The sequence below is a fragment of the Musca autumnalis genome, unplaced genomic scaffold (assembly GCF_047663935.1).
Source record: "Musca autumnalis isolate F117 unplaced genomic scaffold, ASM4766393v1 scaffold_1, whole genome shotgun sequence".
In the NCBI taxonomy this organism is placed as follows: domain Eukaryota; kingdom Metazoa; phylum Arthropoda; class Insecta; order Diptera; family Muscidae; genus Musca; species Musca autumnalis.
Window position 1 is genome coordinate 265887480 of NW_027411644.1, and position 1153433 is coordinate 267040912.

Below are 1153433 nucleotides of genomic sequence, written 5' to 3' on the forward strand. Positions count from 1 at the left end.
TACACCTTATCAGCGTGTCGCCTCCGGTTTTGAACAGCTCGGCTGGTAAGCCATCGGCCCCTGCTGCCTTATTATTCTTCAGCCGATTTATTGCTGTCTTTACCTCATCTTGGCTGGGCGGTATACATTCAATACCATCTTCTGGGATTGGGACTGTGGTATCTTCATCGTCTTCGCTGCTATTGGATACCAACAGATTTGAAAAATGTTCTTTCCATATCCTGAGTACACTATCTGTATCAGTTACCAAATTACCTTGCTGGTCTCTACAGGAGGATGTGCCTGTACCAAAGCCATCAGTTTGATGCTTGACTCTTTGGTAGAATTTTCGGACTTCATTCTGGCTCCTGTACATCTCGACTTTTTCACACTCCCGCTTTTCCATCTCTCTCTTTTTTCCTGCGGAAAAGACGTTTCTCCTCTCTCCTTTTCTCCCTGTATCTCTCTCGTGCGCTACGCGTTGCTACGGATTGTAAAGTCACAACCTTTAGAATTACGAAAATCGAGAGGAGAGAGACCGTTCTATGGAGACTATATAAAGGCAAGAACCAATACCGAAAAATTTCATATGGAAAGTTTTATACCTCAAATGAAGACTAAACACCAAATTTCAGGCAATTCGGTGGAATATTGAGGCAACAACCTTCAAAATTCCGAAATTCGGGAAGTACCGTTCTATGGGGGCTATATAAAGGCGTGGACCTATACCCACAAAATTCATGTGGTAAGTTTTATACCCCAAATAATGACTAAACACAAAATTTCTGCCAATTCTGAGGAATATTGAGGCCACAACCTTCAAAATACCGAAAATCGGGAGATACAGTTCAATGGGGGCTATATGAAGGCGTGGACCTATAACAACAAAATTAGAGGGGAAAGTTGAATACCCCCAACGAAAACCAAATACCAAATTATAGTCATTTCGAAGGAATATTCAGGTCACAACCATCAAAATACCGAAAATCGGGCGGTATCGTTCTATGGGGGCTGAATGAAGGCGTGTACCTATACCAACAAAATTCTGGGCTAAAGTTTTATACTCCAAATGAAGACTAAATACCAAATTTCAGCCATTTCGGTGGAATATTGAGGCCTCAACCTTCAAAATACAGAAAATCGGGAGGTACCGTTCTATGGGGGCTATGTGAAGGCGAGAACCTATACCAACAAAATTCTGGGGAAAAATTGTATACCCCCAACGAAGACTAAGTAACAAATTTCAGTCATTTCGGTGTGATAATGAAGCTAAAACCTTAAAAATACTGAAAATAGGGTGGTACCGTTATAGCCCATTTGCAATACCAAACATCCTAGGAGTAATAGAAACTTCTATACCAAATTACAAATCTCTATCTTAAAAATTGCGAGCTGTATCTTGATTTCAACAGACGGACGGACGGACAGACGGACATGGTTCTATTGACTTAGAATTTTACCCTGATCAAGAATATACATATGTATATACTTTATAGGGTCTCCGATGAATATTTCGATGTGTTACAAACGGAATGACAAATTTAATTATACCCTCCATATTATGGTGGAGGGCATAAAACCGAAGATACATCTCTGCATTTCTCTGTAAGTTAGCGATATTTCGTCTACACATTTGTAGTCCGTCCTTTCAACACTGGGATCATTCGAATTTTGCGAAAACACATATTTTATTCGTTGACAATTAAAAACACTTATTTAGAAATTGTCATCATATAAGTTTGTTTACATACACAATACACATATGTACGTACAAGGTGTGTCATCAGACCATTTTAATAAATGTGTCGATAGGGATAACCCCTTAATAGGGATAACCCCCATAGTACAACAATATAAGTTAAGAGCAATACCCAGCTGACTGAACTGGGCTGTAATGTTATTGTCAAATTCCATACGACATTTTATATTTTTATTTCTATTTTCGATGCATAATAGGGATAAACAGTTGCATTACATTTTTATAAAAACTTTTTATAAAAACTTTTTATTACATTTTTATAAAAACTTTTTATCTTCTAAAATTGTGAAAATATTTTTGTAACAAATCGCACGATTTTTTCAAAAATATTTTCGCCTGCGGCGCTTTTCGTTTTTCGGAAAGTATTTAAATATTTTTACAATAACTTTTTATTTTCTTAAATTGTGAAAATATTTTTAATTTTTTTCAATAATATTTTCGCCTGCGGCGTTTTTCTTTTTTCAGAAAGTATTTCAATATTTTTGGAAAAACTTTTTATCTTCTTAAATTGTGAAAATATTTTTATAACAAATAGCACGATTTTTTTCAGAAAGTATTTGCGAATTTTAACAACAACTTTTTATTTTCCTGTAGGCAGCATTTTTCGTTTAAAATAGGTTTGAAGGCAAATTTTAAATATAGTTCGATTTGAGATGGCTACTACTTATTTTGTACTTAATTTTCTTAAAAATTTTAAATCAATTATAAATTTTTTTGTGAAATGAAAAATGCATATGAACTTAAAGTTAATTTTTAATTTTTTTCTTATACATTTGAAATATAAATTGTATTTAAATAAAAATCACTTAAATTTTAAAAACTTACATAACTCCCATTTGGACTTATGTCCGCTAAGGGGGGTCGGACATACCTCCCAAAAAATTTGGGAGTTATGTCCGTTGGGAGTTATGTCACGGCACCATTTGTTTGCCCATTTTTTGGAGTTTTTGTTAAATTTGATTTATTTTTTTAAAAAGTGTCGAAAATAATTGCCATTGTTGTTACTTTTATATTCCTTAGAGTCGTTTTGTTCTAAACTGGCATGAAACAGTCAGCAAAATTTGCACATGAAAATAAAAATGCCTTGGAGGTGGTGCTATTATTTTTTCGCAGCTGTATATTTTTTGAGGAAAAAATATATGTATCATTCAGAAAAAAAATATTTCCGTAAAGACTTCTTCATATCAATGATATGTAGCGTCTTCCAAGTCCGAACAACGTGCCGCACACTATAACACCTCTTATAGAAGCGGTACAATATTTTTTAATATGTGTGATATTTTGTTAAATTTGTAAAAAAAATTAAAGCCCTAATAAACATGTGCTTCTTTGATTTCAAAAACAAAAGTTTGAAACAGCTTCTCCTTTTTCAATGAATTTTTATTTTTGCAAGAATTCTACTTTATGCGTGAAATTATCCATTTAGTAGAATGACGCTACAAACAAAAACAAATTCCTTTGTGGTTGTTGTTGAGTTGTATTTGTTGTAGTATTTACTTTACCTTCTTTGTTCTACCATGACATTAATTGTATGCGTATAAGTAATATGTTACGTACACGTACATACATACATTCTATAGTGGATAATATCATGTTTATTAGAGTTGGGTAATCTAGTTCCGAGTCCCTTGTACTAGTTCCAAAACGTATGAGTAACATCATGAAATGTAACGTGCGATATTAAGTATACGCAGTTTGTTCAAAGAAAAAATGTGGGCCATTGGAACTGCCAAGTGAACGAGATAGTTCCATATATTTCCTTTGGCACAACTCTACTGTTTATATTAATACTCTTTGACGGGTTAACTTTCTTTATGAGGATTTGTTCTATTTGGACCAATACAAAAGAAGGCATGAGTATTTCTTTGCACATCGTTTCTTCAGAATTCGACTTTTTCAAGGCGCGATATCTCTGAATCCGCTAGTCACAAAAAATAAAGGAAATCAAAAACCACTTTAAGAAAAAGTGTCTGATTTCACACAGAAATATCCATATATTCTTGATCAGGGTAAAATGATAATCACTCTAGCGCCTTCAATATGTGAACATTTGTGATCCGAATGTAATTTATCATACAACTTCTACATCAAAAATTGTCAAATTAATTCCATTTTTTGCTATTTTGATCCTGAAACGGAAAAAAAACGACAAAAAATATTTGACTTTGGCGATTGTGGTTCTGTATGAAAAGCTTCAACGGATTGCAAGGTATATTCCGCACAAAATGATTCCTTTGGATATCCGTATAGAAACAATTTGTTTTAAACATCAGTTACCTACCCTACACCACTGAAAATATGTAAAATATATATGGGAACTATATCTAAATCTGAACCGATTTCGATATAATATGACACCCTTATTTCTAGACAAAATCCGTCACACAATTCAAGTTTCATTAAAATTGGACAGATATAGGATGCTTTGTGCATCAAATACCTCAAATCGGCTAAAAATATATATGGGGGCTATATCCAAATCTGTATAGGAATTCTGTAACTTTTATCGATTAAAAAGTTGTTAAAATTTCTTTTGTTTTTGTAACAACTACAAAACAAACAAATGAAATTGTTGTAAAATAAACAATGAGTGAAGTTGTTAAAAAGTTACAGAATAGGCCTACTGTATAGGAATTCTGTAACTTTTATCGATTAAAAAGTTGTTAAAATTTCTTTTGTTTTTGTAACAACTACAAAACAAACAAATGAAATTGTTGTAAAATAAACAATGAGTGAAGTTGTTAAAAAGTTACAGAATAGGCCTACTGAACTGATTTCGATATAATTTGACACATTTATTTCTAGACTCAAATTGGCCAAGGCACATTTATATAAGGTAGAAGTGTCAATCAGCTGTATTTTTTTATTTTTTTGTTTTGTAAATTTGGTTTTCAAAATGTAAATAAGGTCTACTCATGAAACATGGTAGAATAAGAAAAGGTAGCAGCAATACCCAGCTGACTGAACTGGGTTGTAGTGTTAGTGTCAAATTCCATTCGACATTTTATGTAGTTATTTCTATGTTCGATGTATATTAGGGATATATATTTTTGAAGAACAAATTTATTCATCAGAAAAAAAAACTATTTCCCATAAAGACGGCTTCATATCATTGACATGTAACCTCCTCCAGGTCCGAACGACATGCCGCACACTAAAACATCGCTTATAGAGGCGGTACAATATTTGTTAATATGTGTGGTATTTTGTTAAACTTGAAAAGAATAAAGCCCTAATAAACATGTGCTTTTTTGTTTTCAAAAGCAAATGATTGAAACATCTTCTCTTTTTTCAATGAATTACCAGCGACCCGAAACATTTTTGCAAGTATTCTACTTTCTGCGAGAAATTATGCATTTAGTGGAATGATATGGAAACATTCAAATTGAAAATCTAACGAGTTTTCATTCATGTTTTCCAAAATATTCAATCAAATGTGAAAAAATATTAGTTTTTTAAATTCCAATAATTTATAGACATTTCCTTGTTTTGTTTACATTTACGTTGACACTAAGGTTTACAAACAAAAACAAATTCCTTTGTGGTTGTTGTTCGAGTTGTATTTGTTGTAGTATTAACTTTACCTTGTATTTGTTCTACCATGCTCATGAAATTTGAAACTTCGAAATTTGCTACCATAAAATACTTTTTTTCATCGTAAATGTGTAATAACAAATTTGTTCTATTTTAGATGATTTTAAAAATGTATTTATGTTTTTCCTGAGAAAATTTGTAGAACGACCCCACCCAGCAAAAATTCGGATCCAGTAGTCATTACGTAACCCATTACAAAGTAATGTAAACAAGCTTCTTTTCCCATTACAAGTAATCTGAAAAGTAATGGGATACTTCTTAAAAAAACTACAAGGCAAACCTACTTACTTTGCTCCTCACTAAGTAATGAGGACGGTGGCATAGTGAGTGTGTGTCCGACTATAAATCCCAGGGTTGTGTGTTCAACGCTCACTGTCGGCACGCGAGTTTTTTTAATTAAAAAATAACAGTTCGTGGTGCACATGTGCACTGCACATTTAAGTTCTTAAGCAACCCTTAATGTTCGTGTGTGTGGCATAGTATGTAGTGTCTTTGGCTAGAAATCAGAGGGTTCGCGTGTTCAACTCGCACGGAGACCGAAACAAAATAAAGTAAAATAAAAGTAAGAAGTGTAATGAAATTAAAAAAAAATCTTTACATCGACTGTTCTAAAAATAGAATTTTTTCAACTTACTTTTCAACTTCTAGTGGCCACAGAATAACTAGTTATTCTAGTGGTCATAAAATAACTACAAACTGAGTGCGACATGCCCTTGTAAAAATAATGGGGAAGAAAGGGGGTTTGCGAGTAGTTACGGCTGCCAAAAATCCCTTACAAAACCCATGATTTTGGGAGGACTTTTTTTGCTGGGCATTGTTCAATATTTTCTTTGACATTAAATTTTCTATAACAACAATGTTGTTTTTGTATATTTGTTAGTTGTTGTAATTCATGCATTTACCTTATATAAATTTGCCTTGGCCGAAAATATACATATGGGAAATGTTGCCAACTTTTTCATATTCCATTTCCAAAAAAAATTTAAATTTTTCTTTTCGCGCTATATGTACGATTTTTTAAACATAGGTAAAGAAAAAATTCCCCAGTACAAATCCGCTCGCTAGCAAATTTTTGGTTGTTGCGGACAAAAGTTATTGCGGTTTTACTTCTAATTTAAAAAAAAAAAAAAAACAAATAAAAAGTCGTTAAGTTCGGCCGGGCCGAACTTTTTATACCCTCCACCATTAAATAGTCTTAATTAAAATGGAATAATTAGGGCCCTTTCACAATTTTAGGTGTAACAACTTTTCGACAATGGATAGACTCCTACTGCTTCCCACTATTGCTTAAATTACACTGTGAACACAAATGTTGGGGCAGTGATAATTATTTTTGGAGATGAAAGCCCTTGGTGTGTGTATATTAAAAACCCCGAAGGATAGATGCGCCGTGAGGCGAACTTCCGCGTTATGGCGTGATGAAGTTTTTGCAAGAGACCCTGTAAGCCATCATGAATTAGCACTATATCTTTGTTTGTTGTTTTTGTAGAGCACTTAAGCAACGGTGAACAAAGATATAACGCTAATTCCTGATGGCCCACAGGGTCTCTAACAAAAATTTCAACACGCCATAACGCGGAAGTTCAACTCACGGCGGATCTGTCCTTCGGGGTTCATAATATACTCACCAAGGCCTTTCTTCCCCAAGAGGAATTTTCCGTGCCCCAGACTTTCACCTCCATTTTGTTGCACAGTGTTATCTAATCCAATCTAAAAAAATGTGTTCAGCTAGGTGAAAGGTACCACCTACGGGGCTATATCAAAGAGTCAACCTCTCTTTAAATTTTTTGGCGGAAAAGTTTTATAGCTGCAGGGAACTTCAAGAGTCAAATTGAGGGTAGTTTCATCAAAGCATACATTGCTCCTCAAAAATGGACCCATGATGACGAATTTTAGTGAAGAAATTTCGTGACCACTGAAAATTCCCGAAAATCGGGAGGTACCAAAACATGGCCATATATTGACGATTATTTTTGAATAGACAAAATTGTAGCTAAAATTCTCAAAATACCGATCATTACAGCTAGTTCGGTTAAAAATTGCAGCTAAAATTCTCAAAATACCGAAAATCGGGAGATAGCGTTATATGGGGGCTATACCAAAACATGGACCTATGTTGACGATGTTTCGTTGGAGATGTGGAGATGGAGATGTTTTATAACCACTCAGAACTTCAAATGTCAAATTACAGCTATTTCGGTTAACAACTGTAGCTAAAATTCTCAAAATACCGAAAATCGGGAGGTACCGTTATATGGGGGCTATACCAAAACATGGCCCTATGTTGACGATGTTTGGTGGAGATGTTTCATGACCACTGAGAACCTCAGATGTCAAATTACAGTTCGGTTAAAAATTGTAACTAAAATGCTCAAAATACCGAAAATCGGGAGGTACGGTTATAAGGGGGCCATACCAAAACATGAACCTATGTTCACGATGCTTGGTCGGATTGTTTCATGACCACTGAGAACCTCAAATGTCAAAATGCAGATAGTTCTGTTACAAATTGTGGCTAAAATTCTCAGAATACCGAAAATCGGGAGGTACGGTTATAAGGGGGCCATACCAAAACATGAACCTATGTTGACGATGCTTGGTCGAGATGTTTTATGACCACTGAGAACCTCAAATGTCAAATTACAGATTGTTCGGTTAAAAATTGTGGCTAAAATTCTCAAAATACCGAAAATCGGGAGGTACCGTTATATGGGGACTATACCAAAACATGGACCTATGCCCATATCCTTTGGGATATAAGTTTGTTGATCACTAGGAACCCTAAGTGCCAAATTATAGCTAATTCGGTCTGTAAATGTGGCGAAGAACGTCAAAACACCTCAAATCCGGAGGTACCGTTATATGGGGGCTATACCAAAGAGTGGACCGATATAGCCCATCTTCGAACTTGACCTGCCTATGGAAAAAAGACCCTCGGGTGCAAAATTTCAGCACTCTATCTCAATTATTTCGGACGCTAGAGTGATTACAACAGACGGACAGACGGACATGGCTAGATCGTCTTAGATTTTTATCCTGATCAAGAATATATATACTTTATAGGGTCGCAAATGATTAGTTCGATGTGTTACAAACGGAATGACAAACTTAACATACCCTCCATACTATGGTGGAGGCACAATTATCACTAAAAAGTTTTCAGTGAGTAGATTGCATAATATTTGTAAAATGTAACTCAGTATTCGCGGAATTTACAAAAAAATAATTACAAAATTTTAAATGTAATCCGACTTTTTTCAAAACATAGGTCCATTTACCCGTCAAAAATTACAAAAACCATAGTTATAAATCTTAATTTTACAGGGAGTCAAATGACCCCAAAACTATACGGATCGGGATAATAGTTTGAATGTTATAGCCGAAATAAGCTCATATTTGAATTCTAGAGTTGAAAGTGTTGGAAAAAATTCTAGAAATTCCCAAGAAATTGGACGGATTTTGCTTTATCTACATTTGCATAGAAGGTTTCCCGTTGAGGAAAATTATCGGGTTGTTAAGATAAATCATTAGGCTTCTTAAACGAAAATAGAGTTCAAATAAACCGTTTTTATTTATATGCCGTACCGGGCCCGTTTATGCAGGTTCCTTAAAATGGAAAAAGTAAAAAAATGTTAGTTTGGGGTAGGAATTAACCTTAGAAAAATATTACGATTATACATGGTAGAATAAGAAAAGGTAGCAGCAATACACAGCTGACTGAACTGGGTTGTAACGCTAGTGTCAAATTTCATATGACATTTTATATATTTATTTCTATTTCGATGTACATTAGGTACATATATTTTTTGAGAAAAAAATATCATTCCGAAAAAACCATTTCCCACAAAGACTTCTTCATATCAATGATATGTAACCTCCTCCAAGTTCGAACGACAAGCTGCGCAGTAAATCCCCGCTTGTAGAGGCGATACAACGTTTGTTAATATGTGAGGTATTTTGTTAAAATTTAAAAAAATAAAGCCCTAATAAACATGTGCTTCTTTGATTTCTAAAACAAAACATTGAAACAGATTCTCCATTTTCTATGAATTTCCAGCGACCCCAAACTTTTCTGCAAGAATTCTACTTTCTGCGAGAATTTATGCATTTAGTGGAATGATGTGGAAACATAAAAATTGAAAATGTAACGAATTTTCATTCATGTTTTCCAAAATATTCAACCAAATGTGAAAAATTATTAGTTTTTTAAATTCCAATAATTTATAGACATTTCCTTGTTTTGTTTACAAATACAACTGGCAGTAACGTTACAAACAAAAACAAATTCCTTTGTGGTTGTTGTTCGAGTTGTATTTGTTGTAGTATTAACTTTACCTTATATTTGTTCTACCATGACGATTATATAAAAACACTTGGACTATATAGAGACGCTCCTCTTGTCACATTCTCAAACTTATTGGCGACTAAGGCCCTACGAAGCATAATGTAACAAATTAGGAAGTTGGTAATGCTGAGACGGGGTCTGTATTAGAGTTGAGCAATCTAGTTCCTAGTTCAAAAGGTATAAGTAATGTCAAAATAACGTGCGAAGTTACGTATACGCAGTTTTTTTCATACAAGAAAACATTTGAATGCTGAAAAACTTAACAAAAAGTAGCGCTAGAACTTAATTTTATGTGTCAGTTGCAAATGTTTTGTCCGATACTGTATATCTGAAAATCTTAGCCAAAGTTCCAAAGTTAGCTAAATATGTTACTTATCTGTCCACTCCTTCCGGTACCTTCCCCACTAAGTTCAAAAATAAACAGAAAAATATTTCAAGAATTTTTACATATTTTAGTTCGTGATGTAGTTTTTTATACCCTAAACCACACTGTGGTAAGGGGTATTATGTCTTTGTGCATTTGTATGTAACATACAAAAGGAAACGAAATAGACCCATATTTCCTTTTGGGGAAACACATATTATCACTTTCTGAGTCGATTTAAGCATGTCCGTCCGTTTGTCCATGTATTTTTGTTCGCAACGTACAGGTCGCATTTTTTGTCCGATTAAGCTGAAAATTCGGGAATATAATTTTTTTAGCCATAGGAAGAACGCTATTGCTTTTGGTGAAAATCGGTTCAGATTTGGATATAGCTCTCATATATATATTCGGCCGATTTGACGTATTTGCTGCACCAAACACGCTATATACGACCGAATTTGATGAAATTTGGAATATGTGTCTGAATTCGGTCTAAAAATAAATGTGCCAAATAACATCGAAATCGGTTCAGATTTGGATATAGCTCCCATATATAGTTTCGCCCGATTTTACGTATTTCCTGCACCAAACACCCTATATCTGTCCAAGTTTGATGAACTTTGGAATGTGTGACTGAACTCGATCTAGAAATAAGTATGCCAAATTATATAGAAATCGGTTCAGATTTGGATATAGCTCCCATATATATATATATATATATATATATATATATATATATATATATATATATATATTCACCCAAATACGTGAATTTGGTGCACCAAACACCCTATATCTGTCCAATTTTGATGAACTTTGGAATGTGTGTATAAGTGCGCCAAATTATATAGAAATCGGTTCAGATTTGGATATACATAGCTCCCACATACATTTTTGCCCGATTTCACGTATTTGGTGCACCAAACACCCTATATCTGTCCAATTTTGATGAACTTGGGAATGTGTGTTTTTCCGTTTGTAAAGCATTGAAATAATAACACTGTGCATCACGAAAATTATTAACCATATTCTGACACCCCAGTGTGATAGAACACCAAAAATGTGAAGACACGTATCTCGCCGTTTTTATACCCTCAGCCATTAGGCTAGAAAGGGTATATACACTTTCATACGGGCAAAATGTGCCTCATCGAAATAATGGTTTTAGACCCCAAGTATGTTTGGACGAAATGTGTTTCAGACAATTTGGAGTTGATTTAGCAATGTCCGTCCGTCTGTCTGGCTGGCTGGCTGGTGCGCACGATAACTCTCGAACGGATGAACCGATTCGGTTCAAATTTTGGCTTTCTTAATATTTTGTCCAAGCTTAGTTTAAGTTCGAAGATGCGCTATATCGGTCCACTCCTTCCGCTACCTCCCCCACAAAATTTCAAAAATGTTCGGAAAAATTTTGCCCACGATAACTCTTGAAGGGAGTGACCGATGTAATCTATACTTTGCACTTCCTAATATATCTACCAGATCAGGTTCGAATATGGACTATATTTGTCTACTCCTTCTGGTACCTCTCACACAAAATTTCGGATAAGTTCACTTTAAGACCTACTCTCGAATCACTTTGATTTTTGTTGAAGCGATTTGCATTCGCTACCTCCATTACGACGGTAAAAGTTTTTCAGTCCATATTTCTTGAGAAAACAGCCCGAAAGGTGTAAAAAGCCCCTATGTCATCATATGTGGCGGTCGGAGTGCACGATAACTCCTGGATCTCCTAATATTTTATCAAATTTTAGTTTAACTTCTAAAATGGCCCATATCGGTCCTCCCTAAGGGTACCTGCCCTACAAAAGTTCAACATTTGTGTCTTACTGCAGTTAATTCCTAATCCACATTTTTGTCGGCAAGTTCAAATGTCCAAAAAGGGCCACAAAATTCTAAAGATACCTTGAACACATTCGATCTGTCCGGAGGTGAAAGTTTCGCTTCACATTGGCTGAGGGTATATATCTGTCGGCAAAGCCGACTGACACTTTTTTACTTGTTCCCTATCTCATCAACTTTCGCGGTTATAGGCCTCCAAAGGTTTGTGGCATTGACGTAGAAAGGGTCATTTAGTCAGGACTATATCTTCTAAACCGTTAGGAAATTTGAGTTTTTCTCGGAGGCAAAGTTGTAGCTCTAGTTTTAAAGAACAAAAAATCCATCGAGCTTTATCTGCAAGCTCAAAATCGCCATGGTTAAATTTCTTTTAAAATTTTTTTACAAGTTCTGTTATACAGCTTTCAAACCGATCAAATTTGAAGCAAGCAACCAACTAGAAAAATGTACCTTAGATCTTAGGAAACAACTTTCTAGAACATACGAAAACTGTAGAAACGGATCTTAATGGTCAAAATAGCAAAACAATTGCGATTTTATCCTCTTTTCTAGGATTCTGCTCCATAGATATTAAACCGTTAAAAATTCAAGAAAACAATCAACCACAATAGCTTAGCAAAGGTATCAATAAACAACTTTCTGGAACATGCTTAATGTCTATGAAGGGTTCTTAATGGTAAAAAAAGCAAAAAACTTTTGAAAATATTCAATTTTTGTACTTTATTCTCTGTCTCTGGTCCAAAGATTAAGAATACCGTCAACCACAAAAATGTACCTAAGATTTCAATAAACAACTTTTTAGAACATATGAAAATTCTAGGAATGATTCTTAGGGCTGAAATTCACGAACAATTAAAATTTTTTAACATTCCCCCTGCTCAGGTTTGGAAATAACAACCTGTTAAAAACTCAAGGAAATTTGAAAGGTTTGTTATTTACGGACCTGAACAGGAAAGAATGATCTAAAATAATCGAATTTTGAGCTTGAAGAATCGTTCCTAGAGTCTTCTTTTGTTCTAGAAACTTGTTTGTTGAAATCTAAGGTACATTTTTGTAGTTGACTGTATCCTTAATTTTTGGGCGGTGGCGTATCTTTGGACCAGAGTCGGAGAAAAAAGTACAAAAATTGGATATTTTCAAAAGATTTTTGCTATTTTTACCATTAAGGACCGTTCATAGACATTTCGCATATTCCAGAAAGTTGTTTATTGAAGCCTTCGCTGTTTTCTTGAATTTTGAATGGTTTAATATCTATAGAGCAGAAGCCGAGAAAAGAGGATAAAAATCGCAATCGTTTTGCTATTTTGACCATTAAGACTTGTTCCTTCAGGGTTCGTGTATTCTAGAAAGATGTTTATTGAGATCTGAGGTACATTTTTGCAGTTGGTTGTTTGCTTCAAATTTGATCGGTTTGATAGCTGTATAACAAACTTTGAGAAAAATTTTAAAAGAAATTTTACCATGGCGATTTTGACCTTGCAGATGAAGTTTGATGGGTTATATGTGTTCACAATTTTCGTTCTTTAAGGCAAGGGCTACAACTTTGCCTCTGAGATAAATTCAAATTTCCTAACGGTTTAAAAAATATAGACCTGCCTAAATGACCCTTTTTTACATCAAAGCATCAAACCTTTGGGGGCCTATAACCTCGAAAGTTGATGAGATAGGGAAAAACGGCGAGACACGTGTCTTCTCATTTTTGGTGTTCTATCACACTGTGAAGTCAGAATATGGCTAATAAAACATGACTCAAAAAATTACACACAGTGTAATTTGCGATCCTAAAAAATATATATATCATTGATCATTATTAAAACGAATTTAATCGAGCTTGAGATCAATATTTGTGCTTCTATTTATTTCATATTTATTCCAATATTTCGAAATTCATTGAATTTCATCTTCAGGGAGATCTACAAAGTAAAATAAAAATATAACTTATTGACTATATCACAGCAGTGTTTTCAATTACTAATAGCATGGTATAAGTAAAGAGGTAGATTTAAATGGAAAAAATCTATAGAAACCTTGTTTTTCCTGAATTCCTAACTGCTAAACCTAAATAACGACGGGACGTACACAACTATTTCACCTTTCTACCACAACAACGCTCTCTGAGCGTCCGTATTACCCAAATACCTTGAGTGCAAAATCACATTTAAAACACCAAATCCGCGACCAAAACTTATTTAAATGTTTTTATTCGTAAAATAAATAATTTTCCTTTGCAATTAATTGGATTTCAGGTTTTGTTGGGCTTTTGTTTTTAAAATACAAAACACACACATACATGCATACAAAACGTTCTGTCATAGTTGAATTTGTTCAACTAAGTCCCAATTTACATTAGGCGAGTTTACTTGCGGCAATTGTCAGTTTTTGGGTGAGAGAGGGTGTTGAGAGGCAAAGGGTTACCATATACCTCACCTCTCACTCCATCAAACTGACAATTGCCGCAAGTAAACTCGCCTAATGTAAATTGGGGCTTACAGCTATACCTAATTTAAGGCGTGACGTATAAAAAATATTCACCTACCTACCACAACAACGCTCTCTGAGCGTCCGTATTACCCAAATACGTAGAATAGGAAATCGCATTTAAAACACAAAAACCGCGACTGAAACTTTATTAAATGTTTTCATTCGTAAAACAAAAATGTTTCCTTTGCAATAAATTGTATTTCATGTTTTGTTGGGCTTTTGTTTTCAAAATACAAAACACACACATACATACATACAATAACATATCGTACGTTCTGTCAAAGTTGAAAATGTTCAACTTACAAAAAGTATACGCTCGACGTATTTCGGTAGTTCTCATAAGAATACATGTCATGGTACAATAATACAGGTAGCATTATCATGCCAGCTGATGGTAACATAATGTGTCAATTGCATTGAATTGATGTCAAATTTTGACATCTTATGTTGCCAACTATTGCCGATGCGGCTACCTGTGTATTTGTACCATGATACATGTGTTCTACTTTTTTCACCACACACGCCTTACAAAAAGTATACGCTCATAATGTCATGTTCACACGAGCGTTTCAATTACGATGTTCGCCTGTCGAACGACGTACACGAATTAACCCGTTTCCACGCCACCATTCGTAATTAGCAGAAACATAAACAAAATTTCCTTCATTTTTGTTCCCTTGTTTTCACGAAAATTTGAACCGAAAACATATAAAATATACATTAAATGAATAGGAAAAGCAATAGGCATTCCTTCAAATGTATATCCTATATTTCTCCATAAATTCTGAATAATTTTGTATTTTCAAAATATTTTTATATGTTTCTATTTTCAAAATTATAGAAAGAGAGACATGTCAGAACAATGTTTGTGTATACAAACTTTCAGTTATTTGTTTCCGTTTTGTTTCTGATTTTTACGCGATTTTGAACTAATGGACAAGAAATGTGTGTGGAATTAAGAAAGAAACACAACCATCTTCCTTCTGCATGTATATAAAATGTTTTGTTCATTAATTTTCATTCATCTTTTTCCTTTTTTCTAAAAATTTTTGTGTTTTCAACAAATTTTTCAATTTTGAATCATTCGAATTACAAATGGAATAATTCGAATTACAAATGGAATAATTCGAATTTCAAATGGAATAATTCGAATTACAAATGAAATCATTCGAAGTACAAATGGAATAATTCGAATTACAAATGGAATAATTCGAATTTCAAATGGAATAATTCGAATTACAAATGGAATCATTTGAATTACAAATGGAATAATTCGAATTACAAATGGAATTTTTGAATTACAAATGAAATGTTACAAATTACAAATAGAATTCTCGAATTACAATTAAAATAACTCCAATTACATCTGAAAAAGGTGTAATCATTTCATTATACCCTACACCACACTGTGGTAAGGGGTATTATGTGTTAGTGCTTTTGTATGTAACACGCACAAGGAAAAGAGATAGACCCAGCAAAATAAATTGGAAGTAGTCCAATGTAGACTACTTCTTTCACGGCATGTTTTTATGCAGTTCAAACGGAGTCGTGAAAAAGGCACTCCATTCCTCACATTTTAACCGCATTTGGATGCAATCCAAAGAATCACATATATTTGTCACATTTTAACAACATCCGGAGGCAGTTCAACGGAGTCGTGAAAAAGGCACTCCAATTCCTCACAATTTAACAGCATCCGGATGCAGTGCAAACGGAGTCGTGAAAAAGGCACTCCATTCACTACATTTTATTAGCAGTTGTTAGAGATCCCTACATGTACATAAATCAGTTTGTACATCTCTATAGGCTGCGGAATACATTTCCAAAAAGAGATAATCGTGTTAACATTTCCAAACATTTGTTAATACAAACTAAATAATATTTAATTTGTGAACATTTTTCCGGTAACTCACGAGAAGAAAATTTCCCAATGGAGTGCTGTTGGAGTACATGTCGAAATCTTAACTAGTGATGGGAAGACAATATCAAAAGCAAAAGCACTTAAGCAAAAGCACTTAAGCTTGGATTAAATGAAGAGCGGAGGAAACACACATGTTTGCGATTGAAGTCAATAGAGAATTTTCATCATTTGTGTTAATTTACGTAATAAAGTTATTAATATGTTTGTTTTACACAAATAATAAATGCATTTGATTTTGTTATTCAAAACACGTGCTCTGGACTGCCTCCTATTCTACCCCAAAGGGTCAGTTAAAATGCAGTGCCAAAGGTTCAGTTAAAATGCAATGCCAAAGGGTCAGTTAAAATGCGGTGCAATGGAGTGCCTCTTTCCGGGGTCACTCCCTTGTAAAAATCATGAGTGAAAATGCATAATTTGATGCACTTCCAAATCACTTGTACATATCATTTAACTGCCTCTTTGGAGGCAAACTTTTCGCTGGGGACCCATAGTTCCTTCTAGGGAAATGCATATAATCACTTTCTGAGTCGATTTATGCATGTCCGTCCGTCCGTCCGTTCGCAACGTACAGGTCACATTTGTTGTCCGATTTGGCTGATAATTGGGCAAGATCATTTATTTAGCCGTCGGAAGAACGCTATTGCTTTTGGTCAAAATCGGTTCAGATTTGGATATAGCTCCCATATATATGTTCGTCCGATTTGAGGTATTTGATGCACCAAACACGCTATATCTGTTCAATTTTGATAAAATTTGGAATTTATGACGGAATTAGGTCTCTAAATAAATGTACCAAATTATATCGAAATCGGTTCAGATTTGGATATAGCTCCCATATATATTTTCGGCCGATTTGACGTATTTGCTGCACCAAACACGCTATATACGTCCGATTTTGATGAAATTTGGCATGTGTGACTGAATTCGGTCTAAAAATAAATGTGCCAAACTACATCGAAATCGGTTCAGATTTGGATATAGCTCTCATATATATTTTCGGCCGATTTGGCGTATTTGCTGCACCAAACACGTCCGATTTTTATGAAATTTTGAATTTGTAACTTAATTCGGTCTTAAAATAAATGTGCCAAACTACATTGAAATCGATTCAGATTTGGATATAGCTCCCATATATATTTTCGGCCGATTTGGCGTATTTGCTGCACCAAACACGTCCGATTTTGATGAAATTTTGCATGTGTGACTGAATTCGGTCTAAAAATAAATGTGCCAAACTACATCGAAATCGGTTCAGATTTGGATATAGCTCCCATATATATGTTCACCCGATTTGAGGTATTTGATGCACCAAACACGCTATATCTGTTCAATATTGATAAAATTTGGAAATTATGACGGAATTAGGTCTCTAAATAAATGTACCAAATTATATCGAAATCGGTTCAGATTTGGATATAGCTCTCATATATATTTTCGGCCGATTTGACGTATTTGCTGCACCAAACACGCTATTTACGTCCAATTTTGATGAAATTTGGACTGTGTGACTGAATTTGGTCTAGAAATAAGTGTACCAACTTATATCGAAATCGGTTCAGATTTGAATATAGATTTGAATATGCTCATATTTTCGCCCGATCTGTCCAATTTTGATAATATTTGGAATGTGTGACGGAATTTTCTCTAGTAATAAGTGTACCATATTATATAGAAATCAGTTCAAATTGATATATATATCATATATTTTACATATTCACAGTGGTGTAGGGTATCATATAGTCGGCCCCGCCCGACTATGATCCTTTCCTTACCGGTTTTATTGTAAATAAGTCCATATTTACATTAGGCAATTTTCCTTGCGGCAATTGTCAGGTTGTTGGTGAGAGAGGGTGTTGGGAGGTAAAGAGTTACCATATGCCTCACCTCTCTCTCCATCAAACTGACTATTGCCGCAAGAAAAATTGCCTAATATAAATATGGACTAAGACTATTTTATGGTGGAGGGTATAAAATGTTCGGCCCGGCCGAACTTAACAACTTTTTACTTGTTTTCATATTATTATGATGATTTGAAACTAATAGTGTACTTTCGTCAACTTTTTCTGAGAAAATATTTTATTATCCTATAAATCAAATACAACTTTCACTGAACCATATGAAAGTATGGAACATTGCAGGATAGAATAAAAACTATTAGTCGCCAAGACAACACAGATGGCTGATTGCATGTTGCCAGGACAAAGACTATTCACATGGCTTCTATTATAGAAGGACACGTTGACAGGATAAAGTCATAAATAAAATCACCAAAAAATAAAATGAACGGTGTTTTCCATTTGGCCAGTAATCAAATGAAATCAACGAAGCGACAAACGTATAGAAGGAAGACAACATCGGCAGGAACAATAACTACAAAGGAAATAGAATTCTCGAAAGTAGGAAATATCAAAGTTATTAAATTATCGGCAACATATGTCCTTTGTGCTGTTGCCATGGTAATCAATAAATTAGCCAGTGATTTTTCTATGTGAAGAATTGGAAGAAAATAAATATTTTTATTTTTTTATTGTGAAGTGAAGTTGTGAAAAACTTGTCACATTTTTTTCCGGCAGTTATTTGTTGCGAGAACTTTTAATAAATCAGCTTAAATAAGCGTTTTGAGGATTATTTCTGTGAATAAATACTGACGATTAAACAAAAGTTTTAAGGATTTATTTGTTTTCAACTGCGAGGGCACAATGAGCGCCGATTCATATATTTCCGATGAGGAACGTTATGCCGATGATACCTTCGAACAAGAATCTGATAAAGAAGTACCAGAGGCAACTGAAATTGAAAGTGAAATATCAGAAGTTAGCGATGCGGAAGATAATGAGAGGAGTATTGTAGCTAGTCGTACATCTCCCATTACCACAAATCAGGTAACTTGAAGTGAGAGTTTGTTTCAAGTTTTATTAAACATATTTTGCTTTTCCCTAAGGCCCCTTCCAGACGTAATTCCAACTATACCAAAATCAGCAGTGCTCCCATACAAACAGATGCTGTGCCATTCGATACTTCATCTGATGAGGAGGATGATGTAATTGTGGGACAAACTTTGGTGGAAATTAATACGCCATCCATGAATTTTCAAGAGGAGGAAAGTATGTCTCTGACAATTCGCCAACCACTGAAATACCAAGAAACTCAACCTATAACAAGTAATGATGAACTGAGTGACAGCTCTGTGAGTGAGGAGGAATCATTTGAAGACAGTGAAGAGGAAAAAGAGTTTCAAAAAATACGCGAAATGGAAAAACGTTATTTATTACAAAACTCTGCCAAGACGCCGAAAAATATCAGCAGCGGCAGTAGCAACCAATTGCAAAGTTCAGAGAAATCTAAATCGGAATCTTCAGATACAGAAAGTTCCCACGATGAAGAAAATGAAATAAATTCTAATGACGAAGAATCTCCCCTCCAAACTACATCCCAAAATACCCATGAATCCAATGTGGATCCCATACCGGAATTAATTGATAAAATTATGGAACAATTTACACCCAAACCTCAAGTACCAGAACAGATTCAAACAGATTTCGTAGAAATTGTAAACAATTCTTTGGTCAGTTTGCAAACTCAAAATCAGGAAACGGAACAAATTGATACCATTGACACAGATCAAATGCCACAAGCATATTCTCCTCAAGATTCCATTCGAATGACATTTAGTTTTGAACCCAATCACATTTTAAGCCCTGAGAATATAGCTAAGGCATTTTTTGATGCCATGAGTTCAACAAATATAACCTATGCTGCACAACAACAAAATTTTCAGCCGAAGCAAGATGTCACAGAGGAAGAAGAGAAGAACCTTCCTGAGTCAACTGAAGAAGTAAATGATACCCACGATTCCAATAACCAGAATGATATGTCACAAGAACAAAGTCCCGAACATCACGAAACGAATATGGAGCATGGTGACAAGGAAATAGAATTGGAATATGGAGAAAAGAACGAAACTACTACTCCATTACCCGAAGATGGTGCTAATAACGAAGAAGATGACTATGAAGATGAGAGTTACTATGATACACAATTCGAATATGAAATAACCAGCAAAACTCCCAGCTGTTTTAATTCTGAGGACTATGTTTTCCATGCCAATTTTATACGACCCACCCCCACAACGGATAGATTCAGGTAATATTTGTTTTTAAAGTCTTGGTTTGTAATTTTAGGTTGACTTTACTCTTTTATTTTGCTCATCCTGAACAACTGTTGGACAAGGCATAGAGAGGGGAAAGAAGGTTGTGTTTCCGAGTAGGATGAATATAGTTTTTTTTTTAAATCCTCAGTCTTTAGACTAAAGAGAATATATACACGTTCATACAACCAAAAGGTGTTTCATCGAAATAATGGTTTTAGGCCCCAAGTATTTTTGGACGAAATCCGTTTCAGACAATTTCGAGTCGATTTAGCGCTGCCCGTCCGTCTGTCTGGCTGAAGCGCACGATAACTCTCGAACGGATCAATTGATTCGGTCCAAAATTTCCCCATCGTAATATTTTGTTCCAACTTAGTTTAAGTTCGAAGATAGGTCATATCGGCCCATTCCTTCGGTTGCCTCCACCACAAAAGTTCAAAACTTTCGCACGATAATTCTCGAAGTCAGTAACTGATTTCGCACATACTTTCCACATCGTAAAATTTATACGATTCATTTCGGAAAAGTGCAGTTAAAGGCCTGCTCTCGAATCGCTTTGATTTTTGTGCAAAAACTTGTATTCGCTGCCACTACATTACGACGGTGCAAGTTTTTTTCACGGCCAAGTCCACACTTCCTGAGATAATGTACCAAAAACTGTATAAATCTCTGTCAGCACCAATTCAAATGACTGATTTTTATACCCTCATCCTTTAAGCTTACTAGGTATATACACTTTGATACGACCCTGTCCGTCTGGCTGGCGGCTACGCACGATAACTCTCGAACGGATCAACCGATTGGAACCAAATTTCGTACGTCGTAATATTTTGCCCAAACTTATTTTAAGTTCGAAGATGGGCCATATCGGTATCGGGTACTTATCCCACAGAAGTTCAAAATATTTCTGTGTGAACGATTACTCTCGAAGACAGTAACCGATTTGGGGTCCATACTTCGCACATAGTAATATTTCTACCAGACATAGATCAGTAGTGGGATTTTCTAACGCATTTTTGGTTATCGACAAAACCCCTTAAAATTAAAATGCCTATAATTTCGGTAATTAACGATATTATTCGGTAAGTTAGCGACCAATAAAAAGTGCTCGCAAAGTTCTACCGATAGCAACAGTGATGTCAACTTTTATTAGAACTTTTTATTCATAATTTTCCGTTTTAATTTAACCGATTTTTGTCGGTAACCAAAAATCCCACTACAGTTTCGAATATGGACTATATCGCTCCACTCCTTTGGTACCCAAAGGTACCAAAATTTCGGAAAAGTGCAGTTTTAAGACCTTATTTTTTGTTTGCAGCAACTTGTATTCGCTGCCACTATTAGGTAGGATGGAACAAGTTCTTTCAGGGGCAAGTCCATACTTCCTCAGAAAATGACCAGAAAGCTCTAAAAACTCCTACGCAAATGTGTTTCAGACAATTTGGAGTCGATTGAGCAATGTCCGTCCGTCTGTCTGGCTGGCTGAAGCGCACGGTAACTTTCGAACGGATCACCCGATTCGGTCCAAAGTTTAGCCTTCGTAATATTTTGTCCAAACTTAGTTTAGGCCATGTTTATATTATAGCCTTTTGCAGGGTTAACCTTCTTTATGTTGATTTGTTTGACGTTTATGTAATGGAATTTGCATTTAAAACCCAGTGGGTTTGTTAAATCCGGTTATATATAAACGTAAACGGTCAACTAACAAAAGTTCCAAACTTTGCGCTAAAATGGTATGCACGATAACTTTCGAAGGCAGTAAACGAGTTTGTACATACTGTGCAAATCGTAATATTGGAATATATATGTCAACTCCTTCGGGTACCTCCCACACAAAATTTTCGAAAAGTGCAGTTTAAGAGCTGCTCTCGAATCTCTTTAAGTTTTGTTGTAGCAGTTTGTATTCGCTTCCCCATTACGACGGTACAAGTTTTTTTTCGGGGGCAAGTCCATAGTTCCTGAGAAAATGACCAGAGAACTGTAAAAACCCCTGGTTTTTTTGTTGCCACTTGTGTTTGCTATCCCCATTACGACAGTAAGTCGATACTTCCTAAGAAAATATCCCGAAAGTTGTAAACAAACCCTATGGTACCATGTGTAGTGGCTGGAATGCACAATAACTCTCGGATCATCCGATTCGGTCCAAAAATTGCATTTCGTAATATTTTGACCAAACTTAATATAAGGTAAAAGATGAGCCATATCAGTCCATTCATCCCAACAAAAGTTCCAAACTTTTCGCTAAAATGGTACGCGTTATATCTGTTGAACAGAGCACCAATTTCGTTCAAACTCTGGATCTCCTAATATTTTGTCCAAATGTAGTTTACCTTCGAAAATGGTCCATATCGGTGTTCTCCTTAGGGTACCTCCCCCATTAAAGTTCATGTGTGTTTAAGTGCAATTTATTCCGATCCTACTCCTTGTGGTCCTGTTTACAGCGATGTAATATTTTTCATGGGCGAGCACATGCTTCTGACTAAGTTGTCAAAAACCTCTAAATTATACGGTGACCAGCTGAAATAACTAGAGGGCGCGCTATTTATCGAAAAGAAATGACTCCCAAATAAGATCCTCATTCGCAACATTTTTGAGCTTTAATCCAAATATATACTTTTGTCGGAAAGTTCGTATAGGCACATATACATAATCCATAATTATTGGGGAAAATGATTTTGATTGTGTAAGCGGTAGTTGATCTGATTGTTACCTACATTTTTACATAGTTTTATTTTATGTTATTTTATATTATTATATGAACAATATTGGAAAATAGTGCAAAAATACTACCTCTTTATTTACCTCTTACTACCTTTTTATTGTATACGTGTGTGATTGAATACACCTTTTTTAGATGTAATTCGAAACATTTTAGTTGTAATTCGTAACATTTTATTTGTAATTCGAGAATTATATTTGTAATTCGTAACATTTTATTTGTAATTCGAATTATTCCATTTGTAATTCGAATTATTCCATTTGAAATTCAAATTATCCCATTTGTAATTCGAATTATTTTATTTGAAATTGCACATGAAATCATTCGAATTACAAATGGAATAATTCGAATTACAAATGGAATAATTCGAATTTCAAATGGTATAATTCGGATTACAAATGGAATAATTCGAATTACAACTGGAATAATTCGAATTACAAATGGAATAATTCAAATTTCAAATGGAATAATTCGAATTACAAATGGAATATTTCGAATTACAAATGGAATTCTCGAATTACAAATGAAATGTTACGAATTACAAATAGAATTCTCGAATTACAATAAAAGTAATCCGAATTACATCTGAAAAAGGTGTAGTGTGTGGCAACATTTCAATCCATATTCCAAAAATGATAAATTTTCCTCCAAAACACGATTCAAATTGGCAGTTTTAAGTGTTGTTTAGGTTTTCACGGTTTTGCTTGGAAACCGGACTTAAGAAGATGTTGTAGCCAAGAAAATTCTCTACAAGATTGACCTTTTTAGTGTTTTCGTAGGTTTTACCGTTATTGAGTTTTATAAGTTCAAATTGGGTCAATACATTGACTCTATTGCTTCCTTATAAAACAATGTTATACATGGTGCGCCTTAACTAACTTTGAGTGAATTTATAGGTTTTCGCGATTTTGCTTGGAAACAGCAAGTCCTATCGAAATGAGGCTAAAGAAAATGTTGTAACAGTGAAAATTTCCTACAAGATTGGCTGATTTATATTTTCCTATGTTTTACTACACTGTGCAACACTGGAAATGCAAACAACTTCTAATGGGAATTTTCTGAAAGTACATATTGAGACTACAAAAACCTTAATTGAGTTTTGTGTTCTTAGATCGGGTTTAGATTTTATGGCCTCATCTAAACCGACCTAAAATGAGCCTTTTTTCCAGTGATCGGACCTTTATCTCCGAAACTAATAAGAATTTTGCTTTGTAGTATTCAGCAATATTGTAGCCCTAAAGTAGTAGAACTTATGTGTGAAACAGATGAACTAGGAAAAACTGCATCTAGAGCATCAAACTCGTTAAAATATAGAAAAGTTTACATAATTTCTGAAATTCTGGTCAGTAACAACTGAACGGTTGGAAGTTGAGACAAGTGACCATTCTAAAGATTTTCCAAATAATGTGACCATCAATTCTTCAGAACATTCTGAAACTCTAAAATTGTTATTTCACGTTGTTTAAGGGGTATTTCATAACATACCTTTTACAAAACTTATTTCAAGCAATGTTCACACAGACTGTTTATTCTCATGTTGGGGATTTCAATGAATTATTGAAATATTTAACAAATTGTTGTTGAAAAATTTGCTATAAACAAGGCGATAGAGGCATTTTACAACAATATAATATTCTGAAGAGTTGTGTATTACATTCCAGAGAATATTTTCCCAAAAGGTAACATTAAGAAGAATTTAACATATTGGGAGATACGCTGCGAAATATACACAAATTATAGAATTTTTACATATATTATAAAATTTGAGGCAATAAATGCAGTTTTTCGAGTTCACTATTCCTCCAAATATTTTCTTCTTGCTCATTTCTACAAGTTTGCTGCAGATGTCAAAACAAGATTCGTATTGGTTTCAGAGATACAGCCCCGATTTATTTTAAAAATTCGATTTTTAACCATGTTTAGATGAGGCCATAAAAACAGAACCCGATCTAAGAAAACAAAACCCAAATATGGTTTTTGCCTATTGGTCCTCTACTTTCATAAAATTCTGGACAGAAGTTGTTTGCACGCGATTGGCTCAAAAATGTTGCACAGTGCTATTTTTGAGATATAGAGGTTCAGATCATACTTTCCAAATTTTTTCTGAAGTCTTCAGGATTTAGCTGGAAAACTGCAAATCCTATCAAAATGGGAATAAAGAAAATATTGTAGCAGAGAAAATTCTCTACAAAATTGGCTTTTGTAATTTTTTCCTATGCTGTACCATTTTTGACATACATATATAAATTTAATATGAGAATTTGCCGTCATTACATTGTTTTATAAGGAGGCGATACAGTCAATACATTGTCCCAATTTGAACTTATATATCTCAATAACAGTAAAACCTAAGAAAATGCCATAAAGGTCAATCTTGTAAAGAATTTGCATAGCTACAACATCTGTCTTAGTCCGATTTATATAGGATTTGCGGTTTTCAAGCAAAATCGTTAAAACCTAAACAACCCTTAAAAATTCCATCTTGAATCGCGATTTATTTAAAAAGCGCTCCGGCGACTTTTTTCGTTTTTTGATTTTTCCCATCTATGAACATTGTAGTTTCAGAATCCGCAAAAACTTCCGAGGTGTAAGCACCTTCCATTTAAATTTGATTCAAGAACACCGTGATATTTGTTATTTTCAAAAATTGTTTGTTGATTACTTTGAAAATAAACAAAATTCATTGGATTGAAAGGGTTTCATTTCCAAAATCAAAATCGTTTTGATAAATATTCACACATACATTGACATTAAGTTCTTTTTTATTTTTGTTTGCTCCATGCTAAGCTCCATGTTTCCAATAATCCAATAGCCCTACATCCTAAGGTGACCAACTAAATTTGCGGTGGGATAAGAAGGGAATGATTCCCGAAACAAGATCCTCTTGCAAAGTGGTCAATATTGGTCCATTATTTAAGGTACTCCGCAAAAGTTCAACACTTTTTCGTTTTAATCCAAATCAAATTTATTGTCCGGGAGGTCCACATTCGTTAAGATAAATACCTAGAAATCTCGACATTTTGTCAACAATTTCATACGTCCAAACAGACCAAAACATTTGGGGAAAATGATATCAATTGTATAACCAGTGTTCGATCCGCCCATACCTGTCTCAATTCAATGCTGTTGTGCACTCAAGGATGGCCTCAGATTCGATGCTAAAGGATATGAATGCTTCAAGAGCCGCTTCTCACTGGTTCAAAGATCTCAGCGTACACACTATTTATATCCTCCGACATAATATGGAGCATATAATTATGCTTGTTTGTAACAATCGAAGACCCTACAAAGTATACGGGGATTTCTGAGTGAAATCGGACTCTTTTGCAAAAAGTGGTTTTTGATTCCCGTTCTTTTGCTGTGCTGATGCTGCTCAACAGATAAACATTTCAGTATATTTTCAGTTTTTTTTTTTTTTTTGCTAACGGTTCCAGATATTTCGCGCCTTGAGAAAGAGGAATTCTGTAAAAAAAAAACTTTAGGCAACGAAATGCTCACAACTTCTTAAACATTGGTCCAAATAGAAAAAATCTTCTTTTGTATTTTTTTTTTGTTTTTTTTTTATCAGCTATCTTATGCCTTGTTCAGACTGACGGTAATTCGCTCTCTATTCGTTGTTCGACCCCAAATTACGATATAATTACTTCATTTCCCATACAAAACTTTGAGAACGAACAACGATTTTTGTACATTGTTCAATTTAAATTACTCTCAGAACGACGATAAAATATGTCCCATCTCTAACAAATGACAGAATTTATCGAAAAAAATTAATTATGACAGAAAACAATATAAAATTTAAAAATGTATTAAAAACCCAAATATTTTTAGAAAAACTGCAAAACGTGAATGAAAAGTAGACGGTTTAACGACTAGTATAAATTCAAATCATAGCAAATTTTCTCTTCTCTTTTACTACAGCTGATTTTCTTGTCCATCGTCTTAAATTCGCGTACAAATTTAGAAACAAAAAAAATGCCTGCCAGAAAGTCTGAATACCAAAAGTTATTTTGGCAGGTCTCTCTCTCGATAATTTTGAAAATAGAAAAATTAAAAAATATGCTTAAAACAACCAAATTGTGAGAAAAATTAGAAAAGATGAATGAAAATAATATTATTAAATAATATTATTAAATAGATATCTAAAGGAAGGTCAACTATTTTTTCAGTTTATATCAATTTATTTTACTCGTCTTTTGGCTGAAACTTTTATTAAATTCAACAAATAAAAAGTATGAAAATATGAATCATGTTGCTATGAATTGTATACCATGTCGTATGAACGGGTTAATTCGTGTACATAATTTTGAGAGCGAACCACGTGATTCAAAAGCTGGTATGAACATGGCATTATAAAAAATTGAAGAAAAAATTGCGAAGTGGGCTTAAGTGCAATTTTCGCGATTTAATATTTAAAATCATGTTTTTAATTGTCAACAAAATATTTCCTTTTTATCAGTGTGAAACATTTTTTATTTTACAAAAAAATAAAAAATGAATTTTTTAACATTTGTTTTATTATTTTATTTAGGTATTTATCTTAAATATCTTTAAAACTTCATTTTTTAATTAATTTAATTAATCGAGCTATATGGTCTAAAGAGAATTACATTGAAAAATTGATATCTAGCGATGTCCTACACATCAACCCCTATGCGACGATCGTTTCGTTAACTGTTAGGTTAACATCCTCAGGCATATTAGATGTTGTTGTTGCTAGACAATTTGGAGCTCCTATTTTACATCCCATATTGCAAATTATCATTTGTGAATTTCAAATAGAAGCTTTCTTCATTTTTAGATTTTGAAAATGGTTTACCAATTGTTGTTGCAGTCGGACAATAAACTAACTAAATTGATAATCATCAATCCGAATAATCTGATAATCAGCAACCTGACTCTTTTCTACATTTGCTATAACCATCCGCAAATTTGTAAGATTAACCAATCCAATGCAGCAGTCGATTGAACTCAGCCATACTGAAAACAAAAAGTACATGTTCGAATACAAAGAAATTAGGTGAACATTAAAGGGATATTATTTTCGCGAAAACGTATCTTTTTCAAAATTGATTGTTTTGTACAGTCTCCAAAAAAGGTAGACTTTTAAAGTTTTCAGATTGTTTTTTATCTCTATTTTTTAATAATGTTTATACATATCCTCTTTCATGCATATTTTTTATGATATTTTTTAAGATAACTAAAATTTCAATATTGAAAAAGCCTATTTCCCCGTCGTTTCCCGACCATAAAAAAAAGAAAAAATCTATTTTTCTCAACTAAGCTTCAAAATATGAAAATTTGGTTTCAGCGTTCACCAGGACTTCTTATTTTATTTGTTCTCTGACATATTTACCATAAAAAAACTTGGTTGCTTAGTGTGATAACTTATAATGATAGGAAATTGAGAGTAATATTCCACTTGCAATAATTCAAAAAATATGAAAATTAAAAAGCATTTTATTCGCAAAACAGTTAAAAGCAGTCGATGCGCATCCACTTTTGGATACAGCGAATCAATCTCTTTCAATATTTATGCATTTTTTGATGTTTCACTCAGCGGTCAAGGTGTGCCGTCAGCTCCATTACACATTGCAAAAAAATAAAAGTGGGTATCCTATTTTTGGTAAATGACCCATATTATTCTCGTATCTCGGTAATTTATGACATGCACAAGGGATTCCATATACTTAAACATTTTCAAGGAAAATCGCGGTTTAGTTCGAGGAATTGACAAAATATATTTTTTTTTGCACATTTTCATACTTTCACTAAAGTAACTAAATTCGCAGGGCTTCAAAGGAAATTGAATGAGACTTATAAATTTTACACGCAATAAAAGGTTTTCTTTAAGAAAATTCACGAATCAAATTTTGGCCTCTACTCCAATTGCTAGGATGCTGTACCATGTTGCCCTTGGAGTACTCTCTGAGTCTTTCTTTGGACATAGGTCTATAAAATGTACGGTTAAGCCAGAAATCGGAAGGGAACAAACAAACTTGTTGGTTTTAACCCATTCTTCTATTTCGATGTCAACACAGCTTCAACGTATATGGTCGTCATTATGGGATTCCTCCTAAAACACTTCATTTTAAAAAATTTTAGTCATACTATATAGAATATGTTAACAGTTCGCGAATTATTAAAGGGTGAACCATGGATTCAAAATTTACATTTTATACATTTTATCAAATACTAGCTGACCCGGTTCCACGTTGCTGGCCCGTCGTTTTGGATTTCCGTGTAAGCCTTTGTAATCTATTTACAATTTATCAGTTAAATATTGATCCCTCTAGATTTTCGAACCGCATTGTTGGCGGATCAATGTGGGATTGATCGCGCTTTCCCACCTATTGGAGCCCGGGTTAAAAGCGTTTTTGTAGTCACGCTTACTAAAATTAAGGATATTATCTATAACACTGCTCAACAAAATTGAAAAAGTTGAATGTTTCAGACGAAGTTGCAGTTGTTTCAAGATGAAATCGCCGAGTTATTTTCAAATCCGGTGCCGGTTTTTCTCCATCAGCTCTTGTTTTTGAGATATAGCTCAAAATCGGTTTTTACGAGTTTAACCCAGACTTTCGTTATTTTCGGATACAAACAAATATTTTTTGTGGGTTTTTCGACATTAATATATTAAGGAGATGTTGTACGCTCGATACAAATCGTTTTTGATATAGTTATGGTGAGTATATATCAAAAAATATAGAAAATATACGACGGACCTTGTAAAAATTGCATATTTTGAGTACTTTAAGCTGTAATTGCGTCATCGGGGGAAGTCATAGGATCTTCATATGGCAATGCGGATATGCTTAGGGTGTTTACTATATAGTCCAGTATTCAAATATATAATATAAAGTTCATACCGCCCATGATTCGGCCATAACCTAAAAATCATCATGAAGACTGCCATTGAAAAGTAAATGGCTTATGTGGTAATGCTATCACTGGTAAATGATTTCCCTTTAGCAGTCTTCATGGCGATTTTTAGGTTATGGCCGAATCATGGAGGCTATGAACTTTATATTATACATTTGAATACTGGATTATATAGTAGACACCTTAAGCATATCCGGAGTACCATATGAAGATCCTATGACTTCTCCCGATGACGTAATTACAGCTTAAAGTACTCAAAATATGCAATTTTTACAAGGTCCGTCGTATATTTTCTATATTTTTTTGATATATATTCACCAGAACTATTTCAAAAACGATTTGTATCGAGCGTACAACATCTCCTTAATATATTAATGCCGAAAACCCCACAAAAAATATTTGTTTGTATCCGAAAATAACGAAAGTCTGGGTTAAACTCGTAAAAACCGATTTTGAGCTATATCTCAAAAACAAGAGCTGATGGAGAAAAACCGGGACCGGATTTGAAAATAACTCGCCGATTTCATCTAGAAACAACTGCAATTTGGTTGAAACAAAAGTCCTGTTGACCAGTGTAATTATATATTTTTGAAAAATTGGGTTGACCGCGATATTCCATTTCCGAGATGACCATTCAAGATCAAGACAGTAAAAATCATATTATTGCAAACGTTTTTAAAACAAAACGTTCGAAAATAACTTTCATTTCACGATTTCTTAAAAAATTTTGTGGGGGAGGTACCCTGGTCACTCCACTGACCACTATAAAAAGTAGTTAAAAACCTATTCTCAGACCTACAAACTCCACATACAAAATTTCATCAAATTCGGTCCAGCCGTTTCGGAGGAGTTCAAAGCCGAACACCGTGACAGGAGAATTTTATATATATATAGATATATAGATAATCGTGATCTAAGGTATTTTGTTATTTTTTGTGCTGCTTGAACAAAATTTGAAATAAAAAATATATGTTGGGACCACAAATAAATCTGAACCGATTTGGACCAAATTAGGAATACATTGAAATCGGCTAAGTTTGGATGCATTCCGCTTCTATTAAATGTATATAGCGCTTTTTGTGTATGATTTTTCTAAACTCTGATGCCAACATATATGGAAGCTGCGTCTAAATCTCGACCAATTCTCATTATTTTCTGTAGTGTTACTCTTTATGCCGTAAACATGATGTGTGCCAAATTTTACGTCAATCGGACAACAAATGAGCTTCCAGGCAAAAATATTCATTGCACATTGGCCTACTTCCCATTATTTTAACCCGGGCATGTCATAGGGAGTAAGTACTTATTTTTTGGCCACTAAAAAGTAGATATATAAGTAGTTACTCTCTGGTTACTTCAAGTCGTAACTACTTATTTATTTACTTTTAAGTGCCAAAAAAATAAGTACTTACTCCCTATGACATGCCCGTGTTAAAATAATGAGAAAGTAGGCCAATTTGTAATGAGTGTTTTTGCTGGGTTGTTAGGAGTTTCAATCAATTTTTAACATACATTTCCCCTCTGTGCGCGTGTCCAAAAAAACTTAATTCGTTCAGTAATACCCACTAATGCTGGTACAATAATTGCTAAACCATTTTCAAAATGGAAAAATGAAGAAGTTTTTAAGATGTTTAAGATAAATTTATAAACAAATCTCTATAAAAGAAATTTATTATTATTATTATTTTTTTTTTTTTTGGTAAATTAACAAAAAAAAATTTTAAAAGTTTACAAAAAATAGCATTTATTCGAATCCCACTACGAAATATGATTTAAAATGTTTGTAATTAATCGTTGTTTAATACAAAAAAAAATCAAGAAGATCGAAGAGTACAATCGTTGATTAATTTTTTTTAAATATTAAATCGCGAAAATTGCATCCAAGCCCACTGTTCAATTTTTGTCTGTTTTTAATTAAATAGCTAATAAAAAAAAATACAAAAAAAGATTTCGATTTGGACCAATATTAAAGAAGTTATGAATATTTCTTTGCATATTGTTTTTACAGAATTCAACTTTCTCAAGGCGTCAAAAAATCTAAAAATATATTGAAATATTTTGCTAATAAGCAGCATCAGCATAGCAAAAATAACAGAAATCAAAAACCACTTTTTTCAAAAATGTATGATTTTACATATATATTCTTAACATTCTAAAGGGGAGTACACACTAACAGTCAAAACTGACAGTCAACGTACTTTAAGGACAATTTTCCGGCAAATAACAACTTTTATTTCGCTAAAAACGTTTGAAATACAATATTTACGGTATTATTTAGAGAATATAAAAGAAATTTTTCAATTAGGCTTTGATATTCACGAAATAGACCTCGATGACTGTCAGTTTTGCTTGTCAATGTGTACTATACTTAAGTCGAAATAACATTGTCTTTCCGTCCGTCTGCCTGTTGAAATCAAGATATTAAAGACAGAGCTTTATTATTTGGTACATATGTATGTATATATTACTCCTAGAATGTTTGGTATTAAAAATAGACACGTTTTGATATAGCTTCCAAAGAACAGTACCACCCCATTTTCGGTCATCTCTAGGTTTTATCCGAATTAGCTTAAATTTCGAACTTAGTCTTCGTTGGAAACGTTCAACTTTTCCCAAGAAATTCCCAACGTTTTGATATAGCTCCCATATCACACTGAAATGGCTGACATTTCGTATTTAGTCTTGTTGGGAGCATTAAACTTGTTGCTGCAGATCCTCGTTTTGATATAGGCCCCATAGATCTTCGATATTGTTAAGGTTTTAGTCACATTTTCATTGGGAATACAAAACTTTCCCCTAGAAATTTTAAACTGTAGACCCATGTTGTTGTTGTTGTAGCAGCATATAATGCTGGGTTGGCAGCCGCTGGCCGAAACACTTTTGGTTTCGGGTCAATCCGGTACGTAAGAACCCGCTGCCGTGGGATTGCAACTGTAGACCCATGTTTTGATATAGCACCATAGAAAGGTACCTCCCAATTTTCGATATTTTTATATAACCCCATGCAACGGTATCGCCCGAAATGTGGATACAAAAAAGTTATTCGCAAAATGTTTAATACAGGGTAATGTTTTGGTAGGGCACAGTGGCGAAGGAACTTAGTACTTCCATAAACTAAAGGAAACTAATTATTTATTTCATAAAAAGTTCGGCCCGGTTGAACTTAACACCGTATTATCTTCTTATAAATTCTGCTGCCCTAATGATCGCAGACGACCTCAGCTTGGAAGCTTTATAAGTTCTCCAGCAGCGTTACCTTTAATCTTGGAGGCGTCTGTATTGAAGATGAGAGGAGCGTTACTTCGTTTCCAATCATCTCTACTTGGGATAGCGACCCAGATTAATGTTTGCTCCTGATCCCCATAGTATGCATAAAATATATTCAGCCTGTGTGAATTGAAACCAGATGAAATACCGGCTACACAACAAAAATTCTTTTTTCCAAAAATTCAGGACAATCATGAATACTTCTTTTGGAATTTTCCGTACGGAAAATAATTTTAAAAAGTAAAATTCTTTTAAAATCAGTATTTTAAAATCTTGAAAAATACTGGAATCACGAATCGTCGAAAATATTCCTTATTTCGGACATAAAAATGGAAATTGAGGAAAGGGAACAAATTCCGCACGGAATTTTTAGGGGTCGATTATGGATAGAAACTCAACTCGACTCCTAATTGTCCAAAACGGATTTATTCCAAATACACTTGGGGTCAAAAAACATTATTTCGATGTGGTACATATCGGATGCATCAACGTGTATATATATACCATAGCTAAGGGAATACAAATAGTACATTTATTTCCCTTATTAATGTATCCACATAAACTATGTGAAGAAATCTCAACTTCTTCAAATTAGCTTTGCAGATTACCAACGTAAATTGAAGAATACAGGAAATCGAAATTTCGGTTCTTTAGAGAATATTTATTTTATTCACTATAAAATTTGTTGCCATAGCTGACATCCCTATCGTCAGTTGCTTTGTGTCGTTTAAACTGCGTCAATATATTACAGTTGCACACTCATGCATTGTTCCTCGAAAATGCAGCTAAATGCATCAGAAATAAAAATGATACATGGTTTCTTTTTAACTGCGTTGACGTTTTGAAACACGTAGCTTCGCAGTTGTTTAGTACAACGGCGTTAAGAAACATAATACTTCATGCATTTGCAGCCATTTGCCAAGCAACTGACGATACGGAAGTCAGGCACATAGTTTTTAAATGAATTTAATGTCCAAAATTCTCTGATTTATATTTTCGAATGTCGCCTAATATAATAATTTATTAGTCCAGAGGTTGGGAATTATTTTCTAGTATTCATTATAACGGCTGTGTTTGTCATCCCATTAAAAATTGTATAACCTTTTCCAGAGTCAAACCACATCCTCGAAAAAGCATGAGTTTCTCAAATGAACGTATGCGAGAAATCGAACGACACAATCAAATTTTATTGCGGAAAATTCTCACACAAAAACCCACATATGTTGCAAAAAGTGCACAGCACAACAAGGGGCAAACATCTAAGGTAAATTAAAAATATGTGAAATGTTTTTAAAAATATTAAAAAATTTCTATATATATTTTTTCAGACAAATTCACAGACAAATATACGTCTTACAACATCGGCTGTCAATCGTAAAAAACAACAGAGGCAAATAGATTTGGATAATCAGGTATTAAAACGAAAACTTGAAGCAATTGCTCTTAGGCGAAGACCTTTGATAACATAAAATTTTCCTTGTTTTCACAAATTGTGGTATAAAAATTCCTATAAAACATATATATTTGATAACTTGGTATATGTACATATGTACTTACTTAATTATAATAAATATTTTATTTTTTGTCCAAACTTTATGATATTAGGATACATATTTAGATTTATCTTAAATATAAACATACAAATATTAAATATAATCATAATAAAACGCTGTGGAATACAATAATATAGACCGGAATATTTGTGCTTATTACTAGAAACCTGTTAACATTATGTAAATAGATTTATTTATTGAATTAGATTGCAGCTTCTTCAGCCTTTTCGTTGAGGAAATTTTCCCCTAATGCTTTGACAGCTTTAAAGGCTGCCTCACCATTTTTCTCAATGAATTTTGCTTCGTTCTCTTCTTTAAGTTTGGCTCGCCTCTCCAGTTCACGATAAATTAGTTGACCAATCTGAAATATAGTATTAATAAATAATTTCTAAAAGAAATAATTTATATTCTATAAACTTACATAGACATCTATGGCAGCATACATCAATTGATCCTCATCCAAGGGAATAACATGCCATTTGCTCATACGAACTTTTTTGTTTTTATCAATGGCTTTTTGAACCTGTAATTTGAGAGGTGGAACATTTTTAATTTGTTTTAATGAAATTAATAATGATATACATCTCAAATCTATCCGCGACTTCACTTTAACCTATGGCCAGCTTAAGGTCAAGGTCAACAATTTTGAACGTTTGTGCGTGAGTTATCAGAGGAATAATAAAAACTGGAAATGTATGGCGTTCCCCAATAAAAAGAACTATAGCGTGTTAATCATGATTCGAGAAGTGGTCTTAAACTACAGTTATGCAAAAATGTTTGAACTTTTGTTAGGAAGAAGGGTTGGACTGATATAAATCAGAAATCTTACGATGTGTAAAATTTGAACCAGATAAATAATTCAGAAACATGAAGTTCAAACCGCGTAGATTGAAGCAGGGATTTGATCAATTTCTGATATTAAAACATTCCCGATGATTTAATTTCATGAGGAGGCACGGAAGAGCTTGTATAGTTGCCAAGAACGATTTAAGGGGTCGATTATGGATAGCAACCCAACTCCAGTTGCGTGGCCCATAGCAAATTTAGTAATAGAATTTTTTATTTTCGCATTAACATTTATACTTTTTTGGAAAAAAATTAATAGCTGAAGGTTTAAAACACATATTGATTGAATTTGACAAAAATCGCATGATTTTCTATTCTGGCAACGCAACTAATGTTGAGTTGCTATCCATAATCGACCCCTTAATTTTACTTTCCCCGGCATTTTAGAAATTTTGAATTAATAACAGTAAGGATGAAATACAACTAAAAGAGATACAAAATAATTTTGGGTGTAACGTTCGACAGCATATTAAAGTCTTTTCCGCAAGTCACAGCTATTTGCGACAAGATCTGAAGTAGGATCAAGGTTCTCATGCCGCTGTCCGGCAGGGTTTGGGGTGCTCACAAATAAACCTTGTTGACCTCTTATCAAGAAATATGGCGGTCTTTGGTTATGTATGCAAATGTTAGCGCGACGCAGTGGAAGAATATTCAAACCTGCCAGATTGCTGGCCCTGAAGACTGCAGCAGTGTGCCTTCTGATGACACCAGTGGACCATCTGCATGGCGAAACGAAGATTTTGCCGGTACATCAACACAACAGGCTTCCCTCCCCCAGCCAAGTGCGTCGGGAGAGATCTTCACTATCTGGAGATCAATCCCACGGCAGCGGATAACTTTGTACTGGATTGACCCGAAACCATAGTGTTTCGGCCAGCGGCTATGAAACCAGCATCTAGCCTATGCTTCAAAGTAGGTTTCTATGCTGCTACAACAACATGATCTGGATAGTGAGGTAAATACAGATCTCAAAGTCCATCCACAACCCATTGCTTCAGAAGATAGTCGCCAGCAGGCTGTGCAAAAGCGAGTCTAACGGACAAGGATTGACACAGTTAACAGTTCTGTCTCGTTATTCAATATTTAGACACACGTAATTTTAACAAGGAATTTTGTTTTATCTGAGACGTTAAAGCTATCTCAACCCTAGGCAACAAAAACAGCTATTTCATCTACAAAATATGCTTTCTTACCACGTAATTCGCCAAACGATCCAAACTCCAGCGTCCACCAGTTTCACACACTACATTGCACCATACACCCAAATCCAAGCCGTTTACGATTAAATCGTCTGCTTTAATTTCAGGAAAATCTCTACCCAATTTTCGGAAATCACTAAATAATACAAAGATGTCATTTAGAAAATCCTGCCATTTACAAAAATTAAACTTACTTCTTAATATTAACACCATGCAATCGTACTCGCTTGTGTTTTAGTAGAGCAACAAGAGCAGCCGGCAATTTCTTGAGATTCGTTAATTGAAATATATAACAACACTTTTCATCGGCACAAATTTGTATCACCGCCGATTTGCCTGGACCAGTTTTAAATGAAAATGGCCATTCCATATCGAAGGCAATGGGCACCAAATCATCACCAGGTTGTTTTTCCACAAATTGTCTAAAATTTGAAAACATATTTCAGCTCGTGGATATTAAAACCAAGTTTTCTCACAAGAAACTGTACTTACATCAAGCCATCTGAAGCTTCAGCAATTTCATTTCCATCTGTTAAATATTTTATCGCCCCGCGATATTTAATAAATGACAATGGCTTTTTTTCCTCTTTTTCGGGTGATGCCGTTGCTCCCTCCTCAGCCATGGATCGGGTATTTCGTGTAGTTCTAGTGCTGCGTCTCTTTGGTGGATTTTCTTCTTCATTCTCCTTATCTTGTGTGGTCTAAGAAAACAAACAAATGATATCTATTGTTTGGTTCCTGTTAATGATTTCTTACCTTTGTGTCTTCATCTTTCGATTTTATTGCAGTTTGTAAATTACGTTTACGTGGCGGCATTTTTGCGTAAATTTAAATTATTATACAAATTAACTTTAACAAATAATAAGCTATAACCTTTAATGTTCAACAACAACGAAGGAATGAGTTAAAAGTGTGTTTTGTTTACAAGTCGTAGGCCTGTGTTTTTATTTTAAGCGCGCCAAAATATTTTGTGGCAACGCGTTACCAACTATCTTTTTTGCTACTCGGTCGTGTTTACATTACATCCAATAAATGAAAATAGTTGAGTCGCTCATCTACACTGAAAGTATGTGCAGTTTGTCAAGTAATTGTTTTCACACATGGATTTATTAATGAAAAATATCGGGTTCTTTGCACAATCAGTTGGTCGACATATATAAGACCAGATTGAATGTATAAATAAAAAATTAACCCACGTAGTTAAACAATAACAATAAAGCTAATAATTAACATGAAATACAAGGTGTCAAACAAATGTTTTCAAAAGGGAATGAAGGTAAATACTTAAAAATCATGACATTTTATGAATTTTATTTTTAATAACAACTCATGGTCCATTTACAGGTCCCCTAGCAAAATCAGAAGATTTCGATTTGAGCTGTCAAAATTCATATTTGTCATTTAAATTCGCTGTGAGGTATAGAAATGTCAAACCGTACAGAAACAGGTAGATGTATTTGGAAAAAAATAAATAAACTTAATGTTGTACCCGTAAAATGTCAACATTTGTTGTGTTTTGAATGAGAATTTAATTTACAATAGCTTATTTTAGCAGTTCAAGTTCGATCAGCTGGTATTTTCTGTTTCGCCAAACAAAAATAAATTGTTTTCAACTTTTTCTCGGAATATGTTTTGTATGTATCTACCTGAATTGACAAAAAAGAAATTCGCCTCAAAAAATTCTGTTTATGAATTTTGACATTTAAAATCTTTGTTTTTCTTTGAGTAACAAATACAAGTATCAGCAAAATTAGGTATAGAATATCGCTACTAAGTCGGTTAAATTATGGACCAAGGGGGTATCAGTTCATATTACATGTAAACAGTGTCCTATATGTCTCAAACCGAAATGTCGTAGTTAGCATTTTGGAAAATTGCCGAAACCTGCACCCTACACATTCATATGGAACATTAATCTCCAAATGTAATATTTTTTGTAATATAGGGTATTTTGGAACCTCTATTACATTTTGAAAACATTTGTTTGACTCCTTGCATTACATGTTAATTGTTTGTTTTGGTTATTATTGTTGAAATTAGTGTGTTATGCCTTGTTCAGACTGACGGTAATTCGCTCTCTATTCGTTGTTCGACCCCAAATTACGATATAATCATGGTTTACTTATACCATGGATATAATTATTTAATTTCCCATACAAAATTTTGAGAACGAAGAACGATTTTTGTACATTGTTCAATTTAAATTACTCTCAGAACGACGATAAAATATGTCCCATCTCTAACAAATGAAAGAATTTATGGAAATAAATTATTATGTATTACTAAAGGCCTGCGTACATAAGCTGCCTCGCCTGCTTACCTTGCTTGCTTCTGATAAAAGAATAAAAAAGAAAAGGGCAACCCAGCCCGAAATTTGCTCGGCCTTCTTTATTCTTTTATTTTTATTATGTCAGAAATGAAGTAGGAAAGCAAGGCAACCAGGCGAGGCAGCTTATGTACGCAGGCCTTAATAAATGAATAAATTGGTCTGTTCCAGTACTGCAAAAATCTACTAATTTTTACTATTTTTTCCGATAACATAAAGGAAAAAATGTTATCGTAGTAAAAAGTAGTAGCTTCTTGCAGGTTCTGGAACAGAGCAAATGAAATGAATAAATGAAATGAAAAAAATATAAAATTTATCAAAACCCCAAACATTTTTAGAAAAACTACAAAATATGAATGAAAAGTAAACGGTTTAACGACCAGTATACATTCAAGTCATAGAAAATGTTGTATTCTCTTTCATTGCACTTTCATTTCTTGTCCATCGTTTCAAATTCGCGTACAAATATAGAAACAAAAATCAAATGCCTGCCGGAAAGACAAGACAAGATGTAATAACGGGCCTATGAATTTTATTTTTAATAACAACTACAAGTATCAGCAATATTAGGTAGGGTAAGTGCACCAGTAGTCGGCACTTTAAGGATTCTCGTATCTTCAGCCGTATGTCATTCCGAGCCTAAATATCCAATCAAATTAAATTTAAGTTGTTATGATTCGTTATTTTGTGTAGTTTTAGATTATACTAGCAAATGCCCGCTACTTCGTATGCGGAAAGGAAAAAATATATATAAACAATATTTAATACGGGAATGGTGAATACTGGAGATTCTGTTGTACTAAGACCTGTTTTATTACCAATATTTTTTCGATTGTAGTCAGAATCTACAAAAAAAAAAAAAAAAAAAAAAATTGCCGTGTCGCATCCCTACACAACTACCATATTTTTTATATCGAATTTCCAAAACTACGTATCATATTGCAAATTTTAGATTTGACTCCTGGTTTTAACCCTTCACTAACACAGCATTCCCTCCCAGTACGAATTTACAAACACTAAACTTTATTTCACCCCTTCACAACAACAATCCCGCACATTTGCAATGCAAGGTTCTAGCTTTAGCGGTTTCGCCCAGAACCCGAATAGGTCCGTTAAACTTTCGGCATTCAAAATGGTCATGAATATCCACGTTTTCGTATATCCCCATATAACGGTACCTCTCGACTTAGTGTATTTTAAAAGAAGAACAAATCTATATTGTCCAATTATCTTTAAATTTGGACCTTGAATACTCAGAGGATATAGAAGTTTAATTTAAAAAATCTCCAATTCAATCCACGTTTATTAGAAGAGATATTTTGAAGATTTTGAGTATTTTTAAGATCTTCGGCACATTTTCCAACTGAAATTCGGAATTTGTGGCATGAAAGGTTAGAAAAACTTTTTTACAAAAAATTTTACTTAATGTGCACGGGTATGTCCACCGTATATAACGGAAAAATTTTTGGAGGTATTTCAATTTAGGTTTTTTATTATCAGGGGGTAAATAACTTCTAGTTAACAAAATTGTCGCATTGGATCACGTTTTGAAGTTAACATACCAAAGCGGTCAGAACAAAAACATTTTTGAAAAGATACTTCACGTTTGACTACTTAATTTCAGTACATTATTTAGTAACGCCTTGGCGTTAACATCAAATCAATGGAACAATATTCAGTACAATTTTTCAAACTCAGAACTTTGTCTCTAATTTTAGAGTGATCTTCATAACAAATATTTTTCCATTTCGTATTTTTGTACAAATAGCATATTTCCAAATTATATAATCCCAGCTTTGTTCCTACACCCAACACCAAATTTATTACTTTAACTGTTTACACAACGCCAAAATGGTTTTGGTACCAACATGTTACCCAACTTTTCGTACACATAGGTAAACGTTTCAAAAATTACTTCCTTATATTCAACTTATATCCTAACCCCAATTCACTTTTCCAGCTTTATCCGTTCCTCTGAAACCCATTATAGTACTATTTAGTACTTTTTGTATAAATAAGTACGAATTTTCAAAACCTCCTCCCTACCTCCACTCTAAACACCAATTGCTAATCTAATACCGAATTTCAAAATTCCAGTTCTACCCTTTACAAAATCACAAATTGTGCAAAATTCTATACCATATAGCAAATACCAAAAGGTACCAAATTTTGTAACAAATAGCACTTTTCGTACACGAATTTCCAAAATTTACTTTCATATCTCAGCTCTATCCGTTCACCTAAACCCAATTTATAGCCAATGTAGTTCCATTTAGCACTTTTCTATAAGTACGAATTTCCAAAACTACCTCAATCCTGCACTCCAACAGTAATCTGTTTACGCAAATACAAATTGTGCTTCGTGCACATTAGTACGATTTTCTAAAGCTACCTCCATATCTCAATTCTATATTCCAACAACAATCTTAATTCCAAATTTCAGGATTCCAGCTCTTCAAATCCAAATCCAACTCATACTAAACTCACTACCATTTAGGACTTTTCGACCTTTGGTACTTCTTTCTTACTCTTCATCAGTGACCCCCATTCCAAATTTCAGGATTCCGGCCCTATTCGTTAACCCATTACCAAATTGTACTATATTTAGTACTTTTCGTATACTTTTAATTCGAATTTCCAAAAACCTTTCTTTTTACTCTCCATCAGTGACCTTAATTCCAAATTTCAGGATTCCAGCTCTATTCGTTCACCCAAACCCAAATTGTACTAAATTTAGTACCATTTATTACTTTTCGTACACTTATAGTTCGAATTCCAAAAACTTTCATTTTTACTCTTCATCAGTGATCCTCATTCCAAATTTCAGGATTCCAGCTCTATCCGTTCACCCTATCCAAATTGTACTAAATTTAGTACCATTTAGTACTTTTCGTGCATTTATGGTTCGAATTTCTAAAAACCTTTCTTTGTTACTCTTCATCAGTGATCCTCATTCCAAATTTCAGGATTCCAGCTCTATCCGTTCACCCAAATCCAAATTGTACTAAATTTAGTACCATTTAGTACTTTTCGTGCATTTATGGTTCGAATTTCCAAAAACCTTTCTTTGTTAGTCTCCATCAGTGACCCTAATTTCAAATTTCAGGATTCCAACTCTATCCGTTCACCCAAATCCAAATTGTACTAAATTTAGTACCATTTAGTTCTTTTCGTACCCTTATAAAACCTTTACAAAAACCTTACATTGTTACTCTTCATCAGTGACCCTCATTCCAAATGTCTGTATTCCAGCTCAATCCGTTCACCCAAATCAAAATTGTACAAAATTTTGTACCATTTAGTACTTTTGGTACCCTTATAGTTCGAATTTCCAAAAACCTTTCATTGTTACTCTTCATCAGTGACCCTCATTCCAAATGTTTGTATTCCAGTTCTATCCGTTCACCCAAATCCAAATTGTACTAAATTTTGTACCATTTAGTACTATTCGTGCACTTATAGTTCGAATTTCCAAAAACCTTTCCTTAATTCCAAATTTCAGGATTCCAGCTCTATTCGTTTACCCAAACCCAAACTGTACTAAATTTAGTACCATTTATTACTTTTCGTACACTTATAGTTCCAATACCAAAAACTTTCATTTTTACTCTTCATTAGTGATCCTCATTCCAAATTTCTGGATTCCATCACTATCCGTTCACCCACATCCAAATTGTACTAAATTAAGTACCATTTAGTACTTTTCGTGCACTTTTAGTTCGAATTTCTAAAAACCTTTCTTTGTTACTCTATATCAGTGACCCTCATTACAAATTTCAGGATTCCAGCTAAATCCGTTCACCCAAATTTAAATTGTACTAAATTTAGTACCATTTAGAACTTTTCGTGCACTTATAGTTCGAATTTCCAAAAAACCTTTCATTGTTACTCTTCATCAGTGACCCTCATTCCAAATGTCTGTATTCCAGCTCAATCCGTTCACCCAAATCAAAATTGTACTAAATTTAGTACCATTTAGTACTTTTCGTACCCTTATAGTTCGAATTTCCAAAAACCTTTCACTGTTACTCTTCATCAGTGACCCTCATCCCAAATGTTTGTATTCCAGCTCTATCCGTTCACCCAAATCCAAATTGTACTAAATTTTGTACCATTTAGTACAATTCGTGTACTTATAGTTCGAATTTCCAAAAACCTTTCTTTGGTACTCTCCACAATTGACCCTAATTTCAAATTTCAGGATTCCAGCTCTATCCGTTCACACAAATCCAATTTGTACTAAATTTAGTACTTTTCGTACACATAAGTACGAATTTCCAAAATCACCCTCATGTCTCAATCCTACACTTCAACAGTAATCTTAATTCCAAATTTCAGGATTCCAGCTCTATCCGTTCACCCAAAATTCAAATTGTACTAAATTTAGTACCATTTAGTAATTGTCGTACACAAAAGTACGATTTTCCAAAACCACCCTCATTTCTCAATCCTACACTTTAAAAGTAATCTTAATTCCAAATTTCAGGATTCCAGCTCTATCCGTTCACCCAAATCCAAATTGTACTAAATTTAGTACCATTTAGAAATTTTCGTACACATAAGTACGAATTTCCAAAATCACCCTCATGTCTAACTCCTACACTTCAACAGTAATCTTAATTCCAAATTTCAGAATTCCAGCTCTATCCGTTCACCCAAATATAATTTGTACTAAATTTAGTATCATTTAGTACTTTTCGTACACATTAGTACGATTTTCCAAAACCATTTAATTACATCAACTCCACTTCCCAACCTTGATTTCCATACCAAATTCCATGATTCTAGCTATATCCGTTCAAAATATACAATTGGTACTAAATTTTGTAAGTTTTAGTACTTTTCGTACACTTAGAGGTCGAATTTCCAAAAACCCTTTGGTACATCTTTCTAGATCTCCATCAGTTACACTCGTTCCAAATTTCAGAATTCTAGCTCTTACCGTTTGCCTAATACAAAGGGTACCATATTTAGTACCTTTTAGTACTTTTCGTACACTTCTGGGTCGAATTTCCAAAAACCCAGCCTTATCTCACCCCTACACACCAACAGCAACCTACACCCAAAATTTCAACTTTCTAGCTTCAGCGGTTTCGTCTGGGCGGTGATGAATCAGTCAGTCAGTCAGTCAGTCAGTGAATACCTCACCTCACTGCTCTTTTATATATATAGACTAGCAAATGCCCGCTACTTCGTATGCGGAAAGGAAAAAATATATATAAACAATATTTAATACGGGAATGGTGAATACTGGAGATTCTGTTGTACTAAGACCTGTTTTATTACCAATATTTTTTCGATTGTAGTCAGAATCTACAAAAAAAAAAAAAAAAAAAAAAAAAATGCCGTGTCGCATCCCTACACAACTACCATATTTTTTATATCGAATTTCCAAAACTACGTATCATATTGCAAATTTTAGATTTGACTCCTGGTTTTAACCCTTCACTAACACAGCATTCCCTCCCAGTACGAATTTACAAACACTAAACTTTATTTCACCCCTTCACAACAACAATCCCGCACATTTGCAATGCAAGGTTCTAGCTTTAGCGGTTTCGCCCAGAACCCGAATAGGTCCGTTAAACTTTCGGCATTCAAAATGGTCATGAATATCCACGTTTTCGTATATCCCCATATAACGGTACCTCTCGACTTAGTGTATTTTAAAAGAAGAACAAATCTATATTGTCCAATTATCTTTAAATTTGGACCTTGAATACTCAGAGGATATAGAAGTTTAATTTAAAAAATCTCCAATTCAATCCACGTTTATTAGAAGAGATATTTTGAAGATTTTGAGTATTTTTAAGATCTTCGGCACATTTTCCAACTGAAATTCGGAATTTGTGGCATGAAAGGTTAGAAAAACTTTTTTACAAAAAATTTTACTTAATGTGCACGGGTATGTCCACCGTATATAACGGAAAAATTTTTGGAGGTATTTCAATTTAGGTTTTTTATTATCAGGGGGTAAATAACTTCTAGTTAACAAAATTGTCGCATTGGATCACGTTTTGAAGTTAACATACCAAAGCGGTCAGAACAAAAACATTTTTGAAAAGATACTTCACGTTTGACTACTTAATTTCAGTACATTATTTAGTAACGCCTTGGCGTTAACATCAAATCAATGGAACAATATTCAGTACAATTTTTCAAACTCAGAACTTTGTCTCTAATTTTAGAGTGATCTTCATAACAAATATTTTTCCATTTCGTATTTTTGTACAAATAGCATATTTCCAAATTATATAATCCCAGCTTTGTTCCTACACCCAACACCAAATTTATTACTTTAACTGTTTACACAACGCCAAAATGGTTTTGGTACCAACATGTTACCCAACTTTTCGTACACATAGGTAAACGTTTCAAAAATTACTTCCTTATATTCAACTTATATCCTAACCCCAATTCACTTTTCCAGCTTTATCCGTTCCTCTGAAACCCATTATAGTACTATTTAGTACTTTTTGTATAAATAAGTACGAATTTTCAAAACCTCCTCCCTACCTCCACTCTAAACACCAATTGCTAATCTAATACCGAATTTCAAAATTCCAGTTCTACCCTTTACAAAATCACAAATTGTGCAAAATTCTATACCATATAGCAAATACCAAAAGGTACCAAATTTTGTAACAAATAGCACTTTTCGTACACGAATTTCCAAAATTTACTTTCATATCTCAGCTCTATCCGTTCACCTAAACCCAATTTATAGCCAATGTAGTTCCATTTAGCACTTTTCTATAAGTACGAATTTCCAAAACTACCTCAATCCTGCACTCCAACAGTAATCTGTTTACGCAAATACAAATTGTGCTTCGTGCACATTAGTACGATTTTCTAAAGCTACCTCCATATCTCAATTCTATATTCCAACAACAATCTTAATTCCAAATTTCAGGATTCCAGCTCTTCAAATCCAAATCCAACTCATACTAAACTCACTACCATTTAGGACTTTTCGACCTTTGGTACTTCTTTCTTACTCTTCATCAGTGACCCCCATTCCAAATTTCAGGATTCCGGCCCTATTCGTTAACCCATTACCAAATTGTACTATATTTAGTACTTTTCGTATACTTTTAATTCGAATTTCCAAAAACCTTTCTTTTTACTCTCCATCAGTGACCTTAATTCCAAATTTCAGGATTCCAGCTCTATTCGTTCACCCAAACCCAAATTGTACTAAATTTAGTACCATTTATTACTTTTCGTACACTTATAGTTCGAATTCCAAAAACTTTCATTTTTACTCTTCATCAGTGATCCTCATTCCAAATTTCAGGATTCCAGCTCTATCCGTTCACCCTATCCAAATTGTACTAAATTTAGTACCATTTAGTACTTTTCGTGCATTTATGGTTCGAATTTCTAAAAACCTTTCTTTGTTACTCTTCATCAGTGATCCTCATTCCAAATTTCAGGATTCCAGCTCTATCCGTTCACCCAAATCCAAATTGTACTAAATTTAGTACCATTTAGTACTTTTCGTGCATTTATGGTTCGAATTTCCAAAAACCTTTCTTTGTTAGTCTCCATCAGTGACCCTAATTTCAAATTTCAGGATTCCAACTCTATCCGTTCACCCAAATCCAAATTGTACTAAATTTAGTACCATTTAGTTCTTTTCGTACCCTTATAAAACCTTTACAAAAACCTTACATTGTTACTCTTCATCAGTGACCCTCATTCCAAATGTCTGTATTCCAGCTCAATCCGTTCACCCAAATCAAAATTGTACAAAATTTTGTACCATTTAGTACTTTTGGTACCCTTATAGTTCGAATTTCCAAAAACCTTTCATTGTTACTCTTCATCAGTGACCCTCATTCCAAATGTTTGTATTCCAGTTCTATCCGTTCACCCAAATCCAAATTGTACTAAATTTTGTACCATTTAGTACTATTCGTGCACTTATAGTTCGAATTTCCAAAAACCTTTCCTTAATTCCAAATTTCAGGATTCCAGCTCTATTCGTTTACCCAAACCCAAACTGTACTAAATTTAGTACCATTTATTACTTTTCGTACACTTATAGTTCCAATACCAAAAACTTTCATTTTTACTCTTCATTAGTGATCCTCATTCCAAATTTCTGGATTCCATCACTATCCGTTCACCCACATCCAAATTGTACTAAATTAAGTACCATTTAGTACTTTTCGTGCACTTTTAGTTCGAATTTCTAAAAACCTTTCTTTGTTACTCTATATCAGTGACCCTCATTACAAATTTCAGGATTCCAGCTAAATCCGTTCACCCAAATTTAAATTGTACTAAATTTAGTACCATTTAGAACTTTTCGTGCACTTATAGTTCGAATTTCCAAAAAACCTTTCATTGTTACTCTTCATCAGTGACCCTCATTCCAAATGTCTGTATTCCAGCTCAATCCGTTCACCCAAATCAAAATTGTACTAAATTTAGTACCATTTAGTACTTTTCGTACCCTTATAGTTCGAATTTCCAAAAACCTTTCACTGTTACTCTTCATCAGTGACCCTCATCCCAAATGTTTGTATTCCAGCTCTATCCGTTCACCCAAATCCAAATTGTACTAAATTTTGTACCATTTAGTACAATTCGTGTACTTATAGTTCGAATTTCCAAAAACCTTTCTTTGGTACTCTCCACAATTGACCCTAATTTCAAATTTCAGGATTCCAGCTCTATCCGTTCACACAAATCCAATTTGTACTAAATTTAGTACTTTTCGTACACATAAGTACGAATTTCCAAAATCACCCTCATGTCTCAATCCTACACTTCAACAGTAATCTTAATTCCAAATTTCAGGATTCCAGCTCTATCCGTTCACCCAAAATTCAAATTGTACTAAATTTAGTACCATTTAGTAATTGTCGTACACAAAAGTACGATTTTCCAAAACCACCCTCATTTCTCAATCCTACACTTTAAAAGTAATCTTAATTCCAAATTTCAGGATTCCAGCTCTATCCGTTCACCCAAATCCAAATTGTACTAAATTTAGTACCATTTAGAAATTTTCGTACACATAAGTACGAATTTCCAAAATCACCCTCATGTCTAACTCCTACACTTCAACAGTAATCTTAATTCCAAATTTCAGAATTCCAGCTCTATCCGTTCACCCAAATATAATTTGTACTAAATTTAGTATCATTTAGTACTTTTCGTACACATTAGTACGATTTTCCAAAACCATTTAATTACATCAACTCCACTTCCCAACCTTGATTTCCATACCAAATTCCATGATTCTAGCTATATCCGTTCAAAATATACAATTGGTACTAAATTTTGTAAGTTTTAGTACTTTTCGTACACTTAGAGGTCGAATTTCCAAAAACCCTTTGGTACATCTTTCTAGATCTCCATCAGTTACACTCGTTCCAAATTTCAGAATTCTAGCTCTTACCGTTTGCCTAATACAAAGGGTACCATATTTAGTACCTTTTAGTACTTTTCGTACACTTCTGGGTCGAATTTCCAAAAACCCAGCCTTATCTCACCCCTACACACCAACAGCAACCTACACCCAAAATTTCAACTTTCTAGCTTCAGCGGTTTCGTCTGGGCGGTGATGAATCAGTCAGTCAGTCAGTGAATACCTTACCTCACTGCTCTTTTTTATATATATAGATAAACAATTTTTTTGATTATTTCTGTTCAGCATGCAAAAAATGCAATTTTAGTGAAATACTGCTTTTTCACCAGTAGTCGGCACCATTCCCCAATAGTCGGCATGATATGATCCAGTAGTCGGCATGTTATATTTAAATAAAGAAAAAATGCATACTTTACATTTTTTCTTAAATATTTGAAAGAACTATAGCTTAAGCATTAGTTATTTATACATTTCTTGTTTATTCCAAACGTGTCTATTGATTTTACTTCAAAAAATAAGGAAATTTAAACATATTGTTTAAATAAATTAGTTCGTACCAGTAGACGGCATCTATTACCCAGTTGTCGGCACCCCACAACGTACGTACTTCAAATCATGGCTAATATTGCTTAAAATCGCTAAAGTTCCTTTCAAATTGAAACTATTTTTCTATTAATTAGCCTTTAAAGTATTTCTTTAGTATTTTTTTATAATTTTTAGCTAAAAGTAATTGATAAAAATCAATGTTTATAACCCCATGTCGACTTCAGGCAAATTTTATATTTTTTTGTCCCTAAAGTCGGCATCAGCAAAAATTGCACAATTATAAATATTTTTTAAAAATTTCTTTTTCTGAAGTGTTCTTTTAACTGTTCTCTACCTATATAACAAAAATGTTGCGGAAATTTTCTTCATTTTAAAATAATTACAGAGCTTATAAGGTTAACATCTCCACAATTTTTTTCTTAAGAAACATGCATTTTCGGTTGTGGTGAAAAACCCTCACTGACAAAAACTTAAATTTCGATATAGTAATTGGTCCTAGCTCAATGAAATTTTATATAAAGTTAGCTGACAATATTGTTGAAGAATTTTAAGGATTATTTTCCTATTTTGTTTTCTTAATTTTTAGTTATTTGCATGGTATAAGTAAAGAGGTAGATTTAAATGAAAAAAATCTATAGAACCCTTGTTTTTCTTGAATTCCTAAAACTTCAAAATAAAAGCAACAAGTGGGTTTGTTTACATTGAATTTTTTGAGCATTTTATAAAAAACACGAAAAATGAATGAAGGGTTAAGTTTTCTCCATATAATCGAGTTGTGAATATGATAAATTGATTGTTTCAATGCAAATCTCACCAATTGCTTCCATACAAATGGTCTAAAAACAATTTTAAAAATCATTGAATTCGATTGTTTTTAAAATTGTTTGGCATATTATTCAAACACCACACACACATACACAGTTTGTTTATATTGTTTTGAAGTTTTAGGCATACTCGAATGAAAAAATTTAAATTGACATAAAGCTTTGGCTAACCTTTCTTATTAAACCATGGTTATTTGAGTTCAAATTCAAAAGGTGCCGACTACTGGTACATGCCGACATTAGGTGCACTTACCCTATAGAATATACCTACTAAGTGGGTTAAATTATGGATCAAGGGGGTATCAGTTCATATTGGCTTCGTTCCACAACTAAAAAGTTTTTACACATTTAACACATTTTGAACATCTTTCCCGGAATGCGTTCCCGTACACCCATGGTTTTATTAAACCAAAAAGGTTAGCTAAAGCTTCCTGTCAATTTATTTTTTTTTTTCTTTCGACTGTTCCTAAAACGTCAAAACAATATACACAATCTTTGTATGTGTGTGTGATGTTTGCCAACAATTTTAAAAACAATCGAATTCAATGATTTTCAAAATTGTTTTCAGAACATTTGTATAGAAGAAATCCTTCAGCTTATTATTGAAACAAACATTTTGTCATATCCACAACTCGATTATGTGGAGAAACCTTGGCCCTTCATTCATTTTTCGCGTTTTTTATAAAATGCTCAAAATTGGTATTTTGTAAACAAACCCACTTGTTGCCTTTTTGTTTACTGATTTTGAAGTTTTATGAATTCAGGAAAAAAAGGGTTCTATAGATTTTTTCATTTAAATCTACCTTTTTACTTAAGGCCTGCGTACATAAGCTGCTCTGCCTGATTGCCTTGCTTTCCTGCTTCATTTTTGACATAATAAAAATAAAAGAATAAAGAAGGCCGAGGAAATTTCGAACTGGGTTGCCCTTTTCTTTTTTATTCTTTTATCAGAAGTAAGCAAGGTAAGCAGGCAAGGCAGCTTATGTACGCAGACCTTTATACCATGCGTACACCAAAAAAGTTGAAAAATGTTCACTTCTCTTTGAACAAAAATGGCGCTGAATGGCTTTCTCTTTAGAAACTTTTTACACGACAAATTTGAGCGAGCAAAAAGTAAGTAAGTAATGCTTAGTTTACATTTACGAAATCCACTCGATTTCAACTGTCAAATCCATAGGTTAAACGTCAAATGAAATCCAGATGAGATTTCATTTGACGTTTGAGCTATGGAATTGACAGTTGAAATCGAGTGGATTTCGTAAATGTAAACGTAGCATAAGTAAGCAAAAATGTGCAACATGTTTGCCGCCTTCCGATTGGCTGACACGCCGACTTTGACATTTGTTCCAGATTTTTTTACGTTTTTGCCATTTTCCCGTTCCTGTGTATTTTGGAAAAATGTATATGTGGAACTCATTTTCGACAGTTTGCCTTTTTGACACTTTTATCATTAAAAAAGTACTGGAAAGCTATTATATGTAAACAGTGATCTATAAGTCTCAAATGAAAACTTTTAAATACTTTACATCCAGTCTGGACACTTCTCTAAGTTTTGTTGGATTCCATGGTATTCCATGCTGTAGCATTGTTTCCCCTTCACAAAAATATGCCACAGTATTACATCAGAGTACACGAAAAGTCTTCAATATGTCGTAGTTAGCATTTTTGAAAATTGTCGAAACCTGTACCCTACGCATTCCTATGGAATATTAATCTCCAAATGTAATATTTTCTACTGTTTCATGAAATATTCTAATCTTTTATTTAATTTTGAGTTAAAAAATCACTTTTAGGTCTTGGACCTAGGTTGTCTCGTTTACTGTTAATAGCTGTGTTCCAGAACTAAAAAGTTTTTACAATTTTTACGACTTTTACACATTTTACTCGAAAAAGCGTTCCCGTATACAAAAAAAGTTGTAAAATGTTTACTTTTCTTTAAACAAAAATGGCGCTGAATAACGCTCTCTTTAAAAACTTTTTACACGACAAATTTGGGCGAGTAAAAAAATAGTAACATGGTTGCCGGCGTCTGATTGGCTGATACGCAGACTTTGACATTTGTTCCAGTTTTTTTTGACGTATTTTCAATTTTTCCGTTCCCTACTATTTCAAAAAACTTGTGTGTGAGAACAAATTTTTTGCATTTCTCTCTTTTACGAATTTTACAATTAAAAAGTACGGGAACGAAGCTAATATGGCCTGGTACATTCTAGTCGAACGGGAAAATGGAATAAAAACGTAAAAAACTAGAACATATGTTAAAGTCTGCCTAACAACCAATCAGAAGGCAGCGAAACTGTATTATTTTTTACACGCTCAAATTTGTCATGTAAAATGTTTTCAAAGAGAGGGTCATTCGTTTTGAAGACAAACTGTCTGGTGTAAACGCCTAGTAAGAACGCATAATTTCATGCAATTTCTTTCAACGGCAGGGGGCTTTGGGACATTGTTTACATGTAATATGATCTGGTACCCCCTTTGTACATACATATGTATGTTAACCCTCTTAGTAGGGGCATTCTTTGCCTAATAGCCCGTTTCCACGGTACGTCGTTCGTTCTCTATTCGTTGTTCCACCCATAACTACGAATAAATTACTTATTTCCCCACACAAAATTCTATGAACGAACGACGATTTTTCTACGTTGTTCGATTAGAAATACTCTCCGAACGACGAATAAGTATGTCCCATCCCTAACATATGAGAGAATTTATCGAAAAAATTAATTATGACATGTCTAAATTCAAAATTGAAAAATTTGTTGAAAATACAAAATTTTTTAGAAAAAAGGAAAAAGATGAATGAAAATTAATGTACTAAACTTTTTATATATATGCAGAAGGAAGATGGTTTTGTTTCCTTCTTAATTCCACACACATTTCTTGTCCATTAGTTCAAAATCGCGTAAAAAATCAGAAACAAAAAGGAAACAAATAACTGAAAGTCTGTATACAAAAAAATTGTTTTGACATGTCTCTCTCTCTTTAATTTTGAAAATAGAAACATATAAAAATATATTGAAAATATATATAATATATAATATAATGAATGAAATGTGTGTAGTTAAATATAGAAGATACATTTGAAGGAAAGTCTATTGCTTTTCCTATTCATTTAATGTATATTTTATGCGTTTTCGGTTCAAATTTTCGTGAAAACAAGGAAACAAAAATGAAAAAAAATTTGTTCATGTTTCTGTTAATTACGAATGGTGTCGTGGAAACGGGTTAATTCGTGTACGTCGTTCGACAGGCGAACAACTTAATTGAAACGCTCGTGTGAACATGACATAATATTGTGTTCATTTTTGTTTACAAATCTTAAAATTTTTAGCATGTCTTACCACATTTAACCTGGAAAGCGTTCCTTAAAAGTGCTAAAACTGGAAGTAAATTTTAAGAGAGAACAAAAATGACGTTCTCTTCTACCACAGGCTACTACACAAATTTCTTGTGGCGATTATTTGGCAATGAAGAAAAAATAAACAAAAGTGAAAGTGAAAAAGCGAGCACTGACAAAACAAAATTAAAAACAGTGAAATAAAAAGCTCTGTTCCTTTACGTGCAAGAATCTTCAAGTTTTACCACTTTTTACTCGAAAAGCGTTCCTTTACTTCATAGACCATACAATTCATATGGGAGCAGTTTACAACTTTTGCTACTTTTGCCGGTTTTACCACTTTCAAAAGTAAAGGAACAGACCAAAAGAAGAAAATTGATAGTTAATAATAATAATAAATAGTTAATCCTTATTATGAATAAAATTACTAAAATTTCATACCGAAAACATGGGGTATTTTGGAACCTCTGTTACATTTTGCAAACATTTGTTTGACACCTTGCATTACGTGTTAATTGCTAGTTTTGTTTAATTTTGTTGAAATAAATGGTTTAACTAATTAACCTATAATTCATTCTGGTCCATGGCCCAATTACAGTTCCCCTGGCAAATCAGATGATATCGATTTGAGCTGTCAAATTCATATTTGTCATTTGAATTCGCTGAGAGGTATAGAAATGCCAAACTGTACAGAAACAGGTAGAGGTATCCCGAAAAAAGAACACAAATAAACTTAATGTTGTACACGTAGAATGTCGACATTTGTTGTGTCTTGTATGAGAATCCCAGCAAAAATTTTTGGAAGTTGTGCAATTGGAGTTATGATTTCACAACATCTTTCGATGTAGTCCAACAGAGTTATGAAAAATGCACTCCGTAACATACATTTTACAATCAGTTGCTGTAGAGATCCCTACAGAAAAAATCCAGTTGGCTGATCCCTACACATTTCTTCAAAAGACAATCAAGAGTGTATACATTTCGGAGAGTTTGTTATAACATAAAGAAATAAAAACTGAAGCTGCGAACATTTTTGCTGTAATTCACGAGACGGAAATTGTTAATGGAGTGAAGTGCAGTTGGAGTCCATGTCGAAAGCTGAACTAGTGATGGGAAGTCAACATAAGAAACCTTTAGTATGATGAAGCAAAATCAGATGCGCTTGGATTAATTGGAGAACGGAGAAAGTAAACTCAAATGTGATTGAATTCAATGGAAACTTTTTTAATTTGTGTTTAATAAAGTTCTATGTATTCTTGTTTTACGCAAATAATAAATGCATTTTATTTATTCTGGGATATTTCGCAATAGCTTGCATTTTTACTGCATCTTTGGATTGATTAAAAACACAATCCGAAGAGTTCCTTTAAATTCAATCCAAAATACTACATAAAAAGTTGCGATTTGGATCGAAAACGGAGTGCATCCTAGCTGTGTGCTGTGGAAGCAAAATGGAGTGCATCCTAGTTGCGCGCTCTCTTGTAAAATTCATAAGTGAATTCATAGGAAAAGATGTACTCCAATATTACACATATTAGCGAATATAAAGCGATGGAAAATTTCATGTCATATGACATTTACATATAGTGTAAACTACCCCTAAGCCGTTTCTACAGTCTGCTTTTTACATATGGTCTGTTCCTTTACTTTTAAAAATGGTAAAACCGGCGAAAGTAGTGAAAGTTGTAATCTGCTCTCATATGAATTGTATGGTGTCTGAAGTAAAGGAACGCTTTTCGAGTAAAAAGTGGTAAATCTTGAAGATTCTTGCACGTAAAGGAACAGAGCTATATTATGCATCTTTTCACACATATGTAATTCGTTCTGCACGGCACAATTTTATTTTTATTCGTTTTCTATTGTTTTCGTTATTTATATTGCGTAAAAACAAAACAGCTGCTTTCCTTTGGTCTGTTCCTTTACTTCTGAAAATGGTAAAACCAGCAAAAGTAGCAAAACTTGTAAACTGCTCCCATATGAATTGTATGGTGGTTGAAGTAAAGGAACGCTTTTCGAGTAAAAAGTGGTAAAACTTGAAGATTCTTGAACGTAAAGGAACAGAGCTCTTTTGTTGTACAGATGAGAATATTCATAAAATGCACATATCACTTGGATGCATCGAAATTTCTCTATTTTTTCACCATGTGTACAAAATTATGATCAGTAAAAAGTGACAGTTGCAATAGCTCTGTTCCAGAACTAAAAAGTTTTTACAATTTTTACTACTTTTACACATTTTGCGTTCCCGAACACAAAATTTATATGAAAATCGTTTACGACTTTTACAACTTTTACGATTTTTACCACTTTATAAAGTACGGGAACAGGCCATATGTATCTCTTGTGCCAGACACTGAAAATAACACATGCAAATTTTTTAGCTTTTAGGAGAGAGCGGAGATGAAGGAGCTCTCTTTCCCCCTTCTTACCCATAAGCTCAAAACATTTTCATGAAAATTTTTATAGTCTGGCACAAGACTAAAATGCAGTCCGTGTAGAAGCAGCCTTAAATGTAAAATGCGTTCTAGTGGGGACTTTTCGGAGGGCGCGACTAATGCTTGGTTTACATTTACGAAATCCACTCGATTTCAACTGTCAATTATTTTGCGTATACGTCAAATGAAAACTCATCCGAAATACAGTGGATTTCATTTGACGTTTAAGCAATGTAATTGACAGTTGAATAAGAGTGGATTTCGTAAAAGTAAACCAATACTATGTTTACATTTACGAAATCCACTCGATTTCATCTGTCAATTCCTTTGTGTATACGTCAAATGAAAACTCATCTGAAATCGATTGGATTTCATTTGACGTTTGAGCAGTGGAATTGACAGTTGAAATCGAGTGGATTTCGTAAATGTAAACATACCCAGCAAAAAATTTTGGAAGTTGTGCAATTGGAGTTATGATTTCACATCATCTTTCGATGTAGTCCAACAGAGATATGAAAAATGCACTCCGTTCGATACATTTTATAAGCAGTTGCTGTAGAGATCCCTACAGAAAAAAAAACGGTTGATCCCTACACATTTCTTCAAAAGATAAACAATAGTAGCTCTGTTCCTTTACGTGCAAGAATCTTCAAGTTTTACAACTTTTTACTCGAAAAGCGTTCCTTTACTTCAGACACCATACAATTCATATGGAACCACATTACAACTTTTGCTACTTTTGCCAGTTTTACCACTTTCAAAAGTAAAGGAACAGACCAAGTGTATACATTTGGAAGAATTTGTTATAAAATAAAGAAATAACAACTTAAGTTGCGAACATTTTTGCGGTAACTCACGAGACGGAAATTTTTAATGGAGTGGAGTTGGAGTCCTTGTCGAAAGCTGAACCAGTGATGGGAGGCAACATAAAAAACCTTTAGGATGATGAAAGAAAATCAGATGCACTTGGATTAAATCGAGAACGGAGGAAGTAAGCTCAAAAGTGATTGAATTTAATGGAAACTTTTTTATTTTGTGTTTATACCTATAATAAAGTTCTTTGTGTTCTTGTTTTACACAAATAATAAATGCATTTTATTTATTTTGGGATATTTCGCAATGGCTTGCATTTTAATTGCATCTTTAGACTGATTAAAAATGCAATCCGAAGAATGCATATAAATTCAATCCAAAGCACTGCATCTTAAGTTGTGATTTGGATCGAAAATGGAGTGCATCCTAGCTGTATGCTGTGGAAGCGAAATGGAGTGCATCCTAGCTGCGCGCTCTCTTGTAAAATTCATAAGTGAATTCATAGGAAAAGATGTACTCCAAAGGCAAATGTACCCAGCAAAAAAATTTGGAAGTTATGATTTCACAACATCTTTCGATGTAGTCCAAACGAGTTATGAAAAATGCACTCCGTTCGATACATTTTATAAGCAATTGCTGTAGAGATCCCTACAAAAAAAACCAGATGGTTGATCCCCACACATTTCTTCAAAAGACAAATAAGAGCGTATACATTTCGGAGAATTTGTTGTAAAATAAATTGATGGAGCGGAGTTGGAGTCCATGTCAAAAGCTGAATTAGTGATGGGAAGGCAGCATAAAAAACCTTTTGGATGATGAAGCAAAATCAGATGCGCTTGGATTAAATTGAGAACGGAGGAAGTAAGCGCAAATGTTATTAAATTTAATGGAAACTTTTTTTTTAAATTTGTGTTTATATAATAAATTTGTGTTTATATAATAAATTTGTGTTTATATAATAAATATGTATAATAAAGTTCTTTGAGTTCTTGTTTTACACAAATAATAAATGTCTTTTATTTATTTTGGGATATTTCGCAATGGCTTGCGTTTTTATTGCATCTTTAGACTGATTAAAAATGCAATCCGAAGAATGAATATAAATTCAATCCAAAGCACTGCATCTTAAGCCGTGATTTGGATCGAAAATTGACTGCATCCTAGCTGCGCGCTCTCTTGTAAAATTCATAAGTGAATTCATAGGAAAATATGTACTCCAGCGGCAAATGTACCGTACACTTGTAGTGATTCAACTGCATCCGCGGATGCAAACTTTTTGCTGGGTACCGTACACTTGTACGTGTTTTTAATTTTACTTACCATAAATGCTAAAAGTCGTAACATACAAAATAATTTTACAGGAGAAGCAAAAAACATTATAAAATGAAGGCGAGTATATCATTAAAAAACTTCCACCCTGTGAGGCACTCGGTGCATTCTGGTATATCAGGATCATGTTCGGGCTCGGTCCCGGAACCTTCTATTGGTTGGAGGTTAGGGTTGTTGGCGGCGGACCCTTGTATTGCTGTGGCGTTATTTGCTGTGCGTCTACCGCCTGTGCCTCCAAATGCACCCCTGCCTCTGCCTCTAGTAATTGGGCGTTGTAAATGGAATTCGCCAGTGATGGTGTTGTATGTGGCGAAAATTCTGGCGTCCAACGCCGCTGCACGGCGGGCTCGCCGTGCCCGCAACCGGCGGTTTTTCCTTCGCGGATAGTTTCTTCCTTGGAGGGTTCCTTTGGTTTCTGGGGTTCCTGTAAGAAGAGAAAATTATTAAAAAACATACTGGGTACCGTACACTTGTACGTGTTTTTAATTTTACTTACCATAAATGCTAAAAGTCGTAACATACAAAATAATTTTACAGGAGAAGCAAAAAACATTATAAAATGAAGGCGAGTATATCATTAAAAAACTTCCACCCTGTGAGGCACTCGGTGCATTCTGGTATATCAGGATCATGTTCAGAGCCCCAATTATGCCCAAACTCATGGGCCGGTACTAAGTCAGAACCCGAATTTAAGTAGAGTGTATAGCCATTTTTGAAATACTCTAAGAAATATAATGAGAATATTGTTAAAAAGCGGAAGTAAAAAAGATCAATCATTTTTAAGAAAAATTAAAATAATTTTAAAAGCAAGCTATTACAAACAAAAACCTTAACAAAAGAGTTATTTTTCTTTAATAAATTTCTACTTAAAAATTATATTTTAACAAGTAAGAAAAGCGTTAAGTTCGGCCGGGGCGAACTTTTTATACCCTCCACCACAAATTTCAGCCATTTCGGTGGATTAATGTGACCACAACCTTCAAAAACCCGAAATCCGGAAGGTACCGTTCTATGGGGGCTATATGATGGCGTGGACCTATACCTAAAAATTTTTGGGGGAAAGTTTTATAAGCCTAAAGAAGACTAAATACCAAATTTCAGCCATCTCGGTGTGATAATGAGGCTAAAACCTTTAAAATATCGAAAATCGGGAGATATCGTATTATGGGGGTTATATCAACACGTGGACCTATATAAAAATTTTATGGTAGAAATGTTTCTTAGGCTCTGGAAACACAAATACAAAGTTACAAGCGATTCTTTGGTCAAATGGGTCGGATACATTCAAAATATATTAAAATGACGCGTACTTTATAAGGGGCCTTATGTGGGGGCTATACCAAAACGTGAACCTATATAACCCAACTTTGGTAGGAATGTTTTTTGGCCTCTGGAGACACAAAGTACCAAATTACAAACAATTCGGTGGTCAAATGGGTCAAATACATTCAAAATATACTAAAATGACGCGTACTTTATATGGGGCCTTATATGGGGGCTATACCAAAACGTGGACCTATATAACCCAACTTTGGTAGGAATGTTTTTTGGCTTCTGGAGACACAAAGTACCAAATTACAACCAATTCGGTGGTAAAATGGGACAAATATCTTAAAAATTCCTTAAAACGACGACGCGTCACGCGTCATTTTGTATGGGGGCTATACGAAAGCGTGGACCTACATAGCCCGCTTTCAATACCAAAAGTCCTACGTACATATAATATATTTTCCCAAAGTTTCATCAACCTACGTCAATCCGTTCGGACGCTAGAGTGATTTCCACAGACGGACAGACGGACAGACGGACGGACATGGCTATATCGATGTAGAATTGCACGCTGATCAAGAATATATATACTTTGTGGGGTCTACAATGATTATTTCGAGTAGTTACAAACGTAGTGACAAACTTAATATACCCCCATCCTATGGTGGAGGGTATAAAAACAAAAGTGTAAATAACTTTTCAAATCCATATTGGGTTTATTGTAATTGTTGGTAACCTGGTGCACAAATGCCTCCTACAGAATTACGCCTAGGTGAACCCACATAAGCCAAGCCTAAAATTCCACCTTCGAATTTCAAATCCGTAAATAGATGAGCTAAACAAAAATCTTTATGACTGTATTCACGTGAAAAGACCTGTCATTTTTATGATACAGACATTTTAAAACAGATATTTTATTTTAATTCGTTAGGTTAATCATTTAAAAAAAAATATCCAATAACATGCACTGAAATCTCCAAACTTACCTCCAATAGATTTCGAACATCCCATTTTTCTCGTATCATATTATAATGGGCTTCACCACCACGTAAACGTGTCGGTTCTGAATGTACAACAATTTTCTTTATGACAAATCCCATGCCCTTGAAACCTTCCTGATCAGAACGATCTTGCCACACAGTGTCATTGTAGATTTTATGGACACGGTCAATGAGGCTTATCTATAGATATAATAAATTAAAATAAATTTATATTATTTCTACATCAGAGAAACCTACCAAATAATTTATGGTAGTTTTTGTGTTGCCACCACCCATTTCTTGGAAAAATCTGTAGTCCGCCACCAACAACAGTGGACATCTGGTCTTTGTCGGAGTATATTCATATTGATCTGCCTGGCGCTTCGATCTTTTATGGGGTTCATTGTGTACGGAAGATAAGAGCTGGGATTGAGGTTGATGGTCATGATGGTGATTGCCAGCTTCATTTTCAGAATCTTCATCATCATCAGCTTCTAGTTCTATATTAAAAAATAAACCATAATTTCCTCCTTGTCTTTTCGTTCTCTAAATTACTTACCTAAACCTTCCTTAACATAGCCACAAGTAAGCGGAGCTCCTCCCATATCTCCTTTTTGTGGATGCTGCCAGTTAATTTTTATGTCCGATGTACGATAGGCAACCATGGTATTGAGTGACGCCAAGAAGGCTAAAATCACAACAAATTAAAACCCACTACAAAAACACCACTAAAACCGCTTACCTCAACATGATATGCTTCATCTGGTAAATTAGTGGACTTTGTCATTAGGCCATCTTCAATGTGAGCTCTAACCGAAGAATCTACTTCACCAAAAACTCTTCCAGCATAAAAATTATTATGGTCCAAATGAACCACAGTTTCGTTGCCATTTAATCCAATCGATATTTCTGCCGGATACTGTTTTACTTGTTTAAATTGTTTGCCTCTAAAGGAAATTTAAGCCCATCATGTCCCGGATTCAAATTGGCTGATCCGTTCGAGATTTATCGAACGGATCAGCCCCTTTCCCCTTTTAAAAAAGTTAAAATAAATAAAAAACTAATTTTATATGCCGATTTTTATTAAATATTAAATCAAAGTAATCTTCGTTTAAAAACAAAAAAAAATTAATTCATTTAAATTCCTTATTATTGAGAAAAGAGTAAAATCATTTCATTGCTTTATCCTCCTCTTCAGGTTTTCTTATTTCGGGCCCTTCTGGTGGGAGGTTCGTGTTGTTGGTTGCGGGCTCGGGCTCGGTCCCGGACCCTTCTATTGGTTGGAGGTTAGGGTTGTTGGCGGCGGACCCTTGTATTGCTGTGACGTTATTTGCTGTGCGTCTATCGCCTGTGCCTCCAAATGCACCCCTGCCTCTGCCTCTAGTAATTGGGCGTTGTAAATGGAATTCGCCAGTGATGGTGTTGTATGTGGCGAAAATTCTGGCGTCCAACGCCGCTGCACGGCGGGCTCGCCGTGCCCGCAACCGGCGGTTTTTTCCTTCGCGGATAGTTTCTTCCTTGGAGGGTTCCTTTAGTTTCTGGGGTTCCTGTAAGAAGAGAAAATTATTAAAAAACATATTTTTTCCGGCGGCTTAAACTTAACATAAAAATGTGAGTGACATAAAATGTGCTTAAGCGAAATTTTTCTCACATGTTTATATTAAGTTTATGCCCTAAATTTATACCCTTAAAATAAATTGTTTTCCAGTAAGTATATGGAAAACAATTTATTTTAAGGCATTATAAAAAAAGTAATACTTACCACTTTTTAATTTCAAAACGTGCAGGAATGCGGAAAGTACAAAAGGAAGTGAAGAAGTGAATAAATAAACTAAAATGGACGCGTCGATAAAAATGATCATTGATGAATCGGTGATATCGGGAAGTACAGGTATTGAGAAACACAATGAAAATTTCCTGCTCAAGAAAGTTTGCAGGGAAAGGATCAAAGTCGAGTGGGGCCGACTATATAATATCCTACAGCGCTGTGAATTATCGGAGCTAAATCCAAATTAGAACAGATTTCGATAGTCACATTGTCCAAATTTCATCCAAATATGAGCTGGGAGCTACATTCAAATCTGAACCGATTTCGGACATATAAAGCGCTCTCGTGCACCATATGGCTTACATCGGGCGAAAATATAAAATCTGAACCGATTTCTATATAATTTGGCACACTTAATTTTAGCCAAATCCCGTAAACGTTCCAAATTTGAGAGTAATACTAATGCTTGGTTTACATTTACGAAATCCACTCGATTTCAATTGTCAATTCCATAGCTCAAACGTCAAATGAAATCTCATCTGGATTTCATTTGACGTTTAACCTATGGATTTGACAGTTGAAAACGAGTGGATTTCGTAAATGTAAACTTAGCATTAATGACGAAAATATGTAGGGATCTACAACCCGGCTTGCTTTAGGGATCTCCAAGAACAAAATGTAACGAACGTGGAGGAGAGACTTCTTATGGAAAATACCATTTATGCTTAATTAATTTATTTTTAATTGTTTCTTTCCAAAAGTCGTTTCTTCTTTATTTTCAGACTCTTGTTCCTTTTCGTTTCGGACTTTTTTTTTTCAAATTCCAAGAAGCGGGATTTGATTGATTTCATTCTATGTCAGATTTAGAACAGACATGTGCTTGGTTTACATTTACGAAATCCACTCGTTTTCAACTGTCAAATCCATAGGTTAAACGTCAAATGAAATCCAGATGAGATTTCATTCGACGTTTGAGCTATGGAATTGACAATTGAAATCGAGTGGATTTCGTAAATGTAAACTTAGCAATGGGAACTTTTAAAATAGCAATGTGTGCAGTCCGATTCTATTTTTAGCTCGATGGTTGGGACTTCATTTTTATTGCAGACATTTCCAGCTTCATATAATACCAATTGCTTAGAAGTTTTAGTTGTTTGATATGCAGGAAATGTAAGACAACATCACGACGACAGTTCTAAGAACTTTGGTTGTTGTTGTAGCAGCATGAACACCTACGTAGAAGCATAGGTTTGATGCCGGGTTGGTAGCCGCTGGACGGAACACTATGGTTTCGGGTCAATCCGGTACGAAAGAACCCGCTGCCGTGGGATTGTCAACAACTTTGGTCTGTTCCGGAAACTGCAAGAATCTACTTATTTTTACTACGATAACAATTTTTCCTTTATGTTATCGAAAAAAATAGTAAAAATTAGTAGATTTTTGCAGGAACATACCAAAATGAAAATAAACAGATGTTTAAATAAAAACACAAACATCATCTCTATTGGATCGATGGAATGGGTACAAATGCTTATGAAAAGATCGGATCTTTCACGACTTCCTTTGCATTGGTTCAAATCCTAATGAAAAGATCGGATCTTTCACGACTTTCTTTGAACCAATGGAAAAGATGACATGAAATCACGTCATCGCAAAGAACCCCTTCCGTCAAATTTTGCTGGGTTGGAGCTATATCAGAATCCGATGCGATTTTAACATTTTTTGTATAATTCGTTTTTGAGCCACAGATCCAAACAAAAAAAATATATAGTTTTTTTTGCCACTCTAATATACACCCATCATCTTAACAATTATTTAATTTAGTCCATATTAAATACATATAGACTGTTTCTCTTATCCCGGTCCAACACAGGAGTGAGCTGGTCAAAAGTTGAATAAAAGATATTGCAGTGTTCTGATACAAAAATTCTATTGTGTTGCGGTTCTTAGAAATCGGTTTTTTGTTTTATAACGGTTTTTGCTTCAACTTCAAACGGGCATAAGTTCTTTTTTTTACAACGGACTTCTATTCATAGTTTTTTTTTTTTTCTTTTAAAGGGGCGAATATAGAAGTTATGCAATTGTTCGTGATTTTGCTTTTTTGTTCTTCCGTCACTCCGTTCGTCTGTGGTAATATCAGCATCCACAAAAATTGAGATAGGTCGCTGATATTTTGGAATGATGGGGTTTACGTTTAAAGTTGAAAATATCAAAAACTCCAAAGGTATTTTCGTTATTATTTTTCGTGTAGTACAGAGTAATTTTATGCACAACTGCGGGATTCGATTCAAAAACTGCTAGTTTATGCATTAAATTGTTCCACAAAGATTCAACGGCGTCTTCATCCTTTATCCATTAACATGTAGCAGATGTACCATGATATGGCTTCTTCGAAGTTTATAGTTTGTACGCAGTGCAATATCTTGCTTTAGTGGGTGCCAATAAGATTTGTAAGACTGGAATGGCATCACCTAACATTTGTAAAAAAACGTGCGAAGTAAGCAAATTCCTCCTAGAATGGGTCCATGTTGTTTCTTGTTGTATCTGCTGGTCGTTGAATGCAGTAGTCGTTGTTGATAGAGAGCCATTTCGACATCTTTTGTTGTTTTTAGGCCAACGATTCAGTTTTCCTTTTTTATTCAAGAAAATATTTACTTACCTCTATGCGAATTCTCCTTAATTTTATACTTTTATACAGTATTCCTAAATTTTCTTTTTGTTTGACAAACAAAATGTAAACAAATTATTTATGAAAACACTTGCAACTTTTCGTACTTTGGCAAATGAGTTGCATTTTTTTGTACAAAAACAGTGCTGCATGACATCAGTATCAAGATTTCATGCAGGATCCCAAATAAATCCGGCCATGAAAAGATTTAATTTTGTATGGTAAATCTTGTCGAATTTGATCGGATTAAGCACATAAACCCTGATAATGAAGGTTAACCCCCAAAAAAGTTCTAATATAAACAGCATATTAAGTGATGTCTTCGTAATGTGATAGATTTGTGAAGATTTCTTCAAAAACACAAGAAATTCCCATATTGAATGTGCCTTGTTCTGGATAGAAAAAAATAAACACACACGCACAAAGCTTTTTCGCGTTAACACTTTCTACACACACACAACATGCGATTTTTGCTATTGTTTAAACAATTTAAACAAACACTAGTGTACAAAAACAGATGTTTGCAATGTGAACAAGGAAATGTGAAAGTCGGCGTGGATTTTGTTGATGATTTCGTCGAAAATTGCGTAGTTGAGAAATTGCCATTACGCGATAAACTTAAAAAATGGTGCATGGAAACTTCTCCTACAAAAAAAAAATGTTTGGAAAAACTGTTATTAATATTAAATGAAGAAGGTCTTGATGTTCCGTTCTCTAGAGAATCTTTGTTGGGCAGACCAATAAATATTTTAATTAGAAATGTCTCACCTGGCATTTATACTCACATTGGAATAGAAACGCAACTAAGAAAAGTTGGCCAGGTTTAGGTTATTAGTAAAATCATGCATTCCTATAAAAATTGAAAATATAAAAAAAGAGGGCGATATTTATATTGAAGGACGTAGATTGATGGCTTTAGAAAGCTTTTACCAAGAACCAATAAATTCTTGCGAGCTTGGCATTTTAAAAACAAATCTGGGCTTGGGCGAAAAAGAGACAATTTCCATCAGAGATATTCAGTTCAAATATATGTGCTTGCAATTATTTCCGATTTTTTAATTATCCCAATTTTACACACCTGCTTTCCAGAAAAAATTCAAGTACAGACTACAAACTAGTTATTCAAATCTCTACACAACTTATACCCAACAAAATGTCGAGCGAACAAGAACAAGCCAACCCTTCCAAAGGAAAAATGAAATATTTTTCTCCCCAAGGTAATGACCAATATTAAGCGTTATACATATTTCTTATTAATATATAATAATTGCCTTCATATTTTTGTTAGCTAATCCAAACTGTTCTAACTGCCAAGAAGTCTCAAGAAAATTGGACACGGTCCTTGAGATTTTGGCAGAACACAAAGTTTTATTGGATCAAGTTGTCTCTCAAAACGCATTTGTAAATAACATCATGCCAATTTTTACAATAAAATCTGAAGAAAAAACTAAGGGAACTAGATAATCTGCTTGCGACACAAGCAGATCCATATGTAAGTATGTTCGTTTAAAAAAAACAGAATTCATAATTAAATAATTATTATTTCTCTAGATTCGACAAATGAAAAATCTACTTGAAGGTAATGCTGAAGCAACCTTCACAAAATATTTGACCAAAATATTATAATGAATTTCAATGTGGACGCAATTTTGGCAAGAAAGGTCTACGACACTATGGCAACGTGCTTTCAGCAATTATAGGTAAAACGTTTTTATATATTTTTTTGGAATAATAAATTTTTTTTTAACTACAGAATTAATATCGGCATATAATGAATCCCCAGATAAAACTCTTAGATCAGCTTTCCAACGCCAAAAGAAAAAATATTTCAAGCAAAACGGCCGAAGCCAGCCTAAAATAAAACAAAAAGACGAAAATAATGAACAACTATAGATTTTAAGACTTTTAAAATAACGTACGGTTTAGCCAGCCTTGAAGAAAGTGAGCTTTATAATTCCTTTTTATTTTAAAATAATGTGCAAAGACTGCTTTAATGAATGTATACGTTAAAATAACGTAAGGTTTAGCCAGCCTTGTAGAAAGTTAGCTTTATAATTCATTTTTATTTTAAAATAATATGCAAAGACTGTTTTAATGAAAGTATACTTTAAAATAACGTAAGGTTTAGCCAGCCTTGAAAAGATCGAGCTTTTTAAATCCTTTTAAGTTTATAAAATGAAATACGAAGACTGTTGAAAACAGTAGATACAGTTTAATCCAAAATGTAATAGTAACTGTAATAAAAACCAAATCTTAAATTTAGAATTTTAAACTAACAGTAATAATATTCATATACATAACCGCATTTAAAAAGATTATATTTTGTAAATGAATAATGTCTTTCAGAAACTGACCTTTGAACTGTGATTTATTTTGTTTTGTTAATAAATAAATTGAAAAAAATCAAGGCTTTTTACTCTAAAGTGCCTCTAAAAACACATCAGGAACAATCTTTGGCAAAATTGTAGTGACTAACTAGTGCCATTGTCACCAGTACTACTGACAAAGTGTACCCCAACCAATATAAATGCCTATTGACATGTAACATAGGCTTGTCATTGAAAAACTACCACTAGACCAAAACTATATAGACTATGTAGTTCTTTTGTCACTATATGGAGATATTTGTACCAAATAGTCTTGTAGAGATTTTTTGGTACAAATGTCTCCACATAGTCTCATGTGGACATTGGTACCAAAAAGTCTTGTGTTGACTATTTGGTACAAATGTCTCTATATAGAGACAAAAGAACTAAATAGTCTATATAGTTTGGAAGCTTTTACTAGTGACATTGTCACCAGTACTACTGATAAAGTGTACCCCAACCAATGTAAATGCCTATTGACATTTAACATAGGCTCGTCATTGAAAAACTACCACTAGACCAAAACTATATAGACTATGTAGTTCTTTTGTCACTATATGGAGACATTTGTACCAAATAGTCTTGTAGAGATTTTTTGGTACAAATGTCTCCACATAGTCTCATGTGGACATTGGTACCAAAAAGTCTTGTGTTGACTATTTGGTACAAATGTCTCTATATAGAGACAAAAGAACTAAATAGTCTATATAGTTTTGGTCTAGTGGTAGTTTTTCAATGACGAGCCTATGTTAAATTTCAATAGGCATTTACATTGGTTGGGGTACCCTTTATCAGTAGTACTGGTGACAATGTCACTAGTAAAACACCACAATTTCACTAAAGATGGTCGCTGCAGGGTTGTTTCTATCAGGTGTATGTATGCTTTTGATTGAACGATTATGATCCGAATGATTGAACTGGATAGTGAACTATGAACTAGATTACTAAACTAGTTCAGTTAAAAGAGCTGAACTATTGAACTAGATCTTTCAAATGAAATAGATTGTACCACTCTACTTTGAGTTACTGTACTACATATTTTAAATTTAGTAGTTGGCAACACTTCTGTGGTATGAACAGATGTTGTGTGTGTCGCGGCTTTTTGCACAACATAACCACAAATAAACAAAATCAGTAGTCGTGTAAACAAACGTTATAGAAAATAAAAAAAAATAGTTCAATAAAAAGAAACATTTGTAAAAAAAAACTAACCATGACAGATGCGAAAGTGAATACCTTCTTTATTTCGGAAAAGATTTCCAAAGTTCGTTGGGTACCAGAACAATTGCGTGAAAGTGAACGATTTCTTACCGGATCATGGGATATGCCCAAGAATTTTGTACGTATCTGGCGTTTGCATCGAAACCATTATGATGGCTCCGAATACAATGATTTCGTTCCCAGATGCAGTGATAAATTGGCTATGAATGGCGATGTTACGGGTATAGAATTTGTTACAGACGACACTGCCGTAGTGAGCTGTAGTGATGGTAAGACAAAAGAATACACGATACTGTTCTCTATTATTGATTCATTTCAATTTGTTTCTCTACAGGTCGCATTAGCTTATTTAGAATTAAGAGGGCTGTAGAAGAAGATCTGCTACAAAAGGAAGCCCACAGTGAGACTTTGCATAGTTTCAAAGCTAGTGGAAAGAGTGCAAGTTGTACATCTGTTTCTGTGTATGGCAAAGATGTGGCCACAGTTGGAGAAGATGGTCGTTTAAATATTGTCGATACTCAGGCACATTTAGCAGTGAGACGTTCCATTGAAGCTGACAGTTGCTCACTATTATCTGTTCTTTATGTTAATCCACAAGAGGTGCTGACTGCCAATCGTATGGGTATCATACGCATGTTTGATATAAGAACATCCTCTGATGGTACGGCTACCTCAGCCTTTATGACGTCTTGTGAAGATGACAAACGTTGTAATTATGTTTCATGTCTAACATCTCATCCCACACAACCACATATTGTATTGGCCGGTTCTGAGGAAGGTTCGATTACAGTTTGGGATTTAAGGAATCCTGGATATCCAGCCTCATATTTATCAGCTCATACCAGTCCCATAACTGATATTGGTTTTCATCGTTCAGATCCTTCTAAACTTTTTACCACTGCCGAATCGGGTGAATTATGGCTGTGGGCACAACATCCCACAATGAGTGGCGGTGTACACAGAGCCATGGAACCATCAACTACTACAACAGAAAATACCAATCCTTGGTTAAATGGAGAACGTGCTAAAAATCGCATAAGTGTTACGGCATTAATGACAGATCTACGTAAAGCGATTAACTCGTTTGATACACACAATTCTAAAATTATATGCGGCAGTGATAGTGAAGCAATATATTTTGTAGACAATATAATTTAAGGCAGTAACAATTTTGGCCCCGGTGGTTAAGATTGAAGCAAACAAATGAAAGTGAAATTGTAAGATTTTCTACGTTTTTTATTATAGTTTTAACTTTATACATATAAATTTCGTTTTTTCTAGAATAGCACAAAGTTGGTATAATAAAACTGAATTAAACAAATTTAAAATTAAGAAATCATTGAGCTAATATGAATCGGGGTGCACTCATTGATATGAGAGAAGTCTCCCTGGTCTCTTATGGGACGTTTGTGAAACAATTACAATTATAAAATTAAGAAATTACATGATTTCTGAAATCAAATCAAATAAGCAAGAATGAAGTCATAAAGCAATTCTCAAGACAATAAGCAAGACCTATATATTTACAATTCAAGCTTTATATCTTGGTAAGTAATTTATTAAAAAAATTTTCGATTTCCTGTGTAGGTTGGTATATAATATTTAACGAAAGGGTTATTCAATGCACCTTGGTTTAATGGACATATTGCACCTGTTCAACAAAAGGGTAGTAACTCAAAATTTTGAAATTTTCACTTTTCATCAAAAAACGATACATAATAATCAACTCCACCTACTGTAAAAAACTCCCATTGTTTTGTCTACTCTTTCATCAAAAATACCGATAAGTCAATTGTCATCTCTTCAGAATTACTACTCTGTATCGACAAAAGAGACTTATTTCAAGTTGCGCCCACATGTTTCAGGCATTTACATCGCGATTTTTTCAGCAAAAAAGTAGTATTTCGAATTGTTCCCTCTTTTTGTTATCAATCCGCCCCCTTTTTTCAGTTAAAGGGGCACAAGTCGAAATAATTTCTTTACTAAAACAAACATTTGTTTCAACAAAATGGTAGTAACTCGAAAAATGCTTAGAAATGTGACCAAATACTTAATGAAATAAAAAGAAATCCAGTGCTGTAGTGTAGTAAAAAATATATCTTTACGATGGCATAGTTTTTTTGTGTATTGTACCTTTAAAATAAACATAAATCGTTTTTTGTCTATACTGAAAAGTAGAAAATTTTGAGTTACTACCCTTTTGTTGAACAGGTGCGATATGTACATGTATGCATGTTGAAATTTAATATTAAGTCAAAACAGAATTATAAAGCTACTAAAGTTTAAGATTTTTTTTTTTGTTTCCCAAGAAAGGTTGTTTCCTATGATGTTCCAATATAGTTTCAATTATTTCAAATTCACATCTTTGTGCTTATTTCAGATTCCGTCTTACTTGTGCAGAGTACAGTGTAAAACAATAGAGACCGTTCAACACGACTTTTCTTTCATTCGAATTCTTCACTGTTTCTCTAACGCTTTTGGCGAGATATTTTCAAATTCGGAAATAGTTTTTCCCCATCAGCTCTTCTTTTTAGGATATAGCTCAGAGCGATTAAAATTTTTATATAGATTTTCGTTATCTTTAGTCACCAAAAATATAATTGTGGGTGTTTTTATTTTAAATACGTTTGTTAAGAAAATGTCGTTGATACATTTATTTGTAGGCCAATTTTCGTCACACATTCCAACTTTCATTAAAATCGTGTTTCGTGCATTAAATACATGAAATCGGACGAAAATATATAGGGGATCTATTATCAAGACAATAAGCAAGACCTATATATTAAAAATTCAAGCTTTATATCTTGGTAAGTAATTTATTAAATAATTTTTCGATTTCCTGTGTAGGTTGGTTGGTACCTTGGTTAAGTGGACATTTGTACATGTATGTATGTTGAAATTTAATATTAAGTCAAGACAGAATTATAAAGCTACTAAAGCTTAAGATTTTTTTGTTTCCCAAGAAAGGTTTTTTCCTATGATGTTCTAATAGTTTCAATTATTTCAAATTCCGTCTTATTCGTGCAGAGTACAGTGTAAAACAATAGAGACCGTTAAACACGACTTTTCTTTCATTCTATTTCTTCACTGTTTCTCTAACGCTATTGGCGAGATATTTTCAAATCCGGAAATAGTTTTTCCCCATCAGCTCTTCGTTTTAAGATATAGCTCAGAGCGATTATATTTTTTATACAGATTTTCGTTGTCTTTAGTCACCAAAAATATAATTTTGGGTGGTTTTTAAATACCTTTGTTAAGAAAATGTCGTTGATACATTTATTTCATTAAAATCGTGTTTCGTGCATTAAATACATGAAATCGAACGAAAATATATATAGGAAGCTATATCCAAATTTGAATATAATTTGGCAAAGTTATTTCTAGACCAAATTCCTTCACACATCCAAAATTTGGTGACATTTTCTGTTACCATTCTGAAGATATTTGCATAAAGAATCTAAATTTTTTGGAGGTACCTCGGGTTCTGATGCTATATCTCCGGATCAACTCGGAATTTCAGAAATTTTTACAGTCTATGTTACTTTCAGGCCTCGTAGTGATTTTATTTCAAAATTTCAGGAAGATCGGTCCAGCGGTTTTTGAGTCCATAAACTTCAAACAAACAAACGTACAAACATTTTTCTACTTTATATGTATAGATTGTGTGGGAAGTTTATAGCTATCTTCCATTTTGGAGGGGGTCTTAAAAATTTCATGATAAATTCTATTTCCTCGTTGAAAATTTGACATAATTTACCCTAGAAAAATAAGTTACGGTTTATTTCGTAAATGATCACCACAGAAATGGATAGGTTTTGGCCATATACTTAGATTTCTAGCACAATTGGAATCGATTCAGACAATTTGGAGACTATTAACCCATATCCGCCCGCCAGTCTGGCTGGCTGAAAAGCACGACAACTCCCGGAGGGATCAACCGATTTAATCCAACATTTGGTTCTCGTAATATTTTGTCCAAACTTAGGGGTCGATGATGCGTCATATCGGTCCACTCCTCTGGGTACATTCCCCACCAAAGTTCAAAATTGTTTACTAAAATAGTGCGCATGATAACTTTCGAGGAAGAACCAGATTTGGTCAATACTTCACACATTGGTAGATCCCACACAAAAATTCAACATTTTTGGCACATATGCAGTTTAGGAACACTTCTCGGATTGTCAACAAATTTTTTGCATCAGGTTGTTTGAGTTTTTTCGGGAACAAATCCATACCTCCTGAGATAATGACCCAAAAGTTCTAATAACCCTGCCTGGATTGAGTATCCGATTTGGTCGAAACTTTACATATTGTAAAATATCTTGCAAAGGTACTTCATGTTCCATGAAGACTTACATTGGAAAATATCTACGGGTAAATTTCTCACAAAATTCACCATTTTTTGCAAATCGTTTGCAAATTTTTACCGAAAGTACTTTTTTGTCCTGTTAACAGCAATATAATACTTAGCTGGCTTTTTACAGAACATTTGTTCCATAAGCCGAACTAAGAAAAGATCACCAATCCTCTCTGTTTGCTGCCGTATTTTCCCAATCTGGGATATCTAGCTTTCTGATGTCTCGTTTCACTTGTTCGCTCAAACGAATCTTTGGCCTTCCAGATCAGCGTGAACCTGCATGCTGCCCGTATTTATACGCCTTTTTAGCGGGTTCATCATTACTCATTTTTATGACATGGCCTAGTTATCGCAGTCATTGTTTCTCGATTCGTTCAACCATATTGATGCCGTTGTATAGTTGATACAGTTCGTTGTTCATACGACGTCGATATTCGCCTTCAACGCAGATTGGTCCGTAGATCTTTCGAAGAATTTTTCTCTCGAATACACCAAACACTGCCTTATCTGTTTGCGTATGTGTTTTGTAAAGTGTTACTTTTGTTTCTTGAGATGAGGCTTTATTCTTAAACTACTTACTGAGCCCAAAGTAGCATCTGTTGGCCAACACTATTCTTCTTCGTATTTTACAATTGATGTTGTTTGTTGTTTATAGCGGTGCCAAAGTTTTGATCTTATAGTATATGAAATATCATTGTCCCCGTTATGCGTTTTGTATTTTATCTGATGACATAATCATTTGTCATCTTCGTAAAGCTGTCACAGGTCCATTATACGCCGATATTCACACTATCTAAGACTTTTTCTTTTTCTGTTGCAACAGGTTGAATTTAAATTAAAAAAGTTGTGAAATTGAAGCAAAAGGGGTCTGATATTTAGGGCCACAATGCACAAATCTCTGGTCCTAATGATTATTGTTTTGTAAACAGAGGTGGGCCGGGCAATTATCCCTTTTTTGTTTTGTGCATGCCATGTCATTTCTATTTTCGGCCTAGTATGCTATTTCACTCAATTTCAAAATATTTAAAAATTCTCAATGTAGATAGTCACTTTCGCTGAAACTCCGCAGAGTATATCAGACTCATGCCATCATATGGTGCTACCTTATCTTATCGATTAAGGGCCCAAATGTATAAACTTTTACTACTCTCTCCCCGAATTGCATCAATTTGGACTTTGGGGATCCTGTTGGAAAGCGCATCACCATACAAAAACATTAAATTAAGGGTCACATTTCATAATAGCCCCATATAGATACGGTCACAGAATTAGTCAGCTAAGAGCTTTTTAGGGCAAATTGAAATATTTTTGTAAACAAAATCCTTTTCTATAATGTACTTAACAGATTTAATGATATAGGTGAATATTCACTATATAGTATTATCAGCAGTTTTTTTGAAAATAAAAGTTTTGTGAAGACACACAAACTGTCAAGGGGACATATAATTAGCACACCCTAAGATTTTTTAATTTAATTCAATTAATATACAATTAATTTATATTCCCAGCAAAAAAAGTCATTACTAAGTAAAATTTGGCATTAGTAACTACTTACAAATACACCGTAAAAGTCATTATTTTTACATGGGGATGTCATATTAAGGAAGTACAGTCGGACCTCGATTATCCGAGATGGTCGGGACCGGAGGCATTACGGATAATCGATTTTCCCGGATAATGGAAGCAATGCTTTTATGCAGTTTTTGAATATATTTTTAAGTAAAAATGATATAATATTGTACAATAATATGAAAATCTGCAATTTTATTATATTTGTTAAGGTAATCCACAAAATTTTGAAGCATACATAATGTCATCATCATAAGATTCATCTGAATTGACTTTGTCCCATGGTTTTTGTGATACCATAAATTCACAAATTGTTTAATACGGGGGAATTTCCAGTTTTCGTTTGTTTACCTTTTGTTTGCTTAATCAGATTAATTGAAAATGTGTTTTTACTCCCGGACAATGAAGTTTATAATGAAAAATAGAAGAAATAGAAAAAAGTCCAACATTTCTTTTCTATCACGGATAATGGAGGTTCCCGGATAATCGATTCACGGATAATCGAGGTTCAACTGTACTTCCTTAAATATGCTTTTTATGTACATACTTAACCACATACCGGCAGTCGAAAAGAAGCTAAAAAGCATAGTTCTATTTTTAGAAAAAATTGAGGTGAAATTATATTCAAATTCAACACTACACATTTTTTGTTTTTTTTTCTTTTTCATTCGATACCTACTAGTTTTGAACACGCGAACTTCTGATTTGTACACACTACACGCTAGGCCACAATATGCCAATAGTGGACAATATTTCGTAATGAACACTTAAGCTTCAGAAAGTCGCCAAAACTTTAAAACAAATGTACAATTGGATCTGAACTTGGGTATGCTTAATGTTATAACTTCTTTCTGGCCATAAATGACTTTGAGGTTTGCTGAAATTGGTTAAAATTCCTGAAAGTAGACATATACTATTCAACATAAATGTTTTCTGGATTATTGATTTTGAATTTAATCGTTTTGAGCTCCGGGTAAATTATTATATTGCTGTCGCTCTAAACTATCTTCTATTCGCCTTATGTTTTGAAAGTTATTGAAATTAGCATAGGTCCCGTAAAGATGAACACAGATTTGTCCTAATATACAGCATGACGTATCATTAACATTAAGTCAAGACGGATCAGAATTTACAAAATCAATAGTTTAAAACATCCTATTACAGTTTTTCTAATGACAAATTATGTGTTAAACGGACTTTACTGATCCATACTGCTGGTGGGTACACCCCACTATTCGTAGAACTACTAAGTTGAAGAAGATTATGATGTTTTAAATAGATCACTATGAACTCTATATCTCAATAGATTTAATTTAAAAACAATAAAAATGTTAAATTTTTATCAGTCCTTGGGATCCGTCCTTGTTCCCCATATAATTCTCTTCTGTAACTGGTGAAGAACAAAACCATCAGTTTGGAATTTATTCCCAAACAAAGGAGATTTAAAACTAAGAATGGATACAAATATTGAAAATTATCGCAAAATTAGTGATTTCTTTGATGGTATGCTAATTATGAGTCCAGTAAATCTAGGGCATTGTTTACATTTTTTGAGGTTATTCAAATTGAGAGTTATGTTTCAGTTTATATACTGCGTTGGGTTTTTGGGTATACTACTGGGAATATATTAATATAAATTCAATTCAATTCAATTTATTTTCATAAATGGGAACCTAGCCCATAGGGCCAAGAGCGTTATTAAATACAACAAATTTTAAAGTTCTTGTTAGGCAAAATGAATTATGGTAGTAGGGTGTGCTAATTTTATGACCGATACTGTATGTAATTCTATTTGCCATTTTGCAGAAACAGTGTATTTTTAAGTACATAGTTCCAATCTCATATAGATTAGTTTTTGCATAGTTCAATATTCTTTACACAAAGTTTATATAAATTATTTAATAGTCTTTTTTTCACATTTAATCAGTTATACTTATGCACTGTTTCACTAAGACGATTCGAATACAAATTCGTTCTATTTACTACCACACTTCTGGTTTTTGGAAAATATTTGATTTATTTTTTTTTTCAATCGATCAATAATATTCTACAACAATAGTTTGGTCGTAATTCGAACGTATACATTAATCTTGGACATCATAACATCATAAAACTGAATAAATAATAAGAAATTGGCCCGCAACACATTGTTTGTACTTGTTTATTCTAAAAGCGGTACATTTAAGTTTATCGCAGAGCAATAGTAATGAGTTTCTTATTAGTCACTATACTTTTTGGCAATTGTTCTATTTTATATTTCATATTTTTAAAAATAAAAAAAAATATCGGGCTCAACCGGGATTTGAACCCGGGACCTCTCGCACCCAAAGCGAGAATCATACCCCTAGACCATTGAGCCTCACACTATTTTGATTTTCAAAATTTCATGAATTTTTATTACACGAACATCTATTTATAGAAAAAAGAGTTGAAAAAGTTTTTCGATATCAATTTGTATTCACAGCTTGTTTTGTTTTAAACTGAACTTGTTTTAATAAAGATAACAACAAATGGCATTATGCTTTGTTGTTTCTCTGCTGAGTGATAATGTGATATTGTTACGTGTACAACCAGCCATGTGCCCACACCACATCATGGTAGCTAGTGCCAATGCATACACAACAAGATGAAATGTGTGCTTGTTTATAACGGCATCGATTGTTAAGTAAATTTTTTAGTTCAAACATACACATTTCTTGAAAACTTTATCATTTTTTAACTTCATTATTATTCGTTGTAAAAACTCCTTCATCTGAGTAATAATTCCCACTTTGGGAGCCCTGCAAAAACTCATCGGGCTCAACCGGGATTTGAACCCGGGACCTCTCGCACCCAAAGCGAGAATCATACCCCTAGACCATTGAGCCTCACGTGGGATTGGAGGAATTTTTTGAAATAGTTTCATCTATACTTATGCATACAAACAAAAAAATGTTTTAGAAATTCGTTTCACGTCTGCTGTTATTAAATGTGGCCTACATTTTGATGTAGCCCTCTAAGAGTACAGTCCAAATAATGACTGAAGTTCAGTTTTTCAACGCTTGGGTGTCATCCGTTAATGAACAAAATACCATCTAAATGTACGTACTTGGTATAGGTACATATTTAAATTGGAAAGTAAGTTTAGTTATATTAAAGAATTAACTTTTTCGGGGGTATTTAAGTAAAATGAATGGGCTCAACCGGGATTTGAACCCGGGACCTCTCGCACCCAAAGCGAGAATCATACCCCTAGACCATTGAGCCTCATGCCGTTCTGTGGCAAGCTTGTTTCGTAGTAATACCGCACCTATTTAGTTAGGTTAGGTGTAAGGATGCGCAGTAGGCCGGGTCGATTTGAATGCAAGGAAAAAACTTTTACGGGCGCGTCGCATTTCTGATTCCTGGGATTGTACTGAGCAAATAGTCACTAGAGGATATGTTTACGGTGAAAATCGAGTCTCCAAATTTTGACTTGAAGTTTTTTATCCACGTTTTTGGATATTCTGGCATATAACATCCAAGCCATTGAGATTTTTCGATCCAATACTAAGACAAAAATTGTAGCCAAGACAATAATTAAGAACTTTTTAGTACATCGCAAAAACATTCGAACGGTCGTCCTTCAGGTAGTTTTGGCCTTGATACAGTGCAAAATTTTCTGTAAATGTCGATAAATAACACAGTGCTACAAAAGTTGACCAGAAAAATGTTTAAGCATTCTGATGCAAAAATTCTATTGTTTTTCGTTGTCCATAAAACCTCAAGGACGACGAAAATACCGTTGGTTCCTTTGGGCCATTTTGTTTTTTTGTTGTTTTATAACGGTAAATGTAGTGAAAAAGGTGGTTTCCAAAATTTTCAAGTTTAAACGGGCATAACTTCTTTTTCAGAACGGGTTCACAACGCACAAACAAAACTTTAACTAAATTAAGTATTTTGCCTCTATAGAAAATTGAAAAAATTTGAATAAATTCCTTTAAAACCATCAAATTAGAGGTCAAAAATTTGAATACTTGCATGTAGTATGTTTGCGGATAGTTTAAGGTCCTATATCTGCAAGAACCGCTGCGCTATAACAACACAAACTATTTTACCTCAAAAAAGTATTTTGCAACTTGAGAAAATGACATTTTTGTTAAACGTTAAAGATTTTTATAGTAACCGTTGGTGGTTATCACATTCTACAACCGTTTCGGCACCAGTTCTACCATCTTTCGACATGTTTTCGTGGCTATTTTTTCCAATTTTCCTACATTAGTTTCTTCGACAATATGTTACATTAATTTTGGTCATTACCGAAATTAATCTCTTAAAAAACAGTGTAAAATGAGTAATCATTTTACACTGAATTTTGTTCAAATCGTAACAAATGCGTAAAAAAATAAATAAAAAGCTAAGATGCACATCGCAAATAGCAAAAGAATTTACAGTTCGGAACTATGAAATTCGAGAACAGAGGCAAATAGTTATTTAAAGAAATCGCGAACATCTTTCCTGGTTGCTTCCAAAATTTAATGGAGTCTTTAATATTGATCTCGGAACCAATGGCTTGGATGAAGTGTCCACAAAGTGGCCAAATCCAATTGATAATTCCCTTCGCCGGGATGAAATCATGATATTGGTAGCGATCAGTAAATTTTGCAGGCTGTCAGTGCGTTTTTTTCACACTTTTTCAAGAATTTTTCCGTTTTTTTCACACTTCAACCACTATATCTTAGCCATTTGTTGGCCGATCAAAAAATAATAGCTTGATCACCCCTTTAAATAGAAAAAGGATCAATATAAATCCGTTGCGAAAATACATAAGTTATGTCCGTTTAAACTTGAAAATCTTAGAAACCCCGTTTTCTCTACATTTACTATAATAAAAAACGAAGTGAGCCAAAGGAACTAACGGTATTTTCGTTGTCAATGCATCACAACGCTTGAATATTTTTTCTGGTCAACTTTTGCGGCACAGTGTCATTTATCGACATTTTCTTTTTTCAAGTCATATATTTGAATAAAGTAGTAACGGGATTAGATTCTTGACACTTTGGACCACTTAATAAGAAAAACATTTCAACCCGACAATGCATCATGATCACATACCGGGCTGTCAAAGATATTTCATATAAAATTGTAAAATTTTATAATATTCAATCAAATGCAGAACAAAATTGTTTCGATCGACAATTAAACACCGTTAACATAATTAACGCTTTTTTTTAATGGAAAATATGTGGAAAGATATAATGTGCGTGAAGATAAAATCGATTTTAACTAGCGGAGACATAAACCATAAATACCACCACATTTAGCCAAGACACATTCTCTCACGTATAACAGATTTAGAACAGTTTTACAACAGTTCTAAAAACGATTTTGACAAAATCGTTTTTTAAGAATATGTGTTTTCGACTTTATTCAGGATCTAAAAAGAAATGAGCACACGGAAAATTGACAAAATTGATAAAAAAAAAAAACGGAAAGTTAAAAAAAAGATTCTGTAGGACTTTTTATTGAAAACCTTCATACATGTGGGTGGACCTATTGAGGGCCCCCTAGGCGAAATTTATGCCGCGTACCTACAGATTGCGAGTACAGCTAATTAGGCCATTGGGTCCACTATAAGAAAATAATAATTTGATTACAGGTTGATTGTATAAATTTTTAAATATCGACATGTGATTAAGAATTAAAAAAGTTAGATGTGATGAAGAAATGTTGGCGTAGACATGTGATGAGTTTTTTTGTGTAGTTTATATGTTTTTGGAGTAGAACTCTCGGTATCGCGACGTATCCGCGAAACGATATACATACATATATACATATGTGGTAGAAGGTAATAGTGAGTACTACATGTGTAGAAAAATTTATCCGTGTATGACCGCGAAAACTTAAAGAAATATATTAATAGATAGTGTGACACATAAAAATTTGGATATCTTTAAGTATTGGGCTGGGCTAGGAGTGGGACTTGTCAATATGACACACGTCGCCAAATTTGATAATTACCTTAATCGAGTTATACCAAGCATTGAAATCTTTTATGTTCAAGATCTGTAAATTTAGTAACTGAGACTACAAACAATAAATTTGAAAACCCTTACCAGTAATTATAAATTATTCAAAAAATGCGACGCGATCGCGGTATTCTACTTCCAACTCATCAATTAATAAAGGAGGTCACAATTACTATTGTAATCTCTGAGATTTCAGGTGACATGGAGCGTTCGGCGGTGGATTTTTTTTATTTTTTGGACCTATAGATGTCCACAACCAACGAAACTGGGTGGAACCCTGTAGTCTAGAAAATTTTGAATATAATTCATTATAAAATGTTGACTTTATAAATTGTTTCTACCGATTTCTTCATAAGAATATTTTTTGGAGCTCTAAGCATCGATTTTCATCAAATTGCAAGACCCTAATAGAATATTTGTTGGGAATCAACTCTGACAGCCTTTATTTATAATTATAAATAGTTTTTTGTTCAAGTTTAAAAGTACCGTTATAACTGCGGTGACCAATTCATTTGGATGGAAATAGAGTACATATGAGAACTTATCGCTCATTTACTCAAAGAGTGACACATCTCAAAAATCAACTTTCGAGAAAAATGGGATTTAAGTTGCCGATTGCAATTTGACTTCCCAACTTAAAATGATTACTACACAAAAAATAAAACAACTACTTGGTCCATCTTTTGTAAAGAGCTAGCCCGATATCAGCGCTAAATTTCTGTGCAAGATTAGTCATGATTTAAAGAGTTTTAATGCTCAATAAACTCAAAAAATTATTTAGTTGATTTATGCCAAACACCTAGAAAATAAGCTGTAAATCGTTGAGTTTTAGAGATATCAACATGAAAATTTGACACAAGATAAAGTAGAAGTCGCAGAAAAAATAGAAATTACTAACTCAAAAACCCCATTTTTTTGAGTTATGCCACTCTTTGAGTAAATGAGCGTTATGATTTGCTTTATTTATTGCTGTGTTGATGCTGCTCCTCAGCAAAACATTTCGTGGGTTATATAATAAAAACTCCCCATGAATTTTGCCTCTCTGCCTTTTCAACCTAAAGGAGAAAGTGAGAAAACTCACGGGGAGTTTTAATTGAGAATAACGCTCCTCAGCATATTTTCAGATTTTTATCAGCAACGGTTCCAGGCATATCGCGCTTTGTTATGCAAAGAAATACTCATAACTTCTTTAATATTGGTCCAAATAGAACAAATCGTTTTTTGTATTTTTTAACGTTCGGCCCCACGCCTCTCACTCCCGCCCCAGCCGACCGAGGGGACCACCACCCATTCGTAGGGAGCATAGACCGGACCATGGCGGGTTAGTAGTGGTTTTAAAGAGCACAATTATTGATAAAAATTTATTTTAAATATTAAAGCGCGAAAATTACGCCCAAACTCACTGTACTCACTGTACACTGTACTGCACTTGACTTCTTTAAGCTGCGATATCTCTGGAACCATTGGTAAAAAAATCTGAAAACAGACTGAAATGTTTTGCTGAGGAACAGCATCAAATAAAGGAAATCAAAAACCATTTTTGAAAAAATTTCCGATTTCACTCAGAATTCTCAATATATACACATTGATGAAAAGTTACAGGCCGAAAAGAGGACGGGGATTTTGTAATACTTTAACAAAAACTTCAGCTATTTTAATTATTATAAATACACAAATCTTGTCCTTTCTAATTTTTCCGCTAAAATCGGAATTTTGACTTTGAAAATTCACAATTTTTTAATGGATATTTTTAATTCCGTTTCGCTTGATGACTAGATTATTAGGTTCTAAATGATCCCAAAAAAATATATGTTGATAGGTTTATTCGTTTTTGAGCTACAGTGGGCACCGCAATCTGCTTCAGTAAAAACTGTGTTACGTTGGCCGGCATTTGTCAGAAAATAATGCAATGTTTTTCAACAAAAAATCTGAAATTATCTCAAACTTTGACCTTTCAGATGAAAAAAAAATATAAAATGTTTGGCAGAATTCTTGTAATTCGTGAAAATTTGTTTGTTCTTAAAGTTTTAAAATCAACAGAAAAAGTGATTTCATTTAAGCGAAGACGATATTTTGTTTAATTTCTGCCAGATTTCATTGGATTACTTCTGTATGTATTCACATATATTCGTAAAACAATTCAGTAATAGAGGACATAGAGTACGTCCACTGAAAATAGAGGACAAATAGAGTACGTTAAAAAAATAGAGTACGGATGCCTAAAATAGAGTACTGTACTCTATAATAGAGTACGGTTGGTCACCGTAGTTATAACGCATATGTGAAACATGTTAGGTATTGAAAATATCGACTACTATATACTCTACCTGTTCAAAAAAATATAATTTACAATTCCTCTCCTATCGTCAGATATTACGGTATTTGTTACGGTATGTATACCTTAACCGATCAGAACCAAATTTCCGGACGTGATTCTATTTTAAAGCGATCGGTTGCAAATTATGACCTTTGTCTATAGTGGCACAGATAAGTTACGTACACCTTACAAAAATGAAGTTTAGGCTAAATCGTTGGATTTTTTATAGCAACAAATGCACTGTGTGGTTCCTTGGGGACAAAATAACCATAATTACACAAATCTATTTTAATATAATACGTATATATATATTTTACAATTAAAAACAAGTGAGCAAAGGCTCACATAAGCTTTTCACTGGTAAACATTTCTTTTAGGGAATATAATCCGATTACCATCAAACATAATATGCCTCTTTCTCTCGGGACCCCCATAAGCAACCAAAATTTCGTGACCATCCGATCAAAATCCAATAGCGTGCTTGCAAAATATGGAAGAATTGCATGCATTGTGGTATCTCCCTTGTTTGGCCACCTTCGCCAACCTTATTTACACCAATTTAAAGGTAATATTGTCTTCTTCTATTGACAGGTTTTGCCGTTGGAAACCCCTACTAGAAGCCGATATATTCACAAAGAATAAAACTTTGAATTTGTCTCCACATGAGTTTTTCCCCATTCCGACTCCTAAATATTATCCGACTATTACTACAATCATTTGGCTTCTTCCTCTGTGGGGCCCGCATCTAGCCCCAAAATCTAGTGACTATCCGATCAAAATTCCAACCGGTATCGCGATTACAAAAAATGAAAAAAAAAATGGATATATTACTCGTTTGAAAGCGATTTTCTATGTTTCACGTCTACTAACTATAGATCTTCATGGAATGTTCCCATTTAGGGGTAGTTTACACTATATGTAAATGTCATATGACATGAAATTTTCCATCATTATATAGTCGCTAATATATGCAATATTGGGAATTTTCCTTACGCCATTTACTTTGTGCGTCCACACCAGCAAAAATGTAATAAAATTACGTCTCCACATTGCCTGCGTGGGTAGATATGGAATGTTTTTATTTCGTGTCATATGACATTTACATATAGTGTAAACTACCCCTTAAATTAATCATATCGTTTCCTTTCGACATATACTTGTCGGCTGAGGTCATAAATCGTATTAGTTTATAGTTTGTAGAAAAGGTTTTCTTCAAACAAAGATCGAGGTATACTAAAGGACACCACCTTACTACTAAGTCCATTCATTTCCGATGCTCCGACAAACAATAAATACATTAGGAATGTCGTAATGACAACCCCGGACCATTCTACTCTTGAAACAGAACAAATATCCCACACTATATTACCTCCACAACGACTGGTATAAAGTCAATCTTTGTAATACGTAAAAACGTAATAGTTAGTACGTATTATAAAGTGACTTGTTGCCTCAAAAACCTGTCATTGGGCCCATAGTGGAGCGTTACAATGCTTTTGCGATGTACAAGAGACTTGTTAATTATAGTCTTGGTTACTATTTTCGTCTCGTTTTGATGTTGGGTCGAAAATCTCAATTGTTTAGCTGTTATATGCCAAGATATCCAAAAAACGTGGATAAAAAACTTCAAGTCAAAATCGGGTGGCTCGATTTTCACCGTACACATGCTCAGTACAATCCCAGGAATCAGAAATGAGGCGCGCCCATTAAGGCTTTGAAATCGCCCCGACCTAATGCGCAGCCATCTAATGGTGTAGTGATAAACGAACTGGTGCTCGTCCAGAAGTACATTCATGTGTGTTGAGGCCAAAGCCGTCCGGACGGATGGCTCAAAATAAACAGAATCCAAAAGCAGCAAAAAGTGGTAACCCAGAAGCCCAATGTGTGGTTCAGCCCACAGTCCACATTAGCAGAAGTGTTAATTCAAAGGGCCAATGTGTGGTTCAGCCCACAGTCCCCAGGGGTAACCCAATTCGTACGAAGTGTCCCTCCCCTGAGTATATCCAGATGATTTTTCCCCATAAGGTATTTTTAATTATTAGCATCAATGGAGACAGATATACAGGGGAATCTGCCACAAAAATATGAATGAACAATAATATGAATGAAAGTTACGGGATTAACTCAGCTAGATATGATAATCAGCCTTATCAATGTACGTGGGACGAGAGGTTTCTTGCAAATATGTCAATGTCCGGGTTTTTTGATGCTATTAAAAGATGTCAGCCCGCTATTTAGGGTTAAACTGGACCTCTTTAAAGAGAAAGCTACAACATCATCTTCAACAACTATAAAGTAGCAGAGGCAGCATCCGCATATCGTCGATTACAAGAACAATTGCCTGAAAATCAAACGATTTTCTTCTCTCTTCATTGCAAGTGAATGAACGTCGTCTAACTTACAAAGTGTTTTGGATTTCAATTAAATCAGCCGGAAAGTAGTCAAACGAAAATACTGCTTCACTCGGAGACCGTTGGTCCATTGTGTTCATTGTAGTGTACGTTTATCACAACTGTCTAAATTATTTAAGTTCATCCATTTTCATATCAAAATATTAACAGCATATAATACTTTAATATCAGGAGTCACCAACTTCGCTCTACATCATACCCGACATCTTGAAGAAGATGATGATAAAGTAAAGATGATTATAGGATATTAAGAAGTTATATATTGATGAATTGAAGTTGAAGGAGATGAGATAGCGATGATGAAAGTTTTGTGGACATTCGTTATTGGGTAATAGGTGAAGAAGAGGATGTTCCAATAGTATTGCCGTATTGTTGATCGATGTAGTATCTATCTCATATCTACCTAGTATTCGGTGTCTTCTTATTTGCAACAATTCGCACATTCGTGAATAACAATAATTCCAACTGGCATGGCTTCATGAATGATATTGACAGAAATGGTGAGAATATACAGAGGAATACTATCAGGTATCAGGGTAATAGACTTAGATAATGCCCAAATATCCGATGCCAAAAAATGCGCAAATAAGTTCTTCCAGCAGAACATCGCTCATTCCATCCAGCCATCTTTTCCAAGGCGAAAAGCTCCAAAGCTCATGGTCGTGATGGCATCTACATGATCATGCATCTTGGAACAAAAGACCTAGGATACCTCACTCAACAACTCACTAGAAGCACCTAATCGTTATTCTCGAGGTCTGGAAAGTTGCACGTGTCATCCCGCTTTCGAAATCAGAAAGGCAACTAATACAGAAGGATCACCCCATCTCCTTATTGTCAAACATAGCTAAGAAAGCGCTATTGCTGCCCAACCTCGCTAAAAACATAGATTTTGCGAATCATCAACGACGAGGGCTTAAAATGACATCGCCAGACATATTGCGAACACATCTGCCAAAATCTTTAGACACTGTTGACCACTGGCTTCTATGTTACAATTCGACTCAACATTGCCCAATATTACCAAGCGCTGGCTTGGTAATTATCTCAAGGGAAGACAGGCGTATGTTGAATTAAGAGGACGCACATCTAATTTTCGGAAATTTTAAATGGGCGTACCGCAAGAAATAGTTTTGTCTCAGCTTCTTTTCAATGTGTACATTTCAAAGCTTCATGCGCCACCAGAAGGCGTTAGCATGGTTTACTATGCCGATGACTGCACCATCATGGTATCCGACGTCAATATTGAGGAAATAAGAGCAAGCATGAATGAATTCCTGGCCACCATATCAGCCTTAATGCAGGAAAGAAAGCTGACTATATCGCCGACGAAGTCTACACTTACCCTGTTTACATCCTGGACCCGTGAATTAAGAATGGAACTGGATATTACAGTCGAAGGTAGAACCATCCCAACCGCTTACCTTAAAGGAAATGTCTAGTCTAGAAATAAGGTTCGCAAAGCCCTTACCGAGACTGGATAATGAAACCAGGATAATGAAACTCTAATATTCACGTATAAAGCCATTATTCGCTCCGTGTTTAGCTATGCGGCCCAGTCTGGACATCCTTCTTGAGTAACACCCAATGGCGTAACCTACAAGTGACTCAAAACAGTGCCCTTCGGATTGCTACCGGATATCTAGATGTCAAGTGTGGATCATTTACATGAGGAGACGAGGGTACTTTCAGTACGGTACCACATTGTTAGTTAGGATCCACCCACGGCACTTCCGACCGGATATCAAAGACGTATTATTAACTGACGTCAACAGATTGTCAAGAGCTGCAGGTCTGAACTGCCTAAATAGAGTCGTTACATCCTCCAGCAATTTCCGACAGCGAGAGGCAATTTCTCAGGTCCACCCGAACACGCTTGAGTGAACTTCGATCTGAATGGATCGACTAAGAATAATTCCAGGCACTCAAGACCAATGACCTAACTGTCAACAATCTCCGCACAATACAGATCGCTTATTCCCTTGAGATGTGTGGAATAGGCCCGTTTTCTACAGTTTTTCTTCCGGAGAAAGTGTCAAACAACTCAGTGATGGGGGAAAACATGTCTTCTTATTTTTTATCTTCTACCACGTTGTGGTGTCATAATAGGGTTAATTTTTATCGTTCGTACAGTTTCAGGCGGTTGAAACACACAAGAATTTCATTTTTCGCCAGAAAGCAGAGCAGATGTAAAGGAACCTCCCCCTACGCTGTGCCTTTGTTAACAGTTCACTTTACGGAAGTCTATCCTATGCACGAGTGGATGATTCTACTTTTCAGCATCTGATCAATCCATTCCACTAAGATAGAGGAAATTCCTGCATTGCTAAGAGCAATATTGATAAATTCAAGCTTCGCATTATTGAAAGCCCCCTCTATATTTACCTTTCAAGCAGTTGAAACTGCCACAGTCCCATCAATGCCCCGCCTGCTCGCGTTTGCACCTGAGTCAGATAGTTTCTATTTGCTTTCACTTTATCGCCATTTTGCAAGGATTTGGAGTTGATCCATATGGGAAGTCAATTGAATCCTTACCAGAGTATTTGGACACTTTTTTGATGGCAGCGACTTAGCCGCTTTGGTCGAAGACTCCTTCATTTTTCGAAAAAGAGGTTTTCTTCGTCTGTTAGTTCTTGTATTAAGATAAAAGCTTACATTTAATCGGATTAATGAAGTGCATATGTGTGTTATATATCGACGCCTCCAAACAATAGTATGCTAAGTCGACTTAGCATGTTTTCAAGTTCTTTACATTTTTATATTTAACGTCCTTTACCTTAAATTCTGTCAAATTTTGGTAATGATCGGACAATCCGAACAGAAGTTATAAACAAATATTTACTTAGCATAGTACTGAAGGTCAAAGAAATTTCCAAACTTTTAGAGCTTGTCCTGCAAAACTCGCTTTTCAGAATTAGCAAACTATTATTTGGAGGTGTCGAACGCCCTTTAACTTAAATTCTGCCTAATTTTGGTAATGATCGGTCAATCCGAACAGAAGTTAAAAAGAAATATTGACTTAGCATAGTACTGAGGTTCAAAAAAATTTCCAAACTTTGAGAGCTTCTCCTGCAAAACCCACTTTTTAGACTTAGCATACTATTATTTGGAGGTGTCGATATTAACTTACTGTCCGTCACAAACACACACTTCCTTCTGTGTGTTGAGAATTGAAATCCCACTTACGTTTTTGACGAAACAAAATTGATCCTTCATAACGTCTGTTTATATAAAAAAAATTGCGGGCTCAACCGGGATTTGAACCCGGGACCTCTCGCACCCAAAGCGAGAATCATACCCCTAGACCATTGAGCCTTATGAGAGTTTTTAAAAACAGTTTTTACTCCAAATTCAATTATATTTGTTTTAGATATAAATTTTTACAGCATCCAGACAGGACTCAAAAATTTATATATTCCGCCACAAATGCGATGTTCTTGTTAACAAATTGGTTATAGAATTGGCATATGTATGTACAGTTAGTCAACTAAATTAGTGAAAAACTAAAATTATTACAAAATTTTGAATAAAACAACGTTTTGTTGGTACAAATAAATAACAATAGATTTGATATTTTTACTAAATGTTTCTGAAACACGTTTTTAGCAACTTTTCCATTATACAACTGTCAATATTCGAAACATTTTGACAGTTGTATATTGGAAAAAATGTTAAAAACAACAAACCCCAAATTTCTTGAGCTGTTGATTAAATCATTTTTCAAAACATCCAAATAAAACTCCTTTGTCATTGTTTCATACAAAATCCGGATATTCCAACGCCTCCGCTTGACGTGCATACACTAACTGTCAGTTTTTCGAACTTTTGATTTTTTTTGTTTTTCAGGGCTATGAGAGGTTTTCGCCATACTTTTTTGGGTCCTACGTAATAGTATAACATAATTTTCGTCTCATCAGAAAATATAACGTCATCCCAGAACTCCATTGGGCGTGTAATGTTCCCAGTAGCATAGTTGAATCGCTTATCTATATTTTGCTTTTACTCGTTATGAATACTTGTAGTTATGTAGGATGCGCTTTTCTGACTTTTTCAATTAAAAGAGCCATTTTTCAGAGGCTGGTACACATCTCAACAAAACTGCCGACGTGAATAGAAAATAAATACTTATGTTTCAACGATAGACCCCATGATTTTCGATTCACGTCGGCAGTTTTGTTGAGATGTGTATCACTTATTAAATTTATTAATTTTTTTTTAATTAAAAAAAAAAACAATTTATATGCTTTGTTTCAATACAACTAAGAGAACTGATGAGGTCAAGTGGTATTGACTTTATTTATTTTCTTCTAATTCTATTTATTTTTTACAGACATTGCCCGAGAACGGATATTCAAGAGATATTAACCATTACATTTCGACATTATCAGACAGACCTTCGCTAGAAATTGTCATTTTCATGTATAGGCTAATCGAATATTTGTTATAGAAATTAATTTTGCCCACAAATTATTTATTTAAGAATTTTGGGTCCATTCCCTTTCTGGGCATTCGGAATAAACTAGAGTTGGGCAATCTCGTTCAATTGAACGATCCTGATCTCTGTCCTCGTTCAAAGACGAATGAGTAACATCATAAAAACCAACGTCTGAAATTAAGTATAGGCAGTTTTGTCAAAAAAATTACCGGTGTCCATTGAGAGATAGTGATCCGGATCGTTCAATTGAACGAGATTGCCAACTCTAGAATAAACGAAATTACAGGTAATTCGGTTGAAAAATGTACTCGTACCTAAAATCTTTCAAACCTGTATAAGAATTCAGTAACTTTTATGGATTGAAAAGTTGTAAACGTTTCGTATGCTTTTTAACAACTACAAAACAAACAAATGAAATTATTGTATAATAAACATGAGTATTGTTGTTAAAAAGTTACTGAATTCCTATACTGTACTCAAATCAAAATGTACAGGAAGAAGGGGACCGAATTTGATTTAAATTTATTTGATTTATTTATAGTGGCATAAGTCTGCTCCCCATTGTATAAGATAGTGTCCGAAATATTTTGTAAACGACTAAAGCCTATGGTCAATGAAATATTTGGGTCATATTAATGCATCTTTAGACCTCGCAAATTCACCATTGACTATATATTTACCTTGCGGTAAATTCTGGAAAAGACTCAAGAGATGAGATGATGCCGATTGACACCTACCACTTTTTTTATCGACGACATCTTACTCTGACCAGGACGCATTGAATCGAGTTTATTAGATAAAATTCTTATTTAAAAACAATGGGCTCAACCGGGATTTGAACCCGGGACCTCTCGCACCCAAAGCGAGAATCATACCCCTAGACCATTGAGCCTCATGAAGTTTCCTTGTTTAAAGGATATATACAAATTTTTGCAGCATCCACATAAAATTCAAAATTATAATATATACCTATTAGCACTGTTTCATTAAATATATAATGACCAAGACATAAAATCACTTTTTGGACCTTGTATACTGCATATGCATGAGTAGATTTAATGTTGAGTTCGGTTTTCTTTCAACAATTATTATGTTAAAAAGTGCAAATCTATGACTTAAAGAAGTTAAAATAATTTCACATGAGGCTCAATGGTCTAGGGGTATGATTCTCGCTTTGGGTGCGAGAGGTCCCGGGTTCAAATCCCGGTTGAGCCCATTATTTTTACATACGGATTATAATAAACGCATTTTGCATAATTCACGAAACTCAGGAGTTGTATAAATATTGCATAACTTTGAAAGCACACTCAAAGCAGCATTTGGTTCGTCATTCAGAGCACCGACCTCGAGGCCCCACTTACAAAAGTTCAAATTTTATCCGTTGGCCCCTCACCCGAAATGGTGTCAAGATGCATTTCTGGCTACGTCCCTGGTTCAGATCTACAAATACACCCAGACCTTGCGTCGTTTTCGAAGCTGCACTGTTTCCCAATTAGTAGCAATATTCGTTCAATTTTTGGTGATGCATTGTTTTAGGTTCTAAACTTAGATCTGAGCTTTATATATAAGCTTCATCAGTTGTAGAAACAGTTGTTTTTTTTCGATTCTTAGAAGGAGTTTTAAGTATCTAGCATGAATGGTGGTTGACCTTCAATAAAAATCTCTAATGAAGAAAATTTAACCCCAATCATGTTTCCGAAACGATTCGTTATATTGGCGAAGCTCGCAGATTGTTTTAACAAAGATCCTAATTAGCTACAACCAATATAAAATTCTACAAGGTAATTAATCTACATGAGGCCAATATGCTGTGAAAGAGCGACTTATTAGAAGAGCGACTATAAACTCATTGCGTGGCAGTGATTAATTTTATTTCTCATAAATGAATTGAATATATTATTTTAGTTTAAATAAAAAGTTATTTTTACTTTTTGTATGGGTATAGAACAATTTTATATTGTTATTTCTGATGTTTTAAAGTTATAATTGTTAATTTTCTTTTTTTAAAATAGTATAACTTTCTTAACGCTGTTGGAACTTAGCGGGGTTTTCCATAGAAAATGTTAATTCACTATTAGTCGCGATTTTGTAGAACACATTGTTGACGCGAAGCGATGTCCGTACTGAACCAATGATCAACCCATGAGTAAGAAATAAATGAACAGTCAGACAAGCAAGGATGCTTGGAATCCGTTTAAAGGTTAGAGTTCTGATTAAACCTCGTAAAGGAGATCCCACTCATCTCAGAAAGAATAAAGAAACTTCATGTGTGCAACCGCCTGTTTCTTTGTATAACAGTCTCATATAATCCTAGTAGGAACGTTAAAAAGTTGAGAAGAGCTATCGATGTGATCTTCTGCTTCTCTTTTGTACTTACGAAGGACGGAATGTCACAACTCATGATGTGCATAGCAACCCCTATCATCAGTAGTGCGATTCTGTAACTAGTTAACGAAAGAATGTTTGCATGATGTTTGCCACAATATTTTGTCGTCTCCGATTGTCAATTTCCACATAGGATTCGATAGTAAACATATTGAAACTAAGGGGTCGATCATCGATAACAATTATCGTTGAGTGGCATTGCCAGTTGTCAAAATTGATCCACGTATGGCAACTCTCAACTGAAGTTGCGAATCTCAGTTGACGAATCGGCTGTTTTTCAGCAACCACCAATTTTCAGTTGCAGTGAACATTTTCGAAGAAACAAGAAGTAAAATAGAAGGAAAAATAAACACTTTGTTAACAATTATTGATTCTTATCATCATTAATTAATTTTGTGTATCAATATGGTAAAAATAACGACAAAGCAGCAGTTCGAAATATTAATTGATAAACTGAGTGAAAATCCAAACTTAGCCCGAGGAGTTCGGGAGTTTTGGTGAAACCAAAGCCACAGCGGATGAAGCGTGGAGGTCCATTTCGGACAGTTTAAACAGCCATGAACCTCCAACACGAACACCTGAGGAGTGGCAGAGTCTGGATTCACTTTAAAGCAAAGTTGAAAAAGAAAATGCCTCAAAATAAAATAAACTTCAACGACACTGGTGGTGGTCCATCACAATAAGTGAATTTATCGCCTTTGGAGCGGACAGCAGCAAATCTTTTGCAAATGAATTTGGTGACAAATACAGTAGGTTCAGTTTAAGTACAAATGACGAACATCCTCCATCTATATAGCCAACTACACCAGGGAATTTCGTTTTTGAATAAAAATGGTTTTTATTTTGCCTTTTTTCCTCCTCTGTCAACCTCGAAACGATCCAATTTTGGCACAATTTGTCCTCTATCAAGTGGACAACTTCCTTCAATAATCTCGACAATGTAGATTGAGCCATGCAGTTGTTGAAATCATTGTCATGGGACTTTTGGAAACTTCCGTCCTCCAAGAATCGCAACGCTGCGCACACTTTTAAAAGTGGGGGTATTGCTGTTGATCTGTAACTTACTTTGAAGTCATCCTTTAACGTTTCCACAACGTAAACTACGGCATCCTTTGGCAATCGAAAATACGCCTTAAACCTGAAATAATTTACTGATTATACAGATCTTTCCACATGATCATCAGCTTACAGTGCAGATGGCAATTCCAATGGATTCGACTTGTCCCTCAAATTTCTTCTAATAGATGCAATGTCCTGTACATTTTCTTCATCATCAAAAAATAATTCCACCGAACTTATCATTTTTTGGGACAGCAAATAAAACTTGAAGATCCGAAGATTCAATGGGCGGGCAGGTTATATTCCAATCTAGGGTTGTTTTCCAAATTTGCTCGAAAACTTAGCCAAAATATTAAAATATTGTCCAGAATACACAAAAGAGTTATCCAAAGCGCAATTATTTTTAAAATGTTTTTTTTTTTTTTTTTTTTTTGGCGAATAGAGGTCACAAGTTTGAAAAAACACTGATCGATAACATGTTTATCGACCACCCAGTTGAGTTGACATTAATGGTACAACATTTCGTCTCAGTCGCGCAGACAACTGACAACGCAACTCAAGTTTAGTGGCAATACAAGATAGACCCATAAGAAAACCAAAAAATTAGTTCATAATATTGAAAGTTGCGAGCGTGGTGTGCTCCCCAATTTGTTTCGTCACCGATTGTCAATTTCCATATAGCATTCGATAGTAAACATGTTGAAACTAGGGAAACCAAAAATTTAGTTCAAAATATTGAAAGGTGTAGGCTTGGTGTGCCCCTAAAGACTACAGCCTTTTTTTCGCAATTATGGAAAATACTTAATTTTTGCAAATTTCTAATGAAAGAAATAGCTATTTCTCGAAAACCATAACAATTATTGAGTTCATTGTTTTTTGCTAGATAGGTAGGATTGTTGTCCCTTTCAATAAATTAGCTATCGTTTATACGAAATGAGATATTTTATTTTTCATCAGGTACTAAATTTTAGTGCAATTCCAAATTTAGTGGACTAGAACTTTTAGGGAACAGCATGGAACAAAGTTCCGTTTTCACAGAATAATATCTGAGAGTGTCCTCTTTCAGCCCATATATACTTTTGTCCCTAGCAGGTTCCGTACGTTTAACATTTTGTTAAATTTATTAAAATATATTTTTTCCATACCGTTTCGCACATAAATTATACATTTTTTTACACAAATGAACATTTTTTAAATATATGCGTTATATGAGTTTTATGAAAACCCAAGAAGTATTTCTTTAATTTTGGAACAAATTTTAAATTTCTTGAAAATTTGTTTGTGTTTTTATGGTTTGTTTATTGGTGTTTGGCCATTTTTCATAGTTGGAACATATGGAAAAACGACAAAAAAATTCAACATTTCAACTTTGACCTTGAATTCCTCTGCAACCACTAGACCGAATTTGACAGCTTTTGATGTATCGAAAAAAAAAAAAAATATGGAAATATCTCTATCTGTCCGGGATATAGGACTACTCTGCAATGGTGGTGCACGAAAAAGGGAGAAAGGGAGGAACAAGGAAATTGAAAACGCGGGAGTGTGAAAAAATCGAGTTGTACAGGAGCCAGGTTATCTTTTCTGGATGTACAGGAAGATGAGCCTACCTACATATGTCAAAGCCATAATTTTGTTGTTTCATCACTCTTTACTAGAGTTTTCGGGCTTCATTCTTTTTGTCACACAATTAATATAAGTTTTACATTTAATATTAACTGTACAATCATTTTGTTTTCATTTAACTCTATATATATATGGGCAAAATTATTGAAAATTTAACATCGTTGAAGCCAAGGTTTACCCCTTTATAACTCGCGAATAGTGGTTGTATATTGTACAATTTAAATGCTTTTGGATAAAATGAAATGTTTTTAGACTTGGCAAAAAATATTGGCCTTCAAAGTTGATTTGCGCGGAAGCTGTGGCTATATTTATGTTAAAAAATGGGTAAAAATGGGTTGAAGCCAACGTGACTTTTTTTGTTTTCTCTCGATTTGTGATTAAACCACATTTTCCCCGATTTTCCTGTCAAAGTGAAAGTAGAAGCCAACTAAATAAGGATCATCCCACCAATGTATAACTTTTCAAAATTTGATCTGCGTCTACCATTAAATGATGCTGACATTTTGAAGCCAGATTTTAAGTGTTTTTTGAAATTTTCTTATAATTTCGTTCCGCAAACAGGTTTTGCAAAAAATCATATATAGGAATGAAGAACTCACGATTCTGATTTATTTGATATATGTGTCGTGAATGTAGCCTACACAGCTTCAGGGAAATCTGTATCCAAATACGAAAATTTTGTGCGAACAAATTTCTAAAAATCAAATATTTCGGGTCTAATTTGTACAATTGGCATTCGATTTACTTGTGCATGATTGCAAATTTTGGATTTTTACGTTGCGGATCTAATAAATCAATACTCGTTAAAATCCATCTACTAAAACGCGAGATAGGAGAAATTCCAAGGTAGGAAAATGACCTAAAATTGTTTTCGAAAATATCGCGCATTTTATCGCGTATTCTGTCGGCCGTTTCCACTACTATGAAAAAACTAGTGCAGCATCTAACTTTTTGCGGAAACAGAGATTTAAAAACTTCACTGATAAGGGAACTGCATTCATTTTATCCCAAAAATAGTGTGTGATGCTACATCCACGGTTCTTGACTGATTGCCTTGAAATAGGTATACATCGATGCAGATTTTCATGGTGACACTAAAACCGGATGCGGAACGAAATTGTATGAACTTTGCGCAAATTAGCGATGTTTTATAGGTTTTTTAATGCTAAGATGCAGCCGATGCTACATCTTAGCGTCCAAATTATATTTCGAAAAATATATACAAATTAAAAGATATGGTCTTGCTGTACATGAAAATCACATGCGGACAAAACGATTTTGATAATTACGCGATTTACACATATTTTAATAATGCATATATGTAAAAGCGGTTTATTTGAACTCTATTTCCGTTTAAAATGACTAATGATTTATTTCATGAACCCGATAACTTTTCTCAATGGGAAACCTTCTATGTGAATGTAGATAAAGCAAAATCCGCCCATTTTCTTTGGGAGTTTGAAGAAAAATAAAAGAAGTACTCCTATAGAATTTTTCCAATATTTTCAACTCTAGAATGCATGTGAAAACTATTAATCCAAACCAAAATTGGTTTTTGTAACACAAATATGTGCTTATTTTGGCTATAATATCCTAACTACTATCCCGATGATTATAAGTTTGGTCTCATTTGATTCTCCGTGATGTCTTTATTTAAAACTGTTACTTTTTTGTAATTTTTGACGGGTAAATGGACCTATATTTTCAAAAAATTCGGATTACATTTAAAATTTTGTCAATTTTTTGTAAATTCCGCGAATGCTGAGTAACATTTTACAAATATTATGCAATCTACGTAATGACGTCACTTCGTGATAACTTTTTAGTAACAATTGTGCTCAATAAAATAATTAGCGTTTTTATAATAATTGTTTCTTAAAAGCAGAAGTAAAACCGCGATAACATTTGTCCGCAACAACCAAAAATTTGCTCGCGAGCGGATTTGTAAAGGGGAATTTTTTCTTAGCCTGTGTACCAAAAATCGTTGATGTAGCGCGAAAAGAAAAAATTCAATTTTTTGGAAATGGAATATGAAATAATTGGCAGTTTTGCCCATATATATTAACTCCGTATTAAATCCACACCATCGTACGAATGGTTTTCATTTTGTTTTCAATCAACATTGTATCTGCTAATCATATTATTTTCGCGATCAAAAATACTTGTTAACACCATTGCAATTTACTTTTTGTTATTTTTATTGTTAAAAATATAGTTGATTATGAATTTTAACTGAACTAATTCGCCTTTTCCGCACGAAAGATGAAAGGGAATTCATAAGGAAATTTCTATAACTGGGTCTAAAGAGTTATGAACTTCTTTAGAATGGTTGGGTGGGCGGTGGAACCGCTAGTGGCTGTCTGATACCTTAGGCCACGTCTTTTCTTACGTCACTTCTCTTACTCCTTTTCTTACTCTTCCCCAACTTCATTTATTTCTGGGGATATACTCCCCTAATAAGAGCTACCTTATTTAAATTTTACTTTATGTAAGCGGACCCGAATGCTATTATCCGAGGAAAACAACCTCCCCATGACTGAGCACGGCTGGGGCGAGAAGGTAGCCACTTCCTCCGGAAATAGAACCAGGTAGGGTGGGTCGTTACACCACGAATGATGTCAATCTGAGCACATGATGATGAGCAATTTTTAATAGTTCGACACAATCATGCTCACTTTGAACACGGTACGTTGTCAATTATCGAAGCCGTTGACACCATTTCGTTGTCAAATTGACAACTGCGTGCGTATGGTGTCATTTTTTCTCTGGGTGTATACGATACTAGCGAATATCACGGAGATACCATAGATCTAATCCCAGAATAGGATAATGTAAAGGTACCAATAAGTCGGCTGAAGAATAATATGCGTGAACAATTAAATCATATAGTCATTGAAGTAATTGGGACATATTAGATTTAGACCTGGAACATCGATGACCAGATATCTGGAAGAGGCTTAAGAGATGCAGATTGGCACTTACCATAATTTTGTCGATTACAAAGCGGTTCAAACGGTTTTCAGTTCGAATCGTCTTACTGAAACAGGCCATTAAAGTAATTAAAACCATCTCACATGAGGCTCAATGGTCTAGGGGTATGATTCTCGCTTTGGGTGCGAGAGGTCCCGGGTTCAAATCCCGGTTGAGCCCATTGTTTTTTTACTTATGGCTTCTTATAAAAGCATTTAGTTTAACCCTTGTTTGTTGATATAAGATAAAACTGATAGATAATATAATAAAACCCGAAATGTATAGATCTTTGGAAGACGTTGATTGATAGGCTAACTTCCGTATCGTCATTTGCTTTGTGTTGTTTAAACTTCGTCAAAATATTTCAATTGCACACTCATACATTGTTCCTCGAAAATGAAACTAGAAGTATTAGAAATAAAAGCCATACCTGCGTTAAAAATTCGTATTTTTTATGTTTTGAAACACGTTGTTTCGCAGTTGTTACGTACTATGGCGTTAAGAAACGTAATACTTCACACATTTGCAGTAATTTGTCACGCAACTGACGATGCGGAAGTCAGCCAAAGCTATTTTTAAAAATTTTTTGATAAAAAAAATTCTACAGCATCCAGATAAGATTATTCTAACTCACAGATAGTTATGAAATAACTTTTTGGAAATTACACATTTCGTGCGAAAATTGTTATTCTTTGACAAGAAAAACAGTTATATTACTAGGCAGTACAAATTCTAAACGAATATATAATTTATTTTTCTGTTATGTTAGAGAACTAATATATGTGTATTTTTGAAACAAAATAATATAATATAAGCAGTTATAAGAACCCCTCCAACGAGATTTCAGACAAAGTGACAGTCTATCGTGTTACCTATTACTGGCCAGTATGTCATATCCAACAATAGTTGTTGTCATATCCAACAATAGTTGTTGTCATATCCAACAATAGTTGTTGTCATATCCAACAATAGTTTTTGTCTGCTGGACAATATTATTCTCTTCGACAATTTTATTCTCTTTTCGCGGTTTCGATGCCGTGGTGAATTGTGTTTGTATGAGTTTCCCCTTATCTTTGTTTTTATTTTATCTTTGTTCTCTTTTTGTCTATGTACACCATGAGATTCTTGTTTTTATTTGTTTCTTCTTTCTCATTCTTCTTTGTGTTTTGATAGTTGAGTTACACCACAATCTGAGAAGTGTTTTTGGTCGTAAATTGTGTTTTCTTTTCATATTTGTTGTGGTTTTATGGTATTCCTTATGTTGGGGTAGGTGATGGAGGATAAGCGCAATGGAGTAGTTATGTTTTTTCATTCAATTTGTTGTATTTTTAGTTAGACCTGGCAAAACCTGGCCATGTGTAGGGTTTGCCAATGCTCATAATATGTGGAAAGTGTATACGAGAATATTCGATAAAATCAAAAATTTCAGTAACAGGTTTTCTGGGCTGGCAATAGTTTTTGTAAAAATTCTAGATCATGATAGTTCCTACCATACGTATTGTCAATGATTTTTACAATATTGAGGAATTTCGCAAGTGGTTTTTGTTTTGTATGTTTGTAGCAAACGATGGATTTTTTGGATTTGCAATTGCAATGATTGAACAAATGAATTGTTGTAACTAAAATAGATATTGTTGTTCCAACAAAAGCGAAAAATATTTTTTCTCTGCGTGTAAATATCAAAATCATTTTGTCCGCATGTGATTTTTATGTACAACAAGACCATATCTTTTAAGTTGTATCTATTTTTCGAAATTTAATTTGGAGGCTAAGATGTAGCACCGGCTGCATCTTAGCTAATTTGCGCAAAGCGCATACAATTTAGTCCGCATCAGATTTCAGTGTCCACCTTGAAAATCTACATCGATATTGTATATCTATTTCAAGGCGATCCATCAAGAACCGTGGAAGTAGCATCACACGCTATTTTTTTTTTTTGGATAAAATGAATGTAGCTCCCTTAGCAGGGCAGTTCTCCAATCTCTGTTTCCGCTAAATCGAAGATGCTGCGCTAGTTTTTTCATTGCAGTGGTAACGACGCGCAGAAAACGCGATAAAATACGCGATATTTTTATACCCTCCACCATAGGATGGGGGTATATTAAGTTTGTCACTACGTTTGTAACTACTCGAAATAATCATTGTAGACCCCACAAACTATATATATTCTTGATCAGCGTTCAATTCTACATCGATATAGCGTCCGAACGGATTGACGTAGGTGGATGAAATTTTGGGAAAATCTATTATATGTACGTAGGACTTTTGGTATTGAAAGCGGGCTATGTAGGTCCACGCTTTCGTATAGCCCCCATACAAAATGACGCGTCGTCGTTTTAAGGAATTTTTAAGATATTTGTCCCATTTTACCACCGGATTGGTTGTAATTAGGTATTTTGTGTCTCCAGAGGCCAAAAAACATTCCTACCAAAGTTGGTTTATATAGGTCCACGTTTTGGTATTACCCCCCCATATAAAGTACGCGTCATTTTAATATATTTTGAATGTATTAGTCCCATTTGACACCAGAATCGGTTGTAACTTTGTATTTTGCATTTCCAGAGGCTAAAATGTTTATATAGGTCCACGTTTTGATGTAGCCCCCATAGGACGATATCTGCCGATTATCGGTATATTGAAGGTTTTGGCCTCATTATCACACCAAGATGGCTGAAATTTGGTATTTAGTCTTCGTTTGGGGTATAAAACTTTCCCCCAGAAATTCGTATGTATAGGTCCACGCAATCATATAGCCCCCATAGAACAGTACCTTCTGATTTTCGGTATTTTGAAGGTTGTGGCCACATTAATCCACCGAAATGACTGAAATTTGTGGTGGAGGGTATAAAAAGTTCGGCCCGACCGAACTTAACGCTTTTCCTACTTGTTAAAAACAATTTTACGTAATTTTTCTACTTTGAAATTTGTCGTAAGTCGCGTTTTAGTAGTTGGATTTTCGCGAGGAATGATTTATTGGATCCGGAACGTAAAAAAAAACTAAAATGTGCAATGCTGTACGCGGTATTCTAATGGCAATTGCAAATATTAGACCCAAAAATATGATTTTTAGGAAAATGTTCGCACAATATTTCCGCATTTGGATGCAGATTTCTACACGCAGAGAAAAAATATTTTTCGGTTTTGTTGGAACAAAAATATCTATTTTGGTTCCAAGAATGTGTTTGTTTTGTACAAACATTGTAATCCAAATCCAAAAATACCATCTTTTGTTCCGAACATAGAAAACAAAAACAACTTTCGAATTTCCGCAATATTGTAAAAATCGTTAACAATACCGATTGTAGGAACAATCATAATCTAAATTTTTTACAAAACATATTGCCAGCCCTGAAAACCAGATACTAAATTTTTTGATTTGAGTGTATATACTTCTCATATACACTTTCCACACAACTTTGATATAAATATCGCGTATAATATTACGAGCATTGATGAACGCAATACATGGTTTGCTACTTCAGCTGACAACAAAGACAAACAAAAAGCAACAAGCAGCCACCACAACATAAGGAATAATTAAACACCATAACAAACATGAAAAGGAAAGAAGAATGAAATAAAGAAGAAGAATGAAACAAAATAGAAACAAATAAAAACAAGAGTTGGTATAATACATACACACAAAAACAAAGATAAAGGCAGCATGTCATACAAAAACACCCACAACTCACCAATTTTTGGATTTAACAAAAACGATTGTTGGATTCACAATACTACATAAGGAATCCAACAATATGTTAACAATACATATTTTGCTCTTGGAATATTGTTGGATCAAACATATTTTTTTCTCTGCGTGTATGAAGCTGTACCGACAACATTCAGAAATATACATATCAAATAACTCAGAATCGCAAGTACTACAATCCTATATCTGATTTTTTGAAAAACCTTTTTGAGGGATGAAATTAGAAGAAAGTTTCAAAAAACACTGTAAATCTGGCTTCAAAATGTCAGCATCATTTAATTGTAGAAGCAGATCAAAATTTGAGAAGTAATACATTAATGAGATTATTCTTATTTAGATTGCTTCAACTTTTACTTGGACAGGAAAGTAGTGAGAAGTGTGATTTACTCACAAATAGAGAGAAAACAAAAAAAAGATAAGTTGGCTTCAACCCATTTTTACCCATTTTTTAACATAAATATAGCCACAGCCTTCACGCAAATTATATTTTAAGACCAAAATTTTTTGATACGTTCGTTTTATACAAAAATATGCAATTTGTATAATATACAACCACAATCGCGTGTTCTAAAAGCGTAAAACTTGTCTTCAGCTATGTTAATTTTTCAAAAATATTGGTGATATACACTTTCATAAGGGCAAAATATGCCGTTTCACACAATTTGGAGTCGATTTAGCAATGTCCGTCCGTCTGTCTCCCGGTCTTGCTGGCTGGTGCACACTATAACTCTCGACCGGATGAACCGATTTGGTCCAAAAATTTGCCTTCGTATTATTTTCACCAAACATAGTTTATGTTCGAAGATGGGCCATATCAGTCTACTCCTTAAGGTACTTCCCCCACAAACGTTCGAAAATGTTCGGAAAAATTGTGCGAACGATAACTCTTAAAGGTAGTAACTGATTTGGTCCAAACTTTTAACATCCTGAAATTTCTACCAGACATATATGAGATTCCAATATGGACTCTATCGGTTCACTCCTTTGGGTACCTCCCACACAAAATTTTGGAAAAGTTCAGTTTAGGACCTGCCCTCAAATCGCTTTGATTTTTGTTGTAACAACTTGTATTTGCTATCCCCATTACGGCAGTACAAGTTTTATCAGGGGCAAGTCCATACTTGCCCGAAGTTGTAAAAAATCCTTATGGCACCAAGTGTAGTGATTGGAGCGCACGATAACTCTCGAACGGATCTGCAGATTGAGTCCAAAATTTGGCAATCTTCATATATTATACGAACTTAGTTTAAGTTCGAAGATGAGCCTTTCGGCCCACTGCTTTAACTAAAATGGTGCACTCTAGGTTGGTTTTAAAAAATCGACGTTGAATTTTTTTGCGTCACCCCTCTAAAGGGTTTCTTTTTGTTAGATTTTAAGATTGCCAAAGTTTGAGCACTAGGCTAGGATTTTAATCAAAGCTATATATATGGCCCATGGAAACTTGGAGTCCCCCGTGGCACGTGTTAACATATTCCGATTGTGCTCAAACATTGGCAATCTTAAAATCTAACAAAACTAAACACTTTAGGTGGGTGCAGCATTAAAAAAATCTGACATCGATTTTTTCCCTTTGAGTTAAAACCAGTCTAGTGCACAAGGTAGTAACAGATTTGGTCCATACGTTTATGGCTATATATTTCAACGACACATAGATCAGGTTCGAAAATCCGCTATACGAGGCAGTTCGAAAACTTCTTAGCCTAGCACAAAAAGCGCGGTATAAACAGAAAAAAGTTAAGTGTTTTAGAAACTTCCATCTCTGTTATGAACACATGTTAAATTTTCCTTCATATAGAAACAGGTGTTCAAAAAAGACGCATCCGCAATTTTTTTACAATGGAAAAATTAGAAATGCGTTTTGTCATTAAATGTTTACATAAAAAAGGTTTATCGGGACAAGAAATTCATAATGATATGGTGAATGTGTTAGGTGAAAGTGCTCCTTCATATGCAACAGTAAAAAAATGGGTTGCTGAATTTAAACGTGGTCGTACAAGCATTGAAGATGAACCACGTAGTGGACGTCCAAAAACAGCAACAACAACAGAAATTGTAGCCAAAGTGCTAGATATGGTATTAAATGATCGACGAATAAAAGTGCGTGAAATTGCTAATGTCATGGGCATCTCAAATGATCGAGTCCATCTCAAATGATCGAGCTTTCTGCAAGATGGGTGCCGCATTTGTTAACAGTCGATCAAAAACGCATAAGAATGAACATTTCTCAAGCTTGTTTGGATCGTTTTAAGCGAAATAAAATGGATTTTAAGCGTCGTTTCATAACTGTTGATGAGACATGGATCCACCACTATACTCTAGAGACAAAAGAACAATCCAAACAATGGACTGAAGCTGGAGAGTGCCCCAAAGAAGACAAAAACAATTCAATCGGCTGGTAAGGTTATGGCAACGGTTTTTTGGGACTTCAAAGGTATTTTATTGATTGACTATCTGCAAAAGGGTAAAACTATAAATTCAGAGTACTATTGCAACCTTTTGGATCAATTAAATGTACAAATTCGAGAAAAACGTCCTGGCTTACAACACAAAAAAAAATAATTTTTCATCAAGACAACGCACCAGCGCACAAGAGTGTTTTAACAATGGCTAAAATCAACGAATTAAAGTACGAGTTGCTTGACCACCCACCTTATTCTCCTGATTTAGATCCCAGTGACTTTTACTTGTTCCCAAATCTAAAAAAATTCCTTGCTGGGTAGCGTTTTACCTCAAATGAAGATGCAATTACAGTTGTAAACCACTATTTTGAAGACCTTGAGGTAAACTAGTTTAATCAAGGGATAGAATTGCTAGAAAAGCGTTGGACTAAGTGTATTGAAGTTTCAGGAGATTATATTGAAAAATAAAAATATTTTTGAAAAACTAACTATTCTCTTTCATTGATAGGCTAAGAAGTTTCCGAACCGCTCTTGTATATGTCAACTTCTTCGGGTACCTTACACACAACATTTGGGAAAAATGCAGTTTAAGGTGTGCAATCAAATCGCTTTGATCTTTGTTGTAACAACTTCTACTCGCTTCCATCAGGACGGTACAAGTTTTTTTCAGGGGCAAGTCCATACGTCCTGAGCAAATAGCGCAAAAGCTGTTTTTCGTGGGCAAGTCCATGCTTTCAGACCAACTGAAATGACTGGTGGGCAGAATTTCTATCGAAAGGAATGACTGCCAAAATAAGATCGACTTCCAATGGACTATGTCCATTGTCCATTCCCTTAAGAACACCTTCCGCAACATTTTCGAGCTTCAAACCAAATATATTTTTATACCCTCAGCATTTATGCTAACGAGGGTATAGGTATACACTTTCATACGGGAAAAATGCCTCATCAAAATGCCTCATAAAATAATGGTTTTAGACCCCAAGAATGTTTGGACGAAATCCGTTTCAGAAAATTTGGAGTTGATTTAGCCATGTCCATCTGTCTGCCTGGCTGGAGCGCAAGATAACTCTCGAACGGATCAACTGATTCGGTCAAAAATTTGGCTTTCACAATATTTTGTCCAAACTTAGTTTAACTTCGAAGATAAGCCATATCGGTCCACTCCTTCAGGTAACTCCCCCACAAAAGTTCAAAATTTTTCTGAAAAATTGTGCGTACGATAACTCTTGAAGGGAGTGACCGATTTGGTTTATACTTTATACATCCTAATATATTTACCAAATATAGATCTGGCTTGATTATGGACTATATTTGTCCACTCCTTCGGGTACCTGTCAGTTATGACGGTAAACGTTTTTTCAGAGACAAATCCATACTTCTTTAGAAAACAGCTCCAAAGGCGTTAAAAACCCCTATGGCATCATATGTAGTGGCTGGAATCTCCTAATATTTTGTCCAAATTTAGTTTAACTTCTAAAATGGTCCATATAGGTCCTCTTCTTAGGTTACCTCTCCCATAAAAGTTCAACGTTTGTGCCTAAGTGCAGTTAAGGCTCTGTTGGAAAATCGTTTGTAAATGAATACCGATGGTGTTCGTTGTGGTCATGTCTAGAACGATATTATGTTATCCGTGGACAAGTCAATGCTCCACTGAAATGACTAGTGGGCGCGACTTCCATAATGGACTATGTCGGACCTTCAAGTACCTCTTCCGCAACACTTTTTAACTTTAACGCTAACCATAATTTTTGTCGGCAAGTTTAAATGTCCAGAAATTGCCAAAAAATTCTGAAATGACCCCAGACATTGTCTGAGGGTATATCTCTGTCGGCAAAGCCGACTGATACTTTTTTACTTGTTGAAAACAAATTGTATATCCCTATAATTCGACATGTCCTTTCTCCAAATCAAATTATAAAACTCTCGTTATTAAAAGTGCAAAAATCTAATTCTTTGTCTAAAAACCTGTCCAAGTTACCTATCGTGTATCGGCCCATTCGTTTTAGAGATATCGTTGACACCGCAAAACGCTTTTACAAAAAAAACTATGCAATATTTATCAACAACAAAAATTCCAAAAGTACCATAAGATGTTACTTAAAAATATTGGTGATTTCTTTGAAAAAAATTTATGAAAAATATTTTTTTTGGTCTGTTAATAGTTTTTTTTCTTGATGGAGAACAATAGGTGAGACCCAAAATTCTCAATGTCAACTTACCTCTGAGTTATATACCTACCTACCAAATTAAAAAGCATTACAATTCCAGCTTTCTTCAAATTTGTGTTTTTATTTTTGAATTTCTCTCGTTTTCTTATCAATTAACATGAATTAATTGTTCAATAAATTTCCAAAGATCTGATGATGTACCAAAAAACAGATATTTCGATTCAATTCAGATATTTTTGAGAAAAAAATATAGTTTTTTATTTATTACAATTTGTGGTTTGTTTCTATATATTTTAGTTGTCGGATGTTGAGGTTAATGTTGAAATGAGAATTATTTGATTTGCCAGTACACTTTTGTAGATGTTGCTGTTGTTGTTATTATTGGTGTTAACAAAAAAACATTAACTTATTCACTAACATTTAAGTCTTTCTATTTTCTATATAAAACTCTTTGTTCATGTTGCTGTTGTTGTCGTTTTATTGAATCATTCATATAATTCTTGTTTTTGTATTTTAAATAATTTAAATATTTCCATATTTACATTAGACAATTTTCCTTGCGGCAATTGTCAGTTTGTAGGTGAGAGAGGGTGTTAAGAGGCAAAGGGTTACCATATGCTTCACCTCTCTCTCCATCAAACTGATAATTGCCGCAAGGAAAATTACCTAATATAAGTATGGACTATGTTAATTGTTTTTGTTTAAATATTTGAATATATGTTTGGTATATATTTGAGGGTTTCGTTCTGTTTTTCTGTTTATAATGGATCTGTGTATATGGGTTTTGCTATTGATGTTTCTTTATATAGATTTCATATTTTCAAAGAATATAAATTATTATTTTATTTTAAAGTTTTATTGTGTCTCTGTATTGTTTTATAGTTCTTATTTTATTACATAAATATTTGTTATATGGGATATAGTTTTATTTTTATTAGTTTTGCTTACAGAAAATATATACATTTATATGTTATATCTCTTAAATTGTTGGTTTTGAAAGTATGTATTATTGTTTTGGACCATTTATAAGTTTTGGGTACATTTTTCTCTTTCTTTTTTGTTTTTGTTTTCTTCGTGTATATATATTGTTTATGTTTAGCAGTTAATAAATGTTTACATACATTTTATGTATTACCTCCTATATCTATTTTTTTGTTGTTGTTTAATCTTCTGAGAATATCCAGGCTATTCTAGGAATCGATTTTTTGTTGTTGTTGTAATATCATTTAAATAAAGTCAGTGCGTTTTGTCAGTGTTACATTCTACACTCAATTATTTTGTTTGTCTAGATCGATTCAGGTTTTTTTTTTGTTTTCTTTGGGAGGGAAGTAAATTTCATTTAAGTTGTGAAATTATATTTCATTTCAATTTTTTCAATTTAGCTTTCTAGTTGGTATAGTCCTGGATTTAAAGAAAATGTATGGGACAATGTAAGGTTTTCAAAAAATATGCCAATTTTTTTATTTGCACAAAATAAAACTGTACAAAAAATATTTTTTTTTTTAGTTTAGAGTTGTGTTTCCTGTTTTAATGTATTTTGTTTTTTATGTTTTCTTCTTCTCTTCTTCTTCATTTTATTTGTTTGTACGATATGTTTTTCTAATAGTTAAAAAAGTTCCTTTACATGAGTGATATATACGTTCTTTTGTTTAATATATAAATATAGTCTTTGGCTAAAGTATGCGTAAATATATTAATTAATAAACATAATATGTTTAATTTTACATATTATTTGTGGACAATGGATCATTGCAGTACATATTTCTAAAATATAGACAGTGCTACGCGTTCCTCAGATCCATGAAATTTATTTCAAGGATATTAATGGCTCATTAGCTTTCATGATGTAAAGCGCGGGTTTGCTGATAGATTTCGAAGCGGCAAAAACATGGTAGTTTGCGGTACCACATTTAATCATGTCGACATTTATAAAGGCAACTGGCTGTCTCCAGACCAAAAAAAAAAGAAAAACAGTAGAAAAAGTATATGTCGGCTCGGCCGATAGAGATATACCCCCAGCTTCGGACATAAAGAAAAAAAGTATCACACAATACTTCTGACGTCTATATAATATGATGTACAACGTTTGGACCAAATTGGTTTTTCCCTTCGAGTATTATCTTACGTACTACCCACTTTAGATGGGGCCGGCAGGCTTTTTTTGAGCTTTTGGGCCATTATCTCAAGAAGTAAGGATTTGCCCCTGAAAAACATGTACCGTGTTAATGGGGGAAAAAATACAAGTTGTTACAACAAAAACAAAGAAATCCGAAGTCCAAATTTTGATCCGATTAGCCCGATCCTTTCGAGAGTTATCGTGCGCCCCACCTACTACACATGGTGCCATAAGTGTATTTTAAAGCATTCGTACTATTTTCTCAGGAAGTATGGACTTTAACCTAAAAAAACGTGAACTGTCGTAATGGAGGCAGCGAATTTGAGAGCAGGCCTTAAACTGCACTATTCACAAATTTAATGTGGGAAGCTCTTGAAGGAGTCCATGCTCGAACCTGATCTATGTCCCGTGGAGATATTACGATAAGAAAAGTATGGACTAATTCGGTTACTCCCTTCAAGAATTGTCGTGCACACAATTTTTCCAAACACTTTCAAACTTTTGTGGGGGAGGTACCTGATGCAGTGGACCGATATGGCTCATCTTTGAACATAAACTAAGTTTGGATAAAATATTACTAACGCCAAATTTTGGACCAAATCAGTTCATCCGTTCGAGAGTTATTGTGCGCCCCAGCCAGACAGACAGACGGTCGGACATGGCAAAATCGACTCTAAACTGTCTGAAACACATTGCGTCCAAACATACTTGGGGTCTTAAACCATTGTTTTGATGAGGCACATTTTGCGTAAATGCTGAGGGTATAAAAACAAGAAATCAAATGGATCACATTGTGATATATGGAAGACATTCATCGTGCATATTGGATGTACGATCGTTGCGAGGAGCAAACATAGACTCGGACCATTACCTTGTTACATCAAAGGTACGTACCCGATTAAACTGTAATCATTATTCCAAATTTTAGATTTCCGGCTCTACCGTTCACCCAAAAACCAAATTTTACTAAATTTAGTACCATTAAGTACTTTTCGTACACATAAGTACGAATTTCCACATACCTTTATATCTCAATCCTACACTCCAACAGTAATCTTAAATTCAAATTTCAGGTTTGTAACTCTATCCGTCCACCCAAATCAAAATTGTACCAAATTTAGTACTTTGCGTACACATAAGTACGAATTTTAAAGACTACCTCAATACTACACTCCAACAGTAATCTTAAATCCAAATTTCAGGATTCCAGCTCTATCCGTTCACCCAAATCAAAACTGTACCAAACTTAGTACCATTTGGTAGTTTTCTTACATATAAGTACGAATTTCCAAAACCATTTCCTTATGTGTTCCCAACCTTTATTCTCATACCAAATTTCAAGATTCTAGCTATATCCTTTCAAAATATACATATGGTACTAAATTAAGTATCTTTTAGTACTTTTCCAAAAACCCTTTGGTACACCTTTCTAACTCTCCATCAGTGACCCTCGTTCCAAATTTCAGAATTCTAGCTCTTCCTGTTTGCCTAATACAATAAGTACCATATTTAGTACCTTTTAGTACTTTTCGTTGGACATCGGTAAGCTGCAATCACAACAGATAGCCACAGCATATTCCACTCAACTAGCCCAATTGCTTAATCAGAGCTCTCCTCATCCCGATAACATATCAGCGCAATGGCAAATCATTGCCCACTCCATGCAAACAGCCGCAAAATCCATACTTGGATACCAGAGACCTCCACCAAGGAATCCATGGTATGGCCAGGAGTGTCGTGCTGCTACCGAAGAGAAAAATTCGGCATATAGAGCTACTTTACAATCAGTAGCAACGCGTAGCGCACTAGAGAGGCATCGGGAGAAAAGGAGAGAGGAGAAACGTCTTTTCCGCAGGAAAAAGAGAGAGATGGAAAAGCGGGAGTGGAGGAGACTGAATGAAGTGCGAAAATTCTACCAAAGAGTGAAACATCAAACTAATGGCTTTGGAACTGGCACATCCTCCTGTAGAGATCAGCAAGGTAATCTGGTAACTGATACAGATAGTGTGCTAAGGATATGGAAAGATCATTTTTCCAAACTGTTGGTATCCAATAGTAGCGAAGTCGACGAAGATACCACAGATCCAATCCCACCCGGCCAACACGCAGAAAAAAAATATTTTTCGGTTTTGTTGGAACAAAAATATCTATTTTGGTTCCAAAAATGTGTTTGTTTTGTATAAACATTGTAATCCAAATCCAAAAATACCATCTTTTGTTCCGAACATAGAAAACAAAAACAACTTTCGAATTTCCGCAATATTGTAAAAATCGTTAACAATACCGATTGTAGGAACAATCATAATCTAAATTTTTTACAAAACATATTGTCAGCCCTGAAAACCAGATTCTAATTTTTTTGATTTGAGTGTATATACTTCTCATATACACTTTCCACACAACTTTGATATAAATATCGCGTATAATATTACGAGCATTGATGAACGCAATATATGGTTTGCTACTTTAGCTGACAACAAAGACAAACAAAAAGCCACAAGCAGCCACCACAACATAAGGAATAATTAAACACCATAACAAACATGAAAAGGAAAGAAGATTGAAATAAAGAAGAAGAATGAAACAAATAAAAACAAGAGTCTCATTGTTGGTATACATACACACAGAGAAAAAAATATGATTGATCCAACAATATTCGAAGAGCAAAATATGTATTGTAAAGATATTGTTAAATTCCAAATGTAGTATTGTGATTCCAACAATTGGGGTTTGTTAAATCCAAAGATAGTTTTTGTCAACTGGACAAGAGTTCTCTCTTTTCTTGGACAATTTTTGCTCTTCTCTCGCTATTCGATGCCGTGTTGAAAAAACAATTATGGTGAGTTTTGTTTGTATGACATGATGCCTTTATCTTTGTTTTTGTGTGTATGTATACCAACAATGAGACTCTTGTTTTTATTTGTTTCTGTTTTGTTTCATTCTTCTATCTTCTATCTTTGAGGTTTGGTGTTATACCGGAGTTTGTCATGGTGTTTAATTATTCCTTATGTTGTGGTGGGTGCTTGTGGCTTTTTGTTTGTCTTTGTTGTCAGCCAATGCAGCAAACATGGTTTGCTGTGTTCATCAATGATTGCAGTATTATACGCGACATTTATATCCAAGTTATGTGAAAAGTGTATATGAGAAGTATATACACTCAAATCAAAAATTTCTGGGCTAGTTTTCTGGGTTGACAATACTTTTTGTAAACAAAATTAGATTACGATAGTTCCTACAATCGTTATTGTTAACGATTTTTACAATATTGCGGAAATTCGAAAGTTCTTTTTGTTTTCTATGTTTGGAACAAAAGATGGTATTTTTGGATTTGGATTACAATGTTTGAACAAAACAAATACATTTTTGGAACCAAAACAGATATTTTTGTTCCAACAAAAGCGAAAAATATTTTTTTCTGCGTGTAGTTAGCTCCATCTGGGAGGAAGAACGTGTACCTGACGATTGGAACTTGAGCATCCTGTGTCCTGCCCATAAGAAAGGAGATAAGACTTTATGCTCCAACTATAGGGGCATAAGTCTTCTCCCTATCGCCTACAAGATAGTGTCAGGGATATTGTGCGAACGACTAAAGCCCATGGTCAACGAAATAATTGGGCCATACCAATGTGGCTTTAGACCTGGCAAGTCCACCATTGACCAGATATTTACCATGCAGCAAATCCTGGAGAAGACCCAAGAGATGCAGATTGACACCTACCACCTTTTTGTCGATTATAAAGCAGCCTTCGACAGCCCGCTGCGTTCAAAGGTATTCAAAGCCATGTCTGAATTTGGTATCCCCACAAAGCTCATCCGGCTTTGCAAAATGACTTTAGCTGACACGAGTCCAAAAGAGGTTTCAGACAAGGAGGCAGCCTTTCGTGTGATCTTTTCAACATTCTGCTGGAAAAGGTTATACGAGAGGCAAACGTCAAAAAAAGTGGCACAATCTACACCAATAGCCACATGTTACTTGCTTATGCTGATCATATAGACATTATGAGACGATCAGTAAAAGAAGTAACCAATACCTTTATGAAGGTCGAAGGAGAATCTGCTAAAGTGGGTCTGGCGATAAACGGAGAGAAGACCAAGTTGATGGTGTCGACGCGCAATGCGTCCATTGAGCTCGGACCGACTATGGAAGTTGGTTCCTATAATATTGAGGTAGTAAAAGACTTCGTCTACCTCGGCACCGCCGCACAGTGGTTCAGAATCGTTTTTTCCTGGTCAAAATTCTGTAACTTTTGAACGGATAGAGATATATTAATAATTCTTTTTTTCTTAGACAGATAACACAATCAGCTTTCAGACGAATTATAAGCGGTCAAGTTCGGTCTGGTAGGTTCAGAGAAATTCAAGGTCAAAGTTAAACTTTTGAGTTTTTTAACTATTTTGCATCAAAATATGAGTGTTTTTGTGGTTTTTATATCGTCCTATGTAGTAAAGATGGTCAAACACCAACAAATAACAAAACAATTACCAAAAAAAAAAAAAAACTAAAAAATAATCGAAAAAATGTCGAAAAATGTTTTTTTAAAAATTAAAAAAAAAAAATTTTACAAAAAAATTTTTATTTTTTTAAAAATTAAAAAAATTCTCCTTGGGTTTTAATGAAACTTATATAACACGTATAAAACTCATATACTCAAAAAAGTTGTAATTTGTGTCAAAAAACTGTAATTCATATGGAAACAGTATAGAAAAACACACATTTTTACCCATGTATTTTCAATAAATTGAAAAAAGTGTTAAACGGACGGTACGGGTGGGTACAAAAGTATATATGGGCTGGAAGAGGAGACTTTCGGGCATCTTTCTGTGACAGAACTTTGTTCCATGTTGTTCCACAAAAGTTCTAGTCCACTAAATTTGGAATTTCATAAAATTTAGTACCCGAGGAAAAATAAAATAGATCATGTTGTGTAAACGCTACGGTAATTTACTAAAACGATTTTTAAACAATGAACACAATAACTGTTAAGTTTCAGAGAAATAGCTTCGTCTTTCTCCAGAAATTTGCAAAAATTACGCATTTCCCAAAAATGGGGAAAATGCTCGTCTGTAGGGGCACGCCACGCCCACACCTTCCAATATTTGGGCCTAAGTTTTTGGTTTCCTTAGTTTCAATATGTTTACTATCGAATCCCATATAGAAATTAAATATCTTTGATAAAACAAAATTTTGATTTTTGGCCAGGAAAATCGATTCCTGAACCATTGTGCGCCGTAAACACAACAAACGACATCAGTTGTGAAATAAAAAGAAGAATTGTATTGGCCAACAGATGCTACTTTGGCTTAAGTAAGCACTTTAAAAACAAAGCCACAACTCGTCAAACAAAAATGACGCTTTATAAAACACAGATACTACCCGTGCTAATGTATGGTTCCGAAGCCTGGGTACTTGCGCCAGCAGATAAGGCAGTGCTTGGCGTGTTTGAGAGAAAAATTCTTCGAAATCGACGTCGTATGAACCACGAGCTGTATCTGCTATACAACGACATCAATATAGTTGAACGTATCGAGATGCTTCGATTGCGTCGGCTAGGCCATATAATAAGAATGAGCGACGATGAACCCGCTAATGAGGCGTATAAATTCGAGCGACATGGCGGTGCACGCTGAATTGGCAGGCCAAAGAGTAGATGGCGTAAACAAGAGATGACAAGGCGCGGTATTCCAAAAAGTGAAGCATGAAACAGAGAGAATTGGAGATCTTTTCTTAGTTCGGTCTATGGAACAAATGTTCTGTAATGGACCAGCTAAGTAAGTAAGTACTTTTCGTACCCTTCTAGGACGAATTTCCGAAAACCCAGCCTTATCTCACCCCTACACGCCAACAGTAACCCACAGTCAAAATGTCAACTTTCTAGCTTCAACAGGTTCGTCTGGGCGATGATATGCCAGCCAGTAACTCACTCACTCACTTTACCATGCGTCCATAGAACTTGGACAAACTGTGGAAGTTGGTTTCTATAATTTTGGGGTAGTTAAAGACTTCGTCTACCTCGGCACCTCCATAAAGGCAACAAACAACATCAGTTGTGAAATATAAAGAAGAATTGTATTTGCCAACAGATGCTATTTTGGCTTAAGTAAGCAGTTTAAAAAAAGCCTCGTCTAGTCAAACGAAAACAACGGCTAACTTCATAAATGCAATTTTTACATATGGCAACACTGACATTGTCAAAAAGAGACATGCCATTTTACCGCAGTTGCCCCCCTGTCATACGGCGAAATAAATTTCATGAAATTATGCGCTCTTAGGTCGAGTTCTACTCAACAGTAGTAGGTAACTCGATTTCGAAAAACAGTCATTTATTCAACATCTTTTACGGGTTTGTATAAAGTTCTACTTCCAAACCTTCTGTTGATCCATTGCCATTGACTGATTATAACTAAAAGAAGTTTGTAGTATAAATATGCAATATAATAAACCTAATATCTAAAAATATACTCTTACTGCAACTATATGTTTATCGGCTTTCATATATAAAGGCCGGTGTATAAGCTCTAAATAATAATGCTGATAATAATAAAACTGGTCAACATGTTAGTCCTAAACTGGAATATCGTTTTCGTATCGCATCAGAATACATTTTTTAAATACAATTTCCAAAAATATTACATTTAATTATCAATCTTGAAGAAGTACATGTTAACAATTCTAAGGACACATAAACTAAATACTAAGTATTTGAAATATTATGTAAATATGTATGTATATATTGTGTTGACCACCAGTATATTGGATAGTAGTTAGACTATAATTAAGTATACACGAGTTATATAATAAGTTATAAATATGATAAAATATTTCGAAAAAAAAATAAGCAGACAAAAGTTAAGTAAGTTTATTATAATAAAGTTTATATATCAGTATATATGTTTGTATATAAGTAGATTATTATCAATACACATATACGTACATTTATAATATTTGTATCAATGTGTATGTGTGCAAAAGTTTAATTTAAAGAAAACACTAAAAATGTCTTTTAGCTTTAAGACTGGTTAATATTTTCTTTAAATTACATTCAAATATTGGAAGAAAGAAAAATATAATTAAATTATTACAAGAAAAAGTTGGCCAAGTTGGTATTGGAATTTGTTTGTGTATCTGTGTAAATGTAAAGTTACAAGTTTTCGATTATAGACATTTGTGTATATATAATATATATTTGTATTACATTTAATATAATATTAATATATATAATTTTAGATCGACTATCATTTGTATATCTATTTCATTGGGGGTAACTGTTGTTTAATTTCATTTAACCATTGGTATTTGAAACACCACACTTTGAGCGCAAAATGGCTGCTAATCTTTGTGTCAGCGGTTCCGTTGGTGATTCCGAATCACTGCAGGATGTTGAGGGAATTTTATTACCTGTAATAAAATTAGACATTAAATAAATTATATGACAATACATTACATCAAAGAATTATGGAATTAAATAATTTTACTAGTTTTCACAAGCAATTTAAACATTCCCAGCAAAAGAACAAGTATATGATGACTTCATTCATTAAATGTTGGCAGTAGTAAGTACATACTTAAAAATGCCCCTTGATGAAAGGAAGTAGTTACTTAAAGATGTTTTTAAACCTTCAGTCTTTGGAATAACGAGGTTATATACACTTTTATGAGGCCAAAATGCCTCATCAAAATAAAGGTTTTAGACCCCAAGTATGTTTGGACGAAATCCCTTTCAGACAATTTGGAGTCCATCTGTCTAGTTGGCTGGAGCGCAGGATAACTCTCGAACGGATCAACCGGCTGTGGGTTCAAAATTTTTTCTTCGTAATATTTTGTCCAAACTCAGTTTAATTTCGAAAATGGGTCATATCGGTCCTCTCATTTGAGGTACACACAAAATTTGGGAAAAGTGCAGTTTAAGGTATGTGTGTGAAGATACATTGGATTTCAAATTGGAAAATTTAAATTTAGAAAATATGCGAACCATCAAGAGAGTACTGTTAAGGAATTAACAGATTTGTGTTAAGGACTCAACAGAGCAGTGCTGAGGCTAAATCGTAATTATTTTTAGTTGCACATGTAATAATCCCTTTAGATAGGGGATGTACTCCGATGACTGCATTCACGAAATAATTGCTTATGGTCTTACCAACTGTGTCCGTGTGTATGCTGTTCAAACCTGCCTGATATGCTGTTGTTCTAGAGGTTCTCTCTTATATTGTTGTTCTATATTTTATAGATTTTGATGCCCTAGATGGAGTTTTTCTTATATGTTTTTTTTTTCAAAAGATAAGTTCTACTAGTTTAGGGCAACAATTGCTAAAGACAGCAAAGCCAAATTCCATACTAGAAGTTGTTTGCATTTTCAGTTTGCATATCAGACTTGGCCGGAGGTAAATTTACATTTTCCAATTTGTAATCCAATTTATCTTCATACACATGTTTAAGGTCTGCTCTTGAATCGTGAGGGACTACGACAGGGACTATGTTGCTGCGTGAACACATTCCCCAGTGAGTCGTCATCAGATTACCAAAACCCCTCGTCTTCAGATTACGAAACTCCCCCGCAGTCCCCTCGACAGCAACCGCACACGCAGCATTTAACAACAGCCGCTGTTGTCCCTGTCCCAAAAATACGTCCTTTTTGCAATTTAATTGTAATGGACTCCGAGGTAAGATTGAAAAAACAGTGTATTTCATGAGTCGGAAGAATACCAAGGCTGCGGCGGTGCAAGAAACCAAGCTCAACAACTGTTGCAGCTTACATCATTGTGATGTTTATAACGTGCTAAGGAAGGATCGTCACAATATTACTCCACCAAAACTGTCAACATAGGTCCATATAACGGTACCCCTTATAACGGTACCTCCCGATTTCGGTATTTTTAGAGCTTTAGCTACGATTTTTAACCGAATTAGCTGTAATTTGACATTTAAGATTCTAAAGGGTCACAACACCTCTTTACCAAAAATTGTCATCATGCTTAGGTGTACCCCCATATAATGGTACCTTTTGATTTTCTGTATTTTGAGGGTTTTGTCTACAGTGTTTGACTGAACTATCCGTAATTTAATATATGATGTTCCCTGCAGTTACAAAACTTCTCCACAGAAAATTGTGCACATAGGTCTATTTATTGGTATACATTCCGCCGAGAAATAGCTGTATCTCAGATTAAGTCGAGCCAACCCCAAATCGTTAGGCCCTGATGAAATCTCCATGGTAATGCTGAAGCAGCTGGATGAGCCGTGAGTAGAGTATCTCACTAAAATTCTCAACTTGTCGCTAGCCACCCTTATTGTTCCCGAAGTCTGGCAAGCCAGGAAAGGCCGCCAGCAAAATTGAATCGTACTGCCCGATTTCGCTCTTGTCGCCAGTAGCAAAGACCTAAGTCCTCCCCAGCGTCAGCACAGCACGCCATCTCCACATATATTTGTCAAGGACATTGAACAGACAACCCTCCGGCCAGTTATACGTGGAATTCAGGAACAAGAAGAGTGAAACGGGGAGTTCCCAAGGTGGGGTGATATCTCCGGAACTGTTTAATCTCTACCTCTCCTGTATTCCGCCTCCTCCAGACGGCATCTAGATCGTAACTTATGAGAATCATTGCATGATCCTAGCGTCAGGTACCTCTGTGAGAGACTGAACTCATATTTAACCGATCTTACTACGTTTTTCCACGCATATTTCCGCCACAAAATCTACAGACACTCTGTTCACCAAAATTCTAGGGGACACATTTGACACTACGTTCAAGCAGTGCGCGCACGCGACATTTATCTGCGACAAACTGAAAAGTACGAAAACAAGGTCCTCACGTTCCTAGCCGGCAGCACTTGGGTGCAGATAAAGATACCTTGTTGACCACATATAACGCGATAGGTCAGTTTGTGGTAAGCTATGCGGCTCTAGTTTGGCCTCCGGGATTATGTGGTACGAATTGAAAAAAAGTTTAACATGTCAGAATGCCGACCTGAAAACAGCAACAGGGTGCCTCCTCAAGTCTTCAGTGGACCATAAACATGAGGAGGCAAAGATTCTTCCAGTACAGAAACACAATGAAATGCTTTCGTTGCAGTACTTGTTCGCGTGTTACCGTGAGAGCCATCGCAATCAACATCTAGTGGGTAGGCCGACACATTCAGACACATCAGGAAGTGGGAGAGATCCAACGATACAGGAAAGAATCCCTAGATCAAGCAGATTTAAATAGCATTCACACGGACGCAGTTGCTAATGCCATATGCAAATGTAGTGTGAATAAAGTCCTCGGAGTACATCCCCCATATATTGCAGCTGAGGAGCGTCAGCTGCCACGACAAACCAGACTAGTTTTGTCTCAACTACTATCGGGATATTGCAGTCGCCTAAATACTTACTGGGCGGATATCGATCCCACTGTGCAAGACATCTGCCCAGTATGTGGTATGGGGCCGCACGGCACACTGCATCCTTTCAACTGCCCCGCCAAAACCTACTCATCTAACTTCAGTGAATCTGTGGTTACATTCCATCGAAGCAGCCACTTTCTGGAACTGGAGATAAACCCAGACCCAACAACAACATTATGACGGTACAAGTTTTTTTAGGGGCAAGTCCATATATCCTAAGAAAATGGCCCGAAATCTGTGAAAGCCCCTATGACACCATGTGTAGTTTCTTCGGTTTCAGTCCAAAATTTGGCTTTCGTAATATTTTGTTCAAACTTGGTTTAAGTTCGAAGATGAGACATATCGGTCCACTCCTTCGGGTACCTCCCTCACAAAAGTTCAAAACTTTTTCAAATTGTTATATCTCTACAAGACATAGATCAGGTTCGAATATGGTCTATATAGGTCCACTCCTTCAGGTACCTCCCACACAAAATTTGTGAAAAGTGCAGTTTAAGGTCTGCTCTCGAATCGCTTCGATTTTTTTGCAAACATTTGTATTCGCAGCTTCCATTATGATGTTACAATTTTTTTTCAGGGCAAATCCATACATCCTGAGAAAATGACCTTGAGTCTGTAGAAACACCTATAACACCATGTGCAGTGGCTGAAGAGGACGATAACTTTCGAACGGATCAGCCCAAATCTCTGAAAATTTATACCGAAGCTCTGATTGTTGTGGTCTTGTTTGCAGCGATATTATGTTTTTCGTGCGCAAGTCCATGCATTCTGACGTGGTGGTCCAAAAGCTCTAAATTATATGGTGATCAACTGAAATCACTTTAAGGCGCCCTGTCTTTCGAAAAGAAATGACTCCCAAAAATAAGATCCACTTTCAAAATGGTACCTCCTCCGCAACACTTTTGAATTTTAATTCAAATTCATATATTTGTCGGCAAGTTCATACGTCCAAAAAAAGGCCATATATTTTAGAAACCCCTCTAAATACATCATTTTTAGGGAAAAGGACCTTGGTTGTGTGGCCCCTTTTGGATCTATCCGTAGATGTAAGTTTTAACTCACACAGACTGAGAGCATATCTCTGTCGGAAAGCCGAACGATACTTTGTGACTTGTTTAATACTAAATGCTTATAAAAGATATAAAAAAATGCTTTGAATTGCTTGTAAAAAATGGAATAACAACAACCACAATCACTTACCATTGCTCACATCCAAATCCGGCGAATTAAAATCCTTGGGAAAGTGTAGATTTGCAGGCACTATATCATCTTCTTCCTCTAGCAATAGACTCGAATACGAGTGTGTCGTATTATCACTGCGGCTACTAATTTTACCACCACTTGAAGAATTTCGTGATGAATTCGAACCATTTAAAGCTACACCATCAACACCTTCGCCGCCACATGCATTACCTGAGTTATCTATGTCTAGGACATCACCTACAATGACCTGATGTTCATCAACGGGTAAATCATCACCACTACTGCTCATAATATCATCATCATCAATATCGTCGTCATCATCCCGGTCATCGTCATCATCATCGTCGTCGTCGGCATCTTCACAATCACCATCGTCATCATCATCACCATCTACGGAATCACTAAGACTAACACCCACTGATGCACTGCTTAGCACCCCACCGGCACCATCTTCCTCTTCTTCATCCTCATCGTCGACATCTTCAATGCTATTGCTGTTGCTGCTCACATTTGAATTGGCATCTAAAATGCCCTCAGCAATAGCCAAGTCGGGTAAATGCGGTCGCCGTACATGCTGACGATGTAGCTTTTCTTCACCGGCTAATGCTTCCTGCTCATCACTTTCTCCCGCCGATGGATCTGATGAGGGGGCTTCCAGTATTAATTCCGGTGAGGATGATGATTTATTATAGTTTTCGTCACTGTCACTGGAGGTGGCACCTTTATGTTGTTGTTTTGTCATTAAACGGAAAAAGAGAAAGAAAAACAAAATCAAAACAAATTCAAGGCGTTCTATTCATTAGGGTATCCTTTTTCGAATGTTTTAAATAATGGGGTTATTGAATAAGATTGCAAACAGTTCATCCATAAGATGGAATGATGGATCATTTCAGTTTCGATACAAGTAAAATTCTACCCAGCAAAATGTTTGTAGCCAAAGATAACATTTTTTCCTTTATGTTATCGAAAAAAATAGTAAAAATTAGTAGATTCTTGCAGTACAGGAACAGACCAACAGTCACTTGCACTCATGATTCAACTACGTTTTTGGCTACAAACAATGATGCAGTCTGACATTTCTTGCACCCATGATTATATTTTTGGATACAAAAATTTTGCTGAGTAATTAAAATACTATAAAATAAATTGTTTCCTGTGTTCTTAAGAATTTGACTTGCAAAAAGTTATTATAACTGTAAAAAAAAGTTATTATAACTGAAAATTTTATGAAATGGATTCAAATCGGACATTGTCAAAATGTGAAGAACGGAATGCATTTTTCATGACTCTGCGTGGACTGCTTCTAAAAAAGCTATTCAATCACTACTTCACACAGAACAACTTCAAATAAATTTTGCTGGGTATTTCCGGTTAAAATACGAACTGAAACGTTCATAATGTTATAGATGAAAAATACAAAGCAATTGATACTGGCTTAAAATCGCGGCAGTGGTATAAATAATAATCCATAATCTACTTTCCCAATTCTTTATAATTTTTATATGTTTTTTTTCCCATTTAATAACCCCTCTTCTATTTTCTTATATAACAATAAACGTATACACACCCCGTAATTTGTCCAATATCAATGGATAGAATTCCTTTGCCGTGGAATTGTGTGGTTCATACTGCAAAACTGTAACGAAACGACAAGGTAAAGGAAACTTTGTGAGGAACATTTATTTTGTCAAAAACAAAACAAAAATAATAAAATCTGATAAAATATGATTTAATTAGAATGTTTCTTTTCGTATTTCAATTTGTCTTGAACATACATAAATAATGACATTTTATTAGCCTTTACATTGTTTTGACATTTGAGTTATGAGTGATATTCGTACTAAAGTGATACTTACTCAGTTTGCAATATTTTAAAGCTTTTTTATAATCCTTGAGCATGACTGAAGACAGAAACTGAAATGAGGGAAGAAGTAGTGTAATAATTAAATTCATTCGCTCACCAGTTGATAGTCAATTAATGTTATAAGAAGTAAGTCAGAATCAGTTGGTTTGGTCAACAAATATAGGCAATATTGTCAAAATGTGACATAGCTGAAGCCAAGGTTTATCCTTTTATAACATTCGAATTGTGATTGTATTTTATAGAAATTATATACTTTTCGATCAAATATAATGTTTTTGGACGCGACAAAAAATATTTACTCTAAATGCTAAACTGCGTGGAAGCCTTGACTATATTTATGTAAAGAATGTGTAAGATGGGTTGTAGCCAACATGTTCTTTATGTTTTCTCTCGATTTGTGAGTAAACCACACTTTTCTCTATTTTCCTGTCAAAGTAAATGTAGAAACTAAATGAGGATCATCTCAATAGTGTATAACCTTAAATGCCAAATTATAGCTAATTCGGTCCGAAAATTTAGCTCAAATCGTCAAAATGTCTGAAATCGGGCGGTATCGTTATATGGGGACTATTCCAAAACGTCGACCTATAGGTCCATCTTCGAACTTGACCTGCCCCTAAACAAAAAACCCATCATTGGAATATTTCAGAGTGGATGCTAGAGTGATTACCACACACGGACCGAGGAACGGACTTGTATAAAAAAACAAAAAATTTGGCGTTATAAAACAAAAAAACGAAGTGACCCAAAGACACCAAAGGTATTTCCGTTGTCCATGGACCCAAACACGATAGAATTTTTGAATCAGAACGCTTGAATATTTTTAGTCAACTTTTGTAGCACAGTGTATTTTTTTCTTAAAAAGGTGAAGTAAAAGCGCTATAAATTTTGTCCGCATCAAACAAAAATAGTCTCGCCAGCGGATTCGTACTATGTACCAAATACCGTTGATGTAGCGCGAAAAGAAAAATTTACATTTTTTGAAATGTAATATGAACAAGTAAAAAAGTGTCAGATATGTACCCTCAGCCAATGTGAAGTGAAACTTTCACCTACGGACAGATCGAATGTATTTAAGGTCTCTTCAGAATTGTGTGGCCCTTTTTGGACATTTGAAATTGCCGACAAAAATGTGGATTAGGAATTAACTGCACTAAGACACAAATAGTGAACCTCTGTGGGGGAGGTACCCTTAGGGAGGACAGATATGGGCCATTTTAGAAGTTAAAATAAATTTTGACAAAATATTAGGAGATCCAAAGTTTGGACAAAAGTGGTTGCCCCATTCAGCTGATATGGTCCTAGCATTTTAGTGACATTTTTTAAATATTGGGAAGAAGTTCCGGAAATAGTAGACCGGTGTTGCCCCATGAAACTAAGTTTGGATATAATATGACGAAGACCAAATGTTGGACCATATCGGTTGAACAGGTCGAGAGTTATCGTGTTCTCCGACTGCCACATATGGTAACATAGGGATTTTTTACACCTTTCGGGCTGGTTTCCTAAGAAATATGGACTTGCCCCTGAAAAAACTTTTACCGTCGTAATGGAGGTAGCGAATGCAAATCGCTTTAACAAAAATCAAAGTGATTCGAGAGCAGGTCTTGAAGTGAACTTATCCGAAATTGTGTGTGAGAGGTACCAGAAGGAGTAGACAAATATAGTCCATATTCGAACCTGATCTATATCTGGTAGATATATTAGGATGTGCAAAGTATGGATTACATCGGTCACTCCCTTCAAGAGTTATCGTGCGCACAATTTATTCGAACATTTTTGAACTTTTGTGGGGGAGGTACCTGAAGGAGTGGACCGATATGACTTATCTTCGAATTTAAACTATGTTTGGACAAAATATTTTGAAGGCCAAATTTTAGACCGATTCGGCAGATCCGTTCGAGAGTTATCTTGCGCTCAATCCACTACACACGGTGTTATAGGGGCTTTTTGCATCTTTCAGGCTATTTTCTCAGGAAGTATGGACTTGCCCCTGGTGAAACTTGTACCGTCGTATGGGGGGCAATGAATACAAGTTGTTGCAACAAAAATCAAAGCGATTCGAGAGCAGGTCCTAATCTGAACTTATCCGAAATTTTGTGTGGGAGGTACCCGAAGGAGTGGACCGATTGAGTCCATTTTGGAACCTCATCTAAGTTTCGTAGAAATTTCACGATGTGCAAATTATGAATCAAATCGGTTACTTCCTTCAAGAGTTATCGTGTGCACAAATTTTCCGAACATTTTCGAACTTTTGTGGGGGAGGTACCGGAAGGAGTGGACCGATACAGCCCATCTTCGAACTTAAACTAAGTTTGGGCAAAATATTACGAAAGCTAAATTTTGGATCCATACTCTGCACATCCTATTATATCTACCAGACATAGATCAGGTTCAAATGTGGACTATATTTGTCTACTCCTTCTGGTACCTCCCACACAAAATTTCGGATAAGTTCACTTTAAGACCTGCTCTCGAATCACTTTGATTTTTGTTGAAGCGATTTGCATTAGCTACCTCCATTCCGGCGGTAAAAGTTATTTCAGGGCAAGTCGATATTTCTTGGGAAAAGAGCCCGAAAGGTGTCAAAAACCCTATGCCACGATACCTCTCGAACTGTTCAACCGATTTGGTCCAACATTTGGTCTTTGTCATATTTTATCCAAACTTAGTTTCATGGGCAATACCGGACCACACCTTCCGGTATTTCTCCTTCAATAAAATGTGTAAAATGCGAGGACGATATCACTTGAATTGGTCAACCAATTTGGTCCAAACTTTGGTTCTCCTAATATTTTGTCAAAATTTGCTTTAACTTCTAAAATGGCCCATATCGGTCCTTCCTAAGGGTACCTCCCCCACAAAAGTTCAACATTCAAGTTGGAAAAGCCGACTGACATTTTTTTACTTGTTGTTTGTCTCATCTATGAACATTGTAGTATCAGAATCCGCAAAAACTTTCTAGGTGTAAGACGCTTTTTTTAAGTTGGTTCAAGAGCACCTGTGCCAGTACATATTTTTCATGTCTTTTTGTTTTACCTTTTTATACCCTCAGTGTTTATGCTAACAAAGGTATCTAATCGAAATAATGGTTTTAGACCCCAAGTATGTACGAAATCCGTTTCATACAATTTGGAGTCGATTTAGCCAAGTTCGTCCGTCTGACTGGCTGGCTGGTGCGCACGATAACTCTCGAACGGATCAACGGATTCTAACCAAATTTTGCACTTCGTAATATTTTGCCCAAACTTAATTTTAGTTCGAAGATGGGCCGTATCGGTCCACTCCTTCGGGTACCTCCCCGCAAAAGTTGAACAATTTTCCAAACTTCACACATCCAAACTTTGCACATCGTATTATTCCTCCCATATATAGATCTGGTTTGATTATGGACTATATCTGTTAACTCCTTTGTGTACCTCCCACACAACATTTGTGAAAAGTTCTGTTTTAGAGCACATCCCGGATAGTTTTGAATTTTCGGGGCAGGTCCACACTTTCCGAGATAATGGCCAAAAAGATTCAAGAAACCCTGACGGCACCAACTAAAATGCGCAAGATAACTTTCGCAGGGAGTTTCTTATTGGTCCAATCTTTGTACATAGGATGATGTCATCCAGTCATATATTATGTTGGAATATCGACTATGTCGGTACCGTCCTTCAAGTACCTCCCACACAACATTTGAGAAAAGTGCGGTTCGAGGTTTCGTATCGGATCTATTTGAAAAAATTTCCATCAGGTTGTTCTTGCGGCCCCTTTCTTCTTCTTTATTTGCGGATCCGTTATTCGGATATAAGCGATCATACAATACTATATGTATTACAAATTAATATATTTTAATGTTTTATGTTATGAAATTATTGACAGCTCTCGATTCTTAGCAGCATGTATTAGATTCGTTTCATCCCAGTATCCTGTCCATTCTTGGATGTTCCTTAACCAGTATGTCTCTCTTCTGCCTCTTGTTCTGTGTCCTTCTATATTACATTTAATAATGGCTTGTATAAATTTATATTTATGGTTCCTCATCAGGTGCCCCAGGTATGCGATTTTCCTTGATTTTGCGGTGCGTAAAAGTTGTCTATCGAGGTTCATTCGTCTTAGAATTTCTTGATTCGTAATATGCGATGGTTAGGGTATCTTCAGTATTCTTCGGTATACCCACATTTCAAATGCTCCAATTTTTTTCTCATCTGCACTTTTTAGGGTCCAGGTTTCTACTGGTACAATTTCTTTCCGGAGTAAGCCCATACTTCCTAAAATAATGGGCCAAAAGCTCCAAAAACCCTGACGGCACATTCTTTTTTAAACATTTCTTCCATATCTTCAAACATTTCTTGTAAACTTAAGTTAGGGTAACATTAGGCAAATATTTGGAAAAAGTTCTTCTAAACTTAGTTTAACGTAATTTAATATTTCTAGTTCTCTTTGAATCAGAAATTTCCTTACTAAAATTTATAGGTATGTATATTATATACAGTATATATCAATTATTTCGTATAGCCCCTCACTAGGGGCCACGCATTTTGAAGCAAATTCGTGATTCAAAATCAATATATATTATATACGGCATAATTATTGTGTTTGCTCCTTTTATAGTCTTTCTTGTTTTTATTGCTCTTTAATATACATATTTCCTACTCTATATAAATTTTTGTTTTTCTTCAATTGAATCTGTTTTTTTTAGTTTTTCACCTAAAAATGTATTGATGTAATCACTGCAGGAACATTTGTTTTTCTCTTTTTGGCTGCTCTTAATGGAGCAACCGGAAGAAAAGCGGAAATATGATTTCTTTTTGTTAAAAAAATGTTTACAAGCGGATAAATGCATTTTATTGGTTAACCGCAAAACTTTTCATATTCACAACTTTTACGAGAGGTTATTAAACAAAAACATCCACCTGGGGATGTAAAGTTCCTGTGAATACAAAATCAAGTGGTCATTAAAGCAAAGGACAATGGGAACAAGTAAAAACTTTAAGTTCGGCCGTGCCGAACTTTTTCTACCCTCTACCAAAATATTCTGAACTAAAATGAAATAATTAGTTCCCAGTAAGGGCAAAAATTGTTTGACCACGGATATCCCAAATACTTAAATAGGTCAAAGAAGTAAAAAAGTATCAGTCTTCAAGAGTAAATGTGCGCACAATTTTTCCGAACATTTTCGAAATTTCTAAGTGCCAAATTGGAGTCAGTTTGGGCGGAAAATGTAGCTAAAATAATCAAAATACCTTAAATTGGTATCATCATATGGGGGCTATACCAAAACGTGGATCTATCTTAACAATTTTTAGTGGTGACATTTCTAAGCCAAATTTCAGCTAGTTCGGCACAAAAATGTAGCTAGAATCCTAAAATACCTTAAATCGGACGGTACTGTTATATGGGGGCTATAGCAAAACGTGGACCTATATAGCCCATCTTCGAACTTGACCTGCCTATGGAAAAACAAGTGAGCCAAGACTATAGTCGGGTCGGGGCCGACTATGTGATACCCTACACCACTACCCCTGTTCATAAGCTTTTGGCTGGTAAAATTCAAAATATTACAATTGGGATAGCTAAGCTAAGCCTTTGCTCTGAATGTCTTCATTAATACAGGTCAATTTTGTTAAAACGCATTTAAGTGCATCGTCAGTACAACTCAAATACAAAATGGAAAAGTGGGATGTACGCCAACCACAAATAGGCTTCCTTCTCTGCGAGACCCCCATCAACCCCCAAAATTTCTGGAGGATCCGATCAAAATTCCGACCTGTAGTGTGATTGCACAAAAAATGGAAAAAAGGATGCATTACCGACTATTGCGGTATCTCTGTTGTTTGACCACTTATGACCACATCCTTGTGAAGTTGATATTTTCTACTTTCCTTGCCAGGTTTTGCTTTCGATATACCTCTTACAGAAGAGAGATATTCGCTTTGAAATAAAACGTTGGCCTTTTCCGACCTCTGAACATTATCCGACCATTACCAAAATCAATAGGTTTTTTCCTCTGTGTAAGCCCCATTAACACCCAGAATTTCGTGACGATCTGATCAAAATTGCGACCTGTGGCGTGATTACAAAAAATAAAAAATTGGATGTATTACCGACTATTGCGATATCTCCGTCATTTGGCCACATACGCCAACCTACTTTGCATCATTGTAAAGATGGGATTTTCTACTTTCATAGTCAGACTTTTGTTTGGAAAGTCCCCAACCAAAGCTGTGATATACGTCATTATTATTGAAATCGCAAAAATGAAAAGTTGGGTTCTATTAGCGGCTATTGCGATATCTTCGTTGTTTGACAACGACAACCTACTATACAACCATGGTTGGTTAGTCCCATTTCCATAGGACTTGCGGTTTTCAAGCAAAATTGTGAAAACCTAAAAAACCCCAAAAAAGTCGGTATTTTGACCTTGATTTTTTAAAAACCCCTACGGCGATTTTTTTTAGTTTTTTGATTTTTCTCATCTATGAACATTGCAGTTTCAGAATCCGCAGAAACTTCCCAAGTGTAAGCTCCTTCCATTTAAATTTGGTTAAGTGCAACTTATAATACCCTCACCACATAGTGGTGTAGGGTATAAAGGCACTAGGGTGCAAATTTGTACCGTTCTATATCAATTATTGCGGACGCTAGAGTGATTACAACATACGTCTTAGAATGTTATCCTGATCGATGTGTTACAAACAGAAAAACAAACATAAAATACCCCCATACTATGGTGGAGGTTATAAAAATGAAAATCTTTAATGCAAAATTAATTTTGTACTTTTAACGGATTTTTGTAGTTTGAATTGAAGATGGAAAAAGGAAATCATCCCATCGAGATTGCTTTAACAAAGGACCAGTTCTTTGTTTCATCGTTTAAAGGGCCAAAAGACCCTAATAAACTTTTTTGCACCATTGCACACATAATTTTATATTTTTTCATTCCTTCTTACCTCGGCTAAGAATTCTGTTGGCGCTGATATGCTTTCATCGGCATCCGTATATTCGGAAAGGCTTTGACTAAGATCTTCATTTGATAGAGACGTTGGCAGCTGTGGAGGGACAACTCCGCTGGCACATGCAGCCGCTCCGGCTGCATTTGATGCTGCTGCCATTAAATTGTGGATATTGTTGCCACTGTTATTGATGCTGCTGCTGTTGTTGTTATTATTGTTGTAATTATTGCTTTTGTTGTTCAAAGTGGGTGTGGGTGTATTGTTGTTTTTGTTGCTATTGTGATTGCTCTTACCACCACGCCCGTTGTTGTTGCTGTTGCTGTTATTATTGATATTTGTATTGTTGATTAAAATTGCTGTCGCAGACGTTGCATACACACCATTGCCATTCGATTCATCCATGAAAAGTAACTTTTTTTTTGTTATTTTTCAGAATTTTAGTAAAATAAAAATGGAAACACAAATAAAGACACAGAGAGTTGCTTTTAATTAATTTTTCTACAAGAAATCCAATTTTGTGGAAAATATTTGTTCATGTATCCGTTCATCATACTTACATTCGACATGGTTTCTTCGATCTTCTGCTGCTTTCTTTGGGTACATATATTTATATATGTATGTGTGTCTTCTGTGTTCTAAGATGTGCGTGTATCCTGTTGTCGTTCGATTCAACACGTTCCTTAAATTGGTTTTCTTACTTTTCTTTACCTTTTTCTTCTACTTCTTGATTGCTTTCCAAGCGTAACCCAGCCACAAAGGAATATCAAGTGTTTGCGTCTTCTTTAAATTTATAAAACTAGCTTTAAGATGTTTTATTAGTTTTGTGCTTTCTCGTTTTGCTTCGTCTCGTTACGTATTTTATTGCATTTCCTCGGTTTCACGTTTTTTGCTATTTACATTTATTTCCAAGTCAAAAGGGTTTTAGTTAAAGTTCGTAAATGTGCTCTTATTTGTGTTGAAATTGCTTGAGGGACTTTTTTAGGTTATTTATTGTGTAAGAGTGTTTGCTGTAGATAATGTCAGTTCTTTCGTCTGGACAGATACAAGTTTCATTAGATTGTCTGGAAAATATGAAAAATAAGTAGGAAAAGATTAAGAATTTATTTGTATATTTATTTAAAGTGTCGGTTACTTATTTAAAAATACGATTGTGACAATGCTTTTGCAGGAGGATTGGATTAAATACCTATATTAAAACTAGTAAATAATAAACAGTTAAAAGGTTAGGTTTGCGGGGCCTAAATTTGTTTATCCGACACGATACGGAAAATCTTACCAATAATTAAATTAAATTTATCGAACGGTACGAACCGTTACATAGCGGCTACACCAACTTTGAAAATATGTCGGCAATTTTAGTGTGAAAATACGCTAGTTAACAAAAATATTTGAATTAACGAAACAAGGGAGTGTACAAGATAAATTTATAAACAAATCATTCATTTTCCGGATAGACTCGGAGGAATCTTTGACCAGAAGCTGTCAGTTGACGAATTATGTGTTTGGGTTTGCATATTTTTGTTCACCACGGGCAGAGATGGTCTGTCGGAAATTAAGACGTATATGACATACATTTCTGACGTATATTACATACGTCAGAAACGTCGTAAACCTTGCCAAAAAACAAGGTTTTTTTACAGCATAAACAATAGAATTGTATAACCTAAAATCGTTATTTTTCATAACAACAAAACTCATTTTATTATTTCTTTTGAGATTCAGTTTTCATAAAAACGAAACAAACATAAAAAAATGTCGTTCAAAAAATATACATTTTATGTATATTTTTATATTATATGGGCATTATTGTTTCTTTATTAATTATTTCACCAGCAAATTCTTAGAAGCATACCTAGTATCCAGAATGTATTGTAGATTGCGTGCTAAGTGCTTAATCCAATTTGTTGTTCAATAATTTCAATAAAATATCAATACAAAAGTGATTAAATTTCCAAAACAGGCGTGTAGGCTTTTCAATAACAAAGACAGGCTTTTAGAATTGGTAATAATTGAAAAATATGGGGATAACATAAATTTTTTGAGGTTTATGACGTTTACTACTTTTTATACGTTTTCGACGTTTACAACTTTCTGACCGTCGAAAACCTAAAAAATCAGCATACAGACCATCTCTGACCATGGGTGCGGCAGAACGCCTGCTCCTGATCTTTTTGGCCCGAGTCGGGATAGAGAAGAACCCCAGGACATGGATATGTTCCGTTTGCCCGCTCTGCATCCACACGCAGAGAAAAAATATGATTGATATAACAATATTCGAAGAGCAAAATATGTATTGTAAAGATATTGTTACATTAAGTATGTACACACAGAAAAAACGGCCTGTCTAACATATGTCCCAAACATATTTTCAGCAAACATATATTTGTTTGCAAGCAGTCCCAAACATAACAAATGTTTGGGTCCTGCAAACAAATATATGTTTGGGTGCAAACAAATACAAACCCAAAAGCCACAAAAAACAAACACATGCACCAGTGGGCGCTTACTGAGAGAGAGGGAGCGTAAATTTCAATGTAAAACACATTAAAATGTAGGATCACTTGCTGTCAATAAGCGCTCACTGGACATCTGTAACATATACCAAATTTATAAATAATGGTGGCTGTTTATTGATTGAAACACAAGGAAATAAGCAACAACAGACACATAGGTACCTTAAAAATTTCAAAGAAATACATAACAGACTTTAATAAAAGAAAAACGGAATGAAATTTTTTATAAAAAAAACTGATTTATTCACCCACATTACCGTCTTTACTCAACGATTTTATTTAGACAACTGAAAAAAAGAACAACATAATCATTTTTTTTTTCTTTTCCTCTTCGCTTGCTTCGTTAGTTAACAACAACAAAGCACGAAACACACGTGGTTGGTCAAAGCTTCTGTGTCTCCTATTACACCATACACACAGCTCTTTGTTATAAAACAGCATTCCGCAACCGCGAGATCCCTGCTGTTACTCTCTTTGACAAAAATCCTCTCTCCACCCATAAAAAATATGTTCTAACATAAAAAATATATTTTGGTACCCAAACAAACAAAATTGAGATATGTTACAAAATGTTGAAAACATATATTTGTTTGGACACAAAAAAGTTATGTTTGGATCCAAACATATATTTGTTTGCAACCAGTCCCAAACAAATATTTGTTTGGATATTTCTAACATATATTTTTTTGTGTGTAGTATTAATGGTGTCGACGCGCAATGCGTCCATTGAGCTCGGACCAACTGTGAAAGTTGGTTCCTATAATTTTGAGGTAGTAAAAGACTTCGTCTACCACTGCACTGCCGTAAACACAACTAACGACATCAGTTGTGAAATAAAAAGAAGAATTGTATTGGCTAACAGATGCTACTTTTGTTTACGTAAGCAGTTTAAAAGCAAAGCCACATCTCGTCAAACAAAAAAAAAAAAAAAAACGCTCTACAAAACACTGATACTACCCGTGCTGATGTATGGCTCCGAAGCCTGGGTACTTGCGCAAGCAGACATGGCAGTGCTTGGTGAGTTTGAGAGAAAAATTCTTCGAAAAATCTACGGACCAATCTGCGTTGACGGTGAATATCGACGTCGCATGAACCACGAGTTGTATCTGCTATACAACGACATCAATATTGTTAAACGTATCGAGATGCAGCGATTGCGTTGGCTTGGTCATATCATAAGAATGAGCGAAGATGAACCCGCTAAAAAGGCGTATAAATATTTTGTGCAAGAATTGGCAGGCCAAGGAATAGATGGCGCAAACAAGTGGATGAAGAGATGAAAAGGCGCGGTATTCCAGAGTGCGAAGCAACAAATAGAGAGAAATGGAGATCTTTTCTTAGTTCGGCCTATGGAACAAATGTTCTCTAATGGGCTAGCTAAGAAAGTAAGTAAGTATTGTGAAACCAACAATAGTTTTGATCAATTAAAACAATTGTTGTTTGCCATATCCAACAAAAGAGTTTGTCAACTGAACAATATTATTCTCTTTTCTTCGACAATTTTATTCTCTTCTCTTGGTATTCGATGTCGTGTTGGAAAAACAACAGTTTTAGTGAGATTTGTTTTATAACAGAATGATTTTATCTTTGTTTTTATACCCTCAGCATTTATGCTAACGAGGGTATATACACTTTCATACGGGCAAAATGTGCCTCATCGGAACAATGGTATGTTTGGACGAAATGTATTTCAGACTATTTGTAGTCGATTTAGCAATGTCCGTCTGTCTGGCTGGTGCGCACGATAACTCTCGAACGGATGAACCGATTTGGTCCAAAATTTGGCTTTCGCCATATTTTGTCCCAACTTAGTTTAAGTTCGGTCCACTCCTTCCAGTACCTCCCCCACAAAAGTTCGGAAATGTTCGGAAAATTTGTACGAACGATAACTCTTGAAGGAAGTAACCGATTTGGTCCATACTTTGCACATCGTGAAATTTCTACCAGACTTTTATGAGGTTCCAATATGGACTCAATCTGTCCATTCCTTCGGGTACCCTCCCACACAAAATTTCAGAAAAATTCAGTTTAGGACCTTTTCACGAATCGCTTTGATTTTTGTTGTAGAAACTTGTATTCACTGCCCCCCATATAACGGTATAAGCGTCATCAGGGTCAAGTCCATACTACCTGAGAAAATAGCCTGAAAGTTACAAAAAGCCCTATGACACCGTGTGTAGTTGTTGGAGCGCAAGATAACTTTCGAACGTATCTGCCGATTCGATCCACAATTTGGTCTTTGTAATATTTTGTGCAAACTTGGTCTAAGTTCGTAGATAAGCCATATCGGTCCACTCCTTGGGGTACCTCCCCCACAAAAGCTTACAAATGTTCGGAAAAATTGTGCGCACGATAACTCTTGATGGGAGTGACCGATTTGGTCCATACTTTACACATTCTAATATGTCTACCAAATATAGATCAGGATCGAATATGGACTATATTTGTCCATTCCTTCGGTTACCTCCCACACAAAATTTTGGATAAATTAACTTTAAGACCTGCTTTCGAATCACTTTGATTTTTGTTGAAGCAACTTGCATTCACTGACTCAATTACGACAGTAAAAGTTTTTTCAAGGGAAGTCCATACTTCTTGAGAAAACAGCCCAAAAGTTGTAAAAACCCCCTATGGCACCATATGTGGTGGCGGGAGAGCTCGAACCGAATACTGCGTTCGTCCTCACTTTGGATATTATAATATTTCTTCTATTATTAGATGAAATTCGAAGGTGGTGCTTATAGGTCTACTCCTTCCTCACAAAAGTTCGAAAATATTCGCTAAAATTGTACGCGCGATTTCTCATAGACGTAGTAACCGATTTGTCCAAACGTTGTAGCTCTAAATATTTTCGAAACTTAGTTTATGTTGAAATTTGGGCCCTATCTGTCCAATCCTTGTGGTACCACCCACACAAATGTTCAACATTTTTGTGTGGTCTGTTCGAGGATCCTTTGGAAATTTTTACCTAAGGTTTTCCTAGTTGCCCTGCTTACTGCGAAATTATGCTAGTGTGATAAAAAAGCTCTATCTATCGTTATCACAGCAAATTTTTGAGCTTTATTCTTCTCCGTACTTTTGTCCGTTCATGCGCCCAAAATTTTGAAACACCCCTAAATACAGGTTTTTTTTTTGGAAAAAAGTATTTCATTCCACACAGTCTGAGGGTATATCTCTGCCGGCTAAGCCGACTGATACTTTTTTTACTTGTTATTCCTTATGTTGTGGTGGGTGCTTTGGTGAGCCATATCGGTCCACTCCTTCAGGTACCTCCCCCGCAAAAGCTTACACATGGTCGGAAAAATTGTGCGCACGATAACTCTTGATGGGAGTGACCGATGTAATCCATACTTTGCACATCCTAATATATCTACCAGATATAGATCAGGTTCGAATATGGACTATATTTGTCCACTCCTTCGGGTACCTCACACACAAAATTTTGGATAAATTCACATTAAGACCTGCTCTCGAATCACTTTGATTTTTGTTGAAGCAACTTGCATTAGCTGCCTCAATTACGACAGTAAAAGTTTTTTCAAGGGCAAATCCATACTTCTTACTGGAGTAGTTCTGTTTGTCTTTGTTGTCAGTTAAAGCAGCAAAACTTGACCATGTGTTGTGGTCATTAATAAGAAACTTTTTAAATAAAACAAGAACAAGTGGAAAAAGCGTTAAGTTCGGCCGGGCCGAACTTTTTATACCCTCCACCACGAACTGTATTGAAGCGAATATGAACAATTAGTTTTATTTCGTTTATGAAATTACATATATCTCACACATACATATATCTCAACTGATACTAATAATAATACTCCCTTCAAAGCAGTTAATATGGGGAGACATTTTTGTTCTTTCCAAAACATGGACCAATATTTACAATTTTCCTAATTGAGCGAAATACATAAAAAAAACTGACTACATATATACGTGGATATTCTTTATTTGGATAGTTGACAACATCGGGAGCGCCGTTCTATGGGGACTGTATAAAACGTTAACCTGTACCGATAAATTTCTGGAGGAAAGTTTCGTAACTCCAGCGAAGACTAAATACCAAACTTCAGTTATTCCCATTGAATATTGTGGCTAAAACTTTCAAAATACCGAAAATTGGGTGGGATCTTTCTATGGGGGGTATATAAAAACATGGAACAATACTGGAAATTTTCAGGTGGGAAGTTTTATACCACCAACGGAGATTCACAGCCTGTTTCTGCATGTCGAAAGAAGAATGTGTGCGAAAGAAACACGACCAAAGTCTTGTGTGTTTTTCAAATCTGTTTTTTGTTTTGAAGCAAAAGCAAAGGTAAAATTATTTCGAAAACTAAAGTTCGGGGGTGTTTCATTCGCACACATTCTTCTTTCGACATACATAAACTGGATGTAAATATTAAATTTCATCCGTTTCGATGGGATATTGATGACACAACCTTAAAATACCAAAAATCGGAAAGTACACTTATGTGGAGTTATTTGAAGAAAAGGGCTTATTCTGATAATTCTCTGTTGCAATATTTTATACACCCATATCGGTGGTATATTTAGGCCACAACTTTCAAAATACCGTAAATCGGAAGGTACGGTCCTATACGGGTATTTGAGGACGTCGACCTATACCGGCACATTTCGGCTGGAATGTTTCATACCTCTATCAAAAACTTAATACCAAATATCAGCTATTTTTTGGTGGAGAACGAGCTATATGTAGAAAATCGGGAGGTACCGTTCTATGGGGGCTATATGAAGACATGGACAAACTTCAGGTGGGAATTTTTTTACCCTCAACGAAGAGGCCATTTCCGAGTTATAATGAGGCTAAAACCTTAAATATAGCGAAAATTGGGATATACCGTTCTGTAAGGGAAATTGTTGTAGCCCGGAAAAAGTCTAAATACCAAATTTCACCCACTTCGGTGGAATAATGAAGCTAAAACCTTCAGTGGCGTTCTATGGGAGCTATATGAAGATGTTGACCTGCACCGACTAATTTCAGGTGGAAAGTTTTATACCCACAACGAAGACTATGTACCAAAATTTAGCCATTTTATAATGAGGATGTGGGTGCCACCGTGTTGCAATGGTATGCACACCCGCCTTGCACGCTGAAGGCCGTGGGTTCGATTTCCCGGCCAGTCAACATAAAACACTTTTCAACGGTGGCAAAATACCCCTCAGTAATGTTGGCGACATTTCCTGAGTATTTCAGCATTGTACAACTTCTCTACAAGTGGTGTCTTAGACACGCCGTTCGGACTCGGCTATAAACAGTAGGTCCCATATCATTGAGCTAATATGAATCGGGGTGCACTCATTGATATGAGAGAAGTCTCCCCTGTCCCGCCTGGGATGTTTGTGGAACAATTAATTAAAATGAGGCTAAACCCTTCAAAGCTGGTACTATAGCTAAAACTTTCAATAATACCGAAAATTGGGAGATATCGTCCTATGGGGACTATATGAGGTCGTGTGACCTATACATATGGAATGTTTTAAACCCCAAGTGGAGACTAACCACCAAATTTCAGCCATTTTGGTGGAATATTAAGGCACAACCTTCAACATACCGAAAATCGGAAGTTACCGTTCTATGGGGGCTATATGAAGGCGTAGACCTATACCGACAAATTTCATATGGAATGTTTTGTACCCCAAATGAAGACTAACCACCAAATTTCAGCTATTTCGGTGGAATATTGAGGCCACAACCTTCAAAATACGTGGGACCTATACCTACAAATTTTCGGGGGAAGACTAAATACCAAATTTCAGCCATTTCGCTGATATAATGAGGCCAAAACCTTCAAAATACCGAAAATCGGGAGATATCGAACTATGAGGTCTATATCAAAACCTTGACCTATATAAACATTTTATGGTAGAAATATTTCTTAGCCTGTGGAAACACAAAATACAAACGTACAACCGATTCTGTGGTCAAATGGGACTAATACATTCAAGATATCTTAAAGTGACGCGTACTATATATGGGGCGTTATATGGGGGCTCTACCAAAACGTGGACCTATATAAACAAACTCTAGTAGAAATGTTTTATAGCCTCTGGAGACACAAAATACCAAATTACAACGAATTCGGTGGTCAAATGGGACAAATGTCCTTAAATTTCCTTAAAACGACGTCGCGTCACGCGTCACTTTGTATGGGGGCTATTCGAAAGCGTGGACCTACATAGCCCGCTTTCAATACCAAATGTCCTACATACATATAATAGATTTTACCATATTTTCATCCACCTACTTCCGTTCGGAAGTTAGAGTGAATTCCACAGACGGACGGACATGGCTATAGCGGTGTAGAATTGCACGCTGATCATGAATATATATATAGTTTGTGGGGTCTACAATGATTATTTCGAGTAGTTACAAACGGAATGACAAACTTAAACCCCATCCTATGGTACAGTTCTATAGGGGGCTAGTATAGAACTGTACCCCACGATTTTCGGTATTTTGAAAGTTTTAGCCATACTTTTCAACCGAAATGACTGTAATTTGGTATTTGGTCATAATTGGAGTTACAAAATTTTACTCTAAAAATTCGACTGTACAAATCAATGTTTTATACTGCCTCCTTAGAATAGTATCCGGTTCTAGACACATTTTTTAACCAAAACAACTGAAACAGGTACAAATCATACCTTGCAAAAATCAGATAATATAGGTTCAGGTTTTGGTATAGCAGCCATGTATAAAAATGTTCGAACCGAGATTGCTGTAATTTAATATTGTGTATTGTCAGAGAATACAAAAGTACAATTCAAAAATTTTAATGTATTGGTTCATGTTTTGTAAAGAACAACGATGACGCCCCACATGAGCTCTTCAGAAGTGATTATCATCAGTTAAGATATTGTTACGAAAGTAACTGATAGGTTTAAGTTAGTTTAGATGAATTTCCGTTAATTTGAAAAATTTAATTGTATTACGCAGTTACTTTATTTAAACAAAAATTGTTGTGTAGAATTTTCTCATTCCTTCAAGTTCTTTCTTTTCCTGTTGTTTTTCATGTTTTGATAAAATTAATTACGTCATCGATGTCTCTTGTGTTTGTATCCCGTATATGGGTGTGTTGTTGTTGTTCGCCCAGTGGGAGTGTGTTGCCAGATGCTCTAGAAACTTCAACAACGAAAAGCGACGGGATATAAATACCAGGAGATTGGGAAACAGCCTGTCACTTATAAATTTTATCGCGACCTGTAATCATCGACTAGTAAATAAGTAAAGGAAAGCTGTGTACTTAGTAATTAAAGCCGGTTGTGGATAAGAGTAATACAGTAAATAAAGCATTGTAGAAACGTAATCTGAAACGAACCCTGTTTATTTGGTACAAATCGTATGGGGAAATAAAAAAAATTCTACACGTAGATTAGTTAAACCTAATTCCGCAACAATAGTCTGCTTTTGCAAGGAATAATACAGTTTGTGATAGAAAACCGGCCAGGCCAAACTTAACCCCATTCTTATTTGTTTAATCTAAATAATGGATTTGAATTAACTCAGGTTTATATCAGCAGATAAACAGTCTTAAAGGGAAATTGTAACTTCCTTCTGACACTGTTTCCTCATTATTCGATACCAATCAAATTGAATTACATTTTAAAAAAAGTTTGTTCTCTGTAATTGGACTTGTTGAGAATGTATGCGAACGATGCACTTGCCATTTTTTAACTTTTGTGTATTTCACAATTTAATAACAGCCAATTTAATAGCAATTTTAATAGGGGTAATTACTTTTAGCAACAACAGGAACTAACTAATAATCGTGTGGCATAAAGTGAAATTTCTTTTACCTTCAACTATGGCATAGCACAATATGAGGTATTCCATAAATATTTAGGAATGATGCTATTATTATACAGAATGAGATTTTTAATATATCAAGCTTTTTGTAGAAAATTAACTTATGTTGAAACTGAGGTATGGGGTATTGTAACTCGCGATCAGTTTTACTATACCATAACTTTTGACCGCATTTCGGTAAAATAAACTGTTTTAGCCCGATTCACCGAGGGGTTTCTTAAAATCATAATTTGAGCGGAAGCTGTGGTCGTACTAATGTAAAAAAATCGGAAAAAATCGTTGAATTAAACGAGTTTCATTATGTTATTTTCCAATTAGTGGTTTTACAACACAATGTAGAGCTTAATGCTCAAAGGAGAAGTTAAAGAGTACACTTCAGAGTTGAAGTTTCTAATGTATGATTTTTTAATATATCCACTGTATCTACCTCAAACGGATGCTGACATTTTGAAACCTTGTACATGTGGTCCTTCGAGCCGGCTGTTGGCAACATAACGTCATCATCACTCATTGATAAATGCGTTTCTGTATTATGAATTTGGACTGCATCATTGGAAGTACATGGCATGTCATCTGTCGTGACATGTGATATAGTTTGTCTATTTGCCTCCGAGCGAGGACTTTGAGAAGCACGTGTTGGTGAATTCGTACTCGTTGGAAATTGTGGCACATTCCCAATATGCAACTTCGTATGGTGCTTCTTCTTGCAATATAAGCATCTATGCATACTAAAACATTCTTGTGTTACATGTCCACTTTTAAGACAATTATTACACAAACAATTCTTTCTAAATGTTGCACCCGTGCAAGAGGGGGAGCATGTCGAGGTTTGGAGCCAATCGGAAGGCGATATCGATACCTACCAAAACCTCGACTATCTGTATTTATCGGCGCCAAATCATATGTCAAAAGGACAACTCATTCTAATCAATCATCTGTAAAGCTTTGAGAACAGAAGCAGCAATTTTGCCGCAAAGATTATAAACCATAAAATAAAACCAAAGTTTCAGACCGCCTGCGTCTATAAAGATAAACTAAGTGTTTCATTTAACCTACACCACCAGTTTCCCAATAGCAACACGTAAGTATCGCCTGAATACTTGTTGTGTTGTCTATATTCATTGAAGTGTTGTTGTTGTTCGTCTTTGGACAACAATTAATTTCGGCTCTAAAACTACTCTGTAGATTTAGAACCCCTACAAGTCCATACGCCTGTATCGGAACTTGTACATGGTGTTTTTTGAATTTTTGCTCTAAACGGGACGCGCAGCTGGATTTCCCTAAATGCTTATTATTTGATTGTAGTACTCGCGATTTCGCATTTTTTAATGTATAACATGAGGGTGTAGCCCTCACAGGATCACAGTAATCTGCGCCCAAACACGAAATTTTTGTGCGTAAATTTTTCTCAAAAACCTATTTTTTTGGTTTAAAATTTACAAACGTCATTCGATTTCCGTGGAAACCCGCGTAAATTTAGTTTTTTTACGTTCTGAATCTAACAAGCCACGACGCGTAAAAATCCACCCACTAGATCGACGGATATGATACCCCTCAAATTTCGAAAATTTGCAAAAAATTATTTTGAAAATATCGCATATTAAAACGCGTTTTGGATGTGTCAGTTCTACTTAAATAAATAGATCTATACGCGTGTTTAAACTGCGCGAAAACAGATATTTAAAAACTCTCGTAAATCCAGAGATATAATAGATTTTTTCTAAAAATTGAGTGCGATGCTACATCCACGGTTCTTGATGGATCGCATTGAAACGGCTTAGAAGAATGTATTTTTTAATGGTGATTATTGAAATCGGATGCGCATAAAACGTAAATGAACTTCGCGGAAATTATGACCATTTTACTGTATTTTGCACCCTTAAATGCAGCAGATGCTACATCGTGGATAGAATTTGACAAACTGTACATCAAATAAAAGGGATTGATTCGCTGTGTTGCAAAATCGGATGCGCATCATGTCATTTTCATAATTACGCGGTTTATATGCGTCTCAAATGTTGTAATATTCAATATAACATTATTTTAACGTTATGCCACGATTGGAATTCCTTGTGATTTAATATAAGGTTCTAATAATATTATCCAATAGGAAAACTATAAGCGAAAAATTTGTTACAGCGGAATATCATCATTATTGCGTGAAATTTTGACGAAAATGCCGAAGAACTCAAACATTTGTTCTCCAACTTTTCCTATAAAACCATAAAAAAATAAAATTAGAATAATATGATTTTATTTTTTTCGTAATATTTTCTTCGTATTTTTGCAAATAACATGAATACTATAGCTCCAACCTTCACAACTTAGGTTTCATTTTATTCCTCAAAATGTCTGGATGCTGTTATAATTTTTTTATATATTTTTCGTAACTATGAGCGCTATTGTTTCAAAAATATGTTTGTAAATACGTGAAATTATTTAACAAATTTGATTTTTCGCGAATCCAATTTTCCAATTCCATTGAGACTTCGCGACTATTTTTTGCATCATCGCAAAGGTTACGAATTCAGTTAACGATAATAGGATATAACAGCTAACTATATTAAGCCGCGATTTTTTTAGAATTTTTTCTAATTATCATAATTAAAACGGTCATATCTTTTGCCCGCAACGATCAAAGTAAGTAACGAAAACAGATTTGGAATGCTGATTTTTTTCTTAATCTATGTGCCAAAAATCATTGATGTAGTATCAAAAAAATTTTTTGATTTTTTTGAAATGGAAAAGACAATTTTAGTCATTTTTCCTGATATATCCTTAACTATATATTCTTAAAACACACAAAGATTTTTCGTATATTAACATTAAAAGTTTATTACAATTAGTCAACATATTGGGTACATGGATAACCACTGCCCAACTAGTTGTTGGTGACTGTAAAAATCACTAAATCTAACCTATCATGAAATGCCACATATTCCTCTTCTTACTTCACAAGCTCACATACATATAATAGCAAAAAGAGAAACTAGGAAAACGACTTGTTGCAATCAATGTATAGAAAAGTCCTTGATAATACCGGCTAAGTAGAGACATGAAAATTCATAGAATTGCAACTTAAATACCGCTCAAGACGGTATTACTCATGTCTATGACAGGTGCTTTGTTGTTATAGAATTTTAAAAGCGATGTGAAAGCAGTGAGAAAAAGGAAAGTGCAGAAAATTCCTCTTAAGGTCTGTGAAAATTGAATTAGACATGCAACATGCAACGTTTTATCACACATGAGATTACATATACATGTTTGTATACGTACATATGTACATATACATAAGTATGTATTACGTTTTTCTTGGGATCTGCAATAATGCGCCTTAACTTTGTGGCAATTTGATATTAAATATGTATATAGGTTTTTTTTGTTTATCTCTAGAGATGGAATATGTTTTTGGTAAATGAAAAAAGTATCATAAATTTATTTAGGTAATTTTATAACAACGGGTGACGTAGGGGATGGAAGATACCAAGGAATGGTCCTGACCGGTTTTAACATGGCAAAGCCCAGGATTTATCTTGGTCCCTCTTTCATCTCAAGTGGACACTGACCTCCCACGTTAATGGTAGTGAGCTAACATGTGCCGCGCGTTCACCCATAAGAACTTTAAAAACTTGGGTTTGGGCGCCGGGTTAGTAACCCTCCCCTAGAAAAAACAGCCTACTATGAAAAAACCAAAGAAAAGAAAAACAAACCCCTCTAAAGTTGACGAACCCCGCAAACGGGGTTTCGCATGATCTGCGAATCTGCACCTGGAATGTTCGCACTCTTTATAGAGAAGGTGCAGTCTTCGCATTGGCAGACGTACTTAAAAAGTACAAGGCCGATATTACTGCCATACAGGAAATACGATGAATTGGGAATGGCGTCACAACAACACCTAAAGGTGACGCACTGTATTATATCTGCCATGACGTAAAGCAGAAGAAGAAACATATGACCGTTGCCCTGCTCATGACATTAAAATCATTCTAGGCGATTTGGCGAATGCCAAAATTGGAAAGGAGAATATCTTTGGCCCAACAGTCGGGAAATTCAGTCTGCACAGTGACACATCTGACAATGGTATGAGGCTGATAGACTTTGCAGCTGCAAAAAACATGGTAGTTAGCAGTACCAGATTTAATCATATCGATATTCATAAGGACACCTGGCTGTCTCCAGATCAAAGAACAAGTAATCAAATTGATCATGTTGTGATAAATGGAAGACATTCATCCAGCGTGTTGGATGTACGATCGATCCGAGGCGCAAACATTGATTCGGACCACTACCTTGTTGCAGAAAAGGTACGTACCCGTCTAAACGTTGCAAATAGAGCACGAACAGATAGCCACAGCATATTCCACTCAACTAGCCCAATTGCTTAATGAGAGCACTCCTTGTCCCGATAACATAACAACACAATGGCAAAATATTGTCCACTCCATGCAAACAGCCGCAAAATCCATACTTGGATTCCAGAGACCTCCACAAAGGAATTCATGGTATGACCAGGAGTGTCGTGCTACTACCGAAGAGAAAAATGCGGCATATAGAGCTACTTTACAATCAGTAGCAACGCGTAGCGCACGAGAGATATATCGGGAGAAAAGGAGAGCTGAGAAACGTCTTTACCGCAAGAAAAAGAGAAATTGAAAAGCGAGAGTGTGAAAAAATCGGGATGTAAAATTCTACCAAAGAGTGAAACATCAAACAGATGGCTTTGGTACAGGCACATCCTCCTGTAGAGACCAGCAAGGTAATCTGGTAACAGATACAGATAGCGTGCTCAGGATATGGAAGGAGCATTTTTCCAATCTGCTGGTATCCAATAGTAGCGAAGACGATGATACCACAGATCCAATCCCAGAAGATGGTATAGGATGTATACCACCCGGCCAAGATGAGGTGAAAACAGCAATCAACCGGCTGAAGAATAATAAAGCAGCAGAAGCCGATGGCTTACCAGCCGAGCTGTTTATAACCTGAGGCGACGCTCTGATAATGTGTATGCATCAGCTAGTTAGCACCATCTGGCAGGAAGAACGCGTACCCGACGATTGGAACCTGAGCATCCTGTGTCCCGTCCACAAGAAAGGAGATAAGACCGTATACTCCAACAATAGGGGCACAAGTCTTCTCCCTATTGCCTATAAGATAGTATCAGGGATATTGTGCGAACGACTAAAGCCAATGGCTTTAGACCTGGCAAGTCCACCATTGACCAGATATTTACCCTGCGGCAAATCCTTGAGAAGACTCAAGAGATGCAGATCGACACATATCACCTTTTTGTCTATTATAAAGCAGCTTTCGACAGTCCCCTCCGATCAAAGGTATTCCATGCAATGTCTGAATTTGGTATCCCCGCAAAGCTCATCCGGCTTTGTAAGATGACTTTAACTGACACTAGGTCATTAGTTAAAATTGGAAAGAACCTCTCCGAACAGTTCAGTACCAAAAGAGGTTTCAGACAAGGAGACAGCCTTTCGTGTGACCTATTCAACATTTTGCTGGAAAAGGTAATACGAGATGCAAATGTCAAAAGAAATGGCACGATCTACACCAATAGTCACATGTTACTTGCTTATGCTGATGACATAGACATCATAGGACGATCAGTAAAGGAAGTAAGGAAGTTTAGGAAGGTCGAAGGAGAATCTTCGAAAGTGGGTCTGGCGGTAAACGGCGAAAAGACCAAATTGACACGCAAAGCGTCCATAGAGCTCGGACCAACTATGAAAGTTGGTAGCTATAATTTTGAGGTAGTTAAAGACTTCGCCTACCTCGGCACTGCCATAAACACAACAAACAATATCAGTTGTGAAATAAGAAAAAGAATTGTATTGGCCAACAGATGCTACTTTGGCTTAAGTAAGCACTTTAAAAACAAAGCCACATCTCGTCAAACAAAAATAACACTATACAAAACGCTGATACTGCCCGTGCTAATGTATGGCTCCGAAGCATGGGTACTTGCGCAAGCAGATAAGGCAGTGCTTGGTGTGTTTGAGAGGAAAATTCTTCGAAAGATCTACGGGCCGATTTGCGTTGACGGTGAATATCGACGTCGTATGAACCACGAGCTATATCAGCTATACAAAGACATGAATATAGTTAAACGTATCGAGATGCAATGATTGCGTAGGATAGGCCATATCATAAGAATGAACGATGATGAACCCGCTAAAAAGGCGTATGAATACATGCCACATGGCGGTGCACGCAGAATCGAGAGGCCTAAGCTTCGATGGAGCATACAAGTGGATGAAGAGATGAAAAGGCGCGGTATTCCAAAAAGCGAAGCGAAAAGCAGGGAGGATTGGAGATCTTTTCTTAGTTCGGTCTATGGAACAAATGTTCTGTAATGGGCCATCTAAGTAAGTAAGTAATTTTATAACAACGCAAATAACTTAAAGTAAGAGGACAAATTACGGTTATAACTCAAGAAACTTCAATGGCGAGTTTTTCAAGGCGCGATATCTCTCGAACCTTTAGTAAAAAAATTGAAAGTATACTAAAATGTTTTGCTGATGAGCATCACCACAGCAAAAAATAATGGAAATCAAAATCCTCATTTCGAAATAGTGTCCGATTCCACTCAGAAATCAGTATAACATGGTTGAAATGTGGTATTTAGTCTTCTTTGGGTATATATCTGAATATAGCTCCCATAGAATATAGCTCCCATAGAACGGTACTTTTCGATTTTTGCTATTTTGAAAGTTGTGGCCTCACACCGAAATGGCTGAAATCTGATATATATTCTTCGTTGAGGGTATAAAATTTTCCACCTCAAATTTGTCGATTTAGGTCCACGCATTCATATAACCCCCATATAACGGTACCTCCCGATTTTCGGTACTTTGAAGGTTGTGGCCTCAATATTCCCCCGAAATGGCTGAAAACTGGAATTCAGTCCTCATTGGTAGTATAAAACTTTCCACCAGAATTTTTTGATATATGTAGTTTCGTGTCTGCATATATCCCACATAGAACGGTCGATCCCGATTATAGGTATTTTCTCTCCGAAATTACTGAAATTTTGAACTTAGTCCTCTTTGGGACCAAAAAACTTTTCTCCTGGAAGTTGTCAGGATAGGTCCATGTTTTGATATAGCCCCCATAGAACAATAACTCCCAATTTTCGGTATTTTGAAGGTTTTAACCGCATTATCACATCGAAATGGATGAAATATTTGTATTTAGTCTTCTTTGGGGCTAAACAAACTTTCCCCCTGGAAAGTAATTGCTATAGGTCCATGTTTTGATATAGCCCTCAAAAAACCGTACCTCACGATTTCCGGTATTTTGAAAGTTTTAGCCACATTTTCTTACCAAAATGACATTTGGTATTTAGTCTTCTTTGGGGCTGGATGGATGTGGATGTTGAAGTTTTCAAGATATTTTAAATGGATGGGTTTCCAAAAAAGACAGACAGAGGGACTTGAAGAATCTATTCCATCCAACGTCTTTATTGTGATTTCCCTTCTCCGGTCACTTTCTCACTGGGATGTTAGTGAGAACAAGTTATTTGTAATTATACACGCAGAAAAATATATATGTTAGAAATATGTTTTGATCCAAACAAATATATGTTTGGGAATGGTTGCAAACAAATATATGTTTGGATCCAAACATATTATTTTTTTGTCTCCAAACAAATATATGTTTGCAATATTTTGTAAAATATCTCAATTTTATATGTTTGGGTACCAATATATTTTTTATGTTAGAACATATTTTTTATGGGTGGAGAGAGGATTTTTGTCAAAGAGCGTAACAACAGGGTAAGCGAAAGCCCTGTGTAATAAAGAGCTGTGTGTATGGTGCAATAGAAGACATAGAACCGACGACAAGAGGGTGAACAATTTTGTTTTTGCTTTTGTGGTGTTTTGCAATTTATTCATCCACAAGCGAGAAAGACATTTTTTCTTCAGTTGCATATAGACGTTAAAGTGTGTGAATAAATCAGTGTTTGTATTTTCTTAATGAAATGTTGCTTTTTAGCAAATTAAATGCCCAATACATTTTATAATTGAATCAAAAAGGTGAATGGGAATATTTTATTGGACAAGCAAGAAATAGCATTTAATATAAGTAATAACATTAGTACATTTTTCATATACTGTGTTGCGCATATCAAAAGCAAGAAATCCTGGATTACGCATTAATTCAATTTTTGGATCCGTTACAATTTTCTAAAATGTAATATTTTGTGTCCAGTTGTTCTTTGTTATGTACAGAGAGCTTTCAACAAGTTGTTTCTGTACTTTGATGGATGGGATAAAAGCAACAACAATATTGACTGATCCTTGAGAATGGGGAGTGCAAAACAAATGAACATTTTTAGTAATATTCCATTGTTGCTTTTGCACTCCCCATTCTCAAGGATCAGTCAATATTGTTGTTGCTGAAAGCTCTCTGTACCTAAAAAAGAACAGCTGGACACAAAATATTACATTTTAAAAAACTGTAATCGCAATCCTTGATTTGTTGCTTTTGATATGCGCAACACTGTACATGCACGCAGAAAAATAACTGCCTCTCTAACATATGTCACAAACATATTTTGCAGCAAACAAATATATGTTTACAACAGTCCCAAACATAACATATGTTTGGGTCCTGCAAACAAATATATGTTTGGGTGCAAACAAATTATATGTTTGGGTGCAAACAAATTTATGTTTGGGTGCAAACAATTTATATGTTTAGGTGCAAACAATTTAAATGTTTGGGTGCAAACAATTTAAATGTTTGGGTGCAAACAAATACAAACCCAAAAGCCACAAAAAAGAACAAGCACATGCACCGGTGGGCGATTACTGAGATGTATGCCCTTTTGCTCTCAGTAAGAGCTCACTTGATATCTCTATAATATACACACAAATAGTGGTGTTTTTGTTTATTAAAAGGCACAACAACAGACACATAGGTACATACAAAATTCCAAAGAAATACATAACACACTTTAATAAAAGAAAAACTGATTGAAATAATTTGTAAGTAGTCACACTTTTAAAATGAAGAATATATAGAAACGTAGTTTAACGCTTCTCCTTAGTTGTGAAATAAAACAAATTTTACTCAAAGTTGACATCATCAGTTGGGAATCGGCATCTGGAATTCAATGATTATGTAATAAATAAATATGGATATACCATATTTCAAATATACATACGTATGTAATTACCAATATTAAATGCGATGTCTTCCTTGTCCAATAAAATAATTTCATTCAACTTTTCGATTCAATTGTAAAATGTATTGAGCATTTAATTTACTAAAAACACAATTTCTTTAAGAAAACACAAAACACTGATTTATTCACTCACTTTACCGTCTTGACGCTACGCTGGCAACTAAAACACTGAAGAAAGAAAAAACAAAATAATTCATACCATATCTTCTTATGCTCTTCGCCTGCTACGTTGGTTAACAACAACAAAACAAGAAACACACGAGTTTGACGCATACACGCCATCAAAGCACCAAAGCCCCCTTCTTCGCTTCTACGTCTTCTATTACACAATACACGAGCCGCGAGAGCACTGTTATAACTCTCGTTGACAAACATCCTCTCTCCACCCATGAAAAATATGTTCTAACATAAAAAATATGTTTAGCCAAACATATCAAATGAGATATGTTACAAAATGTTGCAAACATATATTTGTTTGGACCCAAACATATTATGTTTGAATCCACACATATATTTGTTTGCAACCGGTCCCAAACATATATTTGTTTGGATCCAAACATATTTCTAACATAAATTTTTCTGCGTGTGCATATACAGTGAGCCTCAAAATAAAGTTCACACCTCTAAACATTTTTTTGATTGCATTATTACACCGACATAGATATATTATAACGTATAACATTTTAATGTAACATTTTTAAGTATTTAGTGGCGAATTAAAATTCAGAAAATATTAGGCCCTTTCGACGTTTTATTAAGGAATATATGAAGATTACCGAAATAACCCAAAAAATATCTCTCAAAATAAAGTTTAAACTTTTGCCAAACGCAAGAATTTTTTTATTTCTTTAACAAAGTGAAGGGATATTTTGGCTCACCATTAAAATCTTCGTTCATATTTTTTTACAGTTTTGACATTTATTTGCGACCCACTATTGAAAAACTTATTTTCCCACGGTATTTTTGCTAAAAAACTACAAAAAATGTAAAGAAATGCCTACGAAGCTTTCAATGATGGGAATGTGGTAAATATACTACATTAACATTATGAAGTCTTCTATATGTTCAGGGGGTGAATGACAGTACCGGGTCCGTCTAAATGGCTTTTATGGGCTCAGGGATATGAGAATAATATCTCTAACTCATATTGACACGATATTAAAGACACTAGTCTAGAGGAATGGGGCTAATACCAAAGGTTTATGTAACATATGGGCAGGGATCTGAAGCATTCGCCCGTATTTATGAATGCTATATTGCTATATTTGACTCATATGTATATGGGATAACTTATTGAAGTCTCTAGACCTCAAATCCATTGAGTACTTGCCGAAAAAAATTAGACAGAAATTTAAATAGAGGTCTATTTTATGCTATAATTATACGAAAGCGGTACCACGGGTCCAATGGGGGAAATATCACCGGATTACACCAAAACATTCGTTGATTTATTAGTTGGAGGTTAAAATGTAACAAAAAGAAATAAAAAAGCCAAAATATACCAAAGTGTAAACTTCGTTTTGACGCGTCAAATTTTGGGTTATTTAGGTAATCTTCATTTATTCCTTAAAGAGTGACACATTTTCTTTTATTTGGAATTTTGCATGTATCTAGGCGTCTGTTGTTGCTTTTGTGTTTGGTATTTCTATACATTTCAATAAAAGAAAAACAACCCTCCATTTACAAATGTGTGTATGTCGGAGTCCCGTGAGCGTAAATTTACTCTCGGTCACCACTAGTTTGAGTCTACACAGGTTGTGAGCGAGAGTAAATTTACACTCACGGGAGACACATTGCCTTACTCTGATGTATGTGTCAGCTTTCGTGGATTTGTTTGCATCCAAACATGTTTGTTTGCAGGACCCAAATATATGTTATGTTTGGTACTGGTTGCAAACAAATATATGTTTGCTGCAAAATATGTTTGGGACATGTTAGAGAGGCCTTTTTTTCCTCAATGCAGCATTTAGAAGAGTTTGTACACGCAGAAAAATATATGTTAGAAATATGTTTGGTTGCAAGCAAATATATGTTTGGATCCAAGCATATTATGATTGGGTCCAAACAAATATATGTTTGCAACATTTTGTAACATATCTAAATTATATTTGTTTGGGTACCAATATATTTCTTATGTTACAACATATTTTTTATGGGTGGAGAGAGGATTCTTGTCAAAGAGAGTAACAACAGGGCTCTCGCTTATTCGCAGAAGCGACGACGGGAGGGTAAACACGTTTGTTTTTGCTTTCGTGGTGTATATGCAGTATGCGGCCAAACGCATGTGTTTCGCGCTTTTTTATTGTTGTTGCGATTTTTTTCCACAAACAGTATTTTTTAGCAAGCGAAGAGGAAAATAAAAAAAATATTATGAATTATTTTTGTTTTTTTTTTATACCCTCAGCAGTTATGCTAACAAGGATATACACTTTCATACGGGCATAATGTGCCTCATCGAAATAACGGTTTTAGACCCCAAGTATGTTTGAACGAAATCCGTTTCAGACAATTTGGAGTCGAGTTAGCTATGTCCGTCCGTCTGTCTGTCTGGCTGGTGCGCACGATATCTCTTGAACCGATGAACCGATGTGGTCCAAAGTTTGGCCTTCGTAATATTTTGTTCAAACTTAGTTTAAGATCGAAGATGGGCCATATCGGTCCACTCCTTCAGGTACCTCCCCCACAAAAGTTCGAACATGTTAGGAAAATTTGTGCCTACGATAACTCTTGAAGGGAATAACTGATTTGTCCATACTTTGCACATCGTAAAATTTCTACTAGACTTAGATGAGGTTCCAATATGGACTCTATTGGTCCACTCCTTCGGGTACCTCCCACACAAAATTTCGGAAAAGTTCAGATTAGGACCTGCTCTCGAATCGCTTAGATTTTTGTTTTAACAACTTATTTTCACTGCCCCCCATAACACGTTACAAGTTTCATCAGGGGCAACTACATACTTCTTGAGAAAATAGCCTGAAAGTTGCATAGAAACCCTATGACAACGTCTGTAAAGGTTGAAGCGCAAGATAACTCTAGAACGGATCTGTTGATTCCAGGGTTTAAAATGCTAACGCCATATTAGCAAAAGCACCGAATATTTGCAGCTTTGCCTGCTAAAATTTCTTCGAAATATGTTTAGCAACAATGGACAACGGCAACATGTAGCAACAAATTTCACAAAAATATTGCTAGCGATGCTGATGCTATTTGATATTGTTGCTTTAATAAAAAAGCGTCGGACACGCATACTCATATTTTGCAGCACACATGATCAACACATATCAGAAAAGAGAATAAGCAAGAAAATTTCAACGGCTTAGCCATGTTTTCAGCAAACAATTGTTTTTGAGATCAGGGTTACCAGTGTAATGCATTAAAAATCACGATATAATTAATTCCACTTTTTCGTTTAAAGGACATGTGAATTTTTGGTGAATTTTTGGCAACTCTAATGACAAAAAACACCCTCTCTGGCTAATTCGCTGCGACGAATGGTCAGCCGACTGCTAAATATGTAGCGTGGCTGTCGATTATGCCTAACGAAAAAAAGATTAGGCGTAAAAAACGAAATAAGCAAAAATGTACAAAATAAATATGCGTTCGGTTGCTTATTTAGCCGTGTGTGTGAATATTGTGTAGCAGTTGAAGTGTGCAGCTAATGCTAATGTTTTTAGATGCTGGCTTTTAAACCCTGGTTGATTCTGTCCAAATTTTGGCTTTCGCAATATTTTGTCCAAACTTAGTTTAAGTTCGAAGATAAGCCATATCGGTCCACTCCTTCAGATACCTCCACCACAAAAGACCAAAAATGTTCGGAAAAATTGTGCGCACGATAACTCTTGAAGGGAATTAGCGATTTGGTCGATTCTTTACACCTCCTAATATATCTACCAGATATAGATGTGGTTCGAATATGGACTATATGACCACTCCTTCGGGTACCTCTCATACAACATTTTGCATAAATTCACTGTAAGACCAGCTCTCGAATCACTTTGATTTTTGTTGAAGCAACTTGCATTCGCTGCCTCAATTACGACAGTGAATTTTTTTTTTAGGGGCAAGTCCATACTTCTTGAGAAAAGAGCCCGAAAGTTGTAAAAAACCCCCCTGTGGCACCATATGTAGTCGCTGGAGAGCTCGAACCGAATAATGCGTTCGTCCACACTTTGGATATTATAATATTTCTTCCAATACTGGATGAAATTCGAAGGTGGTGCTTATAGGTCCACTCCTTCCGGTACCTCCCCCACAAAAGTTCGAAAATATTCGCTAAAATGGTACGCACGATTTCTCATAGACGTAGCAACCGATTTGGTCCAAACTTTGGATCTCTAAATATTGTCGAAACTTAGTTTATGTTCAAATTCGGGCCCTATCTGTCCAATCCTTGTGGTACCACCCACACAAATGTTCAACATTTTTGTGTGGCTAAGGATCTATTCGAGGATCTTTTAGACATTTTACCGAAGGTTTTCCTAGTGGCCCTGCTTACAGCGATATTTTGCTTTTTATAGGCTAGTGTGATAAAAAATCCCTATATATCATTATCCCCGGAAATTTTTGAACTTTAATCCTATACATACTTTTGTCGGTTCATACGCCCAAAATTGGAAAACCCCCCTAAATACAAAAGTTTTTTTTTTGGAAAAAAAGTATTTCAATCCACACGGGCTGAGGGTATATCTCTGTCGGCAAAGCCGACTGATACTTTTTTACTTGTTTTTCTTCAGTTTCATAAGTCAATTGTTGATTAAGGACGGTAAAGTGAGTGAATAAATCAGTGTTTTCTTAAAGTAAGGGTGCTTTTTAGTAAATTAAATTCCCAATACATTTTATAATTGGAAGATGTATAATTGAATCAAGGAGGTGAATGAAAATATTTTTTGGCAAAGAAGAAATGCCGTTTAATATTGATAACAAAATTAATTCAATTTTCATATACATGCATATATTTGAAATACGTATGTACTTATTTATTACATTACATAGATATTTGATTCCAGATGCCGATTTCCCGTTGATGATTTTAATTTGGAGGAGAATGTGTTTTATTTCACAACTAAGGAGAGGCGTTCAACGATGTTTCTATGTTTTATAATTAATAGTTCTTATTTGTTTTTCTTTGTGTGACACTATTTCTTGTATTTTGAATTTTGTATGTACGTAAGCGTCTGTTGTTGCTTTTGTGTTTGGTATTACTAATACAAGAAAAACCACCACCATTTATAAATGTGTGTATAGGTATGTTTTATGTAGCTTTTGCGTTTGTATTTATATTTTATCCAAACAAATATTTGTTTGCACCTAAACATATATTTGTTTGCACGGAAACAAGTATTTGTTTGCATCCAAACATATATTTGTTTGCAGGACCTATACATATGTTATGTTTGGGACTGTTGGAAATATGTATATACATGTTTGCTACAAAATATGTTTGGGAGGTTTTTTCCTCCGTGTATAATTCTTAAGTACTATTTTCCAAAATTAATATTTCCACATTTATCAATCTCCGAAAATTACGAGTATTAAATTTAGCTTAGTTGCACTAATTTATGTTTGTATATAAAATATGAAAGTGTAAGCTAGCCCCAACATACCCACATAAATTTTGCAAATCCTTTTAGTGTCTCTTTAGGCTACGCAAGACTATACATTTTTCCTTCGTCTTTTACATTGGTGCTTATATTAATGTTAGTGCAAAATAAATTCAAATTGTCTTCTATCTGCGGTTGAATCCGTTATAGTCTGCATATACTTTTAAGTAAAATTACTTAACATTCTTGTGGCAAAAATTATACACAGACCCTATTATGAGTGGATCATAATTATCACACACATACACACTCTTGCATGTTTTACATCAAATTAAACCCTAGATTCCCCATTCGTCTGACTGTTGTGCTGCATAAATAAATCATAAAATGCTTTTAGGCATTTTCATGTTCGTTTCGTCTGTGTGCCATAGCAAAATTCAGCAGTTGTTGTTTGTTATGGGGCCATCATCCTGTTTAGGGTCACTGTTATCTATGAATGGCATCAAAATGCAGGACTGCTGCATGTCTGCTTTGTTCGATGGCAAACGGCAAAAAGGCCACAGTCAACAACCTCATTCTGTTTGGAGGGAATTTGGCAAAGGGCATTAAATGTTTCGTACACAAAATTGTAACGTAAATGTAATCAGTTACTAATGAATTTCCTATACGGCTTACTATAGCACAGAGACAACCAAGCAAGTAAATATGTACATATACGAGGGCAGTTCGGAAACTTCTTAGCCTAGCACAAAAAGCCCGGTATAAACAGAAAAAAGTTAAGTGTTTTGGAAACTTCCATCTCTGTTATGAACACATGTTAAATTTTGTTTCGATCTGGCAACTCCTTCATATAGAAACAGTTGTTCAAAAAGACGTATCCGCCATTTTTTTCCAATGGAAACATTAGAAATGCGTGCTGTAATTAAATATTTACATAAAAAAGGTTTATCGGGACAAGAAATTCATAATGATATGGTGAATGTGTAAGGTGAAAGTGCTCCTTCATATGCAACAGTAAAAAATTGGGTTGCTGAATTTAAACGTGGTCGTACAAGCAAGATGAACTACGTAGTGGACGTCCAAAAACAGCAACAACAACAGAAATTGTAGGCAAAGTGCATGATATGGTATTAAATGATCGACGAATAAAAGCGAGTGAAATTGCTAATATCATGGGCATCTCAAATGATCGAGTCCATTTAATTTGGCATGAAGAACTACAGATGAAAAAGCTTTCTGCAAGATGGGTGCCGCATTTGTTAACAGTCGATCAAAAACGCATAAGAATGAACATTTCTCAAGCTTGTTTGGATCGTTTTAAGCGAAATAAAATGGATTTTAAGAATCCCCGGAGGTAAAACCAAAACCAGACTTAGAATAGGAGGAACTTGGAATGTGAGAAGTCTTTATGAGCTTGGAAAACTAGACAACACCATAAGCGAAATGGAAAGGCTACAAATTGATATCCTGGGTATCAGTGAAACGTGGTGGGTGGAGGATGCGGAATTTATTTCCCAGAACGTAAAAATTTATCATTCCGGAAATAGAGAGGGAATTCATAGAAAGGGCGTCGCTATTATAGTAAAAAGTCCCATAGCGACCTGTGTCACTGGATATGTTCCAATTTCTGATAGGGCGATGATGATAAAAATATCTGCAAAACCAATAAACATGAACATAATACAAGTATATGCACCTACAAGTGATAGCGATAATGATGAATTGGAAAAGTTTTATTACGACGTTGAAAATTTATTAAAGATGACAAAACCACACGATATTACAATAATCCAGGGAGATTTTAATGCTAAAGTTGGACAAGAAGAAACAACCGGAATCACCGGAAAATTTGGCTTAGGACAACGGAATGAAAGAGGATAACGACTAATACAATTCTGCCAAGAACACAGTTTTAAGGTTGCTAATACTATGTTTCGCCTCCATCCAAGACGACTTTACACCTGGAAATCGCCACAAGACAATAACAGAAACATTGTTAGAAACCAAATTGACTACATTTTAATAAATAGGCGTTAATAAATAAATGTTCCACGTATCCAGGAGCTGATGTTCCCTCGGACCATAATCTTCTGTTAGGAAAATTACAGATAAAGCTAACTACCATCCGAAAGAAAACACCAAAGCGAAGAGTTAACATTCAAAAATTAAACGATCCTTCCACTAAATAATCCATGAAAGATCACCTTAATGCAGGACTACCAAATTTTGATGGAGAAGATGTCGAGACCTTATGGAACAATGTAAAAAATTCCATGAATACTATAACCAGCAATATTCTTGGAACCACAACATCTAAAAGAGAGGACACATGGATGACCGACAGATACGCGCACTTCGCATAGAAAGGAGCAAACATAAGAATTTAAACTATGAAAGATATTGGGAAATTAATCAAGAAATAAAAGTCGCAACTCGGGCCGCAAAAAATGCGCAATTAAACAAACAGTGCCAGGAAATTGAAAGACTCCAAATCTTACATGACGATTTCAATCTCCACAAAAAGTTAAAAGAGGCATCTGGAATATATTCAAAAAGATCATCTACATTTATTTTCGATGAGAATAATACAGCTATATATGAAACTGCAGAAAAGAAAAAACACTGGGAAAAATATGTTAGAAGTCTGTTCACAGATACCGCAAGAACAGAAATGCATAGCACAGATGGAGAAGCCAATTTTAGGGGAAGACGCATTACAGAAAGCGAATTAGATGTGGCCATAAATACAATGAAAACCAACAAAGCTACCGGGCCGGATGAAGTCCCATCTGAATTATTAAAATTACTAGATGGAAGAAATACACAACTATTGTTGAAATTATACAACCAAATTTATGAAACAGGACAATACCCTCAAGATTGGCTAAAATCTACGTTTATTATGATTCCCAAGAAAAACAATGCGAAGACGTGCGGAGATTATAGATTAATAAGCCTTATGAGTCATGCCCTAAAAATATTTTTAAAGATAATACATAGGCGCATTTACCCAATATGTGAAGCACATATGGGGAAAACGCAGTTTGGTTTCAAGGAAGGCATGGGAACTCGAGAGGCCCTACTTAGTTTGAATGTACTCATACAAAACTGCCGCGATGTACAAAAAGATGTCTACGTATGTTTTGTCGACTACGAAAAGGCATTCGACACGGTCAACCACCAAAAATTAATGGAAATTTTGATTTCAATTGGGTTAGAGGATAGCGACATAAAATGCATCAGAAACCTATACTGGCAACAGACCGCAAACATTCAAGTAGATGGTGAAATTACTGGAAATGTTCCAATTTCAAAAGGTGTAAGGCAGGGATGCATACTATCGCCCCTTCTGTTTAATATGTACTCCCAAAAAATATTTGAGGAGTCAATATGTGGGAAAAATATCGGAATAAGAATAAACAACACAATTATAAACAATATTCGTTATGCCGACGACACCACCCTAATTGCAAGCAGCCTCGCAGGACTACAAAAACTAATAAATGCTCTTGAACATGCAAGTACGTCATATGCCTTAAAAATTAATATAAAAAAGACAAAGTTCATGATTATAAGTAGAAGAGGCGTCGAATCCAACACTCTTTTAAACATCAATGGTACTCCAATAGAAAGAGTCTCAACATTCAAATATCTCGGAGTTCAAATTAATGAAAACTGGGATCCATCAATGGAAATGGCAAGAAACTCTTTTTTTAAGTATAGAAAAATATTAACGAGCCATGACATAACCCTGGAAACAAAAAAACGATTTGTTAAATGCTACATATGGTCAGTACTGTTATACTCGGCAGAAACATGGACATTAAAAGCAGCAGACGAGAGACGACTGCACTCGTTTGAGATTTGGATATACCGACGGATCTTAAAGATATCCTGGATAGATCACATCTCAAATAATGAAGTACTGAGGCGAATGAATACCGAAAGTCAAATGATCAGAATGATAAAAACGAGAAAAACTGCTTATTTGGGACATCTTATGAGAAATAGAAAATATAATCTCCTCCAAGCTATCATAAGATCAAAAATAGAAGGACTCCGTCCGAGAGGGAGACGAGAAATAACATGGATCAAAAACATTCAGGAATGGACAGGACACCAAGATGAAATAAGCCTTTTAAGCGCCGCCAGAAATAGAGATCTAGCTATAATTGAATGAAATATTTTAATTTTATTATACATATACAATCAAACAACTCTGTAATAATCAGCATTGTATGATCGCTAATATCCGAATACGGATTTGCAAATAAAGAAGAAGAAGCGTCGTTTCATAACTATTGATGGGACATGGATCCACCACTATACTCCAGAGACAAAAGAACAATCCAAACAATGGACTGAAGCTGGAGGAAGTGCCCCAAAGAAGGCAAAAAAACAACTCAATCGGCTGGTAAGGTTATGGCAACGGTTTTTTGGGAACATATTTTAAGATAGATATTTTATTGGTTGACTATCTGCAAAAGGGTAAAACAACAAATTCAGAGTACTATTGCAACCTTTTGGATCAATTAAATGTACAAATTCGAGTAAAACGTCCTGGCTTACAACACAAAAATAATTTTTCATCAAGACAACGCACCAGCGCACAAGAGTGTTTTAACAATGGCTAAAATCAACGAATTAAAGTACGAGTTGCTTGACCACCCACCTTATTCTCCTGATTTAGCTCCCAGGGACTTTTAATTGTTCCCAAATCTAAAAAAATTCTTTGCTGGCAAGCGTTTTACCTTAAATGAAGATGCAATTACAGTTGTAAACCACTATTTTAAAGACCTTGAGGAAAACTATTTTAATCAAGGGATAGAATTGCTAGAAAAGCGTTGGACTAAGTGTATTGAAGTTTCAGGAGATTATATTGAAAAATAAAAATATTTTTGAAAAACTAACTATTCTCTTTCATTGATAGGCTATGAAGTTTCCGAACCGCCCTCGTATGTATACATTTTTATGTATGTATACACATGGATACCTTTTTTCTGTGCCATTAACTTATTTTTGCATGGTAGACAATTTTGATTAGGTTCTCTCTTTCCATTACGTTGGGTACCACAGTTAAAGGTCAGGGAGAATCCAATTAGTGATAACCATCTCAGTCTACACTTGCGGCATTGGTGGCACAGTAAGTGTTGCTATTACTTTTATTTAAGGTTACTTGTTAGTTACTGAGTCAATATTATATGCAGTGTCGGACAATCAATTACACTGGTCAACACGACTTTTGTTTCATCCGAATTTCTTTGTGTTTCTAACTGAAATCGGCGAGTTATTTTCGAATCTAGTCGCCCTTTTGTTCTATAGCTCTTGTGCTTGAAATATAGCTCAAGATTCGAAAATAACTTGTGCTTCAAAAGACGTTTATAAGATGGATCCAGGTGCTTTGGAGGTGTCTCAATCAAGCCACTGTAAACAACCCAACACATGGTCGTATGTCAAACTGTCCTGACTACGCTCAGGCTAAAAACTGTCAAACTTTCCAAACAAAAAATTTCAAATGACGCCTGGCGACACTGCGTGTTGTCTAGGCCAGATAGTTCCCTGGTGACCCTCGTATGCTAACTAGGGTATATGTATACACTTTCATGCGGGCAAAATGTGCTTCATAAAAATAATGGTTTTAGACCCCAAGTATATTTGGACGAAATCCGTTTCAGACAATTTGGACGCGATTTAACAATGTCTGCCCGTCTGTCTGGCTGGATGGAGCGCACCATAACTCTCAAACGGATTAACCGATTGGGTCCAAAATTTGGCTTTCGCAATATTTTGACCAAACTTAGTTTAAGTTTGAAGATGGGTCATATCGGACCACTCCTTCGGGTACCTCTCACACAAAAGTTAAAATGTTTTCGCAAATACTCTGGAAGGGACTAACCGATTTATTTATTTATTTATTTATTTTATTAATCCATTTTGTAATAAAAGGCCTAACAGACCATATATAAATATTACATAGCTTTCTAAACCTGAGTTATAATAATTCATAAAAAATAAAAAAAACGCATTGTACATTCGATGATATGATATATACGTACATATTAATACTAAATAATATTTATTGGCTCCCCAGCCACAAAAAAATTTAATATAAGGGTGCTTAATATCCACGTTAACAATAACTCGTTTATTTGATAGTCAAATTAATTTATACTGCGCTGACATACAAAAATTTTAGGATGCAAATTGCTGCAGCAGTTTTAATCGAAAAACATTATTTGAATGTGAAAAGACTCTTAGTTGATAGGGCAATGTGTTCCAGCATCGTGCGACCCGAATCAAAAACGATCTTGTATAATTGTTTCTATAGATCCTAGGTATAACTATTTGAGGGTTCCTCGTTGAGTGAGAAAAAGCGAAATTCGTCCTAAGTGATACTGGTTTGCCACTGCATATTATATTATAAAAGGATAAAAGATTACGATAGTTAATGAAGTCGTTAAATGAGCATCCAATAAAACGTTTAACATATTCGGAAATATGTTCTCTTCTACGAACATTGTAGACAAACCGAACTACAGAATTTACGATTCTACGCAAACGGAGAAGATGAACACCAGTAGCACCGGACACTATCTCAATGCCGTATAAGATTGAAGACATTAACAGAGTATGGGCCAACTTTTCCTTTATATAGCAAGGTAAATATAGATTACATATATAAAATCTTCGTAAAGAAGACCACACTTTTCCCGATAAAATTTCAATATGGTTTTTAAAAGATAATTCATTATCAATTACCACTCCTAAACATTTATGATGAGAAACAAATTCAACATCGTTATTGAGCAATTTTATATCAATAGTAGGAAACGGATTCTTAAATGCTCCAAACATCATGGCTTTTGTTTTGGTGGGATTTATTGTTAGTGAATTAATGGATGCCCAATTTGAAAACTGGTGAAGGCACGTATTAATGCGATTCTCAAATCTTAAGGATGACTCATTGTTACAACTAAAAAGAAGAAAAATGTCATCTGCAAATTGATAAGTTATGCATGACTCAGAGTCAGTGACATCCTTAAGTTCATTTACATACAATATAAATAAAAGTGGTCCTAATACCGACCCTTGTGGTATACCACTATAGGTCGAAACCGTATCTGACTGACAACCGTTTATAGCAACAAACTGAGACCTACCGCTGAGGTAGGAATACATAAGCCTACACGCCGTGGACGAAAAATAAAATGTATTCTTAAGTTTATTTACCATAATGACATGGTCAATGGAGTTAAAAGCTTTTGATAGATCAAGAGCAACAAGCACGCTCTATACTTTGCACATCAAAATATTTCCACCAGGCATGGATAAGGTTCGGTTCACTCCTTCTGGTACCTACCAAACAAAACTTCGGAAAAATGAACTTTAAGGCCCCCTCTCGAATCCTTTTGATTTTTGTTGTAACAACTTGTATTCGCTGTCCCCATTACGACGGTGCAAGTTTTTTTTAGGGGCAAGTCCACACTTCCTTAGAAAATGGCCTGAAACTGAAAAAACCCGCTATGGCACCATGAGTAGTGGATGGAGCGCGATGTAACTCTCGAACGAATAAACCGGTTCGATACAAAAGTTGGCAATCGTAATATTTTAGCCAAAGTTCAGTCAAGTTCTAAAATGGGCCTTATCGGTCCACTCCTTTGAGGTACCTATCCCCCAAGAGTTACCGATTTGGTCCATACTTTAGACATCGTAATATTTCTACGATACATAAATCAGGTTATATGTCAACTCCTTCGAATATCTCTCACACCAAATTTCGGAAAAGTGCAGGTTAGGGCCTCCGCTCGAATCGTTTTGATCTTTCTTGCAACAGGTTGCACTAAGAACCCCTATTATGATGGTACAGTTTTTACAGTGGCAAATCCATACTTCTTGAGAAAATAATCCGAACATTTTTAAAATACGGCCAGCATGTGTAGTGGCTGGTGCGTACGACAACTCCCGAACCGAATTCTGCGTTGATCCACACTTAGCATGCTGTAATATTTCTTCGACAAGTAAGAAAGTATCAGTCAGCTGTGCCGACAGAGATATGCCTTCAGCCTCGGATCTAAAGAAAAGAGGCAAACACAATACGTATATAGGGTTTTTTGAGTTTTTGGACCAATTTCACAGGAAGTTGGATTTACCCCCGAAAACAACTAGGGCTGCATGCACAAACATGTTGCCAAAAATTTAAAATTACATCGGATCACCAATTCGAGGCTGTAAAAATAATACGATGTGCAACGTTTGCACCAAATCGGTTTCTCCTTTCGAGGGTTATCTTAAGTACAACTCAGTTAAGTTGATACCGGCAGACTTTTTGGAGATTTTGGGCCATTATATTTGGAAATATAGATTTGCCGCCGGAAAAATGCGCCGCCATAACCGGGGTTTCGGAGTCGAGGTATTTTTGGCTCGACTCCGACTCCAGACCAGTTTTTTTCACGACTCCGGCTCCGACTCCTGGTTGACTCGGAGTGTAAATTCTTACACCACTAAAAATGAATATATGTTTGGGCCCATGTAGGTTAGATTTTTATCGAATCACCTAATAATTAAGATTTTATCTAATCTAATGTAAAAGCTCATCAAAATATGATATGGGGTAAAGAAGTCTAAAGAACAAAAAAAAAAAAAAAAAAACGTGACAATATCGATATCTTGGATGTGGGGAACCTACATACAATTTTCGGAGGAACATTTTTGTAGAATTTTTTCCATGTTGTAAATCTGATCTTGTATTACTTTTTCAATTAAAAAAAGGACATGTAAGGAGATGAGCTAGAATGACAAAATTTTCTATAAAAAGATTCCTAATTATATTTAACCGAGAACATGTTATATCAAAATGATGAAACAATATCGCCAAACAAAGATATCTAAAAATCATCTTCAACAATAAACAAAACAAACAAAAAACAGCCGAGGCACGGGCGAATGGAGCTTTGTTAACAACAAAATTCCAATAACAACCTCACAGGCAACTGTGGTGATGTTATTTTCAACTCACAGAATTCGACGAATTCTTAGTTGATACGTGCTGACATGTTGCAGAATATTTTGATTTTGGTGTTTCTTTGGAAAAGCCGAAAAGTGAGTGTGATTCTCATTCATTTGGGAATACTAGACACTTAAAGAGTTCGGTTTTTCACTAAAAAGGCATCATTTCAAAAACTGAGAAGCCAATTGATAATTCCCTTCGCCGGGATGAAATCATGATATTGGTAGCGATCAGTAAAAATTTTGCAACACTGTCAGTTCGTTTTGAAAAACATTACTCTCTGTAATAGAGTGTAATAAATGAAGTTGAGCCAATGGGGGAATACTACACTCAAGCTATCAAAAATCATTACGTCATAACTCAGAACCATCAGCTATGGGATCCTTTGGGGTTCTTAATATACTCAATAGGGGCTTTCGTTACCAAAGTGAATTTTACACCGCCAGACGTAGATTTCCATTTTGTGTCACAGGGTAATCAGTAGGATTTAGAGAAGTCATCCTTGTCTTCTATTAAATGACCTGTTGGACTCCTATGAAAGACATTGTGGTCGCAATGGGAAATTCTACTGATTACTCTGTGACACAAAATGGAAGTCAAGGTCTTTGTTAGAAGACCAATTCACAGAGGAGATATCAAGGTAATAATGGGTGATTTCAACGCCCAGGTAGGATCGGACAATAAAAATTTTGAATATGTAATGGGCAAACACGTCTTAAGAACCATGAACGATAATGGTACGCTTTTGGCAGAAACCTGTGTCAGCAACGCGCTTGTAACAGGTGGTACACTATTCTCTCACAAGAGATTTCATATAGCCACATGGACCAGATAGACCATATTGCCATCAGTAAGACATGGAGACGATCACTACTAGATATGTGTGTGAAAAGAAGAGCAAATGTAGGTAGCGACCACCATTTACTAATGGGTACACTAAGTTTTAAAGTAGCGGCAATAAGAAAAGACAGGACAAAGAAACGCAGATCACGGTATGAAGTTGCCAAAATACAAGAAGAAACAGGGCACAACTTATACTCGAGGGATCTCGCTGCAAAATATGCTGAACTACAACCCATAGCAAGTAATAACGTTGATAAATACTGGGAAAAAGCAAAGACCACAATTTTAGAAACAACAACCGAACATTTAACAGTCAGGAGAGATCCCAGAAAATCTTGGATATCAGACGATGCTTTTCCAACAGCGGAAACACATAAAATCACACCTAAATACAGCTAGAAGAAGATCAACGAAGCTTACCATTAACAGACATTACAATGAACTAGATAAGATAGTTAAAAAAAGTAAAAAAGTATCAGTCGGCTTTGCCGACAGAGATATACCCTCAGCCTATGTGAATTGGAACTTTCATCTACGGACAGTTCGAATGTATTTAGGGTCTTTTCAGAATTTTGTGGTACTTTTTGGGCATTTGAACTTGCCGACAAAAATGTGGATTAGGATTAAAGTTCAAAAGTTTTGCGGAGAAGGGAATGGACCGACATAGTGCATTACCGAAGTGGATCTTATTTTGAGAGTCATATCTTTTCGATAGATATCGCGCTCACTAGTAATTTCAGTGGGTTATCGTACACCTGTTGGACCAGTATGCTAGGAAGCATGGACTTGTCCACGGAAAACATAATATGGCTGTACATCATCGGTATAAATTTCCAAAGGATCTCCGACCAGACCCTAAACTGCATTTGGACACAAATGGACACAAATTGTGGGGAAGGTATCCTAAGGAGAGTAGCGATATGGCCCATTTTAGAAGTTAAATTAAGTTTGGACAAAATATTGCAAAAGCCAAATTTTGGACCAAATCGGTCTATCAGTTCGAGAGTTATTGTGTTCTACAACATATGGTGCCATAGGGGTTTTTTTACAATTTTCGGACTGTTTTCCCAAGAAGTATGGACTTGCCACTGAAAAAAACTTTTACCGTTGTAATTGAGACAACGATTGCAAGTTGCTTCAACAGAAATCAAAGTTAGTCAAGAGCAGGTCTTAAAGTGAACTTATCCGAAATTTTCTGTGGGAGGTACCCGAAGGAATGGGCAAATATAGTCCATATTCAAACCTGATCTATATCTGGTAGATATATTAGGATGCGTAAAGTATGGACCAAATCGGTCCGTCCCTTCAAAAGTTATCGTGCGCACAATTTTTCCGAACATTTTTGAACTTTTGTGGGGGAGGTAACTGAAGGAGTGAACCGATATGTCTTATCTTCTAACTTAAACTAATGACACGTTTCTCTAAGACGATTCGAATTTAAATTCGTTCGAATTACTACCAAACTCCTGTTTCTATAGGATATGTGTGTTTGATTGAAAATAAAAGCAATTAAATTTTTTTTTCAAAAACAGAAGTTTAGTTATAATACGAACGAATTTGTATTCGAATCGTCTTAGTGAAACAGGCCATAAGTTTGGACAAAATATTATGAAGGCTAAAAATTGGATCGAATCGGCAGATCCGTTCGAGAGTTATCTTGCGCTCCAACCACTACACACGGTGTCATAGGGGTTTTTTGAACCTTTCAGGCTATTTTCTCAGGAAGTAGGATTTTGCCCCTGATGAAACTTGCACCGCCGTATGGGGGGCCGCGAATACAAGATGCTACAACAAAAATCAAAACGATTCGAGAGCAGGTCCTAAACTGAACTTTTCCGAAATTTTGTGTGGGGGGTACCCGAAGGCGTGGACCGATTGAGTCCATATTGAAACCTCATCTAAGTTTTGTAGAAATTTCACGATGTGCAAACTTTGGACCAAATCGGTTACTCCCTTCAAGAGTTATCGGTCGCACAAATTTTCCGAACATTTTCGAACTTTTGTGGGGGAGGTACCGGAAGGAGTGGACCGACATAACCCATCTTTGAACTTAAACTAAGTTTGGACAAAATATTGCGAAAGCCAAACTTTGGACCAAATCGGTTCATCCGTTCGAGAGTTATCGTGCGCACCAGCCAGCCAGACAGGCAGACAGACGGACGGACATTGCTAAATCGACTCCAAATTGTCTGAAACACATTTCGTCCAAACATACTTGGGGTCTAAAACCATTATTTCGATGAGGCACATTTTGCCCGTATGAAAGTGTATATACCATCGTTAGAATAAATGCTGAGGGTATAAAAAGCGCAAGAAACGACAAACGCTATTGGGCAGAAAATGGAAAAAAGACTACATTTTCAAAGGGTAAGACTTTAATTGGCCCAGATGGTACTTCCCACACGAGCAGCCATTCACAACTCGACATATGGGTCGATCACTACACCAACATACTGTCCAAAAACAACCCAGTTCAGAATTCAAATATCTGCAACTGCGAACATCACGAAACTAGAGACGACATAGGCACAGCACCTCCTTCCATACATGAAATATGTCATGCCATATCATCCTTAAAAAAACAACAAATCAGCAGGCATTGACGAAATTGCAACAGAAATGCTAAAAGCGGGCCCTTATACAAGCGCATTAATCTTACATCCAGTCATCAACAACTTTTGGAATACTGGGGAGTTGCCATCCGACCTAAAGGAAGGTCTGGTAATAAATGTGCCAAAAAGAGGCAATCTTTCTCAATGCTCTAACTACAGGGGCATAACTTTGTTGATTGAGTCCTAATCCATATCTTTTTCGGCAAGTAAATACGCCTAAAATTCTGAAGACCCCCTAAATACATACGTTTTTGGGTCAAAGGGGTTTCAATACACACAGGCTGAGGATATACCTCTGTCGACAAAGCCGACGCACCGTACATGACATTGTTTAAAATTAGACGATACAGTCATTGCATTGAACCATTTTGAACTTCTCATATCTCAAAAATGGTAGAGCCTACGAAAATAAGGTCAATCTTGTAGAGAATTTTCAATTCTACAGTATTTTCTCTAATCCTATTTAGATAGGACTTTGCGGTTTTAAAGCAAAATCGTGAACACTTGAAAAACTGTGATCTTTGATCGCGATTTATATAAAAAGCGCTCCGGCGATTTTTTTGTTTATTTATTTTTCTCATCTATGAACATTGTAGTTTCAGAATCCGCAAAAACTTCTTTTCATTTCAAGTTGGTCCAAGAGCACCGTGTTGTTGGTTAATCGTTACATGTGCTATAATTTTTTTTAAGTTTCACACTGTAACTTGCATCAGATACCAACACATTCGTTTAAACATAGACCACAGAGGTTCGTCTTATGGTGGTAACATTAATTTATCTGAGCTGCAATTGCAATGTTGTGTATTTCGTTTTTTTTTCTCTTTTTCGTTATTCAAGGTAGCCCAGGTGATTTATTTAATTAAGTTAATTCATTTAAAAGGATTACCTGCATGATAGACCATGCGTTGAGTGCTAAAATGCTCTAAAATGGTTTACTAAACAAATTTCGTAGAATTTTTTCGCATAACCGAATTTTAAATTAATTGAAGTACGTCGAGGTCACCAATATTAAATAAACAAATACACACACACACACGGGGAAAATGAAATATAAACGATATACGATGGGGTTTTTTCGGTGGGTTGATTACACTGTACAACAAAATTGAACTTTTTTAAAATTACTAGAAACCCCGCACAGATTATGAAAGAGGACCGAAAAAAAGAAGACACGTGTATCGGCGTTTTAAAAGTTTACGTCGGGAAGTAATCTAAATAGACGTGGGAAGTTCCGCCCATTTCTACAGGTTTTGAAATATTCGACATCAGATTCCTTGGAATCCTTGTATTTTAGGTATAAAGTGTCTTTGGCAATATTACTGGCAACAATGCAGGGTATCTTTTTGTGAAAAAGTTAACCCTCATGCCAGTCACTAAAGGGGTATTTTTGGTCAATTTTTTCAAAAACGTTTAAAAAGTCCTTTAAAATGAGATCGTATTGGATCAAAATATTCTACAAAATTAATTGTCATGAAATTTTACACCAAAACTCTAAATCGTACCTAAACGCCAGGAATCTGCCAAAAGTAAAATCACGTTTTCGGGTTAATGTTGTACTTTATCTGAGTGGATATTAGGACTCGTATGTCAAATATATATTCACTGGACAATAGCCGGACAATCCCCGAATTTTCACATACAATATCAGGAACCTACGACTTATCCTGATGACTTTATTTTAGTTTTTAGTACTAAAATACGTAATTTTACAAAGTCCGATCTGGGTTGTCAATATTTTCCCTATATATATTCACCATAGGTATTTCAAAAACAGTTTGGATCGAGCACACATAATCTTCTTAAAGAATTTATTATGAAAAACACATATACATATATATTTTGTGACCGCATATAACGAAAATGTGAATAAAAACGGTAGAATATGGTCCTAAATCGTATATAAAAAGCGAAAGCTTCAGGAGATGTTAAATAGTATAGCTACAAATTTCTTTTGTTCAGAGACTCATAATGAAATTTGATTTGGAATATTTCTTCTTTTAAAACAATCCCCAAAAAGTGAAGTATTTTAGGAGATTTTGACTCAGTATTGAATAAATTTTAATTAAGAGTCTAAAAGTTTAACAAATAATTTCTACCTTTAATATCTAATTTTGTAACGTAATTTTCTTAACAAAGTGCTTTACTTAGATATATAGTTTGTTCTGGGACTTATAGTGAAATTTTGTGTAGAATATTTCTTCTTTTAACAAATTTCGTCTAAAACTAAATTTCATGTTACTTTCATGCATCAATCCGAAAAAAGAACAAAAGTAATTTATTAAAAAAATATTTGGGTGTTTTGTTGGCAAACTTGATGCATATATTTTCTTGATATATATTGTAAATACATATTTCATTTATTCGGCGACTTATATTGAAATTTGATGGAGATTATTTTTGTCTTTGACGTCTTCTACCTAGCATGTAGTTTTGTGGGACAAAACTTAATAAACTCAGATAAAGTACAACATTAACCCTAAAACGTGATTTTACTTTTGACAGATTCCTGGCGTTTAGGTACGATTTAGAGTTTTGGTGTATTTGGGGACCTATAGTAAAATTTGATGACACATAATTTTGTAGAATATTTTGATCCGATACGATCTCACTTTAAAGGACTTTTTAAACGTTTTTGAAAAAATTGACCAAAAAGACCCCTTTAGTGACTCGCATGAGGGTTAATTTTTTCATGAAAAGATACCCCGCATTGTTGCCGGTAATATTGCCAAAGACACTTTATACCTAAAATACAAGGATTCCAAGCAATCTGATGTCGAATTTTTCAAAACCTGTAGAAACCGACGTAAACTTTCAAAACGCCGATACATGTGTCTTTTTTTCGGTCCTCTTTCATAATCTGGCCGAATTATCTTGTAATTATTTTTTGTGTTGTACAGTGTTATGTTTGTTTTGCTAATTTGTTATGCAGAAAAATTACAAAAAAAAAAACAAATTTTATTTTTCAATAAATATTTCAATTTAATTTTGATGCAGCCATATTTAATTATCGCGTAAATAACAATTTTAAGGTGTTAAGTTGGACAAATTGTTTGCACCATGGGAGTTGCACGAGAGAGGATTTTAAAATTTTGTTGAAGTTAAAAAAGCTTTTGATAAATATTTGGCTCAAATTCTTTACTATTTTAAATTAAAATTAAATTAAATTTATTTTTTTTTATTTATTTCTTTTAAATTTTTATTTCGCAAGACCTATCCCAATCTCATTGGTTGTATGCCCCTGGGATATAGAGCACACAAACCAATCTAATAAAATAAATTTTCCATGGATTAAAAGCGTCCAAAAAAACCATTTGAACAACTACAAAAAAATATTTCAAATATATGGTAAGCAAGATTATGTTACCCTTATCACCGCAAACAAAAACCCTCAAAAAATATTTAAAATATTTCCAATTTTTATAGTACTTGTTGTTGGTTTTGCTTGAAATAATGTCACCAAAGAAGATTATGAGCAACATTTTTGTTGCCTTTTCATTTAAATCAATAGTGTCCCCACCCGACTACTGTTATCATTCGGTTTGTGTTTGCCAAACACATATTTTTGCGACGAAGAAAAATGCATTTGGCAGACTGACTCTTTGTGGTGTTCAGCATTATGCCTCATATCAATGACAATTCCATTATGCATACATAAACAAAAAAAATGTCCATACAAAGGCACATATAATCACAAATCCATATACAAATACAAGGATATACATTAGGGTGGGACTATTTGAACATCATAAGGGGAGCGTCGCGTTTCTGATTCCTAGGATTGTACTGAGCAAAAACTGAAACGGTGAAAATCGAACTTCCCGCTTTTGACTTGAAGTTTTTTATTCACGTTTTCTTTTGGATATTTTGACATATAACAGCCAAACCATTGAGATTTTCAATCCACCACTAAGACAAAAATGGAGCCAAGACAATAATTAAGCACTCTCTAGTACACCGCAAGAGCATTGGAACGCTCCTTCAGGCAGTTTTGGCCTTGAGACCGTGCAATTTTTTTTTGAAAATGTCGTTCAATTACACTTTGCTACAAAAGTTGACCAGACAAATATTCAAGCATTCTGATCCAAAAAGTCAATCGTATTGGTTTTATTCAATACTAGCAAATGCCCGCTACTTCGTATGCGGAAAGGGAATAAAATATATACATATGAACAATATTTAATATGGAAGAGGTGAACACTGGCGATTCTGTTGTACTAAAACCTATTTTTAATACCAACATTTAATTGATTTAATTCCTTTTAATACTGTATACTGTTTTTCGAATTTCCCAAAAAAAAAATATCTGCCGTATCGCACCCCTACTATATTTTTTATTTCGAATTACCAAAACTACGACCTCATATCACAGACATACACCAACAGCTACTCATATTGCTAATTTCAGACTTGACTTCCGGTTTTACCCCTTCATTAACACAGCATTCCCTTCCAGTACGAGTTTCCAAACACTAAACTTTATCTCACCCTTTCACAACAATTCAAGGTTTTAGCTTCAGCGGTTTCGCCAAGAACCCGAAAATTCTACGAATGTCGAAAATTCTACGAACCTAATTTTCGGAATTCAAAATGACCACAAAAATTCGTATATCACCATATAACGGTACCCCTCGACTTAGTGTATTTTAAAAATAGAACAAATCTATATTGCCAAATTTTCTTTAAATTTGGACCTTGTATACTCAGAGGATACAAAAGTTTCATTTAAAAAATGTCTACTTTAATCCACTTTTATTAGAAGAGATATTTTGAAGACTTAGAGAATTTTGAAGATTTTATGCACATCTTCCGACCGAAATTCGGAATTTGTGGTTAGAAAACAAAACTATTTTACAAAAAATTTTACTTAATGTGCACGGGTATGTTAACCGTATATAACGGTACATTTTTTGATGCATTTCAATTTAAGCCTTTTTATTATCAGGGGATAATAACCTTCTAGTTAACAAAATTGTCGCATTGAACCACGTTTTCAAATTAACATAAAAAAACAAAAAACAAAAATTGAAAAGATACTTCACGTTTAACTACATACTTCCAGTACATTATTTTTTATTATTTAGAAACACCTTCGCGTTAGCATAAAATCAATAGAACAATATTCAGTACAATTTTTCAAACTCCGAACTTTATCTCAAATATCAGAATGATCTTCTTAACAAATATTTTTCCATTTCGTAGTTTTTTGTCCAAATTATATAATCCAAGCTTTGTTCCTACACCGAGCCCAAATTTAGTACCATTTAGTACTTTTCGTTCCCCTATAGTATGCAGTTCTCACATTAACCGTTTACACAATACCAACATGGTTTTGGTACCAACATGTTACCAAACTTTTCGTACACATATGTAGGTAGGTTTCAAAAATTACTTCTAATATTCAACATAAATACCAACCGCAATTCACTTTTCCAGTTTTATCTGTTCCTCTGAAACCAATTATAATACTATTTAGTACTTTTTGTATAAATAAGTAAGCATTTTCAAAACCTCCTTTAAACCACCTCTCTAAACACCAATTTCTAATCTAATACCGAATTTCAAAATTCCAGTTCTACCCCTTTACAAAATCACAAATTGAACAAAATTCTGTACCATATAGCAAATACCAAAATGTACCAAATTTTGTACCATTTAGCACTTTTCGTACACGACTTTCCAATAACTACTTTCATATATCTGCAATGTAGTTCAATTTGGCACTTTTCCATAAGTACGCATTTCCAAAACTACCTCAATCCTACACTCCAACAGTAATCTGTTCACGCAAATACAACTTGTATCGAATTTAGTACCATTTAGCACTGCTTCGTGCACATTAGATTTTCCAATTCTAGATTCCAACAGTAATCTTAATTCCAAATTTCAGGATTCCAGCTCTATCCGTTCACCCAAATCCAAAGTGTACTAGATTCAGTACGTTTCGTGTACTTATAGTTAGAATTTCCAACAACTTTTCTTTGTTACTTTCCATTTGTGACCCTCATTTCAAATTTCAGTATTCCAACTCAATCCGTTCACCTAATTTCAAACTGTACTAAATTTAGTACGATTTCGTACCCTTTAGTTCGAATTTCCAAAAACCTTTCATTGTTACTTTTCATCAGTAATCCTCATTCCAAATTTCGGGATTCCAGCTCTATCTGTTCACCCAAATCCAAATTGTACTAAATTTAGTATCATTTATTATTTTTCGTGCACATATAGTTCGAATTTCCAAGAACTTTCCCTTGTTACTTTCCATTAGTGACCCTCTTTCCAAATTTCAGGATTCCAACCCAATCCGTTCACCCAAATTAAAATTGTACTAAATTTAGTTCCATTTCGTACTTTTCGTACCCTTATAGTTCGAATTTCCAAAAACATTTCATTGTTACTTTTCATCAGTGGCCCTCATTCAAAATTTCAGGATTCCAGCTCTATCCGTTCACCCAAATCCAAATTGTACTAGAATTAGTACCATTTAGTACTTTTCGTGCACTTATAGTTCGAATTTCCAAAAACCTTTCATTGTTACTTTTCATCAGTAACCCTCATTCCAAATTTCGGGATTCCAGCTCTATCTGTTCACCCAAATCCAAATTGTACTAAATTTAGTACCATTTATTATTTTTCGTGCACATATAGTTCGAATTGCCAAAAACTTTTCCTTGTTACTTTCCATTAGTGACCCTCTTTCCAAATTTCAGGATTCCAGCTCTATCCGTTCACCCAAATCCAAGTTGTACTTAATTTAGTACCATTTAGTACTTTTCGTACGATTTTCCAAAACCATTTAATTACATCAACACCACTTCCCAACCTTGATTTCCATACCCAATTCCATGGTTCTAGCTATATCCGTTCAAAATATACAATTGGTACTAAATTTTGTAAATTTTAGTACTTTTCGTACACTTATAGTTCGAATTTCCAATAACCCTTTGGTACATCTTTCTAACTCTCCATCAGTGACCCTCATTCCAAATTTCAATATTCTAGCTCTTACCGTTTGCCTAATACAAAGGGTACCATATTTAGTACCTTTTAGTACTTTTCGTACACTTCTAGGTGGAATTTCCAAAAACCCAGCCTTATCTCACCCCTACACACCAACAGCAACCTACACCCAAAATTTCAACTTTCTAGCTTCAGCGGTTTCGTCTGGGCGCTGATGAATCAGTCAGTCAGTGAATACCTCACCTCACTGTTCTTTTATATATATAGACTAGCAAAATGCCCGCTACTTCGTATGCGGAAAATGAAGAATATACAAATAAACAATACTTAATATGAAAAAAATTTATGTATCAACACCTATTTTAAATGATTTTTAATTTAATTTAATATTGTTCGTACACCTTTAGTTCCAATTTCTAAAAAAAAGAAAACCTTGTCGCATTACAACGGTGCGGGTAGTTGTATCCACTTTTTCCAACCGAAGTAGTTGTAATTTCGGAATTTGTGATATCAAAATGTATTTCCGCATTTCCAACAACAGCTCAATACCTTGGCCCTCAGATACCTCCATACCTAATTTCGCATATAAAAAACCTCCTTATCTAAAAACTAACACTGAACCTAAACAAAAATGTGAAATTCCAGCTATATCCCTTTATGCAACAACAAAACGGTACCAAATTTAGTACTAATAAGTTTAAAAACTTACATCCCTATATCAAAAACTATATCGCAACAGCGATAACTATTTAATGATCCTTATCTCCATTCTATACCCCAACCGCTATCCTAATGCCGAATTTCACAATTTCAGCTCTACCTTTTATGGTACGTATATCCACAATGACATCCATAACTCAAACCTACACACCAACAGGAACTATAGTACCAAATTTCCGAATTCCGTATACAAAATTAAGTACCATTTAATACTTTTCATACGAAAGTACAAATTTCAATGACTAACTCAATCCTCCAGTCCGGCAGTAATCTTAGTTCTATATTTCAGGACTTTAGCTCGATGCGTTAACCAAATCCAAATTTTATCACGTTAAGTATAATTTAGTACTTTTGGTACACATAAGAACGAATTTCAAGGTTACTTAAATCCTCCACTCCAACAGTAATCTTAATTCCAAGTTTCAGTACCATTTAGTACTTTTTTGTTACCTAATATTAGATATTTCCAATATCATTGCAGCCATCAACGACCCTCATACCAAATTTCAGAATTTGTACGCATTAAAAAACTACTTATATGATCGTTCATCGTACCAAATTTAGTACTTTTCATACAAGTGGGTATAACCTCAAAAAATTACTTTCTTATATCAACCATTTGAACCAACCGCGATTCTCATTTCCAGCTCTATCAGTTCCCCCAAACTAAATTATAGTACTTTACAAATACATAAGAACGAATTTCCGAAACCTCCTCCTAAAATTCCAAAACTTCCTGCTAACCCCTTTACACAATAACAAATTATATCAAATTCTATACCACTTACTACCTTTTATAGTATGCATTTCCAAAACCATCTCCATATCTTAACCCCACATACCAACAGTGACTCTAAAAACAAAGTTTAAAATTCCACCCGTGCCTACACCCGATACAACATTTAGACATCTTTAGTGCTCTTCGTAAATATACAAATGTTACACACCAATACTCACCCTAACTCCAAAAATACAGATTCCAGCTCCGTCCCCACACCCAACAACAAATTGAGTACCATTTAGTAATTTTCGTAAACTTATCGTACGTATTTTGGAAACCACATGTCTCAACCCTACACTGACAATTATACAAAATAACAACATTAATATTGATTCCAAATCTCAGAATTCAAGCAGTATCTGTTCGTCCATTATCAAATTGTACGAAACATAGTTCAATTCTTCACTTTTACAGTAACTTTAATTCCAAATTTCAGAATTCTAGCTCTCTCCGTTCAACCATATCTAAATTGTACGAAATTTAATACTTAACATAACGATAAGTACGAATTTTACAAAACTCCCTCAATCCTACAACTCAACAGTAATCTTAATTCCAAATTTCAGGATTTCATCGCTATCCGTTCATCCAAATCCAAAGTGTACCAAATTCAGTACCATTTAGTACTTTTCGTACCCATAAGTATGAATTTCCAAAACTTCCTCAATCCTACAGTCCAACAGTAATCTTAATTCCAAATTTCAGGATTCCAGCTCTATCCGTTCACCAAATACAAATTGTACCAAATTTAGTACCATTTTTTTTCTTTCAGTACCCATAAGTACGAATTTCCAAAACTACCTCAATCCTATACTCCAACAGTAATGTTAATTCCAAATTTTAAGATTCTAGTTCTATCCGTTCACCCAAATACAAATTGTAACAAATTTAGTACTATTTTGTACTTTTCGTACCCATAATCGCGAATTTCCAAATCTTCTCCAACTGAAACCTTATCTCCAAATTTCAGGTTTCCAGACCTATACGTTCAATCAATTCCAAATTGTACCAAATTTAGTACTTTTCGTACACATAAGTACAAATTTCCTAACCTATCCCATATCTCAATCCTACACTGCAACAGTAATCTTAATCCCAAATTTCAGTTTTCCAGCTATTACCGTTAACGTAAATCCAGTTATACTAAATATAGTACCAATTAGTACTTTTCGTTCACATAATTTACGAATCTCCAAACCTATCTCAATCCTACACTCCAACAGTAATCTTAATTCTATCCGTTCACCCAAATCAAAGTTGTACTAAATTTAGCACCATTTAGTACTTTTCGTAGACAAAGTACGAATTTCCAAAACTTCCCCCATATCTCAATGCTATACTCCGTCTTAATTTCAAATTTCAGGTTTCCAGCTCTATCCTTTCACCCAAATCCAAATTGTACTAAATTTAGTACCATTTAGTACTTTTCGTACACATGAGTACGAATTTCCTAAGCCACTTCCTTTTATAAACACCACTTCCCAATCTTCATTTACATACCAAATTCCAAATTTCCAGCTAAATCCCTTCAAAATATACAACTTGTACTAAATTTTGTAACTTTTAGTACCCATAAGTACGAATTTCCAAAACAACATCAATCCTACACTTCAACAGTAATCTTAATTCCAAATGTCAGGATTCCAGCTCTATCCTTTCACCCAAATCGGAATTGTACGAAATTTAGTACCATTTCAAAACTTTCCATACCCATAAGTACTAATTTCTAAAACTACTTCAATCCTACACTCCAACAGTAATCTTAATGACAAATTTCAGGATTCCAGCTCTATTCGTCCACCAAATACAAATTGTACCAAATTTAGTACTTTTCGTACCCATAATTACGAATTTCCAAATCTTCTTCAATCCCACACTCCAACTGTAACCTTAACTCCAAATTTCAGGTTTCCAGACCTATCCGTTCAATCAATTATTAATTCTACCAAATTTAGTACCATTTAGTACTCTTCGTACACATAAGTACAAATTTCCAAAACTACCCCATATTTCAATCCTACACTGCAACAGTAATCTTAATCCCAAATTTCAGGTTTCCAGCTATTTCCGTTAACCCAAATCCAACTTGTACTAAATTTAGTACCATTTAGTACTTTTCGTACACATAAGTACGAATTTCCAAAACTACCCCCATATCTCAATCCTATACTCCGTCAGTAATCTTAATTCCAAATTTCAGGTTTCCAGCTCTATCCTTTCACCCCAATCCAAATTGTACTAAATTTAGTACCATTTAGTACTTTTCGTGCACTTATAGTTCGAATCCCAATAACCTTTCATTGTTACTCTTCATCAGTGACCCTCATTCCAAATTTCACGATTCCAGCTCTATCCGTTCACCCAAATCCAAATTGTACTAAATTTAGTACCATTTAGTACTTTTCGTACACTTATTGTCCGAATTACCAAAAACTTTTCTTTGTTACTCTCCATCTGTGACCTTCATTCCAAATTTCAGGATTCAAACTCTATTCGTTCACCCAAACCCAAATTGTACTCAATTTAGTACCATTTATTACTTTTCGTACACTTATAGTTCGAATCCCAATAACCTTTCATCGTTACTCTTCATCAGTGACCTTCGTTCCAAATTTCAGGATTCCTGCTCTATCTGTTCACCCAAATCTCAATTGTACTAAATTTAGTACCCTTTTGTACTTTTCGTACACTTATAGTTCGAATTTCCAAAAACCCTTTGGTACATCTTTCTATCTCTCCATCAGTTACCCTCATTCCAAATTTCAGAATTCTAGCTCTTACCGTTTGCCTAATTACAAAGGGTACCATATTTAGTACCTTTTAGTACTTTTCGTACACTTCTAGGTGGAATTTCCAAAAACCCAGCCTTATCTCACCCCTACACACCAACAGCAACCTACACCCAAAATTTCAACTTTCTAGCTTCAGCGGTTTCGTCTGGGCGCTGATGAATCAGTCAGTCAGTGAATACCTCACCTCACTGTTCTTTTATATATATAGATTTACTTTGAAAATTATGAGAAATTCAGCAAAAGTTTTTTTGTGCGTTTTTCACACTTCAACCACTGTAACTTAGCCACCCAGCAAAATGTTCGATGCCAAAGATGACATTCAATCATGGGTGCAAGTCATCTTTTTAGCATCTTCATCGATGAATTTTATATGAGCGTGGACCCCAAAAGATGCTATTAATTTTTGGATCCAAAGAATGTCATTTACACCAATGCTTTGACATGTCATTTTCACCAATGCTTTGGCATGTCATTTTCACCAACCCTTTGCAATAACATTATTAACAACGTTGGTTGTGATTTCGAGTCACCGACAACATCAAGCCTATTGTAAATAATTAATCTTATATATTTTGAAAAATGTGTATAAATAAAAACACAAAATTCATCTCTATTGGATCGATGGAATGGGTTCAAATGCTGATGAAAAAATCGCATGGAACCCCTTCCTTCAAATTTTGCTGGGTATTTGTTCGAAAGATATTTTTCGCCCCTTTAAAAAGAACATGGACCAATAGAAATCCGTTGTTGAAAAAAGAAGTTATGTGCGTTTAAACTTGAAAATCTTGGAAACCCCGTTTTTCCACTACATTTACCGTTATAAAACAATAACGTAAAAAGTCGTTAAGTTCGGCCGGGCCGAACTTTTTATACCCTTCACCAAAAAATATTCTTAACAATAATTTAATAATTGGTTTCCTTTCCTGTTCATAACACTGTTCGACAGCCAAAATTACACTTGAACCGGACTATATACGTTTGAAAATATAGGCAAAATGGAGTAAAATGGCATTTTTAAGTTTGTGTTTTCTCATCGTCGGGGTGCCACCGTGGTGCAATGGTATGCACGCCCGCCTTGCACGCAGAAGGTCGGGGGTTCGATTCCCCGGCCAAGCAACATCAAACATTTTTCAACGGGGGCAAAATACCCCTCAGTAATGTTGGCGACATTTCCTGAGTATTTCAGCCTTGAAAAACTTCTCCATAAGTGGTGTCTTAAGACACGCCGTTCGGACTCGGCGATAAATAGTAGGTCCCATATCATTGAGCTAAATATGAATCGGGGTGCACTCATTGATATGAGAGAAGTCTCCCTTGTCCCGTATGGGATGTTGTGGAACAATGTTTTGTTATGTTTTGTTTTCTCATCGTTTGACCTTTTAGAGGTCAAAAAAATTTCAAAGGTCAACATTTTTTAAAAAATATTTTAAATACTTGTACTCGTCGTACGATGCTGGTATTGGTGTCATATTAAGGTGGAGGCAAAGTTGTAGCTCTTGTCATAAAGAATATAAATTCTGGACACATGAAATCCACCAAACCTCATTTTCAAAGTCAAAATCGCCAAGGTCAAACCCCTAGAAAGAGTTATAGAAGATGATGAAGATGAGGTTTGGTGGATTTCATGTGTCCAGAATTTATATTCTTTATGACAAGAGCTACAACTTTGCCTCCATGAACAAATTAAAATTCTTCGCGGTTTAGGAGATATGCGCCTGCCAATATGCTCACTTTTGACTTAATTTTTCAAGGATATTTTTGATGTCCTTTTTATCCTGGAATGCAATAATTTATAATTATTATATAAAGCCTATACTCTCCGCTTTAATATGACACCAATACCAGCATCGTACGACAATTACAAGTATTTAAAATATTTTTTTGAAAATGTTGACCTTTGAAATTTTTTTGACCTCTAAAAGGTCAAAACGATGAGAAAACGAAAAATTAAAAATACCATTATAGGCCGTTTATATATAACAAGGTTAACCTAGTGGGTCTGGGTTTCAAATGTCATTTCCATTGTATATACTTCAAACAAATCCTCATAAAGAAGGTTAACCCTGCAAAAAACTATAATATAAACGCCGTATTATACTCCATTTTGCCTATACTTTCAAACGTATATATTCCGGTTCAAGTGTAACAAAATTGTTTGAAAATTGTCGGACGGTGTAATTTGAGGTGAAAAACTTTTTCGACCACAGATACCCCAAATGTCTAAATTATCTAATCTAATCTAAAAATGTATTCAATTAGGTGGTACCTAATTATGAGGGCTATATCAAAGTGTGGACCTATCTTAAAAATTTTTTGTGGAAAAGTTTTGTAACTGCAGGGAACTTCAAATGTCTAATTACGTGAAGTTCTGTCAAACAATGTTGCTAAGACCCTCAAAATACCGAAAATCGTAAGGTATCTATATATTGGCGCTATATGTAAACGATTTAAATGGAGAAGTTTTGAAATCACAGAAAACCTCAAATGCAAGTTCGGTTTAAAATTATAGCTAAACTCTTAAAATACCGAAAACGGGAGGTACTGTTATATGTAGGCTATACCTAAACATGGACCTATGTTGACAGTTTTTGGTGCTGTGACCCCTAAGAACCTCAGCTAGTTCGGCACAAAAAAAATTAGCAAAAGTCCTCAAATTACCAAAAATCGGGAGGTACCGTCATATGGGGGCTTATGAAAACATGGACCTATTTTGAGGATTTTTAATGAAGAAGTTTCGTAATCGCAGAAAACCTCAAATGTCAATTTACAGCTAATTCGGTTAAACATTTTAGCTTAAACTCTAAAAAATCGAAAATCGGGTGGTACGCTTATATGGGGCATATACCAAAACATTGACCTATATAAAAAATTTCTGTGGAGAAGTGCTGTGACCACCAAGAACCTGAAATGTCAAATTACAGCAAGTTTGGTAAAAAATTGTAGCTTAAATTCTCAAAATACCGAATATCGAGAGGTACCGAAAATCGGGGGTACCATTATATTGTGGCTATACCAAAACATGGGCCGATATTGCTCAAATTCGAACTTGATCTGCCTATGGAAAAAAAGATACTCGGGTGCAAAAATCTAGCACTCTAGCTCAATTTTTGCGGGCGTTAGAGTGATTACAAACGCTTCTGACTAGACACGGTACCCTAAGGTGGCGCCATTTTAGAAGTAAAGCTAAATTTGGACAAAATAATGGGAGATCCAAAGTGTGGAACAAATTGGTTCAAGAGATATCAGGCATATCAATTAAATTACATTTTTTTAATATCCGGGGGAAGTACCAGTATTTGTGGACCAGTATTGCCTATCTTTGAACTGAAACTATGAATATGACCATGGCCAAATTGTGGACCAAATCGGTTGATCAGTTCGTGCTCTCCAGCCACTACATATGGACCCTAGGGGGTTTTTTACACCTTTCGGGCGGTTTTCACAAGAAGTATGGACACAAGAAGTATGGCCCCTGAAAAACTTTTACCGTCATAATTGAGGCAGCGAATGCATGTTGCAACAAAAAATAAACTAATTCGAGAGCATGTCTTAAAGTGAACTTATCCGAAATTTTGTGTAATAGGTACCCGAAGGAGTGGTACCTGATCTATATCTGGTAGATATATTAGGATGTGTAAAGTATGGACCAAATCGGTCACTTCCTTCAAGAGTTATCGTGCGAACAATTATTCCGAACATTTTTGAACTTTTGTGGGGGAGGTACCTGAAGGAGTGGACCGATATGGTTTATCTTCCCACTTAAACTATGTTTGGACAAAATATTACAAAGTGTAGATTTTGGACCAAATCAGTTAATCCGTCCGAGAGGTATCTTGCACTACAAATACTACACGCGGTGTCATAGGGGATTTTTGCACCTTTCAGGTTCTTTTCTCAGGAAGTGTGGATTTGCCCCTGATGAAAATTGTACTGTCGTATGGGGGCAGTGAATACAAGTTGTTACAACAAAAATCAAAGCGACTCGAGAGCAGGCCCTAAACTGAACTTTTCCGACATTTTGTGTGGGAGGTGCCCGAAGGAGTGGATCGATATGGCTCATCTTTCCGCTTATACTATGTTTGGACAAAATATTACGAAGGCTAAATTTTGCACCAAATCGGTTAATCCGTTCGAGAGTTATCGTGCGCACCAACCAGCCAGGCAGACAGACGGACGGACATAGCTAAATTGACTCCAAATTGTCTGAAACATACTTGGGGTCTAAAACCATTATTTCGATGAGACACATTTTGCCCGTATGAAAGTGTTAGCATAAATGCTGAGCGTATAAAAAAAAAACATAAAATGTGGCCTGAACTCCTATACCTCAAAAATGGTTAAACCTGTGAAAATATCATAAAGGTCAATCTTGTAGAGAATTTTTACAGCTACAATATTTTCTCTAATCCCATTTCGATGGGATTTGCGGTTACCAAGCAAATTCGTGAAAGCCTAAAATAAACCTGAAAATCTGAACTTTGACCGCGATTTATTTAAAAACCACACCAACGATTTGTTTGTTTTTGGATTTTTTTCGTCGATGAACATTTCTGTTTCAGAATCCGCAAAAACTTTCCATTAGCTAAAGGAGCTTACACCTTTCATTTAAAGTTGGTTCAAGAGCACCGTGTAGATCGACTCAAAATTTTATCCTGCTCAGAAATATATATATATATATATATACTTTTTAGAGGCGCAAATGATTATTTCAATGCGTATAAACGGTAAAACAAACTTAATATACCCTCCATACTATGGTGGAGTGTATTAAAAATGAAGTGACCTAAAGGAACCCCAACACGATAGAATTTTTGCATCATAACGCTTGAATATTTTTTGGTCAACTTTTGTAGCACCGTGCCATGTATCGACATTTTCCGAAGATTTTTTACTGTTTCAAGGCCAAAACTGCCTGAAGGAGCGTTCCAATGCTTTTGCAATGTACTAGAGAGTTCTTAATTTTTGTCTTGGCTACAATTTTTGTCTTAGTGTTGGATCGAAAATCTTAATTCAAAAAACGTGGATAAAAAAACTTCAAGTCAAAATCGGGAAGCTCGATTTTCACCGTAGACATATGCTCTAGTAGACTTTTTTGCTCAGTACAATTCAAGGAAACAGAAACGCGACGCTCCCCTTAAGGTTTTTTTCTTCTAAACAAATCGCCCCGGCCTAATATACATACAACATAAATACATATAAAACCAACAACTGCAATATTCCATTGGGTTTGGCCATTCCCAGGTCCGTCTGTCTGCTTGAATGCTTTGCTTTTCTTTGTAGACAGAAAAATGTTCTGCATTACAAACGCAAAGGATTTGTGGTAAAGAATTCGTACAAACAAAAACTAAAGTTATACACACACACATCCTTTCATTGAATTCGGCACATCACACACATACATATATACATAAACATACATATAACGAAATGCACGCAATAGCTTCAACTTTGGTTTTTACAGGAATGACTGCGTTCGGGTATTCATAGCCACATTATCGTTCACCATAAATGCACCATTTCACATGAAAGCAAACCAACCAAAAAAAAATATTAAATTTTCGTTTACAAATTAAATAAATAAGAGTTCTTCAAAGCAATTCCTTTTTGCTTTGGCCAAAGTGCGGAATAAAATAAATTGGCAAGTGGTGTTGATATGCTGACAATTTTCTACTCGTTTTCACAGAAATGATGTTAATTTAAAATGTTGTTGGTATGATGATATGTACTTGTATTCGGTTAAATATTGAATTGGAAATTGGTCTCTTTACAGAGAAAACAAAAACACAGAATAATTGTGTATTGATTCTTTATCCACAAATGATCCACATATGACAAAATAATTATCATATTATATTAATGTTTTATTTCAGTGAGGTTAAAGTGGTTATATTAATTGTATGGAATTAATTGAACTTAATTAAATTTTATATAAACGCCATTAAAGAAGAACTCAATGCAGATTCCATAAATAATAAAAATTTTACTCAGCTAAAAATGTAAAGCAGATTCCACAACATCTATAAAATGTGAAACAAGTAAAAAAGTCCATGTCCGCTTTGTCGACAAATATATACGAGGGCTACTTAATATGTTTCAGGCCTAGGCAACACTATGTGTTGACAGGCGCCATTTGACATTTCCATTGGAAAGTTTGGCATTTTTTTAGCATAAAGGTACTCGGAACGACAATTTGTTGAGTTGTTTACAACTTACAAAATCAATTTGTATAAAATCAGTCGACTTTGCCGACTGATAGTCCACACGTTGTGCCTTAACCAAATTTAAATGGAAGGTGCTTACACCTTGGAAGTTTTTGCAGATTCTGAAACTACAATGCTCACAGATGAGAAATATCAAGAAACAAAAAATCACAGGAGGGATTTTCAATTTTTTTAAATTTTTAAGGGTTTTTTAGTGTTTCACGATTTTGATTGGAAACCGCGAGTCCTCTGTAAATGGACCTAAGGAAAATGTGGTAGCTGTGAAAATTCTCCACAAGATTGGCCTTAATGATATTTTCGTAGGTTTTACCGTTTTTGAGATATAGAAGTTCAAATTGAGACAATGCGCTGACTGTATCGCCTCCTTATAAAACAATGTCATTACTGCAATTTCCCAAATTAAACTTATATATCATGAGAATGGTACAACGTAGGAAAAAATAAATCTTGTAGAGAATTTTCACAGCTTAAACATTTTCTTTAGTCCCACTTTAATATGACTTGCGGTTTCCAAGCAAAATCTTGAAGACTTAAGATAAAAACCTAAAACTTTGAACTGAATCCCTATATCTCAAAAATGGTAAAATCTACGAAAAATCTAAAGGTCAGTCTTGTGGAGAATTTTCAAAGCTACAACATTTTCTTTAGACTCATTTCGATACGACTTGCGGTTCCCAAGCAAAATCGTGAAAACCTAAAATTGTGAATTTTTATCGCGATTTATTTAAAAATCCCTCCGTTCATTTTTTCTGTTTTTTATTTTTCTTATCTATGAACATTGCTGTTTCAGAGTCCGCGAAATCTTCCCATATGTAATCGGTGTTCATCAAGAGTAAGGAGCACTGAACATGATATTGTTTTATAAGGAGGCGATACAGTCAGTACATTGTCTCAATAGGAACTTCTATATCTCAAAAACGGTAAAACCTACGAAAATATCAGAAAGGTTACTGCTGTGGAGAATTTTCACAGCTAAACCATTTTCTCAAGGCCTTTTTGCATATGACTCGCGGCTTCCAAGCAAAATCGTGAAAACCTAAAGAACCCCTAAAAATGTGAACTTAAATCACTGTTTATTTGAAAATCCCTCCGGCGATTTTTTTGTTTCTTGATATTTCTCATCTATGAGCATTGTAGTTTCTGAATCAGCAAAAACTTCTCAGGTGTAAGCACCTTCCATTTAAAACTAGTTAAGGCGCCCCGTGTCCAGTCAAAGCAGTCAAAAAACAGTTATTCGGGGTCAAAGGTCAAAATTTAGGGATTTTTTAAGTTTTCTGATTTTTTCTTGAAAACGGTGGGTCTAATCAAAAAGTGACTCAAGCAAATATTGAAACATTCTCTACAAATTGTTTTTTATAATTTGTTTCTTGGAAGGAATTAATTTTGAAATAAAAAATATTTTTTGAAAGTAAAATTAAGTATTTTTTGCAATTATTTATAGTTTATTGCTTCAAATATATGAAAATAAACAGTTTTGACACGTTATGCAACAAAAAAATTAGAAAAAATATGAAAATACATAAAACGCCTTAAAATTTAATGGTCAAAACATATGCAAATCCGATGCAAAAATCTTCAATATTTTGTAAAATAGCATTTTTCATATGATTCAAAACATTTGTGTTTGTCTTGGGAAGATTAAAAGTGAATAAAATGTTGAAACTGATGTCAGTCATACGTACTTCTTCGGGGGAGTGGCAGGTCGTACGGGAGAAGCCTGGACATGGGTCCAAGGGTCAAAATTTTCAAAAGTAGTGGAAATTTCTTCACATTTCAGTAGTCAATTTAATAAAATTCAAAGTTTGGAGTGCAGTTGCATCATGTATTAGACAAAGTCAGAAGTCTGGGTCTCGAAAAACATATGATTGTGGTGATTTGGTCCAATCCAAATGATGGATACTGATGTATTAAAGATATAACGTGCGATATCATTGGAAATTTTATAAATAATTGCAAAAAATATATAATGTTACCTTCACAAAAAAAAAAAACATTTAATAAAATTTCCTAAAACGTGCAATTTTGTTGCATATGTATTTGCCACCACTGTACAAGGGAAATGCGCACATATTCAGGTGAAACAGCTAAAATAACCGGACTAACCGGGTCTGTCCCCTCCAAATAATATGTTTCCTTGAAGAGCGCAATTATACCTATCTTTAAAAAAAAATTAAACAAAATCGCAGCGTGTTTAGTAAAGCTATTCCATGTTATGGTCATTTTATGCAAAAATAGCGAAAACTCTCCGATTTGTTTGATTTTTTTCAAAAGGAATTGTTTGTTGCACTGATTACGGAACTGTATAATTTTCTTGGGCGGCAAATCCGGTTATTTGACCCGAACGGCTAGATTTAAAACCGGTTCTACTGGCGAACATATGGCGTTGTTCCGCCTCATAATGTTCTTAGTCCCGGTTCACAATAGCGTGAATTTCATAAAAAAAAAATCATGAAATTATGCGTTTCTAGATCGAGTTCCACAGTAGAGTGAAATTAGAGCTGTAGCTGGGAGCTCTAACGACTAGTTTCATGGATTTTTTTAATGAAATTTACGCTAGTGTGGACCGAGACGTACACGGTTTACTTCTTCAGACGTGTAATTTGACACTTATGTCACGATATCTCAAGAATGGTGACTCCTATTGAAAAGTCATGATGATCACTCTTGTAAACAATTTTTAAGCCTACAACTTTTACTTTAGTCGATTAATGTTAGGTCTTACTAAAGGAATGGACCGGCATAGTCCGTTGTGCAAGTGTGTATTATTTTGGAAGTTATTCCTCTCGATAGGATCATTATATCAGGATAAATGGACTTGCCCACGAAAAACATCATATCGCACTAAACAGGGTTACTAGGAGTACCTTCGGTAAAAATTTCCAAAGGATTCCCGCACAGACCCTTAACCACACTTAAGGGGTTATGGCCACTTGCAAATTGTACAAAATCGATAATTTTTTTATTGGCTCATTATAAAGTACAAGTAGAAAAGAAAAAAAGGAAAAAAAACGCGGTTTTCTCGAAATGATATTTTTGAATGCGGTGCCCACTGTAGCTCGAAAAATGATGATCCGATCTTCATATGTTTTTGTGGGGTTATGATACACATAAAAAGCTTGTCTTTAAGTGAGAAACTTTTTTATAAAATTGTTGATGGCTTTATGGCGAAAAAAGATCGGTTTTTGTAATCAAAATCGAAATTTTGATTTTGACATTTCACCCTATTTTTAAAAATGGATAGTTGTTTATACCCTCAGCATTTATGCCAACGAGGGTATACACACTTTCATACGGGCAAAATGTGCCTCATGAAATACTGGTTTTAGACCCCAAGTATGTTTAGACGAAATGTGTTTAGACAATTTGGAGCTGATTTAGCCATGTCCGTCCGTCTGTCTGTCTGGCTGGCTGCGTACGATAACTCTCGAACGGATCAACCGATTCTGTCAAAAATTTGGCTTTCGTAATATTTTGTCCAAACCTAGTTTAAGTTCGAAGATGGACCACTCCTTCCGGTACCTGCCCTACAAAAATTCGGAAATGTTAGGAAAATTTGTGTGCACGATAACTCTTGAAGGAAGTAACCGATTTGGTTCATACTTTGCACATCGTAAAATTTCTACCAGACTTAGATGAGGTTCCAATATGGTCTCAAACGGTCCATTCCTTCCTGTACCTCCCACACAAAATTTCGGAAAAACTCAGTTTAGGACCTGCTCTCGAATCGCTTTGTTTTGCTGTAGCAACTTTTATTCACTGCCCTCCATACGACGGTATAAATTTCACCCATACTTCCTGAGAAAATAGCCTGAAAGGTACAAAAAACCCCTATGATACCGTGTGTAGTGGTTGGAGCGCAAAATAACTCTCGAACGGATCTGCCGATTTGGTCCAAAATGTGGCCTTCGTAATATTTTGTGCAAACTTAGTTTAAGTTCGAAGATAAGCCATATCGGTCCACTCCTTCAGGTACCTTCCCCACAAAACTTCAACAATATTCGGAAAATTGTGCGTACGATAACTCTTGATGGGGGTGCCCGATTTGGTCCATACTTTACACATCCTAATATATCTGCCAGGCATAGATCAGGTTTGAATATGGACTATATTTGTCCATTCCTTCGGGTACCTCCCACACACAATTTTGGATAAATTCACTTTAAGACCTGCTCTCGAATCACTTTGATTTTTGTTGCAACTTACATTCGCTGCCTCAATTACGGCAGTAAAAGTTTTTTCAGGGGCAAGTCCATACTTCTTGAGAAAACAGCCCGAAAGTTGAAAAAGACCCCTATGGCACCATATGTTGTAGCCGGAGAGCTCCAAACGAATACTGTGTTCATCACACTTTGGATATTGTAATATTTCTTCAAATATTAGATGAAATTCGAAGGTGGTGCTTATAGGTCCACTCCTTCCGGTACCTCCCGAAAATATTCGCTAAAATGGTACGCGCGATTTCTCATAGACCTAGCAACCGATTTGGTCCAAACTTTGCATATCTAAATATTGTCGAAACTTAGTTTATGTTGAAATTTGGGCCTTATGTGTCCAATCCTTGTGGTTCAAGGATCGTTTGGACTTTTTTACCGAAGGTTTTCCTAGTGGCTAGTGAGGGTATATCTCTGTCGGCAAAGCCGACTGATACTTTTTTACTTGTTTTAATTCCGTTTCGCTTAAGGACAAGATTATGAGGTTCGTAATGATCCAAACATATGCTGATCGGTTTATTCATATTCGAGCTACATTGGGCACCACAAACTGCATTAGTAAAAACAGTGTTTCATAGGCAGCCATTTGTCAGAACACTGTGCAATATTTTTCAACAAAAAACAAGTGAGCCAACGCTATAGTCTGGTCGGGGCCGACTATGTGATACCCTATACCACTACCCCTGTGCATAAGCTTTTGACTGGTAAAATTCAAAGGATTAAAATTGGGATAGCTTAGCGCCTTTGCTCTGAATGTCTTCCTTAATAATGTCAATTTTGTTGAAACGCATTTAAGTGCATCGTCAGTACAACTCAAATAAAACAAGTAAGGAAAGGATCAAAGTCGGGCGGGCCGACTACATAATACCCTACACCACCGTGAATATGTAAAATATATGGGAGCTAAATCCAAATCAGAACAGATTTCGATATAATTTTCACATTTATTTGTAGACCAAATTCCGTCACATAGTCCAAATTTCACCAAAATTGGACATAAATAGCGAGTTTCGTGCATCAAATACCTCAAACCGGTCGAACATATATATGGGAGCTATGTCCAAATCTGAACCGATTTGGATATGATTTGGCACAGTTATTTCTAGACTAACCACCATCACACATTTCAAATTTCATTGAAATTTGACAAATATAGCGTGTTTGTGCGTCAAGTACCTCAAATCTGTTTAAGATATATATGAGAGCTATATCCAAATTTGAACCGATTTCAATGTGATTTGGTACAGTTATTTCTAGACTAGCCACCATCACACATTTCAAATTTCATTGAAATCGGACAAATATAGCGCGTTTCGTGCATCAAATACCTAAAATCAGTCGAGAATATATATGGGAGCTACATCCAAATTTGAACCGATTTCTATATAATTTGGCACACTTATTTCTAGACTAAATACCTCTCACATTCCAAATTTAATTGAAATCGAACATATATAGCGGGTTTCGTGCACTAAATGCCTTAAATTGGGCGAAAATATATATGGGGTCTATATCCAAATCGGAACCGATTTCTATATAATTTGGGACACTTATTTCTAGACTATATTCCGTCGCACATTCCAAATTTCATTGAAATCGGCACATATATAGCGTGTTTCGTGCACCAAATGCCTTAAATCGGGCGAAGATATATATGGGGGCTATATCCAAATCTGAACCGATTTTTACCAAAATAAATAGCGTTCGTCCTTTGGCCAAACAAAAAAAAAAACTATCTTCTCCAATTTTCAGGCGAATCGGAGAATAAATGCGACCTGTACTTTGGTCTATCCGTTCGAGAGTTACAGCGCGTTCCATCAACAACACGTGGTGCCGCAGTGGCATCTCAGAAAGTAAGGACTTGCCCCTAAAAAAAACTTGCACCGTCGTAATGGGGGTAGCGAATACACGTTGTTACAACAAAAATCAAAAGGATTCGAGAGGAGGTCTTAAAGTGCACTTTTCTGAAATTTTGAAATTTTTTGGGAGGTGCCCGAAGGAGTGAACTATATTCGAACATTATCTATGCCTAGTAGAAATATTACGATGTGAAAAGTATGGACATTAGTAGTTTAGTCCCTTCGAGAGTTATCATGCGCTCCAGCCAGCCAGACAGACAGACGGACATTACTAAATCGAAACGAACTTAAACATTGTTTAGACAAAGTATTACGACGGACGGACAGGGCCATTATTTCTGAAAGAGAGGACCGATATGGCTCATCTTCGTACTTAACCTAAGTTTGGACAAAATATTATGAACGACAAATTTTGGACCCAATCGGTTGATCCGTTCGAGAGTTATCGTGCGCTCCAGCCACTACATATGGCTCCATGGGGTTTTTTACAGCTTTCGAGCCATTTTCTCAAGCAGTATGGACTTGCGCCTGAAAAACCTGTACTGTGGTAATAGGAACAGCGAATACAAGTTGCTACAAAAAAAATCAAAAGGATTCGAGAGAAGGTCTTAGACCCTAACGAAAATTTACCATGTGCAAAGTATGGACCAAATCGGTTACTGCCTTCGTGAGTTATCAAGCGCAAAATCTTAGCGAAAACTTTAAAACTTTTGTGGGGGGGGGGGGGGCACCTGAAGGTGCCGACATGACCCATCTTCGAACTTAAAGTATGGTTGGAACAAAAATTACGAATGACAAATTTTGGATCCCATCGGTTGATCCATTCGAGAGTTATCGTTCTCCCCAGCCAGACAGACGGACGGACATTTGTAAATCCATTCTAAATTGTCTGTAACGGATTTCGTCCGAACATAAAACTTCTCTACAAGTGGTGTCTTAAGACACGGCGTGCGTTCGGACTCGGCGATAAACAGTAGGTCCCATATCATTTTACTAATATGAATCGGGGTGCACTCATTGATATGAGTGAAGTCTCCCTTGTCCTTTTGGGAAGTGGGTACAAACATATAGCCTCCATAGAAGAGTTACTGCAGGTTCTCAGATTGGAAGGCACTACGCTACCGCTGGATGTGAAGTCTTTTTTTAAGGATTAGTCTACTTCGGTGCCTGTAACTTGGTATTTCGGAAATGTGTAGAAAAGCTTAACGATTCAATTATTGCTTCATATTTTGGTAAATTCCCAATATGAAGGTACCTCCAGATTTTACATATTTGGTTGTACACACATCGTCCAAATGGAAAGACAGTAAAATGATATTTTGGGTTCTGAAAACATTGAACTTTGTTTTAAAGAAAGCGATATTCTTTAGAAATCATGGCGGAAGAGCCCGTGGTGAAGGGTTTAAGAAGTTCGTCCCGACCGAACTTTACCCCATTCTTACTTGTTTTTAAAGAATTCACTTCTATTTTACTTTGAAATGTTAAATTCAGTGGTTTTACTTTAAATTTTAAGTGGCATTATCGCTGCTCTGTAACAACATTAACCACAGATGGCATTTAGTTAAACAACCACAATAATTTACGAAAAGCTTTAGATGTTGGATAAAGAAACACAGTCACCACCCACTCTACTTTGGTGGAATGACCAGTTGAACGCGGCAAAAGAAAAAAAAAACGAAAATAAACAATGGTGAAATCGCAGTAGAATGTGAAATAAGTTGCATAAAACAATGTCTGTATAAAGTTTGGTAAAGGACATCAGAGTATAATGAATGGTATTGTTTATAGTTAAGCTAGTTAGCAACAAAGCACCACACTCCAAAACAACGGACAATGCATGAATGGTCAGTACGACAGGGTTATATATTTATACACTACATTTGGTGTAGGAACTTAAACTTGGAAATTAATTAGTGGACTTATGTGTGACCGGTACTAAAGAAAAGAAGTTTAAAAAAAGGAACTGTAGACAAATGTTCTTCAGAAAATGGTAAAACTTAATAAAAATCCAAGTAAAAATAAAAAGTATTTATAATAACGATGTGTTCCAAGATGTATTACAGGCATCAAACAGCGCTTGGGGTTTCGTATTAAAAATCACTTGGAAGATTTTAGCCATAGACTGGGAAACAACATTGTCTTTTCGTTAAATTCTATTTGCAGCCAATAATCAAACTAAAGTGCCAGTTCATATCTGAAAGTTCTCTTTATCCAAACTAATTGAATTGCAAAGTTCAAAGTAAGTAACTCAAAAATAACTGAATTTTGCTTTCAGCACACTGTCTGGCATACATGATTGTTCAGGTTTGTTAATGTGTAACGTTGTGCAGTGAAGTGAATAGAGTGACTGACTGATACGTTCGTTATTTTATGTGAAAAAAGTACTGATTGTCTGTGTTTGATTTCGCTATTATTTGCTGTTGTTTGAGGTTTGGATTTTTTTCACTTTAGTTTTTCTGTCTTTTGGCACGGCATATTGGTGGCAGGCAAGTCTATGTCTGGAAAATGCGGTGTTTTTCTTTTCTGCGTTTGTATGAACTTTCATTAGTTTGTGGCCACGACAATATGTCTGCCTGCATTCGTGGCTGGACTGTTTTATTTCATTCTTCTTCGTATTGTTTTTTTGTAGAGAACAAAAAAAAAAAGCAATGCAAAAATTCAACATTGCAATGAAACTTTGCCATCATCAGCGTCCATTTATCTGTTTTAAATGACATTACGTGTGTCATGTCATGTCCAAACTTTAGAAATTTGAACTTGTCCTTGTGTGTGTGTGAGCGAGTGTGTATTCATGTGTTTTTGTTTTTCCACATTCTGTTCATGCATGCAAATGAATTACATCTGCCAGAAGGATTAGCTACACGTCTATCTGCATGTCTAATTCACTTAACAATATATTTTCCAGTTCCGTGATGAAAATGTCAATTATATTTATTGCAAATAATATGATTATGTTGTATACAATGACAATGTAATTTTGAAACTGATATATCCTTTCGTTTTTATATTGGCGAAAAATGAAAAAGGGATCTCAGGACGGACTCTTGAAATTTGATTACGTATCCACGCCTAAGTTTCTGAGAAGAGACATTTGAAATTTGATTACGTATCCACGCCTAAGTTTCTGAGAAGAGACATTTGAAATTTTATTAAAAAATCCATGTCCAAGTTTCTGAGAAGAGACTTTTGAAATTTTAATAAAAAATCCACGCCTAAGTTTCTGAGAAGAGACTTTTGAAAATTGATTAAAAAATCCACGCCTAAGGATCTGAGAAGAGACTTGAAATTTGATTAAAAAATCCACGCCTAAGTTTCTGAGAAGAGACTTTAAAATTTGATTAAAAAATCCACGCCTAAGGATCTGAGAAGCGACTTTAAATTTGATTAAAAAATCCACGCCTAAGTTTCTGAGAAGAGAATTTTATTAAGAAATCCAAGCCTTAGTTTCTGAGAAGTGAGTTTTGAAATTTGATTAAAAAATCCACGCCTAAGATTCTGAGAAGAGATTTTGAAATTTTATTGGAATATCCACACCTAAGTTTCTGAGAAGAGACTTTTGAAATTTGATTAAAAATCCACGCTTAAGTTTCTGAGAAGAGGCTTTTGAAATTTTATTAAAAATCCACGCTTAAGTTTCTGAGAAGAGGCTTTTGAAATTTTATTAAAAAATCCACGCCTAAGTTTCTGAGAAGAGGCTTTTGAAATTTAATTAAAAAATCCACGCCTAAGTTTCTGTGAAGAGGCTTTTGAAATTTTATTAAAAAATCCACGCCTAAGTTTCTGTGAAGAGGCTTTTGAAATTTTATTAAAAAATTCACGCCTAAGTTTCTGAGAAGAGACTTTTGAAATTTGATTAAAAAATCCACGCCTAAGGATCGGAGAAGAGACTTGAAATTTGATTAAAAAATCCACGCCTAAGGATCGGAGAAGAGACTTGAAATTTGATTAAAAAATCCACGCCTAAGGATCTGAGAAGAGACTTGAAATTTGATTAAAAAATCCACGGCTAAGGATCTGAGAAGAGACTTGAAATTTGATTAAAAAATCCACGCCTAAGGATCTGAGAAGAGACTTGAAATTTGATTAAAAAATCCACGCCTAACGATCTGAGAAGAGACTTGAAATTTGATTAAAAAATTCACGCCTAAGGATCTGAGAAGAGACTTGAAATTTGATTAAAAAATCCACGCCTAAGGATGTGAGAAGAGACTTGAAATTTGATTAAAAAATCCACACCTAAGTTTCTGAGAAGAGACTTTTGAAATTTTATTAAAAAATCCACTCCTAAATTTCTGAGAAAAGACTTTTGAAATTTTATTTAAAAAAATTCACGCCTAAGTTTCTAAGAAGAGACTTTTGACATTTTATTAAAAAATCCACGCCTAAATTTCTAAGAAGAGACTTTTGAAATTTTATTTAAAAAAATTCACGCCTAAGTTTCTGAGAAGAGACTTTTGACATTTTATTAAAAAATCCACGCCTAAATTTCTGAGAAAAGACTTTTGAAATTTTATTAAAAAAAATCCCCGCCTAAGTTTCTGAGAAAAGACTTTTGAAATATTATTAAAAAATCCACGCCTAAGTTTCTGAGAAGAGACTTTTGAAATTTTATTAAAAAATCCACTCCTAAATTTCTGAGAAAAGACTTTTGAAATTTTATTTAAAAAAATTCACGCCTAAGTTTCTAAGAAGAGACTTTTGACATTTTATTAAAAAATCCACGCCTAAATTTCTAAGAAGAGACTTTTGAAATTTTATTTAAAAAAATTCACGCCTAAGTTTCTGAGAAGAGACTTTTGACATTTTATTAAAAAATCCACGCCTAAATTTCTGAGAAAAGACTTTTGAAATTTTATTAAAAAAAATCCCCGCCTAAGTTTCTGAGAAAAGACTTTTGAAATATTATTAAAAAATCCACTCCTAAGTTTCTGAGAAGAGACTTTTGAAATTTTATTAAAAAATCCACTCCTAAATTTCTAAGAAGAGACTTTTGAAATTTTATTTAAAAAAATTCACGCCTAAGTTTCTGAGAAGAGACTTTTGACATTTTATTAAAAAATCCACTCCTAAATTTCTGAGAAAAGACTTTTGAAATTTTATTTAAAAAAATTCACGCCTAAGTTTCTAAGAAGAGACTTTTGACATTTTATTAAAAAATCCACGCCTAAATTTCTAAGAAGAGACTTTTGAAATTTTATTTAAAAAAATTCACGCCTAAGTTTCTGAGAAGAGACTTTTGAAATTTTATTAAAAAATCCACGCCTAAGTTTCTGAGAAGAGACTTTTGAAATTTTATTAAAAAATCCACGCCTAAGTTTCTGAGAAGAGACTTTTGAAATTTTATTAAAAAATCCACGCCTAAGTTTCTGAGAAGAGACTTTTGAAATTGTATTAAAAAATCCACGCCTAAGTTTCTGAGAAGAGACTTTTGAAATTTTATTAAAAAATCCACGCCTAAGTTTCTGAGAAGAGACTTTTGAAATTTTATTAAAAAATCCACGCCTAAGTTTCTGAGAAGAGACTTTTGAAATTGTATTAAAAAATCCACGCCTAAGTTTCTGAGAAGAGACTTTTGAAATTTTATTAAAAAATCCACGCCTAAGTTTCTGAGAAGAGACTTTTGAAATTTTATTAAAAAAATCCATGCCTAAGTTTCTGAGAAGAGACTTTTGAAATTTTATTAAAAAATCCACGCCTAAGTTTCTGAGAAGAGACTTTTGAAATTTTATTAAAAAATCCACGCCTAAGTTTCTGAGAAGAGACTTTTGAAATTTTATTAAAAAATCCACGCCTAAATTTCTGAGAAAAGACTTTTGAAATTTTATTTAAAAAAATTCACGCCTAAGTTTCTGAGAAGAGACTTTTGAAATTTTATTAAAAAATCGACGCCTAAGTTTCTGAGAAGAGACTTTTGAAATTTTATTAAAAAATCCACGCCTAAGTTTCTGAGAAGAAACTTTTGAAATTTTATTAAAAAATCCACACCTAAGTTTCTGAGAAGAGACTTTTGAAATTTTATTAAAAAATCCACTCCTAAATTTCTGAGAAAAGACTTTTGAAATTTTATTTAAAAAAATTCACGCCTAAGTTTCTGAGAAGAGACTTTTGAAATTTTATTAAAAAATCCACGCCTAAGTTTCTGAGAAGAAACTTTTGAAATTTTATTAAAAAATCCACACCTAAGTTTCTGAGAAGAGACTTTTGAAATTTTATTAAAAAATCCACTCCTAAATTTCTGAGAAAAGACTTTTGAAATTTTATTTAAAAAAATTCACGCCTAAGTTTCTAAGAAGAGACTTTTGAAATTTTATTTAAAAAAATTCACGCCTAAGTTTCTGAGAAGAGACTTTTGACATTTTATTAAAAAATCCACGCCTAAGGATCTGGGAAAAGAATTTTGAAATTTTATTAAAAAATTCACGCCTAAGGATCTGGGAAAATAATTTTAAAATTTTATTAAAAATCCAGGGCTAAGTTTCTGAGTAAAGACTTTGGAAATTTTATTAAAAATCCAGGGCTAAGTTTCTGAGTAAAGACTTTTAAAATTTGATTAAAAAATCCACGCCTAAGGATCTGGGAAAAGAATTTTGAAATTTGATAAAAAATCCACGCCTAAGGATCTGGGAAAAGAATTTTGAAATTTTATTAAAAAAATCCACGCCTAAAGATCTGAGTAAAGACTTTTAAAATTTGGTTAACAAATCCATGCCTAAGTTTCTGAAAGAGACTTTTGAAATTTTATAAAAAATGCACGCCTAAGTTTCTGAGAAAAAAACTTTTGACATTTTATTAAAACATCCACTCCTAAGGATCTCAGGATAGACTTATGAAATTTGATTAAAAAATCCACGACTAAGGATCTGAGGAAGGACGCTTAAAGATCTTGTCATAGATTACAGTCTATGTCATTAACTGTATATTATTTGCCACATCTGATTTGTTGACTTAAAGTTTTTAAACAATTTGAATAATTTTATTATTCTTTTCCAAATATTCATTAAATTACATTAATATGTATGTATGTAATTGAATGTTCACAGCAAAAAAAAAAAAACTGTTAATGAAACGGTATAACTTTCTGCAACTTAAGTTAAGGAATCCTTCTGAAATTTTATTTATTCCAACTAATGACGAGAAAAGTTTATAATTACTGTGTGTGTTTTTTTGTTTAGTCATATCCTTGCACGTGTGCACTTTCATTTTAATGTCTTCGTTCATCTGAATTTTACATCGCTCTGCAATTTCCGCATCGTTTTACGAATTTCAATCGCTTGAAAGGGGGCTGGATGACTGGGTATAATACATTCTCATTGCTCTGTACAATGGCAAACAATCACAATTTAATGACAATGTCATCGGTAACATTCAGACTAACGCACATAAAACTTTTCGTGCTGTCAAGTGTCATTACTTTCTTGATATGGGTTTCTTTCTTCCATTCTCTCTTTGATAATCTTGTCGTTCAGTAATCACTCACTCTTCTTTGTTAGTCAGGATATCATTAAAGTGGATTTCATTTCCAGCTGTTGGTTGTTCTCATTACAGATTAGAAACCTGCAGATTGACTAAATTAAAGGCAAATGACAAGAATGATTTACAATTTGACATGGGATATATGTACTATGAAAGTTTTCTTTCATAGAATTTTAATTATGAGTATTAATTTGTGCTATTAATGGTTTTATGATGTGAAAAACTTTAATCTGATATTTATTTCTGTTATAACATTTTCTTGTAATTATTGCTGCAGATTTACTACTTAGTTTACATGATAACAGTTCTATGGTGCGTATGTTTTATGCACTTCATTACGTATCATTCATTACGTATAAAAGTAAATTAGTTTGAGTGTTACATTGAAGCGGTACTACATAAATAATAAGTAAAATAATTGCTTAATTAAAATGCATTTTATTTTAGTTTGGTCTTAAGACAAACACTTGCTTTGGAAAATTTCTAGTTATGCATTCATTAAAGCTAAATATATATGGGGATTTAAGTGTGAAATCGGACACTTTTTCAAAAAGTGGTTTTTGATTTCCTTTATTTTTGACTGTGGTGATGCTGCTTTCAGCAAAACATTTCAGTATATTTTTAGATTTTTTTTTTTTGCAAACGCTTCCATGGATACCGCGGATTGAAAAAGTCAAATTCAGTAAAAACTATAGGCAAAGAAATACTCGTAACTTCTTTAATATGGGCCCAAATAGAAAACAAATATTTGTTGTGTTTTTTCAACTATGTGTAAAAAAATTAGAAATAAAAGAACTGAGCAAAGGCTATAGTCGTGCATAAGCTTTTAACTAAACGTAAATATTTCTTTTAGGGAGATACTAAAGTTTTCACCTATCTGGCTTTTATACCAATTGCCTTTTTCAATATCACAAGCATTTCACCAATTTTGGTAAGGCAATTGGGACCATTTTAAAGCTCAGAATGTCTTCATTGTTGAAACGCATCCCACCAAAGTTGAGAAACTCGTAAGTGCAATTCAAATAAATCAAGTGAGCCAAGGCTATAGTCGGGTCGGGGCCGACGGTGATGGGTAAAATTCAAAATATTAAAATTGGAATAGATTGGCGCCTTTGCTCTGAATGTCTGCATTAATACAGGTCAATTTTGTTGAAGCGCATTTAAGTGTATCGTCAGTACAACTCAAATAAAAGATATAAACGTGGGATGTACGCCAACCACCAATAGGCTTCTTTCTCTGTGGGACCCCCATCAACCCCCAAAATTTCGTGAGGATCCGATCAAAAATCCGACCTGTAGTGTGATTGCACAAAAAATGGGATGCATTGCCGACTATTGCGATATCTCTGTTGTTTGACCACCTATGACAACCTACTTCACATCGTTGTAAAGATGATATTTTCTACATTCCTTGCCTGGTTTTGCTTTCGATATACCTCGTACGTTGGCCTTTTCTCCAAATAAGTTTTTTTTCACATTCCGACCCCGGAATAATATCCGACCATTACCAAAATCAATAGGTTTTTTCCTTTGTGGACCCCCATTAACACCCAAAATTTCGTGACGATCCGATTAAAATTGCGACCTGTAGCGTGATTACAAAAAAATGGAAAAATGGGATGTATTACCGACTATTGCGATATCTCCCTTGTTTGGCTACCTACGCCAACCTACTTTGCATCATTGTAAAGATGAGATTTTCTACTTTCATAGTCAGACTTTGTTTTTGGAAGGTCCCCAACCAAAGCTGTGATATACGTCATTATTATTAAAATCGCAAAAATGAAAAGTACTACGACAACCTAACATCGTTGCGAAGGTGATATTTTCTACTTGCACTAGCAGGTTTTGCTTTTGATATACCCCATATAGAAGCGGAGATATTCGCTTTGAAAGAAATGTTGACATTTTCTCCAAATAAGCTTTTTGCCCATTCCGTCCCCTGAATATTATCCGACCATCACCAAAATCAATGTGCTTCTTCCTCTGTAGCACCCCCATTAACCCCCAACATTTCGTGGCGGTCCGATCAAAATGCTGACTTGTAGCGTGATTACACAAAAAAAAAATAAAATGGAAAAATGGAATTTATAACCGACTATTGCGATATCTCCCTTATTTGGCCACCTACGCCAACCTGCTTTACATCATTGTAAAGATGGGATTTTCTACTTTCATAGTCAGACTTTGTTTTTGGAAAGTCCCGAACCAAACCTGTGATGTTCGTCATTCGTCACAAAAATTAAAAGTTGTGTTCTATTAGCGGCTATTGCGATATCTTCGTTGTTTGACCAACTACGACAACCTACGTTACATCGTTGCAAAAGTTATACACTCCACGTCAGTAGAATAGAACACCTAAATGTTTGTTAATGATAGCTTATTTATCCCAAAACGAATGAATCTACGTTTTTAGTCTTGTAGGGATTTAAGGTCTATGATGTTCCGTATCAAACACAGACAAAATTATGTTTCCAGCCCTTCGCGAAATGTTTTTATGATCAATTTTCTGAGAGTACTATGAAAAATAGGCATTTATTTTTGGTCATCAGGATAGAACAGTCATTTTATTTTCACGAATTTTTGAAATATTAATGCCGAATTTTCTTTCAGTCGATAAAGCAAGGCTTTCTGATCATTTTTCACCAAAGGAAACCTATAAATTATTACGCGGACACCGAAATAAGAGTATAAATTGACAGATAATTGAAACATCTCGGAATATCAATATGAGTCGAGTATTTATGTTATATTTCTTCACAATAAGATAGAATATGACACAGACAACCTCGACGGATACAATCGAGTGCTTCTGATGCTGATAACATGGAACATTTTCAAAATAATTATGAAAAACGTCAAATTTTTTTAGAAAACCTAGATGTTTTGTTCAACGAAATGATTTCTCCGCGATCAAGTCTGCCGTTTAAAGGTTTGGAAATACGCTGCACATTTAGAGGAAGATAATCTGATATGAAAACAACCACTATTTTTATACTCTGAGGGAAATTTTAGTACTTTTTAAAAGCAACATACGAAACCTAAAAGCTCAATTTCCGTGACTGTGACTGTTTCCCGCGATAAGGGGCTTTTACATATGCGAGTTCAGTTAAAAGACTACTAAATCGTAAAATCCGGTATGGAGAGCATAACCTGGTTAATTTATATTGGAACATAACACTGTTGAGAACAGTCGTGAACACCGAAATAAGAAAGCATATAAAATTCAAAGTCCAAAAGGTGTGTTCAATTTGAAAAATGTGCTAAAATTTCCCTCAGTGTATTAAATAGCGTATGTTTTCAAATCAGATTATCTTCCTCTAAATGTGGAGCATATTTCCAAACCTTTAAACGTCCGACTTGTTCGCGGAAAATCATTTTATTGAACAAAACATCTAGGTTTTTATAAGATATTTTGACGGTTTTCATAATTATTTTGAAAATGTGCCATGTTATCAGCATCCGAAGCACTCGATTGTATCCGTCGAGGTCGTCTGTGTCATATTCTATCTTATTGTGAAGAAATATGACATAGCTTCGCGACTCATATTGATATTCCGAGATTTTTCAATTATCTGTCAATTTAAACCCTTTTACGCTGTTATTTCGGTGTTCGCGGAATTATTTATAGGTTTTCTTTGGTGAAAAATGATTAGAAATCCTTGCTTTATCGACTGAAAGAAAATTCGGCGTTAATATCTCAAAAATTCGCGACTTTAGATCCCTACAAGCTTAAAAACGTAAATTCATTCGCTTCGGGATAAATAAGCTAACATTAACAGAAATGTAGGTGTTCTATTCCACTGACGTGGAGTGTATTTTCTACTTTCATTAGCAGGTTTTGCATTTGATATACCCCATATACCCCAAGTTTTTGCCCATTCCGACCCCTGAATATTATCCGACCATCACCAAAGTCCCTTCCCCTCCGGGACCTTCATCAGCACCCAACATTTGGTGATCTGATTAAAATTGCGACCTGTAGCGTGATTACAAGGTTTAGATGGACAGACGGACGGACACACATAGCCAGATCGACTCAGCTCGTCGAGACATTCATTTTGGTATATATATATCAAGCTTTTTGTAGAAAATTAACTTATGTTGAAACTGAGGTATGGGGTATTGTAACTCGCGATCAGTTTTACTATACCATAACTTTTGACCGCATTTCGGTAAAATAAACTGTTTTAGCCCGATTCACCGAGGGGTTTCTTAAAATAATAATTTCAGCGGAAGCTGTGGTCGTACTAATGTAAAAAAATCGGAAAAAATCGTTGAAGTAAACTAGTTTCATTATGTTATTTTCCAATTAGTGGTTTTACAACACAATGTAGAGCTTAATGCTCAAAGGAGAAGTTACAGAGTACACTTCAGAGTTGAAGTTTCTAATGTATGATTTTTTAATATATCCACTGTATCTACCTCAAACGGATGCTGACATTTTGAAACCTGAAAAATGGGGTTTTTTGAATTTTTGCTCTAATCGGGACGCGCAGCTGGATTTCCCTAAAATCTTATTATTGGATTGTATTACTCGCGATTTCGCATTTTTTTAATGTATAACATGAGGGTGTAGCCCTCATAGGATCACAGTAATCTGCGCCTAAATTTGTGTGCGTAAATTTTTCTCAAAAACCTATTTTTTTGGTTTAAAATTTACAAACGTCATTCGATTTCCGTGGAAACCCGCGTAAATTTAGTTTTTTTACGTTCTGAATCTAACAAGCCACGACGCGTAAAAATCCACGCACTAGATCGGCGGATATGATACCCCTCAAATTTCGAAAATTTGCAAAAAATTATTTTGAAAATATCGCATATTAAAACGCGTTTTGGATGTGTCAATTCTACTTAAATAAATAGATCGATACTCGTGTTTAAACTGCGCAAAAACAGATATTTCAAAACTATCGCTAATCCAGAGATATAATAGATTTTTTCTAAAAATTGAGTGCGATGCTACATCCACGGTTCTTGATGGATCGCATTGAAACGGCATAGAATGATGTATTTTTTAATGGTGATTATTGAAATCGGATGCGCATAAAATGTAAATGAACTTCGCGGAAATTGTGACATTTTTACTGTATTTTACACCCTAATATGCAGCAGATGCTACATCGTGGCCGCCAAATAGAATTTGACAAACTGTACATCAAATAAGAGGGATTGATTCGCTGTGTTGGAAAATCGGATGCGCATCATGTCATTTTCATAATTACGCGGTTTATATGCGTCTCAAATGTTGTAATATTCAATATAACATTATTTTAACGTTATGCCACAATTGGAATTCCTTGTGATTTAATATAAGGTTCTAATAATGTTATCCAATAGGAAAACTATAAGCGAAAAATTTGTTACAACGGAATATCATCCTTATTGCGTGAAATTTTGACGAAAATGCCGAAGAACTCAAACATTTTTTCTCCAAATTTTCCTATAAAACCATAAAAAAATAAAAAAATTTTCTTCGTATTTTTGCAAATAACATGAATACTATAGCTCCAACCTTCACAACTTAGGTTTCATTTTATTCCTCAAAATGTATGGATGCTGTTATAATTTTTTTTATATATTTTTCGTAAGTATGAGCGCTATTGATTCAAAAATATGTTTGTAAATACGTGAAATTATTTAACAAATTTGATTTTTCACGAATCGATTGAGACTTTGCGATTATTTTTTGCATCATCACAAAGGTTACGAATTCAGTTAACGATAATAGGATATAACAGTTACTAGATTAAGCCGCGATTTTTTTTAGAATTTTTTCTAATTATCATAATTAAAACGGTCATATCTCTTGCGCGCAACGATCAAACTTAGTAACGAAAACAGATTTGGAATGCTGATTTTTTTCTTAATCTATGTACCAAAAATCATTGATGTAGTTTAAAATTTTTTTTGATTTTTTTGAAATGGAAAAGACAATTTTAGACATTTTTCCTGATATATATATATCAAGCTTTTTGTAGAAAATTAACTTATGTTGAAACTGAGGTATGGGGTATTGTAACTCGCTATCAGTTTTACTATACTATAACTTTTGACCGCATTTCAGCAAAATAAACTGTTTTAGCCCGATTCACCGAGGGGTTTCTTAAAATAATAATTTGAGCGGAAGCTGTGGTCGTACTAATGTAAAAAAATTGGAAAAAATCGTTGAAATAAACGAGTTTCATTATGTTATTTTCCAATTAGTGGTTTTACAACACAATGTAGAGCTTAATGCTCAAAGGAGAAGTTAAAGAGCACAATTCAGAGTTGAAGTTTCTAATGTATGATTTTTTAATATATCCACTGTATCTACCTCTAACGGATGCTGACATTTTGAAACCTGAAAAATGGGGTTTTTTGAATTTTTGCTCTAATCGGGACGCGCAGCTGGACTTCCCTAAAAGCGTATTATTGGATTGTAGTACTCGCAATTTCGCATTTTTTAATGTATAACATGAGGGTGTAGCCCTCACAGGATCACAGTAATCTGCGCCTAAACTCGAAATTTGTGTGCGTAAATTTTTCTCAAAAACCTATTTTTTTGGTTTAAAATTTACAAACGTCATTCGATTTCCGTGGAAACCCGCGTAAATTTAGTTTTTTTACGTTCTGAATCTAACAAGCCACGACGCGTAAAAATCCACCCACTAGATCGGCGGATATGATACCCCTCAAATTTCGAAAATTTGCAAAAAATTATTTTGAAAATATCGCATATTAAAACGCGTTTTGGATGTGTCAATTCTACTTAAATAAATATATCGATACGCGTGTTTAAACTGCGCGAAAACAGATATTTCAAAACTATCGCTAATCCAAAGATATAATAGATTTTTTCTAAAAATTAAGTGCGATGCTACATCCACGGTTCTTGATGGATCGCATTGAAACGGCATAGAAGGATGTATTTTTTAATGGTGATTATTGAAATCGGATGCGCATAAAATGTAAATGAACTTCGCGGAAATTATGACCATTTTACAGTATTTTGCACCCTTAAATGCAGCAGATGCTACATCGTGGCCGCCAAATAGAATTTGACAAACTGTACATCAAATAAAAGGGATTGATTCGCTGTGATGGAAAATCGGATGCGCATCATGTCATTTTCATAATTACGCGATTTATATGCGTCTCAAATGTTGTAATATTTAATATAACATTATTTTAACGTTATGCCACAATTGGAATTCCTTGTGATTTAATATAAGGTTCTAATAATATTATCCAATAGGAAAACTATAAGCGAAAAACTTGTTACAACGGAATATCATCATTATTGCGTGAAATTTTGACGAAAATGCCGAAGAACTCAAACATTTTTTCTCCAACTTTTCCTATAAAACCATAAAAAAATAAAATTAGAATAATATGATTTTAATTTTTTCCTAATATTTTCTTCCTATTTTTGCAAATAACATGAATACTAGAGCTCCAACCTTCACAACTTAGGTTTCATTTTATTCCTCAAAATGTCTGGATGCTGTTATATTTTTTTTATATATTTTTTGTAACCATGAGCGCTATTGTTTCAAAAATATGTTTGTAAATACGTGAAATTATTTAACAAATTTGATTTTTCGCGAATCCATTGAGACTTCGCGATTATTTTTTGCATCATCGCAAAGGTTACGAATTCAGTTAACAATAATAGGATATAACAGCTAACTATATTAAGCCGCGATTTTTTAGAATTTTTTCTAATTATCATAATTAAAACGGTCATATCTTTTGCGCGCAACGATTAAAGTTAGTAACGAAAACAGATTTGGAATGCTGATTTTTTTCTTAATCTATGTACCAAAAATCATTGATGTAGTATCAAAAAATTTTTTTGATTTTTTTGAAATGGAAAAGACAATTTTACACATTTTTCCTGATATATGTATGTTTCTACGACCATTATTTTGATGCGTTACAAACTTTTTGCCAAAACCAACTTATGAGGGTATAGAAACCTACAAATTTGTTCTGAACTTCCATATCTCAAAGATGGTTATACCTAGGAACAAATCATAAGGGTACATTTTCCAGAGAATTTTGACAGCTACATTTTCTGTATCCCCATTTCGATTGAAATTGCGGTTTCCAAGCAAAATCGCAAAAACCTAAAATAAACTTAAAAATGTGAACTTGGGCAGCGATTTATTTTTTTGTTGTTTTCTTCTTATTTTTCTCATCTATGAACATTGTAGTTTCAGAAACCACAAAAACTTCGAAGGAGTAAGCTATTTCATTTAAAGTTGGTTCAAGACCGAAATAACGGTGTTAGACCTCAAGTAGATTTGGGCGAAAATCGTTTCAGGAGTCGATTTAGCCATGTCTGTCTGTCTGTCCATCTGTCTATCTGGCTTTTGGGTATCGTAATATTTTGTCCGAACTTAGTTTAAGTTCGAAGATGGGCCATAGTCCACTCCTTCGGGTACCTCCCCCACAAAAGTTCAAAATGGTGTAAATGTTCTGTAAAATGGTGTGAACGATAACGCTCGAAGGCAGCAATCGATTTGGTCCAAACTTTGCACATCGTATTATATAGAAGGGGTTCGAACATGGACTATATCGATCCAATCCTTCGGGTACCTCCCACACAAAATTCTGATAAAGTGAACTTAAAGAGCTCCTCTCGGATTGTTTTGATTTTTTTCAGTAGGTTGTCCCTCCTTTACGACGGTACAATTTTTTTGTTTCGCAATTCCATACTTCTTGAGATATTGGACTAAAAGCTCGAGGAAACCCTGACGGCACCAACCAAAATGTCAAATCCGCAAGATAATTTTCGCACGGAGTTTCTGATTGGTGCAAACTTTGCACATCGTATTATTTGATCCAGTCATGTATCAGGATGGAATATGGACTATATCGGTCCACTCCTTCGGGTACCTCCCACACAAAATTCGGAAAAAGTGAACTTTAAAAGCACCTCTCGGATCGTTTTTATTCTTTTTTGGTACGTTGTTCTAGTGGCCTCATTTACAACGGTACACATTTTTCCGGAGTAGGTCAATACTTCCTAAAATAATGACCCAAAAGCTTCATAACCCTGCCGTCACATACTCTAAAACTTTATCAAAAAATTTTGTATTTCGAGTCCTTTAGTCCAAACTAAAGATATTTGTCAATGATTTGGTATAGCCCCACATTACGGTACCTACAGATTTTAAAGCAAACTCGTGATCAAAATCAATATATTCTATAAACGGCATAATTATTTGGTTTGGTTTTGTTGTTGTTGTTTTTTTTTTTGTCAGTGGATGGGGGTATATCTCCGTCGGCACAGCTGACTGATACTTTCTTACTTGTTAAATTTTAAAAACAAAAAGTTAATTTAAGTGGGATGCAGTTAACATTGATTTAATTTCGAGAAGAGGCAGAGGACTAGTTTCGTCCAACGCCACTTGGACTCATCACTTCTGTTAGCTTTTTTGTACTGAAACAAAGAACTCTTCCCCAATTTAATGACGACTAGATGTCAGTAATAAACGTGACCGATGAATTCGTTTAAATGCGAATTAAACAGATACATTTAAAAACTCTCGTATGTAAACCAAATAAGTACTTCCCACAGTCATACCTCTATGCTTTGCAAAGAATCAACATAACAATTTGATAGTTTGTTGCAAAGCAAAAACAACCTATCTTCCACCGTGCTGTGTGTGTCTATTTAGAACCACTTATCTAAAACCACATTTCAAAAAAGTGTCCAATTTCACATAATTTTTTAGAAAAAAAGAGTTTCAATTCACATAGGCTGAGGGAATATCTATCTCTGTCTGCAAATCCGTCGTGCGATTCAAATTCATCAATGGTGTCAAAAAATCCCTCAGTGATGTTGGCGACATTTCCTGAGTATTTCAGCAATGTAACTTGTCTACAAAATGGTGTCGTAAGACACGCCGTTCGGACTCGGCAATAAGCAGTCCGAACGGCGTGTGCACTCATTGATATGAGAGAAGTCTCCCTTGTCCCATCTGAGATGTTTGTAGAACAATTATTATTATATGTATATAGGCTGAGGGAATATCTCTGTCTTCAAATCAGACTGGTACTTTTTTACATGTTTTTTATTTTTTTTTTCTGTATTGGCGCAGGATATATTGAAGTCATTTACAACTACTGAAACGTTTTTACTTGCGTTATATCCGAAGATTATGTTCAGGAGTATTGGTTTCAGCCCGTCCGACTATAAACCTTTCACACTTGTTTTGACAAATCTTCTTATATAGTTACAAAATTTTGTTTTACTGTAAGTTGTTATTGAATGCAGCTCTCATTTTTTTATTCCCTTATTTATTCCGCTTAGGAACATAGGGCTTCTACAAGAGAATTCCATTTTACTTTATCGTAATAAATATTTTTTAAATTTTCAAAGTTTTTGTTTTGGTTTTCCATTTCATGCAGGATCGTTCTTCGTCATGTGCTTCTTGTTCGTCTTCAGTGAAATTTGTGTGCTTTGCCATATTTTATTCAGTCGACCGAAAGCGACGCGTGCTTTACTGAGTCGGTTATTAACATCATCATCGATTCCTCCATCTACTGACATTACGCTACCCAGGTAGCAAAAGGCCGATACGTATTCTATCTGTTGATTCTCTATATGTATGTGCATATTTGTAGTGTTATTTATTCTCATTGCTTCTGTCTTTTCTATGTTTATTTCTAAACCCGTCTTTTTGTCCAATTCGACAAGCTCGTTGAGTTTTTCTTGCATATCGGTAAATTTATGGGATAATGAGCAGATGAATCTGCGAAGTCAAGGTCCTCTAGTTTCCGATATAAATTCCAAACAATTCCTCTTTTCTTGGATTCGATTTGTAACATTATTTGATCCAACGTGATGGCAAATAAGAGCGGGGATAGCGGACACCCCTGCTTAACCCCTTTGTTTTGTTTCAAATAAATCGCTGGTTGTTCCGTTGTGGCGCACATGTAGTTTTGTGTTTGTATACATAGCTTTAATTAGATTTATTATTTTCTGGGGTACTCCCTTTTTCTTCAATGCCGACCAAATTGCACTTCGTCGTAAAGAATCAAATGCTTTTTTGAAGTCGACGAATACTAAGTACAGTGGGGACCTCCATTTTACTCACTGTTCGATTATGATGCGTAGTGTGTTAGTCTGGCCCACACAACTGCTCTCATTGCCCTATAAAAATTTACAAACAGAGGCTAACATGTACGGATTTTTAGGTTCTTTTAACCAGGGCATCGGGGTCAAGCCACTTTTTATTCGACTCCAAAAAGTTAGACAGCCGGCGCAGATGCCCAAAAGGCCTGTGTAATTATGGGTATATTTAGTCTGTAACCATAATCTTTTTATTATACCCTGCTCCACAATGTGGGAAGGGTATTATAAGTTTGTTTTGCTAAATATTCATGTAACACAGCGAAATATTCGTCGTAGACTCCCAATGTGGTATACCATTTTTCATATCTCGACGAAATAAAGCGATACAGCGATGTGTGTCCGTCCGTCCGTCCCTGTGTCCGTCTGTCCACTATAAATTGTAATCAAACTCCAGGCCGCAATTTTGGACCGATCGTCACGAAATTTGGTATGAAGGTCGGTTTCACATCAGAATAGATCGCTATAGATAGCGGGTGAAATGGACCAAAAACAAGTAAAAAGTGTCAGTAGGCTTTGCCGACAGAGATATACCCTCAGCCTGTGTATATTGAAACAATTTTTTCCCAAAATACGTACGTATGTATTTAGGGCGTTTTAAATATTTTGGCGTTTGAACCGACAAAAATGTTGATTAGGATTAAAGATCAAAAGTTTTGCGGAGGAGATACTAAAAGGAATGGGTCGACAAGGACCGTCATGGAAGTGGATCGCCACAACATATGGTGCCATAGGGGGTTTTTACACTCTTCGGGCTGTTTGCTCAAGAAGTATGGACTTGCCCCTAAAAAAAACTTTTACCATCGTAATTGAGGCAGCAAATGCAAGTTGCTTCAACAAAAATCAAAGTGATTCGATATCAGGTCTTAAAGTGAACTTATCCGAAATTTTGTGTGGGAGGTACCGGATGAAGTGGACAAATATAGTCCACATTTTAACCAGATCTATATCTGGTAGATATATTATGATATGTAAAATATATCACCAATATTTTTGAATATTTAACATAGCTGAAGCCAAGGTTTACCCTTTTAGAAACCGCGACTTGTGATTGTATATTATACAAACTAAATATTTTTGGATAAATCAAATGTTTTTGGACATGGCAAAAAATATTGGCATTAAAAGATAATTTGCGTGGAAGCTGTGGCTATATTTATGTTAAAAATGGGTAAAAATGGGTTGAAGCCAACGTGTCTTTTTTGTTTTCTCTCGATTTGTGAGTAAACCTCACTTCTCTCGATTTTCCTGTCAAAGTAAAAGTAGAAGCAAACTAAATAAAGATCATCTCAGTAATATATTACTTTTCAAAGTTTGAACTGCTTCTACTATTAAATGATGCTGACATTTTGAAGCCAGATTTACAGTGTTTTTTTGAAATATTCTTCTAATTTCATTCCGCAAACAGGTTTTTCAAAAAATCATATATAGGATTGTAGTACTTGTGATTCTGAGTTATTTGATACGTATATTGTGAATGTAGTCTGCACAGCTTCATAGAAATCTGCATCCAAATGCGGAAATTTTGTGCGAACATTTTTCTAAAAATCATATTTTTCGGGTCTAATATTTGCAATTGTCTCTAGGATACCTCGTACTCCATTGCACATTTTAGTTTTTTACGTTCCGGATCCTATAAATCATTCCTCGTGAAAATCCATCTACTAAAACGCGAGTTACGAGAAATTCCGAAGTAGAAAAATCACCTAAAATTGTTTTTGAAAATATCGCGTATTTGATCGCGTTTTCTGCAGATCGTTTCCACTGCAATGAAAAAACTAGTGCAGCATCTTCGTTTTAGCGGAAACAGAGATTTGGAAACTTCACTGATAAGGAAGCTGCATTAATTTTATCCCAAAAAATAATGTGTGATGCTACATCCACGGTCCTTGATTGATCGCCTTCAAACAGATGTATATAGATGTAGATTTTCATGGTGAACACTGAAATCGGATGCGGACAAAAATTGTATGCACTTTGCGCAAATTATCGATATTTTATAGGTTTTTTAATGCTAAGATTCAGCCGATGCTACATCTTAGAGTCCAAATTATATTTTGAAAAATATATACAACTTAATAGATATGGTCTTGCTGTACATGAAAATCACATGCGGACAAAATGATTTTGATAATTACGCGATTTACACGTGTTTTAAAATGCATATAAGTTAAAATGGGTTATTTGACCTCTATTTCCATTTCAGAAGCTTTGAGATATATCCTCATCAACCCAATTACCCTCCCTAATGGGAAAGCTTTAATATGAATGTCAATAAAGCAAAATCCGTCTATTTTATTGGGAGATTTAAGCAAAATGAAGGAAGTATTCCTATAGATTTTTACAATATTTTCTACTACATATTCCATGTGAAAAAATATTTTTTCAAACAAAAAATTATTTTTTTGACCAAAATATGTGCTTATTTTGGCTATAACATCGAAACTCTGTATGATTGTAGTCACATTTGATTCGCCGTGAAGTTTTGATCCACAAAAATTATTTATGTAATTTTATGACCACTAAATGGGCCTTAATTTTGAAAAAAAAAGTTGAATTATATTCAATAATTTATCAATTTTATGTACATTCCGCGAATTCTGTGTAACATTTTGCAGGTATTATGCAATCTACTCGCTGAAGTCACTTCGAGAGAACCTTTTTGTAACAATTGTGCTCATTAAAATAATTAGCGTTTTTATAATATTTTCTTTCTTAAAAAGCGAAATAAAAGCGCCATAACTTTTGTCCGCAACAACTAAAAATTGCCTCGCGACCAGATTCGTACTGGAATTTTTTTTCTTAACCTACATATCAAAAATCGTTGATGTAGCGCGAAAAAATTTATCGTTTTTTCTGAAATGGAATATGAAATAATTGACAATATTCGTGATATACCAATTCGGCCACTCCCTTCAAGAGTTACCGTACGAACATTTTTTCCGAACATTTTTGAACTTTTGTGGGGGAGGTACCTGAAGAAGTGAACCGATATGGCTTAGTTTCAAACTTAAACTATCTTTGGACAAATTATTACTAAGGCCAAATTTTGGACCGAATCGGCAGATCCGTTAGAGAGTTATCTTGCGCTCCAACCACCTCAAACGGTGTCATAGGGGTTTTTTGCAACTTTCAGGGTATTTTCTCAGGAAGTATGGACTTGCCCCTGATGAAACTTGTACCGTCGTATGGAGGGCAGTGAATACAAGTTGCTAAAACAAAAATCAAAGCGATTCGAGAGATGGCCCTAAACTGAACTTTTCCGAAATTTTGTGTGGGAGGTACCCGAAGGAGTGGACCGATTGAGTCCATATTAAAACCCTATTTAAGTCTGGTACACGTTTCACGATGGGCAAAGTATGGACCAAATCGTACGTTATCGTACGTACTAATTTTCCGAACATTTTCGAACTTTTGTGGGGGAGGTACCGGAAGGAGTGGACCGATATAACCCATCTTCGAACATAAACTAAGTTTGGACAAAATATTGCGAAAGCCAGACGGACGGACATTGCTCAATCGACTCCAAATTGTCTAAAACACATTTCGTCCAAACATACTTGGGGTCTAAAACCATTATTTCGATGAGGCACATTTTGCCCGTATGAAAGTGTATATACCCTCGTTAGCATAAATGCTGAGGGTATAATAAAATTTTTACCCGATTTTGTAGCTGCTCTGTAGGCCACAATAGTAGTCCAATCGACGCGAAATTTTAAATTATGTTTGAGTTCATGACAAAGAAGAAGCTTGAAATCTTAGAAGATGATCGGATAATACTTAGCAGGTTAAGTGGACCAAAACGTTTGTGTGAAAATTCTAAAAAAAATTAATGTACAGCCTGTATCTTTATTCTTGAAAGATCCATTTCGGTCCATTAAGAGATATTTGAAAGAGGAACTCTTGACCTTTCCATTGATGTCAATTAATTTGACGTACGTGGTCAGATGGCAGAGTTACAGCCTAATGTATAAAGGAATCTCACAGTGCATAGTGTATTATAATCACGAAAATGTCGTATTTATAGTTCAATGCTGACAAAATTTTGACCGAGATAAGAGTTAAGGTCGAGGAAGTTGTCAATAATTTTGTATGATGATCGGATTGTATTTGGGGGTGAAATTGACTGACTACAATTGAAATGTATATACTGATCACACACCTTCTGAACTTTAAGCTAAAGTACACGCAACTAACAACTAACTAACTACTATAGTCTTTTCTCACTTGTTTTTAATTTAAATGCAATTGCGAAAGACAAGTCCGTTTCTTGTTTAAGAATAAATTCCATTTACATGCAACAATACTATATGGTAATGGTTGTTAAACAAAAAAACCGGAAGCAAATGTTAATGGGCCAATTCTCACCAAGTGTTTACATACAAACAGAAAACAACTTTTCGCTAAAGTCGAAGCCGCTTTGTAAATGTATATTTGTTGTTTTGTGCAACAAGGCAATCACTCGACTGAACGGCACATTAATCTTTTACAAAGCATGGAACAAAAATTCACAACAAGCTATGGCTAACTATAAAAGTAGCTAACAAAAACTGCCCTACAATATGGCTGACAACTATTCATATAAATCTATAGACGAAAACCAACTAAACTACACTCCATTGGATCCTTGCTAATACCCAACAAAAGTAGCAGACTATGCAAAGAAGAATGCAATAAAAAACGAGAAAGACGAAGGAGAAGAAAAAAACCTAAAGGGTTATTTTTCACTTGGACAAAAAATAGAATTGAGAGAATCTTTGGAATGAGCAAAATAAAAAGAATAATTTATGGCAAACAATTGCCCCATTTGTTTGTTGTTGTTATTGTAAGTGGTATTGCTGGTAGTGAAATTGGCACAGGATCTATTGTAGCATTGGGTGTGTGTGTGAGCTGTTGTTGTGTTCCAAACAACAAATAAACAAGTGGTACAACCAACAAATGCAATGGCAAAATTCTTAGGGAAAATGTTGTGTGGAATAACCCTGCAAACCATTGGAAGATTGTTGGACGATTTTTCGACCAGATTTTTCTTCAACGCTTCTTTCCGGCGATCTTTTAGCGAATTTTTATATAAAATTCACCCATGCGAGTAATTTGCCATTCGTAGACGATTCTCAAAAATTATTGTTTATAATCAATCGCTACGACAAATTACCTGTTATGCTTCTCGGCGATCTTTCCGCGAAATTGTGTTATGTTCCGCTATTGTTAGAGCAGGCGAATAATATATTATTCTTCCGAACCCCGATCACGCGATTGTTACTAAAATTTTTGATTTGGTTGCTTATAATTCTCATATACACATTCTGCATAACTTTGGTATAAATGGCACGTATTATATTATGAGTATTGACAAACATAGTACATGTCTGGGTTTTGCCAAGTGGAATTAAGAAAGGCCCGAGAAGCAGTATAAACCACTATGTCATAAGGAATGGTAAAAAATTATAACAAATCAGAAAATAAAACAAAAAGTATAAAAATCAAAGACAAAAAATGAAAGAAACAAAAAACAAAGAAAAATGAAAAATAAATTTTCTTTAATTTTTTGTTTATATTTTCTTCTTCTTAAGATCTTCCAAATGATTCGTCAGCGAATCTTGGTCGCGATTCACATTCCAGAAACACTTACTTTAGGTTGGTGTTACGCAGAAGATTTTTAGGCGATATCGCCTGCCAAAAATTATTCGCCCAGGAAAATCGCGTATTAATTTTAGGCGATAGAAATGGTTTGCAGGGTAATAGCTTGTATACAAATATAACAATATTTGTTTTTGATATTCTTTCCATTTTCATATATGTTTTCCTCTCGTTGTTTATCATACATCAAAGGCAAACGTAATGCCGGTAGTTACCGGGGTATGTGGTGGATATTTTTTTGTTTATAGCAAATTAAGAATGAACATAAACTACGATTAAACGTATGTATAATAAATAGTGGTGCTCCTTTAAGCTCTAGACTTGAATTAGCTTCCGTTGAAAAGTTTTTTTTTTTTGTCGAATGGAATGAATTTATTACATTTCAAAAAAAAAAAAAAAAAACAAGTAAAAAAGTATCAATCGGCTTTGCAGACAGAGATATACCCTCAGCCTGTGTGGATTGAAATACTTATGAACCGTATGGATTGGATCAAAGCTCAAAAATTTCCGGGGATATCGATAGATAGGGCTTTTGTACCATACTAGCCTACGAAAAGCATAATATCGGGCCACTAGCGAAACCTTCGGTAAAAATGTCCAAAGGATCCTCATACAGACCCTTAACTAAACAAAAATGTTGAACATTTGTATGGGTCGTACCCCAAGGATTGGATAGGGCCCAAATTAGATCATAAACTAAGCTTGGACAAAATATTTCGAGATCGAAAGTTTGGACCAAATAGGTTGCTACGTTTGTGAGATACAGTAGAACTTCGATAATTCGTACCTCGATAATTCGTAATCTTCGATAATTCGTAACAAACTGCCGGTCCCTTGAAAAAATCGCAATATTTCGTAAAAATTACGCGCATTTTGGTCCCCTCGATAATTCGTAATTTTTTCACCTCAAAACATTTTCTAATTTCATAAAAATTTTATAATTTTGTTGTTAACATATTTTTATTACAAATGTTTACGCACCAAATGCACACCATCATCAATAATTCTGCCGAAATTACACAATCACTAAGCGCTGTCAATGGCTTTTACCGTTAGTTTTTTTGATGATGTTTTGTCATGAATATCCCGATGTATAAAATGCTTTAGTTTTATGGTTTGGACAATGCCGAGAGTCTAATATGCCAGTTTTAGGTCCATTATTAATGGAAAAGGCCCAATTTTTCGCCAAAAATTAAATGTGAACAATTTAAAAGCAAGTAACGTCAGGCTTGATAACGTAAAAAACGAAACAACATCACGTATAAAAAATTTTGTGGAGAAAGTGCTGCCGTCGACAAAAATGTTAGCTTAGAATGGAAATAAAAACTTAAGGATCTCATAGAAGATTATTATGCCAAGGACATTTTTAACACACATGAGACTGGACTATTTTATAAATGCTTACCAGATGCTTAAAGAACATAAGAACTTTCCCAGTAGAATACCGGTACAATAAAAAAGCTTGGATGATAACTGAAATATTTAACGAATGGCTTCAAATGTTGGTTGTTAATACAACACAACCTCATATCACTGGCTTTTTCATGTTTAATTTCATTTATTTTAGTTTTTAAATAAAGTGTACTTATTTAAGCTATATGAATAACAGTTTTTGTTTTTTTTTCTGAATTTCAATAAATGAAAAAACCTCGATAATTCGTATTATTTTATTTTAACCTCGTTAATTCGTAATCTCGATAAATCGTAATCCTCGATAATTCGTAAAAGTTGCCTGGTGCCTTGAATTACGAATTATCGAAGTTCTACTGTATTACGCTTATCATTTTAACGAATTTCCGTATAATTATTGTTGACCTTTGATCACTATCTTCTTCTGTTCATTTGGATTTAGATTAGTAGAAATAAAAAACATAAAGTTTATTTTTTAATGTTGATTTATTTTTGCGATACTTCGACTATCATCGATAGTCATCATCAGGGATTTGTTGGATGGTTTAGTTATTCTCTGAACTTAACACATCTTCTTTTATTTTCGAACTTTTATGGGAGAGGTACCGGAAGCAGTGGACCTGTAAGCACTACCTTCGAATTTCATCTAATATTCGAAGAAATATTAAGATATCCAAAGAGTGGACGAACGCGGTATTCGGTTCGAGCTCTACAGCCATTACGTATGGTGCCATAGGTGGTTTTTTACTTCTTTCGGGCTGTAGTATGAAGTATGGACTTGCCCCTGAAAAACTTTTACTATCGTAATTGAGGCAGAGAATGCAAGATGCTTCAACAAAAATCATAGTGATTCGGGAGCAGGTCTTAAAGTGAATTTATCCATATTTTTGTGTGGGAGGTTCCCGAAGGATTGAACAAATTAAATATAGTCCATATTCGAACCTGATCTATATCTGGTAAATATATTAGGATGTGTAACAAATGGACCAATTCGGTCACTCCCATCCAGAGTTATCGTGCGCACAATTTTTCCGAACATTTTTGAACTTTTTTGGGGGAGGTACCGGAAGGAGTGGACCGATATAACCCATATTCGACAAAATATTACGAAAGCCAAATTTTGGGCCGAATCGGTAGATCCGTTCGAGAGTTATCTTGCGCTCCAACCACTACACACGGTGTCATAGGGGTTTTTACACCATTATGGCTATTTTCTCAGGAAGTATGATGAAACTTGTACCGTCGTATGGGGGGCAGTGACTACAAGTTGCTACAGTAAGAATCAAAGCGATTCGGGATTCCGGAATTTTGTGTGGGAGGTACCCGAAGGAGTGGACCGATTGAGTCCATATTGGAACCTCATCTAAGTCTGGTAGGAAATTCACGATATGCAAAGTATGAACCAAACCCGTTACTCCCCTCAAGAGTTATCGTGCGCACAACATTTTCGAACTTTTGTGGGGGAGGTACCGGAAGGAGTGGACCGATATAACCCATATTCGACAAAATATTACGAAAGCCAAATGTTGGGCCGAATCGGTTGATCCGTTCGAGAGTTATATATGAATATACGTGTATGGACAGTTTTTTTGCGAGTAAGTTTTCAATCTTCTGGGAACACAAAAATCCAATTAACGACCACTTCGGTAGAAAAATGTGACTAATATATGGGGGCTGTATAAGTTAGATACTTTGTCCCTCAACTTCCCCTGCTCGATCAATCACGGATGCTGATTGGCGCACTGGCATCTCCTCTACAAATCCCTCTGCGGATACCGTAGTGTGCGGATCGCCGCTGGGCATCGGTTGTTGACGGTTTGCTCACTTTGTTACACTTTGCTCTCACTGGAATAACTTGTAAATGTATTAGTATATGACATGAGATCCTCTGCGATCACTCAGAACCTCTGCGTTCACTTGTCATCTAGCACTTGTCGAGAAATAACGTCTACGCGTTATTACTAAAAGGCCTCTGTCGCAACTACCCCCGATTACAAAAGGTAATCTACTTTGTTGTTTGAAAAGAGTCACAAATAAACTTCCAGCATATTATTATATTTAAATTGATACTGCTTGTGTTTTTATTTCTTTGATTCTTTTCTCCCTCCACTGCTCAACATACGGTATCCTGAGCTATCGTTGTAAATACCTATGGATTTCCCCTCCCTCATCTAAACATTTGGTCGCATCGAGCCGAATAGAAGCCAGCCTTGTTTTTACTCCTCTCTTGAACGAGATGTGAAGCCTTTGTTGTTGTCTTGGCACTGTAAAAATATTGGAGAATTTTGCATAATATCATCACCCCAACAACAAATCAGCATACTAACACCAGGTACGTAAACTCAGATTTCCATAAAAAGTGAGCTACCGCGAGTGTTAGTATTTTTATTTGGTTTTGCAGTAAATAAAAAAAAAAAACAAAGACAAAACAAATATTGTGGTCGAATTTCAATCTCCCTACGCGAGTGAATTAAATTCGTTGCACAATTATTACTTATACAGTCCACACACAAATTTGGTTTACATCGTTGTTGTACTGATCATCCGACGTCGCGTTGATCATACAAATCATAATCCGTGTTGTTGTTATTATTGTTCGATTTTCTCTAACTTATTACTTCTCACCATAACAACAAACACACTCCTTCCAATCGCCTTTTATTGTCGTCAAAAGAAAGTTCATATTGGTCGACGCATATTAGCACTTCTTGTGTTAATACTTGCTTTCATCACTACGAAACATTTTAGTTGTTCCTAAATATGCAAATACGTTGTCGTTGTACTGATCACCCTACGTCGCGTTGATCATACAAAGAAAGCATTCGGTGTTGTTACTTTGTAAAATTCGAATTGTGACTCTTCTCAATCTGAGAACTTGCAAATATATTTGTAATATTTGCAGTAACAACATCGTCAACTTCCAATAACTCATGATCTCGAGTTGTTAAATTATTACACGCACTGATTTAACTCTCATTACACTTATCTGTCTGAGTGCTGATCATTTAAAATCTATTTGTATTGTTGCTATTCCCCAAGGTTCTTTTCTAACGAAGACCTTTTCTTGCATTGGCAAATTTAACAACAACACACATTGCACATTGTCGTTTGGTATTAGTTGTTGGTACGATCCTCTCCATCCAAAAAATTTCCCTCTCGGTTTACATAAAACCCTTTGAAAATTTGCACAGCCAAATTTACAATAACAACGCACCATCCAAATTCTCGCTGCATTTGATTTCGTTGTTGTATACATTGTCAATCACCAACCAAACACATTCGTTTTTCTATTCTCCTATCTTTGTCGGTCAGGTATTTAATCTAATTTGAGAAATTACATGGTAATTCTACCAACAACTTTCCCGCCTTTTTAAGCGTCCCTTAAAAACCTCTGCTGATCCTCAGCACTCACTTGCTTGGTCGTTTGCAAGGTCTGTTCTTCAGTGGGAGTTTCGCTGCTTACACATACCCATTTCTCTGCTAGCGTCACTTGTGTGATTAGCACAGTGGGGTAAGATAGTACAAATAGTACAGTGGGGTAAAATAGCACAAATTGTTTTTTTTTAATAATTAATTTTGAAAATTATTTTTCGATAATTTTTGAAACTATAATTTGCAGTAGGGTTTTTGGAATTTTTGGACAAATTCACCCTACACTCAGCATTTATTGCACATATTCCTAGCAGAGAATATATGTGAAAAATACTTGTTTTTCGACATTTTAATATTGTTTTTGGAAATATTTGTTATACATTTTGGAAAATTCGTTGACTCTCCGTAGGGAATTTGGTATTGTTGGACAAATACACCCTACTTTTGGCATATCTTGCACCAACGTGTCAACCAAATAAGATATATTTCTTACAAATCATTTTATCTGCGTTGATTTTCTTGGACAAATATTTCTTTTTCGTACAAATACCTTATTTGTCGTTGGAATTTGGACAAGAACACCCCAGCATTGGAAAATCTCACCTTTTCATACACCCTACACTTGGTAGCGCCATATACACTTTTGTATCATTGAGACTTTTTAGCATATTTTGGCTAAATTAAAGCAGTTTTTCGCCTTGAAAAAGTTTCTTGAAGTTATCTTCCATTTCCCCCTACTTTAATTTCAAATATAATTACACATTGCTAAGATTCTGTTGTATTCTTAGAATTTTGGAGGTTTTGTGTGGAAATTTCTAATTTCCTGTGAGCTATAGCCATTTATTCTTCAACTTGAATTTCATTTGTTCACCTCTCTTTGTTGTTTGTTGCAAATTCTATTGCAGATTTAACTTACAAAATGTCTGTCACCCCGCTTACTCGGTTTATTAGAGCTTCAGACATCGTTTTGAAACGCGTGGCTTCCTTTGAACAGAAAAGTGAAACCAACTATAACGCACATTATCTCGAAATCCACAATTCAGAGCTTCGAAAATTGTGGAACAAAGTTCAATGCACTTATGAGGAGTGCAAAAATAGCCTCACGACATCCGAGACTGCACAGACTGATGATATTGATGTCGTTGAGGAAAAGTACGCCACATCCTACATTGCGTACCTTCGGTGCATTAGCACAATTAGTCGGCATCTTGAGCGCCTTAAAACTCCTGATAGTGAAACTCCTTCACCTGCTATAGCTTCTGCAATCTCACCACCTCCTCCAAATGAATTGTTGTTCGTTTCAAAGGAAACACCATCTCCCAGTTTGCTTTCTAGCGAGTCTTTAGTCCCTGTTTCTGTGCAGTCTACTCCTCTTGATGTAATTGTTCCAACAGAAACTTCCTCCACCACAACTTGTAGTGACCCTGCTGATAATCAATGCTCCAAGTCAACTGTCGATACCCATAGTCTGCCTTTACCACCTATCGACATTGATATTTTTGCTGGCGATTTTATATCCTGGCCATCTTTTAGAGATCTGTTCACCACTCTATATACTGAAAACTCACGCCTTTCAGACATTGAGCGGTTCTGCTATTTGTTGCAAAAAACGACCGGTGAGGCTCGCGAAATCGTCTCGTCATTTCCACTCACCAATTCTAGTTTCCTCTTAGCGTGGAAATCATTGTCGGATACGTATGACAATAAACGTATCGTGGTGAATAGTCACATCCAACAATTGTTCAGTCTCCCTTCTTTGGATAAAGAAACTTGTTCTGGTCTAAAAACCATTCAGCGAGGGATTAATAGTTGTTTTGCTGCAATGACGGTCTATGAAGTCATCACGGATCATTGGGATCCAATAGTTGTTTGTATTTGTTTGCAGCGGTTACCTAAATTGACATTGACTCTGTGGGAGCAAAGTATCAAAAATAAGTCATCTTTGCCTTCTTGGAAAGACTTAGATGCTTTCCTCACAGAGAGGATACAAACACTGATGTGTATCCAAAGCGTGTATGGAAATCAGGTCGCAAAATCATCTCCTAACAATCTTACTAAATCTAGTCGCTCGACTAACTTGTTGTCGTTTAATGTTTCTTCTTCCAATAAAATGTTGTCCAAATCAAAACTGCCATCGAACCTGAAATATTGTTGCCCAATTTGTCCTCACCAGAGTCATGTTCTGCGTCTCTGCCCCCGGTTCAAAGAACTTTCGTTTGAGGACAAATTCTCGATTGTTAAAAAGTATCAGTGCTGCCTTAATTGCTTAACTCGTGGCCATGTAATTAAATCTTGCAAGAGCAAACATAGTTGCAACTTGTGCAAACAACGGCATCATAGCCTTCTCCACCGGCCACAAGTTAGAAGAGTTATTGCTCCGACCACATCAAAACTGTCTCCGTCTCTTACTGAAGTCAAAAGTCGAGATCACAGTTGTGTTTTGTCGCAGCCCCGACATTCTGCAGGCATTTCTACATTGCCCTGCACTTCTCCGGCTTTTACAAATGTCAAAAGTCGAGAGTCTAAGTGTACTATGTCGACCCGCTCTTCTAACAAACATCAAATCAATCATCCAGACACTAATACCTTGCGCAATAAAAAACTTCTTGCTTCGGCATCTTTGAATACCCCTCCGGCTTTTACATATGTCAAAAGTCGAGTATTAGCTTCAACTCCGGCTTTTACGAAGGTCAAAAGTCGAGTATTTAGCCCTTCTTTGTCGCGCTCAAATACATATCCGGCTTTTACCAAGGTCAAAAGTCGAGTATTTCGTCCTTCTTTGTCGCGTTCAACCTTCTCTCCGGCTTATACTGAGGTCAAAAGTCGAGAACTTCGTTTGTTGGATCGGTCTTCGGACAACACCAAACTCCTCCTCAGATAATAGTTTGCTTTTGGGAACGGCCAAAGATAGTTTTGAATTCGTAGCTTCCAAAAAGTCTATTTTTGAGTACCTCCAATCTCGTACGTTACGTTGAAATCGACCACTATAGTTAATTGTTGAAACAACTCGGTATAATTATATCTTGCAAGCTAAAATTGAATTGTTCATTGACTCCTCTCCATATTCTTGAATCGAGCGAATATCGGTGTCGATCATTTCGTAACTACTCGTTTATAGAAATCGATAATTTGAATTATAGCTCACTTAGGAATCTGAATTTACGTTCATTAATCCTAATTTGAAGAATTGTGTTTATCTTTATACTAATAAGTAATTATTCCTTGCTTTAATTTGTTGATCCACGCTTACGTGTATCAAGGTGGGCGGCAATGTATAAGTTAGATACTTTGTCCCTCAACTTCCCCTGCTCGATCAATCACGGATGCTGATTGGCGCACTGGCATCTCCTCTACAAATCCCTCTGCGGATACCGTAGTGTGCGGATCGCCGCTGGGCATCGGTTGTTGACGGTTTGCTCACTTTGTTACACTTTGCTCTCACTGGAATAACTTGTAAATGTATTAGTATATGACATGAGATCCTCAGCGATCACTCAGAACCTCTGCGTTCACTTGTCATCTAGCACTTGTCGAGAAATAACGTCTACGCGTTATTACTAAAAGGCCTCTGTCGCAACTACCCCCGATTACAAAAGGTAATCTACTTTGTTGTTTGAAAAGAGTCACAAATAAACTTCCAGCATATTATTATATTTAAATTGATACTGCTTGTGTTTTTATTTCTTTGATTCTTTTCTCCCTCCACTGCTCAACATACGGTATCCTGAGCTATCGTTGTAAATACCTATGGATTTCCCCTCCCTCATCTAAACAGGGGCTATACCGAAACGTGAACCTATACTATCAGATTTTGTACCTATATAAATGTTTTGTATATTTAGCAAACACTAAATAAAAAATTTCAGTTATTCCGTTTGAATAATGTGGTTAAAACTTTCAAAACACCGAAAATCGGAGGGTACCGTTCTATGCGGGCTATATGAAGACGTCGAACTATACCAACACATTTCTGGGGGAAAGTTGTATGCCCCCAACGAAGACTAAATACCAAATTTAAACCATTTCGGTGGGATATTGCAGCCAGAATCTTCAAAATACCGAACATTTGGAGGGGCAGTCCTACGGGGCGTCGTGGAGCAATACCGAAACATTTCATTTGGAATTTTGTATACTCCCAACGAACACTAAATACCAAATTTCAGCCGTTTCGGTGGGATATTGAGGCCACAACCTTCCAAATACCGAAAATCGGCAGGTACTGGCCAATTTCAGGTGGAAAGTTTCACACCTCCATCGAAGACTAACTACCAAATTTCACTCATTTCTGTGTCATATTGAGGACACAACCTTCAAAATACCGAAAATCGGCAGGTACCGTTCTATGGGGCTATATGAAGACGTGGGTCTATACCGATACATTTCAGATGGAAATTTATAATTTTAAATTAAGAGGGTTGGCGTTTTTTATTTGGGATGACGACTTCTATTTTGTTTTTCAAAATAGTCAGGCTTAATCCCATAGTCGTTGTTTTAATATTTTAGTAAAACATCTTTTAATTATTATTGGGAAAAAATTGGCGATGTTTACCAAGGGGTAAGGCAGGGAAGACTATGGTTTCAGATCTCGCCACATATCTTCATCAGTTCCCTTGTTTCTTGTTTTTCAACAAGAAACTTTTTATACCCAAGTGTCAATTGTTCGCTCAAATAGATACGTGCGCAAAGAAATACTCTGATCGAGAATTTCTTTGGCACTACCTAAAGTCAAGCAACTTCATTTGCAAACAAAACCAAATCCTTCCAATTGCTATGCGTTCGGTGATTCTCAACGAAAAAACGCATAACTAATTTGTTGGTATTGCATACTACAGCAATGAGAATCAACGAACGCATAGCAGCGGGAAGGATTTGGTTTTGTTTTTAAATTAAAATTTTAAATTAACATTTTAAAATCCAATATAGACAATCTTGGAACTTAAAGTACGCTTTGGAGAAATTTTACGACGTGCAAATTTTCGGCCTTATCGGATATTCAATTCCTTACTGCTCATCAGTTATTTGAGTTGGTGCCGGCAGGGATATTTAGAGCGTTGGGACCTTATCGGTCCAAGTATGGACTTAATTTAAAGGAAAAAAACGATGTCGGATTTTTTGGTGGAGTGTCTTAACATATTCCTATTGTGCTCAAACTTTGGCAATTTTAAAATCTAACAAAACTAAACACTTTAGGGATGTGTCGCCTAAAAAAACTACCATATCGATTTTTTAAAACCACTCTAGTATTGCCTTACTGGCTGTACCTTAGACTCCTTATGCATATGGTTCACTGATGAAATAAGGAGGCGCCCTGTTGCAGTTCTCTCTGTTCCACCGCGTTGCACTTATATTTACAGACCACACTAGCTTAGCACAGATCAAACTATTGTGTTTTATTGTATGCACCCTAAGGACTTGAGGACCTTGGGGTAGTTAGTAATCGGCCACCGTGATGCAATGGTATGCACACCCGCCTTGCATGCTAAAGGTCGTGGGTTCGATTCCCAGGCCAGGCAACAACAACTTTTCAACGGTGGCAAAATACCCCTCAGTGATGTTGCAAGAATCTACAAATTTTTACTACGATAACCATTTTTCCTTTATGTCATCGGAAAAAAATAGTAGAAATTAGTAGATTTTTGCAGTACTGGAACATACCAAAATGAAAATAAACAGGCGTGTAAATAAAAACACAAACATCATCTCTATTGGAACGATGGAATGGGTACAAATGCTGATGAAAAGATCGGATCTTTCACGACTTCCTTTAAACCAATGCAAAAGATGACATGAAATCACGTCATCGCAAAGAACACCTTCCTTCAAATTTTGCTGGGATATTATTGTGAAGAAATATTACATAACTTCGCGACTCCTATTGATATTCCGAGATGTTTCAAATATCGGTCAATTTAAACCCTTTAACACTGTTATTTCGGTGTCCGCGGAATAATTTATAGGTTTTCTTTGGTGAAAATGATTAAAAAGCCTTGCTTTATCGACTGAAAGAAAATTCTATCCTGATGACCAAAAATAAATGCCTATTTTTTCATAGTACTATCGGAAAATTGATCAGAAAATCATTTCGCGAAGAGCTAGAAACATAATTTTTTCTGTGTTTGATACGGAATATCATAGAATTTAAACCCCCAGAAGATTAAAACCGCATATCCATTCCTTTTGGGATAAATAAGCTAACATTAACAAAAATGTAGGTGTTCTATTCTACTGACGTGGAGTGTATATATGGTAATATTCAAAAAAGTTTTACAATCGTTGAAGTTGAGGTTCACCATTTAATAAGTCGCGAACTGTTAATATATTTTATAAAATATGGATTTATTTATATTAATTGAAGTGTTTTAGCCAAGATCTCATAATATGGACCATAACAAATAATTTTCGTGGAAGCTGCGTTGGTGGTAATATAAAAAAATGGGAAAAATGTGTTGAAGTAAACACGTTTTTTTGTGTTCATTCTTGATTTCTGGCCAAACCACGCAAAACTCAAACCTGTCCTCAAAGAAAGAACTAAAGAATACCCCTTGGGCAACATGGTTCTAGTGTATGACTTTTCGATATATACACTACATCCCACTAAAATCGATGTTGACATTCTGAAGTTTTGATTTCAGTGTTTTTCGAATTTTTCTTATAATTTGATGGTGCAACTGGATAATATTTTCAAACTAGTTACAGAATTGTAGAACTCGCGATTCCACGTCGTTCGATGTATATCTCATGAATGTGCTCCGTACAGCTTCCTACTAATAGGAGTCCAAAGGCGAAAATTTGGTGCGTAAATTTTCTGAAAAAAACTATTTTTTGGCTTTAAAATTTACAACTGTCGTACAGGTACCCCTGAACCCCGCGTGATTTTGGTTTTTTTACGTGCCGGACCTAATAAACCCTTCCGCGTTCCAATCCATCCACTAAAACGCCGGATATAGATACCCTGAAGGTAGGAAAATCTGCAAAAATATATTTTGACAATTCCGCGTATTGAACCGCGATTTTCTTTGATTATTTTTACAGAAATGTAGTCCTTTATACGCGATTATAATATTTGCCAAAAAGGTGTGTCACAAATTACAAAGATTCGGGAGTAATATCCCTATTTATCCCAAAATATAATGTGGTGGCACATCCGCAGTTCTTGACGAATCTGTCTAAAATAATTTATATTGACGTATTTTTAATAGGCGGCCATTGAAATCGGATGCACCTTATAATCATATGCACATCGCGTAATTTTTGCCCACTTGAAGGTTTTTTGAATAGTAAGATGCAACTGATGGCACACTTTGGCCGCTGAATGAAACATGGGAAAATCCATGCATAATGATAGACATGGACTCCCTGTATCCGAAAATCACGTGCACCTCAACTGATTTAAACGGATTCGCGAATTATACGGTTTTTAACTTCTATGTTTTTTCTTTGATTGTAATTTCAATATTACTCTGCACCTCTTATTTCTATTGCTTATCACAGAAAGAAAATATACTTTCACGATGACTAATTACTTTTCTTGTAGAAGTTTAAGCAAAATACTTCAGGATTTGTATGGAAATTTAGCGAAATAATAGAATAACTCCCAACATTTTTTTTTAAATTTTTCGTATTTAACCAAAAAATATATTTTTGAAATAATTTCCAACAATAAGTTTCCATTCTTTGTTGTTGCTGTAATATGCAAGTTATAAACGCGATCTTTATAATTTTGGTCTCACATTTTTCTACGCGTTGTCTAGATTCTGTACGTGTTTTTAAATTATTTTTTTAGAGATTTTTTGGACTCTAATTTAGAATAAATAAAATTTATTCGAAGATTTCTTCAATATTTTTTGATTTTCCGCGAAAATAAAAATAAATTTAGCAACTATTTTAGCATCTACGGATAGATATCAAATGCTGTCAACGATTCATATATACATGTTCTTATTACAACACAATAGGAACTTTCAAATATTTTTTCTTTATAAGAGATTAAAACCCTCCAGCATCCAATTTTGTGAACGCGAACAGATTTGAAACCACGATTTTTTTCGTAACCCATGTACCAAAAATGGCGGATGTGCTCGCCAAAAAAATATTTAATTTTTTTTCTATGGAATTTTAAAGGAAATTTGAAAATTACCATATATATATATATATATATATATATATATATATATATATATATATATATATATATATATATATATATATATATATATTATAGTGATCGGAATTCTGCTACCATCGACCAGTACATTTACCTATGTGTTCATTTCATCAGTCCATTTGGTGAACATAGGGGCCGTCGACTTAGTATCGTATATTTGCATATTCCTCGCGCACAAATAGTTGTTAGGACCGAGCAAACATAAGCTCAGCCTTTCAAAAATGATCATCCGCATACGTCACGATATCAATGCCGTCTGAAGCGGGTGAAATGGTATAATATGTATAAATAGTTGTGGAGATATCACCTCAACTTGGGAAAGTTCCAATTTCACTCTACGGACCTTCGTTCCTGAATTATCCAATGTTTCAAACTTGAGAGAGAAGTCTCCCTTGTCCCGTATGGGATGTTGTGGAACAATGTTTTTTTTTTCAAACTTGACCGGAGGGTAGTCAGATTGATGTTCTTAAACAGCGTGGAGTATCAAAGGCGTTTGAAAAGTCAAGCGTCACCAACACTATCCTATCGCACGGCTTGTTCCGTTGTGGGGATGTGCTGTTTACGGAACCTCTGCTGTTGATTCGTAACTGGATTTCTAATGCTAGTGTAAAGCCTCTTTGCTACGTGCGGCAAAAGCGAAATTCTTTGCCTTGTTTCTGTAGCGGGAGCATGTATACGTCTATTAAACATCTGACTGCTAGCCCCACTCATATCGGACCTTATGAGTGGTCCACGATTTCTTTGATCTTACATCGATGACCCGATGACCCACAGAGGATGTGTTCTCGCAGTACGCAACAACATAGTCTGTGTCAATACCACGGCAGCGAGTTCTTTGCACCGGATTGATCTGAAACCAAAAGAGTTTCGGCTAGTAGCTGCCAACCCAGCATCAAACACAATCTGCTACAACAACAATATCGTCACCTGAAATGCCCAAAGACGTAACCCTCAACGTAACCCTTTGAGAGTTACGTCTTTAGGCATTTCAGGTGACGATATAATCCTTGTCGTCATTTTGCCATCCCGTTTGTAATACATTGAAATATTTTTCGTAGGCAAAGTAAAGGAAGGAATAAATGAAATGAAATGAAATATATTAGGGTGACCCACATTTTTTTTTCATTTGATCCAAAAACATTGAATTTGAAATTTTATGGCGATCAATTATTGTTAACACCTGCAAAATCGTGTTCCAAGCAAAACCGTGAAAACCAAAAAACCCTAAAAATATGAACTTTGAATGCGATTTATTTATTTTTTTTATTTTTCTCCTCTAAGAACATTGTAGTTTCAGAATCCGTAAAAACATCATAGGTGTAAGCTCCTTTCATTTAAAGTTGGTTCAGGCGTACCGTGCGAAATCTGTTTCAGACAATTTGGAGTCGATTGAGCAATGTCCGTCCGTCTGTCTGACTAGTGCGCACGAATACTTTCAAACAAAGCACCGACCGGGTCCAAAATTTGGCATCCCTAATATTTTATCCCTACTTAGTTTAGGTCCGAAGATGGACCATATCGGTTCATTCCTTCCAGTAACTCCCCCACAAAAGTTTAAACATGTTCGGTAAAATGGTGCGCACAACAACGTAATCGAATTGGTCATAACTTTGCATATGGTAATTCTACTTTAAGGCAGAGATCGGACTATATCCTTCTAATCCTTCGGACAACTCCCACATACAATTCGGAAAAAAAACTGAATGTAAGGAGCACCCCTCGCATCGTTTTGAATTTTTTTTTCAAAACTCTCGCAGAAAGTTTCTGATTATTTTATTTCATCTCTCATGTATCAGGTTGGAATATGGACTGCATAGATCCCGTCTTTCGGATGGCACCCACACAAAATTTGGGAAAAGTGCAGAAGCAGAGTCAGAAGCAAGTCCTTAATGGCCCAAAATCTCAAAAAAGCACGGTACCTATAAAATTAGCTTGTGCGTAAGATAAACCTCGAAGGGGATTGGATCGAAACGTTGAATATTGACTACATCGGACCACTCATTCGGGTATCTCCCACAAAAAGTTTAGAGAGATAACAGTTTAAGGACTAGTCTGGGATAGTTTTTAAATTTTGGCAACATGTTTTGTATGCCGTATAACAGTGAAGTCTGTTAAGCAAGCTTTGGACGTAAAAATACTTTTATTTTGTGTTTTTTGCTTCAGGCACGATATGGGGTAAAATGAAAGAAGACAATCTATTTCTGAGAATCACCTCATACGTTATGTATTTTCATTTATTTGCATAACGTAGGTGGACTATAAGAGTATATAAATGACTGTCCATTCTAAATTCTAGTCAAGGTTTCCACATAATCATTGCCAATGCCATTTTTATGAAAAAAATTTAAATTTATTATATTAATATTTGTGTTTTCCATATGTTTGTTGATTATGCAAATAGAACTTTTTCAACACTTTAAAGGAGAAAACCAACAAAAATAATTATCATTATTTGAATGTGGAACACCTTCATTATACTTAACAGGTCTATCACATTACCGTGTTTATATCGACACACAAATGACAACTGCATTTGTCTGGCTGCCAAATAACAAAACATAAAAAGCTAGTCAGCCAACCTAGCCACCTATTGGCATTTTGACAAAATCGAATCAAATTTTTTAAAGGAATCGAATTCATTTCCAAGCAACGAAAATTGTTGCCAACAACAATAACCTTAAGCGACATAATGATTTTTGGCGGTTAGACCGGTGGTGGTTGACTGATATAAAATGAGATTGTCCTCCATTTTAACATTTAAATGTGCAGCCAAGTGTTAAGTGTGGTGGTGGTGATGGCGATGGTAATCATAAAACGAAATGCAATTTTTGGTTTTACAAAATAATCCACTGTAGAATTTTCCATTGGCTTTCATCATAAATTTGATGGGTTTTGAAATGTCGCACATAAGCCGGTTGTGGTATTGATGCGACTGGCCTTTGCTGATGCTGCCGAGCAAGAGAGTATATAAATTGTGAATTGCCATTGGATTTTATGGTTAATAATGGCTAAATGACATGTTGGCATGCTATGTTATTATTGGCACATAATTGGGAAGATATTTGAAATAAATTAGACAACAGCTCAGTAGTCTGAGCTCAATTATTAATGTTGTAATTTTATCTTACAGATAAGGATAAATATACCCATATACGCATAACGATTACTGTTCTAATTTCATAAAAATTTCATTTTGTTTGGTAGGTGCGAGGTAAGGATGAAAAAATGGTAAGGATGAAAAATTACCACGCCAGGGTCATTGCTTGGTAATTTTTAGGAAATTAGAACTGTATTCTTACTTAACATGGGATAAACCAAAGACTTGGTGCCTCTTTCTTCTTTCTACTTGAGGTATCACTTAAGGAGCTGTCTTTTACATCAGTAAAATGTAGTGAGCTAAAAAAACATCGCACTATGAAGAAACAAAGAAAAAACCCTCTAAAGTTGACAAACCCCAGCAAATGTTTTAAGGACCTTGATCTGCGAATCTGCACCTGGAATGTTTTGACTCTTTATAGAGAAGGTGAAACACGTTCGATTTTGGAAGGCGTCACAACAACACCTAAAGTTGACTTACTCTATTATAGCTGCCATGACATAAAACATGAGTTTGATTGCGGACTTGAAGTTAATTAATCACAACAGATAGCCACAGCATTTTCCACTCAACCTGCCAATACCTTAATGAAAGCACTGCTCGTTCCAATAACATATCTACACATTGTCAAAAAGTATTGCTCACTCCATACAAACGGCCGCAAGATCCATACTCCTCAACAAAGAACCCGTGGTATGTGCAGAACTGTCGTGCTGCTACCGAATAAAACATTGCGTCATATAGGGCTCCTCTACAAACAGTAGCAACGAGAGGGGTATCGGGAGAAAAGGAGAGAGCGGAAACGTCTTTCCCACAGGAAAAAGAGAGAAATGAAAAAGCGGAAGCGTGAAAAAATCGAGGTGTACAGGAGTCACAATAAATTCCGAAAATTCTACCAAAGATTGAAATATAAAACTGATGGCTTTAGTACAAGCACATCCTGCTGTAGAGATGAACAAGATATTCTGGTTACATTTACATATAGTGTGCTCAGGATACGGAAAGAGCGTATTCGATAATAGCGAAGACGACGAAGATGTCACAGATCCGATCCCAGAAGATGATATTAATTGTAACCGCCTGGCCAAGATGAGGTGAAGACAACAATAATTCGGCTGACGCATAAACCGCCTACAAGAACGAGTACCCTACAATTGGAACCTGAGCCTATTGTGCCTTGTCCACAATAAAGGAGATTAGACTAGTTGATCTAACCAAAAAGGCATAAGTCTGCTCCCTATTGCTTATAAGATAGTGTCAGGGATATTGAGTGAACGACTAAAGCCTATGGTCAACGAAATAAGTAGGTCCTGCCAATACGGCTTTAGACTCGGAACAGACCCAAGAGATGCCTATCAACACTTACCATATTTTTGTCGATTATAAAGCAGCATTCGATAGCCACATGCGTTCAAAGGTATTCCAAGTGATGTATTAATTTGGAATCCCACGCAGACCTCATATGGGTTTGTAAGACGTAGCTAAAAATGGGAGCCATCATGGCAAGCACGTCCGACTTGCGTTCGGAAGGTCTGCGATTAGATACGACGAATCTGAAAGAATTTTGTCGATATGTGCATCCTTAACGAAGTTATAGCTCTTTAAATATGAAAAATATTTCCCAGGTAATCTAAAGCGATAATCATATAAAAATTAGACGACCACTAAAATAATTATTTCTGCAAATTTTGTTGATAATATTAAAAGTTTTGCATAGGGTTTTGATGGGTGGGCTGTAAATATAACATTTTAGTACAATAAGATAACATCAACTGGACATGGGCAACGGTATTCAAGAATTATAAAAAAATAAATTTGATAAAAAAATATAAATTCTTAATATTTCGTAGAGTACGTATATCTTTTGATTGCCACCTACTGCTACCTTGGATCTTGATTTCCATTTAATTGGACATCTCTTCCGAAGCGAATGTGTAGAAACATTCTGTCCATCCCTGCAATCTTCTGAGTTTATCAGTTCAAATTTTATATAGCCCCCATATATACTCGTATATATATATATATATATATATTCCCGAATTTGCTACAACTAGTTCAATTTTGATCGAATAGCCTTAAAATTTTATTTGTGATATTTTCTCAGACCCCTGAATAGATTCACCGATTTTCGTAAAAATCGGTTCGGATTTGGATATAGCCCCCATAATTTCTTCCCCCGATTTTGGTATAATTCGCTCAATTTTTGATGAATAGCCTTCAAATTTAACATGAGATGTTCCTCAGGCCCCTGTTGAGTTTTACCGTTGACCTAGGTTGACGAATGTTTGCACAAGTACTTATGACGGCACAGGAATGAAAAATATCAACTTTGGTCCATATCGGTTCAGGTTTGAATATGGCTTCCATATATAATTTCGCCCGATATCACTCAATTACGGATAATTACGTAATATTTTCCTAATATAATCAATATATCACATACATTGCGTGTTCAGTGCATCGAATACATAAAATCGGGCGAAAATATATATGAGAGTTATATCCAAATCTAAACCTATATTTGTCAAAGTCGGTGAACTGAAAGAGTGCTTAAGAAAACATTCCATCCCATTTGAAGGCTATTTTTCAAAAATTGACCGATTTATAGCAAAATCGGTAAAAGATATATATTGAGGCTATATCCAAATCTGTACCAATTTTTGCAAAATCAAATCAAAATAGGTAAAACTGAACAGTGGACTGAGGAAACATCCCATGTTAAATTTGAAATATCGGGCGAAAAATATATATGAGAGTTATATCCAAATCTAAACCGATATTTGTCAAAATCGGTGTAACTGAAAAAGGGCTTAAGAAAACTTCTCATATTAAATTTGAAGGCTAGGCTGAAGATATATGTATATGGAGGCTATATCCAAATCTGTACCGATTTTTGTAAAATCAAATCAAAATCGGAAAAACTGAACAGTAGCCTGAGGAAACATCCCATGTTAAATTTGAAGGCTATTCATCAAAAATTGAGCGATTTATAGCAAAATCGGGGAAAGATATATGTATATGGGAGCTATATCCAAATCTGAACCGATTTTTATGAAAATCGGTGAAACTACTCAGTGTCATAAGAAAATATCACATATAAAATTTTAAGGCTATTCGATTAAAATTTACCTAGTTATATCAAAATCGGGGATAGATATACTATATGGGGGCAATATCCAAATCTGAACCGATATGGACCAAAGTTGAAATTGGTGCGATCCATTGTAGCGAAGAGTGGACCGGTATGAGCCATCTGCAAACTTAAACTAAGTTTGGACAAAGAATTACAAAGGCTAAGTTTTGGACCAAATCGGCCGATCCGTTTAAGAGCTATCGTGCGCTGCAGCCACCCAGATGCACCGACAGACAGACGTTCTGAAAGGGATTTTGTCCAAACATTCTTCGGGTCTAAAACCATTATTTCGATGAGGCACATTTTGCCCGTATGAAAGTGTATGTACCCTCATATACCCTGAGGGTAAAAAAAGCCTGGGGAGTAGGCTTAAATATTTCAGTGGCAGATACAATACGGGTTACTTGAGTAAAATCCAACTTTCATTTTTTTGTTTTATATGGCGGAAGTACTCAGGAAATGTCGCCTAATTACACTGGTGGATATTTTGCCTGCCACGAATAAAACAAATCAGATCCATTTTCAAACTTCAAGTCAGTGTATATTGAGTCATCTCAACTATCTCCGTAGGTTTAGATATTCTTACTATATCCTATATATATGTTTTCTGGTGCTGGGTGAACGATCTAGCTATGCTGTAGTTTTCATTGCTATTTCCTGAGTGGAAGAACACTTTCTGCTATGATTACCACAATTTTCTTCTTGAACTTAGTTCATAATTTGTATAATGAGCATAAACTAGTATGCATTCATAAGCGGTATTTAAAACTCCTCTTTAAAACTCGTAGAAAAATGTTTCCATGTAATAATTTGTTCGTTTAATTCCCCTCTTAAATAGAAAAGAGGGTTCATAGCCCTCTACAATAAAGTGTTACATAACTTATAAACATTTTTCCAGTTGACAACACTTTGAAAAGCTTAACGTGTAGTTTTTTTTCGATTTTTCCTCCACACATGCATCTCCTTACAACAAAGTTTTCGCGCAGAGTGTGGGATATAGGGTGCAATGGAATTTCCATATTGAATTTTTATATAACAGCTTAACAAAAAACCGCTTTTGTAGAATTTAAGCATTTCCATTTATTTCTTGTTTTTTGTTGTTGTTTTTGTATTTTTCAGGCTAATAAAGTGTTTTGCAAGCGTTTCAAAGTGTTTGCATTTGTTAAACACAGAGAGGTGGTGGTGGGCGAATTGTTGCTGCTGGATGCTGATGAATATCAACAACAACGGCAAGGGGGTATAGGAAAAACGTTAGAAGGTAAGTAGTGCTGTTAGTTCTTTTCTCTTTCTGTTTATATGTATATTTTTTGTTGCTGAGATTTTTATCACAGTTCAGTGGATTTGAATAGCAACGCAAGAAACGAGATTTAAACACACCGATGAGCACTATATTTTCTTTGTTTAGTTTTTTCGCGTTTTTTTTTGTTTGTTTTTGCTTTACCTTCGTTTCTGCCATTTCTCTAGCGACTAATAAATATTTATTCAGAATTTGTGTATAGTGTTTGATGTGTATTTAAGTTTACTCAACAGTTATGTTACCTAGTTTAAAAGATAACAATGAAATCGTTGCGCGGATATTGTCCTTGATCTCTTCTGCTCTTCATTGTTGTCCTAAGTGCCGGTTGAGTTATACACTTGAGGATGGTTACAGATTCTTGTAATTCATTCGTTGACATTTACCGGGTTTGTTATGTGAATAATGTAGTGGGCTGAAAAGGTAGCATTAGTAGTAATTGTCGATTGGGAAGCAGTCGTTTGTGGAGGATAAAATAATACATACATACATACATACATATACCTGTACGTATTTTTTGATGCCTATAAAAGCCCGTTTTAAATGACGTAGAGATGGTAGCTACCAAGGAACGGTACTCATCAGCCTTAGGACACTATAAAGGCTAGGATCTTGGATTATCTTCTATATCAAGTTAACAAGGACCATCTGGGTAATCATTTTAAGGATCATGGTCCTCGAACCTACACCTGGAATATCCTGCACATCAACGATAGATTTTGTGAGAACCCAGAAATAGCATATGATCGGTGTGACATTCATATCATTCTTGTGGATAATAATGCCAAAATTGGAAAGGAGAATATCCATGGCCCAACGGTCGGGAAAATTATCTGACAACAGTCGGGAAATTTGACTGATAGAACTCGAAGCGGCAAAAATCGACATTTATAAGTGCTGTCACCAGATAAATAAAGTAGACATTTATGGAGCGTGCTGATTGTACGATAAATCCGAGGAGGAAACATCGACTCGGATCACTACCATGTTGTCCGATAACATATCATAACCAAAGCATTTCCCAATCCGGGAAAACAGGCTCAAAATCCATACATTGAAACCAAAGGCTGCTTCCGAAGAGAGCAATACTGCATGTAGTGCTACTCTACAATCAATAACAACCAGTAGTGCACGATGGAGGTATCGGCAGAAAGTGAGATATAAAAATCCTCTTTTCCATAGGAAAAGAAGAGAAATTAAAAAAAAAGACGGCATAATTTACGTTGTTTTCCTTTTAATTTAAGTTCTTAGTCAATCAAACACATTTAAATGCAAATTAAAGTGTAAAAGACACTATTAAGTTATCTTATAATTAAACAAGTGAGCTACTAGGAAAACCTTCGGTAAAAATGTCCAAAGGATCCTCGAACAGACCCTTAATATTGAACATTTGTGTGGTTGGTACCACCAGGACTGGACAGATAGGGCCCAAATTTGAAGATAAACTAAGTTTCGATAATATTTAGAGATCCAAAGTTTGGACCAAAAAGGTTGCTACGTTTAGCGAATATTTTCGAACTTTTGTGGGGGAGGTACCGGAAGGAGTGGACCTATAAGCACCACCTTCGAATTTCATCTAATATTCGAAGAATATAAAAAGTGTGGTACATATGGTGCCATAGGGGTTTTTTTTGGAACTTTCTGGCTGTTTTCTCAAGAAGTATGGACTTGCCCCTGAAAAAGCTTTTACTGCCGTAACTGAGGCAGCGAATGCAAGTTGCTTCAACAAAAACTAAAGTGATTCGAGAGCAGGTCTTAAAGTGAATTTATCCAAATTTTTGTGGGGGAGGTACCCGAAGGAGTGGACAAATATAGTCCATATTCAACCTGATCTACATCTGGTAGATGTATTACGATGTGTAAAGTATGTACCAAATCGGTCACTCCCATTAAGAGTTATCGTGCGCACAATTTTTCCGAACATTTTTGAACTTTTGTGGGGGAGGTTCCTGAAGGAGTGAGCCGATATAACCCATCTTCGAACTTAAACTAAGTTTGGACAAAATATTACGAAAGCCAAAATTTGGACCGCATCGGTTGATCCGTTTGAGAGTTATCGTGCGCTCCAGCCAGCCAGACAGATAGACGGACGGACATGGCTAAATCAACTCCAAATTGTCTGAAACACATTTCATCCAAACATACTTGGGGTCTAAAACGATTATTGCGATGAGGCACATTCTGCCCGTATATATACCCTCATTAGCATAAATGCTGAGGGTATAAAAATAGAAAAGTGGGATGTACGCCAACCATCAATAGGCTTCTTTCTCTGTGAAACCCCATCAACCCCCAAAATTTCGTGAGTATCCGATTGCACATCGTGTAGTGTGATTGCACAAAAAATAGAAAAAGGGATGCATTACCGACTATTGCGATATCTCTGTTGTTTGACCACCTATGAAAACTACTTCACATCGTTGTAAAGGTGATATTTTCTACTTTCCTTGCTTTCGACATACCTCTTACAGAAGAGAGATATTCGCTTTGAAATAAAACGTTGGGTTTTTCTCCAAATAAGTTTTTTTTTTTTAAATTTCGACCCCTGAATATTATCCGACCATTACCAAAATCAATAGGTTTTTTCCTCTGTGGACAAAAATTTCGTGACAATCCAATCAAAATTTGCGACGTGTAGCGTGATTACAAAAAAGAAAACAAAAATAAAAAATGGTTGTATTCCCGACTCTTGCAATATCTTCGTTATTTGGCCACCTACGTCAACCTGTTTTATATCATTGTAAAGATGGGATTTTCTGCTTTCATAGTCAGACTTTGCTTTTAGAAGGTCCCCAACCAAAGCTGTGACATTCGTCATTATTATTAAAATCGCAAAAATTAAAAGTTGTGTTCTATTTGCGGCTATTGTGCTATCTTCGTTGTTTGTCCACCTACGACAACCTACGTTATATCGTTGCAAAGGTGATATCTTCTACTTTCATTAGCAGGTTTTGCGTTTGATATACCCCTTATAGAAGCGGAGATATGCGCTTTGAAATAAAACGTTGACTTTTTCTCCAAATAAGTTTTTTGCCCAGTCCGACGCCTGAATATTAATCGACCATCATTAACATCAATAGGCTTCTTCCACACCCAAAATTTGGTGACGATCGGATTAAAATTGCGATCTGTAGCGTGAATACAAGGTTTAGATGGGCAGACGAACGGATACACATAACCAGATCGACTCAGCCCGTCGAGACATTCATTTTGGTATATACATATATCTATGGGCCTATGACCATTATTTCGATGTGTTACAAACTTTTTGGCCAAATACCCTCCCCACATAGTGGTGTAGGATATAAAAAACTAAGAAAACCCAAAATTATAAATGAGTTCTTACGAAAATAAGAGTGTGTTTATTTCTGATTATATATTCAAATATATGCAAACCTTACATCAGTAGAGTTTATTTTCTTCTTAAACATATACTCGTATACATACACAAGTTTACACAACCATTCAGAGCACCTGTATATGGTATACGTTTTAATTACCTCTTGTAAGCCACAACAACTCGACTCTGAAATGTATATTTTCTTTATTTCTCCATCGTTGACATGTATTTATAGAACAATATACACTCTAAAAAAATTTTAAAACACACAACTACATTCATGCGGAAGATAAACATAGTACATTTCGCTCATTTACTCAAAGAGTGGCATAACTCAAAAAATGCGTTTTCTGAGTTAGCAATTTATTTTATCTTGTGTCAAATTTTCATGCTGATATCTCTAAAACTCGACGAGTAACAGCTCATTTACTACGAGTTTCGCATAATTCAACACAAAAGTTTTTTGAGTTTATGAAGCACTAAAACACTTCAAGTCACGCTTGATCTTGCACAGCAATTTAGCACTGATATCTGGCTACCTATTTACAAAATACGGTCTAAGTAGTTATTTTAGTTGTTGTGAAATAATCTTTTGGAGCTGGAAAGTCGAAATTTAATGGCCAACTTAAAACGCGTTTTTCTCGAAACTTGATTTTTTGAAATGTGTCACTCTTTGAGTAAATGAGCGATTTGTTTGTTGAATTCAAAAATTTAAAGTAGCAAAGTTATTTGTAGTCCAACGATGGGAACATTTCCAGTAACAGAATAAGCACGGTGCTCTTGAAACAATTTTAAATGGAGGGTGCTTACACTTTGGAAGTTTTTTGCGGATTCTGAAACTACAATGTTCATAGATGAGAAAAAACAAAAAAAAAATCGCCGGAGCGTTTTTTAAATAATCGCGATTTAAGTTGACATTTTTAGGGGTTGTTTAGGTTTTCATGATTTTGCTTAGAAATCGCAAGTCCTATCAAAATGGGATATATAAAAAATATTATAGCTATGAAAATTCTCTACAATATTGACCTTTATGGTTTTCTCGTCGGTTTTATCGTTTTTGAGGTATAGAAGTTCAAATTGGGACAATTCAAATTCAATTCAATTCTGTATCGCCCCCTTATAAAACAATGTCATGGCTGCAAATTCGCAACTTAAACTTATATATCTAAAAAAATTGTACAACTTAGATAAGTGTTACTTAAGCCAGTATTGTAGAGAATGTTCACAGCTTTAAGATTTTCTCAGGTCCCATATCGATAAAACTTAACGCATTCAACCAAAATCGCGAAACCCTAACAAAAAAACCTAAAAATGTAAACTGAGCTTCTTTATATCAAAAATGGTACAGGCTGGGAGCAAATGATAAACGTCAATCCTCTAGAGAATTTTCACGGGTACAACATTTTCTTTCGATTGGACTTGCGTTTTCCAAGCAAAATCGTGAAAACCTAAAATACACCTAAAAATGTGAATTTTGATCGCGATTTATTTAAAAATCCCTACAGCGATTTTTTCATGTTTTTGGATTTTTCTCATCTATGAACATTGCTGTTTCAGAATACACAAAAACTTCCCCTGTGTAAGCGATTTTCATCAAAAGTTAGTTAAGGCACACCCTTCATGACATTGTTTTATAAGGGGGCGATACAGAATTGAATTTAATTTGAATTGTCCCAATTTGAACTTCTATATCTTTAAAAACGGAAAAGCCTACGAGAATACCTTAAAGCCAATCTTGTAGAGAATTTTCATAGCAAAAATATTTTTTTTTAGTCCCATTTTGATAGGACATGCGGTTTCTAAGCAAAATGGTGAAAACCAAAAAAACCCCTAAAAATGTCAACTTAAATCGCGATTTATTTAAAAAGCGCTCCGGCGTTTTTTTTGTTTTTTGATTTTTCTCATCTATGAACATTGTAGTTTCAGAATCGGCAAAAACTTCCAAGGTGTAAGCACCTTTCATTTAAAATTGTTTCAAGAGCACCGTGTAAGGCTATGAAAAGAAAAACTTGATACTTTTTAATGGTCTGCTAATGTACTGCATCAGAAACGGAGTAGGCAGACTTGTCTTTCTCATAAACCATCCCGTCAAGCCTACACCCCTCCTGATGCAGAGAAAAATTATTGTTCTCTTTTGTTAGTGGCCCGTGGATCATTCGAATAATTTTTTATATCAAACACAACAAGTACTGTCTCATATGTTTGCGCATATATCTGGGCTTCGGAACCATACATTAAGATCGCTAGTACATATGTGAAGTATCACTTTTATTCCCTACACCACATTGTGGTCTTTGTGCATTTGTATGTAACATACAAAAGGAAACGAAATAGACCCATAGTTCCTTTTGGGGATATACATATAATCACTTTCTGAGTCGATTTATGCATGTCCGTCCGTCTGTCCGTCTGTCCATGTATTTTTGTTCGCAACGTTCCTAATGTGCCAAATTACTTCGAAATTGGTTCAGATTTGGATATAGCTCCCATATATATTTTCAGCCGATTTCACGTATTTTCTGTACCAAACACGCTATATATTTCCCATTTCGATGAAATTTGGAATGTGTGACTGAATTCGATCGAAATAGGTTCAGATTTGGGTATAGCTCAGATTTATATTTTACATATTCACAGTGGTGTAGGGTATCATATAGTCGGCCCCGCCCGACTTTGACCCTTTCTTTACTGGTTATTTGAGGGAATGTGGGTTTGTTTTTGTACCCTCAGCCTTTAGGCTAATGAGGGTATAAACATTTTGACCCTCGAAAGCCTTCTGTCCGACTGACTGGAGCGCACGATAACTCTCAATCGGATCTACCGACTTCATCTAAAATGTGGTTCTCGTCTTATTTTGCCCAAATTTAGATCAGGTTCGAAGATGGGCTATATCTGTCCACGCTTTTGGGGACATCCCCCACACGATTACTCTCGAAGAGAATAGCCGATTGGGTCTAAATGTTGCACGTTGTAATATTTTCTCCAGGCATAGATCAGCTTAGAATATTGACTACATCGTTCCACTCTTCCGTGTACCTCCCACACAAATACTAAAAAGTCTTAGCGGCTGTTTGTATGGAGTGGGCAATTAAGCAATTAGGCCAGTTGAGAGGAATACATATGTTGTGGCTATGAGTGTTATTGCAACTTTCCTATGTCAAACTTCTGTGTAGTGTCCGTTTGCAATAAGGTAGTGATCCGAGCCGATGTTCTGTGCTCACCTTTGCAGTCCATGTGGTGAACAGAGTGGCCGTAAATTAAGTGGGAATATTTGGAAAAAGGTGGTAAGATCAGTCAAATAGATGTTCAGTCTTTCACTAGTGAAATCAGGGAAGCTACCAGAAGCCAAGATCGTACAAACATCCGCATAAGCTATGATCTCAATGCGGTCTGCAGGGGTTGGCAAATAAGAGGTGTAGAGAGAGCTTTTTCATATTTGATTAACGTGCGGCTTTTAAAGGTGATGAAAAGGGGCGGTCTGTGATAGGGGCAATTATGGGGAGATGATCTGAACCAAGAGTTGACAGCAGACGTCATTTGTCAGTCCAGGTCACCTGATGTTTATGTCTGGGTAATTTTGACACTTTTATGGAAGGGCCGTTCTCATTAACCTTGCAAAACGTACAGCTATCAATCTGCTCTGGTCGTTTCTGAGGACCGAATGCCACAACTCATGATGAGCATTAAAGTCCCCATGACCAGACGATTATGACCTTCCAATAGAAGTAGAATATTGGTCTTAAAACTTGAAGTACTGCTATTTATCGGCAGGATGTATACGTTAAGCAACTTTACATAGGCAGTTCCACATCTTACTGCTACCAACATACATTCTATGTACAGGTCATTACCCTGCCAGCGATTGGAAGTGAGTTTTATCTAATTTTATAAATGCGAATCTTTTTGGTGTCTAATTTTCTGTAAAAATGCAACATTTGTCTAATATACAACAACAATTACATTGTTATCCCATTTGCATCGTATTCAGTCAAAATTTAGATAAAAATACGATAGGCAAATAACAATAACAATTCTGTATCATTATGATGTCTATCTATTTTCCATCGTTTATTTGGATACAAATGAGATAGCTTGCATTTATTTTTAGAACTGTTGTAATTTGAACAAATAAGACATTTGTATACAGATGATTATATGAGCCGGTGGTGCAATGTTAGGCATGCTCGCTTTGCAATCTGAATGTCCGGGGTTCGATTACCAGGTCAGGCGACATCACATTTTTCAAATGAAAAAATTAATATGAGCGACAAAAATTCTAAAAACATACTCGCATAAAATATAAAATATAATGAATTATAAATAAACAAGTGAGAAAAGGCTATAGTCGGTACGGGGCCGACTATGTGATACCCTACACCACTACCTCTGTGAATAATCTTTTCACTCGAAAACATTTCTTTTATGGAGATACGAAAGTTTTCACCTATCTGGCTTTTATACCAAATGACTTAAGGCGAACTGAACCAAAATAATTAATATTTAATTTTATATTTGACTACTGTCGACATCACCAACATCAATAGGCTTCTACCTCTGTGAGAAAATTTCGTGATGATCCGATCAAAATTCCGACCTGTAGTGTGATTGAAGAAAAAGTGGAAAAAAAGGATGCATTAACGACTATTGCGATATATCTATTATTTGACTACCTACGCCAACCTACTTTGCATAATTTCAAAGATGGGATTTTCTACTTTCTTAGTCTGGCTTTGCTTTTAGAAGGTCCCCAACCAAAGGTGTGATATCCGTCATTATTATTAAAATCGCAAAAATGAGAAGTTGGATTTTATTAGCGACTATTGCGATATCTTCGTTGTTAGACCACCTACGGCAACCTACGTTACATTGTTGTAAAGGTGATATTTTATATATATTGACTTTTTCTCCAAATAAAGTTTTTGCTCATTCTGACCCCTAAATATTATCCGACCATCATCAAAATCAATAGGCTTCTTCCTCTGTGAGACCCTCATTAATCCTCGAAATTTCGTGACGATCCGATCAAAATTGCGCCCAGTAGCGTGATTTCCAAAAAATGGAAAAATGAGATGTGTTATCGAATATTGCGATATCTCCGTTATTTGGTCACCTACGCCCACCTAGTTTGCATCATTGTAAAGATGGGATCTTCTACTTTCATAGTAAGGCTTTGCTTTTGGAAAGTATCCAACCAAAGCTGTGATGTTCGTCATTATAACTAAAATCGCAAAAATGAAAATTTGGGTTTAATTTGCGACTATTGTGATATCTTCGTTGTTTGATCACCCACGAGAATCTGCTTTATATCGTTAGAAAGGTGATATTTTCTACTTTCATTGTCAGGTTTTGCTTTTGGTATACCCCTTATAGAAGCTGAGATATTAGCTTTGGAAAAAAACGTTGTCTTTTTATCCAAATAAGTTTTTTGCCAATTCCGACCCCTAAATATTATTCGACCCTCACCAAAATCAATTGGCTTCTTCCTCTCTGAGATCCCCATTAACTCTCAAAAATTCGTGACGATCCGATCAAAATTGCGACCTGTAGCGCGATTTCCAAAAAAATGTAAAAATACGCCGACCTAGTTTGCATCATTGTAAAGGTGGAATCTTCTACTTTCATAGTCACGCTTTGCTTTTGGAAAGTCCCCAGCCAAAGCTGTGATATTCGTCATTATAACTAAAATCGCAAACATGAAAATTTGGGGTTTATTTGCGACTATTGTGATATCTTCGTTGTTTGATCACATACATGAACCTACTTTACATCATTAGAAAGGTGATATTTTCTACTTTCATTGTCAGGTTTTGCTTTTGGTATACCCCATACAGAAGCTGAGATATTCGCTTTGGAAAAAAACCTTGTCTTTTTATCCACATAAGTTTTTTGCCCATTCCGACCCCTAAATATTATCCGACCATCACCAAAATCAATAGGCTTCTTCCCCATCAACACCCAAAATTTCGTGACGATCCGATCAAAATTGCGACCTGTAGCGTGATTACAAGGTTTAGATGGACAGACGGACGGACTGACGGACGGACACACATAGCCAGATCGACTCAGCTCGTTGAGACATTCATTTTGATATATATAAGTATGGGTCTACGGCCATTATTTCGATGCGTTACAAACTTTTTGGCCAAAACCAACTTATAATACCCTCCCCACATAGTGGTGTAGGGTATAAAAACCAAAAAGGCAAAAATAAATCAAACAAAGGATTAACAACCAATGGGTCAACAATAATAACAACACATAAAATAAAAAAAATTAAAGCAAATCAAATAAAAAAGAAAGAAAAAATAATTTTTTCTTTTTATTTATTATTATTTTTATCAATGTTTTAGCTTATATTAATGCTTTATAGCTTATAATAATTTTGTCATTAAAAAAAAAAAAATGTCGACTGGCCTGGGAATCGAACCCGGGCATTCAGATTGCAAAGCAAGCATGCTTACCATTGCACCACCCATATTATCGTTTTAATAACTTTTTGCAGTGTCCAATGAGACACTCAAAAAAGTATCTAATGAGTGGAACAGTTCCTCCCGAGAGCATGATCTTATTGGATAAGAATGCGACTATCGCATTCGTTTGTGCAATCTAATTGAAGTGACTCATTGGACAAGAAACAGATAGCAAATGTTTGCAGGGTAGAGCCAGACTCAAGCGAGATAGGTATGTACATATGTATTGAACAGACCTGTGCAACATGTAGTAAAGTTAATCCCCCGCCTACATTTCCGGTTCGATCCTTCCTCAGTACGTTGTAACCATCACATACTTTTATCCTTTACGTCGCCCTCATTTTATGTTGTTTGTATATAATTTTCATATACATGTTCCAAGACCCTTTGACGTACGAGGGGAAAGTTTCATTTGATTTTTTTTTTTTTTTTTTGAAAGTGTGACAGTTTTTATAGTAAACGTACTCAGGACAGTTTGACATACGACCATGTGTTGTGTTGTTTACAGTGACTTGAAAAAATCACTTTGCAAACACATGGATTTTATTTGTGAAAATTTTCGTCCGAAGCAAGAGTGCATTGATCAAATTAAATCTTTGTACGTCGATAAAGGACCATCATATAGCACTATGAAAAACTGATGTAATGAATTCAATCGTGATAGATCGACACTCGCCTAAAAACGATGATCGTGAGTAGAGTTTCTGGTCGGGAATTCCCGACCCGGGATTTCCCGGGAATTCTCGATTTTTTTTCAGACGGGATTTCCCGGGAAATTTTTTTGAAATTCCCGGGAATACGGGTATTTGTATTTTTCATATATTTGTTATTAGTCTTATAGCTCTTTAATGTTGAAAATATAGTGGAATAGCCATTATTCATGCCCCGATAATTCGTAATTCCCGATCATTGGTAACCAACTTAGGGTTCATAGTAAAAATCGCGATAATTCGTGTAAAATACATACATTTTGGTCTTCTCAATAATTGTTGTTATTTCTGTATAAACTCATTTAAATCAGAACTTTTTGGAGCCATTTCCTTGTTGTTCCAGTCCATATTTTTATTAATGGCATTCTTTGATAAGATATAAACTCTGTGATCGATTCGAATCGTTGTTTTCTCCAAAGTTATGGTAAAAACTGTATAATATGTAAGTGGCAAATCGTTTATATTAGAAATGGAGGACAGTAATAACTATAGTATGTATGTTTATATATCTATATCTTTGATGCCACCGTGGTACAATTTTGAAGCTTTGTACACAAAAGGTCAACCTTGCAAAAATCATTTATCAACGGATTTATTCTATGATCGACACGCCCTTCGAAATATAAAAAGAACGCCCCATATCATTGACCTAAAAAATAGAGTCACACAGCAATCTTCGAAGCCGTTGCGAGGATGGTCGTGGGAAACAGCAATTTATTTAATCTCCGCAAATTAGTGAGGATGAATTGGTTGGCTTCACCAGCTGCCATATAAAATGTATTGGTATTTTCAAGATATTGGCGCATCGTGATTAACATTGTTCCAAAGAGATAACTAATGATACAACTATAAATATAAGGAGTATTTATTTCCTTTATGTTTGCTCTCTGTCATGTCTATTCCCCACGAACTCGATTTCTCATAGTCCCGGGAATTCCCGGGTTTCCGGGAATGAGAAATTTTTATTCCCGATTTCCCGGGAATGGAAAAAAGTCGGGAATTCCCAAACTATAATTGAGGGCACATTTTCGTTTCGAAATACATCAACTGGGGGTAAGTCTTCGTTAGGGGTATGCAACTTTACAACTAAAGTCTGTCCGTATAGGTCCACGTCTTCATATAGCCACCATAGAACGGTACATACCGATATTCGGTATTTTGAAAGTTGTAGCCTCAATATCCCACCGAAACATAAAACATTCCACCTGAAATTTGTCGGCATAGGTCCACGTTTTCATATAGCCCCCATATAGTGGTAACTCCCGATTTTCGGTATTTTGAAGGTTGTAGCCTCAATATCCCACCGAAATGACTGAAATTTGGCATTTTGTCTTCGTTGGGGGTATAAAACTTTCCACCTGAAATTTGTCGGTATAGGTTCACGTCTTTATATAGCCCCCATAGAATGTTACCTCCCGATTTTCGGTATTTTGAAGGTTGTGGCCTCAATATCCCACCGAAATTACTGAAACTTGGCATTTTGTCTTCGTTGTGTCTATAAAATTTTCCACCTGAAATTTGTCGGTATAGGTCCACGACTTCATAAAGACCCCATAAAAGGGCACCTCCGGATTTCTGGTATTTTGAAGGTTGTGTCCTCAATATCCCTCCGAAATGGCAGAAATTTTGTTATTAAGTCTTCTTTGGGGGCAAAAAAAAACTTTCCACCTAAAATTTGTCGGTTGAGGTTCAGGGGGGTTACTCTGTATTGCGATGCGAAAGCAAATGCGATGCGAAAGTTAAATGCGTTAAGAGTACAATTTGGTACTCTGTATCACAAACGCAAACGCTTTCGCAAAATAAACGTAAAATGTGGCAACGCTGGCTGCACAATGTAAACAATAACGAAGAATGAGAAAAAGAAATGTCAAAAAATTGAAAATTAAAGCATTTTAAAAACATTTTTGTTCGGTACGTGCGTTTTTAAAACTTGCTATTCGCTTATAACAAAAAAAAAATTATTATGGATTCGGTTGCGGAACGGATTACAAAGAGAAAAAAATGTTTCGTCTCAATAAAGATGCGGTTATGTACATTTAGACAACTAATGTATTGCAAATTGTTCGTTTATAGCAACAAATTATGTAAAAGCTATACGGTTTCTTGTGCAAATCTCTTGCTATTGGTCCTCAAAACAATATTCCATTTAACTATACCAAGTGTTTTTACGATTTATAAAAAACAGTGAAAAATAAGCATTGCCTACTACTTTGGGTGACAAATAAAGAATTTGGAACAAGTGTCGTTTAGAAGAACCTCACGTCTGGCTCTGACATTTTTACCATAGGTAGCCCTTGGTACCCTGATTATAACGATATTTAATTTTCCAGAGCTAAGTTTATACTTCCCGAGATATATGTCTTAACATTTTTACTTGTATCACCATTATTACTAAAACCTATGAAATATGAGACTAGACGAAGAGTGCTTTCCAATGCCGCAAATAATTAATAATTTGATTTTTTTAATAATAATTTATTAAATTAACAACATTTTAACCACATTTCCCTAAAAGAATAAACAATTCTGATATAAATGCAAACATTTAATTATGCTTACTTACAAGATTCGTTTCCTTTGCGTTTGATATTTTGTTAACGCAAGATATTTGCGCTTATCGCACGAGTTTGACATACGCTTTCGTATTACAGAGTGCGGTGATACCGGATTTGCGAAAATTAGATGCGAAAGGAGATGCGAAAACGCATTAGAGAGTACCAATTACTTGATTCGGTAAAATTTTTCTTACGCATCGCAATACAGAGTAACCCCCTAGGCCTTCATATAGCCCCCATAGAACGATACCTCCCGATTTTCGGTATTTTGAAGGTTGTGGCTGTGGTTATACATTTCTCTATTTTATTGACTTGTCTCAAGAGAATTTTAAACAGAAAAATTGTACTAACAAACATTTTTGTACCTATTATTGACATATTTGTTGCATAAGAAAATATGTAAAATGCATAAATTTTGCATATGGAAAAATTTTATGCATTTTGCATAATTTTGCATATGTCATATGTTTCGATTGCAATGTAATCAGAAGCCAAAAATATGCCCAGTCCCAAAATTTGACATGAATCGGACCAAAAATAGGGGTTGCATAAAATTCCGCTGTCTAGTGATATATCATCCACCATGGTACAATGGTATGCACACCCGCCTTGCACACATAAGATCGTGGGTAAGATTGCCCGGCCAGGCAACATCAAAACACTTTTTAACGTTGGCAAAATACCCCTCAGTAATGTTGGTTATATTTCCTGCATATTTCAGCCATGTGAAACTTCTCTACAAAAGTGGTGTCTTAGACTCGCCGTTAGGTCTCGGTGATAGACTGTAGGTCCCATATCATGGAGCTAATATGAATCGGGGTGCTCTCATTGATATGAGAGAATTCTCCCCTGTACCTTACGGGATGTTTGTGGAACAATTATTATTATCATCCATATATAGATATATTCGCAGAAGAAAAGATCTTTGAATTTTTGTTCACATACGTTTTTTGCTAATTCCGACTCTTGAATATTATCCGACCTGCACCAAAGTCAACAGGCTTTTTCCTCTATGGGACCCCCATTAACCCTCAAAATTTCGAGACGACCCGATCAAAATTGCGACCTTCAGCGTGATTAAAAATGGAAACATGGGATGTATTGCCAAACCACTTTGTCTCATTGTAAAGATGGGATTTTCTACTTTCATAGTCAGGCTTTGCTTTCGGAAGCTGTGATATTCGCCGTTTTTATAAAAATCGCAAAAATTAAAAGTTCGGTTTTATTTGCGACTGTTGTAATATCTTCGTTGTTTGACCACCAACGACAATCTACTTTACATCGTTAGATAGGTGATATTTTCTACTTTCATTGTCAGGTTTTGCTTTTGGTTTTGGTGTTTTGCTTTGGCATATAGAAGCTGAGAAATTCGCTTTGGAAAAAATGTTGACGTTTTCTCCAAATAATTTTCTCGCCAATTCCGATCCCTTAATATTATCCGAGCCTCACCTACATCTATAGGCTTCTTCTTCTCCGGGACACCCATCAACACCCACATTTTGGTGAAGATCCGATTAAAATTGCGACCTGTAGCGTGATTACAAGGTCTAAATGAACAGACTGACGGACACATATAGCCAGATCGACTCAGCTCGTCGTGACATTCTTTTGGTATATATAAGTATGGGTCTACGACCATTATTTCGATGCGTTACAAACTTTTTGGCAAAAACGAACTTATAGTTCGTTCAGATAGTGGTATAGGGTATAATAAATACGATCGCGGTGCTTCAAACGGCTTTCATAAGATCATGATGGACGACGAATCTTGGATTTATGCGCGTGATGCCGAAAGAAAACAGCAATCGACCATGGGGGTCATCGAAGGCGAGCCAAATTCAACCAAAGTTGTTAATGGAAGAAGCACTTTGAAGCAAATGGTCGCCTGTTTCTTCGGCTAAACTGACCATTTGGCGACCACACGGCTTGAAAGAACGTAGGACGGTTAATTCTGAAGAAAAATTAAAAAAAAAAAAAAAACAAGTAAAAGGTATCAGTCGACTTTATCGACAAAGATATACCCTCAGACTATGTGAATTGAAACTTTCATCTCGGTCAGATCGAATGTATTTAGGGTCTTTTTAGTATTTAGTGGCCTTTTTTGGACATTTGAACTTGACGACGAAAATGTGGATTAGGATTAAAATTAAAAAGTGTTGGAGAGGAGGTGCATAAAGGATTGGACCGATATGGAAGTGGATCTTATTTTGGTAGTCATATCTTTTCGATAGATATCACGCCCACTAGTCATTTCAGTGGGTCATCGTATAACTTTTGGACCAGTATGCCAGGAATCATGGACTTGTCCACGAAAAACTTAATAAATATGACGAAGGCCAAATTGTGGACCAAATCGGTTGATAAGTTCGACAGTTATGGTGCTCTCCAACTACTACATTTGGAGCCAGCAGTTTTCTCAGGATGTTTGAAAAAACTTTTACCGTCGTAATTGAGGCAGCGAATGCAAGGAGTATACCAATTGAGTCCATACTAGAACATCATCTAAGTCTTCTTGAAGTTTCACCATGTGCAAAGTATGGACCAAATCGGTTACTCCCTTCAGGAGTGCACAAATTTTCCGAACATTTCCGACCTTTTGTGGGGAAGGTACCGGAAGGAGTGGACCGAACTTAAACTAAGTTTGGACCAAATATTACGTAAGCCAAATTTTGGACCAAATCGGTTCATCCATTCGAGAGTTATCGTGCGCACCAGCCAGACGGACGGACATTACTAAATCGACTCAAAATTGTCTGAAACGGATTTCGTCTAAACATACTTGGGGTCAAAAACCATTATTTCGATGATGCGCGTTTTGCCCGTATGAAAGTGTGTATACCCTCGTTAGCATAAATGCTAAGGGATAAAAGCGAACAAGAGAAGATGAATCATTGTGCACCATGACAATGTGAGCTCTCACACATTGATTTGACCTGACAAAACGTGGAATTAATAGGTTGTCCGCCGTACAGCCTTGACTTGGAACCCAATGACTTCATTTGCTTCCCGGACATCAGGAAAAATGGCATGGCCAATGATTTTTGTCACCAGAAGATGTTGTAAAAGCGTTCAAATACCATGTTTTGGAGGTGTCACAACCGTAGCGGTAAAAGTGCTTGAACAGTTGTTTGAGCGCATGAAAAAGTGTATAAATCAGCTGCAGATTATTTAGCAACACAATAAATCTGTTTGTGCACTTTGGACTTTGGGGTCGGGAAAAACGCGATGGCTGGAGCAGGGACATTTTGCTTCTTAAAGGTCATATTTGGTGTTGTGTGCCCCTCCCGACATTAATTTCCCTATACATTAGTGCTAGGGGGTGCTTAAATAACAGTGTCGTAGACTTATGAATATAATCATCTTAGCGAGAAGATGTTTTCATCGAAATTTAATGGTGATGATAGTGTGATGCCCCTTTACTAGCCTAGTATCTATACTACCTCAAACAATACCCTTGTAAAATAAACAATTTCCTAGATAAATATTGTCTTAAAAAACACATTTTACACACAACATTTTAGGGGAAATCCATTACTTTCCATTACTCGAGTAGTAACATTGTGTTGACTGGCCTTTATGTCTTCAGGACATATCTCTTTATTTTCCATAGAATTTTTGCCATTATGAATAATGGGTGCTTCTATTTTCTTGTAGGACTCTTGTCTTTTGAAATATGCTCAAGTGTACTTTTTAGCGCTCTCTTCTGTGTGTTTTGTTTCGTTTTTGTCATTTTTCCAAACAATAGTTTTATTATTAACACATTTTCGTAAGAGCTTTCCTCCATTCACATAAAGATGGCATCAGCTATTCAGCCATCACATGTGGTGGCTATTATGGTGGTGTTAAATATCAAATGTCATGATTGGTGGCGCTAGATGGTTGAAATGGAGAAAAAAATGCCAAACAAGTGATGAGTACACAATGCAAAAACAATGTGTACAATTCAGTGAATACATCTCACAGCTGGGGCAGCAGTAACGGTTAACTGTAGAAGGATCTGTGTTTTGCCATCATCTACATCATACCTACGTACAGGCTTTTGCAGTGCAGTTCATGTTGAACAACAGGAAATGAATTCATCTATGGAAGAGTGAATGCAACAAAAATGAGGCTAATGAAATGTAAACTATATACAACAGTCGAGTCCATGTAAGTGTAATTAGTTTTAACAGTTTTTTTTAACAGCTGTGCTAATTACAGAATTCAACTTTTTTACATTTTTGGTTCTTGTTAAAATCTCATATTGCAATGTGAAATGTTTTACTGTTTCATTAATAGGTATTATAACAGTAATGAGGATTCAACTGTTTGTACTTACAGAAAAGTGAAATTTGCTTACTGTACAACGTGTGGGTTGAAAAAGGGTATTTACATACCAGGCCATTGTTAAGAACGATACAGTCAGAATAAACTCATATAAGGGTCAGTATGCATAATTTTGTTATTGGTATGGTCAGGTATTTTTAAGTTTTTTTGGCGAAGGAATTAATTACAGTATAATCTCGATTACTGAATTCTCCGGATTACCTAGTAGTTACGAAACACACAGAATTTTGTGTTTAAATTATAAATAATGCAACATTTAATAAATATTAACATTTTACTTAACTTAAAGTCGTATATAGACAAGTAAAAAAGTATCATAATGATTCGATAGCAGGTCTTAAAGTGAACTTATCCGAAATTTTGTGTGGGAGGTACCCGAAGGAGTGGACAAATACAGTCCATATTCGAACCTGATCTATACCTGATATCTATTAGGATGTGTAAAGTATGGACTAAATCGGTCACTCCCTTCAAGAGTTGTCGGAGAGTTATGCTGCGCTCCAACAACTACACACGGTGTCATATGGGTTTTTTTTGCACCTTTCAGGCTATTTTGTCAAGAAGTATGGGCTTGCCCCTGATGAAACTTGTACCGTCGTATGGAGGGCCGTGAATACAAGTGGCTACATCAAAAATCAAAACGATTCGAGAGCAGGTCCTAAACTGAACTTTTCCAAAATTTTGTGTGGGAGGTACCTGAAGGCGTGGACCGATGGAGTCCATATTGGAACCTCATCTAAGTTTGGTGGAGACCAAGTCGGTTACTCCCTTCAAGAGTTATCTTGTGCACAAATGTTCCGAACATTTTCGAACTTTTGTGGGGGAGGTACCGGTAGGAGTGGACCGATATAACCCATCTTCCAACTTAAACTAAGTTTGGAGAAAATATTGCGATAGCCAACTTTTAGACCAAATCTGTTCATCCGTTCGAGAGTTATCGTGCGCACCAGCCAGCCAGACGGACATTGCTAAATCGACTCCAAATTGTCTGAAACACATTTCGTCCAAACATACTTGGGGTCTAAAACCATTATTTCGATGAGTCACATTTTGCCCGTATGAAAGTGTATATACCCTCGTTAGCATAAATGCTGAGGGTATAAAAAAACCTTAAAAATTACATGTTCCAAATTTTGTGTGGGAGATACCCTAAGGAGTGGCACGATGTACGTTCCATATTTGGACGTAATCCAAGTATGTACGCGAGTGTTATGTTAGGCACAACCAAGTTTAGTTAGTGCCGGCAGATTTTTTGGAGTTCCAGGGCCATTACTTCAAAAAGTATAGACTTGTCCCCGAAAAAGAATACACCGTCAAGGAAAAGAATACAAAGTCTAAATTTCGATTTTTAACAAAAAATGTGCCGTTCATTCACAATCCTCTTATTTGAAGACAAAATTTTGATGTATTTATAAAACTCACAAAAATATACATATGAAGACTGAGCACCAAATTTCTGTTATTTTGGGTGGATAATGTGGCTAAAACCTTAAAAACCCGAAAATTGGGCGGTTCCGTTCCGCAGGGGTTATATCAAAACATGAACCAATACCAACAATTCTCTGTAAAAGTATTTCGCAAGACCTAGCGAAGACTAAATACCAAATATCAGCTACATTGGTTGTTTAATGTGGCTAAAACCTTGAAAATACCGAAAATCGGGCGATACCGTTCTATTGGAGCTATATCAAAACGTGGACCTATGTACATAATTTTTATCAGAAAAGTTTTTTGGTGTGAAACATATGTAAAATCTTCAAAATTCCGAAAATCGGGAGGTACCGTTATATGGGGTCTATATCAAAACGTGGACCTATGTCCATAATTTTTATCGGAAAAGGTTTTTGTAAAGTGAAAACCCCGCATCTCAAAATTCAACCAATTTGGTTGATAAGTTTAGCTAAAATATTCAAAATACCGAAACATTAAGATGTACCGTTTCATGGGTACTATCCCAAAACATGGACCGACCTTCCCAATTTTTTGCTCTCGACATTGTCAGTGAACTATAAGTATATATACCAAAATGCATCTGCCAACGCCGACTCCTTTTATATTTGGCCACCGTTTATTTGAACTCGCGACACAGTGCAGCGTTTTTTGAGGTTATGCGCCATTATCTCGGAACTATGGACTTGCCCTCGAAAAAAAATTACAATGACGTAACGGGGGCCGCACGAACATCCTGCTACAAAAAATTTCATAACGATTCGTGAGGTGTCACTAAACTGCATTTATTTCAAATTATGTGTGGAGGTACCTGAAGGAGTGGACCGATATAATCCATATTCGAACCTGATGTATGCCTAGAGGCAGTATTACCATATGCAAAGTTTGGTTCAATTCCGTGTTACTCCCTTCGTGGGTTATCGTGCGCACAAGTTTTGCGACAATTTTTGAATATTTGTGGGGGAGGTACCTGAAGGAGTGGACCTATATGGCCCATCTTCGAACTTATATCAAATGTGGACAAAATATTTCGATACCCAAAATTTGAACCGAATCGATTGATCCGTTCGAGAGTTATCGTGCGCACCAGCCAGACAGACAGACAGACAGACGGACAAACATTGCTAGATCTACTCAAAATTGTCTGAAACGGATATCGTACAAACATATTTTGGGTCTAAAACCATTATTTCCATGAGACACATTTTTGGTCGTATCTTTAGCCTGAAGGCTGAGGGTATAATAAGAATGTGAAAAAATATAAGACTTTATGCCTGGGTTCGATTTCCTGGTGAGAAATAGTGACATTTTCAACGGTGGTAAAAATACAGCTCAATGAGATTTTGGCTAAAATTCCTGAGTAAATTAGCAATTTATCTCAAAGCGGTGTCGTAAGACTTGCTGTTCGGAAAAAAAGTGTGTCGCACGTCATTGAGCTAATATGAATCGGAGTGTTTAAACTGGGTATAAGGCTAACACAAAGCCACTAAGAGGTACTTTGGACAATTAGGAGTTCACCGAAGTCCTACAACCTCAAACATTGGACTCATTTTTCCCACAACGACTGAATTTTGCATACGATTAATTTTTTATCATAAAAAACAATTTAAAGGGTATCCCAACTAGAACGCAATTTTTACATTTGGCGCCATTCGAATTGTCATTGTTTGACATTTGAACAATTGTTATTGTTTGCTAGAAGAAGGTACGAGGTTAGTAAAAATGGAGCGCTACACGAATGAACATCACATTCTCATTGGTATTGGAGAGTCAACATGAAAATGCTGATTTTGCCAATAAAATCATCTTCAGTGACGAGACCCATTTCCATCTTGATGGCTTCGTCAAAAGGCAGAATTGTCGAGGAAAATCCTCGAGTGATTCACGAGAAGCAAATGAATCCTCAACGTGTCATTGTGTGGTGTGGTTTTTGGGCTGGAGGAATCATTGGACCCGTTTTATGAAAATGAGGCAGGTCAAGCGCAAACAGTCGATGGTGTTCGGTATCGCGAAATGATAACCAGTTTTTTCTTGCCTAGAATTGAAGAAATTAATGTGGAGGGCGTGCATTTTCAACAAGACGGTGTAACATGTCATACAGCCAGAGAAACAATTCAATTGCTGCATCAGTCATTTCACGGTCGGGTTATTTCGTGTTTTGGAGACCAAAATTGGCCGACTAAATCGTACGATTTAACACCTTTAGATTTTTTCTTTGGGGTTTTTTGGAGTCGATGGTTTACGCGAATAAACCAAAGACGCCTTAAAAGAGGAAATTGGACGCTGCTTTAATGAAATACCGCAGCATTTATGCAAAATGGTAATTGAAAATTTCATTAAAAGATCGCGTGTGTGCCAGCAGCGACCATCTGCACGATATCTCGTTCCATACATATCCTAATTCTGTCTACTTTACCATATAATAAAGTTTCACGATTTTTTTAATATCTGTGTTTTAATTAAAATTTAAAAATTGCTTTCTAGTTGGGACTCCCTTTAAAACTGCAAACAATAAAATGAATAACAGAAATAACTCAGTGCAGAAGAAAACGAATGAGTGGCCGGATTACCGAGTCTACAGTGTAAATATTTTTAGAGTTCGGATTGCTAGGTTAAAACTTTCAAACTTTCAAACTTTGATCAAATTCGAAGTTGAACTATATCGGTCCACTACCTCGGTTACATTTCCTACAAATAGTAAATCAATTTTGATTAAGTACAGTTTATGGTTGTTCGAGTTTCTTTCCGAAATGTTAACGGAAGTTAGGCCATCCGAAGCCAAAGATAAGTGACCCTCTGCAGACATTTGTCACATTAGCCGAATTAAGAATAGATTTGCATTCTTCTTCCTTTTGTTGCTTTGCCTTTCCAATTTTGAATATCATGTTTTTTGATCCCGTGTTCCACATGATTACTCCATCGGATCAACCGATTTAAACCATATTTTGGACTTCATAATATTTTGTCCAAACTTAGTTTATGTTCGTAGACGTGCCACACTGGTCCACTCCTTCGGGTACCTCCCACACAAAAGTTCAAGTTTTTCTGTAAAATGGTATGCACCGGGTGACACCGTGGTGCAATGGTATGCACGCCCGCCTTGCACGCAGAAGGTCGGTGGTTTGATTCCCCGGCCAGGCAACGTCAAACATTTTGCCCAGTTCGTCCGTCTGTCTGGCTCGAGCGCATGATAACTCCCGAACGGATCGAAAGATTTTGTCCAAATTTTGGATCTCACAATATTTTGTCCAAACTTTAAGTCATATCGGTCCAGTCCTTCGGCCACAAAATTCACAAGATTTCAAAATATTTCCCTAAAATGATGCGCACAAAAAGACTCGAAGGTCCAAATCGATTTCTCCGAGACACAGATTAGGTTCGAATATGGATTATATCGGTTCTCTCTTTCAGGTACCTCCCACGCAAAATTTCAAATATCCGATTTCACCGAAACTTGCAACATCATAAAATTACTTCCAGACGTAAATATATCAAGTACCAAGAGGGTCTATATGGGACAACATTTTCGATAATCTTCTTCAGAAAAGTCCAACTTAAGTGCAATTTAAGGGCTGTTCGAGGATGCATCGGACATTTTGACCAATCGTACTCCTTGCGGTCTTGTTTGCAGCGTTATTCTATTTTTCGTGGGTAAGTCCATGCTTCCTTACCAAAAGCTCTAAATCTTGCGGTGTCCAACTAAAATTACGGATTGGAATGACTTTCAAAATTAGGTTCACTTCCAAAATGGACTATATCGGTCCATTCTTTCAGGTATCTTCTCTACAAAAGAGAAAAACATTTGCGCTTTTGTCGAACTCAAATGTATGTGCACAACATAAACATTTATTCACAACGCCCACAATCGTGAAGTTATATCGACGCCTCCAAACAATAGTATGCTAAGTCGACTTAGCATGTATTCAAGTTCTTTACATTTTTATATTTAACGTCCTTTAACTTAAATTCTGTCAAATTTTGGTAATGATCGGACAATCCGAACAGAAGTTATAAACAAATATTTCCTTTGCATAGTACTGAAGGTCAATGAAATTTCCAAACTTTTAGAGCTTGTCCTGCAAAACTCGCTTTTCAGAATTAGGAAACAATTATTTGGAGGTGTCGAACGTCCTTTAACTTAAATTCTGTAAAATTTTGGTAATGATCGGTCAATCCGAACAGAAGTTATAAACAAATATTGACTTAGCATAGTACTGAAGTACAACAAAATGTCCAAACATTGAGAGCTTCTCCTGTAAAACTCACTTTTTTGACTTAGCATACTATTATTTGGAGTTGTCGATATGCCCCAAATGTTTCGATATTTATACGTCCAAAAAGGCCACGAACTTCTAAAACTCCCTGACTAAACAATTTTTAGGAAAAAATGGTTATGTAGACCGTATTCGATAAGTCTCAACTCACACAGGCTGAGGGTATATGTCTGTCGGCAAACCCGACTGATACTTTTTTACTTGTTTTCCAGAAAACAAAAGTTATGCATTTATAACTTTGTTTCAAATAGAGATTTTTCACTTAACTTATTTTTCAGGACTTTTGGCGAGCTTTTTTTTAGAGATATATTTCGACCATTTTTTTGCAAACCCCAAATATTGGTGTCGTGGTCTCAAACAGAACTGCCAGTAGGATTCGGAGTCTGTGAGTAGTAATTTGTATCTCCCCACTCCTGATTAAAATGTTTTCTTTTTTCTTAATTTAATTATACCCTCAGCATTTATGCTAAGGAGGGTATAAACACTTTCATACGGGCAAAATATGCCTCATCGATATAACGGTTTTAGACCCCAAGTATGTTTGGACGAAATGTGTTTCAGACAATTTGGGGTCAAGTTGGCAATGTCCGTCCGTCTGTCTGGCTGGCTGGTGCGCACGATAACTCTCGAACGGATGAGTGGATTTAGTCCAAAATTTGACTTTTGTAATATTTTGTCTAAACTTAGTTTAAGTGCGAAGATGTGTTATATCGATCCACTCCTTCCGGTACCTCCCCCACAAAGGTTCGAAAATGTGCGGAAAATTTGTGCATACGATAACTCTTGAAAGAAGTAACCGATTTGGTCCATACTTTGCAAATCGTGAAATGTCTACCAGACTTAAATAAGGTTCCAATATGGACTCAATCGGTCCACTACTTCGGGTACATCCCACACAAAATTTCGGATAAGTTCAGTTTAGGGCCTGCTCTTGAATCACTTTTTTGTTGTAACAATTTGTATTCACTGCTCCCCATACGACGGTACAAGTTTCATCAGCGGCAAGTCCATACTTCCTGAAAAAATAACCTGAAAGTTGCAAAAAATCCCTTTGACACCGTGTGTAACGGGTGGAGCGCAAGATAACTCTCGAACGGATCTGTCGATTCGGTCCATTATTTGGCCTTCGTAATATTTTGTTCAAACTTAGTTTAGTTTCGAAGATAAGCCATATCGGTCCACTCCTTCAGGTACCTCCACCACATAAGTTCAAAAATGTGCGCTAAAATGGTGCGCACGATAACTCTGGAGGAGGGTATCCGATTTGGTCCGTACTTTGAACATCGTAATATTTCTACAAGACATAGATCAGGTTCGAAAAAATGCAGCTTACGGCCTTTGAAAATGTTCGGAAAGTTTGTTCATACGATAACTCTTGAAGGGAGTAACCGATTTGGTCCATACTTTACAAATCGTGAAATGTCTACCAGACTTAAATAAGTTTCCAATATGTACTCCATCGGTCCACTACTTCGGGTACATCCCGCACAATATTTCGGATAAGTTCAGTTTAGGGCATTCGCCGCCGCCATTACGACGGTACATGTTTTTTAGGGCGCAAATCCATTCTTCTTGAGAAAATGACCCCTAAGCTATAAAAACCCCTATGGAACCATGTAAAGTGCACGAACCATGTAAAGTGCACGAATGAAGCGCTCGATAACTCTTGATCGGATCAGCCAATTCGGTCCAAAATTTGACTTCCGTAATATTTTTCTAAACTTTGTTTAATTTCGAAGATGAGCACTATCGGTGCGCAACTTCCGGTACCTAAAAATGTCACTAAAAAGCTACGCGCTATATCTGTTGAACGGATCAACCGTCCAAACTTTGGATCTCCTAACATTTTGTCCAAAGGTAATTTTACTTCAAAATGGTCCATATTGCTCTTCATCCCTAGAAGTTCTACATTTTTGTTTAAAGACAGTTTAGGATCTATTCAAAGATCCTTTGGAAATGTACAGCCGGTATTACATTTGATATTGTCAATAGATGAAAGTTTCAATTCACACAGGCTGAGGGTATAACTCTGTCGGCAAAGCCGACTGATACTTTTTTACTTGTTTTCTGATTTTTTTATTTTTTCTGATTTTTTTCTGCACGGACTCTGTCACTTCTGGTAAAATAGTAGTTTTGGTGTTGATATTGATATTTTTGATGTTGATATATTTCATTCCTGTGCCCTCATAAGTACTTGTGCAAAACCTAGGTCATTTACCTAGGTCAACGCTTTCTATTTTTGTCCATTTTTGTATGGAAGCGACAACACTGTGCGTCCCTGCCTGCCGGCACATACTAAAATAGATTGTGGGTATGATAACTTTCAACATTTGCATGAATATCTACCAAACTTAGTTTAACGTAATTTAATATTTTGAGTTCCCTATGAATCAGAAGATTGCTTACTACAAATGGTATGTGTAAATAAGTTGGTACGGTACCTACAAATTCCACGTATTTTGAAGCAAACTTGTGATACAATATCAATATATTTTATATGCGACATAATCATTGTATTTGTCTTTTTTTTGTTCATAGGCTGAAGGTATATCTCCGTCAGTACAGCTGACTGATACTTTCTTACTTGTTTTTAGATAATTTCTATATACTTCGGCCCACTCTAACATTGCAACTTGTTTTTGTAAATGTTTATTGACGTATGCAGTAATGTTATTTAATGTGCATTTCAGGAGATGCTATCAGCCGATGTTTTCATTAAAGGAAATCTGCTTACAGTTCCATAAGCTTTTACTGAAAATTAAGAAAAAATCCACGTGATGACCACAGGCTTTTTATGTGTTACCAATTAACATATATTAACTCTATAATATGTCATTAACTTGTCATTGAAACGGATGAGGATATACGTGCATATGTTAACGAATAATACTTTATTTACTTTGGTATGTCGTCATGTGGGAAAAAATATCAACTGTAGATATTTCCTTTAATTGTTTGTAACCATCATATCTCCCACATAAAATGACAAAATCTCTTTTCTTTGTTGGTAAAACAATTATTGAAAATGCTTAAATAAATATTATTGACTCAATAAATGCAGTTTATATTCATCAAAATTGCTTTTACTGAACATTGAATCATTTTCAATCGATATTTACGTGGTACCAAGTTTAAATAAATACAAAATATTCAGGCGTGCCCACAATAAATAAATCAGAAAATGTAGTTTATTTAATTTAACGAGGGTCGAAATATTATGGTGATAATTATGGAGGGACCTGAAGAACGGGGATTTGTGGTAAAATAATTCTACAGTAAAACATACCCAGCAAAAGTACCCATTACCAAACGCCTTACTATCTCATCATTTTAACATGCGCTTGTTGCGTGTGGTAAAATAAGTCGTTAAACTCTTAGCAACTACTTATTTTAGTGGCCAAAATAATAACCACATATTACGGACGGCATGCCATTTACGACATGACATTTATGCTGGACTAACACATAAGTGTGTATGAAGTAATGTGTAGGAATTGCCGTGGCGTAAAAGGTGATAAATACCAAAGAACCTAATCTAATTTTTATCGTGCGAACCAGTCCGTCTGACTGTCGCAGAGTACTAAATCGACTCAAAATTTTTTGAAACTTATTTCTTTCGGTAAGTCCAAGGGTCTAAAACTACTATTTCGATGAGACACGGTATTGATCGTATCAAAGTGTATAGGCGAATGTGTAATGGGATATGTCCCGAAGTCAGACAGAACAATGATGATAAAAATCAATGCTAAACCTCTTAATATAAATATAATACAGGTTTACGCACCTACACATGACTCCAGTTCGGACGAAATTGAAGAATTTTACGCTGAAATTGATGAATTAATAAAAATGACCAAACCTCATGAACTAACCATCATACAGGGAGACTTCAATGCAAAAGTTGGGAAGGACGAAGTAATAGGAATTACTGGAAAACATGGACTCGGAGTTCGAAACGAAAGAGGTGACAGACTGGTGCAATTCTGCCAAGAACAACATCTTAAAATAACAAATACCCTATTTCACCTGCATCCTAGAAGATTGTATACTTGGAGATCACCGCAAGACAATCGCGAAAATATTGTAAGAAACCAGATTGATTACATACTTATAAATAGACGCTATTGTTCATGTGTCACAAAATGCACAACGTGTCCTGGAGCGGATGTTCCCTCGGACCACAATCTTTTAGTTCTTAATCTCCGTACTAAATTAGCAGTTATAAGGCGAAAAATTAAGAAATCTAGAATTGATCTGCAAAAAATGAAAGACCCAAACGTGAAAAGGGATATTAAAGCGCAAATTAATCACAAACTTGAGGTAATAAACAGTGATGATCTGGAAAATTTATGGGATAAGCTCAAAACAAACATCACCACCACCACAAAGGAATGTCTAGGAAATACGGATAGAACCTCAAAAGAAGAATGGATCACGAACGAAATAAAGGAACTGCGGGAACAGCGAAGCCGATACAAAAATATCAACTACGAAATGTACTGGGAAATAAATACGGAAATACGAACTGCTACAAGGGCTGCAAAAACCGATCTACTTAATAAAAAATGCCAAGAAATTGAATCACTACAGAACCTGCATGATCATTTTAACCTTCACTAAAACTAAAGGAAGCAGCTGGCGTCTATAAGCAGACTTCTACAACAATATTACTTGACGAAAATAATAAAGCCATTTTTGAGATATCAGACAAGAAAGGGGTATGGAAAAATTATGTAATGAGATTATTTAATGATGAAGGAAGAACCCCATATGAAGAAATACAAATCAATCTGACTGGGACACAGATAACTAAGAACGAGGTAGAATACGCACTCAACGCTCTTAAGGACAATAAAGCAACAGGCCCTGACGAAATTCCCTCAGAGGTACTGAAATTGATAGATGGAGATAATATAAACCTACTCGTAAAACTCTTTAATCACATATATGATACCGGAAAATACCCGTTAGACTGGCTTAAATCAAGGTTCATTACTATACCAAAAAAGAACAACGCCAAAAGATGCGAAGAATTTAGGCTTATAAGCATTATGAGTCATGCATTAAAAATATTCCTGCGCGTAATACATAGACGTATATACTCTAAGTGTGAACTGTCAATGGGAGCCACTCAGTTCGGTTTTAAGGAAGGAATGGGAACTAGGGAAGCTCTACTAAGCATTCAAATATTAATACAGAAGTGCCGAGATGTACATAAAGATGTATATATGTGTTTCATTGACTATGAAAAAGCCTTTGATACCGTCCTTCATGATAAGCTAATGCACATCCTCACAACGATTGGAATAGATGATAAAGAAATACGATGTATAAAAAACCTATACTGGAATCAAACGCCATATGTTGACATTGATGGTGAATTGACTGAGGAATTTTCAATTTCAAAGGGCGTCCGACAAGGTTGCATACTCTCTCCGCTACTATTTAATATATATTCCCAGATGATATTTATGGAAGCCATCGAATCGGAGAAAATTGGCATAAGCATATACGGAACACTTATTAATAACATACGATATGCAGACGATACAACACTATTAGCTGGTAGCATATCTGGACTTCAGAAATTAATCGACAAACTTACACATGTAAGTGAAACGTATGGACTTAAAATCAACACTAGGAAGACTAAATACATGGTAATAAGTCGAAATAACTTACCTAGCAACTTCAATTTAAAGATTAACAACTCCGTATAGAGATGGCTAGAGATCTTCAATTAATATGAAATGTGCTAAAATATTCACTTTATCACTTAAAATTGTAAAAATATTGTATAATCGCATATATCCGAACATCGGATGTGCAAATAAAGAAGAAGAAGAAAGTGTATATACCAATGCCGAACACGCAATTTCTAATGAAATCATTGGGTGCCAAGTTAGGGTTGTACGGCGGATGACCCATCAATTCCACGTCAAAATGCGCTGTGTTGAATAGATTCATCTTCTCTTGTTCATTTTTCGAATTTCTCAGGAGGCTTGAGGCAAAAATATACGAATAATCCCCATGTTGAACTTTTTGTTACATTTAATAACATACCTCGTATTCCAGCATCTCCTTTTAATTAAAACAATTACCTTTGTCAGTATAAATTGCAAAAAATGTATCAAATGTTGAGATTGTTTCTACCATTTTTTGCATACTACGGCCCCAAGCAATACTCATCTACATAGAAATGTTGACACTGCATTCAATTGAAATTGAAAAATGAAATGGAAATTTATACAGGTCTGCGTAGAGTAAATATACATGCCCAATATGTGTTAAGTTAGGTCAAACTAAATTTCACAGGAATGAATTTTGTTAAACAATTATTTGAATTAGTAAATTTGTGGTTCAATACTTCTGTGCGAATGTATCACGCTACTGATACATCTCATTTAGTTAACAATAGTTTTTATAATTTTTCTCAGGTTATTTTTTCTTTCCGCTAAAAATAATTATCTACACTATCAACCTTATTTAATGGTCCCCACTCTAATGTATAGTTTTTTTTCAAGAACGTCAATGAAATTGAACTTCCAGTGTTCTTTTGATGCAGTGTCCACAAATGGATGACACTGCAGAATAAAAGAAACTGTGATAATAAAAAAGAAATCATAAAACACAGAAACTAAAAAGAAAAATAAATTAAGTTTTACATTTACACTTTTTATATATGTATGTATATGTATGCATGTGTGGTCAGAAATGTCACAAAAATAGATAAACATTGTTTTATTGAAATGCTGGTGGAATGAATAAAAAAGCTGACTTTGAAATTTCTAAGATATATTTGTGTATATATGGTAAATTTCAAATTTTCTTTTCAATACCATTTAAAAAAAAAAATATTTAATTTTTGTTTGCCAGCACATCCTCGGTTTTTTGGTACATAGGTTAAGAAAAAAATTGTGGTTTCAAATATGTTCGCTTTCACAATATTGGATGCTGCACCCAAAAGTTATAGGGGGGTTTGTTCCCTTATAAAGAAAAAATATTTAAAAATTCCCTTTGGGTTTTAATAAGAAAATATATATATAAATCGTTAACAGAATGTTATATCTATCCGCTGCTGTTAAAATATTTCTAAATTTGTTTTTATTTTCGCGGAAAATCAACAAATAATGAAAAAAACTTAGAGTACATTTAATTTATTCTAACTCAGAGTCCATATAAATCTCAAAAAATTAATTTAAAATCTCTACAAAATCTAGACAATGCACAGTAAAATGTGAGACCAAAATTTTAAAGATTAGTTTTTTAACTTGCATATTGCAGCAACAACAAAAGACAAAAACTTATTGTTGGAATATTATTTCAAAAATATATTTTTTGGTTTAATACGAAAAATTGGAGAAACAGTTTTAGGAGTTATTCTACTATTTCGCTAAATTTCCTACAAAGCCTGAAGTATTTTTCTAAAACTTCTTCAAGGAAAATAGTTTGTCATCGTAAAAGTATATTTGCTTAGTGTGATTAGCAATAGAATTAAGAAGTACAGAGTTATATTGAAATTACAATCAAAGAAAAAAACATAGAAGATAAAAGCCGTATAATTCGCGAATTCGTTTAAATCAGCTGCTTTTCGGATACAGGGAGTCCATGTCTATCAATATGCATGGATTTTCCCATGTTTCATTCAGCGGCCAAAGTGTGCCTATCAGCTGCATCTTACTATTCAAAAAACCTTCAAGAGGGCAACAATTACGCGATGTGCATCCGATTTCAATGGCCGCATATTAAAAATACGTCAATATAAATTATCTTAGACAGATTCGTGAAGACAAGACTCATTAACCCAAAAGGTAGAGAATTATACAAATGCATTGAGAAAAACAATATTTCTGTATTGTCAACTGGTATGCCAACGTATTGGCCAACAGATACAAGTAAAATCCCAGATCTACTAGACTTTTTAGTCTATAAAGAAATATCCAGCTATAGATTGGAAATAAGAGGATGTAATGATCTGAGCTCGGACCATTCGCCTATAATTATAAACTATCACGCTTTGATAAAAGTGAAAGAAAATGTGTACAAAATCATATCTTCAAGAACCAACATTCAACAATTTCAAAGGTTATTAGATAGACAAATAAACCTCTCTGTTGAATTAAAAACTGGCTCTGATATTGATATGGCTGTGGAGCATTTCTCAAATTCTATTCATAACGCAGCAGCGATGGCAACTGAAGCTGATAACAGCAGATCATCCAATATCAGCAATTTTCAGATATCTGATGAAATACGCTACTTAATAAGAGAAAAGAGAAGAATACGACGGCAATGGCAGTTGAGCAGAAATATAAGCGATATACGTGATCTCAATAAAGTATGCAAAGATTTGAAAAAATTGCTATCTGATTACAGAAGCGAAAAACATCAGAATTTATCAATGAAATAAACAATTCGAAGTATGATGAACATCTTTTATGGAAAGCTACAAAGTACATTAAAAGGCCAACGAGGCGTAATATTCTGATAAAAAACGCTGATGGTACTTTCTGCAGAACAGATAAAAGCATAGCGGACACATTTGCAGAACATCTAGAGAACACATTCACACCTGTTTCATTCAACAATCCTGCAGAAAAGAAGATGTCTTAGAGTTCTTAAATTCTCCCTTTCAAATGGATTTTCATATCAAACACATATCTCCAGCAGAAGTACAAAATGAAATATCTAAATTAAATAAAAAGAAGTCACCGGGATTTGACCGTATTGATGGACAGGCCGTTAAACATCTCAGCCGCAAAGCTGTACTTTTCCTTACATTAATTTATAATTGCAGTATACGAATCGGACACTTTCCATCCCAATGGAAATGTGCCGAAATTGTAATGATCCATAAGCCTATTAAGCCTGAACATTTTACAACGTCTTTCAGGCCAATAAGTCTGTTAACAACATTTTCTAAGATGTTTGAAAAATTATTCCTTAAGAGATTAACTCCTGTATTGGAGAAAAATAACATTATACCCGATCATCAATTTGGTTTTAGAGCCCATCATGGCACACCTGAGCAAATTCATCGCATCGTCAAAACAGTAACGGAAGCTTTTGAAAACAAAAAATACTGTTCTGCTGTATTTTTAGATGTACAACAAGCATTTGATAGGGTATGGCATGAAGGCTTGTTATACAAGCTCAAAAAATTGCTACCAGCTCCATTTTATATCTTCCTAAAAAGCTACCTGAGCGAACGATATTTTTATGTGCGAATCAATGATGAAGTTTCAGATCTAAAGCCAATACAAGCAGGAATTCCTCAAGGAAGCGTTTTGGGACCTGTCCTTTATACGCTTTTTACGTATGATTTGCCAACAAATGAAGATGTTACAGTATTGACATATGCCGATGACACTGCTGTGATTTCAACTAGCGAATGTCCTGTAGAAGCATCCACTCATATTCAAAATTACCTCAACGAATTAGAAACATGGTTAAAAAAGTGGAACATCAAAGTAAACAGCGATAAATCAAATCACATGACATTTACATATCGACGACAAACATGTTCTCCTGTATACCTCAATGGCAGTGTAATACCAGAATGTAATACAGTTAAGTATTATTAAGTATGGGAATGATTCTAGATAAAAGATTAACATGGAAACCCCACATACAATCAAAAAGAAAGCAGCTTAACAATAAATGTAAACGATTGTATTGGCTTCTGGGACCACGATCGAAACTAAATTTAAACAATAAGATTCGACTATATAAGGCGATGATAAAACCAGTTTGAACGTACGGTATTCAACTGTGGGGTACTGCCAGCAACTCAAATATTGAAATTTTGGAAAGATTCCAGTCGAAGACATTAAGACTTATAACCAATGCACCCTGGTTTGTCAGTAACAAAGCAATAAGAAGAGACTTAGATATTCTTTCTGTGAAAGATGAAATAAAAAAGACCAGCGAAAGATACCTGCAACGGCTCAGTGACCATGTCAACCCAGAGGCAATAATCCTTCTAGACAGCACAAATGAAACCAGAAGATTGAAGCGATCAAATGTATTAGATCTACCAATTCGCACTTTTTAAATTTTTGTAAATATGTACATATATTGTATATATAGCTAAGTTTAGTAAACTTTTTATATTGTTATGAAACTTAATGGAGATTCATAACATCTGTTATTTTTATAGTTAATATCAAATTTACTTATTGTTCCAAAACAGATTGTAAATAAAGTTGAATTAAAAAAAAAAAAAAAGAATCGTGAAGAACTGCGGATGTGCCACCACATTATATTTTGGGATAAATTGGGATATTACTCCCGAATCTTTGTAATTTGTGACACACCTTTTTGGCAAATATTATAATCGAGTATAAAGGATTACATTTATGTTCAATGCGGTTGAATTCGCGGAATTGTCAAAATATATTTTTGCAGATTTTCCTACTTTCAAGGTATCTATATCCGGCGTTTTAATGGATGGATTTGAACGCGGAAAGTCTTATTAGATCCGGCACGTAAAAAAACTAAAATCACGCGGGGTTCAGGGGTACCTGTACGACAGTTGTAAATGTTAAAGCAAAAAAATAGTTTTTTTCAGAAAATTTACGCACCAAATTTTCTCCTTTGGACACCTATTACTAGGAAGCTGTACGGAGCACACTCATGAGATATACATCGAACGACGTGGAATCGCGAGTTCTACAATACTATAACTGGTTTGGATTATTATCTAGTTGCACCCTCTAGTTATAAGAAAAACTCGAAAAACACTGAAATCAAAACTTCAATATATCGAAAAGTCATACACTAAAACCATGTTGCCCAAGGGGTTTTTTATAACCTACATCACTATGTGGGGAGGGTATTATAAGTTGGTTTTGGCCAAAAAGTTTGTAACGCATCGAAATAATGGTCGTAGACCCATACTTGTATATACCAAAATGAATGTCTCGACGAGCTGAGTCGATCTGGCTATGTGTGTCCGTCCGTCAGTCCGTACGTCCGTCCGTCTGTCCGTCTGTCCATCTAAACCTTGTAATCACGCTACAGGTCGCAATTTTGATCGGATCGTCACGAAATTTTGGATGTTGATGGGGGTCCCGGAGGGGAAGAAGCCTATTGATTTTGGTGATGGTCGGATAATATTTAGGGGTCGGAAAGGGCAAAAAACTTAGGTGGATAAAAAGACAACGTTTTTTTCCAAAGCGAATATCTCAGCTTCTATATGGGGTATACCAAAAGCAAAACCTGACAATGAAAGCAGAAAATATCACCTTTCGAATGATGTAAAGTAGGTGCTCGTAGGTGATCAAACAACGAAGATATCACAATTGTCGCAAATAAACCCCAAATTTTCATTTTTGCGATTTTAATTATATTGACGAATATCACAGCTTTGGTTGAAAATTTTCCAAAAGCAAAGCCTAACTATGAAAGTAGAAGATCCCGTCTTTACAATGATGCAAACTAGGTCGGCGTAGGTAACCAAATAACGGAGATATCGCAATAGTCGGTAATACATCGCATTTTTGTATTTTTTGGAAATCACGCTACAGGTCGCAATTTTGATCGGATCGTCACGAAAATTTGATGGTTAATGGGGGTCTCACAGATGAAGAAGCCTATTGATATTGGCGATGGTCGGATAATATTTAGAGGTCGGAATGGGCAAACACTTATTTGGAGAAAAGTCAACATTTTATTTCAAAGCCAATATCTCTGCTTCTTTAAGAGGTATATCAAAAGCAAAACCTGGCCAGGAAAGTAGAAAATATCACCTTTACAACGATGTGAAGTAGGTTGTCGTAGGTGGTCAAATAGCAGAGATATGGCAATAGTCGATAATGCATCCCATTTTCCGATTTTTTTGTAATCACGCTACAGGTCGCAATTTTGATCGGATCGTCACGAAATTTTGGGGGTTAATGGAGGTCCCAAAGGGAAAGAAGCCTATTGATTCTGATGATGGTCGGATAATATTCAGGGGTCGGAATGGGCAAACACTTATTTGGAGAAAGGTCAACGTTTTATTTCAAAGCCAATATCTCTGTTTCTTTAAGAGGTATATCAAAAGCAAAACCTGACAAGGAAAGTAGAAAATATCACCTTTCCAGCGATGTAAATTAGGTTGCCGTAGGTGGTCAAATAGCAGAGATATGGCAATAGTCGATAATGCATCCCATTTTCCGATTATTTTGTAATCACGCCACAGGATGCAATTTTGATCGGATCGTCACGAAATTTTAGGGGTTAATGGGGGTCCCACAGAGGAAGAAGCCTACTGATTTTAATGATGGTCGGATAATATTTAGGGGTCGGAATGGGCAAAAACTCATTTGGAGACAAATTCAAAGTTTTATTCTTTGTGAATATATTGGCTTTTAGTAGGGGTATTCCAACGGCAAAACCTGGCATATTATTTTTGGTGGTAGTCGGATTATATTCCCTAAAAGAAATGTTTACCAGTGAAAACCTTATGCACAGGGGTAGTGGTGTAGGGTACCACATGGTCGGCCCCGTCCCGACTATAGCCTTTGCTCACTTGTTTTAGTTCTTTCTTTGAGCACAGGTTTGAATTTTGCGTGGTTTGGCCAGAAATTAAGAAAGAACACAAACAAACTTGTTTACATCAACACATTTTTCCCATTTTTTATATTACCACCAACGCAGCTTCCACGAAAATTATTTGTTATGGTCCATATTATGAGATCGTGGCTAAAACACTTCAATTAATATAAATATATTCATATTTTATAAAATATATTAACAGTCCGCGACTTATTAAATGGTGAACCTCAACTTCAACGATTGTAAAACTTTTTTGAATATTACCATATGTATTAGGTCGAAAAAATTTCGAGTTTTTTTTCTCAAAAAAATGTTTCCTATAGCAGAAATGAATTTTTGCTTTGTAATGATTAGAATAATATTTTTATAAATAAATAAAAAATATCTGTTTTCTTGAAAAAAATGTCTTTTTCACATATACATATTTAAAACATAGGGGAATTTCTGATTGAAATCGGACACTTTTTCAGAAAGTACTTTTTGATTTCCTTTATTGTTTGCTATGGTGATGCTGCTCACTAGCACATTTTTTTGTATATCTTCAGATTTTTTATACCCTACACCACTATGTGGGGAGGGTATTATAAGTTGGTTTTGCCCAAAAAGTTTGTAACGCAACGAAATAATGGTTGTAGACCCATACTTATATATACCAAAATGAATGTCTCGACGAGCTGAGTCGATCTGGCTATGTGTGTCCGTCCGTCCGTCTGTCCGTCCGTCCGTCTGTCCATCTAAGCCTTGTAATCACGCTACAGGCCGCAATTTTGATCGGATCGTCACGAAATTTTGGGTGTTGATGAGGCCTATTAATTTTGGTGATGGTCGGATAATATTCAGGGGTCGAAATGGGCAAAAACTTATGTGGATAAAAAGACAACGTTTTTTTTCCAAAGCGAATATCTCAGCTTCTATATGGGGTATACCAAAAGCAAGACAATGACAATAAAAATAGAAAATATCACCTTTCCAATGATGTAAACTAAGTTCTCGTAGATGATCAAACAACGAAGATATGACAATATTCGCAAATAAAACCCAAATTTTCATTCTTGCTATTTTAATTATAATGACGAATATCACAGCTTTGGTTAGGGACTTTTCAAAAGCAAAGCCTGACTATGAAAGTAGAAGTTCGCATCTTTACAATGATGCAAACTAGGTCGGCGTAGGTGGCCAAATAACGGATATATCGCAATAGTCGGTAATACATCCCATTTGTCCATTTTTTTGTAATCACGCTACAGGTCGCAATTTTGATCGGATCGTCATGAAATTTTGAGGGTTAATGGGGGTCTCACAGATGAAGAAGCCTTTTGATTTTGGTGATGGTAGGATAATATTTAGGAACCGTAATGGGCAAAAAACGTATTTGGAGAAAAATCAACGTTTTATTTCAAATCGAATATCTCCGCTACTATAAGGGGTATATCAAAAGCAAAACCTTCTAATGAAAGTAGATAATATCACCTTTGCATCGATGTAACGTAGGTTGTCGTAGGCATTCAAACAACAACGATATCGCAATAGCCGCAATAGAACGCAACTTTTCATGTTTGCGATTTTAATAATTATGACAAATATCACAGCTTTGGTTGGGGACCTTCCAAAAGCAAAGTCTGACTATGAAAGTAGAAAATCCCATCTTTACAATGATGTAAAGCAGGTTGGTTGGTACATGCCATTTTTTAATATTTTGTAATCACACCACACGTCGCAATTTTGTTTGTATCGTCCGAAATTTTGGGTATTAATAGGGGTCCCACATAGGAAAAACCCTATTTTTGGTAATGGATGGATATTATTCAGGGGTCGGAATGTGAAAAAACTTATTTGGACACAAGGTCAACGTATTACTTCAAACCGAATATCTTTCTTCTGTAAGAAGTATATCGAAAGCAAAATCTGGCAAGGAAAGTAGAAAATATCACCTTTACAACGATGTGAAGTGGGTCATCATAGGTGGTGAAACAACAGAGATAGTTGTGTTAAACAACAACAATAGTCGGTAATCCATCCATTTTTCTATTTTTTTACAATCACACTACAGGTCGGAATTTTCACAGAAAATGAAGCTTATTGATGGTTGACGTACGAGTACTTTCCACTTTTCCATTTTTTTGTTTGAGTTGTACTGACGATGCACTTAAATGTGTTTCAACAAAATTTACCTGTATTAATGAAGATGGGGGCCACCGTGGTGCAATGGTTAGCACGTCCGCCTTGCACTCAGAAGGTCTGCGGTTCGAATCCCAGGCCAAGCAATATCAAATCTTCAACGGTGGCAAAATTCCCCCTCAGTAATGCTGGCGACATTTCCTGTGTATTTAAGCCATGAAAAACTTCTCTACAAGTGGTGTCGTAAGACACGCCGTTCGGACTCGGCAATAAAAAGTAGGTCCCATATCATTGAGCCAATATGAATCGGCGTGCACTCATTGATATGAGAGAAGTCTCCCTTGTCCCATCTGGGATGTTTGTGGAACAATTATTATTATATATTATTAATGAAGACATTCAGAGCATAGGCGCTAAGCTATCCCAATTTTAATATTTTGAATTTTACCAGTCAAAAGCTTATCCACAGGGGTAGTGGTGTAGGGTATCACATAGTCGGCCCCGACCAGACTATAGCCTTTGCTCACTTGTTTGTTTTTGACTAACGTTTCCAGAGATATCTCGTCTTGAAAACGTAGAATTCTGTGAAAACTATGTGCAAATAAATACTCATAACTTTTATTGGTCCAAATAGATCAAATCTTATTTAAAATTTTGCCTGATAGGACGAAGAAAATTTTAATATAAATTTTTAATTAATTTCTCATTTGAATCGAGCTTAATGACCAATTCTTTTGCAAGTGAAAAAGGAAAGCCGTAGATTCGAACCACACAATCACTATTATGTGACATGTTTCGCTGTTGGTAGCAGCTCATCAGACATATCGGCTGATGAGTGGCTTCTCTGTAATCGAAGTTTTCATTTTTCAAATGCAAGTTGTTTTTATAAAGTGATGTGTGTTTTCTCATTCAACCTGACTTTCCACGACAAACGAATTTTTAGCGCAGTCTTCGGCTGATGAGCAGCATCACCACATCAAAAAATAAAGGTAATCAAAAATCATTTTTTGAGAAAGTGTCCGATTTCAATCAGAAATACCCATATGTACATTCAAAGTCATTGTGGAAGTCGAGTCGTCAACATTATTCAACTGCAGATATTTAATAAGGATTGGATATGGGATATATCGGTACTTATTATTATTTAGTAACCTTTCGAGGTGCAATAATATATAATATATCTATTATTATATATTATTGCAAAAAATATACTCTTCGTACAAGCCAGAATTGCACAGACCTGTAAACAAACAATCCGCGAGCAGACCTTTTTTTCTTACCTCACTATTAGTGTCCAGTACTAATATTTAATTTGTTATTCATTCGTTATAATAAATATCATACTTAAATACTTGAACTATTTGTGTATTTCTTATATTTGCCTTTATAATATAATTTTATTGTTAAATATGTTGTCTATAAAAGTTATAAAGTACTTATTATACTTCTGAAATTGTAACTACTTTAAAATCTCTACGCTTCAATGATAATTGAGCAGCAATTTGAAATGCTGTTCTTTGATAAATCTTTATTATTGAAAAAGAAAAAAAAACACCCGCATTAACATTATTCAACCACAATATTGAACACATTCCATCTAATTGCTTGGAAAGGACATTTTTAAGATAGCTTCATTTTGTAGAAAACAAAAATTCCAAAAAGAAGAAAACTTTGATTATCCACAAGATAAAGTTTTTACTTGTCTCAAAGTTATTTGAAAATCAATGAATGGCCAGTCTTAAATAGACTTTGTGCTGAATGTGTATGTGTGTGTGTGTGCCTATGCTTGTCTCGGTGACACATTGTATCGTCTTTTTATGGAAAAGTTTCACAATATCATCATTTTACTCAACTTTAAAACAGAAGCAAAAGAAAGAAAAAATACAGGCAAATACAAGCTAAACATATTGCAGAAGGTCATTCAAATAAACCCACTCATACTAAATGGAGGAAAAATGTCGTTCAATGTTGTTCTTCTTTTTTTCGCTTTTGCAATGCAGCAACTATATAAAGCAAATGCTTCTGAAAATTTATGATGAACAGGGTAGAAAAGAAAAGGCTTAGAAAATGTCATAGCAAATTTAAAATAGTGGACATTGTGAATGGGACTCGTTACCTTCAATGGAGAAATTTTTTATCAGCTTTTTTCTTTCCTCTTTTTTAATTCGAGAAATAAACGTAAAATCACAGTTGGTGTGGACGAATCTTCTATACCCTACATGAGAAATTCACATGTTAAAGGAAAAAATTATAAAGTTATCTTAATTGTTTTATCTTAACGTATTTTAGGGCGGAACAGTTAAATGGCACCTGTGCCATCCTTATTGGGCGATATAGTGATATGCACACGATAACTCTCGATGGTAGTAACCGATTTGATCCATACTTTGTACTTCGTTATACTTCTTTTTCAGGTTCGAAAATCGGCTATATATTCAACTCCTTCGGGTACCTCTCACACAAAATTTGCATTTTAAGGTACACTAATTTCGTTGTTGTCACATGGTTAATATATTCACCTTGTACGTGAAATGTTTTAGATCGAGTCTCAGATCAGTCAACATCGCATTTTCCACGATTCACAGTGCAAAATGTTAGTGTGAAATGTGGACCTGCTTATATTGTTATATCGCTGTAAAAAGTACCATAAAACAAGTAAAAAAGTATCAGTCAGCTGTGCTGAATGAGATATACCCTCAGCCACTGAAAAAAATCACAATTGCTTTAAAATACATGGAATCTGCAGGTACTGTAATGTGGGGCAATACCAAATCATCAAGTTTGGAAGAAAAGAAGGTACCCGAAGGAGTGGACCGATGTAGACCATATTCCAACCTGATTCATGACTGGAAGAAATAATACGATGTGCAAAGTCTGCGCCAATCAGAAACTCCCTGTGAGATTTATCTTGCAGATTTGCCATTTTGGTACGTGCCGTCAGGGTTTCTTGGAGCTTTTAGGCAATATATCAGGAAGTATGGACTAGCGCGGAAAAAAATTGTACCGTCGTAAAGGGAGACGCAAGGACAACCTGCTGAAAAAAAGTTTCAAAACGATCCGCGAACAGCTCTTAAATTTCACTCTATCCGAGTTTTGTGTGGGAGGTACCCGAAGGCGTGGACCGATATAGCCCATATTCCAACCTGATACATGACTGGATGAAATAATACGATGTGTAAAGTTTGGATCAATCAGAAACTCCCTGCGAGAAGTATCTTGCGGATTTGCCATTTAGGTTGGTGCCGTCAGGAACTTTTTCTTGGAGCTTTTAGGCCATTATCTCAGGAAGTATGGACTTGCGCACGAAAAAAATTGTACCGTCTTAAAGGGAGCCGCAAGTACAAGCTACTGAAACAAATTTAAAAACGATCCGCGAAGTGATCTTAAACTTCACTTTATCCGAATTTTGTGTGGACGGTACCCGAAGTAGTGGACCGATATAGGAATAATACGATGTGAAAAGTTTAGACCAAATCGATTGTTCCCATCGAGAGTTATCGTTCACACCATTTTACAGAAACATTTAGAATTACGATACCTACAATTTGGTTCGAATCGGTTGATTCCTTCGACAGTTATCGTACGCACCAGCCAGACAGACAGACTGACATGCAGACAGACAGACGGACGGACATGGCTAAATCGACTCCACAAAAGTTCAAAACTTTTCGTTAAAATGGTGCACACGATATCTCTCGAAAGCAGTAACCGATTTAGTCCATACTGTGCACATAATTATATTTCTTACATAATATGGATTATGACATTGACATATGTGTCAACTCCTTCGGGTACCTCCCACACAAAATTTCGGAATAGTGCAGTTTAGGACCTCCTCCCGAATCGTTTTGATTTTTCTGGCAACATGTTGCACTCAAGGTCCCTATTACGATGGTACAAGTTTTTTGAGTGGCAAGTCCATACTTCTTGAGAAAATTACTCGAAAGCTGCAAAAACCCCTACGGCCACCAAGCACACCTTCGAATATCACCACCAGTCACGAGCACGACAACTCTCGAACCGAAAACTGCGTTGGTCCACACATTGCATATCGTAATATTTCTTCGTATATTAAATAAAATTCGAAGATGGTGTTTGTAGGTCCACACTTTCCGGTATACCTTAATCACTAAAGTTCGAAAATATTCGCTAAAATGGTACGCGCGATATTCCATAAACGGAGCTACCAATTTGGTCTAAACTTTGGATATCGAAACTTAGTTTATGTGCAAAAGTGGGCGCTATTGGTCCACTCCTTGGTGTAAAATCCACACAAACGTTCAACATTTTGGCGCGTTTAAGCGTCTGCTTGAGAATCCTTTTCACCGGAGATACTCCTAGTGGCCCTGTTTACAGCGATATTATGTTTTTCGTGGGCAAGTCCATGTTTCCTGATATAATGCTCCAAAAGCTCTAAATTATATGGTAACCAACTGAAATGAGTGGTGGGCGCGATATCCATTAAGAGGAATGACTCCCAAAATAAGACACACTTCTACCTTGTGACCTGTTATGCAATTTTACTGTAGGAAATATATGTTTGTAGGCTATGAAATTAAAACTTGAAACTTCCAATTTTTATTCAAAATATATTGTATTGAAAATATTGAAAATCATTTCAATTCGAAAACTGAAATAATAGAGACGTTCCAAAGGCTTTGAAAAAGCAAATTATTTTTAAAAATCTTGCGAATCCTTTCCCTTCAAATACGGAAAGGACTCTTTATCATTTCGTTCCATATTTACCGTGATATCTGATGGATACATAACATCAATAACATATAATAATCCCGCAGAACCAGTTCCAGTTTTGAATTGTTAATCTTACATAGTTTTTATTGTACTCACTTCAATTTCCACATATGTATGAGCTAAGCAAACTTAATCCTACCATATAACCATAATCGCAGGTAATACCACGAATCGCTCAAAGTTGACAGGCCTGAGGACAACGCGAAATTATTGGTGAATCTTACCCATTTTAAAGTACTTTTGCCTTAGCTCTCATCACTTATTATAAAATAATACATATTTCACTAGTTATTATGCTCCTATACTAAATACATATTCAATTTATATAGAGATAGTAGCCTGAACTTGAATCCTTATTTTTCTCATTTTGTTTACAAGGATTCAATATTGTATCATAATTTTATAATTACTCAATTTTATATGAACTCTAATTTCAATATTCGCTAATGTTTATTCAAGTTTTAAATATAAACACTATGAATTGTTAAGTGGTCAATTTTCATTTGCGAAAGGTGCAGGTGTTTAAGTAGGGAGGTGTTTTAGGGCTGAAAACATATAGTTCAGCATGGTAGGGTGGGTAGCTGAACCGGTGGAATGATATCTGCCACTGCATCTAAAGCAACATCATCATCATCTTATTTTATTCCCACTAACCTCTACCCAGTTTCTACTATCATTTCCATTTCTATTTCTTTTTCTATAAGAGCAACCTTATTTTACTTTTATGATAACGAAACCGAGCCTACTTCTGAAGGAAAAGAACTGCCCCAAGACTGAGCTCGGCCGGGGCAAGGAGGAAGTAGGGCCCGCGTGGTGGTTCGTTACAACCTCCCCCTGCAAAACTTTTGAGCTTTAATCCAAAAACATATTTTTGTCGGCAAGTTCGTACAACCAAAATGCTGAAAATCCTCTCAATACATAAATTTTTTTGTAAAAAGTTGTTTAAATTCACACAGGCTTAGGGTATATCTCTGTCGGCAAAGTCGACTGATACTTTTTTACTTGTTGACAACAAACATGATAGATTTGTCAGTATTGTGATATGAATTTCTTTGTACAGTCGAAATCGCTTATAACGTCGGTCAAGGGACCGACAGAGATGGTCTGTATGACGATTTTTTAGGTTTTCGACGGTAAGAAAGTTGTAAACGTCGAAAACGTCATATACCCGTAGAAAACGTATAAAAAGTAGTAAACGTCATTAACCTCAAAAAATGTATGTTACCATCATATTTCTTACTTAATATTAATTCTGCAAGCCTGTCTTTGTTATTGAAGAGCGTCCGTACCGTTTTTGAAAATAACAACATATTTTTATTAATATTTTAATTTTAAAAATAACTTAAATAATTGAACAGTAAATTGGATTACGCACTTAGCACGCCATCTACAATATATTCCGAACACTACCGCTACTTTACGTATGATTCAAAGAATTTGCGGGTGAAGTAATAAACAAACATATATATAATGTCCATATAATATAAAAAATATATATAAAATGTACATTTTAGAGTGAAATCTCATTATGTCTGTTTTTTATAAAAATAATAATAAAATAAGTTTTATTATGAAAAAACATCGATTTTTAGGTTATAAAATTCGTTTGTTTATTCTGTCGAAAACCTTGTTTGTTTGGCTAGGTTTACGACGTTTCCGACGTATGTAATATACGTCAGAAATGTATGTCAGATACGTCATAATTGCAGACAGACCATCTCTGGGGACCGACGGAATTTGTCGCTATAACCGATATGTCGTTATAAGCGATAGGGCTATAAAGGGCCCCAGAGATTTGGGACTTTTGGCTATCATCGTTATAACCGATATGACGTTATAAACGACGACGTTATAAGCAATTTCGACTGTATTTTAAATCACAATAATGTTCTTGACAACAAACAACAATCACGTGGGCGTATTGAATTATGTTTGTTGTTTTCATCCACACTTTTCCTATAGACCGATTTAGATGGTGTAACGTGACAAATACCACGTACATTACAACAACACCAATGGTCTGCCCGTACCATCATGGCGGCAGTAAGACAGGCGTCACGTACATACAACAACCACGGCCTGCCCATACAATCATAGCAGCAGTGTGTCAAAATGCCTTCAACAACGCATCCATCTACTTCAGTCGTGCAGTAGAGTTATTTGCTCACTGTATGTGAGGCGGAATAATTCGCAATAACTCCATACAAACTAAGCCTTTAGTATTTTGGTTTTCGCTGTTGGAGTGCTGGGGCTTGCTATCCACCAAGGCATTCCTGGGTGGCGTGTTGCGTTTGCATATTTTGTAAGGGACTACCCATTGATACATTGCACAAAGTGAATTTTGTTTACGGTCCCACACAGAGAATTCGATTTCCTGTTACACACGGAGACTTCGGTTTTCTGTCCCACACGGAGGTTTCGACTTTCCGTTCCACACGGAAGCTTCGGCTTCCCGTCCCACACGGAAGCTTCGGCTTTCCGTCCCGCACGGAAGCTTCGACTTTTCGTCCCCCACGGAACCTTCGGCTTCCCGTCCCATACAGAAACTTTGGTATACTGTCCCTCACAGGAACCTCGGTTCCATGTCTTAATAATATTTAGTAGTTTGTACGAGATCGTAGCGGTAGTGTTATCTAGTATTACAAACACGTATCCAATCGTCGGTAGCCGAGTTCATGATATCACGTTCCCGAGCATCATAAAACCCGATCATCAATCAACACGTTACCGATCTCCACCGAATCGTATCGTCAACCGTTTCTCGTTCCAGATCATCATAAAACCCGATCGTCAAGAAGACGCTCCCGATCACCATCGAATCGCAGCCTCAGCCAGATTCGTCGTTCCCGATCATCATAGAACCCAATTTACACCCACTATCGTTATCAACCAACTTCCTCATTACTGATCTTCGTAAACCATCATCGTTCCAAACTACTTCGGCCGAGTTGCCTAATATCAGCGAATCGTCGTCACACGACGCAGAGGCGCGGTACAGTTCCCGATCACCTATAAATCTTCAGAAAACATTTAAGTCGATAGGACAGCATTCTCACCTCTGAAGAAGGATCAAGGTAATAAAACTCAGTGAAGTAAAACTTACCAGTATTTGAATCAGTACACATATGATTTAACCCCAAAAGGGAAAAACACTAGTATTTTAATTCGTAAGGTTAAGTGGGTTCTTATGGAGACTCTGGACACGAATGGAGCTACCCCTGGACACGAATGGAGCTACCCGTTTTTTTAATTTTTTTATCCATGTTATGTAGTTATGAATTGTGCAAATGAAAACAATCATTTTCTTGTTTATTTACCCAGCAAAATTTTATGAAAGTGGTTCTATGAGATGCCATTATTTTACTAAATCTTTTGCATTAGTTCAAATGAAGTCTCTAGATCTAATATAGATAAATTTTGCGGTGCTTAAACTGCAACAGCTGGACGGCCGGAAGTCAAGTATCTCACTAAAGTTCTCAATCTGTCACTAACCACCTACATCGTTCCCGAAGTCTGGAAAATAGACCAACTACAGAAGCCAGGCAAGGATTCCAGCAAATGTGAATCGTACAGACCGATTTCGCTTTTGTCGGCCTTAGCAAAGACCATTGGGACTTTAGTCCTCCCCAGCATCAGAAATAATAGTCCAGTTGCCGATCAATAGCTTAGATTCCGTAAGCAGCATCTCCAAACATATTCGTCGAGGTCTCAATCAGAGCAAGCCGTGCGATAGAACAGTGATAGTGGCGCATTTTATCAAAACCCTTTGATACTATCAAGCACTGCACGCTGTTTGAGGTCATCGAGCAGACTACGCTCCGGCCAAGTTTGAAACGTTGGATAATAAATTATATGTGTGGACGCCATTCGTACGTTGAATATAGGATCAAGAAGTCCAAGATCCGAAGAGTGAAACAGGGAGTTGTCCAAGGTGATATTGCCGGAACTGTCTAACCTATACCTCTCCTGAATTCCAACCGCTGCAGACGGCATTGAGATCGTAACGTATGCGGATTATTGTAAGATCTTGGCGTCAGGTACCTATCCTGATGACATCTGTGAGAGACTGAACTCATTTTTGCCTGCTCTTACCACCTTTTTCCAAGCGAGGAATATACAAATATCAGCCAATAAATCTACGGCCACTCCGTTCACTAGCTGGGCGGCAGAGTTGAGAACAATAGAGTTGAATGTAATGGTCGATGGTAGCAGAATTCTGATCACAGACCCAGGCAGGCCAGGGGTTTTCATGATCTAGAAAGAGATGTCCAACGTTACAAGAGATAACCACTAGACCAACAAGCCTATCGGTTTCATTCTTCGAAATGTTCTTGCATAGATTAGGCACCTCCAAAATCCTTGTGCCAGCTGCCGGAGCAGGGGGATTTCTCATACGAATACCCCTTGGAGTAGTGTATTCTCTATAATTGTTTCTTTCCATGCTTAAAAACATCAATGTACAAAGTCGATGGGTGATGAGTCCAAAGACACGTTTTGAAATATTTGTATAGCGGGCCGTTCGACCCGAAGCAGACGCTCGCGTGTAGCCGCACTTAACCTGGCAATCAGACGCTGCAGGTGTTTTAGTACTCAGCCGCCTCTAACATGGGAAACAGACGCTGACCCATGATCCGCTTGCTCCGAGACAGGATTCACGTGGGGTCCGTAAGCCCGTCATCCCTTTTTAAGGAATGCCCCTGCTCCACAGGGAGTGAAGGATAACAGAAGAAGAAGAAGAACTAGCCTATCAAGCAGGTTTACGTAGCATTCACATGAATGCAGTCGCAGATGAAATAAACAACTATCGTGTGAATTCGGTCCTCGGAGAACATCCACCATCTATCGCAGCTGAGGAGCGTCAGCTGTCGGGACAAAGCAGAGTAGTTTTGGCTCAATACGCTCGGGAGGGTGCAGCCGTCTAAATTCCTATAGGGATTGATGACACCGTGCAAAACATATGCCCAGCATGCGGCCAAAAAATCATGAAAATCATTTTTCAATATAACATTTTCCATTTTCCGAACAAGGCCTAAGGGTTGGTGAAAATGGCATGTCAAAGCATTGGTAAAAATGACATGTCACAGCGTTGGTAAAAATGACATGCTTTGGATCTAAAATTGAATAGCATCTTTTGGGGTCCACGCCCACATAAAATTCATCGATGAAAATGCTAAAAAAATGACATGCCAGATCACTTGCACCCATGATTGAATGACATCTTTGGCATCGAACATTTTGCTGGGTATTTATTTTTTATTCATCCGATTTTTAGTCTGTCATCGGCAGTCATCTTCATATTCTACAAAAATACAAAATATTATAAAAAGATCACGACAATTGTATAAGTTAGATACTTTGTCCCACAACTTCCCCTGCTCGATCAATCACGGATGCTGATTGGCGCACTGGCATCTCCTCTACAATTCCCTCTGCGGATACCGTAGTGTGCGGATCGCCGCTGGGCATCGGTTGTTGTCGGTTTGCTCACTTTGTTACGCTTTGCTCTCACTGGAATAATTGTAATTGTAGTAGTATATGACATGGGATCCTCTGCGATCACTTAGAACCTCTGCCATTAGTCATTTGTCGAAGAATAACGTCTACGCGTTATTACTAAAAGGCCTCTGTCGCCACTACCACCGATTACAAAAGGTAATCTTTGTTGTTTGAAAAGAGTCACAAATAAACTTCAATTATATTTATATTAAGAATAAATACTGGTTGTTTTTATTTCTTTTATTCTTTTCTCCCTCCACTGCTCAACATACGGTAAACCTGAGCTATCGTTGAACTATCGAAGAAACCTATGGATTTCCCCTCCCTCACCTCAACATTTTATCCTATCGAACTGGAGAATTTGTTGTTGCCCAACTAAACATTTGGTCCAATCGAACCGGATTGAAGTCAGCTTTGTCGTTGTTCCCCCTCTCTTGAACGAGAATTGAAAGTTTTGTGGTTGCTTTGCACGGAGAAATCATTGGATCATCTCACTCCACATATCATTGATATTATTACATCAACAAATCACCATACTAACACCAGGTACGTAAACTCAGATTTCCATAAAAAGTGAGCTACCGCGAGTGTTAGTATTTTTCGTTTCGTTTACCGTTTGAGCATTAATATAAACATAAATCGTTGGTCGAATTTCAGTCTCCCTACGCGAGTGCATTAAATTCGTTGCCTTCATTCCCCCACCATACAATACAGTCCACACAAAACTTATTGAAATCGTTGTTGTACTGATCATCCACAGTCGCGGTGATCATACAAATCATTATCCCTGTTGTTGTTATTCTTGTTATATTTGCTCCAGACCATTTGGTCTCGTCATAACAACGAACTCCCATTACTTCCAATCGCCTATTCTCATTGTAATCCCCAATTGTAGCTAAAAGTTCATATTGGTCGACTTGTATTAACACTTCTTGTGTTAATACTTGCTTTTCTCACTACATAATACCTTAGTCGTTGCTAAACTTGATATTTCTATATCGTTGTACTGATCACCCTACGTCGCGTTGATCATACCAAACGTCTTCGTTTTTCTTCATAGTATCACACAACTCGTTTAGTTGTTGATCTCATTTGAAAGGCCGATACCTTTAGTGAGAATTCGCTGTGATATTTACAAAAACAAAACTCATCAAATTTCCAATCGGATTTGCATCGGTTATTGCACTCTCCCTTTGGTAAATAATAACTCTCATTGCACCGATCTCTTTAATTGTTGATTATTAGAAAAATAGTTATAGTTGTTGTTATTCTGCAAGGTTTTTTCTAACGAAGCCCTTCTGTTGAGAATTTGCATTGGCAAATTTACACTAACAACACAACATACATTGTTACACTTTATATACATATTGTCGTTTGGTTTTAGTTGTTGGTACGATCCTCTCCATCCCAAAAAAAATATTTGGCGTTGTTATTCCCCCTCGCTTTACATAAAACCCTTTGAAAATTTGCACAGCCAAATTTACAGTAACAACGCACCTTCCAAATTCTCGCTGCATTTGATTTCGTTGCTGTATACATCGTCCATCACCAACCACATTCGTTTTTCAATTCTCCCTTTTGTCCAACAGGTAATTATTCTAATTGGAGAAATTACATTGTAATTCTACCAACAACATTCCCGCCTTTTTAAGCGTCCCTTACAAAGTTCTGTTGATCTGCAGCACTCACTTGTTTGATCGTTTGTAGCGTCGGTCTTTGAGTGGGAGCTTCGCTGCTTACACATACCCATTTCTCTGCTAGCGTCGCTTGTGTGGTTAGCACAGTGGGGTAAGATAGTACAAATAGTACAGTGGGGCAAAAGCACAAAAAAGTTTTTTTAATAATTAATTTTGAAAATTATTTTTCGATAATTTTTAAAAATATAATTGGCAGTAGGGTTTTTGGTTTTTTTGGACAAATTCACCCTACACTCGGCATTTATTGCACATATTTCTAGTAGAGAACATACGTGCAAATTATTTATTTGTCGACATTTTAATATTGTTTTTGGCGATATTTCTTAAATATTTGGAAAATTGTTTGACTCTACGTAGGGGTTTCGGTATTTTTGGACAAATACACCCTACTTTTGGCATACTTTGCACCAACTTGTCAACCGAACAATATATATTTCAAACAAATTAGTTGATTTGCGTTGATTTTCTGGTGCAAATATTAGTGTTTTCATATTAATAACTTATTTGTCTCTGGATTTTGGAAAACTACACCCTACAATTGGCTTATCTCACCTTATCAAACACCCTACACTTGGTAGCACCATATACATTCTTGTATAGTTGAAACTTTTTTGCATTTTTTGGCCAAATTAAAGTAGTTTTTGATCGCCCTGAGGAAGTTTCTTCAAATTTTCTCTTATTTCGTCCTACTATAATTTCAAATATTATCACCCGTTGCTATTATTCTTTTGCATTTGTACAATTCTGGAGGTTTTTGTGGAAATTTTTTATTTCCTTTGAGCTATAGCAATTTGTGTTTCAACTGAATCTCCTCTTTTCACCATTTCTCGTAGTTTGTTGCAAATTAAATTGTAGATTTTCGGTGATTTTTGTGCATTAAAACTTAAAAATGTCAGTCACCCCACTCACTCGTTTTGTTAGAGCTTCTGAGATATTTTTGAAATTTGTAGCATCCTTTGAACGGACTGATGAGTCCACATATAATGTCTTCACTCTCGAAATTCGCAATTCAGAATTTCAAAAATTGTGGCACAAAGTCAAGTGCGCTTATGATGAGTGCAAAAACTACCTCACGACATCCGAGACTGCACAGGCTGATGTTTTTGATGTCGTTGAGGAAAAATATGGTACATCCTACATGGCCTATATCCGGTGTTTGTCTTCCATTGACAAGCATCTTAAACGCCTTAAGTCTTCAGGCACTGAAACTAATTCACATGCTATAGTTCCACCAATCTCACCACCTCCTCTCAATTCTAGTTTGCATAAGAGTTCTCCTCCTAGTGTTTTGTTGAATGTTCCTCCAATAGCACCCCCATCTAATCTGTTATTGGAGACAACTGTCTCGCCTGTTCCTGTGCAGTCTGCTTGCTCCTCCGTACCCGCTCCACCAGAACCTTCTTCCAACACCACAAAATCCTCTAGTGGCACTGTTGATAACTTCACCTCACCTGTCGGTACCCACAGCTTTTTGTTACCACCCCTTGATATCGATGTCTTTAGTGGAGACTTCATGTCTTGGCCCACGTTTAGGGATATTTTCACCACCCTATTTGTTGAAAATTCGCGTCTGTCAGACGTTGAGCGCCTCTGCTACTTAGTGCAGAAAACCTCCGGTGAGGCTCGCGAAATCGTTTCGAGATTTCCACTCACCAATTGCAGTTTCCCTTTAGCGTGGAAAGCTTTGTCGGATGCGTATGACAATAAGCGCATCGTGGTTAACAACTATATCAAAACTTTGTTTGATATTCCCCCTTCGTCTCGTGAAACAGTTTCGGGTTTGAAAACCATCCAGCGTGGGATTAATAGTTGCCTTGCTGCAATGGCCGTCTATGACGTCATTACGGATCATTGGGATCCAATAGTTGTTTATATTTGTTTGCAAAGGTTGCCAAGGTTAACTTTGACTCTGTGGGAGCAAAGTATCAAAAACAAGTCGTCTTTGCCTTCTTGGAAAGACTTAGATGCTTTCCTCACAGAGAGGATACAAACATTGACTTGTATCCAAAACTTGTATGGAAATCAGGTCACAAAGAAAGTTGTCTCATCTCGCTCCTCCAATAAAGTGTTGTCGGTACATAAATCTAACGATGTATCACATCCTCGATCTACAAATTTGCTGACAAGTACTTGCCCAATTTGTTCTGGCCAGAGCCACGTTCTTCGTCTCTGCCCACAGTTTATTAAACTATCATTTGAGGACAAATTCTCGATTGTGAAAAAGCATAATTATTGCATAAATTGCTTATGTCGTGGTCATGCTGTTAAGAAATGTAACAGCAAATATAATTGCAACATGTGCAAACAACGGCACCATAGCCTTCTCCACCGGCCACATGTTAGAAGAGCTCCGGCCACATCAAAACTGTCTCCGTCTTTTACTGATGTCAAAAGTCGAGATCCCAGTTATGTTCTGTCGCAGCCCAGACACCCCCCAGGCAGTTCTACTTTGCCATGCACGTCTCCGGCTTTTACAAATGTCAAAAGTCGAGAGTCTAAGTGTACTATGTCGACCAGCTCTTCTAACAAACATCAAAGCAATCATCCAGACACTAATACCTTGCGCAATAGAAAAGTTCTTGCTTCGCCATCTGTGAATACCCCTCCGGCTTTTACATATGTCAAAAGTCGAGTATTAGCTTCAACTCTGACGAAATCAACTCCGGCTTTTACGAAGGTCAAAAGTCGAGTATTTAGCCCTTCTTTGTCGCGCTCAAATACCTCTCCGGCTTTTTCCAAGATCAAAAGTCGAGTGTTTAGTTCTTCTTTGTAGCGCCAATCCAAATCTCCGGCTTTTACAAATGCCAAAAGTCGAGAACCTCGTTGTATTTCTGACAAAACTAAAGTCAATCACCCGGTTCCTAACTCCTCTCCAGATAATAATGTGCTTTTGGGAACCGCGAAAGTAAATATTGTCCATAATGCTAAATCGTTTACTGCACGTTCAATTGTTGATCCTTCGTCCAAGGTAACAATTGTAACTAAAAAACTACAAAATTCAATCGGAATTCCATCTCTCTCTCGTGACTAAGAACTCTAAGTCTGCTACACCAAGGGAAGTTTGTTCTCTTAAGTAGTCTTCAGCCTTCCCCTAAAAATGTCTCTACAATTGTTGAAACTTCGGCATTAGTCCTACCTAATGTCAAGCGGAAATTACTCTCAATTCCACCTATGACGGAATTGAAGACTCGGATTCCTAATTTAGAATTAGCGGATTCCTTTGACAGCCCAATAGACTTGCTACTTGGTGCTGATCTCTACCCTCAAATACTTGAAGCTAAACCGCCTAAAGTCGTTTTAAATTCGTTGCTTGCCCAAACATCTATTTTCGGGTACCTTCTTACGGGTTCAATTCCTCTTGCCTCCAGCACGTAATACCCCACTCGAGATTGTAACTTGAAATCGACCACTAACCAATTTGTAACACGTATTGCTCGTACTACTTCCTTAATATTGAATAGGTAAATACCTCACTTACATAGTACTTTTGAATCGGTCACTTATTAAAGTCAATATTTTGAACTATAGCTCACTTAGGAATCTGAATTTACGTTCATGAATCTTATTACTGACATATTTGTATAATACTATTAATCTTTATTGTAATTATTCCTAGCTCTAATTTGTTGATCCACGCTTACGTGTATCAAGGTGGGCGGCAATGTATAAGTTAGATACTTTGTCCCACAACTTCCCCTGCTCGATCAATCACGGATGCTGATTGGCGCACTGGCATCTCCTCTACAATTCCCTCTGCGGATACCGTAGTGTGCGGATCGCCGCTGGGCATCGGTTGTTGTCGGTTTGCTCACTTTGTTACGCTTTGCTCTCACTGGAATAATTGTAATTGTAGTAGTATATGACATGGGATCCTCTGCGATCACTTAGAACCTCTGCGTTCACTTGTCATTAGTCATTTGTCGAAGAATAACGTCTACGCGTTATTACTAAAAGGCCTCTGTCGCCACTACCACCGATTACAAAAGGTAATCTTTGTTGTTTGAAAAGAGTCACAAATAAACTTCAATTATATTTATATTAAGAATAAATACTGGTTGTTTTTATTTCTTTTATTCTTTTCTCCCTCCACTGCTCAACATACGGTAAACCTGAGCTATCGTTGAACTATCGAAGAAACCTATGGATTTCCCCTCCCTCACCTCAACATTTTATCCTATCGAACTGGAGAATTTGTTGTTGCCCAACTAAACAACAATAATAACAAAGAAAATCACATTTTTTTTGAGAAAAGCAAAAGTATTTTCATACTGAATTGTTCGCACACGTTTTAATTCACTGTGCAACATGTACGCGTAAACCAGCTATGGGCAACGTACATACTTTCCTATGCTCGTGAGCATAGGGAACACAAACAGACGCACACGTACGCACATGCACACTGTAAGCAACATTGTGTGCCTTCGTTCAACTGAGGCATTTGTTGTTGTTTAATACAATACAAGCACACTGTTTAGTCTTTATATATGAGGATGCCCATAGCTGACGTAAACTAACACATCCTAAAGAAACATAGTCAACTACCCAACCACCACCGCCTACAACTACATATTTAACAACTCGGGGAGCCAACCTGCAAGCGTTTTCTATGCATCCATGTTTGCAAGTCTTAAGATATAAAAAAACCTTGCCTTCCATTTCATTTCGCATGCTATTTATAAAATAAGCTTTAGAAGTCTTACAAACAGTATTCTAATGTCCTATCAAAAGGATGTGAAGAAGAATGATGGAGCAAAGTGTTATATGCCGTATGGCAAAGCAAGCAAATGTTAAAGTTACGTACCTTTTTATTTTATTTTTGTTAATAATTTACATTGCGGTGGCTGTTGTGATCTGCTTTTCTCGGCAAATACTCTGCACTTGACTTATTCCAATGACTGGGTCTTTGTGGGCCTCTGGCTGATGAGGACGATGATGTTATATTGCCCGGGTAAAAGTGATGTTTGCTGGTCCTAATGTTGTGTACTCCATGCGGTTTGAGCGCATTTGTTTGTCTGTGATGTATTTATTTAACGCACAAAATATGCAAGCCGGATAAAAGATACATTAGGGACTGGTTGTTTGTGCTATGTTTTTTAGCTTAGCTTGCTTTGAGTGTTTATAACTTTTTTGTTTGTTTGAGTTTTGTGTTCACAAGAACGAGAACAACAACAACAAAATCTTTGTCATTATTCACGAGTATGTAAGTCGTGTGAGCTGTACTTGTTGTTAAAATACAAAAAAAAAAAAACATTTTTAATTAATATTTTACTAAGTGAATGCCACAACATATGTCATGCAGCGGTAAGTGTGGCAGAACCGCATCGTTCTTTCTCATTTTTTATCATCAACTTTGATCCGAAAATATACGCTCATCGTGGTGACAAGTGACTAGAGTGTTTACCACCTGCGGTTGTTACAAGATGTCACAGTTTTTTAATTAGTTTTTGCTGGGGCGTTCATATGAAACACACACTTTAGTGCGTTTTTTAGTTGTTGTATTTTTTATATTTTGCAATTACGGTTGATATTTACACAAGGATGCTTTCGCTAACTATACACATGTATATATATGCATATATGTATGAACGATCTTGGTTTTAATTTGGGAATGAAAGGGATTAAGGTGTTTATTTTTATGCACTTCGGCGACATGAATTTAGATTTTCTCCGAACTGGTTCAAATATGCCAAACACTGCGGGCTAGAATGAATGTTGATACCCTTCGGTGTTCGGAATATTAATTTTGACAAGAAGTATGCAAATATTATCGACTAGTGAATGAGATTTACACCCAAGTGCTCACATATTTTTTAAATGGGGAACACGGTGCTCTTGAACCAAATTTAAATGAAAGGTGCTTACACCTGGGTAGTTTTTTCGGATTCTGAAACTACAATGTTCATAGATCAGAAAAATCGAAAAACAAAACAAAAATCGCCGGAGCGCTTTTGTACCATCATTGGTACAACACAAGTTGTTGCAAAAAATTAAAACCATTCGCGAGAAGGTCATAAACTGCCCTTATCCGAAATTTTGTGTGGGAGGTACCCGAAAGAATTGTCCATATCCCAGCAAAATGTTCGATGCCAAAGATGCTATTCAATCATGGGTGCAAGTGATCTGGCATGTCATCTTTTTAGCATCTTCATCGATGAATTTTATATGAGCGTGGCCCAAAAGATGATATTCATTTTTTGATACAAAGCATGTCATTTACACCAATGCTTTGACATGTCGTTTTCACCAAAGCTTTGGCATGTCATTTTCACCAACACTTTGCAATTACATTATCATTATGACGAGAGTTTAACAACGTTGGTTGAGATATCGAGTCTCCGACAACATCAAGCCTATTGTAAATAATTAATCTTATATATTTAGACCTCCTCGATGGATTGTCATCTCAAGCGCGATGGGGAGGTCTAGTAAGCGTGAAGATCCTAAGAGCGATACCGGCGGTAGCGTAGCTACTGGTAGGGCCACCCATGCCGGTAAGGTCGATGGTGAACGCTGAAGCTAAGAACAATCCACAACGTGGGAAGTCAACGGTACAAGTTATATGCAACTGCGGCGGATGAACTGATCACAACAATGCGACGTCTGTCTCATATTGAGCGGTCACAAACAGCGTCTGAACTCCAGGAGGAGCGGCTGGATATAGAAAAGGAAAATTCTCAACCCTTCAGAAGGCAACGGGAAACCACTGAAGTAATCTCCCTGGAAAACCATACAATTATGAACACAAACCAAAATACACGGCCCTTAGTCTCCGGCAATACAAGGGTGCTAAGAATCCCCGGAGGTAAAACTAAAACAAAACTTAATATTGGTACATGGAATGTACGCAGTCTTTACGAAGCTGGAAAACTAGCTAATACCTTAACTGAAATGCACAGACTCCAAATTGATATACTTGGAATATGCGAAACGTGGTGGCCAGATTGTGGAGAATTTATATCGCAAAACTCGAAAATGTTTTACTCAGGCAATCTCAACAAAACCCATAGGAATGGGGTTGGAATAATTGTAACAGACCGTATAGCAAAATGTGTTACAGGATTTGTACCAAAATCAGACAGAACCATGATGATAAGAATTGATGCCAAGCCAATTACAATTAATGTTATTCAAGTTTACGCGCCAACGTCGGACAAAAGTAACGAAGAAGTAGAAGCATTTTACGATGAAATCGAAGAATTGCTACAACTAACAAAACAGCATGAGATAACCATTATACAAGGCGACTTTAACGCAAAGGTTGGACGAGAAGTAGTGGCCGGTGTTACTGGACAATATGGATTAGGAGAAAGGAATGAGAGAGGCGACAGGCTAATCCAATTCTGTCAGGAATATAAAATGAAAATAACAAATACCCTGTTTTGCTTACCACCTAGAAGACTCTACACCTGGAAATCCCCCCAGGACAGAAATGGAAATATAATAAGAAACCAAATTGACTTTATTATTGTTAATAAACGCTACGCTACTTCAATTGCGAAAACATCAACATATCCTGGAGCAGACGTACCATCAGATCACAATCTTCTTATGGCAAACATATACACCAAACTTAGTGCACCAGTGAAGAAAAACCAACACCGTAAACTTGACATTGGGAAACTTGACGACCCAGCTACTAAATCAAGCATAAGAGACCTCATAAACTTAGAATTGAATAACGTTAATAGGAATGATGTGGAACATATTTGGGGCGAAGTCAAAAATACTCTTCAAACCATAGGACAAAACAATCTGGGAAATTACAAAAGATCAAAACACAAAGGCTGGATGACAAATGAAATACAAGAACTCCTTAGCGAAAGACGACGATACAAAAACTCGAATTACGAAATGTATTGGGAATTAAACAGGGAGATTCAAATGAAAATTCGAGCTGCAAAAATCAGACATATTAATAGCCAATGCCAGGAGATCGAAAAATTACAAAACTTACACGATGATTTTAATTTACACAAGAAATTGAAAGAAGCAGCTGGTATATATCATAGAACTATGTCGCCAGTTCTGTATAACAATAATAATGAACCAGCTTTTGAGAATGCAGAGAAACAAGCAATTTGGAAGAACTACATTCAAAGCCTATTTACAGACGTCAACAGATCAAGTTTTAATACCCAATCAGCACAAGCGATGAATGGAACAAACATTACTAAGAGCGAGTTAGAATCTGCGATCACATCTCTGAAAAATAGGAAAGCAACAGGACCGGATGAAATTCCTTCAGAAATGCTAAAACTCATAGATGAAAATAATATTGACCTGCTAACAAGGTTAATGAATCATGTATATAATACAGGACACTACCCTCAAGACTGGCTAAAATCAACTTTTAAAGCAATTCCTAAGAAAAGTCATGCGAAACACTGTGGTGACCACCGACTCATCAGCTTAATGAGCCACGCTCTTAAAATATTCCTTAAAATTATACACAACAGAATTTATAAAAAATGTGAACAAGCTATGGGTGTAAATCAATTCGGCTTCAAAGAAGGCATGGGGACGAGGGAAGCATTATACTGTGTTCAGGTCCTTATTCAAAAATGTCGAGAGGCTAACAAGGACATTTTTTTATGCTTCATCGACTATGAGAAAGCATTTGACACAGTGAACCATGACAAATTAATGGAAATACTTTCGTCAATTGGGATAGATGACAAAGAACTCAGGTGCATTCGGAGTCTGTACTGGCATCAAACTGCACAGATTGATGTCAACGGCAATCTTACCGACGATATACTGATATCAAGAGGGGTCAGGCAAGGCTGTATCTTATCTCCGTTGCTGTTTAACATATACTCAGAGAGAATTTTCCAAGAATCCGTCAAAAATATAAAAGAAGGAATAAAACTAAACGGTACTTATATTAACAACATCCGATATGCAGATGACACCACAGTATTAGCCGATAGTATATCCGGACTTCAAAAACTAGTAAATGCACTCACTTCACGCAGCGAATCATATGGTCTTAAAATTAACACACACAAAACAAAACTGATGATTGTTAGTAAGAAAAATTCGCACAATGAAACAATGTTAAAAATAAACAACGCACACGTCGAAAGAGTACAAAGTTTTAAATACCTCGGGGTTCTAATTAATGACCAATGGGATCCCTCAAAGGAAATAAGATGTCGTATAGAAATGGCAAGAGATGCATTCTTCAAATATAAAAAAGTTTTGACCAACCATGATATAAACATTGAGACAAAAGTACGATTTATTAAATGTTATGTATGGTCAGTCTTATTATACGCTGCAGAAGTCTGGACCATTAAAGCTGCTGACATAAAAAGACTAGAAGCCTTCGAAATGTGGATTTATCGAAGAGTATTAAAAATACCTTGGACTGCACACGTCACAAATCTCGAAGTACTGACAAAAATGAACCAACGGAGAGAACTTGTATCTGTCATCAAAAAACGAAAAACGGCATACTTAGGACACATCATGCGACATGGAAAGTATAAGCTCCTGCAGGCAATACTTAAAATGACCATTGAAGGACGCCGTACCAGAGGCAGAAAAGAGATGACTTGGATAAAAAACATAGAAGACTGGACAAATATCAACAACACGGCTAATCTTCTCAGTATATCAAGAAATAGAAGCAGTTTTGAAAGAATTATCAATAATTTATAAATGTCATGAAAAAATATCACATTTGTAATCTATGTAATTGCAATGAAATATGCTACAATTGTATGGTCGCTTATATTCGAATACCGAATTTGCAAATAAAGAAGAAGAAGATATATTTAGAAAAATGTGTATAAATAAAAACACAAAATTCATATCTATAGGATCGATGCAATGGGTTCAAATGCTGATGAAAAGATCGGATCTTTCACGACTTCCTATGTATTGGTTCAAATGCTAATGAAAAGATCGGATCTTTCACGACTTCGTTTGAACCAATGCAACAGATGCCATGAAATCACGTCATCGCATGGAACCCCTTCCTTCAAATTTTGCTGGTATTCGAACCTGATCTATGCCTTGTAGAAATATCACGATGTGCAAAACATGGACCAAATCGATTGACACCTCCAAGAGTTATCGTTTGCACTATTTTAGGGAAAAATGAAGAATTGAACTTTTGTGGGGAAGGAACCCGAGTAGGTAAACCGATATGGCCCATCTTCGAACTTAAACTAAGTTTGGACAAAATATCACGACGCCCAATTTTTGACCGAATAGGTTAATCCGTTTGAGAGTTACAGTGCGCACCAGACATACGGACAGACATGGCTAAATCGACTCCCAATTATCTGAAACAGATTTCCTCCAAATATACTTGGTGTCTAAAACCATTCTTTCGATTAGGCAAATTTTTGGTAGTTTCAAAGTGTATATGGTAAATTTCAAATTTCATTTACAATTACATAGACAAATAAATTAAAAACTGTTTTGGCGAGCACATCCGCCATTTTTTGTACATGGGTTACGAAAAAAATCGTGGTTTCAAATCTGTTCGCGTTCACAAAATTGGATGCTGCACTCAAAAGTTATATGCGGTTTTACTCTCTTGTAAAGAAAAAATATTTAAAAATTCCTAATGTGTTGTAATAAGAACATGTATATATGAATCGTTAGCAGCATTTGATATCTATCCGTAGATGCTAAAATAGTTGCTATTTTTTTTTTTATTTTCGCGGAAAATCAAAAAATATTGAAGAAATCTTGGAATACATTTTATTTTTTCTAAGTCAGAGTCCAAAAAATCTCTAAAAAATAATTTAAAAATACGTACAGAATCTAGACAACGCGTAGAAAAATGTGAGACCAAAATTATAAAGATCGCGTTTATAACTTGCATATTACAGCAAAAACAAAGAACGGAAACTTATTGTTGAAAATTATTTCAAAAATATATTTTTGGTTAAATACGAAAAATTTGAAAAATAAATGTTGGGAGTTATTCTATTATTTCGCTAAATTTCGATCCAAATCCTGAAGTATTTTGCTAAAACTTCTACGAGAAAAGTAATTAGTCATCGTGAAAGTATATTTTGTTTCTGTGATAAGCAATAGAAATAAGAGGTAGAGAGTAATATTGAAATTACAATCTAAGAAAAAACATAGAAGTTAAAAACCGTATAATTCGCGAATTGGTTTAAATCGGTTGAGGTGCATGTGCTTTTCGGATACAGGGAGTCCAAGTCTATTAATATGCATGGATTTTCCTATGTTTGATTCAGCGGCGAAAGTGTGCCATCAGTTGCATCTTACTATTCAAAAAACATTCAAGTGGGCAAAAATTACGCGATGTCCATATGATTATAAGGTGCATCTGATTTCAATGGCCGCCTATTAAAAATACGTCAATATAAATTATTTTAGACAGATTCGTCAAGAACTGCGGATGTGCCACCACATTCTATTTTGGGATAAATGGGGATATTGCTCCCGAATCTTTGCAATTTGTGACACACCTTTTTGGCAAATATTATAATCGCGTATAAAGGATTACATTTATGTAAAAATAATCAAAGAAAATCGCGGTTAAATTCGCGGAATTGTCAAAATATATTTTTGCAGATTTTCCTACTTTCAAGGTATCTATATCCGGCGTTATAGTGGATGGATTCAAACGCGGAAGGGCTTATTAGATCCGGCACGTAAAAAAACTAAAATCACGCGGGGTTCAGGGGTACCTGTACGACAGTTGTAAATTTTAAAGCCAAAAAATAGGTTTTTTCAGAAAATTTACGCACCAAATTTTCGCCTTTGGACTCCTATTACTAGGAAACTGTATGGAGCACACTCATGAGATATACATCGAACGACGTGGAATCGCGAGTTCTACAATCCAATAAACTAGTTTCGATTATTATCTAGTTGCACCATCTAATTATAAGAAAAATTCGAAAAACACTGAATTCAAAACTTCAAAATGTCAGCATCGATTTTAGGGCGATGCAGTGTATATATCGAAAAGTCATACCCTAGAACCATATTGCCTAAGGGGTATTCTTTAGTTCTTTCTTTGAGCACAGGTTTGAATTTTCCATAGTTTGGCCAGAAATCAAGAAAGAACACAAAAAAACTTGTAAACTTCAACACATTTTTCCCATTTTTTTATATTACCACCAGCGCAGCTTCCACGAAAATTATTTGTTATGGTCCATATTATGAGATCGTAGCTAAAACACTTCAATATATATAAATGTATTCATATTTTATAAAATATATTAACAGTTCGCGACTTATTAAATGGTGAATCTCAACTTCAACGATTGTAAAACTTTTTTGAATATTACCATATACCCCCGCTAGCCTACAGGCTGAAGCTATAATTAAAATGTGATTTCTTCGAACTCGATTTCTTGAGTTAAGTTAAATGACAGTTTAAGTTAAATGACAGTGAATGGTGAAACTTTTGCTACAATGTGCAACATTTGTATGGTACTCGTAAGGTGTGCATACTATTGAGGATTGAGAACCAAACAAAGTAGTTTTTGATTTCCTTTTTTTGCTGTGTGGATGCTATTCCTGAGAAAAAAATTTCAGTTCATTTTCAGATTCAGACAAAGTACGATAAATATATTGGTATTTCTGAGTGAGATCGGACACTTTTTCAAAAAGTGTTTTTTGTTTCCTTTATTTTTTGCTGTGTTGATGCTGTTTGTTCATCAGCAAAACATTTCAGTGTATTTTCAGATTTTTCTTGACTAACGGTTTCAGAGATATCGCGCCTTGCAAAAGTCAAATTCTGTAAACAGAAGTCTTTTTTTTTATTTTTGTTGTTTTATCAGATATCTAATAAAATACAGAAAAAAAAAAATTCAAAATCGAAAAATTACAAAGTTTTTAAAATGTCTAAGATAGATTTCCAAATAAAACTACAAAACAAATGTTAAAAATTTTATATATTTTTTTGTTAAATAACAAACAAATAGCTGGTATAAAGGAACATTATTTTTGACAAATTAAAAAAATAATGAAAAATAGTATTTACCAAATGGGTCTTAAAATGTTTTTAATTGGTCGTAGTTTAATACAAAAAATTCAAGAAAGTCGAAGAGTACAATCATTGATGAAAATTGATTTTAAATATTAACTCTCGAAAATTGCAATTGTGCCAACATTTTTCTATTATGTTAATATTTAAAAAAGACAAATAATAAAAAATATAAAAATACATTTCAATTTGGTCCGTTAGCCAAAAAAATCTAAATATGTACATAAATCGTTTGCTGACGGGCAACATCGAAACAGGAAATCAAAAAGTACATCTCCTAAGTGTCCGAAATAATAACCTCTACAAACTGAAAATTGAGAGTTTAGGCCGCATTAGATACTCCAGCGGCAAAGCTGCTGGTGCCAATACGAGTACCAGCCACCCATCCAAGCGAAAGTGGATAATTGAAGCGACTGTGTTCACACTTATCAGTTCAGCGTGACATGATTGCCCCGAAAGTAGCACGGACTCATACGACAACAGTAGAGATAGTCCGTGGAAGAAAGCATAACCCAACGGACATTGCATAACGCTTTATTTTAAGCTCAAAGATATCGCTCCACAAAACAGCAACAGCTTTCCGCTGAATCCATTGAAATCCCAACCCCATGTCAAACATGAATCCACAAAGCTATCTACTGATATAATAATAACACTGTGCTACAGTGAAAATTTGCAGGGGTTCTGATGCATAAATTCGGTTTTGTGGGAGTTCACAGAAGACGAAAATACCTTTGGTTTCTTTGGGTCACTTCGGTTTTTCATTTTATAACGGCAAATGTAGTGCAAAATGGGTTTTCTTGGATTTTCAACTTTAAACGGACATTACTTCTCTTTTCCACAACCGATTTGCACACACTGTTTTTTATTATAAAGGTGAGTGTAATGCCTTTCGAATAAGCCATAGATTTTTAAAATCGGTTAACAAATGACTAAGTAATAGTGGTTTAAGTGTGACAAAAACGCATTAAAAAACAGTAAAATGTTTTTCCTTGTGCTCTAGGCTGCGTAAATGACACCTAACAGTACAATTATTTACAGTTAGCAAGTATGAAATTTAGTTGGCTTTCCAAAATGGGAAAAACCAAGAAAATCCGTTGAAAAATGAATGCGTTATGGCATTTTTTGTGTTTCAACTTTTTGGTTTTTTTTCATATTTTCCTTTATAAAACATTGATACCTTGTGCGTAATTGTTAAGCAGGATAATCACAATTAGAATCATACATGCTAAGCTACCCATCTTTTATAAAGGAAAATATGAAAAAACCAAAAAGTTGAAAAACAAAAAATGCCATAACGCATTCATTTTTCAACCGATTTCGTTGGTTTTTCCCATTTTGTAAAGCCAACTAAATTTCCTACTTGCTAACAGTAAATAATTGTACTGTTAGGTGTCGTTTACGCAGCCTAGAGCACAAGGAAAAACATTTTACTGTTTTTTAATGCGTTTTTGTCACACTTAAACCACTATTACTTAGCCATTTGTTAACCGATTTTAAAAATCTATGGCTTGTTCGAAAGGCAATACTCTCCCCTTTATAATAAAAACAGTGCGTGCAAATCGGTTGAGGAAAATAGAAGTAATGTCCGTTTAAATTTGAAAATCCAAGAAAGTCAATTTTTCACTACATTTACCGTTGTAAAATCAAAACCCGAAGTGACCCAAAGAAACCAAAGGTTTTTTCGTCTTCTATGGACTCCCACAAAACCGAATTTGTGCATCAGAAATCCTGCAAAAAAATTTTGTCCACTTTTGTATCACAGTGTAATTGTTCCACAAACATCCCACATGGGACAAGGGAGACTTCTCTCATATCAATGAGTGCACCCAGATTAATAATAGCTCAATGATATGGGACCTACAGTTTATCGCCGAGTTCGAACGCCGCGGCGTGTCTTAAGACCCACTTGTAGAGAAGATTTACATGGCTGAAATACTCAGGAAATGTCGCCAACATTACTGAGGGGTATTTTGCCACCGTTGAAAATTGTTTGATTTTGCTTGGCCGGAGAATCGAACCCACGGCCTTCAGCGTGCAAGGCGGGTGTGCATACCATTGCACTACTGATATAGCTATAAATATATAGCTAACTGTACTTGTGAAACAATAGGCAAAATGCAGTAAATTGGCATTTTTTGATTTCTTGTTATCTCACCCTGTTGACCTTTCAAATTTCAAAGGAAAAAACAAAATATTTTAAATACTTGTACCTACCACACGATACTGGTGTAGGTGTCATATTAAAGAGGAGAGTATTGACTTTATATAATAAAAGGATAATAAGGACATCAACAATGTCGTTGTAAAATCAAATACTCAAAAATCCTTTGAAAATATCCTGCAATATTTTCAAAACACAAATGAAAAAGTATACTTTGCCGACAAAGATATACCCTCAGCCTTTGCGAGTTCAAACCTTCATCTATGGACGATATATTATCTAATATATATGAACTAAAGCTCGCAAGTGATGCTGAGGAGGTACCTGAAGGAATGGATCGACATATTCAATTTTGGAAGTGCATATTTTTTTAGGAGTCATTTCAGCTGATCTCCGTATAACTTAGAGGTGTTGGACCAGTATGTCAGGAAGCATGATCTTGCCCACGAAAAACATAATATCGTTGTAAACATGGCCACAAGGAGTAACATCGGTATAATTTCCTAAAGGATTTTCAAACAGATCCTGAACTGTTGAACTTTGAAAAATGATTAAAATCGCATTTGTTTGCTATTTCGACAAATTTCATATGTTTTAGAAACTGTTTTTTCGGATCTAAGATAAATTTTTGTAGTTGGTTGTTTGCTTCAATTTTGATCAGTTTGATATCTGTAGACCAAATCCCTAAAAAATGTAACCTTGACAATTTTGATCTTGAAGATGGGGTTTGGAAGATTTAATGTGTTCAGAATTTGTGTTTCTTAAGGCAAGAGCTACTACTGTAACTCCGATAGCTTATTAAAATTCTTAGCGGTTTAGGAGATATGAGCCTAACAAAATGATCCCTTTTGACAACAAGGCCTCAAACCTTAAGGGGCCCTATCCGCAAAAGTGGAAGTGATGGGGAAAACCCCGGAACACGTGTCTTCTTATTTTTGATCTTCTATCATGCAGGATATGGTTAATTTTTTGTGTCGTACAGTGATATGGAATAAAATGTTTTGTGTTCTTTGAAGAATTTCATGTAAATATTTATTAAAAAATAACTTATAAAGCTAAAGTATTGCAATTTCGGGAAGTGTTGCAATACATAACATATATTTTTTGAAAAAAAAAAAAAAATTATAGGATATTTTCAAAGGATTTTTTAGTATTTGATTTTTTCAAGAACATTTTTGATGTCCTTATTATCCGTGAATGCACTAATTAATAATTATTATATAAAGTCAATACTCTCCACTTTAATATGACACCGGCATCAGCATCGTGCGATGTGTAAGTAAGTACTACAAATATTTTTTGAAAAATGTTGTCCTTTGAAAGCTCAACAGGTTGAGTTTACAAAAAATCAAAAATTCTAATTTACTCCATTTTTTTCCATAGTTTCAGACGCGTGTTATATTAACATGTGAAAATCCCGAGTATATTTTGCCTTAACCCAAATATTCCGAGTGTACTACATGTAGTGCACCTGTTATTTTTAAGTGTCTGCCTGCTTTGTACGTGAAATGTATAAATATAAATATGTAAATAAAAATATTTATAAATATTTATACTTATAAATATTTTTATTTATTTTTCTTCAGTTTTAATTAATATTACCAGTCAGAATAACTCTATTTTGAAAACTACGAAAATTGCTCCACTTGTTTTTCCGTTCAATTTCGATGGATTTAATTTCTAGAGTAATTTTTTATTCAATTCGCATTAAAAATTAGATATGAGCGAACTTGCGAACTTTTGAAAATTTTTTGAAGTCACTGTAAGCAGATTTTTAACTGAAAACAAGGTATAGGGGCACACGACATAACCGCTTGTTTCTCACTAATCGTATTTTTTATATATATACATAATTTTATATTATATAACTTTATTTCATATATCGTATAAATTAAAAGTGGTTTGTGCGGGACCATTTTTAATATTTAAATAGAATAAAATTTATTTTAGTCATTAATAGGCAAAAGGTCATTCTTTCGTGCAACAGGAAATAATTTTTTAAGATTTTTGTTTTTCATTTTTTAGTATTAAAAAAAAATTCAGAGTGGTATGTGCGGAACCTTTTTATACCCTCAGCATATACGAGGCAGTTCGGAAACTTCTTAGCCTAGCACAAAAAGCGCGGTATAAACAGAAAAAAGTTAAGTGTTTTGGAAACTTCCATCTCTGTTATGAACACATGTTAAATTTTGTTTCGATCTGGCAACTCCTTCATATAGAAACATGGAAAAATTAGAAATGCGTGCTGTCATTAAATATTTACATAAAAAAGGTTTATCGGGACAAGAAATTCATAATGATATGGTGAATGTGTTAGGTGAAAGTGCTCCTTCATATGCAACAGTAAAAAATTGGGTTGCTGAATTTAAACGTGGTCGTACAAGCATTGAAGATGAACCACGTAGTGGACGTCCAAAAACAGCAACAACAACAGAAATTGTAGCCAAAGTGCATGATATGGTATTAACTGATCGACGAATAAAAGTGCGTGAAATTGCTAATATCATGGGCATCTCAAATGATCGAGTCCATTTAATTTAGCATGAAGAACTACAGATGAAAAAGCTTTCTGCAAGATGGGTGCCGCATTTGTTAACAGTCGATGAAAAACGCATAAGAATTAACATTTCTCAAGCTTGTTTGGATCGTTTTAAGCGAAATAAAATGGATTTTAAGCGTCGTTTCATAACTGTTGATGAGACATGGATCGACCACTATACTCCAGAGACAAAAGAACAATCCAAACAATGGACTGAAGCTGGAGGAAGTGCCCCAAAGAAGGCAAAAACAATTCAATCGGCTGGTAAGGTTATGGCAACGGTTTTTTGGGACTTCAAAGGTATTTTATTGATTGACTATCTGCAAAAGGGTAAAACAATAAATTCAGAGTACTATTGCAACCTTTTGGATCAATTAAATGTACAAATTCGAGAAAAACGTCCTGGCTTACAACACAAAAAAATAATTTTTCATCAAGACAATGCACCAGCGCACAAGAGTGTTTTAACAATGGCTAAAATCAACGAATTAAAGTACGAGTAGCTTGACCACCCACCTTATTCTCCTGATTTCTACCAGAGACTTTTACTTGTTCGCAAATCTAAAAAAAATCCTTGCTGGCAAGCGTTTTACCTCAAATGAAGATGCAATTACAGTTGTAAACCACTATTTTGAAGAACTTGAGGAAAACTATTTTAATCAAGGGATAGAATTGCTAGAAAAGCGTTGGACTAAGTGTATTGAAGTTTCAGGAGATTATATTGAAAAATAAAAATATTTTTGAAAAACTAACTATTCTCTTTCACTGATAGGCTAAGAAGTTTCCGAACCGCTCTCGTACTGTGCAAAATGTGTTATTTTACCCCAAAACATTTTCAAAATCGAAAAATGACAAAGTTTTTAAAATGTTTAAGATAAATTTCCAAATAAAACTACAAAACAAATGTTAAAAATTCTATATATATTTTTGTTAAATAACAAACAAATATCTGGTATAAAGGAAATTTATTCTTGACAAATTAAAAAAAATAATAATGATGAATAGTGTTTTTTCGAATCCCACTACCAAATGGATCTTAAAATGTTATTAATTGGTCGTAGTTTAATACAAAAAATTCAAGAAAGTCGATGAGTACAATCATTGATAAAAATTGATTTTAAATATTAAATCTCGAAAATTGCATCCAAGCCCACTGTGCCAAACTTTTTCCATTATTTTATTATTAAAAAAGACATATAATAAAAAATACTTTTCAATTTGGTCCGTTAGCCAAAAATAAAAATAAAAATTTACTTAAATAGTTTGCTGAGGAGCAACATCGACACAGGAAATCAAAAAGTACTTCTCCTAAGTGTCCGAAATAATAACCTCTACAAACTGCAAATTGAGAGTAAAGGACGCATTAGATACTCCGGCGGCAAAGCTGCTGTGAAAATGCTCCACAAGATTGACCTTTATGATATTTTTGTAGGTTTTACCGGTTTAGAGATATAGAAGTTCAAATTGAGACAATGCACTGACTGTATCGCCTCCTTATAAAACAATATCATGCTCAGTGCGCCTTAACTAACTTTTGATGAAAACCGCTTACACATGGGATTTCGCGGATTCTGAAACAGCAATGTTCATAGATAAGAAAAATAAAAAAAAAACAGAAAAAATAGCCGGAGGGATTTTTAAATAAATCGCGATAAAAATTCACAATTTTAGAATTTTTTAGGTTTTCACGATTTTGCTTGGAAACCGCAAGTCGTATCGAAATGAATCTAAAGAAAATGATGTAGCTGTAAAAATTCTCTACAAGAATGACCTTTAGGTTTTTTCGTAGGTTTTACCATTTTTGAGATATAGAGGTTCAGTTCAAATTTTTTGGTTTTTATCTTCATGATGTTGCTTGGAAACCGCAAGTCATATCAAAATGGGACTAAAGAAAATGTTGAAGTTGTGAAAATTCTCTACAAGATTGGATGATTTATTTTTTACTAGGTTGTACCATTTTCACGATATATAACTTTAATTTGGGAAATTGCAGTAATGACATTGTTTTATAAGGAGGCGATACAGTCAGTGCATTGTTTCAATTTGAACTTCTATATCTCAAAAACGGTAAAACCTACGAAAATATCATAAAGGTCGATCTTGTGGAGCATTTTCACAGCTACAATATATTCTTTTGTCCCATTTCGATAGGACTCGCGGTTTCCAAGCAAAATCGTGAAAACCTAAAGAAAGAAGAACGACAGTACAAGTTTCATCAGTGGCAAGTCCATACTTCCTGAGAAAATATCCAGAAAGTTGCAAAAACCCCTATGATACCGTGTGTAGTGGTTGGAGCGCAAGATTACTCTCGAACGGATCAACCGATTTGGTCCAAAATTTGGACTTAGTAATATTTTGTCCAAACATAGTTTAAGTTCGAAAATAAGTCATATCGGTCCACTCCTTCAGGTACCTCCCCTACAAAATTTCAAAAATGTTCGGAAAAATTGTTCGTATGGTAACTTTTTGAAGGGAGTGGCCATACTTTACATATCCTAATATATCTACCAGATTTAGACCAGGTTCAAATATGGACTATATTTGTCCACTTCATTCACTACCTCCCAAACAAAATTTCGGATAAGTTCACTTTAAGACCTGCTATCGAATCACTTTGGTTTTTGTTGAAGCAACTTGCATTCGCTGCCTCATTTACGAAGGTAAACGTTTTTTTCAGGGGCAAATCCACACTTTTTGAGCAAACAGCCCGAAGGGTGCAAAAACCCCCTATGGCACCATATGTAGTGGCTGGAGATTCACTTCTATGATGGTCAAAGTCGATCCATTTCTTTAAGTATTTCCTCCGCAAAACTTTTGCTCTTTAATCCTAATCAACATTTTTGTCGGTTCAAACGCCCAAAATTTTTAAAACCCTCTAAATACATACGTTTTTTTGGGAAAAAATTGTTTCAATATACACAGGCTGAGGGTATATCTCTGTCGGCCAAGCCGACTGATCCTTTTTTTTCTTGTTAATATTTCAATGGAATAAAATTTATTTTAGTCATTAATACACGCAGAGAAAAAAATATGTTTGATCCAACAATATTCCAAGAGCAAAATATGTATTGTTAACATATTGTTGGATTCCTCATGTAGTATTGTAAATCCAAAAATAGTTTGTGTCAACTGAACAATATTTCTCTCTTTTCTTCGAAAATTTGTTTCTCTTCTCTCGCTATTCGATGCCGTGTTGAAAAAACAATTTTGGTGAGTTGTGGTGTGTTTGTATGACATGCTGCCTTTACCTTTGTTTTTGTGTGTATGTACTTGTGAGACTCTTGTTTTTATTTGTTTCTGTTTTGTTTCATTCTTCTTTCCTTCTCATGTTTGTTATGGTGTTTAATTATTCCTTATGTTGTGGTGGGTTCTTGTGGCTTTTTGTTTGTCTTTGTTGTCAGCCAATGCAGCAAACCATGTATTGTGTTCATCAATGATTGCAATATTATACGCGACATTTATACCCAAGTTATGCGAAAAGTGTATATGAGAAGTATATGCACTCAAATCAAAAATTTCTGGGCTGGTTTTCTGTATTGACAATACATTTTGTAAACAAAATTAGATTATGATAGTTCCTACAATCGGTATTGTTAACGATTTTAACAATATTGCGGAAATTCGAAAGTTGTTTTTGTTTTCTATGTTTGGAACAAAAGATGGTATTTTTGGATTTGGATTACAATGTTTGAACAAAACAAATACATTTTTGGAACCAAAACATATATTTTTGTTCCAACAAAAGCGAAAAATATTTTTTCTCTGCGTGTAGGCAAAAGGTAATTCTTTCGTGCTACCGGAAGTCATTTTTTTGAGAAAAATTAGTTTTCCATTTTTAGTATTTAAAGAAATCAAAGTGGTTTGTGCGCAACCTTTTTTATACCCTCCACCATAGTATGGAGGGTATATTAAGTTTGTTTTTCCGTTTGTAACACATCGAACTAATCATTTGCGACCTTATAAAGTACATATATTCTTGATCAGTATAAAATTCTAAGACGATCTAGTCATGTCCGTCTTTTGTAATCACTCTAGCATTCGCAATAATTGAGCTACAGCGCTATATTTTTGCACCTGAGTGTCTTTTTTAGGCAGGTCAAGTTTTGGTATAGCCCCCATATAACGGTACCTCCCGATTTTCGTTATTTTGGGGATTTAAGCTACATTTTTTGACCAAACTACTTGTAATTGCATGTTTGGGGTTCACAATGGTCACAAAACATCTCCAACAAAAACCGTCGATATAGGTCTATGTTTTGGTATAGCGCCCATATAACGGTACATCCCGAATTTCCGTATTTTGAGGATTTTAGCTAAAATTTTTAACCGAATTACATGTAATTTGACGTTTGAGGTTCCCAGTGGTCACAAAACATCTCCACCGAAAACTGTCAACATACATAGGCCCAAGTTTTGGTACTGCTCCCATATAGGGTACCTCCCGATTTCCGGTATTTTGAGGGTTTTAGCTACAATTTTTAACCGAACTACATGTAATTTGACGTTTGAGGTTCCCAGTGGTCACAATTATTATATATATTGCCAAAATTTGCTGAATAAAGCTATTACTTGGTAACGACTTTTTTACTGGGTATACACGATTTTTCAACAGGAAAAATTCCGAAAGTAGCTCAGTAGTGCGATTCTCTAACTCATTTAAAACGCAAAATTATGAATGAAAAGTTCAAATAAAAGTTGGCCACACTGTTGCTATCGGTAGAACTTTACGACTACTTTTTATTGGCCGCTAACTTACCGAATAATATCGTTAATTACCGAAATTATAAGCATTTTCATTTTACCTATTTCTGGCGGATGAAAAAATCGATTAAAAAGTTGTTAGATTTCTTGTAAAAAATTCATGAAAAATGGGTTTTTTGGAGTTCAATAAGTGGCCACAACCCCTTAAAACTTGGTAGGCAAAAAAGTTCTGATATAGTGCCCATATTTCGCACTGTTGAGACACCAACCAAAATTTATGTTTCTTGTTTTGTGTGATCTGTTAATGTTAAGTTCAATTCTTCTACGACAACAAACGTCTTGGACTTGTTGGATCGTTTTAACATTTTTACGCTATATTTCGTGATTTAATTACAACAGATACCAAGGTTCTAACAGCTAACACACAACTTTAATTTCAGTTAACGAATTTTAATGTGAAAATTAGTTTTGATCGCTCATCGAGTGTTGGATTTGTCCATATGTCGAAGTCTTTAACTGTCATAGTCTGAAGGTATACTTCTGTCACAACAGCAGACTGATACATTTTTTACTTTTTTTAAATAATCGTGAAATATGAAGAATTGCAAAAAATGCTTTTCAACAAACATCCCACAAAGCCGTGGACTGCTTTAATATAAATATAAAAACCAAATTTCATAGAAAACTCTAATTTCCTGGAATCTAATTATTACATATAACTGATATTAAACTATTAACACCGCAAACTAATCAATTTTCACAGATAATTTGTGGTGTTGCGAATGTCAGTTATATTAAAACTTGCAGACATTATCTATTTAATTGAATAATTAATGACACTGCCGAAGGATAATTTTCCACCGAATAGCACAAAACAACAATCGCACAACCAACATTAAAAGCTGTGATATTTTATTCACTTTTATGCCAAAGGGAATATTGTGAATGTAATTAGTTTTCAGCAGTAACTTTTGCAATATAATTAATAATTCATCAATTAATTAGCACTTTGTAAGGACACACATTTCACTTTGATGTTAGTAATTTATATCCTAACACCGCGTTTTTGCCACGCACGTACAGAAGCTATACAGAAGAAGAAAATTGCGTATTATTATGAATGGCAAACAAAAAACTGTTTTTATGTGTTCGTTCGTATATTTGAGTTTTTATTACCAAAATATCACAAAAAATCTCTCACAAATACGGACACAGACAACTATAAGAAAATTGTGCAAGGATGCTCAATATGTGAGTGTGTGTGTGTTTAGCCTCCATTTCTTCTTGATAGCTCCTCGCAAAATATATACAGCATGAACAACTTTTACTTTTACCAGAAACTTGACTGACTTGAACAAACCTGCAAAGGATGTTTTCTATGAACGAAATAGTATACGTGTGCTCGATATACACTATGGATTTTGTCTCGCGAGAATTGCTTATTTTCTTTGGTGCACACTATTATGGATTTTACGTTATCCTTATTTTTGCGTTTTGCCTTTCGTTGCGTATTTTTTATGTTACGGATTTGGTTTTCTTCTTGGTTCTAAGAGGAGTATTCATTATGTTGTAGAACTACATTTTCATTGAAGTGTTGTTTTTGTTCTTGGGTTTATTTTATCTATGTATATTGTAGTAGTACTGCTCCGGTTGCAGTTTTACGTGTGTGTGTGCATTATCCTTTTTCCTTGTTTTCTTTTTCTGCTTTGCACTGAAATTACATACAATTTTTTTTTATTTCATTACGAGGGGGAGATTTAATGCACTTTTTCTCTTAAAATTCAAATGAAATATCCACTGAAGTTGATGGTGGTTGCTTAATTGCTTTTGTTATTTAGGGGTGTATCCGTTTATGTGTTTTTTTTTTTATTTTCTTTCACTGAATTATTGTGCGTTTAGAAATTATTTCATGACATTTGTGGTCAATTTTCAAAAAAAAAAAAAATATTTTTGTTCATTTCTCTTCCATTTGAATATTTTTTCGTGTTATCCGTTTTGTTGGTTGTTATTCCTTTCGATTTACTTGCAATACTAAAAAATTGTTGTCCTGTCTACACACTTGTTCGCTTCGTTTTAATCGGCATCGCTAAGAGCTTTTTATCGGCTCTGCAACAACAAAGGCCAAAGCTTTTTCATTGACTGTCTTAGAGGTTCAGAGTGGATTTTGTTATTGTTCAACATGTTTGTTTTTGTTTTGATGCCGCAAAGGGTTGGTTAGAGTTGCTTGATATAGGAAAATGTTGGGACTTCAACCACTTTTAATTTATAGATGAAGGGAAATTTTGTTGTCAGTGTATCAGAGACTGTTGCTTCACTTCAGTTTCTCCTGAATTTCTTGAAGAAGTGCATTTTAAACGGGTGTCTCATGTACAATTTGTTTATACTTTCATATTTTATGGTTGGTCAATGTAGATCGTTTGTTCCATAATCGGAACTAAGAATAGATTCTCAAACGAACAGTTTAGTACATTCGGTCTCCTAAATTTCTAATAATTTACTATGATATATCAGCATTCAATTGGTCGTCCTACTGTGTAAACCTTTGCGTCGAATGACAAAAATAAACAAGTAAGAACGGCGCACAGTGGTTCAGAAATCGATTTTCCTGGCCAAACCCTCCATTTTTTGTTGTCACCGATTGTTAATTTCTATATGGGATTCGATAGTAAACATTGTTTACTATCGAATCCCATATAGAAATTAACAATCGATGACAACAAAAAAAAGGTGTGGCGTGCGACTAATGGCGAAAAATGTTTCCCAATTTTATAAAATACGTAATTTTTGCAAAGTTTTGGAAAAAAACGATATTTCTCAGAAACTATAACCGATATTGTGTTCATTGTTTTTTGTTAAGCAGGTAGGATTGTTGCATGTAACAGTCGTTTTAATAAATTACCGTAGCATTTACACGAAGTGAGCTATTTTAATTAATTCTTTTTCGTCCCACGCATTCAACCATTACGCTACGTTTCACGGGTGGTTAAGCCTATCTTCAGGCGTATTGAATGTTGTTTTTGTGGCAGACGAAGGCAAAGCATGGGAATTAGTATATATATCGCACTTCATTAGATAAATGCATATGCGAAATTATGTCAGTTAATTGAAACACCAAACTTTTCCTACAGTCCTGCTTGGTAATCCCATTTTTTCAATGTTCATAAATACTAGGTAAGTTTTATTCCTACGCCATTAGTAATTGCTCTCCTATATCAGAAGATTTTTGATCATCAATTATTGCTTACTAAAGTTTTGACAAGTTCATGGTGGCTCAGAACGCTAAGACGCCGGCAACCTTGACACTCAGTTGTGGGAGACACAGGTTCGAATCCCAGCCTGGCTCATGCTGAAATTATTTTTTATTTTTCCATTATTAAGGCGAAGGTCATTTATAGTGATTTTTAATTAATTCTCTTTCGAGTTGAGCTTATTTGACCTATTATTTTTTTATTTTATTTTTCCTCAGGTACTAAATTTTAGCGAAATTCCAAGTTTAGTGGACTAGAACCTTTCGGAACAAAGTTCCGTTTTCACAGAATGATGCCCGAGAGTGTCCTCTTTCAGCCCATATATGGTTTTGTACCCGTTCTGCGCGTTTAACACTTTTTTTAAATTTTTTGAAATTACATGGGTTAAAATTTGTGTTTTTCCATACCGTTTCCCATATAAAATATAGCCTTTTCACACAAATTGACATTTTTTTTAATATAAGATTTTTATGAAACCCCAAGGACTATTTTTTCAATTTTGGAAAAATTTTAAATTTTTTGAAAAAAGCGTTTGAAAAAAATTTTGTAAAAAAAATGTTTTCAATTTTTTTTTTAATTTCCAATTTTTTTTAAATTTTGTATTTTTATGGTTTCTTTATTAGGGTTTGACCATTTTCAAATAGTTACAACATATGAAAAAATAAAAAAAAAACCATATTGTGATGAAAAATATGAAAAAAAAACACGATTTTTTTTAATTTTGACCTTGAATTCCTCTGCAACCGCTGGACCGAATTTGGCGGCTTAGTGTGTCGGAAAGCTGAAAGTGTTATCTGTCGAAAGAAGAAATAATTATGAAAATATCTTTATCCGTTCAAAAGTAACAGAGTTTTGACCAGAAAAAAAAAACGATTCTGAACCACAGTGCGGCGTTAAGTTCCACCACTAAATGTCTTGAAGTAAATATGAACAATTACTAACTACTAAGCTCTTCGTCTACGTTACCGTGTTTGCGGGGGGCTATACCCACAAATTTGTGGTGGAAAGTTTTATACCACCAACGAAGACTACACACAATTTCAGCCATTTCGTTGGGATATTGAGGTCACAACATTCAAATGGGGGCTATATGAAGGAGTGGACCTATACGGCCAATTTCTGGTGGAAAGTTTTTCATATATATATATATATATATATATATATATATATATATATTTATATATATATATATTTATATATATATATATATATATATATATATATATATATATATATATATATATATATATATATATGTTTGAATGGAATAAAAGTTATTTTAGTCATTAATAGGCAAACGGCCATTCATTCGTGCGACTGGAAATAATTTTTTGAGAAACATTTTTTTGTTTTATAAAATTTTTTCAACAATTTTTTTTCAAAGTTTTTTGTGCGGAACCCCTTTTATATACCCTCCACCATAATATGGAGGGCATATTAAGTTTGTCATTCCGTATGTAATTCATAGAAATAATCATTTGCGACCGTATAAAGTATATATGTATATTCTTGATCAGCGTAAAATTCTAAGTCGATTTAGCCCTGTCCGTCCGTTCGTCAGTCTGTTGTAATCACGCTATCTTCCTAATGAGTTGAGCTACAGGGCACATGTGTTTTTAGTCTGAACTTAGATCAAGTTCGAAGATGGGCTATATCGGTCCACGGTTTGGTATAGCCCCCATATAACGGTACTGCCCGATTTCAGATATTTTGACGTTTTTAGCCACATTTTTAGACTGAATTAGCTATAATTCGACATGTAGGGTTCCCCGTGAGCAGAAACTTCTCCGCCAAAAGTTATGGACATAGGTCCACGTTTCCTTATAGCCCACATATAGCGGCACCGCCCGATTTCCGGTCTTTTGATGTTTTTAGGTACATGATCCGGTCGAAATGGCTATACTTTGGCATTTAGGGTTTGGTACAGCCCCCATATAGGGGTACCGCCCGATTTTACTTATTTTGACGCTTTTAGCTACATTTTCAGACCGAATTAGCAATAATTTGACATTTAGGGTTTCCAATGACCAAGAAACTTCACCACCATAAATTATCGGCATAGGTCCACGTTTTCTTGTAGCCCCCATATAGTGGTACCGTCCGATTTCCGGTATTTTGAAGTTTTTAGCTACATGTTGCGACCGAATTGGCTATAATTTGACACTTAGGGTTTCTAGTGGTCAAGTGACTTCTCCAGCTCAAATTGTGTGCATAGGTACTTTCGCAACAGAAAGAAAACTAATAATTCCATATTAGCTCAGAGTATTTTATGGTGGAGGGTATAAAAAGTTCGGCCCGGCCGAACTTAAAGCTTTTTAACTTGTTTTATAATAAAATGGAATGAATGTTACTTTAGGCATTAATAGGCAAAAGTTCATTCATTCTCACTAGAGGAAATCAGTTTTGAGAACAAATTTCAACAAGTCATAACCCTAATATATATAATAATATTTCGACAGTATGACATTAATTATACCCTCCATATTATGGTGGAAAGTATACAAAACAACGTCTTCCAATTATATTTTCAATATTCCGATAACTTAGAAACTCAACTTGTTATACCCTCCACCATATAGAGGGTATAATTAAATTTGTCATTCCGTTTGTAACACATCGAAATATTCGTCGGAGACCCTATAAAGTATATATATTATTGATCAGCATAAAATTCTATGTCGTCTGTCAGTCCGTCTGTCTGTTGAAATCAAGATACAGCTCGCAAGTTTAAAGATAGAGAGTCAATATTTGGTACAGAAGTTTTTATTACTTGCAGGATGGTTGGTATTGAAAATGGGATATATCAGTCCACGTTTTGATATAGCCCCCATAGAACGGTACCTCCCGATTTTCGGTATTTTAAAGGTTTTAACTTCATTATCCTACCAAAATGGCTGAAATTGGGTACGTAGTCTTCTTTAGGGGTATAAAACGTTCGCCCGGAATTTTGTCGGTATCGGTTCATGCCTTCGTATAGCCCCCATAGAACGGTACCTCCCGATTTTCGGTATTTTGAAGGTTTTAGCTTCATTATCACACAGAAATGGCTGAAGTTTGGTACTTAGTCTACGTTAGTGGTATAAAACTTTCCCCCAGAACTTTGTCGGTATCGGTCCATGCCTTCAGATAGCCCCCATAGAACGGTACCTCCCGATTTCGGTATTTTGAACGTTGTGGCCTCAATATTCCACCGAAATGGCTGAAATTTGGTATTTAGACTTCGTTGGGGGTACTCAAACTTCCCCTTTAAATTTGTCGGTATAGGTCCACGCCTACATATACAAAACTGTTCGCCAAAAATTTTTCTGTACAGGTCCACGCTTTCATATTGCCCCATTTCCGACTAAAATTCGTCGGTATAGGTCCACGTTTCGATATAGCGCCCTTAGAACGGTACCTCCCGATTTTCGTAATACTGAAGATTGTGACGTCAATATCCCACCGAAATGGCTGAAATTCGATATTTAGTCTTCCAAGAGTTATAAAATATTCTAGAAGAGTATTATCAGTATAGGTCCACGTCTTCCTATATCCCCATAGTTGCGTACTTTTTGATTTTCGGTATTTTTTAAGTTTTAGCCACATTATCTTACGGAAATATAGGAAATTTGGTATTTAGTCTTCTTTGAGCCTAAAAACCATAGAACGGTGCCTCACATTGTTTTACCGAAATTGCTAAAATTTAGTATTAAGTCTTCTTCATACACTTGTATTTTACTTCAATAAAACTTGTGGTGGAGGGTATAACAAGTTCGGCCCGGCCGAACTTAACGCCGTTCTTACTTGTTTTAAAAAATGTTTGCAGTTCTTACGAAGAAAGACCTTTCAGCAATGACTGAGATGGCATTCCGAGACCCCAGCGTGATATAAGACCTAAAGTTGTGTGTTTTTCCCTATCTTATCAACATTCGCGGCTATGGGCCCCAAAGATTTGAGGCTTTAATGCCAAACTGTTAAAATCTTTGATTAACTCTCGGAGACAAAGTTGTAGCTCTGTCACGTTGCGATGTCAGATTATGGTTAATAATTTTCATGCCGCATAGTGTAATTTAACACAAGCTTTAGGAACATCAAACTCACAAGAAAGTTATGTATTCACGTTGTTATTGGAAAGACAGAATCTCAGTGAGTTTTTGTGATCGGATTATCACTGCGGGTTTATGAGATCGGTTCGAAGATAAGCGGTTTGTTTATGATGATTCGATGATAATAGGGTCAGAGGTAATTAGATGTGTTGCTCGACTCTGAAGTGCTCAGATACTTTCTACTCGGAGGTAATCGGATGTGGGGCTCGGTTCGTTGCTATACGGTGGTTGTCGTCTCGACAGTCGTCGGTTTCGAAGCTCGGCTCTGCGGTTGTCGGTTGTGTGGCTCGGCTCGTTGCTGTGGGGATAAAGAGCGGTTAGTGGGAGCTGGCTTAGAGTATTGAGCTGGCGGAGAACTGGGAGCATGCGAAGAGCTTGCTTAAAACACTTGCTAAAAGCTTGGTGCTTGCCAAGAGCTGGGAGCTTCCTAAGAGTTGGGAGCTTGCTAAGAGCTTGGAACTTGCTAAGAGCTGGGGCGTGCTAAGAGCTGGGAGCTTGCTGGGAGGGTTTTAAGCGTTGGGAACTTGCTAAGAGCTGGGAGCTTGCTAAAAGATGGGAGGGTTGTAAGCGTTGGGAACTTGCTAAGAGCTGGGAGCCTGCTAAGCGTTGGGATCTTGCTAAGCGTTGGGATCTTGCTAACTGGTATCGAGACTACGGACAAGTCAAACCTTTATTCGTACTTTGTCGGCTGATAATCGATGAGCCCACCTTAAAGGGAAGATAATTACACCTGCAAAGTTTTTGCGAATTAAAATGTGTACTAATAAAATTTACTATCAAAATGTGCTTGGTTGCCACCGTGGTGCAATGGTATGCACACCCGTCATGCACGCTGAAGGTCGTGGGTTCGATTCCCCGGCCAGTCAACATCAAAATTTTCAACGGTGGCAAAATACCCCTCAGTAATGTTGACGACAACTCCTGAGTATTTCAGCCATGTAAAACTTCTCTACAAAGTGGTGTCTTAAGGACTCGGCGATAAACAGTAGGTCCCATATCATTGAGCTAATATGAATCGGGGTGCACTCATTGATATGAGAGAAGTCTCCCTTGCCCCGTATGGGATGTTTGTGGAACAATTAAAATTAAAATTAAAAAAACAATTGTCATAATCGAAATAATGGTTTTAGAGTCCAAAACCATTATATAAAATTTAGAACCTAAGTATGTTTGGATGACACATGTCATACAGTTTGGGGTCGATTTAACCATGTCCTTTTGTCTGTCTGGTTGGGGCGCACGATAATTCTCGAACGAAGCAACCGATCGGGTCCAAAATTTAGGATTCGTAATATTTTGTCCAAACTTAGTTTAAGTTCGAAGAAATTAGCCATATCGGTCCCTTTTCAGGTACCTCCCGCACAAAAGTTCGAAATTTTTCGCTGAAATTGTGCGCACGATAACTCTCGAAGGGAGTAACAGAATGGGTCACAATTTTGGACATAGTAATATTTCTACGAGACGTAGATAAAAACGAATATGGACTATATCGGTCCGTTCCTTCGGGTACCTCCCACACAAAATTTCGTAAAAGTGCAGTTTAAGGCCTACTCTCGAATCCTTTTGATTTTTGTTGTAACTACTTGTATTCGCTGCCCCCATTTCAGCGGTGCAAGTTTTTTTCAAAGGCGAATGCATACTTCCTGAGAAAATGGCGTGAAAGCTGAAAAAATCCGATATGGCACCATGTGTTGTGGATGGAGCTCGCGGCAACTCTTCAACGGATAAACCGCTTCGATCCAAAATTTGGCCATACTAATAGTTTGTACAAAATTTAATTCAAGTTCTATGGTTCAAGTTCGATGGTACAGCGGCAAGTCTGTACTTCTTGAGAAAATGGCCGGAAAATTGTAAAAAAAACACTACGGCTAGCATGTGTAGTGGCTGGTGCGCACGACAACTCCGGAATCCAAAAACTACGTTAGTCCACACTTTGTCAGTTTAGGACCTGCTCTCGAATCGCTTTGATTTTTGTTGTAGCAACTTGTATTCACTGGCCCCCATACGACCCGAAAGTTTTGGCTGGAGAGTTCGAACCGAATAATGCGTTCGTCCACACTTTGGATATTGTAATATTTCTTAGAATATTAGATGAAATTCGAACATGGTGCTTATAGGTCCACTCCTGCCGGTACCTTCCCCACAAAAGTTCGAAAATATGCGCTATAATGGTAAGCTTAATATCTCAGCAACCGATTTGGTCCAAACTTTTGACACGAAATATTTGGTCCAAACTTAGTTTATGTTCAAAAGTGGGCCCTATCGGTCCATTCCTTAGGGTACCACCCACACAAATTACCAACATTTTTGTTTAATTGCGGTTAAGGGTCTGTGCGAGGATCCTATCCACATTTTTACCGAAGGTTCTCCTAGTAGCCTGTTTATAGCGATATAATGTTTTTCGTGGGCAAGTCCATGTTTCCTGATATAATTTTCCTATCGAGAGGAACGCGAAAATTGCATCCAAGCCCACTGTGCAAATTTTTTTCTATTTATACCCTACACCACTATGTGGGGAGGGTATTATAAGTTGGTTTGTAACGCATCGAAATAATGGTCGTAGACCCATACATATATATACCAAAATGAATGCCTCGACGAGCTGAGTCGATCTGGCTATGTGTGTCCGTCTGTCCATCTAAACCTTGTAATCACGCTACAGGTCGCAATTTTGATCGGATCGTCACGAAATTTCGGATGTTGATGGGGGTCCCGGAGGGGAAGAAGCCTATTGATTTTGGTGATGGTCGGATAATATTTAGGGGTCGCAATGGGCAAAAAGCTTATGTGGATAAAAAGACAACGTTTTCTTCCAAAGCGAAAATCTCAGCTTCTGTACGGGGTATACCAAAAGTACAACCTGACAATGAAAGTAGAAAATATCACCTTTCTAAAGATGTAAAGTAGGTTCTCGAAGGTGATCAAACAACGAAGATATGACAATAGTCACAAATAAAACCCAAATTTTCAGTTTTGCGATTTTAATTATAATGACGAATATCACAGCTTTGGTTGGGGACTTTCCAAAAGCAAAGCCTGACTATGAAAGAAGAAGATCCCATCTTTACAATGATGCAAACTATCGCAATAGTCGGTAATACATCCCATTTATCAATTTTTTGGAAATCACGCTACAGGTCGCAATTTTGATCGGATAGTCACGAAATTATGAGGGTTAATGGGGGTCTCACAGAGGAAGAAGCCTATTGATTTTGGTGATGGTCGGATAATATTTAGGGCCGGAATGGGCAAAAAACTTATTTGGATAAAAAGACAATTTTTTTTCCAAAGCGAATATCTCAGCTTCTATATGGGGTATACCAAAAACAGAACCTGACAATCAAAGTAGAAAATATGAGAAAGTAGAAAATCCCATCTTTAAAATTATGCAAAGTAGGTTGACGTAGGTGGTAAAATAATAGAGATATCGCAATAGTCGGTAATACATCCCTTTTTCCACTTTTTCTGCAATCACACTACAGGTCGGAATTTTGATCGGATCATCACGAAGCTTTCTCATAGAGATAGAACCATATTGATGTTGGTGATGTCGATAGTAGTCAAATATAAAATTAAATATTAATTATTTTGGTTCAGTTCGACTTAAGTCATTTGGTATAAAAGCCAGATAAGTGAAAACTTTCGTATCTCCCTAAAAGAAATGTTTTCAAGTGAAAAGATAATGCACAGAGGTAGTGGTGTAGTCGGCCCCGTACCGATTATAGTCTTTTCTCACTTGTTTTTATTAGATAACTGATAAAAAAAAGAAGGACAACAAAGTTTTTTTTTCTTTTGGACCAATATTAAAGAAGTTATGAGTATTTATTTGCATATAGTTTTTACTGAATTCGGCATTTTCAAGCCGCGATATCTCTGGAACTGTTAGTCAAAAAGAAACTAAAAATATACTGAAAAATTTTGCTCAGAAGCAGCATCAACACTGCAAAGCTAAAGGAAATTAAAAACCACTTTTTGAAAAAGTGATCGATTTCACTCAGAAATCCCCCAAGCTTAAGTATAACCCTCCTAATAAGTCTCTAGTAAATTTTACATGGAGTATCCCATATATAATTGATTTTCCTTTTTACAATATCTGAACTACCCTGTTTTCTTAATATACACTATACGACTGAGAGAAAAACAAATACCGGCATTTTACTCAAAAGCTTCTAGCATGCTCTCTTTCATGGTATATGTACTTTTCTTCTCATTAATGCGCATAACAAAAAATAAACAGAAAAAAGTAAACAAAAAATGCAAAAATGCCGAGGGGAATGTTCATGACAAACGGACACTGCTGAATGTGTACACATTTGAAAAACAAAACGAAAATAAAATACATACAACAGCTGTAATGCAACCGGAAACCAAATAGGAGAGCTATGTTGTCCTTCCGCTATTAAGGACAATGTGAGAGCGATGCATTAACGAAGCAAAAAAAAAAACAACCAGCTGTAAACTACTATATACTATAAGCGGATGAGCGGAAGGTAGGTGTTTTACGAAAATAAACCGAAATCCGCTGCAAGCGTTGTCAATGATGGTGTTGGTAAAATACGTTCATTAAAGAATATTTGCACAATAAATGAAAGGAAAAGCTTCTTAAATGCTTAACATACATTCATATAAGAGGTAGTGAGTGTGTGCGTTTGTCTATATTGTCTGTGTTCATGAGCGTTTTTGTGTGCTAAGAAAGTGATGTATTTATTTGATGTAAAAGTGTTTAAAGTCGTTTGAAATGAAATTGGTATTTTGTTGTTGCTATTTTTAGAAGTACTTTTAACAATTGCATATAATTTGAATGAAATGAAAGAAGGGGGAATATATGTAAGTCTATGAGGCAAATACAGTATAACATCGATAATCTAGACAATCGTTAATCCGGACAACGCTGCAATCCGAGCGCAAAAAAGTCCGGATTTTCGAGATTTGTGGTGTCCAAAATATGTGGTGTCCGGATTATCGAGGGATATTAAAAATACATTTTAAGCTTATCAAACATTTTTGTTTCCCTTCATATTAAAATTGTTAATATATGCTTAAATATATGTTATCGCGTACTATTTATTATTATTAACTGCCTCGAAGAAAAGGACGTAGATCTACTTTTTATGAAAACCGTGTTTTTGTTACAGAATGAAAGTACAAGAAAACACGTCCTATGAGAGAAGGAAAATGGTATTATGTCACTTTTTTCCATATCTATTAATATTGCCAGAAAAGCAGCTAATGTAGTTCAGAAATAATGAAATGAAATAATGGATGACAATCGGATGAAGCCAACGGATCAAACATTTACATAAAAATATGAAAACTTCTAGTTTCTACGGAAATTTATCCTTGGTAGCTATTTCCCTTTATAAGCGCACTGATTATGAGATGTGTACTCCTGGCCTTTTCATTAATGCCAATATATTTGCAACGAAATTGCACTTTGTAGAAAATTTTATTTAAAATATTTTTTTTTAAATTTAATGGTCAAAACATATTCAACTGAACCAAATGCGATGCAAAAATCTTCAATATATTGTAAAACGTTGATTTTTCCAAATAGTCTGGCTTAATCCCATTGTTGTTGTTTTAATATTAAAAACCACTAATTTATTAGTGGAGAAGGTTTGGCATTGTTCGCCAAGGGGTAAGGCAGGGAAGACTAGTTTCGAGAAACACTGGCACGGTTTGTGTATGGTTGGTATAAGCTACCAACAACATTTTGCCATGTGCAATTGTTGAAAATCAAAAACACATAATAGAAGGTTTGCTTTGTTTTGCAAACACTTTCGTCGGGGTTGTGTGAGGTTGCCAAAGAAAAACTTCTCATTGAAGTTTTTTCTTGGTTCACCTTTATACTTCGAGCTGACAATTGATGTTTGGGTATAAAAAGCTTTTTGTTGAAAAAGTTATTGAAAAATAACTTCGGTGGAGAAAATCCACAAACAAGAAACAAGGGAACTGATGAGATCCTGTGGCGAGGATCGAAACTAGTTTTCCCTGCCTTACCCCTTGGCGAACAATACCAAACCTTCTCCACTAATAAATTAGTTGTTTTAAATATTAAAACAACAACAATGGGATTAAGCCAGACTATTTGGAAAAATCAAAGTTGTAAAAGCTATCCCAATAAAAACGCCACCAATGTTCAATTTTGTAAAATATCATTTTTTTATATGTTTCAAATCATTTGTTTTTGTTTTGTGGATATTAAAAGTAAATAAAAATTTGAAACTGATATCAGGCATTCACACTTCTTCGTGGGAGTGGCGGGACGTACAGGAGAAGCATGGACATGGGTCCAAGGGTCAAAAACTTCAAAAGTAGTGGACATTTCTTAACATTTTAGTTGTCATTTAAAAAAAAATTCAAAGTTTAGAGTGCAGTTGCATCATTTATTAGCAAAGGTCAGAAGTCTGGGTCCCGAAAATCATAAGATCGTAGGGATTGGGTCCAGATCAGAATGATGGATACTCATCTATTGAAGTTATAACGGGTGGTATCATTGAACATTTTGGATTCTATAAACTTATGGGTCGATTCTGTATTGCGACGCGAGTTGTGTCGCGTTGCCAGATGAAAATGTTCGATTCCGTATGGCAATATTCGCCTGACGCCGTCAAATTTTGTCGCCGTAACGTTCATTTTCCGGCGACAAAAAATTAGCTGTCGCCGTGCATTTTTAACAACGAATAAAAACGAAAAATTGAAACGTAAGTTTCAATTTATTTTAAGTGAATTTATTTAATATTATATACGTTTTTTCGCGTTTCAGTACTTATAATGGTAAAAATTACTACAAGACATCAATTTGAAATGCTGGTTGAAAAAATGGAAGCCCATCCAAACGTAGCTCGTGGAGTCCGACTTTTTGGCGAAACTAAAGCCACTTTTGAAGAGGTGTGGACGGATGTTGTGGTCCACCAACCCGTACACCAGATGAATGGCACAGAGTGTGGACTCATTTTTAAATCCAAAGCAAAGAAAAAATGTCTCAAAATAAGAAGAACATTACAGCTACAGGAGGTGGACCATCACAAGAAATATCTTTGTCGTCAATGGAGCAAGCGGTAGCAGACTTATTGCAAATTTATATGGTTTCAAATCCTGCAGGTACAATCTACGGAATTGAAGGGACATGGGATGATAATAACAGTGAAAATATTAAAATGAAGTAGATATTGACAACGTATTCTCCACTCGCAGGAAACAAAATAAACCCGCAAGACCAAAAGATCGACTTTTTTAAGGAGCAAACCGCAACTTAAAACGAACTTTTAAAATCTCTAACCTCTCTTGAAAGTGCTTTTATTTAACAAACAAAATGACATTTTAACAGAAACAAAAAACGTTTAAAAGAACTTAGAGATATGAAAAAGAGAAAATATGAAGCTTATGCCGTGGAATTAATATTAAAATTAAAAAAACCAAACTGGAACTTCTAGCAATTGAAGCAATTGAACGCTTTATAATTTAAACATTTAAGCTTTTTTATTTATTTTTTAATTCCATTATGTCATTTACAAAACGCGTGCTGAATTGAAATACCTTAAATGAAATAAATACGTTATTCTTTAGATTTTAAGAAACTGAAATAAACTTACGTTTACATTTGAATTCTATTAATTTAAACATTGTGTTATTGATTGTCTTATATCCAAGGCAATAGCATTATCTCTTTCACGTTGATTTGTTATATTTGGCTCGTCTAATTCTTCAGGAATATTTTCCCAATCAGCTTTGTATTGTCGGCCTATATTGTATAATGCACAACATTTATTAGTTATAGATGTGCACTTTTGTGGTGAATAGTGCAGAAAGATTTTAGAACCCCATTAGTGCGTTCGATTACGTTTCTTGCTCTGGAATGCACGGTACTGTATTTACCCTCTGGTGAATGAGGGTCTGCTGAGCGGTAAGGCGTCATTAGTTGTGGTTCCAAAGGAAATCCGGCGTCTCCTAAAATAAGTTTAATTATATTTATTGAAACAAATTTTAATTTTATTTGGGCCCGAAGTCTGCCGCGATCATTTGCTTTAATGAACTATTGAGTTGAACCAGGATGTCTACCGTCAACAAACCTGATTCGCATTTTACAATCGCAAACCTAACAAACAATTAACAATTTAGATTTTTTCAGAATTGGTAAAATATTCACGGTGTGCCTTAACCAAATTTAAATGGAAGGTGCTTACACCTGGGAAGTTTTTGCAGATTCTGAAACTAGAATGCTCATAGATGAGAAATATCAAGAAACAAAAAAATTGCCGGAGAGATTTTCAAAAAAATTGCGATTTAAGTTCACATTTTTATGGGTTCTTTAGGTCTTCACGATTTTGCTTGGAAACCGCGAATCCTATGTTAATGGGCCTATGGAAAATGATGTAGCTGTGAAAATTCTCTACAAGATTGACCTTTATGATATATTCGTAGGTTTTACCGTTTTTGAGATATAGAAGTTTATATTGAGACAATGCACTGACTGTAAAACTGTAACGGCGGGTTTTCCCCCTATGGCTAGAGTAGCTAGTCGGGGTCCAAGGATCCTTACAGAAAATTTATTTGTTTGAGACAGAAAGGAAAAGACAGTTGTTACCGTTCAATGCACTTTTATTGTGCTCGTAAATAGAGCGTTTCTCTTTAGAGTTAACTTAATCTACTGCTCGTAAATAGAGCGTTTCTCTTTAAAGTTATCTTAGTCTACTTAATATAAATAAAGTGATAATTCGGTCCTCAGTCCGCACAAGAATTCTAAGCCACCAAGTTCATCACTTCGAGACCTGGATAAGTACTCGATAAGCCAGGAGAGTCGGGGATTAACAGGCCAGAGACCTGGATAAGTACTCTGGATCTCGGGGATATGGGATGGATCGTCTAAGGCTAAAAGATCAGCTGATATGCGAGAGACCTGGATAAGTACTCACGCAGGACCTACAAGGATTTTCAAAGCTACGGCTGCAAGAGACCTTAATAAGTACTCAAGCACTACAAGGATAATCAAAGGCTACGGTTGCAAGAGACCTTAATAAGTACTCAAGCACTACAAGGATAATCAAAGGCTACGGTTGCAAGAGACCTTAATAAGTACTCAAGCACTACAAGGATAATCAAAGGCTACGGTTGCAAGAGACCTTAATAAGTACTCAAGCACTACAAGGATATTCAAGGCTACGATTGCAAGAGACCTTAATAAGTACTCAAGCACTACAAGGATAATCAAGGCTACGGTTGCAAGAGACCTTAATAAGTACTCAAGCACTACAAGGATAATCAAGGCTACGGTTGCAAGAGACCTTAATAAGTACTCAAGCATTACAAGGATATTCAAGGCTACGATTGCAGGAGACCTCAATAAGTACTCAAGCACTACAAGGATAATCAAGGCTACGGTTGCAAGAGACCTTAATAAGTACTCAAGCACTACAAGGATAATCAAAGGCTACGGTTGCAAGAGACCTTAATAAGTACTCAAGCACTACAAGGATAATCAAAGGCTACGGTTGCAAGAGACCTTAATAAGTACTCAAGCACTACAAGGATAATCAAAGGCTACGGTTGCAAGAGACCTTAATAAGTACTCAAGCACTACAAGGATATTCAAGTCTACGGTTGCAAGAGACCTTAATAAGTACTCAAGCACTACTAGGATATTCAAGGCTACGATTGCAAGAGACCTTAATAAGTACTCAAGCACTACAAGGATAATCAAAGGCTACGGTTGCAAGAGACCTTAATAAGTACTCAAGCACTACCAGGGTATTCAAGGATCAAAGGATATGTAAGGATCAAAGGATATGCTAGGATCAAAGGATATGTAAGGATCAAAGGATATGCTAGGACCAAAGGATATGTAAGGATCAAAGGATATGCAAGGATCAAAGGATATGTCAGGATCAAAGGATATGCTAGGATCAAAGGATATTCAAGGATCAAAAGATAGGCAAGGATGCAAGGATTCCTGGCTTAGAGACCTGGATAAGTACTCTAAGGATGTCCAAGGCTAATCTTCTGAATGGGTTACTTACCGTCGAATGATGTGCTCGCTTTGCTGGTCTGTTACTGACTGTCCCAATTCTAATTTCGGTCGCCCCTTTTATACTAGCTCCCACCACGTGTTTTCTTATTGGAGTAACGGGAACTTGTTTACTCCAATTTGTCATCACAACAACATAGCAAGTGATCATCTCCACCAATGGCAGTGATGAGCCGATGTTGTTGTGATGATGCTGTGGGATCTGGCGATGGAGTAACGGTAACTTGTTTACCAAAATTTGTTACTACAATAACAACGCTACAGGTAGTGATGCCCACCAGAAGAGAAGCAAATAGTTTTATTGTTAAGGCAAATAGTGGCTATCATTTATGAAGGGGTATGATGATACTGGGTTATGTAGACAGTTTTAGGTGTGACCAAAAATGACCACCGGGATTTTTGGTCGTTACACTTCTCCCCTTCGTGGGGTGGGGGTTTTTAAGGTCTTATGGTTAAAACGGTGAAAGAGATAAAAGAAACGTAAATTAGCTTGTGATGAATGGTTTTAGCTCGCTAAGATGAGCTACTTTGGTCGAGCGATCGTCTTGTCCTTTCAACCTGACGATCACGGGGGAAATGAATTCAATGACAGAGAATGACCCATCATACTTAGGGGCGAGTTTGGCTGCGAATTGGTCGATTGCCTTTGACTGTGGGTGTTGTTTCACCAAAACACGTTCTCCGACAATAGGTTTCCAAGGACGGCGGCGAAGATTATAGTGCCTACGTTGTTCCTCTGCGGCTCGGCTAAGCTGGTTCCGTACTATTGTAAATACCTCCTGTAGGTCAGATTCCCGTTCCTCCGGTGTCTTCTTTGTGTTTCCCGTACCAAGGACTGCTTCGTCATACAGAGAGGTAGGGAGTCTCGGTTCGCGACATTGAGTAAGATACGCTGGGCTATATCCTGTGGACTCTGAGGTGGCAGTGTTGATAGCCAGGGAGATTTCTGGAAGGTAGTCATCCCACCTGTTGTGCTTATTTTGGCTTATTTGAGGGATCATTGTTTTGATAGTCCTATTGGCTCTCTCAGTAGGGTTTTCTTGTGGACAGTACGGTGCCGTCAATTGGTGATGAACCCCTATCTCTCGCAAGTATTTCTTAAGTACCTTACTGGTGAACTGGCTTCCGTTGTCCGAAATGAGGACCTTCGGTGTACCAAACCGAGCGAGAATTCTCTCCCGAAAAGCCTTAACAACACCCTCTGCGGTGGCTCTCCTCTGTGGTACCAGCTCAACCCATTTGGAGAAACGATCAAAGAATACCAAGAGCATCGTGTTTCCGTGTTTCGTCCTCGGCAGGGGCCCCACGTAGTCTGTACAAACTGTTGCCCATGGTTCTTCGGGTACAGACACCAGCATCTCTCCCGCTGGAGCAACCTGATAGGGTTTGAATTTTTGGCAGGATTCACAACTTCTCACAAATTTGGTTATATCTCTCGACATGCCCGGCCAGTAATATCTGCTGCAAATTCGGTTTATCGTTTTACGTATTCCCATGTGTCCTGCTGCTACCTGGCTATGGTTTTCCCGCAACACCCTCTCTCGTTGAGATGTGGGAACGCAGAGCTTCCAGGGTGCACAATCCTCGTCATGTTTGTTCCCTGCGATATGTCGGAACAACTGGTGATCCACCACCGCATAGTCGGAAAATTTTTCCGGATTCTCTTTCATGGCCGCCATCTTCTTCGCGATCCAGGGGCAGTCGTTCGACTCCACGGTAGCCTTTCTGAGATATTCCAGGGGTTGACGGGATAGTGCGTCAGCTATGATATTATTCCGTCCTTTGCGATACTGGATCGAGAATTTAAATTGCTGGAGTTCAAGGGCCCATCGAGCCAGTCTTCCGGTAGGGTTCTCAATGGAGTTGAGCCACTTCAAGGAAAGGTGATCGGTGATCACATTAAAGTGGTAACCCTCCAGGTAAGGACGCATCTTTCGTATTCCCCAAATAATTGCTAGGCACTCTTTCTCCGTAGCGGAGTAGTTTTTCTCGGCTCCATTTAAGACTCGGCTAGCGTACGCAATGACTCTTTCGCTCCCGTCGAGGACTTGTGTCAAAACGGCGCCTAATCCGTTGTCACTAGCATCGGTTTGCAGGGTGAATGGTACAGAAAAATCAGGACACGCTAAAACAGGTGCTTCAGTCAGTCGTAGTTTCAGGATTTCGAAGACCGTTTGCTGATCTTCCGTCCACCGCCAGTGTTTCCCTTTCTTTAACATGGACGTTAGAGGATGGGCTATTGTCGCGAATTCCGGGACGAATCGTCTGTACCATGAGACAATCCCGAGGAATCGACGCAGTTCCTTAAGGCTCGTTGGTGCTGGTAGATCTCTTATCGCTGCTATCTTGTCAGGATCTGTGTGGATACCCTGAGCGCTCACCACATGACCAAGATATTTTGTCTCCTTCTTGAAAAACTCACACTTGTCTGGGTTGATTCTAAGGTTGACGCTTCTCAGTCTACGGAACACCTCTTTTAAGTTTTCCAGATGTTCCTCCAAGGTCCGACCTATGACGATGATGTCGTCCAAGTAAGCAAAAGCGTGTGGTTCCATATCGGCCCCGATTACTGTGTCAAGTGCGCGTTGGAACGTTGCTGGAGCCGAGTGCAGGCCGAATGGCATTACACACCACTGGTACAATCCTCTACCAGGTACTGTAAATGCCGTGTACTTTCGGCTGGACATTTCCAACGGTATTTGCCAATACCCGTCCTTTAGATCTAGGCTACTCACATAGTTGGCTTCTCTTAGGCGGTCAAGAATGGATGAAATCCTGGGCAAGGGGTAGGCATCGGGACTCGATTTACTGTTCAGGTGACGAAAATCCATACAGAGTCTCCACGTGCCGTTCTTCTTCCGTGCTAAGGTGATAGGAGAGTTATAAGGACTTCTCGATGGTTCAATAAAGCCTTTTGCCAGTAGTTCGTTGACCTTCTCGTGAATAATAGCTTGCATTGCCGGATTTCTCGCTGCGTATCGTAGCTTAAAAGGTCGATCGTCATTCATCACGATCCTATGAGTAGCGACTGTGGAAACACCGTGCAATTCACTGAATTTTTGGAGCTCTTCATTTAGGAAAGTATTTACTCTCTCTTGATCGATTATGTTCGAAACAGTCACTGTGGGTGGTGGACTCTGCTGCTGTGTCTCGGCCGCTTCCGTGTTAGGGCTGTTCTTATCTTCATCTGACTCGGACTGATCGGATGTAATGGTGAGGTGTCGACATCTTAAGATTCCTGGTGTTGTTTCTTCGGGGATCGGGAGGACACAGCTCAGTCCGGCGCATACTATTTTGGTTTGGCTCTGCAGAAGAAAATCCAGCCCCAGTATTATGTCCTCGCTTGCATCTGGTAATACTAAGAATTCAATGTTGAGACGGCACCTTCCGAATATTACCTCCACGAGCAGGCTTTGGTGGATTTGTCGTCTGGAACCGTCGGCTAAGCTAATGGTAGTGCTTCGGGTTGTCTTAACTCCATCGGGATCTATTGCGTGTGCACAGGATTCGCTGACAAAGCACTTCGTGGCTCCCGTATCGACCGTTGCTGACCAAAGGCGTTCTCTAATGGAGATATTCGCTACTAAACGTGAGTCTTGGAATTCGAGAGTGGTCCCTCTGTGGTAGGATATCTTGTCTTGGAGCCCGCATTTCCTACCTCTCTGGGGGCTCGTTGCCCGTTTCCCGCTCGCTGTCGACAGCACTGGATCGTTCGGACACCTCTCCGACCGCATTCCCAACAAAAGAGTATTTGGGGATTACGACAGCCAGTGGCGAAGTGTCCCTCCTGTCCGCACCTTCGACAGGCCGTGGTAGGGTTAATTGTTTGCTCGGGGTTTCTCTTGGGCTCTCTTGCTCAATTCTTCGGTGGTGGTCTCTGGGAACGCTTGGCATGGCTGGTATACTCTCCAGGTCTTCGGCCATTTCCAGTAGGCCTGCCAGGTCGGTGAAGTCCTTTCGCCGTATGTACCACATGTATTCTGGAGATGCGTTTTGAAAAATTCGTTCCACCTTTTGTTGTTCAGTGTGTCTACTGTGACGCATGAGATCCTGCATGGCCAACATATAGTCCTTGAATAATTCCCGGGGCTTCTGCTTTCGTTGCCGGATTTCATCTTCCAAATTTTCAAGGAATCTCGGCGGGAGAAAGAATTTCAGAAAGTCCTTTTTGAACGAATCCCACGATTGCCACGGCTTACGGTTATTCCTGAACCACATCAACGCCCGTCCGTGGAGAACTTCCGGCATCATCTTGATCAGGTCCTTTTTAGGTATTATATACATTTCGGCACGTTCTTCTAACCTCTCTACGAATTCGAAGGGCTTGCTCTCACCTGTGAAACTAACGCCCCACTTCCGAACTTGCTCAGCTGTGCTCTGAAGGTCAAGTGTCTTTTTTGCTTTTGTGGTAGGCAGCTCTAAACGCGGGGCCTCAGCGCCATCTGTCTCACTTAGCGTCCGCGGGGATGCCACTTTCGACTCTTTCTCGTGGACGGCTTGGAGTTCTAGCAACCTTTTTGTGACTTCTGCGTCGTGTAATTGGCCAAGGAACGCGGCGAATCTCTTCCGTTGCTCTTCCACCGTTCCCTCTACTTCGCACTTGAATTCCGCCAGGTATTTATTGAGTTCTTCCTTGCGGAGGCTGTATGCCCAGGACACGCGGATCTCTAACGCCATATTATCTCTGTTTCACTTTGTTTACTCACTTTGTCACTTCACTTAACCACTTATCTCTACACACACTGTCTAAACCTTTCTGTCCCTGCTCGGGCGCCACTGTAACGGCGGGTTTTCCCCCTATGGCTAGAGTAGCTAGTCGGGGTCCAAGGATCCTTACAGAAAATTTATTTGTTTGAGACAGAAAGGAAAAGACAGTTGTTACCGTTCAATGCACTTTTATTGTGCTCGTAAATAGAGCGTTTCTCTTTAGAGTTAACTTAATCTACTGCTCGTAAATAGAGCGTTTCTCTTTAAAGTTATCTTAGTCTACTTAATATAAATAAAGTGATAATTCGGTCCTCAGTCCGCACAAGAATTCTAAGCCACCAAGTTCATCACTTCGAGACCTGGATAAGTACTCGATAAGCCAGGAGAGTCGGGGATTAACAGGCCAGAGACCTGGATAAGTACTCTGGATCTCGGGGATATGGGATGGATCGTCTAAGGCTAAAAGATCAGCTGATATGCGAGAGACCTGGATAAGTACTCACGCAGGACCTACAAGGATTTTCAAAGCTACGGCTGCAAGAGACCTTAATAAGTACTCAAGCACTACAAGGATAATCAAAGGCTACGGTTGCAAGAGACCTTAATAAGTACTCAAGCACTACAAGGATAATCAAAGGCTACGGTTGCAAGAGACCTTAATAAGTACTCAAGCACTACAAGGATAATCAAAGGCTACGGTTGCAAGAGACCTTAATAAGTACTCAAGCACTACAAGGATATTCAAGGCTACGATTGCAAGAGACCTTAATAAGTACTCAAGCACTACAAGGATAATCAAGGCTACGGTTGCAAGAGACCTTAATAAGTACTCAAGCACTACAAGGATAATCAAAGGCTACGGTTGCAAGAGACCTTAATAAGTACTCAAGCACTACAAGGATAATCAAGGCTACGGTTGCAAGAGACCTTAATAAGTACTCAAGCACTACAAGGATAATCAAGGCTACGGTTGCAAGAGACCTTAATAAGTACTCAAGCACTACAAGGATATTCAAGGCTACGATTGCAGGAGACCTCAATAAGTACTCAAGCACTACAAGGATAATCAAGGCTACGGTTGCAAGAGACCTTAATAAGTACTCAAGCACTACAAGGATAATCAAAGGCTACGGTTGCAAGAGACCTTAATAAGTACTCAAGCACTACAAGGATAATCAAAGGCTACGGTTGCAAGAGACCTTAATAAGTACTCAAGCACTACAAGGATAATCAAAGGCTACGGTTGCAAGAGACCTTAATAAGTACTCAAGCACTACAAGGATATTCAAGTCTACGGTTGCAAGAGACCTTAATAAGTACTCAAGCACTACTAGGATATTCAAGGCTACGATTGCAAGAGACCTTAATAAGTACTCAAGCACTACAAGGATAATCAAAGGCTACGGTTGCAAGAGACCTTAATAAGTACTCAAGCACTACCAGGGTATTCAAGGATCAAAGGATATGTAAGGATCAAAGGATATGCTAGGATCAAAGGATATGTAAGGATCAAAGGATATGCTAGGACCAAAGGATATGTAAGGATCAAAGGATATGCAAGGATCAAAGGATATGTCAGGATCAAAGGATATGCTAGGATCAAAGGATATTCAAGGATCAAAAGATAGGCAAGGATGCAAGGATTCCTGGCTTAGAGACCTGGATAAGTACTCTAAGGATGTCCAAGGCTAATCTTCTGAATGGGTTACTTGCCGTCGAATGATGTGCTCGCTTTGCTGGTCTGTTACTGACTGTCCCAATTCTAATTTCGGTCGCCCCTTTTATACTAGCTCCCACCACGTGTTTTCTTATTGGAGTAACGGGAACTTGTTTACTCCAATTTGTCATCACAACAACATAGCAAGTGATCATCTCCACCAATGGCAGTGATGAGCCGATGTTGTTGTGATGATGCTGTGGGATCTGGCGATGGAGTAACGGTAACTTGTTTACCAAAATTTGTTACTACAATAACAACGCTACAGGTAGTGATGCCCACCAGAAGAGAAGCAAATAGTTTTATTGTTAAGGCAAATAGTGGCTATCATTTATGAAGGGGTATGATGATACTGGGTTATGTAGACAGTTTTAGGTGTGACCAAAAATGACCACCGGGATTTTTGGTCGTTACAAAACGGATTGAGAAAAAATTCCCATTCTCAAATCCGTTCGAGATACTAATTTTGGATATTGCGCGCAAAATTATGGCGATTTCAATTCTGATTACTAGTAAAAATCTTATAAAAACGCTATTTATTATATCGAGAAACATAGTTAATTTATGGCTTCCTACATTCTATATGTTTACTGAGGTCCCATAACTTTAGTGAAAAAGTTATAAATTTTCGCGGAAATTAGGAAAGAATTAAACAATTGGTAGTTTGCAACTTATTTTAATAAAATTCAAGCTGTTTATGCATCTAAAAAATATATTAAAAATATGTACGGAATCTAAACAACGCGAAGATTCAAATGAAACCAAAACTATACAAATCCGTTTAGTAGTTTACATATTATAACAAAAACAAAAAAATATATATTGAGGAAATTTATAAAATTTTTGTAAGAGAAAATATTTATTAAAATTTATTTTGTTATTTAGTTGAAGAAAGTGTAGGAAAAATAGGTCGGAGTTATTCATCTATTTGAGTTAAATTTCACGCAAAAATCAAATTTTTTATTTTTATCACTTCTCGAATACACGCTAACATCTAGCGGAAGATATGGGTATCGTTCAAATAAATGTTGGGTTCCTTTAAATGGGGTAGTATCTTGAAATAAAACTGTATCGGGTAATGTTCATTTTGAAATGCGTGTAAATCGCGAAATCCTCAAAATCACTTGATGCGCATGCGGTTTACCAATACAGCGAACTATTCTCTTTTAATTTGTACACATTTGCCAGGTTTTACTTTGGCCGCTAAGATGTAGCATCGTTTGCAGTTTAGTTTGCAACAAACTGTATAACGCTTATAATTTGCACAAACTGCATACACTTTTTATGCGCATCCGATTTCACTATCATCCATGAAAAAATACATCGATCTAAACCTATTTCGATAAAATCCATCAAGAACCGTGGATGTAGCATCACACACTATTTTTTGGATAAATCGGATAAAGCCTCCCAAGCCACTAACTTTTTTAAACCGCTGTTTTCGCAACAACGCGAGTGATGTGTTAGTTTCTTCACTGAAAAGTAAACGATCCACGGAACACGCGATTAAATCCGCGATATTTTCAAAAATATTTTACGCACATTTTTCGGTTTTTGCAGTTGCTGTTTTCGCCGTTCTAGTGGATGGATTTTAACGATCTATGATTTATATGATCCGGACCGTCAAAAAAGTAAACTATCTTGGAGTCCCAGCACAATCTAAAAGAATATTGTAAATACTGTACCCAAAAAATAGGGTGTTTCGAAAAAATATCACACTAAATTTTGGCTTTTGACAGTGGATTACTGTGATGCTGTCTGGGCTACATAGTCAATATATGTACATACCAAATTATGCGTAATTGCGAGTACTTTGATACTATTATATGTTTTCTGAAATACCCGAATGCGCGTCGCAGCTAGATCAAAAATACAAAAAAACACCTAAAACCTTGCTTCAAAATGTCAGCATCCATAAATGGTTGATGTAGTGGAGATTTTGAAATGTGATACATTAGAAGTGAAATGCTCGTTTTGTATTCTTCTACTTTTACTTTGGACAGATATCCGTAATTTAAACGATTTAACCGCCAATCGAATAACAACGTAAAAAACTCGTTTGCTTCAACGTGTTTTTACCTATTTTTATTCATTTACGCGGACATAGCTTCCGCGCATATTAACTTTTTTAGCCACATTTTTGAGCTTTGATTAAAAACACTTCGTTTGATTCAACTATGGTCGTATTTCGTGGTACACTGCCATATTTCGCGAATTATAACAGTGCAAACCTTGGCTTCGTCAATGTTAAATTTTTTTGACTTCGTCATATACCCTGGTTAGCATGAATGCTGAGGGTGTAAAAACGCTCCGCTACATCACCGATAACTTTTTATCGATTTTTTTCTATCGCTTTACATAGTACATTTTTTAAATTTTGTCACAGATACGATAGACGACACGACATGACCCGCGTCGCAATACGGAATCGACCCATTAAAAAGTTTTCGAAAGCTCATCAAATGATAACTACACAAAAACAATGAGTATATAGGCACTTCCAGAGAAAGGAAACGCCGGAACCAAAAGGAAAATATTTTAAAACAATTAGGCTTTGTTAGTATGCATGAGGAATATCCCAATTTTTTTTAAATGTGTTTATACTGGAATTATGTGTCAAAAAAAGTTTTTTTTTTTCAAATAAACAAGAATACAATCAAAAATTCACTCAGAAGATTATAGAACACGATAGTTGTAATGTAATGTTAATGGGCTCTGGCGAGTTCTAAATGTTTTGAAAGATTTTCCTTTTGGTAGTTATAAACTCCACCATAATATGGAGCGTGTTATTAAATTTGTCATTCCGTTTGTAACTCATCGAAATATTCATCAGAGAGTATTTATATATATATATATATATATATATATATATATATATATATATATATATATATATATATATATATATATACAGTGCTGCTCAAAACATTTGCAACTGGAATGACTAGTTCATATTTTATATAGTTCTGAGGTAGTTTGTGGATTTGAAATGCCATTATTTTTGTAGATTGATTGTTTATTGAATCCTTTTTAAAGATTTAAAAATTAATTTGCAAAAATTTCACTTATTTTACAAAAAATATACAAAACAAAGCTCGAACTCACTTTTGGTTCTGCTCAAAACATTTGCAACTGAGAAAATTTTATTCAAAATTTGAAGAAATTATTTTTGTTTTGATAATATATTGTGATTTAAACATTTTATTTATTATCTGGAGACATCGTAAAGGAAACCAGTTAACTAAAAAGTTAATATATCCTTTGGAATCCTGTGCTCTAAGGATAATTGTTAAATACCAAGGTTTTATTCGATATTTAATAGTCTAGAGTCCAGATTAGAGATAAGAACTTAAGCATATTTTCAAAAAATTACTAGTTTTACGTGGTTATATATACGTTCAGAAGCGGTATTATGCCAAAACATTCTGTTATACGACAATTCTGGAGTGTACATGGTGAGATGTTGACATGCTACCTGTACGGTTAGTTCTTGGATTTGATAAATATCTCGACCTCATGTATCCTGTGCCATTTCTGTCCATAAAAATACCTCCAGTGCAATATAAAACACCTTCTACATTTTGGGTCAACTTTTTCGTGTAAGGGGACAAATTCTATTATCTTTCGTTCTGGTGAACAATCAAATTTTTTCAAGTCATGTAACTTAAATATTGATTTATATCGAGGAGAAGTACTAGGTTTTACTACTCCAAAAACATAACCACACATTTTTTGCATAATTTCTATGAAAAATTCCACTTTTGTTGGAAATTACTGTTTGCCTATTTTGGTATACCGGTGTGCATGGTATGTATCGGAGGTGTTTGTATCGATTTATCGGTGTCAAGCCTTTTTTTAACATCTGTTGATGACCTCTGAGGGATCTGCTTAATAATTCGTATAATTATTTAATCATCCCCTGCAGTAGATGTTGTTGTCCTTGCACCTCCTTCCCATCTTATGGCGATTTTAGTTCTTTTTACGCGGTATCCATCTCTGTTTTAGATATTAAGATGTTCCTATTATTAGTTTTGGACCTCGTTGGATCCACAATTTCCAAAAATTACCATTTTATTAAAGAGTTGATAAAAATTTCTGGTCGTAATTTAAGTTTTTCTTAAAAAATTGGACATGTCTTGTTTTCGGCCTACTTGTCTATCAAAAGTAAACATATGTTGGATAAAAGTACTCCTCATGAAAGCTTGTTGCCCCCTTCTTCTGATTAAAATCAATTTGATGCCAATCAATACAAAAAACTCGTCAAAAATGAACTAATAGATATTCGTACCACGGAGTTGCAAATGTTTTGAGCAGGCTAAAACATGTGGTCCTCCAATATTTCACACATTTTTTAAACATACTAAGTGTTCATAACTGGATAATGCTTTTTAAATCTGTATATATATATATATGGGCTATATCACTCCACATTTTGATATAGCCTCCATAGAACGGTACCTCCCGATTTTCGTAATTCTGAAGGTTGTGACTCAATATCCCTCGGAAAGACTGAAATTGGTTATTTAGTCTTCCATGGGGTTATAAAATATTGCAGAAGAGAATTGTCAATATAGGTCCGCGGGTTCCCATATCCCCCCATAGAAACTTACCTCTTGATTTTCGGTATTTTGAAGGGTTTTCCGAAATATCGGAAATTTTAGTCTTCTTTGAGTGTAATAACTTTCCGCCAGAAATTTGTAGGTATAGATCGACGTTTTGATATAGCCCCCATAGAACGGTACCTCCTGAATTTCGGTATTTTGAAGGTTAGCCACATTGTTTTACCGAACTTGCTGAAATTTGGTATTTTACTTCAATTCGTGGTGGAGGTCACAACAAGTTCGGTGTTTTTGTGTTTTTTTCATACCCTCAACCATAATATGGAGGGTATAATTAAAATTGCCATTCCGTTTGTAACACATCGAAATATGTATCGGAGACCCTATAAAGTATATATATTCTTGATGAAGTTAAAATTCTAAGTCGATATAACCATGTCCGTCTGTCCGTCCGTCTTTGAAATCAAGATACAGCTCGCAATTTTTAAGATAGAGCTTTGTAATATGGTATAGAAGTTTCTATTACTCCTAGGATGTTCGGTATTACAAATGGGTTATATCAGTCCACATTTTGATATAGTCCCCATAGAACGGTACCACCCGATTTTCGGTATTTTGAAGGTTTTAACCTTATTATCAGACCGAAATGGCTGACATTTGGTACTTAGTCTTCGTTAGGGCCTTTTCCCACAAATTTGTCGTATAGGTCCACGCCTTAGTATTGCCCCCATAGAACGGTACGTCCGGATTTTGGGTAATTTTGAAGGTTTTGGTCTCAATATTCCACAGAAGTGGCTGAAATTTGGTAATTGGTCTTCATTTGGGGTAGGCCCCATATAACGGTACCACGCGATTTTCGGTATTTTGGAGGGTTTAGCCACATTATCACACCGAAATGGCTGAAATTTGGTACTTAGTCTTCGTTAGGGGCTATAAAACTTTTTCCAGAAATTTGTCGGTACAGGTCCACGCCTATAGCCACCATTGAACGGTACCTCCCTATATCCGGTATTTTGAAGTTTGTGGCCTCATTTGGTTTTAGGTCTTTACTGGGGGCATTAAACGTTCTATATGGAATTTGTCGGTATAGGTCTACGCCTTATTATAGTCCCCATAGAACGGTACATCCATATTTCCGGTATTTTGAAGGTTGTGGCCTCAATATTCCACCGAAATGGCTGAAATTTGTTATCAGTCTTCGTTGGGAGTATATAACTTTCTCCCAGAAATTTGTCGGTATAGATTCACGCCTTCATATAGCCTCCATAGAACGGTACCTCCCTATTTTCGGTATTTAGAAGTTTATGGACACAGCATTCCACCGAAATGGCTGAAATTTGGTATTTAGTCTTTGCTGGAGGTAAAAGTTTTTTTGACTGAAATTCGTCGGTATAGGTCCACGTTTCGATATAGCCCCCATAGAACGCTACTTCCCAATTTTCGTAATTCGGAAGGTTGTGACTCATATCCCACCGAATGACTGAAATTTGTTATTTAGTCTTCTATGGGGTTATAAAATATTCCAGAATAGAATTATCAGTATAAATCCGCGAGTTTCTATATACCCCATAGAAGCGTACCTCTTGATTTTGGGTATTTTAAATGTTTTACCGAAATATTAGAAATTTGGTATTAATAGTACGTTTATATATAACCCGATTTAACAAACCCACTGGGCTTTAAATGTCAATTCCATTGCTAATATTTCAAATAAATCCTCATAGGGAAGGTTAACCCTGCAAAAGGCTATAGTATAAACATGGTCTTAGTCTTCTTTGAGTCTAAAAACTTTTCGCCAGCAATTTGTAGGTATAAATCGACGTTTTGATATAGGCCCCATGGAACGGTGCGTCCCAAATTTCGGTATTTTGAAGGTTAGCCACATTGTTTTACCGAACTTGCTGAAATTTGGTATTTAGTCTTCTTCATACACGAAAGGAAACAAATTGTTCCATTTTACTTCAATACAACTCGTGGTGGATGGTATAACAAGTTCGGGCTGGCCGAACTTGACGGCGGTCTTTCTTGCTTTTTTTTGTGTTGCCCTAATGTATAGTTTCTGTATTGTTAATTTAAGCTATCATTGCCTTCGTGAATGCCTATTTCACTTCCTCTAAAAAGTACATGTAGCATAAAACACACAAAATTGGAGGGGTTTTAAACATTATATATGGTATGATTTTTATTTGAAAAATATTATAATATGATTATATGAGTATATTCTTAATTCAATGAATAAATGTATGACGTAAAAGTAGAATATTTTTTTGATTTTGTTTGCTTGCTTTTTGCCATTTTTTATATACTTAGTTCAACATAATACATTAAAATTAAAAAAATATATATCAAATTATATATTTAGAATATGCTGCCTAATTCTATAATACAGAAAAATGATTTCATTTTGTTACATAATTTTTGTTCAATTTTCATTTGTTTATCGTTGGTTTGTTCGTTTGCCATTGTTGAGAAATAAACAAAATTAACTCTTTTATTTAGAACTTAAAAATAAAAACTTTGACTTATTATTTTTACAAATAATTATTAATTATAAAAGATACAAATATGCAATAATGTATTATAGCTTATTATAACATATGTTTGGTTGTTTGCCGTTTCAACAAAAATAGTATTATTGTTTTAAACACAAAAAATGTACATGCTTTCGACTTAAAACTAATTCGTTTTATTACAAATATGTTATTTTTTATGCATAAACTTTGACTTCTTTAATATTGCCACAGTCTTAAGAATATTTTAATGTTGCTTTAAAAAATATTCATGTTTAACTAGTTTTTACTCATTTTCTTTCTTGTTGCATTTTAATTCAATTAATAAAAAATAATAATACAAAATTTAATAAAAGTAAACAAATACTAAATAAAGATCATGTTTTAAATTAAAAATATGTTTCTTATACTCTTATAGAGTTTATTTGCTTAAATTAGTTTTTTTTTATTATTTTATTAATTTTATATGAATATTGTCATGGTTACTCTCATTTTGTTATACCGAACATTCGATCGTGATTGTCGATTATACATACTTTTCTATTTGCATTGAAACGCTTTTCATTCTAAATATGCATGCAGTTACACATCCTTTCCGCAGGTCCCTCAACCCATTTCCTTAAACATTTTGAATACTTTCCATTTTTTTATCAAATTTCCCTTGCTTTTAACTTTTTGCCTATCTATTTATTGCAAAAGCTTCTATTTCTAATACTTAAAAAGTCCTTAGCTTTAGAAAAGCCACATAGCTTTCAAGCTGCATATTTTTTGTAATTATGTATAAACGAACCTACTAGCAATGAACATCATACAAATTTATATACAACTCAAAAGCTCTATTACTAACATAAAGCTATGATCAAACTAGAGCTTTAAAGCCTGTTAAGGCACAAAAATCTATTTGGATGATACAATAATGTGAAAGCTGTGAAAGCTATGCACTCTCACTTTCAACTCCAAAGCTTTTCTCCTCGGGCTCTCTAATAGAAAAAGCCCCGAAACTAACAGGCCCCCTAACAATTCATATAATTGTGATCGTCACCATTAGCTCCAGCATCAACCTGATCTTCTGATTTGGCTTTATCATTCTGTTCCTCCTTTGCTGGTTCCAAGTTAGATGCCACATTTTGATAAACCTCAGCCTGGATCTCTAAGCTACCCACCTGAGGTATGGCCACTTGTTTTGGTTTAAAGGACGAACATTTTCCATTCGTTTTGGTCAGCTTGCCATAAATAATATTTGACCTTTCATTCAGTTTTATGGGTTGCAGAGTTACTCCATTTTGATAGTTGTGTTCCTGTTCCTGCTTAGCCTCCATAATTGTATTTAAATAATTATTACACGATGATGATGAGGATAAATTCTGACTACTATAGACGGGAATATTTGAGGGGAACATTTGATAATGTTCTGAACTTGTGGGGCTGGTGGGAGTGTTGAGTTTTGTGCACGATGACATTGGCGAGGGGAAGACAATTTGATGCCTTTCATCACCGGGTGTGGAGTTGGGGGTATATACTGGCCTGGGAGTGGGTGGTACCAAATAATTATCCATGCCAGGCGAGGCTAGACGACAACCAAATCTACGCTCATCATGATCTGAGTGGGTACCAGAATCTCCCAGTGATGTGCCACTACAATTGCTGCCCGTACTCAAGCGTCCCGAACTGGATGATGAGGAGACCGATTGTAGGCTCAAAGAGCTAATGGGCCTGGCAGATGATTTGAAACTCGATGAAGTGGTAATCGATGACTTGGTCTCATCCAAAACACTATCGACACAGGAAGATTTGTCATGATGCAAATTCGAGGTGGACTTGTGACGTGAGAAGAGTTTCTTGATTTTTTCAAATGGTGTCTCACGTTTCAAGTGGTGGCGTATTTGATCCTGTATACGTTCATATTCCCTTCTCAATTGATCAATCTGATCCTGTTTCTCGCGGAAACTTTGTTGCACATCATTGCGGTGTTTCCATTTCTCCACCAAAACCTCAACCTCGCGTATGGACAAGACATTATTTTTAAAGTCATGCATGATTTCTGCCAATTCATCATCAACATTTGCCCTGGCCGATGAGGAAGCATCCGACACCGATCTCTTTAGAGTGCCATAGGTGGGTTGATGAGCCAAACGGGTTGAGGAGCCCATGCGATTTAAACTTTGTCTGGATTGATTTAAGAACTCCTCCTCTACTGGGCGATTTGAGGGTTGGAATAAATAATTACCATCATCCGTGTTGGTGGGCGAAGTAGGTAGTGAGGCGTGCTGCTGAACTGGGGGAACTGGTACATTGGAAGGTTGCAGCACATAATCATTATTAGCTGCGGTGCTGGTACAATTTTCCAATAGCTGGGAACATTCTTGGCTAAATTTGTCAGTTTGATAAATGGGAGCATCGGTAACATCTTTGGAGGCTGCTTTATTTTGTTCCTTCGAGGCATAATATGGTGGCTCGCAAATATTCAATTCATTGGAGGTAATCTCAGGTGTGGTTACCACTTTATTGGTATCGAAATTTTTGCACACATCAGCCGAGGATCCCTGCAAATTGTCTTCTTCGGTTTCCACACTAATGTAATTGAGATTTGATATGGCCATGGTCTCCTTTTCTTGCTTTGGTTTAGTTTCAGGGCTGTTTTCACGGTCCGAACCACTGGACATTTCCATATATTCAGCCTGTTGATCAGCTGGTAGATCACGAACTTTCGGAGATTTGGGTGATTTTGGTTGTTTGGTCTTTGGTGAAGTGGGATGAGACTTAACAGCCTCAATCACTACTTTGGTGTTGCCGCCAGCTGTCTTACCACCACAGGCTGTGGCGTTTTGATTACTCTTATTGTCATTACTCAAACCCTTGAAGTAATGATACATTGTGGTCAATTCATGGAATTCCGAAAAGCTCATAATATTCCTAGCCAGTTTGTGGTGTCCTTCCATATCAGCTAATTCTGCTGGAGTTTTACCAGCACAGTTCCTAATGCCACAGGCGGTATCACCTCCCGGACATTCCATCAATTGCATACACAAACGATTAAGACCCCAACGAGCAGCAAAATGTAGTAGAGTGGGATATTCTTCGGGACTAGTTTCACGCATTGTAAGGAAATGTGATTGCTTCTCATAGGGTCCATTGAGCAAATGGAAATTGGGTGGCATATTTTTCTGGAAACTTTGTAACAAATGCATATCCAATTCATCTTTTTCGGTGGGTCCAATACCCAAGGCATGACACATAAATTCAATGGGTGAATCTTCGGTGCGCAACAGTTGTTCCAACTCCCGCAAACGTGATTCACATTTAATGGGTCGAGCTCCAAGACTTTTGTGATTCTTTTCGATACGTACCTCAACCATTGTGGAAATTTCCATGCAGGATTCTGTGGGCGAGAGAGAGGGAGAGAAAATTATTTATTAGCTGCGATTTTTCAAAAGCGAGTATTTGTGGATTTTTTCATAACAATTCTTATCGAAATGTATATTAAAAAACTTATAGTAAAAAATTATCCTATTTATCCAAATAACATGGACAAAAAAATTGATTTTAATAATTGGTTATCCGTCGCTAAATAATTTATCCGTGCTATCTGAATGACACGGATAACGTATTCAAGTTTTCTAAAAATGTAAATAAAGTTCCGCAAATTGAATAATTTATCTGAGTTACTAAAATTACGTGTATAATGTGCTATCCGAGTTATCCGAATATCATTCTAAACAATTCAAATAAATATCCGTGACTTCAAAAAAATCTTGGAGCTATAAAAATGACGTGGAAAATTTATCCGATTTAAAAATTTATCCGAAGTTATGATGTGGATAAATGATCTAAGTTATTAACTAGAATAAAGTATTCGCTTGTAACATATACCGGGTAGTATCCTAATTCTCTAAAAAAGTTGATAAATATCCCTTATTTGAATAGAAATAATGTGGATAAATTATACATGACATACATTAATTATCGGTCGTATCTAAATCACTCTGAAGGATTATCCGGGACATTCAAATTAATAAGTCGAGTTATCAACCAATTCATATTAATTATCCACTTTATCCAAAAATAGTAAGAATGTACTGTTCGAGCTGTCCAAACAACTCTTTTTCATTATCCAAACTGTGTCAATTTATTACAGGAATCATTATAAGAACAAAATGTAATTATCCAATGTACCCTAATTACTTTAAAATATTATCCGAACCATTAAAGCAACGAAAATTAATTATACGCGATATATAAATTACTTTCAAAAATTATCCGAGGTATCCAAGCAACATAATCTAATTATTCAAGTTATTCCCCAATTCACATTAATTATCTATGTTATCCAAATAGAGTATATTCTTTATCCGAGACTCTTTTTCATTATCCATATTATCCAAACAGTGTAAAATGATTATAAGAATCATTTTAACAATAAAAATGCAATTATCCGAAGTAACTTAAAGGCTTTGAAATATTGTCGGAGCCACCCAAACAATGTAAAATAATTGTCCGCGTTATCTACACCACATTGAAATATTATATTCTTTATATATTTTCCATTTTCCGCATTATCCAAAGAGTGTAAATTTATTATAAGAACTAATTTAACAACAAATCCCAATCATCCAAGGTACTCTAATTACTTTGACATATTATCCGAGCCATTATAGAAACGAAAGATAAGTATCCGCATTATCTAAATCACTTTGAAATATTATCCGGAGCAGCTAAGCAACATTAATTAATTATTCAAGTTATCCAAACAACTCTTTTTCCATTATCCAAACAGTGTCAAGTTAATATAGGAATCATTTTAACCAAATAATTCAATCATCCGAGGTACTCTGCTGACTTTGAAATATCATCCAAGCCATCAAAGTAACGTAAATTAATTATCCGCGTTATCTAAATCACTTTGAAATATTATCCGGAATATACAAGCAACATAAATTAATTATTCGAGTTATCCACAAACTATTATCTATTATCCACGTTATGAAAATAGTGCAAATTTATTACTAAAATCATTTTAACAACAAAATTCAATTATCCGAGGTATCGTAATCACTATGAAATATTATCCGAGCTAACCAAGCAACGTAAAATTATTATACGCGTTATCCACACACCAATATTATTTATCCGCAATCACTTTGAAATGTTATCCGAGCTATCCAAGCAACGTAAAATTATTATACGCGTTATCCACACACCAATATTATTATCCGAACATCATAAATTATTTATCCACATTATATGAACTCATAATTAAGATTATCCCCATTATATTTTCTATTATCCATGTTATGAAAATAGTGTAAATTTATTACTAAAATCATTTTAACAACAAAATTCAATTATCCGAGGTACTGTAATGACTTTGAAATATTATCCGAGCTATCTAAGCAACGTAAAATTATTATTCGCGTTATCCACACACCAATATTATTTATCCCAACATCATAAATTATTTATCCACATTATATGAGCTCATAATTAAGATTATCCACTTTTTTGTTTTTCCTTATTAAGGCGAAGGTAATTTTTAGAGTGATATTTGAATTAATTCTCTTTCGAGTTGAGCTATTTTGACCTAAGAGGTACATTGAAAAATTAGGAATCCACCGAAGCCCCACACATTCAACCACTATGCTACTTTTTACGGGTGGTTAGACCGATCATCAGGCATATTGAATGGTGTTTTTAGTGGGTGGACGAAGGCTAAGCATGGAAACTAGCATTTATATCACAAATCATTCGAAATTTGTATATTCGAATTATTTTATTTAAATGTTAGTCATTTAATTCCAAACCTTTCCTATAGTCCGACTTGGCTGGTAACCCTATTTTTCAATGCTTTATTACAAATACTAAGGCAGCTTTTTTCCACCTTTTTATTTTATTTGTTCTTCTCTATCAGAAGATTTTAATCGTCAATGTTTGTCATCGGAATTATCCACATTATCCAGATATCATCAATTATTTATTCAACAAAAAACATTGTTCCACAACATCCCATACGGGACAAGGGAGACTTCTCAATTATTTATTCACATTGTCTAAATATCATGGTTATAATTATCCACATTATCCGAGTACACTAAATTTAATCGTATTATATTTTTTACTCAAAATTATCTTCAAATCAAAATTTGATTTTCAATTCATCCAATCATCTCTTACCTGGTATAGCAAACTGCACGGTATAGGGATTGCGACACTTGAAATTACGTATTTCAATTAATTCCCCTGATTTTTCCACAACAATTTTCAACACATCATCCTTTTCCAGACCCTCATTTAACATGGCCACTACCTTATTTTGGCCAATTTTGACTTTTTTGGGTAAAATTGTGAAACCATCTGAACAGGAAGAAATGCTGCGTGATATGCTGGAACCGGAATCATGACAAACCGGACGTTGACACAAAGCACGACCCAAAATATCCGTGGCAATACCCAAAATGTTACTTATTTGGGCTTGGTCATTGTCGCGTATGACACAACGGCGCCATCTTAAGTAATTGGGAAGGGCTAAAACAAAAGAAATACAATAAATTTCTTTCCATTTTCCCAATTTCTTTTTAAAGTGAAACTTACCCGATTTATGTATCTCCTTGACTTTTTCTTCGGTAACATCCAATAGAATACCCAAGACTTTTTCAACTCTGATAATGCTCAAAAGCTGGGACATTAACAGGGAATGGGATAGAGCCAATAGAGCCGGACACAAAATAATAATTTGTAAGGCAGTATTTTGATATTTATAAGCAATTTCTTCACTAAAGGGACCATCTTCGATTTTGATGTGCAAAAAGCTAAAAAAAGAAACAAAATTGTTTAAATATTTTTTTGTTAAGATTGTAAACAAAAATTGAAACTCACTTAAAAGGTTTGCGTCCACGTTGTTTGGTAATTTTATCGAAATGATTTTTCAAGAAATTCGCTCTCAATATTGCTCTTTCACTGTGCTTGGCTGTTACAATCAGAATATCGTCCATGTTGTAGGCTGATGAACCACTAGAGCTGCCGCTCATGCTGCTGTTCATTGTTCCACAGTTGTCTGTAAAATAAAAACATAATTTTTACTAAAGAATATCCAAAGTCATCGTCACCGATGAAAAACTTCTGCATTTGCAGAGGTAAATTTAGAAAAAAAAGAAGAATAAAATAAATATCAAGGAAAGCAGCAGAAGCACCAGCAGTAGAAATGAGAAGGAAAACAAATTGAGACAATATCGAAAAACAAAAGACCTACAACAAAGTAAATTTTGTTTCACTGATAACAAGGCCGATTGAACGAACAACTCTATAAGACGTCCCTACCAAAAATACTGTGCCCTATTACATGCGGTTTTATGCGCTATTCCCTTTTACCGGCGTCTGCTGATGGTAGGGTCTGACGAATTTGACTGCATATCATTGATGTATGTGTGTGTGTTTGCATGGATATTTGTTGTTTGTGTATTTACATAGGATTTCTTTTATGGCCAGCCAGGCATGTTTAATGGGTGGGGTACTTGGGAACCAAAATAAAAAACAGAAATGCAGAAGCGATTAAAGGCAAACATTTGTGTCACCATCGATTTCGACAATCGTCCACCGACGAAAACAAATCGACACTTTGTATTTGTTTTGATGGTGATTTGTAAAGCATTCAATGGCCATGTTTCATGGGTGTTGATGATATTGTTAGCGCAATGAAACACGGACACGTAAATTTTCAATGAATTCTTTATTAGAACTAAAAATATGAAAACAAAAGTAAATCCAAATAAGCTGAGGTGGGAGATTACATAAAAATAATACCGTTACTTGAGTAGTTAAGTTATCTCAATATTTAACACAGACTGAATTTGAGTTGAAACCAAAATAGAATGGTACAAAAGAGAAATAGCAATACCTTACATACTCCACCTCAACGAAAATTCATATAAACAAAAATCATTTACAAAAACAAAAATTAAGTAAATCACATAGATAATGATGTTTAATTTTAGGCAAAGATTTTGTCAAAATATCAGCTACATTTTCGTTTGTAGAAACATACGTTATAAACATTTCTTTTAATTTAATTTTCTCTTTAATATAATGGAATCTAATATCAATGTGCTTGCTTCGCTTCAGAGTCATCTGGTTGGTTGATAGAAATTGCGCTCCAACATTATCGCATCTAATTTCGGTAGGCATCTGAACAAGGTAACCAAACCCCATCTCCTTCAATATACTTCTGTGGAATGCAATCTCCTTGGCACCTTGACATAACGCAATGTATTCAGCCTCCATAGAGCTCAAGGCCACCACATGCTGCTTCTTGGACTCCCAACTAATAGGACCTCCTGCGAAAAATAAGAAGAAACCACTAAAAGATTTCCGATCAATTGGATTTGACCCCCAATCGGCATCGGTGAAACATAACAAGTCATCTTTCTTTTTAAATGATATTACCAACTTCGGATAACTATTTAAATATCGCAGCACATGTCTTGCAGCTTTATGATGTTCCTTATGTGGATGAGCGTTGAACTGAGATAATCTGGAAACAGTGTGTGCAATGTCCGGGCGAGAAATTGTGGCTAAGTACATAAGGCTCCCAATGAGTGATTGATACAATTTTACATCTTCTCCTTCACAATTTTCATCATCACAATTTGTTAGCACTGTTCCCGACGGCAGAGGTGTTGCTGAAGACTTACAGTTTTGCATATTCCACTCTTCCAAAAGTTCCTTGACAAACATGTTTTGATGTATGCTTATAACACCTCTGTCACCATCTCTTTCCACTTCAAGACCAAGAAAATTATTGACTGGTCCTTTATCTACTGCTTCAATATGCCCATTTAGCATTTTTACGATATTGTTCAGTACGTCACTCCTATTACAAACGATCAGCATATCATCGACATAAATTGCAATAATGCTCAGCTCTTCCTTGTTACTGCTGACGTAGACGCACGTATCCGTTAAGCATTGTTGGAATCCGATAGTATTTAAAATTTCGTTTATTTTTACATTCCAATCTTTTCCAGCTTGTTTCAGCCCATACAATGATTTTCTCAATTTACATACTTTTCCTTTATTTTCTAGATCCTCAAACATTTTGGGTTGGTGCATATAAATTTCTTCCTTTAAAATTCCATTAAGATAAGCTGATTTGACATCTATGTGGTTTACCAAAAACTTAAATTTTGATGCAATAGCCAATATTAAACGAATTGTACTGTGTCTTACAACAGGCGCAAACGTATCAGAATAGTCCTCATTAGCCTTCTGAAAACAGCCAAGGGCAACCAATCTCGCTTTATATTTATTTATTTTACCACCAGCATCTCTCTTTGTGGTAAAAACCCATTTATTTCCAATTACGTTTTTATTTGCTGGTTTATCCACCAACTCCCACGTACAATTCTTCAATAAAATATCGTATTCCGTTTTCATTGCCATTTTCCATTTATCCGCGTCTGGCCTATTCATTGCTTCTTTTACAGTTTTGGGATCACATTCAATTTCACACAATTCATTAAGAACTTCGGGAGTAGACTCTCTCAAAAAATATTTGCTAGCTCTTCGCACATTAGCATCATCATTATTTCTTTTTACCCGTGGTCTTCCTACAGTACCTGTTCTTAATATACGCGGCCTTCCCCTCTTCCTCTTCTCTCCAGCCACGCCGTCATTGTCACTCATTTCTTCAAATATTTGCACATCAGATTCATAAATCGATAAGTTGGGATTTGTTGATGGTAGCGTTGGTGGAGGTAGTGGGGGTAACAGTTCTGCGGGCTCCCATTCATGTATTACGATGTCACTATTAGTGTTGTTGCTGACACTAGGTGTTGTTGTTGCTGGTGCATATGACTGCATATTGTCACTGCTCTTTTGTTCTCTTTGAGTGATTAACCAATCAACACTATTCTCTTCAGCACAATTATCATCAGTTACGTTGGAGAACATATTCTCGAAAAATACAACGTCTCTTGATATCACTATCGTTCTCTTTATTTTGTTGTACAGCCGATAACCTTTTGTTGTTGTTGAATAGCCGACAAATGTCAAAACATCACCTTTTGGCTCCAATTTATTTCTTCCAGGCTTTTTATTCAAAACAACTGCATTACAACCAAATACCTTAAAATGGGAAACCGATGGTTTATGACCGTACCATTTTTCAAATGGTGTACTATTTTTTAACAACTTTGTGGGCGAACGGTTTCTTATATAAACGGAGGTGTTGACAGCTTCTGTCCAGAGATTTCTTGGAGTATTTGATTCGGCAATCATACATCTCGCCATTTCCATTAACGTCCTGTTAGCTCTTTCAGCTATACCATTCTGCTGAGGTGTATAGATGGTCGTAGTCTGATGTATGATTCCACGTCTCTTTAAAAAATTATGGAACTCAATAGACAAATATTCGGAACCGTTGTCACTCCTTAAAATTTTTAATTTTTTACCAGTCTGATTTCCGGCCATATTCAAAAAGTCTTTAAAAACATTTAACACATCAGACTTTTGTCTCAAAAAATAAACATAAATAAAACGCGAGAAGTCATCAATAAATGTTACGAAATATAACGAACCGCTTTGTGATGCAACACGCATAGGACCACACACGTCGCTATGTACAACTTCTAATTGTTTTTTCGTACATATTTCATTTATTGATCTGAACGGAACAGATTTTATTTTACATTGACTACAAATCACACACATATTTTCCGCGTTTGAAGAGATTTTGTTTACATTGATACCGCGAACCATTTCGTTATTTACAAGTTTTTCAATGTCTTTATAATTTAGGTGTCCGTACCGTTTATGCCATAAAATTAAATCCGAGTCGTCAACATTTAGCATCGCGAAATCACGTTTACTTTCAAAATATGTTTTGAATATTCCATTTTCTAGTCTTGCTTCAAATATCATTTCTTTTGATGGTTTATTTACGAATGCTTTATCTTTTGTAAATCGCACTGAATTACCATTCTTAATTATTTTGCTCACCGACAAAAAATTTGATTTTAATCCCGGCACAAAAAATACGTCACATAGTGTAATGTCAGCATACTCTGATTTTACAGTTACATTACCTATGCCTTTCGTACTAACACTCTCTCCGGATGCTAAAAATATTTGTTGTTGGTGATCTCTCAGGGAGGTAAATAGATTTTTGTTTCGACATATGTGAGAGGATGCTCCGCTGTCCAAAATCCACATGTTATCATTCATTTCTTTTGGATCTTGATTCGCACATAAAACAACGGGATTTTGATTAGAATCTCTGCATTCAGATTTTATATGCCCACGTCTTCCACATGCATAACATTTAATATTTCTATCCCTTTTACGCTCACCATATTTTTGATTTTGCCTCTTGCCCTTTACTTCTCCTCTATTCTTAACCACCAACACGTGTTCTGCTGTAGAATTCTGCCTCTCACCTCTACGATTGTACTCCTCTAAAATCTTGACCTTCAATTGTTCCAACGATGGTAGTTTATCTCTACTTTCCATAGCCACGACGAAGCTCTCAAAACTATCAGGCAAACTACATAGGAGAATAAGGCTTATGAAATCATCGGACATGGAATTGTCAATTTCTTTTAGGGACTCAACACAACCAGAAAATTCATTAATTTGTTCGGAGTAGGGTGTACCATCCTGTATTTTGAAGCGTACTAACTTTTTAAACAAATGCACCTTCCGAGCTGGTGTTTTTGACATGTAAACACTGCTTAATTTTTCCCAAGCTCCCATTGCTGTCTTGCAATGCTTGATATGAATCAACTCGGAGGGCTTCATACTCAATGTAATAGTTGCAAGGGCTTTTTCATCTATTGCCTTAAAACGTGCCTTGTCTTCTTGTGAAGCTGTTGACGGACATAAATTTTCACAAACTGACCAGTAATCCATTGTTACCAGGAGACTCTTCATCTGTATGCTCCAACTCGAATAGTTGTCTCCGCTTAATTTATCAATTGGCATGGAACCTAACATTTTTAATATTTAATAAATTACGCAGTCCGATAATATTCTTTCGACGAACGAAAATGTTCAACCTGTTGACGAACAAACGGTAATTCCTTTTTTATTTTCTATTCAAAGCGCGGAATATACTTTCGACAAACGAAAAACACAATTTTTGACGAACAAAAATTTAAATTGAACAGTTTAATTTTTGACACACAAAACACATAAGATTGTTCAACACGAGGTTATGATTATTTTCTTTTACTTATGGCACTGGGCCCATAACCTTTGTTAGCGCAATGAAACACGGACACGTAAATTTTCAATGAATTCTTTATTAGAACTAAAAATATGAAAACAAAAGTAAATCCAAATAAGCTGAGGTGGGAGATTACATAAAAATAATACCGTTACTTGAGTAGTTAAGTTATCTCAATATTTAACACAGACTGAATTTGAGTTGAAACCAAAATAGAATGGTACAAAAGAGAAATAGCAATACCTTACAGATATTTGACTGTAACAATAAATGTGTTGAAAATTGTCCTCTAAGTGTTAGAGTGGAAGTTTTTTAGTTGTTGTGTTGGTTCTTCGTTAAAGATAAACAATGTTTTGAGCGGCTACTGATAAGCACTGTGTTTGAAATCACAAAAAATAACAAGGAGTATATTCAGAAAAGAAAGGAGATACCAAAAATTGCAGTACATATTTTTCCACAATCAACTTTGGTGGGAGGAAGAATATTTTGTAGGAGTTCCATAGAGTTGGATGGTTGTTTGGCGTTTAAGAGGAGGGTATATAAATTCGGGGGTTATAGGGGTTTTATATGGGCAATTTTAATACTTTATACAGGTTTTAAAACTGTGAATAGTGGAATTGGCGCCCGAAGTAGGGTCGAAAAACCGAAGGTCCCTATATTTATGGAAGTTCTTACGCTTTTCTACTCCCTGAGAAAACAGAATGACAAACTAGAAGTCAATATAAATATATTGTAAAAGTCTTAAGACTTCAAACACTGGGATTGGCGCCCGAGGTAGGGTCGAAAAACCGAAGGTCCCTATATTTATGGAAGTTCTTACGTTTTTCTACTCCCTGAGAAAACAGAATGACATACTAGAAGTCAATATAAATATATTGTGAAAGTCTTTAGACTTCAAATGCTGGGATTGGCGCCCGAGGTAGGGTCATAAAACCGAAGGTCCGTATTTGTATGGAAATTCTTTCATTTCCTACTCCCTGAGAAAACAGAATGTCAAACTATCGCTAATCGATAAGTCTTTACCACTTATTAGCTTTTTACTGAGCAAATGTCATCACCTCAACGGAAAATTTCCCTTCGTCTGCGTCCCTGAAATTGCAACATATTTTATTTGGCGCCCAACAGAAGGTCGTAAAATTAAAAATAAATTCCAATGTTTGGATTTTAACACTTTGAATTGTATGTTAAATTTTCCAGATTTATTATTTGATTTTTCGGCGCCCAACGTGGGGTCGTAGCCTGCAACCATTAACCATGCAACCATTATCGTTTGGAAATAATCGAAGTATAAGTTTTTGCCACGGATGAGAAAACCGAACTTCGAAAACCTAAAAAACACTTGCAAACATTTATATGAGGGCTATAGAAGGTATCAAGAAGACGTCTAAAAGTCTTTATAACACTTTCTAACTTTTTTGGCTTTTTGATCTACTGGCCTGCCATTACCGCAACTGCAAATTTCCTACCGTCTAGGAGCCTAAAATTGTCGCACACTGTTTTGACCACCAACATAAGGCCATAAAAATTAAGAACAAATTCCTAATATTGAAATTTCTTGGCGCCCAACATGTCATTGCCTGCAATAATGAATTTATGGCGTACCAAAAACTGGCGTCAACCTCAAATACTTCGATGAATTTTGTAATAATATTTAAATTTGTATATTTGGTTGGTAGGTTCATATCTACACTAGACCATTTTCCTTGCGGCAATTGTCGGTGAAAGAAGGTGTTGAGAGGCAAAGGGTTACCATATGCCTCACCTCTCTCTCTTTCAAACTGACAAGTGTCGCATGGACTAGGAGCCAACCGTTCAGTTAACTATATTTTGTTCCTAAAATTTTGATATTCGTTTAGGATTAGATTGAAAGTGTTCAATGTGCCTTCATAAAGGTTTGGATCCCTATTAAAAGTATTTATGGTGGGGACTAGAAGTCTCCATTCGTCATGTTCAAGTCCTCAATATCACATGACCCTCGTTATTATCCCGGCATCCTATTAATTGTATTTTTATACCCTCCACCATAGGATGGGGGTATATTAAGTTTGTCACTACGTTTGTAACTACTCGAAATAATCATTGTAGACCCCACAAAGTATATATATTCTTGATCAGCGTGCAATTCTACATCGATATAGCCATGTCCGTCCGTCTGTCCGTCTGTGGAAATCACTCTAGCGTCCGAACGGATTGACGTAGGTTGATGAAATTTTGGGAAAATATATTATATTTACGTAGGACTTTTGGTATTGAAAGCGGGCTATGTAGGTCCACGCTTTCGTATAGCCCCCATACAAAATGACGCGTGACGCGTCGTCGTTTTAAGGAATTTTTAAGATATTTGGCCCATTTGACCACCGAATTGGATGTAATTTGGTACTTTGTGTCTCCAGAGGCCAAAAAATATTCCTACCAAAGTTGGGTTATATAGGTCCACGTTTTGGTATAGCCCCCATATAAGGATCCATATAAAGTACGCGTCATTTTAATATATTTTGAATGTATTAGACCCATTTGACCACAGAATTGGTTGTAATTTGGTATTTTGTGTCTTCAGAGGCCAGAAAATATTCCTACCAAAGTTGGGTTATATAGGTCCAAGTTTTGGTATAGCCCCCATATAAGACCCCTTGTAAAGTACGCGTCATTTTAATAGATTTTGAATGTATTAGAACCATTTGACCAAAGAATCGGTTGTAACTTTGTATTTTGTGTTTCCAAAGGCTAAGAAACATTTCTACCATAAAATGTTTATATAGGTCCACGTGTTGATATAGCCCCCATAATACAATATCTCCCGATTTTCGATATTTTGAACGATTTAGCCTCATTATCACACCGATATGGCTGAAATTTGGTATTTAGTCTTCTTTAGGCGTATAAAACTTTCCCCCAGAAATTTGTAGGTATAGGTCCACGCCATCATATAGCCCCCATAGAACGGTACCTTCCGAATTTCGGTATTTTGAAGGTTGTGGCCACATTAATCCACCGAAATGGCTGAAATTTGTGGTGGAGGGTATAAAAAGTTCGGCCCGGCCGAACTTAACGCTTTTCTTACTTGTTTTTATATAATAATGAAGAGACATGTCTGCCTACAACTCCATTCAATGGTTTGTTTTAATTTTTTCGCTGGTTTATGGAGGCAATTTTAAGAGTTGTTTTTCATGCTCGTTTGTCATGAAAGCACATCTCAAAATGCCAACATTCTTCTCGTATCTTGTTCTGGAATATTATTTTATGATGGCTGGGGAGTGAGTAGTGAAATGTTATTTTTTTGTGTCTGTTGTTGCAAAAATATTTTTAGGACTATTTTTATATAGAATTCTTTTTTTTTTTGCATTCTTAGTTAACTACAGCCAGCACATGTTGAATATTTTGCCAGACAGGATTATTGTGCCAGACATATGACAAACAAACGGGATTTCTATAATGCGAAATGGGTTGTTTTATTTTCATATTGAAAATTGGGGTAGACAAATTGCAGCAGTGTCATACTGAAGGGAATTCAGTTTTTTCTGCCATGTGGAAAATGTTTAAAATATAAAACTTGGTTCTTTATATCAAGGGTTCAACGTTGGGCGCCACTAGGTGCGAAAAAGAAACAAATTGTAGTCAACATCAGTTAACATATTGAAAAAATAGTTACAAATATCAATATATTTTTCCAACAAGCGACTAGGTTTGATGTCCTGAGTTGTCTTAACGTATTAAATAGTTATGGTTTATATGTATTTAATAAATCTATTTTTTACCCCACTAGACAAATAGTGCATTACTAAAGTCTAAATATTTTTTCCTATATCAAAGAATTCTAACATTAGGCGCCATTTATTAGAAAAATGTGGCAATACTGGACAAATACATATATTCAACGACATATTTTTTCAGTTTGAAAAAGTCTTTATAAAAATAGTTACGACCTACCGTTGGGCGCCACAAGTTTAATCATTTTATAAGTGCCTTATTATAGGGTAATTTTATAAAATAATAATTATAACCATAAAAACGAAGATTTATACTCTAAAATGCTTGAATTTTTATTATCAAAAAGTATTTTATTTGCTATTATTTTTGCGCCATAAATATCACCCTGGAAATCCTCCAGTGGTGACCATATTGTCCTAACTTTTTTACGATCCAAGAACTTACAACATTTATAACAAAATGAAAAAAAAAACAAAAATCAAATAAAATAAACACAGACTTTTAACAATAAATTACCTTAGATTACACTAAAAGAATAAAAACACAAAACAAAACCACCCACACTATTCAGTGACATCTGGATAACAACACAAAAAATATCAGCAGCAGCACTTTAATTCAATATTCAAACAACGTCCACTCTCTAACCATCACCACCCAAACGGCCGGCCGATAATGTTAATAAATTGTCTCACATAAATCCTTTTTAGTACCAACATGCGGCACTAGCTTTAGCTAAATGATGAGAAAACGTTTATAAAACACTTAGTGTCGGTCGGCCGGCGTAAAATGAAAATAGTTTAAATAAATAACATAAATTTAGTCACGTTCTGAAAACAGACAACAACACACACACAAAAAATAATATCTAGAAAAATGTTCCGCATGAGCTTTGATGTTTTGGAAAAATTTAGTCACAAACATTTGTTTTTTTGTTTTTCTTTTACTTTTTCAAGGGACAATCTGTTGCACAAAAATTTGTTTTTATTTTATTTATTTTTTGCTTTTTGTTAATTTGTTTGCATTTTTCACTTTTGTATTTTGCCTCCTTTATTTTTTGATTTAATGTTTTGTTTCTGTTTTGGTTTTCTTGATGTTATCGGCAAGCGTGGCATTCAAATACTGCACTCACTGGGCTCTTCCCTACTTTAAGAGGCAAATTTTGAACTTTTGTGACACCCACCATAAGTTGCAACTGTGTGTTGTGGCAGTAACAGCATGAACGGAACCATCACAACAAAAAACTGAATGAAAACAGAAAAACAAAAAACAACAGCAAAAGCAAGGGATGCATCTACAACATCGGTAGCAGTTGCTTGAGATTTATCCCAGAGACAAATGCTAAATAAAATGAGACAATATTGACTTTTGCCTGTGCACAGTGGCAACCATTGGAAGTGGTTCAAACAAAAAAATCGGACACCAGGTTGGGCGCCATTTTCATGTCTGTTTACGTGTCTGTTTTTGCATTCTTCTTGTCAAAATGAGAGTCCCTTATTTTTAAATGGTGATTAAACCTCTCAGCATAATTTTAACATTTCACCATTTCAAATTTCTTTACGAGTGACCGATCGAAAATGTATCCCAGAAAAAAAGTTACATAAAAGCCTTTAGTCGAAACTTTATAACATATTTTTAAAAATCCACGCCTTTAGTGGAGACTTTAAAAAATATTTTTAAAAATCCACGCCTTTAGTGGAGACTTTAAAAAATATTTTTAAAAATCCACGCCTTTAGTGGAGACTTTAAAAAATATTTTTAAAAATCCACGCCTTTAGTGGAGACTTTAAAAAATATTTTTAAAAATCCACGCCTTTAGTGGAGACTTTAAAAAATATTTTTTTAAAAATCCACGCCTTTAGTGGAGACTTTAAAAAATATTTTTTTAAAAATCCACGCCTTTAGTGGAGACTTTAAAAAATATTTTTAAAAATCCACGCCTTTAGTGGAGACTTTAAAAAATATTTTTAAAAATCCACGCCTTTAGTGGAGACTTTAAAAAATATTTTTAAAAATCCACGCCTTTAGTGGAGACTTTAAAAAATATTTTTTTAAAAATCCACGCCTTTAGTGGAGACTTTAAAAAATATTTTTTTAAAAATCCACGCCTTTAGTGAAGACTTTAAAAAAATATTTTTTTAAAAATCCACGCCTTTAGTGAAGACTTTAAAAAATATTTTTTTAAAAATCCACGCCTTTAGTGGAGACTTTAAAAAATATTTTTTTAAAAATCCACGCCTTAAGTGGAGACTTTAAAAAATATTTTTAAAAATCCACGCCTTTAGTTGAGACTTTAAAAAATATTTTTAAAAATGCCACGCCTTTAGTGGAGACTTTAAAAAATATTTTTAAAAATCCACGCCTTTAGTGGAGACTTTAAAAAATATTTTTAAAAATCCACGCCTTTAGTTGAGACTTTAAAAAATATTTTTAAAAATCCACGCCTTTAGTTGAGACTTTAAAACATATTTTTAAAAATCCCACGCCTTTAGTGGAGACTTTAAAAAATATTTTTAAAAATCCACGCCTTTAGTGGAGACTTTAAAAAATATTTTTAAAAATCCACGCCTTTAGTGGAGACTTTAAAAAATATTTTTAAAAATCCACGACCTTAGTCCAGACTTTAAAAAATAATTTTAAAAATCCACGCCTTTAAAAAAATATTTAAAAAAATCCATGCCGTTAGTCGAGACTTTAGTAAACATTGTTGTTAACAAAGGACGTTATTCCCAAACGTGTCCCTTGTCAGGAAAAGTCGAATTTTCGAATTTTCCATAAATAACATTTGACTTATCGGTTAATTGAAAGTCTAACCTCACCCTAATGTTGAATACAGTGACTGAAGCTTTATAATTTAAGGGGAGCAGACTTCAACGCTGGCCCCGGTGGATCTATTTTAACCAAGGTAAGACTTCGTACTGGACTCTCACCAACTTCTTCAATCTGCTTTTTTCCCATTTTCCATTTCTTTACCCACTGTGTTGCTGTTCCATTTGTTGTGACACTTTGTTTGTATTACGTGCGCTGACTGTCTCTGTTATCTTTGCCACTGGTGTTGTTTTTATTCAACTTATAGAAGGAGCTGCTGCTTGGTGCTGTTTACTCTTTATGAGAAAGAGTAGAATGTTTATCTGTGTGCGTTTTTCCTTCCTGTTTAGGAAATTTGCAGTTTGACGATTTCCCCCTACGACAAGTGGAGTCCTCGGGATGAAAATAAAAACAAAACTTGTCTGTTTTCGAGCTCCAGCCAACAACATCAAAACATAAATCATAAATATGAAAAAAAAAAACAAAAATCGCTTTGTTTTTGCCATCTCCTTTTTAATGCAATGTAATTATAAACATTTAAGTACAAGAATGTTTTTCATTTTCCCTTTGTAAGTTTTACAAGCTATTGGACTTGTCAAAGAATTTCGAAGTAAGACCACCATGGATCCTCATTGTTTAATTGGGCCATATTAAACTTATTGGAATTTATTGAAAATTATTTATGTTTTTTCTACGGAATTTCATTTTACTTATTGAGCTTTCTTATAATGTTTTTTTTTTCTTTTACCCCTCTTATGTGATTAACATTTTAAATGGTTTTTGGTGACTCAAATTAAAATGACATATTTCATTTACAATTCACAGACAATTCAAGTGACATCTCAGACAATGCATAAAAGCCCAACGAAGACGAAGACCGTCAGACATACAAACACAGGGAAATTGAAATTTAATTTTGCACAAGGAATGGCAAAATTGCAACCAAAACGCTTTCTGGGGAGGAGGCAGATCTTTTGTAACATCAACATCTGTTAAGTGTTTCATGGTGTAGGCATTTAAACAATGGTTAAATACAATGAAAAGGAACAAAGTGGTGGTTGTTGAAAGAAACAACACTTTTAACAAACAAACGTTTTCATTTTGTTTTTGTTAAATGTGTTGTTTTTCATTTAAATATGTTGATTTAAATTTAACTAAATTACTTTGCTCTCTATCTCGTGATGTTACTTTTTTAATAGTTTTTTTTTTCATTTCATTGATTTGTAGCTGTCAATTAGCCAATTTTACCATTTGTTAAACACTTTCGCAATGCTAGTTTTTTCTTCCTTTCTTTCAAAATTGACAAAAGAATTTGAAAAATTTCAACAATTTGCACAAAAATCAAAACCGTGTTGTAGCACTTTACCTCTTTGCTGCATATCAATGTACTCCCCACCTTGATCAGCATCATCACCATCATCATTATCTATTGTCCGATTGAACACTGTACAATTTCGTAATAAACGAAATTTTGGTTTACGAAATGACATTTTCTTGTTTTGTTTTTCTGTTTATTTTGTTCTATTCAAACTAAGAAAATATTTCACAAAAGAAAAATTTTGTAGTGACATTCGAAATTGTTGCGTCTCGTTTCGTTGTGAAAAAAATCAAATTCTTCGTTCGCTTTAAATGCTAAATTATAACTGAATATCTAAAAATCTTTTTATTTTCCGCATACATGAATACAATTTGTTGTTGTCGCTGTTGTTTGTGTCTCTCTCTTTAATTTGATTATGATTTGTTGGCTGACTTTAATTAGAGTCTTAATTCTCAAATGTGAATAAATTTTATTGCTTTGCTCTGCAGCACACATAATGTTTACTTTGGATTTGGTTTGCTGCCTAGCTGACTGGCATGATGAAATGGACAGGCTAATGGTTTGGTTATGATTTTAGTTCTTCTCTCATTTTCTTTTTTTACAATTGTTAATTAGCAATATTAATTTAATTGTAAATGGTAATAAAAGCTAGTTTTTTCTGTAGTTCTAATGGGTTGTTATAAACAAATGTTTTTGTATAAATTAGAGATGAAATACTAGTTGAGTAGTAAATTATTAGAAATAAAGAAAATGTTTAAAAAATCGTATAGTAACGAGTATGCAGTCACATGAGCATTTTTTTTTTTTACAAAATAAGAAGTAACGTGCTACGCGAACGCCATCTGTACGTAATGTTGGAGACTACACATTTTGTCAGCTCCGTATAATTTCATCGTTTTTGTAGCATGTCATTAGGCGGTTTTGATATCATAATTTCATAATATTTTTGCACTACAATTTTTTACTAATTTCTAAATTTTGTGAATCGGTGATCTACACCACTTTTTCGTCCAAAGCCTATAAATCGAAATCAGCTCTGGTTTGTGGAATAAATCGAAAAATCTGCAGTTTCGTGATCGACTGTGGATATTTTTAATAAGTCAGTAGTCACACGGACAGGAAAGAGTTTTTACTCCACGCTCTCACCCAAAAACTCAATTTTCGTTACCGCAAACTTTGCGCGTGTCACTACTGACTAACGAATTTTCATAGGACTCCAAACTATGATACCCTCTTGTTGACTACAATGTAAATAGACATAAAAACGCTAAAATCGGTTACGAAGCCAATTATAGTGGGATTTAAGTTGGCAGAAAAAAATCGAACTTGATGAAATTCGATTATGTATCCCTATTAGAGATGTGAAAAAATGATTATACGAATGAAAAACGGAGTCCCTGTTTTTGAATAGGAAGGCTGCTCGACTTTCTGGCAAGAGTGCATCGATCAAATTAAATCTTTGTATGTCGATAAAGGATCATCCTATAGCACTTTAAAAAACTGGTTTAATGAACTCAATCGTGACCGACACTCGCTGAAAAACGAAGTTCGTGAAGGTCGTCCAAAAACGGGTGCAGTGCCACAAAAAATTATATGCCGTGAGATAAACGCATCCTTGGGCACCAGCAAATATTTGCTATTGCATGAACACTTGGCAGCAAAAATCGGGTTTTCTCCAGCACAAATTGACAATCCCTCAAAAAGGGCTCTTGTCGATTCGTACAAATAAATTGTGATAGCGGTGCTTCAAACGACGTTTATAAGATCGTCACAGACGATGAATCTTGGATCTATGCATATGAGCCCGAAACAAAACAGCAATCGACTGTGTGGGTCTTTGAAGGCGAGCCAATCCAACTAGAGTTGTTCATGGAAGAAGCACTTCGAAGCAACTATTTGCCGATTTCTTCGGCAAAACCGCCTATATAGCTTGAGCAACGCAGGACGGTTAAATCTGAGTGGTACACTACAATTTGTTTACCTGAAGTCTCCTGAACACTTAAAAAAACGATCAAGAGAACCATTTTTTGGGGGTGTCTCAATCGGAGCGGGAAAAGTGTTTCAACAATGGGTTTGAGCGCATGAAAAAGGGTATAAACCATGCTGGAGACTACTTAAAAAATAAAACTATTTTTGATGGTAAATATTCGCGTACCCTCGTACTAATGCCAAGGTTTCTCCTTTTAAAATTGTGCGTATCCTTCAATAAATATTTGGTTCTAAAAACTTCTTGTAAATTGTAGTTCTCCACCCCTGTTGAGACACTTAAACCATCCATCGGTATTGGGTTGTTGCCTGCAGAAGAAGCTTACTTAAAGAGTATACTTCTAGGCGCCAACATGACTAGCGAATATTTAAACTGTAGTTAATAACAGACTACCGCCATAAAAAATGCTTATTACATTCGGAGGGTCAACAATCATTATTAATTAAATTAAATGAAATTACATTATCGATCATGTAATGAGCAACGTCTTAAATTTGTAATAAAAAACCGATAATAATAAAGGTTTAAAAATTGAATATTGGGATTCTATATGTATTATATTTTACCATAGTCCACAACCTAACCGGTCTTCTTGATTATTTGGTACCACAATTTGAATTATGTTAAGCACTGTTGGACTGACTTTGCAAGGACACTTTTCGCAAATACATGGATATTTTGTTGTTGTTTGATGCTCATTGAATGGTGGTATTACAAAATGTGTCCATCAATAATTTAAAGCTCAAAAAGTCTTTTTTTAATATCGGTCACTTTTGTTGAAATGTCCCCAACCCATCCCATATTGGGTTGGGGACATTTCATTTCGTCATTACAATTAAAATCCAAAAATTGGAAAAATTTCCAACCTAATTGGCATCATTAACCCTAATAGAAGGCAGATATTCCCTGAAGAATAATATGGTGGCTATTCCCCTCCATTACCCCCAATAGAAGGAAGATATTCGCAGAAGAATAACAAATTAGCTATTTCACATAAAGATGTTTGTAGATGGAGAGGCAGAAAGGTCTACGACCATGATTCCGATGTGGTTGAGCCCTAACCCACATATAATACCCTCCCCACATTGTGGTGTAGCGTATAAACATTCTCTTCGACCTCTTGTACAGTAGTTACTATATGTCCTCTTCAATTTAAAATGAAGAAATATAAAAATCAAAAAATCGTAATAACTCAATAGGCCCCCAGAAGTTTTTAGAAAATATTAATTTCTCGTCCACGTTTGGCTCTAACGCCATCTATGCTTCAATTTTAAGATTGTTAGTTCGCTTTAAGGCGTCAACATTCGCTTTAAGGCGTCAACATTCGCTTTAAGGCGTCAACATTACTATCGAATTTTTAAATTTTACACAAAAAAAAAAAAACTTTTCCGATAAACAGCTTTATCAAAATTTGTATTTTGTAACTAACTAAAATGAAACTAAGTTTTTAAATAACTACGTTAAAAAACAGCACGTAAAAAACTGAACATGTTTGGGGAAATGTTTGATAAACACGTTTGTCAATATGACAATTGGTTCATCGGCAAAAAATCAATCAAAATTTAGTTGACTATTTGAATTTGTTTATCAAATCGTTGTCCATTTTTTCTGTGTAGTAAAATGTTGACTACCGGTTTTTTCTGCGCTAAAATCTTAATCCATACTTTAAGTCATCAACATTACTAGCGAATATTTAAATTGTAGTAAAATGCGGAATACCGCTTTTTCTGAGCTAAAATCTTTTGACTTCAAAGAGATCATAGAATGCCGTGACAGTGGAATCTAGATTTTCTATTTTTGACTAGAAATGTTCATTTATGTAATTAATTAATTATTTTTCTATTATTTATATTACTTTATGTATGTGCAGTCCCGTTTTTTTAATATAAGTAAAAACATTAAAAATAATGTGATATAACTAACGTAAGTTAAAACAAGTGTAATACTCAACAGAAAAAAGTCTAATAAGAATCCTCATTTTATTTTGTTACTAGAATTTCACCAATAAAAATAACACTCTTGAGAAAGTCGGAATAAAACCAACGAAACGTCGAGTGAAAATGAAATAATACTTAGTTTTTTTATTTTCATTAAAAAAACCTGACCAAAAAGCCCAACAACAACACAATTCAGTATAAAAAGCATGAATTATTGGTCACACCAGAAAGTAGATATGCAAAATCGTCTTTAAGTCCTGCTGATATCTTAGGAATAATACATTGTTTAATAAAATAACACTGTGCAACATTTGTAAGGTGATCTTGTGCTAACAATTCGAACTGAGGATGTTTTGAAAGTACAGAACCAAACGACAAGAAACCCTAGTGGGGTTTTTTTTGTGTGAGATCCAGATCGGATATTATGGCCCCATCTAAACATGGTTAAATATTGAGTTTTTAAAGAAATTCGGGGCTATAACTCTGAAACCAATGCGAATCTTCTTCTAACTTCTGAAGCAAATTTGTAGACAAGGACAAGAATAAAATATTTGGAGAAATAATGAACTCGAAAAACTACATTTATTGCCTGAAATTTCAAAAAATTGCTCAAATCCCGCAATTTTTATACATTTCGCACCGTATCTCCAAAACCGTTTTTCTGAATATTTTCTTTTGGAATGTAATACACAACTCTTCAGAACATGTCATTGTTGTAAAATGCCTCTATGCCGTTGTTTTCAGTACATTTTTCAACGACGATTTAATAAAAATGTCAATAATGTAGTGAAATCCGAAATGCGAGAATGAACTGTTGGTGTGAACTGTGTTTGAAATACGTGTTGTAAAAGATATGATGCAAAATACTGCTGAAACAACATGAAGTAAGCATTTTAGAGTTTCAGAATGTTCTAAAGAATTGTTGAGAACTTTATTTGGAAGATTTTTGCGAAAGGTTACTTGGTTCAACTCCCAATAGCTTAGCCGATACTGACCAGAAGTTCAGCAACTATGTAAAATTTTCTATATTTTATAAATTTTGAGGCCCTAGATGGAGTTTTTCTTATGTGTTATAAGTTCTACTAGTTTAGGGCTACAATTTCGCTAAAGACAGCAAGGCCAAATTCCTATTCGTTTCTGAGATAAAGACCTGATAAATGCAAAAAAGTGTAGATTTAGCCCGGTTTAGATGAGGCCATAAAATCCGAACTGGATCTGACAGGACAAAACCCTACTAGGGTGTTTGTAGTCTAAATATGTACTTTCAAAAAATGCATACTAGAAGTTGTTTGCATTTTCAGTGTTGCATAGTGTAATTCTTGTAAAGAAATCATCTACGAAATGTGAACTCCATTTGGAATATAAGGCAGAAATCTATCAGTGCCCATTTTTTTCTTGCATATTTTGTTGTCATATTGGAAAAACTCTTGTAAGAAATAAACTTATGTTAGAAATATTTTGGCACATTGGTCTTCCCAATTTCAATTCTAATTTAGAATAATTTTAAATTAGTATACAATGTGAAATCTGTATGAATGTGTTTAACTCTGATATATGGAACCAATTTTTATATAATATAAATTCATATAAGAAATACACGCATATATGACAGACTACATTGATTTTTTTTTCGGACGTTCTTATATTGTTCGTCCATTGTATTTGAAATGATAAAAATGTTCCCTTGTCCCTTCTGTTATGTTTGTGGGGAAATAAGTACATATCTATGTATTCAATCAAATCAATAATAAAACAATAACAGTAGACTTAATGACTCTATTTTTCACAAAGAAATGTCCGAAGAATATTCTATCACTTTATTCTCACTGTCAATTTACTATAAATCAATCTAAATATGCGGGACAGAGATTTGTTTGCAAAGACAAGATGCAAGTGCCTCATTTTTTATTGTAACAAAAAAAATTAAGAAAAAGAAGCAGGGCTCAGTGGACCCCTAGCTTTTGAAAACGTATACATATGTACATACATACAAGTCATTTGTTGCTAAGGCTTCTTCAGCAGCTCAGTATTAATTGTTGACAAAAAAAGATGATAAATGGACACAAAATAAACTAATAAGAAGAAAACAAATTCTTCCCCTCTCATATAAAAGTATGACTTAATTAAAAACCCTTGAAAATGATGGCAAAGAAAACGGAATTAATTCTTCTAAAAAAATTGCTTATTTTTTAACAAATCATGTTTTAAGAACGATGACCTACAAACAAAATTAGCTTAGCAATGGAAAAATTTTAGCTTAGCTAAAATACTTTTTTTTGTAATTTATTTAAATTTATGTTCATAGATCAACATAATTTTCACGCATTCACACATCATCTGTTTTCGCTGTGTTGTGGTGTTTTATGTCAGATGCTAAGTGCTGTGGTTACTAGTTGTCCAGCTGCCATGCTGTATAGTTTATTCTCAGGGTTTTAAAACAATTTAATAATTTAATATACACATAATACTTGAGTGTGGCCGGATTAGGGTCATTGTTGTTTAAGAGGGAATAATTTAATAATGGAAAAAATCTTAATAAATATGAAAACGAAAAAATAAACTAAATATTTGTCACATGTGGTTTCAATTTTTAAACTTTGAACATGTGTAGATGTAGAGCCACAAAAAACCTTGGGAAATACATAGACTGGATAAATTATTTATATTGGGCAACAATTTTATAAAAAAAATGACGAGTTTCTAAGGTTACGAAAACTTCTAACTCTTTGAACTATTTATTTTAAAAGAAGTAGTTCAGGACCTTGAATTATAAAAAAATATTAAAATAACTGTATTTATTAGATTTTGATTTATAAAAATATCGAAGTCGAATTAAAATATTGATCTAAAATCTCCATGCAAATATCATTTCTGTCTCTCTCTCTGTCTTAGCCACCATATGCATTCGATTTCCTTTTGTCCTCATTTATCCGACAAACTGCAGACCAAAGGAAAACAAATGAAATGCTAACAAGTTTCAAACCAAATGTAAACATAAATATTATGTCAAAAAAGCCAAAACTGCATAAATTTTCCCTGGAAATAACTTCATTAACAATGAGGGGAGAAAAACAAGACAAAAGTGATTTTAGCAAAATTTATGATATTTTTAAAGTAGGCAACAGAGAAACATAAAAGCCACACACACCGTCGACAAACAACAACTACTACGTGTGCTACTCCTCTACCAACAATGACAATGTGTAAATTTATGAAGACATTTATTAGACAACCAGACACATTTTTAAAATGCAGCGGCAGCAGTTTTGAGTGAAAGGAGATGCATCTATTCAAACAAACAAAGAAGAAAATCCCGCACACATTCCCAGTACTATATGTTTAACAAATTTGCTGTGGAATAAATTGTCCAAAAAATGAAAATTCTAACAAGCTTTAAAAACCAACAACACCAAAAACTTCATCACATAAAACGAATTTTTATCACCTGATTTAGTTGAAATAAGACACGATTACCTACATAAATTCTTGTTAAATTTTTATGTTCCCCTTTTTTGTTTGCTGCTGAATTAAAGTTTTTTGGAAATTATTTTTAGAAAATCATATCATGCATGTTTAAAGGCTACAACACCATATCTACGACACAATGTTATTTGGGTGTCATAAATTAATCTTTCATTTGATGCGGAAAATATTTTGTCACTTTCACAGGCATTTATGGGTTGTTCCTGTCATTCTTCCAACGCTGCCATGGGTATGTGTGTGGGCATAGCTCAAGGGTTTCAATTTTCCCTTCAATCAAAAAATGCAACAAAGAAAAAAAAAACGAAAGTGTTGTTTCATTATTTTTTCATATTTGTTTTATGTGAACATTAATTTTAGTATTCGGGAGATGTGCTGTTGTTGTCATTCAATCATTGATGCATAAAAATGAATAATTGTCACTTCCTGCCGTTGCGTTGTTTTTGTGTTTGGGGGCATAGATTGTACGTGAGCGCTTTATATTTATTTCACATTTGGAAAAACAATATATTTTTTTGACAAAAATATTTAAAAATTTTTTAATAAAGAAATTTAAATGAATGGTGAGCGCTTTATATTTATTTCACATTTGGAAAAACAATATATTTTTTTGACAAAAATTGTTAAAATTTTTTTAACGAAGAAATTTAAATGAATGTTGATGCCGACACTATTGCATCCGTAATGAAAATAAAAATCTACATTATATATAAAATGTGTTATTTATACAAAAGATTAACGTATTGAATGACTTAATGACTTATCACAATCGACGTTATTTTTTTTATTTTTTGTAGCATATCCTTAGGCTTTGTTTTCAGTGAGCAAAAGTTTCTAAAACAATGATGAACACCATATCTTTTTTGCACTCAGTTAAATTGAATGTGGGAGAGAAAATAGGTTCTGTGAGAGCACGTGAGGTCCACTTTGCTTATAAAATTTAGTCAACTTCAACCACTGTTTTCTTAGTACTTTTGGAAATGTTTTACCCATAACGATCATAATTTATTGAATATATGTATGTATGTAACTTATACGAATAACGGTATATATCCTGTTCAGGTCTTTGACCCAAAATCAAAAATGAAAAAATCTTTATTTTTTTAAATTGTTCGCTTTTTACAGCTAATGCGTGAACGTAAAAGCGCTCAGTAATTTTTCAGTGACAGAACTATGAGAAAATGCAAAAAATCCCACAAAAATATTTGAAAAAGCTTAGTTGTATGTCAATTTTGGCTACCATTTTTGTACCTTTACAAAGTCACAATAAATTAGCTAAACCATCAAACCTCGATGTACAATATTTCAAAGTACGATACCGCTGAAATTCAATACACATTGTCTTTTGTCAAACTTTTCCCATATTATGTTCTGAGAATTTTTTCTTGATGTTCTATACCACACACTATTGTTATTGCACACATATTTAAATATTTTCCGAAAATTTACTGACTTGTTAAAACTACCTGAATATGTGCTGTTGTTGTTCTTTGTTTTCATATGTGGCTTAACTCTGTGTGGGGTCAAGGACGACTCGAAAGAGTCCTTAAAAACATGTGTTCTTATATTTTTGAAGAAGGAAGAAAAACAAAACACTTGAAAATCGTAATAGAGTACTTCGAAAGAAAATAACATATGGAACCACAAAAGGTATGCTTACATTCACCAAGAAATCTACACTAATTGAGTTGTCTATTTCTAAACTATGAACGTACGTATTGAAGAGAAACTACACTTGACATCAGTTATGATGACGTTATGAAGAGAATATAAGAAAGACTCTATTAAGACAATGAAGTAAGGTCCTGATCTTTATTGGACGCCATCTAGGCTAAGGTAGTGTTTTAAAAAGTTTCTTTATATTGCAGAGGTGGAATAGGACAGAAATGAGGTTTCGTTTAATTTATCCAGAACCCACGTTGGGCGCCACATACTCAATACAAATTTGGTCATTGAAATTTTTACTCATTTTTTTTTTTGCAAATTTGATGAAACACCTTTTGTGGTTTTTAAACGTTGTAAAACTTATTGTTTAGAATTAATTATAATTACACGTTGGGCGCCGTTGGCACTAAGCTAGAGATTATGTGAAGAGGCTTTCTTTAGATTAGATCGATTTTTTACAGATATCAAACATTGAGCCCCGTCAATATTCTTGCAATTCAAAATATATTTACTCAAGACCAATGTTGAGCGCCATTTGGACAATGCTATGAGATTATGCAATTCCGATTTCTTTAAATTCGGACAATGAAGGAAGGTCCTGATCATCTTTGAGCGCCATATAGACTACGATATCAAAGGTTTCTTTATATTGTAGAGGTGGAATAAGACAGAAAAGAGGTTTCGTTTAATTTATCCAGGACCCACGTTGGGCGCCACATACTCAATACCAATTTGGCCATTGAAATATGTATTCACTGATAGTTTTTTTTTTTTTTTTTTTTTTGAAAATTTGATTAAATTCTATAAAAGTACTTTTGGGGTTTTTAAACGTTATTGAACTTATTACTGAGAATTAATTATGATACACGTTGGACGCCGTTCGCACTAAGTATGAGATTATGAAACGAGGATTTCTTTAGATTAGATAGGTTTTTACAGAAACCAAACATTGAGCCCCGTCAATAGTCTTGCAATTCAAAATATATTTATTCAAGACCCACGTTGGGCGCCATTTGGACTATGATTCGAAATTATGCAATTTGGATTTCTTTAGATTATGCTACGAGATTATGCGGCGAGGTTTTCTTTAGATTAGATAGGTTTTTTTTACAGAGATCAAACATTGAGCCCCTGTGGACGCCGTTCGCACTAAGCTATGAGATTATGAAACGAGGATTTCTTTAGATTAGATAGGTTTTTACAGAAATCAAACATTGAGCCCCGTCAATAGTCTTGCAATTCAAAATTTATTTACCCCAGACCCACGTTGGGCGCCATTTGGACAATGCTACGAGATTATACAACTACGATTTCTTTAAATTCGTTCAATTTTTGTTAGAGTGATCATACATTGAGCTTCCTTAATGTTTTGTAATTCAGAACATATGTATTCAGGACCCAGGTTGGGCGCCATTTATTATTTACTAGAATTAAATGTTATTAGTGTCTTTATTTTCATTCATTTGTCAACTATATCAAATTTTCCCTATTATTTGCAAAGATTTTTTTCCTTTTTAGATGTTTTTCTTAAGACCCAAAATTGGGTGCCATTTAACAAGCATGTAACCCCACTTTGAGAGCCATTTGTACTAATTACACAATTAACTGAAATTGTTTATTTTTAACATTTCAATTTTATACTATATCAATAGCTCCTTAAATTTTTTTAGGGATTCCAAGTTGGGCGCCATTTTAACTTAATATTAAAACTATCCAATTATGTGTTTCAATTATTTTTTTAAATGGTTTCAAATCCTTCGCCCTCAATTTCGAATTTATAATTGAGCAAACAAGTGAAACAAATTCCCAATCATGTATTTCTCAGATTGAATGCTTAAATTTTTGGTTTGGTTTGGTTTTGGCAACGGGTTTCGATGATGGTTACGTAGCTCATCAAACATATTGGATGTTGGATGGATTCTCGAAGCTCATTGTGATAAATATCACTATGTACATTTCAAAATTTAAATATCTTCAAAGTTTAAAAATTTTTTATCTTTTAAATGTTTTAATAATAAACTGTTTATTGTTTAAATTTATTATTCAGACCCTAAGTTGGGCGCCAATTGAACGCAATTTATTCCTTAGACACATTTTATTGAAATTTTACTATTTTTAGTGTTTAAACTTTCATATATTCCCCCAATGACTTCCGATTTCTTACGCTATGGAAATTGTATTGTTGAGATTCCATGTTTGGGCGCCATTTAACAAAAATTTCCTATATGACCTCAAGTTGATAGTCTATTGTACCTAATAGTAAAATTTACTTTTTTACTATTTAAATTTGTATATATTTTACAATGACCTCATTTGTTCTCTGCTTTTAAAAATTTTTGTTGAGACCCTTGATTGGGCGCCATTTCACAAATGTTGTTCTTATGTCTCTGAACTTGCATACATTGCTTGCTAAAGTCCCTCAAAGGCATATAAATAATAGTTCGGTTTTACACGTTACATATACACAATTTATATTTAATATAACGTTTTTAGTTATTTTTTAATAATTTCAGTTTTTGTAAAATTTATTTTCAAGTTGGAAATTTAACTGTCAAATTATTTATATTAGGCTTCTAATGTCAATTTTGTATAAAAATTTTTACTTATCAATTATTAAAATCATTTTTATTTGGTAGTACAACATTTCTTTCGCATACTTAAAATTATTCATAAGTTTTTTATAGTTTCCTCAAACAAATATGCAATACACCATTATTTAAATTAGGCCTTTCATTAGGCACCGCAAATATACATTTTTATGAACAACTCTGTATTTATCAAATATTATTTTTTTATCATATAACATTTTTTTTTTTTGCTACATATTCCATATTCAAAATTAATCAAGCGTTTTTTATAACTTCCCCTAACAAAAATGCAACAGGCCATTAAGAAAATTCACGGAATCTTTCAATTTAAATAAAAAAATAATTTCAAATACAATTCAAAGATATCATGCATATCTTTAACACCCTCCAAAAATAAAGTTGCGAAAGTTCTAATAGAATTCCATGGAATTTGTTCAAAAACAACAACACATGAACACTTAGAATTAACAACAAAATGCCTAATGAAATGTGAAGTAAAATAAAGGAAGATTTTTATAAGAAATATAAAATGGGCAGAAATAAATTAAATATTTTTTTATGACTTCTTCAAATAATGTAAAAGAAAACAAAAGGAAAATTAGAACAACAACTCAACACCATCAAAGGTTTACAAACAGCAAGTGCTGTTTTATTAACATTACATACACCATGATAATTATTATTACAATAAAGCAGATATTCATCATCTAAACGCATGCAGCATCCATTATCACAAAAACTTAGTTTGCTACATCATCATCTTCATTAAAGATTCATTGCGTATTTTCATGTTTTTGTAACAAAACCTAAATGTTAGATTTATTATTATAATTGGTCCACTATAAACGAGGTGGTGTTGTTGTTGTAATTTTTTGTTTATAAAAATGCCACAAGTCTAAGCAACACAAAAAATACTGCTATGGCCCTCATAAGTTCATAAAGCATAACTCTACTTCATAAAAATTCATCATCTGTATCTCTGCCCATACCCCAGAACATACCTCATTCCTATGACTTATGGAAATATGTTCTATATTAAACACGAAAGAAAGAAATACAAAAAACAAACAACGCATAAATAAAAAACCGCCTTCGCAGGCAGGGTAGGGTTGTGGCAAAAAAAAAAAAAATTGTAAACATTTCAACTATGGAATGTTGTACATGTCATAAGCTTTGTAATTATGATTTCAATAAAAAAAACCGGGGTATACAGATCATGATTATGAAGTTAATGGTGATGCTACTGATGTTTGCTACTACAACTCACTTGTTGTGACTATGATGGCTAGTTGTTTTTTTTTTTTTTTTTTTGCTTGAATGTATTTGTTCAGTTAAATGTTTATAAAGTTGTGGTTTTGTGTTTGTATTACAACTGCAAGCAACAAAAACAAGAAAAAATGTTACATTTTGTAAATAAGTTATTTCCTGTTTTATTTAACAACAACAAAAAATAGAAGTTTACATACATTTTGTGTGTTATTTAATTTGCTGATGATCAAACGTGTGTGTGTGACTTTATGCGGGGAAGTTATAGGCTTTTGGGATTATGGGGAGAAAACGACATGTAGACAATGGGAACATACTTTTACAAAAGGGGTTACTAAAGTGGTGATGTTAACGATGGGTTAATATATTCGTCAAAGAAAATACAAGAAAAATACAAAAAATAATATATTTTAGTTTATTTTTACAATGTTAATGTTTTCAGCCCTACGTTGGACGCCAATTAAATTGCTACTCCAATATTACTGAATTTTTTCAAATATATATTAGGTCGCAGCATCTTGATTAAATTTCATTTCGAAAACTAGGAATAAAGATATTTTTAGTGAGTTACCAGCTACCAAAAATTGGACACCATTTGTAAACATATTAAATAATTTCATTTTATTAATGTAATATAGTTGCCAGATCTTTGGAAAGTTGGCCGCCAATTAAAACACGAATGACCACATAACCTCAGAAATTCGCAGGACGTCAGTTAAATTACTATTCCTTTATTAATTAAATACCTTTTCTTAAATACATTTGTCAGTTATGAAGTTTGATTTCGAAAGTGAATAAATTTTCAATAAACGACCAGATTTCTAAGTTGAAACCACATGTTGGGCACCATTTATACTTTACTAGCAAAATACCCGCTACTTCGTATGCGGAAAGGATATAAAAACAAATAAACAAAATATAATATGGAAATGACAAACACTGAAAATTTTCTTGCACTAATACCAATTTTAATCAATATTTATTTTTATTATCAGCCGTATCTCACTCTTACACATTAGAAGCGAGATTAACGTTGCAGACCAATACTCACCCTAACTCCAAAAAATGCAGATTCCAACACTGTCCCTATACCCAAAAACAAAGTGAGTAGCATTAAGTACTTTTCGTATACTTATGGTACGTATTTCGACGACATATTTCAACTATACACTGACATTAATACAAAATAATTACAGTAATCGTAATTTCAAATCTCAAGATTCCAGCTGTATCATTTCGTACTCTTCGTACCCATAAGTAATATTTTCCAAAACTACCTTAATCCTTCACTTTAACAGCAATTTTAATTAAAAATTTCAGGATTCCAGCTCTATCTAACGGATAGAACTAACTTCAAATTGTTCCAAATTTAGAACAATTCAGAACTTTCGTACCCGTAAATACGAATTTTGAAAACTTCCTTAATGCAACAGGGCTATAATAATCATAATTTCATATTGCAGGATTCCACCGCAATCCGTTCACCTAGATCCAAATTTTATTAAATTTAGTATCATTTAGTACTTTTCGTACCTATAAGTATGATTTTTCAAAACTACCGGAATCCTACTCTTCGACAGGATTCCAGCTCCAGCAATTCATCCAAATCCAAATTGCACAAAATTTAGTACCATTCAGTACTTTTCGTACCCATAGGTACGAATTTCCGATACTACCTGAATCCTACACTTATACAGTAATATTAATTCCAAATTTCAGGATTCCAGCTCTATCCGTTCACCCAAATCCATATTGTACCATATTTAGGAACATTTAGAACTTCTCGTATCCATACGTACGACTTTTCCTCAATCCTTCACTACAACAGTAATCTTAATTCCTAATTCCAACTCTACCCGTTTACTAAAATCCAAATTGTACCAAATTTAGCGCTTTCCGTACCCATAAGCACGAATTTCCAAATCTACCTCAATTCTACAGTAGTAGTACTGCTCGTACTCAAAAATACGAACTTCCAAAACCATTTCCTTATTTCAACGCCACTTCCCAACCTTGATTCCCATACCAAATTTGAAGATTGTAGCTATATCCGTTTAAAATTTACAATTAGTACCAAATTTAGAAACTTTTAGTACTTTTCGTACACTTATCGGTCGAATTTCAAGAAACCCTTTGGCACATCTCTATAACTCTACATCAGTGACCCTTCGTTTAAAAGTTCAGAATTTAGCACCCTTTAGTACTTTTCGTACCTTTCTAGAACGAATTTGCAAAAACCCTTTTACACAAAAACAAATTGTACCAAATTCTGAACCATTTAGTACTTTTCATAGTACGTATTTCCAAAGTCATCCATCTGCATATATTAACCCCACACACAAACAGTGGCTCTAAGAACAAATTGTAGAATTCCAGCTCAAATTTAGAACGATTTAGTACTTTCCGTATATTTACGGTATACACGTATTTCTTAAACCACCTCCATATACCAACGCTACACACCAACACTCTCCCTGACTCCAATAACAAATTGAGTGTCATTTCGTAATTTTCGTATACATATGGTACGTATTTCGACAACTACATATATCAAACCTACACTGACATTAATACCAAATAATAACAGTAATATCAATTTCCGTTCGTCCAATAAAAAAATTTACCAAACTTAGTACCATTAGGTATTCTTCGTACCCTTCACTTCAACAGTAACCGTAATTCCAAATAACAGGAATCCAGCGCTGTCCGTGCACTCAAATCCAAATTGTACCATTTAGTACCATTTGGTACATATCGTACCCATAAGTACGAATTTCAAAAACTACCTCATCTCCAAATTGTACCAAAGGTAGTACCACTTAGTACTTTTCGTACACATAACTACGAATTTCCAAAACTACCTCAGTCCTACACTCCAACAGTAATCCTAATTTCAAATTTCAGGACTCAAGCGCTATCCGTCGCCCAAATCCAAATTGTATCACATTTAGTATCATTTAGTACTTTTCATATCCATAAGTATGAAATTCCAAAACTATCTTAGTCTTACACTCCAATAGTAATATCAATTTCCAATTTCAGGATTCCAGCTCTATCCGTCCACCCAAATCCAAATTGTACTAAATTTAGTATAATTTAGTACTTTCGTACTATGATTTTCCAAAACCCCTTTGTTATATTTTTCTTACTCTTCATCCGTGACCCTCAGTCCAAATTTGAGGAATCAAGCTCTGTCCGTTCACCCAAATCCAAACTGTACTAAATTTAGTACTATTTAGTACTTTTGGTACCCATAAGTATGAATTTCCACAACTTCCACAATCCTAAACTCCACCAGTAATTTCAATTCCACATTTCGAGATTCCAGCTCTATCCGTTCACCCAAATCCCCATTGTACAAAATTTAGTACTTTTCATACACATAAGTACGAAATTCCAAAACTTTCCCAATCCTATACTCCAACAGTAATCTCAATTCCAAATTTCAGGATTCCAGCTCTGTCCGTTCACCGAAATCCTTTTTGTACCAAATTTAGTACCATTTAGTACTTTTCGTACAAATAAGTACGAATTTCCAAAACCTCCCCCATATCTCAATCCTACATTTCAACAGTAATCTTAATTCCAAATTTCAGGTTTCCAGCTCTGTACGTTCACCCAAATTCAAACTGTACTAAATTTAGTAGCATTTAGTACTTTTCGTACCCATAAGTATGAACTTTCAAAACTACCTCAATCCTACACTCCACCAGTAATCTTAATTCTAAATTTCGAGGTTCCAGCTCTATACGTTCACCCAAATCCCTATCGTACCAAATTTAGTACCATTTAGTACTTTTCGTACAAATAAGTACGAATTTCCAAAACCTCCCCCATATCTCAATCCTACATTTAAACAGTAATCTTAATTCCAAATTACAGGTTTCCAGGTCTGTACGTTCACCCAAATCCAAATTGTACTAAATTTAGTACCATTTTGTACTTTTCTTACACATGATTACGAATTTTCCAAACCATTTCCTTTTAGAAGCACCACTTCCCAACCTTGATTTCCATACCAAATTCCATGATTCTAGCTATATCCGTTCAAAATATATAATTGGTACTAAATTTTGTAAATTTTAGTACTTTTCGTACACTTAGAGCTCGAATTTCCAAAAACCCTTTAGTACATCTTTCTAACTCTCCATCAGTTACCCTCATTCCAGATTTCAGAGTTCTAGCTCTTCCCGTTTGCCTAATACAAAGGGTACCATATTTGGTACCTTTTAGTACTTTTCGTACCCTTCTAGGTCGAATTTCCAAAAACCCAGCCTTATCTCACCCCTACACACCAACAGCAACCTACAGTAAAAATTTCAACTTTCTAGCTTCAGCCGTTTCGTCTGGGCGATGATATGTCAGTCACTCACTCACTCACTCATCACTAAGCTCTTTTATATATATAGATACCCAATTGTGTAAAATTTAGTGTTATAACTTCCCTTTTGGAATTTTACTGCCGACGTACCAAGTTGGGCGTCATTTAAAAAAAATACCCTATATGGCCCCACATTGAGAGCCTATTGTTGTAATAACAAGTAAAAAAGTATCAGTCGGATTTGCAGACAGAGATATACCCTCAGCCCGGTCAAGAGATATCGTGCATAGCATTTTAGTGGCATTTTTTTAAAGTTGTGGACAGTGTTGCCTATCTCCGAACTGAAACTAAGTTTGGACAAAATATAACGAAGGCCAAAATTTGGACCAAATCGTTTGATCAGTTCGTGCTCTCCAGCCACTACAGATGCGGCCATATGGATTTTTACACCCTCGGGTTGTTTTCCCAAGAAGTATGGATTTGCCCTTGAAAAAACTTTTACTGTCGTAATGGAGGTAGCGAATGCAAGTTGCTTCAATAAAAATCGAAGTGATTCGAGACCAGGTCTTAAAGTGAATTTATCCGAAATTTTGTGTGGGAGGTACCCGAAGGAGTGCACAAATACAGTCCATATTCAAACCTGATCTATATCTGGTAGATATATTAGGATGTGTAGAGTATGGACCAAATCAGTTACTCCCTTCAAGAGTTACCGTGCGCACAATTTTTCCGAACATTTTTTAACTTTTGTGGGGGAGGTACCTGAAGGAGTGGGCCGATATGGCTTTTCTTCGAACTTAAACTAAGTTTGAACAAAATATTACGAAGGCCAAATTTTGGAGCGAATCGGCAGATCCGTTCGAGAATTATCTTGCGATCCAACCACTACACACGGTATCACAGGGGCTTTTTGCAACTTTCCGGCTATTTTCTCAGCGATTGGAGAACAGGTCCTAAACCGAACTTCTCCGAAATTTTGTGTGAGAGGTTCCCGAAGGAGTGGACCGATTGGGTCCATATTAGAACCTCGTCTAAGTAGAAATTTTACGATATACACAGTATGGAACAAATAGGTTATTACCTTCAAGAGTTATCGTGCGCACAAATTTTCCGAACATTTTCGAACTTTTGTGGGGGAGGTACCAGAAGGAGTGGACCGATATAACCCATCTACAAACTTAAACTAAGTTTGGACAAAATATTAAGAAAGCCAAATTTTGGACCGAATCGGTTGATCCGTTCGAGAGTTATCGTACGCTCCAGCCAGACAGACAAACGGACGGACATGGCTAAATCAACTCCAAATTGTCTGAAACGGATTTCGTCCAAACATACTTGGGGTCTAAAACCATTTTTTCGATGAGGCACATTTTGTCCGTATGAAAGTGTATATACCCTCGTTAGCATAAATGCTGAGGGTATAATAAAATTGGCTATACCCTACACCACACTGTGGTAAGGTGTATTATGTCTTTGTCTTTGTGCATTTGTATGTAACATACAAAAGGAAACGAGATAGACCCATACTTCCTTTTTGGGATATACATAGAATCACTTTCTAAGTCGATTTATGCATGTCCGTTCGCAACGTACAAGTCGCATTTATTGTCCGATTCAGCTGAACATTTTTAACCATAGGAAAAACGCTACTGCTTTTGGTGAAAATCGGTTCAGATTTGGATATAGCTCCTGTATATATTTTCGGCCGATTTCACGTATTTGCTGCACCAAATACGCTATATATGTCTGATTTCGATGAAATATGGAATGTGTGACTGAATTCGGTCTAAAAATAAGTGTGACAAATTAGATCAAAATCGGTTCAGATTTGGATATAGTTCCCATATATATTTTCGGCCGATTCCACGTATTTGCTACACCGAATACGCTATATACGTCCGATTCTGATGAAATTTGGAATTAGTGACTGAATTCGGTCTAAAAATAAATGTGCAAAATTATATCGAAATCGGTTCTGATTTTATTATAGCTCGAATATATATTGTCGCCAGATTTCAAGTACTTGCTGCTCCAAACACCCTATATCTCAATTTTGATGAAATTTGGGATGTGTGACGGAATTGGTCAGTTCAGATTTATATATATTCCCCATATATATTTTACATATTCACAGTGGTGTAGGGTATCATATAGTCGGCCCCGCACGACTTTGATCCTTTCATTACTGGTTCTAATATTAAATTTTATATATTTCCAAATGGCATCAGTAGTGCGATTCTTTAGGACATTTCTTGGTTACCGACAAATATCGGTTAAATTAAAACGCAAAATTATGAATGAAAAGTTCAAATAAAAGTTGACATCACTGTTGCTATCGGTAGAACTTTGCGAGTACTTTTTATTGGTCGCTAACTTACCGAATAATATCGTTAATTACCGAAATTATAAGCATTTTAATTTTAACGATTTTTGTCGAAAACCAAAAAATGCGTTAGAGAATGGCACTACAGATGTTCTTGCCTTCGGAAATTTCTTGTTTGAGACCCCGAATTGGGCGCCATTTAAAATATCCTAGTTTTTTCTTCCTTAAAGGTCTTGTAATACATTGCCGTATTTCAAATAGTTTAATTTTCCACGTTGGGCGCCATTTACGCATATACACCATATTAGTGAAATTGGAATTTTAGGTATTTAACAGATTTCAATTAGGTTTTTCCATAATTACAGTTCTTTTTTTCGCTTTCGGAAAATTTCTTTAGAAGTTGACAATTTAAAAGTAACACACATTTTCAATAAATCTTTCCTTCAAACTGATCTATGAAACCGCACCGAAGAAACCCTAACCCCAAAGACGCGTTACATATGTTGTTACACTTATCAAAACGAGCTATGAATATCAAGTACATCATTGAATTGCTTCTATTTAATTGATATCACGATCAATTGAACTTAAACAGAAAGCAGTAGCTAAGCGTTATACTCATGCTTCATTACATGCTTCTGAATGCTGCCGGCATGGTGAAGGTGTAGTAAAGTGGGCCGAAAGATAAAAATTCTATGTATTTTTGTTGTGGTAGCAAGCAATTCATTCATGTGGCACATTGAACAATTTCTAAAGAAGTTCCCTGAATGTGCTTTTTTTCTTCTTTTAAAAGTCGATAATCTATATGCAAAAGTGGTTCATAACCACAATGGTACGTGTTATTGGTATTGGTATCGAAACCACTTGTTGTTGTTTTTTTTGTTTGTTTTTCTGCTGCTGTTGCTGCAATTTGAATGGGAATGGATTAAAAAGTGGTCTTTTGCGGCCTTTGATGCCTGACAATTGTCGGCGGTGTGTAATGGAAAAATCTTTTGGTGGTCTATTTTAATAGTGGGTGATGGGTGCCCCCTCTATCCATACATAGAAGGTGTAGAAGGAGCCATTGTAATTTGTAAAGACAATTCAATTTGTTGTTGTTCTTGTTTGGTACTTTCATTCTTTTGTTGTGGGGTTTTTGTTTTGATTGTTGTTATTGATTTTTTGTGAGAATTTCTTTTGTTTTGTTTTCATTTTGAATTAAATTTCTTTTTTGATTTGGAAATTTTAAATTCATGGGAATTTTTCTTAAAACGACCTAATTATTTAAATGGAATTAGGGCAACTATTGAGGGAGGGGGGTTGGTTAAAGTACAATTTTAGACATTTGTAAAGGCAATTTAAAGCAAAGGATAATTGAGATTTTCTTTACAAATGGTTTGGTAAATATTTTTTTCTAAAGAACTGAAACCTATATTTTCTATTCGCTCAAATATTTTCTAAGACCCCACGTTGGACGCCATTTACTATCAGATTGATAAAAACGTTCTTCGAATGAAAGAGAGCTAAACTATAATCACATACATATATTTTAATTACTTCGTCGTTTTTCTATAATAATGGTTCCACTAACATACCAGGAGGGACAAGGGAGACTTCTCTCATATCAATGAGTGCACCCCGATTCATATTTGCTCAATGATATGGCACCTACTGTTTATCTCCAAGTCCGAACGGCGTGTCTTAAGACACCACTTGTAGAGAAGATTTTCATGTCTGAAATACTCAGGAAATGTCGTCAACATTATTGAGGGGTATTTTGCCACCGTTGAAAATTTGATGTTGATTGGCCTGGGAATCGAACCGCAGAACTTCTGAGTGCAAGGCGAGTGTGCATACCATTGCACCACGGTGGCACCCCGTCTTTTTTCTATTGGGGGGTAATATTTTTTACCCCTATTCTGGGCAATATTCTTTAAAACCCCACGTTGGGCGCCATTTAGCATATACATTTTATTTAGTTAAATATAAATTATTTAAATGAGGCATTGACATTGAGAATTTTTCTCAAACGCATAACGTTGCGCATAAAAACATGACCGCCGGTGAGTTCGAATCTACGACAGGTTGAATATAACATTTTGACCTCCATAAACACCTCATCGTTATGTGTTGCATTAAATGCATATTTCAGGTATGTAAAATTGTCTCCACGTAGTTTTTTTTTTTGCCGATTTCGGTCTCCATTCGGACTTAGCTATGTTAAGGAGAAGAGAAGTCTTAACTTTTTCCCTTTGAGACCTTTGTTCAAATATTTTCTAAGAACCCACGTTGGGCGCCATATACTATCAGACTGATCAAGTCGTCCTTCGAATAAAAGAGAGCTAAACTATAATCACATACACAAATTTTGATTACTTCGTCTTTCTTTCTATTCTGCGTAATTTTTTTTAACCTCACGTTGGGCGCCAGTTAGCTTATACATTGTTTAATTAAATATATATTATTTAAATGAGACATTGGCATTGGGACTTTTTCTTGAACCCATGCAACGCGGTGCATAAAAAACATGACAAAAATAAAATAATAATTTTCAATCACACATTTGGCCAAGGCTTTCGGCTTCGGTTCTATTAATTGAAATCAACTTCTACTCGGAAGCCTTGGTTTGGGCACCACCCAAATTACTTCATGATTTCATGCAGAACCTTCCCATAATGTTCTATTTATGAGACTTTTTTGAGAGGCTTTACGTTGGGCGCCAGTTAATTAATGTCTGAGGTGGCAGTGACGTAGTCAGAAATACATCTGGACACCATTTCGGGACCCAACGGACAAAATTTTATGTTTTGTGAGTAAAATATACAAACAGTGTTTAAAAATTACCATTTAGGAGGGGCCCGGGCTCCGTCTGGCTACGTCGGTGTGCGGTGGAATGTTTTCTTTGGAATAGCTATGATATATACATATACATAAATATGGACTTAAACAAGTTTTTTATATCGTAGGGAGTTTCCTAATGCAAAAAATTTGAGTTTTTGCGAGTAAAACGTACTGGAGCTATTTTAAAATTAGTTATGTCGGAGGGGGCTCGGGCCTCTGGGCTGTCCCTTGGCTCCGTCGGTGTTTTGGTGATAATTTCTCTGAACAATCTCTCTATAAAAAGGAAACTAATGAGTTTCTTGCTGTGCTGTGAGTGCTTATTGTGAAGGTCCCACGTTGGGCGCCATTTAACCTCAATTTTCAATTCGATTTTCATTCATGTATGAAATGTTAAACACATCTTAAAGATAAAAATATGTATTGCGATGACAAAACCGCCATTTCGTTAATATTTGAAAGAACCCACGTTGGGCGCCATTTGCATCGTTTGTTCCACTTAGTCCCGGTCCACACTAGAGTGATTTCATTAAAAAAATTGCATGAAATTATGCGTCTCTAGATCGACTTCCATAGTAGAGTAAAATCATAAAATAGCTGTAGTGGGGAATTCGATTTAAAAACGCCTAATTTCATGAAATTTTTTAATGAAATTCACGCTAGTGTGGACTGGGACTTAAAGGCAAAGTTTGTATTTTAAATTAAAAAATTATACAAAATAATAACAATGTACGAAATCTTTAAAATTAAAAATCTCCCCAACTATTCCTTTCTCACGCTCTTGAACACTCTCTCAAATTATAAACCCCCCTTATCTCCTGCTACAATTACAATTTTCAATTGTTTCCTGTCACTACAACACTCATTGCTTTGGACTTTATCTCAAAATGTCTCCTCCTATTCATATCTAAAAGAATTTCAACTCACGTCATCGTAGATTAGATGTTGTTAATCCTCAAAAATCTTCCCTTCAAAAATTTAAAAAAAATTAAATATATTTTTCTTTTAATTTTCCACCTAATCTCCCTTCTTTGAGTCTGTCTAGACATTAAGTAACGCTTGAGGTATCCTAATTACAACTACTTAAATGGAGGGAGAAACACATCAAAATTTAAAGGAATACTTTTAATGGACTTCCCTCCAGCTACAGCCACCTCATCATAAAATCTTTAATTTCCTTTTGAAAAATAAGAACAACAAACAACTGCAACGACCCAAGCACACAAAAGGGGGAAACCGATTTCAAAAAAAAGAAACCTCCAAAAGTACAGCATAACATACATATATATGGCTCCCACACTCCCAAAGGGGAGGGGGAGGGCGAATGAATGCAATCCGCTGCATATAAACATGATATTCATATGCACAAGACACCAAATGCAGTAGGGCCGACCACCGCACAACCAGAGCTACCATCACCACAACCACTAGTTTTGCTGTTGTAGCTACTATTCCCGCTGCCAGCCAGCAAACAGAAAATCCCTGCAACAGATGTTCAATTTTTTCCCCCGTTTGTAATGTCTGCCTCATTGCCAGCGTTCCCGCTGTTGATGTTTTCAAAGTTGTTAAAGGTAATTTTAAAAATAGAAATTGTAAAAAGATAGCTCGTGGTATTAGTTTGGTTGTTTTTGTTTTTTTACTACCGCTGCACTCACTAGTAGTTCTTTTGTTCTTTAGCTTCTATTTAGCTGTTCATTTTTTTATTCGTTTTTTCTTTAAAAATAGTTTTCAAAACAATTTCTTTGAGTATCTATGGTTGTTGAAGAAAATTGAGGGGATTGGTGATGGGGGTGTGATGAGAATGGGTAAAAAGATAATTAGAAAGAAATTAAATTGCAGCTTTTCTTAAGGGGACATCCGCTAGGGAGACTTTTTGGTACAAGATTTGTTGAGAGCTTTTCTTAAAAATTCTCTATAAGAGAGAACCTAATTGTGTCGAATGTAACCAAATTATTTGTACCACCCTCGTCTTATTTGTTATTATTTTGTTCTTCGTTTTTTTATTTGTATATCATTTGCTACGTGAAATGTATTTTGTATCAGTGTATATGTGTGTGTGCAACATTATATATTCAATGAGAAGAAGCTCAACATGTAAAATGGTGGAAAACTAACCACGCACCGGAAATCATTCATATACGCTCTCGCACACAAATTCACACACGCACACGACTAAGTACTACTCAGTCACTTAATGCTCAATGGATGGATGGGCAAAGGAATAAACGCAATTTATTTAAATTTATGCTTCAAATGATGGACTTCTACATATATGCATGATTGTCATTATGAAAAAACATAAGACAACAGAGGAAGAAGAGAATGGGGAGGTGGAGATAGAGGAAGAAGACTCAAACTACAAAAAAGTAAGCATTAATAGGTAGTATATTTACCAATACTTTCAAACACCCATATGACAAAAATTCATGTTTATGCAACTGTTTTAAGGCAACAAAGTAAATGATCGTTGTAATCAAAAGAAAACTTTGCATGTGTAGTGGTATTAGTTAGTAACGAAGTTGTTTTGTATTGTGTGCCACAGTTACACGCCTGTAAAATTAACTAAAGAGTTACCATCATCATTTACTGTTCTTTAAAGAGGAAGTGGTGGGGAAATCATTGGTTTGCAGTACGTTCCATATTTCTTTGTGCTTTCAAGTAGTTTTTATTGTAATCTTGTTATTTTTATCCTCTTGGGCGGTCTTACTTTTCAATCATCTTGTTATTTCCCCTATACTTTATGGCACACATTAATGGTTTACTGAGTTGGTTGGGGGGTGAAGATAGTTTTACCCTTTTACTGCATTGTTCTGTGGTTTTGTGTCAAGCTGTCATTATGTTTGATGTCTTTCTGTTCATTTTGACATTAATGTGATTTTGTATGGTAAATGTTAAACAAATGTTTTGTTCTCTGTACAGAGTCGTCGTCGTCGTCGTTGTTGCTGTTCTATTGTTTATAAATATAAAATGTTGTGGGATATTGTGAAAAAGGGGAACATTTTATAGCCTAGTAGAAGTGAATTGATGCTTAAAAGTTTTACCTTTATAACTGTGAACGAGCTTTACTTGGAATATTTTGCATTGGGTCATTTGTGTGGATCCCGTGGACTGATTTCCTTTAGTTTTTTTTCTGGAGAACTACTTCTATTTCACGCTTATGTAGTTTGCGAATGAACTGGTTCAATTGGAGGATTCACCTAAATGAACTAGTTATTTTTAGTTATAGAAAAAGAGCTATAGTGTAAATGACGAACTATAATTAAATACTAACTATTAAATGATTTCATTTAACCATGAACGAGTAAGGCATACTGAAATAATTAAAGAAAGAGAGAACAATATAACTAATTTTGATTGAACTAGTTAATTTAATGAATGAACTATTTCTTTGAAGAGATAACAGCAAATTTAATGTTCTACAAAATTAACTTAAATGAACGATCTAGATACTAAACTGATAGACGAATTACAGGCTGAAAGTGAGAACAAAAGAACTAAATGAGCTAGTTCTTTTTAGGTAGAGAAAAAGAGTCATAGTGGGAATGTCGAACTATAATTAAATACTGACTATAAAAAACTATTAAATGAAATAACCATGACAAGTAAAGCATAATAAAATTATTAACGATCTAGTCACTAAACTGACAAATATACTATGGACTGAAAGAGAGAAAAATAGAACTACTGATGATTGAACTAGTTAATTTAACGAATGAACTTGTAGTTCTTTGAAGAGATTACAGCAAAGTGAATGTTCTACAAAATGAACTGAAATGAACCAACTAGATACTAAACTGACAGACGAATTACAGACTGAAAGTGAGAACAAAAGAACTATTGATGATTGAAATAATGAACTTAAAGAATGAACCAGTTCTTAAAAGAGATTGTAATGAACTTAAACCAACATTATAGGGACTAAACTGACTTATGAACTACGGACTGAAAGAGAGGACAAAAGAACCAACAAATGATTGAACTAATAAAGAGATAGATATTGGAATAATGTGAGCGCTCTACAAAATGTACTTAAACGTCTCATGACTGTGATGATTAGAATCAGACTCTATGAAATGTACGCTTGTGTGCTCCGCCGAAAAAGTAATGACCGTTCGTCTTAATTCGGAAAAAAAACTATTCCCCGAAAGCATCCCTGAAGGAACAAGGGGAAACTTCTCTCATGATATGGGACCTCCCCGAAAACATCCCTGAAGGAACAAGGAGAGACTTCTCTCATGATATGGCATCACCTACTGAATTTTTTTGGGTGATATACTAGGTATAAATGAAAAACTCGGTGGGAAAAATATGGAAAAAGTCTGCCATGTGACTCCCAAAGGAAAGTCTGACAACTTTGTCAAAAATTTTCAATAGGTGGACTTAACTTTGTTGTTGTGTATCATAAACATGTTCAGATTTTTAAAACGCCGAATAAACTCGAAATTCTATGAAACTGAATACAGTTTGAAGACAAATTTTTGCTATTTTATGTTTTGTGTTTACAAGTATTTTTATATTGATTGTTGTAATGTGGAAATGTTTTGTAAAATATTTTTTTTTCAAATCCATTTTGTCTAGTATTTATTTATAATTTTGCCCAAAGTTGTTTTTCTATATCTGTAATATGTGGTTTAGCTTAAAAGGAGATAATTTAAAACAGTTAACATTTAAAAATATTCAAAAACTTTTTTATTAAATTAATAAAAATAATTTAATAAAATTTTTAAAATATCTCACAATTGTTTATGATAATATTAAAACATTTGTCTAGAATCTCTATTAATTAATTTAATTAAAATCACAAGTAATGACCTTCGCCCTAGAAAAACAAAAAAACGTCACAAAATTATTATTAAATTTATTCACAATATTTATTTATTTATTTATTTATTTATTTATTTATTTATTTATTTATTTATTTATTTATTTATTTATTTATTTATTTATTTATTTATTTATTTATTTATTTATTTATTTATTTATTTATTTATTTATTTATTTATTTATTTATTTATTTATTTATTTATTTATTTATTTATTTATTTATTTATTTATTTATTTATTTATTTATTTATTTATTTATTTATTTATTTATTTATTTATTTATTTATTTATTTATTTATTTATTTATTTATTTATTTATTTATTTATTTATTTATTTATTTATTTATTTATTTATTTATTTATTTATTTATTTATTTATTTATTTATTTATTAAATTAATTAATTTATTTATTTTATAATATTTTTGCATTATTCAAAATTTCAAGAAAATAGTTTTAATTGTGTAAATTTTTATTATTTTTATTGTCTTGTAATATGTATGATTTATTATTTAATTTTCAATTTTGCATAAAAAAAAAATAATTGATTTCTTATATTTTTTAATTTTTTAAAACTCGAACTGTTTTATTTTGAATTTTTAATATAAAAAAATATGTTTTTGTAATTTTTAATTTTCTATTAATTGGAACACCAAACTTTTTTATTAAAAAAAGACATTTTCATAGAATCTCTAGTCATATAGCTCGATTAATTAATTTAATTAAAATCTCACAAGCAATGGCCTTCGCCCTAGAAAGGCAAAAAACTTTAAAATATTATAATTATATTTATTCACAATATTATTTCTTTTTTTATAATATTTTTGCATTATTCAATATTACAAAAAAAAATTAGATTTATTTGTGTAAATTTTTAATATTTTTATTGTTTTGTAATATATATGATTTATTACTAAATTTTCAATTTTGCATAAAAAATAAATTACTATTATTATTTTTTTTATATTCATTTTTTTAGTTTTTTTTTCAAATTCTAACCATTTTATTTTTAATTTTTAATTAAAAAATATATTTTTTGTGTTTTTGTTATTTTTAATTTTTAATTAACAATCAATTTTTTAATAGTTTTAAAAATATATTTATTATAGGGTGAAGACCATTACTTTTTCAATAGAAGAAGACTTTTAAATTTTGCACCAAAAAAGAAATTATTGATTTCTTATATTTATTTTGTTAAGTTTTTCAAATTCTAACCATTTTATTGTGAATTTTGAATTTAAAAAATATTTTTTTTTGATTTTGTTATTTTTAATTTTTAATAAATAATCAAAATTTTTAAATAGGTTTAAAAATATTTATTATAGGGTCAATACCAATATTTTTTTCAATAGAACATCCTTAGGTCACATAGCTTGATTTATTAAATTAAATAATATTTATTACTTTTTTAAAATATTTCTTATATTTTTAATTATTTTTTATATTTATAATTGTTTTCTTTATATCTTTAAATATTTTCATATTTATAAATATTATATTTATTAATATTTTTTATATTGTTTTAATGTTTTAATTTGTTTAATACTAGTTTGATATTTTTAATTTTTAAGCATTATGTCGAATTTACTTTTTATAGAACTGTATACTGTTATTTTCATTTTTTGCTTAGATTTGTAGTTTGTAAAAAATCATTTATTTCCCTTCCATTAAAAAAAAAATATATATTAAAAAACCATTTTCCACTTACCACAACAGAACGTATCCAATTCAATTTCATCCATTTTCAAAACCATCTTTAGTCTTTAAATACTAAACGAGGAATGAATAAAAACTCAACTCAACAGGAATCTTTTACACTCAGTAAGTAACCAACAGCCACACCAACAAATTCAAATAAGAATCCTCAAAATTTCCTTTTTGTTTTATTAGCCAAAAATCTAAATTTTGTTCGTGATTTTTTTCTTCTTCACAAAAATTCACTATTTTTGGCTATAATAAATAAATAGGCATTTGTTTTTTTCATATGACGTCTATAGTAATGAGGAAAATAATTACATTTTCCTTTCAATTTACACATACGACACACGTTATTAAGAATGTTAAATTTAGTTTATGATTAAACGGCAATTGTTTTCAGTTTAATTTTTTTGTTTTGTTCAAAACGCGCGCAAGCGTATGCGAGCGAGACCTTCAACTTCTTCAACAAAACGCATACACACAACTACTAAAGTTGAGTTAAGACAATCCTGGCTTGGGTTCTGTGGTAGCAGAAAAACTTCTAACCAACGACGACAAATGAACGAACGACAACAATATCTCTGCAATAGTAGATAGTAATGATGGTCAATGTGTAAACGAATGGCCAATAACTACAAAATGAGAGAAAATTTTAAGCACAACTCTCTGTGTTATGGCCATAATGGAAAACTCAAGGCAAAGAGAAAGAAAGAGAGGAATTAAATTATAGAAATATAGAAAATTAATAAATAAACTTGTGTGCATTACAAACACACTCACATCGCAAGTTTAAACACGCGCGCCTTATAGCCAGCTATACGTATAAGTAATGAAAAAGTATAAATTGTGTTTACTGAACATAATTTCCATATGATGATATTTGTCGCCACTGGTTGCTACTGCTGCCAACTGCTTGTTGCTTTTTCCGTGCCCAGTACGTGCCTGGTTTGAAACAAAGTTTTCAAAAAATATAAAAACAACAAAGCAATTGCATACATACATACATTGTTCTTTGTCTTATCCACCACCTTCTTGCCTTCATGCCCCATAAAAGCAATTTAACATTATTTTTGTCTTTCAAACCCGCCTCAACGTCTACCTTTTTATGTTGACGCCATTTGTCATATAAATTTGACGCACTGTAACTTTTTTTTTTTGTAAACTGCAACCAAGCTTTAGTTGGTCTATAATTAATTATATTATATTGCTATTGGATAAAAATTATGACCAAAACAATTACTAGGTCTTTTTGGATTATTTTGAATGCATTTCTTTACTTTTTAAATGTCATATTTGCCTTCGTTAAAAAACAAATCAAGCTAGCGGCAATATGTCTTCCATAAATATGTTTAGGTTATATATGGTGGTTATTAGAAATTTGCTAAGATAACCAAACAGCAATGACAGTTAGAAATGCCACAATTATTTGTTTGGCTTATTAACGGGTTTTAAGACATTTGTGGATTATTGTGTTGAAAGAAAAACAAAACATGTTGACACTAGTTTTGACAATTGGATAACTGGTTAGCCATGTTTGGAATCACATAATGTCAACGAGGTCTTAAAAATGCAACTAAAACTTGTCATGACTTATGGAAGAAAATCCTTTCTTGAAGACATATTGCTCTCCATTTCTTTATTTAGCTGACGAACGGGAGAAAGTCTATGACACAAGGAAAAGACACTAACGGACTTAAGATATCGGCTATATTGAAATTAAAGAATAAAAGACTGCCAGAGCCAATTTAGATTAGGTCGCGGTGATCTTATAAGTCTCAGTCTTCAAAGTTTCTATAAATATTGTTCAGGTGGGACACACTGTATGCAAATTATTCGTCTTTAATAATATTTATCCCATACCCTCTCTCTCTCTGTGATCATTAAAAGTCATATTTTTTCACATGTCCTTAAAAATGTTTCCAAGATAGGTACGAATTGATAAAATCAAAGCCATCTATACTTATTGTATAGTTAATTAATTTTGGCAAATGTTAACCATTTACGTTTTTTGTAGCATATTTTTTGGCTTCATTTTTATTCTATGAATTTGTGGAAATCCTTTATCGTAAAATCTTCCATTTTTTTATAAAAATTTAACCTAAACAACAGAGAAGCAGCTCGAGACTGTCTTGCTAGAGAAATATGACCTTCAATTAATAGGCCCCTATAACGTTCTTTTTTTGGAAGTTAGTACGAAAAGTCCTTCCTATTAGGAAACACATTTTATAGAAAAGGACGTGTAATTGGAAATTCGTGGATAGTAAATGGGGAAAAAATGTATTCATACTTTGGAGAACCATTAATATTTGGTAACCGGTAAATGTCTGGAAAAAATTAAATGATGAGCATACTTTTAGGCACCAAAATAGTATATTTAAAGCAGGGATGCCCACCATCATTTTCTATTGCATACTTTAAAGTGTACGGTGTACTGGATTACCGGCTTTTAAAAAATTTACTAAATTGCCTTAACCATGATGAAATTATAAGATGGTATAAAACGCCAGCGCACACTGGTCCCAACCTGCGACAAAAATCGAAAAATCGATATCAGCAAATCTCTGCGACAATCCAGCAATTTTTCTCTATACATGTTATATTTTAATAATTTATAACGGGACTTAAAAACTTTAAAAACATCAGCAAGATTGCGACTTTTTACAAGGCAAGTATCAAAATTGAAAGGATAAAATTATTTTTTTCGAAATGGAAGTTTTAGTACAAGGTTTTCTAATTACTTTTACATAAAAATTTGTACACATTATTCGCATAAAATGTACTGGAAATCTCATTTTTTATAATACTTTGTTGTGGATTTTTTCCAAGTCCTAAAAATTGAAGTAGAGTTTTACTAACTCCGCCATCCTTCGCCACTCTCTAAATTTTTTGAAGAATGTTCGAAATAGTGTCAAGTTTACAAAAAATTTGGTTCCAGGTGCATATATTTGCATTTCTGTGTGTGACATTAAAAATACTGACGATGCCTCTTGTCGTTTCAGTGAATATGCCGTATTACTGTATTCTCAGTTTCTTCTTTGTTTTGTGTTTTAATTGTTTGTTTTTGGTTTTTTCTTTAAAGATTTAGACATTTTTGTTTTGGGATACATTTGTTTATTTTTGATATATGTATGATGCTACATATAATATGAAAAATAAGTAAAAATGTAAAGTTCGGTCGCACCGACCTTTATTATATCCCCTACCATGAAATATTCTGAACTCAAATGGAATAATTTGTTTCCTTTCCTGTCCACGATACTAGTCGGAGACGTTTTTTTGACCACTAAGAACTCCAAATAGCAAATTACAACCAATTTGAACCGAAACTGTAGATAAAAACCTCAAAATAACTGAAATAGGAAGATACCGTAATATGAGGACTATACCGAAATCTTGACCTAAGACCACAATTTTTGGCGCAGAAGGTTTTTGATCATTGAGAACCCCAAATGGCAAATTACATCCAATTCGGGCCAAAAATGTTGAAAAAATCTTCAAAATACCTGAAATCCGGAGGTATCGTAATATGAGAGCTATACCGAAACCTGGACCTAAGACCACCATTTTTGGCGCAGAAGGTTTTTGAACACTGGGAACCCCAAATACCAAAGTACAGCCAATTAGGGCCGAAAATGTAGATAAAAGCTTCAAAATACCTGAAATCGGGTGGTACCGCTACATGGGGGCTATAGGAAAAACTGGACCCATATTGTTGATTTTTTGCTAAAATATTTTTTACTTATTTTTAGCATATGCTGAAAAAAATTAGATTGATCCGACGATTATAAATATTTTTGTCGCACCTTCCCATACAAGTGGGACCACTGTGCAGCGTCGTGATTTCTATCTGTCATTTTTTTGTTATTGTGAATAAATTGTATGAAAACGTAAACAAACATTTTTTGACATCTTGAAGAATTGTCGGCCAAAATTGATTATTCTTGTGCTCCTTAAGTGACCTGGTTGCGGCCGTTCCGAATAATTGGTTTTAAGTTTTGCTAATACATTTGATTGGGATTAAAGAGCAAAAGTTTTGCGGGCTAGGTATATGAATGGACCGATATAATCCATTTTGGAAGTGATTTATTTTGGGAGCCATTCCCCTCGAAAGACATCGCACCCCCATTCATTATAGTTGGTTCACGTAAGATTTAGAGCTTTTGGACCAAGTCATTGTCTGGCAACATTGACTTGCCCACGAAAAGCATAATATCGCTGTAAATATGACCACAGGAAATTCCGTTGGCAAAAATGTCCAAAGGATCCACGAACAGACTGCTCTTAAGCTTTTGCTGTTGAACTTTTGTGATATATTGTTTTCCAATATACCTGTACACCTTCCTTTGAAAGAAATTTTACGATGTGCAAAATTTCGGCCAGATCTGATACTCAATTCGTAAGTTTTCGTGCTCATTAGTCACTTGAGTTGGTGCGGATAGGCTTATTTGGTGTCGGTAGGTTCACCGAAAGTATGGACTTGCCTAAGAAAAAATTGAACCACATTAAAAGGTACCGCGGGCAAAACCTACTGCATAAATTGTATGACGATCCGAGAAGAGTTTCTAAACTTCACTTGTGCCAAAAATTTTTAAATGTAGTGTGGAGGAGGTATCCTAAGATGTGGACCGATATAATCTATCTTCGAATTTGATCTGTGTCCGGAGGAAATTTCACGATGTGCGTGCAAAGTTTGCACCAAATTGGGTTGTTCGTTCGAGAGTTACCGTGTGCCCAGTTTAGCGAAAAATATTTAACTTTTGTGGGGGAAGTACCCGAAGGAGTTGATCGATATGACCTGTTTTCGAACTTGATCTAAGTTTAGAGAAAATATTACCACGTTCGAGAGTTATCGTGCGCGTTAGCCAGACAAGCACTCATGGCTAAATCGACTCCAAATTGTATGAAACTGGTTTCGTCCAAACATACCTTCTTTATTCTAAAGAATGAGGGTATACAAATATATTTCCAATGCTCTCTTATATTACACATAAATCTGTTTGTACAGTACATCATGTGGCTACATGAACCGTTGTAAAAACCCATTTCCCATGAAGATCAGCTATTCCATCAATTGATATTTTTAAACCTACATACAGAGAAGGATTATTGTTGAAAAAAGCCTATTTTAAGAGCAAAAAAGAGTATTGTAAATATTTAAACATGTATATTGTTGCAGTAACCACATATTTTGTGGCAAACACCATAATTAATATGTGGTTTTTTCAACATATATATTTTTACAGTATCAGAATCTTTTACGTTCCCATACTCCAAAACTTGCAAAACTTTTCAAATATATACAGGAAAAAATAGTAAAGATATCGAAATTAATAAATTCTTGCATGTTCTGGAACAAAGCAAATATGTTTGCTTCCAAAACACCTCTTTCTTTGTGTGTTACCATGTTTGACTATTTTACTTGTACCTATCCTCTCAACTAGTAAATATTTTTTCTCTTTTCTTAAATATGCCTCATTCCTTTGTTTCTTTTTTTCTTCTCACCCATAACCTATAAAAACCTCAAAACATTAAATCATGCCAGGGTATAAATTTAATGTGCATAAAGTCGCCAATAAATGGCGACAAACATTATAACCAACTAACAATACGAAAAAAAAACAACAACTGATTCTTAAAGGAATCATAATGTCATTATTGCCATCGTTCACAAAGTTCACAAAACGTGATTAAAATTTTATGACAGAATATTCTACCATAATTTCATTTGAAACCATTAACATATGTAGTAGCAACAATATTGTATGATTTTAATGGTAATGTTTGAATTTCGGTAAAAATTATTAAAAAAGAATATTCAAACATTGCTTTTTTTGTTTTGGCAAACATAATAAGTGGCATTTAAAGACAAATCCCCATTCCCACCATGCACACGCATCAGGTGTGTGTTGCTGCGCATGCGCGTGTTGTTGTTTTCTACCTTTTAAGGATTGTGTTTTTTTTTGCTGGTTGTTTTTTTACTTTGAGGAATTTGTTTTCTTCTATTTTGTTATGTCTTTGATTTATGTTAATTCTGTTTTCATCGAGAGAATAAAAAAAAAATATTGGTTATGTTGGTCACGATTTTATGATTTAAGGATTAACATGGAAATGCTTGTTGGGGTATTTGTTGTTTGTTTCTTTGATGAGGAGTTGTGGTATTTTTTTAGATATCCTTATGAATTTTATGGTATGTAAATTCTTTCCTTTTCTATTATAAATAGAAAAAAAAAATATGAAAATGTCAGTTATGACATTTGAAATTCTTGGCATTCTTTCCCATCATAATTAGAATGAAGATTTCAGTTAAAATAATAATGAATTAAATTAAGTGGGAATGGACATTGTTGAGGTTTATCTCTTATATATTAAAAAAAAACTAAGGACGTTATAGACATGACATGAGAAAATAACTTGTGGGAAAGTTGTAAAGAAATTACAGAAAAATAGAGTTGTGAAATTCTATAGATTCTGCATACATTTTCTTATTCGGTTCCTTTATCTCCTACGTTTTTATTTTTTTAGTGACAAGGCAATTGTGTTCACAAAAAACATTAAAATATATATATTTTTGCTGCAACCATGTACTTAGTGCCAGACATCACCATATGGTTTTAGTAATATTTAATAAAGTAATAATATTCTGAATTATATTGTCTTAACTTTTTATCGTGTTAAAATCCAAAATTATTTCTGCCTTTTTCTCTCTCTGTATATTTTTTATTCCTATAAAGTTCCATTGTATCTATACAACATCTGTCCATGGTGACCATAACGATGTGAACTTCTGTTTTTAAGTTCAAGTTCATCTTTGAAAATAGTTTATTATGAAACTCACGTATTTATCCAAAAATGCATAAAGCATGATATGGAAAATCTTGATGGTTGTGTGTGATGACAGATATGTCAAAATTAAAAATTATTACTAAGGGAGAAAACGACAGCAGTAGTAAGAAAAAACAAACAAACAAACTAAATCCACATTAATATGCCAATACTGTAACTTTATCTCAACAAAAATATCAACACATTTTTAACAAGGAGAGAAAGAGATAGGTGATAGATACGACAAGATGGAAGGGCCAACTTTAAAATCAAATAAATGTTAATAATTTAATATAAATTATAAATTTTTATTAGCAATTTACAAAAACAAAAAAGAAGTACAAACCAAATTGGCAAATTTTATATCTTAAGTTGCCTATATTAAATTGCCATAGCCATTAAAATAATTTTAATATTTTATTTATATTTTCCAACTTTGTAAAAGACCCAATACAAGAATGAAACAATAATGAGCAATGACATTCATTGATGACATCTTTGGACATGTGGCCAAACTGACAACATTTCCGTTGACCATATAATGACAGCTGTAATAACAAAACTAACAATGCTCTCATATATGGCTGCCCTATGCCTTATTGGAGGCGATGGAGCGAGCTCTTGGCCAATGTTGTAACATAAACACCATTAGAAAATAGCTTAGGAGACTCGCAACTCACAACAGTTTTAAAAAGCCATTAAATTTATAATTTTTTATTTTGATTTCTTTTAAAATTTGTTTTTAAACGATAGCAGCTCCCCCAAACTTTAGTTTTCATAAATGGCACGGAAGCTTCTATTAAATTTAAATGTTTATGTATTTAAACATTTAACATATGGCAGCGCGTGCCATTTTTACATACAAAGAAATAATAAGCAATAATAACTGATAGCGCTTTAGCGAAACAAGGCAGGCAAACAAACATTTAAAAAAATTGTGACAACTAAAGGTAAACACCGTATTTGGTTAAAAAGTTGCTTCCTTATAAGTGTGGCACATATGCTTTTATGGAGTTGTAAACAAATTTAGCCCGAGGTGTAGAGTTTGGTTGACTTTGGAATTCTTGAACTCAAGAAAATCTCTGCACAGCATATGTTGTGTGTGGCACAACCATTAAGTTACATGTCAATATTTATTGAATTCAACGGAAAAAATGCAGCACCTCTACAAAGCTGTCAATATATGTACGTATGTATATCAAGAAATTAATGTAAACATATAATTACTTTCAATCTGCAGATGTTGCACCACCTTTGTTCGTTAACTTAAAATGTCAAATTTTAATGAAACTTCCAACGAATTTCAAAAATTCTTGTGGAAAACAGATTTTTGTGCATAATAAATTTGGTGAATTTGGCAAAATGTTATTGGAACGCAACATTGAAGTTGTTTCAATACCTTTTGAAAACTCATTATATAACCGTACGACATAAACTGTAATTAATAGATCTGTTCCAGAAGTAAAAACGTTTTACAATTTTAGCAACTCTTATCGAAAATGCGCTCCCAAACATTTGCAAAATGTTCACTTCTCTTTGAACAAAAATGACACTAAATGGCGTTCTCTTTAGAACAGGGATGACCACTATATTTTTCTATTGCATACTTTACGCGGTACCATTGTGTGGGTGTATGCTTTTTTAATTAGTCGAGTTGTGTGTGTAGAAAGAGAGAAACGTTCAAAATTGTGTGACGCTGCTTTAGAAACTTTTTACACGACAAATTTGAGCGAGCAAAAATGTGCAACATGTTTGCCGGCTTCGATTGGCTATCACGCACACTTTTACAATTGATCCAATGTTTTTGACGTTTCTGCCATTTTTCCGTACTTTTTGGGAAAATGTGTATGTGGAACTAATTTTTGATAGTTCTCTCTTTTGCAACTTTTACCATTAAAAAATTGCTGTAACTGAGCTAATATTTTTCTATATAATGGACGCCATCTTTATTTCAATTTTTAATACAGTCATTGAGTAATTATTTAAGATAAGATACATAAGATATAATTAGTTTGCATACTTTTTGGCGCCTTCTGAAGGTTTAAACCAGCGTCAGGCGACAGAGTGCCACTTGCCCTCATTTAACGTTGCTCTCTCCACACACACACAATTCAACCATTGAAAAAGCATGCACTAACACAACGACACCCCTAAAGTATGCAATAGAAAAGTATGGTGCCTCACGCTGGTTTAAATAGCAATGAATGAGTGACTATAAAATTTGTATCTACGTTTAATATTTTGAAAAAGGTAACTACGAAATGCCGTACCATAACTAAATAGCATAACAGGTTAATGAATGGTCTACTTGAGAAACGAAGTAATAATTCCATACTTTAGACAAGGAATGTGTTTGGAATAATTATTTCAAATAAGATATATTTTTGATATTCGCTGCAGCATTCTGGGGCCACATAGGAAGGGGAAATAACAAATTATTACAAAAGATTGGAATAAATGTAAAGTAGTTTTGTTGTGTTACCTGCATACTTTTAGGCGAAATCATATGTATTACAATTACTACATTAGAAAAATTAAACATTTATTTAAAGAAGTCAAACATGTGTTCTTTGAAAGTCTTAAAGGCATTCCGCCACCTCAAAGACCAAAATAACCAATTTACAGTAGATCAAAAATCTCTAAACTCGTATCAGAAGTTCGTATATTCAATTCCGGCAGAGTGCAAAATAAAAATGTGAAACAGTTCTTCGCCTAAGGTTATACCCAATGTCCATTAAAACGAAGAGTATTGCTGTTTAAATGATGTTTTATTTAACTTTGTACTTTGGTTGGTATCTTCCACTTGGTTTCTCAACTAGTGCAATGTCCGAAACTTATTAAAAGCTGGTTGACTAGTTGGTTTCTCAAAGGTTGATCTCAAAGTGATTTTATTAATTTTTATTCTATTTAGGTACTCGGTTTGAGAAGCGCATAAGTCGTCTAGACTTACATAGATGTGCATTTTAGTAGTAAATACAAGGTTGTAAGGAAATAGTATGATAATAGAAATATGTACAGTGTTGCATAAAAACCGTTAAAATTTGAAAACATAGAAAATATAAACAGAGTTGTATGGAATATGTACAAACTTACATACTAAACATTGAATTCAAATGAGAAGATAAACTAAATAAGATAATTCATAAAATATAAATAATGGTTTGCTTCAGTCTCCCCCTCTGATGCTGAAATCGTCCCGATGATGCATCAGGAATGATGGGCTGTTGATTTCATCTGAAGGCTCCCCCTAGAGTAGACCTTCATCAGAGTTTGATGGGTTGTTAAATTCTTCTGAGGCTCCCCCTAGAGTGTGGATACATATGTCGACGGAAAACAATGGCATGAAGACTGAGTCCAAATAATCATCTTGCTCCTTTTTGCTTATCTTAACAGGCGGTCCAAATAGTCTGGATGTGTTTCCGGGCGTTGTTTCATTTGGTGGAATCGCTCCTCGGAATATGCTCTGTATAGAGTGCGGTGAATAATCATTCGTTTTGTCAGCCAGTGGTCGTCGTTTTGGTTTTGTTGGAATTGGATCATCACAATTCATTTTATGTGGGGGTGGAAACAAGTCGGATACCAGCTGCGGGGTACTCTCTCCAGAACGCAAAGCTCCATGAAACACTTGTTGTATGGTATGCGGGGAGTAGTCGTTCGGTGGTTCTACTGGAGTTGCAGGCAAGGGTGATACCAGATTCTTCTTCTCCACAAATTCTATAAATTTTGACATTCTAGTCATAGCTTTATTGGCTGGTGAGTTCTCATAACCAATCACATCCAATGAAAACAAACTCATTTCCAATGGGTTTGTAAAGCTATTCTTCCTTCTTGGTTCATCGGCAAAATACCAAAGGCGCTGCGGCATATCAAGAACGATACCGGCTTTCTCCAAGAAATCTGTACCAAGCAACGTACGATTTCTGGTTGCGTTTGGTAAACAAACAAACCGTATCTTCTTCTCGCGGCCTCCAATGTTTACGTTACACATGGTGGATTTCACAACACATGTTGTAACTGAGCCGTCTGCCAAACACACATCTGCACACACATTCTCGAACACACATCCATTTTCTTCCAAAATGTTTTTCAAATTCAAACTCGCGACGCTTACTTTTGCACCCGTGTCGAACACTGCTTCACCCAACAAACCAAAGATCTCTATGTGTGTTGTTGGTAGAGTGCGACCGATGATCGTTGGCGAAAATGAATTGAACGAAAGGTTCTGTGGGCTACCTGCGTTGTTGTTGCTACAATTTGAGCAGTTCGACCTGTAAACACCAGGCGCACCACAACCATAGCAAGCAATCGTTGGTTTTCTCAATAATGGTTGTTGTTGTGTGTCGGTTGACCGTTGTGCATTGTCTTGCTGCTGTTTTGTGTGTGGTTGTTGTTGTACATCATTGCGCTGTACTTGTTGTTTGTGTATGTCGGTTTCTATTTTGTTTTCATCCCTCTTGGTGTTTTTCATACAATTTGCGGTTTCATGTTTAAAAGAGCGGCATATTGTACATCGAGCAGCCTTCGCTTCTGCTTTTGTTTCAGCAATGGGTGTTGTTGTTGTCGTTTCATCATACTCAGCCAGCGATAGTTCAGCTTCTCTGCAGGTGGATAGCAACTCTTCAAACGAGGTAATGCTCTCTCGTTTTACGCGTTCTCTAATGTTCTGCCGGAGTAGACCGAATATCAAATTAAGTTGGATTTCTTCGTCAACTGCTGACTTGAGCTGGGAGAACAGCAACCGCTTCTTACAGATGAAAGTGTCTGTGTGTTCTGTTCTCTGCTGCTTGTGCTCGTAAATTTGTGTAAACAACCGCCAGTCTGGTACGGGAGGGGAAAATGTTTTTTTGATTAATGTTTTTGCTTGCTCGAAGGTGGTGACATTCTTCTTAACGCCAATCCACCAATTCGCTGCGTAGCCTTCTAGTAGTAACTGCAATCCTGTTACAGCATCGGCGTCGGAGATATTCTCGATGTCTTTAAACACGGTGATGGCAGTTAGGAATTCCTCAACAGCAGCAGGTTCTCTCTGTCCTCTAAACCGCGCAGTGCAATGGGCAAACGATCCCATACGCTTGTTGTTGTTCATTGCCTGGATGAGTTTCTGGAACTGAGCCTCACTAAGCTGTGCCATTTCTTCTCCTGAATCGAACTCGTCGCTGTTGGATGATGCGTTGTTATCGGGTTCTTCTTCTTTGTGGTCGTGTTCCGTGGCCCCACGTTGGGCGCCAATGAAACAGTTCTTGTGTTGTGCCCCACGTTGGGCGCCAATGAAACAGTTCTTCGTCTAAGGTTATACCCAATGTCCATTAAAACGAAGAGTATTGCTGTTTAAATGATGTTTTATTTAACTTTGTACTTTGGTTGGTATCTTCCACTTGGTTTCTCAACTAGTGCAATGTCCGAAACTTATTAAAAGCTGGTTGACTAGTTGGTTTCTCAAAGGTTGATCTCAAAGTGATTTTATTAATTTTTATTCTATTTAGGTACTCGGTTTGAGAAGCGCATAAGTCGTCTAGACTTACATAGATGTGCATTTTAGTAGTAAATACAAGGTTGTAAGGAAATAGTATGATAATAGAAATATGTACAGTGTTGCATAAAAACCGTTAAAATTTGAAAACATAGAAAATATAAACAGAGTTGTATGGAATATGTACAAACTTACATACTAAACATTGAATTCAAATGAGAAGATAAACTAAATAAGATAATTCATAAAATATAAATAATGGTTTGCTTCAAATGTGGATTGTTGTTAAATTAAACAAAAATGCATTTATTTGTAGGCTTTTAGTGACCATATTTCGGGTGACATGTCCTTAAAAATGGGTTAGTAGGTGATTTGTAAATAGCTACGGCTAGCAAAATGTACTGTATTAACCTATTATTTTGTAATAGGAATTTTTACTGTGAAAGTGTATTCTTTACAGTGGTTAATAAAGTGTTTTTAAACAGATACTTTTAGGGCGTTTTAAGGAAGTCACAATGTAATCTTATAAGGAGAAGATAAGACCTTTTATAAAATACAAAAAGCAGTTTTTTTAGAAATAAATTTTTCATAATAAGAAATGTTCAGTTTTAAGAGTTCTAAGAAGTCGTATATGCCTTTTAAAAGATGACAAAAAAGTAATCTCGCCAGAAAACCAAAAATATTTCTCAAAATCTTCATAAATAATGGAAGACATTAAGTTATATGTTATTAATCCTTATTCTCAAAATATACATTACAGTGTCAAACTAAATAAAATAAAAATAAAATTAAACCCTACACGATTTTCGGAATGAGATACATCTAAAAATGTATTTTACTCCTAAATGTAGGCACCTTAAATATCATATATACAATTGAACTTCTTTATACCGAAAAATTCTCTGCAACACAATTTTTAGAAATGTACAAATATGAGTTTGTGCCAAAACTCGTCACTTTATAACGAATTTTCTCTATAACGTAACTCCGTACTACACAGTACCTACATTGTAGAGAAGTTCGGCTGTACCTCTGCCTAATCTGACATTTGCCTAATCTGAATTTCCAGATTATTTAAATTATTTTAAATATAATATAATTTTGTTTAAATAATCTGGAAATCCACACTATTTCAAATAATAAATTCTAGCCACAGTAGCCAATGCTATCTCTTTTTAACATTGTATTTACTACATGTTAATACAATAAATAAATAAATAAATTCTAGTTTTAAGACTATTTATTAATATTTTGCGCCTAAAACTATGTACATCATTGAAGTCCTCAGACAACAAGCAGTCAGCAGAATGAATGAGTGGTGGTGTACAGTGCCGTACAGTACAGTACAAATGTTTAGAACATTTCATACCGGGACTGATTTCTACAAAAGGGCCACCAAATGTAGTTTTTTTTAATTTTTCGTGATTTTCAAATGACTGCAAACTTATGGCCTGTTTCTCTAAGCCGATTCGATTTCAAATTCGTTCGAATTACTACCAAACTCATGTTATTGTAGGGAAATTCTGTTCAAATGAAGCGATTTTTTTTCAAAAAAAAAAACAGAAGTTTGTTATTTGTTCGAACGAATTGGAATTCGAATCGTTTTAGTGGAACAAACCCTTATTAAAAATATTTGTGTTGGAATAAAAAACAGATTTGGCATTTTTAATACGGAAAGATTTTTGGAATTAAAAAATGTGGAAATATACTCCTTAATGTAGGCGCCGCAAATGTTTCCTATAAATATTTTTATTCAGGAGAGAACTTTGTATGCCTAATCTAACATTTAGCTGGATATAGTTTTTTTTACTATTTTAGAACTACATTCCTGTTTAATATCCTAGCAAAAACATTTGGAAGTAGTGTAATGTAGAGTTTTGATCTCACTACATCTTTCGATGCAGTCCACACGGAATGCGCTCCATTCGATACATTTTATAAACACTCGATAAAAGATCCCTACAAGCAAGCCAGTTTGTTGTTTCCTACAAGCAGCAACATCACTTTTTCAAGGATAAAAAAGATTGTATAAATTTCTAAGAATTTGTTATAAAATAAAAAATATACACTAATGTTGCGAACATGTTTGCGGTAATTCACAAGATTGATTTAGATTGACTAAAAACACAATCCGAGGAATGCCTTTAAATTCATTCCAAAGCACTGCATGCCGAAGCTGTCCAAAAGCCGTGATTTGGATCGAAAATTGAGTGCATCGTAGCTGTGTGCTGTGGAAGCAAAATGGAGTGCATCCTAGCTGCGCGCTCTCTTGTAAAATTCATAAGTGAATTCATAGGAAATGATGTACTCCAACGGCAAATGTACTGTACACTTGTACTGATAAGACTGCATCCACGGATGCAAACTTTTTACTGGGTAAAAAACCACTTAGAAGAACATGATTGTTAGTGTACAGTACAAAGTTATAACATTTTCCAGAAGTATTTCTAGAGAAAAAACTCGTTACATAATCCCAAATTCTGGCTCAAAATAGCTGCACCTTTATAAAAATAGTTGTAGTAAAATGAGAACAAATTGTTGATCTCTCTAACTTTAGTATCTTCTTGCTGGTGACGAAAACTTGTTGAAAATGGCAAATTAGTATTTTAGTTTCGTTACGCCAATGACTAAAATAAAGCTGACGCTAAGACTTTAGTCATTTTTACCGAATACATACGGTAATGAAAATATATTTACAAAATTCCAGTACACAGCGAAACCACTACAAAATTCTCTATTAAGGTTTCAATTCCTTTGCATTTTGAAAACATACTGGCCCAACATTCCTCCTTTTTTTCTTCTCTTCCTTTTTCTTTTCTTGTTTTATAACTGCTGTCACTTCCAGGCTGGCTATTGAAGGATTATTACAAAGTCATGTCTAAAAATACTGAAAACTGACAATTACGATTCCTTTCTTCACTACTCCTCCTTCAACTTCAGCGCCAGACCAAAAACCAATTATAAAAGTAGACACAGACTTATTAATTCCCGACCATATTTTAAAATGTCATTTTTATTTCATAAATTCAATATTGTCAATGTCAAAACTACGTTTAAATGTCACTTTTATTTACAGAGCAATGGAAACAACAAAAAGTGAGCAAAAAACGTAAACAAATTAACAAAGGCTTGTAACAGCTACAAAATAGTCGCAATAACAGACCAAAAACAAAATATGTTGAGGATTGTTGATTACAACAAGTTAGTGAGTGAGTGAATTCATGATTGTCCCGAGCAATTGATGTCTGTGTGGCTGGCTGGCTGCCTGTCTGTCATTGTTATTTTTAACAGTGAGTGAGTGAGTGGTCTGCTCTGGTCTTTAGTGACAATGATAATAATTTCCTTTTTTTCCAGTACCCTAAAGCAATAACTTTTGAAAATAGCAACAACAAACACAAAAGCTTTTGAGTATATACTACAAAACCAATAACAACAAAAAGCATAATCAACACACTTGTTTAAATATCGTGAATATTGTTGTTACGGATGATGATGTCTTTAATATTGGAGACGAAAAACAAAACAAAAATAATGTGGCGCCTCAACTTTGATGCCTAGCCTGCTTAGCTGTTACCTATCTACCTATTGTAGTTGAGCTTCTGTTTTTGTACTTTACGATGTAAACGTGCTAAACTAAAGCTGTATGTTTATATGTCTACCTGCTGATGAAATTATAACGCTTTGTCTGTCGTCTACAGGATGTCAAGATTGTTGTTGCCAATATTTTTGATTAGAGGTTGGTTGCCTGACTTGTTGACAAACTGACTGCCTGCTTCCATGGTTTGTTAAGTGTTAGATTCAAGGCAATTTTATTAACTTTAAGTAGTTTTTTGTTTGTTTGTGTTAGTTGTGAACTGTCATCGGATTCTTAAAAGCTTAGCATTAGATTGTCGTATATCCGACATGATTCTTAAACGAGACTACATTCTGTTTGTTGTTGAATGTGATGATGATTGTTATCGCTTTCGAACTGTCCTAATAAATCAGTAATTTTTTGATTGATAGCAGCATTTTGTGTGAGGAATATTAAATTAAATGGTTTTCTAATTAGCTGTGATAGAATTTCAAGAATTTTAATGTAAAGAAAAGTTTTGTCTGAAAGAAAGAGGTAGGCACGGGGGCAACGCAAAACGTCAATTTGATAATAGTTTTCAAATAGAATTTCCGTCATTTTTATATGAAAGGCAATAAAAGGAGAATAACATGAACAATATTTATAAATTTAAAGTATTATCCAGCAAAAAAGTTTGGAAGTAATGCAATGCAGAGTTATGATTGCACTACATCTTCCGCTGCATGCCACACGGAGTTATGAAAAATGGACTCCGTTCGCTACATTTTATAAACACTTGTTTAAATAGCACTATAAGAAAGCCAAATTGTTGATCCCTACATTTCTTCCAAGTACAAAAAAAGAGTGTCCAAAAATTGTTTAAAAAAAATAAAAAATAAGGTTGCGAACATTGCGATAATTCACGAGACAAAAATTAGTTTTGGAGTGGAGTTGGAGCTCATTTCGAAATCTGGACTGGAGTTGGAGGACAATATGTATAAAAACGCATTTAAATACAATCCAAAACACTGCATCAAAAGCCGTGATTTGGATCGAAAATAGACTGCATCCTAGCTGTGTGCTGTGGAAGCAAAATTGAGTGCTGTGTGTTCTCTTGTAAAATTCATTCGTGAGTTCACACCTAGCAAAATATTTTGGAAATTTGTACTGTACTGCACTGTACACCACAACTGATATTCTGCGAACTGGTTGTTGTCCGATTAAGTTAAGATTGATGAACATACTTCTAGGAGTTATGAAAAATGCACTCCGCTGGATACATTTTATAAGCAGTTGGTTTAGAGATCCCTACAAAACAAAAACAGTTGGTTGATCCCTACTCGCCGCTGGCGACATCCTTTCTTTAAAAGAGAAACAAGAGTGTATATATTTCGAAGAATTTGTTATAAAATAAAAAAAAATACAAATTAAAGTTGCGAACATTTTTGCGGTAATTTACGAGTCGGAAATTTTTAATGGAGTGGAGTTCAGTTGAATTCTATTTCGAAAACTGAACTAGTGATGGGAAGGCAACATAAGAAACCTTTAGGATGATGAAGCAAAATCAGATGGGCTTGGATTAAATGGTGAACGGATGAAGTAAACTCAAATGTGAAATGTGATTGACTTTAATGGAAACTTTTTATAATCTGTGTTTATATAATAAAGTTCTTAATATTCTTGTTTTACTCAAATAATAAATGCATTTTATTTATTCTGGGATATTTCGGAATGGCTTGCATTTTTACTGCATGTTTAGATTGATTAAAAACACAATCCGAAGAGTGCCTTTAAATTCAATCGAAAACACTACATCAAAAGCTGTGATTTGGATCGAAATGCTGTGGAAGCAAAATGGAGTGCATCCTAGCTGCGCGCTCTCTTGTAAAATTCATAAGTGAATTCATAGGAAAAGATGTACTCCAACGGCAGTTGTACTGTACATCTGTAGTGATTCAACTGCATCCGCGGATGCAAACTTTCTGCTGGGTAGAAAAAATGTACTCCAACGACACTTGTACTGTACACGCGGATGCAAACTTTTTGCTGGGTACAAATAAGCTGACTTTTAAAGGATTGTTGCGGCAAAAGTAGTATTTGAAAATTTAATTAAACTGAAATCTCAGTCTGGTATATTTATCTAAATTTGTAGCGGGTTTATTTATCTAAATATTTCAATAAAATTCTCATTATAATGTTTGTGAGTAGTTTCCTATGTCTTACCTTACCTCACTAACCTATAATAAAAATCATCCTGCCCTCTTTGATATAAAAAAACCCTAGACCATTCTGGGATCTTCATTGCAAATAAGTTGTTTAGAATGATACCCCGGAGTAGCACAAAGAAGTTTCTTACTCAACACATTTGTTCTTAACCATTTCTAAATAATTATTTTTCCCTGCTCAATTGAACAGATGATGTGCAATAAACCTTTTATGCTTTTTCTCTATAAAGAAAAATAAACTAACACAAAATTTAAGTTTTCTTTTTAAAGTTTTCCTTGGAATTTCTTTTTACAAACATTTCATTTGTAAATTAAGCAATTTATACAATGCTCTGAGTTTAATTCTTTCGTTTGTTTTTTGCCCTATTTCATTGTAAAAGCGAAAATAATTCAACGAATTATAAACAATGCGTATAAGAAGTATAAAGGAAACTTCATGGTTTCTTTTCTTTTTTAAATCAGCATCTTTTTGACTTAAACTTTGTGTATTGTTTAAGAAAATCAAACAACAAAAAATGGCAGACATTTACGAGAAGTAAAACACAACACCCATCAAACTCAAAAAAAAAAAATAAAACTGAACACCAGATGTTCTCTAGAAATATTAACAGTGCCCAAGAAATAATGATAATACCCAAGTCGAGATGGTCGAGTAAATTAATATATGAATGAATAATGTTCATACGATACATATGTGTGCATGTTTCCAATAGGATTCTTCCCCCTATTGAAAACACATGTTTATCATTCACATTCCTATGAAGAAGGAACCTGCGTAAAAGTACACAATTTGAACACCTCATAAAAACTTACAAATCAAAAAAATCCGCTAATGTTCAAAATGCTATGAAATAAACATTGTAGTTTGTTAAATATCAACACCATTCAAACACCATGTCTTTGGTCATAAACACCTGCCATTACTTGCAAAACTTTTCATTAGAAATTTATTAGCTAGCAGGAACCTGCATTCTTTGGTTTTGCAAGTTAGCAGAGAGTCAATTTTTATGATGTGCAATATTTTTAGTGCAAAAAAGTTTTCTTTTCTTCTTCCTTTTTTCGCTTCTAAACTCCATCAATAAAATCTGTTGCTTGCCAATAACTAACTCCACACGAATGTGAAGTGAAAATATGAACTGAAAATTTTTTGCTAAATCATTTGATGAGTTTTTGATTGACTGCAAAAGTAAACATCTTAATGTTCAGGGTGTGGGAGCAGAGCACGATTTCGTGAATGGAAAATAAATGGACTAAAAAGGGTTTCTGAAATTAAACACAACAAAAACAAAAATATTTTTAAACATATTTTTATTCAGAAGATAGATATCCTTTGCTTGATCCGACACTTTATTTAAACCTGGATACATTTTTTCTAAAAAACATCTAGAAATGTATACAATTTCACTGACTTGTTTGCCAATAGTTTACTCCTAGAAGTACCCAGCAAAAAATTTTGGAAGTTCTGCAATTGGAGTTATGATTTCACAACATCTTTTGATGTAGTCCAACAGAGTTATGAAAAATGCACTCCGTTCGATACATTTTATAAGCAGTTGCTGTAGAGATCCCTACAGAAAAAAACAGTTGGTTGATCCCTACACATTTCTTCAAAAGACAAACAAGAGTGTATAGATTTCGGAGAATTTGTTATAAAATAAAGAATTAAAAACTTAAGTTGCGCACATTTTTGCGGTAATTCACGAGACGGAAATTTTTAATGGAGCGGTGTTGGAGTCCATTTCGAAAGCTGAACTAGTGATGGGAAGGCAACATAAAAAACCTTTTGGATGATGAAGCAAAATCATATGCGCTTGGATTAAATTGAGAACGGAGGAAGTAAGCTCAAATGTGATTGAATTTAATGGAAACATTTTTTAGATTTGTGTTTATATAATAAATATAATAAAGTTCTTTGAGTTCTTGTTTTACACAAATAAAAAAAGCATTTATTTATTTTGGGATATTTCGCAATGGCTTGCATTTTTATTGCAATCCGAAGAATGAATATAAATTCAATCCAAAGCACAACATCTTATGCCTTGATTTGGATCGAAAATGGAGTGCATCCTAGCTGTGTGCTGTGGAAGCAAAATGGAGTGCATCCTAGCTGCGCGCTCTCTTGTAAAATTCATAAGTTAATTCATAGGAAAAGATGTACTCCAACGGCAAATGTACCGTACACTTGTAGTGATTCAATTGCATCCGCGGATGCAAACTTTTTGCTAGGTATGTTCATCAATAAGTCTGTCTGGTTACTTTCCCAGCAAGAATTGTCCAGCAAGAACTTTCTCAGAGAGTAAGGGGTTTTTATTCTCTTTTGCTAGAAAATTGTAAAAAGTAAACAGACACTTCCCAGCAAAAACCAGCAAGCAATCAGCTGGCTTGCCAAAACAGAACAATTTGTCCGCCAATAAAGAAGCAAACACGTTGTATTTTATTAAAAATAGAAAAGAAATTGAAACAAGTATTTTTCCACAAATTTGTTCTCCATAAAACAATACAATTAGACTATGTTATTTCCACAAAAAAAATTGTTTTTAATTTTCACAAACATACATCAACCACAAATTAGAAACAGATGATTGGTTGTTTTCAGGAAGAAGAAGAAGAATTGCTTTGCCAGTTGCTGCTAGAAGAAATTTATCCAGCAAGAATTTTCAAGCTCTCAGTGAAAGAACTGTCAAAATGTCTCTCTCGAATCGCTCTCTTTTGCTGGTTTTTTGTGTTAACAGACGACTTCCAGCAACAATTGGTACAAATTGTTGCAAATTTTAGGGTAACCAGACAGAGCTAATCTTAACTTCCTCGGACAACAACCAGTTCGCAGAATATCAGTTGTGGTGTACAGTGCAGTACAGTACAAATTTAGAATATTTCCGCATTTCGTACCTACTGAGGATGATGTCTTTAGAATTTTATTCTGTTTAATGATATTCTTCGCCTATAGTTATGGGATCATCAATTTTGACTTCCTCGGACAACAACCTGTCCTCAAAATATTAGTGGCAGTGTACAGTGCAGTACAGTACAAATTTAGTTCGTACCTTCTTATGTCGGATTTTAAAAGATTTTTCTCTTTCGTCACCTCAAATTCTGTTCTGTTGAAATTTGGATGATTTTTAATTGCTGATTTCTTAATTGCAGCTGGTTGTATTGTGATGAAAAAGCACTTGAGGTCTCATAGTCAAGTAGTTCCTAAACTTGCCGATTAATAAGCCGAACGAATGAATATTGAAAAAAATCGTTAAGGACCGGGTACAGTATCTAAAGAACACTGGCATATTTCTATCCGTTATATACAAAACCTTTGATTTTATTAAGATATCTGAACTGAGAAATAGAAGCAGTCAAAGGCCAAAACATACACATACATGTTTGGAACCTATACTGAAGTAATAACTTTACGGGAATAATGATGTAACTTTCCCGGTCAAAAGCTTTAAAAAAATATTAAATTATCAAAGGTTAAAAATATACCTTAAATTATGCTTCTTCTATTCAAACAAATACGAATTAATCATATGTGGACTCCTAAAAGTATGCACCCATAATGAAAATTTTAATAACGCTTAATTTTTCCATAAACAAAGAAGTTTCTGCTGCTTTCATAATCAACATAAAAAATAACATAATTCGAAAAATAAAACTTACCTCTTCTTCTATGAGAACCGCCACCACGATATTTATTCGGCGATATAACTGGTGGTCGTGGTGCCATCATTTGTGGCACTTCATCGGTTGTTGTGATATTGGCAGCAATATTTTTATGATGTGAAGATGTGGAAGCGTGACGTTCACTAGCATGACGTTCACGCCAATTGCTAAATGAATGACGTCGGCCGCCAGCTGTTGGCAATGTATGATGATGTGAATGATGTTTGCTAATGCAAAAAATTAAAGAAAAAAAAAAAACAAAAATATTCCAAATAAATATCATGTAAAACAAATTGGAGTAGCTTTGGTGGAAATATCCCCACAAAATGAACTGTCAACAGCTGCACAAAGTTGTTGTATTTCCTTTCAATGTCAAAAGATCAAGGAAGCAAACATCAAATACCATTTCGTCTTCTTCTTTCTTACCTTGGTGATAGCGGGCCACTGAAACAATCATCATGATCAAAGCTATGATTGGGTGTTGATGCTTCACTGCAAGAACCTAAACGATCGCGGCATGTTTCTGAATGGGAACTAGAAGAACGTTGACGTCTTTGGTGTAGAGAAGCAGTGATTTGTGGCTGGCCATGGGGAAGATGATGCGACATCAATGGTTGTAGTTCAAACGATTGCTAAAAAATGATTAGAAAGAACAAGAAAAAAAAACAACAACAAAAATTAAAAAGAGGAAGTTGTATAGATGAATATTGCAAAAAATATAGCTTATTCTTCTTCTTCTTTTTACTTACATGTTGAAAACCAAATTGCCCTCTTGGACTTCCCAGTGTTATGGTAGCTGTGCTATCAAGATTTGCCGATGTAATTAGACGTGTTTGTTCCGGTATTGTTACTTTGGGACTATTTCCTTTGGAATTGCGCCGTTTGAATATTGAAAATCCCTTACTGGAACTCTGTGAGTCTGGCGTAGTCGGTGACTTGGGGTCATTGTAGAAATAATAGGGATTATCTGCAAAACAAGAGAAAGCAATTAAATTCATTTTCATTCATTCATTTCTTTTCACACATTTGTGTTAAGTGCATTATAAAGTCTGCACAGATAATTCATTCAATAAAAAAAAGGAAAAATGACATTACATTGAGGCAGACAACAGTCTTTTGTAATGGAATTCATTCATTCTTTCGTACATTTAACCATTTGTTTATTTATTCATCTGATTTAACTTCCGCTTATTAAAAAACGAAAACGAATGTACGTCCGAAACTAAAAATCAAAATTCAAAACCTACTACAGATGAAACGGAAATAACCATTTGAATTAACTATTATGTGTGTGTGTGTGCGTGTTAGGTGGACTAAGGGTGCTGCCCTCGTTCATTACTTGTCAATGTGTTGCTGTGTGTATTGCAATTAATCTTAATGCAAATGTGTATCACAATAACAAGAGCAAAAACAGCAACAACTACTACTGGTCACTAACATTTGCTTATGGAGAAGCTTAATCTCTTGTACCCACTCCCTCTTTATCGCTGATAAAGTTAAAGTTAAATGACTTTAAACTGTGATTTCATTGAGTGTCATCTTTCTCTCCTGTTTCTCTGTTATTCAAATAAAATCACATGCAAGAGATTAAGGAGATGGAGTAGAGCGTTGATATATCTGTGGTCAGGGTTGGTAAAATAATGAATGTACGAATGTTATGTTTCCCCTGAGACCTTAGAATGTATTTTCAACATGCATATCTTGCCTAAAAAAGTTCAGATTCTTAATTCCGGAATCCCCTTAGTAAAATGCTTACAAAATTTTTTAATTGTTAGTGTAAGAAAAAGCTTTGTCGAACAAAACTCAACAAGCCGTCGGATTGAGTTTTAAATAGAATCATACCGCATTCTCTGATGTGGGAGTCTAACCTTGTGTCGTCGGACCTTTTAACAGCCTTATAGAAAGTGTGGTCTAAGTCTTTGTCTTAGGCTACTAACCACCCAAGCGAATAATCTTACTGTGAAAAAGAAGAAGACATAAAACCACCTAATTTTGAGGATCAACTGCACCTGAAATGTTTTACACAATCCAATTTACGCATCGGCGGATGTACTTGGAAATAACAAGGCCAATATAACTGCCTTAGGGTAAGTGCAATGTGACACCAAAGGCGTCAAAACAGCACATATAGTGGACACTCTGTATTATGGTTGCCATAAAACATCTCGCCCCACGATAAAGGCCGGGGTTTACTTTTATTCAATACAGTATTAGCTCCTCCCATGTGTCATGCGCAACTATAGCATTGATGCGATTCAATACCTTCTTGCAGCAAGGGAACGTAAGCTAATGAACCTAGCATATAAAGTAGCTGACACAGCGTCGAAGTTGCACGTCGGAAAGCAGAAATTTCATAAAAGGCGTGATGAAAGCATTCATCGTCTTAATAATAAGAAAAGGTGAGAGCAAAATTATTTACTTGGAGAGCAAAATAGAGCATTGTAAATATACAATATTGTTGATTAAATCCATATTATGTTTTATGGTTGCAGTAAAAATGTATATGTTAACATAGTTGCAATACCCTATTGTTGGCCACCACACATCGTCCAAATAATGTGCGCGTAGAGTAGGTTAGAGCAAAATTACTTGGAGAGCAAAATAGATCATTGTAAATATGTAAACATACATATTGTTGATTAAATAAATATTATGTTTTATGGTTGCAGTAACAATATATATTTTTCCATAGTTACAATAAACTATTTTCTGGGATTGTATTCCTTCTCAGGCCAGTTGCTAAGCATTTTCCACTACTCATCGCACTAATAACCTGTATGTAGAGCAGGTCAGAGCAAAAATATTTTTAGAAGAAAATTTTTCTGAGAGCAAAATATTACATTGTTAAAATGTGAACATATATATTGTTGATTAAGTCCATATTATGTTTTATGGTTTCAGTAACAATATATATTTTTAAAAAGTTACGATACTCTCATCGTCCCAATAACGTACACGCAGAGAAAGTCAGAGCAAAGATATTTTTAGAGGAAACCTAGTTTGAGAGTAAAATATGGCATTGTAAAAATGTAAACATACATATTGTAATGTGTGATGGTGGCAGCAGCAATATATATTTTTACATAGTAACAATATCATATTTTCTTTGATCTAAGCCCTTCTCAGATCAGTTGCTATGTTAGTATTGCCCACATCACTTGGGTACCGGAGGTCTTCGCCAAGGAAGACATTGTACTATAAGGATTGCCGTTTTGCTACCTAAAGAATGCTGCAAATGTCTTCCTTGCGATTTGTAGCAATAAGCAGAATATATGAAATGTTTTCGAACAATTTTGAAAAAGGAAAGGAAAAAGAAAACTGAGCAAATCGGGTGTTAGATTGATGCTTTAACAAAATTCGAAGAGGGGAATCAAACTGAATAAGGAAGTAGGGTTGCAGAATACCCAGGAAATTACAATGATATCATGCCGCCTACCAGAATGGGTTAAACATTGCCAAGGTGGTTAACTGAAGGATAGTAAGGCCCCAAGATGCCGATACTTTGCAAGATGAACGCTATTGCTTACGTTATTGAGCGTTCCATATGAACTCCCAATGAGATGCATCACCATATCAATGGGCCTAAAAAATCCACCATTGACAACATTTTGACTTTACGCCAAATCCACGACCAAATCCAACTTTTTATCGACTACAAAACAGCTTTCGATACGGTCAAAGTAGCTATAGACCCGGTAAATTTATCATCTAGCAGATCGTTATTCATGGAAAAGACCCAAGAGAAGAAGTTTAAGATGTAGCACCTATTGCCGACTACACAGACCATATACGGTCAAATGTGTTCCTATCGTAGTCTAAATTTAATATGTTATTAGCTGAAGTCAAAAATAATGTTTCCTAACCATTAGTTCAGTGATGGCCACCAACAACAACTTTCCTATGCCCGCGGGCATACGACACACACGTACAGTGTAAACACATTCGTTCGGTTAATGCATTGTTTACGTTTCCACTCACACTAGCGCAATTTATAATCTGCAAATGTGTGTTTTTGGCCATCATTGCATTAGTTCCATGTTATTCACCTTGTGATGCAAATGTGAATATATATAGCACACCACCAGAGCTACGAATACTCGCTCGAATTCCACTCGCGAGTAAAACTCTTCTAGAATTCGAGCGAGTTGAGGGGGACTTGCACCCTCCCCAACAACAAACAAAAACTTACTCCACCCAAATAAACTTGCCCAAAACCCATCAATAAAATTGCAACCAAAAAAATTACCACCGCGAGTCAATCGGAGTTCTGCACACTACACACAATACAACAGATTTCAGTGGTTCATGCCAAAATCTTTGACATCGTGTGTGAGCGGAAATCACATCGAGCGGACTCTGCCACCTTTGTGAGAAGTAGAAAAAATAATGTAATATATGTTATTTTAATCTACCTTCTAAAGAAGTACACTATGCCCTAAACAACTTGTTCCAGGTAGACCAATATTATAGTCGAATTCTTTGAAATATAAAGAAACATGCCGCCAAATTAAAAAAAGCCCAAATTGTTCTGAAAAAGCCTCATAAAGGCCCATACGGGCGTCAACAGTCATCATTGAATGAGACAAACAAGAAACAGCCAAATGCGGAATTTGGTCCGTTAATTGCTCTAAATCTCCATACTAAATAGAGATAACCAGAGTAATTTTGAAAATTCCCCTAAAATTGCCAATACCTAAAGGCCTGGGTACATACATAAGCTGCCTCCCCTGCTTGCCTTGCATGCTTCTGATAAATGAATAAAAAAAGAATAGGACAACCAAGTTCGAAATTGGCTCGGCATTCTTTATTCTTTTATTTTTGTTGTGTCAGAAATGAAACAGGAAAGCAAGGCAAGCAGGCGAGGCAGCTTATGTACCCAGGCCTTAATAATTGTGGATGGTAATAATTAATACCCGCAAAAATTGTATTTTTGGAGGTTAATGAATAGCTGTGTGTCCCCATAATCCAGTATTAAATTCCAAAGTTTTTGTTGACTAGGTTCTATTGCGTGGACAGATTTTGGTTATCCAGTTAAACACTAATTTCAATTCAGTGTTGCTAATGGTTCAACCCAGGTGGAGATGACACGAATTCATTGCAAAGTTCGAACAACGGAGAGTATCTCATAGAGAGCGGCTTTTGTGCTACTCCAAATGACACCATGTTACACCTGATGGTACTTGGGGGTATATCCCGAGTTTGACTGAAGAAACAGATGTTTACAACTCCTTAAGGGGTGATCCCTAGTTGTGCAGACAAAAAAACGCTAAAGTGCTAAGCGTTTGTCATGAAAGCACAACTAAATGGGCAAATATCCATTGTTGTTGTAAGAAAAATTGCATTTGAATGAAGTAAAGTTCGATGACAGAAAAGCCGCTCCACGGCCGATATGTCTGAAGAGGCTCTACCAAAGGCGAAACATGCATGTAACATAGTGGTGGTTGTGTGGGTTCAAATCTTCGGCTCTCCTTCTTCACTTGCAAAAATAAACGGTCATTGAGCTCGATTCCAACGAGAAATTATTTAAATGACTACCTTCGAAACCCTTTTTTATGCAAAAGCTGTTTGCGGTGCCAACAATAACTCGAAAACGAATGGCCAGTTCTTCATATATTTTTGTGGGTGCTTTAAGAACCTTATAATATTGTCGTTTAGCGAAACAGAATTTTAATGCCGGGCATACACTATGGGCATGCAGGACAGCATTTGTAATAGTATTAGTAAATTTTGAAGTTGTTGTCAATGTATTTGGGAGTAGTTTTGGTTTTGATTTTGTAAATGAATCCCTTTCAATCCGATGAATTGTTCCAAGTATATTATTTGTGAGGAAATTAGAAATTAGGAAAACTTCAACCCAAAATCGAGTTCTGGAGGAAAATTCATCATTTTTGCAATATGGATTGAAGGAATGCCACACACTATTCAATCACACACTTACACAAGGGTTCATCGGTTGCTGTCCTGCATGCCCATAGTGTATGCCCGGCATAAAAAAATCTGTTTTAACAAAATTGTGAACTGTCAAAGCCAAAATTTCGATTTTAATGAAAAAAATGTAAAGTTTTTTGTCTAAAAATAGGGAATTTGTTTAAGTCTTTCACGCTTAAAGACACGATTTTTATGTATTTAATAAGCTTACAAGAATATATGAAGATCAGCTTTCGTTTTCGAGCTATTGTTGTCAACGACTTCAAAAAATCCATTTCGAGAAAAAAGGTGTTTTAAGTTGCGCCTCTCCACAAAAATCACAATGGGTTCTTCACTTTGAACGGTCACATCTCAACCAATTTTTCTTCGATTGACTTGAAATTGTTGCGGCATACTCTATGTTAGCTGTACTTCAAAAATGCCAATATTTTTTTTTTTTTTGATTTTTGAAAGGGTGTAACCCTTCAAGAAATTTTATGATTATTCGTAATATATATAATTGTTCCACAAACATCCCAGTTGGGACAAGGGAGACTTCTCTCATATCAATGAGTGCACGCCGATTCATATTGGCTCAATGATATGGGACCTACTTTTTATTGCCGAGTGCGAACGGCGTGTCTTACGACACCACTTTTAGAGAAGTTTTTCATGGCTTAAATACTCAGGAAATGTCGCCAGCATTACTGAGGGGGAATTTTGCCACCGTTGAAAATTTGATGTTGCTTGGCCTGGGATTCGAACCGCAGACCTTCTGAGTGCAAGGCGGTCGTGCTAACCATTGCACCACGGTTATTCGTAATAACTTTGTATTAATTCTAACAAAATCTCAAGTTTCCATAAAATAAAAACCTTCTTAATCCCATTAAATCCCCACATTCAACAGAAAATCTTTATACTATATTGAAAAATTCCCTCAACTACCTCCAATTCAATCGAGTGTTAGAAATTTCCCCACATTAAAATGAAGTTCCCAAAATTATTTTAGAAATTTCCCTCAAATATCCCCAAGTTCCCAAAAGTGTGTGCTAAAAATCCCCTCCAAATAATCCCAGATTTTGTTTTGTGTGGGTTTTTTGTTTGTGTAACATATTTACCTGAGAAAAATGTATTTGTTGCATTATCCACTGTGACAAACATGATGATGGGATTATTTGTGCGAAACTTAATCCACTTAAAAATGCAAATTAGATTGTAAATGCCAAATTTTCAATTGACAATGAATGAATGCTGGCTTGTAATTGTTTTGTTCAAAACGAAGTGTAACGTTTATGTTAATGTTTTGTAATTATATTCACTTTTCTTGTTGTTGTTCATTCAATTTTTGTAATTGTTTATGCACTACTAATAATACTGTTGTTGTTCTCCGGTCATTGTCGTACAAATATTGATATTTTGGCCTTTAACAATGGTGGCGGCATTCAGCATTTTTTTTTCAATAAAATAAAGGCACTCAATAAACTTTCTCTTAAATACCAAATTAATTAATGCTTATAATAATCATTTCGTTTTAAACAATTATAATTGTGTATTTTATGGGTCGCAGTGTTTTTGTTGTAATTATGATTATTACTTTTATTATTATTTGTAAACACAATTTGAGTGAGTCGAGTGTGTGCCCAATAATAAATAAATACACTTTTGGGTAATTATGTTGATAACAGCACAAATATGAAAAAATTGTTTATTGGTATTGTTTTTCTTTGCTGCATTGTTATTGTTGCTTTCTGTTTGTATACAAAACTTTTTGTATTGGTATTGGTTATCGTAAATACAAATAAATCCAAAAAGCCGCGCTTTTTTCCACTTTTAAAAACTTTTGAAGTTTGTTATTGATTTTTTCAGTTTTAGTTTTATAAAATTAACACAAAATATGTTTAATAAACTTTTAATTATTTCTTATTTTGTTTACAAAATTTATTCTTATTTTTGTTTTGATTTTATTTCTTTTGTTATTTGTGGTACACTATGGTGCCGTTATGCGTCTTATTGCATTGACATCCCGAAACGGAATAAAAAAATCAACGTTCTAAAATGATTCTACAAGCCACAGACACAACACAACTTATGTGCAACATGTTTCTTTTGCTACAACACCACCACGAGCCCAAGAGCAGGAAAGCAGTACACTAACAATACCATAGCATACGCACACGCACACACTTGTAGGTTTCACGCACAACAACATTACGCCTACAACAACAATGTATTCAATCCCAGCTAGCATTTGGAAGTGAGTTACTCACTTCCTCTACCAAAAGTAATCGCTTTCTGCACTTCTTTTCTATAAAAGAGCGATACTTTATCATTTTACAATAACAAATGTATTACTGTTCAAATTAGATCGATCTGCAAGAACTACCTAGTGTCGCAGAAGAAGATGAAAATTCTGTATTTGATTGTTTACACAAACAATTTACATTGTTTTACTATTTCTTCTCGTGAGAGAGATAAGGTGAGAGTTTTACAGCTACTCCAAGTATTTGCAAATATCAACAATAAGAAAAATATCAGTCAGTTGTAAGTGCGAAAGGTTCGTGGAAAAGTGAAATTGAAAAAATTAAATTAATAATTTAATATTTAAACATTTATAAATTGAAATGTAAAAAAGTGCAGTGACTAAATAATTGTGAATGAAAAAAAGCAGAAAAAATAATAATGTGTATTGTGTATAATGTGAGAGATATTTAGATAAGAAAAAATAAATTTCATTTTCTTTATCATAGAGTGAATTTGAATATTAGAAAAAAAACAAAAAATCGAAAAAATTCCAAAAAGTCAAAAGTGCCAACAGTACTTATTAACAGTACTTTTAGGACAATTTTCCGGCAAATAAAATCTTTTATTTAGCTAAAAACGTTTTAAAAACAATATATACGGCATCATTTAGAGATTACAAAAGAAAATTTTCAGTTAGGCTTTGATAATCAAGAAATATACCTCGATGACTGTCAGTTTTGCTTGCCAATGTGTACTATACTTTACACTCATTCGACAAAGAAAATTAAAACAAATAAGTTTGCTGAAATAATGATAATATAATTTGACTTTTAAAATGTACACATTTTCGATTTTAATTTTTGTTTTATTTATTTATTTATTTATTTATTTATTTATTTATTTATTTATTTATTTATTTATTTATTTATTTATTTATTTATTTATTTATTTATTTATTTATTTATTTATTTATTTATTTATTTATTTATTTATTTATTTATTTATTTATTTATTTATTTATTTATTTATTTATTTATTTATTTATTTATTTATTTATTTATTTATTTATTTATTTATTTATTTATTTATTTATTTATTTATTTATTTATTTATTTATTTATTTATTTATTTATTTATTTATTTATTTATTTATTTATTTATTTATTTATTTATTTATTTATTTATTTATTTATTTATTTATTTATTTATTTATTTATTTATTTATTTATTTATTTATTTATTTATTTATTTATTTATTTATTGGTCATTGCCACTATTTTATGGTAAAATATGCAATATCTTTCAAACAATGTACTTATTTGTCGCCTAAAGGTACTATATCCAAGAAGCATTTTCTATCGCCCATTACCCGAAGCAGTCACTCCCGGGCGATAGAAACACACATCCCCGATATCGCATTCTTATTGATGTAGGCACACCGTTCGGGAAGAAATGAACCACGCATTCGTTTCCTCATAAATGTGTCTCATGCGTTGCCTTTGAAAGTATCGCTTTAGTCCAGAGTCGAGAGTCACGATGGCGATATTTTTATGAGGAAACGAATGCGTGGTTCATTTCTTCCCGAACGGTGTGCCTACATCAATAAGAATGCGATATCGCGGATGTGTGTTTCTATCGCCCGGGAGTGACTGCTTCGGGTAATGGGCGATAGAAAATGCTTGCTGGGATATGCCCGGTATAACCATGGTGCATAGGAGGAATATGCTACACACATTGTTATTTGTGTTGTACGAGGCCCATGTGCGTATGGTGCTTAGCATAAATACTATTTTTTTCTTATTGTTGTTGCCTCGCACTGGACAATTGGTACGCAGCATAAGTGCTTATTGTAGAAGTCTAATGTATGTTATGTTGCCGCTCGCTCAATCGAATCTGTGTACTTAGGTGTAATAGTAGTAGTTGTTGTTATTGATGTTGTTGTCTAGAATTTCCATTCAATTCCCATCTCAAATCATTGAAACATTTATCTAACCGTCCATGCATCCATCCATCTATTTGCTGCTGTTTTGCTTCGCTCGAGTTTTGATTCCAATGCCGAATACAATTAATGCATATTGTTTTAAATGCCTAAGTGTGGGTGAAAACACACAGAAACAACAATAACAACAAGAACGGCATCGGTGGTAATCACTGCAATATTGAGAGTGAAAAATTTGCTTTATTGTCTGTTTTTCTCCCTCATAGCCTCTTTGGCCTTTCACTTCACGTTTGCCTTTTTGTGAGTTTGACCAAAGATAAACAACTAAGTGGTGTTTTCAGCCAATTACGAGGGTAGTTATTAACACTTTTAGTGCAAATTTTATATATATTTCAATCGTTATAAATAATTTTCGAAGTAGAAAATTAAGTAGATTAGGCCAAAGAAGCTGTAGATGTTTTAATCCACAGGATCTTCAATTTACGCCAAATTCATTGCTTTCTATTAAAATAAATAAACGATCACCCAAATTTAATGAAGCTCATATCTCTATCATATTAAAATAAAATAAAATAAAAGTTATTTTGATAAATGTCGAAAAAAATTTGTCCGGAGCAAAATTTGCTAGGCTACGACCCCAGACTGTATGTACATCCCTGTTTCTAACAACATACCCTTATTTTCTTTATTTACAGGTTTTCCCGATGATGCTGCCATAAGGATAAATAATGAATTGGAAATTACCATCGATTTGATGCCAACGCTAAAAACTGGAAGCTTTCCATGTGATTGCATTAAATTCCATTTTTCTGCATTATGCAAAATGTATGGTTTTTCACTCTAAAATATTACCACTTTACCATAAATAATTAATTTGGAATAAAAAAATTAAATTACTTAAAACCAAAACTATTTGTGTTATTATTTAAAAGATTTCGTCATTTGACAAGCCATACTATAAATTACAAATTAAACAAAATGAATGTTATCACTTTCAATCAATTAAATTTGATTTTCGGTAAAAAATATAGTTTGTTCATTTTAACTGGGTTCCACTGTAAAAGAATTGTCAATTTTCTACAGTGGAACCTCGTGGTTATTTTTGGTTTTTGCTGCAGCGATCATGTAGATCAATAGATGGCGCTATTTTCATGAATTTGCCATCGTTGCCAACACTTTTCTATTGGAAAGACTTTTTCTTCCTTGCGCCCAAAAGAATGCCAAGGTTTTATATATAGTTGGCAACGATGGCAAAATCATGAAAATAGCGCCATCTATTGATCGCTGTAGCAAAAACCAAAAATAACCACAAGGTTCCGCTGTAGAAATTTTACAATTCCTATACAGTGTAACCCAGATAAAATTACCAAATTATTTTTTTTTAAATCACATATAATTGATTGAAATTGATTTTGTTTAGTGTTAATTTGGAGCATGTTCTATATCACAACCACAGCCCACCTATAAATGTGTCCAGCTGATGCCTATCCACGACGAGTTGTGCTTGTGGTGGCCTTTTGGCTGATATTATTTTTATATATTCCACCATAGTATGGAGTGTTTATTAAGTTTGTTTTCCATTTGTAATGCACTGAAATAATCATTTCATATAATATGTCCATCTGTTGTAGTCACTCTAACGTCCTAGAACTCTACACTCACTCTAGAGCGAGAACTCTATATTTGTGCACCTGAGTGAATTTATCCATAAGCAGGTCAAATTCGACGATGGATGAATATAACCCCCATATAACGGTACCTCCCGATTTTCGGTATTTTGAAGATTTTAGCTAAAATTTTTAACCGAACCATCTGCATTTTGACTGTTGAGGTTCTAAGGGGTCACAACACTTATCCATCAAATATCAAGCCAATTCGATGTGATTATGATGCTAAAACCTCGAAAAATCCGAAAATCGAGCGGTACAGTTCTTTGGGGGCAACATCAAGACGTGGACCGATATAGCCAAATTTTAATTATAAAACTCTATCTTAAATATTGTGAGAGTAAATCGACTCCGAATTGCCTGAAACAGATTTCGCGCAAACATACTTAGGTATGTAAAACTATTATTCCGATAAGGCAATTTTTTGATCATATCAAGGGTGTCACGCCATACTATAAATTAAAAATTAAATATTTTTAAAAAAAAAATAATATTGTTAATTTTAACTGGGTTCCACTGTAAAAGAATTGTCAATTTTCTACAGTGGAACCTCGTGGTTATTTTTTGGTTTTTGCTACAGCGATCATGTAGATCAATAGATGGCGTTATTTTCATGAATTTTCAATTACAATGAGTTTGTTCTTCCTTGCGCCTAAAAGTATGCCAAGCTTTTATATATAGTTGGCAACGATGGCAAATTCATGAAAATAACGCCATCTATTGATCTACATGATCGTTGTAGCAAAAACCAAAAATAACCACGAGGTTCCACTGTAGAAAATTGACAAATCTTTTACAGTGGAACCCAGTTAAAACGACCAAATTATTTCTTCATAATTCACATTTAATTAATTGAAAGTGATTTTGTTTAGTGTTAGTTTGGAGCATGTTCTATATCATAACCAGAGCCCACCTATAAATGCGTCCAGTAAGACCAGCTATCGGCGTTATGTCCGACACATACAACGTATCCATTACCTTCATATGGGAAAAGTTTCTGAAGCGTTATCTCTCGAGAAGGTGATCACAATTGGCCACGGAGATCTTGCGATTTAACACCATGCGATTTCTTCCTTTGGGGCCATGTAAAAGATGGAAATCTTGAGGCAGCTACTTTGCGATTTGTCTGATATTATTTTTATATATTCCACCATAGTATGGAGCGTATATTAAGTTTGTTTTCCACTTGTAAAGCACTAAAATAATTATTTCATATCATATGTCCGTCTGTTGTAGTCACTCTAGCGTCCTACAAGCAGGTCAAATTCGACGATGGATGAATATAACCCCCATATAACGGTACCTCCCGATTTTCGATATCTATCATCTACAATTTGACAGTTGAGGTTGTAAGGGGTCACAACACTTACCCAGCAAAAATTAAGCTATTTCGACTTGATTATGATGCCAAAACCTCAAAAATTCCGAAAATCCGACGGTACAGTTCTTTGGGGGCAACATCAAGACGTGGATCGATGTAGCCCATTTTTAATACCAAACATTCTAGTATTAATAGAAACTTCTGTACCAAATTATAAAACTCTATCTTAAATATTGTGAGGGTCGACTCCGAATTGTCTGAAACTGATTTCGCGCAAACATACTTGGATATGTAAAACTATTATTCCGATATGGCTTTTTTTATCATATCAAGGTACACACCGTCATGCCATACTATAAATTACAAATTAAACAAAATGAATGTGATCACTTTCAATCAATTAAATTTGATTTTCGGTAAAAAAAAATATAGTTTGTTCATTTTAACTGGGTTCCACGGTAAAAGAATTGTAAATTTTCTACAGTGGAACCTCGAGTTAATTTTGGTACAGCGATCATGTAGATCAATAGATGGCGCTATTTTCATAAATTTGCCATCGTTGCCAACATAGTAAGAAGTGTTTATTAAGTTTGTTTTCCATTTGTAATGCACTGAAATAATCATTTCATATAATATGTCCATCTGTTGTAGTCACTCTAACGTCCTAGAACTCTACACTCACTCTAGAGCGAGAACTCTATATTTGTGCACCTGAGTGAATTTATCCATAAGCAGGTCAAATTCGACGATGGATGAATATAACCCCCATATAACGGTACCTCCCGATTTTCGGTATTTTGAAGATTTTAGCTAAAATTTTTAACCGAACCATCTGCATTTTGTCAATTGAGGTTCTAAGGGGTCACAACTCTTATCCATCAAATATTAAGACATTTCGATGTGATTATGATACTAAAACCTCGAAAAATCTGAAAATCGAGCGGTACAGTTCTTTGGGGGCAACATCAAGACGTGGACCGATATAGCCAATTTTTAATTATAAAACTCTATCTTAAATATTGTGAGAGTAAATCGACTCCGAATTAACTGAAACAGATTTCGCGCAAACATACTTAGGTATGTAAAACTATTATTCCGATAAGGCAATTTTTTGATCATATCAAGGTGTACACCGTCACGCCATACTATAAATTAAAAATTAAATATTTTTGAAAAAAAAAATATTGTTAATTTTAACTGGATTCCACTGTAAAAGAATTATCAATTTTCTACAGTGGAACCTCGTGGTTATTTTTTGGTTTTTGCTACAGCGATCATGTAGATCAATAGATGGCGTTATTTTCATGAATTTTCAATTACAATGAGTTTGTTCTTCCTTGCGCCTAAAAGTATGCCAAGCTTTTATATATAGTTGGCAACTATGGCAAATTCATGAAAATAACGCCATCTATTGATCTACATGATCGTTGTAGCAAAAACCAAAAATAACCACGAGGTTCCGCTGTAGAGATTTTACAATTCCGTTACAGTGTAACCCAGATAAAATTACCAAATTTTTTTTTTTTTAAATCACATATAATTGATTGAAAGTGATTTTGTTTAGTGTTAATTTGGAGCATGTTCTATATCATAACCACAGCCCACCTATAAATGTGCCCAGCTGATGCCTATCCACGACGAGTTGTGCTTGTGGTGGCCTTTTGGCTGATAGGTCCACTCCTTCCGATACCTCCCCCACAAAAGTTCGAAAATATTCGCTAAAATGGTACACGCGATATCTCATAGACATAGCAACCGATTTGGTCCAAACTTTGGATATCTAAATATTGTCGAAACTTAGTTTATGTTCAAATTAGGGCCCTACCTGTCCAATCCTTGGGGTACCACAAACAAATGTTTAACATTTTTATGTGGTTAAGGGTCTGTTCGAGGATCCTTTGGACATTTTTACCAAAGATATAAAGGGTGTTTTTTTAAGCTAGATAGAACTTTAAATTGTAAAAAGTAACACAAAAAATTAAATTTTGATGAAACTTTTTTTTTATTTGTTTCAGTATACTCTGACAAATCATCATGAATAGACTCACGCTTGAACAACGCTACGAAATTATCCAAATTTACTTTGAAAATCAGTCGTCGATTCGCGCAACTTATAGACGACTTCGTCATTTCAGCGATGAACCGTATTTTTGGCTTAACGGGTTTGTTAATAAGCAAAATTGCCGCATATGGAGTGAGACCAATCCACAAGAGACCCTACAGAATCCATTACATCCAGAAAAATGCACCGTATGGTGCGGTTTTCACGCTGGTGGCATCATCGGACCTTATTTCTTCAAAAATGAGGCCGGAGCTCGCGTTACGGTCAATGGAGATCGTTGCCGCACCATGATCAATAATTTTTTGTTTGAAAATATGGATGACATTGATACGGAGGAGATGTGGTTTCAACAGGATGGCGCTACGTGCCATACGGCGAACGCAACCATCGACTTATTGAAATCAAAATTTGGCGATAAGTTGATTTCGAGAAGTGGACCTGTCAATTGGTCTCCAAGGTCGTGCGATTTGACACCTCTCGATTATTTCCTGTGGGGCTACGTGAAGTCACTGGTTTATGCTGATAAACCAGCAACAATTGATGCCTTGAAGGCCAGCATTGTTCGTGTTATTCGTGACATACGGTCAGCAGTGCTCGAAAAAGTGGCCAAAAATTGGACGTCCAGAATGCACTTCGTCAAGAACATCCGCGGTGCCCATATGCCCGAAATCATTTTCAAATGTTAATGTCACGTATTGATCTTTCGAATAAAAAAAAATTTTGATTACAATTTAATTTTTTGTGTTATTTTTTACAATTTCAAGTTCTATCGGCCTTAAAAAAACACCCTTTATATCTATCGATATCCCCGCAAACTTTTGAGCTTTAATCCTATCAAAACTTTTGTCGGTTCATACGCACCAAATTTTGAAAACATTTTTTTTTTTTTTTTTTTTTTTTTGGGAAAAAGTATTTCAATCCACACAGGTTGAGTGTATATCTCTGTCGGCAAAGCCGACTGATACTTTTTTACTTGTTTTGTTTAGTTTTAATTTGTAACTGATGGACACGATCTTCTATTTGGAGCATGTTCAATGTATATCATAACCAGAACCCACCTTATAAATGCATTCAGTAAGACCAGCTGGTACCTACCCACGACGAGTGGGCGTTATGTCCGACACAAACAACGTATGGATACGTTTTTAACGAGAAAAATTTCCGGAGCGAAAAGTTTCCACTATAGTATGGAGGGTATATTACGTTTGTTTTTCAGTTTGTAAAGCATTGAAATAATCATTTGCGACCCTATGAAATATACATATTATGTATATTATTGATTAGGACAAAATTCGGAGTCGATCTAGCTATGTCCGCCTTTTGTAATCACTCTAGCGTCCTAGAACTCTACCGGTACGTCCCGATTTTCACCAAACTTTTTACCGAACTACCTGTAATTTGACATTAGAGATTCCCAGTGGTCACAAAAGGATTCTTAGTGTTCAAAACACTATTTTTTTCCTTTTTTGTGGCTGCTATTTGGTTTCCCCGCTGCCAACAAACTTCTCCAGTGCTAATGGTGTTTATATCAATATTTTCGGTGTACTTTTTCTGTAATTTACGGTTCCCAGTGATCCAAAAATATCTGCACCAAAAATTGTGAACGTAGGCGATACCTCTCGATTTCAATTATTGTAAAGTTTTCCGACTGAATTAGCTATTACTTTGTAGTTGGGGTTTCCAGTGGTCAAACAAATTCTCCGCCTAAAAGTGTGAACATAGGATATAGCCCACATATAACCACCCCGATTTCAGGTATTTAAAGGTTAAATATACAAAATCACAATGGACAGCCTATCCAATCAATGAAAAAATTTACCAGTGATTTTAGTTCTTAGGGCTTAGAAAACCTCACATTTTTGGCATCGTGTACAGCTACGACTTGAAATATTTTAAGCTCTTAAGATTATCTCTGGGTCGAGGGTATTAAAAGCTCTACTTGGCCGAACTTGTAAGATATTGAACTACTCAAATTCTATGTATGTACATGGCGGTCATTCTTCTAATCATATATTTTTCTAAAATTTATTTTAAACATCCAAATCCTTTAATAACAAATAAAAAGAAAACTTAAAGTTTTTCGAGAATGTCAGAAACAAAACTAATTTTATAAAGAACAATTCCTCTATACCACATTTTCCAAAGTTCTAATACTCCTATACAGTTTCTACGATTCTAACAAATTTCCCACAATTGAAAAATGGGGAAAAATAGTTCATATGGACAATAAGATATTTCCAAAACATTTCAATTATAACAAAACTCCAGATTTCTGCAACATCCTTTCCTATTTTCTTTTGTTATTGAAATTGGAAAAATAAAATCCATGTCAATTTCCTGGAATAATGCAAATCATATGGACTTCCTTTAATCACCCTCCTCGTACCAACAACCAATAAGCAATAGTGTAAGTAAGCAACAATTGGATTGTGGCCTTTTGGAACACATTGCACCCACTCATTCATTGACTATGGTATTATGGTAGGCTAAAGCAGTTTTTCCAGTAGGAAAATTTTGTTTATATTGGCTTAATAATTCCTTTTTCCTATAGTACCAGCGTCATGTTTTTGTTTTTGTTGCACTTTTGCTACCTGAACAGAAGGTGAGTGTATTCACGCTTAGAATTCTTAACAACAAATTGGCTGTCACTAGGACGGGCAAAACAAAATACCTTTGGCGGGACAATCGTCATAAACATTTACCAATCAATGGCCGGCATGTTATTGTTGGTTGGTTGCATTTGTTTAGACCAACTCCTTTGGCGTGTGTATTGTTTTATGTTCAGGCAAATCAATGATCAATGAAGAATATTGATCGACACGGTATGGATGGTTGATTGGTTTACTGCAACTTCTATTGTTTTGTTTTGTCAACAACAATCATGAAGCCACATTGTTGGTCTTTTGTCTGTCTGCATTTATCTGTGGGTTAGTTAGTATGTGTTTTGTATGCCACCACACGTTATCACTACCACCGCCACCGCCACCGCCTATCTATCACCTGAGGAGGGTTGTGTTGTTGTGCGTGCAACCAGCGGGGAGAGTTGTCACCGGAATTGCTAATAAGAAATTTTTCCCTTATTTGTTGTTTTTTCTGATTTTGAGGATTTTTTCCGTATAATCCTTAGAAATATCCATGAGATTATGGGTTTTGAAAATTTCCATATTATTTCCATATCTGTATGTTTTTCTCAAAATATTGTGGCATTTTTTTGGGTTTTGAATTTTAATAATGTGGGAATATTTTACTAAATAATCCAGCGGCATTTCCACATTTGATCTTTGTCACTTTGGCTATCATTATTTAAATGTACATTTGTTAATCACATCTAATCGTTTGTAATTGAATTGTAAAATTTGATGAATTAATATTCTAAAATCTAGATATTTTCCCATAATGTTGCTCATAGAGGAGTGATATTTTCTCTTTCTTAGGTATTCTTTCCCACATTATTGGAAGCTACATGTTGGATCGCATTTCTGAGGAAATGATAACACTCGGTATTATAGCTGACATGGAACGAAACTTCAGCCAGGTGTTTGATGTAAGTATAGTAAGTAAGAGACTAAAAAACCTGGTCCCTACTTGCTGCACTACCACAATACTATGAAAGCAAACTCCTTTCACTTCAATCACATCTGGACCCACCTCCCGAGAAAGAGAATGATAAACCTATAAAAAATATGACTGCGAGCGCCTATAGAGAGTATATGACCGTTGTCTTAGCCATGACATTAATATTGTTCTAGAAGATTTTAATGGTAAGACTGGGAGGGAAGATAACTTTGGTCCCACAGTAGGTAGTTAAACCTTCATAAAGCTGATCGAAAAAAACATGGTGGTGATCAGCACCAGATGGGAAAACCAGAAATCAGCTCGATCATGTTGTGATAGACGGAAAACACTTCTAAAGTCTACAGAACGGAATCTAGTTGTCGGGAAGCTGCAAATACAATGAATAGCACAAGCCTAGCCTTCTCCGCTAAACTTATCTACATGCTGCAAGTAGTAATTTTTTGTCTGGAACAAAAAACAGCCTACTATGAAAAAACGAAAGAGAAGAAAAAACCCTCTAAAGTTGACGAACCCCGCAAACGTTTTAAGGACCATGATCTGTGAATCTGCACCTGGAATGTTAGCACTCTTTATAGAGAAGGTGCAGTTTACGCATTGGCAGATGTACTTGAAAAGTACAAGGCTGACATTACTGCCATTTGTAGTTGGTCGGAGGTTAAAACATCTGGTCTCCAGCTTCACCCCAGTGAATGAAAGACTCGCTGCAATTCGATTAAAAGCAAAATTTTTCAACATCAGCTTTATTTGCGCTCATGCTCCCACTGAAGACAAGCACGAACAGACCAATAATATATTTTACGAGCGCTTAGAAGAAACATATGACCGTTGCCCTGCCTATGACATTAAAATTATACTAGGCGATTTTAATGCCAAAATTGGAAAGGAGAATATCTTTGGCCCAACAGTCGGGAAATTCAGCCTCCACAGTGAAACATCTGACAATGGTATGAGGCTGATAGACTTTGCAGCTGCAAGAAACAGGGTAGTTAGCAGTAACAGATTTAAGCATCTCGACATTCATAAGGGCACCTGGCTGTCGCCAGATCAAAGAACAAGAAATCAAATTAATCACGTTGTGATAGATGGAAGACATGCATCAAACGTGTTGGATGTACGATCGTTCCGAGGTGCAAACATAGACTCGGACCACTACCTTGCTGCAGCAAAGGTACATACCAGATTAAACGTAGCAAACAAAGTGCAGATAGCATAATACTCTCAATTGGCCCAACTGCTTAATCAAAGCACTCCTCGTCCCTATAACATATCACGACAATGGAAAAATATTGCCCACTCCATGCCAACAGCCGCAAAATCAGTACTTGGATACCAGAGACCTCCATCAAGGAATCCATGGTATGACCAGGAGTGTCGTGCTGCTACCGAAGTGAAAAATGCGGCATATAGGGCTGCTTTACAATCAGTAGCAACGCGTAGCGCACGAGAGAGGTATCGGGTGAAAAGGAGAGAGGAAAAACGTCTTTTCCGCAGAAAAAAGAGAGAAATGGAAAAGCGGGAGTGTGAACAAATCGAGGTGTACAGGAGACAGAATGAAGTCCGAAAATTCTATCAAAGAGTGAAACATCAAACTGATGGCTTTGGAACTGGTACATCCTCCTGTAGAGACCAGCAAGGTAATCTGGTAACAGATACAGATAGCGTGCTCAGGATATGGAAGGAACATTTCTCCAATCTGCTAGTATCCAATAGTAGCGAAGACGATGATACCACAGATCCAATCCCAGAAGATGGTATAGAATGTATACCGCCCGGACAAGATGAGGTAAAAACAGCAATCAACCGGCTGAAGAATAATAAAGCAGCAGGAGCCGATGGGTTACCAACCGAGCTGTTTAAAACCGGAGGCAACGCGCTGATAAGGTGTATGCATCAGCTAGTTAGCACCATCTGGCAGGAAGAACGCGTACCCGAAGATTGGAACCTGAGCATCCTATGTCCCGTCCACAAGAAAGGAGATAAGACTGTATGCTCCAACTATAGGGGCATAAGTCTTCTCCCTATTGCCTATAAGATAGTGTCAGGGATATTGTGCCAACGACAAAAGTCAATGGTCAACGAAATAATTGGACCATACCAATGTGGCTTTAGACCTGGCAAGTCCACCATTGACCAGATATTTACCCTGCGACAAATTCCAGAGAAGACCCAAGAGATGCAGATCGACACATTTCACCTTTTTGTCGATTATAAAGCAGCTTTCGACAGTCCCCTCCGATCAAAGGTATTCCATGCAATGTCTGAATTTGGTATCCCCGCAAAGCTCATCCGGATTTGTAAGATGACTTTAACTGATACTAGGTCCTCAGTTAAAATTGGAAAGAACCTCTCCGAAGATTTTTTTACCAAAAGAGGTTTCAGACAAGGAGACAGCCTTTCGTGTGACCTATTCAACATTTTGCTGGAAAAGGTAATACGAGATGCAAATGTCAAAAGAAATGGCACAATCTACACCAATAGCCACATGTTACTTGCTTATGCTGATGACATAGACATCATGGGACGATCAGTAAAGGAAGTAACTGATACCTTTAGGAAGGTCGAAGCAGAATCTGCGAAAGTGGGTCTGGCGGTAAACGGCGAAAAGACCAAATTGATAGTGTCGACGCGCAAAGCGTCCATTGAGATCGGACCAACTGTTGAAGTTGGTTCCTATAATTTTGAGGTAGTAAAAGACTTCGTATACCTCGGACCGATCTGCGTTGATGGTGAATATCGACGTCGTATGAACCACGAGCTGTATCTGCTATACAACGACATCAATATAGTTAAACGTATCGAGATGCAGCGATTGCGTTGGCTAGGCCATATAATAAGAATGAGCGATGATGAACCCGCTAAAAAGGCGTATAAATACGGACCGCTTGGCGGTGCACGCAGAATTGGCAGGCCACGGAATAGATGGCGCAAACAAGTGGATGATGAGATGAAAAGGCGCGGTATTCCAGAGTGCGAAGCAACAAATAGAGAGGAATGGAGATCTTGTCTAAGTTCGGCCTATGGAACAAATGTTCTGTAATGGGCCAGCTAAGTAAGTAAGTAAAGTAGAAGATCAGCGAAAATGTAGACCTATTCCTCATTCGCATTATGAAACAAATCGTTCTATTTATACTATAAAACCATCTAAGTATGCAGACATGCGTTGTAGTACTGATATCAATGATATCCTTTTCATCGAGGGGAATTTTAAAACACTAAACGGTCACCAACTAAAATAAATAGCTAGGTTGATAATTCACGAAGGTATAACGCTGTGCGGTACAAACATTGCACGTCGTAAGTTCAACAATTTGTTCACAGAAAAGTTCATGAATATTCGTTAAAGTGATGTTTAGGGAATATTTGGTAATATTTGGTTTGGAATATTTGGTTATATAATACTTTGTAATTTTAACCGCAAATATCCCTTGAGGTCCCGATTATATACTTCCCGAGGTCATATAACAAAAGCACATGACTTCTGGCCACAATAACCCTCGGTGAGTCTAAATGTGGTCTAAACTTTGCATATCGTAATTTTATTTACTTTCAAACTTGGATCCAACTCGATGATAAAATATTACCTTAGGTTCTTCCCCCATAAAATTTCAAAAATATTTGCCTTACTGTAGTTTAAGAACCATTCTCACTTCTAATATGTACTGTAGATAGTCTTTGTGGCCGTAATGACAAGGGGATGAACATACCTTGGATGAATCTTTTAACAAAGTTTTATAGTTTAGTATTTTATTGGCAAATCCGGTCTTCTGGCTGGCCGAGTAATGTTTGGTTCATCTGCCCCACAAACGCTCAAAATTACTGGAATTTTCAAATCATTTGGTTTTTGAGGTTCAGGGTGATATTTCCCAAAAGTTTTGTAAATCAAATATTTCTATTTAAAGATTCTTTTTGGTATGAGAAATACAACAAAAATTTTAAAACCCTTCTCTTATATTCAAATCATATATTGACAAATGTGCAAGAAGAATTCTCTCAAATTATTTTCACTTTAATGAGATTGATGATTGACAGTTGCGCCTTTCGAAATTTCAACGAAAAGGTAAAAATGTACCAATATCTCCGGGGACAAATTTCTGTCATATCTTTCACACTTACCGAGTAACACGTGTGCTGATCGTAACAATAATAACAATTCTTCAGCGAAGAAGTGGTGCGGGGGACAACAAGGAAATGAACCTGTCAGCAGCCAAACATCATAACCGTTACTAACACGAGTGTCAACTGGAGATAGAGAGAGATGCGCAGACGTAGCAACCACAGAATATTTCTTTGAATATCTTATACACACACACACTTCCACATCTACGACATCTTTGGGTATTAGAATATTTAACAAGGAATTTGACAGACATAACAGGATATCAAAAGTTTATGACATGCAATTGCATTCTAGAAGAGAAAAAGTACTTTGGCGTTTACAGATTTATGAGTAGCACTAGACAAAACGAACAACACGGGATGGTAGTCATAAAAATCAACCCCACTTAACAAAGAGAGACGAATATTTTCTATTTGACTTCCCCATTATAGTTTTGTGGCGTGGGCCAATGGTATTCCCCAGTGTGCCAACTAAAAACTCGAAGGCATTTCGTTTTCCGGCTCAGGGGATGTGAGGAAGAGTAAAATTCAAATGTTTCATTGTTGTTGGTATAATTGTAACACTTTGAGCACTTAAAAATCCAATATTTCGAAGACATTGTTTTCAAAATTGCTTTCCAATTCATATCCTCTTGTTGTAGTATGGTAGTTTTTTTACGATTCCTGCAGTTGTTTGATTTTATGTTTTAATTTTCATTTTAAAAAATTTTTCGCTTCATTGGTTTGTGGCAATCGGGCGTTTCAAGATCATGGCAATGTTGTGTTTTGTAACATTGGCAATATTATTGGGCACTTTGGATGTTAGTGTGGAAGGAAGTTTCTTTTTTGGTGTCTTTCAATCTACATATGAACGAGTTTGTACGTACAGATGTATGTATATGTTTCTAATTTTTACGCTTTGTTGAGTATTTCAATTATTTTCTATGTGCTTTTATTTTTCCGAGTATCTCTTGTAGCTCACACTTGCATTTACATTATTTTTATGACCATACCAAGTGTTGTCTATCTGTGTTCTCTTTTATATAAAGTCGTCAAATTTTTACTAAAAAAAGAGTATTGGCTAAATTTGATGCAGACCATCTTGTAGTACCATACACAAGAATGACAATATAACGATAGAGTCGTTGGAACAAAAATACGATTTTTCAGAAGAAAAGCCTAAGAAGTTCCGAAGTTATATAAGGAATATTTTGATAAGGTATTTGGGGTTCTATGGAAACAGCAGTCGGTATAAGCTTGAAATGTTTCTATAACATTATTCGTCTTCTGGGTAGCAGCGACTGGAGTGGTGGACCTAAATCAAATCTTCATATATTACTCGCATAAGAAATCAGATTTTGGAACTTTCGGGTCGAGTTCAAGGGAAGTCCTGAAAATAAAATTAATTTTACTATCCGCAATTAAAATTTCAATAAAATCCGAGAAATTTTCCGCTATTAAAATTTTAACACATGTCCTTTTACTGCATTTAAGCGCAACCGCGTCGAAGCTTTGTGGATACGGTACTAAAATAGTCCATCTTGGAACTTAAGGTAAGTTTGGGAGTCACTATATACCGATCTTTATAGTGCTCAGCAGTAAAGGACCATCCTACAGTGGCGGCCATATAATTAAGAACGACATCGTATTAAAAAGTATTTGACTTGCTACGTTCCAAATATTTGAATATTTATATGGAACAAAATTTGTAAATAAAGTACACGGCAAGCACTTTCAAATAAAGCCAAAACATGTTTTAATTCTCCCTCGTTTATACGAAAGAAACCACGATTTATTAAAATAGTCATAAATCGACCTGGCCACATATTTAAGAACGATATAAGTAAAGGTTACTTTAAGGTAATTTTCATACACAATATGTGAATATATCGTTTCGTATTTTAGAAATCGGTTACTTTGATTCATTTTTAGTATCAAATGTCCTTCAATTGTACATATTATTGCGTCTAAGTTTGATAATTAGGGCATACTTACCCTTAAATTGGCTTTTATCCCACTTCTTTGAGTCCTTTACGAGGGAATTGTCTGGGAAATAGTTTCGTAAGAGCCATTTCCACCTTATAAAGCAGTAGGATTTTTGTCTGAAGGTAGTAGACAGGAAATGAAACAATAATATAAGGTCTATACAAAAATTGGAAGAATTCCACACCGAATATAACCTTAATTAACATAATGTTTTAAATGCTCGAATTCCACAATAATTTTGTGTATGTACATCAGACATTAGTTTATACAAAAATTGTATTTTCATCCATAATAATTATTGATTTGACTGGTTTTGATATTAATATGAGCTTCATTGATTAAAAAGTCTTACATAACTATGCCTACCACACCCACAAAGACATTGTGCAATGAAATCTTTCAAAATATTAAACCTTTCATTTTTGTTCGATGTACCGTTAGGCCAATTTTTTGTACAAAACGAAATTATTTTTTTATTTCCTGTCTACTATCTGCAGACAACAATCCTGCCGATTTATAAGGTGGAAATGGCTCATACGAAACTATTTCCCAGACAATTTCCTCGTAAAGGACTCAAAGAAGTGGGATAAAAGCCAATTTAAGGGTAAGTAAGCGCCGACTATGGAACGACAATCAGGGTATCGTTTAGAGCGTCATCGAGGGAATGAGAGGAAGCCAAAACTGTGGCTTTAGATCCCAAAAATAAAATAAATTCGTCAAATTATGGGCAAATTTTTGAAAACGTTAGGTATGCCCTAATTATCAAACTTAGACGCAATAATATGTACAATTGAAGGACATTTGATACTAAAAATGAATCAAAGTAACCGATTTCTAAAATACATAGCGATATATTCACACATTGTGTATGAAAATTACCTTAAAGTAACCTTTACTTATATCGTTCTTAAATATGTGGCCAGGTCGATTTATGACTATTTTAATAAATCATGGTTTCTTTCGTATAAACGAGGGAGAATTAAAATATGTTTTGGCTTTATTTGAAAGTGCTTACCGTGTACTTTATTTACAAATTTTGTTCCATATAAATATTCAAATATTTGGAACGTAGCAAGTCAAATACTTTTTAATACGATGTCGTTCTTAATTATATGGCCGCCACTGTATATAATTGTTCCATAAGCATCACAAGTGGGACATAATTAGTGCAATCCGATTTATATGGTATGGGACCTACGGTTTATCGCCGAGTCCGAACGGCGTGTTTTGAGACACCACTTGTAACCACTTGTAGAGAAGTTGTACTTGGCGGAAATACTCGGGAAATGTCGCCAACATTACTGAAGGATATTTTACCACAGTTGAAAGTTTGATGTTGCCTTGGCCCTCAGCATGCAAGCAGGTGTGTATTAGGGTTATGACTTTTTTACAACCTCATATCACTGTATCATATTTTGATGTTCTTTTACCAAAGATTAGATAAAATCTTAATTATAAGATTACTAGCCAACCCGGTCCGCGTTTCTGGCCCTTGAAAGAGTTTTATGTTACATTTTCTTAAGTCAGTTATATTTGTCATGCATCGCTAATTAGTCGGTATCTTCAAGTGAGTACAAATAAAACAAGTAAAAAAGTATCAGTCGGCTTTGCCGACAGAGATATACCCTTAGCCTGTATGGATTGAAATACCTTTTTCCCCTTTTTTATACTCTCAGCCTTTAGGCTAGAAAGGGTATATACACTTTCATACGGGCAAAATGTGCCTCATCGAAATAATGGTTTTAGACCCCATGTATGTTTGGACGAAATGTGTTTCAGACAATTTGGAGTCGATTTAGCAATGTCCGTCCGTCTGTCTGGCTGGCTGGTGCGCACGATAACTCTCGAATGGATCAACCGATGCGGTCAAAAATTCGGCTTTGGTAATATTTTGCCCAAACTTAGTTTAAGTTCAAAGATGGGATATATAGGTCACGATAACTCGTGAAGGAAGTAACCGATTTGATCCATACTTTCCACATCGTGAAATTTCTACCACACTTAGAAGAGGTTCGAATATGGACTCAATCGGTCCACTCCTTCGGGTACCTCCCAAACAAAATTTCGGATAAGTTCAGATTAGGACCTGCTCTCGAATCGCTTCGACTTTTGTTGCAACGACTTGTATTAACTGCCCTCCATACGACGGTGCAAATTTCATCAGGGGCAAGTCCATACTTCCTGAGAAAATAGACTGAAAGATGCAAAAAGCCCCTATGGCACCGTGTGTAGTGGTTGGAGCGCAAGATAACTCTCGAAGGGATCTGCCGATTCGGTCCAAAATTTTGCCTTCGTAATATTTTGTCCAAACATAGTTTAAATTCGAAGATGGGCTATATCGGTCCACTCCTTCAGGTACCGCCCCCACAAAAGTTCAAAACTTTTCGGAAACATTGTGCGCAGGATAACTCTTGATGGGATTGACCAATTTGGTCCATACTTTACACATCCTAAAATATCTAGCAGATATAGATCAGGTTCGAATATGGACTATATTTGTCCACTCCTTCGGGTACCTCCCAGACAAAACTTCGGATAAGTTCACTTTAAGACCAGCTCTCGAATCACTTCGATTTTTGTTGAAGCTACTTGTATTCGCTGCCTCCATTACGACGGTAAAAGTTTTTTCAGGGGCAAATCAGTACTTCCTGAGAAAACTGCCCGAAAGGTGTAAAAAACCCCTATGGCACCATATGTATTGGCTTGAGAGCACGATAACCCTCGAACTGACCAACCGATTTGGTCCAAAATTTGGTCTTCTTCATATTCTCTCCAAACTTAGTTTCAGTTCGGAGATAGGCAATACCGGTTCACAACTTCCGGTACTTCCCCCAAATTTTAAAAAAATGTCACTAAAATGCTACGCACGATATCTCTTAAACGAGCTGAGGGTATATCTCTGCCGGCAAAGCCGACTGATACTTTTTTACTTGTTCCTTATATATTTAGGGGGGTTTTCAAAATTTTGGGCGTATGCACCGACAAAAGCATGGATAGGATTAAAGCTTAAACATTTGCGGGTATATCGATAGATAGGGCATTTTAATCACACTAGCCTGTGAAAAACATAATATCGCTGTAAACAGGGCCACTAGAAAAACCTGCAGTAAAAATGTCCAAAGGATCCTCGAACCACAAAAAAATGTTGAACATTTGTGTGGGTGGTACCACAAGGATTGGACAGACACGGTCCCAATTTGAACATAAACTAAGTTTCGACAATATTTTGAGATCCAAAGTTTTTACCAAATCGGTTAGCGAATTTTTTCGAACTTTTTTTAGGGATGTACCGGAAGGAGTGGACCTATAAGCACCACCTTCGAATTTCATCTAATGTTCGAAGAAATGTTACAATATCCAAAGTATTAGTAGGACCAAAGCAGTATTCGGTTCGAGCCCTCCAACAACTACATATGGTGCCATAGGAGTTTTTTTACAACTTTCGGCTGTTTTCCAAGAAGTATGGACTTGCCCCTGAAAAAACTTTTACTGCCGTAATTGAGGCAGCGAATGCAAGTTGCTTCAACAAAAATCAAAGTGATTCGAGAGCAGGTCTTATAGTGAATTTATCCAAAATTTTGTGTGGGATGTACCCGACAAACTTAGTCCATATTCGAACCTGATCTATATCTGCTACATACATTAAGGATATGTAAAGTATGGACAAAATCGGTCACTGGCTTCAAGAGTTATCGTGCGCACAATCTTCCCGAACATTTTTGAACTTTTGTGGGGGAGATACCTGAAGGAGTGGACCGATATGGCTTATCTTCGAACTTAAACTAAGTTTGCACAAAATATTACGAACACCAAATTGTGGACCGAATCGGCAGATCCGGTGTCATAGGGGTTTTTTGTACCTTTCAGGCTATTTTCTCAGGAAGTATGGACTTGCCCCTGATGAAACTTATACCGTCGTATGGAGGGCAGGGAATACAAGTTGCTACAACAAAAATCAAAGCGATTCGAGAACTGGCCCCTAAACTGAACCCAAAAGAGTGGTCCAATTGAGTCCATATTAGAACCTCATCTAAGTCTGGTAAAAATTTCACGATGTACAAAGTATGGACCAAATCGGTTACTCCCTTTAAGAGTTATCGTGCGCACACATTTTCTAAACATTTTCGAACTTTTGTGGGGGAGGTACGGAAGGAGTAGACCGATATAGCCCCTCTTCGGACTTAAACTAAGTTTGGACAAAATATTACGAAAGCCAAATTTTGGACCGAATCAGTTAATCCGTTTGAGAGTTATCGTGCGCTCCAGCCAGACAGACAGACGGACGGGTATTGCTAAATCGACTCCAAATTGTCTGAAATGGATTTCGTACAAACATACTTAGGGTCTAAAACCATTATTTCGATGAGGCACATTTTGCCGGTATGAAAGTGTATATACCCTCGTTAGCATAAATGCTGAGGGTATAAAAATATATATGTTAGTATATGTACGTGGTCAACGGTTTTCGTCGCCAGAAGATGCTGTTGAAGATGTCTCAATCGGAGTGGAAAAAGTGTTTAAATCAGGCTAGAGACAACTTAAGAAAACAATAAAACTATTTTTAAATATTGTTAGACCCCAAAGTTATCGAGCAACTCTCGAACTTGGGATCGATTGGGACTTTTAGGATATTTTTTGATACGGCAAACCCTATTTATTCACTAAAATTCAGCTCTATGGGTAATTTAGCTATTTCCCCTTATTCGATTATATAATGTTGATTGTTGATGAAGATTGCACCACTGTGATTCCTCTTCCACAAACTCTTGTAGTATAAATTTTCCAATAACATATAACCCGCTATTGACCACTTAAATATTTATTTAAATAATTCTTCAACAAAATAATAATGAAGATTTTTTTATGTCACTTAGCAATGTTTATTCCTATTGTCCTTATTGGGTGGTTCATTGTTGTTGTTTTCTTATTGTTCCTGTACTGTTTCCTTATTTGCAATTATGTAGTTGTCTTTTCAAATTTCCCATATGTTAGCTGTTGAAAACATGACAAAAATTCTGGGAGTTTCCTTAGTTTGGCCCTTTACATGTATGTGTGTACTTAGTTTAGTCGTTGTTGTTGCTGCTGCTGGTATTGCCTGCCTCATTCTTTGTGGCTATTACTTTTTGGTAATTTTAACCATATGGAAGAGTTTTTTTTCGCCAACAAAATTGCTATGGCAATGCACTTTGTGATATTCTGCATTTTTGTTTTTGGCTTGATGTTAATTGCTGCGAGTCAAAGACATGTTTTAAATTGGCATAGAATTGGTGTAAAGAATTTTTAAAACGGGGTGAACGAAACACCACCCATTTTATGGGACATTTTTTTTTTGTTTTGCTGAACACGGAAGAGTTTTGTTTACATTTCACATTTCATAGATATTTTTTCTATAGAACCATAAAATTGTAAAATTGAAATATCTTAATATGGTCAGGGACATACACATTTGGAGTGGTTAACAACGTCCTATATAAACAATTTTACGTGTTGCAAGTAAACTACATATAGAAACAATATTCTAAAAAAATTACCATTTCGAGAGGAAGAACCCATCGGTACATCGATGTGTAATAGATTTATGGTTAACATAAGCACATAAGTGACCTAGGCGATGAATGATAACAAGCAGCAGTCTTGACTGGCTTTAACATGGCGAATCCCAAGACTTCTCTTGGTCCCTCTTTCATCTCAAGTGAACACTGACCTCCCCGTGATGTCACCAGGGGAGCTGCCTTTAACCCATAAGAACTATAAAAACTTGCGTTGGGCGTTGGGCTAGTAACTCACCCCGTCAAAACAGTCTACTATGAAAACAAAGAAAAACAAACCGCTCCAAAGTTGATGACCACCGCAAACGTTTTAAGGACCATGATCTGCGAATCCGCACCTGGAATGTCAGGAATCTCTACAGAGTAGGTGCAGTCTGCGGACTGCGAATGTAACACTGTACAACAAAATTGAACTTTTTTTAAAATTACAATAAACCCCGCACAGATTATGAAAGAGGACCGAAAAAAAGAATACACGTGTATCGGCGTTTTGAAAGTTTACGTCGAGAAGTAACCTAAATAGGCGTGGCAAGTTCCGCCCATTTCTACAGGTTTTGAAATATTCGACATCAGATTCCTTAATCCTTGCGTTTTAGGTATAAAGTGTCTTTGGCAATATTACTGACAACAATGCGGGGTATCTTTTTATGAAATAAATTAACCCTCATGCGAGTCACTAAAGGGGTCTTTTTGGTTCCTTTTTTCAAAAACGTTTAAAAACTTCCTTAAAATGTGATCGTATCAGATCCACAAAATTATTTGTCATAAAATTTTACTATAGGTCCCCGAATACACCAAAACTCTAAATCGTACCTAAACGCCAGGAATCTGCCAAAAGCAAAATCACGTTTTAGGGTTAATGTTGTACTTTATCTGAGTTTATTAAGTTTTGTCCCACAAAACTTCGTTCTAGATAGAAGACGTCAAAGACAAAAATATTCTCCATCAAATTTCAATATAAGTCCCGAATAAATGAAATATGTATTTACAATATATATCAAGAAAATATATACATCAATTTTGCCAACAAAACACCCAAATATTTTTTGAATAAATTAGTTTTGTCCTTTTTTCGGGTTGATGCATGAAAGTAACATGAAATTTAGTTTTAGACGAAAGTTGTTAAAAGAAGAAATATTCTACACAAAATTTCACTATAAGTCCCAGAACAAACTATATATCTAAGTAAAATACTTTGTTAAGAAATTGACGTTACATAATTAGATATTATAGGTAGAAATTATTTGTTAAACTTTTAGACTCTTAATTAAAATGTATTCCATAAAATGTATTCCTAGGATTAATTCAGTCAATTTTATCAGAGCAGGAGTAGCTGCCATCATTAGAGTATTTAGGACCATGCCAAAACCATGGATGTTAGGACTCGTATGTCAGATATATATTCACTGGACAATAGCCTTAGACTATCACCGCATTTTCACATACAATATCAGGAACCTATGACATATCCTGATGACGTTATTTTAGTTTATAGTACTAAAATACGTAATTTTTGAAAGTCCGATCTGCTTTATCAATATTTTTCCTATATATATTCACCACAGATATTTCAAAAATAGTTTGGATCGAGCACACATAATCTTCTGAAATAATTTATTATCAAAAATCTTCAATAAAGTATATTTTGTGACCGCAGATAACAAAAATGTGAATAAAAACGGAGAATATGATCCTAAATCATATATAAAAAGCGAAAGCTTTGGGAGATGTTAAATAGTATAGCTACAAATTTCTTTTGTTCAGACACTCATAATGAAATTTGAATTGGAATATTTCTACTTTTGACACAGTCCCCAAAAAGTGAAGTATATTAGGAGATTTTGACTCAGTATGGAATAAATTTTAATTAAGTGTCTAAAAGTTTAACAAATAATTTCTACCTATAATATCTAATTTTGTAACGTCAATTTCTTAACAAAATATTTTACTTAGATATATAGTTTGTTCTGGGACTTATAGTGAAATTTTGTGTAGAATATTTCTTCTTTTAACAACTTTCGTCTAAAACTAAATTTCATGTAACTTTCATGCATCAACCCGAAAAAAGGACAAAACTAATTTATTCAAAAAATATTTGGGTGTTTTGTTGGAAAAATTGATGTATATATTTTCTTGATATATATTGTAAATACATATTTCATTTTTCGGCGACTTATATTGAAATTTGATGGAGAATATTTTTGTCTTTGACGTCTTCTATCTAGAATGAAGTTTTGTGGGACAAAACTTAATAAACTCAGATAAAGTACAACATTAACCCTAAAACGTGATTTTGCTTTTGGCAGATTCCTGGCGTTTAGGTACGATTTAGAGTTTTGGTGTATTCCAGGAACTATAGTAAAATTTTATGACAAATAATTTTGTGGAATATTTTGATCTGATACGATCTCATTTTAAAGGACGTTTTAAACGTTTTTGAAAAAATGGACCAAAAAGACCCCCTTATTGACTCGCATGAGGGTTAATTTTTTCATAAAAAAGATACCCCGCATTGTTGTCAGTAATATTGCCAAAGACACTTTATACCTAAAACGCATGGATTCCAAGGAATATGATGTCGAATATTTCAAAACCTGTAGAAATGGGCGGAACTTGCCACGCCTATTTAGGTTACTTCTCGACGTAAACTTTCAAAACGCCGATACACGTGTCTTCTTTTTTTCGGTCCTCTTTCATAATCTGGCCGAATTATCTTGTAATTTGTTTGTGTGTTGTACAGTGTAATTTATAATCTTACGATTACACACTGTATTATAGCTGCCATGAAACGAAACATGAGCTAGGTGGTGCATTTATGGTGAACCGGAGGCTTAAAAATCTCGTATCCGGTTTCACTCCGGTTGATGAGAGAATTTCCACAATCCGTATAAAAGCAAAGTTTATTAGCATCAGTCTCATCTGCGCCCATGCACAGACCGAAGAGAAAGAAGAACAGATCAGGGATATATTCTACGAGCGCCTAGAGAAAGCATATGACAGCTGCCCTGGTAATTACATTAAAATTGTTGTAAATTCCAAAATTGGAAGGGAAAATATCTTTGGTCCTACGGTCGGCAAGTTCAGCCGGATACACGGAAGACACTCGTCCAGTGTGTTAGATGTTCAATCGATTCGCTATAAACACAACAGATAGCAGAAGCCTACTCCGCTTAACTGACCCGCATGCTGGAAGACGGCACTCCTTGCCTAAAATGTGGAAGCGCAATGGCAGACAATAACCCACTCACTTCAAACTGCCGCAGAATCTATACTTGGTATGGTACGATCAGGCTCGTAAGGCTACTGCAGTGAACAAGGAGGAACCCGGCACTCAGAAGCAACACGAAGCGCAAAAGAAACTTATCGGGGAATGGAGGAAAAGGAGATCAGAGAATAGAAGTGTATTTTCAGGAGAAACCACCAAGGAAAGGATATGTAAAATATAAATATATGGGAGCTATATCGAAATCTTATTCGCGTTTTCGGATAATTTCTTAAGTTTTGCTTCCATAACCGAGTGTTTATGAGTCATCAGACAGATGTCGTCTGCGTAGTCAATATCACCAAGAAAACTGTTTAAATTCCATCTTATACCCTCAGGAACTTGTGAATTTGTTTCCTCCATTACCCAGTCCAAAAGTATGAGGAATAATGTGGGGGATAGTACACATCCTTGCCTAACTCCAGCTGAGGTACTAAAAGGGTTGCTCTCCTTACCATTAAAACGTACTTTATATTCTGCTCCGTTGTATAGTTCTTGTATTAGAGCAACTATTTTTTTTTGGTATACCCTTATTTAACAGTGTTAACCAGATAGCATCACGGGAAACGGTGTCGAATGCACGTTCAAAATCAATAAAAAGCAGGTAAAGGGGGGAGTTGTACTCTATCGATTGTTCGATTATAATACGCAAGGTGTTAACATGATCTACACATGATCGCCCCGGCCTAAACCCTGCTTGCTCTTTACCCTCAAGGGCACCGCAGCCAAGGGCGCCCACGTAATACATGGATACGATGTGTGAAACAAGAATATGAAGCAGCTCAACTTTCATGGAACCAAGTCAAGATGCTAGCAAGAGAGAGAGAGAGATGGAGAGATTTTGCTAATGCCCTATGTTCTTCGTGAACGTTTTGTTTGTGTATATAACAATTGTATTAGCAAAAATTATACATAAATAAATAAAGGACATATATATAAGTTAGCAACATACAATAATGTAACGGTCATTACCACTATCACAAAAATGCCAACGTAGAACACACGCCACCCAAAAGTGCCTACGTTGCACACACGCCATATCACGCCACATTTCATCAGCCAACGTACTTCAGCTAACCAACAGCCAAATATGTATCCTAAGCATCAAACCGTCTACTCAGCACTTGCCACCAACGATCAACGGACAACTGTGGATATTTAATACGATCAGCTTTGTTCGCTGCTGCAGAGCAACTTTAAGTTTAATTATGAAATTATGGAAACGAAAAGACTTAGTTTAGTTTTGTGCTGGACTTAAAAGGAAGGAGTTGATTGACGAAATAAAGATTATAACGTTTTCGGATAATTCGAGTTTTATTTAATACGGAAGAAGACTTTCATAACTGGCGCCCGAGAACAGGAACCTGCAAAAAAGGATAAGCAGGATAACCCTATCAGGAAAAAAGATAAGTTGTCAAATGAAAAAATATAATAAGTGACAGTGTAAAAATTTTTTTCCAATATTTACGAAAGAAAAATTTATTGAAAGAAATAAATTAAAAGTAATGTTAAAAGTAATAGATTAAAAAAAGGGATAAGCAGGATAACCCTATCAGAAAACAAGATAAGTTGTCAAATGAAAAAATATAATAAGTGACAGTGTAAAAAATTTTCCAATATTTACGAAAGAAAAATTTATTGAAGGAAAGAAATTGAAAGTAATAGATTGAAAAAACTGTAAATGTAAAAATTAAAGAATCAAAAGCGATTTGTAAAGTGAAAAATATCATAAGTGACAGTGTACATTTTTTTCCAAATTTACGAAAAATTTATTAAAGGAAAAAAAATTTAAAAATAATAGATTACAATTTTTTTTCAAAGCACAAACTGTAAACGTAAAAAAATTGTTAAAGAATCAAAAAGTGATTTGTACAACTTCCTTGAGAAAGTTTGCTTTTAAATTATATTTCATTTTTCTCCCGTTGAAGGTAAGTGAATTTTCCTTTACTTTTTTATTATGGAGGAGCTAAAGGCTACCGTAACAAATTTGACAGGAGCCATTAATATGTTCATGGAACAGATTAGGGCAATTGAAAATAAAATAGGACAGCTCGAAGCAAGCGTGAAATCCTTAGAAACTGTTAGCGTAGTAGGACGACCAGTAGAAAAAGAAAGGCACCTTCAATGCCCTCAAACAGAAGAGGATTTGAAAGAAATTAACCGGTTGCCTGACAATGTAAAGGAATTGAGAACATTTGACGGAAATCCCACGCAATATATATCGTGGGTATATTCGGTGGAAACAATCCTAAAAGACTACGAAATCGTGAAACAAAGACCAATTTTTCGGTCAATAGTTCAGAGCATCCGGCAAAAAATAATTGGTGCCGCCGATACTGCTCTTATATCTTACAATGTTTTTGACAGCAATTGGGAAGAAATAAAGAAAGTGCTGTCATTGCATTACGCGGACAAGCGCGACATTCAAACGTTGGAACACCAACTCAATCAATTGACTCAGGGCCGGTCGACCATTGACGAGTTCTACTCAACTGTCAATCGTCAACTCTCTCTGATAATTAATAAATTAAAAACGGAGTCGTACAGTTCAGAAACCATGACCGCACTAGTAGAGACATACCGAAATAGGTCTCTTGACATTTTCATACGTGGTCTTAAACCGGAGCTCTCGCGAATGATAGTAATCCAGAGGCCCAAAAATCTGCCGGAGGCATATTCAGCATGTCTGGAACTAGAAAACTTGTCTATGAGGAATAATCTCTTACATACGAATACAGCAACCATCGTAAAGACTTCGATACCCAGCAATACAGACTATCGACAAGCTCCACCGCGACCAACTAAACAATTTCAGACACGTCCAGGATGGCAATCCCAAAATTCTTACAAAAAGGGATGGCAACAAGACTACTCACAAAACAAACCCAGGTATGCCAATGAAAGTAGACCCCCAGTACCTCCACGTTTTCAGAGACAGGAACCAATGGACATTGACCGGTCGATGCAGTCACGTCAGGTAAACTATATGAACAACCCAAGGACATTCGAAAAAAGGAAAGGACCGGAGCTCCAATCGGCTAATAAACAATCCAGGGTTTATCATGTGGAAACCCCTGCCGAGGGAGACGAACTTATTGAGACAGTATTAGAAGAAGATGCTCACCCTGAGTACGAAACAGAATCAGGAGAAAATGCTCACCCTGAGTACAAAACTTCTGAGAATTTTATGGGAGAAGGCCTTCAAGCCTACCCTATATAGAATACTCCACACATACCGGGGACATTTTGAAATTTTTAATTGACACAGGATCTAATAAAAATTTTTGCGGCCACCATTTGTCCCGTGGAAGTAAGGTCTTACGTAAACCAATAAGCGTACGATCTGTGGCTGGAAATATAAACCTTAACCAAGTAGTAATAGGACAATTTTTTAAACATATAGGAATAAACGAACCGATAAAATTTTATGTCTTACCTAAACTGATAACTTTCGATGGAATTATCGGCGATGATACACTCAAGGATCTGAGTGCAGTAGTCGATAGAAAGCGTAACGTTTTAATTTTAAGGAATAACCTACAGATTCCGCTGAAAGAAAAAATGACAAATGAAGCAAATTACATTCTAAATGATGAATTATCTCCTAGGGTTAAGATTGGGATTGAAGGACTAATAAATAGATATAAACCCCTATTCGGACCATTGGATGGTAGTGAACTAGCATCCACTAGTGTACGAGCAGACATTAAGACGACTACAGAAGAACCAATATACACGAAAAGTTACCCATATCCAGTCTGTATGCGAGAAGAAGTAGATAGGCAAATAAATGAACTACTCTCCGAAGGTATTATAAGACCGTCAAAAAGTCCATACAATTCGCCTATTTGGATAGTGCCGAAAAAACCCAAACCCAACGGTGACAAACAATATAGAATGGTTATAGATTTTAAACGGTTGAATTCTGTAACAATTCCCGATACTTACCCCATTCCTGATATTTCATCTACACTTGCTAATTTAGGAAACACTAAGTACTTTACTACTATTGACCTCACATCTGGCTTTCATCAAGTGTCAATGAACCCGCGAGATATTCCAAAAACCGCGTTTTCCACTGCAAATGGAAAATATGAATTCCTGAGATTACCTTTCGGACTAAGGAACGCCCCAGCTATTTTTCAAAGGATGATAGACGATGTTCTCCATGAGTATATAGGACGAATTTGCTATGTATATATCGATGATATAATTGTAATGGGAAAAGATATTGATGACCACTTAAAAAACGTAGAAACGGTATTCAACAGGCTAAACGAAGCCAACTTAAAAGTTAATCTAGAGAAAACTCACTTCATGAAAACTGAGGTGGAATTCCTCGGTTATATTATTGGCTCAGAAGGAATAAAACCAGACCCGTCAAAGATTGCTTCTATCAAAAATTTATTGCCACCGACGAACTTGAAAGAGTTAAAGAGTTTCCTGGGAATGACTTCTTATTATAGAAGGTTCATTCGTGATTATGCCAAAGTCGCCAAACCCCTTACAAACCTAACCAGAGGTGAATATGCTCAAGTGAAAGCTAGTCAGTCCAAGAAAGTTGTAATATACCTAGACAAAGAAGCCCAATCAGCATTTAATGCATTAAAAAATTTATTAACAACGGCTGAAGTCTTATGCTTCCCGGACTTCGAAAAACCATTTAATCTAACAACGGATGCGTCAAATACTGCATTAGGAGCAGTACTATCACAAGGTGATATCGGAAAAGATAAACCTATAGCATTTATTTCTCGCTCACTTAACAAGACAGAAGAAAATTATGCTACAAATGAAAAAGAGATGCTTGCCATTGTATGGGCACTGGATAACCTCAGGAACTACTTGTATGGAGCAAAAAAAATTCGAATTTATACGGACCATCAACCCCTAACATTTGCATTAGGGAATAGAAATTTTAATGCAAAATTAAAAAGATGGAAATCTAGAATAGAAGAGTATAACCACGAGTTGATTTACAAACCAGGGAAATCAAACTATGTGGCGGATGCTTTATCAAGGCTACCAACTCATGTCAATCATTTATATAACTCCTCCACAGAAACAGCTAGTGAAGGGGTAATTTCGGATTCGGAGGGCACTAAAACTGCAACGGAAAACGACACATCTGAAACTTTATCGGCATCCGAGGGTCAAGATGATGTGTTCTCGACAAGTGGGACTGTACATAGCGCAGATCAGGATTCCTCTGATTTAATTCCCCATGTGGAAGCCCCAATTAACGTCTTCAAGAATCAAATAATAATAGGAATCGGATCCGACATGGTCGTAGTTGAAGAACCACACAATAATTATACTCGACATTTCATATCATCAACAACTTGGACTAAGGAAACACTCACCAATGCGCTAAGAGAAAAACTCAGACCGAATATTGTAAATGGTATTAAAATTCCGGAAGTTCTATTAGGACTCATGCAGGAAGTCTATATCGACCATTTTTCTGGATTCAAGATTAGGGTTACTCAAAAGTTGGTAACCGACATTACGTCTAAAGAACGTCAATTTCAAATAATCGAATCAGAACATAGAAGAGCTCATCGTAATTACAGAGAAAACAAGGACCAAATTATTGAACAGTTCTATTTTCCGCAGATGATGTCCAGTATTAAAAAATATGTTGCCACTTGTGATGTATGTAATCGATGCAAGTACGACCGCCGACCTCATCGAATATATCGCCAAGAGACTCCTAATCCTAGTTGCCCATGCGAGATCTTGCATATGGATATCATGGAAATTCAAGGACAAAAATTTATTTCGTGTATTGATAAATTCACGAAATTTGCGAAATTGTTTAGTATCCACGATAGATCGTTACTCCAGGTTAGGAAAAAGGTAGTTAAAATCTTACACTATTTCACGGTACCTAAGATCCTGGTCACTGACAATGAACGCAGCTTCCTCAGTCCTTTAGTAGAATCATTTATAAAATCGCTAGGAATCAAGTTATACCTTACACCTACTCAACGAAGTGAAGTAAATGGACAAGTTGAAAGACTACATTCTACGTTAGTGGAAATTTACAGATGTTTAAGGGAGGAATATCCGGACCTGTCAGTTAAGGAACTTGTTGAGATTTGTGTTGATAGGTATAATAACACTATACATTCGGTAACCAAAAAAAGACCGCGGGATGTGTTTTTCAATAGATTTGGGGAAGCTAATTTTGAGAAACTATTGTCCCAACAGAAGAAAGTCAATAGCGACCTCAGGCATTTGCTAAAAAAGACAATGGCTGTTCGCAATACCAGAATGAACAGGAGTAGGCAGACTCCAAAAAAATATAAAAAAGGGGACATTATTTACGTGGCCATTAAGACCATCAAAGGGAAAAATAAAGCTGTCTACAAAAAGGAGATAGTTGAGAAAAATAATAGGGTTACCGTCCTGACGAAAAGTGGAAGAAAAATTCACAAGGAGCACATAAAAAATATTAATAATTAATCAAGCCACTTGCAAAATTAACCGATAATTTTCTCAAGGAAGTTCGGTGAGGGATTTGACAATTTGTATCAAACAAAATCAGAAACGACACAAAATAAAAAAATACGATATGAAACGAAAGTATGATAAAAAAAAAGAATATTATAAAGAAATTAATATTTGAAATAAAAAAATGGAAAATATGATGCAATTATATTTAAGAAATTATACAATCAAACTAAAAAATGAAATTGAGAAAAAACAAAATGAATAATTAAGAGTCCTTGTCATTAACAAGAGCATTCCTGTAAGTGGGATGGATAAATCGTACCCTAGTAGGTTGGGGGAGGCATGCCTGCTCCCGACTAAACCGGCATAATACGAAGTCCCCATGGCAAGTTCGAGAAAAAGACATGGCTCAAGAAACCAAAGGAATATATACAACCAAACTAAAAAATGAAATTGAAAAAATAAAATGAATAATAATAGTTAAAAGACATTGTCATTAACAAGAGCATTCCTGTAAGTGGGATGGATAAATCGTACCCTAGTAGGTTGGGGGAGGCATGCCTGCTCCCGACTAAACCGGCATAATACGAAGTCCCCATGGCAAGTTCGAGAAAAAGACATGTCTCAAGAAATCAAAGAAATATATGAAAAACGAAAAAAATAAAATCAGTAAAACTTTATGAAAATGCCTGTATCTACTAGAAAATCGAAAAAAAAATTATATTAATCATTTAACACACCTGATTCCTGCCTTATTTACATTGATTAATGCTCTTTCCAGAACCTACACTGCTGATCATGTCTTTTAAACAACTCCTATTTTGGGTCCTTAACCTGTTGACGTTGACGACTGCTGTTCAAATATTCCAGTATAACACATCTGTGGTGTCACTGAAAGTTGGAAATGGGTGGATACTTGACGGAAGCTTCCGCCTGATACACGTGGTTGATCTGGAACCGTACATGAATATAGTGGCTAATATATCGGATATGGTTGAGCGGCACATTCCACCAAGCAACAATAGGGGCTTCATTTTGTACCATCTCTCGAAGATAAGTGAACGGCTAAACGAATTGACGCGCGGGCATAAGAGGCAGGCACGGTCCATTAATTGGATTGGGTCAGCTTGAAAGTGGTTGGCTGGAAATCCGGACGCATCGGACTGGGATGCTATTCTCAAGAGTCAAGGCGATATTGTGGACAATAATAATGAGCAATATAAAATAAATCGAAACCTCCAACAAAAATCAGACCAGGCCATTCGAAAGGTGAACGAGATGATAGACAGGCTCAACAAGCTAACAAATGGCAGAAATTACAACGCTATCGAGCAGAATACAATAAACGAAATTCTTGTTGTAAAGGATGAACTTAATGATCTCGTTAGAGCATGTCAATTGGCCAAAAGTGGCATCGTCAATACAAACCTCCTCAATACAGCTGAAATCGAAAGGATCCTAGACGAACTAGAAACGTTACCATATGGAAACATCATAGAGGCCATTGAATACGGAACACCTTCTGTCTATACGAACGGGTCACACTTCCTATACATTCTATCTATGCCAAAAATTGGAAGAAGTGTTTATAACCTACTTATCACTAGAGCGGCCGTTGCCAAAGGAAAACAAATCGACTTAGGTTTCAATAAGGTTCTTATAAATGAAGCGGAAACTTATGGTATCAAAACTGACTGTTTTTCGATAAATAATTCCACCGTGTGCAGTAGATCCTCTGTCGTCAAATTAACAGAAGATGACTGCGTTAATCAAATTTTAAAGGGTGGATCAGCAAAATGCAGATATAAACTTACTCAAGAGAAGATTATTGAGTTACTGGATGAGGATGTGTTATATGTATCAAATTTCGACGGGGAAGTAAAAACTACAAGAGGGCCTGTATTTCTAAATGGAACCTACCTACTTCGACTCTCTAACGAATCAATAGTTATTCAGAATCGCACCTACACAAGTACTGAATCATCAAATATTCAGGCTCTACCCCCCGTTCTCGCCAATATAACCCATGATGACTTACTACTGGATATACAATATGTTCACGAAGTCAGTACCGGCAATATTCATCGACTGAAACAACTGAATACCAGGCTTGATTACTCGTTCGGAGGGAACCTCGCACTTATGTGTACCATATTGATATGTATTGGATGGCTTTGGTACCAACAGAACAAAAAGTTACACCTACCAAAAATACAACTCGAAATAACGCCCGGCGATCCTATGGTCAGCGGGACGCCGACACTTAAGGAGGGAGGAGTTAGCAACATACAATAATGTAACGGTCATTACCACTATCACAAAAATGCCAACGTAGAACACACGCCACCCAAAAGTGCCTACGTTGCACACACGCCATATCACGCCACATTTCATCAGCCAACGTACTTCAGCTAACCAACAGCCAAATATGTATCCTAAGCATCAAACCGTCTACTCAGCACTTGCCACCAACGATCAACGGACAACTGTGGATATTTAATACGATCAGCTTTGTTCGCTGCTGCAGAGCAACTTTAAGTTTAATTATGAAATTATGGAAACGAAAAGACTTAGTTTAGTTTTGTGCTGGACTTAAAAGGAAGGAGTTGATTGACGAAATAAAGATTATAACGTTTTCGGATAATTCGAGTTTTATTTAATACGGAAGAAGACTTTCATAACTTATATATATATATATATATATATATATATATATATATATATATATATATATATATATATATATATATATATATATATATATATATATATATATATATATATATATATATATATATATCGAAATCTGAACCGAATCCGATATAATACGGCACACTTATTTCTAGACCAAATTCGGGCACACACTCCAAATTTCATCGAAATCGGTCATACATATATAGCGTATTTTGTGCAGCAAATACGTAAAATCGGGCAAAATATATATGGGAGTTAAATCCAAATCTGAACCGATTTTAATATAATTTGGCACATTTATTTCTGGACCGAATTCAGTCACACATTCCAAATTGCATCCAAATCGGACATACATATATAGCGTGTTTTATGCAGCAAATACGTAAAATCGGGCCAAAATAATATGGGAGCTATATCCAAATCTGAACCGATTTCTATATAATTTGGAACACTTATTTATAGACCGAATTCAGCAAACATTCTAAATTTAATCGAAATCGGACTATATCCAAAGCCAAATAATGAATTAAATTATGAATTGTCTAATTCTGTGAGTCCAAAATTGTCAGGAATGGAACCGACATTCTCCATCAAAGTTTAATCCATTGGACTAATGCATACACATATTTTCAATTATGGTTATTATCTTTCTATAGTTTAAAAATATCTTAAATCTGTGCCTTCAAATAAGTTTTGAATTTTTCACACAAAGTAACGACACGCGAGCCACATTTTACCATACTTCGCTATTCTTTAAACCTCTCACACCACCAGCATTTGTAACGTATGAAAACAACAATAAGAAAAACAAGCAAATAAACTCTTGCATAATACACATGTACACATAATTACAATAACAATAAACAATTCCAGTGATCAACAAATGAAGCCAGGCAATGAACAACAATTTGAGCCACCAAGGCACTCGGAGATCCACCAACAACGACATAACCTAAAGGCTACAAAATAGCAACAACAACTACGATTACAATAACAAAAACCTCAAAACAAGACATTAATGTTCAATACAAAGTTTTGTTTTTCTTTTGTTTCCGTATCCACGAACACGAACAAACATAAGAGTGTAAAATGCAACAAACTATCAAAGAAGAAGCATACACGGAATGGGACATAAGGAGCAAAATCACGTTAGAATAACCCACAATGGAAATCACAAATGCATGTTCATATGTACGGTATATAGACAGACAATGCAACATAATGGCTGGGTAACATTTGCGGCAACAAATTGTCGAATACACACGTCCACCATAGCCTAAAGATGAAAGGGGGGGTAATCGAATGAAAACACAACAAACAGGAAGAGGACGTTTTGAATATCTGATGATCATCATTATGAAGATCATTGTAATTGAAAATTTAATGAAATTAAAAAAAGGGGGAGACCGTGGGCACAGGTTTTTGTTTTGTTACTTGTAAACGTGCATTTTATTCCTTCCAAGTTGGGTTGGTTGAGAAAGAGTGGAAGAGAGATATGGTAATGTTTTCTTCAAACCATTATCGTTTGTTGTTACAAGTGCATGCGTGCCTTTTACATAGGATAATCTTCAGCAACTGAGGGGCAACAAACGCTATCTTTAAATAGAACACTTTATTGTTATAAAATGTTGTTCTTGAAGATTGGGATGAAATTAAAGGGAATATTTCACGGTAATCCTTTTTCTAGTCTATGAGTTGAAAATACACATTTTTATAAAACTGTACTGAACAGAGCCCACTTCATGTAGAAAACTTAACAATAGTTTAATGACAGCAACGTAATGCTACTCGACATTCGGTATGAAAGTACGAATGTTGCTTAAATTAGACTGGGGATTTATTAAATGCGAAATAAATTTTCAACAAAATTCGGTACTAACATAGATGGATCCATTTAGGTATATACCAGTAAGAAAGTATCAGTCAGCTGTGCTGACAGAGATATACCCTCAGCCACTGACCCAAACAAAAAACAAAACCAAACACAATATTTATGCCATATATAAAATATATTGATTTTCTATCACGAGTTTGGTTTAAAATCTGTATGTACCGTAATATGGGGCTATACCAAATCATTGACATATACCAAACATTTTTAGTAACCAAACTTCTTCATTTAAGGACTCGAAATATTAAATTACATTAAACTAAGTTTGGAAGAAATTTTTGAAAAAGTTCTAAAGTTATCCTGTACGATCGCTATTTGGGTATGTACCGACCGGGTTTTAAATGAGGCCGCTAGAACAACCTACTGAAAAAAGAATCTAAACTTCACTTTTTTTGAATTTTGTGATACATGACTGAATGAAATAATATGATGTGCAAAGTCTGCACCATTCAGAAACTCCCTTCGAGAATTATCTTGCGGATTTGCCATTTTGTTTGGTGCCGTCAGGGATTCTTGGAACATTTTGCCCAATATCTCAGGAAGTATGGACTTGCGCAAGAAATAAAATTGTACCGTCTTTAAGGAAGCCGCATGGACAACCTGCTGAAAAAGTGGACCGATATAGTCCATATTCCAACCTGATACATAACTGGATGAAATAATATGATGTGCAAAGTCTGCATCAATCAGAAACTCTCTGCAAGAATTATCTTGCGAATTTGCCATTTTGGGTGGTGCCGTCAGGGTTTCTTGGAACATGTTGCCCAATATCTCAGGAAGTATGGACTTGCGCAAGAAAAAAATTATACCGTCGTAAAGGGAGCCGCGTGTACAACTTAATGAAACAAATTTCAAAACTATCCGAGAGGAGCTGTTGAACTTCACTTTATCCGAATTTTGTGTGGGAGCTACCCGAAGGAGTGGATCAAAATAGTCCATATTCGAACCCGATCTGTATCTGTAAAAAATAATAAATACAATGTGCAAAGTTTGGACCAAATCGATTGCTCGCTTCTAGAGTTTTCGTTCACACCATTTTACAGACAAATTTTGAACTTTTGTGGGGGAGGTGTGGATCGATAAGAATTTATTTGTTGAAGAAGTTATTGAAAAATAACTTCGGTGGAGAATATCCACAAACAAGAAACCAGGGAACTGATGAGATCCAGTGGCGAGGATCGAAACTAGTCTTCCCTGCCTTACCCCTTTGCGAACAATGTCAATCCTTTTCCAATAATAAATTTGTTGTTTTAAAATCAACAATAGGATTAAGCCAAACTATTTTGAAAAAAAAAACAACAAAATTGTATCAGCTATCCCAATTTTATGTGTTCTATTTTAAATTGCATATGCGAATTTTATAACCAACCACTTTGTTTTTCGACAACAAACTAAAATGAAATCAACCCCTTGCTGTTAGATACATACATACAAAAGGTCGTTGGTGTGCGAAGGGAAATTTGTTTCCGATATCTCGCTCCGAAATCGGAAGGAAAACATTGGTATAGTCGAAAGAAAATTTTCTTGGTGGGTACCTACTATTCATCTTACTTAGTAATTTGTGTTCAACGCTCACAGTCGGCAAGGTGTGTAGCGAGGTTGGCTACAAATCAGAAATTCTCATCATCAAATAGAGCAGAGAGCAAAATAAAACAAAATAAAACAAGTAAGAACAGACTATAGTCGGACGGAGCCGACCATGTGATACCCTATACCACTATCCCTGTGCACTAGCTTTCCGGGCTAGCTGTTATAAGATGTGCATTAGAAATTTTACCAATTTTCACACAAAAGTTTTGATCAATTTAACCCGCTAAATATTATCCGATCATACCGTTGACTTGCACGCTACTTCTTCATCTCAAACCAAAACTACGTTTAAAATTTCGCGCCGATCGGACTATTATTGCGACCTACAGAGCGGCTACAAAATCGAGCAAAAATTTTGTTTTTGGTCCATTTCATCCCTTTAACATTTCACGATCATCGCCAAAAACTAATCAGTTCTATTCTGGTCCAAACCCGACCTCCATACTAAATTTCGTGACAATCGGTCCATAATTGCGGCCTCTAGCTTGATTACAATTTTTAATGGACGGACAGACGGACGGACGGACGGACGGACACACATCGCTAAATCGCTTTATCTCGTCGAGATATGAAGTTTGGTATACCACATGAGGGGTCTACGACGAATATTTCGCGGCGTTACATGAATTTTTGGGAAAACAAACTTATTATACCCTTTTCCACATTGTGGTATAGGGTATAAATATGGAGTGTGTTGAAATTGAAAACAAATTCAGCTTAACTGTTCTAAAGAAACAAAATATGTATGTTTATACCCACAGCATTTATGCTAACGAGGGTATATACACTTTCATACGGGCAAAATGTGCCTCATCGAACTAATGGTTTTAGACCCCAAGTATGTTTGGACGAAATCCTTTTCAGACAATTTGGAGTTGATTTAGCAATGTCCGTCCGTCTGTCTGTGTGGCTGGCTGGCTGGTACGCACGATAACTCTCGAATGGATTAACCGATTCGGTCCAAAATTTGGCTTCCGTAATATTTTGCCCAAACTTAGTTTAAGTTCGAGGATGGGCTATATTGGTCCAATCCTTTCGGTACCTCCCCCACAAAAGTTGGAAAATGTTCGGAAAATTTGTGCGCACAATAACTCTTGAAGGAAGTAACCGATTTGATCCATACTTTGCACATCGTGAAATTTCTACTAGACTTAGATGAGGTTCCAATATGGACTCAATTGGTCTACTCCTTCGGGTACCTCCCCCACAAAATTTCGGAAAAGTTCAGTTTAGGACCTGCTTTCGAATCGCTTTGATTTTTGTTATAGCAACTTGTATTCACTGCCCCTCATACGACGCTATAAGTTTCATCAGGGGCAAGTCCATACTTCCTGAGAAAATAGCCTGAAAGGTGCAAAAAGCCCCTGTGACACTGTGTGTAGGGGTTGGAGCGCAAGATAACTCTCGAACGGATTTGCAGATTCGGTCTAAAATTTGGCCTTCGTAATACTTTGTTCAAACTTAGTATAAGTTCGTAGATAAGCCATCTCGGTCCACACCATCAGGTACCTCCCCCACAAAAATTCAAAAATGTTCGGAAAAAATGTGGCCACGATAACTCTTGAAGGGAGTGACTGATTTGGTCCATACTTTACACATCCTAATATATCTACCAGATATAGATCAGGTTCGAAAATGGACTATATTTGTCCACTCCTTCGGGTACCTCCCACACAAAATTTTGGATAAATTCACTTTAAGACCTGCTCTCGAATCACTTTGTTTTTTGTTGAAGCAACTTGCATTCGCTGCCTCAATTACCACAGTAAAAGTTTTTTCAGGGGTAAGTCCATACTCCTTGAGAAAACAGCCCGAATGTTGTAAGAAAACCCCTATGGCACCATATGTTGTGGCTGGAGTACTCCAACCGAATACTGCGTTCGTCCACACTTTGGATACACTGTACAACACAAAAAATAATTACAAGATAATTCGGCCAGATTATGAAAGAGGACCGAAAAAAAGAAAACACGTGTATCGGCTTTTTGAAAGTTTACGTCGGGAAGTAACCTAAATAGGCGTGGCAAGTTCTGCCCATTTCTACAGGTTTTGAAATATGAATTATCCTGATGACGTTATTTTAGTTTATAGTACTAAAATACGTAATTTTTTAAAGTCCGATCTGGGTTATCAATATTTTCCCTATATATATTCACCATAGATATTTCAAAAACAGTTTGAACCGAGCACGCATAATCTTCTGAAAGAATTTATTATGAGAAAACATCAATAAAATATATTTTGTGACCGCAGATAACGAAATTGTGAATAAAAACGGTAGAATATGGTCCTAAATCATATATGAAAAGCGAAAGCTTCTGGAGATGTTAAATATTATAGCTACTAATTTATTTTGTTCAGAGACTCATAATGAAATTTGATTTGGAACATTTCTTCTTTTGACACAATCCCCAAAAAGTGAAGTATTTTAGGAGATTTTGACTCAGTATGGAATAAATTTTAATTAAGAGTCTAAAAGTTTAACAAATAAGTTCTACCTATAATATCTAATTTTGTAACGTAATTTTTTTAACAAAGTATTTTACTTAGATATCTAGTTTGTTCAGGGACTTACAGTGCCATTTTGTGTATAACATTTCTACTTTTAACACCTTTCGTCTAAAACTAAATTCCATGTTACTTTCATGCATCAACTCGAAAAAAAAAAACAATACAAATATATTCATAAAAATATTTGGGTGTTTTGCTGGCAAATTCGATGTATATATTTTCTTGATATATATTGCAAATACATATTTCAGTTATTCTGAGTCTTATATTGAAATTTGATGGAAATTATTTTTGTCTCTGACGTCTTCTATCTAGAATGAAGTTTTGTGGGACAAAACGTAATAAACTCAGATAAAGTACAACATTAACCCTAAAATGTGATTTTACTTTTGGCAGATTCCTGGCGTTTAGGTACGATTTAGAGTTTTGGTGTATTCTGGGATCTATAGTAAAATTTTATGACAAATATATTTTGATTTGATACGATCTCATTTTAAAGGAGTTTTTAAACTTTTTTGAAAAAATGGACCAAAAAGACCCCTTTAGTGACTCGCATGAGGGTTAATTTTTTACATAAAAAGATACACCGTATTGTTGTCAGTAATATTGCCAAATGCAAGGATTCCAAGGAATCTGATGTCGAATATTTCAAAACCTGTAGAAATGGGCGGAACTTGCCACGCCTATTTAGGTTACTTCCCGATGTAAACTTTCAAAACGCCGATACACGTGTCTTTTTTTTCGTTCCTCTTTCATAATCTGCGCGGCGTTTCTTGTAATTTTAAAAAAAGTTCAATTTTGTTGTACAGTGATATTATAATATTTCTTCGAATATTAGATGAAATTCGAAGGTGGTGCTTATAGGTCAACTCCTTCCGATACCTCCCCACGCGCGATTTCTCATAGACGTCGCAACCGATTTGGTCCAAACGTTGGATCTCTAAATATTGTCGAAACTTAGTTTATGTTCAAATTTGGGCCCAATCCTTGTGGTACCACCCACACAAATGTTCAACATTTTTTTGTGGTTAAGGGTCTGTTCGAGGATCATTTGCACATTTTTACCGAAGGGGTTTCTAGTGGCCCGGTTTACAGCGATATTATGTTTTTCGTAGGCTAGTGTGATAAAAAAAGCCCTATCTATCGTTATCCCCGCAAATTTTTAAGCTTTAATCCTATCTATACTTTTGTCGGTTCATACGCCCAAAAATTTAAAATCCCCCCTGAATACATGCGTTTTTTGGAAAAAAAAAGTATTTCAATCCACACGGGCTGAGGGTATATCTCTGTCGGCAAAGCCGACTGATACTTTTTTACTTGTTTAACTTCTAGTCGCCATAGAATAACTAGTTATTTAGTGCGACGTGTTCTTGTTAAAATAATGGGTTAGAAGGGTGTTTTGTAATTACACGCAGAAAAATATATGTTAGAAATTGTTTGGTTGCAAACAAATATATGTTTTGGATACAAACATTTTATGTTTGGGTCCAAACAAATATGTGTTTGAACATTTTGTAACGTATCTCAATTTTATTTGTTTGGATACCAACATATTTTTTATGTTAGAACATATTGTTATGAGTTGAGAGAGGATTTTTGTCAAAGAGCGATGTGCCTGCATTTTTCGCAGATGCAGATGCTGGAATAAAATGGCTAATAAGTAAGAGAACTCTCGAATGAAGTATCCTATTTGATCAAAACTTTGCACATAGTATTAGTTCTTCCAATCTTAAATTAAATTCGAAAATTGGCGATATCGGACACTATATGTGTATGTACTCGTATGTTCTTCCCTAGATCAGTTTGCTGTTTCACTCTCTGGTAAAATTTTCTGCTTATATTCTGTGTTCTCTGCATAGAGATTGTCTGTCCTTGCGTTATTCCTTTTTATTTTGTGGGCAAGACGATTCTCTTCTTTCCTCCCGATACCTCTCTTATGTGATACGTGTTGCTACTACTGCAAAGTAGTCACAATATACAGTCTGTCGCAAAAGTTAGTATACACCGTTGGAACCAAAATGTATTAGGGATAAATATCACTATAAATTATTGAAAACAACAAACAATTAGTTTTATTTGGTAGACAAGAAGGATGTCTTCCGTAATAACAATTAAAAGCGCGCAATATTTGCATACATTAGCAAATGTACGGTTCGAATCCGAAAAAGACCAAAATTTATGTCGCAAAAGTTAGTATACAACGGAGAATCCTCGTGAAACTGTGTACAAAATTCTTGATATTTTTGAACAAAATGAAACTAAATCTGTACTTAAGATCATAAAGAGTATACTGATTGGTTTTAAGGGCAGTTATAGTACTTATAGTTACAAGTCCAAGGTACACTGGATCGTAAAATCCACAAAAATTGGTCATCTACAAATACAACAACTGTAGCGACCAAAATTCCGAGTGTTATGTCCTGTTTATGAATTCTAAAGCCATGAAATACTCAGAAAAGCTCTAAAGTTTCAATATGGGGTGATCTTGATCGAGTTTCGACTTGTCCTGTTTGAAAAAACGGGAATTTCTTGAAGGAAACCCATACTTTTGAGGCCATTGTCCTTTTGAAACATGTAATAATCCTTAATCCTTTCACATAAGGACTTTCCTTTTGAGTTAATTTTCTCACAAATGTTGCCCCTTTTCATATTCCCACCAAAAGTAAATAGTAGGAGAACCTCAAGGTCCGTTGTAAGTCCTACAGTTATACTGTCCTACCGGTCTTTTAGCAGTATCGGACATGCTTCTCGTGTCCATAGTGTCTAATGTACTACTAATGTCTAATGAACTACTTCTAACTGATCCATTTAGTTGTATTTTGGTCCTAAGTGAAGCAAACACAGCTTTTCAGATCGTTTTTGCAATCCATGCGTTATAACAGCAGAGAAAGCTATGTATTAAAATTTTAAATTAGCTATCATATGCTTCTGTGGTGGTGGAGTATCACTGTAGGGCTTACACCAGGACTTGAGGTTCTCCTACTATTTAATTTTGGTGGGAATGTGAAAAGGGACATAATTTGTGAGAAAATTAACTGAAGAGGAAAGTCCTTTTGTGTAAGGATTAATGATTATTACATGTTTCAAAAGGACAACGGCCTCAAAACTATGGGTTTCCTTCAAGAAATTCCCTTTTTTTTCAAAAAGGACAATTCGAAACACGATCAAGATCACCCCATATTGAAACTTTAGAGCTTTTATGAGCATTTCATGGCTTTAAAATTCATAAACAGGACATAACACTCGGAATTTTGTCGCTACAGTTGTTGTATTTGTAGATGACCAATTTCTATGGATTTTACGATCTAGTACGTTGGACTTGTCACTATAAGCACCATAATTGCCATTAAAACCATTTAATATACTCTTTATGATCTTAGGTACAGATTTAGTTTCATTTTGTTCAAAAATATCAAGAATTTTTAAACAGATCCTCGGGGATTCTCCGTTGTATACTAACTTTTGCGATAAAAATGTTGGTCTTTTTCGGATTCGAACCGTACATTTGCTAATGTATACAAATATTGCGCACTTTTAATTGTTATTACCGAAGACGACCTTCGTGTCTCTCAAATAAAACTAATTGTTTGTTATTTTCAATAAGTTATTGCGCTTTTTATCCCTAATACATTTTGGTTTCAACGGTGTATACTAACTTTTGCGACAGACTGTACATACATATTGTAATATTTTTCACACCGGCAGTGCATTCATCTTCCACGAGGACAGCGCTTAAACTGCAGTTCAGCAAAAATTATTGAACAAGTGCACCAATATAAATTATCTGCGAAAATGGTCCAGTTTTGGGAGAAATGTTACAATGTCCAAAATTGGACTAACTTTTTTTCTTTGGAAAAATTTAAATGGACTCTAAAATGGAATGCATTTTGTGACAACCTATAGTCATTGTTTTTCTTCATATCATTACCAGATAAAATGCACAAAGGTCAATGCACTATTCATTGAACTATAGAAACATTGAAGCACTGTTCCTTCTTCGTATGCATCTTAATTAAGTAATTTTTCAATATGACAAATGTTTATGGAATTATAAATTTGTTGGACTTGTATTGAAAATATTGAAAACAATCAAAAAAATCAATAAACAAAATCACCTGCAACATTAAACACCGACAGTCTGATGCCATACTTCCGGATAGAACCAACAAAAAAAGATAACATATTAACATGTGTACAAACGTACAAAAAATGTACATGTGAACAACATATGTATGTAAATGTTTATTAAGGTAAGGTCGGTCGGTCATTCATGGGGTTCACCATATGTGTGGGCGGAGGGAACAACATTTCCATACATTCAACATTAAGGGTTAAAAGGGTTAAGGAAAACCAACAAAAATGATGAGAGGAAAAATCTATCATAAATGATTTGAAAAAAAAATATTTGTAAGAACGTGGATATGATATTCAAATATATACAATACTTTAAAGAAAATAAATTAAAACCGTGTTGATTTTTTGTGGAATGTTTAACACATGGTGAAACAGCATAGCCCTATAGTTGGCACATTACAGGAAATATTCTTACTCATCGAAATATTGACATAAGACTACAAAAACATTGTGAAGAATACAATTCAATTCAAAATTTATTGAGTCTTCATTTTAAAATCATACGAAGTTTGAATAAGTACAATATATAAAGACAACTTAAACCTATTATGTGTTGATTTAATAACAATACTTGTTGCAAATAATCAGTTTCAGACTTATATAATAATTTGTGTAGCACATAATAAAATGTGTAAATATGTTTAAATGAAGTATACAAATGCTCCTTACATAAGCATACATAATGATAAGGTATCGAAGCTATATGTTTTCTCTGAACCAAGGAAATATACAGAAAAATACTGTTCATATAGATTCAAACATATATATATTGTTCCCAACATTCTCAACATTTCATCCATAAGTAAATCTCTAATAAATTTAATAAAATTCTCCTCTTTTTCCTTTTGTTTTTTATACAGTTCCAACATTTCTGCAGGTGTTGCAACATGCAATAATAAAGAACACAATATCATTGAAAAAGTTACATATACATATGTATTTACATTAAAAACATTAAAATATCTTCCGCAGTATATTACAAAACTATTTTCAATTGAATAAACGGCCATAAAATCTATTTAAAAAGTAGTAAAAATAGGAAATCCATTTAAAATCAACTGTTGTTTTGTCAAGGACTGTCAGTTTTTATGATGTTTTTAACACATTAACATAGCGCGCGGCAGGAGTTCAATCACAAAGATTCAATCCGAAAATTAAATGAATTGGTCATAAAACAAAATTTTAACGACTTCTTAAAGATTGCTTTTAATTTTCTCCAATTTCAAGAACTAAATTCCACGAAAACTGGCCACACTATGACAAACATTTTGTGTGATAAAAATCCATTAGACCGGAACAATTTGAATTTTATGTGTGTACCGGCGGCGGCCTATTTGAGTGAGGGTGTGAGCGTGTGTGTGGTAGAATAGAATTAGCATTTAATTAAAAATCCTTTAATGGCTTCAAACATTAATGGCCATCTTTGGCCCCATTGTAATGTTGTGTGGCAGTCAGTATTACTGGTGTTATTCGAAGCGGAAATGCCGATATCATTTACTTTGGCCAAATGCTCTTGGAGTAGTTCAATAGCCAACCTTGATGGCTTTGCTGTGAAATAAATTTCAATTAACTAGGAATTGATCATTTGGGATGGAATTTATTTGCAACGAAGAAGAATATGTTTCTTAATAAATGGTTTCAGACATCCGATTGAGTGGACGCTGGAAGAATTTAAATATATATGTGTGTATATCGCATTACATAGGGGTAAATTTTGTACTAGTAATGCATAGAATTAGCGGGGATAATCGCCCATGACTCTACCAAGGACAATGAGAAGACAAAAATATATATTTTACGAGCGCCAGCAGACGATGCAAATTAATGTCGGACCTCTTCTTACCTATTAGTGTACTAGTTTTCGCAGATAACAAAACAAGTAACCAAATAGGTTCAATAGCAAATTTTTAGGCGTTTGTGAGGTAGGTATCACAGTGGGCCTAATTATTTTCCTGACAATCAACACAGTCTAATCCAACAAAAAACCATAAAAAAATAATTGTTCCACAAACATCCCAAAAAGGGACAAGGGAGACTTTTCTCGTATCAATGAGGGCCGGCTCATATAAGCCATATGTCGCCGAGTCCTAAGACACCACTTGTAGAGAAGTTTTACATGGCTGAACGGGGACGGGGAATCGAACACACGTCCTTCAGTGTGCAAGGCGGACAATGCCAACAACACGCGGTGTTCCCAAGCGGTCCCCCATGTAAGTACTAACCCCACCCGACGCTGCTTAATTTTGGCGTGGTATGGTCGGTGGCAACAAAAAAACGATAACTATGCTTATATTACAAGAATACCACATGAGCGGAGCGAGAAACAGCAAAGGCTACTAAAACTTTAGTGCGAGATGTGTCTCTTGCATACACAGCCATTTTGGAGTCCATATATCAGGAAATATTGGCTTCAAAAAATATAATGTTGTGGTCATGATCACAATGACTACGCGCTATTAAAATTTCAACACGACCCGAGCTAAGACTTTCTTATGGATTAAAGCGTAAAAGTGTTGCGCGTTCCTGAAGGAATGGACCGAAATAGTCCATCATGGAACTGGATCTATATATTTATATTACAAAACAACCGTTTTAGTTGGACCTTCATGTCAAGAAGCATGGACTTGCGACAAAAACCTTATATCGCTGTAAAAAGGGCCATAAAACGATACTCGAGCCTAATAAATACCCTTGAACTGCAATTAAATGAAAGTATTGAACTTTTTTTGAGGGAGGTACCGGAACTAGATACCGATATAGACCTTCTTGGAAATGGATGTAAATTTAAAAATAATTTTACGATGTTGTTATTCTCATCGAACATGTTAATTGGTGCCGTCAGGGTTTTTTAGAACTTTGGTGCCGTTATCTCAGGAAGTATCGACTTGTGCCGAAAAAAATGGCCGTGAGGACGACCTGCTGTAAAAACTGCCAAAACACAACATGCCTTAAACTCCAAAAATATTGGGGATGAAAGATAGCATGCAACCACACTGGCCGGCTTTAACATGGCAAGCCCAGGACTTATCGTGGTCCCTTTTTCATCACAGGTGAACACTGACCTCACCGTGGTGTCACCTGGGAAGTTGCCTTTAACACCCGTTAAAGGTAGTAAGCTAACATGCTTCGCGCTTTCGCCCATAAGGACATCAAAAACTTGGGTTAAGCGTGGGACGAACAGACTAAAGATATATTTTACGAGCGCTTAGAACAAACATATGACGGTTGCCCTGTCCATGATATTAATATTATAATATGCAACCCTGAAAATGCAAACAACTTCTAGTATGCATTTTTTGAAAGTACATATTTAAACTACAAAAACCCTAGTAGGGTTTTGTCCTGTCATCTCCAGTTCGGATTTTATGGCCTCATCTAAACCGGGCTAAAACTACCCTTTTTTGCATTTATCAGGCCTATATCCCAGAAGCGAATAGGAATTTGGCCTTGCTGTCTTTAGCAATATTGTAGCCCTAAACTAGTAGAACTTATCTTTTGAAAAAAACTACATAAGAAAAACTCCATCTAGGGCATCAAATTCTATAAAATATATAAAATTTTACATAATTGCTGAAATTCTGGTCAGTATCGGCTAAACTATTGGGAGTTGAACCAAGTACCCTTTTGCAAAAATCTTCCAAATAAAGTTCTCAACAATTCATTAGAACATTCTGAAACCCTAAAATGGTTACTTCATGTTGTTTCAGCGGTATTTTGCATCATATCTTTTACAACACGTATTTCAAACACAGTTCACACCAACAGTTTATTCTCGCATTTCGGATTTCAATACATTATTGACTTTTTATTAAATCGTCTTTGAAAAATGTACTGAAAACAACGGCATAGAGGCATTTTACAACAATTACATGTTCTAAAGAGTTGTGTATTACATTCCAGGGAATACTTTTAGAGATATGGTGCGAAATGTATAAAAATTGTGGAATTTTTGCATATATTTTGAAATTTTAGGCAATAAATATAGTTTTTCGAGTTCATTATTTCTCCAAATACTTTATTCTTGTCCTTATTTACAAATTCGATTCAGAGGTCAGAAGAAGATCCGCATTGGTTTCAGAGATATAGCCCCGAATTTCTTTAAAAACCCAATATTTAACCATGTTTAGATGGGGCCATAAAATCCGAGCTGGATCTGACACAACAAAACCCAACTAGGGTTTCCTGGGTATGTACTTTCAAAAAATCCTCAGCTCGAATTGTTTGCACAAGATCACCTTAAAAATGTTGCACAGCGTTATTTTAGGCGCTGTTAATGCCAAAATTGGAAACGAGAATATCTTTGGCCCAAAAGTCGGGAAATTCGATCTCCACATTAAACCATCTGATAATGGAATGAGGCTGATGGAGTTCGTAGCGGCAAAAAATATGGTAGCTAACAGTACGAGATTTAAGAATTCGACATTTCTAAAGGCACCCAGGTGTCTCCGGACCAAAAAAAATAAGAAATCATATTGACCACGTTGTGATAGAAAAAAGATGTTCATCGAGCGTGTTGGATGTGCGGTCGTTGGAATGTTGCGGCAAAGGTACGTACTCGATTAAACGTAGCAAATAAAGTACGAACAGAAACAATACACAATTTGGACATCAGTACGTTGCAATCACAACAGACACCACAGCATATTCAACTGATCTGGCCATGTAAACAGCCATATTTGGATACCAGAGACCTTCACCAAGGAACCCATAGTATGACCAGGAGAGGTGTGCTACTACCGAATAGAAAAATGCGGCATATGTGGCTACTCTACATTCAGAAGCAACGAGTAGCACACGAGAGATATATCGGGAGAAAAGAGTAGAGCGGAAACGTCTTTTTTCGGCGGAAAAAGAGAGAAATGGTAAAGCGAGAGTGTGAAAAATCAAAATGTACAGGAGCCATAATGAAGTCCGAAAATTCTACCAAAGAGTAAAGCATGCAAAAATAAGCGGTCTAAGCTCGATTCCAATGAGAAATTAATTAAAATTAATATTAACAAGTAAAAAGTGTCAGTCGGTTTTGTCGACAGAGATATACCCTCAGCCCATGTGAATTGAAACTTTTATCTACGGACAGATCGAATGTATTTAGGGTTTTTAGAATTTTGTGGCCCTTTTTGTGTGTGGGTCATTGTATAACATTTGGATCAGTATGCCAGGAACCATGGACTTGTCCACGGAACCACAACGAAAAGCATAAGTATACATTTCCAAAGGATCTTCAAACAGACCCCAAACTGCACTTAGACACAAATGTGAACTTTTGTGGGGGAGTTACCCTAAAGGGGGGATCGATATGTGTCATTGTAGAAGTTAAACTAAATTTAGACGATATATAAGTAGATCCAAAGTTTGGACCAAAGTGGTTGTCCCGTTCAAGAAATATCGTGCATACCATTTTAGTGAAGTTTTTAAAAGTGGGGCCGGGGGGTGGGATAGAGTACTGGGAGTTGTGGCCCGGTACTGTCCATCTTCGAAGTTCGAACTGAAACTAAGTTTGGACAAATTATGACGAAGGCCAAATTTTGGACCAAATCGGTTGATCGAGTTCGAGAGTTATCGTGCTCTCCAGCCACTTCAAATGATGCCATAGGTTTTTTTTCACGAAAGGGCTGTTTACTCAAGAAGTATGGTCTTGCTCGTAAAACACTTCTACCGTCGTAATTGACGTAGCGAATGCAAGTTGCTTCAACAAAAATCAAAGTGATTCGATAGCAGGTCTTAAAGTGAAGTTATCCAAAATTTTGTGTGGGAGGTACCCGAAGGAGTGTCCATATTACGATGTGCATGGTATGGACCAAATTTATTACTCCCTTCAAGAGTTATCGTGCGCACAATTTTTCCGAACATTTCTGAACTTTGGTGAGGGAGGTACCTGAAGGAGTGGACCGATATGGCTTATCTTCGAACTTAAACTAAGTTTGAACAAACTATTACGAAGGCCAAATTTTGGACCGAATAGGCAGATCCGTTTGAGAGTTATCTTGCTCTCCACGGTGTCATAGGAGTTTTTTGCGCCATTCAGTCTATATTTTTAGGAAGTATGGACTTGCCCCTGATGAAACTTGTGCCATAGTGTGGGGGGCAGTGAATACAAATTGTTACAACGAAAATCAAAGTGATGCGATAGCAGATCTTTAAGTGAACTTATCTGAAATTTTGTGCCGTAAGTACCCGAAGTAGTGGATCGATATAATCCATATTGGAACTTTAACTATGTCTGGTAGAAATTTCACAATGTGCAACGTTTAGACCAAATCGGTTACTCCCTTCAAGAGTTATGGTGCGCACAAATTTTCCGAACATTTTGGAACTTTTGTGGGGGAGGTACCGGAAGAAGTGGACCGATATAACTCACATTCGAAATTTAACTAAGTTTGAGCAAAATATTACGAAAGCCAAATTTTGGACCGAATCGGTTCATCCGTTCGAGAGTTATCGTGCGCTCCAGCCAGCCACACAGAGCGACGGACAGACGGACGGACATTGCTAAATCGACTCCAAATTGTCTGAAACGGATTTCGTCCAAACATACGTGGGGTCTAAAACCATTATTTCGATGAGGCACATTTTGCACGTATGAAAGTGTTTATACCCTCGTTAGCATAAATGCTGAGGGTATAAAAATGATCTTCGCTCTAATAGGCAAAACTTTCAGGCAGGGGTTTGAACCCACGTCCTTGAAAAACACAAGAAAAAATGCGTTGTCACTGCCTTCATCACGGTGCTAGTGTTCAGAGCCAAACACATTTCTTTCAAAGGCACACGCAGAAAAATTTATGTTAGAAATATGTTTGGATCCAAACAAATATATGTTTGGGACCGGTTGCAAACAAATATATGTTTGGATCCAAACATAATATGTTTGGGTCCAAACAAATATATGTTTGCAACATTTTGTAACATATCTCAATTTGATATGTTTGGGTAAAACATACTTTTTATGTTAGAACATTTTTTTCATGGGTGGAGAGAGGATGTTTGTCAACGAGAGCTCTCGCGGCTGTGGAATGCTGCTTTATAATAAAGAGTTGTGTGTATTGTATAATAGAAGACGTAGAAGCCAAGAAGGGGGCTTTGGTGGCATGTATGCGTCAAACTCGTGTGTTTCTTGTTTTGTTGTTGTTAACCAACGAAGAAGAAAAGAAGAAATGATATGAATTATATTTTTTTCTTTCTTCAGTGTTTTAGTTGCCTTTGTAGAGTCAAGACGGTAAAGTGAGTGAATAAATCAGTGTTTTGTGTTTTCTTAAAAAAATTGTGCTTTTTAGTAAATTAAATGCCCAATACATTTTATAATTGAATCGGAAAGTTGTATGGAATTATTTTATTGGACAAGGAAGAAATCGCATTTAATATTGGTAATTACATACATACTTTTGTGTATTTGAAATATGGCATATCCATATTTATTTATTTCATTACATAATCATTTGATTCTAGATGCCGATTCCCCGCTGATGATTTCAACTAAGAGGACAATTTGTTTTATTTCACAACTAAGGAGAAGCGTTCAACTACGTTTCTATATATTTTTCCTTTTTAAAAGTGTGACTACAAATTATTTCAATCAGTTTTTCTTTTATTAAAGTGTGTTATGTATTTCTTTGGAATTTTGTATGTACCTATGTGTTTGTTGTTCTTTTGCCTTTTAATAAAAAACCACAACATTTGTGTGTATACTATAGAGCAGCGACGACCGCAGAAATACAACCTAAGCGAAGACATGTATGAACGTATGAGTGAAAAAAGCAACAACCACATTATGTTTTTGTTTGTTTTCATTAATTTACACTGTACGTGAGAGAGAGAAGCAAATGCAAAAACAACTCAGTGGGCGCCCTCACTATACGATCTAAGCAAAGAAGCTCGAACCTGCTATAGAGATAGCCAGTGAGCTCTTACTGAGAGCAAGTGAGTACACATTTTAAAGTGTTTTACATTGAATTTTACGCTCCCTTGCTCTCAGTAAGCGCCCACTGGTGCATGTGTTTCTTTTTTTTTTGTGCCTTTTGGGTTTGTATTTTTTTGCACCCAAACATATAAAATGTTTGCACCCAAACATAAAATTGTTTCCACCCAAACATATCTTTGTTTGCACCCAAACATATATATCTTTGCACCCAAACATAAATATCTTTGCACACAAACATATATATGTTTGCACCCAAACATATATTTGTTTCTACCCAAACATATATATGTTTGCAGACCCAAACATATATTATGTTTGGGACTGTTGCAAACATATACATATATGTTTGCTGCAAAATATGTTTGGGACATATGTTAGAGAGGCCGATTTTTTTTTTGCGTGCAGCGTTAAGCGTTTGTCATGAAAGCACAATTAAATGGGCAATACCCATTTTTGTTGTAAAAATTGTATTTGAAAGAAGAAAAGTTCGATGACGGAGAAGCCGCTCCACAACCGATATGTCTGAAGAACCTCTACCAAAGGCGAAACATGCATGTCACATAGTGGTGGTTGTGTGGGTTCGAATTTTCGGCTTTCCTTTTTCATTTGGAAAATTAAACGGTTATTAAGCTCAATACCAACGAGAAATTAATTAAAAATAAAACCGATAGCTTTGGTACCAACACATCGACATGTAGAGACCAACAAGTTATTTGGTAACTGATACAGGTAGTGTGCACAGTATATGGAAAGAGTATTTTTCTAGTATTGGCGAAGACGACGAAGATACCACAGATCCCAGAATATGGTATTGAATGTAATGCAACAGCCAATGGTTTACCAGCCGAACTTTTCAAAACTGAAGGCGACACGCTGTATGGCAGGAATAACGAATGGAACCTGGGTATCTTGTGTCCCGTCCACAAGAAAGGATATAAGACTGTGTGCTCTAATTATAGGGACATAAATCTCTATAGTGTCAGGAATATTGCGCGAACGACTAAAGCCTATGGTCACCAAAATAATTGGGCCACACCAATGCGGCTTTAGACCTGGCAAATCCACAATTGACCAAATATTTACCCTGTGGCAAATCCTGGAAAAGATCCAGGAGATAATAGGGCATCCTTCGACAGCTCCCACGGGCAAAGATATTCCAAGCCATGTATGAATTTGATATCCCCACAAAGCTCATTCGGTTTTGTAAAATGATTCTAACTGATACCCGATCCTCAGTTAAAATAAGAAAGAACTTCTCTTGTTTCCCGGAATGAATATCAACAATTTTTCAAAAAGACCAGATACACCAATAACAAACGAAGAGAAAGAATATCAGTGTCACTAACAAAAATTGCATAGTTTCCTAATGTTTTAATATGCCCAGCGTGTAAGTAGGTAGCACAACCCACAGAAATGTACATTTTCTGTTTTAGCAGATTATTATCTTGATAATAAAATTTGTCTACAGTTATTCTTCTAACGCCCACAAACCATTCACAGTGTCTATAGCTGTGAAGGTGTGAAGAAAATGCATTAACTACCTGTCTCGCTGCAAAGAAGACACACAGAAGAATGCTATTCTTCGCCAGCATTTAACAACAACTTCCGATTCATAAATGCCAGAGATATTCAACAAAAGAAATTCTTTGAATATCTTAACAAAAGAAGGTGTGGATCCCCTTGGAGATATAAATTGGGATTTGTTAAAAAAAAAAGATTTTTATGGTCATCAATTGTCAAGATCCAAAAGATTACCAACACAACAAACACTGTCACCAAGACTACTTCCGTTTTGAGATGAGTGTTTTATTTGTGTTTTTTGGCCAATATTTTAAAGAAGTCACCCTGAGTGCATAAGTAATTCAATACACACTTCTTCATGAGGCTAGGGGTGTAAGTGTGTCCTTTTTCTATCGATGATATTATCTGAAGGACATCATTAGCACGTATTCCACTTGTTACCTTTTATGTGGAATTTATGTGCTATGATGTTATCTATGGACATTTATGGAATTTTTTATGGTGGTTCTATCACACCTTTGAGTTATCTGAGAAAGATATTTTCTGATCATGATCGATAGAACGCGAAGTTGTCGATGAGCAAACATATTATACTAAGAATACTAATTTAAATAAATTAAGGAAGTATTATTGTAAAAAAAATATGGTGAATCGAAAGAGAAATATTCCTTTAAGAAAAAAGGACAATCATGATAAGTTAGCTGCAGGTAAGGCCTAATACTGAAAATGGAGGGAAAATACAGTCCCAGCACTCGAATCATTTAGAACAGGAAAAAATTAAATTTAGCCATAAACAGAAATCTATGGCTTCCAAGAGGTTACTCAATGTCAAAGTTCAGACAACCCAACCACGTGGCAATATGAAATAAACTCAAGTTCAGAGTAATGACACACTCCCTCATAATGACTTAGGTTGCAGTCAAAAACGAAAATGCTACTCCACGTGTCACTTAACCACATCACTTTAATTGAAATTTTAGAAAACCCCTGCATTCAACAACAAATTCTCAATTCCCCATTTCAATCATATCAAAATAATTTCATTATTAACAATTATTATAAGCTTTTAAGAGTTTATCATCCGGTCATGCATTGTCTGTCCTATGTTTACTCTCTGGATAATTGTGCGGGAGGGGTTGAAACATTCATATTTTTAGTTCATAATTAATTTATGAAAAGTATTCTTCATATGAAAGTATCCAATGATAGCGTAAAACTTTTAATTATACACCTCATATTCAGCTGTAGCATAAATGCCTCAAATTGCTGCTGCATGCAATGAACGCATGTTGTTGTACAGAGGAGTGCCTTGTTGCAATAAACAAAACGGCAACAACAACAACTAGATAAACCAAAAATTAAATTAAGACATAAAAAGAAAAAAAAGTTCTCGATTTTCTTCATTCGTATTCTTCTTGTCGGGCTGGTAGTGTAGAACTGACGTTCATCTTTTCATAATTGTTGATCAAATTTCATGAAATTTAACGACGCGTGCTCTCAATTTTGTTTTTGTAAAAGTGGGTTTACTTTTTGGTGGAAATTTTTTTGTTAGGGTATGGGTAGGTTTTGGAGTGAATAAGAAACTTTCCTAAAAATATGTCTGCATATTCTCCTACACTATTCGTGAGCGATCCCATGTCAATGAAGCCATCAATTCAGACATTTTCATTACTTTTGTTTTGCCCTCAAATTGACGTCTGTAGCGAGTTTCAATTTCTGTTGTTGTTGTTGAATGAAAAACTATGGAACATATGACATGGGAGTGGAAATAAACAGTTTTCTACGTCTTCACAACTTTGCTCTATGTTGAGACGTTCACTGTGGTGATGACGTTTTGCAATTTTTGTAAATTTTAAAATAGTACCGCATAGCCGTGTAGAAAATAGAACAACATTTAAAAATCGGGTCTAAGTTTTTCCGAATCAATACGAAATAAATCCGAATGAATTTTGTTATGTAAGAAATTTAAATTTTCCGACAATTAGTTACAAAAGAAATGTCCAGAACTTATTATGGAGTTTTGGAAACAAGTAAATCTAAATTATAGTGCATTTGAATGATCGCTCAATATAGCTCAGCTTATCTGAAAGAACTAGTTCAGTAATCAGTAATATAGTTCAGTTTTTCGGATCAGTAGTGGAATTCTGTAACTTATTTTTTGAGTTACCGACAAAAATCGTTAAAATTAAAATGCTTTTATTCTCTGTAATTAATGGACATTTTCGGTAAGTTAACAACCAAAATAAAGCTGTCCTACCTAATATGCCTCACTATATTGATCGATGCCGATCGTAAGGGTAGTCAATTTGTGACCACAAAAAGAGGTCCAAAATTATAAACGGGAACCTCAGGAGCCTAATAGGTAGGCCTACATAGCATTCACACTGAAACAGTTGTGCAATTCAAAATTATAGTGTGCTGTACTCAGAAACCACCCCATCCAACCTGCAACAGGGTTGATACCAAGGCAAACACGAGTGATTTTACCACAATTATGATCCGGACGGTGTAGCCGTATTGAGCACGATACTCAATATGTGGACAGGAATTTGAATTTTTATTTATTTATTTAACAACTGAACATTACTTCAAAGCCATCGGGTCAAAACAGATGATCATTGTATGTTAACAATACTCAAAATAATAATTTGACAATTGTATGATTAAAATATAATAATACATATGAGGAATATAACGAATTTATCTATGTATGTATATAGAATGTGAGATCTGAGGTAAAAATGACAAAACCTTTTAACGATCACTAAAAAACTCATCAAAAGTAGGAGAACATTTAAGTTGAGTGGCATATAAGTGGAAACAGTGAAAACTTTCATATCATTGGGCAAGATATTAAATTTTCGAACTTCTCTTACTTCAAATGACCTATCCATAAGATAAACAGCATTCAAAATATTTTATTGATTACGCCTTATAGAGTTAGACAAATTAAAAGAAGACACCAAGAATCGAGGACATTGGTTCCTAACCAATTTGTAAAAAAACAAGTAAGAAAAGTCTATAGTCGGACGGAGCCGACTATGGGATACCCTATACCACTATCCCTGGACAATCGCTCTCCACGGAACTTCTTTTCAATGATTGTGAAAATTTAATTATCAAATACCAAAACCAAAAAGTTATCTAGCATGACAAAGACATTTTTGTAGCAGGCAAGCAAAATATAGTTCACACAAACTAAAATGTAATGAAACCCGTTGTTCCGTTGTTTAACCGATACGTTATTGAAATTTTTACCAATTTCACACAAAAGTTTCAGTCCATTTAACCCGCTAAGTATTATCTGATCTTCACGTTGGTTTGTACGCTCCTTCTTCATCATAAACTCAAACTTTGTTTAAAATTTTGCGGGTTATTATTTTGACCTACAGAACCGCTACAAAATTGGTTAAAATTTTGTTTTTGGTCCATTTCATTCCCTCAACATTTCACGATCATCAGCAAAAACTAATCATTTCTATTCTGGCTCGAACCCAACCTTCTTAAAAAATTCGTTACAATCGGTCCATAATTGCGGCCTTAAGCTTGTTTTCAATTTTTAATGGACGGACACACATCGCTAAATCGCTTTATCTCGTCGAGATATGAATTTTGGCATACCAAATAAGGGGACTAGGAAGAATATTTCATGGTGTTACATAAACTTTTGGGGAGACAATATGTAGCATGGGATAAAAATGTGGTTCTCTACACAGAACCCATTATATATTAGGCAGTAGGCCAGTTATCTAGCAAACACTTTATTGCAATTTACATCAGAGGAAAGGTCAGTCGTATGTAGGCTATTTTGCGAAATATATATGTCCTATCGACCAAAAATGAAATTTTTATATTTTTCATACATAAGTAATGGTCCATTTCACCCGCTAAAGAATATCAGATCATCATTCAAAATTGTAGGCATCTTTTTCGACCTATACTCTTACCCGGTGCAAAATTTCGTGACTATTGATGAATAGTTGCGACTTCTAGCGAGTTTATTATTACACTACAAACAAATAACGGAATATATTATGCTGTAACTCTGTTATCTGATCATGCAAACCAACATAATTGACATCAATTGAAAGGTCAAGCGTTCCACTTTCAAGTATATCTCACTTGTCCGGAATGTCACTTCCAGAAATTAAGATATAAGCTGTATATTAAAATTTTTCACAATTTTCACACAAAAGTTTTGGTCCATTTAACCCTCTAAATATTATCCGATCGCCATCTCAAATTGCAAGCTTCTCCTTTGTGTTATACTCTTACCTTATTTAAAATTACGCGTTGATCGGACTATTATTGAGACCTACAGAGCCGCTAGAAAATTGGATAAATATTATGTATTTGGTCCATTTCACCCGCTAAATATTTCACGATCATCACCAATAAGAATAGGGATCTATTCTGATCTGAACCCGACCTCCATACAAAATTTCGTGACGATCGGTCCATAATTGCGGCCTGGAGCGTGTTTACAATTTATAATGGACAGACGGACGGACGGACGGACGGACTGACGGACGGACACACATCTCAAAATCGCTTTATCTCGTCGAGATATGAAGATTGGTATACCACATTGGGGGTCTCCGACGAATATTTCGCGGTGTTACATGAATTTTTACCAAAACAAACTTATAATACCCTTTTCCACATTGTGGTATAGGGTATAATAAAAGTAGACGTACTTTTATAAAATTTGGAAATGTTGAACCTAAAAACCTTACCACATAAGGTGAAATATGAGCACGCCGATTTACTCCATATACGTAACGAACTACTCTGTAACTAAAGATCAAAGGTGTTCCGGTGTTTTATATTCACTCAAACCGCTGTTATCATTATAGAACATCATTAGTGATAACAAAGACCTTTGGAATTTCGACTAGAGTCTGCCAATGGTATCAATGCGCAAGACGTCATGTGATCTTTGAACATTAGGGTTATGACTTTTTGACATTTTTTCTCAAATATGACTTCCAGTAGTGAGAATGAATTAACTTTTGCCTATAAATGTCTAAAATAACATTTATTTCATTTTATTAAAAAAAAGTTTCCATACAAACCATTTTGAAAAAATACTATGAAATGAATAAAAAAACATTTTTTTTTCAAAAAATGTTTTCCTGTTGCACGAAAGGGATGTTGCATGAACTGCATTTTGCCTATTAATGACTAAAATAACTTTTATTCCATTTAAATATTTGAATATAAAACAAATAGGGTGGGTTTTCAAAATTTGAGGCCTATGAACCGACAAAAATATGGATTGGATTAAAGCTCAAACATTTGCGGGGGATATCTATAGATAGGGATTTTGTACCATACTTGCCTAAGAAAAACATAATATCGCTGTAAACAGGACCACTAGGAAACCCTTCGGTAAAAACTTTCAAAGGATCCTCGAACAGACCATTAACCACACAAAAATGTTGAACATTTGAACATAAATTAAGTTTGGACCAAATCGGTTGCTACGTTTATGAGATATCGCGCATACAATTTTAGCGAATATTTTTGAACTTTTCTGGGGGAAGTACCGGAAGAAGTCGATCTATAAGCACCACAGTCGAATTGCATTTAATATTCGAAGAAATATTACGATAAAGTGTGGGTGAACGCAGTATTTGTTTCGAACTCTCCAGCCACTACATATGGTGCCATAGGGGTTTTTACAACTTTCGGGCAGTTTTCTCACGAATTATGGACTTGCCACTGAAGAAACCATTTACCGTCGTACTTAAGGCAGCGAACGCAAGTTGTTTCAACAAACACCAAAGTGATTCGAGAGCAGGTATTAATGTGAACTTTTTCGAAATTTTGTGTGGGAGGTACCCGAAGGAATGGACAAATATAGTCCATGGATGTGTAAAGAATGGACAAAATCGGTCACTTCCTTCCAGAGTTATTCCGAACATTTTTTTAACTTTTGTGGGGAGGTACCTGAAGGAGTGGACTTATATGCCCTCTCTTCGAACTGTACCTAATTTTGGACAAAATATTACGAAGGCCATATTTTGACCAAATCGGCAGATCAGTTCGAGAGTTATCTTGCGCTCCAAACACTACACACGGTGTCAAAGGGGTTTTTTGCAGCTTTCAGGCTATTTTCTCAGGAAGTATGGACTTACCACTGATAAAAGTTGTAACATCGTATGGGGGGCAGTGAATACAAGTTGTTACAACAAACATCAAAGCGATTCGAAAGCAGTTCTTAAACTGAACTTTTTCGAAATTTTGTGTGGGAGGTACCGGAAGGAGTGGGTAGAAATTTCACGAAGTATGGACCAAAGCGGTTACTCCCTTCGCGAGTTATCTTGCGCACAAATTTTCCGAACATTTGCAAACTTTTGTAGTTGAGGTACCGGAAGGAGTGGACCGAAATAACCCATATTCGAATTTAAATTAAATTTGGACAAAATATTAAGAAAGCCAAATTTTGGACCGAATCGGTTAATCCGTTCCAAAATTTTGTGTAGGATGTACCCGAATGAAAAGACCGATTGAGTCTATATTCGAACCTCACCTAAGTCTGGTAGAAATTTCATGATGTTCAACATATGGACCAAATCGGTTACTCCCTTCAAGAGTTATCGTGCGCACAATTTTTCCGAACATTTTCAAACTTTTGTGGGGAAGGTACCCGAAGGAGTGGACCGATATGGTCCATCTTCGAACTTAAACTAAGTTTAGGCAAAATATTACGACACCCAACATTTGGTTCGTATCGGTTGATCCGTTCGAGAGTTATCGTGCGCACCAGCACACAGATGGACAGACGGACGGACATTGCTAAATCGACTCCAGATTGTCTGAAACGGATGTCGTCCAAACATACTTGGGGTCTAAAACCATTATTTCGATGAGACACATTTTGCCTGTATGAACGTGTATATACCCTCCCTCGTTAGCATAAATGCTGAGGGTATAAGAACCTCCGGACACATACAAGTGCAGATTCTAGCCAAAAAGCAAAAACTACTTTCGACAAGATACTGATATTTTTCGTATGTGCATCAAAGAAGAAATATTTGACATGAAACCTATGAATAGTCAACATAAGTAAGTTAATATCATCTGTTGATCATGATCATCATGTAGATTTGTTTGTGATAGCAACTTAGGAATACATATGTAGATATGTATGCGAAAACAGTAGATACCTTTATGTGGATGGGGCTATATTAAAAGATGGACAAACATTTTTGTGAAATCGATTTATACAAAAAATGTACCCTTAAATGGAGCTTTGTAAACCAAAACATGGACCTAAATCCACCGATTTTATTAAGATTTTCCGTGTTGTTACGACCTTCGAAGTACTTGAAATTGGTAGGTACTTTTATATGAAAGCTATTCAAAAGACATGCACACAGGGAATTTTAAATACCAAACTGTTGGTATATTGCTAAAATGAAAATAATAATAAATAAACGAACTTAAACTATTATTTAAAGAATATAGAACTGTACCAAAACCGTACCAAATAAGTTACTCCGTTCTAGGGTTATCGTGCGCTTCTGTCAGATAGACAGAAGCATGGTAATTTATTTCGATGAGGTCTTCAAAGGGCCTGTATATACCGTCTTTATCCATAATTGTGAGGGTATAAAAAGGGTTTTTTAGTCTTGGAATGACTTTAAATTTGCTTTCAAAAACTTTGAAAGTATTGACAGTGTTACTGATTCCAAATATTACGCTAGTTATATTTCTTTTATTATTCTTCCCTCGGAAAATAAAAGAAGTTGGTGGTTTAAAACTCATAAAAAAGTTCAACATCTTGTTCCGTCAACACTAACTGCACCGCCTTCGTTTAAAAACAACGACCGATCATTGAGTTTTATGAGGCACAAATGTTAACAAAAACAATGTAAGAAATCAACAAAAACAACATTAAACAAACAATATTTATAGGATTTTTCTAAAACAGATCTTTTAAAAACAAGAAATAAAAAACAAGGATTCATCTGTGCAGAAATGCAACGGTATGTTACCGCCTTGCCATTGCATTTCTGCTTGCCGCCACTTCTTCTGTACACTTCTTTTCTTAATTTCTCTCAAGGGAAAATATTTTGGTACGAGCTGGCTGGATGGTAGTAGCACACATCTGTTGAACAGATTTCACAGTAAAACACGAAATCGGAATGTTGAAAACAACACCTCGCTTTTTTTCTTATTTCTCCTCCGCATCATTATGGTGATGATGATCATGATCATCATGTAGATTTTGAAAAAAATAACAAATGTTAATTATTTTTTCATAACATGAACGTTTCATATGAACCCTTATTGAGTGCGGGAGTATGGGAGTGAGTGTGTGGGTTAAGGGTTGCCACTTATTTGAATTTGGAAATTTCACACTTTGAAAATGTGTTGTATGGATTAAAAAATGTTCTCTGAATTCATTGATCCTGTAGCTAAACTCAAAGTCCCCATTCCACTGGGTATTACTTTAGACAAAAAAAAAGAAGACATGATTTGCTTTCGTAGAATATCGATGAAATTTATGTACGCAGGGTTCATATACATCAACTTCACCAAAATATAATTTACAGTTTTTTTCCTTCTCCTCCTCCTTCACCATTATCATCAGTATTGTTTTTTAACAATGAATATCAAGGGAAATTGAAAATATAAGGGGTTTCCTTCGTTTTTGTGTTTAAAGCACGAGCGCATGTGCCTTGTTGTAATTTCCTTAAGGAGGGGGAACAACGAACCACCAACGAACGACACCACCAGTTGTTCATTTGAAAGATTTTTTTACAACAACTGTGTTCAGTTTTTTAATAATGAGGTGCATCTTTTTGTCGGAATCGTGTCTTTCATTGGAAATTTTGTAGCTAAAAATAAAAATGCAGTTTGTCGAAAAGATGCGTAAGATACGCCAAGCATGGCATCCATTCATGCTGCTAAATTAAATCTGACAACAATTTTGTTTTGTTGTCAGCTATGTTAACACTACAGGTTGTGATGTTGTTAGATGTCAATGCTATAAATCCCTTTGGGAACTATCTATGCTCGGTTTTTTTTTTTATTTTGGGGGAAAATGGACAGGTTTTTATTTTGGTATGCATATGTTTTATTGAGAATCCAAAATGAAATATTCCCTCCAATTTCTTAATAAGGCAGTAGTAAATCTTAATGTTTCCAATATCAATTTGTTTCCGCATAATTGAAATGTCTAATGTAATAATGATAATGGGTTTGGGGTGGTTTGGGTAACAGGAAAGAGGATGTCAATTTCAATATATGTATGTATATTCTAACAAATGTTTCAAATAGCAATTTAAAGCTATAATTAAAAAACTTCGACAAATGAAGCGTTTTTAAATTGGAATTTTAATTATTTTAATTAATTCTCTTTCGAGTTGAGCTGTTAGGCCTTTAGAGATACATTGAAAAATTAGGAGTCTACCGAAGTCCCACGCATCCAACCATTACACTACGTTTCACGGGTGGTAAATCCGATCTTCAGGTGTATTAGGATGTTGTTTTTGTGGCAGACGAAGGCAAAGCTTGGTAACTGGTATATATATCGAACTTCATTAGATAAATGTATATGCGAAATTATGTCAGTTAATTGAAACTCCAAACTTTTCCTATAGTCCTGCTTGGTAATCCCATTTTTCAATGTTCACAAATACTATGGTAAGTTTTATTCCTACATCATTAGTAATTGCTCTTCTATATCAGAAGATTTTATTTTTTGATCATCAATTATTGTCTACTAAAGTTTTGACAAGTTGATGGTGGCTTAGAACGCTAAGACGCCGGCAACCTTGACACTCAGTTGTCGGAGACCCAGGTTCGAATCCCAGCCTGGCTCATGCTGAAATTATTTTTTATTTTTGCCTTATTCGATTCGAACCTGGGTCTCCGACAACTGAGTGTCAAGGTTGCCGGCGTCTTAGCGATTTGAACCGATTTTCTATATACATTGTGTTGAATTTCGGAGGGGTTTGGTACCTCCACTATGTCTGATTTAATAAAACGCTATTTTAGCAAAAATGAAACGAGTGATTGAATTAATTCTTCCGAACAACCACCCCGTTCCGAACCACCCTGCTGCGGACTTGCACTCGCCGAACCACCCCGCTCCGAACTTCTACCCTCCGAACCACCCCGCCCCGAACTTCCACCTTCCGATCCTTCGACCTTCCACCCTGCTGCGGACTTCCACCCTCCGATTCACCATGTTTCGCACTTCCACCCTCCGAACCAACCCGCACTGAACTTCCAGCCTACGATCCACCCTGCTCCGAACTTCTACATATCGAACCACTCTGCAACGAACGACCCTGCTCCGAACTTCCACCCTTCGATTCTCCGACACTAGGTACTCATTTTGGAACCTTAAGACCCGACCACGCCCAATTTCTATCTCTGAAACTTCTGTGCCGATTTTCGCACAAATTTCAGGGAAAGAACCGAGACAATATTGGTGAAAATAGGCTGCATATGTGTCCCCTGGTGCTTGGTGAAAAAACCCTATATAATTTGTGAAATTTCGGCGAAGCGTGGTTTGAACATCAATTCGATAGACAATGGTGGTTGTGTCTCCGACCCGAGGGACTTTTTTGTGGCTTTAAGACCCGGCTACGCCCATTTTTTAAATGTGTTATATCTTCAAAACTTCTAAACCGATTTCCATATAATTTTCAGATGATGTACAGGGATGGTACTTGATGGAAAAATGCTATATATTTTGTTAAATTTTGGAGGTGCGGGTTATACCCTGCGTCCTATTTTTTAAATGTGCTATATATGTAAAATGTACAAACCATAAGACCCGATCACTCCTACTTTCTTAAATATGTTACAAATCAATGGAAATACCAGATGTTATGTATAGCGAAGCTTTGATCTTATTGGAAAGCAAGTATTTAAATTAGAAGGCAACATATCGATAGCTATAGCTTCATCAGGTATATAAGATGTACATTATAAGAAGGTGGAAGGACGACACAGTTGGCCCTTAAGCCACTGAACGAACATTCATGTGAATGAAGGTCACATATGCAATATTAAATAGAATTTTGTCACCTGGAACGAATTTACAATGGCACATACAAGTAATAATTTAAGAAGCAATTCACCTTTAGATTTCAGACAAACACTTCCAGTTATACTATTCCAGCAGATGAACTAAATGCATGCCTCAAGTCATCAGCTTTTTGGCGGTATGTTAAAATTACATATCGACACAAACAAATCTGAAGATTTTTTACTTATAATCACTTGCAGATCCCGACTAATTAGCGATGCACAGTGGATCCACCCATTGGCCAAAAATAACAAAATTAATGTCAACATTTTGGTACAACATCTGGCAACTCTGACAGCTATGACATGGACCTTTTTAAAAATATATTAGTTTTTGTTTCATTCGAACGCGATCTTCTTAAGAATAGCTTCAAAAGTCGGAACATTGCACAATGGTCCCAAATCCAAATTTTCTGGCCAAAACTGTTTCAACGTCCATTTTGTATGGAAATTAATTATTATTTATAATAAATGTGTACAAACAGCAATTCTTACGTTTTATCGACCAAAATGACCAAAAACTGCCAAAATTTGTTGAATAGGGTGGTCCCGTTGTGTGGGGTCTAAACCAAAACATTGACCTATGTTAATAATTTTTGGTACGAAGGACTCATATATTCCAAGAGGTCAAAATACCAAATTTCAGCCGAATCGGTCATAAAGTGTCGCTAAAATCCACAAAATATCTAAAATCGGACGGTACTTTTATGTGGGGGCTGTGACAAAAAATGGACCTATTTTCAAAAAAAATTATACATATTTGTTTTCTACACTCTGAAACCCTTAAATATGAATTTTAAGGAAAATCGGTTGATATATGTGGGTATTACCGTTATATTTCAATTGGATACTATGTACAGTCACAACAGGTATTTACAAAAAAATCTCCCATCTTAAAATAGAAAAATCCACTTTATTTTAACTGTGGCAAATTTGAGCACGATTTGACTTCTGAATTTATTAGTACAGACCCCTGCTATCTTACAAATTCGATTTGGAGGTGGACATAGTTGGACATTTTTTAAAAGTTTAAATATATTTAAAAAATATTTGTAAAAAATAATTTTTAATATATATAAAAACATTGATTTTATTACGCTAATTTTACAAATTTCATCTACCCTTTTGTAAATATTATGAAAGTACTCATTAACAGGTTCCCGATTCATAATAACTTTGGTCTCACTTCAGTATATTTATACAGCGACGTAATACAACAAAAATTGTATATTTTACAGCACAAAGTCTGTTTTATTTTTACACAAAAAAGTGTCAACTTTGGTACTGCGCCAATCAACGAATACTAACGTTATTTACAAAAACTAATTATTTTCAGATGACTTGAGGTGTTTTTTATTATTCTGTGCAGAAAATAATTAACATTTCGAAACTTCAAAAATAGGGTTTTGGCCAAAAATGTACTGTATAACAAAGAACTCCTACATAAATAAAATTTATATTTAGGGTCGCTGTCTTGGTAGTATTTATATTGTAATTTGTTTGAATTTACAGGGTCAAAAAATCCAAAAAAAATCGATTCAAACTACACTACGTCATCACTAGACAGCGGAATTTTATGCAACCCCTATTTTTGGTCCGATTTATGTCAAATTTAGGGACTGGGCATATTTTTGGCTTCTGATTACATTGCAAACGAAACATATGACATATGCAAAATTATGCAAAATGCATAAATTTTTGCATATGGACCTATACCGACAAATTTCAGGTGGAAAGTTTTGTTTTCACAAAATGCCAAAATTCAGTCATTTCGGTGGGATATTGAGGCCACAACCTTCAAAATACCGAAAATCTGGAGGTACCATTCTCTTTGGGGTAAATGAAGACGTGGACCTATGCCGACAAATTTCAGGTGGAATGTTTTATACCCTCAACGAAGACTAAGTAGCAATTTTCAGTCATTTCGGTGGGATATTGAGGCTACAACATACCCCTAACGAAGACTTAGTACCAAATTTCAGCCATTTCGGTGGGATATTAAGACCACAAATCCATGAATATATGTTTGCATATGGCCATTTTATGCATATATGTAAAAATATGCACGATATGCAAAAATTTCTGGGCCTAATTCGTTTTATTTTGTAATAAAACGAGTTTCTGTCTAATCAGATTTTCTCTACGACCATCCTAACCATATACGAGTACGTCTTTGAATGGGATTCAGCTGTCTAGTCATCACTACCCATCCGCAGAGAAATAACGTCTTTTATTTTTATTGTCTACAACAAGTAATTCTCATTTAACTCATACTTATGGTGGCTTATATATACATAGGGCTTTCGGGTCAGCTGTTCCATAGTTAGAAACCAGTAACACTAGAATAATACCCGAACCCATCGGGTACCCAAGCGTCAACGGCCGAACACCGGCCCATCGTCTTCAAGAGCCGTTATTCGGCTAATACCGAATACATCGTGTTCCTGAGCATCAACAGCCGAACGCCGAACACATCGTGTTCCCGAGCATCAACAGCCGAACACCGAGCCCATATTGTTCCCAGGGAAGCTATGTTTTGTGGTTTTCCCGGTACTTATCGTGATTTTTGATTTTGGAGGGATGTCAAATGTTCCCGATAATATACAGCTAAACACTATATACATCGTGTTCCCGAGCGTCAACAGCGGAACGCCGAACCTATTGTGTTCCCGGACGCTGAACCCGTACGTATACATATGTACATTTGAACAGCGAATACATCGTATTGGGATGATCATTCACACCCGAACGCCGATGATATCGTGTTACGGACTAATCTCACCCAAACACCGTATACACTTATCCCCCACGCACATTCAGTCTGTCTGAAATATTTTCACATCAACGGTCAATCCTAAACTATACCATTTGAATATATTTCTATCGCTTTTAAACACAAGCAGATTTTTATACCCTCAGAATTTATGCTAACGAGTATGTTTGGACGAAATCCGTTTCAGACAATTTGGAGTTGATTTAGCAATGTCCGTCCGTCTGTCTGGCTGGAGCGCACGATAACTCTCGAACGGATCTTCAGATTCGGTGCTAAATGTAGCCTTCGTAATATTTTGTGCAAACTTAGCTTAAGTTCGAAGATAAGCCATATCGATCCACTAATTCCGGAAGCTCCCCCACAAAACTTCGAAAATGTTCGGAAAATTTGTGCGCACGATAACTCTTGAACGAAGTAACTGATTTGATCCATACATTGCACATCGTGAAATTTCTACCAGACTTAGATGAGGTTCCAATATGGACTCAATCGGTCCACTCTTTCGGGTACCTTCCACACAAAATTTCGGATAAGTTCAGATTAGGACCTGCTCTCGAATCGCTTTGATTTTTGTTGCAACAACTTGTATACACTGCCTCCCATACGATGGTACAAGTTTCATCAGGGGCAAGTCCATACTTCCTGAGAAAAAAGCCTGAAGGTGGAAAAAATTCCTATGACACCGTGTGTAGTGGTTGGAGCGCAAGATAACTCTCGAACGGATCTGCCGATTCGGTCCAAAATTTGGCCTTCGTAATATTTTGTCCAAACATAGTTTAAATTCGAAGATAAGCCATATCGGTAAACTCCTTCAGGTACCTCCCCCACAAAAGTTCAAAAATGTCCGGACAAATTGTGCGCACGATAACTCTTGATGGGAGAGACTGATTTGGCCCATGCTTTACACATCCTAATATATCTACCAGATATAGGTAAGGTTCGAATATGGACTATATTTGTCCACTCCTTCGGGTACCTCCCACACAAATTTTTGGATAAATTCACTTTAAGACCTGCTCTTGACTAACTTTGATTTCTGTTGAAGCAACGTGCAATCACTGTCTCAATTACAACGGTAAAGGTTTTTTCAGTGGGAAGTCATACTTCTTGGGAAAAAAACACTATGGCACCATATGTAGTAGCTGGAGAGCACAATATCTCTCGAACTGATAAAACCTTTTTCTCCAAAATTTGGCCTTCGTCATATTTTGTCCAAACTTAGTTTAACTACTAAAATGGCCCATATCGGTCTTCTCCTTAGGATACCTCCTACACAAAAGTTCAACATTTGTGGCCAAGTGCAGTTTAGGGTCTGTTCGGAGATCTTTTCGAAATTTATACAGACGATGTTCTTTCTGGTCCAGTTTACAGCCATATTGTGTTTTCCGTGGACATGTCCATGTTTCCTGGCATAGTGGTCCAACAGGTGTACGATAACTCACTGAAATGACTAGTGGGCTCGATATCTATCGAAAAGATATGGCTCTCAAAATAAGATCCACTTCCGTAATGCACTATGTTGGTCCATTCCCTCATCCGCAAAACTTTTGAACTTTAATCCTAATCCACATTTTATTCGCCAAGTTCAAATGTCCAAAAAGTGCCACAAAATTCTGAAAAGACCCTAAATACATTCGATCTGTCGGTATATGAAAGTTCCAATTCAAATAGGCTGAGAGTATATCTCTGTCGGCAAAGCCGACTGATACTTGTTTACTTCTTCTGGTCAACTTTTGCAGCACAGTGTCATTTATCGATATTTTCCCGAAAATGTGCACTTTATCAAGGCCAAAACTGCCTGAAGGAGCATTCCAATACTTTTGCGATGTACTGGAGAGAGTCTTAATTATAGTTTTGGCTACAATTTTGTTCTTTGTGTTGGATCGCAAATATCAATGGTTAGGCTGTTATATGCCAAAATATCCAAGAAACGTCAATAAAAAGCTTCAAGTCAAAATCGGGAGGCTCGATTTTTATAATAGACATATGGTCCGGTGATTTTTTTGCTCAGTTCAGTCCCAGGTATCAGAAACGCGAATGGTCCATTAAAGTTTTCAAATCACCCCGGCCTAATGTTTAGGGTCGTTGGCTTAGTATTATTTATATTGAAAATTGTTTGAATTTACACGGTCAACAAACCCAATTTTTTGACTAAATGACAATGTGTGTATGTTTGTATGTTCTGTATAGACTCAAAAACGGCTGAACCTATTTTTTGAAAATGTCAGAGAATGTACAGAAAGATCCGCAATGAAAATGGGCAATATATTTTGTTGAATTTCGGAGGGGGCGGGATACCTTCCCTAGGCCCTATTCTTTAAAAACGCTATTTTCGCAAAACTTACGAACAAATCGTTTAGAAAATTAATTTGCGAGGCAACGGTGGTTGAATCTCCGAACCTAAGTACTTTTTGGGGCCTAAAACCCGACCACACCCACTTTTTTAAATATGTTGTATCTCTGAAACTACTGAACCGACTTTCCTGAAAAATTCAGAGAATGTACAGGGATGACCCTGGGGAAATAGGCTATTTATTTTGTTTGTTGTTTTATTTCCGAGGGGGTTAAAAACGCTATTTTTGAAAAACTTACGAAGGTATCGGTTAAAAAATAAATTTGCGAGGCAACGGTGATTGAATATCCGACCCTAAGTACTTATTTAGGGCCTAAAGACCCGACTGAAACTTGAGCCGGTTTTCCTGAAAATTTCAGAGAATGTACAATAATGACCCCTGGTGAAAAAGGCTATATATTTTGGGGGTACCTCCCTAGGAAAATTAAAAACGCTATTTTTGATCAACTTACGAGCGTATCGGTTAGAAAATACATTTTCAGATTATGTACAAGGTGGAAATAGGCTGTATATTTTGTTGAGTTTCGGAGGAGCGGGATACCCCTGTGCCCTATTTTTTAAACGCGTTATATATGTAAAACTTGCGAACGTGTCCGTTTCCCCGACCCTGGGTACATAAGCCATAAGACCCAACCACTCCCATTTTCATAAATATGCTAGAAATCAATTGAAATACCACATGTTATGCATAACGAAGCTTTGGTCTTATTGGAAGTTGCTTACACCTGAGAAGTTTTTGGGGATTCCGAAACTACAATGTTCATAGATGAGAAAATCAAAAAAACTAAAAAAATCGCCGGAGCGCTTTTTAAATAAATCGCGATTCAAGTTGACATTTTTAGGGCTTGTTTAGATTTTCACGATTTTGCTTAGAAACCGCAAGTCCTATTAAAATAAGACTGAAGAAAATGTTGTAGCAATGAAAATTATCTACAAGATTGACCTTTACGGTATTTGCGTAGGTTTTACCATTTATGAGATATTGAAGTTAAAATTGGGACAATGCACAGACTGTATCGCCCCCTTATAAAACAATGTCATAAAGGGTGCGCCTTAACTAGCTTTTAGTGAGAACCGTTTACACAGGGGAAGTTTTTGTGAATTCTGAAACAGCAATGTTCATAGATGAGAAAAATCCAAAAACAAGAAAAAATCGCTGTAGGGATTCCTAAATAAATCGCGGTCAAAATTCACATTTTTAGGTTTTCACGATTTTGCTTGGAAACCGCAAGTCCAATCGAAATGGAGCTGAAAAAAATATTGTAGCTGTAAAAATTCTCTACAGGATTGACGTTTATGATTTGTTCTTAGGCTGTACCATTTTTGAGATAAAGAAGCTCAGTTTACATTTTTAGGTTTTTTTGTTATGGTTTCGCGATTTTGCTTGCAAATTTTATCGGCATGTGACCTGAGAAAATCTTATAGCTGTGAAAATTCTCTACAAGACTGGCTTATGTAATTTTTCCTAGGTTGTACCATTTTTTAGATATATACATAAGTTTAATTTGCGTAATTGCAGTCATGACATTGTTTTATAAGGAGGCGGTACAAAATTGAATTGAATTTGAATTGTCCCAATTTCAACTTCTATATCTCGAAAGCTGTAAAACCTACGAAAATATTATTAAGGTCAATCTTGTAGAGAATTTTGATAGCTACTACATTTTCTTTATTCCCATTTTGTAGGGCTTGTGGTTTCTTAGCAAAATCGCAAAAACCTAAACAACCCCTCCGGCGATTTTTTTAGTTTTTTGATATTTCTCATCTATGAACATTGTAGTTTAAGAATCCGCAAAAACTTCCCAGGTGTAAGCACCTTCCATTTAATTTTGATTCAAGAGCACCGTGCTCATTTTTGAGTTACGGACAAAAATCGGTAAAAAAATATGAATGAAAAGTTCAAATAAAAGTTGACAACACTCTTGCTATCGGTAGAACTTTACGACTGTTTTTTGTTCGTCGGTAATTACCAAAATTATAAGCATTTTAATTTTACCGTTAAATGAGTTAGACAGACGGTCTACAGGTATATAAGATACCTTATAAGAAGGTGGAAAGACGACATAGTCGGCCTTTAAGTTTCACTGGACATTCTTTTGTATGAAAGGCACACATTCAATATTAAATAGCTGTGTTCCTTTACTTACCTGAGGTTACCATTTTTACCATTTGTTACCATTTTTAACCTAAAAGCGTTCCTTAACCCCGAAAAGTGGCAAAACTGGAAGCAATTTTTAAGAGAGTGACAGTGGAGAGAGAGCGAAAATGGCTTTCTCTTCTACCACAGGCTACCAGCAAAATTTCTGCAGGTAAAAAAGGCAGAACTGATTTTTCGACTTTTGTTTGACGATTATTTCACGATGAAAAAGAAAATGGACGAAAAACAGAAGAAAAAGTCGAACGCTGACAAAACTAAATTAAAAACTGTGAAAAAAGACGAAAATTGATTTTTTATGTTTCTTTTGACATTGCTGCCAGATCTACAATTTTTCCGTTCCTTTACTTTTCTGGTAAAAATGTTCATGAGAGAGTAATTTTGAGCAATTTTGACACTTTTCTCTTTTACCACTCTTACCATTAAAAAAGTAAAGGAACAAAGCTAATATAAGTTATCACCGAATGTACGATGACACATAAAAATTCCCTAGAAGCTTTAGATCGATTCTTGAAGGATTTATGAAGCAATTCACGTTTAGATTTCAGACAAACACTTCCAGTTATACTATTCAAGCAGATGAAATAAATGCATGCCTCAAGTCATCAGTTCTTTGGCGGTATGTTAAAATTGCATTGCGACACCAACATTTCTGAACATTTTTTTATTTGTAGTCACTTGCAGATCCCGACTAATTAGCGATGCAAGAAAAATATATTTGACTTTAGAAAAGGTAACATAAAATAGTTTCAAGGGCCAGCAAACGCGGTCGGCTAGTTATTTTTAAAACATCCAACCTCCTTTGTCATTGTTTCCTCCAAGATCTGCATGTTACCAACGCCTCTGCTTTATATACAACCCCATATCATAACTGACAATTTTTGTTTTACAGGGCTGTGAGAGATTTTTGCCATACTTTTGGGGACCATCGTGATAGTAATACCATAATGTTCGTCTCATCAGAAAATATACCGTCATCGGAGTACTCCAGAGGACGTGAAATGTTCTCTGTAGCAAATCTGAATCGCTTCTCTATATTTTGCTGGGAGATGTAACGTGACAAAACCCGCTAGCAATGAAAATTCAAATTGTGGCAATTTTATTAGTTCAGAACTACTTCTAAGCGGTAATAGTACACAATTGGCCCTCAAGTAAACGACGCCACGTCAGTTGCGACTATTTACTGTTAAATTAAATCCACCACTTTTTTAAATACACTGGTATATGACATCCCCTGGACATCCCCTTGTAAAAGTTTACAGTTGATTGCACAGTGTGGGGTCTAAAGTTGAACTAGTTACTGTATCCCAGAGAATCGACGAGTTTCGGTACCGAACAATTTCATCTTGCTAGCGGGAATGTTCACGTACATAATACAACAACTACTACCCTTACAATACAAAACCAGCCATCCAATAACCAACCTACACTACGTCATTACTACCCACACGCAGACGTGTGCAACGTCATAATATTCATTGTCATTGTCCACAACAAGTATTTCTCGTTTACTCATACCTCGAGTTACTCAAATATTCCAGAGTTGGATGTTGATGGTGAGCTTACTACTGCAGGGAGTTAGCTACACGAGCTTATCGTGTTCCCGACTACTCTCACCCGAACACCGTATACACCAATCCAGTCTGTCCGAAATATCTTCACATCAACGTTCAATGCTAAACTATACGATTTGAATATATTTTTATCGCATTTAAACAAAAGTATATTGTTAACTAGTATTTAATCAATCAAGAACCCGAAAGGAAGAATACTACTCTTCTAATAGCGTAAGGTTTAGTGGGTCCTTATGGCGACCCTGGATGCGACTGAGCTTACCCCAGCCGACGACAAAACCACGTTACAACAGAATTTCTACTCAATTCTTAAAATAGCAATAACGATAAATTGTAATCTATTTATTGTGATAAAAGACAATATGTGGGTAGTCTATGGTCGGATCTTCATCCTCATATAAAAATATGCAACAAAATCTTGCAATTTAACCCCAAAAATTGTCTTCGAAAAATGCAAATGAGTGAAATGACGTGCAGATAAAAACCCATTACAAATTATCTGTCTATACTTTTGTCAGTCTATGGCAATATCCTATAAATTTACACCTTTCCTATTATTTTAATATATTTTAACACACAAACCATTATTTTCATTTATTAGCCCATTATAATAAAGTTATCTAGACAATATATTTTATTTCAAGCTAATTACAACTTCATTACTATTTAATTAGCATTCGATTCGATATAAATGGTCTTTTGTTTCAATAATTTACAAGTGGGTCAGCAATAAAATCCGCAATCTGCTGTAACACAATTCTGTAAAGTGTTGCAACTAAATTTACATTTGAATAGGGGACAACAACAAAAACAAAAAAGGAAGCATACGAAAGTGGTGGTATTCAACTACACTAGACATGCAAAAAATTATCACAGACTGTGCAAAAAAAACCTCCATATCTCAATGCGTTAATTGTTATGCAATTAATTAAAACCCCATTCACAACTTATGCAGACGACAACAGCAGATGCACGGACTATGGCGGGACAGACATTATGAGTCTAGCACTGCATGAAGGGGAACACTTTTTTAAAGTAGAGAATCTAAAATGTTATTAAAATCATGTGAATATCACACATGCACATGTTTATGATCAAATACAGACAGGCATAGTGCACACGCATGTGCCAGAATTAGCAATGGATTTAATTAATGACGGGAATTGTTGATTAATGCCTGAACCACCTTTACTTTTTGCTATTTTCTTAGAATAAAATGATTGATATACAAGCATTTGTTGGAAGATTGGTTCGTAGTAATTATTGTAGAATTGCAATAATTCGAGAGAAGTATTCAGAAAAAAATAAGAAGATTAGTGAGAGATGTCTTAGAAGGAGTGACCTTAAATATTGTGACATTTCGGGACCCATAGATTAGGATGTAAGGGCTTCCCCTAGCAAAAAAAGGATAATTGTTTAACAATAATTACAACACAATCTTAGCATGGTGTTAAACTGTATTAAAGCGCAAAACCTGAAGGAATGGATTGATATAGTCTATCTTGGATCTAGTTTTGGGGGCCATTCATTTCATTAGTTATCGTGTCAAGCAACCATTTTAGTTGGTCACCGTTGAATTTTTGGAGTCTTGGCCACGAAACATATTATATCGTTGGAATAAGAATTAAAAGACCATCATCAAATTTTAAAACAATTTTCGAACAGCCCTTAAAACACCTCCTTAAGCGAAAATTTTGTACAAGAACTACCTTCCAATTTCGAACAGCCCCAAACCTGCGACAATTTTGAACTTTATGAGAGAGGTATCGGAAGGTGTTATACGATAAAAGTCTATATCGTACAACACTTTCTTGGAACCTTGGAACTTGATGTGCGTTTGGAAAAGATTTTACTAAAAACATGTAAAAAGTATCAGTCGTTTTTGCCGACGGAGATATACCCTCAGCCTGTATGAATTGAAACCAAAAAAAAAATCTGAACAAGTATGTATTCAAGGGATTTTCATAACTTTGTGGGCCTTTTTAAACGTATGAACTTACTGACAAAAATATGGATTTGGATTAAAGCTCAATAGTGGTATCTGAAGAAATTGACCGAGCTTGTTTGGGCATCATTCCTTTCGATAGATATCGCGCCCCAATCATTTCAGTTGGTCACCTTATAATTTAGAGTTTTTGGGCTATTATGTCGCAAAGCATGGACTTGTCCACGAAAAACAGAAAGGAAGCAGTGGATCGGAGTAAGCACAATTTTCGAACTTTTCCTAAGATTCGCAGAAATATTACGATATACAAAGTTTGAACCAACACAGTATCCGGTTCGAACGTTTTCGTGCGCACCAGCCACTACCCATGGTGGCCGTATGGTTTCAGCTTTCGGGTCATTTCGCAAGAAGTATGGAGATGCCCCTAAAAAAGCTTCTACCTTCGTAAAGGGGCAGCGAATACAAGCTGTTATAAAAAAACAAGCTACACTTTTCCTAAATTTTGTGTGGGAGGTAACCCACAACAAAAACAGTAACATTAAAACGCAAAATTATAATTGAAATGTTCAAATAAATGTTGGCAACACTGTTGCTATCGGTAGAACTTTACGACTACTTTTTATTCGTCGCTTACTCATCGAATAATATGGTTAATTACTGAAATTATAAACATTTTAATTTTACCGACATTTGTCGATAACTCAAAAAATTAGTTAGATAATCGCACTACTGATCTATGTCTCGTAAAAATATTCGATATACAAAGTATTCGATTATGGCCTGCGCTTAATTTTTTGAAAATGTTTGAACTTTTGTGTGGGTGGCACCCGCAGAAGTGGACAGAGAGTTCTTATTTTCAAACTTAAACGGGTCAGCTGTTCCACTGGGCATTCGGGTCAGCAGTTCCACAGGGCCTTCGGGTCTGCTGTTCCACTGGGCCTTGGGTTCAGCTGTTCCACTGGGCCTTCGGGTCAGCAGTTCCGCAGGGCATTCGTGCCAGCTGTTCCACAGGGCCTTTGGGTCAGCAGTTCCACAGGTCATTCCACTGCGCCTTCGGGTCAGCTGTTCCGTAGTTAGAAACCAGTAGCGCATGGTAGAAAATATACCATAACACTAGACTAATCACCGAACCCGTCGTGTTTCCGAGCATCAACAGCCGAGCGCCGAACTCATCGTGTTCCCGAACATCAACAGACGAACGCATTGTGTTCCCGAACATCAACAGCCGAATCCATCGTCTTCCCTATCATCTGCAGCCGAACACCGAAAACATCGTCTTCCCGATCATCTGAAGCCGAACACCGAATACATCGTCTTCCTGATCATCAGCAGCCGAACACCGAATTCATCATCTTCCCGATCATCTACAGCCGAACACCGAATACATCGTCATCCCGAGCATCTGCTGCCGAACACCGAATTCATCGTCTTCCCGATCATCTGCAGCCGAACACAAACAACACCGTTTCCCTCGAAGAAGAACCCGCTAATTCAACACGAGCTCCTCAGCTGTCAAACCCCAGCGAGTTTGCAAAATCCTTACGCTAAATATTAATCCAAATATACACCCATTGAATTCATTCTTATCGCATCTAAACACAAGTAGATTGTTAATGAGTACTTAATCAATAAATCCCCGATTTAGCCCCCAGGAAAGGGAGAATACTAGGTTCCAGAGATATCGCCCTTTGAAAAAGTAGAATTCTGTAAAAACTATGTGCAAAGAAATACTCAGAACTTCTTTAATATTGGTCCAAGTAGGAAAAAATATTTATTTTGTATTTTTTGTTGTTTTATCAGCTTTCTAATAAAAAATAGAAAAATTTTTGCACAGTGATCTTGGATGCAATTTTTGCTATTTAAAATTAAAAATAAATTTTTATCAATGTTTGTACTCTTCGATTTTTCTTGTAAGTCCTATTTGGTAGTAGGATTCGAATGATTATTATTTTTTTCCTAATTTTTTAAAATTTGTTAATACAATTTTTCCTTATATCAGTGTGATTTTTTAACCTTTGTTTTGTACTCTTATTTGGGAAGTTTTGAAAATGGTTTAGCTGTTATTGTACCGGACGGAAAATAACCTAACTTTACTGATGATCAAAAAACTACAGCTTGGGAATTATATGAATGGGCATCCGAGCCTAATAATCTACCAAATATTAAAGTGATATTTTTAAGTGATTATTTAAATACGAAAGAGGATTTGAATTTGAGATATTAAATGGCCAAACTTATGGCGGGCACAAAAAACTTTATTCAGCAATACCCACTAATTCTGGAACACTAATTTCTAAACGATTCTTAAAATCGCAAAATCAAGAAGTTTTTAAGATTTTTAAGATAAATTACTTAATAAAATAACAAAACAAATATTTGGTAAATGCAACTTTTTATTTTTTTGGTAAAATAACACATTTTGCAATGTGATATATAGGAATAAATTTCTTGACAAACTAAAAAAAAAAAACAAGTAAAAAAGTGTCAGTCGGCTTTGCCGACAGAGTTATACCCTCAGCCAATGTGAATTGAAACTTTCATCTACGAATAGATAGAATGTATTTAGCGTCTCTACAGAATTTTGTGGTCATTTTTCAACATTTGAACTTGCCGACAAAAATGTGGATTAGGAATTAACAATTAACAAATGTTGTACTTTTGTGGGGGTGGTACCCTTAGCGAGGACCTATATGGGCCATTTTAGAAGGTAAACTAAATTTTGACAAAATATTAGGAGATCCAAAGTTTGGACCAAATTGGTTGCACCATTCAAGTGATATCGTTCTAACATTTTAGTGACATTTTTTAAATATTGGGGAGAAGTACCGGAAGTTGGGAACCGGTATTGCCCCATGAAACTAAGTTTGGGTAAATATGATGAAGACCAAATGTTGCACCAAATCGGTAGAACAGTTCGAGAGCCACATTTGGTGACATAGAGCTTTTTACACCTTTCGGGATGTTTTCCCAAGAAATATGTACCTGCTCCTGAAAAAACTTTTACCGTCGTAATGGAGGTAGCTTCAACAAAAATCAAAGTGATTCGAGAGCAGGTCTTAAAGTGAACTTATCCGAAATTTTGTGTGGGAATGTACCCAAAGGAGTGCACAAATATTGTCCATATTCGAACCTGATCTATATCTGGTAGATATATTAGGATGTGCAGAGTATGGATGACATCGGTCACTCTCTTCAAGAGTTATCGTGCGAATATTTTTTCCGAAGATTTTTGAATTTTTGTGAGGGAGGTACCTGAAGGAGTGGACCGACATGGTTTATCTTCGAACTTAAACTATGTTTGGACAAAATATTACGAAGGCCAAATTTTGGACCGAATTGGCAGATCCGTTCGAGATTTATCTTGCGCTCCAACCACTACACACGGTTTCATAGGGGTTTTTTGCACCTTTCAGGCTATTTTCTCAGGTAGTATGGACTTGCCCCTTATGAAACTTGTACCGTCGTATGGGGGACAGCGAATACAAGTTGCTACAACAGAAATCAAAGCGATTCGAGAGCAGGTCCTAAACTGATCTTTTCCGAAATTTTGTGTGGGAGGTACCCGAAGGAGTGGACCGATTGAGTCCATATTTAAACTTCATCTAAGTCTGGTAGAACTTTCACGATGTACAAAGTGTGGGCCAAATCGGTTACTCCCTTCAAGAGTTATCGTGCGCACAAATTTTCCGAACAGTTTCGAACTTTTGTGCGGGAGGTACCGGAAGGAGTGGACCGATATAACCCATCTTCGAACTTAAACTAAGTTTGGGCAAAATATTACGAAAGTCAAATTTTGAACCGAATCGGTTGATCCGTTCGAGAGTTATCGTCGCACCAGCCAGACAGACGGATAGACAGACAGACGGATGGACATGGCTAAATCAACTCCAAATTGTCTGAAACACATTTCTTCCAAACATACTTGGGGTCTAAAACCATTATTTCGATGAGGCACATTTTGCCCGTATGAAAGTGTATGTATATACCCTCGTTAGCATAAATGCTGAGGGTATAATTAGAAAAATAGTAATTATTCGAATCCACCACCATACAGGAAATAAAATTTTGTAATTAATCGTAGTTTGATAAAAATTGATTTTAAATCACGAAAATCGCATTTTTTATTAGATAGCTGATTAAACAACAAAAAAAATATTTCTATTTTTGAAAAAGTGTCCGATTTTCACTCAGAAATCCCCATATATTTCTGAAATTTAATTTGGAGGTTAAGACTTTCATGGGGTTATAAAATATTCCAAAAGAATTTGTCGGTATAGATCGACGTTTTGATAAACCCCCATAGAACGGTCCCTCCAAAACTTCGGTTAGCCACATTGTTTTACCGAAATTGCTGAAATTTGGTATTCAGTCTTCTTCATAAACGAAAGGAAACTAATTGCCCCATTTTACCTTAATACAACTCGTGGTCGAACTTAACCCCGTTCTTACTTGTTTAACATATCTTTAGCCCACAGTTTCCACGCAAATTAACTTTAAGTCCATTTTTTTGCCAAGTCCAAAAGCATTTCATTTTATCTAAAAGCATTTAATTTATTTAATATACAATCACAACCTTGGCTTCAACTATGTTAAATTTTCAAAAATATTGCCCATATAACCCGTTTTAGCCTAAATGGTATATAAATTACAAAGTCTGGGCCAAATCGGTTACTATCTTCGAGAGTTATCGGGAAAGTACCCGTAGGAGTGGAAAGATGTGATCCGTTTTCGAAATTGATCTAAGTACAGGGTGAAAAATGTATACCAAAACGGTTGATCTCTTCGAGAGTTTTCGTAGGTGCCAGCCACGCAGATAGGCAGGCAAAGCTAAATCGACTCCAAATTGCCTAAAAGGGATTCGGTCCAAATACACTTGGAGTCTAAAAGTGTTATTTTCATGAGGCACATTTTTGATCGTATCCAAGTGTATATGAAGAAAAGACAAAATTTTTTAGTTTTCCATAAAAAAAAAATTAAAATTTTTTTTAAAGCTACATGAATGATTTTTGGTACATAGATTGGGAAAAAAATCCCACTCTTAAATCTGTTCGAGATACTAATTTTGGTTGTTGCGCGCAAAAGTTATGGCGGTTTCAATTCTGATAAAAAGAAAAAAATCTTTAAAAGACTCTAATCATTATATTGAGAAACTCTCCTTATTAGGGGCTCCCTACGTAATATATGATTTCTGAGGCCCCATAACATTAGTGGAAAAGTTTTAAGTTTTCGCGGAAATTGAGAAAGAGTTAAAAAAATTGGTACTTTGCAACTTGTTTTAACAAAATTCAAGCTGTTTACGCATCCTAAAAATATTTAAAAAAATATGGACGTAATCTAAACATCGCGAAGATTCAAATGAAACCAAAACTTTACAAATCTATTTAGCGGTTCGCATATTATAGCAAAAACAAAAAAGTATATTGAGCAACTTTAAAAACGTTTGTAAGAAAAAAATATTTTTTCAAATTTATTTTGTGAGTTAGTTGAAGAAAAATGTAGGAAAACTAGGTCGGAGTTATTCATCTATTTTAGGTAAAATTCACGCAAAAACGCACATTTATCATTGTTATCGCTTCCCGAATACACGTTAACATATTGAGGAAGATAGGGAAGACGTTCATATAAATTTTGGGTACATTTCAATGCGGAATAAATTTGAAAGAAAGCAGTATCGGGTAAAATACATTTTGAAATGCGTGTAAATCGCGAAATCCTCAAAATCACTTGATGCGCATGCGGTTTCCCGATACAACGAATTGTTTTCTTTTCATTTGTAAACATTTACCAAGGTTTACTTTGGCGGCGGCGATGTAGCGTCGTCTGCAGTTTAGTGTGCATAAAACTGTATAATGCGTCTAATTTGCACAAAGTGCATACACTTTTTATGCGCATCCGATTTCATTATCAACCGTGAAAAAATACATGGATCTAAACCTATTTCAATAAAATCCATCAACAACCGTGGATGTAGCATCACACAGTAGTTTTGGGATAAATCGGATACAGCTTCTATACCGTTAAACTTTGTAAACCTCTGTTTCCGCGAAAACGCGAGTGATGTGTCGGTTTTTTAACTAAAGAGAAAACGATCCATAGAAAACGCAAATTAATCAGCGATGTTTTCAAAAACATGTTTCCCAAAATTTTCACTTTTTGCAGTAGCCGTTTCCGCCGTTCTAGTAGATGGATTTTTACGATCTGTGATTTATATGATCCAGATCGTCGAAAAACTAAAATATCGCGGGGTACCAGCACACTCAAAACGATATTGTAAATACTGTACCCAAATAATAGGTTTTTTAGAAAATATATCGCACTAAATTTTGGCCTTTGACAGTAGATTACTCTGCTGTTGTGTGGGCTACATACTCAATATACATATCAGATTATGCGAAATCGCGAGTTCTTTAATCCTATAATTGGTTTTTCGAAATATCCGAATGCGCGTCCCAGTTACATAAAAAATACAAAAAACACCTGAAATCCGGCTTCAAAATGTCAGCATCCATAAAAGGTGGATGCAGTGGAAATTTTGGAAAGTGATACATTAGAAGTGTAATCTTCATTTTGTATTCTCCTACTTTTACTTTGGGCAGATGTCCGTCATTTGAATGGTTTAATCAGAAATCGAATAGCAATGTAAAAAACCTGTTTAGCTTCAACGTTTTTTACCTATGTTTTTTCCTTTACGCGGTCGTAACTACCACGTAAATTAATTTTTTTTGCTAAATTTTTGAGCTTTGTACAAAAACATCTAAATTAATCCAGCAATAGTCATAGTTACTGGTAAACTACAATAGTTCGCGTATTATAATAGTGCAAACCTTGGCTTCATGGAAACTAAAAAATTTTGTCTTTTCCTCATATACCCTTGTTAAGCTAAAGGCTGAGGGTATAATAACATAATTCCGATTCCAATAGTTTCATACCCTGTAAATTTTCACATTCTTAATATTCCTCCATGCGTAGAGTTCAAAGGCACAAGTGTAATCAGAGAAGTATGCCCACGTATGCCCAAGTCTGCCCACAAGTGTAATCAGAGATGTATGTTAAAGAGTCTTAGGCATTGCATTCTCCATTATTAATGACGTTGTGACTGTTTAAACTTGTTCAATTTCCAAAGGACACCCATACGCACACAACAAGTGCACTTCTTTTGATGATGTCGCATCAATGGAACAAAAGTGTAACATTGCACGAATCTCTTCGTATAACAACATAATCTGTTAAGGTAAACCCACAATGTAACCAATGCTACTTTAAAACAGAAACCATAAACCACACAACAAGTGGTCACAAAGATGTCTTAATTTTTGTTTCTGAAACTCTCCAAATACATATGTATTTCTAACTAAGACAGCAAACACTTCTCATGAGAACCTTTGGCAATTTCCCAGAACGTTAAACAATTTATCATTCAAAAAGATCCTCAAAATCCAGCAAGCACTTGAAGAGTGTGAGTGAGTTTCTGCTGTGCCGCAAATTCCAAAATTGTACACAAAAACAATTACATAGTACAAATGGGCCTATAATGATCCTAGCCCAAATGTTAGAGGAATGCATGATTAACATAGCATCGTAGTAGCTGCAATGGGGAGGTTGTCATCCCTCCCCCTTACATGTGTTTTTGCTATGTGACTGACTGTGCCTGCCTCACTGTGGGAATTTTGTGATATTTGAGATACCTATTCTTCGTTCATCATTAGCTAAGTTAAAAGTGCAAAATTTTCCAAAACCTATTTTCACATTTGTGTTCTTTTTTCTAAATCTGTAGAAAATTTTCAACATGTAAATATTTATGGAGGAGACTCTTTGTTTGTTATCTTTTGGACTTATGTGTTATTTTCTCATCTCTATAGAGAGCGTGTATCTATTGTGACTACAGCTAATGGAGCATGCAATTTATTGTGGTCGTCATTTACCCACGTTCAAATTTATGGGAAAGCGCCACCAACACGAACGACCAGCATCATTATCGTCATCATCATCAATGGCCGTGCTCACCACTGCTGCCGCTGTTGCGCTTCAGTGAAAATATCACATCAACAAACAACAACAACAACAACACCACCACAGGCAGCATAGATGAAAATTCACAAAAGAAAACTAAAAATCATGGAAGAAAAAATCTTGAAATGATGCCAGAAGTTTATGATAATGCGCCGCTACAAAGGAATGCTGTGATTTGAATTACTGCTAATAGAGAAAGTATAAATCATGGCGTTTTGCTGTTGTAAATGCTCAATCACAAATGAAGTGGCTGGCTTAGTTTTTGTATATCCCATATCTGAGGGACACTTTCTTTGTCTATGCGAATATTGTTAATGTTAATTCAAATGGAGATTTAGATGCGCACATAGCCCATGCACATGCATCCATACATATGTATGTATGTGTGTATATTTGACGGCTGCATAAACGTCCAACTCAAGTGACTATTATCGACTCAGTATGAGCTTCGTTAAAGGTCATTCATCAATTTGTTACACTTTATTTAACAAAACGCTGTTAGATGAGCCTATAACTCGTGTGGACTTATAACTAATCGGAGATTTGCCTATGCAATTCAAATGGTCAATCGAATTTAAGATTTGATTTGGAAAATAATCTGCTATTATCATGATAGGAAATACAAATTTGTCGTGGTTGCTTAAAATGTAAATGGGCATTGTATTGATTTTTCTTAATGAAAAATGCAGGTCCATTTAATACATTTAATATGGTAAAAATCTTAAACCTGGGTGACGTAGGGGATGAAAGATACCAAGCAACGGTCTTGACCGGCTTTAACATGGCAAAGCACAGGATTTATCTTGGTCCCTCTCTCATCTCAAGTGAATACTGACCTGAGGAGCTGCCTTTGACACCCGTTAAGTGTAGCGAGCTAAAATGTGCCACGCGTTCAGTCATAAGAACGTTAAAAACTTGGGTTTGGGCGTCGGGTTAGTAACCTTCCCCATAGAAAAAACATCCTACTATGAAACAAGTAAGAACGGCGTTAAGTTCGGTCGGGCCGAACTTGTTATACCCTCCACCACGAGTTGTATTGAAGTAAACCTACAAAATACCGAAAATGTGGACCTATACCGACAAATTTCATATGGAAAATTTTATATCCCAAACGAAGAGTTAATACCAAATTTCAGTCATTTCGGTGGATTATTGCGGCCAACGAGAGTAGTACTTAATTTCAGCGATTTCGGAGTAATAATGAGGCTATAACCTTCAAAATACCGAAAGGCGTGGACATATACCGAAAAATTTCATATGGAATGTTTTGTACCCCAAACGAAGGCTAAGAACCAAATTTAAGTCATTTCGGTATATTGTTGTGCCCACAACCTTCAAAATACCGAAAATCGGGAGGTACCGTTCTATGGATGCGTGGACCTGTACCAACAATTTTCTGGCGTAGAGTTTTGTACCCCAACGAAGACTAAATACCAAATTCCAGCCATTTCGATGTATTACTGTCGCCACAACCTTCAAAATACCGAAAATCGGGAGATACCGTTCAATGGGGTCTATATTAAGGCCGAAAAATTTTTGGGGGAAAGTTTTGTACCCACAACAAAGACTAATAGCGCATTTTTAACCATTTCGGAGGAATATTGAGGCCACAATCATTAAAATACCGTTCTTTGGCGGCTGAACAAAAGTTCTATACACCCAACGACGACTATGTACCACATTCCAACCATTTCGGTGGGTTAATAAGACTAAAACCTTCAAAATATCGAAAATCGGGTGGTACCTTTCTATGGTGGCTATATAAAAACGTGGACCGATATAGCCTTTTTGCAATACCAAACATCCTAGGAGTAATAGATACTTCTATACCAAATTACAAACCTCTATCTTAAAAATTGCGAGATGTATCGTGATTTCAACCGACGGACGGACACGGTTATATCGACTAAGAATTTTACCCTGATCAAAAATATATATACTTTATAGGGTCTCTGAATATTTCGATGTGTTTGTAGTTGGTCTGAGGTTAAAACATCTGGTCTCCAGTTTCACCTCAGTGAATGAAACATTAGCCTTATTTGCGCTCATGCCCCAACCGAAGTCAAGGACAAACAGACCAATGATATATTTTACGAACGCTAAGAAGAAACCTATGACCGTTGTCCTGCCCATGATATTACAATTATTCTAGGCGATTTTAATGCCAAAAATTGGGAAGGAGAATATCTTTGGTCCAATAGTCGGAAACCTAGTCTTCACAGTGAAACATCTTAACATGAAATGAGGCTGATAGACTCCGCAGCGTCAAAAAAATATGGTAGTTAGCAGTGCCAGATTTAAGCATCTCGATATTCACAAGGGCTCCTGGCTGTTTCCAGACCAAAGAACAAGAAATCAAACTGATCACGTTCTGATAGATGGAAGACATTCGAATAGCGTGTTGGATGTACGACGACGAGCAAACATAGACTCGGAACACAACTTTGTTGCAGCAAAGGTACGTACCCTAAACGTTGCAAATAAAGCACGAAACACGGCAGATAGCCATAGCATATTCCAATCAACAGGCCCAATTGCTTAATCGTTCCGATAACATACACTGTGAACCAAATTTTTGGGCAGAGATATTTCTTTTGGGGATGAAACGAGCCAAAATCGATTAGTTGTTAATGAGAACCGCACCTAAAATTTTCTGAGCTACATTTGTGCAGAACATTTCGAAGCTGAAAAACGTCATTTTGTGGCACTTTTATAGCGGTTCTTAAAATAAGGGACGAAAAGGACATTGAAGGAAGCGGGTTTTAAAGGTCGAAATGCTCTACGAAAATAATCCTCATTCGATTTGACTGAAGAAATGCCATCTCAAAAATAACCTAAAACAACAGTTAACAAAGATATTCAGATTCAGATACCTCACAGGATCTTCAGCAGAGACTTAAGCACGCCATAACTCGGAAGTTCGACTCACGGCGGATCTGTCCTTCGGGATTCTTAATATACTCACCAAGGGCTTTCATCCCCAAAAGGACTTATCTCTGCACCAGATTTTCACCTCCATTTTGTGTCACAGTGATATCAGCACAATGGCAAAACAGCCGCAAAATCCACACTTGGATACCAGTGACATCCGCCTAGGAATCCATTGTATGACCAGGAGTGCCGTGCTGCTACCGAAGAGAAAAATGCGGCGTATAGGACTACTTTACAATCAGTAGCAAAGCGTAGCGCACGAGAGAGGTACCAAGAGAAAAGATTGAGGAGAAACGTCTTTTCCGCAGGAAAAAGAGAAAAATGGAGAAGCGGGAGTGTGAAAAAATCGATATGTACAGAAGTCAGAACGAAGTGCGAAAAGTCTACCAAAGAGTGAAACATCACATTGATGGCTTTGGTACAGGCACGCCCTCCTATAGAGAGCTCGGGATATGGAAAGAGTATTTTTCGAAACTGTTGGTATCCAATACTAACGAAGACGACGAAGATACCACAGATCCAATCCCAGAAGATGGTATTGAATGTATACCGCCCGGCCAAGATGAGGTAAAGACAGCAATAAATCGGCTGAAGAATAATAAGGCAGCAGGAGCCGATGGCTTATTAGCCGAACTGTTCAAAACCGGTGGCGCCACGCTGATAAGGTGTATGCATCAGATAGTTAGCACACCATCTGGCAGGAAGAACGCGTACCCGACGATTGGAACGTGAGCATCCTATGTCCAGTCCACAAGAAGGGAGATAAGACTGTGTGCTAAAATTACAGGGGTATAAGTCTGATCCCTATTGAATATCTGGCATATTGTGAGAGCGACTAAAGTCTATGGCCAATGAAGTAATTAAACCCTATCAGTGCGACTTTGGACCGGGAAAATCCACCCTTGACCAAATATTTACCTTGAGACAAATCCTGGAAAAGACCCAAGAAATGCATACCATATTTTTTGTCGATTTTGAAGCAGCCTTCAACACCCCTATACCTTCAAAGGTATCCCAAGCCATGTCTGATTTTGGTATCCCCGCAAAGTTCATTCGGCTTTGTAAGATCACATTAACTGATACCCCGTCCTCAGTTAAAATAGGAAAGAACTTCTCCGAAGAGTTTATTACCAAAAGAGTTTTCAGACTGGTAGACGGCCTGTCGTGTGACTTATTCAACATTCTGCTGGAAAAGGTTATACGGGAGGCGAAGGTCAAAAGAAGTGGAACAATATATAAAAAACAGCCATATGTTACTTGCTTATGCCGACGACATTGACATCATGGGTCGATCGGTAAAGGAAGTAAATTATACCTTTGCAGAGGGGAAGGGAATCTGCTAAAGTGGGTCTGGCGGTAAACGGCAAGAAGACCAAGTTGATGGTGTCGACGCGCAATGCGTCCATAGAGCTCTGACCAACTGTTGACGTCGTTTCCTATAATTTTGAGGTAGTAAAAGACTTCGCATACCTCGGCACCGCCGTAAACACAACAATCAACATCAGTTGCGAAATAAAAGGAAGAATTTCGTTGGCCAACAGATGCTACTTTGGCTTAAGTAAGCAGTTTAAAAACAAAGCCATATCTCGTCCAACAAAAATAACGCTTTATAAAATACTGAATCTTTGTTCCTTTACCTTTTTAATGGTAAAAGTGGTAAAAGAGAAAACTGTTAAAATTGCTCTCTCTTGACCAGGTTTACCAGAAAAATAAAGGAACGGAAAAATGGTAGAATTGGTAACAATGTCAAAAAGAAACCTAAAAATTAAATTTTCTTCTTTTATAATAATAATAATTGTTCCACAAACATCCTAGATGGGACAAGGGAGACTTCTCTCATATCAGTGAGTGCACCCTGATTCATATTAGCTCAATGATAAGAGACCTACTGTTTATCGCCGAGTCCGAACGGCGTGTCTTAAGACACCACTCAATATTTGTACATTTGTACATACTTGTACCAATTGTTGCTGGAAGTCGTCTGTTAACGCAAAAAGTCAGCAAAAGAGAGCGATTCGAGAGAGACATTTTGACAGTTCTTTCACTGAGAGTTTGCAGAATCTGGCTGGACAAATTTCTTCTAGCAAGCACTAGCAACTCTTTTTCTTCTTAAAAACATATGTTTATATGTTATTAATTTTTCGTTAATTTATGTTTGTGAAAATTAAAAACAATTTTACTGTGGAAATAGCAAGCCTAATTGTATTGCTTTTTTAGAGAACAAAGTTGCGAAGTGGGATACTTTCTTGGGTGACTTTATTTTTTTATTTTTAATAAAATACAACATTTTTGCTTCCTTTGGTTCCTTCATTGGCGGACAAATTTGTTCTGTTTACTTTTTACAAATTTCTAGCAAAAGAGAATAAAAACTCCTTACTCTCTGAGAAAGTTTTTGCTGGGAAAGTAATTTAATGAAAGCAATTTCTCTTAAAAATTGCTTCCAGTTGTACCACTTTTTGGGGTTAAGGGACGCTTTTCAGGTCAAAAATGATATAAATGGTAACCTCAGGTAAGTAAAGGAACACAACTTGATACTACCTGTGCTGATGTATGGTTCCAAAGCCTGAGTACTTGCGCAAGCAGACCAAGCAGTTCTTGGTGTGTTTGAGAGAAAAATTATTCGAAAGATCTACGGACCAATCTGCGTTGACGGTGAATATCGGCGTCGTGTGAAGCAAGAGCTGTATCTGCTATATAATAACATCACTCGTTAAACGTATCGAGATACAACGATTGCGTTGGCTAGACCATGTCATAAGAATGAGCGATGATGAACCCGCTAAAAAGGCGTATAAATACGGGCCATATGGCGGTACAGCAAAGTAGGCAGCCAGGGCTTCGATTGAGCAAACAACTGGAGGTCTAGACAAAATAAATGTAGACAAAACTAGGTTGATCCGTTCGAGACTTTTAATTGCCACCAGGCAGACAGACGAACAGGGCTAGATTGACGTTAAATTGCCTGAAAGGGATTTCGTCCAAATATACATAATTGGGGTCCAATGTTGGAATATCGGTTAAGACTAGTCTACTAGTAATACTTACATTTATAATAAATGAATGCAAGTAAATACATACACATGTACATCTTTAATCTCTTTATCTAAATTATAATTGTCGTTATACACATGTTCAATTGCATGTAAATCATTAAAAATTATGTTCACATCGCCAAGCAGCTACTGCAAGTAGCATCTGGTTACTGACCCCAAAGGCTGCCACAGCAGGCAGCTGTTACCCCAACATACGCATATACATAAATATGTAATCTTTGAAGTTTTTGTTTACATTCTAATATTAAATCATAAACAAATCAAAACTAAAACTATCGTTGAATACAAATGACAACGATGAATGAAAATGTTGATCGGAGATGTACATATGAATGTAGATACATGTGTATATTAGATTGGGTCTATTCAATCTATAGCCTATTTTGTTAGATACTCGCGCAAGTGTTGCTGAATTTGTGTGTATAATAATCAATTGATATATAAGATTTTAGTGTTGATTGACTGACTAAATCATTTACCATCAACGATCAAACGAAATGATTGAAGTCATGCATGAGGAAGACTACTGGTATTCTGATGTGACCTAAGGTTTATTCTGAACTATCAATACAACATGAATGTGCGCCTTTTGAACTTTTAATATTAGGATATCGAAAAACTTAAATACGCAATCAGCGGCATTAAATACATTTGCTAGTTCTTTTTTAATAAATCTATTCTTTAGTACTTCTTTTTAGAGCCCATTTTAATATGAATGCAATAATGGATATGATGACATTTATATGATAACGATTCGAATCTATATTTTTATTATTACAACTAACATTAAAGTTTATGCTGCAATCTGTTGTTAAGAACGCAAATGACATTCAAATACAAAGCAAGTGAACGAACACAAAAGGAATGAATGGGTAAATGAATGAATGAAATTATCTTATTTTAATTGCTTTATTTCCCATAATTACACATAAATGCCATAATATGACAAGAAAGAAGAAATGTAATTTTTAAAGACTTATCTTTTTTTTGATTTTAAGCTCAATCATAATTAAATTGTAACGACACAAATGATGTGCTTGCTAAGAACTTATTGAGCTATTGTCGAACGGAACCGACTTTTTGAAACTCACACCATTACAACTGTGTTTGATAAAAAATCCTTAAAGGAAAAACAATATTATTCCTTCAAAGGACATAATGGAACTCAGCAGTTCAAAAATTTATTTTGCATTAATTGAGAATAAGAACTGAATCTTTAATCACAAACAATGAAAATGAATATATCTCCTTTATCTGGCAATATGTAGGGTTATGAGTTTTTGAAATTTTTTCTCAAAAATAATTTCCTGAACTTCTGCCTATTAATGCCTAAAATATCATTCATTCCATTTTATTATAAACAAGTAAAAAAGTATCAGTCGGGTTTGCCGACAGAGATTTTTCCAAAATACGTATGTATTTAGGGGGGTTTTAAAAGTTTTGGACGTTTGAACCGACAAAAATGTTGATTAGGATTAAATATCAAAAGTTTTGTGGAGGAGATACTAAAAGGAATGGATCGACATTGACCGTTATGGAAGTGGATCAACAGCCACAACATATGGTGCCATAGGGGGTTTTTGCACTCTTCGGGCTGTTTGGTCAAGAAGTATGGACTTACCCCTAAAAAAACTTTTACCATCGTAATTGAGGCAGCGGATTCAAGTTGCTTCAACAAAAATCAAAGTGATTCGATATCAGGTCTTACCTCCTGTTTTTGTAAATAATTTTATTGTTTTCACACGAATTGTCAAATTTTGTCGATCGATTTACTCGCCTTAGCGAAAATGTAGAGCGTTGATTTTTAAATGAGGAATTCTTAACTATATATACAGCTGTGTTCAAAATAATAGGAGTGCCCATACACCAAATGGAATGGTCCAAAAAAGCATGGTTAAACTTCTAAATGTTTGCCAATTCTGCATTTTTTTAACATTGTTGGCATCCCAACTGTTAATTCATTAGCAGAAATATGGTAATTTGTTTTAAATTATCAACTGACAATAAAAATATATTTAGTTGAGTTTACAACCAAAACTGTAAATATTTTAGTTAATAGTAGTAAATTCAATAAATTTGAAGGTTGTGTGAAAACAAAAATCCTTTTGTGGTAGCCAAAAACCGGATATTGTCCTTGTAGCGACTTTTCCTATAAATTGAGCAATTATTGAGCAATTCAAAGCATTTTATAGGCAAAACCTTTAGAGATTGGAGTTCTTTAACTCTCTGACTGTTACATCTAACAATATATAATGATTAGTACCCCCATTAAGTTGGGTATTTTGATCCTTGAGCCCAGGATAAGTCAATTTCCACTACCCCTTTATGTAAGGATCGGCCAAAAAAGCGTATCTATAAGGCATTTATTCCTCGACCAAAGAATGTTTTGAGGCCTTCAACATCTTATCTCCCCCCAAAATAATTCGTTTTTTCATATTTGAAAAATTGGATGATTGGCAGATATGATACATTATTTTACACGTTTTCTTAAAAAGCAAACTTTAAAGAAATACTTTTGAAGTTGCCCTACGAATACGTTTATTAGGTTTTGAATCGTATAAAACACAGTTTTCTAATGGAATTAATCTAAATGAAGTATTTTTGAATGAAAAACGTAAGTTTATGTAGAAAAATATAGTACGATGTATACCAAACTTAGTGTAGTCAAAGTCTGCCTATCACAAAATGGGGTATAACTACATTTCAAGGTATCACATTTTAACAATTTTTTGAATAGAAGCGAAATTGTTTGTGAACACAAAGCTTACATCCTAAGGACCTCAAAATATTATTTGGTGGAGGAATAAATGCCTTATAGATATGCTTTTTTAGCCGATCCTTACATAAAAGTCTAATGGAAATTGACTTAACTGGGGCTCAAGGATCAAAATACACAAATTAATGGAATAATAATCATTATATATTGTTCGATGTAACATCCAGAGTGTTAAAGAACTCTAATCACTAAAGTTTTTGCCTATAAAATCCATTTAATTGACCAATAATTGCTCAATTTATGGGAAAAATAGCCACAAGGACAATATCCTGTTTTTGGGTACCCCCAAAGGATTTTTGTTTTCAAACAAACTTCAAATCTATTGAATTTACTACTATTAACTAAAATATTTACAGTTTTGGTTGTAAACTCAACTAAATATATTTTTATTGTCCTCTTTCTTCCACACTCCTATTTTTTTTAACAAAAAAGTTGAAGGCGATTTATAATGTTGGTGTAAACAGTAAATAATTTAAAACAAATTGCCACATTTCTGCTAATGAATTTACAGTTGGGATGCTAACAATGTTCAACAAATACAGAATTGGGCAAAATGTAGAAGTTTAACCATGTTTTTTGGACCTTTCCATTTTGCGTATGGGCACTCCTATTATTTTGAATGCAACTGTATATAGAACGCGTCCAGGAAAAATTAGGTCAGTATGTCATTTGGGGACTGAGCTATGGATGCCTAAAGTATTACGAATATAGACGAACGAACAAAAATTAGTTACAAAAACAGGGGGTTAAAGTGAACTTATCCGAAATTTTGTGTGGGAGGTACCGGCTGGAGTGGACAAATATAGTCCATATTTGAACCTTATCTATATCTGGTAGATATATTAGGATGTGTAAAGTATAGATCAATTCGGCCACTCCCTTCAACAGTTACCGTACAAACAATTTTTCCGAACAAAACGATTCCCGTACCAATCACACAAAACCACAAACTTTTCAGCTTCTCTGAATCGTTTCATTCTCACAACCAAAACAAAAACACAAACTTTTCAATGTTAAAAGATGGAAACCGTACGATTGCTGAAATGTAACTTCGGCTATGCTTTGCCGAGTTGTTTCATTCACCACCGAAACAAAAAGTATTTTTGGGAAACGTTTGCCGTGCGTATTGTCAATCACACACTCAGACACACAAACACACATGTAATTGCTTAACAACCCTATACCCAGTAAACAATTTTTACCGAGGGCTCTGATATTAGATTCTTTTAAGAGGTTTTCCAAAGTTTGTTCAGAAAATGTACGGAATTCTCAAAATTTCCCTCAGAAATTGAAGTGATCTTCAGCAAGATTTCGTTTAAGAATTTCTGCACACTTTCGTGCGCTTGTTTTCGAAAAAGTTGCGAGTAATCTGCACATACTCTAATGGGAAATTTTGATTCGTTTCTCTCTCTCTCGGGAACAAAATTGCCGATCATTCGTCGAGAGTTGATTTAAAGGCAAGGAAAAGATTTTTTGTGTCTTCACGATATTGCTTGTTTTTTTAGTTATTTTGTAGCTGTTAAGTGAATAAGACGTAACGGAACAAGTTATTTTGTGATGAAATTGGCACATGTTTTACAATAAATAAAAGTGTAAGATTGTATACACATTTTCTAAAACGTTGTTTATAATATTGTTATTTCTATTTTAGATAAATCAAATGGAAAATTTGTTCGCAAGGACTGTGCTTTATGATTTTATAAATGTGCAATTCAGTGGGCAGCAGCGACGAATACGATTTCATCAACATTGTAATAATAAAAAGTTCAACAAATATTTTAAATAAAGTTCCAATTCAATCAATCGAATCGTATCCTAATAAACATTGAGAATTTTGGGAGAAAATATTCAGAATATCTAATAAAACATCAGAATAGTTTCCGATTTACGGATAAAATATCTTGAATTTTTTAGAATTTGTTCCGAAATTTTTCAGAATCTCGAAACAAATTCCCGAAAAGAATTCTTTTTTCTTCAGATTTTCGAATATTTCTTCAGAGTGTTATCAGAAAATCCTTCGAATTCCAGATGAGATTCCAGATGAGATTTCATTTGACGTTGAGCAGTTGAAATCGAGTGGATTTCGTAAATGTAAACATAGCATAAAGCTGAAAGCACATACAACGTTTGAGTAAAGTTTTGCGTTGGGCGTTGACAAAAAACAACAACAACAGGGCGACGCCGACATCAAATTCCGGCGTTGATGTGTTTGCCGGCATATATTTCAAATGAATTTGAATTTTTCGGCATCATGCCCAACAGTGTAAAAACGGCCAAAACGACACAAATCTTTACTCAAACGTTGTATGTGTTTTCAGCTTAAGTTAGCATCAGCATACCACAGTGAATTTTATCAACCACCAAACGTTTTTGATTTATTCACATGTGTTTAGTACTATTCCGTTTTGTTCGCACTCACGAATGTAAACAAAACAAAACTAAACAGCGAGCTCGGCCAACGTAGGTTATGTTTCGTTTTGTATTGTTCCTATGGAAAATACGAAACGAAGCGATTGGAAATGTTACTTAAAGTATTTTTACGTACGCTGCTTTTTGCAACTTTCAGTCTTTTTTCTCAGGACTTGTATGGACTTGCTCCTGATGAAACTGGTACCGTCGTATGGAGGGCAGTGAATACAAGTTGCTAAAACAAAAATCAAAGCGATTCGAGAGATGGCCCTAAACTGAGTTTTCCGAAATTTTGTGTGGGAGGTAACCGAAGGAGTGGACCGATTGAGTCCATATTGAAACCTTATTTAAGTCTGGTACACGTTTCACGATGGGCAAAGTATGGACCAAATCGGTTACTCCCTTCAAGAGTTATCGTGCGCACAAATTTTCCGAACATTTTCGAACTTTGGTGGGGGAGGTACCGGAAGGAGTGGACCGATATAGCCCATCTTCGAACTTAAACTAAGTTTGGGTAAAATATTACGAAGACCAAAATTTGAACCGAATGGGTTTATCGGTTCGAGAGTTATCTTGCGCTCCAGCCAGCCATGTACTATGAACAGATCCCTAACTGTAAAAACAACTAAGAACGGCGTTGGAGGGTATCCGAACTGTATTAAAGTAAATAGGAACAATTAGTTTCATTTCTTTTAAAAAGTACAAAGCTCTTCCTTTATGTAAAGGCTTATTCCTTGAAGGAGCAGAACGTCTTAACTGATGATAATCATATTATATTGATAATTTTCTGCGTGAAGGTTCACATCAGCAGAAAAATGTAGCAAAACCGTTTAAAAGAGCTCACATGGGGCGACATCGTAGTTCCTTCCAAAATATCGGTAAATATTTAAAATTTTACGAATTGAGCTGTATTTTGTATCCTTTGAACACTCACAATATTAAATGACAGCAATCTCGATTCCAAAATTTGACAAAAAACCATCGAAATACATAAAATTTGAAAATACCGGTTCATGGAAGCTAGACTAAAGCCTGACTATATATATGAATAGTTTTCTGTGAGAAAATATTCTATATTCTGGGGACACAAAATTCCAATTCACAGCCAATTCGGTAGAAAAATGTGAGTAAAATCTTCAAACCATCTTAAATCGGGTGGTACCTCTATATGGAAAAATTTGGATGCACGGAAAATGGGGGCAATAGGAAGACGTGGACCGATACCGAGGTTGAAAGAAAATTGCATACATTTCGGTTAGATATTAAGGCCAAAACCTTCAAAATAGGAAGACGTGGACCTATACCGATAAATTTCTGCGAGCTTTATACAAAATTTAATTATACCCTCCATATTATGGTAAGGGGTATAATAAATAACCTTTACGTAGGTGACGAAAGAAATTGTGGAAGTTTCCAGAGCAAATTTTTAGTAATTGGGGTAGGAATTATGAACAGTGGGCCTGATCATTCCACTGACTATTCTAATCAACACAAAAATAAACATAATCCTTCTTTTTTCAAGAATGGACGGGTTGTTTAACATTCTGGCCATTGCCTAGAGAAGTACGGAGAGTAAAAGGAGTATGGAGGATGTACCTGTAGGAATGGACGGACATAGTTCAACTTGGAACTGGATTACATTTTGAGAGTCATTCCTTTCAATATTTATCATTAAGTTTTCAGGCCATTTTCGCAAGAAGTATGCACCTGCCCCTAAAAAAGCTTATATAGTTGTAAAGGGGGCAGGGAATACAAGCTGTTGCAATAAAAAACTAAGCGATTGAAGAGCAGGTCTTAAACTGCACTTTCCGAAATGTTGTGTGTAAGGTGTCAGAAGAAGTGGATCGATGTAGTCCATATGCGAACTTGATCTATATATGGTAGAAATATTACCATGTATTTATCATTCATTTTAGTCGGAAGGGGTTTTTGTTTAGTTTTAGACAACGAGAAAAGCAGGCCCACAAAAAAAGTAAGTCGTTTTAATTAGGATTACACGACTTTTTGAAAAAACTGTGAGACACGTGTCTTCTTTGTTGGTCTTCTCTTAATCTGTAGTGTCAGTGTAATTTAAGATCTAAAAAATTTAATATGAACTTATATTTTTGTAAACAATTGCCTTAACTTCATACATTTAATTCCCCAAACAAAGTTTGAACCTAAATTTGTATTCGATCGCAGAGGCCCCCTTTAAAATCTTAATAAATATAAATTGTTATGGTATCTAATAATAATAAGCGCATATAAACAATTACAAATGTACTTACCCACAGACATTTTAAACGGATTCCGACGTTATTTAATTGCAATAGATTCTAGCCAATGGCGGAACGTGAGTTTCCTCTAAATGATGGACGACAGCTCTTCGGAAAAATGTTTGTCAACAAAGCGAATTTGAAGTTTAATTGGTGAAGATACCGTTGTGGTGTTATTGGTGGTGGTGGTCGGTTTGAAGAATTCTGGTATAATCGAACAAACACTTTGAATACCATAAAAATAATAATAATTTTTATTATTTTGGCAGAGCTGCACTTGTTGTGTGTGTGGCAATATGGGCGGCGGCAAACAATAATAAAGTTCAATTTTTCGTTAGCTTCTCTTTGTTTTGTTTTTCTCTTTCCCAAAAACAGTATTTCTATATCCGGCGGAAACGTTATGTTTGGGACTTCGGTTGATGTTGTTGATGCCGATATTCAAATGTTATTGAATTTTGGTAGAGTGTGTACTGCTGCTGGTTGGAGTTGTTGATTTGAAAACAAATTTAACAAAAATATAAAATTTGTGTGTTTTTATTTCATACACGCATTCTCTAGCAAAAAAAGAACTTGTCGAAATCCAAGCATAGCATACAAGGCGCAACAAACGATCATTGACCTGCAAAAAAAAAAACAAATAAAAACAAACAACGAAAAATTGCATTAATTTTGCTGTTAATTTTTTGTTTTCTTTCTTTTTTGATTTGCTTGGTGTCAAGAAAACAAATGAGGTATTAAAATAATATAAAAGCAAACAAAATTTTAATATTCTTAGTACAAAAGTAGGAACAACAACGAACGATAGACATGTAATTATACAGCTGACATAAAATATGGCTAAGTCAGTGGCAGTTTTAATGGGTAGGCTTCTTAACAGTAGATACGTTGTTGTGGAAAATCCAGGAGGCTTATTCGTGACATTAAAAAGGGTGGAGTTGTTAGGTGGTGTTTTAACCGCAAAAGACATCCAACATATCAATACCAACAATCGAATGCCCATCAACATTGAGAAGACATTGAACTGCGTACGATCAACGTTTCTTGAGACATTCAAATGTCTGTCTTTTGTGATCCTGTAAACACCGGAGCTGAACAAATATAATTGAGTGTGGAATACTAGTATACATATGTATATGTACATCAGCTCACCATTAAATATTTTTCAGAAAGACATACAACAAAACGTGGTCACAAAGCTTCTTAGTTAACAATTATCAACATTAGTCCACGTTTTGATATAGCCCCTATAGAACGGTACCTTACGATTTTCGGTGTTTTGAGGGTTTTTCCTACAGTTTTTGACTGATTTACCCATTTTACATTTGAGGTTCCCCGCTGTCATGAAACCTCTCGACGAAAAATCGAGTTTTTTAGCTATATTTTTGATCGAACTACCTGTATTTTGATATTTGAGATTCCCAGTGGTCACAGAATTTCTCCCAACTAAAAGTTGACAATATAGGTCCATGTTTTGACATAGGCCAAATATAACGGTTCCTCCCAAATTTCGGTATTTTGATAATTATAAATAAATTTTTTGAACGAAATACCTGTATTTTGACATTTGAGATTCGCAGTGGTCACAAAACTTCTCCAAAAATAATTGTCAACACAGGCCCACGTTTTGGTAAGGCCCCATAAAACAGTGCCCAGCAAAAAATTTATTACCAAATAATGACTTTATTCAGAAAATTTTGGCAGTAGTACCACTTACAAATTGACCGTAAAAGTCATTATTTTTCCATAGGGATGTCATAGCAGGAAGTACTCCCTTAAATATGTTTTTATGTACATACTCGTATTTAACCACATACCGACAATCAAAAAAAAAAAAGCTAAAATACATGCGTTCTATGTTTAGAACAATTGAGGTGAATTTATGTTCAAATGAAACACTCAACATTTATGTTGTTTATAACCTACACCACTATGTGGGGAGGGTATTATAAGTGGGTTTCGGCCAAAAGGTTTGTTACGCATCGAAACAATGGTCGTAGACCATACTTATAAATACCAAAATGAATGTCTCGACGAGCTGAGTCGATCTGGCTATGTATGTCCGTCTGTCCATCTGAACCTTGTAATCACGCTAATTTAGGGGTCCGAATGGGCAAAAAACTTATTTGGAGAAAAAGTCAACATTTTTTACAAAGCGAATATCTCAGCTTCTATAAGAGGTATACCAAAAGCAAAACCTGACAATGAAAGTAGAAAATATCACCTTTCTAACGATGTAAAGTAGGTTGTCGTGGGTGACGTAGGGGATGGAAGATACCAAGGAACGGTCCTGACCGGTTTTAACATGGCAAATCCCAGGATTTATCTTGGTCCCTCTTTCATCTCAAGTGGACACTGACCTCCCCGTGGTGTCACCTGGGGAACTGCCTTTAACACCCGTTAAAAGTAGTGAGCTAACATGTGCCGCGCGTTCACCCATAAGAACGTTAAAAACTTGGGTTTGGGCGTCTGGTTAGTAACCCTCCCCTAGAAAAAACAGCCTACTATGAAAAAACGAAAGAAAAGAAAAACAAACCCCTCTAAAGTTGACGAACCCCGCAAACGTTTTAAGTACCATGATCAGCGAATCTGCACCTGGGATGTTCGCACTCTTTATAGAGAAGGTGCAGTCTTCGCATTGGCAGACGTACTTGAAAAGTACAAGGCCGATATTACTGCCATACAGGAAATACGATGGATTGGGAAATGCGTCACAACAACACCTAAAGGTGACGCACTGTATTATAGCTGTCATGACGTAAAGCATGAGTTTGGTTGCGGATTCGTAGTTAGTCGTAGGCTAAAACATCTGGTATCAAGCTTCACCCCAGTGAATGAAAGACTTGCTGCAATTCGAATAAAAGCTAAATTCTTCAACATCAGCTTTATTTGCGCTCATGCACCCACTGAAGAAAAGGACGAACAGACCAATGATATATTTTACGAGCGCTTAGAAGAAACATATGACCGTTGCCCTGCCCATGACATTAAAATCATTCTAGGCGATTTTAATGCCAAAATTGGAAAGTAGAATATCTTTGGCCCAACTGTCGGGAAATTCAGTCTCCACAGTGAAACATCTGACAATGGTATGAGGCTGATAGACTTTGCAGCTGCAAAAAACATGGTAGTTAGCAGTACCAGATTTAATCATCTCGATATTCAAAAGGGCACTGGCTGCCTTCCAGATCAGAAAACAAGAAATCAAATTGATCATGTTGTGATAGATGGAAGACATTCATCGAGCGTGTTGGATGTACGATCGTTCCGAGGCGCAAACAATGATTCGGACCACTACCTTGTTGCACCAAAGGTACGCACCCGCTTAAACGTAGCAAACAAAGTACGAACAGACACAACACGAAAGTTAGACATCTGTAAGCTGCAATCACAACAGATAGCCACAGCATATTCCACTCAACTAGCCCAATTGCTTAATCAAAGCACCCATCATCCCGATAACATTTCAGCGCAATGGCAAAGCATTGCGCACTCCATGCAAACAGCCGCAAAATCCATACTTGGATACCAGAGACCTCCACCAAGGAATCCATGGTATGATCAGTGTCGTGCTGCCACCGAAGAGAAAAATGCGGCATATAGGGCTACTTTACAATCCGTAGCAACGTGTACCGCACGAGAGAGATACAGGGAGAAAAGGAGAGAGGAGAAACGTCTTTTCCGCAGGAAAAAGAGAGAGATGGAAAAGCGGGAGTGTGAAAAAATCGAGATGTACAGGAGCCAGAATGAAGTGCGAAAATTCCACCAAAGAGTCAAGCATCAAACTGATGGCTTTGGTACAGGCACATCCTCCTGAAGAGACCAGCAAGGTAATTTGGTAACTGATACAGATAGTGTACTCAGGATATGGAAAGAACATTTTTCAAAACTGTTGGTATCCAATAGCAGCGAAGACAGTCCCAAACCCAGAAGATGGTATTGAATGTATACCGTCCAGTCAAGATGAGGTAAAGACAGCAATAAATCGGCTGAAGAATAATAAGGCAGCAGGAGCCGATGGCTTACCAGCCGAGCTGTTCAAAACCGGAGGCGACACGCTGATAAGGTGTATTCATCAGCTAGTTTGCACCATCTGGCAGGAAGAACGAGTACCCGACGATTGGAACCTGAGTATCCTGTGCCCCGTCCACAAGAAGGGAGGTAAGACTGTATGCTCCAACTATAGGGGCATAAGTCTGCTCCCTATTGTATACAAGATCGTGTCAGGGATATTGTGAGAACGACTAAAGCCTATGGTCAACGAAATAATTGGACCATACCAATGCGACCATACCAATGCGATTTAGACCTGGCAAGTCCACCATTGACCAGATATTTACCCTGCGGAAAATCCTGGAGAAGACCCAAGAGATGCAGATCGACAACTACCACCTTTTTGTCGATTATAAAGCAGCCTTCGACAGCCCGCTGCGTTCAAAGGTATTCCAAGCCATGTCTGAATTTGGTATCCCCGCAAAGCTCATCCGGCTTTGTAAAATGACTTTAACTGACACGAGGTCCTCAGTTAAAATAGGAACGAAGTTGGTTCCTATAATATTGAGGTAGTAAAAGACTTCGTCTACCTCGGCACCTCCGTAAACATAACAAACGACATCAGTTGTGAAATAAAAAGAAGAATTGTATTGGCCAACAGATGCTACTTTGGTTTAAGTAAGCAGTTTAAAAACAAAGCCACATCTCGTCAAACAAAAATAACGCTCAACAAAACACTGATACTACCCGTGCTGATGTATGGCTCCGAAGCCTGGGTACTTGCGCAAGCAGACATGGCAGTGCTTGGTGTGTTTGAGAGAAAAATTCTTCGAAAGATCTACGGACCAATCTGCGTTGACGGTGAATATCGACGTCGCATGAACCACGAGCTGTATCTGCTATACAACGACATCAATATTGTTAAACGTATCGAGATGCAGCGATTGCGTTGGCTAGGCCATATCATAAGAATGACTACAAAGGCGTATAAATAAGGACAGCTTGGCGGTGCACGCAGAATTGGCAGGCCAAGGAATAGATGGCGCAAACAAGTTGATGATGAGATGAAAAGGCGCGGTATTCCAGAGTGCGAAGCAACAAATAGAGAGAACTGGAGATCTTTTCTTAGTTCGGTCTATGGAACAAATGTTCTGTAATGGGCTAGCTAAGTAAGTAAAGTAGGTTGTCGTAGGTGGTCAAAAAACGAGTATATCGCAATAGTCGCTATTGAAACCCAACTTTTCATTTTTGTGATTTTAATTATAATGACGAATATCACAGCTTTGGTTGGGATCATCCAGAAGCAAAGCATGGTTATGAAAGCAGAAAATCCATTCTTTACAATCATGCTAATTATGTTGGCGTAGGTGGCCAATTTTAATCGGATCGCCACGAAATGTTGAGCGTTAATGGGGGTCCCATAGAGGAAGAAGCCTATTTTGGTGATGATCGGATAATATTCAGTAGTCTGAATGGGCAAGAACCTTATGCGGACAAAAATTAAAAGTTTTATTCTTATTTCATTCGTATTCCAAAAGGAAAGCCCGTCAATGGATGAAAAAGACGCTGGGATATTCCAGTTTCATATTAATGTTATTTTATTTCCATGTCAGATATTTCTGCTTCTGTGAGACATATTCCAAGGAGAGATCTTGATAGTGAAACTAAATCATCTAAGTTTTAAATTAATACAAAATGTGGCATTTATTGTAAAATATCAGAGTTATTGCAAAATAAATGCGCCAAGTTATCACAATTTTAATATTTTGAAGTTTTTGCTTTAATGGCAAATACCTCTGTTTCTATTTGGTTTATTGAAGACATGTAAAATACTAAACGATAAGACCAGCAAAGCTTTAAATCAGTACCAAGTAGATGTCGACAGTAGTCAAATATAAAATTAAATATTAATTATATTGTTTCAGTTCGCCTTAAGGCATTTGGCATAAAAGACACATATGTGAAAATTTTAGTATCTCCCTAAAAGAAATGTTTAGGAGTGAACAGTTTATGCACAGGAGTAGTGGTGTAGGGTATCACATAGTCGGCTCCGTCCCGACTATAGCTTTTGCTCACTTGTTTTCTTTTTCTTTTATTTTGCTCTCTGCTGATTTTGGACATACGAACGTCTGATTTGTAGCCAAACACACCATGGTTGGTTGGTGGTTTAAACACATACATGTACATGAAAATGTAATCGTAATTTTGTTAACAAAAAACTCCCATGTCGACGGTGAGCTTTAAACACACAACCCTTGAATTTGCACACAAGCTCTGCGCCGTTAAGTAATTGGTTATGTGTAAGCCAATTTATATGTACTGCCTGATAATGCGGAGAGTAATGAGCTCTCTTTACTCGGTAATGCATGAAGTAATGACACCTGCCTACCAAATTTTTGTTGGGTACCACCGATTTTAGTTTTTTTTTCTAATTTTCTCACACTTTTAGAAATATTGTTCTTTTACATTTATGGTTCCCAGTGGTTAACAACTTCTCTATAAAAAATTGTGGGCATAGATCCAAGTTACGGTATAGCCCCGATATAACGGTTCCGTTCGATTTTCAAGTTTTCAAGTTTTTAGCTGACCAAAAAACTTTTCCACATAAATAGTGGACATTGGTACGTACTTTTTTAACAGACGGAAAATTAATTATTCCATATCGTCACCATAAATGCCAAAAGTCGTAACTAACAAAATAGTAATTTTACAGAAGAAGCAAAAAACTTTATACAATGAAAAACTGTTTTATGGAACATTAATCTTATGAAGGCGAGTATATGGGATATTATCAATCATATACGAAAGGGAGTAAGTAATGAAACCAAAACCACGGAAGCGCTTTATAATATTTTTCGTGGACAAGTCCATGCTGAAATTGGCCCAACCCTTGCACATCATAATAAGTGTCTCAATGTTAAACTAAGTTCGAAGTAGGCCTATATCGGACAACTCCATCTGGTAATTTCCTCACAAACGTTCAAAATAGGATCTATATGATTTTTTTATTGGGCAAGTTAATGCTTCCAGATATAATGACCCAAAACATCAACAAAGTCCTACCGTGACTATTTAAAATGGTTGTTTACATGATTTAGTAGTAACGGCAGTCATTGCTACAATCATATATTTTTATACCCTACACCACACTGTGGTAAGGGGTATTATTTCTTTGTGTATTTGTGGATATACATAAAATGACTTTCTAAATCGATTTTGAATATAGCTCTCATAAATATTTGCGGCCGTTTTGTGGTATATAATACACCAGACATGCTATATCTGACCATTTTGATGAAATTTGGGATGCGTGGAGGAATCTCGTCTGAAATAAGTGTCCCGAATTATATTGAAATCGCTCGAGATTTGGATTTAGCTCTCATATCTATTTGACTTATTCCTTTATTGGTGTAGGGTATCATATAGTCGGCCCGGCCGACTTTGATTCTTTCCTTACTGGTTATTCCCTATACTTCTCTTTAAAAAACTCAGACCAAGTGGTGTTGTTGCAATACCACGGTGTGCCTGAACTAACTTTAAATAAAAGGGGCTTACACCTGGGAAATATTTGTCGAAACTACAATTAGATTAGAACAGCGTCGCCCAAGAATTTCCATCAATGTTTTAGTATGTATGTACATATGTATGAGTGAAAAAACAACAACCATATGATGTTTATTGTTTGTTTTCATTCACTTACACTGTAAGTGAGAGAGAGAAGCAAATGCAAAAACAACTCAGGTTTTCAGGATTTTTCTTGAAAATGACAAGTTTTATCAAAATGGGACTAGAGAAAATGTAGCAGTTGTGAAAATTCTGTACATGATTAACATTTATGTTTTTTTTTTTCGTAGGTTTTACTATTTTTCAAATATAGAAGTTCCAATTGAGACACTGAATTAACTCCATCACCTGTTTATAAAACAATGTCAGGACTGCAATGTCCCAGTTTAAACATATACGAGGGCAACACGAAAACGATCTGGCCTAGGCAACAATGTGTGTTGCCAGGCGCCATTTGAATTTTTTTTTTTTTTTTTTTTTTTTTGGAAAGTTTGACTTTTTTTAGTCTTAACGTTTGTCATACGACTAATTGTTGTGTTGTTTACATTGACTTGAAAAAAACACTTTGCAAAAAAAAAGAATGTACTTGTGAACATTTTCACAACTTTCGACGTGGATAATCACGGCAAGAGTGCATCGATCAAATTAAATCTTTATATGTCGATAAAGGGCCATCCTATAGCACTATGAAAAACTGTTTTCATGAATTCAGTCGTGGCCGACACTCGCCAAAAAAACGAAGGTCCTGAAAGTCGCCCAAAATCGGTCATTGTGTCATAATAAAATGAAGCCGTGCGTGAAGGGATAATGCAAGATCGCCATGTTATCATGATGAGCGAACTTTGACACATCGATTCAAACCAGCGCCTGCTTGACCGGACAAAACTTGGAATTAATGGGTCATCCGCCGTACAGCCCTGGGGTGGGGATCCAATGACTTCATTTGATTCCAGCATATCAAGAAAAAAAGGCGTGGTCAACGATTTTCTTCACCAGAAGATGCTACAAAAGCATTCAAAACCCATGTTTTGGAGATGTCTAAATCGAAGTGGAAAAAGTGAGTCGATAATTGGTTTGAGCGCATGCAAAAGTGTATAAATCATGCTGGAGACTACTTTAGAAAACAAACAAAAATATTTTTGATGGTACAGTAGAACTTCGATAATTCGTACCTCGATAATTCGTAATCTTCGATAATTCGTAACAAACTGCCGGTCCCTTGAAAAAATCACGATATTTCGTAAAAATTACACGCATTTTGGTCCCCTCGATAATTCGTAATTTTTTCACCTCAAAACATTTTCTAATTTCATAAAAATTTTACAATTTTGTTGTTAACATCTTTTTATTACAAATGTTTACGGACCAAATGAATAGCATCAATAATTCTTGCAAAATTACACAATCACTAAGCGCTGTCAACGGGTTTTACCGTTAGTTTTTTTTTTTGGTGATGCGGCAAAAGTTGCCTGAATATCCCGCTTATAAAGCTTGGATGAACATAAGCAAATCGTGTATTCAAAATTGCTTCCGAGCTGCGGTTTTGTTAAGGATTTGATTCAAAAACTACGCCCTTTTTGATCGAGTCATGCTGTTGACGAATCATTATTTAACTATTTAGTACATATAGAAAACTCATTAGATAAAATACGAGAAAATAGCCTTAAACAACCTCATATCACAGACTTTTTTAATGTTTAATTTCATTTATTTTAGTTTTTAAATCAAGTGTACTTATTTAAGCTCTATGAAGAAAAGTTTTTGTTTTTTTTTTTCTGAATTTTTAAGTAAGTTTTTCAATAAATGAAAAAACCTCGATAATTCGTATTTTTTTTTTTAACCTCGTTAATTCGTAATCTTCGATAATTCGTAAAAATTGGCTGGTCCCTTGAATTACGAATTATCGAAGTTCTACTGTAAATATTCAGGTGCCACCGTGTTGCAACGGTGAGCACACCCGCCTTGCACTCTGAAGGTCTGCGGTTCGATTCCCAGGCCAAGCAGCATCAAATTTTCAACGGTGGCAAAATACTACTCAGTAATGTTGGCGGCATTTTCTGAGTATTTCAGGCATGTAAAACTTCTTTACAAGTGGTGTCATAAGACACGCCGTTCGGATTCGGAGATAAACAGTAGGTCCCATATCATTGAGCTAATATGATATACATATATGGGGTGCACACATTGATATGAGAGAAATCCCCCTTGTCCCTTCTGGGATGTTTATGGGACAATTATATATGTAAACATTCGTTTTTTCATTGTTAGACCAGAAAGTTGTCATGCAGCCCTCGTATATCTCAAAAATGGTATAACCTATGGAACAATTACAGAAGCCAGTCTTGTAGAGAATTTTCACAGCTATAAGATTTTCTCTAGTCCTATTTCGATAAGACTTGCCGTTTTCAAGCAAAATCGTGAAAACCTGAAAACCCTACAAATATGATCTATGACCGGGATTTATGTAAAAATCCCTCCCATGATTTTTTGTTTTTGATTTTTCTCATCTATGAGCATTGTAGTTTCAGAATCTGCAAAAACTTCCCAGGTGTATGCACCTTTCACTTAAAGTTAGGTCAGGCGCACCGTGATACATATAAAAAGGATGTGTGGTGTTTTTTGTAGACTATGTCGACACCTCCAAATAATTGTATGCTAAGTCTAAAAAGTGAGTTTTGCAGGAGAAGCTCTCAAAGTTTGGACATTTTTTTGAACTTCAGGACTATGCTAAGTCAATATTTGTTTATAACTTCTGTTCGGATTGACCGATCATTACCAAAATTAGACAGAATTTAAGTTAAAGGACGTTAAATATAAAAACGCAAAGAACTTGAAAACATGCTAAGTCGACTTAGCATACTATTGTTTCGAGGCGTCGATGTTAATTATGGTGCTTGCCACACAAACGCTGGAAACCTCCAAAACATATTTTGTTACCAACAATATGCGATTTGCTTTTGAAATTAGGCATATGTTCATCGTATATTTAGGCCGATCACTCCCCCTATTGTTTTTTTACTATCATAGGCTGAGGGTATTTGGATGTTGGCAAAGCCGATTGATTCGTTTTTACAGTGTTTTTTTACATGTTTGGTTATCTTGACGAATGGCTAAAGTGGTTATATACTCGTACTCTTTGTTATGCACGCATAGTTTAAGACGAGGATAATCTAAATCGGTCCACCCTTATGATATATCCCCACAAACATTTTTCACTTAAATGCAGCTCAAAATTGACTTCATCGGCCCACCTTTCGGTATATTACCCCTATACGGCCCTTTCCGATTTACAATATTTTGAAGATATGTCCAACCGATTCGAGGTGGAACGCAGGTCAAGTTCAATAATGGGTTATATCGGCCCAGTTTTGGCATAGCTTCCACATAATAACGGTCCTTTCGCAAGTGATTATGTCGATGAAATGAAAGTATACCCACCATACTATGACGAAGGATGTAAAAGCCCTTAATATAATTCAAACTAGGTCATAAATAAGCTAACGAGTGAACAAAAGTAAAAGGACCTCAGGAGATCCGATTCATATAGACAAATGGAGTGTCTTAAGACATCACTTGTAAAGACGTTTTTCATTGCTGAAATACTCTGGAAATGTCGCCACCTTTTTTGACAACGTTGGAAATGTGATGTGATGTCTGGCCTGGGAATTATTTATTGGTAATTGATGTGAGAAATATCAGAGCTTCGATGTTCTCCAAGTTAGTATAAAAAACAACAAATAACTATTTCAATTCGTTCATAGTTGTGAGAAATTATTGACACTGTCCCAATAATATATTTTTCACTTCAAACCAGTGGTACCTAAGTTTGCCCATGTCTGCTTTAATATAAACATAAATTGCATAGCTAATTTTATTTTCCTTAGTATTTTCTTACTACATAACGGAAGCAAATAATTTTCCAATACCAACAACATTTATCTGTAAAACACAAGCGACCAACCAGAAGTGGGAGATGGGTGGGTGGGAGAGACTCAAAATAATTGTAGCTTGCGGCTGGTCACAAATTGAAAAGCAAATGGACAATATTCCTAAACAGTTTTTCTATCGACAGAGAGAGAGGGCGGCAGAGACAACAAACTCGATTGGAAACAATCATAATGAATATTTTATGATCAAAATGGAATTGAATAGTGGTGGTCAATTGTGGTCAGCTAGAAGCTATCGCTTGTCTAAGGTTTTGTGGTCAGTCTACTGGACTGCAGTGGCTGTCCGTTTGTTTTACATTCATTTCCCATTTCAATTCCTAGTAGAGGTCACTAGGTGGTGGGTGCCTCTAAGTTTAGACTCAAGGCATGGTATTGTGCAACAGTACTTGCTTGTACTTGTTGGTGTTGTTATTGTTGTTGTTGTGAAGCACTTTGCATATGGTTAAGTTGTCAAAAGCGGATATGGCACAGGTGCATCAAAACGGAAATGGTCACACATTGACGGAATTGAGTGCTGGCCAAGTGCGTGTCATAACTGACGATGATGATAACAATAATGGGCTGTGATGGGGACTAACCGTTACCGAGAGTTTTGTTTTGTTATTTTTTCTAATTTTAGTTTGGTGTCTTTGATTTTCTGTTTTAACTCATTTTTGTTTTTCCTTTTTGGAAAACAGTCTCTTTATTATTACTGTGATTATAATTATTATTTTTATTACTGAGAATTTTTGTGTGCTGCATAGAAACAGTTTTAATTAGGCTGCTTAGACAAGGTGTGCATTAACTTCCTGCACTTCTATGACCATATGATGGATTGACAGTGGGAAAATCCCATTGGCTTGGCTGTTGATTTTTTCCTCCATTTTAACTTCTGTCTAGCCCTTCCCATATTAAGAATTTGAATTCATTTAAAGTGGAGTTGAATGTTGTAATGACAATATCCAGGCAGTACGCTGTGGGAGTTTCCAGCATTGCAAGAAGCCTTACCAAAGCCTGCCATGCAAGTGCCCTGCTGTTAATGGCGTTTAAGCCTAATTATTAATTTTTAATGCGTCTTCATTGGAAACCACAAAAATGTTGTTTTAATTTGTTATAATTTTGTTATGTTTGTTTGACCGCAAAACTGTAAAACTTTTTGGGTAAGACTTCCTTTTTCGTGGTATGTCACGATGAAGACATGTTTTAGCAAACCCAAATATTGGTTTTGTTTGTTAGCATTATGGTGACAATAACAGTTGTTAATTCGTTATAAAGACAACATTTCTTTGACGTTAGAATGCAAATGAGGCGCTTAATTTGTGTTTAGAAATGTTTTCATTTTACCATAAATGAAATAGAATTTATGGCCTTGGAATGTAGGATGTTTTCGAACTTATTTTTGAATTGTAAACAAACCAAAATATATTACTATTTAAACATATGAAAAAGAAGCAGTCGTCTTTGCCGTACGCTATTTCCTTTAATGGTTTATGATAGATGTACTTATGCAAAACTGTTATTAGAAGGAACCAGCATAATAAAATCTTTACCACCGAATCAGACTGGAATTGACAGAACTAGTGGCATGCTACAACCCTGTATTTACTATGCGTCTATATGTCGAAGGGCCGACAATATGATTCCTTCCACCACTGTGAATATGTAAAATATATATGGGGGAGATATATATAAATATGAACTGATTTCGATATAATATGTTACACCTATTACTAAACCGGATTCACGTACACTTTCCAAATTTCGTCGAAATCAGACATATATAGCGTGTTTTGTGAATTCCAAATCTGAACCGATTTCGGCATAATTTGGCACGTTTATTATACCCTCAGCCTTTAGGCTTTGATACGGCCACAAATGTGCCTCATCGAAATAATGGTTTTAGACCCCAGTATGTTTGTATGTACGATATCCGTTTCAGACAATTTTGATTCCATCTAGCAATGTCCGTCCGTCTGTCTGTCTGTCTGGCTGGTGCGCACGATAACTCTCGAACGGATCAATCGATTCGGTTCAAATTTTGGGTATCGAAATATTTTGTCCAGATTTGATTTAAGTTCGAAGATGGGCCATATCGGTCCACTCCTTCAGGTACCTCCCCCACAAAAGTTCAAAAATGTTTGGAAAAATTGTCCGCGCGATAACTCTTGAAGGGAGTAACCGAATTAGTCCATACTTTGCACATCGTGACATTTCTACCAGACATAGATGAGGTTCCAATATGGACCCTTTTGGTTTACTCTTTCGGGTACCTCCCACACAAAATTTAGCTTAAGTGCAGTTTAAGGCCTGCTCTCGAATCGCTTTGATTTTTGTTGCAGCCACTTGTATTCACTACCCCCATTACGACGATATAATTTTTTTCAGGAGCAAGTCCATATATCCTCAGAAATCAGCACGATAACTACAAACAATCCATATAATACCATGTGTCGTAGTTGGAGGTGCACGATAACTCTCGAACGGATCAACATATTTGGTTAAAATTTCGGGTCTTTCAATATTTTGTCCAAACTTAGTTTAAATTCGAAGATAGACCATATCGGTCCACTCCTTCCGGTACCTCCCCCACAAAGGTTCCGAACCGAATTGAGCCAAACTTTGCTATTGGTAATATTACTTTCAGGCATAGATCGAGTTCTAATATGGACTATATCGGTCCACTCATTTGAGTACCTCCCACACAAACTTTGGAAAATGTATAGTTTAACAACTCCTCTCTGATCTTATTAATTTGTGACGCAGCAGGTTGAACTTGCGGCCCCTGTTACGACGTTGTAATTTTTTTCGTGGGAAAGTCCATACTTCCTGAGATAATGACCCAAAAAGGTCCAGAAAATCCTACCGGCACCACCTAAACTGGCTAATGTGTAAAATAACCCTTTAAGAGAGAAATCGATTTAGGGTAAACGCTCCTATTGTCGGCCGGTTCCAGTATTCGGCCACATTTGTATATAAACACGAATAAATAAGAATACCGTTATTTGTATAGTCAAATAAGACTACATTTACATAAAATATACTCCCTTCTCCCTCTATACAATTTTTCATGGTCCTGGGAACGGTATTTTAGCATTTATAGTCGTTTCTAACGGTACTGATTTGTCAACACGTGTTGAAGTGCATATTTTAAGAAATTTGTTAGTTTATAAATGAAAGTAAAATAAGTAAAAAATCCTATTAATTCATATCTTGTTTTGAAATGACTGACTGCCATATTGTATATTATTAAAACTAATAAGGCAGAAGTGAAAAATGTTTATAAAAAATGCGAATTCTTCGTATTTATGGTATGCCGACAATAGGAACAATAAAATCACTGTTGTTCCAATAGTCGGCATAGGTATGCCGACTATTAGAACATGCCAGTTTTTACATGGTTCCTAACGTCGGCCACCAATAAAAATTTAATAGATATGTATTTTTTGTCTCGTAGTTTCAAAATAAGAGTGCGAGTGAAAATACTCGAAATGGAGTACGAGTTTATTCGTAGAGTAAAATCGAGTGAAACATATTCTTTTGCCGTTTGTGTGTTTTTGCGTGTGTAGTAGCGCACAGGTTTTAATGTTCATGTGGACAGAATGTGGAAAGAGCAAGTTGTGCGGAGGTTCAGAGGAGGCTACCCCGAAGTTCGAAGATGGGTGATAGGTGGTCCATGGGAGGTACTTCCGAAGTTCAGAGGAGGTAGTTCCGAAGTTCGGAGGAGGACGGTAGGAGGTCCAGAGGAAGTAGTTCCAAAGTTCTGAGGAGGGTGGTCGGAGGTCCGAAGGAGGTAATTCCGATGTTCGGAGGAGGGTGGTCACAGGTCCAGACGAGGTAGTTCCGAAGTTCGGAGGAGGGTGGTCGGAGGTCCACAGGAGGTAGTTCCGAAGTTTGGAGGACGGTGGTCAGAGGTCCAGACGAGGTAATTCCGAAGTTCGGAGGAGGGTGGTCGGTGGTCCAGTGGAGGTAGTTCCGAAGTTCGGAGGAGGGTGGTCAGAGGTCCAGAGGAGGTAGTTTCGAAGTTCGGAGGAGGTTGGTCGGAGGTCCAGCGGAGGTCGTGTCGAAAGTTCAGGCTTTTAAGTGTATGTTGCACTACAGCACTTCAAATCATAATATATATTGCACAGAAATTAAGCACTGATATCTGACTAACTCTTTGCAAAATATGATCTAAGTAGTTATTTTATTTTTCCTGTAATAACCTTTCAAGTCAAATTTCCATTTCCAACTTAAAACGTGTTTTTCCCGAATCTTTTGAATTTTTTGAGATTTGTCACTCTTCTAGTAAATGAGCGATATTGGGAAATAAATTTCAATTCAATAAATATAAATGTTAAAATGATTAATTTTTTGTTATATTTGTAAGGCGTATTAATGTAAATGAATTTGTCAGATTTAAGTTTTATTAATTGATTTAAATATATTTATGTAGGTTTTTAGTCGAAATAAATTCTTATTTTTTTTAAGTTTCTTTTTTTTTCTACAACGGTAAAAGGGGTGCCGACTATTGGAGCATCAGTGGCCGAACTTAGGAACATGCATGCCGACTATTAGAACATAGGATGTTTTTTGGAAAAAATGAAAATTGGCAATACTTATTAAATAATCAATAAAAACAAGTTTATAAATTCTGAAACACAACCCTTTAGTGATGTGTAAAATTAAATATTTACAGTAAAATTATATTCCCACAACCTGTGACACCAGTTTAAAAATGAAAAAAAAAGTTAAAGGGCCGACTATTGGTGCATTTACCCTAGCTCAAACTTTGTAAATTGAAAAGTAAAATTGTAATATATTTAAATTCAGAAAATTAAGTACAACATATTTAATTATATAGTCTGTAAGGAAAATATCCATAGACTAATAAAGCAAAAAAATATATTTCCTACAGATTTGTATTAGGTCCGAATATGTACTACATCGGATCACTCCTATGGGTACACCCTACCCAAGGTTTGGAAAAATGCACTCGTCTTGGATCATTCTGAATTTTGTAGCAACATGTAGTTTTTTGCGGCCCTTTCCATCCTGGAAAATTTTCCCAACGGCTAAAAAACCTACAGAAGTATTGTGTTAACTTTTTTTCTTCGGGTACGTGGCTGAGGGTATATCTCTGTCGGCTCAGCTGACTGATACTTTCTTACTTGTTTTAAGACCGAATTCAGTCGCACATTCCAAATTTCATTGAAATCGAACATATATAGTGTGTTTGGTGCAGCAAATACGGAAAATCGATCGAAAATATATATGAGAGCTATATCCAAATTTGAAACGATTTTGATATAATTGGTACATTTATTTTTAGACCGAATTCAGTCATACATTCAAATTTCATCGAAATCAAACATATAAAGTGTGCTTGGTGCAGCAAATACGTAAAATCGGCGGAAAATATATATGGAAGCTATATCCAAATCTGAAGCGATTTCGATAAATTTCGGCACATTTATTTCTAGACCGATTTCAGTCACACATTCCAAATGTCATCAAAATCGGACGTATATAGCGTGTTTGGTGCAGCAAATACGTGAATTCGGTAGAAAATATATAATAGCTCTCATATATATTTTCCCCAATTTTCAGCGGAATCGGACAATAAATGCGAACTGTACTTTGCGAACAAGAATACATGGACAGACGGACGGACGGACATGCATAAATCGACTCAGAATGTGATTCTATGTATATGCCTGGAAGGAACTATGGATCTATCTCGTTTCCTTTTGTGTGTTACATACAAACATAATACCATTTACCACATTGTGGGGTAGGGTATAAAAGGGGAACAAATGTGTTGCACCTTTTAAAGAGAATAGTCGATGAAAATCGGTAGAAATATATTGGCAAATATGTTTACGCACACTGGCGTTTGAGTAAAAAATAATAGCCATTTAAAAAAAATGCAAAGTTCAGACAGTCTACTTTCATTATCAGCTTTTACGTCGTACAGCAGTTCAGAATCGTTTTTTTCTGTTCCAACCTCTGTAACTTTTGAACAGATAGAGATATTTTCATATATGTTTTTTCGACAGATACAATTTTCAACAAAAAAGATCAAATTTGGTCTAGTAGTTGTAGAGGAAAATTTTTATTTTTTTATATTTTTATACCCTCAGCCTTTAGGCTAAAGAGGGTATTTACACTTTGGTACGACCAAAAATGTGCCTCATAGAAATAATGGTTTTAGACCCTAAGTATGTTTGTACGATATCCGTTTCAGACAATTTTGAGTAGATCTAGCAATGTCCGTCCGTCTGTCTGTCTGTCTGTCTGTCTGGCAGGCTGGTGCGCACGATAACTCTCGAACGGATCAATCGATTCGGTTCAAATTTTGGGTATCGAAATATTTTGTCCAGATTCGATTTAAGTTCGAAGATGGGCCATATAGGTCCACTCCTTCAGGTACCTCCCCCACAAATGTTCAAAAATTGTCGCAAAACTTGTGCGCACGATAACTCTTGTAGGGAATAACCGATTTGGTCCATACTTTGCACATCGTGTAATTTCTACCAAACTTAGATGAGGTTCTAATATGGACTCAATCGGTCCACTCCTTCGGGTACCTCCCACACAAAATTTCGGAAAAGTTCAGTTTAGGACCTGGCCTCGAATCGCTTTGATTTTTGTTTACACAAGTTGTATTTGCTGTCCTCTATACGATGCTGTAATTTTCATTAGGGGCAAGTCCATACTTCCTGAGAAAATAGCCTGAAAGTTACAAAAACCCTATGACACCGAGTGTAGTGGTTGGAGCGCAAGATAACTCTCGAACGGACAAACCGATTCGGTTCAAATTTTGGCTTTCGTAATATTTTACCCAAACTTAGTTTAAGTTCGAAGATGGGCTATATCGGTCTACTCCTTCCGGTTCCTCCCCCACAAAAGTTCGAAAATGTTCGGAAAATTTGTGCGCACCATAACTCTTGAAGGGAGTAACCGATTTTGTCCATACTTTGCCCATCGTGAAATGTGTACCAGACTTACATAAGGTTTCAATATGGACTCAATCGGTCCACTCCTTCGGAAAGTTCAGTTTAGGGCCATATCTCGAATCGCTTTGGTTTTTGTTTTAGCAACTTGTATTCACTGCCCTCCATACGACGGTACAAGTTTCATCAGGGGCAAGTCCATACTTCCTGAGAAAATAGCCTGAAAGTTGCAAAAAACCCCTATGACACCGTGTGATGTGGTTGGAGCGCAAGATAACTCTCGAACGAATCTGCCGATTCGGTCCAAAATTTGGCGTTAGTAATATTTTGTCCAAACATAGTTTAAGTTTGAAGATAAGCCATATCGGTCCACTCCTTCAGGTACCTCCCCCACAAAAGTTCAAAAATGTTCGGAAAAATTGTTCGTACGGTAACTCTTGAAGGTAGTGGCCGAATTGGTCTATACTTTACACATCCTAATATATCTACCAGATGTAGATCAGGTTCAAATATGGACTATATTTGTCCACTCCATCCGGTACCTCCCACACAAAATTTCGGATAAGTTCACTTTAAGACCTGATATCGAATCACTTTGATTTTTGTTGAAGCAACTTGCATTCGCTGCCTCAATTACGACAGCAAAAGTTTTTTTAGGGGCAAGTCCATACTTCTTGAGCAAACAGCCCGAAGAGTGTAAAACCCCCCTATGGCACCATATGTTGTGGCTGGAGATCCACTTCCATAACGGTCAATGTCGATCCATTCCTTTTAGTATCTCCTCCGCAAAACTTTTGATATTTAATCCGAATCAACATTTTTGTCGGTTCAAACGCCCACAATTTTTGAAACCCCTAAATACATACGTATTTTGGGAAAAAATTGTTTCAATATACAGGCTGAGGGTATATCTCTGTCGGCAAAGCCGACTGATACTTTTTTACTTGTTTAACACAATATTAGTGTTTTTGAGTTTCTAATATGTTCCAATCTATTAAAAAAGGTCAAATACTAATAAACAAGCCATAAAAAAACAAACAAAAATTAAATTTGTTCACAAATTTAAATAAAAAATAATATATATAAAATAAAACTAGAAAATAATTCGCCTCAATAAGGATGGAATGGATGATGGAATTTCTCAAATAAAACGCTTGCCGTTTAATTTTACCACCATTTTTAATTTAAATGCAATCGTTTTATTTGAGAGATTCCATCATGAGATTTCCATCTGTACAATTGGGAACTCCAAATGCCAAGTTACAGCCAAATCGGACTAAAAATGAAGACAAAATCCTCAAAAAACATGAAATCGGTACCGCTATATGGGAGCTATAGGAAAAAATTGACCATAATGGTTTTGGTTTCATATTCATGTATTGTCATCCAAATCTGAAAAGTGTGCAAAGTTTCAGTTCGATTGGTCAACTGCAACTGTGTTAAAAATGAGTTACTAGATTTGAACTAAACAGACACCAAAAGCAAGTTAAATAAAACTCTGTAAAAACAATACTCCTTGGAATTTCATACACATTTTTACCCATGCAATTTCAAAAAATTTAAAAAAAAAGAGTTAAACGGACGGATAGAGGCTAGTACAAAAGTATATGTATATGAACGGAAAGATGACACTCTCAGGCATCATTCTACGAAAACGAAACATTGTTCCAAGCTGTACCCTCCCAGAAAAAATCCTTACTAAATAATGGGTTTTTTTATTTTATTTCGTTCATACATATTTTTATTTTATTTCGTTCTCTGCATTTGATCATGCGAACTTCTGATTTTTAGCCGAACGCGTATGAACGTTAAGGGTTGTTTAAACGCTAACATGTGCACTATCATATTCCAATTTTTTAACAAAAAGCTCGCGTCCTAACGGTGAGCGTTGAACACACATTCCTAGGATCTGTAGTCGGACAAACACTCTCTATGCCACCGTACTCATAACCTAGTAAGGAGTAACATATGTAAGTACATAGTTACTATACCCTACACCACAATGCGGAAAGGGTATTAAAAGTTGGTTTTTTTAAAAAAAATTCACCGCCAAATATTCGTCGTAGGCACCACATGTGGTATACCGCACGCTACAGGTCACAATTATGGTCGGGTTCAGACCAGGCGATGATCGTGAAATATTTAGTGGGTGAAATGGACCAAAAACAAAATGTTTATCCAATTTTGTAGGACGCAATGGTAGTCTGATCGCTGCAGAGGGTAAACTGGACCGAAACTTTTGTGTGAAAATTGATAAAGTTTTTAGTGAAATGACTATATCTTTATGTTATGTTAACCTCATTTAAGATATACTTAGTAGAGGAACGCTTGGCCTTTCTATAGATGCTAATTATGTTGATGTTCGTGGTCAGATAACAGAGTTATAGCCTAGTATATACATGGGTCCCACAGTTTTAATTGTGGGTAGTGTAACATAATTCACGCTAGAGGTCGCAGTTATAGTTCAATACTGACAAATGTTTGCACGAGGTAATAGTTTTGGTCAAGGATAGTACAAATAATTGTTGATAATGATCGGATAATATTTAGCGTGTAAAACTGACTACAACTTTTGTGGGAAAAATATTCAAATTTAATTATTAATCAGTAATTGGAGAGAATGTTTACTGCTACAACATTTTCTTTAGTCCCATTTCGATAGGACTTGCAGTTTCCAAGCAAAATCCTAAAAATCTAAAAAACCCTAAAAATGTGACTTTTGACCGCGATTTATTTAAAAATCCCTTCGTCGATATTTTTGTTTTGTAAGGAGGCGATACAGTCAATTCATTGTCCCAATTTCAACTTCTACATATATCTCAAAAATGGTAACACCGAGGAAAAAGTTATAAAGGTCAATCTTGTAGACAATTTTTAACAGCTACAACATTTGCTCTAAATCCATTTCAATATGACTTGCTGTTTCCAAGCAAAATCATGAAAACTTAAAAAATCCCTAAAAATGTGAACTTTGATCGGCTTTTAAAAAGAGCTCGGGCGATATTTTTGTTTGTTTTTTTTCACAAAATCTTTTTATGTGTAATCACCTTCCATTTTAAGTTGGTTCAGGCGCACACTGACACATAAGTGTGTTTTCCTTTATAGTTTTGGTTTGTTTATAAATAAGTACGTTTACTTTCCATGCTACAACATTTCGCAACCATGATGGATAAGTATTAAAATCATGATAGAGGAATTCCCTGTTTATTTTAAGTTGATGTACATTTTATGTTACCTTTGATCAGAAGTAATGTAATGCTTCCAAATATTGATCTCTTTCATTGATCGAATCGGATAAAGTCACCAAAAGCTATTTCTAAATGCGTTTGATATTTTTTTCTTTCTTGACAGAAATTTTTAATTTTTTGTGTATGTATGTTAGGGTTTTAATTTTTTTGCAATTTTTGGAAATATCAAAAATACCACCGCATAGCCGTGTAGAGCATGAAAACCTACTGTAAAGTACGGTGTCATTTTTTCTCTATCGCAAAAAAAGTTGCTGCGCCAAATGCATTGAAGTTTAGTAATGCATATATTTTGTATAATGACATATACGCTTTTCTTAAAATCTATTTAATTTAATTTAAAATCAATATCAAACCATAATGGATCAATTTGTTATCAAATCGCGACATTTCAGAGCATTTAATGCAGCTTTGACAATATTGCATTTTTGGTTCTTCTTTACAAAATCGGGAAAAGTAATGCCATGGGGAAGTGGTGTAGGTCGGCTCCGTCCGACTATAGCCCTCTTTTACTTGTATTTGTTTACATAACAGACCCGAATTTTAGGTGGGCTTAAAGTTCTAGTCCACTAAAGTTGGAATTTCACTAAAATTTAGTACCTGAGCAAAATTAAAATAGCTCACTTGGTGTAAACGCTACGGCAATTTATTAAAGCGGTTTTAAAGGCAACAATCCTACCTTTATTTGTTATAGCTTCCGATAAATAGCTATTTGTTTCCCTAAAAATCTGCAAAAATGACGTATCTTCCAATATTTTCACCAACATTTTTGCTTTCCTCAGTTTCAATATGTTTACTATCGAATTCCATATAACAATCGGTGACGACAAAAAATTAGCCTTTTTGGCTAGGAAAATCGATTCCTGAACCATTGTGCGTTGAGAAGAAGCAAAGATATTCAGCCTAAAAAATAAAATATATGCATACATATGTTCCCACAAACATCACTCATATCAATGAGTGCACGCCGATTCATATTGGTCCAATGATGTGAGACCTACTTCTTATAGACGAGTTCGAAAGGCGTGTCTTACGACATCACTTGTAGAGAAGTTTTTCCTGGCTGAAATACTCAGGAAACGAAACCAACATTACACTGAGGAGCCACCGCAGAAAATGATGTTTTTTTACCAAATAACACTAAAAGTACGACATGTAGCGTGACTTTAACATTAGGATGGACCGACTGACAGATGGGTGATGATTTTTGTACAACCTCGTATAATATTTTGATGAGTTTTAATTAAAGATTAGATAAAATCTTACATATAGGTGATTCGACAAAAAAACTTTGCACACAAAAATGATTTAAAAATTTTTATTTTGTATTTTTGGGCAATTTTTTGAAGTCACTATAAGCAGATATACATATAAGCTTTGTTCCTTTACTTTTTTATGGTAAAAGAGAAAAGTGTCAAAATTGCTCAAAATTGCTCTCTCATGAACATTTTTACCAGAAAAGTAAAGGAACGGAAAAATTTTAGATTTGGTAGCAATGTCAAAAAGAAACATAAAAAAATTAATTTTGGTCTTTTATTTCACAGTTTTTAATTTAGTTTTGTCAGCGTTCGACTCTTTCTTCTGTTTTTCGTCCATTTTTTCGTCATTGTGAAATAATCGTCAAACAAAAGTCGAAAAATCAGTTCTACCATTTTTTACCTGCAGAAATTTGTCTGGTAGCCTGTGGTAGAAGAGAAAGGCATACGATCGAAATGAAGTGTTTACTCTAAGAGTGAAATCGAGTGGAAAAATAATCGTGGTTGTTGTGCGAAGCGAAATTTGTTTCCGACATTTCGCTCCGAATTTGTACAGAAATCGGAATAAAAACATTGGTATTTTCGAAGGGAAATTTACTTTCGACATTCTCTCCGAAATCTAAACGAATTCCTCTACGAAAAATCGTATAGAAATTGGAACGAAATCTGAACGATTTTGTTTCCGAAATTGTTCAGATGTGCCGAACATCCGACATTTGGTTTGCTGGGAGGCTACTACCACACAGTACAAAGTACACAAGCAACCATACTATCCCAGCAAACCAATCGTACCGACATCGAAATCGGAACAAAATTTGTCAGATCTGAAATCGTAACGATATCTTCGCGAAAGTTGTATGACAGTGGTTGACATATTTTCGGAACAAAATGTCGGAGCGAAATCGGATAGATTTCGGTCAGAATTCGGAATGAAATCGGAATAAAATCCTTAGGAAATTCGGAAGGCGAATTTTTATACCCTCAGCATTTATGCTAACGAGGGTATATACACTTTCATACGGGCAAAATGTGCCTCATCGAAATAATCGTTTTAGACCTCAAGTATGTTTCGTCCAAACATACTTGGGGTCTAAAACGATTATGTGTTTCAGACAATTTGGAGTCGATTGAGCAATGTCCGTCAGTCTGTCTCTCTGCCTGCCTGTCTGCCTGGCTGGAGCGCACGATAACTCTCGAACGGATCAATCGATTCGATCCAAAATTTGGCTTTCGTAATTTTTTTGTTCAAACTTAGTTTAAGTTCGAAGATGGGTTATATCGGTCCACTCCTTCCGGTACCTCCCCCACAAAAGTTCGAAAACGTTCGGAAAATTTGTATGTACGATAACTCTTGAAAAGAGAAACCGATTTGGTCCATACTTTGCAAATCGTGAAATGTCTACCGGACTTAGATGAATTTCCAATGTGGACTCAATCGGTCCACTCCTTCGGGTACCTTCCACACAAAATTTGGGATAAGTTCAGTTTAGGACCTGCTCTCGAATCGCTTTGATTTTTGTTTTAGAAACTTGTATTCACTGTCCTCCATACGACGGTACAAGTTCCATCAGGGGCAAGTCCACACTTCCTGAGAAAATAGCCCCAAAGTTGCAAAAAACCGTGTGAGGTGGTTGGAGCGCAAGATAACAATCGAACGGATCTGCCGATTCGGTCCAAAATTTGGCCTTAGTAATATTTTGTCCAAACATAGTTTAAATTCGAAGATAAGCGATATCGGTCCACTCCTTCAGGTACCTCCCCCACAAAAGTTCAAAAATGTTCAGAAAAATTGTTCGTACGGTAACTCTGGAAGGAAGAGGCCGAATTGGTACATACTTTACACATCCTAATATATCTACCAGATATAGATCAGGTTCAAATATGGACTATATTTGTCCACTCCATCCGGTACCTCCCATACAAAATTAAGTTCACTTTAAGACCTCCAATCGAATCACTTTGATTTTTGTTGAAGCAACTTGCATTCGCTGCCTCAATTACGATGGTAAAATGTTTTTCAGGGGCAAGTCCATTATTCTTGAGGAAACAGCCCGAAGGGTGTAAAAACCCACTATGGCACCATATGCAGTGGCTGAAGATCCCCTTCCATAATGGTCAATGTCGATCCATTCCTTTAAGTATCTTCTCCACAAAACGTTTGATCTTTAATCCTAATCAACATTTTTTCGGTTCATACGTCCAAAATTTTTAAAACCCCCTAAACACATACGTTTTATGGGAAAAGATTTTCTCAGTATACACAGGCTGAGGGTATATCTCTGTCAGCAAAGCTGACTGATACTTTTTTACTTGTTTCTTCCAAATTTTCGTACAGATTTCGGAATAATGTCGCATGAAAATCGGATGTACATACATACCTTCCGAATTTTCGTACAGATTTCAGAACGACTTTGAAATAATGTGGTTGAACATCGAAGGAAAAAATTTTCTCTGATGCCTCTTATTTATCGATCAATGTTTCTTTGTTATGATTTTTATTGGAAGATTGTAATTTCAAATATTTCTAATGATTTTCACTGTTGTTATCATTTTGTAGTTAAAGTAGAGCAATGTAAACTTTGTGTACGAATATGTTGAGTCTATCAGCACTAGCTTGAACTATTATATGTTGCATTTATATTTTAAACATTTAAAAATTGTATATGCGAATTTTATAACCAATAATTTTGTTTTTCGACAACAAACTAAAATGAAACCAACCCTTTGCTGTTTGATATTGTTTCCGACATATCGATCCGAATTCGTACCGAAATCGGAAGAAAAACATTGGTATATTCGAAGGGAAATTTACTTCCGACATTCTCTCCGAAATCTGAACGAATTCCCCTACGAAAAATCGTATAAAAATCGCAACGAAATCTGAAGGAGTTTGCTTCCGAAATTTTTCAGATGTGTCTGACATCCTGATCATACCATGGTATATGAGAAGAAACGTCTTTTCCGCAGGAAAAAGAGGGAGATGGAGAAGCGGGAGTGTGAAAAAATCGAGATGTACAGGAACCAGAATGAAGTCCGAAAATTCTACCAAAGAGTCAAGCATCAAACTGATGGCTTTGGTACATGCACATCCTCCTGTAGAGACCCGCAAGGTAATTTGGTAACTGATACAGATAGTGTGCTCAGGATATGGCAAGAACATTTTTCAAAACTGTCGGTATCCAATAGCAGCGAAGACGACGAAGATACCACAGTCCCAATCCCAGAAGATGGTATTGAATGTATACCACCCAGCCAAGATGAGGTAAAGACATCAATAAATCAGCTGAAGAATAATAAGGCAGCAGGAGCCAATGGTTTACCAGCCGAGCTGTTCAAAACCGGAGGCGACACGCTGATAAGGTTCATCAGCTAGTTAGCACCATCTGGCAGGAAGAACTAGTACCCGACGATTGGAACCTGAGTATCCTGTGCCCCGTCCACAAGAAAGGAAATAAGACTGTATGCTCTAACTATAGGGGCATAAGTCTACTACCTATTTCATACAAGATCGTGTCAGGAATATTGTGCGAACGACTAAAACCTATGGTCAACGAGATAATTGGACCATACCAATGCGGCTTTAGACCTGGCAAGTCCACCATTGACCAGATATTTACCCTGTGGTAAATCCTGGAGAAGACCCAAGAGATGCAGATCTACACCTACCACCTTTTTGTCGATTATAAAGCAGCCTTCGATAGCCCGCTGCGTTCAAAGTTATTCCAAGCCATGCCTGAATTTGGTATCCCCGCAAAGCTCATTCGGCTTTGTAAAATGACTTTAACTGACACGAGATCCTCAGTTAAAATAGGAAAGAACCTCTCCGAAGAGTTTTGTACCAAAAGAGGTTTCAGACAAGGAGACAGCCTTTGGTGTGATCTCTTCAACATCCTGCTGGAAAAGGTTATACGAAAGGCGAAAGAAGTGGCACAATCTACACCAATAGCCACATGTTACTTGCTTATGCTGATGCTATAGACATCATGGGACGATCAGTAAAAGAAGTAACTGTTACCTTTATGAAGGTCGAAGGAGAATCTGCTAAAGTGGGTGAGAAGTTGGTTCCTATAATTTTGAGTTAGTAAAAGACTTCGTCTACCTCGGCACTTCCGTAAACACGACAAACGACATCAATTGTGAAATAAAAAGAAGAATTGTATTGGCCAACACATGGTACAATAAAATGGAGGTAGGCCAGGTATGAAAATCACTGAGAAATGCCACTCTGCAGCCATGGCTTAAAACGTCAAATGGCACAGTACAATAATAATGGTAGATGTACCTGCATAGCTATCCCGTATTAAAAACATATGGAACTTAGAGCTTCACTTTTTATATGTTAAAAGTGCCATATAGTGTAAAAACATTTCTTTAGCTAGGCTCCAGAATATTCTTGTTGGAAAAGTGTTCCAAAAATAGCAAAAGTTCTTCCCAAACTTATGACAGTGAAAAAATTTCATTCACTTATTTTCTACTTGACAAGTTTGGCTAATCTGACATCGTGATTGCTGAAATCAACAATTTTATTATGGCACGCGAATACACATTTTTTGTCCTTGTTTTCAATTTTAAGATATAATGTTACAGCAGAAGTTTTTTGTTGGAACAATTCAGCGATACATCTACCTTTATGATTGCATAATGTCAAAAACAGTACAAAATGTCAACCCTGCTTTTGACAGATTAGGCCATAAAAAGAAAAAAATTGTAATCAGCTGTTAGCTGTGGCCTACCTTTACTTTATTCTACCATGGGCCAACAGATGCTACTTTGGTTTAAGTAAGCAGTTTAAAAACAAAGCCACATCTCGTCAAACAAAAATAACGCTGTACAAAACACTGATACTACCCGTACTGATGTATGGCTCCGAAGCCTGGGTACTTGCGCAAGCAGACATGACAGTGCTTGGTGTGTTTGAGAGACAAATTTTTCGAATGATCTACGGAACAATCTGCGTTGACGGTGAATATAAGCTTTGTTCCTTTACTTTTTTATGGTAAAAGAGAAAAGTGTCAAAATTGCTCAAAATTGCTCTCTCATGAACATTTTTACCAGGAAAGTAAAGGAACGGAAAAATTGTAGATCTGGTAGCAATGTCAAAAAAAACATAAAAAAATCAATTTTGGTCTTTTATTTCACAGTTTTTAATTTAGTTTTGTCAGCGTTCGACTCTTTCTTCTGTTTTTCGTCCATTTTTTCTTCATTGTGAAATAATCGTCAAACAAAAGTCGAAAAATCAGTTCTACCATTTTTTACCTGCAGAAATTTGTCTGGTAGCCTGTGGTAGAAGAGAAAGGCATACGATCGAAATGAAGTGTTTACTCGAGTGGAAAAATAATCATGGTTGTTGTGCGAAGCGAAATTTGTTTCCCACATTTCGCTCCGAATTGGTACAGAAATCGGTATAAAAACATTAGTATATTCGAAGGGAAATTTACTTTCGACATTCTCTCCGAAATCTAAACGAATTACCCTACGAAAAATCGTATAAAAATTGGAACGAAATCTGAACGATTTTGTTTCCGAAATTGTTCAGAAGTGCCGGACATCCGACATTTGGTTTGCTGGGACGCTACTACCACACAGTACAAAGTACACAAGCAACCATACTATCCCAGCAAACCAATCGTACCGACATCGAAATCGGAACAAAATTTGTCAGATCTGAAGTCGTAACGATATCTTCGCGAAAGTTGTATGAAGTGGTTGACATATTTTCGGAACAAAATGTCGAAGAGAAATCGGATAGATTTCGGTCAGAATTCGGAATGAAATCGAAATAAAATCCTTAGGAAATTCGGAATGCGAATTTTTTCTTCCAAATTTTCGTACAGATTTCGGAATGATGTCGTATAAAAATCGGAGGAACCTTCTGAGTATTCGTAAAGATTTCTGAACGATTTTGTTTTTATTGATCAATGTTTCCTTGTTATGATTTTTGTTGGAAAATTGTAATTTCAAATATATCTAAAGATTTTCACAGTTGTTATCATTTTCTAGTTATAGTAGAACAATGTAACCTTTCTGTACGAATATGTTGAGTCTATCAGCACTAGCTTGAATTATTATATGTTACATTTATATTTAAAATATTTAAAAATTATATATGCGAATTTTATAACCAACCATTTTGTTTTTCGACAACAAACTGAAATGAAACCAACCCCCTTCCGGAAAATCGGAAGAAAAACATTGGTATATTCGAAGGGAAATTTACTTCCGACATTCTCTCCGAAATCTGAACGTATTCCCCTACGAAAAATCTTATAGAAATCACAACGAAATCTGAACGATTTTGCTTCCGAAATTGTTCAGATGTGTCGGACATCCTGATCATACCATGGTATGATTAGGAGTGTCGTGCTGCTACCGAAGAGAAAAATGCGGCATATAGGGCTAATTTACAATCCGCAGCAACGCGTAGAGCAAGATAGATATAGGGAGAAAAGGATAGAGGAGAAACGTCTTTTCCGCAGGAAAAAGAGAGTGATGGAAAAGCGGGAGTGTGAAAAAATCGAGATGTAAAGGAACCAGAATGAAGTCCGAAAATTCTACATGCACATCCTCCTATAGAGACCAGCAAGGTAATTTGGTAACTGATACAGATAGTGTGCTCAGGATATGGAAAGAAAATTTTTCAAAACTGTTGGTATCCAATAGCAGCGAAGACGACGAAGATACCACAGACCCAATCCCAGAAGATGGTATTGAATGTATACCGCCCAGCCAAGATGAGGTAAAGACAACAATAAATCGGCTAAAGAATTATAACGCAGCAGGAGCCGATGGCTTACCAGCCGAGCTGTTCCAAACCGGATGCGACACGCTGATAAGGTGTATTCATCAGCTATTTAGCACCATCTGGCAGGAAGAACGAGTACCCGACGATTGGACCCTGAGTATCCTGTGCCCCGTCCACAAGAAAGGAAATAAGACTGTATGCTCTAACTATAGGGACATAAGTCTACTCTCTATTGCCTACAAGATCGTGTCAGGGATATTGTGCGAACGACTAAAACCTATGGTCAACGAGATAATTGGACCATACCAATGCGGCTTTAGACCTGGCAAGTCCACCATTGACCAGATATTTACCCTGCGGCAAATCCTGGAGAAGACCCAATAGATGCAGATCGACGCCTACCACCTTTTTGTCGATTATAAAGCAGCCTTCGATAGCCCGCTGCGTTCAAAGGTATTCTAAGCCATGTCTGAATTTGGTATCCCCGCAAAGCTCATCCGGCTTTGTAAAATGACTTTAACTGACACGAGATCCTCAGTTAAAATAGGAAAGAACCTCTCCGAAGAGTTTTGTACCAAAATAGGATTCAGACAAGGAGACAGCCTTTGGTGTGATCTCTTCAACATCCTGCTGGAAAAGGTTATACGAAAGGCAAAAGAAGTGGCACAATCTACACCAATAGCCACATGTTACTTGCTTATGCTGATGATATAGACATCATGGGACGATCAGTAAAACAAGTAACTGTTCCCTTTATGAAGGTCGAAGGAGAATCTGCTAAAGTGGGTGAGAAGTTGGTTCCTATAATTTTGAGTTAGTAAAAGACTTCGTCTACCTCGGCACTTCCGTAAACACGACAAACGACATCAATTGTGAAATAAAAAGAAGAATTGTATTGGCCAACAGATGCTACTTTGGTTTAAGTAAGCAGTTTAAAAACAAAGCCACATCTCGTCAAACAAAAATAACGCTGTACAAAACACTGATACTACCCGTACTGATGTATGGCTCCGAAGCCTGGGTACTTGCGCAAGCAGACATGGCAGTGCTTGGTGTGTTTGAGAGACAAATTTTTCGAATGATCTACGGACCAATCTGCGTTGACGGTGAATATCGACGTCGCATGAACCACGAGCTGTATCTGCTATACAACGACATCAATATTGTTAAACGTATCGAGATGCAGCGATTGCGTTGGCTAGGCCATATCATAAGTATGGGCGAAGATGAACCCGCTAAAAAGGCGTATAAATACGAAACGCTTGGCGGTGCACGCAGAATTGGCAGGCCAAGGAATAGATGGCGGAAACAAGGTGATGAGGAGATGAAAAGGCGCGATATTCCAGAGTGCGAAGCAACAAATAGAGAGAATTAGAGATCTTTTCTTAGTTCGGCCTATGGAACAAATGTTCTGTAATGGGCCAGCTAAGTAAGTAAGTAAGTGTCGGACATCCGACATTTGGTTTACTGGGTACCCCCACTTACAAATAAAACAACTGTGAGACAAAAACTAAACGAGTACTCGGCAATCTTGGAATCAGAATACATTTCACAAAAGAGATCTCGCTCCTCTCAGTGAAGTGACGGAAGATAAACTTCATGCCGCCTTTTTAGACTCCTTCTGCGATTGTTTGTTCCTTCCCATCCTTCAATTTGAGCGAAATTGCTATAGATTCTATCTTGAGGACCACGGTCTGATATTAAAGGCTGTCAAGGTTTTTGTCGTTAAAGTGCTTGCTCCACTTCCCCAAATAAAGCGCGATTACCAGGTACTCCTTCACCCGAGCAGCTTCCATGTAGATAGCCTCGTGGATTTTGTAATACTGTCGGATGAGTCTATCATATTTTCTCAATCCCACGGCAGCGGGTTCTAACGTACCGGATTGAGCCAAAACAATAGTGTTTCGGCCAGCGGCTACCAATCCAGCATCAAACCTATGCTTCTACGTAGGTTTCATGCTGCTACAACAGCATCATATTTTCTGAACGCTGAACTGGTAAGCGTTTGCACAGTCGCTTTCTTGTCCTCTTTCTCTTGGATGGGACCTCTAGAGGTGGCCTTTGCTGTCAATTTGCAGTTTGTACAGATTATATTCCACATATATCTCACATTTTCAAAAATACCCTCAAGCTCCGGGGAAATGTCTTTTACCAACTGATGTTCAAATGCATAAAAAGGAAAATTCAATACAGTGTTTACTTTTATGAACAGACTTCAATAAAAATATGCATCTATTAACTAAAATCAAAATTAATTCTACAAATCGCGTGACTATCAAACGAAACGACATATTTTTCAAAAGCTCAAATTAATTAATTCAACATTTAAGGAAACTCAGGTCAGTGTACGATTAAATATGTTCTAACGTGTTGTGGCGCCTACAACGAAAACAAAAACAACTATCAGATTGGACATTAACTAGACATTATCACGACATTGAAAGATTATTTCGATACGTATGCACTTATCAAATATCAACATTTTAACGCAATAAACATACAAAAAACCATTAAAACATATTAAATCAATGATAGAGACAACGCACAGACGTAGAATAAAAACGTCAGAAAATATAATTAATTTACATAGAAATCGTGATTATCTATTCTAGAGCTCTCACCGTCTTATCAGACATTGTAAATCATTAAATGACATTTAACATTCGTAGTTTCATATATAAATGTGGAAGTAAAGTTATTTCCTTTACTTTACTTTGTTAATTGATGGTAAATGATTATCAGTGATGATAATTGAGTGTTTCAGAATATAAGAATTCAACATTAAAACATTGAACGAAATTAGTCAGATATGTATATGCTTTAAGATGAGGTGCATTTAACAAATATACCAGAACTAGAGTGCAAAGAAAGGACAACCAACAGGACTTTCTGAACACTGAAAAATGATTCTCCAAAGACTTTTTACAACTGCAAAACCAAATGAAAATTAATTCCAAATATATTTCCATAACGCGAAATCGATCCTAATATCCACAAATATGAGAGTAACTCAACATTTTTAACGATTATCCAAACTCTAACAACGTGATAAATGAACAGTCGAAACCTTCTTTGTTTTTCTTTTAAAATTTACATCAAGGCAAAAGAGTAATGGAAATAACAGCAAAAACTAAAAAACTCACTACGATATTGCACATGATAATGATTATTGGGACGACGATGATGGCGACAAGTACTTACTTTTCTGTTTTGCATAAAATTGAATAAAAAATGAATTGAAATTGTTTTTGTAGAAAAAAATATTTATATCAAATGAGAACGAACGTTACTTTTATTCTATGGTGTTACAAGTAAACGAGGGTCGTACGAGCAATATTTTCCATCGTTTCAAAAATTCCCTCTCTTTGCTAGCTAACCTCGTTCATTGTTTACACCGTTATTATTATCTATATAAGTTAAATTATTTCATTATACAGTTTTTTTTCGTTTGCTTGAATGCAAGCATGTTGACAATCTTTTTTTCAGTTGGTGTTCTCGTTCCAATTGTCCCAGTATAGTAAGGCCGCTCGACTCTGAGTCCGAGTCTATAGTTGTTTTTGGTTGTGTTGTTTTCATCTTCTTCTGTTTTTACCGGAAATTCCAATTTAGGTAAATGCGACGTTTACTCGACCATTGATGATGATGGTGATTGTGGTGGTGGCGGTACTGTGGCCGCTTGTTTGTTGCCCCGGCGATTGTTATGCCCGTTTGTACGATTTAAATAAAAGTTCCACTTTGCAATGAAACTTTGGGGCTTTTTAAGATGACATTTTTATAGTTGCTCTTGTTTTTATTTTGTGTTCAAGCAGTTGTAGGGGATTTTAAAGAAGAAGATTAAAAAAACAGAAAAAATGTGGAATGGTGACATTCATCTTCAGTTAAATGTTTCACTCATTCTTTGCTACTGACATAAATCTCCGTGGTCCAAAATCCAAACGACAAGTTCAAGTGGCCGATTGTGTTCTTCGCTAACATTTATATTTGTATTTCTTAAATGAAGGGCAGTTTTATTATTTGATTTTAATGTGTTTTCGTTCTTTATTAAATATTATTAGTTAATGCTGGTTTTAGGGGAATTTATAAAATTTCAAAATTCTCCGAAGAGTAAAATTTAATGTAATAAAATAAAATGATAGTACTTGAACGAATTTTTCTTAAAATAAATCTTTTAATTATGAAAAACAATCTTTCAATTATGATAAAATATACAATCTATACACATATATAAAAGAGTTGAGTGATGATGACTGACAGATCTACACCGCCCAGACGAAACGGCTGAAGCTAGAATCTTGAAATTATGGGTGGTGGTTAGTCTTGGGCTGAAGGTGTTCGATAAGACTGGGTGTAAACAGGGATCTAACAACAAGACAAGACACAAAAGTCTTTCTTTGACGAATGCTATACATGCACACTTCACCAAGACATTCACTATCTTTATTATCAAAATCTATCTGTTCTCCGTGAACATCTAGGGGCCCAAAAATGCATATGAAATATAAAAATTATTTTAAAATACATATACAAATTTAAAAATAACAAGTAAGAACAGACTATAGTCGGACGGGGCCGACCATGTGATACCCTATACCACTATCCCTGTGCACTAGCTTTCCGGGCTAGCTGTTATAAGATGTGCATTAGAAATTTTACCAATTTTCACACAAAAGTTTTGATCAATTTAACCCGCTAAATATTATCCGATCATACCGTTGACTTGCACGCTACTTCTTCATCTCAAACCAAAACTACGTTTAAAATTTCGCGCCGATCGGACTATTATTGCGACCTACAGAGCGGCTACAAAATCGAGCAAAAATTTTGTTTTTGGTCCATTTCATCCCTTTAACATTTCACGATCATCGCCAAAAACTAATCAGTTCTATTCTGGTCCAAACCCGACCTCCATACTAAATTTCGTGACAATCGGTCCATAATTGCGGCCTCTAGCTTGATTACAATTTTTAATGGACGGACAGACGGACGGACGGACACACATCGCTAAATCGCTTTATCTCGTCGAGATATGAAGTTTGGTATACCACATGAGGGGTCTACGACGAATATTTCGCGGCGTTACATGAATTTTTGGGAAAACAAACTTATTATACCCTTTTCCACATTGTGGTATAGGGTATAAAAAGTGAAATAAAATCCTAAATATAGAAATATCAAAAATGCAGATTGTTCTAAACATCAAGCTAGGTTATGGCACCAATGAAGCATCTCCATCTTTCCAGCCTGTAGCTTTTGCATGTTCCACCTTTGTCTGCCGGCTTCCTCTTCCTGGCTGAATCGTCCTCATCTGGTGGCTTCTTCGCTCTGGCACTAGCAACGTCATCCTTCGGCGGCCGCTTTACTTTTCTGGCCTTGAGCATAGTCTTCTTCACGCCTTGAAGACAGTCATCCTTCTCTGGCGACTTCACCTTTTTGGCCATTCTCCTTCCAACGTCGAAGAAAGTCATCCTTCTTTAACGGCTTAACATTTCTGGCCTCTAGCATCTTTTTATTCTGGCGTTGAATAAAGTCTTCCTTCTCTGGCCCCATGGCTTTAATGGCAACCACTTTCATGGATTCTTCCTTATTTCTCCATTCTAATAAGGCTCTATAATTCTTCTTCTTGGGAGATTTGCCGACTCCTTCCTTAGCAGAACTTACGGCTTGCAAACGACAAATTCTTGTCATCATCTGCGTGCTGTTGCTGATAGTTCCAACAGTTTTGCCGACTCAATAACACTCTTTCAAAACTGCTAACTCTTTCGTTAGCCGTATACTTTCAGCTTCCAAACGTCTGCTTTTATCACTGCGCCTTCATTGGCTGTTACCTTTCCATCACGCTACGTTTCCGCTAAATGTCGCGCTCTCTCTGCGCGGGCCAATTCTTCATTAAAATTCATCATTTCTGTCGATAGTTGCGCCGACAACTCATCACGTTCGGATTCCACTGCACGACGTGCTCTCTCTGACGTATCAAAATCTTCATTTACTCTTCTCAACTCTGCCCTCAAAGTCTTGACCCCACGTTCTGCCTCTTGATAAGCCGCTAGTAATTCTTCCTTGGCTACCTCAGCATCACGCAGAGCATTCTTGACTTGCTCCTGCAGAGTGCCGGTAAGCTTGACTGCACGTTCCTTCTCGTCTTTGTACGATTGCATGACGTTTTCCATGGTCATGAACTCAGCTTCCATTCTCTTCATGTTCGCAACCGCGGCTTTGCGTTCCTTCCGCTCGTTGCCCAATTCGGATGCGAGCTCATCTACTTGTATTTTTAGGCCTCGGACTTCATGTTTGGTCTCTTCCATTTTTCGCTAAGCTTCTCTGATCGCTGCTGTCCTTCTGGACTTTTTCTTTAACAATTCCCTCCATTGTCCCTGAATCGATCGGTTTGTACCTCCCTATCAGCGGTTGTCACCAATCTTTCAATAGAATTAACTGCCCTTTCTAGATCTCTTTCAGTCATTGGGCAATCCATTAATTCTATGTAATCTTCTATTTCATGTAAAAGACTTCTAGCCTACCTCGTTTATGGTTGGTGCCGAGCCTTCAAACGATTCGTCCTCCTGGGAATACGGCCCCATAGCCTCATCCCTTCTGTCTGCAGCATCATTGCTCAGATTTGAAGCTCCCTCGCCTTTGTTGCTCGCCGTCACCACCATTTGACGAAGCATGGTGAATTTCTCCTCCCCTATGGACAATATCCCCAATTGGATATCAAGACACCAGCCAGCTGACCCAATTTCCTCCCTGTGAAGCAAATTATCAGCTTCCGAGCTCTTTTTGGTTTCGGCCACTGATCCTGCTCGAAGGACCAGTGTAAACAGGGCTCTAATAACATGACAAGACACAAACGTCTTTCTTTGATGAATGCTATACATGCAAACCTCACCAAGACATTCACTATCTTTATTATCAAACTCTATCTATTCTCCGTGAACACTGGGTTTTTGGAAATTCGTCCTAGAAGAGTTCGAAAAGTACTAAAATGTACTAAAAATGGTGTAATTTGTGTGGCTAATCGACTAATAATCAACGTCCAGACCAAACGTCTGAATCTAGAATCCTGAAATTTTGGATTGTGGTTAGTCTTGGGGCAAGGTGGTCGATAAGGCCGGGTTTTTGGAAATTTGTCCTAGAAGGGTGCGAAAGGTACTAAAATGTACTAAAAATAGTATCATTAGTGTGGCTGGTTGACTAATAATAAACGCCCAGAAGAAACGGCTTAGGCTAGATTCTTGAATTTTTGGGTGGGGGTTAGTCTTGGACGAAGGCGGTCGATAAGTCTGGGGTTTTGGAAATTCGATCTTGAAGGGTACGAAAAGTACTAAATATGGTAGCATTTGTATTTGGCGAACCTGTAGAGCTTGAATTTTCAAATTTGGAATGAGCGTCATTGATGGATAATAGGATATACGTACCGAACGGTTTTTAAAAACTCGAAATATGAAATGTACTAAAATGTACTAAATTTCGTACAATTTGATATTATGTGAACGGATAGAGCTAAAAGCTTGAAATGTGGAATGAGAATCAGAGTTGAGAAGAAGGGTTGATACAAGGATTTGGTTTTGTAAATGGGTACTCATGTAAACGAAAAGTTCTAAATGGTACTAAATTTGGTAAAATTTGGATTTGGATAAACAGATATAGCGGAAATCGTGAAATTTGGAATTGAGATTACGGTTGGAGTATAGGATTGAGGAAGTTTTGGAAATTCGTACTTATGGGTAAAAAAGTAATAAATGGTACAAAATTTAGTACAATTTTGATTTGGGTGAACTGATAGAACTGGGTGACGTAGGGGATGGAAGATACCAAGAAACGGTCCTGACCAGTTTTAACTTGGCAAAGCTCAGGATTTATCTTGGTCCCTCTTTCATTTCAAGTGGACACTGACCTCCCCATGGTGTCACCTGGGGAATTGCCTTTAACACCCGTTAAAGGTAGTGAGCGAACATGTGCCGCGTGTTCACCCAAAAGAACGTTAAAAACTTGGGTTTGGGCGTCGGGTAGTAACCCTACCCTAGAAAAACGGCCTACTATGAAAAAACGAAAGAAAAGAAAAACAAACTCCTCTAAAGTTGACGAACCCCGCAAACGTTTTAAGGACCATGATCTGCGAATCTGCACCTGGAACGTTCGCACTCTTTATAGAGAAGGTGCAGTCTACGCATTGGCAGACGTACTTGAAAAGTACAAGGCCGATATTACTACCATACAGAAAATACGATGGATTTGGAAAGGAATCACAACAACACCTAAAGGTGACGCGCTGTATTATAGCTGCCATGACGTAAAGCATGAGTTTGGTTGCGGATTCGTAGTTACTCGGAAACTAAAACATCTGGTATCCAGCTTCACCACAGTGAATGAAAGACTTGCTGCAATTCGAATAAAAACTAAATTCTTCAACATCAGCTGTTTTTGCGCTCATGCTCCCACTGAAGAAAAGGACGAACAGACCAACGATATATTTTACGAGCGCTTAGAAGAAACATATGACCGTTGCCCTGCCCATGACATTAAAATCATTCTAGGCGATTTTAATGCCAAAATTGGAAAGGAGAATATCTTTGGCCCAACAGTCGGGAAATTCAATCTCCACAGTGAAACATCTGATAATGGTATGAGGCTGATAGACTTTGCAGCTGCAAAAAAACATGGTAGTTAGCAGTACCAAATTTAATCATCTCGATATTCATAAGGGCACCTGGCTGTCTCCAGATCAAAGAACAAGTAATCAAATTGATCATGTTGTGATAGATGGTAGACATTCATCGAACATGTTGGATGTACGATCTACCTTGTTGTAGCAAAGGTATGTACCCGTCTAAACGTTGCAAATAAAGCACGAACAGACACAACGCGGAAGTTGGACATCGATAGGCTGCGAACACAATAGATAGACACAGCATATTCCACTCAACTAGTCCAATTCCTTAATGAGAGCACTCCTTGTCCCGATAACATAACAACACAATGGCAAAATATTACCCACTCCATGCAAACTGCCGCAAAATCCATACTTGGATACCAGAGACCTCCACAAAGGAATTCATGCGGCATATAGAGCTACTTTACTTTAGAGATATCGGGAGAAAAGGAGAGAAGAGAAACGTCTTTTCCGCAAGAAAAAGAGGGAAATGGAAAAGCGGGCGTGTGAAAAAATCGAGATGTGCAGGAGCCAGAATGAAGTCCGAAAATTCTACCAAAGAGTGAAACATCAAACAGATGGCTTTAATCTGGTAACAGATACAGATAGCGTGCTCAGGATATGGAAGGAGCATTTTTCCAATTTGCTGGTATCCAATAGTAGCGAATACGATGATACCACAGATCCAATCCCAGAAGATGGTATAGAATGTATACCGCTCGGCCAATATGAGGTAAAAACAGGAATCAACCGGCTGAAGAATAATAACGCAGCAGGAGCCGATGACTTACCAGCCGAGCTGTTTAAAACCGGAGGCGACGCGCTGATAAGGTGTATGCATCAGCTAGTTAGCACCATCTGGCAGGAAGAACGCGTACCCGACGATTGAAACCTGAGCATCCTGTGTCCCGTCCACAAGAAAGGAGATAAGACCGTGTGCTCCAACTGTAGGGGCATAAGTCTTCTCCCTATTGCCTATAAGATAGTGTCAGGGATATTGTACGAACGACTATAGCCAATGGTCAACGAAATAATTGGACCATACCAATGTGGCTTAAGACCTGGCAAGTCCACCATTGACCAGATATTTACCCTGCGGCAAATCCTTGAGAAGACCCAAGAGATGCAGATCGACACATATCACCTTTTTGCTGATTATAAAGCAGCGTTCGACAGTCCTCTCCGATCAAAGGTATTCTATGCAATGTCTGAATTTGGTATCCCCGCAAAGCTCATCCGGCTTTGTAAGATGACTTTAACTGACACTAGGTCATCAGTTAAAATTGGAAAGAACCTCTCCGAACAGTTCAGTACCAAAAGAGGTTTCAGACAAGGAGACAGCCTTTCGTCTGACCTGTTCAACATTTTGCTGGAAAAGGTAATACGAGATGCAAATGTCAAAAAAATGACACGATCTACACCAATAGTCACATGTTACTTGCTTATGCTGATGACATAGACATCATAGGAGAATCTGCGAAAGTGGGTCTGGCGGTAAACGGCGAAAAGACCAAATTTGTGGTGTCGACGCGCAAAGCGTCCATAGAGCTCGGACCAACTGTGGAAGTTGGTACTTATAATTTTGAGGTAGTTAAAGACTTCGTCTACCTCGGCACTGCCATAAACACAACAAACAACATCAGTTGTGAAATAAGAAGAATTGTATTGGCCAACAGATGCTACTATGGTTTAAATAAGCAATTTAAAAACAAAGCCACATCTCGTCAAACAAAAATAACACTATACAAAACGCTGATACTGATACTGGAGCATACAAGTGGATGAAGAAATGAAAAGGCGCGGTATTCCAAAAAGCGAAGCGAAAAACAGAGAGGATTGGAGATCTTTTCTTAGTTCGGTCTATGAACAAATGTTCTGTAGTTGGCCAGCTAAGTAAGTAAGAACTGATAGAACTAGAACCCTGAAATATGAAGCTAAGATTAATGTTTGAGTATAGGATTGAGGAAGTTTTGGAAAATCGTACTTACGTGTACGAAACGTACTGAATGGAACTAAATTTGGTAAAATTTGGATTTGGTTGAACGGATAGAGTTGGAACCCAGAAATTTGGAATGAAGATTACTATTGGAGTATAGGGTAAGGTTCTAAATGGTACAGAATTGTATATCATTTTTATTGTGTAAAAGGGTTAGCACACATTTTTGAAATTTTAGGAGGTTTCGGAAATTCATACTTATGTATTTACAATATGTAAATTACAATTATTGGGCTTCGAAGAACAGATTTAGCTGAAAATAAGATTCGATGTTGGAATAAATGGTTCATATAAGAAGGCAATTTTTTAATGTTATTCCCAGATGTACGAAAAGTACTAAATTTGGTACAATTTTGTTATTGCATGAACAATAATATAAATTCTTTTGAGATGCTTATAAATTCTAAAATGGTATGGAAATGTCTACTATAAGGCTACAAAAAGTAATAAAATGGTATTAACATTGGTCTTGGGTTTCTTTGTTTACATGAATGTTTTACCTTCTGAGAACAGAAAGCTCTTAGTTAAAATAAAATTTAATATTGATTAAAATTGGTATTATTACAATAAAATTTTCAGTGTTCGCCATTTCCATATTAAATATTGTTTATTTCTTTTTTATATCCTTTCCGCATACGAAGTAGCGGGCACTTTGCTAATATAAGATATCTATATATATAAAAGAGCTTAGTGAGTGAGTGACTGAGTTACTGAGTGACTGAGTGACTGACATATCATCGCCCAGACGAAACCGCTGAAGCTAGAAAGCTGAAATTTTGACTGTGGGTTGCTGTCGGAGTGTAGGGGTGAGATAAGGCTGGGTTTTTGGAAATTCGACCTAGAAGGGTACGAAAAGTACTAAAAGGTACTAAATATGGTACCCTTTGTATTAGGCAAACGGGAAGAGCTAGAATTCTGAAATTTGGAATGAGAGTAACTGATGGAGAGTTAGAAAGAAGTACCAAAGGGTTTTTGGAAATTCGACCTATAAGTGTACGAAAAGTTACTAAATTTGGTACCAATTGTATATTTTGAGCGGATATACATAGCTACAATCTTCATATTTGGTGTGGGAATCAAGGTTGGGAAGTGGTGTTGATATAAGGAAATGATTTTGGAAGTTCGTACTTATGTGTACGAGTAGTACTAAATGGTACTAAATTTGGTACAATTAGGATTTGGGCGAACGGATAGAGCTGAAAACCTGAAATTTTGAATTTAGATTACCATTGAAGTGTACGATTGAGATATGGGGGTAGTTTTGGAAATTCGTACTTATGTGTACGTAAAGTACTAAATGGTACCAAATTTGGTACAATTTGGATTTAGATAGACAAGGAAACCTGAAATTTGGAATTAAGATTACTGATGGAGGGAAGGATTGCTTATGGGTACGAAAAGTAGTAAACGGTACTTAATTTGGTACAAATTGGATTTGGGTGAACGGATAAAGCTGGAATCCTGAAATTTGGAATTTAATTAAATTTGGAGTGTAGGATTGACTTAGTCTTGGAAATTCGTACTTATGGGTACGGAAAGTACTAAATGGTACTAAATTTGGTACAATTTGGATTTGGGTGAACGGATAGAGCTGGAATCCTGAAATTTGCAATTTAATTACTTTTGAGTGTAGGATTGAGTTAGACTTGGAAATTCGTACTTATGTGTACGGAAAGTACTAAAATTGGTACAATTTAAATTAAGTTGAACGGATAGAGTTGGAATCCTGAAATTTGGACTTTAATTACTTTTGGAGTCTAGGATTGAGTTAGTCTTGGAAATTCGTACTTATGGGTACGGAAAGTACTAAATTTGGTACAATTACATTTAGTTGAACGGATAGAGTTAGAATCCTGAAATTTGGAATTAAGATTACTGATGGAGTGTATGATTGAGGTAGTTTTGGAAATTTATACTTATGGGTACGGAAAGTACTAAATGTACTAAATTTGGTACAATTTATATTTGGGTGAGCGGATAGAGTTGGAATCCTGAAATTTCGTAGTAGTTTTGGAAAATAATACTTATGGGTACGGAAAGTACTAAATGTACTAAATTTGGTACAATTTATATTTGGGTGATCGGATAGAGTTGGAATCCTGAATTTTCGTATTAAGGTTACTGTTGGAGTGTAGGATTGAGGAAGTTTTTTGAAATTCGTACTTATGGGTACGAAAAGTACTAAATTTTGTACAATGGATTTGGGGGAACGAATAGAGCTGGGATCCTGAAATTTGGAATTAAGATTACTGTTGGACTGTAGGATTGACGAAGTCTTGGAAATTCGTACTTATGGGTACGCAAAGTTCTAAATGGTACTAAATTTGGTAAAAGTTAGATTTGGGTGGACGGATCCTGAAATTCGCAATTACTGTTGGAGATAGTTATTGAAATTCGTACTTTCATACGAAAAGTATTAATGGTATTATGAATAGAAGTGGAATTCGGAAATTTGGTATTATAGCCGCTGTTGGTGTGTAGGGTTGAGATATGGATGTGGCTGTGGATATACGTACAATAAGTGTACGAAAATTACTAAATGGCACAGAATTTGGTCCAAATTGTTATTGTGTAAAGGGGTAGAGTTGAAATTGTGAAATTCGGTATTAGTATAGCAGTTGACGTTTAGAGTGGAGATAGAGGAACTTTTGGAAATTCGTACTAATGTATACGAAAAATACTAAATCGCGTTTGGATATAGTTTTGGATAAAAGGAAGTAATTTTTGAAACTATAAGTTCTAAATTTGGTACCAGTTTGGTGTTGTTGTATGAGGGATTGTGTTGGTGTTTAGATAGATACGGATTTTTTGAAATGCATACAAATTCTAAAATTAGGCTGAGGGCTGGATGATTTATTGCGAAATACGAAATGTACTAAATGCTATTAAATTTGACGTTGGGTGTAGCAATGAAGACGGAATTATATCATTAGTGCGTGAAAAATACAAAATTGCAATAAATTTGGTATAGAAGTGAAATTCTGATATAATATTGATTTGTCAGGTTCATTGTTAGAGGTGGTCGTACAATAAGTGTACTAGAAGTATTACATAATACTAAATATTGAAGCAATGGTACTTGGTGAATCGATAAATGAAATTTGTTTTGAGGATAACTGTTGAGATTGGATCAGAATGTTTTTTTAAATCCGCCTTTAAATGTATGAAAGGTTTCTACATGTAATACCATTGACATTGGGTGAACAAGCAGAGCTAAAACTGAGCTAAAGTCCTGGATTTTAAAAATTGTACTGAATAATGTACTATTGTTTCTAGGTTAACACGAATTTGGATTCTAAATAATGTACTGAAATCAAAAAGTCAAACGTACCTTTTCAACAAAATTGTTTTTATCTTTGTTGTCTATTCTAAACGTTATTGTAAGTTCATTTGAAAGAGTAGATCTATGCGGCTAATGTTCTACAAGAAGGTTTTTACATCCTGAGAAAAAAGGCCTAAAATAAAATGTCTCAAAAACTAACTGTTATATAGGGTAACATCTTCTGAATAATGGTTTTCTACATTTTGATATCACAAATTCCAAAATTTGGTTGGAAAATGTGGGTAAAATTTTCAAAATACCCATACCGTTCTAATAAAATATGGACTGGAATTTAAAATGTAGGCCGCTGTTGAAGTGTAGAGGTTTTTATTGAAATTCGAACAAAACGTATACGAGCAGTACTTGAAAGAAATTAAACATGAAATCAAATAGGTATTAGTACATCAAAATTGTCAGTGTTCTCCATATTAAATATGTTTTATTTGTATATTATTCCTTTTCCGTTACGAAGTAGCGGGCATTTTGCTAGTAAAATATAAACAAGTAAAAACGTATCAGTCGGCTTTGTCGACGTCAGCCTGTGTGAATTGACATGAATGAATGAACATTTTTTTTTTTTCAAAAAACGTAGGTCTTCAGAATTTTGGACGTATGAACTTTCCGATAAAGGTATGGATTAAGATACAATTTCAAAAGTTTTGCGGGGGAGGTACCTTAAAGAGTGGACCGACATAGTCAATTTTGAAAGTGTGTCTTATTTTGGGAGTCATTCTTCTCGATAGGATCATTATATCAGGAAACATGGACTTGCCCACGAAAAACATCATATCGCAGTAAACAGGGTTACTAGGAGTACCTTAGATAAACATTTCCAAAAGATTGCACAGATTCGCACAGACCCTTAACCGCACTTAAACAAAAATTGTGATCATTTGTGTGCACGCAGAGAAAAAAATATGATTGATCCAACAATATTCGAAGAGCAAAATATGTATTGTAAAGATATTGTTAAATTCCAAATGTAGTATTGTGATTCCAACAATTGGGTTTTGTTAAATCCAAAAATTGTTTTTGTCAACTGGACAATAGTACTCTCTTTTCTTCGACAATTTTTTCTCTTCTCTCGCTATTCGATGCCGTGTTGAAAAAAACTATTATGGTGAGTTTTGTTTGTATGCATGATGCCTTTATCTTTGTTTTTGTGTGTATGTATACCAACAAGGAGACTCATGTTTTTATTTGTTTCTGTTTTGTATCATTCTTCTATCTTCATTGTGCTTTGAGGTTTGGTGTTATACCGTAGTTTGTTATGTTGTGGTGGGTGCTTGTGGCCTTTTTTTTCTTTGTTGTCAGCCAATGCAGCGAAACATGTATTGTGTTCATCAATGATTGCAATATTATACTCGACATTTATATCCAAGTTATGTGAAAAGTGTATATGAGAAGTATATACACTCAAATCAAAAATTTCTGGGGTGGTTTTTTGGGTTGACAATACTTTTTGTAAACAAAATTAGATTATGATAGTTCCTACAATCGGTATTGTTAACGATTTTTACAATATTGCGGAAATTCGAAAGTTGTTTTTGTTTTCTATGTTTGGAACAAAAGATGGTATTTTTGGATTTGGATTACAATGTTTGAACAAAACAAATACATTTTTGGAACCAAAACAGATATTTTTGTTCCAACAAAAGCGAAAAATATTTTTTCTCTGCGTGTGGGTGGTACGCTAAGGAATGGACCGATAGGGCCCACTTTTGAAAATAAACTAAGTTTGGACAAAATATTTCGAGATTCAAAGTTTGGACCAAATGGGTTGCTACGTTTATGAGATATTTTAGTGGATATTTCCGAACTTTTATTGTGGAGGTACCGTAAGGAGTGAACCATCTTCGAATTTCATCTAATATTCTAAGAAATTTTACGATATGCAAAGTGTGGACCAACGCAGTATTCGATTCGGGATTCGCGTGCACACCAGCCACCAGCAACTTGTACAATCATAATAGGGCGGACTTGAGTGCAACCTGTTCCAAGAAAAATCAAAACGATTCGTGAGGAGGTCCTGCCCTGCACTTTTCCGAAATTTGGTGTTTGAGGTATCCGAAGGAGTTGACATATAGTCCATATTCTAACCTGATCTAATAGAAATATTACGATACCAAATCGGTTACTGCCTTCGAGAGTTATCGTGCTCACCACTTTAGCGAAAAGTTTTGAACTTTTGTGGGGGAGGTACCGAAAGAATGGACCGCTAAGGCCCATCTTATAACTTGATTTACGTTTGGGCAAAATTTATTATCCGCTCGAGAGTTACAGCGCGCCCCATCCACAACACATGGTGCCATAGCGGATTTTTACACCTTTCAGGCCATTTTCGCGGGAAGTATGGACTTGCCCCTGAAAAAACCTGCACCATCGTAATGGGGGCAACAAATACAAGTTGTTACAACAAAAATCAAAAGGATTCGAGAGGGGTCTTAAACTGCACTGTCCTGAAATGTTGTGTGGGAGGTACCTGAAGGAGTAAACCGATATAGTCCATATTCGAACTTTATCTATGTCTGGTAGAAATATTACGATGTGCAAAGTATGGACAAACTCGATTAGCCCCTCCGAGAGATATCGTGTGCATAATATCTGCGGAAAATTTTGAACTTTTGAGGGGAAGGTACCCCATTTTCGAACTTAAACTAAGTTTGATCAAAATATTACCAAATCGGTTAATCCTTTCGAGAGTTTTCGTCGGTCCCAGCCAGACAGACAGACGGACGGACATTACTAGCCCGACTACAAATTGTCTGAAACGGATTTCGTCCAAATGTAAAATATCAAATATAAAATATGAAAAATATATATTACATAACAGAACATTTGTTCCATAGGCCGAACTAAGAAAAGATCGCCAATTCTCTCTATTTATTGCTTCGCACTCTGGAATACTGCGCCTTTTCATCTCTTCATTCACTAGTTTGCGCCATCTATTCCTTGGCCTGCCAATTCTGCGTGCACCGCCAAGCGGTTCGTATTTATACGCCTTTTTAGCGGGTTTATCTTCGCCAATTTTCTCTCAAACACACCAAGCACTGCCATGTCTGCTTGCGCAAGTACCCAGGCTTCGGAACCATACATCAGCACGGGTAGTATCAATGTTTTGTAAAGCGTTATTTTTGTTTGACGAGTTGTGGCTTTGATTTTAAAGTGCTTACATAAGCCAAAGTAGCATCTGTTGGCCATTACAATTCTTTCTATTTCACAACTGATGTCGTTTGTTGTGTTTACGGCGTTGCCGAGGTATACAAAGTCTTTTTCTACCTCAAAATTATAGGAACCAACTTCAACAGTTGGTCCGATCTCAATGGTCGCATTGCGCGCCGACACCATCAGCCGTTTACCGCCAGACCCACTTTAGCAGATTCTCCTTCGACCTTCATAAAGGTATCAGTTACTTCTTTTACTGATTGGCCCATGATGTATATATCATCAGCATAAGCAAGTAACATGTGACTATTGGTGTAGATTGTGCCACTTCTTTTGACATTTGCCTCTCGAATAACCTTTCCCAGCAGGATGTTGAAGAGATCACCCGAGAGGCTGTCTCCTTGCCTGAAACCTCTTTTGGTACAAAATTCTTCGGAGATGTTCTTTCCTATTTTAACTGATGATGATCTCGTGTCGCGGGGATACCAAATTCAGGCATGGCCTGGAATACCTTTGAACGTAGTGGGCTGTCGAAGGCTGCTTTATAATCGACAAAAAGGTGGTAGGTGTCGATCTGCATCTCTTGGATCTTCTCCAAGATTTGCCGCAGGGTAAATATCTGATCAATGTTGGACTTGCCTGGTCTAAAGCCGCATTGCTATGACCCAATTATCTCGTTGACCATATGCTTTAGTCGTTCGCACAATATCCCTGACACGATATTGTAGGCAATCGGGAGTAGACTTATTCCCCTATACTTAGAGCATACTGTTTTATCTCCTTTTTTGTGGACAGGGCACAGGATGCTAAGGTTCCAATCGTCGGGTACTCGTTCTTCCTGCCAGATGGTGCTAACTAGCTGATGAATACACCTTATCATCGTGTCGCCTTCGGTTTTGAACAGCTCGGCTGGTAAGCCATCGGCTCCCGCTGCCTTAATATTCTTCAGCCGGTTTATTGCTGTCTTTACCTCATCTTGGCTGGACGGTATACATTCAATACCATGGATGGATCTGTTGTATCTTCGTCGTCTTCGCTGGATACCAACAGGTTTGAAAAATGTTCTTTCCATATCCTGAGTACACTATCTGTATCAGTTACCAAATTACCTTGCTGGTCTCTACAGGAGGATGTGCCTGTACCAAAGCCATCAGTTTGATGCTTGACTCTTTGGTAGAATTTTCGGACTTCATTCTGGCTCCAGTACATCTCGATTTTTTCACACTCCCGCTTTTCCATCTCTATCTTTTTCCTGCGGAAAACACGTTTCTCCTCTCTCCTTTTCTCCCGATATCTCTCTCATACGCTACGCGTTGCTACGGATTGTAAAGTAGCCCTATATGCCGCATTTTTCTCTTCGGTAGCAGCACGACACTCCTGATCATACCATGGATTCCTTGGTGGAGGTCTCTGGTATCCAAGTATGGATTTTGCGGCTGTTAGCATGCACGCAGAGAAAAAATATTTTTCGCTTTTGTTGGAACAAAAATATCTGTTTTGGTTCCAAAAATGTATTTGTTTTGTTCAAACATTGTAATCCAAATCCAAAAATACCATCTTTTGTTCCAAACATAGAAAACAAAAACAACTTTCGAATTTCCGCAATATTGTAAAAATCGTTAACAATACCGATTGTAGGAACTATCATAATCTAATTTTGTTTACAAAAAGTATTGTCAACCCAGATAACCAGCCCAGAAATTTTTGATTTGAGTGTATATACTTCTCATATACACTTTTTCACATAACTTGGACATAAATGTCGCGTATGGTATTGCAAACATTGATGAACACAATACATGGTTTGCTGCATTGGCTGACAACAAAGACAAACAAAAAGCCACAAGCACCCACCACAACCAACATAAGGAATAATTAAACACCATAACAAAATCCGGTATAACACCAAACCTCAAAGCACAATGAAGATAGAAGAATGAAACAAATAAAAACAAGAGCCTCCTTGTTGGTATACATACACACAAAAACAAAAAAAAGGCATCATGTCATACAAACAAAACTCACCATAATTGTTTTTTTCAACACGGCATCGAATAGCGAGAGAAGAGAAAAAATTGTCGAAGAAAAGAGAAAACTATTGTCCAGTTGACAAAAACAATTTTTGGATTTAACAAAACCCAATTGTTGGAATCACAATACTACATTTGGAATTTAACAATATCTTTACAATACATATTTTGCTCTTCGAATATTGTTGGATCAATCATATTTTGTTCTCTGCGTGGGGAGTGAGCAATACTTTGCCATTGCGCTGATATTTTATCGGGATGAGGAGTACTTTGATTAAGCTATTGGGCTAGTTGAGTGGAATATGCTGTGGCTATCTGTTGTGATTGCAGCTTACCCATGTCTAACTTTCGGGTTGTGTCTGTTCGTACTTTGTTTGCTACGTTTAACCGGGTGCGTACATATGCTGCAACTAGGTAGTGGTCCTAGTCTATGTTTCCTCCTCGGAACGAGCGCACATCCAACACGCTCGATGAATGTCTTCCATCTATCACAACGTGATCAATTTGATTTTTTGTTTTCTGATCTGGAGACAGCCAAGTGCCCTTATGGATGTCGAGATGTTTAAATCTGGTGCTGCTAACTACCATGTTTTTGCCGCTGCGAAGTCTATCAACCTCATGCCATTGTCAGATGTTTCATTGTGGAGACTGAAATTTCCGACTGTTGGGCCAAAGATATTTTCCTTTCCAATTTTGGCATTAAAATCGCCTAGAATTATGTTAATGTCATGGGCAGGACAACGGTCATATGTTTCTTCTAAACGCTCATAAAATATATCTTTGGTCTGTTTATCCTTGTCATCAGTTTGAGCATGAGCGCAAATAAAGCTGATGTTGAAGAATTTTGCTTTTATTCGAATTGTAGCAAGTCTTGCATTCACGGGTGTGAAGCTGGAGACCAGGTGTTTTAACCTCCGAACAACTACAAATCCGCAACCAAACTCATGCTTTATGTCATGGCAGCTATAATACAGTGCGTCACCTTTAGGTGTTGTTGTACGCCTTTCCCGTTCCATCGTATTTCCTGTATGGCAGTAACGTAGGCCTTGTACTTTTCAAGTACATCTGCCAATGCCTATACTGCACCTTCTCTATAAAGTGTGCGAACATTCCAGGTGCAGATTCGCAGATCATGGTCCTTAAAACGTTTGCGGGGGTCGTTAACTTTAGAGGGATTTGTTTTTCTTTTCTTTTGTTTTTTTTATAGTATTCTGCTTTTTCTAGGGGAGGGTTACTAACCCGGCGCACAAACACAAGTTTTTAACGTTCTTATGGTGAACGCGCGGCACAAAAATATATTATAAAATATTAAATGTAAAAAATAAAATATAAAATAACAAAATATAAAACATAAAATATAAAATATAAATAAATTTTCTGAAGTCATTAAAAAAGTTTGTCTTCGGCAGTACGCCACTACCAAAAGTCAAAAATACAGACCTTAATATGTTTGCTATAAAATAATTTTTTATAACAATTTCATTACCGTTACACATTATTTTTCTTTAATTTTCACACTACCTCCCATGGATAACGAAAAACGCAATTCGAAAAACAACCAGAGGACACAAACACTTTTTTTCAAATTTGCATATGTTTTTGTTGTACTGTCATTATTACCGAAAAATAAGATGAATTTATGATTTATGAATATGACTAAAGATTCGAACAGACCCGGCAAAAACAGACGAGACGCAATGAAAAGTTGTTTTCTGGCATCATAATTAAAAATAAAAAAGAAATTCTCTGAGAATTTGTCTTGACTCACAATAATGACGATTTCAAAAACAACGTCATCTTCAGATGACTTAGATGACTTGTAATTTCATGATTATCATCAACATGATTATTACCAATTCTGATTAACCATAAAGGGTAGAGGGGCAGCATTTTGAGGATTGTGTGTTTGTGTGGGCATAAATTGGTCATTTGAAAATTTGTAAATTATTTGTTTAAATGTTGTAAATTGTTGCTTTGCGATTTGCTTAATTTGTGCTGTATGCAATTCAATTTACGTGATTTTTATTGAGTATTTAAATGAAATGTATTAATCGTATTTTTCATGGTATATTTTCAATTGGTTGGCTATTTTTAACACAAATTAGTCATGGCAATTTTCGTAGAACTTGTTTTTCTTTGCAAAAATAAAAGTGTAAAGTTTGCAAGAAAACGTGGAAATATGGTTCAGTGAGTAGTTACTGGATGCTTTTCTATGGGTTTTGTTATTATTTGATATATTCCGTTCGCTTAAGCAAAGAGTATAAAATGTATACAATACATTAAATGTCACATCCCATTCACTTTTATTGATGTGAAGTCCTTGCCACACTTTATTATTATTTTTTTTAATTTCACTTTACTTTTAACACTCTATTTAATTTTGAATGGTATTCAAATGTTGCTATAATAATTATAATCAGTTTTGTCTTTATTGAAATGCGAATAAATTTTCCCCGATTGTTGCAAATTTTGTTTTTGTTCACAACAAATATTCTAAATGATCCATAAAAGTCACCACCTAAACTGAAATAAACGCGTTTATCGACTATTTAATATTTATTAATATTCACAAAATGTCAAACGGCGTCAAATCAAAAACGTCTGAAGATTCTTAAGGGGAACATATTTTTAACTGCACGTACATGCAATAAAATAAAAATATATACAAAGACAAGAGTTGGCATTTTTGTGAAATTTTCATAACAATAAAGCAATCAAAGTCAACGCCAGCAAAATAATAAAAAATTAAGAAAATAAAAACACTAATAAAGGGAAATTAATTATGTATAATATTTATGAATACATAAATTAAAAATAAAAATAATATCTATATTGTAGACAATTTATGGAATAAATACATTTATTTATATTAATCTTAATATATAAAAGAGCTTAGTGATGTGTGACTGACTGACATATCATCGCCCAGACGAAACAGCTGAAGCTAGAAAATAGACTGTGGATTGCTGTTGGTGTGTAGGGGTGAGATAAGGCTGGGTTTTTGGAAATTCGTCCAAAAAGGGTACGAAAAGAACTCAAAGGTACTAAATACCGTACCCTTTGTATTCGGCAAATGGGAAGAGCTAAAATTCTGAAATTTGGAATGAGGATCACCGATGGAAAGGTAGAAAGATGTAATTCGAACTCTAAGTGTACGAAAAGTACTATAAGTTACTAAATTTGGTACCAATTGCATATTTTGAACGGATCTAGCCAGAATCTTTATATTTGGTATTGGAATCAAAGTTGGGAAGTGGTTTTGATATAAGGAAATGGTTTTGGAAATTCGTACTTATGTGTACGAAAAGTACTAAATGGTACTAAAGTTAGTTCAACTTGGATTTGAGTGAACGGGTAGAGCTGGAAAATTGATATTTGGAATTAAGATTACTGATGGAGTGCAGGATTGAGATATGGAGGTAGTTTTGGAAATTCCTACTTATTGGTACGAAAAGTACTAAACGGTACAACATTTAGTACAACATGGATTTGGGTGAACGGATAGAGCTGGAATCCTGAAATTTGGAATTCAGATCATTGATGTAGTTTTGGAAGTTCGTACTTTTGGGTACGGAAAGTACTAAATTTGGTACAATATGAGTTTGAGAGAACGGAATCCTGAAATTTTGAATTAAGATTACTCTTGGATTGTAGGCTTAAAGAAGTTTTGAAAACACGTGCATTTGAGTACAAAAAGTACTAAATGGTACTAAATTTGGTACAATTTGGATTTGAGTGAACAGATAGAGCTGGAGTCCAGAAATTAGGAAGTAAGATTACTGTTGGAGTTTAGGATTGAGGAAGTTTTGGAAATTCGTACTTATGGGTATGGGATTCAGGTAGTCTTGGAAATTCATATTAATCGGCACGGAAAGTACTAAATGGTACTACATTTGGTACAATTTGGATTTGGGTGAACGGATATAGCTGAAATCCTGAACTTTGAAATTAAGGCTATTGTTGGAGTGCAGGATTAAGGAATTTTTGAACATTCGTACTTATAGGTACGAAAAATAGTAAATTTCGTACACTGTGGGTGAGGTTAAACGGCACTGGAATCCTTAAATTTGGAATTAGGATTATTGTTAGAGTGTCGGATTGAGATAGTTTTGGATATTCGTACTTGTGGGTACGGAAAGTACTAGATGGTACTAAATTTGCTACAATTCGAATTTGTGTGAATGGATAGAGGTGGAACGTTGAAATTTGGAAATACGATTACTATTGGAGTGTAGGATTGATGTAGTTTTGGAAATTCGTACTTATGGGTACGGAAAGTACTAAATTTGGTACAATTTGAGTTTGAGAGAAAGTATAGAGCTGGAATCCCGAAAATTTTGAATTAAGATTACTCTTGGACTGTAAGCTTGAGGAAGTTTTGAAAACTGGTACTTATGAGTACGAAAAGTACTAAATTTGGTACAATTTGGATTTGGGTGAACGGATAGAACCGGAGTCCAGAAATTAGGAAGTAAATTTAATGTTGGAGTTTAGGATTGAGGAAGTTTTGGTACTAATAGGTACGAAAAGTAGTAAATGGTACTATGTACGTCTTTTACTATTTGGATTTGGGTGAACAGATAGAGCAGGAATCCTGAGATATGGAACCAAGATTACTATTGGAGTGTGGTTTTGGAAATTCATACTTAGGTCTATGAAAAGTAAATGGTACTAAATTTTGTACAATTAGGATTTGGATGAACGCATAGCGCTGTAGTCCTGAAATAAGGAATTAAATTTACTGTCCAAGTGTAGGATTTTCGTACTTATGAATACGAAAATTACTAAATTTGGTATTTATATAACTATTGAAGTGAAGGATGAGATATGGAGGTAGTTATGGAAATTCGTACATATGTGTACGAAAAGTACTATATGTTTCTAAATTTCGTACAATGTGGATTTGGAATATGGATTACGCCTGGTGTGTATAGTTTGAGATATGGAGGTAGTTTTGGAAATTCATACTTATGTGAATGTAAAGTACTAAATTTGGTATTGGGTGTATATTTTACTAGAATGTTTTACCTTCTGAGGACAGAAATCCCCTAATTAAATTGCCTCAAAAATGTCGCTCGCTGTTTATATGCTAGGGTGATTTACGGCTGATTTTTGAAAATCGAACTAAAGTGGTGCGAATAGTACTTAAATGAAAATAAATATCAATTAAAATTTTTATTAGTACAACAAAATTTTCAATGTTCACCATTTCCATATTAAATACTGTTTATTTGATTTTTATATCCTACTAGCGGACCCGGCGAACTTCGTCTCGCTATTAAGGAAAAAAATTTCATACAAAAACTCAATTTTCGATTTTTCCAATTTTCCGACTTTTCCAGAGAGATTTTCCAAAATTTTCTTCCGTAAAGACCTTCTCCTCGAAAATACGAATAACTGACAAAAAATTTTACAGAAATCGGCCTATCCATTCTCATTTTATGAATTACTATACATTTTTTACACCATTTTTATATATATAGATATCCATACGAAGTAGGGGGCACTTTACTAGTACAATATATGTTTTAATTTTATTTGCAATAAATTTATACATCTGACGCAGATAAATTTATGAACAGAACAATGAAAAAAGTATAACTATGGAATAAAACAATTTCATAACAGCATCACCATAGAAAAGGTGATATTTGGTTTACAGGTGTTCGACCACTCCATGATGGTTCCTCGATGCTGTACACATAACCAGAACAAATTAAATTGAATATTTTTGAGTGAAGGCTTTCGGGGATAGAATAGCAGGATGTTCCGGAGGCGTCAACAGACCAGTTGCACATCAACTACTAAACGGTTGCGGTCAGCTCAACAGATCTGAGGGCAGAATATAACTGTCATAGTCAAACAATTTAAAAAAATTACCGTTTATTTTTACAAAAATTGGTCAAAAAGTTTAAAAACTATGCGTCGCTTAAAGACAAGATTTTTATCTATTTAATAAGCTCACCAAAACATGTAATGATCGATCCGTTCGTTTTGGAGCTAATGTTGGCACCGACTTCAAAAATGACATTTTCAGAAAAACTCGTTTTAAGTTACGCTACAAAGGGTTACATTACAAAGGGTTCTTAATTTTGAACGGTCATATCTTTTCCAATTTTACTCCAATCATCTTGATTTGTCTTGCGTCATACTCTATGCAACCTGTACTTCAGAATAAGTCAATAAATTTTTTTTCGATTTTTTTAAAGTGATAAGCTCATCATGAGTTGTGGCATTCGGTCAAATCAAACTGTAACAAGTGGCTAGATAATCTGAAGAGGTGGAACTTTGAAGCCGGAATAAGTGAATTGTGGGCAACGGTTAAATCACTCTCGAACCCTGGGAAGAAAGTAGATACGATCTCAGAGACGTTTGGCGACCTTACGCCAGTTGTCGAGCACCCGGGAGTGATAGGGTAAAGAGAAGAGTACTAAGTCGCATTAGATCTCCTCCTGCCGAGGAATTACAAATGCTAATACCATTAGGAACTTTTCACTAGCTTTTCAGATGCCGATTATCAGCCTGGGTTCCGTAAGCAGCATAGCACTACATCACCGATAAATGCCATCCGCACACAAATTAGTCGATGACACAACCAGAACAGTGTTTGTGGAGGTGAGGTATTCCATGTTGTTTGAGGATATCGATCAGAACCCCTCCAAACATGTTTGAAACGTTGGGTATAAGTGCTTGGAATCCTGCCGTACTTGGAATCCAGGAATAGGAAATCGAAACCTACTAGAGTGAAACAGTGAGTTCCACAACGTGGGGTGATATCTCCGAAACTGTTTAACCTCTACCTTTTCTGTATTCCACCCAACCACTTTGAGATCGTTACAAATGTGCGATCTTGGCTTCGGCTAACTTTATTAATGTCATTTGTGATAGGCTGAACCCCCAAATTCAAGCCATCCGCACTTTGAATGCAGACCGATTGATCGGTCTATGTCAATCTATGCTATCAGTACGGTACTCAAATACAGTGCAAGGCGATGAAAAATGTCCAAACGTGTCAAAACGTGTCATTAGTTGACAATCTGTATAAAAAGGACAATTGTACCAGTACGACAACACAATGACATGCTCCCGCTGCAGTATTTATTAGGGTGTTACCGTGAGAGTCATCCAAACAACCATAGTGTGGATATGACCCTTCACCCAGGTTGTCATGATGTAGAGAGAGAGAGAGGTCCAACGTTACAAAAGAGAACCCCTAATAGGTTAAGTAGCATTCACACAAATGCAGTCGCAGATATCATAAACAATTATCGTGTGAATGCGGTCCTCGGAGTACATCTCCCATCTATCGCAGCGTAGTTTTGGCTCAAATACGTTCGGTATGGATCAGTCATCTAATGGATCAGTCACCTAACATGTGGTACTGGTCCGCATGACCTACTGCAACTTTTCAACTGTCTGCCAATCCCACTCAACTTACTTCTCCATCGAAACAGACACATTCGTAGACCTGGTTAGAGATAGAGCCAGAGTGTTACAAAAATAGCATGAACTTTAACATGAGGATATCATGGAAGGTAACCAAGTGACTCTGCATTATTTAGGGTGAATTTTTACCCTCACAGCCTTTAGGTTTTAGACCCAAAGTATTGGCACGAAATCAGATTTAGACAATTTGAAGTCGATTTAGCCATATTCCTCCCTCCGAATGGCTGGAGCGCACGATAACTCTCGAACGGATCAACAGATTTTTTTTTCAAAATTTGGTTCTCGTAATATTTTTGGATATGGATATCTCCACTCTTCGGATATCTCCACCACAAAAATTAAACATAATTCGATAAAACTCGAAGGGAGCAACCGATTGTGTCCAAACTTTGTAGTAATATGTCTTCTGAGCATAGATCAGCTTCAATTATGGACTATATCGGGTCACTCCGTCGAATATCTCCCACACACATTTTCAAAATTTTTGGCACAAGTGCTATCTTCTCGGATCAGCATGAAATTTTTTGCAGCAGGTTGTGTGTGCTCTTGTCCCTTGCGAGACTGTACAATTTTCTTCGAGGGCAAGTCTACACTTCCTGAGATAATGTTCCAAAACCTCTAAATAAACGTGCGGCATCAACTCAAATGAGCGATGAACAGTAAAACTTATGAGTTGAGTATCCGATTTGGCCGAAATTTTTCGCAAAATTGTAGTTTACTGACTGTTAGAATATATATAGTTTGCAAATTATTACTGGAATTACTTCTTAGGGTCCTGTTTACAATGGTAAATTTTTTTCGTGGTCAGGTCCAAGCTTCCTGACATAATACTCCAAAAGCCCAACCTCTATTATATACTACATCGATCCAGCCCTTTAGGTATCTCCACACAAAATATACATTTTTTTTAATGTGCAGTTTAGGGACATGTCTAGGATCGTTTATAGATTTTTACAGCATGTAGTCCCCGCGGCGGTATATTTTCTTCCGCGTAAGTCCACACTTCCTGAAATAAATACGCTAAAACTGTAAAAACTCTATGGTCGCCAACTAAAATGAATTTTAAAGGGAGCCCCGATTTGGCAATTATTTTTCCAAATTAACATGGAATTCGAAAATGAACGATATCAGTCATATTTCTCAGGTACATCATCAGCATAATTATAATTACAATTTTTACCGATTTTGGGGCAGCTTTCGGCAGCGCTATACGTTCAGAGGTTATATAAGCCATATCTGAATTAATAATACCCTCTATAATGACAATAATTGGCACGAGTTCTTCATTCAAGATTGGAAAAGAATCTCTCAGAAAGTTCTGTACAAAACGAGTTTTAGGCAAGGGTACAGCCTGTTGTGTGATCTTTTTAACGTCCTGCCGGATAAAAGGTTGTTCATAGGTATCTATCGTCTTTTGGAACCTCAAACTAGACGAACGAGCGATCCCAGCTTATATACAAGTACAGGTGTATGTACTTCATTCATGTATCCTACACCAAATCACTATGTACTTCGGAATACTGTGCACAGTAAAATAGCCAATGTAAGTTTTATGATTGCTTCATATAAATATTTCCCTATATGTTTGTATACAGATCACTTATTTATACCATCAAATAATTTGAATTGTGTTCAACATGGGGCAAAGTAGAATATTTACAAAGAAGTAACAAAACAATCAGCAGCAGCAACAACAAACAATAAAATTTACGAAAATTTCAGCAGAATAAGAACACAAGAAATAAACTGAAAAAAAAAAAAATAAAAAAAAACATATTGGCACACATTCCGGCAATAGTTGGCGCGTTGCGTTCTACCACCCCACCCATTTAGGTTACTTGATCGGCGAACAATTGTGAAGGACAGACACTACTGGGTGACAGACCCAAATACTGGTGACTAGACAGACTCAACAAACCAACGTCACAACGCAAATTTATTTTTATTCATCTACGAAAGACTGAAACAAAAAAAAAACACGAATATTTGCAACACAACACACTTGTTTTGTTGTAGCAGTCATCAACAACTTTGATGATGCGGTGATGTCGTTTGTAGCCGTTTAACATGAAAATCCATGAAAAAGAAAATTATTTTAAATTTGTGAATATTTGTGTTGTGTTGTGCGTTTTGTTTTTGTCACAAAATTGGAACAAATTAATTGCTTGTACTCAATGACAAAATAGCGGCATTTTTATTTTAATTTTTAAAATAGTTTATTATCAAAACAAATGAAAGACCGTGTACATCAGTCACTCAGTCCATCGCCCAGGCAGCCAGTCAATAAACCACCAGCAGAATCATCAACCATCAAATCGGAATTTTTTATTTGTTTGCATGTTTTTCATTGAGTGTGAGTATGTGTGTGTTAGTTAGAAGACGTCAAAAGCAGGCCATGATCAGCTGTTTTTTATTTATTGAAATCAACAATCATTTCGAACACTGAATAAAAAAATAACATCTGATCGCTGAGAAGAAGAATGTTTGATGTCCGGTAGCGGACTGTCTTGAGTAATTATGCGCCAATGTTCTTCTCCATGGACAATTAAGTAAGAAATTTAGATCTCTTCTAGAGTTCATTAATATCAATCAACATATTTTGCTCTAGTATATTATGCTCTACGTAACCAAATAAATACATAAATCTATTAAATAGATTCTATTTGTAAAAAGTGGGAAAATGTGTGAAAATGTTTTCAAAATACTTCTAAAAGATTCGTCAGGTTTCTTATCAAAAGTCCAAAATGAGGATATCGGTCAATTAATAATTATTAACCACTGTGTTCGTTTTTTAGGCGATGATGGCAAGATTAACAAGTAACAAATAAGCAGATTAGCATATCCCTTATGGAGATACTTGTACATACAAAAGTTATCCGCCACCCTGCATTTTCGTACCAGATGGCTTAAGCTTAACTTAACCAAAAATCAGAACATTTTGAATAATGAACATAATGAATAAGGAACACCATTTCTTCGGAGCTATAAAAAACTCCGGATTTGTAGTTGGTCGGAAGTTAAAACATCTTGTTTCCAGCTTCACCCCAAATGAATGCAATACTTGCTACAATACGGATAAAAGTGAATAGAAACACGCGCAAAGTTTGCGGTAAAAAATTTAGTTTTTGGGTAAGAACGGGAAGGAAAAAGTTTAGAGGGCCTCTTTCCTCTCCGCTCTCTCCCAAATACTCAATTTTCTATACCGCAAACTTTGGGCGTTTGACTACTGACAAAGCAAAATTCTTCAACATCAGCTTTATTAGCGCTTATGATTCCAGTGAAGACCAAGACGAACGGACATATCATTTTACGAGCGCTTAGAAAAAAACATTTGACTGCCACCCTACCTATGACATTAAAATTATTCTAGGCGGTTTTAATGCCAAAAATGGAAAGCAGAATATATTTGGCCCAACAGTCAGATAATTCAGTCTACACAATGAAACATCAGACAATGGAATTAGGGAGAAAGACTACGCAGCGGCAAAAACACGGTAAGTAGCAGTACCAGATTGAAGCATCTCAACATTTTTTGGGCTGTCACCAGACCAAAAAAACATGAAATGAAATTGAGCACGTTATGATAGATGGAAACAAGTAAAAAAGTATCAGTCGGCTTTGCCGACAGAGATATACCCTCAGCGTGTGTGTATACTGAATCTTTTTTTCCTAAAAAACGTATGTAGTTAGGGGGTTTAAAAAATTGTGGGCGTTTAAACAGACAAATATGTTGATTAGGATTAAAGATCAAAAGTTTTGCGGAGGAGATACTAAAAAGAATGGATCTCCAGCCACAACATATGGTGCCATAGGGGGTTTTTACACACATTTGGGGCTGTTTGCTCAAGAAGTATGGACTTGCCTCTGAAAAAACTTTTACCATCGTAATTGAGGCAGCGAATGCAAGTTTTTTCAACAAAAATCACAGCGATTCCATATCAGGTCTTAAAGTGAAATTATTATACCGGATGGAGTGGACAAATATATTCCATATTTGAAACTGATCTATATCTGGTAGATATATTAGGATGTGTAAAGTGTGGACCAATTCGGCCACTCCCTTCAAGAGTTACCGTACGAACAATTTGTCCGAACATTTTTGAACTTTTGTGGGGGAGGTACATGAAGGAGTGGACCGATATGGCTTATCTTCGAACTTAAACTATATTTGGACAAAATATTACTAACGCCAAATGTCGGATCGAATCGGCAGATCCGTTCGGGAATTATCTTGCGCTCCAACCATTACACACGGTGTCATACGGGTTTTTTGCAACTTTCAGGCTATTTTCTCAGGAAGTATTGACTTGCCCCTTATGAAACTTGTACCGTCCTATGGGGGGCAGTGAATACAAGTTGCTAAAACAACAAGTAAAAAAGTATCAGTCGGCTTTGCCGACAGAGATATACCCTCAGCCTGTTCAAACTGAAACACTTTTTTCACAAAAAAATTATGTATTTAGGGGGTTTCAAAATTTTTGGTCGTATGAACCGACAAAAATGTTGATTAGGATTAAAGTTCAAAAATTTTGCGGAAAAGGTACTTAAAGTAATGGACCGTCATAGACCATGGGGGTGCCATAGGGGGTTTTTACACCATTCGGGCTGTTTTCTCAAGAAGTATGGACTTGCCCCTGAAACAACTTTTACCATCGTAATTGAGGCAGCGAATGTAAGTTGCTTCAACAAAAATCAAAGTGATTCAAGTGAACATATCCAAAATTTTGTGTGGGAGGTACGGGATGGAGTGGACAAATATAGTCCATATTCGAACCTTATCTATATCTGGTAGATATTATGAGAATGTGTAAAGTATGGACCAAATCGGTCACTCCCATCAAGAGTTATCGTGCGCACAATTTTTCCGAATATTTTTGAACTTTTGTGGGGTAGGTACCTGAAGGAGTGGACCGATATGGCTTATCTACGAACTTAAACTAAGTTTGGAAACAATATTACGAAGGCCATATTTTGGCCGGAATCGGAATTTCCGTTCGAGAATTATCTTGCGTTTCCACCCATAAACATGGTGTCATAGGGTTTGTTTTTCAACCTTCAGGCTATTTTTTCAGGAAGTATGGACTTGCCCCTGAGCAACTTGTACCTTCATATAGGGGACAGTGAATACAAGATGTTACAACAATAACCAATGCGATTCGAGAGCAGGTCCTAAACTGAACTTTTCCGAAATTTTGTGTGAGAGGTACCCGAAGGCGTGGACCGATTGAGTCCATATTGGAACTTCATCTAAGTTTAGTAGAAATATCACGATTTGCAAAGTATGGACCAAGTCGGTTATTCCCTTCAAGAGTTATCGTGCGCACAAATTTTCCGAACATTTTCGAACTTTTGTGGGGGAGGTACCGGAAGGAGTGGACCGATATAATCCATCTTTGAACTTGAACTAAGTTTGGACAAAATATAACGAAATCCAAATTTTGGACCGAATCGGCAGATCCGTTCGAGAGTTATCTTGCGCTCCAACCATTACACACGGTGTCATAGGGTTTTTTGTAACTTCCACGCTATTTTCTCAGGAAGTATGGACTTGCCCCTAATGAAACTTACAGCGTCGTATAGAGGACAGCGAATACAACTTGCGTAAACAAAAATCAAAGAGATTCGAGACCAGGTCCTAAACCGAACTTTTCCGAAATTTTGTGTGGGAGGTACCCGAAGGAGTGGACCGATAGAGTCCATATTGGAACCTCATCTAAGTTTGCTAGAAATTACACGATGTGCAAAGTATGGACCAAATCGGTTATTCCCTACAAGAGTTATCGTGAGCACAAGTTTTGCGACAATTTTTTAACATTTGTGGTGGAGGTACCTGAAGGAGTGGACCTATATGGCCCATCTTCGAACTTAAATCGAATCTGGACAAAATATTTCGATACCCAAAATTTGAACCGAATCCATTGATCCGTTCTAGAGTTATCGTGCGCACCAGCCAGCCAGACAGACAGACGGACGGACATTGCTAGATCTACTCAAAATTGTCTGAAACGGATATCGTACAAACATACTTGGGGTCTAAAACCATTATTTCGATGAGGCACATTTTTGGTCGTATCAAAGTGTAAATACCCTCTTTAGCCTAAAGGCTGAGGGTATAAAAATCAAAGCGATTCGAGAGATGGCCCTAAACTGAACTTTTCCGAAATTTTGTGTGGGAGGTACCCGAAGGAGTATACCGATTGTGTCCATATTGAAATCTTATCTGGTACACATTTCACGATGGGCAAAGTATGGACCAAATCGGTTACTCCCTTCAAGAGTTATCGTGCGCACAAATTTTCCGAACATTTTCGAACTTTTGTGGGGGAGGTACCGGAAGGAGTGGACCGATATAGCCCATCTTCGAACTTAAACTAAGTTTGGGCAAAATATTACGAGAGCCAAAATTTTAACCGAATCGGTTCATCCGTTCGAGAGTTATCGTGCGCTCCAGCCAGCCAGACAGACAGACAAACGGACGGACATTGCTCAATCGACTTCAAATTGTTTGAAACACATTTCGTCCAAACATACTTGGGGTCTAAAACCATTATTTCGATGAGGCACATTTTGCCTGTATGAAAGTGTATATACCCTCGTTAGCATAAATGCTGAGGGTATAAAAAAAGGTACTAACCCGATTTAAGATAAAAACAAGTAAAAAAGTATCAGTCGGCTTTGCCGACAGAGATATACCATCAGACTATGTGAATTGAAACTGTCATCTACGGATAGATCGAATGTATTTAGTATCTTTTCAGAATTTTGTTGCCCTTTTTGGACATTTGAATTTGCCGACAAAAATGTGGATTAGGATTGAAGTTCAAATGTGTTGCAGGAACGGACCGAAATAATCCATTATGGAAATGGATCTTATTTTGGGAGCAATATCTTTTCGATAGATATCGCGATCGATCAAAGAGATTCGAGAACAGGTCCTAAACTGAATTTTTCCGAAATTTTGTGTGGGAGGTACCCGAAGGAGTGGATCGATTGAGTCCATATTGGTAGAAATTTCACGATGTGCAAAGTATGGATCAAATCGGTTACTTCCTTCAAGAGTTATCGTGCGCACAAATTTTCCGAACATTTTCGAACTTTTGTGGGGGAGGTACCGGAAGGAGTGGACCGATATAGCCCATCTTCGAACTTAAACTAAGTTTGGGCAAAATATTACGAAAGCCAAATTTTGGACCGAATCGGTTGATCCATTCGAAAGTTATCGTGCGCTCCAGCCAGACAGACAGACGGACGGACATTGCTACATCGACTCCAAATTGTCTGAAATGGATTTCGCCCAAACATACTTGGGGTCTAAAACAATTATTACGATGAGGCACATTTTGTCTGTATGAAAGTGTTTGCATGAATGCTGAGTGTATATCCAAGCCATTTTGAAAAAACACAAAAACAAGTAAAAAAGTATCAGTCGGCTTTGCCGACAAAGATATACCCTCAGCCTGTGTGGATTCGTCTATGATATATATGTATATAGATATTTTAGGGAATATTTTCGAACTTTTGTGGGTGAGGCACCGGAAGGAGTGGACCTATAAGCACCACCTTTGAATTTCATCTAATATTCGAAGAAATATTAAGATGTCCAAAGTGTGGACGAACGCAGTACTCGGTTCGACCTCTCCAGCCCCTACATGTGGCGCCATAGGGTTTCTTTACAACTTTAGGGCTGTTATCTCCAGAAGTATGGACTTGCCTCTGAAAAATTTTACTGTCGTAATTGAGGAAGCGATTTTGAACCAAATCGGTTGATCCATCGTTCGCTCCAGCCAGCCAGACAGACGAACGGACATAGCTAAATCAACTCCAAATTGTCTGAAACACATTACGTCCAAACATACTTGGGGTCTAAACCCATTATTTCGATGAGGCACATTTTGTCCGTATGAAAGTGTATATACCCTCGTTAGCATAAATGCTGAGGGTAAAATAACCAAAAATAAACAACTCGCACTATCTTAATCAAGGTAAATGAACATCATTTCTTCGGAGCTATAAAAAACTCCGGATTTGAAGTTGGTCGGAAGTTGAAACATCTGGTTTCCAGCTTCACCCCAAATACAATACGGATAAAAGTGAATAGACACACGCGCAAAATTTGAGTTTTTGGGTGAGAACGGGAAGGAAAAAGTTTAGAGGGCCTCTTTCCTCTCCGCTCTCTCCGAAATACTCAATTTTCTATACCGAAAACTTTGCGCGTTTGACTACTGACAAAGCTAAATTCTTCAACATCAGCTTTATCCAACTGAAGACAGCTACCCTGCCCATGACATTAAAATTATTCTAGGCGATTTTAATGCCAAAATTGGAAAGCAGAATATCTTTGGCCCAACAGTCAGATAATTCAGTCTACACAATGAAACATCAGACAATGGAATTAGCGTGAAAGACTACGCCGCGGCAAAAAACACGGTAAGTAGCAGCATCAGATTTAAGCATCTCAACATTTTTGGGCTGTCTTCAGACCAAAAAACAAGAACTAAAATTGATCACGTTATGATAGATGGAAAACATTCATCGAGTGTGTTGGATGTACAAAGACTCGGACCAACACCATGTTGCAGCAAAGGTACTAACCCGATTTAGAATAAAAGTACGAAGGGACACAACATTGAAGTCGGTAAGCTACAAACACAACTGATAGTCGCAGCATATTCCACTCAACTGGCACAGTTGCTTAAACAAAGCCCCCCTCGACCCGATAACATTGGGAGCAAAATAACCCGGTATGTCTGCTCCGGATTCTTTTGGTCCATGCCGGGACGGAGGAAAACCAATAACAAATAAATTTGTGTTCGGTTTGTCACATGCGCATCTTCACCAAAATCCAAGATTCGATGAGATACAATAGATGTCGGGAGTGGGTGCATTTAAGGGGTTGTTCTGGACTTGTCCATGCGCGCCTGGCTCTAATGACCCATACATGGAGTGTATGGGGTTAGCAGTCAGGTGTGGAACTGCCGAGCTAGAGTTCCTGAACGTATATATCCCGCCGATAAAGAGCTATACTCCATTGTATAAGCTCAACTTTAGCCCGCTTTTGGAGTGTTTGAAGCTATACTCCAGGTTATAGGCTCAACATTAGCCCGCTTTTGAAAGGTCATAACCGGTCTAAGGGAACTTTAATGTTCACCATGAGTTGTACAATTCGGTCATCGGAAACGACCAGATGGCTGTAGTGCTGGTTGAGCAGATTGATAGCTGTACGTTTTACACGGTCAATGAGGACACAACTACCAGAATTAGCGGAGAGTGTCATAGTTGGTCAGACATAACCATCGTGTCACCTGATCTGACAAACGACGTCACCTGGTAACCCGTCGTTTGTCTTGGATCCAACCATCTCCCCAATATTGTCTCCACCACCAGACCTCCCGATATCATCACCTTTGAACGCCGTACTTTCATCAATCATAGAAAATCTAATTGGCCGAGTTTCAGAGAGTTTACTAATCACTACTGCAGCCGCTCGCCATATACATACCTACTGGTCAAATACCCGAAGTGAGACCAAATATCCCTGAGGAAATAGTTCGAAAGTCGTAAAAACCCCTATGGCTCCATGGTGGAGGGCACGATAAAGCTGGAACAGATCGACCCATTTGGCCTTCGGTCCACACTTTCGCTACCTCCCTTAAAATGGTACGCGCAATATCCCTTGAGCAGAGCAAACAATTTAGTCCAAACTTTGTTTCCACTAATATGTTGTCCAAATTAAGTTCAACTTCTAAAATTTTTCATATCGGTTTTCTTTAGGGTACCTCTCCTACAAAAGGTCAAAATTTCTGATAAAGTGCAGTTTGAGGTCTGTAAGAAAATTGTTTGGAAATTTATATCGACGCTACTCGTTGTAGTGCTGTTTACAGCGATATTATGTTTTTCGTTGGTAAGTCCATGCTTCCTGACATAGTGGTCCAAAAGCTTTAAGTTGTGCGTTGACTGGTGGGCGCGATATATGTATGTACATGTGTATGTATACCGAAAAGAAATGACTCCCAAAATAAGATCCACTTCCAAAATGGACTATGTCGATCTTTTTCTTCCAATACCATCTCCGCAACCCTTTTGCGCTTTAGTCCACATTTTTGTCGGCAAGTTCAAATGTCAAAAACGGCCACAAAATTCTGAAAACCCTCTAAGTACATAATTTTTGTGGAAAAGGATTTTTGTTGTTGATCTGTTCGTGCTGAAGGTTTCAATGCACAAATGTCGGCAAAGCCGACTGATAGTTTTTTACTTGGGGTTTAAATAAAACAATATTACCTACATATGTAAGTCATTGGTTAACCTATAAAGTAATTTCTTGCTTAAAAATCTCCAGCACCAAAAATAGTATTACACGTAAACTTATATCAAAATATCAATGATGCTCTCCCACTCTCTGGCCTCTTGTTGTTTGTTTGTTTTAGGCATATTCAATTCTAAAGAAAATTTCGGGAATTTATTTTCTTTTGAACAAATCGTGACGTTCGATATGCATTTGTTTATTTAGTAGTAATTGTTGTTATTCTTATTAATGTTAAACGTGTGGGAGATCTCGCTGTTGTTTTGTTTTTTGCATTAAGTCTGCATTTGTTTGCACATGGCGTCACGCACATTCATGTATGGTGGTGGTCGCCACCATCATTATTGACGAAATGAAATGAGATTTGTCCGATATGAAAAACGCTAAATAATGTGTGCCAATTTTACTTTTTTATTGTTTATTTTCAATTCAATTTTTTATGACAATGAGTAGCAAAAAGAGTTTGATGTGATAGTCTGATAAAAGAAGTTACAGTGGTATTTAGGATGTGCGCGAAATAAGTGGTTATATTTTGGACCACTTTATTTTTATTTATATTCATTTAAATATTGATTATAATTACATAATAAACTTATAGTGTGGTTAAAAATAAACACTTGTTCGGCGCAACATGCCATCGTTAAAATAATGGGTTAGTAGGGGGTTTGTAAAGTGTACTTTTGCTGGGTATTATTCACTTTATATAATGAATCAGAGGATACACTTAAAAACCCCATTAAGGGAAACTATATTATAACACGTTGGAAATTATAGACACCAAAGAAGGGCGCTAATTGGCTTTAATATGACGAGTTCAGGACTATCCGTTGTCCCTTTTTAGAAGATACTGACCAATCACTGCTCGTTAAAGAGTTAACAAGTTCCGTCTAGCACGTTGACCCACCTACGTAGTCCGAAATGATACTTTTTACACATTTTTGGTATATGTATTTTACTCAGAAAACATCAAATTTCGTCCGTTAGTCGGAGTACCTCTCCCATCTATCTCAAAAGGAGAACGTCAGTTGCTTTGGGTAGTTTTTGTTCAAATGCTCAATTCTTATTGACTGTACCTTTTGAACTGCGCAGTCAAACATACTCATCATACTTCAGATACATAAGCAGATATGTTCCGAAACCTGGAACCAAAACCACTGATACAAAAAATAGAGAATAATCAGTATATTGTCGAGTGGTGGACTAAAATTTGGTGGGGTAGGTATAATACACAATGGAACTCATTTTTCACTGACATACCTAATCTACACAGAATAAAATTATGACATATAGTGTGTTAGCCCTTTCGATAGCTATCGTGCCAATTCACGGTTTTAGTTGGTCACCTGTGAGGGGGGTACCCGAAGGTGTTGTGCGATATAGACCTTCATGGAGCTTGATGTATGTTTGGAAGAAATTTTACGATATGTAAATTTTGCTCAAATCAGATACTTAATAGGCATGTATGGACTTGTCCCCAAAAAATAACCGTTCCAATAGGGAGGAGGACAACCAGCTGCAAACCGAAATTGAGATGTGGTCTTATAGATTTTTAGAGAACAAATTTTAACTTTTGTGGATAAGGTACAGAAAAGAGTGGACTGATATGACCCATCTTCGAACTTGATTTAACAAAATATTACGAGAACCAAATTTTGGATCAAATCGATTGATCCCTTCGAAAGCTATCGTTTACATCAACCAGTCAGGCAGACGGACAAACAGGGCTAAATCGACTCCAAATTTCCAGGCAGTATAAAATAAGGGCCAATGAGACACATTTTTATCGTAGCCTAAATGCTGAGAGTATAAAAATATCTTACTTACTTAGCTGGCCCATCACAGAACATTTGTTCGATAGACCGAACTAAGAAAAGATCTCCAATTCTCTCTGTTTTTCGCTACGCTTTCTGGAATACCGCGCCTTTTCATTTCTTCGTCCACTTGTATGCTCCATCGAATTTTACGCCTGCCGATTTTGCGTGCACCGCCATGTGGCATGTATTCATACGCCTTTTTAGCGGGTTCATCATCGCTCATTCTTATGATATGGCCTAGCCAACGCAATCGTTGCATCTCGATACGTTTAACTATATTCATGTCTTTGTATAGCTGATATAGCTTGTGGTTCATACGACGTCGATATTCACCATCAACGCAAATCGGCCCGTAGATCTTTCGAAGAATTTTCCTCTCAAACACACCAAGCACTGCCTTATCTGCTTGCGCAAGTACCCATGCTTCGGAGCCATACATTAGCACGGGTAGTATCAGCGTTTTGTATAGTGATATTTTTGTTTGACGAGATGTGACTTTGTTTTCCAATTGCTTACTTAAACCATAGTAGCATCTGTTGGCCAATACAATTCTTCTTCTTATTTCACAACTAATGTTGTTTGTTGTGTTTATGGCAGTGCCGAGGTAGACGAAGTCTTTAACTACCTCAAAATTATAGGTACCAACTTCCACAGTTGGTCCGAGCTCTATGGACGCTTTGCGCGTCGACACCATCAATTTGGTCTTTTTGCCGTTTACCGCCAGACCCACTTTCGCAGATTCTGCTTCGACCTTCCTAAAGGTATCAGTTACTTCCTTTACTGATAGTCCCATGAGGTCTATGTCATCAGCATAAGCAAGTAACATGTGGCTATTGGTGTAAATTGTGCCATTTCTTTTGAAATTTGCATCTCGTATTACCTTTTCCAGCAAAATGTTGAATAGGTCACACGAAAGGCTGTCTCCTTGTCTGAAACCTCTTTTGGTACTGAACTGTTCGGAGAGGTTCTTTCCAATTTTAACTGATGACCTAGTGTGAGTTAAAGCCATCTTACAAAGCCGGATGAGCTTTGCGGGGATACCAAATTCAGACATTGCATGGAATACCTTTGATCGGAAGGGACTGTCGAATGCTGCTTTACAATCGACAAAAAGGTGATATGTGTCGATCTGCATCTCTTGGGTCTTCTCCAGGATTTGCCACAGGGTAAATATCTGGTCAATGGTGGACTTGCCAGGTCTAAAGCCACACTGTCGTTCGCACAATATCCCTGACACTATCTTATAGGCAATAGGCAGAAGACTTATGCCCCTATAGTTGGAGCATACAGTCTTATCTCCTTTCTTGTGGACGGGACACAGGACGCTAAGGTTCCAATTGTCGGGTACGCGTTCTTCCTGCCAGATGGTGCTAACTAGCTGATGCATACACCTTATCAGCACGTCGACTCCGGTTTTAAACAGCTAGGCTGGAAAGCCATCGGCTACTGCTGCGTTATTATTCTTCAGCCGGTTGATTGCTGTTTTTACCTCATCTTGGGCGGGCTGTATACATTCTATACCATCTTCTGGGAATCATCGTTTTCGCTACTATTGAATACCAGCAGATTGGAGAAATGTTCCTACCATATCCTGAGCACGCTATATGTATCTGTTACCAGATTACCTTGCTGGTCTCTACAGGAGGATGTGCCTGTACCAAAGCCATCTGTTTGATGTTTCACTCTTTGGTAGAATTTTCGGACTTCATTCTGGCTCCTGTACATCTCGATTTTTTCACACTCCCGCTTTTCCATTTCTCTCTTTTTCTTGCGGAAAAGACGTTTCTCTTCTCTCCTTTTCTCCCGATATCTCTCTCGTGCGCTACGCGTTGCTACTGATTGTAAAGTAGCTCTATATGCCGCATTTTTCTCTTCGTTAGCAGCACGACACTCCTGGTCATACCATGAATTCCTTTGTGGAGGTCTCTGGTATCCAAGTATGGATTTTGCGGCTGTTTGCATGGAGTGGACAATATTTTGCCATTGTGTTGTTATGTTATCGGGACAAGGAGTGCTCTCATGAAGCAATTGGGCTAGTTGAGTGGAATATGCTGTGGCTATCTATTGTGTTTGCAGCCTATTGATGTCCAACTTCCGCGTTGTGTCTGTTCGTGATTTATTTGCAACGTTTGGTCCGAATCAATGCTTGCGCCTCGGAACGATCGTACATCCAACACGCTCGATGAATGTCTTCCATCTATCACAACATGATCAATTTAATTACATGTTCGTTGATCTGGAGACAGCCAGGTGCCCTTATGAATATCGAGATGATTAAATCTGGTACTGCTAAAAACCATGTTTTTTGCAGCTGCAAAGTCTATCAGCCTCATACCATTGTCAGATGTTTCACTGTGGAAAGTGAAATTTCCGACTGTTGGGCCAAAGATAGTCTCCTTTCCAATTTTGGCATTAAAATCGCCTAGAATAATTTTAATATCATGGGCAGGGCAACGGTCATATGTTTCTTCTAAGCGCTCGTAGATTTGTATATCTTTAGTCTGTTCGTCCTTGACTTCAGTGGGAGCATGAGCGCAAATAAAGCCGATGTTGAAGAATTTAACTTTTATTCGAATTGCAGCTAGTCTTTCATTCACTGGGGTGAAACTGGATACGAGATGTTTTAATCTCCGACTAACTACAAATCCGCAACCAAACTTATGCTTTACGTCATGGCAGCTATAATACAGTGCGTCACCTTTAGGTGTTGTTGTAGCGCCTTTCTCAATCCATCGTATTTCCTGTATGGCAGTAAAATCGGCCTTGTACTTTTCAAGTACGTCTGCCAATGCGAAGACTGCACCTTCTCTATAAAGAGTGCGAACATTCCAGGTGCAGATTCGCAGATCATGGTCCTTAAAACTTTTACGGGGTTCGTCAACTTTAGAGGGGTTCGTTTTTCTTTTCGTTCGTTTTTTCATGGTAGGTTGTTTTTCTAGGGGAGGGTTACTAACCCGATGCCCAAACCCAAGTTTTTAACGTTCTTATGGGTGAACGCGCGGCACATGTTAGCTCACTACTTTTAACGGGTGTTAAAGGCAGTTCCCCAGGTGACACCACGGGGAGGTCAGTGTCCACTTGAGATGAAGGAGGGACCAAGATAAATCCTGGGCTTTGCCATGTTAAAACCGGTCAGGACCGTTCCTTGGTATCTTCCATCCCCATTCCATCCATTCTGCCAATTACAGATATTTTTTAGAGTTTCTGGGTAATTATGTCAGAAAGCATGGACTTGCCCACGAAACAAATTATGCCGTTGTAATGGGAATTACAAGGACTACCCTTAACAACAGCACTAAAACGAGATTTTTGAACATGATTTAAGTTTAAGAGGAATATTACGGTGCTCCTTTCGATAGTTATCGTGCTACTAGCCGATTTCAGTGAGTCACCGTAGAATTTCTTATGAGGAAGCAAGATCTTCCCTGCGGGACTGCAGTCAAAAAATAATTAGATATAATATAGTCAAAAATAGTTGGTTTATAAATAGTTAAAAGTAATGCAGAGATGGATAATTGTCCACTGCCTAGCTCATCCCCATGTTAAAATAATTAGTTGGCGTAATGGAAAATAATCGATAAATAACCAGTTGTGGTTATTTTTAAACTAGTTATAAATTACTTTTAAACCAATTTATTTCCCCCCACAGTTAAGTCGTTGTAGTCAGATTCACAAGAAATGTCTTCGGTAAAAATTTCAATACGATTTTCGAACAGATCTTTTACTAAGACATTTCCTTAAAGTGCACTTCTGCATTCAATGGGGCTATATGAAGACGTGGAGCTATACTGAATAATTTCTGGGGAAAAGTTTTATACACCCAAGAAAGACTAAGGTCTTCTTGTTTGTTGTCTTGTTGTTTATAAAAAATTACGTTGTATCAATGAAATTTGTCATTGATTTTGAACCAACGTAAGACTTCATTGTATTAATGAAGAAGTTTCATTGAGTTTCACAAAATAACTTTCATTATTGTTTCATAGTATAACTGTGAAAGTTTCATAGAAATAGTAGAATTGTAACTTCTATCTACTTTATTGAATTAATAAAGAAGTATCATTGCATAATTGAAGAAATTTCTGTGGAATAATGAAGATGTTCTTTTTTTTTTTTGAAATTTTGCCTTTTTAGGGCGAAGATCATTTTTAATGATTATTGTTATTTAATGAAACTTTTCATTTATTCAGTGAAACTCTACGTTGGTTCAAAATCAATGAAACATTTTTCTTTCAGTGTAGTATCGAAACATAATAAGTAGATGTAATAACATTTGTCCTACATTCTTTAACTTTTTACATAACAATAACTTACCTCAATTCAACTCCAATTGACGTTTATTTTGATTCACTGTACTGACGCCTTCAGCATTCATTACAGGCTTAGAGTTTTTGCCTTTCTCGTATATCTCACTTTAAACAGGTACAAAAAAAAAATAGTCACTATCACCAACCGATATTACGGATCTTTTCAAATGGTAGGTATTTAGCCAAAAACAATTTGTATGCGAATTAATTTTATTTTTTTTCGATTTTATCAAAATTCTTTGGAAAATGTCAAACTAAACGAAAGATAAAGAAACCGTAAGGATTTATTAGGGAATTTCAAAAATGGCAAACATGAATTTATAATTTTTTCTGTGTCAACGCCGCAGTATGTAAGTATGTGTGTGTGTAAAAAAACTTAAATTTATTCCATAAAAATAAACTCGAAAAGAACAAAAACAAGGTAAACTATTTAATAGAACACATAAGCCGCCTCAATGCAAAAAAAAAACACCACAATTTGTAGTTATTTTTTTTTTTCTTTATGTTAATTTGTTTTCTTGAGCTAAGAAGCCCCACCGATGATCACCAACACTCGAATCGATTCCTTTGAACGAAAGCGCAAAATATGCTTGAACACACGCCTGCGCATTCAATAGCAAAAAATGAGTAAAAAAGAAAACAAGTCGACTTTTCTTGTATGAAAGTGCGAGCAAACATTTAACGATCGATGTACAACAAAGTGCGTTTATTAGCAAAAAATGAAAACACAACAAAACTAGCAGCAGCAGCGACACAAGCACTAGCCGGCCAGTAGTCAGCCACAACGTCCCATCCACAGCAAAACGAATGTTATAAACAAAATAGCAAATGATTGGAATACTAATTGACAGAACGCTTGCAGAAAAAAAACGCCAACTAATATGTCGACTAGTACAACGTGTTGGGGTGGTAGATGAGGGATTGAAATGTTTCTGATGTTAATCGTCATTATCGTTTTTTTTTTTTTTTTTTTTTTTTTGTATTATAAGCTTGTAATTCTCGCATATTTTTATTGCTTCTTATTATAGACTGATATTTTTTACATATTTACATGTGCCATTACTTACATATGTACATAAGTAAATATGTATTATTGTGGTATTCCAAGGCATGTGCAACATGACCAGTAGCAAAAAATAGCTCAGAGATGAAGAATAACAGACTTTATTGTTCAAACAAAGAAGAATTTTCCAGTCAAAGTTGGATAACAGTCTAGACCCAGTAATTGGAACCACCACTGATTATCATTTTAACTTTTCAAAATTTTTACAGTATGGAATTGAAATCAAATTGCTTAATGTAAGGATCTTCAGTGAAACGAAGGTCCTTCTTGTACATCAGCATAATAGTGGGCTTTTGTTGCAGAAGGTTCTTAGATGTTACCGCGGAAGTCACTGGGTGGAGTGCAGCTTCAGCTCTCGCCCGAGGAAAAATATCTTGGTACAACGAACGAACGAACAATACTTGGAACGGGCGAAGAGAGCATTAATTGCACTTTTTTCATGCAAGAATTCTATTGGGAAAAGTTGGGGCCTAAATTATACATTATACATACGATTATACACTGGCTGTATAACACCGTGGTGAGGCCCATTTTATCCTATGGATCTCTTGTTTGGTGGCACTCACTGTGCCGAAAGTCGACATCTAGCAAAAAAGACAAGGTGCAAAGTGCTGCCTAGATTCTTATAACTGGAGCTACCAGGAGCACACCACAAGCTGCTCTGAACGCAATGTTGAACTTAAGTCGTCTGGGCCTCAGCATTAAGTGTCAGGCAACTCGTAGTACCCTAAGGCTGCGTGAACAGAATCTCTGGCGCGATTGTGCCTGTGGGCATGGATGTATCCTGATAGAATCAGGTATCACTGTGAACCAATGTGGTAAACTAAGCAACTATATATCACCAGTCCTGAGATTTGACGATATAGATGTCGATATGCCTAGTAGAGACGACTAAAACCGCAGTAACCCCCCTCTGGACGGTCTGGCTTTTTATGCAGACGGTTCCAAGATGGAAGAATATACTGAAGCTGGCGTCTACTGTGAAAGGCTAGAGTACACTTACTGGTTAGATAGCAACTGTAGTGTCTTTCACGCTGAAATCTTCACGCTTTGGAAGGCAGCAGAATTGATAAAAAGTCTGGATGCAGAAATCTTTGAACCGGTGACTATCTTTGTGGATAGTCAAGCGGCTCTTAAAGCCATCAAATCCTGTAGCATCAAGTCTGATGTAGTCCTTAAGTATAGAACAGCCTTGGGAGCGCTAACTAACAGCTATCGACTATGCTGGGTACCAGGACACTGCGACTATATGGGTAATGAACAAGTAAGAAAGGCGTTAAGTTCGGCCGGGCCGAACTTTTTATACCCTCCACCACAAATTTCAGACATTTCGGTGGATTAATGTGACCACAACCTTCAAAAAACCGAAATTCCGAAGGTACCGTTCTATGGGGGCTATATGATAGCGTGGACCTATACCTAGAAATTTCTGGGGGAAAGTTTTATAAGCCTAAAGAAGACTTAATACCAAATTTCAGCCATCTCGGTGTGATAATGAGGCTAAAACCTTCAAAATATCGAAAATCGGGAGATATCGTATTATGGGGGCTATATCAACACGTGGACCTATATAAACATTTTATGGTAGAAATGTTTCTTAGACTCTGGAAACACAAATACAAAGTTACAACCGATTCTTTGGTCAAATGGGTCTGATACATTCAAAATATATTAAAATGACGCGTACATTATAAGGGGCCTTATGTGGGGGCTATACCAAAACGTGGACCTATATAACCCAACTTTGGTAGGCATGTTTTCTGGCCTCTGAAGACACAAAGTACCAAATTACAACCAATTCTGTGGTCAAATGGGTCTAATACGTTCAAAATATATTAAAATGACGCGTACTTTATTTGGTGCCTTATGTGGGGGCTACACCAAAACGTGGACCTATATAACCCAACTTTGGTAGGAATGTTTTCTGGCCTATGAAGACACAAAGTACCAAATTACAACCGATTCTTTGGTCAAATGTGTCTGATACATTCAAAATATATTAAAATGGCGCGTACTTTATATGGTGCCTTATATGGGGCTATACCAAAACGTGGACCTATATAACCCAACTTTGGTAGGAATGCTTTTTGGCCTCTGGAGACACAAAGTACCAAATTACAACCAATTCGGTGGTAAAATAGGACAAATGTCTTAAAAATTCCTTAAAACGACGACGCGTCACGCGTCATTTTGTATGGGGGCTATACGAAATCGTGGACCTACATAGCCCGCTTTCAATACCAAAAGTCCTACGTACATATAATATATTTTCCCAAAATTTCATCAACCTACGTCAATCCGTTCGGACGCTAGTGTGATTTCCACAGACGGACAGACGGACGGACATGGCTATATCGATGTAGAATTGCACGCTGATCAAGAATATATATACTTTGTGGGGTCTACAATGATTATTTCGAGTAGTTACAAACGTAGTGACAAACTTAATATACCCCCATCCTGTGGTGGAGGGTATACAAAAATGTACAACTGACTATCTCTGCATTACTTTTCAACTAGTTATCAACCAGTTTGAAAATAGTCAGTTACAAAGCAATTATTCTACAACTAAAAGTCATCTAGAGATCATCCAGTTGAAAACGTTGAATGTTGAATAGTGTGTTTCCGACGCAAATAATTCTCATATACTCTTTCGTAATTATTTCGCAATAAACAATTATACAAGCTAGTTTTTATAGACTCGACATACCAAAGGTGGAACAACAAGGAATCATACTGGAAACAACTGGTGTCAAAATAAAAAGTCAAAGATAAAATAAAAAGAAATCAAAAATAAATAAAATATAATAAAAAATGTTTTTTTCACTCTCTTCAAGACAAAAACAACATTTTAAACTGACTATAAAAAGTCAAAAAATAGTTAGATATAAATTAGTTAAAAATAGTTGGTTTATAACTAGTTAAAAATAATGCAGAGATGGACAATTGTCCACTGCCTAGCTCATGCCCATGTTAAAATAGTTAGTTGGCGTAATGGGAAATAACACTGTGCAACATTTTTAAGGTAATCTCGTGGGCTATATCTTGGAAACCTATGTGAATCTTCATCTGACCTCTGAAGCATATTTGTAGACAAGGGCAAGAATAAACTATTTGGAGAAATAATGGACTCGAAAAACTACATTTATTGCCTCAAATTTCATAAAATATCGAAAATGTCCATAACAACTCTTCAGAACGTGCCATTGTTGTAAAATGCCTCTATCACGTTGTTTTCAGTATATTTTTCAACGACGATTTAATAAATATGCATGTCAATAATGTGGTGAAATCCGAAATGCGAGAATAAACTGTCGATGTAAACTGTGTTTGAAATACGTGTTGTAAAAGATATGATGCAAAATACAGCTTAAACAATATGAAGTAGGCATTTTAGAGTTTCAGAATGTTCTGAAGAATTGTTGAGAACATTATTTGCAATAGTTTAGCTGATACTGACCAGAATTTCAGCAATAATGTTAAATTTTCTATATTTGATCGATTTTGATGTCCTAGATGGAGTTTTTCTTATATGGTCTGTTCAAAAGGTAAGTTCTACTAGTTTAGGGCTACAATATTGTCAAAGACAACAAGGCCAAATTCTCAATCGTTTCCTATATAAAGGCCCGATAAATGTAAATAACTGTAGTTTTAGCCCGGTTTAGATGGGACCATAAAATCCGAACTGGACCTAACAGGACAAAACCCTACTAGGGCTTTTGTAGTCTCAATATGTACTTTCAAAAAATGCATACTAGAAGTTGTTTGCATTTTCAGTGTTGCAAAGTAATCGAAAAATAACCACTTGTGGTTATTTTTAACCTAGTTATAAACTATAAACTACCCAGCAAAATTTGAAGGAAGGGGTGCTATGCGATGACGTGATTTCATGGCATATTTTGCATTGGTTCAAAGCAAGTCGTGAAAGATCCGATCTTTTCATTAGCATTTAAACCCATGCAAAGGAAGTCGTGAAAGATCCGATCTTTTCATCAACATTTGAATCATTTGTACAGATCACTACAAACAAATAAGTCGATTTGTACATCCCTATAAGTAGCGACATTAAAACAAAAGAGTATACATTTCCAAAATTTTTGTTATAAAATTACAAAATTACAATTTAAATGTAGGTTCACGAACTAGAAATTCTTAAAGGAGTGCTGTTGGAGCCCATGTCGAAATCTGAACTGGTGATGAGAAGATAATAGAAAAGCTTTTGTAAGATGAAACAAAATCAGTGGCTGAGAGTGGACGAAGTAAACTCTGTTGCGGTGCAGCGGCGGTGATTATATTGAAATTTTGGGTGTAAACTTTATGCCAGCGACGACCACAGAAATACAACCAAAGCGAAGACATGTATGAACGTATGAGTGAAAAAAGCAACAACCACATTATGTTTTTGTTTGTTTTCATTCATTTACACTTTACGTGAGAGAGAGAAGCAAATGCAAAAACAACTCAGTGGGCGCCCTCACTATACGTTCTAAGCCAGAGCTGAGCAAAATCGAGAGAGAGGCAAATTTAAGGGAGAATTAATATTTATTTTTTCTTGATGTTTCATTACTTATTTCAACATTTTTAAACATTAATGTTGTCTAAAATCCTCCACAATGCAAATTATTAAAAAATATAAATAAAAAATTGCATAAACTTTTAATTGTTTATGTTTCACAAAAAACTAAGAGTACGTTTTCACAATTTGCCTATGTGCTAGCACACAGGCGAGCTCACCCCTGATCTAAGCAAAGAAGCTCGTCCCTGCTTTATGCTGATAAATTAGTTCTAGTTATTTCATGAATTAGTTTAAATTAATAAAGAGTTTGGTTTGTCATGAAAATCATATTTCAATACAGAATTTTCCATTTTCCAAACAAGACATGAAAATGTCATGCCAAAGGGTTGGTGAAAATGACATGTCAAAGCATTGGTCAAAATGGCATGCTTACACGCAAAAAAAAATCGGCCTCTCTAACATATGTCCCAAACATATTTTGCAGCAAACATATATATGTTTGCAACAGTCCCAAACATAATATATGTTTGGGTCTGCAAACAAATATATGTTTGGGTGGAAACAAATATATGTTTGGGTGCAAACATATATATGTTTGGGTGCAAAGATATTTATGTTTGGGTGCAAAGATATATATGTTTGGGTGCAAACAAAGATATGTTTGGGTGGAAACAATTTTATGTTTGGGTGCAAACATTTTATATGTTTTGGTGAAAATACCAACCCAAAAGACACACAAAAAACAAACACATGCACCAGTGGGTGCTTACTGAGAGCAAGGGAGCGTAAAATTCAATGTAAAACACTTTAAAATGTGTGCTCACATGCTCTCAGTAAGAACTCACTGGCTACCTCTATAGTATACACACAAATGTTGTGGTTTTTTATTGAAAGGTAAAAGAACAACAAACACATAGGTACATACAAAATTCCAAAGAAACACATAACACACTTTAATAAAAGAAAAACTGATTGAAATAATTTGTAAATAGTCACACTTTTAAAAAGGAAAAATATATAGAAATGTAGTTAGACGCTTCTCCTTAGTTGTGAAATAAAACAAATTGTCCTCATAGTTGAAATCATCAGCGGGGAATCGGCATCTAGAATCAAATGATTATGTAATGTAATAAATAAATATGGATATGCCATATTTCAAATATACATAAGTATGAATGTAATTACCAATATTAAATGCGATTTCTTCCGTGTCCAATAAAATAATTCCATTCAACTTTCCGATTCAATTATAAAATGTATTGGGAATTTAATTTACTAAAAAGCACAATTTCTTTAAGAAAACACAAAACACTGATTTATTCACTCACTTTACCGTCTTGACTCTACAAAGGCATCTAAAACACTGAAGAAAGAAAAAAATATAATTCATATCATTTCTTCTTTTCTTCGTCGCCTGCTAACAAGAAACACACGAGTTTGACGCATACATGCCACCAAAGCCCCCTTCTTCGCTTCTACGTCTTCTATTATACAATACACACAACTCTTCATTATAAAACAGCATTCCACAGCCGCGAGAGCACTGTTATTACTCTCGTTGACAAACATCCTCTCTCCACCCAAGAAAAAAATGTTCTAACATAAAAAATATGTTTTACCCAAACATATCAAATTGAGATATGTTACAAAATGTTGCAAACATATATTTGTTTGGACCCAAACATATTATGTTTGGATCCAAACATATATTTGTTTGCAACCGGTCCCAAACATATATTTGTTTGGATCCAAACATATTTCTAACATAAATTGTTCTGCGTGTACCTCCTTGTATCTTTAGTGAAACGAAGATCCTTCTTGTACATCAGCATAATAGTGGGCTTTTGTTGTAGTAGGTTCTTAGATGTTACCGCGGCAGTCATTCTAGTCTTCATAGGGTGGATACCGACTACCCGCGTGCAGGAAGGTTCTTCATGATCAGAGAATATTACAAGAGGAAACCCCTAGATCATCTAGCTTATTAGGCAGCATTGAGATTTTTTTATTTTTTGGAACTGTAAATGTCTACGGCCAACGAAACTAGGTGGAACCCATCGAGTTGCATTCAGTTTCCTGAGATGAAATATCAAGTTTTGGATTGGAAAGGTAGAAATTTGAGTTATCTTTACCATATTTCCTGTGTTTCGGATTTATAAACCGATCAAATGTGACTTCTTTGTAATTTTATTGTAGTCTTGAAAATTTTGAACATAATTCCGTATATTGTTTGGAGCTCTAAGCATCGATTTTCATTATATCCCAGGACCCTAATACACATTTTTTGCACAATATTTGTTGGCAATCAACACTCACGACCTTTATTTATAATTATAAGAAGTTTTTGGTAAAAGTTTTCCACATCTGACAAAGGATTTGTGTAAATTCTTAGCATGGTTCTATACTGGTGAACCATTGAAACATGTTAATATTTTGGCATTTTTTCATAAAGCGAGAAAAAAGTACTGTTATAACCCAAATGTTAAACATGTTAGATATTGAAAATATTGGTTACTATATACTTTACATGTCCACAAAAATATAATTTACAATTCCTCTTCTATCGTCAGATATAACGGTATTTGTAGGCAAATATTGGTTGGTTCTATTCAGATGAACCGGAGTGTATTTCACAGTGGTATAAAGGAAAAATTGTTTGACAAATTTTAAAAAATTAAGAAAAAAATAGTAATCATTCGAATCCTACTACCAAATAGGACTTAACATTTTTATAATTAATAATATTATAATTAATAATACAAAGAAATTTCAAGAAAATCGAAGAGTACAATCAATGATAAAAATTGATTTTAAATATTAAATCGCGAAAACTGCACCCAAGCCCACTGTGCATTTTTTTCTATTTTTATTACATAGCTGATAAAAATAAAAATACAAAAAAAGTTTTTTTCTATTTCGACCAATATTAAAGAACCTATGAGTATTTCTTTACATATCGTTTTTACAGAATTCGACTTTTTTAAGGCGTGATATCTCTTGAATCGTTACTCCAAAAAATATGAAAATATACTGAAATGTTTTGTCGATGAGCAGCATCACCACAGCAAAAAATAAAGAAAGTAAAAAAACACAAAAACACAACAATGGTATGCACACCCGCCTTGCACGCAGAAGGTCGTGGGTTCGATCCCCCGGCCAGGCAACATCAAAATTTTCAACGGTAGCAAACTACCCCTCAGTAATGTTGGCGACATTTTCTGAGTATTTCAGCCATGTAAAACTTCTCTATAAAGTGGTGTCGTAAGACACGCCGTTCGGACTCGGCGATAAACAGTAGGTCCCATATCATTGAGCCAATATGAATCGGGGTGCACTCATTGATATGAGAGAAGTCTCCCCTGTCCCGTCTGGGATGTTTGTGGAACCATTATTATAAAAAACACTTTTTAATAATGTGTCTGATTTCACTCGGAAACCCCCATATGTATATATTCCTGATCAGCATAAAATCCTAAAGCGGGGTACACACGATCAGTTTTGATTGTCAGTTTTGCTCAAATAATCGGTTGCTTGACAGTGTGGCCGTTTTGTTAGTCATCAGGCAACCACAAAATATTTTGTGGTTGCTGGACAGTTTGACATTTATCGATATTTCCGAAAAATCGACAATCAAAACTGATCGTGTGTACCCCGCTTAAGTCGATATAACCATGCCCGTCCTGTCTGTTGAAATCAAGATACGTCTCTCAATATTAAAGAAAGAACTTTATTATTTGGTATAGAAGTTTGCATTACTCCTAGGGTGTTTGATATTGAAAATGGACTATATCCGTCCACGTTTTGATATAGCCCTCATAGAACGGTACCTTCAGATTTCTGCTTTTTTGAAGATTTTAGCCGAAATGGCTAAAATTTGGTATTTCGTCTTCCTTGGGACTACAAAACTTCCCCGCAAGAAATTTGTCAGTACAGGTCCAAATTTTGATGTAGCCCACATAGAACAGTACCTCCCGATTTTCAGTATTTTGAAGGTTTTAGCCTCATTATCACACCGAAATGGATAAAAATTGGTATTCAGTCTTTCTTGGGGCTACAAAACATTCCCCCAGAAATTTGTCAGTACAGGTCCACGTTTTGATATAGCCTCCGTAGAATGGTACTTCCCGATTTTCGGTATTTTGAAGGTTTTAGGCTCATTATCCTAGAGAAATGGGTAAAATGACAGGGATGAACGCAGGGGGCATGTACCTTCTGGCTTAAGCAACACGCAGTTTTGCCAGGCGTCATTTGACGTTTCTTTGGACAGTTTGACTGTTTTTAACCTAATTAGGCGTTCTTAAATCGAATTCCCCACTACAGCAATTTTATAATTTTACTCTACTATGAAATTCGATCTAGAGACGCATAATTTCATGCAATTTTATTGCACTCTAGTGTGGACCGGGACTAAGCGTACTCAGGACAGTTTGACATACGACCATGTGTTGGGTTGTTTACAGTGACTTGAAAAAATCATTTTGCAAACAAATGGAATTTACTTGTGAACATTTTTGTCGGAAACAAATTAATTTTTTTATGTCGATAAAGGGACATCCCATATCACTATGAAAAACTGGTTTAATGAATTCAATCGTGACCGACACTCGCAAAAAACGAAGGTCGTGAGGGTGGCAAAAACCGGCCGTTGTTTCAGAAAAAATTAAGCCGTTCGTGAACGGATAATGCAGGATCACCATGATATATACCGTGAGATAGAGGCATCCTTGGGCATTTCTTCCACCAACTAATATTTGATATTGCACGAACACCTGGCCGCAGAAAAATGGATTTATCTCGCTACACGCGGAGAAGAGATATTGTAGGAGCAATCATATTTTAAGAACAAAATAGTGTATTTTAAAAATCTGAAAATATATTTTGTTGTTTCAACCATATATTTTGTGTCAGGAACCATAATGACACAATATATATTGTTGAACCAAAAATATATATTTTCAGATTTTTAAAATACGCTACTTTGTTCTTAGAATATGATTGTTCCTATAATATCTCTTCTCTGCGTGTAGATCCAGCAAAATAGGTCAATCGCTCAAAAAAGGCTCTTTTGGGATTAGTGCAAAGAAATTGTGAATAAAAATAATCGCGGTGCTTCCAACGGCATTTATAAGATCATCAAAGACGACGAATCTTGGATCTATGCTTAGAAACCCGAAACAAAACAAGAATCGACCGTTTAGGTCTTCGAAAGCGAGCCAAATCGAAGGAAATTTGTTCATGGAAGAAGACCTTCGAAGCAAATGGTCGCCTGTTTCTTCGTCGACACTGACCGTGTGGCGACTATACGGCTTGAGAAATATAGAACGGTTTATTCTGAGTGTTATACTATAATTTGTTTGCCTGAAGTCTCTTAAGAAATTCGAAGAACAATGACAATGCGACATCGATTCAAACCATCGCCAGACGGCACAAAACGTGGAATGGATGGGTCATGCGCCGTACAGCCCTGACTGAGGATCCAATGACTTCATCCGATTCCAGCACATCAAGAAAAATGGCGTGGTCAACGATTTTCGTCGCCAGAAGATGCTGTAAAAGAATCAAAAACCATGTTTTAGAGGTGTCTCAATCAAGCCACTGTAAACAACCCAACACATGGTCGTATGTAAAACTGTTCTGAGTGCGCCTACGCTAAAACTGTCAAACTTTCCAAAAAAACGTCAAATTACGCCTGCCGACACTGCGTGTTGCCTAGGCCTGAAAGTTTTCTAGTGCCCCTCGTAGAACCTGCTTAACTATTTTAAAGGTTTAGGCCACATTTTTCAACCGATATGGCTGAAAATTAAACGATACAGCCCGATGTGATGTCTTTTAAAAGATCCTCACGAACTCAACAAGATTTTTTATACCCCTAGCCTTCAGACTAAGGCTGTCTGTCTGGCGCACTATAAATCTCGAACCGATCAACCGATTGGGTCCAATACATATTTGGGTATCTTAATATTTTGTCCAAGTTTATATGAATTACGATGAATTCGAACAAGTTCAAAATTGGACTCCTTCGTGTACCTCCCACACAAAATTTCCGAAAAGTGAATTTTAGAAGGGATTACATACCATTGATTGTATTCGCTGCCCCCATTACGACGATACAAGTTTATTCAGGGATAAGTCAATGCTTCCTGAGAATATGGACCGAGACTTTAAAAACCCTCTAAGGACACCAATTGTAGTGGCTGCTTCGCACTACCGAATGTTGCAATGTCGTTATATTTCTTCGAATCTTAAATAAAGTTTGACGATTGTGCTTATCGGTCCACAAAAGTTCAAAATTTTTTGATTAAATTGTACTCGCGATATCTCTCGAACTAAGCAACCGATTTGGTCTAAACTTAGTTTAAGTTCGAAAATGGGCCATATTGGTCCACATAAGGTACCTCCCTTAAAAAGTACAACATTTGTGTTAAAGTGTTAATGTTAAATGTCTGTTCGAAATTCCTTTACAAATGTTTACCGAAGGTACTCCATGTGGTTTATACTTTTGGTGGGCAAGCCCATGCTTCCTGGTCTATGGTCCAAAAGATCTAAATTATACAGTGACCAACTAAAATGACTGGTGGGCGCAATATATGTATTTATCGAAAGAAATGAATTCCAAAATGGACTATGTCGGTCCATGTGCCTCAGGTGACTCCTCCACAACACTTTTGAGCTTTAATCAACTCCATATTTTTGTCGGCAAGTTGATACGTCCAAATTCTGAAAACTTCATCAATACATAATTTTTGAGAAAAAGATTGCGTTTGTTTAGCCGGTATATTTATAGCCTCAGCATTTATGCTAACGAGGGTATATAAATTATTTATATTTCCTGATAACTTATACACTTTCATACGGGCAAAATGTGCCCCATCGAAATAATGGTTTTAGGCCCCAAGTATGTTTGGACGAAATGTGTTTCAGACAATTTGGAGTTGATTTAGCCATGTCCGTCCGTCTGTCTGGCTGGCTGGAGCGCACGAAAACTCTTGAACGGATCAACCGATTCGGTCCAAAATTTGGCTTTCGTAATGTTTTGTACAAACTTAGTTTAAGTTCGAAAATGGGTTATATCGGTCCACTCCTACAGGTACCTCCGCCACGAAATTTCGGAAATGTTCTGAAAATTTGTGCGCACGATAACTCTTAAAGGAAGTAACCGATTTGGTACATGCTTTGCACATAGTAAAATATCTACCATACTTAGATGAAGTTCCAATGTGGACTCAATCGGTCCACTCCTTCGGGTACCTCCCACACAAATTTTCGTTTAGTACCTGCTCTCGAATCGCTTTGATTTTTGTTGTAGCAACTTGTATTCACTGCCCCCCAGACGACGGTACATGTTTCATCAGGGGCAAGTCCATACTTCCTAAGAAAATAACCTAAAAGGTACAAAACCCCCTATGACACCGTATGTAGTCGTTGGAGCGTAAGATAACTCTCCAACGGATCTGTCGATTCGGTCCAAAATATGGCCTTCGTAATATTTTGTGCAAACTTAGTTTAAGTTCGAAGATAAGCCATATCGAGGGATATTTTACCACCGTTGAAAATTTGATGTTGCCTGGCCTGGGAATCGAACCACTGCACCACGGTGGCTTAGTGCACAAATATCTAATTTTATCTTCTTCTTTATTTGCCAATTCGGTTTTCGAATTATAGGCGACCAAAACAATATTACAAAAAATCATTATTTGCTTAGGATATTATAATTTCACATATTTTTCAGGATCTCTGCAAAGGCATCTCTGTCTCTAGCATCACTTAAAAGTCTTCCGGAATCCCAAATTCCCGTCCATACTTGGATATTGCCTAGCCATATAGTTTCTTTTCTGCCTCTTTCAGCTCTGGCAGCAATAGTTGTCCGTAGTATATTTTGTAGCAATTTGTATTTGGGGTTTCTCATAATGTGCCCCAGGTATGCTGTCTTCCGTCTCTTTATCAAATCAATCAACTCCCTCTCGCAGTGCATTTTTCCCAGGATTTCGGCATTAGGTATGAAATCAGTCCATGATATTTTCAGTACGCGCCTATATATCCAGATTTCGAATGTCTCCAATCTTTTTATGTCTGCTGATTTTAAAGTCCATGTTTCTACAGCATATAGCATTTTTTTCTAATTTTATAAGGGCATATAATTTCTGAAGATCGAATTATTTCTCTTGCAGAAAAAAAGTACAAAAAATTTAATGTTACCAATAAAATCATCACATTATTCGGGAACACCCTTTTCATCCCCACAGTGACACGAATATCATCAGCCTTAATATTTTTTTTTTTAAATATCCATAATTCGTTGCCCACAAAAGCCACCATATTTATGGGCGCTTTTGACTTTATCGTTTATGGCTGACTGACTGGTTGATGTTGATCGACAGCTGACGTAGAATGTCATCTCTGTCAAAATCAGTTTTCAAAACAAAACGAAAAGAAGGAAAATATTTTTAGTTTGTATGCACTTTTGACCGTTACAAGTTGCTGTATGGGGAAACTTTTTTCCCAAAAACAATAATATAAACGAAATTTTACAACAACAACGAAATGGAATAGTTACCACAAAAATTTTCCACATGAATAGGAAAAATGCGCGGTTGCTCTGCTGCTGACACTTGCAGAGTGCAGTATCAAAGGATTTCAAATAGAGCGATGATGGAAATGTAAACAATGGTGTTTTTTTTAAAGTAACCACAACACCATCATTGCTTGCTTGGTGGCTAGCTTATCTTCTATACGCCTATAACAGGAGCAGAAATGGCTGGTCTCGTCGTGGATACCATGTTTGGTATGTAGAATTTATGGCGCCTCTCTGTTTTTTTTTTTTTGGAAAAACAACAGTACTCACTTTTTTCGTACACATACACACACATACACTGTCACAATATTTCCTTAGGGATAAATTCTTTTTGTTTTGTTTTCTGATTACTTTTCACATTAATCTTGCAAAAAATTCCATAAATTTATCTTTTTCTGATAGATTTTCCCGTGTTTCTTTTTGCGGCGTCCCGTTTTTCTTTGCCAGCAACAACAACAATAACAACACTACAAGGCACGGGCACGCTTTAGAAAAAATAAATAATACAAAAAAGAACAACAAACGTTGGGTATTCGCGCACGATCCCGTCCGACGTAACGCGTTGATCAACAACTGTCTTCACGTACACACAAAATTCGAAATGTAAAATGAATTCAGCTCAACAAACGGCGACGACAGCAGCAGCAGCAGAAGCTAACAGTAGCAACAACAATATTCGCATACCATCACACACCATCAACATATACATACCACCCACCCGCCACCGCCTCATTTACGATCTAAAAATCCCCCTAAAAAAGACCGATACGAGCACTGCCAAAGAGACAAGACGCGAAAACATCCCATCGCCAACAAAAGTGATGAGAAAAACCGAAAGCGCCAAATACTCAACTCAGTGCCGAAACATACATTTCTCAAATGTGCTACACACAGAGACAACAACAAAAAATCGCGAGCAAATTCACTACAAACAACAAAAATGGTGCCGCTCAATAGCAAAATTGAAATTCTTTTCAAATATTTGTGTATTTTAATGGTACGAGGCTCCTATGGAAATTTCACGATATAGTAACATATTCAAAAGATTTTAAATCGGGTGGTACCTTTATAGAAGGACTACACTGATTACAATATTTTGTACCACTAGCGAAGCCTTAATACCAAATTTCAGTCATTTCGATTGAATAATTGGGCTAAATCTTTGAAAATGTCGTAAATCGGGGGTATCGTTCTATGGGGGCTATATCGACACCTCCAAATAATAGTATGCTAAGTCTAAAAAGTGAGTTTTGCAGGAGAAGCTCTCAAAGTTTGGAAATTTTTTTGAACTTCAGTATTATGCTAAGTCAATATTTGTTTATAACTTCTGTTCGGATTGACCGATCATTACCAAAATTAGACAGAATTTAAGTTAAAGGACGTTCGACAGCTCCAAATAATAGTTAGCAAAATCTGAAAAGCGATTTTGGAGGACAAGCTCTAATAGTTTGGAAATTTCTTTGACCTTCAGTACTATGCTAAGTAAATATTTGTTTATAACTTATGTTCGGATTGTCCGATCATTACCAAAATTTGGCAGAATTTAAGTTAAAGGACGTTAAATATAAAAATGTAAAGAACTTGAAAACATGCTAAGTCGACTTAGCATACTATTGTTTGGAGGCGTCGATATGAAGACTTGGACTTTTATTGCCAAGACTTAATACCACACAACCTTTAAAATACCGAAAATCGGGAGGTACCCTTCTATGGGGGGTATATGAAGGCGTGGACAAATTTCTAGTGGAAAGTTTTTTACCTCCAACGAAGACTAAATGCCAAATTTCACTCATTTCGATTTGATAATAACGCTGAAACCTTCAAAATAACGAAAATCCGGAGAGACCATTCTATGGGGGCTATATGAAGACGTGGATCTTTACCGACAATTTTCTAGTGGAAAGTTGTTTACCCCCAACGAAGACTAAATGCCAAATTTCAGCCAATTCGGTTGGATATTGAAGCCACGACCTTCAAAATACCGAAAATCGGGAGAGACCGTTCTATGGGAGCTATGTAAAGACGCGGACCTATATCAACAAATTCCCGGTGGAAAGTTTTATACTCCCTACAAAGACTAAATAACAAAATTCAGCCATTTCGGTTGGATATTGAGGCCGCAACCATAAAAATACCGAAAATCTGGAAGTACCGTTCTATGGGGGTTATATCAAAACGTCCTAGGATATAGTAGTAGAAACTTCTATACTGAATTATAAAGCTTTATCGTAAATATTGGGAGCTATTTATCCACTTAGAAATTTATGCCGCCATGTGGCTCGTATTTATATGCCTTTTTAGCGGGTTCATCACCCCTCATGCACCCCCGGGCATTTATCAGGCCTTTATCTCAGAAACGAATAGCCCTAAACTAGTAGAACTTATCTTTTGAAAAAACCACATAAGAACAAGTAAAAAAGTATCAGTCGGCTTTGCCGACAGAGATTTACCCTCAGCCTGTGTGGATTGAAATACCGACAAAAGTATGAATAGGTACCGGAAACAGTGTACCTATAAGCACCACCTTCGGATTTCATCTAATATTCGAAGAAATATTACAATATCCAAAGTGTGGACGAACGCAGTATTCGGTTCGAGCCCTCCAACCAGGGACGTACGCAGGATTTGATTTCGGGGGGGGCACAACTTGACCAAAAATCATGAAAAATTAAAATGTTGTGTAGCGTTACGTAAAGCTATTTTAAGGGGTTATGGCCACTTATAAGTATGAGAAAAGCCATTTTCATGCATTTTTTATAAAAAATCTATTAAACCTTAAGTTAACTTCTTTTTTTTTGAAAAATCTTACATTCAAATGCCCGGTTTTAAAGCACTGTTTTTACTAAAGCAGTTTGCGGTACCCACTGTAGTTTGAAAAAGAATAAACCGATCAGCATATATTTTTGTGGGATCATTACGAACCTAATAATATTGTCTATTATCGAAAAGGAATTAAAAAAATCAATTTTTAAAAATTTTGAACAGTTAAAATCAAAATTTCGATTTTAACAAAAACAAAACACTGTACAAAATAGATATTTTTTCTGACTCCGTCAGCAGTTTTTTTAAAGACTCTCGGTTAAGCACATGATTTATGTGTACAATAGTCCCACAAAAACATATAAAGTGCCACTTCGAAGAAAAGACGTTTTAGTTTCTATGCTACATACAAAATACAATAAATGTTTCCCTTCGAAAGCTCATATCTCGGTAAATTTTTGTCCGATGGACTGGAAATATTGGCACATATTCTATTCTATATTTTATATGAAATAATGGTACAAAGTATATAAATTCAATAGAAAGAATTCATAATATTTAGTCCCAATTTACATTAGGCGAGTTTACTTGCGGCAAGTCTCAGTTTGTAGGAGAGACACGTAAGGGGTATGGAAGTGGAAAAAAATTGCTCGTACCGGCAATTTTTAGGCAATTCCTTTTATATTTTTCGTTTTTGACATTATTTTCATTGTTTTGAAAACAGAATTGCCTGTATAAACGCAAGAGGCAAGTTTAAAAGAGAACGAGAAAAATTGCCGCAAGAAAAATCGTTTAATGTAAATTGGGACTAAGGATACAATTTTAAATATTTACAGAGTAGGATATTTAGAATTGAAAATAGACAACATCGGGCCACGTTCGGTAATGTCGCCATGTAAAATGTATTGAAGTATATTGAAGTTTTTAATCATACAGGTCCACGTTATGGTTTATCGCAGAATTTTACAACCACAAAGAATTGCCGTTGTCTTTGCTATAGCAAGATTTTCACTATTTCGATGATCTTAGCCTAATTTTTAAGAATATCGGCTGTCGTTGTCGTTGATATGTTTCCAAATGAAAACATTAAGAAAAATTTAACAGTTTTTGAGATATGGTGCGACATGTATACAAATTATGGAATTTTTAGATATATTATAAAATTTATTTATTTTTTTTTTTCATTTATCCAAATATTTTATTTTGGCCCTTATCTACAAATTTGCTGCAAAGGTCAGAAGAAGATTTTCATTGGTTTCAGAGATATAGCCCCGAGTTGTTTAAAAAGTCGATATTTAACAATGTTTAGATGGGGCCATAAAATCCAAGCTAAATCTGACTCAACAAAACGGAACTAGGGCTTTTGCACTTTGGGTCTGTACTTTCAAAAAATCCTCACTACAAATTATTTGCACAAGATTACCTTAAAAATGTTGCACAGTGTTATTTACGAAAGAGATAGATTCTGATACCAGGATTATTTTTACTTTTAATATTATGTTACAAAAGAAGCGTTATAATTTGTTTTCTTAATTGTACGATTAGAAGTTTTTGGACTCGATGACAAACACTTTGATGGACTTAGTTCTATATAGTTTAGACAAATAACAATCGATCCTTATTGAACCCCACACAATTATTCACTAATAATTATTTGAGAGACACTCCTCTCGATAGTTACCGCGCCCATAAGCTTTTTAGTTGGCCACCGTAGTAATTAGAGCTTTGTCAGGAAGCATAAACTTGTCCACGAAAAGTAGGATATCGCTGTCAACAAGACTACAAAATGTTCAAAAAATCATCGAACAGTCTTTAAACTGCAGTTATGTTAGACTTGTATAAGAGACCTGAAGATGTTGTCCAAACATATTCTCTTGGACCTTGATGTACTTTTGGAAGTAATCTTGCGAACCATATTAGGTTCGATTTTAGACCGAATCGGTTAGTCCCTTCGACCATTTTAGTGAATATTTTTTAACTTTTATGGCGGAGGTACCGATATGACTTAAATTTAATTTGGACAATACATTACGAGATCCATAACTTGGACCGAGAGTTATCATGAGTTCCAAACTGCCAGACAAACAGAGATACAGACGGATGGACGGTGTGGTAAGTACTTCCATCTTGGCTGAAACGAATATTGTCCAAACATATGTGGAGTCTTAACTCATTATTTTGATGAAATCTATACGATACAATCCTAGTATATTTAATCTCTTAATCTAAAGTCTGAGGTTACAATTATACTTCGGTAATGATAAGTAAAAATCAAGTGACGCACAAAAATTCATTTGTCTTCATTATTTTCTCATACTGTTTAGCAGCAAATTTATCTAAAACAGAGTAACAATATTTCGGCGATGGCAGTAAAATAAATTTCTAATTGACTTTCAATATGTAGTCCACGAAGGACCGACCCTTCATACATTTTATTCAATAGATTTTTTTTATATATTTCCATTCCCATAATATTGAACTCGTTATTTTTGTTATAACCGGATGAGTTTTAAGCCTCGAGAGCACTATACAGTTCGAATAAATAATAGACATGGGGTATATTCATTAAGGAATTAGCATTTGATAGTGGTATGATATGACATGAAGAAGTAATTCAGATTTTATTGGAAGTTTCTCTCAAAAACAGCTTACAAACAAACATTTTTAAAATATTTTCTTACAAAACTTGTTAATGATGTACATTTTTTGTTCAGAAACTTAAGAAAATATAAGTTTTAATTTGAAATCTTCAAATATACAAACATGTTTATGAGAAAAAATATAATGACTAGTTAGAGTAGCTTAAAAAATTTTGTTCGACCAAACCATTTCGGGGGGGGCCCGGGCCCCCCGTGCCCCCCCCCCCCCCCCCCTGCGTACGTCCCTGCCTCCAACCACTACATATTGTACCATAGGGATTTTTTACAACTTTCGGGCTGTTTTCTCAAGAATTATGGACTTGCCCCTGAAAAAACTTTACCTGCCGTAATTGAGGCAGCGAATGCAAGTTGCTTCAACAAAAATCAAAGTGATTCGAGAGCAGGTCTTAAAGTAAATTTTTCCAAAATTTTGTGTGGAAGGTATCCGAAGAAGTGGACAAATATAGTCCATATTCGAACCTGATCTATATCTTGTAGATATTTTAGGATGTGTAAAGTATGGACCATATCGGTCGCTCCCATCAAGAGTTAACGCGCTCACAATTTTTCAGAGCATTTGTTAACTTTTGTGGTGGAGGTACCTGAAGGTGTGGAACTTAAACTAAGTTTGCACAAAATATTACCAAGACCAAATTGTGGACCGAATCGGCATATCCGTTCGAGAGTTATCGTGCGCTCCAACCACTACACACGGTCTCACAGGGCTTTTTTGTACCTTCCAGGCTATTTTCTCAGGAAGTATGGACCTGCCCCTGATGAAACTTATACCATTATAAATGGGGGCAATGAATACAAGTTGCTACAACAACGATTCACAGAGATTCGTGAACAGGTCCTAAACTGAACTTTTCCGAAATTTTGTGCGGGAGGTACCCGAAAGAGTGGACCGATTGAGTCCATATTGGAACATTGTCTAAGTCTGGTAGAAATTTTACGAAGTGAAAAGTTTGGACCAAATCGGTTACTTTCTTCAATAGTTAACGTGCAAACAAATTTTCCGAACATTTCCGAACTTTTGTGGGGGAGGTACCGGAAGGAGTGGACCGATATAACCCATCTTCGAATTTAAACTAAGTTTGGACAAAATATTACGAAAGCCAAATTTTGGACCGAATCGGTTGATCCATTCGAGAGTTATCGTGCGCTCCAGCCAGCCAGACAGACTGACGGGCATGGCTAAATCAACTCCAAATTGTCTAAAACACATTTTGTCCAAACATACTTGGGGTCTAAAACCATTATTTCGATGAGGCACATGTTGCCCGTATGAAAGTGCATATACCCTCGTTAGCATAAATGCTGAGGGTATAAAAACTCCATCTAGTTCATTATTTCTCCAAATATTTTATTCTTGTCCTATCCCACAAATTTGCTTCAGAGGTCAGAAGAAGATTCTTTAAAAACTCAATATTTAACCATGTTAAGCATGGTAATAAAATCCGATCTGGATCTGATGCTTGCGTTGGTAATCAGGCTTCGGAAACATACATAAGCATGGGTAATATCAGTGTTTTTTAAAGCGTTATTATACCCTACACCACTATGTGGTAAGGGGTATTATGTGTTAGTGCATTTGTATGTAACATACAAAAGGAAGCGAGATAGACCCATAGTTCCTTCTAGGGATATACATAGAATCACTTTCTGAGTCGATTTATGCATGTCCGTCCGTCCGTCCGTCCGTCCGTTCGCAACGTACTGGTCGCATTTGTTGACCGATTTCGCTGAAAATTGGGGAATACCATTTTTTTAGCCGTCGGAAGATCAAGTTCGAAGATGGGCTACATCGGTTCAAGTTTTGGTATAGCCCCCATATATATTTTCGGCCGATTTCACGTATTTTCTGTAACACACACGCTATATATGTCCGATTTCGATGAAATTTGGAATGTGTGACTGAATTTGGTCTAAAAATAAATGTGCCAAATTATATCGAAATCGGTTCAGATTTGGATATAGCTCCCATATATATGTTCGCCCGATTTCTCGTATGTGATGTACCAATCACGCTATATACGTCCGATTTTAATTAAATTTGGAATGTTTGACTGAATTTGGTATAGAAATAAGTGTGCCAAATTATATCGAAATCGGTTCAGATTTGGACATAGCTTCCATATATATTTTCGGCCGATTTCACGTATTTTCTGTACCAAACACGCTATATATTTCCGATTTCGATGAAATTTGGAATGTGTGACTGAATTCAGTCTAGAAATAAATGTGCCAAATTATATCGAAATCGGTTCAGATTTGGATATAGCACCCATATATATTTTCGACCGATTTCGCGTATTTGCTGCTCCAAACACGCTATATAAGTCGGATTTCAATGATATTTGGAATGTGTGACTGAATTCGGTCTGGAAATAAATGTGCCAAATTATATCAAAATCGGTTTATATCTGGATATAGCTCCGATTTATATTTTACATATTCACAGTGGTGTAGGGTATCATATAGTCGGCCCCGCCCGACTTTGATCCTTTCCTTACTGGTTTTTGTTTGACGAGATGTGGCTTTGTTTTTAAACTGCTTACTTAAACCAAAGTAGCATCTGTTGCCCAATACAATTCTTCTTTTTATTTCACAACTGATGTTGTTTGTTGTGCATACGGCGGTGCCGTGCTAGACGAAGTCTTTTACAGCCTTAAAATTATAGGAACCTGCTTTAACAGTTGGTCCGAGCTCTATGCCCGCATTGTGCGTCGACACCATCAACTTCGTCTTCTCGCCGTTTACCGCCAGACCCACTTTAGCAGATTCCCTTTCGACTTTTGCAAAGGTATCAGTAACTTCCTTTACCGATCGACCCATGATGTCAATGTCTTCGGCATAAGCAAGTAACATATTACTGACTGTTTGTATATATTGTTTAACTTCATTTGACCTTCGTTTCTCGTATAACCTTCTCCAGCAGAATGTTGAATAAGTCACACGAGAGGCCGTCTCCTTGTGTGAAACCTCTTTTGGTACAAACTCTTCGGAGAGGTTTTTTTCCTATTTTAACTGAGGACCGAGTATCAGTTAATGTCATTCTTCAAAGCCGAATGAGCATTGCAGGGATACCAAATTCAGACATGGCTTGGAATACCTTTGAATATAGGGGGCTGTCGAAGGCGGTTTTATCTTATAAGCAACAGGTAGCAGACTTATGCGCCTATAGTTAGAGCATACAGCTTTATCTCCTTTCTTGTGGACGGGACACAGGATGCTCAGGTTCTTATTGTCGGGTACGTGTTTTTCCTACCAGATGGTGCTAACTAGTTGATGAATACACCTTATCAGCAGGTCGCCTCCGGTTTTGAACAGTTCGGCTGGTAAGCCATCGGCTCCTGCTGCCTTATTATTCTTCAGCCGGTTTATTGCTGTCTTTACGAGGCCTGAACGATAACTATCTGGCCTAACAATGAAAAGGCGAATATTTACCATCAAAAATAGTTTTATTGTTTTCTTAAGTAGACTCCAGCATGATTTATACGCCTTTTCAGGCGCTCAAACCAATTGTTGAATCCATTATTCCACTCCGGTTTAGACACCTCCAAAAATTTGAACGTTTTATAGTATCTTCTGGCTAATAAAATCGTTGACCACGCCTTTTTCTTGATATGCTAAAATCAAAAAAAGTCTTTGGATCCCCAGTCAGGGCTGTACGGCGGATGACCCATCAATTCCACGTTTTGTCCGGTGAAACAGGCACTGGTTGGAATCGATGTGTGAGAGCTCACAATGTCATGATGTAGAATGATTCGTCTTCTCTTGTTTGTTTTTCGAATTTCTCGGGAGACTTCTGGCAAACAAATTGTAGTGTACCACTCAGAATTAACCATCATACATTTCCGAAGCCGTATAGTCGCAACACGGTCTGTTTTGTCGAAGAAACAGGCAACAATTTGCTTCGAAGTGCTTCTTACGCTTTGGACAACATTCGTTGGATTTGGCTCGCTTTCGAAGACCCAAATGGCCGATTACTGTTTTGTTTCGGGCTCCTATGCATAGATCCAAGAGCGATTGTCCAATTTTGCTGGATCTAACGAGAAAAATCCATTTTTTGCGACCAGGTGTTCATGCAATATCAAATGTTAGTTGGTGGAAGAAATGCCCAAGGATGCCTCTATCTTAAGGCATCCTTGGCCAAACCTACATTTCTGTAAAAGATTAAAGAAATCCAAGATCGCATTTGAATTAGGTAGTAAATGGCCTTTATTCATTTACATGAAATTGAGCGTGAAGCAAGCAACAAAACCAACAAATTATCCGTTCACGTACGGATTATTTTTTTCTGCTACAACGGTCGATTAGGCCGCCGCTCACGACCTCGTTTTTGGCTAGTGTCGGCAACGATGGAATTCAATAAACCAGTTGTTCATAGTGCTATAGGATGGCCCTTTATCAACATACAAAGATTTAATTTGATCGATGCACTCTTGCCGTGATTATCCACGTCGAAAGTTGTAAAAAATTATCGGACGAAAATGTTCACAAGTAAATTCCATTTTTTTGCAAAGTGATTTTGAAGTCTCTGTAAACAACACAACACAAGGTTGTACGACAAACAGTCCTGAACACGTATAGGCTAAAAACAGTCAAACTTTCCAAAAAATTCAAATGCCCCTGGAAACACGCGGTGTTGCCTAGGCTAGATAATTTTCTTGCGCTACGCGTTGGTACTGATTGTAGAATAGCCGTATGCCGCATTTTTCTATTCGTTAGAAGCACAACACTCCTGGTCATACCATGGATTCCTTGGTGGAGGGATTTGGTATCCAAGTATGGATTTTGCGGCTGTTTGCATGGAGTGGGCAATATTACGCCATGGTGCTAGGGACGAGGAGTGCTTTCATAAAGCAATTGGGTTAGTTGAGTGGAATATGCTATGACTATCTGTTGTGTTGGCAGCCTACCGATGTCCAACTTCGGCGTTGCATCTGTCCGTGCTTTATTTGCAACGTTTAGACGGGCACGTACCTTTGCTGCAACAAGCTAGTGGTTCGAATCTATGCTTGCTTCTCGGAACGAACTTACGAGTACATCCAACACGCTCGATGAATGTCTTCCATCTATCACAACATGATCTATTTCTTGTTCTTTGATCTGGGTTTTCATAGTAGGCTGCTTTCTATAGGGGAGGGTTACTAACACGACGCCCTAACCCAAGTAACTGGAAAGAGTTTTACAATTGACAAGATATGGCTAAACTTAGGCCTCAGAGAAGAATTTTAGTAAAATATCTATAATTAGGTTAGGTTTTGTGATGAAAATCTTTCAGAATCATAAATCTGTCCAACAAAAAACAACAATTACCCTCCACCATAAATTATATTGGAACCAGATTTTAGCAATTTCTATAGGAAAACCTGGTTAAAATTTTAGAAATATCGAAAATCGTGTTCTATAGGGGCTATATCGTGGACCTATACTGATAATTCCTTGCATACATATTTAATGGTTCCAGATTTAAGCCATTTCGTTTAAATAGTGTCCTAAAAGGTCTATATCAAAACGTTGACCTGCACAGACAAAATTCTAAATACCAAAAATCAAAAGGTATCGTGCTATGGATGGCTATACCAAATATGGACTAATAAACCTATTTTTAATACCAAACATCCTAGGAGTAATAGAAACTTCAGTCCATTTTATTTCAACAGACGGACGGAGTGATTTACATGTATCTACTTTATGCAGATCAACAATATATATATATATCGCTCATTTACTCAAAGAGTGGCATATCTCCAAAAATGCGTTGGAAGCAAAATGTTCGAAAAGTGTATGAAAAATGTTCATTTCGGGGAGCCGGGCCCCCATCCTGCGTACGTCCCTGATTATACCATCCATCTTACGGGACCGGCAGTACTGTATTTTAACAGCAAATATAGTTAACATATGGTCTTACAGGATGTATTTATAGATTGGCCCTGTCCACATTCGTCTCTGCAAAATTTACTACACATAAAATCAGTTTGTTCATATTTGCATTTTTCCAATAATAATTTCTTGTACCTCGTAAATGTATTTGTTAACATAAGATTTTTGTACTTACTCTCATTCCTGAATAATTCTTAACAGCATACTGTTGGCATTTCTGCAAGATTTTTACGAATAGAGAAATTTCTCTAAAAATGCGATCAATTGTTCTTCTGCTCCCTAAAATGAAAAATAAAAGCAATTTTTTATTTTCTTTGTTATTTTTTTTTTACTTTTTTCATGTGGAGAAAAATAAATTATTTTAGTGAGTGGGTGGTACGAGTACATCGTATGTAATATGTACTACATACATACATACATGAATACTATTAGAAGCAGAGATGCGAGCTATATGCAGATCCATGGAGAATTGGGTGATGAAAGTTTTCAAGATTGTAAGTCCCGGACCACGCGTTCTTAGATCGAGTTCCGTACTAATTTTATGAAACTGGAGTAGTGGTGAACTAAAACTACTCTAGTTAGGTTAAACACCGGTGAGACATAGTTTTTACGTATGTATGTATATTTAAGCAAAATCTGTTGATGTTTTTCATTTTTTATTCTTTAGAATGCTGTGATATTTTTATATAATGTTGTACATGTACATATCGACACCTCCAAATAATAGTATGCTAAGTCTAAAAAGTGAGTTTTGCAGGAGAAGCTCTCAAAGTTTGGAAATTTTTTTGAACTTCAGTACTATGCTAAGTCAATATTTGTTTATAACTTCTGTTCGGATTGACCGATCATTACCAAAATTAGACAGAATTTAAGTTAAAGGACGTTCGACACCTCCAAATAATAGTTTGCTAATTCTGAAAAGCGAGTTGTGCAGGACAAGCTCTAAAAGTTTGGAAATTTCTTTGACCTTCAGTACTATGCTAAGGAAATATTTGTTTATAACTTCTGTTCGGATTGTCCGATCATTACCAAAATTTGACAGAATTTAAGTTAAAGGACGTTAAATATAAAAATGTAAAGAACTTGAAAACATGCTAAGTCGACTTAGCATACTATTGTTTGGAGGCGTCGATATGTTTTAATTATACAATATACATAATTGCTATTTTGTAGATCAACCCCTGAAGTTGCAATTTCATAATTGCCCGATATTGGGATAAATCTATATCTATATATATAAAATAGAAAAATGAAAAATAGGCCATAAAAATTTCAGAAATTCCGCGTTGATCCGGAGATATAGCATCAGAATCGGATGTACCTCAAAAAATTTAAATTTTTTATGCAAATATCTATAGAATGGTAACAGATAATGTCTCCAAATTTTCCATGTGTGAAGGAATTTGGTCTAGAAATAAGTTTGCCAAATTATATTGAAATCGGTTCAGATTTGGATATAGCTCCCATATACATACATATATTTTCTTACGATTTCATGTATTTGATGCACCAAAAACGCTATAATTACCCGATTTTAATGGAAGTTGGAATGTGTGACAAAAATTGGCCTACAAATAAATGTATCAACATATCTATGTATAGTATGTATTTAACCTTATTCTGGGTAGTGAAGCGCGCCGGGTTCAGCTAGTACATATATAAAGAAGATAAATATTTGTTCGTTTGTTTGTTTGAAGTTTATGGACTCAAAAACCGCTGAACCGATCTTCCTGAAAATTTCAGAGTATATCATTGCCTGAAAGCAACATAGGCTATAAAAATTTCTGAAATTTCGCGTTGATCCGGAGATATAGCATCAGATTCGGAAGTACCTTCAAAAAATTTAGATTTTTTATGTAAATATCTATAGAATGGTAACAGATAATGTCTTCAAATTTTGGATGTGTGAAAGAATTTGGTCTAGAAATAAATTTGCCAAATTATATCGAAATCGGTTATGATTTGGATATAGCTCCCACATATACATATTTTCGGCCGATTTCATATATTTTCTGTATTAAACACGCTATGTATGTCCAATTTCAATGATATTTGGAATGTGCGACGGAATTGGGCCTAGAAATAAATTTGCCAAATTATATTGAAATCGGTTCATATATATTTTCGTCCGATTTGATGCACCAAACACGCTAAATTTACCCGATTTTAATGAAAGTTGGAATGTGTGACAAAAATTGGCTTACAAATAAATTTATCAACATACATATATGTATGTATTTAACCTTATTCGGGGTAGCGAAGCGCACCGGGTTCAGCTAGTAAAAATAAAACTACACTGGCCTAAAACTCGAAGAAATGTATTCATAAGAAACATCCCCAAACTTTAGTTTTCGTAATATTATTCATTTGCTTCTGCTTCAAAACAAAAAAAAACAAATTTGAAAAACATGCACGAGTTTGGGTGTGTTTCTTATGCTATGTTTACATTTACGAAATCCACTCGATTTCAACTGTCAATTCCATTGCTAAAACGTCAAATGAAATCACATCTGAAATCCATTGGATTTCATTTGACGTTTAACCAATGGAATTGACAGTTGAAATCGAGTGGATTTCGTAAATGTAAACCAAGCATTACGCAATCATTTTCTTATCGACATGCATAAACAGGCTATTAATCACTACGTAGTTCCAATCGTCCAACGGTTGAGTAAAGTTTTGTGTCATATCTGGTAGAAGAATAAAGACAAATTTATTTGTCTTTTATTCATCTACCAGAAATGACACAAAACTTTACTCAAACGTTCGATGTGTTTTCAGGTTTATGCTTGGTCTACATTTACGAAATCCACTCGATTTAAATCAATTCAATTCCTTTTCGTATACGTCAAATGAAAACTCATCTGAAATTCATTGGGTTTCATTTAACATTTAAGCAATGCAATTGACAGTTGAAATCGAGTGAATTTCGTAAATGTAAACTTACTGTTAGTGTCAGTTTTCCCCTATTTGTTTTGTTATTGTTGTTTACTTTTAGGCTATCTAATTATCCGTCTACATGGATATTAGTTAAATCTAATTCCGTAACAGTATTTTTTGGTTACCGACAAAAACCGGTAAATTTAAAACGCAAATTTATGTATGAAAGGTACTAGGAAAAGTGGACAACACTGCTGCTATTGGTAGGACTCAGCGACAACTTTATTTTTATTGCTAACTTAGTCCCAATTTACATTAGGCGAGTTTACTTGCGGCAATTGTCAGTTTGTGGGTGAGAAAGGGTATTAAGATGCAAAGGGTTACCATATACCTCAACTCTCTCTCCATCAAACTGACAATTGCCGCAAGTAAACTCGCCTAATGTAAATTGGGACTTACCGACCAATTTTGTTAATTAGCCAAATTGTAAGCATTTTAATTTTACTAGGCGTTTACACACAGACAGTATTGGCAAGACAATAGCAACTCCCATACCATTGCTATCGCAAACGATCCGTTTTCGAATGTTTTTCGATAGTTTTGCGGATATTTTGTTCGAAAACGACACTCGAGAACGAATTAAAAACGATTCATTCGTCGCTCAGTTTGTTGCAGGAAAACCTTCGAATTCGAATGTCGTTAATAATATTATTATCGAATGAAAGATGATAGTTTTTACGATGGTGCCGAAAAAGCATTTTTGGCGGAGTTTCGATTTTATGACATGGTTAACTTTATCTGACGTCTCTTGATTTTTCTGTAATGTACCTTTTCTTCTTAGTAATGTTTGCGATTCAGTGCGTGTAACAGTTTATAAACATTTGGTCTGTTCCTTTACTTTTAAAAATGGTAACAGTGGCAAAAAATGGTAAAAGTGGTGAACTGGTCTCATATAAATTGTATGTTTTTTAAAGTAAAGGAACACTTTGCAGGTTAAAAATGGTAAGAAATGGTAACCTCAGGCACGTAAAGGAACAGAGCTATTGTTGTGTTGTATATGTAACCAAGCTATATGTTGTGTTTATCATCACTTCTTGTTAATATTATAAGTAGCATTTATATCGAAAATATTTGAAAAAAGCAAATGGGAATTTTTCACGAACTACATAAAATTATTTTTTAAAACGTAAAAAATTTCCGAAGTAAAAAATGTTTCTCGAAACAATTTTTCTTGTGAAGAAAAAACATTCGCAAAATGTTCGAAAATGATATCGTTTTTAAACTTTTGCCGAACAAAAGAACAACGTGCTTGTGTACCAGGGGTGCCAAGTTGGTGGTTTTCCCGCTACTTGTGGTGATTTTTGACGTACAAAAACCACTGTTTAACCAGGAATGTCAACTGTTTTAAGGTAAAAATCGCTACAGACGTATGGTGCGTATGTGGCTGTAGCGGTTTTTACCTCGGAACAGTTGGCATCCCTGTTGTGTACACCCAAAAAACATTTGCCAATCCTTCGACAGTGATATCGTTTTCGAAAGTTGTGCCGGACATTCGAATAATATCCCCACTTGGTATGGGGGAAGTACAAACCATTTTCACCAACACATTCATAATTTTCTCTATACGTATTTAAAAATGTATAAATGTATTTGTGAAAAAGGTTTGTATTTGTGCTATTGTCTGGCATTTGTAAACGTAGGGTTACCGATTTTTGTCGGTAACCAAAAAATGCGTTAGAAAATCCCACTACTGATGAAAGAATAAATGAGCAAGGGCATCATAAATCGATTTTTTCGCTATTCTTTTATCAGAAATGACTCGCAACTTTACTGAAACTTTGGACGTATTGAAGGCTTTAACGACTATCTTATTGTAAGTTTACATTTTCGAAATTGAGTGGATTTCAGCTCTCAATTTCTTTGCTTTTACGTCAAATGAAATCTCATGTGAAATCCGTAGGATTTCATTTGACGTTTATGTAACGGAATTGACAGTTGAAATCGAGTGGATATCGTGAATGTAAACCTAGTATTGTAGTACGTTTTTGAACAAATAAATTTGAAGAGCAATTTTTGACACTGCGGTCTTTTGTTTATTTTACCAATAGAATGTACAGGAACACAATGTACAGTGGCACAGATAAGTATGATGAGTTTTAGGCTAAATCGTTGGATTTTTTATAGCAACAACTGCACTGTGTGGTTCCTTGGGGACAAAATAACCATAATTACGCAAATCTATTTTAATATACTACGTATATATTTTACACAATTAAAGAAATTCAATTTTCACAACATAGAAAAGTATACGTACGCCTTAAAACTATTTGCATTTTAGTTTCACTAACTAAAGGAAACACATTGGGATATGTTCATTTGCTTTGTATTAGATCCATTTAATAATTTTTTTGCATTGCAGTTGTTGCTATAAAAAACCCAACGATTTATAGCCCGTTTCCCCGGTACGTCGTTCGTTCTCTATTCGTTGTTCGACCCATAACTACGAATAAATTACTTATTTCCCCACACAAAATTCTATGAACGAACGACGATTTTTCTACGTTGTTCGAGTAGAAATACTCTCTGAACGACGAATAAGTATGTCCCATCCCTAACAAATGAGAGAATTTATCGAAAAAATTAATTATGACATGTCTAAATTCAAAATTGATAAATTTGTTGAAAACACAAAATTTTTTAGAAAAAAGGAAAAAGATGAATGAAAATTAATGAACTAAACATTTTATATAGATGCAGTAGGAAGATGGTCGAGTTTCCTTCTTAATTCCACACACATTTCTAGTCCATTAGTTCAAAATCGCGTAAAAAATCAGAAACAAAAAGGAAACAAATAACTGAAAGTCTGTATACACAAACATTGTTTTGACATGTCTCTCTCTCTTTAATTTAGAAAATAGAAACATATAAAAATATATTGAAAATACAAAATTATTCAGAATTTATGGAAAAAATGAATGAAATGTGTGTAGTTAAATATAGAAGATACATTTGAAGGAAAGTCTATTGCTTTTCCTATTCATTTAATGTATATTTTATGTGTTTTCCGTTCAAATTTTCGTGAAAACAAGGAAACAAAAATAAAGGAAATTTCGTTTATGTTTCTGTTAATTACGAATGGTGTCGTGGAAACGGGTTAATTCGTGTACGTCGTTCGACCGGCGAACAATGTAATTGAAACGCTCGTGTGAACATGACATTAGCCTAAACTTCATTTTTGTAAGGTGTACGTATACTTAGAGGTAGTTTACACTATATATCAATGTCATATGACACGAAATAAAAACATTCCATATCTACCCACGGAGGCAATGTGGAGACGTAATTTTATTTTATTTGTGTTGGGGTGGACGCAAAGAATAAATGGAGTAAGGAAAAAAAAAATATTCCAAATATTAGTGAATATTTAACGATGGAAAATTTCATGTCATATGACATTTACATATAGTGTAAACTACCCCTTAGTATCTGTGCTACTGTATATTTACACCTGTCATGGCACAATCATACAGGTACCCGCATCAGCCCAGCTGATGTACTGCGAGCTGTCAAAAACGTTGTTGTAATTGAAAGCACAAAATTAAAAAAAAAACAACAATTTAAACGAAAAATTGTGAATTTTTGTTGGATTTTTGTAGTAATGCGTTTATTAATGGGTTTGTTCCAGAACTACAAGAATCTACTAATTTCTACTATTTTTTCCGATAACATAAAGGAAAAATTGTTATCGTAGTATAAAATAGTAGCTTCTTGCAAGTTCTGGAACAGAGCAAAAATCTGCCTAACAAAATTTTGTTGAAAAATTGTGTGAATCGCTTTATTTTTGAAAACTCGTTTTATCACAAAATAAAACGAATTAGGCCCGGAAATTTTTGCATATTTCGCATATCGTGCATATTTTGACATATTTGCATAAAATGAGCATATGCAAAACCATATGCAGAAATATATACAAGGATTTGTGGTCTAAAATTCCCACCGAAATGGCTGAAATGTGGTATTAACTCTTCGTTAGGGGTATGAAATTTTTCATATAGCCCCCATAGTACGGTACCGCCACAGTAATCCACCGAAATGGCTGAAATCTGGTATTTGGTCTTCATTTGGGGTATTAAACGTTCCATATGAAATTTGTCGTTACAGGTCCACGTCTTCATATAGCCCCATAGAACGGTGCATACGGATTTCTGGTATTTTGAAGGTTGTGGCCCCAATATCCCTCCAAAATGGCTGAAATTTGGTATTAAGTCTTCCTTGAAGGTATAAAACTTTCCACCTGAAATTTGTCGGTATAGGTCTACGTCTTCATATAGCCTTCATAGAACAGTACCTCCGGATTTCTGGTATTTAGAAGGTTGTAGCCTCAATATCCCTCCGAAATGGGTGAAATTCGGTATTAAGTCTTCCATGAGGGTATAAAACTTTCCACCTGAAATTTGTCGGTGTAGGTCCACGTCTTCATATAGCAGCCAGTACGGTACGGTAGTACGGTACCTCTCGATTTCCGGTATTTTGAAGGTTGTGGCCTCAATATCCCGCCAAAATGGCTAAAATTTGGTATTAAGTCTTCCTTGGGGGTAGACAACTTTCCTCCTAAAATTTGTCGGTTTAGGTTCAGGCCTTCATATAGCCCTCATAGAACGATACCTCCCGATTTTCGGTATTTTGAAGGTTGAGGCTGTGGTTACACATTTCTCTATTTTATTGACTTGTCTGAAAAGAATTTTAAAGAGAAAAAATTTACATACAAACATTTTTGTACCTATAGCTTCGTTCCCGTACTTTTTAATGGTAAAACTCGTAAAAGAGAGAACTGAAAAAATTTGTTCTCACACACAAGTTTTTTGAAATAGTTCGGGAACGGAAAAATGGAAAATACGTCAAAAAAAAAAAACTGGAACAAATGTCAAAGTCGGCGTATCAGCCAATCAGACGGCGGCAACCATCTTACTATTTTTTTACTCGCCCAAATTTGTCGTGTAAAAAGTTTTTAAAGAGAGCGACATTCAGCGCCATTTTTGTTTAAAGAGAAGTGAACATTTTACAACTTTTTTGTGTACGGGAACGCTTTTTCGAGTAAAATGTGTAAAAGTCGTACAAATTTTAAAAACTTTTTAGTTCTGGAACACAGCTTATTATTGAAATATTTGTTGCATAAGAAAATATGTAAAATGCATAAATTTTACATATGCAAACATTTATGCATTTTGCATATGTCATATGTTTCGATTGCAATTTATTCAGAAGCCAAAAATATGCCCAGTCCCAAAATTTGACATGAATCAGACCAACAATAGGGGTTTCCTAAAATTCCACTGTCTAGTTATAACATAAGCTCTGTTCCTTTACGTGAAAGAAAGAATTAATAGTAAAATTGAACTGCATTATGCACTATGTCCAATCTTTACAGTTCTATGTCTTTGACTTGATGTTATGCTAGGTTTACATTTACGAAATCCACTCGATTTCAACTGTCAATTCCATTGCTCAAACGTCAAATGAAATCCAATCGATTTCAGATGAGTTTTCATTTGACGTATACACAAAGGAATTGAGAGTTGAAATCGAGTGGATTTCGTAAATGTAAACATAGTCTTAGCATACAATTGTTATGGGAGCAGTTTACAGCTTTTGCTACTTTTGCCGGTTTTACCATTTTCAAAAGTAAAGGAACAGACCAATAGAGAATCATAAAGTTCGAATTCCATAATGGTTGGAATTTCAAAGAAACCCTGAGATTTTTGGTCTGTTCCGGTAATTAAAAAATCTACTATTTTTCGATATAATAAAGGAACAATTGTTATCGTATTAAAAACTGTAGATTCTTGCTGGTACTGGAACATACATTATTAGCTCTGTTCTTTTACGTGCAAGAATCTTCAAGTTTTTCCACTTTTTACTCGAAAAGGGTTTCTTTACTTCAGACGCCATACGATTCATACGGGAGCAGTTAACAACTTTTACTACTTTTTCCGGTTTTACCATTTTCAAAAGTAAAAGAACAGACCACGTATTGCATTTATTTGAGTCACTGTTCTCTGGAATCAACTCTGTATATAAATAAAGAAGAAAAAGTGGCACCTTTAAAATCTACATCAAAGACAGCAACCATATTTTCTTTATCGTGAATATGGCAACGAGCTTACGTTTGTTTATAAATAAATTTCGTTTTTTGGTTATTTTTATTAAATATTAAAAAAGACACCAAATTTTGCCATAATTCATTAATTAATAATAATTTACTTAATATTGTACTCCTACAATTAACAAGTTCCTAAGAAGAAATATTAAAATAAAACACTGCATTACCCACAAAACTGTGTGTCGTTCACATTCCATTTGCTGGGGTATCCAATAAGATTAGTTAGACTCTACGTTCGTTCGGTTGTTTGTAAACGCCAATACAAAATGCTCGTCGTGCCGTCAGTTGTCGTAAGAAACCTACGCAGTTTGCTGCATTTTCTAACAAAAAATTCAAAATATTCCCATTTCGGGTAGTGAAATGTTATAAAATTGTAAGTTTTATTATTGCTGGGGGCTAAAATACCGTAGACAAATTTTGCAATAAAAATAACCTCAAAATTCCAAATGTCAATAACCAAAAAATCGAAAACAAAATTTGGCTGGCAAAAATTGTGTGGTGAAGTGAATTTTTGTGAAAATAAAAACGTGCTTTCCGTAGAAAATGGAGAGCACATGTGATGTAATCGTGATGTGAGGTTTTCGATGACCCGTTTTTGTTCACTTTGTTAATTTGAAGTAGTTGAGTACGGTCATTGAAATGTAAATAAATAAATGGTCATAACCTCATTTGGCCATAACCTTAAAGCAAACAATTTAATGGAAGATGGAGTAAAAATTGCATTTTCTTCATAACTTGGAATTTTTTTCATGAATTTTGATGGTAAAGAAGTGTGATGGTGGTAGTGTTGGTTGGTGTTCGGCTGTGTCGGCTTTTTGTATGTGGGGTTCGTGTGTGTGTTGCTTATATGAACTGTGTTATCCACCCCATCTAAACATATGATGCCGATAATAGTGTTTTCAGCTACATTGAAAATTAATCATGGTACAAATACACAGGTAGCCGCATCGGAAATTGTTGGTAACATAAGGTGTCAAAATTTGACATCAATTCAATGCAGTTGACACATTATGTTACCATCAGCTGGCATGATAATGCTACCTGTATTATTGTACCATGAAATTAATACAATGTTTACAGTGTAGCCATATTTTAAAAATACGACATTACAAACATGTGTTTTTTTTTAAAAGCCCGAAAGTTTTCCTTGGAGCCACTGTTTTTAAAAAGTCATTTGTCAAAGTGATGAAAAAGTTTGAATGAAAAAGTGAGAATTGAAAAAGTGAGAAAGTTAAACGTCATTTTAAACGTCATTTTTTTTTGTTTATTCTTCTAATTTGATATTGGGTATGTTCAGTTAGTGCTGTCAATTAGAAGTAAACAAAGCAAACAATCTCTTTGCAACAACGTGTTTTGGTGTCGGGATATTTATTTGCAGGAGGTCGTTCTCCTTACGCTGTTGTTTTGTTTTCTGATTATTAATTCGGCTTTCCCCATTTAACTTTTAGTTTTGCCTGCAAAAAACCAAGTCGTTAAAGTTAAAACATGGATGGTCAATATGGTGGCTTAGAATGGATACAACATAGTTCCGTACATCAGAAACACTCATCAACGCACCTTGTTGGCTCAAGGAGCTCAGGTGATATGAAAACTGCCGGCCAGTTAGTGATTGGCCCACAGCCACCTTGCGATGAAGAACTTATGGCTAATACTGGTAATACAAGATATATAACAACGGATGATGATGATGCAACAGATAACATTGATCAAATTGCTGCTGAAAATCTTATTTTCATGGCACGAGATGGTCAAATGGTTGCCGAAATTATACCCACAAATGGAACAGATAAAAATGGTGCTGTTGTTGTTACGGCCAGTGATGGCGAACAAATAGATTGTGATGCTATTATGCAGCAGGCGACATTAATACAACAACATGAGGATACAGGAGGTGGTGGTGGGGATATCTATTATACCGATACATCACCGCAAATGGTAACGGAAGAAGTTATAACCGATGATTGGGTTCAGCATCAAGGTGAAGAAAGGTAAGAAAATCTATATTTGATAAGGAAAGAAATAATTGAGATTTTTTTGTGATATGTATTCTTAGCATGCCTTAGACGGGAAAAGTGTGAATCATCATACCGTTTTTTAAGCGTTGTAGGATATGCTGATAAATAAAACCTTTTCTTGTAGATATCTTTAAATTAGAAGCTGGGATACATAGAAAAAACTTATGCTTCCCCGAGATGTAAACCTCGAAATTCGTCACATATGCCATCCCAAACATAATGGCTTCCTTTGAAAACAAAAATCCCTCTTTAACTGAAGTCCACAAGATCTTCCGTCTTGATTCAAAAATTTCACCTGTGTATAGTCGTCAAACTTGGCTACGAATTAAATTTTTTCTGCCAACAGCCGGCATACCATGATGTATTAGCTGGACCCAGAAAAACATCAAGTAGGTCTTGGAAAGTTGATTACGCCTATATACATACATGTCGAGGAAGTCTGTATTTCGTTAGATATAGGCTTCGAAAGTCCCAAAAATATACATAAGATTTTTTAACAAAAAAAGAATAATTAAAAAAAATATGATCGCGTTAGTCCAGATTAGCATCTGTCCTTTGGATAAAGTCCTAGCCACTATATTCAGCATGCTCTCATCAGCCTATTTAACACTATACATATATTTAATCTATGGAAAGTCCATACTTCCCGAGATATTGACCTTCAAAGTTCCAAAAAATCTTTTGCACCTGGGCAAGTCCATACTTAATGTGTCAAAAAACTCTAAAAACCCTGCCCTGACTGATGATAATTCGTCATAAGTTGAATACTCTACCAGCTGGCGTATAAATCTGAAATTTTGTACCACAAGTAGATCTTTACGTCCTGATTACAAAAATATAAAGTTTGTTGGGGGGAAGTCCATACTTGCGAGATATGGGCCTCTGAAGTTCCGAAAATTCCCTTTTTAAGAAAGAAAAAAAAAAATTAAATTAAAAAAAATGTTGTTCCCGTGCCCTAAATTGTTGGTAGAGTATTCAATTTGTTCCGATAATTCTTCTGAACGTACATCAAGTTCCAAGAAGTTTTATATGGAATAGATATTTGGCATAAGTGCAGTTAAGAGGCTGTTCGATGATGTTTTATTTTTTATTTATTTATTTCAATTCACATATGCCCAGTCTTTCGACCTGGCTGTACACTACAATATAATGCGATGATAACAAGTAAACTTTAAATTAAGTAACTTAAGGGAGGGATGACTATACTACTCCAAAACACAATTACTAGGTATAAAAAATAGGGGTAGTAATTATAAAATAAAAAAAAATATTAAATATTTTGATTGATTGAATTATTATACTCCAGGAAATGGAAGGGATGTTAAACTACTCCAACAAAAAATACAGAGCTTTTTATAATGTTTTGCAAATTTTGACCGAAAGTACTTCCTTCGGTCCTGCTTACAGCGATATAATGTTTTTCGTTAGCAAGTCCATGACTCCTGACATAAATGTCCAAAAGTTGTAAAAACCACGACAACTATCGAAAGAAGTGGTTGACATTGATCCAACCTTTGCACATCGTAATATTTCTTTCACTCTGAAAACAAGATCAAATATGGACTATATCGATCCAATCTTTAGGGTATCTCCCACGAAAAACATCAAAATTTTTCGGAGAATTGTTTTGAACTTTTTATGGTAGGTATTCATTTCTCTTTACTCATATTACGCCAGATTTTTTCAGGGGTTACTTCTTTAGATAATCACCCTATAGGGTGTCCTCGGTTTGGTAAAATCTTTGCACATCATAATTTTTTTCCAAACTTGCATCAAATACGAAGATGAACTAAATCAGTCCACTTATACCTCCCATAAGAACAGGTTCAGTCAGACCGAAAAATGTTAAACTTTATTTGGGATAGTACTCTCAGAATTTATTACAACAGTAATGTATTGAGAAAAAACAATCCATATTCAATTTTGCCTTATTAAGGCAAAGGTTATTTATAGTAATTTTAATTAATTCTTTTTCGAGCTGAGCTTAGTCTTCGTCTGCCACAAAAACAACGTCTAAATATGCCTGATGAAAAGTAGCATAATGGTTGGATGTGTGGGACTTCGGTAAACTCCTAATTCTATAATGTACCTCTTAGGTCATAACAGCTCAATTCGAAAGAGAATTAATTAAATAAAATCCATACTGTGTTTGTTTCTTTTCCTTGTGTCACTGGCTGAGGGCTTTTTTCTGTCGACAAAGACGACTTAAAATATGTGTTTTGGGAGTTGACGTCATTTATGTGACAGACATTGTATGGACATGACAACTTAAATGATGCATGTTTTATATAACATATTAGATGTAAAATGCGTTTTATATTTATTATCTAAAACTTACACTCAAAGTAAAACTTAGTAGGTAGAAGGTTCTACCCATATCCAGACGTTTAAATCTGGTGAGCTAACTACTATTTTTTTCGTCGTATCAGTCTCATTGCGATATCGAATGTTTTACTGTGGGTGCAATATTTTCCGGTAGTTTTATCAAAGATATTCCCTTTTCAGTATTGAAATTAAACGAAAGAACTCCTCGATGGGCTACGTCAATTTTGTTTTTCCCGAAGAGTATTTCGTAACAAGTTTGAAAAATTAAGTTTCCAATTTTAACAAAATTAAAAAAAAAATTGATTCTTAGATGAATAAGTTTTGGTACATAGATAAAGAAAAAATCGTCATTCCAAATCTGTTTTTGTAACTAAATTTGACCGCAGCGCACAAAAGATATGACTGTTTTAATTTGAATGTTTAGAAAAACTTCTAAAATAATCGCGGCCTGATATAATAATGTTATATGAAATTACCGTTAATTGAATTCGTACTCTTTACGATGATGCAAAAATACTCCCGAAATGCCTAAGGTCGAAAGACTGGACATTAAGAATTGAAAATAAATTGAAATTGAATTGGATTCGCGAAAAATTAAGTTTTTGACCAAATTTTACGTACGTATTTGCAATCATATATAAAAAATTAAAACAGCATCCAGAGATTGTGAGAAATAAAATTAAGCCTATGTCGTGAAGGTCTAGCTATAATATTCATGTTGCTTGCAAAAATGCATAGGAAATTTGAGGAAAAAAATAAAAATTTTATTTGAATTTTGTTATTTTTTGATTTTATAGCAAAAGCTGAAAAAACTGTGTTAAGTTTTCCTCTTTTTCGTCAAAATTTCGTGCAGTAATGAAGATATTCGATTGCAACCTATTTTCGCCTTATAGTTTCCATATTGGCGAACATTTGTAGATTATTATATAAAATCACAAGAAATTCCAATCGTGGCATTAAATTAGAATAAAGTTATATTACGGTTATACATAACCGGATTTAACAAACCCACTGGGTTTTAAATGCCAATTCCAGTCCATTATGGAAGTATATCTTATTTTGGGATATATCGCCCACTAGTCATTTCAGTGGGTCATCGTATAACTTATGGACTAGTGTGTCAGGAAGCATGGACTTGTCCACGGAAAACATAATACCGTTGTAAGCAGGACAACAACAAACAGAATTGGCATACATTTCCAAAGGATCTTCGAACAGACCCTAGACTGCACTTAGAAATTTTGAACTTTTGTGGGGGAGGTCCTCTAAGGATAGCATCGATATGGGCCATTTTAAAAGTTAAACTTGAATAAGTTAAAATTTGGACAAAATATTAGGACACCCAAAGTTTGGTTGCGCCGTTCAAGACATTTTCTAAACATTGGGGGAAGTACCGGAAGTTGTGGGCCGGTATTGCCTATCTTCGAACTGAAAATATCAGGAAGGTCAAATTTTGGACCAAATTTTGGAAGGTGAATTTTTGCTCTCCAGCCACTACATATGGTGCCATAGGGTTTTTTACACCTTTCGGGCGGTTTTCTCAAGAAGTATTGACTTGCCCTGAAAAAACATTTACCGTCGTAATTGAGGCAGCGAATGGAATTTGCTTCAAAAAAATCAAAGTGATTCGAGAGCAGGTCTTAAAGTGAATTAATCCGTAATTTTGTATGATATGTACCCGAAGGAGTGGACAAACATAGTCCATATTCGAACCTGATCTATATCTGGTAGACATATTAGGATGTGCAAAGTATGAACTAAATCGGTCACTCCCTTCAAGAGTTATCGTGCGAACAATTTTTCCGAACATTTTTGAACTTTGAACGAAGGACCAAATCGGTTGATCCGTTCGAGAGTTGTCTTGCTCTCCAACGACAACACACGGTGTCATAGGGGTTTTTACATCTTTCAGGCTATTTTCTCAGGAAGTATGCACTTGCCTCTAATGAGACATTTAGCATCGTAAGCGGGGCAGTGAATACAAGATGCTACAACAAAAATCAAAGAGATTCGAGAACAGGTCCTGAACTGAACTTTTCCGAAATTTTGTGTGGGAGGTACCCCAAGTTGTGCACGAATGAGTCCATACCCAGCAAAATCTTCGATGCCAAAGATGTCATTCAATCATGGGTGAAAGTGATCTCGCATGTCATCTTTTAAGCATCTTCATCGATGAATTTTATATGAGCGTGGACCCCAAAAGATGCTATTCATTTTTGGATCCAAAGCATGTCATTTCCACCAATGCTTTGGCATGTCATTTTCCCAACCCTTTGTAATGACATTATCATTACGACGAGAGTTTTAGCAACGTTGGTTGCGATTTCGAGTCTCCGACAACATCAAGCCTATTGTAAATAATTAATCTTATATATTTAGAAAAATGTGTATAAATAAAAACACAAAGTTCATCTCTATTTGATCGATGGAATGGGTTCAAATGCTGATGAAAAGATCAGATCTTTCACGACTTCCTTTGCATGGGTTCAAATGCTGATGGAAAGATCGGATCTTTCACGACTTCCTTTGCATTGGTTCAAATGCTAATGAAAAGATCGGATCTTTCACCACTTCGTTTGAACCAATGCAAAAGATGCCATGAAATCACGTCATCGCATGGAACCCCTTCCTTCAAATTTTGCTGGGTACTAGCACCTCAAACATTTCCGAAGTTTTGTGGGGGAGGTACCGGAAGGAGTGGACCGTTATAACCCATCTTCCAACTTAAACTAAGTTTGGACAAAATATTGGATCAAACCGGCTCATCCGTTCGAGAGTTATCGGACGGACGGACATTGTTAAATCGACGCATCCGATTTCAATGATCACTATTAAAAAATACATCATCATATGCCGTTTCATTGCGATCCATCAAGATCCGTGGATGTAGCATCTCACTAAATTAAAAAAAAAAAAAAACTTATTATGAAATTTCCCCGTGAGTTTTGTCTTTCCGCCGATGCAACTTAAGGAAAAAAGTGAAAAAATTCACGGGGAATTGCCGTTCATGATAATCCCCTATATATCCGAATACCCGATAGTTTTTAAATTTCTGTTTCCACACATTTAAAACAGTCATATCGTTCTATTTATTTAAGTAAAAATGACACATCCAAAACGCACGGATATCGTATGGCAGTTGTAAAATTTAAACTAAAATTAAAGGTTTTTTTTTTGAAAAATTTGCACACGAAAATGTCTACTTTGGGAGTGGATTGGTCTGATCCTGTGAAGGTTACACTCTAGAGTTTTACATGCATATTAAGTTTTTTAATAAATCCATAAATAGAGATAAAATTCAAAATCCCCATTTTCAGTGGATATATTAAAATATCATATATTGGAAACTTGTATCTCTGAAGTGTATTCTTTAACTTCTTCTTGTGTCGAAAAGCTAATAATTAAACTCGTTTCCTTCAACTCAATTTTCCTATTTTTTTACTTTAATACGAACACAGCTTCCGCTCAAAATATTATTTTAAAAAATTGCTCGGTGAATCGTGCTAAAACAGTTGATTTTACAGTAATGCGTTAAAAACTTATAATATAGTACAGTGGTTGTTGTTGTACCTCAGTTTCAACATATGTTAATTTTCTACAATAACGTTTTTATAAAGTTTTTTTAGCAGCTTCGGTTGATGTTGCCAAAGCAGATTATGTTTGTTCTGGCATTGATTTGATCATTTTTGAACCACCATTAATAGATGCTATTAATATACATACATATGTATGTATTTCTTTACTTATGGCTGGGGTACCTATACTAAATTTTATTTTTGTTAATTACTTAATTTTTGAAATACTATGGTTTTAAGATGTTTTTGTTATGCAGAATATGAGCACTTCGTAGATCATTGGCTAAAAAGCTTTAATCTCAATGAATGAATAAAAAAAAATAAAAATCGCATAGACAAACTCAGCTTTTTCTAAGTGCACTTAAAGTAACTGTTCGTGATTGACTTCTGTCGGGGCAAGTAGTAAGTCCGCTTTAGTTGTTGCTGTATCTTGACCCAAGATCAATACAGAGACCACAGGCTCTCGAACATTTTCTCCGGAATATTCCCACCAGATCCGCTGAACTATCCGCGATTTTTTATTTGATTCATTTTTACACAAATATATATACATCCCTCGAAAATAAATGGTACAAAAGGGGATTAGTATTTAGGGAATAGACGTACTAAAAATTACACTACAAGCGGAAAATGATGATTGAGTTGACACTTGCTTCAATGCTTGATGGCCATGTACTCAGCAGAATTATGTTACGACAATATACATGGCCTTGATATTCATCTGATTCCATAATACTCAAAAATGTACTACCACAAACATACAATTAACCCAAAGAAACTCACAACCTTATCTTTTTTTGTTTATCTTTTTAGAGTTGAAATATCTGCTGAACAAATTATTTCAAATTCTCAAGTATTAATGGATATGGAAGTACCTCTGCCCACTGTACAGGATGAATATACGGCTCAACGACCATATCCTTGTGATTTTTGTAGTCGACGATTTCGCAAGAAGGCCAGCCTTATGAATCACATGGTGGCACATCAAAACGATAGGCCACATTTGTGTAAATTGTGTGGTTCACGTTTTCTGCGAAAACAGGATTTAATAAATCATTTACAGGCTCATGTGGAAGAAACAGCGGCCGAGCCCCAAATTGATGATAGTGATTGTAAGTTCTGTTTTGCTGCGAAACAAATTCAGCACTTTTTAATTATTATTTTCTAATGTTGCAGTTATAAATTTTGTTAACGATACCACCTCATCATCGCAGCGTACCTCCAATGATCATTATTATGAACAGGATTGGAGTGTACCCGAAGATTCCGTTACAATACCAATAAAATCTAGTCGCAAACAATATCAACAACAATCTACCTCCAATCAAATGAGTTCACATCAAAAGCACTCCTCCTTGCTGGACAATAACTCTTTATCAACGTCTACCATAGTTACGACAACCACTTCAACAACAGCACCGCCAAGAGGTCGTATTAGTCGTTTGAAACCGAAGGAAGATACCTATGTTGTGGATGTATCTCACAGTAGTAGTTCAATTAATTTAGCTACAACCTATAGCATTGTCCAATGTGATGATTTACCAAATGCTAGTACCACTGCAATAGAATTTTCTCAGGATACACCAACTGCACCCGCCTTACAAAATGTACAACAGGAAGTCCAGGATAAGAAACCAATTTTACATTTTCCCGTTATCGATGATAATAAACCGTTTGTGTGTCAACAATGCGGTTTGGCTTTTTCCAGGGAAAAGGCCATGTTAGCCCACACAAAGGTAAGTTAGAGATATAGATAGGGGGTTATTGTGAAGGTAAATTCTCCGTGAGTTTTCTCACTCTCTCCTTTAAGTTAAAACGGTGGAGAGACAAAACACACGGTGAGTTTTTCGTTCAGAATAAACCCCATTTACTTCATAAATCATACTATGACCACTAGGATATGATGATTGAGTTTAATCTGGTATTCTATACTAGAAGAATTGTGTGCTCAATATGAAAATGTTACGACTTGAAACACATTCTTGCAACTTATCTGATCTACGGATTTAAATAAAATATAGATTACAAATTTTAATTCGTATTTCTTTTTAAAATATTGAATAATTTTTGTTCTTGTATTTTTCCTTCAGAGCCACCGCAATGATTCCCCCTTTGAATGTCCTCAATGTAATGAGCTGTTTTGGGATCAAGCCAGCCTGAACGATCACCAGAAAACACATCAATTTGAAGAAAGTAATTCTGAATATGATCCAAATGAGGGAGAAGATGAGACACAAAGTGAATCAGAGTCCGAACAACAATTATATGGAGAATTTTATTGCAGCGAATGTGGAATGTCTTTTCATCGTCAGGATTTGCTTAAACGGCATGCCAAAACTCATGCAAAGAACAATAACGGAGCTAATGAAAATGGTGTTGGCAACGGTGGTGGAGGTGATGGCAGCGGTAGTTGTGCTGGTGACGGCAATAAAGATCAGCACTGTTGTAATACTTGCGGTGAAACATTTGCCGAAGCTTTAGATTTGTTGGCGCATGCTGAAATACATGCTCGTTACCCGCCTTTCAAGTAAGTTTAAACTACATACATATATGCGTAAGTGAATAGGGGTTTTAAGTGAATAGCTTTAAGCGACGGTTTAGCGTCTATTTAGTTCCCCTCGGTTTATAATTCCTTTTAGGAAATATAGGTACTCCTTTGAGGGACATGGATGCCACTTCTTATTATAAATTTCGTAACATCTGGTGGAAAATTTTATATGTATTAGGGTATGGCCCATTATATAACCGCATAATTCAACATAATTGACATCAATGGAAAAGGTTAAGGGGAGCAATATAAGTTTTTTTACAGAAAGTGTTCAACAATTTGAAAGTAGTGGCCATTTCTGTGTCCTAAACTCTTATCTGCTTTTAGATCAAGGTATAATTTGCCAGATTTAAAGTCGATATTGATAGTCGTTTACGGTTTAAAGTACGTGGATATAGAGCTTGATAGCCTTTGTAGTTGTATATTTTGTACCCTCAGCAGCTAAATATGTGCCTCATCGAAATAAAGGTTTTGGGTCCCAAGTACGTTTGGACGAAATCCGTTTCTGACTATTCAGACCTGTCCGTCAGGTTGTAAGAGTAACAGGATGGAACGTGAACGGATCAACTGAATTGGTTCTTCCAGATATTTGTAGATCGGTCTAGAATATGTATTAACGGGTGATTTTTTATCTATTATCTTTTTGGCAACATTGGTTTAAACAGCTGACGCACGTTTCGTGTTTTGTTTCACTGTCAAACATCTTCAGTTTGGTTTATAATTTAACAATGAATCGTCTTACAAACGAACAACGCTTGCAAGAATTCAAGAATTGAAGCCGAACGACCTACCGCAACGTAGAATTTTTGGTGAATGGGCTCTTGGCTCTTGGTTGGCCGAAGATCCACTTTTTTTATCGAAAAATTGTGTTCAGCCGCCTAGATCGTGCGATTTAACGCATTTAGACTATTTTTTGTGGGGCTATGTTAAAGCTCATGTCTATACACACGTACTCGCTTCAATTGACGAATTAAAAGACAACATTGATGCATTTATTCACAAGATACCGGCCGAAATCTTGGAAAGAGTATGCCAAAATTGGACTAAGCGGATGGACCATTCGAGGCGCAGTCACGGTCAACATTTGCATGAAATAATCTTCAAACATTAAATTATATGGACCGTACTATCGACTCAAATAAAGATTTCATGCATTTTTCAGAATTTTAAGTTTTTTTTTTTTTTTTGAAAAACTTTCCTGTAGTTCTTAAAAAATCACCCGTAATATAAGCGTATTTCTTGGATACCTCCTACAAAAAATTCACAATTTTCTGAAAATTGCAGTTTAATTCTTGAAGCTACTATCGGACAAGCTACTATTCCTCGCAATTCCTATTACAAAGGTACAATTTGTTTTCGAGGACAAGTCTTACTTCGTGATATAAGGTCCCAAAAGATCTAAAAATCCTGCCGGCACCAACTAAAAAAAGTTATGAGCCTTGAGATCTAGCCGGATGTTGTCAATGCAGTATCTTCCTGGGTGATATAGGCAAAACCAACCAAATCACCATCTAGCGGATAGGTATCCCACGTCCAGGCATGTTAGGAAAGATATTCATGATTTAGAGAGATATTCATACATCCTATTGCAGTGGCAGAGGCTATAAGAGCCTATCGTATGAGTACCGTCCTTAGAGAACACCCACCCACCGTACATATGTGCAGTGTACATTCGACAGCGCATTCATGTCGTCCTCGCATGCCACAGCTATTTGCGACAAACTGAAAAGTAGGAACAATGTCCCTAAGTCCCTGTCCGGCAGCACTTAGGGAGCAGATAAAGAAACCTTGTTGACCACATATATTGCGATAGGTCTTTGGAGAGCTATGCGGCGCCACTTTCTTTACGTCAGAATGTCGCCTTGAGAACAGCAACAGGTTGCATCCTCATGTCTTCAGTGGACCTTCTACATGAGGAGGCAAAGATTCTTCCCTCTGGGCCTACCCCATGGCCACGTCGGTGCGATTAGTGCTAGGCTTCAATTCTTACTGGAACGGGACTGATGTCGTAACGCAGAACATCTGTCCAGCATGCCATAACAGTCCGCATGATATTTCGCACCTTTCGTTTCTGATTTAGAGTTGGAATAAAATATAAAAGTATACATGTGTTGTACCTGCTACAACCACAACAACTGATGAGGACACGATTATTTTTCACATAGTAAAATTTCTTTCAAGTAGATCTCTATCGGGAATAACATATTCGGGAATTTCCCACACAAAAGATCAACATTTTCGGTTATGTACAGTTTAAGGACTGGTGGAGGATCGTTTTGAAATTTTTACTTGTCCTGTTTACAACATTTGTCCTGTTTACAACAATAAAATGTTTTTCGTGAGCTAGTACATGACTCTTGACGATGGTTTATAGGTTCTAAAAAATCCTACAGTGACCAACTAAAGTGGCTGGTGGTTACGGAAGGAGCGGTAGACATTGTTCCAACCTTTGCACATAGTAATCTTCTTATTTCCACTTAACTCCTTGGGGAGCATAGGGCCTTTACAAAGTTTTTCCAAACTATTCTATCATTCGCAATACGTTTAATTTCATTCCAGCTTCTGCCGCTGCTCTCCACTTCCTTCATCAGGCTTCTTCTCCAAGTGGTCTTTGGCCGACCCTTCCTTCTGTGCCCTTGCGGGTTCCAGTCTAGGGCTTGGCGACATATCTCATCTTGTTATTTTCGCAATGTGTGACCAATCCATTGCCACTTCCTTCTTTTTATTATAACGGGAATAGGTACTATATCACATTTTTGTACAGATTTTCATTGCTTATTACATTTGGCCACCATATTTTTAAAATAGACCGCAAGCATCTGTTTGTGAAGCTTTGCAATTTGTTGTTAAGGGTTGTTGTTGTTAACCATGATTCGCAACTATACAATAGTACTGACAGAACGTTTGATTTGAATATGTTGATTTTTGACTTCTTTAGTATAACCCTTGAGTTCCAGATGTTTCTTAATTGAAAGAAGGCGCTGTTGGCTTTACCAATTCTGAATTAAATGTCAGCCTGTGCACTGCTTTCGGTTGAGATCATGCTTCCCAGATAGCAGAATTTGTTTACGAACTCTATTTGTTCCTGTCCAATGACAAAATGATTGTTGTTTGATGCTTTTATTGCCAAAGCCTTTGTCTTTGCGGCGTTAAATCTTAATCCGACTTTCGCTGAGTGGGCAACTAAGTCGTCGAGTTTAGACTGCATATCTGAGTGCTTGGTAGATAGTAGGCAAATGTCGTCTGCGTAGTCTATATCCTCAAGATGGCTGCTTATAGTCCATTGGATACCACGACGGCTACCTGCGATTGTTTCCTTCATCACATTATCAATTACCAGAAGAAATAGTAGTGGCGACAGTAGGCAGCCCTGCCTCACACCGGATTTTGGACGAAATGTTTCCGATAAACGGCCATTGTGTAGGACCCGGCAATGGAATCCGTCATACTGAGCTTTAATAAGGTTTATGAGCTTCGATGGGATACCTGCTGTTTGTAGTAGCTCCCATATTTTGGACCGGAATACGCTGTCAAAAGCAGTTGTGTGTCCACGAACGTCATATATATATATTACTTTGCATTTCTATTGTTTGCTCAGCGATTATTCGGAGCGTATTTATATGGTCTACAAATGACATATTTGCGCGGAACCCAGCTTGTTCTTTGCGAAGATTTGTTTCTACCGTGTAGTTGATTCTATTAAGAAGATAGAAGATAGTAATATTTCTCTCAAAATTAAATGAAATTCGAACGTGGATAATATTCAACATATTCATCTAGTACCCATCTGACAAATGTTCAAAAATTTCTCTTAAGTTCAGTTTATATTCAGATTCGGGGGAGATATACCCTCAGCCTCCGACCTAAAGAAAATAAGAAAACACAATACTTCTGATTTTTTCAGTTTTTAAGCTAATTTCTCAGGAAGTATAGACTTGTTCCCGAAAAAAATTGTACCCTCGTAACTATTACCGCATACACAGTATGTTGCCAAGAATTTAAAAATGATCCCAGACAAGTTCCTGTAGATTTGTCCGATGAAGTCATTTTTCGGACATAATCCAGACAAGGATAAGAAATAATACGATGTACAACGTTTGAACAAAATCGGCTTCTCCCTAGGGTTATCTTACTTACTACCCAGTTTAGTTGAAGCCGGCTAGGTTATGTGGACCATTATATCAGGAAGTATTGGCTTGACCGAAATTGATAATTTTTCTTAAAAAATTAGGATCATTAAGTCTTATTCACGATTTACCCTCTTTAATAAAATATTACGATCTCTCTAATGAATTGTTTGTCTCCCCTTCCCCCATTTATTTCAGATGTGTCTTATGTGGTGAATCGTTTTTCGAAGAGCCCACCATCAAGAAACACTTACAATCCCAACATGCCAGCGAAATGACCGAGAACTCTTGCATCTTGTGTGGCAAAGAATGCCGTGATCGTAAGGCTCTCATCAAACACGCCTGGGATCATTCACGTGAAAAATGTCATTCGTGTTCAAAATGTGGTAAAAATTTCCATAATAAAGCCCGCCTTAAACGTCATATGGCTTCACATCGTGATAAATCGGTACAATGTGATGTTTGCCACGAAGAATTTCCCGATGGACGTACACTGTCCAACCATAGACATTCACATAGTACAACATCGGCTGGAAAACTATTTCCCTGTCATGAATGTGGTAAGACATTTGGTTCGCGTAGTTCTCAACAAATTCATGTTCGCATACATACGGGTGAGCGTCCATATGGTTGTCGTTTTTGTTGGAAGGCATTTGCTGATGGTGGTACTTTGCGCAAGCATGAACGTATTCATACTGGTGAAAAGCCGTATGCTTGTTCCGTGTGTCCAAGGGCGTTTAATCAACGTGTTGTTTTGAGGGAACACATTCGTTCACACCATTCGGGTTTGGATACAAAGCGTGGCACCTATTATTGTACAGTGTGCGGAGCAGATTTGACAACGTCGGGAGATTTGATACAACATTTGATACAGCATAGTGACATGAATACGGCAATGCAGAGGCAACCAGTGGTAAGTAGAGATGTGATTTGAAATCTTTAATGAAAATGTTTTATGAATTTTCACCTATTTACTATCTTTCCAGACTGGTCCACGTAAATATAAACGCCGCCGTAAACTAAAACCCCACGAAATTGCCCGCCTGAAACGTGAATCTAAACAAAATGGTGATAATTGCAGTGACCTTGACCTATCCGATTTCGATATGGACAATGTTGATGATTTGTTGGCAATGACCGAAACCAATACATCTACGGAAAATACCACCAGTAACCATGATCTTCCACCAGTGACAAAATCTAAACGTCAAAAGAATAATGCTTCGTCGGATTTGTTGGAAACTACCAATAACAGTCGAAATTCAAACTCTAACAAAACAACTTCATCCAAGAAGAAATCTCATATTGTAATTGATCCAGATGATTTTGATATAGATGTTGACATGGTCGATGGCAGTGAAGGTAACAAAAAACCACGTTTCAATTCAACAAGCAGCGATAAAATATGGTCTACAAAAACATCAAATGAGGAGACCTATAAATCGTTACTTTCCAATTTGGAAACTACTTTACAAAGCATTGACACACTGGTGGTGGGACCATCAACAAATAATGCCGTTGATATTAACGCTTCGTCATCGGAACCAACTACAACAACGGCAACAACCACAAAACGAAAATCAAAACAACAAGAATCAACGGCCCAGAGAACACAACAAGTTCAAATAGTTAGAAATGATAAGGTTGCAAATGCAATGATGGAGAGCAACAATCCCAGCCAAAGCACCTCAGCAGCTGCTCCATCAAAAGGTCGTAAAAATAAAACAGATAAAGCCACCAAACAGAGCAAGGGGCCTCAAATGATACGTACAGAAAAATGTACTGTATCCTCTACTGAAAGTGGCAAAAAGAAATCTAAAACTGTGGTTAGCCGAACCCAAACAGCCAATGTGGATATATTACCAAAATCGGTTGGTATTGTTGATGACTATGACATTATTTCGCCGGCTTTACATCCACCCAAACAGATTAGCTGCAGTCCTTTGCACATAAAACAAGAGCATGATAATCCTCCCCTTATGAGAATTCAAAATGTCTTGTCATCATCATCCTCAAACGCGCATAACAGGACACAATTGTCCTCATCATCGTCCAATGCCCGCCACAACAATGATTTATACGATGCCCATTTGTTACTTGAAGCCTCAGGATTACGCAATGATCTAGATGAAATTTTAAGATCTCCTCTTAAATCAGACAAATTGGGTGGATCTCGTCAACGATTCACCAGCGAGTCGTCAACACAATTTTTAACCGAACAATCGGAAGAAGAACAACATTTGATAAAAATTGAACCTACCTCACCCGATCTAAGGGAAATCGTTAATGGCGTTAGTTCGGTTAATACCTCGGAAGTTGTAAGTTCAGCTGGTATGGAACTTAATGTTGTCGACAACAGCACTCACCATCATAATTCGCGTAGAATTTCTAAAGCCTCCAGATCTCAAAGAAATATAAATTCTAATAGAAAATATTTTGAATTTGCCAATGATATGAAACCTGCCAACAATTCAAGTTCATATAAACGTACATCTTCCAACAGTCAAGTGTCCCTTAAACCTTCGAAATCTGCACGCACTGAACCTGCTAAAACCAGCAAATCATTACCAAATTCTACATCATTTTTAGACTACAGCATTGTGGATAGCTTTAATGCGGTAACAAGTTCCTCGCCACACAGTCATCACCATCATCATGTTAATTCGTTTTCTTCCATATCGGCAGTTGTTTCTGCCGCAGATGCCAATGCTGCAGCCGCTTCCGCAGCGGCAGCCCAACAAAATCCTTCGCCTGCCCGTAAACCTCAACGCTATTTTGAGTGTGAAATGTGTTCAGCTGTATTTTCGGATCGTGCCCAACTCTTGGATCATGTACCCATACACATTTAAAGAAGAGCAATCGTCATACGCTAATAACACACGTTTACTTATGATTACCACAGTGCCAATAGTTAGATGTTTATAACGGTTTATATCTTTTACGAATTAGTAGACACAGCATTATGGAAAATGAGTTTCAATTACTTGGATTCGTTACCAGCGGTTTGAAACCCCCCTCCCTTTTCTTTTTTTGTAAAATATTTTAAGTATTTAAAACTAATTTTAGTAAAATACGTTACTTTTTCTTTTCCTTATCATTTTTTTGGTGTACCTTTGATCAAGGTATTATTGTTGGGGTTGGTGCAAAATAATTCACTCCCGCCCCCCCAGAAAAGTGTAACTGAAAAGAAAGAAAATGTTATTTGTTTCTGTACAAATTGCTAATTTAATTGAATAGAATTAAAGAGTATCTATCAATTAGAGTTTTGTTGCTATTCAAACATAAAAAAAGAACAAATCTGTTAAACAGTTCTGTTAGTTTGTTTTCTTTTTATTCTTCTTTTGTATAACATATTAAATAATGAAAATAAAACAAACCAATTTTTATTTCAAAATAATTTTATTTTTTTTTTTTGGTAAAAATAATTGGTAAGTAATAAATAAAATAACGGGATTTTTTATTGTTCCATACAGAAAATTCAGTTAGAAGATACAAGATGATTTGGTCTTTGGTAATCACAGGTTTTTTATTGGTTCAACTTTTATCTTAAGTTGCCCTCTTCGGGATATCATCTGTAGAGCTAACATTCGTTAAAAGAGTGGGCTAACACATGTCGCGCAACACATTGTAATGTACAATTGATACATCTTTTCCGTCCTTGGAAAATAAAATAGTAGAATGGAATTTCTGAATTACAACTGCTATTTTCTGAATTACAGTTGAAAATGGTATAATTACCTTTTCCATGTTACATAATACCCCTGTGGTAAAACCAAAAATTTGATCTTTCATCCGAATAACTTTTTTTTTTGCACACATGAGATCTATAGGGACTTTCAGGACATTGCTTCTAATGACAAACCCTATCTCTTTACCAAATTTCAGCTTTATGGAAATTTTTGCTATTTCCACCTTATACGCAAGTGTATTTATACGAGACTATACGTATCACACAAGAAACATATTTTTTAAAAGAAAATGTGGAAAATGTTAGCGTGTTACAATATTAAAAACAGTAAGGAAAGCATTAAAGTCGGGCGGAGCCGACTATATGATACCCTACAGCAATATAATTTATAATTCAATATAATTTAGAGATTTTTTTCTAGAAAGATTGCGTCACATTTTCCAAATTTCATTAAAATGTCTGTCCAATTTGTGCCTGGTGCGTCAAATACATGCAATTGGGCGAAGATATATATGGGAGCTGTCTTAACCGATTCCAATATAATTTAGCAAACTTATTTCTGCCCAAAATCGGTGAAATTTTCTTAATTTCATCTAAATTGGACAGACTATTCGTTTTTGGTGCACCACATACCACAAATCGGGCGCAAATATATATGGGAGCTACTTCCAAAACTGTACCGATTTCAATATAATTTGGCAAACTTACTTCTAGTCCGAATTCGGTGATATTTTCCAAATTTCATCAAAATTGGAAAGTATTTGCGTGTTTGATGCACCAAATACCTCAAATCGGGCGAACATATACATAGTTCGATCAAAAATGTAGCGAAAGTCCTGAAAATAACTAGTACTGGCTGAAATCCTGAAAATCGGGAGGTACCGTTGGGGATTATACCAAAACACTGATTTATATTGAACATTTTTATACCCTCAGCATTTATGTTAACGACGATATATACACTTTAAAACGTGCAAAATGTGCCTCATCGAAATAATGGTTTTAGACACCAAGTATGTTTGGACGAAATCCGTTTCAGACAATTTGGAGTTGATTTAGCCATGTCCGTCCGTCTGTGTGTCTGGCTGGCTGGAGCGCACGATAACTCTCGAACGGATCAACCGACTCGGTCCAAAATTTGGCTTTCGTAATATTTTGTCCAAACTTAGTTTAAGTTCGAAGATGGGTTATATCGGTCCACTCCTTTCGGTACCTAACACACAAAAGTTCGAAAAATTAGTACACACGATAACTCTTGAAGGGAGCAACTGATTTTGGTCCATACTTTGCACATCGTGAAATTTCTACCAGACTTAGATGAGGTTCCAATATGAACTCAATCGGTCCAAGTTCAGTTTAGGAACTTGTCTCGAATCGCTTTGATTTTTGATCTAGCAACTTGTACTCGCTGCCCCTCATACGACGGTACAAGTTTCATCAAGCGCAAGTCCATACTTCCAGTGTAATGGTTGGAGCGCAAAATAACTCTCGAACGCATTTGCCGATTCGGACCAAAATTGGGCCTTCGTAATATTTTGTCCAATCTTAGTTTAAGTTCGAAGATAAGCCATATCGGTCCACTCCTTCAGGTACCTCCCCCACAAAAGCTCAAAAATGTTCGGAAAAATTATGCGCACGATAACTCTTGAAGGGGGTGTCTGATTTGGTCCATACCTCACACATCATATGGTACCTATCAGATATAGATCAGCTTCGAATATGGATTATATTTGTTCACCTCGGGTACCTCCCACACAATATGTAAAAGTGTTTTCAGGGGCAAATCCATACGTCTTGAGAAAATAGACCGAAAGGTTCAAAAAAACCATATGACACCGCGTGTAGTGGCTGGAGAACATAATAACTCTCGAACTGATCAACCGATTTGGTCCAAAATTTGACCTTCGTCATATTTTGTCCAAACTTATTTTCAGTTCGAAGATGGGCAATGCCGGTCCACAACTTCCATACTTCCCCCCAATATTTAAAAAAGGTCACTAAAATGGTATGCACGATATCTCTTGAACGGGGCAACAAATTTGGTCCAAACTTTGGATCTCCTAATATTTTGTCCAAATTTAGTTTAACTTCTAAAATGACCGATTTCGGTCCTCTCCTTAGGGTAATTCCCTCAAAAAAAGTTCAATATTTGTGTCTAAGTGCAGTTTAGGGTCTGTTCGAAGATCCTCTGGAAATGTATACCGATGCTGTTCGTTGTGGTTCTGTTCTGAAAATATGATGAGTGTTTTAATTTACATGGGCTGAGGGTATACCTCTGTTGGCAAAAATCCGACTGATACGTTTTTGCTTGTTGTGGAGAAGTTTCGTGACTGCAGAAAACCTCAAATAGCAAATTACAGCTAGTTCGTATAAAAAGTGTAGTTAAAATGATGAAAGTACCGAAAATTGGGAGGTACCGTCCAAAACATGGACATATGTAAAATTTTTTTGGTGGATAAGTTTTGTCACCACTGGGAATCTCAAATGTCAAATTAAGGGCAGTCAAAAATGTAGGTAAAATCCTAAAAATACCTAAAATCGGGAGGTACCGTAATATGGGGCTATACCAACACCCATATCTAAGATGCCAATTTTTGGTGGAGAAGTTTTGCTACAATTCTCTAGAGGATTGACGTTTATCATTTGTTCCCTGCCTGTACCATTTTTGAGATAAAGAAGCTCAGTTTACATTTTGATAGGACTTGCGGTTTCTAAGCCAAATCGTGAAAACCTAAACAACCCCTAAAAATGTCAACTTAAATCGCGATTTATTTAAAAAGCGCTCCGGCGATTTTTTTTTTGTTTTTTGATTTTTCTCATCTAGTTTAAGAATCCGTAAAAACTTCCAAGGTGTATGCACCTTCCATTTAAAATTATTTCAACAGCACCGTGAGATATATGGCAATCAATTTTCAAAAAATTAAATGTGTATAGTATTTTATGGGTTGTACGCGCTTGTTCCATAGAGTGCAACTTGAGAACTTGGCCGAACTTAGGTTCGATTATTTTTTGGGGAATTAAATTGGACTCTCTGGATTCGGAATAATCACATTAGGGCTGCAAATATTTGCAAATCTTCTGATAACTGCACTTTTAAAATATGGGATTTTGCTTGAAATTAATACAAATTTAGCTGTGCATTTGTATGGGTGCTATATGAATATATGGACCCTATCTAGAGAAATGTCTGCAAGTAGGAGTTCTACCCCCGGTGACACTAAAATACCATATTATAGCTAAATCTGTTAATAAATATGGGTAAACAAGTAAAAATTCAACTAATCGGGGTGTACCATAAAAGGGGGCTACATCGAAACATAAATCTACACTACACTACAATTTTACACTACACTACATTACACTACAAAAACAAATTTCTATGTGGTTGTTGTTACGTTTGTTGTACAACAGCACTTACTTCTACCTGTAAAATAATTTTACCATGGACACAAAATTCGGTAGAAAATTGTGACAAAATCTTCAAAAAAGGTAAAATCGGGCGGCACTCTTATGTGGGGGGGTTATATAAAGAGGTGGACCTATACCGACAAATTTCTGGCGGGAAGTTTTATACTCGCAATAAAGACTAAATACCAAATTTTAAGCATTTCGGGAAGATATTGAGGCCATAGCCTTCAAAATACCGAAAATTGGGAGTTACCTTTCTATCTGTATTGTGATTTGTTCAGTTACCGACAAAAATCTGTCAAATTAAAACGCAAAATTATGAATGAAAAGTTCAAATAGAACTTTACGACTGATTTTTATTCGTTGCTAACTTACCCAAAAAGCATCGGTAATTACTGAAATTATAAGCATTTTAATTTTACAGATAATTGTCGGTAACTCAAAAAATGAGTTAGAGAATCGCACTACTGAGCTATAAAAAGACGTGTCATACCATAGAAGACTAAATACAAAATTTCAGCTATTTCGGTTTGATGATTACGATAAAACCTTCAGAATACCGAACATCGGGAGATAATGTCCTATGGCGGATATATGGGCCTATACTGACAAGTTTCTGGGTGAAAGATTGAAAACCCCAATGAAGCCTAAATGCCAAATTTCAGAACTTTCAGTGGGATATTGAGGCCACAACCTTTAAAATACCGGAAATCGGGAGGTACACTTCTATTGGGCCTATATGAAAAATTGGACCTATACTGATAATTCTCTCATAGAATGTTTTATACTCTCATCGAAGACTAAATTCCAAATTTCATCCATTTCGAAGACTAAATACCAAATACCCAAATTATCGGTTTGAATAAAACCTTCAAAATACCGAAAATCTACTATATGGAGACGTGGACCTATACATTTCTGGTGGAAAGTTGTATATCACCACGACTAAATACCAATTTCAGTGCGACGCTACAGCCTTCAAAATATCTAAATTCGGGAGGAACCGTCCCATGAAGATGTGGACATGTAACGACAAATTTCAACCTTCAAAATACCAAAAATCGGGAGTTACGGAATAGAAAAAATAGGGAGATAAACGTGGACCGATACAGCCCATTTTCAATACCAAACATCCTAGGAGTAATAGAAATTTCTGTACTAAATTATAAAGCTAAATATTCCACCATCACGGTGCTCTTGAAACAATTTTAAATGGAAGGTGCTTACACCTTGGAAGTTTTTGCGGATTCTGAAACCACAATGTTCATAGATGAACAAAATCAAAAAACAAAAAAAAAATCGCCGGAGCGCTTTTTAAATAAATCGCGATTTAAGTTGACATTTTTAGGGGTTGTTTAGGTTTTCACGATTTTGCTTAGAAACCGCAAGTCCTATCAGAATGGGACTAAAAAAATGTTGTAGCTATGAAAGTTCTCTACAAGATCGACCTTTATGGCATTTTCGTAGTTTCTACCATTTTTGAGATATAGAAGTTCAAATTGGGACAATGGACTGACTGTATCGCCCCCTTATAAAACAATGTCACGAATGGTGCGCCTTAACTAACTTTTGATGAAAAACGCTTACACAAAGAAAGTTTTTGTGAATTCTGAAACAGCAGTGTTCATAGATGAGAAAAATCCAAAAACAAGAAAAAATCGCTGTAGGGATTTTTAAATAAATCGCGGTCAAAATTCACATTTTTAGGTGTTTTTTAGGGTTTCACGATTTTGCTTGGAAACCGCCAGTCCATTCGAAATGGAACTAAAGAAAATATTGTAGCTGTGAAAATTCTCTAGAGGATAGACGTTTATCATTTGTTCCCAGCCTGTACCATTTTTGAGATAAAGAAGCTCAGTTTACATTTTTAGGTTTTTTGTTAGGGTTTCGCGATTTTGGTTGAATACGGTAAGTCTTATCGAATGGGACCTGAGAAAATCTTAAAGCTGTGAAAATTCTCTACAAGACTGGCTTAAGTAACTTGTCCTAAGTTGTAAAATTTTTTAGATATATAAGTTTAAGTTGGGAATTTGAAGTCAGACATTGTTTTACAAGGGGGCGATACAGAATTGAATTGAATTTGAATTGTCCAAATTTGAACTTCTATATCTCAAAAACGGTAAAACCGACGAGAATACCATACAGGTCAATCTTGTAGAGAATTTTCATGGCTACATCATTTTCTTTAGTCCCATTTTGATAGGACTTGCAGTTTCTAAGCAAAATCGTGAAAACCTAAACCACACCTAAAAATGTCAACTTAAAGCGCGATTTATTTAAAAAGCGCTCCGGCGATTTTTGTTTTGTTTTTTGATTTTTCTCATCTATAAACATTGTAGTTTCAGAATCTGCAAAAACTTCCGAGGTGTAAGCACCTTCCATTTAAAATTGTTTTAAGAGCACCGTGCCATATACGTTGGCTAGGTCATGTTCTGAAAATGGAATGTAAAATCGCTGAATTAATCCCTATCAGTATATACCTAATGTTACCTCAATGTTTTCCAAAGTTACAACATTCGTTATCAAAGTCTGATATAGGAGGGTAAAAACCGCATTTAATTATTGTTTATTTTCATTTTTCAATCGGCATCAATTTGAAGAGCAGTCTATTATAAGTTTATATCAATGGTGTGCACGGCCATCCACTGGTGGTTTCTGTAAAATACTCTTAATTTAATTAATTCAACTACACTTGGGCGTTTAAGTATTTTTTGTAATAATTCTTTAATAATTCATTTGTATCACGATTTTAGGTAATAATAGTGCTTAAAAATGTCTAAATATGTAACGAAACAACAAGAAAAATTAAATATTAATTCTCCCTTAAATTTTCTCTTTTCCTATTTTGCTCACCATTGGTTTATATCAACTTATTGTTTGTAGACACAGAAATCTTGATTGTAACAAACTATTCTACATATAAATCAGAGCTGAGCAAAATCGAGAGAGAGGCAAATTTAAGGGAGAATTAATATTTAATTTTTCTTGATGTTTCATTATTTATTTCAACATTTTTTAAACATTAATGTTGTCGAAAATCGTCCACAATGCAAATTATTAAAAAATATAAATAAAAAATTGCATAAACATTTAATTGTTTATGGAGTACGCTTTCACAATTTTCCTATGTGCTAGCACACAGGCGTGCTCACCCCTGATATAAATTGATTCGTTTGCATGACAGCTCTCATTAGTTTAAAAGTTCCCTTTGTAAAGAAAACAACGCAGGGTTTTTTTCTAAAAGTTTTACATTTTAATTTAATCTAACAAAAACAACTATAATGTTTTCAACTAAAGTGTTTATTGTATTGAGTGTTATGTGGGCTATGGCCTACGCTACACAACCACCAATTGTAAGTTTATTGAAAGGAAAAGAGTTGTAGTCTATTTTTCAAGTATTTTCATAAACAAAAGTCGAAGTAAGAACGATATTTTAAGATGACTGCATGGGTGATGCAGCAATAATAAACCAAGTCCAACAAATAGCTTTTGTTAGCCTCTCGTTGGTGAGAAGCCGAATCGTAACAGATTCGGTTCACTCGGCAACAACTACAATGAGGGATAGGTACGATAACTTAGGAAATTAAGTATCCAATTTGTTCAAAACTTTGCACATAGTGAACGTTTTTTTCAAACCAAGAAGGTCAACATCGGACAACACCTTCGAGTACCTACCTCACAAAAGTTTTAGATTTTTGCTTAAGGGCTGTTCGAGGATTTTCTTAAAATTTTCCTGGGCAAGTCTATGCTTCCGGACATAAGGCCATGTTTATATTGTAGCCTTTTGCAGGGTTAACCTACTTAATGAGGATTTATTTGACGTATACCCAATGGAATTGACATTTGAAACCCAGTGGGTTTGTTAAACCCGGTTATATATAAACGCAATATAATAATCCGGAAACTCTAAAAAATTCAAATGTGACCCACTAAAATGGGTGGTTGGCACGATAACTATCAACAGGAATGTCTCTCATATTAGATTCAGTTCCGAAATGGACCATTTCTTGTAGTACATCCCCCCGCAAAAGTTCAACACTTTTGCTATTAAATCCAGTTTAAGATCACTTTTCAGATCGGATTTTAGTAGCGGAATAATTGACTGTGGAATAATTGGGGCCACTGTTTTTTTGTGCAGTCATAGGGTGAGATCAAGGCCGACTGATTATCAAAATATGTTTTAGCTTCTTTTATAATATAACATTTGATTGAAGTTTAACATAAATTATTATTTTTATTTATTTTCAGGCTGGTGGTGTTTCACCAGTAACCGATTTCACAGAGGTTGAGGAAGAGTTGAAAACATCTCTATCAAAGTTGGCTGCTGGTGATGGTCCAAATTACAAGTATGTTTTGTTGTTGTTAATTTACACATATTATTTTGTTTTTATTGTAAACACTTCATTGTATTTCTTGTTTCAGATTGGGCAAAGTTTATTCCGCTTCAAGACAAGTTGTTGAGGGTCACCTAACCAGAATTGTAGCTGATCTCATCGACGAAGAAGAACATACGAAAAAGTGTAATGTCAGTATTTGGTCTCGTCCATGGTTGGAAAATGGCATTGAAGTTACTTTCCAATGTGGCAGGGAACCAGAATTGAAAAAGAAGCACAGTGCCTAAGGATTGTACATTTCGTTATTTTTTGTTGGGAATTATGTTTTATTTTGAATGCTGAAAAAATAATAAAAAATTAAATTTTATTTCGTGTTTGTTTATAGTGTTAACAATAGCAAACAGTCGAAGAGGAAATAATTTCAATTTGGTAGTGGCTTCTTGTTGCTCACAGTTTAGATATTTGTTTTTTTTTTCTACAGCAGCACCGTCACTCTGGAATAATTCTTATTAATTGTATTTCTCTGAGCCGAAAATTAAGAATAATATATTGTTCGTATTTGTCTCATAGGTAATCATAGCTTTTTAAATTGCTAGCGATATCAGCAATAACCTATAGGACAATCTGTCAATAAACCTAATAGGCTAGTACATATTTATAGTACATACTCGTATACTGCAAAAATATATTTCATCTAAAAATAACAAGTATATAAAAAATAATTAAATGTAATTATTTACAGTGTTTTATTTATTCTATATATATTCTTCTTCATGATGGAATCTCTCAAATAACAAGCTTGCCGTTTAATTTTGTCACCATTGTAAATTTAAATGAAAGCGTTTTATTTGAGAGACTCCTAAGCGAAAAAATATTTGTTAGCTTTTAGATCATTTATAAATAAAACACTTTCGCTTTACTTTTTAATTAATTTTTATTTCTAACTTTTTAGTAAATTATTATTATTTTTTGACCATTGAGAACCCCATAATCAAATTACAGCCAATGTTGGCCGAAAATGTAGATAAAAACTTTAAAATGCCTGAAATCAGGTGGCACCGCTATGTGGCGGCTATACCAAAACATGGACCTATGTCGACAAATTTTGTTGGGGAAGTGTCTGTACCATTGGAAACTCCAAATACCAAGTTACAGCCAATTAGAGATAATAATAATAATAAAATCCTCAAAATACATGAAATCGGGTGGTCCCGTTATATGGGGTCTATAGGAAAAAATGGACCCATATTATCCAAATCTGAAAAGTGTGCAATGTTTTAGTTTGATTGGTCAACTCAACTGCAACTGTGTTAAAAATGAGTTACTAGATTTGAACAAAACAGTCATGAAACAAAGAAAGTTAAAACAAGTAAGAACCGCGTTAAGTTCGGCCAGGCCGAGCTTCCCAGCAAAATTTGATGGAAGGGGTTCCATGCGATGACGTGATTTCATGGCATCTTTTGAATTGGTTCAAACGAAGTCGTGAAAGATCCGATCTTTTCATTAGTATTTGAACCAATGCATTGGTCAAAATGACATGCTTTGGATCCGACAATGAATGTCATCTTAAGATCCGAAAATGAATGTCATCTTATGGTGGTCACGCTCATATAAAATTCATGAGTGAAAATGCTAAAAAGATGACATGCCAGATCACTTGCACCCATGATTCAATAGCATCCTTGGCATCGAAGATTTTGCTGGGTTGTTATACCCTCCACCACGAGTTGTATTGAAGTAAAATGGAACAATTAGTTTCCTTTCTTTTATGAAGAAGACTAAATACCAATTTTCAGCAAGCTCGATAAAACAATGTGGCTAACCTTCAAAATACCGAAATGCGCTAGTTACCGTTCCATAGGGGCTACGAGTATATCAAAATGTCGATATACATATACCTACACATTTTCTGCTGACAGTTTTTAGAATCAATGAAGACTAAATACCAAATTTCCGATATTTCGGTAAAACCTTCAAAATACCGAAAATCAAGAGGTACGCTTCTGTGGGGGATATAAGAACCCGCGGACTTATACTGATAATTCTCTTCTGGAATATTTTATAACCACATGGAAGACTAAATACCAAATTTCAGTCTTTCGGTGGGATATTGACGTCACAACCGTCATAATTACAAAAATAGGGCAGTACCGTTCTATGGGGGCCATAGCGAAACGTGGACCTATATCGACGAATTTCAGTCAGAAGGCTTTTACCTCCTACAAAGACTAAATACCATTTCGGTGGGTTGCTGTGGCCACAACCTTCAAAATAACGAAAATCGGGAAGTACCGTTCTATGGGGGTTATATTAAGGCGTGGACCTATGCCGACAAATTTCATATGGAAAGTTTAATACCTCAAATGAAGACCAAATACCAAATTTCAGCCATTTCGGTGGATTATTGTGGCCACAACCTTCAAACTACCGAAAATCGGGAGGTACCGTGGACCTATACCGACAAATTTCTGGGGGAAAGTTTTGTACCCCCGACAACGATTAAGTACCAAATTTCATCCATTTCGGTGTTATAATGAGGCTAAAACCTTCAAAATACTGGAAATCGGGTGTTACCGTTCTACGGGAGTTATATCAAAACGTGGACCGATATAGCCCATTTGCAATACCAAATTTGTAGAAACTTCTATACCAAATTACAAAGCTCTATCTTAAAAATTGCGAGCTGTATCTTGATTTCAACAGACGGATGGACAGACGGACATGGTTACATCGACTTAGAATTTTACCCTGATCAAGAATATATATACTTTATAGGGTCTCCGATGAATATTTCGATGTGTTACAAACGGAATGACAAATTTAATTATACCCTCCATATTATGGTGGAGGGTATAAAAACACTGTAAAAACTAAATTTTTGATTCACTGCATAGTGGTTCCAAAATATTTCCAGTGAAAGTAAAATATTTCCAGTGCAAATAGCAAGCTATTTCGCTGGTTACAGCTTGTCCTATTTCCCCCCTCTGGCCTCTGGATTCGGTATGGAATAGTTTACGCTTCAGTGATGCCCGACAGTATGGACCAATTGCCACGAAATTTTTTATGGAAGCCGGGTTTCGACCAAAATAGACCCCTATAGCTTATGGCGACTTTTTAAAGCAATTCGGGGCTATATGTCTGAAATCAAAGAGCAAATTTGTAGATAAGGGCAAGAATAAACTATTTGGAGAAATAATGAACTCGAAAAATGTCATTTTTTAATTTTAAAATATATCTAAAAAAATCCATAATTTGCATACATTTCGCACGATATCTCAAAACTGTTAAATTTTTCACAATGCTTTCTTTTGGACAAAATATTCGGTAGAATGTAAATCACAACTCTTTTTCAACGACATTTCAATAAATATGTCAATAATGTGGTGAAATCCCAAATGCGAGAAAAAACTGTCGGTGAACATTGTTCGAAATATGTGTTGTAAAAGATATGATACAAAACAACGCTAAAACAACATGACATAGAATGTTCTGAAGAATTGTTGAGGACATTATTTGGAAGATTTTTGCAAAATGTTACTTGGTTCAACTCCCAACAGTTTAGCTGATATCGACCAGAATTCTAGAAATGATGTAAAATTTTCTATGTGTCATAGATGTTGATGCTCTAGGTCAGGGATGGCCCCCAACAACAACTTTCCTATGCCCGCGGGCATACGAAACACACGTACACTATAAACACATTCGTTAGGTTGATGCATTGTTTACGTTTCCACTCACACTAGCGCAAGTTATAATCTGCAAATGTGTGTTTTTGGCCATCCCTGCTCTAGGTGGAGTTTTTCCTATGTGGTCTGTTCGAGAGATAAGTTCTACTAGTTTAGGGCTACAATATTGCTAAGGACATCAAGGCCAAATTCCTATTCGTTTCTTAAATTAAGGCCCGATAAATGCAAATATGTAGTTTTAGCCGGTTTAGATGAGGCCATAAAATCCGAACATGATCTGACAGGAAAAACCCCAACTAGGGTTTTTGTAGTCTCAATATGTACTTTCAAAAAATGCATACCGGAAGTTGTTTGCATTTTCAGTGTTGCATAGTGTTATTATGCCAAGAAGCATGGACTTGCCCCGGAAAACATTATATCGCTGTAAACAGGGCCACGAGAAGTATTTTCGATTAAAATTTGCAAACGATCATCGAACAGCCCTCAAACTGCACTTAAGCCAAATTCTTGATGATCCGAGAAGTGCTTTTAAACCGCACTTGTGCCAAAAAAATTGAAAAATGTTGTGTGGTATCCTTAGGTGTGGACCGATTCAGTCCATATTCCAAGTTGATCTTTGTTTGGACAAAATATTATAATGATCCCGAATGAGTGGATATGGCCCATCTTCGAACTTGATCTATGTTTGGACAAACTATTACGAGAATCAAATTTTGGACCAAATCGTTTCGAGAGTTATCGTGCGCTCTAGCCAGCCAGCCATAGAGACGGGTCTGTCCTATGGACATTGGATTTCGTCCAAACATAGTTCGGGTCTAAAACTACATATTATTGAAAATGAGGCCGGCGGGGCCGACTATGTGATACCCTACACCACTACCCCGGTGCATAAGCTTTTCACTGGTAATTATTTTTTAGGGAGCTTTTATACCAAATGACTTAGGGTTAACTGAACCAAAAATAATTAATAATTTTATATTTGACAATGTACTATGTTCTGATCGAAAGCTTTGCAGAAGAGAACAAGAAGGGAAGCAGAGGTATTTGTCATTAATAAAATACTTCAAAATATTCAAATTGGGATAGCTCAGTGCATTTTGTAATAACACAGTTATTTTACCATTAATACCAACATTGGAAATACAATTTTACAAATTAAAAAATCGTTAAGTTCGGCCGGGCCGAACTTTTTATACCCTCCGCCATAAAAAAGTCCTAACTAAAATGGAATAATTAGTTTCCTTTCACAACTTTAGGTGGAATACCCAAATGTCTAAATTATCTAACACTATGCAACAAAATGGAGGTGAAAGTCTGGGGAATAGATAATTCCTTTTGGGGATGGATGTCCTTGGTGGGTATATTAAGAACCCCGAAGGACAGATCCACCGTGAGTTGAACTTTCGAGTTATGGCGCGATGAATATTTTGCTGGAGACCCTTTGTTCACTGTTGCTTTAGCTTATTTTTGAGATGACATGTCTTCAGTCAAATCGAATGAGGATTTTTTTCGTAGAGCACTTCGATCTTCTAACTCGCTTCCTTCAGTGTCCTTTTCGTCCTTTATTTTAAGAACACTTTTATAGCACCACAAGATGACGTTTTTCAGTTTCAAAATGTTCTGCAAAAATGTCGCTCAGGAAATACAGCATTCTTGACATTTACCCCTGTTTTCTCAGAAAAAAACTGTGTTTTGTGTTTTTGTATGTTCTGTAACGAATATACAAAAAACAAAATATAGTCCTTTTCTGAACAAAAACAGGGTAAATGCACAAAACGGCCACGGAAACGCGACAAAATCGATTAGTTGTCAATGAGAGCCGTATCTAAAATTTTCTGAGCGACATTTTTGCAGAACATTTCGAAGCTGAAAAACGTCATCTAGTGGTACATTTATAGCGGCTCTTAAAATAAAGGATGAAAAGGACATTGAAGGAAGCGAGTTAGAAGGTCGAAGTGCTCTACGAAAATAATCCTCATTCGATTTGACTGAAGACATGTCATCTCAAAAATAAGCTAAAGCAACAGCTAACAAAGATATAACGCTAATTCTTGAGGGCTTATAACGTCTGCAGCAAAATATTCATCACGCCATAACAGGGAAGTTCGACTCACGGCTGTTCTGTCCTTCGGGGTTCTTAATATACTCACCAAGGGCTTTCATCTCCAAAAGGATTTATCTCTTCCCCAAAATTTGTGTTCACATTGTAATATAATCTAAAAAATGTGTTCAGCCAGGTGAAAGGTATCACCTTCGGGGCTATATCAAAGTGTCGACCTATCTTTACAAAGTTTGGTGGAAAAGTTTTATGAATGCAGGGAACCTCAAAAGTCAAATTACGGGTAGTTCCATCAAACAATGTAGCTAAGACCCTCAAAATACCGAAAATCGGGAGGTACCGTTATATGGGGGCTACTCCAAAACATGAACCTATAAAGAAGATTTATGGTGGAGAAGTTTTGTGGCCACTGAGAACCGCAAATGTCAAATAAGAGCTAGTTCGGCTAAAAATTGTGGCTAAAACCCTCAAAATACCGAAAATCGGGAGGTACCGTTATATGGGAGCTATACCAAAGCATAGACCTATACAGACGATTTTTTTTTGGAGAAGTGAACGCTGAGAACCGCAAATGTCAAATTACAGCTAGTTCGGTTGAATAATGTAGCTAAAATTCTCAAAATACTGAAAATTGGGAGGTACCGTTATATGGGGGCTATACCAAACCATGAACCTATGTATATAGACGATTTTTGGTGGAGAAGTTTTGTGGCCACTGACGCATCTTCCTAAAATTTCAGCGTCCTATCTTTATTTTTGTGGATGCTAGAGTGATTAGCACAGACGGACGGACGGCATGCATAGATCGACTCAGAATTTCACCCTGATCAAGATAATATATATATATATATATATACTTTATAGGGTCGCAAATGATTATTTCAATGCGTTACAAACGGAAAAACAAACTTAATATACCCTCCATACTATGGTGGAGGGTATAAAAATTGCGTCTTTGTCTATATCTAAAGTATTTGACCACTTTGGCAACACAATTGGGATCAATTTAAACCTCAGAATGTCATGATTGTTCTTTTGTTGAAATGCATCTAATCAAAGCTGGGATATTCATCATTACAATTGAGGCGCTCAGCGCCAAAACGGCCTAACCCACATAACCAAAAAAGTCAAACTGATTTTAATGATCTAACCTAACCTTTTAAAATAAATTCGAAAAAACTCCGTATTGCATTATATAACACTAGGTTATATTACCTCCTACAATAATGCAATATGGATTTTTTAGTATGTATTTCAAAAGGTTCCGGTTTGATATTTATAGTCACTTTGTTTTTTTAACATGTGGGTAGGCTGTTTTGGCGCTGAGCGCCAATGCGCAAAAAAAAAAAATACTTCGCATCTTTGTAAAGGTGAACTTTTCTTCTTCCATTGACATGTTTTGCTTTTGGAATACCCATACTAGAAGAACGGAGATATTTCCATGTTTGCCCATTCCGACGCCTGAATATTATCTGACCATCACCAAAATCAATAGCCTTTTTCCTCGTGACGATTCGATCAAAATTTCCCGTACTAAAAGCGGAGATTTTTGTATAGAACAAAACGTTGAAATATTGATGTAGGGTATAAAGATGGAAAAGTGGGATGTACACCAACATATCTTGCATTACTGTAAAGGTGATATTTTCTTCTTGACAGGGTTTCATTTGGAATACCCCTACTACCAGCGAAGATATTCGCATAAGAATAAAACGTTGAATTTTGCTACACATTTGTTTTTTGTCCAGTTAGACCCCTGAATATTATGTAACCAACACCAAACTCAATAGGCTTCTTCCTCTCTGGGACCCCCATTGAACACCAACATTTTGTGGCGATCCGACCTAAATGAACGACGTGGAAAAATGGGATGCATTACCGACTACTGCTTTTTAGTAGTACCTACCTACTACTACTACTACTACTTTTAAATAGAAAAAATGTCAAAAGGACTTTAGTAACACTGCCCGACAGTCAAAATTACACTTGAACCGGACTATATACGTTTGAAAATATAGGCAAAATGGAGTATAATGGTATTTTTAATTTTTCGTTTTCTTATCGTTTTGACCTTTTAGAGGTCAAACACATTTCAAAGGTCAACATTTTTCAAAAAATATTTTAAATACTTGTACTCGTCGTACGATGCTGGTATTGGTGTCATATTAAAGAGGAGAGTATAGGCTTTATATAATAATTATAAATTATCGAATTCCAGGATAAAAAGGACATCAAAAATATCCTTGAAAAATTACGTCAAAAGTGAGCATTTTGGCAGGCGCATATCTTCTAAACCGCGAAGAATTTTAATTTGTTCATGGAGGCAAAGTTGTAGCTCTTGTCATAAGGAATATAAGTTCTGGACACATGAAATCCACCAAACCTCATCATAATCATCTTCTACAACTTTTTCTAGGGGTTTGACCTTGGCGATTTTGACCTTGAAAATGAGGTTTGGTGGATTTCATTTGTCCAGAATTTATGTTCTTTATGACAAGAGCTACAACTTTGCCTCCATGAGCAAATTAAAATTTTTCGCGGTTTAGAAGATATTCGCCTGCCAAAATTCTCACTTTTGACTTAATTTTTCAAGGATATTTTTGATGTCCTTTTTATCCTGGAATGCAATAATTTATAAGTATTATATAAAGCCTATACTCTCCTCTTTAATATGACACCAATACCAGCATCGTACCACGATTACATACAAGTATTTAAAATATTTTTTTGAAAAATGTTGACCTTTGAAAATTGTCGGACGGTGTAATCGCAGTCGGTGCGGAAACTTTTTTGTCCGAATCGACCCTTAAAACGCGTTTTCGTTATTAGGAGAATATTTCCCATACGGTACTCACGTGATATTTTTTTGATTATAACTCTAATGTACATATTCAGGCTAAAATAAAGGCATATTCAACATTTATGATTTTTTGTCCAGAGTTAGGGTTTAGCGCTGATTACGTAAATGTATAATTCTGGGTCTCTTTTGAAAGCTTAGGGATATGCCTTCCACATGTTGTGGTTATTATAAACGGTTCGGCTTATATGTATATTTCTCGTCATATTTCACTATACATATGTAATTTGACTCTTATTTTGCGATTTCTCAAGAATGGTAAATCTTTTTAAAAGTCATAAAAAGCATTCTTGTAGAAAATTTTGAAATCTACAACTTTTACTTTATGTCATGTTCATACCAGCACTTTAATTATGTTGTTCGCTCTCACAATAACGTATATGAACCAACCCTTTAATACGACATGGTAGATACTTCATACCTGATTTTAAAGGAAGTTTCAACCAAACATATATTTTAAATTCTATTCTTTTCATTCATGTTTTCTATTTTTTTCTTAAAATTGTGGTGTTTTCAACATATTTTTCAAATTTATATTTTCAAAATTAACGAGAGAGAGACCTGCCAAATATCTTTTTGGTATACAGACTTTCAGACAGGCATTTGATTTTTATTTCTAGATTTGTACATGAATTTGAAACAATGGACAAAAAATGCAACTGCAATGGAAGAGAAGACAAAATTTACTATGATTTGAATACATACTAATCGTTCCACCGTTTACTTTTCATTCATGTTTTGCAGTTTTTCTAAAAATGTTGGGTGATTTTCATAAATTTTTAATTTTGTCTGTCAAAATTAATTTATATCGATAAATACTCTCATTTGTTAGTCCATATTTACATTAGGCAATTTTCCTTGCGGCAATTGTCAGTTTGTCGGTGAGAGAGGGTGTTGAGAGGCAAAGGGTTACCATATGCCTCACCTCTCTCTCCATAGAACTGACAATTGCCGCAAGGAAAATTGCCTAATGTAAATATGGACTTAGAGATGGGACATATTTTATCGTCGTTCGGAGATTAATATAAATTGAACAACCTATATGCTTCGTTCCAGAACCTGCCAGAAGCTACTATTTTTTAATACGATAACATTTTTTCCTTTATGTTACCGAAAAAATAGTAAAAATTAGTAGATTCTTGCAGTACAGGAACAGACCAAGAAAAATCGTTCTTCGCACTCAGAATATTGTATGGAAAATGAAGTAATTAATTAATAATGCGTGATTAAAATTAAAATTTTAACTTAGGTACACGTTCTGATATTCTTTAAGTTCTATTGTAAATTTAGGTTGTATTGTGAATTACGATGTAATTAAAAAACAAGTAAGAGAGGGTTATAGTCGGACAGAGCCGACCACGTAATACCCTACTCCACTACACCTGGCACTATTGTCCAAGGAATTTCTTTTATATTATTGCGACATATTTTAGCCGTCCGGTCATACATACATAAGTTGATATACATGGCAACATACCAAATATATAGAGCATACATACATATGGTAATATTCAAATTGTTTTACAATCGTTGAAGTTGAGGTTCACCATTTAATAAGTCGCGAACTGTCAATATACTTTATATAATATGAATATATTTATATTAATTGAAGTGTTTTAGCCGGTGTCTCATAATATAGACCATAATAAATAAATTACGTGGAAGCTGTGTTGGTGGTAATATAAAAAATGGGTAAAAATGTGTTGAAGTTAGCAAGTTTTTTTGTGTTTTTTGTTGATTTCTGGTCAAACCAGGGAAAATTCGGACCTGAGCACAAAAAAAGAATTGAAGAATACCCCTTGGGCAACATGGTTCTAATGTATGACTTCTCGATATATACAGTGCATCCCCCTTAACCCAGATATGCCTAGTGTACTACATGTAGTACACCTACTATTTGCAGGTTTCTGAGCTTATTTTACGTTAAATTTTATAATAAATTTGATGAGGCCCCACTGAACATCACGGTGAACAAAGCGTACTTTGATAAGTTTTGTCTAAAGTAATCGCTTGTGCGTATTATTTGTGATCAAAGATTTCAGTTTTGTGAAATTTGGAAAAGTGTGAAGATGCCACGCAATCGGCGCGAAAAAATGTTATATGCATATTTTATTTTCGTTGGTTTTCTACATTTTTCTAATTTTAACAGTTCTAAAAATCAATACGTAGCAAAAGTATATGCCAAAAAATTAATTATATGTGATTTTAGTTGACATATTTCCTTGCGTACTACATGTAGTACGTTCGGCACTTGTGCGTAAAAAAATAAAAATATTATTTTTAGAGATTTTTATCACTAACTAAGATAATAAAGGCCTTAGAAGAAATATTTGAACAGTTTTCTACACGTTTTTATGACATCGCAATTGTACCCGCCGAAGGTGTGAATACGAGGGCTACTAGATAAGTTTCTGGCCTAGGCAATATCGTCAAAAACGGCCGTTGTGACAGCAAATATTGATGCCGTGCAAGAACTAATAATGCAAAATCGTAATGTGTTATACGGTGAGATAGAGGCAGCTTTGGTCATTTCTTACACCAGCATACATTCGATATAGAATGAACACCTGTCCGTAAAAAAAGGTTTTGTTATCGTTGGAACCTCCACAATTTGACAATCGCTGAAGAAAGACTCGTGTCGATTGGTGCAAAGAAATGTTGAAAAAATACGATAGCGGTGCTTCACAAGACGTTTATATGGTCCTCACAGGTGACCAATCGTGGGTATAAACGTATGAACCTGAAACAAAACAGCAATTGACCATGGGGTCTACGAAGACGAGGCAAATCCAACAAAAGTTGTTCATTGAAGAAGCACTTCGAAACAAATTCTCGCCTGTTTCTGCGGCTTAACTGATCATATGGCGACTGTGTGGCTTGAAAACCGTATGACGATAAATTCTGTGTGGTACTTTACAAGAAAAAAGGTGTGGTCAACGATTTTCGTCGCCAGAAGATGCTGTTGAAGCGATCAAAACCCATGTTTTGGAGATGTCTCATCCGGAGTGGAAAAAGTGTTTAAACAATTGGTTTGAGTGCTGCCAAAAGTGTATAAATCATGATGGAGAATACTTTAAAAACCAACAGTACTATTTTTGATGATAAATATTCGCGTTTTCATTAATAGGTCAGAAACTTTTATAGACGCCCGCCTAATTACATTATAGATGAAAATCCTGGAGTAGATGAAGAGAATTTTAAAAATTTATCTCCTCCATTATTAAATGTTGAAGCTGATTTTTTTCAAAATCTTTATTCCACTGTTTCAGATAGCGATGACGATATTGCACTTGCGCTATTGTAACAGATCTTGCTTTGCTCTTCTCACTGACGGCTTGATACGTCAGTGAAAAATTAAAATCCAAGATAGAAAATATTTTTCTTTATTTCTTCTTCAGTTTTGTAATATTATCTGTAAGAATAACACTATTTTAGAAACTCACGAAAATTGCTGCATTAGTTTGCCCGTCGGCATATCCGGGTTAAATCGATGCTTACATTTTGAAGTTTTGAAATCGGGGTTTTTTGAATTTTTCTTATAAGTGGAGGGCGCAACCAGATAATGACCTAAACTTTTTATTGGATTGTAGAACTCGTGATTCCACGTCGTTTGATGTATATCTCATGAGTGTGCTCCGTACAGCTCCCTAGTAATAGGAGTCCAAAGTCGAATTTTTGGTGCGTAAATTTTCTTTAAAAACCTATTTTTTGGCTTCAAAATTTACAACTGTGACTCAGTTACCCTTGAACCCCGCGTGATTTTAGTTTTTTTCCGCGCCGGATTTAATGAGCCCTTCCGCGATCGAATCCATCCACTAAAACCGCTGATATAGATACCCTGAAAATAGGATAATAAGCAAAAATTTTATTTTGACTAATCCGCATACTAAACCGCGATTTCCCTTAAAATGTTTTACATAAATGGAATCCTTTATACGCGATTATAATATTTGTCAAAAAGGTGTGTCATAAATTACAGAGATTCGGGAGTAGTATTCGTATTTAACCAAAAAGAGAATCAGGTAGCACATCCGCGGTTCTTGACGAATCTGTATAAAATTTGTCTTATTGACGTATTTTTAACAGGGGGTCACTGAAATCGGATGCGCCTTATAATCATATGAACATCGCGTTATTTTTACCCACATGAAGCATTTCGGTGTAGTAAGATGCAACTGATGGCACACTTTGGTCGCTGAATGAAACATGGAAAAATGCAAACGTATTGACAGTGATGCACTCGCTCTATGCGAAAAACACATGCGCCTCAACTGATTTTAACTATTTCGCGCGTTATACGGTTTTTAACTTTTATGTTTTTTCTTTGATTGTAATATCAATATCACTCTTATTTCCTAATTCTATTGCTTATCACACTAAGCAAATATACTTTCACGATTATAAACTATTTCCCTTAAAGAGGTTTTAGCAAAATAATTTAGGTTTTGTTTGGAAATTTAGCGAAATAGTAGAATAACTCCCAAAAAATGTTCTCAAATTTATCGTATTAAACCAAAAAATATATTCTTGAAATTATGTTCCAACAATAAACTTTTGTCTTTTGTTGTAGCTGCAATATGCAATTTAAAATCCTAATCTATAAAATTTTGGTCTCACATTTTTCTGGACATTATCTAGATTCTGTACGTATTTTTAATTAATTTTTTTAGAGATTTTTATGGACTCTGAGTTAGAATAAATAAAATTTACTCCAAGATTCCTTCATTATTTTTTGATTTTCCGCGAAAATGAAAATAAATTTAGCAAATATTTAGGCTTCTACGGATAGATATCAAATGTTGTTACCGATTTATATATACATTTTGGTATTACAACACAAAGGGAATTTTTAAATATTTTTTCTTTATAAGGGAATAAAACCCCCCATAACTTTTGGGCGCAGCATCCAATTTTGTGAACGCGAACAGAATTGAAACCACGATTTTTTTCTTAACCCATGTACCAAAAAATTTTTTTTAATTTTTTTCGATGGAATTGCAAAGGAAATTTGAAATTTACCATATATATGCCGTCATTACTGGAAACGTAAGGTATTATTTTCCGTATTTTATAATGACCAATCGGGGCTTTTTCGCTAAATATTATTAAAACAAGTTAGTCAGCTGTGCCGACGGAGATATACCCTCAGCCTCGGACACAAAGAAAATAAGTAAACTCAATAGTTATAACGTCTTCATGTTTTTTTTTTTAAATTTTGGTCCAATTTCCCAAGAAGAATGGACTTTGACCCCCAAAAAAATTGTACCATCGTAACAAGGGCACAAAGACAAGAAATTGAAATAATCCGAGACGAGTCCTTAAACGGCACTCTTTCCAAAATTTGTGTGGGAGGCACCCAAAGGAGTGTTCCGATGAACATGTTTCAAACAAATTCAAAACGGTTCGAGAAGAGCTGTTAAACTATACTTTTCCAAAGGAGTGGGCCGATATAGTCCATATTCGAAACTGATATACATATGCATGGAAGTAATATTTCCACATCCCTAGTTTTGAACTTTTTTGGGGGTAATTAACGGAAGGGGTAGACGGATATGGTCCATCTTCGAACTTAAACTAAGTTTGAACAAAATTTACGAGACCTATAATTTGAACCAAATAGGTTTATTCTAAGATAGTTATCGTGCGCACCAGCCGACGGACATGGGTAAATCGACTCCAAATTGTCTGAAATAGATTTCCAAACATACTTGGAGTCTAAAATCATTATTTCGATAATCTCGTTGGCCTAAATGTTGGGGATATAAACAAATATTAAAGGAATTTTATACATAAATAATTTTCGGTAATTTTTATCGAATCCATCAATGAAAAATAGACCAATATTTAGAGGTACTATTACATTAATTTTTAACAAAGTTATCACAAAAACTTCAAGACCCCGTACAGCATTATTATTTGTACAATTTAAAAACCTGGGAATGCTTCTTTCATGATTTGAAAAATTGTCTATCATGATTTCGATTTTGTAACATGGAATGTAAATGTAGTTCTATGTAAGAAAATTACAACAATAAAAAACACTTATATGTTAGGCAGTAGTTCAATTATATAACCGCTATATTTTCGAGTTTATTTTCGTAGATTGCCGAAATATGTCTCCTAGAAATAAAATATAGACCAAAAATTGAATTTGGATATTTCCGATATTACGATCCGTACATAATTGCGGCCAGGAGTTTGATTACAATTTATAATGGACAGACGGGCGGACACACATCGCTACATAGCTTTATCTCGTCGAGATATGAAAAATGGTATTAACATTGGGGGTCTACGACGAATATTTCGCGGTGTTTCATGAATTTTTAGCAAAACAAACTTATAATACCCTTTCCATATTGTGGAGTTGGGTATAATAATATTGAAAATGGAAAATATTTTTATTTTTTCAGAAAAGTCAGTAGTTATATTTCTGATGGATACGCCAAGTAATAAAATAACTTTGTGGCCAGGATTTATCATCACAGTAGGAGGAATTCACAAAGCAATGATTCAGATGTATATTCTCTTTCTCCATCGATGGGTCAACGCTATGCAAACAAAAGCGGTACTATCTGCGGTGCAAGTGTATTTATAGGTATGACTACATACATACACACATACATTCACATTATGTATGTTCTGCAATTATTGACATTTATTAGAGTATTACATAAAACCAATTGATATCACAATTTTGAGAAAAATTAAATTTTTGCGATGTCAGAAGAATTTATGTCGAAGAAATTTTGCGATAAGCAAATATGAAAAATACAACAAAAAGTTTCAATAAAAACGTATTCAATTGCTTAATCGCTTTTTTGTATAATATTTTATTTATAAAATATGTATATTATATAAATGTAATTGTAAGAGGTGTAAACACATGATCTGTTTCAGAACCTGCAACAATCTACTACTTTTGAATTTTTAACAAAAAATTTTAGAATCTTGCAGTTTCTGGAACTGAGAAAAAATAACCAAATAAAATTTAAAATATTGTACGGGCATCCTAATAAAGCGATAAGTATATATTCATATCTCTATATATAAATGTATGCATGTCCACATCTAGAAACATTTACTTCTATGGGTACATTTTTTGTTATTTCTGTTTTATTTTATTTTGCATTGGATTCTCACAAGGCACTAAGATCTTGTTGCAATATAGAAACGTATAAATACATTTTGCATATTGAATTCAATCATTATTTGCTTTTGAAAACGACAAGTTACAAGTGTGACAGATAATTTTTATTCGAAATATTAAACAATAAAAAGTAAAGGAAAAATGTTTCCAACAAAGAGCCTTATCTTTTTGGGATTGATTTTAATGGTGACCATGATTGTGGAATCTCAAATGGTAAGACAGTTACTGCACATCACGAAACACCCATGAATAATCAAATTGATAAAACATGTTTTAAATGCTTCAGATGACCGGAGGGGTACAGCCTGTTACTGACCTTACAGAAGTCGAAAAGCAACTAAGAATGTCATTGTCCAGACTTGAGAGCGGGGAGGGACCACATTATAAGTAAGTGATTTGTTTTTATTAAGTTATAGTTTTTATTGCTTGCAAAAAACGAGAAAAATGATTTTATATTACTACTACTCGAAGGCCAGACACAGCATGATGGTAATTTAAATAATTTTTATGGACAAAGTGGGCTTACGTTATGGCTTTTATGGGAATATACTGGACTCTTTGATTACCAAGAATCACGAATACGGATATTTATATTTTGTCCAGTTTATGTGTTGATGTATTTAATTGAAAAGTACTTATTTAGGTAGATATAAGTGAATGAACAACTGTCCTTGAAGCCAAACGTACAAAAGCTTGCTAGCTAGTTTACATATTTTTTTTCAGAAAATTTCTCTAAAACTCTCCAATTAGTGCCTCGTCTAGTTTAGGTTTGAAGATGGGTTATATCGGTCCGCTCCCTTTGGTACCTCCCCCCCAAAAGTTCGTAAAGGTTCAGAAAATGTGTGCGCACGATAACTCTTGAAGGGAGTAAATGATTTGGCGCATACGTTGCGCATCTTGAAGTTTATACCAGACATAGTTCCAATATGGACTCAATCGGTCCACTCCTTCGGGTACCACCCACACAAAATTTCCGAAAAGTTCAGTTTAGGACAGGCTCTCGAATCGCTTTGATTTTTGTTGTAGCAACTTGTACTCTCTGCCCCCCATAAGACGGTAAATCTTCATAAGGGGCAAGTCCATACTTCCTGAGAAAATAGCCTGAAAGTTGCAAAAAACTATGACACCGTGTGTGGTGGTTGGAGCGCAAGATAACTCTCGAATAGATCTGCCGATTTGGTCCAAAATTTGGCCTTTGTAATATTTTGTTCAAACTTAGTTTAAGTTCGAAGATAAGCCATATCGGTCCACTCCTTCAGGTACCTCCCTCACAAAAGTTCAAAAATTTTCGGAAAAATTTTACGCATGATAACTCGTGAAGGAATTGTCCGATTTTATCCATACTTTACTCATCCTAATATATCTACCAGATATAGATTAAGTTCCTTCGGGTACCTCCCCCACAAAATTTCGTATAAGTTCACTTTAAGAACTTCTCTCGAATTACTTTGATTTTTGTTGAAGCAACGTGCATTCGCTGCCTCTTACCACGGTAAAGTTTTTTCAGGACAAGTCCATACTTCTTGAGAAAACAGACCGAAAGGTACAAAAAACCGTTATGACATCATATGTAGTGGCTGGAGAGCCCGATAACTCTCGGACTGATCAACCGATTTGGTCCAAAATTTGGCCTTCGTCATATTTTGTCCAAACTTAGTTTCAGTTCGAAGATGGGCAATACCGGTCCTCAACTTCCGGTATTTCCCCCCAATATGTAAAAATGTCAATAAAATGGTAGAAACGATATCTCTTGAACGGGGCAACCGATTTGGTCCAATCTTTGGATCTCCGAATATTGTGTCCAAATTTAATGTAACTTCTAAAATGGCCCATATCGGTCCTCTCCTTAGGGTACCTTTCCCACAAAGGTTCAACATTTGGGTCTAAGTGCAATGTTGGGTCTGTTCGAAGGTCCTTTGGTCGTTGTGGTCCTGTTTACAGCGATATTATGTTTTCCGTGGACAAGTCCATGCTTCCAGGCATACTGATCCAAAAGTTATACGAAATGACAAGTGGGCGCGATATCGAAAAGATATGACTCCCAAAATAAGATCCACTTCCATAATGGACCAAGTCGGTCAATTCCGTCAAGTACATCCTCCACAACACTTTTGAACTTTAATCCTAATCCACATTTTTGTCGGCAAGTTCAAATGTCCAAAAAGGTCCACAAAATTTTGAAAAGACCCTAAATACATTCGATCTGTGCTGAAAGTTTCAATTCACATAGGCTGAGGGTATATCTCCTTCGGCAAAGCCGACTGCTACTTATTTACTTGATAAATATAAGTTTTTATATGAGTTAAATTTTTTGAAAAATTTAAAAAACTATTATTTTTTCCCATTTTTTTTCTGTTTTTGGTTTGTTTTTGTTTATTGGTGTTTGACTTTTTTGTAATAGATTGGAACATATGAAAAATTCAAAAATACTCATATATTTTGAAAAAAAAAAACAAAATTTTAACTTTGACCTTGAATTCGTCTACAACTACTAGACCAAAATTATGAAAATATCTTTATCTGTTCCAAAGTTACAGGGTTTTTACCAGGAAGTAACGATTCTGAACCACAGTGCCCCGTACGTCTGCTGGAATCAAGATTCAACTCGTAATATTTAAGAAAGAGCTTTATAATTTGGTGTAGACGTTTCTATTACTCCTAGAATATTTGGTATTGAAAATGGGCTATACTTCCTGATTTTCGGTATATTGTAGGTTGTGTACTCAATATTGCAATGAAATAGCTGAAATTTGTTATTTAGTCTTAGTCTTCATATAGCGCCCGTAGATTCATGCCTCTCGACTTTCTGTATTTTGAAGGGTACAATGTCATTATCAAACCAAAATGTATGAATTTTGGTTTTTAGTCTTGGATGGAGTATATAACTTTCCACCAGAAATTTGGCGATACAGATGTACGTCTTCATATAGCCTCCATAGAACGGTACACCCGTTTTTTTAGAAACTTTTAGCCACATTATTCAATCGGAATAACTGAAATGTGGTTTTTAGTCTCCGCTAGAGGTACAAAACATCCATTGCAAAAATCATACAGTATAGGTCCACGTTTTGGTTTATTCTCCACATAAGTTTAGCACTCGATTCAAGATTGTAGTCACATGTATCTATGGAATATGGTAATAACCAAATTTCTTTTGCAATTCCATTTGAAAAAATTAAAAAAATGTTTTTGCGAGCGCGTCTACGATTTTTGGTATAGAGGTTCAAATTCGTTCGCGTTCGCAAAATTGGCCGATGCGCACAAAAGTTACAGCGGTTTTTATTCTCATATAAAGGAAAAATATTTAAAAATGTCTTATTTGTTTTTATGAGAAAATGTATGTATAAATCGCTAACAGCATCCCATATCTATTCGTAGATGTTTAAATATTTACTAAATTTATTTTTATTTTCGCGATCCTTATCCTGCCCCAGAATCCGTTTATACGGTTTAAAGGGAATTGAATGACACTTGTAAAATTTACACGCAAAAAATAGGGGTTTTAAAAATATTAGCGCATCAAATTTTGGTCTTTGGACTCTAATTACGGAGCACACTCATGAGTGATTATATCGAAATATCATACACTAGCATCATGTTGCCCATGGAGCATTCTTTAATTCTTTCTTTGGGCATAGGTTCATATAATGTAGCGTTAAGCCAGAAATCGGAAAGAAATATAATAAAAATTTTTGTCTTCAACCCATTTTTACCAATTTTTCTACATTGATGCCAACACAGCTTTCACATAAATTATTTTTAATGGTCGATATTATTAGGCCCCTTCTAAAACACTTCATTTTAAATAAATTCAGTCATATTATATAGAATATGTCAACAGTTCGAGAATTCTGAAGGATGAAACTGGTATGCATCGATTGTAAAACTTTTTTTGGTTTTTACCATATATAGAAAAACAAAACATGGGCTTTTCCTGCACAAGGTTCTAATCAAAAAGAAAGGTAAATATCAAAAATAAAAGGTGACAATATGAATTAGATGTCTTCGAGAACTGAAATCTAATATGTGCTAAGCTATATAAGCAATTCTTTCTGGGGTACTTTTACTACATTAAGGATATTAAAAAGCAGTAAATAACAGTATGATACAAAACATAAAATAAAAATGATGCAGGAGTTCTGATGTACCCATTCGGTTTTGTTGGAGTCCATGGAAGAAAGTGATTTTATAATGGTAATGCTATTCTTAGATTATCAAATTTAAATGGGCATAACTTATTTTTTCACAACGGATTTTTGTTTGCTATTGCTCTATTGCTTTCTTTAGAAGGATCGAATATTATCTTTCAAACAAGCCATATATTATTCAAATCGATTGACAAGTGGTTAAGTTATGGTAGGAAAAAGCACTTTAAAAAACATAAAAAGATTTACCTCATGCTCCATGCTGCTGCATGCCTCAAAAATGATTTTCTGCAGTGAGAATGAATGAACTTTTGGCTACTAATGCTTAAATAAAATTCATTCCATGTTATTACAAAAAAATGCCCGCAGAAACCACTTTGAAACAATTTTTTTTTGAAAAAATACTGTAAAATGAAAAAAAAAAATTCAAAACATTATTTCCTGTTGCACGAATGAATGACCTTTTGCTTATTAATGACAAAAATACCTTCTATTTCACATAAATACATGCATACCTACATCCATGCCTACAAAACAGTTCATTTGTATGTAAAAAATTTTAAATATTACGAAAAAACAGGCATTTGCACCCCCTCCTCCCTAGAACGACCAAAAAGCATTCCTGGCTACGCCCATGTTACGAAAATGGGGAAACAACAAGAAAATCAGTTAATAAATAAACGAGTTATACAATTTTCTGTGTTTTAACATTTTGTTTTCTATTTTTCTATCATAACGTGATGAGTTTCTACACAAGATTACATAAGATCTTAATTATAAAGTGTTTCGATAAAAAAGCTTCCCCACGAAAAGCTTTTTATGTTTTTATTTATTAAGTCTGTCTGGTTACTTTCCCAGCAAGAATTAATTGTCCAGCAAGAACTTTCTCAGAGATTAAGGGGATGTTGTTCTCTTTTGCTAGAAATTTGTAAAAAGTAAACAGACACCTTCCCAGCAAAAACCAGCAAACAATCAGCTGGCTTGCCAAAACAGAACAATTTGTCCGCCAATAAAGGAATTTGCAAATTCTCAGAACTGTCAAAATGTCTCTCTCGATTCGCTCTCTTTCCAGCAACAATTGGTACAAGTAGTTGCAAATTTTAGGGACAGACAGACTTGTTGAATGTTATTTTAGGCATTAGTAGGCAAAAGTTCATTCATTCTCACTACAAGCAATTATTTTTGAGAAAAAATGTCAAAAAGTCATAACCCCAATAACGTACCTCCCGATTTTAGGTATTTTGAGAATTTTGGCTACATTTATGACCGAACTACTTGTAATTAAACTTTTAAAGTTCCTAATGTTCACAACACTTTTCCCCCAAAATTGCAAACGTTTTGGTATAGCCCTCAAGTAACGGTACCTACCGATTTTAGGTTTTTCGAGAATTTTTGCTATATTTTTTGACCGAACTACTTGTAATCTAACATTTGAAGTTCCCAGTGGTATTCGACATAATTTTATCGCCGGAGTGTTTTTAGACTCCACTTGTGGGTGAGAAGTTTTACATGACGCTTGAAAATAACGTTGTATGGCCTGGGAATTGAGTACTGGCAAACATTATTTAATATTTTAATATTTTTCTCTTTTTTATTTTCAGATTACGCAAGGTGCACAAAGCCACCAGACAAGTTGTGGCTGGATCTCTAACTAAAATTTATGCAGATTTGGAAGATGCAACTGGCAAAATTAAACCATGTAAAGTATCCATATGGTCTCGCCCGTGGTTACCCAAAGGAATTGAAGTTACATTTGAATGTGATGGTGAACCAAAAACGGTTCGAAAACATGATGCCTAAAAATTAAAAAATATATTAAAAAAATTACAACTAATATATTCTTTAGAGTAAGGATTTTTAAATTGAAGGCCTTCAGTTCCTGATTTTACAAAAGTATATGCATTCATTTGTCAGACAAATAGAAATTAAATAAATAAATTAAAAATGTTAAATGTAAGGCTTGTTTTTATTAACATGAGATGGAGTAATATTTCCTAAAATTATTAGTTATGAATAAAAAATAAATAAAGATTAAAAATTTTATATTTTTGTTGCATATTTTTTCTAACAAATTGCATTGAATATTATTTCCTTAAATTATAAAACACAAAACTGATCATTCTTAGATTTTTGCTTGTTTCCACTCCATACAACAATAACATACATGATGATATCACCCTCAGAAAGATGAACAATATACAAATTTACATATTTCACAAGAAATTAACAAAAAAATCCCCCACTTGAGAAATTATTTTGTAGCATTCTATTTTAGACGAGACCACAGCGATGACAGAAGTTAGTATTTGTGCCTCATTTTCGTTAAAAAATAAAATAAAACCACATTTAAATTATTTCCAAAGGAAATTCAACCAATACGTCTAGTTAAAAAAGGAGGTCGAACACCAATTACACCAAGTAGATGGTGTCGACGTGCAATGCGTCCATGGAGCTCGGATCAACTGTTGAAGTTGGCTCCTATAATTTTGAGGTAGTAAAAGACACCTCGGCACCTCCGTAAACACAACATCAGTTGTGAAATATAAGGAAGAATTGTATTGACCAACAGATGCTACTTTGGCTTAAGTAAGAAGTTTAAAAACAAAGCCACATCTCGTTAAACAAAAATAACGCTTTACAAAACACTGATACTACCCGTGCTGATGTATGGTTCCGAAGCCTGGGTACTTGCGCAAGCTGACAAGGCAGTGCTTGGTGTGTTTGAGAGAAAATTTCTTCGAAAGATCTATGGAAAAATCTGCGATGACGGTGAATATCGACGTCGCATGAACCACGAGCTGTATCTGCTATACAACGACATCAATATTGTTAAACGTATCGAGATGCAGCGATTGCGTTGGCTAGGCCATATCATAAGAATGGGCGAAGATGAACCCGCTAAAAAGGCGTGTTAATAGGGACCACATGGCGGTACACGCAGAGCTGGCAGGTCAAGGCTTCGATGGAGCAAACAAGTGGAAGAAGAGATGGAAAGACGCGGTATTCCAAAAAAGCAAAGCAACAAACAGAGAGGAATGGAAATCTTTTCTTAGTTCGGCTTATAGAACAAATGTTCTGTAATATGCCAACTAAGTAAGTAAGTAATTATATTTTCTGATCGAATTAGCTAAAATTTTGCACTAAGGTTTGTTTGTAGTAAGAACACTGCGGACATAGTTCCAGGTTTTGGAATAGTCACCAATTTCAGGTATTTTTTAAGTTTTTATCAAAGTTTTCTGCCAAAATTGCATGAAATTTGACATTTAGGGTCCAAAGTCGTCTGTCCGCGTCTTTTTGTAATCAAAGTACATTTGTTGTCCGATTGAAATTATAATCGAACAAGTAAAAAAGTATCAGTCGGCGTTGCCGACCGAGATAAACCCTCAGTTTATGTGAATTGAAACTTTCATCTAAGGACAGGTCGACTGTATTTAGGGTCTTTTCAGAATTTTGTGGACCGACATAGTCCATTATGGAAGTGGATCTTACTTTAACAGTCATATCTTTTAGATAGATATCGCGCCCACTAGTCATTTTAGTGAGTCATCGTATAACTTTTGGACCAGTATACCAGGAAGCATGGACTAGACCACGGAAAATATAATATCGCTGTACACCGGACTGAAACGAACAGTATCGGTATACATTTCCAAAGGATCTTCGAACAGACCCTAAACTGGGGGAGATACCCCAAAGAGAGGACCGAAATGAGTCATTTTAGAAGTTAAACTTAATTTGGACAAAATATTAGGAGATTCAATGTTTTGACCAAATTTGTTGTCCCCTTCAAGAGATATCGTGTCTACCTTTTTAGTGAAATTTTTTTTAATATTGGGGGGAAGTCCCGGAAGTTGTAGACCGGTATTGCCCATCTTTGAACTGAAACTAATTTTGGGCAAAATATGACGAAGGCCAAATTTTGGACCAAATCGGTTGATCAGTTCGAGAGCTATCGTGCTCCCCAGCCACTATATGGTAACATGGGGAGGGTGTGCTAAGTTTTTGTTCAAAATGTTATAATATTAACACCGTTAATGTTTTTTCAAATAGTATTTTTTTGATATACATATAAATATATTTAATTTTGTTTTTAAAATATAATTTTTGAGAATTTACAAAATGTCTAAAAAGTGACAAAGCCACCCCAACCTAGGAGCAGATTTGCCATCGACGTGGATGCCTACGCCAAGGGACTCTAAAACTTCATTTACCACACTTCCTCTTAAATATCAAAATTTTACAAAAAAAAAAAAACGTTTTATCTATTGAATAATCAAAAATTATACTAAAATTGACAACAAGAAACAGATCCTAGCATTCAATTAAAGTTGGTATGTTGAATTTAGATACAAAAGTTATAATATTATATATTATATTATATATACCTTCCATGAAATTTTTTTCGCAATACCCTGAAAGCACAAAACTGCTTGCATCCTCAACCATATCTTTGATACAAATGCCACTTTTTGGGATAAGATAGATCTTCGCTAAACTCACAATTTTCCTTTTAAGGGGTTTTTTGTAGCATTTGTAGTTTTCAAGAAAATCTGCGGTGGCAAAGCCGCCCCATGTTACCATGTATGGTGCCATAGGGGTTTTACACTTTTCGGGCTGTTTTCTCAAGAAGTTTGGACTTGCCACTGAAAAAAAATTGTCTGCGATAATTGAGGCAGCGAATGCAAGTTGATTCAACAATCAAAGTGATTCGAGAGCAGGTCCTAAAGTGAACTTATCCGACATTTTGTGTGGGTGGTACACAAAGTAGTGGACAAATATAGTACATATTCGAACCTGATCTATATCTGGTACATATATTAGGACAGCGTTAGGCGATGGGTGCACGTAAGCTCTTTGGGAGCGTAGATTTATGCGTCCACCTAGCGAATGCCTCTCGGTCTATTGAGCGTGTTCTGTCTTCAATACTAATGCAAACAACGTAATGTGCGTTGGTATGGGTTGCCCGATGCTGTATTTGGAAGTGTAAAGTATGGACCAAATCGGTCACTCACTTCAAGAGTTATCGTGCATAAAATTTTTCCGAACATTTTTGAACTTTTGTGGGGGAGGTACCCGAAGGAGTGGACTTAGTTTGTCAAAATATTACGAAGGGCAAATTTTGGGCCGAATCGGCAGATCCGTTCTAGAGTTATCTTGTGCTTCAACCACCACACGCAGAAAAATTTATGTTAGAAATATGTTTGGATCCAAACAAATATATATTTGGGACCGGTTGCAAACAAAATAATGTTTGGACCAAACATAATATGTTTGGGTCCAAACAAATATATGTTTGCAACATTTTGTAACATATCTCAATTTGATATGTTTGGGTAAAACATATTTTTTATGTTAGAACATTTTTTTCATGGGTGGAGAGAGGATGTTTGTCAACGAGAGTAATAACTGTGCTCTCGCGGCTGTGGATTGCTGTTTTATAATGAAGAGTTGTGTGTATTGTATAATAGAAGACGTAGAAGCGAAGAAGGGGGCTTTGGTGGCATGTATGCGACAAACTCGTGTGTTTCTTGTTTTGTTGTTGTTAACCAACTTAGGAGGAGAAGAAGAAATGATATGAATTATATTTTATTTCTTTCTTCAGTGTTTTGGATGCCTTTGTAGAGTCAAGACGGTAAAGTGAGTGAATAAATCAGTGTTTTGTGTTTTCCTAAAGAAATTGTGCTTTTTAGTAAATTAAATGCCCAATACATTTTATAATTGAATCGGAAAGTTGAATGGAATTATTTTATTGGACAAGGAAGAAATCGCATTTAATATTGGTAATTACATACATACTTATGTATATTTGAAATATGGCATATCCATATTTATTTATTACATTACATAGTGATTTGATTCTAGATGCCGATTCCCCGCTGATGATTTCAACTATGAGGACAATTTGTTTTATTTCACAACAAAGGAGAAGCGTTCAACTACGTTTCTATATATTTTTTCTTTTTAAAGGTGTGACTATTTACAAATTATTTCAATCAGTTTTTCTTTTATTAAAGTGTGTTATGTATTTCTTTGGAATTTTGTATGTACCTATGTGTTTGTTGTTCTTTTGCCTTCCAATAAACAACCTCAACATTTGTGTGTATACTATAGAAATAGCCAGTAAGTTCTTACTGAGAGCAAGTGAGCACACATTTCAAAGTGTTTTACATTGAATTTTACGCTCCCTTGCTCTTAGTAAGCGCCCACTGGTGCATGTGTTTGTTTTTGTTTCTGCCTTTTAGGTTTGTATTTTTTGCACCCAAACATATAAAATGTTTGCACCCAAACATATAAAATGTTTGCACCCAAACATATAAAATGTTTGCACCCAAACATATAAAATGTTTGCACCCAAACATATAAAATGTTTGCACCCAAACATAAAATTGTTTCCACCCAAACATATATATCTTTGCACCCAAACATAAATATCTTTGCACCCAAATATATATATGTTTGCACCCAAACATATATTTGTTTGCAGACCCAAACATATATTATGTTTGGGACTGTTGCAAACATATATATGTTTGCTGCAAAATATGTTTGGGACATATGTTAGAGAGGCCGATTTTTTTTTGCGTGCACACACGGTGTCATAGAGGTTTCTTGCACATTTGAGGGTATTTTCTCAGGAAGTATGGACTTGTCCATAATGAAACTTGTACCGTCGTATGGGGGGCAGTGAATGCAAGTTGTTACAAAAAATCAAAGCGATTCGGGAGAAGGTCCAAAACTGAACATTTCCGAAACTTTGTGTGGGAGGTACCCGAAGGAGTGGACCGATTAAGTCCATACTAGAACTTCATCTAAGTCTGGTAGAAATTTCATGATGTGCAAAGTATGGACCAAATCTGTTACTCTCTTCAAGAGTTACCATGCGCACACATTTTCCGAACTTTTTGTGTGGGGGGTATCTATAGGAGTGGACCAATATAACCCATCTTCGAACTTAAACTAAGTTTCGACAAAATATTACGAAAACCAAGTTTTGGACCAAATCGGTTCATCTGTTCGGGAGTTATAGTGCGCACCATCCAGCCAGACAGACAGACGGACGGATATTGCTGAATCGACTCCAAATTGTCTAAAACGGTTTTCGTCCAAACATACTTGGGGTCTAAAACCATTATTTCGATGAGGCACATTTTGCCCGTATGAAACTTTATATACCCTCGTAAACATAAATGCTGAGGGTATAAAAACGTAATTTTTGTCCAAATCGTTTCAGATATGAATATTTTCGCCCGATTTCAAGTAATTGATGGGTCAACACGTAACTCCTGCCTAATTTTGATGAAAGTTGGGATGTGTGGCGGATTTTATTTAGAAATAGGCGTCAACAAGTATCAATCGGCTTTGCCAACAAAGATATATCCTCAGTCACAGATTGAAAGACCTTTTCCCAAAAAATTTATGTATTTAGAAGTTTTTCATAGATGTTTTTTACAGCTTTCGCGTCATTTTCTCAAGAAGTATGGACTTGTCAAAAAAAACTTGTACAATTGTAATAGGGGTCTTGAGTGCAACCTAATACAAGAAAAATCATATATTGTCCATATTCTAACCGGAACTATGTCTCGTAGAAATTCACTTTGGCAGTTTTGTTGTGATGTGTGTTTACTTTTTATTTTTAAAGCAAGCCCCCTTAATCACATATTTGTTGTTTTCAAATTTTTAAAAACAACAAGTTTTTAAAGTGATTGATTTACTAGAAATATTACGATGTGCAAAGTATGGAGCAATTCGGTTACTGCCTTCGAGAGTTATCGTACACACTATTTTAACTAAAAGTTTTGAACTTTTGTGCCGGAGATACCCAAAAGAGTGGACCGATATAGCCAAATTTTTGACCGATTCAGGCTGTTTCCATAGGTGCTTCCTCTTCAAGATTGGCCGCTTAAATGGAATGGCAAGGTATACCATTATGGATATAAGTATCATTATGGATATAAGTATACTTATATCCATAATGACACGTTCGCTGCTAATGTTATTTATATGGATTCTACTGTGAAATTAAATGTTTATCATGGGTGTGTGTTTTAATGGACGGACGGACGGGCGCTTTGTCCAGCAGACATTGCATGATAACAAAAATTATTTCTTTTTTTAATTATCAGCCCATACTTAATTACAGAATATGGATGACTCATATACGAACTCTTTAGTTGTCTTTGTTACAAAAACATTTTGTAAGTTTATTTAAATGTAACTCTGAGCGCAATAATATTCATACTTAGTAAATTTTTCGATATGTTTTTTTCGTTAAGAATGTTGTGAAAATAAATATGTCTTACAATGGTAAACTCGTTCGTTCAACATGATGCAAAGTAGTACACATCTACATTTTAATTATTTTCAAAAATTTTGTAGTGTGAATTGTTGTCTTCAATATCGTATATAATAATATTCTATGTACTGTAACTTTATACTAACATTTTACAAAACATGTCACATTGAGGCTTTCAAATTGATGCATTTTAAAAATCAATAATAAATTAACCAATTATTAGGTTTAATATCATACTAGTGTATGATTTTTCTTTTGTTATATTTATTCCTACATATAGAATGCTATTTTTGTCACTATTTCGTCTTGGCCTTCTATTAACGCTCTTTTTAAAAATATTTCTGGTTTTCACAGTCAAATTTTGCATTAAAAATATTTTTTAAGAGCAATTTTTATTTTCCATTTTTATGTTTTATTTCGAGTTTGATATTGGTCGCTTTAATAGAAATGTCCAACATTTCAAAATCGACATCCCTAATGACTTGCTGTGTAGATATGGAAATTATTTTCGTTAAATTTGTAACAGCCACGAACTGAACATCAGTCGTTAAAAGCTTTTCGAACAGACAGTGTGCCAGCTTCGGATAACATACTATACGGCGGACGAACAAAAAGAGAAATATTCACATTCCACACACAAAAATTCTATAAAAAGGTGATTTCATTTATTTTGTGTATCGTTCAACGACCGATAACAAAGCCGCCACAGCCAGCGAACATACAAACACACGTATTTTACAAAAACAACAATTATTGTTTATAAACAATTCTTGTGTTTTGTTTTCAGAAGATGGCAGATGAATCAATACCTGTTCTTGGCGACATTTCACCGGCATCTGATTTCACTGAAATTGAGAAAGACTTAAACAATTCATTGTCTAAGTTGGCAGCTGGAGATGGACCTAATTATAAGTAAATATTTTAATAATTTCTGTGATAAATGATAAACAATCCAAATTAATTTCATTAATTGATTGTATTGTGTTTTAGGTTGTTGAAAATTTATTCCGCTTCAACCCAAGTTGTTGCTGGTTCCTTAACCAGAATTGAAGCAGATCTTTTGGATGAAAATGGCAAAGTAAAGAGAGCTAAAATTTCCATTTGGTCTCGACCGTGGTTGCCGAATGGTATAGAGGTTACTTTTGAATGTGATGGTGAACCCACTGTTGTTAAAAGCCACGATCCCTGAGGAGAATTATGGAAATTGAGAACTTTATTGTATTATTTGAAATTCATCAGTGCGTCGTAAAGTCTTACAAACAATATGATATTAAATGTATATATTAAATGTATATCTGTGATAACATAAAACTTTCAGTGTATAATTAATTAGCATTAAAATCGGTATCTTAGGGGGTAGTGTAATGAAAGTAATAGTAAAGTGGAATATACTAACTGAAAAATATCAAGGTTTTATACCAATGAGATATCAACGTTTTATACCCAATCGGCATCCGATATACGAAGTTACAACTACTTTAGTAAAAAATCCTTTAAGAAATTTCACATCGGGCGGTATAGTTTACCTTCCAATCTGAGAACCCCTTATCAAAAACTAAACTAAGTACACAACATTTTAGCCATTTCGGGTGAATAATGTGGCTAAAACCTTTAAAATACTGAAAGACAGGAGGTGGGTTCAATGGGGGCTATATCGAAACGTGGATCTGTACCGACAATTCTCAGCAAGAATGTTGTCTAGGGGGCTATATCAGAACGGGGAAATGTACTGACAAATTTCTTGAAAAAAATTTTAACCCCCAAACAGACTAAATATTTCATTTTAGCCATTACGGTGTGATAATGAGGCAAACGGCTATATCAAAACATTGACCAGTACTGACAAAATTATGGGGAAAAAATCTGCGGGATCGATATAGCCTATGTTCAATACCAATCATCCTACGAGTAATATAATTTTTTTAGTCAATTATATAGCTCTATCTAAAATATTGCGATCTGTATCTTAATTTGAAGTCTTAGAATTTTATGCTGATCAAAAATATATGTATTAGAGTGGTTTTAAAAAGTCGATGTCTGATTTTTTATGTGGCACCCCGCTAAAAATTTTAGTTTTGTTAGATTTTAAGACTGCCAAAGTTTGAGCACAATCGGAATATGTTAACACGTGCCACTGGAACCTCATAGTTTCCATAGTTTAGGCACAGAAATGTACTGGTAAAAAATTATCATTGATAAACGTGGCCTTTAGAACAATTTCGTGAAAATTCACCAAATACAAATTACTATGGAGTATACTCAGTATAATGAAAACTGAATACCGCTCGGCAACTTTCGGCAGACGAGATAATTTTTTTTCTAATTCTGGATACTTCCACGAATATTTAAATAAAAATAACGCGAGGATCCGTAAGGATCCAAGGTACTAAATGTCTATTTCTTTTCACAATATTAAATAAAAACCAGTAAGGAAAGGATCAAAGTCGGGCGGGGCCGACTATATAATACCCTACACCACTGTGAATATGTAAAATATAAATCGGAGCTATATCCAGATCGTAACCGATTTTGATATAATTTGGCACATTTATTTCCAGACCGAATTCAGTCACACATTCCAAATATCATTGAAATCGGACTTATATATCGTGTTTGGAGCTGAAAATACACGAAATCGACCGAAAATATATATGGGTGCTATATCCAAATCTGAACCGATTTCGATATAATTTGGCACACTTATTTCTAGACCGAATTCAGTCAAACATTCCAAATTTCATCAAAATCGGACGTATATAGCGTGTTTGGTGCAGCAAATACGTGAAATCGGGCGAACATATATATTGGAGCTATATCCAAATCTGAACCGATTTCGATATAATTTGGCTCAATTTAAGTGGCGAAATTTCGTGGCCTCTGGGAACCACATATGTAAAATTTCAACTAGTTCAAGCAAAAAATGTGGCTAAGATCCCTAAAATACCTTACATCGGGAGGTATCGTTATATGGGGACTATACCGAACCGTGGACCTATCTTTACAATTTTTAGTGGAGCAATTTCGCGGCCATTGAGAACCTCAAATGTAAAATTTCAGCTAGTTTGGGCAAAAAATGTGGCTAAGATCCATAAAATACCTTAAATCGGGAGGTATCGTTATATGGGGACTATACCGAACCGTGGACCTATCTTGACAATTTTTAGTGGAGCAATTTCGCGGCCATTGGGAACCTCAAATGTAAAATTTCAGCTGGTTTGGGCAACAAATGCGGCTAAGATCCTTAAAATATCTTAACCACTTTTAATTGATAAAGTCGGGCGGGGCCGACTATATAATACCCTACACCACTGTGAATATGTAAAATATAAATCGGAGCTATATCCAGATCTTAACCGATTTTGATATAATTTGGCACATTTATTTCCAGACCGAATTCAGTCACACATTCCAAATATCATTGAAATCGGACTTATATATCGTGTTTGGATCTGAAAATACACGAAATCGGCCGAAAATATATATGGGTGCTATATCCAAATCTGAACCGATTTCGATATAATTTGGCACATTTATTTCTGAATTCGGTCACACATTCCAAATTTCATCGAAATCGGAAATATATAGCGTGTTTGGTACAGAAAATACGTGAAATCGGCCGAAAATATATATGGGAGCTATATCCAAATCGGAACCGATTTCGATATAATTTAGCACACTTATTTCTAGACCGAATTCTGTCAAACATTCCAAATTTCATCAAAATCGGACGTATATAGCGTGTTTGGTGCAGCAAATACGTGAAATCGGGCGAACATATATATGGGAGCTATATCTAAATCTGAACCGATTTCGATATAATTTGGCTCAATTTAAGTGGCGAAATTTCGTGGCCTCTGGGAACCACATATGTAAAATTTCAGCTAGTTCAAGCAAAAAATGTGGCAAAGATCCCTAAAATACCTTAAATCAGGAGGTATCGTTATATGGGGACTATACCGAACCGTGGACCTATCTTGACAATTTTTAGTGGAGCAATTTCGCGGCCATTAAGAACCTCAAATGTAAAATTTCAGCTAGTTTGGGCAAAAAATGTGGCTAAGATCCATAAAATACCTTAAATCGGGAGGTATCGTTATATGGGGACTATACCGAACCGTGGACCTATCTTGACAATTTTTAGTGGAGCAATTTCGCGGCCATTGGGAACCTCAAATGTAAAATTTCAGCTGGTTTGGGCAACTAATGCGGCTAAGATCCTTAAAATACCTTAAATCGGGAGGTACCGTTATATGGGGGCTATACCAAAACTTGGACCGATATAGCCCATCTTCGAACTTGATCTTCCGACGGCTAAAAAAATGGTATTCCCCAATTTTCAGCGAAATCGGTCAACAAATGCGACCTGTATGTTGCGAACGGACGGACGGACGGACGGACATGCATAAATCGACTCAGAAAGTGATTCTATGTATATCCCTAGAAGGAACTATGGGTCTATCTCGCTTCCTTTTGTATGTTACATACAAATGAACTAACACATAATACCCCTTACCACATAGTGGTGTAGGGTATAAACACTCACAAAAATACGTTTCAAATTTACCTTCCATTTCTTACTATAGTAATTTTACACATTACTTTTTTGTGATATCAATACGTTAATGGAAATTTCAATGTCTCAATTTCTTCAAATGGAAATGCTCACTTCTGTGGCTCTGTGTAAGCAAGTACCGTTAGAAGTTGTAAAAAGAAAGCCGGAATACTAAAATTTGATGTGTCTACGATAGATTTGAATAGCTACCATCATAATTTGTAGACATCGATTTTTGAATTTTTGTCGCGGGTTGGGACCACAGTGAAGTGGCACGTGTTAACATAATCCGATTGTGCTCAAACTTTGGCAATCTTAACCACTTTTAATTGATATAATATATGAAATAAAATTATATATGATATAAAATGATATATATGTAATGATGTGATGATAAATTTAGTGAGAAACAAACGGTAATGCAATGTTGTTACGTCGTGTGGCTCCAACGTTTATTTTCAGTTATATATCTGCTTAGTGACTTCAAAAATTTGTCAAAAAAGCTCTCCGTTTGAGAGTTATGTATCTTGCGGGGTTACTTATTATCGAATCACCTTATAATTAAGATTTTATCTAATCTTAGGTAAAAACTCATCAAAATATGATACAGCGATACGAGGTTATAAACAAGTCATAGCCCTAATGTATATACTTTATAGGGCCTCCGAGGAATATTTCGATGTGTTACAAACGAAATTACAAATTTAAGTATACCCTCCATATTATGGTGGAGGGTATAATGAAGGTAATAAGTAAAAAAGTATCAGTCGGCTTTACCGACAGAGATATACTTTTTGAAATACTTTTTTCCCAAAATAAAAACAAAAAAACCTATGTATTTAGGGGGGTTTTCAAAATTCTGGGCGTATGAACCGACAAAAGTATGGATAGGATTAAAGCACAAAAATTTGCGGGGATATCGATAGATAGGGCTTTTTTTTATCACACTAGCCTACGAAAAACATAATATCGCTGTAAACAGGACCACTAGAAAAAAATGTCGAACCACACAAAAATGCTGAACATTTGTGTGGGTGGTAGGTACCACAAGGATTGGACAGATAGGGCCCAAATTTGAACATAAACTATGTTTCCATACTAATTAGAGATAAGTTTGGACCAAACCGGTTGCTACGTCTATAAGAAAACGCTCGTACCATTTTAGCGAATATTTTCTAACTTTTTGGGGAAGGTACCGGAAGGAGTGGACCTATAAGTACCACTTTCGAATTTCATCTAATATTCGAAGAAATATTACAATATCCAAAGTGTGGACGAACGCAGTATTCTGTTCGAGCTCTCCAGCCACTACATATGGGGCCATAGGGATTTTTTACAACTTTTGGGATGTTTTCTCAAGAACTGTGGACTTGCCCCTGAAAAATGTTTACTGCCGTAATTGCGGCAGCGAATGCATGTTGCTTCAACAAAAATCAAAGTGATTCAAGAGCAGGTCTTAAAGTGAATTTATCCAAAATAGTGTGTGAGAGGTACCCGAAGGAGAGGACAAATATAGTCCACATTTGAACCTCATCTATATCTGGTAGATATATAAGGATGTGTAAAGTTTGACCAAATCGGTTACTCCCATCAGGAGTTATCGTGCGCACAATTTTTCCAAACATTTTTGAACTTTTGTGGGGGAGGTACCTGAAGGAGTGGACCGATATGGCTTATCTTCCAACTTAAACTAAGTTTGCCACATTTTGGACCGAATCGGCAGATCCGTTTGAGAGTTATGTATCTTGCGCTCCAACCACTACGCACGGTGTCATAGGGGGTTTTTGTAACTTTCAGGCAATTTCCTCAGGAAGTATGGACTTGCCCCTGATGAAACTTATACCATCGTATGGGGGGCAGTGAATACAAGTTGCTACAAAAAATCAAAGCGATTCGACAGAAGGTCCTAAACTAAACTTTTCCGAAATTTTGTGTGGGAAGTACCCGAAGGAGTCTACCGATTGAGTCCATATTGTCTAGTAGAAATTTCGCGAAGTGCAAAGTATGGACCAAATCGGGTGCTTTCTTCAAGAGTTATCGTGCGCACAAAGGTACCGGAAGGAGTGGACCGATATAACCCATCTTCCAACTTAAACTAAGTTTGGAAAAAATATTACAAAAGCCAAATTTTGGACCGAATCGGTTGATCCGTTCGAGAGTTATCGAGCGCTCCAGCCAGACAGACAGACGGACTAACGGACATGGCTAAATCAACTCCAAATTGTCTGAAACACATTTCGTCCAAATATACTTGGGGTCTAAAACCATTATTTGGATTAGGCACATTTTGCACGTAAGAAAGTGTATATACCCTCGTTTGCATAAATGCCGAGGGTATAAAAACAAGTACAAAGTTTCAGCCTTGCTTTGCCGACAGAGATATTCCCTCAGTCTGGGACGACATGAAGAGAAGCAAATACAGTATGGGTTGTTTTTCCAAAACATTACTGTTGCAATTGTACTGCGAGAATTATCCGAAATAAAGTTTAAAATTTATCCGCGAACACATATAAACCTGTTAGGCCTAAAAGTTTGAACTTTTGTTTGGGGGGTACAGGAAGAAGAGAACCGATATAGTTCAATTTCGTAAATGAAGTAAGTTTGGAAGGACGATGACGATGTGCACAAATTGGACCATATCAGGACTCTCTTTAAGAGCCAGTCAGTATGGCCTTAACGCCGATTAAAATTGTACTATCGGAATATGAGCCCGTAGATCTACCTGCTGTAAAAATTTCAAACCTATCCTAGGCATGTCCCTAAATTGCACATTAACGAGAAATATTTAAATTTTGTGTGGGAGGTACCAGACGCAGCGGACCGATATTGTCCATATTTAAGTCGGATAGAAATATTACGATGCGCTAATCTAAGACCAATGCCAATCATTCCTTCCTATAGTTATCGTACAAAACCTCTAGCTTCTATCGTTTAATAAAGGAATTTTTTGCATTATAATTTTCAAAAATATGCAAAAATCCGATGTCAGGAAGCATGGACTTGCCTATGAAAACCAATATATCCCTGTAAACATGACCACAAGATGTACTATCGGTTAAAAATTTGTTATTGATTGTGGGGGAAGAACGCGAAAATGTTTTCCGATATAGACCTTCATGGAACTTGATGTACGTTTGGATGATATTTTACGATGTGCAAATTTTGGGCCAAATCGCATTCTCACTTTTTGAATTTTCGTGCTCATCAATTGGTGCCGACACGGTTATTTAGAGCTTTTGGGACATTATCTCAGGAAGTATGGACTTACCCCCGATAAAAAAATGTTGAAATTTTGTGTGGGAGGTATTCATAGGAGTGGACAGACAAAGTCCATATTCGAAGCTGGTCTATGTCTGAAGGAAGGTTCTCTTTCGAGAGTTATCGAGGGTACCACTTTAGCGAAAAATTTTGAACGTTTGTGAGGGACGTACTGGTAGAAGTGGACGGTAGTCTATCGATATTATCGGATTAAAAACCTTTAACCTCAAAATCCATTGAAATTAATAGAAATTCGCGGCTTTTCGGTTTTGTGGATGTAATGCTTGGTTTACATTTACGAAATCCACTCGATTTCAACTGTCAATTCCATTGACTAAACGTCAAATGAAATCAAATGGATTTCAGATGAGTTTTCATTTGACGTATACGCAAAGGAATTAACACTGTGTGACATGCATGTTTCGCCTTTGGTTTAGCGTAGCCTTTGAAAGTTATGAGTTTGGTTCTGAACACTAACACGCCGTGACAACACTTTTTTCCATGTGTTTTTCAAGGACGTGGGTTCGAACCCCAGCCTGGCTCAAGCTGATTTTTATTTTTATTTGAAAATTTTGCCTATTAGGCGAAGGTCGTTTTTTATTAATTTTTTAATTAATTTCTCGTTAGAGACGAGCTTACTGACCAAGGTGCTTTTCGAAAAAGGAAGCCGACGATACGAACCCACACAATCACCACTGTGTGACATGCAGGTTTCGCCTTTGGTTTAGGAAGGCTCCTCAGACACATCGACTGTGGGGGGGCTTCGTTATCCTCTAACTTATTTCCTCTTTCAAATGCAAGTTGTTTTTTTACAAAGTTGAATTTTTTGTTCAAATCTTTGAAGCCGACGATACGAAAAAAAACAACTTGAATTTGAAAGAGGAAATAAGTTAGAGGATAGCGAAGCCGCTCCACAGTCGATGTGTCTGAGGAGCCTTCCTAAACCAAAGGCGAAACATGCATGTCACACAGTGGTGATTGTGTGGGTTCGTATCGTCGGCTTCCTTTTTCAAAAAGCATCTTGGTCAGTAAGCTCGTCTCTAACGAGAAATTAATTAAAAAATTAATAAAAAACGACCTTCGCCTAATAGGCAAAATTTTCAAATAAAAATGTATTTTTATTAAATAAAAACAATTGTTTTTTTTCTCCTTTTTGATTTCTGTGAACTATTTGTGCAAAATGCCAACAAAAGCGTAGACATTTCCGCCATTTTCATTTCCAAATTAATGGTGGTGACATTACTTAACGATAATATCGATAGCAATCGATCTTTTAAACTATTATATCGAAAATATCTAATGTTGGGAATATCGATGGTTTGCCAGCTCTAGTGGACGGATGTTGCCCATCTTCGAACTTAAACCAAGTTTGTACAACATATTACGAGAACCAATTTAGATGTTATTGGACCATTCTAACGGTACTCTTTATGAATTACAGCTTTCCTCGGAATTTCTGTTATAAAAAACTCGACTGGCGATGCTTTGAAATGCATAAAATACATAAGTACAATTGGCTTGTAAAACTTTTTAAGCCTATGGGTAATGCAGAAAGTAGATTGTTTACATTATTTTGTTGGATATAATAAATAGTTTCGGAATGTATATTCTTATGGTGTTTTCTCCAATCTTATTCAAAGTTTCTTATTAAGACGCTCCTACATGTTAAGACGCTCCTTGGTTGGTGTTAATACTTGGACTTTGGGTTGACTTTATTTGTACATAAAAATACTTATGGGGATTTCTGAGTGAAATCGGACACTTTTTCAAAAAGTGAATTTAGATTTCCTTTATTTTTTGCTGACACACACACATTTAAGTATATTTTCAGATTTTTTGACTAACGGTTCCAGAGATATCGCGCCTTAAAAAAGTCGAGTTCTGTAAAAACTATATGCAAAGGAATACTCAAAACTTCTTCAATATTGGTGCAATTTGATTTTTTTTGTATTTTTTGTTGTTTTGTCAGCTATTTAATAAAAAATAGAACAAAATTGTTCACAGTGGTCTTGGGTGAAATTTTCTAGATTTAATATTAAAAATCATACGGGCAAATTGTGTCTCATCGAAATAATGGTTTTAGAACCCAAGTATGTTTGGACAAAATGTGTTTCAGACAATTTGGAGTTGACTTAGCCATGTCCGTCCGTCTGTCTGTTTGGCTGCAGCGCACGATAACTCTCGAACGGATCAACCGATTCGGTCCAAAATTTGGCTTTCGTAATATTTTGCTCAAACTTAGTTTAAATTCGAAGATGGGCAATATCGGTCCACTCCTTCCGCTACCTCCCCCACAAAAGTTGGGAAATGTTCGGAAAATTTGTGCGCACGATAACTCTTAAAGGGAGTAACCGATTTGGTCCATACTTTGCCCATCGTAAAATGTGTACCAGACTTAGATAATGTTTTAATATAGACTCAATCGTCCCACTCCTTCGGGTACCTCCCACACAAAATTTCGGAAAAGTTCAGTTTAGGACCTGTTCATGAATCGCTCTGATTTTTGTTTTAGCAACTTGTATTCACTGCCCTCCATACGACGGTAAAAGTTTTATTAGGGGCAAGTCCATACTTCCTGAGAAAATAGCCTGAAAGTTGCAAAAACCCCCTATGACACCGCGTGAGGTGGTTGGAGCGCAAGATAACTCTCGAACGGATCTGCCGATTCGGTCCAAAATTTGGCCTTAGTAATATTTTGTCCAATCATAGTTTAAGTTTGAAGATAAGCCATATTGGTCCACTCCTTCAGGTACCTCCCCCACAAGAGTTCAACAATGTTCGGAACATTTGTTGATACGGTAACTCTTGAAGGGAGTTCTAATATATCCTAATATATCTACTAGATATAGATCAGGTTCAAAAATGGCCTATATTTGTCCACTCCATCCGGTACCTCCCACACAAAATTTCGGATAAGTTCACTTTAAGACCTGCTATCGAATCACTTTGATTTTTGTTGAAACAACTTGCATTCGTTGCCTCAATTACGATGGTAAACGTTTTTTCAGGGGCAAGTCCATACTTTTGATCTCTAATCCTAATGAACATTTTTGTCGGTTCAAATTCCCAAAATTAAAAAAAAACCCAAATACATACCTTTTTTGGGAAAAAATTGTTTCAATATATACAGGCTGAGGGTATATCTCTGTCGGCAAAGCCGACTGATACTTTTTTACTTGTTTGATTAGTATTGCCCTTCATTTTCACATATTTTGAAGGCGTAAAGATGTTCGCACAGGGAAAAGGAAAACAGATTAGCCTATATGGCGAAATATAGGAAAAAGTTAAACATTTGTCCACATTTTATTCATTTTTATACCCTCCACCATAGTATGGAGGGTATATTAAGTTTGTCATTCTGTTTGTAACACATCGAAGTAATCATTTGCGACCCTATAAAGTATATATATTCTTGATCAGGATAAAATTCTAAGACGATCTAGCCATGTCCGTCTGTCCGTCTGTTGTAATCACTCTAGCGTCCGCAATAATTGAGATAGAGTGCTGAAATTTTGCACCCGAGGGTCTTTTTTCCGTAGGCAGGTCAAGTTCGAAGATGGGCTATATCGGTCCACTCTTTGGTATAGCCCCCATATAACGGTACCTGCGAATTTGAGGTATTTTGACGTTCTTCGCCACATTTGCAGACCGAATTAGCTATAATTTGGCACTTAGGGTTCTTAGTGATCAACAAACTTATATCCCAAAGGATATGGGCATAGGTCCATGTTTTGGTATAGTCCCCATATAACGGTACCTCCCGATTTTCGGTATTTTGAGAATTTTAGCCACAATTTTTAACCGAACTATCTGCAATTTGACATTTGAGGTTCTCAGTGGCCATGAAATATATCCACGAAACATCGTCAACAAAGGATCATGTTGTGTATAGCCCCCATATATCGGTACCTCCCGATTTTCGGTATTTTGAGAATTTTAGCCACAATTTTTAACCGAACTATCTGCAATTTGACATTTGAGGTTCTCAGTGGTCATGAAACATCTCCAACAAACATCGTCAACATAGGTCCATGTTTTGGTATATCCCCCCATATAACTGTACCTTCCGATTTTCGGGAATTTTCAGTGGTCACGAAAATTCTTCACTATAATTCGTCAACATGGGTCCATTTTTGAGGGTCTACATTGTTTTGATGAGACTACCTTCAATTTGACTCTTGATGTTCCCTGCAGCTATAAAACTTTTCCGCCAAAAAAATTTAAAGATCGGTTGACTCTTTGATATAGCCCCGTAGGTGGTACCTTTCACCTAGCTGAACACATTTTTTTTGGATTAGATTAGATAACACTGTGCAAGAAAATGGAGGTGAAAGTCTGGGGCACGGAAAATTCCTCTTGGGGAAGAAAGGCCTTGGTGAGTATATTATGAACCCCGAAGGACAGATGCGCCGTGAGTCGAACTTCCGCGTTATGGCGTGATGAAATTTTTGTTAGAGACCCTGTGGGCCATCAGGAATTAGCGTTATATCTTTGTTCACTGTTGCTTAAGTGCTCTACAAAAACAACAAACAAAGATATAATGCTAATTCATGATGGCTTACAGGGTCTCTTGCAAAAACTTCATCACGCCATAACGCGGAAGTTCGACTCACGGCGCATCTGTCCTTCGGGGTTAATAATATACTCACCAAGGCCTTTCTTCCCCAAGAGGAATTTTCCGTGCCCCAGACTTTCACTTCCAGTAGGAGTCTATCCATTGTCGAAAAGTTGTTACACCTAAATTTGTGAAAGGACCCTAATTATTCCATTTTAATTAAGACTATTTTATGGTGGAGGGTATAAAAAATTCGGCCCGGCCGAACTTAACGACTTTTTACTTGTTAGTGGTATAGGAATTCACCCTCGGAGTCGACTCGGAGTCGGAGCCGGAGTCGTGAAAAAACTGTCGAGCCAAAAATACCTCGACTCCGAAACCCTGGTTACAACATCTGATTTATCAACTGTGGCGATGGCCATATATTGGATTGACGTGTGATGTGTTCTTTATATTGCATAAAAAACAAACAACACTGCCCATTCCTTATCTACGCAGCGCATTGAATGCATAACAAAATAATAAAATTGTGAAATGGAACAGACATTATGTGTCACAACGCAGATAAAATCTATTTTTAATATGAAATCACTTCAACACTCTTGTGTAAGGGATATGATCGATGGTTGGACTAAATACAAAATATGAAGAGTAGCAGAAACAAAGCATTTTGTTTGGACATCTGGAGTGCATTCGAAATCTTTTGCATTTTTATTGCAACACATTGTTTTGTTGTTATAAATATAACAAACATAAATATACATGTATTACTACATGTATACGTGTGTTAGTGCGGTTGACCAATATTTTTGAAGAATATTCGAAAATGTTTCACAAGGCTGAACATGTTTTTGTTTTGATAATGAGGTCTATCCATGGTACAATAATCTAGAAGGTATGATAAACAAGGCCTGGATGTATTTTCATATTTTGTCAGAATTAGTATAAATGAACTAGCAGACCTCGGCCCGCGTTGACCCGTCGTAATGAGTTTTAATGACAACTTTTTATGAACTTTATGCTTGACAATTCAAAAATAGGTATTTTCTACCTCACTTCATCGGTCCATTGTCAAACCGAGGAGGATTTTAAATTTACCAACAGATTGGTTTGGCTACACATATAGCGTTTAAAAGAAAGGTGTGGGAAGGTTCCCTCCCCATCTTCTCCGAAATTCATAAAATATACATAACAACGGCAAACATTGAACTTTTGCTGCAAATTTGATGGAAATCGGTCCAAAGAAGTACTACATTATAGATTAATCCGTAAATTATTAAAAATATATAGGCTGTTTTCAGTGGCCATCCCTGTTCATTCCCTGACTATTTTTAGAAAATTGGTTCAGTAGTTTTTGCAGAACAACTTTAAATTGAAATGAAAGTTGAAAAAAGTAGGCGAGGTAAAATTTTCTTTCCATAAAAACCTAAGTTGGGTTATGACGGCATTTGCTTTTTATTCATAAAAACAGCAGACCCCGGTCCGCTTTGCTTACCCGTCGTAATGAGTTTTAATGACAACTTTTTATGGACTTTATGCTTGGAAATTTAAAAATAGGTATTTTCTACCACAATTCTTCGGTCCATTGTTAAGCCGAGGAGGATTTTAAATTTACAAACAGATTTTGTCTGTAACCTATTCTCTTACGGACTGCCCGATTTTTTCTCCCATTAATGCTGTTTAGGATTTATTATCGTCCATGTCCCCTGTCTTTATCCTAAAGCGATCTAATTATAAAAGTTAAAAAATGGTTAAGTCGAAATCTCCCGCTTAGTGAGACTTATGTGTTTTAGTTTTTCATGGCTGATGGACCGTTGAACCGCACCTTTTAAGGAAATTTGTAAGTATATCGTTTTTTTTTTGATCGGGGGCGCAACCACCGTTGTCTCGAAAATTAATTTGCAAGCCGATGCACTCATAAGTTTAGTAAATATAGCGATTTTAAAATAATAGGCTACCGAAATTCGTATATTTGTTTGGATCCAAACATATTTCTAACATAAATTTTTCTGCGTGTGTACATTCAGGAGAAATCGGTTCAGTAGTTTTTTGGATGTAACATATTTTGAAAAGTGGGCGTGTTCTTTGGGTCCTAAACAAGTAGGTAAGGTCGGAGACACAACCACAATTATCTCGCAAATTAATTTCCAAACCGATACATTCGTAACTATTTTAAATATAGCATTTTTATCCGAAATTAAAGAAAATTTGTAGCCTATTTTTACCAAGGACCATCACTGTACATTCCTTGAAAATTTCAGAAAAAACAGTTCAGGAGTTTCTGTAGAAAAGATGAAAATTTAAAATGGAAAAAAGTGGGCGTAAAAGCGGGCGTGGTCAAAAATTCAAGAAAATATGCATCCTATTTCCACCGGAGGCCACCCCTGTACATTCCCTGAAAATTTCAGGAAAATCGGTTCAGTAGTTTTGTAGATGTAACATATTTTAAAAAGTGGTCAAGTCTTTGGGTTCTAAAAAAAGGCAAGGTCGGACACACACCCACAATTTTCTCGCAAATTAATTTCCAAACCGATACATTCGTAATTATTTTAAATATAGCATTTTTAAAGAAATAGGGTATAGGGGAAGTACGTCGCCCCCTCCGAATCTAAAATTGTAGCCTATTTTCACCGGAGGCCATCCCTGTGCATTCCATGACAATTTCAGGAATAGTGGGTGTGGTCAAGCCTTTGGGTCCTAAAAAAGTGGGTAAAGTCGGAGACACAACCACAATTGTTTTGCAAATTAATTTCCAAAGCGATACATTCGTTATTATTGTATATATAAACATTTTTAAAGAAATATGGTATAGGGGCAGTACCCCGCCCCTCTGAAATGCAACAAAATATGTAGCCTATTCTCACCGGGGGCCGTCACAGTACATTCCCTCGCAATTTCAGGAAAACCAGTTCAGTAGTTTTTGTAGAAAAGATTAAAATTGAAAAAAGTGGGTGTGGTCAAATTTTCTTTGCATATGTTGGGTTATGACGTACATTTCAAAAAAAAAGAATTATTCAAATCGGTCCAGCCGTTGTCAACTGATGCCCTTACCAATGAACGACGTCGAGGAAAAAAGTCAACAACTAAAGGGCTGTTTACACTATCTATCAATGTCATATGACACGAAATAAAAACATTTCATATCTACCCACGCAGGCAATGTGAAGACGCATTCTTATTATATTTTTGCTGGTGTGGACGCACAAAGTAAATGGCGTAATGAAAAATCCCCAATATTGTAAATATTAGCGACTATATAACGATGGAAAATTGCATGTCATATGACATTTACATATAGTGTAAACTACCCCTAAGCCCAACTACATGTGTATATTAACAATGTATTTATGATGTATACAACATGGCTGCAAGAGTAAAGTTAGATTTTTCATACGAGAGTCGATGGATAAGAAGCCTAAAGAGAGCATTTAATTCTACTCTGACAAATCTCAACGAGATGAAGGCTGAAGTGATCGAAATCGAAGGAGATTTCTTTTTACGACGAACGTATAATTGCTTGGACCGCCATATGGGGAATCTTACGACATGATGTAAAATCACGGAGGAGGTAACTGTTTTATGGAAAAACAGTTTGAGCAAGCAAAAGGCGAAATGACGCCGAAATTCGGTTGAGAAATGGAGGCAAAAATATTCAGGAATGTTCCTTGGTCCAAAATATATATTTGTAGAAGAAGTTCGGAGGCCTATTGTTTTATAATCCCTATATTTACTAAACTTATGAGTGCATCGGCTTGCAAATTAATTTTCGAGACAACGGTGGTTGCCCCCTCGATCACGAAAAACGATATACCTATTTACAAATTTCCTTAAATTTTGAGGTTCAACGGTCCCTCAGCCATGAAAAACTAATAAGCGGGAGAATTCGACTTAACCATAACGATAATTGCAGATTGCTTTGTTTTTGACCAATTGGTTGTAACGATTCGTTTATTTATTTTAGATGGGCTTTTTTTGGTCAAATTTTCTTAATGAATAAAACTAATGTTAATTCATTATTTTTTTAATGGACGATAAGTAATCCTAAGCAGCATCAATGGGCGAAAAATCCGGCAATGTCCGTAAGAAACAAGTAAAAAAGTATCAGTCGGCTTTGCCGACAGAGATATACCCTCATCCTGTGTGAATTGAAATACTTTTTTTCCAAAAAAAAAACAACTTATGTATTTAGGGGGGTTTTCAAAATTTTGGCCGTAGGTACCGACAAAAGTATGGATAGGATTAAATCTCAAACATTTGCGGGGATATCGATAGATACGTCTTTTTTATTACACTAGCCTGCGAAAAACATAATATAGCTATATTCGATTCGATCCATCCAGCCACTGCATATGGTGCCATAGGGGTTTTTTACAACTTTCGTGCTGTTTTCTCACGCAGCGAATGCAAGTTGCTTCAACAAAAATCAAAGTGATTCAAGAGCAGGTCTTAAAGTGAATTTATCCAAAATTTTGTGTGGGAGGTACCCGAAGGAGTGGACAAATATAGTCCATATTCGAACCTAATCTATATGTGGTAGATATATCAGGATGTGTAAAGTATGGACCAAATCAGTCGCTCCGATGCACGGTGGTCGAAAGCACTGATCTAGCGGCGCGAAATTAATAACTTGTAAACGAATTGAGATACGTCACTGAAATTTTGCACAAACACAGCTTGTACCTGTGGGTAATAATGGGCCAAATATAAACAATATCGGCTAATGTTTTGGTATAGCCCCCATATAACTGTACCTTCCGATTTTCGGTATTTTGAGGATTTAAGCCACAATTTCGTAGCAAATTAGCTGTAATTTGGTACTTAGGGTTCCTAGTGGTCACAAAATATTTCCACCAAAAATTATGGACATAGGTGCACGTTTTGATATAGCCCCCATGTAACCGTACCTCCCAATTTAAGGTTTTTTTGAATATCATGACCACATTTTTAAACCAACTTGGCTGTAATTTTGCATTCCGTGTTCTCACTGTGTATAAAATCTTCTTACCTTTTCAATACGGATTTATGTTTCAATGTAGCCCCTTTTATGGTACCCCCGATTCGTTGAATTTTTACTTGTTATCCCATATTTAATAACATATTTAGCTATAATATGGTATTATAGTGTCTCCGGGGGTAGAACTCCTCCTTGCAAACATTTCTCAAGATAGGTCCATATTTTGATTTAGCTCCGATACAAATGCACAGCTAAATTTGTATGAATTTCATGCAAAATCCCTTATTTTAAAAGTGCAGTCATCAACAGATTTGCAGATATTTGCAGCCCTAATGTGGTTATTCCGTATCCAGAGAGTCCAATTTCATTCCCCAAAAAATAGTCGAACCTAAGTTCGGCCTAGTTTACAAGATGCACTCTATAGAAAATTTATTGCTCTATAACTAAGTACCTCTAGACCCCAAACTAATTTTTATAATTTAAATAACACCCTCTGCTATTAATTAAAAATAAATTTTGCCCAGTTTCATTACGAATTTATTTATCAGTTAAACAAATATGAAGTTAATTTTTTGCAACAATTTTTTAAAATCTGATGCAACAAAAACTCTTGTGTTTGATAGTGAATAACGGAGTGAATATCTACAACAACAAAAATTAAAAAACAAAATCTTTGTCTGCAATGTGTCTGTAATCGTTACAATGAAAAATATTTCGCAATTTTATAGTTCGATCTTTTTACTTTCGCGCCGCTAGATCAGTGGTTTCGACCAGTGTGCGATGAAGAGTTATCGTGTGCACAATTTTTTGAACTTTTGTGGGGGAGGTACCTGAATGAGCGGCCCGATATGGTTTATCTTCGAACTTATACTAAGTTTTTACAAAATATTACAAATACCAAATTGTGGATCGAATCGGCAGATCCGTTCGAGAGTTACCTAGCGCTCCAACCACTACACCCGGTGTCACAGGGCTTTTTTGTTCTTTTCAGGCTATTTTCTCAGCAAGTATGGACTTGCCCCTGATGAAGCTTTTACCGTTATATGGGGAGTAGTGAATGCAAGCTGCTACAACAAAAATCATAGCGATTCGTGAACAGGCCCTAAACTGAACTTTTTCGAAATTTTGTGTGGGAGATACCGGAAGGAATGGACCGATTGAGTCCATATTGGACCAAATCGGTTACTTCCTTCAAGAGTTATCGTGCGCACAAATTTTCCGAACATTTCCGAACTTTTGTGGGGGAGGTACCGGAAGGAGTGGACCGATATAACCCATCTTCGAACTTAAACTAATTTTGGACAAAATATTGCGAAAGCCAGCCGGTTCATCCGTTCGAGAGTTATCGTGCGCACCAGCCAGACAGACGGACGGACATTGCTAAATCGACTCCAAGTTGTCTGAAACACATTTCGTCCAAACATACTTGGGGTCAAAAACCATTATTTCGATGAGGCACATTCTGCCCATATGAAAGTGTATATACCCTTGTTAGCATAAATGCTGAGGGTATAAAAAGAAAGGTTACAGACAAAATCTATAGATAAATTTAAAATCCTCCTCGGTTTGACAATGGACCGAAGAATTGAAGATACAGGACTGATGTACCCTTTCCAATTTGGGTTTATAAAACGTAGTGGAACCCAAGACGCGGTTATAAATATTGTAAATCTAATTTGTGATGGTCTGGATTCAAACTTTGGCGGAATTGGCGCCGTATTTTTGGATTTATCAAAAGCTTTTGATCTAGTTGATCACGGTATCTTACTGTCAAAACTATCATACTATGGCATCCGAGAAAAAGAGTTGAAACTATTGGAAAACTATATTGTAGACAGGAAACAGTTTGTGGAGATTGACGGCGTAAAAGGGGAAATTGGTTTTGTAGAAGATGGAGTTCCGCAGGGAAGCGTATTGGGCCCCTTGTTATTTACAGTGTACTTGAACGACATTTCTAACCAGAATCTTAATGGGAAACTAATAATGTATGCGGACGATATAGCTCTTCTGTACCCATACCATCACGAAGTTGTGCTAAAATGTCAAATGGAACATGACGTTGCAGTTATAATGGAATATTGCCGATTAAATAAACTTGTAATTAATGCTAATAAAACCAAAATCATACGATTTCGGCCACGAACACCACAAAACGACGCAACGTTTACAATTCAAGTTGGAGACATGCATATTTTAGAAAGCCAATCGAAAAGAACACAGAATAAAGCGCTTAAGGCTGTATTTAATTTGCCTATATTATACCCTACCTGTGAACTATATAGTCACATTTCAAAAAATATATTGCCTATTCATGGCATTTATAAGGTGCAACTGATTACATACATGTATAAAGCCGTTAATAATATTGGATCTCGATCAATTCAGTTTGATGTAAGCCAAAATACGGTTAACACAAGAAACTATTCGAATTTGCGACTGAAAAGATGTCGTTTGGAAATAACGAAGCAGAGGATAGAGCATGACGGCTGCTTAGAATTTAACAATATTCCTAACCACATAAAAGTTATTCCCAGAATCGCAGGTTTTAAAAGAGAATTAAAATCATTTTTATAAATAACATTGAAATGCTTCTGATATAATTTAAAATTATATAACTGTTCATTAATTCATTAATTAATTGATTGTATAATACATTTTAAAATTGTTTAATACACGTTCGTAAAAATTGTAAACTTTTTAGCCCCTACAAAGTCTATTAGGCGCTGGGGCAACATTTATGTATTGTGAATTAAAACTTATGAATAAAATGAATTACAAAAAAAAAAAATAAATTAAATTAATTGAAACTCATTACGACGGACCAGCAACGCGGATCGGAGTAGTTAGTTTTAATAATAAATAGCCTATTTATTATAATGGAAAACATATAAGAAAATCCTGCAATGAAAAACTTGTATGCAATCGGTGCGGAAACTTTTTAACGGTAGGGGAAAAGTGATATAATACCGTGTGTATAATACAGTGTGTAACTTTTATAACTTTCCTGTATGGTAGTAATATTGGATTTTTTATTTGTAAGTACCTACATCTGCCTGAGCGTAAACTTCACCTTCTCTATAAAAAGTCTGAACTTTCCAGGTGTAGATTCGTACGAGGGCTACTAGATACGTTTGTGGTCTAGGCACACTACGTGACGAACCAAATTCAACGAAAGATGTTCGTTTAAGAATCACTTCAAAGCAAATGGTAGCCTGTTTCTTCGGCAAAACTGTCCATGTAGCGACTATTTCGCTTAAATAACGTACGACGACCACAATTTGTTTGCCTAGTTCCTAGCTGATTAGAAAACATCCATCCTCCTAGTTAATACTTGCCAACATAGCTCACAGTGAAGGACAAAGTAAATAATTTTATGTAAAGTGATGGAGAGTTGCACAGAAAACCGATGTGTCTGACATGTAAATCTGACTTCTACAGCAAAATTAAACGTACTTCTTTCTATGTATGTTAATACGTATTTTGACCAAAAACTGACATATTAACTAAGAACAATATGTGCCATTGTATACAAAGTTCAATGTGTAAATGATTTGTGCAAACAATCTGATTTTGGTAACTTTTGAAGGTTTTCTTTATTGTTGGGAATTAAATATTTTCTTTGCATAGATCTTCACTTAGTTTCATTTAGTCACTCAAGATATTCGGATATTCAGTCGGAACTACAAACACAACACAATGTATAAAGCAGCGATTTTGTGTCTAGGATTAACATCAATCCTTTGCATTGAAGGACAATATTTGGATAATTGTGAAATGGTAGGTGGTAAAAAATCATACGATTCTGATAATGAACAATTACAGTAATTAATTACCATTTTTATAGAGCGGTTATCGCATGGGTGGTAGAAGGGAATTGCCCAGCGTGGAGTTAATGAGTGCCGAACATGAATTACGTTCAGTTTTAATGAAATTGGCAGAGAGTGATGATGGTCCGGCATACAGGTGTGTATTTTGTACAATGTGACAAATACTTGTGTGTTCCTTATTGAATTTATTTATTTGTCCAGAATTGGTGCAGTTTTTGCTGGTAGCGAGCAGTTGGTTGCCGGCTCATTAAAAACACTCGTTGTCACTTTATTGGATTTAAATAATTTGAAGCACAATTGTGAAGTGGATCTTTGGTCCAGACCTTGGCAAACTGATGGCACCGAAGTTACCATAAGATGTGAATGCATGAGAACTATATTTAAACATGTTGATTATTAATTTGAATTTGGGCAAACTTTTGAATTAAAAAGACTGATGCAATAAAAATGAAGAATGTCTTGAAATAAAACACTTAAAAAGGTAGCTTTGGCGACTATGACTGTACAAAAAAAGCAAACATAAGATAAATGGTGAACGTAGTGTCCTATAAAACAGGAAAAACGGATGAAACTAGGAAAAAAAGTTTTGAAAAATTCCAGTGTATTTTTTATGTTTTTGTGGGGTATGTATCACAAACAGTGTATGTATAACAAACTGATTAGCCCCTCTTGAAGATCCACATAATCCAGTCGAAAGTGCAGTACACATTGTCAGTTTTGAATGCCGATATTTCGCAAGTATCGATAACCGTCCAACAACCAAAAAAAAATTTTGTGGTTGCATGACGACTATTTGAGTAAAGCTGTTCTTCAAAACTGACAATGTGTACCAAGCTAAAAACTATTTATCACGACCATGGATACCCCAAATGCCTAAATTATCTAATCTAATCTAAAAAATGTGTTCAGCCAGGTGAAAGGTACTACCTACGGGGCTATATCCAATTGTCGACCTATCTTTACAATTTTGGTGGAAAAGTTTTATAACTGCAGGGAACCTCAAAAGTCAAATTGTGGGTAATTCCGTCAAAAAATTTGCTGAAACCCTCAAAGTACCGAAAATGGGGAGGTACCGTTATATTTGAGCTATACCAAAACATGGACCTATGTTGACGATTTTTGGTAGATAACTTTCGTGACCACTGTGAACCTCAAATGTCAAATTACAGCTAGTTCGGTTAAAAATTTTACCTAAAATCCTCAAAATACCGAAAATAGGGAGGTACTATACCAAAACGTGGACCCATATAGCCCATCAACGAACTTGACCTGCCTGAAAACTAAAGACGCATCTTCCCAAAATTTCCATTCCACTTTTTTAGATTGATTACGACAGACTGACGAAAGGACGGACATGCAAGATCGACTCAGAATTTTACCCTGATCAAGAATATATATACTTTATAGGATCGTAAATGATTATTTCATTGCGTTACAAACGGAAAACTAAACTTAATATACCCTCCATACGTATAAAAAACGTTGATTTTTTTCTTCACATACGTTTTTTTGACCACTCCGACACCTTCCTCTCTGCGACCCCTATAAACACCCAATTCCGCGACGATCCAATCTAAATTACGACTTGTAGCGTAATTAAAAAAAATTAAAAAAATGGTATGTATTACTTACTATTGCGATACCTTCGTTGTTTGACCATCTACTCCAACCTACTTTGCATAATCCTCAAGGTGAGATTTTCTACTGTCATTGTAAGGCTTTGCTTTCGGAAGGTCCCCAACCAAAATTGTGATATTACAATTCTAATCCCAAAAATAAAAAAGTTGGGTAGGATTTGCAACTATTGCGATATCTCCATTATTTGACCATCTGCGCCAACCTACCTTGCATCATTGTAAAGGTGAAAAGCTTTGCTCTTGGAATACCCCTACTAGAAGCGGAGATATTCGCATAAGAATAAAATAACGAATTTTTCTCCACATAAGTTCTTTGCCGATTCCAACCCCTGAATATTTTCCGACCATCACAAAAATCAATGGGCTTCTTCCTCTCTGAAACCCTAATCCGCATTCAAAATTACCTGATTTCTTGTGTGATTACAAGGTTATGATGGAGAGACGGATGGACGGACACATATAGACAAATCGACTCAGCTCGCCTAGACATTTCGATGTGATACATTATTATTTCGATGTGTTACAAACTTTTGGGCCAAACCCAACTTATAATACCCTCACCATAGTAGTGTATGAAAATCGATAATGACGAAAAATTTGGGTTTTGTCAGGAAAATCTATTTCTGAACCACCGTGTCGCTTGTATTCTCCATCAACTCATATTGGTCCACAAATCTTTTGATGATTTTTTCTCTCACCAAGTTCTGTCTCATTTGTTTCGCAAGTACCCATCCTTCGGATCCATACATAAGTATGGATAGTTTCAGAGTCTGGTAGAGTGTGATTTTTGTTTCACGAGAGGTGAATTTGCTTTTAAATTGTTAATTTAGACCAAATCAACATCGTAAACTCGCTTTTAATATAACCATTTCTCATTTTTAAATACAGTATTTCTCCAAAATTGGCCATGTTTGCAAGGCTTTTTCTCCTTAATAACCGCGAAAAATAGAAAAGCAAAGTTGAGTTTCGAAAAATTTGGAATGATGCGATTGGCATCTTTAAATTCTTAAAATGATAAAATGATTTTTTTTTTTAATTTTTGTCGTTGAGCGCATCCACTGTGCATCGCTTGAACAATTTTATTATTTTCTTTATTTTAAAACGGATGTTGTTTGTTTTATTTATGGTTGTATCGAGGTAAATAAAGCCATTACCTACTCTAAACTTACAATTTTCAACGTCCACATTTGGTCAGAGTCTACTGGACGTCTTGCGTGTTAATATCGTAACTTGGTCTTACTGCTGAACCCACTTTGGCAAAGGTGGCCGTTACGGCTTACTTTGATCGATATATTTATTATGTCCATGACATCGGCGTTGTTCAGTAACAGTATTTCTTTAGTTTATATATTGCTATTTTCATCATTGAATGTACTCGTATATACATTTGTATATAGTATGACCTTCTCCAGCAGACTGTTACCTTGTCGGAAACATTGTTTGGTATAAAAAGGCTCGTATATGTTCTTTTATGTGTCGATCTTGTGTCAGTTAATGTTATAAAATCCAAACTCAGGCATGGCTTAGATCACCTATGAGCTATGGGGTTGTCCAAAGCGGCCTAAGAGTTTATGAAATGGTACTATGTGTCGATATGTTTTTTCATGGATGGATAGATGATTTGGTCTATTTTAGATTTTCTAAAGATCTAAAACCGAATTAGTATGCCCTGATTATTCCATTGACTATAGGTTTTAGACCTTCACACAATACACTATTTATAAGCGATTTCGGAATCGTTTTTTCCTTTCAAAATAAATGAGTTTTTTATAAGAGTTATATGAGTTTTATGAAAACCCGAGAAGTATTTTTTTAATTTTGAAAAAAAATTTTAAATTTTTTGAAAAAAAAAAAATTTAACCAAATTTTACGCTATCTGTCGAACAAAAAATTAAAATATCTCTATTAGGCCGGTGCGATTTGAAAACCTTAATGAGCCCTTCGCGTTTCTGATTCCTGGGATTGAACTGAGCAAAAAAGTCCTCTGGACCATATATCTACCGTGAAAATCGAGCCTCCCGATTTTAACTTTAAGTTTTTTATTGACGTTTTTTGGATATTTTGGCATATAACAGCCAAACCATTGAGATTTTCGATCCAACACAAAGACAAAAATTGTAGCCAAAACAGTAGTTGAAAACTCTCTAATACATCGCAAAAGCATTGGAACGCTCCTTCAGGCAGTTTTGCCCTTAAGAATGTGCAAATTTTTCGGAAAATGTCGATAAATGACATTGTGCTACAAAATTTGATCAGAAAATTATTCAAGCGTTCTGATGCAAAATTCCATCGTGTTGGGATCCATGGAGAACGAAAATGCCTTTACTTCGTTTGGGTCACTTCGTTTTATTTTTTTATAACAGTAAAAGTAGTGAAAATCTGTGTTTCTTATATATTTACAAATTTAAACGGGCATATTAGGCCGGGGCGATTTGAAAACCTTAATGGGCCCTTCGCGTTTCTGATTCCTGGGGTTGAACTGAGCAAAAAAGTCTACTGGACCATATCTCTACGATGAAAATCGAGCCTCCCGATTTTGACTTTAAGTTTTTTATCTACGTTATTTTGACATTTTGGCATATAACAGCCAAACCATTAAGATTTTCGATCCAACACAAAGACAAGAATTGTAGCCAAGGCCATAATTAAAAACTCTCTAATACATCGGAAAAACATTGGAATGCTCCTTCAGGCAGTTGTAGCCTTGAGAATGTGCAAACTTTTGGGAAAATGTCGATAAATGGCACTGTGCTACAAAATTTGAGCAGAAAGTTATTCAAGCGTTCTGATGCAAATTTCTATCGTGTTGGGATCCATGGACAACGAAAATGTCTTTAGTTCGTTAAATTCACTTCGTTTTATTTTTTTATAACGGTAAAAGTAGTGAAAATCTGGGTTTCTTATGTTTTCAAATTTAAACGGGCATATCGTATTTTTTCCACAACGGATTTCTTTCGATCCTTCTTCCTTTTAAAGGGGTGAATAATATCTTTTGAATAAGCTATTATTGTTTTAAATCGGTTAACAAATGGCTAAGTTATAGTGGTTTATGTCTGAAAACCCCCACAAAAAACTATAACTGAATTTCTCACAATTTTCAAAATAAATATTGAACAAAACAAAAAACAAATGAGTCGTCTTTGGAAATAAAAAGCTTCAATTTGAAATTCACAAATGCAAATTTGCAATCTTGGATGTATAAATAGGGGCTCCAAATGGCGAAAATTGTCTAGGAACAACAACATCTAATATGCCTGATGATGTTAGCCTAACCAGCTAACGTCGCATAGCGGTTGATGTGTGTGTAGGACTTCGCTAGATATCAATTTTTCAATGTAATCTCCTTAGGTCATGAAGCTCGATTAATTAAATTAATCAAAAAAAAAAACATTATATTTATGAAAATTATGAGAAATTCAGTTATAGTTTTTTTTGTGGGGGTTTTCAGACATAAACCACTATAACTTAGCCATTTGTTAACCGATTGAAAACAATAATAGCTTATTCAAAATATATTATTCACCCCTTTAAAAGGAAGAAGGATCAAAAGAAATCCGTTGTGGAAAAAATAAGATATGCCCGTTTAAATTTGAAAATATAAGAAACTCAGATTTTAACTACTTTTACTGTTATAAAAAATAAAACGAAGTGACCCAAACGAAGTAAAGGCATTTTCGTTCTCCATGGATCCCAACACGATGGAATTTTGCATCAGAACGCTTGAATAATTTTCTGGTCAAATTTTGTTGCACAATGTCATTTATCGACATTTTCCGAAAAGTTTGCACATTCTTAAGGCCAAAACTGTCTTGGCTACAATGTTTGTCTTTGTGTTGGATCGAAAATCTCAATGGTTTGGCTGTTATATGCCAAAATATCCAAAAAACTTAAAGTTAAAATCGGGAGGCTCGATTTTCACGGTAGATATATGGTCCAGAGGACTTTTTTGCTCAGTTCAATCCCAGGAATCAGAAACGCGAAGGGCTCATTAAGGTTTTTTCCTTCCACACAAATCGCCCCACCCTAATCTCTATATCTTCCCCATATCCCATACTTCATTCCCATTTTTCATCACTTTTGTTTTTTCGTTCTCCATGTCTTGTATAAGATGTTCTATAGCAAGACATTCAGGTGTTCCATAAGAAGACCTCCAGATCTTCCCCAAAAAGACATTCAGGTCTTCAATATGAAGTCCTCTATTTTTTTATAAGAAGACCTCAGATCTTCTATAAGAAAAATTCAGGTCTTCTACAAGAAGCTTTTAATGTTCTATAAGAAGACCTCCAAAAGACCTCTATAAGAAGATCTCCTGTTCTTTTATTAGAAGATCTCCTGCTCTTCTATTGGAAGAGCTCTTGCCCTTCTATAGAAAGACTCTCAACTCTTCAATGAGTAGTCGTCCTGCTCTTCTATGGGAACACCTCCTGCTCTTCTATGAGAGGAGGTTCTGCTCTTATATGAGACGACGTCCTGCTCTTCTATGAGAAGACCACCTGCTCTTTTATGAGAAGACTTTCTGTTTTTCTAAAGAAGATGTCCTACTCTTCTATGAGACGACCACCTGTTCTTCTATGAAATAACCTCATACTCTTCTATGAGAAGACCTCCTGCCAACCTATGAGACGACGTCTTGCCCTTCTATGAGAAGAAGGTATTGTATCCCAGCAAAATAAATTGGAAGCAGTGCAATGTAGACTACTTCTATCACGGCATGTTTTGATGCAGTTCAAACGGAGTCATGAAAAAGGCACTCCATTCCTCACATTTTAACCGCTTTTGGATGCAATCCAAAGAATCACATGCATTTGCAGTTAAAATGCAGTGCCTAGGGTCAGTTAAAATGCAGTGCTATGGAGTGCATCTTTCAGTAGTCACGCTCTTGTAAAAATCATGAGTGAAAATGCATAATTGGATGCACTTCCAGATTACTTGTACATTTAACTGCATCTTTGGAGGCAAACATTTTGCTGGGATGTAACGCTATAATAAACCAATTCACACATAACTACTAACCGTGTGAAAATAATAAAAATGGTAACTGCTGTCATAATTTGATGGTAGTCTGTAGTTACCTTTATTTATAATACAGCTTTTTGTTTTGTACATTATAGTGACGTCATCACAAATTGTTAAAACTTTTATGGCTTCAGGTTTTCATAGCTCTGTACAAACCTGAGCGAATTCCCATCATTGAAATTTATTTTATTTAGCATACAAATTAACAGTTCTTATTTGAGTCTGTTCAATTCTTGGTAATTAATTTTTGTAGATTTTTATTTAATTTATTTGCTCAGCTTAAACGTCGGATTCTGATCTGTTTGATGCTATAAAAATAAGTAGGAATATATTCTTCGTTTTAACAGTTTCCCTAGATTTAATGTACAATTTGTATAAGCATCGTTTTTTTTTCACTATGAAATATACATTTTAGTGTGCTATATTTAATTTTTAATATACGAACATTTTATAAACAAGTCAAATAAGTTCCGCCAACTGGAACAATTAAATTTTTACGATAACATCCCAAACAGTACGACCAGAACAACTCGTTGCGGTATTGAAAAATACATTATGAATGAGTCTAGAGTGCAGTCCAACACAATTTCCCTTCCGGCCAATAGTGAAATGGAAAATAAATAAAAATGGTATGTATGTACGTACATATGTATCTGATGAGGAAGATGATGATGATGTTTTGTTACGAGTTTTTGATTTTGAACAATTCATATTTCACTTGCATAAATTTTCATTTTTTGTCCGATGTCAAACAATGAATGAGAAAGTTTTATTTTGTTTCTCTCATATCCGTTGTATTTGTCATATTTAGATTCAGTTTCAAAACTATTCTAGTGGTGTTAACACTTTGTTATGAACACAAAACAAAAGTTAAAATAAAATTAAATGATAAAAAATATGTTTTCAGTGACAAACCGATTGTTATTAATTGTGGCAATATTTTGCATTATTATAACGGGAGTTGTAAGTTCTGTTCGGAAATATGATTAAATTACAAAAATTGATACCAATATGCGTTTTTTCTAGCGAACTTTATGTGTGTTTTCGGTACCACCATCATGTCTAACAGATGTAAGTAACAGCAATAAATGCAGAAAGTAATTTAATGTGAAATTTTTTCATTAATTCTAGCATATTAAAATTACACTGTGCAACACTGGAAATGGAAACAACTTCTAATGGACATTTTGTGAAAGTACATATTGAGACTACAAAAACCTTAATTGGGTTTTGTGTTCTTAGATCGGGTTTATATTTTATAGTCTCATCTAAACCGACCTAAAATGAGCCTTTTTCCAGTGATCGGACCTTTATCTCCGAAACTAATAAAAATTTTGCTTTGCAGTCTTCAGCAATATTGTAGCCCTAAAGTACATAGTAGAACTTATGTGTCAAACAGATGAACTAGGAAAAACTGCATCTAGCGCAACAAAATCGTTAAAATATAGAAAAGTTTACATAATTTCTGAAATTCTGGTCAGTAACAGTTGGGAGTTGAAACAAGTAACCATTTTAAAAATTTTCCAAATAATGTGACCATCAATTCATCAGAACATTCTGAAACTCTAAAATGGTTATTATACGTTGTTTAAGGGGTATTTCATAACATACCTTTTACAAAACTTATGTTCACACAGGCTGTTTATTCTGATGTTGGGGATTTCAATGAATTATTGAAATATTTACCAAATTGTTGTTGAAAAATTTCCTCTAAACAAGGCGATAGAGGCATTTTACAACAATATAATGTTCTGAAGAGTTGTGTATTACATTCTAGAGAATATTTTCCCGAAAGGTAACAGGTTTAGATATATTATAAAATTATAAAATTGTGGGAATATTATAAAATTTGAGGGAATAAATGCAGTTTTTCGAGTTCACTATTCCTCCAAATATTTTCTTCTTGCTCTTATCTACAAGTTTGCTGCAGATGTCAAAACAAGATTCGTATTGGTCTCAGAGATACAGTCCCGATTTGTTTTAAAAATTCGTTCTTTAACCATGTTTAGATGAGGCCATAAAAACCGAACCCGATCTAAGAAAACAAAACCCAAATATGTTTTTTGCCTACTGGCCATCTACTTTCATAAAATTCTGGACAGAAGTTGTTTGCACGCGATTGGCTCAAAAATGTTGCACAGTGTTATTAAGGTAAAAATAAGTTGAGTAGGGTCTAGAATCGAAAAAATGGTTTTGGACCTCAAGTATGTTTGGACGAAATGTGTTTCAGACAATTTGGAGTCGATTTAGCAATGTCCGTCCGTCTGTCTGGCTGGTGCGCACGATAACTCTCGAACGGATGAACCGAGTTGGTCCAAAATTTAGCTTTCGCAATATTTTGTCCAAACTTAGTTTAAGTTCGAAGATGGATTATATCGGACCATTCCTTTCGGTACCTCCCCCACAAAAGTTCGGAAAATTTGTGCGCACGATAACTCGTGAAATTTCTACCAAACTTAGATGAGGTTCCAATATGGACTCAATCGGTACCCACACAAAATGTCGGAAAAGTTCAGTTTAGGACCTGCTCTCGAATCGTTTTGATTTTTGTTGCAACAACTTGTATTCAGGGCCCGCCATACGACGGTACAAGTTTCATCAGGGGCAAAACCATACTTCCTGAGAAAATAGCCTGATAGGTTAAAAAAACCCCTATGACACCGTGTGTCGAACGGATCTGACGATTCGATCCAAAATTTGGGCTTCATAATATTTTATCCAAACTTAGTTTAAGTTCCAAGATAATGCATATCAGTTCACTCCTTCAGTTACATCCCCCACAAAAGTTCAAAAATGTTCGGAAAAATTGTGGGCACGATAACTCTTCAAGGTCTATTTGGTCCACACTAATATATCTACCAGATATAGACCAGGTTTGAACATTGACCAAATTTGTCCATTCCTTCGGTTACCTCCCACAAAAAATTTTGGATAAATTCACTTTAAGACTTGCTCTTGACTAACTTTGATTTCAGTTGAAAAAAACTTGCAATCGCTGTTTCAATTACGACGGTAAGTCGGTGGCAAGTCCATACTTCTTGGGAAAACAGCCCGAAAGTTGTAAAAAACCCCTATGGCACCATATGGCTGAAGATCACAATAAATTCCGAACTGATAAAACGATTTGGTCCAAAGTTTGGCCTTCGTCTTATTGTGTTCAAATTTAGTTTAACTTCTAAAGTGGCCCATATCGGTCCTCTTCTTACGATACCTTCCCCACAAAAGTTCAACATTTGTGTCCAAGTGCAGTTTAGGGTCTGCTCCCTTTGGAAATTTATACCGATGATGTTCTTTGTGGTCCTGTTTACAGCCATATTATGTTTTCCGTGGACAAGTCCATGCTTCCTGGCATAATGGCCCAACAGGTGTACGATAACCCACTGAAACGACTAGTGGGCGCGATATCTATCGAAAAGATATGACTCTACTTCCGTAATACACTATATCGGTCCATCCCCTCCTCTGCAAAACTTTTGAACTTTAATACTAATCCACATGTTTGTCGGCAAGTTCACATGTCCAAAAAGTGCCACAAAATTCTGAAAAGACCCTAAATATATTCGATCTGTCCGTAGATGATAGTTCCAATTCATATTGGCTGAGGGTATATCTCTGTCGGCAAAGCCGACTGACACTTTTTTACTTGTTTTGTGTTTCTAACTCAAATTGTCGAGATATTTTCAATTGTGGAAGCGGTTTTTGTCTATCTGCTCTTGTTATCGAGATATAGCGCAATACCCTATTTTAAGGTTTTTACCCAGGTTTCCGTTATCCTGGCCACCAGAAATATTTTGTTGTGTTTTTATAAGGTAAGGGGTATTATGTGTTAGTGCATTTGTATGCAACATGCATAAGGAAAAGAGATAGACCCATAGTTCCTTCTAGGGATATATATAGAATCACTTTCTGAGTCGATTTATGCATGCTCATCTGTCCGTCCGTTCGCAACGTACAGTTCGCATTTATTGTCCGATTCAGCTGAAAACTGGGGAATATAATTTGTTTAGCAATAGCAAGAACGCTATTGCTTTTGGTGATAATCGGTTCAGATTTGGATATAGCCCCCATATATATTTTAGGCCGATTCCACGTATTTGCTGCACCAAACACGCTATATACATCCGATTTCGATGAAACTTGGAATGTGCGACTGAATGCGGTCTAAAAATATATGTGCCAACTTATATCGAAATCGATTCAGATTTGGATATATCTCCCATATATATTTTCCCATATATCGTCGGTGTCATGCTTAAGTGTTCCATACGCCATTTGCCTGTTTTGAGATAATCGCATTTTAATGTTTTGGGTTACAACTGTGTAGAGCTGGCTAAAGCAAATATTTATATTTTTGACTTGAAATATTGATAATAGTGTATAGAACATATTTGCAAAAATTTAGAGGAATATGTATTGGACTATAAAAGTTATAGAGATTTAAAAAAAAAATTTTTGTCGATTTGTTCCATATCCTCACTTATGACACAAATGTGAAATATTGTAAATCACATGGAACAAAGTGACAAAAAAATTTTCCATCTTTGCCCCAATAAATTAAATACTTCTAAATCGAAAATTGAAATTCTGATATTTTAAATGTGTTTTTGAACTTGTAAGTTTTTAAAATATTAATTTCATAACTGAAAAAAGTTTATGCTTTCCCGTCGAGGCGTGGATATCTGGGAAACTAGAGCAGATAGGAGAAAGCCGACTAGAAATTCAGAAAGAGCATACCGAAAAACCCTATCTCAAAAATGGCGTTTGGAACACTTAAGCATGACACCGACGATATATATTTATACCATGGGTATATCATATTGCATATCAAAATTCGAGGGACGTCCACGGCTATCTTCGATCCAAGATTTTGGCGAGGATCTTGAAAAATTCATTATAAATTATAGACCTGCGTTGAAAAAATTTACATAATTTGTCCTTGTATTGAGTATAAGTTCGAAGATGGGTTATTTGGGATAAGTTCAGTTTAGGACCTGTTCTCGAATCGCTTTGATTTGTTTTAGGAACTTGTATTCACTGCGCTCCATACGACGCTAGAAGTTTCATTGGGGGCAAGCCACTACTTCCTGAGAAAATAGACTGAAATGTACAAAAAAACCCCTATGACACCGTGTGTAGTGGTTGGAGAGCAAGATAATTCTCGAAGTTCGAAAATATTCTCTAAAAAACCGATTTGGTCCAAATTTTGGATCTCTAAATATTGTCGAAACATAGTTTATGTTCAAAGTTGGGCCCTATCTGTCCAATCCTTGTGGAAGGATTTCCTAGTGGCCCTCTTTACAGCGATATTATGTTTTTCGTATGCTAGTCTAATAAAAAAGCTCAATCCATACAGGCTGAGGGTACACCACCAAACAAAGCAGATACAAATTTTGCTGCTTTTTATTTATTAATTCTCTGCAAACATTTGTTTTATTACATTATTCTTCTGCGCTTCTTTCTGGCGATCTTTTAGCGAATTTTTATATAAAATTCACCCACGCGAGTAATTTGCCATTTGTAGACGATTCTCTACAATTATTGTTTACTATCAATCGCTACAACGAATCTTCTGCTATGCATCTCGGCGATCTTTCCCCGAATTTGTATTATGTTTCGCTTGTTGTTAGTGCAGGCGAATAATATATTATTCTTCCGAACCCCGATCACTCGATTGTTACTAAAATTTTTGATTTGGTTCCACATAATTCTCATATACATATTCTACATAACTTTGATACAAATGGCACGTATAATCACGCTACAGGTCGCAATTTTGATCGGATCGTGACGAAATTTTGGACGTTGATGGGGGTCCCGGGCGGATAATATTTAGGGGTCGGAATGGTCAAAAAATGTATGTGGATTCCATCTTTACAATGATGCAAACTAGGTAGCCGTAGGTGACCAAATAACGGAGATATCGCAACAGTCGGTAATACATCCCATTTATCAATTTTTTGGAAATCACGCTACAGGTCGCATTTTTGATGGGATCATCACGACATTTTGAGGGTTAATGGGGATCTCACAGAGGAAGAAGCCTATTGATTTTGGTGATGGTCGGATAATATTTAGGGGTCGTAATGAGCGAATATCTCAGCTTCTATATGGGGTATACCAAAAGCAAAACCTGACAATAGATGTAGGAAGTATAACCTTTCTAATGATATAAAGTAGGTTCTCGTATCATCAAACAACACAGATATCACCATAGTCGCAAATAAAACCCAACTTTTCTTTTTTCCGATTTTAATTATAATAACGAATATCACAGCTTTGGTTGCAGACTTTCCAAAAACAAAGCCTGACTGTAATAGTAGAAGATCCCATCTTTACAATGATGTAAACTAGGTCGGCGAGGTGACCAACTAACGGAGATATTGCAATAGTCGGTAATACATTCCATTTTTCCATTTTTTGGAAATCATGCTATAGGTCGCAATTTGAATCGGATTGTCACGAAATTTCGAGGGTTAATGGAGGTCTCATAGAGAAAGAAGCCTATTGATTTTGGTGATGGTCGGATAAATATTATCCGGGGTCGGAATGAGAAAAAAATATATTTGGAGAAAAAGTCAACATTTTATTCCAAAGCAAATATCTCAGCGTCTATATAAAAAGCAAAACCTGGAAACCAAGGAAAGTAGAAAATATCACCTTTACGACTATGTTATGTAGGTTGTCATAGGTGGTCAAACAACAGAGATATCACCATAGTCGCAAATAAAACCCACATTTTCATTTTTGCGATTTTAATAATAATGACGAATATCACACCATTGGTTGGGGACCATCTAAAAGCAAAGCCTGACAAAAAAGTAGAAAATCCCATTATTAAATTTATGCAATGTAGATTGGCGTAGGTGGTCAAATAATAAAGATATCGCAATAGTCGGTAATACATCCCTTTTTCCACTTTTTCTGCAATCACACTACTGAAGTTTGATCGGATCATCATGAAATTTTCTCACAGATATAGAAGCATATTGATGTTGGTGATGTCGATAGTAGTCAAATATAAAATTAAATATTAATTATTTTGGTTCAGTTCGCCTTAAGTCATTTGGTATAAAAGCAAGATAGGTGAAAACTTTCGTATCTCCCTAAAGGAAATGTTTTCGAGTGAAAAGATTATGCGCAGAGGTAGTGGTGTAGGGTATCACATAGTCGGCCCCGTACCGACTATAGCCTTTTCTCACTTGTTAAGTGCATATTTAACCACATACCGGTAGTCGAAAAAAGCTAAAAAGCATATCATCTATTTTTAAAACAATTGAGGTGAAATAATATAAAAACACACCCCACACATTGCTTTGTTTCTTTTCTTTTATTTCGCTCGCTCCCGGTTTTGAACACACGAACTTCTGATTTGTAGCCAAACACATTAACACAAGTCTACTCGTACGAACACTAAAGGTTGTTTAAAAGCATCCATTACATCAACAATTCTTCGTATTTTTGTGAACAAAAACTCCCATGCCGCCGGTGAGCTTTGAACACACGACCCTAGAATTGGTAGTCAGACACATTAGCTCTGTGCCACCGCACTCACTACTTAGTAAGTAAGTAGTAAGTGAGGAAGTAATTAGTTATGTGTAAACTGTCTTATATGTACTGCCTGATAATGCGGAGGGTAATGAGTACTCATTACCAGGTAATGGAGGAAGTAATGACATGTGCTTACCAAATTTTTGCTGGGAAGTGAAATGAAGAATGTGAATGGAACCAGTATACAAGCACTACAACATAAGGAATAATTTAACAAATCAGAAAAGAAAACAAAATGGGTAAAAATCAAAGACAACAAATAGAAGAAACAACAAGTAAAAAAGTATCAGTCGGCTTTGCCGACAGAGATATACCCTCAGCCTGCGTATATTAAATCCCAAAAATCGTATGTATTTAGGGGGTTTTAAAAATTTTGGGCGTTTGAACCGACAAAAATGTTGATAAGGATTAAAGATCAAAAGTTTTGCGGAGGAGATACTGAAAGGAATGGATCGACATTGACCGTTATGGATGTCCAGCCAACATATGGTGCCATAGGGGGTTTTTACACTCTTCGGGCTGTTTGCTCAAGAAGTATGGACTTGCCCCTAAAAAAACTTTTACCATCGTAATTGAGGCAGCGAATGCAAGTTGCTTCAACAAAAATCAAAGTGATTCGATATTAGGTCTTAAAGTGAACTTATCCGAAATTTTGTGTGGGAGGTACCGGATGGAGTGGACAAATATAGTCCATATTTGAATCTGATCTATATCTGGCAGATATATTAGGATGTGTAAAGTACAGACGAATTCGGCCACTCCCTTCAAGAGTTACCATACGAATAATTATTCCGAAATTTTTTTAACTTTTGTGGGGGAGGTACCTGAAGGAGTTGACCGATATAGCTTATCTTCAAACTTAAACTATGTTTGGACAAAATATTACTAAGGCCATATTTTTGATCGAATCGGCAGATCCGTTCGAGAGTTATCTTGCGCTCCACCACCTCACACGGTGTCATAGGGGTTTTTTGCTACTTTTATGCTATTTTCTCAGGAAGTATGGCCTTGCCCCTGATGAAACTTGCACCGTCGTATGGAGAGCAGTGAATACAAGTTGCTAAACCAAAAATCAAAGCGATTCGAGAGATGGCCCTAAACTGAACTTTTCCGAAATTTTGTGTGGGGGGTGCCCGAAGGAGAGGACCAATTGAGACCATATTGGAACCTCATATTAATCAGGTAGAAAGTTTACGCTATACAAAGTATGGACCAAATCTGTCACTCCCTTCAAGAGTTATCGTGCGCACAAACTTTCCGAACATTTTCGGACTTTTGTGGGGGAGGTACCGGAAGGAGTGGACCGATGTAGCTAATCTTCGAACTTAAACTAAGTTTAGGCAAAATATTACGAAAGCCAAAATTTGAACCAAATCGGTTCATCCGTTCGAGAGTTATCGTGCGCTCCAGCCAGCAGGACAGACAGACAGACGGATGGACATTGCTCAATCGACTCCAAATTGTCTGAAACACATTTCGTCCAAACATACTTGGGGTCTAAAACCATTATTTCGATGAGGCACATTTTCATCGTATCAAAGTGTATATGAAGAAAAGACAAAATTTTTTAGTTTTCCATAAAAAAAAATTAAATTTTTTTTTTAAGCTACATGAAAGATTTTTGGTACATAGATTGGGGAAAAAATCCTTCTTAAATCTGTTCGAGATACTAATTTTGGTTGTTGCGCGCAAAAGTTATGGCGGTTTCAATTCTGATAAAAAGAAAAAAATCTTTAAAAGACTCTAATCATTATATTGAGAAACTCTCTTAATTAGGGGCTCCCTACGTAATATATGATTACTGAGGCCCCATAACATTAGTGAAAAATTTTTAAGTTTTCGCGGAAATTGAGAAAGAGTTAAAAAAATTGGTACTTTGCAACTTGTTTTAATAAAATTCAAGCTGTTTACGCATACTAAAAATATTTAAAAAAAAAATATGTACGTAATCTAAACATCGCGATGATTCAAATGAAACCAAAACTATACAAATCCGTTTAATGGTTTCCATATTATAGCAAAAACAAAAAGATATATTGAGGAAATTTATAAAATTTTTGTAAGAGAAAATATTTATTAAAATTTATTTTGTGAGTTAGTTGAAAAAATGTAGGAAAAATTTGTCGGAGTTATTCTTCTATTTTAGAGAAATTTCACGCAAAAAATCGAATTTTTTATTCTAATCACTTCTCGAATACACACTAACATCTAGCGGAAGATATGGGTATCTTTCAAATATTGGGTTCCTTTTAATGGGGTATACTCTTGAAATAAAACTGTATCGAGTAATGTTCTTTTTGAAATGCGTGTAAGTCGCGAAATCCTCAAAATCACTTGATGCGCATGCGGTTTAACAACACATCGAATTCTTCTCTTTTAATTTGTACACATTTGCTAGGATTTACTTTGGCCGCTAAGATGTAGCATCATCTGCAGTTTAGTGTGCAACAAACTGTATAACGCTTATAATTTGCACAAAGTGCATACACTTTTTATGCGCATCCGATTTCACTATCATCCATGAACAAATACATCGATCTAAACCTATTTCGATAAAATCCATCAAGAACCGTGGATGTAGCATCACACACTATTTTTGGGATAAATCGGATAAAGCTCCCATGGCACTAAATTTTTTAAACCACTGTTTTCGCAAAAAATCGAGTGATGTGTCAGTTTCTTCATTGAAAAGGAAACGATCCACAGAAAACGCGATTTAATCCGCGATATTTACAAAAACATTTTTCGCAAATTTTTCAATTTTTGCAGTAGCCATTTCCGCCGTTCTAGTAGATGGATTTTTACGATCTGTGATTCATATGATCCGGATCGGCGAAAAACTAAAATATCGCGAGGTACCAGCACACTCAAAACGATATTGTAAATACTGTTCCCAAAAAATAGGGTTTTTAGAAAAAATATCGCACTAAATTTTGGCCTTTGGCAGTAGATTACTCTGCTACTGTGTGGGCTACATACTCAATATACATATCAGATTATGCGAAATTGCGAGTTCTTTAATCCTATAATTGGTTTTTCGAAATATCCGAATGCGCGTCCCAGTTACATAAAAAATACAAAAAACACCTGAAATCCGGCTTCAAAATGTCAGCATCCATAAAAGGGGGATGCAATGGAAATTTTGGAAAGTGATACATTAGAAGTGTAATCTTCATTTTGTATTCTCCTACTTTTACTTTGGACAGATGTCCGTCATTTGAATGGTTTAATCAGAAATCGAATAGCAATGTAAAAAACCTGTTTAGCTTCAACGTGTTTTTACCTATGTTTTTTCCTTTACGCGGTCGTAACTACCACGTAAATTAAATTTTTTTGCTAAATTTTTGAGCTTTGTACAAAAACATCTAAATTAATCCCGCAATAGTCATAGTTACTGGTAAACTACAATAGTTCGCGTATTATAATAGTGCAAACCTTGGCTTCATGGAAACTAAAAAATTTTGACTTTTCCTCATATACCCTCCTTAGCCTAAAGGCTGAGGGTATAAAAAAGAAAGAAGAATGACAAAATAAATTTCCTTTAATTTTTTTCTTTAAATTCGTCAGCAAATCTTGGTTGCGATTCGCATTGCACAAACACTTACGAGTACTTTAGGTTGGTGATACGCAGAAGATTTTTAGAAGATATCGGTTGAAAAAATAGTGTCAAATCCCAAAAATCGGGAGGTACCTTTCTATGGGGGCTATATAAAAACGTAGACCTATAAAGACAATTCCTGACAGGAATGGGTTTTTATAGCACTTTTTGGTAGTCGTAACTTCTTACAAAACCAACTATGTACTAACCCATTATTTTAACAAAGGCATGTCGCACTGAATTAATAAAATTATTTTATGGCCACTGGAAGCTGAAAAATAAGCTATAAGCTAAAATATTATTTTCTATTTTTAGAACAGTTGAGGTGGAATTTGTTTTCAATTTCAACACACCTCATATTTTTATTTTAATTCGGTCTTTGCTGGTTTTGAACACACGAACTTCTGCTTTGTAGCCGAGTACACTACGCACTAGGCCACACACACGAACATTGAGTGTTGTTTTTTGTCTTTAACAAAAAGTACACGGTCGGCGGTGAGCGTTGAACACACAAGCCTCTGATTTGTTGTCGGACACACACGCTCTGTGCCACCGTACTCATAACTTAGTAAGTAGTAATATAAGTAGTTATTTTTGTTTACATTACTTTGTAATGTGTTACATCATAACTAACAGATCCGAATTTTTGCTGGGTTATATCCACATCGGGTGTACCGTTCTATAGGGGCTACATGAAGACGTGGACCTATACCGACAAATTTCAGTTGTAAAGTTTTGTACCCCTATCGAAGACCAAATACCAAATTTCAGCCATTTCTGCGGGATATTGAGACCTTAATCTTTAAAATACCGAAAACGGGAGGTACCGTTCTATGGAGGCTATATAGGTGGAAAATTGTATACCCCTAATGAAGACGAATACCAAAATTCAGCGATTTCGGTGTGATAATGAGGCTAAAACCTTTAAAATACCGAAAATCGGGAGGTATCGTTCTATGGGGGCTATATCAAAACGTGGACCAATACCAAACAGCCTAGGAATAATAGAAACGTCCATACCAAATTATAAAGCTCTATGTTAAGAATTGCGAGATGTACCTTGATTTCAACAGACGAACGGTCGAACGGACACGGTTAAATTGACTTAGAATTTTATGCTGATCAAGAATATATATACTTTATAGGGTCTCCCATGAATATTTCGATGCGTTACAAACAGTATGACAAATTTAATTATACCCTCCATAATATGGTGGATGGTATAATAATTTATATAGGTCCATGTTTAGGTATTGTACCTATAGAAATGTACCTCCCTATTTTCGGTATATTGAATGTTTTAGCCTCAATGTCAGACCGAAATGGCAAAACTTTTTGAAAGAAATTTGTCTGTACAGGTCCATGGACCGGTACCCCCCATTTTAGGATCACACCAAAATGGCTGAAGATTGGCATTATGTAAGTCTTCTTTGGGGACACAAAACTTTTCATCAGAAAGTTTTAGAACTGGTTCTGTTATTTTCCGCGATACCGATTTTCGGTATTTTGATGGTTTTAGCCACATAATTTTACCAAAATGGCTTCTATTTAGTCTTCTTTGGGACTACAAAGCTTTTGTATGAATATAACATTTTTCTACTAAACGTCAAAATATACAGTAGAACATTAGCTCTTGTATTCCCACAAAATTAGTGTCTTTATAGCGTATTTCTGCTATAACCTAATAATTATTCATCTTCACCAGGTACTTTGTACAGAAGTTCGACTGTAACTATAAACTAATATTAATACGAAGATAAATATATTACAAAAAGCATTTTTAAAGTTTATTTACAAAACAATTTAAACAAAAGTAATTTCTTTAAATGCTTTTCAAGAATTCTAATAGGGTATAACATTGAGATAAATGTACTTGAAAAGTAGTTTCCGCAACTGATACAGAAACTATAAAATTAGAAAATGCGAGCAGTTGCACTATTAGTAATACTGTTCAATTTGTGCTTTAAAGTTCATTGTTCAGGACAAACATGTCAAAAATCTTTGTAACTCTGTTGTTAGCGGCAACTGTCTTAAATGTCGCCAAAAGTGATGTCCTAACTGATCTCATGAATTTCGATCAAATTGATTTGAGCGGTTTTGAGATATTACAAATTCTAATGAAGCCCGACGAACCAATTGATTTGAAAGTTGGAGAAATCATTTTAAATCGTTTGTTGCATAAAATGAGTAAAAATGGTGAAGATCTTAATATGAAGTGAGTACTGGTGAACAAATTTATTTTAAATTGGAAATATATGGTGTATTAATTTTGTTATTATTGCAGAGTGGATGCGGCCAATTCATTTGATATGGTTCAGGTAATCACCATCGATGCCCAATTATCCTCGAATTCGGAAGAACAAAAAACCGAACAAAAGTGTAAAGTAACCGTAACTTTGCATTTACTAACTAAAAATACTGGCATTACATTTGCTTGTGAGGGTCAACCAACAATTGAGAAAGAATTTCCATGGAACTAATAAAGGATCAGTGGTAGTTGTATTAACTAGTATTTTAAGTAAAAAAAAACCTTCATTTAATTAAATTTAATTAAAATCAAACAGATTTTAAAAATTTAAAACGGAAGTACGATCAGGTCATGTGATGAACTTGCCTTAGACTTTTTTATCTTAAGAGGGTTCTCCTGATCAGGATACAATAATTAAATTATTGTTCGTGAGACAAGGATGAAAGTTTACAAAATTCATTCCACGAACATGCTACACCAAATGTTGTTGGGATGATTAGGAGGTCCCAACTTTGTGTTTCGGTTTTTATTATTTTACTATCATAGGTTGGGTGTATATTTCTTTCGGCTAAATGGGCTGATAAGTTCGTATTTCTTTAGATATTTTGTTGCATCTTTTGTGGTTTTGGAGTAGTTTTTCTTTAGTTTGGAATAAAATTGCGTGAAAAAACATGAAACTAGATAATTTTAATATATTATTTTCGATTTTAGATCAAACATACTTGAATTTCGTCCAAACATACTTGAGTCACATTTTTATACCTTCCACCATATTATGGAGGGTGTAATTAAATTTGTCATTCCGTTTGTAACACATCGAAATATTCCTCAGAGACCCTATAAAGTATATATATTCTTGATCAGGGTATATAGTATTCTTGACGTAGGGGATGGAAGATACCAAGGAATGGCAAAGCCCAGGATTTATCTTGGTCCCTCTTTCATCTCAAGTGGACAGTGGCCTCCACGCAGTGTCACCGGGGGAACTGCCTTTAACACCCGTTAAAGGTAGTGAGGTAACATGTGCCGCGCGTTCACCCGTAAGAACGTTAAAAACTTGGGTTTGGGCGTCTGGTTAGTAACCCTCCCCTAGAAAAAACAGCGTACTATGAAAAAACGAAAGAAAAGAAAAACAAATCCCTCAAATGTTGACGACCCCCGCAAACGTTTTAAGGACATGATCTGCGAATCTGCACCTGAAATGTTCGCACTCTTTATAGAGAAGGTGCAGTTTACGCATTGGCAGATGTTCATTCAAGTACAAGGCCGACATTAATGCCATACAGGAAATACGATGGAGTGGGAAAGGCGTCACAACAACACCTAAAGGTGACGCACTGTATTATAGCTGCCATGACACATAGCATGAGTTTGGTTGCGGATTTGTAGTTGGTCGGAGGTTAAAACATCTGGTCTCCAGCTTCACCCCAGTGAATGAAAGCCTCGCTGCAATTCGATTAAAAGCTAAATTCTTCAACATTAGCTTTATTTGCGCTCATGCTCCCACTGAAGACAAGGACGAACAGACCAAAGATATATTTTACGAGCGCTTAGAAGAAACTTATGACCGTTGCCCTGCCCATGACATTAAAATTATTCTAGGCCCAACAGTCGGGAATTTCAGTCTCCACAGTGAAACATCTGACATTGGTATGAGGCTGATAGACTTTGCAGCTGCAAAAAACATGGTAGTTAGCAGTACCAGATTTAATCATCTCGATATTCATAAGGGCACCTGGCTGTCTCCAGATCAAAGAACAAGTAATCAAATTAATCACGTTGTAGTGTTAATCACGGACCACTACCTTGTTGCAGCAAAGCTACGTGCCCGTCTAAACGTTGCAAATAAAGCACGAACAGATACAACGCGGAAGTTGGGCATCGATAGGCTGCAAACACAACAGATAACCTCAGCATATTCCACTCAACTAGCCCAATTGCTTAATGAGAGCACTCCTTGTCCCGGTAACATAACAACACAATCAGGGATGCCAACTGTTCCGAGATAAAAATCGCTACAGCCACATACGCACCATAGGTCTGTATCGATTTTTATCTTAAAACAGTTGACATTCCTGCTTAAACAGTGGTTTTTGTACCACTGGAAGCTGGAAAACCACCAACTTGGTACCCCTGAACACAATGGCAAAATATTGCCCACTCCATGCAAACAGCCGCAAAATCCATACTTTAAACCAGAGACCTCCACAAAGGAATTTATGGTATGACCAGGAGTGTCGTGCTGCTACCGAAGAGAAAAATGCGGCATATGGAGCTACTTTACAATCAGTAGCAACGCGTAGCGCACGAGAGAGATATCGGGAAAAAAGGAGAGAAGAGAAACGTCTTTTCCGCAAGAAAAAGAGAGAAATGGAAAAGCGGGAGTGTGAAAAAATCGAGCCAGAATGAAGTCCGAACATTCTACCAAAGAGTGAAGCATCAAACTGATGGCTTTGGTACAGGCACCTCCTCCTGTAGAGACCAGCAAGGTAATTTGGTAACTGATACAGATAGTGTGCTCAGGAAAGAGCATTTTTCAAACCTGCTGCTATCCAATAGTAGCGAAGACGATGATACCACAGATCCAGTCCCAGAAGATGGTATGGAATGTATACCGCCCGGGCAAGATGAGGTGAAAATAGCAATCAACCGGCTGAAGAATAATAAAGCAGCAGGAGCCCGATGGCTTACCAGCCGAGCGGTTTAAAACCGGAGGCGACGCGCTGATAAGGTGTATGCATCAGCTAGTTAGCACCATCTGGCAGGAAGAATGCGTACCCGACGATTGGAACCTGAGCATCCTGTGTCCTGTCAACAAGAAAGGAGATAAGACTGTATGCTCCAACTATAGGGGCATAAGTCTTCTCCCTATTGCCTATAAGATAGTGTCACGGATATTGTGCGAACGACTAAAGCCAATGGTCAACGAAATAATTGGACCATACCAATGTGGCTTTAGACCTGGCAAGTCCACCATTGACCAGATATTTACCCTGCGGTACCAAAAGAGGTTTCGGACAAGGAGACAGCCTTTCGTGTGACCTATTCAACATTTTGCTGGAAAAGGTAATACGAGATGCAAATGTCAAAAGAAATGGCACAATTTACACCAATAGCCACATGTTACTTGCTTATGCTGATGACATAGACATCATGGGACGAGCAGTAAAGGAAGTTACTGATACCTTTAGGAGGGTTGAAGCAGAATCTGCGAAAGTGGGTCTGGCGGTAAACGGCGAAAAGACCAAATTGATGGTGTCGACGCGCTATGCGTCCATAGAGCTCGGACCAACTGTGGAAGTTGATAACTATAATTTCGAGGTAGTTAAAGACTTCGTCTACTTTGGTACTGCCATAAACACAACAAACAACATCAGTTGTGAAATAAGAAGAATTGTATTGGTCAACAGATGCTACTATGGTTTAAGTAAGCAGTTTAAAAACAAAGCCACATCTCGTCAACCAAAAAAAAAAACTATACAAAACGCTGATACTACCCGTGCTAATATATGGCTTCGAAGCATGGCTACTTGCGTAAGCAGATAAGACAGTGCTTGGTGTGTTTGAGAGGAAAATTCTTCGAAAGATCTACGGGCCGATTTGCGTTGACGATGAATATCGACATCGTATGAACCACGAGCTATATCAGCTATACAAAGGCATGAATATAGTTAAACGTATCTAGATGCAACGATTGCGTTGGCTAGGCCATATCATGAGAATGAGTTATGATGAACCCGCTAAAAAGGCGTATGAATACATGCCACATGGCGGTGCACGCAGAATTGGCAGGTCTAAGCTTCTATGGAGCATACAAGTGGATGAAGAAATGAAAAGGCGCGGTATTCCAGAAAGCGAAGCGAAAAGCAAAGAGAATTGGAGATCTTATCTTAGTTCGGTCTATGGAACAAATGTTCTGTAATGGGCCAGCTAAATTAGTAAGTAACTTATAATTGTAACAAAACAAAATATAGACTTCCTTTTTGTAAAATTTTATTTTTTTCTTTATCATTTAATATCAAACTTAGTAGCTATGTGTTCTAGAAACTTCTTGTTTGCCGGGGCAATTAAAGGTAATGTTGACATCGGTGAATTCAACGATGCTAATATCACAGGTTACGGTATTGTTTTCATCATCAACTAAATCGGCATTTATTCTGAACAAATGGCCACGTACGACTTGTGAGGAGGCTGAATTAATTTTCACAAGTCTGCAAAATGAAACAAAATAAAAATTTAATTAATTCGTAAGTATATATGAGAAATAAATATAAATTCAAAAAATTCCTTACTTATAGTGGGGTCCATCACCGGCATCCAATTTGTTCAACGATCTTAAAACTGCGTTCTTCGCCCTTTCAAGACCCCTTTCGTCGCTAACATCTGTTACACAACCAGCACAAAATTTGGCATCATTAGCCTTGGCAATGGCCAATACGGCTAAAAATGCAATTATCATGAATTTCATCATTTTAAATAAAGTCGTGCTACTAGTTGTGTTCTTATCAAATCTTCGATGAAAACTGATGTCTAACATCTGGTCGACTGAACTATTTATACTTGTTTCATTTTTTTCCAATACATATGGATGTGTCTATTTATTATTTCTTCATTGTCTGAAGAAAAATGTAGTAACAAACACACACATACCAGTTCTTGGTGCTTTATTGTTGTAATTTATTTTACACATGATATTTTTGTTGTGCCTCTTTCACATTTAGCTGTGAATTATTGATAAGGAGGGCACTGCTGATAAGCCATAATATTAATTTCAAATAACCTGTCCCACATATTGTGAATAGACATTGCTACAGAGATTTTTAGTTTATTTAGGATATTTGTTAATGTGAATGCGTTGCTTTGTAGATTAAAAGGTTCAATTTTTAAAAATATATTAGTTTTAGTTTCATTCGAATGCGATCTTCTTAAAAATAGCTTCAAAAGTCGGAACATTTGACTAATATTTTTTGTTGTGAGTACAACCTATATTTTAAGTACAAGTAAATATATTCAAAATATCGCGAAACTATGTATAGCAAAATATTATAGTGGATTTTGAAGGTAGCTTAATTTTAATTAAAAAATAGTGTTTTAGCCTGTTGTGGAATTCTAGTTAGCTGCATATTTTCTTAGTGTATTTCGTAATGCCAATTCGATCATAAACTTAAATTTGACCTAAGCTTTTAGTCATGATGCCCACCAGTGCCCAACTCGAGAATAATTTTCCAAAGAAGGTCATGGGTTTAAGCCCATTAAGCCCATTTTTGCATCATAAGATAATCGGGGCCTTTGTTCATGTCATTTTGTATTAACACCATAAACCAATTTTTACCGTATACCCCCTTCAGAGGGGAAAGGGGGAGAATGTTACGCTCATGCAGCACAAAGCTGTAACCGACGCATTGGTTTGATTTTTACACTCTAAATATTTTTGGCCACTTTCTCCATACAAGTGGATCGACTGTGTGCTGATTTGAATTTCAGAGCACAGAACTTTTTAACCCTCTGTTTACAAATATAATTCATTTATTCATTAGTTATACCCTCAGCCTTTAGGCTAAAGAGGGTATTTACACTTTGATACGACCAAAAATGTGCCTCATCGAAATAATGGTTTTAGACCCCAAGTATGTTTGTACGATATCAGTTTCAGACAATTTTGAGTAGATCTAGCAATGTCCGTCCGTCTGTCCGTCTGTCTTTGTGGGCACGATAACTCTTGAAGGAAGTAACCGATTTGGTCCTTACTTTGCACATCTTGAAATTTCTACCAGACTTAGATCAGGTTCCAATATGGACTTAATCTCACACAAAATTTCGGATAAGTTCAGTTTAGGACTTGCTTTCGAATCGCTTTGATTTTTGTTGCAGCAACTTCTATTCACTTCCCTCCATACGATGGTACAAGTTTCATCAGGTGCAAGTCCATACTTCCTGAGAAAATGGCCGGAAAGGTGCAAAAAGCCCCTATGACACCTTGTGTAGTGGTTGGACCGCAAGATAACCGTCCAACGGATCTGTCGATTCGGTCCAAAATTTGGCCTTCGTAATATTTTATCAGAACATAGTTTAAATTCGAAGATGGGTTATATCGGTCCACTCCTTCAGGTACCTCCCCCACAAAACTTCAAAAATGTTCGGAAAAATTTGAAATTGACCGATGAAATCCATACTTTGCACATCCTAATATATTTATCAGATATAGATCAAATTCGAATATGGACTATATTTGTCCACTCCTTCTGGTACCTCTCACACAAAATTTCGGATAAGTTCACTTTAAAACCTGCTCTCGAATCACTTTGATTTTTGTTGAAGCGATTTGCATTCGCTACCTCCATTACGACGGTAAAAGTTTTTTCAGGGGCAAGTCCATATTTCTTGGGAAAACAGCCCGAAAGGTGTAAAAAACCCCTATGTCACCATATGTGGCGGTCGAACTGTTCAACCGATTTGGTCCTTCGTCATATTATATCCAAACTTAGTCACATGGGCAATACCGGTCCACAACTTTCGGTACTTCTACCCAATATTTAAAAAATATCACTTTGGATCTCCTAATATTTTATCAAAATTTAGTTTAACTTCTAAAATGGCCCATATCGGTCCTCTCTAAGAGTACCTGCCCTACAAAAGTTCAACATTTGTGTCTTAGTGCAGTTAATTCTTATTCCACATTGTTGTCGGCAAGTTCAAATGTCCAAAAAGGGCCAAATTCTGAAGAGACCTGAAATACATTCGATCTGTCCGGATGTAAAAGTTCGCTTCACATTGGCTGAGGGTATATATCCGTCGGCAAAGCCGACTGACACTTTTTTACTTGTTTTTTATACAAATTTTGTTTTTTAATAAATCACAATTAAAATAAGAGGTAAATAAAAAGTCAATAAAAATTTTAACAAAGTGCTTAAAAGTCGAACAAGTTTTGCTTTAAATTGTAAAATATTTTCTACCAGATTTTATATATACATACATGAAATAAGTTATGTTTTTATATAAATAAAACAATTTTTTCTCCGTATTCAAAATGTAGTTTTATTAAACAAATTCAGAAATTGTTTGGTTACTTTTGCATACATTAACATAAAAAAGTGCGTAAAATTACAATAAACTATGTCTAAAATCGCAACTCAAAATGTGTAAAATGTGTAAATTTAAACACATTTTGTGTAAAATACTACAAGGACAAAGCTGTTGAAAATTACGCACTTTTGTGTCGCATCTTGTTGCCTATCATTATCATTGTAAAAATTCAACATAAACAGTTTAGAGTGTAGAACGCTATATTTTAACACCCGAGTAGTTCTTCCCAGGCAGATCCAGTTCAAAGATGATCTATATCAGTCCACGTTTTGGTGCAGCCCCAACATAACGGCTCTTCCCAATTTTCGGTATTTTGAGGGTTTTAGATAAATTCTTTTGACTGAACTACCCGTAAGTTGACATTTCAGGTTCCCTGCAGTCACCAAGCTTCTCTTTAACGGTAAATCCAGATATTAGTTTTTTTAAGCATTTTAACTACGATTTTTAAATGAACTAGCTGTAATTTATCAATTGAGGTTATTAGAAGTGAAAATACTTCTAGCCAAAAAATGTTCAATATAGGCCCATGTTTTGGTACAGTCCCCATATAACGATACCTACAGATATTCGATATTTTGAGGGTTCTATCTTATTGTTTTTCGACTGAACAAACCTATTATGACATTTCCCTGTCACGAAACTACTCCACCAAAAATTGTCAACATAGTTTCATAGTTTCAGCTACAATTTTTAACTGAACTAACTTTAATCAGATTTACATCCTGTTCATGTATGTCGTACGAAAGCCCGTACGAAAGGAAAGCAGTCACTCACTTCCGTCTAAAAGGGCGTTCATGTATTTCGCAAACTATCGTGCGACTGCCGTTACCTATCCTATGCGAAATACTACCAATTTGAATGTACATTTGTACAACTATGTTCCATAAATGAGAGCCAAATGAGAAATAAAAACAAAATCCACATATATGTATGTGTAATTTGTTTTGTTTGAGAAAAGAAAATGTGTCAGTATTCTAAATTATTTTTTTAATTAATTTCTTCAAAATTATGAATGAAACCGCCCTTAAATCTTATCTATAAAATTTTTATTTTGTTTGAAGAATGTGTTGCATAAATTTGTTTTAAGATTTTCGGTGTTATTCGCGAGTTTACATTCTACTCGACAACTACAAAGCAAGTGAGTGATTTTGACATTTTCTTTCTATAAAGTACAGTCCTTTCGAAATACATAAACCCAAATTTACATGGAAAAGTGTACGTTTAGGTGTTATTTCGTATGGCTTGTCGGTCGCATAGATGTTCGTTTTGAAGGTGTTTACATGAACATAAAATGATGTTTTTCCACTTCGGAAGCGCAAGGAACGTTTCGGTCGACATACATAAACACACGCAGAGAAAAAAATATGTTTGATCCAACAATATTCCAAGAGCAAAATATGTATTGTTAACATATTGTTGGATTCCTCATGTAGTATTGTAAATCCAAAAATAGTTTGTGTCAACTGAACAATATTTCTCTCTTTTCTTCGAAAATTTGTGTCTCTTCTCTCGCTATTCGATGCCGCGTTGAAAAAACAATTTTGGTGAGTTGTGGTGTGTTTGTATGACATGCTGCTTTTACCTGTGTTTTTGTGTGTATGTACTTGTGCGACTCTTGTTTTTATTTGTTTCTGTTTTGTTTCATTCTTCTTTCCTTTTCATGTTTGTTATAGTGTTTAATTATTCCTTATGTTGTGGTGGCTGCTTGTGGCTTTTTGTTTGTCTTTGTTGTCAACTAAAGTAGCAAACCATGTATTGCGTTCATCAATGCTCGTAATATTATACGCGATATTTACATCAAAGTTGTGTGGAAAGTGTATATGAGAAGTATATACACTCAAATCAAAAAATTTAGTATCTGGTTTTCAGGGCTGATAATATGTTTTGTAAAAAATTTAGATTATGATTGTTCCTACAATCGGTATTGTTAACGATTTTTACAATATTGCGGAAATTCGAAAGTTGTTTTTGTTTTCTATGTTCGGAACAAAAGATGGTATTTTTGGATTTGGATTACAATATTTGTACAAAACAAACACATTTTTGGAACCAAAATAAATATTTTTGTTCCAACAAAACCGAAAAATATTTTTTCTTTGCGTGCAGGGGGTTAGAGTTTTTAGTGGATACAACACTTTTCTATCAAAAAGTTTAAGTATAGGTCTATGTTTTGGTATAGGCTCCATATAACGGCACCTACAGACTTTCGGTATTTTTAGAGTTTTAGCCAAATTTTTTTGACTGATCTAACTACCCGTAATTTCACATTCGAGGTTTCCTACGGTACCTTCCGGTTTTCCGTATTTTAAGGCTTTTCTAGTACGTTTATATGTAACCGGATTTAACAAACCCACTGGGTTTCAAATGTCAATTCCTTTGCGTATACGTCAAATAAATCCTCATTAAAAAGGTTAACCCTGCAAAAGGCTATAATATAAACATGGCCTTAGATATATTTTTTAACTGAACAACCCGTAATTTGACATTTCAGGTTCCCTGTAGTCATGAAATTTTGCATCAAAAATTAGATTTTAGCTAAAATTTTTACCATAACTAGCTGTAGTTTCACAATGAGATAATTAGTGGTCACAACCCTTCTCCCCTAAAAACCTGTAACCTGTCCCATATAATCCCAGCAAAAATACTCGTTGCAAAACCCCCTGCTAACTCATTATTTTAACAAGCGCATGTCGCTCGAAATATGTAATTATTTTTTTACCACTTAAATACATAGTTAAATATGTAGTTACTATTCATCATTACTTATTTAACTATATATTTAAGTGGTAAAAAATAACTACATATTTCGAGCGAAATGTCCTTATTAAAATTTGAGGTTACCAGGGCTCGCAAAACTTCTCCATCTTCTTTTATGGTAGCTGTTTCGTTTACACTCGATTTTGGGGAAAAAAGAAAGTCCTTTTTTCCGTTTTTATACCCTCAGAATTTAAGCTAACGAGGGTATACACACTTTCAGGCGGGCAAAATGTGCCTCATCGAAATAATGGTTTTAGACCCCACCTATGTTTGGATGAAATCCGTTTCAGATAATTTGGACTTGATTTAGCCATGTCCGTCCGTCTGTCTGGCTGGTGCGCACGATAACTCTCAAACGAAGCAACCGATCGGGTCCAAAATTTGGCTCTCGTAATTATTTGTCTAAACATACACATATTTCAAAAAGATTCTTCAAGAACCGCGGATGTGCCTTCACATTATATTTTGAATAAAATACCAATATTACTCGCGTACCTTTGTAATTTCTGAGACACACTTTGTTATTATAATCGCGTATAAAGGATTTCATTTATCTAAAAATAATCAAATAGAATCGCGGTTCCATGCGCGGAATGGTCAAAATATATTTTTGCAGATTTTCCTATTTTCAGGGTATCAATATCCACCGTTTTTTCAAATACAAAATAATTCAATATGGAAAAGTATAACCACATTTACTCCCATAGTTTGTATTTGTATTTTCAGAATTGCTTTTTAATTTTTTAATATCCTCAGTCGTGGAATTCTGTAACTCATTTTTCGAGTTACCGACAAATATCGGTAAAATTGAAATGCTTATAATTTCGGTAATTAACGAAATGTTTCGGTAAGTTAACAACCAATATAAAGCTGTTGCTAAATCCTACTGATAGCAACAGTGCTGTCCAGTGTTTGAATTTGCTGCTAGTTTTTCACAGCACAGCACAAGGTCTATGCTGGCGCTGTGAAAGTGACGCAGCATAGCACATAGTCACAGCATCAAAAATAAAAACGAGTGCTATTGCTATGCTGTGCTGTTTTTAAAAACAAAATCGAAAACTGTTGCTGTGTTATGCTGCGAACATAAACGTAGCATAGCACAAGGTCTATGCTGTGCTTCTGAAATCTTCACAGCACATAGCATAGCATAGTCATCAACATCAAAAACGAATGCTGTTGCTATGCTGTGCTGCGAACATAAAAGTAGCATAGCACATGGTCTATGCTGTGCTTCTGAAATCTTCACAGCACATAGCATAGCATAGTCATCAAAATCAAAAACGAATGCTATTGCTATGCTGTGCTGTTTTCAAAAACAAAAACGAAAACTGTTGCTGTGCTATGCTACGAACATAAAAGTAGCATAGCACATAACATAGTCATGAAATCGAAAAACGATTGCTGTGCTCTGCTGTGCTGTAAACATTTCTACATAGCATAGCATAATTAATGTTAACCCAGCAAACTCGATCGATCAGATTTTTTAGCGTTCCGGTTAAAATAATATTAAAATGTGAAAATTATATTTTTAATGTCTTCAAATTCGTTTATTTTGCGTTTTCAAATACATCCAATAGTAAAAGAAAACTTATAATAATGGCCCTATGAGTTGTTCAGTGCTGTTTATTGCTTACAAGGTACATACATGGTACTTTTTTGATCGATTGGATAATAAATGTGGTCTATAGAGTGATTTTCTGAAAATTCGCCATTGGCCCTATAAAATTTTAATTTTAATTTGTATTGGCGAATTTTCACTTTACAGATCACATTTACTGTTCAATCGATGAAAACAGTTTACTAGCTGCTAAACAAGTAATCCCACAAAAATTTTTGAAAATCGGGTCAGATTTTAATTTTGGCTATATAAAGGGCCCATGGAAACTTTGAGGCACCAGTGGCACGTGTTAACATACTCCGATTGAGCTCAAACTCTGTCAATCTTAATTTTTAACAAAACTAAACGTTTTAGGAGGGTGCCGCATAAAAATTGGACATCGATTTTTAAAACCACTCTAGTACATATATTAAAACAGGTACAAGTGGCAATAACATGCATTTAGAAACTCGAAGTTCGCTTCCATAAGCCATAGACGCCAATAGCGAGAATTTTATTAAATTTCATGAAATTAGGCGTTCTTAGATCGAATTCTCCACTACATCAATTTCACGATTTTACTCTACTGTGGAACTTGATCTAGAAACACAAAATGTTATTAAGTTGTTTAATGAAATTCATGCTAGTGTGGTTACCGACTAAATAAATTAGTTTCAAGAAACTATTGTTACTATATTTATACCCCCAGCCTTTAGGCTAAAGAGGGTATTTACACTTTGATACGACCAAAACGTGCCTCATCGAAATAATGGTTTTAGACCCCAAGTATGTTTGTATGATATCCGTTTCAGACAATTTTGAGTAGATCTAGCAATGTCCGTCCGTCTGTCTGTCGGTCTGTCTGGCTGGCTGGCTGGTGCGCACGATAAGTCTCGAACGGATCAATCGATTCGTTTTAAATTTTGGGTATCGAAATATTTGGTCAGATTTGATTTAAGTTCGAAGATGGGCCATATAGGTCCACTCCTTCAGGTACCTCCCACACAAATGTTCAAAAATTGTCGCAAAATTTGTGCGCACGATAACTCTCGAAGGGAGTAATCGAATTGAACCAAATTTTGCATATGGTAATACTACCTCTAGGAATACATCAGGTTCGAATATGGATTATATCGGGCCACTCCTTCAGGTACCTCCCACACAAAATTTGAAATAAGTGCAGTTTAGTGACACCTCACGAATCGTTATGAAATTTTTTGTAACAGGATGTTCGTGCGGCCTCTTTTACGTCATTGTAATTTTTTTCGAGGGCAAGTCCATAGTTCCCGAGATAATGGCGCATAACCTCAAAAAACGCTGCACTATGTCGCGAGTTCGAATAAACGGTGGCCAAATATAAAAGGAGTTGGCGTTGTCAGATGAATTTTGGCATAAATACTTATAGTTCACTGACAATGTTGAGACTCAATCGGTCCACTCCTTCGGGTACTTCCCACACAAAATTTCGGTAAAGTTCAGTTTAGGGCCTGTTCAAGAATCGCTTTGATTTTTGTTGTAGCAACTTGCATCCACTGCCCCTCATATAACGGTATAATCTTCATCAGGGCCAAGTCCATACTTCCTGAGAAAAGTCCACAATTTGTTCTTTGTAATATTTTGTGCAAACTTAGTTTAAGTTCGAAGATAAGTCATATCGTTTCACTCCTTCATGTACCTCCCCCACAAAATTTAAAAAATGTTCGGAAAAATTGTGCACACGATAACTCTTGATGGGAGTGACCGATTTGGTTCATACTTTACACATCCTAAAATATCTACCAGATATAGATCAGGTTTGAATATGGACTATATTTGTCCACCCATTCGTGTACCTCCCACACAAAATTTTGGAAAAATTCACTTTAAACCAGACAATAATAAATAAACACTTTGATTTTTGTTGAAACAACTTGCATTAGCTGTTTCAATAACGACAGTAAAAGTTTTTTCAGGGGCAAGTCCATACTTCTTGAGAAAAGAGCCCGTAAGTTGTAAAAAACCTCTATGGCACCATATGGAAGGCTCGAACCGAATATAGCTATATTATGTTTTTCGCTGGCTAGTGTGATAATCCTATTAATACTTTTGTCGGTGCATACGGCCAACATTTTGAAACCCCTCCCTAAATACATAAGTTTTTTTTTTTTTTTGGGAAAAAAGGTATGTCTATCCATACAGGATGAGGGTATATCTCTGTCGGCAAGGCCGACTGATACTTATTTACTTGTTTTATAATATTTTGTGTCAAATTTGTTATATTTTAGCGGTCTATCGAAATGTTTTTATATTTGTCCTAAGAATAGTTTTAGAACGATCAATTATTCAATATTTTCTTTGAAATTTTGTTATCTATCAGGAATGTTTGGGCTTTTTACAGTAGACCAATAATAATAATAATCAGCAAATAGTCATGGGGTTTCTTTCCTTATTTCTCAAATTTTTCATTCAGGTAAAGAGATTCGTAACAATTTGACATAAGAGATTTTTTGGTACTTTAAAAAATTATATATTACTGTTTTGTCAATTAACAGACATAGTAGTGTGTTAAAAATATCGAAATGTGCATTTAGTCATGGTTTCACAGGTCAATAGCAAATTCTTTTACATTTAAAATACATACATACTTCTTTGCCATCAAACATTTTTCTGGGTTATGTTTGATGCTATGCTGTTGACTTTGTTCATAGCACAGTACAGCAATAGTTTTCGTTTTTGTTTTCTTGACTGCGGCTGTTTACTATGCTGTTAAAATGTCTGCAGCACAGCATAGCAACAGCATTCGTTTTTGATTTTGATGACTATGCTATGCTATGTGCTGTGAAGATTTCAGAAGCACAGCATAGGCCATGTGCTGTGCTACTTTTATGTTCGCAGCACAGCATAGCAACAGCATTCGTTTTTGATTTTGATGACTATGCTATGCTATGTGCTGTGAAAATTTCAGAAGCACAGCATAGACCATGTGCTATGCTACTTTTATGTTCGCAGCACAGCATAGCAACAGCATTCGTTTTTGATTTTGATGACTATGCTATGCTATGTGCTGTGAAGATTTCAGAAGCACAGCATAGACCATGTGCTGTGCTACTTTTATGTTCGCAGCATAGCACAGCAACAGTTTTCGATTTTGTTTTTGAAAACAGCACAGCATAGCAATAGCATATTTTTAGTGATTTCAGTGCTGTGCTGGTAGCAAATTCAAACACTGGTGCTGTCAACTTTTATAGATACTTTGCATTCATAATTTTGCGTTTTAATGTTATTAATTTTTTTTTCGGTAACTCAAAAAATGAGTTACAGAATTCCACTAAAGATCTTCTGTCGAAATTAACAAATTATCTATGACCCCCTCCAAAAACAACACAAATTAAATAAGAAAATTTAAATTGTTTTTTTTTCCAAAATATTAATTTTTATTTACATCACATTTCTTATTTCAATGACTGTATTTCCTTGTCAATGGACTTTCTTTACCGCATTTGAAAGTAACAGTCACCTCTTTGAAATCAATAATTTCAACATCACAGTTTTTAATGTCATTGTTTTCATCGACTAAGTCAGCATTAAGTTTATACAGATGACCTTGGATAACCTGAGTAGTGGCCTTATGAACAATGTGAAGTCTGTAAGAAAATGCAATTAGAATTTATAAATTAGAGTATGTTATATATTTATATATATTTTACTATCTTACGAGTAATGAGGACCATCGCCAGCTGCGAGTTTCTTTAGGGCATCCTTAAGAGCTTCTGTAGCATCATGTGTACCCTTTTCGTCACCGACTTCACTTGGGCAACCCAAACAAGGTGGACTATTAGGCTTAGCAATAGCCAATGTAGCCAATAGTACGACAACGAATAGTTTCATCATTTTGTGAAATGTTTCTTCTTCTGGACTCCAGCGGCAACTGATGTTTGTGATACAGTGTATTAGGGTATTTATATGTTTTATTTTCTCCAAAAGAACTGATGTTATCATGAACACACACAACAAACACAACGCACAATCGCCTAGTTTTTTCTCTTATTTGCCAAAGTTTGTGTTTGTCGATTAAAAAGATAATATTTGTTGTTTTTATTCCGGGAGACAGTCTCTCAGTGAACATAAATTGTTGGTTTTAATGCGTGACAAGTTCTTCGGATGATAAGTGGTGATAATGACCTACCCGACGCATTTTTAAATAAGACGGATGCTTATCAGCATTATTTGTGTGTGTATTTTGTAATGAAATTCATATTGCACCTGTTCAACAAAAGGGTAGTAACTCAAAATTTTGAAATTTTCACTTTTCATCAAAAAACAATACACAATAATCAACTCCAACTTATATACAAATCTCACACTGTTTTATCTACTCTTTCATCAAAAAATACCATTAAGTCACTCTTCATGTCATCAGAGTATCTTCTGTGTATCAACGAAAGAGACGTATTTCTAGTTGCGACTACGTGTTTCAGGTATTTACATCGACATTTTTTCAACAAAAGAGTAGTATTTCGAACTGTTCCCTCTTTTTGTTATCAATCGCCGCCCATTTTTTCAGTTAAGCGGGCGTAAGTCGAAATGATATCTCTACTAACGCAAAGAATGTTATCAACAAAATGGTAGTAACTCGAAAAATGGTTAAAAATATAACAAAAAACTTAACGAAATAAAAAGAAATCCAGTGCTGTAAAGTAGTGGACAAGATATCTTTACGATGGCAACGTTTTTTTGTATAATATACCTTTAACATTAATATAAAAAGTTTTTTGCCTCTACTGAAAAATAGGAAATTTTGAGTTACTACCCTTTTGTTGAGCAGGTGCGATATGTATGTACATCAATCAGTATTTTTGTTCCTCGGTGCTTATCACCAACTGAAAATAGAGTAAAGTGCACCAATAGTCGGCACTGTCAGAATTTATCTGTCATCCATCTTTTGGGCTTCCGAGTCTAAATATCGAATCACATTAATTAATAGATTTACAGAAGATTATAAAAAAAGTGTTTTAATTTTCTATTTATAAAAACCTTTCTAAAATGATTACTATTAGAAGGGGTTGACGCTTTTTATTTGGGATGATGACTTCTATTTTGCTCTTCTACGTATCTACTTGAACGAACATTTGGGTATAAATTTTTTTTTTTTTTGAAAAAAAAGCTGATCCGAACTGTAGTCCTCCCTGCGTTATCCCTTGTAAACATAGACAATTTTTCCATTAATAAATTAAAGTTGTTTTATTTAAATATGATTATTATCTAAAATTAAATCAGTTTTGCCAGTAGTCGGCCCCATTTACCAATTATTGGCATGAGATATATCAAGATCCGCTAGTAGTTGTGTAGTTTGTATACCCTCACGCCAGAGCTGAGCAAAATCGAGAGAGAGGCAAATTTAAGGGAATATTAATGTTGTCTAAAATCGTCCACAATGCAAATTATTAAAAAATATAAATAAAAATTGCATAAACTTTTAATTGTTCGTGGTTCACAAAAAACTAAGAGTACGATTTCTCAATTTGCCTGTGTGCTAGCTCATCCCTGCCTCAGGCTTCAGGTTATATGAACTTTGATATGATCGGAACTGGTTAACCCTATCCGTCGGCTGATGCGCATGATAACTTTCGATCGGATGAACCGATTCATTTTGAAATTTGATATAATTTTTCGCGGGCAAGTCCGTGATTCTAATTGTACGTTACGACGAAAAGAATTTTGGTTGTGGTACCTCAGCATTAGGGATACGCAGTGAAATGCAACAATCGGGTTTTCGATTATTCGGTTTTCGAGAAAAACTTAAAACTCGATTTTCGGTTAGTCGATTATTTGAGAGTGTCCTAAAAGTCGACTTTCGATTAATCGTTAACCGCCGAAAACCGATTATAATCGAATATAATCGACAATTTTTGTTGATGCGATCCGTGATGGGTATATGTATACAAACAAGTAAAAAAGTGTCAGTCGGCTTTGCCGACAGATATATACCCTCAGTCAATGTGAATCGAAACTTTCACCTCCGGACAGATCGAATGTATTGAAGGTCTCTTCAGAATTTTGTGGCCCTTTTTGGACATTTGAGCTTGCCGACAAACAGGTGGATTATGAGGACCGATATGGGCCATTTTAGAAGTTAAACTAAATTTTGATAAAATATTAGGAGATCCAAATTTGGACCAAATTGGTTGCACCATTCAAGTGATATCGTCCTAACATTTCAGTGACATTTTTTAAATATTGGGGAGAAGTACCGGAAGTTGGGGACCGGTATTGCCCCATGAAACTAAGTTTGGATAAAATATGAAGAAGACCAAATGTTGCACCAAATCGGTAGAACAGTTCGAGAGCCACATATGGTGACATAGGGCTTTTTACACCTTTCGGGATGTTTTCCCAAGAAATGTGGACCTGCTCCTGAAAAAACGTTTCCCGTCGTAATGGAGGTAGCGAATGCAAATAGCTTCAACAAAAATCAAAGTGATTCCAGAGCAGGTCTTAAAGTGAAGTTATCAGAAATTTTGTGTGAGAGGTACCAGAAGGAGTAGACAAATATAGTCCATATTCGAACCTGATCTATATCTGGTGGATATATTAGGTCACTCCCTTCAAGAGTTATAGTGCGCAAAATTTTTCCGAACATTTCTGAAGTATTGTGGGGAAGGTACCTGAAGGAGTGGGCCGATATAGCCCATCTTCGAATTTAAACAATGTTTTGATAAAATATTACGAAGGCCAAATTTTGGACCGAATCGACAGATCCGTTCGAGAGTTATCTTGCCCTCCAATTACTACGCAAGGTGTCATAGGGGATTTTTGCACCTTTCCGGCCATTTCCTCAGGAAGTATGGACTTGCCCCTGATAAAATTTGTACCGTCGTATAGGGGGAAGTGAATACAAGATGCTGCAGCAAAAACCAAAGCGATTCGAGAGCAGGTCCTAAACTGAACTTTTCCGAAATTTTGTGTGGGAGGTACCCGAAGGAGTGGGCCGATTGAGTACATATTGGAACATCATCTAAGTCTGGTAGAAATTTCACGATGTGCAAAGTATGGACCAAATCGGTTACACAAATTTTCCGAACATTTTGGAACTTTTGTGGGGGAGGTACCGGAAGCAGTGGACCGATATAGCTCATCTTCGAACTTAAACTAAGTTTGGTCAAAATATTACGAAAGCCAAAATTTGAACCGAATCGATTCATCCCTTCGAGAGTTATCGTGCGCACCAGCCAGCCAGACAGACAGACGGACATTGCTAAATCAACTCCAAATTGTCTGAAACACATTTCGTCCAAATATACTTGGGGTCTAAAACCATTATTTCGATGAGGCACATTTTGCCCGTATGAAAGTGTATATACCCTTTCTAGCCTAAAGGCTGAGGGTATAAAAAGGGATTCAAGAGCTGCTCTTAAACTGCACTTTTTGTGTGGCAGGTACCCGAAGGAGTTGACATATGTAGTTCATACTCGCACAGGATCTATCTCTCGTAGAAATATAACGATGTGTAAAGTAAGTACAAAATCGGTTACTGGCTTCGAGAAGTATGATGCGCACCATTTTAGCCAAAAAATTTGAACTTTTGTGGGGGAGGTACCTGAAGCAGTGGACCTATATGTCTCATCTTCGAACTTAAACTAACTTTGGACAAAATATTACGAAGGCCAAATTTTTAAACGAATCGGCTGTCATTACACATGGTGCCATCGGGGTTATTTACAGCTTTCGGGCTCATTTCTCCGGAAGTATGTACCCCTTGAAAAAACTTGTACCGTCGCAATGGAGGCAGCGCCTACAAGTTGTTACAAGAAAACTCAAATGAAACTGCAAATTTAAACTGCACTTGTCCGAAATTTTGTGTGGGAGGTACCAGAAGCAATAGACCGATATCCAGTCCATGTTGCAATCTTATCTATACGAAAAGTAGTTCGTTCTCAACACAGAATAAGAATTCATAGATATTCTTTAATATAAAAAGTATCTCTAATATAAAAAGTAACAAAACCCAAACAAATATTGTTAATTTAAAAATGTCCAAGTTTTGTTTGTATGTATTTGTATATTGCGCAGATCAGTTCATTTAAACGAACAAAACATAAATCAAAATTCAAATTCTATCAAATTAACCATCTGCTTTACTATATTGTACTTAATTTGTCTTGATCTACACTTAAATTTGTTAACCCTAAGCCATCGAATTGTTCATCACCACTTCTTATCGAAATGTTAATGTTAATTGCCCATTTATAAAAAATAATAAAATATAATCAGTTTGAGCGAAAACAAAAATCTGAACTAATAAATAAATTTTATTTGATGTCAGAGAAACCAGTTTGATAATACATCTAATATAATAAAATGATTTGTTTACATTATATTCTAAATACAATTTAAATATTTAATTAATCCTAGTCATAGTGAATGTGGCGCCAACTGCAAAAAACATATCAACAAATCGCGTAACCTTTCACTATTTAATCTGTGTTTTTTTGTTTTTAAAAAATAAGTTATAATTTAATTATTAGCATTGTATTGTATGTTACAGTGTTATCAATTCAGAAAATTGAAAATTGATATTTTATTTACATTGACTATAACCATAAAAACTTATTTACTTTTAAACACAAGTCAAACCATTTAAATACAGTATCGGCCACCGTGGTGCAATGGTCCCTATAGGAATTTAAACGGCTGGACCATCCCGTGAGTAGTTGAGCCAAACCTATTCTCGAAGTCACACTGGCACCGCATATCTTACCACAAACCGACCTATCGCGTTAAATGTGGTCAACAAGATTTCTTTGTTTGCACACCTAATGCTGCAAGCGTGGGCGACGTGCGCATGCTGTCAAATGTGACCCCTAGAATCTCGAGGTTGTTAGTGGACGGAATTCTGCTACCATCGACCATGACAAAGGATAAGTCGAGCGCAATCAACACTGTCTTATCGCACGGCTTTTTCTGGTTGAATTGACTAATATGAGTGTTGTGGTGCTGTACTGTTTACGGATCCCATGTTGATGATCGGCGTCTGGATAGCTGTTCTTGACGGGGGAGGAGTAAATCCCCTAGAGTCTCTGCTACGGGTGACAAAAGCGAAATCGCTTTGTACGACTCACCTTTGTTGGCTTTCTTAGCTGGTTTAATCAGCGATAACACTCTATCCATTTTCTAAAATTCGGTCTGTGACTAACGACAAGTTGAGAACTTTGATGAGATAGGAGGAGATCTAATTCGACGTAGTACTCTTCTCTTCGCCCTGTCACACAGGCGGTGCTCGACAAACTGTCGATTAAAACAACTTGCGGACCTCTTCGGATCAGTCAGCGTGACTTGACTGAGGTCCTATCTCTCTGCTTCCCAGTATTCGAGAGTGATTTAGCTGTTTCCCACAATTCATTGATTTAGCCACTTTGTGTTGCGCGTTAAGAAAGAAAAAATCTAGTGTACGCATTTCAATAATACATTTTTGCTATATTAGGCACCAAAAAGTTTGCATTCGGGCATGCAATTTAATAAGTACAAGTATACAAGTGCCGTTGGAGGACATCATTTTCTATGAATTCACTTATGAATTTTAAAAGAGAGCGCGCAGCTAGTATGCACTCCATTTTGCTTCCATAGCACACAGCTAGGATGCGGTCCATTTTGGATCCAAATCACGGCATTTGATGCAGTATTTTGGATTGAATTTAAATGCAGTGTAATAATGCTATAAAAATGCAAGCCATTGCAAAATATCCCAAAATAACTAAAAAGCATTTATTATTTATGTAAAACAAGAATATTAAGAACTTTATTACATTTAAATAAATTATAAAAATTCTCCATTAAATTTAATCGTGACTGAGTTTACTTCCTCTGCTCTGCATTTTATGCCACCGCAATTGATTTTGTTTCATCATCCAAAGGGTTTTTAAAAGGTTTTATTTATATTTAGCTCATCCCGTTTGTTTTATTCTTGGTTTCAAATTTAGTAATTCAAATTTCACCCTCTTTCTGTCAACAGATTAATCTGAAATTTTGTATACACTTTGGATTTTGGTGACAATACAATTATGTTTATTCATTATCATTATAAATTCAAGATGGCCGCCGCTACAAAATGGCGGATAACGTAGGTTTTATCAATCCCATCAATATGGGTATCAAATGAAAGGGCTCAACAAGCAGAATACAATATACTTTAAAAAATTGAAATCCAAGATGGCGGCCGCTACAAAATGGCGGATAACGTAGGTTTTATCAATCCCATCAATATGGGTATCAAATGAAAGTGCTCAACCAGTAGAATACAATGTACTATATAAAATTAAAATCCAAGATGGCGGCCTCTACAAAATGGCGGATAACTTAGGTTTTATCAATCCCATCAACATGGGTATCAAATGAAAGGTCTCAACAAGTAGAATACAATTTACTATTCAAAATTTAAATCTAAAATGGCAGCCGCTACCAAATGGCTGATAACAATTTTTATCAATCCCACCAATATGGGTATCAAATAAAAGGGCTTGACAAGAAGAATACAGTGCACTATACAACCTCAATATTTAATATGGGCGCAGCCACTAAATGGCGTATAATTGAGATTTAAATTTAGAAATTGAATCTGTAATTTAGATATCTGATTAATCCAGCCTGAATCCACCACCCAAGTCAAGATTTTTTATCGTGTTGAGGACTGTGTGGCGCTAGGGTGGCTAAAAATGATACGTCGTTAGCGGTACACCACCCAAGTTAAGGTGAAAGGTTAAAACGCGCCGAGAACTGTATGGCATTAGGGTGGATAAAAATGATATGTCGTTAGCGTTTCCCCTCAAGACTCAGGCGCATCTTGTTGTACATAGCCTTGCCCCTTTATTGGACCTCTGGGGGGGTCGACCGTTGAAATGTCCATTACTCATGGGAACAAAATGGTAAAAAATATAAAAAATACAAACACAAATAAAACAGAAACTGCAACACAACGTAAACGAAGGCTTCAAAAAGCGAAAGAAAAGTATAAAGTAAAACGAGCTAAAGAAAGTAATGGTGATAGAAATAGTCGATTACAGAAACGACGGTAACAATTTGCGTCAAAAACACCTGAGCAATATGAGGCCAGGTTAAAAAAGCAACGTCTGCGATATACACAAATGACGGCGTCAGAATCGCCTGAAGAATATGAAGCCAGGTTAACAAAGCAACGTGAGCGATACACACAGATGATAGCGTCAGAAACGCCTGAAGAAAATGAAACCAGGTTAACAAAACAACGGGAGCGATACACACAGATGTGTGTTGCCTTTAATACTATCATGGGCTTCTACAATACATAAAATGCAGGGCAGCGTTGTGGATCACGCAGTCGTATACTTAGGTGCGAAACTGTTTGAAGAAGGTCAAGCCTACGTGGCTCTTAGTAGAGTAAGATCTTTGCAGGGACTACGTATAGAGGATTTGGACTGTAATAAACTAACGGGCAAGAAACCTTGCAATAATGAAGCACTAAATGAATTAAACAGAATGCGAAATAAAAACTAAAAACTAGAAAATAAAAATAGGTAAAAAAAACTTTTTAAGTTAAACGGTTTTATGTTAAACATACATTGCAATGTTTAAGATAAATGTACTAAAAACCAAAAAATAATAAAATAGATACAGTCGTGGGAATTATAAACATATGCATAGACTAGACTAAAATAAAACCGTGGGGCACGTCAATTGTCTACAAATTATCGACTTAATGTGCGATAGAAGAATCGTTTAATTCGTCGTTAGGCAGTTGGCCCGCAGACGGTGAGGAAATTTCTTACTATTTTCTTGCTCATGGAAATTCCAATAGTTATACACTCCATGTAAATAAAAGAGATGTTGCAACTAGTTTATCGATGGAAATTCACACTGCTGGCTGGCGAGGAATCGTTTCACTGCTCGTAGTTTGTCTTTAATCGACAAAGTACTACTCGCTCACCACTATGAAACCCTAAAACTCGCTTATAATCCTAATTATAGTGTAACATTACAAAACAAACATTTTAATCAACGATTGTAGACAATTGACGTGCCCCACGGTTTTATTTTAGTCTAATCTATGCATATGTTTATAATTCCCACGACTGTATCTATTTTATTATTTTTTGGTTTTTAGTACATTTATCTTAAACATTGCAATGTATGTTTAACATAAAACCGTTTAACTTACCTATTTTTATTTATACTGTTCTCCCACTCCAGTTCAGATTTCGAAATGAACTCCAACTCCACTCCAAAAATAATTTCCGCCTTGTGAGTTTACGCAATTTTCCCAACTTTAGATTGTATTTCTTTATTTTTTAACTAATTCTTAGAATTTTAGAAACTCTTTTTTATATTTGGAAATAAGACTGCGACATCTTTTGTACGGATCAACAAATTGACTTGTGCTTGTGGGGACTTTTAAGCGAGTGCCTCTAAAATGTATCGAACGGAGTGCATTTTTCATAACTCCGTGTGGACTGCATCGAAAGATGTTGTGAAATTATAACTGTGCATTGCCCTACTTCCAAACTTTTTTGCTGGGTACTTAATATATGTAAATATGCAAAAGTATATAGCATACTTTTAGGATTTAATACTTGCAGAAGTAATTTGCCATGTCATCTTTATAGAATCTTCACCCATTCTCTTTATATGAACGTAACCTCCAAAACATCCAAATAATTTGTAGATCCCAGCATGTCATCTTTACTAAACCCATGGAATGGAATCTTTACCAATCCTGTCATCAGATACATACATATATGAACAAGCTGGTCAGACCATACGAACATCCTACGTGTTGTAATAGAACAATCTATAGAATTGGGTTGAACAAAAAGTGGAAAATACGATTACGTTATTTGAACATAAGATGAGTACATGTGTCGTATCAAAATTATTTCCCCATTTGTGGAATTCGTAAAGAAAACAAGTAGAAACTACGATGGATTGGAATAAAACGTCAAAACTGGAATTGTGATCGATACGGTGACGGACTTTTTTAGAGCTGCCATGATATAAAGCATGACTTTGGTTGCGGATTTGTAGTTAGTCGGAAGTTAAAATATCTGGTGTCCAGTTTAACCCCCGGTGAATGAAATGCTTACCACAATTCAGATAAAAAAGTTAAATTCATCAACAACACTCTTATGTGAACCCATGCCCCGACTAAAGACGATTCTTAATGCCAAAATTGGAAAGCAGAATTTCTTTGGCCGAAATTGGAAAGCAGAATTTCTTTGGCCCGTCAAAACATCGAAACTGTTCACTACCTTGTTGCAGCAAAGGTCATACGTACCCGATAAGCCGTAGCATATGAATTACCAACATACACAACACTGAAGTGGGGCATCAGAAAACTATAATTCGGATAACCGCAGCATATTCTGCTCAACCTGCCCAATTCCTTAACGAAAGTAGACCCTATTCCAATAACATATCAGGGCAGAGGCAAAGTGAAATCCATACTTAGATGTCAGATGTGTCCAGCAAGTAACCCGTGTTTGTTCAGAAGTGTCGTCCAGTATAATAATAATGCGAAAGGAAGTAAACTCTGTTGTGAGCAGCGGCGGTGCTTAAACTGCAACAGCTAGACGGCCGGAAGTCAAGTATTTCACTAAAGTTCTCAACCTGTCGCTAGCCACACACATCGTTCCCGAAGTCTGGAAAATAGACCAGCTACTGAAGCCTGGCAAGGATGCCAGCAAAGGTGAATCGTACAGACCGATTTCGCTTTTGTCGCCTGTGTCACGGTGTGCCTTAAACAAATTTAAATGGAAGGTGCTCACACCTGGGAAGTTTTTGCAGATTCTGAAACTACAATGCTCATAGATGAGAAATATCAAGAAACAGAAAAAACGCCGGAGGGATTTTAAAATAAATCGCGATTTAAGTTCGCATTTTTAGGGGTTCTTTAGGTTTTCACGATTTTGCTTGGAAACCGCGAGTCTTATGTAAATGGACTTAAAGAAAATGTTTTAGCTGTGAAAATTCTCCACAAGATTGACCTCCATGATATTTTCGTAGGTTTTACCGTTTTTGAGATATAGAAGTTCAAATTGAGACAATGCACTGACTGTATCGCCTCCTTATAAAACAATGTCATACTAAGTGCGCCTTAACTAACTTTTGATGAAAACCGCTTACACATGAGAAAATTTCGCGGATTCTGAAACAGCAATGTTCATAGATAAAAAAATAAAAAAAAAAACAGAAAAAATCGCCGGAGGGATTTTTAAATAAATCGCGATCAAAATTCACAATTTTAGGGTTTTTTTAGGTTTTCACGATTTTGCTTGGAAAATCGCAAGTCGTATCGAAGTGAGTCTAAAGAAAATGTTGTAGCTGTGAAAATTCTCTACAAGACTGACGTTTAGGTTTTTTCATAGGTTTTATCATTTTTGAGATATAGAGGTTCAGTTCAAATTTTTAGGTTTTTATCTTAAGTCTTCAAGATTTTGCTTGGAAACCGCAAGTCATATCAAAATGGGACTAAAAATAATGTTGAAGCTGTAAAAATTCTCTACAAGACTGGATGATTTATATTTTCCTAGGTTGCACAATTTTCAAGATATATAAGTTTAATTTGGGAAATTGCAGTAATGGCATTGTTTTATAAGGAGGCGATACAGTCAGTGCATTGTCTCAATTTGAACTTCTATATCTCAAAAACGGTAAAACCTGCGAAAATATCATAAAGGTCAATCTTGTGGAGAATTTGCACAGATATAACATTTTCTTTAGGCCCGTTTACATAGGAGTCTCGGTTTCCAAGCAAAATCGTGAAAACCTAAAGAACCCCTAAAAATGTGAACTTAAATCGCGATTTATTTGAAAATCCCTCCGGCAATTTTTTTGTTTCTTGATATTTCTCAGGTATGAGCATTGTAGTTTCAGAATCTGCAAAAACTTTCCAGGTGTAAGCACCTTCCATTTAAAATTAGTTAAGGGACACCGTGGTGTATGTTGATTATATTTAGAATTAAAATGAAGTAAAAACTTAAACTTGAGACCGGAAATTCTATACATACATACTGGTTTTGAAGAAGAAACGTCTGTTGACAAGTTTGCTACTCTGTAGTCTTCTTCTGAATCGCCATATATTTCCAAAACGATTTTAAAATTATTAAAAACGTAAATGTAAATAAACAAATGTTTTTGTTTTTCGTGTCATACTCTTGACATAGGGGTTGGATGTGAAAGGAAGGTCAACTGACCAAAATTTTAAAAGTTCATGTTACCGAAAATTTCTAATTTAGCAAAGATGTAAACCTTATTTTAGACTTATATTATATATATATATATATATATATATATATATATATATATATATATATATATATATATATATATATATATATATATATATACAAGGTGGCGCAAAAGTAATCCTCCTATCAGAAAATGCTATAATTTTTGCGATTGGTCCCTAATATCAGTTCTGTTTTGACATTTGTGTAGTAAACACATGCGAAATACACGTTAACAAAGAATGTTACGCTACACTGCTCCAGAACGCGGAATATTGGTGACTATTTATTTGACCAATAATCGGTCGGTGACTTTGGCACAACGTGAATTTCGTCGCAGACGTTTAGCCGCTAGCCTCGAAGAGACTGGTACAACACGAGATGCTGCCAGGCATGCAGACCCCGGAGTATCCTTTCTGCAGAGAATATTTCTGCTGTAGCCGAGGATGTCATGGAAGCGCCGTCGACATAGACCAGACGACGTGCCACGCAAATGGGTATCAGTTGACGGTCTTTACAGCGAATGTTGGTACACGATTTGAAGATGTTTCCGTACAAAGTCCAGACGGTGCATCAGCTGTTAGATGCTGACCGCCAATCGCTTCTAACATACGATCAAGCCATCCTTAATCACCACCAAGAGGAAGATCATTTTTCATCAAAAATAATCATGAATGATGAGGCGCTCCAGACTTCTTTTTGTGGGGCTTTTTAAAGTCGCTGGGTTATGTCAACAATCCTCAGACTTTTTCAGCTCTTAAAGACAATATCCGCCAAGAATGTGAGGACCTATCGCCGGAACTTTTGACCAAAGTGATGGAAAATGCCATAAAAAGGGCCCAAATGACAATAAACTGTGGCGGCGGCCATTTTTCTGATATCATATTCTCCACTTGATGTAAAAAAAATTTAAAGACCAAATAAAAATAATCCACAAGCAGAATCAAAGTTTTTCATTTTTTTTTTTAATTACAGCCAAAAAACATCGGAAGATTACTTTTGCGCCACCTTGTATATACAATATCTATTGTGCAAATTTATTCTGCAATGGTGAGTTCTCTATTCCTCGCAGCATTTATAAGATTGTTCTCATCTGGCGTATTTGTCCAATCTAGAATATTTTTTATCCATGATATTTCTCTTCTTCCTCTTGGCCTTTTTCCCTCAATTTGGCATTTTATTATATTCTGGATGATTGAGTATTTTTCGTTTCTCATTATGTGTCCCAAATAAGATGTTTTCCTATTTTTTATAGTGTCAAGAAGCTGTCGTTCTGTGTGCATTCTTCTTAGCACTTCTTCATTTGGTACACGATCTGCCCATGGAATTCTCAGAGTTCTGCGATAAATCCATATTTCAAACGCGTTCAATTTATTTTCGTCCGTTAATTTTATTGTCCATGTTTCGGCAGCATAAAGTAAACTGGACCCTAGGTAGCATTTAATAAATCGCATTTTCGTTGCAATGTTAATGTGATGACTTGTTAATGTTTTATAATATTTGAAAAATGATTGTCTGGCTACTTCAATTCGGCACATTATTTCCTTTGACGCATCCCATTGGTCATTTATGAGGTATTTAAAGTTCCTTACCCGTTCTATTTCATCATTTTTTATTATGAGCGATGTGCTACTTCGCTTCTACTTATTACCATATATTTCGTCTTCTTAATATTTATTTTTAGACCTATAATTCGCTTTTTTCATTGAGTAAGGTGACTAGTCTCTGTAGGCCATGTAGACTACTGGCAATTAATGTTGTGTCGTCAGCGTATCGTATATTATTTATTAATTCAGAGTAGTTTAGCCTTACCCTTTGGGCTTTAGACTTGCTAAATCTACAATTGGTCAGACATATATACATTGTGAAAAATCTTATAAAAAAACCCAAGACACGTAGATCGACTCGAACCAAATGTGAAAGTTGGTACCTATAATTTTAAGGCAGTAAAGACTTCGTCTACATCGTCACTGCCATAAACACAACAAACAACATCAGAAGAAGAATAGTATTGGCTAAAAAATGCTACTTTAGCTTACTTAAGCAGTTTAAAACATCTCGTCAAAAACATAACACTTTACAAAACACTGCTACTACCTGTGCTAATGTATAGTTCCGAAGCCTGTTTAGTTGCTGAAGCAGATAAGGCGGTGTGGGGTGTGTTTGAGAGAAAAAATCCTCAAAAGATATACTGACCTATGTAGTTGAGCTGATGGAGATTATCGACGTCATACGAACCACGAACTGTATCGGCTTTACAACGATATCAGTATAGTTAAACGTATCGAGATACAACGATTGCGTTTGCTAGGTCATGTCATAAGAATGGGAGATGATGAACCTGCTAAAAAGGCATATAAATACAGGCCGCATGGCGGTACATGCAGAACAGGACGGCCAAAGCTGCGATGGGATCAATAAATGGAAGACGAAATCAAAAAACATGATATTCCAAATAGGAAAAGTAAAGCAACAAATAGAGAGGAATGGAAATGTTTTCTTAGCTCGGCATATAGGATAAATGTTCTGTAGAGGGTTAAATAAGTAAATAAGTAAGTAAGTATCCTACACCATAAGAGCATTTGCTAACCTTTTTAATTGCCGTATGGTTATATTTGACATCAAAATTATAATAATGAGTAAAGGGTAATTGATTCATTGCAGGTATGATTTCCTTATAATAAACTGCACTGAAGTTCATATCGAGAATCATATAAAATACGGTTTATGTTAATTGTAACATTTTATTTAAAATAATGTATATTCGTTTCACGTTAAAGCAGTTCCAAACAGGTGCAAAATCCATACTTATGTGGTAGAGGCCTCCACCAAGGAATCCATGTTATGATCAGGAAGAGAACAATGTGCTATTCTAGAATCAGTAGTATGTAACGTCTAGCGCTCGAGAAAGGTATCGGCTGAAATAGATACATATTTTGCACAGAAAAAAATATGAAAAGTCCACTTTTTAACTTACAAACATGTTGGTATAAAGTACATAGCAATACCATTCAGAAACTATTATTTGTCATTGACTTGTTAAGTGATACCTTCGGATTAAAATATACGATTCGAATCATTATACTTATAATGAATAATTCGATATTTTTTAACCCATTTCTAACTTTCTACCAAAAGCGTTATTGCAGTAATGTTGTAATGTCATTTATTTAACTTACTTACTTAGCTGGCCCATTACAGAACATTTGTTCTATAGGCCGAACTAAGAAGAGATCTCCAATCCTCTCTATTTGTTGCTTTGCACACTGGAATACCGCGCCTTGTCATCTCATCATCCATTTGTTTGCGCCATCTATTCCTTGGCCTGCCAATTCTGCGTGCACCGCCATGTGGCATGTATTCATACGCCTTTTTAGCGGGTTCATCATCGCTCATTCTTATGATATGGCCTAGCCAACGCAATCGCTGCATCTCGATACGTTTAACAATATTGATGTCGTTGTATAGCAGATACAGCTCGTGGTTCATGCGACGTCGATATTCACCGTCAACGCAGATTGGTCCGTAGATCTTTCGAAGAATTTTTCTCTCAAACACACCAAGCACTGCCATGTCTGCTTGCGCAAGTACCCAGGCTTCGGAGCCATACATCAGCACGGGTAGTATCAGTGTTTTGTAGAGCGTTATTTTTGTTTGACGAGATGTGGCTTTGTTTTTAAACTGCTTACTTAATCCAAAGTAGCATCTGTTGGCCAATACAATTCTTCTTTTTATTTCACAACTGATGTCGTTTGTTGTGTTGACGGAGGTGCCGAGGTAGACGAAGTCTTTTACTACCTCAATATTATAGGAACCAACTTCCACAGTCGGTCCGAGCTCAATGGACGCATTGCGCGTCGACACCATCAACTTGGTCTTCTCACCGTTTACCGCCAGACCCACTTTAGCAGATTCTCCTTCGACCTTTATAAAGGTATCAGTTACTTCTTTTACTGATCGACCCATGATGTCTATATCATCAGCATAAGCAAGTAACATGTGACTGTTGGTGTAGATTGTGCCACTTCTTTTGACGTTTGCCTCTCGTATAACCTTTTCTAGCAGGATGTTGAAGAGGTCACACGAAAGGCTGTCTCCTTGTCTGAAACCTCTTTTGGTACCAAACTCTTCGGAGAGGTTCTTTCCTATTTTAACTGAGGACCTCGTGTCAGTTAAAGTCATTTTACAAAGCCGGATGAGCTTTGCGGGAATACCAAATTCAGACATGGCTTGGAATACCTTTGAGCGCAGCGGACTGTCGAAGGCTGCTTTATAATCGACAAAAAGGTGGTAGGTGTCGATCTGCATCTCTTGGGTCTTCTCCAGGATTTGCCGCAGGGTAAATATCTGGTCAATGGTGGACTTGCCAGGTCTAAAGCCGCATTGGTATGGTCCAATAATCTCGTTGACCATTGGCTTTAGTCGTTCGCACAATATCCCTGACACGATCTTGTAGGCAATAGGGAGTAGACTTATGCCCCTATAGTTAGAGCATACAGTCTTATCTCCCTTCTTGTGGACGGGGCACAGGATACTCAGGTTCCAATCGTCGGGTACTCGTTCTTCCTGCCAGATGGTGCTAACTAGCTGATGAATACACCTTATCAGCGTGTCGCCTCCGGTTTTGAACAGCTCGGCTGGTAAGCCATCGGCCCCTGCTGCCTTATTATTCTTCAGCCGATTTATTGCTGTCTTTACCTCATCTTGGCTGGGCGGTATACATTCAATACCATCTTCTGGGATTGGGACTGTGGTATCTTCGTCGTCTTCGCTGCTATTGGATACCAACAGATTTGAAAAATGTTCTTTCCATATCCTGAGTACACTATCTGTATCAGTTACCAAATTACCTTGCTGGTCTCTACAGGAGGATGTGCCTGTACCAAAGCCATCAGTTTGATGCTTGACTCTTTGGTAGAATTTTCGGACTTCATTCTGGCTCCTGTACATCTCGATTTTTTCACACTCCCGCTTTTCCATCTCTCTCTTTTTCCTGCGGAAAAGACGTTTCTCCTCTCTCCTTTTCTCCCTGTATCTCTCTCGTGCGCTACGCGTTGCTACGGATTGTAAAGTAGCCTTATATGCCGCATTTTTTTCTTCGGTGGCAGCACGACACTCCTCATCATACCATGGATTCCTTGGTGGAGGTCTCTGGTATCCAAGTATGGATTTTGCGGCTGTTTGCATGGAGTGGGCAATGCTTTGCCATTGCGCTGATATGTTATCGGGATGAGGAGGGCTTTGATTAAGCAATTGGGCTAGTTGAGTGGAATATGCTGTGGCTATCTGTTGTGATTGCAGCTTACCGATGTCTAACTTTCGTGTTGTGTCTGTTCGTACTTTGTTTGCTACGTTTAAGCGGGTGCGTACCTTTGCTGCAACAAGGTAGTGGTCCGAATCAATGTTTGCGCCTCGGAACGATCGTATATCCAACACGCTCGATGAATGTCTTCCATCTATCACAACATGATCAATTTGGTTTCTTGTTTTCTGATCTGGAGACAGCCAGGTGCCCTTATGAATATCGAGATGATTAAATCTGGTACTGCTAACTACCATGTTTTTTGCAGCTGCAAAGTCTATCAGTCTCATACCATTGTCAGATGTTTCACTGTGGAGACTGAATTTCCCGACTGTTGGGCCAAAGATATTCTCCTTTCCAATTTTGGCATTAAAATCGCCTAGAATGATTTTAATGTCATGGGCAGGGCAACGGTCATATGTTTCTTCTAAGCGCTCGTAAAATATATCTTTGGTCTGTTCATCCTTTTCTTCAGTGGGAGCATGAGCGCAGATAAAGCTGATGTTGAAGAATTTAGCTTTTATTCGAATTGCAGCAAGTCTTTCATTCACTGGAGTGAAGCTGGATACAAGATGTTTTAGTCTCCGACTAACTACGAATCCACAACCAAACTCATGCTTTACGTCATGGCAGCTATAATACAGTGCGTCACCTTTAGGTGTTGTTGTGACGCCTTTCCCAATCCATCGTATTTCCTGTATGGCAGTAATATCGGTCTTGTACTTTTCAAGTACGTCTGCCAATGCGAAGACTGCACCTTCTCTATAAAGAGTGCGAACATTCCAGGTGCAGATTCGCAGATCATGGTCCTTAAAACGTTTGCGGGGTTCGTCAACCTTAGAGGGGTTTGTTTTTCTTTTCTTTCGTTTTTTCATAGTAGGCTGTTTTTTCTAGGGGAGGGTTACTAACCCGACGCCCAAACCCAAGTTTTTAACGTTCTTATGGGTGAACGCGCGGCACATGTTAGCTCACTACCTTTAACGGGTGTTAAAGGCAGTTCCCCAGGTGACACCACGGGGAGGTCAGTGTCCACTTGGGATGAAAGAGGGACCAAGATAAATCCTGGGCTTTGCCATGTTAAAACCGGTCAGGACCGTTCCTTGGTATCTTCCATCCCCTACGTCAAAAAATAAAAAATATAAAAATGTTCTGCTAAAAATGTTGTAATTCAAATACTTAATATAATACCACGGATTTTGTCACGTATATTTTAACAAATTGTTAAGGCATTAACGGATGTGAAACGTGTTGAATTAAAAAGAAACTATGACAGTAGCTAATATGGCTAGCTATATAAATAGTCATCTGTTGTAAATATTACTCTAATTGCTGCTAACAATTACATTGAATATAAACAACAAAATGTTAAAATTACAATTTAGTTTAATAATATTATTTGCAAGTTCAATAGCAATTACTTGTGCTAAAAAGACAAGTCAACCGTGTGCTGGTTGTCCGTATCCATTAACAAGTGATCAATTGGAATTAGTTGAAAAACAACTAAATGTGGCACTTGGACATCTAAAATCGGGAAATTATCAAAAATATTGGTAATAATGAAATGCAAAAAAAGATATTTTCATTTTTAAATATGTTTTATTTTTTTAATATTCTTGAAAGTCTTTTGCAGATTAATTCTGGTACGCAGCAAGTTGTGAGCGGAATAAAATATAACCTCAATGCCGATTTGCTTGATGTTCTCCACAGAAAGAAGACATGCAATGTAGTTTTATATAATGGAATAACGGAAAATGAAATTACAGTTAAATGTCCCAAGAAACGTGCTGTAACTAAAAAGTTTGTACCGTAAATTGGGAGTATATATAGGAGTATATATGTAGGTGATTGCAAAAATAATAAACAAAAGTTAATTTATTTTATATCCAAGAGAAAAAAATTAACTATTTTGGATGCAGACCGATGAATTTTTTTAAAACTTGCAGTTTTGGAAATAATTGGTAGAATATAATTTGAGTATGTTTTCGCAATATCTCTGGCGATTGAAAAGAATAAGTCGACTTTGACGACATCAAAATACTCGCAATCAATGACTGTACTGAAGGCTAACGAGGGTGATGAGTTGTCAACTATTTTCAAACACTTTTTCTTGTAGAATGAATGACTGAACTTTTGCTTATTAAATACTAAAATAACGATTATGCTATTTAAGTATTAAAAAGTTCACGCACAAATCACGTTGAAATTATATTATTGGAAAAAATATTTTTTCTTTTTTATATAAAATACATAAACCCAAAACGGAAAAAGTGTCAAGTCTTATAACTCCCACGAAACAAAATGAATAAATAAATGGACACATTGATCATAGAAATCGATGAACATCTTTCGTTCTTATTTACAATTACATTTATGCTAACGTGCGTATGTACAGTATCGGCCAAAACGAAAGCACCCCCTCAGTACATTTTTTATACCCTCCACCATAGGATGGGGGGGTATATTAAGTTTGTCACTACGTTTGTAACTACTCGAAATAATCATTGTAGACCCCACAAAGTATATATATTCTTGATCAGCGTACAATTCTACATCGATATAGCCATGTCCGTCAGTCTGTCCGTCTGTCCGTCTGTGGAAATCACTCTAGCGTCCGAACGGATTGACGTAGGTTGATGAAATTTTGGGAAAATATGTTATATTTACGTAGGACTTTTGGTATTGAAAGCGGGCTATGTAGGTCCACGCTTTCGTATAGCCCCCATACAAAATGACGCGTGACGCGTCGTCGTTTTAAGGAATTTTTAAGATATTTGGCCCATTTTACCACCGAATTGGTTGTAATTTGTTACTTTGTGTCTCCAGAGGCCAAAAAATATTCCTACCAAAGTTGGGTTATATAGGTCCACGTTTTGGTATAGCCCCCATATAAGGCCCCATATAAAGTACGCGTCATTTTAATATATTTTGAATGTATTAGACCCATTTGACCACAGAATTGGTTGTAATTTGGTATTTTGTGTCTTCGGAGGCCAGAAAACATTCCTACCAAAGTTGGGTTATATAGGTCCACGTTTTGGTATAGCCCCCACATAAGGCCCCTTATAAAGTACGCGTCATTTTAATATATTTTGAATGTATTAGACCCATTTGACCAAAGAATCGGTTGTAACTTTATATTTTGTGTTTCCAGAGGCTAAGAAACATTTCTACCATAAAATGTTTATATAGGTCCACGTGTTGATATAGCCCCCATAATACAATATCTCCCGATTTTCGATATTTTGAACGTTTTAGCCTCATAATCACACCGAGATGGCTGAAATTTGGTATTTAGTCTTCTTTAGGCTTATAAAACTTTCCCCCAGAAATTTGTAGGTATAGGTACACGCCATCATGTAGCCCCCATAGAACGGTACCTTCCGAATTTCGGTATTTTGAAGGTTGTGGCCACATTAATCTACCGAAATGGCTGAAATTTGTGGTGGAGGGTATAAAAAGTTCGGCCCGACCGAACTTAAAGCTTTTCTTACTTGTTTTCTTTTTATTTATTTATATCTTTATTATTGGAAAACACAATAATAAGCAATTCAGTAGGCCTATTCTGTAACTTTTAACAACTTTACTCATTGTTTATTTTACAACAATTTCATTTGTTTGTTTTGTAGTTGTTACAAAAACAAAAGAAATTTTAACAACTTTTCAATCGATAAAAGTTACAGAATTCCTATACAGAATTTAATAAACAAAAGTTAAAATTCATTAAAACACCCCCCAATTTGAAGTACAACAAAAACTATTGAAATCAATATTTTGTTGCGTATACTCTATTCTGGATGACACAAGCACATCTTTTAGGCATAGAGGATACTAAATTATTAATTATTGCGGGAAAAATAATTGGTTTTCGGAAAATTTAGCTCAAATCCTCAAAATACCGAAAATCGGAAGTTACCGCTATATGGGGGCTATACCCAAACGTGAACCCAGGTCCACGATTTTTTGTGGATATGTTTTGTGACCACTGGGAACGCTAAGTACCAAATTACAGCTAATTTAGTAGGAAAGTGTGGCTTAAATACCCAAAATACCGAAGATCGGAAGGTACTGCTATAAGGGGGCTACACCAAAACATTAGCCGATATTGTTCATATTCATCCAAAAATGATGCTACAGCATCCTCTGGTCAAATACAAAATCGCTTAGGTTTAAAAATTAGCAAAAGAACGATTCACAGAAAAACGGCATACGCCGGCTTATTCAGTCAGCAAAAAGACCTTTCATATCGACTAAAAATGAAGGAGCCAGACTGGAAGACCCATTTGAACTGGAGTAGAAATAATGGAGGACTGTGCGGTTTACCGATGAATCTATGATTAATTTAAAGTAGTCAGATGGTAAAAGGCGTGGGCCAACTTGGCAACCGTTCCATCCTAAATATTGCAAGACACTGTAAAACATGGAGGCGGAAGGGTTTTTTGCTTGTCGTCGGCTGAATAAGTCGGCGTCTACCGTTCTTCTGTGAATAGTTCTTTTGCTAATTTTTAAACCTAAGCGATTTTGTATTTGACCAGAGGATGCTGTAGCATCATTTTTTGATGAATATGAACAATATCGGCTAATGTTTTGGTATAGCCCCCTTATAGCGGTACCTTCCGATCTTCGGTATTTTGGGTATTTAAGCCTTACGGTTCCTAGTGGTAACAAAACATATCCACTAAAAATCGTGGGCCTGAGTCCACGTTTGGGTATATCCCCCATATAATGGTAACTTCCGATTTTCAGTATTTTGAGGATTTGAGCTAAATTTTCCGAAAATCAATTATTTCGCCTGAAATAATTAATGATTTAGTATCCTCTATGTCTAAAAGATGTGTTTGTGTCATCCAGAATAGAGGATACGCAATGAAATATTGATGTCAATAGTTTTTGTTGTACCCCAAATTGGGGGGTGCTTTAGTTTTGTCCGCGTATATTTGCGACCTAAAATGTTTTTTGTATTTTAACTTTTTTTTAATAAATTCTGAATTCCTTATTTTTGTGTTTTCTAATAAAAAAAGATATAAATAAATAAAAAGAAAAATAAAAAATAAATTTATTACTTTGTTTTCTTTAAAAAAATATCATTTAAAAAAATGTACTGAGGGGGTGCTTTAGTTTTGGCCGATACTGTATATACACTTTCATACGGACAAAATGTGTCTCATCGAAATACACGAAGACCTCGCTTTGCGTCGTTGTTACGTTCCAAAAAAAATTTCTCAAAGTTAAACGACGCAAAGCGAATAAGGATGAGATAGATTCCAGGGTAAAAACACTTTGTTTCTTATGCCCACAAGTTTAGGTGGAGAAATTACATGAACAACTAATTCGGCCAGAAAATGTAGCTGAAACAGTCAATATACCTGAAATCGGGCGGTACCGTTATTTGAGGTCTATAACAAAACGTGGACCTAAGTTCATCATTCTTGGTGGAGAAGTTTCTACATCACTGGGAATAGAAATACTAAATTGAGTACCTGAAATAGGGCGGCACCGTTATATGACTTACTTACTTAGCTAGCCCATTACAGAACATTTGTTCCATAGACCGAACTAAGAAAAGATCTCCATTCCTCTCTGTTTTTCGCTTCGCTTTTTGGAATACCACGCCTTATTTCTTCATCCACTTGTATGCTCCATCGAAGCTTAGGCCTGCCGATCCTGCGTGCACCGCCATGTGGCATATATTCATACGCCTTCATCATCGCTCATTCTTATGATATGGCCTAGCCAACGCAATCGTTGCATCTCGATACGTTTAACTATATTCATGTCTTTGTAGAGCTGACGTCAATATTCACCGTCAACGCAAATCGGCCCGTAGATCTTTCGAAGAATTTTCCTCTCAAACACACCAAGCACTGCCTTATCTGCTTGCGCAAGTACCCATGCTTCGGAGCCATACTTTAGCACGGGTAGTATCAGCGTTTTGTATAGTGTTATTTTTGTTTGACGAGATGTGGCTTTGTTTTTAAATTGCTTACTTAAACCATAGTAGCATCTGTTGGCCAATATAATTCTTCTTCTTATTTCACAACTGATGTTGTTTGCTGTGTTTATGGCAGTGCCGAGGTAGACGAAGTCTTTAACTACCTCAAAATTGTAGGTACCAAATTCCACAGTTGGTCCGAGCTTAATGGACGCTTTGCGCGTCGACTCCATCAATTTGGTCTTTTCGCCGTTTACCGCCAGACCCACTTTCGCAGATTCTGCTTCGACCTTCCTAAAGGTATCAGTTACTTCAGCATATGCAAGTAACATGTGGCCATTGGTGTAAATTATGCCATTTCTTTTGACACTTGCATCTCGTATTACCTTTTCCAGCAAAATGTTGAATAGGTCACACGAAAGGCTGTCTCCTTGTCTGAAACCTCTTTTTGTACAAAATTCTTCGGAGAGGTTTCTTCCAATTTTAACTGAGGACCTAGTATCAGTTAAAGTCATCTTACAAAGCCGGATGAGCTTTGCGGGGATACCAAATTCAGACATTGCATGGAATACCTTTGATCGGAGGGGACTGTCGAATGCTGCTTTATAATCGACAAAAAGGTGATATGTGTCGATCTGCATCTCTTGGGTCTGCTCTAGGATTTGCCGCAGGGTAAATATCTGGTCAATGGTGGACATGCCAGGTCTAAAACCATATTGGTATGGTCCAATTATTTCGTTGACCATTGGCTTTAGTCGTTCGCACAATATCCCTGACACTATATTATAGGCAATAGGGAGAAGACTTATGCCCCTATAGTTGGAGCATACAGTCTTATCTCCTTTCTTGTGGACGGGACATAGGATGCTCAGGTTCCAATCGTCGGGTAAGCGTTCTTCCTGCCAGATGGTGCTAACTACCTGATGCATACACCTTATCAGCGCGTCGCCTCCGATTTTAAACAGCTCGGCTGGTAAGCCATCGGCTCCTGCTGCTTTATTATTCTTCAGCCGGTTGATTGCTGTTTTCACCTCATCTTGGCCGGGCGGTATACATTCTATACCATCTTCTGGGATTGGATCTGTGGTATCATCGTCTTCGCTATTATTGGATACCAGCAGATTGGAGAAATGTTCCTTCCATATCCTGAGCACGCTATCTGTATCTGTTACCAGATTACCTTGCTGGTCTCTACAGGAGGATGTGCCTGTACCAAAGACATCTGTTTGATGTTTTACTCTTTGGTAGAATTTTCGGACTTCATTCTGGCTCCTGTACATCTCGGTTTTTTCACACTCCCTCTTTTCCATTTCTCTCTTTTTCTTGCGGAAAAGACGTTTCTCTTCTCTCCTTTTCTCTCGATATCTATCTCGTGCACTACGCGTTGCTACTGATTGTAAAGTAGCTCTATATGCCTCATTTTTCTCTGGTGGTCCGAATCAATGTTTGCGCCTCGGAACGATCGTACATCCAACACGCTTGATGAATGTCTTCCATCTATCACAACATGATCAATTTGAATTATTGTTCTTTGATCTGGAGACAGTCAGGTGCCCTTATGAATATCGAGATGATTAAATCTGGTACTGCTAACTACCATGTTTTTTGCAGCTGCAAAGTCTATCAGCCTCATACCATTGTCAGATGTTTCACTGTGGAGACTGAAATTCCCGACTGTTGGGCCAAAGGTATTCTTCTTTCCAATTTTGGCATTAAAATTGCCTAGAATAATTTTAATGTCATGGGCAGGGCAACGGTCATATGTTTCTTCTAAGCGCTCGTAAAATATATCTTTGGTATGTTCGTCCTTTTCTTCAGTGGGAGCATGAGCGCAAAAAAAGCTGATGTTGGAGAATTTAGCTTTTATTCGAATTGCAGCTAGTCTTTCATTCACTGGGGTGAAGCAGGATACCAGATGTTCTTGTCTCCGACTAACTACAAATCTGCAACCAAACTCATGCTTTACGTCATGACAGCTATAATACAGTGCGTCACCTTTAGGTGTTGTTGTGACGCCTTTCCCAATCCATCGTATTTCTTGTATGGCAGTAATATCGGCCTTGTACTTTTCAAGTACGTCTGCCAATGCGAAGACTGCACCTTTTCTATAAAGAGTGCGAACATTCCAGGTGCAGATTCGCAGTTCATGGTCCTTAAAACGTTTTCCGGGTTCGTCAACTTTAGAGGGGTTCGTTTTTCTTTTCTTTCGTTTTTTCATAGTAGGCTGTTTTTTTCTAGGGGAGGGTTACTAACCCGACGCCCAAACCCATGTTTTTACCGTTCTTATGGGTGAACGCGCTGCACATGTTAGCTCACTACCTTTAACGGGTGTTAAAGGCAGTTCCCCAGGTGACACCACGGGGAGGTTAGTGTCCACTTGAGATGAAAGAGGGACTAAGATAAATCCTGGGCTTTGCCATGTTAAAACCGGTCAGGACCGTTCCTTGGTATCTTCCGTCCCCTACGTCACACAGTGTTGCCGCTTCCATACAAAAGTGGACAAAAATAGAAGGAGTTGACCTAGCTTGATGAATTTTTGCGCAAGTACTTATAAGGGCAAAGGAATGAAAAATTTCAACTTTGGTCCATATCGGTTCAGATTTGGATATAGCCCCCATATATATCTTTCCCCGATTTTGCTATAACTCTGTCAATTTTGATCGAATAGCCTTCAAATTTTATGTGTGATATTTTCGTAGGCCCCTCAATAGATTCAGCGAAAATAATACCTACCTAATTTGAAGGCTGTCCGATCAAAATTGAACGAGTTGTGGCAAAATCGGGAAAAGATATATATGGGAGCTATATAAAATCTGAACCGATATATCTCTTAAGGTTGCAGGGATGGGCAGAATGTTTTTACATATGATTATCGCTTTAGATTACCTGGGAAATATGTTTCATATTTAAAGAGCTATAACTTCATTATGGGCGCACATATCGACAAAATTCTTTCAGACTCGTTGTATCGGATGTGTTTACTGTAAGAAAAAAAAACATAAACATATGTAAAAGTTAACATCACATTTTTTGATTTTTGTCCACGCTGCAGCACTGTGCGTCACCTGCCTTACTCTTTGGTAAACATCGCCAATTTTTTCCCACTAATAAATTAAAGTTGTTTTAATGAAATAGTAAAACAACGGTTATGGAATTTAGTCTGACTATTTTGAAAAGCAAAATAGAAGTCGTCATCCCAAATAAAAAACGCCAACCCTTCGATTTTTTTTCCATTTCATAGTATTTTTCAAAAAAAAAAAAAATAGTTTCAAAGTGGTTTGTGCGGAACCTTTTTATACCCTCAGCCTTTAGGCTAAAGAGGGTATTTACACTTTGATACGACCAAAAATGTGCCTCATCGAAATAATGGTTTTAGACCCCAAGTATGTTTGTACAATATCCGTTTCAGACAATTTTGAGTAGATCTAGCAATGTCCGTCCGTCTGTCTGTCTGTCTGTCTGTCGGTCTGGCTGGCTGGTGCGCACGATAACTCTCGAACGGATCAATCGATTCGGTTCAAATTTTGGGTATCGAAATATTTTGTCCAGATTCGATTTAAGTTCGAAGATGAGCCATATAGGTCCACTCCTTCAGGTACCTCCCCCACAAATGTTCAAAAATTGTCGCAAAACTTGTGCGCACGATAACTCTTGTAGGGAATAACCGATTTGGTCCATACTTTGCACATCGTGTAATTTCTACCAAACTTAGATTAGGTTCCAATATGGACTCAATCGGCCCACTCCTTCGGGTACCTCCCACACAAAATTTCGGAAAAGTTCAGTTTAGGACCTGGTCTCGAATCGCTTTGATTTTTGTTTACGCAAGTTGTATTCGCTGTCCTCTATACGACGCTGTAAGTTTCATTAGGGGCAAGTCCATACTTCCTGAGAAAATAGCCTGAAAGTTACAAAAAACCCTATGACACCGTGTGTAGTGGTTGGAGCGCAAGATAACTCTCGAACGGATCTGCCGATTCGGTCCAAAATTTGGCTTTCGTAATATTTTGTCCAAACTTAGTTCAAGTTCAAAGATGGATTATATCGGTCCACTCCTTCCGGTACCTCCCCTACAGAAGTTCGAAAATGTTCGGAAAATTTGTGCGTACGATAACTCTTGAAGGGAGTAACCGATTTGGTCCATACTTTGCACATTATGAAATTTCTACCAGACTTAGATGAGGTTCCAATATGGACTCAATCGGTAAACTCCTTCGAGTACCTCCCACACAAAATTTCGGAAAAGTTCAGTTTAGGACCTGCTCTCGAATCGCCTTGGTTTTTGTTGTACCATCTTGTATTCACTGTCCCCTATACGAAGGTATAAGTTTCCTCAGGGGCAAGTCCATACTTTCTGAAAAAATAGCCTGAAAGTTGAAAAACAAACCCTATGACACCATATTAATGGGTGGAAGCGCAAGATAATTATCGAACGGAAATGCCGGTTCCGGCCAAGATATTATTGTTTCCAAACTTAGTTTAAGTTCGTAGATAAGCCATATCGGTCCACTCCTTCAGGTACATACCCCACAAAAGTTCAAAAATATTCGGAAAAATTGTGGGGACGATAACTCTTGATGGGAGTGACCGATTTGGTCCATACTTTACACATTCTCATAATATCTACCAGATATAGATCAGGTTCGAATATGGACTATATTTGTCCACTCCATCCCGTACCTCCCACACAAAATTTTGGATAAGACCTGCTATTGAATCACTTTGATTTTTGTTGAAGCAACTTACATTCGCTGCCTCAATTACGATGGTAAAAGTTGTTTCAGGGGCAAGTCCATACTTCTTGAAAAAACCCCCTATGGCACCCCCATGGTCTATGCCGGTCCATTCCTTTAAGTACCTTTTCAGTAAAATTTTTGAACTTTAATCCTAATCAACATTTTTGTCGGTTCATACGAGACCAACATTTTGAAACCCCCTAAATACATAAGTTTTTTGTGAAAAAAGTGTTTAAATTTGCACAGGCTGAGGGTATATCTCTGTCGGTAAAGCCGACTGATACTTTTTTACTTGTTTATAATAAAATGAAATGATTGCTATTTTAGGTATTAGTAGGTAAAAGTTCTTTCATTCTCTCTACAGGAAATCATTTTTGAGAAAAAATTTCAAAAAGTCATAACCCTAATCAAGATACCGTTAACTCCGATCGAATTTAAATTGGGCTGGGAATTATTTTCTTGAAGGAAACAATACGAATTTCTTTTTAAATCATAATTAGATAAGAATCGTTGAGATTATGTATTTCCATATCCTATACAAAAACAAAGTATTTTATTTATCGCATTTTTGTTTACTGGAAGTATGTAATGTTCTTAAATGTACATGCATACGTACACACATGATGTTATCAGTAGAACTCTGATGTTTTTAATGGTACATTTATGTTTGTATCAACAATAAATTGTGAGTGCTATTGGTTTTGGGATAACAGTACCAACAACCGATAACCGCCATACATACATATGAGTGTTAATACAAATGTACATATGTTTGCTAAATACATAAATCAGTTTTGAATTCATTTATGTATAAACTTAAGTTATCACCAAGACGGGATTTAGTTTCAGTTCAAGTTTTGAGAAGCGAACATTGTCAGCCTTCATTTTATATTATTGTGAAAATTGACAAAGAACCAACATGTATAGGATTTTATTAATTACGCTTCTAGCTGTAACTTTTGTCAGCAGTAATGCTCAGCCTAGTGGGGTAAGAATTGTATTAAAATATTGTTGAATATAAATTCAAATCATGGTTTATTATTAGAAACTACAACCACGCGGTGCTGTACGCCAACTGGAAGGTGAAGGTCTTAAAGATGCTGAAGAAACTTTAGAATTTTCATTAAAGAAATTGGCAAGTGGTGAAAATGCTATTCATTATAAGTGAGTATAAGTTTTAATTGATTACTTGATGCAAGTTATTTAATTAGCTAATTTGTAATGTAAATTCTTTAATAGACTTGCCAAACTCCATTCAGCCACCAAACAAACTGTTTCGGGTTCGCTGTATAGAATAAATGCTGATATTATCGATGATGAAGAGAAAACTAAAAATTGTGATGTTAATATTTGGTCACGAGCATGGTTAGAGAATGGCATTGAAGTCACTTTCAATTGTAAGAGTGGTGAAAAATTCACAAGACATCATAGTGCATGAAAATGTGAAATTAATAAATGTTTTTAAATGAAAAATAAGAAGAAAAATAATATATTTCCTGAAGGTATTATGTAGAATTTACTATCGTGGTAGAATTGAAAATATCCGGAGACCTATGAAATTTAAGTTATTGCTCTTTACGATCATAGAGTTTAACAGCCGAATACAGGTTTGGGGTTTGTGGCACTTTGGCCTTACACTTTATTTAAATGTGACAAATAAATATAATTTTGGAAACAACATGTAAAAAGGTATCAGTCGGCTTTTCCGACAGAGGTATACCCTCAGACTGTGTGAATTGAAACACCCTTTTCCCAAAAAACTTATGTATTTAGGTGGTCTTTTGAATTTTGGGCATATTAACTTGCCGACAAAGATATGGATTAGGATAAAATCTCAAAAGTTTTGCGGAAAGGAATGGACCGACATAGGCCATTTTGGAAGTGTGTCTTATTTTGGGAGTCATTCCTCTCGATAGGACCATTATATTGGGAAACATGGACTTACAAACGAAAAACATCATATCGCTGTAAACTGGGCTACTAGGAGCACCTTGGGTAAAAAATTCCTAAGGATTCTCGCACAGACCCGTGGGTGGTACACTAAGGAATGGGCCGATAGGCTCCACTTTTGAACATAAACTAATTTTGGACAAATTATTTGGAGATCCCAAGTTTGTTTCCGTTTAAGAGATACTACGCTTAACATTTTAGCGAATATTTTCGAACTTTTGTAAGGGAAGGAGTGGACCTAATATTCGAAGAAATATTACGATATGAAAAGTGTGGACCAACGCAGAATTCGGTTCGGTAGTTGTCGTGCGAACCAGCCACTACACATGCTGGGGTTTTTGCTGTTTTCGGGTCATGTTCTCAAGAAGTATGGACTTGCCACTCAAAAAACTTGTACCATCGTAATACCTTGAAAGCAACCTGTTGTATGAAAAATCAAATTCGAGAGTAGGTCCTAATCTGCACTTTTCTCAAATTTGGTGTGGGAGGTATACGAAGGATTTGACATATATACTAAATATTCTAACCTGATCTATGTCTCGACGTCCAAAGTATGGACCAAATCGGTAAGCCCTTTGAGAGTTATCGTGCGCATAATTTTAGCGAAATGTTTTAAACTTTTGTGGGGGAGGTACACAAAGGAGTGGACAGATAAAGCCCATCTTTGAACTTGATTTAACTTTGGGAAAAATATTACGGTTACCAAATTTTGGATAGAATCGGTTTATTCGTTCGAGAGTTAGTGCGCGCTCCATTCATAACACATGGTTTTTACAGCTTTCACGCCATTTTCTCAGGAAGTATGGACGTGACCCTGAAAAAATTTGCACCATCGTAATGGTGGCAGCGAATACAATACAGAGCAAGTAAACAAGTATCAGTCGGCTTTGCCGACAGAGATATACCCTCAGCCTATATGAATCGAAAACTTTCATCTACGTACAGAATGTGGACTTAGGATTAAATTTCAAAATGTTGCGGAGGAGGTACTTGAAGGAATGGACCGACATAGTCCATTATGGAAGTTGATCTTATTTTGGGGGTCATATGTTTTCTATTGATATACCGCCCACTTGGATCAGTATGCCAGGAAGCATGGACTTGTCCGCGGAAAACATAATTTTGCTATAAACGGGACTACATCGAACAGCAGTATACATTTCCCAAGGATCTTCGAACAGACCCTAAACTGCACTTAGACATAAATCTTGAACTTTTGTGGGGGAGGTACTCTAAGGAGAGGACCGATATTGACCATTTTAGAAGTTAAACTTAATGTGGACAAAACATTAGGAGATCAAAAGTTTGGACTACATTGGTTGGCACGTTCATGAAATATCGTGCATACCATTTTAGTGACATTTTTAAATATTGGGGGAAATACCGATATTGCCATCTTCGAACTGAAACTAAGTATGGACAAAATATGACGAAGACCAAATTTTGGACCAAATCGGTTGATCAGTTCAAGAGTTATCTTGCTCTCAAACCAATACACACGGTGTCGCAGGGTTTTTTTTTGCAACTTTCAGGCTATTTCTCAAGAAGTATGGACTTGCCTCTGAATAAACTCTTGCCGACGTAAAGGATGCAGCGTATACAAGTTTCTTCAACAGAAATAAAAGTGATTCGAGAGCGGGCCTTAAATTGAATTTATCCGAAATTTTGTGTTGGAGGTATCCGAATGAGTGGACAAATATAGTTTATATTCAAACCTGATCTTTATCTGGTAGACATATTAGGATGTGTAAAGTATGGACCAAATTGGTCACTCCATTCAAGAATTATAGTGCGCACAATTTTTCCTATCATTTTTGCACTTTTAAGGTGGAGGTACCTGAAGGAGTGGACCGATATAGCTTATCATTGAACTTTAAGTAAGTTTGGACAAAATATGACTTACTTACTTACTTACCTAGCTGGCCCATTACAGAACATTTGTTCCATAGACCGAACTAAGAAAAGATATCCAATTCTCTTTGTTTAGTGCTTCACTTTTTCGAATACCGCGCCTTGTCATCTCTTCATCCACTTGTTTGCGCCATCTATTCTTTGGCCTGCCAATTCCGCGTGCACCGCCATGTGGCTCGAATTTATACGCCTTTTTAGCGGGTCCATCATCGCTCATTCTTATTATATGGCCTAGCCAACGCAATCGCTGCATCTCGATACGTTTAACTATATTGATGTTGTTGTATAGCAGATACAGCTCGCGGTTCATACGACGTCGATATTCACCGTCAATGCAGATCGCCAAGCACTGCCTTATCTGCTTACCCAAGTACCCAGGCTTCGGAACCATACATCAGCACGGGTAGTATCAGTGTTTTGTAAAGCGTTATTTTTGCTTGACGAGTTGTGGCTTTGTTTTTAAAGTGATTACTTAAGCCAAAGTAGCATCTGTTGGCCAAAATAATTCTTCTTTTTATTTCACCATTAATGTCGTTTGTTGTGTTTACGGCGGTGCCGAGGTATACGAAGTCTTTTACTACCTCAAAATTATAGGAACCAACTTCAACAGTTGGCCCGATTTCAATGAACGCAGTGCGCGTCGACACCATCAGCTTGGTCTTCTCGCCGTTTACCGCCAGACCCACTTTAGCAGAATCTCATTCTACCTTCATAAAGGTATCGGTTACTTCTTTTACTCGATCGTCCCAGGATGTCTATATCATCAGCATAAGCAAGTAACGCGTGGCTATTGGTGTAGTTTGTGCCACTTCTTTTGACGTTTTCCTCTTGTATAACCTTTTTTAGCAGGATGTTGAAAAGATCACACGAAAAGCTGTCTCCATGCCTGAAACCTCTTTTCCTACAAAACTCTTCGGAGAGGTTCTGTCTTATTTTAACTGAAGATATTGTGTCAGTTAGAGTCAATTTACAAAGCCGAATGAGCTTTGCGGGGATACCAATACAAATTCAGACATGGCTTGGAATACCTTTGAACGTAGCGGGCTGTCGAAGGCTGCTTTATAATCGAAAGGTGGTAGGTGTCGATCTGCATCTCTTGGGTCTTCTCCAGGATTTGCCGCATGGTAAATATCTGGTCAATGGTGGACTTGCCAGGTGTAAAGCCGCATTGGTATGGACCAATTATTTCGTTGACCATGGGCTTTAGTCGTTTGCACAATATCCCTGACACTATCTTGATATACATTCTAAAACTGCTCTTTCCATATCCTTACCACACAATCTGTATAAGTTACCAGATTACCTTGCTGGTCTCTACAGGAGGATGTGCCAGTTCCAAAGCCATCAGTTTGATGTTTCACTCTTTGGTCGAATTTTCGGACTTCATTCTGTCTCCTGTACATCTCGATTTGTTCACACTCCCGCTTTCCCATCTCTCTTTTTGTAAAGTAGCTCTATATGCCGCATTTTTTTCTTCGGTCACAGCACGACACTCCTGGTCATACCATGGATTCCTTGGTGGAGGTCTCTGGTATACAAGTACTGATTTTGCGGCTCCACTCCTTGGGCAATGTTTTGCCATTGTCCTGATATGTTATCGGGACGAGTAGTGCTTTGATTAAGCAGTTGGGCTAGTTGCGTGCAATATGCTGTGGCTATCTGTTGTGATTGCAGCTTACCGATGCCCAACTTCCGTGTTGTGTCTGTTCGTGCTTTATTTGCAATGTTTAGACGCAACAAGGTAGTGGTCCGAATCAATGTTTGCGCCTCTGAACGATCGTAGATCCAACACGCTCGATGAATGTCTTCCATCTATCACAACATGATCAATTTGATTACTTGTTCTTTGATCTAGAGACCAGGTGCCCTTATGAATATTGAGATGATTAAATCTGGTACTGCTAACTACCATGTTTTTTGCAGCTGCAAAGTCTATCAGCCTCATACGATTGTCAGATGTTTCACTGTGGAGACTGAAATTCCCGACTGTTTGGCCAAAGATATTCTCCTTTCCAATTTTGGCATTAAAATCGCCTAAAATAATTTTAATGTCATGGGCAGGGCAACGGTCATATGTTTCTTCTAAGCGCTCGTAAATTATATCTTTGGTCTGTTCGTCCTTTTCTTCAGTGGGAGCAAGAGCGCAAATAAAGCTGATGTTGAAGATTTTGCTTTTATTCGGATTTCATTCACTGGGGTGAAGCTGGATAACAGATGTTTTAGTCTCCGACTAACTACAAATCCGCAACCAAACTCATGCTTCACGTCATGGCAGCTATAATACAGTGCTTCACCTTTAGGTGGTCTTGTGATGCCTTTCCCAATCCATCGTATTTCCTGTATGGCAGTAATATCGGCATTGTAATTTTCAGGTACGTCTGCCAATGCTAAGACTGCACCTTCTCTATAAAGAGTGCGAACATTCCAGGTGCAGATTCGTAGATCATGGTCCTTAAAACGTTTGCGGGGTTCGTCAACTTTAGAGGGGTTAGTTTTTCTTTTCTTTCGTTTTTTCATAGTAGGCTCTTTTTTAGGGGAGCGTTACTAACACGACGCCCAAACCCAAGCTTTTAACGTTCTTATGGGTGGACGCGCTGCATATGTTAGTTCACTACCTTTAACGGGTATTAAAGGCAGTTCCCCAGGTGACACCACGGGGAGGTCAGTGCACTCTAATGTGCACATTATTGTGGGCCCACGTTTTGGTATAACCCCCATTTAATGTTACAGCCCTATTTTAGTTATTTTGAAATCACTTAAGAGAAGCATTTTTCACGCAGAAAAAATATGATATTCGGCCATGTCTACTGTTGTGAAACAATATTTCGTAATCGAAATTGTTAAAGATGTTCAACGAGTTCGAATATACACAATTTTTTAAATGAAATGTTAGGAAACTCCTTCACTCGTCCTTTCAATGTGTAAACAAAACATTTGTTAATCACATCAAGATTTTTTATATAGTTTGTATATTTAAATTCAAATGTCTTCTTCTTTTCTTTGCAGCTAACATCAGAAGAGGCAAACGAAACGCTGGATTATGTTCTTAACAAATATGAAATGGTGGAAATGAAAATTGTCGGTGAACCCATATCGTATGTAAATATTTGCAACATCTAAATACAACCTTTTGTTGGGCACAATATTTCCGTTTGTCAACATCAAGAATTCTGTTGTTTAAATAAAATTATAATTGTGGCATTCATATGCTCACATGTATCCTACATATGTACCTTTCAACATGCATTGCAAACTTATTTCGAATAAATATTTATTTTACCTTTTTTCTTCCTTTCCTTTTATCCTTCAGGGTGTATGGTTTGCGTTTGTTACACGGCGATAATGAAGAAGAAATCAACATTCATTTCAAATACATTGACAATACGGTATATGACATTATTCAACATTGTGTGTTTGCCATTTATCATCGCCCCAATGAATGTGAACTGATCAGGACCATTTGCAACACCTTCCTACCGATTACGCCACGTCCTCTATTGGAGCGCACAGATTTGCGTGTGTGCGATGGTGGCAATGATGTACAACTTGTTGAAAAGGAAGACATTGAAGATGATGCAGAAAACACGACAACAATGGCATCCACAATAACTGACGGTGATGGACAGGAATCTCGTCAAAAGCAACAATCAGCTCAAGGAGCCAACGATGATGATGGTGATAATGATGATGGCGATGAAGATGTGGAGGGAAATTAATATCATAGAATATGCATAGTGTGTGAAGGCGTTAATGTGAATCATTTGATAATGTTTGATGGAAAAACTACGGGATATGCAAACATACTACTATGTGTGCGTGTATGAATTTTTTATGATTATATTAGTTATAAGTATTAATAAATGAAATATATGAAAAATTTTAAGTCTTAAAAAAATTATTTTCACTGAATGTTTAAGTCCTAATTACTGCTATTTTATTCAAACGTACCAAAAGGTAAACGGGAGACGTATGTATTAGAGTGGGGCGATTTGAACACCATCACGGGCGCCTGGAGTTTCTGATTCTTGGGATTGTACTGAGCAAAAAAGTCAACTAGACCATATGTCTACGGTGAAAATCGAGCCCCCGGATTTTGACTTGAAGTTTTTTTCAAGGATTTTTGCATATTTTGGCATATAATAACCAAACCACTGAGATTTTCGATCCAACACAAAGACAACAATTGTAGCCAAGACAATAATAAAGAACTCTCTAGTACCTCGTAAAAGCATTGGAACGCTCCTTCAGGTAGTTATGGCCTCGAGAAAGTGCACATTTTTCGGAAAATATCGATAAACGACACTGTGCTACAAAATGGAACTCAAAGTCAGTGGGTGGAAAATTTCTTTTGGAGATGAAAGCCCTTGGTGAGTGTACTGAGAACCTAAAAGGAAATTTTCACCATAGGTCAAGTTTCCGAGATATTGCGTGATTAATGGTTTAATTTTGGCCCCTTAATTTGTGATCAAAAAGCTTTATATCTCTCTAAAGCGTTATTGTAGCTTCATTTTGACATTATATGTCTTCAGTCAAATCGAATGGCGAATCTTTTTGTAGAATATTTCATCCCTCTAACTCAATTCCTTTCATGTCCTTTTCGTCCTTTATTTTTTGAACCGTAGTAAAAGTACCACAAGGCGAGATTTTACAGCATCAAAATATTCTACAAAAATGTTGTTCAGAAGATTTTAGGTACGGTTCTCATTAATGACCAATCGATATTTCCCCGTTTTCATGGTCCTTTTTGACATTTTACCGGTTTTTGTTCAGAAAACTATGTTTTGTTTTTATGTATATTCGTTATTCGTCTGTGGTGCTTCTGAAATACTTACCATAAATACCTCTTGTAATGACGAACAAGTTAATAACAAATTTTATTGGAGGACAGATCCGGTTATCTAAATTTTTGAACCGGATATTCTGATATTAAAACCGATTTTGGAACCGGTTTTAAGTAACCGATTAACCGAATATGTATATCATTAGAAAGCTAATAAAATGGTCAATCAAATGACAGCAAGTAGCTGATTACAACTTTTTTGGTTACGAAGCTAGAACAAAAAAACCGCGTTCTTAAACCGATTTTGATGTAAAATACCACTGGGTTCTTTTTGGCGATGAAAGTCGATTAAGATAATATTATAAATCTGGAAAGGCAGTTATGTCATAGGTCAAACTTCTGAGTTATGGCGAGATGAATTTGTGTTATGTTGTTTTTTTTTATCATGCACTTAAATTTCATCAAGAATGAATTAATTTCGCCATAACTCAGAAGTTTGAACCACGTCAATAACTGCCCTTATTATGTTCATTTTTCCATAGCGCAAAATTATAAAATGTTCTATTTCGTATTTTTCTTACATTTTATCCAAAACTATAATGTTTTTTGTTTTGTTCAATATTTATTTTGAAAAGCTTCGTAACCAACAAAGTTGGAATCAGCTACTTGCTGTCATTTGATTGACCATTTTATTAGCTTTCCAATGATATACATATTCGGTTAATCGGTTACTTAAAACCGGTTCCAAAATCGGTTTTAGTATCAGAATATCCGGTTCAAAAATTTAGATAACCGGATCTGTCCTCAAATAAAATTTGTTATTAACTTGTTCGTCATTACAAGAGGTATTTATGGTAAGTATTTCAGAAGCACCACAGACGAATAACGAATATACATAAAAACAAAACATAGTTTTCTGAACAAAAACCGGTAAAATGTCAAAAAGGACCATGAAAACGGGGAAATATCGATTGGTCGTTAATGAGAACCGTACCTAAAATCTTCTGAACAACATTTTTGTAGAATATTTTGATGCTGTAAAATCTCGCCTTGTGGTACTTTTACTACGGTTCAAAAAATAAAGGACGAAAAGGACATGAAAGGAATTGAGTTAGAGGGATGAAATATTCTACAAAAAGATTCGCCATTCGATTTGACTGAAGACATATAATGTCAAAATGAAGCTACAATAACGCTTTAGAGAGATATAAAGCTATTTGATCACAAATTAAGGGGCCAAAATTAAACCATTAATCACGCAATATCTCGGAAACTTGACCTATGGTGAAAATTTCCTTTTAGGTTCTCAGTACACTCACCAAGGGCTTTCATCTCCAAAAGAAATTTTCCACCCACTGACTTTGAGTTCCATTTTGTAGCACAGTGTCGTTTATCGATATTTTCCGAAAAATGTGCACCTTCTCGAGGCCATAACTACCGGAAGGAGCGTTCCAATGCTTTTGCGATGTACTAGAGAGTTCTTTATAATTGTCTTGGCTACAATTGTTGTCTTTGTGTTGGATCGAAAATCTCAGTGGTTTGGTTGTTATATGCTAAAATATCCAAAAATCCTTGAAAAAAAAACTTCAAGTCAAAATCCGGGGGCTCGATTTTCACCGTAGACATATGGTCTAGTTGACTTTTTTGCTCAATACAATCCCAAAAATCAGAATCTCCAGGCGCCCGATAACACTTTTTTCCTTCCATACAAATCGCCCCGGCCTAGTATGTATGTCAAAGTGTTTTGCCCAGATATGATTTTAAAATTCCATTTTTATTAGAAAAACGATTTGGACTATCAAAGTGTCATACAAAAATATTCCTAAAAAATACACGATTTTTTTAAATATATTTTTTTAATATTATTTAAAAAATCCACGATTTTTTTAATATTATTTAAAAAATCCACGATTTTTTTAATAATATTACGAAGCAAAGACGACATAAAAACAGTGGTGGATATGAAATTCTTTAGTTCGACTCAAATTGTAGGGTAAACAGCTTTAGGACCATACCTCAAATTTCTCATTTTATTTAATTTGCTAGATGGCTTTATTGACCTGTTTATCGATACAGAGTCGGCGAAAAAGGGAACTGATGAAGTTGTTTGGTGACAACTGAAACTATAGTATTCCCTACCCTTCGCCCGCAACTAATCAATTTCATATCCACTTTAAAATATTTTGTTGTTATTCAAACAATTGAATTGCAACAAAATATGGACTCGAGCTGAAATAAACACAAAGATATAAAAAATGTTATTTAAAAAATCCACGATTATTTTTCTTTGATAAAAAATATTATTTAAAAATCCACGAATATTTTTTTATAAAAAATATTTTTTAAAAATCCACGAATATTTTTTTATAAAAAATATTTTTTAAAAATCCACGAATATTTTTTTATAAAAAATATTTTTTAAAAATCCACGAATATTTTTTTATAAAAAATATTTTTTAAAAATCCACGAATATTTTTTTATAAAAAATATTTTTTAAAAATCCACGAATATTTTTTTATAAAAAATATTTAAAAAATCCACGATTATTTTTTTGATAAAAAATATTATTCAAAAAATCCAACATTATTTTTCTGATAAAAAATATTATTATGTTTATTACATATCATTTTTTCTGATAAAAATATTATTTAAAAAGTCCTAGATTATTTTTTCTGATAAAAAATATTATTTAAAAAAATACACGATTATTTTTCTGATAAAAATTGTATTTAAAGAAATCCACGATTTATTTTTTCTGATAAAAAATATTATTTAAAAAATCCACGATTTATTTTTTCTGATAAAAAATATTATTTAAAAAATCCACGATTATTTTTTTCTGATAAAAAATATTATTTAAAAAATCCACGATTATTTTTTTCTGATAAAAAATATTATTTAAAAAATCCACGATTATTTTTTCTGATAAAAAATATTATTTAAAAAATCCACGAATATTTTTTTCTGATAAAAAATATTACAAATCCACGATTTATTTTTTCTGATAAAAATATTATTTAAAAAATCCAGGATTATTTTTTCTGATAAAAATATTATTTAAAAAATCCACGACTAATTTTTCTGATAAAAATATTATTTAAAAAATCCACGATTATTTTTTCTGATATAAAATATTATTTAAAAAATCTACTATTATTTCATCTGATAAAATCAATCATTTAAAAAATCCACGATTATTTTTTCTGATAAAAAAAATTAATTAAAAAATCCTCGCTTATTTTTTTCTGATAAAAAATATTATTTAAAAAATCCTCTATTATTTTTTTCTGATAAAAAATATTATTTAAAAAATCCTCTATTATTTTTTCTGATAAAAAATATTATTTAAAAAAAAAATAATATATAAAATATTATTTAAAAAATCCACGATTATTTTTCTGATAACAAATATTATTAAAAAATAAATAATATAAAAAATATTATTTAAAAAATCCACGATTATTTTTTTCTGACAAAAAAATATTATTTAAAAAATTCACGATTATTTTTTCTGATAAAAAATATTATTTAAAAAATTCACGATTATTTTTTCTGATAAAAAATATTATTTAAAAAATCCACGATTATTTTTTCTGATAAAAAAAATTTTTAAAAAATCCACGAATATTTTTTCTGATAAAAAATATTATTTAAAAAATCCACGATTATTTTTTTCTGGTAAAAATATTATTTGAAAAAACCACGATTTATTTTTTTCTGGTAAAAATATTATTTGAAAAACCCACGATTTATTTTTTCTGATAAAAAATATTATTTAAAAAATCCACGATTTATTTTTTCTGATAAAAAATATTATTTAAAAAATCCACGAATATTTTTTCTGATAAAAAATATTATTTAAAAAATCCACGATTATTTTTTTCTGATAAAAATATTATTTAAAAAAACCACGATTATTTTTTCTGATATAAAATATTATTTAAAAAATCCACGATTATTTTTTCTGATATAAAATATTATTTAAAAAATCCACGATTATTTTTTCTGATATAAAATATTATTTAAAAAATCCACGATTATTTTTTCTGATATAAAATATTATTTAAAAAATCCACGATTTTTTTTGATAAAAAAATATTATTTAAAAAATCCACGATAATTTTTTCTGATAAAAAATATTATTTAAAAAATCCACGATTATTTTTTCTGATAAAAAATATTATTTAAAAAATCCACGATTATTTTTTCTGATAAAAAATATTATTAAAAAGTGTACGATTATTTTTTCTGATAAAAAATATTATTTAAAAAATCCACGATTATTTTTTCTGATAAAAAATATTATTTAAAAAATCCACGATTATTTTTTCTGATAAAAAATATTATTTAAAAAATCCAAGACTATTCTTCTGATAAGAATTTTATTTAAAAAATACACGATTATTTTTCAGATAAAAATATTATTTAAAAAATCCAAGATTATGATTTCTAATAAAAATATTATTTAAAAAATCCACGATTATTTTTCTGATAAAAAATATTATTTAAAAATCCGCGATTATTTTTTCTGATAAAAAATATTATTTAAAAAATCCACCTTTATTTTTCTGATAAAAAATATTATTTAAAAATACACGATTATTATTTCGATAAAAAATATTATTAAAAAAATTCACGATTATTTTTCTGATAAAAAATATTATTTAAGAAATCCACGATTATTATTTTGATAAAAAAAATCTTATTTAAAAAATCCACGAATATTTTTTCTGATAAAAAAAACATTATTTGAAATATCCACGATTATTTTTCTGATAAAAAATATTATTTAAAAAAATCCACGATTATTATTTTGATAACAAATATTATTTAAAAAATGCACGTGTTAAATCCATGAGTGAAAAAAGGAACAACCAAATGATATTTTTGTTCACCCACAGGGTACGTGAGGGAGAAAAACAAATGCAAAGACAACTCAGTGGGATCGCTGAGTATACTGTCTTTGCAAAGAAGAGCAGCCGTGATTTACATAATTGTCATCCGCTTGAAGCATTAAAACCAAGCGGGTCTAAATTTCCAATTTTATATTGAATGGCAATGCCATCAACGCCACAAACCATTTTGTTTTGTTTTTCAATTCCATTTCATTCCATCATGAACGCCCTGTTCCCAAAATAGACCACAACTTGACTTCCCTTGGAAGTGTTGTTTTGTTTTTCTTTTTTTGTTTGCTACCCCGTTATAAACACATCGAACACACACACTTTCCGGTCCCTCTGTGTTTGCTGAACTGGCAAAATCATAACAAGAGAGCATAGCCCATAGAATATTTACTAACAACTTATTGCGCATACTCACTGAGCGATTGAGCGGGGTGTGCGTATGATAAATGTTTTGTTCCGGTTTCGGCGACATTTGTATGTTTAGCACTTGCTATCAAAATTTTAAAATATAAATATGTTTTGCAACAGTGGTATGGAGTCTGTTTAAATTTTCGAATAAAAAATATTCAAAATAACGAAAATGATTGCAAACGAATAAGACGCAAATCCGTTTGTTGTATAACTAATTGTTATCTTACATTTAGAGAAAATTTGTTTTTGTAAATTTGTTTTTAAAATAAGGTTGAATAACAATATGGAATTTAATTAAAAAATATAGAACCACTGTCACTGTTGTACACCTAACAAAAACAAGTACTCTCTCATACTTACCCCCAACAAACAATTTATGAATGGGGTTAACACAGACCTGCAAAGAGAAATGAAGAATTTGAATGTTACCATATGATTGGATATTTAGTTCTTACATGGTGATTATTACAGGGAATTTGTTTTCAATTTGTATTGGATATCATGGTAGAACAAATATAAGGTAAAGCAAATACTACAACAAATACAACTCAACAACAACCACATAGAAATTTGTTTTTGTTTTTAATGTTAGTGTCGAAGTTATATGTAAACAAAAATTAAAATAATTGTTAATAAACGACAACGAAATTGGAATCTTCAATCAAAGTTTTTGGTATAAATTTTGTGTAAATTTTTCAATATATGGGAATGTGCGTGTGAAATTTATGGATTGAGGAAAATCAAAATAGTTTTGATTTTCAAAATGAAACCCAATCAATCCGATGAATATGCTTTATTTTCAAAATTGTCAAAAAGAAAACATTGTTTTTGGAAAGAAATAAAAAATTGAAGTTCATTCGTGTTTAGAGGAAAATTTGAAGATTTCGGTTGCAGATTAATGGCTGATTGAATGCCTTGCTACACACTTATCAAGCACACACGTACAGAAGGAGTTCATCGGATGGACAAGCCAATTTGATAGTGTATGGCCCGGCCTTCCGACAGAAATTTAGACTACGAACTTTGGACTGATCGAATACCAGCTTGACAGTCAAAAATCCTTATTTCCCATAATGTGTATTTAGAGTGTTTTCACAGCTATGTGACCTTTTTGGGGAAGAATGAACGCGCCGGAAAGTGGCAAACTAACGATAGTCTGACTATCGTTTTGATCGCTGTCGTAAAGCTTTGTTTATATGGGATTCCAAACAAATTATTTTTCAAAAAATTCGCTACCCATACATGTTTTGGTGGCAGACGTAAACTTTGTTTTTCGACAGCAATCAAATCGATCGTCATTTGTCTTGGCAATTGTGGACATATGCAATAAATGTGAATTTATGACCTAGGCGATAAAAATACGAAGGCACGGTCCTAAACGGCTTTAAGATCGTAAAGCTTATCATGCTACCTCTTTCATCTCAAGTGGGTACTGACCCCCCGTGGTATCACCTGGGAACTGCCTACAACACCGAAATTGCTGCCATACAGGAAATATGATGGATTGGGAAAGACGTCACAAGAACACCAAAAGGTTACGCACAGCATTACAACTGCGGAATTGTATTTGGCCGGAGGTTAAAACATCTGGCGTCCAGCTTCACCCTAGTGAATGAAATAATTGCTACAATTCAGATAAAAGCTACATTTTTTAAACATCGGACTTATTTGCGTTCATGCTCCCACTGAACATAAGGATTAGCAGACCAAAGGCATACGAAAGATATACGCGCGCTTAGAATGACCATATGTCCGTTGTCCTTCCCATGACAAGACCTGCACCATGGAAAACATGGTATAACCAGGAGTGTCGAGCTGCTACCGAAGGGAAGCTTGTGGCATATAGGTCTACTTTACAATCAGTAGCAACTCGTAACGCGCGAGAGAGGTATCGGGTGAAAAGGAGAGATTAGAAACGTCTTTTCCCCAGGAAAAAGAGAGAAAGAGAAAAGCGAAATGGGAATCCCTAAATTCTACCAAAGAGTGAAACATCAAACTGATGACTTTGGTATAGGCCCATCCTCTAGTAGAAACAAGCAAGGACATTTAGTAATAGTGTTGGTATCCAATACTAGCGATGAGGGTGATGTTTCCACAGGCCAATCGCGACTTCCCTTAAGAAAGGCTGTCCATCGCCACTCCAACGCCGTGTTACACCCTGGTCCCGAGAACCGTCCAAGGTCTCACCTCCCAGGTCTCGAAACCCACTCCTGACTCCACAAGTGTCCATGTGCCATCGTGTGAGTGAGTTTCACAGGCCACTCACATCTCTCCGATCGAACCGTGGAAGCCTGGCGTTAGGCGATTGAGTTTTCACAGGCGAATCGTAAGTACCCTTCCGGCTTTCCACCACCATCCCGGCGAAGTGCTCCGTCCGAGAACCGCCACAGATCCCGCATCGGCAGCCCAAAGGGTGGACACCGCCACGAGAACTGTTCTAGGTCTCACGTTGTCGGCTCCGAGGATAGACGACATAGAGGCAACCGTCCTGGGTAGCGCACCCGTAGATTCAACTCCCGGACACAGCCCCGAGCATCTTGTTTTATAACCAATAAAAACCAAAGCTACTCCCAACACCCAAAACATCCTTTTCCGAGGATAGACGACATAGAGGCAACCGTCCTGGGTAGCGCACCCGTAGATTCAACTCCCGGACACAGCCCCGAGCATCTTGTTTTATAACCAATAAAAACCAAAGCTACTCCCAACACTCAATGGAATCAATAAATTTCTGGTACGTGCCCTGGCCACCGCGAGCTGCCTCAGCAAACGGAGCCATAGGTGTCGTTACAGTTGTTAGATCGAGTTTGGATTTTATGGGCTAATCTAACTATAGTTCTTGTCGTTTATGCCTGTACTTTCATTATACCCACAGTGCAATTGGTTTGTACACGATTATCTTAAAAATGTTGCACAGTGCTATATGGGGGCTTTCGGTTTTATAATGATGCTAAAACCTTCAAAATACCGAAAATCAGGAGGGGCCATTCTATAGAGACTATATGAAGACGTGGATCTATAATGAAAAAATTTTGGTGAAAAGTTTTTTACCTCTAACGAACCACCAAAATACCGAAGATCGGGAGGTACCGTTGTATGGGGACTATAAGGTCTTCGACGACTATATCGAATGACAAATTTAGTTATACCCTCCATAAACCACAAAAACGATGGGTCAGCTAGTAAAAACAAGTAAAAAGCCGTTAAGTTCGACCTGGCCGAACTTCATCCATCCACCATAAAATATTCTTAACTAAAATGGAATAATTTGTTTTTTTTCTGTCCACCATTTAAAAAATGTATTCAATTAGGTGGTACTTTTTTGATGTAGCCCCCCATCAAAGTGTGGACCTATCTTGACAATATATATATATATGAAGGAAAAGTTGTGTAACTGCAGGGAACTTCAAATGTCAAATTACGGCTAGTTCTGTCAAACAATATGGCTAAGACCACAAAATATCGAAAACCAGAAGGGACCTATAGACCTATTTCTTGTGGAGAAGAGTTGTGATCACTTAGAACCTAAAATGTCAAATTACAGCTAGTTTGGTTAAACATTTTGGCCAAAGCCATCAAAATACCGAAAATCGGGAGGTACCGTTATAAAAGGGCTATACCAAAACATGGACCTATGTTGACAATTTTTGGTGAAGAAGTTTCGCGTCCACACGGAGCCTCAAATGTCTCATACGGGTTCTTCAAAAAATGCAGTAAACACCCTAAAAATACCGAAACTCAGGAGGTTGCGTTATACGGTGCCGATACCAACAAATTGACCTATGTTGACAATTTTTGGCGGAGAAGTGTTGTGACCACTAAGAACCTCAAATGTAAATTTAATTTTTACATAAGTCGCGGTCAAATTCACGTTTTAGGGTTTTAAGTTTTCAGGATTTTGCTTGGAAACCGCAAGCCCTTACGAAAAGGGACTAAAGAAGGTAGCAGTGAAAATTATCTGCAACTTTTCCTTTAGTCCCACTTCGATAGGACTTGCCTTTCCCAATCCTAAATCCTAAAAAAATCTAAAAATGTGAACTTTAGCCGCGATTTATTTAAAAATCTCTCCAGATATTTTTTCTTGTTTTTGGATTTTTCTATGAACATTACTGTTTCAGAATCCGCAAAAACTTTCCAGGTGTAAGTGGTTTTCAGTTAAAGTTGTTTTTTGTTTTATATGGAGGCGATACAGTCAGTAAGTGCATTCTACGAATCTGAACTTCTACATTTCAACAAGTAAAAAAGTATCAGTCGGCTTTGCCGACAGAGATATACCCTCAGCCTGTATATATTGAAACAATTTTTTTCCAAAAAAACGTCTGTATTAAGTGGTTTTTAAAAATTTTGGGAATTTGAACCGACAAAAATGTTCATTAGGATTAGAGATCAAAAGTTTTGCGGAGGAGATACTAAAAGGAATAGATCTACATTGACCATTATGGAAGTGGATCTTCATACCCTCAGCATTTATGCTAACGAGGGTATATACACTTTCATACGGGCGAAATGTGCCTCATCGAAATAATGGTTTTAGACCCCAAGTATGTTTGGACAAAATGTGTTTCAGACAATTTGGAGGCGATTGAGAAATGTTCGTCCGTCTGTCCGTCTGGCTGGCTGGAGCGCACGATAACTCTAGAACGGATCAACCGATTCGATCCAAAATTTAGCTTTCGTAATATTTTGTCCAAACTTAGTTTAATTTCGAAGATGGGTTATATCGGTCCACTTCTTCCAATACCTCCCCCACAAAAGTTCGAAAATGTTCGGAAAATTTGTACGTAAGATAACTCTTAAAGGGAATAAACGATTTGGTCCATACTTTGCAAATCGTGAAATGTCTACCAGACTTAGATAAGGTTCACATATGGACTCAATCGGTCCACTCCTTCGGGTACCTACCACACAAAATTTGGGATAAGTTCAGTTTAGAACCTGCTCTCGAATCGCTTTGATTTTTGTTTTACCAACTTGTACTCATTGCCCCCCCATACGACGGTACAAGTTTTATCAGGGGCAAGTCCACACTTCCCGAGAAAATAGCCTGAAAGTTGCAAAAAAACCCCTATGACACCGTGTGAGGTGGTTGGAGCGCAAGATAACTCTCGAACGGCTCCGCCGAATTGGTCCAAAATTTGGCCTTCATAATATTTTGTGCAAACATAGTTTAAGTTCTAAGATAAGCCTTCATAATATTTGGCCTTCATAATATTTTGTGCAAACATAGTTTAAGTTCTAAGATAAGCCATATCGGTCCACTCCTTCAGATACCTCCCCCAGAAAAGTTCAAAAATGTTCGGAAAAATTGTTCGCACGGTAACTCTTGCAGGGAGTGGCCGAATTGGTCCATACTTTACACATCCTAATATATCTACCAGATATAGATCGGGTTCAAATATGGACTATATTTGTCCACTTCATACTGTACCTCCCACACAAAATTTCGGAAAAGTTCACTTTAAGACCTGCAATCGAATCACTTTGATTTTTGTTGAAGCAACTTGCATTCGCTGCCTCAATTACGATAGTAAACTTTTTTTCAGGGACAAGTCCATACTTCTTGAGCAAACAGCCCGAAGGGTGCAAAAACCCCCTATGGCACCATATGTAGTGGCTGGAAATCCACTTCCATAATGGTAAATGTCGATCCATTCCTTTAAGTATCTTCTTCGCAAAACTTTTTATCTTTAACCCGTATCAACATTTTTGTCGGTTCATACATCCAACAATTTTAAAACCCCCTAAATACATACGTTTTTTTGGGAAAAAATTGTTTCAATATACGCAGGCTGAGGGTATATATAGGGTGTTTTTTTAAGCTAGATAGAACTATAAATTGTAAAAAGTAACACAAAAAATTAAATTTTGATGAAACTTTTTTTTTATTTGTTTCAGTATACTCTGACAAATCATCATGAATAGACTCACGCTTGAACAACGCTACGAAATTATCCAAATTTACTTTGAAAATCAGTTGTCGATTCGCGCAACTTATAGACGACTTCGTCATTTGTATGGCGTACATAATCGTCCATCTGAACAAGCGCATTTTTGGCTTAACGGGTTCGTTAATAAGCAAAATTGCCGCATATGGAGTGAGACCAATCCACAAGAGACCCTACAGACTCCATTACATCCAGAAAAATGCACCGTATGGTGCGGTTTTCACGCTGGTGGCATCATCGGACCTTATTTCTTCAAAAATGAGGCCGGAGCTCGCGTTACGGTCAATGGAGATCGTTACCGCACCATGATCATTGATTTTTTGTTTGAAAATATGGATGACATTGATCCGGAGGAGATGTGGTTTCAACAGGATGGCGCTACGTGCCATACGGCGAACGCAACCATCGACTTATTGAAATCAAAATTTGGCGATAAGTTGATTTCGAGAAGTGGACCTGTCAATTGGCCTCCAAGGTCGTGCGATTTGACACCTCTCGATTATTTCCTGTGGGGCTACGTGAAGTCACTGGTTTATGCTGATAAACCAGCAACAATTGATGCCTTGGAGGCCAGCATTGTTCGTGTTATTCGTGACATACGGCCAGCAGTGCTCGAAAAAGTGGCCAAAAATTGGACGTCCAGAATGTACTTCGTCAAGAACAGCCGCGGTGCCCATATGCCCGAAATCATTTTCAAATGTTAATGTCACGTATTGATCTTTCGAATAAAAAAAAATTTTGATTACAATTTAATTTTTTGTGTTATTTTTCACAATTTCAAGTTCTATGGGGCTTAAAAAAACACCCTATATATGTCGGCAAAGCTGACTGATACTTTTTTACTTGTTTATTTTTCTCATCTTTGAACATTGTAGTTTCAGAATCCGCAAAAACTTCCCAGGTATAAGCACCTTTCATTTAAAGTAGTTCAGGCGCATCATGTAATGATTTTTACAATATTTGGAAATTTTGGAAAATGTTTTTGTTTTTTATGTGTGGAGGATGGCGTGTACTAAACAAATAAAAGTTGTGACAAAAATACATATTTTTGTTCCAAAAAAATATTTTTTCTCTGTGTGTGAATTTTCACACGTTTTTCATGCCATTCATTTTCATTGTGAATACATGAGTTTGAGAGATATTATAAATTTGAAGGAAAACATTTCCAATAAATTATATTATGTTCTTTGCATTGATTTCACTTCCAAACATTCCATATTTAATTATCTCTTCCCACAAATCCTTATCAATCTGGCAACATTTCTTTGCAAAACACCCACCAGCTGAGCTAACTGGGTGCAATAAACAGAGCAAAATAAGTATTTTGCAAAAAAAAACAGTCATACAAACACAAATGAGAGTGATTTAGAACTGAATGGGAGACAAAAACAATGACAACTAGAGAGTACCCATTCGGAACTAAGTCAGTAGCAGCAACAACAAATGGCCCCAAAACAGCAATTTTAAGGTGAACAAAATTGTGCTTACAAGACAGTTGTAAAAATATATCAGGAAACAGCAGACTTGGCATTATTCACGGGACTCCAGACAAAAGCAGACGCAATGTGGCGCCAGTGTTAAGTGGAGCAAAATAGCAGCACCAACAAAAAATTACCACAAAAAATATTTAATTTAATGAGAGAAAAACAACAGAAATAAATATTGTAAAAAAAACATGTGAAGTGTTGGAAACAAAGAAAAAGAGTGAAAACAATAATAAAGTTTTATTCAATAAAAAGCATAACAAAATATATCTATAGAAGAAAAGTGTTTTTCAATAATTTTCTGCAAATGCCTTTGTATGTAGTGGCCAAATGCAACACAGTGTATGGGCCGTATGTACGAAGGGAATAATGTGTGTATGTGAGTGATTGTGACTAAGTGAACGAGCGTTTGACGGAGGAGTTTTCATAACAAAAAAAAATTAAAGGTGCGAAATACCGTTATATTTTTATCCCTACCCCCAATTGTAGGAAATAACTTAACTTCTATGACGAATGTAAAAGCCAACTCTATAACAAAACAGGGAGAAAGTTCTAAAGGAGAGAGTCATTTGAGAGTGAAATGTGTAATACGAGTAAGTAGTGGAGTAGCAGCTTAATTTACAGCTGGCACAAGTCTCTCCGTTTAGTAAACGTTGTAAAGTCAAATGGATGCCATGTTGTAACGGTTGAATTGTACTCCGTACTCGGTCGTAGGACTTTTAATATTGTTGTCCTAGTCTTCGTCGTCGCTGCTAACACTGTGGTGGTGTGCTGCTGGTACTTGTGCTTAATTCAAGCCGCCGGTATTACAAAAGTATGCGTCCATGTGCGCAAAAACTGTTTTCCTTTTGCATAATCGCATAATCAACGGGAAAACATTTCAACCCTTTTTGGAAAATTAATAAACAAATAATATTGTCTTTGAAAACCAAAAAATAAAAGGTTCCAAAAAATATTTGTATTAAATTCTTTAACATAATATTAAGTGTTTTGTGTTTAAATTAAAATATTAATAGAAAACTTAAATAAAGTGTTTAATAATAAGTGTAGCGTTATCATCATCCGCATCACATATGAAAGAATAAAAAGTAAACAAAAAAATACAGAAAAAAAGTTCAACAAAAACAAAGTAAACAAATATTACATACAAATAAAACGCCAACAAAAATAAGCGTTCAATTTAAGCAAATAACAATTCGTTTGCGGTTAAATGTAAATAAACAACAACAGAAAATAATAAACAAACGAGGTGAATTTTAATCGAGAAGAATGAAAAAACAAAAACAACGCACATCAATAATATTATACAATACCAATACAATACAAAGATTCCAAAGAAAACGAGAAAGAACATAATCAAAACAAAAACCAAGAAAAAAGGTCAGTGCTAAATATTGTTTATCTCCCTCCGTAATCCTTATTTGTTAGTCGAAGTCTGCGGGAAATTGAACTGCCACAAAGATAGTACATATGTGCAAAAAAGCTTACTGATAAATCCACCATGACTTTGTGAATGGAGGAAAAAGTATAATACCTTATAAATTATGTCACAATTCATGTTTACCAGTTTTGAGAGACTGAGAAAATAAGTTGTATTTCCAAACAAGTTAGAACGGCGCACAATGATTGAGAAATCGAAACCCAATTTTTTGTTGTCAGCGCTTGTTAATTACTATTGGGATTCGATAGTAAACATATTGAAACTAAGGGAACCAACAATGTCGCGAGTTCATATTAACTGTGGCCAAAAATAGAAGGAGTTGTCGTAGGTGCATCAATTTCGGTACACGTACCTATTATTGACTTACAACTTCAGGACAAAAAATTGGGTTGGTCGGTCCACGTTTTGATATAGCCCCCATAGAACCGTACCTCCCGATTTTCGGTATTTTGAAGATTTTAGCCTCATTATTACACCGAAATTGCTGAAATTTGGTATTTAGTCTTCGTAGGGGGCATTATTCCTTCACCTTGAAATTTGTCTGTATAGGTCCACGCCTTCATATAGCCCCCATAGGACGGTACCTCCCGATTTTCGGTATTTTGGAGGATTTAGCCTGATTATCACACCGAAATGGCTGAAAATTGGTATTAAGTCTCCGTTGGGGGACTTATAATCTTCCACCAGAAATATGTCGGTATAGGTCCTCGTCTTCCTATAGCCCCCATAAAACCGTACCTCCTCATTTTCGGTATTTTGAGTATTGTGGCCTCAATATCCACCCGATATGACTAAAATTTGGTGTTTAGTCTTCATATTGTTTGTGAGCATATTGAATATATAACTCTTATCTTTATATATGAGAAATTTCCTTTAAACATTTTTGACCGATTAGTGGTAAAAAAACTGTCAACTTTTTGTAACAAATCGAATTTTGATTTTCGCTGTTCACAATTTTTTTAAAAATTGATATTTTTAAAATTCTCTCGTTTTAAAGTAAGATTATTAGGTACTTAATAAGCCCACAAAAATATGTGATGATCGGTTCATTCGTTTTCGCGCTATAGCCAACACCACAAAACGATTTGTTAAAAAAGGGGGTATCCACTCAGTGAGGTGGTCGCTGAAAAAGAGAAATGACACATTCGTCTGCAAACCTCTGCAGCTGGGACCTTTATATATTTGAAGTACTCATTTTTTACTACTCAAACAGCAAAAAATAGCGATATACCTTTTTATACCATTTTTTTCTCAATCCATTTAATTTAAAATTTGCTTCAGAAAATTAATAAACTTAGTAATACATGTTTGGGTAAATGTAAACACCATATAATTAATATTTACATGGAAACAAAAGTGTAGCCAAGTTTATTACATCCCAAGAGAACTTAGGAACCATTTTTGCAGCCACCGTTACTTTTAAATTTTAAATATTAACGCAAATATAATTTATTAATTTTAGAAAAAAAAAAACACAAAAATACGTGTTAACTAAAATTGTCGGATTTAAATCCTCATAAGCAAAAACTACTTCACGTATCAGTACCAAATTAATTAATATGTTTTCTTAATTAATATGTTTTCTATCACTCCCCATTAATAAATTTGTGCAACGAAGTAGTTAGTTTTTACCATTTTTGGCCACGGTTGTGACACTGTGGGGCGTGGCGTGCTCCTAAAGACGACAATTTTTCCCCAAGTTGGGAAAATACGTCATCTTTGCAAGTTTCTGGAGAAAGAAATAACTATATCTCAGAAAGTATAAAAGATAGTATGTCCATTGTTTTTTGTTAGGTAGGATTGTTGCCTTAAAGAACCGTTTCAATAAATTACCGTAGTGTTTACACGAACTGATCTATTTTGTTTCACTCATCTCTGGTACTAAATTTTAGTCAATTTCCAATTTAGTCCACTATAACTTTTAGGGAACAGCATGGAACAAAGTTACGTTTTCGCAGAACAATGCCTAATAGTGTCCTCTTTCGGCCCATATATACTTTTGTACTCGTTCTGTTCCGCCCCATATTCCCATATTAAATAATACAGCTCTTTTACACAATTCCCATTTTTAAATACATATAAAAATCAAATTTCTTTTGTGATTCAATTAGAAAATAATTAAACAAATTTTTTGCGAGCACATCTACGATTTTTGGTATAGGGAATTTTGGCACAAAATAGGATAATGCGCGTAAAAGTTATAGCATTTTTTATTCTTATATAAAGGAAAAATATTTAAAAATGACTTATTTGTTTTTATGAGAAAATTTATGCATAAACCGTTTACAACATTTCATATCTATTCGTAGATATTTAAATATGTACTAAATTTATTTTTCTTTTCGCGGGAAATCAACAAATAATTAGAAAATGATGAAGTTAATCGAAATTATCCTGCCCAAGAGTCTGTACAAACCTTAAAAAGTAATTAAAAATGAGTGACAAGTGAGGAAAGGTTATAGGCGAAACGGGGCCGACTATGTGATACCCTACACCACTACCCCTGTGCATAAGCTTTTCACTCGTAAACATTTCTTTTAAGGAGATACAAAAAAATACACCTGGGTTTTATATAAAATCTTATATTTGACTAAATCAAAATATCAAAATTGTGATAGCTTAGCGCCTTTTGCAATAGCTCTGATATTTTACCGTAATTACCACATTTTGTATTAATTTAAAACTCAAATGCATTAGTTTCATTATCAAGCTCTCTCCTTGGAATATGTCAAACAGAAGCAGAAATATCTGACATGGAAATAAAATTCCATAAATTGGAAATTTGGATATCCCAGCGTCTTTTTCAACATCACAAGCAGTTCACCAATTTTGGTAACTCAATTGGGAACATTTTAAAGCTCAAAATGTCTTCATTTTTGAAACGCATCCAACCAAAGCTGAGATACTCGTCAGTACAATTCAAATAAAACAAGTAAAAAAGTATCAGTCGGCTTTGCCGACAGAAATATTCCCTCAGCCACGTACCCGAAAAAAAGTTAACACAATACTTCTGTAGGTTTTTTAGCTGTTGGGAAATTTTTCCAGGATGGAAAGGGTCGCAAAAAACTACATGTTGCAACAAAATTCAGAATGATCTAAGACGAGTGCATTTTTTCCAAACTTTGGGTAGGGTGTACCCGTAGGAGTGATCCTATGTAGTACATATTCGGACCTAATACAAATCTGTAGGAAATAATTGTTTTTTCTTTATTAGTTTTGACATATACTCTTACCATATTTAAAATTACAAGGCGATTTGCCTTTTATTGCGACCTACAGAGCATCTACAAAATTAGATAAAAATTATGTTTTTGGTCCATTTCACCCGCTAAATATTTCACGATCATCATCAATTAAAATAGCGATCTATTCTGATGTGAAACCGACCTCCATACCAAATTTCAACCGACCTCCTGTCCAAATTTATAATGGACAGACGGATACACGGACGGACGGACACACATCTCAAAATCGCTTTATCTCATCGAGATATGAAGATTGGTATACCACATTGGGGGGGTCTCCGACGAATATTTCGCGGTGTTACATGCATTTTTACCAAAACAAACTTATAATAAGTTTGAGCTAAATCGATTTCTCTCTTAAAGGGTTATTTTACACATTAGCCAGTTTAGGTGGTGCCGGTAGGATTTTCTGGACCTTTTTGGGTCATTATCTCAGGAAGTATGGGCTTGCCCACGAAAAAAATTACAACGTCGTAACAGGGGCCGCAAATGCAACCTGCTGCATCACAAATTAATAAGATCAGAGAGGAGTTGTTAAACTATACTTATTCCAAATTTTGTGTGGGAGGTACCCAAATGATTGGGCCGATATAGTCCATGTTAGAACCCGATCTATTCCTGAAAGTAATATTACCAATAGCAAAGTTTGGCTCAATTCGGTTACTCCCTCCTAGAGTTATCATGCCCACAATCTTGGCGAAAAATGTTGAACCTTTGTGGGGGAGGTACCGGAAGGAGTGGACCGATATGGTCTATCTTCGAACTTAAACTAAGTTTGGATAAAATATTGAAAGACTCAAAAAATTTGAACCAAACTACTACACATGGTATTATATGGGTTGTTTGCAGTTTTCGTGATGATATCTGAGGAAGTATGGACTTGCTCCTGAAAAACAATTACACTGCACCCCGGTTAACTGCCTTTCATAAAATTACAAAAAATTGGGGTAGTTATGCGGGAAAGGCAGTTACGAAAATCTCGCGTATCTACCTCATGTGGGTAGTTACAAATATCTCATCTCAATCTTACAAAAAATGACAACAATTAGAAAACAAGAAGTCGAAAAATAAAATCAAGTCTAACCTCCATTATAATAAGTCTTCTTTTATTATAGTTTGGATTTATCGAACAGATTTATAGCATTCCAGCTAACTTAAAGTTGAAAGTAATGATTGAATTTCAAGGAGGAGCTTCTTGGCATTCACTTTCAATGTAAAAATTATATTTTTAATGTCTCCAAATTAGTTTATTTTGACTTTTCAAATCCATCAGATAGTAAAAGAACACATATAATAATGACCCTAAGAGTATAATGTAAGTTATATTATTTTATCAATAAGAATTTTTTCATCTGTGATCATAACATCATAACAACACTGGACATTTTCATGACAATTCACGTAGTCATCGAAATCGATTGTCTCAAAAATATACCATTGCGGGTAATAAACCGAGAAAAGTATTAATAAATGTTCTTTTTGGGAAAATATTTGACAGGCAAATATCCGAATTCGGTACTTATAGAAAGGTAATTAACCGGGACAGTTTGAACTCATTTATATGAAAAACTTTTGGGGATTAAGATTATGAGGCAATGAAACGGGAAAGGCAGTTAAGCAGAGAGGTAAATAACCGGGGTGAAGTGTATATCGTCGTAATGGGGGTAGTTAATACAAGGTGCTGCAACAAAAATCAAAGCGATTCGAGAGCAGGCCTTAAACAGCACTTAAGCAAAATTTTGTGTGGGAGGTACCCGAACCTCATCTATGTCTGGTAGAAATGTCACGATGTGCAAAGTGTGGACTAATTCTGTTACTCCCTTCAAGAGTATCGTGTGGACAATTTTTCCGAACATTTTTAACTTTTGTGGGGGAGGTACCTGAAGGAGTGAACCGATATGGCCCAAATCAAATCTGGACAAAATATTTCGATACCCAAAATTTGAACCGAATCGATTGATCCGTTCGAGAGTTATCGTGCGCACCAGCCAGACAGGCAGACAGACGGACGGACATTGCTAAATCGACTCAAAATTGTCTGAAACGGATTTCGTCCAAACATACTTGGGGTCTAAAACCATTATTTCGATGAGGCACATTTTGCCCGTATGAAAGTGTACATACCCTCGTTAGAATAAATGCTGAGGGTATAAAAATGGGAAATTGGGATGTGCGCCAACCTATTTTGCATCATAATAAATGTGTTATTTTCCTCATTCATTGGTGGGTTTTCCTTTTGGTATACGACTACTAAAAGCGGAGATATTAGCATAAGAATAAAACTTTGAATTTTTGTCCACATAAGTTGTTTGCCCATTCCGACTCTAGAATCTTATCCGACCATCAACAAACTCAATATGATCTTCCTCTCTGTGAGCTCTATTGCGACCTGTAGCGCGATAACAAAAAATGGGATGCATTGCCGACTTTGGCGATGTCTTCGTTGTTTGACCACCTACGCCAACCTATTTTACAACAATGTAAAGGAAATCGTATCTTTTTCCATTGACAATTCAAATAAAATATGGAAAATTTTGCATCATAATAAATATGATTTTTCCTCATCCATTGACGTGCTTTCCCTTTGGAATACGCCTACTAGAAGCGGAAATATTCGCATATGAATAAAACGTTGATTGTTCTCCACATCATTTTTTGGCAATTCAAACCCCTGAATACTTAGCCTTATTACGGTTGGCGTAGTCGTATCCAAAATTGCAAGTTGACGTGTCGAAACGACTGATTGGTATTATGAATATATTCGTCCTTAAAAGCTAAAATATTAAATTTTAAAGAATTCTTTTGGTAAAAAGAAAATAATAGAATTGTCAGTAGATCATGTTTAAACTTTTAATACAGAAGAAAAACCAACCATACAGTTTTTACAATAAAAATATTTTTTTGGCGTAGACGTTTTTGTAGTCATTGGCGTAGTCGTAGAGTTATTTTATGGTATCAAGAAAAATTTACGACAACGAAAATTTTTTTTCTCATACAAAATTACAAAATTAATTGTAAAATAATTCATCAAGAGCTAAGAAATTTGCATTGCTTGAATCGTTATACGAGGACTTTAACAGATTTTCAATAGAAAGTTTGTGATCGGATAAAAACACGAAATTTGTCATACGAAAATGAATAAAAGAAGTAAAATTGTTAATTATTTTAGTTATTTTCCAATTTATTTCATTAATCATTGCCAAAACATTTTTTGAAATTGATTTGCTTTTATTTTTATATCCAGTCGTTAAAAAATCGGTCACGACTCTTTCCTCGTATTGCAACGCCATATTTGTTTATATTTTTATTTATTTAGTGAATGCCTACACAACAAGATATACATCCTATAATTACAGTGCAGGTTTATAAATATAATAATATATCCGCTTTAAAACAATTTGTTCGATTAAAAAGAAAAAACAAATAAAGTAACAAGATTAAGTGAAAAAATCAAAAAATCAAAAATCAATCATGAACAGATTTAGGTATTGGAATTATTTTAGAATGTTTCCAAATAGTTGGATACGTACTGGAGGTTAGGATTGCATTGAATAAATGTGTAAAATAAAGAAGGAGGTAAGGAAGAGTTAATTTAATAAATTTTGGGTCAATATTATCAAGACCAACAGCATATGACTTTACGGACATGAAACTTTGTAAGACCTCATCCAGTGATACACATCTAAACTCAAAAATTCCATAAGAATGCATATTGCCTGTTGGGCCATTATTGCTTTCATAGAAGATGTCATCTGTACTGATGGTTGGTATATTGACAAAAGATTCGTTTAACGCATTAATGTTCCCGTGGTAATGTGTAGTGGGCTTAGACTTTGATCCTCCAATTTCCCTTAAGAGCTTCCATTTGCTTTTCGAGACTAATACGTAATACCGATTTGTCGTATCAAAAAATTAATGTTATTTGTAACCCAAGAAACCCGTCCAGGGAATTTTGAATGTCTTTCTTTCAATATTTTATGGACCTATGATGCTATAAAATAAAAAAATTTTCATAGTATATAATTTTTCATCATATAGAAAATGTAAACTACGACTACGGCTGCGACATTTGAACGCATACGACTACGCCAACCGTAATAAGGGCGATTATTCGGGCATGACCAAAATAGTCTTCTTCCTCTATGGGACCCCCATTAACCCTCAAAATTTCGTGACGATCCGAACTTGTAGCGTGATTAAAAAAATGTAAAAATGGGATGTATTACCGATTATGGCGATATCTTCGTTATTTGGCCAACTACGCCAACCTACTCTGGATCATTGTAAAGATGGGATTTTCTACTTTCATAACCAGGCTTTGCTTTTGAAAGGTCCCCAACCAAAACTGCGATATTCGTCATTATAATTAAAATCGCAAAAACGAGAAGTTGGGTTTTATATGTGACTATTGTGACTATAAGGCGACTATAAGCCTTATATCTACGAAGGTGATATTTTCTACATTCATTGTCAGGTTTTGTTTTTGGTTTACCCCTTATAGACGCTGAGATATTTGCTTTGGAATAAGACGTTGACTTTTTCTCCAACTAAGTTTTTTGTCCATTCCGACCCTTGAATATTATCCGGCCATAAGCAAAATCAGTAGTAGTCTTCTTCCCCTACGGGACCCCCATTAACCACCAAAATTTCGTGACGATCCGATCAAAACTGCGATATGTAGCGTGATTTAAAATAAAATGGAAAAATTTAGTGTATTACCTATTGCGATATCTCCGTTATTTGACCACCTACGCCAAAGTTTTTTTTCCGATTTATAACAAATTCGGACTAAAATAAGAATTATCTACTGATGATTTCTTGGAGAATTACCAAAGTAGTGTTCCTCAATAAGTTGTTTATCCACTTTGGACATTCATTGGAGCTTTGTTGTTACTCCTAGAATGTTTGGTATTGAGCTATATCGGTCCACGTTTTGATATAACCCCCATAGAACGGTACCTCCCGATTTTCGGTATTTTGAAGGTTTTAGACTCATTAAAACACGGAAATGGCTGATATTTGGTACTTAGTCTTCTATGGGGGGTTAAAAGGTTATATCTAAAATTTATCGGTATAGGCGCACGCCTCCATATAGCTCCCATAGAACGATACCTATCGAATTTCTATATTTTGAAGTTTGTGGCCTCATCATTCCATCGAAGTGGCTGAAATTTGGTATTAAGTCTTCGTTAGGAGCATAAAACTTTTCACCTGAAACTTGTCGGTTTAGGTCCACGTCTTCATATAGCCCCCATAGAACGGCACCTCCCTATTTTCGGTATTTTCAAGGTCTTAGCCATAATATCCCACCGAAATGTCTGAAACGTGGTATTTAGTCTGCGTTGGGGGAATAAACCTCTCCATTTGAAATTTGTCGGCATACGTCCAAGTCTTCAGATAGCCCCCATAGAACGTACCTCCCGATTTTCGATATTCTGAGATTGTGGCCAATATACCATTTGGTAGTAAGTCTTCATTGAGGGTATACAACTTTCCACCTAAATTTTGTCGGTATAGGTCCACATATCGCTCATTTACTCAAAGAGTGGCATAACTCAAAAAATTGGGTTTTGGAGTTGGCAATTTCTATTTTTTCTACGATTTCCACTTTATCTTGTATTAAATTTTCAAGTTGATATCTCTAAAACTCAACGAGTTACAGCTTATTTTCTATGAGTTTGGAATAAATCATCCAAAAAGTTTTTTGAGTTTATGAAGCACTAAAACACTTTAAATATTGCTTGATTTTGCTTTGAAATTTAGCACTGATATATATATGGCTAGCTATTTGCAAAATATGGTCCAATATTTATCTTAGTTTTTGTGTAATAATCTTTTTAAGTTGGGAAGTCAAATTTCAATCGCCAACCTAAAACGCGTTTTTGTCGAAACTTGATTTTTTGAGATGTGTCACTCTTTGAGTAAACGAGCGATATGTATATGGCCTCCATAGAAAGGTTGTGGCCCCAATATACCACCGAAATGGCTGAAATTTGTTATTTAGTCTTCGTTGGCGGTATAAAACTATCAACCAGAAATTTTTCGATATAGCCTTCATAGAACGGTACCTCCCGATCTTAGGTATTTTCAAGGTTTTAGCCTCAATATCCCACCGAAATGGCTGAGATTTGATATTTAGTTGTTGTTGGGTGTATACAACTTTCCACCAGAAATTTGTGGGTATAGGACCTCATAAAGCCCCCATAGAACCGCATTCTCTCAGAGAAAATTTTCAGTATAAAGTGATTATCATCAGTTAAAATACTATTCTCATTAATGGAAATAGACTTATCGTATATGACGATTCTTCATTTTTACTTCAATACTGTTCTTGGTGGAGGGTATACAAAGTCCGTATGTTGTAATCACTCTATGGTCCACAATAATTGAGCTAGAATGCTATAGTAAATGTCACCAACATCACTGAGGGATATTTTGCCACCGTTGAAAATTTGATGTTTGTCTGGCCTGGAAATCGAATCGCAAACCTTCTGACTGACTGTTTCAAGCAAACATAAGAACAATAAGTTATGTATTGGTGTGCACAGACTTGATTTAAATAAAAAATAGTTTTTTGGGACACCCTAACATACGGGCTTTAGTTGCCATTACTTTTTTTTTGTCCCCACTTTACGAACTTCCTCTAATAAGGTTAGTTGTGTTTAACCGAATAAAATCATTGGTTAATTGTTTTATTATAGACTTTTTGTACCTTTGGCAGGTGGGTGTGTATGTGTGATATTATTGGGTGTGTGCGTGTGTGTTAAGGCTCCATTAGTCTTATACAAAAAAAAATACTGTTTGGTTTTTCTTACAAAGTTAACAAAGAACAACAACTAACCTTTTTAAGTGATTGCTGTTCGAAAGACGCTGTTGTTGTTATTTTTTCTTTCTTTCTATCTAAGGCCTGTGCGAGACATTAACACAAATATATCAAGTTTATTGTGTGTTTATTTGTTGTTACTGCTCTTCTTCAATTACTTGTCCTCTTCCCGCCGCCATTATTATCAACGGCATTTTTTATTGTTCTTCTTGCCTGGTAGTTATTGACTTTTTCTATATTTTTGTTATCCGTTGTCTTCTCCCGCATATCCCAAAACCTCATCACTCGTCCTTTCCGGTATGGGGTTTTTATGTTTTCCTTAGCAGTTTTACATGCTGTGTTTACCCGCCATGCTGCTGCTGCTACACATAAGCACACCCAAGTACTACAAGCCATACATATCCTCCTCATTTCTGAGCTTTTTTTTGTTTAGCTTTTAAAAGTAAATTTTAAATGATGCCGCATATCCTTGGAGTCTCTATGTTAATGACAACATAAAGACGACATTATCAACCTGAAGGTATTTGTAAATCTCATTTGCCCTTGAGAATCATTGTTGGGTTTATTCTTTCTTTTTGTGCGAAAATCGAAATAAAATTGAGAGAATTGTTGGGTAAGAATGTTTACAATGAATTAAAAAAAACAGCAATAACAACAAAGGGACTATCTTATATTCAAAACGGCTAAATGAGTATGGGATCAAGTGATTAGGCTTTGCAAGATTATGCGAAGGTTGGTTTAGATCTGTTATGGATAGACAAATATTTAAAAAAAAAAAAAAAACATTGTTCCACAACATCCCATACGGGACAAGGGAGACTTCTCTCATATCAATGAGTGCACCCCGATTCATATTAAGCTCAATGATATGGGACCTACTGTTTATCGCCGAGTCCGAACGGCGTGCCTTAAGACACCACTTGTAGAGAAGTTTTTCAAGGCTGAAATACTCAGGAAATGTCGCCAACATTACTGAGGGGTATTTTTCCACCGTTGAAAAATGTTTGATGTTGCCTGGCCGGGGAATCGAACCACTGACCTTCTGCGTGCAAGGCGGGCGTGCTAACCATTGCACCACGGTGGAACCGTTTTAGGCAATGGCTCAATAACCCACTCCACTATTACTAAGTAAGGTAGAAATTAGTAGACTAACAGATATCCTTACAGGACTCCTTGGCCTACGAGAGCCTCTGCACAAAACATGTAGTGCGGAAAATAGCGAATGCAGGGCATGGAAAAGGTCGACGAAGCATTAGACTACTTTCTCCATCATTGCCCAGCTCAAACCTCAGAACCCAGCTCCTGTGAATCGACACGATTCAGTTACTTAACCAAATTAGGACAAACGAGTAAAAATGAACAGTCGGATTTGCCGACAGAGATATACTCTCAGCCTATGTGAATTGAAACTTTCATCTACGGACAGATCGAATGTATTTAGGGTATTTTAGGAATATGTGGCTCTTTTTGGATATTTGAACTTGCCGACAAAAAATTGGATTAGAATTAAAGTTTAAAAGTGTTGCGGAGGAGGTACTTGAAAGAATAGAACGACATATTCAATCTTTTCGATAGATATCGCGACTACCAGTCATTTCAGTGGGTCATCGTATAACTTTTGAACCAGTATGCCAGGAAGCATGGACTTGTCCACGGAAAACATAATATCGCTGTAACAAGTCCACATTGAACAGCATCGGTATACATTTCCAAAGGATCTTCGAACAGACTCTAAACTGCACTTAGCCACAAATGTTGAACTTTTGTGGGATAAGTACCCTAAGGAGAGGACCGATATGGGCCATTTTAGAAGATAAATTAAATTTAGACAAACTATTAGGAGATCCAAAGTTTGGACCAAATTGGTTGCCCCGTACAAGAGATATCGTACATACCATTTTAATGACATTTTTAAAATATTGGGAGGAAGTACCGGAAGTTGTGGACCGGTATTGCCCCTCTTCGAACTGAAACTAAGTTTGGACCAAATATGACGACGGCAAAATTTTAGACCAAATCGGTTGATCAGTTCGAGAGTTATCGTGCTCTCCATGCATTCATATGGTGCCATAGGGGTTTTTTACACCTTTCGGGCTGTTTTATTAAGAAGTATGGACTTGTCCCTGAAGAAACGTTTACCGTCGTAATGGCTGCCACCTCAGTGTACACATGTTTGTATTTGCATTGTTTTTATACCCTCAGCCTTTAGGCTAAGGAGGGTATATACACTTTGATACGATGAAAATGTGCCTCATCGAAATAATGGTTTTAGACCCCAAGTATGTTTGGACGAAATATGTTTCAGATAATTTGGAGTCGATCTAGCCATGTCCGTCCGTCTGCCTGTCTGTCTGTCCTGCTGGCTGGAGCGCACGATAACTCTCGAACGGATGAACCGATTCGGTTCAAATTTTGGCTTTCGTAATATTTTGCCCAAACTTAGTTTAAGTTTGAAGATGAGCTACATCGGTCCACCCCTTCCGGTAACTCCCCCACAAAAGTTCGAAAATGTTCGGAAAGTTTGTGCGCACGATAACTCTTGAAGGGAGTGACCGATTTGGTCCATACTTTGTGTAGTGTAAACTTTCTACCAGAGTAATATGAGGTTCCAATATGGTCTCAATAGGTCCACTCCTTCGGGTACCTCCCACACGAAATTTCGGAAAAATTCAGTTTAGGGCCATCTCTCGAATCGCTTTGATTTTTGTTTTAGCAACTTGTATTCACTGCCCTCCATACAACGGTACAAGTTTCATCAGGGGCAAGTCGATACTTCCTGAGAAAATAGCATGAAAGTTGCAAAAAACCCCTATGACACCGTGTAAGGTGGTTGGAGCGCACGATAACTCTCGAACGGATCTGCCGATTCGGTCCAAAATATGGTCTTAGTAATATTTTGTCCAAACATACTTTAAGTTTGAAGATAAGCCATATTGGTCCTCTACTTCAGGTACCTCCCCCACAAAAGTTCAAAAATGTTCGGAAAAAATGTTCGTACGGTAACCCTTGAAGGGAGTGGCCGAATTGGTCTATATTTTACACATCCTAATATATCTACCAGATATAGATCAGGTTCAAATATGGACTATATTTGTCCACTCTATCCAGTACCTCTCATACAAAATTTCGGATAAGTTCACTTTAAGACCTGATATCGAATCACTTTGATTTTTTTTGAAGCAACTTGCATTCGCTGCCTCATTTACGATGTTAAAAGTTTTTTAGGGGCAAGTCCATACTTCTTTAGCAAACAGCCCGAAGAGTGTAAAAACCATATGTTGCGGCTGGAGATCCACTTCCATAACGGTCAATGTCGGCCCATTCCTTTTAGTATCTCCTCCGCAAAACTTTTGATCTTTAATCCTAATCAACATTTTCATCGGTTCAAACGCCCAAAATTTTTAAAACCCCCTAAATACATACGTATTTTTGGAAAAAATTGTTTCAATATACACATGCTGAGGGTATATCTCTGTCGGCAAAGCCGACTGATACTTTTTTACTTGTTCTGTGTTGGGATCAGCATGTCCCAAAATGCGTATTCCTGGTTCTTTTAAAACGCGCCGGGGCGGAGGTAATCAAGGACCAGTTTGCATGTGCTCAGTTTGTAACATCCGCATCCACCACACTCAAACTTCACTGAAATGCAATAGATGTCGGGAGTGGGTGCATCTCCGAGGTTGCTTTGGACTATGTTGCTGCGTGTATGAGTCGTAGTTGTCTTCAAAATACGCTACACGTCCACGGTCCAACCTACAGCAGCCGCACACGCAGCACTTAACACCAGCCGTTGTTGTTCCAATTCCTGAAAATGCATCATTTTTGTAATTGCATTGATTGAGGAAATATTGTATTTCATGAGTCGGCACAATATCACGGTCGCGGCTGTGTAGGAAACCAAACTCATCAACAACTGCAGCTTACAGCGTTATGATGGTTACAGCGTACTTAGGAAGGATCACACCAGGAGTGGAGGTGGGGATTAGCTTTCCTATTGCACCAGTATGTGCAATACAGACCTACTTCGCTTGTGCCTAACTCTAATGACATGGAATATGTGGGTGTTGGCAGTCGGGTGTGGAACTGCCGATGCATAGTTGCTTAACATATACATCCCGCCGATAAATAGTTGTACTTAAGGTTATAGGCCTAACATTATACCCCTTTTGAAAGGTCATAACCGTCTGGTCTAGGTGGACTTTAATGCTCATCATAAGTTGTAACTTTCGGTCCCCGGACATGACAGAGGGGTATAGTGCCAGCTGAGCAGATTGATAGCTATACGTTTGGCACGGTCAATGCAGACGCCCCTATCAAAATTTGCGGAGAGTGTCACAGTTCGCCAGACTTGACCACAATGTCACCTGTAGTGCGATTCTCTAACACATTTTTTGAGTTACCGACAAAAAATCGGTAAAATTAAAATGCTTATATTTTCGGTAATTAACGTTGTTTGTCGGTAAGTTAACGACGAATAAAAAGTAGTCGTAAATTTCTACCGATAGCAAGAGTGTTAACCAGGGTTTCGGAGTCGAGGTATTTTTGGCTCGACTCCGACTCCGACTCCAGACGAGTTTTTTTCACGACTCCGACTCCGACTCAGACTCCGGGTCGACTCCGAGAGTTAATTCCTATACCACTAAAAATTAATAAAATGTGCACAAACTTTTTAACTTTTTCCTATATTTCGGCCTAAGTAGGCTAATTTGTTAGTTTTTCCTTATATATTCATTATAAAGGGCATTCGTTCGAAAACATTCGAACATATCAACATTGTTTCTGCCGAATCTTACATTGAAAAATACCAAAGTTAGAAAGTTTTTGTCGGTTTTCCTTTTCTGCACGAGTATATTCTGGACGGAATTCTTCCGCGTGAGCTTTCAAAATATGCGAAAATGAAGAGGCAATACAAATCATAAGGATTACATGCAATAAAAATTATAAGCAATTCATGAACAAGTTTCAAACTGGATGTAAACTGCGTAACTTTTTGGCAGATTTTTTTCTTCATCTGAAAGAGAAAAATATTACGAAGTTTTGAGGTCGTCTGTGAAACTCCGTTTTTATTAAAGCATTTTGCGGTGCCAACTCTAGCTCGAAAACTAATATACCAATTGTCATATATTTTTGTGGCCGATTTCGAGAAAAACACAGTTTATATGCTGCATACAAGATAAAATAAATTGCTCCCATCCAACGCTCATACTAAGGCAATATTGTTTCGATCGACTTAAAAATTTGACCACATATTCTATGCAATTTATACTTTCTACTTTATTCTGAAATTTATGAGTAGGGATCACCCCCTAAATTATAATTCAGCGCTCACATTTTGAACTTAAGTGTGGACTGGATAACTTTATTGCAATATTTGAGATATATTGTGTACACCACCCAGCACGTAGGCAGATGGATGTCTTCTGGAACTGAAAAATTAGCACATGTTGAGATTTCGTTCATGAAAATATTCTACAAAAATGTTGCTACGAAAATTGTTTGTATGGTCGGTCCTCTAGGACAAGAAATCGATATTGTCATGTTTTCATTGTTCTTTATCACTTTTACCTGATCCTTTCTCGTGAAAACTCTATGATTATGTATATCATTGAAGTTCGTATATGCTATTGACTGTGTAGAAAACTCGGATACACATGAACTATATCTGTTCCTGGCGGACAGATCCGGTTATTTGAATGTCTATATCTAAAGCCCACATTGAATATATATTATGAGTCCTAGAAGAAAAATTCGCCGTTTGTCAGACTTCTGAGTTATGGCGGTATGAATCTGTCGTTGACCAACAACGAATTTATGATGCCCTAATTCAGAAGCGTAACCATCTGAATTCCATATATAGTTAATAGATTATGGGAATTTTACCGAAATACATAAACATAAGGGTATTTGAGAAAGTAACGGGTAAAACTGATAAAGAACAATGAAAACGTGACAATATCGATTTCTTGGATATGGGAAACCTACATATAATTTTCGGTGGAACATTTTTGTAGAAAATTTCATTTTGTTTTACTTTTTGAGTTCAAGAACAAAAAGAACATGGAAGGAACTGAGCTAGAAGGACGGCATATTCGACATAAACATGATGAAACAATATTTCCAAACAGAAATATAAGCTATTTTCTCAATGATTGATGGAGTCAATAAAAAAATTCATTATGTCATAACTCAGAAATTTCAGCTATAGAATCCTTTGGGGTTCTTAATTGGGGCTTTCATTCCGAAAAGGAATTTTTCCACGCCCAGATCTTGACTTCCATTTTGCGTCACAGGGTATTTAGTAAGATTTCCCGTAGAGACCACAATGTCTTTAATAGAATACAAGGATGACTTCTCATAAAAAACATGACGAGAATACCATGTGAGAAAATCAGTAAGACTTCTGACGAAAGAGGTTAAAGGTCCAATCTTAATTCGATTGTCATAGAACTTTACTTTTGCTTGCAAAAATGTAAAGAATCAATTGGATCAACAAAATAGGGATGAATAGACTACACTTCAGAGGATAATAAAAATCCTGTGAATTGTCCTTTAACTTAGTATAATATACCATTTGTATATATGTTTTCTTATACCTTTCTTTTAAAATATATATTGATTTTTGAAGCATTGTGGCGTTTTTTTATTGGGATAGCGTTTGCAATTTTGTTTTTTCAAAATAGTCTGGCTTAATCCCATTGTTGTTGTTTTAATATTTTAAAACAACTATTTTATTAGTGGAAAAGATTTGGCATTGCTCGCCAAGGGGTAAGGCAGGGAATACTATAGTTTCGATACTTCGAGCTGACGATTGATGTTTGGGTATAAAAAGTTTCTTGTTGAAGAAGTTATTGAAAAATAACTTCGGTGGAGAATATCCACAAACAAGAAACAAGGGAACTGATGAGATCCAGTGGCGTGGATCGAAACTATAGTATTCCCTGCCTTACCCCTTGGCGAGCAATGCCAAATCTTTTCCACTAATAAAATATTTGTTTTAAAATATTAAAACAACAACAATGGGATTAAGCCAGACTATTTTGAAAAAACAAAATTGCAAACGCTATCCCAATAAAAAAAACGCCACAATGCTTCAAATTGAAGACACTGGCACGACGTGTGTTGTTTTTGCTGTAAAGCAGACAATTTTGGTGTGTGCATTCGTCGAAACTCGACGACACATACAAGTGGAAGAGGGTTGAATTGTTTTCGCAGACACTTTCGTCGGAGTTGTATGAGGTTGCCAAGGAAAAACTTCTCATTGAACTTTTTTCTTTGCTTACCTTTATACTTCGAGCTGACGATTGATGTTTGGGTATAAAAAGTTTCTTGTTGAAGAAGTTATTGAAAAATAACTTCGGTGGAGAATATCCACAAACAAGAAACAAGGGAACTGATGAGATCCAGTGGCGTGGATCGAAACTATAGTATTCCCTGCCTTACCCCTTGGCGAGCAATGCCAAATCTTTTCCACTAATAAAATATTTGTTTTAAAATATTAAAACAACAACAATGGGATTAAGCCAGACTATTTTGAAAAAACAAAATTGCAAACGCTATCCCAATAAAAAAAACGCCACAATGCTTCAAATTGAAGACACTGGCACGACGTGTGTTGTTTTTGCTGTAAAGCAGACAATTTTGGTGTGTGCATTCGTCGAAACTCGACGACACATACAAGTGGAAGAGGGTTGAATTGTTTTCGCAGACACTTTCGTCGGAGTTGTATGAGGTTGCAAAGGAAAAACTTCTCATTGAACTTTTTTCTTTGCTTACCTTTATACTTCGAGCTGACGATTGATGTTTGGGTATAAAAAGTTTCTTGTTGAAGAAGTTATTGAAAAATAACTTCGGTGGAGAATATCCACAAACAAGAAACAAGGGAACTGATGAGATCCAGTGGCGTGGATCGAAACTATAGTATTCCCTGCCTTACCCCTTGGCGAGCAATGCCAAATCTTTTCCACTAATAAAATAGTTGTTTTAAAATATTAAAACAACAACAATGGGATTAAGCCAGACTATTTTGAAAAAACATATATATTGATTTTTAAAAAAATGTTCTTGTTCCAAATTTGATGTTATATTTCCATAACGTGGAAACAATTTTGCCCGGAGTCGGAGTCGAGTTATTTTTTTCGACTCAGACTCCGACTCCGACTCCAGCAAAATTGCTCGACTCCGACTCGTAGACTCCGACTCCGACTCCGAAACCCTGGTGTTAACAACTTTTATTTGAATTTTTCATTCACAATATTGCGTTTTAATTTTACCGGTTTTTGTCGGTAACCCAAAAAATTAGTTAGAGAATTCCACTACTGCTCTGACAAATGATGTCACCTGGCAACCCGTCGTTTCTCTTAGGACAGACCATCTCCCCACAATCGTCTTCATCAGCATACCGCCTGATTTCATCGCCTCTGAACGCCGCACTTTCATCAATCAGGAAAAAGCTGATTGGCCTAATTTCGGAAAGTTATTAGTGAATCACGGCTTCAGAGATCTGCCCAACCCTTTTTATGTTCATATAGCATAAAGGACGTTTCGAGACATCATAACTGCTTCACTCGCTTGCCACATATACGCTGGTCGAATACCCGAAGTGTGACCAAATTGCCCAGTAGAGGCCAATCCCAATTACCCCAGTGCCAGGACACTGGAAGTTAACAGGTTGGTCGGTGAGTATAAGCGGAACAATCGGCTAGATCATTTGAGGAGTTGCAACGGTTAATTTACTCTCGAACCTGGAAAGAAGGAAGATAGGACCTCACTGACGTTATTCGAAGTTACGCTGACTGATACGAAGAGTAGCGTAAGTTATTTTAATCGACACTTTGTCGATCTCCCCAGGAGTGACATGCCGATGTCCCACCACAATTTCCAATGGATGATGCTGCGAATGTCGTTGGGAACGCCAAATAATTCAAAGCATTGACATGGTAATGCTGAAACAGCTGGATGAGCCGTCGGATATCTCAACAAAGTTCTCAACCTTACGCTAGCCACCCACATAATTCCCGAAGTTGGAAAATGGATAGTGTGTGACAGCATGTTTCTCCGTCTACTCATGTCACATCTACATATCTGTGACAAACTGACACTCAAGTCCATAGTCGGCAGCACCTGGGGTGCAGATAAAAAAACCTTGTTGAACACATTTAACGCGTTACGTCGGCCTGTGGTAAGAAGCTATGAGGCACCAGTGTGGTCCGCGAATATAAATGCAACGCGATGGAAAAAATATTCAAACATGTCAGAATGTCGCACTGAGAACTGCAGCAGGGTACCTCTTCATGTCTTCAGTGGATCATCTACAGGAGGAGATAAAGATTCTTCCAGTACAGCAGAGACGGGCTTCTTTGCAAAGACAGTAGAGTGAGGGCGCCAACTGAGTTGTTTTTGCATTTGCTTCTCTCTCTCAGTGTAAGTGAATGAAAACAAACAATAAACATCATTTGGTTGTTGTTTTCTTCACTCATACATACACACATACTAAAACATTGATGGAAATTCTTGGGCAACGCTGCAATACAGCAACATAATGTTATGCTCTCGTTGCAGTATATGCTTGGTTCTTACCGTGAGAGGTATCCAAATCACCAGGATTAGGATTAGGATCAGGAGGAATCTTCATGATCTAGAAAGATATGTCTAACGTTGCAAGAGGGAACCCCTTGTTCAACTACATTTTCAGGCAAGTTTCACACAGATGCAGACGCAGGGGCTGAGGAAATTAGCTGTCCCCACAAACCAGAATAGTTGTGGCTGAACTACACTCGGGATGGTGCAACCGTCTAAATTCATATAGGGCAAGGAACGAAGACAACCTGCAAAACATCTGACCAGCCTGCGACAAAGGCTGATAAACTTTTTTAGAAAAAACATTTTTTCTTTTATTTTTGTGGTGGAATTACCGGAGGAGTGGACCGATAAGAACCATCTTCGAACATTATCTAAGGTTTGCAGAAATATTACTATATCCATATTTGGACCAACTTAATATGCTGTTCGAATGTTGTTCTGCGCACAAGCCACTGCACATGGTGGCCTTAGAGGGGGTTTTCTTTACAGATTTCGTGTCATTTTGTCGAGAAGTATGGACACGAGAAAGCGGACAAGATAACAACTTGTTGCAAAAAAAAAAAGTTAAAACGATTCAAGAGCAGGTCTTAAACTGCACTTTTCCGAGATTTGTTAAGGAGGAGTTTTGGAAATTTGACCCATATTCGCACTTGATCTAATCTGGTAGATATATTACGATGTGCAATGTATTGTCATAATTTTTGCAAAAAAAAAAAAAAAATAATTTTTGCGGAGGAGGTCCCCGAGGGAGTGGTATCGATATGGCTCATCTTCGAACTTGATCTAAGTTTGGACAAAATATTACGAGAAATAACCAAATCCGTTGATCCGTTTGAGAGTTATCGTGACAAACTATGGATGGTCGGACTATCGTTTTAGTTACTGTCGTAAAACTTTGTTTATATCGGACTCAAAAGCAATGATTTTTTAAATTATTCGTAACAGGTAACCCATATACATTGTTTAAGTGTCCAATCTAACCTTTATTTTACGACAGCAATCAAAACGATAGTCACGCTATTGATAGTTTGTCAGCTCTACCAGATAGACGGACAGGGCTAAATGGGCTCAAACTTGTCTGAAACGAATTTCGTCGAAACATACCTGGGGTCTAAAACCATTATTTCGATGAGGCACATTTTCGTTCGTATCCAAGTGGATCTACCCTCTTTAGCCTAAAGGCTGAAGTTATAAAAACGAACTTACAAATTTACTCTTACAACAACAACTCTGACATATGGACCTTTGGCGATTTTTCATCGACCCATATTCCCAACCTAACCTAATAGATCTAAGGGATTGAAATTTGTTGTTAGTTCAGCTTCGGGCAAATGTTCTTCCACCTTAGTAAGTATGAAAGGAAAGGGAAATTGTGTGAACAAATAATTCAATTTGTAGTCAATATTTCGTTATGCTAGTTCTTAAACAAGACCAGAAAAACACAATACACCGAAACCTTACACTACGATGTGTTCTAGCTTTGGAATTGTATCCCTTCCCCTATTCTTTCTGCTGACTTTTTATTTGCCTTCACCGTTAATTACCTCCACTTCCATTTTCCCTTAACAAACGTTCTGTTGGCTTTTAATCATATTTTGTTTGTTTATCTACAGATGGGTAGACCGACCACACATTTGGCAAAGACGATCCAATGGTCCACCTACTCCCTTAGTCTCTATCAATTATTCCATCTTATGTTCTGAAGAATTTGTTCGCTTGTGTTTCATTTTTCATTATCAACGCAAACAACAACAACAACGACGACATTAAGAAATTGCATGAGAATTTCTTTGTTTTTTGTTTTGTTCTGTTATTTCTTTGTATTTTTCTTGTTTACGTCTTGAGATTTTAGTAGGTTTCTCCTTTTGGGCCTATTTCACTGAAGCCATGCTGCTTTGCAACTAGGTCTGCTGGTATTTTGACTGGTATTTCATTCTGACATTTTGATATTCTCAAAATGCCAGCAAGTTTATTGCTTTTCACATCCTTCATACTTGATGCTGAATACAGGATAAGGATATATGTATGTATGTACGAGTGTGTAGTATATGGAAGCTTTCAACATTGCTTGTAATGAAAAACACCTTAGCAACCATTTGTTGGTTTTTTAATAAAAATCTATGTCTGCATGTACTCGTACATACATACATATGTATGTCCGTTCATCTGTGTTTGTAGAACAAAACTTTATTACTAATTTTTTGTTTGTTGTCCTTTCATTTCGTCCTTTGTAATTTTTTTCGTTCCTTTTCATTTTTCTTGTTCATTTGTTAGGATTTATCAACGATTACAGACATTTTCTTCTCACACCCACAGCATGTGCAGATTATTTGGGATTTGAAATGTGTGAATGAGAAAAGTTTCGGTGTATTTTTTGTTGTTGTCGGTGGCCAATGCGAACAATTAACCAGAATGGATTGCATGTAATAAAGATTTATTAAGAGAATTTGTTTGTTAATTATATTTGATTTACACGAACCGTTTATTAACTGTTGAAAATGGGAATATACTGTGGGAAAGGTAGGTACATTGAGGTTATGACTTTTTTGCAACCTCATATCCCTTTATGATATTTTGATGAGTTTTTACCTAAGATTGCATAAAATCTTAATAATAAAGAGGTTGGATAAAACAGCTTCCGCACAAAAAGCTTTTAAAGTTTTTATTTTTTCAGCACTTTTGTCACTATTAGCAGATATTTAACTGAAAGCAAGGTATGGGGGCACACGACTTAAAAATAACATAACCGTTTGTTTCTCACTAATTTTATCATCGTATTATAACATATATATCATTTAATATTATTATAACTTTATTTCATATTTCATAAAAATTAAAAGTGGTTTGTGCGGGACCTTTTTTAAAATTTAAATGGAATTAAACTTATTTTAGTCATTAATAGGCAAAAGTCCGTTAATTCGTGCAACACGAAATAATTTTTTTGAGAAAAAAATTTTCATTTCACAGAATTTAAAAAAAAAATGTTTTAAATGTGATTTGTGCGGAACCTTTTTTATTAATAAAATTGAATGAATGTTATTTTAGGAATTAATAGAATAAAGATTATTCATTCTCACTACAGGAAATCATTTTTGAGAAAAAAATTTCAAAAAGTCATAACCCTAATGTACATATTTAGTATAGGTTTATGATAATGAGAATTTTATATACACAACAAGGGATGCTAAATTGTAATTCGTTTTGATAAATTGTTTTTGGAAAGTTGGTTATGTTAGTTTTGGCAAAACATAACACTATTACAATATTTTTCCCAGAACTTAGCACCCATATCGAGAGCAGAGTAAATAAATTTACATAAATATGAAGTTTCTGCCAAATTTTACAGGTTTGCTAAAAGGTTTTATAGAAATAACACCTTGCCAATTAACTGTAACTTTAGGTAGAGTGTTGAGAAATACCAGACTAACAATAAGTTAGACCAACCACACTTAAAATAATTACCCCCATTATTATAAGTATTCTTTGGTTATAGTTTGGATTTACCGAACAGATTTATAGCGTTCCGGTTAATTTAAAGTTAAAAGTGATGATTGAATTTCAAGGAGAAGCTTCTTGGAATTAACTTCCAATATAAAATTATATTTTTAATGCCTCAAAATTAGATTATTTTGCGTTTTCAAATCCATCAGATAGTAAAAGAACACATGTAATAATGGCTCTTAGGAAAATAAGTATTGTATGTTTCAATTTTTTGGAACATATGAGAGAGAGAGAGAATCGAATATATATAATAAATTTGTTCACGTGGCCAATCCTCTTCATACGTCAACCTCACCCACTGTCCACCTTAGGCTTAGTGTCCTCTGTTAACGCAAACGAGAGCTGTAGCGACCGATCATGGGCGGTATTACTAAAAATGCAGCAATGACCAATTCCAGTATAAGGTGATGCTTGATTTGATGGGATGTGGCTGTAGAGATGGCAGCAAAGGATCCAATATTATGGACAACGGTGGCGTTGATTGCAACATGGACTGTAAGAACACTCTCTGAAACTTCGAAACTATACCAAGTCCAGAACGAAATGTCAAATTACCGTTTAGACGTCCTTGGACTAAGCGGAGTTCGTAGCCCAAACTCCTGAACAATACAACTCAAAAACGGATACAACTCAATTTTCTCCGGGTATAAATGGGGTCGGTATATGGTTATAACCAAAAGCGAACAACATATCTAGCATACAGTGCTATGTCCCTACGGAACCCGATGATGAAGAATTCAAAGATTTATTTTACTCGCAGCTCGGTATAATGTATAATTTTATCACCGAAAGCGAATAACAAAATCTCGCTTTTTTCAAAAATATTTTCACTATTTAAAAAAATAACAAGTAAAAAAGTGTGGATGAAATACTTTTTTCCCAAAAAAACTTATGTATTTTGGGGGGCTTCTCAAAATTTTGGACGTATGCACCGACAAAAAGTATGAATAGGATTAAAGCTAAAAAATTTGCGGGTATATCGATAGATAGGGCTTTTTTATCACACTAGCCTACGAAAACATAATATCGCTGCAAAAAGGGCCACTAGGAAAACCTTCGGTAAAAATGTCCAAAGGATCCTCGAACCACACAAAAATTTTGAACATGTGTGTGGGTGGTACCACAAGGATTGGACATATATGGCCCAAATTTGAACATAAACTAAGTTTCGACAATGTTTAGAGATCCAAAGTTTGGACCAAATCGGTTGGTACGTCTATGAGAAATCGCGCGTACCATTTTAGCGATTATTTTCGAACTTTTGTGGGGGAGGTAACGGAAGGAGGGGACACCTTCGAATTTCATCTAAAATTCGAAGAAATATTATAATATCCAAAGTTTGGACGAACGCAGTATTCGGTTCCAGCTCTCCAGCTACTACATAATGGTGCCATAGGGGTTTTTAACAACTTTCGGGCTGTTTTCTCAAGAAGTATGGATTTGCCCCTGAAAAAAATTGTTACTGTCGTAATTGAGGCAGCAAATACAAGTTGCTTCAACAAAAAAGCAAAGTGATTCGAGAGCAGGTCTTAAAGTGAATTTATCCAAAATTTTGTGTGGGAGGTACCCGAAAGAGAGGACAAGTATTGTCCATATTCGAATCTGACCTATATCTGGTAGATGTATTAGGATGTGTAAAGTATGGACCAGATCGGTCACTCCCATCAAGAGTTATCGTGCGCACAATTTTCCGAACATTTCCGTACTTTTGTGGGGGAGGTACCGAAAGGAGTGCACCGATATAACCCTTCTTTGAACTTAAACTATGTTTGGACAAAATAATACGAAAACCAAATTTTGGACCGAATCGGTTGATCCGTTCGAGAGTTATCGTGCGCTCCAGCCAGCCAGACAGACAGACGGACATGGCTAAATCAATTTCAACTTGTCTGAAACACATTTCGTCCAAACATACTTGGGGTCTAAAACCATTATTTCGATAGGGCACATTCTGCCCCTATGAAAATGTATATGGCAAAAGCCAAAATTCCTTTCCAATTCCATTTGAAAAAATTTAAAAAAATTTTGTGAGCACATCTATTTTTTTTTTGCATAGATGTTAAGGAAAAAAATCTGGTTTTGAATCTGTTCGCGTTCACAAAATTGACGATGCGCGAAAATTTTATAGCGATTTTTATTCTCATATAAAGAACAAATATTTAAAAATATCTTATTTGTTGTTATGAGAACATGTATGCATAAATCGTTAACAGCATTCCATATATATTCGTAGATGTTTAAATTGTTATTAAATGTATTATTATTTTCGCGGAAAATTAACAAATAATAAAAATATTTTGAAGTAAATCCAAATTATCCTGTCCCAGAGTCCATTTCCAAAAAATTAATTAAAAACAAGTGAGCAAAGGCTATAGTCGGGACAGGGCCGACCATGTGATACCCTACACCACTACCCCTATGCATAAGTTTTGCACTGGTAAACATTTATTTTAGGGAACATAATCCAACTACCACCAAACATATGTTGGCTTTTAATCAAAAAAAATATGCCTCTTTCTCTTTGAGACCCCCATAAGCAACCAACATTATGTGACCATCCGATCAAAAGTTCGACCTGTAGAATGGAAGAATTGGATGCATTACCGACTATTGTGGTATATCCCTTGTTTGACCACCTTCGCCAACCTACTTTACACCAATGTACAGGTAATATTTTATTCTTCCATTGACAGGATTTGCCGTTGAAATCGATATATTCACAAAGAATAAAATTTTGAATTTGTCTCCACATGAGTTTTTCCCCATTCCGATAACTAAATATTATCCGACTATCACCAAAATCAATAGGCATCTTCCTCTGTGGGGCCCCCATCAACCCCCAAACATTCGTGACTATCCGATCAAAATTCCAACCTTTAGCGTGATTACAAAAAATGGAAAAATTGGATATAATATATTTTGCGATATCTCGGTTGTTTGCCCACTTACGCCAACATACTCTGCGTCAATATAATGGACATCTTTTCTTCTTCCATTGGCGGAATACTCCTACTTACTTACTTACTTAGTTGGCCCATTACAGAACATTTGTTCCATAGACCGAACTAAGAAAAGATCTCCATTCCTCTCTGCTTTTCGCTTGACTTTTTGGAATACCGCGCCTTTCCATTTCTTCATCCACTTGTATGCTCCATCGAAGCTTATGTCTGCCGATTCTGCGTGCACCGCCATGTGGCATGTATTCATACGCCTTTTTAGCGGGTTCATCATCGCTCATTCTCATGATATGGCCTAGCCAACGCAATCGTTGCATCTCGATACGTTTAACTATATTCATGTCTTTGTATAGCTGATATAGCTCGTGGTTCATACGACGTCGATATTCACCGTCAACGCAAATCGGCCCGTAGATCTTTCGAAGAATTTTCTTCTCAAACACACCAAGCACTGCCTTATCTGCTTGCGTAAGTACCCATGCTTCGGAGCCATACATTAGCACGGGTAGTATCACCGTTTTGTATAGTGTTATTTTTGTTTGACGAGATGTGGTTTGTTTTTAAATTGCTTACTTAGACCATAGTAGCATCCGTTGGCCAATACAATTCTTCTTCTTATCTCACAACTGATGTTGTTTGTTGTGTTTATGGCAGTGCCGAGGTAGACGAAGTCTTTAACTACCTCAAAATTGTAGGTACCAACTTCCACAGTTGGTCCGAGCTCTTTGGACGCTTTGCGCGTCAACACCATCAATTTGATCTTTTCGCCGTTTACCGCCAGACCCACTTTCGCAGATTCTGCTTGGACCTTCCTAAAGGTATCAGTTACTTCCTTTACTGATCGTCCCATGATGTCTATGTCATCATCATATGCAAGTAACATGTGGCTATTGGTGTAAATTGTGCCATTTCTTTTGACATTTGCATCTCGTATTACCTTTTCCAGCAAAATGTTGAATAGGTCACACGAAAGGCTGCCTCCTTGTCTGAAACCTCTTTTGGTACAAAATTCTTCGGAGAGGTTCTTTCCAATTTTAACTGAGGACCTAGTATCAGTTAAAGTCATCTTACAAAGCCGGATGAGCTTTGCGGGGATACCAAATTCAGACATTGCATGGAATACCTTTGATCGGAGGGGACTGTCGAATGCTGCTTTATAATCGACAAAAAAGGTGAAATGTGTCGATCTGCATCTCTTGGGTCTTCTCTAGGAATACTCCTACTAGAAGCGGAAGTATTCGCATAAGAAAAAACGTCGACTTTTCTCCACATAAGCTTTTCGCTTATTCCGACTCCTGAATATTATCCGACCATCACCAAAATAAATAGGCATCTTCCTCTGTGGGGCCCCCATCGACCCCCAAAAACTTCGTGACGATCCGATCAAAATTGCGACTTGTAGCGTGATTACAAAAAAATCGGAAAATGGGATGTATTATCGGCTATTGCCATATTTCTGCTATTTTACCACCTACGACCACCTACTTTACATCGTTGTAAAGGTGATATTTTCTACTTTCCTTGCCAGGTTTTGCTTTTGATATACCTCTTAAAGAAACAGAGATATTGGCTTTGAAATAAAACGTTGACCTTTCTCCAAATAAGTTTTTTGGCCATTCCGACCCCTAACTATTATCCGACCAGCACCAAAATCAATAGGCTTCTTCCTCTGTAAGACCACCATTAACCCTGAAAATTTCGTGACGATTCGATCAAAATTGGGACCTATAGCGTGATTTCCAAAAAAATGGAAAAATGGGATGTATTACCGACTATTGTGATATCTCCGTTATTTGGTTACCTACGCCGACCTAGTTTACATCATTGTAAAGACGGGATCTTCTACTGAAAGCCTGACTATGAAGGCTTTGCTTTTGGAAAGTTTCCAACCAAAACTGTGATATTCGTCAATATAATTAAAATCGCAAAAATCAAAATTGGGGTTTTATTTGCTAGTATTGTGATATCTTCGTTGTTTGATCACCTACGAGCACCTACTTTACATCATTAGAAAGGTTATATTTTCTACTTTCATTTTCAGGTTTTGCTTTTAGTAAACCCCATATAGAAGCTGAGATATTCGCTTTGGAAAAAAGCGTTGTCTTTTTATCCACCTAAGTTTTTTGCCCTTTCCGACCCCTAAATATTATCCGACCATCACCAAAATCAATAGGCTTCTTCCCCTCCGGGACCCCCATCAATATCCAAAATTTCATGATCTGATCAAAATTGCGACCTGTAGCGTGATTACAAGGTTTAGATGGACAGACGGACAGACGGACGGACACACATAGCCAGATCGACTCAGCTCGTCGAGACATTCATTTTGGTATATATAAGTATGGGTCTACGACCATTATTTCGATGCGTTACAAACTTTTTGGCCAAAACCAACTTATAATACCCTCCCCACATAGTGGTGTAGGGTATAAATATATGCGGAATTTAGACAATGCGTAGAAAAATATGATACCAAATGTATAGAGGTTGGGTACATAAATTGCATATTATAGGAAAACCAATAGAGAAAAACTTATTGTTGGAAAATATTGTTGCAAATATATTTTTTGGTTTGATTTGAAAAATTAAAAAAAAATATTTGAGAGTTCTCCAACTATTTCGCTAAAATCCCATACAATAATTAATGTGTACTGCTAAAACTTCATCAAGAAATATGGCTTACCATCGTGAAAGCTTATTTGCTTACTGTGATAACTTATAAGGATAGGAAATTAAGAGTAATATTGAAATTACAATCATTCAAAAAATGTGGAAATTAAAAAGCTTATTATTCGCGAAATAGTTAAAATCAGTTGATGCGCATCAGTTTTTGGATACAGCGAATCAATCAATATTGAAAGATATTTATGCATATTTCGATGTTTCACTCAGCGGCCGTTGTGTGCCGCCAGTTGCATCACACAATGCAAAAAACATTAAAGTGCGTAAAAATCGCGCAATGTGCATACGATTTTGATGCACATCAGGTTTCAGTAGCACCCATCAAAAATACGTCTATATACACATATTTCAAATATATTCTTCAAGAACCGCGGATGTGCCTCCACATTCTATTTTTGTTAAAAAACCCATATTACTCGCGAATCTCGGTAATTTATTACACGCGTTTTTTTTAAAGAAAATCGCGGTTTAATACGCGGATTTGTCAAAATAAATTGTTGCTGATTTTCCTATTTTCAGGGTATCTATATCCGCGGTTTTAGTGGATGGATTCGATCGCGGATGGACTCATTAGATCCGTCGCGTAAAAAAACTAAGTTCACGCGGGGTACAAAGGAAATTGAATGATACTTGTAAATTTTAAACGCAAAAATAGGTTTTTTTAAAAAAATTCACGCATCAAATATTGGCCTTTAGACTCCAATTACTAGGATGCTGTAAGGAGCACACTCATGAGATATGCATTAAACGACGTAAAATCACGAGTTTTATAATCCTATTATTAGTTTTGAATATTATCTTGTTGCGCGTCCGAATTATTAATAAAATTCAAAAAACCCCGAAATTCCGGCTTCAAAATGTCAGCATCAATTTTAGGTGGATGCAGTGTATATATCGAAAAATGATATACTAGTATCATATTGCCCATGAAGTATTCTGTGATTCTTTCTTTGGGCATATGTCTATAAAATGTAAGGTTAAGCCAGAAATCGGAAGGGAGCATAAAAAACTTGTTGGCTTCAACCCATTTTTACCTATTTTTCTACATTGATGCCAACACAGCTTCCACGTAAATTAATTTTAATGGTCGATATTATGGGATCCCTCCTAAAACACTTCATTTTAAAGAATGTATATCATACTATATAGAATATGTTAACAGTTCGGGAGTTCTGAATGGGTGAAACTCGGATTCATCGATTGTAAAACATTTTTGGTTTTCGCCATATACCCTCGTTAGCATAAATGATGTGGGTATAAAAATCTTTGATTTAGCGGGAAAAAATTAACCTTTTTTGGAAATGGAATATGAAATAATTGACAATATTTGTGATATACTCCACCGTGCCCTTGAACCAAATTTAAGTGGAAGGTCCTTACACCTGGGAAGTTTTTGCGGATTCTGAAACTAAAATGCTTATAAATGAGAAAATAAAAAAAAACACAAAAAAACCGCCGTAGCGCTTTTTAAATAAAACACGATTCAAGTTGACATTTTTATGAGTTTTTTTAGGTTTTCACGATTTTGCTTGGAAACCTAAAGTTTTATAGAAATAGGACTAACGAAAATGTTGTAGCCATGAAAATTCTCTACAAGATTGACTTTTATGGTATCTTCGTAGTTTTTACCGTTATTGAGATATAAAAATTCGAATTAGGACAATGGAATGACTGTATTGCCTCCATATATTACAGTGTTATCCACCGTACATCTTAACTAACTTTAAATGAAAATCGCTTACACCAGGGAAGTTTTTGCGGATTCTGAAACAGCAATGTTTATAGATGAGAAAAATCCAAAAACAAGAAAAAATAGCTGGATGGATTTTTTAATAAATCGCCATCAAAGTTCACATTTTTAGGTTTTTTTAGTTTTTCACGATTTTGCTTGGAAACCGCATGTCTTATCGAAATTGGACTAAAGAAAATGTTGTAGCAGTGAAAATTCTGTACAAGATTGGCTGATTGATATTGTCCTAGGTTTTACAATTTTTGAGATATAAAGGTTTAGATCAAACTTTCAGATTTTTTTCTTAGGTCTTCAGGATTTAGCTTGAAAACTGGAAATCCGTTCGAAATGGGAGTAAAGAATATTTTGTAGCTGTGAAAATTCTCTACAAGATTGGCTTTCGTAATTTTTCCCTAGGTTGCATCATTTTTGAGATATGTAATTTTAAGTTGGGAAATGACATTATTTTATAAGGAGGCGATACAGTCAATCCATTTTCCTAAATTGAAGTTCTATATCTCAATAACGGTAAAAACTACGAAGATATCATAAAAGTGAATCTTGTAGAGAATTTTTACTGCTACAACATTTTCTTTAGTTCCATTTTGATAGGGTTTGTGTTTTCCCTGCAAAATCGTGAAAACCTAAGAAAACTCTAAAAATGTGAACTTTGACTGCGATTTATTTAAAGAGCGCTCCGGCGATTTTTTTGTTTTTTTTTTTATTTTTCTCATCATTTTGTAGTTTCAGAATCCCCAATAACTTCCCAAACTTCCGAACGGTGCTATTGAACCAATTTTTAATGAAAGGAGTTTACAGCTGGGAAATTTTTGCGGATTATGTAACTACTATGTTCATAGATGAGAAAAATAAAATAAAAAAAAATCGGCGGCATTTTATTTTCGGTGTATGATATTTTCGTAGGTTTTACCATTTTTGAGATATAGAAGTTCAAATTGGGACAATGAATGCACTGACTTTATCGCCTACTTATAAAACAATGTCATATACGGTGCGCCTTAACTAACTTTAAATAAAGTGCTTTAAATAAACTGCTTACACCTGGGAAGTTTTTTGAGATGATGAGAAATATCCAAAAACAATAAAAAATCGCTGGAGGGATTTTTAAATAAATCGCGGTCAAAGTTCACATTTTTAGGTTTATTTTAGGTTTTTGCGGTTTTGCTTGGAAACCGCAAGTCCTATCGAAATGGGTCGCTCCGGCGACTTTTTTATTTTTCTCATCTATGAACATTTTAGTTTTAGAATCCGCAAAATTTTTCCTGGTGTAAGCTCCTTTAATTTAATGTTAGTTCAAGAGCACCGTGTATATAGATATAATTCCTATTTTATCTCGAAAACTTTTCGAGAAAGATTTTCATCCTTTAACAATCCCCAACGAAAAGTATCGGCTGATATAATTCGAAGGTGATGCAAGAACTATGAAAACATCTTTATTCCAGATATGGGCGTCAATCCGTCTGGAAATTCCATGAATCTTAAACAAATCTCATAAAATCGAGATTGCGATATTGTTTTCCTTAAAGTCTGCCGTGAAATTTTGGTCAAAATCAGGGTTTCGGAGTCGAGGTATTTTTGTCTCGACTCCGACTCCAGACCGGTTTTTTTCACGCCTCCGACTCCGAGGGTATATTCCTATACCACAAAAATTAATACAATTTGCACAAATGTTTAACTTTTTCCTATATTTGACCCATATAGGCTTATTTATTGGCTTTTCCTACGAACGTAAATATAAAGAACATTTATATTTATTCGCTGTGCCTCATCGAAATAATGGTTCTAGACTACAAGTATGATTGGACGAAATCCGTTTTAGACAATTTGGAGATGATTTAGCCATGTCCGTCCGTCTGTCTGTATTTCTGGCTGGAGCTCACGATAACTCTCGAACGGATCAACCGATTTGGTCCAAAATATAGCTTTCGTAATATTTTGTCAAAACTTAGTTTAAGTTCTAAGATGGATTATATCGCTCCACTCCTTCCGGTACCGTCCCCAAAAAAGTTTGAAAATGTTCGGAAAATTAGTGCGCACGATAACTCTTGAAGAGAGTAACCAATGCGGTCAATACTTTGCACATCGTGAAAATTCTACCAGACTTGGAGGAGGTTCCAAAATGGATTCTATCGGTCCACTCCTTCGGGTACCTCCCACACAAAAATTCGGAAAAGTTCAGTTTAGGACTTGCTCTTGAATCGCGTTGATTTTTGTTGTAGCAACTTGTATTCACCGCCCCTGGGGCAAGTCCATATTTCCTGAGAAAATAGTCTGAAAGGTACAAAAAACCCCTATGAAACATTGTGTAGTGGTTGGAGCGCAACATAACTCTCGAACGGATCTGCCGATTCGGTCCAAAATTTGGCCTTCGTCATATTCTGTTCAAACTTAGTTTAAGTTCGAAGATAAGCCATATCGGTCCACTCCTTAAGGTACCTCCCCTACAAAAGTTCAAAACTGTTCGGAAAAATTGTGCGCACGATAACTCTTGATGGGAGTGACCGATTTGGTCCATACTTTATACAACCTAATAAATATACCACATGTATATCAGGTTTGAATATGGATTATATTTGTCCACTCCTTCGGGTAACTCCTACACAAAATGTCGGATATGTTCACTTTAAGACCTTCTCTCGAACCACTTTGATTTTTGTTGAAGCAACTTGCATTCGATGCCTCAATTGCAACGGTACGAGTTTTTTTCAGGGGCAACTCCATACTTCTTGAGAAAATAGTCCGAAAGGTGTAAAAACCCCCAATGGCAACATATGTCGTGGCTGCAGAGCACGATAACTGTCGAACTGATCAACCGATTTGGTCCAAAATTTGACTTTCGTCATATTGTGTCCAAACTTAGTTTCAGTTCGATGATAGGCAATACCGGTCCACAACTTCATGTTCTTCCGTCCAATATTTAAACATGACAATAAAATGGTGTGCACGATATCCCTTGAGCGGGTCAACCAATTTGGTTCAAACTTTTTATCTCCTAATATTTTGTCCAAATTTAGTTTAACTTCTAAAATGGTCCATATTGGTCCTCTCCTTAGATAACTCCCCGAAGATCCTTTGGAAATGTATGCAGACGCTGCACAGTGGTGGCACTTACATGGGAAGGTGTGACAAAAATACTTCTAAATGTTATATCGAACTGAAATTGTTATCAATGGGTCATAGTGGCCTAAAAACACTCTACGTAAAATTTCGCGTGTTTCCCATGAAACGAATCATCTTGAATTTAAGTATTTTACTGTTACCAAGACATTATTCAACAAAATTTGCTGTAATCCGGTACCAGGAGTTATTATTGTATTGTAAGCATCCCCACGAAAAATTTTCAGTATTTGTCCATGATTTGGTTTACTCCCCAATGTCAACCAAATATTCTAAGCGACTATATTCTTATAATGATCTCAGACTTCAGAACATTATCTTATAAAGAAATGTCGTATCGGACCACTTTTGACCACAGCCTCCATATAGGGTTACCATCTTTTTTTTGTACTTTATAAGATTTAACCACATTTGTCTGCAGAATTACTTGTAATAATGCATTTTTTTACTCAATGCGGGGAAAAATCTCCCAAAAATAAAATAAATTATTTGTTAAAGTGATTACCCCCAAATCTTTTTTTCGCGAGTTTTCATTACAGGTCTAAGTTACCATGACCATGGAAATCGCTAATAGCACAAAAGTATTCCAAAAAATATAAATTCAGCAACTATAAAAGGGTGTTAAACTTTTGGTCATAACTGCCAAAACCGCAAATTTCCGCAAAAAGTTTATAATCAACAGGCGCTAGGCTACAATTTGGCACTAGTGGCAATTTGTTCGAATTTGTTGAAAGTGACTAAAAGTTTAAGGAAATCCATACATCTATATTAAATAATTTCATTTTTAACAATATTTTAACCAAAATATTCGGCAACCCTTGCGATTTAGAGGAATTTTCATAACAAGAAAAATGAAGCTTAGGCAATTTACTAAATGAGTCATCTTAAGTTAAGGCGTTAAAAATAGTCCTTTGTTTCATAAATTCGCTTAGAATTTAAGTATTTTTTCTAATTTTTAAATACATATTTTTCTTCAAAATTAGTCATGTTCATGAGGCGTTTTCTCCTTAAGAACCGCGAAAATGGAAAAAATAAGTTGAGTTTCGAAAAATTTGGAATGTTTTGAAGCTTTTTGCATTTTTAAATTTTTGAAACGACTACATGAATTTTTTGATTTTTGTCGTTGGGCGCATCCACTGTGCGCTGTTCGTTGTGGTCCTGTTTACATCGATATTATGTTTTCCGTGGACAAGTCCATGCTTTCTGGCATACTGGTCCCAAAGTTATACTGAAATGACTAGTGGGCTTGATATCTATCGAAAATATATGACTCCCAAAATAAGATCCACTTTCATAATGGACTATGTCGGTCCATTTTCTCAAGTACCTCCTCCGCAAGACTTTTGAACTTTAATCCTAATCCACATTTTTGTCGGCTAGATGATGATGATAGTTTCAATTCGCAAAGGCTGAGGGTATATCTCTGTCGGCAAAGCCGACTGATACTTTTTTACTTATTATCGAATCATCTAATAATTAAGATTTTATCTAATTTTATGTAAAGGCTCCTCAAAATAGACCTTTGTGAGAAGGCCAGTAAGACTTCTGAGAGAAGCCTTTAATGCCCAAGAAGATATTAAATGCCCAATTATAATTCGAATATTATAGAACTTTACTTTTGCTTGCAAAAAATTAAAGCATCAATTGGACCATAAAATATTTTCAACATGCATTTTGTAATCAAAAATAGAGATGAAAAGATTTGACTTCAAAGGACAGTAGATGTCCTGTGAATCGCCCTCTTACTTAGTAAAATATACAGTTTGCATAATTGTTTTCTTATATTTTTCTTTTAAAACAAATAACGATTTTTTGAAAGAATATTGGTGTCCCGTCAAATTCGGCAACACTGCTTGTGACCCCTTAAAATTTTAAATGGCAACTTACAGCTAGTTCTGTAAGCTAAAATCCTCAAAATACCAAAAAATAGGAGGTACCGTTATAAGGGGGCTATTCCTAAACATGGACCCATGTTGACAGTTTTTGGTGGAGAAATCTTGTGACCCCTACGAACCTCAAATTTCAAATTACATCTAGTTCGGTTGAAAATTGTATCTAAAATCGGTAGGTACTGTTGCATGGGGGATATACCAAAAATGGGCTGATATAGCCCATCTTCGAACTTGACCTGGCAAAAAGATACTTGGGTACTAAAAATAGTGCTCTAGCTCAATTTTGCGTACGCCAGAGTGGTAACAACAGACGGACAGTTATACGTGGCTAAGTTATAATGCAACATTTAAAATATGCTATTCTATTCAAAGCTACAAAACTTTGAACAGAAAAAAACTTCTATGAATCACAGTACGGCCATGACGAGGTATATACAAATTTTAAATATCTCTACATTGCAGTTTCAAACTTCCAAACTGCATGCCTTGCGCACTGTTACCATCAACATTGTCTTTTCTTCGCTTACTGCCAGATTTACATTAACCAACTTAACAGTTAATGCTAATCTCGTTGGGAATAACTTACAAGATGTTGAAAATCACACGGTATGTTCTTTTTTTCTTGTCCGAATCTCCGTTTGGAACTAAACTGCTCATTTAAAAACAATTGTCAAATGCTGTTATAATATTCAGTAAAAATCTCCTTTCACACGATGCCTAAACTAAAAACTGCAAACTTCAACAAAATTATTTTTGCTAAGATAATGAGGAATATTTATTTAAATTCCCTTACTCGTTCTCAAACAATTTTAATATAAAAAGTAAGCAACACCTGTTTGTAGAGTTAAAACTCATTATTCTGCATACTTAACAAAATTAATTAAAATTCATATCTACTACTTACATTGTTGCATTAAAATTGAACTAATTTTTGCTAAGTAGCAGTTAATTCTGCAAGTCATGTCTTCCAAAGGGGGGGAATGACTGCTGTTAAGCTGCTCTGAAATTCACTGGCAGACATTTGCTTCGAAAGAAGTAATCATTGTGCTCACCATCATCATCCTTACGAGCAAGACAACAAGAAGAACAACAACAAGCGACGTCTTTTCGTAAATATGCTTTATCATTGCCGTCATTATTGTCATGATAATGAACTTTGACCCTTGTCTTGAGTTTCATGCATTGTAATACTGACTATTTGTTTCTTCATTTTTCTTGTTTGCTTCTCTTAGTTTTATTGCTCCTCTTAGCCTTTGCATGTCTCACGCTTGCAAGGAAAATTGCTGTGTTGTTGATTTCATTAAAGTTCTCATCGACACTGTAAATGCAGCGTAAAAACGAGAACTAAAGTGACAGGAAGCATTAACAACATTGGGATGCACGGGGGGTTGTAAAGAAAATAGGATATAACTACAGATGAGTCATTAAAGATAATGGAATGGAATAAATGTAGAAGTGTGAGGAGGTTTTAAAAAATATCTCTCACAATATTTTATAAGGATTATAAGATTTGGATTAAACCAAACCCATTAAGTTGCAGCACGATAATCGTGATCATATCGTGCAAATGTTGTGCATTTTCGGGGCGAGAAAGACTCTGATCAAATATTGGGAAAGTTTAGCATAGTATTCTATTTTTGCTTCGACAAGATAGTGATGCGAACTGATGTGCCTTTTTTCTGCCATAACGGTATCAATATAGTTTCTTAGGTTTGATCTACTGAAAGCCGTGCGGCTTTTATACCCTCCACCATAATATGGAGGGTATATTTAAATTTGTCATTCCGTTTGTAACACATCGAAATATTCATCCGAGACCCTATAAAGTATATATTCTTGATCAGGGTAAAATTCAAAGTCGATATAACCATGTCCGTCTGTCCGTCCGTCTGTTGAAACAAAAAATACAGCTCGCAATTTTTAATTTTTAAGATAGAGCTTTGTAATTTCGTTTAGAAGTTTCTATTACTCCTAGGATGTTGGATATTGCAAATGGGCTATATCGGTCCACGTTTTGATACAGCCCCCATAGAACGGTACCTCTAGATTTTCGGTATTTTAAAGATTTTAGCCTCATTATCACACCGATAATGGTACTTAGTATTCGTTTGGTGTATAAAACTTTCCCCCCAGAAATTTGCGGGTATAGGTCCACGCTTTCATATAGCCCCCATAGAACGGTACCTCCCGAATTTCGGTATTTTGAAGGTTGTTGCCCACCGAGATGGCTGAAATTTGGTATTTAGTCTTTGTTGGAGGTAAAAGCGTTTCTGACTGATTCTCATCGGTATAGGAACACGTTTCGATATAGCCCCCATTGAACGGTACCTGCAGATTTTCGTAATTCCGAAGGATGCATCCTGGCGGGCTCCTAAGCATAGATCCAAGATTCGTCTGGAATGATCTCATAGACATCGTTTGAAGCACAACGATCGTTTTTATTCACAACTAGCAGACCCAGGTCCGCGTTGCTGACCCGTCGTATTGCGTTTTAATGAAAACTTTTTATGGAGTTTATGCTTTACAACTCAAAAATAGGTATTTTTTACCTCATTTCTTCGGGTCCATTGTCGAACCAATTTACTCATTGAGGATTTTAAATTTATCAACAGAGTTTGTTTGCAACCTTTCTTTTCGTTTACGGACCTTGTCGAATTTTTTCGCCCATTGGTGCTATTTAGGATTTATTATAGTCCTAAAGCGATCTAATAATAAAATTTAAAAAAATGGTTAAGTAAAATTCTCCCGCTTATTGAGACGTACATATATGTTTTTAGTTTTTCATGGTGATGGAATTTTGTAAATATGTCGTTTTTCTTAATAGGGGATATACAGTGACAACTTCGAAATTCATGCCTACAAATTCCACAAAATTTCGTGAAAATCGGTTCGCTAGTTTTCGAGATATAGCATAATTAAAAACTGGCCGTGATCGGGCTTCGGGCACCAAGAAAGAACATTTAATTTTCAAGCCGATGCATTCATATCTTTAGCAAATATAGCGATTATAAAACAACAGGCCCCCAAAATTCATCAATAGCATTTTGAACCACAGGTCATTCCAGAACTTCCACCCTCCGAACTTCGACCCTGCGAACCACCCCATTTCGAACTTCCAGCCTCCGAACAACTCCCTCCGAACCAAGCCACAAATCGATGTTTCTCGGTTTTACACTAAGACTGAACTCTCTTTCAGAGTTTTTAATTTTTATTTTTATTTTATTTTAGGACTGCAGAATTTTACATCTTTGTGTTTATTTCAGCTTTAGTCCATATTTTGTTGTAATTCAATTGTTTGAATAACAACAAAATATTTTAAAGTGGATATGAAATTGATTAGTTGCGGGCGAAGGGTAGGGAATACTATAGTTTCAGTTGTCACCAAACAACTTCATCAGTTCCCTTTTTCGCCGACTCTGTATCGATAAACAGGTCAATAAAGCCATCTAGCAAATTAAATAAAATGAGAAATTTGCTGTATGGCCCTAAAGCTGTTTACCCTACAATTTGAGTCGAACTAAAGAATTTCATATCCACCACTGTTTTTATGTCGTCTTTGCTTCGCAAAGAATACGAACATAGGAGTGTTGCTTCAATAAGCGGGGGTAAAAACAACAAGAAAGTTGTTTTTGCATTACGCATTGGTCAACAAGGCCGTGCTGATGCCTATTATTGTTGTTGGCGTTTTTTATTGTTGGACTGCAGAATTTTACATCTTTGTGTTTATTTCAGCTTTAGTCCATATTTTGTTGTAATTCAATTGTTTGAATAACAACAAAATATTTTAAAGTGGATATGAAATTGATTAGTTGCGGGCGAAGGGTAGGGAATACTATAGTTTCAGTTGTCACCAAACAACTTCATCAGTTCCCTTTTTCGCCGACTCTGTATCGATAAACAGGTCAATAAAGCCATCTAGCAAATTAAATAAAATGAGAAATTTGCTGTATGGCCCTAAAGCTGTTTACCCTACAATTTGAGTCGAACTAAAGAGTTTCATATCCACCACTGTTTTTATGTCGTCTTTGCTTCGCAAAGAATACGAATGCAAAAACAATGCGTAATGCAAAAACAACTTTCTTGTTGTTTTTACCCCCGCTTATTTTATTTTATTTTATTTTTATTTTATTTTTATTTTATTTTATTTTATTTTATTTTATTTTATTTTATTTTATTTTATTTTATTTTATTTTATTTTATTTTATTTTATTTTATTTTATTTTATTTTATTTTATTTTATTTTATTTTATTTTATTTTATTTTATTTTATTTTATTTTATTTTATTTTATTTTATTTTATTTTATTTTATTTTATTTTATTTTATTTTATTTTATTTTATTTTATTTTATTTTATTTTATTTTATTTTATTTTATTTTATTTTATTTTATTTTATTTTATTTTATTTTATTTTATTTTATTTTATTTTATTTTATTTTATTTTATTTTATTTTATTTTATTTTATTTTATTTTATTTTATTTTATTTTATTTTATTTTATTTTATTTTATTTTATTTTATTTTATTTTATTTTATTTTATTTTATTTTATTTTATTTTATTTTATTTTATTTTATTTTATTTTATTTTATTTTATTTTATTTTATTTTATTTTATTTTATTTTATTTTATTTTATTTTATTTTATTTTATTTTATTTTATTTTATTTTATTTTATTTTATTTTATTTTATTTTATTTTATTTTATTTTATTTTATTTTATTTTATTTTATTTTATTTTATTTTATTTTATTTTATTTTATTTTATTTTATTTTATTTTATTTTATTTTATTTTATTTTATTTTATTTTATTTTATTTTATTTTATTTTATTTTATTTTATTTTATTTTATTTTATTTTATTTTATTTTATTTTATTTTATTTTATTTTATTTTATTTTATTTTATTTTATTTTATTTTATTTTATTTTATTTTATTTTATTTTATTTTATTTTATTTTATTTTATTTTATTTTTGTTTTTATTTTATTTTATTGTATTTTATTTTATTTTATTTTATTTTATTTTATTTTATTTTATTTTATTTTATTTTATTTTATTTTATTTTATTTTATTTTATTTTATTTTATTTTATTTTATTTTATTTTATTTTATTTTATTTTATTTTATTTTATTTTATTTTATTTTATTTTATTTTTGTTTTTATTTTATTTTATTTTATTTTATTTTATTTTATTTTATTTTATTTTATTTTATTTTATTTTATTTTATTTTATTTTATTTTATTTTATTTTATTTTATTTTATTTTATTTTATTTTATTTTATTTTATTTTATTTTATTTTATTGTATTTTATTTTATTTTATTTTATTTTATTTTATTTTATTTTATTTTATTTTATTTTATTTTATTTTATTTTATTTTATTTTATTTTATTTTATTTTATTTTATTTTATTTTATTTTATTTTATTTTATTTTATTTTATTTTATTTTATTTTATTTTATTTTATTTTATTTTATTTTACTTTTATTTTATTTTAATTTTATTTTTATTTTTATTTTATTTTTATTTTGTTTTTATTTTATCTTTATTTTATTATAATTTATTTTAATTTTATTTTATTTGTATTTTAATATTATTTTATTTTTTATTAATTTTCTCGTTTAGAGTTAAGCTTGATGATCGGAAATTATTTGCAAGTGAAAAAGGAAAGCCAAGGACTCGAACCCACATAGTCACCAAATTACGTTACCTGGTTTCACTGGTGGTAAAGCAGCATTTATACTAACAAGGACATATACACTTTCATACGTGCAAAATGTGCCTCATCTAAATAATGGTTTTAGACCCCAAGTACTCGTATGTTAGGACGAAATGTGTTTCAGACAATTTGGAGTTTAGCCATGTCCGTTCGTATGTCCGTCAGTCTGGCTGGATGGAGCGCACGACAACTCTCGAACGGATCATTCGGTTCGGTCCAAAATTTGGCTTTTGTAATATTTTGTCCAAACTTAGTTTAAGTTCAAAGATGGGTTATATCGGTCCACTCCTTCCGGTACCTCCCCCACAAAAGTTCGGAAATTTTGCGCGCACCATAACTCTTGAAGGGAGTAACCGATTTGCACATCGTGTTCTGTCATACGTAGACGATGTTCCAATATGGACTCAATCGGTCAACTCCTTCGGGTACCTCCCATACAAAATTTCGGAAAAGTTCAGTTTATGACCTTTTCCCGGATCTCTTTGATTTTTGTTGTAACAACTTGTATTCACTGCTCCCCATACGACGGTATAAGTTTCATCAGGGGCAAGACCATACTTCCTGAGAAAATAGCCAAAAGCTGCAAAAAACCCCTATGACACCGTCTGTAGTGGTTGGAGAGGAAGATAACTCTAGATGACTAGAATGGATTTGCCGAACCGGTTCAAAATTTGGCCTTCGTAATATTTTGCCCAAACTTAGTTAAAGTTCAAAGATAAAGCATATCGGTTCACCCCTTCAGGTACCTACCTCACCCACAATAGTTAAAAAATGTTCGGAAAAATTGTGCGCACGATAACCCTTGAAGGGAGTGACCGATTTGGTCCATACTTTACACATCCTAATATTTTTACCAGATATAGATCAGATTCGGATATGGACTATATTTGTCCACTCTTTCCGGTACCTCCCACACAAAATTTCGGATAAGTTCACTTTAAGACCTGCTCTCCAATCAATTTTTGTGGAAGCAACTTGCACTCAATGCCTCAATTAGAAAGGTAAATTGTTTTAGGAGCAAGTGCATACTTCCTGAGAAAATAGTCAAAAAAGTGCAAAAAAAAACGTCTATGACAGCATATGTAGTGGCTGGAGAGTACGATAAATTTCGAATTGATCAACAGATTTGACCTAAAATTTTGCATTCGTCTTTCAAAATTACTCCCTTTTATTTTATTTTATTCTATTTTATATTGTTTCGTTTTATTTTATTTTTTCATTACTCATTTTTAACAACACCAGTTTCTTGTCATTTTTGTTCTCGCGTCGCATTTTTACGTGTCTTGTTTATCATTGCCAAGTAGAAAATAATGCAAAGATAATCAAATGTTCTGTGGAACAAATATCATCAACACTTTGCAAGTGAACGGAGATACTTAGCAAGATGGCGGAAAAATGAAGCAAGAGACACAAAAACTTTGCGAAAGAGAACAGTAATACTAAAATTTGCTAAGTACAAAGAGAAACTGAAAAGTAATTTTGTGGAACAAAAAATTATCACTTTTAAAAATAGCTACTTTTTGATAAGTGCAAAGTGAAAAGCGATAAGTTGTTTCGTGGAATAGGGCCCAGGTGATACGATCGTTATGTCTGGCGAACTGTGACACTATGCGCTAATTCTGGTATGGGTGCCCTCATTGACGGTATAGCCAGCACTGTACCACTGTGGTCGTTTCCGAGGACCGAATGCTACAACTCATGATGAACCTTAAAATTCCCCAGAACCAGACGGTTATGAATTTCCAAAAGCGGGATTATGGATTATAACCTGGAGTACAGCTATTTATCGCGGGGATGTATACGTACAGCAACTCTACCTCGGCAGTTCCACACCTGACTGCTACCCACATATATTGCATTCTTTTCTTATAGCAGCATAGAAACCTACATAAAAGCAAAGGTTTGATGCTGGTTTGGCAGTCATTGGCCGAAACACTATGGTTTCGGGTCAATCCGGTAAGAAAGAACCCGCTGCCGTGAGATTAATTTCATTCTTGTGACTCTGATCCGCGCCAATTAATCTGTCATTTCATTTCGTACAATTTATATTGTTATTCTTAGCAGTGGATTTTTTACTTGTGTGGGGTACTAACCTTAAGCTTTATTGTTGTTGAATATAAATTTTGCAAGCTGTCCAAATTAAAGTCGGTTTTGTTTGCACTCTTTTTTTTAGATACTAAATTTTGTGAAAGCAATCTTAACACGTCACAACATTTTATTCTTATGTTGATATTTCTTAAAACTATTTTACCTGACAGAGAACAGAATCTGCATACTAAACAACACTTTCTAAACTGCAAAGAAAATTAACTTTTCTCGACAAGAAGAAATTTCAATTAAGTTTCTTGCATAACATGTTAATCATGGCCAAGAACAAGAGAAGTTTAATTTTCATAAAACCGCCAAACAAAAGAAAATTGGAAGTGAAGAACCAGCCATTCACTTAAGAAAAAAAGAAGAAAAGAGGAAAAAACTTTTTTAAATTAAAGCAGTTAAGCTTTACGCTTTTCATTTTTAAAAGACAATACGTAGTAAAACTGAGGCGGTTGTCCTGGAAACTGCTATGGAAATGAATGCACTGCAATTATACGAAGCAGTGATTATGCTGAAAAAAAACAATGAAAAACTTTAAAAAATAATTCTTGCGAAAAATGTAATCATGTTTTTCTAATAAGTTAATTTTTTCTCTGTAAAAATTCAATACATTTCTGATTTAACTAATAAAATTCCATTAGTGCGGAAACTATTGCTGCTGCTCCATGCAAAACAAAACACATTGGTGTATAAATTAAATTTCATTCCAGATGTTTGGCATGTTCTTCTCGTTTCTCTTTATTTCTGCAAATCTAGGACCTCAACAACAATTGTTGGACCACTGCGGAAGGATATTTTTTGTATTCTGTGGTAGAAATATTTTCCTCACTTTATTTGCCAAAAGTTTTTTTCAATGCGGCGGTATTCTTTCTCGGCCACTGGCATGAAATTTCATTATAAACAATTCACAAAATTTCACTCACTAATCCGTTATTGTTGGATGTTGGATGAGGTGGTAGTTGCGGCGATGGTGCTCGCCGGTTCGTAGTTCCTGCAAGAAATGGGATTTTGTGTTTTGTATCGAAAACACTTTACCAAGTGTTTGTCTTTGTTCTAATGGAACTTTTCAAATTCAATGGAAGCAAAATGAAATGCAAGAATTCAAGGACCATTGTTCTTATGTATGTAGGGTTTTAAACGAAACTATGACTAGATTTGCTAAACAAGATTGCTTTATTCGAAGGAAACTTTTGAGTTAAGGATACTGTTTTCGATGTTTCATAGAATTTTAATACTTGTTTAACACCCAATTAAATCAATTAAAATTTTGTGGATAATAACTTTATTGTTGTTAGTCAAATTATTGTTAATTAGAAAGTTCACTAAATAGTTGATTTACAGTTTAGATAAGTTAAATGAATGTATTGTAATAGACGACATTAAAGATTAGAAGTTATTTTCAAAAATAGCATTGAGTATTCGAACAAATTCAAAATGTAATAAGTGTAATAAATTCCAATTAGATTTAAGTAACTAATTTACTTAGCTCCCTATTTGTTTCTAATGCGCAACATGACCCAGCAAATCTTTGTAACTCGATAAGTTTAATTACGACAAAGTCTGTATAGCACTGATTATCTCGTGTATTTCTTACAAAGCACAGTGATTTATAGAAATTTAAATATATTACACTCTCTACACTATGGTCTCAAATCTAAATTTTCTGGTCAAAACTATTTCAACGTCCATTTTGTAATGAAATTGATTGTTGTATATAATAAATGCGTAAAGACAGCAATTCTTATGTTTTTTCGTCCACAATTACCAAAAATTGCCAAAATTCGTTGAACAGGGTGATGCCGTTGTATGGGGTCTAAACCAAAACATTGACATATTTTAATAATTTTCGGTACGAAGGATTCTTATCTTCCAAAACGTAGAAATACCAAATGATAGCCGACCCGATTATAAAGTGTCGCTAAAACCGCCAAAATATCGTAAATCAGACGGTACCGTTATATGGGGGCTATGACAAAAGGTCTTAAGGACTACTTTCCAAAAAAAAAAAAAAAAAAAAAAAATAACAAAAACAATACAAAACAAAATGATATAGGCAGAAATATGCATTTTAACGAAAATCGGTTAATATGGGCATTACAGTTATATTTCAATTATGAGGGCAGTTCGGAAACTTCTTAGCCTAGCACAAAAAGCGCGGTATAAACAGAAAAAAGTTAAGTGTTTTGGAAACTTCCATCTCTGTTATGAACACATGTTAAATTTTGTTTCGATCTGGCAACTCCTTCATTTAGAAACAGGTGTTCAAAAAAGACGCATCCGCAATTTTTTTACAACGGGGAAATTAGAAATGCGTTCTGTCATTAAATATTTACATAAAAAAGGTTTATCGGGACAAGAAATTCATAATGATATGGTGAATGTGTTAGCTGAAAGTGCTCCTTCATATGCAACAGTAAAAAATTTAGTTGCTGAATTTAAACGTGGTCGTACAAGCATTGAAGATGAACCACGTAGTAGACGTCCAAAAACAGCAAAAACAACAGAAATTGTAGCCAAAGTGCATGATATGGTATTAAATGATCGACGAATAAAAGTGCGTGAAATTGCTAATATCATGGGCATCTCAAATGATCGAGTCCATTTAATTTTGCATGAAGAACTACAGATGAAAAAGCTTTCTGCAAGATGGGTGCCGCATTTGTTGACAGTCGATCAAAAACGCATAAGAATGAACATTTCTCAAGCTTGTTTGGATCGTTTTAAGCGAAATAAAATGGATTTTAAGCGTCGTTTCATAGCTGTTGATGAGACATGGATCCACCACTATACTCCAGAGACAAAAGAACAATCCAAACAATGGACTGAAGCTGGAGGAAGTGCCCCAAAGAAGGCAAAAACAATTCAATCGGCTGGTAAGGTTATGGCAACGTTTTTTTGGGACTTCAAAGGTATTTTATTGATTGGCTATCTGCAAAAGGGTAAAACAATAAATTCAGAGTACTATTGCAACCTTTTGGATCAATTAAATGTACAAATTCGAGAAAAACGTCCTGGCTTACAACACAAAAAAATATTTTTTCATCAAGACAACGCACCAGCGCACAAGAGTGTTTTAACAATGGCTAAAATCAACGAATTAAAGTACGAGTTGCTTGACCACCCACCTTATTCTCCTGATTTAGCTCCCAGTAACTTTTACTTGTTCCCAAATCTAAAAAAAATTCCTTGCTGGCAAGCGTTTTACCTCAAATGAAGATGCAATTACAGTTGTAAACCACTATTTTGAAGACTTTGAGGAAAACTATTTTAATCAAGGGATAGAATTGCTAGAAAAGCGTTGGACTAAGTGTATTGAAGTTTCAGGAGATTATATTGAAAAATAAAAAAAATATTTTTGAAAAACTAACTATTCTCTTTCATTGATAGGCTAAGAAGTTTCCGAACCGCCCTCGTAGATAATACATACAGTTACAACAAGTTTTTATAGAAAATTCACCCATCTTAAAATACATAAATTTACCTATGAACTTATTAGTTTACATTCCCTGCTAGCTTCCAAAATCGATTTGGCGGTGGACATATTTGGATATTTTTAGAAAGTGTAAACACTTTAATAAAGCTACCAGACCCCGGTCCGCGTTGCTGGCCCGTCGTAATGAGTTTTAATAATAACTTTTTATGGACTTTATGCTTGACAATTCAAAAAACGTATTTTCTACATTACTTCTTCGGTCCATTGTCAAATCGAGGAGGATTTTTAATTTATCTGTAACCTTTCGTTTTCTGACGGACTTTGTCGGATTTTTTTCGTCCATTGATGCTGTTTCGGATCCAATTTGCAATCCGATGCACTCATGCACGCAGAAAAAAACGGCCTCTCTAACATATGTCCCAAACATATTTTGCAGCAAACAAATATATGTTTGCAACAGTCCCAAACATAAAATATGTTTGTGTCCTGCAAACAAATTTATGTTTGGGTGCAAACAATTTATATGTTTGGGTGCAAACAATTTAAATGTTTGGGTGCAAACAATTTAAATGCTCGGGTGCAAAAGCCACAAAAAAAAGGCACGTGCACCAGTGGGCGATTACTGAGAGGAAGGGAGCGTAAATTTCAATGTAAAACACTTTGAAATGTATGCTCTCTTGCTCTCAGTAAGAGCTCACTTGATATCTCTATAATATACACACAAATGATTTTGTTTATTGTAAGGCACAACAACAGCAGACACATAGGTACATACAAAATTCCAAAGAATACATAATACCCTAGACAGACGCCAGAGTTAATTTGCATTAAAAATGTCCTAATTTGAATTAATTTTTCACCATGACAGACGATAGTTTCTGCATTTATGAAACAGCTGTTTGTGTTGTTTGTTTGTACCCAGCAGACCATTTCATAAAGCTTTACAAAAGTTCGCCAAAATATGCGAAACAAATACACTTTCTACGATTGACCTTTTCACCACGATGAAGCAAAAATAAATTTAATTTATTCGCGATATTTTTGAGTCTTTTTAAAATTATAAAAATATTGCAAAACTTTAAAAAAAAATTGAAGAAGATATAATTTTCGATAGAATTGGTATGGTGGGTAATGACATTTTTTGTGAAATAAAAAAATGTTAAAAAGAGATTTGTTAGAAGGCGTGAAAAACGATTAGCTGCTATTCTACTCGCGAAAGACCACTACTTATTTTAAAGAAACGAGTAAATTGCTGATTTGCTTTCCTTTTTTATTTTCTTAAACATGGAAAATTGACAAAAGACAATTGATTTTCAACAGCATTGCCATATTGAAATTGCTAAATTCAGTTTAAATTTCCTTTGATTTTGTGCATTAAGAATGTGGATAATGCGCGAATTAATTTGAATTAAGGCAGTTAATTCAAATTAACGCTGCCGTCTGTCTAGGGTATAACACACTTTAATATAAGAAAAACTGATTGAAATAATTTGTAAATAGTAATACTTTTAAAAAGAACCAGTAAGGAAAGGATCATAGTCGGGCGGGGCCGACTATATGATACCCTACACCAGTGTGAATATGTAAAATATAGGAGACATATATCAATTTCAACTGATTTCTATATAATATGGTACACTTATTACTAGAGAAAATTCCGTCACATATTCCAAATTTCATCAAAATTGGACAGATCGGGCGAAAATACACATAGGAGCTATATCCAAATCTGAACCGATTTCGATATAAGTTGGTACACTTATTTCTAGACCAAATTCAGTCACACATATCGTGTTTGGTGCGTGTTTGGTGCAGCAAATACGTCAAATCAGCCGAAAATATATATGGGAGCTATATCCAAATCTGAACCGATTTCGATGTAGTTTGGCACATTTATTTTAAGACCGAATTAAGTTACAAATTCAAAATTTCATCAAAATCGGACGTATATAGCGTGTTTGGTGCAGCAAATACGTCAAATCAGCCGAAAATATATATGAGAGCTATATCCAAATCTGAACCGATTTCGATGTAGTTTGGAACATTTATTTTTAGATCGAATTCAGTCACACATGCCAAATTTCATCAAAATCGGACGTATATAGCGTGTTTGGTGCAGCAAATACGTCAAATCGGCCGAAAATATATATGGGAGCTATATCCAAATCTTAACCGATTTCGATATAATTTGGTACATTTATTTAAAGACCTAATTCCGTCATAAATTCCAAATTTCATCAAATTGGACAGATATAGCGTGTTTGGTGCATCAAATACCTCAAATCGGACGAAAATATATATGGGAGCTATATCCAAATCTGAACCGATTTTGACCAAAAGCAATAGCGTTCTTCCGACGGCTAAAAAAATGATCTTGCCCAATTTTCAGCTAAATCGGACAACAAATGCAACCTCTACGTACGGACGGACATGCATAAATCGACTCAGAAAGTGATTATATGTATATCCCTAGAAGGAACTATGGGTCTATCTCGTTTCCTTATGCATGTTACATACAAATGCACTAACAGATAATACCCCTTACCACAGTGTGGTGTAGGGTATAAAAATATATAGAAACGTAGTTGAACGCTTCTCCTTAGTTGTGAAATAAAACAAATTTTACTCAAAGTTGACATCATCAGTGGGGAATCGGCATCTGGAATCGAATGATTATGTAATAAATAAATATGGATATACCATATTTCAAATATACATCTGTATGTAATTAGCAATATTAAGTGCGATTTCTTCCTTGTCCAATAAAATAATTCCATTCAACTTTTGGATTAAATTATAATATATATTGGGCATTTAATTTACTAAAAACACAATTTCTTTAAGAAAACACAAAACGCTAATTTATTCACTCACTTTAACGTCTTGAAGCAACGCTGGCAAATAAAAAACACTGAAGAAAGAAAAAACAAAATAATTCATACCATTTCTTCTTATCCTCTTCGCCTGCTACGTTGGTTAACAACAACAAAACAAGAAACACACGCATACACGCCATCAAAGCACCAATGCCACCTTCTTCGCTTCTACGTCTTCTATTATACAATACACACAACTCTTTATTATAAAACAGCATTCCGCAGCCGCGAGAGCACTGTTATTACTCTCGTTGACAAAAATCCTCTCTCCACCCGTGAAAAAGATGTTCTAACATAAAAATATGTTCTACTCAAATATATCAAATTGAGATATGTTACAAAATGTTGCAAACATATATTTGTTTGGACCCAAACATATTATGTTTGGATCCAAGCATATATTTGTTTGCAACCTGTCGCAAACATATATTTACTTGGATCCAAACATATTTCTAATATAAATTTTTCTGTGTGTACGTTTAGCAAATATAGCGATTATAAAACATTAGGCCCCCGAAATTCTTCTACAAATGTACAGCATTTTGAACCACGTGACATTTCTGAACATTTTCTAAAATTATTCTGAAATGAAATTATGTTCAGTAGTTTTGGAAAAATAATGTATTGAAAAGAGTGGGCGTCGTCACCAGTTTTCAAGATAAAACACACAACCCCATTGCCTCCACAAAATTAATGCGGAAACAGATATAGTCAAAAGTTTGGCTTATACATATAGCGTTTAAAAGAATGGCGAGGGGAAGGTACCTCACCTCTTCCGAAATTCATAAAATATACATAACAACGGCAAACCTTGAGCTTTTGCTGCAAATTTCATGGAAATCGGGTAGCAGTTTTGGAGATATAACATATTTAAAAAAAACAGGCGTATTCGGGTCTATAGGTCCCAAAGAAGTACCTAGATTGTAGATTCGTAGTTTTTGCAAATATCGCATAGGAGAAGTATCCGCCCCCTCTGGAATTCAATAAAAATATGTAGCCTGCGTTCGGTGGCCATCCCTGTACATTCCCTGAAAATTTTGTTTTAAAATAATAAAACAACAACAATGGGATTAAGCCAGACTACGAGTATTTTGAAAAAAAAATTTGTATCAGCTATCCCAATAAAAACGACGCCACCAATGTTCGGTGTAACATATTTTAAAAAATAGGCGTGGTCAAGTCTTTGGGTCCAAAATAAGTAGGTAAGGTCGGGACACAACCACAATTGTCTCGCAAATTAATTTCCAAACCGATACATTCGTAATTATTGTAAATATAGCATGTTTAAAGAAATAGGATATAGGGGACGTACTCCGCCCCTTCCGAAATTCAACAAAATATGTAGGCTATTATCACCGAAGGCCATCCCTGTACAGGGAAAATAAGTTAAGTTAAAATTTAAAAAGTGGACTTGGTCATATTTTTTCGCATAAAAACCTTAGTTGGGTATTGACGAACATTAAAAAAAAAAAGAATTATTTAAATCGGTCCAGCCGCTCTCAACTGATGCCATTACCAACGAATGCCATTTGATTTTTATTTATATAGATATAGCATTTTTAAAGAAATAGGGTATTTTTCCAGTACGTTGTCCTTGCGGCCCATTCACAACGTTACGACTTTTTTCCTGAAACAATGGCCCAAAACTTCCGAAAACCTCCGGCACATAATACTATGCGACACGAAAATTATTAATAATATTCTGAAACCGCAGCGTTAGGAAATTTGTTTAAATCTCAGAGGCAAATTTGGAGCAAATTTTATCGGTTTAATATCTATAGGCCAAACCCCGAAAAAAGTATAAGAAGAAATTACATCTTGACGATTATGACCTAGAAGATGAAGTTTGATGGTTTTTATGTGTTCCTTAAGATAAGAGCTACAGCTTTGCCTCTGAAAGTTAATCGAATTTCTTAACGGTCTTCTCTTTTTTGGTCTTCGATCACGCTGTAGTGTCAGAATATGGTTAATAAAACATGACACAAAAAAGTACACACAGTGTTATGAAACCATTTACGTATCGATATTTCAAGGTTATAAGGGCATTCAAGAGAATTATCACTAAACTACATTTTCAATGATTTGTTCTCACTATTTCGTAATATTTTGCGGATTTCAACTTGACTAAGGCGTGACTAAGAACATTTTTTATCTTAAAAAAAATATATTTAAAGGAAATAAATTAAAGTTTGCACCCGAAATTTGCTCCAAACCTGTTCTACAAAATTCAGTCTTACCATAGTAGGAATTTCTGCCAATGTATTCATTGGCACTTCGATCACGTTACCATAATGTTGTTATGAAAAATCAATGTGTTAAAATATTAATTACAGTCCACAGTATTTACAATAAAAAGCAAATACCCTAGTATTTTAAAAGGTGGATAGATAATTCTGTTGTCTATGAATATTTATGCATGGAAATGATATCAGAAGGACACTTTTTTACAATTATCTTAATTTTTTTCTGATATTTTCAATCAAGTATTATGAAGGGTGCGCTTTGAGATGAATTATGTCCCAATATACATTTATCTGTCCACAATATGCTCTGCCATTATTATTGGAAAGGGTAAATGATTTAAATTGTAAATCTCGTGGGAATTTTTTGTGGATATGAGTTATGAACCTAGTGGAAAAGCAAAATATGACTTCAAATTAGTTTTTTCCTAATGTCTGGAAGTTCTTGTTTTAATTGAGAGCTTCATTTGGAATCTAACTTGCTCAGAAATTGGAAATTTTTGTGCAAATCAGGATTAGTTTTGTAATTCTGGTCTATTTATTGAAGATTAACGTCTGCAAATTCGCATTTTCCACTTACATTGTTCCTAAACATCCCATACGGGACAAGGGAGACTTCTCTCATATCAATGAGTGCACCCGATTCATATATAGGTCAATGATATGGGACCTACTGTTTACCGCCGAGTCCGAACGGCGTGTCTTGTGGAGAAGTTTTTCAAGGCTGAAATACTCCGGAAATGTCGCCAACATTACTGAGGGGTATTTTGTCACCGTTGAAAAATGTTTGATGTTTGATGGCCGGGGAATCGAACCCCCGACCTTCTGCGTTCAAGGCGGGCGTGCATACCATTGCACCACGGTGGCACCCACCTACTTAGTGCATATGTACAGAGTTTTCAGTACATTGATCTTCAGTTGTTAAAAAAATAAACTGCAGTAATATCTGATCTTTCGTAATGTTTGTTGCTTTTGCCTCCCTATTTAAACACACGCCTACCTTAACAGGAACGAAGTAAGAATTTATGTAGTCCATCCATTTTTACAGCTGAGAGGTCAATGAAAAACATAATAATATAATATCCCGTTTTATGAATACGGACAATAATATATGCCTTTGCTGTATATTCCACGTATTTTGAAGCAAACTCGTGATAGAAAATCGATATATTTTATATACGGCATAACTATTGTTTTTTTTTTTTTGTCAGGGGCTTTTTGAAAAATGGTGCGATTTTTACAAAAATATTTTCACAATTTAACAAGATAAAAAGTTGTTGTAAAAATATTCAAATACTTTCTGAAAAACGAAAAGCGCCGCAGGCGAAAATATTTTTGAAAAAATCGCGCAATTTTTCAAAAAGCCACTGACAAATATATTTTTACAATTTAAGAAGATAAAAAGTTTTTTTTTTAATATTCAAATATTTTCTGAAAAACAAATAGAGCCGCAGGCGAAAATATTTTTGAATAAAACGTGCGATTTTTTTTACAAAAATATTTTTACAATTTAAGAAGAAAAAAAGTTTTTGTAAAGTATTCAAATACTTTCTGTAAAGTGAAAAGCTCCGCTTAAGTATTTTTGAAAAAATTCGCACGATTTTCTTAACAAATATATCACAATTTAAGAAATACCATAGTATGGTAAAACTCCTCCGAATAGCTACTTTCGTAATTGCGGGCATAATTTCGTCTTTAAATAATTTTATGAACTCAGGAGTATTTTTTGAATACTTCGACACCGCACTCTGGTTCGAAATGCGAATTCTTTGGCCAAAAGTAAATTTTTTGACATTCTCCTTTTTGCGCCTTTCTTCATAATAAGGTAGTAAACATTCCAAAACAACAAAAACAAAGTTTGTTTGTACTAAATTTGCATTTACCGTTAAACGAGAAGTTGTCAAAATTGAGATTTATTTTAGTAATAACATCACAATAAGAAAATTAAAAAGAATAAAACTCTAATATGGAAAAGATAGATAAAAGTAAGTAGTTTTGTTTTCCAAAAAGTTCGGAAGAAAGATTCGATATAACAACGATGTTATCAACGCACTTCTGGAAAACCCTTAAATTATTTATTTTTTTTTTTATTTTCAAAAACTGTTTTAGACCGAACTAATTTTGAGTAAAAGTGGGCGGAGTTTAAAAGAAATCAAAATTAGTTTGATGTGTGTACTTTAATAAAAAATTGGTTTCAAGTTGCGATTTGTTGCGATAAATGAAGCATAAATTTTTTCTCAAGGGGCATAAGTATATAAAATTCAGAACTGTTTGATATCTGGGTGATACAATTTTCAACCGATTTTCCTGATCATTTGCAATTTGTAATTTGGGTGACCAGAGAACGTCTCTACCAAATACAGTCGACATAGCTCCACGTTTGGATATAACCCCTATACAAGGGCACCCCAAAATTAAAGGTATTTTGAAGGTTTTTTTTTGCCACATTTTTAATCCGATTCCGCTGAAATTTTACATTTTGACATCTTAAGGGGTAGAAATCATCAGTACCATAAATACATACAATGGGATCACCCAGTTCAATATATTTTTACGGTTTTTTGAAATTTTGGCTGAAAATAATACAGAATCAATATTTTGTGGCAGTTATTATGAATAATAATAAATTTCAATACAAAAATTACATAGAAATACTTTTGGCCAGGATAATGGGATTTGAGATCATAGTGCATCGGTTGGCACATTGGCCTTCTCAAATGTATAACTTCGCTTACATTCTAACTCCTACTCTAAAATTTATACAAATTTTTATAACTATAAATTTCAAAATTAAACAAAGAAATAATTTTGAAATTAAGAAAACAATCGTAGGGAGTTATGTTTCTGATTTTTTTGGGTATTATGTCCGCTTGGCTTCACGGACATAACTTCCAACGAATTTTGGGAGTTATGTCCGGGCAACCTGTATCTCGCATAACATGTCTCCTGGGGAGGTTCTTTCATTTCATTTCATTTCATTTCATTTTATTTATGTATAATCTAAAGCCTTCTTGGCCATAGTCGATTACACAAGGCAACAGTAGAGGCGTACAAAAATAATTTTACAATATAATTTACATTATTAGATATTAAGTTTACATTACATAAAAAACCAAACTTAAATCTAAATAATAAGTTTTATTATTATTTAACACGAATATGGATGAATATAATATACATGTAAAAGCAGTTAAAAAAAAAGATTGATTGGTACCAATTGATCATTAACAAACACAATGCTAGAAATTATATATATTGTTTTGCTAACTCTATAAATTTGCGGTATGAAGCTGAAAAATGTCTCATTTCATACGGTATGCTATTGTTCCAAATTCTTACTGCCCTCACGCGAAATGATCGTCGCATAATTAATGAATGGAAACGAGGAACGGGAAAAGAATGAATGCGTTCTGAGATACCGAACTGAAATTTCGAATAAAGCTGTATCGGTGTTCGGGTTTGCATAATTTTGTACAATAAGGATACAATTCTTAAGTTTATAAAGTTATCGAATGTCAAACCTACGAAATCAATAGTGCAGGGTGTTACATGATTGTTACGTTTTATGTTGTAGACATATCTTACAATACGGTTTATACACAATTTCAAACGTTTTAGAGTACCTGAACATGTACCAGAATACACTTCTAAGCCATATGTGATTATTGGTAATATCAAAGATTTCCCAACAATTTTTCTCACGCTGAGAGGAAGAGGGGAGCTAGTATTGTACATTTTCCGCAAAAGAAATGTAGTTTTCATAACCACATTGTTAATGTGGTCATTGAAATCCAGCTGGTCGTCAACATGAAAGCCCAATATTTTTAAAGACCGTACATTCTGTATATTGCAGTTATTAAAGGTGAAAGTGATTGGATAATGCGACAATGGCTTAAAAATAATAGATTTGGACTTAGTATAGTTTTGCAAACACCAATGGTTTATGGTTTCTAACTCAGAGTTTACGCAAGTTTCAAAATACGACTCGGAGCCTTCACATCCATTGGCAATTAGCTGCAGGTCATCTGCGTATAAGTGGCCATCCATAAACCGTATAGTATCGAATATGTCATTGATATATATTGAGAATAGAAGGGGCCCCAAGATAGATCCTTGAGGCACCCCTCTATATAAGGGACGTATTGCAGAAGTGTCTTCCTTACTTTGAACGTACTGGTATCTGTGAAACAAAAATGATTTAATTAAACGACAAGCTCCTAGTGAGAATTCAAATGACCGATGCAGCTTATTTAGTAATACTTCATGACTTATAGAATCAAAAGCGCGACTAAAGTCTAAGCTAATCACTGCCGTAATTTTCTTCTCATCCACGGACTTCCTAATTTTGCCAACAATATCTATCATTAGAGTAGTAGTACTGTGTCCTTTCCTATATCCTGACTGCTTCTCTGAAAGTAACTTTTTCTCAGCCATGTGATCGTTGATTTGGTCCTTCATTAAAAATTCTAATATTTTTGAAAGAGCTGGAAGAATGCTCACTGGCCGAAAATCACTGGAATGTTGAGGAGTATTAACTTTTGGTATAGGTATTACCCTAGCAAAACACTATGTTTTTGGAAATGTTGATGTTGTTAATATGGTATTGAAAATATGGCATACATGATCAGCTACAACAGGAAAAATAATTTTTAAAAATTTTAAGGGTATGTCATCTGTTCCAACTGCATTTGAATTAAAACTACACAAAGCTCTGCATATTTCCAAACATATTTGCATTAGATAATTCAAACTCTATTGGCGGTGGATTGTCCAATCTGGGTAAGGCAAAGAATCCATTAGCTGAATTAACATCGACGTCTACATTTTCAACATTACTGCTGCAATATCCCAAATTTCGAAGTTCGGTCCACATAGCTTTTGATGATGCCAATGAAAAGAAATTACGGAAAAATATAGTTCTCTCTCTGCGCATAATACTTTTTAGCCTATTACGGTACTTAGTGTAAACTTTCCAATTAGTTTGACTTCTATTTTCTAGATAGGCACGATAAGCTAAATCTTTCAATTCTGCAGCTTTACGATTTCTTGGCTGATTTAGCCAGTTAAAATCTTTCCTCGGCTTCAAAGCTTTAATCGGAACATGAGTATCATAAGTATTACGGACAATACTATTAAATATTTCCACTTGGGCATTGCAATCATTAGTTTCATAAATAAGACTAAAATCTGATAACATTAAGTCCTCAAAACAATTATCAACATTGAGCTGAGTATAGTCCCGTATTTCTCTAATGACTGGAACTTCAGTTTTGCTTAAACCATAGGACAAAAATATTACAGCGTGATGTGAGTTTAATGACGGTAAGAGAAATTGGCCTATAGATTTTACTAAGTTTATGTCACTGACCAAAAAATAATCAATTAGTGAAGTAGTACTTGATTGCACACAATAGTGGGTGGGGACTGAATTATGCACAATCTCCAATCCACTATGCCTAAGATGGTCTCGCATTTCAGTATTTCTTGTTAAAACATTAATATTGAAGTCCCCCATCAACACTATGTGTTGATATTGAGACGAGAGATCACAAATAACACTCTCACAACTTAAGATATTTCCATATGGAAGATACAACACACCTACAAGCACCTTTAAACCCCCATTCATTTGAATTTCAAGAAACATACCTTCAGATACGCAATAATTTGTTATTTCGCAAACAGCCTTAACTTTTAGCGTTTTTTTGATATATATGCAAACGCCTCCGCCGCGTCCTTCGAGTCTATCCATTCTAAACAAGCAATAACCCTCAATATTAACAGCTTCATTTGCAGTATACGGCTTCAACCATGATTCTGACACTCTTATGACGTCAACGGAATTATCAGAAAAAACAGATCGAATTTCATATATTTTATATGAATTTCTACCCGGAACCAAACTTTGGGCGTTTAAGTGCACGAAATTTAAATTCTCTTTATTAAGGTTCAAATTTCTCATTGTGTTATTGTTAATGATGTCACCTAGGTTACTCTCCATGTTGTAAAAAAATAATGCCATCCATATTCCTGTTAGAATTGTATTTATTTATTGTAATCTATATATATATAAAATTCTTCGAGTCTGCCATGATGTTCGAAATTAAACTCCTCCGAAACGACTGGACCGAATTCCACGAAATTTTGTATATGGAGTTTTTAGGTCTGAGAATAGGTTTTTAGCTACTTTTTATGCTGGTCAGTTGAGTGACCAGGGTACCTTCCCCACAAATTTTTTTAAGAAAACGTGAAATCATGGATATTTTTGGACGTATTGTTTAAAAATTACTTGCAATAATATGGTAATAACTGTCTTGATCCTGAATGGTCATCTCGGAAGTGGAATATCGCGGTCAGCCCAATTTTTCAAAAATGTATACCGAACTTTTTTACCATTCACCACAATTTATATTGAAACCAGATTTTAGACATATCGGTTGAATAATGCGGCTAAAACCTTGCTTATACTGAAAATCGGGAGGTACCGTTCTATGGAGTCTATATAAAAAACTAAACATGTACCGAATAGTCTATGTGGGAATATCTTCTACCTACAACGAAGACTAAATACCAAATTCTAGCCATGACGGAGGGAAACCTCCAAACCGTTCTATGGTAGCTTATATCAGAACGTGGTCTTACACCGACAAGTCTATGCAGGTATGTTTACGACCCCCGACAGAGACCAGCAACAACCATTTCGGTGGGAAAATTAGGCAAAATCTCTTTACTAGAGAAAATCATGAGATATCGTTCTATGGGAGCTTTATCAAAAAGTGGACCTGTAGGAGTATTCACGACCCCCAACGGACACCAACAAACTAAATTATAGCCATTTCAGTTTAATAATTTGGCCAAAATCTTGAAAATACCCAACATCGGGTGCTTTATCAAAAAACTGGACACAGAATGGGAATGGTTATACCCCATGGAAGACTAAATCCCATTTAATGGCGAATCCCGAAAATCGGGTGGTACAGTTCCATGGGAATTATATCAAAACGTGGACCGGTATAACCCATTTCCAATACCAAACATCCTAGAAGAAATTCATTACAAAGTTCAATGTTAAATATTGCGGGCTGTATCTTGATTTCAGCTGAAGAACATCGCTACATTAACTCATTTGATCAAAAAAAAATCGAAGTTTTACAAACGGAAACAAAAGTTAGTTATACTCTTCATCTTATGGTGGAGGGAGTTTTGGAGTTTTGCTAAAAATTTTATTTTATGAAATTTCAAGAAGAAAGCATAGTTACGTCAATTCGGCTCGAAAATCGCAACATTTCATTCGTAATTCGAATAATCGAATTTGTAATTCAAATTATTCCATTTGTAATACGACAATTCTATTTGTAATTCAAATTATTCCATTTGTAATTTGAATTATTCCATTTATAAAATTATTCCATTCATAAAAAGGAAAGGAACAAATGGAATAATTCGGATTACAAAAAAAAAAAAAATCGAATTACAAGTAAAATAAGTCGAATTACAAAAGGAATAATTTGAATTACAAATATAATAATTCAAATTAAAAACAGATAAATTCGAATTACAAATGGAATAATTCGAATAACAATTGAAATGTTTCGAATTACAAAAGCAATTCTCGAATTACAAATAAAATGTTACGAATTAAAAATGGAATTCTCGAATTACAACTAAAATTATTCGAATTGAATCCGAAAAGGTGTAGATATATAAATATGTAGATGGGTCATAAATTTTTACACGGAAAACTAAAAACGGGCCAGCAACGCGGACCGGGTCAGCTAGTTATATATAAAAATCTAATACTAATACTCATAAAAAATTTCATATCCATTTAATTATTTTAATGATTTTAATATAATTTTTAGCGTTCCAAGTTTTTGTGAAAAATGTTTAAGAAGATAATTTCTTTCCTATTAACTGAGGACTTCGTATTTCAAAGGCTGGTCGATTTTTATCACTTTCCAGGTCTTTTCCAGAATTTGCCGGAAGGTAAATATCTGGTTAATGGTGGATTTACCAGGTCTATTTCATTGACCACAGATTTTAGTCGTTCACACTCGTTCACATAGTTTGAGAATACATTCATATTTCTGCTGCTAAACCATCGGCTCTTGTAGTCTTATTATTCTTCAGCCAAATTATTGCTGTCTTTACCCTATCGTATTGAATACCAACAGTGTGGAGAGTTGCTCTTCATATAGCCTGAGCTCACTATCTGTTTCTGTTACCATATTACCTTGTTCGTCTCACAAGAGGAGGACATCTATCCAAGAGAAACTATCGTTTTGATGATTCTCTATTTGGTAGAATTTTCGGACTTCATTTTGGCTCCTGCACATCTCAATTTGTCACACTTCCTCTATTTCATTTCTCACTTCTTTCCCAACATATCCTTTGTCGGACACACCAGTGTATTCTATATTCTTCTTGGTGAAGGTCACTGGTTTCCAAGTATAAATTTTGCCGCTGTTTGCATGAAGTAGGCGATGTTGTGTTTTGCGCTCAAAATCCATAACTAAATTTTGTGCAATTATTACTTTTCCAGCAGCCAAGGAATTGAATAATTCAATAAAATTGTTCTCTTTGTATCACAAATACGGTCATGGCCCCACACACATACGCACTTGAGAGATGGGAAAATCATTATTGCAATGATCTCTATTCATTTTTTTGAATAGATAAGTGCATTTAATTATTTAATTCTGCACGTACTGATTCCGTTTCAAACACACATTTTAAATATTTATCTATGAAGACTCCCTTTTGGTCATCTGTAAAGGCACTTTCTTGTGGTCGAATAAGAATGCGTTTTATGACGACTTTTCATCTGTTATTGAGAATATTTAAAGAATTTTTAAAGTTGGCCACGAATTGTTATTAAAAGGAAACCCTAATAAACGTCAAATAGTTTATAATACTTCCTTCCATATTTTGCAGTGCAGAACTATTCAACAAAATAATAAAACTTTTGAACAAAACTAATGCTCAAAGTATTTTTTCTTTCAATAACACCCTTCGTCCTTTAAGGCAAAAAAGAAAATGCAGAAACATTTCCAGTCTGTTAAGTCCTTTTTTGTAAAGAAAAAAAGAAAACAAAATGAAATGGATTTCTAAAAAGAACCAAAGAAGAAAAAGCAAAAACAAAAAGAATAATGATACACATTTCAGCTTAACATTATCCGGCTTTCATTTCTTGGCCAACGAAACAACCACTCATCGACATTAGCAGCAGCAGCAGCAATGACACGTAATTCCTAGAAGTAAAACGTAAAAGTTTTATGACAGCGCGCATAGCGCAGACAAGTAAAACTTTATTTTCCTGCTGTTCACGATGTTGCAGCAGCCACGTTTTATGGAAAATAGCATATTCGTGTTTTAATACAATTTAGATTGTTCTTTTTTTTCTTTGGGTTTATTTCTTCGAAATAAGTCATTACAAGTTAAGGATTTGTAAACAATTTGCGATAAAACTGGAAAGGATGTGGTTAATTTTGAAAAGGGGTGTGTGGTGGTTTTTTTGGCGACACTGAGATGAAATGTGTGAATTTTCGCTTAAATGAAGTTTTTTAGCAGGTTTTATAAAAATTGGTTGTTCCCCATTAAAAGACGTAAATCATGATATTTTACATTGATTAAAGTGTCACCATCAATAAACAATGCTAATGCAACAATCATTTTCCAAATCTTTAAAATCTTATCCAGAATAATTTATTCCATATTGATTCTTTTTTTGCAATTAATTAATTGTGACAGTGAAATGCCGTGCAACTTCCATTCTTCGTTACAATATATTTAATACCATCTAAATCTACCAATCATTCTAGAACCCTGTTTTTTTTTTGCTGTTGACAGTATTATCAACTAAATGTACATTTTGCTGTTTACACGTGCAGCATTGCAACGGTTAGTTTTCAATCTATTTGAATAGTTGGTTTTTGCTGTCACATATTTTATGTTGTGATTTGTAACTAAATTGAATAAAAATAGAATTCTGGGAATATTCATTCATATGCATGTCATGTCATGAATTGCTTATTGGAAAAAAATCCAACTACATATGCACATCAATCATTTTGTAAATTTCAAGGATATTTCAATGTTTTTTATACCCTCCACCATAGTATGGAGGCTATATATAAAGTTTGTTTTTCCGTTTGTAACGCATTGAAATAATCACTTGCGACCCTATAAAGTGACAAGATAAAATTCCGAGTTGATCTAGCCATGTCAGTCTGTCCATCTGTTGTAATCACTCTAGCGTCCAAACAAATTGAGCTAGAGCGATAGATATCTACCCGAGTATATTTTTTCTATAGGCAGGTCAAGTTCGAAGATGGGCTATATCGGTCCATGTTTAGGTATAGCCCCCATATAACGGTACCTCCAGATTTTCGGTTTTTTGAGGGTTTTAGCTAAAATTTTTAACCGAACTAGATGTGCTTTGACATTTAAGGTTCTTAGGGGTAACAACACAACTTCACCAAAAACTGTCAACATAGGTCCGTGTTTAGGTATAGCCCCCAAATAGCCGTAGCTGCCAGATTTTCTGTATTTTCAGGGTTTTACCTACAATGTTTAATCGAATTAGCTGTAATTTGACATTTTAAGTTCTTAGGGGTCACAGCACTACTCCACCAAAACCTTTCAACATAGGTCTATTTTTAGGTATAGCCCCCATATAACGGGACACCCCGATTTTCTGTATTGGTTTTATCTACAATGTTTAACCCAACTAGATGTAATTTGACATTTAAGGTGTTCAAAGATCACGAAAATTCTCCATCAAAAATCGTCAAAATAGGTTGATGTTTTCTTATAGCCCCCATATAAAGGTACATCCAGATTTTCGGTATTTTGGTATAGGCCTCATTTAAGCTTACTTCCCGTTTATCGATATTTTGAAAATTTTAGATTTGCTCTTGGCCGCATTTGAGATAGTCCCCATATAAAGGTACCACCTGATTGTACACATTTTTTAGATTAGATAGTTTAGCCATTTGGGTTATCCGTGGTTGAAACATTTGTGTACCTCAAATTGTGGACTGGAAAGGAAACTAATTATTCAAATTTAATTAAGAATATTTTATGGTGGAGGGTATTAAAAATTCCGCCCGCCGAACTTAAATACTTTTTGCTTGTTATACTTACACTTAGTAAAAATCGGGAGGCTCGATTTTCACCGTAGACATATGGTCTAGTGGACTTTCTTGCTGAGTACAATCCCAGGATACTCAGACTCGAACCTACGGGTACGTCTTTTTCCTGCTAGAAGGTGCTAAACAGATGATGCATGCACCTACCTTATCAGTGGGTCGCCTCCGATCATATACAGTTCGGCAGGTAAGTCATCAGCTCGTCCTGCCTCATTATTCTTCAGCCGGCTTATTACATCTCGATTTTTCCCAATCTCTCTTTTTCCTACGGAAAAGATTTTTCTCCTCTCATTTCCTCTGGATAAATCTTCCGTGTATTGTTATTGATCATGGGTTTCATGGTAGAGGTCAATGGTATACAAGTATGAATTTTGCGGCTGTTTCCATGGAGTGCACAATACTTTGACACTGTGGTGATAAGTTATCGGAACGAGGAGTGATTTCATTAAGAATTTAGGCCAGCTGAGTGTGATATGCTGTGGGTATCTGTTGTGATTGCAAGTGGAGCATCCGTGTGCTGGTGTATTTGCTATTTTAAATTGGATACGTACTCTTGCTTCAACAAGATGGTGGCCTGTGTCCATGTTTGTTCCTCGGAACGATAGTACATTCAACACGCTCAATGAATGTCTTTCATCTATCACAACGCGATCAATTTGATTTCTTGGTTGTTGGTCTTGAGACAGCCAGGTGTCCTTATGAATGTCGAGATAATTAAATCTGGTACTGCCAACTACCATGTCTTTGCTTCTGCGAAGCCTTTCAACCTCATACCATTGTCAGATGTTATGGGTAAACGCGCGACCTATGTTAGCTCACTACTTTTAACGGGTGTTAAGAGCAGCTCCCCAGGTGACAATACGATGAAGGTAAGTGTCCAATTGAGATGAAAGAGGCCATACACAAATTAGGCGAGGCAAGATAAAAAAGGACAAAGCATATGATGACATCTTGATCCAGAAATGAAGAGCAGCGTAAAACATCGGCGCGGTCCATATGTAAACTTCAACGTGCTAATCCCAGTGATCCCAAAGTCGCGGAGTTGATACTGGAAGTTAACAGATTGGTCGGGTGCATAAGTGAAACAAATGGTTGAAACATCTGAAGAGTTGCGAAATTGGGGCCGGTATAAGTGAATTATGTGCAAGGGATAAGTCACTCTCGAACCCTGGAAAGAAGGAAGATAGGACCTCAGTCGCGTTTGGCGACGTTACGCTAACTGATCCGTAGAGTTATTTATCGACAGTTTGTGGAGAACCCCAGGAGAACTCTTCCTGCCGCGGATGAACCACCACAATTTACAATGGATGAACGGCTGAGGTGAGAACAGAGTTTTATGGACGATGGTAGCAGAATTCCGGAGACAAACTACCCCAAAATTCTAGGGGTCACATTCAACAGCATGTTCATGTCGTCCGCGCATGCTACACCTATCTGCGACAAATTAGGTGCGGACATACAAAAGTGGACAAAAATAGAAGGAGTTGACCTAGGTTAATGAATTTTTGCACAAGTGCTTATAAGGGAATAGGAATGAAAATTTTCATCTTTGGTCAATATCGGTTCAGATTTGGATATAGTCCCCATATATATCTTTCCCCAATTTTGTTATAACTCGGTCAATTTTGATCGAATAGCCTTCAAATTTAATGTATAATATTTTCTTAAGCCCCTGAGTAGTTCCACCGATTTTCACAAAAATCGGTTCAGATTTGGATATAGCCCCCATATATATCTTTCCCCGATTTTGCTATAAATCGGTCAATTTTAATCGAATAGCCTTCAAATTGTATATGTGATATTTTCTTAGGCCTCTGAGTAGTTTCACCGATTTTCATAAAAATCGGTACAGGATATAGCTCCCATATATCTTTCTCCGATTTTGCTATAAATCGGTCAAGTTTTGGAAAATAGCCTTCAAATTTAACATGGGATGTTTTCTTAAGCCCTTTTTAAGTTTCACCGATTTTGATAAAAATCGGGTTAGATTTGGATATAGCTCTCATATATATTTTCGCCCGATTTTATGTATTCGATGCACTAAACACGCAATGTATGTGAGATATTGATTAAATTAGGAAAATATGGCGTAAATATCCGTAATTGAGTGACATCGGGCGAAATTATATATTGAAGCCATATTCAAATCTGAACCGATATGGACCAAAGTTTATATTTTGCATTCCTGTGCTCTCATAAGTACTTGTGCCAACAGTCATCAACCTAGGTCGAGGGTAAAACTGAACAGGGGCCTGAGAAACCTCCCATGTTAAATTTGAAGGATATTCATCAAAAATTCAGCGAATTATAGCAAAATCGGGGAAAGATATATATGGGGGATATATCTAAATCTGAACCGATCGATAGAGCCACTCCGGGGCTTAAGAAAATATTACATATTAAATTTGAAGGCTATTCGATCAAAATTTAACGAGTTATAGCAAAATCGGGGAAAGATATATATGAGGGCTATATCCAAATCTGAACCGATTTTTGTGAAAATCGATGTAGCTAAGAAAATAACACATATTCAATTTCAAGGCTATTCGATCAAAATTGAACAAGTTGTAGAAAGGTTGTATATATATGGGGGCTATATCTGAACCAATATATGTATATCAGAAGGTTGCAGGGATGGGCAGAATGTTTTTACGCATTTCGCTTCGGAAGAGATGTCAAATTAACGGAAATCAAGAGCCAAGGTGGCAATAGGTGGCAATCAAAAGATATACTCTACGAAATATTAAGAATTTATACTTTTTTTTATTAAATTTAAATTTTTAGTTCTTGATAACGATACTTTGGCCATGTGCAGTTGATGTCAACTTTTTGTACTAAAATTTTTTATTTATAGCCCACCCATCAAATCCACATCCAAAACTTTTAATATTATCAACAAACTTTTCAGAAAATGTTATTTTAAATGTCGTCTAATTTTCATAGGATTATCGCTTTAGATTATCTGGGAAATATTTTTCATATTTAAAGAGCTATAACTTCATTATGGCTGCACATATCGACAAAATTCTTTCAGATTCTTTGTATCGGATGTGTTTACTGTAAGAAAAAAAAACATAAACATATCTAAAAGTTAACATCACATTTTTTGATTTTTGTCCACGCGGCAACACTGTGCGGGGTCCTCAAGTTCCTAGTCGGCAGCACTTGGGGTGTAGACAAAGAGACATTGTTGACCACATAGGTCGGTCTGTGGTAAGCTACTCGGCGTCAGTTTGGTCCGTGAATCTAAGTGCAACGCGATGGTGAAACAATCAACCCTGTCAGAATGCCACCCTGAGAACTAATGTCTTCAGTGGACCATCTACAGAAACACATTGGCTTTCGTTGCAGTACTTACTCGGGCCTAATCACCATATGGTGGATAAGATCCCCCACCAAGGCATGCCAGAAAGGATCTTCCGGATCTAAAAAGAGAGGTCCAATGATACTAGATCAACAAGCCTATCAAGCAGGTTTACATAACATTCACACGGATGCAGTCGCAGATGCCGTAAACAACTGTCGTGTGAATGCGGTCCTCGAAGAACATCCCCATCTATGGCAGCTGAGGAGTGTCAGTTGCCGCTACAAACCAGAGTAGTTTTCGCTCAACTACGCTCGGGATGGTGCACGCTCTATGGCAGCTGAGGAGTGTCAGTTGCCGCGACAAACCCGAGTAGTTTTGGATCAACTACGCTCGGGATGGTGCATCCGTCTAAATTCCTATTATCTCAGTTTACTAGCAGTACCACTACAGAGGTGGCAGTGGCCAGATAAAATAATTTGTTTATGAATAAATTCCATAAAGGATTAAAAAAGCGTGCCCATCTGAACTATATATATTTAGGATGATAAATTGATTTCGTTTAACAAGAAAAGTCGACAACATATACAATGTTAACTAATCCTTATATCAAAAAGTATACTCTTTACCTAAATAATATAATCCATCTATATGTACATACTAGTTGTGTTCCTTTACTTAACTGAGGCTACCATTTGTTACCATTTTTAACCCGCAACGTGTTTCTTAACCCCAAAAAGTGGTAAAACTGGAAGCAATTTTTAAGAGAGAGAGAGAGAGAGAGAGAGAGAGAGAGAGAGGAGAGAGAGCAAAAATGTCTTTCTCTTCTACCACATGCTACCAGACAAATTTCTTCGGTTAAAAAATGGTAGAACTGGCATTTGTTTGACGATTATTTGTGAATGAAGAAAAAAATGAACAGAAGAAAAAACCGAACGGTGACAAAACAAATTTAAAAACTGTGAAATAATAGAAGAAAGTGCATTTTTATGTTTCTTTTTGACATTGCTACCAGATCTACCACTTTTCATTCCTTTACTTTTCTGGTAAAACTGTTTATGAGAGAGCAATTTTGACAGTTTTCCCTTTTACCACTTTTTACCATTAAAAAAGTAAAGGAACAAAGCTACTATTAGTATATAGTATTTATGTCGGTTGTGTTGTGTTGTTAAGCTCCATGTGGCTTAAAGTAATAAAAGCAGTGAAATGCCAGTGAATTGCAAAAAAAAAAATCCACTTTCTGCTATGAGAATCTGTTGTTTTCGCATTTTCATTAGCTCTCCAAACCAGGACAAACATTTACGCATAAAACATCTAATGCGGAATTTTAAAGGTCTGTTATAATATGGATTAAAAACTTGAATTTCTTTATAGAGGTTTTTAATTGACAGGTTGTTAGTACGGACATAAACTAATTCACTACTGATAATGTTAAATAAACAAACACCTATAAAGATTACTCTAATACATATTTTTTAATTTATATGATCCGCTTTATAATATCCCTTTTTTACTTCCTTAGCAACAGGCCACTAAAATCCCGCATCAAATATTCTCGGTTATTTCATTTGTTTGTCCTGCGGACTGCTGATGAAAATGCAAAAAAAAAAACAACAACAAAAGTACACAGTATAAAGTGGAACTAAATAAACTTTTTATTATTCTGTCAATCATAACTGTTTTGTGTCTGTTTCGTTTTTGTGTGTGCTTTTTTATTCGCAATCCATTGCCGTTTTACTGTTCTTATTACTCTAACCCACAGGGAAGCTTAACAAAACAATCGTCACACAGACTAACTACTAACAGTATGTACATACATATAGATCAAGTAGATGATTTTTATAAAGCGTATATGTGTGTATTAGTTTATATAGAATAATTCTTGGTATAAGGATTTGTTAGAATTTTATTATTGCAGATGTTTCTCTTTAAACGAAATCTATTTATCAACCTAATGGCTTTATACGTTATTATTATATGTTTATTGTCTAGCATTTGCCATGTAAACCCCTTTTTATATTTTAAAAGCTTCTAATTATTTTAAAGGTCTATTGTATCTATTGTAGACAGTCGAACTTCGGCCGCGATTTAAGACTTCAACCCTACAAAGTCAGGCTCGCTTACTTACTTTTACTTAGATTAACCTCTATAGAACATTTGTCCTATAAACCGAAGAAGAATAGATTTCCACTTTTCTCCTTGGCCTTCCAGTTCTGTGTGTACCACTAAGATGCCCGCTAGGCCAACGCAAATGATGTTGTTTGTGGTGTTCTTTGTGGACAGCGCGGAGATAGACAAAATACCAACTGTTTAACTACCCGCAAAGTGTAGGTACCAATTTTCACAGCTGCTCCGATGAAAGCATTGCTCGTAGATACCATCAACTTGGTCTTATCGCCTTTTTAAAGGTATGAGTTACTTCTTTTGTTGAACGACATGTGACTATGTATTTGTGTAATTTCTTTTACGATTTGGTATACCAGGTGCAATTTTTGAAAGAAATGACACAGAAGGATGTTGAAGAGATCACATGAAATATTGCCTTGTTTGTTTGAAACCTCTTTTGGTACAAAACTGTTCGGAAAGGTTATTTCCTATTTTATTTGAGGACCGGGTATCAGTTAACGTCAGCATTCAAAGCTGAATGAGTTATAAGGGTTATACCAAATTCAGACATGCCTTGGAATACATTTCAACGTACGGGGGTCTGGAGGGCTGTTTTATAGTCGACAAAAACATGGTGTCAGGTCGTAGTTATATGGCCCAATAATTTGATTGGTCATAGGCTTTAGTTATTCACACAATGTACCGGATCTTATAGGCTATAGTGAGTAGACTTATGCCCCTATAATTTAAACGTCTTTACCTCATCTTGGGTGGCCTCTATACACACCATACCAATATGTGGCATTGGATGTGTATCTTCGTCGTCTTCGTTATTGTATACCAACAGTTTGGAAAAAGGTTCTCTCCATAACCTAAGCACCTGTAACACCAGTTTGATGTTTCACTCTTTGTTAAAATTTTCGGAATCCATCACGTTTTTCCTTTCTTGTGATCCGGTGATGGTAAGATCGGTCTTGTATTTCTTAATTGCATTTACCAGTGCATAAACTGCACCTTATCTATAAAGAGTCCGAATATTCCAGATGCATAATTGCGGATGATGGTCCATGGAGGTCGCTAACTTTAGAGGGGTTTGTTTTTATACCCTCCACCATAATATGGAGGGTATAATTAAATTTGTCATTCCATTTGTAACACATCGACATATTCATCGGAGACAGTATAAAGTATATATATTCTTGATCAGGGTAAAATTCTAAGTCAATATAACCATGTCCGTCTGTTGAAATCAAGATATCGCTCCCAGGATATTTGGTATTAAAAATGGGCTATATCGGTCCACGTTTTGATATAGCCCCATAGACCGGTACCACACGATTTTAGGTATTTTGAAGGTTTTAGCTTTATTATCACACCAAAATAGCTGAAGTTTGGTACTTAGTCGGTATAGGTACACACCTTCATATAGCCCCCATGAACGATACCTCCCGATTTCCGGTGTTTTGAAGATTGTTGCTTCAATATTCCACCGAAATGGCTGAAATTTGGTATTTAGACTTCGTTGGCTTTCCCCTCTAAATTTGCCGATGTAGGTACACGCCTTCATTTTGCCAATATAAAACGGTACCACCCGACTTCCGGTATTTTGAAGGTTGTGCCCTCAATATTCCACAGAAATGGCTGAAATTTGGGGACAGAACTTTCCACTTGAAATTTGTAAGCACGGGTCCACGCCTTCATATAGCCCCCATAGAACGGCACCTTCCGATTTAAGGATGTGGCAGCAACAACCAACAGAATTGGCTGAAATTTGGTATTTAGGCTACGTTGGAGGTAAAAACTTTTTCGACTGAAATTCGTCGGTATAGGTCCATGTTTCGGTATATCCCCTCCCGATATTAGAAATTCTGAAGGTTGTGATGTCAATAACCCACCGAAATGACCGAAATTTGTTATTTTGTATTCCAAGGGGTTATAAAATATTTCAGAAGAGAATTACCGGTGTAGGTCCACGTCTTCCTATATCCCCCGTAGAAGCATAACTCTTGATTTTCGGTAGTTTTTAGGTTTTAACAACATTATAATACCGAAATATTGGAAATTTGGGCTTCTTTGAGTCTAAAAACTTCCGGCCAGAAATTTGTCGGTATAGATCGACGTTTTGTTGTAGCCTTCATAGAACGCTACTTCCCGAATTTCGGTATTTTGAAGGTTAGCCACATTTTTATACCCTCAGCATTTATGCTAACGAGGGTATATACACTTTCATACGGGCAAAATGTGCCTCATCGAAATAATGGTTTTAGACCCCAAGTATGTTTGGACGAATCCGTTTCAGGCAATTTGGAGTCGATTTTGCAATGTCCGTCCGTCTGTGCGCACGAGAACTCTCGAACGGATCAACTAATTCGAACCAAATTTTGGGTATCGTAATATTTTGCCTAAACTTAGTTTAATTTTGAAGATGGGCCATATCGGTCCACTCCTTCGGGTACCTCCCCCACAAAAGTTCGAAAATGTTTGGAACATTTGTGCGCACGATAACTCTTGAAGGGAGTAACTGATTTTCAGTTTAGGACCCCCTCTTGAATCGCTTTGGTTTTTGTTGTAACAAATTACATTCACTGCCTCCCATACGACGGTACAAGTTTTATCAGGGGAAAGTCCATACTTCCTGAGAAAATAGGCTGAAAGTTGCAAAAACCCTTATGACAGCGTGTGTGGTGTCGGAGCGCAATATATCTCTCGAAAGGATCTGCCAATTCGTTTCAAAATTTGGCCTTCGTAATATTTTGTCCAAACTGAGTCTAAACGTGAAGATAAACCATATCGGTCCACTCCTTCTGGTACCTCCCCCACAAAAGTTCAAAAATGTTCGGAAAAACTGTGCGCACGATAACTCTTGAAGGGAGTTGCCGATTTGGTGCATACTTTGCACATCCTAATATATCTACCAGATATATGTACTATACTACTCTACTGTACTTCGAATATGTACTATAAGTGTCCACTCCTTCGGGTACTTCCCACACAAAATTTAGGTTATATTCACTTTAAGACCTGCTCTCGAATCACTTTGATTTTTGTTGATGCGACTTGCATTCGCTGTCTCAATTACAACTGTTAAACTTTTTTCAAGGACAAGTCCATACTTTATGAGAAAGCGGTCCGAAAGGTGTAAAAAACCCAATAGCACTATATGTAGTGGGTGGATAGCACGATAACTCTCGAACTGATCAACCGATTTGGTCCACAATTTGGCCTTCGTCATATTTTGTCCAAATTTAGTTTTAGTTCGAAGATGGGCAATACCGGTCCACAAATTCCTGTACTTTCCCCCAATCATTAAAATGCTATGCACGATACATTTTGAACGGGGCAACCAATTTGGTACAAACTTTGGATCTCCAAATATTTTGTCATGGCGTGTTAGCGTTCAAAGCCAAAACTCATAACTTCAAAGGCAGCGCAAAAAAGCGTTTGTCGTGAAGAAAATACATTTCAGCGGCCAAATATCCGCGTAAATGTATAAAACACATTTGCATTTGAAAAACGAAAAGTTCTAGGACAGAGAAGCCACTACATAGTCGATACGTCCGAAGATCTGCTTTACCACCAGTGAAACCAGGTAACGTAATTTGGTGACTATGTGGGTTCGAGTCCTTGGCTTTCATTTATCACTTGCGAATAATTTCCGATCATCAAGCTTAACTCTAAACGAGAAAATTAATGTCCAAATTTAGTTTAACTTCGAAAATGGCCCTCCTTAGGGAACCTCCCACACAAAAGATCGATATTTGTATATAAGTGCAGTTTTGGGTCTGTTCGAAAATCCTTTGGAAATGTATACCGATGCTGTTCGTTGTGGTCCTGTTTACAGCGATATTATGTGGACAAGTCCATGCTTCCTGGCATACTGGCCCTCAAGTTATACGATGGCAAACTGAAATGACTAGTGGGCGCGATATCTGTCGAAAAGATATTCTCCCAAAATAAGATCCACTTCCTAATGGACTATGTCGGTCCATTCCTTCAATTACCTCCTCCGCAACACATTTATCTTTAATCCTAATCCACATTTTTGTCGGCAAGTTCAAATGTCCAAAAAGGGCCACAAAATTCTGAAAACACCATAAGAACATTCGGTCTGTCCGTAAATTAAAGTTCCAATTCACATAGACTGAGGGTACATCTCTGTCGGCAAAGCCGACTGATAATTTTTTACTTGTTTTTACCGAATTTTATGAAATTGGTATTTGGTATCATAAACGAAAGGAAACTAATTATTTCATTTTACTTCAATACAACTCGTGGTGGAGGGTGTAAGAAGTTCGGCCCGATCGAACTTAACGCCGTTTTTACTTGTTCTTTTCTTTGTTTTTTCAGAATCCAATATTTTTGGAGGGGTGGATTACTAGCCAAACGCCCAACCCAAGTTTTTAACATTATTATGGGTGAACGCGTCAACGGGTGTTAAAGGCAGCTCCCCAGGTGACACTACGGGGTGAGCAGTGTCTACTTGAGATAAAAGAGGGACCAAGTCGGTTTTCTACAAATTATTTTTATTTTTGCAAAAGATTTCCCATTATCGTTTTATGATTGTAGACAACCTTCGTAAATTCATCACCATTGCATTTTTTATACCCTCAGCATTTATGCTAACGAGGGTATATACACTTTTAGACGGGCATAATATGCTTCATCGAAATAATGGTTTTAGACCCCAAGTATGTTCGGAGCCATACATCAGCACGGGTAGTATCAGTGTTTTGTAGAGCGTTATTTTTGTTTGACGAGATGTGGTTTTGTTTTTAAACTGCTTACTTAAACCAAAGTAGCATCTGTTGGCCAATACAATTCTTCTTTTTATTTCACAACTGATGTCGTTTGTTGTGTTTACGGAGGTGCCGAGGTAGACGAAGTCTTTTACTACCTCAATATTATAGGAACCAACTTCCACAGTCGGTCCGAGCTCAATGAATGCATTGCGCGACGACACCATCAACTTGGTCTTCTCACCGTTTACCGCCAGAGCCACTTTAGCAGATTCTCCTTCGACCTTCATAAAGGTATCAGTTACTTCTTTCACTGATCGGCCCATGATGTCTATATCATCAGCATAAGCAAGTAACATGTGGCTATTGGTGTAGATTGTGCCACTTCTTTTGACGTTTGCCTCTCGTATAACCTTTTCCAGCAGGATGTTGAAGAGATCACACGAAAGGCTGTCTCCTTGTCTGAAACCTCTTTTGGTACCAAACTCTTCGGAGAGGTTCTTTCCTGTTTTAACTTAGGACCTCGTGTCAGCTAAAGTCATTTTACAAAGCCGGATGAGCTTTGCGGGGATACCAAATTCAGACATGGCTTGGAATACCTTTGAATGCAGCGGGCTGTCGAAGGCTGCTTTATAATCGACAAAAAGGTGGTAGATGTCGATCTGCATCTCTTGGGTCTTCTCCAGGATTTGCCGCAGGGTAAATATCTGGTCAATGGTGGACTTGCCAGGTCTAAAGCCGCATTGGTATGGACCAATTATCTCGTTGACCATAGACTTTAGTCGTTCGCACAATAACCCTGACACGATCTTGTAGGCAATCGGGAGTAGACTTATGCCCCTATAGTTAGAGCATACAGTCTTATCTCCTTTCTTATGGACGGGGCACAGGTTACTCATGTTCCAATCGTCGGGTACTCGTTCTTCCGCCAGATGGTGCTAACTAGCTGATGAATACACCTTATCAGCGTGTCGCCTCCGGTTTTGAACAGCTCGGTTGGTAAGCCATCGGCTCCTGCTGCCTTATTATTCTTCAGCAGGTTTATTGCTGTCTTTACCTCATCTAGGCTGGGCGGTATACATTCAATACCATCTTCTGGGATTGGATCTGTGGTATCTTCGTCGTCTTCGATGGATACCAACAGGTTTGAAAAATGTTCTTTCCATATCCTGAGCACACTATGTGTATCAGTTACCAAATTACCTTGCTGGTCTCTACAGGAGGAGGTGCCCGTACCAAAGCCATCAGTTTGATGCTTCACTCTTTGGTAGAATTTTCGGACTACATTCTGGCTCCTGTACATCTCGATTTTTTCACACTCCCGCTTTTCCATCTCTTTCTTTTTCCTGCGGAAAAGATGTTTCTCCTCTCTCCTTTTCTCCCGATATCTCTCTCGTGCGCTACGCGTTGCTACGGATTGTAAAGTAGCCCTATATGCCGAATTTTTCTCTTCGGTAGCAGCACGACACTCCTGATCATACCATGGATTCCTTGGTGGAGGTCTCTGGTACACGCAGAAAAATTTATGTTAGAAATATGTTTGGATCCAAACAAATATATGTTTGGGACCGGTTGCAAACAAATATATGTTTGGATCCAAACATAATATGTTTGGGTCCAAACAAATTTATGTTTGCAACATTTTGTAACATATCTCAATTTGATATGTTTGGGTAAAACATATTTTTTATGTTAGAACATTTTTTTCATGGGTGGAGAGACGATGTTTGTCAACGAGAGTAATAACAGTGCTCTCGCGGCTGTGGAATGCTGTTTAAAATGAAGAATTGTGTGTATTGTATAATAGAAGACGTAGAAGCGAAGAAGGGGGCTTTGGTGGCATGTATGCGTCAAACTCGTGTGTTTCTTGTTTTGTTGTTGTTAACCAACTCAGCAGGAGAAAAAAAAAGAAGAAATGATATGAATTATATTTTTTTCTTTCTTCAGTGTTTTAGATGCCTTTGTAGAGTCAAGACGGTAAAGTGAGTGAATAAAGCAGTGTTTTGTGTTTTCTTAAAGAAATTGTGCTGTTTAGTAAATTCAATGCCCAATACATTTTATAATTGAATCTAAAAGTTGAATGGAATTATTTTATTGGACAAGGAAGAAATCGCATTTAATATTGGTAATTACATATATACTTATGTATATTTGAAATATGGCGTATCCATATTTATTTATTACATTACATAATCATTTGATTCTAGATGCCGATTCCCCGCTGATGATTTCAACTATGAGGACAGTTTTTTTTATTTCACAACTAAGGAGAAGCGTTCAACTACGTTTCTATATATTTTTCCTTTTTAAAAGTGTGACTATTTACAAATTATTTCAATCAGTTTTTCTTTTATTAAAGTGTGTTATGTATTTCTTTGGAATTTTGTATGTACCTATGTATGTGTTTGTTGTTCTTTTGCCTTTCAATAAACAACCTCAACATTTGTGTGTATATTATAGAGATAGCCAGTGAGTTCTTACTGAGAGCAAGTGAGCACAAATTTTAAAGTGTTTTACATTGAATTTTACGCTCCCTTGCTCTCAGTAAGCGCCCACTGGTGCATGTGTTTGTTTTTTTTTTTGTGCCTTTTGGGTTTATATTTTTGTGCACCCAAACATAAAATTGTTTCCACCCAAACATATCTTTGTTTGCACCCAAACATATATGTATTTGCAACCAAACATAAATATCTTTGCACCCAAACATATACATGTTTGCACCCAAACATATATTTGTTTCCACCCAAACATATATTTGTTTGCAGACCCAAACATAAATTATGTTTGGGACTGTTGCAAACATATATATGTTTGCTGCAAAATATGTTTGGGACATATGTTAGAGAGGCCGTTTTTTTTTGCGTGTAGCCAAGTATGGATATTGCGGCTGTTTGCATGGAGTGGGCAATACATGGCCATTGCGCTGATATGTTATCGGGATGAGGAGTGCTTTGATTAAGCAATTGGGCTAGTTGAGTGGAATATGCTATGGCTATCTGTTGTGATTGCAGCTTACCGATGTCTAACTTTCGTGTTGTGTCTGTTCGTACTTTGTTTGCTACGTTTAACCGGGTGCGTTCCTTTGCTGCAACTAGGTAATGGTCCGATTCTATTTTTTCTCCTCGGAACGAGCGCACATCCAACACGCTCGATGAATGTCATCCATCTATCACAACGTGATCAATTTGATTTCTTGTTTTCTGATCTGAAAACAGAGGGGTGCCCTTATGGATGTCGAGATGTTTAAATCTGGTGCTGCTAACTACCGTGTTTTTTGCCGCTGCGAAGTCTATCAGCCTCATACCATTGTCAGATGTTCCACAGTTGGGCCGAAGATATTTTCCTTTCCATTTTTGGCATTAAACTCGCCTAGAATAATTTTAATGTCATGTTCAGGACAACGGTCATATGTTTCTTCTAAGCGCTCGTAAAATATATTATTGGTCTGTTCGTGCTTGTCTTCAGTGGGAGCATGAGCGCAAATAAAGCTGATGTTGAAGAATTTTGCTTTTAATCGGATTGCAGCGAGTCTTTCATTTACTGGGGTGAAGCTGGAGACCAGATGTTTTAACCTCCGACCAACTACAAATCCGCAACCAAACTCATGCAGTCATGGCAGCTATAATACAGTGCGCACCTTTAGGTGTTGTTGTGACGCCTTTCCCGTCCCATCGTATTTCCTGTATGGCTGTAGTGTCGGCCTTTTACTTTTCAAATGCATCTGCCAATACGTAAACTGCACCTTTCCTATGAAGAGCGCGAACGTTCCAGGTGCGGATTCGCAGATCATGGTCCTTAAAACGTTTGCGGGGTTCGTCAACTTTAGAGGGGTTTGTTTTTATTTTCTTTCGTTTTTTCATAGTAGACTGTTTTTTCTAGGGAAGGGTTACTAACCCGACGCCCAAACCCAAGTTTTTAATGTTCTTATGGGCGAACGCGCGGCACATGTTAGGTCACTACCTTTAACGGGTGTTAAAGGCAGCTCCCCAGATGACACCACGGGGAGGTCAGTGTCCACTTGAGATGAGAGAGGGACAACGATAAATACTGGACTTTGCCATGTTAAAGCCGGTCAGGACCGTTCCTTGGTATCTGTCATCCCCTACGTAACCCATGACAAATTCTACACGTATTTATTTAGAGTGTTTTCAGAATTTTTGGCCATTGATTTTTTAGAACCACTCTAGGGCTCACACAGTTTTAATTGTGTGTAGTGTAAACATAAATACGCTAGAGGTCGCAATTATATTTTAATACGGCGTATTAAAACAACAACTTGCATTTGGGAAATGATAAGTTTGACCAAAATTTTGAAAGTTCATGTTAGCGAAAATTTTTTATTTAGCAATGATGTAAACCTTATTTTAGACTTATATTACTGATGAAATAATTTTCATTACTATTTTTAACTAAAATGAATTTAGGCTTCTTGGCCAATTTCCCCTTGTTTTCAGAATTTTTTTTGACAAAATATCAGAGTTAATATATGTTCAAAATAATGGATATATTAATAATCGCATATATTTTTGGGTGTACCATTTATAAAATAACTCAAAACCACTTCGTTATGACCAAAGATAGAGTATACAATCGGAAACCCTTAGAAATATCTTAACAAAAAACTCCAAAAACGTGTCTTCTTTTTTTTGGTCTTTTATCATGCTGCGATGTGAGAATATGGTCAATTTTTCAATTTCAGAAATTCAGGTGTCTAATCGTTGCTATTGTCATAAAGAAGCCAATTGTAGTTATTTGCCTAAAGATATTTTGGCGCCCAATCGTAGATTTTATCAGAAAAAAATTCTGAAGGCCAATAGTGGTTTTCTTGGTAGAGAACTAATGCTAAGCAATAGTGAGTCTATCCATCATGAAATGCTAGCGGGTATTTAAATGACAAATTTTGGCGTCCAATCGTCGAACTTCACTTATAGAAATTCTGGTTTCCTATAGTGGATCTTCTCATAAATTGATCAGGAACAAGGGAAACTCTGGCAACCAGTCTTGAATTCGTTTAAAATGAAATTTTGGCGTCCAATCCAATGTATTCATAGGCATACATTATTTTAGCAAAAATCCATAAACACAATTTTTCCCAATCTACATTTTTTATACTCTCAGCCTTTAGTCAAAATGTGCCTCATTGAAATAATTATTTTAGGGCCAAAGTCGTCTGGATGGCTGCCTGGAGAGCATGATAATTCTCGAACAGATCAACCGATTCGGTCCAAAATTTGGCCTTCGTAACATTTTGTCCAAATTTAGATCAACTTCGAAGATGGACAATATCGATGCACACTTTCGGTAACCTTCCCCTGAGTGTTTCAAAGTACAAGTTTTTTCAGGGGCAAGTCCATACTTCCAGAGAAAGTGGCCCGAAACCTGTAAAGAACACCTACGGCTACCATGTGTAGTTGCTGGTGTGCACGACCACTTTCGAACCGGATACTGCGTTGGTCCAAACTTTGTTTATCACAATATTTCTGCGAGCGTTATATAAAGTTCGACGATGGTGCTTTTCGGTCTACTCCTTCTGGTACTTTCCCCAAAATTTCAAGAATTTTACCTAAAGTGGTATGCGCGATTTTCTTGAACGGAGCAGCAGATTTGGTCCAAACTTTGGATTTAGTAACATTTTGTCCAAACTTAGTTTTAGCTCAAAAAATGGACCATACTGTGGTACCTCCCTCACAAACCTTCAAAATAGTTGTTTAATGCAGTTTAAGGTCTGTTCGAGGATACTTAGAAATTTTTACTAAAGGTATTCCTTGTGTTTAGAGCGGTATTATGTTTTTCGTTGGCAAGTCCGTATATCTTGAAAAAAACTAAAAATTATACTGTGACGAACTGAAATGACTGGTGGGCGCAATATTTGTAGAAGGAATGACTCCCAAAATAAGATCTACTTCCAAAATGAACCATGTCGGTCGGTAAATTTCTTCAGGTACCTCCCCCGCAACACTTCTGATCAATGATAAAATCTGAAAATCTCCTAATACATAGATTTGGGTTGAAGAATTTTGGTTGTGTAGTCGCTATTCGATCTGTCCATAGATGAAAGTTTCAGTTCCTGTCCGCAAAGCCGACTGATACTTGTTGAGATGTTGACGAAGGAGAATCTGTTTCCGAGCAGTTTTTTTTTTTTTGATTTCGTTTCGTCGTCACAAAGTCCTTTGCCGAAGAAGGAAAGACGATCATTTTAGAAATGTGCATCCATTGAAAGTACTTCCTAAAATAAAATTCAAAGAGTCATCGACAGAAAAATCCTTGAAGATGAAATTCAATGTAATTTCGAAATATTGGAAATAATCCGCAATAAATAAAATATAAACATTGACCTCAATAATCTAGATTTTATTAACATTCGAAAAGGTCGAGCCCTGGCTACGTCGGTGTGAGGATGTAGATCTGGCCAAAGATTATCCATATTTTATCTTTTATCAGAATAAATAGTTTAAAATCTATAGTAACTTTAAATAAAACTACTAACGCCATCTCTCTATGTTCGAAAATTCGAAGATAAATTCTGAGAGCAAATCGATGTCTATACGATTCATTAGTCTATGAATGGAATTTGTCTTCAATTTCAACACATTTCATATTTTTTATTTTATTTTTCTCTTAGCTTAATTTGATCCGTGAATTTCTGATTTGTAGCCGAACACACCACACACTGTGCCACGCATACGAACATTAAGGGTTGTTTAATCGCTTTCTTGTGCAAGACCAACTGTGTTTATTTTGTTAACAAAAATATCGCGTGTCGACGGTGAGCGTTGAACACATAACACTTGGATTTGTAGTTGGTGCTCTGTGTCACCATACTCATTATTTAGTAAGGAGTAACGTAAGTAGTTATTGCTCTTTACATTACTTTGTAATGGGTTATATAATGACTAATGGATTTGAATTTTTCCTCGGTACTGTTTGTTTTTTGATTGTAAGTACCTAAGGATATGTGTTTTGAACTTTTTACGAGTTTTCTCCCTAATATAAAACTTTCGACTTTATTGTGATACTCGTATTTTATATGCTAATTTGTGCATGTTTTGCTGTCACTTTGAAAGGATGTTGGTTTTCTTTGAACCTTTCTCGCGATAATTTTCATTTGCTACAGCATTAAACTTTATGTCGCGTTCTTTCCTTTAATAATTGTGTTGGTTATATGACTTGTTATTAAATATTCATAAAACCTTGACAGATTTTTATGGCAGATTATATTTTATACATAGCTTATCTAGAAAATAGCGGGTATAATTCTTATAAAGCACACCTCTTCTTACCCGTATTTTCTTAGAAGTGATAAACTTTAAAATGGAGAAAAGAAAGTTTGCATAGAAAATGAAATAACTTAATTTGTTTGTGACACATAAAATCAAGTCAATAAAGGATGAGAAAGCAACGCTTTTTTGTAGAATTTGCACTTCTCCTCAAAGTATTTATACAAACTAACACGCACACAAACTTCCTTCCTTCCTTCCTTCCTTTTGGCACAACTAAGACTCTTCATTTCATTTAAACCAGTTACCAATATTTCATGTAGATGCGATATAAAATTCTATTCTATAGGCTATTGGGAATATGAAAAATCCCAAATCCAATTTCAAACAAAAAACCGTCGTACTCGTAAATGTATTGTCGAAGGTCGTAAAAGTTTATCGATACCCACAATTTGATATACCTTATAAATATTACCCAATACATGTACATTAGATGGGGTATACAAATTAGATAATTTGTTATAAAATTTAAAAATAAAAATAAATAAATCAAATGTATAATTTTTAATATTTTCCTTTTTTTATTTTAGGTCCCAAACTGAATACATTGAATGTAAGTATTCATTATAATTTTAAAGATTAAAAAATATATTGGAAATATCTATTTCACCCACTTTATTGCACAAATAGAAATAATCTTCTTTCAACTGTCGCATTCTAAAGAGGATTATTTATGTCATGCAGTGGTATTTTCATGTAAAATTTGGGACACATAAGGCGTGATGGCTACTGGATATAAACTTTTTTTATAAAAAAAAAAATAAATTTGATTTCATCTATACAAGGAAGGGGAAAAAATACAAAAATCGTAAATTGTGCATAAGTTTTATAGAATGTTCTGCATATTGTTGGGTACTTGGAGTTTTACAAGTATTTCTTGTTTTGAAAATAAGTGTTCCTACCACAAAGAAACAAGAAAAGCGACTGTATTCACAAATAAGGGGAACAAGAATAAGATGAAAATAATAGACAATAGAAAGTTACAAACTCGACACACAGTGGGTTGAGATGCTCAATATTAAAGAAGGGGTTTCTTCGAAACTCATAAATGGGTAGCATCAAAATATGACGTATTTTTACGCTTTCATTTTAAACTAGCCGACCCGGTCCACGTTGCTGGCCTTTAAAATAGTTTTATAGTAACACTAAGCTCTTTTCCAGGCGAATAGAAAATTGATATCATAGGAATCAGAGTAATTAACACAATAGTTCCTTAATCTTTAATTATAGTGATTCTTTCACATTGCTTTCTAGTTTTTTGAGTCGAGTTGGGATCCACATCTCGCAATAGGATGAGGGGTACACTGCTTTCCAATTCTAACAAATACAACCAAATATTTAACCTATTTTCTCCACTGACATCCCTATACATTCTCTGAAATTTTCAAGAAAACCCGTTAAGTAGTTTTGGATATATAACATATGTAAAAACGTGGACGTGCTAAAATGGCGTTTTGAACAAATAGGGCATAGGGGAGGTACCCAGCCCCCTTTCTATTCTTTCTTCTATTCTCTTACGGACTTATTTATTCGTTCATTGATGCTGTTTAGGATTTACCATCGTCCATTTCCCATGTCTTTATCCTAAAGCGATCTGATTATAAAAGTAAAAAAATGGTTAAGTCGAAATCTCCCGCTTATTGAGACTTATGTATATGTTTTAGTTTTTCATGGCTAATGGACCGTTGAACCTTATCATTTAATGAAATTTGTAAATATATCGTTTTTCTTGATTGGGGCGCAACCACCGTTGCACAATGGTTCCAAATCCAAATTTTCTGGCCAAAACTATTTCAACGTCCATTTTGTATTGAAATTGAGTATTATTTATAATAAATGTGTACAAACAGCAATTCTTACATTTTATCGACCAAAATGGCCAAAAACTGCCAAAATTTGTTGAACAGGGTCGTCCCGTTGTGTGGGGTCTAAACCAAAACATTGACCTATGTTAATAATTTTTGGTGCGAAGGATTCATATCTTCCAAGAGGTCACAATACCAAATTTCAGCCGAATCGGTCAAAAAGTGTCGGTAAAATCCACAAAATATCTAAAATCGGACGGCACTTTTATGTGGGGGCTATGACGAAAAATAGACCTATTTTCAAAAAAATTATACACACTTGTTTTCTACACTCTGAAACCCTTAAATATGAATTTTAAGGAAAATCGGTTGATAGATGTGGGTATTACCGTTCTATTTCAATTGTATACTACGTACAGTCACAACAGGTATTTACAAAAAATTCTCCCATCTTAAAATAAAAAAATCCACTTTATTTTAACTGTGGCAAATTTGAGCACGATTTGACTTCTGAATTTATTAGTACAGACCCCCTGCTATCTTTCAAATTCGATTTGGTGGTGGACATATTTGGACATTTTTTTAAAATTTTAAGTATTTTTAAAAAATATGTGTAAAAAATAATTTTTAATATATATAAAAACATTGATTTTATTACGCTAATTTTACAAATTTCATAGTTCTTTTTGTAAATATTATGAAAGTACTCATTAACAGCTTCCCGATTCATAATAACTTTGGTCTCACTTCTGTATATTTATGCAACGACGCAATACAACATAAATTGTATATTTTACAGCACAAAGTCTGTTTTATTTTTACATAAAAAAGTGTCAACTTTGGTACTGCGCCAATCAACGAATACTAACGTTATTTACAAAAACTGATTATTTTCAGATGACTTGATGTGTTTTTTATTATTCTGTGCAAAAAAATATTAAAATTTCGAAACTTCAAAAATAGGGTTTTGGCCAAAAATTTCCTGATTGAAACCTATGTGCGTTGTCTCGAAAATTAATTTGCATGCCGATGCACTCATTAGTTTAGAAAATATAGCAATTACAATGTGAACCGAAATTTTGGGGGTTGGAAAATTCCTATTGGAGATGAAAGCCCTTGGTGAGTATATAGAGAACCCCGAAGGACAGATTCGCCGTGAGTCGAACTTTCGCGATATGGCGTGCTGAATATTTTGCTGGAGACCCTAAAAGCCATCTGGAATCAGCGTTATATCTCTGTTCGCTGTTGTTTAAGCTTATATTTAAGATGACATGTCTTCAGTCACATCAAATGAAGATTTTTTCGTAGGACATTTTGACCTTCTATCTCGCTTCCTTCCATGTCCTTTTCGTCCTTTATTTCAAGAACCGTAATAAAAGTGGCACAAGATGACATTTTTCAGCTTCGGAACATTCTACAAAAATGTCGCTCGGGAGATTTTAGATACGGTTCCCAAATACATAAAATCTATAAAATCTTGTTTAAGCGGTCGTTTTTCACTTTTACCCGAATCTTGTTCAGACAGCCCTATATCTATTTATTTCAATATATTATTGTCAACCTATTGATGACCCAGAATTCTTTGAGTCAGTAAAACAGTTCGATCTCGTTTTGCTAAGCACGTTAATTTCATTATTTTTTGGAATAAATATCCGGATATCCGAATTATGGAACCTGTTATTCTGATATTATAACCGAATTTTTATCCGGTTTTTATGAACCGATTAACCGTATATGTTTATCATTAGAAAGCTATTAAAATTGTCAATCAGATATGACTAATATGCTTTAGACATTTTAAGCGGTTATAGTGCTGCAACAAAAAAACCGTATTTTTGAACCGTTTCTTAACGTTTTTGAGGATACATTTCTGTGCGTGAAAAAAATTATGATCTTGACCTGGTTGTGGAAAATTCTTTTCGGAGCTGAAAGCACTTGGTGAGGACATACAGAACTCTGAAGGGCAGATCCGCCGTGAGTCGAACCTTTGAGTTATGGCGGGTTGAATTCTGGGATGGTGACCCATTATTGCAAGTGTTAAAAGTTACGTAACTGAATTTTAGTGGGTCTCCAGCAAAATATTCATCACGCCATATCGCGAAAGTTCGACTCACGGCGAATCTGTCCTTCGGGGTTCTGTATATAATCACCAAGGGCTTTCATCTCCAATAGAAATTTTCCACCCCCAGACTTTGAGCTCCATTTTGTTGTACAGTGTTATAAAACAATAGGCTCCCTAATTTCGTCTACAAATATACATATATCATTTTGGACCACGGGATATTCCTGAACATTTTCTGAAAATTGCATGAAATTAGGTTCAGTAGTTTTGGAAAAATAATGTATTGAAAAGATATAGATTTCATATTTCAAAAAGGGGGCGTGGTCCGGTATTTTGGCTCCAAATATGTACCTAGGGTGCACACAACCCCATTGCCTCCCAAAATGTATGCTGAAACCGATACATAAGTTTGTTTTTTAGTAAGTGGGTGTAAAAGCAGGTCAAAGTGATCCAATTTGGAAAACTTTTTTTCTCAATATTTTAGTTGTTTATTAAAATATTATAATATCCCAAATAAACAGCGTTTTTCTAAATTGATGTCCGTATTTGTTGATTATATTCGAGGTAAAGTTTCACAATAAATGATGAAAACAGTTGTGAGTAAGATCGAGTTGGGCTGTGAACCTTATCATTTCATAAAAAGGGATAAGTTTTTTTTTTTTTTTACCAATTTCCATCGAAACATCCTGCACATATTTGCACTTTTCGTTTTTATGTGATATTTTGTCTTGCAGGTATATACAGAATGTCAGAATATAGTATAGGGTCACTTCCTGGCGTTTGGGTATAATTTAGAGTTTTGATGTATTCTAGGACCTATAGTAAAATTGTATGGCGAACAAATTTCTAGAATATTTTTTTCAGATACCATCACATTTTATATGAGATTTTAACGATTTTTGGAAAAAAGGATCAAAAATACACCTTTTATGGCTTGCACAAGGGTTAATTTTGAAAGAAAAATATTCCTCGCATTATTGTTAGTAAAGTTGGCAAAGTCACCATATAGCTACGAGGGCGGTTCGGAAACTTCTTAGCCTATCAATGAAAGAGAATAGTTAGTTTTTCAAAAATATTTCTATTTTTCAATATAATCTCCTGAAACTTCAATACACTTAACCCAACGCTTTTCTAGAAATTCTATCCCTTGATTAAAATAGTTTTCCTCAAGGTCTTCAAAATAGTGGCTTACAACTGTAATTGGATCTTCATTTGAGGTAAAACGCTTGCCAGCAAGGAATTTTTTTAGATTTGGGAACAAGTAAAAGTCACTGGGAGCTAAATCAGGAGAATAAGGTGGGTGGTCATGCAACTCGTACTTTAATTCGTTGATTTTAGCCATTGTTAAAACAGTCTTGTGCGCTGGTGCGTTGTCTTGATGAAAAATTATTTGTTTGTGTTGTAAGCCAGGACGTTTTACTCGAATTTGTACATTTAATTCATCCAAAAGGTTGCAATAGTACTCTGAATTTATTGTTTTAACCTTTTGCAGATAGTCAATCAATAAAATACCTTTGAAGTCCCAAAAAACCGTTGACATAACCTTACCAGCCGATTGAATTGTTTTTGCCTTCTTTGGGGCACTTCCTCCAGCTTCAGTCCATTGTTTGGATTGTTCTTTTGTCTCTGGAGTATAGTGGTGGATCCATGTCTCATCAACAATTATGAAACGACGCTTAAAATCCATTTTATTTCGCTTAAAACGATCCAAACAAGCTTGAGAAATGTTCATTCTTATGCGTTTTTGATCGACTGTTAACAAATGCGGCACCCATTTGGAAAAAGCATTTTTCATCTGTAGTTCTTCATGCAAAATTAAATGGACTCGATCATTTGAGATGCCCATGATATTAGCAATTTCACGCACTTTTATTCGTCGATCATTTAATACCATGTCATGCACTTTGGCTACAATTTCTGTTGTTGTTGCTGTTTTTGGACGTCCACTACTTGGTTCATCTTCAATGCTTGTACGACCACGTTTAAATTCAGCAACCCAATTTTTTACTGTTGCATATGAAGGAGCACTTTCACCTAACCACGGTGCTATTGAATCAAATTTAAATGGAAGGTGCTTACACCTGCGAAGTTTTTGCGGATTCTGAAACTACAATGTTCTTAGATGAGAAACATCAAAAAACTAAAAAAATCGCCGGAGCGCTTTTTAAATAAATCGCGATTTAAGTTGAAATTTTTAGGGTTTGTTTAGGTTTTTGCGATTTTGCTTGGAAGCCGCAAGTCGTATCAAAATGGAAATAAAGGAAGTGACCTTAATGATATTTTCGTGGGTTTTATAACTTTTGAGATATAGAAGTTGAAATTGGGACAATTCAAATTCAATTCAATTCTGTATCGTCTCCTTATAAAACAATGTCATGACTGCAATTTCCCATCTTAAACTTATATATCTAAAAAAATGGTACAACCTAGGAAAAATTACATAAACCCGTATTGTAGAGAATTCTCACAGCTATAAGATTTTCTCAGGTCCCATGCCGATAAATCTTGCCGTATTCAAGCAAAATCGCGAAACCCTAACAAAAAAACCTAAAAATGTAAACTGAGCTTCTTTATCTCAAAAATGGTACAGCCTGAGAACAAATCATAAACGTCAATCTTGTAGAGCAACAACATTTTCTTTAGCTCCATTTCGATTGGACTTGCGGTTTCCAAGCAAAATCGTGAAAACCTAATAAACACCTAAAATGTGAATTTTGACCGCGATTTATTTAAAAATCCCTACATCGATTTTTTCTTGTTTTTGGATTTTTTCTCATCTGTGATCATTGCTGTTTCAGAATTCACAAAAATTTCCCCTGTGTAAGCGGTTTTCATTAAAAGTTAGTTAAGGCGTATCCTTCATGACATTGTCTTATAAGAGGACGATACAGTCAGTGCATTGTCCCAATTTGAACTTCAATATCTCAAAAATGGTAAAACCTACGAAAATACCGTAAAGGCCAATCTTGTAGAGATTTTTGATAGCTACATCATTTACCTTATTCCCATTTTGATACGACTTACGGTTTCCAAGCAAAATCGCAAAAACCTAAACAAACCCTAAAAATGTCTACTTGCATTGCTATTTATTTAAAAAGCGCTCCGGCGATTTTTTAGTTTTTTGATTTTTCGCATCTATGAACATTGTAGTTTCAGAATCCGCAAAAACTTCCCAGGTGTAAGCACCTTCCATTTAAATTTGATTCAAGAGCACCGTGTAACACATTCACCATATCATTATGAATTTCTTGTCCCGATAAACATTTTTTATGTAAATATTTAATGCCAGTACGCATTTCTAATTTTTCCATTGTAAAAAAATTGCGGATGCGTCGTTTTTGAACACCTGTTTCTATATGAAGGAGTTGCCAGATCGAAACAAAATTTAACATGTGTTCATAACAGAGATGGAAGTTTCCAAAACACTTAACTTTTTTTCTGTTTATACCGCGCTTTTTGTGCTAGGCTAAGAAGTTTCCGAACTACCCTCGTAAAGTGCAAGGATTCCAAGTAATCTTAACTCAAATATTTCCAAACCTTAGAAATGGTGGGAACTTGCGCTGCTATTTTATTTTATTGTTTTTTTTTTTTGTGGCAAAATTGATACCGATATTTCCTTGGTATGTAATAAAAATAGAGATTTCATTTCTTTAGTGATTTATAGTGAAATTTAGCGGAGAATATTTTTGTCTTTGACGGTATTCGTCTATAATGTTTTTTTGTATGACAATTTTGCCAAAACTCACATGAAGTACGACCTTAACCCTAAAATGTGTTTGTAATTTTGGATATTTATTTTTAGTAATATTGTTGCATCTACGGATTGATATTAAATGTTGAGGCCACAACCTTCAAAATATCGGCAATCGGGAGGTACCGTTCAATGGGGGCTATATGAAGACGTGGACCCATGCGGAAAATTTTCAGGTGTAAAGTTTCATACCCCCAACGAAGACTTAATACCACATTTCAGCCATTTCGGTGGGTTTTTTAGAGCACAAATCCTTGTATATATTTTTGCTAATTTTTTGCAAATATGTAAAAAAGATGTAAAAAATATGCACGATATGCAAAATATACAAAAATTTCTGGGACTAATTAGTTTTATTTTGTGATAAAACGAGTTTCTGTCTAATCAGATTTTCTCTACGACCATCCTAACCATATATGCATTTGCATAGGATTCCGCTGTCTACTTATCATATATGTATGTATGTATATGTAGTACTCAATTTTGTGAACGCGAACAGATATGAAGCCAGGATTTTTTCTCACATATGTACAAAAAATGGCTCATGTGCTCATAAAAAAATTAAATTTACCTACTAAGAACTTCTAACAATATATTTTTTATCAAATGTTCAATAATTTGCCACCTTTGGGCTCTGAGTGGGTTGAAAACTTCTTTACAGGTTTAATTAACTGCTATTAAGAACAATGATAGTTAGTTGCATGGCAAAAGTAATATAAAATAAAAGTGAATTTTTATTTCCCTACATAATGACGTATTTTTATTTTGTTGTGGGGAAAAAAATAAAGTATTTCTTACGTTAAAATAAGAACAACAGCAATAAATGTTATTTCTTCGTAGTTGTTGTTATTGAAAATGTAATGAAACATTAATGACTTCGTGATAATTGCACTAAATTTACGTTGTAGGCAGCAGTGTTGCGTATACGTTATGAAATACAATTTGAGCTACCGCACGATGGCGATGAGTATTGTCATGTTATTCTTTCATTACACTCGAACAAATTAAACATGTTTTAATTAAGTTTTGTTGTTGTACAATAATAAAACGTAAATGACAGAGCAACGTGTTGGCTGGCCTACTGTGGTGATAATCATCTGAACAATGCGTCAAATGGAAAACATTTTTATTTAATGTCATAAAAAATCAATTATTACTCATACGCATTGCAGATCTTCCGGGCCGAAAAAAGGTAGCCAGCCAACAACAGAACCTGGTGGCTAATTAAAACAATTAGTTTAGTTAAAATATTAAGGCCACACAATATTTGTGCGTGTGCGTTGGTGTATTAGGCAAATAATGCCATTGATGAAAATGCTGACGATGATGACGATAGATAAAAAGCCATTTAGTCCTTATAATAATTAGTTTATTTGCTTTTTACTTTATGTTTTGTCAACAAAAATAGCGTACTTCAAATTTACAATCAAGTAGTAAATAAAAACCACCTCAACATGAATTACTTTTTACATTAATTTAAGTATCGTTGGGTACTAAAAACCATGTTTAATGGCCTTGTCCATTAGGGGCAGGTGTTGCGAAATGAAATAAAGCTGAAAAAAAAAACAAAACAAGAAACGAAACGAAACAAAGAATTTTTATTTTTTTGTGTCATTAAAGCTTTTTACTGACTATATAGCCGAAAAAAGGTAAATATATATTTTTTTTGTTTTATATTTATTAATTAGACTAAAGTGCTTTTGGTAACATAAAAATTTACTTTTTACATGTCGCAATTTTAACATTAAAAACCTTTAACAGTTTCAATTAACAACTACCAATAACAAATTAATTAATTTGCGGTTATGGCGGTGTTAGCATTTTTGTCATTAGTTTTTGTGGAAGACGAGATCAAAAATTATGATAATACTGTGCAACATTTTTAACTGAGGATTTTTTTGAAAGTACAGACCCAAACGACAAGAAACCCTAGTTGGGTTTTGTTGTGCCAGGTCCAGCTCGGATTTTATGGCTCCATCTAAACATGGTTAAATATTGATTTTTTAAAGAAATTCGGGGCTATATCTCTGAAACAAATGCCAATCTTCTTCTGACCTCTGAAACAAATTTGTAGATAAGGACAAGAATAACATATTTGGAGAAATAATGAACTCGAAAAACTACTTTTATTGCCTCAAATTTCAAAATATATGCAAAAATTCCACAATTTGTATACATTTCGCACCGTATCTCCAAAACCGTTAATTTTTTCTGAATATTTTCTTTTGGAAAAATATTCCCTGTAATGCACAACTCTTCAGAACATGTCATTGTTGTAAAATACCTCTATGCCGTTGTTTTCAGTACATTTTTCAACGACGATTTAATAAATATATCAATAATGTGGTGAAATCCGAAATGCGAGAATAAACTGTTGGTGAGAACTATGTTTGAAATATGTACGTGTTGTAAAAATAGGATGCAAAATACCGCTGAAACAACATGAAGTAAGCATTTTAGAGTTTCAAAATGTTCTAAAGAATTGTTGAGAACTTTATTTGGAAGATTGTTGCAAAAGGTTACTTGGTTCAACTTCCAATAGTTTAGCCGATACTGACCAGAATTTCAGCAATTATGTAAACACTAGCAAAATGCCCGCCACTTCGTATGCGGAAAAGGAAGAATATACAAATAAACAATACTGGTGAACACTAACAATTTTGATGTATCAATACCTATTTTAATTGACATTTAATTTCATTTAAATGCTGTTCGTACAACTTTTGTTCGAATTTCAAAAAAAAAAAAAAAAAAAATACCTTTGTTGCATCCTCGAGTCAACATTTTAAATTTCAGTCCCACTTTTCATTATAACGGTACGGGTAGTTTAAAAATTGTATCCACGTTTTCCAACCGAAGTAGCTGTAATTTCGGAATTTGTGATATTAAAATGTATTTCCAACACCAGCTCATTACCTCAGCCCTCAGCGAACTCCATACCTAATTTCTCCATACCTCCATACCTAAATACTAACACATAACCTAATACAAAAATTCGAAATTTCAGCTATATCCCTTTATGCAACACCAAAACGGTACCAAATATAGTACTTATAATATGTAATAGTTTCAAAAATTACATCCCTATATTAAAAACTATATCGAAACAACGATACCCATTTACAGATCTATCTGTTCTCCTAAAACCAAATTTAATGAATTTGTAAAACATCCTTCTTAACTCCACTCTATACCCCAACTGCTATCCTCAGGATTTTAGCTCGATGCGTTCACCAAATCCAAATTTTATCACATTAAGTATAATTTAGTACTTTTGGTACACATAAGAACGAATTTCAAATGTTAGTTAAATCCAATCTTAATACCAAATTTCAGTACCATTTAGTACTTTTTCGTTACCTAATAGTAAGTATTTCCCATTTCATTTCAGCCATCAACGACCCTCATTTCAGAATTTGTACGCATTAAAAACTCCTTACATTATCGTTCATGCAATAACAAAGACGTACCATATTTAGTACTTTTCGTACACGTGGGTATTAAAAAATTACCTTCTTATATCAACCATTTATACCAACCGCGATTCTCATTTCCAGCTCAAGCAGTTCCCTCAAACCCAAATTTTGCGATTTTCCAAAACTACCTCAATTCTTTTCTTTAACAGTAACTTTAATTCCAAATACAGAATTAAAGCTCTCTCCGTTCAACCATATCTATATTGTACGAAATTTAATACATTTCGTAACCATTAATACGAATTTTACAAAACTCGCTTAATCCTACAGGCAACTGTAATCTAAATTCCAAATTTCAGGATTCCAGCGCTATCCGTTCACCCTAATTCAAATTGTACCATTTAGTGTTATTTAGTACTTTTCATACCCATAAGTACGAATTTCCAAACTTCCTCAATCCTACACTCCAACTGTAATCTTAATTCCAAATTTCTTTCCGTACCCATAAGTACGAATTTTCAAAACAACCTCAATCCTACACTCCAACAGTAATCTTAATTCAAAATTACTGGATTCCAGCTCTATCCGTTCACCCAAATACAAATTGTAACAAATGTAGTACTATTTAGTACTTTTCGTACCAATAATTACGGATTTCGAAATCTACTTCAATCCTACACTCCAACAGTAACCTTAACTCCTAATGTCAGGTTTCCAGGCCTATCCGTTCAATCAATTCCAAATTGTACCAAATTTAGTACCATTTAGTACTTTTCATACACATAAGTACGAATTTCCAAAACTAACAATATATCTCAATCCTACACTGCAACGGTAATCTTAATCCCAAATTTTAGGTTTCCAGCTCTGTCCGTTCACCCAAATCCAAAGTGTACCAAATTTAGTACCATTTACGAAAAGTTTTTTTGTACCCAAAAGTACGAATTTCCAAAACTTCCTCAATCCTACAATCCAATAGTAATCTTAATTCCAAATCTCAGGATTCCAGCTCTATCCGTTCACCCAAATACAAATTGTAACAAATGTAGTACTACATTTTAGTACTTTTCGTATCCATAATTACGAACTTCCAAATCTTCTTCAATTCTACACTCCAACAGTAACCTTAACTCCAAATGTCAGGTCTCCAGGCCTATCCGTTCAATCAATTCCAAATTGTACCAAATTTAGTACCATTTAGTACTTTTCGTACACATAGGTACGAATTTCAAAAACTACCCACATATCTCAATCCTACTCTGCAACAGTAATCTTAATTCCAAATTTAAGGTTTCCAGCACTATCCGTTCACCAAATCCAAATTGTACTAAATTTAGTACCATTTAGTATTTTTCGTACACATGAGTACAAACTTCATAAACTATTTCCTTTTATAATCACCACTTCCCAACCTTCATTTCCATACCAAATTCCAAGTTTCTAGCTAAAACCGTTCAAAATATACAATTGGTACTAAATTTAGTACTTTTCGTACACTTAGAGGTCGAATTTCCAAAACCACTTTGGTACATCTTTCTAACTCTCCATCAGTTACCCTCATTCCAAATTTTAGAATTCTAGCTCTTCCCGTTTGCCTAATACAAAGGGTACCATATTTAGTACCTTTTAGTAATTTTCGTACCCTTCTAGGTCGAATTTCCAAAAACCCAGCCTTATCTCACCCCTACACTCCAAGAGCAACCCACAGTCAAAATTTCAGCTTTCTAGCTTTAGCGGTTTCGTCTGGGCGATGATATGCCAGTCAGTCACTCACTCAGTCATCACTAAGCTCTTTTATACGTATAGATTTCTATATTTTATAGATTTTGATGCCCTAGATGGAGTTTTTCTTATGTGGTTTTTTCAAAAGATAAGTTCTACTATGTAGTTTAGGGCTACAATATTGCTAAAGAAAGCAAGGCCAAATTCCTATTCGTTTCTGAGATAAAGGCCTGATAAATGCAAAAAAGTTTAGATTTAGCCCGGCTTAGATGAGGCCATAAAATCCGAACTGGATCTGACAGGACAAAACTGTACTTTCAAAAAATGCATACTAGAAGTTGTTTGCATTTTCAGCGTTGCATAGTGTAATCAATATTGAGAAATTAAAATAAAAAAATAAAATGGAATGAATATATACTAGGGTGAATTTTTAATGTTTTTCTGTGAAGCAGAAATTAATTAAATTTTGCTTATTTACTACTAAAATAACATTTATTCCATTTCCATTCATTAAATTTAAAAAGAGATCGTGCCCAGCAAAAAAATCCTCCCAAAATCATGGGTTTCGTAAGGGATTTTTGGCAGCCGTAACTACTCTCATATCCCCTTTCTTCCCCATTATTTTTACAAGGGCATGTCGCACTCAGTTTCTTGTTATTTTATGACCACTAGAATAACTAGTTATTCCGTGGCCAATAGAAGTTGAAAAGTAAGGTGAAAAAAATTCTATTTTTAAAACAGTTGATGTGGAGAATTTGTTTTTAATTTCAACAACTTCTTACTTACTGTTGTTATTTTATGACCACTAGAATAACTAGTTATTCCGTGGCCAATAGAAGTTGAAAAGTAAGGTGAAAAAAATTCTGTTTTTAGAACAGTTGATGTGGAGAATTTGTTTTTAATTTCAACAACTTCTTACTTTTGTTTTACTTTATTTTATTTCGCTCCCTGCCCGAGTTGAACACACGAAACCTCTGATTTCTAGCCAAACACACTGTACCACGCACACGAACATTAAGGGTTGCTTAAGAACTTAAATGTGCAGTGAACATGTGCACCACGAACTGTTATTTTTTAAAAAATAATAATAAAAAGTTTTTGTTTTTGTCAAAAACTCGCGTGCCGACGACATAGGTAGATATTGAGTAATTAGGCGGCCAAAAGTCCAAAATTCTAAATACTAGCTAGGCGCAAAATATTGAATTCTAGGTATAGTAAACACTTCCGCGAATTACCCCACCTTTTTTGTTCTAAACCATACGTCACCGCTTCCGTGCAGTTAGACGCAATTTGATCGTTGACTTGATACGTATTTCTATTTGGGCGCCCAAATTATATCAAATTTCGCAATACGCATATATTTATACCCTCAGCATTTATGCTAACGAGGGTATATACACTTTCATACGGGCAAAATGTGCCTAATCGAAATAATGGTTTTAGACCCCAAGTATGTTTGGACGAAATGTGTTTCAGACAATTTGGAGTCGATTGAGCAATGTCCGTCCGTCTGTCTGTCTGTCTGGCTGGCTGGAGCGCACGATAACTCTCGAACGGATAAACCGATTCGGTTCAAATTTTGGCTTTCGTAATATTTTGCCCAAACTTAGTTCGAAGATGGGCTATATCGGTCCACTCCTTCCGGTACCTCCCCCACAAAAGTTCGAAAATGTTCGGAAAATTTGTGCGCACGATAACTCTTGAAGGGAGTAACCGATTTGGTCCATACTTTGCCCATCGTGGAGCGTGTACCAGACTTAGATCAGGTTTTAATATGGACTCAATCGGTCCACTCCGTCGGGTACCTCCCACACAAAAATTTGGAAAAGTTCAGTTTAGGACCATCTCTCGAATCGCTTTGATTTTTGCTTTAGCAACTTTTATTCACTGCCCTCCATACGACGGTATAAGTTTCATCAGGGGCAAGTCCATACTTCCTGAGAAAATAGCCTGAAAGTTGCAAAAAACCTTATGACACCGTGTGTAGTGGTTGGAGCGCAAGATAAATCTCGAACGGATCTGCCAATTCGGTCCAAAATTTGGCCTTTGTAATATTTTGTCCACACATAGTTTAAGTTTGAAGATAAGCCATATCGGTCCACTCCTTCAGGTACCTCCCCCACAAAAGTTCAAAAATATTCGGAAACATTGTGCGCACGATAACTCTTGAAGGGAAGGACCGATTTGGTCCATACTTTACGCAGCATAATATATCTACCTGATATAGAACAGGTTTGAATATGGACTATATTTGTCTACTCCATCCGGTACCTCCCACACAAAATTTCGGATAAGTTCACTTTAAGAACTGATATCGAATCACTTTGATTTTTGTTGAAGCAACTTGCATTCGCTGCCTCAATTACGATGGTAAAAGTTTTTTCAGGGGCAAGTCCATACTTCTTGAGAAAACAGCGCGAAGGGTGTAAATCCCATAGGCACCATATGTAGTGGCTGGAGATCCACGTCCATAATGGTCAATGTCGATCCATTCCTTTTAGTATCTCCTCCGCAAAACTTTTGATCTTTAATCCTAATCAACATTTTGGTCGGTTCAACGCCCACAATTTTTAAAACCCCCTAAATACATACATACGTTTTTTGAGGAAAAAATTGTTTCAATATACACAGGCTGAGGGTATATCTCTGTCGGCAAAGCCGACTGATACTTTTTTACTTGCTTTATTTTAAATTGTGTAGTGAAGAGAAAGTGATAGTGATTCCTATAGCTCAAGTAAGCTTCTATTAAATAATTAATAGTTTTATTTTTTATTTTTAACTTATTTTTCGGTAGATGAACATAACCTCTTTTTCACAGAAAAAAAATAATTATAATTTCAAAAGCAATTTTGTTATGGATCGGGATTCGTCCGGGTCATATTTTTTTGTTTATTAAATACGTTAGACATTCAGCTTTTCTATAAAAAAACAATAGCCGCCAAATCCCGCCTATTCCTTAAATACAGCAGTTCAAAGTTAGTTAAAAAATTAAAAAAAAAAAAAACATTTTTTTTATTTTGTTTTTTTTTTTTTTAACTATGGAGATACCTAGTTCATCGGGGGTGAAACTAGGGACCCGTAAATGTCTGCTTGAGCAAATGCAACTACAAAATTTACCAAGTTTGGATGAGAAATTGGAGTTTTTAGAAAACCACTTGCTATTGTCTTGCGGAGATACTGTGAAAAGCAAAAAGAACCTTAAGCATCAATTTTCCTACATCAAACACGAATTTAAACGGATATGGCTAAAAGCTCATAAATTTGAAGAAGTTTTTATGAAAAACAACCAGAAGTGGCTGGAAGGCACTTTTGAAATACCAGTGCATTCGCTTAATCAAGCAGGTAGTCCGAGTAAATCATTTTCGGATTCGAGTGAACGAAGCAAGAGAAGAAAAACTGAGGAAATTCGATCAAATGTTGATGATGAAATGATTATACATGCCGCACAAGTCGTATTGCAAACGAATGGAAAAAGAACTGCCTCAAAATTGCTCAAAGAAATAGAAAAATCACCAACAAAGTCCAGTAAATATAGAAAAGCTTATTCCAAAACCAATGAAACAATTGCTCCTTTGACCCCGTTCCAAGCACTCAAAATGTTCGTAGAATCTGATCTAACAAGACGACAATATGAAATAATAAGGGCAACTAACCCAAAGCATTACCCTTGTTACGACCTTTTGTTGAAAGCAAAACAAGAATGCTACCCACCGATGTTCTTGAGTTTGGAATTTCGGTATTGCACGCAAAAATACGTATTTTTGAAAGCATTCTGCATTTGGCATATAAATTGCCCGTGAAGAAATATGGAAAGAAAGGACCCAGGAAGAGAAAGCATTAGAAGAAGAAAAGAAAAAAGAAATCCAAGAAAGATTCCGCTTAGAAACTGGGCTGTTGGTGGACATGCCTAAAGCCAATTTTGGTAATACCAATGATGGCAATACGAGTAGGAGATTTTTTGAAAACACAGAATTAGCGGCGGACATAACAGGCATTAACCACGAATTAATACATAGATTTAAAATCTTATTAGAGGCAATTTCAAGTGGACACAAAATAAATACAACAAAATTCGAAGAATATGCCTTCAATACCGCGCAAATGTATGTGGAATTATACGACTGGCATCCCATGACTCCAACAATGCGTAAATTACTATTACATGGGGCGACCATCATAGATAATGCACTGCTGCCAATCGGCCAATTGTCGGAGGAGGCTGCAGAAGCTCGAAATAAACATTTTCGGTCATACAGACAGAATTTTTCAAGAAAATTTTCAAGGGAAGGATGCAACCGTGATATTTATCAAAGATTGCTTCTTACATCAGATCCACTCATAAGTAGTGAAATATCGTTAAAGAAAACTTTACACAAGATGTTTTCCAGTGAAGTTATATAACTATTAGAACCTGCCGAACTCCACACACAATAATGTATTGAGCACGAAGAAGTCGAGATAGAAACATCATTTAATAAGACAATTTAATTTATTTATAATTTTTATTTATTTATGACTTATGAAAATAAAATGTGTTTTTATTATAAAATAAATGTTTTTCTTATTTATTTTGTTAAATAAATACATATCTTTTTAAAATATTGTCTTTCGAAGCCATTAACGTCCAAAAATATTTTTGGCCGCCTAAATATTTCAATTCTACCACTGTGCGACGGTGAGCGTCGGACACACACACTGTGCCACCGTCCTCATTACTTAGTGAGGAGTAAAGTAAGTAGGTTCTCCTTGTAAATTTTTTAAGAAGTAACCCAATACTTTTCAGATTACTTGTAATGCGAAAAGAAGCTTGTTTACATTACTTTGTAAAGGGTTACGTAATGAATATCGGATCAAAATTTTTGCTGGGTGTCAACATTTTTGTAAATTTTTGAAAAATAGGTTTCGGTTAAAACCGAAGTGCAATGTTGTGGTAGGCATGAATGTACCTGTGAACTGAACTTGCTGACAAAAAGTGGATTTGGAGGTACTAAAAGAAATGGACCGACATAATCCATTATGAAAATGAAATTAAAATAAACTTGTCCGCAGAAAATATAATATCGCTGTTAACAGGACCAAAACGAACAGCGTCGGTATACATTTCAAAACGATCTTCGAACAGACCCTAAACTACACTTAGACACAAATGTTGAAATTTTGTGGTGGAGGTTCCCAAAGGGGATGACCGATATGAGCCATAGTAGTTAAACTAAATTTGGACAAAATATTAGGCGACCCAAATTTTGGACCAAATTGGTTGCCCCGTTCAACGGATATCTTGCATACCATTTTAGTGACATTTTTTAAATATTGGGGAGAAGTACCGGAAGTTGTATTGGTATTGCCCATCTTCGAACTGAAATTAAGTTTGGACAAAATATGACGAAGTCACCACATACACACCTGCTCAAAATAATAGATACACTTTGTACATTTTTCTTGAAAGTTCAAAGAACGGTTATATTTATTTAAAGAAATTGAGAATATGTTTTTCTTATTCCTGGATGTCATATAAATATAACAATCAACAACCAACGTAAGTTTCATTTGAAATTTATTAAGTTTAGGTTATGTTTCCAATAAGGGTAGGTGGTAAAAAATCCCTATGGCACCATACAGTTCGATCAGTTAGAGAGTTATAATGCGCTCCATCCACTACATATGGTGCCATAGGGAATTTTTACACCTTTCGAGCTGTCTTCTCAAGAAGTGTGGACTTATCCCTGAAAACACTTTTACAGTCCTAATTGAGGTAGCGAATGCAAGTTGCTTCAACAAAAAGCAAAGTGATTCGAGAGCAGGCCTTAAACTGAACTTGTCCAAAATTTTGTGTGGGAGGTACCCGAAGGAGTGGACAAATATTGTACATATTCGGACCTGATATATTTCTGGTAGATATATTAGGATGTGTAAAGTATGGACCAAATCGCTCACTCCCATCAAGAGTTATCGAGCCCACAATTTTTCCGAACATTTTTAAACTTCTGTGGGCGAGGTACTGATGGAGTGGGCCGATATGGCTTATCTTCGAACTTAAACTTAGTTTGGACAATATATTACGGTGGCCAAATTTTTGACCGAATGGGCAGACCGATGTGCAAAGAATGGACCAAATCGGTTACTTCCTTCAAAAGTTATCGTGCGCACACAATTTCCGAACGTTTTCTAACTTTTGTGGGGGAGGTACCGTAAGGAGTGGACCGATATAACCCATCTCCGAACTTAAACTAAGTTTTGCAAAATATTACGAAAGCCAAATTTATATCAAAAATCATTGATGTAGTATCAAAAAAAATTATTTTTTTTATACATTTTTATACAATTTAGAGTTATTACAATTATTATATACATAAGTAAAACGTTAACGAAGTGCATAGGCACAAAATCTCTCCATCTATATCTTTTGCTAGCATACTGACTAGATAATACGGTGCGTCGCCTTTAGGTGTTACTGTGACGCCTTTCTCAATCCATGGTATTTTCTTAAAGGCAGTAATATGGGCGTTGCACTTTGAAAGTACATCCGCTAGTGAAAATACTGCACCTTCTCCATAAAGAGTCAGGGCAGTCAAGTGAAGATTCGCAGAATATGTCCCTAAAATCATTTGCAGGGGATTTGAACCCACGTCCTTGAAAAACACATGAAAAAATTTTTGTCACGGCGTGTTAGCGTTCACAGCCAAACTCATAACTTTCTTAGGCTGCGCTAAAAAATCGTTTGTCGTGCAAAGTCATACAGGTTGAATGAAAAAAAGCTCATCACTGGAAAAAACAACTTACATTTGAGAAACGAAAAGTTTGATGACAGAGAAGGCACTCCACATATGTGCGATATGTCTGATGAGCTGGTACCAACTCCGCAACATGTCACATAATGGTGGTTGTGTGGATTCGAATCTTTGGCTTTTCTTTTTTTACTTGCAAAAACTCATCGGTCTTCACGCTCGACTCTAATGAGAAATTAATTTAAAAATTAATATTTATTTTATTTTATTTTATTTTATTTTATTTTATTTTATTTTATTTTTATTTTCGAAATATTTATTACAATTAAAAATCATAATAAAAATTTATAAAAAAAAAGCACTAGCAACTAGGGCTATCGGCCTTATTTAGAACTAAATTACGATTAAGATAAAAAAAATTAATATTAAAATGAGCTTCGCCCTTATAGGCAAAATTTGAAATAAATAAAAATCAGCTTAAGCCAGGCTAGCGTTTGAACCCACGTCCTTGACAAACATATGAAAAAAGTGTTGTCACGGCGTGTTAGCGTTCAGAGCCAAACCCACAATTTCCGAAGGCTGCGCTTAAAAGGCGTTTGTCGTGGAAAGTCATATTGGTTGAATGAGAAACAAGTAAAAAAGTGTCAGTCGGCTTTGCCGACAGATGTATACCCTCAGCCAATGTGAAGCGAAACTTTCACCTTCGGACAGATCGAATGTATTTAAGGCCTCTTCAGAATTTTGTGGCCCTTTTTGGACATTTGAAGTTGCCGACAAAAATATGGATTAACTTTTGTAGGGCAGGTACCCTTAGGAAGGACCGATATGGGCCATTTTAGAAGTTAAACTAAATTTTGGTAAAATATTGGGAGATCCAAAGTTTGGACCAAATTGGTTGTCCCGCTCAAGTGATATCATGGATTGTGACATTTTTTAATTATTGGAGAGAAGTACCAAAAGTTGTGGACCGGTATTGCACATGAGACTAAGTTTGGATATAATATGACGAAGACCAAATGTTGGACCAAATCGGTTGAACAGTTCGACCGCCACATATGGTGACATAGGGGTTTTTTACACCTTTCGGGCTGTTTTCCCAAGAAATATGGACTTGCGCCTGAAAAAACTTTTACCGTCGTAATGGAGGTAGCGAATGCAAATCGCCTCAACAAAAATCATATCGAATCGTCGGCTTTCCTTTTTCACTTGCATAATAGATCATAAAGCTCGATTAAAAAAATTAAAAAATTAATCTTAAAAAAAATCATAATGATTCGATGGCAGGTCTTAAAGTGAACTTATCCGACATTTTGTCTAAAAGGTACCAGAAGGAGTAAACAAATATAGTCCATATTCGAACATGATCTATATCTGGTAAATAAATTAGGATGTGCAAAGTATAGATTACATCGGCCACTCCCTTCAAGAGTTATAGTGCGCAAAATTTTTCCGAACATTTTTGAAGTTTTGTGGGGGAGGTACCTGAAGGAGTGGACCGATATAGCCCATCTTCGAATTTAAACTATTTTTTGATAAAATATTACGAAGGCCAACTTTTGGACCGAACCGACAGATCCGTTCGACAGTTATCTTGCGCTCCAACCACTACACAAGGTGTCATAGGGGCTTATTGCAACTTTCCGGCCATTTTCTTAGGAAGTATGGAATTGCCCCTGATGAAACTTGTACCGTCGTATGGGGGGAAGTGAATACAAGCTGTTGCAACAAAAATCGATGCGATTCGAGAGCAGGTCCTAAACTGAACTTATCCGAAATTTTGTGTGGGAGGTACCCGAAGGAGTGGACCGATTGAGTCCATATTGGAACCTCATCTAAGTCTGGTAGAAGTTTCACGACGTACAAAGTATGGACCAAATTGGTTACTTTCTTCAAGAGTTATCATGCCCACAAATTTTCCGAACATTTTGGAACTTTTGTGGGGGAGGTACCGGAAGGAGTAGACCGATATAGCTCGTCTTCAAACATAAACTAAGTTTGGACAAAATATTACGAAAGCCAAAATTTGAACCGAATCGGTTCATCCGTTCGAGAGTTATCGTGCGCACCAGCCAGCCAGACAGACAGACAGACGGACGGACGGACATTGCTAAATCAACTCCAAATTGTCTGAAACACATTTCGTCCAAACATACTTGGGGTCTAAAACCATTATTTCGATGAGGCACATTTTGCCCGTATGAAAGTGTATATACACTTTCTAGCCTAAAGGCTGAGGGTATAAAAAGTTCATCACTGTAAAAAAATCAAGTTGCATTTGAGAAATTACAAGTTCGATGACAGAGAAGCCACTTCACATCTGGTATGCCTGATGACATGCTACCAACAGCGAAACATGTCATATAGTGGTGGTTGTGTGGGTTCGAATCTTCGGCACTTTTTTCACTTGAAAAAAATCATTGGTCATAAAGCTCAACTCTAACGAGAAATTAATTAAAAACAAGTAAAAAAGAATCAGTCGGCTTTGCCGACAGAGGTATACCCTCAGGAATGGACCGACATAGTCTATTTTGAATTGTGTCTTATTTTGGGTGCCATTCCTCTCGATAGTACCATTATATCAGGGCTTGCCCACGAAAAACATCGTATCGCTGTAAACAGGGCTACTAGGAGTACCTTCGGTAAATTTCCACAGGATTCTCGCACAGACCCTTAACCGCACTTAAACAAAAATGTTTACCATTTGTGTGGGTGTAACCCTAGGGAATGGACCGATAGATCCAACTTTTGAACCTAAACTAAGTTTCGACATAATATTTCGAGATCCAAAGTTTGGACCAAATCGTTTATGAGATATTGTGCTTACCATTTTAGCGAATATTTTCGAACTTTTGTGGGGGAGGTACCAGAAGGACCTATAAGCACCATCTTTGAATTTCATCTAATATTCGAAAAAATATTACGATATGCAAAGTGTGGACAAACGCAGTATTTGGTTCGAGAGTTGTCGTGCGCACTAGCCACACACATGCTAGTTGTAGGGGTTTTTTACAGTTTTCAGCTCATTTTCTCAAGAAGCCGTGGACAAAACTCGAAAAATTTATGGCCAAAAATTTGATTGCAATTGAAAGAAGTGTTCTCTAATATCCAATATTATTTTTGCCAATTTATAGCGGTAATATGTCAAGTTAAGTCGAAGAAGTTGAGATTTGTATGCGGTGCCTTAAAAACGAAAAATAGATCCGCAAAGCATTCGTAGCTTATGAGTGAAATTATAAAAAAATTGAGAGGTAAATGTACAATTTATAAAATGCAACTTATAGTTGATGGCATTGACTATGTTTTTACGAAGAAACATATTGAAAATTGTTTTTCTAACTTCTTTAAAAATAAAATCTTTGTAAATGACTTTTTGTGCTATTTTTAATATCATTACTATAAATTTATGTTGAGTTTTACTAATGTTGCCTAATGTAAATATGGACTTATAGTTGATGGCAAGGCAATGGCAAGACCATATATTTTTTTTAAAATACAGGGTAAAGTCTCTATTTGGCGATAAAACAATATCCTGCATCCCCCAGCTGCCACTCTGTAAGTTATTCCCGTGTAAAATCTCCAAAATTCCGAAAATCGGGAGGTACGTTTATATGGGAGCTATACCTAAACGGGACCTATATTGAGCATTTTTTGCAAGGAGGTATGTTGTTCCCTCACTACGAAAAGTGCAAAATTCCAGCCAACTCGGTTGGAAAATTTGGCTAAAATAGTCAAAATACGGAATATCGGGAGGTACGTTTATATGGGACCTATATCTAAACATAGACTTATAATGAACATTTGTTGCAAGGAGGTATGTTGTTCCCTCAGAACACAAAATGCAAAATTACAGTCAAATCGATTGGAAAATTTGGCTAAAATCGTCAAAATATAAAAATTCGGGCGGTACCTTTATATGGGGGCTACACCCAAATGTGGACCTACATTCATTAAAACTGTTTTTCTCTCTTTTGGGCTGGTTATAAAATTGTTTAAAATTAAAAAATTGTTTAAAATAAAATTTCGAGGTGGTAGTTCGATTATAACTATTTTTGGCACTCCTTTCCATACAAGTGGGACCACTGTGCATCGTAATAGGCGTAATAGGAGGTCCTAACCTGCACTTTTCCGAAATTTTGTGTGGGAGGTACCCGAAGGAGTGGACCGATAGAGTCCATATTGGAACATGATCTATGTGTGGTAGAAATATTACGACGTGCACAGTATGGACCAAATCGGTTTCTACCTTTAAGAGTTATCATCGCACAATTTTTCCGAACATTTTCGAACTTTTGTGGGGGAGATACCCAAATGAGTGGACCGATAAGGCTCATCCTAGAACTTGAATCAACTATGCGCAAAATATTAAGATAGCCAAATTTTGGATAGAATCAGTTTATCCGTACGAGAGTTACCGCGTCCTCGATCCACAGCACATGGTGCCAAAGCGGATTTTTACAGCTTTCAGGACATTTTCTCAGAAAGTATGAACTTGCCTGAAAAATCTTGCACCATCGTAATGGGGGCAGCGAATACAAGTTGCTATAACAAACATCGAAGCGATTCGAGAGCAGGTCCTTAACTAAACTTTTTCGAAATATTGTGTGGGAGTTACCCGAAGGAGTGGACCGATATCATCTACGTCTTGTAGAAATGTCACGATGTGTAAAGTATGCACCAAATCGGTTACTACCTTTCAGAATTATCGTGCGCACAATTTTTCCAAACATTTTCGAACTTTTGTGGAGAGGTATCTAAAGGAGTGGACCGATATGGTACATCTTCGAACTTAAACTAAGTTTGGACAAAATATTACGAAGACTAAATTTTGGACCAAATCGGTTTATCCGTTCGAGAGTTATCGTGCGCACCAGCCAGACAGACGGACATTCCTAAACCGACTCCAAATTGTCTGAAGCGGATTTCGTTCAAACATACTTGGGATCTAAAACCGTTATTTCGATGTGGTACATTTTGCCCGTATGAAAGTCTATATACCTGTTCTCGAATCTCTTTGATTTTTGTTCAAGCAAATTCTATTCACTGTCCCGCTTACGACAGTACATGTCTCATTAGGGGCAAGTACATAATTCCTGATGAAATAGCCTGAAAGATGCAAAACCCCCTATGCCACCGTGTAAGATAACTCTCAAGATAACTCTCGAACGGATCATCCGATTTGGTGCGAATTTTGGCCTTCGTAATATTTTGTCCAAGCATAGTTCAAGTTCGAACATAAGCCATATCGGTCCACTCCTTGAGGTACCTCCCCCACAAAAGTTCAAAAATGTTCGGAAAAATTGTTCGCACGATAACTCTTGAAGGGAGTGACTGATTTGGTCTATGCTTTACACATCCTAATATATCTAACAGACTATGGATCAGGTTCGAATATGGACTATGTTTGTCCACTCCTTCGGGTACCTATCACATAAAATTACGAATAAGTTCATTTTAAGACCTGCTCTCGAATCACTTTGATTTTTTTGAAGCAACTTGCATTCGCTGCCGTAATAGGGGCAGGACGGTAATAGGGGCAGGACTGTAGAAGTTTTTTCAGGGGCAAGTCCATACTTCTTGAGAAAACAGCCTGAAAGTTGTAAAGAAAACCCCTATGGCACCATATGTAGTGGCTGGAAAGCATTATAACTCTTAAACTAACCGATTTGGTCCAAAATTGGGCCTTCATCATATTTTGTCAAACTTTCAGTTCGAAGGTAGGCAATACCGGTTCTTCCCCCGTATATTTAAAAAGTGTCACTTAAATGGTATGCACGATATCTCTTGAAAAAATTTGGTCCAAACTTTGGATCTCAGATGATGTTCGTTGTTGTCCTGCTTACAGCGGTATTATGTGTTCCGTGGAGCGCGATATCTATCGGCAAGATATGACTCCCAAAATAATACCCACTTCCATAATGGACTATGTCGGCCCATTCCTTTAACCACCTCCTCCGCAACACTTTTGAACTTTAATCCTAATCCGTATTTTCGTCGGCAAGTTCAAATGTCTAAAAAAGACCACAAAATAATGAAAAGACCATAAATACATTCGATCTGACCGTAGATGAAAGTTTCAATTCACAGGCTGAGGGTATATCTTGTTTAAAAACCAGGAAACAAAAAATCAGAAGAAATGAAGCATGTTACTGTGTCATGGCAGCTTGTTAATTCGTGTACGTATATCGATAGGCGAATAACGTACTTCAAACGCTCGTGTGAACATGCCATTACTGGGAATATTTTCGAACGTCATCTCATTAAATTGTTTGAAGAAAAATCATTTTTAATTAAGCGTAAAATTAATTTGCGTCAATCAATTATATAACATATTATTTTAATTAATAGATGAAAGGGAAATTTAGTGCAATTTAATTAGGGATGATTAAAACTGTAAAAAGATTGAAAAAAGAAATCCGTTTGATTGTTTTAATGAGATAAAATAAAACATTCCCTTTCTTCTTGCTATTTGTTTGCGTGTGTGTGAATCCATCAATGAGACTTATTTCAAAATCGTTAGTATTTTGCAAATAATCAGTATCAGATCGATTTGTGGATTCCCATTAGTATTTGTGGAAGTAAATTAAACAAATTCCCAGTCTTAAGTGGGTTTTTCCAATACCATCAACTGTGAAAATGGTGAAAATAAATAGGACGCTTGACAGATTTGTTTCCTTTTTGCATTTCAGCCACTCACTCAAGTAAGTTGAAACAACAATTGTCATAGGTAAATATTTGATTATAGCCAGAAGCAGAAACAAAAGACAAAGATGAAGTAGGCACAAAAGTGAAAGGAAAATAAAGTTATAATTTTCCTCGAATAAATTTGTTTGTTCAACAATCCGTCACTCTCTTAGAGGGTAAGGTAATCATGAAAAGGCTCGACCCGAAAATATGTGTAAATTGTCCAGGCATTTCTGTGATGAAGCAACACCGCCCCCTTAAAATGCCTGTGGGATTTTTGTGTTAATACTTTTTGTTGTTTTGTCGGATGATTGATTTACATAAAATGATATCCGAGAAAAACCAATTGAGTTTTCCTGTTGAGTTTTCTATTGTCCATTACCGAAAGTTTTTGTTTATTTTCTGTTTGCTTTGTTTTTGAAGTTTTTTCTTTTCTGTTATGGACAGGAAAATTGATGGGGACCTGAGTATTTGCATAACGAAGTGTCGCTATGTGGAAAATATTCTTGGTGCTGGTTAGAATTTCCGCAACACTGACATGTAAATGAAGGCCTAGGGATTTTTCAATTGTAAGTAGAGGTTGAAAGGTTTATTTAAACTTTTTGTTTTTAATTTTACCAATTTCTTCTGTATGAGTAAAAAATTACAGAATACCACAACTGGTATAATAGGGACTTGAGAAGATGAAATAATGATTACCAATGACATTGATTTTTCAATATTCCACACTTTCATTTCAATTACAATATTTTATTATTGCATTATTTAGTCTCATAAAAGCTTTGCTAATGTAAATAAATTAACAATTAATTAATTTTAATTGCTTGCTAGATTTTAACACACAATCATCTTCTTTATTCTACGACGTTGTGTAGGAGTATTTGTTGAACACAATTTGCAATGCTTTTGAGATTTTTCCCTTGACATTGTTTATTCGCCCCCAGACGGTGTGCACTAACCGAATCTGATTTTATTAAAAGAAATTAACAAGGATTGCAAACATTATTTCAGCTTGCTTGCGTTGCTATGTCACAATGAGTTTTATCAAAGCTATTGACATTGTTAGCTCTACTTTGACATTTAAAAGTTCTAAGTTTTTATACCCTCCACCATAGTATGGAGGGTATATTAAGTTTGTTTTTCCGTTTGTAACGCATTGAAATACTCATTTGCGACCCTATAAAGTATATATATTCTTGATCAGGGTAAAATTCTAAGTCGATCTGAGCACGTCCGTCCGTCCGTCCGTCCGTCCGTCCGTCCGTCTGTGGTAATCACTCTAGCATCCACAAAAATGGAGATAGGACGCTGAAATTTTGGGAAAATGCGTCTTTTGTTTGCAGGCAGGTCAAGTTCGATGATGGGCTATATCGGTCCACGTTTTGGTATAGCCCCCATATAACGGTACCCCCCGATTTACGGTATTTTGACGGTTTTAGCTACATTTTCAGACCGATTTGGCTATAATTTGACATTTAGGGTTCTTAAGTGTCAATAAACATATATAACAAAACTTGTGGACATAGGTCCACGTTTTGGTATAGCCCCCATATAACGGTACCCCCCGATATACGGTATTTTGACGTTTTTAGCTACATTATCAGACCGATGTAGCTATAATTTGACATTTAGGGTTCTTAAGTATTAATAAACTTATATATTAGAAGTTGTGGACATAGGTCCACGTTTTGGTATAGCACCCATATAACGGTACCCCCCGATTTGCGGTATTTTGACGGTTTTAGCTACATTTTCAGACCGACTTAGCTATATTTTGACATTTAGGGTTCTTAAGTGTCATTAAACTTATTTAACAAAACTTGTGGACATAGGTCCACGTTTTGGTATAGCCCCCATATAACGGTACCCCCCGATTTGCGGTATTTTGACGTTTGTCGCTACATTTTCAGACCGATTTAGCTATAATTTGACATTTAGGGTTCTTAAGTGTCAATAAACTTATATAACAAAATTTGTGGACATAGGTCCACGTTTTGGTATAGCCCCCATATAATGGTAGCCCATTTGGCAATTTTAGCTACAATTTTTAACAGAACTAACTGTAATTTGACATTTGAAGGTTGTAGTGGTCACCACACATCTGCATCAACAATTTTCAACATAGCCCCAATATAACGATACTTCCCGATTTTCGGTACTTTGAGGATTTTACTTAAAATGTTTAACCGAACGTAGGTCCATGTTTTTGTATATCCCCAAAACAAACCTCCCGATTTTCCGTACCTTAGCTTTATTTTTTGGGCGAACTTTCTGTAATTTGAAATTTAAAAGTCAACAAAAATTCTGCAACAAAAATTGTTCATTTAAGTTAATATTTTCGTTTAGCCCAGATACCTCCGAACTAGCTGTTAATGACATTTGAAGTTCCCACGTTATGTACCGATTTTCGATATTTTGAGGATTCTAGCTAAAGTTTTTAACCGAATTAGGAGTTATTTGACATTAAAGGCTCCCATCAAAAACTGTCAACATAGGCCCATGTTTTATTATAACCCCTATATAACAGTACCTCCCAATTTCTAGGCCACCAAAAATTGTCAACAGTTAGATATAGGCACCATAAAAAAGGGCCTCCCGAATGAAGCATTTTATGTACATTATCTGACATTTTAACGTACTACCTTAAAGTTGGGGACAGGAATGAATATTTTATGGTGGAGGGTATGAAAAGTTCGGCCCGGCCGAACTTAATGCTTTTTTAGTTGTTTTAGTTTAAGTTTAATATAACTATTTGGATGAGTAATTAAATAAAAAAGGGTATCTACTTACGGTTGAACTTTCCATTGCTTATGATAAATCTTCACACCAATGTATTTATCTATAACAAAAAAAAAAAGTAAAAAAGTAGAAGATCGATGTGGTCCATTTTGGAAGGGAAACTACATTTGTATGGCTCACTTTCGAACTTAAACCAAACTTGGACAAAATATTACGAAGCCCAAACTTTGGACCGAATCGGCTGATCCGTTCAAAACTTACCGTCCGCTCCAGCTACTGATGTCGTAGGGGCTTTACAGCTTTCGGGTCATTATCTCAGGAACCATAGACTTGCCCCTGATAAAACTTGTTCCGTCGTAATAGGGACACGAATACAAATTGCTACAACAGAAATCAAAGGGATTCGAGAGCAGCTCTTAAACTGCACTTTTCGGAAATTTTGTGTGTGAGGTACCCGAAGGAGTTGACATATATAGTCCACATTCGAACCTAATTTATGACTCGTAGATATATTACGATGTGCACAGTATGGACCAACTCGGTTACTACAATCGAGAGTTACCGTGCACACCATTTTAGCGAAAAGCTTAGAACTTTTGTGAGGGAGGTACCAGAAGAAGTGGACCGATTTTCTAAGGAAGTATGGACTTGCACCTGATGAAACATGTAGCGTCGTATAGGGGACGGTGAGTACAAGTTGCTACAACAAAAATCAAAGCGATTCGAGAGCAGGTCCTAAACTGTACTTCTCCGAAATTTTGTGTGGGAGGTACCCGTAGGAGTGGACCGATTGAGTCCATATTGGAACCACGTCTGGTAGAAATTTCACGATGTGCAAAGTATAGACCAAATCGGTTACTTCCATTAAGAGTTATCGTGCGCACAAATTTTCCGAACATTTCCGAACTTTTGTGGGGGATGTACCGGAAGGAGTGGACCGATATAACCATCTTCGAACTTAAACTAAGTTTGGACAAAATATTACGAAAGCCAAATTTTGGACCAAATCGGTTGATCCGTTCGAGAGTTATCGTGCGCTCCAGCCAGCAAGACAGACAGACAGACGGATGGACATGGCCAAATGAACTCCAAATTGTCTAAAACACATTTCGTCCAAACATTCTTGGGGTCTAAAACCATTATTTCGATGTGGCACATTTTGCCCGTATGAAAGTGTATATGGTAATATTCAAAAATGTTTTACAATCGTTGAAGTTGAGGTTCACCATTTAATAAGTCGCGAACTGTCAATATATTTTATACAATATGAATATATTTATATTAATTGAAGTGTTTTAGCCGGGGTCGCATAAAATGAACCATAACAAATAATTTATGTGGAAGCTGTGTTGGTGGTAATATTAAAAAATGGGTAAAAATGTGTTGAAGTTTACAAGTTTTTTTGTGTTCTTTCTTGATTTCTGCTCAAACCACGGAAAATTCAGACCTGAGCTCAAAGAAAGAATTGAAGAATACCCATTGTGCAACATGGTTCTAATGTATGACTTTTCGATATATACGCTGCATCCCCCTGAAATCGATGCTGACATTTTGAAGTTTTGAAATCTGGGTTTTTTGAATTTTTCTTATAATTGGAGGGCGCAACCAGATAATTGCCCAAACTATTTATTGGATTGTAGAACTCGTGATTCCACGTCGTTTGATGTATATCTCATGAGTGTGCTTAATACAGCTCCCTAGTAATAGCAGTCCAAAGCCGAAATTTTGGTGCGTAAATTTTCTTTAAAAACCTATTTTTTGGCTTCAAAATTTTCAACTGTGACTCAGGTACCCTTGAACCCAGCGTGATTTTAGTTTTTTTATGCGCCGGATCTAATGAACCTCTCCGCTTTCAAATCCATCCACTAAAACGGCGGTTATAGATACCTTGAAAGTAGGAAATTCTGCAAAATTATATTTTGATGATTCCGCGCATTGAACCGCGATTTTCTTTGGTTATTTTTACATAAATGGAATCCTTTATACGCGATGATATTATTTTCCAAAACCGGGTGACATAAATTACCGAGATTCTGGAGTAATATTCGTATTTTGTATAAAATAGAATTTGGTAGCACATCCGCGGTTCTTGACGAATTTGTTTAAAATTTGTTATAATGACGTATTTTTTATAGGCGATCACTGAAATCGGATGCGCCTTATAATCGTATGTACATCGCGCAATTTTTACCCACATAAAGGTTTTTTGAACAGTAAGATGCAGCTGACGGCACACTTTGGCAGCTGAATGAAAAGTGGAAAAATCGCTACATATTGATAGAGATGCACTCGCTGTATCTGAAAAGCGCATGCGCCTTAACTGATTTTAACGAATTCGCGAATTATACGTTTTTTAACTTTTATGTTTTTTCTTTGGTTGTAATTTCAATATTACTTTCTATTTCATAATCATATTGTTTATCAAAGTAAGCAAATACACTTTCGGGTTTGTCATCGCATTTTCCCTGAAGAAGTTTCAGCGAAGTCCGTCAGTCCTTGCATCGAAATTTAGCGAAATAGTAGAATAACTCCAAAAAATGTTTTTCTATTTTTCGTATTAAACAAAAAAATATATTTTTGAAATAATATTCCAACAATAAGTTTTCGTCTTTTGTTGTTGCTGTAATATGGCAGTTATAAATCCTATCGTTAAAATGTTGGTCTCATATTTTTCTACGCGTTGTCTAGAATCTGTACGTATTTTTAATTTATTTTTTTCGCGTTATATTTGGACTTTAATTAGAATAAATTAAATTTACCCCAAAGATTTTTTCAGTATTTCTTGATTTTCCGCGAAAATAGAAATACATTTAGTAAATATTTAGGCGTCTACGGATGGATATTAAATGCTGTTACCGATTTATATATAAATTTTGGTATTACAACACAAAGGTAATTTTTAAATATTTGTTCTTTATAAAACCGCCCATAACTTTTGGGCGCAGCATCCAATTTTGTGAACGCGAACAGATTTGAAGCCACGATTTGTTTCTTAATCTATGTTCCAAAAATTACGGATGTGCTCGCAAAATTTTTTTTAACATTTCTTCCAATGGAATTGCAAAAGAAATTTGAAATTTACCATATACCCTCGTTAGCATAAATGCTGAGGGTATAGAAATTCACAGTGGGTTTGGGTGCAATTTACACTATTTAATATTTAAAATAAATTTTTACAAATTATTGTATTTTTGGATTGTCTTGACTTTTTTGTTTAAACTATGATTAATTGCAAAAATGAGGGTCTTATTTCGTAATGGGATTCGAATAATAAGTTTTTTTAAATTTGTCAATACAATTTGTCTTTTATACCTTTGTTATTTAACAAAAAAAAAAAAAAAAAAAAAAAAATATATATATATATATATATATACTAGCTGACCTGGTCCGCGTTGCTGCCCCGTTTTTAGTTTTCCGTGTAAACATTTATAACCCATCTACATATTTATATCTACACCTTTTCAGATTCAATTCGAATCATTTTAGTTGTAATTCGAGAATTCCATTTTTAATTCGTAACATTTTATTTGTAATTCGAGAATTACATTTGTAATTCAGACATTTCAATTGTAATTCGAATTATTCCATTTGTAATTCGAATTTATCTGTTTGTAATTTGAATTATTATATTTGTAATTTGAATTATTCCATTTGTAATTCGACTTATTTTACTTGTAATTCGAACTATTTTATTTGTAATTCGAATTATTCCATATGTTCCTTTTTGTTCCTTTCCTTTTTTTAAATGGAATAATTTTATAAATGGAATAATTCGAATTACAACTGCAATAATTTGAATTACAAATAGAGTAGTCGAATTACAAATGGAATAATTTGAATTACAAATAGAATAATCGAATGAAATGTTGCGATTTTCGAACCGAATTGACGTAACTATGCATTCTTCCTGAAACTTCATAAAGTAATATTTTTAGCAAAACTCTCATGTAATTGTATCTCCAGATTTAAAATAGAAAAATTCTTTTAATTATACCCTCCACCATAAGATGAAGAGTATAACTAACATTTTGTTTCCGTTTGTAACACTTCGATTTTTTTTGATCAGAATAAATATGGGTTAATGTAGCGATGTTCTTCAGCTGAAATCAAGATACAGCCCGCAATATTTAACATTAAACTTTGTAATGAATTTCTCCTAGGATGTTTGGTATTGGAAATGGACTATACAGGTCCACGTTTTGATATAATCCCCATGGAACTTTACCACCCGATTTTCGGTATTCGCCATTAAATGGGATTTAGTCTTCCTTAGGGTATAGGCATTCCCATTCTATGTCCCGTTTTTGATAAAGCACCCGATGTTGGATATTTTCAAGATTTGAGCCAAATTATTAAACTGAAATGGCTATAATTTGGTTTGTTGGTGTCCGTTGGGGGTTGTAAATACTCCTGCAGAGAATTGTCGCTACAGGTCCACTTTTTGATAAAGCTCCCATAAAACGGTACCTCATGATTTTCTATAGTAAAGAGGTTTTGCCTAATTTTCCCACCGAAATGGTTGTTGTTCGTCTCCGTCGGGGGTCGTAAACATACCTGGAGAGACTTGTCGGTATAAGTCCACGTTCTGATATAGCTACCATAGAACAGTTTGGAGGATTCCCATCGTCATGGCTACAATTTGGTATTTAGTCTTCGTTGTGGGTAGAAGACATTCCCACATAGACTATTCGATACATGTTTAGGTTTTTATATAGACTACATAGAACGGCACCTCCCGATTTTCAGTATATGCAAAGTTTTAGCCGCATTATTCAACCGATATGGCTATATTTGGTATTTAGTTGCCCTTGGAGGTTTCAGCCATATTATCCAACCGAAATGGCTAAAATCTGGTTTCAATATAAATTGTGGTGAATGGTAAAAAAGTTCGTCGCGGTCGAACTTAACGCCGTTTTTACTTCTTGTTAACAAAGTGCTGATTCATTGAATACGTTATTATTTTAAGCTCCTAAACATGTAAACATCAGTGATTCATGAAAAATGAATTTAAAATGCTAGTTGAATTTATCTAGACTTTGCTGTATAAAAAACGTGATCTTGATCGAGTTATTCTAAGCACTGAAGTCAGCGTTCATGGCGTGTTTGCAGTAAGAATAAAGTTTTCAAAAATTGGACGTAATCGCGGCATTCTGCTTCCAAAACACCCATTAATGGCAGAGACCACCATTGCTGATGTATTGAATACTAATATGTCTAATAATCTCTGAGATTTCGCGATTTGTTAAAACGCGTTGTGGGGGAAGTCCCCCACCCACTCCATTTTCGTAATTCTCCAACCTTATGAACCTACACACAAAATTTCATCAAATTCGGTCCAGCCGATTCGGTAGTTTAATTTAGAACATCATGCCAGTCTTAAAGAACTTGACATAAATTTAGATAGATTATAGATACACCGCATTGTTGGCCCGTCGTTTTAGTGACCAATGCTAATTTTTTAGACGTTATAGTTATTTAACCATCTTTAAAATTAGGTTTTGCTGATTTCTCAATTGATTTTTTGGAACTTCGGTCAAGCGACATTTAATATTATCGGGGTTGTTCTGTATACCAAAATGTGGGGTTGATCGCGCATTCCCACTTATTGAAGCCAGTGTTTACAGCGTTTTTGTTGTCACGCTTACTAAAATTAAATATATTATCCATAATTATACAATTTTGAAAAATTGGGCTGGCCGCGGTATTCCACTTCCAAGATGACCATTCAGGATTAAAATCATTCATCGGAGATTCTATTTTAAAGGGTGAACCCCACTTATAAAGCCGAAAAAACATTTTTCATTATTTTTTTTAAAGAAAACTCCAAACTTTTTTCGTTGCTTTTGTTTTTCTTCGAAAGAGCACACACCACAAAATGTGCCTCATCGAAATAATGGTTTCAGACCCCAAGTATGTTTGGACGAAATGTGTTTCAGACAATTTGGAGTTGATTTAGCCATGTCCGTCCGTCTGTCTGTCTGTCTGGCTGGTGCGCTCGATAACTCTCGAACGGATGAACCGATTTGGTCCAAAATATGGCTTTCGCACTATTTTGTCCAAACTTAGTTTAAGTTCGAAGATGGGTTGTATCGGTCCATTTGTGAGCACGATAACTCTTGAAGGGAGTAACCGATTTGGTCTATACTTTGCACATCGTGAAATTTCTACCAGACTTAGATGAGGTTCCAATATAGCCTCAATCGGTCCACTCCTTCGGGTACCTCCCACACAAAATTTCGGAAAAGTTGTAGCAACTTGTTGTAGCAACTTGTATTCACAGCCCCCCATATAACGGTATAAGTTTTATCAGGGGCAAGGCCTTACTTCCTGAGAAAATAGCCTGAAAGTTGCAAAAAACCTCTATGACACCGTGTGTAGTGGTTGGAACGCAATATTACTCTCGAACGGATCAACCGATTTGGTCTAAATTTTGGCTTTGATAATATTTTGTCTAAACTTAGTTTAAGTTCGAAGATGGGCTATATCGGTCCACTCCTTCCGGTACCTCCCCCACAAAAGTTCAAAAATGTTCGGAAAATTTATGAGCACGATAACCCTTGACGGGAGTGGCCGTTTTTGTCCATGCTTAACACATCCTAATATATCTACCAGATAGAGATCAGGTACGAATATGGACTATACTTGTCCACTCCTTCGGGCACTTCACGCACAAAATTTTGGTTAAATTCGCTTTAAGACCTGCTGTTGAATCACTTTGATTTTTGTTGAAGCAAATTGCATTCGCTGCGTCAATTACGACAGTAAAAGTTTTTTCTGGGGCAAGTACATACTGCTTGAGAAAACAGTCCGAAAGTTGTAAAAAAACCCCTATGGTACCATGTGTAGTGGCTATAACCGAATACTGTGTTCGTCCACTCTTTGGATATCGTAATATTTCTTCGAATATTAGATGAAATTCGAATGTGGTGCTTATAGGTCCACTCTTTTCGCAATATCTCACAAACGGAGCAAATCTGTTGCCAGTCTTTGGATATCGAAATATTTTGTCCAACCTTAGTTCATATTCAAATTTGGGCCTTATCGGTCCAATACTTGGGGTACCAACCACACAAATGTTCAACATTTTTGTTTGGTAAGAGAATCCTTTGGATATTTTGCAATATTATGTTTTTCGTAGGCTAGTATGGTTCAAAAGCTCCCCCGCAAATTTTTGAGCTTTAATCCAATCCATATTTTTGTCGGTTCATAGGCCCAAAATTTTGAAAACGGCCAAAGTACATAAACTTTTTTTGGAAAAAATGTATTTTAATCCACACAGGCGGAGGGTATATCTCTGTCGGCAAAGCCGACTGATACTTTTTTGCTTGTTTGTATTAAAGTATGATTAATTGCAAAAATGTAAGTCTTATTTCGTAATGGGATTTGAATAAGTTTTTTTTTAATTTTTTTTTAAATTTGTCAATAAAATTTGTCCTTTATACCTTTGTTATTTTACCAAAAAAAAAAAAAAAAAAATAATAACACTGTGACACAAAATGGAACTCAAAGTCTGGGGGGTGGAAAATTTCTTTTGAATATGAAAGCCCTTGATGAGTATACTAAGAACCCAAAAGGAAATTTTCGCCATAGGTCAAGTTTCTGAGATATCGCGCGATGAAGTTTTTGATTTTTTCCCTATAATACTTGGGAAAATAGCTCCTTATCTCTGTTTAGCGTTGTTGTAGCTTCATTTTGAGGTGACATGTCTTCAGTCAAATCGATTGGCGAATCTTTTTGTAGAACATTTCATTCTTCTAACTCAATGCCTTTCATGTCCTTTTCGTCCTTTATTTCTTGAACCGTAGTGAAAGTACCACAAGATGAGATTTTTCAGCATCCAAATATTCTACAAAAATATTGCTAAGAAGATTTTAGGTACGGTTCTCTTTGACAACTAATTGATTTTGTCCCGTTTTCATTGTCCTTTTTGACATTTAATCGGTTTTGGTTCAGAAATAAACTATGTTTTGTTTTTCTGTATATTCGTCATTGGTTATATATTGGTATGTAGACATAACAATTGGTTATTGCTTACGTAGACATCTGGGGTGCTTCTGAAATATTTACCACAAATAGCTCTTGTAATGATGAACACGTTAATAACAAATTTTCTTGGAGGATAGATCCGGTTATCTCAATTTTTGATCCGGATATTCCGTTATTAAAACCGGTTTTAAGTAACCGATTAAACTTAGTGGCTATAACCTCAGCATTTATGCTAACGAGGGTATATACACTTTCATACGGGCAAAATGTGCCTCATCGAAATAATGGTTTTAGACCCCAAGTATGTTTGGACGAAATGTGTTTCAGACAATTTGGAGTCGATTGAGCAATGTCCGTCCGTCCGTCTGTCTGTCTGGCTGGCTGGAGCGCACGATAACTCTCGAACGGATGGACTGATTCGGTTCAAATTTTGGCTTTCGCAATATTTTACCCAAACTTAGTTTAAGTTCGAAGATGGGCTATATCGGTCCACTCCTTCCGGTACCTCCCACAGAAAAGTTCGAAACTGTTCGGAAAATTTGTGCGCACGATAACTCTTGAAGGGTGCAACCGATTTGGTCCATACTTTGCCCATCGTGAAATGTGTACCAGACTTAGATAAGGTTTCAATATGGACTCAATCGGTCCACTCCTTCAGGTACCTCCCACACAAAATTTCGGAAAAGTACAGTTTAGGGCCATCTCTCGAATCGCTTTGATTTTTGTTTTAGCAACTTGTATTCACTGCCCCCCATGCGACGGTACATGTTTCATTAGGGGCAAGTCCATAGTTCCTTAGAAAATAGCATGAAATTTGCAAAAAAACCCCTATGACACCGCGTGAGGTGGTTGGAGCGCAAGATAACTCTAGAACGGATCTGCCGATTCGGTCCAACATTTGGCCTTAGTAATTGTTAATGTCAAAGTCCTGTGTCATAGATGCCCTTTTTGGCTTCTGGCAACTCAGGCTTTCTGACACTCTATGTAACTATTTTTCTTCGCACTACCGCTCACCTACACATACATTTATGCGTTCTGTCGTCTGTGCTTTCTCGGACTTTCTTTTTGTTCAACACAAATCACTTGCTATTCAACCATTGTACAATTCGGTAAGGATCGATCTCCACAATTTACTTCCTACATTATTTCAATAAAAAGAAACATTATTCTGTTCATATTCACAAATTGATTCCGCCTGTGTTTTTATTTTCTTCTACTTTCACGCAACCAATCTGGGAGAAATATTGTGCTTCCGACAGTATTCCTTTGGTTCAGGTTTCTAGATTTTTGATTTTCTACAGGAAAACAACCAACGTCCATTCTTGGTGTTTTCATTTGGTCCTAGCGATCCGGATTCAGAGCCCTGAAATTTCTGTTCCAGTTTGGATTTTCTCGCTGCAGTTTTTATTTCAATTTTTCATCAATTCATCCATCAAAAATTAAGGTAAGTTTGTGATTTCGTTCGTTTACAAAAGTGCAAATTTTTCTATACATCAAAAGTGCATTTGCCGTCGGCAAAACAGCATTTCATATTTCTTTCAATACGCGGTTTCGGTGGAAGAGTGTCGTTCTTTCGTTATATTTTCTAAGAGAAAAAGTGCAATTGTGTTTTTCCCTATTAAAATTTCCTATTCATAGGCTATTTTAATAAAGATTAATATTTTCTCTTTATTTCATTACATTTCCTTGCATTTGTTGTTGCACAAGAGAAGTTTTCTACTCTTTTTTCTTCATTAAAACATAATTGCATTATTTCTCATCCTTTTGTGCTTCATTCCCGCATTCAATTTCGAAATTCGCGCTGCATCTGTTCGTGTGTGGTATTCACAACAAGTGACAACAACAATTCCTTTATTCTCATTATTCCTCCATTACACTTGTTCCCGCTGTGTACTGGTGATATTACAGTGTATTTTGTTGTTGTTTGTTTGTTTTCTATCCTATTCATGTGTTAATAGAGTTCTACACATTGATTTTCTACTCTTAGAGCACAATTAAAATACAGGGTTGTCAAAATCGACTAAATTCGACTCTGGTATTTTCATATTCGACTTTCGTGCAGGGTTCTCAAATTTGATTTTTTCTTCCATTAAACCTGCTAATATCTTACGAAAAATAATAATTGGTGGTTCATTTCGATATTATAAAATATATTCCAATACAAAAAAAAAATTAACTTATCCAATTCTGTATGCATTTTTTGGTAAATTTTTGATTTTTGAAAATATATTTATTTCTTCTTCAATATTATATTTTCGCATAATCATTAGTACGTTTCGGCACGGGTATATTTATTTTGGATAAATATATTTGTATAAAACGTCGCAAATATTTCTAAATTGTGTGACTAAATATTTTTCTCAATTTCATATATATATTTTTGCTGATTTTTCGTCCATTTTATAAAAAAAAACCATCGTAATTTCAAGATTCAATTGGTCTATTTGCTATTTTAAAAGTTATCTTTTCTTGAATTCTTCTGAACCGAAAATTGACTTTTTGGTATTTATACAGTAAGTTCCATTCTAATCGGAATTTTCAGTTTTTTAATCCGAAATTGTAAATTCTGTCCATTCGACATTTATTTGTGCGTTTTTGTTCATTCTTTTTTCCTCATCAAAGGCATTTTCAAGATGTCGCTCGATTCGTTCATTCGTCTAGCCGACACCCTCGTGGGATTTGACGCTGACCTTGCGAATAACATTCTTCCAGTCACCTCCATCCATTTAATTAAGATTCATACAGATGAAATAAAGTCCTTATGGGCTAGAATAAAATCTGAGTATGATTCTTTTGTCAAGGACTACGTTTCCGAAGCCCACGGCGATGAAGAATCAGGTGACGAAGATGAAACTTCTGAACTGGATACAATTCGCGCTAAATTCAAAACCATATACCTTACTTATTGCAAGTGTATTGCCAAATTGTCCGAAATTTCAGACGAACTGCAGGCAGCTGCCGCTCCTAAGCAATCTCCTGCCCAGTCTATTCCAGCTCCTCAATCCCATTCCTCCAACAATCCCACTAGTTATTCTTTCAACTTGCCGCCTTGCGATACTGAAGTCTTTTCCGGGGATTACATGACATGGCCCACATTCCGGGACATGTTCACGGCTATGTACATAGATAATTCCCGTCTCAGTCCTGTGGAAAAATTATTCCATTTAGTTCAGAAGACCGAAGGCGAAGCAAAAGAGATCGTTCAGAAGAGCCCTCTAACCAATAATGGATTCTCTCAAGCTTGGTCCAATCTTTCCGATCGCTATGAAAACAAGCGAGTTCTCGTTAATGGCCAGCTTAAAGTTCTTTTCAATTTGCCCATTGTTCATTCCGAATCTTCTCAGGGTTTGAAACGCCTTCAGCGCGATATAAACTCCTGTATTTCCGTTCTGAAGACTTATGATATTGATGTGGAGAGTTGGGATCCGATTTTCGTTTACTTATGTTCAAACAGGCTTCCTGATTCCACGCTCACGCTTTGGGAACACACTCTTTCTGATAAGTCCAGTATTCCACGGTGGGCGGAATTGGACACATTTCTGACCAATAGGTTCCGTACGCTAGAGTCTGTTTCCGAGATGCGCAGAGGTGTTCCTGGTTCCAGTCATAAGGAATGTTCGTCCGACGGGAAATCTAAGCCGTCAAAAATATTCAATTCGTTTCAGAGTACAGTCTCCGATCCAAAGTGTCCCTTGTGTCCAAATGAGGTTCACATTATTCGAAAATGTCCAAATTTCCTACGCATGAATCCTGAGGCTCGCAGTTCTGAGATTAAACGACAAGGTTTATGTTTCAACTGTTTTTCGAAAACACACTCCCTTAAGAATTGTCCAAGCAAGCATAATTGTTATACTTGCAATAAGCGACACAATACTCTTCTACACAAGAGTCTATTCGATTCCGCTTCCTCCGTACCGTCAACTGTGTCTGACATAGCTTCAAATCTCAATCCCAACTCCGCTTCCTTCTCTCATTCTGCTATACAGTCCACTAGCAGCGGAGCCGGGAATGTGCAAAATTACTTTGCTTCCAACATTCAGGGAGTTTTGTTGGGTACAGCTATGGTACAAATTGTACATAAGGGAGTTACTTATTCAGCCCGTGCCTTGTTTGATTCTGGTTCTGAAGGCACATTCATCACAGAACGTTTATTCAATAAACTTAAGTTACCATACAAGCGCACAAATGCACAAATTTCAGGTTTGAATAATTCCAATTCTGCCAGTGTACGTAAGCAGTGCACTTTCATTCTTTCTTCCAAACATGATCGCGATTTTGCGTTGACAATGTCCGCTTTTGTTCTTCCAAAGCTGTCCGGTAATCTTCCCAGCAATTCTCTTCCGACATCGTCCTTCAAAGATCTTCCTAATATAGCGTTGGCTGATCCACATTTCTTCAAGAGCACTCAAGTCGATTTGCTTTTTGGAAGCGACGTTCTACCGTCTCTGATGCTTTCAAATTCAATGTCTGGGGTTTGTGGCTCTCTTCTTGCTCAAGAGACTATCTTCGGATGGATCTTGACAGGTCCAATTAGCAATATTTTGTCCAGGTCAGTCAACATTGTTTCAAATTTCTGCAAAATCTCTTCGCATAAAGAGGATTCACGTTTCCTATCTCCTTCCGATTATTGTTGTGAAGATCTTTTCAAATCCACTATTACCAATCCCCTTCCAGTTCATCCAGATGATTTCAAGAGTTCAGTTCCCGACGTGGAAGTTCATGATTTCCAGTTGGCAAAACTCGGTGTAAATTCTGCACCTTACCTTACTCGTTGGGAAAAACCTAAAGCTGTTCAAAGAACTTTCGGTTCTCGATGGCAGAACGAAACTTCCGAGCCCCACGTCAGCGTCGATTCTATAGTAGCCGTCACCGATGACAATCTTCCACCGAACGCGTGGCGCCTTGGGCGCATTTCAAAAGTATACATGGGTTCAGACGGACGTGTACGAGTCGTGGATGTAGATACCCAACGGGGAACTATAACCCGGCCCATCACGAAACTCGTCGTAATATCCGCCCATAACTAGTACTTCTTTCTAGTACTATTCATGCGTTCGGATGTCCAAGCTATAACAATCCGTTATATTCGTTCTGACGTCGAATCTATAACAATCCGTTATATTCTTTCTGATGCCCAATATATAACAATCCGTCATATTCGTTCCTGCTACGTATACTAGAGCCATATGTCCAGCAGCATGGCCACCCCGTGCTATACCCATCGCCCGCTCCAGAGAACCAGAATCCGGCGTATTCTTGCCGCATCTACCAAAGCAGTCATCCGTTGGTCCTGAACGTCGCTTTGAAGACTCCTGCCATGCTTCCATATTGCAATGACGATTCCAGATGCTTTTAACACTCCTTCATGGACATTATATTCCAAGTCACCACATTCAGTGAAGTTCCAGTCCTGCTTTTACTATAGTTACTTCTATTCTGAAGTAACTCGTTTCTATTCTGAAACATTATTATTTCTATTCTGAAATAATACGTCTCTATTCTGAGACTAAACATTCTGAATTCTATAGAAAAATTTGCACTGATCTGTTCTTATTCCTATTTCTATGGACGAAACACAAACTTTCCTTTTCAGCTACATATATGTACATCATACATTCCAACTTTTTCTTTCAATAACTTCAGCTACATTTATATTATATTGTAATCCGCAAAAGTGCACACGACATACAATTTCTGTCTTTTCTTTCATTGCAGCCAGACTGCAAGGTGGGCGGTAATGTTAATGTCAAAGTCCTGTGTCATAGATGCCCTTTTTGGCTTCTGGCAACTCAGGCTTTCTGACACTCTATGTAACTATTTTTCTTCGCACTACCGCTCACCTACACATACATTTATGCGTTCTGTCGTCTGTGCTTTCTCGGACTTTCTTTTTGTTCAACACAAATCACTTGCTATTCAACCATTGTACAATTCGGTAAGGATCGATCTCCACAATTTACTTCCTACATTATTTCAATAAAAAGAAACATTATTCTGTTCATATTCACAAATTGATTCCGCCTGTGTTTTTATTTTCTTCTACTTTCACGCAACCAATCTGGGAGAAATATTGTGCTTCCGACAGTATTCCTTTGGTTCAGGTTTCTAGATTTTTGATTTTCTACAGGAAAACAACCAACGTCCATTCTTGGTGTTTTCAGTAATATTTTGTTCAAACATAGTTTAAGTTCGAAGATAAGCCATATCGGTCCACTCCACAAAAGTTCAAAAATGTTCGGAAAAATTGTTCGAACGGTAACTCTTGAAGGGCAAGGCCGAATTGGTCCATACCTTACACATCCTAATATATCTACCAGATATAGATCAGGTTCAATTATGGACTATATTTGTCCACTCCATCCGGTACCTCCCACACAAAATTTCGGATAAGTTCAATTTAAGACCTGATATCGAATCACTTTGATTTTTGTTGAAGCAACTTGCATTCGCTGCCTCAATTACGATGGTAAAAGTTTTTTTCAGGGGCAAGTCCATACATCTTGAGCAAACAGCCCGAAGGGTGTAAAAACCCCATATGTATTGGCTGGAGATTCACTTCCATAATGGTCAATGTCGATCCATTCCTTTTAGTATCTCCTTCGTAAAACTTTGGATCTTTAATCCTAATTCAACATTTTAGTCGGTTCAAACGCCCAAATTTTTAAAACCCCGTAAATACATTTTTGTTTTGTTTTTTTTGTTTGAAAAAATTGTTTCAATATACACAGGCTGAGGGTATATCTCTGTCGGCAAAGCCGACTGATACTTTTTTACTTGTTATTGCATGAACAATAATATAAGGAGTCTTTTTGAAATGCGTACAAATTCTTAAATTTGGTATGAGGGACGCTGATAACTGAAGTGGTATTGGAAATACCTATTATAAGGCTACGAAAAGTACTAAATGGTACTAAGATTTGTCTTGTCTTGTCAACCATAATTCAGCTTCAAATATGGATTATACGAATCTCTGTCCACTCTTTCAGGCACCTCCCATTCAAAATATTTGGCATACATTTTTTTATCCGCATAAAATTTTTTCAGCAGTTTGTGCCCGCGTATTTTTTTGTTGCGCACCCATGCGTATACATGTTTAACTTTATTTCGGATAGTTCTCGCAGCAATTATTACAAAAGTAATGATTTTGAAAGAGACTCCATACTCTCTTTGTTACTTTTCATTATTTCATATTATTTCTGTCGGCAAATCTGACTGATAATTTTAGACATGTGCATTTGTCGTATAAAATCTGAACTGTAGCTATTGCTAGCATGTGGTCATTGTTTGTTTAAATTATTTAAAACTTATACGGGCTATCTGGATATTGTTTGTCCAAATTGAAACTGAAACTAATTAAATATCTCCAGTCAACTCTTAAGAGATTTTACTCAACTAAAGTGTCACTACGAATAAATATTGAACAATGTTGGATTACAAATTTAATCTGAAGAAACGTTTCGCATTGGTTTTAGATTAAATGCAAAATACGATAAGTAAAAGAAGTAAAAAAAACATTGAGTTCGATCGGGCCGAACTTTTTATACCCTCCTCTACAAAATATTAGTTTGGTTTTTATTAGTTGTTGGCCATGGATATCCAAATACCTCAATAAGGTCAGAAAATGTATCAACAAATTCTTCAATCGGGAGGACCTTTATATGGGAGGACCTATATCAAAGTGTGGACACCAACGTTGACAATTTTTGGTGGAAACGTTTTGTTAACACTGGGAACCTCAATTGTCAAATTATGTATAGTTCAATCAACAAAGGTAGCTAATCTCCACAAAACAACTAAAATCGGGTGGTACCGTCATGAATGGATTTTCCTCAAATTGTCAGGGAATGTACAGCGATGGCCCCCGGTGAAAATTCACAAATATCATCTCTTCATAATTTCCAATTTTCGGCAAAGCAAAAATGCCCTCTCCAAAGTTTGCAGCATCTAAATGTTAAACTTTAATTATTACTATTCTTCATAGCTTGACGTTAAAAACGCTAAATGGAAAAAATATGTTTTACGACTCTTTGCATTTTAGCATTTCAATCAAGACATCAACACTAAACACGTACCACAGATAATGCATAAAATGTTCGGTTTATATTTATCACTATGGGTATGTCTAGAATCTGAGGCCACAAACTAAGACTAAGACAGCAAACAGCTACTTTTCATTTTCGTTGGTACAATTGTAATTATTTTGTGAAATATATGTATGTATGTAAGTATAAATGAAGTTGAATGACTGGATGGATGCTTCATTGGGTGAATGGATTGGTAGATAGATGGTCGATGGATGTTTGGTTGCATTAGAATTCAAGAAGACAACATCAGGCGACATGACTCGACTTAATGGCCATGGATGAACGTATATTGTACATATACGTATGTATGTATATGTGTATTAGCCCAAAACAAAAGCTATAGCTGTTGATATATCTCTTGTCTATCATATAAGTTTGCAAGTATGTATGTATGCATATGAATATGTGTTTACTAGCACACATCTTAAGTGATATGGAGTAACATATGGCATGCTGTGCTTTTCATGTGCAAGTGATTTTCTTCTTAATACTGTGCGGCAAAGTCATGGCCTGACAAGACAATCAAGAGTTCAAAAGAAAAATGACATTTCCACTTGAATAAACTAACTTTGAATGAAATAGTAAAGATTTACTTGATGTCACATAGGAAAAAATCATTCTTTCTTTTTTGCACAACATATAATATTTATATTATATGTTGTGCATATTTTATGCAGTTTATTTTGAAAATTTCTAATAGGTCACGCGATTCATTTCAAGAATATAGTTATTAGGAGGATATATCAAAGGGATACCTATGAAAACAGATTTGCCATAATCCACAAATCTGTTTTCATATGTAGTTATTGGGCTAAAGAGGGTAATTACACATAAATAATTTAAAAGCCAAATAAGCAGAATAACCTAATACAGAGTTATATAAAAGTTAAGTTAGGTATTTCTTAACAATTTTACAAGGCAAAGCTACTTACTTTACCAATTACTAAGTAACGAATGCTGTGGCAGAGAGCATGTGTTTCCGACCACAAATCAGAAGGTTATTTGAGGCGCTCAGCGCCACATGTTCAAAAAAATCAAAGTGTCTAAACAGATCTAACGAAAACTTTTAGAAATAAATACTAAAAAACTCCTTATTGCATTATATACTTACTTAGTACTTACTTACTTAGCTGGCCCATTACAGAACATTTGTTCCATAGACCTAACTAAGAAAAGATCTCCAATTCCTTCTGTTGTTCGCTTCGCTTTCTGGAATACCGCGCCTTTCCATTTCTTCATCCACTTGTTTGCTCCATCGAAGCTTAGGCCTGCCGATTCTGTGTGCACCGCCATGTGGCATGTATTCATACGCTTTTAAGCGGGTTCGTCATCGCTCATTCTTATGATATGGCCTAGCCAGCGCAATCGTTGCATCTCGATACGTTTAACTATATTCATGTCTTTGTATAGCTGATATAGCTCGTGGTTCATACGACGTCGATATTCACCGTCAACGGAAATCGGCCCGTAGATCTTTCGAAGAATTTTCCTCTCAAACACACCAAGCACTGCCTTATCTGCTTGCACAAGTACCCATGCTTCGGGGCCATACATTAGCACGGGTAGTATCAGCGTTTTGTATAGTATTATTTTTGTTTGACGAGATGTGGCTTTGTTTTTAAATTGCTTACATAAACTATAGTAGCATCTGTTGGCCAATACAATTCTTCTTCTTATTTTACAACTGATGTTGTTTGTTGTGTTTATGGCAGTGCCGAGGTAGACGAAGTCTTTAACTACCTCAAAATAATAGGTACCAACTTCCGCAGTTGGTCAGAGCTCCATGGACGCTTTGCGCGTCGACACCATAAATTTGGTCTTTTCGCTGTTTACCACCAGACCCACTTTCGCAGATTCTGCTTCGACCTTCGTAAAGGTATCAGTTACTTCCTTTACTGATCGTCCCATTATGTCTATGTCATCAGCATAAGTAGAGATAGTATTTACCGGTGCACACTGGTCGAAACCACTGATCTAGCGGCGCGAAAGTCAAAAAATCGAACTATAAAATTGCGAAATATTTTCCATTGTATCGATTACAGACACTTTGCAGACAAAGATTTTGTTTTTTCATTTTTGTTGTTGTAAATATTCACTCATTTATTCACTATCAAATACAAGAGTTTTTGTTGCATCAGATTTTAAAAAATTGTTGCCAAAAATTAACTTCATATGTGTTTAAATGTTAAAAAAATTCGTAATGAAAATGGACAAGATATATTTTTAATTAATAGCAGAGGGTGTGATTTAAATTATAAAAATTAGTTTGGGGTCTGGACGTATTTAATTATATAGCAATACATTTTCAAAAAATCCAATTTTTTAGTGTTTTTATGGGTTGTACGCACTTGTTCCATAGAGTGCATCTTGTAAACTTGGCCAAACTTAGGTCCGATTACTTTTTGAGGAATGAAATTGGACTCTCTGGATACTGAATAACCACATTCGGGCTGCAAATATTTGCAAATCTTTTGATGACTGCACTTTTAAAACAAGGGTTTTGGCATGAAATTCATACAAATTTAGCTGTGCATTTGTTTGGGAGCTAAACCAAAATATGGACCTATCTTGAGAAATGTTTGCAAGGAGGAGTTCTACCCCCTGAGACACTATTATACCATATTATAGCTAAATATGTTATTAAATATGGGATAACAAGTGAAAACTCAACGAATCGGGGGTACCATAAAAGGGGCTACATCGAAACATAAATCCGTATTGAAAATGTTTTGCAAGAAGATTTTATACGCAGTGAGAACACGGAGTGCAAAATTACAGCCAAGTTTAATTAAAAATGTGGTCATGATATTCAAAATACCTTAATTGGGAGGTACGGTTACATGGGGGCTATATCAAAACGTGGACCTATGTTCATAATTTTTGGTGGAAATATTTTGTGACCACTAGGAACCCTAAGTACCAAATTACAGCTAATTTGCTACGAAATTGTGCCTTAAATCCTCAAAATACCGAAAATCGGAAGGTACCGTTATATGGGTGCTATACCAAAACATTAGCCGATATTGTTCATATTTGGCCCATTATTACCCACAGGTACAAGCTGAGTTTGTGTCAAATTTCAGTGACGTATCTCAATTCGTTTGATCAGTGCTTTCGACCACCGTGCGGTGGGTAAATACCGGGTAAATACCCATTTGTGGGTATTTATTTGGGTATTTACTATATTGAATCGCTAATACAACATCTTAGACCCTATTTCTGAGTTTAGGTTATGAAATCGATTCAAAATGGATAGTTTTACAATACTTTAAACAAGTGGGTAAATACTCGGGTATTTACCCAAGTGTTGGGTAAAAGCTCATTAACTGCCGAACCACTTGACGTAGGCTGACAAAATTTGGCTCAAATCTTACTTATATCAAGAGAATATCTAGCATTGAGAATGGGGTCTCTGGGTCCATGTTTTGATATAGCCCCCATATAACCGTACCTCCCGATTTAAGGTATTTTTCATCTATTAGCCACATTTTACAACCAAATTGGCTGTAATTTAGCACAGTGAGTCCTCAATGAGTATAAAATATCCTTGCAAACATTTGTCAACGTAGGTCCACGCTTTCTTATAGCCCCCATATATGGGTACCCCGATTTCGAGTATTTACCCAAATATTGGGTAAAAACTCCTTATCTGCCGAACCACTTGTCGTTGGCTGACAAAATTTGGCTCAAAACTTTCTTCTACCAATAGTATTAAACGTATTGAAAATGGAGTCCCTGGGTATATGTTTTGGTATAGCCCCATATAGCCGTACCTTCCGATTTAAGGTATTTTTCATCTATTAGCCACATTTTACAACCAAATTGGCTTTAATTTAGCACAGTGAGTCCTCAATGAGTATAAAATATCCTTGCAAACATTTGTCAACGTAGGTCCACGCTTTCTTATAGACAAAGCTGGAAACCATATGTTTTAACATCCGACTAATAACAAGTCCGCAACCAAACTCTTGCTTATCTACAAATATCATGGCAGCTATAACACGGTGCGTCGTCTTAGGTGTTGTGACGACTATCCCTATTCATCGTTTTTCCTGTAGGGCAGTAATATTGGCACCTTCTCTATAAAGAGTCCGAAAATTCTAGGTTCAGGTCATGATCCCTAAAACGTTTGCTGGCGCGTCAACTGTAGAGGGTTTTGGTTTGTTTTTTTTTTCAGTATGTTGCTTTTTGAAGGTTTGGTTACTAGCCCAAACCTCCTAAACAAAAGTTCGAAAATTTTCACTAAAATGGTGGGCACAAAAAGTATCGAAGGGAGTAACTGAAGTGGTCCATACATTGCATTACGAAATTAAAAGTTTGGATCAAGTCAGTTGTTATACAGTTATTGTGCGCTTCAGCATACCAGGCAGACAGACGCGCAGGGCTAAATCGACACCGGATTTCGTTCAAATGTCGTATTGAACTATTAGACATAAATATGAATATACCCTCTTTAGCCTAAAGTGTAAAGGTACAAAATGAATGTATTTGTCCATATGCTCACATTTATCACATTCGTTTCATAAGCAAGTATTGCTTTTATTTCCAAAAAATAAAAAGAAGACACAAACTTGATTCAAATCAAAATTCCACGTTATGAGTGCGTGTCCCTGTGTTGTTGAAAGTTGTTATCATATTTGTTCATTCAATTTGCAAGGACATACAATTTGTACATTAATATTGCAGTTCAGTTTGTTGGTAATAGTCCAAATTGCTGGTAGTCAAATAATTGAAAACATCAACATTTCAAAGGAACTCCTCTCAGAACAACATTCATCGGTATTTTGTTTACACGACCAATTTTTAAGAAATCATTCCCATTGAATGCATAACACAGATTGTCATATGTACATATGTATGTCATTCAAGAGAATGGTAAACGATGAGTCAAACGAATGTTGTTAGAAATACTATGGTAACACAAATGGTAAAAGAACTACTAACAATATCATGTCATTTAAGTTGACATGCATTCTAGACAGGTACTTTGTGAAATATTCTTTGAGACATGTTTTGCTGTGGTTGTTTTTTGTACAACGAATAGGGGAAAGTTCTATACTTCTAACGAAGAATAAATACGAAATTTCAGCCATTTCGGTGTGATAAAGAAGTTAAAATTTTGAAATATACAGAAAATAGGGAGATACCGTTCCATGGGGGCTACATCAAAACGTGGATCTATAGCAACAAATTTCTGGGGGAAAGTTAAATGTTCCCATCGAAGACTAAATACGAAATTTTAGACATTTCGGTGTGATATGCCCGTCTCTCATTTTCATGCTTACACTATGCAACACTGAAAATGCAAACAACTTCTAGTATGCATTTTTTGAAAGTACATATTTAGACTACAAAAATTCTAGTAGGTGTTTGTCCTGTCAGATCCAGTTCGGATTTTATGGCCTCATCTAAACCGGGCTAAATCTACACTTTTTTGCATTTACCAGGCCTTTATCTCAGAAACGAATAGGAATTTGGCCTTGCTGTCTTTAGCAATATTGTAGCCCTAAACTAGTAGAACTTATCTCCTGAAGAAACCACATATGAAAAACTCCATCTAGGGCATCAAAATCTATAAAATATAGAAAATTGTACATAATTGCTGAAATTCTGGTCAGTATCGGCTAAATTATTGGGACTTGAACCAAGTAACCTTTGCAAAAATCTTCCAAATACCGTTCTCAACAATTCTTTAGAACATTCTGAAACTCTAAAATGCTTACTTCATGTTGTTTCAGCGGTATTTTGCATCATATCTTTTACACCACGTATTTCAAACACAGTTCACATCAACAGTTTATTCTCGCATTTCGGATTTCACTGCATTATTGAAATGTGTATTAAATCGTCGTTGAAAAATGTACTTGAAACAACGGCATAGAGGCATTTTACAACAATGACATGTTCTGAAGTGTATTACATTCCAGGAAATTTTTTCCAAAAGAAAATATTCAGAAAAAATTAACGGTTTTGGAGATACGGTGCGAAATGTATAAAAATTGTGGAATTTTTGCATATATTTTGAAATTTGAGGCAATAAATGTAGTTTTTCGAGTTCATTAATCTCCAAATATTTTATTCTTGTCCTTATCTACAAATTTGCTTCAGAGATCAGAAGAAGATTCGCATTGGTTTCAGAGATATAGCCCCGAAATTCTTTAAAAACTCAATATTTAACCATGTTTAGATGGGGCCATAAAATCCGAGCTGGATCTGACACAACAAAACCCAACTAGGGTTTCTTGTCGTGTGGGTCTGTACTTTCAAAAAATCCTCAGTTCGAATTGTTTGCACAATATCACCTTAAAAATGTTGCACAGTGTTATCGAACAAACCAGCCACCGTAGGATATTTGGCATGCATAGCATGAGATTGTCCACAAAAAACAAAAAATTATCGTTGTATTCAAGACCACAAGGAAAACCTTTGGTAAAAACTTCGAAATGATTTTTGCACAGCTCTTAAATAATTTTGAACTTTTTTTGGGGGGTACTCATCAGAGTTGTCTTATATGAACCCTTTTGGAAAAATATTAATATTTACACATTTTTTTGGCTAATGATGTATGTGGTGAAATATACCAAGCTACGGTCCTGACTGGCTTTAACATCATTCAATAAAGAAAGAAAAAATACGCTGTAAGGGCCATGATCTTAAAATCTGCTCTGGCAGATGTAAAGCCGATATTATTGTCATGCAGGTAATACGATGGATTGAGGATGGATTCAGTCACAAAATGCGTAAAGGTGACACAATGTATTACAGTTGTTATGATATAAAGCAAGTGGTTGATCTCCAGTTTAACTTCGGTAGAAGAATAACATGGAACAATATACTGGTTTAAACTCAAAGGAAAAAATCGATGTCGGATTTTTTTATTCAGCAACCCCTAAATTATTTAGTTTTGTTAGATTTTAAGATTGGCAACGTTTGAGCACAATCGGAATATGTTTACATGTGCCAATGGGGACTCAACGTTTCCGTAGTATGTATGCGACCAAAAGTTAATTTTCCTGAAATTGAAATTTGTATGAAATTTGTATACCCCCAGCATTTGTGCTAACGAGGGTATATACAATTTGATACGACGAAAAATGTGCCTCATCGAAATAACGGTTTTAGACCCCAGGTATGTTTTGCTTCAGACAATTTGGAGTAACTCTCTAACGGATTAACCGATTCGAACCACATTTTGCACTTTGTAATATTTTGACCAAACTTAGTTTAAGTTCGAAGATGGGCCAAATCGGTCCACTCCTTCGGGTCACTCCCACACAAAAGTTCAAATTTTTTCTATAAAATGGAACAGCATGGAACAACGTTCTGTTTTCACAGAAAGATGTCCAAGAGTGTCCTCTTTTAGCCTATATATGCCTCCGATTCCGACCCGTTTAAATTTTTTTTTATTTATTGAAATTACATGGGGAAAAATGTATGGTTGTTCTTACCGTTTTCCCATATGAATTATAGCTTTTTTACACAAATGGACATTTTTTATACCCTCAGCATTTATGCTAACGAGGGTATATACACTTTCATACGGGCAAAATGCGTCTCATAGAAATAATGCTTTTAGACCCCAAGTATGTTTGGACGAAATCCGTTTCAGACAATTTGGAGTCGATTTAGCATTGTCCGTCCGTCTGTCTGTCTGACTGGCTGGTGCGCACGATAACTCTCGAATGGATCAGCCGATTCGGTCCAAAATTTGGCTTTCGTAATATTTTGTCCAAACTTAGTTTAGGTTCGAAGATGGGTTATATCGGTCCACTCCGTCCGGTACCTCCACCACAAAAGTTTGTGCGAAGGAGAAACCGATTTGGTCCATATTTTGCACATCGTAAAATTTCTACCACAATTATGGACTTAATCGGTCCACGCCTTCGGGTACCTCCCACACAAAATTTCAGAAGAAAAATTTCTCGAATCTCTTTGGTTTTTGTTGTAACAACTTGTATTCACTGCCCCTCATACGTTGTTTTAAGTTTCATGAGGGGCAAGTCCATACTGCCTGAGAAAATACCCTGATAGGTGCAAAAAACCCATATGACAGCGTGTGTAGTGGTTGGAGCGCACGATAACTTTCGAACGGATCAACCGATTTGGTCCAAAATTTGGAATTCGTAATATTTTGTCTAAACATAGTTTAAGTTCGAATATAAGCCACATCGGTCCACTCCTTCAGGTACCTCCCCCACAAAAGTTCAAAAATGTTCGGAAAAATTGTTCGCACGATTACTCTTGAAAGGAGTGACCGATTTGGTCCATACTTACACATCCTAATATATCTACCAGATAAAGATCAGGTTCGAATATGGAATATATTTGTCCACTCCTTCGAGTACCTCCCACACAAAATTTCGGAAAGTTCAGTTAAGGACCTGCTCTCGAATCACTTTGATTTCTGTTGAGGCAACTTGCATTCGTTGCCTCAATTACGACAGTAAAATGTGTTCAGGGGCAAGTGCACACTTCTTGAGAAAACAGCCTGAAAGGTGTAAGATAACGCCTATGGTACCATATGTAGTGGCTAGAGAGCTGATAAACCGAACTGATAAACCGATTTCGTCATATTTTATACACACTTAGTTTCAGTTCGAAGATGGGCAATGCCGGTCCACAACTTCCGGTACTTCGTACAATATTTAAAAATGTCACTAAAATGGTATGCACGATATTTCTTGAACGGGGCAATCAATTTGGTCCAAACTTTGGTTTGTCCAAATTTAGTTTAACTTATAAAATGGCCAATATCGGTCTTCTCCTTAGGTATCTCCCCCACAAATGTTCAATATTTGTGTCTAAGTGCAGCTTAGGGTCTGTTCGAAGATCTTTTGGAAATGTATACCGATGCTGTTCGTTGTGGTCCTGTTTATAGCGATATTATGGACGGTCGATCCACTTCCATAATGGACTATTCCTTTAAGTACTTTCTCCGCAACATCTTTGAACTATAATCCTAATCCACATTTTTTACTGGATAATCGATTATTCTTAATAGACTTTCGAAAGACGGAGTCAGCGAATAGTCGTAGTCGACTATTAGTCGTAGTTTACTATCGGGGGTTCTAAGACCGCGTAATCAACGGGACTTTTTCACACATATGTATGTATGTATATACCGCACGGATCAAATCAAAGAAAGTGGTCGATTATATTCGATTATAATCGGTTTTCGGGGTAAATAAACACAGTAAAGTATAACATAAACCGCTGTTAAAAAAAGTCAGAACGTAATATATGGGGATTTCTGAGTGAAATCGGTTACTTTTGCAAAAAGTGGTTTTTGATTTCCTCTATTTTTTGCTGTGTTGATGCTGCTCATCAGCAAAACATTTCAAAATATCTATTTTCAGAATTTTTTTACTAACGGTTCCAGAGATACCTCGCCTTGAAAAAGTCGAATTCTGTAAAAAACACTCATAACTTTTATACCCTACACCACAATGTGGAAAGGGTATTATAAGTTTGTTTTGGTAAAAATTCATGTAACACCGCGAAATATTCGTCGGAGACCCCCAATGTGGTATACCAATCTTCATATCTCGACGAGATAAAGCGATTTTGAGACGTGTGTCTGTCCGTCCGTCCGTCTGTCCATTATAAATTGTAAACACGCTCCAGGCCGCAATTATGGACCGATCGGCACGAAATTTTGTATGGAGGTCGGGTTCAGATCAGAATAGATCCCTATTCTTATTGGTGATGATCGAGAAATATTTAGCGGGTGAAATGGACCAAAAACATAATATTTATTCATTTTTCTAGCGGCTCTGTAGGTTGCAATAATAGTCCGATCAACGCGAAATTTTATATAAGGTAAGAGTATATGACAGAGAAGAAGCTTGCAATTTGAGATGGCGATCAGTTAATATTTAGAGGTTTAAATGGACCACAACTTTTGTGTGAAAAATTTTAATATACAACTTATATCTTTATTCCTAAAAGATAAATTCCGGACAAGTAAGCTACCCTTGGAAATGGAACGCTTGACCTTTCAATTGATGCCAGTTGTGTTGGTGTGCATAATCAGATAACAGAGTTACATCCTAATATTTTCAGTTATTCGTATATAGTGTAATCATAAACTCGTTAGAGGTCGCAATTTTACCCCAATAGTCACGAAAATTTTCACCAGGGGTAAAGGTGTAGGGTATCACAGGGTCGGCCCCGTCCGACTATAGCCTTTTCTTACTTGTTTAATATTGGTTCAAATAGAAAATAATCGTTATTATTTTTTATACCCTACACCACTATGTGGGGAGGGTATTATAAGTTGGTTTTGGCCAAAAAGTTTGTAACGCATCGAAATAATGGTCGTAGACCCATACTTATATATACCAAAATGAATGTCTCGACGAGCTGAGTCGATCTGGCTATGTGTGTCCGTCCGTCAGTCCGTCCGTCTGTCCGTCTGTCCATCTAAACCTTGTAATCACGCTACAGGTCCCAATTTTGATCGGATCGTCACGAAATTTTGGATTTTGATGGCGGTCCCAAAGGGGAAGAAGCCTATTGATTTTGGTGATGGTCGGATAATATTTAGGGGTCGGAATGGGCAAAAAACTTATGTGGATAAAAAGACAACGTTTTTTTCAAAGCGAATATCTCAGCTTCTATACGGGGTATACCAAAAGCAAAACCTGACAATAAAAGTAGAAAATATCACCTTTCTAATGATGTAAAGTAGGTTCTCGTAGGTGATCAAACAACGAAGATATCGCAATAGCCGCTAATAGAACACAACTTTTCATTTTTGCGATTTTAATAATAATGACGAATATCACAGCTTTGGTTCGGGACCTTCCAAAAGCAAAGTCTGACAATGAAAGTAAAAATCCCATCATTACAATGATGTAAAGCAGGTTGGCGTAGGTATCCAAATAACGGAGATATCGCAATAGTCGGTAATACATCCATTTTTCCACTTTTTTGGAAATCACGCTAAAGGTCGCGATTTTAATTGGATCGTCACGAAATTTTGGGTGTTATTGGGGGTCCCACAGAGGAAAAAACCCTTTGATTTTTGATAATGGGCGTTTTATTTCAAAGTTAATATCTCCCTTCTGTAGGAGGTACATCGAAAGCAAAACCTGGCAAGGAAAGTAGAAAATATCACCTTTACAACGATGTGAAGTAGGTTGTCATAGGTGGTCAAACAACAGAGTGCAATCACACTACGAAATTTTGATCGGATCCTCACGAAATTTTGGGGGTTGATGGGGGTCTAACAGAGAAAGAAGCCTATTGATGGTTGGCATACATCCCACTTTTCCATTTTTTATTTGGGTTGTACTGACGATGCACTTAAATGTGTTTCAAAAAAATTGACCTGTGTTAATGAAGACATTCAGAGCAAAGGCGCTAAGCTATCCCAATTTTAATATTTTGAATTTTATTAGTCAAAAGCTTATGAACGGGGATAGTGGTGTAGGGTATTACATAGTCGGCCCCGACCCGACTATAGCCTTGGCTCACTTGTTTTAAATGTTGCCTATTAGGGAGAAGATCATTTTTCATATTAATTTTTAATTAATTTCTCGTTGGAGTCGAGCTTAATGAACGATGCTTCTTGCAAGTGAAAAAGGAAAGTCGAAGATTCGAACCCACACAACATGTGTGTGACATGTTTTGCCTTTGGTAGAAGCTCATCGGAAGCTGTGAAGCGGTTTCGCTGTCATTGAACTTTTCGTCTTTCAAATGCAATTTGTTTTTACAAAGATGGATATGTCTCCATTCATTTGTATGGCTTCCATAACAGACGCTTAGCGCAGTGTTTTTTCTTTTGTATTTTCTCATTTTTTATCAGCTATCTAAAAAAACAAGTAAAAAAGTATCAGTCGGCTTTGCCGACAGAGATATACCCTCAGCCTGTGTGGATTGAAATACTTTTCTCCCTAAAAACATATGTACTTTGGGGGATTTTTAAACAATTTGCTGGATATAGATAGGACTTTTTTATCACACTAGCCTACGAAAAACATAATATCGCTGTAAACAGGGCCAACCTTTGATAAAAATGTTCAAAGGATCCTCGAACCACACAAAAATGTTGAACATTTTTGTGGGTGGTACCACAAGGATTGGACAGATTGGGCCCAAATTTGAACATAAACTAAGTTTCGACAATATTTTAAGATCCAAAGTTTGGACCAAATCGGTTGCTACGTCTATGAGAATCTGCGCTTACCATTTTAACGAATATTTTCGAACTTTTGTGGGGGAGGTACCGGAAGGAGTGGACCTATTCGAAGAAATATTACATTATCCAAAGTGTGGACGAATACAGTATTCGGTTCGAGCTCTCCAGCCACAACATATGGTGCCATAGGGGTTTTTACAACTTTGGGAGCGAACTTGATGGAGCGAATGCAAGTTGCTTCAACAAAAATCAAAGTGATTCGAGAGCAGGCATGTCATCTTTTTGGCATCTTCATCGATGAATTTTATATGAGCGTGGACCCCAAAAGATGCTATTAATTTTTGGATACAAAGCATGTCATTTACACCAATGCTTTCACATGTCATTTTCACCAACCCTTTGCAATGACATTATCATTACGACGAGAGTTTTAACAACGTTGGTTGTGATTTCGAGTCTCCGACAGCATCAAGCCTATTGCAAATAATTATTCTTATATATTTAGAAAAAATGTGTATAAATAAAAATACAAAATTCATCTCTATTGGATCGATGGAATGGGTTCAAATGCTGATGAAAAGATCGGATCTTTCACGACTTCCTTTGCAGGGGTTCAAATGCTAATGAAAAGATCGGATCCTTCACGACTTCGTTTGATCCAATGCAAAAGATGCCATGAAATCACGTCATCGCATGGAACCCCTTCCTCCAAAATTTTCTGGGTGGGTGTCGTATAAAAACCTGGACCTATCTTGACAATTTTTAGTGGAAAAGTTTATATTCCATTAAGAACCTCAAATGTCAAATTTCAGCTAGTTTGGTCAAAAAATTTAGATAAAATCCTCAAAAACCTTAACCTTTTTTCTATCTGAAAGAGCTCATCTTAGACTACTTCTGGAATCTTTGTTGTTGAAAAATATTGCATAGTTTTGTAGTAAATGGCTACCTGCGAAATCCTTTTTTTTTTTTTTGTAAAAGCGTCCTGCGGTGCCAAGAACCTAATAATCTTGTCGTTAAGCGAAACAGAATTTTAATAAAATCCATGGACAATTTTGTGAGCTGTCAAAATTTTGATATTACGAAAAATATTGACCGTTTTTTGTCAAAAAAAAGGACAACACATTTAAAAAAATCTGTCTCTCTTAAAGTTAAAGACAAGCTTTTTATGTATTTAATAAGCTCACCAAACTATATGAAGATCGGTCAATTCGTTTTCGAGCTATCGTTGGAACTTGACCTGCGTATGGAAAAATGTAATCCGGTGCATAATTTTAGCGTTGTATCTCAATTATTGCGGACGCTAGAGTGATTACAACAGACGGACAGACAGACATGGCTAGATCGCCATAGCATTTTATCCTGATCACGAATATATCTATATATATAAAAGAGCTTAGTGAGTGAGTGTGTGAGTGAGTGAGTGACTGACATATCATCGCCCAGACGAAACCGCTGAAGCTAGAAAGCTGAAATTTTGACTGTGGGTTGATGTTGGTGTGTAGGGGTGAGATAAGGCTGGGTTTTTGGAAATTCGACATAGAAGGGTACGAAAAGTACTAAAAGGTACTAAATATGGTTCCCTTTGTATTAGGCAAACGGGAAGAGCTAGAATTCTGAAATTTGGAATGAGAGTAACTGATGGGGAGTTAAAAAGATGTGCCAAAGCGTTTTTGGAAATTCGACCTATAAGTGTAGGAAAAGTTACTACATTTGGTACCAATTGTATATTTTGAGCGGATATATCTACAATCTTCATATTTGGTAAGGGAATCAAGGTTGGGAAGTGGTGTTGATATAAGGAAATGATTTTGGAAGTTCGAACTTATGTGTACGAGTAGTACTAAATGGTACTAAATTTGGTACAATTTGGATTTGGGCGAACGGATAGAGCTGAAAACCTGAAATTTGGAATTTAGATTAATATTGAAATGTACGATTGAGATATGGGGGTATTTTTAGAAATTCGTACTTATGTGTACGAAAAGTACTAAATGGTACCAAATTTGGTACAATTTGGATTTAGATAGACATGGAAACCTGAAATTTGGAATAAAGATTACTGATGGAGTGAAGGATTGAGGTAGTTTTGGAAATTCTTACTTATGGGTACGAAAAGTAGTAAACGGTACTAAATTTGGTACAAATTGGATTTGGGTGAACGAATAGAGCTGGAATCCTGAAATTTTAAATTTAATTAAATTTAGAGTGTAGGATTGAGTTAGTCTTAGAAATTCGTACTTATTGGTACGGAAAGTACTAAATGGTACTAAATTTGGTACAATTTATATTCGGGTGAACGGATAGAGTTGGAATTCTGAAATTTCGAATTAAGGTTACTGATGGAGTGTAGGATTGAGGTAGTTTTGGAAATTCATACTTATGGGTACGGAAAGTACTAAATGGTACTAAGTTTGGTACAATTTATATTTGGGTGAACAGATAGAGCTGGAGCCCTGAAATTTCGAGTTAAGGTTACTGTTGGAGTGTGGGATGGAGGAAGTTTTGAAAATTCGTACTTATGGGTACGAAAATGAATAAATGGTACTAAATTTTGTACAATTTAGATTTGGGTGGACGGATAGAGGTGGAATCCTGAAATTCGCAATTACTGTTGGAGATAGTTATTGAAATTCGTATTTTCATACGAAAAGTATTAATGGTATTATGAATAGTGGCGGAATTCCGATATTTGGTATTATAGCCGCTGTTGGTGTGTAGGGTGGAGATATGGATGTGGTTGTGGATATACGTACAATAAGTGTACGAAAGTTACTAAATGTCACAGAGATAGAGATGAAGTTTTGGAAATTCGTACTAATGTATACGAAAACAAGTAAGCAAAGGTTATAGTCGGACGGGGCCGACCATGTGATACCCTACACCACTACCCCTGGAAATTAGCTTTCAGCAAATCAAACTTCCTTTCAGCAAAAAATAAACTTATTGTAAGATATAACTTTGTGGATTCTGTCATCTTATCACATCAAACTTAAATAATAATATAATAATTGTTCCACAAACATCCCGTATGGGTCAATGAGTGCACCCCGATTAATATTTCCTGATATGGGGACCTACAGTTTATCCCCGAGTTCGAACGACGTGCCCTAAGCCAACTTGTAGAGAATTTTTACATGACTGAAATACTCAGAAAATGTCGCCAACATTACTGAGGGGTATTTTCCCACCGTTGAATTTGAAGTTACCTGGCCGGGGAATCGATCAACGGGGACAAAATGCCCCTTAGTAATGTTGACGACATTTCCTGAGTATTTCAGCCATGAAAAACTTCTCTACAAGTGGTGTCTTAGTGCAAGCCGTTCGGACTTGGCGGTAAATTGTTGTATGTATAAATCCCAAAATTATACGCCAGGAGGAGGTTAGTGGGTGCGGTGCCTTCAAATTCACCAAAATTAATATTAAAAAAAAACTTTTACAGTAGCGACACCGAGGACATATTGAAAAAATGTGGCGACGAAGACATGAAAAGTGGTATACCGGTATTTTTGACGAAAGAATAGACAAAGTAATGGCAGATTTTTACAGTGGTTAGGGTAACTAATTTTTTTAATAAAAAATTAAAATTTTTAGTAACTATCCTTTTGTTGAAAAATCCAGTTGGACAATTAATACGCTTGGGCTCCACGTAATTTACAATAATGCACAAACTGGGAATTTCTCTGCCATGATAGAGACAATTTATAGCATGGGAGGAAAATGTGGTACTCCACAGAAAACCCATTTTATATAAGGCAGTAGCCCCGTTATCTACCAAACTCATTATTGCGATTTGTATCAGTGGAAAGGTCAGTCGTTCTTTTTTCATATGTAGGCTACTTTGGCGTTATATGCTCTCAAGGAATTAAAATATGGACCAACTATAAAATGTTTATATTTTTCATAAAAAAGTAATGGTCCATTTCACCCGTTAAATAATATCAGATCATCATCCAAAATTGTAGGCATCTTCTTCGACCTAAGGTCTTACCTCGTGCAAAATTTCGTGACTATTGAGCTATAATTGCGAACTCTAACGTGTTTATGATAACACTACAAAGAAATAAGAGGGTATGTTAGGCTGTAAATCTGTTATCTTATCATGTACACCGACACAATTGACATCAATAGAATGGTCAAGCGTTCCTCTTCCAAGTATAGCTTACATGCCCGGAATGTATCTTCCAGGAATAAAGATAAAAGCTGTATATTCAAATTTTTCACAATTTTCACACAAAAGTTGTGGTCCATTTAACCATCTAAATATTATATGATCGCCATCTCAAATTGCAAGCTTCTTCCTTGTCATATTCTCTTACCATATTTAAAATTTCGAGGCGATCGGACTATTATTGCGACCTACAGAGCAGCCACAAAATCGGATAAAAATTATGTTTTTGGTACATTTCAACCGCTAAATATTACACGATCATCACCAATTAAAATAGCGATCTATTCTGATGTGAAACCGACCTCCATACCAAATGGCGATCGGTCCATAATTGCGGCCTGGAGTTTGATTACAATTTATAATGGACAGACGGACTCACGGACGGACGGACACACATCTCAAAATCGCTTTATCTCGCCGAGATATGAAGATTGGTATACCACATTGGGGGTCTCCGACGAGTATTTCGCGGTGTTACATGAATTTTTACCAAAACAAACTTATAATACCCTTTCCACATAGTGGTGTAGGGTATAAATACTAAATCGCGGTTGGTATATAGTTTTGGATAAAAGGAAGTAATTTTTGAAACTTATAAATACTATAAGTAGTAAATTTGGTACCAGTATGGTGTTGCATGATGGGATATAGGTGGAATTTCGAATTGTTGTATGAGGGATTGTGTTGGTGTTTAGATACGGATTTTTTGAAATGCATACAAATTCTAAAATTAGGCTGAGGGCTGGATGATGTATTGAGAGGTACGAAGTTTACTAAATGCTATTAAATTTGACGTTGGGTGTAGTAATGAAGATGAAATTATACATTAGTGCGTGAAAAGTACAAAATTGCAATAAATTTGATATTGGGCTAAGGAATAGAAGTGAAATTCTGATATATTATTGATTTGCAGGTTCATTGTTAGAGGTGGTGGAACAATAAGTGTACTAGAAGTATTAAATAATACTAAATATTGAAGCACTGGTATTGGGTGAATCGATAAATGAAATTTGTTATGAGGATAAATGTTGAGATTGGATCAGAATGTTTATTTAAATCCGCCTTTAAATGTATGAAAGGTTTCTACATGTAACACTATTGACATAGGGTGAACAAGTAGAGCTAAAAAGGCCTAAAATAAAATGTCTCAAAAATTAACTGTTATATAGGGTAGCATCTTCTGAATAATGGTTTTCTACATTTTGATATCACAAATTCCAAAATTCGGTTGGAAAATGTGGACAACATTTTCAAAATACCGTTCTAATAAACCATGGACTGGAATTTCAAATGTAGGCCGCTGCTGAAGTGCAGAGTCCTTTTTTTGAAATTCTAACAAAACGTGTACGAGAAGTACTTCAAAGAAATTAAATATCAATTCAAATAGGTATTAGTACATTAAAATTTTCAGTGTTCTCCATTATAAATATTGTTTATTCCTTTTCCGCTTACGAAGTAGCGGGCATTTTGCTAGTATACTTTATAAAATGATTAGTTCGATCTGTTACAAACAGAAAAACAAACTTAATATACTCTCCATACTATGGTGGAGGGTATAAAAATAGAAATACAGTTTGCACAGTGGGCTTGGATGCAGTTTTCGCGATATAATATTTAAAATCAAAATTTATTGTAATCTTCGATTTTCTTGAAATTGTTTTTTTTTTAAACTACGAATAATTACAACAACTTCAAGTCATATTTTTTCTAAATTCTTAAAAATTTGTCAATACAATTTTTTTTTAAAATTTGTCAATTCAATATGTTTCCACAATTCCAACCGACAGAATTGCATAAATCACAATTTTACGTTGGCCAAATTGTGATTCACTAATAAAGCCTTGAAGACATATGCATTTCGATATTTTCAAAAGGAAAAACATACTCTAAGTTTTATTTTATAAAAAAACATCGATTCCGATTGTTCAATATATACGACTATTTTATCAACATAACATTTCATTTCATAAAACATAAAAAAGCTTTTTCTTTATTCTTTTCATATTCACAATTCACATTTCACACTCTTCACGATGACAAAGTATTTTGCCACAGCGAAAGCAAACAAAAATTTTTCCCAATAAATTTTTGATGAGCACATCATATTCACAATTCAGTTTCTTTTTTTTCTTTCTCTCTCCCCCTTTTGCTGTGAAAGGACATTTGTGAAAACTATTTACTTTGCATTTCCATTAAAGTGACATGTTTATATGCAAAAAGAATTCAATGGGGACTCTCGGTATTTGTTAAACATTCATGCATACTTATATTATGTATGTATTGATATTGTATGCATAAAACACATGTATACACCAAGTCAAGTGGCCTTTACGATGATATTCCAAGAATGTGATATCAAGCTGTGTGAGTGCATAGGTAGTACAAAATGTAAAATATGGAATGAAAAAACCTAGTATGTATTTGTTGTGCTTTCAACAAATTACAATCAAGTTTTGAGCATTTTCGAAATGGATTCTGAGAAAAAGTCATAAAATGTATCCTAGCAACGCGTTTAAATGTTTATTTTTAATATATTTTTTAATCGATTAGTTACTTAAGTGCAATTAATGTTTAAGATTGTGAAATAATAAAAACCGAGCATTTCATATTTAAAATATTACTCAAAAAATGTCAATGGAGATCCTTCTTTTGATATAAGTACATGATATTTATTTTGATTTAATAATTAATACATTCATATTTATTTCAAATTCTGAACATGTGACATTTAGATCAAACTTTGAAAACTACCTTAAAAACTTGTAAATGGCACACTGTAGAGAAACACAGGGAAAATATGACAATTACATCTGTTCTGTGGTTTTGTGGAAAGCCAACGATTACATCTCGTGAATCTAAACACCTGTAAAATTCACAGCTTCCGAGTGATGTCAGAGTACCGGAAATTTGTGTTTGAACACAAATTCATATAGATTTTGGTTTTATGAGAAATAGAAACAGAAATAGAAAATGTGTAAATCTAGAATCGAACGCACACGGGCATTCACATTTAAACGTATGTACGTCATTCAGTCAACGTTAAGCAACAGTACAAATTCATCACCGAACGACAGAATACGTTTTTTCGTAAAGAAATGGTAAAAAAACGAAATTGTGAATATCAATCAAACGTCACTGCGGTTTCCACCCAAGTGTGGTTGTTTCTATTTATTCTATACGCCAAACGTTGTGCTCTTTGCGGTTGTTGGATTTTTTCTCTGATGTTCAACATGGTATTTGTAGCATGGTTATTTTTCCTTCTGAGGTGAGTGGAGTGTTTGGGGAGGGAAAGGGTGGGGTGTATATAATTTAATATATTGCGTGCAAACAATGTTTTTTTGAACATTAACCAAATTATACTTTTTAAGATTGTCCCACATAATTAATTAAGGAAAATATATTTATTAAATATATATTTTACTTTTTTAATTATAATTGAATAAAATTATAATGTTGTAAAGCAATTACCCAGCAAAATAAATTGGAAGTAGTGCAATGTGGACTAGTTCTGTCACGGCATGTTTTGATGCAGTTCAACCGGAGTCGTGAAAAAGGCACTCCAGTCCTCACATTTTAACCGCATTTGGATGCAATCCAAAGAATCACATCCACTTGTCACATTTAACAACATCCGGATGCAGTTCAGCGGAGTCGTGAAAAAGGCACTCCAATTCCTCACAATTTAACAGCATCCGGATGCAGTCCAAACGGAGTCGTGAAAAAGGCACTCCGTTCGCTACATTTTATTAGCAGTTGTTAGAGATCCCTACATGTACATAAATCAGATTGTACATCTCTACAGGAAGCGGCATACATTTTCCAAAAAGAGATAAGCGTGTTAACATTTCCAAACATTTGTTAATACAAACTAAATAATATTTAATATATAAATAATATTTAATTTGTGAACAATTTTCCGGCAACTCACGAGAAGAAAATTTCCGAATGGAGTGCTGTTGGAGTACATGTTGAAATCTTAAATCTTAACTGGTGATATGAAAACAACCCATTTAGCAAACAGTTCAGCTTGGAACAAATGCAAGCGGAGGAAACACGCATGTTTGCGATTGAATTCAATGGAGATTTTTCATAATTTGTGTTAATGTAATAAAGTTCTTAATATTTTTGTTTTACACAAATAATAAATGCATTTTATTTGTTCTGGGATATTTTGTAATGGCTTGCACACATTCCGCAGAATGTATCAAAACACGTGCTTTGGACTGCCTCCTATTCTACCCCAAAGGGTTAGTTAAAATGCAATGCCAAAGGATCAGTTAAAATGCAGTGCCAGAGGGTCAGTTAAAATTCAGTGCCAAAGGGTCAGTTAAAATGCAGTGCAATGGAGTGCCTCTTTCAGTAGTCACGCTCTTGTAAAAATCATGAGTGAAAATGCATAATTTGATGCACTTCCAGATCACTTGTACATATCATTTAACTGCCTCTTTGGAGGCAAACTTTTTGCTGGGTACATGTAGACGAATTATTCGGGATATTTGGCAAATATTTAGCTAGGCTCATCCACAGGTTTCTGCTTTAGTTTGAAGTATAAGCAGAAGTATACGTATGTGACAAACATTTCAAGTCGACCGAAACAAAATTGACTGAGATATGAGCATTGAAAGCGAAAATTTCGTTGTGTTTTGTATAGGGATAAGCAACCGAAGTCAGAAGTCAGCCGTTTTTTTTTTATATTTCGACATTAATCAAAATTGACTTGGACTTTATAACCAAAACGTGAAAAAATGAATAGGCTTTGTGTTCTGTGGACCTCCGTATCCACAAAAAAGATTAAGTCTCCGATTAAGATTGCGTTCTGTATCATTATTCCAACGTTTAGATGGACAGACGGCCTGCGCACGGACACACATTGCTGCCGACGTAACAAAACGCGCAGGAGACAGAAGTCCCAAAATGAATTGTGGGTGTTATGATCGTCCAAACCGCTGTCATAAGGGATATTGGATGTTCAGTAAATTTTTAGTAAAAAGCCGACATTAAGTCTCGGCTGAAGCCCGGGTACTTACAGAACATTTGAAACCATTAGGTTCCCTGTCCTAAGGGAATGAATGATACCAAGCAACGGTCTTGACCGGCATCAACAAGGCAAAGCACATAAATCATGGTCCCTCTTTCATCTCAATTGAACACTGATCTCCCCATAGTGTCACCTGGGGAGCTACCTTTAACACCCGTTAAAGGTAGTGAGCTAAAATGTGCCGCGCGTTTACCCATAAGGACGTTAAAAACTTGGGTTGGGCATTTTGCTAGTAACCATCCCTCCAAAAACAACATACAACGAAAAAACAAAAGAAAAGAAAAACAAACCCCTCTAAAGTTGATGACCCCCCGCAAATGTTTTGCACCTGGAATGTTCTCAGTCTTTATAGAGAAGGCGCAGTTTACGCACTGGCAGGTGTACTTGAAAAGTATAAGACCGATATAACAGCCATACATGAAATACGAAGAATTGAGAAAGGCGTCACAACAACAAAAGGCAACCACCTGACGAGCTTTGGCAACCACCAAGCGAAACGGTCCGTAGGGTAAGTGGTTGAATGTGTGTTGTGGTATAACGCTAGAATTCATTTTTCAATACAAAACTCCTTAGGCCATGTTAGCTCGATTAATCCATAAATGATAAACTTTCATAAATAATTGGCCTTCGTCCTAAAAAGACAATAAAAAATAAACAAAATGAGACGCACTCTATTATAGCTACTATGACACAAAGCATGAGTTTGGTTGCGGATTTGTAGTTGGTCGGCGGTCAAATCATCTGGCCTCCAGCTTTACCCCAGCGAATGAAAGACTTGTCACAATGCGAATAAAAGCAAAATGTTTTAATACTAGACCAAAGATATATTCCTTACTTACACATTTGTTCCATAAGCCGAACTAAGAAAAGATCTCCGATTCTCTCTGTTTGTTGCTTCGCTTTCTGGAATACCGTGCCTTGTCATTTCTTCATCCACTTGTTTGTTCCATCTAAGCTTAGGCCTGCCAATTCTGCTTGCACCGCCATGTGGGACGTATTCATTCTTATGATATGGCCTAGCCAACGCAATCGTTGCATCTCGATACGTTTATCTATACTGATGTAGTTGTATAGCAGATACAGCTCGTGGTTCATACGACGTCGATATGCACCGTCAGCGCAGATTGGTCCGTAGATCTTTCGAAGAATTTTTCTCTCAACCACACCAAACACTGCCTTGTATGCTTGCGTAAGTACCGAGGCTTCGGAACCATGCATCAGCACGGGTAGTATCAGTGTTTTGTAAAGTGTTATTTTTGTTTTACGAGATGTGGCAAAAAAAAAAAAAAAAAAAACAAATGGATTAGGATAAGATCTCAAACGTTTTGCGGGGGAGGTACCTAAAGGAATGGACCGACATAGTCTATTTTGGAAGTGTGTCTTATTTTAGGAGTCATTCCACTCGATAGGACCATTACTACTAGGAGTACCTTCGGTAAATTTCCACAGGATTCTCGCACAGACCCTTAACCGCACTTAAAGAAAAATGTGCACCATTTGTGTGCGTGATACCCTAGGGAATGTGCCGATAGAGCCCTCTTTTGAACCTAAACTAAGTTTGGACAACATATTTCGAGATCAAAAGTTTGCACCAAATCGATTGATAGGTTTATGAGATATTGCGCTTACCGGCAGGAGTAGACCTATAAGCACCATCTTCGAATTTCATCTAATACTCCAAGAAATATTACATACATACATATGTTCCCATAACATCCCGGAAGGGACAAGGGTGACTCGAAGAAATATTACGATATGCAAAGTGTGGGCCACCGCAGTATTCGGTTCGGGAGTTGTGGTGCGCACTATCCACACACATGCTGGCCGTAGGGGTTTTTTTACAGTTTTCAGCTCAATTTTTCTAGAAGTATGGTCTTGTCACTTAAAAAACTTGTACCATCGTAATAGGGACCTTGAGCACAACAGGTTGCAAGAAAAATCAAAATGATTCGAGAGGAGGTCCTAATCTACACTGTTCCGAAATTTTGTGTGGGAGGTACCCGAAGGAGTGAACCGATGGAGTCCATATTGGAACATTATCTATGTCTGGTAGAAATATAACGATCTGCAAAGTATGGTCCAAATCGGTTACTACCTTTAAGAGTTATCGCCACATTTTATGTCGAAACATTTTGAGTTTATCCGTTCAAGAGTTACCGCACGCTCCATTCACAACAGCTTTAAGGCCATTTTCTCAAGAAGTATGGACTTGCCCCTGAAAAAACTTACACCATTGTGTAATGCAATGAATACAAGTTGTTACAACAAAAATCGGAGCGATTCGAGAGCAGGTCCTAAACTGAACTTTTCGTAAATTTTGTGTGGGAGGTACCCGAAGGTGTAGACCGATAGAGTACATATTGGAATATCACCTACGTATGGTAGAAATTTCAGGATGTGTAAAGTATAGACCAAATCCGTTACTTCCTTTAAGAGTTATCGTGCGCACAATTTTTCCGAACATTTTCGAACTTTTGTGTTGGAGGTATCTGAAGGAGTAGACCGATATGACCCACATTAGCAGATTCCCTTTCGTCTTTTGCAAAGATATCAGTCACTTCCTTTAACGAACGACCCATGATGTCAATGTCATCGGCATAAGCAAGTGACATATGGCTGTTTGTATATGGTAACATGGGGAGGGTGTGCCACGTTTTTGTTCAAAATGTTCTAATATCAACACCGTTAAAGTTTTATCAAATATTATTTTTGTAAATAATATAAGCATATCTTGGCTATAAGTTTTGATATATAAATTTTTATAGTTTGGTTTTTAAATTATAATTTTTGAGAATTTACAAAACGTCTAAAAAGTGGCAAAGCCGTCCCACCGACGTGAATGCCTACGTCAAGGGACTCTAAAACTTCATTTCCCATACTTCTTCCTTGAATATCAAAATTTTACAATAAAGGGAAGTTTTATCTATTGGAAAATCAAAAATTATACTAAAATTTACAAAAAGAAACATATCCTAGCATTCAATTGAGGTTGGTATGTTGAATTTAGATACAAAAGATATAGTATACGATACGTAGTGTGGTATATCTGTAACATAAACAACATAAGTTACACCGACAAATTTCTCACATTCTCACCCCAACATATTTCATAATATGAATAATTTGGCATTTATAATTAATTTTTTAATACAAATTATTTGGATTTCTATTCTTTAGAAGTTGTCTTTTAACGGTATAAGATATAACAAAATATAACTTCCATGAACTTTTTTCGCAATACCCTGAAAAACACAAAACTGCTTGCAACCTCAATCATATCTTTGATACAAATGCCAGCTTTTGGGATATGATAGATCTTCGCTAGACTCACGGCTTTTAACGGGTTTTTTTAGCATTTGCAGTTTTAAAGAAAATCTGCGATGGCAAAGCCGCCCCACGTTACCATACATCGTGCCACTCCTTTTGACCTTCGCATCTCGTATAACCTTTTCCAGCAGAATGTTGAATAAGTCACACGAAAGGCCGTATCCTTGCCTTTTGGTACTAAAATCTTCGGAGAGGTTCTTTCCTATTTTAACTGAGGACCGAGTATCACTTAATGCCATTCTACAAAGCCGAATGAGCTTTGCTGGGATACCAAATTCAGACATGGCTTAGTTAGTAGTTACAGCATACAGTGTTGCCTCCTTTCTTGTGACAGGTCACAGGATGCTCAGGTTCCAATCGTCGGGTACTCGTTCTTCCTGCCAGACGGTGTTAACTAGCTGATGATGGTGCTAACATCTTATGGTGCTAACACCTTATCAGATCGGCTGGTGCTGATGCACATACGAGTTATTGCGAGAAAAGGAGAGAGGAGAAACGTCTTTTCGGCAGGAAAAAAAGAGAGAAATGGGAAAGCGGGACAGTGAAAAAATCGAGATGTACAGGAACCAGAATGAAGTCCAAAAATTCTACCAAAGAGTTAAACTTTAAACTGATGGCTTTGGTACAGGCACATCCTTTTCTAAAGAGACCAGCAAAGTAATTTGGTAACTGATACTGATAGTGTGCTCGAGATATGGAAAGACAATTTTCCATACTGTTGGTATTCAACATTAACGAAGAAACGGAAGATACCACAGATCCAATCCCAGTATATGGTATTGAATGTAAACCGCCCGGCCAAGATGAGGTAAAGACTGCAATAAGCCGGCTAAAAAATAATAAAGCAGGAGGAACCGATGGCTTACCAGCCGGGCTGTTTAAACCCTGAGGCGACACGCTGATAAGGTGTACTCCTTGTACCGATAATGTACAAGCGCAGTGGCAAAGAATAGTCCACTCCCTTCAGACTACCGCAAAATCTATACTTGGGTACCAAAAACCTCCACCTAACAATTTATGGTATGATCAGGAGTGTCGTAAGTCTAACGAAGAGAAGAGCGCGGTATACAAAGCAGCTCTGCATTTAGTAGCAACACGAAGCGCGAAAGAAACTTATCGGGAGAAGAGGAGAGAGGAGAAGCATATTTCAGGAAAAAAAGAAGGAGCAAGAAAAAACGTGAGCGTGAGAAACTCGGGATGTTCAGGAGTCAGAATGAAGTCCAAAGATTTTACCAGAGTGTAAAACACCAGACTGAAGGATTTGGTTCAAAACCAATAGGAAATGACAAATTTAAATCTCTACCATCTAGCCAAAGTGAGGTTATGACAGCCATTAATCGGCTGCAAAACAATAATGCAGCAAGATCTGATAGACTTCCCGCCCAACTGTTGAAGACCTGTGGCGAAATGCTGATAAGGAGTATGCATCAATTAATTTGCAAAATTTGGCAGGAAGAAAGCATACCCAACGATTGGAACCTCAGCCTACTATGTCCCGTACACAATTTCTTACCGGAGACAAGGCGGTTTCTACAAGTTGCAGAGGCATAAGTCTTCTTCTCATCGCATACAAAGTGCTGTCGAGCATACTGTGTGAAAGTCTAAAACCCATGGCAAATCAACAATTGAATAAATCTTCAACGTTGGAAGTTTCACAGTCACACGCTGAGGACATATCTCCGTAGAATACTATGATGGAACTAAAATATATTAAATATTCGACCTAATTTCGTTTTAACTATGGAATCAGTCCAGGTCATATCGATTCATTCATCGTGGACATTTATAGATTATTACCCTAGAGACAGCAAAGTGGTATATGTTACAAAAATCACAAAGACTTGTTCCTAATCAGTAATAATATGAAACAACAATTATGGAATATGCATTATACAGACATATTTATGTATGTTTATTATTCATATTAGGAACATAGCAACAATATTCATCTAATTCTTGAATATACATATGAAAAATTATGTTAAACAATTCATGGCGTACCTCACCCGCACACTCACTCATCCCATTAGGTTTAACTAAAAGTGTTCATGGTGTAGTTTTGAATATTGAAATTTCATTCACTTGTTTTCACACAATTCTCGTGATTTCATTGGCATGCTTACTTCCTCTTCCAACCATCAAGCGGCAGCCACTTACTCAAATTACTTCGTGTATTCTTCTTACGCATTTTCTTCATTGCGTTTGATGTGGGAACAGCTCATGGCATATTTAAAATTATTTGCATTTCGTGGTTGGGCAAATGCTTTCCCCAACTGGTGAATGAGTGAAATATATGGAACGGCCGACGTGAACGAATGTATGTCAGACATTAGATGGATGTTTGTGTGGCTAACTGAATACATATTTGATTGGTTTGCAGGGATTTTGAGGTGTCAGGTGGGCAAAGTGGGCTAACTAAATTAACATAAAAATTCTTTTCAATTTTTCTTCTTCTTCTTTTTGTACTTCTTTTCACGCTTCATATATTTTCAAATGCCTGCCATATTTGTTTTTGTCCTTCGTCCGCTTTTCATTGGAAATTTATTCAATTTATTTATTTTTTGTTTGGAATACGGTTCCTTTTGAATTTAATTCGATTTTGGTTTGGCAACCAGAGTGAATAACATAAGTAATGGTCTTAAGGCGTGTCTCACTTTCGTTTTGAGAGATAAATCTTTTTTCTCTAAAATAACATCCTTCATTGGCGTACATTCATTCCTAAAAGGGCTAAAGATTATTCGCATATTAAGCAAAACGAATTTAAAATAAACTGAAGTGATTTCCAAGGGAGTCTTTATCACCGCTGTTGGGGGTTTCTACGTCAATGCATGCCACATAATTTATAACTAACTTTTTTTATTTTATCGTGGTTTCCTTTTACTTTGATTTATGCATTAATATACTTCTGTGTTTTTTTATTTTTGCAGATTTTCTAAAGAAAGTTTCTCGGCAACTTTAAAAAGGTAAGTTTTCCATAAACATAGTAATAGCCTTTTTATCAACACATTTTAAATACATAAATGTGTTGTGAGTTTCAGAAGCCTACTTTATTATATTTTTATGGAAATAATGTTGAATGCCATGGGGAATACATATATACATACAAAAACGACAGGTTATGACTGTCCGGCCTATAAAATTATTTTCTGCACAATTTATTTTAAATGAAATCTAGCAAAATAAAATAAATAAAATAAAATTAAAATTCATTTGAATTTGAATTTGATGGCAGAGATTTATGATGTTTGATATTAAACTTGTGGTGTTATTTTTTTCTGAAAACTTGTATAGCATAACCATATTGAGTGTTATTGCCCCGCTGGACAATAGTTTTTATTTTTTAAGCGAAATACGAATGAAAAGATTTGTGTTAACGAAGCGGTATGTGAGGTTATGCACTTTTAAAAATTACGAGTTTATTATATCAAACGCATAAAATCGTATGTTTTAAAGACCCAAAGACCAACACCTAAAAATCCATAGAGCGATCAGGAATTTCTTAAGGCTATTGATGGCTAGTAAGCGTTTTCGAAAATTAGGCTCAACTTCAACGAGACATTAATAACACTGTTCAACATTTTTAAGGTAATCTTTTGCAAACAATTTGAGCTGAGGATTTTTTGAGAGTACAGGCCCAAACAACAAAAACCCTCGTTGGGTTTTTTTGTGTCAGATCCATCTTGGATTTTATGGCCCCCTCTAAACATGGTTAAATATTGACTTTTTAAAGCAATTCTGGGCTATATCTCTGAAACCTATGTGAATCTTCATCTGACCTCTGAAGCAAATTTGTAGATAAGGACAAGAATAAAATATTTGTAGAAATAATGAACTCGAAAAACTACATTTATTGGCTCAAATTTTATAAAATATCCAAAATGTCCATAATTTGTATACATTTCGCACCATATATCCAAAACATTTAATTTGTTCTTAATGTTTTCATTTGGAGAAATATTCGCTGGAATGTAATACACAACTCTTCAGAACATGCCATTGTTGTAAAATGACTGTATCAAGTTGTTTTCAGTATATTTTTAAATGACGATTTAATAAATATGTCAATAAAGTGGTGAAAACCGAAATGCGAGAAAAAGCTGTTAGAGTTTGAAACGCGTGTTGTAAAGGATATGATGCAAAATACCGCTGAAACAATATGAAGTAAGCATTTTAGAGTTTCAGAATGTTCTGAAGAATTGCTGAGAGCTTTATTTGGAAGATTTTTGCAAAGGGCTACTTGGTTCAACTCCCAACAGTTTAGCTAATACTGACCAGAATTTCAGCAATTATGTAAAATGTTCTATATTTTATCGATTTTGATGCCCTAGGTGGAGTTTTTCTTATGTGGTTTGTTCAAAACATAAGTTCCACTAGTTTAGGACTACAATATTGCCAAGGACAGCAAGCCAAATTCCTATTCGTTTCTGAGATAAAGGTCCGATAAATGCAAAAAACTGTAGTTTTAGCCCGGTTTAGATGAGGCCATAAAATCTGAACTGGATCTGACAGGACAAAACCCTACAAGGGTTTTTGTAGTCTTAATATGTACTTTCAAAAAATGCATACTAGAAGTTGTTTGCATTTTCAGTGTTGCATAGTCTTAACAGACATATTACAAATAACAAGTAAGCAAAGACTATAGTCGGGACGGGGCCAGCTATGTGATACCCTACACCACTACCCTTTTCTCTGATAAACATTTCTTTTAAGAAGATATTACATTTTCCACCTATCTGACTTAATGTAAAATGAACCAAAATAATTAATAATTAATTTTATTTTGGCTACTGCCGATAAATCTACTTGGTACTGATTGAAAGCTTTGCTGGTCTTCTTGATTAGCATTGTACATGTATTTAATACACTAAATACAAACAGATATGTACAAGGTGGCGCAAAAGTAATCCTCCTATTAGAAAATGCTATAATTTTTGCAATTGGCCTCTAATGTCAGTTCTGTTTTGACATTTGTGTAGTAAACACATGTAAAATACACGTTAATGAACAATGTTACGCTACACTACTCCAGAACGCGGAATATTGGTGACTATTTATTTGGCCAATAATCGGTCGGTGATTTGGCACAGCGTGAATTTCGTCGCAGACGTTTAGCCGCTCGCCTCGAAGAGACTGGCACAACACGTGATGCTGCCATGCATGGCAGACCCCGGAGTATTCGTTCTGCAGAGAATATTGCTGCTATAGCCGAGGATGCCATGAAGCGCCGTCGACATAGGCCAGACGACGTGCCACGCAAATGGGTATCAGTTGACGGTCTTTACAGCGAATTTTGGTATACGATTTGAAGATGTTTCCGTACAAAGTCCAGACGGTGCATCAGCTGTTAGATGTTGACCGCCAATCGCGTCTAACATACGATCAAGCCATCCTTAATCACCACCAACCGGAAGATGATTTTTCATCAAAAATAATCCTGAGTGATGAGGCGCTCCAGACTTCTTTTTGTGGGGCTTTTTGAAGTCGCCGGTTTATGTCAACAAGCCTCAGGCTCTTTCAGCTCTTAAAGACAATATCCGACAAGAATGTGAGGACCTATCGCCGGAAGTTTTGGCCAAAGTGATGGAAAATGGCATAAAAAGGGCTCAAAAGACAATAAACTGTGGCGGCGGCCATTTATCTGATATCATATTCTCGACTTGATGTAAAAAAAAATTAAAAGACCAAATAAAAAAAATAATCCACAAGAAAAATCAAAGTTTTTCATTTTTTTTTTAAATTACAGCCAAAAAACTTCGGAAGATTACTTTTGCGCCACCTTGTATATTTGTCATTAAAATAAAAATTTCAAAATATAAAAATCTGGATAGCTTTGGATAGCGATAAATCTGATATTTTACCATTAATGCCACATTAAATTATCCGCCATGGAAATAAAATTCCACAAATTGGGATATCTGAGTGTACCTTCCCACATAGCTAGTATTTGACCAATTTTGGTAACAATGGGAACAATTTTAACCCAGAATGTCATTTTAATATAGGTCACTTTTGTTGATAATTCGTAAATTTTTACGACCAATGAATATTAAACCCATTAACGCCCGATCTTGACGATACTATCAAAATTGCGGACTGCAGCGTTATTACAAAAGAAAAAAAAAACAAGTAAAAAAGTATCAGAGATATACCCTCAGTCTATGTGAATTGAAACTTTCATCTAGGGTCAGATTGAATGTATTTAGGGTCTTTTCAAAATTTTGTGGTCCTTTTTATACCCTCCACCATAGTATGGAGGGTATATTAAGTTTGTTTTTCCGTTTGTAAGGCATTGAAATACTCATTTGCGACCCTATAAAGTATATATATTCTTGATCAGGGTAAAATTCTGAGTCGATCTGTGCACGTCCGTCCGTCCGTCTGTGGTAATCAATCTAGCATCCACAAAAATGGAGATAGGACGCTGAAATTTTGGGAAAATGCGTCTTTTGTTTGCACGCAGGTCAAGTTCGATGATGGGCTATATCGGTCCACGTTTTGGTATAGCCCCCATATAACGGTACCCCCCGATTTACGGTATTTTTACGTTTTTAGCTACATTTTCAGACCGATTTAGCTATAATTTGACATTTAGGGTTCTTAAGTGTCAAAAACTTATATAACAAAACTTGTGGACATAGGTCCACGTTTTGGTATAGCCCCCATATAACGGTACCCCCGATTTACGGTATTTTGTCGTTTTTAGCTACATTTTCAGACCGATGTAGCTATAATTTGACATTTACGGTTCTTAAGTGACAATAAACTTATATAAGAAAACTTGTGGACATAGGTCCACGTTTTGGTATAGCCCCCATATTACGGTACCCCCGATTTACGGTATTTTGTCGTTTTTAGCTACATTTTCAGACCGATGTAGCTATGATTTGACATTTAGGGTTCTTAAGTGACAATAAACTTATATAACAAAACTTGTGGACATAGGCCCACGTTTTGGTATAACCCCCATATAACGGTACCCCCCGATTTACGGTATTTTTACGTTTGTAGCTACATTTTCAGACCGATGTAGCTATAATTTGACATTTAGGGTTCTTAAGTGACAATAAACTTATATAAGAAAACTTGTGGACATAGGTCCACGTTTTGGTATAGCCCCCATATTACGGTATCCCCGATTTACGGTATTTTGACGTCTTTAGCTACATTTTCAGACCGATGTAGCTATAATTTGACATTTAGGGTTCTTAAGTGTCAATAAATTTATATAACAAAAGTTGTGGACATAGTCTACGTTTTGGTATAGCCCCCATATAACGGTACCCCCCGATTTACGGTATTTTGACGATTTAAATCGCATTTCTAGACCGAATTAGCTATAATTTGATATTTAGGGTTCTTAGTGACCACAAAACGTATATTCGAACAAATTATGAACATAGGTACATGTTTTGGTATAGCCCCATATAACGGTACCTCCTGGTTTTCGGTATTTTGAGATTTTTACCTACAAGTTTTAACCGAATTATCTGTAATTTGAACATTTGACATTTGAAGTTCTTAGTGGTCACCAGACCTCTCCACCAAAATTGTCTGAAATTTTGGGAAAAAGCGTATTTTGTTTGCAGGCAGGTCAAGTTCGATGATGGGCTATATCGGTCCACGTTTTGGTATAGCCCCATATAGCGGTACCCCCGATTTACGGTATTTTGACGTTTATAGCTACATTTTGAGACTGGTGTAGCTATAATTTGACATTTAGGGTTCTTAAATGTCAATAAACTTATATAACAAAACTTGTGGACATAGGTCCACGTTTTGGTGTAGCCTCCATATAACGGTGCCCCCCGATTTACAGTATTTTGACGTTTTTAGCTATATTTTCAAGTCGATTAAGCTATAATTTGACATTTAGCGTTCTTAAATGTCAATAAACTTATATAACTAGTGGACATAGGTCCATGTTTTGGAATAGCCCCCATATAACGTTACAGCCCGATTTCAGGTATTTTGACGTTTAAATTCACATTTCTAGACCGAATTAGCTATAATTTGATATTTAGGGTTCTTAGTGACCAAAAAACGTATATTCGAAATAATTACGAACGTAGGTCCATGTTTTGGTATAGCCCCATATAACGGTACCTCGGTATAACGGATTTCGGTATCCCCATATAACGGATTTTCGGTATTTTGAGAATTTTACCTACAAGTTTTAACCGAATTATCTGTAATTTGAACATTTGACATTTGAAATTCTTAGTAGTCACCACACCTCTCCACCAAAAATTGTCAAGAAAAGTCGATGTATTGATAAAGCTCCCATATAAAAGTACCTCCCGATTTTCAGTAATTTGATGATTTTAACTTCAATATTAAACCGAACCAACAGTAATTTAACATTTGAAGTTCTTAGTGGTCACAACACCTCTCCATAAAAAATTGTCCACATAGGTCCATGATCGGATATAGCTCCCATATAACGGTACCTCCCAATTTTCAGTAATTGGCAATTTTAGCCAAAATTTTTAACCGAACTAACTGTAATTTGACATTTGAAGGTTGTAGTGGTCACCACACATCTGCATCAACAATTTTCAACATAGCCCCAATATAACGATACTTCCCGATTTTCGGTACATTGAGGATTTTACTTAAAATGTTTAACCGAACGTAGGTCCATGTTTTGGTATAGCCCCAAAACAAACCTCCCGATTTTCCGTACCTTAGCTTTATTTTTTGGACGAACTTTCTGTAATTTGAAATTTAAAAGCCAACAAAAATTGTTCATTTAAGTTCATATTTTCGTATAGCCCACATACCTCCGAACTAGTATTAGTATTTTCGGTATTTTGATGATTCTAGCTGTAATTTTTAACCGAATTAGGAGTTATTTGACATTAAAGGCTCCCATCAAAACTGTCAAAATATGTCCATGTTTTATTATAACCCCTATATAACGGTACCTCCCAATTTCTAGCCCACCAAAAATTGTCAACATTCATACTTAGATATAGGCACCATAAAAAAGGGCCTACCGAATGAAACATTTTATGTGCATTATCTGACATTTTAACGTATCCACTTAAAGTTGGGGACAGGAATGAAAACTAATTATTCCATTTTAGTTCAGAATATTTTATGGTGGAGGGTATGAAAAGTTCGGCCCGGCCGAACTTAACTCTTTTTTACTTGTTTAACATTTGAACTTGCCGACAAAAATGTGGATTAGGATTAAAGTTCAAAAGTGTTGGTGAAGATGCATTATAGAAGTGGATCTTATTTTGGAAGTAATATCTTTTTGATAGATATCGCGCCCACTAGTCATTTCAGTGGGTCATCGTATAACTTTTGGACCAGTATGCCAGGAAGCATGGAGTTGTCCATGGAAAGCATAGCATCGGTATATATTTCCAGAGGATCTTAGAACAGATATTAAACTGCACTTAGACACAAATCTTGAACTTTTGTGGTCAGGTACCCTAAGGTACCTCCATTTTAGAAGTTAAACTAAATTTGGACAAAATATTAGGAGATCCTAAGTTTGGACCAAATTTATTCAAGAGATATCATCCATACCATTTAAGTGACATTTTTTAAATATTGGGGGAAAGTACCGGAAGTTGTGGTCCGGTATTGCCTATCTTCGAACTGAAACTATGACAAAATATGACGAAAGCCAAATCTTGTACCAAATCGGATCATCCGTTCGAGAGTTATTGTGCGCATCAGCCAGCCAGACACCTGTCTGTCGGACGGACGGACATTACTAAATCGACTCCAAATTGTCTGAAACGGATTTCGTCCAAACATAATTGGGATCTAAAAGCATTATTTCGATGAGGCACATTTTGCCCGTATGAAAGTTTATATACCCTCGTTAGCATAAATGCTGAGGGTATAATTAAAAATGGGATGTATTACCAACTGCTGCGATATCTCTGTTATTTGGCCATCATTGTAAATATGGGATTTTCTACTTTCATAGTGAGGCTTTGCATTTGGAAGGCCCCAACCAAAGCTGTTACATTCGCCATTATAATTAAAATCGCAAAAGTGAAAAGTTGGGTTTTATTAGGGACTATTGCAATATCTCCGTTGTTTGACCAGCTGCGGCAACCCACTTTACATCACTAGAAAGGTGATATGTTCTACTCTCATTGTCAGGTTTTTGCTTCTGGTATACCCCTTATATACTCCTTTTTTGAAAAAAAACGTTGACTTTTTCTCTAAATAAGTTTTTTGCCAAGTTCGACCTGTAAATATTATACGACTATCACCAAAATAAATAGGCTTCTTTTCCTCCTGGATCCCCATGAATACTCAACATTTGGTGAGGATCCAATCAAAATTGCGACCTTTACCGTGATTACAAGGGTTAGATGGACAGAGGGACGGACACACATAGCCAGATAGACTCAGCTCGTCAAGACATTCATTCTGGTATATATGTATATAATATTAGTCTTTCGATTATTTCGATGTGTTACACGATTTTGGGTCAAAACCACATAGTGGTGTTTGAACCCACGTCCTCGAAAAGCGTTTGTCATGGAAGACTTGGGGAAAACCCTCGGCATTGCATTTGAAAAATCAAAGTTAGATGCCAAGCTTGGTCACTTATTTACAATATTCGTAGTTTCAAGATAACAATAATTTAAATATAAGATTCGAAGCATTGTCGGAGAGGCCACTTCCACAGCCAATATACCCTATGAGCTGCGTAACTAACAGCGAAACCGGTCATATAATTTGGTGGTTATGTGGGAATCGCTTTCGTTTTTCATTCGCCAAATATCTTTGTTCTTTGAGTATGTTTCGGAGAAAATATGAGAGAATGATCGTATTAGGTAGATAAAGTGTGAATCCAACCCATAAGTACAAGAGGATCAATCAACATCAATTTTGGTGCAGATACTGCTTTGAAGATCAGAAAGATACGAGGATCGAATCGTTCCATTCAGTTTTTCATGGACATCAATTAATCGGCTCAAACCAACTGAAATGTTCAACGCAACTTGCAACATTCTAAAGCGAACGACAAAGGTGGGCCAACGAAATATTCGTGTCTTATTAAAGCTGCACCATATACTGGAAAAACGGACCGATGTATTTAACCTCTTGATGAAGCAAATGGCTGTCATTGACCGGAAAATGAAAAGTGCGCCTTCCTTTTCCTACGCAAAGAATATCAACATAATGATAAACCGAAATCCTCGGCGGAAGAGGGTCTGACAATAAAAAGCGATAAGACAATGTTGAAAACCACAATTTTAATATAGTAACTGACTTCATTTACCTCGACACAATCGACGTAATAATAAACCAATGATAAGCAGTTTAAAAACAATGCCAATTCTCGCAAGAGTACACAAAATACAAATCAGACAACACTTGATGTGTTGAACAGGAAATAAATTTACCGATTTCTTAATTATATTTTTAAAAGACAACAATAGTAAGAAAGAACATGAAAAAACAATACTGGGCCGAACGTGGGCCTTAGTCCACAATTTTCGGTGGAAAAGTTGTTTGACCCCATTTGAACGCTGAATGCCAAATTACATAAAATTTGGGACGAGAATATGCCGATAAAAGTTTCCAAATACCCAAAATGGGGCGGTACAGCTATGTGGGCTATTCCCAAACGTGGACCTAGGTCTATAACTTACTTACTTACTTAGCTGGCCCATTACAGAACATTTGTTCTATAGGCCGAACTAAGAAAAGATCTCCAATTCTCTCTATTTGTTGCTTCGCTTTCTGGAATACCGCGCCTTTTCATCTCATCATCCACTTGTTTGCGCCATCTATTCCTTGGCCTGCCAATTCTGCGTGCACCGCCAAGCGGTCCGTGTTTATACACCTTTTTAACGGGGTCATCATCGCTCATTCTTATGATATGGCCTAGCCAACGCAATCGCTGCATCTCGATACGTTTAACAATATTGATGTCGTTGTACAGCAGATACAGCTCGTGGTTCATACGACGTCGATATTCACCGTCAACGCAGATTGGTCCGTAGATCTTTCGAAGAATTTTTCTCTCAAACACACCAAGCACTGCCATGTCTGCTTGCGCAAGTACCCAGGCTTCGGAGCCATACATCAGCACGGGTAGTATCAGTGTTTTGTAGAGCGTTATTTTTGTTTGACGAGATGTGGCTTTGTTTCTAAACTGCTTACTTAAACCAAAGTAGCATCTGTTGGCCAATACAATTCTTCTTTTTATTTCACAACTGATATCGTTTGTTGTGTTTACGGAGGTGCCGAGGTAGACAAAGTCTTTTACTACCTCAATATTATAGGAACCAACTTCCACAGTCGGCCCGAGCTCAATGGACGCATTGCGCGTCGACACCATCAACTTGGTCTTCTTACCGTTTACCGCCAGACCCACTTTAGCAGATTCTCCTTCGACCTTCATAAAGGTATCAGTTACTTCTTTTACTGATCGGCCTATGATGTCTATATCATCAGCATAAGCAAGTAACATGTGACTATTGGTGTAGATTGTGCCACTTCTTTTGACGTTTGCCTCTCGTATAACCTTTTCCAGCAGAATGTTAAAGAGATCACACGAAAGGCTGTCTCCTTGTCTGAAACCTCTTTTGGTACCAAACTCTTCGGAGAGGTTCTTTCCAATTTTAACTGAGGACCTCGTGTCAGTTAAAGTCATTTTGCAAAGACGGATGAGCTTTGCGGGGATACCAAATTCAGACATGGCTTGGAATACCTTTGAACGCACCGGGCTGTCGAAGGCTGCTTTATAATCGACAAAAAGGTGGTAGGTGTCGATCTGCATCTCTTGGGTCTTCTCCAGGATTTGCCGCAGGGTAAATATCTGGTCAATGGTGGACTTGCCAGGTCTAAAGCCGCATTGGTATGGTCCAATTATCTCGTTGACCATTGGCTTTAGTCGTTCGCATAATATCCCTGACACGATCTTGTAGGCAATGCCCCTATAGTTAGAGCATACAGTCTTATCTCCCTTCTTGTGGACGGGGCACAGGATACTCAGGTTCCAATCGTCGGGTACTCGTTCTTCCTGCCAGATGGTGCTAACTAGCTGATGAATACACCTTATCAGCGTGTCGCCTCCGGTTTTGAACAGCTCGGCTGGTAAGCCATCGGCTCCTGCTGCCTTGTTATTCTTCAGCCGATTTATTGCTGTCTTTACCTCATCTTGGCTGGGCGGTATACATTCAATACCATCTTCTTCTAGGTCTATAACTATAAATGACAAATTACAAACAAATTAGGCTGAAAACGTCAAAAAAATTCACGGTACTGTTATATGGGGGCTATTCCAAAAAGTGGACCCATGTCAAAAATTTTTTGGCGGATAAATTTTTTGAACACTACAAACGCCAAATTACAAACAAATTGGGCCGACAACGTCGATCAATTTGGGCCGAAACCGTCGACAAAAACATCAAAAATATCTGACGATACCTTATATTGGGCCTGCTCTAAAATCTGCTGTTTTTTGAAAACTTAGAACTACAAATGCTAAATTACAAACAAATTGGGCCGCAAACATCAATAAAAAATTTCAAAATTCTAGAAATCGTACGGTATCGTTATTTGAGGGCTATACCAAAACGTCGACCTGCATATATAAACAAACAATTTCTAAGACACACTTCACCTCTCACTTCACGCCTCAAGCATTTTGTTCAACCCCGGTCCGCTTCATGATGTTCTTACACGGCTTATTTCTTCACATATGTAATTTGACACATATATCACGATATCTCAAGAAAGGTGACTCCTATTGAGAAGTCATTAAGATTACTCTTGTCGATAATTTGTAAGCCTACAACTTTTACTTTAGTCGATTTCTGATAGGTCTTATCCTTTTTTAGAAAAAAATCGAAAAAAACTGGCCTTTGACTTTGAATAACTTCGTTTGCATACATGGGATCGATGGGGACTTTTAATGGAAAATTCTAGCTTTCCACCAAAATTCAGCTTTTTGGTAATTTTTGCTATTTTCCCCTTATACGCATGCCCATTTTGACTGGACCATAACATGTTTAGTAGGTTTGGATGGAATCCGTTTCAAATAATTTAGTGTAGTTTTAGCGTTATCCATCTGCCTGTCTGACGGACTTCTGGTGCGCACTCTCGAACCATAATACATATTTTTCCAGACATTGATCAGAATTATCGGTCCACTCCTTGGGTACCTCCCACTCACAATTTCAAAAATTTTCCCACAAGTGCAGCTTCGGGAAATATCTCGAATCGTTTCGACATTTTTGCAGCAGGTTTTCCTCGCTGTCCCTATTACAACGTTATATGTTTTTCGTAGCACGTCCATACTCCCAGCGAGAGGTCCACTTGCTCCAAAAAATCCTGTCCAACGTAATGTGAAAGATATTAATTAGTAATGATAAATTAAAGTAAACTTGAACAGACAAAAAACAGTAAAACGCGTCCCCTGATACTCTTGACACATTACCATAAATAATACCACAAAAAAACTTTACTCCCTTTACATTTATAGTTTTGTGACCCAAAGGTATAATTTTCCATTTAAACCCCCAACCCCATTCACAACGACTTACCACCAATGCCTTTTGGCAATGAAAGTGTGCCACAAGCCCCATTAACAGTACTAACCTTGAAGAGTTCAAATGTCCTTTGAGGAAAGGAAATGAACAACAAAAGACATATACCCACTCCCCCATACACACGCGCACATACATGTTGTTCATTGTCCCACATTATTCATAATTTGTGGCAGGCAGGGAATGTGCAAGCAAAACAAAACCAAGACCTTTGAAAGGAAAAGAACAACATGCGCACACACACACATATATACAAATATGTACATTATATAGCAACAACCTACACACATTGAGCATAAAATTAGTTATTACGCATACAAACGTTTACCATTACCAAGGTAACAGTGAACAGTAACCACCCACTTATGAACAAAAAGAAAACGAAAATAGCCTCAATTTTAAATTATAATGTGCGAGCTTTTGTTTTTATTCCTGGAATAAAGAAAAAGAGACCGTAATGGAAAGCCTAGAAAAGTGGACTAACAACTTGTTACTTAAGAATATACATCAATTACCTTAATAGAAATGTGTTTACTAACTAAAATACAATATTAACCCATTTCGTCCCGAGGACAATTTCTTATTTATTTTTTAAATAACAAAATATTTTTGGGGTAATTAGGACCCATTGATGTCAAAAAACTACTCAAACATTTATTTCCGATTTTTCGTTCTCCTGAAAAATGACGTTCGAAATTTCGAACACTGGCGCTTATTCTATATGTACACATAAAAAAATATTTCATGAATTCTTACATATTTTCGTTCTTATGGTGTTTTTTCATACTATGCAGGTACCTCACATAAGATACATGTGCAGTTTCTTATACCATCCGAAAGTAACTATTTTTTCAAAAATATGTAAGATTTTCCTCAGAAACAAAACCATTTTGCTATATTTCTCTACATTCCTATTATTTGCTCTCGTATTTCCTCCCTTGTTTGGTAAATGCTCTCAACTTTGTTCTCTTTCTCTTTTGAATGGTCTCAACGTCTCACTATCACATTGTCACTGTATCAACAATCCACAACACAACAACCTGACTGAATGCCTCGAATTTCTTTGAAAATTTATACATATTTATATCCTTTATTGTTTCGCTCGACAATTAAACACCGTTAACGTAATTAACGCATTTTTAAAATGGAAAATACGTGGAAAGGTATGCTTAGTAATATTGTGATTAAGAATTAAAAAAAATTAGACGCGATAAAGGATTGTTGGCGTATACGTGTGATGAGTTTTTTGTGTAGTTTTTATTGTAGTTTATATGTTCTTTGGAGTAGAACTCTTGGTATCGCAACGTATCCGCGAAACCACCCAGCAAAATAAATTGGAAGCAGTGCAATGTGGACTAGTTCTGTCACGGCATGTTTTGATGCAGTTCAAACGGAGTCGTGAAAAAGGCACTCCAGTCCTCACATTTTAACTGCATTTGGATGCAATCCAAAGAATCACATCCACTTGTCACATTTTAACAACATCCGGATGCAGTTCAGCGGAGTCGTGAAAACGGCACTCCAATTCCTCACAATTTAACAGCATCCGGATGCAGTCCAAACGGAGTCGTGAAAAGGCACTCCGTTCGCTACATATTATTAGCAGTTGTTAGAGATCCCTACATGTACATAAATCAGTTTGTACATCTCTACAGGCAGCGACATAAATTTTCCAATAAGAGATAAGCGTGTTAATATTTTCAAACATTTGTTAATACAAACTGAATAATAGTTCATTTGTGAACATTTTTCCGGTAACTCAAGAGAAGAAAATTTCCGAATGGAGTGCTGTTGGAGTACATGTCGAAATCTTAACTGGTGATGGGAAGACAACCCATTTAGCAAATGAAACAAAAACTGTTCAGCTTGGAACAAATGGAGAGCGGAGGAAACACACATGTTTGCGATTGAATTCATTGGAGAATTTTCATAATTTGTGTTAATGTAATAAAGTTCTTAATATTTTTGTTTTACACAAATAATGCATTTTATTTGTTCTGGCATATTTTGTAATGGCTTGCACAATTTCCGCAGAATGCCTGTATCTAAACACGTGCTTTGGACTGCCTCCTATTCTACACCAAAGGGTTAGTTAAAATGCAGTGCCAGAGGGTCAGTTAAAATGCAGTGCCAGAGGGTCAGTTAAAATGCAGTGCCAAAGGGTCAGTTAAAATGCAGTGCAATGGAGTACCTCTTTCCGTAGTCACGCTCTTGTAAAAATCATGAGTGAAAATGCATAATTTGATGCACTTCCAGATCACTTGTACATATCATTTAACTGCCTCTTTGGAGGCAAACTTTTTGCTGGGCATATATATGTGGTAGAAGGTAATAGTGAGTCCTACATGTGTAGAAAAATTTATCCGCATATGACCGCGTAAACTTATAGAAACCTATTAATAGACAGTGTGATACATAAAAATTTGGATATTGTTAAAAATTGGGCTGGGAGTGGGACTTATCAATATCACACAAGTCGCCAAAATTGATAGTTATCTTAATCGAGTTATACCAAGCATTGAAATCTTTTATGTTCAATATCTCTTAATTTAGTAACTGGGACTACAAACACCTACTAAATTGAAAAATCTTAAACTGTAAGCGGTATTCTACTTCCAAATCACCAATTAATGACGCAGGTCACAATTACTATTGTATTGTATACCAATACGTCTAATAATCTCTGAAATTCCGCGTTTGGCTAAAACCCGTTGTGGGGGAGGTCCCACGCCCCCTCCATTTTTCGGTATAAAAAAACTACCTTACGATATATTGAAAGACCTGAAGAATCTACAGTCAAAGTTTTATCAAACTCGGTCCAGCCATTTCTGAGGGTTTATATTTCTAACATTATGGCATACCTGAAAAGTTTTCTATATATATATATAAATATGTAGATATATACCTGAACCGATCAGAACCAAATTTTTCGGACTGATTCTAAATTGATTTACCATATCAAATTTTAAAGCGATCGGAAGCAAATCGTGGCCTTAGTGCGGCTTAAATATAAAATCGGATAAAATCGGTTGAAACATATATATGAAAGCTATATCTATATCTGAACAGATTCCTTCCAGATTTTGCAGATGTATTTTTATGTTCATTATTAACATCGGGACGAAATTTGAAAGGACCAGCTGCTTCCAGTGACTTGTTGCTTCAAAAACCTGTCATTGGGTCTATAGTGTATTGTTTAGGTTCTGTAGATATTTTTAATTTATTTTTTAGATGTCGATATGGAATCTGGGGCAGGATAATTAAGATTTACTTAAAATTTTTTTATTACTTGCTGATTTTTCGCGAAAATAAAAATAAAATTAAAAAATATTTAAACATCTACTAACAGATATGGTATGCTGTTAGCGATCTATGCATAAATTTTCTCATAAAAACAAATAAGACATTTTTAAATATTTTTTCTTTATATGAGAATAAAACCCGCTATAACTTTTGCGCGCATCGGCCGCGTGAACGCGAACGAATTTGAAACCAAAATTTTTGTCCTTAATCCGTATACCAAAAATCGTAGTTGTGCTAGCAAAAAAAAAAAAAGAATTTAATTTTTTTCAAATGGAATTGCAAGAGAAATTTGGTTTTTACTATATGTATAGAAGTAAGAAAAAATATTTATTTGCTGCTTTATTGATTTATTTTATCATTTCTGATTGAAAAAATGGTTGAAGATTGGTATTAAGACCTCTTTGGGCCTGCAAAACTTTTCCCCGAAAATGTGTCAGTAATGGGGTCTAATTATGGTTTTCGATTCGATCGAGTATTTTCTCGTGAAAAAAGTTGTCGACGCTAAAATAAAACGGTATGATGGTTCTCGATCGAAATCTTTCATCGGTTGTTTCAAGAGTAACCGGTAACCTATGTGTTCTTCAAGGAACATTATGAAGGTAGAGGGCAAAAAAAGTGTTTATTTTAAAGCAAAAACTAACAAAATTTTGAATGAACAAAGTTAACAAATTTGCGGAATTTGTTAAACCATACATTAAATAATAATTTCCGAATGAAGTTGTGCTAAGAAAATAAGAAAATTATTAATGTTTGCAAAATTTTTTGACATTGTTGTAACAGTTCGCTAATAAATCCACCTTAATAATTCTCAAAATAATTGAGAAAGAATTTGGTAATTTCCTTTGGTAAACAAAGTTGGATGAAATGTTTGAAATACATTCTATTAGAAGTTGTACGCTATTAATATTAAATAATTTTATTGTTTCAGAAATATTTACTTTTTCAACTTATTTTTTAAAGGCTGCAAACAATAATTTTTGGTTAATGAATGCATTTATTTTAATTCTAATTCTATTACTATTTCAAAAAATTCAAAGTATCTTTCACAATTTCTCTTGATATTTTGTGTAAAAAAATGCTATCATTTATTACAAATACTAGTTTTCTTCTGTAAACCGAGAACGAACAACTGTTTTCATATTATTATATTTCATAAGTGGAAATCTTGCCTTTGTTTGTTTTCGATAGGAAATGAAGTTGCGGACAAATACTCGCAAACGTATGTTCAAGTACTCGACAAATTCACTCGATAATGAATGCTGTCATACCAACTTTGAATACTCGGTTGGAAACTACTCTGTATCGAATTCCATAATTAGGCCCCTGGTACCGCCCGATTTTCGAATTTTTTCAGAAATTTAGCTGCATTATCCTACAGAAATGACTGAAGCTTAGTATTAAGTCTTCTGTGGTGTTATAATAACTTTTGCCCACAATTTGTCAGTACATTTCCACGTTTTCATATAGCCACCGACATATAGAATAAGCACCAGTGTTCGAAATTTCAAATAGAAATACTACAAGAATACTATTTTTTTGAAATATTTATCAGGGCACTGAGGTCCAAAATAAGCCAACATTTCACATCATTTCTATATGGGGGATTGGTTTGACCAAAGGCGAAAATTTGCAGATTGAAGATACCTTCAACAAGTGGCCAGATGAAGCACATGACAACTTTCCTTACCACAAGACTGTGCGGTAAACTACACCGAATTTAAAGATTTAAACAAAAAAATGACATGGGAAACTGAGCAGATTATGAAAGTAGAGCTAAAAATATGAGGCACGTGTATCGGCGTTTTTAAAGTTTACATGGGGAAGTAGCCAAAGTAAGCGGGCAAGTTCCGCCCATTTCTATGTTTTTCGAAATATTGGAGTTAAGATATCTTGGAATCCTTGTATTTTAGGTATACAGTGTCTTTGGCAACTTTACTGAGGAGGATGTGAGGAATATTTTTATAACGTCAGCATTTATGCCAACGAGGGTATGTATATGTATACGTGGATTTTTGATTGCAATCGGACACTTTTTCAAGATGAGGATTTGATTTCCTTTATTTTTTGCTGCGTTGATGCTGCTCATCAGCAAAACATTTTAGTAAATTTTTAGATTTTTTTGGCTAACGATTCCAGAAATATTGCGAAAAATTGTATTGGCAAGTATTAAAAAATTAAAAAAAAAAATAGTAATCATTCGAATACCACTACCAAATAGGACTTAAAATTTTTTAATTAATCGTAGTTTAATACATTCAAGAAAATCGAAAAGTACAATCATAGATAAAAATTGATTTTAAATTTTAAATCGTCAAAATTGCATCCAAGCCCACTGTGCAATTTTTATATTATTATTTAAATTAAAAAACTGATAAAAAAATAAACAAAAAATACAAAAACATTTTTTCTTTGCATATAGTTTTTACAGAATATTACTTTTTCAAGGCGCGATATCACTGGAACCGTTAGTGAAAAATCTGAATATATACTACAATCATCTTGAAAAAGTGTCCGATTTCACTCAGAAATCCCCATACACATTCATACGGGCAAAATGTGTCTCATCAAAATAATGGTTTTAGTATGTTGAGGAAATCCGTTTCAGACAATTTGGAGTTGATTTTGTCATGTCCGTCCGTCTGTCTGCCAGGCTGGAGTGCACGATAACTCTCAAACGAATCAACCGATTCGGTCCAAAATTTGGCTTTCGTAATATTTTCTCCAAACTTAGTTAAGTTCGAAGATGGGTTATATCGGCCCATTCCTTCAGGTACTTTCACCACAAAAGTTCAAAAATGTTCGGAAAATGTGTGCGCACGTTAACTCTTGAAGGGAGTACCGATTTGGTCCATTTGGCCATCGTGAAATTTCTACCAAACCTATATGAGGTTCCAATATGGACTCAATCGGTCCACTCTTTTGTGTACTTCCCACACAACATTTCGAAAAAGTTCAGTTTAGGAACTGCTTTCGAATCGCTTTGATTTCTGTTGTATTTACTTCACCCCATACAATGGTACAAGTTTCATCAGGGGCAAGTCCATACTTCCTCAGAAAATAGCCTAAAATGTGCAAAAAAACTCCTATGACACCGTGTGTAGTGGTTGGAGGGAAGGTAACTCTCGAGCGGATCTGCCGATTCGGCCTAAAATTGGATTTGGCTTTCGAAATTGTTGGTCCACGTTTAGTTTAAGTTCGATGACAAGCCATATCGGTCCACTCCTTCAGTCCCTATAGTCAAAAATGTTCGGAAAAATGTTGCGCACTGTATCTCTTGAAGGAAGTGACCGATTTGGTCTATACTTTACACATCCTAATATATCTACCAGATACAGATCAGGTTCGATCATGGACTGTATTTGTCCACTCCTGCGGGTACCTCCCACACAAAATAAATTAATTTTTAAGACCTTTGATTTTTGTTGAAGCAACTCGATTACGACGGTAAAAGATTTTCAGGGGCAAGTCTATACTTCTTGAGATAACAGCCCGAAAGGTGTAAAAACCCTTATGACACCATAACTATCGAACTGATCAACCGATTGGGTACAACATTTGGCCTTCGTCATATTTTGTCCAAACTTAGTTTCAGTTCGAAGATGGGCAATACCGTTCCACAACTTTCTATACTTCCTCCCAATATTTAAACAAGTGAGCCAAGGCTATAGTCGGGTCGGGGCCGACTATGTGATACCCTACACCACTACCCCTGTTCATAAGCTTTTGAGTAATAAAATTCAAAATATTAAAATTGGGATAGCTTAGCGCCTTTGCTCTGAATGTCTTCATTAACACAGGTCAATTTTTTGAAACGCATTTAAGTGCATCGACAGTACAACCCAAATAAAAAATGGAAAAGTGGGATGTATGCCAACCATCAATAGGCTTCTTTCTCAGTTAGACCCCCATCAACCCCCAAAATTTCGTGAGGATCCGATCAAAATTTCGTAGTGTGATTGCACAAAAATGGAAAAAGGGATGCATTACCGACTATTGCGATATCTCTGTTGTTTGACCACCTATGACAACCTACTTCACATCGTTGTAAAGGTGATATTTTCTACTTTCCTTGCCAGGTTTTGCTTTCGATATACCTCCTACAGAAGGTATTAACTTTGAAATAAAACGTTGGTCTTTTTTCCAAATATTTTTTTTTTCACATTCCGACCCTTGAATAATATCTGACCATTATCAAAAATCAAAAGGTTTTTTCCTCTGTGGGACCCCCAATAACACCCACAATTTCGTGACGATCCAATTAAAATTGCGACCTGTAGCGTGATTTCCAAAAAAGTGGAAAAATGGGATGTATTACCGACTATTGCGATATCTCCGTTATTTGGATACCTACGCCAACCTGCTTTACATCATTGTAATGATGGGATTTTTTACTTTCATTGTCAGACTTTGCTTTTGGAAGGTCCCGAACCAAAGCTGTGATATTCGTCATTATTATTAAAATCGCAAAAATGAAAAGTTGTGTTATATTAGCGGCTTTTGCGATATCTTCGTTGTTTGACCACCTACGACAACCTACGTAACATCGTTGCAAAGGTGATATTTTCTACTTTCATTAGCAGGTTTTGCTTTTGATATACCCCTTTTAGAAGCGGAGATATTCGCTTTAAAATAAAACGTTGACTTTTTCTCCAAATAAGTTTTTTGCCCATTCCGACCCCTGAATATTATCCGACCATCACCAAAATCAATAGGCTTCTTTCTCTGTAGGATCCCCATTAGCCCCCAAAATTTCGTGACGATCCGATCAAAATTGCGACCTGTAGCGTGATTACAAAAAAATTAAAAAATGGGATGTATTGCCGACTATTGTGATATCTCCGTTATGTGTCCACCTACGCCAACCTACTTTGCATCACTGTAAAGATGGGATTTTCTACTTTTATAGTCAGACTTTGTTTTTGGAAGATCCCCAACCGAAGCTGTGATATTCGACATTATTATTAAAATCGCAAAAATAAAAAGTTGGGTTCTATTAGCGGCTATTGCGATATATTCTTTGTTTGATCACCTACGAGAACCTACTTTACATCATTAGAAAGACGATATTTTCTACTTTCATGGCCAGTTTCTGCTTTTGGTATACCCTATATTGAAGCTGAGATATTCGCTTAGGAAAAAACGTTGTCTTTTTCTCCAAATAAGTTTTTTGCCCATTCCGACCCCTAAATATTATCCGACCATCACCAAAATCAATAGGCTTCTTAATCTGTGAGACCCCCATTAACCCTCAAATTTTCGTGACGTTCCGATCAAAATTGCGACCTGTACCGTGATTTCCAAAAAAGTGGAAAAATGGGATGTATTACCGACTATTGCGATATCTCCGTTATTTGGTCACCTGCGCCGACCTAGTTTACATCATTGTAACGATGGGATCTTCTACTTTCATAGCCAGGCTTTGCTTTTGGAAAGTCCCCAACCAAAGCTGTGATATTCGTCGTTATAATTAAAATCGCAAAAATGAAAATTTGGGTTTTATTTGCGTTTATTGTGATATCTTCGTTGTTTGATCACCTACGAGAACCTACTTTACATCATTAGAAAGGTGATATTTTCTACTTTTATTGTCAGGTTTTGCTTTTGGTATACCCCGTATAGAAGCTGAGATATTCGCTTTGGAAAAAAACGTTGTCTTTTTATCCACATAAGTTTTTTGCCCATTCCGACCCCTAAATATTATCCGACCATCACCAAAATCAATAGGCTTCTTCCCTCCGGGACCCCCATCAACGTCCAAAATTTCGTGACGATCCGATCAAAATTGCGACCTGTAGCGTGATTACAAGGTTTAGATGGACAGACGGACAGACGGACAGACGGACGGACGGACGGACTGACGGACGGACACACATAGCCAGATCGACTCAGCTCGTCGAGACATTCATTTTGGTATATATAAGTATGGGTCTACGACCATTATTTCGATGCGTTACAAACTTTTTGGCCAAAACCAACTTATAATACCCTCCCCACATAGTGGTGTAGGGTATAAAAAATCAATTTGGTCCAATCGTTGGATCTCCTAATATTTTGTCCAAATTTAGTTTTACTTTTAAAATGGATCGGTCCTTTCCTCATTGTACCTCACCCACAAAAGTTCAACATTTGTGTCTAAATGCAGTTTATGGTATTTTCGAAGATCCTTCTGAAATGAATCCGATGCTGTTCGTTGTGGCCCTGTTTACAGCAATATTATGGTTTCCGTGGACAAGTCTCCATGCTTCCTGGCAGACTGGTCCAAACGTTAAACGATGACCTACTAAATTGACTATATCTAGCTTTCATAACTTCCATAATGGACTATGTCCGTCCATTCCTTCAAGTAACTCCTCCGCAACACTTTTGAACTTTAATCCTAATCCACGTTTTTGTCAGCAAGTTCAAATATACAAAAAGGGCGACAAAATTCTGAAAAGATCCTAAATATATTCGATCTGTCCGTAGATGAAATTTTCAATTCACAAAGGCTGAGGGTATATCTCTCTCGGCAAAGCCGACTGATATTTTTTTACTTGTTGTTAAAATTTTTAACACTCCGATTATATGCCGTAAAATTTCTAAAAGTCGTAGTCGACTATTGACTGAGCTAAAACCGGATAATCGATTAATCTTAATCGACTTTCGAAAGACTATTGGATGTGCTAAACCGCGTAATCGACGGTACTTTTTTATACATATGTATATACATCACTGATAGCATCAATGGAAATTGGCGATTATATTCGATTGTAGTCGGTTTTCGGCGGTTAACGAATAATCGAAAGTCGACTTTTAGAACATTCTCAAATAATCGATTAACCGAAAATCGAGTTTTAAGTTTTTTACAAAAACCGGATAATCGAAAAACCCTGTAACACTCATGCGGTTCGTCAAAATTTTACTATGGGTCTCAGAATACACCAAATCTGATCTAAACGCCATGAGTCTCTAAATATGATTTGTCATGGTCCAAACTAATATTTAAATGGAAGCAATACCTGTTCTGCCCTGAAATCGTTGTCCTGTTGTTACGGTTATACATGATATAGCCATTTATGGCAAAATATCAAGGGCGAATTCCGCAAAATTCCCCAAAGCAGGTATTGCTCCCATAATAATATTATTTAGGAACACGCCAAAATCGAGAATGTTAGGACCCCATATTCACCATAGCCGTAGATCTCCCACGAATTTTTCATACAATATAAGAAACCATTGACTTATCCTGATTACGTAATTTTAGTTTAATGTATTAAAAATACACAATTTTTAAAAGTCCGATATGGGTTTTCTATATTTTTCAAACATATATTAAAAATATCAATGAAGTATTTTATATAATCGAAAAATATGGCCTTAAACTTTATATAAAAACAAGGGCTACTAAGAATATTATATGTTATGGTTACAGATTTCTTATATTAAAATTTGATTTGGAACATTTCTTCTTTTAACAATATCCCCAAAAAGTGAAGGATTTTGTTAGATTTTGAACCAGTATTTCCAAAAATAAAACAAATAATTTCATCCTAAAATATATATGTACATTTGTAACCTAACTTTCTTAAGAAAGTATTATACGTAGATATATGGTTTACTCAGAATCTCATATAAAATTTTGTGTAGAATTTTTCTTCTTTTGACACTTTTTACCTAAAACCAAGTTTCATATTACATTCGCGTACTACCTCGAAAAAAGACGTGTATCATTTTTTAGCTCTACTTTCATAATCTAATCGGTTTTTGAGAAAAATTGAATTTTGTTGCACAGTGATATTAACAAGGCTCCTTTTCTTGGATATCGCCAGCAGAAGCACCCAGACACAAATCACTGTATTATAAGTCCTATCTATCTTGCATTAAATTGTAGTTGCTCTTTTGTCCTTTTCAAATCCTTATATTGCTTTTTTATTCACCCCTTTGCAATCGTGCAATCGTCTGTTGCTTCCATCGTCAATGGCTGCAATCAATTCTCTTCGAATGAAAACAGAACAAAATTGCACAAATGGATGGATGGATGAGTATAAACGGTATGTTGATTAGTGTTTTTCAACGTTCATCCATTTTGCATGGGAAAGGGCAAGAAGGCATTATTTGTACATCGACTTTAATGAAACGTTTGTGAATGTTTCTAATCTAAAAATAATAAAAAGGATGGCTCATCAAAGATAAATTACAAAGATTTCAATATGGTGAGCACTTCATGTGTTGAAAAATTGTCCTTTATTGGGAAGCCTCTGCTCCTCCCGGAAATGTCTATATACTAAATTTTTGTGGTAAATTATTATCTGATGAGCTTTCTAAAAGATGTCAGCATAAAAATTTGACACAATATACAGTAAAAGTTGTAGAACATAAAATAAATAACTCAGAAAATTCATTTTTTGAGTTATGCCACTCTTTGAGTAAATGAGCGATATGTTTTGGCAGGATAATTTGGATTTATTTCAACATGTTTTATTATTTGTTGATTTTTCGCCAAAATAAAAATAAATATATTATATTTGAAAAACCAAAATTTATTATATATGGTAACATGGGGCGCCTTCGCCACGTTTTTTTCAAAATGCTCTCATATCGACACCATTAAAGTTTTTCCAAATATTATTTTTGGTAAAAATATAAGCATATCTTGACTATAAGTTTTGATATACACTCCACGTCAGTAGAATAGAACACCTACATTTTTGTTAATGTTATCTTATTTATCCCAAAACGAATGAATCTGCGTTTTTAATATTGTGGGGACTTAAAGTCTATGATGTTCCGTATTGAACACAGAAAAAATTATGTTTCTATCTCATCGCGAAATGATTTTCTGATCAATTTTCCGATAGTACTATGAAAAATAGGCATTTATTTTTGGTCATCAGGATAGAACAGTCACTTTATTTTCGCGAATTTTTGAGCTATTAACGCCGAATTTTCTTTCAGTCGATAAAGCAAGGCTTTCTAATCATGTTTCACCAAAGAAAACCTATAAATTATTCCGCGGACACCGAAATAACAGCGTTAAAGGCTTTAAATTGACAGATATTTGAAACATCTCGGAATATCAATAGGAGTCGCGCAGTTATGTCAAATTTCTTCACAATAAGATAGAATATGACACAGACAACCTCGACGGATACAATTGAGTGCTTCGGATGCTGATAAGATGGAACATTTTGAAAATAATTATCAAAAACGTCAAAATTTCTTATAAAAACCTTGATGTTTTGTTCAATAAAATGGTTTTTCCGCGAACAAGTCCGCCGTTTAAAGGTTTGGAAATATGCTCCAGATTTGGAGGAAGATAATCTGATACGAAAACAACCGTTATTTTAATGCACTGAGGGAAATTTTAGTACTTTGTAAAACAACATACGAAACCTAAAACCTCAATTTCCATGACTGTGTTTTCCCGCGAAAACGGGGCTTTTACATTTGCGAGCTCAGTTAAAAAAACTACTAATTCGTAAAATCCGGCATAGAGAGCATAACCTGGTTCATTTATATTGGAGCATAACATTGTTGAGAACAGTCGCGGACACCGAAAAAATAACACATATAAAACTCGAAGTCCAAAGGGTGTGTTCAATTTAAAAAATGTGCTAAAATTTCCCTCAGTGCATTAAAATAACGGTTGTTTTCGTATCAGATTATCTTCCTCCAAATTTGGAGCATATTTCCAAACCTTTAAACGGCGGACTTGTTCGCGGAAAAAACATTTTATTGAACAAAACATCAAGGTTTTTATAAGAAATTTTGACACTTTTCATAATTATTTTGAAAATGTTCCATCTTATCAGCATCCGAAGCACTCGATTGTATCCGTCGAGGTTGTCTGTGTCATATTCTATCTTATTGTGAAGAAATACGACATAATTGCGCGACTCCTATTGATATTCCGGGATGTTTCAAATATCTGTCAATTTAAACCTTTTAACGCTGTTATTTCGGTGTCCGCGGAATAATTTATAGGTTTTCTTTGGTGAAACATGATTAGAAAGCCTTGCTTTATCGACTGAAAGAAAATTCGGCGTTAATAGCTCAAAAATTCGCAAAAATAAAGTGACTGTTCTATCCTGATGACCAAAAATAAATGCCTATTTTTCATAGTACTATCGGAAAATTGATCAGAAAATCATTTCGCGAAGAGATAGAAACATAATTTTTTCTGTGTTCGATACGGAACATCATAGACTTTAAGTCCCCACAATATTAAAAACGCAGATTCATTCGTTTTGGGATAAATAAGCTAACATTAACAAAAATGTAGGTGTTCTATTCTACTGACGTGGAGTGTATAAATGATTATAATTTTGTATTTAAAATATTATTTTTTAAAATTTTCAACATGTCTAAAAAGTGGCGAAGCCTCCCCACCCATGGGGTAGCTTCGCCATCGACATAGCACATACATCAACGGACTCTAAAACTGGCATTTACCATACTTCCTCCTCAAATATCAACATTATGAATACAAGAAACATGTTTTCTATTTAATTATCAAAAATGATTCTAAAATTTACAAGAAGAAACATATTCTAGCCGTTAATTGAAGTAGATACCTTGAATTTAGGCATACAAATTAAAATATTGCCAAATTGAATAGGTTAAGCACAATATTTGATTTCAACTTCACATTATAGTGTGGTATATCAATAGCATAAACAATTTAAGTTAAACCTGACATATTTCTCACATTAACCCACTACACACCTATCATGGAGTAGCCGCCCCACCCCCTACATAGTTCATAATATGATAATATTGACATTTCTAACTACTTTTATTACGCAAATTATTTGGATTTATATTCTTCAGTAGTTGTCTATTAACGGCATAAAATATAATTCTGATACCAAAAAAGGTATACAAGATATCACAAAATATTCCTACCATGAATATTTTTCGCAAAACCCCAAAAACATGAAACCGCGTACATCAGCAATCATATATTTGATAGAAATGCCAACTTTTGGGAGATGAAAGATATTCGTTAAACTCACAATTTTCCCTTTCACGACATTTCTCGAGCAGTTATAGTTTTCAAGAAAATCGGCGCTGGCGAAGGCGCCCCAGTAGCGAAGCTCCCCCATGTTACCATATTTAAACATCTACTTAGAGATGTGGTATGGTGTTAGCGATTTATGCATACATTTTCTCATAAAAACAAATAAGACATTTTTAAATATTTTTTCTTCATCTACATAAATAAAAATCAAATGTCGTTCTTTGGTAATGGCATCAGTTGAGAACGGCTGGACCGATTTGGATAATTCTTTTTTTGGAATGTTTGACATTTGTCAAATTGACCAAGCCCACTTTTTTCAATTTTAATCTTTTTACAAAAAATACTGAACAGAATTTCCTGAAATTGCCAGGGAATGGCCCCCAGTGAAAATACGCTACCTACTTTGTTGAATTTCGGATGGGCCGGGCTATTTTTGTAAATCTTGCGAATGTATCGGTTGGAAAATTAATTTGCAATGGTGGCTGTGTCTCCGACCCTATGCACTTATTTGTGGCCTTAAGGCCCTACACTTTTTTAAATATGTTATATCTCCAAACTTTTGAACCGATTTTCATGTAATTTTCAAATTATGTATAGGGATGGCCCTTGTTCAACTGCGGAGGTGCTCCCTATTTTTTTTTTTAAATGTGCTATACATGTAAAACTTACGAAACGTAACTTTCTTAAATATATTACAAATCAATGGACATACCAGATGTTATACATAACGAAGGTTTGGTCTTATTGGAAAGCAAGTGTTTAGATTATAAGAAGGTGGAAGGGCGACACAGTCGGCCGTTAAGTTACCACTGGAAGAAGCTTTAGAATCGATTCTTGGAGGATTTAATAAGCAATTCACGTTTAGGTAACAGACAAACGCTTCCAGTTATACTATTCCTGCAGATGAAATAAGTGCATGCCTCAAGTCATCAGTTCCTTGGCTGGCGGTATGTTAAAATTGCATATCGACACCAATATTTCTGAAGATTTTTTATTTATAATCACTTGCAGATCTTTACTAATAGCGATGCAAGAAAATATAATTGACTTAAGAAAAGGTAACTTAAAACTGTTTCAAGACCCGGCAGCGTGGACCGGATCGGCTAGTATGAGAATAAAAACCGCTATAACTTTTGCGCTCATCGGCCGATTTTGTGATCGCCAACGAATTTGAAACCAAAATATTTTCCTTAACATGTATTCGAAAAATAAACGTAGTTGTGCCCGCAAAACAATTTTTAATTTTTTCAAATGGAATTGCAAAAGAAATTTGTTTTTTACCATATGCATAGAAGTAAAAATGGTTTTTGCTGTTTTATTGATTTATTTTATAATTTTTAAATAAAAAAATTGTTGAAGATTGGTATTAATACCTCTTTGGGCCTGCAAAACTTTTCCCCGGAAATGAGTCAGTACTGGTCCACGTTTTTGATTGATCGTAATATTTTGTCCAAACTTAGTTTAAGTTAGAAGATTGGTTATATCGGTCCACTCCTTCCGGTACTTCCCCCACAAAAGATCGAAAATGTTCGTAAAATGTATGCGCACAATAACTCTTCAGGGAGTGACCGATTTGGTCCATACTTTACACACCCTAATATATCTACCAGATATACATCAGGTTCGAATATGGACTATATATGTCCACTCCTCAGGGAACCTCCCACAAAACATAAATTCATTTTAAGACTTGCACTCGAATCTGTTTGATTTTTTTTTTGATGCCACTTGTATTCGCTTCCTCCATTACGACGGTAAAAGTTTTTTTTTTTTTGATAAAACAGCCTGAAAGGTGTAGAAAACCCCTATAACTACATAACTATTGAACTGATCAACCGACAACACTTGGCCTTCGTCATATTTTGTCCAAACTTAGTTTCAGTTCAGACATGGGCAATACTGGTCCACAACTTTCTGTACTTCCAACCTTTGGTCCAAATTTAGTTTAACTTTTATAATGGCCCATATTGGTCATCTCCTTAGGGTACCTCACCCAACTAACATTTGATATTATATGAACACCTGGCAGCAAAAATGGATTTTTCTCGTTAGGTCTAGCAAAATTGGACAATCGCTCAAAAAGAGGCTCTTGTGGATTGGTGCAAAGAAATCGTGATTAAAAACGATCGTTGTGCTTCAAACGGCGTTTGTAAGATCGGTACAGACGACGAATCTTGGATCTATACTTAGGAGCCCGAAACAAAACAGGAACCGACTCTTTAGGTCTTCGAAAGCGAGCCAAATCCAACGAAAGTTTTTCATGTAAGAAGCACATCGAAATAATGGTCGCCTGTTTCTTCGACAAAACTGATCGTGTGACGACTATGCGGCTACAGAAATGTAGGACGGTTAATTTTGAGTGATACACTACAATTTGTTTGCCATAAGTCTCCTGAGATATTCGAAAAACGAACAAGAGAAAACGAATCCTTCTGCATCATGACAATGCGAGCTCTCTCACATCGATTCAAACCAGTGCCTGTTTGACCGGACAAAACGTGGAATTGATGGGTCATCCGCCATACAGCCCTTACTGGGGATCCAATGACTTTATTTGATTCCAGAATATCAAGAAAATAAGACCTGGTCAATGTCTGGGGATCCAATGACTTTATTTGATTCCAGAATATCAAGAAAATAAAACGTGGTCAATGTCGTAGCCAGAAGATGCTATAAAAGCGTTCAAAAGCCACATTTTGTAGGTATCTAAATCGGAGTGGAAAGGGGGATTGGTTTGAGCGCATGAACAAGTGTATAAATCATGCTGGAGACTACTTAAGAAAACAATAAAACTATTTTTAATGGTAAATATTCGCGTTTTCATTGTTAGCCTGATAGTTATCGTTCAACCCTCGTACACACGTAATTTTTCCACATTTCTTCCAACAAACATTTATAACTTGAAACAGTTTTGAGTTACCTTTTCTTAAGTCAATTATATATTGGATCGCTAATACGTCGGGATCTGCAAGCGACTATAAATAAAAAATCTTCAGAAATGTTCGTGTCGGTATGGAATTTTAACATACCGCCAAAGAACTGATGGCTTGAGGCATGCATTTATTTCATCTACTGAAATAGCATAACTGGAAGTGTTTGTCTGAAATCTAAATGTGAATTGCTTCTTAAATCCTTCAACAATCGATCTAAAGCTTCTATGGATTTTTATGTGCCATCGTACATTCCTCCCAGATGATAACGTCTATTTAATATTGCATGTGTGCCCTTCATTCAAATGAATGTCCAGTGGCAACTTAAAGGCCGACAGTACCGCACTATGTCGCGAGTTCATATTAACTGTGGCCAAAAATAGAAGGAGTTCTCGTAGGTGCATCAATTTTGGTACACGTACTTATTATTGACATACAATCTCCAGGACAAAAATCTGGGATGGTTTGTCCACGTTTTGGTATAGCCCCCATAGAACCGTACCTCCCGATTCTCAATATTTTGAAAGTTTTAGTCACAATGACCCACCGAAATTACTGAAATTTGGTGATTAGTCTTCGTTGGGGGTATAAAACTTTCACCTTGAAATTTGTCGGTATAGGTCCACGCCTTTCGATTTTCGGTATTTTGGAGGTTTTAGCCTCATTATCACAACCAAATGGCTAAAAATTGGTATTTATCTTCGATGGGGGTTCATAACTTTCTACCTAAAATCTGTCTGTATAAGTTATTAATATTAGTAAAATAAGAACAAAAATACATATTTCCAACAATTATCGGATTTGAACCTTCCAATGGACACAACTACTTGACAAATCAATACCATAATTCTGTTTACTATAAATTCTCATCAACAAATTTGTATTCCGAAGTACTTGATTTTGACCATTTTTGGCCACGAGTCGTGACACTGTGTGTCTAATGTGGCTATAGCTATCGATATGCTGCCTTCTAATTTAAACACTTGCTTTACAATAAGACCAAAGCTTCGTTATGTATAACATCTGGTATTTCGATTGATTTGTAACATATAAAGAAAGTAGGAGTGGTCGGGTATTATGGTTGGTAAGTTTTACATATATAGCCCATTTAAAAAAATAGGGCATAAACCGCACCTCCGAAATTGAACAAGGGCCATACCTGTACATTATCTGAAAATGACATGAAAATCGGTTTAGAAGTTTTGGAGATATAACATATTTAAAAAAGTGGGCGTGGTCGGGACTTAAGGCCACAAATAAGTGCCTCGGGTCGGAGACCCAAACACCATTATCGAATTAATTTTCAAACCCTGCTCCGCGAAATTCCATAATATATATAGCTTATTTTCACCAGGGGACATATATGCAGCATATTTTCACCAGGATTATCCCGGTAAATTCTCTGAAATTTGTAGGAAAATCGGCTCAGTAGTTTCAGGCATTTAACATTTTAAAAATGTGGGCGTGGTCGGGTCTTTAGGCTCCAAAATCAGTACCTAGGGTCGGAGACACAACCACCATTGTCTCGCAAATTAACTTTCTCACCGACACGTTAGCCAGTTTTGCTAAAATAGCGTTTTTAAAAAAATGGAATAGAGGGAGGTACCCTGCCCCCTCCAAAATTCAACAAAATATAATGTCCTCCGTCTACATTCTCTGAAATTGTCAGGAAAATAGGTTCAATATTTTTAGATATATAACATATTTAAAAAGTGGTCGCACAGTGGTCCCACTTTTATGGAAAGGAGTGCCAAAATAGTTCTAATCCAGTTAACGCCTCGAAATTTTAAACATAGATTTATAACGAGCCCAAAAGGGAGAAAAACAAATTTAATGGATGTAGGTCCACATTTGGGTGTAGCCCCCATATAAAGGTACCCCCCGATTTTTTTATATTTTGACGATTTTAGCCAAATTTTCCAGTCGATTTGGCTGTAATTTTGCATTTTGTGTTCTGAGGGAACAACATACCACCTTGCAAGAAATGTTCTATATAGGGTCAAGTTTAGGTATAGCTCCCATATTAACGTACCTCCCTATATTCGGTATTTTGACGATTTTAGCCAGATTTTCTAACAGAGTTGCCTGAAATTTTGTATTTTGACTTCGGAGGGAAGATCATATGTCCGTGCAAAAAATGTTCAATATAGGTCCATGTTTAGGTATAGCTCCCATATAAAAGTACCTCCCGATATTCGGTATTTTGACGAGTACCTCCAGATTTTCTGAATTTTGGCGATTTTATAGGCGTGGTATAAGGGGAATAACTTACAGGGTGGCAGGTGGTGGCAGCTGGATTTCTTTTTATCGTAAACTAGAGACTTTCCCCTGTTGTTAAAAAATACGGACTTGCCCTTGCGGGGCCAACATTAGTAGAGCTCAACATAAATTTATAGCAATGATATTAAAAATAGCACAAAAAGTCATTTACAAAGAATTTATTTTTAAGGAACTTAGAAAACGAATTTTGATTTTTTTTTTTTGTAAGAATATTGTCAATGCCATCAACTATAAGCTTCATTTTGGAAATCGTACATTTACCTCTTAATTATACCCTCAGCCTTTAGGCTATGAAGGGTATATACACTTTCATACGGGGAAAATGTGCCTCATCGAAATAATGGTTTTAGACCCCAAGTATGTTTGGACGAAATGTGTTTCAGACAATTTGGAGTCGATTGAGCAATGTCCGTCCGTCTGTCTGTCTGTCTGGCTGGCTGGCTGGAGCGCACGATAACTCTCGAAGGGATGAACCGATTCGGTTTAAATTTTGGCTTTCGTAATATTTTGTCCAAACTTAGTTTAAGTTCGAAGATGAGCTATATCGGTCCACTCCTTCCGGTACCTCCCCCACAAAAGTTCGAAATTGTTCGGAAAATTTGTACGCACGATAACTCTTGAAGGGTGTTACCGATTTGGTCCATACTTTGCCCATCGTGGAGCGTGTACCAGACTTAGATCTGGTTTTAATATGGACTCAATCGGTCCACTCCGTCGGGTACCTCCCACACAAAATTTTGGAAAAGTTCAGTTTAGGAACATCTCACGAATCGCTTTGATTTTTGCTTTAGCAACTTGTATTCACTGCCCTCCATACGACGGTATAAGTTTCATCAGGGGCAAGTCCATACTTCCTGAGAAAATAGCCTGAAAGTTGCAAAAACCCCTATGACACCGTGTGAGGAGGTTGGAGGGCAAAATAACTCTCGAACAGGTCTGCCGATTCGGTCCAAAGTTTGGCCTTAGTAATATTTTGTCCAAACATAGTTTAAGTTCGAAGATAAGCCATATCGGTCCACTCCTTCAGGTACCTCCCCCACAAAAGTTCAAAAATGTTCGGAAAAATTGTGCGTACGATAACTCTTGAAGAGAGTGGCCGAATTGGTCCATACTTTACACATCCTAATATATCTACCAGATATAGATCAGGTTCAAATATGGACTATATTTGTCCACTCCATCCGGTACCTCCCACTCAAAATTTCGGATACATGTTCACTTTTAGACCTGATTTCGAATCACTTTGATTTTTGTTGAAGCAACTTGCATTGCTGCCTCAATTGCGATGGTAAAAGTTGTTTCAGGGGCAAGTTCATACTTCTTGAGCAAACATCCCTGAAGTTCTAAAAAACCCCTATGGTACCATATGTAGTGGCTGGAGATCCATTCTTTTTAGTATCTCCTCCGCAAAACTTTTGATATTAAATCCTAATCGACATTTTTGTCAGTTCAAACGCCCAAAATTCTTAAAATTCCCTAACTACATGCGTTTTTTGGAAAAAAATTGTTTCAATATACACAGGCTGAGGGTATATCTCTGTCGGCAAAGCCGACTGATACTTTTTTACTTGTTTTTTTATAATTTGACTCACAAGCTACGAATGCTTTGCGGATCTTTTTTCGTTTTTAAGGTACCACATACAAATCTCAACTTCTTTAACTTAACTTGGCATATTACCACTGTAAATTGGCAAAAATAATACTGGATAATAAAAATTTAATGTGTTTAGAGAATATTTATTTCAACCGCAATCAAATTTGTCGACATACATTTTTCGATTTTTGTCCACGGGCGGAACCACAGAGGGACGTGCTAAAATAGGTGTTTTAGAAAAGTAGGGCATGGAGGAGGCACCCCGCTCCCTCCGAAATTCAAAAATATATATAGCATATTTTCTTCAAGAAAATCGGTTCAGCCGTTTTAGAGTCTATACGGAACATACTAACATAAACACATTGTCTTTTATATATAAGACTAGCAAATGCCCGCTACTTCGTATGCGGAAAGAGAATGAAATATAAATAAATAATATTTAAAATGGAAATGGTTAACACTGCAGATTCTGTTGTACTAAAACATATTTTAATTACCAATATTTCATTGATTTAATTCATTTTAGTACTGTAAACTGTAGTTAGAAAAAAAAATGAAAATCTGCCGTATCGCACCCTACACAGCTACCCATATTTTTAATTTCGAATTTCCAAAACTACAACCTTAATAACAGCTACTCACATTGCAAAATTTCATAATTCTGATTCACTAACACAGTACGAATTTCCAAACACTAAGCCTTACCTCACCCCTTCACACAACTTTCCAAAAACTACTTTTATACTTGGGTGCCACCGTGGTGCAATGGTATGGCTTCGATTCCAACGACAGGCAACATCAACAATTGCAACGGTGGCAACAAATCCCTCAGTAATGTTGGCGACATTTCCTGTGTATTTCAGCCATGTAAAACTTTTATACAAGTGGTGTCTTAAGACATGCCGTTCGGACTCGGCAATAAACAGTAGGGTTCATATCATTGAGCTAATATGAATCTGGGTGCACTCATTGATATGAGAGAAGTCACCCTTGTTCGTATGAGATGTTTGTGGAACAATTATTATACTTTCATATCTCAGCTCTATCCGTTCACCTAAATCAAAATTATAGCCAATGTAGTACCATTTAATACTTTTTATACACATAAGTACGAATTTCCAAAACAATCTCAACCCTACACTCCATCAGTAATCTTAATTCCAAATTTTAGGATTATAGATCTATCCGTTCACGCAAATACAAATTCATATCTTAATCCTACATTGCAACAGTATTCTTAATTCCAAATTTCAGGATTTCAGCTCTATCCGTTAACCCAAATCCAAATTGTACTAATTTTAATACATTTAGTACTTATCGTACACTTATACTTCGAATTTGCAGAAACCTTTCTTCGTTACTCTTCATCAGTGTCTCACATTCCAAATTTCAGGATTCCAGCTCTACCCGTTCACTCAAATCCAAATTGAAGCAGTCAGTCAGTGAGTCACTCACCTCACTGCTCTTTAATATTTATAGATTATTTCAAAACATAATTATAGTAACATTTTTGCAAATTTTGGCATTGCCCGCAACCAAAATATCAACAGGTTTGACTAGCAAGGAAACACAAGTACGTACAACAACAAAAAGTAAACAAATATTTTAAAACTTCAAATATTTTGAACAATCATGTAACAGTCTTGAGGCATTACTTTGGGATTTCTGTGTAAAATGTTTCAAATTTCATTCAACCGTAGCACATCACAAAGCACTTACACACAAACATACCTATGCTTGTATGTATGTACATTAGGGCTACAAAAATTTTTATTTAATTTTTTTTTTGAACTCCTCCCACTTAAATGTTTTCCATTTGACCCAAAAACCTTATATGTGAAATTTTATGGCGATCGGTTAACGTTAACCTGTGCCATCCGAGCGATCTTTACCACTTTACCATTGTTGTGGCTAAAAAACTAATCTTACACAAATTTGACAAATCAAATAGTTTTTGTATCAAATATAAGGGAAGGAGTTCTAAACAATTTTTTTTTTTGGTCGCCCTAATGTACGTACCACAACATTTTATTTATGCCCCTTCGATATGTACTTTATAGAACACCTACATACACATACAAACTAAAATCCATGGGGAAGTAAATGAAATATTTTATTATAATACTACGGAGGGCCATAAGTGTTGATGCATGCATAAGGGACCACAGCGGAGGAGCTAAAATGGTCCTATTTACATACAGGAAAAAGAATCGTATCGAATGAAACGTTAAAAGCTTATCAAACATGTATGGCCGGGTCGTTTTTTGGTAAATAACACATGTTGAGTTCCTTAGAAGAAAAGCAGTAAGGAAGTAGCGGTGAAAGCATCGATGTAATCATAGATTTCCCCTTATCCTAGCATACTTTTTTATTTTCTTGTCTGTGTGGGTGTGTATGTGTTTGTATTATATAACCCTGAAAGCCAACAATGTCGACATTGACAAAGTATTTACGAAAACAAAAAAAAAAAAAATGATTCCATTCCCTTGACTCTATGATGTGATAAGGACACATGCGAACCCACTCCCACTCCTCTTAAATTCAAACAAAGTGTTCTTGTTGTTGTGATGATGGAAATTGGGGGGCAAACAGTAAAAGTTACAAAGTTTGTTAGGAAATAGAAATTAGATGAAAGTGCTTCTTCGTGGTTGTATGGAAGGAAACAGTATCGAAAATATAAACATTTAAAGAGAAATAAAATATGTCATAACCATATGAAGAACTAAAAGTCCTATGGGTTTATGGGAAATTGCTACAAATTTGTAGCTATAGCAAACCGTGTAGCTTACCGTGGTTCATGTCTAAGAGATAGCCTAATATGACACATGATCAACAGTTAGGGCCTCACTCTATACTGATATATGACAATTTGCTGCAAAACGTCATACAAGATGCAGATGTGTATAGAAATGACTTACTATAATATATTTCCAGCAACTGGGGTAAATCATAAGCTGACTACAAAAAAGTTGCAACTTTGAACTAGAGATGGGCGCGTGCCTAAAAAATTAGGCACGAACATGCACGAACACGGACCAAAATTTTTATGCACATTCACGCACAAACACGGCGTTTTTCGAGAAGGCACGAACACGCACACTCACGCACGAAATTACAAAACCAGTAAAGAAAGGATCAAAGTCGGGCGGGGCCGACTATATAATACCCTACACCACTGTGAATATATAAAATATGTATGGGAGCTAAATCCAAATCAGAACAGATTTCGATATAATTTTTCACATTTATTTGTAGACCAAATTCCGTCACATAGTCCAAATTTCATCAAAATCGGACAAATATAGCGTGTTTCGTGCATCAAATATCTCAAATCTGGAAATGACTCATACGAAACTATTTCCCAGACAATTTCCTCGTAAAGGACTCAAAGAAGTGGGATAAAAGCCAATTTAAGGGTAAGTAAGCGCCGACTATGAAACGACAATCACAGTGAATCGTTTAGAGCGTCATCGAGGGAATGAGAGGAAGCCAAAACTGTGGCTTAAGATCCCAAAAATAAAATAAATTCGTCAAATTATGAGCAAATTTTTGAAAACGTTATGTATGCCCTAATTATCAAACTTAGAAGCAATAATATGTACCATTGAAAGACATTTGATACTAAAAATGAATTAAAGTAAACCATTTCTAAAATACATAACGATATATTCATTAAAGTAACCTTTACTTATATCGTTCTTAATTATGTGGCCAGGTCGATTTATGACTATTTTAATAAATCGTGGTTTCTTTCATATAAACGAGGGAGAATTAAAACATGTTTTTGCTTTATTTGAAAGTGCTTACCGTGTACTTTATTTACAAATTTTGTTCCATATAAATATTCAAATATTTGGAACGTAGCAAGTCAAATACGATGTCGTTCTTAATTATATGGCCGCCACTGTATGTACGCGCTCAGAAAGTGATTCTATGAACTATGGGTCTATCTCGTTTCATTTTGCATGTTACAAACTAATGCACAAAGACATAATACCCCTTACCACAAGGTGGTGTAGGGTAAAAAAAGGAGAAATCGATATAGGTGTACATTTGTTTTTAAAAAATTTTCATATGTACTTCTAATTTTTCTATTCTTATTTAAAAACCATTATTTTGTCCAAGTTAGAACTCAAAAGTCTAGTACGCCTTTCGTTGAGAATATTTCCAGATGTGGAAAAAATCTCACGCTCGTTGCTGAGCTGACGGGTATAGCCAAAAATTTTCTGGCTAGTTGTTCTAAATATTTTAGATTAGGCTGTTTCCAAAAGTTTAAAACATCAGTCGGGCTCGATAATATGTATCAATTTCTGTATCAACTTTTTCATTTTTCGTCTTTTTGCCATTTTGATTCAAAAACTCTGATAATTAGTGTAAATGTGGCATTGTAATTTCCTGTTCATCATATGTTCTCACTTTGTATATCAAGTAACATTGCTTTTACATTAGCTAATAAAAAATCATCTTCTTATAGGTCATTTAGATATGACTTCATTAGCCGGGTTTAGTGCATTATCAGGTTTCCTTTGCTAAATCCGGTCAAAATCTACCAGATTTCCCACACAAAAATAAATCCTCGTATTGGGTGGATTTATTTTAAATCCGGCATAAATCCTCGTAGACAACTCTGTTTTTTGCAACATGTTGCTAGAAAATACAAAAAGTTGCAAGCTGGGACAAGAAACAAGGTAGATTCATTGGTGAATTACCATTACAAAAATAATTTAAAATGTTAAAATTTGTAAACGATACGAAAAAAAATAAATTTGATTTGATATACAAATTTGATTTGATACCAACTTCTTCTGACGTTTCAAATTCGATCGGATGGGCTGATGCATCTACCTTGGTAATTGTGTTATGAACAAAAATTTGCTTTTGTAGCAAAATACTCTTACAGCCAGTTTCTGTATGTCGAAAAAAGAATTTGTGCGAATGAAACACGTCCAAACTCTCGTGTGTTTTTCAATTTATTTTTGTTTTGAAGCAAAAGCAAAGGAATATTTTGGTCGGTTTATTGTTCGATGTTCGTGTTTAGTAAGGCATCTTGCACGACTTCTAAAGGGAGACCAAAAATTTAGCACGATCGTGTCACATAGTGCAGATCGTGTTTAGTCGTGTCGTGCAAAACCGTGTCGAACAAAAAAACACGATCACGCACGGCCAAAAATGCATTCCGGCACGACACGCACAAACACGGCGTTTTTCGAGAAGGCACGAACACGCACTACTCACGGCACGACACGCGCCCACCTCTACTTTGAACAGATAGACATGTTGTTACACCCAAGTGTGTAGGGTATATTACGTTTGTTTTTCGTTTGTAACGCATTAAAATATAAATTTGCGACCGTATAAAATATACATATCCTTGATCAGGATAAATACCTGAGTCGATCTGAGTCTGTCTGTTGTAATTACTCTAGCTTCCACAATAATTGAGCTGGGGCGCTACAATTTTGCACACGAATATCTTTTTTCTATAGACATTTTAAGCTTGGTTATATTGGCCTACGTTTTGATATAGCCATATAACGGTATATTCTGAATTTCGGTATTTGGAAGATTTTAGCTAAAATTTTTGACCGAACTACCAGTAATTTGACGTTTGAGGTTCCAACTGGTCACAAAACATTTCCACTAAAAATTGTCAACATAGATCGGCCTTTTGATATATTCCCCTTAAAGCGGTACCACCTGTATTTCGCTATTTTGAGGATTTTAGCTTCTTTTCTTTTAACGTTTAAGGTTACCATTGGCCACAAAACTACTCGACCAAAAATTATCAACATAGGTCCATATTTTAGTAGAGCCCTCCCTCCATATTTTCGGTATTGTGAGGATTTTAGTTACAATGTTGAACAGAACTACCTGTAATTTGACAGTTGAGTAGGGTTTTGGGTAGGGAAATTTCGCACCGGGAATTCTCGGTTTTTTGGTAACGGAATTTTCCCGGGATATATGACTTTGTTTTCTTTCCGGAAATATCTAGTTACATTTATCACAACTGATATTGAATGAATGAACTATGTGATAAGTAGACATCGGATTTTAGCATGTTTTTTATTTCTTATCCGATTGGACTCAAATTTTGGATCTAGGCGTTTTGAGGGTCAATTTTTCGATATTTGGGGTCATATCAAACACATGCAAAAAATATGCAAAATATATGCAAAAAATATGCTAAATATGCAAGTGTTTTTTTGACGAAAATCGTCAATTAAATTTGGAAAATCATCAAAAAAGCTTTCTAAGCGTTCTCTCCACCGCTGCAATAAATCTGGACTAATGAGACTTAAATCACAAGGTGAGAAAATGTCAAATAATCCAGCATTCCTATTACAACTTAACTTGCTTCCTATACAAATGTAGGTAATGGAAAATTTTCAAAAACTTAATCAGAAGTGTCAAAATCAACGTGTCCAAATATGGTGATAGTTTCTACTCGGCCAAATGGTCTAGCAGTAAAAAAAGAAGCTAGAGTTAGTCATCGCAATTTTTGTTTAGATGAAAGCGCAGTTTTTTCTAGTTTTTGGAAAAACGGTTCATTTTTTAGCACAAAATGGGAAAAATTACTAGAGTACCATTTACGATTCCAGTAGGCCTATTCTGTAACTTTTAACAACTATCGATATTGTTAAAATTTCTTTTGTTTTTGTAACAACAATAAAACAAACAAATGAAATTGTTGTAAAATTAACAATGAGTAAAGTTGTTAAAAACTTACAGAATAGGCCTACAGGTTCTGGAATATAACTATAATTAGAAGTATACGTTTTGAATATCCACATATTAGTTTTGAATATATTTTATAGTGTTTAGTCCTTTATTCAGTATATGCAGACATAAATTGACAATTTTTGTTCTTTGTGGTCAAAAAGCTTCTTTGGAAAAATGCTCTAACTGTCGCTTTAATATTGATGACATGGTTTTAGTTTAATGCACTAAAAATACATAATTTTATAATATCGATCTATATTGTTCGCATACAACCGCTTAATGCAGAATTGGGAAATGTTCACTCCTTGGCGAAAAGTAATGCATTATTGTTATACCCATCCACGATGAATAATAAGCAAAATGAAGAACACCCAATGATTAGTGCAAAATGACATCACTCAGAAAAACCACACAATAGCGTGATAGTGGTAAAATAAGTCACAAATCTTGGAATTATCTTTAACATGGCAAAATCACTCACATATTTCAGCTAGAAAATAATTTCATTCATTCCTGCTACAGGCAAACAAGTTTGACAACACAGTCGAAAAGTCATAACCCTTTTGTATATATAATTAATTAACTTATACCTGTCCGTGTACTCGATAATTTGTACTAATTATTACCAATGACAGTTGTTTAATGGAGTTGCTGTAAAAATTGTTTCAGCAACATTTATTAAAAATTGTCGAGTACATTCGCCGCAATATTGTCATTAAATGCACTATACACCTAAAAAAAATTAAATTTCACATGTGTCCCTTGTTTTGCTTACATCCTGATGTAAACATTAAAAACGTCATATGTCTAGCTCTACCTTCGCAATCTGATTGGCTTTTTCTGTAATTTGGGAAAATTATGTCTTCTTACATGGTAAATTGGTAAAAAGTATGTAAAGGAACAAATACGGCAAATGCCAATAAACATGTCCGGATTGTCGTGCAGAAAAATCTCACTTTTTACTTCTTTATTTCATTTAAACGTAGGGGATGGAAGATACCAAGCAATGGTCCTGACCGGTTTTAACATGGCAAAGCCCAGGATTTATCTTGGTCCCTCTTTCATCTCAAGTGGACACTGACCTCCCCGTGGTGTCACCTGGGGAACTGCCTTTAACACCCGTTAAAGGTAGTGAGCTAACATGTGCCGCGCGTTCACGCATAAGAACGTTAAAAACTTGGGTTTGGGCGTCGGGTTAGTAACCCTCCCCTAGAAAAAACAGCCTACTATGAAAAAACGAAAGAAAAGAAAAACAAACCCCTCTAAAGTTGACGAACCCCGCAAACGTTTTAAGGACCATGATCTGCGAATCTGCACCTGGAATGTTCGCACTCTTTATAGAGAAGGTGCAGTCTTTGCATTGGCAGACGTACTTGAAAAGTACAAGACCGATATTACTGCCATACAGGAAATACGATGGATTGGGAAAGGCGTCACAACAACACCTAAAGGTGACGCACTGTATTATAGCTGCCATGACGTAAAGCATGAGTTTGGTTGTGGATTCGTAGTTAGTCGGAGACTAAAACATCTGGTATCCAGCTTCACCCCAGTGAATGAAAGACTTGCTGCAATTCGAATAAAAGCTAAATTCTTCAACATCAGCTTTATTTGCGCTCATGCTCCCACTGAAGAAAAGGACGAACAGACCAAAGATATATTTTACGAGCGCTTAGAAGAAACATATGACCGTTGCCCTGCCCATGACATTAAAATCATTCTAGGCGATTTTAATGCCAAAATTGGAAAGGAGAATATCTTCGGCCAAACAGTCGGGAAATTCAGTCTCCACAGTGAAACATCTGACAATGGTATGAAGCTGATAGACTTTGCAGCTGCAAAAAACATGGTAGTTAGCAGTACCAGATTTAATCATCTCGATATTCATAAGGGCACCTGGCTGTCTCCAGATCAGAAAACAAGAAACCAAATTGATCATGTTGTGATAGATGGAAGACATTCATCGAGCGTGTTGGATGTACGATCGTTCCGAGGCGCAAACATTGATTCGGACCACTACCTTGTTGCAGCAAAGGTACGCACCCGCTTAAACGTAGCAAACAAAGTGCGAACAGACACAACACGAAAGTTAGACATCGGTAAGCTGCAATCACAACAGATAGCCACAGCATATTCCACTCAACTAGACCAATTGCTTAATCAAAGCACTCCTCATCCCGATAACATATCAGCGCAATGGCAAAGCATTGCCCACTCCATGCCAACAGCCGCAAAATCCATACTTGGATACCAGAGACCTCCACCAAGGAATCCATGGTATGATGAGGAGTGTCGTGCTGCCACCGAAGAGAAAAATGCGGCATATAAGGCTACTTTACAATCCGTAGCAACGCGTAGCGCACGAGAGAGATACAGGGAAAAAAGGAGAGAGGAGAAACGTCTTTTCCGCAGGAAAAAGAGAGAGATGGAAAAGCGGGAGTGTGAAAAAATCGAGTTGTACAGGAGCCAGAATGAAGTCCGAAAATTCTACCAAAGAGTCAAGCATCAAACTAATGGCTTTGGTACAGGCACATCCTCCTGTAGAAACCAGCAAGGTAATTTGGTAACTGATACAGATAGTGTACTCAGGATATGGAAAGAACATTTTTCAAATCTGTTGGTATCCAATAGCAGCGAAGACGACGAAGATACCACAGTCCCAATCCCAGAAGATGGTATTGAATGTATACCGCCCAGCCAAGATGAGGTAAAGACAGCAATAAATCGGCTGAAGAATAATAAGGCAGCAGGGGCCGATGGCTTACCAGCCGAGCTGTTCAAAACCGGAGGCGACACGCTGATAAGGTGTATTCATCAGCTAGTTAGCACCATCTGGCAGGAAGAACGAGTACCCGACGATTGGAACCTGAGTATCCTGTGCCCCGTCCACAAGAAGGGAGATAAGACTGTATGCTCTAATTATAGGGGCATAAGTCTACTCCCTATTGCCTACAAGATCGTGTCAGGGATATTGTGCGAACGACTAAATCCTATGGTCAACGAGATAATTGGACCATACCAATGCGGCTTTAGACCTGGCAAGTCCACCATTGACCAGATATTTACCCTGCGAAAAATCCTGGAGAAGACCCAAGAGATGCAGATCGACACCTACCACCTTTTTGTCGATTATAAAGCAGCCTTCGACAGCCCCCTGCGTTCAAAGGTATTCCAAGCCATGTCTGAATTTGGTATTCCCGCAAAGCTCATCCGGCTTTGTAAAATGACTTTAACTGACACGAGGTCCTCAGTTAAAATAGGAAAGAACCTCTCCGAAGAGTTTGGTACCAAAAGAGGTTTCAGACAAGGAGACAGCCTTTCGTGTGACCTCTTCAACATCCTGCTAGAAAAGGTTATACGAGAGGCAAACGTCAAAAGAAGTGGCACAATCTACACCAATAGTCACATGTTACTTGCTTATGCTGATGATATAGACATCATGGGCCGATCAGTAAAAGAAGTAACTGATACCTTTATAAAGGTCGAAGGAGAATCTGCTAAAGTGGGTCTGGCGGTAAACGGTGAGAAGACCAAGTTGATGGTGTCGACGCGCAATGCGTCCATTGAGCTCGGACCGACTGTGGAAGTTGGTTCCTATAATATTGAGGTAGTTAAAGACTTCGTCTACCTCGGCACCTCCGTAAACACAACAAACGACATCAGTTGTGAAATAAAAAGAAGAATTGTATTGGCCAACAGATGCTACTTTGGTTTAATTAAGTAAGCAGTTTAAAAACAAAGCCACATCTCGTCAAACAAAAATAACGCTCTACAAAACACTGATACTACCCGTGCTGATGTATGGCTCCGAAGCCTGGGTACTTGCGCAAGCAGACATGGCAGTGCTTGGTGTGTTTGAGAGAAAAATTCTTCGAAAGATCTACGGACCAATCTGCGTTGACGGTGAATATCGACGTCGCATGAACCACGAGCTGTATCTGCTATACAACGACATCAATATAGTTAAACGTATCGAGATGCAGCGATTGCGTTGGCTAGGCCATATCATAAGAATGAGCGATGATGAACCCGCTAAAAAGGCGTATGAATACATGCCACATGGCGGTGCACGCAGAATTGGCAGGCCAAGGAATAGATGGCGCAAACAAGTGGATGTTGAGATGAAAAGGCGCGATATTCCAGAGTGCAAAGCAACAAATAGAGAGAAATGGAGATCTCTTCTTAGTTCGGCCTATAGAACAAATGTTCTGTAATGGGCCAGCTAAGTAAGTAAGTAAGTATTTCATTTAAAAGTTCGGTATTAGCAATTACAATTTAAAAAAGTATTATTATATAACTACCACGAGTGATTTAATCGTAGAATATAATTTATTTTCTTTACTATTCGTTAATCCGGACAATTTGATAATTCGGACACCGCCGAAACCTGTGGTGTAGGGATTATCGGGATTATACTGTATATATGGGAGCAATATCCAAATCTGAATCGATTCTTACCAAAATAAATAGGGATCGCCCTAGGGCCAAAAAATTTTCAATTTTTATGCGAATTGGTCTATAAATGTGACCTGTACTATGTTTTCAAACAGACATGGCCAGATGGATAAGTGCGAATCTATGCAGATTATCAAAAGGAACTGTGGATCTATTTCGATTCCTTTTGCATGTTGCAAACTCATTCACTAAGACATAATACCCTTAGAGTTTTAAAATATAGTTATCAGTGCAATCATGAATAAAAAGTTCGTGCGGAATTTGTTTCCTTTCCTCAATTTCACAATTGTTTATTTCCATATTTATGTCCAAAAAGGGAATATTTTTGTCCATTCGACTAGAATACGCCATAATGAAGCGAATCTAGTAGTTTTATAACAAATATTGATTTTAAAAGAATTTCACTTTTTAAAATTATTTTCCGTGCGGAAAATTCAGAGGGAAATATTCATGATTGCCCTGTATATGTTTTCATATGTTATATGTTTATAGTAAAATATGAAAGATTTTATGTAATATTCACTATTTTCTTAGTCTTAATTTCTAGCTCATTTGTTATTCTGTCAGACAATTTTGGCCGAGCAGAAACTATCAACATATTTGGATACGTTCATTTTTATACCCTCCACCATATTATGGAGGGTATATTAAGTTTGTCATTCCGTTTGTAACACATCGAACTAATCATTTGCGACCCTATAAAGTATATATATTCTTGATCAGGATAAAATTCTAAGACGATCTAGCCATGTCCGTCTGTCCGTCCGTCTGTCCGTCCGTCTGTTGTAATCACTCTAGCGTCCGCAATAATTGAGATAGAGTGCGGAAATTTTGCACCCGAGGGTCTTTTTTCCATAGGCAGGTCAAGTTCGAAGATGGGCTATATCGGTTCACTCTTTGGTATAGCTCCCATATAACGGTACCTCCGGATTTCAGGTATTTTGACGTTCTTCGCCACTTTTGCAGACCGAATTAGCTATAATTTGGCACTTAGGGTTCCTAGTGATCAACAAACTTATATCCCAAAGGATATAGGCATAGGTCCATGTTTTGGTATAGTCCCCATATAACGGTACCTCCCGATTTTCGATATTTTGAGAATTTTAGCCACAATTTTTAACCGAATTATCTGCAATATGACATTTGAGGTTCTCAGTGGTCATGAAACATCTCCACGACACATCTTCAACATAGGTCCATGTTTTGGTATAGCCCCCATATATCGGTATCTCCCGATTTTCGGTATTTTGAGAATTTTAGCTACAATTTTTAACCGAAATAGCTGTAATTTGCCATTTGAGGTTCTCAGTGGTCATGAAATATCTCCACCAAACATCGCCAACATAGGTCCATGTTTTGGTATAGCTCCCATATAACGGTACCTCCCGATTTTCGGTATTTTGAGAATTTTAGCCACAATTTGTAACCGAACTATCTGCAATTTGACATTTGATGTTCTCAGTGGTCGTGAAACATCTCCACCAACCATCATCAACATAGGTCCATGTTTTGTTATGGCCCCCTTATAACCGTACCTCCCGATTTTCGGTATTTTGAGCATTTTAGTTAAAATTTTTAACCGAACTAGCTGTAATTTGACATTTGAGGTTCTCAGTGGTCATGAAACATCTCCGCGAAACATCGTCAACATAGGTCCATGTATTGGTATAGCCCCCATATATCGGTACCTGCCGATTTTCGGTATTTTGAGAATTTTAGCTACAATTTTTAACCGAACTAGCTGTAATTTGCCATTTGAGGTTCTCAGTGGTCATGAAACATCTCCACTAAACATCGTCAACATAGGTCCATGTTTTGGTATAGCCCCCATATAACGGTACCTCCCGATTTTCGGTATTTTTAGAATTTTAGCTATAGTTTTTAACCGAAATAGCTGTAATTTGACATATGAAGTTCTCAGTGGTCATAAAACATCTCCAACGAAACATCGTCAACATAGGTCCATGTTTTGGTATAGCCCCCATATAACGGTATCTCCCGATTTTCGGTATTTTGAGAATTTTAGCTGCAATTTTTAACCGAACTAGCTGTAATGATCGGTATTTAGAGAATTTTAGCTACAATTTTGTCTATTCAAAAATAGTCGTCAATATACGTATGTCCATGTTTTGGTATATCCACCCATATAACTGTACCTCCCGATTTTCGGGAATTTTCAGTGGTCACGAAATTTCTTCACTAAAATTTGTCAACATGGGTCCATTTTTGAGGGTCTACATTGTTTTGATGAAACTACCCTCAATTTGACTCTTGAAGTTCACTGCAGCTATAAAACTTTTCCGCCAAAAATTTAAAGATATGTTGACTCTTTGATATAGCCCCGTAGGTGGTACCTTTCACCTAGCTGAACACATTTTTTTAGATTATATTAGATAACACTGTGCAACAAAATGGAGGTGAAAGTCTGGGGCACGGAAAATTCCTCTTGGGGATGAAAGGCCTTGGTGAGTATATTATGAACCCCGAAGGACAGATCCGCCGTGAGTCGAACTTCCGCGTTATGGCGTGATGAAATTTTTGTTAGAGACCCTGAATTTTAAGAAAAATCGGTTGATAGATGTGGGTATTACCGTTCTATTTTAATTGGATACTACGTACAGTCACAACAGGTATTTACAAAAAATTCTACCATCTTAAAATAGAAAAATCCACTTTATTTTAACTGTGGAAAATTTGAGCAAGATTTGACTTCTGAATTTATTAGTACAGACCCCCTGCTAGCTTCCAAATTCGATTTGGAGGTGGACAAATTTGGACATTTTTTTTAAAGTTTAAATATATTTAAAAAATATTTGTAAAAAATAATTTTCAATATATATAAAAACATTGCTAATTACGCTAATTTTACAAATTTCTTCGTTCTTTTTGTAAATATTATGAAAGTACTCACTAACAGCTTCCCGATTCATAATAACTTTGGTCTCACTTCTGTACATTTATGCAGCGACGCAATACAACACAAATTGTATATTTTACAGCAAAAAGTCCGTTTTATTTTTACATAAAAAAGTATCAACTTTGGTACTGCGCCAATCAGCGGAAACTAACGGTATTTACAAAAACTAATTATTTTCAGATGACTTGATGTGTTTTTTATTAGTCTGTGCAAAAAAAAATTAAAATTTCAAAACTTCAAAAATAGGGTTTTGGCCAAAAATTTCCTGATTGAAACCTATGTGCATTGTCGAAAAGTTGTTACACCTTAAATTGTGAAAGGACCCTAAATATTCCATTTTAATTAAGACTATTTTATGGTGGAGGGTATAAAAAGTTCGGCCCGGCCGAACTTAACAGCTTTTTACTTGTTACATTTCTGATTGAGTTTTTGAACAAATTTGTATTAGAAAGCAACTTATGTTGTAATAAGAAGGCTAGGATATAGGAAATTTACTAAGTCTTTTAGTCCAGATTTATTGCTGTGGCGGAATAATAATTAATAACATAATAATCTGTTAAGAAATCGAAGTTTAATGGTAATAAACTTAATATAGAACACTTTTTAATGACTTTCCAAAATTAATTTGACTTTTTTTTCGTGAAAAAAAAGTACTTGCATATTTTTTGCATATTTTGCATATTTTTTGCATAGCATTGCATTCAGTTTTCTTCAAAACGAATTTTGGTCCAATCAGAATTTTCGTATCTTTATTAATAAAAAATATGCAAATATGCAAAATCCGATGTGTACTTATCACTAAGCTCTTTTATATAATTGAAGGTATCTTCAACGGCTGAGGGTATATCTCAGTCAGCACAGCATACTTTCTTGTTTGTTCTATAGGCAGGTTAAGATGGACTACATGGGCTCACGTTTTGATATAGCCCCCATATAACGGTACCTCCCGAATTTCGGTATTTAGATGATTTAGCTACAATTTTTAACCGAAGTACTAGTAATTCGACGTTAAGGGTTTCCCATTGGTCACAAAATATTTCCACCAAAAATTGTCAACATACAATGACGTTTTAATATGGCCCCCATATAACGGTATCTTCCTATTTACGGTATTTTGAGGATTTTAGCTTCAATATATAACATACCTACCTGTAATTTCACAGTTGAGGTTCCTAGTAGTAACACAATATCTCCACCACATAACGAAAACTATCTATTTCCCGTATTTTGATGATTTTGGCTACATTCTATGACCGAACTACCTGAAATGTTAGGTTGCCAGTGGCCACAAAATTTCTCCACCAAAAATTGTCAAGATAGATCCATGTTTTGGAATAGCCCCCATATAATGGCACCTCCCGATTTTCGGTATTTTAGGTATTCTAGCTAATGTTTAACCGAACAAGCATTAATTTTCCGTTAAGATTCCTAGCGGTCAAAACACGACTCCACTGAGAATTGTTAGTATTAATCCATGTTGTTGGTATAGTCCCCATACAACGGTGTTTTAAGGTGTTTAGCTTTTCTTTGTTGAACGAACTATCTATGATTCGACACATATGAAAAAAAAATTACCAGTTCATCTTTGTGGCTATTTTAATAATTTATGAAAATCTTGAGGAGAAATTTCTGTTTAAAAAATTAATGTTTATCCGTCTACAGTTAATGCAAAAATAGTGGCGTAAGGCCCCGTTCGACTATAGTCTTTTCGTACTTGCTTCATAGTGAATTAAAACGTATAGCTATGTACATTAGGTATATAACTTTTTGCATTTTTTTTGCAAATATCAAAAATACCACCACATAGCCGTGTAGAGCATGAACAAATATTATAAAATAAGGTGTAATTTTTTCTCTATCGCAAAAAAAAAAATCCGCACCAAATGCATTGAAGTTCAGTAATGCATTTTTTAATTTTATCTGTTATAACAACATATTTGCTTTTCATTAAAATTTTTATTTTTTTGTAATCTAATTTAAAATCATTATCAAACCGTTCTGGACCATTTTGTTCTCAAATCGCGCCATTTCGGAGCATATTAGGAACTTTTGACACTATTGCAATTTTTGGTTTTTCTTTATAAACTCGTGAATTGGCACCGTATTTCATAATAGTTTTCCATGCTCTACACGGCTATGTGGTGGTATTTTTTTGGTTATAGCCCTAATGTACATAGTATCCATTAAACAATTATTTTCTACGTGGAACAACAACTTCTTCCCCTAACTTTCATTGTATCATATACATTCGTCCTTTCGGGCTTAATATTAGGTACATAGCTAAGAGCAACACAATTTGATTGATTTGATTTAGATTGTTATTTTTTGTTTGTTTTGTTTTTAGCTTGTAAAAATGTATTGTATTATGCTTTCATCAATTTACAACATTTCCTCGGCCAATTTCTTTGCCTACACTTGGATGTTAACAGGATACCAGCACATCATCATCCTCATCATCGTGGTTTCATAAGGTGTTACCAGTGTTTTGTGGAGATATGAAAAACGAGGAAAGGAGGAAAGTAAATAACAGATTTATCAGAAATGATAACTAAGACCTTAAAGCAAAGCTAAAGATCAAATACAAAGAGGAATCTTAGGAATCTATTCATAACAAAAACTCGTGAAGAGTAGAAGAAAAAATCACCTGAAGCTATATTGAATAAACACAAAGACAAATACGCACACACACACTAATGTATAAATTCAATATTTTTCTGTTCCTCTGAAATTGTCGACATTGTCGGTGAAGGCATCAAAAGACCAAGGATGTTTCTATGGCAACTTTTCTGGCAATAACGGATATTTGAAACGGAAGTTAATAAAATAATTTTCTTTTGAGCTTCAGCATCATAGAAATTGCTACAAAAAAATAACGACAACAATTCATCATAAGCATCACAGAAAAATGTATTTATAGCTTAAGGCAATCAAATCCTAAAGGGAATAAATGTGTATGTAACAAAGGTTATAGAGTTTTTTTTTTTAAACAGTTATTAAATACTAGCAAAATGCCGGCTACTTCATACGCGGAAAAGGAATAATATACAAATAAACAATATTTTATATGAAAATGTTTAACACTAATAATTTTGATGAACTAATACCTATTTTAATTGATATTTAATTTCACAGTTCGTCCACCTTTAGTTCGAATTTCCAAAAAAAACCTTATACACACCCCTACACATCAACGGCAACCAACATTTTAAATTTCAGATTTATTATTTTACCCGTTTGCTAAATACCGAACAGCATTTAATTCCCCTTTAATTCGAATTTCTAAAACTGCGACTGCTAATAGTTAATTTTTTGAGACATTTTAATTTAGAACTTTTTGTGTAAAACAATAAACGCATAGATCTACGCTTTCAGAATTTAAACAAGTAAAAAAGCATTAAGTTCGGCCGGGCCGAACTTTTCATACCCTCCACCATAAAATATTATGAACTAAAATGGAATAATTAGTTTTCATTCCTGTCCCCAACTTTAAGTAAGTACGTTAAAATGTCAGATAATGTACATACAATGCTTCATTAGGAAGTCCCTTTTTTATGGTGCCTATATCTAACTATGTATGTTGACAATTTTTGGTGGGCTAGAATTGGGAGGCACCGTTATATAGGGGTTATAATAAAAAAACATGGACCTAAGTTGACAGTTTTTGATGGGAGCGTCAAATAACTCCTAATTCGGTTAAAAATTGCAGCTAGAATCCTCAAAATACCGAAAATCGGTACATAACGTGGGAACTTCAAAAGTCATTAACAGCTAGTTGGGAGGTATGTGGGCTATACGAAAATATGAACTTAAATGAACAATTTTTGTTGCATAATTTTTGTTGGCTTTTAAATTTCAAATTACAGAAAGTTCGTCGAAAGAATAAAGCTAAGGTACGGAAAATCGGGAGGTTGGTTTTGGGGCTATACCAAAACATGGACCTACGTTGGTTAAACATTTTAAGTAAAATCCTCAAAGTATCGAAAATCAGGAAGTATCGTTATATTGGGGTTATGTTGACAATTGTTGATGCAGATGTTTGGTGACCACTACAACCTTCAAATGTCAAATTACATTTTGTTCGGTTAAAAATTGTAGATAAAATTGCAAAATTACTGAAAATTGGGAGGTACCGTTATATGGGAACTATATCCGAACATGGACCTATGTTGACAATTTTTGATGGAGAGGTGTTGTGACCACTAAGAACTTCAAATGTCAAATTACTGCTAGTTCGGTTTAATATTGTAGCTAAAATCATCAAATTGCTGAAAATCGGGAGGTACCGTTATATGGGGGCTTTATCAATACATCGACCTTTCTTGACAATTTTTGTGGAGAGGTGTGGTGTCCACTAGGAATTTCAAATATCAAATGTTCAATTTACAGATAATTCGGTTAAAACTTGTAGGTAAAATTCTCAAAATACCGAAAATCGGGAGGTACCGTTATATGGGGCTATACCAAAACATGTACCTATGTTCATAATTTTTTCGAATATAAGTTTTTTGGTCACTAAGAACCCTAAATATCAAGTTATAACTAATTCAGTAAAGAAATGTGACTTAAAACGTCAAAATACTTGAAATCGGGCGGTAACGTTATATGGGGGCTATTCGAAAACATGGACCTATGTCCGCTAGTTTTGTTATATAAGTTTATTGAATCGGTCTGAAAATGTAGCTAAAAACGTCAAAATACCGTAAATCGGGAGGTACCGTTGTATGGGAGCTATACCAAAACGTGGACTTTTTAAAGAATACAACTTTTGTTATATAAGTTTATAGACACTTAAGAAACCTAAATGTCAAATTATAGCTAAATCGGTCTGAAAATGTAGCGAAAAACGTCAAAATGCCGTAAATCGGGGGGTACTGTTATAGGGGGACTATACCAAAACGTGGACCTATGTCCAGAAGTTTTGTTATATAAGTTTATTGACACTTAAGAACCCTAAATATCAAATTATAGCTACATCGGTCTGAAAATGTAGCTAAAAACGTCAAAATACCGTAAATCGGGGGGTACAGTTATATGGGGGCTATACCAAAACGTGAACCTATGTAAATATCAAATTAAAGCTAAATCGGTCTGAAAATGTAGCTAAAAACGTGAAAATACCGTAAATCGGGAGGTACCGTTATATGGGGGCTATACCAAAACGTGGACCTATGTCCACAACTTTTGTTATATAAGTTTATTGACACTTAAGAACCCTAAATGTCAAATTATAACTAAATCGGTATGAAAATGTAGCTAAAAACGTCAAAATACCGTAAATCGTCGGGTACCGTTATATGGGGGCTATACCAAAACGTGGACCTATGTCCATAACTTTTCTTATATAAGTTTATTGACACTTAAGAACCCTAAATGTCAAATTATAGCTAAATCGGTCTGAAAATGTAGCTAAAAACGTCAAAATACCGTAAATCGGGAGGTACCGTTATATGGGGGCTATACCAAAACGTGGACCTATGTCCACAACTTTTTTTATATAAGTTTATTGACACTTAAGAACCCTAAATGTCGAATTATAGCTAAATCGGTATGAAAATGTAGCTAAAAACGTCAAAATACCGTAAATCGGGGGTACCGTTATATGGGGGCTATACCAAAACGTGGACCGATATAGCCCATCATCGAACTTGACCTGCCTGCAAACAAAAGACGCATTTTCCCAAAATTTCAGCGTCCTATCTCCATTTTTGTGGATGCTAGAGTGATTACCACAGACGGACGGACGTGCACAGATCGACTCAGAATTTTACCCTGATCAAGAATATATATACTTTATAGGGTCGCAAATGAGTATTTCAATGCGTTACAAACGGAAAAACAAACTTAATATACCCTCCATACTATGCACAGTGAATCCACTTGTATGGAGAAAGTGGCCAAAAATATTTAGAGTGTAAAAATCAAGCCAATGCCCCGATTACAGCTTTGTGCTGCTGCGAAGAGTGTTTTAAGAAACCACGAGCGTAACATTCTCCCCCCTTTCCCCTCTGGAGGGGGTATACGGTAAGAATTATGTTATGCTGTTTATACGAAATGACATGAACAAAGGTCCCGATTATCTTATAATGCAAAAATAGGGTGGGGTAAACAAAACAATCTCCAAAACTACATAAAATCCAACGAATTTAGGGGATTTAAAAAATTCCACATTTTTGTCTGAAAATTGGTACAATTTTTAAAATAGATTTTATAGCGTTTTTCCTGGAAGGCAAGTACCGCCAACGTAAGACAAATTTGGAAGAAAAATTCTTCACCTTGCCACTGATGCCAATTAGGTTAATGTACGTGGTCAGATAACAGAGTTATATGCTAATTATCCATAGAAACCCTATTCTAGAGCAGCTTTAGTCAGCGACCCACCATTTATAGTCTGGCACTAGATGGCAGCTGATTTTAATACTGAATAATCTTAAACCCATGACCTACTTTGGAAAATTATTCCCGAGGTGGGCACTGGTGGGCATCATGACTAAAACCTTAGGTTAAATTTTAGTATACGATCGAATTGGCATTACAAAATACACTAAGAAAATATGCAGCTAACTAGAATTCCACAACACGCTAAAACACTATTTTGTAATAAAAATTAAGCTTTCACCTCCTCCTTAAAAATCCACTATAATATTTTGCTATACGTATTAATTTCGCGATATTTTGAATATATTTGCTTGCACTTAAAAAATAGGTTGTACTCACAACAAAAAATATTAGTCAAATGTTCCGACTTTTGAAGCTATTCTTAAGAAGATCGCGTTCGAATGAAACAAAAACTAACATATTTTTAGAAAGGTCCTTGTCATAGCTGTCAGAGTTGCCAAATTTTGACATTCAATTTTTTATTTTTGGCCAATGGGTGGATCCACTGTGCTATGGTGGAGGGTATAAAAAACAACAATTTTGTAGAAAAAATACGTTTGAATCAAATTCTGTCTTATCTGGTACTTTTCGTACTCTTACGGTACGTAGTTCCACAACCACATCCATATCTCAACCCTACACACCACCAGCGACTATAATACCAAATTTCGGAATTCCACCTCTAGTCACATACCTAATTTAGTAACATTTAGTACTTTTTGTACGAAAGTACGAATTTCAAAAACTATCCAAATCCTCCACTCCAGCAGTAATCTTAATTCTATATTTCAGGATTTTAGCTTGATGCGTTCCCCAAGTCCATATTGTATCACATTCAGTACTTTTCGCACACATAAGTGCGAATTTCCAAAACTGTCTCAATCCTCCACTTCAACAGTAATCATTATTCCATATTTCAGGTTTCAGGCTCTATCCGTTCACCCATATCCAAATTGCACCAATTTAAGTCACATTTATTACTTTTCGTACACATAAGTACGAATTTCAGGATTTAGTACCACTTGGTAAACAGAAGTACGAATTTCCTCCATACATCAATCCTCGACTCCAACAGTAATATTAATTTCAAATTTCTGGATCCATTCACCCAAATCCAAATTGTACCAAATTTAGTACTTTTCTACACATAAGTACGGAATTCAAAAAACTATCTCAATCATACACTCCAACAGTAATCATAATTCTTAATTTCAGGATTGCAGCACTGTTCGTTCACCCAAATTCAATTTTATTAAATTCAGTACCATTTAGTATTTTTCGTACACATAAGTACGAAATACAAAAAAAATCCATTTCAATCCCGGAATACTGAAATTTAGAATTAAGAATACTGTTAGAGGTATTCTTAATTCTAAATTTCAGTATTCCGGCTCTATCCGTTAACCCAAATCCAAATTTTACCAAATTTAGTACTTTTCGTACACATAAGTACGAATTTCGAAAACAGCCTCATTTCTATACCCCCGCAGTAATATTAATTCCAGATTTAAGGATCTTATCTAAATCCGATCACCCAAATTTAAATTGTACCAAGTTTAGTACCATTTAGTACACATAAGTACCTAAACTTATACAGGTAGTTTAGGTACTTATGTGTACTAAATGTAATCTCAACTGTAATCTTTATTTCAAATTCTAAGCTTCCAGCTATATTTGTTCTCCAAACTCCATATTATACCAAATTTAGTACCATTTATTACTTTTCGTATGTACGAATTTCCAATCCTATACTCCAGCAGTAATCTTAATATCAGATTTCAGGATTTTATCCCTATCCGTATACCCAAATTCAAATTTTTACAAATTTAGTACCATAAGTATCAAAACTACGTTCATATTTCAATCCTACACTGTACTAAATTTTGTACTATTTAGTAATTTTCGTGCACAAACATATACTCCAACAGTAATCTTAATTCCGAATGTCAGGATTCCAGCTCTATCCGTTCACCAAAACTCACGTTGTACTAAATTTAGTACCACTTAGTAATCTTCGTACACATAAGTTCGAATTTCCAAAACTACCTCTATAACTACACTCCAAAATAATTTTAATTCCAAATTTCAGGATTCCAGCTCTATCCGTTCACCCAAATCTACGTTGTACTAAATTTAGTACCATTTAGTTCTTTTCGTAAACATAAGTACAAATTTCCACAACCATTGCCTTATATCAACACCACTTCCCAACCCTGATTTCCGTACCAAATTCCAAGATTGTAGCAATATCGTTTCAAAATATACAATTGGTACTAAATTTTGTAACTTTTAGTACTTTTCTTTCACTAAGAGGTCGAATTTCAAAAACCATTTGGTAAGTCTTTCTAACTCTCCATCAGTTACCTTCATTCCAAATTTCAGAATTCTAGCTTTTCCCGTTTTGTATTAGGCAAACTGGTAACATATTTAGTACCTTTTAGTTGTTGTTGTTGTAACAGTGTTTGTTATTATGTTTGTTCTGTTCAATCTGGCTCTGGGTCTATCTCCAGTTCCAGGAAAGTGGCTGCTTCGATGGGATGTAACCACAGATCCACTGGAGTTAGATGAGTAGGTTTGGCTGGGCAGTTGAAAAGGTGTTCTGTGTCGTGCGGGCCCATGCCACATACTGGGCAGATGTCTTGCACGGAGCGGTCGATTTCCGCCCAATAAGAATTTAGGCGACTTCAATATCCCGAGCGTAGTTGAGCCAAAACTACTCTAGTTTGTCGTGGCAGCTGACGCTCCTCAGCTGCAATAGATGGGGGATGTATTTCGAGGACTTTATTCACACTATAATTGCTTAAGGCCTTGGCAACTGCACCCGTGTGAATACTCTTTAAACCTGTTGGATACGCTTGTTGATCTAGGGATTATCTCCTGTATCGTTGGACCTCTCCTTCAAGAGGATCAGGATATCCTTCCCGATCTGCCTGTATGTGTCGGGCCCACCCACAAGATGGTGATTGGGATACCTCACACGGTAACATCCAAGCAGGTACTGCAACGAAAGCATCTTATTGTGTTGCTTTACTGGAAGAATCTTTGCCTCCTCATGTAGATGGTCCACTGAAGATTTGAGGAGGCACCCTGTTGCTGTTCTCAGGGCGGCATTCTGGCAAGTTTGAATCTTTTTCCAATTCGTATCACATAATCTCGGGGACCAGACTGGCGCCGCATAGCTTACCACAGACCGACCTATCGCGTTATATGTGGTCATCAAGGTTTCTTTATCTGCACCCCAAGTGCTGCCGGCTAGGGACTTGAGGACCTTGTTCCTACTTTTCAGTTTGTCGCAGATAGCTGTGGCGTGCGCGCACGACGTGAAAGTAGTGTCGAATTTGACCCCTAAAATTTTGGGGCAGTTTGTGGTCGGAATTCTGCTACCATCGACCCTGATATTCAACTCTCTTCTATACTGCTCCGTCCGTGTGGTGAACAGAGTGGCCGTCGATTTAGTGGCGGATATCTGCATATTCTTCTCGTGGAAAAAGGTGGTAAGATCGGTTAAATAGGAGTTCAGTCTCTCACAGATGTCATCAGGGTAGGTACCTGACGCCAGGATCGCACAATCATCCGCATACGTTACGATCTCAATGCCGTCTGGAGAGAGCGGAATACAGGAAAGGTAGAGGTTAAACAGTTCCGGAGATATCACCCCTCCTTGGGGAACTCCCTGTTTCACTCTACGAGGTTTGGCCTTCTTGTTCCTGAATTCCACGTACGACTGGCGTCCACACATATAATTGACTATCGAACGTTTCAGACTTGGCCGGAGGGTTGTCTGCTTAATGTCCTCAAACAGCGTGGAGTGCCTGACTGTATAAAAGGCGCCAACCATCAAGCGCCACCATCACTGTTCTATCGCACGGCCGTTTCTGGTTGAGTCCTTGACAAATATGTGTGGTAATGGCGTGCAGCGCAGCTGTCGTGCTGTGCTGCTTACGGAATCCATGCTGATGATCGGCAACTTGATAGCTATTTCGAATACTGGAGAGGTCTAAGGCCTCAAGGGTTTTTGCTACGGGCAACAAAAGCGAAATCGGCCTGTACGATTCACTTTTGCTGGCATCCTTGCCGGGCTTCCGTAGTGGGACCACCCTGCCCATTTTCCAGACTTCGGGAACAATGAGGGTGGATAGCGACAAGTTGAGAACTTTAGTGAGATACTCCACTCCCGGCTAATCCAGCTGCTTCAGCATTACCATGGAGATTCCACCAGGGCCCAACGCTTTGGATGATTTATCGTTCCTGATGACATTCGCAACATCATCCATTGTAAGCTGTGGTGGTTAATCCTCGGCAGGAAGAGATCTGATGCGACGTAATACTCTTCTCTTCGCCCTATCACTCTCGGGGTGTTCGACAAACTGTCGATTGAAATAACTTGCGCACCTCTTCGGGTCAGTCAACGTAACGTCGCGAAACGTGACTGGAGTCCTATCTTCCCTTCTTCCAGGGTTCGAGTGTGACTTAACCGTTGCCCACAATTCACCTATACCGGCTCCAATGTTGCAACTCTTTAGATGATTTAACCACTTGTTCCGCTTATGTTCGCCGACCAGCCTGTTAACTTCCAGTGTCAGCTCCTTGACTCTGGGGTCGTCGGGGTTGGTTCGACGAAGCTTATCACGCTCATTTGCTAATCCCGTCGCCTCTGCTGGGAAATTTGGTCTTACTTCGGGTATTCGACTAGCAGGTATATGGCGAGCGGCTGCAGCAATGATGATGTCTCGGAACGTCCTTTCCGCTACCCGAACACCAGAAGGATTGGGCAATTCTCTGTAGCGGTGATTGGTGAACTCTCTGAAACTCGACCAATCAGCTTTCCCTTGATTGACGAATGTGCGGCGTTCAGAGGTAATGAAATCGGGTGGTCTGCTAATGGAGACAATTATGGGGAGATGGTCTAATCCAAGGGAAATGACGGGTTGCCAGGTAACGTCATTTGCCAGACCAGGTGACGCGATGGTTATGTCTGGCGAGCTGTGACACTCTCCTCTAATTCTGGTAGGGGCGTCCTCATTGACCGTGCAAAACGTAGAGCTGTCAATCTGCTCAGCCTGCGCTATACCTCTCTGGTCGTTTCCGAGGGCCGAATGCCACATCTCATGATGTGCATTAAAGTCCCCAAGGACCAGACGAATATGACCTTCCAAAGGGGGCTATTGTTAGGCACGTAATCCGAGATACAGCTATTTCTCGGCGGGATGTATACGTTCAGCAACTCTATCTCGGCAGTTCCACACCTGACTGCTACCCCCATACATTCCATTTACGGGTCGTTAGAGGCAGGCTCAAGCGAGATAGGTCTGTATTGAACAGACTGGTGCAAAAGGAAAGCTAATCCCCCACCTCCACATCTGGTGCGATCCTTCCTTATTACGTTGTAACCACCACAACGTACTGAGCTGTGGTCATTCAGCATGGTTTCCTGCACCGCCGCGACCTATTTCATCGATCTTACATCGGAGCCCATTGCAATTAAATTGCAAAAAGGATGCATTTTCTGGGATTGGAACAACAACGGCTGGTGTTAAACGCTGCGCGCGCGTCTGCTGTTGGGGGGACTGCGGGGGACTTTCGTAATCCGACGACGAAGGAGTTTCGTAATCTGATATCGACGACTCACTGGGCGCTGTGTTCGCGCAGCATGCAGCAACGTAGTCCCTCACGTGGGCAAGTCCAGAGCAACCCCTTAAATGCACCCACTCCTGACATCTATTGCATCTCACTGAAGATTGGATATGGGTGAAGATGCGGATGTGACAAACCGAGCACAAATATATTGGTCCTGGGTTTTCCTCCGTCCCGGCACGGACCAAAAGAATCCGGAGCAGACATTCCGGGATATGCCGCTCCCAGCACAGAAAAACGAAACAAATGCAAACACATGTACACTGAAGTGGCAGCCGCTGGCCGGAACGCTGATGTTGTGTGGTCAATCCGGTACAGAGAACCCGCTGCCGTGGGATTGCTATTAGTCGTAGTTGACTATTGGGTGTGCTAAAACCGCATAATCGACGGTACTTTTTATGCGTTTAACCATAACTGATAGCATCATCGAAAATGGTCGATTTTATTCGATTGTAATCGGTTTTCGGCGGTTAACGATTAATCGAAAGTCGACTTTTAGAACACTCTCAAACAATCGACTAACCGAAAATCGAGTTTTAAGTTGTTCACGAAAACCGAATAATCGAAAAACCGATTATTGCAATTTACTGCGTATCCCTTATAACTACACTCCAAAATAATCATATTTCCAGATTTCAGGATTTCAAGTCTATCCGTTCACCCAAATCCAAGTTGTACTAAATTTAGTACACATAAGTACGAATTTCCACAACCATTGCCTTATATCAACAGCAATTCCCAACCCTGATTTCCGTACCAAATTCCAAGATTGTAGCTATATCCTTTCAAAATATACAGTTGGTACTAAATTTGGTAACTTTTAGTACTTTTCGTACATTTAGAGATCGAATTTCAAAAACCCTTTGGTAAGTCTTTCTAACTATCCATCAGTTTGCCTAATACAAAGGGTACCATCTTTAGTACCTTTTAGTATTTTTCGTACCCTTCGTCTGGGCGATGATATGTCAGTCACACACTGACTCACTCATCACTAAGTTCTTTTTATATATATGTATGTGGATTAAATGAAAATTTAAAAGTCAGCCATTTACTACGTAACCATGGGAAATCGTTTTAAAATACAATTTAATTTAGTTTGGATTAACTTTGTATAAAACAAATAAATATACTTACCATTCCGTAATATCCCAACAAAAATGATGGTCATTGAATGTCAAATGATGCGTCATCTTGTGCCATCGCTTATGGCCTATTAACTTTTCATGCATTGTTGACCAAATAGGCTGAGAGAAAACAATTAAAGAAAATGAAATGTAGCAATCTCAAGAGGTCAAGTTATAAGAAAATAAATAAATAAATAAAAAATAAATTATAAGAAAAGAAATAAAAAATGTAAAAAAGTATAGGTCGACTTTGCCGACATATGTAGATATAACCTCAGCCTGTGTGAATTAACACTTTCGTCGTTTTACAGTGGTTGGTGAAAATCCTTCTCCCAAAAATTGTGTATTTAGAACAGGCCTGTGCACAGAAACCTTATACTTATATGATCCAGGAACCTTATACTTATATGGAATTTTCATGCGATCGGTTAAGGTTAACCCGTGCCAACCTAGCGATCTTTGTTTCCATAGTAATTTGTATTTCGTGTATTTTCCCGAACATTCTCTAAATGCCACAGTTATGCTCCGATGAAAACAGTTTACCAGTTCATTATAGTGGCTACAAAACGATTTCTACAAAAAATTTTGAAAATCGGATCGGATTTTAGTATAACTCCTAAATCAAATCCGATCCGATATTCTAAATTTTTTGTAGTAATCATTTTTAGCCACAATAATAAACTGGTAAAGTTTTTTCATCGATCGGACCATAATTGTGGCATTTAGAGAATTTTCGTGAAAATGCACCTTTGACCCCATACAAATTACTATGGAAACAAAGATCGCAAGGTTAGAAGGGGTAGGAGTTGCAAAAATTACAATTTTTGTTTTTATACCCTTAGCATTTATGCTAACGAGGGTATATACATTTTCATACGGGTAAAATGTGACTCATCGAAATAATGGTTTTGGACCCCCAAGTATGTTTGGACGAAATGTGTTTCAGACAATTTGGAGTCGATTTAGCAATGTCCGTCCGTCTGTCGGTCTGTCTGGCTGGCTGGTGCGCACGATAACTCTCGAACGGATGAACCGATTTGGTCCAAAATTTGGCTTTCGCAATATGTTGTCCAAACTTAGTATACGTTCGAAGATGGGTTATGTCGGTCCATTCCTTCTGGTACCTCCCCTACAAAGGTTCGGAAATGTTCGGAAAATTTGTGCGCACGATAACTCTTAAAGGAAGTAAGCGATTTGGTCCATACTTTGCACATCGTGAAATTTCTAACAGACTTAGATGAGGTTCCAATACGGACTCAGTCGGTCCATTTCTTCGGGTGCCTCCCACACAAAATTTCGGAAAAGTTCAGTTTAGGATCTTCTCTCGAATCGCTTTGATTTTTGTTGTAGCAACTTGCATTCACTGCCCCCCATATAACGGTATCAGCTTCATCAGAGGCAAGTCCATACTTCCTGAGAAAATAGACTGAAAGGTACAAAAAGGCCTATGAAACCGTGTGTAGTGGTTGGAGCGCAAGATAACTCTCGAACTGATCTGCCGATTCGGTCCACAATTTGGTCTTTGTAATATTTTGTGCATACTTAGTTTAAGTTCGAAGATAAGTCATATCGGTCAACTCCTTCAGGTACCTCCCCCACAAAAGTTCAAAAATGTTCGGAAAAATTGTGCACACGATAACTCTTGATGGGAGTGACCGATTTGGTCCATACTTTACACATCCTAAAATATCTACCAGATATAGATCAGGTTCGAATATGGACTATATTTGTCCACTTCTCCCACGCAAAATTTTTGATAAATTCACTTTAAGACCTGCTCCCGAATCACTTTGATTTTTGTTTAAGCAACTTGCATTCGCTGCCTCAATTGCGGCAGTATAAATTTTTTCAGGGGCAAGTCCATACTTCTTGAGAAAACACCCCGAAAGTTGTCAAAAACCCCCTATGGCACCATATGTAGAGGCTGGAGGGCTCGAACCGACTATATTACCGAATATAGCTATATTATGTTTTTCGCAGGCTAGTGTGATAAAAAATCCCCATCTATCGATAACCCCTATACTTTTGTCGATGCATACGGCCAAAATTTGGAAAACCCCCTAAATACATAGTTTTTTTGGGAAAATAGTATTTCAATCCACACATGCTGAGGGTATATCTCTATCGGCAAAGCCGACTGATACTTTGTTACTTCTTTTTTTTGGGTCATTCTATTTTACACTCTATTCTTAGGATATCGTGCTCTTCAGTTATTTAGGTTCGTGCCGACATGGATATTTAGAGCTTATGCGTCATTATCCCACGATGAATAGGCTTGCCCCCGAAGAAAATTGTACCGTCGTAAAGGGCTGCCAGCACAATCTGCTGCAAAAATGTCATTACCGACGCACACTGGTTCAGGAATCGATTTTCCTGGCCAAAAATCAAAATTTTCTTTTGTCGAAAATATGTAATTTCTATATGGGATTCGATAGTAAATAAATTGAAACTAAGGAAAACAAAAAATTAGGTCAAAATATTGGAAGGTGTGGGCGTGGAAAAGACGAACATTTTCCCCATTTTTGGGAAATACGTAGTTTTTGCAAAATTCTGGAGAAAGACGTAGCTATTTCTCGGAAACTATAACAGATATTGTGTTCATTGTAAGTTAGGTAGGATTGTCGCCTTTAAAAATCGTTTTAGTAAATTACAGTAGCGTTTACACAACATGAGCTATTTTATTTTTTCCCCAGGTACTAAATTTTATTATAAATTCCAAATAAAGTGGACTATAATTTTTGTAGAAAAACATGGAACAATGTTCTGTTTTCACTGAAAGATGCCCGAGAGTCTCCGCTTTCAGTCCATATATACTTTTGTACCCGTCCCGTTCCGTCCGTTTACCACTTTTTCGATTTATTGAAATTACATGGGTAAAAATGTGTGTTTTTCTATACCGTTTCCCATATGAATTACAGCTTTTTGACACAAATGAAAATTTTTTTGAGTTATATAAGAGTTATATAAGTTTACTGAAAACGCAAGGAGCATTTTATTAATTTTAAAAAATTAATTTTTTTGTATTTTTTTTAAATTCTTGAATTTTTTTTTTCAAAGTTTTTTTCGATTTTTTTTTTGGTAATTTTATTGTTTATTTGTTGGTTTTTTGACCATATTTTGATGAAAAATAGTTAAAAAACTCAAAAGTTTAACTATGACCTTGAATTTCGCTGCAACTACCGGACCGAATTTGACCGCTTATAATTTGTTATCTGTCTAGCAATAAAATTTACCCACCGTGTGGGTATTTACCGGGTATTTATTTGGGTATTTACTATATTGAATGGCAAATACAACATTTTACACCCTATTCCTGGGTTTACGTTGTAAATTCGTTTCAAAATGGATAGTTTTACAATACCTTAAACTAGTGGGTAAATACTTGGGTAAATACCCGAGTATTTACCCAAGTGTTGGGTAAAAACTCATTAACTGCCGAACCACTTGACGTAGGCTGACAAAATTTGGCTTACATTTTTCTTATGTCAACAGAATTTCTGGTACTGAACATGGGGTCTCTGGGTCCATGTTTTGATATAGCCCCTATATAGGCGATATTTTATACTCATTGAGGACTCACTGCGCCAAATTACAGCCAATTTGGTTGTAAAATGTGGCTAATAGATGAAAAATACCTTAAATCAGGAGGTACGGCTATATGGGGGCTATATCAAAACATGGGCCCAGAGACCCCATGTTCAGTACCAGAAGTTCTTCTGACATAGGAAAGATTTATGCCAAGTTTTGTCAGCCTACGTCAAGTGGTTCGGCAGTTAAAGAGTTTTTTCCCAAAATTTGGGTAAATACTCGAAATCGGGGTACCCTTATATGGGGGCTATTAGAAAACGTGGACCTATGTTGACAAATTTTTGCAAGGATATTTTGTACATATTGAGAACTCACTGTGCCAAATTTCAGCCACTATGATTGTACAATGAGGCAAATAGACAAAAAATACCTTAAATCGGGAGGTACGGTTATATGGGGGCTATATCAAAACATGGACCCAGAGACCCCATGTTCAGTACCAGAATTTCTTCTGACATAGGAATGATTTATGCCAAGTTTTGTCAGCCTACGTCAAGTGGTTCGGCAGTTAATGAGTTTTTACCCAACACTTGGGTAAATACTCGGGTATTTACCCAAGTTGTTTATAGTATTGTAAAACTATCCATTTTGAATCGATTTCATAACCTAAGCCCAGAAACAGGGTCTATGATGTTGTATTAGCGAGTCAATATAGTAAATACCCAAATAAATACCCACAAATGGGTATTTACCCGGTATTTACCCAATTTACCCAATTTACCGGGTATTTACCCATTGGGTATTTACCCACTGTCCATCTCTAGTCATTCCGTTTGTAACACATTGAAATAATATTCGTCGGAGACCCCATAAAGTATAATTATTAGGCCGGGTCGATTTGAAAATGAGCCCTTCGCGATTTGAAAATGAGCCCTTCGCGTTTCTGATTCCTGGGATTGAACTGAGCAAACAAGTCCACTAGACCATAGGTCTACCGCGAAAATCGAGCCTCCCGATTTTGACTTTTTTTATCCACGTTTTTTGGACATTTTAGCATATAACGGCCAAACCATTGAGATCTTCGATCCAATACAAAGACAAAGATTTAAGCGAAGGCAGTGACTAAGAAATTCAGTTATAGTTTTATTGTTTATTGTTAGCCATTTGTGAACCGATTAAAAAAATAATAACTTGTTCGAAAGATATTATTCACCCCTGCCTGCCTGAAGGAGCGTTCCAATGCTTTTGCGATGTATTAGATAGTTCTTAATCACTGCCTTCGCTACAATTTTTGTACTTGTATTGGATCGAAAATATCAATGGTTTGGCCGTTATATGCTAAAATGTCCAAAAAACATGGATAAAAAACTTACAGTCAAAATCGGGAGGCTCGATTATCGCCGTAGACCTATGGTCTAGTGGACTTTTTTGCTCAGTTCAATCCCAGGAATCAGAAACGCGAAGGGCCAATTAAGTTTTTTTTCCTTCCATACAAATCGCCCCGCCCTAATAATTATTCTAGATCATCATACTATACTAAGTCGATAGAACTTTATAATTTGGTATATAAGTTTCTATCACTCTTAAGATGTTTGCTACTGAAAATGGGTTATGTCGGTCCACACCTTCATATCGACGCCTCCAAATAATAGTATGCTAAGTCGACTTAGCATGTTTTCAAGTTCTTTACATTTTTATATTTAACGTCCTTTAACTTAAATTCTGTCAAATTTTGGTAATAATCGGACAATCCGAACAGAAGTTATAAAGAAATATTTACTTAGCATAGTACTGAAGGTCAAAGAAATTTCCAAACTTTTAGAGCTTGTCCTGCAAAACTCACTGTTCAGAATAAGCAAACTATTATTTGGAGGTGTCGAACGTGCTTTAACTTAAATTCTGTCAAATTTTGGTAATGATCGGTCAATCCGAACAGAAGTTATAAACAAATATTGACTTAGCATAGTACTGAAGTTCCAAAAAATTTTCACACTTTGAGAGCTTCTTCTGCAAAACTCACTTTTTAGACTTAGCATACTATTATTTGGAGGTGTCGATATAGTCCCCATATAAGAGTACCAACAGACTTTCAGTAAATCTAGTAATTTTTAATATCTCACCGAAAAGGCTGAAATTTGGTATTTAGTCTTCTTTGGGGATATAAAACTTTCCACCTGAAATTTGTCGATACATGTCCTCAATTGTCTGTATTTTGAAGATCGCGAGCTCAATAACTCACCATTTTTATTACTCCTAAGATGTTAGGTATTGAAAATTGGTTATATCGGTCCACGTTTTGATGTAGCCCCCAAAGAACGGATTAAGGTACTGTGTGCACCCAATTTTCAAAATTGTTTACACAAATGAAGTTTTGGGACTCTTGTCGGTTTGGGATGATATTTTTTGCAGCAGGTTGGTCCCTTTCACGACTGTACAAACTTCATGAAATGATGTCCTAAAAGCTTAAAATATTCCTGCCGGCACCACCTTAAATGCGTGGTGTACACGGTAAACTCCAACTCACTACCAAAAACCGTGATGTTTTTTATTTTTAAACTATCATATGTTGTTGTTAAATAATGTCAAATATGAAAATGCTTTTTATTTTTACACCATGCATTCAAAAACATTTTTTATTATTTCTTCTTGTTTTAGTTTATAGCCTAATTTAATGCTACACAAAAGGTGTTTTAAATTTTAATACAAATATAAAATAATATATTCCACAGGGATTACTCGCTGCATGATGTTTAATTTAAGTACCACCAAGTGATAAAATATTTATGGTTTTACATTTTGAATACAGGTGTAAAAATGCCATAAATATACATATATAAATATTGAATGTTTTGCTAGTGCATAAAACTTGAACCTTAAAAAAAGACCCTAGTTAAATATTGCAAAATATTTGCTACGAGGAGAACTAGAAATTTTTCGTTTGGAATTTGTTTGGGAAAGTTTGACAGACAGGACAGTTTGACATACGGCCATGCGTTATGATGTTTAGAGTGAATAGAAAAAATCACTTTGCAAAAATAAATGGAATTTACTTGTAAACATTTTCGTCCGATCATTGTTCATAACTTTCGACATGGATAATCACGCCAAGAGTGCATCGATTAAAATTAATCTGTGTATGTAGATAAAAGACAATCCTATAGCATTATGAAAAACTGGTTTAATGAACATCGACACATCGCTAGAAAACCCGCCGTTGTACCAGAAAAAAAATTCAGACGTTCGTGGACGGATAATGCAAAATCGCCTTGTTATATACATGAGATAGAGGCATTCTTGGTCATTTCGTCCAGCAACCAACATTTGAGGTTTCTCGCTAGATCCAGCAAAATTTGACAATCGCTTAAAAAAGGCTCTTGTCGATTGGTGCAAAGAATTTGTTAATAAATAGATCGCAGTGCTTTAAACGACGTCAGATTAGATCGTCACAGACGACGAACCATGGATCTATGCATATCAGCCTGAAACCAAATAGCAATCGAACGTGGGGGTCTTCGAAGGCGAGCCAAATCCAACTAAAGCTGTGATGGAAAAAGCACTTCGCACCAAATGGTCGCCTGTTTCTTAGCAAAACTGACCATGTAGCTACTATACGTACAACGTACGTACTATACTATACAACGTACGTACTATACAACAACAACAACTATACGTATGACGGTTTATTCTGATTGGTACACTACAGTTTGTTTGCCTGAAGTCTTCTGAGAAATTCGAAAAACGAACAAGAGAAGACGAATCATTGTGCACCGTGACAATGCGAACTCTCAAATTTCGATTCAAACCGGCGGTTTTTATCGGACCAAACGTGGAATAATTGATGGGTCATCCGGCGCCCTGGCTTGGCAACCAATGATTTGATTTGATTCCCCCACATCAAAAAAAAAAGCGTGGTCAACGATTTCGTCACCAGAAAATGCTGTTGAAGCGTTCAAAAAATATTCTTTGAGGTGTATCGTTCGAAGTGAAAAAAGTAATTCAAAATTGTTTTAAGTGCATGAAAAATATATAAGTCATGCTGGAGACTATTTAAGAAAACAATAAAACTAGTTTTATTGGTATATATTCGCTTTTTTATAGTTAGTCCAGAAAATTTTCTAGTTCCCCTCGTATATGACATACAAAATGATCAGATGCAAATTCTGGTAAAAATAATAAAATCTTCTCTAAATTTTTAGCAAATCGTATAATGTGCGCTTGATGAAAGCAAACTTAAAAAGTCTTTCATGGAAAAGATGTGACAAAAGTGCTTCTAGATAATATATCGAACTGAAAATTTTATCAATGGGTCATGGTGGCCTATTAGCATTAAAAAAAAGGTTGTAGTCCTAGGTCCAAGTTTTCTCGTGGTTCTCATGTAACGAATCATCCTGAATTGGAGTATTTTACTGTTACCAACACATTGTTAAATCGAATTTGCTGTAATCCGGTACCAGGAGTTCTTATCGCAAAGATATAATTGCTAAAACCGCAAATTTCCGCAGAAAGTCTAAACATTTTTGAAATTTACTATTTCTTATGATCGTGGCGATTCTGATATGCTGGAAGTAACTAAAACTTAGGAAAATCCAAACATTTATATGGAATATTCTAATTTTGACCAATATAATAACTAAAATATTTGGCAACCCTTGCAAATTAGAGGAATTGTTATAAGTAGGAAAACGAAGCTTAGAAGATTCAATAAATAACTCAAGTTAAGTTAAGGCGTGAATAATAGTCCTTTGTTTCCGAAACTCGCTCATAATATAATAATTTTTTCTCATTTCAAATTAATTTTTTTCTCCAAAATTAGTCATATCTGTAAGCCTTTTTCTCCGCAAAAAATGGCAAGACAAGTTGAGTTTCTAAAAATTCGACAAGTTTAGAAGCGATTTGCATTTTTAAATTTTTGATGTGGAGACATGAATTACACGGTGAGCCAGAACCAACTTTAAATAGAAAGTGCTTACACCAGGGAAGTTTTTGCAGATACTGAAACTACAATGTTCATAGATGACAAAACATCAAAAAAAAAAAAAAAATCGCCGGAGCTCTTTTTAAATAAATTGCGATCAAAGTTCACATTTATAGAGGTTTTTAGGTTTTTACGATTTTGCTTGGAAGCCGCAAGTCTAACGAAATGGGATTAGAAAAAATGTTGAAGCTGTAAAAATTATCTACATGAGTGATGTTTATGATATTTTTGTAGGTTTTACCCTTTTTGAGATATAGAAGTTTAAATCAGGACCATGTACTGACTGTAAAACAATGTCATGCACGAGGCTTCGCTTACACCTGGGATTTTTTGCGGACTCTGAGCAATGTCCATAGATGAGAAAAATCCAAAAACAGGACAACATCTCTGGAGGGATTTTTAAATAAATCGCGGTCAAAGTTCACATTTTTATGTTAATTTTAGGTCTTCACGATTTTGCATGGAATCGGCGGGTCTTAGCGAAATGGGACTAAAGAAAATATTGTAGCAGTAACAATTCTTTGCAAGTTTCATTGTTTAAGGAGGCGATACAGTCAGGGCATTGTTCCAATTTGAAATTCTATATCTGAACAAGTAAAAATGTATCAGTCGGCTCTGCCGACAGAGATATACCCTCAGCCTATGTGAATTGAAACTTTCATCTACGGACATGTGGAATATATTTAGGGTCTCTTCAGAATTTTGTGGCCTTTTTAGACATTTGAACTTGCCGACAAAAATGTGGATTAGGAGTAAAGTTCAAAAGTGTTGTGGAGGAGGTACTTAAAAGAATGGATTTTGGAGTCACATCTTTTCGATAATTGTCGCGCCCACTTGTCAGTATGCCAAGAAGTACGGACTTGTCCGCGGAAAACATAATATCGCTGTAAAAAGGGCCACAACGAACTGCATCAGTATACATTTCCAAAGGATTTTCGAACAGACCCTTCGAGGTACTCTAAGGAGAGGACCAATATGGGCCATTTAGAAGTTAAACCAAAATTCGACAAACTATTAGGAGATCCAAAGTGTGGACCCAATTGGTTGCCCCCTTCGCGAGATATCGTGCATACCATTTTAGTGAAATTTTTTTTTAAATATTGGGGAGAAGTACCGAACGTTATGGACCGGTATTGCCCATCTTCGAACTACAACTAAGTTTGGACAAAATATGACCATTTTGGAGCACATCGGTGGATTAGTTCGAGAGTTATTGTGCTCTCCAGTGGTGCCATAGGGGTTTTTTGCACCTTTCAGACTGTTTTTTCAAGGAGTATGGACTTGCACCTGAAAAAACTTTTACCGTCGTAATTGAGCCAGCGAATGCAAGTTGCTTCAACAGAAATCAAAGTGATTCGAGAGCAGGTCTTAAAGTGAACTTATCCGAAATTTTATGTGGGAGCTACCCGAAAGGTTGGACAAATATAGTCCCTATTCGAACTTGATCTATATCTGGTAGATATATCAGGATTTGTAAAGTATGGACCAAATTGGTATGATGCGGACAATTTTCCGCACATTTTTGAAGTTTTGTGGTGGATGTACCTGAAGGACTGGACCGATATGGTTTACCTTCGAACATAAACTAAGTTTGGACAAAATAGTACGAATGCCAAATTTTGGACCGAATCAGCAGATCCGTTCGACAGTTATCTTGCCCTCCAACCACTACACACGGTGTCATAGTGGGTTTTTTTAATCTTTCAGGAAGTATTGACTAGAGTTGTATAGTTCATGAACGAACTAGTTCAATTGAACGGTTCATTGGAAATAGCGTATGAACTAGATCAGTCGATATAGTTCATTATAGTTCAATAGTTCACTTGAATTATAATCAGTCGGTGACCGTACGATCAATGAACGAACGATTCACAATCTAGTTCAACATGTTCTCAAATGCATAAAGTGACGCCGTTGTCTGTGTTAAATGATGTCTTCGTAATGTGATGGGATTTGTTTATGTTTTGGATCAAGGTACATGGAATAGCTGCTCGAAAATGGAGATTTCTACAAAAACATAACAAATTCCACATATTCCAATATGTCGAATCTACATATTATGCGGATAGAAAAAAATAAAACGAAATACGCAGAATGCTTTTTTCGCAATGACAATTTCTACACACGCAACATAAGATTTTTCTTTGCCTAAATGAGGACGTTTTATTTGAAATTAATACCAACTTATTCTTTCTTTATGAATGGAATAAAAATATCTAAATGTTATATTTTTCTTCTGGAGCAGTTAAATCACATTATTTTAAAGCGAAAGATTCTGATCCGAATGATTGAACCGGATAGTGAACTATGAACTAGATTAGTGAACTAGTTCAATTAAAAGAGCTGAGATATTGAACTAGTTCTTTCAAGTGATCTAGATTGTACAACTCTAGTATTGACTTGCCCCTAATGAAACTTGTACTTGTCGTATAGGGGAGCAGTGAATACAAGTTGCTACAACAAAAATCAAAGCGATTCGAGAGCAGGTCCTAAACTGAACTTTTCGAAATTTTGTGTGGGAGGTACCCGAAGGATTGGACCGATTAAGTCCATATTGGAACCTCATCTACGGCTGCTAGAAATTTCACGATGTGCAAAGTATGAACCAAATCGGTTATTCAAATCAAGAGTTATGATGGGCACAAATTTTCCGAACATTTTCGAACTTTTGTGGGGGGCGGGGTACCAGAAGGAGTGGACCGGTTATATCGGTCCACTCCTTCTGGTACCATCTTCGAACTTAAGCTAATTTTGGACAAAATATTACGAAAGCCAAATTTTTTACCGAATCGGAAAGACAGACGAACGGGTATGGCTAAATCAAATCCAAGACTAAAAAACTATAAAAATGTGAACTTTGATCGCGATTTATTAAAAAACTTTGCCGGCATTTTTTTGTTTTTGATTTTTCCCAACTATGAGCATTGTAGATTCAGAATCCGTAAACATTTCCCAGGAATAAGTGCCTTGCATTTAAAGTTAATTCAGGCGCACCTTGATTATTTATTTATTTTAAATAACAGTACAATATTCAATTCTTCGTATCAATTTTTTTGCTGTGAGGCTATTATTCTCCTTACTCTCTTTAATAAACCCGCTTGCCAATGAAAATTCGTATAACTGAAAAAAAAAAAATATCTCGCTTGTGAAAAATATAATTCATTACTTTATTCATATCTCTTTGACGTTTACATTTTTATTCTCAAATGTGTATGTTGGTTTAATTTTAATGTTTATTCATAACTGATGTCCTGAATACCACACAATTACACTTGTTAAACAAATTCAATGGGGATTTTTATGGATTTCCTGTAAATGGTTGAACCATTCACAGTCGCCTTTATGTATTATTCAGAAGTTATTTTTTGTGTGTGGATCACGGAGGAATAAGTGGATGGGAGAGAATACGCTACCGAATAAAAAAACGTAATAATGCATGAATGATGGTAATGGAATTTTATTGATTTTTTTTTTTTATCATATTGTATCATGAATGTTTGGGACTAAATTGAGAATTAACCTTCTAGAACAGACTATATGTTGTACACTCAGCCTTTAGACTGAAGAGTGTTTTTACACTTTGATACATTAAAAATGTGACTCATCGAGAAAATATTTTTGCACCCCGAGTATGTTTGGACGAAATCCGTTTCAGACAACTTGGAGTCGGTTTAGACACGCCCGTCCGTCTATATGGCGGGCCCGAACAGATCAACCGATTTGGTCCACGTCGTAATATTTTATCCAATCTTAGGTCTTGTTAGTAGATGGACCATATTGCTCCCAGAAAAGTTAAAATTTTTTGGAAACGATACAAACTTTGCACATCTATTATAAAAAACTCAAATGACGTTCGTACGTGAATCAAAAACTCGACCAATTTACAACCGATTTGTTTCACTTTTGTCGTAAAATGTTCATATTTATCCAAGGAAGGATCTGACGTATTTTATTTTTGAGATATCGCGAAGAATCCGCGAAAATTTGCAAAAATATATTTTCAAGAAAGTTAATTGTTTCCTCACATTTCGTTAAAGACTTTTGTTGCCGACTTGCTTATTTCTACCTTTTTAAATTTTTAGAGCGAAAAATCCGCTAACATTTGCAAAAATATATTTTGAAGAAAGTTAACTGTTTCCTCACATTTTGTTGGAGGCTTTTGTTGTCTACTTGCTTATTTCCACCTTTTTAAAATTTTTAGCGAAAAGTGTATATGACGAAAATTTAACATTGATGAACCCAAGGATTGCACTGTTATAATTCGCGAAATATTGCAGTGTACCACGAAATATGACCATAGTTGCATCAAACGAAGTGCTTTTAATCAACGCTCAAAAATGTGGCTATGACCGCGAAAATGAATAAAAACACGTAAATGGTAAAAACACGTTGAAGCAAACGAGTTTTTTACGTTGTTATTTTAAATAACGTTTAAATAACGGATATCTGTCCAAAGTAAAAGTAGAAGAATAAAAAGGAAGATAACTCTTCTAATGTATAACATTTCAAAATTTCCACTGCATCCCCCTTATGTATATTGACCATGTAGCCCAAACAGCATCAGAGTAATCCACTGACAAAGGCCAAAATTTAGTGCGATATTTTTCCGAAAACCCCTATTTTTGGGGTACAGTTATTACAATATCCGTTTGATTCCCAAGATATTTTAGTTTTTTGACGGTCTGGATCATATAAATCATAAATCGTGAAAATCCATCCACTAGAACGGCGAAAACAGCAACTGCAAAAACCGAAAAATGTGCGTAAAATGAATTTGGAAATATCGCGGATTTAGTCGCGTTTTCTGTGGATCGTTTCCTTTTCAATGAAGAAACTGACACATCACTCGCGTTTTTGGGAAAACAGCGGTTTAAAAAATTTAGTGGCGTGGGAGCGGTATCCGATTTATCCCAAAAATAGTGTGTGATGCTACATCCACGGTTCTTGATGGATTTTATCGAAATAGGTTTAGATCGACTTAGACTTTTCCAAACATGCACAAATTGTGACATTTTATGTTTTAGTTTTATCAATATTTGAAAGTTCTAAAATGTTTTATTTACGACAATCAATTTAATTTATATTGAAATTATTTAAAGGAAAGTAAAAGGATACAAATTGTCAACGATTCGAGATAGGCAATTATTATTATAATTGGTTTAGTAAGAAAATACCTACATTTCCGAAAGTAAATATATTTCGGTGTTAATTTTGTGACCGTAAGTAACGACATTATTATGTAGTTGCTACTAGAGTTGTTAAATCTAGTGAACTAGTTCAGTACCATAGTTCGTTTGCGTATGATTTATTTTATTAAAACAAAGAGATAATATAACTCATTCGCAGTTCGTTCATGGAAACAACCGGTGTCCACTGAACTATATTTTGAACTAGGTCGTTCAAACGAACTAGATTTTAACAACTCTAGTTGCTACATGTTCTATCATATTTCAATGCCGCGACTTCTAATATATAAAACTCAAATGTCGTTCGTACGTGGATCAAAAATTCGACCAATTTTCAACTGCTTTGTTTCGCGATTGTCTTAAAATGTTTATATTCAAGTTTAGTTTTTTTGTTTTTTTTTATTATTTGGGAAAGCAAATAGATTCCTATGTTAATTTTGTAACCGTAAGTAACGACAAAACATCTTTTATGCGGTTGTGTTAATATTCCGGTACTACGAGTCTGAAAATTCGAAATTACCGCAATCAATGGTATATAGGTGATCAAGAATACCCACAGCACAGTGATTGATGCTCAACTCCAAAACTATGGGTGCTATGCCGAAACGTGGAGCTTCGCCGAAAATTTTTGGCAAGAAATGTTTGTACCTCGACCGAAGACCAAGATAAAAATTGCACACGCTTTTATTGTACAATGTGCCTAACACCAACAAAATACCGAAAATATGTAGGTATTGTTTTACGGACACTATGGGTCTATACCAACAATTTTCTACAACATAGTGGTATACATATAATTTCTGAACCTTCAAAATACCGAAAATATGGTATTGTTCTATGGAGTCTATTTTAAAACAACAACCGATAAAATCATCTTCAATAACAAAATCACCTCTTCTTCATTTGTATTCGGATGTTCCCGATTATACAATTACAATTTCGTGTTACTATAATTAACTTAACTAATTGCTAAAATGATTTAAATACATTTTCATTCAATTATCGAAAGCCTTCGGTTTCTGGCGGATTTCAAAAGACTTCGTTCCTCTTGCAGACCCGTCCAAAGTCTTAGGAGCTGTATAATTTTCATTAAAAACTCCATCAAAAATGTTGAGAGCTTTGTCTACTTTTCTCAAACGGGCAGACTGAGGGACATAATTTTTTGAATTTCCTACGGAATTTTGCCTACAAATAAATGTGCCAAAATATACCGAAATCGGTCCAGATTTGGATGTAGCTCCCATATAAAATGTTGGCCAATTTGAAGTATCTGATGCACGAACACGCTATGAATGCCCAATTTCTATGAAGTTTTTAAGTGTAAAGGAATTGGGGCTATATTTTAATTATATTGAAATCGGTCGATATTTGTAAATTGTGTGCAGAATTTGGACTAAAAAATGTTCGAGAAAATATTTTGAAATCCGACCAGATTTCAGGTCATCCTTTTGTTAAAAAATATCACATGAGTAGAGGTAAGGAATAATAATAAAATATTGAATCTCTGATTCATTATTTAAGGAAGTGTCTTTGAAGTCAGTAGAAGTCATCATTATAGCATACGTGTACTTAAAGTTGGAGAAAATCAAGGCTAAAATGATTAAATATCATATATCTGAGAGACTTCTCAGGTGGGATGGGCGAAGGGGAAACAGTGACCTATATTTACTTAAGACATGTCCTTATCCTCATTATTATTATTGGATTAAAAATTGTCAATGCAAGTGGTAGTTACCGTAATAGTAATTTAAGGTGTCACAATAGCTTGATATATGCCCTTGGAAAAACGTTCTCAATCTTAACGTTATTCCTAATTTAATTCTCTTCATTAAAGGGGACATTTATGGTGACGATATGACATTTGCAAATGTCGCCCACTTAGGTGTAGTTATAGTAGGAAAGGATTTAGCAGGAGTCTTACTACCTGCACCATACAAAAATACCATAACATAAGCTCCATACACGACACTAAATGTGTAGAGAAAGCCTTCATATCTGCTATATTTATGCATTAAAGTATTTTAAAGAATAATTTCAATATACATAAGTATAGCATTCCATTATATTTTATCTCGGTCGGGGTAGCGAAGCGCACCGGGTTCAGCTAGTCGTTATATATATTTCAAAATACGATAAGATACGAATATGAACTATATCGTCCATGTTTTAGAGTACCTCCCACACAACATTACAAAATAGAAACCCTTATCAAAGAGTAGAGATGTATTCATGTATTATTTACTCCACCTCTGTTATTTATACCCTCCACCATAATAATTTGCCTTTTCGTTCGTAACACATCCAAATATTCGTCGAAGACGCTATAAAGTATATATAACCATGTCGATCTTTCCGCCTTTTGCAATCAAGATAAAGCTCGCAATTTTTAATATAGAACTTTGTAATTTGGCGCATACGATTCTGTTACTCCCAGGATGTTTGGTATTGAAAATGGACTATTTCGGTCCTCATTTTGATACTGACACCAAAGAATGGTACCTCCCGATTTTCGGTATTTTGAAGGGTTTAGCCTCATTATCCCAACGAAATGACTGACATTCGTACTTAGACTCTGTTGGGGTCCACGTCTTGACTGACTGAAATTTGATATTTCATATTCAGGGAACAAAATTTCAAATAGCCCCCATAGGACGGCAACTCCCGATTTTCGGTATTTTAAAGGTTTTAGCCTCATTATCACACCGAACTGGCTAAAATTTGGTATTTAGTTTTCGTTGAGGATATACAACTTTCTACCTGTAATGTGTCGGCATAGGTCCACTCCTTCATATAGCCCCCATAGAACGGTACTTCCTGATTTTCGGTATTTTGAAGGTTTTAGCCTTATTATCACATCGAACTGGCTGAAATTTGGTATATAGTTTGCGTTGAGGATATTAAACTTTCCATGTCTTCATATAAACCCCATAAAACGGTACTTTGAAGGTTGTGGTCACAATATCCCACTGAAATGGCTTAAATTTGGTATTTGGTCTTCTTTGGGGGTATAAAACTGTCCACCTGAAATTTGACGGTGTAGCTCCAAGTCTATACATATATAGACCCTATAGAATGCTACCCCATATGAGCTCTTTTAAAAGGAGTATTATCAGTTAGGATATCATTCTCCTGCAAGAAAACGATAGTAATTGTTCCTATTCACGTGGTAAAGGGTATAGAAATTTCGGCCCGGTCGAACTTCACGCCGCACATTGGGGCAAGATTCCAAAAAACGGAGATTAATTCAGGGAAGCATTTGAGTGAACTAATGTTAATATTTTTCGAATGTTTACACTTCAATCAATATAACGGAACACAGTTTTCGTGCAAATTGAGGGATTGGAGAGGTATATTCGAAGCCCTCATAAATGGGTACCATAAAAACTATGAAGAGTTTTTACGGTTTTGCCTTCATTTCTTATTTGATGAATCCAAAAACTTCTAATATGATAAATTATTGGTTAAGCTAATATTTGGCAAAAAATTATTAAGTTAGGTCAATATTTTAGTGTAGCTCCCATACAACGGTATCTCCCGATTTTATGTATTTCGAGGGTCTTGACCACATTTTTTAGTACATTTATCTGTAAATTAGGATTTATAGTTCTGAATGCCTAAGAATTCATAGTGTGAAAATTTGTCAATATAGGTCAATGTTTTGGTATAGGCCCCATATAGAGGTGCAGTCAAATTTGGGAGTTTTCGAATATTATATGCATATATTGCTACTAAACTGGTTCAAATTGTGAATTGTACATTTTGAAGGGATTGAAAATATTTCTATCAAACATCATCTCTATATATTCTCGTTTGGAATAAGCTCCATATAAAATATTCCGCTACTTTTTTAACTCTAAATACTTTTCAAAAATAGGGAAAATGGCTACATTTAAATTAATTTTTAATATGCTTCTAAACTTCTTGTGCCATAAATATGTTTTTCTAAGACTTAGATTCCTAACTGAAGTTGTCGATTCCATTCTAAAAGGGGCACTTTTGATGCGTAAAAAAATATTACTCTTTATATACCAAAATTTAATTTAATTTTTTATGGTGCTCTTTAAATTATTAAAAATACTTTAGCTTTATGACAGTGTAACTGTAGAAGTAAACAATATATGATCTTGACATTTTGGTTAAAGACTTAGCATTTTGTACCATATTACCATGTAACGACAGTTATACCAAAAACCGAATTTAATTTATGTTAATTAATCTCCATTTTTTGCTATTTCACCACTTGTGCATCGCCATAATTTTATATAAATCATTATATATAGTAACTATAACATAATGGTAGACCTGCACAAGTTGTGTTATGTAGGGTGACCACAGACATTAAACCAAAACACGACATACTGTACAACAGTAACAGGGAAAATGAAGACAAAAACCCCAAAATGCAAATATTTGACCCACAGCTATTTCCACCATTTTTGACATAACTCAAAATGAGCAAGAAAGGAGCAAGTTTTGTTTGCGCAATATCAAAGAAAACAATCAAGAGAAAAATACAAAAAAAATTCTCACGACCTTCTCGACACTCTTTTTTGTTATACTCCAATACATTTCAAAATTATGCAAAATCTGGACACATTTTGAGGAATTTTTTAAACACATTTCTACAAGACTTTTTCAGTACAATTTTTTCCTAAAATATTAAGAATTACCTCTGCTTGAAATATCTATTTTGAAAATGCCAAGTTTTTGTAGCAAAAACTACGTTATGGCGATTTAAAAGCAGCAAAATTTAATATTTTTCACCTGTTTCTTAAATTTTAAAAATATGTTCAAGTTTAACACTGTGCTACACGAAAAGTAAACAACATAGGACTTTGCTATTTTGGCTAGTGAGGTAGAATTTTGTACTCGTTAACCCTGTCAAGACAGATTATCAAAAATTTGTGTTTCAATTTTTCAATTAAGAGCCGTTTTTTTCAATCTTGCCCCAACGTGCGCCGTTCTTACTAGTTGTTTTTTGTACAGTCACAGGTGGAGGATATATCTCTGTTGATTAACCTGATTGAAACTTTTTTATTTATTTAATCTTAGAACAGTACCACACTAAATAATTTGTCCACTTTGCCCTTTTCCGGCCGATAGTAAATATTACATACATATCTTTATCTTTATGACACGTGTATCGGCGTTTTTAAAGTTTACGTCGGAAAGTAACCAAAATAGGCGGGGCAAGTCCCGCCCATTTTTAATTTCTTCGAAATATTCGAATTAAGATATCTCTTTAACAATATTCCCAAAAAGTGAAGGATATTGCTAGATTTTGATCCAGTATGGAATTATGTAAAATTAACAATCCAAAATTAAAACATATAATTTCATCCTAATATATATAAATTTGTAATCTAATTTTTTAAGGAAATAGTATACACAGATATATGGTTTATTTAGAAACTCATAGTGAAATTTTGTGTAGAATTTTTCATCCTTTGACACTTTTCAACTATAACCAAGTTTTATATTACTTCCATGTATCAAATCGAAAAAAGGAGGAAAATTTTTTCATCAAAAAAATTGGGAAATATTTTCATGTTTTTTCAGCAAAATTGATACTGATATTTTCATGCTATAAAATGTAAATAGACATTTCATTTTTTTGGTGACCCATAGTAAAACTTCATGAAGAATATTTTTGTCTGTGACATCATCTCTCTAAAATTATGTTTTGTGGGACAATTTTGAATAAACTCAGATGAAGTCCGACTTTAACCCTAAAACGTGTTTTTCATTTTTAGAGATTCCTGGCGATTAGACAAGAGTTACAGATTTGGTGTATTCTGAGACCTATAGTAAAATTTTATGGCGAACAATTTTGTAGAATATTTGGATTTGATACGATCACATTTTTAAGGAGTTCTTGAAAGATTTTCAAAAAAGGGCAAAAAAGACCCCTTTGATGAACCGCATGAGGGTTAAGATTTTTATCAAAAATATTCCCCACACCCTCCTGAGTAAAGTTGCCAAAGACACTATATACCCGAAATGCAAGGATTCCAAGATATCTTAATTCGAATATTTCGAAGAAATTAAAAATGGGCGGAACTTGCCCCGCCTATTTTGGTTACTTTCCGACGTAAACTTTAAAAACGACGATACACGTGTCTCATATTTTTAGCTCTACTTTCATAATGCACTCGGTTTTTCCCATCATTTTGAAAAAAAAAATGACTTTTGTTGCACAGTGTTATTATTATAAATTATTATTAACTAAGCCAAAATACCACACAAACGTTCAGCTATTACCCAATTAATGACACAAATAAAAATGATATAAATGTTTGACATGCAATCGAAAGAAATTGGGTAATACATTTTGAAGATACATGTTGTGAGTACATGACGTCAGTAAGCTGCAACAACAACGATTACGAACACTTAACGTGTTTAAGAGAAAAGAAATAAGTCAAAAGAAATTAACAATTCAGACTTTGAAAATATTTTAAATCGAGCAAAAAATTTACACAATATGTACGTTGTTCTTGAACCAACTTTAAATGAAAGGAGCTTGCACCTAGAAAGTTTTTGCGGATTCTTATTTTTTTTTATTTTTTTTCATCTGTTCAAAAAATCAATGGAGCGCTTTTTAAATAAATCGCGGTCAAAGTTCAAATTTTTAGGTTTTCATGATTTCGATGGGAAACTGTAAACCCTATCAAAATGGAACTAAAGAACATGTTGTAGCTGTAAAAATTCTCTACAAGGTTGTCCCTCATGATATTATCGTAGGTTTTACCATTTGGAGATATAACAGTTCAAATTGCTACAATTCATTGACTGTATCGTCTCCTTATAAAATAATGTCATGACTGCAATTTCCCAATTTAAACTTATATCTCAAAAATAGTAAAAGCGTATGGAATTATTGCTTTGTTGTGTTGGACTTTTCATGTTTTTTCTGATAGCGCATTCAAACACTTTGAATAAATTACCTGAACCCGAAAAACCCACAGAACTTATAGGGGTTTTATTTAAATAGAGCAAGCTAAACAAACACTAAAATCAGTAAGGAATGGATCAAAATCGGGCGGGACCGACTATTTCATACCCTACGCACTAGACTAGTTTTAACACAAAGGGAAAAATCGAATCGATCCCTCCCAACCCAAAAGTGTTTAGTTTTGTTAGATTGAAAGATTTGAAAAATTTGAGCACAATCGGAATGTCTTAACACGTGCCACTGGGGCCTCGAAGTATGAGGCCAAAGGCGAATTTTCACGAAATCGTTCTACATACGGACTTTAGTGTTAGCTATATATAGTGCCAATGGAAACTTTGAGGCCCCAGTGGCACGTGCTTACATATTCCGAAGCTTTGGTAATCTTAACGTTTAACAAAACTAAACATTTAATGGTTGCCACCAAAAAAATCCGACATCGCTGGTGCCCGGACATAACTCCTAAAATTCGTTGGGAGTTATGTCCATGAAGCAAAGTGTACATAACTTTCACAAAAAAAGCGGACATAACTCCCAACGATTTTTTTAATTTTAAATTATTATAGCCTCAGCCTTTAGGCTAACGAGGATATATTTACTTTGATACGACCAAAAATGTGCCTCATCGAAATAACGGTTTTACACCCCAAGTATGTTTGGACGAAATTGGTTTCAGACAATTTGAAGTCGATTTAGCCATGTCCGTCGGCCCGTCTGTCCGACTGGAACGAAATTTTGGCTATCGTAATATTTTGTCCAAACTTAGTTTAAGATCGAAGATGGAACATATCGGTCCACTCCTTCTGGCACCTCCCCCACAAACGTTTGAAAATGGTCGGAAAAATTGTGCGCAGGATAACTATTGAAGGGAGTAATCGATTTGGTCCATACTTTGCACTTCGTGAAATTTTTTCCAGCCATAGACGAGGTTCAAATGTGGACTCTTTCGATCCACTCATTCTGGTAACTCCCACACAAAATTTCGGAAAAATTTACACGATGCTCTTGAACCAACTTTAAATGAAAGGAACTAACACCTTGGATGTTTTTGCAGAACATACCATTGTTGTATATTGCATTTATCACGTTGTTTTCAGTATATTTTTCAACGACCATTTAATAAAATGTCAATAATATGGTGAAATCCGAAATGCGAGAATAAACTATTGGTGTAAACTGTGCTTGGAATGCGTGCTGTAAAAGATATGATGCAAAATACCGCTGAAACAACATGAAGCAAGCATTGTAGAGTTTCAGAATGTTCTGAAGAATTGCTGATAACTTTATTTGGAATATTTTTGCGAAAGCTTCATTGGTTCAACTTCCAATAGTTTAGCTGATACTGACCAGAATTTCAGCTATTATGTAAAATGTTCTATAACTTCAACTAGTTTAGGGCTACAATATAGCCAAAGACAGCAAGGCCAAATTCCTAATCGTTTCTGAGATAATGGTACGATAAATGCAAAAAACTGTAGTTTTAGCCTGGTTTAGATGAGGACATAAAATCCAAACTGAATCTGACAGCACAAAACCCTACTAAGGTTTTTGTAGTCTCAATATGTACTTTCAAGAGGGTATATCTTTGTCGGCAAAACCGACCTATACTTTTTTACTTGTTTAGATTTGGCTTTCCTATTTGAGTTTTCCGAAGACTGATTTCCCAGCAAACCAAATGTCTGATGTCTGCCACATCGGAACAAAATCGTTCAGATTTCGTTCCGATTTCTAAACGATTTTTCCTAGGGAAATTGGTTCAAATTTCGTTCCGATTTCGGAGAAAAAGTCGGAAGTAAATTTCCCTTCGAATATGCTACTGTTTTTCTTCCGATTTTGGTACGAATTCGGATCGATATGTCGGAAACAAATTTCCCTTCGCACAACAACCACCTTTTGTATATATATAACAAGCAACATTTTAGCTTGTTGTCGAAAAACAAAATGGTTGGTTATAAAATTCGCATATACAATTTTTTAATATAAATGCAACATATAATAATTCAAGCTAGTGCTGATAGACTCAACATATTCGTACACTAGGTTTACATTGTTCTACTATAACTACAAAATGATAACAGTGAAAATCATTAGAGATACGTTTGAAATTACAGTCATCCAATAAAAATATAACAAAGATCAATTAATAAAAAAAGAAATCTTTACGAAGATTCGGAAAGTACCTCAGGTTTTCATACGATATTATTTTGAAATCGTTCAGAAATCTGTACGAAAATTCGGAGGAAAAAATTTGCATTCCGAATTTCCCAAGGCTTTTCTTCCGTTTTCATTCCGAATTCTGACCGTATTCGATATGATTTCGCTCCGACATTTCGTTCCGAAATTATGTCAACCACTTCATACAACTTTCGTTAAGATATCGTTACCATTTCGGATGCGAAATCGGACGTATCGTCCGAATTTTGTTCCGATTTCATTACGATATCGGTACGATTGGTTTGCTGGGTTTTTAAGAGGACTCATTTACGTTTTCCTAACGTAAAAACATAATTCTGATTTTTTTCTGGGTTCACGTTTAGACTTCGTGGTCTAACCTGACTGCTTCAAATCCTTTTAGGTTAAGGTCCATAATAGACTATTTATGGTAGTAACCCACAACTATATCTCTTATTATTAGGTCATGTTGTGCGCAGCTTATCCACTCGTTACTTAGCTTGTATTCAGTTCCTTAACGCCCGGCCAATCTGAAAATCGTCTAAGAATTGGATCAGTGTCTCTGCCTTTTTTTCAGGCGTTGAATGTACAATTTTCATAGTAGTAATATTTATGAAAAACATAGATATTGATAAAAATCAATCCTTATAAAGAGACTTCGACGCATTTGGTGAAAGGGAGGTCTTCATTTTGTCTGCATGATAAATGATGCATTTAATAAAACATCAAACACAATTCTATCAATCACTCGTCAAATGGGTGTTTGTGTGTATGTTCCAATAACAGCTTTATATTTCCAAGAAATCAACCATAACTGTTTCTAAATTCAAAAGACAAAAGAAACACAACCTTCTTACAACAAGAAAGCGTTAGATATAGACGTATGTTACGGGGCATAGGATAGCACGCTCATATGAATAAAGTTATTACAATGAAATATACAGACACACAATAAAGAGAATGTTATAAATTTATTTTTGGCTGGCGCTTACACTTCACTCCATCTTATCAAAAATTGGTCTTTAGCTAAAAGCAATAGTCTGCCTATGATGTTCAAAAGTTAGAATTCATACGAAAACACCAGCACTCATGCGGAAAAGTTCAAAAGTCGAATCGAAATTCAAATGTGACATGTTAATATTGAGATTTAAATGGGATTTTGTGCGAACATAAGTGGGGATTCTGAAATGTATTTAAATGTTTGCAAACTTTTGTTTTTTTTTTTTTTGATAAGATGATGGGGAAGCGGCGCAGCATATGGAAATGTCAACATAGAGTAAGAAAGAATAAAGAATAAAAGATTTCATAAAAGTTTTAACATACATACAAGTAAAATGAATATTTATTTTAAATAGATATAAATAATGGCATTGAAATCGATGTTTTAGTTGTTCTCGAAATATACTAACTGCCTCTCTGTATTATTTTCATAGGTTACACGTACAATTTTATATTTTTATACCCTCCACCATAGGATGGGGGTTAGGCCGGGGCGATTTGTATGGAAGGAAAAAAGTGTTATCGGGCGCCTGGAGTTTCTGATTCTTGGGATTGTACTGAGCAAAAAAGTCAACTAGACCATATGTCTACGGTGAAAATCGAGCCCCCGGATTTTGACTTGAAGTTTTTTTTCAAGGATTTTTGCATATTTTTGCATATAACAACCAAACCACTGTGATTTTGGATCCAACACAAAGACAGCAATTGTAGCCAAGACAATAATAAAGAACTCTTTAGTATATCGCAAAAGCATTGGAACGCTCCTTCAGGAAGTTATGGCCTCGAGAAGGTGCAAATTTTTCGGAAAATATCGATAAATGACACTGTGCTACAAAATGGGACTCAAAGTCAGTGGATGGAAAATTCTTTTTGGAGATGAAAACCCTTGGTGAGTGTAGTAAGAACCCAAAAGGAAATTTTCACCATAGGTCAAGTTTCCGAGATATTGCGTGATTAATGATTCAATTTTGGTCCCTAATATGTGAGAAAATAGCTTTATATCTCTCTAAAGCGTTATTGTAGCTTCATTTTGACATTACATATCTTCAGTCAAATCGGATGGTGAATCTTTTTGTAGAATATATCATCCCTCTAACTCAATTCCTTTCACGTCCTTTTCGTCCTTTATTTCTTGAACCGTAGTGAAAGTACCACAAGACGAGATTTTACAGCATCGAAATATTCTAGAAAAATGTTGCTCAGAAGATTTTAGGTACGGTTCTCATTGATGACCAATCGATATTTCCCCGATTTCATGGTCCTTTTTGACATTTACCCGGTTTTTGTTCAGAAAACTATGCATTGTTTTTATGCATATTCGTTATTGGTCTGTGGTGCTTCTGAAATAATTACCATAAATAGCTCTTGTAATGACGGACACGTTAATAACAACTTTGATTGGAGGATAGCTGATTACAACTTTGTTGGTTCCGAAGCTAGAACAAAAAAAACGCTAACTCAGAAGTTTGAACCACGTCAATAACCGTCCGTCCTTACCATTTTCATTTTTTCATAGCGCACCACAGAATTGGTTATAATTTGGTATTTTGTGTCTTCAGAAGCCAGAAAACATTCCTACCAAAGTTGGGTTATATAGATCCACGTTTTGGTATAGCCCCCACATAAGGCCCCTTATAAAGTACGCGTCATTTTAATATATTTTGAATGCATTAGACCCATTTGACCAAAGAATCGGTTGTAACTTTGTATTTTGTGTTTCCAGAGGCTAAGAAACATTTCTACCATAAAATGTTTATATAAGTCCACGTGTTGATATAGCCCCCATAATACAATATCTCCCGATTTTCGATATTTTGAACGTTTTAGCCTCATTATCACACCGAGATGGCTGAAATTTGGTATTTAGTCTTCTTTGGGCGTATACAACTTTCCCCCAGAAATTTGTAGGTATAGGTCCACGCCCCCATAGAACGGTACCTTCCGAAATTCGGTATTTTGAAGGTTGTGGCCACATTAATCCACCGAAATGGCTGAAATTTGTGGTGGAGGGTATAAAAAGTTCGGCACGACCGAACTTAACGCTTTTCTTACTTGTTCTGCGGTAATATTGGCATTCTAGTACAGGCGTAGTGATAATAATTGTTAAAAACCAACTGCTTCGCCGTTTGAATTGGTCAAAAGAAATATTTTTTCATTCAAGAATGTTATTCCATGAATGAATTAAAAATAAATGACAATTTTATAATGCTATTCATGGGAAAATAAGAATACGATCCATTTAAAATACAAAAGCACAGATGAAAAACTTGCTTATGGTGTTGAATTTAAACGATGTTATTCCGAGAACAACGTAGGCGAAACTGTTGTCTTCTTATGTTTTATGGAGACATACATATAAAAAATATGAAACAACGTTATGACAAATGAATAAAATATTATTCCATATTATGTTTCAATTTCTTCTATATTATTCCATATTACGTTTCATTTTTTTCTATTATTATAATATAATTTTTAAATTAAGTGCGTTCAAATTGTTATTGTTGTTTTTCTGCTTAATCTGGCTCTGCGTTTATCTCCTGTTCTGGGAATATTACTACTTCGACGGGTTGTAAGCATCAAGCTAGTGGAGTTAGTTGAGTAGGATTGACAGGGCTGTCGAAATGGTGCAGCGTGTCAAACGGTTCTGTGCCGTATGATGGGCAGATGTTTTACACAGTGTCATCGGTCCTTGCTCAATGGGAATTTAGACGGCTGCAATCCCGAGCGTAGTTGAGCCAAATTACTCAGGTTTGTCGTGCCAGCTGACGCTTCTTATCTGCGACTGTATCTGATGCTTGATGAAGATTCCTCCTCTTGGAGAAATTGTTCCGACATCTCACCTTCTCGACTGGTTTTAAGTCAAAGGGAAAAAAATCGATGTCGGATTTTTTAGGCAAACTAATAGCTTTAGGGGGGGCCGCATAAAAAAATCACACATCGACTTTTTTAAACCACTCTATTATGGCATGCGCGGACGACGACAGCTGTGTACGACTGGCGTCCACTATACAACAAAATTCAATTTTTTTCAAAATGATGGAAAACACGATTAGATGATGAAAGTAGAGCTAAAAATATGAGACACATGGATCCGCGTTTTTAAAGTTTACGTCGGAAAGTAACCAAAGTAGGCGGGGCAAGTTCCGCCCATTTCTATTTTTGTCTAAATATTCGAGTTAAGATATCTTGTAATCCTTGTATTTTAGGTATATAGTGCCTTCGGCAACTTTACTGGGAGGATATGGCGAATATTTTTTGAAATGTTAACCCTCATGCGGTTCATCAAAAGGGGGTTTTCGGTCCCTTTTTCCAAAATCTTTCAAAAACTCCTTTAAAATGTGAGCATATTTAATTCAAATACTCTACAAAATTATACGTCATAAAATTTTACTATAGGTCTCAGAACACACCAAATCTGTAAATGTTATCTAATCGCCAGGAATCTCTAAAAATGAAAAACACATTTTAGGATTAAAATCGGACTTTATCTGAGATTGTTCAAAACTGTCACACAAAACATAAATTTAGAGAGATGACGTCAAAACCAAAAATATTCTTCGTCAAATTTCACTATGGGTCACCACAAAAATTAAATGTCTATTTACATTATATATCATGAAAATATCATTATCAATTTTGCTGAAAAAAAAAACATGAAAATATTTCCCAATTTTTTTTATGAAAAATGTTTCCGTCTTTTTTCGAGTTGATGCATGAAAGTAATATGCAACTTGGTTCTAGGTGAAAAGTGTCAAAAGAAGAAAATTTCTACACGAAATTCCATTGTGAGTTTTGGAATAAAACATATATCTAGGTATATTATTTCCATAAGAAAATTAAATTACAAATGTGTATATTTTAGAATGAAATTATTTGTTTTAATTTTGTACTTTTAATTTTACTTAATTCCATGCTGGATCAAAATCTCACAAAATCCTTCACTTTTTGAGGATATTGTGGAAAAAAGAAATGTTTCAAACCAAATATCACTACGAGTTTCTGAGTAAAAGAAATCTGTAATCATAAAATATAACATTCTTATCATCCCTTATTTTTCTCATAGGATTTAGGGCCTTTTTTAACATTTTTATCCAGATTGTCGTTGTGATTGGACACTATAAATATCTTATTGATGGTTTTTCGTTATGAATTCATACAGAAGATGTTGTTGGCTCCATATAAACATTCTTTGAAATATTTGTGGTGAATATATATTTGAAAAATATAGAAAACCCAATCCTAATGAAAAATAAGGGATGATAAGAACTTTTTTGCTTTTTGGATATGACCATCTTTTATTGATACAAATCTTATGACTATACAGCATGACTTACTGCTAATTGAATATAAATAAACATGTGACCAAACGCATGTGACCAAACTCGCTGCAGGTTAACTGCGAGTGTTTTTATAATTAATTGTATAAAGCCCCAAAATGTCAATTCAAAGAATGGGCAAATTAAAATTATAGATGATAAGAATGTTATATTTTATGGTTTATAGTGTCCAATCACAACGACAATCTGAATAAAAATTTTAAAATATGGCCCTAAATCTTATGTGAAAAATAAGGGATGATACTCGAACACACACAGTCACCAAATTACGTGACCTGGTTTCGCTGTTAGTTGAGCAGCTCTTCAGACGTATCGAGTGTGGAATGGCTTCTCTGTCCTAGAACTTTTCGTTTTTCAAATGCAAATGTGTTTTTTCATCAAAAAATTATGAAATAATTTCATGTTTATTTCAGCAAAATTGATACTAATATTTTCATGATATATAATGTAAATAGACATTTCATTTCTTTGGTGACTCATATTAAATTTTGACGAAGAACATTTTTGTTTTTGACGTCATCTCTCTAAATTTATGTTTTGTGGGACAATTTTGAACAATCTCAGATAAAGTCCGACTTTAACCCTAAAGCGTGTTGTTTTCATTTTTAGAGATTCCTGACGATTAGATAAGATTCACAGATTTGGTGTGTTCTAAGACCTATAGTAAAATTGTGTGACGAATAATTTTGTAGAATATTTTAATTTGATATGATCACATTTTCAAAAACTCCGTTTGAATGATTTCCGAAAAAAGGATCAAAAAGACCCTTTTAAGGGTTAAAAGGGTTAACATTTTTAACAAAAATATTCCCCATATCCTACACTGTAAAGTTGCCAAAGACACTATATACCTAAAATGCATTGAGTACGAGATATCTTAACTCGAATATTTAAAAACAAATAGAAATGGACGGAACTTGTCTCGCCTACTTTGGTTACTTTCCGACGTAAACTCTAAAAGCGCCGATACACGTGTCTCATATTTTTAGCTCCACTTTCAGCATCTATGAGGGCGGTTCGGAAACTACTTAGCCTATCAATGAAAGAGAATAGTTAGTTTTTCAAAAATATTTGTATTTATCAATATAATCTCCAGAAACTTCAATACACTTAGTCCAACGCTTTTCTAGCAATTCTATCCCTTGATTAAAATAGTTTTCCTCAAGGTCTTCAAAATAGTGGTTTACAACTGTAATTGCATCTTCATTTGAGGTAAAACGCATGGCAGCAAGGAATTTTTTTTAGATTTGGGAACAAGTAAAAGTCACTGGGAGCTAAATCAGGAGAATAAGGTGGGTGGTCAAGCAACTCGTACTTTAGCCATTGTTAAAACACTCTTGTGCGCTGGTGCGTTGTCTTGATGAAAAATTATTTTTATACCCTACACCACTATGTGGGGAGGGTATTATAAGTTGGTTTTGGCCAAAAAGTTTGTAACGCATTGAAATAATGGTCGTAGACCCATACTTATATATACCAAAATGAATGTCTCGACGAGCTGAGTCGATCTGGCTATGTGTGTCCGTCCGTCAGTCCGTCCGTCCGTCCGTCCGTCTGTCCGTCTGTCCATCTAAACCTTGTAATCACGCTACAGGTCGCAATTTTGATCGGATCGTCACGAAATTTTGGATGTTGATGGGGGTCCCGGAGGGGAAGAAGCCTATTGATTTTGGTGATGGTCGGATAATTTTTAGGGGTCGGAAAGGGCAAAAAACTTAGGTGGATAAAAAGACAGGGTTTTTTTCCAAAGCGAATATCTCAGTTCTATATGGGGTATACCAAAAGCAAAGCCTGACAATGAAAGAAGAAAATATCACCTTTCCAATGATGTAAAGTAGGTGCTCGTAGGTGATCAAACAACGAAGATATCACAATAGTAGCAAATAAAACCCCAATTTTCATTTTTGCGATTTTAATTATATTGACGAATATCACAGCTTTGGTTGAAAATTTTCCAAAAGCAAAGCCCGACTACGAAAGTAGAAGATCCCATCTTTACAATGGTGCAAACTAGGTTGGCGTAGGTAACCAAATAAGGGAGATATCGCAATAGTCGGTAATACATCACATTTTTCCATTTTTTGGAAATCAATCAATTTTGATCGGATCGTCACGTAAATTTGAGGGTTAATGGGGGTCTCACAGATGAAGAAGCCTATTGATTTTGGTGATGGTCGTATAATATTTAGGGGTCGGAATGGGCAAACACTTATTTGGAGAAAAGTCAACATTTTATTTCAAACCCAATATCTCTGTTTCTTTAAGAGGTATATCAAAAGCAAAACCTGACAAGGAAAGTAAAAAATATCACCTTTGCAACGATGTAAAGTAGGTTGTCGTAGGTGGTCAAATAGCAGAGATATGGCAATAGTCGATAATGCATCCAATTTTCCGAGTTTTTTGTAATCACGCCACAGGTCGCAATTTTGATCGGATCGTCACGAAATTTTAGCGGTTAATGGGGGTCCCGTAGAGGAAGTAGCCTACTGATTTTGGTCATGGTCGGATAATATTCAGGGGTCGGAATGGGCAAAAACTTATTCGGATAAAAGGTCTACGTTTTATTTCAAAGCCAATATCTCTGCTTCTTTAAGAGGTATATCAAAAGCAAAACCTGGCGAGGAAAGTAGAAAATATCACCAGAGGAAGAAGCCTATTTAGTTTGGTGATGGTCGGATAATATTCAGGAGTCGGAATAAGCGAAAAGCTTATGTGGAGAAAAGTCAACGTTTTTTTCTTATGCGAATATCTCCGCTTCTGGTTTGAGTATTCTTGTTTATATTGATGCAAAGTATGTTGGCGTAAGTGAGCCAACCGAGATATTGCAAAATTCAGTAATATACCAAATTTTTCCATTTTTTGTAATCACGCTAAAAGTTGGAATTTTGATCGGATAGTGAAGAAATTTTGGGGGTAGATGGGGCCCCACAGAGGAAGAAGCCTATTGATTTTGGTGATAGTCGGATAATATTTAGGGGTCGGAATGGGGAAAAACTCATTTGGAGACAAATTCAAAGTTTTATTCTTTGTGAATATATCGGCTTCTAGTAGGGGAATTCCAAAGGCAAAGCCTGTCAATGGAAGAAAAAAATATTACCTTTACATTGGTGTAAGCAGGTTGGCGAAGGTGGTCAAACAAGGGAGATACCACAATAGTCGGTAATGCATCCAATTCTTCCATTTTTCAATCAAGTTACAGGTCGTAATTTTGATCGGATCAGAGAGAAAGAGGCATATTATTTTTGGTGGTAGTCGGATTATATTCCCTAAAACAAATGTTTACCAGTGAAAAGCTTATGCACAGGGGTAGTGGTGTAGGGTATCACATGGTCGGCCCCGTCCCGACTATAGCCCTTGCTCACTTGTTTTGTGTTGTAAGCCAGGACGTTTTTCTCGAATTTGTACATTTAATTGATCCAAAAGGTTGCAATAGTACTCTGAATTTATTGTTTTACCCGTTTGCAGATAGTCAATCAATAAAATACCTTTGAAGTCCCAAAAACCCGTTGCCATAACCTTACCAGCCGATTGAATTGTTTTTGCCTTCTTTGGGGCACTTCCTCCAGCTTCAGTCCATTGTTTGGATTGTTCTTTTGTCTCTGGAGTATAGTGGTGGATCCATGTCGCATCAACAGTTATTTAACGACGCTTAAAATCCATTTTATTTCGCTTAAAACGATCCAAACAAGCTTGAGAAATGTTCATTCTTATGCGTTTTTGATCGACTGTTAACAAATGCGGCACCCATCTTGCAGAAAGCTTTTTCATCTGTAGTTCTTCATGCAAAATTAAATGGACTCTATCATTTGAGATGCCCATGATATTACCAATTTCACGCACTTTTATTCGTAGATCATTTAATACCATATCATGCACTGTGGCTGTTTTTGGACGTCCACTACGTGGTTCATCTTCAATGCTTGTACGACCACGTTGTACTGTTGCATATGAAGGAGCACTTTCACCTAACACATTCGCCATATCATTATGAATTTCTTGTCCCGATAAACCTTTTTTATGTAAATATTTAATGACAGCACGCATTTCTAATTTGTCCATTGTAAAAAAATTGCGGATGCGTCTTTTTTGAACACCTGTTTCTATATGAAGGAGTTGCCAGATCGAAACAAAATTTAACATGTGTTCATAACAGAGATGGAAGTTTCCAAAACACTTAACTTTTTTCTGTGCTAGGCTAAGAAGTTTCCGAACTGCCCTCGTACTCAGTTTTCCTTGTAATTTTTTTGGTTGTCGCACAGTGTAATTTATTATCCAACGTTCCAAATTTGGTCGGAGAGTAGCCTGCTTAATGTCTTTAAACAGCGTGAAGTGTTTAACAGTATCAAAGGCTCACTGTTCTATGGTACGGCTTGCTCTGGTTGAGTTCTCGACTAATACATGCAGTGATGGCTTGGGAGCTGTTGTCGTGCAGTATTGCTTACGGATCCCATGCTGATGATCGGCAACTGGATAGCTATTTTTGACCCTGGCTATTTCCTGTTCTGCTTTAGGAAAAATGTCTACTCTTCTATAAAAAGCTTTTGCTCTTCAATATTTTTACCTTCTGATCTGCTTAGAACCAACTTCTGCACTTCTATAGCAAACTTTTTCCCTTTCTACACTTCTATAAGAAAACCTTCTGCTCTTCGGTATTAAGACATTCTGCTCTTTTATAGGAAAACCTTCTGCTTGTATATAGAAAGAACGCCTGCTTTTCTATAGTTAGACCTTCTGCTCTTCTATGGGATGACCATCTGTACTTCTATAGAAGACATTCTAGTATTTCATAGGAAGACATTTTGCTCTTTTATAGGAAAACCTATTATCTGAAGAGTCTTTACTACGGGTGTCAAAAGCGAAATCGGCTAATGTGGGTGGCTAGCGACTGATTGAGAACTTTCGTGAGATACTCAACTTCCGCTTAATCCAGCTGTTTCTGCATTACCTTGGAGATTCCATCAGAGCCCAGCGCTTTGGATGATTTTGCGTTACTGATTACATTTGCAACATCATCCATTGCAAATTGTGATGGTTCCTCCTCGACAGGAAGTGATTAATGCTACGAAGTACCCTACTCTTCGCCCTGTCACTCCCGGGATGCTCGACAAACTATCGATTGAAATAACTTGCGCACCTCTTCCAATTAGTCGGCGTAATGTCGCCAAAAATGCCTGCCGTCCTATCATTCTTTTTTCCAGCGTTCAAGAGTGACTAAACCATTACCCACAAACCACTTATTCCCGTTCCGATGTTGCCACCCTTCAGATGATTTAGCCACTTCTACCGCTTATTCTCACCGACCAACCAGTTAACTTCCATTGTCAGCTTCTGACTCTGGGGTCACGACGAAACTCACCACGTTCATTTGCTAATCCCGTAGGGAAATTTGGTCTCACCTCAGGTATTCGACCAGATGGTGTATGGTGAGCGGCTGCAGCAGTGATGATATCTCAGAACGTGCTTCCTTCCACTCTTAACTAAGCCAATTAGCATGATTGATGAAAGTTCAGAGGTGATGAAATTGGGCGATCTGCTGATGGAGACAATTATAGGGAGATGGTTTCGCCCAAGAGAAACGACGGGTGATGCATTTGTCAGACCAGTAGTGGAATTCTCTAATGAATTTTTTGGTTTCCGACAAAAATCAATAAAATTAAAATACTTTTAATTTTGATAACTAAAGAAATTCGTCGGTATGTTAGCAACCAAAATATAGTTGTCGCTGAGTCCTACCGATAGCAACAGTGTTACCAACTTTATTCACTTTTTTCATTCATAATTTTGAGTTTTAAATTGAGCGATTTTTGTGGGTAACCAAAAAAATGTATTAGAGAATCCCACTACAGGTTATATCTGGCGAACTGTGACACTCTTCGCTAATTTTGGCGTACTCATTCACCACCCAAAAAATAGAGCTATCCATCTGCGCAGCCATCACTATATGCCTCTGGTTATTGCAGAGGACAGAATGCCAGAAATCACGATGAGTATTAGAGACGATTATGACCTTCCAAAAGCGCGCTAATGTTCGGCTTATAACCCGGAGTACAGCTATTTATCGGCGGGATGTATATATTAAGCATCTCTTCATCGACCGCCTTGTTATATATCATGAGATAGAGGCATATTTGAGCATTTCTTCCACCAACTAACATTTGATACTGCATGGACACCTGGCAAAAAAATGGATTTTTCTTGTAAGATCCTGCAAAAGTTGACAATCGCTCAAAAAAAGACCCTTGTCGATTGATGCAAAGAAATTATGATAAGACGCGTCATTCTGCATCATGACAATGCGAACACTCAGACATCGATTCAAACCAGCGCCTGTTTGACCGGACAAAACGTGGATTGATGGGTCATTCGCCGTATAGCCGGACTGGGGATCCAATGACTTCATTTGATTCCAGCATATCAAGAAAAAAAGACGTGTTCAAAGATTTTCGTCGCCAGAAGAGGCTGTAGAACCGTTCAAAAACCATTTTTTTAAGGTGTCTCAATCGTAATGGAAAAAGTGATTCAACAATTTTAAAATTTGCTCCACTAAACAAATTAACTAAATACTACATAGCAACTTCAAAAATCACTTTTAGAACGAAATCCTAATACAAATTATTAATTTGAGGAAAATAAGAAGAAAAATGCAGAATGCAGAACGCCGAGAATTTTTTTTGGGAGAAAACTTAAAATTTTGTATGAAAATTATATTTTTGAGATTTTTTAAGCATTTAAAAAAAATATTTTTTTCTCTAAAACGTATAGTTTTCCTGCAATCGGGCTTTCTTTTAAAAGTTCCAAAAACCTTGGAGGGTAATATAGGTGTATCCTTACATGCCAATCCCTTGGTTTTTGATTGAGAAAATACTCTTACTATATTCCTAACAAATCCCTGACTTTATATGATTCTAACATTTTTGATTAAATTTTTATTGCATATTTAAATTTTTCATCAAAAGTCGAAAATTACAAAAAGTCGATTTTTTTGAATAGCTTGGGTTTTTGGCCAATTGCGTGGAAATGCGTAGGTCAAATGAAGCGTTATCAGCGTGAAATTACAGATAACAGACAATACTATAACGAAATGCAAAAAACCCACAAAAATATTTGAAAAAAAAAATAAACAGAGTTTTACGTCAATTTTTGCAACCATTTTTTGTAGCGTTTAAACGACCATTGGCTTTATCTGGGTTAATAATGAATTCTAATTACAAAAAGTGTAAATTGAGACGTATGATTAATTTGTATAAATTACTCATACGCCTACATTCGCTTAATTTAAAATCTGTATGCATGCTTCTAAGATTGCATTTTAAATTTCCATTTAAATAAAAAAAAAACTAAATCAATATATACTTTTTATATCCTTCGTTTATTTCAAAATGATCGAAAATGAAACTACAAAAAACGAATTGTGTTACACGTGCCGTAGCGAACGAACCCTCTATCCGGGATTCCATGAATTATTAGTCACATGAATTCATGAATAAATATGCCACGCTAGAGCAGCAGCAATAGTTGTTCGGTTAAGTGTGGTGTTTAATGGGAATTTTGCCCAACAAGAATATTTAAATACAGCTTTTTGTTTTGTTTAAAACCAACAAAACCAAAGAACAAAAAATCTAGGTCAGCCCATAGCATAACAACATTACCAACACTAAGTTAAGTGCTGGGATTTACAACGATTTAATGTGGTTTGTAATGTCGAAGCGCCATAGTTTCGAGACTAAAACCCCTATTGGCATTGAATAAAGTACTCGTATATGGATGGTGGATGGCTGACTGCCTTTAACGAATTGTTATATTGGCTGATAACAATCCGTGACACTTGACCACGTTTGTTCACTGGTCTTTGTTTGGTGTTTATATAACAGAATACATTTACACTGCGTGTAGTAGTGTAAACCACTTCCTCAACAATGTATATTACATTATGTGTGACGAAGAAATTCATATTTGTTGATAAATATGCTGTGATGATTTTGATACCCTACACCACTATGTGAGAAAGGTATAAAAAAGTGGGTTTGACCCAAACATTCCAACAAAGCTGAATTTTGGTAGAGAGCAAGGGTTTGCCATTAGAAGCAATGTCCTAAAAGTCCTCGCCAATCCCATGTGTGCAAAAACAGTTATTCGAGGTCAAAGGTCAAAATGTAGGGATTTTTAACTTTTTGATTTTTTTCTTGAAAACAGTGGGTGTAATCAAAAAGTGGCTAGAGCAAATATTGTAGTCAGAAAAATTCTCTACCGACTGGCCTGTAAAATGTTTTTCTTAGAAGGAACCATTCTTGAGAAATATCAGTTCTAAAAAACAAATAATTTATATGGGAAATACGCAAATATTCAGGTGAAGCGGATAAAATAATAGGAGTAACCTAGTAATTTTAAGAGAGAAATTATACCTATATTTAAAAAATCCAACAATATAGGAGCGTCTTTAGTATAGTTTTTTCATGTTGGAGTCATTTTATGCAAAAATAGCCCATTTAACCCGCATGTGTAATCGAAGGCCCAACGGGTACGACCCCAATGAAAAGTCTCCGATTTTTTGATTTTATTTTATTTATTACACTGTGCAACATTTTTAAGGTGATCTTGTGCAAACACTTCGAACTGAGGATTTTTTCAAAGCACAGACCCAAACGACAAGAAACCCTAGTTGGGTTTTGTTGTGTCAGATCCAGCTCGGATTTTATGGCCCCATCTAAACATGGCTAAATATTGAGTTTTTAAAGAAATTCGGGGCTATATCTCTGAAACCAATGCGAATCTTCTTCTGACCTCTGAAGCAAATTTGTAGATAAGGACAAGAATAAAATATTTGGAGAAATAATGAACTCGAAAAACTACATTTATTGCCTCAAATTTCAAAATATATGCAAAAAGTACACAATTTTTATACATTTCGCACCGTATCTCCAAAATCGTTAATTTTTTCTGAATATTTTCTTTTGGAAAAATATTCCCTGGAATGTAATACACAACTCTTCATTGTTGTAAAATGCCTCTACGCCTCTGTTTTCGGTACATTTTTCAACGACGATTTAATAAAAATGTCAATAATGTGGTGAAATCCGAAACGCGAGAATAAACTCTTGGTGTGAACTGTGTTTGAAATACGTGTTGTAAAAGATATGATGCAAAATACCGCTGAAACAAAATGAAGTAAGCATTTTAGAGTTTCAGAATGTTCTAAAGAATTGTTGAGAACTTTATTTGGAAGGTTTTTGCAAAAGGTTACTTGGTTCAACTCCCAATAGTTTAGCCGATACTGACCAGAATTTCAGTAATTATGTAACATTTTCTATATTTTATAGATTTTGATGCCCTAGATGGAGTTTTTCTTATGTGGTTTCTTCGAAAGATAAGTTCTACTAGTTTAGGGCTACAATATTGCTAAAGACAGCAAGGCCAAACTCCTATTCTTTTCTGAGATAAAGGCCTGATTAATGCAAAAAAGTTAAGATTTAGCCCGGTGTAGATGAGACCATAAAATCCGAACTGGATCTGACAGGACAAAACCCAACTAGGGTTTTTGTAGTCTAGATATGAACTTTCAAAAAATCCATGCTAGAAGTTGTTTGCATTTTCAGTGTTGCATAGTGTTATTCATATATTGTAATGCCAATAAGTCAAATAGACCCAAGGTAGCATCACCATTAATACAATAATTAAGCTTATACACATGACCAGATAATAAAATCATTCACTATTCCGTATATTTCAAATAATTTAACAAAAATCTATATAGCAAATTCAAAGTATAAAGAAAAATCAAAAACCTATGAATGTTTTGGCTCCCCAGCCAATAAAAATCAAATAAATTAGAAAGTTAAACCCATAGCAATATTGCCAACTATACCCTCTACTGTGACAATCAAAATGTTGCTATTCAAATGAATGTGGATGACGAATATACAATAGATAACGTTGCTTGAAAGTATGAGGTGAATTAGCAAAATTACGCAGGCTAATCGGAAGACTATTCCACAACCTAGCTACTCGAACAACAAATGAGCGATCATAAATCAGCGACCCAAAACGTGGAAACGTGATTTGGGGATTACGCATTGATCGAAAGAAAGATAATTTTGAACAAAGCATTTCCGGAATTCCATTTCTTATAATTTTGTAAAAACATGTAATAACTCGAGCATTTACAAATGATTGGAAGGGGGCACCCAAAAACCCCTCAAAATAGCTCGAAACGTGATCACGATAATTCAATCGATGAACAAAACGAACAACCATGTTAACAATTCGCAAAATCTTATCTAAACACTGTTGACTAGTGCCAGATATAACTTCGATGCCATATGCAATAGTAGACATCAATACCGTATGCGCGAGCTGCCTCCTCAAAAAAATGGTAAATAAAATGTCGTACAATCCAGTTTACGAAATATAGAGATGACTTTGGGGAACAAAGCATCAATATGAGCACTAAACTAAAGCTTGTGATCAATGTATACAGCCTATATTGTCATTCATATACATTGTAAATAGATGGCTACTCTGCCGAATAGAACCAAATAACAGTGATTTTGTCTTGCTAACGTTAACAATGAAATTATTCCGCTCCATCCAATCACCTACTGCATTTAAAGTTGAATTTATAACAGGTAGTAAATATGCGGCGTTAGGAGAGTGGAAAAACAGGTGGATATCATCAGCGTATATAAATGGAGAACATACATTCATATCAATAGAGACATTGACATCATTGATGTACAGGATAAAAAGCAAAGGACCAAAAACGGATCCTTGCGGAACTCCACTGCTAAGAGGACGTACACTAGAAATTGATCCATTATAGTCCACAAACTGAGAGAGACCATTCAAAAAGGAGAGCCTACATGCCGTGGCATCAAAGAAGTATTCATTACATAGTTTTTGAATGAGAGTAGCATAGTCTACTCTGTTAAACGGTTTAGACAAATCAAGTGAAACCAATACGCCATTATTTCGCATATCTACTGCCTCTCTAATTGTCTCAGTAAGATGCAAAAGGTGAGACACGGTACTGTGACCACGTCTAAATCCATTTTGAAACGGTAGGGTTTGTTGCGGTGCCTACGAAAACGTATAATTTTAATGGGCGGAGGATCCGGTTAAAACCGGGATAGACCCAGTTCTACGATTACTGCAAAGTGGGTATCGTTTTAAAGCTTATGGAAATACCTAACACATGGCGTTGCTATATTAAACGTTCTGCTACATGATGCTCTTACACGGCTTACTTCTTCACATGTGTAATTTGACACTTATATCACGATATCTCAAGAATGGTGACTCCTATTGAAAAGTTATAAAGATTTGTTTTAGGTCTTACCTTTTTTTTTTAGGAAAATAAACAAAAACTGAATAAGTGCACCAAAAAATTAACTTTGACCCTGAATAACTTCCTTTGCACACAAGGGATCGATAGGACTTTTAGGACTTTACTTCTAATGGCAAAATCAAAATTCAACTTTTTGGGAATTTTTGCTATTTGCCCCTTATACGCATGTCTATTTTGACTCGATTGGAAAAAAATTACATTTTTATACCCTATACCACAATGTGGAAAAGGGTATTATAAGTTTGTTTTGGTAAAAATTCATGTAACACCGCGAAATATTCGTCGGAGACCCCCAATGTGGTATACCAATCTTCATATCTCGACGAGATAAAGCGATTTTGAGATGTGTGTCCGTCCGTCCGTCTGTCCATTATAAATTGTAAACACGCTCCAGGCCGCAATTATGGACCGATCGTCACGAAATTTTGTATGGAGGTCGGGTTCAGATCAGAATAGATCCCTATTCTTATTGGTGATGATCGTGAAATATTTAGCGGGTGAAATGGACCAAAAACATAATATTTATCCAATTTTCTAGCGGCTCTGTAGGTCTCAATAATAGTCCGATCAACGCGTAATTTTAAATAAGGTAAGAGTATATCACAAAGGAGAAGCTTGCAATTTTAGATGGCGATCGGATAATATTTAGAGGGTTAAATGGACCCAAACTTTTGTGTGAAAATTGTGAAAATTTTTAATATACAGCTTATATCTTAATTCCTGGAAGTGATATTCCGGACAAGTGAGATATACTTGAAAGTGGAACGCTTGACCTTTCAATTGATGCCACTAACGTTGGTGTGCATGATCAGATAACATAGTTACAGTCTAATATATTCCGTTATTTGTTTTTAGTGTAATAATAAACGCGCTAGAAGTCGCAATTATACATCAATAGTCACGAAATTTTGCACCGGGTAAGAGTATAGGTCGAAAAAGATGCCTACAATTTTGAATGATGATCTGATATTCTTTAGCGAGTGAAATGGACCATTACTTTTGTATGAAAAATATATAAATTTTATTTTTGGTCGATATTTTAATTGATTGAGGACATACACTAGCGGTCATCTGAATAGGTTTGATATTTTTTCTTTATAGATGTTAAGGTATCTTCTGATGTGTTCGTATTACAGATCCATACTATTTAGTTTTTGAGAGTCCTATACTATGCCAACATTCCACAATGGTCCCAAATCCAAATTTTCTGGCCAAAACTATTTCAACGTCCATTTTGTATTGAAATTAATTATTATTTATAATAAATTTGCAAAAACAGCAATTCTTACGTTTTAACGACCAAAATGACCAAAAACTGCCAAAATTTGTTGAACAGGGTGGTCCCGTTGTGTGGGGTCTAAACCAAAACATTGACCTATGTTCATAATTTTTGGTACGAAGGATTCATATCTTCCAAGAGGTCAAAATACCAAATTTCAGCCGAATCGGTCATAAAGTGTCGCTAAAATCCACAAATATCTAAAATCGGACAGTAATTTTATGTGGGGGCTACGACAAAAAATTGACCTATTTTCAAAAAAATTATACATACTTGTTTTCTACACTCTGAAACCCTTAAATATGAATTTTAAGGGAACTCGGTTGATAGATGTGCTTATTACCGTTCTATTTCAATTGGATACTACGTACAGTCACTACAGGTATTTACAAAAAATGCTCCCATCTTAAAATAGAAAAATCCACTTTATTTTAACTGTGGCAAATTTGAGCACGATTTTAATTCTGAATTTATTAGTACAGACCCCCTGCTATCTTCCAAATTCGATTTGGAGGTGGACAAATTTGGACATTTTTTTAAAAGTTTAAATATATTTAAAAAATATTTGTAAAAAATAATTTTCAATATATATAAAAACATTGATTTTATTACGCTAATTTTACAAATTTCATCGTTCTTTTTGTAAATATTATGAAAGTACTCATTAACAGCTTCCCGATTCATAATAACTTTGGTCTCACTTCTATATATTTATGCAGCCACGCAATACAACAAAAATTGTATATTTTACAGCACAAAGTCTGTTTTATTTTTACATAAAAAAGTGTCAACTTTGGTACTGCGCCAATCAACGAATACTAACGTTATTTACAAAAATTAATTATTTTCAGATGACGTGTTTTTTATTATTCTGTGCAAAAACAAATTAAAATTTCGAAACTTCAAAAATAGGGTTTTGGCCAAAAATTTCCTGATTGAAACCTATGTGCATTCCCAAGAAAAAACTTGACGGTGTTGCCATAATTTCGGAAAATATCCCAATTATAATAAAAAATGTACAAAAAAGAGTCCAATTTTTGCAATCATCAGAATAGGTTTGAATCAAATAAAATTGAAAAATTGTACTACCCATGCAAATATTGCGCAATTTTTTGGTTTAGTTTAGTAAAATGGAACATTATGATAAATCCTACAACAAATTTGACCCGCTTTATTTGGAACGTGGGTTCAATTGGATTGTGGATTTCGTTAGATCTCTTCTGAGCTTCGAAAATTGTCTGAAAGCAAATACCAAGTGTAGCCATATTATTAGGATCGATAAATTAGAAAGGTCATTGAAAATAGTTGGTATTTTAGTTCAAGTTTAGTTTTTTAACTATCCTTGCAGTACAAATTTAAGTATTATCAAGCTCACAAATCCACCATAGTTGACCACATGTATCATAAATGTTCGAAAATTGGTCTGGAAGAATGTTTCTTCGAAGACAATAAAGTAGAAAATTGTAATTCAAATTTAACACAAGGGGGCATGATATCGCCGACTTTTATAGGACTCTCAAAAACTAAATAGTATGGATCTGTAATACGAACACATCAGAAGATACCTTAACATATATAAAGAAAAAATATCAAACCTATTCAGATGACCGCTAGTGTATATATTTCGCAAAGTAGCCTACATATGGAAAAAATACTGACCTTTCCTCTGATGTAAATTGCAATAAAGTGTTTGCTAGATAACGGGCCTACTGCCTAATATATAATGGGTCTGTGTAGAGAACCACATTTTTATCCCATGCTACATATTGTCTCTCCAAATATTCGTCCTAGACCCCGAAATATTCGTCCTCGTCTCGACGAGATAAAGCGATTTAGCGATGTGTGTCCGTCCATTAAAAATTGTAAACAAGCTTAAGACCGCAATTATGGACCGATTGTAACGAATTTTTTAAGGAGGTCGGGAGAGAATAGAAATTATTAGTTTTTGGTGATGATCGTGAAATGTTCAGGGGATTAAATGGACCAAAAACAAAATTTTAACCAATTTTGTAGCGGCTCTGTAGGTCAAAATAATAACCCGCAAAATTTTAAACAAAGTTTGAGTTTATGATGAAGAAGAAGCGTACAAACCAACGTGAAGATCAGATAATACTTAGCGGGTTAAATGGACTGAAACTTTTGTGTGAAATTGTAAAAATTTCAATAACGTAGCGGTTAAACAACGGACTACATAAGTGGGTTTCATTACTTTTTAGTTTGTGTGAACTAAATTTTCCTTTCCTGCTACAAAAATGTCTTTGCAATGCTAGATAACTTTTTGGTTTTATCATAAGTACATCTCTGATATTTGATAATTAAATTTTCACAATCATTGAAAAGAAGTTCCGTGGAGAGAGATTGTCCAGGGATAGTGGTATAGGGTATCCCATGGTCGGCTCCGTCCGACTATAGACTTTTCTTACTTGTTTTTTATTTATTTTTGATTTTTATTACTATTTTTTTTTTTTGTAAAATTGCAAGTTTTTCATAAAGACCCTTAAAGGGTCCTTAAAGGGTCCTCCATAGATAAAGGACCACTAAAGGGTCCTCTATAGATAGGAGACCCTTAAAGGGTCCTCTATAGATAGAAGACCCTTAAAGGGTCCTCTATAGATAGAAGACCCTTAAAGGGTCCTCTATAGATAGAAGACCCTTAAAGGGTCCTCTATAGATAGAAGAACCTTAAAGGGTCCTCTATATATAGAAGACCACTAAAGGGTCCTCTATAGATAGAAGACCCTTAAAGGGTCCTCTACAGATAGAAGACCCTTAAAGGGTCCTCTATAGATAGAAGACCCTTAAAGGGTCCTCTATAGATAGAAGACCCTTAAAGGGTCCTCTATAGATAGAAGACCCTTAAAGGGTCCTCTATAGATAGAAGACCCTTAAAGGGTCCTCTATAGATAGAAGACCCTTAAAGGGTCCTCTATAGATAGAAGACCCTTAGAGGGTCCTCTATAGATAGAAGACCCTTAGAGGGTCCTCTATAGATAGAAGACCCTTAGAGGGTCCTCTATAGATAGAAGACCCTTAGAGGGTCCTCTATAGATAGAGGAGCCTTAGAGGGTCCTCTATAGATAGATAGAAGAACCTTAAAAGGTCCTCTATAGATAGAAGACTCTTAAAGGGTCCTCTATAAATAGAAGACCCTTAAGACCCCTTGCTAGAATAAAAGGTCCTCTATAAAAGAAATACTCATAACTTCTTTAGTATAGGTCCAATTTAAAAAAAAATATTTTTTGTATTGTTTGTTTTTGCAATTTTTCGCTATTTCAAATTTAAAATGAAAACAGTAAAAGAAATAAAAAAAAACACTTTTTGCAAAAGTATCCGATTTCATTCAGTAATCCCCCTGAATATTTGTTCCAGCCGGACAGATGCGGTTATTTGAATTGCTGCATCTAAGAAGTTTTGGGATGTTAGAGCCAGTCGCGACTGTTCCCTGGTATCTTTTATCCCGTATGATTCTGAACAACATTATATATTTTCTTAATATATAAATGAGCTTAGTTATTACTGAGTGAGTAACTGACATATCATTGCCCAGACGAAACCGCTGAAGCTAGAATCTTGAAATTTAACCTGAAGGTCAATGTTGGTCAGAAGGTAGGCTTATTTGGCACCTTCTGACCAAGGTTTTGTATTTGGCTAGACGGTTGAGTTAGAACTCTGAAATGTGGAATGTGAATCACCGATGAAGTGTAGGATAGATGTACCAAGGTGTTTTTGGAAATTTAAAGGTACAAAAAGTACTAAAATGTTCGAAATTAAGTACCATTTCGTATTTTGTGAACGAATAAAACTTAAAGGTTGACATTTGGAGTGGGTATGAAGGTTGACAAGTACGATTGATATAAGAACTTGGTTTTGGAAAGGTGTACACAACATGGGCCTGGGCAAACGGATAGAACTGGAATTCTAAAATTTGTTGGAGCGTAGGATTGAGGTATGGAGGTAGTTTTGGAATTTCTTCATATGTGTACGAAAAGTGCTAAATGGTATTAAATTCGTTAAAATTTGGATTTGTGTGAACGGATGGAGCAGGAATCCTGAAATCTGGTATTATAATTATAGTTGGAGGGAAGAATTGAAGTAGTTTTGTTATTTCGCACTTATGTATACAAAAAGTATTAAATGGCATTAAATGTTGCACCATATGGATCTGGTGAATGAATGGAATCCTAAAATTTGTAATTAAGATTACTGTTGGGTGTTGGATTGAGATATGGTGGTAGCTTTGGATATTCGTACTTATGTGTACGAATAGTGATAAATGGTACTAAAATTGGGACAATATGGATTTGGGTGCAATTTGGAATTAAGATTACTGCTGCAGTGTATAATTGAGGTTTGGAACAATTTGGATTTGGGTAAACTGCTAGAGCTGGACTCTTAAAATTTGAATTAATTAAGTTATGATTTAAATATGGCTATAGTTTTGGAAATTCGTACTTATGTATATGAAAAGTGATAAATGGTACTTTGGTATTTTCTAAAATATAGAACTGGAATTCTGAATATTATTAATTTTGTTCAGCAATGAGGCACATTCTGGCTTTATAGATATGTAAAGAAGCAAAATTGTCACATTTAGGAAGAAGAGCAACTTAAAGAGATTCAAGAGCTGCCACGCTATCCAGAAAAAATAACGGTTTGTGGGTCGGTGGAATCGTCGGACCCTATTTCTTCAAAATGATGCCGGTTAGGACTTCATCGTCCGTGGCGACCGTTATTGCGCCGTGATAACCGACTATTTGATGTCTGAAATTTAAGATCTTAATCTCGGCGACTTTTGGTTTCAACAAAACGGCGCCACTTCCCTCACATCGCATCAATCAATGGATTTATTGAAAGAACACTTCGGTAAGCACGTTTTAAACCAGTCGATTGGAACCAAGATCGTCTCATATCACTCCGTTAGACTTTTTCCTGTGAGAATATCACTGTGCAACATTTTTAAGGTGATCTTGTGCAAACAAGTCGAACTGATGATTTTTTGAAAGTACGGACCCAAACGACAAAAAACCCTAGTTGGGTTCTGTTGTGTCAGATCCAGTTCGGATTTTATGGCCCCATCGAAACACGGTTAAATATTGAGTTTTTATAGAAATTTGGGTCTATATCTCTGAAACCAATGCGAATCTTCTTCAGACCACTGAAGCAAATTTGTAGATAAGGACAAGAATAAAATATTTGGAGAAATAATGTACTCGAAAAACTACATTTATTGCCTCAAATTTCCAAATATATGCAAAAATTCCACAATTGTTATACATTTCGCACCGTATCTCCACAACCGTTAATTTTTTCTGAATATTTTCTTTTGGAAAAATATTCCCTGGAATGTAATACACAACTCTTCAGAATATGTCATTGTTCTAAAATGCTTCTATGCCGTTGTTTTCAGTACATTTTTCAACGACGATTTAATAAAAATGTCAATAATGTAGTGAAATCCGAAATGCGAGAATAAACTGTGGGTGTGAACTGTGTTTGAAATACGTGTTGTAAAAGATATGATGTAAAATACCGCTGAAACAACATGAAGTAAGCATTTTAGAGTTTCAGAATGTTCTGAAGAATTGTTGAGAACTTTATTTGGAAGATTTTTGCTAAGGGTTACTTGGTTCAACTCCCAGTAGTTTAGCCGATACGGACCAGAATTTCAGCAATTATGTAAAATTTTCTATATATTATAGATTTTGATGCCCTAGATGGAGTTTTTCTTATGTGGTTTCTTCGAAAGATAAGTTCTACTAGTTTAGGGCTACAATATTGCTAAAGACAGCAAGGCCAAACTCCCATTCTTTTCCGAGATACAGGCCTGATAAATGCAAAAATGTGTAGATTTAGCCCGGTTTAGATGAGGCCATAAAATCCGAACTGGATCTGACAGGACAAAACCCTTCTAGGGTTTTAACAGTCTAAATATGTACTTTCAAAAAATGCGTACTAGAAATTGTTTGCATTTTCAGTGTTGCATAGTGTATGTAAAGTAAAAATTGTGTGCGGATAAAGCCGCTTCGATTCCGGTCTTGGGGGAAAACATCAGACGTGCCATTCGTCAGTTACCAGTCGAAAAGCTTGAACGAGTCATTGTAAATTCGACTCAACGGATAGACTGTCTGAGACGTAGCCTCAGCCAATATTTGTTAGACATAATCTGCAAAAAATAAATGCCATCGAATGTTCTTTCAAATGATAATATACATTCCCCATTCAATTTGATTTTTCTGTGTTTTTATACCCTCCACCATAGGATGGGGGTATATTAAGTTTGTCACTACGTTTGTAACTACTCGAAATAATAATTGTAGACCCCACAAACAATATATATTCTTGATCAGCGTGCAATTCTACATCGATATAGCCATGTCCGTCCGTCTGTCCGTCTATCTGTCTGTCCGTCTGTGGAAATCACTCTAGCGTCCGAACGGATTGACGTAGGTAGATGAAATTTTGGGAAAATCTATTATTTGTACGTAGGACTTTTGGTATTAAAAGCGGGCTATGTAGGTCCACGCTTTCGTATAGCCCCCATACAAAATGACGCGTGACGCGTCGTCGTTTAAAGAATTTTTAAGATATTTGTCTCATTTTACCACCGAAGTGGTTGTAATTTGGTATTTTGTGTCTCCAGAGGCCAAAAAACATTCCTACTACAGTTGGTTTATATAGGTCCACGTTTTGGTATAGCCCCCATATAACGCCCATTTTAATATATTTTGAATGTATTAGTCCCATTTGACAACAGAATCGGTTGCAACTTTGTATTTTGTGTTGCCAGAGGCTAAGAAACATTTCGACCATAAAATGTTTATATAGGTCGACGTTTTGATATTGCCCCCATAGGACGATATTCTTCGTTGGGGATATAAAACTTCCACTCACCCCAGAAATTTGTTGGTATAGGTCCGCGCCATCATATAGCCCACATAGAACGGTAACTTCCGATTTTCGGTATTTTAAAGGTTGTGGCCACATTAATCCACCGAAATGGCTGAAATTTGTGGTGGAGGGTATAAAAAGTTCGGCCCGACCGAACTTAACGCTTTTCCCACTTGTTTTTCTTCAGAGAAAGAAGGAACCTCTAAATGGATCACCCTTTATAAGCACGGCTGCCAGATAAAATCGTCAAAATGACGATAAGTAATATAAAAGTCAACTCTGTTTTATAAAAGCGTCCAAAAATAAAATGCACACAAATATATTTTTAATTAAAAGAAACCTAAAATGGATATTCAAGTTAGTAAACTCGTTTTTACTTCAAATCAGTATTAAATTAACCGAGAAAGTAATTCATGTTGTAAATAAATATTTAAGTTAAAATTTTTAACAAGTCAGGCTTTGTTGGCGATGTTTACCAAGTGGTAAGGCAGACATTTGTTTTGTTAAATTTTAAATAATCTTTGGTGTAAAGTATACCCTACATTGGATCTTTATGAAGAGAATTCCGATATTTCGTTTTATTATGATTGACTTGACTGAAAACAAATTCACCATTTGCCAAAGAATGTGGTAATGAATACCAATATCTTATTTAACAAGTAAAAAAGTATCAGTCGGCTTTGCCGATAGAGATATACCCTCTGCCTGTGCAAACTGAAACACTTTTTTCACAAAAAACGTATGTATTTAGGGGGTTTCAAAATTTTGATCGTATGAACCCACAAAAATGTTGATTAGGATTAAAGTTCAAAAATTTTGCGGAAAAGGTACTTAAAGGAATGGACCGACATAGACAATGGGGGGTTTTTACACCCTTCGGGCTATTTTTTCAGGAAGTATGGACTTGCCCCTGAGGAAGCTTGTACCTTCGTATAGGGGACAGTGAATACAAGATGTTACAACAAAAACCAAGGCGATTCGAGAGCAGGTCCTAAACTGAACTTTTCCGAAATTTTGTGTGGGAGGTACTCGAAGGAGTTTACCGATTGACTCCATATTGTAACCTCATCTGAGTCTGGTAGAAATTTCATAATGTGGAACAAAACGGTTACTTCCTTCAAGAGTTATCGTATTCAACAAAAACCAAGGCGATTCGAGAGCAGGTCCTAAACTGAACTTTTCCGAAATTTTGTGTGGGAGGTACTCGAAGGAGTTTACCGATTGACTCCATATTGTAACCTCATCTGAGTCTGGTAGAAATTTCATAATGTGGAACAAAACGGTTACTTCCTTCAAGAGTTATCGTATTCACAAATTTTCCGAACATTTTCGAACTTTTGTGGGGGAGGTACCGGAAGGAGTGGACCGATATAATCCATCTTTAAACTTGAAGTTTGGGCAAAATATTACGAAAGCCAAATTTTGGACCGAATCGGCAGATCCGTTCGAGAGTTATCTTGCGCTGCAACCACTACACACGGTGTCATAGGGTTTTTTGTAACTTTCAGGCTATTTTCTCAGGAAGTATGGACTTGCCCCTAATGAAACTTACAGCGTCGTATAGAGGACAGCGAATACAACTTGCGTAAACAAAAATCAAAGCGATTCGAGACCAGATCCAAAAATGAACTTTTCCGAATTTTGTGTGGGAAGTACCCGAAGGAGTGGACCGATTGAGTCCATATTGGAACCTCATCTAAGTTTGGTAGAAATTACACGATGTGCAAAGTATGGACCAAATCGGTTATTCCGTACAAGAGTTATCGTGCGCACAAGTTTTGCGACAATTTTTGAACATTTGTGGGGGAGGTACCTGAAGGAGTGGAACTGTATGGCCCGTCTTCGAACTTAAATCGAATCTGGACAAAATATTCGATACCCAAAATTTGAACCGAATCGATTGATCCGTTCGAGAGTTATCGTGCGCACCAGCCAGCCAGACAGACGGACAGACAGACGGACGGACATTGCTAGATCTACTCAAAATTGTCTGAAACGGATATCGTACAAACATACTTGGGGTCTAAAATCATTATTTCGATGAGGCACATTTTTGGTCGTATCAAAGTGTAAATACCCTCTTTAGCCTAAAGGCTGAGGGTATAAAAATGTTGTAATTATAGGAAAGACATATTAACACTGAACATGTTTCAAATCAAATAGTTCAAATGCGAAATAAATCCGTTTCATTATTTTCAAACATTTCCTTAAAATCCAAAAACTTTAGTTCACGAAATTCTGAATCTAATTTTTGCTTTTCCTTCTTGTTCACAAAATGTGAAAATTCTTTAAGGATATCGAAAAATGAATAAAATTTTTCTCAAAACTAATGGCATGTTTCAAGTAAGACGATTCACACGGTGATCTTGAACCAACTTGAAATGAAAGAAGCTTGCACCTGAGAAGTTTTTGCGGATTCTGAAACTACAATGTTCATAGATGAAAATCGCCGGAACGCTTTTTAAATAAATCGCCATCAAAGTTCACATTTTTAGGGTTTATTAGGTTTACACGATTTTCATGGAAACCGAAAGTCCTACCGATATTGGATTAGAGAAAATATTGTAGCTGTGAAAGTTCTCTACAAGATTGACCTTTATGATATTTTCATAGGTTTTACCATTTGTGCGATATAGAAGTTCAAATGGGTACAATGCACTGAGTGTATCGCCTTCTTATAAAACAATGTCATGCACGGCGCGCCGTAACTAACTTTAAATGAAAACCGCTTACAGATGGGAAGTTTTTGTGAAAAAAAAAACTAACAAAATCGCTAGAGGGATTTTTAAATAAATCGCGTTCAAAGTTCACATTTTTAAAGTTTTCTTAAGATTTCACGATTTTACTTCAAAACGGCATGTCCTATTGAAATGGGCCAAAGGAAAATGTTATAGCTGTAAAAATTCGCTAAAGGAGTTAAAGGTCACTCCTCCTCGGCATTCCTAGGTTTTATAAGTTTTGAGATATAGAAGTTCAGGTCACATTTTTGGGTTTTATAAGAAGGCGACACAGTCAGTGCATCGTCCCAATTTAAACTTATATATGTCAAAATCGGTAAAACCTACATAAATATCATAAAGGACAATCTTATAGAGAATTTTCACTGCTACAACATTTTATTATACCCTCAGCCTTTAGGCTAGAAAGGAAATATACACTTTGATGCGACCAAAAACGTGCCTCATCGAAATAACGGTTTTAGAGCCCAAGTATGTTTGGACGAAATTCGTTTCAGACAATTTGGAATCGATTTAGCCATGTCCGTCCGTCTGTGTGGCTGGTGCGCACGATAACTCTCGAACGGATCAACCGATACGAACCAAATTTTCTGTATCGTACATTTTGTCCAAACTTAGTTTCAGTTCGGCCCACTCCTTCCGGTACCTCCCCCAAAAAAGTTCAAAATTTTCTGTAAAATGTGTGAACGATAACTCTCGAATGTAGCAATCGATTTGGTCCAAACTTTACACATCGTATTATTTCTTCCAGTCATGTGTCAGGTTCGAATATGGACTAATCGGTCCACTCCTTCGGCTACCTCCCACACAAAAATCGGATAATGTGAAGTTTAAGAGCACCTCTCGGATCATTTTGAAATTTCTTTCGTTAGGTTTTTCTTGCGGCTCTCTTTATATAATTGTTCCACAAACATCCCATACTGGACAAGGGAGACTTCTCTCATATCAATGAGTGCACCCCGATTCATATTAGCTCAATGATATGGGACCTACTGTTTATCGCCGAGTCCGAACGGCGTGTCTTAAGACACCACTTTGTAGAGAAGTTTTACATGGCTGAAATACTCAGGAAATGTCGCCAACATTACTGAGGGGTATTTTTGCCACCGTTGAAAATTTTGATGTTGACCGGCCGGGGAATCGAACCCACGACCTTCAGCGTGCAAGGCGGGTATGCATACCATTGCACCACGGTGGCGGCTCTCTTTACAACAGTACAATTTTTTCCTGCGCAAGTCTATACTTCCTGAGATATTGGCCTAAAAGCAGCATGAAACCCTGACGACACTTACCAAAATGGTAAATCCGCAAGATAATTCTCGCAGTGAGTTTCTGATTGGTGCATACTTTGTACATCGTATTATTTCATCCAGTCATGTGTCAGGTTGGAATATGAACTATATCGGTCCGTCCCTTCGGGTACCTCCCACACAAAATTCGGATAAAGTGAAATTTAACAGCTCCTCTCGCATCGTTTTGACTCTTTTCTCAGTAGGTTGTTCTAGCGGCCTTATTTACAATGGCACAATTTTATTGCGGAGTAAGTCAATACTTCCTAAGATAATGTCCCAAAAGCTCCAAAACCCAGCCGGCACATACTAAAAAGGCTATTGTGCAAGATTACTCTAAAACTTTTTGAAACATTTCTTCCAAACTTACTTACTTACTTAGTTGGCCCATTACAGAACATTTGTTCCATAGACCGAACTAAGAAAAGATCTCCATTCCTCTCTGTTTTTCGCTTGACTTTTTGGAATACCGCGCCTTTTCATTTCTTCATCCACTTGTATGCTCCATCGAAGCTTAGGCCTGCCGATTCTGCGTGCACCGCCATGTGGCATGTATTCATACGCCTTTTTAGCGGGTTCATCATCGCTCATTCTCATGATATGGCCTAGCCAACGCAATCGTTGCATCTCGATACGTTTAACTATATTCATATCTTTGTATAGCTTATATAGCTCGTGGTTCATACGACGTCGATATTCACCGTCAACGCAAATCGGCCCGTAGATCTTTCGAAGAAATTTCCTCTCAAACACACCAAGCACTGCCTTATCTGCTTGCGCAAGTACCCATGCTTCGGAGCCATACATTAGCAATGGGTAGTATCAGCGTTTTGTATAGTGTTATTTTTGTTTGACGAGATGTGGCTTTGTTTTTAAATTGCTTACTTAGACCATAGTAGCATCTATTGGCCAATACAATTCTTCTTCTTATTTCACAACTGATGTTGTTTGTAGTGTTTATGGCAGTGCCGAGGTAGACGAAGTCTTTAACTACCTCAAAATTGTAGGTACCAACTTCCACGGTTGGTCCGAGCTCTATGGACGCTTTGCGCGTCGACACCATCAATTTGGTCTTTTCGCCGTTTACCGCCAGACCCACTTTCGCAGATTTTGCTTCGACCTTCATAAAGGTATCAGTTACTTCCTTTACTGATCTCCCATGATGTCTATGTCATCAGCATAGGCAAGTAACATGTGGCTATTGGTGTAAATTGTGCCATTTCTTTTGACATTTGCATCTCGTATTACCTTTTCCAGCAAAATGTTGAAAAGATCACACGAAAGGCTGTCTCCTTGTCTGAAACCTCTTTTGGTACAAAATTCTTCGGAGAGGTTCTTTCCAATTTTAACTGAGGACCTAGTATCAGTTAATGTCATCTTACAAAGCCGGATGAGCTTTGCGGGGATACCAAATTCAGACATTGCGTGGAATACCTTTGATCGGAGGGGACTGTCGAATGTTGCTTTATAATCGACAAAAAGGTGAAATGTGTCGATCTGCATCTCTTGGGTCTTCTCTAGGATTTGCCGCAGGGTAAATATCTGGTCAATGGTGGACTTGCCAGGTCTAAAGCCACATTGGTATGGTCCAATTATTTCGTTGACCATTGGCTTTAGTCGTTAGCACAATATCCCTGACACTATCTTATAGGCAATAGGGAGAAGACTTATGTCCCTATAGTTTGAGCATACAGTCTTATCTCCTTTCTTGTGGACGGGACATAGGATGCTCAGGTTCCAATCGTCGGGAACGCGTTCTTCCTGCCAGATGGTGCTAACTAGCTGATGCATACACCTTATCAGCGCGTCGCCTCCGGTTTTAAACAGCTCGGCTGGTAAGCCATCGGCTCCTGCTGCTTTATTATTCTTCAGCCGAGTGATTGCTGTTTTTACCTCAGCTTGGCCGGGCGGTATACATTCTATACCATCTTCTGGATTTGGATCTGCGGTATCATAGTCTTCACTACTATTGGATACCAGCAGATTGGAGAAATGTTCCTTCCATATCCTGAGCACGCTATCTGTATCTGTTACCAGATTACCTTGCTGGTCTCTACAGGAGGATGTGCCTGTACCAAAGCCATCTGTTTGATGCTTCACTCTTTGGTAGAATTTTCGGACTTCATTCTGGCTCCTGAACATCTCGATTTTTTCACACTCCCGCTTTTCCATTTCTCTCTTTTTCTTGCGGAAAAGACGTTTCTCTTCTCTCCTTTTCTCCCGATATCTCTCTCGTGCGCTACGCGTTGCTACTGATTGTAAAGTAGCTCTATATGCCGCATTTTTCTCTTCGGTAGCAGCACGACACTCCTGGTCATACCATGAATTCCTTTGCGGAGGTCTCTGGAATCCAAGTATGGATTTTGCGGCTGTTTGCATGGAGTGGGCAATATGTTGCCATTGTGTTGTTATGTTATCGGGACAAGGAGTGCTCGCGTTAAGCAATTGGGCTAGTTGTGTGGAATATGCTGTGGCTATCTGTTGTGTTTGCAGCCTATCGATGTCCAACTTCCGCGTTGTGTCTGTTCTTGCTTTATTTGCAACGTTTAGACGGGTACGTACCTTTGCTGCAACAAGGTAGTGGTCCGAATCAATGTTTGCGCCTCGGAACGATCGTACATCCAACACGCTGGATGAATGTCTTCCATCTGATTGATTACTTGTTCTTTGATCTGGACACAGCCAGGTGCCCTTATGAATATCGAGTTGATTAAATCTGGTACTGCTAACTACCATGTTTTTTGCAGCTGCAAAGTCTATCAGCCTCATACCATTGTCAGATGTTTCACTGTGGAGACTGAATTTCCCGACTGTTGGGCCAAAGATATTCTCCTTTCCAATTTTGGCATTAAAATCGCCTAGAATGATTTTAATGTCATGGGCAGGGCAACGGTCATATGTTTCTTCTAAGCGCTCGTAAAATATATCTTTGGTCTGTTCGTCCTTTTCTTCAGTGGGAGCATGAGCGCAAATAAAGCTGATGTTGAAGAATTTAGCTTTTATTCGAATTGCAGCAAGTCTTTCATTCACTGGGGTGAAGCTGGATACCAGATGTTTTAGTCTCCGACTAACTACGAATCCGCAACCAAACTCATGTTTTACGTCATGGCAGCTATAATACAGTGCGTCACCTTTAGGTGTTGTTGTGACGCCTTTCCCAATCCATCGTATTTCCTGTATGGCAGTAATATCGGCCTTGTACTTTTCAAGTACGTCTGCCAATGCGAAGACTGTACCTTCTCTATAAAGAGTGCGAACATTCCAGGTGCAGATTCGCAGATCATGTCCTTAAAACGTTTGCGGGGTTCGTCAACTTTAGAGGGGTTTGTTTTTCTTTTCTTTCGTTTTTTCATAGTAGGATGTTTTTTCTAGGGGAGGGTTACTAACCCGACGCCCAAACCCACGTTTTTAACGTTCTTATGGGTGAACGCGCGGCACATGTTAGCTCACTACCTTTAACGGGTGTTAAAGGCAGTTCCCCAGGTGACACCACGGGGAGGTCAGTGTCCACTTGAGATGAAAGAGGGACCAAGATAAATCCTGGGCTTTGCCATGTTAAAGCCGGTCAAGACCGTTGCTTGGTATCATTCATCCCCAACGTCACCCTTCTTCCAAACTTAGTTTAACGTAATTTAATATTTCGAGTCTTTTATGAAGAAGTTTGGTTACTAAAAATGTTTGGTATATGTCAAAGATTTTGTATAACCCCACATTACGGTACATACATATTTTAAAGCAAACTCGTGATACAAAATCAATATATTTTATATATTTTATATACGGTCAGTGGCTGAGGTATTTCTCCGTCAGCACAGCTGACTGATACTTTCTTACATGTTTAGTACCACTTTTATTGGGCTAGCGGTTTCCAAGCAAAATCGTGAAAACTAAAAAAATCCTTAAAATGTGAACTTTGACCGCGATTTATTTAAAAGGCGCTCCGGCGATGTTTTTTTGCTTTTCTCATCAATGAACATTGTAGTTTCAAAATCCCCAAAAAATTCCCCGGTGCACTATAGGTCAAACGGGCCATTTTATTGGCCAAAAGTCTTAAAGTTAAACAAGTATTTGGTTTAAGTTAATATAGCGTTTTTAGATTCAGGGAGAAAAATGGAACAACGTGGGCCAAAAAATTAACCCTTTATGGACCAAATACACAACTGGTACCTTAACCCTTTGGGGACCAAAAACTGGAAGGTCTGTTATTTGTCTATAGAATTGAAGGCATCGACGTCCGATAAGTTCAGAAGCCTTTTTGTTGCGTCTCCTTTTAGTTTTAATGTGAATATGCCTTAAAATTATTACCTTGAAAATCCCACAATATGATGCGACATATTTTGACTATAACTGTATATATTTATAAAAGATTTGTAAATAATTTGACTTTAGAACACAGCAGAATGCTATAGACTCCAATTTGGCTAACATTATTTGGTAAGAGGTTTAATCCTGACTTCAAAAAAATTAATATTATGGAAAATATGGTAACCTAAAAAAAGTTGTATAATTCTTGTCGAGCAAATTTACGCAAAATCACATAAAATTTTCTGCATTCGGCACGAGTTAATTAACCAATTTCAATTTTCACTTTCATTGCCGAACGTTGCCGAGACTTTAAAAGAAAATTCAAAGATAACACCCATTTAATAACTATTTATACAAATAAATGATGATAGGAGGACATTTTTGATAAATAGATATCGAATACTTTCTAATCAAATCGTTACTTGTGCTAATATTGTGATTTTGTTTTACCCTGAACGTATACAAGTAAACATATTTCGTTAACAAGTTTTTAAAGATATTTGGATAATACATATTTGGCAGCCTGCCATGTAACGGTATAATTTCTCATACAACAACAAAATTTATTTTTATTATATTTGAAGTGTTTCTTACAAGAAAGTAACACAAAATAAGTGAAAATACAAAGTGCGAAATCTGACTTTTGGCCAGTGAAATGAGCTCTTTGACCTATAGTGCGGTGTAGGCACCTTCCATTTAAAGTTGGTTCTCGATTGGCAATTCTTCTGTTCTCCCGATTTTCGTTATTTCGATGTTGTGGCCTCAATATCCCTCCGAAATGGCTGAAATTTGATATTTAGTCTTCATTAGGAGTAGGTATTTACCCAAAACGTGGGTAAATACCCGATATACATATTTCTTTTTTTGGGTGTATATTTGGGTAAATAAAATTTTATTTTGAAATCAAAGTTTAGTTTTTCTGTCAAACAGAAAATCAAAAGGAATACCAGGTGATTAGTTTAACCACGCAAACTAAACTATTTATATGTCAAATCGGTCGTTAGAGTTGCTTGTGCAAAAAATTAAACGATCAATGCAAAAATTATAGCTTTGTCGAGGAGTACTTAAATCTCAAGATTATCCACTGAAATCGTGGGTTAATCCAGCTGATATATTATTAAGTGTGGATCTCGATCCAACATTTATGTTTTTCTGCATAGAGAACTACAACAAACCGCTCTAAAAGCTCTCAAATATCAAAATAATGCTGTCACAATATATGAGAGACTTACCAAAATTTGTCATATTCTAACTTGCCTCACATCCAAAAAAAAAAAAAACCCGTTTTCGCATCTAATTGTATGATTTTAGTTTCTGAAGTTTATACCCACATATTGGGTAAATACCTGGGTATTTACCCATTTGTACTAAAACAAAGTCATTGCTAACAAAATCGGAAGAGCTAAGCCACTAGTTCCCAAAAATCATCATTCTATGAGAACATGTCATACCCTTCAAAAAACCTTCTTGGTTCATTTCATCAGCATGTTTATCACCTAACTCATCCATCTGTATTAAAAAAAAAGCTTACACACTCTTCCAATACTTACTCTCTTTCGTGCTTCCATGCTGACAATCATTAGCAACGATATAGTGACTCATTAAGGCTTAATTAAACATTCCATTCCAGGTAAATTATCGAGTTATTTGTAAATGATAAATGTTGGCTAACAACTACGAGGGCAGTTCGGCAACTTCTTAGCCTAGCACAAAAAGCGAGGTATAAACAGAAAAAAGTTAAGTGTTTTGGAAACTTCCATCTCTGTTATGAACACATGTTAAATTTAGTTTCGATCTGGCAACTCCTTCATTTAGAAACAGGTGTTCAAAAAAGACGCATCCGCAATTTTTTACAATGGAAAAATTAGAAATTCGTGCTGTCATTAGATATTTACATAAAAAAGGTTTATCGGGACAAGAAATTCATAATGATATGGTGAATGTGTTAGGTGAAAGTGCTCCTTCATATGCAACAGTAAAAAATTGGGTTGCTGAATTTAAACGTGGTCGTACAAGCATTGAAGTTGAACCACGTAGTGGACGTCCAAAAACAGCAACAACAATAGAAATTGTAGCCAAAGTGAATGATATGGTATTAAATGATCGACGAATAAAAGTGCGTGAAATTGCTAATATCATGGGCATCTCAAATGATCGAGTCCATTTTATTTTGCATGAAGAACTACAGATGAAAAAGCTTTCTGCAAGATGAGTGCCGCATTTGTTAACAGTCGATCAAAAACGCATAAGAATGAACATTTCTCAAGCTTGTTTGGATCGTTTTAAGTGAAATAAAATGGATTTTAAGCGTCGTTTCATAACTGTTGATGAGACATGGATCCACCACTATACTCCAGAGACAAAAGAACAATCCAAACAATAAACTGAAGCTGGAGGAAGTGCCCCAAAGAAGGCAAAAACAATTCAATCGGCTGGTAAGGTTATAGCAACGGTTTTTTGGGACTTCAAAGGTATTTTATTAATTGACTATCTGCAAAAGGGTAAAACAATAAATTCAGAGTACTATTGCAATCTTTTGGATCAATTCACACACTCGAGAAAAACGTCCTGGCTTACAACACAAAAAAATATTTTTTCATCAAGACAATGCACCAGCGCACAAGAGTGTTTTAACAATGGCTAAAATCAACGAATTAAAGTACGAGTTGCTTGACCACCCACCTTATTCTCCTGATTTAGCTCCCAGTGACTTTTACTTGTTCCCAAATCTAAAAAAATTCCTTGCTGGCAAGCGTTTTACCTCTAATGAAGATGCAATTACAGTTGTAAATCACTATTTTGAAGACCTTAAGGAAAACTATTTTAATCAAGGGACAGAATTGCTAGAAAAGCGTTGGACTAAGTGCATTGAAATTTCAGGAGATTATATTGAAAAATAAAAATATTTTTGAAAAACTAACTATTCTCTTTCATTGATAGGCTAAGAAGTTTCCGAACCGCCCTCGTATACCCAAGGGAATAAAATAAATTTCATGTTTATTGGAACACGTAACAGTAGTACCCAAATTGTTAAATTCGAAAATTTATTACCCAATTAAAGCAAATTAAATGTAAGAAATAAATAACATTCAAAAGAACATTAAACAAAGTTTTACATTCACATATTTAGTATCGATAAATTAATGCAGCTCATTGATTGTCTTTTCATTGTTCGCAGATTTTCAATGTATTCAATTCCATTAAATTTTTCAAAATTACTTAAATTTGTATTAAATATCACTCATGTTTAACTTGAAATCAATTTACCAGGCCTAATTGGTTTTGATTTACTCAAATTATTGAAAATCCTCAAAATTTAATAAGCATTAAAAGTTGTCCATTGGCTCTTCTTCCTTCCTTTTCCCCTTTACAGCAAATAGCTGTGAAATCACAAAGGCATTTTAAGACCATTTCAATTAATTCCTGATAAAATGATTGATGTCCTTTGAAGCACATCAAAGTTATTTTCTTTGCCATTGTCAGCAATAAAAATTTCACTACAACAAACACACAAAGAGTATTTTCTGCCAACGAAGAAGAAGAGGGAAAAACATACATATCTTTCAAAGAATCACAACACCATCATCACAAAAAGTTGTCAAGACACCCAGACTAACAGCTTTTTAGTTGACATTAACAACAGTACAAATCAATGCCTAGCAATTGTGTATGTGCACAAGTGAGTGTGCAAGAATATGCATTGACATACATACATATTTAAACAGATAATGGTAAGAATGATAGTGGAGAGTTTCGAACAAAATTTAACAAAATGTAATGTTCTGAAATTAGTGATGTACAATAAATATATTAAAAAAACTTAAATAAGGATCAGTCGCCCTTGGAAACTGAAATATACCATTATTACAAAGTAATATGTTACATAAAACAAGTAAAAAAAGTATCAGTCGGCTTTGCCGACAGAGAAATACCCTCAGCCTATGTGAATTGAAACTTTCATCTACGGACAGGTCGAATGTATTTAGGGTCTTTTCAGAATTTGGACATTTGAACTTGGCGACGAAAATATGGTTTAGGATTAAAGTACAAAAGTTTGCAGTGGAGGTACTTAAAGGAATGGACCGACATATTTCATTATGGAAGTGGATCTTATTTTGGAAGTCATATCTTTTCGATAGTCACTAGTCATTTCAGTTTGTCTTATTTTGGGAGTCATATCTTTTCGATAGATGTCGCGCCCACTAGTGATTTCAGTGGGTCATCATATAACTTATGGACCAGTATGCCAGGGAGCATGGAATTGTCCACGGAAAGCATAATACCGTTGTAAGCAGGACAAAAACGAACAGCATCGGCATACATTTCCAAAGGATCTTCGAACAGACCTTAAACTGCACTTAGACACAAATGTTGAACTTTTGTGGAGGAAGTACCCTAAGATACCTCCATTTTAGAATTTAAAGTAAATTTGGACAAAATATTAGTAGAACCAAAGTTTGGACCAAGTTTGTTCAAGAGATATAGTACATTTTTTAAATATTCGGGGGAACTACCGGAAGTTGTGGACCGGTATTGCCTATCTTCGAACTGAAAGTATGACAAAATATTAGGAAGGCCAAATTTTGGACCAAATCAGTTAGTGTAACGTGGTTTTCTCGTCGGCTGGGGTAACTTCAGTCGCGTCCAGGGTCTCCATAAGGACCCACTAAACCTTACGAAATGAAAAGACTAGTATTCTCCCTTTCCTGGGGGCTAACCGGAGATTTATTGATTAAATACTAATTTACAATCTACTTGTGTTTAAATGCGATAAGAATGAATTCAATGGGTATATATTTGGATTAATAGTTTGCGTAAGTATTATGCAGACTCGCTGGGGTTTGGCAGTTGAGGAGCTCGTGTTGAATTAGCGGGTTATTCATCGGGGAAAATGGTGTTGTTTGTGTTCGGGTGTGAATGATGTATTCGGTGTTCGGCTGTAGATGATCGGGATGACGATGTATTCGGTGTTCGGCTGCAGATGATCGGAAAGACGTTGAATTCGGTGTTTGGCTGCAGATGATCGGGAAGACGATGTATTCGGTTTTCGGCTGCAGATGATCGGGAGACGATGAATTCGGTGTTCGGCTGCAGATGATCGGGAGGCAATGAATTCGGTGTTCGGCTGCAGATGATCGGGAAGACGATGTATTTGGTGTTCGGCTGCAGATGATCGGGAATACGATGTATTCGGTGTTCGGCTGCTGATGATCGGGAAGAAGATATGTTCGGCTGTTGATGTTCGGGAACACGATGTATTCGGTTCTCGGCTGCAGATGATCGAGAAGACGATGTATTTGGTGTTCGGCTGCAGATGATCGGGAATACGATGTATTCGGTGTTCGGCTGCTGATGATCGGGAAGAAGATATGTTCGGCTGTTGATGTTCGGGAACACGATGGGTTCGGCGTTCGGCGGTTGATGTTCGGGAACACGGCTTCGGGTGTTGAGGCTCGGGTATCGGTGTTCGGGAAGACGATATGTACGGCGTTCGGATATTGAGGCGATAAATTCGTCGCTCGGGTGTTAGTCTAGGATTACGGTCTAGTTTCTACAGTCTACTACTATTACTCAAACAGTGGAACAGATGACCCGAACTGAAAAACCCGAAGGTCCAGTACCGAATAGAACAGATGACTCGGAAGCCCTGTAGAACTGAAAAACCCGAAGGTCCAGTGCCGAATGGAACAGATGACCCGAAGGCCCTGTAGAACTGAAAAACCCGAAGGTCCAGTGCCGAATGGAACAGATAACCCGAAGGCCCTGTAGAACTGAAAACCCGAAGGTCCAGTGCCGAATCGAACAGATGACCCGAAGGCCCTGTAGAATTGAAAAACCCGAAGGCCCAGTGCAATTTATTAGCTACCACAATTTAATGGGTAGCTTCCAAAAAGTATTCCCAACTCGGTAACACCAAGGTGTACGTTGGCGGATTTAGAACAATATTTAGTTCCAACCCGTGTAGCTAACTCCCTGCAGCAGTCAGCTCGCCATTTGCCTCCAAAACTGAAATACTTTAATAACTATGAGTATGAAGCGAATGAGAATTATTCGCCCTAAGTATAAATTACGATGGTTGCAAAAATACACTGGAGTTAAATTTAGCACTGTGTGACCTGTGATGCCACCAGTGTCAGGTAGACAAGTGTTGTCGAAGCGATGTATGTAGGGGCGTTTCTTGGTAATAGTTGCTGTATTATGTACGTGAACATATTGTCACGTTACATTAGTTCGACAGTTGTCACTACATATGGTGCCCCTGAAAGTCCATACTTCTTGAGAAAACAGCCCGAAAGGTGTAAAAACTCCTATGGTTTACTTTTACCGTCGTAATAGAGGCAGCGAATGCAAGATGCTTCAAAAAAATCAAAGGGATTCGAGAAAAGGTCTTAAAGTAAACTTATCCGTAATTTTGTGTGATAGGTACCCGAAGGTGTGGACAAACATAGTCCATATTTGAACCTGATTTATATCTGGTAGATTTATTAGGATGTGTAAATTATGGACCATTTCGGTCACTCCCTTCAAGGGTTATCGTGCGACCAATTTTTCCGAACATTTTTGAACTTTTGTGGGGGAGGTACCTGAAGGAGTGGACCGATATGGCTTATGTTCGAACTTAAAATATGTTTGGACAAAATATTACGAAGGCCAAATTTTGGACCAAATTGGTTGATCCGTTCGAGAGTTGTCTTGCGCTCCAACCACTACACTCGGTGGCATAGGGGTTTGTTTGCATCTTTCAGGCTATTTTCTCAGGAAGTATGGACGTGCCCCTAATGAGACATGTACCGTCGTAAGCGGGGCAGTGAATACAAGTTGCTACAAGAAAAATCGAAGAGATCCGCGAACGTCCTAAACTGAACTTTTCCGAAATTTTGTGTGGGAGGTAGTGGGAGAAGTATGGACCGAATCGGTTACTCCCTTCAAGAGTTATAGTGCACAAATTTTCCGAGCATTTCCGAACTTTTGTGGGGGAGGTACTGGAAGGAGTGGACCGTTATAAAACATCTTCGAACTTAAACTAAGTTTGGACAAAATATTACGAAAACCAAATTTTGGACCGAATCGGTTGATCCGTTCGAGAGTTATCGTGCGCTTCAGCCAGCCAGACCGACAGACAGACGGGCAGACATTGCTAAATCAACTCCAAATTGTTTGAAACGGATTTCGTCTAAACATACTTACAGCGTGTTTTTGTAAAAAGTTTTTGCCCATTCGTTCGTCGATTTCATGAACGAAGACACAATTTGGTTTTCATAGCGGTTGACGATTGTATTCGTGTGACAAACAAATGAAAGCTTTTTATTTTCGTAATTTTTTTAGTTTTCGTAACAAAATCAGACGAACGAATACGTCAAAAATAAACGAATGGAAAAGACCCATCGTTTTGAATGAAAATTAAATAATTTGAGTAATGAATGGCACAAAACACACGAAAACTGGAAGGGAATGCAATTTTATTTTTTTTCTATAGAAGCACACGCGTATATGTACATCCGTTTCTTCATATTATCACAATTATTTTTAGACAAATTTGATTACATTTTTTTCTTATTTTTTGTTTGTCATCTGTTTATCGGAGTTGCCATCAAGTAATAAATTTTACGTGCAGAAGCATATGCAAAATTCACAAAATAAGTATCATGGAAACCCTGAAATATAAAAGCTTTTATGAAATAGACGAAAGCTTTCAGATAAAAACGAATGGTTCGTAAAATTTTACAAGAACCAAATTTTGAACGTATACGTTTTAGTACGAACGGTTCGTGTGACAGGCAATCATTTTTACAAAAACACCCTGTTAGGGTCTAAAATCATTATTTCGATGAGGCATATTTTGCCCGTATGAAGTGTATATACCCTCGTTAGCATAAATGCTGAAGGTATAAAAAACATTTTTTTTAAGATTAAATAAAATCAGTTGCGGAGAGCGAAGGAAGTAACTGTAGTTATTTCATATATTCGTTTGAATTAACAAAGTGTTTTGGTTGTCATGAAAATCATATTGTAATACAGCATTTTTCATTTTCCAAAAAACCCATGAAAATTTCATGCCAAAGCATTGGTGAAAATGACATATCAATGCATTGGTTAAAATGACATGCATAGGATCCAAAAATGAACGTTATCTCTTTGAAAATGATAAAAAGATGACATACCGGATCACTTGCACCCATGATTAAATGTCATCCTTGGCATCGAACATTTTACTGGGATAGGCCTATGTCCAAAGAAAACTCCATGGGCAACATGATACTAGTGTATGATTTTTCGATATATCCACTGCGTCCACCTAAAATTTATGCTGACATTTTGACGCCGGAATTTTGGGGTGTTTTGATTTTTTTTTAATAATCCGGACGCGCAACGGGATTGTATTCAAAACTCATAATAGGATTATAGAACTCTTGATTTGAAGTCGTTTAATTTATGAGTGTGCTCCGTACAGCATCCTAGTAATTGGAGTCTAAAGGACAACATTTGATGCGTGAATTTTCTTAAAAAATCTAGTTTTTGCGTGTAAAATTTACAAGTGTCATTCAATTTCCTTTGAACTCCGAGTGAATTTAGATCAGGAAGCATGGACTTGCCCACTAAAAACATAATATCGCTGCAAACATTTTGAACTTTAGCGGAAGGGGTGGATCATTACGTACTATCTCCGACCATATCTAACATGTGCAGAAATATTACTTACTTAGTTGGCCCATTACATAACATTTTTTCCATAAGTCGAACTAAGAAAAGATTAAATTTTCTCTATTTAAAGCTTCGCTTTTTGGAATACCCCGTTTATTGATATCTTTTTCCTCTTGTATGCGCAATCGAAGCCTTGGCCTGCCAGTTCTGCGTACACCAGCATGAGGCCCGTATTGATACGCCTTTCTATCGGGTTCATCAACGCTCATTCTTATGATATGACCAACGCAATCATTGCATCTCGATACGTTTATCTATACTGATGTCGTTGTTTAACATATACAGCTCATGGTTCATACGACGTCGGTATTCACCCTCAACGCAAATCGGCCCGTAGATCTTTCAAAGAATTTTTCTCTCAAACACACCAAGCAATGCCTTGTCTGCTCGCGCAAGTACCCAGACTTTGGAACCATACATTAGCCCGGGCAGTATCAGTGTTTTTAAAGCGTTATATTTGTTTGACAAGATCTGGCTTGGTTTTTAAACTGCTTACTTAAGCCAAAGTAGCATGTGTTGGCCAATACAATGCTTCTTCTTATTTCACAACTGATGTTTGTTGGGTTTACGATGGTGCGAGGTAGACGAAGTCTTTTAATACCTCAAAATTATATGAACCAACTTCAACAGTTGGTTCGAGCTCTATAGACGCATTGCGCGTCGATACCATCAACTTGGTGTTCTCGCCGTTTACCACCAGGCCCACATTTGCAGATTCTCCTTCTTTTACTAATCGTCCCATTATGTCTATATCATCAGCATAAGCAAGTAACATGTGGCTATTGGTGTTGATTGTACCATTTCTTCTAAGGTTTGCCTCTCGTATAATCTTTTCCAGCAGGATGTTCAAACTCTTTTGGTACCAGAATATTCGGAGAGGTTCTTTCCTATTTTAACTGAGAATCAAGTGTCAGACATGGCTTGGAATACCTTTCAACGTAGGGGGCTGTCGAAGGCGGTTTTATAATCGACGGTGCATCTCTTGGTCTTATGCAGGATTTGTCGCAGGGTAAATATCTGGTAAATGGTGGACTTGCCAGATCTAAAGCCGCCTTCGTATGGCCTAATTATTTCGTTGACCATAAGCTTTAGTCCTTCGCAAAATATCCCTGATACTATCTTGTAGGCAACAGGGAGAATTCTTATGTATGACCCTACATTTAGAGCAAACAGTCTTATCTCTTTCTTGTGAACAGAACACAGGATGTTCAGGCTCCAATCCTCGGATACGCGTTCTTCCTGCCAGATGGTGAACAGCTCGGCTGGTAGGTCATCGGCTCCTGCTGCCTTATTATTTTTCAGCCGGTTTATTGCTGACTTTACCTCATTTTGACTGGGAGGTATACATTCAATACCATCTTCTAGAATTGGATCTGTGGTATATTGGTCGTCTTCGCTACTATTGGATACCAACAGTTTGGAAAAGTGCTCTTTCCGTATCCTTAGCACACTATCTGTATAAGTTACCAAATTTCCTTGCTGGTCTCTACAGAAGGATGTGTCTGTACCAAAGCCATCAGTTTGATGTTTCACCCTTTGGTAGAATTTTCGGACTTCATTCTGGCTCCTGTACATCTCGATTTTTTCACACTCCCGCTTTTCCATCTCCCTCTTTTTCCTGCGGAAAAAAGGTTTCTCCTCCCTTCTCCCGATACCTCTCTCGTGCGCTACGCGTTGCTACTGACTGTAAAGTAGCCTTATACGTCGCATTTCATTCCATGGATTCCTTGGTGGAGGTCTCTGGTATTTAAGTACTGAGTTTGCGGCTGTTTGCATGGATTGGGCAATATTTTGCCATTGTGCTGATATGTTATCGAGACGAAAAGTGCTTTGATTAAGCAATTGGTCCAGTTGAGTGGAATATGCTGTGGCTGTCTGTTATGATTGCAGCTTACCGATGTCCAACTTCAGTGTTGTGTCTGTTTGTACTTTATTTGCAACGTTTAATGTGGTACGTACACTTGCTGCATTAAGGTGGTGGTCCGAGTCTATGTTTGCACCTCGGAACGATCGTGCATCCAACACGCTCGATGAATGTCTTCCATTTATCACAACGTGATCAAGTTGATTTCTTGTTCTTTGATCTGGAGACAGCAAGGTGCCTTTATTAATATCGAGATGATAATTTGTATTATTACGTATAACACAGTGATATTATCAAGGCTCCTTTTCTTGGATATCGCCAGAAGAGGCACCCAGACACAAATCACTGTATTATACCCAGTAAAATCTTCGATGAAAAATCATGAGTTGAATCATGGGTGCAAGTGATCTGCATGTCATCTTTTTGTCATTTTCACTCATGAATTTTATATGAGCGTGACCCCCAAAAGATGACGTTCTTTTTTGGATCCTAAACATGTCATTTTAACCAATGCATTGACATGTCATTTTCACCAATGCTTTGGCATGTCATTTTAACCAAGCATTGAACGTCATTTTCACCCATTCTTTGACATGTCATTTTAACCAATGCTTTGACATGTCATTTTCACCTACCCCTTGGCATCCAAAATTGCAATGTAATCACCACCGCTGCAACGCAAAAGATTACTTCCTCCGTTCTCCGCAACTGATATTCTTTCATCTTACAAAAGGTTTTTTCTATTATCTTCCCATCACCAGTTCAAATATCGACATGGACTCCAAATGTACTCCTTTAAGTATTTTTATTTCGTAAATTACTTTTATTTTATAATTTTCTTATTTTATAACAATATTTTGGAAATTTATACTCTTTTGTTTAGTGACGAAAATATGTAGGGATCTACCACCCGGCTTGCTTTAGGGATCTCTAAGAACAAAATGTAACGAACGGGGAGGAGAGACTTTTTCTGGAAAATACCATTTATGCTTAATTAATTTTTATTTTTAATTGTTTCTTTCCCAAAGTCGTTTCTTTATTTTCAGATTCTTGTTCCTTTTCGTTTCGGACTTTTTTCAAATTCCAAGAAGCGAGATTTGATTGATTTCGTTCTATGTATGTCAGATTTAGAACAGACAAGGGAACTTTTAAAATAGCAATGTGTGCAGTCCGATTCTATTTTTAGCTCGATGATTGGGACTTCATTTTTATTGCAGACATTTCGAGCTTCATACAATACCAACTGTTTAGAAGTTTTAGTTGTCTGATATGCAGGAAATGTAAGACAACATCACGACGACAGTTCTAACAACTTTGGTCTGTTCCGGAACCTGCAAGAATCTACTAATTTTTACTACGATAACCGCTTTTCCTTTATGTCATCGGAAAAAAATAGTAGAAATCAAGGCAAATTCATATAAGGTATATGCATGAATTACAACAACTAACAAATTTACAAAAACAACATTGTTGTTATTGAAGATTAATTGTCAAAGATAAATATTGAATAATAGGGTCGTTTTTTCAGGAAAAACATAAATACATTTTGAAAATCATATAAAATAGAACAAATTTGAATCAAAATGTAAATATAACGCATTCGGAACTCTAGTAGGTAATTTTATTTAAACATTTATGATGAAAATAAATATTTTAAGGTAGCAAATTTACATTTTGAAAACCAAATTTACAAAAAAAGTTAAAATACAGCTGATTGTCACTTCTACCTTCTATAAATGTGCCTTGGTAGAAATTAGTAGATTTTTGCAGTACTGGAACGTACCAAAATGAAAATAAACAGGTGTGTAAATAAAAACACAAACATCATCTCTATTGGAACGATGGAATGGGTACAAATGCTGATGAAAAGATCGGATCTTTCACGACTTCCTTTGCATTGGTTCAAATCCTAATGAAAAGATCGGATCTTTCACGAGTTCCTTTGAACCAATGCAAAAGATGACATGAAATCACGCCATCGCAAAGAACCCCTTCCTTCAAATTTTGCTGAGGTAGCTTGTTTATGATGTTCCATTTCCATTAAGTTTATGAAATATGATGTTGTTATTTGCGTCTTGAATAGTGTTTCTTATTTATTCGATCTTTATAATAATGTTATATTTTACTTAGTACTCTTTTCGTATCTAATATACATAACTGTTCTCCTGGCGATAAAAACAATACAGAATTTTCTAATATTGTCATTTCAATTGTGATAAAGGCTTTATTTTGTAAGACCTTTTAACGTTGGATATCCTCGTCAGATGGTTACAAGATGGAGTATTTTCCAATAATGCATTTAATTTTGATTATAACAATTTTAAAAATCCAGAATTATATTTAATGCTGAGTCATTTGGAATTAGTTTTAAGAATATTCCCACATAAAATATTAATATTCTTAAAATTGCAAAATCTAATGAATTATCTCATGAATATACATATTTGAATTTTAAATTAATATGGACGGCTTACAAATAATTATTTTTGTCGCAACATGTTTAATCGGCAATTCATCGACATATTATTATGATATTTTTATGATACTGATTATTGCTTTTGTCGTTTTAGCGAACCTTTCCAAGCTAATTTGTTCACATATATTCAAAGATTTGCAAAGATAAATTAAAGTAGAAATAGGAAGTTCCATTCACAAGAAAACATTATGGATTCAAATATGTACGTGAATTAGTTTTTTTTTTATCTTAATATGAAAAATTGTATATATTCTAACGCTCATTTTTTATATGAAACAAAATTCTTGCACTTATGATAAACGTTTGTATAGTCTTTGTAACCGATTTCACTTGTATTGTTCTATAAACAAATATTTTTATTCATTGTAGATTATTATTTCAACATTTTATACTTTTCCTTAGTAGCTAACTTTAATGAATGTATTAAATTAAATAAACATAACATATATGTTTACTTTAAAACGGTTTTAATACGCGATGAGTTAATACATATATGTATGTAGTGGTGTAGGGTATCACATGGTCGGACCGTCCGACTATAGCCCTCTCTTACTTGTTAATCATAGGAAGGAGGTTAAAAGCTCTCACGAGGAATACATTTTCTCCCGCCTAAGTTTAATTTTGACAGACAAGTATGCCGAAAACAAGACATTTCTAATTTTTGAAGAAAAACAAAAATGATGGTCCAAATTTTAATCAAAAATATGCAAAAATGGTTATTTCTGAAAACTGTGGTTCCAACGCAGTCCTAAAATGAATATAAAAACAGTACAATATTTAAAATTGAACTGGATACCACGCAAAAAGTATCAAAATCTTCATAAGTTGGGAAGGAGTTGAATATACAACTATATCTACTGCAGGGGATATTCAAATAATGATGTGAATTATTACGCAGATCTCTCAGAGGTCATCAACAGATGTTAAATAAAGGCTTCACATCGATAAATCTAAACAAAATCCTCCGATACATACCATAGATACCGGTGTACCAAAATGTGCAAATTTTAGGCAAACAGTAATTTCCAGGAAAAATTCAATTTTTCATATAATTTTTACAAAAATTGTTTTTTGGAGTTGTAAAATCGAGTACTTTTCTTCGACTTAAATATATATTTGAGTTATGTATATGACTTGAAACAAGTAAAAAAAAGTGTCAGTCCGCTTTGCCGACAGATATATACCCTCAGCCAATGGGAAGCGAAACTTTCACCTCCGGACAGGTTGAATGTATTTAAGGCCTCTTCAGAATTTTGTGGCCCTTTTTGAACATTTGAACTTACCGACAAAAATGTGGATTAGGAATTAACTGCACTAAGATACAAATGTTGAACTTTAGTAGGGCAGGTACCCTTAGGGAAGACCGATATGGGCCATTTTAGAAGTTAAACTAAATTTTGATCAAATATTAGGAGATCCAAGTTTGGACTAAATTGGTTGCCCCATTCAAGTGATATCGTCCTAGCATTTTAGTGACATTTTTTAAATATTGGGGAGTTGTAGCGAAAGTTGTGGACCGGTATTGCCCATGAAACTAAGTTTGGATATAATATGACGAAGACCAAATGTTTGACCAAATCGGTTGAACAGTTCGAGAATTATCGTGCTCTCCGACCGCCACATATGGTGACATAGGGGTTTTTTACACCTTTCGGACTGTTTTCCCAAGAAATATGGACTTGCCACTGAAAAAAACTCTTACCGTCGTAATGGAGGTAGCGAATAACGAAAAATCAAAGTGATTCGAGAGCAGGTCTTAAAGCGAACTTATCCGAAATTTTGCGTGAGTGGTACCAGAAGGAGTAGACAAATATAGTAAATATTCGAACGTGATCTATATCTGGTAGATATATTAGGATGTGCAAAGTATAGATTACATTGGTCACTCCCTTCAGGAGTTATCGTGCGCAAAATTTTTCGGAACATTTTTGAGGTTATGTGGGGGAGGTACCTGAAGGAGTGTACCGGTATAGCCCATCTTCGAATTTAAACTATGTTTTGATAAAATTTTACGAAGGCCAAATTTTGGACCGAATCGACAGATCCGTTCGAGAGTTATCTTGCGCTCCAACCACTACACAAGGTGTCATAGGGGCTTTTTGCACCTTTCCCGCCATTTTCTCAGGAAGTATGGACTTGCCCCTGATGAAACTTGTACCGTCGTATGGGGGGAAGTGAATACAAGTTGTTGCAATAAAAATCAAAGCGATTCGAAATCAGGTCCTAAACTGAACTTATCTGAAATTTTGTGTGGGTGGTACCCGAAGGAGTGGGCCGATTGAGTCCATATTGGAACCTCATCTAAGTGTGGTAAAAATTTCACGATGTGCAAAGTATGGACCAAATTGGTTACTCCCTTCAAGAGTTATCATGACCACAAATTTTCCGAACATTTTGGATCTTTTGTGGGGGAGGTACCGGAAGGACTGGACCGATATAGCTCATCTTCGAACTTAAACTAAGTTTGGACAAAATATTACGAAAGCCAAAATTTTAACCGAATCGGTTCATCCGTTCGAGAGTTATCGTGCGCACCAGCCAGCCAGACAGACAGACGGACGGACATTGCTAAATCAACTCCAAATTGTCTGAAACACATTTTGTCCAAACATACTTGGGGTCTAAAACCATTATTTCGATGAGGCACATTTTGCCCGTATGAAAGTGTATATACCCTTTCTAGCCTAAAGGCTGAGGGTATAAAAATGTACTTGATCACCAGTAGTGCGATTCTCTAACTCATTTTTTGAGTTACCGACAAAAATCGGTAAAATTTAAATGCTTATAAATTCGGTAAATAACGATGTTTGTCGGTAAGTTAGCGACGAATAAAAAGTAGTCGTAAAGTTCTACCGATAGCAAGAGTGTTTTCAACTTGTATTTGAATTTTTCATTCCTAATTTTGCTTGTTAATTTTACCGATTTTTGTATGTAACTCAAAAAATGAGATAGAGAATCACACTACAGGTCGAATGATAATAGAACTTGTCCCCTTATGCTAAAAAGTTAGCCCAGAATGAAGATGGTGTTTTATATTGACCTGGAGATATTTTTATGGACAAAGATGGTACTGTAGACATGAGATCGAGATATTTATTGGATTTAAAAACTAACCGGATATATAATATGTCGAATAAACATATATATAACCACGTAAAACTAGTAATTTTTTGCAAATATTTTTTGTGTTCTTATCGGCCCCGATCAGCTTAAGTGATCTTAATTCAAATTGAATACGATGCACAAGTAATAATGGAGTACCTTCGAATAAATAAGCTTGTCATCAATTCAAATAAAACAAGAATTATACGATTTCGTACGCGATGCCCACAAAATGACACAGCTTTTAATGTTGAAATTGGCGGCGCACACACATTACAGAAAGTTAGAGTTTAAAGTACCTAGGCATACATATACAGACCAATTTGGCTTGGGATATACATGTGGATGAGTTAAAAAGGAAGATTGCCCCCGTAATAGGAATTCTGCGGAAATTTGCACACAAATTTAAAACAAGAAAACTATGTTGCTATTGTATAACTCATTGATCCAAAGTCATCTTAATTATATGACATTAATATAGGCTCACAAAAACAGTTCCCATTTGAAATCACTACAACTGTCACAAAATAAAGCACTAAAGACTGTTTTCAATTTGCAACCATTATACAGTACGTATGAGTTATACAGCAATGTTTCAACAACTACACTGCCATTATATGGCATTTACAAATTACAGCTACTAACGTATAGAGTGCATAAAGTTGTTAACAATATTGGTCAATGATAATTACCAGAAATAGTTCCAATTTAAAAGTAAAGAGATGTCAGTTAGAGCTAACGGAACAGCGGATAGAGCACAATGGATGCCTGAAATTTAATCACGTTCCCCATCACATTAAGAATATACCAAGTATTTCCTCATTTTAAAGAAATTTAAAATCACATTTGTCAAGCAATATCGAAATGCTTCTAATGTAAGTTTGGCATCGTATTTTTTATTTGTTATTTTTGAATTATTTGTATATCGACTTGTCAGTTTGAAAGTATACACGTTCTTGTTAAACAAATCTAAATTATTTGGTCCCTACAAAGCCTATAAGGCGCTGGGGCAATATTTTTGTATTGTAAACTAAAATTTTGAATAAAATGAATCTATATATATAAAAATGGTGTAAAAAATGTATAGTAATTCATAAAATGTGAACGGCTAGGCCGATTTCTGTAAAATTTTTTGTCAGTTATTCGTATTTTCGAGGAAAAGGTCTTTACGGAAGAAAATTTTGGAAAATCTCTCTGGAAAAGTCGGAAAATTGGAAAAATCGAAAATTGAGTTTTTGTATGAAATTTTATTCCTTAATAGCGAGACGAAGTTCGCCGGGTCCGCTAGTTAAATATAAAAAAATCATATAGGAAGTTTCTGGGCCCAAAAATGGACTCTACACTATTAAATATCGAATAAAACTTTGGTATTTAACAATTATCCTTAGAGACAGAACTCCAAGGGATATACTAAATAAATTAGTTAACTGGATACCTTAATGATGTTTCCAGATAATAAATAAAAGGTTTAACTCACAATATATTACCAAACTTGCAAATGTTCTGAGCAGGACCAAAAGTGGGTCCAAACTTTGTTTTTTATATTTTTGTAAAATAAGTGCAATTATGGTCAATTATTTTTTAAATCTTTAAAAAGGGGTCAATAAACAATCAACTTACAAAAATATTTGCATTTCAAATCCATAAATTACCTCAGTGGTGGGATTCTCCATGGCATTTTTTGTTACCGACAAAAATTGGTAAAATTAAAACGCTAAATTTTGAATGAGAAGTTCAAATACAATTTGGCAGCACTGTTGCTATCGGTAGAACTTTACGACTACTTTCTTTTGGACGGTTACTTACAGAAAACGAGTGAGCCATCGCTATAGTCAGGTCGGGTCGGGTCCGACTATGTGGTACCCTACACCACTACCCCTGTGCATAAGCTTTTGACTGGTAAAATTCAAAATATTAAAATTGGGATAGCTTTGCGCCTTTGCTCTGAACTTACTTACTTACTTAGCTGGCCTTTTACAGAACATTTGTTCCATAAGCCGAACTAAGAAAAAAATCTCCAATCCTCTCTGTTTGCTGCTGTATTTTCCCAATCTGGGATATGTAGCTTACTGATATCTCGTTTCACTTGTTCGCTCCAACGAAGCTTTGGCCTTCCAGATCTGCGAGAACCTCCATGCGGCCCGTATTTATACGCCTTTTTAGCGGGTTCATCATCACTCATTCTTATAACATGGCCTAGCCATCGCAATCGTTGTATCTCGATTTGTTCAACTACATTGATGTCATTGTATAGTTGGTACAGCTCGTTGTTCATACGACGCCGATATTCGCCGTCAACACAGATTGGCCGTAGATCTTTCGAAGAATTTTTCTCTCGAACACACCAAGCAATGCCTTATCTGCTTGAGCAAGTACCCATGCTTCGGAACCATACATTAGCACGGGTAGTATCAGTGTTTTGTAAAGTGTTACTTTTGTTTGACGAGAGGTGGCTTTATTCCTAAACTGCTTACTCAGCCCAAAGTAGCATCTGTTAGCCAACACTATTCTTCTTCGTATTTCACAACTGATGTTATTTGTTGTGTTTATGGCGGTGCCGAGGTAGACGAAGTCCTTTACTACCTCAAAATTGTAGGTACCAACATTCACAAATGGTGCGGGGTTTGTGGTAATATTACGCGTCGATACCATCAACTTGGTTTTTTCGCCGTTTACTGCCAGACCAACTTTAGCAGATTCTCTTTCGACTTTTGTAAAGGTGTTAGTTACTTCCTTTACCGATCGACCCATGATGTCAATGTCGTCGGCATAAACCAGTAACATATGGCTGTTCGTGTATATCGTTCCATTTCTTTTGACCTTCGCGTCTCGTATGACCTTTTCCCGCTGGATGTTGAATAGATCACACGACAGGCCGTCTCCTTGTCTGAAACCTCTTTTGGTAATAAACTCTTCGGAGAGGTTCTTTCCTATTTTAACTGAGGATCTCGTCTCAGTTAATGTCATTCTACAAAGCCGAATGAGCTTTGCAGGAATACCAAAATCAGACATGGCTTGGAACACCTTTGAACGTATAGGACTGTCGAATGCTGCTTTATAATCGACGAAAAGATGGAAGGTGTTGATCTGCATTTCTTGGGTCTTTTCCAGGATTTGTCTCAAGGTAAATATCTGGTCAATGGTGGATTTGCCTGGTCTAAAGCCGCACTGATAGGGTCCAATAATTTCATTGACCATAGGCTTTAGTCTCTCACACAATATGCCAGATACTATCTTATATGCAATAGGGAGCAGACTTATGCCCCTGTAATTGGAGCACACAGTCTTATCACCCTTCTTGTTGACTGGACATAGGATGCTCACGTTCCAATCGTCGGGTACGCGTTCTTCCTGCCAGATGGTGCTAACTAGCTGATGCATACACCTTATCAGCGTGTCGCCTCCGGTTTTGAACAGATCGGCTGGTAGGGCATCTGCTCCTGCCGCCTTATTATTCTTTAGCCGGTTTATTGCTGTCCTTACCTCATCTTGGCTGGGCGGTATACATTCAATACCATCTTCTGTGATTGGATCTGTGGTATCTTCGCCGTCTTCACTGCTATCGGATACCAACAGTTTGGAAAAATGTTCTTTCCATATCCTGAGCACATTATCTGTATCAGTTACCAAATTACCTTGTTGGTCTCTACAGGAGGATATGCCTGTACCAAAGCCATCAGTTTGATGCTTCACTCTTTGGTAGAATTTTCGGACTTCGTTCTGTCTCCTGTACATCTCTAATTGTTCACACTCCCTCTTTTCCATCTCTCTATTTTTCCTGCGGAAAAGACGTTTCTCCTCTCTCCTTTTTTCCCGATACCTCTCTCGTGCGCTACGCGTTGCTACTGATGGTAAAGTAGCCATATATGCCGCATTTTTTTCTTCGGTAGCAGCACGGCACTCCTGGTCATACCATGGATTCTTTGGTGAAGGTCTATGGTATCCAAGTACTGATTTTGTGGCAGTTTGCATGGAGTGGGCAATATTTTGCCATTGTGCTGATATGTTATCGGGACGAGAAGCGCTTTCATTAAGAAATTGGGTCAGTTGAGTGGAATATGCTGTGGCTATCTGTTGTGTTTGCAGCTTAGCGATGTCCAACTTTCGTGTTGTGTCTGTCCGTGCTTTATTTGCAACGTTAAGACGGGTACGTACCTTTTCTGCAACGAGGTAATGGTCCGAATCTATGTTTGCTCCTCGGAACGATCGTACATCCAACACGCTCGATGAATGTCTTCCATCTATCACAACGTGATCAATTTGATTTATTGTTCTTTGGTCTGGAGACAGCCAAGTGCCCTTATGAATATCGAGATGCTTAAATCTGGTACTGCTAACTACCATGTTTTTTGCCGCTGCGAAGTCTATCAGCCTCATTCCATTGTCTGATGTTTCACTATGTATACTGAATTTCCCGACTGTTTGTCCAAAGATATTCTCCTTTCCAATTTTGGCATTAAAATCGCCTAGAACAATTTTAATGTAATGGGCAGGACAACGGTCATATGTTTCTCCTAAGCGCTCGTAGAATATATCTTTGGTCTGTTCGTCCTTGTCTTCGGTTGGAGCATGAGCGCAGATAAAGCTGATGTTGAAGAATTTTGCTTTTAATCGAATTGTAGCAAGTCTTTCATTCACTGGGGTGAAGCTGGAGACCAGATGTTTTAACCTCTGACCAACTACAAAACCGCAACCAAACTCATGCTTTGTGTCATGGCAGCTATAATACAGTGCGTCACCTTTAGGTGTTGTTGTGACATCTTTCCCAGTCCATCGTATTTCCTGTATGGCAGTAATGTCGGCCTTGTACTTTTCAAGTACATCTGCCAGCGCGTAAACTGCACCTTCTCTATAAAGAGTGCGAACATTCCAGGTGAAGATTAAGATGGACATACGGACGGACGGACACACATAGCCAGTCGAATCAGCTCGTCGAGACATTAATTTTGGTATATATATGTATGGGTCTGCGACCATTACTTCGCGTTAAAAACTTTTTGACCAAAACCAACTTATAATACCATCCCCACATAGTGGTGTAGGGTATAAATATCATTAAATACCGAAATTATAAACATTTTAATTTTACCGACTTTTGTCGGTAACTTAACAAATGAGTTAGAGAATCGCACTACAGAACTATGTAAAAAGTAAAGTAGTCATTCCAGTTGCAAATGTTTTGAGCAGCACTGTATGTACATAATTTTGCATTACATTTCATGTTGTAAGAAAAAAATTGATTTCTTTTCATTAACAAGACCACATACCGTTTGTTATTCATTGAATTGATTGTTTGGATATAATTTCATTTGTATGTGTATGTGCGTGGGTTGTAATGACTGTGTCTTGATTGACAGGATATGACTGGATATAATTAAGAATACTTGGGTGTCTGTAAATGTCATACTTACACAATCAAATTATTATTCACAATCTGATTTTCCATTACTCCATCCATCTGGAGGTATGTATCTGTGTTTGTATGTATGAGTGAATACATAGACACTGTATATTAAGCATTCATGTTTGCAATTATATTTGTATTCAATTAGTATTAATTTGTATTATTGTTCTATTTTCTAGGATAAGGCGTTTAATTGAAATTGATTTTGGTAAGTTAATAAAGACACACGTACTTATATATAAATATTTAGACGTATTATAAGACTTTATTTATGCATAAAATTAATTAAGTCTAATTGATTATGATTATTTTTGGAACTGCGTAGTGTAATTTGTGAGGCATGGAATGTTGGCTCTTGTGAAGGCAAAGCAATCAAATGGTAATATTTTAAAATAATATTTAACAATTAAGTAAAGCTCAATATCGATCACTTGACATAACGAAAATATTTAGAAGGTACAAAAGTATTTTTTCAAACAAACAATTGTTGATTTTGAAGGGTAAATAAACTAAGGTGAATACTGTATTTTAAAGTTTAAAGTATTGAATGCCTCTGAACCTGTTGGGAAAAACCCAACAATTAAAAATGATAACTTGCAACCACCCTAAAGTATAACGAACTAATTTATCACGCTACTTTTACTTCTATTTTACCTTCAAATTCAAAACCGTTTTATTTCAAAGAAATTTTAGTTTCGCCTTCCTACCATCTCACTCTTTACGTTTTCACTTTCTACATTGTTAGAAGTAACCTTTTAAAATCTTAACGATATTATAATATGTTAGAGATTATTCATGAGATGAACAAAACACTAAAACTAGATAGTACATCCGGCCATATGAAAACAATGGACGTATTACAGAAATTTAGCAAGAGGAACAATGCAGCCATTATCAACATGGATTTTGTTTTAATATTCACCTTAAGAGGGATTAAACGTATACTATTCTCTCGCAAACAATGAAATCATAATACAATGTACAATATACACTGCATCCCCATAGCTGGGAATATGTACAGAGATCAAATGCAATTTTTTCAGAATTGTCTTTACATTTGCAACCGCACCTGTAAATAGAATACGTTGAACTATTTTCTTTTTTCCTGAAATTCATTTTATTTCTCATAATTTTTATACCCTCCACCGTAGTATGGAGGGTATATATATTAAGTGTGTTTTTTTCTGTTTGTAACACATCGAACTAATCATTTACTACCACATAAAGTATATGTGCATTTCTGAGTGAAATCGGACACTTCTTCAAAGTGAGGTTGGTAATTTCCATCAACAAAAAATTTCAGCATATTTTCAGATTTTTTTTTTGACTAACGGTTCCAGATGTATCGCGCCTTGAAAAAATCGAATTCTGTAAAAACTATATGCAAAGAAAGACTCATAACTTCTTTAATATTAACGGACACGCAGTGTTTCCAGGCGTCAATTGACATTGTTTTTTTTTTTTTTGGAAAGTTTGACAGTTTTTATCCTAAGCGTTCTAAGGACAGTTCGAAATACGACCATGTGCTGGGTTGTTTACTGTGACTTGAAAAAACCACGTTGGAAAAAAAAATGAAATTTACTGGCGAACATTTTCGTGTGATAATTTTTCACAATTTTCAACGTGGATGATCACGGCAAGAGTGCATCGAACACTTAAAATTTTTGTATGACGATAAAGGGCCATCCTATAGGCTATAGTATTATGAAAAACTGGTTTAATGAATTCTATCGGGGCCGACACTCGCCAAAAAACTCAGGTCGTAAAGGACGCCCAAAATCGGCCGTTCGTGAACAGATAATGGAAGATCATTATGTTATATAGCGTGAGTTAGTGGCATTCTTGGGCATTTCTTCCAGCAGTTTACATTTGATATTCCAAGAACACATGGCCCCAAAGATTGATTTTACTTCTTAGATCCACCAAAATTTGACAATCGCTCAAAAATAGACACTTGTCAATTCGTGAAAAGTAATTTTGAATAAAAACGATCGCGATGCTTCAAACGACGTTTATAAAAACGTCACAGACGAATCTTGGATCTATGCTTAAGAGCCCGAAACAAAACAGGAATCAACCTTTTGGGTCTTCGAAAGCGAGCCAAATCCAACGAAAGACTGAACGATGAAACGCTGTAAAAGCGCTCAAAAGCCATGTTGTGGAGGTGTTGAAATCGGAGTGAAAAACCTGGAATGACCTGTGATTAAGTCAAAGTTTACAAACATGATGCAGTATATGAATGGCGTGGTCTACATCTTCTCAACCCTTGCAGTCTAAGAGTAAGGGAAGTTTGTCTGCTCTCAAATGCTCCAATGGACGGGATGTCGTTTCAATGCAATATCAATACCGCCACTACAAGATTAATTGCTGTTAAACTGCTCTCCCACCCTATTCGGGAAAAAATACTCTGCCTTCAGTAACTTTTTACTTTGTGAATGCACTATAAGCAAGGCTGTTCGTCAAGCTACAGATATGTAAATGGGCAGAGACAAGAGTTTCACGTTAACCTTGAGAAATTATCGTCCTGATAAAGACAATGAGCAAGATAAGTAAATTTGTGGCAAAGAGACACATAAACCACTCAAATATAAGTTCGGAGGGAACGAACTTTTTATACTCGAACTAAATTGAAGTAAATAGGAACAATTAGTTTAATTTCTTTTAGGGCTAATCTCTTCCTCCACGCCAAAGCTTATTTCTTGGAGAAACAAGGGAACTAATGAGATCCTGTGGCAAGGATCTTAACGGATAGAGATATTTTCCTAATTCTTTCTTTTTTAGGCACATAACACAATCAGTTTTCCAATGAATTATAAGCGGTCGAAATCTGTCTGATAGTTGCAGAGGAATTCTAGGTCAATGTTAAACTTTTGAGTTTTTTAACTATTTTTCATCAAAATATGAGTGTTTTTGTGTTCTTTATATTTTCCTATACATTCCTATATATTAAAGATTGTTCAACACCTACAAATAAACTAAAAAATACGAAAATAAATAAAAAAAGTTTTCAAAGTTTAAAAAAAAAATTACAAAAAATTTAAATTTATTAAAAATTCAAAAAAATACCCCTTGTACTCCATGTACTCCAAAAAATATGCATTTGTGTAAAAAAACTGTAATTCATATGGGAAATGGTTTGGAAAAACACACATTTTTACCCATGTACGAGTATTTTCAATAAATTTAAAAAAGTGTTAAACGGACGGAACGGGACGGGTACAAAAGTATATATGGGCTGAAAGAGGAGACTCTCGGGCATATTTCTGTGAAAGCAGAACATTGTTCCATGTTGTTCCACAAAAGTTCTAGTCCACTAAATTTGACATTTCATAAAATTTAGTGTCTGAGGCAAAATAAACTAGCTCATGTAGTGTAAACGCTACGGTAATTTGTTTAAACTATTTTTAAAGGCCACAATCCTTCCTACCTAACAAAAGAACAATGTTCACATTATCTGTTATAGTTTCTGAGAAATAACTATTTCTTTCTCCAGAAGTTTGCAAAAATTACTTATGTCTCAAACATGGGAAAAATGTTCGCATTTAGCGCCACCCCGCGCCCGCACCTTCCAATACTTTGATCTAATTTTTTGGTTTCCTTAGTTTCAATATGATTACTATCGAATCTCATATAGAAGTTAAATATCTGTGACAAAACAAAATTCTGATTTTTGGCCAGGAAAATCGTTTCTTGAATCATTGTGCGGCATTAAGTTCTGCCGGGCTGAACTTTTTATACCCTCCACAATAAACGGTTTAGAAGTAACAATTAGGAACAATTAGTTTACTTTCGTTTATGAACGTATGAACGAAGCTCTTCTTCCTATTCCTTGCAGGAGCGGAATATCTATCAGCGATCACCCTGAGCTGTTTTAGCATTTGCTTCTCTCCCTCACCAACATTGTTCTATAACAGAAACAAACGATAAACATCATTTAGGTGTTGATTTTTTCACTCATACATTCACAGATGTCTTCGTGTTGATGGTATTTTGTTGGTCGCCAATAACCTATAGCGAAGACTATATACCAAATTTTAGTTATTCCGGTTGAATAATGTGACTAAAGCTTTCAAAATAACGAAAATCGAGAGTACCGTTCTATGGAGACTATATAAGACGTTGACCTGCACCGAGAAATTTCTGGATGAAAGTTTTATTTATTCAACGAAGACTAAATATTAAATTTCGGTGGAGCAATACCGGTAAATTTGAGGTGGAAAGTTGTATACCCACAAGGAAAACTAAATATCAAATTTCAACCATTTCGGTGGGATATTCATGCGAAAACCTTCAAAATACCGAAAAGCGGGAGCTACCGCTCTATGGGGGCTATATCAGAGCGTGAACCTATACCATCAAATTTCAGGTGGAAAGTTTTATACACCCAACGCTAAATACCAAATTTCAGCCACTTCGGTGTGATAATGAGGCTAAAACCTTTAAAATACCGAAAATCTGGGAGTACCTTTCTATGGGGACTATATCATTTTCAATACCAAATATCCTATGTGTAATAGAAACTTTTATACCAAATTATAAAGCTATCTCTTTAAAATTGCGAGCTGTATCTTCATTTCAACAGACGGACGGACATTAAATTAAAATTTATTCTATTTACAAAATTAAAAAAAGGTCACGAACAAACCACTTTAATTTGTCTTTTTGTTTTTGGAAAAAATAGTATCCTGTTGCACGAATGAATGACTTTTTGCCTGTTATACTGTGCAGCAGCATTTTTGGGGGGTGGAAAATTTCTTTTGGAGATGAAAACCTTTGATGAGAGATTACTAAGAAGACAAGTTTCTGAGATACAGCGCGATGAAGTTTTTGATTTTTTTCCTATAATACTTGGGAAAATAGCTCCATATCTCTGTTTGGCGTTGTTGTAGGTTCTTTTTGAAGTAACATGTATTCAGTCAAATCCTTTATTTCTTGAAACGTAGTGAAAGTACCACAAAATAAGATTTTTCAGCATCCAAATATTCTACAAAAATGTTGCTCGGCGGAAAGAAAAAAAAAAAACGCACAGGGAATTTTCGTTCAAAATAACCACCGATATGTATGTAATGATACATATATGATGATACATTTAGTGAGAAGCAAAAGGTTATGCCATTTTCGTAATGTCGTGTGGCCCCAAAACTTATTTTCAGTTATATAAATGCTTGTAGTGACTTCAAAAGCTTCTCCAAAAAGCCCATATAGAACAATTTTCAAATGACTTTGAGCATTTTTTATCGTCTCACCTTATAAATAAGATGTTATATAATCTTAGGTAAAAATGCATCAAAATATAATACAGGGATATGAGATTGTAAAAATGTCATAACCCTAATGCACACCCACTTTGCACTCAGAAGGTCTGCGGTTCAATTCCCAGGCCAAGAAACATCAAATTGTCAACGGTGGCAAAATACACCTCAGTAATGTGCGACATTTCCTGAGTACTTCATCGACATGTAATACTTCTCTACAAGTGGTGTGTTAAGACATCCCGTTCGGACTCGACGATAAATAGCAGGTCCCATATAATTGAGTTAATATGGATCGGGGTGCACTCCCTTGTCTCTTCTGGGACGGTTGTGGATTATAAACAACAACAATGGAATTAAGCCAGACTATTTGAAAAAATAAAACAAGTGAGCGAAACCTATGATGATATGTGATACTATACGACTATGTGATGCCCTACACTGGTAACATTCAAAATATTGAAATTGGGATAGTTTAGCGCCTTTGCTCTGAATGTCTTCATTAATACAGGTCAATTTTGTTGAAACACATTTAAGTGCATCGTGAGTACAACTCAAATAAAAAATGGAAAAGTAGGATGTACGCCAACCAGCAATAGGCCTTTTTCTCTGTGAGACCCCCATCAGACCTCAAAATTTCGTAATCCGATCAAAAATCCGACCTGTAGTGTGACTGCACAAAAAATTTAAAAAGGGATGCATTACCGACTATTGCGATATCTCTGTTGTTCGACCACCTATGACAACCTACTTTACACCGTTGATATACCTCTTAAAGAACCAGAGATATTGGCTTTGAAATAAAACTTTGAGCTTTTCTCCAAATAAGTTTTTGCTCATTCCGAACCCTGAATATTATCCGATCATCACCAAAATCAATAAGCTTCTTCCCCTGGTGGACCCCCATTAACCCCTAAAATTTCGTGACGATCCGATCAAAATTGCGACCTGTAGCGCGATTTCATTTTCTATATTTAGCAACAAGTTGATATCAAATAAGAATTCAAAATTTTGATACTCCACGAAAAACCCTTGATATGTCGTACATTTTTCCAATAGACGTTTCATTTCATGCACTTCTAATCCGCACAATACTGTACTTGTAATCATTTTGAATACGGAATGAGTTTAAAGCCTTAAGAGTTTAAAGCCTTACGCTGTCTCAAGGCCAAAACTACCTAAATGAGCGTTGCAATGCTTTTGCGATGTACTATAGATGACTATTGTCTTTGCTGCAATTTTTGACCTAGCGTTGGATCGAAAATCTCAATAGTTTAGCTGTTATATCAAAAAATATAAAAAAAACGTAGAAAAAAAAACTCAAAATCGGGAGGCTCGATTTTCACCGTGGACATATGGATTAGTACCCTTTTTGCTCAGAACAATCCAAGGAATCAGAAACGCGACGCGCCCGTTAAGGTTTGTTTCCTTCCATACAAATCGCCCCGACCTAATATATACCGTTCATGCCTCATAAGACCTCCGACGAATATTTCGATGTGTTACAAAAATGTTGACAAATTTAATATTATGGCGTAGGATGTTATTACTACTTCTTTAAAACATAAATTTTATTAGGTAATGAAAATGTTAGCGCATTTCCGAATTAAAGTAATGATACTTGAAATACATTTTTATGTTATCTGTTTTAGTTACGGCAGAAATCACTTACATGTTTAATAGTTAATTCATGTCGGAACATGACAACATTACATTCGATGTGTAAGGCCCTTAGGGTCAACACTACGCTCATACATATCTATACGATGTAACGAGGACACATTTAGCCGCAAGCCTACAAAACTTTCAATGTAATGTCATTACGAAAAATTGTTAGGGTTGGAATTGTTGGGCCATAATGTTCGTGTGTGTGTGCGTGCTTATTTTTTCACATTAGTATTTGGTTTGCTTAATGTGTGGGTAAGCACTGGAAAATCGATTTTTTTCACAAATTTAGCCAACAGCCAAAAAACAGCAAAACTGAGTGAAAAGTTTTCTCCCTCTTTACTTTTAAAATAAACACAAACACAACATGTTTTTGCAAAATTAGATTAATTTTGCTTACATCCAATCAGACAGCGGCAAGCAACAAAAAGAAAAAAACGGACATGTTTCTAACCAAAGTAAAATAAACAGCTAAATTCGATAACTACACCAATCTAAGCTTACGAAACTCATAAAAACAGACACCCAGATAAATATCCTTTAGGGCACTGCGTCATCTGACATTCATTGGTTTTCGTGAAGAACATAAAACAGAAAACGAATGAAAGAAATTCCCTCGTTTTTTTGTGTCTAAGGGATATTTAGAGCATTGAGTTACGATGAAATATATTGCCTTTATATGACATCCAAACATTACTGAAAGGGTTTCTTCCAGTAGAAAAAATTAACTGCTTGTTGTTGTCGTGCATATGAAGGGATTTACAGTAGGGAGTTTGTCCTCGGTGTAAGTGTATGTGTGTGTTCTACACACAGGTTCAAGTTAACGTACCCATAAATTAAGATATTCCAACAATTTATGTTTACAACAAACAACCATCACCCCCAACTTTGGGAGAAATGCCTGCAACAATTTATTGATGTTTTTGCTTAGCTTGTTTAGCACACGTGTATTTGAGGAATTTCATATACAGGGCTGCCCAAAACATTTGCCGCTTCCGTATGATTTTTCTTATTCCTGGATAAATGGAAGTATGTTTTTTCCGTTTGTAACGTATTGAAATAATCATTTGCGACCCTATAATGTATATGTCTTCTAGATCAGGCTAAAATTCGTCTTTCCGTCTGTTGTTATCATTCTGGCGTCTAAAATAATTTTTGCACACAAGTGTCTTTTTTCTGTAGGCAGGTCATGGTTTGGTATAGCCGCCATAAAATGGTACCTCCCGACTTATGGTATTTTGAGGATTTTATCCGCAGTTTTTAACCGAACTAGCTGTAATTTCACATTTGTGATTCCCATTGATCACAAAACTTCCCCACCAAAAAGTCCAAGTGTTGGTACAGCCCACATATAACGGTACCACACAATTTTCAGTGTATTCAGGCTACAAGTTTAAACCGAACTAGCAGTAATTTGGCATTTGAGGTTCCCAGTGCTTTCCCAGAACTTTGAAACCAAAAACTGTTAATATAGGTCCATGTTTTGGTATATCTCCCATATGCCTCCCGATTTTCGGTGTTTTCAGAATTTTAGCTACAGTTTTTGACGGAACTGTCTGTAATTTGACATTTGAGATTCCTAGTAGACGTAAAATTTCTCCACCAAAAACTGTCAATAAAGGTTCGTTTTGGTATAGGCCCCATATAACGGTACCTCCTGCTTTTGAATTTTGTTGTTGTAACAGTGTTTGTTATTGTATGTTTGTGTGTTCGCTCTTCTGCTCAATTTTGCTCTGGGTCTATCTCCAGTTCCAAGAAAGTGTCTGCTTCAATGGAATGTAACCTCAGATCCACTGGAGTTAGATGAGTAGGTTTGACAGGGCAGTTCAAAAGGTGTGTTGTGCGGGCTTATGCCGCATGCTGGGCAGATGTTTTGCACGGTGCTATCGGTCTTTGCCCTATAAGAATTTAGGCGACTGCAATATCCCGAGCGTAATTGAGAAAAATCTACTCTGGTTTGTCGTAGCAGCTGACGCTCCTCAGCTGCGATAAATGGGGGATGTACTCCGAGGACTTTATTCACGCTATATATGCTTATGACCTTAGGAACTGCTTCCGTGTGAATGTTATTTAAATCTGTTTGATATGCTTATCGATCTAGGGGTTCTCTTCGGTATCGTTGGACATCTCCCTCTAGAACGTGGGTATCCTTCCTGATGTGCCTGAATGTGTCGGGCCTGTCCACTAGATGGTGATTGGGATGGCTCTCACGGTAACATCCGAGCAAGTACTGCAACTGCAACTTTTGTATAGGAAAAGTCATCTCCGGTGAAATTTTCTATAGGAAAAGTCATCTCCGGTGAACTTTTGTATTGGAAAAGTCTTTTTCCATTGCGTATCACATTCGGGACCAAACTGGCTCTGTATAACTTACCACAGACCGACATATCGCGTTATTTGTGGTCAACAAGGTTTCATTATTTGCACCCCAAATGCTGCTATGGACTTGAGGACCTTGTTCCGTAATATCGGTTAAATAGGAGTTAAGTCTTTCACGGATGTCACCAGGAAGGTACCTGTCGCCAGTATCGTGCAATCATCCGCATACGTTACGATCTCGATGCCGTCTGGAGGGGCGGAATACAGGAGAGGTACAGGTTAAACAGCTGGGGGATTGTCTTCTCATTATCCTCAAACAGTGTGGAGTAACTGACAGTATCAAAGGCTTGTGATAAGTCAAGCACCACAATCAATGGTCTATAACACGGCGGTCTCTAGTTGAGTCCTCTGTTGTTGCCGTGCTGTATTGCTTACGGAATCCATACTAATGATCGACAATTGGATAGCTATTTCTGATGCTGGGGAGGACTAAGGCCTCAAGGGTGTTTGGTACGGGCGACAAAAGCGAAATCGGCCTGTTGGCAACCTTGCCTGACTTCAGTAGCGGTACCACCCTGTCCAGTTTCCAGGCTTCGGGAACAATGATAGTGGTTAGCGACAAGTTGAAAACTTTAGTGAGATACTGCACTCCCGGCTTATCCATCTAATTCAGCATTACCATGGAGATTCCATCAGGCCCCAAAGCTTTGGGTGATTTAGCGTTCCTGATGAAATTCGAAACATCATCCACTGTAAGCTGTGGTGGCTCATCCTCGGCAGAAAGAGATCTGATGCGACGTATGTCGATTGAAATAACTTGAGCATCTCTTCGGGTCTGTCAGCGTAATGTCGCCAAACGCGACTTCTTTCCACGGTTCGAGAGTGACTTAACAGTTGCCCACAATTCACTTATACTGACTCTGATTTTGCAACTATTCAGATGATTTATCCATTTGTTCCGCTTATGCTCCCCGACCAATCTGTTAACTTCCAGGGTCAGCTCCCTGACTCTGAAGTCACTGATTTGGCTCGTTGAAGCACATCACTCTCATTTGCTAATTCTGGTGGGAAGTTTGGTCTCACTTCGGGTATTCGACCAGCAGGAACGTCGTTTCCGCTACCCGTACATCAGAAGTATTGGGCAGATCTCTGAAGCGGTGATTGGTGAACTCTCTGAAACTCGGCCAATCAGCTTTCCCATGATTGCCGAATGTGCGGCGTTAAGATGTGATGAAATCGGGCGGTCTGCTAATGGAGACAATTATGGGGAGATGTTCTGATCCAAGGGAAATGACGTGTCGACAGGTGACGTTATTTGTCTCCCCTAATTCTGGTTATCTACTCAGCTAGCGCTGTACCCCTCTGGCCGTTTCCGAGGATCGAGTGCCACATCTCATTATGCGCATTAAAGTCCCCAAGACCAGACGGTTATAACCTTCCAAAAGCGGGCTAATGAAAAAAAAACTTAATATGAGATACATCTCGGCAGATCCACACCTGACTTCTACCCCCTTGCATTCAATGTACATGTCATTAGATTCAGGCTCAAGCGATATAGTTCTGTATTGAACAGACTGGTGCAATAGGAAAGCTAATCCCCTACCTCCACTTCTGGTACGAGCAATCTTTCCTCAGTACGTTGTAACTATACAACGCTGTAATAACCTGCAGTTGTTGTTGTGCTGGGTTTCCTGAACCGCTGCGACCTTGATATTCTTTCGACTCATGAAGTCAATTATTTCCTCGATCTTACCTCGGAGTCCATTGCAATTAAATTGCAAAAAAGAAGCTTTTTCCGGGTACGGTTGCTGTTGGGAGGATTGTGGGAGAGTTTCGTAATCCGATGAAAGCGACTCACTGGAGGCTGTGTTCATGCAGCATGCAGCAACGTAGTCCCTGTCGTAGTTCCACACGTGGACATGTTGGATATGGATTAAGATGCAGATGTGACAAACCGAGCACAAATATATTGGTCCTGGGTTTTCCTCCGTCCCGGCACGGACCAAAAGAATCCGGAGCAGGCATTCCGGGATATGCTGCTCCCATCACAAAAAACCATAATACAAACATATGTACACTAAGGTAGCAGCCGCTGGCCGGAACATGGGTCAATCCGGTACGAGAGAACTCGATGTCGTGGGATTGCTTCCTCCTACTTTTCGGTATTCTGAGGAATTAACCAGCAATTTTCTATACCGAAATTCTTCACCAAAAAATGTCAATATATAGGTGCATGTTTTGGTATAGCCCTGAAATACCTGAAATTTGACATTTGAGGCTCCCAGTGGTCACAAAACTTTTGCACCGAAAATTACCAAGATGGGTCCTTGGCACCTTCCGGTTTTCGATATTTGTAGGATTATAGCTACAATTTTAAACAAAATTACCTGTGATGTGACATTTGAGGTTCACAGTGGCCACAACAATTCTCCACCAAGAATTGCCAATGTAGGTCCATGTTTTGGTATAGCCCTAATATAACGGTAATATAACGGTAGCGGGAGCGCTTTTAGGTATTTTGGAGATTTTAGCTGAAGTTTTTAACCGAACTAGCTGCATTTTGCCATTTGAAATGTCCACCGGTCACAAAACTTCTCCACAAAAAATTGGACTCATAGGTCCATGTTTTCGAATAGCCCCACATAACGGTACCTTCCGATTTTCGGTATTTTCAGGATTTTACCCACTTTTCTTACAGAACAACCTGTAATTTGACACTGGAGGTTCAAAGTAGTCACAAAACTTCACAACCAAAAGTTGTCAACATAGGTCCATGTTTTAGTATCTCTCGATTTCAGGTATTCTGAGGTTTTTAGCTACAGTTTTTAGCCGAACTAGCTGCATTTTGCAATTTAAAGCGGCCACAAAACTTATCCACTAAAAATTGAACATATAGATTCATGTTTTGGTATAGCCCGATATAACGGTACCTTCCCGATTTTCGGTATTTTCCGGATTTTAGCTACATGTTTAGTCCGCACTACCTGTAATCTGACATTTCAGATTCCTAGTGGCCACAAAACTTCTCCACCACAAATTGTCGATATACATATGTCCATGTTTTTGTATAACCCTTGTATATCGGTACCTCCCGATTTTCGGCATTTTGAGGGCTTTAGTTAAAAGCTTTAACCAAAGTGGCTGTAATTTGACATTTGAGGTCCACAGGGGTCGAAAAACTTCTACATGCTCCCAGTGGGCACAAATCTTCTCCAATAAAATTTTTCAACATAGGTCCATGTTTTAGTGTATACCCCATATAACGGTACCTGTTGATTTAAGGTGTTTTGAATTGTTGAGTAGCATTTGTTTACTGAACTGTCTGTAATTTGACATGTGAGGTTCCAATTGGCCACAAATATTCCACACCAACATAGGGTGCACATTTTAATATAACCCCATGTAAAGATACCATCCGATTGAAGGCGTTTTTAGATGCATTTTCTGATCCAATTTAGGTATTTGGGATATCCGTAGTCATAAAATATCTCCACCTAAAATTATGGGCAATTATAAAACTAATTATTCCGTGTTGTTTCAGAACTTAGCGATTTTATTTTAATCTATTTTATGGAATATCTCATAACAAGATAACTCTTTACAATATACCCATGAATATGACCTTTAAAATTAGTCTATGTGTGTGTGCGCTGTAGTAGTGTCTGCCGGTATATATTATCCCAAGGATGTGATAGTTGCCACTACGGACTAGAGATTAAAAGTTTCAAAACAGTGACAGCGACTGTTCTTCTAAGGACAATGTCGACGAAATCTTATAGGGTCAATTTGGGTACTTTTGGGTGTTTGTGTTCATTGAAGTAGAGGATACATTTTGGTTTTAGAAAATAAATGCTTACAGATTAAAGGGTACAAAATCTGTAATATATCATTTATGTTAATGAAAATTAAAAAGCAACAATTCGTCAACTATCTTAAAGCTGTCCTAAAGGAGGATAATGTTTCATATGGTTAAAATATTCTTAGGTAGTGTAGCATAAATATTTACCATATGTACCAAGTAATTATTTTATTTATTTAAGGGGTCCGCAGAGGGCAATTACGGAAAGCAAAGACAATAGAGTTTATAGGGTTCGCGAGAGGAATGTTTTAGAAAATCTTGAAAAGTGCCCAAAGAAGACGGTAGATGTGGAGTATTAACAGGCTTTAAGGTATAACCAAGTGGCATAATTGATGTCGATAATGAAGAGTTTTACGAAGAATAAAATGGGACAAAAAGGGGAATTTATTAAATTAAATAATATAAATTGGAATAGCAAGAGTGATTGTTTTAAAAGGTGTATAGGATGACGTAGGCTATGAAAGATACCAAGCAACGGCTCTGACCGGCTTTAAAATGGCAAAGCCCAAACCTGTCTTGCCCCTTGGGTTGGGCTAATAACCCATCCCTCCGAAAAAAATCGTACTATGAAAAAACAAAGACAAAGGAAAAAACCTGTAAAATTGACGTTTTACGGACCATGATGTGCCAATCTGGAATGTCAGCACTCTTTATAGAGAAAGTGCAGTTTACACATTGACAGATGTACTGCAAAAATACAAGGCCGATATTACTTTAATCTCCGTGAAAGGATTGACAATGGAATGAATCTGTACCTAATTGAAGCACCTCGACGCTCACAAGGGCACCTGGGTGACTGCCAAATAAAAAAAAAAACAAGAAATCAAATTTATCACGTTGTGATAGATGGAAGGCATTCATCGAATTATGGTCGTTCTGAGAAGCATACTTAGAATCGGACGACAACAGTTTTGCAGCAAGGTACCTGGATAAAACTAGCAAATAGAGTACGAACAGACATATCACGGAAGTTGACATCGGTAAGCTAAAATCACAACAGATAGCCAAATATGCAAACCGACACTTAGCATATTTCTGTCTTATAGAGCAGCCTTCGACATCCTCTTACGTTCAAACGTATTCCAAGCCATGTCTGAATTTGGTACCCTCACAAAGCTAATTCGACTTTGTAAGATAACTCTAACTGATACCCGGTCATCAGATAAAATAGGAAAGAACCTCTCCAAACAGTTCAGCATCAAAAGACATGGAGACACAAGTAACTGATAACTTTAAGAAGTTTGAAGGAGAATCTGATAAAGTGGATCTAGCAGTAAACGACTACAAGACCAAACTGATGGTATCGTCGCGAAATGCGCCCACATCTCGCCAAACAGAAATAACACTTTACAAAACACTGATTCTATCCGTAAGCCGATTAGGCTGTGTTGGTGTGTTTGAGAGAAAAATTCTTCGAAAGATGTACAGGCCAATATGAACTACGAGCTGTATCGGCTATACAACGCCTTGAGTATAGTTAAACGTATCAAGATACAACGACACACACTTCTATGGGGGCAATATAAACGCGTGGACATACTCGTGTACCAAAAAATTTCAAGTGGAAAGTTTTGCACCCCAACGAAGACCAAATACCAAATTTCAGTCATTTCGGTGGAATATTGAGGCCACAACTTTCAAAATACCGAAAATCGTAAAGTACCGTTCTATGGGAGCTATATAAATATCGAAAATTTGGAGGTACCTTTGTATGGAGCCTATAGGAAGGCGTGGGCCTATACCGACAAAATTCTGGGGAAACGTTTTATACTACCAACGAAGACTAAGTACCAAATTTCAGCCATTTCGGTGTGATAATGAAGCTAAAATCTTCAAAATACCGAAAATCGGGTGGATCCGTTCTATGGGGGCCATATCAAAACATGGACCGATATAGCCCATTTGCAACACAACAAGTAAAAATGTATCTGTCGGCTTTGCCGGCAGATATACACCCTCAACATGTGCTAATTGAAACACATTTTTCCAAAAAAAAACTTATGTATTTAGGGGGTGACGTAAGGGATGGAAGATACCAAGCAACGGTCCTGACCGGTTTTAACATGGCAAAGCCCAGGATTTATCTTGGTCCCTCTTTCATCTCAAGTGGACACTGACCTCCCCGTGGTGTCACCTGGGGAACTGTCTTTAACACCCGTTAATGGTAGTGAGCTAATATGTGCCGCGCGTTCTCCCATAAGAACGTTAAAAACTTGGGTTTGGGCGTCGGGCTAGTAACCCTCCCCTAGAAAAAACAGCATACTATGAAAAAACGAAAGAAAAGAAAAACAACCCCCTCTAAAGTTGACGAACCCCGCTAACGTTTTAAGGGCCATGATCTGCGAATCTGCACCTGGAATGTTCGCACTCTTTACAGAGAAGGTGCAGTCTTCGCATTGACAGACGTACGAGAAAAGTACAAGGACGATATTACAGCCATACAGGAAATACGATGGATTGGGAAAGGCGTCACAACAACACCTAAAGGTGACGCACTGTATTATAGCTGCCATGACGTAAAGCATGAGTTTGGTTGCGGATTCGTAGTTAGTCGGAGACTAAAACATCTGGTATCCAGCTTCACCCCAGTGAATGAAAGACTTACTGCAATTCGAATAAAAGCTAAATTCTTCAACATCAGCTTTATTTGCGCTCATGCTCCCACTAAAGAAAAGGACGAACAGACCAAAGATATATTTTACGAACGCTTAGAAGAAACATATGACAGTTGCCCTGCCCATGACATTAAAATCATTCTAGGCGATTTTAATGGCAAAATTGGAAAGGAGAATATATTTGGCCCAACAGTCGGGAAATTCAGTCCCCACTGTGAAACATCTGACAATGGTATGAGGCCAATAGATTTTGCAGCTGCAAAAAACATGGTAGTTAGCAGTACCAAATTTAATCATCTCGATATTTATAAAGGCACCTGGCTGTCTCCAGATCAAAGGACAAGTAATCAAATTGATCATGTTGTGTTAGATGGAAGACATTCATCGAGCGTGTTGGATGTACGATCGTTCCGAGGCGCAAACATTGATTCGGACCACTATATTGTTGCAGCAAAGGTACGCACCCGCTTAAACGTAGCAAACAAAGTACGAACAGACACAACACGAAAGTTAGATATCGGTAAGCTGCAATCACAACAGATAGCCACAGCATATTCCACTCAACTAGCCCAATTGCTTAATCAAAGCACTCTTCATCCCGATAACATATCAGCGCAATGGCAAAGCATTGCCCGCTCCATGCAAACAGCCGCAAAATCCATACTTGGATACAAGAGACCTCCACCAAGGAATCCATGGTATGATCAGGAGTGTCGTGCTGCCACCGAAGAGAAAAATGCGGCATATAGGGCTACTTTGCAATCCGTAGCAACGCGTAGCGCACGAGAGAGATACAGGGAGAAAAGGAGAGAGGAGAAACGTCTTTTCCGCAGAAAAAAGAGAGAGATGGAAAAGCGGGAGTGTGAAAAAATCGAGATGTACGGGAGCCAGATTGAAGTCCGAAAATTCTACCAAAGAGTCAAGCATCAAACTGATGGCTGTGGTACAGGCACATCCTTCTGTAGAGACCAGCAAGGTAATTTGGTAACTGATACAGATACTGTACTCAGGATATAGAAAGAACATTTTTCAAATCTGTTGGTATCCAATCTCAGAAGATGGTATTGAATGTATACCGCCCAGCCAAGATGAGGTAAAGACAGCAATAAATCGTCTGAAGAATAATAAGGCAGCAGGGGCCGATGGGTTACCAGCCGAGCTGTTCAAAACCGGAGGTGACACGCTGATAAGGTGTATTCATCAGCTAGTTGGCACCATCTGGCAGGAAGAACGAGTACCCGGCGATTGGAACCTGAGTATCCTGTGCCCCGTCCACAAGAAGGGAGATAAGACTGTATGCTCTAACTATAGGGGCATAAGTCTACTCCCTATTGCCTACAAGATCGTGTCAGGGATATTGTGCGAACGACTTAAGCCTATGGTCAACGAGATAATTGGACCATACCAATGCGGCTTTAGACCTGGCAAGTCCACCATTGACCAGATATTTACCCTGCGGCAAATCCTGGAGAAGACCCAAGAAATGCAGATCGACACCTACCACCTTTTTGTCGATTATAAAGCAGCCTTCGACAGCCCGCTGCGTTCAAAGGTATTCCAAGCCATGTCTGAATTTGGTATCCCGCAAAGCTCTTTCGGCTTTGTAAAATGACTTTAACTGACACGAGGTCCTCAGTTGAAATAGGAAAGAACCTCTCCGAAGAGTTTGGTACCAAAAGAGGTTTCAGACAAGGAGACAGCCTTTCGTGTGATCTCTTCAACATCCTGCTAGAAAAGGTTTTACGAGAGGCAAACGTCAAAAGAAGTGGCACAATCTACACCAATAGTCACATGTTACTTGCTTATGCTGATGATATAGACATCATGGGCCGATCAGTAAAAGAAGTAACTGATACCTTTATAAAGGTCGAAGGAGAATCTGCTAAAGTGGGTCTGGCGGTAAACGGTGAGAAGACCAAGTTGATGGTGTCGACGCGCAATGCGTCCATTGAGCTCGGACCGACTGTGGAAGTTGGTTCCTATAATATTGAGGTAGTAAAAGACTTCGTCTACCTCGGCACTTCCATAAACACAACAAACGACATCAGTTGTGAAATAAAAAGAAGCATTGTATTGGCCAACAGATGCTACTGTGGTTTAAGTAAGCAGTTTAAGAACAAAGCCACATCTCGTCAAACAAAAATAACGCTCTACAAAACACTGATACTACCCGTGCTGATGTATGGTTCCGAAGTCTGGGTACTTGCGCAAGCAGACATGGCAGTGCTTGGTGTGTTTGAGAGAAAAATTCTTAGAAAGATCTACGGACCAATCTGCGTTGACGGTGAATATCGACGTCGATTGAACAACGGGCTGTATCTGCTATACAACGACATCAATATTGTTAAACGTATCGAGATGCAGCGATTGCGTTGGCTAGGCCATATTATAAGAATGAACGATGATGAACCCGCTAAAAAGGCGTATAAATACGAACCGCTTGGCGGTGCTCGCAGAATTGGCAAGGAATAGATGGCGCAAACAAGTGGATGATGAGATGAAAAGGCGCGGTATTCCAGAGTCCGAAGCACCAAATAGAGAGGAATGGAGATCTTTTCTTAGTTCGGCCTATTGAACAAGTCTTCTGTAATGGGCCAGCTAAGTAAGTAAGTATACTTTTGCCGTATGCACCGGCCAAAATTTTGAAAATCCCCCTAAATACATAAGTTTTTTTTTGGAAAAAAGTATTTCAATACACACAGGCTGAGGGTATATTTCTGTCGGCAAAGCCGACTGATACTTTTTTACTTGTTTTTGTTTTATTTGTAATTAAATCACCTTATATGTAATCTTAAATAATAACTTATCAAAATATGATACAGGGATATGAGGTTGTAAAAAGTCATAAGTCTTTAGCCATAAAGCTGTGTGAATATTAGGGTTATGCTTTTTTACAACCTCATACCGCTGTATCATAGTATGATGAGTTTCTACATAAGATAATATAAAACCTTAATTATAAGGTGATTCGGTGAAAAAACTTCACGCACAAAATGATTTTAAAATTTGAATTTATCAGAATTATGGGCAAATTTTTGATGTCACTGTAAGCACATGTATAATTGAAAATAAAATAAGAAATAATTGTCTTTAATTCTGAGAATCATAAAAATGTCGCAAACGCCTGTTTCAAAGAAATAATTTTTCAAAAAAAAAAAAAATTGGTTTGTACATGACCATTTTTATACCCTCCACCATAGGATGGGGGTATATTAAGTTTGTCACTACGTTTGTAACTACTCGAAATAATCATTGTAGACCCCACAAAGTATATATATTCTTGATCAGCGTGCAATTCTACATCGATATAGCCATGTCCGTCCGTCTGTCCGTCTGTGGAAATCACTCTAGCGTCCGAACGGATTGACGTAGGTTGATGAAATTTTGGGAAAATATGTTATATTTACGTAGGACTTTTGGTATTGAAAGCGGGATATGTAGGTCCACGCTTTCGTATAGCCCCCATACAAAATGACGCGTGACGCGTCGTCGTTTTAAGGATTTTTTAAGATATTTGGCCCATTTTACCACCGAATTGGTTGTAATTTGGTACTTTGTGTCTCCAGAGGCCAAAAAATATTCCTACCAAAGTTGGGTTATATAGGTCCACGTTTTGGTATAGCCCCCCATATAAGGCCCCATATAAAGTACGCGTCATTTTAATATATTTTGAATGTATTAGACCCATTTGAACACAGAATTGGTTGTAGTTTGGTATTTTGTGTCTTCAGAGGCCAGAAAACATTCCTACCAAAGTTGGGTTTTATAGGTCCACGTTTTGGTATAGCCCCCACATAAGGCCCCTTATAAAGTACGCGTCATTTTAATATATTTTGAATGTATTAGACCCATTTGACCAAAGAATCGGTTGTAACTTTGTATTTTGTGTTTCCAGAGGCTAAGAAACATTTCTACCATAAAATGTTTATATAGGTCCACGTGTTGATATAGCCCCCATAATACAATATCTCCCGATTTTCGATATTTTGAACGTTTTAGCCTCATTATCACACCGAGATGGCTGAAACTTGGTATTTAGTCTTCTTTAGGCGTATAAAACTTTTCCCCAGAAATTTGTAGGTATAGGTCCACGCCATCATATAGCCCCCGTAGAACGGTACCTTCCGAATTTCGGTATTTTGAAGGTTGTGGCCACATTAATCCACCGAAATGGCTGAAATTTGTGGTGGAGGGTATAAAAAGTTCGGCCCGACCGAACTTAACGCTTTTCTTACTTGTCAATATTTGAATTGGATAAACGTTATTTTAGTTATACGTAGGCTTAAGTTTATTCATTCGTGCAACAGGAAATAATTTTTGAGATATATTTCATTTCATAATTTTTTTTAAATTACAATGGAATAAACGTTATTTTAGTGATTAATAGGCAAAAGTTCATTCATCCGCGCTAAAGGAAATCATTTTGGAGAAAAAAATTCGAAAAGTCATAAGCCTAGTGTATATAAAGTAGACTGGACCCCCTTACTTCTACAAAGCGGTAAGAATCGAGTATAATAAAAATGAAAAATGTATGCTATGTTATCTAAACATTCAAGTGTGAAGACCGACATGGCGATGAGGAACATCGTGGCTCAAAAACATACAAGAATGGACACGACAAATGCCAGCATACAAGAACGAACGTTCTATTTTCTTCACCTGAGTAAGTTGGTAACTAAAGAAGGCAAGACAGAAGTCCTCGTTTTCATTCTTTAGTAAAAACAAAATGAATATTACTGCAGTTAGATTGTAGAGTTCAACATATTATTTTTCTATTTTATTTAGTTTACTTAAAAAGTCCCTAAAACTCTTACCAAAAGATAACCATTTTATAAGATAATAATCTGTTGTACATATGAATTTATTTACGTCATTTATCATAAGCATACACATACAAATAAACATTCCAACCAAGTGCCATGCATTCACAAAAACTTATCTTGCCTTTAAAAACTACCAAAGGACACATACATAACGCACATACACACACACATATGAACTTTTCAACATTTAATTTTATTACTTGTGGTAATTGTGGTAGTTTTCTGTTACAGTCATTTTGTCATTGTCGTTGCTTTACTTTATGACCACAATGTGACCTTAACTTTTTTCTTCCTTAACTCCTCAAACGACCAACAGTGGCAACACAAATTACTCAAATTGTGCCAAAGCTTTTGAATACTCAGTTGTGTTTTTGTTGTTAATTATTCAAAAAGAACAATAACCATTAGCCCGAATTTGCTGCTTGGTATTACATGAACAACCAAGTTGAATTATAATTCCAGTAAAAAACGAATGAAATTCTGTAAAACAATAACATAAAATGTTTCCTTTTTTTGGTTTTCCATCTTCCATGTCAAGGAATTTTTAATTTATTAAATTGAATAATAATGAATATTACATTTCCAAGTTTGTGACCAAAAACACCGAAGTACTTTTTTTTTGATGAAGCTTGTGAGTTTACCTTGCTCCTTAGCGACCACTTGTTTTGTGACATACCATAGGTGAGGGGGGAAATAATAATAATAATTGTTATTATATAACATTTCCAGTACAACCCATGGGAAAATAAGCACTCGTTTTGAAGACTCAACATGGGATGAGAATTTAATGTAAATTACTTCATTTTAAAGAATATTGAACATATACATAGAAATAATATTTAATATTGTTTTATTTTAGCGCATATAAATCATACAAGAACCTACATATGAAATCTGATTATACCCTCAACATTTAGGAATAAGAGGGTATATGGCGAAAACCAAAAATACTTTGCAATTCCATTTGAAAAAAATTAAAAAAATTTTTGCGAGCACATCTACAATTTTTGGCATAGAGGTTAAGAAAAAAATTCTGGTTTCAAATCTGTTCGCGTTCACAAAATTTGACGATGCGCGCAAAAGTTATAGCGGTTTTTATTCTCATATAAAGAAAAAATATTTAAAAATATCTTATTTGTTGTTATGAGAAAATGTATGCATAAATCGTTAACAGCATTCCATATCTATTCGTAGATGTTTAAATAGTTATTAAAATTATTATTATTTTCGCAAAAAAAATTTGAAGAAAATCTAAATTATCCTGTCCCAGAGTCCGTACAAACTCTCAAAAAATAAATTAAAAATATATGCGGAATCTAGACAATGCGTAGAAAAATATGATACTAAATTTATAGAGATTGGGTACATAAATTGCATATCATAGCAACAACAAAAGAGAAAAACTTATTGTTGGAAAATATTGTTGCAAATATATTTTTTGGTTTGATTCGAAAAATGAAAAAAAATATTTGGGAGTTCTCCAACTATTTCGCTATAATCCCATACAATAATTAATGTGTACTGCTACAACTTCATCAATTCCATCGTGAAAGCTTATTTGCTTACTGTGATAACTTATAAGGATAGGAATTAAGAGTAATATTGAAATTACAATCATTCAAAAAATGTGGAAATTAAAAAGCCTTTTATTCGCGAATTAGTTAAAATCATTTGATGCGCATCCGTTTTTGGATACAGCTAATCAATCTCTTTCAATATTTATGCATATTTCGACGTTTCACTCAGCGGCCAAAGTGTGCCGCCAGTTGCATCACACAATGCAAAAAACCTTAATGTGGGTAATGTTACGTGGTTTTGTCGTAGGCTGGGGTAGACTTAGTCATGTCCAGGGTCACCTTAAGGTCCCACTAAACCTTACGGAATAATAAGACGAGTAATCTCCCTTTCCTGGGGGGTTAAATCGCATATTTATTGATGTAAAACTAATTTATAATCTACTGATGTTTAAATACGATAAGAAGGATAATTGGCTGGGGAGTCGGCTACTTGGATTCAGTAAATGATTTGATGATGATCGGGAACTCTGTGATTCGCTGTTCGGTTGTAGGCGATTTGAAAATAATCGTGAACTCGGTGATTCGTGTTGTAGATGTTCGGCTACTCGGGGTTCGTATGTGTTCGGTGTTCGGCCACTCGGTGATTCGGTGTTCGGGTTTCGGCCACTCGGTGATTCGTGCTGTAGCTGTTCGGCCACTCGGTGTTCGTATGGTTGCTCGGATCCTCGACTCTCGTGTTGTAGGGGTTCGGCCACTCGGTGATTCAGCACTCGGTTCGGTTGTTCGGGTCGCGGTTAGTTAGTGTTAGTTCTAAATTAACCTCTACAGTATGCTACGAGTACTGACTAGTGGAACAACACACGAAGGTGGAGTGGAACAACACCAGAAGGTGGAGTGGAACAACACCCGAAGGTGGAGTGGAACAACACCCGAAGGTGGAATGGAACAAAACTCTAAGGTGGAGTGAAACAACACCCGAAGGTGAAGTGGAACAACACCCGAAGGTGGAGTGGAACACCGACGTAGCCAGAGGGGGGGCACGGGGGGCCCGGGCCCTCCCCGAAATGAAAATTTTTCATACAAATTTTGAACATTCTTCTTCCAAAATCTCACATTTGGTCTAGTGGGCCCCCCCCGAAATGAATTCCTGTATACGGTCCTGGAGTGGAACAACACCCGAAGGTGGAGTGGAACAACACCCGAAGGTGTAGTGGAACAACACCCGAAGGTGGAGTGAAACAACACCCGAAGGTGGAGTGGAACAACACCCGAAGGTGGAGTGGAACAACACCTGGAGGTGGAGTTAATGTATTAGCCACCGCGCAAAGGGGTAGCTCTCAAAAATACTTCCCAACCTCTCTACACTCCCGTGTCGGTTGGCGGACCACGAACACACAACTGTACTCAAGCCCGTATGGCTGGCTTCCAGCAGTAGCAAGCCTAACAGTCCCACCACAAACTGAAATACTTAAATGAACGGTCGCACAAAGCAATTGAGAATTACTCCGCTGTTCTCATGTTAGTGATTGTAACGCACCGTTCCCATAATAGTGAATGTGTACTGGTTGTATAGGTATGGGTTTTAACAGTGTGGATGGCCTTGCGTTGTGGGCCGTAATGTTGTTGCTAATATGTACGTGATCATTTTGTCACGTTACAGTAAAAATCGCGCAAATTGCATACGATTTTGATGCGCATCCGGTTTCGGTAGCACCCATCAAAAATACGTCTATATACACATATTTCAAACGGATTCTTCAAGAAACGCGGATGTGCCTCCACATTCTATTTTTTTTGGTAAAAAACCCATATTACTTGTGAATCTCCGTAATTTATGACACGCGTTTTTGCAAATATTATAATCGCGTATAAAGGATTCCATTTATGAAACAAATTTTAAAGGAAATCGCGGGTTAGTACGCGGTTTTGTCAAAATAAATTTTTGCAGATTTTCCTATTTTCAGGATATCTATATCTGCGGTTTTAGTGGATGGATTCGATCGCGGATGGGCTCATTAGATCCGTCGCGTAAAAAAACTAAATTCACGCGGGGTACAAAAGAAATTGAATGGCACTTGTAAATTTTAAACGCAAAAAAATAGTTTTTTTTTTACATTCACGCAAATATTGGCCTTTAGACTCCAATTACTAGGATGCTGTAAAGAGCACACTCATGAAATATGCATTAATAATCACGAGTTTTATAATCCTATTATGAGTTTTGGATATTATCTTGTTGCGCGTCCGAATTATTAAAACAATTCAAAAAACCCGGAAATTCCGGCTTCGAAATGTCAGCATCAATTTTAGATGGATGCAGTGGATATACCGAAAAATGATACACTAGTATCATATTGCCCATAATATATTTTTTGAGTCTTTCTTTGGGCAGACATATGCCCAAAGGTTAAGCCAGAAATCGGAAGGGAGTTTATGCTCTGGCTTGCTGGCTTCAACCCATTTTTACCTATTTTATTGGTTACAAAACAAGTATCAATATCAAAGTATCATTCAGTAGTGGGATTCTGTAACTCATGTTTGCTGTTATCGATAATTGTCGGTAAAATTAAAATGCTTATAATTTCGATAATTAACGAAAATTTTCGATAAGTTAACGATGAATAAAAAGTAGTCGCTGGCCTCTACCGACACAAACAGTGATGCCAACTTTTCTTTATGTTTTTAGTCATAATTTTGCGATTTAATTTTAGCAATTTTTGTCGGTAACAGCAAAAATGAGTTACAGAGTCCCACTACAGCACATTGGGCCCAATGACAGGTTTTTGAGGCAACAAGTCACTGGAAGCAGCTAGAGCTACCAAATTTCGTTCCAATATTTTTAATGGGTATAAAAGTACTTCTGCAAAATTTGGTAAGAATCGGTTCAGATATAGATATAGTTTTCATGTATATGTTTCATCGGATTTAATCCGATTTTATTTTTAAGCCCCACAAAGGTCACAATTTGCATCCGATCGCCTTAAAATTTGATATGGTAAATCCTGTTCAGGTTAGAATCAGGTCCTGAAAATTTGGCTCTGATCGGTTCAGATATATATAGAAACCTTTTCAGGTATACCATGATGTTCGAAATATAAATCTTCTGAAATGGCTGGACCGAATTTGATAAAATTTTGTTTGTAGATTCATAAGGTCTGAGAATAGATCGTAAGGTACTTTTTATACCGAAAAATGGAGGGGGTGGGGGACCTCCCCCACAACAAGTTTTAGCCAAACGCGAAATCTCAGAGATTATTAGACGCATTGGTATACAAAACAATAGTAATTGTGACCTCTATCATTAATTTATGTTTTGGAAGTAGAAAACCGCGATCGCGTCCGTTATTTGAAAACTTTATAATTACAGGTTAAGATCTTGAAATTTAGTAGGTGTTTGTAGTACCAGTTATTAAATTTAAAGATCTAGAATATTGGAGATTTCAATGCTTGGTGTAACTCGGATAAGATTACTATAAAATTTGGCGACTTGTGTCATATTGAGCATCGTCCAGTCCCAACCCAGTCTAATAAATTAAAATATCCACATTTTTAAGTGTCACGCTATCTGTAAGTAATTTTCTATAAGTATTCGGATCCATACGGACATGAAATTTTCTATCTATATTATCTATCAGATATATATAGTTTCGACAATACGTCGCAATACCGCGAGTTTTATTCCAAAAACTATTTAAACTACAATACGAACTACACAAAAAATACACCACAAGTCTACTTCAAATATTCCTTACCAAATCTAACTTCTTTTATTTCTTAATCAGAATATTAATTTATATACCTTTACACGTTTTATCCATTAAAAAAACTGTTTATTAAATCAGCGGTTTTTAATTGCCGAGCGAAACAAATTTGTTCTTCGTTGGATAAATTTTTATAAAATTTTACAAAGTAACATGCAATATCTTTGACAGCTCGGTATGTGACCAGGTTGAAATGATTTTGTTTCTAAGTGGCTCAAAGTGTTAAGAATCTAATCCCGTTACTAATTTATACAAATATATGACTTCAAAACTAGACTTTTTGCCTCAGAAACCTGCCATTGGGCCCAATGTGTACAGGTGTGCTGACAGAGATATACCCTCAGCCTATATAAATATAAAAATATTGATTTCGTATCACAAGTTTTCTTCAAAATACGTGGACAATGCAGATGCCGTAACGAGGGGCTATGCTAACTCATTAATAGACAGCGGAATTTTATGCAACCCCTATTTTTGGTCCGATTCATGTCAAATTTTGGGACTGGGCATATTTTTGGCTTCTGATTACATTGCAATCGAAACATATGACATATGCAAAATTATGCAACATGCATAAATTTTTGCATATGCAAAATTTATGCATTTTACATATTTTCTTATGCAACAAATATTTTAATAATAGGTACAAAAATGTTTGTGTGTACAATTTTGCTGTTTAAAATTCTCTTCAGACAAGTCAATAAAATAGAGAAATTTATAACCACAGCCACAACCTTCAAAATACCGAAAATCGGGAGGTATCGTTCTATGGGGGCTATATGAAGGCCTGAACCTAAACCGACAAATTTTAGATGGAAAGTTTTTTACCCCCAAGGAAGACTTAATACCAAATTTCAGAAATTTCGGAGGGATATTGAGGGCACAACCTTCAAAATACCAGAAATCCGGAGGTACCGTTCTATGGGGGCCACATGAAGACGTGGACATATACCGAAAAATTTCAGGTGGAATGTTTTATACCCACAACGAAGACAAAATGCCAAATTTCAGTAATTTCGGTGGGATATTGAGACCACAACCTTCAAAATACCGAAAATCGGGAGGTACCATTCTATGGGGGCTATATAAAGACGGGGACCAATACCGACAAATTTCAGGTGGAAAGTTTTATACCCCCAATGAAGACTTAATGCCAAATTTTAGCCATTTCGGAGGGATATTGAGGGTACAACCTTCAAAATACTAGAAATCCGAAGGTACCGTTCTAAGGGGGCTATATGAAGACGTGGACTTATACCGACAAATTTCAGGTGGAAAGTTTTATACCCACAACGAAGACAAAATGCCAATTTTCAGTCATTTCTGTAGGATATTGAGGCCACGACCTTCAAAATACCGAAAATCGGGAGGTACCATTCTATGGGGGCTATATGAAGACGTGGACCTATACCGACAAATTTCAGGTGGAAAGTTGTATACCCATAATGAAGAAAAAATGCCAAATTTCAGTAATATCTGTGGGATATTGAGGCCAAGACCTTTAAAATACCTAAAATCGGGAGGTACAATTCTATGGGGGCTATATGAAGATGTGGACCTATGCCGACAAATTTCAGGTGGAATGTTTTAAACCCCCAACGAAGACAAAATGCCAAATTTCAGTAATTTCGGTGGGATATTGAGGCTACAACTTTCAAAATACCGAATATCGGTAGGTACCGTTCTATGGGGACTATATGAAGACGTGGACCTATGCGGACAGATTTCAGTTGTAAAGTTGCGTACCCCTAACGAAGACTTAATACCAAATTTCAGCCATTTCGGTGGGATATTTAGACCACAAATCCTTGAATATATTTTTGCATAGGGTTTTGCATATGCTAATTTTATGCAGATATGTAAAAATATGTCAAAATATGCACGATATGCAAAATATGCAGAATATGCAAACATTTCTGGGCCTAATTCGTTTTATTTTGTAATAAAACGAGTTTCTGTCGAATCAGATTTTCTCTACGACCATCCTAACCATATATGCATTTGCATAGGATTCCGCAGTCTACTCATTAAACAGCGGAATCCTATGCAAATGCATATATGGTTAGGATGGTCGTAGAGAAAATCTGATTAGACAGAAACTCATTTTATCACAAAATAAAACGAATTAGGCCTAGAAATTTTTGCATATTTTCATATCTTGAATATGTGGACATATTTTTACATATTTGCATAAAATGAGCATATACAAAACCATATTCAAGGATTTGTGACCAAAATATTTTACCGAAATGGCTGAAATTTGGTATTAAGTCTTCGTTGGGGGTGTGAAACTTTACACCTGAAATTTGTCCGCATAGGTCCACCCTTCGTATAGCTCCCATAGAACAGTACCTGCTGGTTTTCGATATTTTGAAGGTTGTGGCCTCAATATCACTCTGATATAGCCCCCATTGAAGGGTACCTCCCGATTTTCGGTATTTTGAAGGTTGTGGCCTCAATATTCCACTGAAATGACTGACATTTGATATTTAGTATTCGCTGGGGGGTATAAAACTTTCATCCTGAAATTTGTCGGTATAGGTACACGTCTTCATATAGCCCCCATAGAACGATACATCCCGATATTTTGAAGGTTGTGACTGTGGTTATACATTTCTCTATTTTATTGATTTGTCTGAAGAGCATTTAGACAAACAAATTGTACACACAAACACTTTTGTGCCTATTATTGAAATATTTGTTGCATAATAAAATATGTAATATGCATAAATTTTGCATATGTCATATGTTTCGAGTGAAATTTAATTAGAAGCCAAAAATACGCTCAGTTCCGAATTTTCACATCAATCGGACCAAAAATAGGGGTTGCATGAAATTCCGCTGTCTATAAATCATTGACATTCAGACTGACGGACAGGGCTAATTCTACTCCAAATTACACTGTGGACATACAATTTGGGGCAGAGATAATTCCTTTTGCAGATGAAAACCCTTGGTGATTATATTAAGAATCCCAAAAGACAGATCCGCCGTGAGTCGAAGTTCCTCGTTATGGCGTCATGAACTTTTTGCTATAGACTCTGTAAGCCATCTGAAATTAGCGTTATATCTTTGTTAACTATTGTTTTAGCTTATTTACGAGATGATATATCTTCAGTTAAATTGAACCAGGATTATTTTCGTAGAGCACTTCGACCTTCTAACTCACATCCTTCAATGTGCTTTTCGTCCTTTATTTTAAGAGCCGGTATAAAAGTACCACAAGATGAAGTTTTTCAGCTTCGAAATGTTCAGCAAAAAATTTCGCTCAGAAAATTTTAGGTACGGCTCTCATTGACAACTAATAGATTTTGTCGCGTTTACACCACAATGTACCAAAAACCAAACAAAAAGAATTACAAAAAAATTAAGTTTTTTCAAAAATTAAAGAAAATAATCCTTGGGTTTTCATAGAACTTATAAAACTGGTATAAAAACTTATATGGCGAATAACAAAAATGTTTTGCAATCGATGAATCCGAGTTTCACCCTATCAGAATTCGCGAACTGTTAATATATTCTATAAAGTATGACTACAATTCTTTAAAATGAGGTGTTTTAGGAGGGATCCCATAATGTCGACCATTAAAATTAATTTTCGTGGAAGCTGTGTTGGCATCAATGTAGAAAAATGAGTAAAAATGGGTTGAAGCCAACAAGTTTTTTTATGTTCCCATACAATTTTTGGCTTAACCTTACATTTTATAGACATATCCCCAAAGAAAGAATCACAGAATACTCCATGGGCAACAAGATTGTAGTGTATGATTTTTCGATATATCCACTGCATCCACCTAAAATTGATGCTGACATTTTGAAGCCGGAATTTCGGGGTTTTTTGAATTTTTTTAATAATCCGGACGCGCAAGAAGATAATATTCCAAACTCTTAACACGATTATAGAACTCGTGATTTTAAGTCGTTTGATGCATATCTCATGAGTGTGCTCCTTACAGCATCCTAGTAGTTGGAGTCGAAAGGCCAAAATTTGTTGCGTGAATTTTCTTACAAAACCTATTTTTTGCGTGTAAAATTTACAACTGTCATTCCATTTCCTTTGAAACCCGCGTGAATTTAGTTTTTTTACGCGACGGTTCTAATGAAGCCTTCCGCGATAGAGTCCATCTACTAAAACCGCGGATATAGATACCTTGAATATCGGAAAATCAGCAAAAATATATTTTGACAAATCCGCGTACTAAACCGCGATTTTCTTTAAAATTTTTTACATAAATGGAATCCTTTACTTGCGATTATAATATTTGCGAAAACGCGTGTCATAAAAGAAAAGAGATACGCGAGTAATATGGGTCTTTCACAAAAAATTGAATATGGAGGCACATCCGCGGTTCTTGAAGAATCTAATTAAAATTGGTATATTTTGACGTATTTTTGATAGGCGCTGATGAAACCGGATGCGCATCAAAATCGTATGCACATTGCGCGACTTTTACCAACTTTAAGGTTTTTTGCAGTGTATGATGCAACTGGCGGCACACAATGGCCCCTGAGTGAAACATCGAAATATGCATAAAATTTGAAAGAGATTGATTCGCTGTATCCAAAAACGAATGCGCATCAACCGACTTTAACTAATTCGCGAATAACGGGCTTTTTAATTTTAATACTAATTGAATGATTGTAATTTCAATATTACTCTTAATTTCCTACACATATAAGTTATGACAGTAATCAGTTAAACTCTCGCGATTGTAAACCATATTTTTTGATGAAGTTTTAACAGTATACATTCATTATTCTATGGGATTTTAGCAAAGTAGTTGGAGAACTCCCAAATATTTTTTTCGAATGTTTAGAATCAAACCAAAAAAATATTTGCAACAATATTTTCCAACAATAAGTTTTTCTCTTTTGTTGTTGCTATAATATGCAATTTATGTACCCAATCTCCATAAATTTGGTATCATATTTTTCTACGCATTGTCTAGATTCCGCATATATTTTTTAATTTATTTTTTGAGGGTTTGTACGGATTCTGGGAAAGGATATTTTGGATTTACTTCAAATTTTTTTTATTATTTGTTGATTTTCCGCGAAAATAATAATAAATTTAATAACTTTTTAAACATCCACGAATAGATATGGAATGCTGTTAACGATTTATGCATACATTTTCTCATAACAACAAAAAAGATATTTTTAAATATTTTTTCTTTATATGAGAATAAAAACCGCTATAAATTTTGCGCGCATTGGCCAATTTCGTGAACGCGAGTAGATTTGAAACCGGATTTTTTCCTTTACCTCTATACCAAAAACCGAAGATGTGCTCGCAAAAAAAATTTTTAATTTTTTTCAAATGGAATTGTAAAGGAATTTTTGTTATTCGCCATATACTCCAACATATGTTAATTTGTGTAAAAACGCTGTAACTCATATAGGAAATGGTATGGAAAAACACACATGTAATTTCAATAAATTTAAACAAGTGTTAAACGGACGGAACTGGGCGCGTACAAAAGTATATATGGGCTGAAAGAGGCATCTTTCTGTGGAAACAGAACATTGTTGTTGCTGGGAACGTTTACTGCTACCTGAAGGCTTGAGAATGTGTTAAAGTTATTTATGCTAGCTCATGTTCCATATTTTGGCTGCGCGTGTTGTAACCTGATCCGTTGTTATTGCATTAACTGACTGTGAGAAGGAATATTGATCGGATCGTCACCAAAATTTGGCTGTTGATGCGGGTCCCACAGAGCAAGAAGCCTATTAATATTCAGGAGTCGGAATAAGCAAAAAGCTTATGTGGAGAAAAGTCAAAGTTTTTTCTTATGCGAATATCTCCGCTTCTGGTAGGAGTATTCCAAAAGGAAAGCCCGTCAGTGGAAAAAGAAAATATCTCCTTTATATTGTAAAGTATGTTGGCGTAAGTGGGCAAACAACCGAGATATCGCAAAAGTCAGTAATATATCCAATGTTTCCATTTTTTTTTTTGTAATAACGCTACAGGTTGGAATTTTGGTCGTATAGTCACGAAATTTTGGGGTTTATGCGGCCCCCACAGAGGAAGAAGCCTATTGATTTTGGTGATAGACGGACAATAGTTAGGGGTCGGAATGGGGAAAGACTCATGTAGAGACAAATTCAAAGTTTTATTCTTTGTCAATATATCGGTTTCTAGTAGGGGTATCCCAACGGCAAAGCCTGTCAATGGAAAAAGAAAATATTTCCTTTACAAGGTGGCGAAGGTGGTCAAACAAGGGAGATACCACAATAGTTGGTAATGCATCCAATTCTTCCATTTTTTGCAATCACGCTACTGGTCGCAATGTTGATCGGATGGTCACGAAATTTTGGTTGCTTATGGAGGAGAAAGAATGATATTATGTTTGGTGGTAGTCGGATTATATTCCCTAAAAAATGTTTACCATTGAAAAGTTTATGCACAGGGTTAGTGGTGAAGGGTATCACCTGGTCGGCCCCGTCCCGACTATAGCCTTTGCTAACTTGTTTTATAGTTTATTTATTGGTGTTTGACGTTCTGTAATACATAGCAATATATAAAAAACATAAAAACATTCATATTTTGATGAAAAATAAAATCAAAAGTTTAACTTTGACCTTGAATTCCTCTGCAACTACCAGACTGAAATTGACCGCCTAACAGAAAAGGAGTTATCAAAATATCTCTATCCGTTCAAAAGTTACAGAATTTTGACCAGGAAAATCGATTTTGGTCTTTGTGTAATGGTTTTAGACCACAATTATATTTAGGGGAAATCTGTTTCAGGCGATTCGGAGTTGATTTAGCCATGTTCGCCCGTCTGTCTTCCTGTCTGGTGCGCACGATAATTTTCGAACGGATCGACCGAATTGTTTCTCGAATCGAATACTGTGTTCGTCCACACTTTGGATATTGTAATATTTCTTCGAATATAAGATGAAATTCGAAGGTGGTGCTTATCGGTCCACTCCTTCCGCTACCTCCCAAACAAAAGTTCGAAAATATTCGCTAAAATGATACGCGCGATTTCTCATAGACGTAGCAACCGATTTGGTCCAAACTTTGGATCTTTAAATATTGTCGAAACTTAGTTTATGTTCAAATTTAGGGCCTATCTGTTCAATCCTTGTGGTGCCACCCACACAAATATTCAACATTTTTGTGTGGTAAGGGTCTGTTCGAGGATCCTATGTACATTTTTACCGAAGGTTTTTCTAGTGGCCCTGTTTACAGCGATATTATGTTGTTCGTAGGATAGTGTGATAAAAAAAAGCCCTATTTATCGATATCCCCGCAAATTTTTTAGCTTTAATCCTATCCATACTTATGTCGGTTCACACGCCCAAAATTTTGAAAATCCCCCTAAATCCATAAGTTTTTTTTTCGAAAAAAGTATTTCAATCCTCGTAGGCTGAGGGTATATCTCTGTCGGCAAAGCCGACTGATACATTTTTACTTGTTTTGTAAGTAAATCAATACAAAACTGCTATTTCTACCTTACATGGAGTGTGGTACAAGGGAAAATTGTCACAACAACACCATGAGATGACAATTGACACGTCTTTCACTTGGTTACTCCATCGAAGCCTTCAGGGGAATCATCATCGCTGATTCTTATGACATGGTCCAACCAACTCAACTCGTGGTTCATACGACGTCGATATTCAGCCTGAATGTATATTGACGCGTAGATTTTTCGAAGAATTTATCTAAATTTATCTAAAACTCTCCCTTATTAACATGCGCAAGAACCCAGGCTTCAGAACCATACATTAGTACGGATAGTATCAGTGTTTTGTAAAGCGTTATATTTCTTTGACAAGATGTGGCTTTGCTTTTAAACCGCTTACTTAAGCAAAAGCAGCATCTCTTGGCCAATACAATTCTTCTTCTTATTTTACAATTGATGGTGGTTGTTGTGTTTATGGAGGTGCCGAGGTAAACGAAATCGTTTACTACATCAAAATTTAGGTGCCAACTTCCACAGTTGGTCGATGCCATTAACTCGGTCTTGTCTCCATTTACTGCCAGACCCACTTTAGCTGATTCTCCTTCGACCTTCTAAAATCTATCAGTTACATATTTTACTGATCGACCCCAATACCATGACAGCGGGTTCTTTCGTACATAATGCTTCGGCATCCCACAACAGCGGGTTCTTTAGTACCGAATTGACCCAAAACCATAGTGTTTCGGCCAGCGGCTGCCAATCCAGCATCAAACCTCTGATTCTACGTAGGTTTCATGCTGCTACAACAACTGATCGACCCATAATGTCAATGTCGTCAGCATAAGCAAGTAATATGTGGCTATTGGTGTATATTATACAATTTGCTTTAAGGTTTCATCTCGTATAACATTTTCCAACTGTCTCCCCGTTTGAAACATCTTGTGGTACTGGACTGCTTGGAGAGGTTCTTTTCTATTTTAACTAATGGCCTTGTATGACTTAATATGACAAAACCAAATGAACCTTGCGGGTGTACCAAATTCAGACATGTCTTGGAATACCTTTAAATGCTGTCGAACTGTTCTATAATCGTATGTATCGATCTGCATCTATTGGGTCTTTTCGGTAAGGTAAATATCTGGTCAATTCTGGATTTGCCAGGACTAAAGGTGGTTTACTATATGGTTTAGTCGTTCGTTGAATATACCACACACTACCTTGTATGTAATACGCAGCCGACTTATGTGCCTATAGTTAGAGCGCACAGTCTTATCTCCTTTCTTGTGATCTTTCACTCTTTGCTAAAAATCATCCAACGTTTCAAAGTAGGCCGAAGGGGAGTCTGTTCGATGTCCTCGAATAGCATGGAGTGCTTGACAGTATCAAAGACTTTTGATGAGTCAAGCGTCACAAAAATTGTCCTACAGCACGGCTTGCTCTCCGATATCTTTAATAATATGTGTGGAGATGGCATGTAGCGCTGCTGTCGTGTGTGTTCTGCTTACGGAACCCATAATCGGCAACTGAATATCTATTTCTGAAGCTGGGGAGAACTAAGGAATCAAGGGTCTTTCTTCCGGAAGACAAAAGCTCTATCGTCGGTATGATTCACTTTTGCTGTCTTCTTATCCTGGCTTTAGTAGTGGTATCACACGGCCCATTTTCCAGACTTTGAGGACGATGTGGCTGGCCATACCCAGCGAAAAGTTTGCCTCCAAAGAGGCAGTTAAATGATATGTACAAGTGATTTGGACGTGCATCAAATTATGCATTTTCACTCATGATTTTTACAAGGAATTGACCCCGGAAAGAGGCACTCCATTGCACCGCATTTTAACTGACCCTTTGGCATTGCATTTTAACTTTGGCACTGCATTTTAACTGACCCTTTGGCATTACATTTTAACTGACCCTTTGGGGTAGAATAGGAGGCAGTCCAGAGCACGTGTTTTGAATAACAAAATAAAATGCATTTATTATTTGTGTAAAACAAAAATATTAATAACTTTATTAAATTAACACAAATTATGAAAGTTCTCTATTGAATTCAATCGAAAACATGTGTGTTTCCTCCGCTCTTCATTTAATCCAAGCTTAAGTGATTTTGCTTCGTCTGCCAAATGGGTTTGATATTGTCTTCCCATCACCAGTTAAGATTTCGACATGTACTCCAACAGCACTCCATTGGGAAATTTTCTTCTCGTGAGTTACTGGAAAAATGTTCACAAATTAAATATTATTATTTAAAATTATATTTAGTTTGTATTAACAAATGTTTGAAAATGTTAACACGATTATCTCTTTTTGGAAATGTATTCCGCTGCCTGTAGATGATGATTTATGTACAGGTAGGGATCTCTAACAACTGCTAATGTAGTGAAATGTAGTGAACGGAGTGCCTTTTTCACGACTCCGTTTGCACTGCATCCGGATGCTGTTAAATTGTGAGAAATTATAGTGCCTTTTTCACGACTCCGTTGAACTGCCTCCGGATGTTGTTAAAATGTGACAAATGGATGTGATTCTTTGGATTGCATCCAAATGCGGTTAAAATGTGAGGATTGGAGGGCCTTTTTCACGACTCCGTTTGAACTGCATAAAAACATGCCGTGAAAGAACTAGTCTACATTGCACTACTTCCAATTTATTTTGCTGGGGGTTTAAAGCTTTAGTGAGATACTCGACTCCATGCTCATCCAGCTGTTTCAGCATTATCATTGATACGACGTCACTTTTCACTCTGTCACTCCCGGGATGCTCGGCAAACTGTCGACTAAAATAACTTCCGCGCATTTGCGTATCAGCTTAACGTCGCCAAAAGTGACTGAGGTTATAACTTCCTTCTTTCCAGGTTTCGAGAGTGGCTTATACGTTGCCTGCAAATCACTTACTCCGGCTCCAATGTTGCAACTCTTTAGGCCAGAACAGAATCAATCGTCGCTTGCTTTGCTTGCTTCCCAAATGTCAAATTATAAGGGAATGTCAGAGCCTCTTAAAGGGGAACGCAGGCGGATTTGTAAAGAGGCTCTGGCATTCCTTTATAATTTGACATTTGGGGAAGCAAGCAAAGCAAGCGACGATTGATTCTGTTCTGGCCTTTTCGATGACTTAGCGACTTGTTCCGCTAATGCGCACAGACCAAGCTTTAGTGGCATACTCGACTCCCGGCTCATCCACCTTTTTCAGCATTATCATTGATACGACATCACTCTTCCCTCTGTCTCTCCCGGAGTGCTCGAAAAACTGTGGATTAAAATAACTTGTCAGCGTAACATCGCCAAACGTGACTGAGGTTATAACTTCCTTCTTCCCATTACCGTTGCCTACAAATCACTTACTCCAGCTCCAACCCAGCAAAATGTTCGATGCCAAAGATGACATTCAATCATGGGTGCAAGTGATCTAGCATGTCATCTTTTTAGCATCTTCATCGATGAATTTTATATGAGCGTGGACCCCAAAAGATGACGTTCTTTTCTGGATCCTAAGCATGTCATTTTAACCAATGCGTTAACATGTCATTTCCACCAATGCTTTGGCATGTCATTTCCACCAATGATTTGACATGTCATTTTCACCAATGCTTTGACACGTCATTTTCACCAACCCCTTGGCATGAAATTTTCATGTATTGTTTGGAAAATGGAAATGCTGTATTGAAATATGGTTTTCGTCAAAAACAAAACTCTTTATTAATTCAAACGAATTCATGAAATAACTACAATTAATTTATCAGTTTAGTTTTTCAAAAGTTTATATCCAAAATTGCAATGTAATCACCACCGCTGCAACGCAAAAGATTACTTCCTCCGTTCTCCGCAACTGATATTCTTTCATCTTACAAAAGGTTTTTTCAATTATCTTCCCATCACCAGTTCAGATTTCAACATGGACTCCAAATGCACTCCTTTAAGTATTTTTATTTCGTAAATTACTTTTATTTTATAATTTTGTTATTTTATAACAACATTTTGGTAATTTATACTCTTTTGTTTAGTGACGGAAATATGTAGGGATCTACAACCCGGCTTGCTTTAGGGATCTCTAAGAACAAAATGTAACGAACGGGGAGGAGAGACTTTTTATGGAAAATACCAATTATGCTTAATTAATTTATTTTTAATTGTTTCTTTCCAAAAGTAGTTTCTTCCTTATTTTCAGATTCTTGTTCCTTTTCGTTTCGGACTTTTTTTTTCAAATTCCAAGAAGCGAGATTTGATTGATTTCATTCTATGTCAGATTTAGAACAGACAAGGGAACTTTTAAAGTAGCAATGTGTGCAGTCCGATTCTATTTTTAGCTCAATGGTTGGGACTTCATATAATACCAATTGTTTAGAAGTTTTAGTTGTTTGATATGCAGGAAATGTAAGACAACATCACGACGACAGTTCTAACAACTTTGAAAATAAACAGGTGTGTAAATAAAAACACAAACATCATCTCTATTGGATCGATGGAATGGGTACAAATGCTGATGAAAAGATCGGATCTTTCACGACTTCCTTTGCATTGGTTCAAATCCTAATGAAAAGATCGGATCTTTCACGACTTCCTTTGAACCAATGCAAAAGATGTAATGAAATCACGTCATCGCAAAGAACACCTTCCGTCAAATTTTGCTGGGAATGTTTCAACTCTTCCGATAATTTAACCAAACTGTTACCTTCCAGTGTCAGCTACTTGACCACGGGGGTTGGCACGACGAAGCTCATAACGTTCATTTTCTAACTCCTCTGTGGTTTGGTCTTACTTCGGGTATACGACCAGCAGGTAATTTGCGAGCGGTTGTAGCAGTGACGTTGTCTACACCAAAAAATGTCAACATATGTAGGTCCATGTTTTGGTATAGCCCCCATATAAAGGGTTTTAGTTACATCTTTTGACTGAACTACCCTGCAGTCACGAAATCGATGAAAACAGTTCACCAGTTCTTTTTAGTGGAAAATATTCTATACAAGTGGTCGCTCGCAAATACATATACACCAATTGCATACATTACGAAATAAAGTATAAATACGTGTATGTATAACTTCCATGAAAAAATGTGTGTCACTGCAGGCCATCAACGGAAAAATACTCTTCCTTTGCTTTTCTCCTTTTTATTTTATATATTTTTTTCTTTTTCAAAGCAACAACTGTAATATTTGACGGTTGAACAAATCATCCAATTGGCATTTGAAGCACGTCTATTGGCAAAGAAAGCTCGTAGACAGGAGATAAAAATCTAAGAATGTGTGTCTCGTAGAGCAACTCGACTGCTTTAGATTGCATCTTGTTAACACAGTATCATTACAGTAGTACTCTGGAATCGTTAGAAAATCTTGCAGTGTCATGGGTAAAGTGTTTGTTGCCTTAACAAACAAACACACACACACTCACCATGCTCGCTGACATGCATAAATGATGAAATGTGTTTGCACATTTCCATGGGAGATGGAGGTAGGAGGATGACTCTTTGAGTTTAGTTATACAAAAGGCATATCACACAATTTGTTTGTGTTGGTGTGTGTGCATTACATTCAAGTAAACTTAACATCTACTACATACTGCCTTTCCATTCTTGGGTAGCTTTATTTTGGCATATTGTCCATGTCTTCTTAGAATGGCAAGTCTACGTTCTCTTAACTTTCTGCTAAGTCATCCTGTAGTTGAAACTGCATACCCCGTTTGGCGTGTTGCATTTCAGCCACATCTTATTTCTTTTGTGTTGCCTTCATTGCTGGTGTTTACTTTCTTTTCTTCATCTGGTGATGGACGCAAGTTTCTCGTTTTAGTTGGGATTAAGCGATTCATAACGTGGCCATTCTTTAAAGTTTGTGAAGGAAATACTAATGGTAATTTGAAGTGATTTTAATTCAAAATGACGGACGCGAAGTTTAACCGATCAAGACTTGTAATGGGAAATTTCGTAATGCCTAAGAATGATAAGATTAAAATATTTTTTCCGCATGCAGATAGTGCTCATAAGACACGATTATAAAACATTATTTTTCCTAAAAAAGAGAATGTTAAATATGTAGCCCACATTCTTTCCTTAGGGCCACCATATAAGAAAGGTATGAAAAGGTAATGTGAAATGAATGGTACAAACATTAGCAAATTTTGAACATACCATTGTTTCATTCGGCAAACATCAGAAATGAAATTTATTTTTTTGTTTTAGTAGTTTATATATTTTAATAGTGCAGGAGCTATAAGTCTACAAAATTAGTATACATATTTTATTTGAAGCCATTATCAATTGTTCTAACTTTTTACCAAATTATTACGAGTATGAAGGGAAATTTTAAATTCGTACTCTTATACTACAGAGCTGTCTTTTAAATCGAATTCTGTATTACCTGTATTTCGTTTATTGGTGGCGTGTAGAAAGGAGATACAAACAACCAATCCAATCCCATTCCATTTGACATTTAGGTTACACCTAAAATTTGTGACATTTTGTATGGGTTGTGGTGTAGGAAGAGATAATATATACATATATTATCTAGTTCCACAAATATCCTTGAAGGGACAAGGAGACTTCTCTCATATCACTGGGTGCACCCATATTAGCTCAATGATATGGGACCTACTGTTTATCACCGAATCCGAACGGCGTGTTTTAAGACACAACTTGTTGAGAAGTTGTACATGGCTAAAATACTTAGGAAATGTCGCACAGTGGTTCCGCTTCCTTGTAAACGTGGATAAAAATAGAAGGAGTTGACCTAGGATGATGAATTTTTCTACACGTACTTATGAGGGCATAGGTATGAAAAATACCAAATTAGCTTGATTAGGGAAAGATTAATTTTGGTAGCTAAATAACAGAAAATATTGGGCTTCTTGTAACATGGTTTCGTCGTTGGCTGGGTTAAACTCAGTCGTGTTTAGGGTGTTAAAGTACTACGTACAATGTATATGTTCAATATATGTTCAATTACGATAAGACGTGTTTAAATAGTATAAGATGGATGGGATATTGGACGTTCGGGGGGATCGGCAACTTATATTGAGTATTGGTAGCCAAAAGCTCGATAACGCTGATGGGTTGATCGGGGCTCAATGATTCCGTATTTACAAGCGATCCGGAATTCGACGATTCAATGTTTAGACGATGGCAATTTGACGTTGATCGGGAATTTGCCGGTCCTCACAAAAGTTCAAAAATTTTCTTATGTCCAGCTTAAGGGTTGTTCGAGGATCGTTTGCATTTTTACCGTAAGCACTTCATGTTCTCCTGCTTTTAGATAGCTCACGCAATAATTTTTAAAACAGTAATGTTTTGAAAAAAAAAAACAATATTGGGTTTATTTCTTTTCATTATGTCACAGGCTCAGAGTATATCTTTGTCGGCAAATCGAACTTAAATGAAATCACTTCATCGGTGCGAGAGTTTTGTACGCAAGGCTAAATCGATGCCAAATTGTCTAAAACGGATTTCGTACAAAAATAGTTGGATCTGCAACCATTATTTCGAAGAGGCGTATTTTTGATATTATCAAATTTTATATACCTTCGTTGGTCTAAAGGGTGAGGGTATATATTGAAAGTCTGTACGAGCCAGGGACGTAGTCCGAAATGCATTTCGACACCATTTTGTGAGTAAAATATACAAATGTTTAAAAAATTACCAGTTAGGGGGAGGGGGGCCAAACCCCCCGTGCCACCCCCTGGCTACGTCGGTGCTACGAGCTCAGTCGATTTGGCTATGCGTATCCATCTCCCTAGACCCTTTTTTCACGCTACAGGTCACAATATTCAGAGACCAAATATACAACAACTTTCTGTGGGGAACAAGCCAACCAACGTTCGATTTTATAAAAGGTGTTCCAAAAATAGTCTGGCAATCACAGCTCCGAATACTCGCTCGAATTCCACTCGCTAGTGAAACTCTTTTCGAATTCGAGCAACATGCCCCCTCCGCACCACCAAACAAAAACTTAACCCATCTCCGTATAAACTTGCCCCACACCCACCAAAAAAATTACCACATCCCCCCAAATTTTCACTAGCGAGTAAATCGGAGCTCTGCTGACAATTATAGTAGAACATCTCACTTAACAAAGTAGGTTTTGGGAAGGTGTTCAAATAGCGGAGATGTCGCAATAGACGCTAATACAAGTTTCATACCCCTATCAAAACCTTAATACCAAATATCAGTTATTTCGGTGCGGAACGAAGACTAACTACCAAGTGTCAGTCATTTCGATGGGATATTGGGCATCAACCTTCAAAATACCAAAAATCGGGAGGTACCGTTCTACGGGGGCTATATGAGGGCGTGGACCTATACCGACAAATTTCAGGTGGAAAGTTGTATACTCTTAACGAAGACTTACTACCACATTTCAGTCATTTTGGGTGGAATATTGATGTCACAACCTCCGAAATACCGAAAATCAGGAGGTACCGTTCTATGGGGGCTATATGAAGACGTGGATCTATACCGACAAATTTCAGCTGGAATGTTGTATACCCCAACGAAGACTAACTACCAAATTTCAGTCATTTCAGTGGGATATTGAGGTCACAACCTCCAAAATACCGAAAATCGGGAGGTACCGTTCTATGGGCGCTATATGAAGAAGTGGACCTATACCGACACATTCCATATGCGTTTAATACCTCAAACAGAGACCAAATACTAAATTTTTTGCCATTTCGGTGAAATATTGAGGCCACAATCTTCAAAATACCGAAAATAGGGAATTACCGTTCTATGGGGGCTATACTAAGGCGCGGACCTGAACCGACAAGTTTCTGGGGGAAAGTTTTATACCCCCAACGGAGACAAAATACCACATTTCAGTCATTTCTGAGAAATATTGAGGTCACAACCTCCAAAACACCGAAAATCGGGAGGTAAGTTCTTTGGGGGCTATATAAAGGCGGTGACATTAAGGTGGGGCGATTTGAACACCAGCACGGGCGCCTGGATTTTCTGATTATTGGGATTGTACTGAGCAAAAAAGTCCACTAGACCATATGTCTACGGTGAAAATCGAGCCCCCGGATTATGACTTGAAGTTTTTTTCAAGGTTTTTTGGAAATTTTGGCATATATGTAACAGCCAAACCACTGATATTTTCGATCCAACACAAAGACAAAAATTGTAGCCAAGACAATAATTAAGAACTCTCTAGTACACAGCAAAAGCATTGGAGAGCTCCTTCAGGCAGTTATGGCCCGTGAATGTGCACATCTTTCGGAAAATATCGATAAATTTCACTGTGCTACAAAATTTGACTCAAAGTCAGTGGGTGGAAATTTCATTTTGGAGATGAAAGCCCTTGGTGATTGTACTAAGAACGCAAAAGGAAATTTTCAGCATAGGTCAAGTTTCTGAAATATGGTTTGGCCAAAATATCCTTGAAAAAAATTTCAAGTCAAAATCCGGGGGCTCGATTTTCACCGTAGACATATGGTCTAGTGGACTTTTTTGCTCAGTACAATCCCAAGAATCAGAAACTCCAGGCGCCCACTATCACTTTTTTCCTTCCATACAAATCATATGGAACGTTTACTACCCCAAATGAAGACCAAATACCAAATTCAGTCATTTCGGTGGACTAATATGGCCACAACCTACAAAATACCGAAAATCGGAAAACCCCGTTCTATGGAGGCTATATGAAGGAGAGGACCTATACCTACAAATTTGCGGGGGAAAGTTTTATACCCCCAACGAAGACTAAATACCAAATTTCAGCCATTTCGGTTTGAAGCTAAAATTTTCAAAATACCGAAAATCGGGAGATATCGTCCTATGGAGGCTTTATCAAAACGTGGACCTATGACCATTTTATAGTAGAAATGTTTATTAGCCTCTGGAAAAACTAAATACAAAGTCTTTCCTCAAATGGGGCTAATACATTCAAAATATATTTAAGTGACGCGTACTATATATGGGGCGTTATATGGGGGATATACCAAAACGTGGACATATATAAACAAACTGTGGTAGAAATGTTTTTTAGCGTCTGGAGTCACAAAATACCAAATTACAACCAATTCGGTAGTCAACTGGGACAAATATCTTGAAAATTCCTTAAAACGACGACGCGTCACGCGTCGCTTTGTTTTGAATACCAAAAGTCCTACGTACATACAATACATTTTATCAAAATGTCATCACCACACTTCAAGCTGTTCGAACGCTAGAGTGATTTCCACAGACGGACGGATATGGCTATATCGATGTAGAATTGCACGCTGATCAAGAATATATATCTAAAATTATTATTTCGAGTTGTTACAAACGGAATGACAAACTTCTTATGGTGGAGGGTATACAAATAGACAATTCTATATCACAATATAAACTCTGAGGCGTTTGTAGTGAGACTTCGATAACATTGTGAACACAAATTTTGGGGCAGAGATAATTCCTTTTGGAGATGAAAGCCCTTGGTGATTATATTAAGAATCCCAAAGAACAGATCCGTCGTGAGTCGGACTTCCGCGTTATGGCGTGATAAAGTTTTTGCTAGAGACCCTTAAGGCATCTGAAATTAGCGTTATATCTTTGTTCACTGTTGTTTTAACTTTTTTTTGAGATGACATGTCTGCAGTCAAATCGATTGAGGTTTATTTTTGTAGAGCACTTCGACCTTCTAACTCGCTTCCTTCAATGTCCTTTTCGTCCTTTATTTTAAGAGCCGCTATAAAAGTACCACACGATGACGTTTATCAGCTTCGAAATGATCTGCAAAAATGTCGCTCAGAAAATTTTAGGTACGGCTCTCATTGACAACTAATCGATTTTGTCGCGTTTTCATAAAACAACAGTTAACAGTTAAAAAATATGATGATATTTCTGACAATGAAAACGATGTTGTTATTATCTAAATGTTAAAATGTTTATCCAGCCTTGAAAACATTGTCATTATTAAATAATATTGTATCAATTGTCAATGTATCGATTGACACACTACTTCCAATGTCTCTACGGACTCACTACCTCCAATGTCAACTGGTCCCTCAGCAACTACTGGCATACTAGTTCCAATGCCACTACTGACTTTCGAATGTCACGTTCATATAAAAAGTCTATAGGAAATTACATGAGTTGTCTACAGTTTATCTGTAGTGCCGACAATGTCAGTAGTAAGTCAGTATAGATTCACTATTGACATTTCCTACAGGGAAGTTTGTATACACGCATGCTACAAAATAAAACCAAATCAAAAAATTTGCTCTCTTTCGTACGCTCTTTCTTTGCTTTCGGGTCGTGTGTGTGTGAACTGCCGAAAAACTTCGTAACTATCCAGCAAACCAAATGTCTGATGTCCGACACGTCTGAACAATTTCGGACGCAAAGTCGTTCAGATTTCGTTCCGATTTCTAAACGATTTTTCGAAGAGGAAATAGTTCAGATTTTGTACCGATTTCATTACGATTTCGAAACGAATGTCGGAAAAAAAGTTCCTTTCCGAATTTCCCAAGGATTTTCTTCAGATCGGACCGAAATCGATCCGATGTCGCTCCGATATTTCGTTCCGAAATTATGTCAACCCTTTCATACAACTTTCGTTAAGATATCGTTACGATTTCGGATCAGATATCGGACGTATCGTCCGAATTTTGTTTCGATTTCGTTACGATGTCGGTACGATTGGTTTGCTGGGTAGCGATAACATATACAATATGGTGCTTTTGGACCAAAGTCAAGCTGTAAATAAAATCGCTAATAAGTCTATGTGATGTGAGATTGATCTCATGTTTCCGCACAAATGGACTTCAATCGTCCAGTCACAACTTCCTACCAATACCCTCGTTAACCGAAACAAATGTAACATTGAATATTTTCTTTCATTTGATTTAATCTTCACGATATGACTGTGAGGTTAAATACTTAAATATCTTTGGGGTTTGTGATCCTTTTAGCATCATTGCTTTAGTCGACTCTTCTTTCATTTCGAATGGAATGAATTTGTGTTGATGTTGATTTTACACTTAAGCTTCAAATTAATTGCATAAGTATTTCTTTGAAATTGACTTTGATTGAAATTTGAAGAAAGGCTTAGAAGTAGCGGATTTGTTGCGAAATCATAGAGAAAGAGATTAAAGCGATTAACATACAGAAGTATAAATAAAATCTTAAAAATGCTGATGTAATAAAACAAAAACTTTATATTCAATACTTTTAAAACACCTAACTGTACTAAACCTTATAGGTCTTATAACACAAACAACCCACGCGGAATAAGGAGATATTTTTGTCATATCAAAGAGTTTTGATCTATTCATACCATTGTTTGTTTAATGATATAAGAACTCCTTCTTGTGTTATATTTCAGTTATGGGAGTCCTCATGATACAGAAAACCTTCGTACCAAAAGTTATTTTGACTAATTTGGAAATATATAATCGTCTCATAGGAAAAAGAAGAATTCTTGGGATTCTGGATAAAATTGTTGGCGATCCCTTCACTCTGTCGTCTCTTTTCATATTAAACTATTGGCGACCCTTGTGCGTATGAGAATATAACTTGCCCGTAACTCATTCGTCTACATGTCCATGTTTGTAATGGAAATGACATGTTATTTTCAACAGCTTTACAAATAAGAATGACCGATGACTATTTTCGATGGAAACAACAAACATCATGTGTAAAAATATAGTTACTTTTCCACTAGCATCTATGTAAAGCATTTGTTGGTCGGTGTACATTTTGAACATCGAAAAACCACACAAGCATCTATTGGGCGCCACACACAACTTCAACAAAAGTATGCTTGAAATATCCAGTCATTGTCATCATCAACATTGAGCCCATTTTAATTCAATGCCTGGCAATATTTTGCAGACGCATTTCCGTTAACCATAACAGTATGACATCCTTTGGTAAGAACTGAAACATTGATAGCCACAAGCATACCACTAACAACAATGACTGACAATGATGTTATGTGGCGCCACAACCATTATATTGCACTTTTGTCAATTTCGGAGAACGACTTTTATGATATTGACCAGTAACAGTAGGTTGGGAGACGATGTTGGCCCTATCGTGCAAAGGAATGGCCGACAGCAATATAATGTATCAATTTGGGCAATGAATGCTGTAGCTTTTATTTGCTTAAGTTGTAGGAAATGTTATGGAATGTTAATGTTTTTTATACAGCAAAGGACGTTTACAGATTTGGTTATATTTTAATCTGCGAATTTAAATAGTGGTTATGCAAAAAAAACTGCCATCGAAAGCCGAGTGGTAAAAACATTTTTAACCGTGAAGCAAATATTCTATGTGGCCAACTGTCGTATACAGACGCTGTCAACCGTTTTAACATTCCTACGCTTTCTTTGTATTTGAATCCATGAAAAGCAATTACGAAAATTGCTTTTCTTGTCGCTCAGGGGTAAGGAATTTTAGGTGGACTGATTGGATAACAAGAAGATTCGGATTTTTTGCGTTAACACCACTGGTTTTTTAACAAAAACAACATGTCATCTCAGCCAAATGACGTAAAAGAACTGATGATTTATACAAGGTACAGTTAATACTAACTATTCACGTTAGTATTATTTCCCCAGCATGACTCTATGGAAGCGGATAAAAAAACTTACCTCTAGTAGATTTGAGCAATCCCGTTCATCATTCATGGTTCTCGTTCAAAAACGTATGAGTAACGTCATACAAACCAACGTGTGAAATTAAGTATACGCAGTTTAGTCATACAAACTACAGGAGTACATTGAACAAGTTAGTGAACCGGATCGTTCGATTGAACGAGATTGGCACAACTCTAACCTATAGGTATAACATCTATTCAAAAAGAAATATTCCAATTTTTGCTGTGATACTGTTGGTACACTTATGCGTATGAACATCAACTTGCCGTATATCATTCGCCTAGATGCCCACTTTGGGATTGAAAATTAAATGATTTAAAAGAATTGTAATTCAAAAGTTCGACTCAAGGCGGATCTGTCCTTCGTATTTCTAAATATACTCAATATTATCTCTAAACCTCAAAAGGAATTGATCACCTAGATCATATATTTTTTGCGTAGTGAAAAGTATCCTCCCATGTGTTTCAACAATACCGGTTTCTTGTTCTAGCTCCATAAGCGCGTAATATGAATGGCACATGTTAATCGTATCTGATTAACAATTTTAATAGCTTTCTAATAATATACATATACGGTTAATCGGTTCATAAAAAACGAATAAAAATTCGGTTTTAGTATTAAAATAACCGGTTCCAAAATTCGAATACCCGGATCTGTATTCAAAAAAATAATGATATTAACGAGATCCAATTGCGCTCAATATTTGTAATGACTCCGTGAATTTTAGATCATCAATAGGTTAAAAAGAATATATTGAAATAAATAAATATAGGGTTGTCTTAGCCAGATTCGGATAAAAGTGAAAAAGGACGGCTTAAACAAGATGATATCGATTTCATGTCTTTAGGAACCGTACCTAAAATCTTCCGAGCCACATTTTTACAGAACATTCCCAAATTGTAAAATGTCATCTTGTGGTACTTTTATTGCGGTTCTTGAAATAAAAGACTAAAAGGACATTGAAGGAAGCGAGTTAGAAGGTCGAAATGCTCTACGAAAAATCCTCATTTGATTTGACTGAAGACAAGTCATCTTAAAAATAAGCCTAAACAGTAGCGAACAAATATATAACGTTGGTTCCAGAGGGCTCATAGAGTCTCCAGCAAAATATTCATCACGCCATAACTCAGAAGTTCGACTCACAGTGGATCTGTCCTTCGCGGTTCTGTATGTACTCACCAAGGGCTTTCCCCAAAAGGAATTTTCCATCCCCCAGAGTTTAAGCTCCATTTTGTTGCACAGTTTTATCAGTCGGGTTTAATTGCTTACTTAGTCGGCCCTCTACAGAACATTCGTCCAATAAGCCTCTCTATTTGTTGCTTTACTTCTCATATTTGGAATACCGCGATTTTCGACCTCGTATTCCACTTATTTACTCCATTGAAGCCCGTATTTATACGCCTTTTTAGAAGGTTCATCATCGTTCATTCTTATGACATGGTCTTCTTAAAGGTATCAATTAGTCAAAGCAAACGTTGTAACTCGATACTGTTACGTATACTGATTTCGTTGTATAGCACATACAGCCTGCGGTCCACACGATGCACAGTGGTCAGGTATCGATTTTCTGGCCAAGCCCCAATTTTTTTGTCGTCACCTATTGCTATAGAAAATAATAAAATCCAAAAACCAGTAAGGAAAGGATCAAAGTCGGGCGGGGCCGACTATATGATAACCTACACCACCGTAATTATGTAAAATATAAATCGGAGCTATATCCATTTCTTAACCAATATTGATTTAATTTGACACATTTATTTCCAGACCGAATTCAGTCACACAATCCAAATTTCATCGAAATCGGAAATATATAGCGTGTTTGGTACAGAAAATACGTGAAATCGGCCGAAAATATATATGGGAGCTATATCCAAATCTGAACCGATTTCGATATAATTTGGGACACTTATTTCTAGACCAAATTCAGTCAAACATTCCAAATTTCATTAAAATCGGACGTAAATAGCGTGTTTGGTGCAGCAAATACGTGAAATCGGGCGAAAATATATATGGGAGCTATATCCAAATCTGAACCGATTTCGATATTATTTGGCCATTTATTTCTAGACCGAATTCAATCACACATTCCAAATTTCATCGAAATCGGAAATATATAGAGTGTTTGGTGCAGCAAATATGGAAATCGGGCGAAAATATATATGGGAGCTATATCCAAATCTGAACCGATTTCTATATAATTTGGCACCCTTATTTCTAGACCGAATTCAGTCAAACATTCCAAACTTCATCAAAATCGGATGTATATAGCGTGTTTGGTGCAGCAAATACGTCAAATCGGGCGAAAATATATATGGGAGCCATATCCAAATCTGAACCGATTTCGATATTATTTGGCACATTTATTTCATCGAAATCGGAAATATATAGAGTGTTTGGTGCAGCAAATACGTGAAATCGGACGAAAAAATATATGGGAGCTATATCCAAATCTGAAACGATTTTCACCAAAAGCAATAGCGTTCTTCCTATGGCTAAAAAATTTTAGTCCCCAATTTTCAGCTGAATCGGACAAAAAATGCGACCTGTACGTTGCGAACAAAAATACATGGACAGACGGACGGACATGCATAAATCGACTCAGAAAGTGATTCTATGTATATCCCCAAAAGGAACTATGGGTCTAGATCGTTTCCTTTTGTATGTTACATACAAATGCACAAAGACATAATACCCCTTACCACAGTGTGGTGTAGTGTATAATTAGTTGAAAATATTGAAAGGTGTGAGCGTGGCGTGCTCTTAAAAACGACAAATTTCTGGAGAAATAAATAGCTGTTTATTGGAAACAGTGTTCATTAGTTTTTTGTTACCTATGTAGGATTGTTGTCTTTAAGAACCGTTTGAATAAATTACCGTAGCGTTTACACGAAGTGAGCTATTTTTTCTCAGGTACTAAATTTTAGTGAAATTCCAAAATTTAGTGGACGAGAACTTTTAGGGAAGAGTTTGGAACACAGCATAATGCCCGAGTGTGTCCTCTTTCAGCCCATATATACTCATGAAAAATTGGAGAAACATTTTCAGGGGTGATTCTACTATTTCGTAAAATTTTCATACAAAACCTGAATTATTTTGCTAAAACTTCTTCAAGGAGAATGATGACAAACGATGACAAACTCATCGTGAAAGTATATTTGCTTAGTGTGATAAGCAATAGAATTAAGAGGTACAGAGTAATATTGAAATCAAAACCAAAAAAAAAAAAATACAAAAGTTAAAAACCGTGTAATTCGCGAATCCTTTAAAAATAGTAGAGGCGCATGCACATTTCGGATACAGCGAGTGCATCTCTATGTCGTTTTCTGGTTGCCAGCATTGTTTGTGTCGTTATTCGTTGTCAGCATCCATTTTGCCCAAGGGACATTCTTTAATTCCTTTTTTGACCATAGGTCTGAATAAGGCGTGATTTGGCCAGAAATCAAGAAAGAACACAAGAAAACTTGTTTACTTCAACACACTTTTACCAATTTTCTTGTAATACCACCAACACAGCTTGCACGTAAATTATTTGTTATGGTCTATATTATGAGATCGTGGCTAAACACTTCAATCAACAGAAATATATTCATATTGTATAAAATATATTTCCAGTTCGCGATTTATTAAATAGTAAACCTCAACTTCAACGATTGTAAAACTTTTTTGAATATTAACATATACACTTTCATACGGCCAAAATGTGCCTAATCGAAATAATGGTTTTAGACCCCAAGTATGTTTGGACGAAATCCGTTCCAGACAATTTGGAGTTGATTTAGCCATGTCCGTCCGTCTGTCTGCCTGTCTGTCTGGCGGGCTGGAACGCACGATAACTCACGAAAGGATCAACCGATTCAGTCCAAAATTTGGCTGTCGTAATATTTTGTTCAAACTTAATTTAAGTTCGAAGATGGGTTACATCAAAAGTTCGAAAATGTTCGGAAAATTTGTGCGCACTATAACTTTTGAATGTAGTAACCGATGTGCAATGAATGGACCAACCTTTGCACATCGTGAAATTTCAACCAGACTAAGATGAGGTTCCAATATGGACTCAATCGGTCCACTCCTTCGGGTACCTCCCAAACAAAACATCGGAAATGTTTAGTTTAGGACCTGATCTCGACTCGCTTTGATTTTTGTTTTAACAACTTGTATTCATTGCTCACCATATGACGGTACAAGTTTCACCAGGGGCAAGTCCATACTTCCTGAGAAAATAGCCTGAAAGGTGCAAAAAACCTATGACACCGTGTGTAGTGGTTGTAGCGCAAGATAACTTTCCAACGGATCTGCCGATTCGGTCCAAAATTTGATCTTTGTATCATTTTGCCCAAACTTAGTTTAAGTTCGAAGATATGTCATATTGGTCCACTCTTTCAGGTACCTCGCCCACAAAAGTTCAAAAATGTTCGGAAATTTGTGCGCTCGATAACTCTTGATGGGAGTGGCCGATCTGGTCCGCACTATACACATCCTAATATATATACCAGATACAGATCAGGTTCGAATATGAATTTAACCTGTCCACTATTTCGGATACCTCCCAGAAAAAATTTCGGAAAACTTCACTTTAAGACCTGCTCTCGAATCACTTTGATTTTTATTGAAACAACTTGCATTAGCTGCCTCAATTACGACCCTAAAAGTTTTTTCATGGGCAAGTCCATACTTCTTGAAAAAACAGCCCGAAAGGTGTGAAAATCCCTACGGCACCATATGTAGTGACTGGAGAGCATGATAACTCTCGAACTGATCAACCAATTTGTCGCAACTTAGTTTCAGTTCGAAGATGGGCAATACCGGTCCACAACTTACGATACTTACCCCGATATTTCAAAAATGTCACTAAAATGGTGTGCACGCTATTTCTTAACGGGGTAACCAATTTGGTGCACAAAAGTTCAACATTTGTGTCTAAGTGCAGTTTAGGTTCTGTTCGATGATCCTTTGAAGATGCTGTTCGTTGTGGTCTTATTTACAGCGATATTATGTTTTCCTGGCATACAGGTCCAAAAGTTATACGATGGCCCACTAAAATGACTAGTGGGGGCGATATCTATCGAAAAGATATGACTCCCAAAAAAAGATCCACTTCCGTAATGGCCTAAGTCGGTCCATTTCTTCAAGTTTCTCCTCCGCAACACTTTTGAACTTTAATCCTAATTCACGTTTTTTGTCCGCAAGTTCAAATGTCCAAAAAGGACCACAACGTTCTGAAAATACCCTAAATACATTCGATCTGTCCGTAGATAAAAGTTTCAATTCACATAGGCTGAGGGTATATCTCTGTCCGCAAAACCGACTGATACTTTTTTACTTGTCTTATTTGTTTTAATTAATTTCAATGTTTTGCATAAGTGTTTATTGCTGCCTTTCCCGTCACTATGAATTTGCCTTTAACAAATATTTACATGTGCGTGTGTGTGTGAAACACAACACATTCATAGAATACTCAATCAATAGTAAATCGATAATGTTTGCCTATTGACAAACACTTGATGCAATTCATTTATTCCAAATATTTGTTGCCCCCAGAACATCTGCTTTTCACTACCTACATATGCACGTAACCATTAAGGTTACACGGTAGAACGCTTCTTGGTATAAACGTTCAAGAGCCCTTAGGTTACCAATAGTCCATAATACTTGACATGAATTGATAATATTTACTAACATCAACCCTTTAATTTAATTGATAGTTTAACATGAGGCATGAATTTGCAGTGCACTGGCAAACATATAAGATAATTAAATTAACAATAAACAAATTATCAATTCTACCACTCAAAAGTTTAATTTTTCAATTCAATATTTCATGTTGTTGCACACAGAAACTGTTTTTTGGAATTGGGGATTTTGTCGTACTACGTTAGTTTTCATTATATTTTCAACTCGCTAGTTCCCATTATAATTTATGCATCTTCATAAATTCAATTTAACAGATTAACAACTTCTGTCTCCCTGAACTTTATAACCATCTAAGCACGGTGACAGAACTTTCCTACAAAAAACAAACTAAATTACTATCAGCCACAAAATTCATTTCAATTATTTGAAAACTTTTGCTATTTGCACGTTGTGGCCATTTTGAATATTTTTTTTTTTTCAAATAGAAATATGTTTGCGGCTTTTGTCATTAAAAAGGGCACTTCAATTTTACCAATAACTGCCATGACATGAATATCATTGACATTTTACTTAATTGCAATGGCGAAAGGGAAATTTAATTATGATTTTAGATTGTGGCTTAAATGAAATTGAATTTATGTTCGATATACATACATATTTCCATAGAATTCAATTAAAAATTCCTGTGGCATTTTCAAGTGAAACCATAAATGTATGGTGTGTGGGGAAAAAGTAAATTATAGAAATATCAGTTACATTCAAAGTTGCTAGGAAACGTTTTTCATTTAAGAACAAAAAATGTGTGTGGTCACTCACATTTGCATACGGTTTGACAAGTAAATGATTTTGTAACAAGTAAAAGTATCAGTCGGCTTGGCCAACAGAGTAATACCATCAGCCTTAGACCTAAGGAAAAGAAGCAACACACAATACTTCTGACGTCTATATACACAGAAAAAAATATTTCAAGTTCGTGATGTAGTTTTTTATACCCTCAGCATTTATGCTAACGAGGGTATGTACACTTTCATACGGGCAAAATGTGCCTCATCGAAATAATGGTTTTAGACCCAAAGTATGTTTGGACGAATTCAGACAATTTGCAGTCGATTTAGCAATGTCCGTCCGTCCGTCTGTCCGTCTGTCTGGCTGGCTGGAGCGCACGATAACGAACGGATTAATCGATTTGGTTCAAAATTTGGCCTTCGTAATATTTATGTTAAGTTCGAACATAAGCCATATCGGTCCACTCCTTCAGGTACCTCCCCAACAAAAGTTCAAAAATGTTCGGAAAAATTGTTCGCACGGTAACTCTTGAAGGGAGCAACCGATTTGGTCCACACTTTACTCATCCTAATATATCTACCAGATATATATCAGGTTCGAATATGGACTACGTTTGTCACCTCCTTGGGTATCTCTCACACAAATTTACGGATAAGTTCACTTTAAGACCTGCTCTCGAATCACTTTGATTTCTTGAAGCAACTTGCATTCGCTGCCTCAATTACGACGGTAAAAGTTTTTCAGGGGCATGTCCATACTTCTTGAGAAAACAGCCCGAAAGGAGTAAAAACACGTCTATGGCACCATATGTAGTGGCTGGAGAGCACGATAACTCTCGATCTAACCGATTTGGTCCAAAATTTTTCCTTCCTCATATTTTGTCATACTTTCAGTCCGAAGATAGGCAATACCGGTCCACAAATTCTTACTTTCTCCGAATATTTAAAAAAATGTCGCTTAAACGGTATGCATGATATCTCTTGAACAAAGTTGGTCCAAGCTTTGGATCTTCTAATATTTTGTCCAAATTTAGTTTAACATCTAAAACGGAGGTATCTTAGGGTACCTCCTCCACAAAAGTTCAACATTTGTGTCTACGTGCAGTTTAATGTCTGTTCGAAGATCCTTTGGAAATGTATACCGATTCTGTTCGTTGTTGTTCTGCTTACAGCGGTAATATGTTTTCCGTGGACAAGTCCATGCTTCCCGGCATACTGGTCCATAAGTTATACGATGACCCGATGAAATGACTAGTAGGCGCGATATAATAAGAATATAATAATTGTTCCACAAACATACCAGACGGGACAGGGGAGACTTCACTCATATTAATGAGTGCACCCCGATTCAATGAGTGCACCCCCGATTCGATATCGCCGAGTCCGAACGGCGTGTCTTACGACACCACTTTATAGAGAAGTTTTACATGGCTGAAATACTCAGGAAATGTCGCCAACATTACTGAGGGGTATTTTGCCACCGTTGAAAAGTGTTTTGATGTTGCCTGGCCGGGGAATCGAACCCACATCCTTCTACGTGCAAGGCTCCCAAAATAAGATCCATTCATTTAAGTACCTACACACTTTTGAACTTTAGTCCTAATCCAACCCTTTTGAACTTTAGTCCTAATCCATACTATCGTCGGCAAGTTTAAATGTCAAAAAAGGGCCACAAAATAATGAAAAGACCATAAATACATTCGATATGACCGTAGATGAAAGTTTCAATTCACATAGGCTGAGGGTATATCTATGTCGGCAAAGCCGACTGATACTTTTTTACTTGTTTAATTCACACAGTACAGGTACCTCACATAAGATACATGTGCAGTTTCTTATATCCATCCGAACATTTTATAACCACCTCCACGAACTGTATTGAAGTAAATACAAACAATTAGTTTCCTTTCGTTTATGAAAGTACTAAGCTCTTCCTCATTTAACATGAAAAATCCAATAATTTATCTTGGTCCTCCTCTCATCTCAAGTGCCTGACTCATCAACACCCCGTGGTGTCACCTAGGGAGCTGCCAGTAACACCCGTTAAAGGTACTTATCTAAAAGCCTATCATGAAAACACAAAGGAAAAGAAAAACAAATCCCTCTAAAGTTGACGACCCCCGCAAACGTTTTAAGGACAATGATCTGCGAGTCCGCACCCTTAGTAGAGAAGGTGCAGTTTGCGCACTGGCATTTGTACTTGAAAAGTACAAGGCCGATATAACCACCATGCAGGAAATACGATGGATTGGGAAAGGCGTCACAAGAACACCTGAAGGTGACGCACTGTATTATTTTAAAGCCAAAATTGGAAATATCTTTGGCCCAACAGGGGGGAAATTCAGTCTCAACAGTTAAACATCTGACAATGGAAGGAGGCTGATAAACATCGCAGCGGCAAAAAATATGGTAGTAAGCAGTACCAGATTGAGGCATCCCGTTATTCATAAAGGCACCTGGCTGTCTCCAGTTCAAAGAACAAGAAATCAAATTGATCACGTTGGGAAAGATGGAAGACCTTCATCAAGCGTATTGACTCTGACCACTCCTTTGTTGCAGCAAATGTACGTATCCGACTAAACGTAGCAAATAAAGTACGAACAGACACAACACGGAAGTTAGACATCGGTAAGCTGCAATCACAACAAATAGCCACAGCGTATTCCAATCAACCGGCGACATGGCTCAATCAAAGCACTCCTCGTCCCGACAACATATCATCGTCGAGCCAATCCCAATGACCTCAGAGTCGGGAACCTGATACTGGAAGTTAACAGGCTGGTTGTCGAGCATAAGCGGAACAAGTGGTTAAATCATCTGAAGAGTTGCAATATTGGAGCCGTTATAAGTGAATTGTGGGCACCGATTAAGGCACTCTCGAACCCTGGAAGGAGGGAAGATAGGACCTCAGTCACATTCGGCGACGTTACGTTGACTAACCCGAAGAGGTGCGCAACTTATTTCAATCGACAGTTTGTCAAGCACCCCAAGAGTGACAGGGCGAAGAGAAGAGTATTGTGTCGCATCAGATCTCTTCCTGCTGAGGATGAACCACCACAGCTTACAATGGATGATGTTGCGAATGCCATCAGGAACGCTAAATCATCCAAAGTGTTGGGCCATGATGGAATCTCCACGGTAATGCTGAAACAGCTGGATGAGCCGGGAGTGGAGTATCTCACTAAAGTTTTCAACTTGTCGCTAGCCACCCTCATTGTTCCCGAAGTCTAGAAAATGGGCAGGGTGTTCCAGCTACTGAAGCCAGGCAAGGATACCAGCAAAAGTGAACCGTACAGGCCTATTTCGCTTTTGCCGCCCGTAGCAAAGACCCTTGAGGCCTTAGTCCTCTCCAGTATCAGAAATAGGTATCCAGTTGCCGATCATCAACATGGATTCCGTAAGCAGCACAGCACGACAACAGCGCTGCCCGCAATCTCCACATTTATTTGTCAAGGACTCAACCAGAGACCGCCGTGTGATAGAACAGTGTTGGTGGCGCTTGACTTATCAAAAGCCTTTAATACAGTAAAGCACTCCACGCTGTTTGAGGACATTGAGCGGACAACCTTACGGCCAAGCTTGGATATTCAGTTATATGTGTGAACGCCAGTCGTCCACGTACGACTCAGGAACAAGAAGTCCAAATTCCGTAAAGTGAAACAGGGAGTTCCCCAAAGTGGGATTATATCTCCGTAACTGTTTAATCTCTACCTCTCCTGTATTGCGTCCCCCCAGACGGCATCGAGATCGTAACGTATGCAGATGATGGCACGATCCTGGCGTCAGATACCTTCCCTGATGACATCTGTGACTCCTATTTAAGCAATCATACCACCTTTTTCCGCGCGAATAATATGCAGATATCCGCCACTAAATCTACGGCCACTCTGTTCACCACATGTACGGCGCAGTATAGAAGGGATTTTAATGCCGTGGTCGACGGTAGCAGAATTCCGACCACGAACTGCCCCACAATTCCAGGGGTCACATTGGACACTACAGCAGTAGGAACAAGGTCCTAGCCGGCAACATTTGGGGTGCAGATGAAGAAACCTTATTGATAGGTCGCTATGTGGTAAGCTATGCGGGTCCAGTTTGGTCCCAGGGATTATGTGATACAAATTGGGAAAAGATTCAAACCTGTCAGAACTCCGTCCTGAGAGCAGCAACAGGGTGCCTCCTCAAGTCTTCAGTGGGTCATCTACATGAGGACGCAAAGATTCTTCCTGTAAAGCAACACAATGAGATGCTTTCGTTGCTCGTACTTGCTCGGGTGTTAACTAGAGTTGGGCAATATCGTTCAATTGAACGATCCGGATCACTATCTCATTCAATGGAAACCGATAATTTCTTTGACAAAACTGCGTGTACTTAATTCCACACTTTGGTTATTATGATGTTACTCATTCGTCTTTGAACGAGGACAGTGATCAGGATCGTTGAATTGAACGAGATTGCCCAGCCCTAGTGTTAACGTGAGAGCCATCCCAATCACCATCTAGTCGGCTGATAAGCGTCAGCTGCTACGACAAACCAGACGGCATGGTCCTGCACGACACAGTGCACCTTTTCAACAAACCTACTCATCTAACTCCAGTGGTTACATCCCAGCGATGCAGCCACTTTGCTGGAACTGGAGATAGACCCAGAGCCAGATTGAGCAGAAGAACGAACACACAAACATACAATAATAAACACTGTTAATAACAACAACATAATAAATCGGGACAATGGCAAAGTATTGCCCGCTCCATGCAAACAGCCGCAAAATCCATACTTGTATACAAGAAACCTACACCAAGGAATCCATGGTATGACCAGGAGTGTCGTGCTGCCCCGAAGAGAATAATGCTGCGTATAGAGCTCAGTAGAAACGCGTAGCGCACGAAAGAGGTATCGGAGAAACGGAAAGAGGAGAACCGTATTTTCCGCAAGAAGAACATAGAAGTGGAAAAGCGGGCGTGTGGAAAAATCGAGTGAAACAAATCATCTTTTAATTAATATTTTATCTAATCTTACTTAAAAACTTAAAAGTCATAACCCTAATCGAGATACAACGATTGCGTTGGGGAGGTCATGTCAGAACTGCAAGGTCAGGGTTCCATGGAGTAAATTTGTTCAAATTGAAAAAGTAAAGCAACAAATAGAGAGGAATGAAAATCTTTTCTTAGTTCGGCTTGTAGGACAAATGCCCTGTAGAGGGCCAAATAAGCAAGTAGGTAAGTAATAATAATAACAATAATTGAAATCGTACACATACCACCACAGACATCATCTCTTCCTCCAAAAAAATTTTAGTTCAACAAATGCTCCTCTCAATAAAATAAATTAATTGTCAGTCGTTAATGTGATTACCCAACAACAACGACAACAAAACTCTGCTAACTACTGACAATTTACAAGGAAATCCATTAAATCCTTTCTTTCTTTTTGTTTTTCCTTTTTTATTTATTTTATCACATTTATTCTCCGTTGAGGAACATAAATAAATAAACTTGGACAAAAAAATAAAAAACAAAAAACAACTTTACATTGCTGCTGCTTACAACTCAAGTCCCAACTAACCTCATCATCATCGCCGTCGTCATTGCCAGAAGAGCCAAAAGTTTGCAATAAACTAAATTCACTGCGCTTACGTTGTTGTTGTTGTCATTTTATATGAGGGCTTTGTTACCGTAATTAAACTGGTAAAATATGTACAAGACGAAGGAAGACGAATAATTACTCTAAACAAAGAAAGCAACGAAACCATTCTTACATTCATAAACAGTCTGTTAAAGTATTTGCTCATTTGAATTGCTAAAGTAATTACGACGTTTGGTTTAGGGATTTTCTTGTAAAAGTGAAAGTCAAAAAACTTTTGTTTCTTTTCTTTCAAACCATTTTACTTTTTTATTTGAACTTTTTTGTTTTAACTTTTGTTTACCTCCCTCTAAATGGGCTATTAAAAATGATGAATGGGGAGCTTAAGACGCACCAAAAGGGTTTTTTTCGTGCAGTTGTGCAAATTATGTTAGCTTTTTAATGGCAGCTAAGTTTCAGGAACACACAATTGCAATTATGTGTCGTTGTACACGGTGCAGACATTCAAGGTGACATATGGGCAGATTGTGGCCCATAAAACGTTTGAGAATGCCATCAACATTAGGGTGGTTGTTTTTAATCGTAGTAACAGTTTCCTGAATTTGTTCAGCGTTAAATCAAATTCTTATCGTTCTATGGCTGTACGTGGTTTTGGGATATTAAGACTGAATCCAAGAATTGGTCTGTATGTGACTGTTTATTTTATTCGAATCTACTCAAAATATGTACTTGGTGTTCCATTATCCGTTGTCTGTGAAGGATGCACAATGCACAAATTTATAATTATTATGGGAAGTTTTTGGGGATTCTGAAACTACAATGTTCATAGATGAGAAAAAAAATAAAAAAATTGCCGACTTTCAGCTTCCAAACAAAATTCTGAAAACCTAAAACAAACCTAAAAATGTGAGCTTTGGCCGCGATTTATTTGAAAATCCCTCCGGCAATGTTTTTGTTTTTGGATTTTTCTCATCTATGAACATTGTAGTTTCAGAATCTGCCAAAACTTTCCAGGTGTAAGCACCTTTCATTTAAGATTGGTTAAGACGCAACGTGTATATTTATATAAATAATAATCAAATGTCGTTCGTTGGTAATGGCATCAGTTGAGAACGGCTGGACCGATTTGGATACATATTTTGTTGAAATGTTCGCCAAAACTCAACTTAGATTTCTATACAAAGAAAATTTGACCACGCTCGCTTTTACTCCCTCTTTTTTTAAATTTTCAATTTTAATCTTTTCCACAAAAACTACTAAACTGATTTTCCTGAAATTGTCATGGAATGTACAGGGATGGCCTCCAGTGATAAATGGCTACAGATTTTATTGAATTTCGGAAGGGGCGGGGTACTTCCCCTATACCCTATTTCTTTAAAAATGCTATATTTGCAATTAAATTAAATTAATTTGGGAGACAATTGTGGTTGTGTCTCCGACCTTACCTATTTATTGGGAAGCAAAGACGTGACCACGCCCACTTTTTAAAATTTGATACATCTACAAAACTACTGAACTGATTTTCCTGAAATTTTCATGGAATGTACAGGGATGGCCGCCGGTGAAAATAGGATGCTTATTTTCTTGATTGTCGAAGGGGCGGGTTACTTCCATTTGCCGTATTTAAAAAACGCCATATCTTTATGAATAAAAATCAAATGCCGTCATAACCATAGATTTCTATACAAAGAAAATTTGACCACGCTCGCTTTTACTCCCTCTTTTTTTAAATTTTCAATTTTAATCATTTCCACAAAAACTACTAAACTGATTTTCCTGAAATTGTCATGGAATGTACAGGGATGGCCTCCAGTGATAAATGGCTACAGATTTTATTGAATTTCGGAAGGGGCGGGGTACTTCCCCTATACCATATTTCTTTAAAAATGCTATATTTGCAATTAAATTAAATTAATTTGGGATACAATTGTGGTTGTGTCTCCGACCTTACCTACTTATTGGGACGCAAAGACGTGACCACGCCCACTTTTTAAAATTTGTTACATCTACAAAACTACTGAACAGATTTTCCTGAAATTTTCAGGGAATGTACAGGGATGGCCGCCGGTGAAAAAAGGATGCATATTTTCTTGACTGTCGAAGGGGCGGGTTACTTCCATTTGCCGTATTTAAAAAACGCCATATCTTTATGAATAAAAATCAAATGCCGTCATAACCCAACTTAGGTTTTTATGGAAAGAAAAATTTACCACACCCACTTTCTTCAATTTTCAATTTAAATTTTTTCTACGAAAACAACTGAACCTATTTTCCTGAAATTGTCAGTGGATGTACAGGGATGGCCCCCGAAAAGAGGCTACATATTTTATTGAATTCCAGAGGGGGCGGCTACCATATTTGCAAAAACTACGAATGTATCGGTTTACAAATTTACGAATTAATCTGCAATCTAGGTACTATTTTGGGGCCTAAAGACCCAACCACGCCTGCTTTTTTATACCCTCCATTATAGAATGGAGGGTATATTAAGTTTGTTTTTCTGTGTGTAACACATCGAACTAATCATTTTCGACTATATAAAGTATATATATTCTTGATCAGGATAAATTCTAAGACGATCTAGCCATGTCCGTCTGTCTGTTGTAATCACTGTAGCGTTCGCATTAATTGAGCTAGAGCTCTATATTTTTGAACCCGAGTGTCTTTTTTCCATAGGTAGGTCAAGTTCGAAGATGGGCTATATCGGACCACTTTTTGGTATAGCCCCCATATAACAGAACCTCCCGATTTTCGCTATTTTGGGAATTTTAGCCAACTTTTTTGACCAAGCTACCTGTAATTTCACGTTTGGGGTTTCCAGTGGTCACAAAATATCTCCACTAAAAACCGTCAACATAGGTCCATGTTTTGGTATAGCCCCATATAACGGTACCTCCCGATTTCCGGTATTTTGAGGATTTTAGCTAAAATGTTTGACCGAACTACCTGTAATTTGACAGTTGAGGTTCCTAGTAATCGCAAAACATCTCTACAAAAAACTGTCAGCATTTGTCCATGTTTGGTATAGCCCCCATATAAAGGTACCTCACGATTTTCGGCATTGTGAGGATTTTAGCAAAAAAAATTTTGACCGAACTACCTGTAATTTAACATTTGAGATTCCCAGTAGTCACAAAATATATCCTCAAAAAACTGTAAACATAGATCTACGTTTTGGAACAGCGCCCATATAACAGTACCTCCCGATTTCCGGTATTTTGAGGATTTTAGCTTCAATTCTTACCGAAACTACCTGTAATTTGACAGTTGAGGTTCCTAGTAATAACAAAACTTCTCCACATAAAACTGCCAATATAGGTACATGTTTCGGTATAGCCCCCATATAACGGTACCTCCCAATTTTCGGTATTTTGAGAATTTTAGCTACAATTCGACGCCTCCAAACAATAGTATGCTAAGTCGACATAGCATGTTTTCAAGTTCTTTACATTTTTATATTTAACGTCCTTTTACTTAAATTCTGTCAAATTTTGGTAATGATCGGACAATCCGAACAGAAGTTATAAACAAATATTTCCTTAGCATAGTACTGAAGGTCAGAGAAATTTCCAAACTTTAAGAGCTTGCCCTGCAAAACTCGCTTTTCAGAATTAGCAAACTATTATTTGGAGGTGTCGAACGTCCTTTAACTTATATTCTGTCTAATTTTGGTAATGATCGGTCAATCCGAACAGAAGTTATAAACAAATATTGACTTAGCATAGTACAGAAGTTCAAAAAAATGTTCAAACTTTGAGAGCTTCTCCTGCAATACTCACTTTTTAGACTTAGCATACTATTATTTGGGGGTGCCACCGTGGTGCAATGGTATGCACACCCGCCTTGCACGCTGAAGGTCGTGGGTTCGATTCCCCGGCCAGTCAACATCAAACACTTTTCAACGGTGGCAAAATACCCCTCAGTAATGTTGGCGACATTTTCTGAGTATTTCAGCCTTGTACAACTTCTCTATAAAGTGGTGTCGTAAGACACGCCGTTCGGACTCGGCGATAAACAGTAGGTCCCATATCATTGAGCTAATATGAATCGGGGTGCACTCATTGATATGAGAGAAGTCTCCCCTGTCCCGCCTGGGATGTTTGTGGAACAATTATTATACTATTATTTGGAGGTGTCGAATTTATGACGAAACTACCTGTAATTTGACAGTTAAGGTTCCTAGTAATCACAAAACATCTCCACAAAAAAACTGTCGACACATGTCCATGTTTTGGTGTAGCCCCGATATAACGGTACCTCGCGATTTTCGGTATTTTGGAGATTTTAGCTAAATTTGTTGACCGAACTACCTGTAATTTCAGGTTTGGGGTTCCTAGTAATCACAAAACATCTCCACAAAAAACTGTCGACATATGTCCATGAATTGGTACAGCTCCCATATAACGGTACCTCCCGATTTTTGGTATTTTGAAGATTATAGCTAAAAATGTTCACCACACTGCCTGTAATTTGAGAGTTGATGTTCCTAGTGATCACAAAACATCTCCAATAAGAATTGTCAACATAGCCCCCATATAACGGTAGCTCACGATTTTCGGTATTTTGAGGATTTAAGCTAAAATTTTCGAGGTTCCCAGTAGTAACAAAATATCTCCTCCAAAAACTGTAAACATAGGTCTACGTTTTGGAACAGCCCCCATATAACGATACCTCCCGATTTTCGGTATTTTGATGATTGTAGCTACATTTTGTGACCGAACTACCTGTAATTTGACGTTTGAGGTTTCCAGTAGTAACAAAACATCTCCATCACCAGAAACTATCAATATAGGTCCATGTTTTGGTATAGCCCCCATATAAAGGTACCTCCCGATTTTTGGTTTTTTTGGATTTTAGTTACAATTTTTGACCCAATTCGACATTTGACAATCACAAAACTTCTCCACCAAAAGCATAGGTCCACACTTTGATATAGCCCCATAAAAGGTTTATTTAGGTATCAGTGGTCACAAAATATCTCCGCCTAAAATTGTGGACAGGAAAGAAAGTATAAAAAGTTCGGCCCGGCCGAACTTAACGCTTTTTTACTTGTTTAAATATGTTATATCTCCAACACTACTGAACCGATTTCCATGAAATTTGCAGCAAAATCTCAAGGTTTGCCGTTGTTATGTATATTTTATGAATCTCGGAGGAGTTGAGGTACCTTCCGCCCTTCTTTTAAACGCTATATGTGTAAGACAAACTTATGAGTATATCGGTTTCAGCATAAATTTTGGGAGGTAATGAGGTTGTGTGTACCCTAGGTACAAATTTGGAGCCATAATACCGGACACCGCCCACTTTTTTCAACGCTTTTTTCCAAAACTACTGAACCTAATTTCATGCAATTTTCAGAAAATGTTCAGGAATGTCCCGTGGTTCTAAATGCAATATATATTTTTAGACGAATTTCGCGGGCCTATAGTTTTATAATCGCTATACATAATTTGCTAAAATTATGAGTGTTGCATCGGCTTGGAAATTAATTTTCGAGACAACAGTCGTTGCGCCCCCGATCAAGAAACACGTTATATTTACAAATTAAATGGTGAGGTTCAACGGTCCATCAGTCATGAAAAACAAAAATATAAGTCTCAGTAAGCGGGAGATAAATACAGGGGACATGGACGATAAATCCTAAACAGCATCAATGGACGAAAAAATCCGACAAAGTCCGTAAGAGAAAAGAAAGTTTAAAGATAAATTTAAAATCCGCCTCGGTTTGACATTGGACCGAAGAAGTGGGGGAGAAAATACCTATTTTTGAACTGTTAAGCATAAAGTCCATAAAAAGTATTGCAAATTTAATGTTATTTCCTAACTTCACTTTTACAGGTAGAAATAAAAATCGCCGTTTTCACATTTTACTTTGGCTTTATTTACACATTAACACTTTGAGAGATTATTGACAACTGAGATAACTCTTATTGTCTACAGCGACTTTTATATACTATGTTAAATTATTCTAGATCATTCTTATACTAGAGCTCTCTAATACCATTATGAACTTTTCTTAAGGAACGATCACGAAGCTTCTAAACGATAAATTACTTTTGAATGTTGATTAATCGATTATTAACTAATTTATCTATTACATAATAAATCTACGTACTTTAATGACATACATGGGGGCGTTGACTAAATATATGTGTTGCCAACATAGTGTTGAAATTCATTAACAATTATCAAAAAGTTATCATTAAAACCCATTACGACTGGCCAGCAACGTGAACCGGGTCTGCTACTATGTATATAAATTATAATATATATTAAAAAATTAACTTTACTTAATCATATAGCCAAGAAACCGATTGCAAATAAAAAGCATTAAAAAGGCGATATTATCTTTTGCACTGACATCAAAATGAATTCAGCAAAAGTTAAAATGCCACAAGGATAAATTCCAAACATAAAATAAGAAGAAAGTTCATACGTATGACACATGCCACGGTATACTGTGTGATAATATTATGCAGTTACATATTTTATATCAAACCTGCATGTTTCTACATACCAAATGAATAACGAACATATCAAGTGGTTTTTCACACCAACAAATGCATACATACATACTCGTATATCCTCCAACAGCTTGCTAATACTATACAGTCCCCGGACACAAAACTTTACAGAAAATAGTGTTGCTAAAATTCTCAAAGAAAAATCCGAATTTCTAATAGTTTTCTTATATGGTTTCAGTTTAAAAATATCCTTACGTCGTTTTTAGCCGGTTTCCTGGATACACCATGGTTGGCATACTTAACTTCCATTAACTTTTTGTTATGGCACTAAGCGTTCAGAATGAGTGAGAATCGTTAAAAAACAGGTGTGTAAAAATAGTGTTTGTTGAAGACATTAGAAATTTATTGCCATTTTTTGTGTAAATTGCAAACATCTCTGGTGGCTTTGGGTGCAGTGCAAAACAACTTAAGTGATATAATATAGATCTTTTATGCTTTGAGATTTATTATTGCAGTAAGTTAAATGAAAAATATATATTCTTGTACCATATGATATTCCGAAGAGTAAGAAGATTTTATGACTTCTAAAAAGTTTTTATTTTTGTTAGATTTCAAAAGTAATGGGCAATGGTGGTAAATTCTGAAAAATAAATTTATAATTGGAGCTAGCAAAGTGCCCGCTACTTCGTATGCGTTAAATATACAAAACAAATAAACAATATATAATATAGAATGGTGGAAACATTTTGTGTACTAATACGTACCACTTTAGTCCGATTTTCGTCACGCCTACACATCAAGAGCAGTCCACATTTTGTGAGATATTTTAATTGAGGTTCTCAGCGCAAATACGGCCTAACCCAACAACCGCCATCCTCATTTCCAGCTCTATCTGTTCCCCCAAAACCAATTATAGAACTATTTAGTACTTTACATGTAAATGCATAAATACGAACCTCCTCCTAAATTCCCTTCACACAATAACAAATTGTACCAAATCCTGTGTAAATCGGACGTTATAAGCAAATGATAACAGTAATCTTAATTCCAAATCTCACGAATCCAGATCTATCCGTTCAACCAATACAAAATTGGAACCATTTCGTACCCCTAAGTGTACCTAATTCCACATTTTAGGATTCGAGCGCTATAATTTCACCCAAATCCTAATTGTACAAAATGTAGTTCTTTTCGTACTCATAACTACGAATTTCAAAAACTACTTCCATATCTCAATCCTACACTCCAACAGTAATCTTAATTCCAAATTTCTTGATTCCAACTCTATCCGTTCGCTCAAATCCAAATTGTACCAAATTTAGTACTATTTAGTACTTTTCCTACCCACAACTAAAAATTTTCAAAATTTTATCAATCCTACAATTCAACAGGTATTTTAATTTCAAACTTGAGTATGGCAGCTACATCAGATCACCGAAATCCAAATTGTACCAAATTTAGTACCATTTAGTACTTTTCGCACCCATAAGTACAAATTTTCAAAACTACCTCAGTGCTATGTTCAAACAATAAGCTTAATTCCGAATTTCAGGATTCTAGATATATCCGATAACTCAAATCCAAATTTGGTACCATTTAGTACTATTCGTATCCATAGTACGAATTTCTAAACCTACATCTATCAACACTCCAACATCAACATCACATAAATTAAAATAAAATATCCGTTCACCCAAATGCAAACTGTATCAAATTTGGTACCATTTAGTACTTTTGTACCCATGAGTACGAATTTCTACAACTACCTCAATCCTACACGCCAACAGTAATCTTAATTCCAAATTTCAGGATTACAGCTGCATCCGATCACCGTAATCCAAATTGTACCAAATTTGATACCATTTAGTACTTTTCGTATCCAAAGTACAAATTTCCAAACCTTCCTCTTTCAACACTCCAACAATAATTCCGAATTTCAGGATTCCAAATGTGTCCGATCACATAAATTAAAATTTGGTACCATTTAGTACTTTTCGTACCCATAACTAAAAATTTCAAAAACTTCATAAATCCTACTTACCAACAGTAATCCTTATTCCGAATCTCGGGATTCCAGCTATATCCGTTCACCCAAATCCAAATTGTACCAGATTTGGTACCATTTAGTACTTTTCGTACACATAAGTACCAATTTTCAAAACTACCTCAGTGCTATGTTCAAACAATAAGCTTAATTCCGAATTTCAGAATTCCAGATACATCCGATAACTCAAATCCAAATTTGGTACCATTTAGTACTATTCGTATCCAAAGTACGAATTTCCAAACCTACCTCTATCAACACTCCAACAGCAATTTTAATTCCGAATTTCACGATTCCAAATGTATCCCAACATTGAAATCTAAATTGTACCAAATTTAGTACTATTTAGTACTTTTCCTACCCATAACTAAAAATTTCCAAAACTTTATCAATCCTACACTCCAATAGTACTCCTTATTCCAAATCTCGGAATTTCAGCTATATCCGTTCACCCAAACCCAAATTGTACCAAATTTGGTACTATTTAGTACTATTCGTACCCAAGAGTACGAATATCCACAACTACCTCAAGCCTACACGCCAACAGTAATCTTAATTCCAAATTTCAGAATTACAGCTGCATCAGATCACCATAATCCAAATTGTACCAAGTTTAGTACCATTTAGTGCTTTTTGTTCCCATAGGTCCGAATTTCCAAACCTATCTCTATCCAACACTCCAAAAGTAATCTTAATTTCGAATTTCAGGATTCCAAATGTATCTGATCACCCAAATCCAAATTGTACCAAATTTGGTACCATTTAGTACTTTTCGTTGCCATAAGTACGAATTTCCAAAATACCTCTATCCTACACTCCGACAGTAATCCTAATTCTAAATTTCAGGATTCCAGGTCCATTCGTTCCCCCAAATCCAAATTGTACCTTATTTGGTACTATTTAGTACCTTCCGTACCCATATGTACGAATTTCGAAAACTACCTCCATATCTCAAACCTACACTCCAACAGTAATAGTAATTCCAAATTTCAGAATTCCAACTTTATCGGTTCGCCCAAATTCACATTTTACCAATTTTAGTACTATTTAGTACTATTCGTACACATGAGTACACATTTTCAAAACCACCTCCTAATATCAACTTATCTTCTAAACCTTGATTTTCATTCCAAATTTCAAGATTTTAGCTCTGTCCGTTCACTTTATACCAAATGGTACTAAATTTAGTAACTTTTATTACTTTTCGTACACTTATAGTTCGAATTTCCAAAAACCCTTTGGTACACCTTTCTAACTCTCCATCAGTGAACCTCATTCCAAATTTCAGAATTCTAGCTCTTCGCGTTTGCCTAATACTAAGGGTACCATATTTAGTACCTTTTAGTACTTTTCGTACTGTTCTAGTTCGAATTTCCAAAAACCGAGCCTTATCTGACCTATTCGGACCATGAGTGACCCTCACCCAACATTTCAAGATTCTAGCTCCAGCCGTTTAGTCTGGGCGTTGATTATCAGTCAGTCAGTCAGTGAGTCAGTGAGTCAGTGAATCAGTGAGTCAGTGAGTCATCATTACTGAACTCTTTTATAAGTATAGATATATTTGCCTCTGTGTAAACAAAAATATCTTTTCCATATTCACTTGAGACATTTTCCAAGTTAGCTGCATATCGTTTTATTTCTAATGCAATGAATAAGTTTAATAGCTGCAAAAATGCAATTTGCAATAATGGTACTCGCATAGTTGAATAGTTTCATGTTAGTATGTCTTAAAATATAAATAAATAAAAAAAATATGTGATAGATATCGTCTGCTCCGTCGGAAAAGGTCGTAAGTCCCTCTCAATAAATTTTTCAGGAGGAAGAAAAAACATTCCTGCGCTTTCTGTATTAAAGATTTTATTATGGTGGTAAAGGCAGAATTCTTCGTTCATTTATTCCGCTTCAATACCTGTACTTTGTTTGATAAAATTCCGTCGCGTTTGGGAGATAATTGGATGTCTTTGGACTTACGACGTTTTCCTTGTACAGTTTTGTATTTTTGCTGGGACTTACGACCTTTTCCTACAATTTACGGACGTTTTTCAAATAAAATATTTATACTTTACAAAAGAATGTGGAAAGGGTATTATAAGTTTGTTTTGTCCAATATTCGTGTAACATTGCGAAGTATTCGTCGTTGACCCCCTCCCCTTGCCATTTTTTCATATCTTGACGAGATAAAGCGATCTAGCTGTGTGCGTTCGTCCATCCATTAACAATTGTAGTAAAACACCAGGCCTCAATTTTGGACCGATCGTCACGAAATTTTGTGGAGAGGTCGGGTTCCGACCAGAAGTGACCCCTTGAGATGTTGGTTATGATCGAAAGGTGTGAAATGGACCAAATCCTGCCCTGTAGATCGCAGTAATATTCCGATCGGAGCGACATTTTAAGAATGATTTGAGTTTAAGACAAAGAATAAGCTTGCAATTTAACATGGTAATTAGATAATTATTAGCGGTTTTAATGGACCAAAACTTTTGGGTTAAATCTTGTATATAAAAGACAATGTGTGCAAGTTTGTATGTTCCGCATAGACTCAAAACCGGCCGAACCGATTTTTTTTTAAATTTCAGAGAATGTACAAGGAACAACCGAGGTGAAAATAGGCTTTATATTGTTTTGAATTTCGGAGGGGGCGGGGCAGGCCCTATTAAAAAAACTTTTTTTGCTAAAGTTATGAAAGTATCGGTCAGAAAATAATTTGCGATTCAACGTTTGTTGAATCTCCGACCCTAAGTACTTATTCCATGTAATTTTCAGATTATGTACAGGGATGTCCCTTGGTAGGCTATATATTTTGATGAGCGGGTTACACCTGTGCTATATTTTTTAAATGCGCTATATATATAAAACTTACTAACGATTCCGTTTCCCCAATCCTGGGTACATACATATTTTAGCAATAAGACCCGACCACTCCCACCCTCTTAAATATGCTACAAATCAATGGAAAGGCCAGATGTTATGCATAACGATGCTCTGGTCTTATTGGAAAGCAAGTGTTTAGATTAGAAGGCAACATATCGATAGCTATAGTTTTATCAGGTATATAAGATACATTTTAAGAAGGTGGACACAGTCGGCATGCCTCATGTCATCAGTTATTTGGCGGTATGTTAAAGTTGCATGTCGACACCAACATTTCTGAAGATTTTTATACCCTCCACCATAATATGGAGGGTATAATTAAATTTGGCATTCAGTTTGTAACATATCGATATATTCAGCGGAGACCCTATAAATTATATATATTCTTGATCAGAGTAAAATTCTAAGTCGGTATAACCATGACCGTCTGTCCATCTTTTGAAATTAAGATACAATTTTTAAGATACATCTTCGTGATTTGGTATAGAAGTTTATATTACTTCTAGGATGTTTGGTATTGACGCCTTCATACAGCCCCCATAGAACGGTACCTCCCGATTTCCGGTATTTTGAAGGTGTGGCCTCAATATTCCTCCGAAATGGCTGAAATTTGGTATTTATTCTTCGTTTGGGGTAGAACGGTGCTTGCCGAATTTTGGTATTTTGAAGGTTAGCCACATTGTTTTACCGAAATTGTTAAAATTTGGTGTTTAGTCTACTTCATAAACGAAAGGAAACTAATTGTAGTAAAATTTAATTCCACTCATGGTGGAGGGCATAACAAGTTCGGCCTGGCCGAATTGAACGACGTTCTTACTTGTTATTGATAGTCACTTGCATATCCCAATTAATTTGCGATGCAAAAAAAGGTAACATAAACTGTTTCAAGGGCCACAAACGTGGACCGGTTCGGCTAATATTTAACATAAAACATGACACGTTGTACTAACGACCTTGTATTTTTGCCTTACGACCTTTTCCTTCAATTATATTTCATGATTAATTCCGTTAATGTACGTGGTTTCTTAGCTACATTGTAATCCCAAATAGTGTTCTTTTTTGTCTTCCCAAGTATGTCTGCCCCAACTCCCTCCATCTTTTGTTTTTGTCTGCAAACCATGTAGAATCTTCAGCATGTAATGTCTTCCTGCGTTTAGGAAGTTTATTATCAGAGCTTTCAGAATCACCGTGAAAACCACAGGGAACTAGACCCATGAAACCATCGTCTAATTCCATTCCAAATTCATACTGCTATTTGTTAGCAAAAACCATGATGTCTTCTTAGTATAATAACATTTCAATCAATTAATATTTTAGAATCATTTAATAATATAAACATTGCACTTACCCGTCCGTTAGAAGGTATTACTTTATTGAATTCAGAATACCAACTAATCTCGTTATGTGAATAAATGTCCCTAGTGGAACCACAAATTACCAGTTGATAAAGTTAAGTAAGATATACGACAGTAAATTTTTATTTTTTTTACAATTTTTTCTATATATGAGGTTTTTGAACACATACAGCGTCCCAATTTGTATCAATGAAAAGGCCAGAAGTTCATCTTTCATAATCAGTTCGCTTATAGGGGAAAATAGACTTCAACTGTAAATTTTCGTTGCAATATAGAATTTATCACATTTTTGTTCAAAAGTTTGGTCCACAGGCTCCGCCAAATATCATCCGATTATCATCCACAGGTGTAGGCTAGTTATTTACATTTTACCCCAACCATGGATGACGTTAAACATTATATCTGAACTACATTAGCTGTAGTATTTTTTTAAAGTATACATTTTCCTGTGGACTTACGACCTTTTCCTACTCAAATTTGTACGTTTTGTGGATTTACGACTTGTACTATCATCCTGTAACAAAAACGCGATTTCCAAAAAAAGTGGACTTACGACCTTTTCCGACGGAGCAGACGATATATGTTCATATTTGTATGTACACTAAGGTCATGATTTTTTAAAACCTCATATCCCAGTATCACATTTTGATAAGCGTTTACCTAAAATTAGATAAAATCTTAATTTTGAGGTGATTCGATAAAAAAGCTTCAGCACAAAAAGATTTTACAGTTTTTAGTTTTCTGAACTTCGGTATTTTTTTTAAGTCACTGTAAGCAGATATATCTGTGAAAATTAACTTTGGGGTCGCGCGCCATAACCAACATGACATAACCGCTTGTTATATCCTCAGCCTTTAGGTTAGAAAGGGTATTGACGCTTTGATACGGCCAAAAATGTGCCTCATCGAAATAACGGGTTTAGACCCCAAGTATATTTAGACGAAATACGTTTCAGACAATTTGGAGTCGCACTATAACTCTCGAACGGATCAACCGATTCGAACCAAATTTTAAGTATCGTAATATTTTGTCCAAACTTACTTTAAGTTCGAAGATGGGCCATATAGGTCCTCGCCCACAAAAGTTCAAAATTTTTCTGTAAAATGGTGTGAACGATATATCTTGAAGGAACCAAACTTTGCACATCGTATTATTCCTTCCCGATATATATCGGGTTCCAATATGGACTATATCGGTCCACTACTTCGGGTACCTCCCACACAAAATAAAGTGAAGTTTAAGCGCATCTCTCGGATAGTTTTGATTTTTTTCACTAGGTTTCCCTTGCGGCTCCCTTTACGAGGGTACAATTTGTTTCTTGCGCAAGTCCACACTTCCTTTGATATTGGCCTAAAAGCTCCAAGAAACCCTGATTGCATCAACTAAAATGACAAATCAGCAAGATAATTCTGTTTTTGATTGGTGCAGACTTTGCACTTCGTATTATATCATCCATCCATGGAATATGGTCTATATCGGTCCACTCCTTCGGGTACCTAATTCACAAAGTTCGAAAGAAGTGAAGTTTAAGAGCTCTTCTTGCATCGTTTTGATCCTTTTTTCAGTTGGTTGTTCTAGCGGCTGTGATAAAGGCACAAAAGCGCCAAAACCCTGCCGGCACATACTAAACTGGATATTGTACAGGATAACTCTAAAACTTTCTCAAAAATGTCTTCTAAACTTAGTTTAACGTAATTTAATATTTCGAGTCCTTTATGAAGAAGTATGGTTACTGATTATAGCCCCACATCAGATTTTACAGCAAACTCGTGATACAAGATAAATATATTTTATACTTACTTACTTAGCTGGCCTATTACAGAACATTTGTTCCATAGACCAAACTAAGAAAAGATCTCCAATTCTCTCTGTTTCGTGCTTCGCTTTTTGGAATACCGCGCCTTGTCATCTCTTCATCCAATTGTTTGCGCCATCTATTCTTTGGCCTGCCAATTCTGCGTGCACCGCCATGTCGCTCAAATTTATACGCCTTTTTAGCGGATTCATTCATCATCGCCCATTCTTATTATATGGCCTAGCCAACGCAATCGCTGCATCTCGATACTTTTAACTATATTGATGTCGTTGTATAGCAGATACAGCTCGTGGTTCATACGACATCGATATTCACCGTCAACGCAAATCGGTCCGTAGATCTTTCGAAGAATTTTTCTCTCAAACACGCCAAGCACCTCCTTATCTGCTTGCGCAAGTACCCAGGCTTCAGAACTATACATCAGCACGGGTAGTTTCAGTGTTTTGTAAAGCGTTGTTTTTGTTTGACGAGTTGTGACTTTGTTTTTAAAGTGCTTACTTAAGCCAAAGTAGCATCTGTTGGCCAATACAATTCTTCTTTATATTTTTGTTGTGTTTACGGCGATGCCCAGGTAATCGCAGTCTTTTACTACCTCAAAATTATAATAATCAACTTCAACAGTTGGTCCGATCTCAATGGACGCATTGCGCGTCGACACCATCAGCTTGGTCTTCTCGCCGTTTACCGCCAGACCCACTTTAACAGATTCTCCTTCGACCTTCATAAAGGTATCGGTTACTTCTTTAATGATCGTCCCATGATGTCTATATCATCAGCATAAGCAAGTAACATGTGGCTATTGGTGTAGATTGTGCCACTTCTTTTGACGTTTGCCTCTCGAATAACCTTTTCTAGCAGGATGCTGAAAAGATCACACGAACGGCTGTCTCCTAACCTGAAACCTCTTTTGGTACAAAACTCTTCGGGAAGGTTCTTTCCTATTTTAACTGAACATCTTGTGTCAGTTAGAGTCATTTTACAAAGCCGAATGAGCTTTGCGGGGATACCAAAATTAGACATGGCTTTGAATACCTTCGAACGTAGCGGGCTGTCTTGGGTCTTCTCCAGGATTTGTCCCAGGGTAAATATCTGGTCAATGGTGGACTTACCAGGTCTAAAGCCGCATTGGCATGGTCCAATTATTTCGTTGACCATGGGCTTTAGTCGTTCGCACAATATCCCTGACACTATATTGTAAGCGATAGGGGGAAGACTTATGCCCCTATAGTAGGAGCATAAAGTCTTATCACCTTTTTTATGGACGGAGCCAGATGGAGCTAATTAGCTGATGCATACAACTTGTCAGCGTGTCGCCTCCGGTTTTAAACAGCTCGGCTGGTAGCCCATCAGCTCCTGCTGCCTTATTATTCTTTAGCCGGTTTATTGCTGTCTTCACCTCATATTGGCCGGGTGGTATACATTCAATACCATCTTCTGTGATTGGATCTCGTGGTATCTTCGTCGACTTCGCTACTATTGGATACCAACAATTTGGAAAAATGCTCTTTCCATATCCTTAGCACACTATCTGTATCAGTTACCAGATCACCTTGCTGGTCTCTACAGGAGGATGTGCTAGTTCCAAAGCCATCAGTTTGTTGTTTCACTCTTTGGCAGAATTTTTGGACTTCATTCTGTCTCCTGTACATCTCGATTTGTTCACACTCCCGCTTTTCCATCTCTCTCTTTTTCCTGCAGAAAAGACGTTTCTCCTCTCTCCTTTTCTCCCGATATCTCTCTTGTGCGCTGCGCGTTGCTACTGATTGTAGAGTAGCCCTATATGCCGCATTTTTCCCTTCGGTAGCAGCACGACATTCCTGGTCATACCATGGATTCCTTGGTGGAGGTCTCTGGTATCCAAGTACTGATTTTGCTGATGTTTGCATGGAGTGGGCAATGGGTTGCCATTGTCCTGATATGTTATCGGGACGAGGAGTGCTTTGATTAAGCAGTTGGGCCAGTTGAGAGGAATATGCTGTGATTGCAGCTTACCGATGTCCAACTTCCGCGTTGTGTCTGTTCGTGCTTTATTTGCAACGTTTAGACGGGTACGTACCTTTGCTGCAAGAAGGTAGTGGTCCGAATCAATGTTTGCGCCTCGGAACGATCGTACATCCAACACGCTCGATGAATGTCTTCCATCTATCACAACATGATCAATTTGATTACTTGTTCTTTGATCTGGAGACAGCAGGTGCCCTTATGAATATCGAGATGATTAAATCTGGTACTGCTAACTACTATGTTCTTGCAGCTGCAAAGTCATCAGCCTCATACCATTGTCAGATGTTTCACTGTGGAGACTCAATTTCCCGACAGTAGGGCCAAAGATATTCTCCTTTCCAAGTTTGGCATTAAAATCGCCTAGTATACTTTTAATGTCATGGGCAGGGCAACGGTCATATGTTTCTTCTAAGCGCTCGTAAAATATATCGTTGCTCTGTTCGTCCTTGTCTACAGTGGGAGCATGAACGCAAATAAAGCTGATGTTGAAGAATTTTGCTTTTAATTGAATTGCAGCGAGTCTTTCATTCACTGGGTTGAAGCTGGAGACCAGATGTTTTAACCTCCGACCAACTACAAATCCGCAACCAAACTCATGCAGTCATGGCAGCTATAATACAGTGCGTCACCTTTAGGTGTTGTTGTGACGCCTTTCCCGTTCCATCGTATTTCCTGTATGGCAGTAATGTCGGCCTTTTACTTTTCATGTGCATCTGCCAATGCGTAAACTGCACCTTCTCTATAAAGAGTGCGAACATTCCAGGTGCAGATTCGCAGATCGTGGTCCTTAAAACGTTTGCGGAGTTCGTCAACTTTAGAGGGGTTTGTTTTTCTTTTCTTTCGTTTTTTCATAGTAGGCTGTTTTTTCTAGGGGAGGGTTACTAACCCGACGCCCAAACCCAAGTTTTTAATGTTCTTATGGGCGAACGCGCGCCACATGTTAGCTCACTACCTTTAACGGGTGTTAAAGGCAGTTCCCCAGGTGACACCACGGGGAGGTCAGTGTCCACTTGAGATGAAAGAGGGACCAAGATAAATCCTGGGCTTTATCATGTTAAAGCCGGTCAGGACCGTTTCTTGGTATCTTCCATCCCCTACGTCACCCATGTTACAAAATGTTGCAAACATATTTATGTTCAGGCCCGAACATAATATGTTTGGACCCAAACATAATACGAGGGCAGTTCGGAAACTTCTTAACCTAGCACAAAAAGCGCGGTATAAACAGAAAAAAGTTAAGTGTTTTGGAAACTTCCATCTCTGTTATGAACACATGATAAATTTTGTTTAGATCTGGCAACTCCTTCATATAGAAACAGGTGTTCAAAAAAGACGCATCCGCAATTTTTTTACAATGGAAAAATTAGAAATGCGTGCTGTCATTAAATATTTTCATAAAAAAGGTTTATCGGGACAAAAAATTCATAATGATATGGTGAATGTGTTAGGTGAAAGTGCTCCTTCATATGCAACAGTAAAAAATTGGGTTGCTGAATTTATACGTGGTCGTACAAGCATTGAAGATGAACCACGCAGTGGACGTCCAAAAACAGCAACAACAACAGAAATTGAGCCAAAGTGCATGATATGGTATTAAATGATCGACGAATAAAAGTGCGTGAAATTGCTAATATCATGGGCATCTCAAATGATCGAGTCCATTTAATTTTGCATGAAGAACTACAGATGAAAAAGCTTTCTGCAAGATGGGTGCCGCATTTGTTAACAGTCGATCAAAAACGCATAAGAATGAACATTTCTCAAGCTTGTTTGGATCGTTTTAAGGGAAATAAAATGGATTTTAAGGGTCGTTTCATAACCTGTTGATGAGACATGGATCCACCACTATACTCCAGAGACAAAAGAACAATCCCAACAATGGACTGAAGCTGGAGGAAGTGCCCCAAAGAAGGCAAAAACAATTCAATCGGCTGGTAAGGTTATGGCAACGGTTTTTTGGGACTTCAAAGGTATTTTATTGATTGACTATCTGCAAAAGGGTAAAACAATAAATTCAGAGTACTATTGCAACCTTTTGGATCAATTAAATGTACAACTTCGAGAAAAACGTCCTGGCTTACAACACAAAAAAATAATTTTTCACAAGACTGTTTTAACAATGGCTAAAATCAACGAATTAAAGTACGAGTTACTTGACCACCCACCTTATTCTCCTGATTTAGCGCCCAGTGACTTCTACTTGTTCCCAAATCTATAAAAAAAATCTTGCTGGCAAGCTTTTTACCTCAAATGAAGATGCAATTGCAGTTGTAAACCACTATTTTGAAGACCTTGAGGAAAACTATTTTAATCAAGGGATAGAATTGCTAGAAAAGCGTTGGACTAAGTGTATTGAAGTTTCAGGAGATTATATTGAAAAAAAAAAAAAAAATAAAAATATTTTTGAAAAACTAACTGTTCTCTTTCATTGATAGGCTAAGAAGTTTCCGTATGTTTGGATCCAAATATATTTTTGTTTGCAACCAGTCCCAAACATATATTTGTTTCGATCCAAACTTATTTCTAACATATATATCAGGAAAAATGTCGAAAATTGTCTTTTCCATTTCAAAAACAAACAATTAAAACTATATTATTCTAATTTTATTTTTTTATGGTTTTATAGGAAAAGTTGGAGAAAAAAATGTTTGAGTTCTTCGGCATTTTCGTGAAAATTTCACGCAATAATGATGATATTCCGTTGTAACAAATTTTTCGCTTATAGTTTTCCTATTGGATAATATTATTAGAACCTTATATTAAATCACAAGGAATTGCAATTGTGCCATAACGTTAAAATAATGTTATATTGAATATTACAACATTTGAGACGCATATGAACCGCGTAATTATGAAAATGACATGATGCGCATCCGATTTTCCAACACAGCGAATCAATCCCTTTTATTTGATGTACAGTTTGTCAAATTCTATTTGGCGGCCACGATGTACCATCTGATGCATATTAGGATGCAAAATACAGTAAAATGGTTATAATTTCCGCGAAGTTCATTTACATTTAATGCGCATCCGATTTCAATAATCACCATTAAAAAAATACATCATTCTATGCCGTTTCAACGCGATCCATCAAGAACCGTGGATGTAGCATCGCACTCAATTTTTAGAAAAAATCTATTATATCTCTGGATTTACGAGAGTTTTTAAATATCTGTTTTCGCGCAGTTTAAACACGCGTATCGATCTATTTATTTAAGTCGAACTGACACATCCAAAACGCGTTTTAATAAGCGATATTTTCAAAATAATTTTTTGCAAATTTTCGAAATTTGAGGGGTATCATATCCGCCGATCTAGTGGGTGGATTTTTACGCGTCGTGGCTTGTTAGATTCGGAACGTAAAAAACTAAATTTACGCGGGTTTCCACGGAAATCGAATGACGTTTGGAAATTTTAAACCAAAAAAATAGGTTTTTGAGAAAAATTTACGCACAAAAATTTCGTGTTTGGTCGCAGATTACTGCGATCCTGTGAGGGCTACACCCTCATGTTATACATTAAAAAATGCGAAATCGCGAGTACTACAATCAAATAATAAGCTGTTAGGGAAATCCAGCTGCGCGTCCCGATTAGAGCAAAAATTCAAAAAACCCCATTTTTCAGGTTTCAAAATGTCAGCATCCGTTTGAGGTAGATACAGTGGATATATTAAAAAATCATACATTAGAAACTTCAACTCTGAAGCGTACTCTTTAACTTCTCCTTTGAGCATTAAGCTCTGCATTGTGTTGTAAAACCACTAATTGGAAAATAACATAATGAAACTCGTTTAATTCAACAATGTTTTCCGATTTTTTTTACATTAGTACGACCACAGCTTCCGCTCAAATTATTATTTTAAGAAACCCCTCGGTGAATCGGGCTAAAACAGTTTATTTTACCGAAATGCGGTCAAAAGTTATGGTATAGTAAAACTAATCGCGAGTTACAATACCCCATACCTCAGTTTCAACATAAGTTAATTTTCTACAAAAAGCTTGATATATATATTTCTGCGTGCGGTATTTTCGATATTGCTGTAATTTTTTATTGTGTGTTGTCAGAGGATACAAAAGCTCCATTTGGAAAATTATAATTCTGGTCCATGTTTTGGAAAGAACAACATTGATGCCTCATGGGAGGCTATTAGAGGGTTTTGCAAGATTTTCCTTCTGAAGTGTGTGTAACTTGGTATTTTGGAATCTCAATGAGAAGAAAACCTCCACGCAGAAAAGTATCAATATAAAGGAATAAGCCTTACGTAGAGGAAGAGCTTAGTACTTTCATAAACGAATGGAAACTAATTATTGTTATTTACTTCAGTACAATTCATGGTGGAGGGTATAAAGAGTTCAGCCGGACATAACCCATTCTTACTAGACTGATGTGTACGTTGTACAGTTCGTGGTTCATCTGTCTCAGATATCACCCGAAAACTTGCATAGTCACAGATGTTTAGAAGTTGGTTCCCATGTTCGGTCTCCTTTGTTAGCTAATGTGAATTCCCAGCAAACCAATCGTACAGACATCGTAACGAAATCGGAACGAAATTCGGACGATACGTCCGATATCTGATCCGAAATCGTAACGATATCTTAACGAAAGTTGTATGAAGTGGTTGACATAATTTCGGAACGAAATGTCGGAGCGACATCGGATCGATTTCGGTCCGATTTCGTAACGAAATCTGAAGAAAATCCTTGGGAAATTCGGAAAGGAAATTTCTTTCCGACATTCGTTCCGAAATCGGAACGAAATCGGTACAAAATCTGAACTATTTCCTCTCCGAAAAATCGTTTAGAAATCGGAACGAAATCTGAACGACTTTGCTTCCGAAATTGTTCAGACGTGTCTGACATCAGACATTTGGTTTGCTGGGTTAAGACTCGACCCTGTATTTGTGTACACTTGCATGTTGTGTTCTGATTTCAAAAACGCGTTTTTTATATTATGTATGTATGTATAAATAATTTCAATAGTTCGGACAAAACATAAATTCCTTTTAATTTTAAATTTTAATTCAAAATGTAATTTTAATTTGTTTGTATAAACTTAATAGACTGTCATGTTAATGACAATCTCTAACTAAAATCTGTTTTTCATTTGCATATATTTTCAGATATTATACAACTTCTATGAGAACACCAACAGAAATCAGCAATACAACAACAAACCCTGGTGATAGATAGTCAACGAAAATTTATTCAAACAGAAAACAAAAAAATTCAATTATTTGTTAATGAAGTTAAGAAATCGATGTTATTATTGACTGAACGAGTGGCGTATAAATATCCTGGCATCTGCTATGCGAAAATGAAATAAACAATGTAAAATACATTGGAGGAGCAACTAAGTTTCGGACAACATTTTAGTAATTTATTCGTGCATGTTGTTCGTTATTGGTTGACAATTTGAACGTTGAAGTTTTTCATCTACTGGGCTGTCTGCTAACATTGATGGCAAATATTGATACAGTTGATTTCAATGGATTCAATGCAGTGCAACAAGGAAACAACAACAAAAACACACATCCGCAAAGTAAAAAGGGGTTATTAGTTTTCCTGTGATTGATGACATTTCTATTGACTTTCTAATCCATTGGGTTGGTGTTTTCTTTATACCCAATCGCCTCAAAAGAAAAAACTCCTACACAAAAATTCCCACTGGTAACGTTGGTAATGGCATACAAAATTTGATGGACAACTAGTATTGCTGGTATGCTCTAAGCCTGGCACCGTTCTTGCCAGTAACAACATGACCGATGTGTCAACGACACAACAGCATAACAACGCACTGACAAGTGCAAAATCAATAAAAGCCACCACCAACGAAATATGTCACTCAACGGTGAACGGCGCGGCTTCCAGCAACCACCACAACGGCAAACCCAAAAAATTAGTGAATGGTTCAGCGGGGCGGTCAACAGTTACAACTCAACAGAGCAGCAGTAGTTCATATCAAGTAGCTAGCACAAGCAAACAGGTGAAGGAGGCAAATCCAAACGTCGTTACGAACGCCCCAAATAAGAATTGTCCCCTCCCCAATATGTCCAATGCCGGTCTCAAAAGTCTTTCATCGCCCACCACCACCAACACCGCAACACAATCTCCGTTATCAAATGCAATGTCCTCCAATCAAACTCCAGCCAACCCATCACCCGTTTGTGGTGGCCATAATGCCGCCACAACTAATCAATTCATAGAAACACCTGCCATCACCGCCTGCCCCTCCGCCTTTCAAAGTGACAGCAACAGCATGTCAATTTCGTCATCAGAAGCCATTGTTAGCTTAGCCACCGCCGCCACCACAGCCGCAACAACGACGTCAACGACTATAATTAGTAGTTGCAGTGTCAGCACCAGCACAAGTAGCAACAGTCTTGTCCCAGTCCAGCATCAATTGTCCAAATCGAATATGCAACGTGAAGTCACGCAGC

The 1153433-nt window shown here is 35.8% G+C and overlaps 16 protein-coding genes, 7 non-coding genes and 1 pseudogene across 41 annotated transcripts in view; 13 read left to right on the plus strand and 11 right to left on the minus strand.

Moving 5' to 3' along the window:
* Positions 1-18463: 18463 nt before the first annotated feature.
* On the plus strand, positions 18464-66978 carry hmw (hemingway). 3 transcript variants are annotated; one of them, XM_073961108.1, is made up of 8 exons: positions 18464-19164; positions 19224-20425; positions 34408-34561; positions 34626-34709; positions 65665-65792; positions 65864-66067; positions 66127-66275; positions 66329-66978. In XM_073961108.1, the coding sequence occupies exons 1-6, from the start codon at positions 18982-18984 to the stop codon at positions 65865-65867; spliced, it is 1755 nt and encodes a 584-aa protein (XP_073817209.1). In that variant the 5' UTR covers positions 18464-18981; the 3' UTR covers positions 65868-66067; positions 66127-66275; positions 66329-66978. The 3 variants fall into 3 exon arrangements, with proteins under 3 accessions (XP_073817209.1, XP_073817210.1, XP_073817208.1); XM_073961109.1 differs by having other exon boundaries at positions 66359-66978; XM_073961107.1 differs by having other exon boundaries at positions 66127-66978.
* On the minus strand, positions 34848-37825 carry WRNexo (WRN exonuclease). Its single transcript, XM_073961119.1, has 6 exons — positions 37652-37825; positions 37388-37596; positions 37090-37317; positions 36890-37031; positions 35272-35373; positions 34848-35211 (listed from the first exon to the last, which is right to left on the minus strand). Exons 1-6 carry the CDS (start codon positions 37709-37711, stop codon positions 35053-35055), a joined length of 900 nt encoding a protein of 299 aa, XP_073817220.1. The 5' UTR covers positions 37712-37825; the 3' UTR covers positions 34848-35052.
* On the minus strand, positions 58042-63707 carry LOC141390851 (ADAM 17-like protease; annotated as a pseudogene).
* Positions 66979-67991: 1013 nt separating the features above from the next.
* Positions 67992-69490, plus strand: Nup43 (nucleoporin 43). The gene is made up of 2 exons (XM_073961118.1): positions 67992-68431; positions 68497-69490. Exons 1-2 carry the CDS (start codon positions 68155-68157, stop codon positions 69318-69320), a joined length of 1101 nt encoding a protein of 366 aa, XP_073817219.1. The 5' UTR covers positions 67992-68154; the 3' UTR covers positions 69321-69490.
* A 6885-nt stretch (positions 69491-76375) lies between these two features.
* Positions 76376-76447, minus strand: TRNAP-UGG (transfer RNA proline (anticodon UGG)). Its single transcript has one exon. It is a non-coding gene; the product is annotated as a tRNA-Pro (tRNA).
* Positions 76448-76883: 436 nt separating this feature from the next.
* Positions 76884-76955, minus strand: TRNAP-UGG (transfer RNA proline (anticodon UGG)). The gene has a single exon. It is a non-coding gene; the product is annotated as a tRNA-Pro (tRNA).
* Positions 76956-77262: 307 nt separating this feature from the next.
* TRNAP-UGG (transfer RNA proline (anticodon UGG)) lies at positions 77263-77334 on the minus strand. The gene has a single exon. It is a non-coding gene; the product is annotated as a tRNA-Pro (tRNA).
* A 10712-nt stretch (positions 77335-88046) lies between these two features.
* On the minus strand, positions 88047-88118 carry TRNAP-UGG (transfer RNA proline (anticodon UGG)). Its single transcript has one exon. It is a non-coding gene; the product is annotated as a tRNA-Pro (tRNA).
* A 1940-nt stretch (positions 88119-90058) lies between these two features.
* Positions 90059-90130, minus strand: TRNAP-UGG (transfer RNA proline (anticodon UGG)). The gene has a single exon. It is a non-coding gene; the product is annotated as a tRNA-Pro (tRNA).
* Positions 90131-90381: 251 nt separating this feature from the next.
* TRNAP-UGG (transfer RNA proline (anticodon UGG)) lies at positions 90382-90453 on the plus strand. Its single transcript has one exon. It is a non-coding gene; the product is annotated as a tRNA-Pro (tRNA).
* Positions 90454-97383: 6930 nt separating this feature from the next.
* TRNAP-UGG (transfer RNA proline (anticodon UGG)) lies at positions 97384-97455 on the plus strand. Its single transcript has one exon. It is a non-coding gene; the product is annotated as a tRNA-Pro (tRNA).
* A 17368-nt stretch (positions 97456-114823) lies between these two features.
* Positions 114824-308018, minus strand: LOC141389512 (uncharacterized). Of its 7 annotated transcripts, none has more exons than XM_073961116.1 (8): positions 307695-308018; positions 288382-288799; positions 128620-129123; positions 128060-128473; positions 121111-121168; positions 120822-120890; positions 119252-119974; positions 114824-115066 (listed from the first exon to the last, which is right to left on the minus strand). In XM_073961116.1, exons 3-8 carry the CDS (start codon positions 128626-128628, stop codon positions 114951-114953), a joined length of 1389 nt encoding a protein of 462 aa, XP_073817217.1. In that variant the 5' UTR covers positions 128629-129123; positions 288382-288799; positions 307695-308018; the 3' UTR covers positions 114824-114950. The 7 variants fall into 7 exon arrangements, with proteins under 7 accessions (XP_073817217.1, XP_073817213.1, XP_073817211.1 ...); XM_073961112.1 differs by having other exon boundaries at positions 288382-288794; positions 307330-308002; XM_073961110.1 differs by having other exon boundaries at positions 307330-308002.
* A 28437-nt stretch (positions 308019-336455) lies between these two features.
* Positions 336456-600740, minus strand: stumps (DBB domain-containing protein stumps). Of its 6 annotated transcripts, none has more exons than XM_073961101.1 (10): positions 600278-600740; positions 585786-586032; positions 513109-513715; positions 408243-408460; positions 407920-408125; positions 407491-407720; positions 343690-343867; positions 343405-343622; positions 342988-343338; positions 336456-340198 (listed from the first exon to the last, which is right to left on the minus strand). In XM_073961101.1, the coding sequence occupies exons 3-10, from the start codon at positions 513116-513118 to the stop codon at positions 337833-337835; spliced, it is 3777 nt and encodes a 1258-aa protein (XP_073817202.1). In that variant the 5' UTR covers positions 513119-513715; positions 585786-586032; positions 600278-600740; the 3' UTR covers positions 336456-337832. The 6 variants fall into 6 exon arrangements, with proteins under 6 accessions (XP_073817202.1, XP_073817203.1, XP_073817207.1 ...); XM_073961102.1 differs by having other exon boundaries at positions 600197-600517; XM_073961106.1 differs by lacking the exons at positions 407491-407720; positions 407920-408125; positions 408243-408460; ... (1 more) ...; positions 585786-586032; positions 600278-600740 and adding exons at positions 353255-353473; positions 353686-353862.
* Positions 600741-620265: 19525 nt separating this feature from the next.
* Positions 620266-638241, plus strand: LOC141389506 (uncharacterized). Of its 2 annotated transcripts, none has more exons than XM_073961093.1 (7): positions 620266-620630; positions 621706-622245; positions 628986-629284; positions 629349-629908; positions 630263-630699; positions 635046-635760; positions 635834-638241. In XM_073961093.1, the coding sequence occupies exons 2-7, from the start codon at positions 621743-621745 to the stop codon at positions 637694-637696; spliced, it is 4377 nt and encodes a 1458-aa protein (XP_073817194.1). In that variant the 5' UTR covers positions 620266-620630; positions 621706-621742; the 3' UTR covers positions 637697-638241. The 2 variants fall into 2 exon arrangements, with proteins under 2 accessions (XP_073817194.1, XP_073817195.1); XM_073961094.1 differs by lacking the exon at positions 620266-620630 and adding an exon at positions 621163-621638.
* Positions 638242-645132: 6891 nt separating this feature from the next.
* Positions 645133-646644, plus strand: LOC141391245 (sarcocystatin-A-like). Its single transcript, XM_073964157.1, has 3 exons — positions 645133-645296; positions 646192-646289; positions 646366-646644. Exons 1-3 carry the CDS (start codon positions 645225-645227, stop codon positions 646562-646564), a joined length of 369 nt encoding a protein of 122 aa, XP_073820258.1. The 5' UTR covers positions 645133-645224; the 3' UTR covers positions 646565-646644.
* A 15397-nt stretch (positions 646645-662041) lies between these two features.
* Positions 662042-668126, plus strand: LOC141389515 (sarcocystatin-A-like). Its single transcript, XM_073961121.1, has 3 exons — positions 662042-662242; positions 662316-662416; positions 667776-668126. The coding sequence occupies exons 1-3, from the start codon at positions 662171-662173 to the stop codon at positions 667972-667974; spliced, it is 372 nt and encodes a 123-aa protein (XP_073817222.1). The 5' UTR covers positions 662042-662170; the 3' UTR covers positions 667975-668126.
* A 6881-nt stretch (positions 668127-675007) lies between these two features.
* Positions 675008-675778, plus strand: LOC141389520 (sarcocystatin-A-like). Its single transcript, XM_073961129.1, has 3 exons — positions 675008-675122; positions 675255-675379; positions 675458-675778. Exons 2-3 carry the CDS (start codon positions 675258-675260, stop codon positions 675654-675656), a joined length of 321 nt encoding a protein of 106 aa, XP_073817230.1. The 5' UTR covers positions 675008-675122; positions 675255-675257; the 3' UTR covers positions 675657-675778.
* A 19857-nt stretch (positions 675779-695635) lies between these two features.
* Positions 695636-696058, plus strand: LOC141391246 (sarcocystatin-A-like). Its single transcript, XM_073964158.1, has 2 exons — positions 695636-695749; positions 695815-696058. Exons 1-2 carry the CDS (start codon positions 695643-695645, stop codon positions 696011-696013), a joined length of 306 nt encoding a protein of 101 aa, XP_073820259.1. The 5' UTR covers positions 695636-695642; the 3' UTR covers positions 696014-696058.
* A 6957-nt stretch (positions 696059-703015) lies between these two features.
* On the plus strand, positions 703016-766053 carry LOC141389518 (uncharacterized). Its single transcript, XM_073961127.1, has 4 exons — positions 703016-703229; positions 703293-703337; positions 765162-765250; positions 765466-766053. Exons 1-4 carry the CDS (start codon positions 703152-703154, stop codon positions 765869-765871), a joined length of 618 nt encoding a protein of 205 aa, XP_073817228.1. The 5' UTR covers positions 703016-703151; the 3' UTR covers positions 765872-766053.
* LOC141389519 (uncharacterized) lies at positions 715338-716332 on the plus strand. The gene is made up of 2 exons (XM_073961128.1): positions 715338-715627; positions 715697-716332. Exons 1-2 carry the CDS (start codon positions 715401-715403, stop codon positions 715890-715892), a joined length of 423 nt encoding a protein of 140 aa, XP_073817229.1. The 5' UTR covers positions 715338-715400; the 3' UTR covers positions 715893-716332.
* On the minus strand, positions 719637-720196 carry LOC141391247 (sarcocystatin-A-like). Its single transcript, XM_073964159.1, has 2 exons — positions 719953-720196; positions 719637-719871 (listed from the first exon to the last, which is right to left on the minus strand). The coding sequence occupies exons 1-2, from the start codon at positions 720129-720131 to the stop codon at positions 719685-719687; spliced, it is 366 nt and encodes a 121-aa protein (XP_073820260.1). The 5' UTR covers positions 720132-720196; the 3' UTR covers positions 719637-719684.
* LOC141391248 (sarcocystatin-A-like) lies at positions 730478-731196 on the minus strand. The gene is made up of 2 exons (XM_073964160.1): positions 730792-731196; positions 730478-730720 (listed from the first exon to the last, which is right to left on the minus strand). Exons 1-2 carry the CDS (start codon positions 731073-731075, stop codon positions 730534-730536), a joined length of 471 nt encoding a protein of 156 aa, XP_073820261.1. The 5' UTR covers positions 731076-731196; the 3' UTR covers positions 730478-730533.
* LOC141391249 (sarcocystatin-A-like) lies at positions 759136-759792 on the plus strand. Its single transcript, XM_073964161.1, has 3 exons — positions 759136-759282; positions 759340-759458; positions 759534-759792. Exons 1-3 carry the CDS (start codon positions 759214-759216, stop codon positions 759730-759732), a joined length of 387 nt encoding a protein of 128 aa, XP_073820262.1. The 5' UTR covers positions 759136-759213; the 3' UTR covers positions 759733-759792.
* A 13636-nt stretch (positions 766054-779689) lies between the features above and the next one.
* Positions 779690-1153433, plus strand: part of Pde6 (phosphodiesterase 6) — a 444092-nt gene continuing 70348 nt past the window's right edge. Inside the window, exons 1-6 of one of the 5 annotated variants that reach the window (XM_073961123.1) lie at positions 779690-780126; positions 780731-781060; positions 862135-862157; positions 934178-934213; positions 1071836-1071864; positions 1152117-1153433. The exon at positions 1152117-1153433 is cut by the window's right edge and continues 191 nt beyond it. In XM_073961123.1, the coding sequence (XP_073817224.1) occupies positions 1152752-1153433 (682 nt within the window). In that variant the 5' untranslated portion in view covers positions 779690-780126; positions 780731-781060; positions 862135-862157; ... (1 more) ...; positions 1071836-1071864; positions 1152117-1152751. Of the gene's footprint in view, positions 781077-862134; positions 862158-899792; positions 899936-934177; positions 934214-1071835; positions 1071865-1152116 lie in introns of those variants that run through there. The other 4 variants (XM_073961122.1, XM_073961125.1, XM_073961124.1 and 1 more) reach the window with 4 other exon arrangements.

Bases quoted from the DNA above. Each gene is read 5' to 3' on its own strand.
- hmw (XM_073961107.1), top strand. From the start codon at position 18,982: ATGAGCGCCGATTCATATATTTCCGATGAGGAACGTTATGCCGATGAT. The intron at 19,165-19,223 runs GTAACTTGAAGT...CTTTTCCCTAAG, and splicing joins CTCCCATTACCACAAATCAG to GCCCCTTCCAGACGTAATTC. The intron at 34,710-65,664 runs GTATTAAAACGA...CCTGCTTTCCAG, and splicing joins AAATAGATTTGGATAATCAG to AAAAAATTCAAGTACAGACT.
- WRNexo (XM_073961119.1), bottom strand. From the start codon at position 37,711: ATGCCGCCACGTAAACGTAATTTACAAACTGCAATAAAATCGAAAGAT. The intron at 37,032-37,089 runs GTAAGTTTAATT...TGTATTATTTAG, and splicing joins CATGGTGTTAATATTAAGAA to TGATTTCCGAAAATTGGGTA. The intron at 35,374-36,889 runs GTAAGAAAGCAT...CTCAAATTACAG, and splicing joins ATCGTTTGGCGAATTACGTG to GTTCAAAAAGCCATTGATAA.
- Nup43 (XM_073961118.1), top strand. From the start codon at position 68,155: ATGACAGATGCGAAAGTGAATACCTTCTTTATTTCGGAAAAGATTTCC. The intron at 68,432-68,496 runs GTAAGACAAAAG...GTTTCTCTACAG, and splicing joins CGTAGTGAGCTGTAGTGATG to GTCGCATTAGCTTATTTAGA.
- LOC141389512 (XM_073961116.1), bottom strand. The intron at 120,891-121,110 runs GTAAGTATCACT...GTTTCGTTACAG, and splicing joins TTTAAAATATTGCAAACTGA to TTTTGCAGTATGAACCACAC. The intron at 115,067-119,251 runs GTAAGTGATTGT...ATTTTATTACAG, and splicing joins GGATTTGGATGTGAGCAATG to GTAATAAAATTCCCTCAACA.
- stumps (XM_073961101.1), bottom strand. The intron at 343,868-407,490 runs GTAAGTTTTATT...TTTATTTTACAG, and splicing joins CGGTTCTCATAGAAGAAGAG to ACAACTGTGGAACAATGAAC. The intron at 340,199-342,987 runs GTAAGAGATGAT...TCTCGCCCACAG, and splicing joins CGTGCAGTTTGCTATACCAG to AATCCTGCATGGAAATTTCC.
- LOC141389506 (XM_073961093.1), top strand. From the start codon at position 621,743: ATGGATGGTCAATATGGTGGCTTAGAATGGATACAACATAGTTCCGTA. The intron at 629,285-629,348 runs GTAAGTTCTGTT...CTAATGTTGCAG, and splicing joins CCAAATTGATGATAGTGATT to TTATAAATTTTGTTAACGAT. The intron at 630,700-635,045 runs GTAAGTTTAAAC...CATTTATTTCAG, and splicing joins GCTCGTTACCCGCCTTTCAA to ATGTGTCTTATGTGGTGAAT.
- LOC141391245 (XM_073964157.1), top strand. From the start codon at position 645,225: ATGTTTTCAACTAAAGTGTTTATTGTATTGAGTGTTATGTGGGCTATG. The intron at 645,297-646,191 runs GTAAGTTTATTG...ATTTATTTTCAG, and splicing joins ACGCTACACAACCACCAATT to GCTGGTGGTGTTTCACCAGT. The intron at 646,290-646,365 runs GTATGTTTTGTT...TTCTTGTTTCAG, and splicing joins GGTGATGGTCCAAATTACAA to ATTGGGCAAAGTTTATTCCG.
- LOC141389515 (XM_073961121.1), top strand. From the start codon at position 662,171: ATGTTTCCAACAAAGAGCCTTATCTTTTTGGGATTGATTTTAATGGTG. The intron at 662,243-662,315 runs GTAAGACAGTTA...TAAATGCTTCAG, and splicing joins TGATTGTGGAATCTCAAATG to ATGACCGGAGGGGTACAGCC. The intron at 662,417-667,775 runs GTAAGTGATTTG...TTTTATTTTCAG, and splicing joins GGGGAGGGACCACATTATAA to ATTACGCAAGGTGCACAAAG.
- LOC141389520 (XM_073961129.1), top strand. From the start codon at position 675,258: ATGGCAGATGAATCAATACCTGTTCTTGGCGACATTTCACCGGCATCT. The intron at 675,380-675,457 runs GTAAATATTTTA...ATTGTGTTTTAG, and splicing joins GGAGATGGACCTAATTATAA to GTTGTTGAAAATTTATTCCG.
- LOC141391246 (XM_073964158.1), top strand. From the start codon at position 695,643: ATGGGTGGTAGAAGGGAATTGCCCAGCGTGGAGTTAATGAGTGCCGAA. The intron at 695,750-695,814 runs GTGTGTATTTTG...TTATTTGTCCAG, and splicing joins GATGATGGTCCGGCATACAG to AATTGGTGCAGTTTTTGCTG.
- LOC141389518 (XM_073961127.1), top strand. From the start codon at position 703,152: ATGATAAAAAATATGTTTTCAGTGACAAACCGATTGTTATTAATTGTG. The intron at 703,338-765,161 runs GTAAGTAACAGC...TTTTCTTTGCAG, and splicing joins CACCATCATGTCTAACAGAT to CTAACATCAGAAGAGGCAAA. The intron at 765,251-765,465 runs GTATGTAAATAT...TTTATCCTTCAG, and splicing joins ATTGTCGGTGAACCCATATC to GGTGTATGGTTTGCGTTTGT.
- LOC141389519 (XM_073961128.1), top strand. From the start codon at position 715,401: ATGTCAAAAATCTTTGTAACTCTGTTGTTAGCGGCAACTGTCTTAAAT. The intron at 715,628-715,696 runs GTGAGTACTGGT...TTATTATTGCAG, and splicing joins GGTGAAGATCTTAATATGAA to AGTGGATGCGGCCAATTCAT.
- LOC141391247 (XM_073964159.1), bottom strand. From the start codon at position 720,131: ATGATGAAATTCATGATAATTGCATTTTTAGCCGTATTGGCCATTGCC. The intron at 719,872-719,952 runs GTAAGGAATTTT...TTCATTTTGCAG, and splicing joins GGTGATGGACCCCACTATAA to ACTTGTGAAAATTAATTCAG.
- LOC141391248 (XM_073964160.1), bottom strand. From the start codon at position 731,075: ATGATAACATCAGTTCTTTTGGAGAAAATAAAACATATAAATACCCTA. The intron at 730,721-730,791 runs GTAAGATAGTAA...ATTTTCTTACAG, and splicing joins GGCGATGGTCCTCATTACTC to ACTTCACATTGTTCATAAGG.
- LOC141391249 (XM_073964161.1), top strand. From the start codon at position 759,214: ATGTATAGGATTTTATTAATTACGCTTCTAGCTGTAACTTTTGTCAGC. The intron at 759,283-759,339 runs GTAAGAATTGTA...GTTTATTATTAG, and splicing joins GTAATGCTCAGCCTAGTGGG to AAACTACAACCACGCGGTGC. The intron at 759,459-759,533 runs GTGAGTATAAGT...ATTCTTTAATAG, and splicing joins GAAAATGCTATTCATTATAA to ACTTGCCAAACTCCATTCAG.